Below are 1,146,030 nucleotides of genomic sequence, written 5' to 3'. Positions count from 1 at the left end.
GTAATTTATTTCAAAATGTTAATTTTCATTAGTGTTTTCATCAAAAGACAGATTTTCTTACCTTAGGGTAAAATATAAAGAGTAAAAAGCTCTAATAGGTGACTTAGTCCAACTCTTTCTGTAATATTTAGCTACGTACACACCTGGTATATGTAGAGGCTGCTCTACAAGTTACTCCAAATATATACTGCAAGAATATAGTCATATTACATATTTTCTTCTCTGCACTTTATGACCATAATCACCTTATTGAAGGGTATGTCAGGTCAGGAAAGCAGAAGGGGCATTTGTAGACTTTGTTTCTAACTGTGGTAACTTGATCTGGCTGTGTAAGTACCAATTGAGCACTCACTGCCTCAGTTTTTCCATCTGTAAAACAGATTCAACTGTAGTTCCATGAGTAGATGGTACTGTAAATATGTGAAGAGTCTTCCCATCTCAGCCTGGCATCTCTCAGAGTTTTATGATGGCAAGTATTACCGGAAAAATATAAAACTTTATCAAAGGGATCTGTACCAAAGCCAGCTGATGAAAATCACAAGTTTTTATATACTTATAATTCAATTCAATTAATGGAATAGCCTCTGAATTTAAAATTTAACAACTAAATCTACACCAAAATAAGGATATCAGATGTGAGAAGCTCTTAGTACTCTGCAGTATTTGACCCCAAGCTAACATGAATTCCTCGGTCCTACCAACCTTACACCTACAACTTTACACATACAAGTCTGAAGAGATATTCAAAATGTGCCAAGTTCAGATAAAATACAGACTTCAACCCTTCAAATTTAAGACATTCAGGTTGAAATCTGAGGACTGAGTTGGAAACACTTAAGTTTGAAAAATGTTCAGATTTGCAAATGATCCAGATCCAAAACCTATAAGTTGAGAGGCACCTAGATCCTGACTTTCTTTAAGTTTCTGGAAATGTCATATATGTATCTGAACAAGGATCAGAGGCTGGTATTTTGAGGAGGCCTGAATCTCAGTAAGAACGCTAGAACTGAGCCCAGTTCCATCCTGTTACAACAATGCTTAGAAGCCAGACTCAAACTGGAACCCAAAGCCACCCCTTCCAAAGTCACATAGGTTTATGTACGTGTAGAACTATAGAACTAAACCAAACACTTTCAAACCTCGAGATTGGATAGCAAATATGAAGTAGATTCCAACTTAGCTAGTTTTGGCCCTCAATCAGAAATTAATCAAATTAGCTATAATCTTTATAAAATCCAAATATATGTTGAACCTCAATGAAAATAAACACAGATGTGATCTGCACAACTAGTTCCTTGCCTGAAGATCTTTCTTAGATTTAGATCCTAAGCATCAATGGCTCAAAAAAAATCCCGAATGGTGCAATCTGAATAGAGAATCCTGATTTAATGTTTTACCAACAAAAAGCTGCCCATTTGCTTGATTCAAAATGCTCAGTGAAAGCCTGCTTGCCATCACTCCACATTCCTGTAGGCCTACAGTTCTTCCTCCCCATTATGTGAGGAGGTCGATGGATGTGCACTTGGATCATGTAACTGCTGGCAACTTTCAGCTCTGTCGCAGGAGAGGACACAGACCTGCCATGTGACAGGGCCTGCATGGCAGTCACATGGCTGGTCTACACTTGGCCATGCAACAGCACAGGCAAGCAAATTCTTGTCATGTGCCCAGGATTGTCTCTCTCCCATGGCAGAGGCACCGAATTTTGGTTATGCCACACATGGGGTCACCCCAAAAGAAAGAGGCTGGAACAGAGGGTTCAGAGCTGTCTTAGTAAAAGGTTGCACTATCCATCCTGAATGCAAGAACAGGCAATGCTGGTCTACCCACTAGATGATACTTCTGGTTTTCTTTTTCTGCAAACTTGTCTTCTCAGTTCAGTTAGTCTCTAGCGACTGTCATTAGGAAGGCAAAGGAGCCCCAACCCCTCTAGCAAAGCCTTAAAAAGAATGAAAAAAATACTAGCACCGTGAAGACAGGTGAAAAATTCTGGTGCTTGGTGCAGCAGGGACACCCACCTACAGTTCTCCCAGGAAGCTGCAAAGCCCTATGAACACACTGATCTTCAGTAGTAAGGGGAAGTAGGGAAAACCAAACTGCCCACCAGAACTGTGAAAGACTTTGCTGCAAATTACAAAATTCTGGATGATGGACTAAAAGGGAAGGAAGGTGCTTTGGTGCCAAATAATTCCATACTGCACCTCTCCTCTCCTTTTTATGTCCCCAGGTACACCAACATGTTGAGTTTAGGTATATCTTGCTGGCAAACCAAAACTGGAAAAGGAGTCACGGCATCATATAACCATGTTAGAGGCTAAGAGCTACTGCCTTTGAAAAAACACCCAACTAAAACCTAGCCTGTTGGCAGATATCTAAGGGTTGATTTTCAAATTCTGACGAAATTTAGGTGGGACTGACTTCCTAAATTGGTTGGATACCTTGCCCATCCCTGTGGTGGGCTAACACACTGGTATTTATGTACTTCACATAGTTGCCTTACGACAGTTCCATTAATACCTTCAGGGAGCTCCATTATTCCAGAATCCCAGGAACTGTTCTTAGAAACCAGGCTGGTTTAACAGCATACCGCTGTTAAAAATCCCAGGCAAATTTCTGTCACAATTCTGTTTCAGATGGTATAGGCAGGGCCTAGAAACACTCACAGCAACATGTCTGAACTTGATTGCTTCCACTTAGTCCCTTAACCACATATGCAGATCTCCTAGACTCCCCTGGTATATCACACCATCATATTGCCAGCCCAACAGGATTGGTGATTCAGATGTCTCTACTGGTGTCCTGCAGTGTCTCTGCAACTTTGTGCAAATGTAATGAGAAAGATGCCAATTAAAAAAGCACAAGAGTCCTGCAGCGTGGCAGGCTGATTCAAATTAGATACCTGTATGAAGTGATTAAAAATAGGTTTTTTAAACTTGAAGATTACAGGAGGACAGTACATTTGATTTCCATCAGCAGGGGCCAGTAAAAAATGTAGAAGGACCACACAAAGCTCTTTATCCCTGCAAATTTACTGGTGATGATGTTGAGGATAGAAAGGGAGAAATACAGTGTACTTCTGGTGCCTTTCAATATGCAAAGAATCTCAATTCTTCTCCCATCTCAGCAGCCACTACTTACTGCCACACCTCCAAATAAGTAATACTTTTCTTTAGCGACTGTGATCCATCATTCTGTAGTTCAGGTGCCTATAATCATTAACAAATCAAATCTCACAACTTCCTTTGGCAAAAAAACTACTGTCATTCTCATTTTACAGATAGTAAAAAACAAAAGGAAAGAGTTAATCACTCTGTTGAGAATAGGAGTGAGATTGGGATGTCAGCCTTTCCTGATCAGAAGTTCAGGCTATGTTGCCTTTATGGATCAGTCTCTCAGACAGCCCAATTGATTGGCAAGACTGGGACGCACTTACTGAACCAGAACTGGCTTTTCTAATCTTGTTTGTTTTGGTATTTTTAATCTCAGAATGTCCTGAATAATAAGTCAGATGCAAAGCGGATATGTCTCCAACGGTTTCAATAGTTTTGTGTAAATCTGTCTGCAATAGTATGTACCAAGTACCATAAATGCCCACTTTCCTTTATGATGAAAAGACCTGCACTTAAGTAAAGGAACACTTTGCACAATGACTGTTCCCTTACAGCCCTTAGGCCACCTTGCACAAAGGCTGCAAAATGGTGTTTCTGTTGCATAATCATCCCATGTCAGATACAACAGTGCTGCATTGCTCTAGTACTGTGGTGGGTAAGTATTACTGCTACATCAGTAAATTGTGACAGTGAGATCTGGCAACATAATAAATTTTGTCCCAGCAGGGCCAATCCCTTGCTTCTATATTCATCAACACTGGTGTATATCAATCACCACCTACAGGGATGAGAGTCGTCTTCAACTCCAGAAGACCAGTATTGTACCAGCATATCACTTTCCAATTCAAAAACCAAAGCCATACAAAAAGTTCTCATACATACATGCACACACACTTGGGATGTTCACCTGTTCAGCTTTCTGTCCTGAGTGTGTAGATTGTGTTGCAATTATTTAACGCTTGAGGTGCAGTTACATGTAGCCTTGGCTATAGGTGTGTTCATCCTCCCCACTTACACAGTGCTGGGATATTACCTTTATTTGCATCAGCAGGCCATTTGTGACCAATTTAGCTGTTGAGCTAACGTGCAAGGCCCTCCTGCAAGCTGCGGAGTTACAATGAAGTTGGATCTTGTTACATAGCCTACTGCATTGTATGGTGCACCCTCTGCTGTATAACTACATGGTTCCCAAAGGTTATCTCTAATTTCATTATAAAGAGTCATGTTGCAGTTCAGTCAACATTTAAGGACTAGAAATTTGATTATTTACTTATGCAAATCCATGCTGAATCCATCCCAAACTGGACAACAAATTGTAAAAAATAGTTTTACCATCTGAAAGGAGCTTTGGTAACAAACGAGTCAAGATGCACATTCATCGCTCTCTTCTACCAGATAACTAGGATGACTATAAGAGATTTCTATTTTTGTCCCTGAAAGGGAGCGTGCAGAGGATTTGATTGCTGTCATGATTACTGGCTATGACATGAACTGCAGTGAAAATTCTGAAGCTCAAGGTGGCCAATACTTCTACTTTTACCCTCTTTAAACAGTAGACGAAAAATAGCCAACAAACCAAACCAAACTTCTGCAACTCTACTAATTGTTGTAGCAGTTGAAATGCACTAAGTTTATCATGAATGAAGATCTGATCTAGATGGGAAAAAAAGTGAGACGCATCACTAGCAATATTTTGGAAGCTGTTATTTTACCCTTTGGGTGCAACTGAATATTTTCATAAGCCTATCAGCATGAATCCATTCTACCTGGAAAATATTTATGTCAGCATTTTCAAAGGTGCTACTCCTTCAAGAGGTAATTATCTCCTAGTTTAGAATATCACATCTGAGAGTACTGTGCCCCAAATGAATAGCCACTTCTGGAAAAATAAAAACAAAAATGCAATCTATGTACATCAGATGTACAAAGACAGAAATTTCATACTTTTATTTGATTGACTATACATGAAGTGGACAAAGAACTCCTCTACAGAAAAGAAACAAACAGTATTGAAACTTCAAACATCCAAAAACTCTTCAGTAGGCTCTAAAAGTTACATGATTATCTTAAAAGCCAGGGATTTTTTTTTATCTCTATTATGATCAGAAGTACTTTTTAAGCTTTTTTATGCAATTACTAAAACTAGAGATTTCTTTACTTATTTTCTTAAAGCTAAGCCTATATGACCAAAAAATAAAAATAAATCTCAGCATTTACAATAATGCTGGAATATTTGAAAGGGGCAACACTAAACGCCATTATTCATCTAATACTTCACCATGACATCCCTTCAGTGGATGTAGGATTATTTTTCTCAAATATAGTCATTGTGAGAAAGTTCCTCTATGAGATTTTTCTTTGTGTATTCTAGGCAAGGATGAACCAATGCATTTACCAGGCAGACTGAAGTTGTAAGTTACTTAAAAGGCTGGACTTTTGCTCAGACCTTGTAGGCTTGTGTCTCACTTTGAAGTAGTTCACCCCAAAATTTCACTGTAGGACCCAGTGTCAGTTGGCCCAAATTCCTGCTAAATCCCCACATTTAGTGTTTCTGGATATATGCCCCTAAAATCCCACTGCCAGCTAATAGATAACATAAAGCACAGGGACTTGGGGGCATTTAGGCCAATTGGCTCTGACCTGTGAGTATAAAAAAGTGCCTGATTCTTTTGTGGAGCAAGATAAATATTATGAGACCACGCAGTAAAAAATAGAAGTGAGTAAAACATCAAGCAAAGGTTTATCATTGATAGCCTCAGAAGCCCACTCCAATAATAAATGTAACCACTGACCTCTGTCTCAAATGCATAGAAAACACTACAAAGGATGTAACCATTTTACTAGCAGTAATGCCACCAAAATTATGTATAGAAGTTTCACTTTCACAAACCTTGAGTATGTGTAGATCACCTCAGGGGGATTATTTTTGTGTCTATGTGGGCAGGATTCATCAGCTTTGAAACATTTAATAAAAGATGTTTCTGAAGAATAAAAAATAAGATACACTAGATGTAATAAAGAAAAGGAATGTCAAGGTCTGTTTTTTTTTTTTTTAAACTTTATATAAGCTAAGTTCCATTAGAAAAACTAGGCAAGACTGGTTCCAATTAGTCTCTTAGTTTTAGCCTAAAGGAGAATATTTTTTATAAGGTGAACACAGTTTGCTCAGCTGTTTTAAAGGACACATTTAGAGTGCATTTCTTTTCCTGAAATATTAATTGAAATTCATTTTGTAAGGAAAAGATGAGAGAGTTTATTATTTAAAGCCAAAAAATTAAAAGTAAAAAGTTGTATTAACTGAAAATTAAGCCTCAGGTCTTATTTTACACAAGAACAGAGATAAGAGCCTTTCTTTGAATCAGACCTATCAAAAATTGGAAGATCTAGTGAGGTTAGTGGTGGTGTAAGTCTGATAAAAATGAGCTTCGGTATCCTATAGACAAACAACCCTTTTATTTTGCCTGTATTTGAACAAAAGGGCCTTTCATTACAGAACTAGAACATACAGAACAAGGTGACATAATATTTTCAAAACGATATAATAGAAACAAAGTGTACCAACTTCAGTGTTACTCTTCAGTCAGGTTTTGTAATGAGCCCAAGTCAGATACTCATTTTGTAATGAGCCCAAGCCCTTTATGGTCAAAGGGATGTTTTTCTATGACTTTCTTTGCAACTATTAGCTAGGACTGTATTATTTGGTATTGCTACCAGGATTATCTATGATTATATAATGAAGGATCCCCTTTGTAATATCTGTGCAATTAGACATAATTAAGTTTGTCAGAGGAACGTTAATTTCCTGATTTTTGAGTAAATAAAGAATCAATGTTAACATTGCACTAATCAGTACTAACTAATGTTTAATTTGTTTTGTTTCAAAATCAGAGGTCACATTGTGAAACCATTTGATAGTATGCAACAAAAGAACTCAACAAAATAAACAGAAGTTGGAATAAAGATAACTTTATATTAACAGGTATTTTGCTGTCCTACTGTTCCATTTGTTGAGTTGTCCTGAAGCCAACAAAATATTGGTAAGAATCAGGATACAAATATGACTTTAAGTACTCTCAGTTGTAGTCTTGGAATTAATCGACATTTGTGTTTACCACACTGTGATAACATCACAGATGTTAGAATCATAAATGCCTGTATACCTTTAAGCTTTCTGTTTCAGAAACAAAGGTACTACCACAACAGCTAGTGTCTCACTAGCTACAGTAGACCATTTGTGGGCCAGGCACCAAGCAAGAGATGAAAATCAAGTCTGAGAAAAATCCCATATAAATATCGAGCTATACATCACCCATCCATCCAGCCGAGTAAGTAAATGAGTTTCAACCTGAAATTCCTAGGGATTCCTATAGTAAAGTTGCAACATACCATACAAATTCTCTGGGGATTCTCAGATATGGGTTTATGGAGGCAAACTGTGAGTGAGCTGTTGATGGCTGTCTGGTGCAACACAGCTATTGCCAGTCAAGAGAACTGGGATTGGCTGTTCAGGCGCCACATCCAGCTCATGCAAGCATCTAGTGCCCACAGTTTAAAAAAAGGTACAAAACAGGTTTATAATGAAGAGAATTTATGGGGCATTACTCTCCCAAACTGTTGTTTCTATAAACAATACTCTAGGCTCAAGGTATCAAGATGTGACAGTGCTGAAGGTCTCCATAACAGGATTCTCTCCTTTATTTTTCCTGTCTTATTTCTTGAAAAAAAAAAAAAAACCAACAAAAAAATAACAAAACCAAAAACAGTAAAGCAGTAAATAGGTTCTACATTTAAATGAGTGTCAATAGTCTTAGGAGTCAACACTGCATCAGACATCCAAGACTTCTTGTATTAGGAGACCGACTGGAAATAAACAAGTGTCAGTTCACATCTGATGCGATCTTTAATTAGAACTTCACAGTCAAGTAGGCTACAAGCTTTTCACATCCTAAATTAAAGCTGTACTTTTGGAGCACAAGAAGTCAACCACCAGGGAACAAAAGCACCAGTTTACCATACTGCTAAAAGTCAACTCGGTCACACCCCTGTTTCAAAATATGAAGATAATTGATAAAGTACATCATTTTCTGGAGCAGACACAACATAACAGTTTCTGTGAATTTTTGGTGTTAGGTACTTAATGATGTGCAAGTTCTTTGGGATAACTACAGGTTACTCCTGTGAGAAAAGAAAAGTTATGTGCAAGACAAATAAAACCCAAAAATTGATTTACAGGTGCTACCCATGTGCATGCAGCACTATCCACAGATCTCAAAGCTTAAGATTATCCATCCCTATCTACAACAAGAGTTCACTTTCAGACAAATGAGAATACTTGCTTCACAATAGCTCAAAGGTGTTCAAATCCCTGCAAGATACTAACACTTTATTCCATTCATTTTAATGGAAAATAGATGTCCAAATTCCCAAAGACAGCCCTTTTACCACTGGGTCCAAAGAAACAGATTACTTGAAAATATCTTTTTATCACAAGAGAAGACAGGAAAAAAAATTCCAATTAAAATTGATGGAATTGATCAAAGAATGAAAGCCATCAAGGAACAAGACGGGCAAAATGGGGAATAAAATAAGGGAAAAGTGCATAAAGTTATCTCATTATCCTCAAGGATTATAAAAAACTTCCTACTAGAGTAAAAGAAGATATTTCCAGTTTGTTTTCTAACAGCTAAAAAGAATATAAATTAAAGACTAGGAACCATATTGAAAACTGTGGCAAAGGCAGACCATAAAGCTGGAAGTCAAACCTTGTACCTTGAATTACTCCATTGTCACAATTAAATGGCCAGGAAGCACTTCAGTGTTTTAGAAGTAGCCATAAGCACCTCTAACATCACAGATTTGCCTTTGAACTGAAGTTTCTTCTGCTAAAAACAAATTCCTGGTTAATACTGCTTGGGCTAAAAAAGAATTTCCTATAGCTGCAGCCCTTAGGCTTATCATAGAAATCTGTATACGTCTGGGAAGATCTGTGGATTGTGGCAGGTAATTAAAAAACAGTACAGTAAAAAACCACAGTTGCTTTGCAGCCTTAACCCTGCTCCTCTTAGCACACCTCCATACTCCAGCTCCTTCCTGTTAACTTAGTCTTTCAGTCCTTGGTTGTCTCATGTGCACTAAAGACTAGATCAGCTAGTCTATTAAACTAATAAACTAATAGCTAGGTTTTCCTTTAACAGAACTAAATCTAAGATTGCACAGAGAAGGGAATCATAAAATCATAGAATGGTTTGAGTTGGAAGGGACCTTAAAGATCATCTAGTTCCAACCACCTGCCACGGGCAGGGACACCTTCCACTAAACCCAGTTGTTCAAAGCCTCACCCAACCCGGCCTTGAACACTCCTGGGACATAGATGTATACTACTTTGCAGCCATGACAGAGATTGAAAAAAAAAAAAAACAAACAAAAAAACCCCCCAAACCAAACAAAAAACAAGCCAACAAACAAATAAAACAGGGGCAAAAAAGGCAATAACCTATAAAGGACCACTAAATATGACAAATATGAACAAAAGCAGCACAAATTGTATGGTACTGGTAAATTAGCATATTTTTCTCTTTTCAGCAACTGAAAGCATCTGAGGAACACTGGCTTTTAGAGAGATGCTCCCCATGCCCTCCCATTTAAACACCAAACCAAAACTCACACAGATGTGATTGATGGGATAGAGACCTGACAGACAAAGCTAGGGATAGTTTCAAAAGCTGAAACACATTTGACCCAAGATGTCAGCCCCTCACAATAGACCCAGAGAAGATGTTATTACATTTTGCTGCGGGGTTGCTTATATCTGGTTTGGTCAAGAGTCCATGAGACATGATACCTGTATTACAATGTCAGATACAGGAACAATCCAGTGGTATTTTTCTATTAGTCCTGACTCTTCAGGATCTGACACTTAGAAATGTTTACGTAAAAATAACAAAGAATAGGAACAGGTGATGCTTGAAAAATTAGGCTCAAATTTCTATTGGTAAATAAGAAATTTAAACATTCTAAAACTCAACAGGAAAGTGACAAGAGTACAGTGATTTCTGTCCCTCATAAAAGACAGCAAAAATGCCTTTCTACTTACATGGAGAATAAGCAATGCTTTCAGGGCCTGATGAGAGAGGTGCTGCTAGTTGATGGAATCATTTTTCATCTGATGCTAAAAAGAAAGTAATAAATGAAACGAATTTTGAACATGAGCTTACAAAACTTTTAGTATCTAAAACCTGCTATTAAGTAGTCTGAGAATTCTGTAACAAGGGTATAACAAAAGCTAGTGTTCTCACTTAGGTTTTCCATCCTAACTCTTAAATCCAGGCTACAGGCTCCTTGCTCTACTATTAATATTAAAGATACCAGTGTTAAAGACTGGAGCATAATGGCTAACATACGTAAAAATATTCATTTATCTGACTTAAAGAGAAGTTGAAGAATGCAACAAGTGTATGCATGTACCAAAGGAATACAAACCCCAAGATAATTCTTTAACAGTATACTGTAGGCATTATCAAAAATTGTTCAAGAATAAGTTGGGATGAATTCATATCCATCTCAAAAAGTGCAGACAATTCATTTTTGCAGACACTTCAAGATGAGATTTCTTTTAAGTGAAACTACTGAAGCAGGACTCTGATGAGTTTGATGATTCTGAAAGTGAGATGTTTTAATGCTATCATTATCATTATTAAATGTAGCTGTAATGATGATTTAAATGTGTTCTAAACCTCCTAGATGCTCTTCAACATTAGACACCTTTGTGTCTTGAAGACCCAGAAATACGCTTACTAGTTGATTATGCTATATAGAAAAGCTCTGCTTAACAAGGCAGATGCAACCTTATTTTTTCTTAATGATATTGCCTTCAGTAGAATACAAAAGAAGCAATTGATAGCAATGATTGAAACATTTCTTTAAGAGACTTGTAAATTCAGCTGTCCACTACAAGAATCTCCAAGAGAAGAAACAGGGAGATAGTAAAAGAAAAAGTAACAGCTTTGAACAGTGACATTAGTGTAGGTTTGCTGTCTGAACATGACAAATTATCTCCTAGTGGCCACAAGCTTATGGACAATGAAATGTATGTCCTTGTTTGCTATTATTAATTCTGTACCAAAATGAAAATCACAAATCTTGGTGTGGTGTTACCGAAGACACCATCCAACAACCAAGAGTGATTCATGAGAAAGGTGTCTTTGTTTTTTGGTTAGACAACAAAAACAAAAATCAAAACAGGAATGTTTAAAACTATTTCTTCTGCTTCTGATACACAGCTGCTCAGTGCTGTATTGCAGCCACACTGAGTGAAAAACTAACAGTCAGACTTTTCCAAAGCTGTACTATAGAGCCTAAAGACAAAAATCACTCTGCTATCACCAGCAGGTTGCCTAAATTGAGTGAAGAAGGTTAACTTGAGTGAAAAAGTGCCTCTGGTTCTCAGAGACACTTGGTGTTCCTCTCAGGAACATGTACCTCTGCGTTTGCATCAACAAGTGTCTTGAAATTTGCACTGAGAACAAGAAGGACTTTGATCAAAAAATAGCACACATTTTTCTCTGCAAGGAACTTTACAGAGAGGTACTAAATTTACAAAAGCAGCTGAAGGAGGTTTCAGAGGGACTTGACAGATTACAGGCTGATGACACTACCGTTACAGCCTCAGTGGAAATGTGGTTTGATCTAATTAACAACAAAGAACTAGAACCACTGAAGAATAGAATTAAAAAATTATTCAAAGACTCTTGGAAGCTTTCCATTTCATAGCCACCAGGACTGATTTGAAACACAGACGGATGATATTAAACCCAGGGTAGGACGTCAAGGTTGGGACAGGTACTGAACATATTCTAGATATCTCAAATCTTCTAAGATTAAAAACTGAAGATCTATATTTTGCCCTAAATATGCAATTAAAAATGGATTTGATTGAATACAATTAATTTAATCACGCAGGTGGAAAATACAGATGTTAAATTAGGGCAGACAAGATGGCTGAACTTAGAAATGATGGATTTTAGAACAGATGCATTGCTGTCCAGCCAACTCAGCATCACTTTTTACACATTTTTAGTTTATTCATATCACTTGCATTGAAACTGTGTAACAGCATAGGTGCTAAAATCAAAGAATCTGGTGAAGTGCACCAATATGCAGAGTTAGATATAAAGCCTCATAGACCTAAATTTTTCACAGGCTACAGAGACCATGAAGATGTTCTTGTTTTTTAATTACACTTTGCATTTTAGGTAACTTGTGTTCAAGGGATAAATATGCTTTTAAAATACTTCATGTCATTTGCATGCACTGTTTCAGTGGATAAAATGCTACGTTTGTGTTTTCTCCAAGAGGCTTTTGCAGAAAAAAAAACAAAAAAAGTCATGCTGCAGAGAAAATTCAACTTTGATATGTTGGCTGCTGTTTCCACATACAAATTTTCTCTCCACACCCAATAGAGAACACATACCTCAGCTAAACAATTGTCAGCATCTGTTAGCTATGCCAATATCCTGTGGAAAGTATCAAAAGGCTTTAACTTATTTTTAACTGAGAGAACCACATAACTAAGAAAGTTTTTGCTTCAGAATTTCAAGTCAGATTTGGGATTACTGTATTTCCCTCTTAGGGAAGTTGTATGATTATTAATCTTATAATTAAAAAAGTAGAAGTTAATGAGGAAACATGTTAACGTCAGATGACTTACGTGCCTATTAATAATAAAAGTGTATTGGGAAAAAAAAAGGGGGAAAAGGAAAAACCCATTGTGTAATCCAGTTCTGATGAAATGCCGGACAATTTTGAGACTGATAAAGTGAGTCACTGCCAACTGACTCAGCATGACAACGGGAGTTCATTGTTGCCTTCGGACCGAAGGAAGCAAGCAGACAGTTGGTTCAAACTGGATTTGTTCTTTCACTAAAATGTGCTCGTCCCACCATCTTCTTTTTCTTCTTTCACGTCTTCCATCAGACCCTCTAGTGTCTCCAGTACACACTGCATTTATTAAGCCCTGCAACATTCAGCTAGCATTGGATACAACACACATCAAGCCCTCAGATGCAGCGTGTTACAAAATTAACTTAAAAGGCTGGAATGCAGCTCCATTTTTAAGTCCCAGTATATTTATATTTCACATATGGTTTTCGCTAGGCTATTCACAGGGGGGACTATAAAGCATCTCAACATGTGAGGTACTCTTGTAAACCTCACTATGTCCTCAGTTGCACTTAGTGTCCTCAGGCATGGGGGATGTTGTACTGCAAGCATTAATATGTATATAAGTGCTGCTTTTTACATCCACATTTCCCCCTCCCTGCTTGTAAGTTTGGTAACAGCGGGATGGCTGAATTCAGCTCAAAAAATGGAATTCCTGTTTGTCTCCAAGGCTTTCCAAACATTACCTTCTGCCAGTCACTGCAACTTCCCCAGGCACCTTCTCAATTTAACAAAACAAAGAGAGCTCGTGGGACTCAGGACCCTTCATAGTCTGGGCAACAGAACTAAACAAAATATACTGCCCCCCTCCTTGAAACCTCTCAGCTATATGAGAAAAGTTTACTTTAATACTGCAATAAGGTGGATTTACATTGCTAATGTACACAAGAGAAAGGTTCACCTGTTGCATAACATTGTATAAAGGGTACAGAATGATGTTAGAGAATCTAGTCTGTGGCTCTTTACCTTCAATACACTCAAAATTCCATCTCATAATTCATTATTTTCTCCTTCTCTCATTAAAGATGCTTCTCCTGAAGTCTACCTGAAATGTGAAAGTCACTTTTTGTTTTTTATTTGTTTTACTAGTCTTATTAGTCTTAGAAGTTTATTGATTTAACTGTAGCTTATGAAAGGCTCCTAGAAATAAAATTAAATTATTTTTGAAAAGAAACAAGCAACAAGAAAGGTCCAAACTTGTTCAAGCAGCTAAAGCATACTCAGCCATTATAATTTTTTTAAATGCATATTTTACCAACAGGAACTATGCCTCATCAAAAATTATCATGCCAGGTGAAAGAAACTCCTCAGAACTGAAGGAAAGATTGGTATTCAGCAAATGGGTTATATTCAGCTTGAATACAGACAGTTTGGCAGGTGACTTGAACTCAACATCTCTAAATATGAGTTTATCCATCAGTACAAGAGGCTACTGATGCTTCCCTATTTCAGAAGGGTGTGTTAAAAGCTTAATTAATTGTTCATAAAGAACTCAGATTCTCAGATGAGAAGCATCGGAGAACACCAAAGTATTATTAATCTCAGGTGCCAAAAAATTATCCCTGCTCTTGCATGAAACAGGTCTGAATATAGCAGCAATATCCCCAGTTCAGTTTGCAAATGGTGAGAGTTATCCAAGTAAAATAAATGTCTGGCCATCAGAGTAAACAAAGACATCATTTTACGAGTCCAATCTAAATTGTAGAGATAATCAATATGAGAATAGCAGTGCCCACAATGAAACCTGTATTAATTATGAAGAGAGTTTATGAAAGAAATTAATCATTATTATGGAGTTCGCTGTAGGAATTTAATAGCATGAGCCAATTCTACATGACTCTTATGATGCTTGAGGTCAAATATGCTGAGTTTGAAATAAACTTTAATCTACTCTGAACTAACTTTGTATAAAAAAAGAAAGCTTCTCATAAGTTCCACATTACTGCCCAAAATAACAAATCTATTCTACCCCATAAGTGTGTGTGGTCTGATATGCCATCCTGAAAATAGATTCTAATGTCTCTATCCCCTCTCTTCTTTTTGTTTGTTTTGTTCTGAATTTTTTTTTGTTTAGATTGGTGCTATAGGAAAATTATATACACTGATTACAAGAGAAAATTAGATATGAGAGACAGGCAATATATTTTTAAGCTTACTTTGGTGGTTTTTTTTTTCCTTAAGTAACCACTCTTCCAAAATAAACACAGAAATGTTTATGGAAATAAAGAAACAAATTATAAGAATTTTAGGTAGCATACCGCAGTCAAATAAATACCATTTTCTAATAAAACAAACTGGGAGAAAGCCTAATAGAACTTAACCCATAGTAACCAAAACAGCAGCTCAGGGGACTTTCTGTTCCAGAATCAAAGCTGTTCTTGAGAACTTAAGATTCATATTAATTGATCAACTTCAGTATTAATCAATTAGTCCCTTTTGTAAGATTATAAAATCTCTAGGGAGAGGCTATGACTGGGAGCATTGAAAATGCCCAGTGTGGGCTTAATTCCACCTCCAGTCCAGTCCTGATTGTTTGCAAAAGGAGAAGAGTAAGACTGATGGTGAGAGTTTCTGAAAGGTCTATCCTTTGTATTTATTTGTTTTTGTGAAGTTCATCTTAAAACAAATAAAACCAGGAAGACATAAGTAATGAGCCCATCTAATTACTCTGAGGTCCATGCATGGCAAGAGCTCCATGAATCAGAATTTGATAGAGAATTCTTGGGAGATTTCTTGTTTGGGGTACTTCTGAGCATATGTGTGGGGTGTTTGTGAGGGGAAGAAGGGCAAATCCCTGGGATGCAGCCAGGATGAAGGGGTTGGCTACCCCTACAAGTGCACAGAGAGAGGCAGTAGAAGTAGTACCTTCTTGCTTTTGCAAAATGCAGGATTAGCCATTTTGGAGACTCCTAATAATGTATGCAAAGCTTACATATGGTCAATAACAATTAGGTGTGCAAGAGGAAGAACAAACCCTTAAAATTTTACGAGAACAAACGGTCTTCAATTAAAAGAGTCAAAAAGAGCTCAGAGTGAATATTTCTGTTTCCTTTGTTGATGCTGTAGGATTTCTTTGTACAGTTCTGCTTGCTAAAATCCTCTTGGCAACTACAGACTTCCTTACTTCTGATCTCATCACACACAGATGGCTAAGGCTTGTAAAATATTATTAGGGGACGTGTTGGAGTGGCCTGAACACGGGTCACTCCAGCAGTGTAATTTGACTCTCACAATTTCTCCAGATTTGTATAACCTTGAGTTCTGCCAGTGTTTCCCAAACTGCAAAATGGGAAGGGAGTCTACCTCTTCATGAAGTGATGAGAATGTGTGAGTTAATATACATACAGCTCTATATAAAAGGAAAAGTGTTACTGCTATTTGGGGAGAGCAAGATAGGGTCATGTGGACTTCAGTTTTATTCTCTTCTCTGAAACAAACACCAACACAGATATAAATAGCGCCCGTAGAAAAGCAAGGGGTGAACTTCTGCTTGTTTTTTTAACAAGTTGTAGCTTTTGCATGTAATGTCTGTTTAGAAGAGATCTGAATAGTTTATTAATTAAAGCAAAAATCTTTAATTCTAAAAGCATTACATTTACCAGAGTGGATTTTTTTTTTCCAGTGGTGTCATAAATTCACAGTATTTACCCACCAGTTCTGGTTTTCATAACAAGACTGTGGTTTTTATTTTGATCGCTGGTTAATTTATTGCTGCAGCACATCATTTTGCTTTTCTTTTGGAGGTTCTGAGGAAAAGTAATTCTTTACAGACACTGTTCAGATGGTATTTTTCAATTAAAAACACTTAAAGCAGAAAGGAACGATTGTCTGGTGGGGGACTGAAGATCAGAGTTCAATGCTTGGCTCTACAATAGACTCCCTGGGGAAATTTTCAAAGGCACAAATGGCAGGTTGGCACATCACTCTCATACTTGCTTTAGTGGGAGTTAGTTGCCTCTGAAAACCTCTATTTCCTTTCCCTAGATTATCCCGATCAAGTCACCTATTTTTTCTCTGTTCCTTGGTCTGCAACCACAACAGTAGAAATTCTAACATTTTGTTTCCCTCACCTTTCTCCCAACTTGCCTTATTAACTGCAAGCTTCCTGAGGTTTTACAGTATGTAAAATACCCAGCGCTGGTGGATGGGGGCACTGATCTCAACTGGAATTCCCCAGTTTCTGTTAGAATACACACATGCAAATAACACTAATTGTAATTGGGAATCCGGAGTTAGCATTCTTATCATATCAACTCCAGGTTATTGTGCAGCACTGCTTTGGTAAAAAGCACCAGATCATCAGCCCAAGCGAATGGGATCCACAGAACAGGTGCAGGACAGCAAGATTGGGTAAATTGGTACCAAGATGACCCATTCATCGAAAATGGGGGGTTATTAACCCTCTTCATGTTGGTCCTTGGTTTTTTTGGTAACTTCACTTTAAGCCAACCTGTTCCATTTAAGTAGACATCCTTTGACCAAAATGTTACATTTTACTGGAACTAAAAGCAAAACCTTAACAAATGGCCACAAAGGTTTTCAGAAAACAAATCGTGAACCTGAGTATTCATTTGCACCATGAGAGTACAAGTACTCATCCACTGTGGTAACAAAACCAGATCAATCTAACTTATCTTGCAAGACAATTTTTATTTTCAAATGAAAAATGTAAATTTCCCCAAAATGTGACACATGGAACCACTTAAAGGGAGCAAATGACAATATACTGAATAAATGTGCGTGACAAGTACAATCAGGAAATGTTGATCTGTACTTGTTTATCCAAAAAGTGGAGTGCCCCAAAGAATTATTCTAAGAAAACTAATAATTATTTTTTCCTACTCTACTGAACTTAAATGCATTGTGACCCCCAGTAAAAATAAAAACCAATTCATATTCCATGTGCACTCATTAATTATCTACTGTCCTACCAGGAATTACCATGTTTGCCAAATGAGATGAGGCTAGTGCTCATTATATTCCAGAACACCACCACTGAGCAATGACGTCTTTCAGATACCCACTACTAGTTAAACTAGGCTTTTTATTTTTGTCCTATTGCATAAATTATTTTCTAAGCCATTCATCTTTCTCAATGATCTCTTTATGGCTGTAACCAAGACCCTAAGTTTTGTGGGCAATTTTTTTCCCCTCAAGTTAACGCAACTAAAGCCAGCAGCATTACAGTAGAAATTATTTTTTATATAATATATTCATAAGACTAACACATATCTTTATGTGCTAGGCACATCCTCCATTTCTTTTTGCATCATTCAGTTTGTATCATCTATGCAGTCAGTCCAGTATGCAATGCAAGACAGAATTCCTACAGTAGATGTAAATAATTCAAGAAAGTTTGTGGCTCCTCAGGGAGATTTACTCACAGATCACCTGTTCACAGAGTTTAAAGAGATGTCAGAAGAGTTCCAGGATTATTACAGACCAGCGATGGGAAAAGTTACAACAAAGTATCCGTATTCTTACAGCGTAGAACTGAAACTGGCTTTGATTTTGGGTACATTAGCAAACTTCAAAAGGATTGGTCTAAATCTGCCAGGGGAGGAATGTTGTTTGATTGCATCATGTACTGGGATGCCGCTGCAGTCGGATCCAGAAAGAATGACGCATCACAGTCTGACATGGCTCTGATAATAGATAAGTAAACCGTAGGATTGCCAAATGAAGAGGTCAAAAAAAATCCCAACAAAAACAAAAGAGCTGATAAAGCAAATTACACCAACAGAATTTGCAGTGCAACATGAACAAAAGAAACCCAAACAAACCCCATTTCTATTACTGATGGGATGCCCCTGTGTCCCACATGGCATCATTGCAAACGGATTCTGCACAGAGTGAGAAAGACACAAGCCCGTAGTTCTGCAGTAACATCAGCCCACACAGAATACCACCACTTGCCAACTGAGAAACCTTGACCTACTGGCCATGTGCCTCCATTTCTGTCCTCCTGATCCACTAAATCAGTCCTGTCTTAAGGTAGGTTCACAGTCATGGGTGACGAAACCCAAAGCTTTTCTGTTTGCAACAATCATTGTATTTTCCTCCCAAAGGCAAAGCATGCTAAGGGCATTTTTTATATGTCCAGAGGCCAACAGCCTGTCACTCTCTTTACGCAGTGTACCACAGGTATCTAGGACACAGAAAGGATTATTTAAAACTCTGAAGTTCGGAGACATTTATACCCACTACATTTCCAAAATAAGGATGGCACGTTGCTGAAATAACTTATTTAAAACTTTTTCTCAAGTACAGAGTGATAGAATTAGAGTAAAATCATCTAGAAGGGGTTGGAAACACTTTCTCATGAAGTCTTAAACATCACTTCAAGTGACATTAACTTCAGCTACGTGTCCCATTGGAGAGCAAGTGTCAGCAAAGTAAATGCATTAGTTAAAGCTTAATAGTAGTTTGGTGTTCAATATCCTGAAATATTTAATATGTTTTTTCCCAAAGTAAACTGTTATTCAGTTTTAATGAAGACATTAACCTGCTTGATTTGTAAGCTCCTGTGGGAAGTCAGTCTAAAACACTGTCACAAGAGGTAGGCAGATGTAACAAGAGCTGTGACAGGAAATCAAGTACATTTTAAATGTTAAAAAAGCAGCCAGACAATGTCTCAATATGCTCTTGTTTTCTTTTAGTTTTGTTTATATTTTTGGTAATGCGATTTCTGCCTTTTAAAAGACGCCAATTAAGGCTGGCTATAATGTAGTCTGAAGGTAACTGTGGGTACTGAAGTCTATGCGAGTCCTCACCAACTATTTTGTAAACAAGACGTGGTAGAATACAAACTAAAAAAAAAAAAAAAGTTTGGATCAGATTCTGAACTTCAAGACACTTTGCAGTTTCCAGCATTGTAGGATGACAGCTTTAAACTGGAATCCACTGTTAGACTTTTAGTCACAGTTTGAATTTTCTAGATTGACTTTGAATACAGTCTACGCTTCATGGGAACAGCCGGTCTTGTGAGTTTTCAGCTCAAAATGATAGTGATATAACAAGATGAGCAAAAATGGTGAGACCCCAAGCAATTAAGGTGGGTGTGTACTCTTCCTGAAATGCATATTGGTGGTTTGACAAGGGAGACAAGCTGGCTGCTTTGTTTCACAGTAGCTGTGTTTAGTTCATGCTGTCAAGCGTGGATTCTGACACTTAACAGTATTAATATTGCTATTTCTATTGATATAATTAGCACTTCTATAAATAATAGCTAAAGCTGCCATAGCTAAGTATATTACTGCAATCAGCACCATCAGGCCCTTCTTCGTTACACACCCTCCTGGAAATACAAGCTGATTGATCTCAACAAGAAGACAGCCAGTGAGCAACTCTGTTGATTCTAGCAGCCCAGCTAAGAGCAGCCACCACCATGTAGAAGACTCTCCTAAACAACTAGTTTGTATGTGTGAGACTAAAGTTTCTCACCAGTCTTGCACCTGCCAACGTTTGAATGCTATTTTCAGCCACATGATAAAAAAGCCCTCACATTGAGTTCAGTGGGTGTTATTCATACACTACAATGGGGGAGAAGTCCTACAAATCGTTTTGGAGATAAACTAGACTCCACACTTAAACTCCATCTAAATAGCACAAAGCTTTTATTTATTTACTTGACAGCTATGAAACAGAAAATTTCTTAACAAAACATGTGTTGCTGCTTTTAACAGAAGAACAGCAGCACCTGCCATTTCAATCCCTCACTTCATTCGGTTACACTTAAAAATACTGAAGAATGACAACTTTTCTAGAGGCCCAAACCTCAGGCACTTCCAATCTGTTTCAAAGAACTTTGCCCTTGTTTCACTACACCTAAAAGCCATAACTTCTACATGAGTTTTGACAGTGTTCAGTATCTTCCTTGAGGTAGTTATGCTTAATGATTGCTACTAAAAGATTATAGCACCAGTGGGAGAGGGATGTGTACAGAACCAGTAGTGCTGGTGTTGGAAATAAAGCCTCAGGGTCTCAGAAGATGCATGCAAAAATACAAGCAGTTAAAAATTCCAGTTTTGGAAACAGTGGGTATTTTCCTCTTTCTTCATCTTCCATAAAGTGATGTGGGTAAACACTGTACAAAGCTTTTCTGAAGGCCAATATTTACAGTGTCTGGAAATAGAAAGTGTTACGTATAAGAAAAGCAGCCTAGATGTCTGACTGGAGTTTGTTACAAAAATGCTTTAAAACTTCTACGTTCTTAAGCTTTAGTCAAACGGATGTGCTAAAGGCCGTATGGGAAATTAAGTCATTTGTGTGTACAATTAGCATTGAGTGTGAGACGTGCACATTTTTGAATCCGGTGAGTTCTTACAGAAACACTGCTTGCTAGCTGCAGTACTTGAAAACTTAAAATGGTAAAGAGGAGACTACAATTCCAAAGAAGTTTTGTACTCCTGTACTACTAATACAGCTCACTTTGTATGAGGCCAAAGCACTCACAGAGCACTATGTTTTTCAGTAGTATCAATGCCAAAATCATTCCTGTATAATTCCACTGATGTCACTTCAGTTATTTCAAAGAGGAAATTCATGTCTAAGCCACCTTCTGTTTTCTGATGCAAACCCAGAATAACTACACCAAAGTTTATAAAATTACTGGCGTTGGCATTTATTGTCAAACCAAACAGTCAATGGAAAAACTGGCACCTACCATTTGAAATTATTACTTGAGATATTATTTATAACCCTGACAGCAGCATTTCGGAATTCTCCATGTACATACCTTTGCAAATATTTGTGATGACAGCACATGGTATTATTCCCGTTGTACAGATAGGAAACAAAGACTGAGCAATTTTCCCTAAAGTCAAATATGCTATTTGTGGCAGAGCAGAGAGCTTCATGATGCCCAAGTCTTAAGCCAGGAACCCAAAACAGTAAACAAGTACTCAGTCTTCAACATGCTTTTGTGAAAACATAAGAAGCAATAACTGAGTTGGACCCCATATTGGATTAAAAATTTAAGGAAAGAGGAAGGAGTAATTATTTCTTTGAATAAGCAGCTACAAGAACCAGAATCAGAACTTTCCCTTATGAAAAAATTTAATAACAAAGTGTTGTATTTTGGTATTCCTTGAGGTATCTTTCACAAATATCTGGGAAAATGAGAGTAGAACCCGAGACCTACTGATATCGGTAAGCACAAAACAATCTACACTCCAAAATCTTTTTTTTTCTGCTCACCCTGATCAGGCCACAAACATGGGACCTCCTGAAGCAACACAGACCTTCCAAAATCACCTCTGGTTGTGAAAAACAATCAATGGCAACTATTTTCTTCTGTTTCAGAAATGCCCAATGATTCATCTCAATGTATACATCACAATTAAAGAACTGAATTTTGATTTGCTCTGATACCCAAGATCAAGGGTCAGCATGCCTGTGTAAGGGTAAACAAGCAAAGTTTACTAAAAGCTGCCAATTTGAGACACTAATTTTTTTGTTTGTTTGTCAATACTGTAATGATTTGTGCACACTTTCTGCAATAGCTCTTCAGAGAGCTTAAACTACTGGTAAGATTTCTTGGGCAATTACAGATGAATTCTGCTTACTTAACATTAATCTGGTACTTTGAGTGAATTAAAAATAATTATTTTTCCCCATAGCATCTTCTACATTAATATCTGCAGTCACTCTGGAATCTTAATGAGCTAAACTCAGTAGGTTCTGTCCATACTTGGCTAGAGGACAGCCTTTTCCTTCAGGATACACATGCGATCATTTGGGAACAGTTTGCAAATCTAAAATTCCACCTCGCTTGAAGGGATTTACAGCCTCACATGACAAACTATACTGAACAATACCGAGGCCCTGTGAAAAATAAACAGAAAGAACACACTTATTTTCTAATACCAAGATGGAAATAGCAAGTCTTGAGGGCCGCCTGGAATTTGACCAAGGTTACCCAGCAAGGATCAAATCCTATTTGTCTTAGGCAGGCAGCCCTGCCGAAATCAAATAAGCCTACAGCACAGATCAGTGTACTGAGGCTATGGTTTAACCTCTGCGGCATGCTATAAATCCTGTGCCATAAAATAGGTGCTATGGATTAATTTCTAATCCAAATTACAACTCCTCACTGAAGAGCTGAAAACCCAATTCCCCTCACAGATTTCCCTAACAAGGACAGGACCATGCTGAGATTTTTTAAGACTTCACTTATAAAATTTCGAAAAAAACATTCTCCAGGATACTCAATTAATGCAGTGACAAATAAATCACACTGTTTGAGGTAACAGAACAAATCATACACTATGACACACCATCTTTTTTTTTTTTTTTAATCTGCCTGCATACCTAGTCATTAATTTACCCAATAAATTAATTCCACAAGTGGCTCTCCGAGTCATCAGTTTGAATTATCAAGTTTCTGCTGTATTTCCAAAACAATGCCAGGCATGCATGTGCGTAGGAGGGATGGGACAATGAAGCCAATAGGTGCAGCTGTGGCCTGGGAGGCAGAAGGTCTGTTCAAACTCTGTCACTGACTGCTCTTTGACATTGGGAAGTCATTTCCGTGCTGTTTAATTCAGGGTCTTTCTACTACATAATATTTTAACAACAAAGCCACTCCCCAAATGCTCAGAAGGCAGAGGCAAGCCTTTATGAACTTTATGAAATCTTATTTTCCTCTGAAAATCAGAAATATAGAGGAGGGGGAAGGGGTGTGTGCAGCCAATCTGTTCAAAGTTCTTGCCTTTGTATCTTCCCCATGTGTAAAACAGGAAATAATTCAACTTTCACAAAGCATCTTTATGCAAGTACAGGTGAAAGACCACCTCTATAAATTCAGATGATTGAATGAGCTAGCTTGTATCTCGTACATCTGGCACTACTGCTGCACAGGATCTGAACTGTTCTCCTCTTTAGTCTGAATGCTGGCAACCCTGATTTTAAAGCAGGGGGCTTAGGGTTCCATTCCTAATGTTATAACACAGTAAGAGCAACCATGAAATCCTCGGCCAAAAGGATTTTTATTTTATTTTATTTTTGTGCTAACACAACAAACAAGGTACATTTTAAGACTCAAAAACCATTTCATTTTGGAAGACACAAGGCATTCATGCCTTTAACAACTGACTAGGCACAGATTCCACATGCTATCAGAAAGTTTTTTTCTCATAGAAATGAGGATTTTTTAAAAACACCTACAGATTAAATGATGAGATTTAAAATAATGCTAAAATTTTCTGTAATGTTCTTCCTGCATTACAAATGGACTATTAAATCAGTGAAGTGCCAATCAAATGCTTTTGTACTTTGAAAGAAAGGTTTAAATAACAAAAGCAGTTTTTCAGGCCTCTCTCTCCCTCAGTAGTCAGTGTCACCTATGCACTAATTACAACATATTTACTCGCTTTTCTAGTAAGATCACAATTGAATAGATTTTTCAGAACATGATTTTTAAGAAAAGTTGTAATCAGAGCCTTGTGGATTCTGGTTCTTATTAATCCAGCTTGTCTAAGAAAAATATAATGTTGTGCAGTAAACTTCAAGATATATGAGAGGATTGAATAATAACAGCTTTGGATTCAGTCTCCAGCTTTAAAAATCAACTTGCTGCATGACCTCGGGTGAACCATTAATTAACTAGGGCCAAATCCTCTGTGGACTAAACACAATGGAACTAGCCAGTTTGTACAAGCCAAAGATCTGCCCCAAGTTTCCAGAAGTTTTGAATCGGGCTGGCCAAATACTGGAATTTTCATCCTATGAAAATATGCTCAGTTCTGTTTCAGGGTAAGAAGTAAAGCTCTCATGTCCTTTGTAGAATAAAAATTCCAAGTAATTCCTTTAAAGGGGGGAGAAAGGGGGAAAAAAAAACAAAAATAAAAAGGGGAAGATGATGTTAACCATGCTTTCTCCTTGCAAGCAGAAAGTAGAATCGACAGAAGTCTTCAAGGCAGGTAGCCATGAACCATCACTTTAATTTTCTGGTCAGAAAAATCAAACTTATTTTTTTCCAGCAAAACTGGAATCTGCAGTTTTTCTGCAGAAAACTGCAACTTCACAAATACCACATTTTCCACTGGGACGGGAAGGATCCTCCCAATCAGCTCTAATATTGTGTACTCATTGCATCCTGTGAAGACAGCCTAGCTGCTAAAAAAGCTCTTGCCTCTGAGGGTGGTTTCTGTGTGCCTGTGTGTGTGTGAGAGAGAGAGAGAGAGAAGGGTAACAATACTTTCGTATCATAGATTTATTTTTGTCTTGAGTTACCCATTCTTTTACAGCACCCCAAGATTCACGCATGCTAAATGATTCTGCATTTCTACCACCTTAGCCCCGTAAATTCCAAAGACATCGCTTCTACATGGACAGTACATCCCAGGTATTCAGAACGACCCAGGAAGGCGCTCGGATTTCAGGGCTGTGATACAGTAGCTGTAGACAACAACAGGTTTTATGGCGGTACTTTTCACTCCCAAATAATTACTCTGCCGAGAGAGCCTAGCTATAGGCTTTGCACATTACTTTGCTTTACTAGGTAGCGACTCTTACTTTGTTACAATTTCCCATCTGCCGTCCAGCAAAGAGGATACAGGGCTGACACAGGAGGGCTTTTAACCTGGGAAACACCGACTGACTCCGCTGCAAAGGGAGGCAAAGTCTGGGAACACGGCCGGCGGTTCGGCGGCGCGTTTCCTCTCATCCAACATACCCATTTTCTTCGATTTACACCCGTGAGCCCCCTCCCTGCCGACGGGGCTAAAGAATCCTGGGAGCGAGTCCCTGCGAGGGGCGATGCCCGGTGCTGGAAGCGCAAGGCACGGGGGGGCTTTTGGAGTCCCGCTCGGGTGGGACCTGCCAGAGCCTCGGCCAGGAGCAGCGAGGAACAAGTTATTTGCTCCACGAGCCTTCGGCCACGGCATTAAAAAAAAAAAATAAAATAAATAAATAAAAGAAGAAGCCGAGCTCTGCAGTGGGGTAGGACGAGCAGCTCCCACCCGGCCCCGCATCCCGCAGGGCATCCCGGGCGGCGGCACCCGCACCGCCTCCATCCCGGGGGTCAGGCGGGGTCAGGCTGGAAGGGAACACAGCGGTTCGTCGGGTCCGGCCTCCCTGCTCGAGCAGGGCCGTCCCAGAGCTCAAGGATCCTATGGCACACAGATCCTATGGCACAGGACCGCGTCCGGACGGCTCCGGGATCTCCGTCCCCTCCCCAGCCCTCGCGAACAAACAGGCGCCGCCAACTTTTCCCAGCGCCGCGGCCGGAGGAGGAGGAGGAGGAGAAGGAGGAGGAGGAGCAGCGGCGCGGGGGTGGGGGGGGATAAGCGGGGGGGTGGAATATCGGTGCCAACTCTCCCTCTCCGGCCGCGCGCCCTCGGGGGAGCGGCCCCGCCGGATTGCAAACTTTTTTTTCGGGACGGTGGAAAAAACTCCAGGCGGTGGCGTGTGCGGGCTGTCCCCCCTCCCTCAACACGGGCTGTTCTCCCTCCCGGAGCAGGGTCTCTCTCTCTTTCCCCCTCCCTCTCCTGCGGGACGCGGGAGCCCCTCACCCCCCACCTACCCCGTCCCCTCACCCGCCCCGCCCCCCGTGGGCGTGTCCCGACGCGGGCCCCGCCCCCGCCCGCGCGCTGACCCCGGAAGCGCCGGTACCTCTCTCATCTTCCCGCGCCCCTCGCGCGCGCCGCCGGCTCGCGGCACTTTCAGAGGCGGCCGCCGCCGCCCCGCGGGGGCCCCTCATTGGCCCCGGGCCCCCCCGCCCCGACGGGCCGCTCCCATTGGCTCCCAGGGCCGCCACTCACGGTCCGGCCCCGCCCCCCCCCCCGCGCCGCCGCCTGGGCCCGCCCCGCTCCTCGCGGCTCGGCGCTAATTCTCTATAGGCGAAGCCGGCCCGCTACGCGCCGCTTCTATTGGAAGGTGTGAACGTCGGTCAAACCGCCGGCGCCTCTGATTGGCCTGATTTTAGAAAGCCAGCGGCCGCCCTCGCCGCCCGCGGGCTGTGATTGGCTTCACGGGGATGTCACTCTCTCCGACGGCCGGGCGCCGATTGGTCGCCACCAGGGCGCCCGCCCCGCAGGCAGCAGGTTCGGTTGCGCTCCCCCGCGCCCCGCCCCCCCCCGCCCGCTGCGCATTTTCTATTTCCCGCTTTATTTATTTATTTCCCTCCATAAACTTAAATGACCCCTTGGGGGGCGGGGCCGGGGCGGGGCCGCGCGGGCGCGGGCGGCCAATGGGAGCGGGGGAGCGGGGCGGAGCCGCGATGCTCCAGGCCAATGGGAGCGCAGCGGACGGGCCGCGCGCGGCCAATGGGGGGGCGTCCCCTGCCCGGAGTGCGCGGGGGGTCCCGGCGGGGGGGGACGGGACGGGATGGGAAGGGGACCATGGGGTCTGGAGGTTGTCCCGCGGATGGCAGGAAGGGACACGTATAATCACTTCCTTTCTCGCAGGCCTGAGCCGCGGGAAAGCGCCCGCCCCGCAGCCTGTCGCAGGCCGGTGTCGGCTGCTCATCCTGGGAAGCAGCGAGGGAAAGGCGTTTTCCCAGGAGTGCTCCAGTCCCTGCCATGGCCCTGGGACGCCTCGCCCCGACACAGGGCGCTGTGGGACCTCTGTGCTAAGGGCTGAGACCCCCTCAGACAGAGCCAGCAGGTGTTTGTAGAGCAAAGGCTCATTTGCAAGTGCTGGGTTTGCAGCCGAGTCCGAACCGAGGAGACCACGGGAATTCTCAGCCTCAAGACCCGCTTGTTGGTTGCTGGTTCCTCCGGAAGGGAAGTTGGCTGTGTCAGGCTCCATCCTTTCCCATGGAAAAGGCCAAGACCTTCCTCAGTTGTTATACCATTAGTATGTGTATAGAGCTTTTCACCGTCCTTTACACCTCTTTGTTTTTCGGGGTGTTTTTGGTTTGCTGGTTTTTTTGGTTCTGCCAAAATTCTCCACCTGACCTACCTTTCTGCTTTCTGAATGCTGCTTTTTTATTTCAGGTCAAATAAAACTCATGCTTTATCCAAATTAATCTCTTGCAGTACTTCCTTTTCCTTCCTGTACACCAGAGTAGTTGACATTTGGTGGCTATCAAGCCTTTGAAGAACCCTGAGCTTTCTATTTCCTTTTTTCCTGATGAACTACTCCTTTGTGATCCAGCATAACAGTTCTCCCAGTTCCCTCATCCTGGAGGTTGGTTATGTTCGCTGTTCTCTGTCCTTCCCTTTGTGTGAACCATCCAATTTAAAGTTATCACCCTTATCCAAGTTGCCTCCCGTGTTCCTAATCACAGGTCTTTTTATCTGTCTCTTGGAGCCACACGGGGAAACACTCCTATTCCGGATGGTTTCTCCATCTTCCACGTCAAAGTTTGTCACCAGTGTTTTCCCGGAAACATCCCTTGTTGGGGTCCTTCTTGCCCAACGGGGTGTCCCATTGCCATGCGCTTGGGTGTTTCTGCTGGCTGATTGCACAAAGCTCCTCTGTCTCATGAGCTGGGTTTTGTAGGAGGTCCTCACTAGGACAGTGCCCAGCTTCTTTCCTCTCATCGTGCCCAGGGGCTTCTCTCAAAGCAGCACTTCTGTAGCACACTCAGCTTCAGAAAAGGTGTGTAGAAAACAAGGCCATCTCTCTTCCTCCTCCTAACACCTCCTTGAACAAGGCATTACCTTTGTATTTGTATTCCAGTCATATGGTTTACCCCACTACTCCTCTGTTGCTCCAATTAGCAGATACTCTTTATTTTTTAGTCTATGTAGCCCTTTGTGTTTTGGAGGAATTTTTGGGATAGGTGGGTTCTTTAATATAATGGCAGTAAGTAAATGACAACTGATAGTAAAAGAAGGTAAGGACTCTCATAAGACTCAGCTCAGCATTGTAGTGAAGCACTTGGATTTTAAGCACGGGTGTAAACTGACTGCACAGCTACTTCAATGTAAGCATATGCTGAGGTTCTGTGCCGAATCAAAGCTTTAATTTCCTTCTCATTTCTTGTGGCCTGTTCTGCATTTTTAAGCTGAGACGGAGTGTGAAAATAAAATACTTAGAAAAATAATTTCTCTAGGGCATATTCTGTTTGATAATGTCATACCTGGAACTTCATCTGGGCTGTCAAAACAATGATGCATGACGGTAAAACCGAGCACACCTCATATACATAAATGTTTCACAGCCTGTAACTAAGTATCGAGAATTAGTTGAAGGCTCCTCTAGCTGAGTTATTTCACTGAGTGAGAAATGATGCGACCATAAGAGAGCAGGTACCTCCCAGTTAGTAACTCCAGGTAACAACAGGTAGAAATGGCAATGAATAAATATGTGGATGGACATTTATGAGGCACACTGTGAAAGGACAGGGGATATTAAAGAAATGCAGAAGAGGAAATTCCTCTCCTTGAACAGCATTTATTGTCCACCATGGATCATGAGGCTGCATTTCTGGTGGGAATTGCAGTTGTATCAGAAATGCCCAACAAGTTATCGGTGATTTACTGACAAAGGAGGGAACAGTATTTCCAGTAGTGATGTGGGTCTGCTTATTTTTGATGTCATCATTGACAACTGTGAGATGCCTTTAAAATCTATGGTAAGAAATATGTTAAAAAGCTCCCAGAGGATGTGATGAGAACCAATTGTGATAATTTGAGGAAGCAATCCAACCAACTACCTGGTATTGAATAGAATTGCTTAGCATGGTGTAGAAATATAAATCAATTATAGAAAGAGTTAAGGAATTTCCTCCTGGAAGAGGAATAAATAAGAAGGCAAAAAGACTATAGAAGAGGACTGAAGAGGTCAGGATAGATCACCAAGGAAATAAAAAATAAAGGTGAAAAGGGTAAATCTCATTCCAGGGTATCCAAACAGGAGAGTCGTACTTAAAGTAATCCCAGGGAGAAATAGTTCTTCTATACTCAGTGCCAAGGAGGCCTCGGCTGGAATACTGTGTTTGGTTTCAGACACTGCATTTAAAAAAGGTTCTAAAGATCAGAGAGTGAAATCTTTGAAGTGGCAATGGTAATGATCTTAGAAAACGTGGCCAACAAGAGAAGGGAAAAAGAACTAGATTTGTTTAGAAAAGGGACAAAAGAATGAGGGGAACAGTACCAAGTTCTAGCAATAAGTAGAATTACTGTGGAGGAAGATAAATAAATTGTTCTCCAAATCCATTGTGTCAAGACAAAAGGTAACAGCAGCATTTTAGTTCAGATATTGGGAGAGCCCTTTGTGGTTTCAGCTGTGTAACAGAGTCTTTGGAGGCCATAGGATCCCCAATGTTGAATGCTTTTAAACCTACAACAGACTGGAGCCAGCCAGCCTCCGGACAGTTGCCCAGCAAAGCAGGAAGATTTGAGGGGTGTGTTGCCTTGCTTTGCTGGGACAGACTGGGAGCTGCAGCACTGCGAACGAAGCATCTGTGAGAAACAACCCAAACCTCCCCAGGTCTTTCAGCAACAGCCAGTCAGCTCCATGGTAGCATATCACCTAAGTAGTAGCATTTTCCAGCTTTTGCTTAGTTGTGTTGTCAGGTTTCATGTCAAATTGGAGATGACAAATATAGTCAGGACACCACTCTGGGAGACTCCCAGGCACTGGGTGTCAGATACTGTCAACTGTTGCCTACGCTTGTCCCTGCAAGATCTTTTAGGTCTGTCCTAGCATTACATTCTTATGAGCAGAGGTTTGACGAGAAGAGCATTATAACAAAAGGCCACTCTGTAGATCTACACCTCTGTGCTGCTTGAGCTAAAATCCCATAGGGAACAGTTCCTTTCACGCCAATAGAGTTGCAAGAAAATGCTTCTATTTGTGGAGTCATTTGAAACAGATGTTAAAAATAAGGTGTCTGGTCACACAGTAAAAGGACTGGTAAGATTGGATTCTCGTAAACAGCAACGTTGAAATGTTACATTTTTTAGCAACTTTATGCATATGAATATCAAATTCCATATAGATGTTTACTGAATTCAAGGTTTGGGGGCTGAATGTCCTACCTTAATTGGCAGGAATGGAGAAATAATCCCTCATCAGACAGAGTTCATAGTAAAAGCATAAAAAGTCTAATTTATTGCATTCTTTGAATATGACTTCATTTTCGAGCATTTTGTGACAATCTGACCCAATATTGCACTGATTCAGACAATAGAGCTGTTCTATTGTACTTTAATGGCTGGAAATGTAATTTGCTTCCTGTTTAATATTTAAGCCAGCAATAATATCAAAAAGGCTTATTGCTCCTAAGAAAAGATGAAAGGGGCATAACTCTTTAGGTTTTTTTTGTGTTCAAAATTTGACCTACTTAAAAAACACTAGAAACTCATGGGAATGGTCCTCAGAATTAAAAATACCAATATAAGATTGTTGCCTGGGAATTTTGAGATACATCACTTCCAGCTCATTGAAAAGCAGAATTTCCCTCCCAAGAGAAATCCAGATAATTCAAAATTAATTTTGTCCCAAAATACTGATTTAACAGTTTTTTCCACAGAAAATTAGGTTTGAAAAGAAAAAATATTCTGAACTTCAGAAATATTTAATTTGGGTTTAATGACTGTCTTGAAATTTTTCAGTCTGGCTCAGCTGAAGAGCAGTCTGTGCCTATCCCAGCTGCTTCAAGTGACTCTCACATCACCAGCGTTCTGTGGTCTTGCTTCATTATGCTCCTTGGAGAGAGCAGCTCCATGGCTATCCTGCCTTACCATATAGCTTTTCCACGGGGAGTGAGGAAGTTTTGGCGTAATATGTGTGGAAGACAACTTGCAAAGGCTAATCTGAAGAGGATAGCAGGAATACCTGTTATCTGAATTGCTGCAACAGTGAGGTATATGGTAGCCCAGACAGGGATGTAGAGCTACAGAACTAAAGCAACATGACTAAAACAACCTTCACATGAGGTGCAGCTGTGGATCTGCCCTATCACTTTGCCCAATAAAGGCTTGTTGCCTTTTCATTTGGCATTGCTGTACGTCCTGCTATCCTGCTGGATAATACTACACAGCTTTCCAAGACCTCTCCTTATCCCCTGTCCCCTCATTTCCCATGTCAAACCCTTTGGCAACCCCATTCCTCCTTGTTGGTCTCTTATTAGGGCTCCATTGCAGGGCTCAGTGTGCTGAGTCCCACACCTACATGGAGAGGAAACCTGACATCCAAGGCTTCATGAAATCCCCCAGGGACAGAGCCATTTCTAATACTTTACATATTACAAGCAGTTAGTTGTATACTGAGAAGTCTCTGCCGTACTTTCACTGGACAAATGGATATGCTGGTGTTTGCATAAATTTACATTGGTAAATATAGGTTAAAAAATCCCCCCAAACTCTCAGAAGTAATTCTGCAGAAATACCTGTTTTTGCCAGGCCCAACTAAACTCAGTCCTCCAGAAGTGCACACAAGAATTCCAGGTGTCATTGGAAGGAAAACATGCAGGAGACAAATACCTTCTAATGTTTTGTTTCACTTGCTTTTATAAATAAACGTGTGGCATCTCTTTTTAAACCATGACATTTTGACAAACAATGATGCTTTGTGTTACCCTTTGGTGAGAAGAAATGTGAACAGAATAGTTTCAGGCAATCTGAAAAGCAGCTTGGGAATGAAGACTGCTGTGTACTATTCCCAGATCAGTCATTTACTTACTCCATATATTTGGATAAGATACTTAGTCCTTATCTATATTGCCAAGGTTGCACTGCTTCAACTTTACCAGTTCAGTAAAGCTATACAAACTCTAGTATTAACACAACTATATTGGCATTCAAGTACTTTTATCAGAATAATATGCCCATGTTGGGCAAATCTTACCACTATAACATACCTTTGTACCATTACAACTGCTGGCACAGCAGGGAGCGTACTGTTATAACAAAAAGATAAAAATCTTATCCCTTGCCAAAATACTTATACCTAATACTAAATTGTGTGTAGCTCACCTTTGCTTCTTCACCTTCACCCATCTATAAAAGACTTTTAGATGTTACCTTGCCAGGTTGTTGAGCCTTAATTCCTATCTGTAACAGGGCCTCACAAAGTCTGCAGGAAAGGTACCAGGGCTTGTTTTTAACCAGCCCCAGAGCTTTGTTAAGTCTCTAAAAAGTGTTTGCAAGAGGCAACTCTGCCCCAAAACATGCCATAGCAGAGGAGTTTGGCTGGGCTTGCTTCCTTTTTCTGTGAACATTTCACTTTACATTTGACTCAGACTTTTCTGACAGCTATTTCATGACATATTGACCGTATGATTGTCCCTGATATTTCATGTATTAATGTGAAATCCACTCCTTTTTCCCTGGGCTTCAGAGATTGGCTTCTTTCCCCCACCACCATTTGTCTGACAAGCGAAGGTTAAATCAAGAAGGACAAAAATCTTTCATGTTCAAGGCAAAAGTACAATAAGACTGCTTTCCCTGCTGCCTTTTACCCAGAAACTGAGTGTGAAAAAGAGAAGTAAAGAGACTGCCATCTGTGGGAGAAACGAGGGAGGACACCAGAGCCTGGAGCCCTGGCAGCACCTGAGGAGAGTTGAGCAATGTTGGGCTGATTGTTGGTGTAAATGACATCAGCATTTGGCCTAGGATCAGTAGGTTCTCTCCGAATAATTTAGTAAGTACAAATATTAAAAATACTTGAAGTTAGACATTAACCAGGTGAAATGTTTAGACAGCAATAGTAAAATGCATTTGATCAAACTTTATGGACTGAAACTCAAACAGAGGTTTATTTAGTAAAAATAATGGGGATGCTGATGCAATTCCTAGTTAATTAAAAAGGAAAAATTCAGAAGAAGCAGTCTTTTGAAATTAAAAATATAATTTCAAGGACAACTTTGGACTTGTTTACAAAAGATTTCATAATTCACAAATCCATTCTGATGGCTCTTTTCCCACAGGCATTCGCTCTAAGCACCAAGGCCACTGATGTTTTCTTCAGGTTCACTGTTCATTTTGAAGCCATGGAGCAGGATACTTAAAAGCAGAAATCCTGCTGCAATCTTGCAAGCCACGCAGGAATTCCAGCTTCTCAGCCTTGCATTGACTCAGTTGTCTGCTACGCTGGATATAAGAAAGACTCAGATGCAACATTAGCAGGAAAAGTCTGGATTGCAAAGGCCCCAAAAGATGCCTACACAGAATAGGATACATAGGAATGGGATCCTCTGGATTGTCAGACTCTAAAGGTTTATGTACCTGTGTTTTCCAACATCTAAATAGAACGTATTTTAACCCACATCATGGACATAACTTCTCCCCCCCCCCCCTTTACCTGCTTTCTTCCAAGAAGTACATTTTTAAGCAAAGTGCAAGGACACTAGAACAGCCAGTCTGCCTGCTGGATGATAGCCTGGGTCCAGAAAGTCCTTTGAGCTGGAGGAAAGGTGAGACCTTCAAGAGCCCCACTCGATTTTAAGTGCTGGAGCCTTCCATGAGGCTGCAATCCAAGGCACCTCCACCAGCGTGGGACTCCAGCTCCTCCCTCGTGTCTAGGGACGGGGTCACATCTGGCTTGAATTTAGCATTTGCTCTTTGTTAGTGCTCTAAAGACTGTTTAATTTATGCTCAGCCTGCGTGTGTGTATGTATGTATTAAGTAAGAGGCAGCTGGTCCTATGCAGGCAAGGTTGACTGTTACCCCTGAGGCAAGAGGCCCATGGAAAGCAAGGGTGACCACTGTTTTATTATTGCCCTTTACTATTCTTTTGACCTCCACTTGATATATTTTTCCATAACCCTAGGCAGTGAGTTCTCTGGGGGTGGGAACTATCTGTTATTGTCTGTTGAATGAGGACCTCACTGTGGAATACAGCTTCTGAACATCACTACTAGACAAATTTACCAACAGGCAAGGTGGCCAGCATCTGTCTTAACTGGTCCATCACTACAGGCAAAGTGGGTATCACCTGATCCCAGGGAAACCTCCAAGGGAGTAAAATGCTGTTCCCTTAGACTTGTGTCAACACCACTAAAATATGAAAGCCACAATTACTAAAAGCATGAATAAATAATACATACGCATTTCAAGAAGCAATAACTATGTTAGCAGCACACAAAGGTGACCTGTGAACCTCCTGAGAAGGACAATGGGGAGACAACAGCAAGTGTAGTCAGGAGTAATAGTGTGGGAAAGTGTTGCTTCAGGGCACACCAGAGGCACATACTAGTCATTGGTGTTGCCCTTTCAGTTGTGTTTGTTGCTGAAAACTGAGTGATGTCAGCATATTAAGGGAACATCCAGGAGACTTGTACCTACATTTTTGACCCTCCAATAGTCCTTTGTAGTCCAGAACAAATAAGATTTTCTCTTGCCTATGGTACCTGATATGTGACAATGCTCACAGGATATTTATACCCAGGTGCCACTGTCATTCAAAGGAGCAACAGTTAGAGTGGTTTGAATTGCACCGTTAAGGATAAATGAAACAAAGCTGTATCAGAATGAAGTTGAGAGGCCCTTAGCTCAAAGTAAACTGAAGGGCCCAGAGCATTCCCTGATTCCGTGGGAATAGTATCCATCGTTTTGCCATGAAACTGCTTTAGAATGTGAGTCCTTCCTAAGGAAGCACTGAAAGCATTAGCTGAATGTACCTGATGAAGTATTGCCTGACTGCTTCAGTGGACTCTGAGGCTTTAGCTTGGGGGAAATTACAAGCATTCAGTTCCTCTCCAGGGGACATTAACTCTGGAACGTAATGCTAGGCATTAAATTACAAAGCATATAATCATTTCACTGCTAATCAACTCATGCTCATACTAGAATTCCTACTTATTCCTTACACCTTCCCAGATCCCACAAGTTCATGTTGCCTTCTACTCAACTGCCCAATTTGGACTGACGATACATGAACCCTGTCTGAGTGGTGTCAGGACAAAAGTGTTTGGCATTCTGAAAACTGAAAGTAAAAAGATTAAACAAACCTGAATATAAAAATATAACATGTGACCTAGTGTCCTCAAGGTTCTATTTATTTTCACATTTAATTTCAGTAAAAATGTACCTCTAAGATTAGAATCAACACGTTCACTGTCTAGTCTGCTGCACTGTCAAAGATAAAAATCCAGGAGGCTTTCTAAAGGTACTGGATCTAGCTGCCTGAGAATTTCATGGTGGTGAAAGGCCCTGATAATGCTGAACATTGTTCAGCAGCAGGGGAACCAGGATATCCAGGTAACTGCTTGTTTGTGCTATACACTTGCAGAGGGTTCTCAGACAAATTGTTTATTCTTTGTGTCTTCCCCTTCCCCCCCTCCCCCTCCCCCTCCCCCAAGAAAAAGAAGTAATAACAACATTCAATACACCTAAAATTAAAAGCATAAAGCAAGAGGGATAGAGGTATTACTCATATACTATCTACTATCATTACTCTGGGATAATGAATAAGTATAATTAATGGCATAGTGGACATTATTATACTAGCAATAATGGAGTAAGACTGTACTGTGTTGAGGTTAGAGATCTGTAAAAATGTTAATTTTCTTACTGATTCCAAAAATAAGCTTGTCTCTCTCTGGACAGCTGACAGCACTTGCTGTATCTTGTGATAATGCTGAAGTGACAACTCTCCGCCCTGGCTCACTCCCTCATTTCTATTCACATTAGGTTAGGACCTAGAGGATTGCAGGACATCACGTTGCTTGATTGGTGGATGATGTCATCCCTAATCATTTATGTATCATGTCTCTGAGGCACTGAATCATTTCTCTTTTTATACTCTTTCTGATGAAGAGGAACTGGAACTAAACACTTTTGTCTTTCATAGCCCTTGGCTAGTAGTATCTGGCATGGGAACCAGTTATACTGAGCAGGCTGTGCTGGAACTTCACATTTCAACCAGAAGTGCTTAGAAATTATGGTGCTTGCATCCCATCTAGTGGAGGGATCAGATGAATTCATCAGCTGTTTGTTGCTAAGTAAGCGCATACTTCTGCTGTGACTGTAGGAGCAGAACTCTCAGCCTTGTCAGGATGCAAGCAGTCCACACAGCACACTCACAGTGGTGATTCACTGTGCAGAGTGAATTGGGTGCATTTCATGTCATGAGGAGAAGTCTGACAGTTTATACTGATATCAGGCATTTGCACTGGGAAGGAACAACTGGCTGCCTTTAACTGTGGGCAACAGCTTTGCTGCTCCAGGGCATCAACATGAGAACCAGCTGTAATTTCTGAGTTGCTGCCAATGATTAAAACTAATTAACCATTTTGAGGCTAACAAACACTTTTCAATTCCCTCTGAATCCTTCTACAAACCCATAAGGATCATGATCTTTGGAAGAACTTGTATCTACTTCACAAGCAAGATGGAGGGGGAGATATCCTTTCTTCCTACGTGGAAGAGGCTGCAAAGCCAAAACCTGTTCAGGTGTCCTTACCTGAAAGAAGGACCTGTTCACCAACAGATCAGGTAAGCACAGAACATCACAAACCACCCTAGTGCCAGTAGATTTAACCATTGCTTTATCTGAACAGATTATTTTGACTTGCACTGAAAAAAAGGGGGAGAGCTATGTTTCTAATAAGTCTGAAAATGAACTTGAGTGACTCCCTCTTGAGGCCAGTCTATTCTGCCAGCCCTTAAGCCTCATTCCCCACTGACTCCCTGCAGCTACACAGTGCAGAGCTCAGCTGTCTGCCACTGGGCAGACAGCTGCTATATGGTGTCACATGCAGGCATTTCCCACCGTATGCCTCGGCATGTGGGAAGCTCATGTGCTAAGGCAAGAGAGTTAGTTATTCCTGAACAGGGAGAGGACTGCAAACACTTTCTGCTGTTATTGCTTGAATACAACCCATCAGGCCATCTCTCTTAAAAAAAAAAAAGCAAGTGATCCAACTCAGTTTTACAGGCAGGAGTTTTTCTTACAGCCAAGAGGTACAGAGAGAAAGCCTGGGGCGTGGAACAAGCTGGGTGCAAGTGTGCACACAAGATAGGTGAGCATGCCACCATCCTGACACATCATGCACTGCCAGAAAGGAATCAGACATTACTAAGGCAATATGAAGGATAAGCTTGCATCCAGAGAGCTTGTGGAAACCTACTATGTAGATCAGGCACAGATTCCAGCTAAAAGCATTACTCATGCATAATGAGTGTGTTAGAAGGGGATTTTCATTCCTCTTCTTCTTCATATTTAGTGATCACCTGTAAATTAAAACACTGTTTCTTAAAACAGCATAAAAATACAATGCCTTCTCTTACCTACCAGTGCCTCCAGCCTTTGCACACACAGATACAAATCACATTATTTTCATAGTATGGAAATTCTCTGTTCGAAGTGCACTAGATGGCAGTGTTCCTTTTGAATCACTACAGAGCCACTGCTCCACTATGATCACCACATTCAGAAAGCAAGGCCCTAACAAGTGTTGACATTGTCATTCCCAGGGTATTCTTCCAAATTTTGAGTTTCCAACCTTAGTGACTTTCAAAGGTGGAAAATGGCATCCTAGCACTTGATTCCCTTCTGCCATTGCTTCTACAAAAGCTTGCCTTGTGTCCAGTTGTCCACTGTTGCTTCTTGCTGTTGAGCCCTCAGAGCTAGTACTGAACACAAAGGGTAGTTGTGTTTCTGCAGCACAGGGGCTATGGCTCATATGTTGTTTAATCTTATTCAGACTGAGTTAAACAATAAGTTTACAGCAATTTCCCAGTACAAGCTTTGATCTGTTGTCTGCATTGCTCTTTGGATTCTTTGGTAGAGAAGGTGCTTCCTTGATGTATTAATATGAATTTGAAACTTGCAAGTAAAACATATGGCTTTCCAGTATGAAGCCAAAGATATTTTTATTCTGTGAGATGCTGGGAATGCTTAGAATCAGCACACCTTACCAACAGAAAACTGCAAACAGGGAGAGGAGCAAGTAATTTTGATAGACTTGTCCCATGTTTGAGCTTGCTCTGTTCACTCACGGGGTTCCTGAGAGAAGATTAGGATTGCCTACATGTAGTGAGAAATTTAACTTTTAGCCAGCTCTCTCAACTGTGCAGGTCTGCTCCCTTTTGTCTCAAAGTAGGGCTTCAACTGACTTAGCATCTCTGCTTTTGGGAGAGAAAACAACTCTAAAGGAAACTGCACTCTTCATCTGATATTGAAGAGATGGTGAGGGTTGAGAGCAGCTCAGAGAAAGAAAACAGGGAAAGAGCAAAGCAGTGCTCAAACTGTCTTGTTTGACTTCTAAGTCCTCATAATGCAAGAGTGCTGTAAAAGGCAATCATTTAGGAGGGAAATCTGACAGTAGTGTTAAATCCCAGGTGGCTGAAGGACAGGAACCCTGTCACCCTAGACTCTGCTGTAAAGTGGAAGGTAGAACTGCTTCCATGGTAATGAATCCCTGGTAAACCCCAACACTGCATTAGCAGTGTCCTGTTCAGTGCCTGCATTCAGCCCATTCCTGCAGACACTGGAGGAAGAGATAGGAAATTAACCCAGCCCTCATTCCTGCACAGTAAGTCTGTAAAGACAACACAAGCATTTCCTTTCCAGTAGGTCTGAGCTGAGTCCCAAACCCAATATCCGTCTATAGGAAGAAAACTGAGCTGGTATAGCCTTAACCCTGGGTCTGGTCTCAGAGTTCAGTCCAGGCGTTAATGTATAAGTGGAGGATGTGAACACTTTCTGTAAAACAAACAAACACACACACACACACACACACACAAAACAAAACAAAACAAACTCCCCCCCCCCCCCCCCCGTTATAGTGTTTCTTGCTTAAATGCCCCTACACTGACTACTTGGATGGAAACCCACCAAAGCTTGTTGGGTACCATACCCTGCCAGCAGCCCTTTGCAACATGTCAGATGACCTGCCTTGACCACAACACTTGGGAGCTTGTAATCTACACGCTGATGCCACGACCTCAGCTGTATCCTATGGTGTCCTTCCGATGGCCAGAAACACTAGCCCCTGTGGGGTAGTTTCTGGTGGCAAACATGGCTTTGTGTCCATATCCAAGAGAGGGCAGCATTCTCCCTCTGCTGGGAAGGCAGAGGAGGAGGGAGCTGCCGGACCACACATCTCTTTCTAGGAAAAGACATGCTTTGTCAGATTGTATTTCAGAACAGACTTCGATGTAAGACTTCGTGCATCTGTTTAGGGAGACAGCAACTCATTTACACCTTGAGGTTGCTGGGGACAATTTATGACACACCTGTAAGTGGAACCTGAGCCAATTTTTGTTTGGTCTATCTGCAGCTGCCCATTCGTGCCTTTATCTCATCAAGAAGGCGTGGCAGTCTCTTGGTAACCAGCATCCCTCCCCAGGTGGTGGCACAGCAAGAAAGGCAACTGCATCTCTGTTTCAGAGCCTACAGCTTTATACTGCAAGGTGGTGATGGTGAAGGAGAGGAGGCAGAAGAGAAGAATGAGTGGACAGATGCCTACACTTTCGTTCTTGTTTTGTATTCATGCATAAGCTGTACCAAAACTGGACTTCAGAAAGAGCAGCAGTAAACATAAGACTCCAGCATTTAGCAGTGGCTTGCATACCAAATGGGGCCCTCTGTTTCCTAGAGCTGTATCTCCTCCAATTAGTTATCAGCATAAACCACTGAGGTGAATGCCTATGGAGGCCCACACTGATGCTCATACTGTCTGTACATCTGGCAGCCTTCAAGCACTGAGTGGCTGATGATCTCAATGAAGATGTGGTGCAGCTGAGAAAAATCCAGCCTGTGCTGCAGCAAGGGAGAAAAATACACAAAAGCCTTTCCCTTCCCAGGTTCCTCCTGCAACAAGTGAGAAGGCAGGAGAAAATGCAAATAGCTACTGCTGCACCTTTCCCCAAAATGTAGAAGGTGACTGATTACAGAAGGATTCCCCATCCAGGAAACTAACAAACCTGGGAAAGGTGTTCCACCAGCATTTCATTGAAGAGTTGTATTTTAGAACTCCTGCAGTATGCTTCTTATTGGCCTAATTAGCGAGCTTGAAAGGCTAGGAGTCACAAGGTTCACATGTAAAACAGATGGTAGACAGGACATCAATAAAGCTCTTTTAGATTATGCTGGGAAAAAAGCAGAAGCTTTTGCTTGAAATAGTTTCAAGCAAATAGCACTTGATTTACAGCCCTAATATGGCATATTATTTATACTGTTGCAGACATGTATGAATGTGAGCTTCTCACTGAAGATGGGTTTAACTATAGCAGTAGATGAGGGTGGGTTGGATGTAGTGCTTTGAACATTGCATCACTCTCCAAGAGAAGAAAGTCTTACTGCCACCTCTGCTATTGCCCTGGCACACAGCACTTCACCTTGCCCTTCTGGCAGCCTTTTTTAAAGATAGGAATACCTCCTTTACGTAATGCTTTGAGATCCTTTTAGGCTACGTATGGTTTATTATCCTAGCAGAGAGAAGAAAACGGAAGACTGGAAGAAACTCATATACTTCAATTTCTGAGTACTGCTATATTTAAGTTGGCAAGTGTTTTCACCATTTGGATTAGAACAATTTCAAAGAAAAGCCAGGATGAGCCACTGTGCACTGATACACTCAAATACTGTACAGTTCACTGAGCCACCTCTCTGGCTCAGTCCAATTCTTCCATAAACCACATGGAAGGACCTAAGCCCTGGAAATACACAGGTGAGAGCCAACAAAATTGGCATTTGTGGGATTGTACTGGCAACACTGTCCCACACGGTCATTAGTTCATAAATTTAAGATTAGCAGGACTCATACCACCATGCCCATGGTTGTGACATCTAGACAGCTGGAGGGATCCAAAGAGCAGTAAAAATATATGATTATGGACAAAAATCATAGCCACTAGACTGTGTGCCCAAAGGCCAAGCACTGGTTGGTACTGTCTGCTAGCTCATGCTGTCACATCACCACCACAACCAGACACTCACACTCCCAACAGAAAGCAAGTACTAGGATGTGAGCACATGCTACACTTCCACTTTTATTTAATGTAACAGACATGGCTCTCAGCTTCACTGTCACCGTGACACTGGATGCGGGTTTCAAGCATAAAGAGAAAACCTCTCTGGGACAACTGCAGTCACTGTATAACAAACCCAGCACTGAAGTGGAAAGCATGAAGTGAGAGTTTAGTAAAAGCCTGGTCTGCTCTATTGACCAGGCCTATTGAAGTGACTGCTTACTGAAAAGTAGACAGGAACATTTGGAGCTTGGTCTCATGAGAAACCAAATATAAACAGAATAGTGCTATTTCTGCAGCCTGTGCCCGCTGGGGCCACAAAGGATGCTGGATGTGCTCTCTATTCCAGGGGAAGAAAAGATTCCGCACTCTGCTATCTGTCTTTACCTAAAGCCCTGATCCTGATTGATTTTAGCAGAAGGATGGAAGGGGCACACCACACCCAATAATTAACTTTTGTACTGATTGTGGCAATGGTCAGAGCAGAGGTCATCTGATATGCTTGTCTCCTGTGAAACATGGATAGAAATGTGAGGATTTGCAGCTCTCAGGCCCATTTCAGTGGGAAGCAAAGATGACTGGTGTGCTGAAAGCAAATGGCATCAGTGATTTTCCTGTATTTCTTAAAAGTGCTAAAGCGACCTGGTTCATTCAAACCACAGGAAGGCACATTAATATCCGATAAGCTTTTGGCAGAACACAGAACAGCAGTAAAACGCTTGCCAGAAGGGTTGAAACGCAGAGACTTGGGACTAGGCAGATCCAGTAACAGGCTGGAGCACCTAGAGTGGCAATTAGACAGAAGTACATAGGTCTAAAAATGCAATTCAATACTCCTAATCTCCTTTCCCATCATATACCCTCCTATCTCCAGTCTCGAAGACCATAGGCCTCTTCACTTCCCTCCAGGAGTCCATATGCCCCTTTAGTCCGGAGGATGTTCATAGTGCTGCTTGTGCAAAGCTATGAGCAAAATAAACCCCTCCAAAGGCAAGTCCATCCCACTGCTTTTTCCACAGAGGCGATGGAGAATGAGAACACCACACAACTACATTCTTATGTAGGTGTCACCCTAACCTGCACATCATGGATTTCCAAGCCTTGCTTTGCTTCTCGGTGTGCCTGATGGGAGCACCTCTGCACTGAGCTCCTATCTCATCCTGACTGGAGCTAAAGTAATAGGTATATACCCTTGAAGCATGTATTCCCCTACATCATGCACAACTACTGTACCATAGGACTGTTCTTTTAGATAGAATCCCCTTTGGATGCATTAAAGGGCAAAGAAAAATTCCTTGCTTAGTCTTTCGACAGATGCAGCAACACACACCTGCAAACAGCAGAGGATCTGACAGCAATGCACATGTAAGATGGGTCCTGCTCTCTGCCACAACTTATGTGTCCCTCAGTAACAACAGAAGGACTGTCTTCTGCGGGGCCATGGGGGAACTGTTTGCATTTCTTGTAAAGTTTCTCCTACCTCTGATGTACTTTTGTTTCCTGATCTGATGCAAACCAGTCCAGCCCTTAAACTAACACATCTGCAGAAGCTCCAGGCTTAGTATTGAGGCAGCAACAAGCTGCCCAAGGAGAGGCCTCCACAACATGGTATTCCTGATGTTATCCCATATAGTGAGCTCTTGCTCTCAGAGCAGCAAGACTTAGACAAGTACATGGGCCTATCTATGTACCTAACAAGTACATGGGCCTAACGATTGTGTGGGCAGGAGGATTTTCTTGCCCCAGCACTTCCCAATTGCCTTGGTTTTGCAGGTTGCCAGCAGACCCAGAGCTATGCCCTTGCTTAATGAGCAGGCTTCTGTAGGTCTCTTTTTGTGCCATTTATCTTCCCTCAGACACTGCAAAGGGAGCCTAAGCCAGGATGCTGGGCTCCAAAGGCCATGGCAGCTAAGCACTGCAGCACCCATATCCTTATGGGATGTCATGGGCAGAGTGGAAGCTTCAGAGAGGGTTTATCAGTGAGACTCCCCCACTGAATCACAAGGTGCAGAAAGGACCCATTTGCTTTCTAAACTCCTTCTCAGAGAGGAGTCTATGGTGTGGCTGGATCCAATCCTGAAGTCCCAGACTTGGTCAACATTTTCTATCTAAAGTATTATACAGGTGAAACTGAGCCTTTATATGACTTTATCCTGCAGAATGAAGGATAGCAAACCAAATAAGTTTACATAAATAAATTATTTATTTAAATGGGTGACAATAATGTTTAGACCAAAAGATCTTAATCAGAATTATTTACTACACAGTATACATATCTGCAACTAGTAGTGTAGTGCACTGTTTGTTGAAGCAATTATATTAAAACTAGCAAAATAATTCTTAAGTAGACATTGATGTCACTCATTCGTGCCAGTGACTGTGGGCAAATCTCTTTTACTCAGCCTCAAGGAGTAACCTTGAGAGTCATCTCCACTTAAGGGAGGAATCTTCACACGCACTCCAAGAAGGGAGTTAGAAGACCCTACTGTTAAGTCTGGAACTGGTCTTTTATAGCACAAAATGATTGACTGTCAGTTATACGTCTCCAGGCCAGCTATGTCAGCTCAGCAGCTTGAGATAAATTACCAGTACTATCTTGTTGGTTCCTCGATCAGGTACTTTGTCTGCCACACCCTCACCAGTTCCAGTTTCAGTCAGGAAACATCATTCTTCCTTAGACTGTTTAACTTTGAGATTGATGAGTCAGGCTGGTCTCAGCATTCTTCAACACACCAGCAGCCTGACCCCTCTTCTCTATCCAATGCTGTTAATTTTTGCAAATAGGGTAAAGTTTGAGCTGTTTTACCCCCACCTAGGCAAAGTATCCTCTTATACAGGATCTTGATCTGATCAGTGGCAAGCCACATGGTCTGGTGACTAAAGCACAGACTTGGGCATCAGTTTCTACTGCCAGTTCCAATATTGACATCTTGTGTTGTTAACTAATACTTGCAGACAAAAAGGACATCAATGGCTTATTGCTTGAACACATAGCACTTAAAGAGAAGGCTATTCTCTCAATGACTACTCCAAGCATCTAACACATCAGCCCAATGGAGTCACTTGTTTCGTAACATTCCTTTACATACTGTTTTCACTTTGACTCACCTTTCATTTTAACTAGAGAATTTTAAAATAAGATCTCTGTTTTTATGGAGGTTCATCAGTTGCAAGCAGCAATACCCCTTCTATTCCTCAGAAGATATTTGTAGTACATAATTGTTGTCTATAGAATGTCCTCTTCCCCCACTCCAAAATTCTCCATGAAGTTCTATAGGAAACCATGTTGCTCACCTTACATTACAGGTACTTCCAAAGCAGAATGCTTAACAGTGTTAAGACTGTAAAACTTCAGATAAAACTGACAAATAGCTTCATACCCAAGTGAAGTGAAGGGGAAAGCATGGCTAGACATCAGATTTTGTCGTGCCAGCACTTTATAAGAGTCCTAAAGGAATCAATGACTTTAAATGGTCAGAAGCTCCATTTTAGGTTTCATGCAAGAGATGGCACTGTTAGCACCAGCAATTGATTTAGAACTAAGAGGAGGTGTATGTGGGAGGGCACGGATGTATTTTTAATGGTAGATTACAAACATTAATATTAGAAAAGATATTTTTGTTTCTGTTTTGATTAACAGAAGGTTATTAAATTTTTCACTGAAGGAAGACTCATACATTCCACTGCAAGCATATTCATATTTCACTAGGACACAGGAAACAGAAAATAGAGCCAGCTAGGAAAGAAAACGCAGAAATCCAATGCCAACCAAGATAGGAATGTTTCTTGTTTAATCAAGAATTTACTTTTTTCTCCCCAGATGAAAGAGATCTATGCACACACGTGTGCCAGCACACTAGCATTATAAGTGTGAAAAAGTGAAGAATTTAGGTCTTGCTTGGCAGGTATCATGTAAACCTTCACTTGCTAGATTCTGCAGATAGTAGTCAAACATTTCCAGTTTTAAAAAACCAAGGTAGAGTTAAAAAAAATTCTTAGCAGAGCAAGTGATATTCACAAAGCAGACTATCAATGCTTAAACACACTACTCAAGTTCCACAGATGTCTCTTGCTAACCTTACACTCACTTTAGTTGTAAAGGCTACCAGTAAAGCATCAAACCTCTGCTGCTCACTATACCACCTCAAACACACTGAGCTGCTCAATACCTTTTGAACGTTGGCCCTTGACTGGGACTGGAATGATGAAGGAGAAGAGCTGCCTCCTTGGTGGATCCTGACCTGGCAGGTGTGTCTAAATCACACAGAGTTAACAGAGTGCAGCTGAATAAGGCAGTGCTGTTGTTCTGATAGGCAGATGTACCCAATACTTAGGATATTCACCATGGTGTGAGGCACCTAGATTCCCCTCTCAGGTAGGGAAGGGAGCAGAGGCTACTCTTGAGATGTGCTTTTAAGCATTTAATAGAAGCCTTCTTTTCCTCCTTCCGCTTTGATGCTAAAGACCAGTAAAAGGCCTTTAATCACAACATTTCCTATTAGTCCCTTGGGACGTTTCTTGCAGTATTTCCTATTAGTTCCTTTGGGCAGTTTCCTGTCAGGTTGTGGTTTCCTAATTGGTGAAGCTGACCAAAATGGAGGCTGGAAGACCCCATCTCCCTCCCTCCACTCCACCTCTCCCTCCACTGCACCCTGTCAGCATGTTCCAATCCTTGCCCTGTGCTGGTGCAAGCGCCTATACAACCACTTTTGTGTTTGGTTGGGTTGACTTTCAGCTGGGTCAGCCCTGCGGTCCAGCTCCCTTGTGCCCCATGAACACTTGTACAGAACAAGGGATGAAGTGGGGGAAAAAAAAGGCTAAGGGTGCTTCTTTTGCCAGCAGTTTTTTGGGGCAACTAAAAACAACACAGCACTCCTGTGTCGTCTTTTCTGAAGGGTGGCTTGTGCAGGATCTGAATGCACCTTCCCACAGAGAGTCTGAACACTCTCAGCATCTAGATCAGTTTTTTAAAACAAAATGGTCTTGAAGTCTCAGTGTAAGCATGTCCTAAACAGTGAATGTATTCATTGTACAAAGAGGAGAATAATTCATGAGAGAAACGCAAGCAGATGTTGTTGACCAATTAAGTTACTGGAAAGTGGTCATTTCAACTGCTGAAATCCCAGTGTGCCCAGCTCTGCTGTAAAGCAGCTTTTCTTGGGATGTTGGACAATTTCCTAGGGTAAGAGATCTCATAACTAGAATATTACTAGGTGATAAAAATACACTGTAAGGCACTTTTAATGCCCTTCAGATAAAACCCCTAAACTGACATAGGCCAAATCACTGTTGATGTGCTGTTTTGCTTTTTCATCCAGGGGACAAGAGGAGTGGGAAAACATTCAGTGCCCAGACATTTCCTCCAGTGCCACCCACAGACTGAGGGAAAGGGAGCAGGACCATCACACTTCATGCATACCAGGACTGCCAAGTTCCCTGGCCATCTGCTAAATCTCTGAGGAGAGTGGGAACATTGCACATGATTTAGAAAAAGCAAAATCAGAAGTTAAGAGAAATCCAGTTCTCCTTTTTCTTGGATCAGGGTCAAATAGATAACTTCGCCCATTCCCCAGGAATAGCCAACTCACCTGCTCCAGAAGGAAGGAAGGATGGATGGATGGATGGATGGATGGATGGAAACAAAGGTGGGCCAACCACAAGCTAGGGTAGGAAATTTTCCTGCCTGTCACTACAGGAGCTCTGAGGTGGGAACACTAAAGAGGACAAACCCCAAATGTAGTTATAGGGAATTGTGTTTAACTCATGTTTAACTATAGGACAGTGAAAGTACGGGTAGTAGGATGAGGGCATTAGCCACACAGAGGTGTCTGTGGAAGTTTCTGTGCATAGAGTGCCCTTCTCTTGGAAGAGTGATGCTGATGGGCATCTGAACAGACAAACTGAGGGCCTGCATTTGTCCAGATATGCTGTTTGGATGTGATAAGGCAATCTTGTTCCCACCAAATATAGGATTCCTGTGCTAGAAGCATTCATGTTTCTGAGTATAAGGTAACTGAAAATCTGTTCAGGTATGGAAGGTTAGGGCTCTGTGCTTGACTTGGGAACAGAGGGGAGATAAATGCTGCTGATTTAGCTGAAAAAAAAAGTTGTGGGGATGATGCTGCATCCCCATTACAGAAGCTCAATTAAATAAGCAGATAAAAAATGGTAACATACAAACCTGTTGTCTCAGTGTGCTAAGATGGGCCAGTTTCTGCAGACAGTAACACCAAGGGACGAGTGTGTCTTGTGTTAGACCTGACTGCTTTTGAAAATGCATTCTGAATTATGAGGTATTTATTTACTATTGGGCATAGGGGGGTAAGAAAGCCTCAAACATTTGCTTTGAGAGCAAGAAACTTAAATGACAGCCATCACACCTCTAAGGGGCTCAGTGTTCATCACAGGCAGAAGTATTTGATAGATTATCCTATCTTCATCTTAATGGAGCACTTCAGTGTTGCTCACAACACAGAAGGAGTAAGTAGACGTGTCCTAGTGTCCTGTTGTATCATCTCTTTCCAAGGTTCCTGGAGTTACAAAGTCATTGTAATTCAGGTAGAAGGTTTTGTATTGATCCACCAGAGAAGCTGAGTGAGACTTACTGGGTTGAGGTGCTGGATCTCAAGCACCTTCTACTATGTGCAACCTCTTACTTCAAAGAATGGAGATATGGTCTTTCCACTTCCATACGCTCAAGTCAACTGTGTAGGAAAATAGTGCCCTTTCCATATCAAAGCAATGCCCTGCTGTGACTTAGTAAAAAAAAAAAAAAACCCAACCAAAACCGCACAAAAAACCCAAAGGTTGATTGGAGAGCCAAATGTTTCTCCCAAAAAAGCACTATCGCTTTCTGCTTCCGCAGCACAGGACCCAGATGGGACCAAAACCAACAATCTTCCTGCATTGCTTCTGGTACATGTCATTAATTTAACACAAGGGATGTTGTTGATAGACACCAGTTTCTCAGGCTTCCAGTGTTATTAGTGATATGGAATCTGCTGCAGAGTCTGGTACAATGTCTTGTTTACAGTAGCTTTGCTGCATGAAAAGAGAAAGTCCAGCCACCGCAGTCACAGGGGTGTATGAAACACTTGTTATTTACCATGATTCCTAACACAGATCTTTTGTTCACATGTGCCTAAGCTTTCACAGTAAAGATATATCTATAATATGATATTATGAAGCAACATTTGTTCAGCATAGTGGGTTTTTCACAGCAGAGAAGCTTTACATTCTTTGATGCTCTCTGTTTTGCTGGTGATTCCTCATGCTTTTGAGAATCTAGAACATCCACATAGTTTAAGTACATAAGTCATCCACCATCAAAAAAAATCTTGGACCTTCTTACTGTGGTGCTGGTTTAAGGCAGTGACTGAGAAATTTTTTCTCTGGTTTTGAATGTAGAAGCAGATGACAAACTGGGCATGAAAGAAATTTTCTTTCAACGATGGATAATGGACCTCCCCTGGTTTCTGTGACTGAAACTCCAGTACTATACCTGCTTCTCACACGCTGTATGTCTCACACCCCACCTTGTGGGCAGCAGACTGACACTCAGCACCATGTATAGGCTTTCAGCAGCAGCCTTACCAGGTCCATGTGTCAGACTCCACTGCTCCCTACCTCCTGTTTGCCTCCCAAAGCTATATAAATGGACTGCTATCACTCGGTGCCGATGCCCTCTCTGCTAATGTTTGTTTCATGCATGCTAATGAGAAGGCCGGTAAGAACAGATTTATGTTTGGCACAGCCCAGAGGTAACACGCATGAAAACGCCGACACAAATGCTGAATAAAAGGGATTTGAAAATCAACATCCCCTACTGTTACTAGCTACAGTGTAATCCTTTTCCAGGCCTGTTGGGAAATGTCCTCAGAGAAGCTCTGACATCAGTGCAGCTGCTTCGCTCCTCAGCAGCTCAAGATTGTTTTCACATTTTCGACTGAGGCAAAAAGAAATGGCAGGGAGTGAACACATTAGAGAGGGAGAAATTATCTTTATTTCTTAAAGTTTTGGAGATAATGTTCTTTATATTTCTGAAAATTAAATGGGCAACGAAAGAGGATAATGTATGGAAGTAGCTAACTCCTAGGCACTGCTTTTGCCTTTTTGCATGCTAAACCCCTCACCACTGAACCTTTTGTCTAATACAGTGGGATTGTTGGTACAGTTATTCATATGATCACAACTCTGCTTTCTTGCAGCCAAGTCTCTCAGTCTTTCAGGCCACGTGCAGAAACGCAGCTGGGAAGATGTGAGGATATGGATGATCGTAACTTCTTTTTCCCACTGTGTCTGTTCTTAATCCCCTAAGATATCTACTTACTGCACCTAGCACAACACATGACTCCAGTCTTTTCCCTTGGGCAAAGAAAGCAAATATGGGAATGTCAGTGCTGGCCTTCAGCTGAGGAAAGCAGTGCAGCTTCCTGGGAGTCTGAGCAGCTTCGCATTCGCACTCCCTCAGAGACCAAATAGCAGCTCATGGGATTAGATGAGCACTGACTGAAAGTATTTAAAAAGGTGAAGAAGACTGGAAGAATGTGCAAAAGCCCAAGTCCAGGGCTGCAGTCCTTTGTCTCAATCAGTGCAACTTGCACATTGTCTGTGGTGAAGAGGGAGGCCTGGGAGCTTTAGTATTTCTGGATAAATGCCATCCTTGTAACCCATCCCTAGCATGTAGGTATTTGGAGGCCCTGTGTGCTGTAGTCCTTTTGCATTAGTCTTTGCTAAGAATATCACTTAGACTGGACTATAAATGAATGAATCTTCCCTAAAAAACTGAGGGCAAAATAAATGAGCTGTCCAGGCTTCCCCTACAATAAACATAAAGAGACGGGAGAGCATTGCATCCCATGTTGTCCACCCTGTCCTGACTAATTTACCATTTCTCCTTGGATGGAGTGAACTATTCTCAGAAGATGTTTTATTCATCTCTGTTGACTGTAGCAGGAGTCTAAGGAGTAGCTTAGACCTGTCTTGGTTTCAAGTTGCATCTGCTCTAGATGGGAGGGGTGTAAGTGTTGTAAGAAGCACTGTGCCTCTGTTACGGAGATGACCAGTGGGAGCCTGGATGCTTGGCAGACCACAGCTACGGTCAGATTTGTTCCTTTGCCCCACTGAAAGTCTCAATAACTGTGTACATGCAGCAAGTGTGTTTTGGACACTGAAAACTAAGTGTTAGATAATAACTCTCTGCAGATTACTTGAAATTTATAAGTGGTTATAAATAATGAATTATACACTTCAGCTTTTAAAGCTGTCTATGCACTCTGAAATTTAAAGCTTCAACAAATGTGTTTATTTAGTTTTGGAGAACTGCACCCTTTTTTTTCCTTTTTTTTTTTTAAGCTATATAACCTATTAAAAATGAATGAATATTTTAGGAGCTGTAACAGCCCTACAGTAAAAAGAAACCTGACTCTATAACGTTGCACCTGATTTCTTTTTTTTTTCAGTTGTCTGTCACTGTGTGCAACATTGATGATTGATCCTGCCTCTCTTGCCAACCAACATGAGGATAAGGAGACATTTGTGTCCATAGAGATGGCCTCACTTGTCCATCCAATTACGTATGATTCAGATGACCTTGGAAGAGTTACCTGAAAAACAAATAAATTACTCACTGCATGTCATAGTGGATCTAGAGCCCCAATCTATAAGACACCTCTAGAGGTGCTGACTACTAGCATTTCAATGAAAATTGAAGGTACTCAAAATTAGTTAAAACTTCACAGAATTGACCTTGTGGGTCTTGATTGAAAGCCCATTAAAGTCCAATGGAAAGACTGACCACCTGCACTGGGCTGTTGATCAGGAAGGAACCCATAGATACAAGATAACAAAACCATGCTGAAGAAAGGACCTCAGCACAACCTTGATGTTGTCAAAGTCCTGTATAGTGATTTCCCTACATGCCAATGTGAAAAAAGACCCCCAAAAGGAACTAGCCATCCCAAACATGTCTCTTACCCTTGCAACCTTGTTCTGCATGTCTTTAGGGACTGCACTTCATGCTGGAAATTGCCTGTATCTAATGCTTCAGTCACTGATGCATGGGTATTTGATGTGATTCAGAACTAACTTCTGGTGCAAGCTGAGCCTGCATGATCTCTTCCTGGGATCAACTGGAGTTAAGAACTACTCAGGTTGTGCCTAGTGAGCCATAGCCTGAGATCAACACCCACATAGACTGAGAAAGAATGAGGATGTGTTTAAATATATTATTAGCATGTTTTGAGGTAAATATTGATTCACTCCACTAAGTTGATAATTAGCATTTAATTTCTTTTCTGCAGCTTTTTTTCCTGGATTTTTTTTTTTGTGTGTGTATTTTCTTTTGATTTTTTTAAAGGAACTTTTTGCATTCTCTAGTTTGCAAAAGAAGTACTGAAGTAAAAAAAGAATTAATGAAGGTATCCCTAACTAGCTGTAATTTTTGCTCCCTGTCTGGCTGACTTTGCACAATAAAGGATGTGCAGAAGTTGTGAAGGATTTGGTCAGACCTGTAAATAATGCTGTTACATAATTGTCTCCCCTCCATCTCCATCGGTGTCCTTAAATAGAGAGACTGGTGCCACTTACATAACCCGCTCCCATTTCCTCCCTTCTGGCTGCCGTCAGATCCCTATAGCTGAATCAAGATTCCTTCTTGCTTCTCCAGCCCTGGCCATGTCCCACCATAGGTAACCCTCCCCTTGGGACTTGCTACTAGCTATGGTCTGATGGGACCCAACCTTTGGGATGTGTTTCTGCGTGGTGAGGGAGACTGAGGCTGTCCCTGCTTGAGCAAGTGCAGTGTATCTTCCTGGGCCTGTTCAGCAATGGGTCATTTATCTGACTCCACCTGGAGCCCATGTCTTGTCCAAATAGGGCATCAAGAGGGGTGCTGTGCCTTCTGGGGCCAACATTAAAATCCATGGAAGTGGTGGGTTCAACACAGCTCCTATGGTACAGTCCTTATGGTAAAGGTAAGGGCTGCCCTGGATGCTGACAGACCGAGACGTTACGTGTTGGCCGCTCTTTCCTCAGAGCAAAGGCAGGCACCGTCACATTCTTCCAGATCTTTTCTGATGTTAAGCTGCTTCTCCGCACTCCACTAAGGAAGATACCTTGTTTTGGAGAATTTTTCACTTATAGCTTGCATGAAGCCTGTTGTGTGTCTTAACTCCAGGTGTGGGGCCCCATGACCATTGGGTGGGCTCTGCAGGATCCCTGATCTGGCTCCAAGATCCCGGGTGGAATGCATAAAGCTTGTGCTGCCCCATGCGGTCCTGGCTCAGGGGAGGTTCTGGCAGGCATCCTCCAGGCTCTGCTTGTCTTGTCTCTTACTGCTCTAAAAGGGAAGTCAGACATCCAGAGGGAATACAACCACAGGATATTACAAGGCACTCATACAGGCTCTGATAGAAGCAGAGTATTGTAGTAAAATGATCCTTTATGGTCTCAAAGGTATTAAAAAAAAATCTTCTGGGGAGAGTATTTTGACAAATACCTCATTAAACCCCCCAGAATCTCACACTGCACCAGTTTACGTAAATCCCAAGGACAAAGGAATATTTAACTTTTCACGTACCATAAATAAACCTGTTAGACTAATACATCTCCAAGGAATAATAAAATAGGCAAATACAGTAAATACATTAGTTCTGCTCCACTTTTATGTGAGAGGTGCTTTCCTTTGTCTGCCAGACAGGCAATTCTTTCTGGAGGGGAAAAAAGGAAAATTGTTATTGATGAAAGGTGGCAGCCTGTTCAAATCTCAGGAAGCGAAGTCACAGCCTTCAACTGAAGGAGTGGCCGGAGCAGGCAGAATATTTGGGAGATACTGGAAAAAAAATCAAAGGGAAAGGAAGGCATTCTAGTGCCAGAAAAGGAACATGAGATAGATGCCAAATACAGCTCTAGGTATGGCATTTGTGACTGTTAAGATGAAATTCCCAAGTTAGTGTACACTGCCTCTCTTTCCAGCAAACGGGGTAGAAGACTTGGACCTTGTAGTTTTAAAAAATCTCCTTTCTCCATTCCTTGTTATAGGAATGACAGGATGTGGGAAGACAGAGTATTTTATTTTATTCTGAGTTGCTGCACATAAATAAGAGAAGAAGGGTGTTGAGTGGTCCTTAGAGCTGACAGTGGACAGTGAGAATTATGATAAATGGGCACACACTGCAGAGTCTGTCCACTTCAGCCAAATTCAGGTCAGGATGTCTCCAATTCTAGTTGTGTCAAGTCAGGGCCAACCTCCAGCACACAGGCAGGACCTCTGTAAACACTGGGGATGTGAGGGGTTTGTGAGACAAAAGCTTGAAGGAAAGAGCTTTACCTTGGATAGCATTTTGCTTCACAGATGAATTTCGCCATTCTGAACCTTGAAATTAAGTACAATAGGGTTACGAGTTATGCAGAGACCTTTGGAGGTGATGAAGGAATATGGATGCCTGCTAGTTTCCATGGTGGACAACAACCACAATAAAGGAATTGAAAATGAAATTTTGGAGCAATCTGGATGCAAACCAAAGCCTTTCTGTCCTGTTTTGAAGGGCAATCTTGGGACACACACAGAAGCCTAATCTTTGCCTGACAGCATAAATCCACAAGTCCTCAAAACATAGGTACTGCAGTGTGCAGCAAACTTCTCCATTGTATCCCCTCACTGTGCCTCCACAGTGGTACAAAGAGGCTGGATGTAAGAAGGTCTCTACTCCCAGCAACACACCTACGGAAGGACTACTATGCCTTAGAAGTCTAGTTCAGGAGGTTTTACAGAACATCTTACAGAACATTTTAAGGCCAAGTTGGATGGAACTCTGAGTAACCTCATCTAGTGAAAAGTGTCCAGGGTGGTTGGAACTAGATGATCTTTAAGGTCCCTTCTTACCCAAGCCATTCTATGATTCTATGATCTGCTCTGCTAGCAAGAATAGCATAAATCCCTGTACTCTTATAATAAACTCACAACCTATTCTAAGACCAAAAGCTTATAAATTGTTCCATGGAAGAGGACGGGGACACAGGTCACCCCCATTAATATCCTACGCTGCTAATATAGTGAGGCATTTGTTAAAAAACAAATAACCTCTATACTAAGACAAAAACACTGAAAGAAAACTAATGGGGACTCCCCCACACCCCCTCCAAGTGGTTCTAAGTGATCTGACCAGTGGAAGACATCCCCTGTTCCTGAATTCAGGTATCAGTTTAACCTTCAGCACGTGTGTGGAAAACATACCAGCCAGGTAACAGAAAATTCAGTGCAGGTAGGCATGACAACATGCCCTGCCTGCATCGAGTCACTAGTTACAGTGGGAATTAATTCTTTTCTCATCCTACAGACAATTAACGTATGAAAAGTAGAGGGAGAATTCCTATATTTGGCCCAGACAGGCCACCAATGGAAGACAGACGCATGAAATTAAAATAATGCAAGTATTACTCAAATGCTATTGATCCAGTCTCCTTTCAGCCCCTCACAAGTACCAAAACATGACACCCAAGGGTTTTATCACAGGCTGGCTTTCCTATCTGCAGGGATTCTTCTACTGAACTGTATCTTCTTTCCATATGCTTCCAGGTCTTGGAGCTGTAACTAAAATTGCTCCAACTAAAAGCATGTGCTTTTCTGTGATATGGATTCTTATCCTCTTTCTTTCCAGCAAAAGTAAGCTTTTTGGTTTTTGCCTTTTTTTTTTCGAGGCTTATGGAAGTGGAAAGCAATCTCTGCAAGGGCTTGCTCTATCTGGTCTCTTCGTATGTGTGAGCTATAACTTAAGAAATACTTTTGGTTTCCTCACACTGCCTTTCATTGTACCAGGTAGCCATTCCCTTTTGCTTGTTTCTGTTTCTGAAGATGGTGCTCTTAACTCTGCCAGGTTGTTTCTCACATACTGCTCGATGCAGGGAAAGGTGGTGGTGGTAAAGTGGCAGCTGCTGGTCTCCATTTAGTAGGAGATGATATGTTATATATAACATAAGCAACAGTACTGGCTTAGAACGATGTTTCAGCTGTCCCAGTATGTGGTCTCTCTTGTTGGCCAAAAGCGGATGCCTGAAGAAGTATGTCAGAATAGAGAAAGTATGTATAACACTACTTTCAGCTTTGTTTCCATCTCAGGGACATCCTGAACCTGGTCTTATTTCTGGGCCCCTGAATTTTATTATCCACCAGTTTGTCCAGCTGCTCTCCAAAGATAACTAAGGTCACTGCATACCTTGTGGCAAGGAGTTTCCCAGTTCAGCTGTGTGTTTGGAGATAAACTACCTCTTTTATTTGTTTTGAACCATCTATGTACTGGCTTCATTTGGTGCTCAAGGTTCTTGTTTCAGAAAAGATAGGTCACAGTCAGTGTGTGTCTACCTTCTTCATGGCACTTGGTTTACAATTTTATTAGATACCTCATTTCTAGGCTAAAGAGTCCTAGATGACTTATCATCCCCTGTAGGTAAGCTTTTCCATACAACCTCATTATCTTTCTCTGAACCTTTCCCATCTTTGCTATGTCCCTTCTGGAAAGGGGAAGTCAGAGCAGTAGACAGTCTCCAAGATGTGGGCAAACTGTGAATTTCTACAATAGACTGCAGATAGTCTGTGCTTTCTGCTTGGTTCATCTCCTAGGGAGTCCTAACATTTTCAACCACTGCAGGTTGCCATTCTCTGGAGTAAAACTTCCAGAAAAAATGTATCCTAATGGATGAATGTTGAAAGACAAGGGCCATGTGTACACATTTGATGCAATGTGTTTGTTCATTGACTTGTGTCACATGAATCCTAGCGTAAGGATCACTCGGCTGCAGCTGGTAGCTGACATGATTAGCAGCCTGCAAATGATGGTAATATGGTTATCTAGAAAGGTTAGCAGGTAAATAATTTGTGGATTTCCCAGGGAAAGTCTCAGGCACTGGTGGCCAGAAAGCACTGGCTCTTCAGACAATGCCAACACATTTCATGAACTAGGCATCAGAGCTCCCCTTCCTATGTTAGCCCAATAAGACCAAAGCAAGATGATTAGTAGAAGGCACAAACCTGCCACTTTAGGACTTTTTTCCTACCACCACTGGAACCCTTATTTTTCAGCCATCCTGTAACCCCAGAAAAGAATAGAACTTTTCTCTCTATGCCCTCTGAACAAGCTCTTTCATTCCTGGTTCCTTGAAGAGAGAGCAGGTGCAGCCCTGTATCCACCTGAGCCACAGGGACACTGTCCAAAGGTGTTAATCCAAAAAAGACATGGTACAGCATCAGAAATCAATCATGCTCCATCTTCAGTAAGATGGAGTTTTAGGTTTCTTGGAAACATTGATCAGTGTAAGTGCAGGTCAACAGGGGGTTTTGTGTTGGCCTTTAAATGTTAATCAATCACATTTTATTAGAAGTTTAGAGAGACTGACAGTATGGGTATGTCAGTGCGTGTGTGTAGCAGGTGGATAGTAAAATCTGGCAATGTCAGATCAGGCAGCAAGGTGGGCTCTCTTGCTGCTGCACAGTGGAATTTCAGTGCCACAGCAAAGCAAAATGGTGCTTTCTAGACTTGCACAGAACAGAGACAACAGAGCCCTATGGGATAGCTGAGAAACAACACCTAGTTGTGCATTTGAGCTCTGTGGTTAAGTGCTCAGTACCTCCATGGCTGGTAGCAGGAGGGTCGAAGTTAAGGTAGGGGGATATGCCTTGAAGCAAATGCCAGCACACAGTGAGTTTGCTGCAGTCATCCAGACTTGCACTGGTAGCCTCCATCTATACCAGGGGCCTTGAATGACATAGGTGACCGACCTTTAAGTAAAGAAAGAGAGTGGGATGTTTCCCTGCAGGCCCCTGTTATCAAGGACTGCAAGGGCAGGGATGCATGGCCAGCTCAGGTCCATGCTTCTTATCAGCAGAGTGTGAACAAGGGGTCCCAGGCTGTGTGGGAGGGCTTTGGGGACCCCTTCAGAGTCTCAGAAGATCAGATAAGTATAGATGTGGCCAGTGCTTTCCCGCCCCAACACTGGGCAGGCAGTACCTGGAGCAGTTCTTTATGGCTTTGTTTCTCTTTACTGACATACAACCTGTGTAGCCCAGGAGCGTGATAAAGCCAATCCAGATCTAAAATGTCTATAAGCAAGTTGGGAACCAGGCCCATAACGGGTTATTTTCCTGGCTGCCACATTCCCTACTACTTCCTGCAAGGCGATGCCTGACTGCTTCTCTGCCGTGTTTTGAGGCAGCTGGGTAAATAGAGCTATGTGCCCACTCCCCCACAATGGGATGGAGAGAAGAATCAGAAAAAAGTAAAGCTCATGGGCTTAGATAAAAACAGTTTAATAATTGAGACAAAGGAAAACATAATAATACTATGGACTTCAGCAAAGCCTTCGACACCGTCTCCCACAGCATACTCCTGAAAAAGCTGGCAACCCATGGCTTGGACAGGGGCACTCCCTGGGTTAAGAACTGGCTGGAGGGCCGGGCCCAGAGAGTGCTGGTGAACGGTGCTGCATCCAGTTGGGTCACTAGTGGTGTCCCCAGGGATCAGTGTTGGGCCTAGTTCTATTTAATGTCTTTACTGATGGTTTGGATGAGGGGATTGAGTGTACCATTAGCGAATTTGTAGTTGACTCCAAGCTGGGGAGGAGTGTTGATCTGCTGGAAGGCAGGAGGGCTCTTCAGAGGGACCTAGACAAACCGGAGAGATGGTCTGATTCCAACGGGATGAGGTTCAGCAAGGCCAAGTGCCGGGTCCTGCACTCTGGCCACAACAAACTCCCAGGTCCCTTTCTGCCTGGCTGCTCTCCAGCCACTCTGTCCCCATTCTGTAGTGCTGCAGGGGGTTGCTGTGACCAAAGTGCAGGACCTGGCACTTGGTCTTATTGAGCCTCATCCCAACTCATTCCAACTGTTGAGAGTTGGAATCAGACCAACTCTCCAGCCTGTCCAGATCCCTCTGCAGAACCCTCCTGCCTTCCAGCTGATCGACACTCCCCCCCACTTAATGTCATCTGCAAATTTGCTGATGATGGACTCAGTCCCTTCATCTAAATCATCAATAAAGATATTAAACAGGACTGGGCCCAACACTGACCCCCGGGGGACACCACTAGTGACTGGCTGCCAGCTGGATGCAGCACCGTTCACCACCACTCTCTGGGCCCGGCCCTCCAGCCAGTTCCTAACCCAGCACAGGGTGCCCCTGTCCAAGCCGTGGGCTGCCGGCTTTTCCAGGAGTATGCTATGGGAGACCCTGTCGAAGGCTTTGCTGAAATCCAGGTAGACTACATCCACAGCCTTCCCCTCATCCACCAGGTGGGTCACCTGCTCATAAAAAGAAACCTGGTTGGTCCGGTAGGACTTGCCTTTCCTAAACCCAGGCTGTCTGGATCTGATCCCTTGATTTTCCTGTGTGTGCTATGTGATCACACTTGATTCCTTCACAGCCACTTGCTGGCAGAGCATGAGAAACTGAAAAGTCCTTGACTTAGTGTAAACACTACTTAGCAACAACTGAAATGTCCATGTGTTATCAACATTATTGTCCTACTAAATCCAAAACACAGCACTGTACCAGCTACTAGGAAGAAAATTAACTCTATCCCAGCCAAAGCAGGCTGTAAGATTCATCTGCTAAGCGTGATCAGTATCAAGCTGTAGGGATAGGGCAGAATTTGTACTTCCCAAATGCCTCTGCTGATCAATGCCAGAGTGAAAGCTGAAGCAGAAATGGATGAATGAAAGCAGTATTGTAGGGGGTAGAAAGCTGAGGAAGTAGGTACATCATAGTTTGAACAAAGCGCTAGGAAGAAGACAGATATCCAGGAGAGGCAGAGAAGAAGGCAGAGTATAAATCCAGGGCCTCAGTGAGGGACTGTTGAACTGAAGAAAAACTCTGGAGTATATATAAAAGAGGCCTTTAACAGGGACTTCCAGTGACATCTGGAACAATGAATGGCTGAACTAAATAGAGATAAAAATCTCTAGAAAAAAAGTATGCATCTTTCCCTCTGTAAAAGCCCTCTTGGAAACCTGTGCTGAACTGTTGTTCTACCCCTCCTATAATAGAACAGGGAAGTTTTCACTGGGAAAGGGCAAGGCTCTATTTCAGGATCATATTTCCCCCAAAAAATGAGAGTGAAATATAACTGTGGATGTAATTTTACTGCCTTATGCAAGAAGTCAGACATATGCTCATGATTATTTTAATTGTAAAGGGATGGCTGCCTCTCTTGTGTTGAGGAGAAAGGAAATTCCTCTTTCTCCTTATTGTTTGAAAGTCTGGGTTCATGTCAGTAAAGGTCCACAGCACTTCGAAAAATTAGATCATACATGCTGTGATGGGCATCTGGCTTGTCCACCAGTTTCTGTAAGAGCTTGGAGTGACAGCTCTGGTTGAAGATGACACTCATGCTCCCAGGAAGCCTGTTCCAGGGACTTTAGCTGCCACTGCGAAAGGCTCACAGCTTAGATCTGGCTTCTCCTGGAGATCAATCTTAAGCTTGAAACTGTCAGAGCACGGTACAGGGATCATATCTGAAGGAAAACATCTTCCTAGTTAGGGAAAACTGTCACGCCTTCATTTGTCATATTTTTAAGATAATTCTAGCTGTCTGCTCTAGAGGTGTGTGCTGGATAAGTGCAGTATCTATGCACATAGAGAACTTGCTGCTGACAGCTCAAGTCAAACTGTTTTTGCTGTCTTTGATAATACCTGTAAGGAGCTATGGATACTGTAGTGATTGGTATTTTAGGTGTACCTATCAAAGAAGAAAAACAAATTACAGGATAATAAGGGTGAACAATACTTTCTTGGTGACTTTCAAAATAATGTGCAGTTTGTCCCATGCAATATTTCAGTGGGCATCAGGACCCAGCACCCTCCAAGATTTCCTGAGCTTTTGTTCGGTCGGTAGCCTTGCTTTGAGCCACAAAGGTGGTCAAATTCTATTATTATTACTGAACATCCTTGATGTATACAGGCTCACTTGAAACTGAAACTCACAGAGAAACTTAGAGATGCAAAACTTTGCAAAACTAACATGTGCAAAATGCCTGCTTGTCCTTTCCACTGAGCTTAAGAGTGGGTTTGCCTCTCAAATACAGTGCCATATACAACACCATGTTGCCCCATTCCTTTCCAGTATTCTGTCTCTACTTCCTATATAGCCTTGGAGAAGATGCTGATTATCTCTATGCCTTTAGTTTCCTAAAATGTAAATTAAAATAATGGTTACCCACACTGTGATGAGGTCCTGGCTCTTCATCCATTAATGTTTTCAAACTACTTTGGGAACCTGCATAGAATGGCACTGTCATTGTTTATATGCAGGTGAAAGAGCATGTTTTAGCTAAGATGGGAGGTGTAGGTGGAATAAGGTCAGATGCAGATGAAATGACTCAGGCCTTTAGAATTGAAAAGTCATTTGTCTATCTGAGGACCTGATGTCGACTGATGAGTGCTTTGCCATGGTCCTTATACAAACCATCTATCTGATAAACAAGATTTATTGACCCACTCCCAATAGGCTGGAGCACTCAGAAGCCCATGATGCCATCAAGGCATCAGTGTGTCACGGGCAGGTGGCTGGATTTCATGGGTTTGTGCTGACTTACAGTCATGTTGTCCATCACAGCATTTGAATCCTGCCCACCAAAGAGCAGATGTAAGCAATGCAGGGATCTAACACAGAACAGCTTGGGTGACTTCAGAGTGACTGTGTGCTTCTGATGCGAAATGGTAGTATCAGGGCAGAGCAGGTGTGAGTCATCTCCCAGGAGAGGCAGGCAGAGAAAGGGAGATGGGGAGGGGAGGAGGAAAGCAAGAAACAGATTAGCTCATACAGATATATTCCCCCTGCCTGGCTTCCCCTCCCTTTGTGCATCCCCCTCTCCCTCCACAACACACATACATAGGCACGGAGACTTGACTGTTACGGCTCGATTCCAAAGGCCTGTCAGACAGATCATTTGCTGCTTTGTTTTCTTCCCTTGCCCATTTCTGCCCCAAATTCAAGATCATTTAATATGTGGCTAGATAAAACTTGACCAGTTCTTCAATAAACATTTACTTTCTCCTGTGCATTAGTCCAGTTCAATAATTCCTGTGTCAGGGACTCAAATAAAAGTGGGATGAGGATCTAGGCAGCATTGGCTGCAGAATGATTGCTGTATTTCTTGTAAGATCAGCTTTCACCACATCCCTAGTGTGTGCCAAGTGCCTCGCTCTAATGACTTAAATATGCAAGGCCATGATCAGGGCAGGAGGTGCTTCAAGTTTGTTTGTTAGCTGGGTAAGGCAGATGAGCAGTACAGGAGGTGAATGAGTAGCAGAGAGGATCTATGTGTTATCAACACGGAGGAAAGGACACCCCAATGCAAAACAACTTGTGTTGCAAATGTTCCTTGTCACCATTAATCCCACAAAGAGCTAGATGTGCTCTCTCTGACAGGCAGTGAAACACATAGATTCCAAATGAAAGCACTGCCCCACTCGCCAGCCCTACAAGTTGTTCTGAGGCTGTAGCACCCCTATTTAGGACAGTGGAGAAAATAATCTCTCCAGAAAAGGAATGGTACTCAAAATGTTTGTTAGATTAAAAGCTAAAACAGCAGAAGAGTTCCTGGGAGGAACAGATTAATAACAAACAAGACAGCCACAGATCCCCATGGATTCACTGCTCTACAAATGACCTCACCCCTGTGCAGTGTGCCAAATTCTGCCAGATTGTTACCAAATACAGAATCAGTGATCTTAAACTGCATTTAGAGATGACGATTGTGCACCTAGAGTAACAATGGGGAAAAGAAGCAGGGTGACTCTCTCATTCAAGTCCCAAAGGCCCAGGGAAGGGAGATGAGTTTTTCTTTTAATTATGAGGACACACACAAGGTGTTCTGTTAAAGACAATAATGGAAAAGTGCCTAGCAGTAAAGACAGGGGCACTACAGAGTAACCAGTAGCACAGAGTATGAATGAATATACAGAAGAGGTCCAACTTTAAATACATTGGAAAACCATGGTCAGGGAAGATGCTGGTGTTAATGTATATACCTATAACAAATACAAAAGGCTTTTCTTCTGCTATATCTTGACAACATTTTTCTTACCTGTAACTCAAGTAGAAGATTTTATATTTAAGTGTGGGTTTGTGTGTATGTATGGCAGGGAGTAAGAGTTAATAAGTCAAATGAAAAAGCCTGGGGAAATTTGACCATTCTCTAGTGAGAGTGCCCCTTTTTTTCTGCAAGTATTGAATGCACTCCTTTCACACTATCTGAAATTACGGGTTGAAGTAATTAAGACAAAAATAAAGAGAATCAAATCACTGAGAAAGTCTTGTAATGCCAAAGGTTTAGTGTTCCATAACAGACTGGGATGACTCATCTGCAAAGCACTCTGAAATCCTCCTGCATGTTGACACAACTCCATTGTCCTGCTGTTCAGTGTCTGTGTTCCAGTTGTCACAGAAAATGAAAGGACAATACTCATTGTTATGTTGCAGCTGTATATTGTGACTGATTCATAGTTTCCCTTTGGGGGAGGAACACAAGCTGGTCTTCCAGGTTCTCAGGCATTTGCAACACACATATGCAATTCTCACATATCTGAAGATGCTGAATATTAGACACCACTTGCTGCTAATAAACCATCATTAGAGAATAGCTGATATAAGCTGTTATAGAATTGGTACGAATGTTTCAAGGTGTAAGCGAGGTGAGGTTTTTAGGCTGGGAAGCCTCTTTTATTAGATGAACTGACCTGTTTGGAGGGAAAAACCCCACAACAGAAAAACCTTTGGGAATCCAAGACCTTCTCCAGGCTGAATGCTTTCCAGCAGAACCTGAAAAAACAGTGTTGTCGCCAAATGAAAATTCTGTTTTTATAACAAGTTTGCATTTGTTGTACCAAAAAAAAAAAAAAAAGCTTGTGTGGTTTTTCATTTCACTGAAGCCCCAATATTTCAAAACAAACATGACACCTGTCTGTCTGTCTTTCAACTGATATTTTTTGTGGAGAAAGCAATCCTTTCTAAATGAACTCCAGTCTGGCATAACATTGGAGAGCATGAGCCCTCTCTCTCATTTACATAAATATGTTTTTTATTAACTGTCAGTACAAGAACAATTTATCATGTAAGACATAAGCATCTGATAAGTAAACAAGTTGGATCCTTCACTGACATAACTCAGCAGACCCACGTGAGTTCAGTGGGTCAGCATCAGTTTACATCATCTTGAGGTCTAACCCAGAGACATGTGCAGGAACACAGGCTAAATCCTAACCAATTCTTCATTTCATTTTCCCCAGTTTTAGATGTCAGACAGCAGAAAGTAAGGGAGAGTGAGCCCATACACAAAGGTAATGTGTCTGGGTCTGCGCATGTAGACAAACTCTTTTATTAAGCCACTAATAAACATGGATACAAATAAAAGCCACCTGGGGTGAATGACAGACAACTATAGATGCTGCTCCTCTGACTTCTTCTCTTATTGTTCGTCTCTGTTTGCTCGGGTGGCAGCCACATGGTTGCCTTTCAATAATTCAGGATCCGTTTTGCACGCATGGCCAGTCCTGCTTGTCGCATTTTTTCACCTGATCACAAGTCCATTTCTCTGTAAATGAAGCAAGGCTTGTATGGAGTTGCAATATCTTTTATTAGACTGGCTGATACTGAAGGAGGGGGAAGGGAGGACAGTAGGAAGCGTTTGTGTGCCTGAAGCTTTATAATTTTCTTAATTGTATCAACTACTCTAACAATATCTATTACTTTCCCCAACGGCTCGTTTTCCTGATTTCCTTAGATTGTCATGACTATCTTTTCTGCTATTTCAGTGATGCTATGTTAAATTTGTGTGAACTAAGAGCTGCATTCCTACTAAGTGCACACCTCCACTGACACTTATGTGCTGTTTTAATTACCTCTCATGGATACCACAGTTCATAAAGATATGGGAACAAACAAGATTCATTAACGTTTGATTAAAGATTATTTAAATAATTGCCTGTCACTTCAGGATTTGAACCATTCATCTGACCATTTATACATGAAGATGTCAGCAGTAGAACTGTTAAAAAGTAGAGATCAGTAACAAAAATGACCTGAACAGTAAAATAACTCAGTCCGAGTCTCCAGCACGTTTTCCTAGTGTAATATGGAATACACCACTAATGGCCACTGTTCTTTGCAGTCTGACGTAGGAGAGCTTGCATTAGAAAGCTCACTAGCTGCATCACTTTTAATCCCTTCAGAAACATTTTTGCTTAAAAAATATCCTTTGTTTCCTCGTATGCCACTCTTTAAACGAGAGTTTCAACAAGTTCACCATCAGCAATGCCAAGGTATTATCTTTGCAAACGTGGCTGTAGAATTATCATGGTATTTAATTAATGCATATAGAATGTTCTGAAGAGTGATCCGAACTGCAGTGTCACACATACGTATAGGTACAAGCTACTACAGATCTTTTGGGCAGCATAACCCCCCTTTGGGGGGTTGTAGACTGCCATGCAGAAGGGATAGAAAAGAGCCAAAAAAAAATTTAGGAAGTTGTAAATATCAGTCACCTGTGTTTAACAAGGCAAAGGTCTCTTTCTTAAGTCTGTCACTTCCATCTTCTCCTTTTCTTCTTCTCACCTGGCCTAAGTGGCATTCAGAAAGGAGTGTTCCTTCCCTTTCCTCTGAGCACCTCTTTCTCAGTCCTAAGCACTCTCAAAACAAGAGACTGTCCCCACAGAGATCAGTCCTGAGAGTTTAAGCTAATCACGTATTTCAAAATAACAAGGTTTGAGTTCATTTCACTTGCCATTAGGGTGCAATTGCTTTGTGTTTCCAGGCTTTTATCTGCAACCACGAAGGATGGATGCTTTATCAATTTTTTAAAATGTTTATAAAGAAAACTGAGGATCTCCTTTAACATCTCAGTGGTTTAAGAAGTGTGAGACAGCAGAGACAACTCTGATTTCTGGGGTCTTGACTCCCTCTCCTTGCTTTACTTGTTACACTGATGTTCAGCAGAAGTTAAGATGCCAGTAACAATTTACATGTCTCTCCCATTAGCAACTCTGAGAAATCTCTTGGATTGTCCTTTAGGTTTGTTAAGGTTTATTGTTTTGTTCCAATCCCAGCTCTTATTATGTACGAATATTTATACATAGATTTAATATATTTTGCTCTCCTGTCTTTCCTCGGGTTATATTTTTTTACTTGGTGCTTTCCATTTTGATTGAGGTGGTGACTAGATGGCCTAATCTTCCTCTTGGTTCAAAGAACAATTCATTATTTGCTCATGTCTGGGGAATGAATGCCTCTGTATGATATGTTGGGAGACAGGGATAAACATCCCTTCTGGCTGATTGATAGTCTTATTAAAGATTGCAGTAGGTGAAATAATCCCCTGTAGCTTCATAGGGGTAAGATCCCTTTCTCTTTTCCCCTCAAATTGGCTTTAGGGCATGCTTGGGACTTGGCTTATGCTCTGTCCAATCTTAAAGCATTACTTAATTAGCCTTTATTGAAAGCCATTAGCATTGATCAATGGTGGCACACACTTTTTTTTTACTGAGGAAGATGACCACAGTGTTTATCCACTAAAAACTTGCAAAAAAAAAGTTGAATTTGATAATTTGTTACTATTCTTGCTGTCATTTTATAATAAATTTAATCGATGTGCAAAGATTTTGAGCTCTTAGTTGTCATCTGCAATATGCAGGAGGAGGAAGAAACAGCAGTGATACCTTGATTCCTCAGTTATGTATTCCTTGCTTGAGTTTTCCACTTTGCTTCCATATTGATCTTCTCTTAAGGGGCTTCTTTGCACATTTTCCCATCCTGTGGTCCATCACTGGTTGCACCCTTGACACTGTCAATGCATTCAGCCTTGTCCTCTTCCTCCTACTGCCCTCCTACCTTCTCCCACTGTACCCTGTCTGCAGGAGACAACCATCTGGACTCTGTCTCTCTCATACCATAAATCCCTTCTTGTTCATTTTTTCCAGGAACATTTATCATCCAGTCCCCTCATCGACTGAATGTCCTTTTTAAATTAATAATTAGAGAACAAACAAAATGTGTACATAGCCTGCAATGTGTTCAGCTATTGTAGCTTTCTGATCCAAAGCATATGAAAATCAATGTGGACCCCTCCCTTGATGCTACAATCCTTATCCTTCCTATAAAATGAACTTTTTTTTTTGCTTGTAATGCACTGCTACAATCCATATAATAAATTAGATTATAATCCCCTCATGGGCAAGGACCTGTCTTTTTGATATACCTGTGCATTGTTGATCTCACAGCACATATGCATCTTCGCACATTCTCACCTCCTGCCTGTATCCAGTGCACCAGGATATAAGAATGAAATGAGAATAAAAGTGGACAATATTTTTCTAATTATTAGTATGCAGATAAGCCCCGTTAATTAAGGAAATTATATACCCTGTAAAAAAAGAAAGCTTCTCTGTCAGACTGCAGTCTTGTAATGGCTTTGTGTTTGTGCAATTAGGACCAAATCTTGAAGCCACCGAAGCCAATAGTGGCCCTTAATGGGATTAATTCTTCATTTGTGGGGTGATGGGCTAGATGATCTAAGAGGCCTTTTGCGTCTTGCGCTTCTCCAGTCTCTCTCAGGGTAGATGACACATAATGGAGAAGACAGCTGTTTTTGAATAAACTGCATTAAGTGTCCACATTTATTTCCTAATGCAGGTTAAAAAAACCCCCACCCCTGTCTCTCTACTAGTGTGCATGGCCCTCTTACAGAGCAGGTCTCTCCTGTGCTGCAGACAGTGTATGAGCTCGTCAATCCCCTGCAGGTTTCTCGGGGGTATGTATCTCTGTATTTCCCGAGATCCTCTGGGAAAACTCCGCAGCTAACGCTAATCAAATTGAACCACTGTCAAGACTTCCTGCGAAGCTTCGAGGAAACATTTCTGAATATTAGAGGTACAGGAGAGGAGAGTTAAAGTTGGGGGAGGGAGGCAGGACAGTTTTAGAGCTTAAGTGGATTACATAGCTCCATAACCCAGTTATGGGTCCGTGGACTCGAGTGAGCTGTTTTTTCCCCTCCTCTGGCTGTCTGCCTGTCAGATAGTTCCCCTGACAGGCAGGCTTTATTAACCTCCCCCAGCTGGCTCTCTCAGCATTTCTTATTTTCCAGTGCTTGCATCCCCTAGCAGCTCATCTCAGCCCTTCTCATATCTCTAAGCTCCCCAGGGTCCTTCCTTTAGCTGCACCAGCTGTCAGCACCCGTTGAAGTCTCCTCACTAGCCCACTCTACCCGCATTTACCAAACCCACTGACTGGTCTCTGATCTCTGCCCATGCAAGCCCCAGGGAGCCAGCAAAGTGTGCATGGTTTAGCTCAGACCACAGGACCTACCTTTCAAAGGTAAACTGACTTGCTTCTATTTTAAATAGCTAAGAGGGCTAGTTTAAAAACAGATGAACGCTTGAGCATCAGTGTTTGCTGGTATGAAGGAGCAGCAAGTGCCTAGTGCATCTGGGTGCTCTAATATTTCCACACTCCGCAAAAAAGTTGTGTGATCATGAGTTAACTGTGAGTCTGGTTGTTGAGCCTGAGCCCTGAAATGTCCCCTCAAGACTGAGGTGTGAGCCTGACATCTGCTGGGGACAGCACCCTGCTACAGAAAATGCCAGGCCATCCTTCCTCAGGGATTGTCTCCCAGGAGGGATGGTGGCAGGGAAGCTGCTGCCTGAGGCACTCTGAATGGAATACATCCAGCCTGGAGGAGGTAACATAGACAAAGGAGAGGGTGACCCAACCACAGCCTCATATGAGGTAAAGGCTGAAAACCAAATTTACACTGGAGGGCTTCAGTCCCCCAGGAGTGAGACAGAATTAAGACAACAGCCAGACAGCCAACGAGTATACCCAGGGTTTACAACATCTGCATGGGTGTCCATGGCCACATGAGAGACAGAACTCTGTGCCTGCACTGACACCAAGCTGAAATCTGCTTTCCCTCTTTCCTTTTGAAGCATCCACCACTGTCACTATGTTTTTCCTTTGTTGACATAGTTGGTGGCTTGCCTGAGTCTTATTCAGCCCTCTGGGCTTGACAGCCAGAAATGCTGCAGATAGACTCCCAAAGTCACTGCTTGGTGTCCACCATCCATGCATCTCTGTGTCTCCTTTCTGTCCTAACCACAGCCTCCTTCTCTTCCCTCCCCTCCCTACCACTATGACATATCCGTATGGAACTTTAGTCCAGTCATACAGGAAAGGATGATATCCAGGGCTGACTGTAAGAAAGTCATGTGTGAGTGGCTCAAGGACATAAGGAGTGATGGAGAGTAGAAGAAAGTGCCCCTTGGTCTGATTAAATACTGATCTGATGCCTTAAAACTGTGTTGCTGTATTGGCTCTGGTTTGAGTGCCGTAAAGGAGGGTGGTGGTGGCTAGGCAGCATCCCTGGACATCTCTTTGTCAGTGAGGGCATCAGGTCTTCTGCTCTGACCAGATGCAGACAACCAGCCAGGGCCCAGTGCTACCCCGTGGTACTGCACAGGTTGCTGCTAGTGGAAGGTGCCCCTGCCCATGGCAGGGAGGCTGGAACTACATGATCCTAAAGTCCTTTCCAACCTAAACTATTCTATGGTGAGGGGCTGTGCTGCTTCTGGATTTGCATACAGTTCACCCAGTACCAGTATAGGCACTCTGGGTCATGATCTAGTGGGTATATTAAAAGGAGGAATACTAGGCACTGTGTAGACAATATGCTAACTTGGAGGTTTGTTGATAGCAGGGCTATCAGCAGCACCTTTGGGCTCTCTGCCAACACCTAAATAATTGGAAGTGTTACTTTCTCCTAAAAGTAAACCTGGCCTTTGTGCTGTTTAGTCACAGCATTGTATTTTTTGCTGACAGACATGAGCAGATAAAACATATATTTTAAACCCTTGAGGAGAAAAAAGAAGCTGGCATTTCTCATGGCTTTATCAGGGTTCTTATGACAGTGTATGTTGCTTTTTTTTCCCAGAAATATTCATATTCTAGAGGAATATGACGAGTTGAGGACCTCAGAGGTTTCATTAGTATTTTTAGAGTGAGGTTTTAGAGCTTTAGATATGGAGGAACACTAAGGACATGATACCAGTTTAACCTAATGATTCAGAAACTATAAAGCAAATAATAATAAGCTAACACATCTATTTTTAAACTCATGATTTAAGCCACTGTCATGATTTTGATAGGGACTGACATGATTTTCCAGCATTGGGACTGGTAATAAAGCTTTTGTGTACTGATTTGAATGGAAAATCCTTTGAAAATCCTCCAGCTTGCTTGCCTTAGTCAATACTTAACAAGGACTCAGCCACAGCAGCGAAAAATATCCACCAGTCAGGACTTTTTTTTTGACTCTCTCTTTCTCTTCCCGCATAGAAAAAAAATCTAACACCTAATAGTCATGATTCATTGTAGTCCTAGAGTCCAGTCTGAGAAACTTGTGTGCAAGGATCCCTGTACATGGGAATCCTGGAGCTGACAACAGCCTCCCTGGAGTCTAAACACAGGGCAGGAGCATCCCTTTGTCAAAGGAGTTTTCCATAGGGCTGAGCATCAACTAAAGAGAGAAGAGGACAGACCTGAGTCGGGTCTACACAGCTGGCTAGGGCTTGTGCTACAGTTATTCCATGTCCCTATAAAGTTGTCCTTTGACTGGGCAGGAGCTGAAGGTAAGATGAGCTTCAGAGATGCAGAGAGGGCCAAGCCATGGCAGCAAGCCTCGGTGCAGCTCCTTCAGTCCCTGTGTGGGCACATGAAATTGCTTGTCTAGTGGCTGTGTCCGTGGAGGAGTGGGAGAATGCCAGCTGGTCCCTGTGGTATTTAATTTCTTCTCAGGAGCTGAGTAAGGAAAACGTACATGGGATGAACCAGCTGGAAGCAGGAGAGATGAAGTGCCATGCCTACTGTCCCAGCCCACTGTGCCCTTGCACTCTGGATCCAGATACCAAACCTGGTGGGAGACAACTGCTTTTTTATACCCCTAGACACAACCCAATGTTTTCCAGCTCATCAAAAGGGTCTGGGATCAACTGAAAGAGCAGTAGGCACTGAGTAAGGCAGATCGGTCTCAGTGCTATTTTGAGGCACTTAGCCTTCTGGCCAGCGGGTATGCTGTTATTCCTCTAATACAAGACAACAAACACATGGGGAATATATATGAAAAAACAGGTGACTCATAAGTGAGAATAGCCTCATTCTGTCATTAGAGAACAGTAATTTGCCACATATTTGTATCAATATTAAAAACATCTGCACAAAGCAGCACTGCCCCATCACACGCTCTGGGCTGCACATGTGGCCACAGCTGCCTGCAGCAGGGGAGCAGGAGAGGGTCCACAGTCAGTCACTGTTTGACCCCAATTTCTTCTTTTTGTCTGAGGAGAGAAGAAGGGTGAATCCTGCTGCTTGGCCTTAAACCTGTCACCTGCTGCTTGGCCTTAAATCTATCATGAAGTAATTTGAGACTTTGAGTAGAACTTGGTCTTTTCTTCCTCATATTAAAATGGAAGAAGATGGTGTTTTATAGGTCTGTTACATCAGCAAGTATGCACTGATCTTTAAACAATGATGTGAATAGCCTTTTGTGCTACTACTGGACACAGAGCTGTCAGTAGAAAGATTACCTGAAATGAAATCTCAGATGAAAAGTGAATTGTGAATGGCCTTGATCAACTAAATAGGTGTGTTCACTCTGAGGACTAATGATAACACAGGCAACTGTTTGTATTGGGTTTGTGTGGCAAAGCTTTGGTAGTGGAGGGCTACAGGCATAGCTTCTGTGAGAAGATGCTAGAAGCTTCCCTGTGTCCAATAGAACCCATACCAGCAGCACCAAGATGGACCCACCACCAGTCAAAGCTGAGCTCATCACTGATAGCAGTAGTTCCTCTGGGATAACATATTCAAGAGTGGGGAAAAAACTGCTGTGCAACAGCATCCAGGAAAGAGGAGTGAGAATATGTGAGAGAAACAAGCCTGCAGACACCCAGGTTGGTAAATGAGAGGGGAGAGAAGGTGCTTCAGGTGCTGGAACAGAGATTTCCCTGCAGCCCATGGCCATCCCGGGCAGACCAAATATTCACCTGCAGCCCACGATGGAACAGGTGGATGCCCAAAGGACATTGTGACCCCATGGGAAACCCATGCTGAGGCAGGCTCCTGGCAGAACCTGAGGCATCATGGAGACAGGAGCCAATGCTGGAACAGGCTTGCTGGCAGGACTCGTGACCCTGTGGGGGACCCAAAGCGGAGCAGGCTGTTCCTGAAGGACTGCCCCCCCGGAAGGGACCCATGCTGGAGCAGTTTGTGAAGAACTTCGACCTGTGGGAAGGACTCATGCTGGAGAAGTTCATGAAGGACTGTCTCCCACAGGAGAGACCTCACAGTAAGAGGCTGAGTGTGTCAGGAGTTCTCCCCCTGAGGAGGAAAGAGCAGCAGAGATAATGTGTGATGAACCGACTGCAACCCCCATTCCCGTCCCCCTGCACCACTGTGGAGAGAAGGGTGAGAAAATCTCATCATAAGGCTTTTTATTTTCTTGGGTTTTTGAGGCAGAGTTTTTGGTGTGGGCTTTTGAAAAACAAAACTAAAACCAAGTATCTCCACATATCTGGAATGCATCGGCCCTACTGCCAGTGGTGTGCACGCCATCTATTAATGAAAAAATGAATTAATTAATGTGAAAAAGCTGGATGGGGAAGGGCTGGAAACTCCTAATCCAAGCCTAGAGCTCTGCCAGCATGACTATAGAAATAGAAGGGATGGCACAGTTCTCTGCTCACTCCCTGGTAGCAGGATGGCACTGCTGCTGGGGGCAAGAAAAAGGTGTCACCTTTTCATCAGTACTCTTCTCTATTTCTCCCCATTTTGTAAGAGAAAAACAAATGTCTTTTTCAGAAAAAAAAGTTTATTAAAAATCAGAAAATAGAAAGAACCAGGAGCTAAACATCTTTTTTGAGACAGGAGAGTGGGGGCAAGCTTTACAATGGCATTTCTTTTCCAGAAGTAATCTCCCATTATTTCAGGGAAAAACAGTTGGCAACTTTCACTCAGCTTGGTTTGGCCCATGGCACTGAAGAAACATGGAGTCAAATGGTGTGGAAGATGGGAATCCCCTGGTGCCCTGGCTACCACGACCCCCACCTTGCTTCTTCCCATAGCCTGTTTTGAGGAAAGCAGGCTGCAGTCTTTCAAGGATGTTAAAGATCTGCTTCATATTTATTCCAGGTGCCAACTCTGAGTGCAAATGCTCCCTAGTCACCCATTTTCAAAGTCCCAAGTGGAAGAGGAGTCTACCTGCTTGCAGGAGAGTGTTTGTTACTGATCCTTCCAACAAGTGCTCTGATCCACAGCAGCTATGGCTGTGCCAGTGCCCTGTTAATTTAGTTACCACAGCATGAATATATCTCAAAAGATACCTCACTCAAATTGCAACAGCTCCAGGCAAGAGGGCTGCCAGCAGGGAGCTGCCTTACCACTCAGCTTGAAAGAGCTCAAAGGTAAAGGCAGGTTCAGTAGTGACAAACAGGGAGCAACAAGCATGTCATTCTGCCTCCTGTTTCTTGAAACATAATGTTTTCAGAAAAAAAAAAAAAGGAAAGAAAAAAAAAGTGTCCTTCTAGTGGAGCAGGTTTATCTGAGCCTGTTAGGTGTCAGTGGTGTGCCATAGCCGCTGGCAGGGTGATGCACCGAAACTCAGAGAGGTAGGATGATGCAAGGAGGAGTAAGAGGAAGGGGTGAAGAGTATCAGTGCTCTTTTCTGGTAACAGAAGAGAGAGATCATTGAACCTGCCAGAGCTGTCTAAACATGGGGAAAAAGTGACACAAGGGGTGCCAGGATCACAAATCCTGGTCCTATAAGAAGCAGTGTTCCACATCCCGGGCTGTGTTTGTCCTCCTGGCTCAAAACAGAATGAAAGATGACGTGGCACAGTCCCAGTTATTAGAGGGGTCATTAGACCTGCTGACACGTCTGGTTCCAACACATGTGGATTGGAGGGTTTTTGAAGGATGCAGACTTTAAAAGCAGACTTTATCAATAGATGTTGTCCTGAACACAGGCCAGAGGGATGTGGGAACATGCAGGCACTCCTACCAGCCTAATGAATGGGTAGGAGACCCCATACATCTAGGCAGACCTTATCACATAAAACTATGCTTCCTCTGCCTTGTAGGTGATCTATTCCAAAATGGACATGTTTTCAAACAAGCACTCCTTGGTGTAAAGATATCATGGGTGGGGGGTTTGTGTTTGTGTGGAGGGTAGGGCAGAGAATGAGCACTGAGAAAGAAAGGCATGTAGGCAAAGTCCAGGTACTTAGAGGTGCTTAACACCTTGCATGAACTAAAACCTGAGATTTTCATATATTTTCTGTCAGAGCTGTGTTGCTGGTATCTCAGACAGTCTTACAGCAGGAGACTGGTGAGAATCACTTTGTCCATGGTTGGGAAAAGAACTACTCATAAACGTCTCGGGGATGCTTTCTTTCCACACCTGCAGGCCAGAGTCTGTGCCCTCTCACCCTGTGTCCCACAGGGAAATACGGTGGTGCTAAAAGCTCTGCATGCATTTCCAGAGTACCTCTACATGCTGCCTGTATGAGCCTGAACCGCCAGTCTGCGCAGCAGTGACACCCACCTTGCTGTGCAAGATGCAGAGCCATTCTCTGCACATACGTGTGTGTCTGACTGCACGGCACGGCACGCACGGAGGAGGTCTGCTCTGCCACACCATCAATCTGCTACGCCCTGGCCTCGGCAGCCCTTCTGAATGCAGGACCCAGGGCACCTGCCTTTAAACAGCACTGACACTGTGACCACAAAGACAGTGCCTGCTCCCTCTCCACGGAGGAGGAGAGAGAGAAAGGAGCAATTCCAGGCTCTGCAGTGAGTGTATGACTAGCGCACATATTGGTAATAGCACCATGCCGGGGTCTCGGTGTGATCTTCCTGTTGCTCATTTGCTGGCAAGCGTGAAATGCAAATCCCTCGGGGCTTCTGTCTCCGCTCAATATTCACAGGAGCATGAAGGCTCCCGCGCGGAGGGGAGGGTGAGAGCCGGCAGACAACAGGGAGCTTTGTCTCCTCCTTTGTCTGGAGTTTACGGGTTAAAAAATCTGCTTATCTGCGAGGCTTTGCAGGGAGGGTCAGCTCAACACCCTGACCCCTGCCTCTGCCTCATCTGGGGGTCTGGCGTGGGGCACGACACCAACACGTTCGAATTCGAGTGCAGAGGCCGTTGCACCAACGCTGTGGCTCCATGGAACCTGGTGATGGCGGGACGGGGAGCTCGGGCTGTAGGAGGGGTGTACCCCGAAGCGAGTGTGGCCCGGGGGGCTCAGAGCAGTTACCCCCGCCCGGGACCCGCAGGGCGATCGTTCCCACCCTGCCCCTTTCTTGTGGTGTGATGGTTCCAGTCCAAACCCAGTCAGCTCTCTGGAAATGGCAAGTGAGACACTTGTTGCCATGGTGATCCTTAATAGTTCTGACTCAGATGTAGCGTTGCTACGGCAACCGCATCCGCAGCCCTTGGGAGGCAATGCCGGCACGATTTTTCTCTCGTAGTGGAAAAGGGCTCCGAAGCCCCATTTTGCTCACTCCTTGCTGCAGTGCAGTCATGAAGCTTTTAGGCTGTTTTGTTATTCTCCTAATGAACGGCAATCCTGATCCTTCACCAGAGGATCTGCTGCTATTCTGCAGGCTAAAAGTGCTCCGGACCGCTTCACCATGGGCACAGTGTCTGCACCGTAAGGCGACCCCAGTCTCTCCCTTCCCGTGGCTCATCAGAAAAAAAAAATAGTAACCTTTCTTCCTAGGTATGAAAAGCTCCTTTCATCTTGGGAGCTGAAGATCTGTCTGGGAGGGGGGGTGGGGTGGGGTGTGGTAGTTTTGAGATGAAGAGCGGCAGTGGCTGTGAAAGGCAAGACAAAGGCAGAGCGTGTGTGATGGAGTGGGTGTGCCTGTGAGAAAAGGAGCGGATCTGTGTGCAGAGAGTGTGTCCCTGGGCATGGCTACGAATGTGAATGGGAAAGGAACTGCTAGGAGGGGAGATGCCAAGCAGAGCGTGGGTGTGCCTGCTCTGAGATGAGAGAGGGGACACTTATAGGCCCGTGCTTTTGTTTTCGAGAGCATGCCTGCACAGGCATGGTGGGGAACAGGTTCAAGTCATGCAGATCTGTGTGAAAACGCTCTTGCTCACATTCAGTCCGCTCTCCTGTTATCTGTACAAAGTCAGGCACCGATACACATAATGTTTGAAAGGCACCTGAGTCTCTAAGGGATGGATAACTGTAGGGTTGGGGTGTGTATGTTCAGTTTGCTCTTGCAAACCTGTCAGAAAAGATTTCTTCAGCACTAAATAATCCAGTAAAAATCATTTCATAGTATCCTTCTCAGACAGAGGCAGGTAAGAATGAGGAGGCATGTGAGTTCTACATGTCGGTATCCCTGGACCTACATCTCAGTCAACCCCTGTCCTGAGGGACCTGGGCATGGATCTCAAGTGCTTTTCCTGAGTCAAATGTCTGACTGTTCAGTCAGGCCAGAGGAGTCACCAGAGAGATGTTTAAAGCTCCCCGGACTTCTCAGGGGTTTAATAAACTTTCTCTGTGGTTTTTCCAGCTTGTCAGAGAATCACACCAGGCTCTCTCCTACGTGACATCCTGGTTTTTCTAGATACCATCTTGCACTGGTAGGACATGGCTGGATGTCATGGAGCAGGCCTTCAAAGAAACTGGGATGACTGAAGGATGGAAAAAATTACAAATTCATCATGAAGGTGGGAGATTACTACAAATAACAGTCTGAGAAGGGTCTGAGAAGGATTTAAAAGTGGTAGATGCAAAGGATAAAGGATATTGCTAAAGAAATCAGTCACATTCTACACTTGAAGTGTCCAGGATGACTCTTGTGTGTCTGGCTTAGGTGACAGAAGGACAGAAGCCTTATAGCAAGGGTAAGTTAGTAACACAAGTAATTGGGAAGATTTTGGCATGCAACCTGATGAATGTAAACCAACCTTAAAGAGGTGTTGGGGGACAAAGACACAAGAATGAAGATTCTGGAGAGGTCCAGGATGGGGAAAGATATCTCAGAGTTCCTGCAGTGTACAGATGAAGGTCCCCTGCAGGATAAGTTAAAAGGGAAAAATAGGGCTGAATTAAGGTCTGAGCTATAAGGGCTCCAGAAGAGAGAGGCTCTCAGGAAATGAATGAACCTGTGGTATCTGCAAGGTTTCAAGGAGAGGAATCTTGGGACTTGGGAAACAGCCAGTGGAGAGTGAAAGCCAGATAGAGATGCTCCAAGAGCAAGTCTAAGGCTCTTGAGAGGTTAATACGGCTTATCCAAGGAGTTTAGGGATATGGAGAGTTGTGAAGGTAATTGAAGAGACTTACTCAAAAGTAACTTTTAAATATGTACAATGACTTGCTTGGTATGCAGAGAGAAACTCATCCCTAGTGCAAATCTAATGAAATCAGTAGCTTTGGCTTTAGCTTAGTCTGTTAATTCCACATGGCGAAGGCAGAATGAGGGGAAGTGGCCCTTCTTCCCACCTCCTTAGAAGAAAGTGCCCATCATTGGGAAGGTGCTTGTGAGAGGCTGCAGCTGTGCCTGCACTGGGCCTGTGCAGTCTCACGTGAGCCTTTGTCCCATATGGTGCCAGAGCAGGGCTTGTGCCCTGTCACTGCACGTGTACCTGTTCAGAGGTGGGACCCTGTGTGGTAGCCTGCCTTCGTCTTGCAGCCATCCCCAAGGAACAAACTGGGTCTGGATTTGATTTCTTCACCCCATTGTGAACTCACAAATCCCTCCTTCCCAGTGCAATGGTGCTGGTTCTAGTAATCATGGTCTGTGTAGCATATTTTGACCATGACACCTGTTGGCATCAAAGTGAGAGGAGAACCACACCAGGGACAGCAAAACCTATTGGATCTAAGACTAAATGAAGCATAGGACTAAATATTGCAATGTTTTTATCTCTACTTTTGGCACGATAAGTTACAGAATTTGCTGAATATGATTTCTTGCCTGAGGACTGTAATAAAACACAAAAATTGGACTGAATTACTGTTTGGTTTGGGGTATTGTTTGTTTTGGTCTTTTGTTGGGCTTTTTTTTTCTTCTTTTTTTTTTTGTTTTGTTTTGGTTTTGGGTGGGTTTTTGTGTGTGTGTGTGTGTTGGTTTTTTTTTACACAAAACGAGGGAAACTGGAGAGGACAACCCAAGTAATTTGTTATTTATTTACCCAGACAGTATCTAACCTGCTAGTCTCTGCTTTCTTTGCTCACACCTAAAGAAAGTGATGAAACCTCTATAAGGCAGTAAATATTTTCCTTCCTTGTTGGTCTTTGGGACAGCTCAGTCTCTCTCACAGAGCAGCAATTTTATTAAACAAGAATTAGTGTAAAGCACGGAAAAAAGAGAGAATTATTGTTAAGCCATTACTCTCAGGAATTCCAGCAATTACCAGGTACATCATGATTATTTCAAACAGAAAATCATGCCTCTGCATGGATAGGGTTTGGGGGCTGGCTGGGAAAGAAGGAAGAATAGGCCAAAGTACTGCAGCTGTCTTCTGTTTCTTGACCCTGAAAGAAATAAGTTGTTGTGCAGTTGTGTGGGTTCAGCCAGACCTGAGCTGCAGACCTTCTAGTGGGATTTGAAATCACCAGCTAGGAAAAATGGCTGATGCTAGTTGAGGCATGGGTTTTGGGAGGCAAGAGGAGGTTGTAGGGCAAGTAGGAATGGAGAAAGGGGTGCAAAGAAGAGAGGATGGTGTCATGGCTTGGATGCTAAACAGGGTCTTGGGACGATATCTACTTGCTCTTGTTGAAGAAGATTTTGTTTAACAGAACCCCTTTCTTCACAATAAACGTCCCTTAGAGCAAATGTTAAAAAAAAAAGAACAAGAAGAAGGCAGAAAACTTGATGCCTACTGTTCCACATACATTTGGAATCATACTGTAGTGAGGCGTCAAAGCACAAGAGCCATGAAAATGTTGTTATTTTTTTCTTCCTGTGCTTCTTAAGCAGTGATGTCCATGAGATTAGTGTTTACCTTGATTTAATGTCTCATCAGAAGCATGACTTCCCCGGCAGCCCTGCTGCAGTGCTACTAAATGAAGCATGCCCTGTTTTCTCAGATGGGACTTAAAACTCTATCCTTAGAGACCTGAGGGGTGGGAAAGAGGGATGGGGATAGAGTGATAGATATTGACCCACCTAGCATGTACATTAAATTAAATAACCAGGCTTTATTTTTTAACCTATTTAGTGCAGTTACTGTTCTCTGCACAATTGATGTTTGTGTTTGTAGAGGTTACTGGGGTGGCAGCCACCACAGCATGAGCCTCCCTTGCTCTGTACCTTTCCCATGACTCATTCTATGGACGACCTTCATGTGTAAGGACAGACACTGTCTTAAGGAAATAGGAGAGAAAGGGAGAGAGAGAGAGAGTGAGCGAGAGAGAGAGAGAGCATTTTCTCTGCCAGTTAATTGAATCCAGGTCTTCCCTTCAAGTAACACTGGAAAAGCCTTATTGTCTTTTCACAGTGAGGAAACATTTGCTCATGAAGGAGCTGAACAGATGAAACCCTCCAAAGTCCCTTTGCTAAAGATGTCAAACTAAATTTGGATCTCATCTGCTCTTAAACCAGAACTGACCACGGTCTATGGGAGAACGTCACTGATTTTAGTGCTGCAGTAAGCAGCAATATGGCTCGGTGACTTATCCAACTTGATGACCAATTTTTCAGTGTATCCTACATTTTCCTTTCCCCTCTTCTCTTCAGCATATCTGCCCCATACTGAGTGTCTAAGAAATCCCACTCATTAAAAAAACCCTCCTTTGAGGGCCTGTTGTGACAACCCTTTGAACTTCTATGCTGGGAGAACACAATGCACAGGACACAGAATTACAGGCAGTTAAATTGCCTCATTAAGAGAATATTATTAGGTCCTATGTGGTCTTTTCCTATCAAACACTTTTGAATACTTTATCCAAGCCAGTTTTATGTCACAGGATCCCTGCCATTTCCCCTGAGAAATTTTTCTTTACTCTCTTCTCTTTGCATCTGTGTCCCCAGAAGGGCTGAATGTGAGGTGTGACGTGGAAAGGGTGCAGCATCAGAATAATTCCCTTGCCACAGCATGCCCAAGAAGGACTGTCTGGGGAGGACACTCTTCTTTCTGCACCAGAACATCTAGTGTCTGCATATCCCAGAAAACATCTTTGCCCTTGCAGCCAAAATTGCCATTTTTTTTATTTTTTTAAATCTCACAGAGGTGTGTGCCTCTGTTCCCCCCTGAGGTGTTGAGTTTGGTTTAGCACTGACCTACCAGCTAGGAACTGTAGGATCTTCATAATTCCACTCCTTTGTCATTTCTACAGGGATTTACTCCACTGAGATCTTTCAGACTGTAAATTTTCTGACCTGATGATTGCACATTTCTATTTCACAGCATCCCAACCACATGGACCTTCTAAAGTGCTAACACTTTACACATATCCTGACATCTTCTCTCATTTCCTATTAATCTTTGGTCACAGTTCAGAATTGCCCCTGTATCCTGTGTGGTGGTTTGCCTTTTAATGTTACTGTAACCTGTAAAGAGCAGCTTACCCCAAACCAGGAATCTGTGTGTGCCTGTGTGCTTCTGACTGCTTTCTAATTAGGAAGACCTTAATTTACAACCTCCCATGTTCCCTGCAGTGTGCCCTGCAATACTGTTTATCATTTGTCTGCCAGGATCTATGCTGGCTTGCCCTCACCAAGGGAGCTGTCTTCCGTGCTGGTAGGAAAGGTGCCTCAGCTGCTGATGCTGGGGTGGGAGATGGGGGATGTTTTACGCATGAGGTTACATGGGGTTTTCTTTTCCCCCTGTTTCTTACAGGACATTGAAGTGGTACTGCCTGGGTTCATCTCTGCTGCTTCCCTCCAGGCAAAGAGCCATGGTAGATGCCTGGTCAGCTTGAAAAATGGTGCTTTTGTGCTGTATGCTGAAACACACACAGTAACTGATGGCCAGGATAAGAATCAGAGGCTCAGCCAGGGTAAATTGCCATGGCTTCAGTGGAGTCAGTAAAGCTAATCCATTTTCTTCCAGCTGAGATTCGGGGAGCATGGATTAACTCTACTGTCTGGAATCATCCTTGATTATAAATCCAGGCATAATGAAGGATGTGGCTCCACTGACCCCCTTGTTCTGCAACACCTCGAGCTTGTCCTCCTCACGGTGGGGCTCAGTGGCTCCTGTCCCCTGCCTTCCTGCAGTGCATAGGAGAACAACCTGGCTGCTCATTCGCAACGGGGATGAGGAATGCAAAGGGAAAGAACCCACTGTTCATGTGCTGAGATGCATGCCAAGGCAGCCTGAGTCCATGGAGACTCTCTGATTGATGTGACAGGGAGGGAGTGACAAGCCTGCTGATGCACTAATAGCATTCTACTCCAGCAGTTCTTGCCAAAAAAATAAAACACCTGTGACAAAAACTAAACCAGCTCATTTGCTCAGGGCATAGACACACAGGACCTGAGAGCAGCCACCTGATGTGAGTTATGAAGCCTTGCCTTTCTCCGGGAAGATGAGTGTGATAACACTTGACAGGTCAGGCTCAGGGTGCTCTGTGCTCTGGTGTAATACAGCATTGGCTTGGCCTGTCCCTGAAGGGCTGCCACCCTGTGACTTGTAATTCAGTCTTAACTGCAGGTCAGGAGATGAGGAGTAGGCATGTGAGCCTGCATATATATAAACATAACACAAAGTAATGGACTGGGGTTTTCCTCAGGAAATACTCATTTTCCTCATCACTTTTACCAAAAAAGCATTTTACTTGACCGGCAGAGGTCACACTGAATTTTGGTAGAAGACTGGTAGAAGCTGGAAGAAAGCTAGACCATTTGCTCAGCTGAAAGAGTAATATAAATGTGTAATCCCTAATTGCCTGTGAAATCCATCACCCTTTTCCACCAGCCCGCACCATCAGGGCTGTTGGTGTGAGAGGACAAGACCTTCTCTTTTCATACCTGCCTGCTGGATCATACACTTTTCTGTCATCACATTTTCTGGGTCCCTATAACTTTCCCTCATCATTCCTGTGGTTGAACATCTTTTCCTGAGTGGTGAGAGAGCAATACCTCTTTCCCCATATCTTTGGTAGAGTCTTATATCTATCTTCTGCAATCTTTTTGCCCCTGTTCCTGATTGTGATGGCAGAGGTCTTTGGGCAGCTGGATTTTGAAGGACATTGAAAAATCTATGGGGCTTTAAAAGCACAGCTTCTCTTTTGGCAGTTCATTTTTAGGCCAAGGTACTATTTCCCTGCCCTGGTTCACAATGTGATGGTGCAAGCACAAGAGCCAGCTGTGGGAAAGCAAGAATACTTAATGTTCCCATTGCTGCTGAGAACTTTGTCACCAGAGGGCCAAGTGACAAAAATGTATATTTTTCTCCTCCTCTGCATGTCAGTGCAAAGTGGGACAAACTCAGCCAGAAAGACCGGCAGTAGCCTAGTTCAGAGTACCTCAGTATGGTGACTAAGTCCTTCTCTTTGGGACTGAAAACAATGTGGGTTCAAACTCTGTCTCTACTGGAGGCTGATACTATGTCTGGGCCAAGAGGATGCTGTTGGGGAAGGAGGGTGGCTGGCTGCTCCTGCTGTAGCACTTAAGTGTATCCCAGCTTTCCTTCTGTCCCATTTAGGAAATGAACTTAGAAATAAGAACTGAAAGCGTACCACTCGTCTCCCTACTGATATGGCCTCTTTCCCCTTAGTCTCATCTCACATGAAATTATTTAGCAAATTCAGTTTGAATGTGCTGATAATTTTAGCATCCCAGAAAATAAATGATTCAGCAAAAACAGAGAATAAAATTCACCTGCTTCCTTGCTGTCACATTTTCTCTACTCAGCTGCTGATGTATCAGTAGCAAATTCTTCTTGTCTGTGACAAGATTAGACATAACACAAAAGCTGCCATCTGCCTTAGGAGGTTTTCTGCCTCATGAGGTAATTTTCGTTGGATTTTCCCTAATTCCACCAAAGTCAGAAGAGGGATTCTTGCTCTAGGGCTACAGATTAGTTTCTTGCTTATCAAGACACCCCCAAAATCTCTTACATGAACTTCCTATCAGTGGAAAACAAAATAGGGAGGTCTTTCTGTTGGAATACACATAATCAGTATATTTTTTTCCTTGAAAACAGGAATGGTAGACACTAGAGAAAATGATTCAGCTCTAATTGCTCCAGTGACCTTTCCTTTGTTGTCCACTGATTATTTCTTGTGTCCAGTCTGGCTTCAAACTCTGCAAGCAGTGGGGTTTCTGTCGCTTTTTCTGGACGTTATTTCACTGCCTAGAAAATCCCACTCTCCCAGGTTACTCTGAAGTGGTATTTTCATTAATTTCATGTCAGTGCATTCTCCTATGACCATCTGCTTGCTGTCCTTTAATACTCTAAACCATTGCATTGCTTGTGTTTCCATCTTCAAGGCTTGTTTAAGCCTTTAATCCTCTCCTGAAATTATCACTTGATTAAATTATAGAGAATTACTTTCTTTTCAATTTTTTTCTCTCTTACTTCTTAACAGTTTTTGTTGTTCTTCAATGAGTTTCTCTTTAATGTTGTCAATCTCTCTCTGGCTTTCAACATCCAAAATATAATGCAATGTTCAAAATACAACACAATGTTTTCCATTTGTTCCTGAAAAATGTACAAGGAAATAATAATTCCCCCAGATTAAGAAAAAAGTCCACAAGCTCTGCCTTTTTTTCTACTTGGTCTCTGTACTTTGTCACCTCTTCCTCTTAACGTATGAACTATTTGTTCCATCCAGTAATATTTGAAGATCCTTATGCATATTCTGTCAATGCCATACTGTCACAAAAAAAAAAAAAAAAAAGAGCAGACATCAAATGTCATATCAGGCTGTAAAAAAGAGGTGTGTAACATCGGAGGCCATGGTCTGCTCTGTGGTGGAACAGCCTCGCTGAAACACTGCAGCCGATGTTGTTTGCTGCATGTGAATAAAGACAGCCTATTTGGTGGGAAAGCAGAGAAAAGGAATGAAAAGGACCTGAGGTCTAGAAAAGACAACTCGTGAGGGAAGACAGAAGGATTTATTGTTGTTAGGGCTAAAGAAGGCAGGGTCTAGAGGGAAGCAGTAGGAAAAAAAGTCTTTTAATATATAGGAAATTGCTTTCCAGAGAAAGGAAATTAAACAGTCTTCTTTTCTACTGAGGGTATAAAAAGGAGTATTGAGCTTAAATTGCAGTAAAGGAGGCTTAAGCTAATCACTAGGACCTGTTTTTAAGCTAAGGAAAATATATATGAGGTCAGGAATAGATAGTCTAGGAATACTGCAGGAATTGTCAGCACCAGAGGTTTTTTTCAGAACAGTAGGACAATCATTAGGGCAAGTCTGTACAAATACTGCCCCTGCTCTGGGGCAGGGGGTGGACTTGATGAGCTGGTTTTCTTCTGTGGTCTTGAGAGCCAAAAGTGAGTACAAGCTGCTGACCTTTTTGCAGTACTCCCTCCTTTTAAGTAGGTGCTCTGTGTGTGTATGTGAGTATGTGTGGATGCTGCTGACGTTTGTGTGAGAGAAGCTAACAGATAACACCCACTGAATGTTGCCTTTTCCCCTTTTGCAACCAACAATTGCCTTATCCTGACTTTTATTTAACCTTAGGTTAACGGTACAGAAGTGATATCAGGGAGAACTAACTGAGCTCCACAGGCTAAGGTTTGTATCGCTTCTTCAGCACATCTGATCACTAGCTCCTTCCCACACCACACCTGAAATTAGGCTTAGAATTATTCCAGAACAGTAAGTGCTGGATCCTGTTGGGCTGATATGTGAATAGAGATGGAGAGATATGTTCACTGCTCAGCCCTCAGCTCAGCCTACTCAACCTTGGAGCCAGCTAAAGCATTTGTGCCACACTTCTTGTTATTTACTAGTTCTTTTCTGGTAATATGCTTTCCTGGTACATCTCCCCCCAGGGTCTGAGTGAACATCCTTTTGCACAAATGAAGAGCATGTTGGAGCTGAAAGAAGACGCAGGACAAGGCAGATATCACAGGACAAGGCAGATATCTTTTGGGCCTTTAACTTGGAAGTATACGATGGAGTTTAATGTGCTTTTCATTTGTAACCTCAAAGTATTTCACAGAGAGGGGCTGGCATCAGGATCCCTCATGGCAATGAGCTTGAGCCCTGGGACCCTGGGTCCCTCCAGGGATTTTGGGTAGGGTGTCAAAGGGGGTTAAAGAAGCAGGCATCAATCCACAAGGATGGTCAAGAATTGCAGCAGTGAGAACCCAAATATCTTGACCCTACTCTTTCGTAATGTCCACACCTCTTGGGCTTGGATTTGATTCAAAACTCAGATGAGGTCCTGTTTTTGGGATGAATGTGAGTGGTTTAGGGTCTTTCTGCACCTGCTGGGAGAGCTGTGCCCAGCAGTGAACCAGGACCCTTTCTGTTCTCTCACTAATGACATGGAGAATTGTTACTTGCTGGTGAGAGAAGCAGGGGCAGTGAATTAAACTTAAGGCTGAAACAGAGCCATTAAAAGGGTGTGGTTCTTTGAATATGTGGTTCACATGTGAAGATCTTTGCTGCAGACACTGTAGGTGCTATATGTTTGCTTTCATGGGCTTCAGAGGAGTCTGGACTAGTTTAGGGCAGGGAAACCTACTGAGGGTTATAAAGACATGAACAATGGCTCCTGAAACCCCGGTTGCAGTGTGCTAGAGGGAATTTTGGGGTTTTCTGGATATTCCAGATATATATTTGATATTTGGTCTCTGAAGAACAAGCATCCTCTAGTTTCTTCCCGTCACTGATGGACTAAAGGGTCCTGGCTAGATGGACCTCTGATGTAACCAAGGATAGCTGACCATAAGTTCTTATGTCAGCTTGATCTGTAATTGTTACATCAGAAATTCTGGCATGAACTGATGATTAGTGTAAAAGTTGACACTGTTTTGTTTATCTGGGTGAAAGCTTCAACTGTGATTGCTAAACAGGGACTGCTGCAAATCTGCTCCAAATATAAAATCCCACCTGTAAAATGTATTAAAATTCTGAGCCAGAACTCAGCTTGTCTTTGGTGATTTTCATTGTTTCAGCTATTACAGACAGCAGTTTATAAAAGGGGCCTTCACATGACATTGTAAATCCCACAGTGAACTATTGAAAGGGTAGGGGAAAAATATGTTAATCCATAGTAGTAAATTCAGGATCACACAACAAGCACATGCTTCCTTCTTGAGGCTGCCAGTTTTACATGTAGCTGCAAGTGACTCACTGTGAGCCATTTTGCACTCTGCATTGTTTCCTCCCTTGACTGATGGTGTTGTTAAAGACCTTTGCACTTGCTAGTGACAGTCAGGTGTGAACAGAATTGACAGAGGACTTGGGCTGTTCCTGACCCTCTTCTGAAGTGTGATGAGACAAAATGCAGCCAAAATACATCCTTTTTCATATCTATAGGGCAGTTTAGTCTGCTTTTGAACTCTACAGAGTGCCTTAAAGCACTATGCAAAAATCTCTAGGTCTCTTAAAATTTGAACCTGACACCTGAAAACTGACTTTGATAGCATATAAAGGAAATGCTCTGTAAATCCTGATCCTCCATATGAAGCTGTGAGCTGTAGAAAGCAGGTATGACTTGTCTTCATAGGAGGAATGTCTGCAGATTGGGATTTGCCTCTCTGGAAAGGGTGTTTTTATACACAGTTTTTAATCTCAAGTAAATAGCTAGTGCCATGCTGTTTGTGACAAGCGGAGAATCTATATGTCCCCTTTGTGATCTCCTCAGCTATTCCCCTACAAGTCAAGGGTAGGGTGACAAAGGACGTGAGTTAGGCTGCTCCCATATAGCAGTTTTGCATCAGTAGGGTCCATGCTGTGCAATAATGCTGCAGACTGATTGAGGCTTTTCTTTCTCTACTGCTTAAAATTTTTATCATTTTTTTTTCATTTCTATTTGCTATTATTTTCCTTTTCCTTTGTATTTGATCCCCTATACTTTATAAACGCACATAGTCAAAGTTAGGTTAGGGCACAGATTTATGAAGTGTGATCCTAAGGCACGCTCCTGTAGACAAAACCATTTTGCTGTTGGTCTTGCACACAGCACTTCTGGGAACTGAAGGAGCATGTGCATGCTTCTTGGCTGATCTGATTGTTTGCCGTTCTGCAGGAACACTGGAGAGCTGTAATAACCTGCATATTGTGCTGAAAGATCAAGGATCTCTCAGGGTGATGAGGGTTTCCAGAATGATTTTCTGTGCTGACCAAGGTCACGATATAGCCGAGGACATCTGATTACCAAATACCTTGTTTGTGGTGTGGCACCAGCTACCTTTAGGACTTTTTTTTTTTTTTGAGAAGAATACATGAAATTCCCTGTCATAATTGAGGTGACTGACTGAAAGGGGCATCTGCGCTTGCTTGTATGTGTTGTAGTCCAAAATCTTGCTCTCCTTGAATGCATAAGGCAGCACAGGTTCCCAAAACAGTTTTCAAATTCACAAGTCATTGACTTTAAAAATCAAAGATGTATGTAAGAAGTTCAAGATCAGAATGAAATGTGGACGTCTCAATAGATCTGTTCTCTTTATCCTCTCAGTATTTCCACTCCCCCGAAACAGTAAGACCAAATAAAAAAATATTTTGTCCATTTTTAACAATTTCTGCAGAAAATCTCAATGGATTTTAAAAATATGAATGGTATCTTCCAGGCTTCCTGTGACTTGTCATGGGCATTTCATGGATGGGGCACTGAGACACACTTTGCCCCATATCCTACAGCAAGTCAATGGGCAGACTGGTGTCTAGCAATGCTGCATAGCACTCTTCCACCTCTACAGCAATACACAATCTTTAGACAATGTCTTAGAACATTTACGTTTTGTTGTTCACTTTACCCCAACACTAAATATGAGCATTTTCTCCAACTTTCTGGAGGGAAAAATCCATTTTCAAGGGGATTTCTCTGCAAAGTATCAAAGTCAGATAGGTTTCTGAATGCACCAAATCTAAGCTGCTCTAAATGAGTCCTGGACCTGGGATCTGTCTTTCTGTTGCTTTTTAGTTTAAAGAGCAGGAACATGAAGCTTGGAAAAAAGATAAGCAGGAACATCTAATTCAGCTTCTTCACAGAATATGCAGCTATTTAATATTGTTCTTGTGCTTTCCTATGGCAACTCAGGAACCATACTGCTTTCATAAGCACTTGCTTATATCTAACCAGCATTCACGTCCTACTAGGTAGAGAGCAAGTTTGATCTTCTAGACTGATAAGGAATGAGAGCTACTAGCAAGGTGGAGAAGAAGCCTCTTTCAAATCACTGTCTGAATCACTACCTCTTAGCAGTATTTAGAAATCTGTGATATCCTGCTGTGGTTTCCTGAACCCTACTAATCAAGATTTTTCATTACAATATTTGCTGTGGGGCAGAAGTGGAGATTCATGGGAGGAGACAGTGGTGCAATGGGTAAAGATCTGAGTTTTCAGCCAAGAAAGAGAGGAGCTGGACTCATGCTTTCTAAGGAAATGAGCAATAGTGAAGAGTATAGTTTGAAAATTGGGAAAATGTTCCCACAGGTGAGATCCCAGGGGCTGGAGAACAACCTTCTCAGGAAAGGGGTAGCAAGACAAGCCCTCAGGTTTGTTTCACAGCAGGCGAGCACTTCAGACAATAGGACATGTGCCCAGTGGAAAGTGGGAAGGAAATAGGCACTGCTGCATTACTTCTGCAGGCTTCCTTTGCCTAGCTATATTACCAGGAAACTCCAAGCTGCAGAGCATAAACAGTGGCAGTCGCAAACAGAAGTGACAAGACTGCTGGTATGTGCCTGTGCAAAAATGACATCTATTAAGTGACTGTGCCAGTCTAGGAAAAATGCTGCTAAATCCTATTCCGTGCTGTGGGTATAACCACTGCTATCTGTTGTTGAGATGCCTCCCAGAGTACAAATTTAATGAGGAGAGCTCATGCTTCTGAATGCCTTTGGATACAGATGCAGAACAAGTTATACCAGATAAAAGGTTTCCCAGATTAAAGTGTGATCTTCAGAGCGTGACAGCACAGAACCTTCCCATGGACCTACTTCTACCCCACAGTCAAGTGAGATAGTTTATTTGAAAATGGGATAAGTGACTCCGCATGAAACATGGGGAAAGAATGTACACATGGGGCCATTACACCATAGTTGCTGATGCTCTCCTCAGGATCACACTCTAAGCTTATTCTGGGCTAACTTCTTGCATGTTGGTACTCACAGATACCAGGGGCAGGATAGTTCAGTGTGGGTAATTAGAAACATGTGGAAAAGGTACAGAAATGAAGGAAAAAATAGTGGCCTTACAAACCATGAAGTCATCTCTGAAGAGGGAGGACCAGGGAGTTATATGGGGACAGCACTGAGTGAAACCACTGTTGTCTTGGAAACTCAAAGGGAAAAATTAGCATACAGAAGAGTTTTATTTTTCAGACACGCTCTAAACACACAGACACACACACACACATTACATAGATAGATACATAGATAGATAGTCATCCTCCTCTGCTTCTTTGCTGATGACTTTCTTGCCCAAAGCCAGTCAATATAAGAATTGTTTGTCTGACTTTAAAAATGAGAATGAATCCCTATACTTTTTTTTCAGTATAATGAGAACTGATCTTGTGTTAGCAATTCAGAGATACAGCTGTTATATATATGGAAGAATTAAAGAACATATACGGGTGAATTAACAGCTCAGCTTTCTGTTGCACCATAGAAAAGAAAAGGAAGGAGACCTATCTTGGATTATGAAGAAGGAGAGCTGTGGGCATAGCTTAAAGGCTCCCTCATGCATCACATTAGTATCTGGAATAGCCGAGATGACTCAATTCCCTCAGGTAGCTGGGATCACAGGGACAACGGGCATTAGTGATGGAGGAGGCTTGCAACCATAGCTATCCCTACAAAGTACTTCGTGGCTAGTGAAGGCATTTTCCATGTGCAGGAGGTGGAATAGCAGGAGGGACTTGCAGAAGACTCTCTTGCACTCATTCGCAATATAGCCCTTGCCAGTAGGGACAAGTAGCCTCCTGAGGCGGAGGGTGGTGACTGTGTGTGTATGTAGCTGAGCACGCACAGAGTGGGAGACACCACTCAACTTCTGTGGCTGAAGGCAGCTCAAGATCGGATACCTCCTGTTCTCCTCTTGCACAGCTGAAATGAGCTGCCATCAAGAAGAAGTAGTGGAGCATTTGGTCCCTCAGCTCAGATTGATAAGTCTCTAAACCAGCCTGCCACAGACAGGCAGTGGCAGTGCAAAGAGGGAGAGATACTGTCCAAGGGAGAAGCCTGCTATCTTTGTTGGTTCTGTGGCTTACTGAACAGGTAGAAAAAATATGTTGGACTCTCCCTTCTGAGGAAAAATTCGTTTACCTTTGCCAGAATCTCAGAAATAGATTTTGTCATTTCCCTCCTGCCTTGTTGTGCACTAGTTTGGGAAGGCAGCCAGTAGCACGGACCCAGGTTCTGGCATATGCATGCACTCTAGCATGGGCAATGAACTCCTGTCAGCTAGATTTATTTTACTTCTCTCCATGCCACCTCTCTTTGCCCATGGTGATGCAATATCAGCACCCACAACTAGCTCCTTTAATCCATAACCTGCATTTACTAGCCCTGTTACTAACAGCCTGGAGTTCGCTCCTCCATCCTCAATGTGCCCACCTCTTCCAATATCAGCAAGGAGACACACTGGGGTTTTAAGTCTGAATTAAGTCTTTTTGTATCCCACACTGCCCTGTGAGGGTCTGTACCTGCCTTGGTCTCTGCCACACTTAATCTGTTAGGACCTGGAAACCCATAGTCTACAGTAACAGTCCACTGCAGCTCCAGCGCTTGGCATGCCACTCACCTGGAATCTCCTGTGGGGATCCACAGAAACCTCTTGTCTGTTTAGAGACACAGATTTTTTCAAAGTGAAGACCTTTTATGGCTTGCTGGTTGAAAGAACTTCCAGTGTTATGTCTCCTCCTACTCTCCAAGCTTCCGATTGTGGTTTATTTTCCTGAGTGGTCTGGCCATGGGAGATGATGGACACAGACAGTACGAGACCAGGTAGCCTGCTATTGGAGGGGAATATGCAGCCCACTTGGAGTCTAATCTATCCTTAGAAAGTAACTTGGTGGACATGATACAGTTGACTGTAAGGAGCCCATACACTAGTGTCATGAGTGCTACAGTCCTTGTGGCTAAGTCTCCTGGGGCACCTCACACCAGGACATGTGAATGGAGGTTGTCCTGCTATTAATTTAGAACAGCAGCATCCAGATGCCCCTAAAACACTGCTGATATCTTTCTGACAGTCTCCTTATCTTGGGAGAAAGGCATTGATAAAAACCACGTTAAAGAAGCCTGTCATCAGGCAGAACTATCTTGCCACTTTAAGTCAAAGCCACTGACTTGCCTGTGATGGTTTATGAGGGTGCATCAGCTGCCACAGGCACGACCTCAATAAGAAGTGTCTCTAGTAACACTTGGGGCATGATTAGTCCCTTCCAGGAAAGGATGACTAAATACATGTTCTGTGGTTCAGGTGGGGTGGTGTTGCCCTAAGGCTACCATCAGTTAGGTAGCAGGGCTGACTCTCCAAACCACTGTTCCTTCACTCTATCTGCTGCTTCTTGAACAGCTTAAGGAGCAGCCCTTCAGTGTTCTCTGAAGTGTCAAGTGTATATAAATTAAGCAACAAATTTCATAGCCTACGTAACACCGCACTTGGTCCATGTTCCAGTGTAAAATTGGGACAGAGATATTTGCCCTATGGTACTAATTTGGCTTATGCTATCAAGTGCCTGGTTGCCTTCTGCCAGATTCATGTTAGCAAGCAGATCTTGCCACCTCTACCCTGGGAAGAGGGAGCTGCAGGGCAACAGCAGAGGAAAAACTCCAAGAGAAACCCAGAAGAAAGCAGAGCTGGGGGCTGACACATGATTTCTGCTCTGTGATGGGTTTACTGAGTTTTCTATGATGTACTTATGATAAAGTGAGTCAGAGTATTAATTCATACCCTGTGCTTTACCATGTATTGGCAAAGTGCTCAGCCCAGGCACTCTTGTGTAAGACTTGTGTTTGTTTGTCTGAGGATGGTTTCTTATGTGACCTACCTTCTGCATGCATTAGGGGAAGAAGGGGCTCTTGCTTCAACTACAATAAGTCCCAACTCTACTCATCTTCACAGAGCATCCCTGGGGACTACAGCTGGTCAGGGTTCCTGGAAACATACTTTGCATCCCTCTTCACACGTGATGGTTAGAGCCTATGTTCCAGATGTGACCTTTGTGTAGGTGACAAAAGAAGGTCTCCTTTGTAAATCTAATGGCATCCATTATCCAGCCTGCATATTTCAAGAGTTCAGAGATGGATCTTTGTGCATCAAGAAACAAAGAGCTATGCTTTCTTCCTGTATATGCTTTTTTCTATTTTGTACCTTTTTATCCCCTGCTTTTCATATCAAGGGCTATTCATCATAAAGACTACAAAATGAATCCTCACAGGAGATACAGAAATGTCTTGGCATCAACAGTTTAGTAATGGGTTAGACAGCCTTTTCATGTGGTGTTTGCCAATATGAATCCAGCTCCCACACCAGCAGGGACTGCAAATTTCTATCACGTGCTGACTGGCTGTCAGCCGATAGGAAATGAACTTAGTCCCAGTCCAGTTCCTACTTGATCAGTGCATGTCGGAAATACCATCACTGCTGGAAACTGTCTCCCTCTTTCACTGGCAAGGCTGGCAGAGAGGCTAGAAAGTGAAAGCTAGTCTCTCATCTCTGGGGATAAAATCTGAGACACATTAGCATCAGAAGCTGTACAGAAAAAGCTTATTCAAGCATTGCTCCTTGCTCAACCTGCTCTTTGCTGAGGCTTTTATTGTTAATATGAAACTTTTCACCAGCCTCTCATTTAACACAAGTGTAAAGCAATTCTCAGGAAGAAATAAAAAAATTGCAGGTGGTGTCTTTATTGTAAAGGCACTAAATGAGTAGTCTAGGCAGAGTTTTAACAGGTGACTGTGCTTTTATATGAGAGCTTGAAGATGTCCCAAATGCAACAGTTTTGCATTCTGAAGGTGTGCCAGGGAGAGGCAGAACTGCTCAGATGTCACAGCAAGGCCTGCTTGGGAATTCTCCAGCTGCATTGATTTGGCAACAAAAAACTGCCAGGTTGCTAAAATCTAAAACTTCTCAGTAGTTCAAATTCAGTTGGGAAGGTTTTCTTCCAGATTAATGATTGAATTCCTACCAAATGTGATTTTCTGTTTTGTCCTAAATGGAGGCCACTAGCCAAATGCCTTCTGGTGCTAGACACACCTTCATGTCAAAGAAATGCACACAGGGAGCTGCAGTGGAAAAGGAGAAAAAAGGGCCAGATCAGAGTGTTGATACCATGCCACCCCACTGGTGCAAAGACGATTTGCTTCTCCTCACACCTGCACCACTGCAACAGCCCTAAGACATCCAAATTCATCTTTCATCTGCCTTTTCTCATCACATCCCAGACTATAGGAACAGGTATGAAAGAGACATCCAAAGTTTCCACATTGTTTGAACTTTTGTGTTGGGAACTCTTCAAAACAAGACAGAACAAAACATGTCTCTGTGGAAGCATGGAGCATGTGTGCCAGTGCGTGCATGACTGTAGAAGAGTGTGTGTGCACCATCTGCCACTGGGATTCCATTCTGAACACTACGAACAGAGGATGCTCTCACCTGTGGTTTTGGAACATGCTCAGGGCTTTTCTTTTCCCCAAAGAATTTCTCACTGGTTTCATTGTTTTGACAACTGGAAATGACAGAAAAGGATTCATTTGCCACCAATTTGAGATGGCATTTACGTAGCATAATGCTTCAGAGGACTGGTAAGCATCACCATGTCAATGCTATGGCTGAGGGGCCAAGCCACAAATTCCTGACTGCAGCCATCAGAGGTAGTAGCAGAACCAGGACCAGGATTCAGATATTGTGGTACCTTGTTCCACGTGCTAACTGCTCCAATGCTGCTTACTCATTGTGCTTACAGCCACGAATCCTGCTTTTATTGCTGCTTTCACATTCTTGTTGATCTGAGCTCTCCCTTTAGCTATGCCTTTCAAGTCTTAGAAGCTGTAATGAATATGTATCAACATTTCAAAGCCGTAGATCCTGTGGTGGAGAAACAGAAAGGGGATGGGAGAGACAGACACACATACAATCTAATTCATTTTTAAATGTCTGTAATTCATCCAACAGCATTATCAATAATTACTAGAAGAAAGCAGTAACTCACATCATGAAGAATCAGTGCTTTGACAAAAAGCTGGCAGTAGGCCTTACAGATATCTTGCACATGCAAAACCTTTCTGGAGCATGATAATCAGCTGGGGGCTGGAGTGAAAGGAGACCTTGCTGTCTGTTCACAGCTCTGGTGGCCTCACCAGGGAACCCTGCTGTTCTGTCATCACTGTGCCTGCGTCAGGCATCCTGCAGCTCCTGCAGACAAACTCGGTGGGTGTGTGCTAGATCTCGTCCCTGCGGGAGGTATGGGTCTTCAGAGGATATTTAAGGGAGCTGGATGCACTGTTATCTTAAGCATCCCTTGAAAAATCAAGCCTGAATGCTCACTGAGTACCCTCTGAATGCTCACTGAGTATCCTCTTGGGGTTTTACTACTGCTTAGTCTCGGCTGCAGCTATAGCTGTCCTGTGCTTATGGCAGGGCAATAGGCATCTATGATTATCTTTGCTACAACATGTTTAAACTCATTCCTCTTAAAGCTGTGACTAGGAGACAAACGGTAGCCTGGGACATAGCAGTGAAAATAGATCCTGAACTGCTTTACAGTACCTTTGCAGTACCCGTCAGCTACCTCCTACCTGCAGACCAGAACCCCCACCATAGACAAAACCAAGCAAGACAAATGGGGGAAAGGGAGAGGGGCACTCAGAGAAGCAAGGCTGTTTGTATTAAAACTTGAATATTTTTCCACCTGAAGCCAATCCTAGCTGCTCATTTTCTGGACATGAAGCTACGAGGGCTGTGGTATTTAGATCCATTCCCATCCACCCCATTTTCATGGGCTGCCAAGACCTTCTTCAAATGTATGACCCTGGTGGGGTTGGGGATAAGGTATGAGGATGCTGTGTCATCTTGCAGACCTTTCTGTTTGTCTGTGGAGGAGATGAGTGATCCTTCTCCTCCTTCCTCCTACCATGCCATAACCCCTGAGATGCACCCCTGCCTTTCGGACAAGGGCAGCTGGGGGCTGTGGCCTCTGTTGCCAGTCAGGCTGATTTCTAGACTGCTTCTCCCTAGGCTTACCAGCACTATGGGAGCAGAGACACTGGCACAAGTACCATGGAGCATCCCTGCTGTTATTTCAGACCTCAGGTAGAAACACAGCTGGGACCACAACATCCTAAACCCAATGGTTAGACCTCCTGGGTCTCATCAGTCTGAGACTTGAGCCTCCTCCACTGCTAAGGCTGATCAAAATCTTATTGCAGCACAGAGAACCACAGCATTTGGGTAGCCCCTGGTACAGGCCTGTGTGCAGGGCTACAAGTGAGGAACATTTGGCAGTTTCAGGTAGTACAATGGCAGCTGCTGACTCTGTGGTGTGTGTCTCCTGAAACTGCCAAACACCTGTACTCTCCAGTTGGTATCTAGTTAATTAATGGATAAAATTCAAGAGATTAGCTTCCTGCACAAAGACCTATATGCTTTAAATTCTTCAGGTGCACCTGGCAATTTAACAGATATAGAGAAGGTCTGGAACCAACTGTCCCAGTGGCCTGAGAGAGCAAGGACAGCCCATGGCCCATAGACAGACAAATAACTCTCAAAGGATGCTTAAAGGAGTTGGAATTCTTTTTTTTCTAGATACTACTGTTGAAGTCTTTATTTGAACCCTGCCAGTGTGTTAGAAGATGGACTTCTTATACACTTGGTACAATTTCTTATTTTTATATGCAGCTCATGATTTGATAAACACATTTTATTTAATTTCATAAACTGAATGTTTGTAGCAGCCCTTGCTGTTTCCTATATAGTGTCTGCTGTTCTGTGCTATAAATGAGCCATGTTGCACTGGCCTGTAATGCAGGAGGCCATACACCATACAGACACTCAAAACAGGAACATTTCCTCATGGACAAATATCCATGTTTCCTATGGAGAACTGAATCAGGGCATATGCTGGGTTTTGGCTTTTTTTCCCTTTTAAATCAGGTCTAGTTTAGCACTTCAACAATTGATCAGCTCGTGTCACAGCCTGATGTAGGTTGTTGAGAGCACCTAACCATGTGATGTCATCGCTGTGCTGGGTAACAGCAGGTGACAACACCTGTGGGGCAAGTCTGTGTCCTAGGAGAGGGAACTGAAAGTGCCCAGTGCTTTACAAATGTGCAGCTGCTGGGACTGACTGGGCGTGAAGCGCTACCCGAATGCACTGGACAGGAAAATGGAAATCAAGTGTTTGTTATTCCATCCCTCCCTAAAGTTGTGGCACTAATGCCACAATAAAGGCAGTGAAATGCTGCGTGGAAATTGGTTAGATTTAGCACTCTCTAACTTTGTTATTACAGCACGGTGAGAAAGCCAGGCCAGAGCTGTGCTTTGTAAGTGAATAATGATCTGAGCTATAGATTAGCCAGAAAATGAATCCTCAACTGGTATACAATGATACTGTCATTCCTAAATCCATTCCACACAGCAGTATATGTAAAGTTATAATACTGACTGCATAATCAGTGGGTGGTGTTGCTATTTTTTCCCTTATGCATATGATGGACAAACAGCTTCTCCACTGTACATTTAAACCACTTCCATCATTTCTATTCATCTGTCCAGGATAAATTATATAGGAAAAGATGTGTAGGTGATAAAATTGCCCTCCATTTTTATCTGGGGGTTTTTGTTATTTATTTTTTTTTTAACTGACAAAGGAGAGACAACAGACGAGGTGTGTGTTGACACAGAGGTGGGTGGAAATCATAAATAACTTGTGTCTCCAGAAACAAACCCTAAAAGTCAGTTTGAATATTTGGGGAGTAGGGCTAGGGGCAACCTGTGTGATAAGGTGTTGGCGTTCTTGTCTTCTTAAAGCTTTCTATCTAGCTCTGCGATCTCTCAGCTATTTTTTGTGGGTTTCTTAAAAAAAAAACCAAACCAAACAAAACAAAACTAAGATCCCATCACAGGGATTAGAGTTTCCATGGAGAGCTGTAGCCCTTGGCGCCTGTGGTAGGTTGTGGTGTGGCTGTAATGATAGCCCTAGCCTGGTCCCACCAGTCCGGAGACATTAGTATGTGCACAAATGTGCACATGGAGAAACACACAGACTTCATCTTTAATGGGGTTTTAATTTTGACAACGTGGGAAGCGCCAGATAGCAACCCTGGAAGCAGAATTTGATTGATCACAGATCTAGTATGGGATTTGGGTGGTACCAACAAGGCGCTTGGTGCCCTTGCCAGTCTGACTGTGATGTCCCAGTCTCAAGAAAAAAACCTTTGAGGACCAACAGCACCAGTGGTTTTTCTGATGTGGAGGTTGACCGTTGAAACTAGAAAACCAGCCTCTTCAAACTTCCTGGTGTTTCTTGCCCTTCTCTGTCCTACTCTCCAAGGCTTCTGGCCAAACTCAGCCTGGAGTCAAAGGGTCAGCAGCTAAATGAAATTACAAGGCTTTTAGAGAACTCAACTGGCTGGGCAAAGGCCTGGCTCGAAGGAGGAGTGAAGCAATTAGGGCAGAGATCAAGGCACAGGGATCTCACATGGAGCTGGGAGCTGAGGGGTGGAAGGAGGGGAAAGGGGTGCTGAGATCAGACGAGCAGGAAGGAGGCGGAGATGGAGATGCAGAGATGGCAGGGAGAGGGGTTCATGCAGGAGCTGGGCAAGGGGATTGAGGCATCAGAGGGGTTCCACAGGAGGGGATCTACTCCTTGCTGTTCTAAAACCCTGGTTCGTCACACAGGAATCAGGAGGAGCACAGGGCTCAGAGAAAACCACTGCCAAGTCAAGTATTAGCAGGGCAGCCTTCTCCAGGCTTTGTAGCGCATAGCTGCTAAAATACCGTCTGATTATATGCTTACCTATGATTTTATGTGCAAGGGGTCTGCCTTGTAGCCACCCAGGCACACCTTGCTGTCTGCGCTCTGGAAGCTGCGCAAGCTTCCCCGGCAGCGAGCGCTCAGGGCAGTCAGCAGCTGGATTCTGCTGCAGCAGCAGCAGTCCCTGCTCACAGGGGAAAGGCACTCAAGTGAGAGGAAGGCTTCCCTCGGTTACTGTGCCAGCTCTATAGCTCTAGCGTGTTTTAAAGCTAAGAAAAATACTTGAGATCTGGACATCAATTTCTGGTTTTTTTCACTCACACTGACTCACTCTTTGGAGGGAAGGAGCCCGTGTGAGCAGTCGGGGGCCCAGGATCTCTGCTGGGCTGGAGCAGCAGAAGCAAGGTGTTAAAGGGAGAGGGTTGCAGCCTCCTTCATACCAAGGCAGGGTGTCCAAAGCCAGAACCTGGAAACATGCTTGGAGAGGGAAGAAAAACATGATTTTACCCAGCCTAAGCTAGAATGGAAGTCTGTGAGACCAAGTGACTGGAACACATAAAAAACTAACTAATAACCAAAAGAGAAAGTCTGGGCTACGCTATGCTGTGCTATTCATTCCTTCTTTTCTCTGCACAGGATTTTCACAGCTGCCTGATTATTTAATTTATTAATTTTAGAAGATATATTTTCTATCCCCATAACACCTGTAGTCCACTGTCCTCCTGTATTGGCTCTCTGCATGCAGCCATACCTAGTTCCTGGTAGGAGGCAATGAGGGCTCTGGCAGAAGGGACTAAAGCTAATCCAAGATTTATTTCAATGCATAGAGGGGGCCATTATTTGCAGCACAACAGTACATAATTCTTTCAGTGTAGGTAGGCAAATATGCTTGGTGGCTGGAACAGCAGGAAAATTAAGACTTGATCTGTTTCTGTTTAAGGCAAATGAGATTTCAGTCACCGACTTCAGACAGAGGAGGATTGGGACCCAAGAACAGAGTCAGTTCATCAGTTTGTTGTTTGCCTACTGATCTCATGCCAATGTTGTCTGCATTGGTGCAGGGGAGCACAAGTGCCCAGTCATGGGCAGAGGGGGGAATAATTAGCAGCACTTATTAGAACTATGGTGATTATTCATTATGGCTGCTGTAGGCCACCCTGTTTCAACAGCATGGGCTCTAGTGTCAGAGGCAGGGGGAGGGGGAAGGAGAAGTAAATGGGGGCCTCCTTCATTCTAGTGTTCCAGTGGCCGTCTCTTTTCCAGAAGACGGATGTTGCGCTCTAAGTACCTCTCCAGAGAGCTAATGGCCGACATGGCATTATTACCAGCCTGCGATGAGCTCTATCTTTTTTTTTATGATAGTAATTTGTTACACTGGTTTGCCACATGCCCGCTGCTTCCTTGTTAATCCAATAATCTATATGAGAAAAGCAATTTGACATTCCTCCTTCCCATCTGCCACCCATCACCCAATCTATATCTTAACTATCAGTGATTTATTAATGGTGTCTGCATTAAGTACATCTCCGCTTCATTGGCGCCCTCGATTCCCTCTCTCCTAGAGACATTCTCTGGATACATTTAGAGAGCAGAGTCAGCACGAAGACGAAAAGCAACAATAAAAGCAACCAAGCCGGGGAATTTTAGGTGCTTTGCTCAAATACTCCATGTGTACAACAGCCTGAAACCCATTCAGCTGAGATTCAAGTGCACGCTCAGCTCTCCTGCTCCTTGCAAAAAAATAATGCACTAGGACAGTGCAAGACTTTATCCAGTTTATGTCTATAATCCCTTTGTCAGCATCAGCTTGCATCCAGTGGGCATTGGTGTTCAGTGGCTGTTAGAAGAGGCTTTTGATGGGGCTTAATCCACTGTTTGTTGGGCAATGCTTCATCAAGGGAAAACAACCAGATTCATGACCTGTGGAAATAATGAAGTATGGTGTCCAGTCTGGAAAGAGTGAGTTTGTTAGCCTTTCTGTCGGTGGCAGAATGAATAGCACAGTCTTTATGTGATCACCTGTTTTCATGACTCTTGTAAGAATAAGGTACCTTCAATATCTTCAGCAAAGTTGGTTTGAAATCAAGCAATGAGCTCAAAAGCTTGAAGGTGAAGGGCATTCAAGAGGCTAACACACACACATACACACACAGACACACACACAGACATAGACACACACACTCCTGTGTGCTTACAAAGGCCTTGTTTCCTTAGAAACCAAGCTAAAAATCTACTGGTGGTATTTCAGCCTGCTTGCCAGTATCAGTATGGAGCTCAGGGACTACTTGAGTCCTGCAAAATGAAATTCTCTTTTCCTTTCTAAGGAATTCTCTGCTTGAAATTAGATTTGGGAAGCACCAATTCTCACATAGCTCAAAACTTGTGCTACTCCACCCCCGTTGGTTGCAGGACTGGCATTCCTGGTCATTCCCCTTTCATTCTCAAAATTCAGCCAGTGTCCTTGCACATGCTGGCTGGGCACTGCAAACAGGTTTCATTGATTCAATTCCTCCCCATACAGCAATTTTTGCATATGACACTTACAGTACAGATCAGCATCTTGCTGGGTTTCCCTGTATGCAGAAACAGTGCTTAATGACTTTTAATTTAACTCACATGGGAATAGCAAAAAAGAATATTTGACTTTACATTGAAGTTCATTATGCACATCTTTCCTGCCATACTCCTGGGAATCTGAAGATGCAGAGTGCAGAAACCAGATCTAGAGTACTGTATAATCTAACATGACCAGATTTGGTCATGTCTAAGTACCTGTTATACAGAAAGTTCACACTACAAGTTGGATACCACACATTTAGAAAGCATGGGTTGTGGACAGCATGGCAGATAATGTTTTTATTTCATTTTCACTACAACTCTTTTTAAAGGGTCTTCATTTATTTAGAATAGCCTAATAGAAGCTTTTCTGTAACTATTACTATTATTAAGTTTCAGAAAAAAGTCATTAAAGAAAAAAGTGCAGTGAGAGGGGCCAGATTCCCAGGGAACAGTGACAGTGTGGAAATTAGAGAGTTACATGAAAAACTGAAATGGATTTCATTGCTTTTTGAAGTCCAATGCAAAGAACGGGCAAACAGTGTCCACCTGCCCTAGACCTGCAGGGGCAGAAGATGATCTGTGCCAGGCGGAGGCAGTGCACTGTTGGTGCTGCCAGATTGCCTTCTGAGATAGCTGGCACTCTCTGGGCAGTTCCCACCCAGCTTTTTTTCCTGGTACAGGAAGGAGAACTGGAAAAAGTTTGGATTCACTGGGGTCTGTGGTGACTGACTTGGTAGTCCTACAAAGCGGTTCTCACCTGACTTTGCAGTCTTGCTACATTGAGCAGTGTTTAGTTTACTCCTGAATTTTTGCCTCTTGGTGCTGGTGAGCTGTGGTTGAGATGCTGCTCTTCCCACTGCTCAGCTCCCCAGCCATTTTCAGTGCCTCAGGATGCCAGTCTTAATATTGTTGAAGGCTCCCAAGGTGATTGTTTTTTCTGTTCCCTTTCCCTAAGGCTGAGATTTTCATTTGAGTTTTAGAGTATCAGTTAACCCACATTTATCAAATGTCAGTATCATTTGGACTAATAACTCTTTTAGGCATAATGAAAAATCTTGGAATAAACAGACTGGGAAGAATGCAGGTATGGAGTCATCATTAGGAACAGGGTGATCTGGTTTGGTCTTTCTTTCTTTCTTCTTTCTTTCTTTTTCTTTCTCTCTCTTTCTCTCTTCCTTTCCTAATGTTTTTGGTTAATAAACTGTTTCTCAACAATCATGAATTCAGCCTTGGCCATAAAATAATTACAACTAGATCTGCTGAATAGCCAAAAAGGGGTTTGGTTTGGTCTGTGTTTTTTTTTTTTTTTAAGGAGTAGGAAGCTTAATTCCTAAACTGGAGGATGACGAGGAACAGCCCATGTTAACCCAGCTGTCTGCTCCAGGCACTCACTCACACCAATGGAGACACAGACCCTATCCCTGCCTCTGCCTCACCAGCTTGAAATTTTATTTCTAACTCAGATTTTCTGAGGTAAACCTCTTTTATTCCCTCCTGCTGGAGCTGTTCCACTTTCTATAACGTATTTAAATCCTTTTTGCATGGGGTTCATTAAGAGGTTGGTTACATGCATTTGCATGTGTAGTAAAAAGAGCAATGTGAAGATTGATCTTAACTACATGAGAACTTCCTTGATTGGAGCAGGTAGGCCTAAAATGGGGAAATTTGAATATTTCCCAGTCCTATCAGATGGAGAAAGCTGGCCCCCTGTGCTTTGTGTTTTTTAACACTGCACTGCCAAATAAAGCAATGTCTGCCTCCAGTGTTTTATTCCCATAGTTTGTTTCTGTTAAACTTACTGAAAATGGAAAGGGAACATTTCCTTTTGAATTGAATGACATGTTTTCTTGGAGCCAAAATAAGGGGGGGAAAAAAAAGAGTTTGTTTATTTGTTTGTTGAATAATTTGGCAAGGAATGTCCCCCAAGCATTTGAATTTTGGCTCAGATCAGAACTACTACAATGTTTTGTCTTTTTTCTTTTTCGTGTTATCTGCCAAACAGCAACAATAGCTCCCTACGCAGGCCTCCTGGAAATGAGATGCAATGGCTCAGAGTACCAAATGACTGAGTAAGGGTGGGTGTGATTGCATGATAAGACAGTTTTGACCGTGCAGACCTAGGGGAGTGTACGTGGCACTTCAGCTGAAGAGAGTAAGGCTGAGGTGTGTGGAAAATAGTGTATGAGCAGACCTGCTTCTCTCCCTCCTTCTCCCCAGCGACATTGCTTGTAATCCCTCTGCACTCCCTTCCAGAAGCACAAAAGCACAAATATTTTGAGAACTGCACGATGCCCACTTCTCCAGCTGACTTCCCCCATGTGAGAAGGACAAACACCCCCAAAAAAAAAGGCAAGATTAATACTGGCAACCATTTTCATAAAGGGTCCTATAGGCAAAGATGGGAAGCACATCTTTGGCGTATGATACCGCAAAACTGTAAGAAGAATCTGTATATTTGCTCTGGGCATTACCTTAGGCTTCTTGTGTTTTAATAGCATAATCTTAAATCAAGTTAAGGCTAGAAGTAGAGCAGAGGTTAGAGAATACATGCAGGAAACTCTGGCTGAAGCTAGATCCTGATTTCACTACTACTCCAGATAACACCAGTTTGCTTGACCAATAACCATTACATGTTGGGGCTTTTGATAAACCAGTGTTCTGGGACCTGGGGTTTCCCAAGATTTTCCCTTTCCCAGAATAGCTCTTTAGCAAATAGACCAGAGGAACTATTTCAATCTTTATATCATTATCCATATCTACAGCCTTACATGAGGAAAAATTTAAAAGTCAGCATTTTGTATTGTAAAACTGCCTGATGTTCACTATGTCACAAGTTGCAGAAGGACAAGGTAGTGGATTATTTGCTCTGGCTGCCGTGTATAGACAGGATCATTTGGGGGTATTGTAGGGAGAAAAATTTCATCAGTGGCTGCAGAAGACAGAAGTGAAAGCTGGGAGTTATTTGGGGTGGAGGAAAAGAACAGAAGGAAGAAGGGTAATCTCTCATTTATAGTTTTGGAGATCTCTGCAAGTACTGTATTAGATATGAAGTTATTTCCCCATAATAATCTGTTTGTGGTGTGTTTTTTCTGCCAAGGAATATGATGCATGTGTAAAATTCTTACAATCAAATGTGAAATAGCAGTGCTGGAAAGATAATGGTTTGACAGCAGCCAAGCTGCCCCAGGCTGCCATCACCTTGCATATTACTCCATGAGGTGTCTGAAACTTTTTTCTGTGCAAGATTCAATGGAAGATATAATTACAATTTTATAATTAATATTTTCCTTTGTTCTTTCTTAAAAAAAAAAAAAAGAAGAAAAATCTCAAAAGGTATTTTTCCTGTTTATACTGAAAACATTTTTGTGTTTGATGAAAGATCTAGTTTTCTTTTTTTTTTTTTAAGAGTAAGCCTTTAGGGAAAAAATACAAAACCAAACTCTCGCAATTCATGTTGTAAAAGTGTTCCCAGAGAAAAATACAATTGCTTCTGACTAGCTTTGGTTATCATGTATTTTTTTATTAAAATCTCCATCTCTTTGCACTCCTTCTGCTTATTTGACAGTCTCTGCTTCTCTTTCTTATATTCGCTCGTCACCATTTCACAATCTCTCTTTGTACTCCACACTTCCTATTTTTAATTGGAATTTTATTCTTTCCGATTCCTTCACCTTTTCTGTATCACAACTCTTAGGTAGTGGATGATCCTAATAATATCTGATTTGGAGCTGAACTTTAGACCCACGGTATATCTGAGTTTTTTTGAGTTAGCTAAAAATTATTAGAAAGAAAAAGGGTAGACATGCGACATTGTTGAATATTTTTACCTGATTTGTATAAGTAGAAAGGAGATGCAACACTACCAGCTAAAATAGAGTTCACATTCTTTTCTCTACTAAGGACTAGAGTTTGTTATATGGGAGAATGCATCTATTTTTAATATACTTATATATATTTATATGTTTATAATGAATACTTTGCATACCACTTCTATTTTTCTGCCCAGAAATGTGTCAGTGAAACAACTTGAAAGATCACTGAATGTGAGAATAAAGGATGTGGTGAGGGATCTCTGAAGGTCTGTAGACCCACCTCCTGATCAAAGCAGGGCCAGACAGACCAGGTTTGCTCAACACCTCATCCAGGAGAGTTGTATCTCCATGGACAGAGATTACACCGCTTTTCTTTGTGCCCCTGCAGTAACCTGTAGGGACAAAGCGGAAGCCAGCTTGGTTTGCAAATGGGGTCTGCACAGTAGGACTGAATCATAGAATGGCTTGGGTGGGAAAGATCCTTAAAGATCATCCAGTTCAAAGCCCCCTGCCATGGGCAGGGACACCTTCCCATAGCCTAGGCTGCTCAAAGACCCATCCAACCTGGACTTGAACACCTCCAGGATGGGACACTGGACATGAAGCTGCACTAAGCTAAGCCTCTTGTTTTGTTGTGACATGCTCATGCCCTCTCTGTCCCTCAGCTTGAAGCATATCAGAGAAGCAGTTCTGATTTTGGCCTCTCTACTGCATAAGTGTCATTCAGGTTTAAATCAAACAGATGCAGCTCACATGATCCCATGCAACAGTTTTCAGAAAGAAAGGAGAAATAGAAATATTCCCATTGATCCTGTCAGATGGGCTTTGTACTAGAAGGTGGCATAAGGTAAAAAAAGTGAGGGAAAGCAGCTTTGGGGCTTTTGTTGCTTTTTGTAGGCCAAGAGAAAGGGCAGCACCCAGTAAGGGTATATGGTTGGGATGGTACTAGCATCAGACAACTATAGGCCTCTCACCATGTGAGTGCAAGTCCTTGTGCTGTTTTCCATTCAGGTGGTCACATGAAAATGAGGTCAGACTCTCATATCACACATTGAGACAGAGCTCTACAGCTCCACAGGCCCTCAGGGGATACATGCCCTACTGCCCAAAATGCAGTGTGTTTTGCTGCATGGGGCAGAAGATGGTGAGGCCAGGGATCTCACCCTGCAGGCAGACCCCAGCACTTGTGGACACCTACAGTGACTTCCATGAAGCCATGGGCACTCTATCTGGGGAAGGCTGACACAGAGTTACCATATGGACATCTGTGACTTCTCCTTTGCATCCAACTGAAACAACCTCAGCACACTGTGGAAAAAAATGGCCTTGTCAAAGTTCAGTAACGGAGGAGAGATTTATCAGTCCGGCCACCTTCTTCTCTTCTGATACAGTTTATATCTACTCTTTAGATCAGCGGAAATAACCAAATTATATATGTTGAAGATGATGAGGTCTAGAAGTGCATAAAACTTGTGAAATGAAACCTGAAAGGGAGTGAAATTTTACTAGTTTCAGCTGTCGGTACAAGCTTAAAACTCAGGTAGGGCTCATTAGGAAGTTCATCTGACCTTTCTGACTGAACCCAAGGCTGATTTTATGTCTGATCCATAGAGAACATCTTTTTTCTATTTTTTCTTTTTTTTTCCGCCTACATAAAATCTCACTGAATATGACTGGAAGCTCCTAAGTTTGTTCAAATCCAAAGTTCAAAGGAAGTTCAAAGTACAGGAAGCATGTAGCCATGAAAATGGAAATGGTTGAGTTTTAAATCCATGAGATCAGAGCAGCTGGAATTTGCACTTTGCTGAAGCTATCTGAGCTAGAATGCTCTGAAAAGATGAGAGTTAAATCCTGGTGAATAGAGAAGAATGAAGGAGGCCCTGGTTTTGCCCTTGATCTTTAGCAAAGATATCTGTCTTTCCTAAGTTGTTTTGCAATAGAGATGAAACTTATCCAGCAAATATTTGGGTAGACACTGCTGTGCAATACACAAGTAAGTGCATACAAGAAGAGAAATAACATCTTGTCTTTTTGGCTTTTAAACAGAAGTATAGTAGGACTAGGAGAGGTCTGCTCCATGGATTTAGTTTACTCAGGACTCGTTATCTCAGTAGAAGTCTAAGCAACACTGATTGCAATCTGCTGTATGAAGCTTCCAGGCTTACACTAAGGGATGATGAAGAAATCAAGACTCAGACTTGCTAAACTCTGAAGATAAGAGCAGAATGTGATGCTGGTTGAAGACACACAGCACGAAGATACTGGGCAATAACAGGTTCCATCAGAATTTTAAAAAAAAGAGGGGGAATAAGGAGTGAGAAAGAAATGGAGGAATAGATGCAGGGAAGATTCAGTCCTGATGGCTGGAAAGATCCATCTGTATCATCTTGCCTGATGTCAATCCCAGCATCAGGCATGGAACCACATCCAGCAACTGCCTTGCCTCATCCAGAGGCACATGGCTGAACAAAAGTGCATGATTTGGAAAGTCCTCATCATGTAGTATCACACAGGCTTGGATATGACAACCTGTAGCTCTAGCTCTGTCATCACAGACATGGAACAGGACTGTACTTTGAGCTAATGTGATACACTGTGTTAGATAACTGTGCCTTCTTGTGACTAGCGCTGTCTGAACTTCCGTAAGAAGGACAAATCAAAACTTTAAGAGGAGATCTTGCTTACCAATGCTTTTGTACATTTCGGTGGTTAAATCAGGGAGTTTAATCCACAAGTTTTTCAGGCCCTCTTCTGTCTGACTCAGTTACTCTCATCATAATGTAATTCATGCTAGCAATTAGGCAGCACTGCCCACAGCAATACCTCATCCTCTCGAGGGATTAGAGGCAAAGAGGAAGTCACCATGATCTCCCAGCACATTTCAGTATATATTTCTGTGTCTCTGCAGGTCTGCAGCCTCTTGCAGCATACAAAAATCATCAGTCTCTCATGCTTTGATATAATACACTGACTTTGTAACTGGAAAGCTTTGGGTGCTTTGAGGGTTGTAGAACAGAGATGTGGATACAAGTGAAAAAAAGTTGTTTACAGTATTCCTAGGGCAAAGGTTTTCTGACTTTCTGTAAGCTGCTGTTACTCCCAGTTTGAACCACATGTATGCCTACTAAATGGCATGGGCGTCAGCCATCCAGTGCTTACTTATTCTTCTAGTTCTGGTAATTCAATTAGAGGTGTGCTCTTTCTTCTGCCCCAGGAGCAGAGCATTCACTCTGGAATGAGGAAGAATAATGTTGGCTCTTCTGCTACTTGTACCCTGCCTTCATTGCCTTCCTGCTGCTTCTGAAACCTCTGACCCTTTCAAAGGGAGCTCAGCAGCCTGCTCCATCTTTTATTGAATTGAATTGCAAATCTGGAGAGGCTGCAGTGGGAGAAAGCCATCCATTTCAATTCTATGTCCCTGTTGTCCCTCCCATGGGACCAGGGCAGACCCTGAGGAAATTCAGTCAGCATTTGTTGATTGAGCCCTCTGATGAGATTAACTTCTGCTTTAGTAAGAAGTCAGTCATATGGTCCCTGCTGTGTTTGGTCCAGCCAAGGCTCAGTCACAAGACAGAACAAAATTTCTGGAGTTCTTGGAGTGATTCATCCTTTCAGCAGCGTCATTGGAGAAGCAAACTTGCAAAGTTCTGTTGCCCATTAGGAAAAATGAGGCAAGAGCAAGACAACCAACCAACCTACCTACCTACCTACCTACCTACCTATCCTATGACAAGAACACTTCTGACAGGAGCACCCTTTAGTAATTTGCTTTTCTGCTGAGGAACCATGGAAGATGGATGACAAACAGGAGGAGCACCATGACCTGCAGCACATGCTGCAGGGAATTATAGTGCCCTGATCTTAAGGAAACCAGAATGGACCACAGCCCTAGGGTCTGTGTCTTTACTTGGAGTGACTAATTCTCAACCCGACTGCCAGAGGTAAGAGGTCAGAGGGAGAGGTCAGAGTGGGTCACAGATCAGTGGAGAGAATACAAATCAAAAAGAAACCCTTGGCCTTTCAGGTTAGTTTATATTAGCAGTTGTATCTATCTTTTTTTAGCTCCAGCCTTGCCTACCCTTTGGAGCAAATTGCTTTCCTCTGAGCACCTACAGAAGAGCAGGTCAGAAGATGGCAGCCACACTCACAAGGTTTATACCTGGCATCCCTCTGTGGTGACCCTGTGACAACAGGATTTCACTGCTGTGTCTCCCTGGAGCTGCTCTCACTGCTGTTGACTTCAATGACAAAGCTCCTAGCCTTTTTAAGCCATGCAAGACTTGCAATGAACTGCAACATGTCATTACAGTGGGTTGCTCAGGCAAAGCTCTGCTCTGTGGTGTGCTTTGTGGCACATCAGCCCTGGTGTGGTCTGCTCAGCACCCTACATTCATCTTGTATGAGCCACCAATGCCCCCTTCAGCACACTGGGGTTATAGTGCTACTTGAGAGCATTTCTTTTCACCACTACTGCTGTCCCAAGGGTGCTTGTTACCAACTGTCAAGGACTAGGTATGAAGAATACAGGGAAAAGAACTGACTTCCTCACTCTGTGTCTCAGCTTTGGTATGTATATGTGTGTTTATGTTTCTCTTTCTTTCAATGATGATAACAAATGAACCCACAATCCTGTTCCAAAATTAGGAGTTTTCTGAGATTGGAGTTTCTTTATGTTTGGAAGGTCTTTCTAAAGCAGAATACTTTCAGTTTGGGTTATTTCTGTGCCATGCTTGCAGCCCTAATAGCGGCTGTCATGAAAGCAATAGTTCAATTTTTCAGCAGACTTGGAGACTTTGGAATTAGATTTTATTCCAAAACTGAGAATCAAAAGGACCCTTCTGGCTATTTCTTGACAGAGTGTTTTTGTCTCCAGCTGACCAGTAGCTCAGTGGGACCGGCATGTCCTGATGGTATTGGATTGCCAGGTAAAGCAGAGTTTGACCCTGAGCTCACCCCTCCATGTGGGCGGCTGCTCCCTTGTCATGGCCCTCATGGCACACTCTGGCTGGAAGCTGAAGGAAGGCAATGTGCAGCCTTGCTTTTCTTTTCTTATTAATGTTTTTCTTCGGAGGAGGTGGTAGCTCTTTCTCCCCTTCCCTTCTTTCATGTGTGTTTCATTTGGGGGTTTCATAGATGCTGTTTGGTGTTTTCAAATCCCTCAGGCAAAGATGTCTGGCCCCGGGGGACAAAATTGTCACAGGGCTGCACATTTAGAGGCTTTGATAGGGACCAGAAGTTGCAGGGTTTGGCTTAGTAGGGGAATGTGTTCTAGCTGCAGAGAAGATAATTGGTTGTAAAAAACATATGGCACATCTCTGTGTGAGCAAGGCAGTTGCTACGTTGACAAACTCAGCCTTGCTGACAAAATGACTATGGAGCATTTTACTGTACAGTGTATTCTTTATCCTGTTGTACGTTTCCCTGTAACTACTATTAGAAGTTATCATCTTCAATATCCCTCTTGTCTCACATCTGGTGAGAAATAGTAAGGTCAATATCCCACAAGCCATCAATGTCTCAGCAAGCCCACTCTTTTTTCTTGTCCTGACAATAGCAAATAAATCTCAGAAGGCTTCCTTGAAATCCAAAAGAGAGAAATCTGTTCATATTCTGTATGTTGTTACTTAGAATATTCATAGGGTCATAGAAGAGTTTGGGTAGGAAGGGACCTTTAAAGGTCATCTAGTCCAACCCTCTTTCAATGTGCAGGGATATCTTTAACCATATCGAGTTGCTCAGAGCCTCATCCAACCTGACCTTAAATGTTTCTTAAATGTTTCTATGCAACCTGTTCCAGTGTTTCACCACTATTACCTGCTTTTGTTGTCGGAATGATCACTTCTACTTGAGCTGGATAAAACCCCAAACTAACCCAGGAAAAGGTGGCCTTGTGCCCAGGAATGTGATGGTTTCCATGTGTGCTGGTTTAAAAGTTAACCAGCAGGGGGAATGAACCCAACTCAAAGGAGAGATTATAAGTCAGAATAACAATTTATTAAAATAATACAGTAAGTACAATAATACAAACAAACAATTGGTCTCAACCCACAAAAACCCAAATGTGTAACCCAGTACCCTGGGGCCTGAGCAAAGTGGTGTTCCTTGGGCCCTGTTTGAGTCCAAAGTAAAGGGAGAGGGGAAGAACCTGCTGGTGGGAGAGCTGCTGCAGTCTGGCCAGAACTGGTGATCGCAGTCCAGTGGTGGTCTAAGTCTGGTTGAGAGCGATGAGATGCAGCCGTCCTCTGGATCCCACGAGTGGGTTGAAAAATGTTCCAAAACTCCAAGATTATATATCCTCCAGTTCAGGCAGGAATGCTTGGTACTCTCCTCAGGGCGGGGAGTTCACAAAGGGTGTGAGGACAGAAACATCCTTCTATCTCACAGGCCTCTTAACACCTAGTTTATAGCCTGAGGAGTCAGGCTCTATGGGCAGAGGGTGCGAATAGTCTATTGACAACAATAGTCTAGTTTCTGGGAAATGACATGGGAGGCTATAGAATACAGTTTTGGGTTACACCCACCATGCTCTATGGGCAGAGGGTGCGAATAGTCTATTGACAACAATAGTCTAGTTTCTGGGAAATGACATGGAAGGCTATAGAATACAGTTTTGGGTTACACCCACCATGATGAACTGATCTCAGCTGTCCTAACTAGGACACCATGGCAATAGATTAAGATGGGCTGTCTAGGGCCAAATCAGATCCCAGCAAGCTCCAAAGGAATTTGGGGCATTCATGCCCATTTCAGTCTGTGAGCACAACACCACAGTTTCTGAGTCCCTTTGATTAGCTGTGAAATAAAAGTGGACTCTGCAGCTTCTTAGGGCTTTACATTCAACAGGTGCTGCAGCAATGACTGACTCGGTCAATATTGCTGGAAAAAAAAGTAAACCATTGGTGAATTTACTGCTGAGGGTTGTGCTCTCACAGGTAAAGCAGAGTAGAACTAGTCCTTGAATCATAGGAGCTCCCCTCTGTCTTTATAGTCTGGTCATGACTCTAGGCATGGGAATGCAGGAAAAGGAGTTATTTTTGGGATTATTTGGTCCCATATGCTTTGATACAGGCATTGAAAATCTTACTGTGTGTAGTTTTTTGTAGGAGACTTAACGGAAACTTGAAATAGAGTCATTGGGTTGGGAATGTCAGTCTGTTTGCTTTAGACATCTCTGCTTTGGACATCTGGAAATGGAAGTAGTTCCAATAATGGGCAGCCAACAACAAATGATCTGTGGGTTTTTTTAAGGATCTCTAACATTAGGAATTGCTTATTTGGTGATACTTTTAGCATGCTTGATGTAATCTATCTTCTTTTCTGACAGTAGGTTGTTGAGATGAGTGATTCTCTGCATAGAAAGAGAACTATTTTTTGAGAAGAAATCTGGTTCTAGTTTGACTACTTAGTCAGTATCTAAGCAGATATTTCTTTTCTGCAGAGCTTCAGCCAGAAAAAGGTAACAAATCTGCTGCAATCTCTGGCAGAAGTCTTTCTTACTCACGACTTTAATGAAAGTCTGAGTTTTACAATCCCTTCTTAGACAGGCTGCTTTGGTTGTTGTCCAGAAAGTAACTCCAAACTATGTATTAGCAGCTTGGGCTATTTTTGAACAAAACCATCTTTTTTATATTAATAATTTACGTGCCTAAAAATTTCCCTGTCATTCTTCCCCTCAGATTTGGATTTCTTTTATTAGCTCCCTGTTGAGGAGACTATGTTTTGATCTGGAGAGAGATTACAGTTACTCCTCGATGACAGTTGAGATAGGAATTATTTGGAACATCCCTGAATGTCTTACCAACAGTTGGATATATTTGGCTGAGTTGATGCTGAATGACATTTTCATTTCAGTGTAAGACAGCACACGTGGTGGTGTCCTGCTGTGTGGTAGCACGTAACAAAAAACCAGATACCTCAGCACTGGTAAGATTGCCTTGTCCATTTTTATGTTTTCAGCGTGGACAGTTGAAAGCAGTGAACAAGCAGTGAGCAATCTTTTCCAAACCCACCTTCCAAACTCCCAACAATTAGCAGATTCAAAATCCACAGATAAATTCAAAAGTCACAGATAAACTATAAAGTTCCATTGTTACCAGCAGAGAAACTATCAGAATCCTTTCTGAATGCATTTCTACCCTAGACCTGAACAACTTATTATAAGAAGATATAAATATATTTAAACTATATGAAAGAACTACTTCTACCTAACCCTGTCAGTTCTGATGATTCTTCATTGAAGAAAGGTGAAATAGCAACTAATTGTTCCTTAAGTATCCCTGGCTTGTAAGGTTTGTTGATAGTCATGTTGTTTTATCTTTAATTACTTCAGTCATAAGCCGTTATTTAGGCTTTTGGTTAACACTGTGCTATATTCATAGACTTGTTGATGTCCCAGTTTAACAGGGCCAGTATTTGTCTGCAAATTCACTCCTCAATGAAACAGAGTGTAAGTACTGAGCTCTAAAGATCTTAACTGGAAGGATCTTTCCTTGCCTCTTGCTATCAGTGCATCTCTGCACCTGTCTTTTCCATTTGCTTTCCTTTTTGAGAGGAAGCAGGAGGCTGTCTCATTTCCCTTAAGAGCCAAGCACCCCTGTCAGCCACCATTACTCATGGTGGCTGTGGCACACAGCTGCAATGGTGATGGAATCTCTCAGATCGACACCTATGCGTCTCATGGGATAGGAAGCCCACTTGAAGACCCCAGGAGGTAACATGAAATAGGAGCACAAGACATTTCATGCTGTTATTCCTATAAGCCACTTCAAAGTAAAAAATAATGGCACTTAAAATTATTGTTTTATTGTCAACCAGATCATTTTAGTTCTGGCACAAAATAGTTTGGTTTGCAATAATCAATAAGGAAAACTCAAATTGTTTAATTGAAATTGTTGATTAAATGATTTTTCCATTTTTCTGTTTTGATTGAGATTTTCTATTAAAACACATGACAGTAAATTTCTGATGTTGCTAAGCTGAATCTCTAAGCAGGTGTTCCTACCTTCCTGTAGCAATTTCTTGTATATTGAATCAAAACTTTTGAGCAAACTTCTGTGATAATGTTTTTCTTTGCCCCTTTGCTCCACTGTACCCTTGTCCATCACAGCTGAAAAAAACCCACAGACTAACAGTTTCCAAAGCAGCCAAGTCTCCTGAGTCTAAGCTTTATTCAAGGCCAGCATGATTAGTGCCAGGTTTAAGCACAGTTAAAGCAGGCAGTTGCTGAGGGCAGCAGACTGCTGGTGGCAGCAAAGCAGTCACTGCTCCTCTGTCTTCTTTTCTGTGTCAGAGCCACAGAGGACCCGCCTGCTACTACCAGGCCTGTGGGCCAAGGTGTGTGAGCCAGCGGCTGTGCCTGGTTATGCCTCATCTCCCTGGGAGCAGGATCTGCTGCCCATCCTCCCCCCAATCCCCTGGCATCACTGGGCATCTCTGAGGGTGGCAGCTCTCCTGGCTTCAGTTCTGCCCTCTGCTTGTCACCCCCAGGTGGTGAGTGCCCATCCTTGCTGCTTCTCCATAAGGTGGCAAAGTTGAACTTCATTTACACCAACAAAGGACTTTGAACTAGCTCTGCAAAAGGTTTTGCCACACATTTACAAATAGACTTAGGTTCTTCAGTCTCTCATAGTCTTTGGAAGATGTTACTACACAGGGAGTATTCCCACCACTGGGTTTTCTATAACTAAATGTAAGTCATTTAAATGGTTGTGAGGCATGACCTTGGTACCTTCAGAAATGTGTACATTTGTGAGTGTGTGTCTGTGGCTGGTGGAAGGAATATATATTTTACACATGCATTTGTGCACGAGCATGATTTTGACCAATGCTGTGCTTATTTAATCATGGCTGCTGGCAGTTTACATAGAAGGTTTAAAACACAGATGCTGAGTATATATTCTGTAGTGCATTGGTATAGGTCTCTGCAGGCAAAGGAGAAGAAGAGGCGAAGGGGTGACCTTACCACTCTTTACAACTACCTGAAAGGAGATTGTAGCCAAGTGGGGTCGGCATCTTCTCCCAGGCAACTGGCGACAGAATGAGAAGACACATTTTCACACTATGCCAGGAGAGGTTCAGGTTGGACATTAGGAGGAATTTCTTCACAGAAATGGTGATTAGACATTGGAATGGACTACTCAGGGAGGTCGTAGAGTCACTGACACTGAAGGTGTTTAAAAGACTGGAAGTGGCGCTTAGTGCCATGGTCTAATTGACATGTGGTGTTCAGTCGTAGGTTGGACTTGATGACTGCAGAGGTCTTTTCCAACCTGATTGATTCTGTGATTCTGTGATTCTCTGATTCTGCAGCTGAGTTTTGCTCAGTTCAGAGCTCAGTTCATCTGGCTCCTGCAGTCTGTATTGCCTGCTCCCACCTAACAGAAGAATACCTCCAGTTCCTGACAGGGGCTGTAAGGCATTACATGCTAGATGAAGGGGTGCCCGCTGCAGTACCTCTGGTGCATTGCCTGGGCTGGACCTAATAAAGATGATGCTGGTATATGAGGCAGCTATAAAGTCTTCTGCAGATGAAGAGTCTCCCTGTTCCAAGAGACTCTTGAGGTGGACTTTTTAGCCAGAGTAATATTACTGCATGGTGGGCAGTGACTGCAGTAGGGGTGTGTGTAGTTCCATGACATGATCCCTGTTTGGTGTGGTGGCTGTGAGTGACAAGTGATGTTGCAGCTCAGCTCTCTGCACAAAAGATGCTCTCGCACTGCTGAGTTGCACTAGTGAAGATCCATGACTGTGGACATGGTGGGCAGAATGTGCATGGCGAGAAACATGGGCCAGCTTTTTATTTGTGTTGTTTTGTGGGGTGGGCCATATGTTGTGTGTGTGCTGACAGAGTGAGCATGGACATGGTGCCTGCAAGGCACTAATCAGAGCAGTGAGAGGATTACACGCTCAGTGTCGTTTGGGTGGCAGGCACTGTGCAGTGTGTTGAGCCTCCACAAAGGACAGTAGAAGGTCAAATGGAAATGCTGTCACTGTGGACACAGCACAAGCCAGAGCTGTATTTTTGCTTCAGTCCTTCATGTTTTCCCCCATGGCTCTTTCCCTTTCATCGTCCTCAGGGCAGGGAGATCTTCATTTCATCTGCAGAGTGACCTCCCCATCCCCTGCCTGCAGGGCTGGAAGGAGATTAGCACAGATGAGAAAACAGAAGAAACCTACTGGATCCAATACAGAGAAGTCTGTGACAGGAGGAGTGAGCAGCAAGGTGTCTGAGCATGGCTGGGTTGTCTCTAAGGGACACTGACACAGGAGGGTTTCAGGCCCAGGTGCCACTGTTCCAGTGGGGAATTGCAAACACTTTAATTAGGAGCTAGCTTTAGCATTTCCCCACAGCAGCAGCAGAAGGGGAGACAAGAAGCCCCTGCAGAGGAGGAGGAAGCTGGTAACAAGGAGCAAAGAACACAAACTGGAATAGATTGTCTAAAGGAGGTATCCCTGTTGCATCCACAGATACCCCGCATCTGGAAATCTTATAAAAGGGCCTTGAAAAAATAGGAGCGGTTGCAATTAATGCAAAGAAAAGCTGGTGGGGAAAGATTTTCTTGTTCCAAATATCAAGAGTTCCCACCCGTGGATCATCGTGTGCTTATAGCATGGCTGCCTTTAGGCTATGAGGTCTGCTGTGGGCTATGTAGGATTACCTCACTCATCGTCCTCATTTGCAGTGCTGTGCCTGAGGATTTGCTCAAGGGCCACCCTGAGCCAGTATCCAGTTGAGGTGAAAAGTAGGGGGGTGAGGCAGCCAGCATATTATCAGCATATGCAAAGACAGCCTTGCAGTGGGGACTAGGACCATCCTTTCTGCAGACAGAGTTGGTTCTAGGCTTGCAGGATACAACAGTAGGTGTGGGGAGGAGAAATTGGATCATGCTGGGTAAGCAAGCAAAGAGGGATCTCTGGCAGAATGGGTAGGATATGACTAGCCTTCTCTCTGCAGGCAAATCTTGTCTTCCTATTACGGGATATAACTTGCATAGAAAAGGCTATTCCCTGGTGCCTAGACAATATATTAAGGGTTAATGCATTGCATGGTGGCAATAAATTTTGCTTGTATGACAGAGGAGTGGGCCGGAAATGTTTGCTGAGGAGAAGCTGCTGTCAGCATTGTGCTTTTATTAGTCTGTACATTTCTTCCTTCTCTCTAATGAAATGCCCACTGACATTTATGGTCTTGTCACCTGGTGAGAAAGCCATCGTCAGTGACACTTCTCCCATCACAGCGTGTCCCATTCTAGCACTTCAAAGTCATTGCTGCCTTCTTTTTCAATGGACAAACCTTTCCAGGATGGATTTTCTTGCCCTTTGAACTGACAAAGATTACAGCCAGCAGAGCGGATCTCTAGGGCATTGCTGTCTGTGAACTGCACCTGCACTCTTCTAGGGACACTCAAGGAGCTTGTGTCATAGGCAGTGGCTATTTTGTTCCCTTACATGCTGTAGCCTGTTGTAAAGGTTCCCAACACACCCTGCTCTCCAGTGACTTACTTCTACTCTCTCCTATCTTTGGCCTGGTTTTTCATCTTGATCCCACTTGCTCTTTTATGGGGAGGACAGGTCTCAAAGACAAGCTTTGTACTCCGACCAGATGGATAACAAAAACCCCCTCAATGTCTCAACAAGGAAAGGAAACAGTGTGACCTCAACTCTTATTAGCCATCAGAAACTCTACACTAGAGAGAGCCCTTGAAGGTATCCAAGATGTGAAAAAAGCTTATTAGTTTCCATGAGTTACAGGATTCAGATGGGTAGCAAACTGTGCTTCAATAGTAGTGGTGTTTATGGAGCTACTTGCTTTATTCCAAAGCAAGAGTTTTCAGATAAAATCAACCCATACTGCCTGTCAGTGAAGAGGTAAATATTTAGTCTTTACTCAGTTGTCTTTGGTGTCTTTCATTCTCCTTTTTGTTTGTGGTTTGTTTTTTGTGGGTTTTTTTTGTTTGGTTGGTTTTGTTTGTTTTCTGTTGTTGTTGGTTTTTGTTGTTGTTTTTTGTTTTGTTTTTGTTTTTGGTTTTTTTTTGTTTGGTTGTGGTTTTTGTTTTGTTTTGGGGGTTTTTTTGTTTGGTTTGGTTTGGGTTTGGTTTTTTTTGTGTGTGTGTGGTTTGGTTCTTTAAAGTTTTCTTCAACATTGCTAAACCCCTTAGACTGGGCACCTACTTCCACAGCTGGGAGGGTGACATCACAGAAATCTTTCATGGTCTCTCTGAGGAACTCCCAGGTTGCTGGTAGGAGTGTATGAGCAAAGAAAAAGGCTTTATGCCAGTGCCATTCTCTACTGCATGTGCAGCTCTAACCATCAATTTTTTCACAAGCATGGGGGAAGGTGTTTGATTCTTAGGTCCAAATGTGCTTCCTAGGCAGCTGTTTCCTACCTCCTCAGAGGAGACACAGTGGGCTGGAAGGAAGGCTGGTTCTGCTCTTCAGGCTGCCAGCTGGACCTCCCTGGTATTGTGTTGACATCTAGAAAGTTCAACTCCTGTATGCTTTCTTCTGTCAGTTTATTTCTGACTATGAAAATGAACAGGAAGAACAACTCCTAATCTGGAGGTGCACAGGTCTCACTACTTCACGGGGAATCTGAAATAAAAGTCTTTACTCCTTCAAATCACAGAATCACAGACTGGGTATGTTGGAAGGGACCACAGTGGGCCATCTGGTCCAACCTCCCTGCTCAAGCATGGTCATCCCAGAGCACATTGCACAGGGTTGTGACTGGATGGTTCTTGAATATCTCCAGTGAAGGAGACTACGGCTTCTCTGGGCAATCTGTTCCAGTGCATGGTCAGCTGCACAGTAAAGAAGTTCTTACTCTTATTCAGGTGGAACTTCCTGTGCCTCAGTTTCTACCCGCTGCCTCTTGTCCTATTGCTTGATATCACTGAGAAGGGTCTGGCTCCATTGTTTTGACACCCTCCTTTCAGTTACTTATAGACAATCAATGAGGTTCTCCCTCAGTTGTCTCTTCTTGAACAGGCCCAGCTCCCTCCGCCTTCCCTTGTAAGAGAGATGCTACAGTCTCTTAATCGGCTTTGTTGCCCTCTGCTGGGCCCACTCCATGTCTCTCTTCTACGGAGGAGCCCAGAACTGGATACAGCACTCCATATGAGCCCTCACTAGGGCTGAGCAGAGGGGCAGGATCACCTACTCTGACCTGCTGGCAATGCTCTTCCTAATGCACCCCATTGGCCTTCTTGGCCACAAGGGCACTGCTGCCTCATGGATGGCTTGTCCACCAGGATCCTCAGGTCCTTCTCCACAAAGCTGCTTTCCAGCAAGTCAGCCCTCAGCCTGTCCTGGTACACGGAGTTATTCCTCCCCAGATGCAGGACCCTGCTTTTTCTATTGTTGGATTTCAGAAGGTTCTTCTCTGCCCATCTCTCCAACCTGCTGAGGTCCTTCTGAAGGGCTGCACAGCCCTCTGGGGCATCAAACACTCCTCCCAGCTTTTTGTCATCACTGATCTTGCTCAGAAGGCATCTACCCCTTCACCCAAGTCATTGATGAATAACTTAAACAATACTCTTAAGGTAAACAATTTCACTCCCTGCATCAAAGGCGAGAAGTTTCCTATGAATTAAAAGGAAACAAGAAAGAGAGTTGCTTTTGCTTCATTTTGTTTCCGTTAATAACATTATAATAATTACGCTTACGAAAAAAGAGCCTTTTATTGATTCTGGCAGATCAGCATATACGCTGTGGCTAAAACTGTTTGCTTAGAAAGGACTGTTCCTCATCACTATCCTGAATCTGGCTTCAACGGTAACATATTCACTCACATCTTCCTTAGGCCAGTAAAAAGGAGAATAATTTAATCATTCTTTCCAGTAACTCAGGCCTTTTCCTGTCTCTGAACCTTTGTCTTATAACAGCTGAACGATGTGTCACCATTATTTTTCTTCCAGTCTTTTCTGGAGATAACACTGGACCTCTTCCCTTTGACAACATCTTCTTTTCCTCTTCTTTCTCTCTTTTGTTACTTCATAACTAACTGTCTGGTCTAGACATAAAATCCTAGGAGACACATATTGTGGTTTATTTACTCTAAAGAATTTTTTCTTCTAGCTCTTCTGACAAATCCTTTACAAGTAAATACAAATTAATCTGTAAAATGGTGGTTTAAAAATAATGTAGTCAGAGTTTTCTCCAGGGTCAACAGCAGCAGAAACTTGTGAGATAGCACAATTAAAAAAGGTTATTGAAAGACCATCCTTGAATGTTTGTTCCAGGGCTCTTTGAAGGACCTGAACAAAACTTGCTGCTAGTCCATCTGACATTAGGTGACAAGCAGGCAGTGCACTGCTGAATTTCTTTGAAGAATACTTGGAAGTTTCTCAGAACTGAGACAACAATGGACAGTTGCTGGCAGAGGCAATATTTTAAAACTCATCCTTTTTGAAGTTCAAGGCATAATTCCCATTGGCCAAAATGTTACCCATGGTATACAGTCAGGCCATAGGCAAAAAAAATACTCCCTATAACATCACTTCACAAAAGGGTTGTTTGGTTTTGTGTTTGGTTTGTTGTTGTTTGGTTGTTTTTTTTTTTTTAATAAGTCTTTATAGTCAAATAATAGAAGCAGTGGTTCACATTTACAGGAGTAAGTAATTTCTTCATTCACAAACTTACAATTTAAGGAACAGAAGGGAATAATACACTATCATCTAATCTGACACATACCATAGACATTTATCCAGCTATTTCAGTAATGAGTCCAATAATTTGTGTGTAGTTAAAATAATGTATCATCCAGTAAGGCATCTGATCTTGATCTGAGGATTTAAAAAATGTGACCAAGCCAGACTATTATCGTACTTCATTCTTATATTTGTTAAAATAAGCCAGGTCTTGTTTCTTGCCTGAATTTGTCCGTGTCTAGCTAAAAATTATGAGTTGTTGGCTCATTTTTCTCTATCATACTAAAGACCCCATAAGCACTGGGTACTTCTCTTGGGGTGTTTACAAATCTTAAGTTAGGCACCCCTTGTTCTGCTCTTTGATATGGTGAACAGACTGAGCTATCAATATGTTAGTCTCCTCTCTCCTGAGACTTGTGAGCTTCCCCCTGTCATGTTCTCTTCTTGGTCCAGTTTTCACCCCATGACTGTGTACAGAAACAGCCATACAATGCAGAGTCCTTATGCTTTGCTGATGCCATCTTTGGTGCCTGTGATTTCCCCATGGGGCCTCCCATCCTAATCAAAAGATGTACTCTCTGGAGTTGTTTGATTTTGGCTTGTGTTCACAGTTTTTTGGGGGAATTCCGTCATATAACTGAGCCCAGCAGTCCCTGTATGTTCACATTCCTTTATGTGAACAAGCTGCAACTTTTTCTGAGAAAAGGATTCTCCATAGCAGCAGGTTCTGGAAAGTTCATTCACTCAACTATAAATTTGAAGAGACTTATTTTTTAAAAATAACTCAAATCCCCAAACTTTGAAAACAGCAGTTGTCTCCATTTGAAAGAAAAGAGCATAAATAAGCCATCTATGAAACTGCAAAAGTATGGAAAGTTGAATAATGTTTCCAGACATCAAGAAGTGAATCAGACATTTGTATTGGGCAAAGTGTGAAGTTCTGTGAGGGATGAGAAGCTTGTTAATTTTGTTCAGACCAAAATCGGTCCAAAAATACTTCCATCGTCTTATCCAGTATAAGAGGACATTCCCACAGTAGCCTTCCTCTGTATTGTAACTGAAGACGACTTGAGGTTGATCTTGGATTCTGGTCCATTTCAAGGATCTTTACATGCTTTAATCTGTCCAAATCTCTGAAACATGCTCCTCTTTGCAAGTCCTACTCTGCAATCTCCTTCTCCGTGTGAGTCTCCTCAAAGGAATTCCTGAGCAAGTTTTGTCTTCAGTTTTACCAATAAGTGATGCTCTTTGTGATCCCTTGTGGATCTGCGAAGCTCAGGGTAAGTATCTGCTAGAGAAATACAGGAGCAAAGGATATTGGGAAGAGGGCCAAGCAACTCAGATGCGATGCATTTGTTATTACGGGGCTGTAGGAAAAGCCCTCATTCCTTTACCCATCCCAATTTTCTTTTTCATTAGCCTCCTGACGCTAACCTCTGAATAACTTCTAAAGTAAACCACCCATAAATATTGCACGAGTCTCCAATACTAAAAGCTGATAAAGTTTATAGCACTTATAAAATAAATAGAAGGAAATGCTTTTCAGTTTCCTATTTATAGGTCTCAAGAGGGATCTCAGGTATGATTTATCACTTCAATTTTAACTGTATTAGCCTCCCCCTATCACAAACACACAACTCTTTTCCTTGGTCATTCTTTTTTTCTCACACACAGCTGCTTCCTCTTTTCCCTGTAGACATGCTCACACCCACACAGCCATTTGCCCTCCACATCCTTTTCTAGCAGACAGGAGAGTGTTGAGTGCCATCAGTTTTCACCAGAGTCAGCAGGTGTTGAGGGTTCTCAGCATTTAGCGAAGGGCTCTCAACCACACATAATTCAAAGGAAAAACTACTTTTTTTAAGTGAATGTGGCACGTGGCCAAAGAAGGATTAAAAAAGAGGGAGGCAACATTTTGGACGTGGGTGGATCATTAAAGCACAGAGAGTATAGTTAACATAGGGTACATTTCTTTTTAGGGCTTTCCTATATGCTTTCCAAGTGTTAATGTTTCTACGTATGCATCATGCTAGTGCATTGCACTTGAGCAGATAAATGGACTGTGGCTAATAATACCCTTTTTCTTGGAGCAAATAAACATCACTTCTGTTTTAAAAAAGGGGAGGCACACTTCTGACCACATATCGTGTGTCTAAATTAGCATTTTATTTTGGTGCAAAGGTGCACTTCTGAAGTAAATCTCCTTGTCCCCATTTAGTTTATTTTCCCATTTAAATAGAAACTCTTGTTCAGAAATATAGCAGCTAACTGGCATTCAGCCCATGGATCCAGACTACAGCTAAACCAACTTAAACTCCCCCAAACACATAAATGTGGACATCAGATCTTTGGTGCCAGCTAGTTTGCTTTAGAGTTCCATTCCTGTTACAGTGCAACATTTGATAATGTGTCAAGCCACAGTTCTACCACAGCATTTGACACCACCGCATCCTCACTGTGTTTTCCTGTCCTGGTTCTACATTAAAAACCAACTAAACAAAAATGTCTTTCATGACTGTGATTGAAATAAATATATTTATGTTTGAAATTCACACAGACTGTACTTTCACGGTTTTCCTCCCCCAAGAGCTTCTATTGATTCTGGATCACGAAGAACAGCGAAAGAGAGATCACCAAAACCAGAAGCCCTTACACCTGAAGTCTAACTTGCTCCAAGAAAATAAGTGATATTGCTTATGTTAAGCTGCCCATCTCATCACAGGAGGGAAACTGCAGTTTAGATGACATGAACCTGCTTGCTAGAAGGACCCATGTTGAATGGGGTAGGTGAGGGGAAGGTGTAATGGAAGAAAGGTTCGACACAGGAGAAAAAGGAAATGACAGTTGAAAGCATCTGCATGCAGTGAAAGGGGAATTCTTCAAAAGCAAATGCTTCTCTTACTAAAAAAAACCCAAAACTGATATGGGAGGAAGTGTACTCTGCAGACAGAATTTCTGCTCCTGGGTGTCAAGAAGTGGCGTTTCTCTTTGAAACTTGCAAAGCCCTTCTTACAATTTCTTCATATATCCTCTGATAACAGTCTCTGCACATGAAAGGCCACTGAGAAAAAGTTAATGTCAGTGAATTATGCTCAATTGTTTTGGCTTCAGTGCTGAGGCTGTGCCTCGCTGATCCTCCCCGTTACAAAATATTGTCTTGTCAGCACTGCTGTTCTTCAGGGCCTGCCCCCTTCCTTTCCAGTTCCCATTGCTCTAGATAAGACTTTGCTGTTCTTAGTGTTTGAGCCCTCACCTCTACCACATCTGATCAAACCATTACCCTTTTGTTATTCAGCCTGCTAGGTAACACAGGTAACATGCTGAGCCACTTGGATCCTCACAAGTCTATGGGACCAGATGGGATCCATCCTAGGGTGATGAGGGGGCTGGTGGAAGAGCTTGCCAAGCCACTCTCCATCATCTACCAACAGTCCTGGCTCACTGGGGAGGTCCCAGATGATTGGAAGTTGGTGAATGTCATACTGATGCACAAAAAGGGCTGCAAGGAGGACCGGGGAAACTACAGGCCTGTCAGCCTGACCTCAGTGCCTGGCAAGGTTATGCAGCAGATCATCCTAAGTGCAATCACACAGCAGCTACAGGATGGACAAGGGATCAGATCCAACCAGCACAGATTTAGGAAGGGCAGGCCCTGTTTGACCAACCTGATCTCCTTTTATGATCAGGTGAACCACCTGGTGCATGAGAGGAGGGCTGTGGATGTGATCTATCTGGACTTCAGCAAAGCCTTTGGCACCATACAGCATACTCCTGGAAAGGCTGGTAGCCCACGGCTTGGACAGGGGCTCTCTGTGCTGGGTTAGGAACTGGCTGGAGGGCTGGGCCCAGAGAGTGGTGGTGAATGGTGCTGCATCCAGCTGGCAACCAGTCACTAGTGGTGTCCCCCAGGGATCAGTGTTGGGCCCAGTTCTATTTAATATCTTTACTGATGATCTGGATGAGGGGATCGAGTGTACCATTATTAAATTTGCAGCTAACACCAAGTTGAGGGGGAGTGTTAATCTGCTGGAAGGCAAGAAGGCTCTTCAGAGGGACCTGGACAGGCTGGAGAGATGGTCTGATTCCAAGGGGATGAGGTTCAATAAGGCCAAGTGCTGGGTCCTGCACTTTGGCCACAACAACCCCCTGCAGTGCTACAGGCTGGGCACAGAGTGGCTGGAGAGCAGCCAGGCAGAAAGGGACCTGGGAGTTTGGATTGCCAGGAAGCTGAACACGAGCCAGCAGTGTGCCCAGGTGGCCAAGAAGGCCAATGGTATCCTGGCCTGGATCAGGAACAGTGTAATGGTTTGGTTTTTAGGCCTTCCTTGGTAACTAGGTCGAAATCAAGGAAGTACTATGTCTGGTATTCCATCCTATCTTTTTTCGTAAGCAAGAGTATAAGTAAGAAGGAGAGAGAGAAGGGTCTGCCCTCTTCTCTTTCGGTGGACATTGAAGACAACGGGTCCCTGTGGCCCCTCTCGCTTGCGTGGGAGTGAGGCCTGCTGTGGCCTGTTGTTTTCTCGATCCGAGTGGAGAGATTCAGAGGTAGCTTCCGTCTTCTTGAGGAAAGTATTAAAATTTTGGTTTATTAGTTCTTTATCAGTTGGGCATATCTGGTTTTCTGTTTTGGGGGGTTGGGGTTCTCTTTCTTATATGTATATAGTGTTTTTATAACTGTAATTAAGTGTAAATATATATATAAATTGCTTTAGTTCAGTTTATTTTGGGTTTTATAGGTTTTTTTCCCTTTCCCTTCACTTCCCAGAGTGACAGGGGGAGGGGGAAGGAGGCTCCCTTCACTGTAGTCTGGGGGACCTGGCAGGGAGCCAGGTCCAAACCCACACAAACAGTGTGGCTCAGCGGGTCCAGGGAATTGATTCTGCCTCTGTACTCAGGTGTGGTGAGGCCACACCTCGAGTGCTGTGTCAAGTTCTGGGCCCCTCAGTCCGGGAAAGATATTGAGGTGTTGGAGCAGGTCCAGAGAAGAGCAATGAGGCTGGTGAAGGGACTTGAGCCCAAGTCCTATGAGGAGAAGCTGAGGGAGCTGGGGTTGTTTAGTCTGGAAAAAACGAGGCTGAGGGGAGACCACATCGCTCTCTACAAATACCTGAAAGGAGGTCATAGCCAGATGGGTGTCGGTCTCTTCTCTCAGGCAACCAGTAGTAGGACAAGAGGGCATGATCTTAAGCTGCGCCAGGGGAGGTTTAGGTTGGATATTAGGAAGAAATTTTTTATGGAGAGAGTAATCAGACATTGGAATGGGCTACCCAAGGAGGTGGTGGACTCTCTGTCCCTGGAGGTTTTTAAGATGAGGCTGGATGTGGCACTTAGTGCCATGGTCTAGTAACCACGGCAGTGTTGGATTAAGAGTTGGACTTGATGATCTTGGAGATCTTTTCCAACCTGGTTGATCCTATGGTTCTATGGTAAGTACCTCTTTCATTATTTACTGCTTTATACCCCACTGACCATGTATTGTCTCATATTGACAGCAGCTACAGCTGCAGTTTTCTACCTGCTCAGGACAAAGACAACTAGTCAATTAATATCAACTCAATTCCTTTCCAGTTCAAAGTTTACTCAATCTCTGTGGTCACTGAGAACCACTTCTGCACACAAAAAGTAATATTCTGGTTTAGTCCATCTTTAATCATGTCTGACAAAATTGACCTGTTGGATAATATTTGGTTATATTCATTGCCTTCAGGAAATATTGAAACTGTAAGAAGAGAACTGTAACTTCAGATGACTTACACTTCCACCATTTAAAACCCCCTGTTGTCAACTTGAGACTGTCAAGTACAAGGTTTGTTTCAGCCACCTAAAAATCAGGTATATATAGAAGTGTGAATTCAGACTCCCTCTGTAATCAGTGGGGAGACATAAGTGGTTACGCATGACATTGCCTCCTCCATTAGGGACACCTCTTAGGATGACATGAATGCTGCCTAGGATAGGAAGCTCATTTGTCCATGTAGCCTGTATTGTTAATAAGATGAGAGGGGTCCTTCAGAGGGGTAATTCAAAGACAGATTTTGTGCTTTGTGGTGCAGGAAGAAGCTGGAGAATGTAGAGAAGGCCAGTTTGTAGTCACAGGTCTGGCATGCATCTAGTTCTCCATGCAAATGCTTTTCTTGCAAAAAGATAGTATTGGGAATTAGAAGGGTAGCGTCTTTTGGTTGTCATCCAGTGCCTGGTGAATAAGTTGCTTAGGATTTTCATAGCAATAAGGAGATTCCTGAGCTGTAGCTGCCCAGCAATTCTTCCTTCCCAACCTTCCTGACCGCAACTCATCCCCTGTCTTTGAAAGGCCTTTCTGCAGTGTATGTCTCCTACGGCAGCAAAGAGGTTAATGAACAAGCCACCCAATACAGTCTGCTTAGGATAACAACAGACTCAGGTGTTGAACTGCCTGTCAGATACCTCAAGGCCAAACGCAAATGAATATAGGAGCAAAGCAGAAGATGTCCCTGGTTGCTGAGGGAAATGAACAGGGCCTGGAGATGGCTGGGGGAAGCGGCCTGACAGCCAGCCATCAAAAGCCAGGTGGATTGATAAGTCTGCCAAGAAGCAGCTTGGTGAAAGCAATATGTAAAACGTAAATGTCAGGAAGCAACATGAGCTTTGGAGCTCTGTGAATAGCCTCTAAAGACCAAGCCTGATGTGCCAAAGAGCCTTTATTCACAGAGCTCGCTCCTCTTGCCTGTCACTGAGTAAGGAGGATGGACTGAGCTTTCCAAATCCAGAAAACGGTATGGGTCTTATCAGAGCATTTTATTATGTGCATCCTTAGGGTAACTCGTGCCTCTTGATGAGCATACCTCTGGTCACAGAGAGCTGCACGCATTACAGCCCACTAAGGGGTAAGAGCCCAGTCAAGGCCCTTTGGTCCTGCAGACAAGATTGGTAAAGATCACAACAAACAGAACTGACCTTCCTGAAGCCTGATGAATTGGGAACAAGAGACTAAGCACTAATGTAGGGCTTAAATCCTCCCTGGTTCCTCTCCTGGAAGAACAGGTTTTTGTGAGCTGAGTAATCGTCATTGCTCTTGCTCCTGGCCTCAGAATAGATAGGAACGGCAGCCCACCGAGCCCTGTACTTTCCTTACTGTGCCTGAGCACAGGACTGGCAGACCTTCTTTGCAGGAAGAACTGTCAGCATGGAGCTTCATGCTCCATTCAGCTGTGGGCCTCTCCATTGAGATTTCCAATGAGAGTAAATGTAACTAGCTCCAAAAGAGCTGTGGTTTTAGTGGTATGGGCACCTGTCCACTAAGAAGTGTGCTGAAACCTCTGACGCATTTCACAGGTTCCACCAGAGACCCATCAAACACTAATAACATTCAATCACTGCTAACCAAGGCTGATTTTGGACCAGATGCTTGGAAGTGAAATACTACCTATCCCACCACAAGCCCCTGCCATAAGTCAATTATACATTGCAATATTTGAAACCAATAAAACAGAGCTTTTTACTATATGTCATGGCTTTCTTTGGAAGGCATTGCAACCACAGTGGAGTTTGGAAACTTCACACATAGCTTATTTTTTTTCTTTAATGAATTTATACATATATATCTTGTTACCAACCTTTTTATACACATAATTTTATTTTTTTTTTAAATTGCAAAGAATATTTTGTTTCCTTGTTTCAGTTTGGCAATGAACTATATAATCTTGTTCCTTATTTAGATGCATTTGTTCACTATTCAGACAGCATTACTACTGCCCACAATTAGAATCCACCATAATTCAAACACCATCACTTATCACACTCCAACCCACTCAATAGACAGTGTGGTAGCAGAGAGATCGACACATCTTTTGAGAGAACCTAAAGCCGGAGTCTGAGCAGTAGTTGGATGCAGAGAGCTTCACCAACTCTAATGGTGTCTAGTCACTTTGGTGGGCAGTCAAAGGCCACCAGATGCAAAGGTAAGCCACATCTCTTACATATGACCTATAAGCTAACAGGGATTTGTAGTGATTTGGCATAATCCAGACTTAGTTTAGCATGAGGACAAGCTGCTGCTGGTTTCAGCTGGCTCTGAAAGAGCCCCTTAGATGAACAAAGCAGATCTTGACTGGAGCTTAGGTAGCTCTGTATGGTGAATAACTTAATAACCCTGATGTTACCCAGAGAGAGGTCATCTGTCAGCACACCATTAACTCCAGGAAGAAGGAAAATTTCGATACATAAGAAAAAAACCCTTGTTGTTTAGTGTCAGTTGAATTTATCAAATGAGGTGCATCCACAAATTCAGTGCTGCAGTGGAAAAGAGCAACAGTCCCTAAAAGTGAAGGAAAGCAAAAATAAGAGTTGCAATTTTCTTATTAAAAGAGGAAACAGATGGAGAGAGAGGTGATAATTCAGTAGGAAACACTAAATTAAAAGAGAGATATCCTATCTCTGTCCCAGAGACATAAAAGAAAATAAAACAACCTAGAGAAGCTCTTCAGCAATTTTAAGAAAACCCAGTCCTAGAGGGACAGGGAATTGTTTCTTTGTGGCAAGATGGGGACCAATTCCCACTCCAGGCTCTTCTGTCTTGACTCTCTCACCTCCCTTCCCCCTCCGCTTTCCCGATCTGCAGCCTTGGCCTGCTATCCTTTTGCTGCTGCTCTCTCCTTATCCTTCGCTGTCTTTTTGACTTTTAGCAGTTCCCTAGCAACAGCTGTTTGCAGCTGAGAGGAAGAGCTCTGGACATTTTGCAGGCATAGCAGTGGGCAGGGCTCAGCCTTGGCTCATGGGTGATGGCTGACCCCAGAACTGGGGGAACACGGAGCAGCTCCAGGGCAACAGTTTCTGCACTGATCTCTGGTTATGACCTGAGAAAGCGGGGTAGCAACTAACTCTTAAGCCTCAGTTGTTCTTCTTGCTGGTTAACAACAGGTTACTCACTCTGCTTAATCTGAAACACTTATTTCCCCTTGCCAAGCGCTGGGCTTCACCTAGTGGAAAAGCCTGTCAGTGTGGAAATCCTATGGTAGGGACATAGGGACATAGGTATTCAGACATGGCACAAGCGTCCCAATTCCTCTTGTTAAAAATAAGAGCTCTGATTTTTATGTGTTGGATGTTGTCCTGACCACCCTGCTGTCCATCCCACCTTGCTGCTGGAGGCTGTTACCTCTGGAGCAGAATTAGGAAAGGTGTGCTCACAGCTCAGTGGCTGCACTTCACAGTGGCACGTGTTAGCCAGAGCCACATAGGCTACCTGCAGGGACAGCCAAGGACTCAGGCTTGCATTCCCTTCCACTCACTCTGCTTCTGCAGCAGCAAGGCTCTGGCACAGGGGAGGATGGGCAGCTGAGGGCAGCAGCATCACTGCAGTAGAGCTACTGGAGCTCAGCTAAAAGAGTGCTAACTTATCATTATTATTGATGATGTTGTTACTATTATTGTTATCATTATTATAGTCCCCTTCTAATTCACCCTGAAGAAACCAAACCTGTATTACTTCATACAGCAGCCACTCCCTCACCACCCACAAACTTCTCCTGTCAGAAGTGCTGAAGTTACTCTGGAAAATATGATGCAAGTTTTTAAGCCATTTGGTAGGACTTTTGAAAATTGGACTCCAAATCATCACACTGCAATAATGAAGTTACTCCAGAATAGAGTAGTACACTAGCTAAATTTGTAAGGTGGGCACATACTTACATAAACCTATAATGCCAACTGATCAAAGCATCTGAAAGACCCCACAGAATAGTTATTTCATTTTAAAACAGAAGAAGAAAAAAGACAAGGTTTTCTCCATTATCCAACAAAACAAATGGCCAATGTTTTTTATCAGGCAGCCACTGATGTGTGAATTCTGTGACAGTGCCTTGATCATAGGTTTTTTCCTCCTGTTTATTCCAAGCTTCTTAACTATCATGTTGAATAAAGGTGCAGAACTGTCTTGTATGGTGGAAATTATATGTCTGGATGTGTTGTGAATCTGACCTCATCCTCGGTCTTGTCTTTTTCCAGAGTGGTGTTTTGTCTGTGCCTTGCTCATCCCTGTATGGACATGGTCTTGGCAGCCCTGCCAGCTGGCACACCTTATGTACGAGACACATCAGTTACCCATTGTTTCACCCCACCTCCCACCACCTGGTGCAGTGTTCACATTTCCTGGCAATTCAGGAGGTTGTTCAGCACTCTTAGCAGTGTCCCCCTCTGGTACCCCACGTGTCTGCCAGCCAGCTGTGTCCGGGGCTGGGGATCCCACAGCAGGAGAGAGGATGCTGCCTCCACAGCTGCTACCAAGTATGTGACTTCTAATCCCCGCATGTGTCCCATATGCACATGTGTTGGGTAGGAGTAGACTTTCCTTGCCCACCCCATGTGACTTGGCATACTACAGTGACTTAAGAGTGCTGTAAGGTACAGAGTAGTGTTAAGGTGAAGCCTCGTAAAGGATAACTAGGTGCCTTTTCTCTCCTAGTCTAAAAAGGCCCAAACTGTACATTGCCCTTGCTGTCCTCTACATCAACAAATCATCATTTGCACTTGTATCCCCTTCTCCTTGCTCTACCATTTTCACTTTCCGAGCTCTGTCCCTAAGCCTGCATCTCTATGACAGTAATCTCTGTTGTCTGGAGGAGCTGTTGTGCAGACTGGGATAGGATGTAAATGGATGGTAGATGGGATGGAAGAAGTACATGTGGGCAGAAGGCTGCTCAAGTAGAGAAAAGAGACAGTGGGGTATAGGGAAGGTAGCAAATTGGAAATGGAGCCCATATACTCCAGGGAGTAAGAAAGGAACAAAGGACATCAGGGAAAGAAGGAGCAAGAGAACTGGAGGAAAATTGACAGACTTGTCTGTCATCTCCTACTAATCTGAAAATCCCACTGCCATCCTCTCTTGCTCACACTTCCCATCACACTGATGCTGCCTAAAGTATCACTGATTCTTCCCACGCTCCCCCACTTTTCAGCCTTTGGAACTGCCTTCCTTGCCCTTTTCCACCTCTTGCAGAAAATCACTTTTCTTACCCAGAACATGCTGGCAAGCAAGAAAATTCTCTGAGGTTTAAAAACCTTGGTGTACTGGGGTCGTGACCTGATGCCCGGGAATTTACCTCCTGGTCTTTTATTTTTTACACCAACCTCACAGGAGCTGAGCTGTGCCTGCTCTCACACCTCTGTGAGCTGCAAACAGCAACTCCTTCTTTGGTCCACAGCTGAGACCTCTCTACTGGGGTGAAAACATACCCGTGTCCTATGGCCACACATTTTTCCTTTTGTGTCCTTTCTGAACTTCCTATTTTTTTTCCCTGGTCCCTGCTCTTCTGTATATCTTAGCTACTTTCATTCTTGCATTTCCTTCTTTTTTTTTTTGGCAATATTCAGTTTTTGTCTTATCTCCAATCCTAAGCTTGTCTCTTTGTCAATCACCCAGGCTCAGCAGCAAAATAGTGAATTCGAAGTGCCCTCATTAGACTTGAAATGAGATTAGTTGTAGGGTACAGGAGTTTTCACTTCTCAGGTACTGTTTTAAGCTATCCATTGTCTCAGGGAACTGCTTTAGTTATAATGACTCATATTTGATAGCTTCTCTCCAAAACCAGAGGCAAGACTACTTTTGTTTCCAAAGAAATTCTGATATTCTTAGAACTTGAATATGCCATTTGGGCCACATAAACATATGTTGGCCAGATGTTTAATATCCCTGTTTCAATGTGTTTTGCTACAATAAAGGAATAATGAATGTTCCTGCAGGACAGCTTCATGTAGATGAGGATACAACAAATGCATTTTGATTTTCAAGTGTGTAAGAAGAGCAGAGAAAAACAAAAAACTGAATGAAATGTAAATTCTGTTCTAATTTTTCCTCTGTGAACTTCATATTTTATCCATAGATATGAGTATAACATGCATTATGAGTTGACCAACAATATACTGTAAAAACAAGGCAAGGCATAATGAATGCCACATATATAACTCCATATAATGGGTCTATGGAATCTGCCCCTCCTATCTATACTCAGTGGGTATCTTCAGCTGCTTTCCAGCAAGACTGAACTTGGCTAAGTAAATGACAATCTGGAGTGTTTAAGTGTTCCACCAATTGAATAGATGAGCATTAAAAAATACTGACACTACAACGGATCAAATTTTGCCGTCATTTATAGATCTTAAAATTCTCCAGGAGTTACTGGGGGTGTGTTGGTGTATCTGAAAGCAGCATTGAGTCTACGATTTATGGGATCAGTTTAGTACAGCGATAAGCCTATCAGAGATTAACACACACACACACACACAGTTTCTGCATTTTGTAAACTGCCATCAATCCCCAGTACTGCCACCAGAGAAGATAATATCTTCTTGTCTGCAATAAAATACACTCTTTCTAAATTTGGTACAAGAAATATTTATTCCTCGCACAGCTCAACCATATGAATAAAGAACTCAAAATGACTAGATCAAGTCCAACACAAATCTGTTGGTATGCAGCATATTTTATGTCATACAAAGTTCTCCAAGTTACATGTTCAAATATGATATGAGACAACATATTGGGAACTTGGAATATGAAATCCTGGTTCTGCTAAAATCGTGGTCTAGTCATATCACTGCTTCCAATAGAGTTTGTCTCCATGCAAGCCTCAGTTGTATCAGTGCTAGAATCATTTTGCAGAGCATGGACTACAGATGAAACTGGTGGGTGAACATTCGTGTGCTTGAAATGTATTGTGCAGCTATGGCTGGACCCTAATGGTGTATTATCTTCTAACTACTTAGCTCCTTTGGCCCTCAGTAGCATTGAAAAATGCCAGAAGATGGACAGAGTGATACATAGTGATAACCACCACCAAAAGATGAGCTGGACAGTAGTGCTTCTCACTAGAGGGGAAAAGTCACTCAGATGCGAAATCAAGAAGAATGAATAAAATAGCAAAAATAGCATTCTGAGGTAGGGTTTAAAATGAGCCTGAGACTGGACCACGGGTGATGTGGTCTGTGAGGTTTGTGGGGCATCACTTGGGAGTTAAGAGTTGTGAACTGTTTTTTCAGCAGTTCCAATGGGACCAACTTTTCCCCAGCTTGTGTTCCCTCTCTGTTCTGCTGTGCTTCTTCTATTTATCTTCTGGTTTTGGTATTTAATTCTTCTGAGGAGCGACTTCTCTCTCTTCTTATAAGGTATTGCAGTACACAGTATAATAAAAACCTGATTTCTACGACAAAAACCTACGACACAAAGATCATCTTACAAATTACATAAAGGATAAATAGGTGAAGATGGAAGTCCCATCTCTGGAATGAAATATAGGGATCTATTGTCATTAAAAGCTGATGTCACTAAAAGTCTCTTTAGAAAAAGCCTCTGTTTCCCAAAGGTGGGATTTCCCTGTGTGGAAGTGTGTAAATCCAGAAGACTCTAGTCTCATCCTGCATTATGTAAAATATATAAAATCAGCAACAGCAGATGCAACCATTCTGTGTAGTCTAGAGTCCTTTCTCTGATAATGTCCAGCAGTGGTGCTGTGGTAAGACTAAAGAGTAGGGCCAGCATATAGCAACCTCTGCCCTGTATACTCTTCCAGTCTCCAGCAAGTTTTGGCTTAAGAACCCCCTGTATAATACAGCAGCAGAGCTGCATCAGGTCGCTTCTGACGTTTATTTCTTCCAGGATTGTATTTCAATTACTTCTGAAACTCACAGGAACCTCCAGCATCTATAAAATCCTGCGAAAAGGTACTCCAGAGCTTAACTGTGCATTATGTAAAGGAGCTGTTTCTTTGTTCCACTTTGAACCTGCCACTTGCCTGCCTTGAACATGTGCTGTGTGATTCTGGCATGGTATTTCTGGCCTTTCCCCCAAGCTGAGGCGTAGGAAATCATGTTTGCAGACTCAGCAGTGTAAGGCAGCATACAACAGCACCAGAGAGCCACATAGGAGATGCTGTTATTTTCATACCACTCCTCTTGGGCTTTCAAGAACCAAAAGACTCCTAGTCTTCTGGTCAGCCTTATTGACTGGATCTGGCTTTCTGGGGTTTGTGGATGGATGTACATGATAGCGAGCCTTCCTGGCAAAAGGAATGTCCTGGTTATCAAAAAGGAATTTGAAGAGAGTCTGTTTTCTTCCTTCCTCTGATTCACAGTCATGTTTCATTTCACCAGCTAAAAGCCCTGATGTGACACAGGAGGTTATTCAAGGCCATCCCATGGCAGTGCAGCTGAGTAAAAAGTATGGTTTACAACCTTACTAGCAGCTGAGCATGCTAAATACACAACTAACTTGCCAGCATGAAGAAGCCACATGGCTCCACCAGCTTTTTCACTGTAAAAATGATGGAATACATTTTCCAAGCTGCGCACAAAACTGTGCAGTACAGCCTCCTTCCTCCCTCTGCATCACTCTGCAATGGCTGTAAAGTAACACAATAAGCACCTTTATAGCCATGTTAAAGTTCCCCGATTTTCTGGTAAAGCTGTTGGTATAAAATCCCGACCCCTTACATGCTTTTTCAGACCCAAGTACTGTTTATTACACAAGTGCAAGCTCAGGTCTGCTGACACTGCTGCGGAGTTTAACAAGAGGAGCACACCGGGTTGTGCCCTCCCATGCCCTCTCATGCTGCCAGCCCCAGGGTAGGCAGGTCCTCTGCAGTGACCACGACAAAACATCAGACAGCAGAAAAACTGGCAACAACTGTGCGCACATCTAGAGTTACACTCCTACTGGGTTTTGTTTACCTTCTCCTAAAATGATCTTTGTTCCCCTATGAGAGAAATTATGCCTCTTCTCTTCTTCCTCCTGAACATCACCAAAAGGGAGAAGCACGTGTGGTAGTAAAAAAGTGTCATTAAACTACACTTGAAGTTTTAGCTGTTCTGGAATATTTGGGAAAATGTGTGAACATAGAACTAATAAGGATGTTCTACAGGTTTCAAATATCACACACAGGATTGCTGCACAGAGAGGAAGTGAGAGAAAGAAGGTTGTATATTTGATGGCTGAAATACTGCCAGTCTCTCCCCGCCACAAAACATGTTCATGACGCTGCCTAGACATAAAGTTCAGTGTTTCATTTCATCTCAATAGAGATTTTATGACTAAGGTGTCGAGGATAAGAAAAGACCAATTTGTAGTTTTATTGATCAGACTAAAGGTCAGGGGCAGACGTGTAGGTCATGGTGCTTCCTCTGAACAGACACAGGACCAAGGGCCTACCTTCTGAAAGTGAGGAATGAGGCAGGGGAGGGGGAACTTACACTGATGAAACATGACAGCTGAGATGTCAATCATGACCAAATTGGACAGGCTCAGAGATGGGAGGCCTCAAAGCAACCACAACTTTGCCCCATGCCTGCACGCTCTGGCAGAGGAGCTTGTACTATGTTTGCTGAGGCTGTGATGTGGTATATGGGCAAACCCCAAGATGTGATTTAATATAATAAAAACATAATTCATGGTGACGAAGTTTATGAGATCGGGTTTCCCAGTCTTAGCTGAACCACATAAAGCATATACTGTCACCACAGGCATTTTGGCTGAAATGGTAGGGGCTTCTGCTGCATGGAGATAGCCTGGAAGGCATCTGTCACCATGCCCCTCTCTGGGCTGGCTGCAATAGTAGGATAACACAAAACTACACTGATTCATTGTCAGGAATTTAGTTTAGACTTAAAGTGCCATGAAGTGAAATGGTTTCCACAGCAATGTCAGTTTTTCTCCTCTACTTACATTAATTTTGTCCTCATTTGCCCCTGTGAATCACCACTGAAAGTGAGACTTGGTCTCTGTAGTATATTCTGCTCCAGGTCTCTCTGTGTTATATTTGCAGTGTAAAGCTGCTTATGGCTGAGACTCTGCTTGCTGTAAAAGACAGAAGATCCAGCATAGCTTTAATTAAAGATGGTTTAAGCTAACTTTTGTTCCCGCTGATTCTGAAGTATGCCAAGAAGTCATCTTCATGCCTCTGGAAGATCCCTTGATTGTTCTGCCTGCTTACCCTAAGACTAGCAATAGAAGGAGGTCTTCATACTTTCCTACCATTTATGATACATGCAGGCCAGGCAAAAATTAGTATAAGTGACTTAATTTAGATATTGGTTTTCCTGACCTTACTTCTTCAGATGTAGTCAGTACAAAGCAAAAAATGGGTTTTGTTTTATGGTAAATTCGATCTTTAGGTACAAAGGATTCCTAACTCACAACTGACAGGCTAACATAGCTAAGCTCTTTGAAGATGAAATAGAGAGCTAAAACTTTCCCTTTTATTTCTCTTCTCTACATTCAGCTGAGGGCAAAGTAAGCCTGAAAATAGGCAATGTCCCTGAAGAAGGTATATCATTCCATGTACAAAACATCTCTTAAGAATCTGTCCCATCATCCAGGCTGTAAGATGGTTTGATTAATATCCCACTACTTTACTAAATTTGTAATGAAGGAAACAATACTGGTAATTTCTTGGTATCTGATCCAGCCTTATGGCAGAGAAGGCAACTGTGTCTGTATACTGGTATCCTTTTGAGCCCTGTTTTCTCTGAATTTGGAATTAACTGAGAGCCAGTTGAAGGCCCTTGGAAGCAGAAGTTTAGGAATGGTGCATGTTACACATGAGGTATCTCAGGAAGTAAGATGGTCCAGCATACACATTTGCACAAACCACATGCTGAAGTAGAGAACAGGCCTACTTTTATTTGCATTTTCTTGAACTCATATTGGCTGAATTTTTCTGTGCCTGTACCATCTTCATCCTGATGGTTTTTGAGCTCCAGACAAAACCTGGTTTTATCACACACATGCCTTCCAGCAATTTAATTCCCCATCTTTCTTTTCATGCTGTCTTTCTTTCTTCTACCTGTTCATCAGCTGAGTAATGAAGTTCCATGGTAGGTTCTGGTGATCATAAGACATGAGTTCTAATGTCTTGAGGCAGAGAGTGGTGTAGTTAAGTTACACAGCTCATTGCTATGCAGCTTGGTGGCTTCTAGATGCCTGCTGAGTTATCAGTCAATTGGAGCTTTCTCTGGCCACAGTGAATTCACGATTGTGGCAAGCTATAAGAGTCATAAAAATATGGATGTCCTGTCTAAGAGCTCATTCTAAAGAAAAAGATGCATCCATGTTATTAGACAAAATCTTATAATAGTTATCTATACCTCAAGTAGCGATCTTCATGCCTAGCAGACTTAAGAATCCAGTGTAACACTTAGCACATATCTCCCTCTGTTCTATATCTTTTCTCTGGACTGTGGAGCAAGAGAAAGGTCCTAACCTCACATAACAAGGATTGAATAGCCAAGGCTCTGTATTCAAATTATAGCCTCAATGCTCCATTACTGTGCATTTCTATCACCTTCAATACTCATATATTTGAATGTCTGGTAAACAGGGTATTCTAGTAAGGAAAAAGGAAAGATCATATTTACTTAGTATGATAAGAAAATAGAGAGCTGCCAGCAAATATACCCACATTTTGCAGCTGAGGGGGTTTGCATTTAACAGCCATGCCGATTAGACCACATCAGATCTTGTAATTAGCTGACAGCATTGGGGGAGAGACATTCCCAGGGTGAAGCCAAATTGCAGCCGCAGTGTCTGTGCTGTGTCATATGGGGAAGTGACCCATCAGTGGGAAGATTTGGGAGGACAATATCAAAAAGGATCCTAGTCTGCAAAGAGTTCAGTCTATGGAGGAGGTAATAGGCAGAGATTGTTAGAGGGAAAATGCAGGGAGGGAAAGCTGGAAGCCCACAGGCATCAGTTTGATTTAGAAGAGCAGAGACAATACAGTAGCCTCATGTACGCAGGCAAAATCTTAATCTCAGAAGGATCTTATTGTGTGGAGAAACACTCCTTTTGATCTTTGATGTGTAAAGGCTGGTTAGGGACACAATGAAACATTACAGAGAAATTGGGCAGAAAGATTTCAGCAGCCATATAATCAAGGACAGGAGACAAAAGGATGAGATTTGGGAGGGTTTACGATGAGGGCACAAGATAGATTTGGGGCTACAACAAAAGAGAGTCAAGTCCAAAATTGGGACCCTACTTTGACCTTACAGGTAGAATAGGTGTAAAAAGTCTCTGAGAGCTGAAACTGGAGATAGCGTTTTGCTAGCCAGGAAGGTGTATTTGAGATAAGGGTGGTAAAAAAACCAGACATGATTCACTGTGGATAGTAAGACAGCAAAGCTGAATTTCCTATTTTGTTTCAGTCTACTTTCAGGACATCCTTTGGCATGTGTTTTCACCACCAGGCCAACTCTCCGAGCTGGCATACAGATGAAAGCAAAGCCTGACCTTTTTCCCATGGGATCTGTTGTCACCTGTGCATTTTGCAAGGGCTTCTGGAGCCATTTCCACTCATGCTGCACAGTGCAGCTCTTCCCCAAGGAGCTGTGACCAAATGTGCCTGTGTGGGAACACATGGGAACAGTGCAAAGGGAGCTGCAGTCCAAAGAGGCGCAGGTGGGCTACTAGTGTAAACTAGTAGCTAGTGACAACTTTTGCCACAAAGAGGATGTGTTACGATCCCAAGTGAAATCAACTTCCATGTTTTGCTGTGCATCTCAGGGTAGGTCAACTGCACCTGACCAAAAAACAAACAAACAAACAAAACCCTGAACAGAACATGAGCCTGGGTAGAGGAGACACAAGGGTTGGTAATTACTGCTATGTGTTTGCTGGAGGAGCTGTGGTATAACATGTGACACTTCTGCGGAGTTTTTAATCTGAAGGTCTTCCTCTTGGATGTGAACAGAAAGGAAAACAAAGCCCTGAGCTCAGCTCCACATCCCACTTCAGGGCCAGCAGACTGCTCAGCCTGCCTCAGGTGCACCTACCTCACCTACACCTCTATTTTAGAATCATAGAATTAATTCTTTATGTCGGAAAAGACCTCTAAGATCATTGAGTCCAACCATTAACCCAGCACCACCATGTTCACCACATCCCCAAGTGCCACATCCACACATTTTTTGAACACTTCCGAGGACGGTGACTCAACCAGTTCCCTGCGCAGTTGCAATGTTCACAGTTCACAGTTCCAATGCCTGACCACCCTTTCAGTCAAGATTTTTTTCCAAATATCCAATCTAAACTTCCCCTGACACAGCTTAAATCTATGTCCTCTTGTCCTGTCACTGGAAGATGATTTACCTGGAAGAAGACACCAACCTCCACCTGTCTATAACATCCTTTCAGGTAGTTGTAGAGAGCAACAAGGTTCCCCCTGAGCTTCCTTTTCTCCAGGCTAAACAACTCCGGCTCTCTCAGCCACTCCTCATAGGACTTGTGCTCCAGATCCCTCACCAACTCCGTTGCCCTTCCCTGGTCATACTTCCTGCCCATACCTAGTCAGACCCTCAATGTCTTTCTTGTAGTGAGGGGCCCAGAACTGGACACAACACTCGGGGTGTGGCCTCACCGTGGCCGGTACAGGGGGATGGCCATTGCCCTAGTCCTGCTGGCCACCCTATTGCTGATCCAGGCCCGGATGCTCCGCACTGCAGCGGCGGGACACGCCGGGCTGCCCCCGCTCCCCGGGGAAGCAAACGGGCTCCCGGGGCCGGGCCGCGGCCGCCTCTGCCACCGCCTTCTCCGGCGACACGGCGGCGATCGGGGCGCAGCCGGCAGCTGCTGCGGGCTGGTTTCCATGGAGACCGCGGGGGGAGGCCCTGGCGGAGGGGAGATGTCTGCGGGGACGCGCGGGGGGAGCGGCGGGCAGGGATGGCGGCGGGGAGCGGGAGGGGAAGGGAGGCAGGCGAAGGGCGGCGGCCGGAACCCTTCGCTCGGGAGGGAGAGGCTTCCCCGCGGGCCCAGCGGGCGGCAGCGGGGAGACCGGGGTCGCTGGGGTGGCTGCAGGACAGTGACAGGGTGTCCAGGGGAGGGAGAGGAGGATGAAGAGCACGTGGGGATGCTGCTGTGGCAGGCTGTCACTTCCATGGAGGCCTGGCCAGGTGACTGCTCTACAGAGCTCTGCGGCTGCATCCTCCGTGGAGATCTGCAGCAGGCTTAGGGAAGGCACAGCCATCCTCCCCGTTAAATATTTAGCAGTTTAGCCCAGCCGCATCCTCTGGTGGGAGCCCCGATGGTGCCCGTGGTCACGCTCCGGTGTTGGAACACAGGGTGCAGGCAGGTGCTCGGCGAGGATCAGAGCGTGGGGTAGTGGGCAAAGCCGCAGAGGGGCTGCAGAGGAAAAACAAACTGCCTGTGTGAGCACACGGGCTTGGGCTTCACAAAGGAAAGAGTTGCAGAGTTCAGGGTGGTGGTTACCGTGCAGCAAAGTGCTTGTCACCATGGTGACCGAGCAGTGCCGCATCTTCCTGGGAGTGGAAAGCACCAATCCTAGTGTTTTGCAGTGTGAGACCAGTGGGTTAAATGCAGCTAGTTTCACCTTTCGAAGGCAGGGGTGACAATCTTTGTGGGAACTGTATATATTCCATGATATGGATTGATTGGAATCAGCCTGGTGCCAAGCCAGTGGCTATATGTATACAAGAAGGACACCATTAATATGTGCCGGTGTCCATTGCAGGCAGTGTCTTCCAAAAAGAGATTTGCAAAAGTGAAGGCAGCAGCAGGGAGTGCAGCAGGGCAGGAGGGTGGAGGTGGCAAAGCTATTGTTTGTCTCGAACTTTGAAAAGTAAACGAAGTTTTGACTGAAGGTTAAAATATATTGGTGTCATTGAGTAGAGGATGGGATTCATCAAGTTTTAGCTAAGGTGTTCAAATTTCTGTCTTAGGTAGTTATAAATATATCAGTGTATATTTACGTATAAATTTAACATAAATATGTTGAATGTTAAGCCCAAAAGGATCCAATGAAACTTTTTTGGTTGGTTGTTGGGGTTTTTTTCATCTGTTTATGAGGAATTGAAGTAACACTTCTAGCTATCCATCTTCAGGTATACCAAGAGCTTTCCTGGTACTTTGGGATTTGTTTGGGTTGTTTTGGTTTTGGTTTTTGTTTGCTGGTTGGTTGGGTTTTGTTTGTTTGCTTGTTTTTCTTTTTTTTGTTGGTGTTTTTAATTTTTTTTTTTTTTAATTTTATTTTACCAGCAGCATATCGTAATTTGATAAAAGTTATTACTGCTCCATACAAACTTTGATCCTTTTCAGGAAGTCCTAAGTATTCATTCCAGAAGAAAACTCTTTAAAACCCCTCATCACTGGTGGCTCCCATGAAGGGTGACAGCAAACTTCCCTGAGCCTCTGGAAAATTTCTCCTGCATGCCTGTCTAAGAAGATGGTAGCTCTACACATGGTCTAAGAGACTTGCCATTCACTGGTTCTCATATATGGGAACTCAACCAGAGTGAGGGAAAACCAAAAAAGGGAAGAAATAGTGGATTCACCCTTAGCCAGGTCTCCTTAGGGTCACTGAGAATGAAGCTTGCTTAGGGAAATAGTGGCAGATTCCTGAAGCATTCAAGGAGGATTTTGTTGTAGGGGAGAGGAAATTTTGAGTTCAAGAACTGTTTGCACTCCAAAAGACAGTGCCCATTAGGGAGGTGAAAACAGCACTCATGGATGACTTATTCAAAATATGTTCAGATGGGTAAGGCAGTGTTGTGCTGTGAGTACTTGAGAATGCACCAGATGAGATGGTGTATCTGTGCATATCCATGCAGAGATGTGATCCCCGGAAGGAAATTAGCCATATTAGCATAGCGTGACATTGAGGTTAATATCCCCCATCTCTGAGTAGAATTTGTTGGGTCTTGAAGCACATGTGGCTATATTGTTTCTACCTCTATAGTTATTTGGGGCACAACTACCCATGACCAAAACCAGAAAAAGTAGGCAGGAGCTGCAAGAGGTACTGAAAAACCTCCAACCCCACTGTCAACTCTGCCAAAGCCTGGCTGTCAACTCCACTTAGAAAAGGGCTGAGTTGTGTACAGCAACATTTATGGCTGAGGCTACTGGCCTCTCAGAAACATCCTTGTTTCCTCTATTCCCTTATTTTTGGAGTCTTGAGAGACTCCATTTCAGTTCCTTTCTGCCTTCTTTACCTTCCCAATCCTTTTTCTTTCTCTCTCCTCTTCTTGCACAGGAATACTGCAGTGGCAATCTCCACATCAAAACTGATTTTTTCCTACACTCCTGAGAATCCACCAGCCTCCTCTGCCACTACGTTGAGGGATCTCTGGTGTAGCCACATCCTTTGAGACCACCCAGCTCAGGTATGTTCCCTATAGATAACCTGACAGAAAGCCCTGCTCCCTGTCACCCTTCCTCCCTTGCCACGACACTGTAGGAATGGCAGCAGCATCAGAATTACCTGGCTGCTTTTCAGAGGAATGTGTCCCAGAGCAAAGTAAGGGAGTGGCCTCAACCACTCAGTATAATTAAACACAGCAGCATTTTTGTGTAGCCTGTGCCGTGGCAACCACAGCAGTTATTCTCATTCAGCTGGAAGGTTTGGAAGGCAGAGATGTGGTATTTCACAAAAGATCCTCCTTGCAGGCAGGGCCTTAAACCATTTCACTGAATGAAATACACTCGTGGAGAGAGGAGTGCCAGAGGAGGGAAAGGGGGATGGAGAAAAACACACTGCATAGAACCACACTATTTCTGGCTGTTGCTCAATAATAGCTCTTGAGGCAGCACCTGATATACTATTAGGGTGAGAAAGGCATTTTATATGTAATGCTTTGGCACCTTGATAGCATCTCTGTTTTTTCTCTTATTCTCTCTTGAGTTCCCCAGAGAGGCAATATATTGTCTTCCCTCTAGTTAAAGGGAGAGGGGGCTAATTGCATTGACAGGTCACTCTGTTTCTGTTGAAGGTGAAAGCAAAGGGCTAGCTAATTCATGCACACAGACAAGAGGATATAGCACTGTACTGTCAGCCATTCCAGGTACTATCATTAAGGTGAGGTGAGGCAGCTTGGCACAGTGCATGTAGCACTTGCTGGAGCAAACATCTGGGTCAGGGTAGCAGAAGGAGTAATGCTGATAAAGAAAAGCCAGTCAGAAATGAAGGGAAAATCAGAATAAAAGACAAAGGGTCTGATTGTTTGGTTGCTATATATGACACTAAATTCTTCTGGCACCATTAATGGGAAGAGAAATTGTGTGGTCATGGTACTTTTGCATCCCAGCTATTCTTTACTCTAATACACCCAACATACAGGTCAGGTGGTAACATTGCCAAGGGTAGAGTAGCAAGCACAACTTGGGACATGCCAAAGGGACTGTGAGATCCCTTGCCACCCAAGATGGGCTTTAAATATTATGCTGGAGGTCTTGAGACACACAGACAGAACACAAGTCATGATCTGCTGAAGGGAGCGGCAGAATTGGAGAGCCTAAGGTTGGAACTCCTGCATTCAAGTTCAAACTTCTTCAGGACTTAAGGTTTGGATACTGCTGCCAATGAATGCAAAGGAAATTTGGCAAATGCCCTCAGCTAATGCAGGAGAATAATATCACCTGAGTCTAACATAGTGCTTTTCATCAAAATATCTCATGTCTGTGTCATTACTGATAGTTTTTTATGTCTTAGGAAACAGAGATGTGGAGAAGGAAAGAGAAATTGTCCAAAATTGCCCCCTAAAGTGCTGGTAAAACAAATAGGAAACCTGCTGCCTTACACTGCCAAACTGAGTTTACTTGTCATGCACAAGGGAATGAAACATAAGGCTGCTGTCTTCCTCTCAGTCCTTCTGAGATAAAGCAGAGAACTCTCTCTCAGACTGTGGATACTAAAGTCTCCTGTGCCAGGATAGCAGATGACTGCGCTGTGTGTGTCCCATGCCCTATGAGGATCATTGTCCAGACACGTCTCACTTTGCAACTGGTCTGAAGTATTCTTTCCTCATGTGGGATGGCAAATGGTGGGGAGGTAACTAGATTGATCTCCCTTGTAGGCCTTTCCCTGGGACTTGGTACGCAGGTTCCAGATGGTACAAAGCCCCTGCTGCTCAGATCTGCACAAAATCCTGTGTCTTCCTCAACCTATTTCACAACAGATTTGGCTTGCTCTCAGTCGGTTGCTATTTGTACAAATTAAGCTGAGCTGCCAGGAATGTTTGCAAACAGGGAAAAGCAAAGTGGGATGCACAAAGCAAGTCAAAATAGGTCTCAAATCTGGCAAAATGCCTTCAGGTGCTTATAACATTTGACTTACTCTAGCCCGTGTATTACACACCCACACACTCATTCATCCAGCTTTCTCTTGCCTTCACGCCCACACACGCTCACCCTTCACAAATTCATTCACCTTCTCTTCTCCCCCATCACTTTCTCTCCCAGACACGGTCATTCCCACACACAAATCTACCTCAGACACACTCTTTGTTCCCCACATACAGGCACACACACATTTTTGAGTGCTGAGTGCAGTGTCTGTAGGTGGTGTATATACATTCATGTAGCAGACGATGCTGTAACCTTATACCTATGCCGAGAAAAAGCCTTTGGGATTAGTGAGCTGAGAGCTCTGATTGCTCTCACTTTCATGTAAAATACTACTAATCCAGTTTATGGGGCTGGCTGTTTCCATCCTTCTCTGCCTTCATTTTCCACAGAACCTCCCTTTCTACTCACCTTCCTCTTTCTCCCCTTGCCTGTTTCTCCCTATGCTTTCCCTTTCCCACGTTACTGCCCAAGATCACAGTGTTTTAGAGAGCTTGGCCATCCCTGTATCTCTCCATGACCTAACACTGGTCCTGATTACCTCACTGAGAGAATGATCAGGGATGAGCAATGAGCCTGCCATGCAGTGTGGGGCACAGGGCAGGAAATCCTGCAAGGTGTGGTGAGATCAGAGGCAGAGACGGTAAGTGATGGGGAGGATCATGCTGCCATCCGAGCAGCACTGAGTCCGCCTGGCATTGAGCCTGCCTCTAATGGAATGTGACCCACCGCTGGGAATGAGCTCATCTGTAATCCACTTAATTGAGTTTTATGAGCAGGACTCTCACATCAGGGAGCCAGCCTGCCTTCTCCCTAGCACTCACCCTCCTTTGCTTGCTGCTTGGGGAAGAGAAGGGAAGTGGGGGTGCATGCACTGCTCTACCAAGCTGATGATCATCTGGCTTCTGATTTTCTGCCTGTCCTGGGGAATGGGCAGGGTCTTGGACAAACATGCTCTTCAAGACACCCACTGCCATGGTGTAATGTTGTTTGTTTCTGCTTCAGGATGCTCAAAATTCCATGTGGCTATTGATAATGCTGTCAGGACTGAAGAGCCTTAACTTTTCCCAGCTTTTTGGTCTCTATGCAAGTCCTGGGTACTCAAAAGAAAAGCGTTGATGTGCCTTATAGATCTCACATATGCATGAACCATCTTACCTGTGAGTCCAAGTAGCATGGGGACAGTCATTCTGATCTAACTCCTGCTTTCAGTGTGCAGTGATCTAAGTGCTGAAGCTGTCAGGATCCCATAAGAGCCTTTGTTTACACTGTAATGTCTTTGCCATCTTTAGCATTTGCATCATCATTTGTTTGTACTGTGTGAATTGGTCATATAAGAACCAGCAGACAGAGAAATCTGGCTGTTGTCTGCCAGGGGATTTGCAGGCTTGACTCTGTCTGGTGAAAGATGCAACCTTTTCTCTTGGTGAAGTAGAACAAGGGAATCAAGAGAAAGTGAGGGAGGGAGCCTTCTCTCCAAGAGAGCATTAATCTCCTCGGAAGGGGCTTGACCCTCTGGCATGCAAAATTTGGGATGTATTCCCTCCAGTGCTGACATAAATGTCTACATTTGAAATAAGTTCTGGGTGCAACTACCACTGCTTTTCTATCACTTCTGCTCTACCTTGCAGGAGAAAACTTTGTCATAGTTTCAGATCAAATGTTGCACACACATTACAGAGCAGTAGCTCAGCAGTTCCACAAATCCGTAACTTTAAGGAAAGGTCATGGTATATGGAAAGGGAAGTGTCCTGGTGCATGAATACAAAGACCATAAAAGACCTGTTCAGGGAACATCAGTGTTGCCACTGTGCACTGAGTGATACTTCAGGTGTTTCTTAAAATCCCCAGACACCAGATTCATGGCAACACATGATAATAAAAAAATTCATTTTTCGAAATATGTGCTTGTAGTCTTCACAGCTGCAGACAAAACTGAAAAATTGGACCAGAGAACATCTGAGGATTCAAAACCCAAAGAGGAAATAAAAAGAATCCATATTATATGGTTTGATAGTTTGGGTTTTGTTTGTTTGTTTGGGTTTGGTTTGGTTTGGTTTTATGGTAATCTCACCATTTAAAACCAATTTTTTGGTTTTAAGCTAATCTCACACAGAGGTGCAATGACTTTCTATTGACATCCCATGCTGAGATGCTATAATGACTATTAAGGATGGTTCAGTGCAAGTGTACTACAGATGAAGTGCTTGTTTTCTTCCCTTCTGCTTTCTGAAATTTAGTATTCTGTAAATTATGAAATCATGGAATCATACAATAGTTTAGGTTGGAAGGGACCTTTAAAAGTCATCTAGTCCAACCTCCTGCAATGAGCAGGGACATCTTCAACTAGATCAGGCTACTCAGAGCCCCAAGAGTTCTTTCATGACCCAGCATCTCACTTTCACGTTTCCCTGCTGTCCCAATTCCATGTACACATGTGTGTGAGGAAAGGCTTTACTCATACAAAATGACTCTACTACTCCACTACTACCAATTTAACAGATAAATTTGTTGGAAATCAGATGGAAAGTGAAAGACTGGTATTCAGTTGGACAAACTTAGAGACTGTCTTGGAGGGAATGAAGATACTTTTTTTTTCATACCATTTACTTTTAAATCTGCAAACAGTCGTCCCTGTGTTATGTGAAGTCCCCAAATGGCCATGCAGTCTGGATAGAGGTAACACTGTTCCAGTGAATCCAATGCTGGAAATATCTTCTCCCAACTTGAATACATCCTTCTGCCATGTCCTTTCACTGTGAAGCTCCTGACATGTTTGATTCTATTTTATCCCTTGAGCAATACTTAGCTTCAAAAATGGCAGGAGACCCTTGGTATTGCCTCCGGCTCTCTCTGTTTGTAGGAGCTGCACAAAACATATGGTACATGGAGAAAGGAAGAGCTGTTAAAAGGATGAAAGCTGTTTCAGTAAATTTGCTTGTTAGGAGCCAGTGGAGTATCTGTCATCGATGAAAGCAAAATATTTTAGGATATTTGTACTTTATGGTATGCATGTTTTTCAGAGAAGTTTGGTAAAAATAATTTTTTTTGAGAAATACACTATCCAGGAAATTTCTTCTGCTTCAATCCCAAAGAGAAGCTTGTGTGCGTCATGTCCTCCCTGTCCATGGCAGTTGGCCTAAGAAAAGACACTGACCCTCTCTACAGTATTTGCCTCTTGTTTAGATGTTCAGGCAATAGTGGGGGATATATTGTTTATCTAGGACAGAGGCAATCTTGAAGTAGCCAAGATCAAAATAATTGCTGCTCTTTCTTCCTCCTTCCCCCATTAAATTGCCAGATTTGCTGGTGAGGCTGAGCTACAGGCAGGAGACAGAGAGCTAACAGGGGCTGTGCTGTGCTGTGGAGGTCCATACCTCATCAGCTGTGGAAGGTCATGCGGCTCTCCACTCTCAGTAATAAATACACAGCTTGGCTCTCCAGCCTAGCCCTCCCCCACTGAGCTCTTCACATACATCTATAAAACACCCACTCACATGTATGCCTATAAACAAGCAAACAAATCATGCCACCTAAAAAAACTAATTGAACAATTCCTCCTACAGCCTGGGAAGGAAAAGAAGAAAAAAGGATGTTGGTTTTTTTTCTATTTCTTAAACACTGAAGAGCTACTTAACTACTATTGCGACAGAAAGGTAGATAACTAGGTTGATTACACAGTAAGAAAAGTAGAGGAAACTGGAAGAGAGAGAGAGGAAGAAGCTTTGTCTTGTGTCTCTGTCAGCTTGATTAGTGGCTTTCTCCTGAATCCTCAATGGAATGGCCTCTCTGGGTCAATCTCATTAGAGATAAAAATGGAAGAGCTGCAGGAGTCCATACTGAGCTTTACCTAGAAAGTTTGACAGCAGGGCCACTGTTCAGGCTTGGAGGAACAACAGCAAGATCAGAAGGCCACTGAGGTGGAGATGGCTGTGATAACAGCACCACTGACCAAGTGACCTGTGGAAAACCATTTGTTCAGCAGGACACCAAAACACAGGTTTGTTCCTAACGACAAACCAGTAGCCAAGACACCATGACAAGTAGATGCTGAGCAGATAATTTTCCAGACAAGCTGACTAGCCCACAGGTGACATTTCCCTACAGGTCCCCAGAGAGTTACTGAAATCTATCGAAGGTGATTCTAAGAAATAAATCTGTTCACAATCAGCAAGTAAGGTTTTAAGGTCAGCAGCCCTCATGGGGCTGTGTGAGGCCTACAGAATTTTCTCAAGCAGGAAAGGCATCTAAATAGCATTCAAAATGATCAGGATCCCTAGTGTCAGGGTATTTAATGTCAGGAAGAAGTTGTCAGGAAGGAGGAAAAAAGTCTGTGGTTCCTGAGGGCAGCTGAACTAGTCTCCCAGTCTGTTTTCTAGGGAATATTCTCCTTGCAACAGATGACCATGTGGCTATTAGAAATAGCAGAAAAGGGGTCGGGAAACCCATGTGCTGCAATAGACTTGCAACTGCACTGGGTTTCTCACTGTAGAAAGGGGCTTGGTGATGGTTTCCTACCTCAGAGGTAGCGTGAGATTGGGTCCTGCTTGTGAAATGCTCTTTTATCTAGTGCAACACAGTGTGCCAGTGCTATGAACAGCCTCACAGATGAAATTGTGGATACTTGGTGTCTGTTCCAAGGGGCAAAAGGGGAAACTGCACATGAGGGTATGTGGTGCATGGGAGAAGTTTGCAGTGTATCTTTTCCCACTCTATCAATTCTGTGGAGAGAAAGAGGCTGGCATTAACACTCACTGTATGGATTTTGCAAGGTCTGTGGTGATATGTGCTATGTGCTTCCTGCAGTAGATTAGAGTCAATTTCTATATTGTCAAAAGTGGCTAGAAATAGTCTATTTTGCCATGTGCTTTGCTTTAGTTGTTTTTGTGGGAGCAGAAAGCTGCGCTGGCATGGTCAAGGAAATCACTACTTCAGAATTCCAGTGGGATTATAACATAACAAGGGCCAAAATACTGCTGGGCATGGGAGTTTCCTGCAACCTCTTCAGTGCTGCTGACAATGCACCTGTGCTGTCTATAGTGTCATAGCCACACTTCCACCGCAAACCTTCAGATATACTCCTAAAATGGGATCTACTGTCTATTCTAATCTTTGCCTATGTACCTCTACACTGTGATCCCTGGCTAGTCCTGGCTCAGCAGTCTTTCTGTTGGGAGCTGTGTGGCCCTTGGCTGATACAGGTAAGCAGACAGTGTTCTCAAAGCAAGGTGTCCTTAATCAGAGCAGTGTCGTAGGCTATAAAAGGAAAAACTTTCTTTTACTTCCTTCTGGTAGTAGGACAGCTGCTTTTGCTTTTCCAGTCCCTCAGTGGATCAAGGTTTTTTTGTGTTTGCACTCCACAAAGGTATTTACTTTCCTGTGTGTCTCAGGAGGTGCTCTTAAGCCATATTGATGCTTTGGCCCAAATTTTTAGGCAAAATTCCCCTTATAACGTAGAAGTAGTATTTTTCCAGGGATTATAACAAGTTACTCTCTATTAGTGACCCTAGATGTGTTTAGTCAAGAGTGCTTATTTAGAGCTAAGACAATACCTCTGAAGCCGGCTTACTGGTATTTTAAAAATACCCAACAACATACAACCTTTTCCTCTTCAGTTTTTCTTCAAAACTTGCTCTAAGGAGGTAGTAAAAATCCTTGTAGCTCAACATGGCCCAGCAAAAATGTTCCCCTTTAGCTACTCTTTGATATCACTGATCAGCTCTGGGTCCTTCACTGCATTTTCATTTTAATATTTGTTTCTGTTATGAGGCAGTTTGGAGGAATCAAGCAAGGATATGAAATTCTCTTTTGAAGAGGTTCCCCCAAAATTATCAGCCAGTTACTCTGGTTCTGAATCAATGGCATGCAAGAGAAGTGCTCTGTGTTGCATCCTCTAATTCTTACTGTTAGCACTCTCCATTGTGCAAAGAAGCTCGCAGAGGCAGACATTCATTTAATATTCCCATTAGAACAATCCTGCTAATACAAGTGATTTAAGCACAGACTTTTGTTGTAGAAATAATAGCTTAAGTGGAGGTGGAACCTCCTCTATACATCTTTCTTTTTTTCTTTAGAAATTTCAGGGCCTACTGCATATTATATGTCACAGGAAATATCAGTGTAACTGCATATTGTAATTTGCTTGCAGCACGTATTGTGGAACGTATCAGTGAAGTGTTTGACAATGATAGCAATACAGAAGTAATCTTTTTTGTAATCTAGCAGACATTTTTTTATCAAGCTGTTTAAGTGTCTTACTATTTGTTGGTGGTGTAATATCATAACAAGAAGCACTGTGTAACTAATGCTGCATCCAAAGTGAAAACATTCTTATAATGTCTTCTCCCTTGTAAAACAAAGTCTTGCCAGAAAAGGCCTCTTTACCTAAGAGACAGGCATTTGTGTGATCAAGGACTTCCCTCTACATCCTCCCATCTCTGCAATCATTTGTGTAGTTGTGAATGATGGAGTCTACAAATGAAAATGTCAGGCACAAAATGTTTATGCAATTTTGAAAATAATATAGTTACTATAGTTGAATCTCAGAGAGATAAGATTACACTGGATGTGTCTGTTTATGTGTCTGTGTGTATGAAAGAAAGTGAGAGATTACATTGTGTTAGAAAAAAGGAATGACTGTGTATTAGAGAGAGATAAAATTGTGTTTTCAGGGCCTCTGTGTTAGAAAGATTTCATTGTGCAGGTGTGTGTGCAGCTGTCCTTATGCTAAAGGGAAGGTTTGTTTGTGTGTGTTTAGAGGACAAGATGACAGTGTATATGCATTGTAGGCATGCAGTGTGTTATAGTATATATGCATGTGTATGTATGCATATGAACAGGAAAGCCTATACCGTGTATATTAAATATAAGAAAGCAATTCTGTGTGTCCTCAGAGAGAAAGTAAGTCACAGTGTATGTCTATTTCACAAAGCTATGAAAATAACACAGCATGTATGTTTTATGTATGTTTGTATGTATTTTAGATAATTTGTAAATTCTGTTTCAATTTTGTTTACAAAATAAGCCACTGTCAGTGTTTTAGAAGCATTTTCCCGAAATTTTGGAATTTCCTAGAGTATTTTATACTTTTTAACTCAAAGCACATTTAAAAATTCTTACTCAAACATTTGTTGAAGAGGTAAAGCTATACATAGGGAAATGTGAATTATAAAATTCCTCCTGAAAAAAGACTTAGATGGAATAAGTGTTCAGTTCATTGATGAACAGCACTTGGAACAAACAAAAAAAAATCAAAAATTATCAGAACTGTATTTTGCCCAAAGCAAATTATATTCACGCTTGATGGGTATTTCATGATAAATTCGTTCAAACCAGTAAGTTACCTAAAAGCATCTTTCCTTCCAGGAAACATGAACATTTACTGTGGTGATTCAGAAGCTGTAAGTTGTGATATATACATGCATTTTTAAAAAGAATGCATTATATCCTTTTTCATGAGTAATTTGTGAATCTAAACTACCTTCTAAAAGCACTCCTTTTTTTTTTAATACATAAAGTAGTCATGTGTATGGTGTATTTATCTACGTTGAGAAAAGGTAACATTTTGGATATGCTAGAGAAAAAGTATGACTGAGACATATGATAGGGCATTCAGATATTTCTTTTTACGTGCTGAAGAGAGAAAATAAACTTCTAGTGTCTTCTCCTTGGCTTGGACTGCCCTTGCATCTCTGCCACCCTACATCTTACCCAAAGTTACTTCTCAGCACCAACACCAACTGTCTTTACAGCTCTGCTGGGGGGCGATGGCCCCTTGAGATGTGCCCACACTGTGCTCTGCTTCCATAGATGAGGGCTGAGTCTGCCAGGCAGTGTGGCACTGGAGCACAAATCAGAGGCCACTTACTATGGCCTGCAGCTTAGTCATTTTAACTATTGTCACCTTACTCAGGAACAAAGTTGAAGTGGACCACAAATAACTGCTTAAAATCTGACCTTGGCTTCATCATTTAGGTTGCTTGTGTTCCTGCGGTTCTATATTGCTGCATACATATAGGAAGTGGTCTCCCTCTCCTCTCCTGCTTATAATCCCTGAGGTGACTGGATACTCCAAGCTACTTCATACAGTAAGCAGGGGAGAACTGGATGGTCAGGACTTGCTTCTGTTAATCTGAATGCAGCATCTGCACGTAGGCTGGTGTTCTCTACAACTGTGATTCATATGCCCATCACTTCCATGTCATGGCAACTTTAGGAAAAACTGTTGCACTGCCAGGACTGTCACTGCACGGGTTTGTAGAGAAGCACCTGGCATCCTCCTTCACACCTGCTTCTAGCAAGGGGAAGAAAATCTACCTCAAAGTGGGTAGAGGCTACTGAGGCCTGCAAAGGCATGTGCAAGGGGCAAGAAGAAGTTGGTAGAGGGCACAAAGGGATATTCATGTTTGGTCAGCGATGGTTCTTGTCTACCTGGGGTGAAGTCCAAACCTTACAGCCTTTTACTATCTATAGCCATAAATCCATGGGCTGAATTCCATAGGTATTCAGCCTTGATAAACTTCTTTGGCGCTAACTGGGATTTCTCAGTGTCATTCTGTAAGACCCTCGTTGCAATTCAGTAATAGTTAACTTCTAGTAAGTTTTCTTTCTTGGTCTACAGCAATCTCACTTCTGGCTGCAAGTTTCATGACAGGCTTGAGGCGTGAACAAGGGTGAGACTGTGAATAGTGAAGCGAAGAAAGTGAAGACAGAGCTCTTTCATCTGTTTCAGCACTAGCCCAAATGCAAACCATACCGGTAGCCATTCAGGATAGCCATTGAACAACTAGGCTGCTTTGTGCTGTCAGATGATGAAACTTTCCCTATCTCTCATGCCCAAGTAAGATGATATGCAAGCATCTACTCAAACAGTTAATCTTCTCTGTGCTCATTCCCCAAGAGACCCAGGGTGTCTAATTTGGGACCATGCTTGTTTCAGTGGTCATGCAATGTGTCTCTGCTATGCTTGGACAACACCTGTACATCTTGTCTTGGTGGCCATGTCTCTCTGCACAGTAACACCCAAGACATACTCCACCTTGTACTCTCATACACTTTGTAGCAGGTGCATTTGCTGGTTCTCTGGAACGCTCTTGTGTTTATGTGCACTGCTAGGCTTGCCACCTCTCAGCACCTTCTTGTGATTCTTCTTACATTTGCTCCTTTTCTGCAAAGCCACAGCTCCTAGAGTCAAGTGGTTGCATGAAAATGTTGGCTGTCATTTAAAAAGAGATGCAGATTTGTAGCTTTTCTGGTTCTGGAGAAAGCTTGTAGTGCTATAATGGATAAAAGAAACAACATTAGAAGACATACTCTTTTATGTTTAATTGCTTGATTTCTAAGTCAATTTACTCATTTTTTGGAGCGTACACAGCTCCGGTTTTTAATTACTCAGGGTGGATTTAGATACCCATTTGTATGCACACGTACCTTCTCAGCTGCATATATAAAAATACACATGCATTTTGGTGTGGATATACATGTGTACTCCCACACCTGCCAGTTGCACATATTGCCTTCTCACAGAACCCTTCTCTCCCACTCTGCCTTTCTTCCACACATTTCCCTTTCTGCAACTTCTGTCCACCACCTTTCTCTGAGTTATGGAATCTCCACTGTTGCTTGTACTGAGTAACCTTCTCCCCCACTCTCCCTCCCTCCTCTCCTTCACTCCAGGAAAGCTCTTTCTGATTCTTTTTTCACTGATGTCTGGCATTTGTACCTCTGTAGACAGAGAATGGCAGGAAGACAGTGACGTGAGCAGACAGAATAACCGGGGAATAAAAAGGAGTTGGTTGAGAATCTGTAATTAGAAGCCCAATTTCCATTTCCTTCTGAAGCACTTTAGAATCCCTTTCAGGGATTTCTTAACTGTCTCAAAATTGAATGTCATTGAGATTTTTTCTTTTTTTTTTTTTAATTTTTTTATTTTATTTTGCATCCTCTTGTTTCCTTGGCAACAAGTTGGTGATGCAGGAGCTAGAAATGTGCTGTGTCTCCGTGGAGATGTTGGCGTGGGTGTGCCATGGTGACATCCACGATGGACGCACAGCTCTACCAATCCTACCCCACCCCCCTGCAATAAGCACAATAGGTCCAACCTCAGAGGTGATGCTTTTATTTTTAGCTTCATAGGTGTTAATCTGCTCTCTTTTCATGACAATGTGTCCAGATGTCTCATTAGTTACATCAGCACAAACTGACTGACTTGAGAAGGGCTTTTAGGGCTAAATCTTTAGTTTTGTATTCAGGAACTTCTTAACTCAGAAGAAATTACACTTCTATCTTGGATTGCACCCATTGGAATGACTTGATTCTTTCCTTATCTTAGTGAAGAAAGAGTTACCAGTCATTAACGAATAGTACTGTGAATCAGAACTCCCATATTTCATTTTGTTCTAAATGAAGTTGTTTCTCTCTTTCAGACATCAAGGGTTGCTCATTTGGAACGCAAAGAAGCTCCTATCACTCTTGGCCTGGGGCATGCAAGATTAAATTTTATTGAAATGTTTAGCTAGGAGGTTCCAAGGCAACATACTTGTATATTCTCATAAGACAAAACTGTCTCCTCCAAAGAGTCTGTTGCTCAAATTGCTTAGCCCTCCTCTGGGTCTGCCCAACAGCACACAGGTCACCTATAAAACTGTTCATAAAACAATAGTATGTAAGTTTGGAAGACATCTGAGACTCCCTCTTGTCCAGCACACAATATCTTTACAATATTTTATTACTCTGCATACAGTGTATTCAACCTTCTTAATCTTATTTTGCATTCATCAATGTTCTGGCTTCAAGCCAGGACCCAAACTCTCCTTTGACGTATCTCCTGATACATACAATAGCAGAGTAAGGACTATCCTCACTTTCATCAAATATACGGAGGTTCTGCTGCTTTTTTTTTCTGTTTGTCTTCTAGGAGTCACTATGACATCACACAGAAACTGTGATGTCAACAAGAAACCCTCTGGGTAGGCTTTTGAGAGGTTGCTATGGAATTTCTTACTGCCAAATGACTGTAACTTCATCCCAATGGGATTTGCAATAGGGCTCATCCATGCAGCAATAAAGCCAAGTATCAAATTCTTCTTGCCAGAAAGACCAATTAAAGGATTAAATGTGAAAAGCTGAAACCCATAACATCCATGATGACAGGGTTTTCTTTTCCTTTTTAGACTGTAATCATCTTTGCTGTGTATTGTTCTGGGGTCAGCATCCTTGGGGATACAGTGGTAGAGCAGTTGATGGAAAGAAGCTGGAGAGGGATACAAAAGTGAACCCAGCCAAGGCAAGATAAGCTTCTCTTCCAGCCATGCTGGCAGATTTCTTATGCCTTCTTTCCTACATTTCTTAAGTGATTCAAGCACAGACTGAGTTTATTCAGCTTCCAAGATGGCAAGGTGCTTCTTCAAAAGGTGTTTTATTGTGTGAAGCCAGAGGAAACATGAGGAACAATCAGGCACCAGAGGAACATTAAGAAGATGTGTCACTGACACAGTATGTCAATGAGAAGTGAATCCAGATTCTGTTTTTAAGGACATTATGTTCCAAGGCACGCACATAAACCTGACTAAAATGCCTTGCTTGTTGGATCTGAATCTAGAGTTTAGTCCCGGCTACCACTGAAATCCAGGTCGGATTTTTCTTTTTATTTGCACTTGTGTTAACAGATGAAAGGAGCTGACACATCTGTCTAGCGCCAGCATTGTATCTAATGTTGTCTAAAGGAGCTCTCCTGCCTCAAGGAACTAGCAGCCCATAGGTGTGACCTGATAAGATGCAGAACACCATATGGGAGATGCTTCCACTAACTTTGGTGGGGAAAACGGCTGCACGTTTGGCTGCATGTTTGCTGGGAATGGAAGTGACACAGCCACACAGCAGTGCCTACAGTCTAAAACCTATTATGTGATGAATTACCTGGAATCAGCAGTAAAGGTAAGAAGTTGGAAGAGGGACTGTGTGTAAATCATGTGACTAAAACTAAATAGAGAGGAAGCTGAGACCAAAAACTTAGGCAAAACTGTTCTATGGGACTTTTTCATTCTTTTTTAAAATTTTTTTCCCTAAATGGACTAAGGGAAAGTATCTGCTCTCTGCAGAAAATTTTAATTAAAACATTGCTGTGTTTATGTTTCCAGCCCAATAACTATTATTGATTTTGCAGGAAGAATAAAATTTTTCCCTAAAGAAAAAAAAATCTTCCTCCCCCTCTCCCAACTCTGGAGCTGTGGGAATGAACTCTACACTTAAAAGGAGCACTGCAAGGAAGATCCTGCCGACTCAGATTCTTCTCCATTTTGAGTAGTTACAGGGAAATCCCAGAGCAGTTTTGCTAATACCGAGCAGCAATAGATTTCCTCATGTCATTTGAAAAGAGGGTATAGCATGAAATATAGTTCAGTCCAGATTCTTCCGGCACCTCCTTCTGCTGTCTCCTTGTTGCACTTTTTAGCACCCCTTAGTCTTAGGTGCTGTGTGCACAGAACACATGAGAGACCTCACCCTGTCTCTTGCCTGCAGGAGATCAGACAAGCATGCACCAAGTATGTGATTGCTTTTGATTTTTCTTTCCTTCCCCTTCTTCCCCTGACTGAGGTTCAGCAGCTTCTGCAATATGACAAGTTCCTGTCAGCTGTCAGGGTAGTAAAAAAACTCTTTATCTTGTCTCTACAGCCCTGAATGAGCGGGCTGGCAATAGGTGCACTGCAGCCAGGCAGCCACTCCTGCCATATGCTCTTTCAACCTCACTGCATGCTAACACAGCAATCTGTAGCCTGGCAGATTTGCTGTTTTTCCTTGCAAGACCTACAAAAGGAGGCAACCCTGGTTCCTATCTCCTTCTATTTCAGTATCTTATTATGCTGGATTACAACCTTATTTCTTTTACCTTCTTCCTCCAGCGTTGGGTGAGAGTCAGAGCCAGACTACCAGTCCAATGCCAGAGAATGAAAATCCTACTAATTCTGTTAAACTAGAATTGGCTGAAAAAAATGGCCTTGGGGCACACATCATAAATTGAGCTGAAACCATGCATCATGCAGTTGGAGGGAAAAAAACCCCTATCTTCCTTTAGGGAGAGAGGACTTTACGTGTTCACACTTCAAGCTTGCCAACTAATCCTTCTTATTTCACAAGGCTAATTTCAAAATAACATTTATATGGCATGGTTTGCTGGGGAGGGCACTGATGAATCAGTTAGCTGCCCTTTATAATAAGAACAACTGCTTCCTAAACTGCTCTTTTCTACTGCCTTGTCTGCCAGTCATCTCTGTGCCACATGCTCCTTATTCAAAGGGCACCTGTTGAATAACCATGAAGCTAAGTTACTAAGCAGAGACAATAAATAAGGTGAAGCACAAGTATATAGTACAGTTTAAGCCACTATATTTCCGTGTCCTTGCTGTAGGGACATGGGGATCCTGCTGAATGACTGTGCCGATGCTTGAATGAGGAATGATAAGCCTGTAATTTACTTGCATGGCTGTGCGACTGCTTCCTGCTGAGTAGGAAAGCCTGGAAGAGTGTTGTTAGTCCTAACACTGCTGTAGCTCAAAGCAGTTCTTTGGCACCACAGGCATCACACACATCATTGGCTAAACAAGCCCTACACTACAGCATTTGGTTAAATATTGCTGCCCAACAACAGTTGGGAAGTCCAGAAATTGCAGAAGGGAATATGTTTCCACCCAGCTGCTGTAGGAGTAGCTTCTGAATGGTCTGAAATACTGTATTCATTGATTTGGAAACATCTCCCTGGAGCAAGTTATGTTAAAAGTGCACTACATTAACAAAGAAAACTATCCAATACACTGGTGATTCTGCGGGCTCAGAATGTCAGTCTATTGCTGTCCCTGTCCACGAGGAGACTTCAACTCACTATCTCATCCCACCCATGTTTGACAACGAGGCAGTAGTCACAAAGATAGTTCAGTCTCCACATCATCTCTGGGTAGAGGGCAGAGAAAGATTCAAATTAGTGATGAAGGGTCAGGGAAACTCAACTATTACTTGGTCTGTTTGGCAGCTTGAGAATGACCATCCTTGGGTAGAGCAACGGTCCACCTAGTCCACTCTCTTTATTCAAGACCCTAAACTAGGGACAGAGAGAAGCAATAAAAAAAACCAGCAAAGGTAACCTTCCAGCCTGTAACAGTCTGTAGCTCCAGTACCTTCTGAAGAAGAAAATACAAATGATCTTAAAAAACTTAATTCTAAAAGAGCCATGACAAGTTCTGTTTCTTCCCTTATGGCTAGGCAAAAAGCTGTTAGGGGCTACAGGAGTCAAATGATGAGGGGACCATGTAGGTTCAAGGACAATGGCTATGTCAGGGAGAGTTTATGGTATATAGTATAGTAAAGAGGAAATTTTAAGAGCATGGGGTAGATTTGGGGATACTGCTTACCACAGGAACATGGAACAGGAGTTTTGCCTCATATGACTTCAGAAGGATCAGATGTAAATATTTCAAAAAGCATCTTCATGACACGCAGTAATATTATTTACCTTAAGTACAGATATGTTTGTCAGTGACTAATAAAAAGGATGAACTATGATGTATTTCAAAGAGACTTAAATAAAGATGGGTGAGGGGGGTTTTTTCTTCTTTAGGAATGTGTTAATTGAGAAACTGAAGTAAATTTATCAAGGTCCCAAAGGATGTTAGAAGCAGTAAATATATCACTGCAGTGAAAAGCAGATATGAAACTATTTGAAATTTAAAAAGAAATGAGTGATTGCTTTCTAAACACTGACGAAAATGCATATAGCTTTTAAATAATATGAACTCTGGGCTAAGTCTTAAAAAAAATAGATAATGCTGCTGCCAGAGCATAAGTGTACATACATTGAGAAAGAGTTGTTTGTTGATCAGTTTTATACATCTTTCTGTTAAAGAATTGTTTCCCAAAATACATGAAAGTGTCCATTTGTTTCAGGACATAATGCTGACTTACTTTAAGCTTTACTTAAGTGTAATTGAACACCAAGATCAGAAGAAAGCAGCAGAATCTATTAGGTCCTTGACTGGGGCGACTGAGGAGGGAAGAAAATGTGCTCAAAGTCAAGGATAGTATAAATGAATCGGGTTCATTAGGATGTTATAAAGAAATCTGAAAAGCTGAAAGCAAGTGGTTCTGCATCTAAATTTGAAAACCACCTGCAAACCAATGTTTATCAAGGCATCTTTTAGACAATCTGAGGACTCCTGGCTTTGATCCTTCTATGTATTTAACTCCTAGGAAGAAGGAGTAAGGATCTTAGAAAGACAGAATTCACAGCAGATCCAATCACTTACTGGTGAATCAAAACAAACAAAACAGAAAACCAAAATGAAAGCAAACAAAAAACCCACAACAAAACAAATTAGAATGCTTGGATAGATTTTACAGAAACACATGACTGCACTCGATATAATGAAAGAATTTTAAATCTTTAGTAAAGTTATTAAGCTAGGCCAATTTGGCTTCTGTGGGTCAAAAATCAGAGTGTGACTACCAAGTAGAATTTCTGTCCACTTAATAACATTGAAGGAGAGGGCAGAAAGATTTACCATCTCTTATGCTTTTTAATAATATCTTTGTAGGAACTGTTGTGAAATTCTCAGTATTAGGTGAAATGACATGTCCAGCACAAACAGCTTTGATATGTAGATTACTTCACTGCTACAGGAAAGACAGAAAGTATTGTGCAATAGAATGTTGAAGGAAGTAATAGTAAGATAGGACTGAAGATCAGTTTTAAGACAATGAAAGTAAAACAAATATTTCCTAAATTTTTTCTGTGAAGAGAAATAGGGCTTTACTCTAATGTTGAACATGACTTAATTTTTCAAACTACAGACCCATCCTTTAATTTTCCTGGAATGTGACACCAGTGTACTTACACAGAAGGAACTTGTAGATATCCTGGGAAATAATGAGACAAATTTCGAGCCAGTGAGGTTGGACTGTGTGTGAAGAAGATCTAATAAGGGCCTGCAGGAGTTTGATGAGGTGGTATAAAGGGAGATGCACCAAAGTGCCATTTTCCGTGGGCACAGTGTGATCAAAATTAAGTCAGACATGGTAGCTCAGCATCCCATGAGGGACCATTTTGACTTCTTGGATGACTAAACATACAAAGGAGGCAGTATTCACCAAAGATCTAAGAATTAATAACCTTCTCTGGGTTCCAAGCAACAATACTAAATGAGCTGTGTGTTTCAGCAACTTTTCTCTGCCTGTTGGGCTCAGTTTTAGCCTATTAATTCCCAGTAGTTGCAGGAAATGCTGAAAGACCTTGAGGGTGTCACAGTGCCCCAAGCCATGGCTTGGTAACTAGTGAGCATAATGCAAGAATGATAATGACCATGCTGCTCTGTGTGCCCTGTTAATGACTAATAGCTAAGCAGGGGAGGGCCTGGTCTGTGCCATGGAGATTATCTGACAGTGTCAGATTGTTACCTCTTTGTGCTTGGTGTCGCCTGAGGACTCAATGTTTTATTTTTTTGTATTTATTTTTCTTTTTAGGTTTTAGCCTTGAGGAGGAAATTAACGACATATAAAGTTTTAGGCAGAACTCGGGACTGTTCTTGAACAGAATCATAGAATCATAGAATGGTTTGGGTTGGAAGGGACCTTAAAGATCATCTTATTCCAACCCCCCTGCCATGGTCAGGGACTCCTTCCATTAGACCAGGTTGCTCAAAGCCCCGTCCAACCCGGTCTTGAATGCTTCCAGGAGTTCAGCATCCATCACTTCTTTGGGCAACCTGTTCCAGTGCCTCACCACCCTCACAGTGAAGAATTTCTTCCTAGTATCCCATCCAAACCTATCCTCTTTCAGTTTGAAGCCATTCCCCCTTGTCCTGTCACTACCATGCCCTTGTAGATAGTCTCCAATTTTCTTGTAGGCTCCCTTCAGGTACTGGAAGGCCACAGTTAGATCAGTCTGAAGCCTTCTCTTCTCCAGGCTGAACAACCCCCCTTCTCTTAGCCTTTCCTCATAGGAGAGGTGCTCCAGCCCTCCAACCATCTTGGTGGCCCTCCTCTGGACTTGTACCAACAGGTCAGTGTACTTCCTGTCTTGAGGATCCCAGAGCTGACACAGTACTCCAGGTGGGAGCTCATGACAGTGGACAAGGGGGGCAAAATCACTTCTCTCAATCTGCTGGCCACTCTGCTTTTGATGCAGCCCAAGCAATGCCAGTCTTATTTTGTAACTGTGACTAACTTTGAGAAAGCTGGACAAATTTGCTTTTCTGTCTTTACAAAGACTTATTTTCATTTTAGGAAGTACCCAAGGAAGTAACATGCAAAAGACTATGCTGAGAAAACACAGATCCCTGACTTGAAAAGAACTCTAAAATGAGGAAGCTCAGAATTACAGTTCCTGAAGCAAATGAAATTGTATTCTCTTGTATCTATTCTTAACAATAGAACCTTTCAATATGTGATGATATGATACAGATAAGATTGTCAAACTCTCCATCATTTACTACGGAACACTGTTCATATTTGAGCTTAGCTTTCATAACAAACAGAGAATGAACTTCTTTTTCCTCCTCTCTGGATGAATAAATTAGAGTAACAAGGAAGAATTACCCTTCTCATTTTATAGCATAAGATATTAAAATAAATTTTAACTTGACCTGGCTGAGATGAACGCACATGAGAAGACCATCAAGATCAGCACACTTGTCTTCCCTGATGTAGGAAGTAAATGAATGCCTTTTAACTCCTTTCTCCCTCAAGCTGAAGGAGACCTTTCCACCTCCATGGAGCAACGTCTGCTGTGGCATTACCAGAGCAGGCATAAAGCTCCCTGTGTTCTTGACTGTAGGTTATCACCTCCCTTGCTGCTTCCCACTGCTTTCCTCAGGCTAAGAAACTCTCTCTCTGGCCTCTACTTGTGTCAGGTTGTACCTCATCTATTGGGCAGAGGAGACTGGCAGCTGTAGGCAACTACACCAGGAGGATGGGACAAGCTGAGTGAATTGTTCATGCAGGTTGTAGGGCAAAGAAAGGGGTGCAGCAGACAGGAAACAAGACTGGCTTTCTTAGCATGTCAGAATGCCAGTTGTGCATGGTATATGGCACTCTGTTGTATAAAGCATCTGTCAGGTAGTAAGGAGAACTGTGTAACAGCCTGGAGAGATTAGCCTGCCCCTCTCCAGAAAGTTTCTCTTTCTCCTTGCCACCAGAATTGCTTGGGAAGATTTACACAGAAAATTTACCATTATGCTTGGAGTAGCTTCTAAACCTCCAGAAAAACACAGTCCGGAAATACAGCTCTGTATCCTGTAGAGCTGAGCTAAAATAGGGCCTTCTGCTGTAATGCAGTTTCCATGCACGGGACAGAAGATTTGGATTCCTGCCTGCAGCCCTGGACTCTTAATAAAATTCCATCTGTGTTTCCTGCCCTCTGGGGTGAATTCCTTTGGCTAACAGTGGAGTCTTGGAAAAGAAATAATAATATGATAATAGGGCACTATTGAGAAGTTTGGGCATGGGGTGGCTCTGACAACGTAGAACCCTTGTAATGCACATACACAAAACACAGCTCTGATGCTGCTGGATGACACTCTATCCAAATCTTAACTATGAATTTCCATTCTCCACTATTGATTGTTTTATGGGCCAAATGGAGCAATTTTTAGCATTTAGGAGTGTTGTAGTCCCAAACTGCAATTCATATAGGTTTGATCCTGGATCGGATCAAAATCACTATAGGTCTATCTCCCACTTCTAGCAGATTTCTAATTAAAGGAAATGAAAAAAATTTTGGCCATGGGGAGACTGAAGTACAGACCCATTATCTGTCAAAGCCCTGTGCTCTGCATTTTGGAGTGGGGAGCTCTTCTACTTTAATCAGATGCAATGAATTGTGTGTTAAAGATCTCACTGCAAGAGAACAACCTCTGCATATGTTACATCTGCCTGACAGACTGCAGGATATGGACTTTTCTCTTTCCTCTCAGGGGGTATCTTGTGGCAAATCTAAATGAAGCCATGGCAAGGAAAGTGGGTTATTTGAACTTTAAAGGCAAGTGGATGTTTACAGTTGCTGCCCATATAATTCAGGTAGGTCTTTGCTGTTCTAACTCCCCAAGTACAGCTCTGGGTAAGTGAAAAGGTCCTGTCAGCTTACTCCATCACTTATCACTTCTCCTATACAAGTACTTCCTACGTCCTTTAATTGTCTGTGTAGTTTGTGGAGTTTGCTGCTGTGATCCTGATTAGTACATGGCTTGGTCACCATGTGCCTGTGAGTAAAGCATGGCTATGGTTAGAAATTTTTAATGTCCTTTCCTGAAAGGCTAAAGGCTAGGACAGATTTGGCCTCTTGGATGCTCTTCACCCCTGGTAACTTCACCCCACAGCTGACAATGAAGTGCCGAGTAAGGGCATAGGAAGGTCTTTAGCTTTTTTTGCTCTCATCCATTTCCTTTCTGGGGCCAGGGTACTCCATGTACCTTCCCATATGCAGTTTGGTTCAGCTCAACTCAGTTGCTTTACTGGAGAGAAGAAAGAGTCTGATCAGCTGAGGGGACAGGACAGGAAGAGGATGAACCTATCCCTGCCCACCCACCTTCCCAGTGCTGAAGCAGCCGCATCATCATCCTCACCCTGGAATGAATGAGGAGCATTGTGGGCAGGTGCAAAGCAGGGCCAGGTGGTCCAAAGAAAGCTCAGAAAATTGTGACTCACAGAGTAATACTGTCATGTCATCATATTGGTATCACTGGGCAGCTCCCATATTCAGCACTGCAGTGTCGGGAATGGCAATATATCACTGAAGAAGCTAGGAGGGGAGTAAAACAGCACTGAAGACGGACTGTCCTTCTCCAATCATGTGTGTATTTAGTGGGTAATGTTTTTCTCCATCCCAGTCCCATCACATCCCGCAGCATGGAACAGCATAGACATCCCCACGTGTCACTGTAAGGTGTAAGCCTAGATGCTGACAGCAGCTTGTCATGGCACTGCAGGACTTGCAATATAGAATGGAGCCATGCTGAGAAGCAGGGTGAACTGGCCCACACTGAGCTCCTGGTTGACCCTGATTCTCATTCAAAACTTCCTTTGCTAAGCCTGTGCTACAGCGGAAGGGACTGCTGTGTATACCCAACAGCACATATTGAATGGTCCCTGGAGAATAAAAAAGGGGCTTCCTGGGTCATCCTCTCTAATATTTGGGTTGGCTTGTAAAGTATCACATTTTCCCATGGCAGACTATAACTACACTGAGGATAATAGCTGGTAGGTCGACTCCTCTCTGTGATGACATTATTTTTTTTGACAGACAAGCAGATCAGATTTCATTTTACTGAATAGTTGCAGTCTTCAGCATTAAGCTGTACTGGGATTTAACTGTTATGTTTGCATTTTTGATGATTCTGAAGCTCAACAATAATGAACATTGACCTGGGGGTTGTACAGACCATTCTTTGTGCATGCTAAAATTCTGTCTATCCTTGCTCCCATGTAGATATTCCAGTTTGTATATGCCACACAGTTTACAGAAAACACACTTTTGCTAAGGATGGTGAAAACAGGGAAATTATTGAGGCCATTTCTTATTATGTTTGCTATTGTAAAGTCAGGTGTCTTCAGTGCTGTGAGCACAGCTGAGCAGGCATAGAAAGAAAAATGGAAATCACAGGGAACAAATACAGAGCACCTGTGCATATCTCTTTGACTAGCATGATGGCAACAGGTGCTAATGTCACGTGTGCTCAGTATTGTGCAGGATGAGCAACCGAGCAATCATTAAAGACACGGAATGAATTAGAGCATTCCTGGACTGGAACTTCCTAAAGCCTTTGCTGCAAGAGTAAGTGGCATTGTGGCTCTTGAAAATCATGTGTTTAAAACCTCTTATTTCAGTCTGTGGCATACAGACAGTCTTAGGTCAAAACAAACTAGGCTCTTCTTTTCTATTATTAATAATTCAGGATTAACTGAAATCCAAGGTAAATTGTCATAAGTGATCCTTATACTGAAAAATGGATACTCCTCCCAGAAGATTCATGACTATGCCTAAATCATTTATAAAAGAAGTTTATTTGTAGTGTTGCACTGCACTGTTTTGTGTCATTAAGACATAGATAACTGAAAGTGAGGCCAAATGATACCAGAGTCACAAAGCTACTGAGGAGACTGAAAATGAAAGTTGTCCAACAGTGGGATTTTCAGGAATGTCTATTCAAATGAGGATACCAAAAAATCCTTATAAAATTGGCTTTTTTCCTTTTCAGCATGAAAGTTGGCTAACAAAAGGCAAGGCTACCACTATATGTGGAAGATATGAATAGAGAGAAAACCCAGTCTATCTCCCAATGAAAGCAAGTCGCTCACTTCAGAGCTGTTTTTACTGGAGCTTTAAATATCCCTAGTAACGGGACTTTCACAGTACTTCTCTCAGAGACGCCTCTTCAGTTTAGCATGCTTACCATTGGGACAGCTCTTATAGGCAAACTATACTCTTCTTCTTGGTCCCATTTAGCTTTTTCTGGCCAGGGAATCAACCTGATTACAGTCCCAGGAGCAGGTTGAAACTAAGTGGTTTTTCAAACCAAAACTGCATCTGAGCTGTTGCTATTGAACCTAAATTAGTAGCTGGGCTGAAGATGCTTTTTGTTTCAGCTTGTAAGGACCTTGAGCTGCTGGGGTAACCTTGCAGCAGAACTGAACAGGCTTAAAAAGCACTGGTTTATGTCTCTCACTCCACCCACCCTATGTTGTAACAACCACTAATACATCTTATTACTTTGAAATTATGTGGACCTTTTAAATCAAAGACATGGCTTTGAATTAAAGGAGTCGTCTTAATAATTACTTTATACAAAACATTCCCTCCTTCACAGTGAAGCAACGTGCAGCCTACACCAAACAGTGGGCTACATATCACTCCAAATTATTCCCTTCATGAGGCATATAGCTTTTGAAAATATCACAATTCTCCACCTCCTTAGCTGTCATTCAATCAGTTCTCACAGATGAAGCTTTTAAAATCTGTGGTCATTGTTCACCCCCTCCTTCCAGCCCCCTTCACTAGTTAGTCCCCCATTCATGTTATTCTTTGGAACTGCTCTTGCTTTTAGTTGTGTAGATTCAAAAGCCAAGGTCAAAGGGGCCTTTCAGGGCATGTCTACACTGCATGATGCAGTGTTATCCCGAAACTCTGAAGGAGTGCTGAATGGCAGTGCAGTGGAGAGACAAAAGTGTCATTTGGATGAAAGCATCCCATCTTGACTTGGTGACTTAAAGAAATGGAGATTCACCTGCTCTTCATCCCTTGAATTTTGCTTCAGATTTTCATAAATTCCGTGGATGGAGTTTGTGCCTTTAATTTCTTCCATTCTCTTTGGCCTTTTCATTGCTATGGACTTGTCCTTTTTTTGTTCCATGTTACAAGATAATTTACCTTGCAGGTTGAAGTGAAAACAGCCAAAATGGCAGGGCAAGGGATGCTGGGATATGATTCTCAGAACCATATAATTTGCTGAAAAATTTAAAGTTCAACTTTTTATACTTAAAGGGTCCTGATTTGAAAGACGGGGATGTTAGGAGCTCACATGCCCTGAAAATTCGGGTTTTGGCTTATGGCTCTTCTGCATAAGAAGATTAATTCCGAGGAAATGCAGATGTGACTCTAGAGTGGACTGGCCACTCATCACTAAGTCTATATGTATGGGGAACCTATTAAGGGCTTGATTATGTGCCAAAAGTGGTTTGCAATAAGCTAGAGCATACAGTGCTCGTAGGGCTGGGCATGAAGAGAGGTGGCTCTGCCTTTGGCACTGACTTAAGGTGATGAACAACTGCCCTGAGTGAGCACAGGAAGGTGGCTTGATTCTCACTTACTGCACAAGCGCAGCTCTTCTGCTCTTCTGCTGCCAGCCTGCTCCCCCTCTGGGTGGGTGTCTGGGAAAGATGGGGGATGGGACGGCTTTCCTCGGCAAGGCTCCCTACCACGGGGAAGTTCCCTAAAAAGGCCTTGTCAGTGGGAAGAAAATAAGCTTTGAAAACACTTCTGAAGAGTGATTTGTCTGACCTAGTTTAGACTCCTGCTTTAGGATGATCTGAATTACACCCTGAAAGTTCTTCATTGTCACCAAAGGAAGACCAGGGTGAAGCTCTCAGATGCATGGTTGACCAGAGGAGTCACATCTCCCAAGGGAATGGGGAGCAGCCCTGTGGGTTAGCAGGTGCCCACAAGGTCATGTCACACTATTTCTTCATCTTGGAGATGAGCCCCAGCAACTCCTGGGGCCAGGGCAGAGGCTCCTAAGTCCATAGACATAATTCAAAATCCCATTGCACTGCTCCTCAGTGCCTTGGCATGGTGTTGCCAGCAGTGATGTATGTTACAGAGATCCCTTCCTCAAATTTGATGTCCACTGCTTTCTACTGCTCCACTTCTTACCTAACTTCTTTTATGATTTTATATTTTGCCTTCTTTTTCTCTGCATGCATTTTCTGAAACTGAATCTGATTTTTGTTACTTAATCCTTTGGTCTACTTCTGTGTCAGCTGGTGCTTGCAACTCTTCCCAGTTATGTATCTTCTCTGAATGTCATTACCATATAATTATTTTCCTTTTCTAACCTGTAAAACCAGGTCTAGCACTGATACCTTCTTGACCCCAAAAGGCACTTCCCTTAAACTACATACAGATGAAGGTAGCTAGCCAGATTTTCTTTGAAATGCTGTTTGCTTTTCTTAAAATAAATGGTGTGCTGGGAACTGCAATGATATCATAGCAACTGAATATGATTATGTGGGAGTCTGTACTGAGGGGTATTCCAGAAAGTATATCTATATACGTATATGTTTATTTGTATAAAAGTGCACGTGTGCATGAATATTTGTGTTAATAATGTATTTAGATGCAATTAAAGAGCAAAGACCTTAAAAATAACCTAAGACAATTTTTTTTGTCTCTTTTACAGGCAGTTTTACAATAAAAATGGTGTGGCAGAGAAGTTGATGTAGTGACATTAGTGCTAAAAAAGAGAACATCTGACTGTGCCTCCCAGACTCAGTAAAATGAAATAAGCTAAATTTGAATTTTGATAGATGAAATCCTAAAAATCCATCAGTCTTTTTATATTTTTAACCTGCTCGACGTTGTTATACTTTGGTTTAACTGTTGTCTGGAATATTTTTTCACAGTGACGGATATATCTGTCCAGCTCATGTGTATTCCGAGAAAACCCAGTGTTATAACTTTCAGGACGCGTGCCTGGGAGTGCATGTGCGCATTAATGTTCGCTCAGGCTCATGCATCGCCATGATCTTCTGTGAATGCAAACCCATACACTTCTCTTCCCACACGTGCAGGGGGGGTGGCTGCGTGTGTGAACGCGCACATCTTCCTCGGAATAGTTTACAGCAATTTGCAGGCAGAGATCAATAGACGTAGAAATTACTTCGACACTGAAATTAATTGAGATCTACACAGAAGGGGAAGGGATGATTTCTATAGGTTTGGAAGCTATTCTGTAAAAAAAAAAAAAAAAAAAAATAAGTATTGCGGGAGTATCATTTTTCTGTGCCTGTGGAACATCGGTGGGATGGACTGAAGGAACGAGGGGGAAAGTTGTCCTGTTCGGTGCTGCAGGACATCCACACACAGGGTTTATGCCTGTGTATAGGAAGAAGGCAGCACGTGCATATATATTTTCCAGTGTGCTGGGGAGAGGGATTTTTAACAGCCATTTTAACATATTTTCCAATTCCCATTTAGCTCGCAGCTCCCACCTATGGTACGTCACCTGTGCATGGCATATACCGCCTGCCATGGCAATACCCCCCTTCCCTATTCTCCCCTCTGTGCCCACCCCACCCCACCCCATGCTTTCTCCATGCATAAATCCCACTCCTGGCCCTGGCTGGGGGCTTTGGCTGCTCCGGTGGGAGTAGGGTTGGGGGCTCCCCACCCGCCCGGTCCCCCTCCTCACCGGGTGCCTCCCAGACACACCCCAGCCCTCCCGCAGCCCGCAGTGTCCCCTCTCCCCTGTCGCCTCTGTACAGTGGGAAAGTCGTTGGGTAATTGGGTCCAGATTGAAGATTTTAATTATTCATGAGGCTGGCAAGGGACTTGGGGGGGGGGGGGGGGGTGGCTGCCGGAGTGGGGGTGGGGTGGGGAGGTGACGAGTCAGGGAGAGCTGGTGAACAATTCTGGGAAGGGTAGGGAGGGAGGCAGGGAGAGGCAGCGTGTGCATGTGTGATGAGCAATAGCTGTGGACCTTACAGTTGCTGCTAACTGCCCTGGTGTGTGTGCGCGTGTGCTCGTGTGCGTGTATGTGTGTGTGAGCGAGAGAGAGAGGGAGAGAGAGAGGGAGGGAGGGAGGGAGGGAGCGGAGAGGGTGGGGGGGAGAGATAAGAGAGAGAAGAGGAAAAGGAGAGAGGAGAAGGAAGGAAGAAGAAGGAAGGAAGGGGACAATACGATCATGCTGTGCTGTATGAGAAGAACAAAACAGGTAGAGCTGAAGATTTTTATATTTCCTTCTGTTAAGAAATCTCCCAGGCTGTTGGGTGTCCGTGGGGTGCGTGTCTGCCTGAGTGTGTGAGGGGCTGGGGTAGCGGCTGGGGAAGGGGGGAGGAAATTTCAGCTGCTTTCAGCAGACGTCTCTTTTGCAATTCTTTAGCATCTTGCGACTGAAGGTTCTTTTCACACCCTGCAACGTGACTGTTTTGCCTTTCCGGGGCTGGTGATGTGGGGAAGGGGGGTGGCCTACATCCACATTTGGGGAGCTACCAGAATCTCCCCTCAATTCTTCTTATTATTTTTTAATAGGGGGCAGTTATATTGCCTAGGATTTTCTGTCTGTGGTTCTGAGGGTGTGGATTGGGGGGTGGGGGTGCGGCTGGCAGGAAACGTGATGAGATCTGGCTCTACCTTGGAGATAAAGGAAGCAATTCTTCATCTTATGCCAAAAAAGAACGGATGCCCAGCGAGCCTTGATCCCTGGTCAGAATGCTCTCTATTGCTCCTGGCTCTGATGAATGAGAGATGCTTTATGTGCCTGTGCCGTGAGGTGGCTCGGAGGACAGGTGTATTAATTTTTTTTTGTTAAAACAATCTGAGCAAGAATTAACCTGAAGGAGTTTGTGGTGGCTTTTTTGGGTTTGTTTGGTTTTTTTTTTAAGCCTATGCTATAGTGAAAAATCCAATTAATTAATAACAAAAGCATTAGCCTGAGGAGTGGGAGACTCACCCTCTTTGCAATACCCTTCATAGTACAACCAGTTAGACAACTGTGCACCAGCTGGTAAAGAGACAGAGGACCACGCCTCTGTTAGCTCCGAACTCGGGTGGGATAAGAGAAGCTCGCAGTGTGAACCTGTTGGAAACCAGTTCCTTTTCTTTACTGGTACCGCCTGGCTTTTGCTATAAAGGAATTGGGATGATGAGAAGGTTTGGGTGGTGGCTAGTTTTCAGTGGCAACATATTTATGTGCAAAATGATAATGAAATTGAAAAAAAAAAGCTACTTAGATAATTTTCCCCTCGTCCTTTCCCTTTTTATTTTGTGTGAAAGCCAAAACCTGCTCCTGATTAAGAGAGCCTACTTAACTGAACCTCTTGGACTTTCTTGGGAGGATGCTGGATTTATGCAGTTGGAACTTTGAGTCAGGAACTGGCCCTAGATATCTTTGTAAGGCGTTTTTGAAACTTCCACAAATTACAGATTTGTAGATAGTGACAAGGAGCTTTGGTCCTCGTTCTGAGGACAAAACTCAGTCTTAGGCACAGCACCCTACTGGTTACTTTCCTTAAATATGCATACATTTCTATGTGTTTTACAATGTAGCACTGCAGTATTCTGGAGCAATAGCCTAATATGCTGGTGTGAGTAACTACAGTTGCTGTGGAACAGAGCAGTGTTGAAAGAAAATTCAGGTTGAAGTATATTTCTGAATGGAGATGGAGAAGGAGAAAATTTGTAAAATAATGGGGAGGGGCAAGTGGTTGGGATAGAAAGAGACCCTGCGTCACCCTGTATTTTTCCTCATGCAGGTTTTTCAAATGCTTTGCAATTAATGATATGCTCACTAAAATCTGGAGGGAGGTAGTGAAGGCTTGGGGGGGGAACACGTTGCAGCCAGCCAGCAGAGCACGTTCTGCTGGCAAATATGGGATGAAAAGAGCGGAGGAGGAGAAGGAAGGCAGACAGGGAGGCAAAGTGACAGAGCAGTGGGTAGAGGTGCACAGCAAATTTTAAAATAAAGTCGGTAGCTCTGGGATTCTTTGGAGTTAGAAAAGAGCTGTTGGGGGAGAGGGATCATTTTGCCCATACCATCACGGGTTGGGCATTAAAGCTCCTGAATTATGTTCCGATGTGTCTGTTCTTTATATCTGTGTGGGTTTGCCCCTGTCGTTTTGTATTCAGTCACATTTAGAAATGCATGGCATGCAGGTATCTTGATCACACACAGTCCTCTCTTCCCACTCCGTACATTAATCCACCGCATGGTACACACCCCTCTGCGCGTGCATGTGCAGCACAATCTCCACTCTCCGACCGCCTGCATCTGTACTACACACACACTCACAGGCACACCGTGCACTCGCACATGCTTTCTGGATCCTTATGCAGCCATACAACCTGAATGTGCCTGCCTGTGCATATTCAGTGGATATTCCTGGGCTCAGAGCCCAGTTGCTGCTCCTGTACCTGAATACACACCACAATTGCCAAACTGGCAATATAGCAGTTCGCCCAGGAAAGCTGATGATACACCAGAGGAAGCTTTAATTTGGAGAAGAAAAAGACCTTGGTTTTCAGCTTGTGCTCTTCCTCTGTCCCCACCCAGACCTTTCACAGAGAGAAAGATATGGAATGGGTTCTTCAGCAGAGGCAGGAGTTTCCTTCCCAAAATAAAAACAGCTCTCCTCAAATTATTTTCCAGGGGAAGCCCATGCTGTCCCGCCTTTCTGGCAGCTAAAGAGCAAAATGTTGAAATTACAGGCTTGGGCGTGGAAGAAATCTCTTCACATTTGTGTCTAGGTGTGCCTGTGTGTGTCTATCCTCCCACCCCTCAGAGACAAATATGTTCACACACTCATACCTTGCAGATATTCTTTCTTGTGGGTGCGATGCCAGTGTGAAGAGCGAAGTATCTGACTGACTGTGCCCACCCATGAGAGATGTAGATAGCTCGGTGTTGTCATTTCTGCCTACAGTTGACTGCAGCTCTGAATGTGAGCCCACAAAATATTCAGCTGAAAGGTAGCACAACCGAGAGCAATATCTGAAAAGCTGAACTTAACCCTTACTGCCAGCAAGAGATGCAGGCAGTAACATGCAGAGCTGGGTAGTGAGATAGGTGGCTAGAAATGCAAGTGTTGCATGCACCGCATACTAGAACAGATGGACATTATGGGGGTATGTGCTCAGTATTGGATTGCATGAGTGATTAAACAATAACCCGCAAGCAGGTTTCCCACTTGTGGGTGAGATGAGTCTCATTCATCACCAGCCATATACGACGGCTTCCCTCCCATTCGGTCCCTCTCCTCCTCACCCCAGCGCTGGAGAGCCAGCGGCTGCAAAGGTTTAGACCTGCCACACCCATCAAATCAAAGGAGAGAGAGGGGAAAAAAGGCAGTCTGCATTTCTTTCCCCTTCCACACGAGCAGCATGAATAAACAGGGCTGTACCTCTAAAAATGCAGTTTAATGCAATTGGAGAAGGCAAAAGCATTAGGGAACTGTTCTAGCAATTACAGCCAGGCGGTGAGGTGTCTTATCGTTCCAGGAACTGCAGAGGTGTATGAGGAAGAGGAAATGGAGAAAAAGAGAGGGAGGAAGATGCATGCAGAGTTAAGCTTTCTTGCCTCAGGATGTTAAAATGTCTCAGGTCTCATTTAGGATAACTTAATTATGCCACACAATACAGATGCTTCAAAACTTGCAAGGCGTGGTCTTACCTTTAAACACCAACACGGAGAGAGGGAAAGGGGTATTTTAAAGGAAAGATGTCCATCCATGCCCCTCCTCCCTCCACTTGCCAGCGTGGTGTAAACCACCACAGACCAGTGATTTCAGGGCAGAGGCACTTCATCTGCACCTGGGGAGAGCCTAGTCACTGCCCCTGCATTTCTGAGAGACACTGAGTGGTTTCTGTGCTTCTTCCAGTAAACAATTGCTGCATGGAAGTTTAATTACTCTAGGTCTCTACTATTTCTCTTCCTGGGGCAATACCTCTGGGATTTCTACCGAGAAGGGTGTCTCCAGAGAAACACCCCTCCCATCACCCTGCCCTCCTCCACTGCCTTTGCTGACTATTAGAGACATTGATTTCTCCTAGATAGTGTAATGTAACTGTTCTTAATGGCACAGGCAAGCCCTCTCCTAGGGAACTAATTGCAGGCAGATTTTCCAGGGGGAGAGGGACAGTGGTAATGCTTAGTGGGAAAGAAACCTGTCTGTTGATCCAAATTGTCTATCACCACTTGCTCCCAAAAGAAAGTCCCAGTAAAAACAGTCAGGCAGTACCCACTAGTATGCAGAGGTATCCCTTCTGAGAGGGCTGAACTGAATCTTCTGTCTGGATGTGCCAGGCTGGGTACACATATGCAGCCCAAGGAACTGGCAAGTATTGTCTGAGGACTTTTCCTGGGCCAATGCTGAGCCTGTCTGGATTATCTCAAAGCTGTTTCTGCCTCAGGATATGAAAATGAGCTGTAGCTCCAGATGCTGTCCATGCCATGCTGAGAGGGTGGGCACCACTTGGGGACGAGTGATGTGAGGGATTCCTCCTACAGTCATGTTGCTTTGACTGACTAGAAGGAGAAAGTGCAAAGAATTTTCACCTGAAGTCCACTCTCGCTAGCTGTCATGGATTCTGTGACGACATCCCAGGATCTAGTAGCCACTCTGAATGGACATTATATTTCCCTCTCCCCATTTCCTAGAGAGCAGGAATTCCCCACTGCTGACAGCTGCCAGGTTGCAAGACCTTCTTGTGCTACTGGGAAGGTGAACTGGGCCCATTGCCCATGGCAAGATGAGAGCATACTGATGGTCTTGCATGATGCAAATCAAGGATGTGTATACCTGTTTGGGCTCCCTGGCCTCATTGCTGTGAGGCGTGTGCTCCTCATAATGGCTTTTGTCTGCTCCATGTGCTGTCCATGGCAGAGGACATGGGGCATAAGTGGGTTCTGCCTAATCTTTACCGAGCAGGCATGTATATACTGAGGGATTGAGATATTAACAAGTAAAACAGCAGATGCATCCTGAAGATTGCTTCTACTTTTGGATGAGATAATATGAAGCAAAAGCTTCATACCTCTGCGTGGCTGCAGCTGTTGGTGCATCACTGGCTACTGTTTGCTCAGTCCATGCACTGCTGGCCCACACATCCTTCCTTCTGCACAACTCTCCTGTTGTCCCCTCTTCCTGTACATAAATGACTTGTGTCTGTTTTGTTGCCTTAGGCCTCCTCCCTATGCAGGGAGGGCTTTATTTGGATTTTAGAATGAACAATAGCTCTGATGACAGTATCAGGCTAAAGACACCTGAGAATGAGAAATCTTTTGATGGTAGCTCTGTCTTGATGCCTTTTGGAAGTCACTGTGTGATTCCCCTGTTTGCTGTAAGTCTGAACAAGTCTCAGGGATAGATTTGGCAGCAATCTGTACCTGTCTGCATCTAAGTTCTGAAGTCTCAGTGTTCAGCTGTAAGGAAACAACCACACACAGAGGAGTGTCAGGCTGGCAAGAAGAGGCTGGTCATCCAGAAAGGCATGGTGGAAGGTACACATACATTGTTGGTAGAAATACCAGAGTATCTTGCTGTGGGAGTACCAGAGCAGGTATCCAGATGAAATACCTTTAACATCTGAAGTCCAAAATCAAAGTCTGGAATCCATCCACATTCATTTAATCTATAATTCCAAGATCCTCCTGAGCACACCAGGAGGTTACATGTAACCTCAGAGCTCTGATGGCCTCATGTGGAGAAGGTGTTTATATTTCCTTAGGACTCTCTCTATCACCTGCTGAGTGTGTGTGTAAAACTCGATGGCTTTTCATGGTTGCAAGCACCAGAGGCCGGTATACAGGAATTGGTTTAGGGAGAGCTGGTTTCTCTTCCTAGCAGTGCCATTAACCTGCTTTCTAGCTTGATCTAAGCATAGATTCTCTGACTGTAATGGCTGTCTCTGCAAGATGCTTCTTTAATTTGGAAACTAAGTAATTAGTGGGTGAGAAAAAAGAAAGGATTCAGAAGCCTTCAGGTGAGAGGTGCTTTAGACAGGCAAATCACTGCTTTATCCATCCTCAGTCACTCCTGCAGTGCTGGGATGTTTATTAGCCCCTTGAGTTCCTTTAACACAAACCATTGATTTTTTTCCCAGACCCAGGCTTTATTACTATGGACCAGAGCCTGAGAGTAGAGCTTTAACTTCATTCTGTGCCTGCTATTCACCAGTGTACTAGCTCCTCCCCCACCACCATAATGATCCAACCTTCAATATGTGCATGGGGTGGAGGACTAATGTAACCAAACTAGTGATTTGGTTTTAATATAACAAAAGGAATTTGTATGTTTGGAGTTACACTGATCCTGCTGTCTCCACTGTTATTCATTCTGTCTCCTCTCCCCATCTGTTCTGCTCCTTGCCTTTCCCCTGCTCCCTTGACCATGCAATCCTCCTGCTGCTCTTGCTCTCCTCCGACTGGGTACCAGCCCTCCATTACACTGTGCTTCTTGGGGACTCCTGCTGGCAGCATCAGCCACTGCCACCCGGGTTTTATTCCCTTCATCCCTCCTGGCATTGGCATCCGAAGGGAAGCTGGGTTCATTCTTTGTGCTTCCAGTTGCTTTTGCAGATTTCCCAGTTCTTCTCCACTTGGGCAGCAACTGCAGCTGCTACAAATGAGCACCCATAGAAAGTGGTGTGTCTTCACCTGTCAGCTTGCTGTTAGCATAGGTAAAAGGTTGCCCAGCTGCTGGGGAGGGGTATGGCTGCAATAGGAGCAGTGCATGCAGTGCAAACTACTATCACTATTCCTGTTTTCTTGATGGTTCATACTTCTTCCAGGCTTGTCTCTTGGCTACTAATGCCACTGTTGGGTGGCAGGCTGTGCTCCAGTTGTCTTGTTGGCCCAAGACAGGATGTCCTGAACCTGCCTTCCTCGCACCAGGATCAGTTGATTTTGATGTCTCAAAAGGGAAGCCAGGATGTACTTATATTGTTTTAAATTATGACCAATAAATGTCAGTCCTGTTCATTACTCATCTTACATCTGAAGTTTCTTGAATTAATTCCAGCCATAATGACAGTATATCTCTATTTATAGAAAGCCGGGACATCTCACAATATTTAAGCACCCTCTCTAGAGGATAAACCTTTCTGTAAGCGATGGTAATTTGTAAGCTAAAAAGCTCCAGAAGAACCACTCACTTGGTTTGAATAACCCTAAAATTTAGGAGTGCAGTGGAGTGTGTTTACATCTGAACCTAGCTCTGAAGCTACTTTTATTCCACTCTTCTCATAATTTCCTAGGAGTGATACTGTGCTCTCAGGAACTTCAGGGTTTTTTTTATGAATTGGGATGATTTCTAATAATTGGTGATGTCCAGAATAATTTACTGTTTCGATTACTCTTACAATTGTTAGGACTATTATCAATTTTCATGCAGTTCATCAGACTATTGAATGGCGTCTAATCCATTTATTTTATTAATAGCATCCAATGACCTTATAAATCTGCAATGTTAAGTACTCAAGGGTGCGTAGGTTGGGCAGCATGTTACTATGCTTTGCTCTTTTGCACCTGATGCCAGTCATTTATATTAATTCAAATTGAAACTAGCAGGACGTAAACCACGATGATTTTGAATTGACCGTTGTTCTTCTTGTATCATTCCATCTTCTGTTTGCCCACAGTTTTAGGAGTAAAGCATTCTGTGGTGGATTTATAAATAATCTAACAAAAAAATCATCTAGGTTTGGAAGGGAAGACATAAAGAAACAAGTGATAGTTGCTGATTTGCTGACAGTAAAATCTTGCAGCCATTTAGTTCCATATAAGAGTGAAATCCACTGCTGGAAATCACCTGCTGAGCAAATGCAGGGAGGGCATCACCTGCTTGGTGTGCCTGAGAAGCATAATGCAGATAGGAGGGAGTACTGGAAAGATGGGGAACTGAGGCAAAGGGGTTTTTAGAAGCTGGGCCAAAAGTTTACCCTCAGCAGGGAGACTTCATTGTGTTCCTTAGAACTGGGGGCACCTTTCTAAGGGTCAAGATTTTAATTCTTAGCTTGTTATGTTGGAGTAGTAAGACTGGCAGCTTGCAGCAACCTGGATTGCACAGGCTGAGATGATTCTGTCAGAATGGAGACTTTGCCTGACCAAAGATGAAAAACAGTTGTTTTAACCCTTCCTGCTCTTTGCATTTCCCATGGAAGACATAGAAGAATTTCAAGCCCTATATAGAGTTTTGAAGACTGACAACCACAACAGAAAATTGACGTCTGTTAAAAGTGCAGTCAAAAGCATGTTATGGATGCAACCAGTCCCACCTAAAGCACAGCACTGGCAAATGCTCTTTCCCTTGTATCCTAAATTCCAGTCAGAATATCAGTTAGAAGAGATTAAATCCTAAGGAAATGACAAATGGACTAAGGAAAAAAATCTCCCCCCAAAATAACTTCAGTTCTTCTTCCATGAAGAACTGAAGCTGATTGAAATCTCCATGAAGCATCAGAAGTTGGATAACTTCCAGAGGATAGTTAGTAAAGTTAATATATGAAACAGTACCTGAAAGCTCCCTCTTATATGGTGAAACTAGATATGCTGCAGCAAAAAGAACCATCCATTAGGATACCAGTGTACAAGACTCTGTAGAACACAAAAGAATTGACAAATTTGTGAAAAATTATCCCTAGTGGCTCATAGGAACTTTTAGTAAATCTTCCTTCCTTATGTACTTTGCTTTTTTCCTTTGAGTGGGATGATTCCACAATTCAGGAAGAGATGCCATAAGATAATGTCTTATCTTATGGAATTTCATTACTTTTTAATCAGTGTGTGGCTGTCAAGAGGAGTCTGAAACATATCACAGTGTTTTACCATTGTTCTGAACTGAGAAATAAGCGATTGTTGTAAGTTGAACTACCTTCTTAGAGGTGTCCATCATAAGCTGTAGGACTTTAGAGCTTCCTTCATTTCTGACTGTGGAGGTGCCTAAAGGCCTAAGATAATTACACTTACAACTGTAAAGCCCCCATAACATTAAAAGGCTGCTTACTGGCATGCCTAGATGGTCCTTAATTTTATAAACCATAATCAGCTCAATACACGGACAAATAAAATATTAATTGGCCCAGAGCAAGAGAGTGAAAGAATATCATCCTGACTCTCTACCTTAGTGTTTATGATATTCATGGAGACAAGGGAAGAGCTTTGGTTGAAGCTTAACATCATGCATTGTCAATAAAGCCAAAGCATTTTATGCCTGTTTTCCATATCTCCGGTAACATGATCAACTGCAAGTTGATGGCTATAACAGTTATTGGAGCCACAAAGGAAGAAGATCAGGATCTATGAAAAGGGCACAACAAGTCAGGATGTACTGATGTAAGATGGTTCTTTCAAATCATCCTAGCTTATTTACAAAGCTGATGGAAGCGATCTCTGAACCATGAGCTTTGAGTGCTTTGAAGACACATGAGGGCTGGATGAGGTGTCAGAAGGCTGAAAATGAGCAGAAGATAAGCAATTTGAGTTCATTCCTGGAGAAAAAATGGTGGAAATAATCAAATAAAGGAGATTATTAGAAGCCAGCACAGATCTGTCAAGAATAGATCATGTCAAACTAATTTAGCTTTCTTCTATAACAAGCCTTGTGGATACAGAGGAAGTAGTTGTCATACCTTGTCATTTGTAAGGATTTTGACATTATCTCACAGGCTTTTATCATAAATGAAGCAAAGAAACGTGTTCCAAAGGAAAACATTACAGCAGGGATGCAGAACTGGTGTAGGTAATCCTACTCAACGAGCAGTTCTCACTGATTTCCTGTCGAAACGGAAGACTCTATTGAGCAGGTTGCCACAAGCTTGAGCTGTGGCCTGTTAGTGCTTCACATTTTCATTAAATACATTGTACTTTATATTATAATTTTATTATTGATGACTGTCTAGAGGAAGTGTTTTATAAAATCTGCAGATGGCATAAGCCAGGTATGGGATGGTGGAAATTGCTGTAATTCAAGACGAGCTTGCTAAACCAGAGAGCTGGTTTGAACAGCATCAGAGTGAATGTAAAGTGCTCTCCATGGGAATGATTATTAAATTGCAGCCAGCAGTCTGTGGGATACCACAAGTCAGCTAGGCTGTCCTTCAGGAGGGGAGACAGGGTCTCTAGAGGACCAAAAGTTCAGTGGTAGTCTAGAACAGCATTCTATTGCCAGGAAGGAAAACACCATCTTACCAGGTTGTGCAAATGGGAGTACAGACTGTAAGGCACATCTAATAAGCCTTCAGCTTTGATGTGCACATTTAAAACTCAGCTAAAATGTCCTGCCTTAGTCTCTTACTGCACTCTGAGAAAGTGTGGTCCAGTGAGAGAGTGTGCAGACTGGGGTAGTGACAATTGCTTGAGGTCAAGGGAAAGACACTTTGTGAGGAAAGACTGAAATAATTAGGGCTGTTTAACCTGAAGGGAATAAGGCTGAGGAGGTTCAGATGCTAGTCTGAAGAGTGCAAGAAAATAGGAATAATCTCTTCTTGCTTTTCATGATGCATAAACCCAGGAGTAGTGGTCTTTAATGGTATGTTGGAGTGACTCAGACTAGACTTTAGGATGAATCCAAAAGAACTGTGATGCACTGGAATATATTGAGAAAACTATGGCAGCTCCAATCACTGAAAGGCTGTATGAGGCACCTCTGGACCAGAGGATGGACTAAATGGTCCCTTGTGCTCTTTCAACACTATTTCATATGATTAGTATCAAATAGTCACTGAAGCAGTAATTGGACCCAACCTGTCTTCCTGCAGAAGAGTGCTTAACCAATGTTTACTTTTGTGTGCTCCATCTCTGGCCTCATGCTTATTTAATTTTTCCATGGAAAAAGCCTAAGAGCTTAAGCAGGAATAGATGGGAGTAGCTTGCTCCAGTCTTTTGTAGAAGGAAGGTAAGACTTGAGATTTTTTCAGGTACAGTAGAGAATTGAATCAACATCTCCTGTAACTTAGGGGAACTAGTCTGTCCACTGAGATACTGAATAAATACCTATCTACTGCATGTTGTCACAGAGGAACTATAGTTGTCCCTTTCAGGGCAGGGATTCAGGACTTGGAATCCAAACTAAAAGATATGCCCCCTATAATTGGAGCAAGATGCCTAAACCCAGACAGTTTAGATGTCAGTCTGTCTTCAGCATTTGTTTTAGGCAGGTTCAAAATGCATTTACTTGGTGTATTATGGTACTGAGCTGCCTAGTTTTACCCATATTTTCTGGTTCAGTCTATGTTTCTTGTTAAGTCTGTGGTTTCTGCAAGACATCTCACCTTCTTCCTAGACTTAGCTTTAACATCCATCTTCTGAACCCAGACATCTGCTGAACTCCACGCTGAGGCTCCCTTTTCATCATCTTCATGAGAGAATTATTACAAGGGATTTATCAGTTGGTGGCTTCTTCTACTTGCCTGACATGAATTGTCTTAAAGCATTTGTGTGGCAGTCACTCAGAAATTCCCAACCGGAGTGCTGTACTCCTACTAGCAGTCACCTTCAGTGCTTAATCCCCTCTGCTGCCATTATGATGTGTCCTAGCAGTTGCTGGGAATACAGAATAAAACATACTGAGATATAATATTCACCTTCACTGGAGGTATGCCCATGCCACAGAAGAGCTATTGCTGCATGAGAATATAGAAGAACTAAAGCTGATCTGTGGTATCTTCCATTATCACGTGCTGAGCCCACACAACACTCAGGAAGATATCCTTTGGTTATTCCCAAGCCTTTTTGAAACACAAGAGGGGGAACAAGACACCCTGCCTATATTCGGGATTACCCAACTTCTGGGAGATGAGATAAATTGTAGAAGTCAAAGGCAGTCTTTTCAACTACATCAGATTTTGCTGAGCTTTTCCCTGTTTGGACAAGAATTTTCTTAGTAGGGGTCTTCTTCAAATAGACACTGTGGTTTTTTAATTTGTTATTTGTCTGTATCTGTTGAGATTAGAGGAATAAAGCTTTGAAAGCACAAAGGGTTTTGCAACCATTTAGTAGGCAACAGTTGTGCCTTTATAACACAAAAAAGGAGAATGTTATAATTTCAAATGATGAAATTTCCTATTTCCTTCCTTTTTAGTTTACATTTTTAAAATAGATTAAACACCTTTGTTAAGCATACATTTAGTTTTCAAAGTCAAACACTTAGAATAGAGAGAATTAATTAAAAGGGTTGCCTGTCCATCTTTAATTTCTCTTCTCTCGTGAATAGACATAAAAATGTGATTCTTAATTATAAGATCAAATACTGTTGGGTTTTTGGTTTTGTTTTTTTTTTTTTTTTTAGTAGGATCCCATTCAGTTCACAGAATGGAATACACTTAGGAACTGAATGAGGTTTTGCCATAAACGAAGCTGTTTTCTATAGGTCTCCTGTTTCATTTACTGCCAGGGTTACATATTGAATTGGTCAGGGGGCTGTTCAAAAACAGAAGAATGGTCTCATATTTTGGTAATTGAATACTGCCCCGAAGAATTAGGCTTTTTCCTGCCTTTTGTCACAAGTTCCTATGTGATATGAAAAGGCCATATAAATGAGGTTTTCCATGGGTGGCCACTAATTGGTGTGTTCTCATTTTCTGGGTTCTCAGTTTGAGCCACCTGAGGTTTGACTTGGAGAAGTGCAGAGCCAGTATTGTATGAGGGTCTGCTGTCAGCATGCACAGACCTGGGGAAATACTAACCCAAGGCATCACAAATGAGGGACCCAAAATTAGTGGGTGCTCTGGCCGATTTGACCTTAGCCTCTTTGTGTCTGATTTTAGTGTCTGTAAAATAGAGATAACAACCCCGCCTACCTCCCTGGAAGAACATCCATTAAGGCTTATGAAGCACTGAGATATTATGGCAAAATAGCACCACTGAAAAAGACCATGAGGAAATCAGTATTCTGCATTCAGTGATGGGTTTGAAGGATGTGTGGCAAATAAGGCTCTTTGCTATGCTTGAAATTAGGATAACAGGAAAATACTGAATCGTTACCCACTCAGTGAGCTCTGTCTGTCCTTTGTAATAGCTGGGGTGGGGGAGACTTTCAAGAAAAAACAGTTAGGACAAAGACTATTAAAAGGCACGTGCTCGAGGAAGTCAAAGTGATGTTTCAGAGATAGTCTCCATTTTACATTTTCTGCTTTCACCTTTAACATATGCCCAAAAAGATGCTTGTAAGACAGTCTTTTTATGTAATACATGAGTCACACTACTTTTTACTTGTGCCTGTGCATGATGGGTTGCGAAATAATTGGGAAAAAATGGGCCAAATGTGTTATCACTGAAACTAGTACTACACTTTTCACTGGTGTAGGAAGATGTCAGCTTGAATCCTTAACAAATCAAGCGTGGAATACTCTTGTTATTACTTCACTTGAATGTGAGGAAACTGAGACACAGAAGAAAGTGGAATAATCTGCTGAAGTCATTCTGCCTGTTTTCTCTATATAAAACCAATCGCTTTTAAACTAGTATTCATATGCCTTGCATGAATTAATCTAGAAATAACATAAAAAGAATGGGTTTGTTCCTCTCTTCTTTCCCTCCCTTCTCCTTACCTGGAAGAAATAGTTTGAAAAGCTTGATAGTTTGAAAGCATTTGTTTGCTTTATTTGCCAGTTGTTTTATATTTGTGTCTGTGGGGTGGGACATGTATCTGCCTAAAGGACTCCATGGAAGCATCTCCTAAGGAAGGGCTGACATGGAAATTTGAGAAAGCAAGTGGGTCTGTGGTGTCACAGGTGCTGTATCCTGAGCTTGTGCTGTTCTCGTGAAGTTCAGATTCTTGGTTGCTGCCCTGGAGGATCTTCTGGTGGGGAGGTTGTGCTCGCAACAGATCTGTCTGGGTCATAAGCTCCACACCAGGATGGGCTTAAAAAATAGATCAGGGCCTTCAAACCCGGCTTAACAGGGAGCCTGAGGGGAGGTAAAAACCTCGGTGGTACAGTGTCATACACTTTTATTGATGAGAGCCTGCCTGGGGTTTCTCCATAGTCTGAATATGCTGTTGCTTTTGTGGAGGCCGTGAATATCCATATTTCCTCTCTTAGATCTCTGATGTGTAAGATGGGACACAATTTTCTGGCCCGGCACAGATCAGGAATTTTTCCCGCTGTGGCTACATATGCTGGCTGATGATGAAATGATATGTTGCCTCTTAAGCCTGTGTGTCCATGAATTATCTCCAGAAGGAAGTTTACCTCTCCCAAGGGTGCACAAAACAGCCTGACTTGCTGAAGGGAGGGTTTTTCTTAGCAGAGATTAAAATGGAAGTACAAAAATCCCAGTACAGAAATTCATATGTCTTGGGGAAAAAATAATAAACAATTCTCTGGCCCTCTGTAAGCATGGAAGAAGAGTTGTGCCTGTGTCTGTTGTCCTGAGATGTGCCAGGATGGCATGACCATGACACTGTAAACACATCAAATTTAGCTACTAGTTATGGTTTGAAGCCTATGCCCCATAAGCATAATCTGTCTCCTATTTTGAGGACCTTCTGCTGAGATTGCCCTCTGTGGCAGTTTAAGAGACCTTATTCTTGCTCCTCTGGAGTTAAACCTCTGGCTGACTGGACTGAATCAGAATTGATAGTCAAGGCAGAGTGAGCTGAAGATATATATCATGGAGGTGGTATAGGTGGCCAAAAGAGAAGGTCCTATTGGCAGGTGTGGAGGAAGGACACTATCCCTCTGCCAGTTAAGAATGGAAGTGGAGAGGCTGTCAGTGTAGGCAAGAAAGAGACCTTATTGCCAAGTGAATGTGTGGTTGTCTCTGTGGGCCAAACCTGATGCATGTTTGCCAAGAAGCAGTGGAAATGTAGGTCTTGTGTTAGCATTTGTGAGATGGTGGAGGTTTTATAGTCCCTACTACTGAGAAATCAGATGGCGTTTCAGCATAACCCTGCGGCCATCCTTGCTTCTGGCTTGGCCACAGAAGAAGTATACACTGCCACAGCATAGAAGTGAGCAGGGAGGCAGAAAAGGTACTGGACTAGGTCAGGAGATAGTTTTGTTGGAAGTGTCTGTGATCATGTGGCTTCACTGGCTTCTTCTCCCTATAAGAAGAAGAAGCACTGACCACAGCAGATAATGCTGCAACTTGTAAGCATCCACTCCAGAACTGAAGGGGCCTTCCCAGGCTAAGGTCAGCCTTCCCATCTCACAAAGGGCAGTGAGGGGGCACACTGGCAGGGCTTGCTTACTTCTTTCTCTTCTGTGGTTCTGACCTATCCCTGAAGAGGGGAAAATGTGTTCCTTGTTGAGCTGTCTCCTTATATCCATTCAGTTCCATCTTTCACACATGATTCATGCCTCTCAGCTTCACACAGTACGGTACGATTGGTGCTGATATCCCCAACCTGTAATTTTTCAACTTCTCTCTTGGTTACTTGCCTCTAAGTTCTTCTGCTGTCTGGTGCAGCAGACAACAGAGTATGCTGAGTACCTCTGAGAAGTACCGTACAGGGCGATTCTGCTGTTTGGAAATCCATTTCCAAAAACTGAGCAGCACAGAAATGCCTGGAGAAGCTAATCGGAATTGGAGATAGACATACTTTTTAAAAAACACAAGTTTCAAGTACTTTGGTGTAAACAGGAGGTCAGTTTGCTGCCAGTGGCAGTGAAATAGTGCTCAGTTACACAGAGCACAGGAAAGAGCTGAACAGGATTTCTGCCATTACTTTGCTCCACTTTTATCAACACCCTGTGCCTCTGCCCTGCAGCACCCCTGCTATTCCAGCTCTGATGTTCCCGGGTAGCCATGGAGTTGCTGAAAACTAGGCAAGGGTATAACTGATCTTTTGAGCAAAGTAATTCTCTGTTCAGGAGCTTTTTTGTACATATTAAATGATTAAATCTTTAGGGGCCTATTCCCTGATGCAGCAGTTGTGCACTCATTAAATTGCCAGATAAGACGTATTTTCTATTAATTTTTTTTTTTTGCTAAGAAAAAAGTTTCATCTTCTACTGATAATCCTGCCTCACCTAAATCAAGGATGGCCAACTTGGGGCTTTTAAGCCAGAGGCAGATAGATACTCAGTGACTGAAATATGGCTCCCACAATGGAATCACAGAATCATTTACACTGCAAAAGACCACCAAGATCATCAAGACCAACCTTTGACCAACCACCACCTTGTCAACTAAACCACAGCACTAAGTGCCATGTCCAGTCATTTCTTGAACACCTCCATGGATGGTGACTCCACCACCTCTCTGGATAGGCTGTTCCCATGCATGACAACCCCTTCTGTGAAGAAATTCCTCCCCATCTCAAACCTGAACCTTCCCTGGTGCAGCTTGAGGCTATGGAGATACATTGTATTGCTTCCCAGCACACTGCTGATGTTAGGACTGCTTTTTTATCAGTATCTCCATGTGGGAAGAAACTCTCAGGGGCTTCTGAGGCCAACAGCTTCCTCCAAGCTCTGAGACTCAGCTGGACACCTGGTCTCACCCCACCCCACACTGGATGGGCACCCCGGGTTTGCTGTTTTCTGCCTGGGAGTTGTTTGTTGAAAAATCCCTCATCTCACCTGAGGTACTAAGTAGGGATTTGACATCTCCTGGACATTGGAAGTTGTTTTATTTGTTTTCTTTTTTCTTTTTTTTTTTTCTTTTGTAAGATGCATATGAAGCCAAGAGGTTTGAGCTCCTGTGATTTAGTTAATTACATTTTAGAAAGTGAAATCTGGTAAAAGTTGAATTATCCCACATTACTAAGAGTGAAAATAGATTTAGGCCTCAGCTGCAACATGAGCTTATATGTGTGTGATAAAGACTATGGAGAAACTCTGTTAGAAGAAAGTTATTAAGAATGCTAAATCAAGTATAAAGAGAATTATCCAACACTGGGAATGTAGTTGCCCATGCAACTTCAGTTTTGTCTCCTCCTGTGAATGCATTTCAGTACACTTCTAATAACAGTAATACATCTTATTTTTCTTTTCAGGGATTCCTACTCACATTCAGGTCACAGAATACACAGTGCTCACTTAATGAGCAGTTATTCAATATTTTGTTTTCTCATAATAAGTCAGCATGTGACCCCACAACTCTACTTAATAGTATTGAAACTCTGCTCTGGAATCAGAAATACTAATTTTCTCTTGGGCTGTCTTGTGATTCTGAGCACATTCCTAATATTACTTAGTAAATCTTTGCAACACCCATATGAGACAACTGAGTATTTTCACTCTGTTTTTGCAGATGGACAGCTGAGGCACAAAGAGTTTGGTCAGCAGGGATCCCTAGTTTTATGTCCTGAATTTCAGAAACAGAGGACCTGACTTTTATAAGTGGGTTGTTGTTCTTTTTCAATTGCACATATCTGAAGACATCTCCCATTGCTGTCAGCTGCAGCTCTGAGTGCTCAGCACTGCTCCAAATCAGATTCAAGGTGTCTGAAGTCAGATACTCAGAGATGCAGAACTTGTCACTAGGAATCAACCCACCAAAAGTACGGGCAGAATAACAGAGGAATTCAGCAGCAAAGGTGGGGCAGTGCTGTAGGGCAACCAACAGATGGCTAACCCTGAGGTCCTCTGTTCTCTTTTGCCAAGTCTCTGCCTCCTGCATTTTAACTTTCCAACTTCCAACTGCAAAAACTAGGACCAAGATTTTAGTGTAATCTCTTTATACCCCTGAGTTTCCTAAGCTTCAAATATCCAGATTTCCTACTAATGCTTTAAGTCTTCTGTAAGCTACTTTGTTTTACTTTGCAATCTTGCAACAGATATTTACGAGCCTTGTTCCAAACAGTGGCAGGGTGGTATTAGGAAATTTACAGAACTGTCCTAAGAAGTAAGATTTATATAGGCAGTAGCCTAGCAGGATTTTCAGAGAGCCTTGGTGCCTAATTCGCACTGGTTTCAACAGGATTAAGGCAAGTAGGCATTTGTCAAGATCCCACCATTCATTCCTTAAAACCTAGCCCTTCAATTCTTCTTTCAATCAACTTTATATAGAACCACTAGAGCTAAAGCATAGGAATGTACACTAAAATGTTAATAATTCATAGTAAAGTTCTGTGAGAGTACAATCTGTAAAGCAGGCATCTTGGGGGAATGTGTTATATTTTCTTCAGGCTTCAAAATAATTGCTTCTGCAACCAAAGCAATATACATGTGGAAACTTTTTTCTCTGCTTTGCACTGGGATCAAAATTTTAGTTACCTGAAAGCCTCAATAGGTGCAATTCTACATGGGTATTCCCAGATAATACTATGGATCATGCAGATGTCAAAACCTTAGTGTCCTCTTTGAGGGAGTACAGAAAGTGTTTGTACATTCGTAACTCAGTCTTCCTGGAAGGGATAAAATGACTCTTGTTGAATTTAATCTGTTTGAAAATATTCTCTATCTAGGGTTCATTTCTGATTTAATTTCGGTAGGGTTTAGTGAATTCATTATGCAAACTCACTTCAGGCAGTGAATTTCTCGCAAATTACTCACTTACTCCACTATGTTTATAAATATATGTGTGTGTGAATGTTTGTGACATGCAGTTTGTGACAGTTGTACAATATGATTTCCTCTCTCTGACTGAGAAGGAAGCAAAAGAAAGAATTAGTAAAAAAATAAAAAGAAATAAACCATCACACTCCTGAGAAAATTTCAAATAGATAATCATTCACTATGATGGAATTTGCATGATTTGTGTCTATTTTCATGACTGAGGAACCAGTTCATCTGAGAAGTAGAGTGTAATTAATTACATAATGTGGCCACATAAGGTAGACATTTTGCACACCATAATCTTTGTGTCGTTTGGGCAAACCTACGATTTACTTGACTCCAATGATGTGTCTTATGAAGGACTTAGTATTTTTAATGTTACTGGCTTAATAAATTGGACTGGCAAGAGCCAGCCTTGTCCTGACGCTTCCTGAAGAAGCAGGAATTATGTCTTCTTACCAAGAAATGGCGCTATATTTTTTGTGGTGCTAGAAGAAAGCAAGCTGGCTCCTGTAGTATCTGAATTGTTTTTCCTCCATAAACCCATGTGCTCCCTGTGCCCTTTCTTATGTTCAGCACACTCCTGTTGTCTTGTCTCCCGTTGCTTGTTCTGTCGCTTTCTCTCCCGCACCACAAGGGAGATCTCTCCCAAAGATGGAGAAATAGTAATGGTTGTCAACATTATAAATCCTTATGCATTTGGTTCTTCTTACAGCAGGCACCTCTTCCTTCATCCTGAAGCTCACCATTAGGACAATGGAAATTCTTGGAGAACCTCTGGAGAGTGTTTGACATTCTTCCACTTCATCTTACCTCTCCTAGCTGCTCCAACTTCTTGAGATCCTCAGAAAACTCCTAAATATGCTGAATAGCATTTAGGGGAGGCTGCAGGAAATGGAGCAATCAGACTCAGGGCAGTGTTTAAAAATCTGTGTGGATTGCTAACTATCTATAGGACACTTGGCCATTCATAAGTTTCTCTAAGCTTTTTTTTTTTCCTTTTCTTTTTTTTTTTTTCCTCCCCTGAGCACTTAGCTATTTGCAGCTCCACCTATTTTCATGGCTGCAGCTTTTCCTACTGCCTTTGGGAGTCTGATCCACACATTGATTTATTTTTAGCTGTATTGCTAATTACTATTTTAGTAAGTACAGTGTTTCATTACATTATTCATTAAAGCTGGAGAGACATTTTAGTAATTTCTCAGTAGAACAAATGTAAATTCAGTAACCAAAGTAAGATCTCTGAGTAGGGCTTAAGAGGACTAGGAAGAGTGATCTGACAAAGAGGGATGGTATGACAGGTGAGAGCTATTGATATATGAAGGAGTGTTACTAAAAAAGCAGAAACAAGCTGATCTTGGCACAGATAGGATGCAGGGAGCTGGCCAAAACTCTAGGAGGAATTCTTTGGTTTATCAAAGGAATAAACTGCCAGAGAAACCCAGAGAATCATCTTTGGGGGAAATGTCCAAAGACTGGTAAAAAACACTCTTGCACTGTGGGTTAAAGATGAACAAAAGCAACCCTGCTGCACTGTACAGGGTGGGCCTAGAGGACCCTGGAGATTTCCAGTTATTCCTCTTCAGTGTGTGACAAAGCTGCACAATGTGAATTCCTCTTACTAACAGAAGAGAAAACACTGCCCATTTTCTGGTGTTAGATAATCTGTGAAAACTTCCCAGTACTTTCTGTCTGGCTTTGCATAGGATCCTGAGGGAAGAAGATTCCTCTTCCAGAAACTCATAAGTCCTTCTCAAGATGAAAACTCTATTTTCGTATCACACCTGCAGCAAATCAGAAAAAAAAGTGGAGGGAGCTCTGCACACCTTGCCTGCCCAGCCTTGTCCTTATCAGGGGATCCTTTTTCCCTTGACTTCTCTGCCAGGGGGCTGCTGAGTAAATCCCCCACAGGTAGGTCTCCAGGGGTGCCTGGATGTACAGTACAGTCCTGCTACAGATGCACTAGACACAGAGTCATCTAAACTGTGTGCCTGGGGAAAACACATCACAATGTGCAGTGCTTTGAGGATAATGACATGCTTCCTGATTGAGGAATGGAAAAAAGACAGAAAACTTTAGGACCAAGATGTTTAAAGCTTATTGAAGCCTTTTTTTAATAACAACTTTAAGATGGAAATCCCAAGGAGTGAAAAAATTGAAAGAAAAAACCAGCTGTCCTGCAGCAGGAAGATTAGGAGAAGATCCGGGTGACTATTTAAATGTGGCTGTGATATACTAGCCCTTTTAAGTGGCGGATCCAAACACTTGTGGCAGTTTTTCCCTAACACAGCTATTCAACATGTTCCCTTTGGCTGGGGGTCTTTATAGAACTAACTTAACAGGGTCCACAAAGAGCCTTTTGCAGCATGCACTGCAGTCTTGCCTCTCCCCTCTCTCTCTTTTTCCGTAGGGTTGAATACAGTAAAGGAGCAAAGTAGGAAACAAAATGGCTCAAAGCCACATGTGCATTTCCCATAGCTCAGTGCCAGTCTCTAGAATAAGTGATTAAGCCCTGGGGCTACTGGGTCTGTGTCCAGCTGCCTGTGGCCCCAAAGGATCTTTCCAATCAAAACCATGCCTGTATTCTGGTGACAACACTACCTGAAATATGGGAGAGGGGTATGGCACAACATCATGCCTTTGACACTGTGCCACTCAGGAGTCACAGCTGCAATCACAGGCCTGATTCATCAGTTTTTACAGACTGTGGAAAGCACTGAGGTTACAGAAACTGGGCAAGTTCTCAGGCGCTCAAGCCCAGGTTCTTGGGTAAAAGAAACTGTCATACAGGTCCCCTCTGGAGACCTTTCAGGTTCCAGCAGACATATAACCTGTCTTTGAGGATGTTCTCATCCTGCACTGACAGGAGGAAATAGATAAGAATACAGCTTAAGTATTGCACAATGCTTTAGTTAGCTACACAGCATGCAATTGAGGCTCTTTCAATGCTATAAATACAAATTCAATTAGGTTCATAGTCCTTCTGGAACTTAACAATGTATCCTCTTGCAAGTTGTGTGGAGCATCAGACCACAGAGGTTTTGTAAAATACATCTCTAGTAAAATGTCATTGAAATCAATGAAATTACGCTCCATTTTCATTATCTGACATTGCATTTGGCATTGGACTTCCAATAAGATCTCAGTACAACTGTTTGTTAACATCCATATCTCACTCGCTGCTTGTGGGGAATTCATGACGTGCTGTCATTAGTCTATCAGCCACCTTGTAGAAGGTCTGTGGAGCAAACATCAGCACCGATGGTACCACTGAAGTAAAGGTGGGTGGAGAGAATATCCAGGACAAGACAGAGGAAAAAGTACATTTGGATGCATGAGGGCAGTCTCTGGGTCAGCTAAGCCCAGATGGGGATGAAGATCTGCAACACAAATCAATAAACTGAGTTTCTATGTAGATCAGAACCAGCACTCAACACCCTAATTCTCTGCCTCCAGCAGCAAGGCTGACTCCCTGTCCTAGTGAAGCTGGGCCTGATGGTAGCAGGGTCAGGAAATCCCATGGAGCAATAAGCAGAGCCAGTAGAGCCAATCCTGGCTGGTAAGGAGAGGCCATACATACCACTGAGACCTGTTGAATCCATCAGAACCAGAAGCTGAGAAGAAGCCAGCTGTCCCAGTGAGGAGATAAGAGTCTATACCAATAGGTAGAAGCCTGTGCTATGGATTCCTGCTCTTTGCAGAAACAAGATCCTGGTACACACAGAGTTCAGCTGCAGTGGGGATGTGGGATTGGTCTATCTGGAACAAAAGCTGAACAGGTTATGAGAGAGGATATCTTAGGTGGAGCTGTTTTAGAGCCAGTTTATCAAATTCCATAAACCCACAATATTGTTTACCTGGGTTTTGCTGGGGGCAGCTCTGATAATTTGAAAGATTGTGTGGTGCTACTTGGGGAATGGGGGAGCTGTTGGCTAAAGGTGGTTGTATGGGTTTAGGCTCTCTTTCAGGAGGTTAGAAAAACAAAAGACAAAGGTCTTACCAGGAGGTTAACAGAACAGTAAGAAAGGCAGTACTTACTTTACTGGCCTTGCCAGATCCCAGTCAAGAATCCTGGTTGCTACCTTCTTCAGTTCACCTTGTAATTTCAGATGGGATATACATCCCAGTCCCTCCTCAAGTTTAACTGCTATATGTCACATAGGGCATGCCCTGTGTTCCCATGGAGGAGGGAATGGGGTTGGAGCAGGATGCAAGCTGCTGCTTCTTGTGCAAGTGATTCTGGAGACCCTGCATAAGCCTGGACTCCGGGGAGTCTCAGCAGCTGTCTGGCCTAGATCTCAGGGAAGAAAGTCAGCAGTAAATTAGCCTCTGTCCCTTTCCTGCAGATAGATCGAAAGCAAATGTGTCCAACTCTCATGAGAGCAAACACTCTGAGCCACCAGAGGTTAATAACAATTCCCTGAAAATTTTTGTGGAGTCCAAAGCTAAGCAAGCAAGGCAAAAAAAAAAAAAAAAAAAAAGAGAGAGAATGAGAGAGAAAAGGTGGGGAGGGAGAAAGATTGATAATTCTGGGTTTAATTACCTGCTCATGGTCAGCAGACCATGAGATTCAGAGTCTGAATGTACTACTTCAATATAATCCACATAGCAGCAACCTTCCTTTTCCAAACTGACCCAGACCAACCACATAGTTCGAGCTTAAATAAAATTTCTCTTCAGTCCAGTGACATCCAAGGTTGCATTTCTGTCTAAGCATATCTGCATCCGAAATCACATATTTGAATAGAGTCTTCTAATCAAGGCATAGTTCAAAGGAAATTTTTCACCTGTTCCTTTTGCTTAATTCCTTCAATGCAAACTATATTGGGAGTAGATTTATGCTGTTAGCTTGGATACCTTCCTACTTCCTTTCTAGGCTTTGATCCCTTTATCTGAATGCCTGCTGTCTGGCTCCTTCTGGAGTGACACACGTATTTCCCTCCAAAACGGAGACTGGCACAACTGACAGTACAGTTTGCACCAGGATCCAAGCTCAAGTAAGAGCACAGATGTTGATTGTGCCAAACACCCAAGATCTTCAACACAGTCCACAAAGACCTTGTGCTCTCAGTGCCCTCATACCCCAGAATATGCACACACCCTGTAGCAGCGTCAAGGTAGTAGATGACACCACGGTGAACCACCAGCTTGACAGAAACAGAGTGACAAACAGAATGGAGAGTCGCAAAGTGGGTGAGGGGAGTATAATGAATTTATTGAGAAGGCGCACTGGAAATATCTAAATAGGTGTAGCTTAGATTATCTTCTCTTCTCAAGTCTCTGTACATGAGCAAATAACATCCATCCATCCATCTGCCTGACCATCATTATCTTATCCCATAAAATATAGGGGAAATTTCCAATACGTGAGAGGATCTTGCAGAGAAAAGGGTGGAAACTCCACTGTTGGAGGATTTGAAACTGGAGAGCTGAAATCCTGCTAGTTATACCCTGGGGAACAATCCTGCATAGGACTTCAGAGGGATGAATTAACCTTTTCTTTCTCAAGGGTGTTTTAACCACCATCACTATAGTCATCCTGGGAAAAAAAGGAACTCTGTTTGTTTCCTCACCTTGCAGACAGGTTGTGCTGACAGGTGCCATCCTCTAGCCAGGTGTCTTCACACCATTTAACTGGGTTAAAAAAAGCTGTTCTGTGTGTTAAATTGCTTCCTCACTTCACAAGGCGTGAAAACCTTTTCTCTCTCTCACGTGTCCATGCTTCACTCCTTCTGGGGAGACAGCTGGTCTTTTTTATGCTCCTTAAATGCTGTCTCTGAGACAAATCAGGTCATGTAGAGCCAGGCCCACAAAAGACACTGAGGTGACTCAATCCTGTCAAATCAATGGGAGTCAGGCGCCTAAACTTCTTTGTAAGTCTGGGCCCAAGTGACTTTGAATAACATCAGTGTGAACATACATTGTGTTCTAGTCAGGAATAGAGCGTGGGCTGAGATGCACCTTAACCCCACAAATAGCACAGGTGATTAGTCGATTCAATGCTAGTTCACCTAAGTAACTGAAGGAAAGATTTCCACACGTACCTTAGCGTAGGTGTCGTGAGAAAGGAATGACTTTGGGCCCCTATATCTTTGCATATGGAGAACACAGCTTGTTTGTTTGTTTGTTTTCTTAATAGTTGGATATCATATTTCCCTTGGGTTGTGAAGCGAATTACTGATAACTGTCAGTGGTCCAATGGATGTCCAACCTCTGGCCAGTATTGATGCTTTCTCTGGTAAAAGATATGTAAGTCCTACATCTGGACTTGTAGCACACAGGTTTCAGAACACTGGGAGATAGCAATGTGTATCGAAGGGCTCTGGGATTCAGTGTCACGTTCAAGAGGAGTTCCTAACTAATGACAGAAAAGAGCAGGATACCAGGGTGCTGGCTGATGGTATAGCAGCCTGATCCTAGGATGAACATTAAGGAAGTTGATACATGCTGTGCATTGGAGGGCAGAGAAACACCAGGTAAAGGAGAGCTATAGAGAGGGGCAGAGGAGGCCATATAATATTCAAGGACCTTTTAATGGAACAGCAAATTCTTTTTTGGTCTCTCCCTCCCAGCATTCAAAATATAAAACTATATGTTCATTTTTCCAAGGCCAGGCAATGAGGTACACCATGAGAGACAAGTGGAAAAATGTCAATCAAGGACCAAAGCACTCAGTCCCCTCCTTTCTTTGCCTACATGTGGCTGCAAACCACATGGAACATCTGGAAAACACCTAGTTTCTCCATTTCTCCTTTCCTGAAATACCAGCATGTGAGACATTTAAAAGGATCTGGACATTATAGTAACACTTTCTTAATTGTTTGCCATAATCTGACCCCCCTGTAAGCTGTGAGTTTGGAGACAAAAGGTGAAAAGGTGGCCAGAGATTACAAATCTTCTTGTGGTCATGGCTCCAGGAAATTTCTACATTTCTGGTACCTAAAAACTAACCTCTGCCCTACCTGTGTCTTAAACATTAATTTCTTATCTCCCACTCTCTCAGCTATGTGATAGCAAGGAAAATCTCACTTACAGGAACAGTCTGCCTGGGAAGGGATGTCCTAGAAACCTGGAGGTGTGGCAGACAAGCAGATGGAGATGGTGAGAGGATCATCCCTCTAGGACTAGAAAAATGCTGTGGGCTGTGTAGATTGAGACATAAAAGCCTAACAGTGTGTTTCATAAAAGCAAAGCTTTGCACAGTGTCTTCAGTGGGTATGTGAAGATGGTCCAAATAAAAAAATGGACATTTGACCATGTGTGTCTTTTTATATATCCATTTAGCTCTGTATCCACTAACCTCAGTGATTTCCAGTCCTTCTGCCATTATAGGATCTATGATTTATTTCACATTAAGTGAAACAGAGGACATTTGTTTTGTGTAAAATGGCAATACATTGCGTGTACTCTTACAATATCATGAATATGTCAATATTAAGTATTAGTATGAGTTTACTTTACATATAAGTGTGTAAATGAAGGGGGGATGTGATGGAATACTAATATGTGAAACCTATCCTTGCCAGACCTGGTTCCTATCTGGGAACTCTAGATTCCATACAAACACTAGTAATAATAGTCACTTTATTCTAGCCCCAGTTCTACAACCGAGATGTCATATACGCATGGATGATAGACAAGACAGACAGATACCTTATTTTCCACTGACATGCTTTTGAATTCATCCTTGCAGGGCTGACTCACCCTTTTAGCCTTCCAAGGAAGACAAATTGCTTTCCAGGAGCTTCGCTGTATACAGGTTATTTTTGAGCGCTTCCTTAATTAAGGTTTATCTGCTGTGCACGTAATCCACAGATAAAAAGCCCTTGGTTTTTCTTTTGTGCGAGCAGAAGTTTTCCCCCGAACGACCTGTTTCTCACCCAACCCATTGTTATACAACATGACACACATACTGAATGGATACCCTGTCCTACCCCAGAAGTAGCTGCAGGCCAGTAGCCTGAAAAAAAGTCATTTTTCATGACTGGGATGCTTTCCTGTGGAAGGACTGAATAGAAATGGGATTCCTGAGGACCCAGTTGGCACAAATGATTAGCACATTTCTTTCATCCGTGATCTTGAACTCCACCTCTGCCCTAGTCTCATGTTTCTTATTTTTGTGTCTGAAATTATGCTGAAAGCACCCTGTTGGAAATACATTTTTCAGTTGCAAAACTTGGGATCTGGCAAGGGCTCAAACAGATGTCATCTCAACTGGAATAAGAGGACAATGATGTAATTGGAATAGCAGAGGAGCCTTTTAACTCTGTTGTGCTTTAGGTGCAGGTGAGAAGTTTTAGTCTGACCTCTCTTGGCAGAAGTGCTCCCCCTTTGCCTGCCAGGTCAAGGGCTGGCTGGCAGGTCACAGCTCTCTTGTGAGCACTGCTCCCTTGCTGCCCCCCTGGCCTCCTGCTAGCAGTGGGAAGGAGATAAGCCTTCACAGGGCTACATAGCCCAGGTAACAGGATAACTCCTCTGAAGTCATAGAGTCGGACATGCAGCAGACCAGAATTCCCAATAGCTGTCCTTGGTTGGTGCAAGAGGTATGTGGGACCTTAAAGCAACAAGGCCAGTGGCAAGAGAGATCTCCCTTCAAGTGGTGAGAGACATCTCCCTTCAGTCAATGATTTTCATCTTTGTCTAGGGATTAACAATTTTGTCATATTCTCTCATGGTTTTGCAGGAATTAGGCACGAAGACTGGAACTTCAGGGTCTTGTAGTTATATCTAAATTGTCTTTCCAGCCTCCCAATATTGTGTGCTGCTTGAGACTAGCCACAGTCCTTAGGGAGAGACAGTCAAAGCTAGCACATCTAAGTGTTATACAGTGCTATAAAGGAGTACCTACTCTATCTTCACGTTGCTGTGGCTACGGTGTAGTGCCAGGATACTCAAGATCTCCTTAAACTAGCTAGTTCAGGTATTAGGTTAGGTTGCCACAGCAACACAGGACTTACTGCAATCTGCAAACTTGTCTAAGGAACAAGATGGATGAGCCTTTGTGAGCTCTGCAGTTGGATAGTTTAAAGGTACTTCCAATTTGTTTCCAACCCCCTTGTGCTGAAGTAGTCTGAAAAGTTTACCCCATATGCTGAATAACACAGTGTCGAGTTAGCTATGCAAGAAAAAATATGAATACATGAGTGGTTACAGCATGCTAGGGTCTGCATCGTCTTTGCACATAACCTTCACCTACTCTCTGACAAGCTGAGACAAACATGAAAGATGACTTTCCATAGAGTGTCACTGAATGCACTTTGGGAAGGGTAGACATAATGCTCAGATGGGCCCCTGTGGTTGGTGCAACAACCATTTTGCCCCTGGGCATGGTCAGGAGCACGAGAACTCCTTGTGCAGAATGCGGCATATTGATCTGTTACCTATTCATTCACAGGCTTACACCCACTGCAGAAGCACCTGGTCTCACTCTCAGACTTCCTGCTGTGTACAGACCCTCTGCATCTGTGGGGCAGCTCTTTTCCTTGATGATTTGAGACTGCTCACTCCCTGGCCACCCTACCCACTCCAGGAATGATGGGCACCAGTGGGGTGGGGGATCCTGTGCTCACTGGGGACCCAGGGGAGGTAGTGAGTACCACATCTGGCATGCCAGTGGACAGCTGTTTGGTTCACTGGCACAGCTTTGCTCACACGTGTGTGCCTGACCCTACCTTGTGCTGTGGAAATGACCTTTTCCATTCTGTTTCCCAGGGGTTGTTGCCAGTGTGGCCAGTCCTCTCTCCCGCTCTCCACAGACATGAAGTTTGCAGTGGTGTATGTGAATGTTGCAGTGGCTTCTTCTCCCTTCTTCCTGCCTCACATTTATTTAATGTGCTTATAGGCCGTCCTCTCTCTCTGCTCTTCTGCTCCGGAGCCTTTCCCCAGATGGCACATCTTAGTTGCAGTGGCCAAGGCAGTGGTTCCCTCTTCCCATCCAGAGTAAACCTTCTATCTCTCTCAGCCAGCTTGTTTTCTTTGTTTTCTTACTTGAGCCAGTGTTGGAAAACAGGTGCAGACAGCAAACAGGCCAGTGGCTCTGCTTCCAAGTAGGTCTTTTGAATGCTTCCCAATGGGAATATTAATAGAACAGTGTCCTTTTATCAATATGCAGCTGAGATGTTACTTGCCCAAGGGCTGCTAAATTATTGGGGTGAAGAATGGTATGTCCTGTAGATTCAGTGGAGGTTTATAAGCTGAGCATTATCTCTCTGCAGCAGACCAGCATAAGGCACAGGCTCTGTTTTGGTCCCATTTAAAACTCTAATGCATGATTTAAGTCTAAAAAACATGGGGGATGCCTGTTCTTTGTTACAAGGCTGAATTTCACCCAATAGTCATAGAAATAATAATAGTCTGCTGAAATTGGAAAGACTGATATTAATCTGCCTATTAATCCTTCAGTGAAACCATGAGCGGAGAGCAAAGGCAAAGTGCTTGGAGTGCTTGCAGGCAGGGTGTTTATGAGGAGTATATCCTGTGAATATCTGTGTGTGTCTGACAGCACATAACTGCAGTGGGGAGGGCAGCAATACTGTTCTCTGTTGGCAATCCTGAGCCAAAAAGCTATAAAAGACAAAGCACTTGGTGTCATTAGAGTCACACACCTGTGAAACAAGGTGTCATTAAAAAGAAACACAGAAGGCAAAGGTGGATTTGGAAGGACTGTGAAAATCCCCCTTGGGAGAGTGTTCTGAAAATGATTAGGGGAAGAAATTGGTGTATTTCAAAATGGATGGGAAAACAAATCATGGGAATAGAGACAACCCATCTGGTGCAAGCATTGCCACACAGCCAAGATGCTCTCAGCATTGCTGACGGAGATGATGAGGTGCTTTAAATTCCTTTTACAAACCTCTGGCTGGAGGTTTGGCTGGAGACCTAAGTCTGTCCAGCCTTAGCATGAAATCAGAGCCACCTGGCTCCAAACCCATACTAAATGGAAAGGCTCCTTTGAAACTTGTCACAGGTTAGCAGGAGGGGAAGGTGGGACATTCCCAATAAAATCAGTGATACATCTGGAGAAATCTTATCTCCCTTTTTCTCCTCTGCCCTCCTCCCTTGTTCTTCTTCAAAGGTTGAAAAAAATGAGGACGGAGACCAAAAGATCGAGCAAGATGGCATCAAACCAGAAGATAAAGCTCATAAGGCAGCCACCAAAATCCAGGCCAGCTTCCGCGGACACATAACAAGGAAAAAGCTCAAGGGGGAGAAGAAGGGAGATGCCCCAGCATCTGAGACTGATGCTGCCGACAAGAAGGAGGAAGGCCCTGCTGGTGGAGCAGCCGAGAACAAAGAAAGCGAGGCTCCCACTGCCACAGAAGCAGCCGCCGCTGACAGTGCCCAGCTGGAGGAGGGCAGCAAAGACAGCAGCGCGCCAGCAGAGGAGAAAAAAGGGGATGGAGCCGCTGACACGGCCTCAGAGCAGCCAGCCCCACAGGCTGCCACTCCTGCTGCATCCTCAGAGGAAAAGCCCACTGCTGCCACTGCCCCCGAAAGGGAAAGTGCCACTAAAGCTTCCACTGATAACTCGCCGTCCTCGAAGGCTGACGAAGCCCAAGACAAAGAGGAGCCTAAACAAGCCGACGTGCCTGCTGCTGACACCACTGCCACCACCACCCCTGCTGCAGAGGATGCTACTGCCAAGGCAACAGCGCAACCCCAAATGGAGACAGTGGAGAGCAGCCAAACCGAAGAGAAGACAGGTGAGTGAATGCCTCGTTGGGGAATGGGCCTCTTCAGAAATGGATACCTCCCTTGGTCTGCTGGGGATGCAAAGTTGGCCAGCAAGAGCTGGTGCAGGGATTAGGCTGAGAGTTAACAAGGGAATTCCCTTGCTGGGTTTTAGGGGTGGTGGGAGATTAATTTTCTTGCTTAACACCCTCTTCCTTGCTTCCTGTCAGCTTTTAGAAATATTGCACCGCCTGTCAAAGTTCCTGTTCCTTTAGATAGAGGTGCCATCCAGGCCTTTTTTTCATGGTGGCAGGAGAGTGTCAGCCAGCTGGGAGACTTGGAGGAACTGGAGAGAGCTCCCCAAGCTCTGCATATGCTAAAAATAGTGATGAGCTCAGACGGCTCCAGTGGGGCAGCAAAACAACCCGAGCTGATACCAGCTCACTGGAGGCTTCTAACTTGAGCTGAAAATCTCACAAGACCACATCTCTCTCATACTGCAGGAGGCCATTTAGCCTTGCTGGTGGAATGGTCAAGAAGGAGTCAAAAGAGTCTTTCTTCCATCTGCTTGTGAATGGGTGATATTCTTAATAGAACCACCTTCTAGTCATTAACATCATTTTATCAGCAGTGCTTATGGTTTCATCCACATCAATCCCTCGAGCCTCTCTGCTCAGAGAGGCCCATGACAGCCATGCTTGCATGAAGCTTTTAGATGTGTCAGCCGGTTCAGACTCATATAGTAAGAGAATCAGGTGAGGAAAGGGAAGTAAAGGCCCTGACAGCTCAGTGAGTGAGGACAGAAGAGAGGGTTGAATGCCAAGAGTCACTCTAGGAGGTGTTTTCAACTCTTTCCCCTTAGAAGGGGTGAAAAGTTTCAAGAGGCAAAAGTGGGCATTTTTGACAGAGGTATATTGTTTACAAACCATAAAGAAGAGTTTGTTTTGAATTGTAATACTGAGTTGGGCAGAAACTGAATCAAAGAACTGAGAATATTTTTCTTTCTTGTTCTTTGCTTTCCTTATTTTGTCAAAGAAAAATAACATAAACAACAAAAAAAATGGTTAGATTGGGTAGACACCGCATGAAAATCAGTTAAGAGGCACTGCCAAGCAAAACTGACCTCCACATCAATGAAACACTCAGTTGTACAGGGAATTCTGCATTCATTAGCTTTTTGGGGGAAAATGTAGCATAGCATCTTGATATTCATAAACATTCTGATGTAAATTTTAGAACGCCTCAGCATCCAGTCTTGTACTTATTGATGTTTCTCCATAATTTCATTTGGTCCACTACTTCTCCTCCACACATTAGAACTCCCACTCTCTAATTAGACTTTCAAGCTTCATAGCTAACCCAGGGCTTCCGACTACTGTATTCCTGCTCAACAAAGTGGAGACATAGGAAAGAACAGATATCCAAAAGGACAGATTAAGTACTGGGAGAGGAACTCATGCAGAACATTTATGATTTAAGGTATGGGCAAGGGGAGCAGCCTTCAAGAATGTGAGTCTAAACTGATTATACACAACTACAAAGAGTTGTTGGTTTTACCTCTGCTCATTTATAAGTTCCTAGAAATAAGCCTTGAAATGCATTGTCCCTGTTGGCTTTTTGGTCTCCAGGTCTCCAGCTCTTTGTTCTTACTTTGTGTGATTAGTTGAGTGGAAACATAAATGTCATGTCATTTGTGAAATATAATTTGGAATGCTGCATGCTGTACTTGTGTTGGTTTTATACTTGCCAAAGGTATAAACATCAATGGCAAAAACCAGAACAGAGTGAATCAGTGTTTTGGGGTCCTCTGTACAGAGGATAATGAATGTTAATTACCTTTTATTTAAGGCTTAGGGTTGCCTTATTCCTAAACAGGAATGATTCTACTTTGAGTTAACATTCCATTTTTACTCAAATTAATCTGCTCTAACGGATAGAAGTTGGAAAATTATAGTAACAGGCTACTTCATTTGCTTAATTTTACCTGTTTTGAGTTGCCACTCATCAAAGAATGGTTTATTTCTATGCAGTGTTCTGAATAATTTACAGATATCTTCCCCATGCTCTTGTTGGCTTTAACATCATTTGAAGTGGTCAACCATTCATGGCCACATTATTTGAAGTGGCCATTTAAATGTATGATTTAATATGCATTTGCACATGATACTATTACTTATGTAAATATCTATCCAGCAGAATAAGTTGGAAAATCTACAATCAAATATATATTTAAAAATGAGTTTTCAGTGGTTGAGTGTTAAAGACCAGTATCTGCATCTATTTATACTTATTCAGTATGCATGCAGTAATACTCAAGCTTAGCAATGTTTGCAGAAAGCAAACAGGAAAGGTATGTGGCCAGAGTCAAGCTGATAGCCTCTTTAAAATGTTAATGAATATAGATTTTTTTCCTGAATTCCTATTCCAGTATGATATCAACCTTCCAGTCACAAACCCGAACAGCTGGCTAAGTGTCCCCAGAGTCATTCAGGAAAGAAATGCAAAAAGATTAGATAGTCTTCTTGTCCATCTCCCTGAGGATGCAGGGCTGTGCTCTGCAATACACTCTACAGCACAGTGTTCACAATAGTAAGAAGCTGCTACTTCCTTAAAGAATATTCCTCTAAAGAGCATCATCACATTACAAAAGTACCACAGACAGGAAATATTTCCTTACAGAAAGCCTGTGTTTTCTTTTTTACTATCTTCATCCTGTTACTCTCTCTCATCTCTTTAAACCTCTCTGTTTCTCTCTTGGTACTTACTCTTTCCATAGACTTAAAGACATTTGCCGTGTCTTGACCTTTCTCCCAGACATCCCCCAGCAAATGCAGCACTGGTAGTTGCTGGCATGGCTGTGATGGTCATTCATGAAAGAGGGAGGGCTACCAAACTTCTGCCACTCCAGCACTCCTGCAGCCTGAGGACAGATCCTCTTTCAGCTTCATCAGTCCCCTTGGCTTTCAAAGGTCATCTCTTATCATTTCTGTGATCGAAGACTGGCACAGTAGTATGCAGTGTCAGGCTGCCAAAAATAAATCAAATTGGCTCCTAGCCAATGTCATCAGTTGGCTGGTTGCCACGGCATGTTTGGCTGCTACTACCGTGAGGTGTGCCGACCATGCTACTTCTGTGCAGCGACGTTCACCTGCCTTGAATTTTACTACAGTGGCTGTATTGTGTTATCTGTGAATACCTTCCCCCTTGCTCATGTGCAAGCATGAGCAAAAGGCAAGGGCATTTAATTTATATCCAGAAGAAATTTTGCCTTTGCCTAAGGGCTGGATGAAAAAAAAAGAGGAAGCAGGGAGAGGTATAACTAGCCTGATAAAGACAAGCACAGTTTTAAATGCTTAATATTTAATGTTTCTGAAATGGGGGAGAGATGGAGTGGTTCCTTGTACCAGCGAGTAGTTCCCTTGACAGGGTTCATCTCTCCTTGTTATTCAGTTCCACGTACTCTATCTGTTGGTAATGGCTTAGGAAATGGCTTGAAGCAACTGTCCTGTATCCAGTATTAGTTGGTCTGGAACCACAGGCATTTCCAGTTGTATGGTAGGGCAGTTTCTAAGCAATCCTCAATGTACCAAAAAGTATATGGAAAAAACAGATGAATTCCAAACTGGGTAAGGCATGAAAAGAGTGAGTGGGCTTTGTTCAGTGGCAATGAAGGATTGATGCAAGAAGGACAATCTCTTAAACCTCTTCACAGTTTTTGTTGGATGAATAGCATGGCAAAACGTTGTCTTCTCATCTGAGCTTCCTTGTCTTAAGTTTATAGGTTTTCTTGTTATGATCCAACCTTTGCCTCTTTGTGTTGGTATTATGCTTAGAGAGGCTTGCTTATATCTCTCAATCTACTCAACAGGATAAAATTCAAATGTGGTAGGGAGGAATTTATACATTGCATATGGATGAGGAAGTGAGACTTATTTTAATCGTTTCATTGGCTTAAATCCAGAGAGTCTCCATCAAAGTTACCAGAAAGAGTCTATGTTAGTGCAGCTTTGAAGTGAGATCAGCATCCAGCATAGCAGACTGTGGGAGAAGATGGGCTACTATGTACTTTACAGGGAGGAGAGGAGGTGAATGTCACACAATGTTCAATTCTCTTTGTACTTTCACAAGTTTTCGAGTTTCACCTCCAAATTTGGCTGGCTCTTACATCAAAAGCACTCTCATTTTGTCAGGTAAGAATACAACAAAGCCCAGGAACGTGAAAGAGTAAATTGTGCCTAAGGAAATAAAAGGATCTTCTTTTGTTGGGAAATGAAGAAGAATGCTTTTTCCTGGTTGATGAAATAGCTTTACAGTGGAGAAGCTTCACAGCTGAAATGAAAATCAGCCAGGTGACAATTGCTTTGCATATAAGAGGACCAGCAGTTCCCCCCGGGGTCCTGTATCCTGCAAGCAAGGAGCATTGGGAGGCACAATCTTCACTTCATTTCCTCAGAGGAAACAAGTCCCTATGGATCCTTTTTCATGGTTTAGAATTGAATCAGTTCTTTGTTTTCAGTTCAGTCACCATATTGATGAAAGGACAATACTTGCTGCACTTAGGGAGCACTGGCTGCATAAAGACACTGTCTATTGTCTTGTAGCAGCTAGAAGGTACAGCCTAAGCAAGAGGATTGCAGTTGTATGACTTGAAATTTCAGTCTTGGCCCATGGGTAGCTGGCATGAGGCAGAACAACCTCTCTGACATTCCTGTTTCATGGAAGCTTATCTCTGCTGCTGCACCTGGCAGCCAAGGAAAGCAATGCAAATACAGTAGTCTTCCCATGACTGCCCCAGAGGGAACAAATCTAAGCAAGGATGCCAGCATTTTCTTGTCTGCAGTACTACTCCAGGAACAAAGTAGGAATATAAATACAATTTAGATTACTTGACACATGCTGGAGTATGAAGTGTATGTCTAGTCCTCAGTTGCTCTGAAATTTTTAATCTTTGCATTGTGTCTACATGGGTATAAACATTGTGTAGGTATTTCACAATCAGGTTTGCATTGGTGCAAATAGCCATGTGAGGGGCAGGGGCAGAAAAATGGACTGTCACAATTTTCCTACACTCAGCATGCTACAGGTGCAGGATTTCCTCCTCTGTTGCAGTGAAATACTGCCTCTTGTCCCATGTGTGCCTCAGGTCTGCTGCTTCCTAATGAGATGCAACTTGCCCCATATAGGTGGGAACTGTAGTAGTGGGCTAGTGGTGAAGCAGTACTTGACCTCTTTTAATAAAATCTTAGGCAACACTAAGCATATTTACTGATTAAAAGGTGTGGGCTGACTCTGGATAAGGCCTCTTGAGGAAAGAAGGTTAACCACTCTTTTGTACCAAAGAGGTAACAGTTCTTTTAGAGCCTCAGTAAGAAACGCATGGACACTCAGGGCTGGTTTACTGGGTTATTTTGAGAAGGGTGCAAATTACAGAAAGGGTGACAGCAGTCTTTCATCCCTTATGATGCTGGGAACTGCAGCTGTTGCAGTATCAGACAAGGCCCTCCTCATTGATCATGGCATGCTGCACAGAGTTCCTGTTCATGGAGAGGGTTGGCCAGCCTCACTATTTTTCGCATTTTTTATGGTATTCTTCCAACAGAACAAAGATATCAGCCTTGAGCCTATACAAATCTGAACTTTCTAGATGATATATCAGGGTTTGCACTCTTACACGTCTTCATAGGGAGGAGCTCCTATGAGCCATACATACAGATGATATTGTTTAGGGCAGTGCATACTAATGTCATGGTATGTGCTCATGTTATATGGTAGTCACTCATGCTAACATGTGGCTCTCTACAGCTGAGACCAATGGTTAAACTCCACCTAGATTTTGCTCAAAATCACTTTCTCATTACAAGGTTTTTCACGGAGGCTCACTGCATCTGCAGTCAGTTCATCTTCAGAAAATGCTCTGAAATCTCTACATGGGAGGAATGCTTTCTACCATAAATGACAACTAAAATTTCTCCTGAGAAAGGTTCAAATAGCAGACCAGCGAATAGTCTATACAGACAATGAAATTTAGGTGGTGACTGTTTGCTGTATCTACCAGAAGTGCTCTGCACTACTGCCAGTGTCATCTCTTTACACTAGGATCAAGTAGGCTGAACTTTTCAGATAGATATAAGCTTGCAGAGTATCAGCTGGGATTTACAGCTCCAAGGAGCAGAACTTTAAAGTAACAGTACTGACTGTAGTACAGATGGCTGCCAAGTGCAGAGGAAAAGGATTTGGAAAGTTCACCAGGTCGGCACAATCAGATTGGTTAAACATTCCTCAAGAGCTGTGTAATACGTGCATTAATACTGGATTATCAATGCCAGTGCAGTGATCACTTCCAATCTCCATGGAAATTCCATGAACTCTGTCAAGGTGAAGTTGTACTCACAAGGATCCTTGCAAATAACTGGTAGAGAAACATACAAGTTGCCAAGCCAGGTCAGACCTAACATCCATTTATTGTACTTCTCACAGTAGCTAGCAAGAAATACTGCTATGGGCAGATCTGGGGTAAACTGCCTCTCTACTACTAGGGCTCATCACTGTCCTCTACTGTCTAGGATTTGGTTTAACAGATAAAGCATGATGTGTTCTTCTCTCTTTTGATGCTAATATAACTGCAGCGTTATATCACGTATATATATATATATACATATATATAGAGAGTATCTGATTGACTAAGTGTCAGCAGCTTCCCCAAGTCCAACCAACTGTACAATGCCCATAAAGTTCTGTGATAAATTGGCCACCACTGCCTTAAATATCTTTCTGTACTTGTGCCACGTCACAGAAAGAGCAAAAGCTTCTGATAGCCCTACTTTATGTAATTGATTATTGTATATAGCATCATATAATATGCATTTATGCACAGAGGGCATGGTACCATATCTCTTGCCATTCATCTCTTTCATGGAGAAAACAAAAGCAGTGCTTTCAATTGCTTTTTTATATGAAATTACTCCCATGCTTTTTAGGATCTTTGTTGCTTTTCTCTGCACTCCCTTTAAATCTGTGAATCTCCTTTATGAGATGGAGTGACAGATACTGTTCACACTAGTCCAGAAAAGGCTGTACTTCTATACACTTATTTCCAGGAAAGCAATATTTCTTTCTTTTTCCTTGTCATCCCATTTGTTATGCACAGCAACATCTTTGCCTTTTGAAGACAGCTACCCAGTGAGCACTGATGACTGCAGTGACTTGGGAGTTCTCCTCTTTGTAAAGACACTGCTGAAATATTTTATTCAGCCATATGATGATCTGTGAGACTGGGGAGTGGCCAAGAGAGCCAAGGAAAATGTAAGCAGTGGCAGAAGGTTTACAAGTCAAGCCACAGGCATCAGCTCTGTGGAATAGTTTCCACCTCAAGTTCTGGACCTCCAATAGACCTGTGAAAGACCATATTACAGCTGAATTTGAACAGGTCTCTAGACATAAGTTATTCTCAACAGTACACTCATGCTGCAAGCTTGACTTAAAGAAGGGCTTCCTTATTCCCTAGCTTTCCTATCTGTTTGTGTTAAATGTCTTTCAGGCAGAAAATAGAGGAGACACTTTAAAATAAGGTGTGTGGGAAACCCAAATGATGGAGAGTACTATTATCATGTGCTTAGCTGTTCTCTGAAGGAGAGTCCAGTCTGGTTTTGTGGGTTACCAGAGTTGCGGCTTTCTTCCTAGTTCTGTATTCCCTGCTAAAGGCTCCTTTTACATGTCCTTTAGCTCTAATGGCCTGTACCATGTAAAGAGCCTTAGCTGTATCATCACCAAATGTGAATGTGATCTGTGGAAATATTTCTTTTTTCTTTCTGTGTCCTTAGTTACATCAGTGTCAGCATGGGACACTGGAACAGAATGGAAGATCTCAGCTGAGGTCCTGGCAGTCAGGAGTCCCTGTTGGACACCTGCCCTTTGCAGGGCTGAGAGTAGTCAGGAAAAGAACTATGGAAAGCTGGACAGTGTCCAGAGATGTAAAGGAAAATGTTCTTCCCCTAATGACCGGAAAAGTGAGACTCAATGCTTCATGCAAATAAGTCTTAGATAAAGGTCATAAGGTCCCAATTATCCACTGTTCAAAGAACCACACACTTTCCAACTGTACCTTGAGGCAACAGCAAATGAGTCCTCTTTTCATTATGAAAAAAAGCAGAAGGTGGAAGACACTATTCAGCCTCTCCATCTTCCTTCAGCAAAACACTGTAATTGGGAATGCTATTAAAGATAACCGGATATTACCTGTAACCTACAGGGGTTAATGAAGAAGAAAATCTCTCTGACATTTGGACAATGCTAAAGTGGTGCCGTGCTACAGAACCATAGCTGACAATGCATTGCATGTACCGGGAAAGGGATAGGAGAGCAGCAGCAAGAGCTGTGACCTTTATGAAGAGGATTTCCCAGACTTTGACAAAGCTGTCTTAGCAGCTGTGAAGAAATATTTCAAGGACCTTGATAACCATTTGACTTGATAACCATTTGAAGAGATGGAATAAGGTAGAAGTAATTTAAAGTTGGGGTGATGGCAAGTACTTTTAAAAAGTACTTTTTAACTGGAGGCATGCGTTGATTTGGAAATGACAAAAACCTCTAAGAGGGAGGTGTGAATGAAAGCTTGTGTAGACTAGTTCCGTAACTAGGCCCATAACTAGGTCTATAACTCCATAATTTGTAGTTTTCAAATGATTATAGGACTCCATTCCCTTACTGATTGTGGGCTTAGAAATGAAAGTATGTGTATTCGAGCTTAGACATCCTGTGTTACCTACTCTACTTATGTAAGGCTAGGATTTCACCTGTGATTTCAGCATCGGTGTCGTAAGTAATTCAGGGTAATCTTCAGTCATCAGTGCTGAAACAAGGGATATGCCAAAGGAGACCAAGCTCTGGGATGGAGCCTGCCCCACTGCACTTCAGAAAGATGTGTGAGTTGAAGGAGTCTGTGGTCTTATTCTTAGATCTGCTCACAAATGGTCTCACATATGTTTCTTCCCCTGGAAGGGACTCAGTGCAATATTGTTATGTTGGTCTTCTGCTTTCCCTTGTTGTCAGAAGAGATGAAAATCCCCCACATCAGAGGGTTGCTGTGAGTTTACCTTCAGTAAGGCTGCTGTAATTTATAGGAGCAGCAATTCTGTCTGGCCCTTTGTCTGCATTCTCAGTCCGTTACTCAATTGGTACACCAGAGATCCAGATGGTGGAAGAAAGTAACTTCTTTATTGCCAAACACCGAGCAGGGAGTGTCACCTAGATCTTGCAACTCTGTGCCACACCTGCTCAATCCTGCATCTGTCCCATGGAAGAGCTCCTGTGTTTAGCATGGACATTCAGGGTGCTGCAGGTTTGCAAGAAGTGAGACTGGTGGGTGTTTGGAAGATGCCTCAGTAGTGCAAGCAGTTTCAGCGCATGCCTTTAAGCTTATCTTTGGGGTTGAAGGTGTGTTGCCACAAAGCCATCCCAACACTGCCGCCATGGCTTCGTTGGGAAGACTTACCAGTGTAGCCAAACATGGTGCCAGGCACAGGGACTGAACTTGACATGGCGCAACCTCTCCCAGACACACCGGAGGCTCACCAGGAAGGCAGGGGGAAGATATGCACAGCACTGCTGCTGAGCAGCAGACTTTGGTCTCGAGAGACACTAACCCAGCACTGTTCACTGCACTCAACAAAGAGACAGAAAGTGAAAAAGAAAACGTGTCTTTTTCCCTCAAGGTAGAAAACGTTCTTCATGGCTGAAGACAAATGACTGTTAGAAAGATGAAGTCACTGATTTTTACATCAGAGAAGGAGAAAATTCCAGACACTCCTAACTAATGTAGCATACAACTACTTCTTATCCTCATTTCCAGAAAAACATATACACATGGTTCTCCCAAACAGAGGAGTAAAGTCTTGTTGCAGTTCAAATCACAACCACACAGGGCTTCTGAGTCTGTTGGACTGGAATTTTTTTGTGAAACTCTTTTTTTCATTAAAGAACCCTTTAATTTTTCAAATGTAAACATAATATACCAGTACCAGGAATTATGGGATTTGTAGATTAAAGCAGTAAGAGCAACCTTTACGTGCTTTTAAAGTAGCTAGCATGTCAGGGTTGGGTACTCCCTCAATGGGACAGAAGACAACGTGGGGCCATGCCTTATGCTAGGAAGCTAAAATCCATTGAGCTGCTGGACAAAGTTTCCACTGATCCCTCCTGCTGGAGCTATTCCACTTTGTATAAATTATTTATTATTTGCTGGAGCCAGGACGTGGAGTTTGGTCTCCCCTATTCCAGATGAGTGCATTCACCACTAGTCTACAGAGTCCATGTTTTCCTCTGGCCCAATGAATATTTAATGACTTATGGAAGTGGAACAGCTCCATCAGGAGAGGAAGAGTAAGAGAGACATGTTCATTCATGTGGATATCTCACAACATTGCTCTGTGACCAGCAGGCAAGACCCAAGCCAAGGACCTTGGCAGCAAATAAAATCAGCTGGAGGACCAGGGGAGACAATATGAGCACAAAACACTGGGGTGCCACTTCCTACGTCTCAGTGCTGTTTCAGAGCAATTTCAGAGCAGCTCAGGCCTGGTGAGTTCATGTATCGTACAAGGCCCTCTTCTTGTGACTGCAATTGTCAAAATGATGGTGCCCAAGCCTAAAGTATGGGCTGTTCCACCTTGGCCAAAAACTTGGAAACTCTGCAAGTGGGACCTGTGGTAACTCACAGTCTCTGTGGACCTGTGCAGAGCTAAGCTTCATGGCAGGCTTTGGCTAAACAGTGAGATAGTGAAGGAGCAGCTGCTGCTTGGCCCTACAGCTGAGCCAGGGCTACCTTGGCTGGAAGTGTTAGCAAGGGACAGCCAAAGCAGTGCTGAAATGCCTTTCGATGAGGGAGAGAAGCTGTGTTTTTGTCGAGTAGCTCAGCAAAGGGCCGTCTTAGCCGCCTGGATACTTTTTCTGCCATAGAGGGCAGTACTGAGGAGCTTCAACTTTGCTGTTGACAATCCAGACACACCTGCTGCTCCGCAGAGGTGATGCAAGCTGGCCATGGCACAGCTGGCTCTGCTTGGGGCATTGGGCTGCCTCTCTGTGCCCCTAGGAGGTCTCTCCAGCATTTGCAGCTGTCCCACTGAATGCTCTCGTGTCAAGGCCGAATTCATTAACCGCCTGATTGAGTTGTTATTGTGAAAAGCCAATTAAACCGAGATGGCTACTGTGGGACAGTCACATTGGTTCGCTTGGTGCAGCACTAAGAGAATTCAAAGACTGGGAAGTCCCTCTCGAACTGGGAGAAATGGCTCTAAAAACCAGTTTAAAAATAAAAAAGGGGCAAATAAAAACCCCAACGAAAACCCCCAAGAACCCCCAAAAAACAAAAAACAAAACAAAACAAAAAAACCACCACCAGACCACCAAACTTGCCAGATTTGAATTAAAATCAGAATTACTGATGCTAGCTGCTGCCACCTTCACAGGGAAGAGTGGTGCTGGCAATAAGAGCACTCATGAACAGTTTTGCAGGTAGCTCCTTGCTTCCCTCATGCTGTGCAGCTTGGCTCTCTGAAAATGACCAGTGCCTGGCTCAGGGCTGCTCTACACTTCCTTTCCCCTAGAGGTGACCACTTACCGAGCAAGCATCACCACACAGCCCAACCTCCCATCTGAAGTCAAACTGTGACTTTTTACCTCCCAACCCTTAAGCCTTCTCATGGGTACCCCAAGGGATGAGGCTACAAACTGAGGAGGATCTGGCCTTTGCAGGATGATCTGGTGAAAGTGTCCACCTGCCCATCCAGTTTTGCAGGGCAGGTGCTGTGACCCCTAATCTTTCTGTCTGTGGAGGACTGTGATTAAACAGTCCCAGACAGGGGATTTCTAGAAGATAGGAGGCTTGTTCTGCACCAGTAATGCCACTTTGTGTTGTCTTGAAGTGGGGATTTCCCCACAAGTGCTCTTAGTTCCAAATGCCTCTCCATGTGTCTGGGCTCTCAAATCTCCTCCTGTTGAAATGAAAAGCAAAGGCTCCCAGGAGCTTCATTGGGTACAGCATGAAGCCTGAACTGCCTTCTAGAAAGCGGTGTCAGTGTTTCAGTGCCCATTCTGCATAAAACACATTTGAGATTCTAAGGGTGTGCACACCAGCTGTGCTTTTGAGAAATATTAGTAATATCTTTGATGCAAAGAGCTGGTGTTGTTGATGTTGCAACTGCTGTAGACAGTTATCAAGAAGATGGCTGTGGAAGGACGGACAACAGGCACTTAATTAATTTCAGAATCCAATTTACAGAGCCTTGGTGTATGATGATGGACAGAAACAAACTAATGATCTCTAAATGAAATTTCTCCTTCATTTAAACACAAAATGAGAGGATGGCAAAGGGAAGAAAAAGAGACATTTTATGTCCTCTCCTTGATTGTAATTCCCTGCCTTCAGCTAGATCAATATCATTTCTGCTGGAGATGGAGTCTGCCTCTGGTTTCCATGGCAATGTGGTTGTTGGAGGCTTGCAGGCTCCATGAATCCCCAATTTATCAGTCTTCTAGGCCTTAATAATGGAGACCGGCAGTCAGGCAGCTTATGAATGGCACATGTCTTTTGGGCTGGGGGAAGGGAGGCGGGAGCGTGGTTTGTAGTAGGGGCTGCAGCAATTTGTTTTCCTGCCACTGGCAGCTGAAGGGGGAGGAGTACAAGGGGAGGAGCAGTGCATTAATTCTGGATGCACTGAAGGAATTTCTAGACCATTTTGCTGCAATTATGGAAGATTTCCTCCTGTAGTTTCTTTTCTCTGGACAGCTTTGCCGGGGAAGGGGAGGAGAGCAGCCTCACAGCTGGTCCTGAGTAAGGAGGTGGGAGCTGTAGGTGGAGAACCCAAAGGCTCTATCACTCTGCATGTTTCCTTCCTCTTCTTAACCCTCTTTATTTCAGGATCAGCAGTGCGTGAATGCCAGCAGTCTGCCACAGCTTCAGGTTCATTTTTATCCCCCTACTGATCCTACCACAATTGCCAGGCTGATCAGCAGAGCTGTAAGATGGGCAGACCTCTGAGGACCTGATCTGTCTGTCAGACTTCTGTCACTTGCTGGGCTATTCTCTGTGCATCTGCTAGGCCTCTCCAAATCCAAACCTGCATCCCCAAATGCTGTGACTTTCCTCCCCTGAATTAATTACTTTTCTAGGAATGTCCTGGCTGTAGAACAATCGCTATCAGTCACTTCAATAAGGTTCAATTGGCCTGTATCTACTCAGGGTATTTTCATTTCTTCTTATCTTTCCTCTGATTTTCCCTCTATAATCTCAGAGGGTAGTCGCTCTGAAGAGGCTAAAGAATAAATGAGTGTGTCTTACAAAGACTTTGTTCTTCTGTCCCTTCACATGCTCTCTATTTCTCAGCCATCATCCAGAACTTAACCCAGCAAGGGAGAAAAGATGGGTGACTCAAAATAATGCAGTTGCATGAGATGGGGACATCCTGTTTTCCAACACATATGCCAAGAGCAGCTGTCAACTGTTATATTCCACAGCTGGAAGCAAGTTAAAACCTCTATTCAAGCTGTTTGAATCACAAGGTATTTAAGGAATTCAAAAGAGCACCCTTTCTGGTCTCCAGGACCTGTGTGAAATCAACATGGGCAGGGCAGGGGAGGAGAAGAGTAAAGAATATCTTATGGGTGATTTCTTCTTAGGTTTTCCGCAGGTGAAGTAATGAATGCTTTTCTTCTGCCTGCCTTCCTGTGATGGCTCGGGGAGTATTGCTGAGATTGCTGCACCTCCAGTTTTGGATTGAAATTAGGACTTCATGGAATTTCATAAACAACAGGCCCAAGGCATCACACCTCTGAAAGTGTGGCTGAGTGCAGAATGGCTGGTTGAGGTGCTGGAATGAAAAGCCAAGGTGACTCAGCCTCCTGGGTACATCACTGGCTTTTGTGTGACCATAGCCCAGTTCTTCATACTTTGCTTATTCTAAAATGCAAATAAAAGCCTTTTCTTTCTTCACTGGGGTGCCACAAGGATAAAATACCCCCATGATTGTGAGTTAGGCTATTGTTGAGGTGACGAACTCCATATAAATACTTACATTGCTGGCTGCCTGTAACATTCTGGGAAGGTTACAAGGGAGACAGCTCTTGATGTTCACGAAGGTGTGGGTTCATCCTAAATGTATGATCTGGATATTATATACTGTTATATCTTATAGGTCTGATACAAACTTGATATTGTATCTAAAAAGACTAGTACACTACCTTGCTGGAAAGTCAAGGAGTGGATAATGAAGAACTGTGATCCGAGTGTCTGCAGAGGCATCTTTGATTCTGGGTCACCTTTTGCAGGAGATGGAGGGGCTGGTAGCTTGGAATTGCTCCTGGAGGGAGCCTTTCTGGTTCATCAAGGCAGCTGAGCAACTGATTGTGCATCAGATCAACTCTGACTCCAGCTGATGGCTGGGGACACGCTGCACAAGTCACTTCCCATTTCTCCCCTTCAAGGTCCCTGGCTGTGAAGACCATGGAACATTGGTAGGAGTCTGCTGAGGTCACAGCACCTTTCTGCATGGTAGGAAGCCACTCAATACCAGTCTAAAACATCTGCCTCCAAGGCACTCTCATCTCCAAAGAGCTCTTTTACCTTGCCTTTGGCCACTGTACTACGCAGCCTTGCACTTGCCCACCACTTTCTGGTGCAATAAAGCATCCCCACAGAAGCATTGTGACAATTCACACTATTGGCCAGGTGGGAGTACCCTGTCCTCCCCGGAGCTGCCTTTGCTTGTAGCTGTCAGAGTGACTGAGAGTGGCATTGTTAAAGAAGATCTCACTGTCTGAAAACCAAACCACTCTGGTAGACTTGTTCCAACCCTAGCTAGATTGAAATTGCCAAGTTATAGGTACAGTACACGGGAAGTTTGGGACAAAAGTGCTGGTAATAGGCAGCAATAATTGAATAGTCAGAGGTATGACTGTCATTTTTCTCAGCCTCCAGGCCTGGCTGCATCCATGAATGTGGGAAGGAAATGGCAGTGGACGAAGGAAGAAGAGCCACTTCTTTCCCATTCTCCAGGGAGGAAAAATATTTGCAAATGTAGCTGTAACAGAGTTAACACCTCAAATTCACAAGGAACACCCTCCCTTTTCTCTCCCCACCCTCTTCCTCCATCTCTCCCATTTCTCTGGAGACCTCACTGCTCCCTCCTGTCAGCCAGAGTTGGGGAGTTTCCGTGGCAACCCGGCAGCTGGTGTCTAGACACTGTGAAAGATGCTTTGCATTGGAGCTGTGAGCCTGACTCCCCTCAGCACCCCTTCCCCACTGCTGCGCACCCTGAGTATCTCTCCCACCACTCCTTCCCTTTCCATCTACTATGCACATGGATGCCAATGCAGGGCTGGATTTCCACGGTGGTGCTAGAGGAAGAAAGGCACGAGGTGGGATGAGAGGGCGAGGAAATCCCTAAGCCACTGTCTCTTCAGCCTGACAAAGCGCAAAGGCATTTGGGGCGACAGAACTGGGGCTGGCTGTCCTCTGAGGATTCAGCAGGATCAGAAAAGGAGGCAGCTGTCCAAGCTTGGACTGAAGTTATCAGCCATGGGACTTGCAGAAGTTGTTTATTTTTCTCTCTGATGGAGCAACTGAGCCATTCATACATGGTTCTGAAACAAAGATGAGGTGGTCTAGGAATAGGAGGCTCAAGCTACCGCGTATTGTGGCCATATTAACTGTTTTGGTTTAACCTTAACAGTCTGCTTTGCCTGCTTCTTTCCCTGGACCTCCTGCCTGCTACTTGCACTGGGGACATTCCTCCCCATCACGCTGTTGCAGGGTTTGCCAAGGGTATGCAGATCTATCTCCCACGTGCCATGTGCCCACCAGGACCCCCAGGCCTCACAGGAACCAGGTGGTACCCTGGGTCTGTCTGTAGCAAGTGAGGTCTGGGAGAAGTCAATCCCCTGGACCAGACACAGTCACTTACCTGAAACATCCAATTTCTTAATTTCTCAGTGTTTTACTGGGGCAGTGTAAGTCTGCCAGTTTTCAGAAGCAGTGAGTGGGGAGGGCGTAGGATTTTAGCACTGCATATGACGCATCGTAGGGCTGACTGCAATGGGCTAACATGGATCAGGAAGAGAATTGTGTAAGCAACAGCTCTGAACCTGAAGTGTGTCTTGTTTCAGCAGTCTCAGACCTACCATCGTCTGCCTGGAATAGGCTTCTGGCTGGCTAGAAGGACAGATGGATTGGGACAGATGAATCAAGCTGTGAAGCCTGGATCCAAATCTGGATCCAAATGTCATTAAAACTAGGAGAGGCTTAGGTCAGGGATTTTAAATGGAGCCTTCCAGTGCTCCTTACCCTCCAAAAAAGAAAAGTCTCTAAACAGAGTCATCTCTGGGGCAGATGAGATCTCCTTAAAACAGGGCAGGAAGACCCAGATTAGTATTTGGAAGCAAAGTGAAGACCGGATGAGGAACAGATTTTCAGATCCATCTCTGCCTAAGCTGTAGTTGGCAAAGGACAGAGAAAGGAGGGAGCATGAAAAATGCTAGAGAAAGAGCAGTGTCTGCATAGATCTGGGCAGTACTTTAGCATGAATGCACAAGAGAGTTCTAGCTGCACAATCAATATCGGCAATAATTATGCAAACAGAGAGAGAGAGCAGCAAAAGCAAAATCCCTGCATCTGTATTAGAATCCCAGAGTGTTGTGCAATTTCTCTTCTCTTGGCGTTGGCTGTGGTAATTTAAAGATCTGCAGTGGAACAGAGACAAAAAGGAAAACAAAACCCAAGCCACCAGCCACAAAAGAAATGATCATCAGAGAGCTTGCTGCTACTATGGTCATAAGCTGATGACTGCTCTGATTTAATTAATCTTGGCAAGTCAGACAGGAGCTGGGCAGGTCCCAAGAGACAGTGTTTTACCCGGAAATCCACTCAACCTAATTTCACTAATGTAGGGCAGTGGAGGGACTTGGAGGGGAGCCTGCACACTCAGCCATTAGAGCACAGCGTAGGCAAAGGCAGCTGGAAGTACCACCATCCAACAAAACTGCTGCTTGCGTGCCTGCTTCAGCTTTACAGCAACCAGAGCTGCATATGTTCCAGGCGTTTGCTCCCCAGCAGGGCTCACAGACATGACTCTCACCCTTTCCAGGAAATAAATGGAGTGCTGAGGAGCAGGAACTCTCTAAGACCCTATTTCAGCAAGGATCCATAGTTCATTCCATATTACTACTCTTCCATGGGTAAGGCTGTTCCCTAGCAGGTGCCACCTGGAGCTGTAGGTATGAAGCATCTCTCTGACACAGGCCCCACAGCCAGGAAGCAAACACATATCAGCCTGTCCCACCATGCTGTTTTATCCCTTAAACAATTCTGCAGTCACAGCTTAAGGTTTATCTGAGGCTGCCCAAAATGTTTCTCAACTTGGCTGATCCATCCAGTGTGCTAGGTGGAAGTGAGATTGGTGGCAGCTCAGCTCACAGATGCTTGCCTCTTTGGCAAAATTATCCCATGCTATAGGATGATTTGGACTGCAGCGTAGCTTTCCAAAGACTTAAAAAAGCAAACTAAAATCTCAAAATTGTGTCAACGGGGATGGGACCACAGGACTGGAATAACCAGTAACAGTGCAAGTAATGACTGGTGTGCATTTAGACAACTGTAAGGGTGATGATTTTGAGCACAAACTAGGTGGGGTTTGTTGATGGTTTGGGTTTTGGGGTTTTTTTAGCTTTTTGACCTAACCATTCTTGCTTTATCCTTCAGGACTGAATTTCTTTTTGACCCCTCCTCAGGCTTGTTTTGCTTTATATTACAGCTCTGCCTCCCCTCCTGTTCTGTTTCATCCATGCGTGCACATCTTGAGTTCTCATTTTGTGAGTTTTGCTCCCTTTTGCTCTGTGGCTGGAATGCTCTAGGACAAATGTGGATGTCTCCACCTTCACTTGTTACAGATGTAGATGTTCCCAGGCTGCAACTCCTCTTGTCCTAAAGTAGGTATCTAAACAGGACAGGTTAATAGAGTCCTAGAAATGTGATGTTTATTTCCACTAATTAGAAGGGAAGGAGAGAGTAAGAAGATCAACTAGAGATGTCTCTGTGTACATCTGCAGTTAGGTGAGATGTCTATCCCCTTTGACCTCAATTTTCTCACTTCATGGTCTCACCATGAGCATATTGATGCTGCCCAAATCCAGACTCACCTGAAGAAAGAACTGACTGCTGTTTTGTCCCCTGCTTATTTTGTCTCTTGCGAGGACACGGGGGACTCTGATCTTGCAGAAGGAGATCTCACAATGTTCAGAAGGGAGGCAGCTTTAGATAGGTGGAAGTTTGGCTTCCCAGGATGAAATGCTTTTGTTTCTCTAGCAGGGGACAGCTTGAATTCTCATCTGCTTTTTTTTGTCAACAAAGTGCAAAGTGAATGTACAACACCAAGGCTGTGCAGTTCTGTCTGTATAATGGCATCTGTCCACTACAAACCCACAGGTGCAGCAGCCTAGAGTTCAAAAAACTGGATGATAAAGACTAGTATTGGATAAAAAGCAAAGTAAATAATATTCTCTCTGATGTATAGAATCCCCAGGATAGCTATCTACTAATCTCCCCAGGGATACCTTGCCCTCCTTTGCTGGGACACTGAAAACTAGGCTGGAGAAAACCCCAGAGAACAACACTGCAGAAATTGCCTGCATCAAACAAACTGGTGAGTCAGATAAACTGTCTCACTGCTTGTTGTGAATCAAAAACTGCTATTAACTTGACCTGATGTCAGTGGGTTTGTGATGCATTGCTCCCATTGCACAGAGCAAATCCTCTTCTTACTGACGTGGTTTAGCAGTGCCACAGCTTGAAATTTATTTTTTTTTGTGCTGAATTCTTTATTCTTCATGATATTGCTTCTTGCTAAATTTCATTACTATATAATAACACCAGGTTGCTTCTTTCCCCCCATCCCAGAAATCAATGAAATGCTGCTAAAGCTGCTAGGAAATAAGACATAGCTTAGCAGGGTACAGTAGTACATAGAGTATTTTCCCTTATTGCTTCAACACCATGCAAGAAAAAAGAGGGAGAGCGATTCACTGAATTTTGTATGATAAGTCCTATTCAAAAAGCTAGACTTATTACTTATACTTGTGATATCCACAGTCCATCATTTGGTTTGTATGATTCCTCTCTCTTGACTTGAATATGTGGTGAAGTGACTTTAAATTGTTCCTGCTGCTCCATAACCTCAGAGTCAGTCCAGGCTCTTTCATCCACAGCAGAAATCAGTGCAGTTTCTGGGCTGCTTCAGCAGAGTGTCATCTGCCTGCTGCTGTCTGCTCCCCAAAGAAGAGTAATGGAGACAGTGAGGCACCTTTGTGCAGTTCCTCTGCCAGCCAGGGATCTCTAGGCGCCACGGGCACTCCCTGGAAATCAGATTTGCCACTGTGGTGAGTTAACAGGGAACAAAACATGGCAGGAAACTGTGTTTAAACCTGCCTGCTTATTAAGCAAGAACAGCACGGAAACACTGTGATGTACCCCACAGCACCGAGGTTGCCAGCTCCCTCACTTTGAATGTGACCAGATTTCCTGCCCATCCCTCCAGGACAACTGTCAAGAGCTTACTAGTGTAGGAGCAGGACCACACTTTCAGCTGCTGATGCAACAGGGGCATCTGTGTGGCTTAGTGGTTCGTATGTCTTGGCCAAGGCACTCGGCAGCACAGCAGGTGTGCAGGACCCCCCAGTGTCTGTCTGTCCCTGTGCTTGCTGCGTTACGGGCCCGTCTATTGTGCTGTGCTAAAGGAGGCTGTGGGACTGCTGGCTAAAACCTGTGCATATTTTCAGTAGGAAGATACAAAAAGTTTTAAACACAATGAAATACAGTGTCAGGGCTTGTGTTCCTGAAGCCACATTACCTATTCTTTGATGCTCTTTTGCTTATCTTGCACATGTTGAAAAAAAACAGAAATTCTACTTTACTAGGATCTGCCTGTCAGGGCTTTATAAGAAACTAGGCTTTGCTGCTGGCTAACAATAGTCTTTTGGCTCAAATTTAAGGGTAGATTGGTTGTGCATTGGGACTCTACTCTTAACTTCATAATTCAACGTCTCCTCTATGAATGTCTTGGAGAAGAGCAGGATTAAAAGGACTCCCCTCCCTCCCAGGGATCAAGTCATTCAGGAAAATTAAAAAAATTAAAAATTAACCCAAGCTGGCCTGCTTTGCCTTACAGTGATACTTGCATCCCATTTTAATCAGTAGCCTATTTTGTCTTTGATCTGTTGTGGTAGCTGTACCAGATGCAGATGGAGTCCCTGAATAGGATTTTGTTTAGCTGTTCAGTATCAAGGGAAGGAAAGTCCACAGATGTTTTTGCTGACAGAGGTTTTGCAGGTGCAGTGGTTCAGGCCATTGGGATGTTCCCACAGAATTTTTTACCTTTTGGAAAATCAGCAGTCATAGTTTACTAAGATAAAAATTATATGAAGGTACAGAAGTAGTCTTTAATGAAGATGATTCAGGGTGGGAAGTTACACACATCTCAGAGGTGATTCATAAGGAAGTGGTGCCTAGGAACATATTGAAAAGCTAGGCTAAGAGCAGAGGGGGAGTGGGAAGCAGAAATGCACCTACTGCTAGTATTGGAAGCAAATACAAGTCTGCCATCTGATGGCATCAAATGGACCAGGCCAATATGCACGAATGGTGTCAGTAAGGAAAATTTCACATCCCAATTAGCATTCTTGCTGAAGCTAAACATGAGTATGAGGATGCTAATCCTCACAAACTAAACACTGGCAAGTGCACATCTGTATTGTTAATCTGGCAGCACAGACCATGCTGTGATTTTTGCATACGCCAACTAGCTTTGCCCCAGACAGGTCCCAGACACAGCCACCCCATTCTGGAGGATAAGAGAGTTTTGCATTATGGACATAAGCTGTGTGGTGCCAGCTGGCCTCGGGGCCGGGGAGCAGTCCCTGGCCCATTTCATTTGCTGGTGCTTTGTAATCTGATAGCTCATCAGAGAAGCCAGGAACTATCCAGGGACCCCACAGTCCTCTCTGAATTACCACTGGAGATACAGTGATGCTACAGAGGTATGTCGAGTGCCATCAATTCAGGTTTGTGTCATACCAATGACATGTGGTCTGTCCCACACCACCCAACCCATCAGCACTGATTTCTTTTCCCTGTTCTTTATGCCAAGTGTGGAGTGATGCTGTCTGCTTGACCTCTCCATGGGCTGTGTGTATGTGTGTGGGAGGGGGAGTCCGTGAGAAATGGGGAGAAATGGTGATGCAGCAGACCAGCCACTCCGGTGCACTAAGACCCTTGTGCTTTATTCTGCCTTACAGCCCTGCAGCCCTGGGTCAACCATCACTTTGTCCTGTAAAAGCAATCCACACAGTGCACGGACTGTTTCTCAAAGAGGCCAGAGAACACGTTAGTGTACCCTGATCTGAACATAGTGAGAGCTGGTCAGTAGAAACTCAGGGGTAATTAAATCTCTCATGCTGCAGTGAAGGAGACGGTGTCTCAGGCTAAATGAACCCAACAGTGAGATTACTCCAGCTTGAGGGGCACTCCTTTCGTTTGCCTTGTTCCTCTCGGCTGCCTCTGCCTTCCCCTGGGTTCTGATCCTCTGTCTAGTTCTTTGTGGGATTGTTCCTAGCATTAGTTTTAACTTCTTACGTGAATGGTGTGCCAGAACAAGGTGTCTGATTGACAGGCAACTCAGCCTCCAGTTACACTCACTGCTTCCCCCCAGGGCAGCTTTGCTTTTGAAAGGAGAGCTCAGAAAAGTGGAGAGATGTGGCAACCTCCTGGATGAAGGCTCCAATTCTTGAAGGCTAGAGACATTTCTCTAGATCCTCGTTCAGTGTGACAGAAGTCCGAGTTACAGGTTACTAAATTTTTCCCTCTGGCTCTTGCAGGCTTCAAGTGTTTATAAGAGTTTATTCTTTGTGACCTCTTTAAGTCTTGGCTGTAATTAAGGGACAACAATTCAGCAGTAGTTGGTGCAGTTAGTGGGTTCCATAAAAAGGTGTGTGATCCAGTCGGTAAGCCAAGAGCCTAATAAGTGCATCTGATGACATGAACAGTGGTTGCCTGGCACATCAGCAGCAAGCAAGGCAGCTCCTTCCAGTTGCACATGCTTTTTGGCTGAAGGTGTTTTGTGAGAGCTACACACTTGCCTGCTGTGCTGGACCCTGGTATGTTCTTTCTGTGCTGCAGAAATGCCAGGGACTTTGAGACCTGGGTCACTTTGGGGAGAGAGAAGTCTGAAGCCATGCAGTCCATTATGCAGTGGCTGTGTGCACATGCAGGATGTTCTAGATCATGGCTGACTAACCCTGGACCATCTCTTTCCCCACTAGATGCTGTAGAAGAAACCAAACCTACTGAAAGTGCCCAGCAGGAAGAGGTGAAAGAAGAAGAGAGCAAGGCGGACCAAGAAAATGCCTGAACATTAAGAAATGACTCCCCATTGCCCCTCCCTCCCTCCCCCTATCCTCTATCCTTCCTTCCCACCCCAATCTTGATCTCCCCCCTTCCTGCTCACATCTGTGAGCCTGTCTGTCCCTCTCCCACTCCCACTTAAACCCTTTTTCTCTCTGTGTGGCAAACATTTAAAGAAAAAAAAAAGCAGGAAAAATCCCAGTCAAACAGTGTGGCTTAAACATTTCTTTGTTTCTTGGTGTTGTTATGGCGAGTTTTTGGTAATGATGATCCAATCATTTTGGGAAAATTCTTGCACTGTATCAGAGTTCTTTGACCTGGCGCGTGCGTGTGTCTGTCTGCCCACTGCGAGCGCGCTCTCTCTCTCTCTCTCCTCTCCCTCTCCTCTCTCTCTCTTCTCCAAGTGTGTGTGTGTGCAATGTTACGTTCATCCGAGGAGTCCAGACTTACTGAGTGAGTTAAAACAAAAGAGGGAAAATAATTCTTTTCTTCCTTTTTCAATGTGATGGAATGAACGAAAGAAAAAAAAAAAACAAAGACCCAACACTACAAACAAATGAAGGAAAAAGAATACTAAACCCCAGTTTGTTTTCAGAACTAAAACAACAACAACTAAAAAATGTGCCAATTAGCATAATGCTTGGCTCCAGGCTCCTTTTTCAAACTGAAAATAATTCTAATAAATGAGAATAATGATCATTAATACCACCGTGTCGCATTTCTATGCTGCTGTACATCCTGCTGACCTGTGGTCTCTGGTTGGCCACTTCTTGCGTGGTCCAGCTGTGCTTCTTGGCCACCAGTCAGTGACTGACTGCTCTCCCTGGCACTGCTGAGGGGATTTTTAAGGGGAGCAGGCTTGGATTTTGAGCGAGATGTTAGCACTGACTAACATAAATAACGAAAGTCGCAAAATCAGTTTTTAGGAAAGAACATGATAAGTGGCTCTCTAGGAGACCTCTAGGCCCTGATTTGGAAAACTGTGGTGACCTTGGAGAGATGAGCCTGCAAAGGGACCTGCTTTGATCCATGCTGAAGGTCTGACCCCTGCCAAGGGGTGCACCAAGGGCCATGAGGGAACAGGGTCCTGGGGCCTGAGCTTCCCCCGGCAGCAGGATAATGGTCACCCCTTTGGGCTAGAGTTGGAAAAGTCACTGCATAGCATAGTGTGGCCTTCCAAAAGTGTTCTATTTGGCAAAATAAATTGGGCCAATGCATTGAATAAATAGGCACATGGGCAGGATGAGGTCTGGTGGTGTAAGAGCCAGTCAACAGCACTTTGAGAAATACCTATTCCTGCTCCCTGGTGAACTCCAGGATGGTTCACTCAGCTCTAGCAAAGAAGTTTTTAGCTGTCATTTATGGCCAGGGCAGAGCACCGCGTCCTAAATCTCCACCACTGCTTTCCACAGGGTGTGTGATGTTCCCTGGTGCATGTCTGCCTGTCCCAGTGGAGGACTGACAGATGCCAAACCGTAAGCCTGCGCAACCATCTGGGTCTGCTGCTCTGTTTATGAGCTGTGAGAGTGAACAGTTAAAATATATTTAGTAATAACTGGACTTTAATAAAAGCCCACTTATTGGCTGTTATTGCTCTGTCACTGCCCTGATTATGATCATGTACTTTCCCACCAGCTCTTGCATGATTTCCTGGCTGCATTGGCAGTCACAGCCAGCAAACCCTGCAGTGTTACTCTGTGATGCTGCAGGGCCATGATTAAATTGCCCTCACAGCAGTAACACCAAAAAGATGATTATGCTGACAGCTCCAATATCCCTTGGTGGCTGATGCCTCTTGGAGTGGCAGCTCCATGGCCTTCAGAGGGGGCTGGCTGGCCCTCCCTGCCCTACTCGTTTGTTCTCCTCCATCTCTTTTTTGGAAACAGGGAGAAAAGATGAACAGAGTCTCCTCAGAAATGATCGCTTTGAACGTAGCCTGCTCACTGCAAGTGCCATCAAAACACGTCAGGATTCATTTAGATGTGCTTCCTGGCATTGTGTAGAAATAAGAGAGAGAGAGAGAGACTGGGAATATTTTTTAAAAGAGAGGGAAAGAGAGAGTGGGAGAGAGATTGGACAGAGAGTTTTAAAAACAGGGATTAGAGAGAGGAGGGGGGGGAAGATTTCTGAGTGGATAGATGGATGATAGGGAGAGAGAGGGGAGTATAGCTAGAGAAAGAAAGATTAGAGTGAAAAAGATGAGAGAGAGACAGGAAGAAATTAGATAATATGGAGCAATAGATGATTGATAGAGATAGTGAAACGTAGCTAGCTAAAGTAGATTAGACAGACTAAATAAGTAGAAAGATGGGCTGACTGACAGATAGGTATTGTGTCATACTTCATAAATGATATATATGCTAATATTCCCATGTCATGATGGGTGGTAAACCCTGAGACACCTTCCAGCCTGACCTCAATTCAGCAAATGTAGCGCAGACATCAGGCATTGCTTGGACCGTATGTCAGGTCTCACCACCCCGCCCGTTTTCTGCTGCAACAGCAGCAGGGGTGTGGATGGTGTCTGGGGAGGGAGAGGGCTCTGACGGACACGGGGGGCTGAGGCATAGGGAGGAGAGGTGTAGAGTATGTTTGCTGTTCGTAGCACACAAGGTGCCCAGCCCAGCTCAGACATTGCAGAAACCCCGTGTCTCTAGCACTGAGTTGAGAGAACTGAGGTTCAGCTCTCAGGATTTGTGGGAGAGGTGTTTGGGAGGAGGCAGGAAGGAGAGAGCACAGTTTTTGTTTGGCCTTATTTCCTGTCATGACCATTTACAACAGTTTTCTTAAGGACTGTCTTGCCTGTTTCCTCAAAGACCATGTGGTCTCCCTGCTCTTCTGACTTCGGATGCCAAATTTTTCGTTTTGCCTCCAGTTTGCTATTACTATTTTTAACTTTATAAGGAAATGAAAACTGCCTCTCATGTCTTCCTGGACATAGGCCTTCCTCCCTCCTCAAAAAATTAAAAAACTTTCTCTCCCCAGGGATGTTTTATCTTTGTATTTCGCATGTTGCCTCCCCCTTGGCTGATGGTTGGGGCATCGCGCGTGTTTTGTCACCGTTCGTAAGAACATACTTTGCCATGTTGCTTAGAGAACAAAGGGTTGGGTTTTGTGTTTTGGTTTTTCCCCTCCCACAAAGAAAATGGGGTATGTGGTTACCAACTGCAAACCGAAATAATTTAAATAATAATTCCTCTCCCTTGGTTCCAGTCTAAAATTTCTAGCTGTAACCAAGCACCCCCTATCTTTCTTATTGTACCGTGTCCTGATCCTGCCAGAGAGTCAGGGCAAAGAGAGCGTGAGAGAGAACACAGAGACAAACCCTGCCTTGAGCAGGCAGTGGTTTAATGTGTAATACACAAGATTTGTATAGGAAGCTGGGCTGTCTTCAGGGTACAGGAAGAGAGCAGAGAAAAGCATTTGGATTTCCTTGAGTTGCCTCCTCAGTCAGATTTTCAAAGGCTAAAAGGAAACAGCATGAAGGATGTAGCATGGGATGGAAACTGGAAAGAGAACAAGGGTATTTGAGGAACGATTTTTCTAGCAAAATATCAAACGAGCTGAGAGCAGCAGAAGAGGCAGGAGGTCCCAGAAGTAAAGAGTGGAGCAAAGAGTAATCAGCAGAGTAGTTGAAGCTTTTCTACTAGTCCTGATGTGACAACCAACAGTAATTCCCCAGGGAATATATATCTCATTCTCTCTCCCTGAAGAGAATATAACTTTGCCTGGAGGTGTCTGTGGTTGTTATTTTATGTATGGAAAGGGAAGGGCATGTCAGAGTGACTCACACTGGGAATATTGTACCTGACCTCACCGTGCAGTGCTGTGGAAATTCAGGGTCCAAGAGGGGCTTTTTCCATGCCTCTGTAGTAAGACACGCTAGTGACCCACAGCTATACTGAATGCTCGTACCAGCTGTAGGCCAGCTCTTGACATTTCACTACATTTCACTAGACTAAGCCTTGGAAAAGTGAAAAAAAATTTCAACATAACCCCCACCTCCCATCAATGCAGTAGATCGTTCGCATGGATTTGGTCTGCTTTGCAATGCTTGTGGCATCCTGACTATCTGCACTGATAGCATATAAAACCCCACAACCCTTGCAGTAGTTGCATCAGCCAAGGAGCTTCCCAATGAGCCACATTCCAAAGGGAGGGGAAGGGCATTCTGCTAAGATCCCTTCAGACCCAGTGTTTTCCAACCCTAAACCCTAATGCAGCCCCATGAGAGGCCTTAGCTAGAAGTAACTCACCTGTGGTGACCACATAAACACCGTAGCTTGGGAAATGTGTTACTCTAGGTGAAAGAAATGGCCATGACTGAAAGAGAGGGATTTAGAAAAAAAAGGAAAGAAGAAAAAAAGGAAGAGGGAGTTCATAGCAAACTCCCCATGAGAGTTATTTCTTTTTTCTTGTGGTCTCCAAACAGCAAACTAGCACTTGAGACTTTTTGTCTGGTGTTTGTCATAGATGTTTTCGGAAGGAAATGGAGTGGCTGTGGTTTGCAGAGGTGGAGGGAAGGGTTTGAATGAATGTTTTTGTGGTCCCTCTTGGCTAAGAAGTCCGCTCGGTGGTCACCTGCAGCTCAGCGATGCCAGAAGTGGCGTTGGGGGTCCTCTTCCAGGCCTGTGCTCAGATTCCCTGCTTTTCCGCATTGCCACATTAGCACTTTCACTGGATATTTAGAGCACCTCAGGACTGGTTCTCCTCTCGCTCACACCGGGGTAACTCAGGAGTCGCTCCACTGGAACCAGTGGTGTTAATCTGGTGTGAAAATAGTGCGAGAGGAGGATTCAACTCCTCGGGGGGTAATTTCCAGGTCCCCGAGGGGGAAAAAAAATCAATGGGAGTTACATGTCTAACTGCCACTTGTGCCTGTGAAAGTCTGCCCCTTATCTACCTATATGTATATAGGGTACAGTTTTCAGAATAACCTAAGTGACATGGGCACTTGAGAGCACACATTTCACTGGCTTTCAAAGAGATGCAAGTTCCTAAGGCCCAGATGCTGAAGGATGTCCAAACTCCTCTCTGCAGTGCATTTGGGGGTCTCAGGCCTGAAATTCTCCAGTCATTTCCCAAAGTGGAGCTGAAGATCATGAGTCATTTAGGTGGTTCTGAAAGCGCTACCCTCTATCCATTTTTCAGGGTGTTGATCTCAGGTCATGTGCGAGCCTGCATTCTTACCTACAATGCTTTATTACTACATTCCTCTGTTGAGCAATATTTGAAAGAAGAGGTGAAGGTTGAGATTTGCAGAACAGGCTAGTGACCCCAGTGGCTCACGTCTGGAGTGCCCAACTTGAGAGACACCTCACTGGGGTCCAAGCCACAGGTCCCCTGTATGCTCTGAACATCAAGATTCATGTATTACACACCCAGAACCACTGGCCACTTCCAAAAAAATAAATCCCAGCCTGAGACCTAGACTACTCTCACAAAAGAAAATCCCAGGTGAACCGTTCACTCAATAGCTTGGTTTTTCTGCTCATGCCTGTTCCCAATGAATAAAACACATCCCTGTGCATCACCTAAGCCCTATTTTGAGGAGTTACACTGGCATACAGCTGAAGTAACACAGTAGTAAATCGGGGCCTGAAGAAGGTGGCTACAGCCTAGAGAATATCAAGAACTGTGACGTGTCTGGAAGCTAATAAGAGCAGAACTTGACGATTAGAGCGGCCCATTTCCGATGCTCTTGTGTGAGGATCTGGAAAGAGTCTCTCACTCATTGTACTTGTGCATTATGAATGTGTCCATCTGCAGAGATCTAATGTACACATATGTCCTGAATATTGTCCTAAGGTTGCAAGCTTCAAAAATGAGCAGAAAACATTCCCGAGAAGTGAGAATAATACAGATGTCTGTATTTGAAAAATTGGTTCAAATAAAGTCTCTCACTTATAGATATGTGTAGTTGCGTGCAATTATTTGCTCCTGGAACAGAAATTTCTCCCTTGTGTAGGATTTCAGTGCTTTTACAAAAAAATCTCATTCCGGTCTCCCTTGACCTTCTCAGTCAAGTCCTACTACTGTGGAAAGAAATGCCTTCTACTTATTCTGTCTGGGTGAAAAGCTATGTTAAAATGAAATGGTGAGGTAAAAGGCCTGGTATGTTTTTACTCCGCTCAATATCCATTGAGGTAGAGGATATAGGCCTGATGGAAGTTGTGGTCTCCTGTGCAAATTTCTGAGTATTTATATAAAATGACACAGATATCCCCACAGAGGCTCTTGACCCCAGAAAGACTGGCCTATAGCTGGCTGGGTAGTGCCTAAAAACCAGGCTGAACTGAGAAAAGCTTTCCTTTGGCACCATGGAGCTGCAAAATGTCCACAACCATATCTGGGCCTGGGATGTTCCAACTCAGGGAATTTGCTTGGGTGTAGAAATGGGAATGTGGGTCACTATCCAGTAATGTTTAAGAAAAAATGAGTACAAAATGGAATAATTTATTTTTTATTTTATTTTTAGACAACTTCAAAATCACAGAATTGTTAGGGTTGGAAGGGACCTCTGGGGATCATCTAGTCCACCCTGCCTGCCAAGGCAGGGTCAACTGTAGCAGCTGACACAGGATCTCGTCCAGGAGGGTTTTGAATGTCTCCAGACAGGGAGACTCCACGACCTCCCTGGGCTCTCTGTTCCAGTGCTCTGCCACTCTCAATGCAAAGAAGTGAGGCAACCTTGTGCAAGCGTACGTAAAGGTATCAAATTCCTCATCGCATTTAAATCTTCAGTAGTTGACTGGGAAACTCCAGAAATTTTTGATATAGAAACATATATTTCAACACCTAAGAAGTCCCACCAAGTTATTTTCCTCAGTATCAGCTTTGTGCCAAGTGCAATGAAATATGAACAGAGCAGCAATTGCTTCCCAAGCTGTGCTATGCTGCTGACTTAATGCTGTGCTGTATCTGTCAGCAGCTCAAGAGCAGAGCTGAAATCAAGCATTTTGATCACATCCATTCATCCCAGGAAGCTTTGCAGCCACTATTTAGAAATCACTTGCAACTCATCTCTGAAATACAGCAGCTGGCTTAGCAAGGGCATAGGAAAATTCATGATGAGGCTCCAAGGAACTGCCTGGGAAACAGAGCAGACCTCAGCACCTCACATGGGTTCTGGACAAAGTGCCAATTTACAAATGACACAATTAGATGTCTGTATTCTTGCATGTAATCATCAGTTGCCTCATGGCTTCTCCAAAAAAGGCGTGGATTCCATCTTGTGTGCAAACAAATATTTAACATTCAAAATCAAGTGGTTTCAATTAGCCTCATCACTAGATTGCAGAGCTCAACCCTGGCAGATTGACTTTGCTTCTGTGGGGCAAAACATCTGTAAAGGGGCAGTCAAGGACCTCTCTCCAAGTAAATGGTTGTCTTGAGGTAGCAAGGCTGTCTTGCACTCTGTTATCTGCTACACAGAGGAGAGGCAGGGCAAGAGGCTGAACAGTTGTCCCATGGGACGTGTGTCAGCTGAAACACTCAGCCTAATGTAAATCTCCACCAGAGACTTTCTAACCAGGCACACAAAGCTCATTTTGCATGATTTCCAGTGTCACACTCTTGCCACTGTGAGATAGAAATAAACTTTCTGCTTGAACTGTAGAAAATGACACATGACTCACCTTGCGTGTTCAACCCCCCCAGTTGCCTCTCTGCCAAGGTGAACTCCCTTCAGATATCTTCCCACATTCATGGACCACACCGACAGCCTTTCCCCAGCCTATGAGATATGTGCAAGCGACATGTTTCCTGCTCCTGTAGTGATCCCCTGTCATAGGAGAGCGACTGGGCTGGGGAACACTTCCTCTCCTTGGGGAAACTGCAACAGAAATTTCTGGTTTTTCTGGTTTTTGAGAATGCCAACAGCTTCGTGGCAAACTTACCACCTTCACTGCTCTACTGAGGTCACAGGCAAAAGACCAGTGTTTCTCAGTCACTCAAATTTCTAAGTCTGCTTTCCTTTACCCAGCAGGGAACATGAAGCACTCTGTTACATTTACAGTCTCCTAATCTGCCACACTTTGCCCTGTTTTACCATTGAATGCGGAGCTGGCATCCAGTCTGACAGAAAATGTTCCCTTGTTGAAGATGATCAAAAAAAGCCAAAAGAGAATTTATGCACTTCGGTGCCTAAGATCACTTTTTTTAATTAAAAATGAAACAATTTTTCTCCATGTAGGGCCATTTTTCTATATTAAAGAGGAAATAATTTTCATCTAGCTTTGCATGGAATGGTGAACATGAACAATAAGAGAGACAAGGAAGTAACAGCCCAGTTCTCTCAGAGGAACACCACTGACTCTGTAGCTGAGAGGCAGGGTTTGCAGAGATGTGGTAGCTTGTACAAGACAGTGCCATAGCTGCAGAAACAGGCTTGGGGTACTTGAGCCTCTGCAAATGCACCAGCCTACAACACAATGTACAAGCTGGGTACAGGGAAAAAGGCACTGCTTAATTTAATTATGGTAGTTGATTAAGCAAGTTATGAGTAAAATGTAATTATCACTTCAGGAGCAGTGGGTGGATGCTAAGCCAAGAGAAAGACAAGGTTCATTTCTGTGGTGCAAGAGAGGAGTGGTACAGGTCATCGCTGGCTGGATAACAAGGAAGGGTTAATTGGGGTGAACTGAAAACTGTTGGTGAGGTCTCTCTCTGCTTTTTTTTGTCTTGAGACAGTCATGTTCTGAAGGGTTTTGTGGCCATCCTCAGGACCCTGACCCAGAGAGGGTAAAACAGTTTCTCTCACTGGAGGAGAGGTCTAATGGAGAGGGTTCTGTATTCCCCCTCTACACTGGGTTTGTCTATTCTTGGCCATTTAGTCAGCCTGCAGCTTAAGTTTCAATGAGCCTCAGTCAATCCCTGTCTGTGCAGCAGCTCATTTCTAAGTGTGGAGATGATTTCACTGTGGATGCTGTGGGGCAAAGTCTTCTTCATTGTGTTTGCCCACGGCCTCAGCCTTTCCTTCTTGGGTCTCTTTCATTTTGAGGCAGACCTGAGCAATTTAGGAAAAGCACAGTGAAAGCTAAGAAACTGCCACATTTAGTGGTGGTCTAAGAGGGTGCTGGTGTCTAACAGGGGAGACACTGGTGCCTTTGGATATGGAGGACTGATGTTCCTGGAAACCATGGAGAAGACATCTATGAGGAGCAGCCCTGTGAGTGATGACAGGTCACCTTCTCTAAAAGTCACTTAAAGACCAAAAGTCAGTTCCTGGTTAAATGCCAGCACCCAGCAAAGGGGTGGAGCAGTTTCTGTGTGCTGGCACTTTGGCTTCCTTGACCTCACCATTTCCCAGGGGCAAAGAGAGAGGAGACCTACACAGCTGTGGACTGTCTCCCTCGGGCTCCTCTCTGGGCACGACAGCCAAGCCTGGTGCCAGACACCCCACATGGCATGTCTGGGAGTTGGGGCTGGAAGAACAGAGTGCAATGCAAGGTGAGTGGTCTTGAAAAACCTCGCATGCTGACTGGTCTCTAGGAAAAAGTCAAACACGCCAAGGGCATCACCAACCCATCTCACATCCACGGGAAGGGTTCAGCTCGCTAGCTCCCATGTAGCACCAGTGCCTGGACTGTGGCAGGATGCTGGTGGCTGGGAAGGGCTGGCTCTGCCTGCCCATGGCAGGACAGCCATGCTGCTGGACTGTTGGCATGTTCTGCATCCCAGCTCCGTGCTGGCGGAGAGACCATTAATAAGACTTTCCAGCCTGTCACTTCCATGCTGAATCCTTTGAAAGCTGCACTCCTCTGGGCCCATTAGAGGGAGGAACTGTCTCTGTTGAAACATATGGGGCTGTCAGGCTCTGTCTGTTGCTCTGAAAGCTGCCGCCACTCTGGCTGTTAGCTGACGGGGGTGGGTAGCAGCCGTCTTGAGGAGGCTGTGATGAGGATGGGGGCTTGGTAAGGGGCTGGGGAAAGATGGCAGGTGAGCTGGGAGGGAAGCTGGTAAACAGTGTGCTGGTAGTGTACTGGTAGCTGATGGGTTGCTGTAGGACGCTGGGATGCTGGTCAGCTCAAAGGGAATCTGGCATGTTATGGGCTTGATAGGGGGAAGAGGACAACTGGAGTAAGCTGAGTGATGAATATCAGGTAGGCATGTAGGGGTAGGCTGAGGCAGCAGGAGATATGGCTGACAGCAGAGTTGTTTGGGCTTGTCTGGGGAAGGAGAGCATGGCAGCAGTGCTGGGTGACTCAATGGGGACACTGGAAAAGGGAGACTTTGGAAAGCATCATGCAGTCACATGGTGCTGGAGTTTCTTATTAACCAGCACACCCGCCCCTCAGCTCCATTTGTAGAGACTGAAGAGGATTTAATGGAGTCACTTGACTTTTTGCTCTGAAATATTCATAGGTTTTAGCAGTCCATTTCATGCTCACCTCCTTCTCCATTAGCGAGCATCGAAGAGGGACTGGGTGGAAAGTAGGCTGCTGTGGTGCTGGGGAGACAGATAAAGCGACCTGTGTCTCTGACCAGGGACCACTGGGAAGCAACCCGCCCCTGGGCTGCTCCCTGTCCCTCTCAGTAGGTCTGCAAAATGACTTTGAAATGAGCCCTGGGCAGCATGCACAAGGTGGTGATTAATACAGTGGGAAAGGAAGGAAACCAATTAAGTAGACAGTGCTGTGTGGAGCTGCTGCCCCCAACCCTGTCACACAGATAAACCTTTGTCTGTCTCCCTGCCCATCTTCATAATTTGCAAGGCCAGGAGCTCTGTAAGAATTGCACAGGCTGACAAAAATGCCTAGAGGCAATTAGTTTCCTCTTTGCCTTGGCACTAATGCTGTACTAGGATACAGGGAAAGTCCAGAGCTTCAGTGAGACAGTACAGAAGCATGTTGGATTTTGGATGCCCTGTCTGCAGTACTTGATACAGCAAGGATTCGTCTGGGAAGTGTGAAGGAAGGGTGTAATAAATAGTGCCATTTCACTCTGCTGTATGAAATGTCCAAGAAGATCAGGGCAGGCGGGATATCGGAACATTTTCCAAACCTGTTGGATTCCTGTTAAATCAGACCTCTAATAGTCTAACTAACTGATATGGCCCCACCAAAGTCTAGAACGAAATAAGATTCTAGTGAAAGTTGTCCCTGCCCAGAGCAGGGGAGTTGGAACTAGACAATCTTTAAAATCTCTTCCATCCCAAGCCATTCTATGATTCAGTGATTTTGGAGGTGGAGAGAAATACAAGTGTCTCTGCTCCAGAGTCAAACCTTTTGTGTGTCTGTGTAGCAGTCACATGCCTAAAGCTTGTAGTTGAAAGTCCTGAATAAATTTTTATCAAAGACTCCATGGACAAGAGTAAGGCCTGGATAATGCCCGATGAGAACAGTCTAGTCTTCCACCAGTGATAGATATCACAGTAAAAAGTACAAGAGATCACAGAATCACAGAATATGCCAAGTTGGAAGGGATCCACAATGATCATGAAGTCCAATTCCTGGCCCTGCACAGGGCCAATCCCCAAGAATCATACTACGTGCCTGAGAGTATAATCCAAACACTTCTTGAACTCTGTTAGGCTTGGTGCTGTGACCACTTCCCTGGGGATCCTGTTCCAGTGCCGAACCACCCTCTGAGTGAAGAACCTCTTTCTAATCTCTGGATTTTGAATAATAGTTCACCTTCTGGGCATGAGTTTCTCAACAAGGGGCTCTCAAGTTCACTTGGCTTCTCTCTGCATTGTTACTGTGATGAACAAGAAGAGTAAAATCTTCATGCTAGTGAGTTGTTCATTCTGGATGACAGAAACTGAAAGCAGGATTAGGAGTGTACAAATTGCTGTGGTTCCTCCCTGCTGGATTAAAACCCAAAGCAAAGTCACAGATGCAACAGCACCTATTTATTCTTACTCTCAAAACACTTATCAGGCTGCTTCCCCTTCCCTCCCATGCACACAAACACACACACACACACACACACACATGTGCTCACGTGTGTCCTGGGAATTAGATGTTTATGCAAGTATTTACAGGATGTTCCACATCTCTCTGAAATGATAATCAGCATGCCCAGAATCAGCTTAATTACTAAGCATTCATCATACGCCCACAGGATCTTTCTCAGCAGCTCCATGCAGCATCTCTATGAATGAGTCTGCATGTTTTTCCTCCACTGCCAAACATGGCTCACGATCAAGAGCTTGAGCCCTTACATCTGAGCTGCTGCGTTGTCTGGTTATTTATTTATTTCCAGGAAGGAAGAGACAAGTTTGTAAAGCAGCAGCAGTACATGAGCAGACACAGAGAGTGTCTCAGGGTGAGACTTGGCTGCCTCTGACTTTTTGCAGCACTCCATGCAGGATAGAGAAATGAATGATCCTAGATTTAAACAAGCCAGATCAGAGGTTTAAACATAGTCTGGTAATTAACTCTCTGTGTAGAAAAGGCACAAATCAAGAATCTAAGGACCAAGAAGTGTGAAACTATGAAGTTTCACATGGGTTGCACCCTGGCACACCCAGGTGCTTAGCAGATGGACACTTCCTGGTTTAGCTGAGGCAGTCAGAGAACTCACTGCTGAGGAAAGGAAAGAAAAGAAAGCACTTTCTGAGGAGGCAAAGTGCGTTGCTTGTAAGAAAGAGCACCATTCATAGCTGAACACAACTTTTCTGAAGGATCTTCTGGACTGAGACTGTGCACATCTGCAAAGATCATGGTCATGTTTTCACTTTCAGTCAGCAGACTTTATATCAGCCCCACAGCAAACAATCCCTTATGTAACCTCTCAGATGATTTCACAGAAGTGGTAAGCACATGTGGAAGAAAGATTCGGGCTTCCCCTCATCATTCTGTAGTTACCATATGTTAGCATGACAAGGTCTGGACTCTTCAACTGTAGCTGACTTCCTTTCCTTACTGCTTTTTTGTGGAGCCTGGGGACCCCAGAACTCAGAACCAGGGGTTGGCAGAACCTGTCTCTACTGTGCTTGCCATCACATGCCAAGAAGTCTCCATTTAAAATGCAGATCCTGGTGTCAAATATGCCCTGAAACAGAGACATAATCAAACAAACATTTTGATCTGAAACAGTGGGGAAGATCCCAAATACAGGTTCACTTCTCCATCTAGGCATTTTTACACAAAGGAGGTGTGAACCTTCTTCTCTGTTCATACAGGAAAATTCTAAAATGGCCAGAAAACATTTTGCCAAATCCTCCACATGCCAATTTATTAGCTAAGACTCTTTTTATAAACAGATTTTGTTCACACAGGTACTTGGTTGTTGATTGCCATCACAAGTAAATAAGGTGCTCCATGAGCATTTGGGTTCCCAAGTAGCTGGTCAGCTCCAGCTATTCAAGTTTGTTTTTAGCAATGCCAAGACTTAAAGACTGTCTTACATTGCTGGTGAAGCCTCTAGACCTCAGAAATCTGCCATCCTTATCATCACAGCATTTCTATCACACTGCACTCAGGAACTGTCAGTACTCTTATCAGTATTATCCTCACAACCCCTGGAGCACCATGCAAAGGATGATTATGACAACACAGGGCTGTGAAGGCTTAGACCCTCCAGACATTTTGCAATATCTACCTCCTGATTGGGCAGCAGGACTTTGATGCTTGCCCAGGGGCACGGGAAGAGGCTGTGGCAGAGCACACAACTGAGCTCCTCTCAGGATTTCGGGCAGATCAGATCAGTAACTACTCTGCTCCGAAGTATTTATTCTGCAGGGAATGGGATGGGAATATAACATACCTTTAAGCCTTGCTAAAAATACATGCCATGAAGACAGCTGTCTTCTCAGGCTAAAATTGTCTCCAGGGATGATCTCTGGGGAATGCCTGTGTAAGCAAAACACCCATCAGGGAAAAGGCTTCTTGGGGCCCTCTCTGTAGGTGAATGCTCTGCTAAGTGAAATGCCTTGAGAGAGCATGTACCCGCTCGACGTGCTGCTGCCTCTGTCTTTCCCCAAATAGCGCATCCCGTGCTTGTGGCACTGAATACGCTTGTTGTAGTCACAGAAAAGTCTGCACGTGTATGTTAAGAATTTCTTTTAGTTCATCTATATTAAGCTTGTGAAACCAAATTTTAAACTAGAAACACCTTTTTAGCTCACTCAGCTGCTCTGTGCCAGCTGAGCTGTGCACAGAGCCATGGCACTGCACGTGAGCACAGTCAGTCACCCCTTACACTTCTGTTAATATCCAGGTTTAAATGCTACTGTCATTCAACAGGCAGTACAGTGATGGCCACCTGCACTGGGCAGCCTTTGTCATATGGTGACTAAGTAGCTGGTGCGATAGGAAAAGAAAATGAGGATTTTAGGAGGTCTTGACATAAGGAAGGCAAAGCACTACTGAATAAGTGACTGGGGGTGGACAGCAGCAACCCATAGCACTGCAGGTTTTGGAGATGGGGCAGCCAGAGAACCTTGCAGCCTGCGTGGCAGCCACAGCAAAGCATCCCTGTGCTGCTCAAAACAGATCAGCCCTGCTTTCTGACGCTGCTGAGGTTGCTGGAGGAGAAAATTAGATTTGCCTTTTGTTCAGCCAGCCTCACGGAAAGCCTTGCTCAGTGGTTGGATGAAAAGCAGAACCTGCTCATGGTGCATGCACTTGGGTGTTGGCTCAGTTGAGAGGGACCCCGAGAGCTGTACCTTCTCCTTTCACAGCTGGGTCTGTGCCTCATGCTGGGGTAGAGGCGTTGCATCCCCACCACAGAGACATCAACCTCACTCAACAACTATCTCTGCTGCCCTACTTGTGATGCAGAAAGCCATAAATGATGGCAGAGATCCTTGGGACCTGTGCTTTGCTAAACATGGCTCAAGACCCATGATGCATGTGTGTGCTTCCTTAGGTGACTGCAGATGCCTCCCAGATATGCCCTGCCCTTGTCCCATTTTCATCCCACCAGGGAATACCATGGCACATCCTGACAACAGGCAGCTAAAGAAGGGGGGAGAGTGCCCTCCTTTCCTCACACTAACCATACTGTATTCTGGCTGGTCATCTCAAAGGCAGCTCCTGTAACATTTTCTCTCTGAAAGGCAGTGATGCTGGAGCAGCATTCACATTTATGTTCCCATAAAATATTTTTTCCATAAAACACTTTTTTCATAAACGGTGGGACAGATTGGAATCTGACACGTTCAGCTGTTGCTGGATGAAGGGAAGAGCAGAAGTGACAGGAAATTTTTAGGAGAACTATATTAAACTCTGTGTAGGATTTTGATTTAGTAGTAACAGTAACATGAAATTTGAGCTGATAATCCATTATCCTGTTTGCAGTGCACTCTAATAGCATCTCCATTCATGAAACAGTTCAGCTCCTGTCCTTTAGTGTTGATCTATTTGTTTTGCTCTAGAGCAGGTTCCAAACACATTGAATTTGCCTTCCTGCATACTTATGTGTATAGGAAAGAGACAACACCTTTCCAGGCTGCCAGCCTTATATTTGCGTGTTGGATCCTGAAAATGGATCCTCCCAACAGTATGTTATTTCATATGGGTGACCCTCTGCAAAAGTCTTTGTGAACACTTGGTCAGATGTATTTCTTCTTCCATCTCCTGGAGTAGTGGAGTGCAATGTGAGCAGATAGGCAACCGAAAGGAGAGAAAATACAAAAAACTGGGCTAGGAAAGGGTGGGGGCTGAGGAGGGAAACTCATTTTCTATTTCCATCTGACCAGGTCCCAGTGACCCATTACAAGTGCGTGACTTGCCTGGTTTTGCAGAAATCACGGTATGAAGTCTCACTGGAGGGTTGCAATGCCTCTCCCACTAAGCCTGTCTCTAACTGGAAATCTTTTGTTCCTTTTGGCTCTGCACTCGCAGAGTCAGGCTGTACAGTCAGCACCCAGGCAACTGTGGAGCATCTACCAGTGCACAAGCATAGGTGCCATGTTCTCCTTGACTGTATTCCTGAAATTTTCATCCCTTCTTGTTGGAATTTACAATAATGGGTCTCACTCTTTACTGATATTTTCTTAGGACGTCTGCAAGGTGAATGCAAAGTGCTATCAAATCCCAAGGGTATAATTTTCCCCCTACTTTCTGATGGCATTATAGATAAATCACGCTTTACAGTGAGTTCAGCCCGATTTGCCTCCCTTCCCTACTCCTTTCCTATCAGATACTGAAATGCCTCAACCTCCTTCCCTTGTCTCCCAGCTCTTGCAAGACGTGCAGCTTCTTGCAGACAGCCTTTTTCTACACCACTGTTGAGTTACTAAGCAGCGAGATAAAAGGTTCTCACCTTCATAAATAATCAATGTGGGCCAAATGGCTTGTGCTTGCTCAACAAACTCATGCATAAGAAACAGAAATGGAAGAGACAAACACTAACCCTGCCAGGAAATTAACTACCTAACACCAATAAAGATGGAAAAGAGATTTGAATAACAGAGAAGCAAGAGAATAAGAGGAGAAAACAGGAGAGTTGAGCATCCATCAAACACTTCTTTCATCTGTCCATGAAGTGTCTGGAGACTGGTTTTGATTTAGCTAATTTGCTCATTACAAGGAATTTAGTAGAGCAGCCTGGTACCTGCCAGCACGCTGCAGCTGCTAAGTGAGACTCAGCCACTGCCAATGCCTCTGACAGGTTTGCCCACGGTCATTTGCTGGCATTGGAGGGAGGCAGATGTGCAACCAGCATCAGAGGGACCAGTGAGCCTAGCATCAGGGGTCCTGTTGCAAACACAGGGTGTGCACAGAACACTCACAGCCCAGGCTGTCTTTCTTGGGGGCTGCTGAACAAAGGGCAGCTCAGCTAAATGGGCTGTCCCGCAAAATAAATTTCTAGGGTAAGACTGCCATTATGGAACAGCATGACTTCAAGCCTCCAGAGCAGATGCCACATATTATACCTGTCCTTTGCCTCTGTGGCATCTGTCAAACACAGAGTCCCACCACTATATGACACGGGTGAATCCCTTCTGTTTGATAGATTCTATGTCTGATAACTCTGCCATGGGAGAGGAGCTCACTAGCAGACACACTGGTGTTGGCATATCAATGCTGATTTTCACCACGTGGGTATCTGGCCCTTAAAGAAGGTGTCTGTGCATAGAACCAAAATTGCACAGTAATCACAGTAGTCTTTTCAGATGACAGAGCTGTTGTTGAGCATAAATAGTGTCATTTTGCTGTTTCTCTTGGGATTATCCACAGACAATTGTAATGAGCACAGATGTCAACCTCCCCCCCCAGTCGTGCCTGATTCATCACCGAGTAACCTCTCGCACCAAGGTGGTGCAATCCTTTTAAAGTGAAGCTTAATCCAGTGCAATGAGTCAGGTCTGGCACAGTTAGCTCAAGAAGTGTCAATAAGGACTTCAGGCAGGTACTAGTCTACCTCTGGTATGAATCCCTACTGTTTGTAAGCATTGGACAGAAACTACTGCCAAAATGAGAGTCCCAGGCTGTAGACTTCATACTCCCTAAATTACTGCATTGCTTTGACTGCCTGCATGCACAGCATGACAGCTCAGGCCTGGCTGTCAAGCTTTGTTCCTCAGTCACAGGTGACCCTGAAGTAGGCACGAGGTACAGAAGGATGCACAGAGCAGTGAACAGGTTCTCTCCCCATGACATGCATCTTTTCCCACCCTAACTTACATCTCTTAGGGCAAGAGGGTACAAGACTAAAAAACAATCACATGTCACAGACATTGTGGAGAACGCAGTGGCATTGCCAGTGTTTTGGAGATAACAGAATTCAGCAATTCATTAATTTAAATTTCCCAACCGAGGAAGGGGAATATTCTCTCTGGTGTACAAGCAAAATCCATAGTACACAGCCTCTCTCCTCATGTCCCAGTCCAAAACCTCACCTTAGCTTTGATCAGGTCATCCCAGTTTCTCAGATTGCTGCATGAAGCTTAGGATAACATCACGTTTTGGCCTCCAGAGTAGTGATGAGTTCCTACTCCTGTTCACCTTCGACACAGTAAAAAACTGTTGCAGATATGAATTAAAAAACATGAGAGTAAGGACAACATTAAAGCAAATTCACCCTCTTGCTCTGAATAAATGTTTTCTCAGCTCTAGCATTTATATGAGAGGAAGGAGGATCACTAAAGGGCATGAAGGGATTGCTCCGAGAGTACAGACAGTGAGCAAGGGAGTGTGCAAGAGCACTGGATTCCTTGGAAAGTAAAATTTCATGCAATGGAGTCAATTTCCTGAGCTTCTCACTGCAATTTTGTCTCATTCAGTGCCTCTTGAAATGAGTTTCCATTTGTCTGTCTGCTGCTAATTTTCCCTCATTTGTCACATGGTAGCCATTGTTAGAGGCACAAAGTGCCTCCAGTGCCTTTTTTTTCCTTTCTTCAGTCACTCTCCTTAGTACCTCTTGGTTTGTTAACTCTGCTATCACTCAGCAGCAATCAGCTGCTGTTAGTCTGATCTGGCTGCCTCAGGATGCCTCATCCCTCTGCTGCCCAAGGACATATCTCTGCCTGGGGTAGTTCTCTGGGGCAGGGGCCAGGGAGGTGCTTTAGAGCAAATGAAAACCGTTCACTGCAACTTCCCAGAGATGTTTGATATCTTTATTACCATTTCAATTAGCTAATGAGGGTAACAAAAGCAGAGAAGGAAGACTTTGGACAGCATTGAAAATGCCCCCTGAACTTGTGGTCCTCGCCCTCATGCTGATTCCAGGTTTGCTTGGAGTCAGGAGCTGGCTCTCAGCTGCCAGCTCCTTACAGAGGTGCTCAGCCAGCTGCACAAGTCCCTATGTCTTCTCCACAGCCCTCTGGTCCCCAAGCACACCAAGAAGTGTGTTTCCCTAGAGAGATGCCCCACTTAATCATCCTCAAATAAACAGCAGCCCAAGGCCTCGCTTGCTCACCCATCCCTCCTGCAGCCAATTGCTGCCAGATCCCTTGGCAGTAAAAGGCCTGACTGGGCTCCAGTATATGATCTGTCCCTGTAACAGAGCAAAGAACAGCTTATGTTGACGGGTACCAGGGCCATGTCAGCTGGAACCCCATCCTGCAGTGTGGGAGGCTTGCCCTGATGCCTGTCAGCAGCTCTACTGTGCCAACAGCTGCCCCAGAAAAACCTTGCAGAAGAGCACCGCACCACTAACAGGAAGAGCAGGTTGCTCCAAGAGCATGGCACCGTGTTCATGGCACCAGGTGCTGTGGGTGGAAACAGCAGCACTGCTCCTGGCTCCGCCTCAGCTGCAGTGAGAGAGGCTACATGCCATCCTGAGGTACCAGGGGTGCAGCTGGGGCTGGCACTAGGAGCTGCTTCCAGCAATGAACCTCTGCACACCTTTGCTTCTGTGCCACGGAGAAGAGTTTTGATCAGTGGCAGGGGGCTGTGCTGAAGGTACGCAGGGTTCTGCGGTGGAAGGAAGATCTTGGGTTGGGTGAGGTATCAGTCACAGAAGGATGTGGTGAGCCCACCCTGTCCTTCACTAGACAGACAACCAACACACAAGCACTGGTTCTGGGAAGGAAGGGTGTCTTGGCTCTGTTATGCAAGGTGGGATGAGTGGCAAGGAGTACCTCTGCAGACTCTTTGGTGCAAGATCCTTGCTTTCTGTGCTGCTGTATCTACTGACCTGAAAGCAAAATAACTTCTCTCATAATAACATGCATCTTTGGGTCCTGGCTCTGCCACTTGTCTGCAGTGGGAATTAGACCCTTTTTCCCCATGAAAATTTCAATGCTAGACAAAGTGCATGGCTTCAGTGCTGGAAGGAAACATAGAAATATCAGGGCAAAAATATAATGGGACTCAATTCAGGTGTCTAGAGGAAACAAGCCTGCAGAAATATCAGAGCTATATGTGATCATGTAGGGTGGAATGCAGGGCCAGGACTGGAAGACAGATGCACTGTGAGGGACTGAAATTCTGCTGGATTCCTGCACTTGTGTCAAGTGTCTTGTGCATCCCCACTGGCCCTCTGTGTTTGTGGCACCCTCAAGGGGCTCAGATTCTGCGGTGATTTCTCCATCTGGGAGGACCAGGTTGCAAACTGGGTTGCAAGCTAAAAAAAACAGCCTTAGAGGCTGGGCTCCAAGAGATGGAAAATCCAGATCCATATGTTGAACTTGCAGAAGAAGATGGGACCGTCCACTTCTGCCAATGACTTCCACAAACTCTCCCATTTTTAGTACTGCAGCCTGTAACCACAGGTGTCAGGGACTGCAGCCTTCAAGTCAGCCCAGGCAGAAAGCTGGATAAAAAAATTAGCACCCAAGGATGGGGCAGCAGCAGATCAATGCCAAAGTGTGATTTCCAAACCAAGCCTAAAGTCTTGCTGCCTTCCAGGTCTGTAACAATTTTGGAGTAGCTTTCATCTGGCAGAGTAGTGTTATTCCTGGTCAGTGTTTTTCATTATTTGTAATAATTTAAAAGACCTAAAATCAGATTTATCACCAAAGTTATTGGAATGTATGACAACTCTCTTATGCATTTCAATTAGCACCTTCCTCTCTGTGATAATGGTTCAAACATTTGTTCCTCTAAGTTCCTGGTCATTGCACCATTTTTAAGCTAAACTGGAAAGGCAGCACTTGTGAAAAGAAAGCAGTAAATATTCTACAAACCATACACTATTAAAGTATTAATCACCAGAAAACATTGTATAAGACTCATATTCTCCAACATGTTTTCAAGTTTTTACAGACACCACACCTGCCATGTGGACAGAATTCATAACACAGATGACAGACCAGTAACAAGGTGTTAGATACAGGCATTTCTTTGGAAACCATTGCAATTTCTGACTCTCAGACATATCCCATGTCACAACCACTGAAAAATGCCCCTAGTGCTTTTGGGTTGCTTGGGATTGTGTTTTATGATGAGTTGTGACATTTCCATCCTGATTTATATTTGCTTGACCAACCTGGTCTCCTTTTATGAGCAGGTGACCTGCCTAGTGGATGAGGGAAAGGCTGTGGATGTTGTCTACCTGGAATTCAGTAAAGCCTTCAGTACTGTCTCCCACAGCATTTTCCTGGAAAAGCTGGCAGCTCATGGGCTGGACAGGTGCAGTCTTTGCTGGGGTAAAAACTGGCTGGCTGGCTGGGCCTGGAGAGTGGTGGTGAATGTGCCACATCCAGCTGGTGGCCGGTCACTAGTGGGGTTCCCCAAGGCTCAGTACTGGGCCCAGTTTTGTTTAATATCTTTATCAACGATCTGGAAGAGAGGATTGAGTGCACCCTCAGAAAGTTTGCAGATGGCAGTAAGGGTGGAAGTGTTGATCTGCTGGAGGGTAGGAAGGCTCTGCAGAGGGACAAGCTGGATTGATGTGCTAAGGCCAACAGTACTAGGTTCAGTAAGGCAAAGTGCTGAGTCCTGCACTTAGGTTGCAACAACCCCATGTAGTGGTACAGGCCTGGTGAAGAGTGGCTGGAAAGTTGCCTGGCAGAAAAGGACCTGAAGGTGCTGGATCACAGCAGCTGAACACAAGCCAGTGTGTCCAGGTGGCCAAGAAGTTCAATGGATCATTAATAGTGGGGCCAGCAGGACTAGGGCAGTGGTTGTCTGTACTTGGCACTGATGAGGCTGCACCTTGAATCCTGTGTTCAATTTTGGGCCTCTCACTGCGAGAAGGACATTAAGGTGTTGGAGTGAGTCCAGAGAAGGGCAATGAAGTTGGTGAAGGATCTAGAGGGTAAGTCATCTAAGTCATCCAAGGAGCAGCTGAGGGAGCTGGGGTTACTTAGCCTGGAATAAAGGAGGCTCGGGGGAGACCTTATCACCCACTACAACTACTGGAAAGGAGGTTGTAGCCAAGTGGGAGTTGGTCTCTTCTCTCAGGCAAATAGTGCAAGAGGATACAGCCTCAAGCTATGGAAGGGGAGATTCAGGTTGGATATCAGGAAGAATTTTTTCATTGAAAGGGTGGTTAAGCATTGGAATGGGCTGCCCTTGGAGATGGTGAAGTCACCATCCTGGAAGTGTTCAAGAATCGACTGCATGTGGCACTTAGTGCTATGGTTTAATTGACGTGGTTGGACTTGATGGTCTTGGAGGTCTTTTCCAACCTTAACAATTTTGTATTTCTGTGATAACCCAGCCTGAAATGTCAGATTTTGCAAACTTTTATGAAAAAAAATTCCTTATTACACATCCCACGTATCAAAATAAGGTGTGTCTAAGACAAATATGCTGCCTTGTGTTTCCAGCTGCTGGTGGGCATAAGTAACAAGTCCTGTCAACCTTAATAGTGCCAACAAGTGCACAGCTGTGGCAAATCTGATCTGGTTTTATCCATCAGAGTTTCTCTCTCTAAACCCAGCTCTTTGCCCATTCTGAAAATGCCTGCTTTGGATAGAAAGTCTATGCTGAATTGCAAGATATTTTTATGGACACATATTTTCCTCTAGCCTTTGAGCACTGTAACCCCTAAAGAATATCCAATTGCAATTTAGTTGTGTTTGAACATAGTTCTCCAGTGAGAAAAGATGAAGAACACAGTCCTCAGAACATCTCATCGCTTTCCTTACTCTTCTGGAAGTTCTGAGGTATGGTAAGTGCTAAGAATTTAGATCCTCATTTACTGGTAGGTCTGCATTAGTGCTAATAATTTCCTATGTACCATTTTCAGTAAGAAGGGGGTACATCTAATAACTGCTGTTACAGACACAAAAAGCTCTTCAGGGTAGTAAAAGCAGGAATTAATGTTAATGAGTCTGCTGTTAGCAAGCAGTACTATTGGTGTTATGCTCACGCCTCACCAAATGCAAAGCTTCGATTTGTTAAGCAGATGCCAGTGTTAACAGCCAAATTCCCTTCCCATGGATAAGTTAGTGTTAGTTAAATGTACCATTAAAAATAACCATTTAAAATGTTAATGAAAAGAGAGGTTGTGCTTGACAGGGTTTATCCCGTCTTCTTTTTAGCCTCAACTTTGAGGTGGTGGAGGTGAAAAGGCAAGGACAGCTTTTCCAGGTGTGTTCAGAGCAGACATCGAGGTGGAGCTCTGGCAGTGCTTGGTGTCGTTCATGTACAGCATCACAAACCTGGTCTGTTTCCACCTCAGCAATCAGCCAACAAAGCTCAGTACGGACTTTAATATCCATACACACAGTGATACTCCCCCTCCCTGGGACTCCCCCCAGCAGCTCTGCCAGTGTTTCTCCATGCTCTGCTCCCTGACTCTCCCAGCACCATGGAAAAGAATGATGGTGATGGAGGAGGGTTTATAATCCATCACTTCTCTTCCGTCTCAAATAGCAAAGGTGTGGTAGGGGCTAGTCACGTTCATATTCACCATCCTGCTTGCCCCTAGTGCTCAATGATAGATCAGGTTTTATCTAATTTCATGCAATTTAAGAGACAAGTCTGTACTCTACTGAAAACAAGGCTTTCATTGTCCTGTGTGTTATGTTCTAGAAACAAAATTAGATAAAACTTTTCATAGACCATACCCCTCTTTTGTATGTAGGTCTCGAATCTTTACCCCAGTGAAATAGGCAACAGTGGAGAAGGTGGAAGGAGACACAGAGGCAGTGAAGGTACCACACAGGTGCTGGGCAGAGCAGACCCAGAAATAAGGAGACCTGGTTTCTCATGCTCCAGCAGTGTGCAAGGACAAGACCACCTCCCTCACAGAGCTGCTTGCAGGCTCTCCTGCTGCCCAAGCTGAGCTCAGCCACGTGCAGCCTTGTGCTGCTGCTCTGGTGTTGGGTGCAGACACATGCTGCCCTGTTACCTGCTGGGCTCCACCCTTGGGCTGCCCCAGCCCTGTCACACTGCTGCCCTGTGCCACCTGTGGTTCTCCCACTGGGACAAGGACAGTGATGCCAGGCTGTGACAGCCAGATGGCACTTACATTCTGGAGAGACACCACCATTGGAGTTATCTGGCTGTAGAAGACCTGGGTTCTCCAACCCTCACATTTTAAAAGCCCAGGTGCTCCTTTCAACAGGTTTTCTGGATCCCAGTTCTTGGTTTCTCCATCCCCTTGGCTGTGTTTCCTTGAAAACTTGCCTGGGTTACTCTGCTGCCCCTTCCTTCCCACTCCCTTTCTTCTAACCTATTCCCTTCATGCCTGCTTGTGCCCATGGTACTAGACTTCTGCCCTTCTTCCCCTTGTCCTGGCTGCCCTCATTTCAAGCCCCAGGCCCTCTCCAGTCCCGTCTCCCCACTCCCTCTTTGATATAAAATCTTGCCTCTCCAGTTCTGTGTCCTGCTGTTTCCTTGGCCAGTTATTTCCCCCCTCCTTCCCCACTGGCCTCCTCCTCTGTCTCCACCACCTCTGCCATCATGCTCTGTATTTTGGTGCTCCTGTCCTGTGCTTGCTTATGTAGCTCAGCCTCAGCCCATCCCTTCCACCAGCTTCCTTGTTCTTCCCCTCTTGAGACTGCAACCCTGATCCCAGCCTCTATCTGCACATACACATACAATCATGCTATTTAATTAAAAAAAAAAAATTTTTTTGCAGGAGCCAAAGGCAAGTGCTGACTTCAGGGCTGGGCACTGCAGTTTTCACCCATGGCTTCTCCCCTCCACTCCCCTCCCTTACCTCCCCTTCCCTCCCCCACCCTGGCAGCCCCAAATCACACCTATTCACAGCCAGCCTACTCCCTTCACCCCCAGACACTGCACTGCAGGGGCCAGTCTGCTGGGGGTGACCCAGGACCCTCAGTCCCAAGGCACTGGCCCCTGCCTCTCTTGCAGCCCTGTACCACCTTGCCCCTCCAAGAAAAGTGAAGGAAGGGACAGCCTGGCCCACATTCCCCAGGTAGGCTGGGAAATCATCACTAGAGATGATCAGAGAGGAGGAAAGCCAGAATATGCAGGGAAGGGAGGGGAAATCAGGAAACAGTACCTCCTTTTCACGTTTATTTAATTTTTGTATTTTTTTGTATTTTTTTTTAAGATCACAGAAGAGCAGAGCATTCATACATGTAAAGAAACAGAAACGAGATAACAGAAGTTAAATACATTGAGAAAAGAAAAAATAAAAAGCTTCTTTTTTTTTCCATCACTGGGTTTTGTTCATTCATTTGTTGGGTTGTTTAGTTTTTTTGATCGGTTCTTTTACACACACACTTGCGCTTTTAAAATTTTCTTTCACAGAGCTAGTTTCAAAAACAAACCAATGGCAAAAAATTAAATGGCCATTTTCTCGTTTCATTAAAGAGAAGTTCAGCTCATGTCTACAGTGCTGGGGAAAAATATATATAAAGATATAGATATATATATATATTTATATGTATATAACACTGTTAATGAGGAGAGTTCTAACCACCCCACCATGTAGCAAGAAGAAGGGACTGGCCTTCATTCTCAAGGTCTAGAGGATGAATCTTGGCTCCAGCTGGGAAAGCTGAATGACTGTGGGAGGTGATGGTGGCACTGAGGAGGCAGGTTCCTGCTCTTTGCCTCCTCCTCCCTTTCCAGGCACACACAGGTGCTCCTATATGCACAGGCACAGGCACACACACACACACTTTCTCCTGGTTTCCTCAGGAGGTCACCAGTAGCTGTGTGGGTTACAGACAGAGCCAGGCCAGGAGCAAGTGGATGAGTGCCTGTCTGGCCGTGTGTGTGATGGAGAGTGTGGGAAAGGAGAGCATCTGTATGGTAGCCGTGAGGACTACTGCAGCATGTGCGCGGTGGAGCTCGCGGGGGTGTGCGTACGCGCCTGTGCGTGGCCGAATGGGGAGCAAATGTCATAATTTTGGAGGACAGCCCTGCCTGGGAGGTGCTCCCCTCCCTGCCTGGCTCCTAGGTAGCCCTTGCTCCTTGTCTCCATCCATGGCCCTACGTTATGTACAGAAACATCCACATGCCTTTTCTCAGGACACGGCTGGAGCCACTGTGGTGTCACACTGCATCACTCGTGAGGCCCATTGCAGCACAGTGAGCATGCCCTGCGAGGCCAGGAGGGAGCTTCTGATGCACTGTGAGCATAGCAAGAGAAGGAAGGGCCCACCCCACCTGGGAGTGGCCCTTCTGGGATGCAGTGTCTGTCCCTTCCTCAGCCATGCTACCCAAGGAGCCCTGCTGCTTATGCAGCCCTATCACCTGCACTGCAGTCATGTCCTCCTGACTGTCACTGCCCCTTCCTCCTCCGCTGCCTGGGCACTTCTACAAGGCTTGCAGGGCAGTCTGAGTTGCTGTGGCACCAGTTAACCTGAGCCTGCAGCAAATGAAGGACGCTTTGCTTCCCACCTGCCTGGGCTAATCAGATCTGCTCCTCTTTCCCAAGCCCTGCCTTGGTAGGTCTCCTTCCTCATACACATCAACCCAAGCCACAGAAGTACAGAGGACCATACCAACATATCCTAACCAAGATGAGTTCTGCTTTCCTGTTACGGTGAGTGAACCAACAACCAAACACCATATATTGCCCTAATGGGAGCCAACCATCAAGCAAAATTTTGGGGGCCTGTGGGAGTTTCCCAATTATCATTCTAGCATGTTACAAGAAGGAAAAGTGAAAGAGGTTTTAATGGTGTGACACAACTTCTTAGTCAGCAGGAGTCATGCAGTCAAAAAAAACCATCTTCTGGGCATCGCACTGGAAATGAAGCCACTCTAAGATTAGTGTTGAGAGGCCATGGTCTCCTCACTGGTGAACCTGAGAGTTCTGTGCATGGACAACGGACAGCACTCATCCCTACCCTTTTTCACTGGCACCACATCTTGGAAATTACCATCCAGTTTCTCCATCACTTCTCTGCCTGAAGTTTTCCTCTTCCCATAGAACAGTTTGCTCCTGGCATCCCTAAATCAAGAAGTTTTGTGTACTTGAGTCAGAGAAGCAGTAAGATTGTGCACCATCAGGAGAGAGAGAGAGAGAGAGAGAGAGAGAGAACTGCTCACTTCTCTAGCACCACCTCTGTCGGACTGTCTTGGTCAGCCATCCTCTGTGTCACTTGCTATGTCACATCAAGCACCATCAGCATTTGGGCTGCAGGTCAGTGTGCTTGGAGGAGAGGAAGCAGAGGTGTGAGAGGGGTTGGGAGGAGAAGAGCTTTTTCCCTGTGCCTGCAGATTCCCTCATCAGGAAAGGGTGAAGCGATGAAACACTGCACAAAGATTGAGCTGAAACATCACCTGGTGGTGGGGCTGTGAAGGACTCTAGCATAACTTCTCTGACTTCCCAGATCTTCTTCCCCAAAAGCTCTTGTATCATTGGGACTCACTGCTGCTCCCCCAAATTCCTTCCAGATGTGTAGCTACCACTCAGTCTGGAGCCCATGCGGCTATTGATGGTGACTTTGTCCATGCTGTGTGCTTGGACTTTCAAAATGGGGTTGCTTAGACAGGTGGCCTGGGGGCATGGTCTGGATGCACCTGGAGCTAAGAAGAGCTGGTGGGGTTTGGATATACTTTGACCAAAAGTGGGGCAAGCAGCACTACACGAGAGATCTGCCCAAGTGGTGAACAGTCAGTGGCGTGAGAAAGATGTGCGGACAAACACTAACTCTTGACACAATGCATGTCACCAATGAAATCTTCATGAATGGCACGTTAACATGCACTCGGTGCTAGCATGGGGCGACACAACTTCACTGGAGAAGAAAGCAGTGGGGAGAGGAGGGGGGTGCATCACTGAGCAACATGCCCCCAAGCTATGGGGCTGCAGACAAACAAAAATGAACACAACTGCCAAGATACAGGTGTCGGCTGGAGCATCCCATGTTGCCCTTCCCAGCCGTTCAGAGACAGGCGTTTGCTTCGTTTTCCATCTGACCAGGCACACGCTCCAAGCAACATGCTACAATCATGCATGGAGTTCATGTGGCTTGGGGTGGCTGCATTTCCCCTGTCCAGTTCCTTTCAGAAAGACTTGCCTTCACCCCTCCTCTCAGTCATCCGAAAAGGGTTAGAAATCTGCTAGCAAGTATGGGGCCATATATTAAATCTAAGTTTTTGTTCCTCTGCTTGGACATTACCAGACATCTCATGTAGTTCTTGTAATATTTACAAACAAGTTAAAGAAATACAATTTTTTCTTTTTTTTTTTTTTCATTTTGTTCATTTCTCTTTTTATAACACTAAATGTTAAATCTCCATCAATCAAACACAATTACACTGACAAGCTCAAGGAACTGGTGTCCCATTCCAAACTCCCATCTTTCCTGGTCCTCAACCAGCTGAGAGGCAGCAGGAAGTAAGAGCCCAGCTTTTTGGGAGGGAATGGGAAAGATAGCAACATGAAAGCGGAGAATAGATGAAAAGTAGAAACAATTTCAGAGAAAAGGGACTGAGACATGAGAAAAACCTTTGCAACATCTCTGTCAGAGGGTGGAGTGGAGAAAGGGATTGGGAAAAAAGCATTTGACCTTGCCTGTGTTTCCTGCATTCATCTAGCCTCACCACTTGACATATGCTTTGAGCAATCACTGCCCAAGTTCAGGAGAAACTGGGGGATGTTTACAGCATCCTGTGATGCACACTGCAGCTCACAGGATTAGATTCTAGGAGTAAATCAAGCTCCAGCCTACCGACGACACTCCCACCCCTACTAAGAACAGACATTGCCAGGAGCAGGGTTCCCAGCACTGCTGCAGACAACAGGCATACTTGTTATTGGTGGCTTGTCTCAGACAGGTCTGCAAATAATTGATTTTAACCCTATTTCACGGCCATGCAACAGAGGCAAAGATCTGCCAAGGGCCTGCATGAAAGACCAGACCCCTCACACACAGCACCGGGGCTGTGTCCATTTCCCCCAGCTGACAGGCAGGTGGCTTCAAAAAATGGATGTCCTTTTAATGATATATTTCCCTTTAACCATAAGCCTCTGTGCCTTGACATCTAAAAAATATCCCCTCAAAACTCCTTCAAACCAAAACAGGTGTGAGACAATGAAGTATCAGGACTTGTGACCACCACCACACCATAGGGCTCTAATGTGTGTGATCCCAGTGCCTAGGAGTGATCCCACAGTGACAAAAACACATGCAGAAGACAACACATGGGACAGATGCTACAACAGCAACCAGGCTGACATCAAAGAACCTAAAGTGGGCCTACCCAGCCTTTAGGAACAGCCTGTGACAGCAGGACACAGTAGGCTGCCCACCTTTCACACCAAGCCTGCAACAATAAATCCAGGCATAGGTACAGCCCCAAGAATGAGCAATGTGGTGTTTTCCCTTGTGTCAGTGTGTTCGAAAGGGTGCAGTTCCCAGATCTGGCTTCTAGAAACAGCATCAGCTCGTGGTTGTACCAGGAGAAAGAGGAGCCCTGTCGCAGCAGGAAATCTGGATATGTTACTAAGATACCGAATTACACGACGCTCCTTAAGGGTAGGTACAAGGACTGGGATGTCTGAATGCTCTGAAGGATACAGGGCATTTTCTCCCTGGGCCGCCACAGGCACACCAGTCTCCAAAGGAGATGCCCAAGTCCCACCAATGACTGCCCTATCTTGGAAGAGGGGAGCCATCCGTGGATGCCTTGAGTGGATTTCAAGCACCAGTTGCCCGGCTTTCCCCTCTTGCACCAAAGCACAAACACCTCCAGGTATGGCTTTGGGGCCTGGAGGAGCATAATTTACCACCATGCAATCTCACAGTAGCTCTGTAGCAACTCTTGTAACGCCCAAGACACAGCCTCCTGTGTCTTCAATAAATTTCCTCGCTCATTCTGGCTGCCTGTGAGGAGCCCTTGACTGCCTGCTTAATTGCGTGCCTGCTGCTGCCTGAAACAGCTGAGCTCAGCAGCGAGGGGGCAGGGTCAGCAGTGCCGCAGTGCAAGGCGAAAGCAGCAGGCTGAGCAGCAGGAGAAGCCTCATCAGACTGCGCCCCACTCAAGCAAAGATGGGGACAGGCTTGCAGGCAGCAATTTCCCACTTTCCTTCCTGGCAGGGGACCACCCGGTGGGTATCCTCTCCAGCACACTGGAGAGCGGCAAGGCCAAGCAATTTTCCCCTTGCTTTCAAGAGCGTGTGAGCGTGACTGCCTGACGTGCTGCTACTGTGCCAACTTGCAGGGCAAAGACAGAAAAGCAAGCTGGCTTGTGCTTGGAAGCTCAGTGGTGCTGAGCTGTACTGTCATGGGATGGTCACTCGACTTGTGTGGGCTAACTCAAGTTCTTCCTGCACATCTCTCTCCCCAGAAAAGCAAGTGGCTACCTGATAAACACTGTGTTTCATCATCTTTGCTGCTGGTGGATACTAGGGCTTGTGACTGGCCAAGAGACACAGGAGTCTTCTCCCCACTGCCCCTGCCCACACACATGCACTGCAGCCACTGGAGAGTATGACTGTTGTCTTGCCCTCTCCCCCTGCAGCAGACCTTGTGCTGGTGTGGCAACTTCCAGCCACCACTCAGCATTTTCTCAGCCCTGTTTCTAACAGCCTGTTCTCTCCTTCTCCTCACTTGGGAGCCACACAGCATCTCCTGTTGGCACCTTTGCATGTGGTTCTGCCATGGGAAGTGTGATGGCAAGTAACAGCACTCTCCAGCAAGACCAGCACCCTTGAGATGAGAAAAGAGAAGAGAAAGGGGAATTGTGCTGCCCACTTCTTTGCTGAACCACTTTAAGCTCCTTCTTTATAAGCCCAGGATTTTGGACCTGAGATTTGTTTTACTTCTTCCATTCACAGGTCTTGGACATTTTCTGACCCAATTTGTTTCAAATGTGGAATTTGCAGTGAGTTTTGTAGTAGCAATGGTGTACAGCACACAAACATGCACACACACACTCACCCTCTCACACAGCCTACATTTCCTTTTATACCAGGGAGGACAGTAAGAATGAAAACAACAAAACAACAAAAAAGAGTATTGGCTCTATTTTTGCATGACTACCAAAATGGTTAGGAATGACCAGATTGCTGTTTTCATGTTGAGGCATTGCTTCTATGCACACACTATACCTAAAAGGAATGGCTGCTTGGTGATGTCCAAGGTCTCATCACTCACATCCCACCAGCTCAGCCTCCCATTCCCAGGAGGAATGGGTGGTTGCACTCTTCAGTTCATAGTGCTGTAGGCCAGTCCTGGTTTCTTCTGCTCGTTTGGACAATTGCACATGAGTGCACACCCCCATGCATGTGTGCGAGCACTCATGCATAGCAGGGGCTGCTATGCTGGTACTTAGAGGCTGAGAGCCAGACAGGTTGCAGGTGGGAGAGAAAAAAAGGGTAGACAAGGGTGCAGACTGACTCTTGCAAGCAAGGTGGCCAGAAGTTAAAAAGCCAGTGAGGATGCTGGAGAGAGGACACCACTGGAATCTGTGTTGCAACTGCCCCTCTCTCCTCACCCCTCTTCTCTGCCTGAGTGATCTCTCTGCATCTTGTCTCACACTTACAAGGCAGGACATTATCTACAGCAGGATGAGCATATGTACACATGGACTGTTCATTTTGCATGCTTAGAGAGAGGAAGAGAAAGAGAGAAAGAGTGAAGACGGAGCGAGAGCCACACATGCACGCACGCACGCACACAGGCATACACAGGAGAAAGAGAAAGACACCTGGTTGAATTGAGGGGGGAGAGGAAGAGGATTTAAAAAAAAAAAAGAAAAGTAGGCTTTCAGTAGAGTTGACACAGCTTTAGTTCAGGCCAGCAAGGGCGATGTTGCATGAAGGAAGGGACAGGAAAAAAGGTGTTTAGCAAGGGCTGGGTGCACATGAGCGCAGGGTGAAGTGAAGAGAGGAAGAGTTCTTCACAGGACACCAGTGTGCAGAGAGCTTCAGGTGACTTGCTCTGGTTTGTGGCTTTTTTTTTTTAATCTTTTTTTCTTTTCTCTTTTTTTTTTTTTTTAATTTGTTTTCAAAAGTATGAACTGGCTGAGCATTAGCTCACAAAAATGACCCAGGGCATCCAAAAAGTTAAATGGCTATAGACACCGAAGCAAAGACCTCTTTCTGCAAAAGAAAGAAAGAGGAGGAAGGAAGGAAGGAAGGTGAGGAAGTATGGAAAAGAGGAAGGAGGAGAGAAAAGAAAAGGGATCTTCTGTTTGATTGGCTTTATGGGTTTTGTTGGATTGTTTACATTGCAGCATCCTCCGGCGACGCGATCCTTGCTGGTGCCCCATTCTCTCCCTCGGTTCGTGTTGCCTCCTAGACAGTCAGTGACTTGACAGCCGGCTTTTCAGGTTTTGGATTAAATGTTGCTGAGTCTTCTTTGCTGTAATTTTTCCTCTCCCCCCTCTTCGCTCCTGAACACACAAAAGTTGTGAAAGAAACAGTCGTCTCTCTCTCTCCCCCCCCTTTTTTCTCTCTCCCCTCTCTTCGCTCTGTCTCCTGTATAACGCATTTTGTTTTGTGTGTTGTTGTCGTTGTCGTGTTGTTTTTTTAATTATTATTAATATTATTATTTTTAATTCTGATTTGTATTAACATTTGCTGAGTAGGCAGAGCAGGGACGCTGCCAGCAGCCACAGTGGGACGGCCAAACTCATGGAGCCGTTGTCTACTCTCCCTGTGCCGGGTCCTGCAGGGAGTGAGAAGGGAGAGAAAAGAAGACAAGATTACACATGGCTGGGTAAGATAGGGATAACACAGGAACACAACACTTCACTCCCGGGCTGGGGCTGCAGGGCACAGCCGCCTTCCCACTTCAGTGAGCTCCCTCCAGCCCAGGTGCAGGCTGCTGCCTGGCAGCTGCTCAGCATGCTCCTTCCCTCTGTCCAACACTCCAATGGCATGTGGTTTTCCCTAAACAACACTCAGGCTGGAGCAAGCAGGAAAGCGCAATCCCGGCTGCTAACCACATCCCATCCTTTGCTGTGCCTCCAGCTGGGAACTGCTGGCCTTCCAACATGGAAAACATGGTTCACACCTTTGCAGACACAGCCCCTAGTCACCAGCTCCACAGCTGCCCACTCTGCCACCTTCCCAGTGGTGGCCCTGAGGTGCCAGGACTTATAATTGTGTGCAGTGGCCAGTGCCTGTCTGCAGCGAGACACCAGCTCCGCAGGAGCTGATTCATCACAGCGGTCTGATCAATAAAACATGGGGCCAACACGCGGACTTCTCCCCTCCCTCATACAGGCTGCACTGCAATTAAGTGTTTCTGAATCGGAGAGAAGGCAGGCTTCGCTACTGTGCTTATGGCCCTGTGACGCGACACCTATGGGGTGAGGGTGCAGGGTATGCCAGGGAGGTTGATTTTTCACAAGGGTGGGAAATGAAGTTGCATATGTGTGCATGTGCATCCACAGGCTCTGTCAGAGCAGGCAGGGAGGAGCATGCTGCTGCAGCAACAAATAATGCAGCCTCACTCCAGGAATATTAAGCGCTAACACTCCTGACATCTCCTCATTCATCCACTCATTTATGAGTCCCCTTTTCTGGATGGCTTTAGCGGCAGTGATACTGTTTTAAATTCACCCTGCAACACCAGTCTCTGGCAGTCTTTTCTTTATAATAGGCAGGGAGATGTACATGGCTGTGGTTCTGTAAATGCATGCCCACCATGCATATGTGCTCATATGGCTACACATATATGTACATTTTTTATATGTATATGTACACATGCACGCACACACATGTATATGTACATGCCTGTGTACATGTACACATATACATATAAGCATATACAAACACACATATGTGTGTATGTGCAGTGTTTTACACAGAAGAGGTGCAGGAAAATGCTGAAGTGTGGAGATGGAGATGAGATCTTGTGTTGGAACTGACTGTGCTGTAGAAGACAGAAGTCATGCTTACTACCATGAGAAGCAAATTCTGATATCTAAGGGGTGCCAGAAAAAAAAAAAAAGGCCCTGTTGAGGAGAGCCCTGTGAGACCAAAGTGCAACTTCCCCTCTCACAACCTGCAGAGTTTATCAGGCGAAGACCCTCACTCTACTGTGTGGTGCACGGGTGCCACAGGCATGCTCAGCAGCACGGTCACTATTAAACTTGAGCTGGTGACTGAAAGGCAGCAAATCGAAGAAGGATATCTTCAGAGCCTCTGAAATTCTTCAGCACTTTCATTTGTCTGATTTCTTCCTAATGTAGGCTGTTACTTACTAGATTAGCTGTTTTTGCCCCAATTCTATTCTTACATTATTAAGAAAGTATGTGCTGGACTGTGGGGAAAATTTATATTCCGTCTATGGCTTCTTTTTTCTGCTAGTCCATGCATGTCTTTTGTGGTTTGTCACACAAATCCTACAATACTGGTTTTTTACTGCTTTTTTGGGTGACAGGAATTTATTTCCCCCTCTGAGATCAGGAACACGTTTAAACTCAGCTACTACCCTTACCTGACCTATGTTTCAGAGAAAGCATCTTTCACTGTCAAATAATTGTAGGGAGGCTGTTTGGGACCATTTGCATCCCTTATTGTCAGTTCCAAAACGTGACTCCTCTGGCCCATCAGATAATCAAGAGCACACCGCCAGTCTGTGTTGCCCGCACAAAATCTTCTGCCATCACATTTTTACTATTTGTCTTAAATACTATTTGTTTTAAATAGTATTTGTTTGAACACATACATTGACATTTATGTAACACATACACACATGGCAGCAATCCTCCTCCTTGTCACTTTTCCAGGGGACCCATAGAATCAGAGCAAAAGTATATGCCCTGATGGTGGCTTGCAACTCATATCCAGCACAGTGGAGGCAGAGGGATGTTTGGCCTTGGCTGGGTACTGCTGCCTTGATACATATAAGTGCATAGCTCGGGGTTTGTGAGCTTGGTGGGGGCCAGAGGCATGGCATGGTGTGGCATGGTATGGTAAAGAGATGTCCTTCTGCAACACGTAGGTATAAGAAAGGACACCCAAGGAAACATGGTGTGATGAAGGACTTGGGAGAATGTCAGGCCACTTCTGTTCTGCTAGAGCTTGTGTGTATAAGCTTGAGGGTATCTGACAAGCCAAAACTCCCATCTCCACAGATAAAAAATGGTGCGAGTTACAAAGCGTCATGTTTCCCCACTAAGCTCCTGTGAGTGCCAGTGAGGTGGTGGGGCTGCTACAGACACCTCTTAGGTGCAGTCCTGATCATCTTCTGCACCTCACTTCATGCTAATACCAGCAGCTGTCCGCACCAAGGGGCTGTGTGTACCTGTGCAGGCGTCGGGCAGAGTTTTATGCTGACTGTGAGGCCTGGCATCCAGTGTGGTCCCTGCATGTAACCCCGGGGGCCACGTGTGATCTCTGGGTTTTACAGCAGAACTGCTTTAAGTACATGCCACGGATGATACATTTACTGTCACTTTCCCCAAAAATGGGGAAAGGTTATAGTTCGATCACAAAATAAAATTCTCGAAGGCTTTTGGGGGGCACTAATTGCTCAAGTGTAATAAAGAGTGAAAATGTAAGAATAAAATGAAATATTAATTTCGAGTGAGATTTTGTGCAGAAAATAGCTCCCATTTTCAATTCACTCTATCACTTTCGCCATTCCTTCCCAGACAGAACTTGGGCTTTGACAGCCCACGTTTGCGTGGTGACTTCTCTTTTGTCTCTCCTGCTGTGGGGCGCGTCCCCCTCTGCCGCGGGCACCACGGCACCCACACGGCCACGGGCGAACGTCCAGCCCCGGCAGCGATCACCGCGCTGCCCAACACGCACAGATGAGCGCTCACCCCCATGCCCCGCACCCGCACGCTACCCTCCCGCACGGCTGGCCAGGCACACGCAGCCATGCCCACCCCCACGGCCCCCCCGGCCTGCGAAGGCCGCGCCGCCCCGCCCGCAGCCCCGGAACGCGGTCTCCGGCTCCCCCTGGCGGCCGCCGCCGGAGCCGCCCCGCCCGGTGCCTCCCGCTGAGACCCCCCCCCAAAAAGCCCTCGCTCGGCCCGCCTGCGCCCCCCCTGCTACATCTCCGCCCGCACCGGGGGCTTCGGGGCTGTCCCTGCGCTCTCCCGCTTCGGTAACCTTGAGCCTGTGGCCTGGGCATTTGCTGCAATATCCCGGGCTAATCGCTGCCCGGCCGCAATTGGGAAGCCCTGCCAAGTCCCTGACCACGCAACAGCTTTCAAGGGAGTGTTCTTCCACCACAGACGGGGAAGGAAATTGAGTTTCTGATGATGATGATTATGAGTGAATATGAATATCTAGCAGCTTTTCACAGATAAACTCCCAGGGGACCCAAGACCCTAAATGCTGACCGAGTCAGATTCCATTAAGCAAATCAAGAAGGAGCAGACTGAAAATCAGCAAGGGCAAAATGACTGCACTGCTCTTCCCTGCTTCAAATGTGAGACATTTCGATACCTGGTGCAGATGCAGGTGGAGCCCTACAGTGTCTCATCATGCTGCAACAACCTCACAGGATGCTGTGCCCTATGTTTCCAAGGGTTTATCCGTGCCACATGTTCACCCTGGGTGATCTGCACTGGTGTACACCACAGAATAGCCTTGGCCAAGATTTAGAAAGCTATAGTTCTCTGAGGGCTGAAGAGGACCATGTGGAGCCCCCATCCCACTTCCCTCCTCAAGACCAGGTAACCCTAGCTGCATCCTTAAATTTAACCATGGGAAAAACAGAGCCACGCCACTGACCTTGGTGCTCCTACTCACCTGCATGCGTGTAATGGCCCTGTATACTAGCCCTGCACAGAGAGGCTCCAGGACTCTTTTCCTGACACTTCTGGGAAAACTTCTATGTACTTTTGAGTGAGGATGCAGAAGGGGTGGTGAGGCCCTTAAGCATGGGACTTCAGTGATTTCACCTGGTGCCTCACTCCTGAGGCAAACTCTTCTATGCAGCATGAAGTAGAATTGCTGCATGCTCTCATGTGCAGAGGACTGCAAGCTTGGCTAGCCCAGGTTTCACTAGAGAGGATAGGTATGTATGCTACTATACCATAATTTTCCTGGTATAGCTGTACAGCTTTTGTGTGTGCGCGTGTGTGTGTGAGATGGCTCAAATACTACTCCTACTCCTGTGAAGAGTGTAGGAAAAGATGTAGCAAGAAGAATGGTGGGACTTGGATGAGATGACAGAGGGAGAGGGCAAAAGCAGGGTGCTGCTTCCACTCACAGCAAACCACACTCAGATTGCAAAGCCAAGAGCTGCTGTCTTCCTCAGAAACAGTCTGCCTCTAGGAGAAGCATACCACAAGAAAAGACCTTTGCTGGGTCAGTCCAAAGGTCTTTTCTAACTTTCAGTCCTGTCCCCTGCGGGTGCTGGCTGAGGGTCAGCCAGGAATAGTATATGGCCAGCATGGCATCACACTGGCCTGCCTCTGGTGCTTCAGAGACATCCTGAGCCAGCAGAAGTGCACCCCTTGAGAGATTACATGAACTTGTTTGGTCACTTCTGGACTGCCTGAAAACTTCCATATCCATAATCTCCCTTAGCTCTTTAAGGAGCACAGCAGCAGTCAGCTTCCAGCAATGACATTATGGCCACACATTAAATTTGGGTGCTATGTTCTCCTGTGACTTTAGGACCTTGACATTAACAGGTGGCCTGGCACACCACCTGCTACTAATTGCTACCTGAACTGACTTGATTAAAACTGTCTCAGTCACTCCTTGCTCTGCAGTCTCCTCTGCTGATTACAGGAGAGCCAAGCTAAGAAAACTGCCCAGTGTGGAAAGAATTAGCTGGAGTGTGTTCAGATCTTCCTAGGAAGGGGAGAGATGAGCTTTTTGTCAAGAAAACTGTTAGGAAAGAAACTACCCAGTGTTGAGAGACTGGTGGCCATGGAATGCTCAAGTCCTGAATCAGAGAACTGCAAGTGTCCCCACTACACCTGGGGCACAGCTCTTACTGAGCCTTCAGTGGACGCTGCTTCAGCAGCTGAAAGGCATGTAGTTGTGAGAGGACTCAGTATGATGTCCCACAAGGCCTCAGCAACTGAGACTCCAGTGGTGCATCCTCTGTGGCAGACTAAGACTTGCTAGCTGCAGAAGTCACTGAGAGGGGGGGCAGATTTCTGGGGCCTGATCTTTCTCTCCCTGCCTACAAGACTTGAATTTATAGGGCTACAAGACACTGCAACACACACAGATTCAGCGCCAGTGTCCAAGGTTAGAAGGCTGCTTGGTAGCCCTGTACCTGCCCTACCTCATGGCTAGTGTTGGCCCTTTAAAGCCTACAGTGCCCATTGAAAGTTGGGGACTGCATGAGGAGGTGATAAACACGTAAGTGCATCTGGGAAGAGGCACAAGAAAAGGCTGCTGTGATGAGAGATATAAGAAGGGGGCAATATGGACTGAGGTGATAGGATGAGCCTTGCACTTGTACCAATGTACAGCAGAGGAAACAATGACAGAGAAGGTCTTCAATTGAAATGGCAATACAGGAATGCTCAGCTCAGGACATGGGAGGAGAGCAAGAGGAGGAGATGCTAAGGCAGTGTGAGGACAGTGAAATGCAGGGCTTTATGTAAGCACACAGGTTGGATAGGTAAGGAAAACAGGTCCTGGGAGAAGGGGAGATAAAGGAGGAAATTAAGCCCTGATCAGGCATAGGAAAGCAGGGATAGAGGGAGACAGCTAGAGGGGCTGAGGGTGCTTATCGGAAGAGGGCATTAGTACCAGGACTGCAAAGACAGGCAGCCAGTACCAGCCCGGGGTCAGAACTGCAAAAGAAAAAGTGGGGTTTCCTAAGAACTGTTTATGGATGTGGTGCCCAGTGAAGCTCAAACGCCGACAAGCAGGTAGGAGAAAGGGCAGGAGCAGCGGGTGAAGGAGTGCTGCCAGCGCTGTGGCATCATGCAGGCGAACCGCACTCGCGAACTCCCAGTCTGGCACCTTTCCTTCCCCGGCGGTCTCGGCTGTGCCCCGCAGACACTCAGCAGCAGGTCCGGCCGCTCCCCGCTGGTCCCTCCCTTCCTCCCTCCCTCTCTCCCTCTCTCCTCGCCCGGTCACAACCCGCGAATCCGCCGCTCCTTCCCCGTGAGGTGGCAGCCGAGGGCCACGAAACCCAAATACTGCGGGCGCTCCTCCCTCGCGACTCCAGGCAGCCTCCGGACAGGGCACGGATAACCCCGGGAATAACAGCCGGGGTCAGGGCGGCTCCGCACACCCCCCCGGTAAAACCCCCGGGTACCATCCTGAGGGAAAGGTGCCAGCCCTGCACGCTCCGAGCCACTGCTGCCCCAAGCAACACCCTACGGCCACGTTTATGTGGCACGGAATCCGATCCCTCACCGGCCTGCATCTCTCCACAACCACCATGCATCAGCCTCCCTGGTAACACTCCTTTGGGGGCAGATCTGACCTACTGGTTGATTGTAACCATAAAAACCATGACATCTACCACTATGGCAGCAGAAATTGAGGTTGCAGGGGTAGGTGTTGAAGTTTGTAAGTCATTCTACTTATTATTCTTATGATGGGCCCCTGGCATATGAATGACATGGACCTGTTGGACTGAGTCCAGAGAAGGGCCATGAAGATGCCCAGAGGGCTGGACTACCTCTCCTAAGGACCACCTAAGACAGGCTGAGAGAGTTGGGGTTTTTCAGCCTGGAGAAGAGAAGAGACCTCATTGCAGCCTTCCAGTAGCTAAAAGGGGCTGACGAGCTGAAGAGTGACTTTCTGTAAGGGCATGTAGTTGTAGGAGGTTAAGGTCTTAAACTGAAAGAGGGTACACTTAGATTGTATATAAGGAATAAATTCTTCACTATGAGAATAGTAAGTCATTCACAGAAGCTGTGGATGCCCTATCCCTGGGGGTGTTCAAGGCCAGGTTGGAGGAGACTTTGAGCACTGTGGTCTAGTGGAAAGTGTCCCACGCCACAGCAGGGGACTTGGAACTAGGTGATCTTTAAGGTCCCTTCCAATTCAAGACATTCTATGATTCTACTTTCTCCACACAGATGCTTCTCCTTCTGTCTCCTCACTCCCTCCAGCTTCCTTTTGTAACACCAACAGGCCCTATTAGAGAGGGAGATGGAGGCTGTGGCATGACATGTAACCCTTGCTCAAGAGGCAGATGAGGCCAGATGTGTAAGCAAAGCCACAAGTTCACCAGGTTGCACAGAGACATGTCTCCAAATGTAAGCACCATGATCATCACCATCAGACACTGAACCCGAGACTTTCGAGATTCCTAACACAGGCCTTTAAAAACGGCCATTTGAGTTGCAAGCAGAAAGCAAATACATTCCTGGTCCGAATCCAGAGGGAAAAAATCACCCATCCATCTACATGTTTCACACTCATATTCACCAATACAAAATATTCTACTGGTTCTTGGGTCCCATCATCTGAGTAAACTGAAATGCAGGCAGGAGAAGAGACAGCAGATGGCAGTTTTTCTCATATTTACATTAACAAGACACCAGGGCTTGATGTATCTGTAGTGCTGATGGAGGAGAGCCCACAGAGGAGTTTCAAAGGGTATCAGAGAGCTACTGGTTCCTTGTTTGCTTTGGGGAATCTGCCCTTGGGATCCTGTCAAAGACCATGGGGTAACACCTTGTGTTAGAGGCAATCAGTCCCCATTAGTTTCTGAATGGAAGTGAGCCAGAAAGCAGCATGGGATGGGCTAGGAGAACTTGTCTGTCATGGGAAGGAAGGAGTGATGGTATAACAAGTATAGCCAGCCTGCTGTTTTTCCAAGGTGCTGCTCACACTGACTGGCTTTGGGCTCCATGCTATTGATAGGCTGCCTCTACTTACAGCAAAGACTGGAGTCCTGCTTCTTGAGTGAACAAAACCACCAAAATGAGAGAGGGATGGGAAAAAAAACCCCACCTCTAAAGGAGAAGGCATGAGGGAAAGAGGATGTAGAGGATGTGCGTCATACAGGTGACTCTAGCCTCTCCTTCCCTGGGGCCTGAAGGAGGTCTTAGGGTTTACACTTGCCAGATTCTGAGCAGGAAGTAATTTTTCCTAGTCTGTTGACTCTCCTGCCAAGGCTTCAGAAGATGAAATCTTTATTATCATGGAGGCTTAGAAGGGAGGAATACTGTTAATTCCATTTTCAAGGTCATACTTTGAAAGTTATTAATTTCTTTCTTCCAGGGCTTTGCACTCTACTCTGAGGCTTTAGGGATTACCAGCTTCTACTTACTAGGGTTCATTTGGGGCTTTTTTCTTACTCCTTTCCTGTTCCTCCCCCCTCCTCTTTGAGAAAAAGATACGTTTTTTCCCTCCCTGTTCTCAGTGTTGAAACTACTTTGTTCATTGCCTGCTCGTTCCCCATTGTCACTATCAGTTCTGCTCCTGTAATTAAAACTTGACTGTGACTGCAGTGGCAATAGGCTGGCTTTCCTAGAGGTGGAAGTACCACTGTGTAAACTAGGGAGGATGCCCTCCAGCAACTCTCCAACAAGATTAAGGAAATGTCTCTGGTGTCTATCAATCTTTGCACTCGGTTTAATGTATTTGAGAATTTGCTCATGCTTTTTTGGCACTGAGCAGTTCTTCCCCATGTTTTGGAGCTCATTCATGGTGTACTAAGTACTCATCTATCACACCTTATGTCTGAGAGAAGATTCATTCTGTAATGCAGCTCACTCATCCTTCCCTAAGGTCTAAAGAATATCCCTGAAATTGTATTTCTCAGTGTCTTTCTGAGAAGGTCGTGGTGTTCAAGACTGGATACTTACACCATTTATCCTGAAGCTGGTTTACAGTAATCTTAGTCTAAAATTGAACTGTTATCCTGACCAGTGAGGCTGGTGGTAGCTAGAAGACAACCTACGTTTCAAGGTTACACAGATCTTTCATCATCAAGTCTGTCCCGTGTATATAAAAAAGTGTCAAGTTTTTTTCACAGCTGAAGAAATAGTTCTCCCACTCTTTCCATTTCCCTAGCAACTGGAGATGTAAGAAAAAAAAAACCAAACACAAAAAAACCCAACACTTGGCAAATGACTGATACAAAATCAGATACTTAAAACTGCATAGTCTTCAAATCACTTATTGAAGACTCTCATTCTACAAGCAAAACAACCAAAAAACCCACATAGCGCAGACTTTTTTACAGGCCATAATGGAGAAGATCTGAGCCTTTTCTGCTTTTTACTTTCCTAAAATAAAGCAGTTTCTCCCCTGCTCACCTCTCAAGCACATGTGTAGGGCACAGAAGATCAAAGGTGATGCCAGCACATAACGTGGTGTCTTAACAGAGGACAAACAGCATAGCTCGCCTCATCCAGAGCACACACAGCCCTAGGAAGCAGGTTTGCTAATTGGAGGCTCTGGAACCTCTTGAAAAATTAATGGTTTCATCAGCTTCATGTCTGTTTGTTTATTTACTTTTTCTCTGCTATGGTTTCCTACAAGCTTTGCTGGATATATGGCATGGGAAAGATTTGAGTGGCTGTGGACAGAAATGAAGAGGGGGGGACATACCTAAGGGTGACTGGAGAGCGGAGCAGAAGGAGAACTAAATGGGGGTGGAGAGTGACCAGCATGCTTGTGGTTACTCTGGTACTGAAATCCAGTCATATTGCAGTCTCTGCCCTTCCTACCTTTCTCTAGTACCTGCAGTACAGTGTCCCCCCCAGCCTGTCCTTGTGGTCTTCTTAGGGCTATCACTCCTTTCTGGGTACTCCCTTGCAGTGAGCTTAGCAGAGACCAACCCTTGTCCCCATCCCTCCTTTCCTGGGAGTGGAACAAAATAGGAGGAGGTTTAAGCTAGCCTTTGTCAAAGGCTGCTTCTGAACAATGGGCAGTACAGGAACACTCATAGGAACACTCTTAACAAGCCTGTGTGCTCCTTTCAGCATTTCAATGAGTTAGAGATATCATGAGAATCAAGCTGGGCCCACAGGCTGGTGTATGTCCTTAAAGTGTGGGGTCTAAGTAAATATTGCTTTGTGTTCTCATCAATGTATGGGTATGTCTGTGTGTTTGTAATTCCAGAGTGAGACTCCTGGTCACCTTAACACCCTAACAGTGCAAGCATGATTTTAATACCTGGTCCAGGCCTGGGAAAAGCCAGAGCAGAAAGCCATTGTGGCTCCCCACAACCCGTTCCCAGACCAGTAATTAAACAGGGAAAGTTAATACAGCTTACACAGGCAGCTGAGCAGGCCTTCAGCTGGGTGAGTTGGAGGAATGGAAAAGATGCTGGAAGCTACTCCTGTTCCTCCTTTAGATGTTCCAGGGTGCCTGGAAATTGCTTGGTGGCTATGGGATGTGCGTGCATAGGGTGCCTGTGGTGATCTGGCTTAGGAGTGTAAGCACGGATCACTGTGCCTGCGTACCTGCAACACCTGCCACAGAGGCTGCCTGACTGGACCTCGCTGGAGCTATGCTGGTTATAGCACATCCTTCTCCACGGCCTGACCCCGTGCTCCTGTCCATGCATCCACTCCCCAAACTGCAGAGGGACATGCAGGCAATGCTGGGGAAGGGCCAAGTGCAATTCTCCTTTGCCCAGCTTGCCACGAGGCCTCTCCCTTTTGCAGGGGAGTTCTGCTGTCAGACCAGCTGTCACATGGAAGGGAAGGCCTACCAGGAGTGCTGTGTTTTTTCTGCAGGCCTGATTTCTTTGGAATGGTTGGGTTTTTTCCCCATGCATCCCCTCCCTCCCAAATCCCACACCTCCCTTCTCCTTTCTGGTTGTTTTTGTTTTTACAGAGAGCGCTTAGACAGCTGTATTAATCATGCAAGCCCAGCCATGTGTAATGTGCTTTATCAACAGCAGTGCAGACACTGAATGGCAACTGGTTCACAAGCAGGCCCGGTGCACTGCCTGAGCTGGGAAGATAAACCTGCTGCTTCCCAAACCAACTTACCGTCATGTGTTAGTGAATGGAGAGACTGTTCACTTAGGACAATAACCAGAGGGGAGGCCAACTTGTTAGGAAAATTCTTGAGTGGTTTACACTGGAAATGGAAAGGGGGGGGGAGGAGGATGAAGGTGGAAATTACTCTTTGATTATTTTCTCACAGGGGCTGGAGGAGTTTTTGTGTGTGTGTAAGGATTAAATCAAGACAACAGTGGCTGTTCTCCATCCTCCTCCTCACTGCCCTCCACACTTGGGTTCCAGTCAGCCTGTATGGCAGCTCAACATGAGAAATAAGAAGAGCAAGGATTTAGGTACACCTGCTGTGCCGTGGGGATAAGTTGCCTTCAACATGTCTAAGGAGGAAGGTCCAGTTGATGACTTCAAAAGCTCATCCAACATACAGATGATATCAGACTGTGAGTGTCCTCTGGTCTGGGAATATCTGGCTCAGGAGGGTTATAGCCTGCCTGAGCTCTGTTCTGCAGGGTAATCTGTCCATGCTACAATGCTGACACTGTAAGTGTCCTTATCTGACAACTGATTTTCCACAGCAGTCGCTCTTCCATGGGTTTGTTTCTAATCTTTGCAGTTCAGTTGTGTGTTTTCTCCCCCACTGGTTCCACCCAACCTCTACTCTCCCACCTGACTGCTGTGCCCTGACCTCTCTTCCATAGGGTTGTTCTGTGTTGATGCAAAGCCACACCAGTGACTACACAGACCTTGAAATGCCTTCCCACTGCAAGGGCCCAGCTGGGAGGAATATCTTTCTGGGACTTCTAATCTCAGTTCCTACCCTCTGCTGGTGCTCTTCCTCATTCACTGGATCCTCCACAGCGCTGCTACAATGCAAATATATGCAACCCAAGGCTCATTTTGGAATAAATCAATCTAAATTAAAATTAATGAACAAAAAGTACAGAAACAGATCAAGCAATAAAGCCATTTCTCTTTCTTTCCCCCTGTGTTTCTCTTTTTTCTTTCAGAAAGCTCATTTCTTTTCTCTACACTTTTTTTTTTGGGGGGGGGAGAAGAAGCAGACTGGTTTTTAATTTTTTTAAAGCAATCTCAACAAACAGAAGCTGTCTGTTGCTATTCAGAAAAACCCACCAGGCAATGTTGGTAGCTGTAGTAACAAATAATTCTTGGCATTTCTATTTTCCCTAAGATGCTGTTTCTGGCTACATCTATACTACCCCCTCTTGGAAGACACAATCATCACCATTGACTTTGATATTATTCACTTTAAACCACACAGTCAAAATAAAATACAGTGCTATCCCTTGCCTGGTACCTATAAAATAGCAAGAAGCAATTAATATTATATTGGCTGCCTGCCTTCACCCTGTCTTGTCCTTCCTCTTCCCTTGGCCTGAAACCCCCACAGGCCTGGCACCCAGTGGGCAGCACTGGCAGGGACAGACACTGACTGATCAGCAAGAGAAGCTTGGTCTGTCTGAGCGTCCACTCTGCAGAGCCAATCCCTTCTGCACTCCCTAAATGGAGAATGAGTTCTTTGGAAAACCAGGCTGGAACCACCAGTGAGAAGCAAGGAGAACCATGAGTTGTGCTTCCCGCCCAGGATCATGGGTGTTATCAGCTGCCAAAGTGAGGCATGCTCTGAGTAGTCAGGCACACATTACTGTGGAGTGACCAGAACAGCTGAACTGTGGCCCTCAAATGCCTTAGAATTTATGGAAATACCAGATTTGCACATGGCTCCAAATATGCCCTCCTGTGCTTGGTCCCTATGACCATTATTTTCCCCTGCTCTTTATTTTTTTCCTCTATTTCTCTGTCAGGATCACAATCAGGCAGGATTGTCTATTTTGGCCTGTTCATGCTATGGCTTCCCCAGCTCTGCCAACTAGTTTGTTTCAAAGGCTTGAAGGCTTGGATTTTCACTGACCCTTTCTTGGAGCTCAGATGAGGAAGCACCATCCGGCCTCAGTGAAGAGAACTCCAGAGATGGATGGGTTCTTTAGCTGATTGTATTGGGAGGGCTGGATTCTGCAGGCTGTTCCCACACCACTACCTAGTCAGCAAACCCCCATAACATGTTAATCCTTTACAGTCTGTAGTCTCTGTTGTAAACCCTCATGCTTCTCTCCTTAGCTTTGAAATACTCAGATGTTCATCTTTTGACCAAAGCAGACCCCGCTGACACAAGAGCTGCAGGCTCAGCAGAACTGGCAGGGTCATGCACTAGAGAAAGCAAAAGGGGAGCAGGGATGGGTGGAGGTCACCACTGCAACAGATGAGCTTTCTTCTCCACAGCCAGGACCTCCATAAAGAGGAAAGAGGACTGAGAGAGTATTAGAAAGAAAGATGCTCTCTGGTCATCAAACTCAAATGAACATCTCTCTCCCCCAGCTCCCACCCACCTGATGAAGGCATTAGTGACAGTACAGGCTACATGGGCTACAGCTAATGGAGACTATCTACAATCTACAGCCATACAGGGTCATTCTCCGGTCAGTGCACGTTTTGGCAGAAAGACAGAACTGGTCATTCTCCTTTTCCCTCCCCCTTCACTAATTGCTAACATACTACTGCTATAAATCTTTTGTCAACCAGTTGATGGCCATGACTTTGTCTGTTCAGGCCCCAAAGACTGACACGCTTGTTGCCCTTGAGCAGCTCTGGATGTGCTCCTTTCTGGGAAACAGCACATCTCCCTTGCAGAGCTCCCAGGGCATCAAGCTAACCATGCTGAGAAAGCCTCTAGTTAGCCTGTGGTAAGCCCTCATCACAAAACTCCTGTGAGGAAGACTCACAGGTTTTGAAACCCATTAGTCTGGCTAAGCCATTCTGATGTGGACACTAGGTGATATTCACAGGGGAGGGACTCTATGCTCAAAGGGCTGAGGACAAGGGACAATGGAGGACAAAGATGGAGCTAGTGCTATAATTGTATCAGAACCCTTAGTGCTTCAACAGTGACCACACTTGCTCTGTCATTGGCAGATCTGATGGGGAATGAGCAAATTCTCCTTTTCAAGAAGAAAAACCCTTTTGAAAAGGCACCTGATGATGCAGTAAGGCCTCTGCTTTGTGACAGCCAGGTCTTGTGTCAGCCCATTAAAACATGATGTTACAATGCAGACACGAAGATGTGGCATCATCGCAGAAGACATTTCAAGGCATTTGAAGTGCCTGGCTGCAAAATTAAGAGGGCTGGAAAAATTACCGAAGGACAATTCAGTTGAGAGCTGAATCAGCTGGGCTCCACCAGCCTTTTAGGAAACTACCTCATCAAATTCAAGTCCCATTTGTTTAGTTGAATGGGCTGCTTCTGAGTCTCCAGCCTGCCTGAAAGCAAGATATTTCCACAGCAGCTAGCTAATGATAGCTGCTTCATCTCAAAACATCTTCCTTTTAAATTAATGCTCAAAGCCTCACAGGGCAGGGAAGTGTTACTGAGGATTAAGAGAAGTGGAAATTAAGGGAAAAAGAGAAAGAAGGCTGTGAATTTGGTCATTGAGGAGATGCTTATTTGAGAGCTGTGGACTACATCTCAGAACATCAACTCATAGGGAGGAAAAAGTCTAACAAGAAAATGTTATGCCCAAGGTTTCTTTGAAGGTGAAAAGCAAAGTAAAAGCACATGTTGAGATAAGCACCAGTATCTGTGCTGACGGCCCACACTGCAGAAGCTGGTAGGGGCTTTCAGAAAACAGGTTGAGAGTATTTAAACTCTACTTTCCCCCTCTGCAAAATCCTCTAAGTGTGTCCTGGATCACTGGAGATATACCGTCATTTGGCACCACAAATTCCTGGAGACTCCTCACAGAACTGATGTCGCACCAGGATGTCCTTCAAGATGATCTCAGGAGACTGGGGAGCAGTAAAAAAATAACAGCTTCAAAGAGAGAGAGGGTAGTGTTTTAAAGGATAGACTAAAGCTGTGCAGGATGGCCTTGGCAACTTGATTAGGAGGTGTATTTGTAATGGGAATCCTGGCCTTGCTTACTCACAGATTTTGCTTTATCATTTAGGTTAATAGGATACTAATTCAAAACCAGCTGTAAACAGGACTGCCTATGAAAAAAATTAACACTGCCTGCCTGTGGAATTTAAGGATATATAATAAAAATAATCATAAAACCAAAGAACCCTGGGTTTTTCATCAGACAAAAATATTTGTCATTGAAAATTCTGCTTAAAAAAATAGCACCTAAAATTGGAATACTCCTCAAAACCTTATATCCTAAACAGCCTCAGCAACTTTAATTTCATATCCCAGCACAAGTTTCATTTGCAATACATATAATAATGGTGTTTAATTGGATTTATTTTTCCACACTAGGTTCCCAATGGCCTACTTTACTCCTTTCCTCAGCTCCTTGAATGTTATTTACAAATCACTCTCTGGGATTTAATTTTAATGGTAGCCTAATTTCTACCTCTCCCCTCATTTTTTTTTTGTAGGTACTTTTCTTTAATTGTATTTGTGGATTTGCCTTTTAAATAGGCAGTTGTGACTACATCCTGAACCTGAATAAGTTGCCAAGAGCAGAGCTTGATTTGAAAACAGCAGAGTGGTTAAATGGAGCTGGTGTAACACCCAGCATTTATTGTTCTTTGTATGGCAGTACCTGCAGGTGCTTTGTTCAAGCAGGTGCTCTTTTGCAAAACAACGTGGGTTCCTAATAACACTATACCCCAAAGCTCTGCGCAGACATTAACAATTTAGGTCTCTGAGCATCCCATGAGTTGAGTGCATCTTCATCATATGGCAGTAAAACAAAGATACTGAGGGGCTCTAGGCCAAGATTTTTTTAAGTGAACGCAGGGACTTGCTGTCTTACTGTTGATTTAGTTTCAAACACCACTTTCAAATGCCGCAGCCTGCTTTCTGGAAATGCCTGGTCTCTGCGCTTTATCAGAATCTCAAGGTCACAACCAAGCCCCAAGTGTCATGTGGATGTTGGGGCAACAATGCCAGGACCTGAGGCATGACTGGGCAGCACAGACACAACATCCAGACTCTGTTTTCTGGTGGGAAAAACACACAGACTCTGTTTTGCCTTCACACCTTCTTCCCTTGGAATAAAGCAGACAGTAACACCTCACCATGCCTCTTTACATGCTCTCTGCATCAAATGCAGGACTACGTGACAGGCAGACTTGGAGGAGTGTGACAAAAGATTCAGAAAACAATGTGTTTTCCTGTGGATGCAGTTGCATCTAGTTGCACAACTAGAATGAAAAAACCTTCTGGCAGCATTTTCAGTTTTAGCTTTTCACTTGTCCCTTCTACTGTCTCTGCAAAATTTTAGCTCTGCTTATGCTTTTGATCCAAATCTGAACAAGTGGGCAAAGACAGCTTAGGATGGAAATATATATTACGTGTAGGTCTGCAGACAAATTGAACCTCACTGAAAACTGTCCAGGCCTGCATGACAACACAATGTCACTGCTCAAAGCTTGGCTAAAGGTTGGTTGTTGCTGTTCCATTGATTGTTTTTTCAAAAAGAGAGGGGGAAAGAGGAAGGTGAGCAGAAAAGACAAAATGACATGTAAATGAAAAGGGAAAGCCCTTATTTTCCTGCATTTCTGAGCCGTTTTGCCCATCACTAACTCTGAGCACTTGTCAGGATGACGGAGAATGACCCGGCTAAAGAGCTACTTCAACATAAAACATATACTGACCTGGAAAAGGATTGGGGAGTGTGGGTAAAACTCGTTCTAAGGGGGGAAAAAAAACAATAAGCAACATGCAGGAGAAAAGGACAAGCCACTTTTCACACCAAGCAAGCAGCAGATACAAACCTGATGGAGTTGTCCATCCCCAAATTAGATGAACTAGAATAGGTTTCATATACTGAGCATTTTGCTAGCAACACGCCTAATACACATCAACAACCCCTGGGACTGGGAGTCAGAGAGAAGTCATTTGAAAAACTAAACAAATAACAGCCACACAGCAAGAGGGATTAAGCATCTGCAGTGAAGGTAATTGGAGTTGATGGGCCATATCTTCCCTCTGACTTTCAAGACCACTCATGTCATCATTCTACAATTCTTCTTAGCTACACCTCTTTCTGGAAGCTAGTCTTGGAAGAGAGGTGCGTTGTGGAAGCCCTCCATGGGTAGTTGCTGCCTCCCCAGAACCTTCTCCACAATGGATTTCTTCCCAGTGACAGGTCCCCTGAGGATCTGTGCATGGGAGCAATCACCGTGCAGAATCCTTCTTTAGAGTTTTGTTCCTCAGAAAGGAACAGAGTTTTTGCACTCATCATAATCCAGTTGTACCCAGAACCTGCTGTCTTGTTTATAGGGTTTTTACAACGTGTCCTCATTATATGTCACAGCAGGACTTTGTTGTACGTCACTGCTGACTTCACAGTTAGCTTCTTCCACGAAAGGATCCCAAAAGAATTGCAGTATCAGAGACTTGAGTCTGAGGCTAACAGTATTAGTAGTCTGAGGCTAACAGTAGTGTTAATTCTGCTTCACAGATGGTGCAGTTGATGCACAGAGCAAGGAAGCAATTTACCCACGGTCAAATGCTGAACTGTTGGCAGAGCCAGGCATAGAACCAAGAATACAAGGTCCCCAGGCTTGACTCTGATTGCTGGGTCTCCTTTCATTGCCTTCAGAACTTGCTGGATGCCTTGTACTGACTGAGACAAGTTCCTGCTCATGGACTGATCCATAGGTACACACACATTTAGCTGCAACAGATGGTAGGCCTGGGACAATGAGTGGTCTTCTGGCTTACCTGCTAAGATCACTGCTGATGGACATAGAGCTTGGCAGGATACGTCAGTAGTCCACTCTCATTCTCTGATCAACCCAGGCCCAGCTATTTGGAGGCTAATGCTCTTTATATTGTATCCTTGGTGCAAAGAGTAAGTTTCTGCCTCGCTGGAGCCCATAAGGATGTAGCAGGTCAGGCCGATCCCTGTGACACCGGCAGAACTTCTGCCCTCGTGGTGGTAATGGAGTTGTTTGAATCCGCAGCAGGCACAGGGGAGATCAAATACAAGTCTAGCCTGGATCTCTGTGTTTATGTAGCAACAGGGGACTATTGTTCTGCGAAAGCAGGCTGTTGTGCTGACAAGACTTCCTTGTTATTTAGTTTGGTTAAATAACTCAACTCCCCTTTACCTTCTTCCTGCACAGCAGGCTACAGGCTGCACAGCATAAGCAGTTAAAGCAAAGCACTACGGCCTCATTATCATGCTGCTTTCTATTCAAGGACTCTACCTCTATTCCCCTCACCCGCTGTGTGCTGCTTTTATTGCTCCACCCTGGCTCATTAGCAGTGTCTCAGCCTTGCCCTGTCTGACTGTCACCCCAAACCACTTTCCCTGTCTCCTGAGTCTCCCCGTAAGTGACAGCTGGGGGGAAGACACAGGGTTTGCACTAAGAACCACTAAGAGGGATTTCAGCTCCAGTTAACACTCCAAACCCTCACAGCAACCACTGTAAGCAAATGGTCAGGCACAACGAAGTGTGGGCAGAGAGTTAGAAGGAGGGGTGTCAGCCCGCGCACACAGCCAGTGCTTGTGCCAGGACACTAATGAATAATGACAAGTTAGAGGCCAGTGCCAGCTCACTTTAGGAACGTGCCCCTCTGCAATCAAACCAGCTGGACTTCACCTGAAGCCTCTCGAGGAGGCAGGGGTGGGATCCCGCTTGCTGCTGCTTCTAGTTGGTATCGGCCATGCCAGCAGCTGCTTCACCTCCGTGTTTTCTAGTTCCCCAAAGGATGCAGATGATATGGCATCTGCTGAGGTGGCAGTCTCCTATAACTGAGACAACTTAGCCAGCAGGACTGCATCAGGATGTGCAACACTGCTCTGTTGTCTCCTGTTTCATCCTATGGGAAGGGAGGCAGAAGTCACTAATTTGGAAAAGCTTTCATTTCTTTTCTCTGCCTTGCTAGAATGCACCTGCTTCTGTGTGCCTGTGGCAGAGGTGTGTGGGCTTGCTTATACATCATACAGGTGCATGCCTATGTATACATACTCACCTGCACATAAACCTATGTATCTGTGTTCCTACAACAAATGTGTATCTGCTGTATATTTATATATACTTATATAGAAACATACACTTCTGGGTAGCATGGGTTAAGATACAAATGGTGACTTTTACTCATAATGCTTTTCATAGCACTCTGTTAGATGAGTAAAACAAAAAGAAAACATGATCCCTACCTCCTAATACACCTGGAGGTAAAACCCTTTCCCTTCAGTTGTGACATCACTTTTCACCTCTGTTGCTCTGTAATGGCAGCCCTGGCTTTGCCTCTCTATTAGGTAATTTTCACAGAGATGTGTGTTACTGCCCCTTTCTTAGGTCTCATCATATTTTGTGCTTGGGGCTTACAAACACCCCTAGGCTCTACAGAGATGAACTGACCTACTGGATCATCACTGCTGCAAAACATGGTCCTGCCTCCTAACTCCTCACACCCACAGATGCATGATACAGCTTTCTCTCTTGCATGGGCTTTGGTGCTTGTTAAGCCTGTCCATGAAATAATTCAGCTCAGAACAACAAAAGAAAACATTTGGGAGCATTCTGGGGAGGTGAGCAGTAAAGCTCAGTTACCTTTTCACTGATTTATCAGGTTGATCTGGCTCAGTGGGATGTCCACTGAGTAGCAGAATAAGTGAAACCATGTGGCAGAGAGTAGGGTGAGCAAAAGGAGTGGGGAGGAAGGGATGTCAGCAAGCTATTAGATCGGTTGTATCATGAAACTGTACCTAAGTAGCCTGTCTGCAAACATATTCCATATTGCTGTTGAAGACAGGTTCCTGGGTAAGTTAAACCTTTGTTGTGGCCATTTTTTTGTTATTGTAAACTCAGTCTCCAGGAGTGAGGAGTATTAAATCTCTCCACCTACAGCAGGCAATCCTGCTGCTACATTCTTTAAGGAAGATCACTAGCTATCTATTCATACAGCTCAAGGGAGCTGCTTTTGTATTTTAATGCATCTTCTATCTATGACGTTAACATCTAAGGCACTCAGTCTCTCTGAGAGTTTTTCAGTGCTGGCTGAGATTTCATGAAATGGTAGTCACCCATTTTTCTCTACTGCTAAACTGTTCTTTCACATCACTTTGCTAGCTCCCTGTCTGCCCTCCACCTCAGGCAAAGCTGCCAGTACCTCATTATTAACTCTCTGGTTGTTTCTTCACTTCTCGCTGCCATTCTTTTTTGTGCTGCAATGGGACACTGAGGAGCCATCGCTGAACTTACCTCCCTAGTGGGATGTTGCTCTACAGTGAGCTTGTTCTCTATTTAAAAAGGAAATAAAATCTCTGATTCCAGGGATGAAAAACACTCCCAAGTATTTGAGTATCTGCTGTACCTTGCAAAAGCTGCTTTATTTTTCTGTCTGGATGTGTGGCTGGGAGTGTGCATTACCTGTTATTTCAGCTACTGTGTGATCACTACAGCATTTTTTTCATCTGGGCTTGTAGGTTTTTTCAGCTGCATTCTTTATCTTTATGAAGCTGGATTCCTTTCACTCATTTCCCCCCTTTACCTTCAAAATACCATCTGTAGTCTGCTTGAATTTGTGTTTTTCTCTCTCTTTCTCTCTTCCACGCTAACTAGAAGAACAGATTTCCTGAAACATTGTGAAGCAAGTGCACACTAAAGAAACAGGGATTAACCAAGCAACAAAAAACAAGTTAGAAAGAGTCCACTGAAAATCATTAAATCTCTCTCAGCTCCTATACCTCTATTCACCTGGCTCTTGTGAAGTTCGCCAGCATTCTCCAGCATAAATAGGCCTTGCATTTCTAAGGTAAAAATGATAAACAAAATCCAGCAACTTGAAAGAAGGAAAGTGTTTTTCATAGACATCAAAAGGGGGATAAAATAGGATCCTGGTGCTGCAAGCCATCTTTAATAGTTGCCACATCTCCTCCTGGAATAGTTAATGGCAACTTTGCAAGATTTCCTTGGGTCTCTTACAGGTTCTGCTACTCATTTTATGACCATGGGTAAACCACTTCTTCACTCTGTACCTTGGCTTCCTACTGCAAAACGGTGCTAATAACACCCAACCATTTCTAAATAACGTGTGATATTAAAATATTCATTGCTAGCAAATCCTTTGAGATCCTTTGAGGTGAAGTTCTGAAGTCATGCAAAATGCTTTTCTAGCAAAACTAACCCCCCAGCTAAAATCATATGTGCATACATACATCATTGAATTTCATTTTATATTTTGTTTCAGTGATGCATTTCAGTTCATCTGTGTAACAGGAACCAAGAGAGAGGGCCAAATTTAGAATTCAGTCACAAATAATGGATTCTAAACTTAGAATTATATTAATATCAGCAAGAACAAATCTGGAGTATTTGAAAATTATGTTCCAGATTGCTGCCTGAGGATTTTGTTTGAATCTCATGACAGTCACAAGACCAGGGTGAAAAGAATTTCAAAGTAGAAATTTGCTTTGTGTGCTGCAATGCTACAGGAAATCAAATATATGTTCTTTTATGATAATATCTGTTCTTTAGAAAATAACCTCCACAAAATACACTGAAATTTGCAAAAATTCAAACTGCCATGAAATAAATCTAAGGGTGGTAAACAGGGAATACAAATGGATTTATCCTTTTGCACTACCTCTGTTAAAAATAACCAAACCAAAACACTGGTTTTTTTATAGTGGTTTGATTAATCTGACCACACAGAGTAGAAACTAGACTAAACTGCATCCCATACTGACTGCTTCACACATCTTATCTTTTTTCTGTTTAAAGGGACATGCAGGTCACGACATGAGTGTTTTAATTCAATTTAGGACCATGCAAGGAATAGTGCCATAAGTCACTTTTGTGTCTACATGTCCCTCGTGTGAGTGGGCAATTTTGCTGCAGTCTATCTCTAGTAGCAATAACAACATGTGGTCCAAGTCTAGGCCTGGAATAGAGAACTGCATTTTGAATACACCGTGGTTTGTATGGGTTGTACATGTGGATGGTAGATGAGAAGCAGGGGCTTTGTTTATGGGCAGGTTTGAATCAGCTGCCAAGTTCAAAACCAGCAGGTAGTTCTGCTCTAGAATTTTGTCTAGTCCCAGATTCTGTGTGTTTACACTTACTAAGACAAACTCAGTAATTGAAAGGTAGCAGAATGAGATCCAAAGAATCTTATTCCATTTTTCATCTGTTTACCTTTCCCCCATGTTCCCTCTGATATGCACATTTAAAGTCATTCTGTCTTTTCTCATTTCTTTCTCCTCCATTTTCAAACCAATTTCTCTTTTTCTTGACTGTCTCTTGTTCTCCTCAGGCTCAGTGGTTAGTTCTCTCCATCTCTCTGAATTACTTGTCATTTCTCAGCTGTCATGGATCCTCCGAGCCCTGGCCTTCTGTCTACTTATTAAAGGGGCTGTCATTCTAAGGGGTTTTTTGTTTCCAGCTTTAAAACAAACATGCTTTTATTATTTTAACAAAATCTGACTTCACTAAAGCCAGTCAATCAAAGGGCTTGCCTGTAAACCTTTTAATTTGGTTGTGTTTGTGTTTCACGGCAAGTATGAACATGTAGGTCTCTGAAGCAGAGTGCTGAAAGCCTCCACGGCTGGAGGTTTGAGAGGCCTGGATTGTCAAGTGGATGCCTTCCTGAGTTTTGGTCACCATGTGCTTTCTACAGAGCCTAGTCTTTGTGAGAGCCTCCCTTTACCCTCTCCCATACTTACTGTAAAGGTATAGGCTGGCATTTGTGACTCCCAGCTTGTTGGCAGCCACGCAGGTGTAGTTTCCATAGTGTTCCTCAGTGACGTTGGCCACCATCAGCAGAGACTGGCTCCCCGTGCTCTTTATCTCCAGACCATTGGCGCTGTTTATCCTGGGAAGGCAGAAGAAGAGGTGTATAGTGCAATGGTAGCTATGTATTGGGAAGGAAATCACTGCCTGGCAGGCAGTAAACCAAAGTCTTTCAGCCCAGCTGAAAGGGGAGGATAGATGGAGGGGGGAAGGAAATGTGAGAAGACAGAGATCAAAGAAGGCATGTATGGAAAACAGAAGGGAATGAAAGGAAGTAAGAGTGCAGTGGGGTGAAATGCCACCAGTAAGGCAGTGGAAAAGCAAAAAAAAAACCAAGTAAAGGGAGGAAGCATTTTTCCGGCACAGACTCACACTGGAAATGAACACACCATGGCCAGCTGAAAGCTAGTACATACTTGAACCAATTCATGTGTTCAAATATGTGCATATGCCAAAGCTAAGTCACCCCTGAGCCTGTAATGTCACCCCTGAGCCTGTAATGTCATGTTAAAAACTAGGGTAATAACACAACCTTCTTAATACCAGGTAAATGCTCAGGTATAAAGGACAGATCCCTTTTCTCTTCTCCTTTACTCTCATATGCAAATCTAAGAGGCTCAGGTCACACAGATGGGGGAATCACACCTCCCTCAGCAGCTCCTTCCCCTAAATGAAGACTCCTAGATTGGTATTACCTAATTGGAGACTAACACTACCTGCCTTTTTATCTGTAACATGGGCTACTTAATGCATGAACATTGTCTTAATTGTGTGTTGGCCCATAGTTGACTTAAAGGGAAGAGCTCCACCCTCTGCACCTCCTTCAGCATCCCCAGCACAGAGAGGGACTCCATCCTCCAGCCTTGACCATGCTGGTTCTGCTGAGTCTGATGGGTCAATGTGACTCAAATGGATTGTAAGGAGCAATTTGTTTGAGAAGAAGAGTTGGGGAGGACAATAGGTGATGCTCTAAGGATCCTCTATTGATTAGACGGAAAAGGAGAGAAGAAAAGAGGCGAGCTAAAGGTCTTACCTGGTATCATCTCTGTACCATTCGAAATCGGGCGTGGGCACTGCTGATGCCTCACACCGGAGTAAGGCTTGTCGTCCCGTGGCCGCTTCATTGCTCTTGGACTCTGTGATGGTGGGAGGGTCTGCAGGAAGGAAACGTGTGGTCACTTCACACACTTCCAGGTGTGACAAAACAGCAAAACTATGTCAGGGATGGCTTCCTCATGCAAACTGTTCGAGATAGTGGAGGCCCACAGCTGCTGCTTGCTGTGGCACATGTTCCCCCCTGCTCCTCTGCAGAATACGTGCTCTTTGAACTCTCCCTAATATACCATGTTAGCATCGCTCCTTACACGTGCTTCTCTTCAGCACTGCTGAATAAAATTCTGTCATAAATGCATAGGCATACACAGGCAGAGTAGAGGTTAATGATGGACTTCTGTAATTTATGAATATTTACCTATGGATCTTTAGTTCACATGGACTCATCAGAGATAACATGAGAGAAAGACTTCATCAAGGGTAAAGGAAGACAGTAAAAGTAAAGGAATAAAGGAATTTAACACTAGCATGAAAATTATTTTCCATACAAACTCTTTGTCTAATGCCAAAAGTATAATAAGCAAGGACTGAGGCAACATGTATGATATGGAAATACATTCACAGCTTAAAAGGGAAGAGCTTTAGGAGAAGCTGTGTGTGCAACTTTGAGAGACAGATAACTTGTTGAGACACTTCCCTTAGGTGTCTAAGGTTAAAAATCCTGCTCAAGTGTTCCTGGACGTCATGCTTTGTGACAAGCTTCAAGAAGGCTTGCTTGTGACTGTTCTGCATGAAGTTTGCCCTCAGCCTAGCATGGTGTTCCCACCTCTGCTTAATTTGTAGCCATGGGCAAACCAAACTTGGAAAACATATTGGTGGGCCCTGCTTGAGCTACGTCTCAGTACTGGCTGGGTACCAGGTTGGGTAGGCACCAGCATCTTCAATCCCAGCCCCATGTTCAAAATATTAAGTGATAAAGCTTTACATGTTAAAAGGTTAAATATTTCCCCTTGGCTGCTGAGAGCAATCAAGGAATAAGTGCCTTGTCTCTCATCACTAATACTTCCACACCCTGAGATTATGGGACTGCAACTCAGACAGCTACTTTTCTGAGACTTGGGTTACCATAAAGCGCACTCTGCGTGTGCAGAGTACAGCTCCGCCGTCTGTGTCTGTCTTGGCACTGGAAGGCCAAAGAAAAAGACAAGCAAAATGGATTGTGCCAGTCAAAGAAAAAAAAATAATTCTGTTTGGAAAATGTATGGAAGGAAATTTGTTTGTGAACACATTAGCCATCTCAATGTGATCCCTTTCCTGACCTTAATCGGGATTTTATGCAGGGCTTTAGGGATATTGCAGTGCGCCCTCTAACATCATAAATATTAATAAGTGTACATAAATAGGATCCTACATTCAAAGGCTGTGGGTTCACGCAAATATTTTAATTTGAAAAGGAGGAGGGATAATAAAAGGATAGTGAAGGTGATTTTTTTAACCATCCTCCTTTGAATTTTGGTTCAAACAGTATATCTTTTTGCTGTCTAAAGTGAGACAAGACTTTTCCATTTCACTGAATCTGGCACAAGAGGCGAGTTACAGAATGAACAGGCACCTTTCTATGGGCTTAGAAAATGATCCCAGCAGGCATCTGCTCCCCAGACTGCTGCCAGGGAGCCCTTGCTCTGAGCAGTCCCTATCTTCACCCCTTTAAAATGTTGCTGCAGTGCTCTCCCATGAGAAGGGGCAGGTGGGAGCCCCGACTAAACCAGCCTATTGCATTCAGAAAGCAGGCACTCTGCGTGTAGGTGTTTCCTGCCCGGGAAGCCAGGAGTGGGTTCCCTTTGGCTGTTTTCCTTTCACTCTTCTCTAGGCCTCAGTTTCCCTGTCTGTGATGTGCAAGGGCCATTACTCAGGAAGCCTGAAGGTGGTAGTGTGAGACCAAAGCAAAGCGAGATGCTCTCTCCTGTGGTCTCAGCTGGCAAGCTACGTGCTCCACAGCAGATGATAAAAGATAACCAGGAAGCTCCTTAGGTTGGGCAGGTCCCATTTTTCAAACTTACTGTAGTTTTCACACTTTCTGCTACTTGTGGTGTTGTTTAAGGAAGCAGGTTCAGGAAAGATGTATGCAAATGTCTAGCTTTCATTCCTCAAACAGGACTGATTTTTTCCTGCATGGTCCTCATGATCTCTTAGATTTTATTTCCCTTTCTTTCAAAGGAAAAGATCTGTCCTGATGGAATTTTAAGTTGCTTACATTACAAATTACACCACATATTAATATTACAATACTCTATCACATTATATTTTCATATATTCCAACAGTTAAAATGTTTAAGCTCTTACTGTGGCATAGTTATTATGTGTTGAAACTAAGTCAAAATCAAACATTCTGACTTTATACAAACAATCTGTTTCAAACACATTAAAAGCATCGTTGAAATTATGTTTCACAGAAATATTTGAAAATATTAATTGGTTATCATGGAATGTCTCCGTTTTATAAATTCAGCTGTTTTTGACAAGAAAAAAACCCTCGACACTTTTAGTGCAGAAAATCTGCTACTACAGTTCATATTTATGCCAAATTTGTCCCATGAAGCAGCTGGTATTAAACCACTGCCACCCAGTTTCTAAGGGAATTATAAAAAACTGTGGATTCTGAAGATGCTGCAGGGAGCCTATAACCTTGACTTCTAAGCAAGACAGAAAAGTTGATCTAATGTGATGGTCCAAAGAGAAAGAAAGAGACAAAGAGCAAGAATGGTATTAAAAGGTGCTATAATCACCTGTGGTGTCAAATTAAGACTGGAATGGGCTGAAACACTGCCATCAGGTCTCTGCCGTAACCCACTCCCTGACAGTTCTGTGAATCAAGACCATGCACCCTGAAACATGTTTGTAATCATCTCCAATTGCAATTTAAGGTAGTATTCTGGTGTATAAAATGAAGAAGGTCAAGAGACGGTGTATCTCCTATTCATCAATCCCTGCTGCAAAGTTTTTAGCCTCCAAGTAAGGAAATAGAGCAGGTAGATGCAGATATTCACTTTAAATCACTCCAGTGCCAAATATAAACCATGCAAGTACGGAGGTGGACATATACACACGTAGGATTACACGAGTAACATCAGTCTGAAATATCTTGTGTCACTGTGAGAGGAACAGGCCAGCTGAGTGAACTGGACATCTGTCTAAGCATATATGGGCAATGGGATCCAGGCCCCACTCACACAGGTGTGGATGGAAGCCACATAGCTAACTGTGCCTCTCAGTGCTTTTAGGTGGACTGCTGTATCCTTTGGTCAAGCCCCTTTCTGTATTATGCTGGTGCATGGAGGGTCTCTTAGACAGAGCTTGAAACCAGCACAAAATTAAAGTTTTTGTACCCTCTCCTTAACACGTGCCTCTACTGCATGTCCCCTGGGCTGTGATACCCGTGAAGGCACTGCTGAGATGGCTGGGTGCAGGGAGGCGTGTGTTTGCTCTGAGCCAGCTGAACCCTCCCTTATCTCTCCTTGCTGCCTTGCTGAAGCTTCTCTTCACGCTACTGTTCACTCGAATATCAATGAGTGAAAACAAGGCATTGCCAGCGTTTCTGAGGGGAGAGACAGGGGCAACTCACAGCTCCTCTCTCTCTCCCTCTCTGTTTCTCTCTATCCCCACAGCCTACCCCCCCCCCCTTTCTTATATATTACCAGGTTTAAAGCACAAACTACATCCTGTGGCAAGTGTGTGCAGATAGTTTTTTTCTCTTTCAGATTGTATAATATAAACCCAGAAACACTTCTCTATTTATCCTGAAGTGACCCCCGCCTGTGGGCAAAGTTCTCCCCGTTGACCTGTTCCAGCTGCAATGTACTCACAGTTCACAGTGACCCGGACTTGCTTGACGTCTGCTGAGGCAACCTCGTTGGCAGCTTTGCATTCATACTTGCCCGACTGCTCTCGTGTGATACCCAGGATCTCCAGATACTCTTCCTCGCCTTCGAACTCTCTGCCTGGTGGTGCAGAAAAATACAGGGGATGGTTCTGTTAGGTTTTCAGATTTGGGAAACCTCCTGCTGAATAGCTATGGAGGAACAATCACAACAGGGATTCTGCAAATAAGCAACAGTCATGAGCGATTTAAAAGTTATTTCAGAAGCCATATCAGCAAGATACTAGCATTTTTATTAGTTATGGAAAACTGAAAATCTGGAAGGAAGCTACAAGTAGTACCAACACATCCCATCTCACAGGTTGCCCAGGCCAAGAAGCAAAATCTCCACCACTTGAGATCAGATAAGTTCACTAGTGTGATGGCTGAGCACCAGGAGAGGTTAGTCAGACTGTGGTTGATTGCTACTTCAGGCAGGGCTAGCTGGGTCCTCAGATGTGATGGTGTTTTGTCAGCACCCTTTTCTCCACTGTAAAACTGTGAAAAATGTCCTTCTGTCTCTCAGAGCAACTATCACCCTGAAGTGCCATCGATCAGATCAAAATGCTGTTAAACACAGCCCAACTGAGAGAAACAAAGTGTAATTTGATCCGTGGAGACCAATAATCATCACGCATCCCTGATCTACTGTACATATGAAATGGACATATTTAAACTGTGCTGCCTCACTAACACACTTGTGAAAACAGCAGCTCAAGTGTGAGTCGGGGTTATGAACAGGAGCAGGAATCGGGAGAGGTCTGTGGCCTTGCTTTTAATTCACTGTGCGACCTTGGGTGAGTCAGTCCTTCTCTCTCCCTCTGTGAACTGCAGCAAATAGCCCCCCCTCTCTCATCACCTCCTGGTCAGAGAAGGGCGGTGAGGTTAACCCATGTAAAACACATTAGATTCGTTGGAGGAAAGTTGCTATGGAAGCATGAAATATTAGGATTGTTATATCTACTCTATTCCTTCCAAAAGCAAAGTAAGGCTTTGCTCCTCTTGGAAAGAACCTGAACCACATTCGTTCCTCTGAGGGCCATGAGCACTGCTCTACAGAATGTGGAAGCACCAGCCCGTGTATTTGTATGTTTGGAGAAAGCATCCCCCAACCCTCAAAGGGTAAAAGCCAGATTTAAAAAAAAAAGAAAAAGTCACCTCACAAGGTCTCACGTTCAGGTTTCTCAGAGAGCAGATTTTTCCAAAGCAAGTCTCTGCCCAGAAGACATTTTTTGCTCAGCAGGTGCCGAGCACTTCTGAAACCCTGCCCACTTCACTGAGTGCTTACAGTTGTTTGATGGAGTTCAAGTAGTGCCTGCAAGGATGGGGCTGTTCTCCTAGGCTTATGGCACTGTGTGAAAGCAGTGGGTAAGCTGTCTTTGGAGCTGAAGTTGCCATGGAGCCACCTGCAATGGATCCCACAACAGAGGCACAGACTTGCTGCCGCATGTTGGCCGGGTCAGGCTGGGCACACACACTGGCAATGCCAGTTTCATGCATTTCCCCCCTGCATCAGAGAGGGACTTTAAGAACTTCAAAATCTGCTCAGAACTCTGTCCCTTACACAATTATTTTTGTCTTTTTTATTTTCTTTTCCCAGGCAATTTTCAGAATAATTCTAGGGGAAAACCACTCCCCGTCACGGAGACTCAGTGTGAAAACAGCAGTGTACCTATTAAACTCATGTAGTGACAAGGTTTCCCCTCTCTTTCATCAGGGCTAACCAGCAGTCCCTTTTTTGAGCTCCTACCAGATGTTCAGGTGAGTGGAAATCTCATTGCTATGTCTAAAACTTACAACTGCTTTGGTTTTTGTATCCCCTGATAGCCTGCTGAAGGGCCTTCCTGCATGGGAGCAGCATATTGTACAAAGGAGGGAGGCAAAGTTGGCTCCTTTTGGGCACCTGGTGCTCTGGGACATGGCTTTCGGTCCTCTGCTGTGCACTGGGGCTGATGCTGTGGAAAGTCAGTGGAAAAGGAAGCAAGGGGGGATTTTCACAGGTGTTTTTTATTGCTGTAACTCATGAATATGTTACAGAACTCTGTAGGACCAAAGTTAGGTGAGTCACAACACTGTGGAAAGGACTTCTGTCACCACCTAACCCTTTCCCCAACCTCAAGGCAGGACACATGGGTCATGTCAGGGACACAGCCATCCTCTGCCCTCCAGCGGCAGCCACTCCAGACAATCTGTTCCTGTGCTTTGCTGTCCTTACCCTGAAGTTTCCCTGAAGTTTGACCTGAGTCTCCCTTGCTGCAATTTAAAGCTATTATTTTTGTCTTAGCCACTACAGACAAAAAGAACAAATCATTCCCTCCTTCCCTGCAATAGCCTTTTATCAACTTTTAAATCACTTATGTTCCTCCCTCAGTTGTCATCTTTTTTTTTTTTTGCTGAACATTGCCAGGGTCTTTCAACCTTCCTTTGTAGGTGAGGTTTTTTTTAGACCCTTGATCATTCTCGTTCTTTGCTTTTAGACCCCTCTGACAGGTTCACATTTTTCTGGCAGTGCAATATCCCAAACCCAACACAGCATTTCAGATGAGGTGTTACCAGGGCTGAACACAGATAAAGGACTGGGTCACAACTTCTGCACTGTGCTGCTGCCTGTATAGCAAATATGCTGTTTGTGTTTTTGCTATAGCATGAATCATTTCTGTTTGGGAACCCTTTTAATTCCCAGATTCTCTTATGACATATTGCTACCTGCTAATAAAGCACTTTTAAAATCCCACCCCCAATTTAAACTGACAACCAACACTACCCTCCTTTCGCAGCAGCACTCCCAGTTGGTAGGTTAGTCAGTTGACTGGAAAGTTAATCAGACATCAGGGAAAGACTCAGAAAGAAAAGGTTAAAACGTAATTTGCCTCCGTTTTGCAAATCATTTGCTCTGCCATTCTGCCTTGTTTATACACAGGGTTCATTCCAAGGGGGGCTGGCTTCTCCTGCAATTTGCCCTTGTCACAAGACTGTCACCGTAATGAAAACAGGGTTGAGGGTGACTTAACCAGCTCTAATGGAGTGGCACGCTCATTAAGGGTGCTGTTCAGTCTGTCTGTCAGACAGCCACATCAATGAAGTGCCAAAGTATCCTAAAAGGGTACATACTTTCTCAATGGAAGATGGTTTTTAGCTTCTCCCCTGCATACATACACCCACTTAAAATGTACCATGTGCCCTGTCCAGCAGGAGAGCATTTACAGCTGCACAAAACCCCTCCCAAGACATGATGAGTTGCTGGTTTGCCCAGTGAAGTTCTCTAGAGGTAAGTGAAAGGCAGGACTTCTGTTTTAAAGGGCATGCCAAAGACATCAATAACCCTATTCAGTTCCTCGTTCCCCTGCTCCAGGACACAGATACAAGCACAACACTTCAGGGAAAGTTTCTGTGACAGTCTCTTGTTGAAATAGTGGTAACACTGTTATTGTCCCTGCACTGGTGACCCTGGGCATCAACATTTTGCTACAAGAACTTAGCTGCTCTCACTTGCAAGACAGACCCTTTTGCTTGCTTGCTGCCTTGTCCCCTCTAAGAGTACATTAACCATTTCTAACAAAAAGCGTTTATATAAAATCGAGGTGTCGTAGTAAAGACCAGGGAGAGGATAGATGTATCACAGTGTGTTAGAGAAATGTCAGGTTGTGATATCTTGCAGAGAGCTGTAGAGATGTTTTCACTAATTCACTTTGGCAGCCAGATTAGGTGAGTCATATTAACTCTAACCTCGAAGGCAAACAGGGAGTAGTGGGTGCAGGAACAGAGCTTTATCCATCGAGTGAATTTACAAATGTTTCTGCGCAGGAGCCAGCTTTGTCAGGGAACTGATGGTTGTCACTATGCAGTTTATCAAAGCAGAGAGGGAGAAGGCTTGGACAATGCTCCTTGGTACTGATGACAATGAACATATTCTATTAGGTGAACAGAGGGATTGCCAGCTTCTGGCAAGCAAGCCACTCCATTCCCATTAAGAGCAGACATTTGCCTTGAGCATGTTTTCAAGGGATGAAATTCTGACCCTTCTGCCAAAGCTTCCTCACTGACAAGGGCTGTCTCCTGGCTGTTCTGCCTGGTTCAGTACAGCCCTTTCCCAGTGGGGGGCCTTTCAGGTTTCCCTAAGGGGATGACTATTCACACAGTGCAGCTCTTCTCATCCCAAATCATCCCCTCCTGTGACTTTAGGCAACCTGCTTCCCTGCAGGTTTTTTGCCTTTCACACGTTCATAGTTAGCTTGGTTGGTTGTTGCAGCCCCATTAAACACCATCTTGCCAAGCTGTAGCTCCTTAACTCTGTCCCAGTAAATCAGAAAGAGGAGCTTTCTGCTCTGGAGGCTGGAGATAGAGAGAGTACGAGCCTGGGAGGCTTGACAATCAAACCAATAGGGAACGACCCCGAGCAGCACGAGCCAGGCGGCTGCTGCTGCTTGGAGCTGACAGAACCCTTTTTGCAGAGGGATCTGCGGCAGGCGGCTTTGATGTGTGCAGGAGGAAGGCTTTGAAGGCCCGCTTGCCTCAGCCACATTTCCAATCCCCTGGCTTCCTAATTGGACCCAGTAAATAATGAACCCGAAGAGCAAATCTGCTCAGCTGTGCTAGCCTGCTGGCAAACAGGCCCCCTCTCCCCCTGCCCTCTGGAAACAGCCTTGTGCAACCCCATTGGCTCTGCATACTGTCCTTGTTGGGGTGCACACCTGCCTATGCTCTTGTGTGTGTATAAATATATATGTATAAATAATATTACGTGTTTTATAGACTATGTATTTAATTTTTATATCTATAAATCCCACTGTGTGTGCAGAAACACATGCTCCCTACATACTTACGGGCTCTTCTGACCTCCACTCGAATGACCCCTTTCACTGCCACACACCATTACTCTTTCCTCAATGGCTAAATGCTTTCTTTCTAGAGATGACACACACCCAGACAAAATCCCACTTATACTGTGTACAGACAGCTCTTTCAGGTAGTCAGGGGGCCAGCAATGAATTCAGTCACGTGGTCTACCAGAGAGGCCTTTCCCTTCATGCCCCAGTTCTCTACATCTCCAAAGGGGAAGCTAATTTGCAGAGGTGGCAGCCACATTTTGCTCCATCTCCTCTCCTGTTTGTCCATCCAACACTTGTGCAAAAATTACTTTACTTCTCTTATTTTTTTTTTGGCACTGCTGTGGTCTTAAATTAAACTGAAGTTCAGATCCACTGAAAGTATCTGTTTGCATTTGACATGTGGAGAAAGAGATCAGCCCCCCTGCTCCTACGTTTGTTTTCCCTCCAAGCATCTTTGTAGTTGTGAAGAGGGGAGAGCAGAATGGGTTATGAATCTTTGTTGGGCCCTCCTCTGCCTAAAACAAGATGTGAGGAGATAAAAAGGATTGGAAATCAATAAATGCCATTTGAAGTTTTTTTGTGTGTTGCAACTTCTATTGCTGAACCGCAGGTTTTGTTGTCTCTGCACTCCCCATTTAGTGTTTGAGGTTTTGCTCACCTAACTTTCCACCTTCTCTCTGCACCTTATATTCCCTAGGAACAGGGTTCTGAAAGACAAAAATAGTTAAGGGAGCCTTTGACATAATTTTTTTGTTTTACCTCCAGCTGGGAATTTTTTTTTTTAATTCAAAACTTTGAAGTTTTCATTTATCAGTCTCTATCTCGTCAGCCATAACAAATTCCAATGAGCTTGGCATTTTTTTCCCATCCCTTAGTTGAAGAGGCTTGTTTTTAGCAAAGAGATCGGTGGAGAGCAGCAGATGGTGGGTGAGCAAAGGGACAGCTAGTGCTACAATGATACAGTAAGGAAGGCAGGCAGAAAAACTCACATGGCATGGGAAGTTGTGAAAATGGGGAAAGCTTGAGAGAGAGAGAATAATAGATGGAAAAAACCCAGACAGGGAATGGAGAGAGGCACAGTGGCTGGTAGAGAGAAATGCAAACACAATGAGATTCTTCAGTGACTGACAAAAAGAGAAAATGGTAGTCAGCTACTGACAAAGAGAAACTCACTGAGACAGAGCGAGTGAGAAAGACAGGAGACGAGATAGTGGCAGACAGAGAGATGTATGGCATGGAGAAAGGCAGAGCCATCCCTTGTGTAAAGGGAGCCATGAAATAACAACTGCCAGAGGGACAGGAACAGAGGGGTCACATGTAGTAAGGCAGTAATTACTCTGTTTAAGCAGCGAGGCACAGCAGGGTATTTATTGTTTAAGCTGGCCTCATGCCTCCCATGCCCTTAGGTCTGTAGCTATTACACATAAACCAAAAAACTAGTGCAGTGCCAGGGAGGGCTCTGGCCTGGCTCTGGCTTCATGAATGAGAATGAGTCAGATCAGGAGGAAACACCCTGGCACGGTTTCTCCTGGCGTTCACAGGACCTTGCTCATCAGCAATCACATTTGCACCTTATGTGCAAGGCTGGCTGCTGTGCCTCCCAAGCCAAGGACAGCGCCCGGGATGCTGCCCGGCTGAGGCAATACAAAGTATCTGCTGGCATAACCAGCGTTAAGAAAGCCAGTGATTTTTGTGGGGTCTTTCTCTTCAAACTCCATGCACCTAGCATACAAATAATAATAAAAAAAACAAAACAGAAAAAACCTTCCAGGTTAAGAGCAGCCTCCCTAGACTGAATGATGTCTCTGTGTTCTCTCTCCAGGGACAGCACTGACCAAACCACTTGGGACGATTCGCCATCGCTGATGGCTCTGCCCAGGAGATGGAAGCCAAAAGCTGACAGCTCAGAGGCATTTTGCAACCTGGCTGTGTGTGCATGTCAGTGGGGTTGTCTGCTTGAGGCAGCCTCAGCGGGTCTGCTGTGTGTCTGAATTTCCACCCTCTCTTATTCATAAACAACCACTAAAGGCCATCACACTGAATAGCCTTTCATACACAGCCCTTAATCTGGACACAGAGCAGGTGTGCAACATACTCCTTCATCTCAGCAACTGATTAGATTTTCCTTTCAAAATCCATATGTGAACACCGGAAAGAAAGGGAACCACACCCTAAAAAAAAAATCCAACCCTGCTTCAGGTCAAAGCCTTCTGCTTGACCAGTGGTTTTCTTCTGTTCTTTGCTGAATCAGAAGAAGGACTTAATGTTCTGGCTCAACTTGAGATATAATTTAAAATAATTATTTCATGTTGAAGAAGATGACTTTTTTTCCCCAAAATTACTTACTGAATTTAAACCAATTTTGTTAACACTTTTTTAATGAACACAAACAGCATTTTTTGGATAGATGAATTGCTGTTGAATAAAACTTGGCTGTGATGCCAGTGTATAAAGTAAATTATGAACCATGAGGTAAATTAAGTCATCTAATGTCACAGCTACAGTATTACACTCCCTAAATGTTACATACTGCAATGTGAGTTGTCATGACTATGCTACCAAACACCAAGCCTTAATTTTACTGCCAAGAAAATGACATATAAACATGAACATACCAATAGTTGTACTGTTTCTGCATCTCAAAATTTTTGCCTGCTGCTTTTTAGAGGGTACTTTACAACAACATGAGGTAGAAGGTATCATCAGCTAGACGAATCACTGAGATGACACCACATCTTTGAAAAGCCTCAGGGCTATGAGGACCATGTTAGAGCAGATAATAAAACAGAGGTTGAAAACAGGAAGTCAGACAAATAATCACAGCTCGGGCAAAGGAATTGTTCGATGTGCACACATCGATGACAGCACATCAACCTCTTGCTCCCAGCAGTGTGGTCGGCACTGTAGGGATCTGCACCCTCTTCCTCCATCACCTACAAGAGGATGGGCCAGCAGTTGTTCTTGGCAAGAGGAACGGCAGAGTGTGTTTGTGTGTGTGTGTGTGTGTGTGTGTGTGTGTGATCAATAGGTCTTTATTTCCCACTGTGCTAAACACAAGAAGGTAATGCAAGCCGAGAGCTGATGCAGGGGCATTTGGCCTCATGTACTCCTTCCCCTAAAGTTCTTTTATTTTGGACAATGCAATTGTGCTATTATCTTTATACAGTTTGAAGACAAGTTCATCCTCACAGACCCAAGACCAAAGAAAAGACTGACAGCAACAAGTCCCATCTGGGGCAAGAAGCCTGACTGAGTTGTATAATTTCTGTCCTGCCTGTGAAGAGTGGGGATGGTCTGCAGTGTAGTCCCTAGTTTAATTCCACAAATCATTATGTCAGGCCCAGACTGTAGGAAAACCTCATGTGATGGTGCTCAGTGGTACCAACTGTGACAGCCTCTCAATCCAGGAACTATAGGGTTTGTCTGTGTTTGGTGCCATCTTTAAAAATCCTTGTTATGTTCTTTACAAAGACTGTTGTGTCTCCTGTAGCTCAAGACATGCACAATACACTATTGTGCAAGAATCAAGTGGCTCGCTTTCGTAGGCATCCATGAAAATGTATTCCTGTTTCTAAATTTAATGTATTTGCTCCCCTCTGTCTTATGTCCACTCATACTTCTTGGGATGAGAGGGTAAGAATGAACACATAACTGTAACCTAACTTAAAAACTAAAAAAAAAAACCTAAAAAAAAATAAAAATATTGAATACCCCTGCCATGATTCAACTTAGCCCATAGAATTCCATTCTTGTATGTTTGAAACTTGGAAGAAGGCTTGAGAAATTACGAATTGGCCCAAATTTACTTCAAATGGGAAAGAATTATAACTCAGAAGCTTAGACATTGTTGTGGATTTTTCTCTGCAAGCTGACGCCAAATATTTCCTGGCCAGATCACACAGCCTCCGAATCTCCTGTCTTTTTGCAAGATGGCAGTTCCTGTAGCTCACCCCTGTTTTCAGTGATGCTACTCTAAATATGAAGTTCGCAAGGAACACATAAAGACTGGGATTTCTGTATCAGCCTGGATCTTTCCACTGATCTTTTAAACAGCTATAGTTTTCAAGTGAGGAAATGAGGTCAAAGAGTTAAGCCACCCCTCAGCAAGATTTACCCTTTCAAAAACATGCCAGTGTGTTGTGATGCCTGGTGCCAATATTTGTATAGGTGGATTAGCGTCTTGAAAAATCGTTTTGTTTGCTTTTCTGTTGACCCCTCTCCTTGCTGCAATGTTTCTCAATTAGATCTAGCACAGTGATTGCCTAACACCATCCCCCATATCTGCTCCTGAAGCAAAGACGATACTCTGTGGGGAGCACAGCAAGGGATCAGGAGATGATGCTAACTGGCTGGATTTAGGATTGAGCAGGCATGAAGCATTGCCAAGTATCAAGGCAAGTATCACAGAGGTTTGAAGGCAGAGTGGGGTATGCTGGGAAGGTATTGTTTGGGCTCACACGCTGCACAGACTTTTGATCAATTGGGCTGGCTCCTGTGATATTATCATCTGAGGTATCTGCTGTTGATTGATAGTGATAGAGGGCCAGATAAATGATTGGTTCAGTCCATGATATTTAATTCCTATGCAGTTAGCCACTCCCTTGCTTTCCAAAGAATAAGGAATCTCTCTCTCAAACTTGCAAGGCTGCGAAGGAGGAGGAAGGTGTTTGCTCAGTGTCTAATATTGCAGTCTATACAGTCCTACAGGGGAGGCAAGCAGAGAGGAAATACAGGCCCTGACTTTGAGCTCTTGTAGCTCCCTGGTGCAGCTACTACCATTGCTAGTGCAGCTGTTGGCCATCAGCACTATTGAAATTCATACCTGTGAGGCAGAGTCTCTCCACCAGGGATATGGGAAAAAGAAGGGGGTCACCAAAAAGGGAAAAGGCAGAACATTGTAAGTAGAAAAAACAGTTTCAAACCAACTGCTTTCTGACTTTTTACAGCTTACCTCATAAATTTAGGAAGGGGTCTGAGGACAAACCTAAAAGATATTTCATTGCCTTTGTCCCAACTCCTTACTGTTCTTTCTTGTTCTGATGCTTATAGAAAACTTCTAACAACTGTAACACTCCTGGCATGAGAAGACCATGGCCAGCCATGTCAGTCAGAAGCATCTCACTGGGCTTTACCACCATGTTACTGTCATGGACAGGAATCTATTTCTTCTCTCCCAGCTCCCTCAAATAATTTACATTCTCTGGGGAGAGAAACATCTTGCTCCAACAGGAGCCCAAGTCAGCCAAAAAAACCCAAGAAAGCATGAAAAAATATTCATTTTAAGTTGAGGACTCATTGGCTCCTTTCCTTCTCAAATTTCCTGAAGTGGCAGGGGTCTTATTAGAGTGCCTTTGCAACTGCAAACCTGTGAGAGTTTCACTGGAACTGAAACAGCAGTTGTTCTAATTAAACAGCACAGAGCCAGCCACCTTAATCACCGGCATGATTTCATCTTCCTTGAGGAGAGAGTGGAAGAGGAATCAAAACTGATAAGAGAGAGGGAAGAAGGTGAAATGTGCTGAGCCCCTGGTTCCTCAATTTAAAGCACTAAGGGATGTCTCTCATCTCTGTAAAGATTCATGTGAGCTTCTGATGGCATGTTTTATTAAATGGTTATATAATAATTAATATTTGAAAGAAGGGTTTCCAAAAGCCACTAAATACTTTACCAGGACAAGATCCAATAGCTTTCAATGGCATTTGTGCTTGCATGTCACTCAGGTGCACTGGAAAACTTCACCTCTGCTCCCTTATTAAAATCAGTGCCTCATTTACTCCATCAGCATGACCTTGACAGGCTACGTGGAAGAAACTTGGGGCCAAGGTGAAAACCATAAGCTCTCTAGGGAGAGGGTCCATGTTTGCTCAGCCTTGGGTGGAAGGGGGAGGTGCCAGCAGCACACAGCCTGAGCGACAAATCCATCAGCTGAGGAGCAAGTACTCAGACACCAAGGACACCTGAGGAAATAACAGCATAATAATTCCCATTCTGACTCTCCCAAAGCCTGTAATGGGGAGGCACATCTGTCCCTGAGACGAGGCATGCTGGCAGGCCAGGTAGAAATGCTACTGGCAAGCTAGAGGGCCAGTGGGCCAAAGCTTAATAGGAAAACAGCAGTGATTTGTCTCCACCACTATTTATGTTTCAAGCACATGACAGGCTGTCATTGGAAGTGAGTGCTGCTAAATTTATTGCTTCTCAGATCTCCGTCACAGTTGCATACTTGACAAGTCACTTCATTTGAAGGGCTAGGTGTTGGGCTGGACTTTCCTCCCCCATGCTCTCCTCTAGTGAAAACCACAAACAGCTGTCTTAACACCACAAACTGATCCCCTTGGGGGCTATATTATCAGGGTGTGAGTTTAGAGGAGAGGGACATTCCTGGCATATTCATTTTTAACCCTGATATATGCCAGTCTCATTCTGGGCCACTTGGCTGCAGATGTGTGTCTGACAGGACACAAATATGACTGAACCAAACTAGTAACAGCTTGGTTACAGGGCTGGGCATTCAGAGACAGAGAACATGAGAGTGTGGTGAGCACAAGTGAGTACCAGCTGGGTGTGTGGGCAAGAGCTGCCGAGCACTGCAAAAAAAGCAGTACGAAAGCTTGTGGGGATGCAAGAGGAAATGCTGATGGGTGAAAGAGTACCCAGGGATTAGACTCTCCACACGTGTGTGCAGGTGCATGGAAGGTGGAAAAAATACATGTGGAAGCACAGGTGTGGGACTGGAAGTATGATGGAGCATTAAGGTGAAGATGTGAAGGAAGGAAGGCTGGCTGGCAGGCAGGGGAGAGGGTGAGAGGATGAGCACAGGGCTGTGCTGTGCCTCTGGTCTTGTGTGTGGAGGACTGCAGTACAGAGTGCATTTGCCTTTCAAGTGTTGCATGGTGCCTGCATCCACACAGTCCTGTACATATCTAACAAAACACCTTTGGGCAGGTGGGAGAAGAGAAGACTCCTTAATAATGGCTGAAAACCTATAACGTCCAGTTTCAAACAATCCTGGAAAGCAGCAGAAGGGGAATGAGTTGCTGTTTGATGATGGGGGCACTAAGAAGCCCAAACATTCCCTTTTTTTCCCTAACTTGTCCTCATTGCACTACAGATACCTTGTTGAAGGACACTGGTCTTAGTTGTGTGGAAGATGCTCCCTGCTTTATGCAGCTGTGCTGCTGGGCAGCACCACATCTTCTCAAATGCTCTGAATCTCCTTTTGGCCACAGATAGCAAGAAAAAGTTGTCAGGAATACAGAGTTGTGAAAGACAGCCAAATGGAACTGGCACATCATTCTACCCCAACCACTCCCTTCATTTCTTCTACACAGTGGACCTGTCCTTTCTTTCACACATACTCTTTATTTCATGCACAAGGTCCTTTTGTTCTCTCATGTGCATTCGGTAAATTACACACGTGCATGGACATAAACATGTACCCCTACACAGAGTGTCATGAAGAAGCAGGACACATCTTTTTTTTCCTGTCACAAGGGTGTAAGATGACTGCAATTCTCCATCAGCCCCTTAGGAATCTGCTCTGCTTGCTTTTCTAGTGGTGTAGGCCAGAGGCCCTTGTTCTGCAATTGCACTGCACAGTTTATATGATTAAATGTAGCATCTGCAGCTATATTAGCCGGGCTATTAGTGACAAGTGCTATCAATCCTCATACTTCAGTGAATAAACTGATCACCAGCTGGGGACAGAAATCTCCCCTTGTCTCTCATCACCATAATGTACAAACTCCTTTATGTGGGGGTTTCATGCCATCGTACACGCAGACCAAGGTTGCAAATGGGCCACTTCTCTCTCTCCTGGCAGTTTCCAATGCTGCAACACTGGACTGTATTGACAGCAGGCATACTGACTGGCATCACAGCACATAGCACCTGATCACCCCTCCTCTACTGCAGCACCTTCTCTTTATCAGCTTTGCCACTGGAACCATCTGCAATAGCTTGTCAATAATCTGTCCTCACCCCGCTTATGTGTGAATCACACTGACACACTGACAAAGGTTACCTCTTTAGAAACCCAAGAGCAGACGGAGGGAAACTGTGAGAGGTGGAGTTGTAAGTTAGACACTGACAAATAGTTTGGGGTATCTTCTATTATTTCTTTGGTTCACTGCTTTCCAAGGAACTTAAGAGACATCTTTTTATGGGTGGCTCATCCAAGACTGCTTTAAATTTTACTGGGAGTGGGGGAAAAACCCAACAATCATGCCCTCCCACCCAGCCTCCAAGGACCAGGAATTCATCTGCAGTAATCATCCATGTCTTGTGGACTGAGGTCCTCTGACACTTTTACTAGATAACAGACCCTCTTAATAACCAGTAATTCAACCAAATTCCTTTCTATCACCTCTCCAGTACCAATACTCTGTCTGAGGATTCTGTATTGGCTAGGACTCAGTGGAGAAAAAATAAGTCCTGCAACTTCTGACCATAAGGTATTGAAAGAATATTATAAAAACAGGTTTTAAAACACCCTGTCCTCAAACACTTATTTCCTTATTTCTCATCTGCTCTCAAAACTGCTGTCCTTGTATTTCTAAGTCCGGCATTCCAAATGGGATGCTGGGTTTGATTAAAACAATTTCCTGGCTTATAGGTTATGTCAATATCCTGGTGGGATTTTATGCCACTAATCTCAGCAGTCGGTTGAAGGAGAGGAGGCATGTTAACTACATTAAAATGGCAAATTCACCTGCAGACTGTATTTTTTCGCTACTTCAGGAGTGGACAGTCCTGAGATAATTTCCAGGCAGTATGAGCTTGCATACACAGGGGGATGCAACATGCAGGAAGGAGAGGGGAGAAGAGAGAAGGAAGGAGAACAGAGAACAGGGGGAAAAATGTCAAGACAAGAAAAAATTTTAGAAATAGCATAAAGACGATAGCTTGTGAGACCCAAGTCTTCAGGAGAAGGACAGAAAAGGAAATAGATAAGAAAATGAAACACAGACCATGAGATAGAGATGAAAGGTTGATTAAAAAAAAAGTGAGGGGATGCAGAGGATTATGGTAAACAGGCAGAGCTCTGAGCAAGGTGAATTGCCATGGGAAAGCAGTGAGGAATGCAGTTAGTGTTGGCTGGGAATACAACATGCAAGGGGCAACTGAGGCCTGAGTCTTTCAGATATATTACAGTTATATTGATCTGTGGTAAGCAATGTCATTGCTCACAGGCAATAGAAGGTTGTTGGCAATATCACTGAGAGTCTCAGACACTTAGATGCACGTACAGGACATACAAGTAGAAAGAGAGGTAGGTTCCCATGACCTTTGGTAATAAGGGCTTGGGGTGGAGTGGGAATGTCTGGTGCTGATTCCTCCGTACTTTCTGCCTGCTTCATCTCATTAAAGGTGGGTAAAATACACCATTAAAAACCATCCCATTTCCAGACAAATAAGTCTCATTGCTACCTTCTCAAATACAGAGAGGTCCCCCGGAAAGTCTTAGTTAATAAAATGCTCCATGTTACAAGACAGTCTGCAATTCATGGATCAAAAAGATAAGGAAGAAGCCATAGTCCCAACCCCCAGACAATTCTAGCACTGCAGGAGAGCTAGAAGATATTCTCTAGCACTTTCCATGTAGCCCTGGAAGAGCTCCTATGCATTTCTTTTCCTCTTCATCCCTTAGGCTCTTACTATGAACATGCTCTGGTTTGTAAGGAGGCCATTGTGGCTGCCAAGAGGCTCAAGGAGGAAAGAAACAGTAAGCTTCTGCAGTCACCTGTCACTGGAGTCATTTGAGATTTTGGTGCCCTCACTTACAAATCTGTTCTGGTGGGCAAAGACTCCTCACATCTCCCAGCTGCAGCAGCTTGTCACACAGCAGAGTTGGGCCACCAGCTGAACTACTGGATGCAGGCATGGGAGGGAGCCTGTAGGTTGGGACGCAACAGGAAGCTGCTGCAAGAGGGGATGGGAAAGAAGGTCAATCTGCTGGGGACCACGGGTCTGCTTCTTACGCAACAGGAAAAATGGCTTTGCTGCTCTGTGATCTCCTAAAATGCAGCTTGCCCTGTCATATATAATGGGCAGGCTGAAGTCTGCTATGAGGGAAAAGGGTTCTCCACTCAGATCTGATGAATTCTGGCTTTTTCTACACCCCTTTGCTCTTCCAGCTCGAGGCACTTGTAGGGAATCATGGGAGAGAGATGGAGAAATGAGAAACTGAGATACTGAGATACATATTCAAGTATTTTGTCACTTAACCTCAAACCCTTTCTGAGGTCTCTCCAAACAGAAACTGGCTGAAGGTGACATATAGCCCTCTGAATCTGAACCTCCTTGGGACATTTGTACATACTGCTGCTGGCAGCATGCTATGTTAACTCATATATCACTTGTTTAATGATTCGGGGATTTAACCACTTTAACTTGGAGCAGACAGCGAGTTGGAGGCTAGAAGGTTTGACTCCCCATCTGTGTTTCTGTACATTCAGTCATCCTCAGAAGTGGTTGATTTCTGTACAAGCCTAGAGGCAATCTTGAATCTTCCAATTAAAAAAAAAAAAAAAAGAAGAAAGAAGAGACATTTAGGAGTCCTCAGAGATGAGTTGATGCTGGCAGAGAATATCTAGCACTGCGTAGAGTCATAAGGAGGGAAATGGTCTTGTTTCCTTTCCCAGGTGGGAATATCTCTTCCCACCTGCATTGTGGTGCCCATCAGCATCCCTGTGCAGGAATATAGCCTGTCAAGATGCTCACCTGTATTCTTTGCTTTGCTTTCTGCATAGTAGTTATGAAGGTGGTAGCAGCCTTTACAGTTCCAAGACTGGAATCTGGTCTAGGTGATAGATTAAATTTCAGTTTAGGCAAGAGTCTTTCTAGGGAATGAGGCTGCAGAAATTCTTACTGAGTTTTCTCAGGAGAAATGCACTCTAAGTTAGATTCAGACTAATAGCCTAACACTTGTTCCTCTCTAAAAGCAGAAAATGCTCAAGGCATTTTTCTTGTGCTTGTGCAAAGACACTGATCACAAACCTGTATACAGCACCACATTCTGGGTCCCTTCTGCAGGGAAAAATCATTAAGCCAAATCATACGCATACTCCCAGCAAAAAAGGCAAAAGATGAAAAAAGTCTGTGTGCAGAGGGAACAGTCGCAGCTGTTTCAATTTATGAGACAAGAAATTGTATTTCAAAGAGAATACAGAAGTTTTCCCCTTTGAGAAAGTTATTAGCCAGAATTCGCAATAAACCTCACTCCATTTATATACCTCTAAACTGAAGGGCCCTAATAGAGATTATATTGCATTCTGCAGGGCTCTGCCCTGTCAAGAGCTCACTTGCCTCAGACCTTGCCATCCTACAGGTCTGAATAACCTCTCCTGCTTTTTTAACCATCACAGCCCTTTTTTCCCTTTTTCAGTTCACATACCTCTTTTTTTCTTTTCATTTTTTCCTCTTACCCTGTCTCCCTCCTCCTATTTCCCTATTATTCTCCTTTTTATCTTCCAACTTTTTTTTCCCTTCCACTCGTATATATGTCCACAAGACTGAAACCTGACTGTAACTCAGGTGAGCTACTGCAATGACAAAAGGCATTCATGCAGGAATAGTGTATTGCTGAAACATTTAGGAAAAGAATTCTTATACTTGTGGCTTTGCTTTGCTTTTATAGTTGTCTGTTACATGGCAAACACATGTGGCAATTGCTTCAAGGGAGACGATGACATATTGCACCACATGGCTGGGAAAGACTTCATTCTACTTCAAAGCTGTAGGGAACAGAACCAAGGGGGTGTGGAGAGGAGAATGTAAAAAAATACCCTACAGCTGATGGAGTATGCTACAACTAAAGAGAAATCACTTAGAGGTGTTGGCAGCAAAGAACTTCACTTACAGAATCTGGGATGCTGGAAATTTCCTTGAAGATGACCCACAGAAGACGTGCTTGATTTGAACGGGTAAAGGCCTGTGCTTGTTTGTACTTGAGGACCCTACTGACCAGCTTAAGGTTAATTAATTTTTTTTTGCATATACTAGCTTTGATGCTTAGGACATTTATCAAGAAAGCAAGGAAACAACAGAAGATATCATGGTGGTATAAAAGAGGGAGTAAAAGACTGAGAGAGGTCAATCCAGCAATCCCACGCATACCTGCTCTTAAAAATGGAAAATTTAGTGTGGAACATACATCCATGTTTCACTCTCATTTGTTAACAAGGAATCAAGTAACTTAAGGAGATGATAGATTATCTATGAAGGAAAAACAATAAATCAAGCAGTTATATAAATAAAGGACACTATCTCCTTCTTGAACCTCTCTCATTGCTGGAGGAACAACAGTGGCCTGGGTGGACCACTGCCCATTTTTCTGGCAAGGCTGTTCTTAGACAAGTCCTCTGTGTGCTGTTTCTTTCCACATCAATCTCACAGTGTCTTAACACACACTTTCTATACATCAATTTGTGTGTGGTCAACTTTATATAACACAATTTGTATGCAGCTGCCTGGAAATGAAAGCAAAACAAGCATTGCAAAATTGATATTCTCCTCATTAAAAAAAGAAAAATCCTTCTCTACCAAGTTTGACCTAGTAACTATATTTCCCTTTTGGACAATATATACTGCACTGTACATACAATGGAAGCAATAAATAAGCCATCATTTAAACAAATAAACGTCTTCCTAATAGGACAGTGAGTGTTTGGCATGCTCTCATTGATTTAAACATCAGCCAAACAGGTAATGATTAAAAGATGAGAAAATGCCTGGTCTCACTCAAGAGCCCAATCAACATATTACAGAAATTTTCTACAGTTTTTACACATTAACTCACTAGATAACTTCTACTGAGAAGTGTCCAAGGCACAGGGATAGGAAGCATTTGACACTGCTGTGCAAAAAACCCTCTCTGTTCAGAAAACAAAGACTTCAGTTTCCTCTGCTTTCAGTTTTGAGCTTTCCGTAGCACATGAGTTGTGGTATGTATTAAGCAAGAGATCAGTCTCCTACAGCAAGCAATGGTCAGCACCCACAGCAGTAGAGGGAGTGTCTAGTATAGGATGGGACCAACAGCAGAAGCAGCTGCTATTTAGTACTATAAAAGCAGTCTTTTTCTGTTTCCATTGCATGCTCCTACCTCCACTGGTCAACGAAGTCTCCTTTGTATCCTGAGATACCTACTCATGCTTATAAACCTCTCTATAGCCAAACTGCAACCCAGTGTGAAACAGGCTTATGCTGAACCACTGGGGGTTTTGAGGTTGAACAAAAAAAACTGGAAAAAATATAGCATCCTGGAGATAGTTTTTAGAATGAGATTACATAAGCCTGACAGGAAAGTGACTGAACATCTTACTGATTTGTACAATATTGCTTCCCTTTCAATTTGCCTGCTTTAAAACATCAAGCTGAACTGTCTCAGGAGACTCCCTGGTTCGGGGTTCACCTCCACACAGCTCTTCCTGTCCATCTCTCTCTAGTAACCAGCCTTTCTTTTCCAGTTCCCTCAGTAGGAATACCTCTGCAGGGAAAAGTTGTCTTTCTCTGCAATCCCTAATTTAATACTCTGACATGGCATCAATATCTTGCTGCTATTTCTTCCTGTTAGTTAAGTTCTATCTCTGCCTTTTATGCCCTTTCTCTTCAAGTCATTCAATTTTTCTGTTCTCTCTGCCCTGCTTCACCCTTCGTAGTGGGATTTGTGTTTTTTACCTTTCCCTTTCCTCCTCTTCTGGAAACTTGCCAGCAATACAGCAGAAGGGAGCACATCGAGAAAGGTTAGGCAAACACAACATTATGACCAGAATCAGCAACATATTGCTCATTAAACATTTAAAGTCAACAGTTGCTGGCTTGATCTGCCAATACTGTGAGAAATGCCAGTTTTAGCTCAAGGTGCCTCCTGTTTCCAAAATGGCTTTATTTATGATGTGGGAGCTGGTGGCTGTGAGAACAAAACCCTACCTTCAGTGGCCAACAACACCCAAGCTACAGGCAGCTCCACGGAAAGTTCCCCAGCAAGCACCAATCACTTCTGCTTCCCTGACACCCCCGCTGCTTTCCAGAAACAAATGGATGTGTAAGAGCACAGAAATGTGTTTGCAGGAGATAAATTATTTATCTGAAATTTACTGTTGTGAAGTCAGCGTAATTCTCAAATCCGCAGACATATTTTATGCACTGATAGGACGTTTCAAACAGGGGCATTTGGACTCATTTCTTCCCTCCTCCTGCAAGTATTAACACAATAATGCTTCACCTGGAAAAGAAAAGAGCTGGTGCTGGAGCTGGAAAAGTAGTAGGATAATATGCTTGTAGTTCTGCATTGTGTCCTAGTAAAATTCTGTTTCTTGATAAACAAACCAGTGTAACACTCATTTCTCTCCTCCCCCCAATCTCTGTGATATTTGCTTTTATATTTTTTCTCCCTAGTCTACAAAATTGATGCCTTTGGTAGCTGAAAAATCAAGCTTTATACTGTATGAGGTACAAACATTACTACTGCAGGCAAATCCCAGAGCCCTCCAGCTCTGTCACTGTCCTCCCTCCTGCCCTGCTGCAGTCCTTGCTCTCCCAAGCCAGGTCAAAGACAGGTCTCTCCTATACCCATGCACATGCCCACATACCTACCGCTACACGGACACTCTCCTCTCTTCTGCTTCCTTCTGGGGACATTTCTGCATGTTTCAGAAGTGCCTTGGGTAATATACAGTATCTAAAACTATCCACTGATCCAAACTGAGATTCCTTCTTGGGAACTTTTGCCAATTATTCTGAAGGGAACAGAGCTGGATCCTAGGTCTCAGTGTGAAGATCTATTCACTCTGAATTGCAGTTGTTTGAAGCATAAAAAATAAGATTGTCCTCTGCTAAGGCAGGAGTAAAGAGGTCAATTATAGAGAAAATGGTTCACACAGCAGATAATCAGCTCAACATTTCTGACAAGCTCTTGCCCACTGAGCAATAACAAGTCCCGCAGATGCTCACAGGCACCCTTCACTTTGAGTCAGTCAGAATGGAAATGAATATGGCCCAACCATGTCTCTCCCTTTGCTCTGCACGGGTGTATTTAAACCAGCACATGCTCAAAGAAAAGCAAATGGCTTGCTCAAGGCTCTAGTAAATCCAAAAGGAGCAGTAAAGGCTGCAGTTTTTCAGAATATAAGTGAGCATTTTTGAGAAATCAGATGGAATGCTTCCAGCAATCCAGAGTGCCTGCAGAGAAGTCCCAAAAGCTCCTCACTTTAACAATAATTCTGTAAGTGGATGCACTCCCCCACCTGCCACTTAAGAAACCTAATCACATACCAGATCCTCGGTTAGAGTTGGCCACTGCACAGCACAGGAAAAGTGGAAAGTCATTTTCATTGAAACACAGTCTAAGCAACTTGAAATGCTGCCACTAGAGTTTTCACAGGGAAAATATAAGAGGTCTTTTGATATAAAAATAGTTACTCTCCTCCTTGCACCTGGCGTTCAGTTTGTTTGTTAATCCAAACGAACACCTGACCTTTGGTCAGACAAAACATTTTCACTAACAGGAGCAAGTCTTCACTGTGGCTGCAAGCAGCTATTTTTATGCGCTGTTTGATATTCAGCAGTAAAGATGGAGCCCTTCTTCCCACCCTTCCCAAGCTAATTACCAGTCACTGCTGTCAACAGGACTACAGGACCCTGCTCACGTCAGCCCAAAAGACTGTACTCTTACACTTATACTCTGTAGCAGCAACTGATGATGAAAAATTGCTGCTACATTAACTCAGTTACTGGGCAGCCACTGGAGATCTCAGACTATAGCCCCATTACGGCACCATGGATCCAGACAGATTTGGGCCACTGCTGGCAAGTGATCCTCAAAGAGTGGGGCAGGCTGTGACCCACTTACTCATCTTAAACAGAAATGAAAGTGCCAATGTTAACAGAAGTAAAGAAGTGGCTATGGGTCACTCTCCAGTTTTCTGAGTTGGAACTGAATCAGAACAGCCCTCTCACTTCATCAGAGGCATCAAAACAGAGAAGCAGCAGGTTTTTGTAACCAGCCGGTGACTTGACTGACCAAGGACTGTAAAGGAACGATAACACAGATGTATCTCCTGGATCTGAAAAATGTACAACTTGAGAAAAATACCTAAACCTGAAAGAAATCCAAATCCTTCTGCAATGAGAGCACAGGTGATGTAAGCTCTAGATATGTCAGATAATTTAAACAGAAACAAAGCAACTCTAAATTTCTACACGTGGTACCATGAATTGAGGACTGAAGAGAGAGCAGCCCCACAAGGCAGCATTATGATTTTGCTGGAAACCCAGCAGCCTCAAAGTGGTTTACTCAACTTGCAATAGAGTTCTAGCTTTTGGCAGTCCAATTATTTAATCATTTAATTGCCTGGAGTCATTGGCCTAAAATGAGTGTTCATCTGCCCCTTTATTATGCTGGGAAGCTCCCCGAGTCCCAAGGGTACAGCAGCCTGCAGACCCTCACGGTTCAAAGCGATGCGGCACTGCAGAACTATATCAGTGTCAGAAACATCTCACAGCCTCCTTCCGAGAGGGTTTGCTGAGGGCTTGATCCTTCAGACCACAGGTCTCTGTAATTACCTTCTTTATCTGAACAAGGTGAAATAGCTGTGAAGGGATAACTTTTTATTGATTTAAAGTGATGTTACCTGTCCCCTAGTCAGCATTCTCCTATCATTTCAAGAGTGTTGTATTTCTGCCAGTACAGGCAGATTCAAAACAAAGAAAAAATCAAAATAAGCCAGTCATGTGCACCTCTATAATAGGGTAAATTTTAAAATTACACCTTTGGTTAAATGGGTGCGACTTCCTCATGTAGCTGAGCCCCAAGCTCCCTTTTTAAGAAGAGGTAGAACACCAAAAGCTATTTTCTTATGAGAGACCCCAGAAATAAGTTTCAAGCCTCAGAGAGAAGGATTAATTTGCTAGTAATGAAAGTGACACACAGGGAAAATGTAAAATCAATCTTGTGTTTAAAGGTAGAACAACACAGGCTCAGCTTCCTTTTTTTTTTCTTTCTCCCTTGTTTTCATCCCCTCTCCCAACAGTGGCTTGTTACCACCAAGCATACATTATGCACATTACCCACAAGCCTCTGCTCTGTTTAAATTAAAAAAAGAAACAGCGTTTTTAATCAATCTATTTGCACTCTTCTGCCACAACTCACAAAAGCAGTTTGATTTCTTTTCATTGCTCTCAAGAGAGCTGAACACAGATGACTAAAAAAACCACTGCAAACTAGTAATAATAGTAGCAATAGTAGCAATAATAGTAGTGAACACCCTCCCTCCGCCCTCAGAAAAAAAGAAATAATGGAAAGAAGAGACACAGTTAGCCAGTTCTTGGGCAAAACACAGACTACATTAAAAAACAACAGGTCAAATTTAAGCAAAACTCAGTGATCTGGCTTGTTCTGACTGTGGACATCCCTCCTTCACACCATCAACAGGTAAGATCAACTACAAAACAACAGAGGGAATTTTCAATCCTTTAAAAATTAGATTGTCTGCCTGCACTGTTTCTCCAATTCCTGGCAATTCTGCTACATGCACATTTGGAATGAAGTTGTTCCTAGGAATTCAGACCCTATCTTGGGTTTAACACACTCTATGATTCAATTGGAAAATTAAAAATAGCAGAGAAAGGGTTAGCTGGTTTTGCTTGTAACGAATCACAGCTACAATTAATTCTACTGTTCACATCTAGGGATTGCTAATTCTTTCCTTCTTTCTCCATCAAGACAACAGGAGGAAAAACAGACCATTGCTTAACAAGACTGTATCATGCTGAGAACTCCTGCTCAGTTTTCTATCCGTAAACAATTTTATACAGTGAAAACCTTTTTCTACCTCTTTCTTCCACAGATGAAGAGAAAATGAAAACAATCTTCCCAAGAAGGAACCTTGAAACAGAACCAGGACCTCTTCATTGCTGGGGGAGACCTTGTAGTCACAGAAACTGGTTCCTCACTGCAGATGCTTTTCTGCCTCCACCACCACCCTACAGCAGCACCCCACTTCTACATCTGAAATACTTCACATGATCTATATACTGCTAGATGTATGAACATACTTTATTCTTCCAGACCTAAATATACTCCAAGTCTCACATGTTTTACATTCCTGGACTTAGTGTTACAGCAGTAAAGATCCTGCCAACAGAGTGATATGTCTCTCTGCTCCAACCCAGATACATAACTTGTCCCTTTCGGCCATATCAAAGACATACACGGTACATTAATGCTAAATTATATTCACAGTTCAAACTGTGAGAAAGATTTACTATTCAAAGAAGTAAAGCCAGGGATGATATCCAAGATACAAGTCTAGATGCTATACTTGCATGTTTCAAAACTGAAACATGCAAGTATTTTGGGTTGTCAACACCTTAGGGTTTGGTTTATACTTATCTTCGACCAAAATACTGCCATTTTCCCCTGCAGCTTTAAAAATGGTTATCTTCCTAATTGCTTCTTTGTAGCAACCATCTGCATAGGAAATAATACTGGTATTTTTCATGGGTTTTAAGAGAATTATTAGATGCTCTGTATGCACAGAAAGTCACTGGCTCTGGATGACTAACTCCACAGAATCACAGAACAGTTTGCGTTGGAAGGGACCTTAAAGGTCATCTGGTTCCAACCCTCTGCCATGAGCAGTGACACCTTTCATCAGACCAGATTGCTCAGAGCCCCATCCAACTTAGCCTTGAACATTTTCAGGGATGGGGCATCCACAATCTATCTGAAACCTGTTCCAGTGTCTCAACCATTCACACAGTAAAGAATTTCTTCCTTATATCTAATCTAGATTTACCCTCTTTCAGTTTAAAGCCATTCTCCTTTGTCCTACATACCCTTGTAAAAAGTCCCTTTCCAGTTCTCTTGTCAGCCCCCTTTAGGTACTGGAAGATGCTACAACATCTCCCCAGAGCCTTCTCTTCTCCAGACTGAACAAGACAAATCCTCTTAGCCTGTTCTCACAGGAGACATGCCCCAGCCCTTCAGTCATCTTCATGGTCCTCCTCTGGACTCTCTCCAACAGATCCTGGTCTTTCTTATGTTGGGGGACCCAGAGCTGGATGCAATACTCCAGATGAGGTCTCACCAGAGCAGAGTAGAGGGAGAGAATCACCTCCCTTGACCAGCTGGCCACACTGCTTTTGATGCAGCCTAGGATGTGGTTGGCTTTCTGGGGTGCAAAAGCACATTACAGGCTCATGTTGAACTTCACATCAACCAACCTGCAATCTCTTCTCCTCGGGGCTGCTCTCAGTCTGTTCTCTGCATAGCACCTCTCCTCATTGGCTCCTCTATCACTTGGAGAAGAAAGTGACACAACACCACAGTCCAGGAAGCTCTTGAATTGCTTATGCCCTGCTGTGTTGTTACTCCAACTGAAAATGTGGTGGTTTAAGACCCCCAAGAGGACCATTGCTTGCGAATGTGAGGCTGCTCCTATCTGTATATAGAGGGTCTCGTCTGCTGTGTCTTCCTGGTCTTAGACAGAAAATCTCCTTGCAGGTAATCAGGAAAAGCACCAGTCTAGACATGCTGTGCTGAGCATGCTGTAAGAAGGGTCTCTTCACATCACCGTTTCTCACCAAACAGAGCCAAGCTCCAGGCTCTGCCAGGATGCACTAGGGAAGAAGTAGCTACCTGCTGGTGTAAGGGAATTGGGAGAACAGTGGGTCTAGGATCAAAATGAAGGAGTTTTGGCCTGATCAGTGTAAACTCCAGGCAGTCAATAGGTGGTAAGTTTAGACCCCAATGCAAACCCATATGCAGGTCCAAATGATATGAGGTGGGGGAAACTATCAAATGAAATGATTGTATGGGCAAGGTTGTGTTTTTCGAGGTGGCTAAAACTTGATCAAAAAGTACTTGTTTTTAAAAGGCTCAGTCCTTGAGCCCCAAGGAGGTAGCCCAGATAACCACTGTGACTATGTTATCAACACTGCAGTGCCAAAGGAGCAGATTCATAGAGGAAAATGATTCTGGAGACCTGCTGTTTACACTATGTACACTGCAGAGGTTTACCTGGGACTAGATCTATTCAGACCCCATGGGCTGACCTCCATATGCCCAGAAACCTTCCTGAAACAGAACTAAAGCAAAGACACGATGGGCAGATATGCTTCCAGAGCACAGTCAGGATTTAAACTCAAATGCTAATGTGAACACACTCTGTACCATATGTTGCATTGCACTTAATAAGTGGTACATTTCTGTATATGAAACATGATTCAGAATTAATTCCCTTTGTAGTTACTTACACTCAGGGTGGAAAATTCATGACAACTGCCAACACTTCACTGTACTAAGTGCAAAAGGAAAGTTCACCACTTCTACCTATGTGCACTAAAATCAGATTGCTTCCAAAATCCTGAATTTCTTCTGATTATTCTGTGACCTCCATGTCCAAAAATTTATCAGAGCAGAGATTTCCATCATCCTCTGCCTCAGGAACTTCACTGCTATTTCTTTAAAAATCCTGATTATAGGCACAACCTCTGGTTGTAAAAGTGAGACAGCAGAACAGATTCCCCATGTGAGTTGCTAATTTTTCAAGGCAAAGGATACTTTTTTCAAATGCCAAAAACCAGGAAGTTCATCAGAGAAGACTCTATCTGCCTCACCCAATATTCCCAGCAGAAACAATCCTGCCATCAGAAACAGAGGTTTTTCTGCTGATGATGCATAAGGTGAAACAAAATCTCATTCACTTTTTGTTCTGTTGGGTCTGTGAGACTAAGAGAAATAGGCAGTTGTTTACAGTAAGAAGATAGGACTTGAATATAGAGAAATACAAGCTGCGTAATGAGGGTGTGCTCACAGTAAAACAAGGATTAATGGATAAAAGTCAGACTGGCTACTATTAGGATTTCCAATAAAGTAGAAATCCTTCAGGATCTCCTGAGGAGAGAGAGAACTCCCACCTCCTGAGCAATGTGGGCTTATCACTGACTCACTGCACTGCAGGGCAACCACAGGCCAGTGGACCCCTGTTTCAGTAGCCTTAATCCACACCAGTGTGCACAACAGGGTGCAGAGGTACTTGGCAGTTTGCCTGCTCTCCTAGGAGCAGAAAGCAGCCTGGATGCTCCTCTTATCTGGCTCCTGGAAGCTCTGGAAGAAAGGCTTCAGCAGCAAAGAGCTTCAGCTGTCTCCTCAGGATTTTTGAACAGCAGGTAGTTCAAACAGACTGCTCAAGTCTGAGGCATCTGTGGTGTCAGGGTTGAACAGGAGAAGGAGAAGAAATGCTCTTTAGTGCCTGGACACGTGAAGACTTTTGAAATCTACACAGTATTTTCTCCCCTGCTGGGTTTCATTTCCTAGTGAAGAGCTATCATTATATATATATATATATATATACACATATATATAATACCCTCTCACATTTTCACCCATCATTCACTATTCTAAATCCCCATGCCTACTGCACAAATGCTTTCTGATAGGACGTTTCCTTCCTGAAGTTTTGCTATCTGATGGCCCTCATAAACAGATCAAGGAGTGTTCTGCTGATACACAATGCACAGAATGGGCAAAACACTTCCCTGATGTCACCATTATCGTCTGCTACACCCCCATCGATGCAGTGCAGCTGGTGGAGCCTTGCTGGCATGCTCTGGAAGAGCAGACAAGAACTAAGATTAGGGACGGGAGCCAAAATCTAGGGAGTTTCAGTCTGAAGCTTTCTAATGCTCCTGAATCTCTTCAGAGTACTGCAAAAGAGCTCTGTGTGCATTCATTTATGTATGCACGCCTGTGTGCTTTTGCCTGTGATGGAGGACTTGGCTCTACATGGGAAGGTGAGGAATATGCCCTCCTTTTGTTCCTCCTCCACTCAGAAAAATTTTATTTTCTTCTGCATTTCTTCTAGGTTTCCTTGGTTTGTGAAATCCACAGGGCAATATCCAGAGCTCTTGAGCACAGCAAAGCCCGTGGCACTGGGCAGAATGGCTTGGACAGCTGGTACATTGTACACAATACAGCTCAGTCTTCAACGGCATCAGCCTTCGTTATCTCAATCCTCAGCTTCATACAGGTTTGGCAGTTCTCCTCCTCTTTCTATTTATGTCTTTGTTCTTAAAGCTGTATCAAGGCACCTGGGGCTTCACCCAGAACGTCCCTGTTCCCTGGGTGCCCCACCCCCAGCTCTGCCAATAGCCCTAGCAATCACTAAGGAGCCAGAGAATGGAGAAAACCTGATTTTATTTTTTTGTTTGTTCTCTTTCTTTGCTTTTCAGGATCCTCTCCTGCATGAGTGGTTAACTCTCTAGAGCAGCTTTAACTCCTTTATGGCAACACACCACGCTGTCAAGCATTATTCACAGAGGACAGAAACAGGATGGGGCAAATGTAGAGGGAAGGCAAGTGGAGGAAAACGAAAAAGGGTCGAGTGATTGCAAACTAATGGGTGTCAGCAGACAGGAGGTGAGGGAAGAAGCAGGGAGGGCTCTGACTGAGGTGTTTATCCCTTAGTGCAGTCAAAGTTACCATGCAACTGGGATCAGCAGAGTGATGAGGGGTGTGCCCTCCCCCAGGAAAGCTGCAAGCAGCACTGAGCCAGGCAGCTTCAGAGACACTCCAGGGCCACCACCATCTCCAGGGCAGCCCAACCCACTCGTCCACCTGCCCAGGCACTGGGATGCACTGAAATCTCTACTGCCTTGGCTGGCACCCAGCCTGATGGGTCACACCTGTGCCAGAGCCCTGCAGAGCTGCTCAAGGCTTGGGTAGGGAAACAAAGCTCCTTTTGAAGTGGTAAATTCTGCTGTTTGCGGTACCCCAGAGACTGAAAGAAACCATCAGCTGGGATAGAGATGAGGGAATGATTTAGTTTCCTTCTTTAATAAGCTGCTATCGACAATAATGTGCTGCAGCACTGCAGAGGTAGCGGGCTCTGATGTTAGGGGCTGTCTACCCTGTGCTGGAGGATGACAAGTACACCTCAGTCAGGTGAGGTGGTGGGATGCAGGACTGCTGTCTGGGGGCACAAACTGCACCATACCAGGCTACCTCAGCCTGGCATCTGGGTCCAGCAGCCCAGGGTGAAGGAAATCCCCACAGTACAGAGAAGTCAGCCAAGTGACACCATTTGCAGAGATAAGGCTGAAGAAATGGCTCCTTCTGGCCTGACACAGGCCATCATCACAGGCCAAAACCATAGCAACAAGAAGCCTGCAGAGCTGCTGTGAAAGTCCTTTCCCCATGTTAAACAGCAAGATGGGCTGACACCACCTCCAGTTTACAGGTGCCCTGTGGGGTGGGGTGGGTTGCCTCACATCCAGCCAGCCAGAGAGTCTCTCAGGTTTACCCCAGAGCCTGTCTGACACTGGGTGTAGCACTCAGCCCTTTCCCCTTTGCAGGATGGGCTTCCAGCCACCAATCTGCCTTCCCTGTCCCCAGGACAGGGGGCAGAAGAGTGGGATGCCAGCAGCAACATGCTCAGGCTCCTGACAACTGCACCTCTCTCTGTAAGGCTGCCCTTAGCCTCTGGGCTCATTGGTGCTGCAGGACACGCAGGCTGGTACGTGCCTCACCTGTGCTCTGGTCTCCCCCCACCCTGGGGCTGACAGACAGTCAGTGCTGAGCCCGAGAGGTGCTCCAGCTGAAAAAATCTAGGACACAGTGGGGGGCTGACAGGCAGGCAGAAGAAGAAACAGATGTGGAGCCGATGTGGTGTGAGGACTGTGTTTGACCTGCAATATAGCTAACATCAAAATCAATCCACCCATTGTAGCTGGTCCTCTACCCCTTTGCTACCTTCCCCCTTGGACACCTACAACAACATATTATTCCCTCCATCCTCTGCCAAAATCATCTGTCTGGTTTTTTGCTGTATCTGCTTACCCATCCCCATCATCTTTATTCCTCACTCATATCTCTCCCCCTTCATCTTTTTTCCAGTGGCTTTCTTTCCCCACTGTGCTTTCTGTTTTCTCCATTTTATTTCTTGCACTTTTCCCCCATGCTTCCTTATCTTCCAGCTGCCTCTGCTGTCCCTCCCTTCCTTCATCATACTGGTCTAGCATTCCAAACCAGTTAAATATTTACCAGTCCTTCCCCACTTTCACTGTGCAATGTATCTGTGTGGCATATCTATTTATTAATTTCCTATATAGCAAATACCAGCAGGTTTGTTTTTTTTGTTTTTTTTTTTTGCTTGCTTCTCCCTCCCTCTCCTCATCATTATGAGAAAATAATGAGCTGTTTGGTCTGTGTTTCTGGTTGGGGGGAGGAGAGGAGAGAAAGGAAGGGCATGTGGGAGTAGCAAGCCAGGTGCCCTCGATTGTTTGCCTGGAAAGTTCTTTCCTCTTTCTTCCTTGCCCACTGTGGCCTCATTTATCTAAGGATATAGCTGGTTTTACTGTATATTATTAAAAAGCCTAAGAAAGCAATCATTTTGCAGAAGAGGAGGCAAAAGAAGCTGTTAGGAACACAAGGGCTCTCTGCTAATCATTGCCTGAGACTTGCCTAGGGCTGTCAACTTGGAGGCAGGTTTATGATTGACTCCCATGGCCCATACCTAGTGTCCTACATGGGGACTTTTCAAATGCTTCCTTGATTCTGGATGTTCATATGAAAATAAGCATTAAACTATGAGTTGAAGAAGGATATAAAAATAAGAGTTGAAGAAGGATATAAAAATAAGAGGACCACTATCTCTTCCAGCCTTGTGGTCCCACTGCATCAGTCACTGGTTTATTACTGCTGCCATCTGCTTCCCATCCTTGTTTGTAGCCTCAGATCCTCTCCTGCAGGTTGGTACCTACCCTGTCACAGACATTGTCTCTGATCCCACATCCTTTTCCTTTAGCCTGTTTACAGCTCTGCTGCCTTCCTAATGCCCTTCCTGAGCACATTCCCAAAGTGCTGTCTATCACAGTAGTCACCACAGAGCCCGCTTCAAGCTCACCCATGCCATCTGTGCTTTGATGGTCTCTTTTAACCCTCTGCAAGTGCTAGTGAGCACCTGCCAAGGATAAAAGTGAACAACATACCTTAACACTCAGTGGTAGCCCAGCAGTTAACTTAAAGTTGACCAGGCAAAAACTTAAGATGTTAAGCAAAGTATTTTTTTATTCCCTCCCCTTAAAATTGGCCCAAAATATCATGACAAGCATTATTTATCTTATTAAGTACACTACATTAACCTTGCAAATATGCTAATGCACAAAAGGCGCTGCCTTAGCAGCTTTTTAGAATAGAAAATTAACCATGTTCATCAGAAAGCTTTTAGTTATTATTATTTCTTAAATGCTAGCATAATGCAACAGTTCTCCTGTCAGGGGCATCAGATGAGAAGGATGGGGGACATAGGCCTCCATCCTCACAGCTTCCACCTGAGCTACACACTAAGGAGCTTCTCTGTCCCTCAGCTGCACTGCTGGCCCAGGGAAGGGAAGAGTTGGAAGGTCAGGCAGGTGGAGAAGGGAAGACTTAACCAAGTACCTCTGCTGAGATATTGCTCTAGCACTGAAAAGGATGTAGGTGGAAGTACTGCATGTTGGAGAAGGACTGCAGACAGCAGGGAGAAGGGGCTACATCTTTTACCCAGGGCGACCTTCCAGTGGCTCCCCAAACACTTGATGCAAGCCCTGATCTACGAGAGCACGGAAAGCCCGATAGCTGTCTCACTTGGCACTGGCTTTTGGAAAAAACCATGCTTGGCCTGAACAAGGTGTCTTGTCTTCCTGTCTCCCTGTGCAATCAGTGGAGAGGGAGAAATGTCCCAGGCCAGCCTCAGGCCAGCACAATGGGCCCCATCTCCCAGTGCCTCAGGTGCAGAGTCCAGCTCAGAGGATAGAGCAGAGGCAATGTCTGTATGTTTGAAACATCCCCTGTGGTGGTCAGGGTGACAGCACAATGCACTCCTTCATCCCCTCAGATGCCGGTAGAGGTTTGAGCTGGTGCCATCACAATTTCTTATCCCAAGGACACAGCCATATTACATGCCGAGTCTGGCATGGGCCAAGCACATCTCCTGTATGCCTAACAGCCCTGAGCTGTGGGCTGTAACAGCTCTTGGGCAGTGTGGCAGAGCAATGTAGAGCATCACCACCGAAGAACCTACTTTTTCTCAGCAAGCGTGTGCTGCTGATTCACAGCCCTGTCCCAGGACTTCCCCTCAGCATGATCCATCTGATTCCCCTTCCCATGGTGACAGACGTATTCTGCTCCCCTGGCTGCCTACACCTCTTTGCTGGTGAGAAGCAAAGGGAATGACTTTTGCAAGGGAGGCTTGACAAAACCTACTCCCACTAGGTGGAAAGCTGTGATTCTCTCAGCTCATCCTGCTAAGGGCCTGATCCAGAGTGACTTGCCACCGTGGCTGGCTGTGCCTACCTTGCTGCTGCAACCTGGTGTGTGCTGCTTCTTCCTCCACCCGACTGAACGGTCCTTTTTGATGACTTTCCAGTGAGACTTTGACTTGTGCTTCCCTTACCATGCACTGGCTGTCATTGCTACTGGCAAGGCAAGGTCAGCTCAGCTGGCACAGTCAGTGCAGTCACAAATGTAATTTCTGATATTTCTGGGTTTTTTTAACGGTGGTGTCACTGTTGCAGGCGGACGGCAGCTGCTTCCACAACTGCTACAGCTTGCTAGTGTACTGCAGCCAGCATCACCCAGGAGATAAGGCCAAGGAGCACAGCTCTGCACTGTTGTGCCTACTATCTCTCTAAGCTTTTTTAAAGCTTTTATGTTGCTTTTTTTTTTTCCTAAGTAAAATCTTAAGAGGGCAGATTTAGCCAAGTATCCAGTGTCTTTCTGGAGTGTGCTCTGATAAAGGAAAAAAAATCATCCCTCAAGCAGCGTAGAGGTGAGGGAGCTTATCCCATGCTTCTGCGTGGGAAGTGTCACAACAGGATAAACCAAGGGAAATCAAAAGCTGAGAGATTTACCCAGATGCAGAGAAAAGGATGATATTATCCAATATGACATTACATGTTCTTTCTGTAACACAAATCAGCTTCCATCGGTCAAATGCTGCTCTCCTCTGACATGATGGCCTTCTGGAACAGACTGCAGTGCTGCAGGAGCTCTGAGCGTTTGTTTTTTTTTTTTTTTTTTTCAGTTTGTTTGTTTTCCTGTTATAATTATTTTCTCTGTAGTCATCACTCCAAGGTTGTCTTTCTGGGAGAGGCTGAGGCAGCACTAACTGGGTGCAGACCCACAGATGGCTCTCCAATAGTGTGCTGCACTGGCATATGGCAGATAAGGAGTTGTGTGCCCTATCCTCAGGCAGCAACAATGTGCTGCTCCCTACGGTGCTTTCTGAGGGGCGATGCTTGGACAGCACAGCTCTGCTGGCCTTCTTGAAGCTGCCGTCTGTGTGCTGCCTCCTCTTGAACAGGATATGCATTAGAGCAAGTATCTCATCAGGTTTGACCAGCTTGACACCTCCTGTGATGGAAAGCTTTAGAGAACAACTATTGCAACAGCTCAGGACATGCTGTTTAGGTGTCTACCCAGTCCTGGGGCCTCAAAGGCAAAAATCAGCAATCAGGAACAACCCCGACTGAGGTAAAGGAAATCTGAATCCATCCCATGCTGATTTTTTACTCTGTCCTTTGCACACCTGGCCTTTCCCATGGCTTGTACCTCTCTGGCAGCAACCTTGCTGCTCCACAGCCATGGTTAGCAGGAGATGAAGGAGAGCAAGTTTCCTGCTTCTGAGCACTCCTGTGTTTCTGATGGGGAGCCCCAAAATGACCCCCTGCACTCAGACACAGGTGTGCACACGCTCCTGGAACTACATGAATTACATTTTCAAGGCAATAATTTCATCAGTCCCCAATCACATCTATGTCCCAGCACACTGGGTTAATTGGGCTGGGCACTTGGTCTGCTGACCTTGGCCTTGGGGAGGAGCAATTGCACCACCAGTGCTGAGAGATGGATCTGTTGAGGTGTAGGGAGGGAAGGAGGGATTTGCACGGGGGAGAATGCAGACACAGAGACTAAAGATGGAGGCACACATGTAAGATAAAAGTTTCCTGTTAGCAAAGAAAGCGCAAAAGATGATGGCAAGGCCATCTTTGCCCATGGCAGTGTATTGTCATCCTCTTGGAAACCTTGCCAGAATTGCTGACATGGGAGAGAGAGTGAGGGGTGCTGGATGTAGAGCTGCTGGCATGTCCCCTTTCTGGACAGAATGGCATAGGTAACTCCAGAGAGTGGGTCTGATCTCTGGCATTTAAAGGAATGAGTCACAAACCACAGCTGTATGTTTTTCAGTATGCTGAGCTGATGCTATATAATGGAGCATCAGGCAAACTTGGAAGAGGTTTATGGAGAGATGGAGGGAGAAGGAGAGAGAGGCATCTGTGTGTGTGGGAAGGAGGGGGCTGTGGTTGCAGAAAAAAGTAATTTGCTGGCAAGAATGCAGCAATTTATTTTGAGCTACTACAACTGACCAGTGCATTCCCTTTTATCTCCGACTTATTTCTTCCTTTCTAGTACAAACCCTGGGCAGCACAGGGCCTGCCTCTCTCCTCTGTGGATAGTGCTGACTTGGGAGGCTAGAACAGGCCACTGTTATCAGCAGGGCCACCTTCATCTCAGCTCCTTTTTCCCCTGATGAGCCCAGCAGCATTCCAACTTGCCAGTAGAGAGAGCACAAAGCAAACCCTGAAGCTATAGCCAAGCTTTCAGAGGGAGTTGTTAGGTAGGGAGGTCTCCCTTTTTCTCTTGGGGCCGCCAAGCAACAGTTTCCTTTCATCTCAGTCTGTGGACAGTAAACAGGTTTTTCCATTCCTATTTACTGACCTCAGATATTGTGGGGCTTTTCCTCTTTTTTTCTATGATTTCTGGCACTCATGGTTGGTACTTCAGGGACACTCTTGCTGAGCAGACCTCTGTGCAGTGCTATGCACTCACACGTATGGTTACGTATCCCCCACAACCTGTTCAAAAAACTGCTCTAGAGGTGAACACCAGCAGCACTAAAGGAAATGAATGAAAGAAACGAATGAATGAACGAACAGGATTGGCTCAGCACCCCCATCTCTTACTTAATACTCTTCCTGCTTGCTCTGGAGAGGGACTGCTCTGGTTGCAGGCCAGAGAGCAGAAAGGCTGCAGAGGGGTTGTGGGAACTCCTTCAGGTTTTGATTTTTCTCCTACTCAGTTAAGAGGGTGGTCTGAAAATTTTTAAAGTTGACCTGAGTGCTGGCAAACGTCTGTGACAGGAGCTGGACAGCAATATTGGAAAAGTGAAAAAGGGGGAAAAAACCTGATAAATAAAATATCAATTTAAATTTTTTTTAAAAAATTCATTTTTTCTGCAGGAGCATAGAGTGCACTGGCCTACTCTTTCCTGACAGTATAGCATGTCAGCTGTCATGGCTCCCGGGGGGATGCCTGCTGCGTGTGCAGTACCAACACTTTTGTGCAAGCAGGAGCCATTTGGCTGAAGACCCAGGTATACACTGATAGTCCTGCTCTCGCAACACAGCCAAGAATTACTCTCCTCAAAATACTCAGGACTATCACAGTTCTCCTCCCAGTGAGATGTGATGTCCAGGGGGAGCACAGGCTGACTGCACTTCGCTGTTCAGTGCTTTGCAATAGCACAGTGAAGACCTGCAGACTTTGCTCTGCGCTGTGGTACTGATTCCTCAATTGACTGTTTCTTAATCCCACCACCTGGATTGGGGGCAGGGAGAAAGTTTTGAACAGTGCAGCTCATGCAGGAGGACATCTTCTCAAGAGTAACATCTTCTCAAGAGTAACACATACTCTGAGTTTCTGCTGCACTTGGGCCAGAAGGTCAAAAACAGCAGCACACATTGGGCTAGAAAAATGATTCCTTCCTTTGGAGCCTGAAAGGAGAAGGGGATTCTCCAGAAATCCTGAGCCTCAGTACCTAATCTCATTTTAGAAAATGTGTTCAGACTGACTAGCTTCTACTGGATTTTAACCTAAGTCCCAAGACAGAGTTAGTATGGTACCACTGATTTGCTGCACTGATGAAGTCTTCAAAAAAATCTCCAAAAGCTAAATTTTCATTTAGTCTATTTATTTATTTTTAAATTGCATGTCATTGCCTGTGCCAAACACCAGCAGTCAATACAGGATTTAGATGATAATAAATGTAATGTTAATTACATGGTTATTGTTACTCATTTTTTAATAAGCTCTTTATATGCAATCAAGTAATAAAGCAAAACCGAGGCTCTTTGCAAAGCATACTGTTCCCAAGGAAGCACACAAGAAGCCAGAAAAGTCTCCAGAGAGGGCTCCAGACACTGGGGTGAGGTTCCTAAGACTGATCCCCAGGTCTTCTGACAATGCAGCCACAAAACTAGTAGCCTGGCAAAAGATACCTGCAAAGAGCAGAGCTATAGGTAAGGACACCCAGACTCTCTCCATCCATGGTACTCCAGCCCCACACTCACAGCCATTCATAAACAACTAGGGAGAGGCAAAGCAGCCAGCTAGAGAAATATCTCTTTGCTTCCCCACCAAAACCCCATTGCTCATGGTAGAACTTCCAGTTCTCTGCATGTTAAATTGTTACACTGCAATATTTCACTCCTTAGTTAGTAGAAAAAAAAGCCTTACTCACTAAAAAAGGAAAAGAATTCCTGTTCCTCATTTTGTATTAGCCTTGGAAGAATCTAACATAAAATGCATACAAAAAACTGAGATGATTTTACATGCAGAAGGATGATATTAGTTTTGAGGATTCCTTCAGCCCTGTAAAGCTGGACTTCAGATTAGTAAGGTGCCTGTTACTGAAGGCATGCAGACAATGCAACTGGTACAGTGAGCTAAAATGTCCTAAACCATTTCTAAAACACTTCATAATGCCAGACACAATCATATCTTTAACAGTAACACACAACAGCATAAAGGGTTTACCAACACGAATTGCAATATGTTGCCTCACTCCTGTATGACAGGGTTACTATATGGAGTTTGTTCCCAACAACAAAGTTGACAAAGCCAGATGCCACCCCTACCAGCAAGCACTGTATATCTGGGACAACTTAAGGACCTGCTGATTGAAGGAAATCCTCCTCCTACCAAACACAGACTGGCAGCAAAAATGCTTCACAGTTGGTTTTTTTTTCAGTTTTAACGACTGTAACAGCTTCTGCAATCTTTGTAAGGGAAGTGGCCGAAAAGGAGCAGGAGATTGACTGTCACTCATCCTCTTGCTGTATTAGGAAAGGAACTGCACAGTGAGGGATGCGTAGGAAGCCTCGGGGAAGGGAGATAAGGGAACAGAGGGGAGGAATAGGGCTTAAGAGATACACTCCCTGCCCGAGTCCACCTATGGGAGTCTGATGAATGCTGATCTATCTTAATACCCCTGAGTGTTAGAAAAGTTTGGCTTTCTGTCTGAATGCAACATGAATGCACTCCTATCCAGCAGGCAGCAATCACAAACAGGCTGCTTTTTCTGGATTAAAACCGACCACCTGTCCAGTTTAAGAACTTGACCCAATGGGGTCTCATTTATGCAGTACTTCTGGAGAAGTATTTTGGTGGAGCTCCATTGCGGGTACAGTCTGCAGGGTTGCCTGTCAGGAGCAGAATGCTGCTTGGGGAAGGAGACACAACATTTGTCCCAAACTTTCCTTACGGCAGCTTCTCTCCCCGCCTTTCCCCCCACCATTTTTTAAAGGATCTATATGGTATTTACCTCAAAACCAGAGCCTTCATGCTCTGCAAACACAGGCTCACAAAATTACTAAAGCAGTTTTGGAACATGACATCCTGAATATGATGAGCAGGGGAGGGGAAAAAATTAAAGGGAAGAAAAAATCAGCCAGCCCAGCAAACAGCATTTAAATCTCTCTCGTCTTCTCTCATTCCCTTATTCAGTCATTTCTGTCTTGCTTTGAGTGTGCTGTTTTTATCTTCTTCACTCTGATATAAAAGCCCAGCTCCCCTAGTGAGTGTGCAGATGATGATTTGGCATTGTCCAGGACTATTATGCTGTCAGCTCTCAAAGAAAAAAAGGCTTGTAAAAATCCTGTAGTCAGACAAAGGCAGAGCATGCGGCTCAGGACAGTTTGTACTGCTGTCTGCTAATAACCTTTCTGAACAATAGCTTACATGGAAGGATCTTTCATCGAACATGAAATTTCTCTTTCAGCTTCACCTTCACTTACTCCCAATTACTGCTCCACTCTCAGCTATACCCATGCTACATATGCAAATCCTCTTTCAAACTCTTTTGTACAGAAAAAGAGGTGCCTCTCCCTCCCCCTGATCCTGTTCTAGCGCCATCCTGCACTATCCTTGCACAATCCACCAGTCACTCACTACTACTCCTAGTTCAGCTCTATCTACCTGCGAATTCATTCACATACGTGGTCTCCACCACTCCCAGCAATCTGCCTTATGCTCTGCTCTCGGGTATATAGAGGTCAGCTTCACACATGTCATTTTTCTTTCTTCACTTATTAAGGAATACAAATTTGAAAGAAAATGAAGAATATGCCCAAGAAAGACATTTCTGTTCAAGACCTAAGATAGGATCAACAGCTTTTTCCAAAACACAGAAAATGAGCAAGTTTTCTTGGGGCAACTGAAAGAGATGCAACTTGATAGGTTCAACAGTGGTGTGAGCAGATAATTGACCCAGCTTCCCTAAAGCCCCAGTGATGTTAAGTTCATTGCAGCCTGAGCTATACAGGCTGGTTCCTCTCCCTGTAGAGACTTGGGCCCTGGCAGACGAACTGAGGTGACGTGTCTATCTAGACAATTTATGACATTGTGCTCTCCAGCAGTTGTTCTGGTGCAGATTACCAGCTCCATGGAGTGCCAGTAGGAATATGCACATTATGTGCCTGTGCATCATCTGTCCCTGTTTACAGCACTGGACCGCTGCTGATTGTGGGTTTGGGCTAAGTGAAAGTGAGCTAAAGTGTGGTCACGTCTGTCTTTCTGGCAATCCAGCTCTAGGGAGAATTGCTCACTCTCACTGTCTACACAGTCAGCTACCACCATCTCTGCTTTTCTGCCAGAGGAGCCTGAAACACCACACAGCCAGTTCTGGGGAGACTCGAGTTTACAGGAAATATTGAAATGGCTAAATCTGCTGCCACTTTGAGATGAATCCTCAAATGTGTGCAAGGATTTGGCAGTATGCAATGGATCCATGAAGCTGGTACATGAACAAAACAGCATTGCAGAACCTGGAAAGGAGAGCAAGGAAATGGACTTGGAAGTGACTCTTGCTTAAGGGTACACACCTAAGCCAAGGTCAATGCTCAGTAACTCCAAATGCAAAAGCACGGACAGGCACTGATCTCTGCTGCACCTGCCTAATGCCAGATGTACACCACCATAACTGATGGCGTTAACTCTAGACTTATACTCATCCCAAAAAGGTCAGAGTGTGGCCCAATGAGCTTACAGTGAGCAAGAGCAAGGCAGTGCGTTTGCTGAGCTGGGACTAGTTCCCGTTCACCATCTGTCGATTTAGTGAACAGCGCACATCTAAACTAAGGACTGGAAAGCTGTGTGATATCCAAGGTTCTGCAAGTGTACGGGACAATAACATGCACTAGGGATGAGCTACGGCTGACATACACCCTGAAAACTAGGGCTGCAAGGAGAAGAGCCTTCTTTAAGCTCTGAGCTCCTTCCTGAGCAGAGCCATCTCCTGCTGTTACCAGGATGTCTATTCCAAATAATGCTGCATTTATTTTAGCTGACAAACATTTACCAGAGCTGGTAACATAAAGACTCATGCCTACTGAGACAAGAAACCTAATTCAGGCAACAAAATAAGCTGTATATAAGAGGCACATCAGATACAAAATGGCTGGAAAAAGGCCATATGAGGTGAAAACCTGAGTCTGTAGGATGAGTTTTGTGTTCTCTGAGTGCACTGAATGAATATAACTTCTTCTCACACTTCTCCAACTCCTTTATCACTGCAAGCAGTTTAATTGGCCCCATAAACACCCTGAGTGCATGAAGTGCTTACAGGTAGAGAACACGGTTTCAGATGACTTTGTAACCTGCTCATTGGAAGGTGGAGTGGGAAGGGACAGGGCAAAAGTTCTCCAGGTTGGAGCTGATCCCAGGGACCAACACGAGTCCTTTTTGGATGCTCTAGTGTATGTCAGCAGCAGGGACATGTGGCCAAAACGCCCAAGCAGCCTGTATAGCTTAGGACACAGCCCAGTGGGAGAGAGGGACAGTAAACCAAGAAGCTGTTGGGAATTGCAGTAGCTGATGTTATTTTGCTTCTCCCCACTACAACTTCCTATGACCCATTCCTGCCAGCCTCAAAGTTCAGGTCCACTCATCATGCACACCCAAGTTCTGCTTCACTGCAACAACACCCTATCACTTTCTGAGCACTCACACACAAGGTCACTGCTGTGTATGTAGCTTCTGGCTTACATTCTCTCCTTTTTTGTGTTTTTCTTTTTCTCTCTCTTTTTCCATTTTCTTGTCCTAAGGGATCATGACCAGAATTAAATCCTGACATACTTTCAAACCCGATATAGCTGGTGGTTTTACACTCCCTAGGTAAATCATCCCACACTTCTTTGGAAAACATGAATGCATTTTCCCTGTGGTCCACAACATCTGAAGTATCCTGTCATTATTATTAAGTGAAGGAGATCCTTCAAAGGCTGTGGTGTTGTCCCCAGGTACTTCAGCACACAGTGTTAGGCGCAGGGCCTAGATCAGCACAATGTTTTACTCACTGTTAATGCCAGACATTCAGGTCTCTTATTTCCAGCAAAGAGCCTACTTGAAGAAGTTCACAGTCTTACCCAGGAGTGCAAGAAATGGGCTCTTTATGGAGTATGAAATCCATTTTCCCCAGGCCTTCATTTGGATTGTGCTTTATGACATGAGAAGATGCAGTAAGTGAATAAAGCACTACATTCTTGCTGACTGATGGACAGATGATCCCAGCAGTCTGTATCTGTATCTCTCCCTTCCCACTGCTGTATATTTGCTGGGCTGTCAGTCTTAAAGCCAAAATGACTTGGGAACCTGAACTTTCCTGAGATTCCTCCCCCTGCTCAGTCCAGAGAAGGATCTGAAAGTTAACAAAGGACTGAGGGCAAGAAGAGGGAGAGATACCAGTCCTGACAACTGTAAAGCTTAGGTAAGAGGAAAAGTGATGAGTGAGGAGCTTGGACTCAGATGAACTATAAATGCAGCACTGCAGCCAATGCGAGCAGCTTCAAGAGAGCCTGTACCAAATTCACAGCAACACCAGACAGCAGGAGTGGGAAAGTGCTTTCTAAATTCATTCTCTTGACATCCAGGAAGGCAGAGAAATGGGGAGTGAGGCAAGCAAGGTCTAAGGTCACTTGCCAGGACGAGAGAGAACAAAGAATAAGACCATGCTAAAGATGTTCCTCTAGTCCCCTGCCCCTAAACCGAACATCAAGGTTTACTTCATTCAGGAGGGAAACGATCATGTAAGAGGCAGAAAGCCCATGAGTTGCTCAGTTACTGGAACTATGACAAGCAATTCTGGGGACAGCTGCATTTTTTCCCTTTTGCTCAAAATAGAAGTTAAAACAAAGGCCTTTTTTTTTTAATTTTTTTTTTTTTTTTTTAACTGGGGGGATACTCTGCTGCAAGAGAGAGTAATATCATCTGTTCAGAGCATCACTGTTTCAGAGAAAGTCTAAGGAGGTCAGTGGAGTCTCTTCTGCTTTGAAGACAACCTTTGTCTCCTGGTCATGTTCACAGCAAGCATCACCCCATTTGGTTTGAAGGCAGCCAGAGCAACTCACATGGTTTGGGAATCTCACTTACTGAGTTAATGGGTTCCCTGGAGTTGTTGCTTGGTATGTGGTCCCCTAGCCCAGCTGCTCTGCTCTGCCTAGCATGGGATCCCAACAGCACAGAAATTCCCTCTGTGCTGGTGAATGAGCTGAGGCTCCTGCTCTGCTCAGGCATCCTGGCTAATTCTGCAGATTGATTTGGGTTCATATTCACTCTATGTACCCCTCAGTCACCAGCTGAAATGGGCTGCTTATGTCTCCTAGCCTTTCAGCTGTCTGGTCTGCCTGCCTGTGCTCCTGCTTCCCAGCCACCTCTCTCTCCTGCATCCAGCATTGCTTGCTGCCCAGATAGTGCAGCAGCTCAGACAGAGAGGCTCACATCCTTTACCTCCAGCCTCAGCTTCTCTCAGCTGCTTTCACCCCTGAGCTCTCCTGTACTGAACTGTGAGATCCAACTGATGGGAAGAAATCAGCCTGCCAGACCCTCTTGCTAGACAGGGAATAAAAGCATTTTCCCTCTCTCCTCAACACACAAAAATGGCCTATTTTCCAGCATCATATATGCGTTCAAACAGTCAATACTTCTTCAACAGAAATGTAAGAAAGGAGGATGAAACACAAGAGGAAAGAAAATAAATTAGGGCTATGGAAGGCTTCTTTTAAAAGCAAAGCCCCCGGTCTAGCTTCTCAGTGGTGCAATCTCAAAGGTCATTAATATCAGGCTAGAGCAAGTAGCAGCAGGGAAAATGGCATAAAAAAATCTGCTGTCTTTCTAGAAATAATAAACAATATTTAGCCAAAGTTCAGGGGAGGAAGGTTGTGGGGTAAGTAGAAAGAGAGGGGGACAAACTCCAGGTAGTTTGTCAGACCTTAAGTCTATTTTGCCTGCTTAACCTTCACTCTGCAGACACGCTCACTGGGGTGTAACTGGTTCAAAAGGAGCACTGTGTGGAGCACAGGTATTAGGGCCCAGTCTGTCCCTTGTGTAACTCTGCCAATGCGCAAGCGAATCGATGACATGCCCTGACCTCAGTGCAGCTCTGTCATGGTGAACTAAGGAGCTAAGTGCACATGTGAAGGTTGTTGCAACTACATTTGTTTTCCTATGGGAGAGTGCACATGGGAGTAGGCTTGTCTTACCCCCTCTTCTTGTTTCACCAAGAATATCTTTGAAATAGATGGAGATTTTTTTTGTAATGAAAAGAGGATGACTGGGCTTGCCATAAATCTTTATGATGTATTTTCAACAATCCCTGCACCCTGAGTGGCTCAGCTTGGGAAGCACCTTCTAAGTAGCAGCAATAATATGTACTATTGGTGAAATAGTATTTGGAGCACCATAAAGCAAAGGTAAACCTAGGGCACCACACAAAATAACTGTTCCAGTTTCCAACAATCTTATTTCGAGCTTGTGGCTCAGCTATTGAGTAGCAGGCAGGAATGATTTCCATAGCTGCTGAAGATGATGGGGGCAGATGGGAATTGCACTGTCAGTAGCCCAAATCCATCTGTGTCCTGGCCAAAAGGCAGACAGTTGGTTTCATACATGTTTCTCTCCTACAGCTGAGAACAACTGGCTGCCAGGCCAGTTCCAGATTCGAGCCCCAGGATGGGAAATCAGCAGACAATCGCCTGACATTTGTAGATTTGATGGGATTATGAATGTCTTCCCATATTTGCATTACCTACAACCAGATTGTGAGTTGCGGTCAACAGATCACCAATGTATTTATCTAACAAACTGGAAATCCACTGGAAAGGCCAGAGAAGGACAAGTATGGAGGAGTGAGAGCAAGAAGGATGTGAACCAACTGAAGGGTCCAGAAAAGAGCAGGAGAATGATCAGATATTTAGGACACACATGCTACAAAGAAAGACAAAACCAGTGGTACCTTCTTAGCTTAAAAAAGACTGAAGTAGGACGAAATAAAAGTGATTAAATAATGGACAAGGTTCCCACAAAGTAAAGAAAGTAACAGATGATTGCATCTGATTCATGACAGGCTCAGACTGCAACAAAGAAGAGTCAGTTAAAACTCAGGAAGAACACAAAGGATACTGAAGCACAAGCATAAATTGTCCTGGGAGGGTGTGAAGTCATTCAAAACAAGCTAGAGAGGCAGTTATCAGGAATGACTTGGGGAGAGCTGACCCTGCCATTATGCAGGGATATGGACTAGGTAACTTGTGAGATTCTCTAAAGACCTTTGTTCCGTTCATCCACTGTAAGATGAGCACTGTGCACCCATGATGTACTGACAACAGCAGAGTCTCACCAGCAGCTGCCACTAGCCAGTGTTTCACTGATGGTCAGAGCACCAACAGGGAAGAGGAAAGGAGGGGAACAGTATACAGGAATTCTTACCATTAAAATTGCCAGGATACATCAATGCACTCAGTCTAACTCACATGTGAAGGATTTCCTCATTACCGTATCGGCTGCAGCTTAGCACACATCCACAGGAAGCTGCTGTGAACCTGTACTGGCACTTCCTCACCTGTGGCTCTTCAACCCTGGCCTAGCCAGGCAGGGGGATGAGTGCCATGATGGAGTGCTATGGGATGGCCTGCAGCATCAGCCACACTAAGTCACAGGACATCACCCCAGCTGGCCAGCAAATATGCAAATATGTGGAAACCCTTCTTCCCAGGTGGCATTTTACAGGCAGGGAAGGGGAGGAGGAATAACACTCTCATAGTTTGTAGTAACTGGGTTTGTGCATGACACCTCCAGCTAAAAGGGGAACAGGACCTTATCAAGGAAAAGGGAGGGCCAGGATGGACCCTCCCTGCTTTAACTAGTAAGTTATTGTCAGATTGTCAGGTGCCACAGGTCAAAGTCTTCTCTTGGATCCCAACCAAGCAGACACATCCATTTTCATCTGTGTTATGACATGAACTTGATGACCTTTTTTTCAGAGCTAGCTCAAGGCTTCTTGCTCTTCAATATGTCATTAAAAAGTGAAGCTGCTGTCTCTGAGGTGAAAAACTACATTTTCTGACCACCTGCAAATAAAACTCACTGCAGTCCAAGTCCTTTCTTGTAAACTTAAAGGGGTTTTAACTGCAATGTGATGGTCAAGTTCCCAAGTAAGGGTGTAGTTACTTTCTGACTGTCTTAAATTTACCTCAGCAGTTTAAGACGGGGCACAGCACACATCACTGAAGACAAATGGCTGCTGTGTCAAGCCACGGAAATGGGCAAAGCAAACTCTACACAAACAGCTCCTTTAGCGCCCTGCCACAGAGTCTGCCAGATGCCAGGGCCTAGATTGGAAATTATGAGTCAGATCCCCAAATGGAGCAAAATGACTGTGCTCCAAGAAAGCCCTGATTTATATCAGCCAAATTCTGGCCTGCTGATCTCAAACTGGATCAAATTATTGGAGTTTCTGGACTCTCTAACACATGTCCTGATCAGTATATGTGAATGAGAAATGGCATGCTCGCAAATATGTCAGTTCATGGATACACACAGATTGCAAGGACATCTGGCTGACAGAAACTTTAGGAGATGTAGAACTTATGGCAATGGGAAGAAATCCATTATCTGATTAAAAGGTTAGATAATGTAGGGGGAAAAATACTTGCAATGAGCCTGTTGAACGGAGGCCTCTGTGGGGAGGGCGCAAAAAGCTCACCATTAGCCAGTTTCTGTTAATCAGTTTTGATATAATTCTGCCTGAGTGTGCCTAATTCTTGCCACAGCAGCTTGAGCCATACATAATACAACCAGGTGCCATGAAAGCTTCTCTAAAGCCTCCACTAACGCTGTTCTCTCTGGCCCTTCAGCACCCTGGCTCCCTGCACCAGCTCTGCCCCTGCCCCTCAGTTACTCCATCACTACCTAACCACCCATCACATTAAGGCATTAGATGCTCTACTTGCAGCTACCACACCTACAGCAAAACAAGAACCCATTTTCAGAGCCACAAACAGAGAGGCTGCATCCAACTACAGTGGCCTAAACTTTCCCAAGGGATTTTTTACTTTACATAGTTATCACCTTTTTGGCTGACCTAACTGTCAGCTGGTGTGTATAAGTGAGCTGCTGCTGAAAAAGAAGGAATTAAGAATCATTTAAACCATTAGGTTTTCATCAGATCTCATTCTGCTTCTGGAAGCCCTGGAAGCATCTGTTAATAAAGGGCGGGGGGGAATAAAACCCCTCTCCCTCGTGTCAAGATATCTTTTTCCATCCAGCTGCACCCAGAATGAAAGAGCTATCAAAGAAAGCTCCCCCATTAGCCATCAATTCAGAGCAACTTCAATCAGCCAGTTCTGCTGGAGCCTGTGGGAATATCTCCTCAGCAGCCTCCTACATGCTGCACTTGAGTGCTCAGAAAGAGCCACATTAAACCTGCCTGCCATCAATCCAAGGGCCTCCTTCTCTGTAACTTAATGAGGTGAGCCAGTTGGCATCACTGACAGGGAGCTGAGGAGTTAAAATGAAAGAAAGAGTGCAAGCCAACTGGGCTTGGTGTGCACACACAGGGGAAGCAGCTAAGCCACCAGCCCTCCTTTAAGGGGCTCTCTGCAGGACTGAGGGCTGTTTCTGGGCTGCAGCAGACTCAGAGGAGGCTCAGAGGGATGGGGATAGCTCCCCTTACCATGTAAGCCATCCCAGTTGACATGGCCTGGCCTCCTTACCCTCGTCAGGGCAGTCAGGATGGGGAGAGGTGATCTCAAGGCCATCCCTTTCCCTACTGAGAAGTGGCACGTCTGGTGACCAAGAGAGATCAAGCCTGGCACGGGGAGGCCATTCCTGTTATCTGCTGCTCTAACGAGGGGGCAGGTGGCTGTCTCTTCACATATGCTGCTTCCCCAGCTGGCACAAATGCTCCCTGTTTTTCACAGCCAGAGGATGGCTGAGCCATATAAAACCAAACAGAGAAACTGTGTCTTTCCCAGCCATTTTTAAAGATTAGAAAAATCCTTGAGACTCAAGGCTTCTCCCAGGCCTTATCTCCAACCAGACTGAGAGGGACAAAACTAAAGCAACTTTCAAATACATCCAGTACTCAACTATCATTTGTTCTACGTCCAGTTTATGGATTGGACTTGGCCATCATCCATCCTGGTGACTCCTAAGGCACATTTCTTCATCAGGTGCTCCTCAAGAGCAACGTCACTGCTGAGATATTTTTTATTTCTCTTCCTTGCCACCTATTAAGACAATTTTATTTCTTCTTTCTGAGGAGGAATTGCTATTGCTCAAGGGAACTTTCCCAAGACAAAATGCTATTTGAAAGTTGCTCTTCCTGTGTACCAGAGTCTATACTACCAAGTGGGATGAGTGTTCTGGTGGGAAGATGATAGTTACAGATTAAGTATTGACCATCATGGCTGCCCAGACCTGCTTTGTGGAGCAAATCGATTGCTTCAGAAACCCAGAAAAAAACCATGGATTATCAGGAAGTCACAAAGCAACATTTCATGCAGTATATCTTTATTGCTTGGATTGTGAGGTTTTCACCTTCAGGATAAATTGTTCAAGGCAAGAATCTGAGTATGGCCAACTCTACAAGCATAGCAGCATATTTTCCTTGATGTTTTTTTTGATCTGAGTGCTCAAGAGTAGTTAGCAATTCAGGATGACCAGCAGGAGAGTGTGTGGTGGCTGGTAGTCAGATGCCTCAAATTGATGATATGTTGTGAGTATTCCCTCCTGTCACAAACACTTCCATGATCTCTGTGCTTGGTTGGAAGTAGCCACCCTTCGTCAATCTGCTTCTTTCCTCCAGGCAAGGAAACATCTTGGTGAGGCTGTCAGACATTGCCTCAGTAGGAAAGGCTGTGCAGAACTGAACCACATCAATGTGTTATTGGCAAAGCAGCACATTGTGTCTCACATCTCTAAGTGCTCTGGGATTGTGTGTGCACAGAATAGAGCAAAAGGGAGGGAACAATATTGACTCTTCTCTCTGTCCAACAAACATGACCTCTTGCTGGGTCCTTGATGCTGCTCAAAGAATTCTTTGATCAATGCAATCAAGAATACCAACATATCAAGGAACCCCAGCACGGAGCCTTGACCTTCGTCCATGCCTAGAAACACGTCACCCATCGAGATCACATCTTGGCCATGGCAGTGTCCCAAGGCAGATCATGCAGGGGTACAGACTATGGAGGAGGGTAAGCACTGCTGTATTCAGCTCACCTTCCTTTAGGCACTCACTCTGGAAGGTCACAATGCAAGTAGGATAATATTTAATAAAGGTGCAGGTTGATAGCTGATGAAATCCAAAGCCTTCAGCTCCAGGAGCTGACAAGTTAGTCTGCTCTTGTGGATCTCACATCTTCTTCAGGTGGGGCAGGAATACAATTTAGCTCTGCCCTCCCTGACCAAGAGGGGAGAAAATCAATGGGACTGCTTCATGCACTGTCTGGAGGATGCAGCTGAATATGACTATTTTATCTATCCAGAAAGGAAGGACACCTCATAAACATGCATGCAAGGCTCTTTCAAGAAGGTACTATTTGTAGCCATAGTCCCCAGCAAGCCAGTATGGCTAGCACATAAGCAGTTTGCTGGCTCAGAGCGTGACTTAATATGGATATAGAAACATAAGAGTGCTTAAAGTACTCGTGCAGAACCTGCCCTGTTCTTCAGCTGGTTCCTGCCTTAGCAAAGTGTCCAGAAATTCTTGTGAAGTCTCTGCTTGGGGGAGCTCCTCCCCAGTGTCACATTTTGGGGACAGTAGAATATAGAGGCGTGTCTCTATAAAAAGTGCTGGCCAGGAGTCTCAGAGACTGTCCCTGCCTCATTTAGACATTCTCTTGACTTCATGGTCCACATCCCTTCTCACACTGCCTATTCAGGGACTGCAAGGGGTCTATTGACCGTGGTCACACTGCTGTGCTTGCCTCGCTCCCACTGTATCCCTACAGGTGACAGACTGAAAGAAAACAAAAAAAATTAAAGCAGGAACAATTTGCAGGGAGACCCCAGTGCACAAGTGCAAACATGTTTGTTTGTAAATGGTACGTTCTACAAAACACATTTCCTCTCATCCCTGGTTACAACTTAGCCTTACTGTTTGCCCAAAATGCATCAGATGAATAAGAAGAAATGGTTAAAAAGCAATTTCACCACTGCCAAAGTCCACAAGGTAAAAATAAACATAACAGCTTTCCCCTCTCCCTGAAGCACCTTTCACTGTCTATGGGATCTTTAAAGTACTGTAGGCATGAAAATGATTATACCACTGCTACTACCAACAATGCCTCACTGGTGCATTTCAGTTGGCATGCATGTGGACGCCTGTCAGGAGAATATCTCCATGCTCACACATTCATTTACACACAACAGTCTGTTTTGATTGCAGTTCCAGTGCCCATTTGTGCACAGGCCATTCAGTGTGCATAGCTTTCTGTTTAGGATGTGTAATAATACCCTTTCAAATATGCAATAACAAACAGCTTATGCTAGTGTCAGATTGGATAGAAATAGTCATTGATTTCTGTACTATTTATATAATTTAACTTGCACTGAAATGATTCTATTAGGGGTATTAGGCCTAGTCTACAACTAATTTGAGTGTCTGTGTAGTAATAGTCTGAGTAACATTAGGAAGCTCTGGTGCTCACTCCACACCTGACATCTGAAGACATCATCCCTTCCCCACGCTTACTCTTACCTCTTGGCTAGAGATTATTGCTCCCACTGACCATGTCAGCACCTCTTGCTCCATCTAAGGCAAAAAGCCAACAGCAACCTCAGCTGACTTTACACTAAAGCAGATGAGAGAAGTATGGTGCTACCCCTTTCTCTGCCTATACAGAATTGCAATCTTTGGCAAGGAGAAAGTTAAAAAAGAACACAGGTGAAAGAGTGGGCAATACTCTTGCATCTGATGTTTATAAAGTTAATGTCTGGAACATGCATGCGTATATACTGGGATAGTCTTCCTGCTGTTGTTCAGCTGTGCTGTTAGCACTGCTTTAGTACACTGTGCATTAGTTGGTTATGCACTGCTTTAACTACAGCTATGCAGTTACACTTTATGTGTTTGTAAGGCCTCAACTAATGAGGGCATTAATGACAGCTGTAAACTCGGTCCATACTGCTTTCTCTCTCCATAACAACTTTAATTCCATGATCTCAAAGCACAAGAGAAATGCCACAAAATAAACCCTCCCAACATGCACCAATGCTTGTGAGGTATTAGAGTTGGTTTAATTTTCACAGCAAAGATCTTACATGAATAATGAATCCTTTTATTATGCTCATGAATTATCTGTGAGCAGGCTGTGAGCTTTATGAACGTGTCTGCTGCTCCAAAGTTTTTAATGAACAGAAAACGTTAACAAATGTCACTGTACTAGAATACACCAAAAGTCTTTGCCCCAGCAGTTTGAGGACTGTGACTGGTGCCCTGGGTCACAGGACAGCATTTAGCCACCCTGGTGGAAAAATAGGAACCTCATTAGTGAGAATGACTATGAATGGACCATATTTGTTCACGACCATATTTGTTCACACTCACTCCAATCTCATTTAGATGGGTGAACAAAGAGCAATCACACACCAGCCTTAAGGTGAGAAAAAATTTATATGCGTAAGTACTGAGAACTGGGAATAAAAAAGGTCATGAAGAGAAGCAGTTAGTTTTTTGAGGCACACTCAACTGGCTTTGGATGCCCATCCAACACTAATCTTAAGTATTTTTATCTGTATTTTACAGATGGAGTAAGTGGCACATAGGGCAGAGGAGCAACTTCCCAGGGTCACCTATTCGGACGAACTATAATTCCCAAGCCACTCTGTATCATGTCTCCACCAAAAAGATGAGGGGCCTCAGTTTGCAAAACAGAGCTAGAAATCTCAGTTGAATGAGCTCTCTAAGGGGATTTCTTGCTTGAGATGATGAAGAAATAGCTTAAGGTTGTCTGTTTCCTTCTAGTCAGGCACTTCCTTCCCCTGTTGAATCCAAAATCAAGAAGCATCTAGGCATGTAAAAAGTAGTGATCATTGTAAGAGAAACTAACCCCCAAGCTTTCAAATCTAGAAAATTTGTGCTTGAAATCACCATCTGTGTCCAAGTTCTGAGTCAGTTCTTATGTCCACATCCACTCACCGTGTGCAAGGCAGGGATTAAATACATTAGCCTACTGAAACCCAGGAAGAGAAAAAACAGAGCTAAGATTCTCAACTGAAATGCAATGCTGAGCTCAGGAATAACAAAACAGTTCCCTTGAAAGCTGGATTTTACCTTAGATAAACAATAGCTGTATAGCCACACACGTGTTCACTGAAAAGGAGGAAGAGGGCCAGAAGAACAAAACTAATTGGAACCATTTGGTACAATGGGCTGGAGTCATTTACTTCAAATCTAGGTCTTTATCTCTCTCTATTTCCTTGTGCCATGCCTTCTTTTGGTACATCTATTGTTAAACCTATCAATGCTCCTCCTGCTCTGCTGCAATTAGAGCCAAGCATTTCCTTTGAATTAGCACATCAGCACTCCCCTGTCCCAACTAAAAACAGTTTTGCCTCAGGGCACTGAAAAATCTTCACTGACAGCAAGCACTCTCTGCCGTAGGCACTACCTTGCTGTTTTATTCTCATCACACAGCTTCATGTAGTTTTCCCAGGGCAGTAGGTAGGTGCAAGGGACACCAGAGCTATTCCTTACCGGGCAAGCCTGCCTTGCCAGATCTTTGCAGGGAGGCTCCCCACGCAAAGTTAGCCTTATATGTAGACAGAAAATGAGAGATACGATGTCACTTACATTTTCCTTTGGTCCCCAGTGTCCAGTTTTTAATCTTTGCTTACAGTGAGAACATAAATCGTCATGCCAAAGGCTCATTCATGTAAACAGTCCACACTGCACATTTTTCTGGGGTCTCCAGACAGAATTGTGGAGCTGTGCTGAACCTGGGCACTTCACCATACCAGACTACTGGTGGGAAGCCACACGGATGTAAAACTCACAGGGCAAAAGTTTCACCATAAGAGATCCTGCTGCCGGCATGCACTAATGAAGCTTCAGACTGTACCTTGCCTGCAGTTTCTTAGTTTTTAACTCACAGTGGATCAAGTCATGTTGATTTTTTTGAAAAAGTAACCAGTCTACCAAATCAAATGGAAATGAAAACAATCATTCAAACAACTCCTCCCACACTCCAATCCCAAGGACAGAAGTAAGTACTAAAAATCTGATTGTGTGAATACAACTTATTCACATCATTCATATGCTACAATTTTGGACATTTCTGAGACTGGGCAGGTGCTTCTGCCTGTAACTAATCTGACAGTGTGGACCAAATCTAATATAATGCAGACCAGACTTGGACAGGGAAACCAAAAGATAGCTTTGTCTAATACTTAACATAGGAGTACCTTCTTAGTTTAAAGGAAGTGTCCTTTATCACAGTATTTAATCCAAATGCATACCCTCAGTCTTGCCATTTCATCTGTCCTTGGATAGCACTGAAAATTTTTTTTCTCAAATCAAGCTCTGAGTGAACTTCCAGATCTCCAAGCTTTCATCCTCACTAAACAATCACATTCTCAGATGGAACAAGAGCATGAGCAATTACTCTTGAACACCGAGACTAAGCACATGGAAAATAAATCTCTTCTGTTCTTTAGTAAATTAATCACAGGATCTTCATCTCATCATTTACTCTGCGAGGGATAACTCAAACCCTTTGCATTCAGCAGCTAGGCAAGTCTATTAGGAACCCAGTTTGACTCAGCATACGCTTATGCCAATGTCAGGATATTGTTATTCCAGCATCAGGTCTCCTGGTGAGTGAGTCCTGTAACTAATTCAAAAATGAAAGGATACCTGCTCCTCTGCTTCCTACGCCCTGCTGTCTCTAAGCAATTACTTATGTGCCAGCATCATTGTAAATCTGTGCTTTAGTACACTGTGAAAAGCAATTGAAGTTATGCAGCAACTTAAACATAGAAACACTTATTAATACCTGCACTTACAGTGAAAGGACTCAGGTCTGCTTTCTTCAAGCGATGAGATCATTTGCAGAGCTTTCTAGTCAATGTGAACCTGACTGACAGGTCACTTAGGCTTCCAATTCATCCCAGCAGACTACTGATGTTTCTAAACTGATCCTCAGAGAAGCAAAAAGGCAATAGCTAGCACTTTACTCTTGCCTTTGTAAGGTTGATGTTCAGGCATGGAGATAAGGCCTTCTCCCTAAAACCCCTGTCAGCAGAAGGAAGACTTTCACGAGTTATGCTAGACTGTGGGAAAGATCTGATATAAAATTTTTATGAGGTTCTAATTACCCCTCCTAAATGAACTGCAACAGCAAGCTCACCCTTTGAAAAAACTAAGAGGTAAACCCTTCCTTAGGCACATGAGTAAATATTTTCAGTGTCTTATTGACTAGTCTCATATGCCTGAGTACTTCTTTTCCTGATGTGTAGGAACATATTTACTATCTATACCAAACCAAACTTTGTTTCACAATAAAGTAGGGAGGTGCTTTTATAACGTTTTGCAGATGAGGAATGGATGCAAAAAAAAATAAAAATTAAAAACTATATTCTGTCCAGCTACCAGGACAGTTGATGTGGGCTTGGGGGTGTGCTGGGCATCCATGTTCATGAGAGCAGAAAGCAAAACAGAAACCCTCTCCTCCAGGGCTGTCATGCTTGGCTCTCTCCACACTCAATGGCAAATGCTGCTGCTATAGCGCACACAAAGCCAGTGTGCTGCACATATGGTGATTTAAGAACACAGAGTCAGAGGAATGGAGCAAGGGAGCTCATTTTTTAAAAGACTCATATGTCCCAACAGGTAGAAGTCTCCTTACAACATGAAACACCATTCAACCTTCCCAAGTTAGTACAATGCTTTATTTTAATAGTGACAGTGTCCTGCTTTGAAAAATCTTATATGCACCGGGAAGGAGTGACTTAGAAGCTGCAGGAACACAGTTATCACCACTGTATTTGGCCCTTTCCCTTGGTAGCAACCAGTCAGTTAACACATAAGCACAGTTGGGGTTACCTGATGATAGAAATCCTGTGGTCAGGGCTCTGGAGCAATGGGTTAAAGATTCAGAAGGATCTCTCAGAAATGTAAACTTGTAATGGCTGCAGTACAGTGCAGTGATGTAAAATCAATGCAGATGCGAGCTTTAACACAAAGGTAATGGGGAGGCAAAGACATAAATAAGGAAAACTACGAGTGAAGAAAGGGCTGGTAATAGAGGAAAGTGCAAAGCGAACATGAGGTGCTGTCATTTAGGATAAATAATTCTTGGATAGCTCTTGCACAGGACTTATCAGACACACAGCCCACAGTGCTCTAAAGATGAACTAATACGTTTTTATGGTTGAGGAAACTGAGGCACAAAGAACGGGTGCTGTTTATATGGGGGTCATGTATTCCATGCCAGATGCAAAAGCAGACATCAGGATTCTCAGCTTCCTATTCCATGCCCCACCATGCCATGCTAAAATGATTTGTTCTGCCATTGCTGCAATCTTTCTCCAAATATACTTTTTTGGCTAGCAATAAACCCAGTTTGCTGCTGAGGTATGGGTTTCCCTAGTCAGGAGGGCTATGACTGTATTGATGTACTCTTTTTCCAGACTCCACTTTCTCTTCATTTTCAACATTTGCACAGGTACAATAAGGTTTGTTACCTAGTTCAATACCAGGTACCTTTGCATAGAGAGCGTGTCACAGTTGAATGCACACTGGAAGGGCTTAGATATGTATTCTGAACAAGGAACATGTAGAAGTAAACCATAATGCTGTTTCTGTCCTTTAACATTTTTAAAGCCATTTTGTTCCCAGAATTACTGCAGCCTCTCAGATAGGAAGGCCACACAACACTTCTCGATTGCCCTTGTTGTCCTCTTCTCCAGCCAGATGAAATACTCCAGCTGAAGGGTACTCCTGAAAAACCTGATTTTCCACAGCTGATGTACTATTCATATGATCTTTTTTTCCAAAAAGAAAACTATTTCAGCAGAAAACTTTGCTAGAAGTTCAAAAGTATTTTTAAAAATACTCATTAAAAAAAAATGGAAACATATCGGTTTTGTGTTTCTCTCCTGCCCTTTGCCCATTTCCTCATTCTATTTGATGCTGAATCCATACATATCTATTTTTTCACCTTTGCTTTTTCCTATAACTCAATTTTTTTTGTTATAGCTTTCTAGCTTTCTTAACTTCTGGAGTTATTGTATAATAAATGGACAAGTTTTAGCTCATTCAGAAATGGAGATGTTCCCGAAAATTAGAAAGTGAAAAGTGTAAATATATACAAACACAAAATACATATGGTTTTATCATTTTACCACATTCAGTGATGAGGGGAAAAATAAAATTATAGGAAAATACATTCTTCAAAGTTCCTTTTTAAAGTATTATAAAACCAAAGAATATACTCTATTGAATGTAAAGTTCCATATCAAATTCTACAACCCACATTTGCCCAGAATCTTTAGGTTTCAGAGGCCTGCCTAAATAAAAACAGGTTTTCCAGGGATGGTACTGACAGTTGGCAGAGTTTATCATCTACCCACAGCTTTACAAAGTTATTGTTAGTACCTGAAGGGAAGGTGACCATTTGAAAGAAATGCCCTGCTTCAAAGACCCAAAGGTTCTTTCTAATGCTGTCCTATCTTTTCAACAGCTTCTAGTGCCATGGTTAGCTTTTGATTGATTACTCACTTATCTAATTCTCACACAGTAACTCTGCTAACACTGAGAATCTTTTTAAATCAACAATTTCTCCCATGGTTCTTGGGACAGACACCTATAGGATGATCCTGAATAGTCTGGAGGCTTCTTGTAAGCCTGTTCAAAATGCTCTTGCTGGAATATTTGTAGCCATGCAGCAAGGAAAAAGTCCTCAGGTGGGAATACTGGCCACCTTGTTCTATTCAAGTTGTCAGGCATTCTCCATCACTACTCAGTTACAGAAAACTATTTGTAGGACACAGATTTTAAATTTCAGTTCTACAAATATTACCATATAAAAATATATCATATTTCTTACCACTCAGACATCTCCCTCAAAGTCAGAAGAAGGTCTGAGAGACAGGGCATATACACATTCAACACCTGCTCTCTGCATTGTTGGTATGGTAACATGCATCTCTCCTTGAACATCCTTTTCTACTTCTGACTTTCAAGATCATTTTCTTAACATGTGACAAGCCTATCCTAAATCCCAAATCTTAATGAGCTTGGAGTCTTCAAAATACATTAATTCCCAAATTTGCCAATTCCCCTAAAAATTCCAAATTAGCTAACAGATTTGTATTAAGTCTATCCACTAAATTGCATTATCACACAGTGGAAAAAATGACAATATAAACCCTGAGATTTGAATCTGCTTAAGCCAACAGAACTTATATATTAAATGTGCCCGTGTACAACTGGGCTTATCCCATTTGCTCCAGTGTCTTCACTGTTTGTCCCACCAGGCTTAAACTGCCTGCATAAAGTCCAGCTACGCTCCCTCCCATGAGGTCCAGAGCACTCCCCAAACCGAGGGAACAACTGTAAGCATAAGGGTGCCTCTGTGCTGGCTACAGGGAGATTATTCATGTCCTTCAAGTAGAGTTGCTCCTTTGGAGCATCTCAATTTCCAAAGGATGGCCACGAGCTCCCACTCACTTCTTTGTAGTTCATACTGCTACCAAGGCAGTTGGATTTAACTATGAAGAATAGGTGGGACTTCTAAAGAGCATAGCTTACTGCTCATCCTTATTCCATATCAGCTGTGCTAGGTAGTAGAAACGTGTCCTGTCTGAGGGATCAGTGGGCTCCACACAAATGCAAGAGCATAGACGCTGCTTTCAGAGGCACTAACAGGGGAAGAGGTTTGTTGGATAGACACTCCAAATTTGGATAGGGTTGGAAACAGAATCAGAACTGGTGACTCCCCGTCTCACGGATTAACAGCCAGACAGCACACTATTGTTAACCACACTGAGATCCTTGGATGACAAATAAATGGGTAGGCAGTATCAGCAGTAAACCATGACAATAGCAACTTCTATCCAGTGAGATCACAGAAATCCAGTCAAGCAATTTGCTCTGCCTTCTAGTAGAGATCATCCCAAAGATTCAGAAGAAAATTTGTAGAAATTTTCAGAAGTCAGTACACTTTACAATTTCAAAGTGCTGTTCCTTTTTACAGGTTATTGTGAGACAGGGAGATCCATTACCCTTTCTGTATATGAGAGGATGCACCTTGCTCTCTACCATCCCATAACAAAAGCAAACAACCATCGTTCACAGAAGGTAAGCAGTTGGGCAGCTCTGACAGAAAAAGCCCAGAATGACAACCTAGAGCCACCTTTGATTTTCCAGTATTAAATACTTTCTAGTTGTCCTTTTCCTTTAAGCAAGTTGGAACAGGTATCAGTTGAGTCTAGTTGCACACAAAGGAACATTTCTTCAGAAGATCTAACATATAAAATTTCTCCCCAACTTATACAAAGCCTACCTGTCTGTCCCATTCTTGATGGAGAGATTCTTGATTTTTTCTGGTTTTCTGCGCACTGTCTGATCACTGTCTCTTCAGGGCACAGCACACACCCAACTGCACTTTCTTTTCTAATTTCTATTTTATTTTTTTGTAGCAGATCCCATAGCTCCAAAGTTAAGATACATGAAGATATAAAGTCAGACTCTCAAAAAATGCACACATGTTAATGTAGTGAAATAGTCCAAAACACAACCACATGTTCCTGTCAGATTGTTCCCTTTCCAGCTCCATTTAGTATTCACTTAAAACAGACACTGTAACTTGCAAACATTACATGAAGCTTTCTGTTGGCTACATGGGACACCCTTCGGGGCTAGGATTTCCTGTCCTCACCTATTTGCAGGGCTTTGTCCTCTCTCTCCAGAGTTACATCTGAAATGGTAAGAAAGAACAGCTGCCATGCTGGAGCATTTGCAGTGGGACAGAAAGCTCTGCATTCCCTGGAACCACCTGCCCATTTCTCCTCTCCTTACCTTGTCCACATTCTGAAATTCAAAGTGTTTTCCTGAGCAGGCAAAATGCAAGAAGGTGCTTCACTCCCCTATGGGACCACAGAGAGGAAGCTGCCTACACTTTAGCAGTTGCTGAATATAAATACTGTCCTCGGCTGAAGTGGCTCCTCACCAATCCTTCAACTGGACAATGATGTCCTAAGTGCAGTGAAGCTGTTATGCTTCTCTCACTTAAGGCACTCCAATCATGAGCATTTCAGTGGGGGAAAGGTGAACCAGTTCAACCCAGGTTGGAAGAAAGACCAGTGGTAGCCCATCCCCAGAACCTCATCTGAGCAGCTTGTATGAAGGAGTGCTATGATTAGATTCTACCTCATTAGCTTTTATTCCCCTGCTTCCTCCATACACCCCACAGGTTGTGTGAAGCTCTCCATGTAAAGAAATCTTGGTTCAGGGGAGAAGGGGAGAAGGGGCTATGCTCTCAGGATGCCAGGTCTAGTGGAGTCTCTTGAGAGGGGACATAGTGCTTGGGCACTCTGGTGGAGCATGCACAGGCCATGGGGAAGGGTCACAGTGGTGCCACCTACACCCTTGTGTGAAAGATGGGCTGTCGCTCCGAGGGATGTTATGGACTTAATGCAGAAATTGCCATGCTAGGTTCTCTGGACTGTGCTACAATGAAACTAAATTAGATGATCCTTCTGGCCTTAAAATTTTGCTCAACGTAAGGAATATTTCTTCACAAAGCCCAGCTACATTTTTTTTCTTCAGTTCAAGAGATCCATATTTTTTTTTTCTGAGAAAATTCAGAGGTCATTCCTCTTCTCTGAGATTCACTACTTTTTGTTACTACTTTGAGATGTGAGAAAAGAAAGTGTCTGTCTTAAAAGCTGCTCTCACTGACTAAAGCACAAGCTATTCTGGGTGCCTTGTGATAATGGCTCCCAGCTTTTTTTGGACAGCTGTATCCACTTACATACCTGAAACCCTCTGCCTGTGCTAGTTGTCTCCATCTTTTTGAACCTGGTGGTTTGTCATGAGCAGCCTGAACAATAGTGCTGGTGAGATCACACAAATGATCTTTGAGACAGGAATTGGTATCATAGGCTATTCCTCATATCAGAGATCAACAGCAGCAGTGCAAACGCCTGGGAACCTATTTTATAGGTTGATATTAATGATTTATAACATTACCACAGCTGTAGTCTCTCTGGAGAAAACAGTTGAGTGTGTTTTGCTAAAACTTTAAACAGCACAACTTCAGCCAGTCCTAATAACAGTGTCCATTCTCATCCTCCCAAATGCGAGGGAGTCAGGTCAACCAGTCAAAGGTCAAGTAAAGGCTGACTCCTGAGAAAAAGTGCATTACTCTGTGAGGCAAAGGTTTGACTCAAACCTTTGTCAGGCTGCTAAGGATGCAGATGCCCAGCACAAAACCTTCTCTAGGCATGCTAGTGAGAGGAGCCAGGACTGACAGACAGACTGACAACCTTGCCTCCACCCCTGGGAGTCCAGACATGGTGACTGCCAACAGGACATCTCAGTAAGAGAGACCACCATCTCAAAGGGCTAAGAAAAACAGTGGGAATGAACCACTCTCTTTTTCTCCGCCCCAAACAGTGAAGGGGCCAGAACTTTTCTCTCATTTAATATGTGCAAACACAAACCAGACCAAATATGTACAGTGGTGTCCACACAGTCAGCAGTTTCCCTGAGAGACAGCTGGTCAGCTAAGGAGAGGCGGGAACCATGTTACATAAAATCTATTCACTTGATGTTATTTATTTATTCATTTTATATTGAGTACACGGTAATCTTAAAAAAATTTATCATCTCAGAAGCTGCAAAACACATTTTCCAGTCTTGTTGACCCTTTGGCTTTGTGGAATCACAGTCTGATATATCATCTGATAATCATATTACATACCTGAATGCTGCCTTTCATCCATTCCCTGGTGCAGGTTGGTTACGAGTCACACGAAATGAATACTGAGTGGGTGGCATTTACAAACCAGGCATCCTGACTGGCTACATACGCAAGACCATGAAGGTCATCCACTGAATTGTTTTGTGCTTCAGTCAATATTGTCCCATGTACTCCAGCAGTCCTGTTTTCAGAGAGCATTATCTACTTGAAAACCAAATCTCTGCATCTGAATGCCAGCCAGGAGGCTCACCCAGGTCCCTCTTTTTCTCTGTGCCACAACCACTTGTATTAGACACTAATGAGTGTCATCTTTTCTAGGGAAGAAAAAATAACAAGAGCTTATTTGAGCATTCTGCACGAGATAGGTGGAAGCTGAAATGGCAAAGATGGGAGGAGTAAGAGTGGTTTCCAAGGAGTTGGAAAAAAAGCTAGGGAAAAGGGTAGCAATAAAAAATAGTTCCATGAATACTGATGCAGATCTTTAAAAAATACTTTTTTCTGTTTGTGATGTTTTTGTGGTTGCTTTTCAGACTTATTCTTTTGCCTCAATTTGACAAATGCTATGGAAGATCTGAAGTAAACAAACTTCCTATCTGTACATGTATTTGCACCTGTAACCCAACCCTAATCCATTTATGTGCTTACCATAAATGCATATCTGTTCCATTCCATCAAAAAGACCAGAACTGCCTTGGAAGTACAACAAATCTAACATTCCCATGGCTGATGTTGTGGAGACAATTCTTTCAGGAAAAAAAAAAAAAGGTGCACAGAAAGATCCTTGGCTTATGCAGTGTTACACAGGAGGGCAGGGACAGCTATGAGCACAGAATCCAGGACATGAGTGCCAGTGTTTCAGGGAAGGACTATGGAGGATTGCTTGCAAAACAGTCCTCAATTACTGAGCATGGGAGCAGCTAAGAAGAGTGATGAACCCTGCCAAAGATCTGCCCACACACTTCTGCCTGGACAGGCCACAGCTCACCCCTGTGCTTTGGCTAACCTCCCCTCGGCACAGCAAAAGCAGTCCTGTTCCAGCAACTGCCACTCAGCTTCATTCCAGCTACAGCTGAGGGACAGAAATTATGGAGAGGAAATTTAACCATCTTCTCTGATTTCCTCTGTGTGGGGGTAAAAAACCATGAGCCAGGAAACACAGATGATAGCATAATTGGTTATTGATGAGAGCCAGGGGCAGCCGCAACTGTTTGCACTGAGAGAAAAATCTCTGACAGTGCATGATGTCAGCATTGATCTGCTTTACCAACAGAAGGAAACAACCTTCCAGCGTAGCATCAGGCACTAGGGACAATTACCCAGCAAACATGGAGCAGGGGAGTGACTGATCTGCCCAGCCAAGAGGTGTCTGCTGCTTTCCATGCTGGGGTCATTATATTGCTATGGAGATGAAACCCACAACAAACCTGCCTGCTGCGTGCTGTGGGTGGTAGGGCTGCAACGCAGGGCTCAAAGCTTTTCCATCAAGTCAAACTCTGCTTATCCAAAAATGACATGCACTTCCCTGGAATTTACACTGGGATCCCAAGCAGCTGATGGGGACTGGTGAAGCTCTGGAGAAGCAGGTACCATCAGGTTTTCAAACCCTGTTCTTTATGCCTTTGGTGAACCTTAATGGCTTAGGCCTGGGGCTCTTCAATTTGCTCTTCTTTAACTCTTTCTCCCACTTCTTTGTTCTTTCCTCCCTCTTCCTAAGCCCAAATACATTGTTTTCTTTCCTTCCTCTGCCTTAGTTCAGTTCCCCTCCCTCTGCCAAGGCATGGATCTCTTCCCCTCCTTGCTTCCCCACTTCCCATTCTGTGCCCATTTTCTTTGGTTTGGTCTCCATGGCCACCTTCCCCATTTTTGCCTTTTGCTTTCTACATCTACATCTTCCTTCCTCCATGCTCTCTCCGTCTGTCTTTCACCCTCTTTCTTTGCCACCTGCCAATTCCAAGCCTGTCTGTGCTTTCCAGTTCTTTTCTTCCCTGATGCCATTTCAATTATTGGCCGATTCTCTGGTCGCTTTCCTCTCTCTCCCTCTTTTTCTCTCTTCCCTCCCTCAGGGACTCAAGCTTGTCTCTCCCTGTTTGTTTCAGGGATGCCATTGCTGTGGATTTTTAGGCATTTGCAGATTTGTTTGTTTTTATCATCACACCCCTCTCTTGCTGTTTAGCTGCTTGTCACTTCACTTTCCTCTTTCTGCCTACCCCAGCCAGAGCATCATTATGTCCTTTCTCTGTCTCAGCCCATCATTTCCCACAGAGGCCATTATTATTAACCATGCCGGGAGATGTATGAGCAGCGGTCAGCAGGGTCAGCAGGGCTCTGTTTCAAATTGATGGGAATCAGAAATGGAAGTGGCACAGCGGGCAAGGGGAAGCGCCAAGTGGAAAGAAAGCAATGGCACCTCGCAGGCTGACACTGCAGGGGGAGAGCTGGCAGCTGAGCCAGAGGGGTCTCCAGAACCCACACCCTGACAGACGCACCTTAATTAATGCCCCCCTTCAAAAAGCTGGATGCAGCCAGCGAGTGTGAAGGATTCTCAGTGATCCAGACACTGCCTGTTGCACTGTAGATCAAGCCTCATTTTATAGAAACACGTCTCCGTCAGCCTCCTGACATCTTCAGGCCAGACAGAAATTCCTTTCAATTAAAGAGCTTGCAGGAGGATCCCATTACTCTGGCAGGTATCTCAAGTGCAGGAAGGGGGTGGGAGAACAGCTGCCAGCACTGAGTGAGGGGAAAGGATGTAAGAGGCTATGCATATTGGCTTCTGATGTTGATATGAGGAGAAGAGACAAGTCCCAGAGCAGTGCTTATTTAATGACCTAAAGAAGCAGAAGAAGAGGGAGCCTCATTCGTAGTGTCCTCGAGGATGCCAATTGTGAAAACGTCAGTGTGCTGGATTCCTGCCTGAGACAGGCATCACATAGGGCAGCCTTCTTCCCTCCACGGGCATCTGCTCAAAGCTCTTTGACAACTATCGCTCCTCCACTTTCATAGCCCCCAAACTTCCAGCTCCTGGCACGAGGAGGGACTCCGGCAACACTCCTGTCCCAGGCACCACATTTATAGGACAAACACTTTGGAGACTGCCAGACCCGTCTAGGGAACAACATCTTGAGGCAGCAAATGTTCTTATCTTCTTGTGCAACTCCTCAGCACAAGCTGCACTCTCTTTCAGATACTTAAGGGGGCTGCATGGCTTTAATAATCCCGCTCCTTCACACACTTGCAAGTCCAGGAATTTAAAGCAAAGTTACCTTTTAAAATGGCCTTCAGAACACTGAAAAATGCATATGGGAAAGGACTGCTTAAAACTGCTCAACCAGCCCTGTCTCTGCTGCCTTTCCCCACAGGCATCATTTAGTTATTGCCTGCATATAAATTAGGCAGGCTTTGACAGAAGAGCTATTGACAAGGGTACCTCGCTCCATTTTCTTTTCCTAACATGGGAAATTCTGGAGAGAAAAGAGCCTGCATTACAAATGGTCAGAAAAGGAACAATCAACTAACAGAGGGATATCTTTGGTATACCTCTACTAGGGTGATGTCTACTAAACAATAGCTAGTAGAGAGTTTTTAGGTTTGCAGGCTAACAAGCTGCAAATTTGTATTTTGACAATATTTTTATATTTAAAATCACTTTCAGAAAATCTGTTCTGACCAACTCTCCTGAACAAAGCTGTGTCCTTGTGAAGCTATTTGCAGCATCATAAAGACAATGCACACCATTTGCCATAGCAATGAGAAGACAAGTCCAAGTGGATTCTATTTACAACCTTAAAATTGAATTTCCAATCTAGGGTTTGAGAGGGGGAAATAGGAATTTGCAACATTCTCTCCTAGATTTACTGACATTGTATAACCACTAGATTAAATAAAAGATTTGGCCCCATGGAGTGATGTGACAGAGACCAGCAAAACAACAACAAATATCAGTAAGACCACAGTCACAGGGCAATATTTGCCAATAGTATATTAATTTTTAGGATGGAAACATGCAGCCTCCCTGACTAGGTACAATTCCCTGTACAACTTCCAGACACTGATATGCTGGCCACGAAGGCTATAAACTTTGAGGAGGTCTTGAGACCTTTCCAAATTATATGAAAATCACTTTGGTTATATAACTGAGTTTCCCACACACATACTTTTTGTCATACAAGTAATCCATCACAAAAGCAACTCATTAACATGCTTAATGTTGGGGCTTACAGGCCAAATTATATTCTGTGGTAAAGACTGCTGAGAAAAGGTTCCACATGTGAAACTCAGATCAGTTTTTGACTCATTCTCTCCTGCAAGCTCTGTAGTACATACTTTCCTGAAAAACTGTTCCCTGAACACAAATTAAGGCCTTCAAGGCATCTGGGTTAATTTTTTTCTGCTAAGAAGTGTTTCCAGTGAGAAAGCTTAATCCTCAAGTGATCTGGGTCCCAATAAAAACACCCATAGTGTCAAGTCCACAGACAATGGCAACCACAACCCTTTTATATTTTAGCACAAGTTAGGTCAATAATATGGGAGGGCTTAGACAAATTTATTCATAATTTCAGGAGAATTTAAATGTTGACATTTTTTAAAATGCCTACAAACTACTGTGTGGGCAAAGAACCTTACAGTGGTCACAGTGTTTTCTGGAAGAGAGCTGCAACAATGAAATACTTCTGCATTCCTCTGACCAGAATTTGTGAAAATATTTACCCTTACAGAGAATAATCATTTCCAGTACAGCTGAGGATTTAAGCCAACAACTATGTGTAAATTACCAGAAACCGTGAGAAAAAGTTAGAAAAACATCTAACGATTGAAATCAGAGGCTGTCCTCTGATCAGCACCTCAAGAATGGTCTGAAACTTTTCAGGATGCATCTAACTCTGTTTAAATTAGCACAAGTAGTTTTTCAGACAGATCAAGTTTGCCTTAGGTTTGGAGACACAGGTAGGTGCCAAGAGGTATGTTATAACTTTATCTTTGTGAAGAGTGCAGCCCCTTCAAAAGGCAGAGATAGTCAGCTTTCCATTTAAGACATGGTACATTTTATTTTGACTACAACAGCCACAGGCGTGCTGGGGAAAAGACAACTTCATATGGCAAATCAGCTGACTAGATGGCTCACACAGTCTCACATAAATATGCAGATGACACTACTTGTCTTCTGGGATATGCATAATGCCATAAATGACACACACACAGAGTATTTTCTTAAAACTGACTACTGCCTTAAATGACATACTCTGATACCAAGCAATGTCTGATCATTTCTTAAAGGCATTTGATCTACAAACAAATCAAGTTCCTGAAAGATATTCAACATCAGCTGTCACACAAGGAAGGAAGGTGAGCAGACAGACAGATGAGGGAGATGAATGGTCAGCAGAGTTTCGGATAGGATATGCTAGCACATTACACATCTCATGCAGGAGTAACAGAATGTAAATACCAGCATATCCCTAGTGACCACTTAGTTTTGACAAGAGAAACAAGGACTTGGCTCAGTGGCTCAGTTAGTGCTCTCCTAGAGAGAAGTGCAGCAACCCAAGGAGAGCAGAGGGCCCCAGAGGCTGAAATAACTCACCACCACTATTACTCTTTCTAGAGAGGCTGTAAAACTCTTCTAGGGCTGGGGTAGCACCAAAGAGCGAGATAACTAAAAGGAGAGTAAAATGAAGAAATAATCTATTTCTGCTGAAGGTCTGTGCAAACTAGGAATATTAAAGCTTTAGGAAGTCTGAGTTGAGTAGTTGTGCCAGAGAAACTCTATGCTTATATTCTGCTCTATGCCTGTTGCTATTCCAGGCTTTTAATGGGATAAAAACATTTGAGAGGCACTCCAAAGCAACAGTGAGAGGTACGGGCTCAGCTGGGAGGCAGATGTGAGAGAGCAGGAAGTGTGCAAAGCGCTGGTCTCACCCTTAGAGTTGTCCAACAATAGGAAAGTGAGTTGCTACGAAAGCAAAAGACTTCCTGTTTTTCACAACCCTTTCCCCCAACACAACTACAACACCCTATGCTCAACAATGTGTAATGGCTCTGCAACTCTTTATTCAACCTCCTTGCTCACTTGCATAGAGTTCCATGGATACTCACTGTTCCCTGTCCTCTTGTACACAGTGACCAAAAGCCTAACATTTGATTTTTGCAGTAAACTTTTGTTAAATTGCCTCCCAGAAAGCCTCTCTCCATGGCACGGAGAAGAGCCCACTGGAACACCTGAGGATATCCTAGAAGAAGAAAACATGCCTGTGTCATGTCTGCAGCACTGCCTGAGGAGATAAATCCCTCCCTCCCAGAAAAGGCAAGAATGCCTGATGAGCCAGGGTGATCAAGGAAAGTCATGCACTGGACCTCACCTTAGCAAACAGGAGGGAGAGACTAGACAATGAAACGCAATCTTATGCAGAGAGGGGGGCTTTGGGACATTCAGTCTCCAGTTCTTATATCAGCCTAGAGACTGGAAAAACACCTTCACTTCCAAACACATTCATGATTCCCAGACTGTCAGGAGAAAACCAGACACGGGGCAACCCTTGGATGCTTTTAAAACATTTCTACATTGATTCCTTCTTGAGATACAAAGCATCCAGAGAGATGAACTCTCCTCTTACTCAAACCTTATTTTTCATAATTATGCATCTTTAGTGTTTCATAACGACCAATTTAATCACTTTTGCCGTTTAGAGGGCTACAACAGCCAATCATGGTAATGGGCTTGGTATTTGGTAGGAACCATTTAACGCCCAAGAGCCCTTGTTCTGGGCCACTTGATGCCACTTAAGTTTGACAGACAGACTCTCATTAGCACAAGTTGCTAAACCTCTCAGATAAAGCTCATTTCTTTTAAACAAACTCTGCTCAGTGATCCCCAAAGTCTCTGAGTGAGGAAATTTTTATCTCGCTTCAGATCTGTGCAGGTCTGTGGAAATTAATCAGCATGTTTCCTTGTGCTGGGGGCTTTCTGTGAAATTATCTACCTTTCCTCCTCATAGTTGTTCTCTCGTACCTTGCACATAAGATCTGTTCCCACTGTGGCCACCTTGTCTGTCTCCTGCAGGGCCACCTGGGCTTATGTGACCTTTCCTTTTCATATGTAACCCCCTTGATGAGTTTCTGCTCCACTCAGACCAGCCTGCACCTGCCTCTAAGGGACAGCTCTCACTATGCAATTGTTTCTTGCTGAGGACAGATGAATACACATTTGGAAACCTTTAAAAATATCTACAGATCTCTGGCTGCTACTAAAACTGCTGCCCTTGCCTTTGCCATTCCTGTTACCCCATCTGTTCTTTAGACAGTGATCCAAAATGCAAAAAATAAAGCTCAGGGCATCTGAACTGCTTTAGATACTCTCAAACTCATATGCAAGTCTGCACCCCAGCTCACATGATGCCCAACAGATTTGACAATGCTCATGGTAGAACAGTGCTGAATATTTGCTTCAAATGCAACCAAAGCAGGCCTCCCTGTGTAGCTGCAAGGATGAGCAGTGGGGCAGCAGGAGGTGCTGCAGATTGTGTTCGACAGACACATGGACAGTGGCTTCTGAGAAATCTCAGACTACTACAGGGTACGCAGGGAAGGACAGAGGTTTTTACTCAAGGACTTACACAGCGGAAAGGTTGGCCACCCCTCAAAGAACTTTGTGTTCAGTGGGCAGGCTAACGACTCGGCATCAATGTTAAGGAAGGATGTCAGATCTATGATGTCTGGTTTAAAACCATTGAATCCATTCGCTTCTGCAGTGTTCCCCAAGAAGAAATTTGCCCTTTACATTTTCTCTTTTCCCCATTATATCACAGCCATTGTACATGCAGTGAGGCTCAGAGTTATAAATGTAGGAGTGGTAAATGGAAAATACATTAATATATGAACAGTTAGCTCCTAGGTGATAGAAAAGAGGCATTATTTTGTGGGACAGGGTACCATCTCACTCTGTGAACAGTCTGAATGCTTCAGTAAGGCAACTACAGAAAAAATACAATATGTTGAGCTAAAGGAGTAGAAATCAGTCCCTAGGAAGGAAACCCCCATTTTCAACATAACTTGCCCCTAATGTCAACATCTTCCACAACTACTGCTTTCTGACATGTCAAATGGTGACCTGAGAGAATGGGTGGTGGGTTGCCGTGTATCTTAACAGTCTAAATGGACCTCATGTTCTAAACCACCATGCTTTGTTCCAGTACAATGAATGCAATATTCTCAATGCCATAATTCAAATGGAGTCTGTTTCACCAGGCACACACAGACAAAACCACAGTACTGCAAGACACTCTGTGCACCTGTCCAAAGCTGAAGAGAGCTTTAACTGATGTTATGACATATTACTTGGGCAATAGCCCAATGCCCCTTAATTAGAGGCTGCCTGCTAAGGTACCCTCAGCAGGAGAAGAGTTAAGGGTGCATTTGTAACCTGAAATCTCACCTTACCTGGCTTGTGAGTGCTTAACTGTGCAACTTTAATGTGTTCTTATCAGAGCATTTTTATTGAGCCATTATTAACACTGGTTAGATACAATCTAGTGTTTCCCAGATCCCCCTCATCCCCAGCCATTACCTGAACCACACAGAACATGAGATTCAAAGGAAGCATTTAAGTCAACTCCTGCTATCGCTCTCCAGACATCCAATGCTGCTAATTCCTTAGTAGCTTCCTTAAATGGGGCTTGAGTTTTGGTTGCTATCTTGCATGCCCTGGGCCAGAGTGCACATTGAAGGAAATCCTCTACTGATAATTAATAAGTTCCCCTGACACTGGCTGCTCATTAATCTATTATTTTACTCCTCTAATTACTTCTGTCTGTTCAAGTTAACAGTCTCCTTCCCTCATCTTCTCCGGGTCTCATACAGGAGATGCTGCATGCAAATGTGACTTTTCTTTGTCCCCAACTCCCTTAAAAGCTCTGCTTTGGGCATGAACTCCAAGACCCATCCCCTGCATGGAGTGAATTGGCTCTCCATAGGTCTGCATTTCACTCAAGTGAAATGAAGCTCCAGGCATCCAAGATGGAGCTTGCAGAAGGAGTATCTAGGGAACATTAGCTTCTCTGTGTTGCCCCTTGGAAAGCTCCCAAGAGCTACAAGGAATCCTCCTCACAGAAGTCAAATGGTTGTAGTTCTTCCCACAGAAAATGGGGGCACTTAGAATTTCACAGTGCAAGGAACATCTACGTATATATGGCCTGATTTCCTTCTACAATAGCAGCCTCTCCCCTGTACTGGGTCTGCCTGAAATGGAGTTCATTTTCCCCACAGCAGATCTCATAGCACTGTGCTTTGCATTAGGAGCTAGAAAGGTGTGGATAACACACACCAGCATTTTGGCTACTGGTGAGGAGCACTGGCACAGCACCAAGGCTGTCTCGCCAACATTTCCTCCTCACCAGTATGCTAAGGGTAAGTGAGATCTTGGAAGGGGACACAGCCAGGACAACTGAGCCAAACTGACCAAAGGAATATTCCATACCATATGGCATTTGCTCAGCAATAAAAGCTAAGAGAAATGGGTAGGGGCATTAATTTATTAGGATGTTTGTCTTCTGGAGAAACCAACACGTGTGCTACAGCCCTGCTTCCCGGGAAGAGGCTGAACATCGCCTGTTGGTGGCAAGCAGAGAGTGAAAATAAATATTTTGTTTTCCTTTGCTTCTGTGAGTGGCCTTTGCTTTTGCTTTATTAAACTGCCGTTATCTTGACCCACAAGTTTTTTCCATCTTATTTTCTCCCCCCATTCTGCTGAGGAGGTGAGTGATGGAGCGGCTTGGTGGACATCTGGCATCCAGCCAAGGTCAACCCACCACATACCCAAAGCCTAACAGTCAGCACAAATTAACTTCAGGTCCCTTGGGCAGAAGGAAAGATAGAAGCAGGAACCAATTATTTATTTGCTTGGAAGATACCCAAGTACAGCAGAGATAAATGCAATAGATACAAGAGAGCATGAGAGGCTGGAGTTACAGAGTTTGGAGCCTGACCTGATCTTCTGCAGCTCAGGGAACTTCTGAAGTTTTGTCTCCTAGCATGATTGACTTCAAAAATACTAATTCTCTGTCCTTGTCATGCAGCTATACTTTAGGTACAGGCAGGCTTTGGACAGAACCATGCCACACAGCCAAAGGATGGCAGGTACTCTGCTCTCATTTTTCATGCTTACTGCTATGTTTCACAATTCTACCTTTAAGGTGGAAAATGCAAGCCTTTGAGGTTGGTGGATAAGGCTGGTAAACATCAAAATGCTGCACATTTTGTGCAGTAAAATAGATGGACAGACACCAGCTTGGGCAACATACAAAGGAGCACACAGTAAAATGCTCACAAATAATGCATACAGCAGTGTGCACCTGCATACTCAGGCAGCTTTTACAAATGTACAGGCTGCACAGCAGGTAAGGATGGTGGTAATGACATATGGTGACCATTACAGTGCTTGTAATTAGATGATCCTGCCAGCAGTTCTCAGCCAGGCACGTACGAGAGGGCAGTGACCCACAGGCACTCTTATGAGGAGCCTAAGAAACCCCTGGGAGGCCGCATCACTCTTCCCTCTGCCTACCCCAGACTGCAGCCATCTCATCTCCCACTGGTGCCTTTCCTGGGATGCAAGACGGAACAAGGTGTGGGCTCTATGAGTATGCTCTAAAGTGTGCCATAGATACAGTCCTGTCCTCATTCCATGACCCTTCCAATCTGCCACAGCCCTCAGTCAATACAACAACTGAAATCTCTCATAATCAATGTCTTTCCCAGGTCATCAATACCTCCATTACACTTTTCTTGCTTGCAGCTTGTGCTGATCCTTTGGCAGGATATGTTTATCTTTACAATGGCTCAAGTCACTCCAAACTGGGCGTGAAATTCAAAGGCTGCATCAGAGAGCAGCTCTTGCTTTCCTGGATTGGGACTCACCAATCCCTCCCAGCCCCCCTGCTTTGCTCCCGTGCCGCAGTAACACTGCGGTGGGCACTCACTGTGAGTTTATGAGAAAGGATGATTTGTTCAGCCAGTGCATGAAAGAATGCAGAGTACATGAGAAGAGTCATATTTTTCAGGTGCTGTTCAGAAAGAAAGAGTATCTGAAGAAGAAATAAGAAAGAAAATGAGAATCATAAGAAAGAAATAAGAACAAAGCTTTTGAACATGCACCTCCACCCCAAAAAATAAAATCCCTGAATCATGTTTTTGGTCTCTCATGTTTTTCTTCACACAGGAAAGGGGGGGATATTCTGAAGACACATTTCTGAAATGCTCAGAAAGGAGGCTGAGGAAGAAAACAGAACACAAGTGTTCACCAGGGCCTATCGCAGCCTTATGTTACCAAAATAGCTCACTGCCTTCAGCTGGGAGACTCCCATTTTCACTACAGCTGTATTCAGACCTGGGAGAAAAGCTCCACACCACAGGAGGCTGAGTGACCTCTGACCTTGCTGTAGTTGTAATGGCAAGCAGGTTCAGGATGTCTTGCCCCTAAAGCTGGCTTTTTCTTTGCCCTAGGTCTATCTCTGTATACAGGAGATTCTTGCAAATAATCCTGCTTCTCCCTACACTCCTCTGTTCTCTCTCTCACTATTTTCCAGCTATCACTAGAGCTGAAATATAGAAGCCAAGCAGCTCCATCAGTGGGATTGGCATGGGGGTGGAAGCAGAGGCAAGAGACAGTTAGATAATTGTGCAAGAGATGCTTTGGTGGTGAAGGGGTGAAGCCTTTGGGGATGTACAGGAAACCCCCTCCAGACATCAGTGTCCTGGCAGGACCCATGTGCTGCAGAAGATGCTGTCCTCCATGCTCACTGGGGTCCTCAGAAGAGAGAAGACAGTAGGTCTGGCTCCAGTGTAGAATATACCAGACACTAAAGTCAGTGAAGCCATTGAGAGCAGCTGTAGTCACATAACAGCATAATAACAAAATGAAGTCTCTTTCTTTAAATTAAAAAAAAAAAAAAAAGCAAGGACCAGCTATAAGCTAGTACTTTAACTTTCTCCTTTTATTAGTTTGTCTCTCTCCTACTGTGAAGAGAAAGTGAGAAATATGCTTGCCTAAAGTAAAACTACTTATAGATTACAGCTACAAGGGAAAAAAAATTGCAGCCTCCCCATTTTCTTCTTAAGGCTACTTTCTTAAGGATGTTTGAATTGAAAGTATTCAATTTAACATGCTATGAAATTTTTCTCTCTTTAATTCACACTCAACCTTCTCTGCATCTTTACAAGCACATTTAAATTTTCAGATGCAAACTACAGCTGCAAATATGGAGTTGCCAGTGGGGAATATGACCTCCAGATGGCAGAGTGAATGGGACCCAGTCCTAAAATATTTGCCCTTTACCCCTGTGAACCCAGAGAAGCTCTATCACCAAATGAGCAGCTCCAAGCACGAAAGACCCACAGCAGACTCATGAGTTCAGATCACTAGAGGGAGACACAGTAACACACACACATCCCATCAGTGTCTTGCACTCAATAACAATCTGTTTTGCTGTAGTTGACCATATAGGTATAGGACTATTGAGCACAAGAGTGCTCAATGGCATGTCTGGAGCACAAGAAAGGCTGGCAGAGAAGGAGGGCAAGGTAGACTCCATGTACAATGCTAAGAATGGCAGGTCTAGCAGATCTCTCCTCTTTTTATTCTAATCAGGACAAAAAAGTACTGATACTGGGTTTGTGATGGTGGTAAAGACAGAGAATTGGTAAGGTTCAGTAACCTGCTGCTGAGATCTGACTTGTGGCAGTGTATGGCACTTCCTTTTTCTGTCATCATTAATTATGGAAGATTTTGAATTCTCATGTTCTGGGGTACTCAGTTTTCACTCCCCCATCTAGCCCTCCGGGATCCTTCAAGACTGGCTGATGAAGGTAGGGGAGGGAAAGTAGCTAGCTATTCCTGAATGACCTTACTAACAGCCCATTGAGAAGCACTAACCTTCAAAGCAGAGATACAGCACTAATCTTGAGGGCAGACTGTACAGCACTGCACAGACAGCAGTATTACAGCATGCAGTGAGCTGAAAAAATTCTGCTTTTCTGTAGGTGAAGGAAAGTTTTCATATGGACACCATCCAGCTCAGCCTTTAAAATGCCATGGAAAAGACTTTACCAGCATGACCGACTAGAATTGGTATCCATCTGGGAGAAGGAAAAAAGGAAGTAACTCTATCCAGACTGCAACTTGCTGTAAAGAGCAACATTATTATGTGGCAGGAAGGCCACTAACTGGGTACACAACTGCCACATCTTGCCAGCAACAGCACAGAAAATCTTGCCAGAGGTGGAGCAGCCAAGCACTCCACATGTTCCCCTCCAACCACTGCTGAAACAGCAGAGTAAATTTCCCCTACACAGCAGCTGTATTTGCTTGTTCCCCAGAAACGCCAAAATAATCATGAGGCTTTGCTCTCCCTCTATGACCTGGGACAGGAGAGAGAAATCAAAGCTGTTAAAAAAATGTATGTTTCATGCATCAACAGTGATTGTACTGAAACAGCATCACAGACCACAGTAACCAAATGGGGCATTACTACAACAGGAGTGATCTCCATGCAGTGTATGTGTCTCTGGGTGTAGAAGGAAGAAAGCAAAATGAAAGAGCACCTTCTCAACCTAAGTTTGTTACAGGTGAGGAAGGAGGTGGGGGGTCCGGATTGTGGGCACTAAGAAAAGTAGACTTCTAAAAATACAAGAAATGTGGAGCAAGTGTAAGTGGGAAGCAAATAGAGGTTGAAACAACTTTGGATGCCTTCTGGAGAAGACCTGAAAAAGTTGAAAGTTTGGCTTGTTTCCCAGGCTCTTTGTGAGCCAGCATCCTCTTCCTTTTTTTTTATGTGGAATAAGATGAAGACTAGATCAAGAGAGAAAAAGACATCTCAGAAAGTGTGCTAAAACAAACTAGGAGTGTTTAAGAGGCAAAATGAAAGGTCTCTGTTGAAGATGAGACCACATTTTTGCAGAGAGTATTTTGAGGATGCAAGAAAAAAAAGGAGGAAAAGGAGACCTGGTTAAAAAATCATCAGTTGCCTGCCCAACATTCTAAAATGCAGGGTCAAACAAATACCTTCTGAATCTTAAACTTCCTGATGAGGCAGAGACAGTTACGTGGGGAGAAGGTTGTGACATGAGAAGAGCTGGCACAATAACTCCACAAAACCCCCACCAAATGTAAACAAAAAACCTCACCCTTAGTCTCCCAAAACAACACTCCTCTCCACAACTGTTTTACTGAGGTTTTTAGGAATGCAGCAGAGAAGTGAGAAAAATCCAAATGGTTTAGATAACCAGAAAATCCACTTCCCACTCATCACTACCAGGGTTGACTTGTGGTGACTCTGGATGAGGGTTTTCTGTTTGTTACTCTCTGTGGTTATAAACTGGCTTTTCCTGTGCTACTTCAAAGCGAAGTAGCGAGGCTTTGGACTTAGACAGCAATGAAAAGCAAGCAAACACAGGACATAATGATCAAAGTTGCCCAATATGAATGATATGGCCTTCTTAAATCTCATACTTTCAGAAAGCTCTCTGTCTCTGCTTCCTTCAGCACTCAGTATTCAGCTCTACAAGGAGACTGGCATGCACTGAAGGAAGATACACAAGTGAGCGGGGGTGTGAGATAATCTGTCTCTTCCACTTTAGGTCTTATCCTGATCTCTGAGCCCCAAAGCATGAAGTTTAACATCCTTTTCAATATTTTTATTGTGAATAACAAGAATATCCAGATTTGTTCACATTATCCTCAGGAATACATAAGCTGTTTGAGTCTTGCCAAGTTCTCATCTTTAAATAACTTTCCATGGCAGTGAGTTCTACAGCTGTTTATAAACATATTATACATATACCATCTCAATTACACAGAGCATGCAGGCACATTTCTGTATTCTCTATCCCTTCTAAACTTCCCAGGCTATGGTAAATTCTCTAAGGCTCAATGAGAATTTCTAGCACCCTCTAGGGAAAATCAGAGTGGCATATTTGACAAGCCTTCCCATCTCCTTCATTTTATGCTGTGACATGAAACTTGGGTGTTGCAATCAATACTTATCTGCTTTGCTCTAGACTGGTTCTTCTTGTGCTGTGATTACCACTGTAATAACTAAGCTCCTTTTTCTGAGCCAAAGTGAGTATCTTTAGACTGTCAGGTGGAATTTGGGAGAATCCAGACTGTTCTCTTCTCCATCAAGCAGCCTTGACAGGCTGAAGCCAAGGAAGTTGGATCAAGAATGAGGTACCTAGTGGTTTTATACAGGTTTCACATTCTCTAGGAAAATGGAATTGCTTGCTCCTCAGCTGGTTGAGCCCAATCAGTAAAAGCCTCAATTGTTCAACTTTGATCAATATAGCTTTGTCTCCCTGCCACTGCCTGTCAGGTCGTCACCAACATGGATACCAGCACCATGGCACTTGGCACAGCACCCATGAGCAAGGCCCTCAAGAAGGTTTCAACCACATGCTTTGTGGTAGAAGAGCAGAAATGTGAATGGGTCTCCTCCTGTGAGCTTGAGTACAAGCTCCTCAGGACAGGAGCTGCCTTTTTCTTTTTCTTCTACATTTGTCTGCCCATACACAGCAAAAGGATTGGCAGTGAGATCTCTGGTAATGTAAAGACCTTGCAACAACTCTCCATGTTCATATTGCTGCTAACCCGATTCCCAAGAGGCCACTCTTTAGGGCTTCCGTTGAGAGGAAATTTATTGATAAGAATATGAACATACATGAATCTTTACTTTCCCCAGAAATCTCTTTTTTCAGTCAACCAGGCATCTAGCATGGTTCTAAATAAGACAGAGGGATGAGCGGTGATAAATTATAAAGTCTCTGGACTGTGATCTCAGCATCTTATGGGTAGGGAGAAGTCACATTATCCTGAATAAAAATAAGTCAATAAAGACATGAAGTAAAACTAAGATGAGCTCAAAAGCAGGCACTGGCTGCCACGTCTAATCTACCTTACTGGATCTTTTTCTTGGCTGTGTTAGTTTTTATCTTTGTGCATGGTACAAAGAAAACAGAGCACCTGCTAACATACCTAGCCATAGATGGGTAGGCTGCCTGGGGTAGCCTGCACAGACCATGTCAGTGTGATAAATGATACATGGTCCTGTGCTTGGACCTTGTCCAGACTCTGGCGCAGCTACTGGATATTTGAGGTTATTGTATTCCGTGAGGAAAATATAATCTATGCCTTTGTGAACCATGGATCAGGCAGGTTATGATTTAATATTAAGGAGACTGAAACAATAGGGTACCACCCACTATTTGTACAAAGAGTCTGGGTTTTATCCCTTTCAAGAGATGAGAGACTACAGCATATTCCCTAGTGAAGAATTTCTAATGCTGACAATTGCTAACTCATACAGTTTGTAAAGGACATCATCAGTACTCATCCCCACTCTAACTGAACAAATCCCAGTTTCCTGACAAATCCAGTTCAGAGCGCTGCTACAATCTTTGCCATGGATTACCATCACAAACAGGGACAGCAAAAGTCATAGGGCATGGTGGGCTTAACAAGCCTGCACTATGTCCTGAATCACAGGAAAGAGATCAGACTATGAGCAGGGAGGGATGTGCTGGCCTGCTGGAAGCTGCAGGTCAGCAATCCCAGAAAAGTGCTCTGCTGTCTGGAGCTGAAGAGCTAATCATCGAATCATAGAATCAGCCAGGCTGGAAAGGACCTCCGAGATCATCAAGTCCAACCTTTGATCCACTACCACTGTGGTTACTAATGAAGCTGTATGTGCTCCCAGACAATGTCTATTAAATTATCCACAACTATTTAGACCAGGTTGCCAATGTCCTACAGAACAGCAGCCTGTCAGATAAGAAAGGAAAGGGTCTGTGTGACTCTCTCCACCTGCTCTGTCAAAATGCAATCAGTCAATCATCTGAAGAGGAATGGAAGAGGAGAGCAAGGACTTGCATCATTCCAAAGAATGTCATTCCTGCTTTCAGCAAATTAAAACTGATCTGTATTGTCATTTGCCATTGGAATTATTAAGGTTTTTTTTTCCCTTTACCTGCCTTCCTCCTAAGGTGTCAGTGCTACAATCACACTTACTATCTCACAGGCTTAGGTGAGGGTTTTTTCCTGGGGCTGCTTCAGGGCTTGGGGACTGAACAGTTCAACTGTTCACTGAAGGACCAGCAAAGGAAGGGACATAGCATTTTATAAATAATTATTTTTAACTTCCCACATAGGCAGATGAGTAGGCTATGATCACAGAATTTAAATGAACATGCATTCCTGCCTTCTCTGCAGAAGTAGAAGCACTGCTTTCCCTTTGCATTTGTATCTTCCACTTCACAGCCAAAAAGAAATAAATCATTTCTGTGATCCTAACTCGGGTAATTAGCCAACAAACACTATTGACTAAGTCAATGAATGAAAGAAACAGTGGACAAAGTCGCTAATGAACTGCTTGAGGAGAGTGCACAGTGAGAAAGTAATTTGGCCCTCTCACCCCCCAATATGGGTTTAATTTCACTACCTGTCCATTCAAAATCTCCCACACAAGCTCAATAACACTCTGTCTTCCAGTTCTGCAGTCACAAGTTTAACCATGAAAAAAATCAGAGAGAGATATATTTTAAAAAACCTTTACAATGATCTAAAATAGCTCTTTGATGCATAGCAGATGTCTTCAAAACTTGCATAAACGGAGCCAAAATGCCTTGCAGTTTTGGAAAAGGGAGATTCCAAGATAAGATGCATTTCCAACTGCAGCAGCTCTGGAATAGATATGGAATTTATATTAATTGTCAACCTCAAGGAAAACACTTTAAAGAAGGCCTTCACTCTCCCATTTTGGGACAAGTGTCTCACTGGGCTACATGCTGCTCAAAGACCCGATGTCTGAAAGTAGTTCCTCTGTATCTGTAAAAGATAGCACATGGGTTCAGGTGGGGAAAAAGAGAGAGAACAACAATCAGTGAGACAGTGAGGTGACAGACTGAGGACTGCCTGCCCTTCGCTGTAACCCCTAGGTCATTACAAAGGGGGTGTTTGGCAGGCTTCACTGTAGGGAGGAAGACTGAGGAGAGGTTGGAAAGAAGTCAGTGAGATGGTGCTGAGGGAGGCTCTGAAACACACAGTATGGGAGAAAAAATGTGAAGGGACATGCTGGAAAACTGAACAACAAATCCAGGCAATCTGACTCTGGAGTTAAAGTGGGGATGGGGTTCTCTAGTTCTGTTGCTCACCAGACAGGATAGCCAAAATGAAGATTTGTTCTGAGGAGACTTTTATAAAAAGGAGAAAAGAAGTCTGTATCTGATATAATGGAGTAGGTGGTGCAATTGAAAAAAAAATCACAAAGTACCAACAGCCAAAGTGATGAGTCAAGACAAGAATCTTCTTACTGCTTTGAACAATGTATCTCATGTGTACCAGGTCTTAGTTTTCATGAAGATTTAAGCTAGCATCCTTGGAACACCCTTAACTCAGACAATATTAGGCTGTGCTCATAGAATAGCTAGGGAATATCTTCTACTTGAATACAGAAAGAGATAGAGAATTGAAAGACTGATGCAGCAGTAAGATGGAAGATTTGATCTGAAATAAAACTTAGGAACAGAAATAACAGAGGTAGAAGGCTCTATATACATATTTAAAGGTGAAAAAAATAGGATCCATTTTCCTATAAATGCAAATGGCACCATCATGCTTAATGTTGAAAAAAGCAGAAGAGGAAAGTCAGGTAGTGATGGAACACAGAGTAGTGTTCCTCTCATCAGCTCTGCTCCTTCCACCTCTTCCTGGCATTCTTTTCCCATCTTCCTTCTTTTGACATTGCAAGAAATGGGCCAGAAATACAAACTGCATATCTGCCTTTCATATGCATGAAACGTCAGAAGGACTTTGGGTTGGCTGAAGGGACAAGACAGGAAATCTGAGTAACCCCAACCTGAACCACAAGTTCCAAATCCAAGGGGTTCCGGATGCAGCCCTAGGATTAAGCTCTCTTCCAACGTGTCATTCTACCTTTCTCTCTCAGACCTTCTTTCTGCAACACTCTCCTCTTTTCTGGCTGCTGAACTGCAGTAGGTACTTGACTATCTGTAGCACATGCAGAATGTTTGTACTCTGCCTACCTCAAATCCTCTTTAACCCTTTACAATATATGGGAGTATCACAGGATACCATTCACATGGAGCTAATCAATGCTTTCCCCATGCATTTCAGATGAAAGAATATCTGACAGCAAAAGAAATCAGTTAAAGAGTTCTCTCCCCAAAGCACATGAAACGGAGGAAGAGAAACCCACCTCTTGTTCTCATCCTACTGATAAATCTTCAGGGGGTGAGGTTTCCTTGCAACCCAAGCTGCTAACCCCACAGAGTCTGACTCCTGAAAGGATATTCTCCTTCCAAGCTTGTTACGTCCTTGAGCATGGAAGGCACAGTTAGATAGCAGAACAAAGATGATGAGTTCTCCTTTATTCTGTCTCCATCCTGCTCTTCACTCACCTTGAGGATCAAATGCCTTCTTTACTCACCTCACAAGACACAAGACAACTGTCTGTCAAAGTGGAGCGTAATATGAAATCGTCTGTGCCACTGTTTGTCTCTCTCTTTTAAGGCAAATCAGTAGGAAGTTAACTCTTTTATGTAGTATCTCAACAGAAATCCTTTCCCCTCGGTCTGGCACCAGGAGCATTTTGTCTCCCCCACTGTGCTGTGCATTACCAGCAGTAGAGACTGGGACAACTCAATGAAGACCAAAGCTAAATAGAATTACAGGTCCAGTTCTGTAGAGCATCTACTGAAGTAATTTCATTTGTTCACTTGGAAAACCTGTTTATTGTGCTTGGGAAATCACACCTCAAAACAAGTTATGAAGTGCATTTAAGATTCTTGCCACTTTTCTACAGTTGCCTGTATTGCTACTGAAATTTTCTTTTGATGCTGGAAGAGAAGGAAACTACTGAACAGTTCACAAATCATCAGCACAGTCAAGTCCAGTTGGATCTCTTACCTGTTGGGGTGAGGTGCCTCCAGGTGATGACAGGTTCAGGACGCCCATTTGCCAGGCAAACCAAGGTCACGTTGCTGCCCTCATTCACGGTGATGTCTGAGGAGATATTGGAGATCTTTGGTGGAACTGTGAAGACAAAAGAAAGTTGGACGTTGTTAGAAGAAGAATTATGGAGGACAGCCTTTCTGGCTTATTAAACTACCTATCTATTAAGCAGAGTCCTGTCACAGGTTGCACTCCCCATTACTACCTGGGTTTCTGAAATCACACCAGAACAGTATGTACCGCTGTTTCAAGTTCTGCAGTTCGAAATGGCCTTTGCTGTAACTGCAATGCTTTGTGTTTGAACAGGTTAGGAGGTCTTCATGAAACAACCTCTAAGAATGTACCTGCCTGTCCCAAGGCTGCATGGAAGGAGCCAGGAGGCTCCAAGCACCATCCCAGCTCATTTTTACACTCCAAACAGTCCCAGACAGAGTTCTACATCCTCCTGCAGAATGCAAGGCCTCAAGGCAATGACTCAGAGGGTGTAGTAGTTACTGCTACCTCCCATGGGCAGAGAAAACTCATGCTGCTAGCCAGCACACTGCTCTTCTGTTCACATAACCAAATGCTCGCTGGGAACTGAACTAGAGAGTCCACAAGCTTCTTCCTGTAGAGACTGTGCAATGGCATGAGAAGCAATTATGTGCACCATAGCTAATGGGAATTTCTACAGTGGCAACAGCAGGAAGGTTTCTGTGACATCTTTCAGCCAATAGAGGTGCCCCATGGGCTACTGCAGTAGGTAGCTTCTGGATGACTGCACCTCACACAGCACAGCACAGCACCAAAAGCACAGTAGGGTCTCTAAAATTCACTAGACCAGCCATTGCTTGGGTATTCAGGATCCCTAAAGACCTTCCAAGCTAGTTGAGTTTGTGTCACAGGACCGGAGTGACCATGCAGGGACCTGAACACATCCAGGTGTGGAGTATGTCAGCTGTTGCAGTCTCTCCTCTCTCATATCCATGTCTTTCTTCCATGCTTCAAACTGCAGAGGTAGTGAGGGAGTTTGACTAAAAAGGAATCTTCTAATTTTTTTTAAAATATATTTTCAGCTTCCAAATTTGTGTGTAGCGAGGAATGAAACAACATCATTTTCTGCTTTGCTTACCACGGAGTAAACAGACAACAGCCTCCCCTTCCCCCTCCCCGGCAGGAGCGCCTGATGGTCCTTTTGAGGCAAAGCCTATAAGCTAGGTGGGGAAAAGGAAATGAAGCCTGAAGAGAGCAACTCACTACTTCCAGCTGTGTTGCTGGATTCATAGGAATATTGTTTACAACCCACAGCTCACTAGTCCCTCTCTGTAGGCCCCAGACCCATGGAAAACACTTTAGCATCTATGACCATGGGACTCCCTTGGAGAAAGAGGACCTATCGAAAAGAAGTGAGGCAGGCATGTACTTGCTGACACTTTCACTCATCCCAGCAAGGAAGGATTTAAGCCAAGCACACTGAGGAAGGATTGCCATAACCTGCAGAGAAGTGAGAGTGCAGAGGGCAGTGAGGAATCAGTTGAGGGCCAGCACAATAGGGACACATGGGTCACCAGCAAACACAGGCAAGCAGAACACAGGAGTAAAACCAGTGGCTAGACCACAATTTGGGAATATTATCATAACCTCAAAGGGTTAAGATTTGCATGAGGGAAAAAAAGCTGTGCAGCAAACCAAGAAGGACTAAGCTCAATCAGCATTACCAGATGGGGCTGTAAGCCAGTGTGAAGTCCTAGCAGAATGGTGCAATGCCAGCCAAGGTTGAGGAGAGAGTAGCAAAAGCCACCACAGGGCAGCAGCAGAGCTGCAGTTAGGACATGTGTAACCTGCCACTTCCCAAAGCCATCAAGACATTTTAGTTCTTGCAGGATCAAGTAAACTCAGCAAATACAGATCTGACCACGCCTACCAAATGCCCAAGGGGAGGAGCATGTGTCCAGATGGTCATATCTTGCTTGCCACTTTTTCAGACAAGGGAGAAAAGGGCATCCAAGGCTGAAATTCTGTTAGGAATATAATGGCTGGTTCCTTTCAGCTGACACCTTGGTCAGAGGGCATGGAAAGGCTGAGAGAAGGGGGAATAGGGCAAGAAATAATTTCCCTGTAAATTTAAAACCCGGTTTGGCTTCATCTGCTTAGGCTCCAAAGCCAGTGGACAATAATTTCACTCAGATAAAAAGTCAGAGACTTTTAATTTTCAGGGTGTCAAGCCAGCATGTTAAAATGCCAAAACTGTCAGCACCAGCAACAGTTACTATTGCCTCCTTGGCACTTGTCATTACTTTGCACACACCTTTTTAGGACAGCCTTAAATGAGAGGCTTTGACCTTATTATTTTTTCCCATGTGTGGGTTGTGTTATGTTTTCACAGGTTCTAGACTGCTGGAAGAAGAATTGCTGAGAATGAAATCTCCTGGGGCCAGGATCTTCTGGGCATCAGAGCCTCTTTTTGCCCAGCCATCTCCTGTTGACCCTCAACTGCAACACTCTTCTGTGTCTGGCCTCTCTGCACCATTAGCAGAGGCAAAACCACTGGTTGCAGGCCCACAACAGGACAAGTACTACTGCTAAACAGTGCTTCCAGCATTTTTATATTCTGACTTTTTCCTCCAGGAGAGACCAGGCTGCCGCTGGACCCCTCTGGCTCCAAAGACCATAGGAAATGAATGCCAGTACTTTTTCTGGTACTGCTGAAAAAGATGAAATTGCCGGATTTTTTCCTCCCTTTCTGTGTAAATATAGTATGGGGTATCCAATACACTGTGCTTAGGATCCCCCTGGATGATGAGGGGAGCAGAGACAGACATGAAAGCAAGCACTGCTTCATCCCCAGAGAGACAGAATGCTCCAGCCACACCAGGGACTGATTCTGACAAGAAGGAAATGAATGCTGAGAAAAATGGCTTGAAACTCACGTATTTGTTTCTTCTACATTTCACATCTATAGGATAAAGCTAATGCCAGGTCAGCATCTCATCTTCCACGTCACTGACAGTAAATAACAAGCCCCAAAGTAACAAGTGGCGTTTGCTGTAAGAAGCTTGGACTGGAAGAGCAGGAGAGCTACAAGGCAGGAGTGACACAAGGGCAGAAATACTGTAGGGTGCTCTGGGCTGGGAAGGCTGCAGGGCAGGAGGGGTGCAAGGTGAGAACCAGTGTGGGAATTCAAGTCCCAAGCAAGATGCAGTGAGGGAGCTAGGTAGGACAGGTTTCTGCAGAAACAGCTTGCACCGAGCCTGTTCTAGTTAATTGCCGTCAATCCTTCACTTCCTGACAACTGCAACTCACATTAATTTAAATAATAAGAAAGACTGAGACATGAAAAATAGAGCATGCTTCCCCAGCACAATCACTGTTGCTCTCCAGATGAAAGCAAGTGATTTGTTTCCACAAAAATACCCGCTATAGCAGTTATTACAGACCAGGGGCTGCATACGGGAGGCAGCAAGGAAACCACAAACAAGAGAATACGCAAACATCTGCTGTTGTTATCCTTGCCTTTTATGATCAAAGCCCTTCACAGCTCAAAACTCCTCCTGAGATATTTACCTGGGAAGGTGTGAGGCAGGCTGGATCAACATTATAATTCAAGGCTATGGAAGGAGGCAAGGAGTAGTGCTACACCCCTTTTCCTAATTTAGTTTACACTGGAACTGGTCATGCCACGGCTCCCAAAGAGTTCAAATACTTGCCTTTTGATCAAAACATTTAAGCACAGCACAGGCACAAAGTGGGTTGAATAGGAACCACTGCTTTGCACAAGAGGTACTTATATGCAAGGAATACTTAAAGGCCCCCGGCAGCAGTTTCTGACTCCTGCACTGATGGCACTCCACTTTCATGATGCTACACGCAAGATCTTAGCACAGGAGGAGGACTGGTTTGAGAGACAAGGGCAGGAAGCACAGGATGAGGAACTCAAATCAGGTATGGTAGAATAAAAAAATGGAAACAGAGGAGATCTAGTTGGAAGACACCTCGAGCCCTGTAATGCACACACAAGAAATTAACAGTCAGATATTCCGACTGTTCCCTATGGGCAAACAGAACTTTGCATAAGACCCTTAAGTGCAGCCTTCTACAGTGGAGCATCTACTCCCCAGTCTGAAATTACAAGACTGCTTAACAGCCAAATATTTTGTCAGTAAGTCACAAAATACATTTTAAAAAATACATTTCTTATTCCCACTCAACAGACCTATGATACAGCAAAAGCTATTTAATACCTCCAAGACACAGATGTAAACAGTATTGAAATTTCCTAAGAAAGCCCATAAGCTTCATTTAAGTGCTCTGCTTGTCCCAAGAAGGGCACCTTGGATACAAATGGAAAAAGTCACTGCAATCCCTTCCATATATCCTCATTAGTTGCTTCCTCCAGCCGATTTCCTTCCTCTCTATTGGCAAGTAGGACCCCCATCTGTTGGAGAAAATTAAGACTCACATCCAATAACACACAGGAGCCCCTGGCTCTCAGGGCAAAAAAAGAAAACATCAGGACTTCACTCCAAAGTCAAAGGAACTTTGCAGCCACTAAAGCCCTCCGCAGGTGCCTATCAATTAGCCTCGAGAGTTCTCATTTCCTTGTCCCCAGCTCCCAATTAACAGCACTTTGCAACAAATGCAAAGACGCTAATAAGCCCCAAGGCAGAGGTAGGGGGGACGCTGCCCATCATATGCCCCTTGAATGCTCTGAAGCAGCCACCTTGCTCACCACAATTAGGGGTCCTTTCCTGGGGCAATTAATTGACAGCAAATTGGCCTCATTAGTCATTGTTTAGTTACAGCCTTTAGTTGGGAAGAGAGGACCTGAAGACGGGGCTGAGCTGCTAAACACAACTAAATGGTTTAATTTCCCTCTTATGTGTACAGCAGGCTAATCACAGCTCTTTAGGGCTGTAACGAGAAACAGCTTGTTGAAGCTAAAGTCCGCAAAGGGAGCAAGCTGAGGACTGGAAAGTAAAATCCAGACACCCTATGGGATGCGGCATGCTAATGTTTCTGAAAGCATTTTGCAGAAGAAATGCGACATGAGACCCAAGATGTGTTTTTTACGGTCTGATTCACGCTGCAGTCTTAGCCAGAGGGAGATGAAGCTGTCACCAGGGCGAGAGGGCAGAGAGTGAAGTTGTTGAACTTCATTACAGAGAGTGGACTCTGAAACAGCCTTCTGACCTTCCGCTTTTCTAGGCTTGGTTTCACCCTCCCAGTGCCTCGGGCATTAACGCTTCTGTGAAGTAGAGGCAAATGCTGAAGGCTTGGTTTTGTTCTTTAATCCCCTGGGAACAAAAACCCACCCCAAATACACTGTAGTGTTTTTACAAGGTGTAAAAAGTGCTTCTTTTTATTGTCTGAAAGGGAGTGCCTGTATCACGTGGTCCTTAGGGAAGAGTCTATCACAGCCAGAGCACGGAAACCACTTAAAGAGATCTGCAGTTCCCAAACCACAGTGTGCTCCCTCACCGCTCTGCAGCATCGTGGCTGATCTCCATCGAGCACCACTGCTGATGCCAAGAGAGGCCGGGCAGAAGGAGTCACAGGGACTGCTACCGTGGGCCTTGCATCTTGATGAGCTTCCCCGACTGCGCAGTTGAGCCTCACCCACTGAGACGCCAGGCAGGAAATTATTTAAAATCCAGATGGGGACTGCACATATTGCACTGACTGGGAGCAGAGAAGCAGACGGGATGCTGTAAATCAAAGCCTTGTGGAAAGCGATTCCCCTTTGCTGAGCTGGGTAGCACGTCAGAGCTAACCGCACCTGAGAGGAAGAGCTTACAAGCCAAAACATTTTGTCCAAAGGACAGCTGTGTTGCATCCAATATATAGTTAAGTGTCTGGACTATTTTTCTGCATAACACTGCATGGGAAGCACTACCAGAACATTCTTTCTTAGCAGAGAGCAGCACAGAGTGCAAACCTGTTGGACTGTCCCATTCCTGAGCTGTTAGAAAAGTCAGCACAGAACTGAGCTCAATTGCTTACAGTCATTTCCACTGACTCTACTTTTTTAAAATTTCTCTCCATGAAATTTTCAGAAGAGAAATTATTTACCTTCATGACTGAGGGAGAAATGGATAGAAAAGAGTAGCTTAAGTCTCAAGCCAATCTTGTTTCTCAGTGCACTGAAGGTGTACTCAAGGTGACAATGTGGGACAAGATTAAAAGCAGTCTCACTTCTGCTCCTAGCCCAGTACCTCTACTTTAAACTTGGATGCCAGTCTTTCATTCTAAAGCAGCTACAGCTTCAGGCTTGAGCCCCAGTGTGGGAAAAACCCCTCTTTTAATTTTAGAAAGACGGCATAAACTCAGGGAACAAAGAAACAAAAAAGAATTTATTTGGCGCGCCGGGTCCTTCCCCCACAGAGTTTTCGGGGAGAAAAGACCTGTTGGCTTTACATCTCATTCATTTTATAGTTTTACAAAATCCCACCCTTTTTCAGATAAGTTTAATATATTCATTTTTACCTAAAAAGGTTTCTTTTCTCTAAAAAGGGTCTTTTCTTTTATTCTGATTGGCTGCAAGGCATCCCCTGTCAAGGATGATGGATCTTCCTTTGTTCTTAGCCCAAAAGAGAGAACCCCTTTTGTACAAAAATGGCCCCAAAAGATTTTAAGAACTCTTGCATTTCCCTTATCTGGCCGAAAAAGACCCTGACACTCAAGTCCAGTATTTTTGAACTTGGATATTTTACATGAGCCTTGGCCCAATGCTGATAGCGTTCCACATACACTTGGCTTTTTAGTGTTCCCTCACCAAGCACAAGGTTACAGAGCCCACATTTGCAGATCCTGATGCAGCCCAGGAGAGCAGGTTCTCAGTTATGTGGTCCCCTTATCACCAGATTTGCACATCTGGATATGAGGTTCTTTGCTACAAAACTTCTTTTTCTTTTATATTAACATGGCAAATTTATGACACTTATCTGCTGTTTGTGTTTCTTGTAAAACTAACTCTCCTAAAGAAGCCTGCTGCAAAAACACAGCCTTCCTCACAGGACGTGTAAACAGCAACAGAAATGCTTGCCATGCTAATCCCCAGGGATTACCCTTGGAATGCCACCTAATCCCAAACACTTTAGGGACTATAGATGTACACAGCTTTTGGTCTTTGTTTCAAGTGTATTTATATATTCCCTTAAACTGTTCTTTTTAAATCTGGGAAGTATTTACTTACAGGACTGTAACAATAAAAAATCTTTTCTTCTGCATATATAATCAGCCATTCTGGAAGAGAAATTCTGTGAGAAAAGTTGTCCTTAGAGTGCAGGTCTTCCAAAGACATCTCTGAGAATTTTTTAAGAAGAACTTTTCCACAGAAGCATTAAGTATGTTGGATGTATATGGCATGCAGCTGAGTCCTAATATGCAGCCTTTCTAGGGCTTGATTCAGAGTCCAGGGAGCTCCTCCTCTGATGTTAATGGCCTTTTGACAAATTCTTATAGAGCCAGAATGGGTATGGCTTCAAGGAAATGCTGCAGCCATAACAGGGATGCTTTATAAGCCAGTTGAGAGAAAAAAAAGTAAGATTATGGTTTTTTAACTGAGTCCCAGCTGTCCTTGGCTTCTGCCTGTTAACTCTTTCTTTGGGAAGTAAACTAGGGAGCACAGGCCACGTATGAGAAAAAGAACAGAGAAAAGCCTATGCAATTCCAGGTACAGGTTCAGAGAAGGTTTAGGAAGATGACTGAGATTTTCCTGATTAGACAAGCAGGGAAGTTAATGTCAGCTAACACCCCACTCTGGATGAAGATGAGGTTGTCCATCATAGCTTTACATACTGGAGAAACAGAGCCAAAATGTTTGGTTTTTTGTTTGTTTTCAGATCTTATGCTGGTGCTTATGTTCAGCTCATTAGGGACAGACAGTACAACCAACAGAACAGCCTTCACGAGCCACCTGACAGACATCCACATATAGGCTGAAAAGAAAAAGCATCTCTCTCCAAATGCTGTTCTCAGATTCCTTTGGCTGCCCATGGTTTATCCCACAGCATCTTTGATAAACCATAGGGTGGCAAACTCTCCTAAGTGTCTTGTGCATACCACATACCCAAGGATCTGGCTAAGTTTCAACTGAGACAGCTTCTTAGTGACAAGCCTCTCACTCAAATAAAATGCATGTGGTACATGTAAAATATCTTTTATTAGCAGGTTTTCTTTCCTTACACATTGAAACGAGCAAAATGGAATGGGAGAGCTTGCTGTAACCACCTTTCAGGATTGCTTTCAGGCTTCTGGGGGAGCAGAAAGCTAGCATAGCACTTTGGAAATACTGAGTTTGCTTCCAGTCAAAAGTATAAAGAACAAGGATAATATACCCATACTAGGACCTTTACATAAAATCATAAAATGTCTTGGGTTGGAAGGGATCTGAAATCATTTAGTTCCAACTCCCCTCCTGTGGGCAGGGACACCTTTCCCTGGACCAGGTTGCTCAGAGCTCCATCCAACCTGGCCTTGAACACTTCCAGGGATGGGGCAGCCACAACTTCTCTGAGCAACTTGTTCCAGTGCCTCACCCCCCTCACAGTGAAGAATTTCCTTCTAATATCTAATCTACACCTACCCTCTGTCAGTTTGAAGCCATTCCTCCTTGTCCTATCACTACATACTCCTGTAAATAGTCTCTCTCCATCTTTCTTGGAGGATCCCTTCAGGTACTGGAAGGCCAAAATTAGGTCACCTTGAAGCTTTCTCTTCTCCAGGCTGAACAATCCCAATTCTCTTAGCCTTTCCTCATAGGAGAGGTGCTCCATCCCTTTAATCACCTTGGTGGCCCTCTTCTGGAGTCACTCCAACAGGTCTATGTCCTGTCTGTGCTGAGGACCCCAGAGCTGGATGCAGCACTCCAGGTGGGGTCTCACCAGAGTGGAGGGGCAGAATCACCTCTTTCCATCTGCTGACCACACTGCTCTTGAAGCAGCCCCGGCCATGTTTGGCTTTCTGGGCTGCGAGCACACATTGCTGGGTTGTGTCCAGCCCGTCACCTACTAGCACCCCACACTCCTTCTCGGCAGGACTGCTCTCGATCTGTTCCTCCCCCAGCCTCTGTTGACACTGAGGGTTGCCCCGACCCCGACCCAAGGTGCAGCACCTTACACTTGGTCTTGTTAAATCACAGGAGATTCCCATAGGCTCACTTCTCAAGCTTGTCTGGTTCCCTCTAGATGGCATCCCATCCTTCATGCTTTAGATAAAATTTATTCTTCTGTTAAGTGCACGGATTTGGAGAAGACAGTAAAGTACTGTACACTGTCCTTCATCTGTAAATTTCCAACTTGTGGCCCAGGACAGATATCTGTTAAGAATACACGAATTTTGAGTGTGAAAAACACTGAAAGTGTAGCTTCACATTTTTTGTGCTTGGGCTGCTCAGCACATTCCTGCTTTGTCACTATTGCTGGATCCACAGATGTTGGCCTTCCCCACCACACACAATTATGAAATGCTAGCTGTGAGACCTCCACTTGGTGATAGCTGCAGCAGCCTACTTTCTAAATGCCAGGGTGTTATCATCATCTCAGAAGGGAAAGCCAAAGAGTTCAAGGCAAAGAATGCCTCTTGTTGGAAATTCTCATCTACACAAGTCTGATCAAGCAGAAAAGAGAAAAAAACAAATAAAATACTCCTGAAGTAAAGGTATCTTTGAAAAAAGTAAGCAGCAGGTTAAAGGTGAGATGTGATTGTGGTGATTTCCTTCCCACAAACCAACGGAAAGCCAAGGTTTCCTGAGGAAGAGAATTTCTGCTGTCGGAGAGAGTTCCCTGCCAAAAGAGTGTGCTCTGTTTTGGTTCAGCCACGTGTAGCAGCACCTTGATGTCTTGGAAATTTCCCACTCTTTCCCTTTCCAAGCTTTGCTCTGTGGTAAAGATGCGCTGTATACATGCAGACAACCTCAAAGGGGGAAAAGGATGAATTCCAAGAGCTTTGCTCTGTGAACACATTACATTGAATTGATGCCATTTCAATTAAAGGAGAATCTCTCCCAGACTGCCAGGCACAAGGCTTATTCCATGTGGCCTGCAGCTTTACCAAGACACACAAAAACACTGTCTTCTTCCCCCGGGGGGTTCAAGTCTGTCCTCTTCAAAACTGACAATTTTTTTTCTGATTTCCTAGTGTTAGCAAACTGAGGGAGAGTAACAGAATCAGAGAATGGGTCATGTTGAAACAGACCACAGTGGGTCACCTGGTCCAACCTCCCTGCTCAAGTATCATCCTAGAGTACACTACATGGGATTGCATCCAGATAGTTCTTGAATAGCTCTAGTGAGGGAGACTCCACAACCTTTCTGGGCAGTCTGTTCCAGTGCAGGGTCAACTGCACAATAAAGAAGTTCTTCCTTATACTCAGATGGAACTTCCTGTGTATCAGCTTCTGCCCGTTGCCTCTTGTCCTATTGCTTGGCACCACCAAGTAGAGCCTGGCTCCATCCTCTTGGTATCCTCCCTTCATATACTTGTATACATTGATGAAGTCTCCTCTCAGTTGTCTCTTCTTGAGACTGAACAGGCCCAGCTCCCTCAGCTGTTCCTCCTAAGAGAGATGCTACAGTCTCTTTAATCATCTTTGTTGCCCTTCGCTGGGCCTGGTACAGGAGCTCCATGTCTCTCTTGTCCTGAGAAGCCCAGAACCAGACACAGCACTCCTGTCCTCACTAGGGCTGAGTAGAGGGGCAGGATCACCTCCCTTGACCTGCTGGCAATGCTCTTCCTAATGCACAATAAATTCTAGGACTGAAGAGAAATGCAGGATCAAGAGCCTCAGGTACTCAATTTCCACCAGAGCTGAGCTGGATTACCCACCCAAATTATTCTGAGAGGCTGGGAGGAGGCAGACTGTCAGATGCCCAGGGTTAGCTATAAATGCAGGTGCCTACAAGAAAGAAGCAGCAAATTTTTGTAAGTTTCAGAATCACAAGTAACAAACCAAGAAGAACACAGTAGACATTGTCCATCCAGGAAAATGAAGTTACATCCAGAAAGGTTTCCAGCACCTTTATGTTGAGTGGGACAACAGCTTTACAAATAACTTTCGTCTAAGGTTCTGCAAGCAAATGCTCACCACCCCAGAAATCCAATGCTACTAGCTGGAGATTGGGATGAGATACCTCCTCTGATTGTCAACAAAGAACACTAACAAAAAACTGCAAATACTTCCACCACAATAGGGAATCAAAAACTAAGTCTGATGGAAAACGTAAGCCATGTCTCTCTGCTGTAGCAGCACATCCACATCTGTGCACTTGGAATAGCACAGCTAGCAGGGTAAGCAACATTACCAAAACCTGAAGGAATCACTCAGGTACTTCATGTTAAAGCAGCTGTTCTGCTACACACTTGCGCTCCACCTTTCCAAGGCTCAGTTCCCACTGTCACTCTTAGGGAACTACTGTGTGCAAGATATGTGGCATCCCCCTGAGACTGACACCTGACTGGTGTCACAAGAGGTACGGTGCCTTACCATCAACAGCTCCAACAGGCAAGTAGGAGAAGTAAGGGAAGAATATCTGCAAAGCCTCAGACTGTTCCTTATGAGGAATTAACATGCTGCAAAGTTCCTTGGCACAGCAAAAAGGGCAAATCCAAGGTAGACCTATTCATGGGCACAGGAAACAGGCCTGATCCTTTACTGGTGGTATAAACTAAAGAGAATATACTCTTTTACATGAAAGGGAATGCAGAGAAGGAGAGAATCAGCCTTGTGATTCATAAACCCAGTGTAAAAAGCCGGACTCACAAAATATTGTGCAAACTGAAGAGGAATAGAAATGTAATCAATATAGTTAGGGATACTGATGAATGATAAGGATACATTCATACACTTTCCGTTCTGATGGTCACGATATACCGGAGTCTGCAAAAAATGATTTTCTTAAAGTACAAAGACTGATAAAAAATATAAAGAAACTTTGCATCGGAACACAATGATGAAAACTCTGCCAAAGCCTGAGGAAAAGCAGAGATATAGCTGAGATGGCATCACACTATGGATCAACCTGCCACTGGATTGGGCTCAGACACTTGTGACAAATAGGCACAAGGGATGCAGCGCAAATACAGTGTGACACTATATCCTGGGCATACGCTTGATGTATGGAGGATTAAATGCCACACACACACTGTCCTGGGTAGATTGTATCTAGTGCTGACAGATACCTGAGGGATCTGTCTCTTTCTTTATACACTTTGGCAATTGCCATGCCAACAAAGGATTATGGGACTGGGGGGGTGAGAAGGAGAGATCATTTGCCACTCTGTTTAATAGAGACTTTATCCTCTAGGGGGATTTTGTCAAGATGTTGGATTTCTTCTTAAATGATATTTCTACCTGCCTGTACATATTTGGGGTTGATAGGCTTTACTCCTTTCCTCTGTCCCTCTAACACAACACCTCGTTCTCCTGGAGTCCCAAACCAAGCTTTGAGCCAATGTGGCCTCTCTAAGCTGGTTTGAAAACTGCTGCCCTCAACCCTTGCCTCCATGCATGCTGCAAAGGCAAGAAAACAACCAACATGCTGCAAAGACCAATTCCTTTCCCTCTCTAGTGAGCCCTCTGATTGATGGCTCCGTTCGTCAAGAGAGACAGACTGTCTGGAGTGTGAGATAGCTAACTATCACCTGGGGAGGCTATTAGAGGGAGAAGGAGGGAGAGAGGGAGAGACAAACAGACAGACTGAAAGACAAAGACAGACAGACAGAAAGAAAGGAGAGCTGAGAAGGAAGAAAGAGGAAAAGAGCGACAGCAGAGTGCAAATGAAAAAAAGACAGTAGCACTTGATGAATTAAGTTGTCAACTTTGGCATCACCTGTGTACCTTGTCATGCCAATAAATTCATTGAAGCTGAAGCTGCACTGCGAGTCAAGAGTGAGAGAGTGCTGATGGAAGGAAGAAATAACAGCCCATTTAAAGACTCAGAGCAATTTATTAGTTACCTCAGGAAGAAAGTAGTGACAATGGGGAAGGAGAGGTGCTTCCCCATCATGCTGGGCAGGGAAGCTCATTTTGGATTCAGGCTGTCCACCCAGTAACACTGCAGAAAGCAAAGAGATAGACAGAGGCCTGGTTCAAGAAAGAGAAAAACGGGGGAGAGACTCACTGGGGTTCAAGGGAAACAGGGCAGACATGTGCCTTTGCATAGTACTACATGCCTTGGGACATCCCTTGAGGAATCGAGGGAAGATATTGAGATCAAGCAGCCAGATTACCCCTGTTGTGAGGGGAGACAAAGGGTGTAGAGCACAGTCAGCATTGCAGCGCTGAGGGAACATGAAGGAAAGTACAAATGGAAAGCACAGCTCTGGCATAGAGGGGTGATGTGCTGGAAAGCTAGGAGGGAGACAAAATCCTCTGCTGACTGAGTTGGAAGCATGGCACTGAGATGCAAGCAGCTTTGACTGACGGCACCAGGGAGGCACTGCTCCAAGATGCTTTCCTGCACAGCTAAGGAGGTTGTCACTAACTTTTTAAAGGATCCTGCATGTCTTAGAAGAGGAGTTTACAAGCTCCTGCCATCCCCCAGAACTCCGGTGAAGTCTGTTGGAATGGGAAAACCAATGGTATGATGCCCTCACCCAATATACTTTTTCTCCCCCTACTATTACAACTTCCCAAACTGAACAGTGTCTGCCCCAATTGTTTGAGAAATGTGTCTGCCTCTTTACTCCCTTTCCTTCTTTCCTCCAACTCATCTTTTCCCACACAGGAGCTTCTGCAACCCCTGTGCTCCCAGAAGATGATCAGCTCCCAACAAACATTCTCGTATCTGCCACAGGGACTAAGAGTCACAGAAGCTGATTTCCAAAGCAACCTCAGACCCCCTGTGACCTCATTTGTAGCCATCCAAAGATGTTTACATTTATGTGACAAGACATGTTCACTGACCCTTCCCTGCAATGAGCTGATCTCAACCAACCGCCAGGCATTGCACCAAGAAAGAGAAGGACACCACCTGCTCCGAGATTCATTCCTCCCATGGCCTCTGCTGCTGCGTGCTCCACTGATGCCCCGAGCTTGGACAGAGAAGTGGGAAGGAAGGAGAAAGGAAAAAACCTAGGTTCCTCCTTCAGACAGAAGCATTGTTGGTATTTCCTTTGATCAGGGAGAAATTCTGACTCAGCTACACAAGTGGAGAAGCCAGTCTTTTCAGCTTGAGTGAAACACTGAAGATTTACAACTGTTCAGGGTATTTGGAGAGTTTGGGTAGAAGTATGTATACACATGATAACATCTGACAAGTCCATGCAGAGAAATAATATATATGGCATAAAACTATCTTATGTGGGCGTCTGTGTATGTGCATACATACAAGACATAAACATACTTAGAATGTGTACATATGTATAGATAGATACATACTGATACGTGAGCATACACACGTATTGCCATTTGCTCCTGAAACTCCCAGCCTCTTGGAGAGCTCTCCTTTGGCTGGTGTTTTGTGAGCTGCCAGGCAGCCATGACACAGCTGTCCTGACCGGGGTCCCCTGAGCTGTGTGGTGCAGCTCTGCTGGCTACCTTCAATTCAACATCAAATGAGAACAGGGATCTCGCTGAGCCAAGCTCCATTCTGATCTGACTTGTGCCCAAATCAGATCAGCTGTAGTGCCCTCAGGCTGTGGCGCTGTATTAAATTTGAGGGCAGCTTTAATCTGCTTCACCGTTTGCACAGTGGAAGCTGTGCTTGGCCTACTGGGAAATTACAAGTATGTCCCTCATTCAAGTAAAGTGGACATTTCTCTTCCAGGAATTGTGATCTTTGTGTTCGTGTAACTTAGTTTAAATGATCTAAACTGGTGGCTTCCAATCCCTCTTGTTCTGAGGGCACCTTGCAACTTCCAGGGGAAGGTACATGCACCGTATAGTGAATATAACTGTTAACAATAGGTTTGGTTTTCCTGAAGTCCATGTACTTCCTGAGAGTCACAGACTGTGGCGATCTGATGGATTTTCACTTACTAAGGGGAAGAAAGGAAAACGTCTCATGATTCATAGTCTTCTTCTGTTAGGGGTATTGAGTTGATTATTGACCCTTTAGCAACAGGAGCAGGAACATGAAGCTGCAGACATGGGGACCTTTTGCCACATGGGGACGACCTTTTGATGTGTAGAGGCTTCCAGTACTTTAAAGTGTCCCTGTCTCCTTGCAAGGTTACCAGACACATCCTGCCCCACCACAAGAAGTCACTTCTAACCACACACATACCCATTATGGGCATCCTTGCTCGTGAAGGCACCCCACTGACCCTCTGTAGTGCCTCGCTGTCCCTCCCACAACAGAAGGCCATTGAGATGCACATGTAAATCCCTGAATGCCAGGCTCTCAGAGTAGGACAGCACTTACACCACCAGTGGTGTCCTGGCACCTGGGCATTGGCCCTGGTGGCAGTGATCACATCTGTAAGTGGGCTGTGTTGCTTGCTAGCTAAGCAGGGCTTTGGGTAGCACCAAGTCAGGAAGCAAGCAGGAAAATATCCTTCAGACAGCCTCTCTGTCCAGCTGAGGAGGTACATGTGTATGGAAGGTACACCTGCTAAATGATTTCCACTCCAACCCACCAGGCAGAGAAAGCACTGACATCAGGACCATGCCCAAAAAGTCTCTTTCTTAGGGAATGCGGGTTCCTCTGCCACACCTTAACAGTTCATGAGGAGGGCTGGTGTCATGATCCCAGTGTCACAGGAAAGGAACACCAAGCACATCGAAGGCAATGTGACTTGCCCAAGGGAACAGATGGGACCACAGCTGAGGGAGGTGGCTGTGAGGTTCAGCAGTGTGACACTGGGTTGGTGGTAAGGAAGGCTAGCTTCTTACTCTGCCATTGTGTGGTTCTGAGCCAGTTGTTCCAACCCTCTTTACCCTCCTTTTTCCTCCCTCTCCCGCCCCTTCTGTTTTCCAGTTCTTTTGACCAAGAATTGACAAGCTCTGTGTGTGTGCACACATACCTGTAGCCTGGGCCTTACTTGAGCCTTTTGGTTACTATAACAATACAAATGGAACAACCTAGAATTTCAGACTTGCCACCCACCCAGCAGTTTGACCAGGGTTGTGCTTTTGCAAAGACCAGGCCTGTATTCTAGGTCTATTTTTAGAAAATCTAATTTGTAGACATGAGACCTTGCAGAGGAAACAGTATTAGCCTGAAAAATTCCCTTCCTCAAAAAGCCTTTTAAAACCAACCATGACCAGCTTGCTATCCTGAACTGTTGAGGAGCCCAGGACACCTCAAAGGTGGCCTGCCTTTATCTGTGTTTAGCCAAGAAACAGATAAAAGTATTGTAAGGCGGTGATGGGATCATGCTAGAGGCTACAGACAGGAAGAATGACTGAATTTCATTTGAAAAGACTGTTCAATAGGGGACATTCATTATGACATCTAAATTACTGGATGCCAAGTGTTTGTTAAAATACGATGTGGTCTGGAGGGAGGCAAACAAATAAAAAGGGCTTGGAGAAGCAGTGAGTAATGGTGACCCAATTCATTTAACTATCGATAAAACACAGGTGAGGAAACATTTGGGAGAAAAAAAACCTCTGCAAATCATCAGCTAATGGATTAAATGCATCTGAGTGTGAGATGGAAATTAACTGATCAATTCACTCAACAGCTGCTAATTATATGTGACAAGGCTTGCAGAACTCCAGAAGTCTATGGAGCTCAGAGGAAAACAGTGCTGGTAGAAAAATTTGAAGGCTGCCTCTTGCCACTGTGGGGTACAACATTTGCCCCAGTGAGAGAATGTCACTGTCACTGAATAAAATTTAACTGTGCAAATGTTTGAAGTCTGTATTTCAAAAGCAGGGAAAGAGGGGTTCTCTCTTACTGCTTTATAACAATTTGCAACATTAGGTATAAATATATGGTATCAAAATTAACATGCCAATCTAAACAAAATTAAATGTAATGCTACAATCAAAATGAAACCTTTTTGCCTCATTGCAGTTAAACATTTTGACGTTAGTGAAATGAAACTAGAAAGTTAAAATGATTTGTTGTGACACTCATCTGTCCAAAAAAAATTGTTGCATCACCATGCTCCTGCAAAATGCTTTAATGCCAACAGAACTGATCTTCCAACAGGAACTTCTCTCACATTTTATGATCACTACTTTCACAATTTCTTTCTGAATTTTCCTGACCACTTCCATTTTGGCTTGCACCATTTAGGAAATGATCATGGGGATATTGACTACCTCTTCTCTCCCTTTAGGTTTACTCTTTTCCTTGGGACTCCTCTAAAGTCATGCCCTTGGAGAGTCAGCAGATTGTAGGATATATAGAAAATAAATAAATAGTAATGATGAAATAATTGATCACCAGGGAAAAATTAGTAGTACCAAAATGAGATTTTTCCCTGAAGGAGATCAGAATGGGAACCTCCCTGGTGCAATTCTCACCCTGCACTGTAGCACTGACATTGGAATCCACTTCTGGAGCAAGAATAAGTGCTAAGCACATATATCAGCAATTAAATTATTAATTCAAAGAGGAAAAACAGTGTGGCTTATAAATCAGATGAAACTTCCAAATCAGGTGTCTCAGGCCTGACATTATGACACAAGCAATGTCAGTTCTGGAGATGATGAGATCTGAGCCAAGGCACACTTCCAGATTCATCACGCTAACAATATTTATTATCTATTCTCAAACCCCAACTCTGTAACTTGTGAGGGTCCACTATGTTCTATGCATGGCCTATGATACTATTTTTAGGCTGGTTTTAAAATTCATGGTTGAAGGGAAATCAGAGGATGCAATGTTTAATACAGTACCTCATGAACTCCCGCTAGCAAATTTAATTCAATCTGTCTTGGGTTAGGAGCACTGTCATGGATTGGCAATTGCCTGAAGAACCATAAACAAGGGATAATGACAAGGGGCACGTAAGAGCAAAGTTGTAAGCAGGTGTAAGTGAGGTGCTGTAGGAATCCATGTGATGTCTGTTTTCATTTAACATCTTCATTAATGAGGCTTAAGAATAGCTTACTAATGAAAGTGGTGGATGATGCTCAACTGGGAGGAGCTGCAAACATCCATCAGGGTAGATAAACATAAAGGGGTACACAGGGATTAGTCCTAGGGGCAGAAAGAAAGTAATGGAACATGTTGATTATTTCTACCGAAGGAAAAAAAAATCAGCTCGTGGTAAGGGAAGATCATGGGAGTTGAAGAGACTCCCACATCTTTTCAGACAGAATAGATGTGCAACTTTGGGTGAGATTTCTCAAAGCACTGAAGAATGTAAAACTGTGGGTTGTCTGAACTCAAGACAAGAATAAATGGTAAAGCATCCAGGCACCCTATTAACTAGATGGAAATGTCATCTAAGGCCCAATCTAGATTACATCTGTACTGGGATGGCACATCAGCCCATATCTATTTTCACAGATGGTTAAAATATATAAATTAAATAATGCTTCAAGGATAATGTTTCCCTCATTTGAGGCACAATTAACCACAGTGAAGAAGGGGGAAGGAGAATACTGAAATTCCTGGATTCAATATGCTTAACAGTAACGCTGAAGAAGTATCCCTAGGACCAAGACAAATGACATAGTAGATGAGTAAAGTTTTAGACAAAAGATACCATGTGGTGGAAGAATGGTCCTTCTTAGCATTGCTAACAATACATATTCAATGCCACAAGTCATTCTGCTGCAGTACCCAAAAGATTTGGAAAACAGCAGGAGAGGCATTCCTTAGCTTGCTAAATCTGAATGTAAAAGAGGACGATACAGCAGCTCCTGCACAACATCTCACTGCAACATGAAAACCTGACTAAATCAAGGCTCATTTCACGGTATTCCACAACATGGCTTACCCTTCATCTGAGACTGGTCTATACCACTTGCTGTTAGCCAGAGAAGAGCTTGATATTTTAATCCCCAAGTAACCCAGTGCTGGAGTGTCCCCCCTGCACTCCTGAAAACTTGGCCAGAATTTGCTCTCCTTGCTGTAAATGCAGAAGGTCACAGGACTGTGTTTTAAAGTGTTAACTGTTTCATAGCCGTGAATCCTTGCAATTTTGCATTCCAAGACCACAGTACTTGAAAGACTAACTTATCCCTTATAGTAGATGCATTCCCTTATATTTAGTATTTGTATTTAAAAAAAAAAATAAGGGAAAACAAAGCAGAATAAGCAATCCAAATGGAACAACTTATCAGGAATGAAAAGTAATAAGTAATTTCGTCTGTCCCTTCTTTACATCACCTGTGGTCCACCTGTGCCTACTCCAACTCCTTAATTTAAGGTCTTTAAAACTTAACTGGGTAAAAAGAAGCTGAAAATGTATGTACGCTAAAAAATGTATGCTTATGTATGCTAAAAAATTCTGAATGAACGGGGTGTCAAGGGACAGAGAAGACAAGGAAGTTATCAAAAATAGAATATTCTACTGATTACAGCAGTTCAGAACCAGGCCCTGCCACTCATTTGCCCTTATTCTGGGCAAGCTTCCATGTGCCTCAGCTCACCGGGAGTTGCAATCTTTTTTCGTACCACTCTGTTTTTATCAGGTCCATTTTAACTGTAGACTCTGTAGGGCAGAGACTATCTCTCAGGCTTTGTTCACAACCTTACCTTAGAGCCTGTGGACAGTACACTAGTTTTAATTGGAATAAGCAAAATGAAATTATGTGGTTTAGTCTGTACCATAAAAATGCCAAATGTTAAGTTAAAAAAGAAATCTGTTTTTTAGATATCTAAGAGCTAAATAAGCAATCTAAAGTATTAGTTCACTTGCAGAAGTGTGGCTTTAATTCTGTATGGTGTTCTTTGCAAAATGGCAAAATTAAATATTAAATCCTCACTAAAAAAAATTGCAACTGAGCTTCAATAAAACATGGCAACTCAGCCTGAAATATATTTTTTCCCCTCAGAAAATTATGTTCAGGATGCTTAAAATAACATTATTTGAGCTAGGTTTGAATAGTTCCCTTTTTAAAGTCGATGAGATGAAGAAAGGAGAAGCAATGGAGCTCAGAGAATTTAAGGGACTTGCTAAAAACCACAAAGGACATAAGTGCTTTTGTCAGGAGGCCTCATATTTTCAATTTTGGGCTTAGATCCCAGGGTCACAGAGTCTGAGAAGAAGTACTTTTAGCACATGAAAAGTGTGATGCTATGAACTGAGAGTTTTAACACACAGACACAGAGAATATCCAATAACAAATTCAGAACCTAACCCCAGAGGCCAGGTTTCAGGCACACAGGCACTCCACAGGGCACCCAGCTGCAGTAAGTGGACCACTAGTTTTGGTAGCTGAGATTTTCTTCTCCTTCTCAAGTTAGATTTCCAATTTAGCAGAACAGCTCTCCTTGTCCTGACAGGCAAATGTATATTGTCCCCTTTTCTGTCGACAGACAGCAGAGGGTAGGAGGAAGTGAGAGAGGTTCAGATGACTTCCTGGACAAAGGAGGTTTGTAGCTGCAGCCTGATGAACTTCAGAGATAAGAGCAGTAACAGCAAATTGGCCCCAGTGGGAATGGCAGCAGCAATCTTTTCACCTAAAGGCAAGCCAGCAATTACGCTTGCAGTGCCCAGCGTCTGTCTGTCTGTTCCCACCACTGCCCTCCCATCTCTGCCCCCACAGCCCCCCACTCACAGACCAGGTGTGCTCAAGGCTACTGCTGCATTATTCGCAGCTTGAAAAAAATTCCAGTTCTTTCTTTCTCCTGCTCAGGTATCTGAAGCCAGAGCTGTGAGCCTTATCACACTGGATAACAAAATGGAGAATAAGGTTTGGGTAGAAAGGCAGGAAAAATCACGCACTACTATGTGCACGTTCTTGTTCCACCTAGGTAGGCATAGACCACAGGGGAAGGCTGTCTCAGCCCTCAGTATCTCAGGGAATGCTCTCATGTCTCTCTGGACCAGGACCGGAGCCTTTGGAGATCTCAGTCTAGAGGACAGTGCCTTCCACCATCATTAGAACTGCTCCAGAAGCATGTCAGACCAACTGTGCATGAGCTGGCAGAGGACTGGAAGCACTGCACTGCTCTCTAGAACAAACGGGAGCATGGGGGGTCTCGCCTGCATAAGGAGTACAGTACATCAGCCATGGGGAACTGGGAAGAAGGAAGCGCAGATTCCCTGTCCACAAGTGACTTCCAGAAGAGCAATTGGCATTCCTAACATCCCAAGGAGCAGTGCAACTACCCAAGATTTCTGACAGCATAAAGACAGCAGCAATAGCTGGGGAGCACTTTCCCTCAAGGCAGCAGGACTGCAGAGTTTGTTGACAGAGGGCTCTGTCCCAGCCTTCAGCACCTGCTCCAAGGCTGGCTGAATGCCTGTAGCATCTCCTGGCACACAACAAGTTAATAAGGAGATTCTCAATATTCTCTGCATGCATGTGAACCTCCTCTCTGAGCTCCTTCCTTTGTCCCAGCTCCCTTCCCTATTTTCCTGAGTCAGCATGCTCATAGCACTCAGCTACAGGAAAAAGGCTTAATAGGATAGCTGGACAAAATTAAAGGGGCGTTATTAATTTGACAGGTGCTGCTGCCTGGTGTCATGTCCCAAGTTTGTCCTATAGCTGTGCTGATTATTTTCTCTCCTTGGATCAGGGACGTTTCATTTATTAGCAGTGAACTTCCCCCTCACTGCCTGCAGCCACTGCTGCTCTGATCTCCCCAATTCACTTTGCAATTAAATTTTGTCCTCTTGTGAAATGACTGTGCAGGAAAGGTCTTGTGTTTTGTTTTCTTTTTCTCCCCATTGACCAAGTTCTACTTGGCCAAAACAGCCTCTGGAAATCCTAGCAGAATCCCAAACAGAGTAAAGCTGGTTGGAAACAGTATTATACAAAAAACAGTCTAGAAGCTGTAGCTTTATGTACCTGAAATACTCATCTCAACTGGGAAGAGGGAACAGGGGCACAGGAGGCCACTAAGTCTTAGCTGTAGAGGTATAAATCTGACGGAACCATGGAGTTGTTGGAGATTTACATGAAGGTGGCTTGGAAGGAGACACAAGGGGTTTTGTGTTGGGAAAGCCTGAGACGAGGAGCATCAAAATCATCACATCTTTCCCTTTACAAACACTGGATATCAAACCAGCTGATGGGCAGGAAGACTGGAGAACACAATTGCTCCCATTTAAGTGATTTACTTTATTGTCACTGCTGCTAAGACTCTTCTCTTTTTTTTTTTGTTGTGTGGGGTTTTTTTCATTGTTGTTGTCGTCGTTTTTTGTTTGTTGTCCCTCCCCTCCTCGCTTCCCCCCCGGAATCACATTAACAGCTATAAAACTGCAAATATACATGAAGTCTGCTCAGGATCTGTTTTTGCTTCATAAAGCTCCAGAAGTCACATGGCATTTTGGTTTTATGTTTGTTTCTTCTCATCCCACTCCTCCTCTACATACAATTCCCTAGAAACCTTCATGTAAGTAATAAATGATCCCTTTGCTGTTTCCCCCTGTGAAGCCAAACCTTCATGCTTCCCTTCTCTTTTGCTTGTTCCCCCCAGAAATAAATACCATCTTTTCCTGGACTGTTCATGCCAACCCTTTCATTCATTCCTAGGATTACCTGCTAGCACATATCAGCCTGACATTCCTGGTTTCGTGGGACTGGACAACCCCTCATAAGCTCTGGCTGTCTCAAAATCTTTAATTAAATGCAAACACTTTTCTCTAGGCTTCCTTGGCATTCCCTAAGTCCCTGTTCCCTTTCCTACCACTGAATGTCAAAGGCTGAAGACAATAGAAGTGATATTACTCTTTCCTAGGAATGAACACTTTTTTCTAGGACTAAGCTGGCCAGCACTCATGCCAATTATACCAGCTTTTTATGACTTCATTACTGCTAGAGCCACTATAAACAAAGCATTGAAAGGCTGGACCAGCTTTTTTAACTGCACAGAGGTACTGATCATTGTGCTTTTACGTACTTGAGATGTTCTTTCTGATCCTCCACTTCCCCAAGCCAGGGATAGCTCCGCAGGCCAGGCAGAACAGAATGAGGAAAAACCTGGGTAATGCAGCTGGCATAAGTTGCCTCTCTCTAGAGATCCCCATGTGAGAACCACAAAGCACTTTGGGCTGTATTAAGCATGACAGTTGGCCAAGCAGCAAAGGTCAAGACAGAAAGGGAAAAAAGGAGGAGAGAGCTCAGCATGAAGGATTCACAGAGCATCACAGGATTTCTCTCCAGCGCAGTGATCTGGCCATTCCCAAAAGGCAGTGGGTCAAACTCTGCTCTTATCCAAAGCAGTATGAACAGTTAAGTTCCCTGACTGTTGTGTATCGCAATACCGAATAAGTGCCCGGGTGCTGCATTTGGAGACAAACCAAAGGAGCAGCAGGGAAATGCCTTATGAAGTGGTGGACCATTGCTGATCCCTTAACAAGGGAATGTAAGAAAAAAATCCAGGGTGCCTGACACCAGCTGCCTGGGAGAAGATAAGGATGCCAAAGGTCTGAGATGTTTTTCAAACTCGGGGAATATTCCTAAGACACAAGAATACATGTCCTCCTGAGCTGGGAGGGCGTGAGGGAAGCAGCTGCCTCCTGGAAGACAGAGGAAATTATGCTGCTTCTTCAAGTGACTGGGGCTGCTGTAGTTGAGTTTGGCCAACCATAATAAGGAAGAGCAGCCTGGTCTGTGATATGAGATGTTGGGACAGAAAGCAGTGCTGGATGAACTCTCACTGGCATGGGCAATTCCCAGTATTGCTGTGAAGTGCAGCTCTTTCTCCCTCTCTTCCTCTCCCTCTCCCAGCCACAGGGTGCTGATGGCTGCCAGCTATTCACCCCTCTGCTGTGGGTAGCCAGACAATGCCATAACTCTCAGCCTGATGGTAGCATAGTACTTGCCCACAGGAACTCATGACAGCATGTTAAGTCTTTTCCTATACAGCATATGATCCTGGGTACTTTCTCTATCACAAATCCATTGGAGGTTCAGTTTTGATGTGGGCAAGGGAATCGAGGTGGAGCATTTGGAAAGAGCCTGTTCTGACTGTTGGGCTAGGGTGATGAACAGTAAGATACAGGATCCAACATATATGAACTTACAACCAGAAAAGGAGGAGGATTTCAGCACTTTTGTGGATGGATGTGTGTGGGGAATGGCAAAACGTTGTAGAAGCTCTGAATAAAGAGACCACCTGAGAAAGGGTGCATCTTTTTGTTCTTGCAGCCTGTCTAACTAAGCTTCCAGCTTCCCTTCTCATCCCTGTCTTGAGTTCACCTCCAATTTTCGTCCCTCAGCCTTTAAAGCAAGAGAAGCACCAGGTTTCCCGCAACTTTGAAGCACAGCCCATGGGACAGGAAGAAACACGTTGCCTTGGTGCCAGAGGAGCACTCTACCAGCCCTGACACCAGGTCTGGGGGAAGCAACTGGGGCACTTGGCACTTATGTGTCCTGCTGGTTCTGTTCTGTATCCCCTCCACCAGTAATTTCGCTTGCCTTATTAACTATTCCCAACAGCTCCACTTTCTGCATGTGTGCTTGTTTGGGTAATTCTTGTTTCCTCCTATTTAGTGCATATGAAAAAAAGCATTAGCGACACTCTTGGTTTTAAATGAACCCTATTAATATTCAACTCTGCAAGGAACTGTGGGATAATTTTGATAAATGTGACTGGGAAGCCTAGCTGACAGAACCAGGCACAACGCTAGCGTGTGTTCACAGCCCATTGCTGCACACACAGAAGGGGGCAAGAGGTGGGCGCAGCATGGGGCTGGGGTGAGCCAGGCAGGAGGGAGAGCAGAGGCAGGGGGTCTGTTCAACAGGACAGATACAGTGCTGTAGGACAGACTCTTTAAAAGATCAAGAGCAAAACAGGCTTACTGAGAGGTGAATGGGGAGAGGAAAGCAAAACAAGACGCAGTTTGGAAAAGCAGACTAGAACAACTAGAGAAACACAGACACTTAACTGTGGAGGGAGGAGAAGGAAGCCAGGAAACTGTGCTAGCAAAATGGAGTTAAAGGTGACAGTAGGCAGGAAATCAGACACAAGCTTGCAGAGAAATGAAAAAGGCTTGAGTGAGACCAAATGCACCTAGGCCACAGTTCAGCAAAGAACACAAATTATTTGAAGGCACTTCCTTTGGTCGATGTACTTGCCCACTTAAAGTAAATGCTCCTGTGGTTCACTGACTGGCAACCTCATGCAGCACCATCTTACAAGAGATGTATTGAAAATGAGAGGCAGGAGCAAACAGAAATTCCACTTGAGGGGTATCAGCAGCTGAGATGATGAATTACTTGTGCCAAAACTTTTGCTGTAGACTCTTAAGGACTATTAGTTCTCAAAAAGGAAGGTGTAGCTAAAGGAAAGGTGGTTGAAACTAGAAACGAGTTCAGAAAGACTTTGTGAAGATATTAGGTATATGATTATTCTTGATGGTACGTGCTTTTAGACATACCATCTCTGAAAGCGAATAGTTGGAGTCCACTGTTTATTTCTGTAGGTGACTGCAAGTCATGCATTTCCACCTCATGCATGAGGTAAATTCAGTTTGGAAAGAGAAACAGACTGCTGGGCATCCTCATAAATGCAGTTTAGCCTTCAGGAGAGCACAGCAGCAGATGGAATATCCCATAGCCTTTGGAGCAGTGCAAGAATATACACATTGGCAATGAGTCTTTTTTTTTTTCCTTTTCCCAGATGTAATATTTTTCTTTTTTTTTTCCCCCTTTTTGTTAATCTGTGAAATTGCAAATTTATGTCCAGAATACTTAGGTTTCATGGAAATTAGACTTTTCTGACCAGGTCTATGCATTGTGGCTAGATCTGGTCTTCAAAACTGTGGCCAGCACCCACGGTAGACCAATTCATCAATAGCTGCTAGGAAGATAGTCCAGACAGGACAGTGAATGCTGGGAAAGACCTGCATACCCCAATCTCTGTGAGCACCTCAGTATTTCACTTGCAAACAACATTGCTTATTTTGGGCCTGTGACTCGTCATTTCTTTGACAAGCAACATGAGAAACCTGTTTAATTAAAAATGAAGGCAAAACTTATATGAGCCGTCTGTAACAATCTGTCATGAGCTTTACTGCAAAGTCCTTGAAAAGACAGACTTCTATCACAGCACACAATAACACTACCAAGAAGTGTGCCTCAGCAGCAGATCTTCTCTTGCCCAAGAAGTATGGGAACTACATGTCAGGATTCATGTCCTCTGTTCCCAGCCTCTCCAAGAACCTTTCCCATACCAGGTGAATCCCAGCTATGGTTTCAAGCACTTCTGAGCCAACACGCCTATGTGTGCCATAGCCTGTTTTGAGCTCTCTGCAAGATGCTGCTCCACAAGTGGTTGATCCTGTAAAACTAATTTGCTTTTCCTGCAAAGCAGGCAAACACATGAAAAACGCCAGGATCGTTTAGCTGCCTCTGACGTGCCGGCTGTACCCATGCTGCGAGGTTCTGGAGAAGCGTGTACCTCTCCTTTCGGAGAGCAGCTGCTCTTTGCCTGCAGCTGGTGGAGCCAGCTCCATCTGGAGACCAGATCAGAACCCATTAAGCACAGAGGTAGCAGACTGCATGGAAGTGGAGCTTGCAAGGCAGGGAGGCAGGCAAAGGCTTGGCTGCAAAATTTCACCTCTTGTAAAGAAAGGAAAGGGAAAGGGGAAGAAAAAACAACCCACGCAGTCTATTGAGCAATTGTTCCTGCATAGCCTCTCCAGTCTAATTGATTTGGACACCACAGCTAATTTTCACTCAGACATCTGTTAGCACACATTAGCGCATGTCATTAGACTGGGAAGCACAGATTAGATGGAGGGGCAGAACTCAAAGGCCCTAGTTTGGGATGCTGGAACAAGCAAAAGGAAGGACAAGAGGGAGATGTTTGTGCAGGGCTGGAATAGTTGGAAGCAGTTTGGAGTAAAGGGGAAGGATTTGGCTAGCTCAGAACATTCCCACCAAAGGGTCACATATGTTCCACTCGTTTATCCCTGGCACAAGCACGCCCCTTTCATTTACAGGCATGCCACAAAGGTCCTGGTCCTCACCAGCACAGAGGCAATAAAGCCAGAGCTCCCACGAGGAACTGTGAAGTGTATTCTTCCACATTTTTGCTTTTTGCAGGTCCTTTGGTTATGATTGGAGGTCTCAGAGACAAAAGAAAGGGACAAGAGAAAAAGAAAATTACCTTTCTCACCTCACTCCAGCACGGTGTCAGGGTGCTCTGGAAATGTTCTATATTTAAAGTTTTACAAGTATGATGAGTCCTTCCACTGGAGAATCAGAAATATATATGAAAGGTACTGGCTAGAAGAATGGGACAGAAAGGAGATAGCAGAACATCAGCAAACCCAATAACCTTTACAACATTCCTCAGGGCTGTTTTGCAGCCTACGAGTGGCTGTCTATTTTTACCACCTGTAACACTAACAGGTCAGGGAGATGATAATTTCAGCCCAGCTACAACTGGGTGCACACCAAACCCACCACTTGATACAGCCTACCTTGTCCACCGGTGAGAAAACATCCTCCTACCCAGCTATTTTTTTTTTTTCAGGAACAATGTAAACCCTCTGCTTACTGTCACTGCAGCGATATGGAGGCATGTGCTCAAATCCAAATCCATCCTGCATAAGCAGTTCCCCAGATGAAATCCCACAACGCAATGTTCCCATCAGGAGTGGCTGCCGCCGCAGCCATCACACGTCCTGCAGCGTACGAGGTGCTGTGACTCTGCTGGCAGCACGCCCTGGCAACACCAGAGCTCTACACAACTTGGAAAGGAGCTATTTGGAGCTATATTTGTTCATGTACATGGAAGCAAAGGTAAAGATGAAGAGTATAATGAAGTTTCTCTGGGTATATTTCTGGTTTCCCACAGCTTTCCCGTGAAAAGTGGAGTTGCTGTATTGATTTGCTGATGTCTGAAAAAGAGTTGTGCTCATTCTTTCATGTTTTTGCTCCATGAAGGTAATAAAAGAGGCTTTCTTTCCTTTTGGGTCATACTTTGCACAAAACACATGGGAGCCCTAATAGCCTTGAGGCTTTAACTCCTCCCCCAACTGTGGTGGAAATCAGCCAACAGGCTTCTGGGTTCACAGGACTGACAGTCACCACGACCATGCAATATTAATTTCCTTTGAAACAACAAGCCAAAAGTTGATGAAATGGCCTTGTGCTGCTCTAACACGCTGCCTGGGAAGGAGGGAGAGGCAGGATTTGTCAACTGAAACTCCACTGATGGAGTGAAGAGGTCAACATCCATTATAGGGATGATACAGATGAAGGTAAGCCTGTCAGTCATAGGATGAAAAATGAAGCCCTCACCACCCATTTAGTGTATAGTATCTCTGCTTGCTCACAGTGAGTTTCACCCTCCATTCCCTTGCATTGTTTTTGCTTTGGCATAGCTCAGCTGACATTAGCAGAGTTGCTCCCACCCTTTCCCAGGGATCGTGCTCTGCCTGACTTTGACAGGCATATCACTTCCAATTTGGAGGAGGACTGACACATAAACATCTGCGCAGCCCTCTGCAAAACCGCCCCTCTCATGCAAGCATCTGCCAGCTGCGAAACTCCATCCCACAAAACAAAGCACTGATCGGGGTGGTGGCAAGAGGGGAAAATAAAAGCCAGTATTCCCAGCCCAAATAGGTGACCCCCTGAAAAATACAAAGCAAACAGTTCTCAGTCCAGCAAACTGCTGCAAAAGTACTCTGGTCTTGATCCTCTGATGAGAGAGAAAACACATGGGAAGAGCTGCAAGAGGAACCATAAAACTGAGCAATTAGCCAATGACCCACTCAGATTTGCTTTGTTTGCTCAGCAGCTGCACGGCACACACAGATTATGTATCTGTGCCATTGAGAGGGAGCAGTGCTAGGCCAGCATCTTGCAGGATTGCTCCTCTTTTTGCTATAGACCCCTTTTTGGGCATAACTGTCAGGTTTTGGTTTTTGGAGGGTGGGGCACAGGGTGCCCTGGGTGAAGCAGGTCAGGGGTCACCCCCTACTAGTCCTAGTTGGTCCCATCAGCTCTGCAACAGCCAGCACAGATCCACTGCATCCCAATGCCACAACAGCCAGTCAGAGGGGGCCCGGCCCTACTGCCCCAGCAGGGGTAGAGGAGGGTGGCACCATTGAGGCAGGGGGTTCCAGAGGGGACATATAGGGAAGTGTGAGAAGAGAAACGAGGAAACAAGGCAGAAGGTGTGAGGACGCACAAAAGGAGACACAGGAGGTGACAGAGAAGCAGATACAGAAGGATGCATGTGGAAGGGGACATTGCTGGAGAAAGAGCTGGGAACAGCTCTTGGAGGGAGGCATGCTGTGCTGGGGAATAATTTGGAGATGATGGGGTTATGGGGGACCCACACTGTAACAGTGACATCCCTGAAGAGACTGCAGTCCATGGAGGACCCAGACTGTAGCAGGAAGACAGGAGCGGCAGTGAGAAACCGTACTGTCCCAACTCCATCTCCTTCACTGCCTGTTGTGTCACCCAAAGGACTTGCAGGGACAGAATGTAACGGGGTCAAAAGAGGGGGAGAGAGGTCTCAAGGTGGAAGGAGACATTTTGGTGTGAGGCTGAGCCGGAGGAAGCAGTTGGAAAGCAGTTTCCCTTTGTTGCATTGTTTCTCTTCTTTTGTTTCTTAATAGCCAAACAAGAAATTTAAAGTTTGTGTTAATGAGCAGTAAATTAAATGAAGTTAATTTGCCCACACCAATCCCTAGCCTCGTCTCTAAGAGCCAGTTGGTACTGACAAGAGGAAGCTTTATGTGGCTGCTCAAAGAATAGTAAGGTGAGAAAAAGTATGGGGTATTCCTCCTCCTTACATTATCTACTTGGACACCATGGCTACCAAAGTCTATGAAGCCCATCATGAAAGGGAACTGAAAATGGGTTTGTTTTAGTCTGTGCCAGGGGCAGCCTTTATTTCACTGTGTGTCTTCCCACAGCCTGACTGCATGGGCTTCATTATCAGTGTTTATCAAGGACCTCAAAGCATGCTGTTCAAGTCCTATAATTCCTGCACTGGTGAAACACCTAATTACCATCCTAAATATATCCATGGAGAAATTGAGGCATTAATGAGGTAGGGTGGGGGAAGTGACTTACCGTGGGTAATATGAATGACTGATGCACTAGGAGGAGTACCCAGCAGCAAAGCCTCCAGGTTTGTACTCAGCAGAAAGTAAAACAATAAAATAAAAAAAAAAATAAAAAAATGGACAAGAGGAAGAGAGAGAAGGAAAAGGAAGAAATAAATGCAAGATGAAAAGGAGAGAGCACACGGAGTGAGAAAAGCTGTCAATGGAAAAAAAGGCTATTTCAGTGCATGCCAAGCAAGAAATGGAAGTGACAGCCTGAGCTGCAGAGTGAAAACGCCCCAAACTAAATGGGAAATAGCCAGTGTGGCCTACCATAACTTCCACAGTAGAAAACAATTTGTATTTGGGATGCCTGTAGAGGAGGCAGGAATCCCTCTGACATTTGCATGCCTCAGGGCTTCCCTGAAGGGCATGTTTCCATTGGCAAGGAGAGCATTTGGGACAGTTGGATAAGATGCTGTGAACAAGGCTTGCAGCATTTAACCTCCATTAGGAACTAGCAATTTACTCACTTGCTACCAGTTACCAGGTGCCAGGGCTGAATTACACAGGAGATTTTAAAGGAGGGAGCGTCCATACATTATCACAGCAAACAAGTCAGTGTGACTTCGTTCAAGGGTATCATCCACCCTGAAACCTATTTCACATCTCGTTGGCCAGCTGAGTGAGAGCTGACTGCACACACTCCCTTGTTTCTCTCTCTGTGTATACGGTAGAGGAAGACCCCAATTCATTAAAGGAAACAGAGCGAGGTAAAGAACCCAGCCCCTCCTTGTTAACCTGCTCTGGAAAAGCAAATTCCTACAAAATCAGGAGTCTCCTAGAGACCATTTGCATCAGCAAGAGAGGGAAAAGAACTTTGCTTTTCCTCAGTCTCTCCAGCCCACAGCAGGGACATCACAGGATCTCTGACGTAATCCCCCTGCTACTTAATTAAGTTCTGTGAAATGCAGGGGTTTTCTCCACTGCCTTGCTGCACTCAAGGGGATTTTTCTATGTCTTACCCCTGTATCCTTCCCATGATACAGATTCTGGCTAAGTTTTCCAGGTACACAAAGCAGACTAGCTCCCTACACCTTTCTTTGATATACAATAGAATCGTAGAATCATTTAGGTTGGAAAAGACATCTAAGATAATCGAGTCCAACCATAACCCAGCACTGCTAAGCCCACCCCTAAACCATATCCCCAGGTGCCATATCTACACATCTTTTAAATATCTCCATGGATGGTGACTCCACCACTTCCATGGGCAGCCTATTCCACGGTTTGACAACTCTTTTGGTGAAGAAATTTTTCCTAATATCCAATCTAAACCTCCCTTGGCACAACTTGAGGCTGTTTTCTCTTGTCCTATCCCAACCTCACTACAACCTCCTTTCAGGTAGTTAGATAAGGTTCCCCCTGAGCCTCTTTTTCTCCAAACTAAGTAACCCCAGCACCTTCAGCCATTCCTCATCAAATTTGTGTTCCAGACCCTTCACCAGTTCTGTTGCCCTTCTCTGGACACGCTCCAGCACCTCAATGTCTTTCTGGTAGTCAAGGACCCAAAACTGAACACTGTATTCGAAGTGCAGCCTCACCAGTGCCATGTACAGGGGGGAGGATCGCTGCCCTAGTCACATCATCACACAGCCTCTTTGCCACCATCCAAACAACAGCCTTAGTACCACTAGCACTCCTTCCCTGGGGTATTCCTCCAATGTGAATCTCTCTGGAGATAAAGGACAGGATGATCAAGAACAAGAGGGTGGTATTTAGGATGAAATTGGACGGAGGTTGGCCATCAGAACCCTTGGTTTCTGCTACAGCCTTCCAGTTAGGGCAGAAAACACCATCTATTGTGCAGTGAAGCTTTGTATGTTCATTACAGTTACCTGTGATAACATGGGATCACTTCTGAAAACCTGCCAGGTGCATACCCCGAGTCTACAAGCCTTTTGCAAGCAGCCTTACAAGAGTTGAGGCTTAGAGATTATGCCCCAACAGCTACTTGGAAGCCTGATGGACAGCACAGGATGGGATCCAGATACCCCCAGTAGGTACGAAAAACACGGGAGTGACCTTGCTCTCTACTCTAAAGGAGAGCAAAGCCTCCTTTCACTCCTGCCTCCCTTGCTCTTTTCAGTCAGGTTGGCCTTGGCTTTCCCACTGCCTTGTATTGGGAGCGGCCACTGCAGTTCCTCACGGAGTATTTTAGCAGGAGGGGTGTTGCCTGTTTTCATGCTGCCTGTCACGCACATTTTGTTTGCTCTGCTCCTGTACTCCCCTAGTGATGAGGCAAAGCTTTCTCACAGCTGATGTAGCAGGATGAGCCAGGGATGGCCTGGCTGGCAGAGGAGCCCTACCTCACCCTCACCCTTGATGAGAAGGCAGCGCCAGGTAATAGGATGACAACGGCAGCTGGAAGCCAACTGTGTGAGCTGCTCTCCTGGCCAGCCTCGGTTCCTCTTCTCCAAATCCCACAGCCCACAGCAGGAGGTGTGCAGCCATTATGAAACATATTATATTGCAATGCCTTCAGGCACAGAAACTCTGCCAACAACTAGCTACTTGTTCTGGAGAAACAGGGAAAATACAACTTTTTTTCTTCTCTTTCCTTTTTTTGCCCTGTGGATGAGGTGCAACCTATTTTTTTAACCTATTTAAAGGCTTTGATTCTGCTGTCTGTCACAGTATTTGACTATCTTCCATGACAGTCAACAGTAACGTGGAAGTCCCCAACATTCTTGGGGCCTGAGACATACTAAGACAAGCATAACATAAAGAGATATTTACTCCCTTCTCTTCTTTGTATTGGTTGTCAATCTGCAATGGTTTTGAGAGGAAACCCAAATATGTGTGTGCCCTTTGCACTTCCAACAAACCCCTCAGGCAGTCCAGCTCCAAAGGATAAGAAAAGAGGACTGGGAGCCTTGTATTGACAAACATCAGAAGATCTGGCCTTGCCAATCCTGAATCTCCTAGGGAAGTGGAAACATGCTACAGGAGTTGCATGTTATTCTGATTGTTCCTAAGCCTTACTGCCAACACTGTACTACTGCATGTATTGAGAGCTCCACTTAAGGGTTTGGAGATTTATTTCTTCTTTTGGCCATGAGCTGCTGAGAGCTCTATTGGCTAAAGAAAGGGGATCCTTCTTCATGTATAAAGAACCTAAACCCTTTTAAACTCAAAAGACAGAATTACAATCCTAATTTCCACCCTGGACTTCAGCAATGTAATGGTCAAACACTGAATCAAGTCCCAACAGTATGCTAGACTCCCTTCCCTGTGGTGAATGTTCTATGGGCAAACTCTTGAGGACAAGATAGCAAGACAGAGGAAAATGTTTCTAATAATTTCTAATAATATATGAAGCAAGCTGCACCTCTATGCAAAGTTCCCTCTGATGCATAAAATAGTGCAGGAATTTTTAGAGTTCAGTCAAAGAAGGACTGGGAGGCTCACAGGCACCTCACTAGCTATAGACTGTAATGAGGAAGAAGCTGTTTTGTCTCTGGCTACTTGGAACCTTTAATGCTGATCCAGTTCTCCTCCTGCTTACACAAACATAACTCTATTTGCTCTTCCAGAGACAAGCAGAATCAGGCTGTTGGTAGATGCATAAACACAATTTTCTTAAGAAAACAAACTGCAGGAGAATTTACACATCAATTTTAAGCTGGTAAAGGTGATGGTGGTAATTCTCTTCAGTTAATTTAGTCTCCTAAAATAAGACATTTAATCTGAGTGCATCCCTGGAACTGTTCAGAGCCAAGCTGGGTGTGGCTTTGAGCAACCTGGCCTAGTGGAAGATGTCCCTGACCACGGTAGGGAGGTTGAAACCAGAGGATCTTTAAGGTCCCTTTGAACCCAAACCATTCTGATTCTGTGAGTCTATTACTTTTAACCTAACCTTAGAGCTAACGAATAGAGAGTGATTTTCAGGGGTCCATTCATTCCAAGCATTTCCAAGACTACCTCAGGTTAGATACCCATTAGAAGGACACAGTTCAGTGAGGTAAGTGCCACCAGTCACATAGCTTGCACTGGCAGTGTGCTCAGGATGACCATGGCAGTGTCCTCACCAGTTCAGCATAGTCCCTTAGGATTCCAGGAGAGTGAGCAAAGCCAGGTCTGGTATTATTAGTGCACTCAGGCAGACAATGCATTTTCTGAAGAAGTAAAAGGGGTTCCCAGTAGGAGGAAGATGTTGGACCTGTCTAGAAAACTGAAGAAGGCATATGACATCTCCATCACTATCCTACCATCAACTTTTGTGTTAACAAAAATATCCAGTGAGGATGTATTCAGTTATACTAATGTCTTTCCACACTAAAAGTATAGTCAGTTTGAGCATTTTATATGCAGAATGACTAATTGGAATGAGCTGTGCAATTTTCAGCTTAAACCAGCTTCTTTATGCTCAACATCCGCCCAACATCTAATGACACAGTTTATATTTTCATTGAGGATTCAGCATCCGGGCAAAACACAGAAAGCTTTATGAGTCTTCACTCTAAGTCAATTAGAATTTAAATGTAGGTCAAATGCTAGGGAGAAGAATGGGACCTGCAGCAATTCAGATCTCAGATGTTCATGTACTCTAGAGACAGAAGAATCATTTGCACACTTATTCCATCTTCCAGAGCTAGGGGCACTCGGAAAGGCAGGTTTGTTCTCTGCTGCATATCTAATAGTGTTTTGGCCAACTAGTCTTTAAAGTTTCTGGAAAATTACTCTTCTACCTTTGCCCTTGGGAGGCTATTTCACAGCTGAATACATCCCATTCCTGATCTGCCCTTGATAGTCCTAGCTATGACCTCCACAGAGAAGTACACAACTTCTTTAAATACTTGGTGAGTCTGACAGTTGTTTGAGGGTGGTTTTGCACCTAGGTCCAATCCAGCACACCCCAGCACTGATCTGGAAAACATCAGGAACAACTTCTGTGAAGTCAGTGAAATTGCACTGATATAAACCAGCTGTCAAACACTACATGAACACAGGCATGCACACACGTATGTCTGTCATCCACTACCAGAAGTATCATCTCAGATCTAAACTACTTTCTTTTTGCTCCCTTCTCCACTTTCTTGCTGCTCATTAAAACACCTCTCTCCCACCTACAACGGTGAAGAGTCAGCAGGCTGCCCAGGCAGCATTTGCTAATGGGAACTGACAGCCTGCCACCATTTTCTGAAGGCTTACTTTTTTGATACCTGCCTGTCTTCCAGCCTGACTAATTCTATGGAAGACTTTTATCACAGGGAGATTGACCTCAGGCAGGAGACATTTTGTGTCACTGTGAACAAGTGAAATGAAGACACGATGGGGATGGTGAGAACTCACTAGCAGCAAAAGTGAAGGAGAAGAAAACTGATGTATGACAAGAATACCTGCTTTGTCATGGCAGACAACTCAGCGATTGGTCTGCTAATGAACAAATTCACTGAAGAACCTGAACTGTGGCATACTTTGAGACTCTATAAGAGGCAACATTAACTGATGATAAACTAAAATACCAGTCAAATTATGAGAAGCATTTTCCCACTGATTTACAACAGTCTGGATCCAATTAGAGAGTTCCTCTGCCAGCTAGTGCCTCGTGAGGTTCATAGGCTGCCTCACAAAGGCTTATGGGGACACAGTCTGGAATACCTCTCTACTTGGGTTTTGGCACAGTAATTTTTAATACATTTTACTGCAGAGATGTGGAAGCAAAAAAAAAAAGTTAAAATGTTCACAGCATGGATACCCATTCATACTTAGAGAAAGTAAACAATGCTGTTAGTGTAGTTCCCTGCTGAGGTGCCATGTCCCACAGGAGCTTTAGTCTGGAGGACTCCCTATTCTCTCTTTATTTCCCAAGCCCAAAATCCCTGGCTGAATGTTCTTCAAGATATACTTCAGTCTCCCCTCCAACTGAAAGGCACATCCTTCTCAAGAATCACAGTTTCTTCCCATTCCAGGTTTCTGAGGTTGCCATGAAAAGAAAAAGCTATTCATCCAAAAAAACTACATTCCTCTTTTCTCTGCATGGTGTCAAGTGTGCCCCAGATAGATCTTTCAAAAAAATCAGGTCACTCTGCTGTTAGCTCAATAGGACTGGGTTGGAAAGCTCCTGAGAAGGCATGACTGTACACCTCGTAAGAGCTCAGAACAGCTCTTCCCATCAGTGCTCTGAGCTTCCTCTTCCAGAACAGGACAATGGCTGAGTGTACCAGACCAAGGAGGAATAGAAACTACAAAAGACCTGGGGAGTATAGCATCGAAGACAATTTTCTATTTCATATGTTCCCTTCATGTCAGGCACTGTAAATGCATTTTGCCTGAGTCCCCTCTAGATCCTTCAGAAGTCTTCCTGCAAGTAATCCCTATATATAGTCAAGCCACTGCCTGTTGTGGGGAGCTCCAGATCAAAAATTTCAATGAGAACTGGTATAAGCCTTTTATCTCCCCTGACATCTCCACTATTGCCACTTCATCCCCACCTGAATGTGTCTTCATTGTACTTAACCCTTCTGTTCTGAGATCATCCTTTACAACAATCATTCCCCTTTGGCCTATCAGCTGGATTTACTCCATTCCTGAGGAGACATGATGTCTCTTAGGTGGGCTTCTGGCAGATATATACAAGAAATTTAGCCTTACAGATTCTTTTCCTCAGGTTGGGTGACACAATCACTAGTCTCAGTTTGCCCTCAGTAACTGCTAATGAGTTTGCAACCCTTCACCAAGATGAGGTATTCACTATTTCATTAGTGCCAGCAACATAGCAACATATATGGTGCACCAAATGGTGGGATTTGCTTCCTTAAAGATGGGCTGTAACAATCTTTGAAGAGTTCAACTGCCCTGTAGCAGCCATGAATAAGGAATAACCAAGTGATTGGGTAGAGCTGCAAAGTCGCAATTCAAATTCATACAATGCTGAGGGAGGCCTGTCTCTGGGACAGTGGTTTAAGCTCATCTTGAGATATGGGAATTAGGGTTAGCATAGAAGAGAAATTGCAATTTCTGTATATTACCCAACACTGTTCACTCATCCCTGCAATCATCCAACCTGCCCTAATTGCTTCAGTATGTCCCTGCAAAACAGAAACTGAGAATGACTTGGTAAGACACAAAGACACAGATTTAAGATGTACAAAGAAGCAGTCGTCCGATAATGATGACCAGCTGTCACAGGCAGCAAAAACCTCCTGGCAGTTGGCACCGGTGAATTTTCAAATACCCGCTGGTTGCTGCTACCCCATTAATCGTGGGCGCTTTGCCCAGTCTACATTCCTGAACAGCTTTTTTCTTCTCTTCCCCCTCTCTCTTCCTCACAGACTTCTAACATAGTTAATAAAAAATTTATCAGGGCAATGAAATAAACACCAATTTGATTTGATCTGGGAGCCAAAGAGAGGAGAGTTTCTGCTGTTCAGGTGCAGACTCAAGAGTTTCTGCAATTGCTGTGAGAAACGTGCCCACAAACCCAATAGGACTGGATAAATGGAGATGGAGAGATGTTTTTTGGTTTTTTTTTTAAAGGAGTGGAAAGGGCTGGGAAACCAGTCAGCAGTGTGCTCTTGAACCCCAGGAGAAAGAAGGTAACATTTCATAGGGAAATCCATAAGGAGTAATGGACTTTGCAGCCTCAGAGATGGAAACAAGCATGACAGCACCCAGCACTGGTATGCAATAGGCATTGCAGCTCCCTAGAACTACATGTGCAAGTGAATAAATATCAGAGTTTCTTTTTTAAATCTTATATCGTTCTACCCCCAGGGAGAAGAAAGAAGATAGTAAAAAACACTTGGGTCTAACACTAGTGATATCTCAAAGGAGTTCAAGGACTAGAGAGACGGGGCAGCATGAAATCCAGAAGAAAAATGAAGTACCCTGGAATAATTTGGGCTAGAATAGCATTACTCATCTTGTGAAAAATATAGTCTGTGCCTCAGGCTATGCTGGGCTGGTGGCAGGAAGTGCAGAAATCTTTTCAGGGGAGTCCCTTACCCTCTGGCACTGTGGGAAACAGCAGGCAAGAGTATCGAATCAAGGAGATAGCAACCTTCTACTGGGAGAGCTTGTATGAATTTATGTCAGGCTTAAAGCACAAGATTTGGAGGGAATGTAGCTGCCCATTGCAAGGACAAGTAAATATGTCAGGGATTATAACTGAAAGCATTATCCAATGAAGAACAGATTATAGACTAAAACAAAAGGTATTGTTATACTATTTAATATCACACAATCCAAGCTATGGCAAGAGGAAGAGTCAACACCTGTCAATGCAGCTGAGGACACAGTATTAGATTGTGGGTAATGCCAGAGTCTCCAGAACTAGTCTTCTACACAGTTTCATCTTTCCTGCATCAGCATGCAGGGTGGATTCATGTCACCAAATTTCAGGCATCAAGAAGTTTGCTGCGTAAATCTAAGTTAGTCATTCTCATTCCTCTTGTAGTCCAAAGTAACAGGGACTTCTAGAGGATGATCCATCACATTATCTCAAGGCAGACTGCAGAAAGAGTAATATGCCAACTTCTCACAGCAGACTACAGATGAGGGCCAGATGACTAGTTTAGATTTGTGCTACTAACACTCAGATGTCTAAGATTAAGTGTGATGAATCTCACCTGCAGTATACCACTTATATTGGCATGACTTTATGTCCATACAGACAAGACATGCCACACAGTAGGAGAGTCACACTTAAAAGACTCGACGACAGAGACTGGACTCAGATTTTAGTCCTGTCTCTGATAGGACCCCTGTGTAATTTATTTAGCAGCACCATGTACACAACCTGGATTTGTTAAAATGAGGTGAACCTTTTATGACCTTGAATGGCAATATCTATACTGCTAAAGTGGTTTGTTCTCTTTTGCTCCAGAGAGCAAACCACAGTCTCTTGGTTTTGCTCCAGTCCTTTGGACAGCCATGCACACAAATATGAGACCACTCCCAGGTTCTTTCCTGGAATGAACTAGTGCATCCCCTCTCAGAAGAGAAGCAGGCACAGCTGATATGGACAGCATGCTGTAGACATGCAAATAATGCCAAGTTTGGCTTCCTCAACCAGTGAAAATCCTCCAACTCCATAGGCCCTGGGCTTTCAAATTCCTCCATATCTTCTTGTGCCATGCAACACACATCTTGGCATTGAGTTATAAAAGCACCAGTTTGCCAGACTGTGCCCCAGCCCTCGCATAATTTCAGGCAATTTTAACCAGAAAACATAACAAATCAAGCAATCAAAAAACAAGTATGTCTCAGGGCCACAGGGTCACCACAGTGAGCATGGAGGAGACCAGCCCTCCCCACCAGTGCCCAGTGTAGTGTGGACGTGATCTATCCACGCCAGAAGGTAGTACCATCAAGTGGCAGGAACATGAGCTAATCTATGCCATCAAGTCCAGGGCTTTCCCTGATACTATCCACAGAAAGTGTATAGGCAAAACCAAGGTGTCAACCTGAATTTCCAAGGTGGTCCGCAGATTTTACACAGCTATAAATATTCTCCTGGAATACAAGCATGCCATGAATTATGTGAAACATATTCACAATAGTTAAAAACACAGTAGAAGCAGTCATTGACATTCTGTTAACACTCCCTTCAAACAGATTCATGAGTGGTGGTCTACCTATGAACTCTGGTTCTTAACCTCATTCCCACAGGTCAACAAGTGGATTAATCTTTCAGGTAAAATCATGAACTGGGAGCTCTATGCATTCATAATCCCTAAAATCATAGCTGGATTTGTATAGTCAAGGTCATAAGGCTTCTACCTTGCACAGTCTGTTCTGTAGCTATTTGGGGAGATTTATCATACTTCTTCTCAAAGAATTTTTTAATTTTTTTTTTTTTTGCATTCAAAACAGGAACATACCCAAAAGTCACATTCCCATCAGTTTAACAAGGGGACAATCATTTTGAAGAGACTCTCCAGACTACAGCTGCTGCCATGACACCTGCGTGAGGGCCATGTGGAATTGAGGTTTAGGATCTTGCTTCTTGGCTTCTCTCCCTGCAAAAGACTCCTTACTCAGTGTATTTTACTTTGCCTGTCTACACTTAACAATTTAATGGATATACTTACTGCATATCAAAGCTGAGAGCTGAACTTCCCAGCTAACAAAACATGAGTAGATGTCCCACTCACCCACTAACTCAGAGTACAGCTTACAGCACTTTTGCCCTAACACAGATTTTTTTCTGGTAGCATAGTTCTGGTCTCCTTGTAGAGAATTTTCTCAGAGTATCCAGCAGGCAGCTCACGACCACCCTCCCAGGCAGAGTGCTACTAACCTCTCTTATGCCCAAGCCAACTGTGGGTAGATGCCCCAGGCCCACCACATCACCCACACCCTGTGCAGAGCTGAGTATCCATATGCCCAGACACTGTGAAAACAAACTCAGTGGTCTTGCAGCCTGAGCATCTCACAAGCTGAGGGCACCTAAAGGTGAGATGCCATTACGTTAAAATCATTGCATCATGACAGTCCTTTCCCCACACATTCAAAGGCAGTGTCTCCTTACCTTATTAAAGGCAAAAAGCTTTTCTTATACCAGTGATAGAGAAGACTCGGAAAGGAATAAAGAAGATAATAGGCTGCCAGAGGCCCAATTTACGCACCCCAAAATTAATGAGTCATTCCAATTAAATTATTTGCCCTAAATTAAAACTTATCACCAAAATCCAATTTTCATTTTGTTAAAGAGAATTAGTTATCAATTTTTTTTCTCCACAGATTTTTTTTTTTAAAGGTAACCTTCATGGAATGGGGAAAAAAATGTAGCTGTAGTCTACTTTTCTGTTTAAGGAGCACCAAAAGTTTTATTTTTTGAGAACCATAGGTCCACATAATAATAATAATTTTTTGAGAACTTATAGGTCCACATAATAAATTCAGACATTCCTAGAAGATTTTATGAAAGAATTGGGAAGCACAAGATCATGCCATCAAATAGACAATGTAAGGGAAATCTGATACATGAAGAAGGAGGGAATTTTAACAGTAGCGTTCCTCAAGCCTCAGCAGCCTCTGTCCTTTGATATCAGAACTAAGAAAGCTTACAAATCCCATTTGGGGATCTCCAAAGGCCCTTTCAGAAAAAGGCAGGCAGGCAGGCAAATGATGGCATTCGCAATGCATCTTGTAGAAAAAATGTGATCTTTTGATTTTATTCTCAGACTTTCACACACCACTACAACTTCTCAAGCAGGGCTCAGTTTCTGCTACCACAGGTCTGCCCACTGACAGCCTGAGCTGTGACATGCAGAGACCCAGCACTGCCAGCAAGAGCAGCCACGTGCTCATGCTCCCTCTGAATGCCAACAGCAATCTTTGTTTCCTTCCCAGGAACAACCTTCTTCCTATTTTCTGTTGGAGAGTAACACTTTTTAACCTAATATTTGTTTTCTCAAAGACATTTTCAAAAGCTGTGGTTGGGTTTTGAGAAAGTGCTCACTGTCTGAATACTCTGTAAATGGAAGCCATATGTCTAAGTATCTGTTTCTTTTTTGTCTATTTTGTTGTGTGCACATTTGGCAAGTTATTTTTTCCCCTTAACTATCACGTCTCAGGCTTTATTAAATGGAACTGCTATTCTGTTATTTTGTGGATTTTTTTTTCCCAAGCAACCAACTACTGACATTTTAGCAGCTATACAGCAAATGTGATATTAAGTAATTATTTTCTTAGAATGTTTCTTCACTTTCTGGTGAATAAGGAGCTGCTACTGGGGTAGCAATTCCAATGTTTATACAGATAAAAAGAAGAGTTGCAGCTCTGAAAAAGCCTTGAAAATCCAAACCCTGAAAACCTATTACCTAATACGATTTATCATTCGTTGTTTTTGTGGAAAGCAGCTGGAGCCTTATCCTACAAGGCATAGCACGCATACACACCAAAAAGAAAGACTCTGCGTCCCTTCAGGAGTGATGAGGGTCAGCAACTGCAGAGAGATAAATGGTAAGAACACACAGTTACTGTGTGTCAGCTGGAGTCAGGTTCCACCAAGCAGACACAAGGATGTGGTAGGAAGGCACAGCAGAGAGACCATGCCTACCTGCTTCTCCCCACTCTTCAAATCCTTGAGCCACTTCTAAAAGGAGAGTCTCCTTGTTCCCCTTCCCTGAAATGCTGATTTCTTTCTTTCTTTCTGTAATTAATTAATATTAAAGAGTAAAGTTGAAAGTTTTTAAGATAGGAAAGAAATCTACTTTCTATAAGTCTTGATGTTATTTTTGAACTGCTGGCTCAATTTAGGTTTATTTTACAATCTGTTTCTAGCCAATTCCAATTTCAGATGAAATCTTGGCTCCAGTGAAGCAAAATTCCCTTTAACTTCAGTGGAATCAAGATTTTGATCCAGGTTCTCATCCACTAACAAACAGTTACAATGAGTGTAGATAGCAACACAGCAGCCAAAACCAAAGAGCATGAGCTGATGGACCCCAGGAATCTGGAACTTCATCCCATATGGAGTTCTGAGCATGGCAGATTTGCAGTATTGACTCCACTGGCACCGATGAAATAAAGTAAACAGAAAAAAGAACACACTGTTCCACAAACACTGGAATTTGCAAGGTCTGTTTTACCACAGCTACATGTCCTAGGTCCTGATGCTTCATACCTCGGAAAACCTTCAGAGTTCTTGACCAGTTTTAGGCAAGGTGGCACCCCACCAGCTGGCACATGCGTGGCTCCAAACCAACCTGCAACCACACAGCCTTTTACACATCCCATTGGTAAGGGATACAGAAGACAGAGGTCCACTGGGAGAATTTTAGGGGCTCTTGTTGGGGTAAGGTTACAGCAGGTATGAGGGGTCCTGGAGTAAGCTGAGCAGAGGACTGCCAAGCAGAAAGGCAAGCAAACAGCATAACCATATAAATAAACCCATACACCCTTGTTTCCTCAGGAAATCAAGCTGCTCTCAGTACCTCTAGGGTTTGGATATAATAAAAGCTCAACTGAGCGAACCACAAATCTAGCTAATCTCAACCTGGCAGTATTTCTTTCAGCTAAGAGAAAGAAAATAAAATGGACAGTAAAGTTATGGAAAAGGTTGAGCTGAGACAGAGAAATGTGGAGCATAATTAACCTTAGCTTACATCCACATTGCAAGTAAAGAGACAAGCTGATCCTTAAGTATCTAATAGAGACTAGGTATGTATCTTTTCTCATTATTTTGTGTTAGAAATCCAAAGCTTCAGATCAGAACTTTTTGAGAATTTTTAAAAAACAGATTTTTGCTCATTTTCAAGCCACTAAGCAGTTACAGGCCTGCTATGTAAAATGAGTAAGATATTTATTCCTGATTATACTAAGATATTTATTCCTGATATACTTTTTTTCTACAAAGAGATCTCAAGAGGATGTGGCAAAAAAAAATTATTCACTCACTACTGACAACACTCAGTTCATGATGGAGGGAATAGGGAATGGCAATCTATGACTTAGGATGTCTAAGAGGACATATCCTCTTGTGGAAAAATTGGGTCAAATTTCAAAGTTTGCAACAGGTCAAGGCAACCCTATTGTGCTACCACAGCTTTTTTCCAGCAGTGGGAGCAGGAACATAGTTGGCTTTAAAACTGATGGTTATTTGCACTCTCTCAAGGACTATTGGACTTGGTTGTGGGACTAAGTTCTTGCTGTGTTTGGAGCTGAGAAAAAAATATTGTCCCAGCTCCCCTGTCTTACAGTCTGGGCTAAGACTTGGGACTGCAGACTGAGACCATCAAACTGAGAAATAACAAGGCAAAATCTTTCAAAGGACTGGTCTGAATCTAGAATCAGCTGATCTGACAAAATCATACAAAGTCAGCTGATACAGCTCTGAAGAGACCACTCAAGCTAAGCTGATTTATATTACTAAGGACTTGGATTATCATACCAAGATCCTTCCTCCCAGCCATATGAAAGAATTCCATATATTTTGTGCTATACTTCTTTCTCCAAAATGAGTAAGCATTTTTTGAAGTATTCTGTTTTTGTCTCCTGCCTGCACCTGCAAAGCAAGCATCAAAATATTTCCAGAAAAAACTCCTGATTTATGCACTAGGAAGTGCTAAGATCCAACCAATATAATGAGCCAAAGCTGGTGATGCATAGTAACATTCCAGACATGCCTGGAGATAGGAAAACAGAAGTTAAGAGCATCAGGACACTATGGGGAGGCAATAAAAATACTAGATGGGGAGTGGAAGGAAGTTCCTTGATAACCTATGAAACACCAGGTGCATTTTCCTGCAATTTATGAGTTTGCCAAAACAAACCAGCACAGAAAACCTAGAAAAATTGCCACCAATACTACCGAGTGCCTTACATTCTGGAATTATTTTGCTGCTAAGAAATTAAGGTCCATGGTAACAGCAAAAGGGGTGCAGCAAGATGTGACATCCTTCAGTTCCCCAAGATTATTCCCTGTTCCCCATCAAACTGATCTGCTGTCACTTCCTTCCAAGCATACTGGACTTGTCTCTTCCAGTCCCTGTAGTAACCTGACTTTGTCTCCTCCCTCCAACCTTCTTTTTTCTCCTCCCCCACCATTCCCACTAAAATGATGTTTTTTTTCCTACTTCCCAGAAAATTCATATTCCCATGTCACCTCATTATTGTTTGCAACAGCATGCCAAATATGCTGTTATTTTCCCATTGGGGCTATGTCCTGAAAAAGACAAAGTGGCCTGTGCTTGTTCTTACCTACTGCATAACTCCCTGGAATGAAAAACACTACAGTGTTAGTGCTCAGAAAGATCCCTCCGAGTTCTGGGCTCTGCAACCACAAAGTGGGGAAGTCAAAATCTCTCAGAGAACAGCATCTGACTCCAACATACTTACTGTCTAGCTAGCAAAGGAAAAATCTCTTCAAACCACTCCGCTTCTAGTGCTGGTCGAAGAGGTGGGAAGGCCAGGCATGCCAGGGGTAGGTGGCCTCCCACCACAGATCTGCTAAGCTCAAGACCAGCCTGGCTCCAGTCTCCCAGCAACCTCCTGCAAGTCCTGACAGCCACCAATGACATATTCTGGCAGGGAATAAACTCCAGTGAAGATTGAGTGAAAGAGGTGTGGAAAGGCTGAGAGTATTCATGGCACCAGATGCACTGCTCACCCTGGGCTTCCTGCTACAGCCAGGGGAGGGACAATCACATTTCCATTGGTCAACTCATCTGATGAATTTTGGATGGCTACTTAAGGATGAACTGGGCTGTGCCTGAGAAGAGTCTTGTCTCCTCACTAATGACAAAGGGAGTACAAGATAAACCACTGCAATGGTCACATCTACATTTGATTGGAAGACCCCCCTCTCTGGCTCATTGGCTCAGGACCCAGGCTGGTGATCAGCAGAAGTTACCACCACTTCAGGCTCCTAGAATACACACTCATGTGCCTTGCTTCAGTTCTGATCAGAGACCTTTCCTACAGTCTCTAAGTCTAAAGCATCATCTTTCCCCACTGCTGTCCTCAGAAATGAAGGCAAGGTCTGGGCGGATCATAGAATGACAGAACTGTTAAGGTCGGAAAAGCTCTCTAAGATCAAAGAGTCCAATCTTTAACCCAGCACTGCCAAGTCCACCACTAAGCCATGTACCTAAGAGCCACATTTACACATCTTTCGAATACCCCCAGGGATGGTGGACAACACCCTCCCTCCTCAACCCTACACCCAGCTCTTACCAAGGGGCACACTGGCAGAGCAGTTCACACACTGGGGAAGCCAGATTGGTTCAGCTGCCTTTCTGGCTAAAGGATCTCTCTCTGCTGTGCTGTGCCAGTCACCAGCACAAAGTTCTTTAATTTCAGGAGAGTGGACTGAGAGGAGGCACAGCAATTCTACTCACAGAGTTATTAATAATTTTTCTATGGTTAAATCCCAGCAGCAACAAATACATCCTTATACCACTTTGTAACAATGACTAGTGAGTCTGAATCTTTGCAAGCAAGGAGCTCTACAAAGGCAATTCATAATGGAGAAAGGCTACATTCTGTGCTTTTTATCACACATTAATGCCTATCAGTTAGAAAGAAAATTGTAGGATTTGGCCTTAGCTGCTATGCATTTGACTTTAGGTTTGTGATTAAGACAGGACAGTAAATAAGCATTCCTCTTAGTGAACATTTGCTGCTGACATTTTCTAAACTTGTTTTTGTTTTGCAAAAATGACAAAGCCTTTTCATTTATTTTTTTTCATGAAATAAACATTAAACCAAGGGAGAGCCCACATGTTTGAACAGTCAGTAACTGGGAATCACAAGAAATGTTAGTTAGTGAGTCTGCAGGAGTCCCAGCCTCTGAGCAAAAAATGTGAACATGAGTTCTTCATACCTCAGCTGAATGCTCTGTTTTTTAGATAGGCTGTGGCAATGCTATGCCTTTTTGTCTTCCCAAATTTGACTAGAAAAAGTACCTCAGACCTTTAAAACCCTCCTGATTAAATTAAAACTTAAAAGTCAAAAACAGTGGAATGTTTTTGTTTCATTGAAAAGTTCTCAAACACCTCCATTCACAATGATGCCTAGCTGTAAAGGCTCTGGACAGCAAATATAGCAACCATCTGCTTCCTCCTAATAGAGTTATTCCTTTAGATTGACTTGGACAGGTCTATCTCTTTATTGCAGGACTTTTAAACCCTATGCATACTAAAACCTCTGTGCCTTTGTGTCTGTGACCCTGATGAGATAAGTAAGGACTATAGAGATTTCTCTATTGATATTTAATGCCTGCAAAGGGCATGAGGATATCGCCCTAAAAGAACAAGAAGCCAAGGTAATGCTGGGAAAGGGGCAGTCACTGTGTCCTTGTTGGAACAAGTCACTCAATATACTGGAACAAATAATTAAACATCCCATTTATAAGCACCGAGAGGATAATAACAGAGTGAAAGAAAAAAATAAGCAATGTACTTTTGGCAAGCACATATCATGCTACCCCAGCCTCATTTCCCTTTTTTGTAGGATATCTGGCATAGCAGATAATGCAGGAGCAGTATGTGTGATTATGAGATATATCTTGACTTCAGAAGACCTGACAGTCTTCAACAAGCTACAAGAATATGGCGGATGTTAAATCACCATCAGGATGCTTCAAAGAGCTGCAATCAACAGATCGTTATCCACCAGGGACTGAGGTTTTTGTGGGCTCCTACCACAGTCTGCTTTTGTGTCCTGATCTCTTGAATACTTTAATTAACACCTTCATGAAGGAACAGAAAGGAGTCACCTGACTTTTGTCGATGACACCAAGTTGGGGGCAGTTGCAAGTGCTTTGGAGACCAGGATCATAAGTAAATTGAAGAAGCGGTCTCCATGGAGAAACCAACCAGATGGCATCCAGCAACAGCGAGCACAAAGCACTGTGCTCAGGAAGGGAGGAAAAACAATTAATGTTCAAATACAGAAGTGGAGAATGAGATGCAGACTGTGCTGCAGACCAGTAAGAGAGGGTTAGAAAGCTGCAGAGAGACTAAGTGAAAGTAATGAGGCACTCTTATAAAAAAAAAGGTAAACCTCACTCATTCTGGGGTTAGGTAAGTGAAGTGTGATAGGGAAAACATGGCTGGTATTTGTATCTGCATGACTGAATCCTGAACTGGAACTCCTTTCTTGGGTTTGGACAGTAAATTTAAAAAAACATGTAGACAAATCAAACAGTAGTGAAATATGTATGACACAAAGATTGGAAAATAGGACCTGTGAGAAACAATGAGCCTGTTAAGCTGGACTAGAGGCATCTGAGACACAGGAATTAATGGGTTTCAGGCAGATAAAAGGTAGTTCTGAGGAAGAGGAGGAGAAATACTACCACATATCTTGGAAGGACCAGAAATAATTGGCAGCAAAATCAATTTGAATCATACATTACTAAAGGTTTTTCAAATGCAAGGAGAGTGAATAATGGACATGCACCAGCTATGCAGGCACAGGGTGTCTTCAAAAAATACATGTTAGGGGCAACCACTGTAGAGCTGGTCTTGTCTCACTGCACAGGGAGGAACCAGACCATCTTTTGCAAGTCCTTCCAAATGTTTACTCTTCTGATCAGACACCAACAGAAATATCTGGGGTAGGAAACAGAAAGACTTGCTAGTGGCCATTACACCCCAATTGAAACAGCACAAAATGCTTTGAGTGAGGTGGTGGTTCAGAGCATTCTCTTCATTTATACATTCCAGTGCAGAGAGTGCAGCACCAGCATCATAAAAACTGAGCTGGGCAGACACAGCTCGCTCCAGTGCAATCCACCTTGCAAGCAGTGCTGCCCACCTGGGTCAGAAAGACAGAAGAGATGGCCACAGTTGCACTGACAAATCTTTTGGCAGTGAATGCCTACTTCTACCAGCAGAGTTGGCTTTATGTTTGAAAAGCAGGAAAGACCTATGAAGAAAACTTTTTCTACTTTTAGCTGTCCATGAAGTTCTGATTTTGTTTTTTTTAAAGTGTTGTTTAATTATGTCCTTTTAGACGTCTGCAATACGCCCCAGTTGAGAAGGATACTATCGGTGGATATAAACACTTAAGAGAGGAAAGGAGCAGACTGAGTAGGCTTTTATATAGAGACTGGTGCTGGCTGACAAACCAGAAATGGCTCTTCCCTTGGAAATACTGGAGGGCACAGGCACACACATTAGAGAGGTGATGTCCCTCTTTCTGTGATATACTTCTGCATCTCTGGCCAGCAGAGGTTACCAAGTAGAGCTCACCCTGGAGAAAGCTGATTTTCTCAAGGAAGGAAAGGACCTGCTCCTAGAAGGCAACTCCATTAGACTGCAGTGACCTAAATGCAGTGTATCCTCAGGATACACTGAAGTCCATCTATTTCAGTTGGCATTGTGGACATGGAGTGGTCTCTAGTTATAAGGGCTCCAACAGCCCTCTAGTAACTGCCTACTCATTTCTTAGTCTCTGGTATAGCTATCCCAATTATTTCTAGGGGTAATAGAGGCTGGGTTTCCACAGGGGATAGACAGATGAGAGAGTTGAACCAGGGGAGATAAAGGACTTGTCTTTAGGATACAGTGCAGAGGGGATCAGAAAAATCCATGACAGTGCTGAGTGAGCAGAACAGGAAGCCTGGGCATGGCCCTAAAACACCCTATTGTTTCCAGGGCATGAGCAACTATCATTGCAGTATCTTTCACTGGCTAATCCAGGCATCAACTGTGTGCACAAAGACAGCAAGGTGTCTCTGACCCTGGCTTGTTTCTGTTTCCCTGGGCTTTTTTGAAGGGAATCATTGACCATCATTCCAGAAATTCTCTTCACAGATTAGCAGGCAGATCAGTTGACCACCCTGTCATTTAATGTTTCCGGAGCTGTGTTTTCTTTTGTTTATTATTTTTACATTTGGGATGCCCAGAGCTTTATATAGCCTACATTTTGAAATTTATGAACACAAAACCACAAGAAGTAAATAAACTACATTAAATAAATAACAAGCTTAGCATGACTCAATATCCAAACGCCTTTAATTTGTACTAACAGCAGACTATTTTTCAGGCAGACAACCTGCAAATCTGAGAAAAATAGCAATCAATATGACTGTATGATACTCAGAGACAAAAGGGATTCTAACATATTTTTTTCTAATAAATTAGTTTTATTAGTTAAGATTATTTTTAAAACATGGTTTAAAATGAGACTAACTCTTCCAATTTGTAAAGGATTTTTTATTTATATTTTGCTTGGTTTTTTTTTCAGATGAAATTTAGTTTTAGAAAATTAAAGCTATGAATTTCACCTAATTACAGGATTACAATAACAGTGATATCACAAAAGGTCTTTGGCTAAATCTGTAGCAGGTATTAGAACATGATTATCCACAGATACCTTGTTTACAGGCATCCAGAGTTTAGGTGTGTCAAAACTTAAATTTTCTCATTCTCAGAAAGGTGGCAGTAGTTCAGAGCCGGATACCTATATATTTAGGTGAAAGCTAAGCTAGAGAACTCAATTTTGCTACTTAGGCCCATACCTAATAGGCACAAATAAAATTAATAATACATGTGCATGGCTCTAAAATTCATTTATCCCTATATTTTTCTTGACAGGTAAATGGAAATTGTGTGCTGCGAGATTTTACCAGCAATAAACCACCTCCAGACGGTTAGCTATGCACTGCTACAGCGAGCAGCGAGGCGGGGTACAGCTCCAGGGCTGCTGAGTGCATTTCACACCAGGCACACTCCAGCGAACACTCGGCCAGGCCGGGAGAGCTGCTCTGTGTGCTGGTGTGTGCCGCTCTTCACGTTGCTGGGGGAGGATTTTGTGCAAGGCAAACCAGGAGCCCTCCATCTCACTACACTTGTGTGTAAAGCATCACCTCTGACCATAGGTCTGGACTTCTTCACCTTGCAGATAAACACTTGGTAAGCTAGTTAGCCCCCCGGTTTGCCAAGTAGTACCAGCAAGAGGAAAAGTCCCTTCGTGCATGCATTTATATCCAGAGCAATTAAAAAACTTGCTGAGAGGAATAAAATCTACAGCCTTATGGGTTACTAGACAAATCAGGAGAAATAACAAACCCCAGCCTGAAAGATAATGTAGAAATCGAACATATCTGTAATATGTATCAAATGCATTTATACATACCCATCACCTAAGCTGCTCTATAAATATTTTAGATAAATGGACAGATAGACACAATGGTCTGAATATCAAAAGAAAAACAAAAGAAAACTGAGTAAACTCACTTGTTTGGTATTCTGGTCAGGACAGGATGGAACAAGTAAACTCACTAATGCCCTTACCAGTAATTGGTGAACCCTTTAATGTGTTTACTGTCTGTTATACCATAAATGCAGGCAGACAGATAGGACAGTGCTGGTTTGCCAAGTTTCCAGTTCCCTACAACCCACACAGGAGGAGGGCAGCTAAAAAAGGAGAGGGCAACATAAGGTACATGGCAGCTATCTCAGGTACCAGGTTTCACACATGCCTAGTGACAGCACACCCTGCAAACCAATGACCCAGCACAGAAAAACACCCAGAAAAATTAATTCCCCGGCCTTGCAAAGAGTTGACAATGGAAGGCAAAAAACCACAGCACAGTAGCTTGTTGACACAAGAAAAAAGAAAGGAAACCTGAGGAGGAAGGAGGAGGCGAAGAAACCAGAGGGTTGTCTGGGAAGAGATGAAGCAAGCACAATGTTCTGACAAGTGTCATTATGAACAAATGCTTTCCCCTCAGTGCCAAAGCAACCTGAGCAAGGAGCCAGGTTTGCATTATATTAGAATATGTCTTGGCATCACTGGTGTCCCCTGCTCTGTCACCACTTTTAAAAGGACAAACTGACAGCAGAGTAAAGCCATGCTGTGCTGCAGTGGAAGGGGACAGTCCTGCTGGCTCCTGTTGTAAACATAAGGGATACACAGGCTGGAGTTTCTCTAAGAAAGATGCAGATCCCCCCACTCACTGTTTATTTTGCTCTTTGCTCTCTTAACAGGCATGTTGCTTACCTTGCACGATCAAGTAAACCTGGGCAGTCTTGGGGTGATGCTGTGTTTGCACTGAACACGTATAGGACCCCTCATCATAGACATCCACTTTCTGGATCCGCAGGCTGTATTCCAGGGGGTTTCTCTTCTCCAGCTCTACTCGAGGGTCCAGGGACCACTTGTCCTCTCCAGCAAAAATGATGCCGGAACGGTTTAACCAGGCCACCTTGGAGCTTCTGTCTTCTACATAACACCTGCAGAGGATGAGAAAGGTGAGCAGGAGATCAACAACCCTCTCCATCATCTCCTTTTTGTCTCTCCCCTTTACTACTTTGCTTAGAAATTTCATAGCACATTCCTGCCTTGTCAGTGAACCACAGCATCTTCTCATCATTGCTGTCCCATGGACATGTATTTCACAATGATTTTTTTAAGGGCTTCAGGAACTTTTGGTTAATGAAACCATGGGATTTGAGGTGGTCATGTCTCCTGTTCTCTCTTCTTTATACCTGCACCAAAAGTTACTTTGGAAGGCCAAAAGAGATCCTGATCACCAAATCCCTTCTAACCCTGACAATGGGAAAGGTGAGAAGTACTTCTTCCTATGCTTTTCCCTCACCTTCAAAAGTTGAGTATACAAGAAAGTTACGCTCCCAGACTTCTTCCAGCCTGTAGGGCAAAGGTTCAGGGCTCCAGCTTTGTCAGCTAGGGCACAGCTCCTCCATCCCTCAGTTTCAGCAGCACAGGGGGAGAGAACTATAGCATATCTCCCTTCTACATCCCTCTGACCAAAAATAGGTTTGTGGAAAGAGGGATTCACTGCTCAAACTTTACCCTTCTAACACATACACACATACCCACCCTTCCCCGCTGATGCACATCTGCCTGCTTGTGCAGGCAAGTGCAGATCTCAGGCTGAAAAGGAGAGGCTGCAGGGTGTCACTGCCATCCCTATGAGACACGCAGCACATCCTGTGAAGATGTGCTAGGGGTGGCAAGCAGAGGAGCAGCAGGAGGAGCAGCAACTGCCATGGCCCCAACTGCCAACCATCACAAGGCAGAGGACTGACTAACCCTGTTGCAACTGCATGAGAAGTATTTTGGTTTTTGACAAAGCGGACAAGGTGCTGCAAAAATAAATACACTTCTGGCAAAGGCACCTGCTCTGCATCACTTCCCACCACCAGAAAACTTGCACAGAAGAGATCAGGAGATGCCAATGACAAGGCACGTCCTGCTCACTCTCAGCTGTGTCTTATTCAAGAGGACCAGGGCTGAAGAAGACACAGAGACATAACTTCTCTTTCCTCCTGGCAGCTGTACCCACCAGGGTGGGCCCAGATAGTTTGAGAGAGTTTGCCCTGCAGCAGCTCACACCACATTTGTTTTGTGGATAAATGGGGAAGCTCAGTCTCCAGAGGTGTTGCTCCTTCACCTCTCAAAGCTCTGCCCACCGTGTCACATCATCCAAACAAGCCAGCACCTCTCCCCACCACTGCTACAAAATCACAGAATGGGTAAGGTTGGAAAGGACCACAGTGAGGTCATCTGGTCAAACTTCCCTGCTCAAGCAGAGTCTTCTACATCACATTGCACAGGATTGTGTCCTATTCACTATTCATGCATGTGTTGTATTTGAAAGAGAAAAGAGAGAGGATTAAGATTATTGCTTCAAGATAAGACAAATATTTGACAGCAGGCTTTCATACAGCCTTTTAGCATTGGTCAGACATTTTCCAAGTTCCTCTATTTGAATGCATTTCATTCACGCTGTGCTGCAGCTGCCATCCCTTGTGATGTGACCCTACCATTATGGTCGGCACCTCTCACCCACTCCCTTTTGGCATGCCCATGGATGCTGTGTCCAAGTTGTTCTGGGGTTACTTGTGGGCAGGAGGAAAGCCAAGCTGTGTGAGCATCGATGAGAGGCTCACCACACTGCTGGCCAAGCTGTAAGCAGCTCTCTCTGATCCAACAAACATTTGCTTTAGAGAGCAGCCCAACAGATCCTGTCCCTTACTACCACCATCCAGCCAAGGACGGGAAGAGGGTTTGGCCCTCAGGCCAGAGCCCACCCTCCCAGCCAGGCAGGCACTTGCCCCTGAGGTGAGCTCTCTGGTGTGATCTCAGTTGTTTTTAAAAAGCTGCTTCTTGTCAAATAGAAAGAGGCGGGGGAATCCATGAGCAGCCACTTACATGTAGAAAACAGTACTACTACAATGGGGCAGGATTCCAGTTGCATTGGCTGTCCCAGGCTGTAATCAGCATTGACAGGAGGTGAAAGCAAGGACCCAAGGAGGGCAGTGTGCCCCAGGTCTGGGAGCAGCAGCCCTGTAGGAACATCCAGACTGCCTCCAGAGCTGGCTGTCTAAGGGTCACAAGCCCTCTTGCACATGCGTTTCTGTGTAGAGTCGTAACAGCACCAAGAATCAGGAGTTAGGTCTTTTGGTGGTGAAAAGCTAAGCAGTTTAACAGCTGAAGTCAGTGGGAGCTGAAGGTTCTGTCACTTCTCCAGAACACCTGTATGTGCTGCTGGGCTCCAGCAGATCCAGGGCACGGCACCAGTCCTGCCAGGCTGCTTTCCAAACCTTTAGCGCAGCCCACCATGGCTCTGTCCTGCACTTAGTCATTATAAAACTCTCTTTGGAGGCAGCAAAGATGGCCCTGTCATATGCCTCGTGTCAGGAACAGCTCAGTGCCATTGTCAGAGCAAAGCCTTGTCCTCTCGCTTCTGAGGGTATGTTCACCTGGGGACCCTCCCTCCTCTCTTTTGAAGAGAAAACATGTCCTACACCCATCAAGGTCAGCCCTAGACGGTGGTCAATAGCTATAGTCAGAAAACCTTGCAAATGCCCGTGAAATAAGTTATCAAGTGCTACCAAAATAAAAAAAGGAGGAGAGGGCAGAAAGAAAGGAGGAAAATGGGAAACATAAGTGAAGTGGATTTGAGCTCTCTGTTCACCATACATGTTCCTCTCAAACTGTCACGGAAAATCAACGTACAAATGTGAAAATTCCCAGTCCCGACATGCTCTGAACATGCATCTATGTGGATGATGCATCTCAGTACGTCTGTCTGCACACACACACCTTCTTAGTCTGCCAGAGATGCCACCCAGCTGTATGGATCACGCTTTAATAAGGATTTATGGTGATGATTTTCACAGTGTAATAAGTGCTAATTCAATACTAATAGAATATTAAATGGCATGTTAACTGACATTTTAACTGCAAAGCAATAGGAGCATGGCATCAGCAAGATATCAAATGACTCTTATCGTTCGCTAATAATCAATAATCAAGTTCACAGAGACAGTCAAACACTTCTCATTAGGCTTATTGAAAGCATTACCATCAGCATCAGTGAAAGCTAATAAGCGATTTGTGATCCATTAATTTTGCTTGTCCTTACAGTTTCAGGTTTAATTTCTTGACATCTCCGAGGTGGCTAACAAGAGGACCAGTGAGTGGTGGTGGTCATGCCTTGCACGATCACTGCAGGGACTTGGGAACTATTGATATCGCACCAATTCAAACCACAGACACTGAAGGACAAAAGCCTTGCTGCCATGCCCCATTAACCCTCCTTGCCCCCTCATAAACAAACACAACCAAGTATGACACCTGAGGTTTTTTAGCGACAGCACCATTTTTACCTGCTACGGATGCACTGCTAGTTCTCACACAGTGGCTAACAACTGCATAACAACCAGCCAGGAGAGGATGGTTGGAAACAGGACATGGAGAAAGGAAGCAAGGTCATCCTCGCACTCTTCCCTCAGCCTCAGTTTCCTCACATGCAAATGCAGACAGTGGGGCTGAGGAGGGAGAGGAGAGGGTGATGCTTTTGTTGCAGGGGAATGCTTTTGGACCTTCAGTAGGAACCATTGTCTTGAATGGGATGGAGAGCTGCCCACTAGCATTCCTGGTCCCTGGATATCAGAATGGGACAGGACACCCGGCAGGGGGATGGGCAGGAACCAGGAGTAGGCCCTGCTGCTGGTCCTCACTTCTCCCACGTCTGCCAATCTAATGCACAGCTCTGGGCCAAAGTAGTACTCCTGCAAACCTGCCTTCGTAGGCTCCAAAGAAAACTCCATCTGGATAGAGAAGATGTCTTTTTTTTCCCTGTCTTGGAAGTATTATATTACATTACTTTACATTACATTACATTACGCCTATTGATAGGTGGGAAAGCGAGCAAAGAAAAGGAGAGTGAGGCTCAGGCATCCACATCTCCTCTCCTGCTGAACACCAAGGCTGGAGGTTTCACCACCTGTTCCGTTTCACTCGGGTCTCGGTGCTTGAATCCCAGCCCCCGTGACTGCTGCTCCTCCTCCCGCCGAGGCACCACTGCTCAGTGCATTGATTTCCCAGCATGTTGCTGTAACACTCATCGCAGTTTATGTTGTGCCTGTCACTCCAGCAGCTCTCGGCCCTAAGCTTTCCGCCCTCTCTTTCCTCTGGCGAACAGACGGGCACGCTGCTGAGAGGCGGCATTTAGTTGGGAAGCCCTTGCATGGGTTCCCCAGGCTGGCTGCACCATTGCCAGGATGGGCACTGCAAGGGGTGAGGAGAAGGAGGAGGAAGATGCATGAGAACTGGGGTCTCAGCAATTTTTCCCATTATGCCTCAGAGAGAACAGAACAGCAGCTATGGCCCTAGCCTATGGAGATGGAGCGGGGGTATTTCATTTCCTTGTGAAGGAGTGAATGATATTTAGAGCCTACAGTGATGAAGAGGCAGGAAGGAAGCCCTTTAGGACCTGGTGAAGCTGCTGTTTAAATTATTACTGTAACATGATGGGAGTTTTACAGCATTATCAATGATATGTTGTGTCGTCTTGAACCTGGGATAATTGTCTGGGGTTTTTTAATTGTTGCTGTAACTCTAAATAAACTTTTTTTTTTTTTACAGCAGACTCAGTCCCACAGTTCTCTGCCAGAGCCCCACTAGTTAGAAGAGGTAAGCTTCTAGGATTAATGAAATATGGTGTGCTGCAGCAAGCCACAGCTCTTAACTCATTTTGGGGAAAAATAAATAAATAGTGGGTTTAGAGACTATGTTTTCTGCCCTCTTCCTCAAAAGTATGTTGTGGTGACAGCTCTGTGCCATAATTCCCTCACTCTTCTTTAATCATCTTTTCTCCATTAACCCTTTGATCATCTCTTCTGTAAGACAAACTCTGTGCAGCAGGCCCAAACTCAGTAGTCTGCTGCACACACAATTAAGCACCTAAAACCCACCCCATTGCACTCACTGAGGGACATGACCCCCTTCTGCCAGAGGATGTCACAACCCACCCCGCATCAGATATCCTTCCTTCACCTCAGCTCTGTGATGAGCCTGCTCTAATCTTCTCACTTCACACACACTCACAGGATCCAGCTAACAACTTCCCCCACTGCCCTCTACCCCTGGCAGCAAAATGGCAGGAGGGAAAAGAGAGAGGGATCAAACACGGCTTGTTCAGCACAAAGCAAGTCAGCTCCCGGCTGCCAGCTCTGAACGTGCAAGACAAATTCTCCGTTGTGTTGCAAAGTATGATCCTGGAAAGCTAATGCGGTGGTTAAACACAGTACTGCTCCCAGCCCTGTGAGGAAAGCTCAAGAGCAAATCACGTTCCTGCTGTTTCGTCTTGTCTCCTCGAGCAATTCAGTCCTTCCCTGCCTGGCAAGCAAGGATTGGAGCACAGCCATGGTCAGCCAAGGAGGCAGCAAGGGTGCAGTCTATGGCCCAGCAGTGATGTAGGAGTAAGGGCTAAGGACAGACCACAGGCATGCGAGCCCTGACCCTCCCAGGCAGGGTGCTCAGGGAAGAGTCCAGCCAGGCCCTGCAACGCCACTGCAGTGCTGGACCCTGCCAGCATCTCAAGAGCAACGCAGCGCTGCTGCTGCAGCGGTGAGCTCTGTCCCTGGCGTGCAGTCCCCACCAGAGGAGTACACTGGCAGAGCACAAAGGAACACATAGTAGAGTGGAGCAGTGTAAGAGCTGTTGTCCCTGGGTGGTTCCCACTGCTCCAGATCAGGCTCTCCTCAGCTGGACATGCTACAGACAATACCTACAGCTGAACATATCTTCATTTCTGTGAAGGCAAGAGCCCATTAAGTGGATGGCAGTGGGTGACCACATCAACCAAACATCTCAAACTTCCTTTCAGCCAAACACCAAAAGCCTCATTTTGCTGAATCTGAATGCACATGGGCATCAGGTGTTGCTCAGAATTCTCCTTCCCACCGCCACTGCTCCTCTCTTTCCCCAGCCTGGTACAGCTGCTACTCCTCTTCTTACGTGCCATGACACATAGCAGGGTCACTGTTTGAGAGCAAAAGCTGTTCCACAGCAGGATGGATTCCCAAAATGTGACATAAATAGCTCCTGAGTCACCACTGCCAGCATGATAACACAGGCCCTCAGAGGGATTTAGAAAACTACTGCTTAAACCTAGTCCTGCGCTGGAAAACTGGCAGGAGGGGGAAATGCTGCATCTGTTCAGCCCACGCTTTCTTTCAGCTTATTATTATGTGACCTTGGTCGTCACACCTGTCTGCAGCTCCCTGGGTATCTCAGCACTCAGGTGACAATTTTAGGCCACTCACCTATTGGGAGGGTGCATAGCTGATAAGATGCCTACACTTCTGTTCATCCTCTAGCAAATTATCACTATGGAAGCATGAGGCTAGGACAGGCTCACCAGGTCACGAAGCCCCAGCCTCTGCAGGCACAGCCAGCTGTACCTTATCATCTTTTTTAGAGATGTACTTCATTCCTACTTTATCCTAGTGTGTTTGATGGGGAGTATCGTCCCCATGCTTTGTAGGTCAGGCTGCTCAAAGTCTGTCTCCTCTGCTGATTAAAACCTTTTTTTCTAACTCTAAGTCTAGATTTATTCATGCCTGGCTTATATCCATTCCCTCTCATGCCAACCATTCTTTAGCTTAAATAGGTCTACTCTCTCCCAGGTGTTTATTTTCCAGTGTGTTCACAGAGAGCAATCATATTCCCTCTCAGCCTTCATTTTGCTGGACTCAACAAGCCAAACTCTCCCGGTTTCCTCTTGTATGATAAACTCTCCATTGCCCTAAACAGCCCAGTAGCCCTTCTCAGCACCTGCTCCAGTCTGAATTCCTCTTTCGTGACCAGAATTTGTACCCATTTTTTTAGATGAGGAGTCCCCAGTGCCTTGTACAGAAATGTTCCTGTCTCACTGTGTCTCCCATCAACTCTTTTTAATGAAAGCGAAAAGAATTGCAACCAGCAAAGATGAGTATCAGTGCAGAACTGCTCATGTGCTGTAAGCGTCCTCGTCTCTCAGTCCATGTGATATGGATAGAAAATGAAACCCAAGGGAATTCACAAAAAATATGCCAGCTTAAAAAGACAGCTAGCTGCATGGGCTCTCACTAGCAGACACACAGCTGGTCTCACGTGGGCTTTCTTTCTGTTAAAATGACTATTTAAGAATATAGGTTCCTGTTTGTGTAGGAAAAAACAAAACAAAATAAAACAAAAACCAACAGAAATCAAGCCCAAAATTACAGTGATTTTTATGCCAGTACTCTCAAGGGGTGGATGTAACTATATCAGAATAAAGGAACTTACACTGGTATGATTTACTGCTCTTCCTGCCTTCTGGGGATCAGTATACCTGCATAAACAACTTCAGTCCACATCCATTCCTGCAGAGGAACCTTCTTAAAAATATCAATATGAGTTGCTATGAACAAAGTTAACTCTATCCCAGCCACATCCCAGCACGGTTTAAAACTTCAAAATACAGAAAAGCCTCAGAGTGAGGCCTACCACCACAGTGTCAGCTTTTCTTGTGTTCCACCATACCTAGAAAATACTCTCCATCTCTTTATAGTGTAGTCAGGTAATCCTTGGACAGGTCTTTGGCCATTCCAAGGCACGCATCTGGAACAACTGTCTCCAGTCACAGGCCTCCTGCCAAAGGAAACTTACTTCCCACATGTGTGCACTGCACTCTGGCTGATGCTTACAGAAATGCCAAATGCTCTGACAGCTCACATCAGGGTCTTGCACTAAGATCAGCTGGGAGGTTGAGACTGCTGAGGAAATAGATGCTGAGCTCCCTCTTTCTTTTTTGGGTTAGCTGAGGACTTGTCAGTGTCCCTTTTCAGTCTAGCCAGAACCCTGGCTCTGTTCTTAATCCAGTATGATTAGGCGATGCTCATCAGCTATTGATCATCTGGTCTTAGTGAAATGTCCCACCAGGATCATATGCCTCACTCTGCTGTCCATAGCTTCCCATAGCATCCCAGGTTTCCTGCACTGCCAAAACAGGAAACCAGGGTATATCAGAGATGATGCAGAATGTCAATGTTCCCCACTGCCAGATGATTTGCCTTTTTGTTGCACTGCATTTACATTATGGATCCTGTGCTTTTGCCATCACTGAAAACACAGGCTGATATTTTAAAAATATGTGTGGTCCCTTAGGAAGAGAAGCTCACCAAAAGACAATGATAATTAGTCATTTATGTGAACTGGGTATTGTCTCTTATACCAAATTTGTAAAAGAACTGGAAACCAAACAGCTACTGATGAGCCTTTGCACCACTACAACTTTTTTCCAGTCGAGGGATACACCAAGAATGAGAATAGGACCATACAGCCTATCAGTCCCTTTTTTTTTCTTCACAAATGTCAATACTGGAAATCACTTATTTATTCTATCTGAACTCTCAGTGCCTTGTAGGTAACTTTCGTGAACTCCAGAAAAGCTAATCCAAATTTTTCCCTTGAATTTCTTCCAATAAAAAAAATATTACAATAATAAGAAAAGTGTGTTTCAGAGATGTGATCTCCTTCTCTGACAGGAGGGGAGGGAGGGTTTTGCTGGGAATTCCACGTGACTCCATCTGGTAATTATCCAGCCACAGAGGGAAACTGAAACGTTCTGTGCTGTCGCAGAGAATGACAGCACCTGGAGCTCCAGCACCCAGATAAAAAGCAGTGAGACAATCGGGCAGATGGAGAAAGGGAGTGCTACATCATGGGCTGGCAAGCGGGGGGAGAAAAAGAGAGGGGGAGAGGCAAGAGCTGGAGAGGAACATTAAGGCAGCCGGCACAGCTACTGGAGAATGAGATAATGCCACAGATTAGTAATACACAGGGCATCTCTGAAAGAGGGGGGAATGGAGAAAGAAAAAGAGTGAGGGCAGGTCAGGAGAGAGCAGATGCAGAAAAGGGACAGTGCAAATACAAGAGGGAATGGGAGAGTGATGCTAGAGTGAGCTCCAATGCATTTTATGCGGTCCAGGGTCTCTTCTTCCCACCCCAGTCACAGGCTAAAAATGCAGGATGTATCACCACAAGCTGTTTCAGAGCAAGGAGGAGATGTGAAAATCAGTATCTCACAGTTGAAGAGAGACATGGCACTGCAAACAGTACCTTCCAGCTTGTGGATTCCAGTGGTTTGCTCAGGGAAGGAGACTACAAAGCTTAAGACTGAAATAATTAAAACTGGAGCTTTGGGCCACCAGCCCATGTATTTTGTACGGTAGAGAGGTAAGAGGGAGGTTCCCTGACTCTCCCTTTCATGGTAGCACACACAGAGGCACATGTAAGCCTGCAAAACAGTCCACATGACTGATGCCATGGTGCCATGTCCCAGTTACAGAAAGCAAAGGCGCTGTAAGTGCCATCCCACACAGCAACATGGCAGCATCAGCACGCGCTCTTGGGGCTGTCAGAAACGAGGGGCACGCCCACAGGACTGGCAGCATCCTTTCAGTGGGTCAGGAAGAGCTGACTGCCAGGTGGCACGAAGCCCTGCACCACCTCTAGGAAGGCTTCTGATGAAGGTGACTGTCTGCCAAACAGACAATCAGATTAGGGCTAACAGCTCGTCAGGGACTAATGTTGGCCACTAACCTCAATACCTATTGGGGTAGTGCCTGAGGTAGATCTGCAGTGGCTGCACCTCTCCACACATGCAGGAAGAACTAAGTGCCCAGATGTTCACACCTGAACGTTTGGGGAAGAAAATGGAAACAGTATCACAGGGTCTGAGCATTGGGCCACATGGTCCAGTGACCACAATCCCACGATTAGTGACAGACATTTCAAAGAAAGATGAAACACATCCTAAAATGACAATGTAAATAACCTTCTAAATAAGATATGATCCTTTCCAACTATAAAACCCTATAAATATAGCCCTAAGAAAATCATAGAATTGCTTCAGTAGGAAGGGTTAAAGATCATCTAGTTCTACCATCCTGCCATGGACAGGGACCTTCCACCAGATCAGGTTGTTCAAAGCCCCATCCAGCCTGGTTTTGAACACTGCCAGCCAGGGATGGGGCATCCATAGCTTCTCTAGGTAACCTATTCTAGTGTCTCACTACCCTCAAAGTAAAGAATTTCTTCCTAATATTTAATCTAAATCTACCCTCTGTGTAAATTGGCTTCCTCTCCGAGTGACAGCTTGCAATCCACCTTGTAAGTTTGTATGCTGGCTTTCTTATCCCCAGGCATTTCTCAACCCCCTGCCCCCTTTTTCTTTTTTTAAACTCATTAACATCTTCATCTTGGTGATACTTTCTGGCTGAGAATTTTATCAGTTAACCATTAACTGGTACAAGGCTGTGAAAGAATATCAGATTTAAATATTATGTGAAACTGGCAGGTGTCTCCTGTGTTTTGTACTGTATGAAATAGTTCTTTCCAATGCCTGAGGAGCACGCTACCTGAGACACAGGAATGTGCTTTCCATTTTGTGGACCCTAATATTTGTTTCATCTCATACCGCCTCTTCTTCAAGAGGGAATATCACATCTGAAGCATCAGCTCTTGTCTTGGGGAGGTGGGAGAGAAGGATCTGCACCAAGGAGAAATCAGTCTTGAAATTCTTTGGGGGCAGATCAGAATGGGAATGGGAATGATAGCAGGGAAAATCAGTCTTAACTTGTCCTTCTTTTCTGAGGTCATGAGAATATCAGAGGTGCCCCAACCAAGTTATCATCCTCCCTTCCAAGAGTTATCCTCAAGTTGCCAGCATCAGACTGTAAAGGGTGGTATTTTGAGATGAATGAGAAAGAGGGTCCATCCTGCCTGCTCGCTCCCAGCTGCTGCATTTCAATGAAGGACACCTTCTTGATGTGCAAACACTCCAGTTATTATTTACAGCTGACCTTTTCCTTCTCCAGCTCCCGCTGCTGCAGCACTGCTGGTGGAGTCGGGGCTTGTAGAGATTGTGGAGACGCTGTGTAGCGAAACATGTTAGCTTCCCTGCCTGTGCCAGAGCTGTCATTAGTGCCACTGTGGATTGAGCTACACCCGTGCAAGCAACAGTGGGAAATATGAAGAAAAAATCCTAATGTAGACAAAGCCTTTGAGGAGCTTAACCCCTCTTCCCCTTTTCCATCTCTCTCCCACTTGAAAGCAGAGAACAGCTTCTGAGCAAGACACATGCTCTCATTTCCATATCTAAAGCCAGTCCTGAAATACCATCCTGAAATAATGCTCTCAGAGAGGAGACCATGAAGCAGATTCCCTTTGAGAGACTCTGCTGCTTCTTTTTTTAATTCCATCCAAAAACAACTCCCACCAAATACCAAATGCACCTGGACTGGAACAGTCAATCCAAGGCACCTTGTTACCAGTATGATATGGGGAAATTGGAGGGAATTCAGAGGCAAGCAACAACAAAATTCATCAAGGGCTGGAAAGGGATCAGCATCTAAGGGAAGCTTAAAAACATTAAATATGTATAACTTGACTAAGAGAGGACTTAAAAGGGACATGTTGACAAGCCATACCTCTTTGAAAGCTGAAAGTACCAAGGGAAGAGAGGAATTATTTAGCAAGATGCATAGGGGTCGAGAAAGGAGTAACGGGTCAGAAAAAGAAGAGAACTAAGTCTGTTCCAACTTGAAGAAAAACTTCTTGTCATCTGCAAGTGATAGTCTTGTAAAAAGTCTCCCAAGGAAAGCAAGAAAGCCCCTATCTTTCAGAAGTTTGGAACAAAGTTGGGCTGAGGACCAGAGGATGTTTAAGCTATGTGGGGACCAGCCTCACAGGGGCTGCAGGAAGAACAAACTATAGTGACCTGATCTTAGTACCTTTACCATCTACCTCACAGAGTTCATCAGTATGTCAGGAAAAGACAACTCCTCTCACAAGTTTCTTCCAGATTAAGTGATGTTTTTAGCTATTTTCTCTTCAAATACAGCTATATATTTCCTGTCAAGACCTTAGATCTCTACATACTGTACTAGAGTTAACTGGCACAGGTGTGGATTTGTGTTCATAAACTGGATTTTCTAGAAGTCACACATGGACAGGTTGAAAATTACTGATACAAAGACTAACAGTGTTGCTATTTCCAAAAGACACTGGCATATGGTTGTATTCCCAAATGCTCTGTGAGTAAAGTTGTCCAGCACTTAAAAGTCACAAGTGAGACTTGACTTTTTAAAGTGCTTAGCATTGAAATTAAAGCCAGATTTGTCAAGTACTTTTGTGCCTACCAGCTCCCAAACTAACACGCAGGAACCAAATTTTCAAAACAGCATTTGGCACAGTGAGCTCCTTCACCAAGACAGCCACTTCTCTTGCTGCCTTAAGTGACATACTTTTTAAAATCTGTCCCATGGGTGTTTTAAAATCATATAATAAAGTGCTGCAAACTTCAGACTCCCTTGCTGTATTTATCCTATGTTGAAGCATTCCTTTACATGGAAACCACAGCAAAACTGTAACAGCAAGGCTCTGATCCACTTCCTTTATTTGCAGCTTTGCTAAATTTTGCCTTTCTCTAATGCCTCACTTTTGTCCACCATCAGGTCTTGTGAAACAAGGCATTTGAAAGACTTGCAGGGAAGGTAGAGGAGATGCTGTGAGGGAGAACTCCCAAGAGCTTTGATCTGAGCCTACCTTTATCTCCACATGCACAATATGCCTTGCAGAGGAGGACATGTTTATAAATAAATAAATAAAGGAGGGGGGAAGAGTGCAAAAAAAGAAATGTCAAGATATATTTGATGGAGTTTCTGCTGTTGATATGAAAGCCAGGAGCTGGTTGAAAACCTCATAGTCAGAAACAGAATGGGAGGAAGGTACAACTCCTTGAGAAATGGGGCAGGAATAACTCCCACAGCTAGATCTTCTTGCCATCCTACTAATCATACTAATATCTTGCACTGTTTTTCCTCTGAGACCCTTGCAGGACTTGGTCTTGCAAGGCATCTCAGCACATGCTGAACAGCAAGCAGTGCTTTTGTCAAAGAGACTAAGCACTGCGGAACTAAAACTCTTGTCTTTGTGAAGAAGTGTTATGACGTCTGTTTTACACATACAGGGAGCCATTGGAGAAGGAAAGAAATAGGTTGTGCAAAGTCATACAATGAAACTATTTCACTGTCAGAAACAAAACCTGATAGACCTGACCTATCTCATAGAGAATTTGGTTTGGTGTGTATTGGTTGCACGAGGATAGCGAGAGAGGGGTAGTGATGACCGCAAAATAGCCTTCACAAACCCACGTGCCTCCTCCAGTCACATCTATCTTAGCACTACTGCAAGAGACCATGCTTTTCTCTCTAATTGGGATCTGCCCAGGGATACGTAACCACAGCAGAAAGGACTGGTTGAAGCTCCTCCTCCCCAGGGTTTGAAGGCAAACCAGCTTGGGTCATTTGGGTCTGTGCTCTGGAGCCTCAACTCCAGCCTGGCTAATGACTTCAGTGCAGGCATAACCACAGGGACTGCTCTGAGAGTATCTGCACCTTCCCACCTGCAGTCTTCTGGCACTGGCAAAACAAGCTGCACAAATTGGCTGGAACACAGAATATAAACCCTTTTCATTTCTTAGTGAAGACAATGTTGCTTAATCCTACTGGATGCATTTACCCAGGGATATCTTATCTGGATCCACTGACATCCCTGCCTCTTCTCCCAAGAGCCTTCTGAATAACGAAACCTCTCCCCTGTGCACAGCTTATCTGCAGTACAGATATTTCCCCATGGAGCTCCCTTCTGGACAGCAGTCTTACTGGTAGTTTAATTTCTTACACAGCTGGTCTAAGGCTGTGCACTTGGGCTTTGACTGGTCTGAGGCTGGATTTCTATACCTGTTCTTCTGACAGGTCACTTGCTCTAAATAATTTCCAGAAGTCCAGTACCATACGGGGAGATGCCAAACTGCAACTTCAGCTGGCATAAATCAAGGGCCAACAGGGCACCATTGAAGTAAAGGGGGAAGCCTAGATTTACACTAGATGAGGATCAGCCCTTCTTCCTTGCATCAGACTCTAAATGAATTCATTAAATACAGCACTTCAGTCTGTTCAGCTAAAAGAAGCTCCAGCTGGCATGAGGTTTCACATCCAGGGAATGTTTTAAAGATGAGGATTTGTAGCCTGCCCTGAGTTTACACTTGGCTAAAGGTAGGCTCTCATCGTTCATGAAAAGGGGATGAGATCATGCCCATCTGATGGATGCCTGTGCATCCCCAGTGTTTGTGCATGGAGTGATGTTTACATAGGACCTCACACCCTTGGGAGGACAACCTAGGCTGAAATCTCGTTGTGAAGATGCTCAGTTCAAAGTGCTACAGGGTAGCAGAAGAGAGGTTCTGCTGTACCTCCACCAGGCTGAAGGGCTTATTTTTTGGTTTTAAATTTTCACTGGTGGGGGACAGGGGTATCTGCACTGAATTTGAATCTGCAGTAGGGCAGCAGAGGGGGCAGTAAGAACAGTTTGGGATTTTTGAGACAGGAGTAGAATGTTAGTTAATTTTGACATTAAACACTAAATGAAAGGATGTTATTCTTAGCTTCCAAAAAAATAAGATGTGCTGTGATCGTCTGGCCTGCTCTCATGTATTGTGCAGATCTCGTGATTCCTACAGTTTAATCTCTTATCCACTCACTAAAACAGATGGTGTTGCAGGCTCTTTGCAGACTCTGGCAAATATGACTGCACTTGGAATGCTGTTCATATATCTGCACTTGCTGTACAACCCTCAGGACAAGATACACTGGCTTAAGACATAAGTTCACATCCAAAGCACAATCTGCAACAAAGAACAGATCCAGTTCTCTTTCAGCATTGATGCTAAGGTCTCTAGTATGCATCGTCACACACAAAATTTCTCCCTATAGAAGCATATAAAGGTCAAAACAATAGGATCCTCCAAAACTTTTGCCCTGAGACCCCAGTCAAGTCCTCTTTCTTTGGACAGGACCAGAGTGCACATTGTTTTTCTTCAAGGAACAGTTCTGCCCACTGAACAACAATGACACTTCCAATAAGATGGAAAATAAGAGAGCTCTAACTCAAATGGACCTGCCACCAACCTCTCTCTGACTTTCCACTTACTGTTTCTTCCTTAGGCTGGGAAAAGAAGGTTGGTCCTGGACAGTCATCGAGAGGCAGGGAGAGCATGCAAAAGTACTTGTGTACGTTAGACTGTTACAAGTCTTCTCTCCACCTTGTGTGTGTGTATGTGTGTGATCAGCCAGTACTTGGAAAGACAAGCGAGGTTAACCGAGCTATGTGCATTGCTCCCACTAGAGCAGTATAAAATGGTGATAAACCACAACTGGAACACTCTGCAGTAAGTATCTGGCCAGAGGTGACGCATGAGGTTACAGCAGCAGCTCCACTCCCCTGTCCCCTCTGCCTGATGGATCCTTGGTAATAAACCACCCTTCAGCCTTTCCTGTCTAAAACTGAAACTGCTGGGATTCAGGGGAGATAAAGATGTCAACCACCTTTCAGAAGAGCCTTCACAAGAAAGTCCCTGTTGGCATAAAAGCAGACATGTAATGGGCTTTCTCTGTCCCTGAAAGTAGTTTAGCACCGCAGGAAAGTGCAGCCCTTTTAGGTCTCTTCTTTATTTAACTGGAGTCGTTAAAATAAACTGATTTCCCAGCCAATTAATTATCAAATATCTGTAACAGTTTTCAAGCCCTGCCATTACTCAGTCTCAGAGGTCCCCATAGGCAATGTTAAGCTACACTCCTTACCTGAGTAACCACTGCTCCTGCAAGTCTGCTCCCTTTCCCTGAGCTGATAGCAGAAAAACAGAACAGGGGCCAGCAAAACCCTGGAGAAGAGCTGCAAACACCTGTCCCCTTCTCCTTTTTGACAGCAACTCCACCTATGCATGTGCTGAGAGCCAGGAAGCTTTACCATGCTCCTTGACCAAGACTCAGTTACCATCTCTCTGCCACCCCCACACAGACCCCAGACCCACTGCAGGAGCAGATACATCCTGTCAAGACACCTGATGTTGCCAGTGGGATCGATTGGTACCTGGAAGCAGAGCTGAACCTCAGATGCCAAGTACCACAAGCTCAGTACCAGCCCAGTGTGGGTCATAAGCTTCAGTTCAAAGCATGTGCCAGAAACCAGCTGCTCGCCCAGATGTGGACAGGGACAGCTTCTGCCAGAGACGTGTTACCTACTGAAAAACCAGTCTTTACCACTCTGGTAACTGGAAGGTTGTACTTACCATAGGTACATTAGCAATGGCCCTACCATCTATTTTATAAGTAATAAACTGCACTCATATGTGGTTTCAATTAGGAGATTTCAAATGAGATTGAAGATAATGCATCCCATAATTACTCACCCTTCTCCTTTCTAGAAACTCAAGCAGAATCATTTCCAGGCCAAAATGCAGTCTCTCTTGATTGATGATACTAATAAAATGGCTTTATTGTGATATAAATAGCCTTAAAAACGTCCTGGAGAGTCAATATCAGTGCTTGATGGCCTTATGCAAGCAAGGTCCTTATCTTACGGTGTGCTAAAGCCTAATGAGTTATGCTTCTCAGAAGTCTGCTGTTGGATTTGGGCACTCATTTGGGGAACTACAGAAGGGTAGCTCCCAAATTAGACATGCAGAGTGGGAACTGTTTAAACACCTTTCCTCTTCCTTGCGCTCCCTATTAATAATCTCTTCACTTCCTAGCTTTCCTGGTGCCAGTTCAAACACAAACACCGGCTGAGCCCAGCAGGAGCCATGGGAACACTGTGCTCCAGCGCCTCTTTGCTGGAAGGTTACCAGCCACTGCTACAGTAATTGGAAAACCTGAAATTTCTTCCAAATTGCGCACGCTCTGAGATTCTCACAGCCCCTGCAGAGGCGTGCGGCCATTTCCTGAACAAAGGCCCTACACTGACTTGCTCTGAGACACGTCTGTGGCCCCCATTGTGGCAGATGATATGTTTTCATTACCCCTTGTCAGGAGAGGCCACGAGGCCATCCCCGTCCTGCAGCTGGTAACGAAGCATTCAGCACCTCAGGCTGCGCTGAAAGCTTGGGGGTTGTAGAAAATCAGTGTAATTTTTGAAGTTAGTGCCCCCCATGGCAGTAGTCCAGTCCAGGAGGCCAAATACAGAGCCTGCCTCAGAGGATGAGGAAGAAGACCTCTGGGCGTTCACAAGAGAAATGCCCAAAGTGTTCCTCCCTTTTCTGAACAGCAGCGAACCTCACTCTTCATAAAAAAAACCACTGGTTTTAAGGCCTTATTTGAAAACATGCAGTCAGTTCTATCGGGATTGTAATCTTCTGCATGCAGCAATATGAGATACTCTTGGCCGTGCTTTCCAGTAGTGCTACCCTGGCTCAGATCCGGCAGCAGACTGGGTGCTAAAGAGCTTTGCTGGGAGTGACAGAAACATATACACCTGTCAGAAAATGCTGATATCATAGCAACCGTGACAGTGATGTGATCAGGACCTGACAGACAGTCAAAAAGGAGAGGGAAGGATGCACAAGAACTGGCAACTGAGAAACTTTAAGGGAGAGCAGTAAGAGTCTGTCTGTGAGGATGCAAATATGTGACACTTGGTGCTTGTCTGTGCGTGGCAGATGGGATGAGGACCCTGGGGCCATGTTCCTCCCTCCACCTGAGTGGTGCTTCATGTCTCTAAAGGGCAAAGGGACTATACAATTTCCCAGCCCTGTCTTGCTCCCATCTCTCCCCATCTCTGCCATAGTTATATCCAGTCCCATTATATCCAGTCCCATATTTGATAGCAATTTTCCCCTCGATAATAAAGCCTTTGTGAGTGTGTGGGTGGCCGTGCATGCGTGCTTATGTCTGTGAGAGTGCATGTGTGCTGGGGTCTGCTGAGATGAGAAGGTGGTTTTGTGTACGCGACAGAGCAGGAGTGAGGATGAGACTACCAAACATGTGCAAGGATACGAGAGAAACTGTTCTTCACAGAGAATCAGACAGCGAGGGTGAAAATGAGAAGGTGCTCATATTAGACAGTACGTGTGTCAGAAAGGAAGAAAGAGAAAGGTCTTATTCACAGCCTTCCTGCATGTGTTTGATGGGTATCACAAGTTTTAACCAAGAAAAATATGTATGTATTCAAATCAAACACAAAACACCCCTTTTGCCTGGAGCGTTCCTGCCTTGCTTGTTTGTTCTGTTGCAAACTGCTTGTTAAGAGGAACACAGGAAACAAGAAGATGGAAAAAAACCCCAGGTTGACATATTTAAACACAGCCAGCTACCAAGACAGTAGTAAACAGTGAGGAGAAAAGCAGGTGGAATAGTTGGAGAGCTGCTGCAATGAGAGATGCCTGTGAGAGTTTCTGAAGACCATCCTTCAAGTGGATTATGATCAATTTTACTGTTCACATACTGAGTTGATTCTGGAGCTAGCTACAAGGAAACACACTCGAAAGCCTATTCCTTATAGCCATTTTGCAGTAAAGAGTCAAAAAACAATGCAAAGAGAGCTGGTGCTCTTGCTCAATCCCCTGCAAAGCTCTCTACTCTGAGCCTAGACAGCCTCTCTTGTCAAAATTGGAATCAAGGGACTTGAGCCAGATTTATCAACAGAAGGAAAACCAGTAACAACAGATTTAGTCCCAAGCCTCCTGGGGCTAAAGACCTTTCTAGGACTGCAGGTCAGATAAACATGGGTACAGAGATAGGGATGCCTTTGAAATAATTTTCCCCTGTTCTGTTACGCTTTGTTCTGTTGTGGTAAATTTAAACACCTTTAGAAGTTTATGGCTCTTCAATGCTATCGTAATCCATAGGCCTACTCTGCCCACAGAGGAAATCCAGCAATACCAATGTCCAGTCAGACTTGCTAAGTAGCTTACAATGCCCCAGGCAAAGCATAGGAAGACAGGAGCATGCCAAGAACTGACTACAGGAGTGGCGAAGCCACCAGACCAAAGACGTGGTGTTGAAGAGATCCAGGAAAAGGGTCAGAAGTGCAGATGAGTCTCTATCCTAAGGCAGCTCACCCAAGCTTCACCCAGAACACTGCAGATCATGGGAAGATGACTCCGGATAAAGGCAGCTGTGGACTTTCTGTCCTTTCCTCTCTCTTTTAAAATCAGAGTGAACAGCTCTGACTTACAGCTGTAAAACAGAGCTCTCATGAAGTCAGGGGAAGGCAACTACTGTCTTGATGTTGGGGCACAGAGCTGGTGCAGGAAAAGTGCAATACAGAGGGCTTGAGTTTGGGTGTGGCCCTTTCACCATCACCCCTCCAGCATCCAAACAAATGAACACCACCTTTCTTTGGTTATGGAGACTTAAGCAACCCAGGTCAGGCTGGCTACTGCTTTGGGCAGGCACTGGGCTATGCAGAGGAGGTCCCTCCTGATGGGGGTCGCTCGGGTGCTACTGCATCCTCAGTAACAATAGTTACTATTGTTCAGAAAATTACCTAGAAACCTGTACATACCCTTCTGCAGCGTTTGACTCTCTGACCTCGGGAAGCAGTGTGGATTTCACAGTCCAACTACCTGCTGTGTGAAAAAGTGTCTTCTTTCATGTGATCTAAATTAAGCCACCATTAGCATGTCCAAGTGACCTCTTGTTCTAGTATTACAGGAGGACAGAAAAAGGAGGGACTGATCAGTTTTCACCACATGCTTCATTAGTGTAAATAACTCAGTTATAAGCCTTTAGTGTGTCTCTCCAGGGAGGATGTGGATGGCTGGTGCTTGCCATCTCCCATTGGAGTGGGCCAGGAGCGAGAAGAGGCAGTGCAAGCTCAGGGACAGTAGAGGGCATGGCAGCAAGATGGAAGATGGGAGAGCTGCTGGAGAAGAGAAATGGCATTTTTGCGAGCTTGCTAAAATAAAAAAGCCCTGTTCAGTCCAACTGACTGCCTCCTTGTAGGTAAATCTCGCAGGATTATACTAACCATGCTTCATGGCCCTCTCGTAATTCTACATGGTGTCATAAATGAGGGTGTAGCCAGTGTTCAAGATAATGTCATTTTTTATAACATATTTCCTATCGTTTCTCTGTCCCTTAAAGGCAACCAAGCATCCTCCACGCTGTTGGAATTGACGCAACCCACTGAAGAAGCTTTTATCTAGTTACTCACCATGACTCCCAATCTCTTCCCTCCAAGGAGCCTGGGAGCTCAGCGCTCATCAGTGTACAGATGAAGTGGAGACTATTTTTGCAGTCTGCATTACCATACGCTCATCCACGTTATAGCTCATCTGTCATCCTGCTGCCCTGTCCCCACGGTGCCTTTAAATCCTGCTGACTCATGGAAGTGGCAGCCTGAGCCTGCCTTTGGTTGGCAAGATGGCAAGGGATGCTGGGACAGGGTGAGGACTCAGCTCCAGGGAGGAGACCTCAGAGCAGCCAGGCCAAGCCCTGTGAGCGGGTCCCACTGGCTCTCCATGACCTGTGCAGCAAACCTGCAGAGGATGCGATGGAGTGGGCCTGCTCTTAACATCTCCTTTGGCTTTTGACAACCCTGATGCATTTCTCATCAGTCAAACAAAGAGTCATCACCAAAGTACCAACATACCAGCCACGTAACACAGGGGAGACTAAACACCTCCACAGTGTGTACTGACTCCCATTATTAACTTCTGTCCACGCAAAAGAGAAAGTATTCTTTGCTAATTAACAATCCACTGGGTTTTCAACCATGACAAGATCTTGTCCCTTTCCCTATGGCTATTTATTTCCCTTCATAATTTTGTGTGAAAGGCCTTATCAAAGGCTTTATGAAAATCAAAGTACATTATGTCTGCTGGGGATCACCTTTATCTTATTTTATTAAACTTTAAAAAAAAACCCAAAAAAACCCACCAAAAAACAACAAAACCCACTTGCAGCACAAAAAGGTAGAAATTTCTTTTCCAGAAACCATACTGGATTGACCCTGTCATGTTATACTTACCCGAACGTTGTACTAGTCTGTCTTTAATTAGCTTCACAATCAGTTTGGCTGAAACTGAAAGAGAGCTCATAGATCTGTAATTCCCAGGATGTCTTTTGATTATTAAAAAAATAATAATAGTACTTAGCATGCCTGGAGCACTCCCTCTCTGAGGATCTCAAAGCATTCCACACCAGGGTGAAGGCAGAACAGGCTGGAGACAGCCTTTCAGCACCTTCTCCTTGCAAGCAGGGAAGGAGAAGGGAGAGCAGCTTGCCCATGAAGTCCACACCACAGCTGGATATGGAACTACCATCCTGTTCTTAACCCTCTCAACTGTCATTCCTCTTCTAAAATCACACCCTGATCCTCGGAGGCAAGGAAGGGGTGGTACATCCCTATCTGCATCATTTTACCTGAGTGCGGAGAGATTTCAGCATTTTTCCCCCAAATCCAATCCTGCAATATTAGCAGTTCTGCATTCATTAGAGATGCTGTTTATAAGGATCCGTCAGACACTGCTGTCAGTATATTTCATGCATTATTTACTTCAGAGCCCTGAGACTAATGCTACCCGAGTCCCAGTGATTTACTGCATTTGAGTTTCTCAAGCTGATCCATAACTTTGGGTAATAATAACAATAACAAAATACCTTGTATGCATATATCATACCAGTCAGCAAAAACCCACACAGAGATGAACATATGATGCCAGAAGAGCTCCAAGGTACCAGAGTGTCAGCCCTTTGTAGGTACAGCTGCCTCCTCACACAAATGTGTCTCCCACACCCCAATTTTAGCATACTTTGCTCTAAGTCCAGTACATGTGGACCCTTCAAAATTAAAGTTCATATCCAGAGGTTTTCCCGTTTTCCAGGGAAAGTTCAGCAAGCCCTGCAGCACATTCCCTGACAAGGACAGACCTGCTGGGGCAGAGGAACCTCATAAGCCTGTCCCAGCCCACAGATGGGGGTCTCTCTGCCTTGGTAAATTAAAAATCCCAGAGTGCCTGGGACGGGGACTCTGCAAGCAGCTTGGTGCAAGCCGGAGACTCAGCTTCTTGGCTTTGGCTCAGCTCTTTAATTGCATCCCCCACCTGTGGCTCTCCTGCTCGCGGGATTGCACAGCCACAGCGTGGCTTGCCATTCCGCTCACTCCCCTCAGCTTCCTTCTCATTTACACCTCGCCTACTGTTTCATCTGACCCCCAGCAGTTTGGCCGTTCATTAAAAGGTGCTTGATAAACCCTAATGAAAGTCCACACTCTGCTGTGTGGCTGTGGATCCTTCCTGTCCCCTTTCCTCTCCACCCTCCTACGTCCTCCTTGCACGCCAAGGCAGTGATGACTTCCAAGGCAAGTCCAGTGCTTTTAAGGACTGTTTTTCTGGTTTGTTTGCTTTAATTTATTTTGCCCTTCAGCCTAGCATTCACTGTCATCATTCTCCTTGAGTTTTTCTGCTGCCCTGTTTGAAGCTCACCTATCCTGCGCACACCACACGGGGGCAAACCTAATGAGGAGCAAACCCCCACGCACTTGCCTACGTGATGCAGACAAGTCCTTGGCACTCAAACCTCTGTGACTTGCTGCTACTGCCCATCGCACCCTCCCTGCTCCCTGATGTCTCCCCTGACACGGCTGAAGCCTCGAGAAAGGGAGTGCTGTATCCTGGCAAGCTCTTAATATGGCACAGGCCCTATTATAATAATAATAGTAATAAAACCCATTGAGAGATGTCCACTCACCCAGGCAAGACTAGAGCACAGAGGCCAATTCCTGCCACTGCGCTGACACAAAATCACTGAGATCAATGAAAACATCAACTAAGTGCTGCAAAGGATGCTCTTCTCCCTTGCCTTTCACATTTCATCCCTGAAAAAACCAGTTTGTTTCTAGGAGCAGAAGTAACCCCTCCTGGTGGTTTGACAGCTTTGGCCAGATCTGAGCTGGGGCCACATGCCCTCATGCTACCAGGGTAGGAAAAGAGAGAGAGGGCTGCAGAGCTGTGCAAGGCCTTTGAGAGGCACCAGCCCCAGCACACAGCACTGAAGCAGGGGGGGAGGCTTTCCCTTATCCTGTCCAGGATGCAGAGACACACATCTGCAATGGTACAGACTTTAAGAGACCACACAGGCACTGGAGAGACAGGGAATGCCATGCAGAACTGCATGCGTGTCCCATGCCTCATCAAGACGTGCTCACAGCAGCCCAGCCACAGCTGTTCTCTGCCGTGAGGAACATCCCAGGAGTCCCACCTGGAGAGTAAGTACTGCTGAACACAGCCTTAAATCATGTCTTCCCACATAGGCACCAAAACAAGCTGCTCGAAAAAGCCGTCATTTATAGTGTCAATAAATCGCCCCTCCAAATCATGCCCAGATGTGCACTTTGGGGCCCAGTCACCTTGCCTTTTTATTCTTGCCTTAAAAGTCTCTGCTCTCCTACAGCACTCCCTGCCTAATAAATCATGCCAAAATACATTAAAAGTACCCATTATTGCTATTAATTACTATTATTGCATTAGCAGATTTTACTACTTCCTTAATCTGTCTAAAAGCTGAAACTGTGCTCACCATGAAGGGGGCTAGTGGGTTGGGGTCCTGCTTCCAGGGCAGCTCTCAGCCCTGTGACATGCCATGCACTAACATACAGAACCCCCCCATGGAGCAGGGTTGATGGGGGCTGACAAACCCATCCAAAAAGCCAGGTGAAGGGAGGGAGAGAAAAGCAAGTTCCCCAGCTTATCTGCAGGCTAGATAATAACACAGCACAGTGAGCTGGGCAGCCCACAGCATGTTTACCATGTTGTCCTAATACTCAGCAAACACAGTTCTACTCTCCAGCACTGAAAATGTGTGGATATCAACTGAACCAGGTCAAAACATCCCCCAGTCTCAATTTTTTTACCTGCCTTTTCTCAGTTGTGTCTATTTAATTTGTATCTTCTTCAACATAGAAGGATTCTCATACTTTTTGGTACCTCAGAGGCTGGAAAGGCCTCTGGCTTTCCAAAATGTAAATCACAGTAACAAAGCATCATAAAGTTCTCTGCTTGTTCTGCACAATCAACCAGAAACAAAGGTGTACCTGATGATCAGTAACTTGCATGATGGGACAGAAGACACACTCAACAACTTCAGTGAAGAAATCAAATTTAGGGGAGTGGCTGACTCGCTGGAGAGCAGAGCTGCCATTCATGTCCTTGAGGATGTGGAGAAATCAGATGACAGGAACTTCATGAAGTTCAACAAGGATAAATGCAAAGGCTTCCACCTGTTGAAATGATCCCCATGAAACACTGAAGGATGAGGATTCGCTGTCTGAGGAGTAGCTCTGAATAAGATCAGAGAGTCCCAGTGAGCAAAAGTTGAAAATGAGTGTGCCAGAATGCCCTTGAAGCAAGGAGGGCTAAATGCATACCTGGCTGCAATGATGAGAGTGTAGGTAGCAGGCCAAAGTAAATTATTATTCCTCTATACTCAGCACTTCCAAGGCTGTATGTGGAGCAATTTTGGGCTCCCAGAATATTTGGTTGGACATAAAAGAAAAACATTTTCATAATGAGGGTGGATCAGCACTGGAACAGGTGCCAAGACAGGTTGAAGTATCACTGTCTTGGGACATTTCCAAAATTTGACTGAGCAAGCTGATCTAATGTTGAAGTTGGCCCCACTTGGAGCAGAGGCTTGGGTGAGAGACCTCCAAATCTCCTTACCCACTGAAACTTTTCTGTGATTTCAAGGAGGATGCTATAGTTCTTTTCTTCTGTGTGGTATAGCTGTGGCTTGAAAGCTGAATTTGGAAGAGTAAATTGGAGATTTGCCCCACATCAGTTCCCAGAAGCCTCTTTTGAGGCTCAGAGCTCTGCCATCTGCCAGCACTATGTGTGCAGGGGCCAACACACAGCACAAGCGGTGTTGTCTCTCTTCACCCTGCTGCCACGCAGTTTCACCAAGAAGCTGTTATAAACGGGCTGGAAACTCCCAGGCACACGTCTGTTTATGCAACCAGAGGATTTCTGAGCACCTCTGAAGGTATATGTTGTTCCCAAAATATGGAGGGATGCCCTTCTAAAAGGTAAGGAATTTTCCTGGGAAGGAACTGGGATGGGCATATAGAAACCCACAGAGGCCTATGTCACAGTTGTTTCACTTAGCACAGAGAAGGAGCCATTTCTGGGTTAGATCACAGCAGTCACGTAACACATTTCAGTTTAGAATATGAGAGCTTAAAGCCGCCAAAATGGGAGACCCTGAAGCCACCAGAATGGAATTGACAAGTAGGTCAGTCTGCAACTAGCCACTCTGAATTTAGTTAGACCTGACTCCTGGTACAACAATCTGGGATTCAAAACAAACTCAGAGATATTTAATAGCTGAGAGAGGCGAGAATGTTGATTTTATATCTCCTTCAAAACACAGCTGTCCGTTATTTCTTCCTTCAAGTCATTACACTCCTTTTATTCCTTTTTCTTCCATTTGCAAACCTGAACTCCTCCTCTCTCCTCAATTTCCTCTGTACTGTCCCCTCTTTGAGCTGATTTCTGCAAGTTGCTTTCTTATTGCTTCATCCTTTGCAAAGTTTTTGGCACTACCCTCACATCTCAGTAACACCTGCAAACGACCATGAAGCTGCTTGCAGAGAGATTAGGAGGACCACTTGACAGGGACGGGGCCAACAGTTTCCCCTGGCTGCAGGAGGGACATGTGGCTGGACTCTCTAATGTGATGAACAACATACGAAGTGTGGAGTGATGGCCATATGTTGTAGTAATTCCTACATACACAATGGCCTCTGAAGAACAAACAGCCATGATGGGGAGCACTGACACAAGTGCAAGGGGGTCTTGCACTCAGGCGCCTACCCTTCAGAGATAGATGGTAGAGAAGAACAGAGATAGATGGTAGAGAAGAAGAAAGGGTAAAATTGGGTCTTGGAAGTGACTTACAATCATGTCTGGTTAGGTCAGACTGCAGCTGCATACGTTTAGTTTAAAAAAAAAAAAAGAGTAACTTCCCTAACTGATAGGGGCAGATAGGGAAAACCAGGTGACCTTTCAATATCCCTGAACAACCACATAACATGACATTTCAAGGGCTCTTGAAAGCTCCTAGGCCCATGCCCACATTTTGGCACAAGTGCTGTGAATGACAATTACCTTTGCTGCTATTGGCTTTTGAATGACTGGCAAGGACCCAAAATTCTCCTGAGTCACCTTCCCCAGCAATTCAACAAGCCAAGGACCAGAAAAAGCACTTGATGTAGCTGGGATTTCTCTGGTGACAGCAGGCAAGGAGAGGAAAATAGAGATTCTAAGCAGATTTCATGGGCTGGACCAGCTCCAGTTCTGCTTGGAAGTGAAGGGTATTAGGGTACATTTTCTGTGCTGCACAAAAGAGAAGAGTCAGCACTTACATCCAGATGCTCAGACCCATGGGCCAGGCAGAAAGAAGACAGCTGCTCTGCTTCATACTTGAGCTTGCACAGAGAAGGAGAAAGGTAGAAAAATCCCTTGCTGAAGAACAGGGAAGGAAGGAGAGGAAGATGTGTCATATGAAAGAGAAAAGTAGAAACTGAGTGACTAATGGCACCATGGCTTAGTTGTCTCATGTTAGAGTCTTAAATTGCCCACAGTAGGAGGAAAATCACTTTAAAATCTCAATATGGCACATAAAACTACTGTTTAAAGAAAAAAACCCAACTGAATACTGTTGAAGAAGTGACGGAAATTAGATTGTTTCAAAGCTGACTGTACCAAGTTAGGGGTTGGAACTAGATGATCCTGAAAGTCCCTTCCAACCCAAACCATTGTATGATCCTATGATTCTAAGTTGGAGTCTTCTGGTGAGAGGTAGGTGAGAGCCCTCATGTTAGCTGACATACTGGGGGGGGACTGATGACCCTAGAGGTGAAAAGCACCCACCACCGTAGCTTCAGTACTTCATCAAGGATTGAAAGCTCTCATCTTCGGGGGGGGGGGGGGGAGAGAGAAATAGGAGTGAAAACCCTAACACGATCCTTAGCCATCTCTAGAAGAGGTCCTACAAGGCAGGAGAATGTATGGAGCCCACCTGGGTGAATTTTATTTGATCAGAGAGGTTCTGATGGCCCTAGGAAACACGTAGTATCAAGGAAGAAGGCAGAATGGACATAGCAGGTTCTCACAGAATCAATAAAACATGAATGGAAAGGACTGTAGGACACCATCAAATGCACTCTCCAGCTCGACAGCAGAATCAACTATGCACAAACGATCCCAGGGAAGAACTTTTCCTAACCTGTTCTTGAACATCACCACTAAAGGAAACTCCACAGCCACTAAACAAAACTCCTCACTCACAGGAGTACCACACTCCGCTTCCACTTTGTGACTCCGTATTTGAAGAGCTAATGTGCATGGTTCATGAGGTCTGGGGTAGGTGAGTCTGCTATGGCAGTGAGTAATTTTAGTAAGGTCTTACAGAGTGTATGAGACCATTCTGAAAAGGAACAAGAGAGACTGTGAAAATAAAGATGTCCTTAATTTTTAAAATGTGTTGTGCTTTCTCATTTTATGTGCTGATAAGAATTCTGTGGTGAGTTGGCAACTAGCAGATAAAGTTGTTGACAACAAAGCCTTCAACTCAAAATTAAAGCCAATTCTGCAGTTGTAAAAAAAGAAAAAAATGTAAAATAAAAAGATGGCAGGTTAATTGTGATAACATCATTAAATTCGTACCCAGTTCTCAAAGCACATCATAGTTATTTAGAGGCAAGTGATCTGGGGAATCAGAAATGCAAGTGATTACAGCATTTCACCTCTTGGGGTCTATTTTGCAATGAGACACAAATAAACTGAGTTTGGCAGTCAGAAATACTCTCTGACAAAATATTCTCCTACATCCCTGAGCTGATTAAAGGAACTATCTGGAAGAGAGAGGTCAGTGGTAGGCACACAGATAAGCAATAGATGAGAGAAAACAGTGCTTGAGTCTATGTAGTCAATATCCTGGAGTTAATAAAAGTTCCTTACTGCAAACAGCTTCCTCTGAATGGCTTTTCCCATCAGATCTCAGCAGACAGTGCTTATCTGTGACCACTTGTTAGATTAGGTCCCAAAGCAGGTAGTATGCAGAATCTTGCATCTAAATCTCCATGAAGACCCAGTCAGATTGCCTACAGCTCAGGGAGGGCACAGATAGGCAAGGAAAGGGTTCTCCACCCAGATCTTTCCACCTTTCTGGCAGCTGTCAGAGAGCAGTGACAAGGCTTCTGGTGTAGAGAAATGCTGAATTCCCTGTGCTGTCTGGACAAAGCACAGTTTTATCCCTGGTTGTGTATCAGCAGTTGTATTAGTCTTGCCAGGGTACACCTTAACCAGAGTGATCCCAAGAAAAGAATGGGAGGAGGAAAATGGTTATGTAATTACAGCTTTTGACCCTCTCACACAGGCTGGGGATATAAGAAATGCACCTACACTAATATAATAAATTGCTCCTGACAATGGATTTCAATAGTGACTGCATCTCTAGTCCAAGTAACTGATGAGAACTGGCTGACAGCACAGGAGGGACTAAACTCTTCTGGCTTGGTGAAGTTTCAGACATTGGCTCCTCTCTTTGCATAGCATACAGGGGTAACAGCAACACCAAGCTCCGTGGACAGTATCTAGAAGCCCTTCCTTCCCTTGTTCCCTTGCTGCATGTGTGGGAAGAAAGAACAATCCTTCCCACAAGCAAATGATGAGATGGGGAAAAAACAGGAGGCTTAACAGGGGCAAAATGCCATGTCCAACACGGTGAAGGAAGCCTAGGCAGAGCTGGAGTGGTACTCAAAACATCTGAAGATGCCACTTTTAAAACCTCTAAAAAGGGCAGGGAAAGTTGAGCGCAGGCACTGTGTGGGATAAGGAAAGTAGGTTTCGAGTGCAGTCCCTGACCATAGATTACAGTGGTGCCAAAGGGAGATCTCTAAGATCCAGAGCTGAGAAGACAGCCTTAAATAACCCACTCATGGACCTACCAAACAAACTACACCTAACCTTTCCCTCTGCCCTGCATTTCCCCTGGGGGACCAGCCACTCTTCCAAAAGCCACAAAGGGATTGGCAGCAAACACCCCTGGCAGAACACAAGGAGAACAATGCAACATAGCCAGTATGCTGGCTCTACTGCTGCGTCCCCTCTTGGTTTAAATCAATAGTTTATGACATCTACAAGGGGAAACTGTAAATTTAATTTTGTCCCCTGCAGTGCGATTCATATCTTGTTTGCTGGTAACATAATGAATGTGTTTGCCCTCTAGACCCCCTGCCCAGTAGACCAATTTAAGGATAAAGGGAGAGAAAATAGCAAAGTACAATTAGGCAGGTCGATTAATGTGGATTAGCCAGTTGCTCAGCTAAAGATAGCTTTACAACATACATGAGGGGCAAGGAATAGAAGGAGACACAAGCCTGCAGAAGGAATAAAGAATAAGAAAATTCTTAGCAATAATAACCTTACAGGTGACTTGAAGGTGCACATTGCTTGCTAAACAACTGATAGAGCCTTGCATCACCTGCCAGCCTAAAGCCACAAGACTGCAGATGCCTTGCCCCACTTGATGCTCATCAGGCATGATCTGTAGTATAACCCAACCTGCCCCAAAGGCTAGAGATAAACAAGGTAAACCCTTCTGAAACTCATAGGCTTAACTGCTCCTGGAAAAGCCACTTGAGGTTGTCACCATAGTAGTTAGAGTGTGCATGAGCTTGGAATTGCTAAGAAACCTCGTTGGATATGCAAATGGCAACCAAACAGTGGGGGTAGTAAAAGTGACAACACGAGGAAGCTAATAGAGAGGAGAACATTGAAGAGCAAGAGAGATGATCCAGCAGATGGGAGTCCAAGGAGAGGGTTTCTTGCATCAGGGTGCTCACTGCAACCAAGCTGGAGCGGTGGATGAAGAAACCAGCTCTGATTGTGTGCTCCCTGCTGCACAACAGAAAGCAAGCCTTGATACATTCTTGTGAACAACCAGACCTTGCCAAAGAAACCTGACTTCATTGCCAATTCCTTTTTCCAGCTGGCATAACCAAGAAAACTCCAAATTAGTTTGGCTAGGTAGATAGGGCAAAAGAAATAATATTTTTGGCCAAAATCTAGAGACAAACTCTGCAGCTAGGTCTTAGCTTTACAAAGGGATGGAGCAAAAAGACCACCACAAAACTGTAAAGAAACCAAAAGTAAGGGCTAACCCACTAACTTGTGGGACATCCAAATGCCAAGGGATTTGGATCTGTAAAAGCATGGTCTAGAGCATTCTGTTCATGTCTCTCTACTTTGTGGTTACAAAAGAGTTGTTAATGCAGTGTGTTTAGCAATACTTCAGTGCTTTTGCTCTTTGAATTAAAACCAAGCAATGCAAAAATGTATGGAAATTAAAAAAAAAAAAAAGGCAGCAAAACCAACAAAACTCTCAGCTCTCAGAGAAGGCTTAGGTGAGGGGCTGAGGAGAACCTTACAACCTTCTTGTTTCTGCATTGATCTGTCTCTCTCTACCTTAAAACAGCTTCTTTTCCTGGTTTAGCCACCTCTTTAATAAAACACCCTCCTCCATTCAGCTTCAGAGGCAGCTCCCTATGGATAGGCATTTTTAGATGGATACAGTGTGATCTTTAATAGTTGCTGCAAATTGGCTCTGAGGGCACCTTTCTATGTCAGTTCTGCCTGTTTTCTCTACAAACAGAGAGACAGGGATGGAGAGGATGAGGGAAAAGGGCTTTACAAATAAAACAAACAACAGGAGAGTTGAAAGCAAAGTCACAGCAGAGTCACACATTCCGACCTGAAAACAGGGCTCCTCATCCCAGCACCATAAACAATCTCCCTGACATCAATTACGGATGCTGATCAGACACGCATGCGGGAAGCTACATTCATACACAAATTTGCAGTTGGCACTGTTTGGGAGTGACTGGTTTGTGACACTCCCCTCAGATCCTAACTGACAGCTAACAAGCTGTGGGGAGGTGCCACATAATTGAGCGTGCAAAAAATACCGGCATCACTCGGTTTTAGCTGCATGTAAACCAGCCATGAGCAAAGGAGCTCAGGTTCAGCCCTCTCCCCTTCAATTCATTGTGGTATCCTCAAATTCACCAAAATTTAAAGACATTGGATAAAACTGGGCAGGATGATGGAAAACCACATCCATATTTGGACCGCATAACAACACAATATTCTGGACACAGGTATCTTAATTTGTGCTCTTCTATATTGTTTGAGGGCAAGACTGAAGGGAAACATTATGGTTAGGATCAGAGACAATAGAGAGGGAAAAACCTTTCAAGCGCATTGGGTTTGTAATGGCAAAACATAGCTCATCTCTACAGAGAAACTGTTCGGTTTCAGCTCATTGAAAATGTTGGGCATGTTACTAGACAGCAGATGCAATCACTGTCCCTGGGACTGGAGCAAACATTACTGTCCAATATGCTGCTACAGTAAAGCTTGGATGAATGATACAGCTGCAGCCTGTGCAGGGATACTGCCGGGTTCATAAAACACTTTAGATTGGAAAAGACCTGTAAGATCATCTAGTCCAACCATTAACCTGACACTGCCAACCCCACCACTAAACTGCGTTCCCAAGTACCACATCTACACGTCTTTTAGATATGTCCAGGGATGGTGACTCCACCACTTCCCTGGGCAGCCTGTTCCAGGGCTTGACAGCCCTTTTGGTAAAGAAATTTTTCCTAATATCCACTCTAAACCTCCTCTGGCACAACTTGAGGCCATTTTCTCTTGGTCTGTCACTTGTTACCTGGTAGAAGAGGCTGACCCCTGCCTGCCACAATCTCCTTTTTAGTAGTTGTAGAGAGTGATAAGGTCCCCCTGAGCTCCTTTACTGCAGGCTAAACACCCCCAGCTCCCTCAGCGGCTGCTCATAAGACTTGTGTTCCAGACCCTTCACCAGCTCCACTGCCCATCTCTGGACATGCTCCAGAACCTCAATGTCTTTCCTGAAGTGAGTGTGTAGTGTTGTCAAGGACAACAACAATGAAATGAAGGCCCAAAGTTCTGCCTTCAATAAAAATGCAGAGCCGGGGTGTACATTAGTACTGAAGAGCTAATGGTTGCCTGTGTATCAAAATTTAACAGTGCAATGCCACTGCTGTCCTTGCACCCCATGTTGGTGCTTGCATTCCCTTGTCTCTGATCATGGAACTCTCTGACCGTGCATTTACAGCACCAGTGCCATGTTGTCAACACTGCCTGAATTGGCAGCTTCTGGTCTGTCCCTGAAGATAGGGGTATGGGCAAGGATGATTGTGTGGAAAGGATTTAGTGGGGAGCATGAATTTTCTCTCCTGCATTACTAGGTAGAAAAAGCAAACTCTTTTTTTCCTCCACTGGCCTCCACCTCTCTGTCCAGCTCTTGTCCCTTCCTCCGTCCTTACACAGCGATTAAGTTTTGTGGAGTTTTGCCCTTCCAGGACAATGTTTCCTACCCATTTTGAGAGCCTAACATACTGATTAAACACTTCTTGGGCTTCACAGTCCCATACTTTCTAGTACTGACAGTTTAATTTCCAGACTCCAAGTTCTTCTGATTCAAAAAATGCCAGATTGTGCATTGTCATGGCTAAAATCAAATTGTTCCCATTTATTTCCCTGAGTTGGACAGCTGTCTGAAGACTTTTTTTTAAGACCCAAAAGATTATTTCCTAGTATCTGAGGTTGCAGTTTGTAACTACCATTGACATCAAGTGTAGATTCTCTACAATTAGCCATTAAAAAAACCAAAAAACCGAAACCTATTTAATTTTTTTTCTGTTAAGAAATATTCAAAATTGCTTCCAATCATTATCAGCCTCACCTATGATAAACTGCACATAATTATCAACAAAAGAACTAATGGTGATTCAAGTTAAGAACCAAAAGTATCAAAGAGGAGATACAAAGAGAATAAAAGCAAGGGGCACATTACTCTGACATGGTTATCCTTTTTGTGAGGTTCCTGAGGTCTGGTAACAGCTGCAGTTGGCAAGGGTTCCTATTTTACTTCTCTATTGGTGGATAATATTGTATTTGCTAGTACTAGGTGAATAGAACAATAAAAGGAATTGGTTAACAGCTTCAGAAGCAAAAGAGCTGAGTTTGAATATTTGTGGTTCATTCTCTAATGACACTTGTTACTTGAGAACATTTGACAGCTTGCTGGGTGTCACGTGAAAATTTGTGAACTGCTAAGGTTTCATGATTTGTCATACAAAGGCTGATTCTAACCAGACAGCAAGCTAGTTGTTATTCACAGGACTGGCCAAAATAATTAAAATAAATTAATTCCAGTGCATGATAAATTTTGAAGTGCTGTAATTTGTCCTCATGTTTTATTACGGTTTTGGGTTGTTTTTTTTTTCCTGCAAGAAAGAGCCACTCCTGAGCAGATAACAGTCTTGTCATTAAGTTGTTTAGTACATGCAAAATACAGGTACAAGTCTCTGCCTGATTTCTACACAAGAGTTTGGCCAGAGTTTTCTACAAACAAGATCCCCACTCATGAAGTTACTGGCCATTTTAACCTTGTCTCTCATCTTTTCATCAGAAATTTAAATACTGAGCCTGAAAAGGTGAAGATCACTGCATATAAAAACACATGTTTCTGTAAAATGTTTCCATTTTGACATGCCGGTATTTCAGATGGAAAAAAAATATTCCAACAATGAAATTGAAAAAAAAAATGTGACCAACATTTTAGTTACCCAGTCGAGAGAGACAACAATTAGCATGATATTCAGTTAACCAATAAATAAAAGAGTGCAAATACTAAGCAAGCAATGATTCACTGAAGCAAACATTTTGTAAAGAACAGCTGGTGGCCCAAAAATTATTGGTTTTTAGTGAGCACTTACCAAGCCCTAAAACACTGGAAGAAAATCTGAAGCTGCTTAAAAACAAATTGCTTATCACACAGTGACAATGCTTTATCACTCCTCTGCTTTTCTCATATCCTTATTCTTCTCACCATCACCTCCAAGTGAAAACTTCCCCTAGCATTGAGTGCTGCAGGCTGTAACAACAGTAGAACCTGGCCCTGACAAATCAGATTTGTAACTAATATTTCAGGTTTCTTCAACACTGGGCTAGAGGGTCAATAGTGGCTTGTAAGGACATAGTGACATCACTGAATCAGTCCATGAGTTACCCTCACTTCAGTGATCAAGTCTCACAAGTAGCATCGCTCCCATTGGATTCTGACACAACAAATGTCCCCAATCTTTGAAGAGACAAAACACTGCACACTAAAATGGAGCTGCCACTGAACCTGTGGGCACAGGCAAATGGATTTTATCATGCTGCTGAGAAAAGACTATTACCCCAGGCCCTGCTTGCAAAGCTGGGAGGTCTCACTTCAGAGCACATACTGAAAGAATACACCTCATACCATACCCCCTCACCCCAAACCAGACAGTACTCTGCCCATCTAATGCCAACTGTAGAAAGTAAAACTGGGCAGTGGATTATTAATTAATGCTTGTGAAACACATTGGAAGGATGTGAAATGCCCTCACTGCTCCAGGGTGCCGAAGCAAAGAGGCCCTACTGTGCCTGCATGCACCAGGCTTCACTGTTTGCTGTTTCCTAGCTGAAGGGACAGAGGTCACTTGTTATTTAAGGTTGGCAAAGCTTGATTCTTTACTGAGTCAGAGGAAAGAAGAGTTTATCCCTAGAGCACAATGAGAAGGTATGAGTGAAACACTTAATTCTCTGTGATGACCATGTAGGAAGCCAGGGTCTGGTATAAATCCTTCCTTGTCTAAGCCTGCCTGACTCAGATGCCTGGACAACTGAGCAAGACCCCAGCTCATGCAGGATGCTTGTTAGAGCATTAAATGCAAATTAATGCAAATGTCCCAGGTCTCAGGCTACCAGTATAATCACCACCCTTGAAAATGTCTTCTCAAGGATGTTGGATCTGTACTGCAAGGCACAAAACGGGTTTTGGGACATGTAACGTGCTTTCCAAATCTAACTTCAAAAACTTACCGTGGAAGTTCAGTCTTTTCTATGCAGTTTGAGCTAGGCAATTTCCCTGCTACCAAGAGGCTGAATTACCCCTGTGGCACTAAGTATACAAGTACTGGTTCTCCAGAGAAAAATTACAGTGGTCTTAATCCTGGAAGTGATTGTATAAGACCTGCCTACCAACTCAGAGGAAATATGCTGCGAGTATAAGCCAGTGCCTAGATGGAGAAGTGCCCATCTTGGAGGCCCAAGAGCCTGCTAGACAGGTCATTTCAGTGGTCGTTTCAGGTAGAGAGGCTGTAGAGCCTGGACCCTGTTCTCATGTCAAAGCAGAGTAGTTTAGGTAGAGAGGAGCATAAGGAAAATGCTGTCTGGCTGCTGTGGAAAATGAAACGTTCCCCATCTTTGGCATTGGTGATCTATTTCTGGTCAGGGTGAAACACATTTAAATGTGATGTGGGGATTGCTGAACAAGCCACTTGGAGTTACATGTGCCACTTCTGGCTCAGACTGATGCTTCATCTCCTATCCAAGCACAGGTTTGAGAAACAAATGATACATGCCCAGGAGCCGACCTCCAGCAGCAGGGGAAATGAGAGAGAACACAAACCTCAGTGAAGAAGCTGCAGAAAGACAACAGTTCACTGTGTTTCCACAACCAGGAGAATTCATGAGGAGAATCTTATTCTTGTGTTTGCCTGTGTTTCCTCCTTGAGTCCACAATATCTAGTGCTCTCTCAGCACATCTGTCTTACTCTTTATTCCTCTGTTGCCCTCCTGGTGTTTCACTGCTTCTTCTCTGGCATTGGAGGCTATTAAGCTTCACCTGCTCTGGTCAGCAAATGAACCAGCAGCACGTCTGTCTCTGCACTTTCACAGCTAGTGACTGAACCCAACACTTTGATGGGTCAGTTTTGGGAACAGAAAAACAGTGTGGGAGAGGGAGGAGACTGCACTTAGGTCCAGAAGGAAAAGAAAATGCCATTGAAGGTGATAATCCTGGAGTAGTGAGTAAAAGCAGATGTGTTCCATCTACTGTGGGTTCATTTAAATTTTGCTGTCAAACACAAGAACAACTGGTGTTCTTCTCCCAAAGCCTTTCTCCTTGTGTCCTGTGGTCACAGCCAGCTAGTTCATCATCCCCAGTGCTTGAATAAACTAGGGTGGGAGCCAGCTGGGTTTGATCTCTGAGGCTCCAAATATAAGCCCTTGCCCAGTATGTCCAGTATCAAAGTGGACCAGTAAGTTCTCAAGTGTCAACAAAAGCTCTGCCTGGGCAGCAGCCCCCTCCTGTTTCCTGCACCATAACCTCTGCAAATGGCTCATGGCTCTCCTTGGGGGGGCTTTCCAGAAAGGTGACAAAGAGGACATCAGAATAACCTCTCTGCAGCTGCTGCCATGCAGGCAAAGCCTTGTAGGAACAGCTCATTTTAATAGCTGCAGGTTAAGATTTGTTATATCCTCCTCAATTTGCCTGTGTTCACTGCAAAGGCAAATACAGAAGCAAGTCCCCAGGGCTGGTCATCTTGTGTGCACAGAAATAAACACCAGGGAAGGGGAACAGACAGTGAGTGTGACTTTGTGTGGCAGAGCACGTGCAAGGAAATGCAGGTGGGGTTATGGGGGAACGGCAGCAATATAAGCAGGCTGAGTGGGTGCAGCAGGGTGTGCTCAGGGGTAGTGCTGGGAAGATGCACACAGACAGGTCCAGAGAGTCACTAAATTCAAGTAAGGGTGTTGCTGTGACTGACAGCAAGAGAGAGAGCAGATGATGGTAACATGTGGAGGGTGGTGACTGTGGGGGGTAAATTGCACAGAGCGAGGCAGGGCAAGTGCTTGTGGTGGTGTGTGAGGGGGGAAATTGTGAGCATGCAGAAGAATTTATATCTGAACCTTTCTCCGTAAATTGCTGTAGGGAAGCACAGGTTAACTTGTTTGCTTAAGTTCTTAACTTGTGGGTTTAAATTCTGAAAATGACCTTTTCCTTGAGTATTTCCAGAACACAAAAGCTGATTCTTTAGCCTGTGTGGGGCAGAGGAGAAAACAGGATGGGGGAGGGTGACAGAGCTCCGAAATGTGCAAATTCTGAGAGCAATACAGAACATCAGGACAAAATTTTTATTTGCAGAATGGTACCCAGAGTGCTTTGCTCTGCAACTTTGCTGTTAAATGCTATACTTCTAGAGGTCATCCTAACCTAATTAAGTCTCTGTATCTGGTTAAAGCAACAGCTGCACAGTACAACATGAGTTCAGGGACGGCTGAAACCAAGAGACATGTCCTTCATTTGTTTTCTAGCCATAACTGAGTTGCCCATAGGGAGACTCAGTTTGGACAACTGCTGGGAAACCAGATTTGTGTTTTGGTACAGCTGTGCAGCCAGTGTGGCTGGGAACACGACGCTTGCTGTTAACTCCCAGCATGCCAAATGGGTATGTAGGCCTGTTGACTGGAAAAAGCAACACATGGTTGCTGGAGAGCCCCAGACAGCTGCACTGCATCATTCTGTTCTGGCCCTTCAGGAGGTGACCTTGAATACATTGTCTTTGAGTTCCTGCCGTTAGACATCACAGGCTTGGAGCTCCTTCTATGTCAATACACCTGCTGAGATAAGAAGTTCTGACAAGAGGAATTTCATTGTCCTCAAAAGCAGAGGACCAAGAGTATACAATCAGAGTTGAGTGCAATGCACCGTGTGATGTGCAGCATTTGTAGGATATGCACAGAGCCTTTTGCATGGAGCACAACAGTCCCATCAATGGATTCCTGTATGTCTCATTTGCAAAAGTTAGCTTGGAGCAGATCTTGACATCCCTTTTGTCTTATCTTCTGTGCTGCCTTCTGCTCAGGACAAACACCAAACTACCAGTACTACAATGCAGGGTTTTATCAAGAAACTCTCTCAGCAACTTTGCAGAGTAATGCTGAAAAAACTACGATATGACCACAGCCATAAGAGAGTCTGCATTAGAATGGACCAAAATTGTCCTGTCAGAAACATAGAGATGATGCACTGAACCATCCTGGAGAAAGCAAAGGTAAGGAACGCAAGTAATCAGCTTCCTTGCAGCAGTTTCCTTCTCCTTATTTATAGCCACTCTATGATTCAGTCAGGCTGGAACTGTGAGTGCAAACACGTTTTCTTTGCTCCTGGCTCTCCTTGGACTTCATTTGCGCAGCAAAGCATCACCCAGTGCCAGAGATTTATGACACGCTCAAAGCCCAAACAAGGCTGGATCTGAACAGCCACATATCCTCCAATTTCATGGTGTGAAACGTGCCCCTAGTGGGCTCCCAAGTAGCTCCTGTCAGATTCACTGATCCTGACTGCACCTGTGCAAGTAGAGCTGCAACTCAGCCTGCTCCTGAGGCAGAGACTCAGCAAGCTTAAGCTCAGCTTCAAACCTAGGAAAAGCTACTGGATGGATCTAAACTTTTGTCAGCAAAACTTCTGGGCCTGGAGACTTGCAAGCTTGCACAGACTCAGATCCAGTGCCAAATGTGGTAAAACCAACTCTTCACACTTCATGTTACAAGCTTCATGCTCGTAACAGTTGATTGCACTGAAAAAACATAGTGGTCATCCTGTTTTCTCCTGAAAGCTTGTGAAATACTCTTGTGGGACTCAAAGCTTCACAGCTGATACTGCTCTTCATCAGGATGATCCCAGTCTTTATTGTTTCTATATGGTAGCACCCTCTAAACTTCAGTGCAGACCATGAAGTTGTTGTCGTGGGGCTTGTATAAAAGCTCAGCAAAATGACATTTCCTGCCCAGAACTAGATTTGGTACTACCTTGCTCTAATACAGTCATTCACAGTTCCCTATACTGCAGACACAAGCTTCTCTTTCTTCAGTTTCTCCCCACACCTACCACAGCCCACAAGTGATAAATGAATTTATAAGAGAGGAGTCTGTCCATCTCTTTTTTTATTCAAAGCCGGAGAGAAAAGTAATGATCTTGTTCTGGAAGAAAATCAAAGGCTGCCAACAACAGCATGATATGTCAGCTCTTTTAATTTCATTTATTTATTTATTTTATCCAGTTGCTTTAATCCTTGGAGTTTAAAGGCAAAGAATGAATGCAACGTGATGGAAAATGAAGAGCATGTGACAGTATCAAAGAAGAAAACCAAAGGAAAGGGTATGTGTGTTGGGGGAGCCTTGTTAGGAGACACATTAAGGCAATCCAGCTGATAGATGAAGCCTTTTATAAATGAAGAGTAAAGTCTTCCTGTCACTCTTTATCTTTCTTTCTTTTTTTGTTTTGTTCCCCCCCCAACTGTTGTCTCTCTCTCTCTCTCTCTCTCTTTTCTCTCCCATTGTTTTCTTATCCTGCCTCTCCTCTTGTGGTCTCCTGCCATAGGTCTCACTTTGCATTTGAACTGAAGGGCTGCTGTGGTCATGGCATTACAAAGGCTCCCTCTGCCCAGCTGAGGACAACAGAGTCTCTGCTTCAGCAAGCCATGGTAGTACTTGCCACTGTGAGACCCTCAAAAGAGACTAAAATTCACCTTATTCCAGTCAGGCTAGGATGTTGGTTCACCTCAGTGTCTTGGAGCTATAAACAAGGCATGGCAATCAATCACAGGCAGTGGGAAGCTGGCCTCCAGAGGATTTTGGTACAGAGGTGGGATAAATGCAGCACAGAAGAGTTGCTGTGCTGTATATAGAAGTTGCAGTAGAGAGGCAGGTAGGAGGAAAGCAACCCAGAACTGCCTTTTATCCTTGAGAGAAGAGCAGAAAGACAAGGAAACCAAATCACCACATTCTTCTCTTTCTGTCACAGTTTTGACAACCCCAGGAAACAACTCCACTGGAGAAACTGCTATTGGGTACTGTTTATGATGAGATTCAGCAGGAGTGACTCAGTTCTCACTGTCTCACACACACACAGAGCTTATTATCTGTGATCTTTCTACCTACTGCATGTAAATGTCAGGCCTTCCTCCTTTGAAGTCTCTTGAGGTTGGTCAAACAGGAGAGTTTTCCATAGACCCAATTTTCCCCAGCACCCTTCATGCCTTGCTGCAGCTTCTCTCTCCTAGCAGAGTTTGCATAGCCTCACACATCAGTCCACACCTCTGGCCCTGGTGGTTTCCAAACCAGGTGTCACACCCTACCACAGCCCAGGTCATGATGTCTCACTGCTCATTGGCATGCAGAATTGGAGGGAAGCTATCTTCTCTTCCCCTTCCAGAGACTGTTTCTTCAAGATCACAAGACAGAGTTTAAATTTGACTCTCTTCCAGCTTTAGACATATTTGACCCCTTGTCCTCAGAAAAGTTTGTCATGGTTTAACCCCAGCCAGCAACCAAGTACCATGCAGCTGCTTGCTCACTCCCCACCAACAGGATCAGGGAGATAATTGCAAAGGCAAAAGCTAGAAAACTCATGGGTTGAGATAAAGACAGTCTAATAGGGAAAGCAAAAGTCTTGCACGCAAACAAAGCAAACCAAAGAATTAATTCACTGCTTCCCACGGGCAGGCAGGTGTTCAGCCATCTCCAGGAGAGCAGGGCCCCATAACGCGCAAGAGTTACTTGGGAAGACAAACACCATCACTCCAAACATTCCCCACTTCTTCCTTCTTTCCCCCAGCTTTATATACTGAGCATGATGTCATGTAGTATGAAATACCTTTTTGGTCAGTTTGGGTCAGCTGACCTGGCTGTGTCTCCTCCCAGTATCCCATGCATCCTCAGTCTCCTCAGCAGCAGAGCAAAAAGCAGAAAAGGCCTTGTCTGTGTGTAAGAACTGCTCAGTAATAACAAAAGTATCTCTATATTATCAACCCTGTGTTCAGCACAAATCCAAACCACAGCCCCATCCTAGCCATTGTAAAGAAAATTAGCTCTACTCCAGTCAAAACCAGCGTAACATTTCTCTGAGGTCTCAAGGTCACAAACTCATCGTATGGGGAGTGGAGACTGGTGAGTGGTTGAGCAAGCACATGGGCAACCCCAGCTCCTCCCCATCCAGAAGAGCTCCCGTGATGGGGACTGGCAAAGGGAAAAGGGTTAGCACACACAAGGCAGGTACTTTAAGTTCTATCAACATTGGGCCTCTGGGTGAACCACTTTTAACCACACTTCTGTCTCTGCAATAGCGTGGGAAGTGTGACTCCCTAGCATCACAGATGGGAACGATGGGTGGATTGGCAGATTCTGTGTTGAGGCTACTGCACTCTGACCAGTCTCTCTGGTTTTCTAGTTCCTGGAGTGTGTTGCTTAGGATCTGTATGGAAGGTCTCCCAGTCCTAAAATAGACTAAGTAGAATGCAAAGAGACTGCTAATTTCACAACAACAATAAAAAAACTAGTCTGTCTCAGCAGCAAGAGTGTCAGCAAGCCTTATATTATTAATTCTTGGAAGGTGCAAGAGATCTAAGATCTTTGCAAGAAAGGCCCAGAACATTTATTTTTTCCAAGGTGCATTTTTTACCTTTCCTTCCCTAATCCTAAAGGAATGGGGAAAAAGAAAGAGGAGAGACCCAAGGATAAATGCCACGGAGCAGGCACAAGTCAGGTTAGACGTAATTTGACAGAAAAGGCCACTGGAAGCAGGAAGGGACTTGTCCCCACAAGACTGGAGTGAAATGCAGTGTGCACCAGAGTCACGCAAATGCATGCCAGCAGGACGTGGGTACCAGTCCTGGATCAGAGTCACTCCAAGGTGCAGAGGGAGATGAGAGACACGGGATGAACACCATATACCAAAAAAAAAAAAAAAAAAAAAAGGAGGCAAAATTTTCAAAACATATTTTCTGTCAAACAGAAATCTGGAACAATTAAATGTGATACTTAATTAAACATCTGTGCTCCCATGGAATGCCAAATTTACCTCCTTTCTCCTGCTTAGTAGAGGAAGCCCAGAGATGAAACCTTCAAGTTATGAGCAACTATACCCTGCTGAGAAAAGTGATGGAGTGCTATGCTCCAGAGAACTTAACCAGGCCCCAGAAAATGTGGAGTTGACACTTAAAGGGTTTTCTTATTATTATTGCTGCTGTTATTATTATTACGATTATTACTATTTTTCCTGACACTAAAACTCTTCTTGTCATGTTCCCAGAGGGAGATAAACAGTATGTGCCTGCATTTTAATGGAAATAAGTGGGGCCACTCTACTTTCCTGATGCATAGGGTTCAAACACGTTGTGCTAGAAGAAGTGTTGAAGGCAGGCACACTTCAGTGGATGCTGGGGAAGCTGCAGGGCTCTCATGGATTTTGTTCAGGAGAGAAACACAAATGTAGGCCTTGGGGACGCATAATCAGGGCTCTCTGCTCTGCTACTGACTTGACTAGTTGGACAGGTTAATTAGGTTCCTGTGCTCTGGCTGCTTCCTTCCAAACAGAAGGAATAGCTCGGTGACCCATGTTATACCTGGGAAAAACAAGGACCTAAAGGTTTCTGGCATGGTGATAAAATGGATCAGAGGGTAACGTAAATACTTCATACAAGGTGAGAACTGGGCTAGAGAGATTTCCTACATTGCCTTGAGTATTCACCCACCTGCCAGTTACTTTCTGGCTCAATGAAATTTAGATGCATTTAGTAGATAGATCATACTGCCTGTGCCCATTTTGGTGGGCGCACTCAAGACACACAATGGTGTAAACATGGTCTTTTCCTGCTTGCAGTGAGGGTCAAGTGCTTGATAGTTTTGGGCAACTGTGATAAAACACCATTTCCTAAAGTTGTAGGTCAAGGCTTGTTCTCAATTTGCTTTGTGCTTAGGTTTAACACAAAGGCAGCCTGAAGCACCCCCATCCCCATCACAGAATTGATTGTCTTACTGTGCTTCTCTCGTGTTTTTAGTACCATCTGCTTTATTGAAGATGTCTCTTGTAGCTTTCCTGACATACTGCTCTTTTCCAATATGTAGGACTCTGTAAACACCTTGCATGGGAAACATCTCAGTATGCTCACCTTATCTTTATCCACACCTCACTCTCTCTGAGTCCTCTGAAAGTGCTACCCATGACATACTAAAAAGGCAGAGGATAAACTTGGTAGGCTTTGTTCACCTCCTCCCCTCAGCTGCTTGGTTTCCTGTCACTTTGCAAGCTGTGGCAGCCATAAGCCACAAGTTCACCTGTGGGGCTTGAGGCACAGAGTGAAAGAGAAAAAAAGTATCTCCTTTTGGGCTGCAGCACATCCTAACCATCCTCTGCCCTTTGGAAGACCTTACCAGGACAAGAGTAGTACTTGGGAGCATTTCCTGATACTCTTTTCTCCCAAAGCTGTTTGCTGGAGTGCACAATATGCCCAAATTCACCTTTGTGAGTGCTCAGGTGCTGTGGCCAAGGAAGTCTCAGAGGGACTGGATCGAAATTCCCTGACCTCTGAGACAGAAAAAATCCCACCCATTCATTATATTCCCCTCATCATATCTACTGACTCAAACTGTTGTGAAAAGAGACCTCTCTCCCTCCTCTTGGAGATCTGCTCCGCTGCCAGGACTTGAGCCAATCTCATCATCAAGGCACTTCAGTGTATCTTCTTTCAGTAATGACAACCCATGTCTCCCAATTACACAGGCTGGCACCCCCTCTAAGAAGCTCATGTCCTTCATAACATTTACCTTTTGAATGCTTGCAGTCCACGGTGGGAAGCACAGCACTCGAGAAGGTCTGCCAGGCATACAGAAAATGGAAAATGCTTTTCAGGAGAAGTACAAAACTCTATTTTTTTTTTTAAATAAATATATTAATAAGGGAGGGGGAATACCTAGCAAACCAGCAGAAAAAACCCCACAAATAACAAAAATCCCTTCAGGGACTGCAACTGTATTCACGTTCTTCCCAGCATGCTTGTCTAATCTCTGCTGATGTTCAAAACACACAGAAGGCACAATCCTCAATGGTGCTGAGCAGACCCTGAGAGCATCCTTTGCTCCCAAGGAACACAAAAGGTACTCAGCTCTTAATAGAAATTGCTCATAATGACTGAGCCTCTGAAGTACATAAGCTGCTCTGAAGGGAGGCAAAGCCATTTTCTTGCTGAGTTTGAAACTAAAAGCTCTGTCTGTTTGGCAGCTGCCATTCAAGTCACGATCAAATCTGGCCTTTCATGAAAATGCAAGCTCATTAAAACATCCAGCAGAGCGTCCGGAGCTCCTCTGAGGAGGTAGAGAAGGGGGGAGGGAAGAAAGAAGGGAGGGGAATGCGGTGTAACCCTCAGCTAGTGAGATGAAAGGAGCAATCACAGTCAAAACCAGGGCTTGATAAGCTGGTTAAATGGCAAATCAGTGTGGAATAGCCACTAAGTGTGGCCACAGGGAGCAGTTATTGGCAAGCAAGGGGAAGGGATGAAGGGGACCAAGGCTAGATAGTAGCCACAAAATATCTCCTCCAACTGTTGTGAATGAAAGCAGAAATGGGCATTTCCATTAGTTGTTGTAGGATTTTTTTTCCCCTTTTTGTTTGTTTTGCCTGCTTTCACAAACACAGCTTGGCTGCTGAACTCCACAGCAGATAAGTGATGTAGAGCTGGTGGGAACTTGTGGCCCTATTTAAACAAAGGTTAGATAGAGTTATCTGGATCGATTGAGCTGATGCTTCCTTGAGCACTAATTCAGGCCAAAAAACTGCCACTGAGAATAAGCTCAGCTGACCTCACTAGGAAGTGACCAGACAAGATGGAGATATAAAGAGCAGCTTTGGACAGGGGTGCCAACTGGGACAACTTTGCTTCCACATGAATGCTACTTTATATAAGCAGAGTGGTCTCAGACTGGCAGAATTATCTCATTACACCCCTACCTAGCAACTTAGCTTAAGATCAGCCCTGCTGACTTGGAACAAGGGCCTCCCTAATCCTTTTTTCTGAAAGTAGGCAGTGAAGTATGCTTTGAGTAAAGGGGTTATCCATCCCCACAACATCCTCTCAGCTTCCAGCAATCTGCTCTGAGTAGGCCTGCCCTCATTTTAGCTGATACGACTTGGGAAAAGGTTTAAACTGAACCCAGTCCTCCCATGCACTACTATATATCGGTGTATGTGACCACTCTGTTACACAATCACCCAATTATCTCTATCTGGTAATGACTCCCTGTGTGCCTGTGTGAGCTGGGGAATACACCCCATTAAGCCACACACTTTCTAAACTGTCTTTCAGTCATTAATGCCACTTGGGACTCGTCCTGCCACTGCTGCTGACTATTTAGAGCGCTGGAGCCTGAGTCACCGTCTCTGATTCATCGCTTTATGCCAGTGTGACTCTCTGGGTCTAATGAAGCAGTGGTGAATCAGGTCCTATGTATCTCGGCTGGCAACAACTCAGTAGCTCCCCATTCTCTACTCTTTTCCCTCTTGGAGTCTGTAGGAAATGCAGAAAATGCTTAGCTTATGCCAAGAGCTAAGCGAGTTCAAAGCAGGGGTGACCAACCACATCCCAAGGAAAGAAAGCACATCTTGTGAAAAGCACAGGGTGAAGCTTATTTCAAATGATGCCATTTTGCAGAATCCAACATTTGTACCCCAGGGCCCAATCCCTAGCATTATTACTGGTTCAAAGCAAATTTTACATCTTATCAACAGCTTTCAAAGGCACAACCTCATCTGCTGAACAGAGGAAAGGTGCAGAGGTACCAGAAGCATGAATCTCCATAGGTCAGGCTAGCTTCCCAGCACCTTGGTTTCCAACACAATTGAGACTTGCAGCCTTAGTTTAGCCCATCTTTGATTGTGATGTAAAAATCGCTGCCATGGCAAAACAATTCAAGAGAATAACGCTCTCCTCTTTCACAAACCCACTGCGAGTCTAAATGAAGGAAGATTGGAAAGTTCTTTTCTAGAACAAGAGGACCTTTAACTGGGGACTAGATGGGAAGAAGTCACAAAAGATGCTGGCAAAATCACAAAGTCAGAAAAACTCCTCGCAGAGAGCAGCTCTGAACTTTTGTCTCTCAGAAACTAATAGCAACTTCCCCCCTCCTCACCCCCCACACAACAGCCTTGTAAATCTGTGAAAGTACAGATGAGGAATAAGTGACAAAAGCCTTTGTTCCTAAGTGCAAAGTATGGTGCTGAGCTATACCTTTAAACATGTGTTTAAGATGCAAATTCATCACAGGCAGACCCTTCCTCCGAGTCCCCTGTGGTGAGGGGGGCAAGTGAGCAGCCGCTCTGAGGTCCCATGACCTCTGTGGTGCTAGGGAACAAGTAAGAAGGAGGGATCCATGGGGAGGGAAGGGTGGTTTGGTCACAGAGCTGGTGTGTGGGCATGTGCACAGTTGTCCATCTCTTTCTTGCTGTTGTTTTTAGGTAAATATGCAACCAAAAGCTTGTCTGAAAAGTAGTCTGTGTTCCTTCTGCCTTGTCAAACTCTTCAAGGGAAACATTATCGCCTTAATTGCTTAATTCCAATTTGCATAATACGGCGCTCTGACAACTGCAAAAACAGGGATGCAAAAGGAAGATTAAGAGCGACATGTGCACGCTGCCAGCCTTTCGCAATTGGGAAAGCAAAGCTGAGGACTAGAGCTGGGACGAGCAGCCCTGCAGGCTCCCACCTCCCCACTCACTCCCTGGGAGCCTTTCTCGCCCCTGCGGCCCCCAGACACCTGCGCACACCACGGGGTTTTCGCTGCCCTCTGGTGGGGTTTCCAACCATACTTCTCCGCCCAGATTTTTTATCCATGGACTGTCTGGTCCAGAACCATTCAGAGAGTCCTGGTTGCACGAGGTGTCCCTCAAAATATGAGAAAGCAAAAAGGGCAGCAAAAAATATGCTGCATGCCTTGAGCATGGAGAATTGCCCTTCGCCTTGCATTGCAAACGACTGAGGGTAGAGCATGGTAAAATCTAAGCCTAAACAAACCGACTCCTCTCGGATCTCCGATTGTATGACCAGTCCTGATATTTGAAAATTTGATTAATTTTTTACTTCATATGTAAAAATTCATGAGTATTAGATGCTGGACTTCCTAGATACTCTTAAGAAAGTCTGTTATCCCAACACTTCTTTTTTGACTGGGAGCAGATGTCGATGTATATAAGAAGACCTCCAGAACCAGAAGGTTCCCACAATTACAAGCACAGAACATCTCCTGTGAGCCAAACTCATTCCCATTTCTGAAATAAAACAAGTGTCAAGAAGGTAATGAAACCATTTTCCTACTTCAAAAAGCCAACGGCCCCAAACTTCCAAAACCCAACTGTGGTGAACACACAGCAGCACAACAGGGAACCCTGAATTTTCAGCATCAGTTCTGGCCATTTCTTATTTTACCTGCAACATCTTCACACCTTTATCGAGACTGCAATGTAACAGAAGTTCTATGCTTTGTGTCTTGTGGTTTTATTATTCCCTCTCTTTCCCCATACAGCAGGCCTGAAGATTTATGCTGAAGATCAAGCTGAAGGTTTATGTCACAGTTAACAGAAAAAGCACTGATTTCATGAAAAAGAAATGTGAGATTGATGACTCTGCAGATACAAATGGGATAAAAGTCATAAGTTGGACTTTGGTTGCAGTGGAGCATTCCTGTACCAGAGAATTACATAGCACTCAGGTTCACAAGCTAACTTTGGAGGCATCCTGCTCCTAGATTTGGCACTACTAAAGCAGCTTTGAATGGTATGGAATAACCCTCCAATGCAGGCACAGTGAAACTCCTACAAAGGTATTTGTCACTTATCCCTCACATATATATATATATATATATATATATAGTTGTAGTGGTACAAAAAAATTGAGGCAGACAAGCCCATGGGATACAAACATCCGTGAATTTCTGATCTGAATTTGCAGCTTATGCCTGTCTATATGTAATTGAGACACTAACTGAGATTGTAACAATACAGAATAAAACTAAGAAAGGGAACATGTTCCCGGAGGCAGGATTTCACTGCTTCTTGACACACTTTGTTGAAAAGCTATGTAACAGCCAGAGGCTATTCCTGGTCTGGGGCACCTGGGAAAAATGAGCCTTGTATCCTGACTGATAAATTGGGCTCAAAGTTAGGGAAACAGCTCTAGTAAGAGTCACTGGTGGTGTGACCTCTCAAGTGAAATAAAACAAGCAGCACACAGGTAGAAGTAAGAAAAATCGGAAGCCTGCTGGCTTTTCTGTTTGTAATGAGAAGCTACACTGTTTTAGTTGGACTACAAAGGAATTTGCAGTAGCAAAGCAGAAGATGCTTGTGGAAGAGGTGCAAACAGTTCTCATTTAGCAGCTGGGTACGAAAAAATCAATGAACGGAGATGTGAACCAAGCAGATAAGTCAAGATATACGGAGCAGGTAAGCAGAGGAGTTTTAACAACAGCCAGTCTCCGAGGAAGGGAGAGGATCAGCAGACACTTGAGAATGAGCAGAAACAAATGGGAGGGAGATAATGAAAAGACCAAGCAGATAAATGTGAATGTCAGATGGCAGCAATCACTCTGCATCACAGCAAGAGGACTTCTTTTCTCTCTTTCATTCTAAAAGGCAGAGGAAATAGAAGGGAAAATTGGACCCTTAATATCTGTGGGCAGAAGGGAAGAGCTACCTTTGGTGGGTTATAAAAGCTGCAGCATCAATCCCTGCCACACCAGAGTAGGAAGCAGCCATTGTCTTTGCTGCTAAGCCCCTTCCAGGAGAGCTAGAGCTTCTTGATGAGTCAGACAGCATGTGGACAAGTCGAAATCATGAACTTGGGTGGGATGGCTATTTAGGATGGGAGCTTTTCCAGACACTATTCAAACCGCCCATATCGGTAGCTGCCTCCAGCGCCCTTCTCTCCTCTTCCAGACAAGACCCTGAAGGGCAGGAACAGCACCAAAATGGTGCCTCCTGTAGACAATGCAATGTGGGTGCCAGCAGCCAAAGCAAGAAAAGGAGTGCTTAGGTTTTGCTTCAGCTTGGGGAGAAAGTTCCCTGGTCCCTGCATTGGGCAGCAATGGCTCCGAGAAAGAGCTGCTTTCAGTGACTGCAGTGGGACAGCCCTACACCTCCTAGAATGTCACTGGTTTAAAAATTAAGAACTGTCCCACGGGCTCCGAGTAATGAAGAGGCTTTGACAGGCTGGAACCAAAGTAGGGTGCAAGTGGGGATGTGGTCTTTCAAAGGCTCTGTTTAATTACAACAGGCTGCCAAGAAAATATTCCCATGTTGGGATGAGAGTAGAATGAAGATGCACTGGAAAAACACTGCTCCTAAGTGAGGCCACATAATATACACATTCTCACCCCTTGTACATAAATCTATTGCTGGCCCTGATCCTGTTGTAGTGTGTCTGTGGGGAAGATGAGTTTTACACTTGAAGGTCCAGTGTTTGGTCTAAGGGAACTCTGTTATTTTAGGAAGCTGCTAGAATACCCTGTGAACACCTAGGGGTTGATCAGAAATGGGACCTAGCCAGACCACTGCTGTCCAAACATACCTGTTAGGCTAGAGAACTTCAATTCCCTCTCCAAAACTTCCTTTCACCCTCGCATCTTTAATAAGCTAAAGCACAACTCCACAGCCCAATAAACTCTTCTTCTCCTTCACACAGATGCATTATAGCTGTGGCTTTGATCAAGCTTAGAACCAATGATTGCAGATCCTGCATAAAGCAGGAGACTAGGTTATTTATTTCTCGCTCTCCTCCCTACCCTCAAGCACTCTGCAAGTACTGTCCTCTCCTGGGGCATGGCAGATCTACAGTTACAAACCAGACTGGGTTGAAGTGGACGGCTCTCCCCCACTCCTCTATCCTTCCTGGCTGTCCTCTTTTTTTTCAGCTTTCATCTGCAAGGTGCCCTCTTCATATTGCTCTTCAAAGTAAAATGCTTTTCTCCCTGCCTCTCTCCTGATGCAAAGCATCTGAAACCCTGTTACGGACCTTGTATGGAATGCCTGCTTGGCTGTAACTCACTGTGAAAAATGCCCCATTGCCAGCAAGAGTCTCCCTGAGCCTTTTACCTATCTCAATATGCTACAATTCCACCACCCCCTCCCTGCTTTCATTTTCAATTGCATGTAATCAGTTTTCAGCTCTTTAACCTTATTCTGAGTGCTCTCTTTTTTAAGAATTTGCTATTCCACCCTAAAGCACTCAAAGGGAAAGAAACACACACATTTTAATTAAATTTCTCTCAGTTTTTTCCCTTTCATTTGCATATTTATTTTTATTTTCCCCCCCACTTCCATCCCAAAGGAAGATAAATAAATAATTAAATGCAAAAGGGAGAAGGATGTGGAACAATACTGGGAAGGTGACTGGGATGCAGATCACAGGCACGGGCTGGAGGTGGAGGGGAGGACAGTGAAAGAGAGAGAGGGGAGGGGCAATTTAGCACTAAGCTGAAAGTGAGGTCAGGTATGGCAGAAATCCAAGGGTGCTTATGAAAATACTTTTAGGAAAGAAAGAAAGAAACAGGTAGAGAAGAAAGACTAATGTCATAATATGTTGACGAATGTGAACCAACTCCTCAGACTATAATCTTTAATGGATTCCTGACCAGTTTCTGCTCCTCCATTGGACTTGCAACCTGTACACCCAGTATGTGCACTTTGGGATGCTGGGCAGAGACCATGCTAGGGTCCTGGAGTACAAGATGACAGAGCAATGCCCCTCATTTTGGAAATGACAAAAGAAAAGACAAATCACCCTGAAGTCTAATATGAGTGACAAAAAAATGATGTTTCAGAGTGGGCAGAACTAACAGAGACAATTAAAGGGGAATACCAGAACTGCTTAAGATAGTACAAATGAAGACTTGATTATTAAAAAAAAAAAAAAAAAAGGTATTTCCTGTCCCTGGTATAATCTTTCCTTCTGTTCTTTTTTTTTCTCCTTTTTATTTTTTTTTAATGTGAATAAACCTATGCAATTTGGCACATAACTGCACTTGTTCCTTTTCCCTTTTTGTTTCCAGGTTTTGATTTTAACTTGGGAATTTGGTGTGAACCTATTAAGGGATGTCTTCTTGTAGCAGTCCACCTGCTGGTTCTACAGATTCACATTTCATAACTGCTCTTCTTAGGCTGCTTCTTCCCCCAGAGAATCTGTGGTGGTACTGAGGTGATGATCAGGGAATATAAATTCCTCTGTGGAGGACTGCAAGTCAGATGTGGGACCTGCCAACATGGAATCCCTTTGCAATAACCTGGAGATCTGTTACAGTCCCATTTTGTACACAGTTTCATTATTACTCACATATTATCCAAGGACAGAGTTATCATCTTTTCTCTGCAAAATGCATGATGGGGCACTCAGGGTTCTCTTCTCCTCTCTAATAATGACCAAGTCTTTTCTGCAATCTCTATTTGTCCTGATTACTTCCTTAACTGACTCTCCCTGGGGCTACCTACTCTTGGTATGTAAAGAATTTATTATTATTGCTTGTGTTATCTTTGGCTATTTGGTCTTCAATTTTTTTCTTAATCTGTATTTTACATCTCAGTGCTCCATTTTATGTTCCATTCTATTAGCATCACTTGGATGGAATATCCAATTTTTAAAGGATTCTTTTTCTGACTTGAATAAACCAACACTTGGTACTTAAGTGCATGAGTTTTTCTTACCTTTTTGCTTCCAGGTTTTTATTTTGATTTTCACGTGGGGGTATGGTGCTACCTCCTGTGACTCTAATAAGGGATTTTTTTAAAGCACTTTCCCTGCTGGTTCTTTGGGTTTTAATTTCATAACTTTTTCCCTTCGGGTTGTTTCTGACTAAATTCCTTTTTTTTTTTTTTTAAGTTCCTTTTTTTGATGTTCTGTGCCACAGAATTTCCAGTTGCAATAAGAAAATGATAGACATCGCTTTATTAAGGTCATTTTCCCTCCTTATAACTGTCCTTTCACAGTCAGACTCTGACTGAAAGGCAAGGCCATACAAAGACACACCTCTTCCCATTCTTTCAGAGAGGGTTGGAATGAGACTTCCTTTACAACTTAGCAGAGAGGTTTTGCCACAGCAGGAGCAGATATGGTTTTAGCCAGAAACAGGCCAAAGTAAAATGGGGCTCAAGAAGCAAATATGGAAACTTCAGTTTGGGGCCTGGCTCCCCTGCTCCTCAGCACTTGCTGGTTTATCCCTAACAGAATGGAAATAACAGAGCAGCAGAAGCAATCCTCCTCACATGCTGCATCATCTCCCCTTGCTCCATTTGACTGAGGAGGTGCCTTTCCTGTACCATCCTTCCTTGCCTGGTAAAGGCCAAGCCACCTTCATGTGGCTTCAAGTACCAGTGCAACATGGACACATTTAAGTGTTCCTCTCCTGTCCTCAACTGATTCTGCATCTTCCTCTTGGAACAAAATAAAGGGAGTCAGGCCAGATGCCTCCTGATAGCCCAAGGAAGACAGAGCTAAGAGTCCTTCTCCTACCGCTCTCAATGCCATTCACACTTCTTTCTCCAAGCCCAGTTCTCTCAGAAAGCAGGTTCCCTTGGCATATGATGTGCCTCTTCTGTACCACCATGAATCTGAGAAGAAAGTGCAACCCTTACACCAAATTCCATCTCTTTAACACAGAATACTTGGGTTTACGCTTTTTGTTCTGTCCTTAAGAGTCCAGGCCATTCAGACCTGAAGGAAAGGGTCACCTTCACATCCTGGAAGTGGACTCATGTGCCGTGACTGGACAGAAGTCAGCTCCCTACAGTCATATCCACTTACTCAGCTCATCAAAGCTTTGCAAATATTCCACACCACAAGGATCCACTAAGGAAACAAGGGTGAAACTTGGATGAACAACCCAACCAATTGGACTTAGACTCACTGTGCATATTAGGAGTTAACAAACATCCATCAAGACTGAAACAGGTTCTAGTGGCATCTGTCTTGCAGAAAGGGATGGACTAAACAGTCTTTTCCTGTCTCTTCCACCCCTACAGTTTAATGATGCTCTGTTGCATCCCTTCAGGTGCCATATCCCAGTGAGTGGCTGGAGCTGACTTGTGGTTTAAAAAAACTCAGGCTGTTTTTAACTCAAGTGTGGCTTTTCTGTGGTAAGCTTGTTAAACAGACCAAAAAAAAAAAAAAGAGAGAGAGAGAGAAAAAAACCCCACCAAACCCTTTGCAGCTGTCGTGAATGCTCACTGCCTCAGTGCCTCCAAACGCCACTTGGCTCCCATGCGTTGATGCATTAACTGTACTGGTAATTAATGCCGTTAGCTTTGTAATTAAAAAAAACAACTTTTTGCCTTTATACTCGGGGTGATAACGCTGCAAGTAAAAATTAATTAAAAAGAGATGAATTGCCTTCAGTTAAACGAAACGGAAAGAGAGGGAAAGGAGGGGGCACGGAGGGGAGGGGGTCATAGCGGTAGTGAAGAGAGAAGGAGGCGCGCAGGAGCCCTGCTAATGAAGCAAAATGATGCCGTCGGCATTTTTAAAGATTTTCCCCTTGGCTATGGTACCTTCTGTTGGGTTCTGGGTTAATGGAGCCTAAAGCTATACGTCTGGCAGGGAAACTCTGTGAGTCACCATCGCCCCATCTCTTTCATGAGGTCCACAAACACACCCGCCCATGTTTCTTCAAGTCCCTCCTCCTCCTCACCTTCCTACCCCCCACCTGGCTATGAGGGGTAATGGGCTGTGAAATTGGCTTTTCTATTATTATTAATTAGATCTGATGTCAGGCTTTTTGTTTTGGTTTGTGTCTTGCTTTTTTTTCCCTTGCTAAAGTAAGGAAAATACCAAGACGCCTGAAAGAGAGGGCAGACTTCTTACAAAGTTGATGCTGGGAGCCAGTCCTAGCAACTGCAACACACTTTTTGTAGAGGACTAGAGCCCCTCTCCCTCCTTTTAGCCAGATGACTTCCCTCTTCACTGCTTAACTCTTTCTATCCCTCATAAGAGTCCCATCTTCTTAGACAGACCTGAGAGCTAACTGAGCAGAAAGGATAAGAAATAACCTGTGTAAGAGACGAAGGAAGCCGCTGGCAGCAGCAGAAGCAGACAGCCTTGCTGAATGCAAGGGAAGAGAAACTGTACAAGGAGGAGAAATGGAAGCATTTCAGTAAGTCTTGGACAAGAGAGAAGAGCTTTCTTGGACAGACTCATGGCTCAGATCTAGTTGAAATCCATCTTTGGAAATTACTTTGAATTTTACCATTGTTATGCACGTCTCACTTCTTTACTCCTAATATACAGGAGTGTAGCAAATGAGAGAAGAAGAAATGAACAATCTGTCCAAACCTACAGGATTAAGAGCATCTACCTACCCATCCAACTACCCTGTAGCACCCATTGCTTTTCAACCACTTCACTTTGGGAACTTCAGAAGTTTCCCATGTACAGACTGCCTCACTGCAGACAGCAACCTCCTTTTCCATCCATCACGGCTCCCTAAGAGTAATACATGGATGCCCATTAGGACTGTTGGCTCTAGGTGACCAATAATAAATATCTTCTCTAGATGAGCTATCTACAAATACTTGTCTGTTCTAGAGTTAATATTAGAGAATTTAAGTGGCCTGGGTCAGGAAGAAATGTTACTAAGAGAGCAGCAGTGCCTGCAAAGTCTCATAAAACCTGAAAAAAGAGAGATCCTATGGCCTAAATTTAAAACTCCTGATTTGTAAAAAACTTCGCAGTTTTTCAAATCAGCACTGCCCGTCCATTCTCCTGTTTTCTCTCCAGAGCAGCTTGTCACCATGATGGCCAGTTTCAGACACTTGCAAACACACTAAGAAACCAAGTCCGTAGGACCAGCCCTCCCGCCTAGCCTCTGTAAGGTCAAAGAAACATGGTTTGACAGCAAACCCGAGGCAGACAGACCCTGTGGTGAAACTCAAGAGCAAAGTCCTGACTGTTTGCCCTAAAAGCCTCTGCTCTCTTCAGGCTGGAATTCAGCTTGATTTTGAGCAGCAGGACCCACCTACACGCTGAAGAGGGGGAATGGACTTTGTTCCCATGTAACTTTCATCTCTTGACTCTGGACTTGTACCGACAAGACCCATTATGAAGATGCTACTGATTCTGCCATGGCTGATAGTGCTTTGCATGCCTGTGCACGACAGGAATGTACTCTCTTAAGAAACAGCAGCCACACCTGCCCCACACATGGGGGCAAGATGGATGAACACATATGTGTTGTCCCCACTTTTGAGAAGGATGCTAGGCCTGCCACGCAGAGAGAGCTGTGAGGACTGAGGAAGAGTGAGACCATCTCCCCTCCATGAAAGCTCTTCCCTCCTGTTTTATGTTCTCTTAGCTCTGAGTGTGATGTGGCCCCTGTGTGAAGAAAAGATGGACAGGTGACATGTCCTCCCTAAAATATTTCAGAGCTAGAGAGTACTATAGCCCTAGTCTAACATCTGCTGGATCTGGCTCCTGCAGGCATCAGGGCAGTTCTGGAGTGCACACTGTGCCACCCTGGAAACTCCCTTCCGATCCAGTTCAACATTGCTCAGTTTCTATAACTACAAAATAGGGATAATGACACTCATTCTTCTTATCTAGGACACTGAGAGTTCTGGTGAAAAGCAACACACCAGAGCAAGTCTTCGGCAACCTGGAGAATTCAGTGCAAACCCTGGTTCTGCTCTGGACTCTCTGTCTCAGTCTCCCTGCCTGTGAAAGCAGGATGGTAGCACCTGCTTTGCAAAAGTGAGACTGGATTATTTATTGACAAGGTGGAGCCACTACCTTAAGCTGAAGTCATCCTGGCGTAAAGTTATTGAATCAACTGTGTGAAACCAGGAGTAACTTTGGCCCTTCATCAGAGCTGAGGTGTTGCCTTGACCTTTGCAGCCTATTCAGGCTGTTCCCTTCGGCTTCCTTCAGAATTCCAGGTGAGACCTTAGCCTGGCTGACAGCTTTGAAAGGACAGTCAAGCAAGCAGAGCAGATCCATGAAGGGGTGGTAAGTGAGAGCTAAGAACATTATTACTGACCTTTTAAATGGGACTTTACAGCTGTGGTTTGGCTGAACACATACCTGGGGCCTGACTGCTGCAGTGCCACAAACTTCTCTCAAGTTACTTCTGAGGTGCTGTGGTATAAGCAAGAGCCAACACCTTCCCCCCAGTATGCACCACTGAATCTACATGAGCTGGAAGGAGATGGGCATGTGCAGCACAAAAGGGGATTTACAGACATCATGTAAGAAAGCAGGGAAGGAGGATGTTGAAGCAAAGGGTAGGGTTTGGAGTATAAAGAGTCTGTATGAAAGGGCAGCTCTTTTCACCGGAATAAATCTCTCACGTGATGGTGACATTCTCCCCTACAGTTCAGATGGGTTTCATTTCTCAGTGCTAAAGGAAATAAATAAAGTAAGAGTGATGCTTTTCTAACTGCCATGGTAAATCAGGCATCACTTCATTACAACCAATGGACTTCCACCAGTGGAGAGTTGATGCGAAAGAGATGACCATTAACCCCAGAGTATGTAACCTCCCAGCTATCTCCACGATCTGAAAATCAGCTGTTCTTTTCTGGCTCTTAGAGAAACCCCAGGAAGAAAGAGCCTACAGTGAGACAATAGCTGCTGAGGCATGACGCAAATTAGACGCCAGTCTCACTTCTCCGTAGCTGTGTCAGCTCCTGCAAAGCTAAGCATAAGACACTAACAAACCCTGGGGAGAAAGGATATTGAGCCAAACCTAGTCCCAGCTCTTAGCATAGAGGGAATGAAGTGGAAACAGGGATGAGGAAAATATCTGCTGTCTCCTGGTATTCCAGTGATAGGTTACAGGTCCCAGGCCAGCCAGCCCTGAGTTTGCTTAGACAAAAACTTATGTCCAAGGCATCCCTGCAAGGAGAGCCTTTAACCCCCTCATCATTAGGGGCATCAAGTGACGCGTGACTGGAGCTGAGGACAGAGCTCCTTAAATGAATAACCCAGACTTTTGCTGATGGCGGACATCTGTCACATTCCACAGGTGAACCACAGAAATTTTTCTCAGTAAAGCAAATGGTTGCTGGAGTAGTTCAGGGTCTGCCATCATTCCATAGCATAGAAAGATATTATCAGTGAACAGAATTCTAAACACCACTGCCTGGAGAAATCTCCTCCTTCTGCACATGCTGGTGAGCTGGACCCATGCAGGCAACCAAGTTTCCCTCTTCCTGAGCACTTGCAGAGCACCAGCAAGCATCTCATCCACTCCACAGACGCGAGCAAGCTGGCTGCAGTGCCAGACTGCTGTGGGGCAGCTTAAACTGCCCTGCCTCAGGGATTTAATGGCCGATGCTTAGAAGACATTGAATATCATTTGCAGGGCCTTCCAGTTCTGCTGCAAGTTTCCAAGCCCCTGTGGGGAACAGACCTCAGTGGCCTCATAAATGCTGCCACTTCGGACTAAACACTGCAGCTGCTTAGAAATGGGAAACACTGAGGGAGATGAAAGAGGCCGCTTTATTTAATTTAGGACCATTGGGAAACACTAAGGAAGAGAGAAAATAGTTCTTTGCATTAAAATTTTGCAAAGTACTGAGGCTACACACATTGAGAGCCATCTTATGGCTATGTGGTCGGGACCTCTGCAGCTCACCATAAAGCTGCTCTCCCTGCAACACAGCAGCAGCTGATCCCTTGCTGGGACCTTGGCTTAGTGCTGAGTGAGAGAAAAATTAACACCTGCTGCGCAGCCACCAGCACCCTTGGGTTTGCATTACAGATCTGCCACCCAAACATGCCACCAGCCTAACACTGTTTAGACCGGAGGAGATCGTTGCTCTAGGAGGTGCATCTCCTGAGAACCCAGGAGCCAACATGCTGCTGGCTCTGCTTCCAAGCCAGCAGCAATAAACAGAAGATGATGCTTTAAGGGACAACAAATTCATTCTGGTTTTCATCTGGTACTAAATACTTAAGCTTCCACCTGCCTGAATCCTCTTCCATCCTTGCCAGGAAGCTGCTGGAGAGGAAACTAAAAAGAGGAAGATGAAGCAAAATAAAGCAAACTGCCAGGGAAAAATGTCCAAAAAGCTAGCCCAGAGGACAGGGGAGAATCGAGGTCTCCACAGATGAGTGCTTTTAATTAGGAAGAGGGCTGAACAGCAAGGAGCTTATGCTAATGAGTAGTCTCTTTTAATCAGCTTATATTTTAAAAAAAGCATTTTTTAACAGTCAAAATAGTTCTGAAAAATGGTAATCATCAGAAACACGTTAGCATGGAGAGGGTGGGCCAGCAAGCTGGAATGATGGAGACTGCTGACAGAAGGGGACAGCATTGTCATGCAAGGCGATGCAGGGATGAGTGGGAGGGCTTCTAGGCCACCACCCTGGAACCACTCCTGCCTCTGACATCCCTGAGCTGTGAATCTTCCCTTTCCTTGCTGGTCTAATTAATCCTTTCTCTCCCCCACATGTTTATCAGTCTCGCCCTCTTCCCTCCTGTCGGTGAGTCCTCTCTGCACACAGAGACGTCCTTGCTCTTCGCTTGTCTCTTTATGTCCCCACCTTTCCTCCTACGTGCACCTCCAAGTACTACCCTGCAGATGGGTGGTGCAGAGGTCCTTCTCCTGCTAGTGCTACAAATCCTGCCACGTTGCAGTCTCCACTTATTGTCTGGAGAGTGTATTTACTATGTGCCCACTCCCCAAAATCCTCAGGAGAAACTGAGCCTTTGCAGTCCATGCCTGAGGTGTCTGAGTTGAGTCTGTGGATGATTCCTCCCAAACAGTGAATGCCTTTACTCTTGGACAGCCGTGCTGGAGTTGGGTACATATTTGCATGCAGTGGGGTGCAGAGAAATACCCCTCTCCTTACAACTTCTTTCTTTTGGCATCCTGTTCTCTCTTCTGAAAAGGGACACTCTACCAGAAATGTGCAGGATTCCCAGCATCTATTTGCCCTCACTGTGTCCTGCCCACATGAGTCTTTGTAACAGCCCGCCCGCCTCCAAATGGTACAACACCCACCAATATTTCAAGTAGATGTTACCAAGTGAAATGAACGCCCGTATGCAGTATCCTATTTTGTCTGAGGAAACAGGTCCAGGCATGTAAAGCCATCTGCTCCTGTAGGGTTGCCATCCTCATATTTCTCTGTACTGTGTGCAATAAAGAATGCTACCAGACATCATTCTTAAGCTCACAACAACCTTGGGGCAGAAAACAAGAGCGGGAGGCAGCGCATCCAACATGCCACATATGGCGGAGTGAAAGGAGAGAGACAGAGAAAATATACACCGAAGGATGGATAGAGCAATAGGTTGCCAGTTGCTTTCACGGACAGTAAAAGGTGTTGTGATTCTCCTGTCTGAATCCTAAATGTTTTTCCAAGATTCCTGCAGCAAAGTATAACACCAATTCAGTCATGTCTTCTCCTCTCCAATCTTGAATACAGACTGGAGCCTCTACAGCTGTCCCTCTTCCATAAATGAAGGGCTGGCTTTGATCAACCACTTATGACCATACAAAGACTCCTTGATGCCATCAGGTTCAGCTTATATATGGCCAAAGCCCAGACACACGAGGTAAGTTTCTTTCCAACTGAGCAAATGCCACTCGGTGGCAAGGCAGCTACTCAGCACAGCTTAAGTACCAGGGCCTTGGCTCTGCTCACCCTCTCCAGTTTCTCAGATGCAGGCTCCCAATTGATGAGACCTAAGGGCGTCCAACTGACCAACATAGTTATGCTTCAAAGAGCTCCCACCTCTCTGGGAATCAAGCTTATGGGCTGCAAATCTCACAGCAGTCAAGGATCAGGGTAGGTTTATAACTCTAGTTTTACAGGATGAGTCCTATGAGAAAACAAGCAAATATGGTTTTGACCCACTCGTAAAAGACACTGCCTTTCCAAACAATCACTGTACCAATGTGCATGGCATTAGCATAATAATTTGGTGTCAAAGCCTGAGGCCGTCGATGAATATTTGTGCATGGCATATCATCTTCCCATGTAATCCCTTGCTCTACTTTCTCGCCCCTGTGTTTGAGGGCAGGCATTCCTTTGGTGAAAGGAAGCAACTGTAAAGCTGATTATTTTAAAGCTGCATCTGTAAATTCTGGTGTTCAAGACTAGGCTAAGAAAAAGCAACATCTTGGGACATGACCTGATCAGATCTCAAGGGCAAGTTCGTACAGACCTACGGTAACAACCTGAGCCAGGAGACAGCCAAAGAAAATGGCATTTTGTACCATTGGACTATGTTCCTCCACTGAGGCCATGACAGTGCTGATCCCCCTTCTGATGTGAGGGGCATGTGATTAAAGGACACGAGGAGCTGCAGAAGTGAGGGAGATAACCGCAGTGTAAAACCAATGCTATGATCCCTGAGACCATTAAGGATTCCATATCACGTTGCATTTTTCTCCTTCACAACATTTTTGAACTCGCATCAATTTTCCATACCGTATTAGATGCATTAGTAGTAATGGCTATTTATAGAGCTGTATGTTTGGATCAGGCTGCTGTACAAGAAGAAAAAGAAGACCGTCATGCTGAAAGGCTACAAATCTAAAGAGAGAACTAAATGCCGGGGCATATAAGGTTAAACATCCTAAATAGCTGCCTCCCACTGATAGGTGAAGAGATTGTTATTAATCTAGTGTAGGGGTAGAAAGTGTTAAAATAAATGTTAAAATAAATTACATGGTAAAATAGATTACACAAACTGAGCACATTAATATGCACTAATAGAGATTGTTGCTAAAACAGGATTCTTTGTTCTGGAGCAAAATGCCTCAGTATTATAAGCAGGCCAAAACAAAAGTCTCCTGCTGCTGTAGTGAAAGCTGGACTGGGATTATAAACAGGATTTTCAAAGCAAAGTTGTGCCTTTCCAACAGAACTGTGCTGCCGAGAACCAGTTGGACTGGTGTCCCAAGGCTGAGCTGCTCTGCACTTTGAATGGATGGACAAAAGCATCATGTTGAGATACCCTCTCCTGTATTATCTGATGGGAGTGCATGCGCCTGCTGTCTGCCTCAGGCAATGGTGCAGGCTGAGCGTAAAGCAGCACCATCTGTTTTGGGTTGCCAGCTTGTGCCCCAGCACTGGAACAGGGGGTCTGCGTGCACCAGGGAGGGAGAGGCAACCTCTTTGCTTCCTACAGTATGGGGAATCAGCAGCTGTACTCTAAGCCAGCAGCAAAGAAACATCCTCTGAAAGCAAATTAAGCTGTGGTACTTCGTTGGCAGTGGCAGCGCACATCCCCCTGCAACTGCCTCAGCTCTGGGTTCCAGTCTGGGCAGACCATATGCAGGGGCACCCGGTGCCTACAGGTCCATCTGGCCTTTGGCCTCTCTGCTGAAGTGCTGGCAAAGGTCACAGCTGGGCTCCAGGTAAAGAGGTGGACCAGGAGAGGACAACTCACACAGGGATCTGAACTGAAAGCCACCTATCAAGAACCAAAGAGTAAGACACTAGGAAGGCTGAAGGGTCCAATGAACTGCATCAATGCTGGTGCTTAAGGTCGAAATACAAGAGAGTCAAGAGTGAATCCAGCTTCCTACTGCTCCATGCCCCCAGAGAGAGAGAGAGAGAGAGAGAGAGAGAGAGAGAGAGAGAGAGAGAGAGAGAGAGAGAGAGAGAGAGAGAGCTGTGAAGGCTAAATCTGATGCTTCTAGCTGTCACCATTAAACCTGGTGCAGTGGGTCAAGTAGGAGCACAGCAACATGAATGATGCTATAAAGTTATATTTCTGAACATTTAAAGTGTGTAAACACTAAGTTTCTTCTTCTAGAGTGAAGGAAAGTGACCTTGCATAATATAAAACAAAGATGACACTGATGCACATAACCACGCGTTCCTGTAACCAAACGCAAAGGTCTCTCAGTCTTCTCAGCAGCCTCCCCTTCCTCTGACTACCAATTAGCCAACCTTACAAGGTCTGCTCCGTTCCCTAATAGTTCCTTTCTCCTTACTCCACCCCACATGCTTGTGTGAGATCTAAGCAGAGAATTAACAAGGTGCCTGCTGCAAAACAAGCAGGGATTCTGGCTGTGCTGCTGTACCACTGAACAAATAGTTTCAGTGATAAATAAATAAAGCTATTCACAAAGAATCCTCACATCAGTTTAGATGGGCTTTCACCATGTCGACAAACCTGCCTCTGTTCCAGATACTTGGAAACACAGCTATTAGCCTTCTCCTCTATTTCTCCATTTTAGATAAGTAGGAAATGCCATTTATTTGTTAAAATTTTATAACTCAAAGCTCACGTCTCCTTCTTCTGCCTTTAAAAGCACCCAGCCCTTGGTTGAGAAATGACCAGCTGCAGGCAGGCCGAACAGGCCAATGTTCATTAAATGTCTTATTCAAGTCCAAACCTCATGAATTGTTTAATGTACAACAGAGACAAAAGCCTTATTTTTTTCGTGTGTCAGCTCTTGTTAAGCGGCTCCCTGCCCATCTTGCTGCTGGCTATAAACAGGATTAACAATCCCCGTAGTTAGACGCAGGGAATGTGTGCATACTTCACAAGCTGGTAAACACGTGCAGAGGACAGGGTGGCACACCCCCTACACAGCCCCACGCGTGTGTTCCCAACTAGGCGCAGCCCCCCACATGTCAGCCCTGCCAAGATGATTTACTCCCCGGGGAAGGCAGACATACAAATCCAGGCACGCCAGCATGGAGAGCCTAGGGTGCCTGCACATGGCAGGTGACAAACACATCCATCCCAAGAGCTGCATATTGCTCATCAGCATGGATCGCTTCTCTCCAGCAATATACGCAGGAAGGAAAAAGCACTAGCTCTCCTAGGGAGGAAGATGTGCTCTTCGGTTGACTGACTGCTTTTCCCAGCCCTCGTGCTGCACGTCCAGCATTAGACAGCTTTAACCTGACTTTTGTAGGGAAGCCTACCAGGTGCTGGGCACCACATTGCAGAGGGGGGCCCTCAAGAGGCGGCGCATGCCAGACACTTCTGGAAATACAGCCAGCACCTCCCATTTCTCCTCTCCTCCCCTGCCTGAGCACATGTGCCAACCCTGTGAGCTCGCATGCATTCAGGCAGAGAGGCAAGCACACAGACGAGCACGGCATCTGGCTTCCTGTGAGATCCCCTCGAGGTCCACACCTTCAGCCTGGAAGCATGAACCCCAATCCACCAGCTCCAAGAACACCTCAGCCCCGTTGGTCGGCTGCCCAGAAGGCTGCCAGCCACCCTGACTGAAGGGAGGAAAGGATGAGGAAGATTTGGCAGCCCCAGATTGGCTGTACCAATGTCCAGTTTCTGGTGGGGTTCTCATGGTTTCCTCTCCATCCCCAGCAGCAGCGGGGCCTGGGAGCATTTCCATTTTGAAGCTGTAGACTTCAAAATGCCAACCAGCTTGGTGGGGTGACATCACAGCCCCAGCCTAGTGGAGAACTAGCAGCATGGAGAGAAGGGAGAGCAGGAGGGACAGTAGGATGTCCTTAGGCATGACAAACTGACCAGGGACAGTGCAGGGGCAGCCTCTTCACGTGCAGCACAGGAGGATGAACGTGTCTGGAATGCAGCTTGCTGTCGGGGAAGGGGATATGCCAAGTTGTCCTTTCTCCCTGCCCAACCCCACAGAGACAGAAATTATATCCACAGGGAGTGGATGCCATGCTCTGGAAAATGCCATCTGGAGAACATTACTGGGCTTCCTGGACAGACATCACAGAACTCTGCAAAACCTGGAGCTAAATGGCACTTGAAACTCACGTCAAATGGTTCCTTAAGAGGCAATAGCTTGCAGGGCTATTGCTAAGGGTTTTTTCCTCATTGAAATCAGGAGGAAGCTGTACTGCTGACCAAACCCACTTATGAGTAGTGAGAAAATGAAAGTGTCTAATGAAAGCTAGCATTTTTGTGATAGCAAGGGAAATATCCATCTCTCATGCTTATTTGTTATTTGGGATTATTGATGTATTTTCTGGCAGCAAACAATCTTTTCCTGACACATTAAACATATTGTGAATATTGCAGTCAGCTGTAAAATCCACCATTCCCTCCTACATACCACCGGACTGTAACATCCGCATTGCTAACAAAATCAGTACAACAAAAACCGCATATACGGTGGAAACACTGGAAAATGTGCAGGCATGTGTATGAACCAAGGTTGAGCTTATGTGAGGAGCTGCAGAATGCAGACCAGCACCACCAGTGTTTCCCGGTGCAGCTCATGGCCTGCATGATGTGCTGAGAGGCTGGGGAAGCAACACAGTTAGACTGAGATAGCACCTACTTTGAGTGGGCCACTCAAAGATTTTGCTCGGTAAAACAATGTGTGATTTATCCAACTCGACTCAGTTAACTAAGGGCCAGGAAAAATCAAAGCCTATGGCTTGGACAATAGCTGGCAGCACAAAATGCAAATTTCCTCATCCAACAGATCTCTTAAAATTTACCTTTGACAGAAACACTCATAGTAGCAATTTCCTCTTTGTAGTATTTGCTCCACCCAAGCTGCCTTGCCTGCAGAGAGGAATGGCAGAAGGATTGCAAACATCAAGTCCAGATTTTATTTTGAATCAGAGCAAAATAATTGCAAAACTCCCTCCATCCCATTTTGGCGATACCTCAGCCGTCTTAGGGACCATCCGTCATGGTCTTGGCATTCTCCGTGGCTGTGCCTTTCTGCCACCCTTCCTCATGCCCCCGTCTCCACCCATCACGCATGTTTCCTCAGCTCCACAAGAGTGATTACCTTCTTCGCATCCTCTCTGTCCAAACAGTCCCAATCTATCCCAGCCCCACGACCATGTCATTTTTTGCTCCATCTAGCCTTCAACATACTCCAGGAGCGTGCGACACAAATGGCTTTACCCCCTCCCAAGTGACATGAACCACATCCATGCGAGTGCAATAAATATATTGCCAGGGCTGTATGCATCCCCCTCATGCTATACAGTAATGTTGCAGCTCCATCCATTTCCACCACTCCTTACGGCTGTGTCTCACAAAGCCTTGCTCACGCAAGTAATCCCATTAAACTCAATGGGCTAGTTGCCTAAGCACAGGTTTACAGGATCATGCTCTTAAAGGCTAAGCTCTTCAGTGAAGGAACCTGAGGAGTCCCTTGTAAATTGCCCACAAAGCCCTACAGCCACTGCTGGCCTGCCGAAACCTCGTGTTATTTGCAGGAGATCAAAGTCCTGTCAGGTCATGTTGACTTCTATTAACGGAAGCCAAGATGCTCAGCTGCACTCCAAGGTGTCAGGCCTGCAAATAATGAACTCTTACTGATGTGTTTCACCTGTGGGTTTTCCGGGGACCTGTCAATTGGCACGGATCAGAATTCAGAAGAAAGTCTGATTTGCCCAACACCCTGAGGACACCAAGTTTTCCTGTTTTGCCCAGCTATGACCACAGCGTCAACATAGGCTCAGTTCTCAGGACAAAGGTCTTTTGGTTACACTGGGGCTGGAACAGACACGTTGGAAGGTGCCTGCCTGGCTATGCTTCCTTCTCTTTTAAAAGGTTTTTGCACCAACATAGGCCTTTTCAGATGACAGAAAAATGTGGGGAAATGGGAACAGAGTGTGCACGCTATTCATATTGAAGAAGGTCTGGTATAATAGTATAATTAATAAACCTTCGCAGACCTCTATTAATAGCTCCTGGAACCTGAGCAAGGAATGCAGGGATGGTTTTGCTAGGGCTCATTCTGCAAGGGTGAAAATCTTTTGCTTACTGTTTTCATATTTGTCATTGCCATGCTCCATCAAGCTTAGTGCTGTAAAGGCAGTAAAGGAAAGCAGGGGACCAGAGGAGAGAGGAGATGGGGAAATCCTGGCCTGTGGCTGAATGCATTTTGACGGCTTTACAAGCACAAAGGCTGGATGAAGTCATGTTGCAAAATTACTTGTCCATTCATGCATAGGGCTAAGAAGGAATCCTATACAACTAAATTAAATTTAAATTATCATATGCCAAATTTACATTAATATTCAGGGAAAAAGGATCATTTTTTTCAGGCAGTGCATTGATTTAGTTTTAAATACTAATAAATTCCTCCTGCCTCACTGGACACCAATGGCATATTCCCCCTTAGCTCCTGCCTTGTGTAACACTAGCCTTGCACTCTAAACATAGGGCTTGGCTTTGCAAGCCAAGAGGAAGCATCCCACAAAGGGCAGATAGAGCCTCGAAAGCAGCAGAGACCCCCCAGATGGAAGGCTTATTGAGGCAGATGTATTTCTCCTCTCCCCATTTTTTCCAGGCACGTCTTCCCTAAACCTCTCCTCTCTGCCATGAGGGTTGCCAGGGCTGTGCAGGGACCCAGACCAGCAGCACATAGCTGTGCAGCCCCCGGGGAGGGAGGGCTGGGAGGCTGCCACCAGTCTCTTGGCCCTCTCAGTTCAGCACCCCCTCTCCCCAGCAGTCCCTACAGGTTTCATTGCTGAATGTCTCAGCCCCTGGAGTACCACAGTAATTTGGCACTGATGCCTTAGTCACTTAATTATTCTTTACAAAGGAGCCTTTGAATTTCTTTTTCCCCACCTTGCCTTCTTTCCTCTCCCTCCCTTTTCCCTCTACACGTTTTGACTCAATAGTTTTCCTTGAAATTGTATAAACTTGCTGTTTATTTCTTGCCATCTAACATGCTGTGATCTATCTTTTATTGTTAATATTTTTTTTCTCTGCAGCGTCCCTGTTGCCTGTCTCTAAGTTCATTCTGTTCCCTCTTTCAAAAGCACTATATTTTTCCTCTCAGTATTTCTGCTTAGCTCTATTAACTTTTATTTATTTTTCTTTCACTCCTTCACCATGTTTCTTTTCTTGGGTGCTGTGCACCATCTGTATATCTGTTTCTGCCTCTCTCATGCTCCCGCAACTAGATTACTCTCTGACTGCCTTTGATCACCACAGCCCCTTGTCTCCTCTCCCCACATACTCCCTTCCCTAATAAGTGCTATTTAAAACTGGCCATGCCCCTTCTTGGGTTCCCCTCCTCTGGTTTCCAGCTGTTGCCTGTGAAAAATACCTGTGTAGGAGTGTTGACGTCATGAGCTCTGGCAAGCCAAAGCTGTTTAGAGCACCTCAGTCAAGAAGACTCAAGATACAATAAAAGAAGATGAAGTCAATGTATGATTTTTCCAAAGCATGAATATTCTTAATTCTGCATTTTCTGAGAGAGATAAAAAAAAAAGAAGAAGAAAAAAAATCCCTCCTCCTCTTGACATCTCTTACCCGGTTTTGAACATCTCACTATGCAAACAAATTAGTTCCTCCTAATAAAGGTTAGAAAGCGAAAAATAAGCCTGAAAAGGGAAGTATAAACTTACCCATAACTGAAGAATTAGAATCGATGCCTAAAAAGTAAAGGAAATTCTCCATCCAAAGAGAGATGTGCACCAAAGAATCACGACGCCTCTATTCCCCAGTGCCTCGGCCATCTCCCCACACCACTGCTTCCCACAAGGGGAGCAGGAGAGCCCTCAATTACTGTCTTTTCAAAGCACTGTGAAAATAGATGTCAGGAGAGCATCCTGTGACTGCTGCTCCAGAGCTCTGGCCACCAGCTGCAGACTACGTGTAAAGGACAGAGGGAGGCAGCAGCAGGGCATTTGAGTGCAGAGGCCACTGTAGTGCGGGCTGCTGGGGAATAAAAATGGCCAAGAACCAGGCTGGAGCAAGCTGCTTTTTACAGCAAGCATCTGCAGCAATGTGGGCAGGTCACTCCCTGCCTCCCCAAGGGAGCAGGTCTTCTCCTGGATGGTCTGGACGCAGCCATCCCTGCTGCCTCCCTCTCCTGAAGTTGTGCCTGGACTCACTGGGGGAATATAGGTAGGGCTCGACCTGGCCTGAAGCATCTCTGTTCTACCACATAGGCTTTGCTGCCCACTGTGTGTGTCCTCTCGCTGCAGACAGATCCTGTGGGGAGGAAGCAGGAGCTGCTCCAGAGCACACAAGCAACCTGATCCACACACATCTTGGAGAAAAAGCTTGCCAGCTGACAGGGCTGGTTATAGGCACCCACGTCTACCCAGCCCACAAACGGGAAACGAGGCACCAGCGAGAAATGAAGTTCATTTTCTTCTCCTTGCCTTTTCCAGAATCAGACTGAAACTCATCAGGGTCACAACTATATGGATTACAGCCAAGGAGAAAGGTTATTTATGTGCCTCTAAGAAATAAAAACAAAGTTGAGAAAAAAACAACCCAGCACACAGGCAGCAAAGCTGGAAGGAGAAATGCCATCCATGCATTCCAGGTTAACAGCACTGAACCCAAATCTTCTTCCAAATGTCAACAAGGTTTAAAACAGGACCCAGAGTGAAAACTGCATCTCAGACCCAGACACTCACTAATGCAACTCTGAATTGTAATATCCTTAAATCTCCCTGTGGGAAGGTATGTACAGTAGAATGGTAGGTAAAACTCGCACACCATTTTGGTTTCTTATCTCCCCTATTTTTTTAGACTATCTTCAACAAACTATGAATAGTTTCTGAATTTTACACCAGAGAATTTGAGAACATGTTTGTATCTACACGCATATGCATGTGTGTGCATGTACCTAGGCATGCTGATAATACACATGCATCTACATCTATGAACATACATGTATTAAAAACCCAGAGGTTCTTTTGCCAGATGTACATACGACATAATGGACTTCCCCCTGTCCCAATCTGCCCATTTGTGGTGCACAACACTTCACTGGTTCTGCACCTCATAGCATGTTCCAATATCCCATATTCTCATTATCCTCAGACTCACTGAGCCTGGTTGTCCCCCCTGGAGGCTGTTCAGCACAGAAATTTGTGCTTAGCTGAATTTTCACCATAGCTCTGCAATTCACCTTTACAAAAATAAACTCTCCTACGTGGAACTTTTGCAATCAGCAAAGAGACGAGAACAAACAAACAGGAAAACAGTCCCGTCAGCAATTCTGTAGCCATGTTAACCACTCACTGGGAGCTGGGGAAAAAAATGGCCACCATCCCAACGGCGGGCCCTGCGCTGATGCTCCTCTCCTGCTCAGCCGGCCCTCCCCTGTTTATCCGATCTAATGCAATAAAATGCGTAATTAATTTCTAAACGCTTCCGTTGAACGGTGCAATTTGTCAAGTCGAGTTGTTAATAGAATTAAGCTTTTTATCAGCGATTAGCAAAAGAAGGTAAAAAAAAATTAATTACGGAATTGTATGCCTCCCTGCTTCAAAGCCAGGTTTGGGATTAAATGTTTGATAAAGGTTCCCTGGCACGTTATAAAACATTTAGTAAAAGCTGCTTTCCCCATGGTGTTTTCTGCAAAACAGCCTCTGTGCAAGAGGGGAGAGGCAGAGGGAGGAGGGTGCAGGCAGTAAGTATACTTGGTCACATGGAGGGGGGGGGCTGGCTTCAAATCGTGCAGAACTTATTGTATGGGAACACATCCCCGTATTGTATTCTGCTGGCACTACATCCTGCCTGCCTCGACTTCTCAAGCATCCTCTGTTGCTTGTACAGATAATCTATAGTGACAGGGGATTACAGGCAATACTGGTTATTTCTGCCTGTGTGTCAAGAGGTGGCCCAAGCCCTGTCCTCAATGGAAGGACTGTACTGCACCATGCAACAAGAAAGCACATATAACACATATGTAGTAGGAAGTTCCCCTTATAACCTTTCTCATTCTAGTAAATCTATACCTTATGAAGGGTTGACTATGTAGACCTACAGAGTACACCCAGAGACAAGCCAGCACTGCCCTCTGCAACGTAGCTAGTGCTGGATCATCACTAAACCTGCATGCTTTGCACCACAGTGAGGAAAGATGAACAGAGCAGAGATGGGGCTGAAGAAGCACCATCTCCACAGCACAGGAAGGAGTCACAGCATCATCCTTTTCCAGCGAGTCTGCCTACACAGACAGGAGCTGAGAAGAACTGGCAACCCAAGCAAACTACCTTCTCTGGACCTTGTGCCACTTATTACTGATGACAGAAATACTGCAATCTCCTTCTTTCTTGCAAATTATACTGTCTGTTTACACCTGACTTCCACAGACAATAGTGAAAAAGTGTGCCTGAGGGACCTTGTTTTGGAACACAGTCTAGCCCAGGCGTTTCCCTGCCAAGCCCCAACTCTGTGGCACTCTTCCAAAACATATATATTCAGTTTCTCCATGGATCCACCTCAGGTTTACCAGCAGCAGACCCATCCAAGAGACAGCTTGTCACCCTTGCAAGGACAGACTGGGAAATATCATTGTGGGACATTTGGAAACTTTGTTAAGCAAGAGGGGGGCAGAGCACTCTGATGATGTGCTAGGGGATTTTTTGGGGAAGCTCATCTACACAGGAGGATGAAATGCAGCAGCAGTGGGTGGCAGAGCTGTCAAGAGAAGTGCTGGGTGAGGAGATCTGGGAGGCTGCAGGGCAGGCAGAGAGAGCTGCATCAACAGAGCTTTAAGGCACGATACAGAATTAAACACTGACAACAGTTATGTTTCCGTGCACACCAGCTTAATTAGCAGCACGAAGCTTTCTGACACCTCCATTTCACGCTGTCTTTATAGTAAGTTTCTCAACAGGCAGAATTTCTGGCAGCTCAGCACATGCTCTGTGCAATGGCCATGCAACTAGCAGGAAGGAAATGAGGAGGAGGTGAAATCTTTAATCTGATTCCTGATCCTACTGGCAAGATAAAGTTACAAAGCTAATGGCACATTTAAGTACCTCAGATCCCCACAATGAGACAGGAAGGGAACTGTGAGATGCTCTTGAGCAGCCTCCCCACCCCACATCATCAGCTCAGCCCCTGTTTCTACTCCTAGTAGATCTGACCTCGGTGAGGATGGATGTGGAGTGCCCAGGACAGACTTCTCACTCTAATGCTTGTATGTGTTAGCAGCCCTGATCTGAGGAGGAGCAATTACTGACAGAGCTAGAAAGGACTGTAGTGTTGGTGGACTACAGCCAAGACATAGAAGACTAGTCGAGCATGGGGGTTCAGCTCTTACAGTACACATCTATTTAAATGCAACTCACAGTTCAGTGTCTATTTCCTTTTAGATACCCATCAGCTATCTAGGATTTTGATTGGGATTTTTTTGTTTGTGTGTTATTCGACCTCAATTATCACATGCTCAGTCACTTACTGTTCACCCCTTGAACCAGATTTGTCAATTCCTCTTCTGCCTCTCTCCTAGCTGTTCCCTTCCTTCAAAAGCTGGTAGATTGTTATCATTCTTGTCCCGTCTTAAGTTGCCACTTAGCCAACCTCGCCATATTTAGCTCCTTTAATCTTCTTCCCTAATAAGTCAATCCTTCAGCCCTTTAATCATGCTAGCTGTGCTTCTCCAGATTCTCTATGATTCGTCTGCATCTTCCTGGTGTTGAGGTGCCTGGAAGGCAAAATAGGCTTGTGAGCTGTGCTGAACAAGCCATTTTCTGAGGACATGAGGGCAAGAGGCCACAGCCCAAATTCTGTAGGGTTTGTTTCTTCTCCCCCCACTGCTGTGCCTATTGCATTATCCCAAAGATCTTAGAGGACAGGTCTCCTTGACAAAGCTGCAGTTAAAGCTGCTGGTTGTTAAAGCCTAGTTTTCCTTTCACCTGCTCCACACTGATGTGGGTGGGTGGCAGTTATTTGCCCTATTTTCCATGAGAAAACCAGCCAGCAAGCCCTTTCTTGACCTGTATCTTTCCATTTGGAAGAGCTCCATTGAGGGTTGCAAAAGGGTTCTGCAAGGAAAAAGGCAAACCCATCATTCTCCCCTTCTAAGTCCTTGTGCATTCCGCTCATATGGCATGAGTGTCATGCTGAAATGTCATTGGTTTGGGGTCTTGATATGGAAACTCATGAGTGTTGTGAAAAGTAGGAAACAGAAAAAGAATTGGAAGCTTCAAGCTGGACACTGGCCTTTTGAGTCAGCTTGTGAAAATCCTTCCCCTCCTCTGCAGTTCTGTTCCATCGAAGTGGAGTGGTATTTACTTCCTTTCCCATTCAAATTCTCAAGCACTGAGAAATGTATTCAGGTTTTGCTTAATAGCTCCACATACCAGAATAATTTGATTCACAGATTTCTGCCAAATGTAGCCAGCATTTTGATTCAAAGCTGCTAAGTGGTTTTATTTCATTTCTGCTTCCATCAAAAGAACCCCACAACCAAGTTCAAGTATACTCAACAATCCTGAGTTCCCTTACTTAAACTGACATTGTTCTCAAGGAGATATCCTAGACAATACCCTATTTTGCTTTTCTTTAAGCCTCTATCTAAATTCTTTCACAGCAGTAAACACATGTTGCAAGTGTCTCTACATGAAAGCTTATTATTCTCATTAGTAAAAGAAAAAGTGCTTGCAGAGGCAATAGACAATTTGGGAAGTGAATGCAAAAGTGTCTTCCCCCAGGGAAGTTTCATTGTCAGGCCCCTGGAGCCCTCTCTGCCAAGCAGACGGATATGCCAGCCTGTACACATAACAAGGACAGAACTATATTTTGGTGTTGATTTATACTGGAAAACATACTAGTGTGTGTCACATTGATTTAAACTAAATTATCAAAAAGAGAATAAATAAATAAATAATCGCTACCCTGACAGCTCTGCGTGGGAGGTCTCTGCCCATTGTCATTTAAACTTGGTAGTACGCTCACATAGGTGCACAGCTTAGCAAAACGTGACTCACATTCACATGGGTTGGATGCTCCTCAGCCCAGAGCTCTCTCTCTGTAGCAGCGAGAGGGAAGAACAGGATGCAGAAACCTGTATGGAGTTCAACTCCCTATTCTACTAATGACCTCCTCTGGGGGATGGGGCAACACTCACTGGCCCGCTACAGCATGCCTGAAAGCCCAGTGAAGACAGTCTCCAAGGAAGTCTCACCATGGAAGGAACAAGCTGCTGCATCTGTATGTCACAGTGATGTGCCATGTGAAGATTCTAGCGTTGCCTCGTGAGTGTGGAATGATTCCCAAGAGAACGAGGGCTGTGTCTGAGCTCACAAGTGCCTCTGTGACATCACTACAGTGCTTCCCAATGGGACATGAGAGCAGCCAGGTTCCAACTCAGTGAGGAAACCAGCTGCCTTCTTCCCCAGGGATGCCAGAATGGGGGATACAACAAAAATCAAGGATTTGCTCAAATGCCAATGCCACTGACCACATGAAAACCACAAAAAAAAAAAGAGAAAAAAATCCTCTTCTTCCAAAATAATCTTTTGGCATTTCTGTCCTTTTATTTTGGGCAAGCAATTTTTATGCCTTGGCTATTGAACACCCAATCATTTTGCAAAGCAGTTCTAGTAGCCAGTTTCAGGACTACAAAAAAAAAAAAAAAAAAAAGTGGGTGTTCAATCCATGTCACTTCAAATATTTAGGACATGATTTCAGCTCAAATCACGTAAGGTTTTTTCCCTCAAAAGCCCTTTCCCTAGCAGCTGGGGAGGGCCAAGGGTGGCTGAAAGAAGCTCTAATCAAATGTTTCAAGAGAAGCTGGCTGATAGGCACCGTGGTACAATTTATAGCTGGCTGGATGCAGGTACTGTAGTTTTGCAATCATGCCAGCTATCAATCAAGCTCTATTCTATTGGTCTTTTATGTCTTGTACTCCAAATTCCAAGCTGAGCTTCGTCAATGGAAGAAAGTATTCTGATAATTGCAGATGATTCTTCCACTGGATGCTTTCATGTATCATAACACATTTGGGCAGGAATGACAGTCTTGGGATAAAATATATCCAGGGCTAGGAGAGTGGGGCAGAGAGAGGTACTGGCCCAGATGGAAGGGAGGTCCGGGAGAGCAGGAAGGATGCAAAGAACTGGTCTCACCCTCAGAGTTGCCCAACAACAGGAAAGTGAGCCACCACCACAACAACCTAAGCTCAGTGGCACGTAAAGGCTCTGCAACTCTTTGTTCAGCTTCCATGCCCACCTGTGTAGGGTTCCATGGATACTCAGTGTCCCCTGCCCTCTTGTACACAGTACAAGCCAGTGACAGGAGACGCGACGCTTCATTTTTTCAATCAACCTTTGTTAAACTGCCTCCTAGAAAGCCTCTCTCCATGGCATGGAGAAGAGCCCTCTGGAACAGCTTTTGGCCACTGACATGGACACAGACAGTTTCTCCCATGGCAGCAAAGACACAGCTGTCCAAATAGTGTCACTTTCAACAAACATCATACTCCCATTTCAAGCTGCCCTGGAGAAGATGTCCCCTCACCTGGTTAGGAACAGACTGGAATGAAAACGAGAAGTTTAGCAATACTCAGTGAAAGAGCACATACTGTCCACCAAAAGTTTACTACAGGGACAAAATGTACCTGTGCCTCAGCATCCCCTGAGTTTGACACTCTGAGGACATAAATCCCTCCCTCTCGGATAAGGCAGGAGTGCCTGATGTGCCAGGACGAGCAAGCAAATTCATGCACTGCAACTCACCTTAGCAGATGAAAGCGCTAGGGCATGGTTTTGGTAGTGATCTCCTAATAGGCCTAGAAGAGATTTATTTTGCCTTGTTGATCTGAAGACTGATGGATAATTTTCCAAAGGTTTTTCTGGAGCTTATTTCAAAGATGTATCTCAATCTTTGCTTCTACACAGTTTAAGAATAGATAAACCCACCATATTTTAGGGTTCATTTTCATTTGAGTTTCCTATTGGGAAGTGGGGATATGTTTAATGGAGATAATTCTGACCTGACTGAGGGATGGTATAGCTGTTGAATTCATTAGGAAATTGTATGTTATTTCATATCCCAACCAACTTGCATCTGCCTCTTCCCTGATGCAGTAACTCTTTGAATCTACACGTGTGCCAGGATGTGCAGGGCTCGCAGAATTACCATCTGTTTCCCTGTCATAAGCAGCCCAATGGCATGCACGCTGCTGAAACAACAGCCTGCTTTGGTAATAGGCTTTATTTTATTTCTGCCACTGCTTTGCATGGATCAATTATACCTGTTCTGCTCTCCAGTAAGAGATTCCCAGCTGAGGAGGTCACATTTGCCCTGCTGCAGCGAGGCACTGGTCTTCACTGTCCCTGATGGTAGGAAAGCTGTTTCTCGTTACCACACATGTTGCAGCGCCAAATCTGACACAAACTTCATTGTGCAGAGCTTCCCCTCTCCTAGCTCTGGCCTCCCAACACATTTTTCTGCCATGTCACCGTGAAACACCTTTTCGATTATTTCACCTTTGCATTGTGTACAGCTCCCCAGCTCTGGAAAGGCCTGCAATTCTCCCCCATACAGAGCTTTCTTCTTCAGCCTCTCCCTAACAGTCCCCCACATACAAACAGCTTCGAATCCAGGCAGGAGGGTAGCTCTTCATCAGCCCACCAGGATCTGAAGCTGCATACATTGAGATGGAGAGAAGGATGCTCCAGAGGATGTGTTATTACCCACTGAGCACTTTGCTGACTGAAGGAGGGTAAGCCCATGCCAGGGGGAATGGGAGGGGAGACATGAGAGAGCCCAGCTTGGGGCTTCCTCTCAAAGGGAGTGCTTGCATTTTGCTTCTGCTTCTCCTTGGGGTCGCAATTACTTATAACGTTAAAACAACCTTAACCCCCATCCCCAACAGGCACCATCCCCCTCCCCTCTGCTCCACACAAGAGGAAAATTGTGGAGAAATATTACTTAATTATCACACCACGTAACTAATTAAAAGCTGAATGCTTGTGTGTGGTATGCTAATGGGGCATTAGAGAGCCAGCCTGCTTTGGTAAAGAGACATGATCCCCCTCTTTCCCCCTTCACCTTACTGCGGGAGCTTCAGGCTGACAGGCACCTGGGATGAGGTGGAAATTTATTATGCTGCCTTCAAGTTCACAGCTTCACAGAGGGCACCAAGGTCGAGCAACTTCATCAGTACGAAAGAAGAAATCACCTGGGCAGGCGCCAGGAGTGAGCTATATGATGTGAGTGGCTTGCTATGGAAATTGCATACACAGTGGGGCTTCACATGTAACCTAAAGCCCATTTTTTCCTTTGTGGGGTTCTTGGTAGGAAACAGGAGAGTCTCTGGAAAAAGATTCTTATTGCATTCCCTGCTCATTGCCGGATGTGTTAAACTAGAAGATCTTAAAGGATCCCTTCCAACCCAAACTGTTCTATGATTCTAAGATGTGTATATTGAGTATAGACAAGCACACTTCAATTCCTCTTCTCCTACCATGTCATTACACCATCTGGTGCCAAGTGCCAGCCCTCTCCTTTCAGCTGATGCTGTGCTACAAGTCCATGCTTTCTTGTCCATTCACAGCATGGATCACTGAATATATTAATTAAGGAGGGAGTCTATTCGGGTTTGTTGAGTTTTACTTAATCACCATGGTACTTGCACATACACCCCGAGATTTGTCCTGACACCTGTGCAATACAGGAAGGGCCTGTGTGATCTGGAGTAGCCAGGTAGCCATCCCACCACGGGCTGGGGACAGTGAGGGGCCCTACATGGTAGCTACAGCAGCACACTGTATTAGTTGACCCAGTGGATTGTGCAGTGCCTCATTCTTTGTATGAATCTTTGTATGCCAAGTTATGTATGCTGGACCTGCTGGGGTTGTTTCCCTGATGTCACCTCCCAGACAGAGGTAGTCCCAGTCACCTTCCACTTTCAACCCACAGAAGGCAGGTATCCTTGAGGAATGTAGTGTTTTCTATAGCTTGCCCTTCCTTAAAAGGCTTTGGGTAGAGACTTAGAGCCCTAGAGCAAAGAAAGTGTCACCACTGTCAGCAAGGAGAGGCAGAGATTTATCCTGGTTTAAGGGAATCATTGTATCCCTGTTACCACTGCCTGCTAAACTTCACATGTACCTCTTCTCTGTGAGCTGCCGACCCCCACTGTGAGGGTCATGATTTCTTGAGGCACAGAACTGCAACAGCCCAGCATGCAGCCAGCACTGCCACGGGACCCGAGGCCCAGCAGTCAGCACAGTTGCACTGTGGAGAAGCTTTTATCCCATCCACCCCATTTCCCAGAGCTGGAGGGGAACAGATGGGGCTGGCTGGCTGGAGAAGGCCAGCAAGTGAACATGCACTGTCTGTGAGCCTCAAAGCTGACACTGCCTGTTTCTTCCTCTTGCAGACTTCCTGTTGCCCACTTGTCCTGTGAGTGCCTGCCAGCTGTGTCTACCAAGTCCAGGGTGCTCAGATGCCCACTTCACTACCCTTGGGATTTGTGTGATGAGCCAGGTTCCTCCACCAGATGCATCACAGCCCACTGTTTACCAAGGGTTTTGGCAAACTATTTCTGTGAAGGCACAACAATCCCTCTGCTGAGCAACCACAAATAATTTCTTTCTAGTTAAAATTTGATCTCAAGCTCAGATCCTCATTCTGTCCTATCTCCACCTGGAAGGGGGTTCTAGAAGTTGTTTTCCAATCACTAGCCAAACACCCTGTCCCAGGCTGATGTGACACAGCGCCAGCATGGCAGGAGGGTGCTCCTGTCTTGTGTGTTGGTTCTATTGCTGGCACATCAACACTAAAGCCATGTGGATGCCCTGTCCCAGCTGAGACGGAGGATAGACAGTGGTGGGAAGGAAGGCAAGAGCTCAGCCATGGCGCTCAGAAGTGAAGGAGGCAGAGTACATTCCACCAAACTCATGCCAAAGAACAACAATGATGAAGAAGAGGCAAAAACCTCTTAAGGAAGACACAGTTCTTCGCTGCTCTGAGATTCAAGTTCATGGCAAAACACTTGTCCTGTGCTCTGAAGATGAGCACAGCATTCCTTGTGGTTGGCCTATCCTTGTCCATTAGCTCCTCTCCAGGAAAGGATCTTCTCCTCACCTCCATTTGGTCCCAGCAGCTCCCTTTGGCTAGCTCTCTCCAGCCAGCTGCGCTCCCACTGAGCGTAGCATAGAGTGATGTCCTCATTCCCTCACTGTTACTCTGTCATTTCTGTCATTTCAGAGTTGATTCACGACCATTCAGGTTTGGCAGAGCATGCTCACAGTGTGTCTCAGCTGATGCTTGACCCTCTCTCCTATTCCACACAGTTTGGTCCCGAACCATCAGCCCTACTTTATGGATCACCCCAAAGCCCTAGACTGTCAGAACAACTTCAATTACAGCAGCGATGGGCCCCGTGCCACCAGCAGCATCCGCGGCCTTCCAGCGGCTGACAAGGACTAATTAGGAAATGAAACATTAGTTAAGTCGCTCTCAATTAGGGCCAGGATAACGTTTTCCTGGCAGCACTGGGGCGCTTTAACTGCTGGTCCCATGATGACTGTGAGCACATCAGACTTGCTGAAGGAGCTTTAATGTTGAACATATGTTGGAGGATTACAGAAACCCTCTCAGCTGTGACATTTCTGTGTGCTCCCTGCTTTTTCTTTCCCCTGTAGCAAACAGTGAACAGTGAATGTCAGCTCAGGAAAGCAAGAAAGAGGCTCAAAGCAATTATCAGCAAGACACATACACAATGCTCACACATATATATGTGCACAAATGATATACCTGCCTCTGAATATACACATTCCACTTTTAATTAAACAACCGTTGCACAACCATCCCTATTCTTCCCCGTCTCTAGAAGCACACCAGAGATGACAGACCATTGTCTCATGTCAAAATGCAGGTTAGAAGCCCAAGGGATTCCTAACTACAAAAAACACAAACAGAACAAAACCGACCAAACAAAAATCCAAAACACACAAAAAAAGAAAACCCAGTGAGGTTAAGAGAGAGGCAAGCTTGGACTTTCTTCAAATAAAAGCCACATGAAGCTAAGTCTTGTACGGGAACCTCAGAGGGACAGAAAGCAATAAACAAAACATAATCTACCAAAACAAAATGAAAACCTAAAATTAAAAAGGCTCATGAGCCCTTGGAGAAAAGCACGGAAGAAAGAGGAGGGTGTGAGAGGATATTAAAGGAAATACTATATTAAGAAAAATACACAGTATATCAGCATATTTTGTGCATAGTCAGTTTATATGGTACAGCAGTCTTTGGGGACCAGCTGCAGCACACACAGTTTTGCTGGGATTAAGGAACAGGTCTGGTCTCTCACATGCTCTCTCCTGGGGGAGGTGTAGGACAGAGAGGCTGGGAAGACAACTGCAACTGGAGACGAATATGTACCACAATCTTTGGATTTGAAAAAGAATGGATCTGCATCTGCTTGAAAATTGGCTTTTGAAATACTTTTTAAATGGAAATTTCAGTTTCTAAATTAGTTAAGGATCTGGTCTTTTTTTTTTCTCAAAAGAAAAGAAAAGACTTCTCATATGGAGGAATATCTTCTGGTTAAAAAAAAAAGAGAACCTTTTGACTATCTGAAATTTGCTAATGGAAAACTTCTGCAAGATCATCCCTTTGCCATTTGGGGAAAAATATCCATTTGTCCAACAGGTTTGAATGTAGCCCTTTCAGTGAGCACATCTCTCCAAAGCCCACTAGAAAATTTTCCATTGAATTTGCCGGGCCAGAGCTTTGCTGCCCAGCAAAAATACAAAGTCCAGAAAGAGAATATCAGAATATCTGACAGCTCTTGTGGCCCACGTAAATGGGATTCTAAAATGACTGCACCAATCCCAACTATCTGTTTAGACTTCTGCATCACTGTTTGATGAAATACACCCTTGGTAGGTCAGCTCTATCTCAAGCTCACCATATGCTCTGAAAGCATCACAATTTCAGCACACACAGCCACATGTAAAAAGCCTGAGAAGAATTTAAACGGACCTGTGTCTAATATGGTTGCACCAAAACACTAACCATGAACCAGAACGAGATGTTACGAAAGTATCACAAGAAACTGCTCTCTGCCAATACACACACAGTGCTGCAAAACCCATGCCTGTGTAAGCATACATGGACCTTCCAGGAGAAGACCAGAATCTGGCTGTCATATACCATTGTGCACTTAGAGGTGACAATAGCTATTTTCATGTCAGCTTTATTCCAGTGATACTAAGACCATAACCTGGCTTTTTGGTTTGCTTGAGGTCTTAGTTCTCCATCAGCTTTTAACTTGTGTTGTCATTTACAGCTTTGCTGAACAAAAACTTTCAAAGAAGCATAATGGCAGGGTTTCTCTCAGTGTGCCCACACATGAACGATGACACACGTCGCTAAGCCGCACTGAATCTCATTCAGCAGGCATGCTGTGGGAGGACCTGGAAGAAGGCAACTTATACCTTCCTAATCAGGTTACTATCAAATTTTGCCTAATTTGGTTATAGTTACTTTCATGCTGTTTAAACAAAGCCTGCTTAGAAGACCTAGTACAATAAAAAGGAAAGCATTGGGATGTTCTCTTCTCTGATCTTATAAAATCAAATTTGTGTTTTTACAGATTCTTCTTTTTTTGAGGTGGCAGTATCTGAATGTAAACACACTTCCCTCTGTGCCCCTGTTCTGGCTGAAACCAATGACCCTAGGGGGTGATTAATTTTTATCGAAACACCTTACAAGAAAGTGTAAAGATACGTACATGCAACTAGCTGACATATATCCACAGAGCCTTTGAAGGCACATGGCTCATTATTTCATGCAGTAGCTAAATGCTTTGAGTTTTGACCACTGTTAGCCAAAAAGGTGGGTACCTCTAGGAACCTTCTCTCATGCAAACAGTATCATCCAATTGGAAATCCAATGAAAAGGTGTTTTTTCAACTTTGTAAATATGTTAGCATGTATTAGAAAGTATTACTGAGAAGGAGCTAAGAAGGGACTGACAACAGGAATGAAGAAAGCGAAGGACACGTCCAATACAGACATCTTCACTCTTGCACAGTCCTTCTCTATATCAGGAAAAAGCCAAGTCTTACACATCAGTCAAATCTGAGGTTGTCACTTCAATACAGTCACCTGTGAGAATTGTCAGCAACTGCTGCAAGACTGTTCACAGAATAGAAAACTAAATAGGTGCTTAAGTGTCTGTAGGATTGAGGCTTGTGTGTCATTTGCTATGTAGAACTTGCCTTTCTTACAATGATGACAACCTCAACTATTAGTCTGCTTGAAAAATTATGGGAAAGCAATTCAGAAGTGCGACCCAAACTTTGCCCAGAGCCTGACATTGCCTTAGGCGAGCATCCATCTAGTCATCTATCTAAACTCATTTGCGTTGACAAAGGAAAAAAAGTCAGAGAGATGTCAAAATTACGGTATTTTGTAGCCACATGCAGGAAGATTCAGCAGTTCTACTAGGCAGTTTTCCTTGGAAACAAATTTAAGACCCCTGAAACCTTGAGATAGTCTTTTCATGTGCAAATATTTAACTGAGTTTGTTCCATAATAAAATTTCTAGGGGACAACCTTGCCACCCGTGCCAGCCGAGGAATACATTACCTGGCGGGGTTAACAGGGTTCTCTGCTGCAGAAATAAATACATTAGGAGATGAGACACAAAAGGTTTCACAGCTCCTGATTTTCCTTTAATAATATTCCATTAAAAATGACTGAAAGGCAACTCTCCTCCTATAAATCAGGTACCTCACTGATGTCTTTTAGTCCTGAAATGGGTCTTCTTTGGTTTTAATAGCTTCCCTTCCTTCCCTCTCTGTCTGTCTGTCTCCAGATATGGCTGATTTACCTGGATTAGCAGAGACACTGGTTCCATATTCTTCAAAAAGTGCTGATCAGGCTGAGCTGGCAAAAGATTAAAAGTCACACAAATTGCTTCTATCACTGAAAGAGTCTAATTGATTTTGGGAAAAAAATCTAAATCATGATTTGCTCTCTGCCAGTTGAAGCCTATCTAGCAGAGGGGCACTGTTTTTAGATGGGTGGGAAAAGAAGCGTCTCCCTGGAGTCCATCAGTTCCCTGCCACTGTAGTGGAGAGGCATCTCTCCTTTCCTCCTTATACTTTGCTTTCTTTATATTCTGTCTGGTGATTAAAGTTGTTACTCACCTACTGTAAGGCAAGTGGGTCCTGCTGAACCGAGGACAGAACTGGGAATGAAAGCACCTCTAAAGGCCAGTCCTGATACAAATTCTCCCTCAGTTTCTCTACCTGAAAATAAGGGGGCGGGGGGCCTACTGCTCACACAATTTTTGGTAGGTACTAAGAGGGCATCACAAGGCAATAATGCAATAATCTCCCTCCTCGGTCATGAAGGGGGGAGAGAGAGCAAGGCTGAAGATGCCCTAGAAGGCAGGTTAATGGAGCTAGCTCTGACAGTACAGGCTCTTGCTTTTAGGATCAGAGTTATGTTCAATTCCTGGTGCGAACAACAAAGCACAGGGTGTGCTGGTACCTGAGGATTAATTGATATTTGTAAAGCACTTAGAAAATATAAAATACCAACCAAGTGCCAGCTAGGATTATGTCCTACTAAGGAGATGACTAAACATTCCTCTAACACTTGTGGCAGATTTCAAGCACAACCATGTATTCAAATCTTAAATTGTTTTTTAGGCCAAGCTTGCCTAATGGGAATTGTAAATGTGAACGTGTGCTCCATAGCAGCCCCAAACCCTGCCAGATGGGATACCAGGGAATGAAGGGAACACACCCTCACAAAAATGTGTGTCTCATCGTGTAGAGAAATCACAGCTGCTGCAAAAAACAAAGAGGTGCATATATTTGTTGATCAGGCACAGTATATTGCACAGCTGACATCTAGGTGAGGTGGAGTTGCCTAGATTTCAGGTGTGCAGTTGGTCCTTTCCTCTCCCTACTCTGCTAAAGGAGTGAATTCTGTGCAAGCTTCATATGAGAAAAACAATCACACATTTGTGTTTTCTTCTGAGAAACAAGACCAGTATTTCCTAGTCTATTCCCAAATGCATTTGTGTTTTCTTCTCCTGAAAAACAAGACCAGTATTTCCTAGTCTATTCCCAAATAATGAATTACAACACAGGATCTGAATTTGACTCAGCACTTGACAGAATATAGGTATACCGAGGAACTGCTTTAGACTGAGACTAATGTAGACAGGGAAGGCCAGGCAGTACTGCAGGCACAGGAACAGTTTGATCATGGATGGTACAAGTGGTTATCAACATCAATTTGGGAGAGGAAGGATCTGGCACACAGGAGATAGCACAGAGTAGGCAGGGGAAAACATCACATTTTTAATCTGTGTCTTCATAATGTCTTGCAAAGGAGATCCTGACCCATGAACAGGGTGTTGAGCCCTATGGGTATGGCCATATGACCACAAGTGGGAGAAGAAAGGGGAATTCGTGCCTGGATGAAAGAGACAAAACTGCCTCTTTCAAAGGCCAGCCACACGTAAAATTGTGCAGGAACATCATGACACTGCAGCCTACCACACTGCCAGGGCTTTTTCACTAAATAGGTATCAACAGCACACTTCACATCAGCACATTCAAGTGACTCACAAATGGGAGTTACATTGATTAAGCCTCATAAGTCTCCTAAACCACAAGTCTGCACCAATCCGGTTATGTTCAGATAGGTAAACTGAAGCAGAAGAGAAGATGTAAAACACCCCAAAAAAAAGTCAGTGGCAGAATCAGAACTGGAAAGCAGCTGCCTTATTGCCAAACTGTTCCAATACCATAATTCAGAAGACATATACCATGACATTAACAACTCACCTCTTCCACGCCCCACCTCTACAAAAGGTTTGTAGTGAGAAAAGCTACCAAAAATACCCAGTACTGGCCACACATACAAAAACATGGTGCAAAGAAATATTGCCTCTTACTCTCCAGCCACTTCCTGATTTTTTTTGTTACCCTGGAATGAGAAGATTCAAGACCTCTCACATCCTTGTACCTTAGGTTAATACCTCCTCCAATATTTTGTATCTTCATATCTTCCCTATTTCAGCTGTAAATCTTAACAGTATCAGAAATAGAGTCTGTTTTGAATCTTATTGAGCTCTTACTAAGTTTCTGATTTCAGTTATCTGGTGCAACAAGTTCTATATGTTAATTAGACATTTTGTAAAAGAGTTTCCTCTACAGGGGTTTAAAGTGGTTTGATGTTTTTCATGTAATTGCTTCCCCTGTTGTTCTTCTAATAAAATGAGAAGTAAATAGGAACAGCTGAGTGAACTTCTTTTTTGTGGTGACTATTTCTATACCTTTACCACAATGCTTCTTATTTATCTTTTTTCAAGAAAACAGTGCTGCTCTTTTTAATCATTGTTTATGAAGAAGCTATTAAAAGACTCCAGCATTATTGTTCCCTTTCTCTGGTCATTCTTCTATTTCTGTTATTTCCTTTTGAAAGATGGGGTGAGCAAACTGAATAGAGTGTACAAGGAGAGCACGTACCATCAATTTATATAATGGTACTGTATTATTTTATCTATTATTCTCTACCCTTTTCTTAATGCAGTCTCTCATCTTGCATGCTTTTATTTCACCATCACTACAGACGGAACAAATGTTTTTACTGAGTTGCTCAGTCGTGCCTTTTTTCCCCCTCATTCTTTTCTTTTGAGTGGTTACAATTATTTTAGAACCCAGAAACGAGCATGACTAATTCTAATGCGTTGTTTCCTGAGTGCATCACCTTTCCTTTGCCATACTGCATTTCATTTACTCTTATGATGCTTGCAAATTGCCTCAGCGAGCTCACTGCCAGACTTTCTCAGTATCTTTTATAGGCTTGGGTAACCTAAACATTGCTCTATTATCTACACATTTTTCCTTCTATGTATTCTTCCCATTTTTGGGTTATTAATCCATATTAAACACCAGCCGTAATACTGCTCAGTGACACATCCGCTGAGCTGTGGCATCTTTTCATGCTGCGAACCAGCTATATATTCCCTCTCTATTTATTCAGTAAATTTTGTTTTTCTTCTTACTTTATTTATGATACAGCTTTATCTCATATTCCATGACAAGTTTGTTCCTTAATAATCTCCTAAAAGAGACTGAGTAAAGAAACAAATCCAACAAGCATTTGGAAAAGTTTGCTTACATGAAATTTACTCCTTTCCTGTTATCTCATCTGTTTCAGACTAGAGTAATTTTAGCAGGGTGAAAAAAAGACAGCCAGCTTACATGGAAGTCAGATTGGTTTGACTGTGTCGAATCACAGAAATTGCAGCTAGGTGGAACCAGAAGGGACCTCAAGAACATCATTTGGTCTAGCCTGCTACACCAAGACAGGATCAAATATTCTTTTAAATCCATTCCTGGAGAATATGTGCCTACACGGTTTGAAAAAGCTCTAATGAAAGAAGCTCCATATCCTCCCACCTACACTAACCCCTTCCAGTACATTGCCAATCCTACAGTTAGAAAGTCATCTTAGTTAGAAAGTCTTCTTAGTATTTACCCTATTACTTCTCATCTTGGGGATTTGCAGCACCACAGATCAATACTACTTTTAAAAGAACAATTTATAGGAACAAAACTCTTACGTTTCTCTTTGCCTTCCCCATTTAGAGCAAGTAAATTTTTATGGTTCTAGTTCTTTTAACCTTCCTGTGCAGGTCCTGTTTGCTCAGCCTCTTGGAAAGCCTGCTGCTCCCCTCTGGCCTCTCTCCCGCTTGTTTACATATTCCTTAAAGCGTGTTGCCCCAAACAGTAGGCTGCATGTCAGCAGAGCCTAGCACATAACACTCCAGTCCATGTTGCTCAGAATGACATAGAGGGACTTTTTTGTTCATCTTCAACTCAATGTTTTCAGAAGTATTGGTCATTTTTTACCTACTTCTAATTCATATTTCATTCGGCTTGCCCAATACAAAAAAGAAAATCCCTGGCCTTTCATTTCCAGAATATGACCTTGCATCTTTATAGTTTTCCAAAACTCTTAACTCAATTTGAAAGATTGTCTACAAATACCTTTCAGCAATGATCAGCCCCTTCAAAAATCCTTGCACATCCTGGTGTCATACAGCAGTCAAGGGGTCTGCCTCTCTGTACCTCAGTGTAAAACTGCTCAATCTGACTAAAAATTTTCAGACTTTTTTTCCTACTCACTCAAGAAAGCACAGAGGATAGAGAAGCTATACAGAAGGGAAGATTAAAATCAGTGCATTTGTGACCTGTTTGTTTTAACACCTTTGCTCTTGACACTGCTTGAAAGAAGCTGGGACAGGTGAGGCACCCCCCCAAACATCCACTGGAACAATGATAAATGAAGTGGAGTTGCTTAGCCTCCCTGCCATGCCCTTAACCTTCTGTCATCTATATCCATATTTATGATTAATCTATGGAGTGAGGTAGATAGAGGTTCGCAGTCAAGAACCAGAGATACATGGATATATTTAGAAAGAGGAGAAGGGGAAAAAGAAAGGCAGGATTATCAATCTAGCATTTAGTTTATCAAATTAAGAGCGACAGTCTGATGTGCATTACACGGGTCAAAGCTGCTTAGTGTGAGATACGAGATTCTTTGACCTGCCCCACTTACAAATGATCCTCTTATATAAAAATATGCACTCCCCAGGTATGAGTCTTAATTCACTGTACACAAACCTGCACATCAAACAAAAGGTATGGAGAGCATCCTAAGGACTCCTCTTGCCACTTGCTCTCTGTATGTGCCCACATGCTATTATGAAGAGAAAGCTTCCAGGTCACAGCAGGGATGTTTATTTCTGAGTCTCTGTGTGGGTGTACAAAGGATACCTGGCACCATCAGCCTGCACAGCTTAGTGCCCTAACATTTTCCAAAGACAAAGAGAGAGACAGCAAAAAGGAGACATGTTTGAAATAGAGCAATACCCAAATGATACTTTCAGACAGGAGCAGCACACACAGAGAGCACGGGAGCTTTCAGAGCAAAGCTACACTTGCATGTGTGTGGGGCTTCTCTTACTAGTTTCATCCTGGACAGAATGAAAGCTCACAGCAAGCAGTCCTATCATCATCACACTTCTGTGAAAATGAAAAAGCATTCCCAGTCTTTTTCTTTATCATACTCTCAAGTTATTCCAAAAGCCAGTTTCCACATGACTCTTATAGCTGTTATCCACCTGCTGACCGTGTTCTACAAATGCAGGAAAAAATTCTAAAAACATTATGATTTTTCTACCTAAAGGGAATTTCCTCCTTGCTCCAGCTAGGCTTGATTAATCCCTTGGGGACAATGGGGTAGTTAAGGTAAGAGAAGAGTTCCTCAGTAGCCACAGAATCAAAATCGAGGCTTACAGAATTTACCCTATGCTCATTTGGCCCCTGCACCTCGAGTCTTTCACTTTGAGCTTAACAAACACTTGTGGCTGGTCCACTGTAGTTTGAACTCTAGCCCTTCCCAGCAGGGTCTCTGGAAGAGGCCTGATCTGTGAACTACGGTCATTTAATTTACAGCCTAGTGGGAAGGCTCTGTAGGTCAGTGGCAAGGCAAAGCATTGTCAAAAAAAATCTGGTCCACCATCTTCAGTGGGAGGAGAGATGTCTCCTGACAGGGTAAAATAGAGAGCAGGTCTCAACATCCCAAACTTTCACAGCTCCAGGGAGGAAAACAGCAAGAAGAGTTTGTACAGGCTGAGAAAATATGAGGATGAAAATACATTGTTCATCTGGAGTTCATCCTTTCTGTCACTGTAGACTTATTCAGCAGCAAAAATACATCCCCATTCTGTGTTTTATGGAGACCAAGATAATCCACTACAAGGATATGAATGACACAAAACACAGTACAAGATGCTGGTCAAGGAAACAAGTAAATTATCTTTTCAATTATATATTTAGCTCACTCTAGCCATGTCTCTTTCTGGGTCTATTCTACTGAATATGTTCACTGACCAGAATACTCACAGAAACAGTCAGTGTTAAGTGAACAGTAGAGACTATTTGCTGAAAGCACCTTCTAAACCCGGAAACTAGAATAGATGCCCTGGAAAACCACCTCTGAGTTTGTAACTGTACATTAAGATCTCCCTATGGTGCTCTGCTAATCTCCTAGATGAAAATTGCTCTGAAACAGGCAATGTACAGCAGGCTTTCCTCAAAGCGAATGTGCCTTTACATGCCCAGAGACTTGCAGGTCTGCTTAGGAACAAAATCCAGAGATGCAGTCAGAGAGCCATTTAGCAGCAGTTCACTTGGAAACAGCACAACCTATTGATCCTAGGTCACAAGAAAAAACAAACAGCCCAGACATTACACGGGCTCCTGAAAACAGCTCAGGGAGCTGGGAAGCAGCATCTCCGATATCCCAAAACGCTGAGCACAAGGCAAGAGCAGTCAGCAAAAGGCAACAATAAAACTCCAAGCCAAATTACAGTGATCATAGTTCCTGCTTGCCCCTGTTAGAAATGACATTGAATCCAAAGGCCCCATGAGACAAAAAACCCTTATCAATTTCTAGGACAAATAATACAGAGTAGCTCTTCAGGTGTCAGTCCTAGAGCTTGAGATGGAAGGACACAGCACTGAGTTTGGGTTTTTCAGCCTGCACCAGGACACTGCAGAGCCCACCTTGACCAGAAGTGTGGAAAGCAAGTAGAACATACTAGATTTAATAACTGTCACCTTTTCCTCCAGGATTTTTGAGATTAAGCAGCTCCATCTCTGCTATGTTCCTTAACCCTACAAGGAGAGCTGACCTCAGAACACCAACACACAACCAACATCCGTGAGGAAGACATGTCTGTTTGCAGGGCAGGTTGCAGAAGCTGTGCTAATCCCCACGTCTTTTTGGGAAATGAAAGTCCTTGACTCAAGCATGAATGATACTGGCAAAGATCCCATTACTGTAAAGCTCTCTGCCAGCCAGTCACCTCTCCCCCTCCCCCTTTTTATATCTCTAAGGTCACTAAACTGCAATTTAGTCATCATTCTTTATAGAGCATGAGCAGATATGAAACATCTGGAAACTGTTGTAGTCTCACTTTGAGATACACCTCCCGAAGGAATTAAGCTGCATAGGAATGGGATGAAGTACTTTTTTACCTTGAGGTCACTGCAGCTTGAATGCATCCTCGGTACCTAGTTACTGGCTGCTAATGCCTCTTGGACAACCAGCTATGAAATGAGTTAGAGGGTCTCAGTACAATTCCCAGTGAGATGAAAACCTCAACCCAAAGATCATCTCAAATAGTCCACTAGACATCCTTCTTTTTGGCAGTATCAGTGAGGAAATGTGGGCCATAAAAATTTCACTCCTTGTTAAATTCCAAATGTGATCCCTCTGGAGATGAACTGTGGCATGGAGATAGAAAAGAAATTTGCCCTGTTGCTACTTGTGCTTTGTAAGTAGGTAACAGCAGTCCCCAAACACATAAAGAAATATTACCAACCTGATATAAAAATGTATTTATGTAAAAAAGGGAGTAGAAGATTTTTTTCAAACTCTTGCAGAAGTCAGCACCAGTGTCAGTCAAGAGACAGAATTTTCTTACCTGACCCATATATAGAAAGTTAATTTAAACTTTATCTTCAATAATCTCACTTCTTTTTATTTACTTCATTCAGAGGGTGGAGGGTTAAACACGAGGTGTTTTTGAATAATTAAATGAAGGAGGAAGGACTATGTTACTGACAAAGCTCCTAATCTTCCTTATTTATTAATAGTAGCTGCATTAAGACTGCCTGTCCTTAATCCTGGCTCTCACCATGCAAATTCAGAACATCAGAAATAGAAAAGGCTAATTGAGGCCCTAATGCCAGGAAGAGAGTCCACGTCTGTGTCAAAAGCTGAAAAGGGCCAGATCCAATCAGTGCCTGGATGTGGAGCTGCCAAAGAAAGCCTTGCTGGTTTGGGAAGGGAGGCCACCAATTTGGCTCTTTGGGACCCAAGTCTTGTCTTAGGTGATTTGGACAAGCCCCATTCAGCTGGTCGGGTGCCCAAGATGCTGCATGTGTCACCACACTGCATTCAGGGGCAGGTGTTTTGTTCAGTTTTGAGGAGCTCCAGGTCACCCTTGAAAACACTCACTGCCAGTCACTGCAGCCATGCTTTGGCCCTGAGTGACTGAGGGCCCCTGTGAGAGTCAGGGACCGACTTCCCTGACATCCCACTGTGTGGGGGCCTGAGCATCCTGGTAGCTTGTTCACCTGCCAGCTTTGTGCCTAGGTCCTGACTGCCCTGCAAATCCAGCCGCAGGTATGGGTGAGTTGGAGGCTTTGCTATAAAAGAGCCTGAGCTCTTCCCTCTTCTCCGACACCCTCCCCAAAGACCCAGCCGCCTAATCAAATTCTTTGGCTCAGCTTATGAGCTCTGACAAGATCGCAGCCCAAGGAGGCTCGAGTACAGACTCAGCAATCCTTACTACATCCAGCCCAATTTAGCTGTGCTCTCAGTGCATCACGCGCACAGTAAAGACCTAATCTAAAGGTAATCATTAATTCGTTACTGCCACAAGGATATGGCAATCAGCAATAGGATGCTGATTGTTCAGAGGATAAAGTAATGGATTTCTTTGTTTTTTTAAACAATAACCACCCTTCACAGTTGTAACCTCTTTATAGACATATTGTAGAGCTAATGAAAAAAGTGCTCACAAATTCCTTTTTTCCCCAAGACTTTTTTACATGATGTAAAATGAACTTTTTGGAACTTCCTATTGCATATTAAAAACAAAAAAAAAAAAAAATAAAATGGATAAAACCTGAGCAAAGCATTTATAGCAACAACAGAGTCATCACCTCTGTTTGATAAAGGACTATAAGCCTTCATGCTGGCAGGCATAAGATGGTCATTAACCTCATTCAGTCAGAAAGAAAATGTCTCCTGTGAACAGGTAATTCTGGTATGGTGTGGTACAGGCTTTCTTTCACCTTTCTGAATTATTTGGCAATTACTGGAGCCCAGATATTACATCTGTCTAACCCAGGCTGGCAACTGCAATGTTCCTGTGTGCAGCAAATCACAGAGAAGTTGGACCAGTGACTGAGCAGTGCCTATGGCTCCTGCCATTACCTCTCCTGAATTTTGTATGTGCAGCCCTGACCATACAACCTCCCAATCAGTGCAAGTGCAGAATCTGATACGATTCCTGGGAGTACAAAAATGGGATAGGAGAAATAAATCTACATTAAATTTGCCTTCTGCATTCCCTCCTGCATCCACAGGAGTGCAAACTGTAGAGTTTACTATGAGGATTAGCACAGTTTACCCTCTGTGGAAGATGATCTCAGAAAATAAAGCTATTGAAGATGGAGAGCAGGGAAGGTCAGGTACTGGGCCCTTGTCTTCACCTCCACCATATTAGAAAAGAAGCACAAGCCTGTAACTCCTCTGTAACAAATATTCCACTTCACTCCTGTCTCTTAGACTAGCATTTCACTTGGATCTGCATTTTCCCTCAAAATTATCTCATCCAGCCTTTCTCCAGTGTTCGGAGCCAGATACACCTAAGAGAAATGTCACCTCACGAAACAGAATTTTTACCCCAGCTGTAACACCCTTTTCAGCTATCCCTCACATAATGTCAGCTCACGTGGAAAGTCAGTGTAATGCAGCAGCAGACTCTCTCTAAGTATGAACAAAAAAGTAGTCCCCAAACTATTCCCTCCATTTCTCAGCTCTTTTAGGACAGGATTGACATAGTATTTGCTCTGTTTTAACCAGCTCCCATGTAGGGCTAACTGGTTAAACCTGGTATTGTCCTCTGGCAGCTGATCTGCACTACTAGGATCAGTGACCATCACAAGCATCACTAGCTGCATTTTGGGAAAGTGCTGAGAGAAATGTACATCTCATTGTGGACTATCTCTAACTTCAAATCTGTTGATATTGATCTGTAAATTCTTAGGAGATTTGGTTTCCTTCTCAGCTGGGAATACCCTCAGAGCAGTCCCTTGTGGCATATTCTAGCACGTTTGCTTCTGATACTGCATTTTTTTCAGATGATCCATCAACACAGTTATGATGGAGAGGATGGGCAGGGCAGAATATCACAATATATGTGATATTTCCCTTTTTAGCCAATACAACAGAGAGAAGCAGCTATCCACAGAGCCAAAACCATTAGCAGCAAGACCTTAGGACAGAAAGACAAGATTTCCCATGGAAGGCTGCAGCAGGCTTGGATCCCTGTGGATCAGGCACAATGCAGGATCAATGAGACCTAGATGCCACTAGGTTCTCTAAAATCTCTGACAGGTGAGATGGACAGCAGCTCGATCTTGTACCTCCTTAGGCATCGCTGCCTCTCCAGATAGGCAGACAGTGAAGACAGAGATGGCAATGAAAGTCGGGCAGAAGGGAGTGTCTTGTGTCTTGTCATTACCTCCCTCCTGACCTTCAAATACTGCTCACTGGCAGGGTAGGATAAGAGAGCAATTTGGACATTATTATTTTTTCCAGGAAGGGATCCCTGAGGGCTATTACAAATATGGTCTCTTGGTCCCCTCCCAGCCCTGCACCACCTCATCCCCCAACCAAACACAGCAGCGAGAAGCCAGCAGGCTGCTGCAGTCACAGCCTCCTCTCTCCAGCAAGAGCTGGGGCCTGACAGCCCAGCAAAATGACCCACTTCTTGCCGACTCAGACAAAAAAGCTCCACTTAGGCCCCAGGAAAGTGTCTCTAATAAGGCCATCCGTTAGCTGTGTCGCCCGGACCCCTCTCAGCTATCCTTCATCCCTGCCCTCCCTCCCTGCCCGCCATTAATGCAGTCAGCACGCAGGAGAATGAAGCCGTCAGGCTCAGTAAATATTACTGAGCTCCACACAGGGAGCACAAGACCATTATTTAGACTCCCAGGTCTTGGGTATGTTTTGATCACACCAATTTAGCACAGAGAGGTAAAAGAAAACAACTGGCTAGTGGCTGTCTGCCACACCTATGTGTGTCCTGGCTTGTGAAATCCCAAATCCCTCTGGACTGGCCAAACCATTTCATGACTGGAAGCCTGGGAGTGCTGATGGCAAACCCTGGCATGAGTGGATGGGGGAAAACATTAGATAGGTCCCCACCAAAGGTTACTTGAATTACAGGAGGCCAAAACTCATCCCTGCTCAGCCACTAAAGGCAGTTGTTCCAAAGCTTTTGTGTCTGGTGGCTGTGAGGAGGAAATGTCTTTTCTTCACCTTAAATTTGGCTCTCCAGTTTCCCTCACAATATGTCTGTATGAGTCTAGTTATGTCTCTCCCTATCAGAAATCATAGGATGCTGTTCTACAGCTTGAGCTGTTCCAACAACCCTTGCTCCTTGACAACGTGCACTTCTCAAAAGCATTCAGCCCCTGCTTTTAACTCTTCCCTGTATTTGTTCCAGATGAGTTCTCTGCCATCTTCTCTTGGCCTTGCCCCACACAAGGCTTGTCCTTCTGCCTCCATGCAATGAGACATCTATGCCCAGGAGTTAGCTCCTCCTCAGCATCCACTGTGTAAAACAGCTCTGCTGCTAGCTCAGATATATCTGCTGCTTCCTGATTCAGCTCAGACCTCATCCTCTCCCCAGCTCCAGGCTGTTCAAGGCTCCCTCTTCCCATTTCTCTGTTCTTGGCTTTTTGGCTCGAGGCTCTAATATACTCATTTACCCACTGTTGTGAATTGTTTTGCTCTGTAAGCACTTGAGGTACAGTTTGTGGGGAAAAAAATATCCTTAAGAAAATAAAGTTGTGCCGCACGGTATTTTGAAGGAAAGAGAGGCAAGCAGGTCTCATGAGAACTGGGTATGAATTTACCTTGCACATCCCCAGAGGCACTGGTACAAAAAAGTGCAGGCTGATAAATCCCTTTTATTATCTGTACCGGTATCTGAAGGCAGGAGAGGATTTTTTTAAAGTCTGGCCAGTCCCCAGAGTGTCAAATTCAAGGGCGACATTTGAAATTCAGTGGTGACAGAGTAAGACAGAGACAGACAACAGTGACCATGTGTCATCAGCCCAGAGTATGTGCCAAAGCCAGAGAGACAACACATCAAAATAGCTCATGGAGCTCCTGATATAATTAAAGAGTCACTAACCTCTCATGGAGCACTCTGGGGGAAAAAAAAAAGAAGAAAAAAAGGAAAAAAACCTGCTCGGCACAGACGGATGGCATGAATGCTGAGGCAGCAGCATGAAAGCTTAGTTCCTTCCACACCAAGCAAAGCTCTGCATTCTCAAAATGCAGCTCTATTCAGAAAAGTGACTATGCAAGAATGCAGAGTTTTCTCCACATTCTCCCCTGGGCTACTCAAGGAGAGCACTCTTCACTTGCTTGACTAAAATAAACATATGCTACTATTTTCTCCTGACACTCCTGAAGGAGCCAGAACAGCTCTAAAAGTGGGACTGTTTCACCAGCAGTACCAGGAAAGCTCCACCTAACTACAGGTTAGACAGGCTGTAGCACCACTGCAAAGAGCCCAGCCTGCCTCTCAGATTTAATCATTACCCAATCTGGCTTTGGTTAGGAGAAAATGCTGAAAGAAAGGCTGGATGGAGGCAGAACCCAAAACCAGGCACTTCTCTTGGAGAGGACATCTAGGGATGAGATAAAACCATGCTAAGATGCATTATTATGAACACAGACCATCACACAGGCTGCTATCACTGTCCCTTAGCCGGTGATCTTTCAACCTGACCTCAGTACTCTCTCCATTACTCATTCTTCTCACTCATATGTTTCTCTCACAAGGTGCTGAGAAGAATTTGCATCTTTTTAAAGCATCTTTTCCCTCCAAGGCCCAGGAAAGGGAGTAAGTCAGTGACTGAATAGCAGACATTAGCCCAACTCCTGATTGTGCTAATGGGCTGTGCTGTCTCATGTCATGGAGAAAGAGTTGAGACACAGCCCCTCTCCTCCTTGCTAGGGCATACAGAACCTTCTTTTCTATTGCCCTACCATCTAGCCTGCTGCCTCCTCCTTGAGGATTACCTGTCTCCTTGGCTGATAACACAGGTCTTCCTTTTATCAGCCAGCAGGCCTGAGGAAAAAGGGCAGCAGAGAAAGAGCATTTAATTTAACCCTCTGATAAGGGAAAAGAAAATCCTTGCTCCATCTAGAAGTACCTGATCTTTCCTCAGATGCATTGGTAACAACATCTTAAGGTCAAACTGTATATCTTGTAAAACATCTTTGCCTCCTCAAAGTGGTCTTTCCCCTTGTTTCTTTTCCACTTTCATTTTTAGAAACCAGGATATCTGAGGACATTCAACTCCTGCACTGCAAGTTTCCTACCTTAGTGAGGAGATGCTTCTCCTAGTCAGGTAAAACACCCAGCCTCCTCACACTGTAGAAGGGCAGCAGGCTTGTTACTTGTAGGAGCATGCAAGTGTACCAGCTTACCTGAGACTCATGTCCTGTACCTCCCCTCTCCTGGGAAGGTGATTTGATTGTCAGACCAGCACTGGAGGACTTGTGTTAAATATGTACGGTGTGAGAATGAAGGACGACCAAGGAAATAGTTAATGACAACACATCACAACTTTGGTTTGTAAAACTGATTCCCAGTCTGACTCAGCTTAGCAACCCTTTACCACATCATCAGTTAGATGCTTTCCTATGTAAACTTACTGGGTCCCTGAATTTCTGCAGTGGAAAGTCTTTGCAGTATTTCTATATTCTCACCGACTCTAAAATCAGGTATCTGCACCAAAAGCAGTGCCAATCATGCAGTGATCTGGCTTCGCAGAAAGCAGCTAGGGAGAGAGAGTTATGCTTGCAACGAAGCAAAACTGAAAACTAGTTTTCAGCTAATTTAAACTGCAATTGCCAAAACGTGAGATCAGAGCAACCCTGCGTTCAAATAGACTTGGGAGTGCATACCCATATCATGTCGCCATACTGATGTCTGCCTATGCCCTGCTGTCCTCCTACAGACAGGAAAAAATCCCCAAAATATTTCTGATGTCAAACCTGGAGAAGACCTAGCTGGATTTTGGCTTAAGTGACACAGTTTCCTTTGCTGTTTTTAGTTGGCATGTGAGGTAGTGAGATGAGAAAATGTCAATAGACTCTGCTGATGACCTGTAGAAGGCCTCTACACTTCTCTAATCTGACATGGTTTAATTTTGAATGCAGCAAAGCATTGACAAGGATGTAGGCTGCCAAGGCCAGTCAGCAGCGCAAATTGGGCAGGACAGGCTGAATTGATCTGCAAGGAAGAAACGAAGACGCAGCAGAAACTTTGGGCTACAGGTACCAATGGGGTAGTCCGTGGAGGAGGAAGAGAGAGAAACGTCAGGAGGGAAACAAATAGAGAGAAACAAAGTAAGGATAACACCACAGGAGGGAAATTTCTGGTGTCTGGACAGTCAGAGGAGCTCAGTGCCTCTAACCCAAGAAAACCGTCTGGCCCAGGCTGTATGGCACATGGACCATATGGATTTCATCGCTGGGATGCAACATCCATCATCCCTGTGCCAGAAGCTGCAGCACGGTAGCATGGGAGGCTGCCCAAAGATAGCCTGTCACTGCACTTCAGCCAGTCCAGAGAATGATGCTCAACTCCAAGCTCCGCCAGAGGTAGAAAGGTCACCATCCATGCAATTCCCCAGCATATTTCTATCCTTCCCAAACCAAACCTGAGAAGTGAATGTACAGCTATATCACTCACTTTCAAGTACAAATTAAAGCAGGATGGTCAACAAGATTAGTTGGAGAGGTTTGTTATCACTACTAGTGTTAATCTTATCACTAGGCTAAACAGCTAAATCAAGAGGGAAATTACGAGAGTAGTCTCAGCCTACATGGAATGCTCTGCTCACACACACAGGCTGAGGGCCACACCAAGAGCATGTTTACCCAATGACAAGAGCAGATTTTCCACAGTGACAGTACATATCTTGTAAAAAAACCAGGCACAAAATATGCTCAAACACCTAACACCACCACTCGGGCCATCTGCTGAGAACACTGAATGAGCATGCTGTTTGAAGTTTTCATTATTCAAAAAGTAGTACACTACTTAATTGACATTTTTCAGTGGTAGCTGTAAATATAGCCCTTTCTGCCAGTTCATGTCAGACAGACAAGAAACCTCAATGATGCTCTATAGAGTATTGAAACATTCCAAAATTTGCCAAATAATTTCTAGCAAATGACTCCAGAAAATACTGAAAGTCTCCAAAATCACAGAAATAAAATATTTAAACATGGATAATTTGCCAAGTTTGATTGTCATTTTGACCAGTCTTTTCTAGCATCAAGGATTGGCAGAACTTTGTTACCGCCATTTTTAATGCTTGCAGTAAAAAAAAAAAAAAAAAAAAAAAAGGCAAAACTAAGCATAAGCTGTCTGTATTCAGTCATCTGTCTGTCACTGGGTTGAAATTCTGCTCAGATTCATTAGGTGGCTTTCACAAGTTTTGAATGAATCTGATCCCCAGTTAAGCAGAATGATATCAGTAATGCTTCTATGTTATGACTCGATGGAAATGTTTGTACATTATCTGAGAATCAGAATATAATCATGTAATAAGCAAAATGTAATCCTTGAAAATAAATGCTGTCAAGCCACACTATTTAGAAACAACAACAAAACAGTATTAGTAATACAGTGGTAAGACTGAAATCGTTCAAGAAAAGTGCTCTGAAAATGCCCTTTTCTCTGTATTTTGTGACAGGAAATAATACTCTGAAGGCAAGGCAGCAGAATCCATAGTATTCTCCGTGTGAATGGAGGCAGCAGTTATTGTACTCAACGCTGTAAGAAATAATTCATTTTGCCATGTGTGCTGCTCTTAACAAAGAGAGGAAGCCTCTATTTGGAAAGTGAAGCATGAACTCTTACCAAGCATTAGCAATATCAAAGCTCACATTCACCACCATAAATAAATAAACTCTCTCATCAAATATACCACAAGACCATAATTATAAAGTACCTTGCTATGTTTGGTCTCTGTGTTTTCTTGCTTCCCTTGCAGGATTCAAGGAACCATACAAGCAGTGCATACGCACTGCAATGGGAGACAGGACTACAATTTATCTGACATGGCCACAAAGGTATTAAAGTAGCTGGAGTTCATTGACAACAGCAGCACTAAAGGCACAATGGCACAGATTTCAAAGAAAATTAGCCATTCTGGACACTTCACAGTCTCATTCACAGCCCATGCCAACATCTGTGCTGACATCTCACTTCTAATAAGTAGCTCTGAAGTTCAAATTAGGTCAGGTAGGACTATCCAGGCTTCAGTCACACATGTGATTTCTCTATAGACAAAACCTCCTCAACCACTTAGATGCTTTTGACAATTCCATTCCACCCACCATATATAACAGACCCGATGTAGTCAGCTTTTGATATGCAAAACTAGTATGGATGAAAACTTTGCAGGGGTGGAAACAAATGGGTAGAAACGTCAGCAAAACATGAGCAACATCAGCAGAATTTGCCCTTGCTATAATGGAAGCAAGAACACAGTTTAGTCACAAGATAATACAAACTTCACTTGTAGTCTAGAAGAAACGGGAAGCCTTAGATTAGTCGTAGGAGGCCTTCCTTATGCTCCCTTATAGCAGGAAATACGTGGAGCACCATAAATGCGTGGAGAGTAACAAAACAGAGCATATAGGCTCTAACGTTATGTTTGGTTACCCCAGTTGGTGAAGTTACATCAGGCTAAAATGGGCACAGCTGACCTACATGGAAAGGGAGCCCATCCTCCAGGTCCTGCCCAGTTCTGCTACCCACCAGAAACCCCAGTGTTGTGCTATGTGGGGATGTGAGGCTGTGAGCTGTGAGGTAGCAGCCCATTCCGTGCCCACTGTGACATTCTCAAAAATTGAAGCCATTCTGAGCAACAGGGTCTTGCATTATGTTTGGCTTCAGGAAGAGCTGCTTAAATATTTTCATTAGAGGCAGAGTATTTTTGGATGATAAAGATAATTAAGTGCTGAAAGCATAGCGATCCATTTGACACCGAGAATAAGAGATATGAAGTATTTCTAATAAAAACAGAACCCCCGGTGGGATTTGAACTCACTCTGTGTCGTTACAGTTTGAGGCAAGCGCTGCATCCATCATGAGACTAACACAGTCTCTTTGCTGGGTCTGCAATTTACTGGTCTTATATTGCCTTCATTGGGTCTCCCCTGTTGTTCTCCAAATGCAAAAATTATAAACTACTGATCACTGCATGCTAACTTAAATTGATTTGTTCGAATGAACACAAGAATTATAAAGTTTGGGAAAACCTGTTTCCTAGTTGATGCCAACATCTATAACCTGTTCCTGAATTCATTATCCTTGCTCTCAATTTCCTGTGTGGTTTTTTTCATAAGTGGGTTTAAAAAAACACAGCTAGACAATCATGATGATGATGGTGGTGAAGAAAGCAGCTCCTGCTCTTTAGATGTCTGTTCCCCCATATGTAATGTCAGAATGATTAGAGTGTCTGATGTGATGAGAGTGATTAGATCTGTGCAAACACACACACAGGAGGAAAGAGGTTGGCTTTGACAAAGCACTCAATTACCCAGGTTCTCCCATCATGTCTGGTCCTATCACAATAGGAACAACACTCCCTCTGTTCTCCTGGGAGGGAATCACTGCCGCGCCTTCCCGCACCATCACTGTAAATCATGCCATATAGTTCTGTGCCACCCAGCTATAATTTTATAAATACCAGAATGAGTCAAGGCAATAAATCTACTGGGTTTTAATTATAAGTGTGCTTCTCTAGGTATGGGGCTGGGTTGTTTTTCAGCTTCTGCCGATACAAATCGTGTACATCTGCTCCTTCAACCCAGCCAGTATTATTCTTTCTTGGGAAATCCTCCGCTACTGACTTACTACCAGGACTACCCTGGCACATGGATTGCTGTCTCAAGAGCACAAATATTCAGTGAAAAAGGAAAGGTTGTTTCCCTCTCCCTACTGCTGGATCAAAAAGCCCTACCCCGAGCAGGATCAGAAAACACAACAGCGGTGTGGAGTCACCTGTCCTGTAATCTTGATTTCCATTGATATTGCCTACATTTGCAATTTTATCAGTGCTCTGTGACTACACCAGTAGGGTTTTTCCCAAAAGTCCCAGCTTCTAAAGTTGGATGATCACCCAGAGATCTTTCAAGCTTTTCTTTCAAATATGAACATTAAGTTTCTAGCTATTTTTGTTTCAAATGAAAGCTTATAAATGCACACTAAAAAAGCAGGAGGCAAAAAGACAGACCTCAAATATATTCTGCCTTCTGATATTTTAAAACACACTTTTGTACATCTCGTCCACACTTCTACACAGTACAACCCTACGGATGGTTTTAAGTGAACATTTGATGTAAGAAAAGGGGGTGGAGTTTTGTGCATGTAACACGGTGGGGAGAAAAAATAATGTAAATAATAATTAATAATAAAATAATGGGATCATATGTGAGAAACCACGTGTGTGAGAGCATACAGCAATACAATGTATATGTACCTTTGCATGCACATGGAGCAGCGCGTGTACCAGCAAAATGAGCAGGCAACAAAGGGAGAGAGCAAGGGAATCTCTGCGTGTGAACACGCCTGCACTCCCAAAGGTCAGCCTGCTCTCCTCAGATTTAATTCCCTTTCTCACTGCTACTGTTCAGAAGTAAATGTTGGCTTTTTATTAAAAATCAAAAGCAGAGGGGCTCGTAATCCTCCTGACTCCATTTCTTCTCATATAAATGAAAAGTTTAGCTTGGAGCAATAGCAGGTAAAATCAGACTGAAAGCAGAAGCTAATTCTCAGGAGATATGGAAAAGCTAAACAGCATTTGAGGATGGTTTTGTTTGTATGTGTACATTTCTCATTAGTTAAATTCTTATTATTATTCATTTTTAAATGGAGAATTTAGTAAATTCTCACACATTGCAGCACATTTTTGGAAATCGTTTTTCAGTGATATAGGAAACCAACTGTATTCTCCCCTTGCAAAACTAATTCTGTTCTAATGACTGCAAAGAGATGGCACTGCACTAATTTCACAGATTTCACTTATTTAGTATGTTCCCTCCTTACTTAGAGTCCCCATATAGCCCTCTCCCCTCCTCATTCTCACTGCTAATACTGAAAATCTTTCCTTTGAAGAGCTACTCTGGTTTTAATGATATTTCCCTTATTTAGTGTAACCTTCAGAGCAGGGACCATGTTAAAAATGTTATCAGCAATACTGCCTGCTTAAACTACCAAAAATATAATTGCAGAAGGTGGGAAGAAGGAGGAGAAAGAAACAAAGAGGAGGAGATTTCTAAGACTTTCAGTTATTTTGGGTGATAATTCTTAGCTTCCTTCTGGAAACAGAGACAACAGAAACTTAAAGAAGAAAATGGAGGCTCCTTCCTAAGAACATACTCACCATGCTCAGGCTTCAATTAAAACATCAAATAAGATCTAGTATATTACTGACAGTGGGCAACACTGCACTACTTTCTTCCTCATTCACACTTGGTTCCAGTGCCTGTTTCACTAGGTTTAAGTGGGCAGAGGGAAGCTCCTCCCTGGGGTTCTTCAGGGGCACTGAGCAGATCATATTTTCTACTCTGAAAATAAGACTTAAAGAAGTAAAATTCACAGCGTGGATCATGCATTACTCAAAATAGAGTTGGCAAGGACTTAACATTACCTCTCCAGATTTATCGAGCTTGAAACAACACAGATAATCCTACCCATGCTGTACCTTCACCTCCACAGGTATAGGCCAGAACGCTCCTAGTTTGTAACCAAGTAATTTGCTTGATGCTACACCATCTGCCTCCTCAGATATCTAGTCCAGACATTCACAGTTCTCTGTTCCTCTTGAGATGTCCTTTTACCCTAGCTGTACTGAAGCTCCTTCCTTTTGGTCGTCTCTGTCCCAGGCACCTCTAGGTTTTGTGTGAATAAGCCCTGAAAGACAAGCTGAACTGAACTCATTTCCTTTGCCGCTGCCTGTCCTCTCCATGAGCCAGTCTGTGAACAGTAACCTTCCCTGGCATTATCTATACAGTTTAGGATTTTGCACTCAATTAATTCCCTTCTTAACTGCTTCTCCTTCTTCATCTTCTTCATAGTCTATAAAGACCTCACTTATATTTTCAGCCAGTCCTGTTAGCTCAGGACTCACAGACTCTCACATCAAATTTTCTGCCCTTCTTCTGTACACCTTTTTGAGGTTGAGAGGGCAAAGGAGATAGAGTGGAGAAGATGACAATCAGCTGGTGTAGGAGCTATGCTGTAGTGTCTCTGTCACTGATTCGCCTCAATTGTCAGTCATTAAAATTGCAAATTGCTTCACCACTTTTCCCACGGCCTCCTAAACTGTGCACTTACTCTTTCTACCTGCTGGTTTACCTGCTAGAGCAGAGTCAGTCTCTGGACATCATCTTTCCTGAAGGAGCTCTGCAGCAGCTACTGTATTATGTATCTAAAAAAGGATGCCTCAGAGATGTTAATGAAGGAAATGGCATGGGGTGCATAAAGTGGAATGCTGACTGTATCAACCTGGCAAATGCCACTTATCTCTTTGGCTAAAATACTCAGGAAAATAAATCTGCTCTCTCCCAGGACAACCATAATTTTCAGAAAAGATCATGAAGAAAGAAGTGGTTGCTACCAACTCCCTTTTCATATTACAACCCACCAGCTCAAAAACTCATCAAGGAGGTAGGTCTAATTCTGTTTTCTATCTGAGAAAGTTCAGTTCATCCTTTCCAACTTCCCAGAGGAATGCCTATAATCTTCACTAGTGTTCAGAGGATACTAAGCTCTTCCTGTTGAAGCTGCCATGCACTAATAAAAATTAACTGTGTCAGAGAAAGCAAGAACCATGCACAGCCTGCTGATAAACACATTCCCATGTCTGCCCCTCAGCCTCTGCTCTAACATGGAGTGGCTAAGAAGAAGTGGGGTTCTTCTGGGTTTGAAAAGAAATACAACTGCAAGTACATGGTTATAAATGCCAGTAAACACTAGAAATATACATATATTTCTCTACATAGAAGTGAGCATCAGTGAATGAGTAGACTTGGACTTAAGAGCCAAGAGTAGCAGTTGGGCAAGACTTTGGTACCTATTATCCTTCTGAGGGTTTAACCATCAATTTTCCTGTTCTCCATCTGTGAAATAGTGTAATTTTACTTCCTCGCACGCCTGAGGTGCTCTGACAATGCATTAAAAAGATTGAGAGGTACTCATATACTAGGGCAATGAAGGCCACACATCTGCTTAAGACAGCTCAGTGACTAAGAACTATCAGAAAGGAGATCTCTACAACCAGTGTACAAGACCACCAGCCTCACATCAACTTCCTTTGAAAGCACAGATGGGGCAAAGGCCCTTTGGAGATTCTCCACCATGTAACGTCTTCTTCTTCTAAGCATAGGCTCATCTGACCCATGTTTAATTCAAGAGAATCACTCTGGCTAAGAGCAGATTTTAACAAGCTAATGCGCTGGTTTCCCTACTCAACACAGTACAGTTGTTGGAAAGGGAGCTGGCTAATCCCACTCTAAGTTTCTTGCTTTGGGGAAGCAAAACAAGAGATCTTCATGGCAACACTGCAGAAATCCTAGTTTCACTGATGAGTGGCTAATGTTCCACCAGTAAGATACCCAGCATCCATGATCAGGGTAACCGAAGACTAGCTGGCATCATATCAGGTCACTGTCTGCTGATAAACATGCTAATTACTCATCAATAACTGAAGTTAAGGCCTTAGAAGCTTCCAAAAGAAGTAAATAATGACATAATGAATTCACACTAATGGAGAGAGGCATCACCTCACTTCTAGCTTTCAACACCAGCACCATTTCCCCATCAGCTCTTTTCAGAGCTGGGCCCCTAAGGCAGGTCATCACAACTACAGAAATATCACCATTTTTCTACACATGAATAAGCAGTGCTCAGGAGTTTGCCAGCCAGAGACACAGTGAGAATTGAATCTTATTCACCTAATCTTCACAAGATGCTACAACAGCATTCAGTCACTGGCCTTTCTGGCAAAAGCAACTCTCGGCACCTATAATGACAATGCTCACCAGCCCCTACCCATCTGCCTGCCTTTACTAATGTTCATGATAAATTTCATGTTTTGCCTGTCTGCCACTGCATATGGAAACCTGATGGATTTAAGCAAGGACTAGATCTATTAAGATCGATGTGCTGTTCGGCAGGTTCAGAAACACAGCAAGCAGATTTATGGATGAACACTAAGTACAGGGGCCTGACCACTTCTCGTCACTAAAGCTCCTGCAAGAATTTTGCAAGAGCCAATGTCTCAGAGCTGCTGGTATTCGGCAGCTTCCAGCACTATAACTGCACACGGCTGCCAGGAGTTCACCCCCTCATTGTTACAGGGAAGCAGTTGTGTAAACTCTTCTGCATTGAAAGGTAATTGTCTGTTGTGGAACAGCTGTCCCTTTCTACTCCAGCTATGAGCCTGGACATTTTGTCAATCCTTGCATTCTCTTTAAAAAGTGGGGGTTTAGTACACATTTATCAGGCATCAGTGATACACAATTTCTTAAAGGAAGAAGGATTCTGTCCACCCACTCCACCAGCTAAATTAGTTTAGCTCCAGCTTAATAGCATTTGTGCAGTATATTTCCTGTATATGTAAGCAAGAAAGGTGTCATTTAAGGGTGCTGAGGAATTCAATTATATGTAACAAGACAGCTTTCTCTCAGTTTCACTCAGTGTTACTCAGAGGCTTGTCTTTGTGTGTGGCTTCATTCGTAAGGTATTCTTACAGACAGATCTATGTTCCTCGGTTGTGCCAAGAGCTTTCCACATAGAGATCAACACTTAATTTGAAGGGACAACAACTGAAAGGAGAGGAGTGTGTGCCTGCATGCGTGCGTACATCCATGTGATTGGATGTTTGAGGAAGACAAGGCGGAGGAGGAGGAATGCAAAGCTAGAGAAAGTGAAAAAGGAGATGGCTTTTTATCTCATTCTCAAAGTCTCTTTTCCAGGAAGATGTATTTTCAGTGTTCTACCAAGACTGCAGCTGATGGCCTGCACTAAGATGATGGGGGTGGAATAGAGCACAAGAGAAATGCAAGCCAGAGGTCTCCCTCACTCCATGTCCCCAAATATACTCTGTTCTAACTGATGTACAGTATCTGGCTATGTCCTGCTAAGAGCTGCTACTCCGGCTCATGCGTGACTTTGAAAAATACATTTTGTTCTTCTGGAGCCCTCAAGGACAATAATAAATAGAATGAAAACAAAACCACCCCGACAGCGCTTTAGCGGGTGTCCTTCACAGGCATTACCAGTGTCAGTTGCCCTGGGATTTCACCTTCACCTGAAGGGAAGCCTGTTTAATCATGCGACACTAAAGGAGAAGAAGACAAAAATGTTTCTTGAAGGAACAAAGGAAGGCGAACCTGTCCCCATTCTCATAGTTTTGCCAAGCATGATCACAAATAACACGCTGCCTGAAGTCTACCATATGCTAGAACATCACTGTGACAACAAGCCTTGAGGTCTGGCATTACTGTAAAACAGTAACTCATAATAATTCTCTCTGTCCTTTGCTGCACAGATGCTCATTATTATGGTCCTTTTTTGGCAAAAGGAAAGTCAGTGGATCAACTGGGCTGCTGGAGTATGTGAGGTTCAGCAAAGGTCATCACAGAAGAGCTGCCTGGGTTGTCCTGTTTTGGCTTTGCAGTCTTTGCTACAGGGTTTGTTAGAGGCAATTATACTCTGATTGTGCCCCATCTTTAACAGTTCTATATGCAACTGGTTTCTTTTTATTCCTTTCTCTGTGGTTTTCATTTCTGAGTTATATCCTCAAGCAAAAGATGGGCACACATGGATATTTTTATAAATTGTCTTTCAAGAAGTCTTTGACCAAGAATTTAATTAAAAAAAAATGTTCCAAAATCAAGAACTCCTGGGTTGGAAATGTAAAGTTCTCTCATGGAGAACAAGTCTGTACAAGACAAAAAGCAGAAATGAAAGAACAATGGATCTTCCGTTAATATGGTGAAAACCTAACAGCAGGAGTGCTGCTGAGAAGTTTGTTATGACCTGCATATGTAATACATCAGCTAATGCACTGAGTAGGAGAATGAAATTGTGAGAGACCAACATCTACTGATAAAGCAAAATGATTTTATCTGGAGTATGAGGAACAAAGAATCCTCACAGTGCTAAGAAGATACGCAGGAGCCTAACATACCATTGAAAGAGTTCAGCCTTGACACAGGCAATATGTATTGGGAAGAATAAACCATACTCCTCAGGTATCTTACTGGGTTGTAAAATTAAGTATAGTCAGACAAGAAAAAACCTATACTTACTGTAGGCAGATCAATGAAGCCTTTTCTCTGAGGTACCTCAACAGCAGGCCAAAAAGTAAATGGAACATTAAGATGTAAAAATAATACTTGGTGAAAAATCACTCCTGTGCAGAGGCTCAGTGCAAGGCCAAAGCTCCAGCAAAATCTCATCTAAGCCAACAAAATACAGCTTATGTTGGATTTAAGTGGTGCCTAGATCTTGTGTGAGTCATTTCTCTCAGGGGTGGGTGAATCTCACCCACTGAGAAAAGTATTAATGCCACTGCATACATCAAGTCTTACCTTCAGCTGGAATAGTGTGGTTGGTCAGCTCTGGAGCTTTTCTTAAAAATAAGAGTGAGAAAAGCACACACAGACAATGCAAACGATTAGAGTCCTGGAAAAAAATTGGGATGGGAAAGATTTTAGAAAACAGAAACTGTTTAAAGAAGGAACAGGTGACAAAGCACTTGAAAAACACTAAGGAGCAGAAACAATGTAACTTGGCTTTCTACATATGTGCAAGTGGAGAAGGGGCCCCTGTGTATAGTCTCCCATGGCTAATAAGGGATGACAACACATTGTATTAAAGGACATTAATCAGATGAGACATTTGTAGAATAATTTAAGATATTAATTGGTACTATAATTCTCATTTTACAGGCTGGAAACTAACTTGTAAACAAGACAGTGAATTGAACAATGCTAAACAGCATCCTAGTACTGAGTCTTAACCCCAGAACCATGCCTTCCTCACAAAACACATCCATTTAACCATCCTGGGGGGAAATCAGGTGTGACCACAGCAGAGAGGATGAGCCCTGCTTTCTCAAACCTGACCCAGCCAGTATTTAGCCTAATGCTTATCTCTGAGGGGCACCAGCAGCAAATGTGCTACACAGAGCAGCAATCTATGGTCATGTCCTCCAGTAACTTTTAGAAGACCTTTAGAATCTGCTTCTGGTTGCTATGGCCTATGAGCAGAAGTTCTACACTGTAATCCATGCTTGAAAAATGTAACTCCAGTTCATTCTGAACCTGTTACTAGTTCTTGCACTATGGGTACTCAGTGAAACCTTCTCCATAACATTCAAAATTTTGTAAATGCCCATTATAGTCCTCCTTTTACTGTCTCTTTTCAAAGCCAGGATGTTTAGCCTATACCATCTCTCCCTGTTGGGAGACACAGAAGTAGAGGAAGTAGCACGTCAAACTTGTACACACACAGATAGGAGCAGGTAAATTATGGGAGGGGATGAGCAGCAGAGAGAAGTCACTTTCTAATCTCTCATCCCAATGAGTGCCTGCAAGACCTGTAATTGGAAACACATTTCTGAGCAGAAAGCTCTCTGGTCCCTATGCTGGCCAGTGTGTCTAAATGGGTGCAGGAGGGGGCACAGGATGGGGAACAGGCACAGAAACTGATCAGTAAACAGTTGAGACATATAGCTATGCCCTCTGGCTTACACATTTCAGTTCTAAATCTAAGCAGCCTAATCTTGTACCAGAGTATTTTTCTGTTTGTTGTGCTTTCTTTTTTCATATTGTTATGTGAGCCACTCACACAGTAGGAATATGGGTACTTGTTTTCCTTCACTCTGGAAACACAGAAGGGAGCACAGCTCAGTAAGCAAACAAGCTCTAAAAGGGTCAGAACAAAACACAGAGGGTTTCAGAGTTGTGAGACAGAAGCAATATCTCCATCGTTTGTGTTGACGCTTTCCTGTAAAAAAAACAGACAAAATGTGTCCCTGGGCCAGATTCACAAACTTGAGCTGAGTGATACCAAAATAAATGTGAATCAGCTCTGGGTCACTTACAGGAGGAATGCCTTTTAGAAACAGACATGCCGACTATTGCCACGGTACATTCAGGCAGGATTTATCCAAATCTCAGGAGATTTACATTCTGCATTTGCTTCAAAAGTACAAAAGCATCCACATCTTACAAAAGTGATATAGCAAGTAAACATGAAGAAGGCTGAAGATCAGAGCAAGTCACTCTCAAGAGCCAGGTTGGGTCAGAGGAGAGGAAAACAAGTCACAGCCATTAATGTTAAGCAGTAGTGACACCTTCTCCAGGTCTCTAGGGGATAGGAAAGTTGTTGTTGTGGAAGAAAATAGAAATAACTGCCATGCCATCACTCAGAACAGGAGCTGTGCTCCTAGGAGCTCTCCTACTCCTTCATTAGAAGCAGGCAATGGCTTTTGGTTTTCCCAGTGCTGAAGAAGCTGAGAAATGACTTTGTGTAACCTTTGAAGAGAGCACACAGTTGTGGGAGGTAGTGTTTTCCAGACTGGAAGTAGACAAGGCCCCTGGTCTATCCATAAGAAATCCCATAGAAGTCATGAGCATAGGTGATGCTTGCTTCAGCTTGGTACCGGCTGGAGCCTTAGCCTGCTGAGCTGAGGTCCAGAGTGCCCTGCTACAGAAAGGATTTTCAAACCCCCTTCTAAACTTTCACTGTACAGGAATGCCACTGCAAGAATGGTGACTTTGTTCCACCTCGGAGTTGGCCGTGTTTCAGCAGTGAGCTAAATGGTTTGGGATCCTCCTGGATGACACTAAAAAGTACTGTAGAAATGTCAGCTATGAGTGAAAAGCTTCTCTATAACTGTACAGCCATTCTACAGCCATATGTTTCTCTCCAGGGTTGCCAATGACTGGGTTTCCCCTTTTGAAAAGCTATGTAAACACATGCAAAACCAGGCCTTTACATAATACAATGGGGCGTATCATTCATTAATGTGCAAATAGGTCGCTCTCCACTTGCCCTCCCACTCTCTTCCTTTCCAGCTAGCTGAAAGCTTGTGTAGCAAGAGCTTAAATGTAAGTCACCAATATTCCTGATTTAGCACAGCAGGGAAAAGACATGACTTCCAAAGGCGAGAGGGATGAGCAGAGCACAACGTGTTCTTTCTTCTCCCTAAGCTCCATCCTGTTAGGTTAGGGAAAAACACAACCTGAAGTCAACAACCCATAGGCAAGTAAAACAGGATCAGCAGTCCAATGACACCCATTATCTGCAGAAACTTTCGAGAGCCATGTTCACCCACATGATTTACAAGAACCCTGGCAAAGCCCCATGCTGTCTGCAGCACATTAGGCCTCAATTAAGTACTGAGAAGTTCAAATTAATGCGGAGTGCATTTCAGATTTACATGCACCAAGCAGTGCTGTACTGCAACGGGATAGCAGACCAAAGTAATAGACAGAGGAAAATATATGTCCTGGGGCAGGTGTTAAGGATAAAGGGGAGGCAGTCGCACTGTGGATTCTCAACTATGACCTCACCAGTGTTCTATGACATAACAGAACACAACTGGTCCCCAGTCATACCAGAAAAGCAAGAAAAAAAAATATAGATGCAAAGGAGGAATCACAAAGAGGACAGAATTAGCACTTTTACATGTACAAAGTGTTGTACAAACATTATCTAATCAATCAACTAATTGCCTAATTAAAAGAGTGACCAGAAAAAGGAGATAGTAGAAGAGAAGCAGGAAGATGTGGGAAGGGCAGCAGGGCACTGGGACATGGGCAGCAATATGTGCTCCTCTTCACCCAGGCCACATTATCCCAAGCAAACTTGTGCCAAATTGCCATGACAATAATTAACCAGAGTTCCCTGACAGATCATTATGAGAACATTAACAGGGCATTAGCAAGAATTACCCATTTTTCACACATTGATTAGGTGCCATTGCTGGTTCATTAGCGTATTGGCTTTTAATAGCCCCCCTCCAACTAGCAGCAGCCCTTCCTTCTCTCCTCTGACCACTCAGCACAGTTCCAAACCTCTTTAACTCTGACTAGGCAGTTAACCTGGCCTGTGCTGAATTGCACAAGCACATGGCCATATGCTGCATAGAGGGAGCACCTCATTAATCTGTCCGGGTTGGGTAGAGAAAAGTGGTGGCTGTGCACCATAGGCAGGCGTTAATCTTCCACCTGAACCTATACTGCTAATGGAGGGTGGCACAAGGAATGACTCACTCCCTGTCCAGAGTCATCATTGACCTATAGGAAGAGGGGTCAGCTCTGGGACTCTTCTTCCTCTCTAGGTCCTCCTCAAACCCCACACTAGGAATGATGTTTCTGTGCCTGTCATTCCCAAGACCTTTCTGCCATACCTGCACATGACTGTCTTCCATCTCTGCTTCCCCAGCTGCTACCTCCCATCCCACACACTTTGATTGCTTCTACTGATAAGCAAGGATGTGCACTAGGGGAAGTGGTGCAAAGCAGCCTCCAGGGAAGCCACACAGGAAGGTCAGGTCAAGAGGATCATTTCTGCTGCAGGAGTCAGGTGCTGTACTGTGTTTCTGGCAAAAAGAACAAGACTAAACTAAAAAGGGAAGAAAAAAAAAAAAGGAGACACGACTGAGGAATCTTTCCCCTCCCTTCCCTCTTAGGTCACATCACCTGTCCACCTACATCTAAAATACGTTTCGGTTGAGTCATGCTTGGGAAATATACAGCAATCCTCTTAGGTGCTATTATACAACTGATTAAGTCTCCCTAATCCAGCCATGTCCAGCACAGATGCCCCACTCAGACCTGGGGTACTGCTCCCACCCAGATCCCTGACCTTCTTTGTAAGGCTACTTGTCAAAACAAGGCAGGTTGTAGTGTGTAAGATGGGTTACTGAGGTGTCAGGAGCTAAAACTTTTGCAGGGATGGCTGGATTATAGGACAGCTGAGTGGGTGTATAAGTCACCAAATGCAGCCCTGCAAAGCTGAGGACAAAGCTAGCAACCTTCAATGCCAAAAGAAATGAATGAGGTAAAGCACAGAAAAAGAAGGCATGAAGGTTCACCCATTTGACACTGAGAAAGCAAAGGAGAAAGTAAACACTGTAGAGAGTTAGAAAGCCAGGAGAAAATACAGAGAAAGACCGGCCTCAGAAAGGGGTTGTGTTGCCAGCAGTATCTGAAAAATACTGCTGGGAGATGAATGGGACAATGCAGTTTACAGAAATGTAGGGAATGGGAGGGGGTGTGAAAGTTGGATTAGAAACATCGGCAGGACTGTCTAAGGTCATAAAGGTAGGGACAACGAAACTCAAAGGGGACCTGATAGAGCAATGCAAATAGAAAGGTGATGTGTTCTGCATGGCAGAGGAAAAGGGGCAGTTTTAGTATGCCAGAGAAAGCGAGCTGGCTTTCAAGCAAGAGACAGAAGATGTTACAACAATCAAGACTAAGGAAGGCTAAGGCATGAACAAAGGTTCTTGGTGTTGAGAAAGTGATGAAGAGAGGGATTTCCTATAGCTGGTAGAGGAAGAAAGATGCTGGGGAAAATACAAGGGAGAAAATATCTAGGCTCTATATTACAACAGTATGGGACTGGGAGGATTTTTTTTCATCACAGAGTAATAAAGAGACTGAAGTGAAGAGAATCCAAAGGAAAAGACAAGCAGCTTTTTAACACTATTCAGCCTAAGTTGTGAGCATTTGTTGACTGAGATCTGGGGAGACAGGGTGTGTAGTATGTCTAGAAGTTGCTTTAGGTGGTTGAACCTGGATGTGGCAAATGGGACCATCTGCAAAGCAGACATGAAGGACAAAGCCCTTTGAGATCCACTGTACTCATGAGGATGGTGCACTGGCAGATAGAACACTGTGTGTGACTCAAAGTTGGAAGAAGAAAGCGGAATAAGGGACTGTGGTACATAAAAAAGGAAGCACCAGGAGAGTCCTGCCATTTGCTGAAAAGAAGCTGATTGAGACACTGCACTGCCCATAAAACACAGAGGGTACATTAAGGAGGGTTTTGTGCTGGAACAAGAGAAGAGAAGAATCAAACAGCAACTGACTATACAATTAGTTCAGAAGTAAAGGAAAGGGGCAGATCGGAGTACCAGGTTCCTAGTTAGTCTCAAGCATGGCCCCCCGGTTCATGTGAATCTGTGCTGACAAACTTGGGGATTTAGAAGACTACTTTGAGCTCAGGGGAAAGAAGCAGCATGCTAAACCTAAGTAGTCCAGGACTGGGGAGCCTTGCACTTTCTTAATGGGACATCTAGCCAGCTATATGGCCTGAGTTAATCACAGAGCCACTGAACAAGGGACTGCAAGTTGTCCTGAGGCCAAGGGTAAACCTGCCAGCTGCTCTGTTTCTCTCCCCTGAATATTAATCAGGAATTCACCTGCTATTCATGAGAACCCTCTGGATACTACTGGACCCTGGTGAACAAAAGCAATGCCTTCATTTTTTAATACAGGATATGTCTATGCCTGTGATTACAGCAGTGCAGTACCATTGCAAATCCTTCTTCTCTGCTACTGCCACATAGACAAAATGTAGCATGGGGGGATGAACATGCTAACTCCCAGCATCTCCTCCTCATCATCAATGAGTTAACCACAAAACAGTTAGCAAAGTGGGATCAAAGTGTCCCTCTGAAGTCACCAAAGCGATATGGCGAGAAGTGCTCCTCGGAGCAGGGCTGATGAATGCTGGGACTGGTGTGTTGACAGGTCTGAGCACGGCGTGTTGCTGAAGGTAAATCAAGGCTGACAGCCAGTACTTTTACCTTCTCCCCCCTTTTCCTGGCCTTTAAACTGAGCCAAATGGAGCACACACAGGAGGAAAAAGGACAGGAGGATGGGTGGGAGCAAGAGGGTGAGTATGATGCAGGAGGAAAGAGACTGAGCATCCCTCCATGGTAGCAGGTGGGAGTTTCAGGGAGTGCAGCAGACGGGAGTGAGCTCTGTGTTGAGTGTAAATCCACGGGAGGCAGGCAGGGCACCGGGGCTGTGATCCTGACCTTGGGCCAAGGCAATCTGCTTTTTAACTGGCGCAACTGTAATCCAGTCTGTGAACAGATGGTACAGAGAGGAAAAAATACGGGATACAAATGTAGGATCTCCAGTATCTGTTCCAAAACCAGCCAACCTTCAGCAGGAAGGTGATTAAAGAGGCAAAAAAGTAAGGAAAAGCCAGGCGGACTTTCTCTGTTTGGCATGACTGGTGAAGCTGGAGCCACAGACCTGGTCCCAAAGGACTCAATGGCTTGGTGCTCTTCGGCTAAAATTCAGCAGCCATCTCTCAGCCAGTCACTGTTTCTAAGGGATGACAAACAGGAGGGTTTGTTTGCTATTCTGGCCAATCCTCAGTTCCTGTACTGTCATCCCAAAAACTTGCACTCACACTGTTGCTTCCTGTCCTAAGGCACTGTCAGGAATCTTTTGCTATAACAAGCCCACATATAAAGACATCAAATAGCAGGGAAGTGACACAAAGCCTTGGTGTGCAGAACAAAATTTGCATATTCTAAGCATATTCTAAGCAGCAACAGACCTGAGAAAGCCTGAGTTCAAATATTATGAAATATGCCAGAAAAGTTCAGACCTGGCACCGAATTTTGCTGTGAATACTCTCTTGCTAGGGGGTGAATTTTCACAGAAACCTTAGGATTGCTACCTTCTCAGTAGCTTACTAGCATAAATCTATGCTGTCCAGGGTCACTGCACCTGGTATCCCTGCTTACTGGCCTGGGTCATGGAGCCACATGGAGCCATGGGCTCACTGGACTGACCCAAAATTGCTGTAACTCAACCTACTTCATGGGTTCAGGGGTTTGGCTCAGATTTCAATCCTGGACTCCACAGTTTCAACAGTCTGAAATGTATTTCGGAAATAGATAATAAAATATGGATGTGAACTACTGTAGTTGCTGGTATTAAAACACTGACACCGGTATACATTTGGGGATCATTACCAAGTACTAAAAGAAGTACTTGGCAGGAAATATATAAAATTAACCTACAATAAACAAACAGTTTTTATATCATCAACACCAAACAGCGGTGTGATATGTGAAGCCTCAAAACCATGATTCCTTAGAACATTAAACATGCTTCTAATGAGTTTACCTGGTGTCCTTCCACATCCATTGCAGAGTCATCCTTGATGAAATGCCCGACTTGCTCTGCAAGTTCATGCTGACAGGCTGTGGGCTCTGAAGTAATGTATTTTTTTTTTGTAGCTTTCTGAATTTATGACACATTCCACTACTTGGAAGAGGCTTGGGGTTTGATCATAACAATTCATTCCCTGCCCTGGTCTGCAAATGTATGTCCACTAGAAGTAGTTTCGCTCAAAGTACAGAGATTTGTTCAAAAGATAATACTTTGCTTTTCTGCAATATTTTTCCTACAGTGATCTTCACTAACGTGTGCCCATGAATGAACCTTTCTGTGAAACAGAGGAACCCTGTTGCCTTCATATTACTGTGGAGGAAACTAAGGCAGGGAGAAAGCACATAGATATTTAGATGGGAATATTGAGGACAACACTGATAGGTAATCACTGGCCAGGGAAGCTGTGGATGCCTCATCCCAGGAAGTGTTCAAGGCCAGACTGGATGGGGCTTTGAGCAGCCTGGTCTAATTGGAGGTGTCCCTGCCTGTGGCAGGGGGGTTGGAATTGGATGATCTTCAAGGTCCCTTCCAATCCAATTCACTTTATGATGATCCTATAACTCCTCTGAACTCAGAATGGAATGCAAGCCCCATCAGGAACAAAAGCAGATCCTGCTTTGCTCAGAGAGACCTGTCTACATACGATGCTCCAGGTACGGCAGACTCAGAAACAGAATTTGCATCTCCCATAAAGGAAAAATGCATGTGCATATGAACACTTAGAAACAATAATGACACAAGTTGGGGAAGGTATGTGGTATGCTTGAATATAATCCTTCCAATGCTGCTCTCCTACTCTGCAGCACTACCACTCTTCCAGCCCCAAGTTTCCCAAACATACCTCTGCCAATACTCCTCATTCTTGCCCTGAACTTCTAGATATGCCAATTATTTGTTGCTCTGCCAGCACAAGACTGGGCAGTGCTCTGACAGTGTTCCCTCATGAAAAATGACAATTCCAAAACAAATGCTTCAGCTGCTGTAATTCTGTGTCATTAAACTTGCAACTCTGACAAACACTCTCAGTATGTTCTTTCTAATTACCAGGACCAAGTAGACTTAGACAGGGCAAATTCAGCATGCTTTCACATTTCTTTACTGTAGCCTGACTTCTTGTTATTTTCCATTCCCTCCCTCCACTCTCGCTCTACCTCTGCTTATTTATTGCACTAGCGGTGCTGTTATGCCTTGCAAATCCTTTTGCAGAGAGACATCCCATCTCAGCCAGAGTTTTAACAGAGAAATTCTTCCCCCGTTCCTCATTCTTTCCCTGCTCATTAGCTTTGCTAAGCCCTTTTGGCTGTGAATATACAGCAGCATTTATACTGACTGATGGTGACCGAGCAAGAGGACGTCGACATTACTGCCTCTGAGCTTGCTGGGATCTGCTCTTACTCAGTGGTCTGTCTGTCTTAATTCCCTCCGACTTTGTTGCAACCTATTTGTGATTTGAGTCTCTCCTCCTTATCTGTATTTTCTTCTTCTCTTTCTACTTTTATTTTCTCTTCTCCATCCCTCACCTCTCTTGCATCTCATCCTCCAAACTCTCTGAAAAGACTCCCTTGAAGAAGTTGTTGATTGGCAATTGGCTCTGGTGGTGAGTTGATGCAAATGCATATGTACTTGAAGATGTTAGAGCAAGGACCATCACTCACTCTCCCTGCAGAGTGCCTGTCTCAATTGGATCACACTGGACTCCTCAAAATACAGAAGTGGACGGACCAGCAATATCAGTGCACCTACTTGTATGTGATAACAAGCAACCACATGGCTACGTTCAATGTAGAACAGTCCCTGGCAATAAAAGATATACAATTAACCATTAGGTTATTCTGCTTTTCCACCCCACTTACTCCTCTTACTCCTCATTCTCTCCCCCACTTACTCCTCCTTCTCTCTCATTTCCAACATGCTTTTTATTTTAATATCTCTCTCTCTTTTGCTTTGCTTCATCATCTCTCTGCTCCTCTTGCTTTGTTCTCGTGCTCTTGGAACCTACCTTTCTCCCCTTTGGCCAAGCATACATTGAATATCACTGTCAAAAAATAAAAGACCTCAAGGGTTGTGAATTATCTGTCCTATTTTAATAATTAAAGATGAATACACAGGGCCAAGGCAGCTTAGGCATTTCTCTGAACAATCACATTATATCAGAAATGTCTTGCCTTGCCCCTAGTGAAATACATCAAAGAAATTCCCACCCCTGTATATACAGCAGTGGTCCTAGTCCTGCCCTGAGACCATTCAGTAGCCAGTCAACCTGGATTTCATTGGGGACTATATATTTAGTTTCAATGGATAGGATTTGATGGGTTTTGATAATTTGCAACTTACAGCTAAAGAAAAGCAGCTTATTATTAAATTCAAATAAAAGGAAGTCCAGTTGCCTGGATGCAGATAGCAATTACAAAAAGCCCATGAGGCCTTCTGGAGATCTTAACTTGTCCAGAGAACACAGTCTGAGAGAGCAAAAACCCGTGATTCAGATGAGTGGCACCCAGTAATAACTCAAAAGAGTGATACAGGTTATAGGGTGACTTCAGAAAGCACAGGCCCAAATGAAGAGCGGACTGAGAGAACCGAGAGATAAAAGAATGGCAAAAGGTTTGTATTTTGAAGAAAAGGGCTGTCTAGTTTTTAAGAGCCTCCCAACTTCATTTGACAGCAAGCACCATGCCCTGTTCCACGGAATGACTGGGTTAAATCAGAGAACGAGGAGAGAGCAGGACTTGCCACCTCCAGCTTCTCAAAGCATGAGTGGAACACGAAGAAAGGAAGGAAACGAGTTATAATGAACTTTCACTCCCTTAAGAAAGAGCAAGAAGCAGACACTGCATGCCCTGACAGAAGTAGAACTTGTTTCAGAAAAAAAAATACAAAAGAGAAGACAAATACTCCTTTTAACCTCTCAATTGCACATAGACCAGTCAGAATCTATTTTTTCCCACAAAGAGGGCCAAAGGAGACTTCACAACTCTGCTCTTCAGCTGTCGCATGTCCCAGTGGTGCCAAACAGCAGTGCATCTGATAACTCGAATGTAAGGGCTACAGGCTGCAACCTACCATGGAATGCACTGGGTCTAAAGCAAAGGAAGTGGTGCGCTCCTTTTTCCTAATCCCTGCCTCCAGAAAGGCATTCATGCCTCCTGCAAAATTCATGCTAAGCCAGCAGCAGAGCCTGTGCAACAGACTATACAGCGGGCCTCACGGACTGCTTGGAAAAGCACACGGATACATAAGTCACGCTCAGCTCCTTCCTTGCTGCCTCTTACCATCCCCTCCTCTGACATCGGATCAGAAGCCATTTCACAGCCTCTGCACCTTCTTGTTACGTGGCATGTAACAAGAAGAGGAATGCTTATGTTTCACTGGCATTGCCAGGGGTGAGAATACTTTGAATGTGAAGTTCAGTTCACACCGAGAAAGGGAGACATTCATTTTGCCCTAACTCCAACAGCTTTGTTACCAAGCCCTGATGCTGTATTTGTGTTGGTTTTTCTTGTGTCATTATTTTTTAGAGGAGAAACTGCAGATCAGGCATTTGACTTGCTTGGTTTAATTCATCCAAATATCTTAAATGTGTGCAATGGTCTGGGTCATTTTCTTCTCAGTCCAAGCAAGCTTTACCCATTATTTCCTACTGATTGCACAAACCGAAAGCAGGACTCAAACTGCCCTGACGTTCAAAGCCCCAAATCTGAACTTGCCTCACAAACTGTTCCTTCAATTCCACACAGAGAGTTCAAGGAAACAGGTTCTTGGACCCTGTTCTCTTTTTCTGTCACTCTCAGCAAGACACAGTCAAAAAGTAGGGCACTGAGCACTAGGACCCCAAGGGAGTGGGTGAGGTTGTCAGAGTTGAGCAACACCTTTCCCACTACTCGAGCCTTCGCCTGTGTGGCTGTGATGGCTCTTGCACCCCTTCTGACAGACACAACTGCCACATTCCCCACCCACCATACTTTCCTGTCCAATCAGGGATGCTGGGGTAATGAAGTGTTTGTGGATCCCTCCAGTTCAGCCCTTGCAGACCCCATCCCTAGGACTGATGAAGGGGGAAAAAAAAGTTTTCATGGTGTGATATAGAACAAATTAATTTTTCTTCAATAAATCATTTTAGAGAGACTATTGACTCTAGGACCTTTGAATGCACCGACCCATTCATAAAAATCTCATCTTCTCTTCTACCTTGTATACTTGCCTTCCTTTCCCCTGTCACAACCACTACACTTCATTTTCTTTTCCTTTCTTTTTCTGTTTCTTTTTTCTCCTTTTTTTACCATTTTGACCCTGTAATCCTATCTTAACCTTCTAATCCTCTCTGCAGTTGCCTCTTCTTCTTCCCTGATCCCAGCTCCGTATCATTCACAGGCTGCCACACTGACAGGAGAGAAAGAACAGCAGATATTTACTGAAGTATTACCATAAAGATTAAAGCTAGCAAATACCATGGCTTTCTCCTTCCCTCCAGCCCCTGGCCTAATGAAAACACTCTGCACTCTTTCCCTGTTCTTGGAAACAAAATGACAAAGCCCTATAATCTCTAAGGTGGAAGAAAAAGAAGACCCAAAAGTGATTAAAAGGATAGAAAAGTGAAAAGAAAGGGGAATAGAAATGGGAATAATATTATTTAGCACTTCTATAGGACCTGACTGACGATATTATGCCGATCTGCAGTATATTGTGCTTTCCATGTGCTCCCCTTCTGTCCGCATTCACCTCTTATCCCCAACTCTTGGAGCATAAGCTCCCTGAAGGAGGATTCTCCTTTTTGTTCTCTGTGTGCTCAGGGCCAAGCAAAAAGGGATACAGATGCATAGCCCTGGCTCACGTGGCCACAGCAGGAATAAGCAGAGCTCAAGGCACTTCACAAGGGATATAGCTATCACCAACCCCAGGCTGCGAGGAGGACAACAAAAGCCCAGCAAGCTGGGGTGACTCATGCATGGTTAGGGAAGTGGCGCTACTCGAAGGAGGCTTGGACAACAGTGTTGTCTGTCCCTCAGCCTTTCTGCAGCCACGACATCATGAGAAGTAGGTGAGGGAAGACCACCGGAATGAGGGAGAGAAAGTAAATGGAGAAGTTGGATAAATGAGAAGAGAAAAATGGAAAATAATCAGAAAGGAGAGGTTTAAAAAAGAAGTATAACTAAAGGAAATTGAGAATGAAAGAAAAAATGAGAAAAAGAGGCAAGAAGTAGAAAAAGAAAGAGCCCAGATATGTAGGGCCAGGGAGTATGGAAGGACTTTTTCAGCACGTGGAAACAGACTGCTTGCAGCAGGAAGAGGGAAAGATTTTGTGACAGCAGGAGTGAAATGCATTATCCTTTTGAGGCTCAGCCTTTTCAAAATATAAACGGAATAGTGTGGCACTATAAACCGGACAACTACGTGTACAGGCAGGAGAGACATATGCATGAAGATCAGACCTCTCCATCACTCAGACATATTCATCTTCCACTTGCTTCACCATCTATCCACACATGCATGCAGAGACAAGGGGTACCACAGTGAGGCCACAGGATTTATTGGCACATCAAATGCACTTGAGTTCTGCTATGCACAGAGCTTTATTACAGAGGTAAAATTACAAGGACTGCACAGAAGACAACCCTGCACACAAAAGTTCAATTCTGACCAACTCATAGCAACAGATCTTGACCAGTTTGGAAAAATAGTCTTTTCTGTGCAACAACAAGCAAGCAAACCCCATTTAAAAAACCAACCAACCAATCAACAACGAACAAAACCATAACCCCAAACACAATCTGCCTATCTTTTCCATAGATCTAGTCAATGCAAACAATTAGAAAGAAGAGCTTGACATAATTACAACTTCATCTTTCTTGACATGTAAAATTCACGACAGTATTATTGCTGCTGGACTCCTGTCCAAAGAAAGGCGCTATTTATTCAGTACAGATAAAGCTGATGAGTAAACAGGTGGATGTCACCCTCTCACTACGCAGTGAGAATCATGCTCTTGCTCGGACTGCTTCTATCAAAAGATCTCAAAGCACCTGATGAATAGTTCATTAAAGCTTGGCAGCACCTTTGGGAGGATGGAGAAGGAACAATGAACGATCACTTCAGTCTTCACAGAAGGGCATCTCCCTTTAGACTTCAAAAGCAGAGCTTGTTAGCAGTGCACAGATGCACCATAAGACAGTTTAAGGAAGCCCTGAAGAATACCTCTTCCAGTTAAAAGCACAGAGGCAATTATGGGAACCTAAACTAAGGCAAAGATTCACCAAAATGAAATTTGTCCAGAAGTCAATAAAGCGACGCTGCTTTTCCCAAGCATTACTTAATACCTGTCATTAATAGAGGTCAAGGCACTTTTTTGAAGGTGTTAAGTATTTTTATCCCTATCATATAGTAGATAAGGAAAGGGAAAACAAGGAAGGGGAGATGGTGTGCCACAGTCCACACACAGTGAGTAAGAAGCAGAGCAGAGAACAAACCCTGGGTTTCCCAGGCTTGCTATCCTATCTGGTATGCCATCTCCCACATTATCCCTGTACTCACTTCATCTGGACACATCTGTATTTAAAACTGATGAGGTGAGACTTATGCATTCAGCTAGCCAATCCGAGGTTACAAGTCCACAGATCAAGCTTTCATTGTGTTCTCACTGCAAACCACAGATTCTCCCCATCAATCATATCTTCCTCTGTATCTCCACATAAGGCACAGTACACGCTTAACAAACATCTGTTACCAACACACCAGCATTTCCACCTGCAAACATCTTGGCTGAAGAATATTGTAAAGAGCAGAACCTGAGCCAAGTGTCACTCAGGCTTTGCCTCACAGGATGCTTCAAGGCCAACTGCAGTAGTGTTCAGGGGCAGCAGCACAAACCAACTTCCTCAGCTTATAATGGCTTGCTTTTGGGAACAGGGTGGGAGCACTGCTAGGAGGACCTGTAATCCTTCTAGGGATGTACTGTTTTCCCAGAGATGATGAGGGTTCCAAATGGCTTTGTGTTTCCATGGCAGTGGTGCAAAAGGGATCCTGCTACAGAAATCTCCTTTGGACAAAGCTGGAGTGCACCTGATGGTCATCAAAATTTGTTTGCCCATTATGTCCATGGTGGATAGTCAGGTAGAAAAGGACTGCCTGACAGAACTGCACTTTGTGTCACACAGACCTGGTTGGGCAGGCTCCAAAGTGCTCTTCCTCCCTACTATTTAATTACTGTGAACAGAGGTTTTAACAGAGAGAGATGCTATTTGAGACAAGGCTGGTTAGAGAGATAGCCAGGTCCTTGGAGTTAGTAATTAATTACCAGGCATTCTCAGTTTTATGACATTAACTGCTTACCCTTTTAAATAGTAGTAAATTGGAGATACGTGTCTAATTAGAGTTGTAAAATGCTTTGGAGGATTGAACAGAGAGTGTGAAGTTACAGAGATGGAGTGGGAGGCAAACTGCTCTCTGTGAGGAAAGGAATTGTCGGATGGAGATGATATTGTTACTATGAAAGGCTGTCTTTTTAATGTACTGCAGTCCTGGTTATCTGAAGGGCCCTCCAGTTCTGCCAGGCTCCACAGCTGCATGCTCCCAGAGGAGGGGAAGCAGGTAGAGCACTGGACATGCATAGGATTGATATTTTCCTAGAAGTCAAAGACAGACCTTGAACTCTGCCACTGTGAGCAAGCTAGCAGTTTTTGTATTTCATACCCTAAGAGCAGGCATGTCCCCATCCACTCCAAAGATTTTGGGAAGCATATACCAATAGGCTGTATTAGACACACACCAGGTTGATATTACTTTTAGGAGATCAAAAAGTTGAGGGGCTTTTACTGAAGAGACATCCCTGGATTTACCATTCTTCAGAAACACAGACCTAGAATACCAATTTCCTCCCTCACTTAATTTAAATAGGGGAAAAATAATAGAAAATAAGCTATTTCTGGATTTCTGTTGAATATCATGTGATCTCAGTCTCTGCTACCAGCAACTTATTAGAGTGTATTTCAGGTCAAAACCACACCAAGCAGTTACCCTGTATTTTGTGCAAATGCTTTTCATTTGCACATTTGTACTCTCCAGCAGGCTCTCCTGGGAACTGAGGTCAGTCACATGGTTTAAGAAGTTTGTTACAAGGCAAAAGGACTTCTTGTTTCATATGAAATAACACAGCTCAAATAAAGTGCAACTGAAATAATCACGACGGTCTAGTAACTGGTCAAGGTAATAGGCAGGTCCAAAAGAGTTTGCTCTAAGGGAGCATGTATTAAATATTCCTCCTTTCCTTGCTCTGATTTCTACAGGTCCATCTTCATTCACCAGCCTCCATGCCCATTTCTTCCTACCTGAATAATTTTTCCGCTACTTCTTCACCTCTGAAAAATAATCTCATGACCTTTGAAAGATGCTGAAGAGGGTGTTATTCTAATGGTGTGCAGAGTGGCAGAGTTCTGGGGATGCTCTGTGCTTTGGTGCAGCAGGAGGATGGGTTTCACCATGTTTTTTGTCAGCTGGCTTTGGCTTTCCTCTACTCAAAGAAACTACTTAATATCTTCTATCTTCAAGGGACTAAAAATTGGAGACAATATGTTCCTTGGGCAACATCTTTGTTATTATAAGATTATAAATAAAAAGACTGCTTATAATCAAAGATCGCTTGACACTTTTCAAAGGCAAGTGTGCAAAGACAGTAGTCCTGTCTGAATTCCGATTAGTTTAATTACAATCTGCCTTCCAAAATAGTCCTTGCAGTTCCAACTGGATGTTTTCTTCTTCTTTTCTTGTCTTGAACCTACTGCCATTTGCTGTTTAATATTTGCAGTGTTCCACTTCAGAGGTGACTGGGCTTGAGTGGTGAGCAGAGCACAGCAACCTCTCCACAGGCACATTCTTACACCATTACCAGTGACACCTCACCTCAAAGATTCTAAAGAAGGCAATAAGCCCACTTTTAAGAAGCAATTAATTTCAAGGGAAAAAAGGAGAGTATCACTCCATAAAACAAGAGCGCAAATGAGGAATGCATCGACTCAGTTTACAAACAACAAAAGCCATTCTGCTGGGCTATACCCTGTCTTAAGCAGGAGCACTGATCAAGCACACGATGTTAAGTGATGCACATTCTAGAAGGAATTATTTAAGTTACCCTGTTGGCTTCTAAGTTAACTAGAATAATTCAGAAATTAAGATTCATCTATGGCAAACTCATAAATATCCTCAGTTCAGAATGGGAAAGAATCCAAACATAGGATGCACTGAGACAGAGAGAAGAATAAGGCCAAGTGCAGTACTGTACTGCAATACAGTGTCCCATATCAGGTCATCCTATCTGCAAAAGATGAAATAGAAATAAAAAGGGTTCAGGGACAGGTGACAGCAATGAGTTAAAGGCCTCACAAAATATTGGTAAGAAGGGAGATTGAAAACACTGGGGCTTTTTGCTTCAAAGAGGAAACAAATCAGGTTGGAGAGTGTAGGGATATATAAAACAATGAAGATACAGCAAAGGCAAACACCCTGATAAAGCTAGGGAGCATCCCATACGACTGAAACACTACCCATTTGAGGCTAGATGGGACTTGCTGCTTTCCTACTACATGCAATACCGTGTGGAACTCACTGCCACAAGACAACGTGCAGGCCTAACGCTATTCCTCAAAGAGAACAATCCAGTTACGTGAACTGCAAGAATACCAATGGTCACTTTATACATGAAAATACCTCCTCATGACCCCTTCCATGCAACATCAATGATGTCAATCCTCTTGCTTCAGACTATAAGAAGGAAACAATCTGCCCAGGACACAGAAATTTCTCCTATCAGCAAGTTATTTCTATGATTCTGCATATTTTCCCACTTAGGAGGTTTTTGTATTTTCTTATATAATGTAAATTTAAAAATACAAGATACTGATGTAAAATGGTTTTGCTATCATCTGCTGTTTCTTAAATTCTTCTGTTTGGGAGGAAATTCATATATGCTAAACAAGAGTCTGTTTGAAAAGCACTCTCTCTTAAGGACTTCTAAGTGTTCAAGCAAGAGAGGAAAATGATCATCCTACTGTTTTAATGAGTTCATGGAGGACCTGAAAAAAAACTTCCCTTTCAGATGGCTTGTGTCCCAGCAGCTAAAAATTTCCCCCTGTATTGTATCACCTATAGTGACTTGGAGAATATCCACAAAATGCTGCATCTGTCATTCCCTGACCAATCAGGGAATGCGCTTTCTCAGTAAACTTCTAGGGAAAGACAGCTTGTTTCAATAGATTTATAATATCAGTCCCTGCAAGGACCTGCCACAGACATAGTTCCAAGATTTACAGGTTTGTCATTTCCTATGACCCCACCTAGCTCTTTCCAACAGAGCTGTGTGAGCTGTTACACACTTTGCAATCACCTTTTTGGATATCCTGCTTTACTCCTTCTCAAAAAAGTGAATAAGCACATCAAAAACCAACAAAACACTTTGCACTGCTATCTGTAGGTTTCTCCTCTCAACTTCCTCACTTCCTTTACAGAAATACATGAATGCAGATTCCTCCTTTACCAGGATGCTCATTTTCTGGACCAGAATCTCCGCCTCACTGAGGAGGACACTCAGGTGCAAACATCAGTCATTGATTTCCTTGGGAACAGGAAAAAAACTGAGTGTTCCCTCCCACAGCTCATTTACACTGAATTGGAACTGCCAAGTTCTGGCTTCTCAGACCACAATTGAGAAAAGATGATGTCCTGCTTTTGTATTACCTTAGGAGACATTCATGTGATATCCTAGTCCAGCAGCCAGTTAGGCAGCATAGCACTGAATAGGACCTATAAACTGGGGTTCCAGTCTGCAAAGAGTTTGGTCACCTATGTCTGGCCACTACTTTCCTGAGACAACTCTCCTTTTTGAGCCTCGGTTTTCCATTCTGCAAAGTGGGGGCACTAATGGTGACTTGTCTCAAAGGAGAAATTAATTAAAATACTCTGAGATTCAGAAGTGGCAGGGACTACTGAGTTAAATAATCTCAAAGTAATTCCATGTGCTCTGGCATAGATCTGACAACTTATCTATGTATGTTTTTAATGGAGGTTAACATTTTCATTTTCTCTGAGCATATTTTAGGCTCCATCACATAAAAGAAAAGTCTACGCAAGGCACCAACAAGCAGAAAGCACAATCATTAATTTCGGCAAAGCAGCCTTGGTGTCTGAGAAAACACTCCAGGTAACTCAATAAATTAGAATAATAAACACAAAGGAAACCAGAGAGCAAGCAAGGACAGGGCAGAAATCACAAAGAGAAGCCAACAACATAATATATGATACACCAGCAGTTCAAACTGGGCCGCTGTGAGGCACTCGGGGAGCCTCTGGGAGGCACGCATGAGGTGGAGGATATCCAAGTCCTGGTACTGTTCCTTATTAGTCCTTCAATCTCATATGAGCAATTTTAATTTAAATATCACTGTGCACATGCCACCAGGGCCTCTCCTCACAATGCCTGCAGGGAGATCTCCAGCTGCCAAGCACAGCACAGCCCCTGTAGCCACAAACCCCCAGCGAAGGAACTTTTGCTGATGCAAACACAGGCTTCAGCAGCAGCAGTCAGTGCCTAGGGCTGAAATGGTGCTGCAGCAGGGGATGTCTGGCTGCCATCAGCAGGACAGTCTGATATTAGCTAGGGAGATGGAAAGGGTTTCTTCATCTGCCCACAGGTGTTAAACAATACTCTCTGCCTGAGGGCAGGGAGCTGGGGAGAGGGAGGATGAACAATTGTGCCTCTAAACTGGTTGCTTTTGGCTCCTCTCATAGTTTGAACTCCTGTAGAAGCAAATTAACTCCAGAGGGGAGCAGAGGGAACCTTTAGTGCCGGAAAACATATTACTTTCTTGCAGGAATGTTTTCTTGCTCTTAACATGTCTGTCTGGTGTGATAGTAATGGCAATACCCCCCTCCCACAACAAAGTTCTCCTGACCTGGGGCTCCCCACATCAGTTCCGCCACTGCACCCCTATATCCCTTGTGCTGCTCCAGACCTATTTCTTTCCTCAGCACATCAGGTTTATGCATCTTAAGTGCTTACTTCTGCAGCTACTCCTATTTTAGTCCCAAGTCTCTTCTGAACAGAAAGTACCATTCACATAAAAATTATGAGGACAGCCAGAAAGGAATTAGGTTGTGAGGAAAGATTCAGCAAACTTGTTCCATTTTCCACCTGGATCAAGACCTGAACCCACAGGAAGCCTCCAGAGGTACTTTCTGCTGCAAACGTACTGTGACATTTAAGAGACCTCTCAGTGAGTCCTGGGAGTAGAGAGATGGACTTCTAATGGAAAGTTTTGTCTTTGCCACGCAAGGAACTGGAGCTATTTATAATAATTCCTGCTGTCCCCAACTGGGCATGAAGACAACCAGCATCTGTCCAGACCCTCGGGGAAACTGCAGAACCAGAGATGTTGTATATGTATCTGTGCAGTGCCCCTTGCTACAGCATGAAAACGGCAGGATGGGCAGACAGGAGCTGTAAAGGACTCAGGCAGGGCTGGGGAGATGAGGGGCTCGGGAAGGGGGCTGGAAGAAGGGGATGGTACCAAAGGGGATGGGGTTTGCATGCGAGTGTCTGTTACTTGAGATCACACAGATGGTTTCTCTTTAGCTGTGGTTTTGAAAAGCCCCCTGCCTTCTCTGCTGGAGGCCCTTTCCTGCCAGAGCTAAACCTGGAGCTCCCAGACACAGGAGGAGAGCTCAAAGTCTCTGAAAACAGAGAGTGCATTATGCTGGGAAGCTGGGAACTGGAACTCTATATAGGTAGTTTCGCACACTTTATCTGTTTGATGTGACAGGGCAAAGGCAGGAGTAGCACTCTGACCTGGTCCTCCTGTCTGGCAACCGGTTCCTCCACAGCCTGCCTTCACCACCCCCTTCTATCTGTCAGCAGCTCCCCTTCCTCCCCACCCTGTCCTGCACAACAATCTGCTGGCTATAATTCCTTTGGCTTGAAGAGAGGCCCTGCCTGTTTCCCCCAATTCCTGCTGCTCCCTCCCTGCTCATACAGAAGTTTCCTCTCCCCTGCTTTACCTTCAACACATTCAGATTCCCCGCAAGGAAAAACCCCCATGCTGCAAGGCCTTTCTGGGGCATTGGTCTCCCGTTCCTCTCCCCCACCCCTGCAGCAGCCAACACATTTGTTTTCTTGCTCCATTAAACCAGTAAATGAGGCAGGATTAGCTCAGCACCATGAGCTGGTGCTCTGAGCCCAGGATGTGTCTCAGCACAAGAAGTAACACTGATGTCACACAGGAGAAAAAGAAGGGATTTGTGTTTGGCACCACGCTTTTCTACACCCAGACACTGAGGACAGCAGCTTCTGGAGACCAAATCAACCAAGCTAATGTAGCCTGCAAATGTTTTGGGGTTTGGCCAGGTGACCGTGCTGCCTTCTTCGAGGCCATCCACCCTGCTCCAGGAGAAGATAAATCAATGCAAGGCAACATCTGCCAAGATATTGACTTTGGCTCTGTTCACGGACTGCCTGCACTTCAGAGATGGGTAATATTCAGCTTGATTATCTCTCACCGCCAAGAGGAAGTTTCTCTCTATGCTTAAAATCACTTGGATGAGCCAAGGAGGAATCGATCTGTGGAAGAGAAATGCTGACAAGAAAACACAAGTCGGAGACAGGATGAGAGCGGACGATGGGTGAGCAATGGAGACAGCCTCTGGCAGCTTGCCTGGCCAGGTTAGCAATGGCCTGGGTCACTACAGCCAGAGAAAGATTAACACCAAACACATTCCTCCAAACTTTACATCAGGCCCTTTATGCTCTTCCCCTCCTTCCCTTTTCCTCTCTTAAATTGCTTCTCACCCTTTTAAAAAGGTCTTTTTCTATTCTTCTCCTACATCCTCACTGCACTGCACTTCAGTAACTGAACTGTTACCCAGTTCACTGTTTAAGGTGTGATAGTCAATAGTTGCAAGGCTTGCTGCCTGCCCCATTTTGTGTCTTATGTCACATGCCTCTTCCCCCGTGGATAAAAATCCCAATAGTACTCATAAACTGTACCATATCCACTCCTCAGGTAGACCCTCATCCTCACGGGCTCATATACCAATGCACAAAGTGATGTCACACCAGAAGAAGGTGACATTTCATTAGCAGAACATGCTGACAAAGCCTCATGAGGTGAGCATTCAGCAACATCATCAAACTTTGCCAGGATAAAACACTAAGCCTTTGACTTGTTTTTCCCTATCACACTCATGGTAAAATATTCTCTAGGTCCTGTGGCCCTCCAAGGGCAGCAGATGGGAAAAAGATCTGAGTTCCTATGAAAAAAAAATCAGTTTTAGGGATAGTCTTGACACTGATTCCTACTTCTGTTTGTCAGATAGGTTAAATGTCACATGCTTGCACTGGAGTGGTACTGATTACAGACTCCTTGAAGCACATCATGCTCCTGGGATGGAAGGGAGAAGGACAGCCACAGCAAAAGAAATGGGTAAGGACCTCCTGGCCAGGTTCACTTGGTTTCTTGCTGAGGCACTTCCCTGAACCTTTCAGCTGTGTTTCTGCCTATGCTCCTGCCATTCTCTGAGCCTGAAGGCTGCACCGAATCAAGCAGCAGAGGTAGAAGTGACCCAAAGGAACCATCTAGTCTGTTCTACTCTGTGAAAGATGGATCAGTTCTACTTCGTCATTCGTGGCATCTGTCACTCCTCATACATGTCTGGTCTGTCCTTAAAGCCCTCCAGTGATGGAGTTACACAGCCTCCCAAGCCAGTCTGATTCAACGTTTTGCTGTCTTTACTGCTGCAGAGTTCTTACTGACATTCAGGCTGTCTCTCTTGCTACAGTCTTAAACTATTCCTCTTCATCTTCTTCTGCGGAAGACATAATTCCTTTATTTTGTATCTTATGTACCTGCATGCTGTTATGCAAATCTCATGCCTAGTCCCCTCTTCTTTAGTCCCAAAAATTCCCATTTCCATCCATCTCTCCTCATGAATATGCTGTCCAGACTTCTGATCATTCCCACTTCCCTCTTTGGGATTACATCCAACTGGTCTAGATCTTAGAAGCATAAAGTACTCCAAATAGACACAGGACTCCACTGCAGTAGATACAGCAATCAGCAAGCAGTCAACCCTACCACCGAGGCAGGAACACGGCTACAGCAGAACACAAGGATGATGCTGGAAAGTCTGCTGTATGCCCTTCTCTCTTCTCTGGGAATTGGATGCTGTTTCCACTTCGAGCCCCATGGACGGGGGGGGGAGACATTTAAAAGGCTATCTAATCTGACTATGTCCGAAGTCCTTGACCCACCTGGCCTGCAGTTAAGCACTGCTTCCCAACTCAGGTGGGAACAAAGCTGCATGTGTTCCTCCACCTTGGGACACACTTTTCAAATTGATAGACCTGCATGCCTCTGACTCATTGCCAGGACTGGAGACTAGCCAGAAGAATAGGAAGGAAAGAAATGCCACTCTAAAGGCCAATGAATACGCAAGAAATATGTTACGCAAGAACCCCCGTGGATCCCCTTGTCCAGGTAAAAGTCCTACAGATGGCCCATCACTAACTGTGGTTGATGCAGTGGGGAGGATGTGTGGGTGGACAGATAATTTGATATTTAGCTGAAAAAACTAAAATGAGTTTAATGCAGTGCTAGGAAGACAGATTGCCTGCAGCACCTTCTGCTCCTGATTATGGATGCCAATCTCAGGTCTCCCTTAAGCGTAAAAGCAGCCAGGATGTGTGGGTTTTCACCAAAGCTTCAGAGTCCCAGTCCTTCAAAAAGGAAGTACCACAGGAGGATAATAAAGGGTGACTAGCACCGAGGAATGTCCCTGCTACAGCACTAGCAGCTGGTTTTCTGTAGCATCTTATGGTTTCATGACAAACACGTGGGGCATTCTCCAAAATACCTGGAAAGCTACTCCTGCAATGGACAAATCTGGCTGGAGTGATCATAACTCATGAGCTTAAGTCCTGATGCTTCTCTTTAAGGTCAGAGAGGTCTGGCACTTCGAACACCAAGAACTTTCCCTAATATTGCACCACCATTGTCTTTTAAATGTATCTGCCTTCTTTGCCACTTGCATAAGAAAATCTGAGGTCTGCACCCCATCACTGATCTGTCACCCCATGTCAATGTCACACAGCAGCATCACACAGGAGCTTCTCACTCAAGAAAAAGCTACAAAAGAGGGAGAAAAAGCACCCAGATACTTCCAGGAGAAGAATCACAGTACACCAGGAATGCACTGCAGCATGTTCCTCTGTTGACAGCAGCAAGGTGGTTTTCACAGCAGCCTGGAGCCTCAGCTCTTGCCTGTCAACCACCTCATCAAGGAATGGGTTCTCCTATTGCTCTGTTTCCAACTTGGACTGCAATTAAAAGCAGGAGAAGCAGATCACTGGAATGCAACAGGCATCCAGCTACATTCCTACTAGGAAAAGGAAGAGCTTTACTGGTGACGCAGCCCCACTTCTTAGTAGCCCTCCCACACACTCCCTTTCTATGAGCTCACAGGACATAGAGGCACCAGGCATTCTGTGTGGGAACAGAAAATAAATACATTGGGAAATATTCCGCAGACCCGGTCTGAATACAAAGTGCTGATTGAGTGACCACGTCCAACAACAGATCTCAGTCTGCTCCATCATCTACAGCAGAAGAGCCAGAGCACTGCAGTCACTGTGGTGCACCCCCATTCTTCTCTGCTTTTCCTCCACTTCCTCTCTCAGGTCCAGAAGGGAGGGGAATTTAAAGGGAATTCAGAGTTAAGCATAGAGAGAGAAAGAAAAGGAAGAGGGGGAAGGGGCTGGAATCAGGAATGAGAACATGTGCTGGAGAGGGGTGAAGGGGGAGGAGTAGATGGATTGAGAGAGAGAGAGAAAGCAAAGGAGGGAGGGAGGATATGAAGAAAGCAAGAAAGAGATGTGACAGACAACTTCGTTGAGCAAGGTAGGAAGCTGTATGGGGGAGTGTTCCAAGGAGAGTTTGCTGTGTGTGATTTGCAAGAGGGGAGACAGGAAAAATACTTCAGTTTTGTCTCTCTGACAAACTTATCCTTTTTCTCTCACTGGACAGACGTCTGCAAACACACTCTTCCTTTTCCTTGCTGGCAAGAGACAGCCAAAGGTAGCAGTAGAGGGAAGGTGGATGAGGTAAGCATGTGCACAACTAAAAAGGTTTGGGCACACTCTGAGCCTCCGCAGCAGGTGTAATAACAACAGGCCCTAAGGAGTGGGAATATCTGGTGAAAGAAGTAACTAATTTTCTGTTCCTCATTAGGATCGGATCTCCTGTTATTGCTGCCCGCATTTAGCACATTCTAAGGAGTACTGCCCCCATATGCTGTCCTGAACTCTTGACTGCCCAAAACCATATCTGCCTTATGTAGCATGCAGGTGAAAGAGGCAATATAAAATATGACTATGCATACTTCTTTACACTTTCTGTCTTGGGGTGGTGGGCTTTTTTTCCCTTTCAATAAACATGAGGCGAGCACTATCTAGAGACTGCCTCCATGCTCCCCATCAACAAGCTGATCCATTTCAGACAACAACTGCCATTAGTGAGAAAGTTGAGAGCAAAAGTAACTATAAGGGGGTTGCATTTTCTTAGCTTCTTTTCCCAGGGTCCATCCGTGGCTCACAGGACCCAAGTCAACTATTCACCTGCACCTATAAGGCCTGTCTGAGCACACAGCCAGCACCTCCACCTCAGCTCCACCACGCCCACGAATGATTTCAATTAAACAGCACTGTAATCCAAGAAATAGACAAATATGTGTATGTATGGCAGGTGTGTGCCAGCAATGATGCGGGTATGTGTGTGTCATTTTTCCATGGTGGCTCAAAGGACTCTGGAAAGCAGCTTGCTCCCTCACTTTCTCTCCAGCCCCGATTGCTTCTCTGCAGTGCTGCCAGCCACCCCAGTGGTCACTGGCATGGTGACAACAGTAACTGGCTAGGGAAAGTTAGCCAGTGCATCCAAAAGGGGCTCTTTAAAAGGAAGAGGAGTGATCTCCTATGGTTGGGGTTGACCGCTCTGGTTGTGAGGACCTTGCAAGTTCTGCTGCACAAGGAATAAAGAGGTGGTGGTGGGAGATGTCCCCATCTCCCACAGGGGAGAAGGGTGTGGGTGCCCAGTAAGCTGTGGGGCTCAGAGGTCATCACCACCCCACTGTCAAGAACAAGAACCCTGTTAAACGGGGGACACATGGTAAGTCTGTGGGGCCACTCTGGAGAGCTGAAGATGGGACAGAGCCTGCCTGAGAAATGTCAGGGGGTTACAGAAGGACCATCCCTATTTAAAGTGCGGCAAAGGCTAAGGAGGCAGCTGATGTGAAAAGGGGGAAGGACAGGCTGCATCAGTCCCTTCCCATCTCCTTCCACCAGCTTAAAATCTCCCCTGTCCTTTGACTCAAGGGGACAGCTAATAAACATGCCTGCACTGAAAGGACAAACATGGCCCACTGATTCACAATTCACATGTGCCTCTGCTCATACAACAAGGGGGACTCCAATGCCCCTGTCCCCATGAAGCCCCAATAAACAACAGCCTCAGCTGGCGCAGGCTCCCTGCTCTATTGCTGCAGGGATGGAGACTACAGATCATATTATATTGTATTTGGCAGAGAGGAGACAATAATTTTTCAGGGAGTAATCACTCTTCAAATCTCACTTTTCTCCAAGCTCAGAGGACGCCCTGGAACAGATGAGGGTTTCCTAGCATTCCTGTGCTAACTGCAGCACTCAGTAGTTGCTACCTCGTTGTGGTGGTGTTTTTCCTATCCTCTTGGGCATTTTCCAATTCCAGCATGCTTATTTGTGCCTGATCCTCTCTGTCACATGCTCTCCTTTCTGTTCTCTGACAAGATGAGCACGGGGCCTGACCGTGGACAAATTCCTGCTGACTCCAGTTGGGAATCTGGGTTGGGGGTGGGAATGGAACTCACTACAAAAGAGCTGGTGTGAAGGAGTCAGCTAGGCTTTGTCACTGTGGCTCCTCTCCTCCAAAGAAAAAGAAAGAGATAATGATAGAACTTTTAACCTTTCTTTTTCTGAGTTTGATAGGCTTGGCCCGAGGAACCTTTCCTAGCAAAAACAGGCTGCTGCAAGATTGATTGGTTGGGTGCAGAGTTTAAAGGTAATTTTCTCTTGTCACATGCACATAAATTATTGTGGCTCGAGCTGTGATCAGCTCCACATCTCGCTTTTTCTACTGCCTTTATGCCTGGGCTCCTATGAGGGGTTGCAAGAACCATGTCCAGTGCTCCCTAAGCAACAATCAACATAAATATATATCAAGTGCACCATAGGCATACACAAAGTTAGTGTCTAGGTGTAAGGGGAGGAAAGGACACGTCTGCAAATCTGTACAGACAGGGACTTCCAGCTGCAAAAGTTGCAGCTAGAGCCTTGTTTTGCTCATCTACGGACCTGTTTAAAATGTTCTGTCCATGAACGCCAGGGCAAGGAAAACTCATCCACTCAGATTATTCACAAGGGGGAGAGAAAAAAAGATGCACATGCACACACACAAAGGAAGCACAGCTGCAGACAAAGTGAATTCATTTTTAACATTCATGAAAATATTCACAGAACACTTCAGTGCTATTTGCCTAAATTTTGCTGTTTGGAGTAAACACTTGAGCCAGCGCAGGCTGTATGTTCTAGGCAATACCGCATTGGGGATTAGGGGTGGTTGTTGGATCCAAGTCACAGATTCACACCATGTCCCCAAGTACATGCGACTCCCCTACTTTAAGTCACAGACTCACAATCTGCCACCACATAGTTTCGGATTTTGGTCTTTGCAAAATGACTTTGCAAGTACTCACAGCCACCGCATTCCCCATCCATCACAATGTTATGCAACAAAGGCACCTGTGTTCTGCCAAATTTAAACACAAAAGCAGTGGCAAACAATGACAGCTCTGGCATGTGCCTGGTCTGGGGGAACAGACCCCTTGCACCTCCTCTGCTCCCCCCATCCCTCTTCTCAACTAATCCCCTTCATTGGTTTCTTTCCCTGTGCATCCTAAGCAGTTAACACAAGGGAAAATGCCACAGCACACAAGGGAGACTCAGCTGAAGCCCTGAAGACAAGAGCTGTGTGCGTTGTCTCTTCCAAATACAGCTGAGACGACGACTGGATAATTGGCTAAGTGCCTGTCAGCTTAATAACAGAGAGAGAGAGAGAGAGAGACAGAGAGGGAAAAGGAGAGATTTGTATTTACTATTCAAAGTCATGGATGCTGCCTGCCAGTGGATTTCAACATGGGTTTTGTTTGCACAGAAAGGCATGAAAGGTGATTGGATGTGCAGCTCTGAGTCATGGTCAAGCTGGAGCACCCTTGGGATTTCCCTTCCCCACATGAATCCAGTGCTCTTCTAGGAACTCATCAAATGCAATGAGAAACCATTCAGGCATGTCTGGGCTCTTAGAGGAGGATGTGTGGGAGACAAGAACCCCCTGCTCTTTGAAAGTTTTCACTACTTCCCTCTGCCACAGAAATGCCAATTTCAGAAGTGAGAGTGGTTCAGATTGTTACTGGAAAGGGACAGTATTGGCCAGATCTACAGTGGTGTTAATCATTGAGCCTCAGAGGAGGAAGATGCTATATTCTCCTCACTTGCTGCTTTTTTCCTTAACAGCTGTAGCAACTGAGACATACTGAAGCAAAAGGACACTTCCAGCATTAGTAATGGTTACTGAGGATTTGGAAAAAGTCACATAGACCTCCAAGTAAGTAGACCCTTATCCTGTCCATCCAGCAGTGCTGCCTCTCGGTTACAAGTGTGGCAACTTTACAAATTATATGAACATTTGTCCAACTACACACAAGAAAACACTTCCCATTTTTAAGTGGGAGCAAATGTAGGGAAACGCACACTTGAGCACAGGCACATGCAAGCACGCACATCCCAGATCTCATACAGATGTGCTATTGCAAAATATCTGCTGAGCTCCAGCCCAATTTGAGCAGGCTCACTTCCATCAAGTTAGCTAGGACTCAAAAAGCCCAACCCTGGTGAAATCAATAGAGCTGCAGCAGGGCTATTTCTCTCTTTACCCAGGGCTGAGGACTGTGGGGGCACTCTGGGATCATAGCTGGTCTCTCCCACACAACCAAGTTGCTCCTAATAAAAATCTGTGCAAATATACAAGCACAGGGGAGACTGGATGTTTTAAAATAGCTATTTTTGAAATAACTATTTTGAAATAGCTGTTTTCTAGGCAGAGGTGAAACTCATCATTATTAGTTCCCATTACTTACCATAAAACCAGGCATGTTAGATGTGCCTGAAGCCAGAAGCAAATGTTTTGGTGTCAGATTCAGCTGAAAATCACATTCATTTCTTCGTCAGCAAGAGAACAGTAAAAGAAAACTCAGTAAATTCCTGACTTCACCTTTGTGCCCTCTGTTGCACTTACTCCAGCAGAGCACGAGTTCACACAAACCAGAGTGAATTTTGATGGACAACAAAACTAGGTACCTCCAATGGAAATGGCTATATTCAGCCTCGCAGTAAGCCTGTTGAAGTCCTGCCGCTGCATCAGCACTGAGCTGTGGCCCTGCAGCTCTGTCAGAATCAGATGCCTGTGGGTCTGGATATAAAGGGCAGGTATGCGTAATATATATTTTGAAAATTTATAGTTATGAGATGGCAAATTCCAGTAACTACAAGCTATTTTAAGACTAGGTCCTTCCTCATGACCTGCTGGGGAGGGGAGTGGATGGAAGAGGTACCGACTCTGAGACACTCCAGGTAACATGTACTACTATATAAATTTTAATGCCAACTAAGTAGGAAAACATATGGTACTTAGCTGCAAACTGAAGTGTGTGTGCAGACTCAGGGGAGGAGGTTAAAGCCATCAGTTTGATATTGTCTCTCCTCCTCCATCTTTCTGAGTGTAGATTTTCCATACGGTGTTATTAAATATACATAATTTCACCAAAGAAAGCCTATCCTTTTTCAATTTTAATTCCACCTTTCCTTGTGATGAGTTAGTCCCACTTTGCTGAAAGCTCAGTATCACAAAGGCTCCCCCTCACCACTGGGCAGGAGACCTTATAGAAATACTGTGTGTGCATAAGGAGAGATGAAAATCACCAACCTTTGACCACATACATATTGCAACTTCCTTTATCATATGTATGCACACACACATATCTATGGACGCATGTGTGTCTTCATATAAGGGCACCATCTGCTGCCAGATCTGGAAGTTTTGCAACATCATCTGTTACTACATTTATACATTTTTATTTTTTATTTAAAGGAAAGCATCAGCAGAGTTTGCACAGATACCAACATACCCTCTCTCGACACATGTACACTAGATTTGATAATGAAGGCTTTGTACAGACCGGAGAGAGAGAAAAGCACTTGGGACTTGTAGTCAATAGCAGATGAGGACATACTAGGGAATCCTCATGTGTCACGTTTGCTGGGTTGTGGCATGGCTGAGACGAAAGGCAGCCCAAGTTAATGGATGAGTCGCTAGGCTGGGTGCGCCTGAGCCCCGCCGTGCAACCCTGGGCGAGTCCCCTCACCCTCCGAGCACCTCCTGCCCACCTCCAGCCTCGGTCCAATCCAGCTAATAGCCTGCCTGCCCTGCAGAAGAGGGTGCCTCTTTTACTCTGTGCTTGAATGGCCCTTAATACAAAGGGTCCCTCAACTCAGTGGTGGCCTTTAAGTGCCACAACAATACAACTAATAATTAAGGTTACAATTTTACTGCCAAGACTGTATTATTATGTAGCATTATACCTTTGAACATGCCTATTCTCATTTCTAGCAAAGGGCTCAGCTCAGTGCTCCCTGTTATAAATCATATGCTAATTATAAGTGTAATCTGAACAGCTTTTACTTTTCTTTTAAAATGGCTGTATAGGGCATAAACTTTGTTGTGATGCTGTGTTGCTATTTTGCCTGAGGTGCCTTTGTCCTCTAGCATAGCTCCATGTGTAACGTATCAGCAAAATACTGGGAGGCCAAGAACGGAGTTTGCATAAATTGCTTATATTGCAGGATTATACCAACAGCACTATCATTACTGCTGGTAATTTGATTCTAGCCCATCCTTTGACACATGTAACTTGAAGTAACTAAGTACCCATTACGATGGAAATTCCTAAACATGCTATCAGCCTGAAATTTCACATTATTTAAAAATACCTGGTAAAAATTAAAAATGCACACTCTGTTAAATGTTCGTTTTCATCTCTACATAAGCATGAGATTGATTTAATTCTTGATGAAAAGTTGATGCTTGGAAAAACTCCGGAGCAATGAGCCAAATGCTGGCCTTGGCGAGATCCCAGTTCTCCAACAGGCTGAACATCATCTGAGCAGCGCTCAGCAGCTTAAGCCCTGTATGAGTCACTTGTACCTCTTTATTAGCAGTCCCCGGGAATCTGCCCCAAAGACAAATGTGGTATTTCTGGCAGTGCCCTTGGGCTTTGGTGGATTTGTACTGGTATAACTGAGCAGATTGGAATGGGGATGTGACCCATTTTGGTTCCAGCTAGTGACAAGTTCCATTTCAGGAGTCTTTAAAGGCCAAATCTGCACTTGTGCCAGGACTACTAAAAGCCCTGGACAACCTGCAAGTCCCACTAACACCCTCAGAATAGTGCTTTAAAGATATTTTGGGGTGAGCTGCTGTGGTGGTTCCTGAGGGAGCTGATGTTTTTCCCCTAACATGCTGCAGAGGTATGTGATCCCACAGCATGGATAAGCACTGCCATTTTGCTTCCAAGCCATCTTAAGGGCCAAACACAGCACAAAAGCACAGTTCCCTCCCTTCCCCAGTTTGCAGCAGCTGCTCTTCATTACTGCACATGTCACAACTTAGCCAACATCCTCTTATTTCTCATCCCCTCACTAGACTGTGCACAACAGACCACAGGGTCCCTGCTCACCCAACATGAGAACAGCAAATGAGGTGGGAAAGGATGCTGGAGAAGATTTGGGTTTGGGGACTGTTTTACTTTTTCTATTTTAATTAATTTGGGGGATATTTTGAGCATTTCTTGTTTGGAGATTCTTTTCTTTTCATTTTTTTCCTAACATTAAGCCAGGAAGTTGCAAGACCTGACAACCTCACGACTGTAATTTTGTCAGCAAAACATCGTCAGGAACTGCAGCCCACAATTCTTTCTCAATACTGAAAATAAGGTTCAGTGTCTTTCTTCACTTGCTGAAGACAGAGTTAAAAAATGAAACCTCAGAAAATCTGACAGTGTCACTAATATACAGTGTCATCTTTGAAACATCCTGCTTTCTTTTCTTGGTTGCAGCTGGATAAATACTAGCAACTCTGCTAAGCCATTATCACCTGTTGCAGCTCTCAGACCTCTCCTCTCTTTTCTGCCTTGCTCTAAGGAACGGATCATTACCCTTTTCCCTGTGGATAGTCCATCATGAGCTATTTTTATTCTCTCTGCAATTCCCTAACTTCCCCATGCCAAATACTTGCTAAAAGTCATCAACCTTCAGCAAAGCCAACAAATGAATCAAATCTGCTGCCAGGTCATTTAGGAGATGAGCCAGTTTAGAGTTAGGGACATTTTTTAATAGTCCCATAGTGAGAGAATATTTTAAATGCTATAGTTTTAAAAAGTCATCTCCAAACTTCTCAGAATAATTCTATTTGAGTAACAAGCTGCAGATGAAGCTTCAGAGGAGTGGCTTCCTTTAGGAACATTAGGGCTTATAATAAACCATTTTTCTCCACTTCATAGATCAGTCCACCCACCCATTCTTCCACCCACAAGTGTAACCCTATATACAAATGCATAAGGCCCCAAAGGAGAAAACTCATTCAGAATATCCTGTCCTGGGTGCTTAGCTGAATGATTTGCATCACAATTTACAGGAACAAAATGTTTTTTGATATCTTATCATTATGTACATTGCTTTTATTTCTCTCCAACTGCATATCATTTTTTCTCCCTCCTACATTTTCATTTCCCTTCAAGCTTTCAAGCTACAGGATAGAGCTACTGAGCGCTGGTAAACTGATGCTGCACACTCCCTGTTCCCTCTGAAGCAGATGTTTAGCAAAGACGGGTGATATGATCCATGTATAGACATCTTTTACCTGTCACTCTGTGGAGGTAAAGATCTGAACACAGTTAGTATAGATTATCTAATTTTTTTTTTCCCATCTAGCTCTTTCCCTTCCATCGTTACTAGTGGATCTATAGACAGGGAAAGCAAGACACTGGGAGTTTTTCAAACACAAGGCTGTCTTAAACTGAGTTATGTTTTGGGGGTCAAGGAAAGCAGCGAGGGGGAAGCTAGCAAACTAACACTTGCTTTAAAATGGTGGAAATTAAATGTTATTCTGCAGGACCTCAAATCTATGGGACACAGGGAAATCTCACACCTTCCAGCTTTATGTGGCAGTCCTGTTGCCCAGTACAGCCTGGCTTCTGTCTCACCTCTGAAGGAGGGACTGAAATATCCTAGAAACAGGAGGATGGGCCCAGGGAAAAGGAGGAGGGACAACTGCCCTTCCCAAGAAATGGGAACACAGAGCTGGCCAGATCTGGTTAAAGAGCCTAGGAAGGCAGTTGAGAGAGGTAAAGCCTGTGTACTGGCCACAGTCACTTCTGACAGAAACGCAGCCTGCCAGGAACACGGTATTGCTTGGGGCAAGCCATTACATGGCTGGGTGGTGTGCTGCTCCTGCTGACTGTGTCACTTGGCACACATCTGGCTGACACAGCTGGATCATTTAACTCAGGTGTTTTATTTTAGTGCCTAACATAACACTGGCAAGCCACACACTATCACTGAAACCACTCTCCCATGCAGCCCCATTGAGCTTGTTGATGAGCAAACGCTTTACACACAGAACATGCAGGCACCAACTCCACCATTCGCTTAGCCCTCTCTGCTGCAAATGCAGCTTTAGCACACAGTGTCTAGATAAACTCAAAAGCTCCAGGGTTAAGTGGGAAATAGAAATCCAGTGACCCCTGTCTGGGCAAGTGAGCTTAATGACTTGTCTGCTGCTGTATGTACCAAACGTATGCTGGCAAACATCTGTCTGAGCAGCCTTTCCAAAATAAATGATTGATGGAGGCGATTTGCCTTTAAAAATGGGATAAGTCAGCTAAGAGTCCTGCTAGAAAAGGGTTAATAGGATATATGAATTGCTAGTGAGTGGAAGGGAAAGGAGAGAAGCCAGAGTCAGAGTCAACACCCCTTGTTAGGTGTTTACCATGTCTAATCTGAACCACTTCCGTTGCATATGCAAGGCAGATGAATTACTCTGTAAATCCTATTACTCCATGTGGATAAATCTCACATTTGAGTTAGCAAGTCTGGAGAGCTGGGGAATGGAAGCTGCTGAATGGATATTCCAGGATCAAAACAAGGGAGCACACGGGAGCCGAGAGAAGCGATACGCGTAAGCGCACTCACACATCCCTCCTCCAGCATCCTTCTTCCCTCTATCATTAAATGGGAGGGATGCAGGACGCAGGGGATCGTGTAGCAGACCGTTTGGTGACATTCAGCAGGATTTATTTCACAGAAAGAGAAAGAAAACTTTGCTACTGCCGTTAGCTTTGCTAGGGGATTGCTCCCTTGATGCTTCAGGGTTTGTGCACTATCAGCTCTTCATACAGATCACAGACTTACTCTAAATTACACACAGTAGTTTTATAGTCATAATACACAGTGTGTGCACACACTCACACACTGAGAATTTTCCTTCACTAAGGAAGTTACCGCAGGTAAGTTGAACAAGACAGAATGTGAAAACAAAACCCACAGGAAAAAGACTACTGCAGTTTAGTTATTTGGGACACTCCTAACTGAAAGCCCAAGTAGTGTCAGAACCACCTTTAGAAAGCCTGCACAACAAAACCAGAAATATAACACTCAATGCTGCCAGTGAGCAAGGTTTCATGTGCAAAGACACCCTCATTACAGTCAGACACATAGGCACAACATACACCCATTTATTGTAGCCCTGCAAAAACATCAACACACCGAAAAAGATACAACCTTCATAAATGTCAGAGCTCCTACACCATGTTTTCACCAGCCTTTTCAACTATTGTATCCATCTTCCCTCCACACATGGCATAAAAATAAACAAATAAAATTAAAACCCAGAGTTTTCCAAAAAAACTTGCCCAAGAGTTCTGGCAGCACCAGGGATAAAGTTTTTGCATATGTACAAAAAGAAGCACGGGAAGATCAATGGAACATCTGGCAAGCACAGCTGGATCCCTTTTCGATTTCTCTATTGATACTGCAGGGCTGGTGGAAAGTGTTCGTTCACAAGATCTGGCTAACACAAGCGGATCTTCCCCACTGAAATTCTTTTGATCCAGAGCACTGCACAGAGCAGAGTGGTGGCAAGAAGTATTCAAAAGCTTCACGATTTTTTCATATTAAAGCACACGCATGCAGAGCTTGTTTGTAGCAGCTGCTGCTACTGCAGTTCCAGAGGTAAAATAACACACACTCTCACAGAGACATATACACACAAATATGTATCACGTCACACGTATACGTTGCATACATAGAAATACAGATACACAGAAGCAGAAGAGTTGGCAAAATGCCCTACCTGAGGATGGCTGTGTCCCCTTGCCTCACGGTGATGTTATCGGTACCTCGGGTAAAATCCACGCTGCGGACTGGCAGCCCTGTAGGGAGAAGGCAAAGCAATCTCAGTAGGACCAGCGGTAATTGTTTCCGATCAGGCTGAGCCCTTGCTACCATGGCTGGTCTTGTCGAGTTTCAGTCTCTACTTGTCTCCCTCTCTGCCTGTGTATGTGGACAGATAGATGTAGAAAGAAAAACAATAATAATAATGTACAACTCTCGCTCTGATCGACAGCCCAGAAAGGGGAGGTGATTTCACAGTCCTTCTTAGCTGCCACTTTCTCTTGCTCTTTTCAGTCTCTTGTTGGCTTCTTTCCCCACCTGGTCTTTTTTTTTTTTTTTTTTTTTTAGATTTTCAAAAAAGAAAAAAAAGTCTTAGCACAGCCTTCAATTAAAAAAGAAGAGGGAAAAAAGAAGCAAGAGGAAAAAGTCAGGTAGCAAAATAATTACAAAATAATAACAATTAAATCGACCCGTTTAGAGTGATGTAGAGAGGTGGTAAAAAAAAAAAAAAAAAAAAAAAGGAAAAGGAACAAGAGGAATCCTGTGCCGCCGGGCTGCGGGAGGGGATGGTCCTGTGGCTGTGCAGCCTCCAGCCCCGCGCTCCCTCCTAACCCACTTTCCCAGGCGGAGCGAGGGAGGGAGGAGGAGGAGAGAGAGAGAGGGAGGAGGGAGCCACACTCGTGAGACGGGAGCTCGGCACTACAGCGGCGGCGGCGGGCGCGGAGAGAGCCGCCAGCCGCGTTCCCCATCCCTCTCCCGCGGGCACAGCCCGCCCCGAGGCCCCCGCGCCCCCACCCGCCCTCGCCGGGGAGCGGGGCTGCCCGGGGGGGACCGGGAAACGGCGGCCGGGCCGGGCCTCGGGGAGCTGGACGGCGGCTGGGAAGGGGAGGGGAGGGGAGGGGAGCGGGGCACTGCAGCAGGGAGAGGGGGCTTGTGAAGGGATGAGGGCTGGGGGGCAGAGGGGGAAGCCACGAAGGAAAGGGGAGGAGGGAGAAGCAGAGAGGGAAGGGGATGGGAGAGGAAGAGAGGGCTGGGGAAAGGTGGAGAAAGAGAGCGCGAGCGGGAAGCAGCACCGGAGAGGAGAAAGCAGGAGCCGCCAGGAGATGCTGAGCGGGAGGGAGGCACAGGGAGCAGGGCAGAGAGAATGGAGGAAGGTACGGCCAATATTCTCAAGAGAAAATAGTGAGGAAAACGGGTCTGTGGCCAAAAGTGCAAACAACTTGGCTTAGCGGTCTGAAGCCACACGCTAACTGATTTACAGAGCAGCATCCTTGGCAACTGCCTCTGCACCCTTCAAACCTTGCTTCTTCCCCTCTCAGACTTTCCCCTCGACAGATAAACAGTTGTACATCCCTCCCTCCCACCTCTCTCCACTCAGCCCTTCCCGCCCCCCACCTCCTTTCCCAGCCGGAGGGACGGAGCGGAGACAATGCCGGCATTGAGCTGCCCGCGGTGTGAATGCTCGGCCTGTCCTCCCGGCTGCCGGCGCCCGCAGCTGAGCCCCGCGCCCGCCGGCAGCAGCGCTGCCCACCCGGGAACGCTCCCGCAGCCCACATACCACCGCCACCGCAAAGAGAAGGGAGATTAAATTAATGGAGAGGAATAAGCTGTGTGTGTTACTGCTGATGCCTGCCTGCCATTTCCCCAGCCCGATCTCTGCCCTGCGGGAGGGATGAGAACTGTTTCTAGGGATGCTTCGTTAGTGTAACCCTTCTGCAGCCACAGCACGGCGGGGCTGGGACGGGGAAGCAAAGAGGGAAGGCGTGGTTTGAGAGGGGTCCAGAGAAGCAGGTGCAAGAACAGCCATGGGAGATCGGCTGGGAATTGCTGTCCTGCGGGATCACAGCGCTGCTACGTGTGTGTGCAGGAGGGGAAAAAACACTTGTACGATGCCTGCTTCACCTCTGCTCCTGAAGCCTTGTGGGATACAGTGGACACAAACTGGAGACACATAAGGAATGTCATTGTGTTATGCGAATGGCCACATGGGATCAGATCAAAGGTCCCTCTAACCCTTAGTTTTGTCTCCAAGTGTAGCCTAAAGCCAATTCTTAAGGAAGCACACAAGCACAAGAGAAGCACTGCCCCAGGGCACTTATCTATTTCCAGTGATTTGTGGTTAAGGCATGTCCCCAGCCAATGGCACTGTCTTTGTAGTTAATGGTACTTGAATGATTTTCTTTTTTCCAGGAATGTGTCCAGTTGCTTTCTGAATGCCTAGAAACTGGCCCCTGCAGCCCTGGTATGGAAAGGCCACACTGTTTATGAGTACTTAAAAAGGCCACACTGTTTATGAGTACTTAAACAATCCCTGCAAGTGTTAAAGGCACAGAAATTAAGGACTAAGGTCATGACACTGCTGCTCCAGTGCCACGCATGCAGTGGCAAAAAGAGATGACTGCTTTGTATTCAAGCCAAAAAGTGAGGCAAGTCAGACACTTCCTCTGCAGGAGACCTGACACCGATAGCACCAGAGGGAGAAGAATGAGGAGCTAAAGGGGTTAATCCACACATCAGATATTCCTAAGCTATTGCAGAGAGAGATGTCACCCGACAAGGATATTGCTCTGAAGAAGACCATGCTGCTGACATCTGATTTCTGGCTAGTAACCACCACACTAGGGCAATGGACAGTGCAAGGGACAAAGATGCCATCAAGTTGCTGGCATGCCAGAAGATTGGCATCACCAACAGGAAACCCATGCACTCCTGTGCCAGAATTCGAGTACAGCTAAAAGACTTGGTCTCATATGAAGTAACCAATGAAAGAAATGCACCCCTCTTCCAAACCAGTGTTACATGGATCCTTTTTACAAGGGTGTCCCACATATGTTTCATCTACATTTAATAAGAGCTATTGTATGATAATTAAATGCCAGTAGAGTAAGGAAAACATATTTGTCGAAGATTAACTATTATGCAACGCAAGAAGCATCTGCCACCCAACTGCTAGAGCTCACTAAATATTTCCTTATCTCAGAGTATTTACTTAGGAGGCAATAACTATCCAGTTAAATCTAAATTTAATGCTTAGTTAAATATAGTTCATAGAAAGTGGCACCAATATGTTTTATACAAAGAATGACAAGGTTTCAGGGAGGGAAAAGGGAGGAATCCTGTCTCCAGACTCTCATAACATCCTGATTTGAGATGGGACTGCATGTGGCCATGCCTCCCTACAAAGAGGGGTGGATCACTGTGGACTCTGAGCTGCCTCTCAGCTAATATGGCAGTGCTGGGAATGTCTTCATCTTCTTCCGCATTTATACAATCCTCATTAGAACCACCACAGCATAACTATTTAATAATAATAATAATAATCATAATAAACAGAGAGATGAGGAAGAAATTCCCTGAGGGTCTCATAAACCTTGGGAAAAATAAAACAAAAACTAAAGCTGATAGGTCTTATTTGCTTTTAGAAGCATATAGAAGCAAAAGGAAGGGGTTGCCTAGGTGTAAAAGGCCAAACAAGCAGGAATCACACAAATCCTAGGAGAGCGCCTCATGAGTAAAATAAATAATGTTATTTTTGTACGTGTTCCCAGAAGAAATAACTCTCTGGACCCATCTCCCCCTGCTGGAAGCAGATAATGAACAGCAGGTCTGCTTTCTAACTTCCCTACCCTCCGAAAACTTGAGGAAAAATTCAGGTAAACAGTTAGAGCACACAGTTAGGACACCACAAATCCTTACTGCTGCCTTTTAATGCCACTTATCAATACTCCTGGTAGGTGCAGGACTGGCAGGAATAGCCTGGCTGACCAAATTTTGTCACCATGCAGTTCAGGAACGGATGGGCAGCACAAGCCCAGCCCTACAGGTACCATATCACCCTCCTCTAATGCAAACCACTTATACCCTGTTCAAAGGGAACAGGGTGTAGAGCACCACACTGATGAACGTGGGCTGTATGGCACAGTCAGAGACATGACAGAAAGGCTTGGATGACAGGTTCAGGAAGGTGTCTGTGTTTCCACCCTATGAGTGTGGGATTGTTCTGCATACAAGCTGGAAGGAAAACAGCAGCATGAGCTAACATAGCCTGGTGAGCCCTACTTTCCCTGTGAGGGAAACCTGTTGAAGACATCACAGTCTGGATACTAAGCCAACTGAAGGAGAGATGCTTCATGCTGGCCCTGGATGGACAGCCTGTGCTGAGATAGGCAGTGCTGAGATCCTCTGTGGACAGGTACTCAGGGCACCTCCGCCTACCTGTGTGGGAGCTCAGTTTTACAGATGCTCATGGATTGACACTGGGAAAGCCTGAAGTACCATCTGCTTTTCATGGAGAGCCAAGAGACACTGAAAGCATGGACTGTGTCCACAAATAGGAATGGTTTTTTGGTTTGGTATTTTTTTTGCATTTGAGGTGGCTAAATGCAAAGAGTGATCCATGGAAACTTCACTCAATGCCAACTGCAACAGCCATCTGTATGATGTGGATGGCTGCCCTCTAGGAGCTGAAATGAGGCTTGTGAAATCACACCACAAACAACCACAAAACAGCAACTGTTCTCACTTGACTTTCAAGCACTACTAGCCACACCAAAACTGGCAAGTTGATTCCAAATATTGTTGGAATCAGGGAAAAGGCATTCTTAAACATACAAAACTGCTCACACCAGTCTCCAGATCCTATAATGACCGACACAATTGTTTTAAGGGGACCGTATCATGGCTCTGTCAGCAGAGTCCAAGCATCTAGGGACTTTATTTGGGGTATCTGCAACAGTGAGCAAAAACATATGATGTTTTGTGAGCTATAACATGTTTAGTCAAGATACACTGCTGTACTCTGCAGCAATGCCTGCTCAAAGCTTCTCAGCCATGAAGAAAAAATGCAATTTTGTCGCATTGGCAGAGGAGTTATGGAGAGGAACGAGGAAGAGCTGAAGGGGTTTTGCCACACGGGGAGGAAGATTAAGAGACCATGGCAGGACAGTGGTGATCTCCCCTTCCTCTCTTCATTCCTGTACTTGCAGCTCCTACATGTACACATTTCCACCCTGATGTGCAAGGGTGGCATCCCACTGCAATTAAGCATGTATGTACCACACTCCCTTAGATCTTGGGATACAGGGAGCCACAAGAGTAGGAGAAAAGGAGGAAAGGCAGGGCTAGAAGAGAAAATGAAAATCATTCAAACACATCAGATGCCTCAAGAGGCAAATTGAGGAGAAGGTGAGCATTAAATGGTAAATGCCCTTCTCATATTCCGAGAGTTCCCATAGACCATACTTTGTCCATTCCTTCACCTACACCTCCCTGATAAAGTGGTCTCTAACTATGCCAGGTCAGAGTCTGCTGGAAAGAGCAGAGAAATAATTTCCATGGCATCACTATAAGGAAGTCTGCTAAGGACAGGATGCCATCTACCAAACATGATCCTGTGCCGACTAGAACATCAATGCCACTTATTTATATCCCCAAGGCACTTATGAAGGACATGTTATAGGAAAAAATTCTGTGGTTTGAGAAAAATGTATGTATAAAATGGCTTTAATACTAGAAGTACCCATTCCTTAAAGTGCTTTAGGAAAGATATGGTTTTTATGAATATTTTGCAAGTCTATAAATTAAACTGGCTTTTGATACTGAAAATCAGAGCCAGCTTAGGGCCAAGACTCACATGCAGACATGTAATGCAAAAAGACCAAGTTTCTGCTGCAGTAAGGACCTCATTAGGTAGAAGGATTTACTGCATTGAGAGCACTCAGATAGGCCATAACTGCAGACGATAACGTGCACGCACAACACCTCTTTCTAAGTGTGGCCACTGAGCTGTAACAGAACTTCCTGCCGTACAAGAACAATAGCTGATTTTCACAAATTTGTAACCTTGTTACTATGCAATCGATCTAGTTTCACAATTGATGTCCTTGCTGTGGACAATTTAGAGGTCAAGGGCCAGGCTCTCAATTGCTATAAGCTGACGTATCACCACCAGTGTCAGAAGAGCTATGCTGGTTTCCACCATGTAAACACAAGTTGTGAAGTTTATCTTCCTCTGCACTGCATGGGTAGAAAACTGTGTTATCACCTTTGAAAAAGAAAAACTTGTTTGACTGGATAAAGAGCGTGCTCTGACTTTCTAATTTAGAAAGTTTCACGTTTATTTAAAGACCAAATCTGAAGGCTGGACAGGAGGTAAATAGTAGCCTAAAGATGCCTTTTTTCATCAGTATGACCAAGCAGGATTAAAGAATTAGCACTGCAGTTCATTTGTGGTCTTAATTACTGGTTGTTACCACAGCAAGTGCTTGTAGAACTACTTAGTCATTTGTAACAGGGTCCTTCCTACTTGAGAGGGACGAGACATAGAGAGTACTCCCTTTTTGATTAAAACAAAAGTTGCCCTTCCAGCCTGATGTAAATACAACAAGAATAAAAGTTGTCAGTGGTTTCAAGAGTGTCACACTACCTTTTCCCTGAAAGATCACGTACCATTAGCGACTTCCTTACTAACACCTCAGGACTGGACTCTGCAGCTGCTGTTTGCCAGAGGGCATCAAATCACTTCAAAAGCAGGGGAAGCCACGCTGCTCAGCCACGGCTGCTGCGTGGCAGGGAGCCAAGCTGCCTGCCATCTCCTAGCCCAGTTAGCAGTCCCAGTGGGAAACTGTGGGACCTGTCCTCACAAGAAAGGCTGGCTCATGGCTTCAGAAGCAAGAAAACAGCTGATCCCAGTTCGACATTTCTCACAGAGTGAGGCGATAACCTGTGTTTTTAAGTGTGGCTATAGGAATTAGGCATGTGAATCTAGACAAGCAGTCAATACTTCCCACTGAAGATCTCTTTTTATATTTGGGAGTCCTGTTGCCTCACAAATGTCACATAACACTTGATGAGTTAGGTAGACCCAGAGTTCAACCCTAGAGGTCTTTAAATAATTTACTTCCCATAGGAAGGCAGTAGCTCTCTCTGCTTAAATCCAAAAAGTATCCACCCAAGTTGCCCCCCCCAAACTTTCCTCAGTGCTGGAGAATTACTTGTACTGCCCTCAGCACAAGTAATTAGGATTGACTTCAGAGAAGGAGACTACAATGGTTAACAGTCCCTTCCAACAGAGAAGCAGAGGTGACCTAGAAGTTGGGAAGTTCTAGCAGGAATTGGGAGATACACCGTCCCAATTTCCTCAGCGTATTTGGGTAAATCACTTAATGAGTCATTCACAGAGGCACAAAAAGTTAATCTCCCTAGGCTCCCTCTGCCCTCAGAGAAGTAATCTTCTCTTGAGGGCACATCAGAGCAGATGCCTACTTTAACTGTATAAAATTGCCCTGTCTCTCAGGGCGTGTCAAAGTTTCCAGCTACATAGCAGAGATCCTAACATAAGCTTCCAATAGTCTAAAAAGTGTGAAGCACTGAAGACTGCAGGGTGATCTGACACGATCTGACACCACTATACAGAAAGCCCCTGCAAGACACAATCTACAGAACATGCCAGGCGTGACCTATTTCTAGCCTACTCTTTAACAGGCCCCAAAACAACTGCCTGGCAGTTGCAAGGGATGTAGATCGCTGCAGACAGGAATTCTATATAACTAAGAGGTGATCAAACCCGTTCTGCTGAGCCTTGATGCATATTCGATGGCCTGCTCTGGCATGGAGTTCTCAACACAATTCTAATGGATGAGAATAATCATTGTGACAGCAATGATCTTGAAAAGAGCTCCAAAGTCTTGCTGAAATGATACATGCTACACATCCATCATTACCAGGGAATTATTTTTATTGTGAAGAATAGAGTGTGGGCAGGTTGTTGTGCCATACATTTTTGTCCATTACAGCAGCTCCAACATAGCTTTTATGAAACCTAAACCGAGGCCTTCAGCAAGACAAGAAAGATTCTCAAGATTTGTGATGTTATCAGGAGATCAGGCACTGTCAGAAAGCCTCACGTGCAACAAACAGGAAGAGAAATTTTTATGCAGAAATTTGGTAAAAAGTTCCTTTGAAACTGTGACCTGCCTGAATTCAAGCTTCTGAAAACACTTCCAGTCATTTCACTGTGTTCAGGTCTGAAAATGAGGAAAACACATCTTTAACATGTCCAGATCTTCAAGACGAAAAGCCAGCAGAACTCTCTCACAGGCAAAGACTCAGTTAAAACCACTCTTACAGGCTACAAGTCAGGGATGTCTCTGCATCAGCGTTTGGAGTTAGTGCCTGCCTAGTCTTTCAACATATACTTTTTAACATTTTACCTTTTCTTCTCATCTTTCCCATACTGCTACTCTCCTCCAACCTCCTCACCCTGATATTTTCAAGTTTATCTCCCTTTCCTAGGTTGCTCCCATGCCTCATTTCTGTCATCCTATCGGGCTGCCTGCCTTAAGGCACAGAAACTCACCCACTTCTTGAGTTCAATGACTAACTATCACACCAGGTTAAGAATTTTTCCTGTTGTTTTAACCACAAATGTTATTTCCTTTATCATCCAGCAACTGAATTGAATCATGCCTTTGTCTGCTTAAATGGTTGCCTGTTGTTAAATACTATCTCCTCGATGCATTATGTTGTATCTGTTTGAGTCTTACTTTGTACCACTTTTGTTCCTAGTCCAATACTTTGCCACAAATGCCTGACATCTGATGCCAGAGAGGGAGATAGGGTGTTTTCAGCAGCCTCTAATAGAGTTGGCAGATAAATATCACTGTCCTGGGGATGAGCCAGATAGCAAAGAAGTAGGGCCAAAGGTAGGCACTTTAGGTCTAAGTCTAAGCATACAGAAGGGGAAAGCAGAAGTTATGGGGCAACCCCAGATGTATGTACAGAGCAGTGCCATGGAAAGGGACCTGGGGGTCCTGGTTGACAGCAAGTTGAATATGAGTCAGCAGTGCCCTGGCAGCCAGGAGGGCCAACCGTGTTCTGGGGGGCATCAGGCAAAACATTGCCAGCCGGTCGAGGGAGGGGATTGTCCCGCTCTGCTCTGACCTGGGGCGGCCTCACCTTGAATACTGTGGCAGTTTTGGGCACCACAGTATAGGAAAGATATTAAGGTATTAGAGAGCAGTGAAGATGGTTAAGGGCCTTGAGGGGAAGCCGTATGAGGAGTGGCTGAGGTCACTTGGTCTGTTCAGTCTGGAGAAGACTGAGGAGAGACCTCATTGCAGTTACAACTTCCTTGTGAGGGGAAGAGGAGGGAAAGGCACTGATCTCTTCTCTGTGGTGACCAGTGACAGGACCTAAGGGAATGGCCTGAAGTTCTGTCAGGGGGTGGTTTAGGTTGGATATTAGAAAAAGCATCTTCTCCCAGAGGGTGGTTGGGTGCTGGAAGAGGCTCCCCAGGTAACTGGTCACATCACCAATCCTGCCAGACTTCAAAAAGCGTTTGGATAATACTCTCAGGCACATGGTGTGATTCTTGGGGATGGTCCTGTGCACGGCTAAGAGCTGGACTCAGTGATCTTTGTGGGTCCCTTTTAATTGTGATTCTGTGAAGCTGGAGGGAACAACAGAGGACCTGCCCACCAAGAGGTGCAGGAATAAGGTGGTTTCTCAGGGGGAGGAGGCATTTTGCTGAAGGTGATTCCACCATCTGGTTATGTCAGACAGAACCGAGGAATTTCCAGTTCTACAGTTGGATGCATCAGCCATGCAGCTGTATGGCTTATGGGCTTCGCTGCTTGCAGCAACAGGAGACCTCATCTCAGAACCACCCTGATGCCATTTCGTTCCAAGTCATGTTTAAATCAGCTTGGATAAGTCAAAACAAACCCAAGTATGGACAAATTTGCAAACTGCTCAGATGAAGCAATACCTATCAGAAAAAGCAATACTTTTCAAGGGAGAGGAATTCTTCTTTGAATCACTGCTAAAGACACTGTTAAGGCTGGGCTGAATAAGGGATGCACACATCCTGAAACAGCTTCCTAAAGCAGAGGTCTGGCGTGGGCTATTTATAAAAGCCTTTCAGATAAGATGGAGAATAGGCAGGTGTTCTCCTGGAGGAGCATAAAATCCATGTGGGAACATGATCTGGCTCAGGTCCTGAAATGCCAGCAAATGCATCCCCCCCCTACTGACAATTTACTCAGCTCAAGCAACCTGTTAGATCCAGCAGCTGGCAGGGCTTTATAAAACAAAGAGCTCACAACCCAAACAGGAATGGAAGCTTTGCTTCCTGTGAAACCCCTGGGGGGTTGTGCATAGTCCTGGTCTTCAGCAACACTTTATTACCTTCTTAATTTATACAACAGACCACTAGTTTTTAAATAATGTAATGAGCCTGCTAGCTTCTTCCAGCAGGCAGAGATCAGGGAAGGACAAAGAGCAGGTTGGGCAGAGCACTATAGCAGCTGGCTGAACAAAGGCAAGTGATGTGAAAAAATCACTGAAGTTGGATCAGACTGGAGCAGGGTAAAAAGGAAAAGACCAAAGAAAACCTTTGATGAAGAGATGGAGCTCTGAATAGGGCACTTACATGCTTCATTACTTGCCCTCTGATAGAGGAATGGACTGGAAGATGAACTCCATATACCTCCCCTGTTGAACTTGTGTAAGTTTACCTCAAGTGTTCTCTGAGAATATCTGATTACTTTTTAGCTGAAGTCATTGTCCATAACACCTTTTCACCCTATTCTTTCTGTCTGCAAGGAATCCTCCTGTGTTTGCCAGACATCAGTGGGAATCCAGGGGAGGCCTGAATTTGTGAAATGGAGGGCTCCAAGTCACTCAAGCATCTGCTTCTGGGCTTTTGGTAAGCAACCACTTTCACATACAATTATGAGAAAGAACAGTAAAAATTGTTTACTAGAGATGCTTTACAACTGGTGAGTGTATAGCATGAAGGAGCTGGCAGGAAAGCTTTTTACAGGCCTTGGGATGATAAAACCTGCTGCCAAATGCAAGGAGTTACCAGCTGATGTGGTGAGGATCTGAGAAAAAAGGAGCCTAAAGCTCAAAGAATTTTCCCATACAAGTTGTCTATCAGTGTCTGAGATGTCAAAGGCAACCCTGACAGGTTCTACAGTCGGATGCAGCGGCCTCTTGGATGAATTCTGACCCTGATATAATCAAGCAAAGCTTTGCCACCAGTTTCTGTGGGGCTACAATTTCACCTCTTGAAGTCTGCCTTTCTCTCATTCCCTGTAAACTCCTCTTGGTTGGAGGATGAATGCAACACAAAGAATAAAGCAAACATGGAAATTAAGGCACACCTTCAGATTCATGTCAATTTAACTGAATTACAACAATTTTCCAGCAAGCTCATTGCTCATCAAAGTGAGGAACAAACAGTAAATCTGGCTGGCTTCAGACAGACCCAGCATAAGCAAATTAAGTGCAAATTTCTCCTGCACCCAGCTCGTTCAGGACACCCCTGTTCTGTCCATCAACGTGCCCTGGTATTCCTGCCCGCTCTCACCATCTGCTGATGTAGCTAAGTCCTGAAAAGAAGAAGCTGCTACTACCCATGAATTTTTAATGTAGCAAGGAAAAGGCTGCACGAAGAAGAATATTTGGTGGCATTTACTCCCTATGATCAAAGCCATTTCATGTCTCTTATGTGATATTATTAGAACACAATATGAAGTGAAAGCAGTGTTCAAACTAAGGTCCCTATTCAAGAAACATTTTCTGCAGGGGAGAATGCAAGAACCAATGCCAGTAGAAAGCCCCTATTCTTACAGCCTCTGTCTGCCTATGTGTATCAGCAGGGCATCACATGACAGAAAAAGCCAAGCAGGTACTTTAAGTCCAGTACCCTCTATCCAAGCATGATGCTAAATGGGACATCCCCACTCACCTGCGAATGCTTCCCAACACCTGAAAGCACTTGTATGGCCAGCAGTAAGGGACCCAAGTCTAAAGTAACATGCCACAGAAAGAGCTGTATTTTAGGTCTCTGCTGTTACTGGTATTTGTTAAATAAAACTCACAAACCCAGCAGTTACTTCTGTACTGACCATGTGCTTGTACACACCAAGCAACCACCCAAGAGAATGTAATGCCATAGAGAGAACTGACATGACCTGTCTCTATCCTGTCACTAGCTGAGCCAATCCACCAGTGCCAAGAGGCAGATGAAGACCATACAGGAAAATCTGTTAAGCACCCAGACAGAAGGAAGGAAATTTTCAGCTAACAGGAAAGAGGTACTGGGGTTCAAACAGATTTGGCTCTTTGGAAGTATAGATTAATTCCAGACCTTTCCTTTTCTCTTCTCTACTAAAGGACATAAAACAGTACATATACTAATGTAAGTTATTGAAAAGCTTCTTCCTCTGACTTCAGACAAGCTGTCTGCATATCCCTGACAAACATGGATGCATGAGAATATTCCCCTGGGAAATATCTCCACTAGCTGAATATGATGTAATTACAAATTGTCCAGTCTTATCCACCATCATTCAATCAATAACAACACTCAGACACCAAGAGGCCACACTGATCAGACTCCTAGCCACCAGCAATGTATGGATCACACTCACTGTTGGTCGAGAACTTTCTGAAACAAATCCATCCACTATTGGTAAGTGTTTGATGAGTGCTTCGTGAAAAGCCAATGCCTTGTTCACAATATACCTTTGATGGTACTGAGGATGCATTGCTCACACCAGCTGAAATTTTCAGCCTCTATTCCATGGCTTAAAGATGGAGATATCTGTAAGTAAGGGTCAAGGTTCAAAAAGCGTTGAAAATATTTGCCCATTGAGTCACACAGCTAATACAAGACTTGAATGCTCACTGTAAATCATTACACCAACACATTTGCACTAATACCACACAAGCAAAGTCAAAGGAACCACAAGTGAAGCTCAAGCGAAATTTAAACATTTTGGTGAACATAATGTCTGTAAATGAATTCTGAGAGCCATCATGAAAATATTTACATAGGTAACAGGAAGCCTCTGGATGGCCCTTGCTGCTTTTTTCTTCTAAGCTGGACTCCAAGAAAGCTGGGGATGGGGTTTTTACAAGGGCACATTGTGATAGGTAGGTTTAGATTAGACATCAGAAAGAAATTCTTTACTGTGAGGGTGGTGAGATAGACACTGGACAGGTTGCCCAGAGGAGCTGTGGATGCCCCACCCATGCACAAGGCCAGATTAGATGGGGCTTTGAGCAACCTGGTCTAGTGAAAGGTGTCCCTTCCCATGGAATTGGGTTTGGAACTAGATAGTATTTAAGATCCCTTCAAACCCAAGCCATTCTATGATTCTATGACTCTGTTAAAGGCTCTGTACTGGACAGCTCTTTCTATGCCACTGTGCAAATCAAGCAGTACTGATTGAAGCAGAGAAAAGCCATGAACACTCAAAAATGTCCAAAGAAAACTACAAGAAATCAACACTTAATATATAATGTGTCTGCAGTCCCTCAAAGCACTGCAATGAGAAAGCTCCATGAAGCAGAAGTTCTGTTCATATACAAGAAAGCAGGAATGTGTTATGGCTTAAATCTCTGGAGTGAAGAAGGTGGTTTGCTCTTTACTGCCACAGAGAATTGCACAAAGGATTTAGGTTTCACAGAGGGTGAACTCTCCCCACTCCACCTGCACAGCACAGCACAGCTGAGGGTGATGTACCAGGCACTGCAAATCCATAAGGAAAGAAACTGGTGAAGGAGGGTCAGGGTACAGTCCTTTGTGGAAAGGGGCATATGACACCATCATGCCGTTTGTGTGCGTGAGTGCAAGAAAGGTGAGATCGGCATACAGGATATTCCAACCTACTGGGATGACTGAAAAGAACAAATATTAAGTTTTAGGCTCCATGGCCTTTTTGTCAGGGAGCAATGCTTACGACAAGAAAACAAACAAAATCAGCTTAGATAGAAAGGGCAAAAATGCCCATATTTCACCCTGAAATCAAGACTTCCATATAACTTCCAGCATGATCCTTCAGCTTTCTAAAGATCTCCTCAATATCAGGAGCCAATCTTAAAACACACTGTTTGAGCACCTTGGCCAGGGCAGACTCAATGTATTGATGACTGAGGAACATACAGTGTACTTTTAGTTTACTAGATGCATTCAACTCCCTACAGAAAGATTCAAGATGTCATCAGTATTGGACAGATGACCCTTAGGTGTGCAGTCAAGAGCTTTTACAATGTGAAGCTGGTGTCCATTGTTTCTAGTTCCTGTAGTATCTTTCCATAAAGCTGACAGTGTTTGGATAGCTGTAAGGGAGATGGATGGGGTTGAGTATACAGAGAGAAACATTTTGTGATTGGAATGTGATTATCGAGCTAATGAAGCTCTAATGACAAATCCAAAAAGGATGTACGAGCTGCTCAACGTTGTCCGATTCCCTGAATCCAGCTCTTGTCTTCCTCAATGTTCTGGTTTTGGCTGGAATAGAGTTAATTTTTTTCTTAGTAGCTGGAACAATGCTGTGTTTTGGATTCAGTATGAGAATATGTTGATAAGATACCAATGTTTTGGCTGTTGCTAAGTAGCGCTTCCCCTAAGTCAAGGACTTTTTCATTCCCCATGCTCTGCCAATGAGAAAGTGCACAAAAAGCCATGGGGGAGCATGGTCAGGACAGCTGATTCCAACTGGCCAAAGGAACATTTCATATCATACAACGTCATGCTCAGTTTATATACAGTTGTGGAAGTTATCCAGAAGGGGGGCTGATTGCAGTTTGGGGATGGGTTTGGCATCGGTCAGCGGGTGGTGAGCAATTGTGTTATGTGTGCATCATTTGTTTTTTCTTGGGTTTTATCTCTCTCTTCTTTTTATTACTATTGTTATTATATTGTATTTTGTTTCAGTTGTTGGACTGTTCTTGTCTCAACCCATGAGTTTTCCTATTTTTTCCCCCTCATTCTCCTCCCCATCCACTGTCCTGGTGGAGAGAGGTGACCAGGCAGCTGCATGATGCTGCTGTCTGGGGTTAAACCATGACACTTGGTTATTTCACCAGAGTGGAAGAGCTTGCCAAATACTAGCATCCCCCTGAAAAATGCAAAGCTGTTCTGATGACTCATCTGGCAGCTACAGCAACTACTTCATATTAATACTAAGTCATAACACAAAACTTTGGAAAATTAGGGTAAAGGGAAATAGATGTTAAAACTAGGAAATGTTTCAAAAAAACCCACCCACCCAACCAAACCAAAAAACAAAAACAAACAAACAAACAACAAAAAACTAAAACCCAAAGCATTCAGTATTATTTGTCGATTCCTTCCATTTGTCTTAGACCAGACAGAGAAATGATTAATGCTTTCTCATTATTTTGTAACAACATTTGGAATATAAGCAATGAAAAGTTAAAGAAGAAAAACCAATGTAAAAACATTTCTTCTTATTCCCTCATCAGACATCTTCAAAAGAAAATACAAAAAGCCACAGTAAGACTTATATTCAATCAAAAGAAAGGAAAATCCCAATTAGGGCGTGCATTTAGGATTTTAACTTGGTATAGATGTTCTTTTAAGAAAACTATTCTTACTGGCTCTGTTCGTACTGGGATTTAAGAAGTGCAAAGAACACATATTTAGCTAGCTAATGTGTATTAGCAGCTTAGCACAAATAAGGCAGTATGCTTCCATGATGTATTAAAAATCAGCTAGTTAAACCTCAAGCTACTTCTTGCCATTATGCTTAACGTATGTTAAAATCATACTGTCTCGTTTTCATTAGGCTGTTAATACATGCCCCCAAAGACAGCTTCACCTTAAAGCTCCCATGAGAAAGACCTAAAGGTTTAGCTCTGTTGGCAAAGCCATCTTAAGTTGACATTCTGCTGATGCGGCTGTAACATACTTCCTGTCTCTTCACTCCCCCAGTAAACACTTATGGTAAAAAGATTACAAGGCCAGAGAGCTGCACCTGCACTTTGGCTACAAAGTAGTGTCACATTCAGCATCCTGTGTCCTCATGCCTACGATTAGAGCAACAAAGGTCCAAGACATGGACCTGATCCTGGGCACAAGAAAGTGGAGGCCAGCCTACCAGGTTGGCAGAATTTCATGTACCGCTTGTCCATTCACACAGACAAATTGAGGCTTATCCTGAAATTGTCTTGTTTTGGGTCATGACTGCTGACCATAGCGTAGGAAAGAAAATGCTACTTGTCCCAGTACCTGTGTGAATCCATCCTGATTTTTCTTTCCTAAATTAAAGCATTCCATAAGATTTCCCCAAATCTACAAGTTACTTTTACATGACTCAGATTTAGATTTTCAACATTAATTCCAAAAGAAAATTCCCTGCCTCTAAGGTATGACAACGCATTAAATATACCCACTGCCCTTTCAGAAAAACAACCGGTCCCCATATAGTCATCGCTTTCATTGTGCTGTTTCTCTGGGTGACTTACTGAAGAAGAAATTTTATTTTCTTCTGCCTTTTTACTTGCTCAGGTGGGACAGTCACCTGGATGCCACCAGGCCAGAGACCTAGTTGGTGAGGCCTAGCGGTGCCTAGTCAGGCACCAAACCACCATCAACAGAGTATAAAAGGGGCTCTTAAGGTCCTGGTGACACATTTGCTGTGTGTACTTCCTCTGCTTTACAGCTGACTCACAGGAGAACGACCAGGTTCTCTCCAGAACAGGAAAAATAACTGCATATTATCTCTTTAAAAGCCTCATAATCCTCAGGCAACAACTGAGTAGTAACTGCAGTGACGGGCAAAATCTTTCTCCTTCATATTAATAAACCCCAACACAATATTACTGCTTGCTGCATCAAAGGCTTTTACATAAATGACCTTTTATTTCTTTTTACACTGAAACAAAGAATACACGTGTGGAAGGACATGGATGTTAAAGACTTTGCTTAGGTTTCCATTTGTGCATCATGTTGGCTTTCGAAATAAATAGAAAGCAAACAAAGAGTGCAAATGGGGGAAAAGCAAATAATCTCTATGTTTTAATGGTCTGACATGTCATTTTCCAGACCATTCTAGATACTTTCAAGAAGAAAGCATCTTCTCCAAAAAAGTATCACGGTTACCTTTTTAAGGAGACCAACTGCCCAGTGTCACTCTTGAGAGTCACTGCTTGCCTTATGCTGACACAGGGACACACAAAGCCATGAAAACAAGGGAGTGACCCACCAATGCCAGCTATGTCTTCTGCAAATGCTTTTTCTCTAGATGGTACAATGCAATTGTGAAGTATTCTGCACAGTTTCATCTTATTCCCATAAATTGCATAGACAGAAAGAGCCTGCTCCAAAATGTGGCACCTGTGGAACTGAGTTACCCACTCATGTCCACTGATGTCCTTACTATGTGGCAGCTTCTTATCCTATGGGGAATGGCTGCTGGGTGATATGAATACCTCTAGATCACTTCCACAGATGTCCTGGTTCATATTTGGGTTGTAGATCAGGTCACTAAGTTGGAACTGCAAGGTTCCTTTCCCTCAGTGACATCATGGCACTGACAGTTCTACCATGACAGCAGAACACACTAGATAGGTTAGTGCATATTTGTTTGCCTGGTCCTAAGCCCTCCCTTAGAATATACATTAAGCTCCAGCCAGTACTGCCTTACCAGGTGGTCTATCTTTGCTGGGGGACCTTAGGTAAACCAGTCAGATTTTTACTGGGTAGTTTTGTAGGGACAAACACATTCCCCAGTGTAGCCATGAGGTTCCACTGACATGACACTGGCCTTGCACGAGCATGATGCCTTATGGGGAGCTGTAGCACAGCCAGGCAGAATGGCTGAAAAAAAGAGAGCACTGAGGCCTTTAAACTACAGGTCCCATGACAGCCAGGGATAATGACGGGTAAAGAAAGGTTTTCTGCAAACTGGTTAAATTAAAAAGTAGTAGTAGTCGTCTGTTTGAGCTGACTAGAAACACAGTACTTCATTTAGACCTTCCCAGAAAACTGATAAAAGGTACTTCAAAAATAATAAGAACAGTAATAATAAAAGAGGTGAAAATCACACCATTCCCAAAGTTTTGTAAACCATATTTTCCATTTTAAATCATGGTACACATCAAATTTCAGAGAGCCTTACCCTTGCTAGCAGTTCCCACTATTTTATCTGTAGTATCTAACAACTGGAGCTTTGCATCTCCTCTCTTCATTACCATCCTGATAATAACATCCTGTACAAATGCAGGCAGATTTGAACTTCCATCAGAGAACTGTAGCAGCTGCTGAGCAGGGAGAGGATTTTATTTTTTTCTTTCTTTTAAAACAATTAAAAAGAAGTATCTGACTGTTTCTATGAAAACTGTGGACTGGACAGCATCTTTTAAAAAAACATCACTGGCTGAAAACTGGCAGTCGCTCCGTCAGTATGACAGAATAATTAAAACCAGTATGACAATAATTAGCACTTCTATAGTTCTTTTCATCCATGGATATCAAAGCACTTCACAGAAACAAGTGCAGCTACCTCAGTTTTTAAAGCTGAGCTTAGAAAAAAACCAAATCAGAACTTATTCTGTGTGGAAAATTTCAACAACTTCATCACTATTCATCCTAAATTAGAGAAAAGAGTTGAATTATTTTTTACAAATTTCCAAAATCAAGAATGCTTAAAAAAAGTGCCACGGTTGATTAGGAAATTTTGGTGGGTTTGATGGAACCAAACATTCAGCCATTCTGAATTTAGTACATTTTTGGTTTTTTGAGTCTTTCAACAATACATCTGCCTTTGGGAAGGGAATGCCTCCTGGGAGCCGTAGTTCCTGTTTTTCCACTGAACTTGATAACTCTATTAGTTGGGCGCTGCCTGGCCCCATCCTGCCCTAAGGCTGGGCCTCCCTATCCTACTGCTCTGCAGAAAAACATCATCAAACTATTCCTTACTGCCTCTACTGAGCTCCTGAATGAGAGGCACTGACTGCAGCAAGGAGGGCTGGACAACTTAGTGAAGAAGTAAATATAAAGCTGAATAGCCCCAATAACATGCTTTAGATGCCAGTCCAACTCTCCTTCTATGAGTCAGTAAAGCATCCTACAGTAGATTTGACTTTTTGGGATGAGTTCTTTCAGGTCAAGTCTGTGTACAGGGAGTTGAAGGAGGGTTTTTCTGCTGCAGCTGCCACCTTGGGTTTATGTCTGCAGCTGATATGGTCATCATGTCCACTTGTTCGCAGCTTACAGGGTTGTTCTTTCGAGGACTGGCCTGTCTAGAATTGGCGGGGAAGAGGAGGAAGGGTCATGATTGCTACTTACAGATGTCTCACCTCAAATTAAAGCTGCTAATATAACTTGACAGAAGGTGGGTTACATACCCAGATGCTTGCTGATATGGCACCCTTCTCTGTAAGTTGCATAGTTTTAATATCAGCAATGCCCCATGACTCCTCTCAGCTACCATGTCGGGTATGACAAAGAGCTTCCTCTCCAGTGAGGCTGGAAATGTGCATGGGACCAGAGGGAGCCTGAATAAGCTGCTGCTTTTCTAGGAAGGCCCATTTACATTTACTGCATTTCTAGAACTGGCCTGAATGTTTCAATGCTTTACTTGTGCTCCCCTTACACACACACTGGGGCAATTTATGTTGGTAGTCCCAACTACTACAATACTGAAGGGGGGACTTTGATAACTGATCAAACAAGACTAAGCTGATTAAACTTCTGCTGTTTTCTAAGACTGTTCCTTTAATAATTTCAGAGCCACAAACCTCAGGGAGATTGCAGGTTCATGAGGGAGAAATCAAGGAGAAGCATTTAACATTGCTACTAATTTAGGTAATGCTACTAGAACCAAAGTAGACGTTTGCAGGCGCAGAGCATGTGGCAATTGAACAGTATCAAGTTCAGCTGATTATTCATGATTACACATACAAGCAACCCAGTTAACTCTTTAAACCTAACCTGGTAAAACAGGATGGCCAGATGTAAACAAACATCACCCTGGGGAAAATCAGGTCAAAGTCTACCCTTACAAACATGCCTTTTCCCTGTATTTTAGTTTACTATACAGATTTTTATTTTTTTTCAAAAATGCTTCTGATACTATGTCTGATTGTAAAAAACTGACATACATTATGGTGACTCATTCCAAGATGCTTATTGTATCAGCCATTTACATGTCTGTCAGATCTTGTAACTCAACACCCGAGTTACACAAATAGCACAGCTTAACCTCACTGGGTGAAACCATCCAAAACCAATTCCAGCAAACAACCAAAGCATTATTGCATTTAAATAAATAAATAAATATTTCTGGACAAAAGCCTAACTTGTAAAAGGCCTCTCAGGCCTATATTTCTCTACTTGCATATTTGCACAACTGAAGAAAGAAACAGGACTTTTCCCCGTATCTACCTCTAAGCAACATACTCCATCACCTCAAATGTTGATAGCTGCAAAGGAATAGAGGACAAAGACAGAACTGCTCTGAAGATGACTTGGGACTGACGACTGATCTGGCATTTTTCAGTTGTAGGACAAAGTTCCCAGACACCTTTGTGAGTAGGGGCAGGTGGATGGGACTGCCACTGTTGAAGGCTATCCACTCTGTAACAAGACATGTATTGAAGGTAATTTGAAAATCTCCCTAATTTCTAGATTTAACAAGTGCATGATGCCTGACTCAGACGTTTAGTTCTCAGTTAGGAAACATGGAGCGGATGCTGATGCTTAGAACAATCTTTTATGTGAAATGTATACGTTCGTCTGTCAAAACATAAATAATGTACTGGGACAGTGTCACCTTGTGGTTGTTTGCTGACATAGCGGCCAGCCGAGGGGATACTCCCTGTACCTAGCCCCCTCGCCCCCAAAAGCCTTTATTCAGCACTGTCAACCTTGCAAATTTCCTTTATGGTGAAATAGGACCTCCATGATCTGTCCACTCTCTACCCTCCATGCAGGTGTTAGCAGCTTTTGCACTAATGGTTCTGAAAGTCCTCACAGAGGTACAAAGGCATTAAACAACTGGGACAACTCTACAACTTGCACTGGCTTCAGAAGTCTGGGAGAGAAAGATGTGTGAAGAAGGAAGCTGCCAAGTTCCTAAATGGGAGCTTTGACTTTAGGCAATAAAATTACACTTCTCCCTTTTTGAATCTCCTGATGTGCAAGGTAAATTCAAAGGACTGGCAGTGGATTTTGAAAACTGTTGTGTAGAAAGAGGAAAAAATACAGCTGTAATCCAAAGCAAGGAAATTCAGACACCAAACTGTGCTCTTAATGGAGAACTAATGAATGTTAATTAACCACCAATTGACAAAAAAACATATTTACTGTAGTTTAACAGCTCTGCAAATAAGCACAAACTCATTTACACATGTTTAAACCTTAATAAATACATTTGCAGTCACTGGCCGCTTAAGTTGATTTTCAAACTGTCCCTTATAGTAAACATAAAAGGGTACATTTGGTTGCAAAAGTTATTACACATTAATTAAACATCAGCTCATTGCAGAAAACTAAATAAGTTAATGGCAAATGACCTCTTTCATCAATACTGGTTTATTACACAGCTATTAAGAGCTGTACACAAAAATGAAGAAAAAGCACCATGCGATTAAGCTTTGTCTCTGTGCTGTCACCCACACCTTTGCAAAGCTCTCGCTGATAAGGGAGGGTTCCCCAGGCACTGTGCACAAGTGAGGAGGGCCAGCATGTCATGCAGTAACATTACTGCAGGCAATGCTCTAAGCAGCAGGTTTCTTCAGTGCAAAAAGCATGCAACAGAATTTAGAAAACTCATTTTGAGCAGAAGGCATGGGATGGAAGAGTGTGTAGTGACACTTAGGAGGAAAGGTGGTGTGAAGAATACTTGCAGAGTTTTCATTTTCTGAATTTATTTCATTCAATTCTGTGAGCCTTTCATTTGATTCCTTTTTCTGGCTTTCTCAGTTTGGACAATACCATCTTCTCTTCTGCTGCTACATTTGCTGTCCATTCAAAATGGTGCAAGAACTTTCTCTGCAGCTTTCACTGTGATCCTGCATTCCTTCTCCTGTCCTATTCCCTGGTATATCCCTTAAGGTTGCTTCTAAACTACATCCGTATATTTTGCCCTAAAAGCACTGCACTCACTTCCCGAAGGTCTGTAACAAGGGTTAAGCCTTTAATGTGTGTTAAATGCTCTAAGGTCCCCTCGCAGAAAATTCGGGACTTAAATAAAAGATAAACATCGCCTCCCTTTCGAGTACTTCTTTAAGGAATACACAGCATAAAACCAAGTCAAATGGTATTTATCCCAGGTTGGTTCATTCTCCAATGCTGTTGCAGAAGCCTCCAGTGGAGGGAGCTTAAAATAACTAAAAAAAAAAGCTTTACTTTCAAGAGACTGACTTAATTAAGTCATTGTTTTGTATTTATACAAAAAAAAGAAAAAAACCTCAGGAAAGGAGAAAAGGAAATAATCAGCATTCATCAAATGGGAAAAGTCCAGATCAAACGGTGAAGAAGTGTTTTCAGACTTTGAGAGAATACAAATAGTGTGAAATAGAAAACACAAATTAAATTAAGAATCATAAAATTTTCTCTGTTTGCACAGCTCAGGCAACACTGTCTGAAGCCAATTTATTACCAGGCTCCACAACAAATAAGCTCACATGATTCCCACACTGAAATAACCTTTACTCATTTCACAATAAAACAACCATAGGGGTCTGGTAAGCAAAGATGAATTATAGCTGCTTGTCAGAAATAATTATGATAATCCCTCCCACTCCCACAATATCTGAGGATTATAACCACCTTTACAGACAGCACAGAACTCTCAAATACACAATGCAACATAGCAAAAGTATGTCATCAACAAGTTCTGAGATGGAGAAACTGAGGCACAGGCAGAGGAAGTTAATCACTCCACAGCCACAGCGTTACTCTGATCCCTGTTCCCACCTTGGCCTCAGTCCCTTGAGAGTGGAAACGATTCCACTGATTTCAGTGGACTTCTTTCGTTTTACACACTGCTGTCACAATCTCAACAGATGGACTGCAGCTGCACTCAGGCTCTGTGATTATGGGCCAGTGTCCTCTTGTGCTACACAAAACAAACTGAAAGAGCCGAACAAAACAAGATTTCCCTGTCCAAGAGCTTGCAAAGGAGATGAGACTGCAACCCTTTGTGTTTGACTTGGTAATTGTGCCTGTATGGGATGGATCTGTTATTATCTGGCAATCCTCATGGATTGAGGACCTTCATGGCTGGGATGAGTCTTCTCTAATGTTGAGGGTATGTGTTGCATTCTAGTGATTGAATTTATGGGAAAGCACAGGCTGAGTTATCTCCTCCAAACTGTGCAATTTCCCCTTCAGCATAAGGGGGCAACACCCATGTTTGTGAGAACTGAAGCAAAAACTTATTTTTAAGTCCTTTTATGTGTTTCAAGGGTTTTGCCTTTGGTAGAGCCTTAGCACAACAGAATTCTGGCTGGTCCACATCAAGTTCCCTCCAGGCATCCACAGGCTTGGCTGCAAACCCTTCTCTTTGATAACCCAGACCTTTCCTAACTGTGGCCCTACCTCACATCCAGCTTTCCTGCTGAGGCTATACCATTAAAAACCAGAAGGAAGCAGAGCAACAGCAGTGCTTTCAGGAAAGTGATACCTCTGCATCTGGTGTACTTTAAAGGCACCAGACTGTTCTGCGTTCACAAGGCACAACTCACATGATATCTGTCAGCCAAAGACATCCAAGGCAGTTGTGCCAAGCTGACTTTTTCTTCTCAGTTACAGACAACTGTGAAGTCCCTCTCTTTCCCCAGATGTTCTTGCATGCTTCATTGCAAAAAAATAAGTGTCTGTCAAAACCACCCGTGCCCGCTCCCAGGGAAACAGTAGCCAGGGGCAAGATGTGTGGGGGAGTGTCCTTTTTAGAATCTGCAGCCTCATTAAAGTAATTGGCATCTGGACTCGATTTTGTAAGCTCAATGCCAAAGGGGCTGATGGGGTAACTAATGCTGTGGAGTCAGAGCCAGAAACTGCATAGCAGGCTTCTGAATGTGGTCTCTGGCAAGATCTATGCAATGAAATGACATTATGGCTTTGCCATACATTACATGCAAATTAGAAGAGGTTGGCAGCCATGCAACTGGCATACCATAGCAGCAATCATCCTTACAGGATGTAGAAGGCAAGGCTATTCATACTCAACCCAGCAGAGGGGTAGGAAAGGGAAAGATGATGCTCGCACAATACACCTGCTTGCCTCCTTTCCCCTCTGAGTGACCTAAAGGCTTTTCCCAGTGCACAGCCCCTGGTGTTCCTACCTTATTTTTCAGCCTTAGCAGAAGGTATGATTTTTTTTCCTACATCTGTCCAAAATTCCCTTCAAATGTCTGCTGTTCTCTGTCTCTGCTTCTCCCAAAGTATCCTTGCCTTAGTGCCGAGTAGCTGCAGGATATGAACAACAAAATGTCTGTCTGCAGGTGCTGAGAATTGATAGATGCAGACAGCTGGCTGGCCAGCCGGGACTTCACCTGCTTTACTGTTGATGAACTGCTCTTTCTGTACTTTAATTGCTTTTAATGTTTCCCCCACTTAGGTAGGTATCTCCTCCTCTTTAACCTTTTGTATTTTCTCTGAACTGTTTGGTCTACAGAATCTACACCTAAGCTTCCCAAAATCACACAGTATACTCTGATGACAGAGGACAGATGCCAACCTCATGGTTCCCTATTTTCAAAGTCGTGAGTACTAATAATTTGGGCACTCATTCCTGCTATTTATTGTTCTTATTGCTCTTGTGACTGCAGGGATTCGCAATTTCTGGGGTGTAGAGAGACAAACTAAAGCAAAAATATACAGAAACCTAAGCCAGAGCTCTTGCTACAAGATTACAACAAACTCGCCCAAAGCCAAATGTCTTCTTGATGTCAGCAACTAGGTGAGAGTGATGGCATTTCTTGTTCATGTCCTTCCAGTATAGCACTTCCATTATTGTTATATCAGACCGCTAAGCTTACCAGAGTGTCTCTTTCAAACAAGCAAGGTAGGTTCCATTAATAAAGGATTTTAATGTGGGCACTCTAGGCTTGATTATTCCAAATGTCCAGCCTGCTACCCATCAAACTTGCCCCAACACACCATATCTCACACTGCAGGGTTTCACAAGGCAACAGTCCCAAATGGTTCCACAGGCTGAGCACAGTCAGACACGATCACACTCCAAGACTCAAGTTTGCCATTTGCAAGACAACCCAATGGCCTTTCAAACCCCCTATTCTCCACAAGACACAACTGAGGAATCTCAAGGCAGAGAGAAGGAAGTAGTAAGCAGTCTGCAAAGAACTCTGTTTTAGATATTCAACATGAACATTACCCTGTGTGTTGGATTAATGCACCTAATCATCAAAATGTTGAATCTAATACAGCTATCCTTTTTTTTCTTACTGCCTGCAGTGTTGCTGACTACACTAGAAAGCAATATTTTAGTCTAAACCAGTTTAGGTCTTTAAAGGACCTCTGGATCAAGTCCAGCTCCTTGCTACTGCAAACAATTTCATTACAGGCATTTTCAAAACCTGCAATGGGTAGCAAACCAGAGGGCTTAAAGGAGTAGAGGAAAGAAATCCTGCTCCTTTCTCATGTCAGTAGGAGCACTGTTGCCTTCTGGAACAGCTAACAGAAGAGGTTGGGATGCTATTTCTCAGAAACAGCTTGTGTTGTCTTCTCAAGCCCTGTTTCCAGTCTAAGGGATATCTCATTACAATACCAGTGATGGGGTCAGGGAAGCAAAGTTCCTCAGATAACCTCCTCCACTTCCAACAGTGTTTGTGCCTGTGGAAGGAAAAGGGCCCCTAAAAGGCAGCAATGATCAAAGTAAGCTTAAGCGAAGAGTTATGTTGCATTAGGGAGACTGATAGAACAAGAGATGGGGATAGCCCTTCACTAACTAAAATCAGTGTCTGTCTCCCAGTTGAGATATGTCTGTGCTGCAGAAGTCTATAAAAAGAAGTATGAAGCACCTGAGTCTGTATTTTACCTTGTCACATTCAGAAGGCTAGAGAAGGGAACATCAAGAAGACATGACAGGCAATGGCTAAAGGAGTTAAACTCCATTTAAAAAGTGGTTGAATAGCATTTAAAGGTAATATTACTAGGATAAATAATTGTCCAGTGGTCAAGTGAGAATTCTGAATAAATAATTGAAATTTTGTGCAAGAGTGATGCCCGTGTTGGAGTCAAGAAGGCCTGTATCTCACGTGGGGTGGGGCAGGGGTATATTAGGTGTAGATGTTGCAAAAGGGGCACTTTGACCATTCCAGGCAGTAGGTTGCCAGACGGGGATGTGGCAGACGTGATGTTCTGGAGTCATGCAAAATTCAGAGATTATTATATTGATACATGACAGATGTTACAGAAGCACCGAATATTCAAAGACAGGTGCATTACCTTTATAAATATTACATTCACCCTTATGGCTTTTTTAGTGATTATATCCTTGGTTCTGTAGGTAAACCAAAAAAAGTTTTCTGCACATCATGACACCCTGCAGGGGCTTAACTTTCTCATGCAGAGAAAAAACAAAAGTAAAAAAGTCATTTAACTTTTGACCAATATCAAGCAAACCATGAATGCCAAAGTCATGAAACAATATGAGCTCCTGACCAGACTCAAACATCTCTGACTTGAACAACTGGCTAGAGTCTCTTTGGGAACATAAGCTCTACCTGCATTATGGAACATAAGAGCTTTCCCCAGGATCCTGGTGCATGCCCAAGTCAAGACAAGATACCTACACATTATATTGCTTTCCTCTGTTTGATTTTTCAGTTAGTTCCCTTTTTTTTTTTCTTTTTCATGGAAAGGACAGCCAGGCCAGTAAGCAGATGAGACTCGTGGTGTACCTGGGCCAGGCAGAGGGCCACAAAATGCATGTGTCCTGAAATGTAAATTAGACTTTGACAACCACCTTCAGAGCTTTGCAGATTTATATTATTTTGAGTTAGGGAGCTGATAATGATGGAGAAGACAGTACAGAACTGCTACACAGCATCAGTTTTGGTAGATTTTGGTGGCAGTCAACATCTTGCCAAGAGTTGAAGAGCCACTCCCTCCAGCAGCATCTAGGTCAGACTTGGGGTCTCCCCTTGGATTGCTTGGTCATGGATGAATCCATGGATTTTAGTGGGTATGGGCACGTGGCATAGAAAATACTGTGTTAGACTCAAACCTGCTCAGAGCCTCCCTGTGTGCCGCACATTGTGTGGTGCCTGAGTCATCATTTACAAGTGTTATTTCCACAGGCTGCTGTTTTCCAACTGACTTCACCCTGACTCCTACTGCTGCACCAGATATCCATGCAAACAAAAGCTTTGTCAGAACACAGAATCTACCTTCCTTATTGCCCATTTCACATTATTAACCAGATACCCACATCAGCTAAGGAGATGCATTTTCAGCCAGTTCCCTCTCCAGTCCAAAGATTCTTCTGAAGTTCATTAACATTTGTACTGTAACTACTGTTGAGCTTGCCACATTTCCAGTCAAGATTTCAAACCAAATGAGGTTACAAAATAATGTCTTAATAGAGAATGCATGGTAATTTATATATTGAAATTAAAGATTAAACCTTAATCTTAATTAAATCTCACAAAAGTTCAGTAAAGCTGCCCAAATTATAAAATATAAAAAGATGTATTGATTATTTGAGAAATGGAAATCACATTTAATAAATACAGGAGTGAGCCATTAAGGGAATGGAGAGATCAGAAAAAGCACTAACTGGTGATTAAAAGAAGATAAATATTTATTAAATGTTGCTGTGATTTATTAAGGCGTGTTGGGCTAAACAAATGTAATTTGATATCTGAATCATATCTCATTCTGATACAGTCTTCATTAAATCCGAAGTCTTGGTTTTAAATGGATATCATATGTTCCCTTCAGTTCTTAATCTCTTTGAAATATCAGTTTGATGCTGTGGAAGACGTTGAAAGTCACAGAGACTGAAGTCTCCTGAGTATCAATGAGGTTGTTTTGCACTACAGGTGAGCAGTCAACTTCCCATTCCACAGTGCCTTTTTATCCAGGCCCTGTTGCAATTTGGCGCTGTCCCTTGGTGACAGGGCAATGTTCAGATTTTAAAGCCATTCTGTCAAAAGGCCAGACAGGAAGAGCACGACTTCAAATTTCAATCAGTCCTCCAACAACCAGTGTGGAGGTCTGAGGCAGAACACCTTCACTGGTTTTAAAGAAGGAAAGCTGACTCTCACACTAATGCAGTTGCTGCCCAGCAGAACATTAGTGGAGGTCCTGTATGAGAAAACATCTAACCCCTTCATACACACTAATTAGTCTAGCACCAATTAGCTCTGTTGATGTAGCTTTCCAGTTGAGATGTTAATCATGCAGGAACACAGAAATTCATTCTTCCAAGGTTCAGAGAGCAACCTTATCTTTGGCCCCTCGCAGAGGGAGGCAAGGATCTGGTAGATCATGGCACTCCATGCGCTTGAGGTGTTTGGATAAGAACATTTCTTCATTTTAGACAGCAAGTTGTCTCGGTCTTAAATGCATTCTCACACACTCTTTTCAGCCTCTGTTTAGAATAGGAGCTTCTTGTTGAAAATTACTGGCATAAATGAATTGCTGCTGATAATTAAATTTGCACAGAGTTAAAATTAAGTGCCAGTGCTCTTTCCCAGTGCTACACTTAGTTATATACTGTTAGTGAGAGTCATTGCCCATTCACTGCAAACCTGAAAAAAGGTTGTATGGAGAAGTAGCAATTGAATTCCACAAGTTTGCTTGAATCTGAATGTTGCAAGAGCTCTAACTTCCTTTCCAATGCCCTTGCTCCCCCCTCCAAAGGAAACAAAACAAAACAAACAAAAAAAAAAAAAAAAAAAAAGAGAGAGAGAGAGGAAGAAATGATGTGAAATCCTCATAAACTGGAGAGGGGAAGAGGCAATCACATACTATTCCTTTTGCCTTTTCAGGGATTGAGAAACAAAATCGGACTGAGCTGGGCACTGCAATCAATCACACCGAAGTTGGAATTCCACCTCTCATCTCTAGTATCTTCTTTTCTGCAATCACATGAGTAAAGGAAGTACAGCAGTGGGACAGATAGGAGTAGAGGGTGCCAAAGCCACTTCAGATCTGAGAGGACTTGATGTTTTGAAGGTAAAACCCAATCATGTGTTTTGGAAGTGGTTCTTACTCTTTACTGACACAGGCACTCTGGTGAAAGCTGGGTCCAGCCTCAAGGGCCAAGGGGATCCATTAAGCTAGATTAAATAGCTCTTTTTATTAAAGAGCAACTGTGAGAGATGCCTTTGCATTATATGGTGCTTTCCTGTAGGAATTTCATGATAGGAAACTTCTGGCATTTCCTCTCCCTAGTGCAAGCAGGAGTCGATCTAGCACAAAGTAATTACTTTCAATGTGTTTAGCCAGAAAAAAAGGTATGACTTCAAAATCCTCACTACCAACACAGCCAAGCAGATTCCTCTTCTGGAACTCACTTTTGGGTTGAAAACATGAGCAAAAAGTTCAAGCCCCTGAAGCAGTTGTCTTGAAAAGTCTTAAGCTACTGAAGATAGCGGGTTTAGGACCATAACTACAATAAACACAGCAAATGAATAAGAGTCTTTTGGCAAGAATAAACCAGAATTGCAGAGGCGGATGTTGCCAGTGAAAAGAACAGGAAGGTAACCAAGTGAAGAAACAGCATGAGGAGGATTATCCTTATTTGGAAGCAATCCATTCCAGCAATAAATTAAGCCAGGGATCTCTGCATCGGAAAACAGCAGGGCAACCTATTAAGCTAAAGGACAATCTGCTTTTCCTGTCACCTTTGAGCCCTGACTAAATGGTGAGAGAAACAAACACACCAGAGATCAAAATGTATGTTATTTCAACAGCAGTTATGGTCAACTGCATGTTGCAGAGACAGTGAAATTCTTTTCGTGCACATTCCTAGAACAAGTGCCTGATCTTCAGCGATAGTATTGCTGGAGTGTGATGGCCATAAAGATCAAGTCACAGAAGAGGGCTTGGGTGGAAGAAAATTGATGATTTACATTTTATGGCAAAAACATAGCTGCTTTCACCCCAACTGCTGGGATGGGATCAGGTGAAATACTGAATGCAAACTGAAGCTTTTCTCACAGCGGTATTAGAAGACATAGAGGTAAAAGAGAAAAAAAAATAAAATGCTATACACTTCTGGCTCAAAGGGGTCTATGGATCTGCCAGCTTGTAGCACGTGACATTGTGTGCATTCTGGCATGTTCCAGGGTCACATTTATTGCATCCACAATTAAGGGATTTCTGAGAGGCAAACATTATATATTTATATTATATTTATAATACATTATATTTATATTATATTTATATTATATATTTATATATATATTGTATATTTAATAGCAAATATTAAATATATATTTTCCATGTGCCTAATGTAATCAAAAAGAGAGATTATTTAGAATTTGGATGGTGTACCTCTGCACTTATAGGTAGCTGCTCCAGCTATCAACAAGATGACTTGTAATGCCTCTTACTCCCTTTCTGAATAACAGTCTGGCTGGTGAGTTTATATCTTTACCTCCACTACCAGCTGCTGTTCTAGTCAAAAGGTCCCAAGAGCTGCCCTGACAGAACTTAGAGTTGGCATGTCACTCCATCTGGTCTCCCAGTCCTCGGCTTTCCCAAAGAAAGAAGAGGTACCCAATGATCCCAAACAGTGCACACTCCATTTGGTGATGAGCACAAACAACCTTTACCTGACAGATATTCAAGCATCTCCAGCTTCCTCAAGTTCCCACTGTGATACTCACGCTGATGCAAGATTTTTTTTTAAAACTCAAATTAGGCTGACAAACACAAACAGACTGTGAAAAGGGCAGACTGTCAAAAAAGGTTCCTCTCTTTTGAACAACACTGATGAAAAAACTAAAGTAGTTCCTTGTTGAAGAGTTAGCTCTAAAGTGAACTCTCAGTTCCACAGCGCTATGACATCTGCTTTTCTCAGCTCACTTAAAAGTCCAGCTGGCACTAGCAAAATGTCCCAGGGATGCTGCTCATTTCTTCTTCTGTTGTTAAAGGGACCCCAGGCTCAGCTTGTGCTCTGCTGTCCAGGGCAAAACACTTTGCTAGTCTGCATTCTGCTGCCCACAGAAACTATTTTGAAGGGGAGATGCCAGCATCAGGTGAATAAGTCATACATGATCCCTGGCTATGTTATCAGACCTCTCATGGAATATTTTCTACCAATGATAAAATGTTATTGCTGCCATTATCAAGCAGTTGGTCTTTATCTGTCTACTCATGACAGGCCTCGTTATTCAGACAGGTCTTGGGACAACTTCAAGGGGAGATCTTCCCCTCCAATGTCAAATACACCAGCTTTCTAGCCTTTTTTGATCCTCTTTTTTCTTTCAGCCCCTCCTAAACTGACTTGCAAAACAGATGAATGCAGCCCTCCTCCAACAAATCTCAGGGTAAGAGCTGAAGGAACCTTGCATCATTCCATGTCTCTGACCTTGGACTACCAAAGGATATGCCTCAAGTCTTCAATCTAAATTTTACAAGGCAAAGGCAAGTTCCTGATTTTTCCATACTGGTCTTGATAATTACACAGAAGAAGGAGACATTCAAAATTTAAGGAGAATGGGCAAAACTGCAAAGCAAAACAGCTGAAGGAGCTGCCCTGAATTGAGACTTTTACAGCCCAACCACACACACATTCTTTCAAAACAGCACAGCGGCTATGCTTGTCTACTCTGTGTTACTCAGCACGTCTAAAATCCTTGGCGCCTCAACACAACTGGTATGTGAGGGCTAAACCATTGCTGATTTAGTATGTGCTAGCCCTCTCTCCTTTTAACGAGCATGTCTCACCTTCACCCCGATGAACACAAGGGCATCACTGTCAGAGGTCTGGGAGCAGGGTGACCTGTATGGGAGAGAGCAGGGACTGCCCTGTGCTGGTCCCAGTCAGTACCAACCCATGCGGCCACTGTGCCGTGGCCAGTCAGAGGGCCCTGGCACCACTGCCCCAGCACGGGGCACAGGGGCAAGGAGCTCTGGAGAGGACACATGAGGAAACACAAAAGGAGATTTTATAAGAGGAGGTACACCTTTAAGGTGACTACTGCTATGGGTGGACCAACGCGGAAGCAGGGATCTGTGGGTCCACAGCTGTGGAGACCTAAGGCAAGCAGGAAACAGGTGAAGAGAAAGGAGCAAGGAAATAAAAAAAACAGGAAAGCAGGAGCAGCAGCAAGAAATCATCATGTACCAACCCACTCTTCTGTGTCTCCTGTCACCTCATTCTAGGGACTGTCAAGGTCACAGTGAGCATAATGTGTGGCAGAAAAATTTAAGGGGGTAAAGGGAGATGTGAAGTGGAAGCTGAGCCTGGGGCAGGGGAAGAAAGGGTTTTCTCCTTGTGTTTGTTTTGCTGTTTCTTTTTTTTTCTTCTCCATACGCAAACCAGTAATTAAAAGTCTATGTTAACTGGCAATAAAGGAAGTTTCAATAGAATTCCCCAAGTAGATACTGTTCTGCCCATGACAATGGAGGTAAGAGAAAGTATTTTCCTTGAGTGCAGTAAAAGAGCCCAAATAAAGATGGAGGCAGTTGCCAATGATTGAAGGCAGCAATATTGTGGGAGCATGGTCTCCAGCGGCACAGCTGTCTCCTCTCTCAAGCTTAGTTCTAGCCTGAAGCTTTACTCCAAATGCTGATTGCACACAAAGATTTAAAGAACAGTCATAGTGTTAATTTCAGTGAGCAAAAAGATAAGCTGCAGTTGGTTGGTATCCCTCTTACATAGGTTTTCATATTTCTCTTGTCTCAAAATTTCTCAGAGGGTTTAATCTAATTTCAATAGATTAGAAGAACAAGGTGCATGTCATAAAACTCTTTAGGTAAGATTTCTAGAACATCTGTCATTTTTTTTCATATTTGATGCACATGGAGATGGTAGAGCCCCTACTGTGGGTTTCTCCTAAGTCCTGTTGTGTTTTGTAAGTCATGATAGTTGTGATATGAAGATCAAATGATGGAACCAACCCAACTCCTTGGAGATGCCAGTGTCATGTTTTTAATAGCACCCCCAGATCCCTGAAAAGGAACTAATATATCTAAAACCCAAAGTGATGACTGGCCTTCTGGAGGGAACTTTATCATGGAGTAGATGAGTGGCAAAACACAGTCAAAGAGGCACCAAGTGGGGGCAATCCAGAAATCATGCCTCTGCCCATTAAGATACTTTTATTACATACATTGGCATTACTAATCTACAAGTTATGTGGGTTACAGAGATATCTGATCCTTTCTCCTTTATTCTAGAAAAGCCCATTGACATTCTTCAATCCCTTTACACCTATATCCAAATAGCAGCACCCTAAATAAAACAGAGAATTGGTAGATAAATAAATAAGATTGCTTGTCTTCCTTTTGAAAATTTCTAAAAAGCTATTGGTGTTAGAGAATCTATAACATTTGTCTGAGATAGTGGATGTTTGGCACCAGTCCTTGCAAAAAAACATAGGGAACTCTAATAATCAGTTTAGGGTAAAAACAAGAAAATCTCCAAAGGAATCTGAGGGAGATACTGAGAGAAACTTAATATAATAAGCATTATTTACTTCAGCATCCAACATACCCTTCCTTCCACACCTGCCAGCATCACATCTTTAAGACTCTCACTATGTCAACTCCTGCTCCAGGTAAACTTAGGCTTTAGTATTATACTCATTTTACAAGTGAAGAAACTGAGGCAGTGACAGATGGAACAAACAATAACTATTAAGAGAGAGGAAGAATCCAGAGTAGAGAGGCAAATCACTTGCAGGTAACCTGCTGGACTCTACCAGAACTTAGTGGGTACAAATATCTCCACTGGATTGAAGGACCCAGTCAAAAACAGGGATTCTTAGATTAGTTTAGCAATGGCTTGAGAGTTAAGAGAGCTGTAGGGAAGAAATAAAAGCAATCTTACCCTAGTAACATCCCTCATAGCTAGAAGAGAAGAGAACAGCTATACCATGTAACGATCAGAAATAAGCAGAGAAAGGGAAGCTATTAAAAGTTAAGAACTAACTGGGGAAAGGACACATCCTGGGAGCATAGTAGCTAGGTTTGTCAGTTGGGCCGATGCTGGATTTAACTAATACATTCCTAAAATTATGGGCTGTGCTTTCAAGGAGGGTGCCTCTCACAGTACATGGGCAACACTAGGTCTCCCAGCTACTACTGGAAACAGGACAGCTTGACCACACCCCACTGCCTGAATCAGGAAGGAGGAAATTCAACCCTCATGGATATCAACAGGAAACTACCAATAAACACATTTTCCAGATGGAGAACCACGTTATAAATAATACATTCATTGTCTTTATACACTTCACTAATTATTATTCTCATCTCTTCGTAGATCCATTAATCTCTCCAATATACCTATTACCAGAAATCTCTGGCACATGCTATTAGCATTGCTGATTCATTTAAGTGTATGATTGCCCTTATCATCTTGTCTTTCTCCCCTTTTTTCATGTAGACACAACCCATAAGATTTGGTTCCAGGTTTTGAGAACATTTAAAGTTTTTATGTGTTCTGGCTATTCTGTTTTCCTTGTCACCTCTTTTATATACATGGTTTCATGTTCTCACCTTTATTCACAGACAGAGAAAATCCTTTGCAGATATTCGATAGCAGCTTCAAGCCTTTGCTGTTCAAAACATACCAAATTTGGGACAGGTACTCTATTTCACCTCTAGGCGTTATCCTAACACTATAAATAAAGTACAGAGCATTGCAAGGATTTCAATATCCTTATGTTTCCCTCTAGACTCTTACACCTATCATCTGAGTTTTTAATAATCTACTTACTTGAAGTTTTGTGTCACGTCACTCTTCAGCTGGTTCCCCTGGGAAGGTAACAGACTTGGTCTACCCAAGTCACTCAGAATGACTGAGTCACAATAAGCAACACCGGTTAGAAAAAACTTCTGTTGGAAAAACTCTATCAAAATGCAAGTTTGTGGAAATCAAAGTGTCTGCAGGTACGTGTTAATCTCATCAAAGCTTTGGATGGCAGAATACTCAATTTGCTCAGATATTTTCCTAGAAATTAATTTCTCATCATCTGTTTGTTCTTGCCTTTCCAACCTTCCATCCTGATTCGTGATTAATTTTTACTTTTATACTTTAAAGAAAAAAAAAAAACACAAACAAATAAACTCCAACCAGAGAAAATGTTCTATTTCAGAACTATATCCAGAGCACCTACAATGGGAGCCAGTACTCCTTATTGTGCATTCAAGAAATTAGCTGCTACAAACAACATTTGCTTGAGCCTGATAAACTGTTTCTCCAACCGGTATGCTGCTGCTATGTGTGTTCAATTTCAGTTTGGATAATTCAGAGTAATCCTATTATAGAAAAGCACAAACCACAAAGTTCTGTTCCAGATGACATGTCAAAGTTCAGCGGCACTTGCAATCAGGACGTCTAACTTTGGTCCAATTCTGAGTTAGTATTGATTTTGTTTCTTTCCTAAAGTATAAAAAGCATGGCTTTGAGTGTCTCTTCACTGTGGTATTTTGGAGGCTGACAGTTAACATGCTTATGTCTTTGAGACCTGAAATCTGTCTCACTGAAGGTTCTATTAGAACTGGTATTTTGATAGAGCCCGCACACATCTGTGTAGATTGCTTGTCTGTGACCTTACAACACTTTTTCCCACACAGAGACAAAATTTATGATATCCCATTGATTTTTCCCAATCCATTTTGTTTCAGAATTGCCATTTACACTGTTGTATATTTATATGTTTTTCCTCCCAATTCTGACTCATTTCTTTAAAGAATACTTAGGACTGGGAACATATCCTAGCAGTCTCAATAAAAAGAAGGAAAAATAAAGATTTCTTCTGCTGTGATTTAGTATGGGAATAATGAGAATACCAGGGCTCATTGGTAGTTACACAAACAGACTGAGCAAATACAATCATGTTGTGTAAGGAAGCATTTGTTATCCATATATTATATTTTCATGAGTATAACTAGAGCCCCCTGGCTCCCTGCTCTACAATTTAACAGGAGGGCAGACAAAATCATTGTGAATTAATTCAGGGGAAATAAACCCTCAGATTCCAGTTTTCTGAGCTTCTTAGCTTGGCTGTCTCCTTCAGTTCTCCACTGTCTCCCACATTTTGTGGCTTTCTGCCAACTTATTTCCAACAGCATTTTTAAAAGGTAGTATGTAATATGAGACAAGGGTTATGTGTGTGAAAATGTAGTGGTTTTATCCTACAAGCCCAGAGCAGATGTACCTACATTGATACAAAAGAAGGCTATACTAGTGCAGATCATTTCCATTCCTGCACAAAAGGAAGGCATTCCAATACAAACATGCCCCAGATGGCACCAATGTGCTCACATGGAGGCTTGTAAGACTTCAGCAGAGTGTGTGTGGATAAGGTGTTATATGGACTTCCCCAGGTGGTATCAAGTCACTGATGAAAGTCACTCATAATTTCATTTTGATGAAATTATGCTTCTGCTTTGAGCATTACTGCTTGACTATTCTTGCCTTTCCATGCTGTGGTGTGTTTAGGCCCCCACATATTATTCTTAGTGATAAAGACTTCATTTTCAGTTTTGCTACCACCATTGGATTTTATCACTTCTTCTGAAGGTTCCTCAGAATTTACTAGCTTTCCCATGGCTCTACATCAGATTTTTTTTTTCTTTTGCTTCTAACTGCATGTAAGTAGGAGTTTCCTAGACACCAACTCTTCTGCTTTCCTGCAGAAATTCTTTGCTATTCATTAAGCAGCAGTTGCCACCAGCTAGAGGGAGAAACTAGCCAAAATATATGCATTGGCTAGAGGAGATGTCTGCCAGGGGCACTCCCTAACCTCCCACAATTTTTCATTGGTGTAACCAATAACACCGCATAATCCTGCAGTTTACACCAAAGAAAAGAGTAGAGGTATTTAGATCCTCAGTGTGAAATCCACCTGTATAGACAATGAAAGCAGATGTGAGAGTGATTTCAGGTACATCTAGAGGTAGTTCACTCCTGAGGAAGAGAGGTAAAGTAGCTTTAGTGCCATGGACAGCAGCCTGGGAAGACATACAGTCTGCTCCAGCACTACAAGGGCTCCAGAGGAAGTCAGCCATTAAAGGGTAAATAAAGAAGACTCTAACCCAGGAAACTATTCACCACGTCAGCATTTTCTTATTAGTTAGATGTCTATTCAAACACACAGCACCTTTTCCTCCAGCTCCGCATAAGGGGCATTAATTGGGTCCCTCTGCATCAGCCTGTGAAGTCCCTGTGAGATGAGGCCTGTCCTGTCACTGGTGTGGAAACACGAGTTTCACTGGAGCTACCCTAGCCTAAATAAACTCCCCTTGTCCTAATACAGCCTAACAAAACAGAAAGAAAAGGAAAGGAAAAATAAGGGAAGGAAAAAACAAGGAGGAATAAAGGAGGAAAGACATGAAAGGTTCTGGAAATAGCTGGAATTGTTCATGCTGAGCCATTGGGCCCCGAGATTTGAATAATGCATGTTCCATAAATCTAAGTGTCCCCGCTTGCCACGTTTTAGAACAGGGAACAAAAATAATAGCTACTGTCCACACTTATCACCAATAATAAATTACAGGGCTCCTGTGTGTGGCAGCGATTAATGCAAAACGCAACCCAAAACACATAACTAAATAAATAGATAGTTTGACTTTCCTGGGGGTTATCTCTTTCCTTTTCTACACACCTCCCAGAGTCTCCTTCCAGCCAAAAATTATACTGGGAAAGACCCATCCTTACAGCGTATCCCCTTCAGACAGATAGGCAGACTAACTCATGGTTATCTTCAGAATATACACCAAGGCAGTCCATGGAGCATATGCACCTCCAAAAACAGGAAATGGCCATGCACTGCATAGATTTTGGTTCTTCTGGAAGGCTACGGTCTTCCCGAAGCACCATCTCCCACTTAAAATAGGGCACACACTCATGGATGCACCTCTCCAAACACAAGATTCACACTGCTTCCCTGAGGTCACATTCAGATCTACATTGATGTGTGTCTATGAGGGGCAGAGTATCCTTTTGGCAGCAGTCCCACTCCTTCAAATAGTAAGGGAGTTCTGGGGTGCTCTTTGGCCCCAAAGTAGCAGTACCGGTAGCAGAGAAGTCACCAGAAAACAATGCAAGGATAGGGCATGAGGATAAAAAGGGTCTACAGAAGGCCCCTTTTAGAACTGCTCTTTACAGTGTAAGAACTTCCCTGCAAGGACTCTACTGTGTCCTTATTTTCAACTGGTCTGGGAATTACAAGTTCAAGCAAAGCTTTACTCTTCTTTATCCATATTTGCTGAGTAATGATGGGTCACCTTCACCGGGATAAGGGGAAGAAAGAAAACTCAACATGCAATACGGAAATAAAAAATATTTGGTAATGCAAGGGGAAGGTGTGTGCAGCTACACAGGCTAAGTATCCACTTTAACATTACCAAAAAAATCCCCCAAACCAAAAATCCACCCACTAAAGAAATTTGTCTCCCTCAATTTTAAAAGGTTAGATAATCAAAATAATAGGCAGCCATTAGAAGCCCCTGAACAGTTAAACAGAACTGTAATCAGAGCTAGACCATGGCAGTTCACAGGTAACTAACTGTACTCTATTCTTTCTCTTAATATTTTAATTCTGACACATACAATTTTAGTGAAAAGTTGTTTTTCTTTTTACACTAGCTGCCTTCAGTGCTTTACCAGCCTATTACCTCTGAGGGTATGGTGATCCGTCTCTAGAGAAATCTCTCCTAGTAGAGGCAATTTCCCCTTAGAGAAGCCATCCCTGTTTATAGTATGGGCTTCTGTGTAAAGCTACCCTTGGCATCCTCCTTGTGCAACTGTGAAGCAAGAAACAGAGCTGGAAAGGTCACAAGAAGCAGAATAAACTGCAGGAGAGAGGCTACCAAAACAACTATAAAGGCAGCTCAGATGAAACTTGAGACTCAAGGTACAACACTGTTATATGACCTGACCGAATGTCTGTGCTATCTGTCATATGCCCTCTTCTTCCTGCTAGGGCCCTGTGCTCTTCTTCAGCACACCAGTGTAAGTCTGCTTGCTAGACTGGAGACACTTCAATTTACAAAAGAAAAATAAGAAAAGAAATTGTGTGCTCAAGCCACTGAGGGTGAGGTAACTCACACAAATGAGAGGAGGGGGAAAAAAAAAAAAGCAGCTTATACACAAAGCAGACACTATTACACTATTATTATTATTACTATTAGCTATTCATTACTCATATGTTGGCATTATAGTAGGATCCAAAAGCCTTATTCAGTATCAGGGCCCCATTGTGCTAGTCTCTATGCAAATACAAAGACAGCCAGGAAGAGCTCACAGTCTAATTTAAGACAAGACCCAGCAGGTGAATGTAACAAAAATTGGAGGAAGGGAGGGTAGGAAGACTATGCGATTTCACAGGCTAATGGTACATTGCTGAATGCTCATTCCTGGAAGATCTGAAAGGTTATGGCTTAATAACCCTCAGGGATGCTTCTTACGGCTTAAATCTCTGACCTCCTGGGTAAGAAGCAGCAGCACAATAATATCTCCCTTAGTTAAGTGAATGTCTAAAATGTGCTTAATCAGTAGTCCATTAACTCTCCACTTACCTCATTAATGTGTCTGTGCAGCAGGTAGTTCTGTCCCACCCCACCATGTTTTTTTTATATTCTGGCTTCAAATGCTGCTAGGCAAGGTGTAATGCCTTGGAGTGCCCTCCCTCCAGAGCATTTTATTTCATCAGTCCATATGTTTTAAACATATGGCACTGTCCCACTACAGGTTTCCTTGGAATTAAGAGGTCTCCTCTGCTGTCTGTTTTAGCATTACACATTAACAATTCTTAATTTATTTTTTAATTATATCTTTCTTTAATGACAGATTACTTCTTTTTTTTCCCCATTCGTAAAGAGTGGAAAGAAGTCAAGGATATTACTGAGCAAAACGCCAGCACTGGTGCTGTTGGCAGGTTAAGTCTTTCCAGGCCCCTCTTTAGAGAGTATCTACTGCATGGATCCCATTTTTACAGCCCCCATGATACATTACATGCTGTCAATCAGACTAACAAAATCGTGATCTTGGCAACAAATAAAAGACAGCCTTTACATCCAATTGACCTGTGCTCTGTTTAAGATTTCGAGAAAGATCAGTCCAACTATGTCAAACAGAAAGTTTACCTACTCCTCCCATCACTTTCAAGAAGTCATGTCAGTCCTAATCTTCCTCAAAGATGAAGTGAGAATAATATTCACTCTTCTTTCACGGTCATTAACAATTAAATCAAAGGTGCACATGAAGAAGTTTGAAACTGAAAAGCACTTGACATTCTTAAACATGGCATGAAGTTCAAAGCAAACCTGATAAAAATAGTTTGATATACCTTTTTTTTTTTCTTTTTTAGATGACATTTTGACCCTTGCATCAAAAAATGGTTTACCCTCTAGGTCTGTGGCATACAGATTGTGGCTCACAAGCACTCAATATCTAAAATATAATTATGCTTTAGTTGCAAAGTATTGTGTTGTTTCTGTGCAGGTTTTTCTCTACTCTTTCACTGAGAAAAATCAAAGCAACTTCCTGTAGTAAGGCAATGATGTGACTAACATCTGTCATGGATCATTTTTTCTTTTCCTCATTTGTTCCCCTAGATCAACTGCAGTACATTTGAGAGAGGAGGAGGATTACTTGTTTGTTTGCTTGTTGTTTGGTATTTTTTTCCTAGTAGCTCTTTCATGTGTTTTGCTGATTTTATACATGCAAATAATACTCAGAGAAGAAAGGCAGAAGAAGCGCATTACATTTGGAATAGAAGCTTGCGAGACTTGCAATGGCCATTCATTCCATGGCTGCTGACAAATTAACAGAAACTAGTTATCTTATATCCCAAGCAACTCTAAACTTCCAAGAAAAACCTCTGCTCTGCCCAAGAATCAGAGAGGTGAGACATGGCTTGCACCTTGACAATACGGGAGGTGTAGTTGTTCATATTTCAGGACAAAGATCAAAACCTTGATCGTGAATTGATATTACACAGCAAAAGCAAAGCTTATTTGCTTGCCTTGGCCTTTTCAGTCCTAAGTAAGCAGATAAAGCTTTGGTCTGGCCCCTCACATTCAACTCCCAATCAGCTGTTTTTGTCTGTGCTTCCAGCTCAACCAAAGGGCTAAAAACTTCTGTCTCAACTAAAGGATAAGGGAGTGGGAGACCAGGCATTTGAGTTCATTTAAGGATTTCACAGTATGCCAGAGACATTTACTCCTTTTCAACTATCTCAGTGAGTTCTCCAGTAACAACCCGGATCAACCATTAGTACAGGGAGCCACGTGGACTAAAGATCCTTAAAAGGTCTAGTTTGATCAACCATGATATTCAGATAACTTCAAATAAACCAGAGCTCTAGATACACCCTCTCTCCCTACAGACATTGGCATAGGGGGTGTCTGCCTGCCATTTATACCCAGGTTTACCTCAGCTGAGCAGCATAAGTGAAAAGTCTGGGCATCTTAGGTGATTCAAGAACGAAGAGGGAGAGAGACTGACTGACTAAAGGATAAATCTGTTACTGTTTCCATTAAAGACTCTTCCTCTTAAATCAGATACTTTAATTTTGTGCTTGAAATTTGTATAAGATAGCTTATACGAAGTTGTAAGTTAGCTTCTGATAGGTCTCTGAAGCTCTGAGATAGAGTATGGTGTGGAGAATGCCATGTTTTATCTCAGAGGTCAGGGATTTTCTCACTATTTTGTGTGTATCGAATAAAAAACCAGTCCAGCAACCATAACTCTTCAATTTTTAATTTTTTTTTTTCCTTTTTAGTTTTTCACTAGCAAAACAGATCTACCCACATAGAACAACTGGCAGGACAGAGGCTTAAAATATTCTTTGTCTTCACAAGCATGAAGTAATGAATGTTTTCTCTTTGCTAGGCTCTTTGTCGACTATATTCTTTGAAAGCCAGCCAGCCTCTTTAGTCCGTGAATTGGGTTTGCTAATTTGCAAGAGGTTGGAATCATTTCTCACATTAAGAAACTTAAGATAAACATGCTGTGCTCTCTTTCTTGATGGTTTCTTTAATCTATAATAAATGCCATTTTGGACTCAAAGTCCTTGTTTGAGGGCAGAGATATTAGAGGCCAGCGTGGAGAAATGGATTTGCAGAGTCCACACTTACTAGGTTAGACACATGGCAAAGAGCCTGAAAGTGGAAGTCAGCCCACAAGAATTAGGCATTGAGGCTCAGAGATGGATTCTGAGAAAGTGCACCTCTGTAACTGGAAAGAAAGTTTCAAGCTTCCCTCAGTTGTGGGCAGGCTGCCTGAGGCAACAGGGATCTCTGTAGTCCAGCCTTTCCTTATGGCTTTTCTTCTCCTCCTCACTTTTTATTCTAGCTTCTTCTTTTGTAAGGAAAAGGGATAACTAAATGTCATAGTGGTTTGTTTTTTTTTTTTTTTTGGTTGGTTGGTTTGTGTTTTGGTTTTGTTTTGTTTTCTTTTTTTTTTGTTGTTTTTGTTTGGGTTTTTTGTTTTTTTTTTTTTTTTTTTTTTTTTTTGTTTGTTTGTTTGTTTTTTGGTTTTTTTGGTTGTTGTTTTTTTTTGTTTAGTTTGGTTTTTTGGGGGTTTTTTGGTTTGTTTTTTTTTTTGGAAGAACCTAAGCCAACCACAAGGGCTTGGATCTTAGCAACCTGGAACTACAGGAAGAGGCAGAGCTAAACTTGGTTCTTCAGGGCAGCTCCCAACATAATTATTCTTTAGTATATTTTGTCTTTGGAGAGTACTGATTTTTTTTCTTGGACTACTGCATTTCCAGCATTTTTCATTGTCTTCAAACAACAGCCCCGGAGGACAGTCTGGATCTATGGTGTGCCCTGCAGTACAGGCCTTCAGACTTCTGTGGCTCACTTGGGGGACTCACTAGGCATCAGAAAGACTTCAGAATGTCTTTTTTTGCTTGCAAAAGGGCAAATGCCAGCTTGAAAGACACAAATTCCTATAAAAGCTCTATTGCTTCTGGATATACTACACCCTGGCTCCAGCAGTGCTAAAAAGTAAAATAAAATAAAATAAATCAAACACATTAAGCAGACTTCCTTGTCAGGAAACCAATAGCACAAAGCCAGTGTTCCAGGAAAACGAGAAGTACTTTAATTATGTAGGTCTGTTTTAAGAGCATTTCAGCATCTTTCATGCACAACTTAGTCTGCTTCTCAACTTCTACCTCCAGTGGCCTCATTACACAAACGGAGGTAGAGAGTTTGGTCTTCTGCACTGTTCTACAATTGCTCCACATGAACAAAAAATACCCTCAACTTTAAGCACCTTTGCCAGTATCAGGCTGCTCAGAGCTGTTTTCAGGTAAACCAGCAAAGGGATTATAGAGCTTATTAAAAAGATATTTCCTTTTCTTCTATGATAACTCATTTTATTTTTCTAGGTAGTGTAATGTAAACAAAGTTTCCACTCAGTAACACTATACATGCAGTGAAAAACACAATAACATGCTACAAGAACAGAGGAAGGCACAAATGGACACCACGGCAAATTTCACACAAGCATGTACACAGGGCATGCTCGGACCTAAAATTTGCATTGTGACAAGCTAGAACATGTAACAAAGGGAAAGAGTTTCAACAAGATTTAAAAAACGAGAACAAGAAAAAATAAAGCAAAGCCAGGTGAGTTATATGTCAAACACAGTCAGCAATTAAACCATGAGATTATCTGGAAAATATTTCAGAAAGCAGAGGAAGGGTCAGACTGCAGATAACAATGCACTGGAGGATATCTTCTAGCAGCACCCAGCAGAGACTATAGGACTCTTCAGACTTCCACTTATTGAAGTGATAATCCTAATGGTTACAAACCACTTTTTTTTTCCTTGTACCTCAGCACAGCTCTACCTTATTCCTTTGCAAAAGAACTGAAAAAGCAGCTATGATAAATATCAGCTTCTCTCACAGGTCTCTGTGGGTATTGCCTCTGAAGCCTAATTACGTCAATTTAAGTGTCAGAATTGTTAACTTGTTTTCAGCTAGTCATTTCAACAAAAACAGCTGTCTTCCCTCCAACAATGGGCAGAGTTTCTGACTGTGGACAGAGCACAAATAGAATAATTGGCAGTGTCCTCCCACTCCAACCCTGGGGAGAAGCCAAGGTAGGTGGGAGCTTGAATAAGGAAACCCGATGGTAAGCACATTGGTATGGAAGCCTTTGATGTTGAGTTGTCATGAAGCATTACAGACGCTGTGCAATTGTTCTGCCAGTGTACACGTGCTGCACACTGATGGCTGGGTCTCAGAGGAGAATGTGGTGCCTGTTCTTACTAACATCCTGTAATGCTTTCCTGCTTGCCCAGGGGCTGGAGGTCAGCCCTGGTAGTCCAAAGCTCCCATGCATCTATTTGAATTCTGTATGCTGGCTGGCAAGTTTGTTGACTAGATGGTAAGCAGGCATTTATTAAATCCTATTACTCACTTTGCCACTGCCTGAACTTGTTGCCAAGTATCCTCACATGTTAAGCTCCAACACTCCTATATCCAGTCTCCCAGTAACGCAGGACATAAGTAATGAAAACTGTCAGGCATCACTTCTAACATTCAAAGTGGTCAGGCCTGAACACTTGCTGACCTTTATGAAGACCAAGCCATAGATTAGATCAGGCCTTTGTCCCATTCTAGGGAAGAGGAAAATAGAAAAGAAAAAGAAAAACAAACCCCAAAACAATGCAATAGACTTAAGCAGAGGAACAGCCCTGAATTTCTGCAAGATAGTGAGCCATCTACCTTGTGCTGTGCCTGCACACTGCCCAGCACACTGGGGTCTTGGCACCTGTCTGCCCTTCTTCCTGTAGTGGGAAGAGTTGTACTAATGTACTAATACAAGAGACTACTAAAGGCCAAGCAATCCCGTCAGCTGTGCTCTTCTACAGGGCACTGACCACAGAGAGCAAATCAGACGTGTTCTTTCTGTTCTGCACCCAAGTTCAGGTGTCAGGCAATGCACATCAGATAAGCCCAAACTGCAGTGAAGGGAATGGGGCCTGCCTCAGTCCTGATATACCAGAGCTCACCTCCCTTCTTTCCTTCTCCCAGCACCAGTCCAGGTAATTAATAGGGTGACTGGCACTAACATATTCTTCTCCAACTTCACACAGATTTTTTTGTACCTTTCAAGAGGCTATAGCCAAAGGCCCTGGTAACATCATTTACAGTAGCCTTTCACTTGATTGGGAATTTGAGGTATAATGACTCCTCCAATCCAATGAGATTCCAGCAAAGGGTGCACCCTTGCATTATGTAATAGGTTTTGGAATTCTGGGGGTGGAGCAGTCCCAGTGTTTGTTTTCGAACAACTCTGCTCTGCATGCAGTTCTGACAAGCAAAGAGGCTAAGATGCCATTCTTTTTCATCTGGATTTGCTGTGTCCTAATTTTTCTACTGGATACATAGGGTTTGTCCCAAACAAATTACATCTACAAAACACATTCTTTAAGCTTGTAGATGCAATGGAAGTAACTTTTGTGCGTCAACAGTTCTGTTAGGTGGAGTCACCCATTGTCAGTGACAGACAACTCTTGTATTAAATCAGAGTACATGGTTTTACAGAGGACCGAGCAGAACAGAGATCAAGCACTTTCTCTACTGATTCATAAAAATGTATATTTTGGACTTACAGAAAATAATCCTCCCTGAAATTCAAATAGAGATAATTTCTCAGGAGACAATAATATTTAAAAAGACAAAACAAACTAACTTGAAAACAAAACCAAGTATTTTCATTGTGGCATTGACTTGAAAAATTAATCTCTCTATCTAAAGCTCTTATTGAAAGATATTAGCCCATGCTGGCAGGGCAGTGAGTTGCCAAATGTCCTCAGATGCAGGAGACCTCACTGTAGGGATATTTCCAGCTTGTGCAGAGTTGAATCTGATGTCAGTGGATTCCCTCTGCAGTCCCCAGTGTAAGGGGAGCATGGCAAGTGAAACAGGGTGCAGCTGGAAGAAATACTATCGCTCTTTGGCTCAGCTCATTTGTCACTAGGGGCCCTAGGGCCCTGGCCAGATGGCAGAGTTTAAAGGAACTCAGGCTAATATTACCTCAAGCTGCTTTTAAATTATACATGGAGGTTAGCATAGGATTGACTCCTAAGCCAAGGAGCCAACCAGTAGTTCTTTGTTAACACCATCCTCGCTGCAGACTCTGTCCAGAGTGGAAAATCTGTACCAACCAGGGTATTTGTGCAGCATGCCTGTCAGTCAGGCTTGAACAGAGGGGAAAAATCCAAGTTTCCATAACTTGACTAATTTCCCTCACCAAGAGAGGTCTGAGATGAGACTTATGCCTCATCTTTCTTAATTCCCTTTTATATTTTCAGCCACAGAGTCTTTTCCTTACACAGCTACTGAAGTCACTGCACCTGCTGGAACTAACCAAACCTTTTCAGAGCTGCAGTCACAGAAGGTTGAATTTTATTTCTTTTCAGTCGTGAAAAAAAATATTCAGGATCATCACAGCCAACTCAAAACTGACAAAAAAGTGAGAGTCACCTTTGGAGTGAGATGCTTTAGGTTTATTTGGCTTATTTTGAGGATTAGGAAAAGCAAATAATTTCCAGTTCAAACATGCTGTAGTTATTGCCACAGAATTTTAATGGTAATGTCCGCATGTCTTCTTAGTTTTACTTTATATTTTTAACTGGGGTCCTGAACTTAAAAATTCTTCCAAAGATGGGTAAGTGGAGTTTTCATTCAGACATTTTCATTCAGACTAATGAATGTTATAGCACTAAGGACACAGAGAGAGAATTAGGGTGGGGAGAGAGGGAGAAAAGCTGTGCTCTCTTTTATCTTTTATCCCAAAAGACAATGTTGTCTCCTGGGGTGGGATGCAGAAATACATGCTCAAAACTGCCTGGGCAAATAGGAAAAGGGTCCTGACCCCCAATACTTGGGCTGAAGAGTTAGTGATTGGAGTGGCTTAAGTGGGAAGAATGACCATGCAACTGCGTTGAACGTGATTTTTACCTACAGGGCAAAGAGAGGTCTCTTTGTTTGGATGCGGAGTCTCAAGTCAGCTTTTTGACATACACTTCTCACATTTAAGCTCAATATTGTCCCTGTGCATGATCCTGCATTCCACTAAGAAGAGACAGGAAACCTAGAACCTATTTGCTTGGCGCCTGCTGGGGACTGTCAGGGAGGGATCCATTTACCAGTGCTTCTTATAAGAAGTGAGGTTTTAATTAAATGGGCCCTTGATGCAGCAGGAACAAGTGCCAGGACATGCACACTTCCAGCAGGAAATTCTGGGTGGTCAGCTATGGGTAACCACATTTGACTAAGATCAACTTGTGCTGGAGCTGTAATAGGACTGTATAGGATCAAAGTACCATGAACATTTTTTTGTTCTCTGTACAGCGGTACACACATATCCACAGGGTTTCTCTGAAAACAAATGAAAATTGTATGACCACTGGGTCACCTTCATGTAGAGTACCTTCTGCTTTATGCTTGATCCCTTCTCTCACCTTGAAGATTTCAGCTAGCAGAGATGACATATTTGCCCTTCCTTCCATGGAGCAGCTTAGAAACACAGCTCATTCTCAGCAGTGCATTAAATCAGAAGCACACATGGGCATGGGGAACAAGTATCCTAGAAGATAGAGAAGGGACTAACACTTGATCAGTGGAGAAAACACCCTGTTCAAATTTTCAGAGAGATGTCTTTCTGCAGACTCTCCTTCTCTGCAGGAAGCAGGGGGCAGGAAGGGGCACTCATGTCTCTTGGGAAATGCAAGGGGAGTCCCACAGAAACACTCTCAACAGAGAATAAAGAATAAGGGACAGAGAAAGGAGACCTATAAAATATATTCCTCCCAAGTGGGACTGACAGGGGCCATTTATTCCTCAGAGTGATATTTACTGCCTTCCCACAATGTTTGCACTAACTGGCAGCTCTGGCTAGCTAGACTGCTGTGTCAACATCTGCAGGTGTAAGCATGCGGCTATGTGCAAGGAAAGGGAAAAATAAGAGAGAAAAAATATTAAAAGGAAAAATGGGTTTACTTTTTGCCTTTTTCTGTGTGCTTTTTACTTTCTGCAGAGTATAAACCTTTCTATGCTGATACCAGGAGGAGATTCCTAATGATTAATTGATTTTGCTGTCAAATGTAGGACGTATGTGCACGAGCCGTGCATAAGTGAGGGGTACTGACTATTTTTTTTCCTAACAGTAAAACTTTTTTTTTTCCTCCCTTGATTCCCAACAACTTGCAAAAAACAGATGCACAAACAAGGAGAGGAAGAGAAGCAAATAAAAGGAATGTAAAAACCCTGAGACATCAGAAACACAGCCTACCCCATAATTCTGGGTAAGTACACAATTTGTCTTGACCTTTATAGGTTTTCAGGCTTGAGTGAAATGCAAAGGCTAAGAGAACCTTGCAAAGCTTTGCCACTGCCAGATTACACCTTCTCTTGATGCACTTTTCCCAGCAGTGTTTCTTGCTTCCTCACACATGTCCTAACAGAAGCACTGTATTTCTTCATCTGGGATTGCAGAAAATGCTTCGGGGTTAAAATCCTATGTTGTTACGTCCAGCCATGCCATGAACAATGTTCTCCTCATCGCATGAACTCAATTGCACTATTCAGACTAGCAACAGCCTACTGCAAAGAACTAACAGGATTTCTGCTTTGCTTTCCTTCAGAAAAATGAAGCTCCAATTTCATTTTTGCAGATACTCCTTAGGAGCCAGCCTGGTCTCATTTTTGTAGGTACTTACAAACACCTTCAACTTCTGGTGTTGCAGCAATTGTATACTGATCCTCATGACATCTCTGGCAGGTAGAACAGAACTAAGTGATCATTCCTGGAAAGCCAATTACTAAATCCCTAAAACAGACCTTGAACATGTAGGTGCTTGTTGTAGTCATAAAACCTCCACCTGGCTTCTGCTCCAAAGCCAGTTGGCACCTAAGGTGATTCTATTGGTGATCTTTATGCTCATACATTATTGAGGCACCTATATTACTGCAATTAAGCACATGTGTAACCATTTAAAACTGGCAGATGTTCAGAACTTCCTTCATAGATATACTCTGGCTAAATTTGCATGCAAGATACTCCCTCTCTGTCTCATCTTCTCGGTCTTACAGGCAGTACTTCAAACATTTCCACATTTCTTATGTAATACCATCACATAAGGATCCCCATTCAGAGGCACCTTGACACACTTGAGAGGTGGGCTCATGCAAACCTCGTGAAGTTCAACAAGGTCAAGTGTAAGGTGCTGCACCTGTGTTGGGAAAATCCTGAGCACAAATATAGAGAATGGATTGAGAGCAGCCCTGAGGAGAAAGACTCAGTACTTCTTGACAAGAAGTTGGGGTGTTGGTTACCCAGAAGCTCAACATGACTGGCAAGGTGCTCTAACAGCCCAGAAGTCCAACAGTATCCTGGGCTGCATCAAAAGAAGCGCATCCAGTAGGTCGAGGGAGGTGAATCTCCCCCAGTATTTACTCTCCCATGAAACCCCAACCTGGAGTACTGTGTCCGGCTCTGAGGCCCCCATATAAGGAGGGTATGGACCTGCTGGAATGAGTCCAGAGGACTCATCCAGAGGAGGGTGACAAAGATGATCAAAGGGCTGGAACATATCTCATGAAGACAGGCTGAGAAAGTTGGGGCTGTTCAGCCTGGAAAGAAAAGGCTCCAGGGAGACCTTACAGCAGCCTCCAAGTACCTAAAATGGGATAGATGGGACGTTAGGAAGAAATTCTTTACTATGAGGGTGGTGAGGTCCTGAAACAGGTTGCCCAGAGAAGTTGTGGGTGCTCCATCCCTGGAAGTGTTCAAGGCCAGGTTGGATGGGGTATTGAGCAACCTGGTCTAGTGGAAGATGCCCCTGCCCAAGACAGGGGGTTTGGAACTAGATGATCTTTAAGATCCCCTTCCAACTCAAGCCGTTCTACGATCACTCCTGCCTGCTCTTGACCAGACAAGCTGAGTCTTCAAAAGGATAGTCACTTAAGGAATATATGGACATTATATACATTCACATTTTAGTCCTGCATCCACTAATTAAATGATATGAATAAAAGTTGCTCCATCAAATCAAGGAAGTTGAATCTGTTTTAATTTACATGAGGACATTTCTATTTCCAAGGGTAGAAACTTGGATAAAACAAAATATAAAGAAAAAAAATTAGACCTTTTTTCCACTGACAACTCCAGCTTCTACATTTAGATTTGTCGTTCAGTGATGGAAGAGAAGCATTTCACATTACATTTTTGTAATACTGAATTTGTTAAAAGAAAAAATTTATTATAGAGTTAACTCTAAGTAGATAGGGTTTTGTCATAAAAATAAGAGGAGGAAACAAAAAAAAAATCCTGATTCCTATAGAAGTAGCAGAAAAAGACTAAATAACCTCAGATCTGTTAAAAACTGACATAAGCTAACTTCCTAAGTGTACATTCTAGATGATATTTCTGCTTCTCTAGAAATGGGAAGGAACTGGATGTCACGTTCCAGACTCATTTCAGCTTCTTATGGGCAAGGTTTGGAGGAGTGTGAATCCAGAACAGAACTTAATCCCCAATTACCTTCTAGCTCCTTCAACCAAAGCCTCACTATCTCATTTTAATAGTTGAAACTATCACGCATCTATAAAGTCACCAGCATCTTAGACTCAATAACATTTATATGCTTCCAACTCCTCTGATTTAAGAGAATGTTACAATTCCTGTTTTGCAAATAGCAAGATAAAGTTCCAAAAAATTAAAGAAGTCATCCAAGAATTAACCAAGACTGTTACAAACCCAGGCCTTCCAAATCTTAGTTCATGCCCTAACCACCATATTCTCCCACTCCACTGTGCAAAGTCTTGTATAGGCATAACCTCATACCAGATAGGCAGTGACAACAGCTACCTAAATATTTAGTATATCTTCTTTTCAGTTCCTTTTTTCCTTGATGAGTGGACATCCAATTTTAAGCTCATTCAAATATGGGAAAGCAGGGTAAGAAAAGGAAGGGACAGCCTTCCTGTCTTAAGATTTTATATAAGAAGAGTCACAGTGCAGATGCAATGGATGAGGCTACAGAAGAACAAATAAGGTTTTCATTGAAGAAAGATGTCTAAAGACAAGTGCTTTGGGGTGTAGGGTTCCAGTGCTGCAGGGTTCAAGCTTTTTGGCCTTTCCTGCAAATATACTATCCATGGAGACAGGCTTCTCTTGTGGAAAACCTTCATGGAACTATCAGAGTGGATAATTCCACTTAGGGAAAAAAGAAGGAGGAGAGGGAAAACAAGCCACCCTCTCTGCTCTCAGCTGATGTTTGAGCTTCTAGGCATTTGCACTTGAAAGTCTTTGAGCACCTTTGAAGTTAGATGTGAGAGATTTTCAGACTGCTTTCTCTACCAATGGCTCTGAGGACCCCAAATTTTGCAAGGTGGTTTCTAAAAAAAATTCCTCTCCATAGCATCCTCAGTTCACCCCACTGAAGTATATAACCACCCAATCCCTACAATCCTCTCTGGAATACTCCTCTCCCAGAACTTCTGGAATCCAGGTACTCTATTCAAAAAGTCCTTTTCACCGTGGAAGTCAGCAGAGGTAAATACACATTATCCTGCACTTCAAGAATTTTCAATTTGGTCTTTGGGATAAAATTTACTTTTTCTAATGAGTTATGAAAACACACAGACCATGATGTCTGAGTACAGAATGGTAGACACCAAGAGCCCTAAAAGACACAAAATCAGTATGAGTGGTATTCGAGCAATAAAACTCAGTCATCAAAAGCTAGAGTTAACCACCTATATAGAGAAATCGGACATAGATTTAAAACACCTCATGCTAAGGGGTAACTTTTCTATGGCCACGTGGCATTCAACACAGTGAGTTACTGAATTGCCAATTCTATCCACTGAGCAATCCCACAGCAGTCCATGTCTGTTGCTACCTCACATGCAGGCTCTTCTTTCCCTTCAACAGGCTAACACACTAGCCTGGTTATGCAACACGTGTTCTGCTTTTTACCTCTTCAAGCCCCTATACTCTATTTTGCACCACAGTCAAAGAGCAAAACAAACAAGTGAGCCAAAAGGACAGCACATCTATAAAATTATCCCACAGCCTTGAAAATTTCAGCCAGAGCCTTTGAGTCTCTAGTCTCCTGTAGCAGAACAAATTCCAGATGCCCTCCCAGCGCTGCAGGGAGGAGCATTAGCCTATTGGTAGGTATAGCCTACAGTTTCCTTTGCAGAACCCAGCTGCGCTGAATAAATAAATCACCTGAGGCCATTTATGTGCAAATAACCTGTGCCAAGGGGCCTTTTGGAAGAAAAGCTTCGATCTATGCTCACAGCAGCATTGTCATAATGGGAGCAAATAAACACGTGTGCTGTCCTCCCCGTTCTTCCCCGCCCCCCCCCAGTGCTTTTGTAACACAGCACTTTGCCTTGCTGTGTTAAGGCTGAGAAGCAGCATTTTGCATTAAATAGTCGGCTGTTACACAGGAGAAAGAGGTACAAAGTGCACTTAACAAAACCCACCCTCTACTCCAGAGTTGGGACGTTAAAACCAGAGATGAGTGAACACGTCTCATTTACCCATCTGTAGCCAATTCCCTTGACAGGCGCCATTAAAAAGCCAACCAATTTTGGCACTCCAGCTCTCAGAGGGGCCCTGCAACACAGTTATTAAATAAAGTACACTGGCTTTCATTGTGGATGGGGGTTGCTTAACATAAGTGCAGCACTTGGAGTTTAAGGGGAAGCAGAGACGCGGAGGGTTTGAGCCTCTGGATTCTTCCACTACAGGCAGCCACTCTCCTCCACTGCTGAAGTCAAAGCCCTTCCTCTGCCTTCGCAGCTCCAGGCTTATCTCATTTCTTTCAAGTCTTAACTCTGAACAAGCTAAATTCAAAATAATTACACCACTAGTCTCAGGAATCTCACTCCTTACAGGTCTTATACACATGCTCTCACTATCCGCTAGGAACACTGTGATCATAGGCATACACATGGGCTCCCACTCAGCCTTTTCCCATCCATTTTTTCCCTGAAAGCTGACTGGATTTAAAAAAAAAAAAAAATAAAAAATATCCAATTTTCCCCTTTATTTTTTTTTTTAAGTTTTAAAACCAGTTGTGCTTTGGCTGTGCTCTTGCCCCTGATGTGTCTGCTTTCCATGAATATTCTGGTGAGCAAATTCTTAACAAGTTCATTCCTAGCAACATCAATTACCAGAGGACATGAGTCAAGAAAGCTAATTCCAGACTCCACTAGTAGCTGCTCTGGTAGGTTGCTGCCTTGACTTTACTGCCTGAGTAGGATGGCATGAAAGGTACCCTGTGGCCTCAAGCTGCTTTGGTATCCTTATAACAAATTGTTTGTTATTGGACCAAGAGTTATGCAGGTCCAATAGGAAGTTTCAAATCAAGAGAAATCATCTTGACAGATTTCAATCTGTTATCTGTTTGTGACTATTTCCAGCTGGGTATTTGTCAGGCTCACTGATATCCATTTCCCCCACAAACACCAGAGAACTACTACCTTTTGTCAGTGCCAAAGGTTTCTCATGGACCTGGATCCCCTCCCAAATGGGAAGTTGCTGTGTGTGTTCCCCTGCTGAGGCTGTGCTGCTGTACGAAGCAAGGTCAAAATTCATCTTGCCTGCTTAACTCCGCTTTCTGTTAATTCCTCACCCAGTGCAGAAAACCCACCTCCCCTCCCTGCCCCCACCAAACCACATGGCTGTAAGAGGCAGAAAAAAGTATGGGAAGAGAATTTCATTTGCAGAAGCTGAAGTATCTACATCTGCCCTCCCCTCCAACACAGCATGCCAAACCAGGCCACCAGCAGCACAGCCTGGTCAAGTCTACAGTTCCCCACTTCCCTAAGCACACATGGATGGAGCTGGGGCTCTCTCCATGAAGGCAGGGCTAACAAACTTCGAAGGGGCCAGGCAGTGGGAAATGTGTTTCCTCTCCTCCCTTCCCCAAGGAGCATACCCCACTCTACTTGCAATCCCAGATTTATCAGGTTGCTCAAAAAACTGCAGTATGACTGGGGAATAAGGATAATGGTATTTTCCTCAGCTGAAGCTGATCCCATATCCCTACCAGTATTCCCCTAGACAGAGAGGTTTCCAATGTAAAATGAGTATGGTTAAAGAAAAAACAGTACATAAAACTAAAAAACTTAGCTTTTAACAAAGTACTTTCAAACCTTATCAGTATCAGAGTTGATATTTATTTCAAGTTTTTTTTTCTTTTTTCTTTTTTTTCTTCTTTTTTTTTTCCCCTCAAGTGATCAGCAACAAATAAATAGACTGAAAAAAAAAATTAATAGATGTCCCAATTCAGTATGGGACTAACTAGCAAGAAACCCCTGGAGGGCAGCATGTGATCCAGTTGGGCTCCACTGACTCACTTCCAGCCTAAGCAAGCATTACAGAAGCCACAGCAAACTGGGCTCTGCTCTCACTACTAGAGGGAGCTGCATGACTTCCCCAGTTCCCAAAAGCTGCTAAAATTCTGTCAAGAGAGTGTCTTCCTAATTTGCATTATCTTGGTCATTTACAATTCATCCAAACAGAGCTGGCAATTAGTGGTTGTTGGTAAACTCCGCAGTGAGCCCCAATCAGTGCTTTGCTGCTCTGGTGCTCTCTATTTACAAATTCTTTCAGTTATGGGCATATTAGAAAACCAGTTTTGACAATTTCTGTCCCACGAAGTTACAGTTTTCCCCAATTACTGCAGGTAATGAGAAGACCAAGCTCACTAAAACATACAGTCCTGTGACCTGAGGACTCCCAATTTGTGGGAGAACATCGAACATCATGATATGCACATTGATTGTACAGGTGCAGAGCCACCAAGCTGAGGCAAGGGGTGGATGCAGTGTTTCTTAGGAAAATTAAACTGCCTCTTTACTGTAGGTGCAGAAAAACCCATCTTGAATCATCGTGGAATCATCTAATCCTGACCTGGACAGGCCTATGACAGCTGGGGAGAATTATCAATAGCTTCTCTTTCAAGTCCTGAAACCTCAGTAGTTGGGAAGTAGCAGCAAGATATAATGCAAGGTAAGAAGGGGGGAGCAGGTGGGAGCAAGAAGGGAACATCAGGGAAGGACCTAATGTATGTCAAGACAAAAATGTAAGTAGACAGAGCTCCTACATTATCTAACTACTGCCCTCCCCACTGTGCACCATCCTGCATGGTAGGCCTTTCATTGTTGTTGCTGTGAAAGCCTCTCCTCTGTGTGTCCTGCCTTTTGAACAGCCTTTTTGCATCTATCTACCTCATTTACTCCCCCTCTCAGTTCAGTTCCTCTCCTGACAGCATCTCTTATTCTCCTTTGCCAACCAGCCTGCAATTTTTCTCCTTTTGATCTCATTTCTCTCCATCAAGTATTTAGGATTCCCATTGGTAAGACATGGGCAGCGTAACGCTACAAAACAGCATTTCAGAGCAGTTCAGATTTACCAGTTCAGAGCACTACTGACTGAAGCAAGAGGCACTGAAGAGGCTCTCTCATACAGTTGCAGGGACATTTGCAGTCTCCTGGCTTGGATAAGATGGAAAAATGCCATTTCTGTATTCCTTTACTCAGTAGAGAGTTTTTTAGCTTTATTTGTTGCCCCAGGATACTGGTTAACATTGCTGTGTAAAAGCCACCACTGCATCCATCCCCCAAAAATAGATGCATATGCACAGTATCTTTGAGATGCAGAGGACTAAAAAGAATGTGTTTAGATAAAACCTCTGACTGGCTTTATTTTCTTCACCCATGCTTTATCCGAGACACATTGCATTTTGATCTCTGGCTACCTGCAAACAAAGAGGTTAAAAAGATGAGGGAAGGAAACTAGTTTGTCTAACAGTGACTGAAACTGGACACAGTTGAAATTACACTTTTATATAGAAAGCTGATGAAGAAACTGCACAAGGAACAGCATAAGCCAGAGCAGCTTCTGGCAAGAACATCGCTTTCTTCACAGTCAGAAATGGTTTGCAGGACCCTCCAAGGCCACAATTCATTATCCAGTGAAATGTTTCATCCATTTTCACCATGCTATGAAACAAATGGAGCAGAGAGCCATGGATCATAGTGGAGCCAGCACAGCACAGCAATAGAACAAAAAATTCCTTATATTACCTCCCAGCCTCCCTTGGCCTCATTTCCCCTGCCCAATGCATATCTTAAAGATAAGCCAACACAAGCACTACAGCTGAAGCCTGGAACAAATGCAAAGACTTATTTCTCACTTACACAACTTATTTCTCATCCAAAATCCAATGCAACAATTCATCTAGAGACGCTGCTTATACAAACACTGCCTAGAGGCCAGGCAAAGTGAAAGCTGCCCTGGTTGTGCCATTGTAGCCAAAAAACACGCACCACATGGCCGTGCTGCTGTTCTACTGTCCACAGCCTGCAGCACCCGTGACCAGCAACTCAGATGTGAGCTTCATCAGTCATGAAAAGCACAGGGCATCTGGTACTGTTCCCACCGCTCCATGCTAACTCTGGTTTTCTACTGGACCCATTTCCCCTAACCATTTCCCACAAACAGGACACAAAGCAGCAGGCCAAAATCTAGCAGTTTTCAACCATGCCAGACAAGATCAGGAAGTTAAAGGCCTTCAGTCTCCTGTGCTCAGCAGCAATTAATTTAAAGTGGTCTGGAGAAAGATGGAAACTCCACCCTAATGGTCAACCGGTGCATGAGAGAGAAAATGAGCCATTTCATGGTCCCTGTGATTATCATCTGCCACAAAGCATAAGATTTGATTACCCCTATCTTAACACATAATTACAAATGGTCATAAAATTATCCAGGCCATTTTTAAAATGCTTTTATAATAATTGACTTGATGACCTCCTGGGGCAACAGAGGCTGTAAGCAGTAAAAAACAAGCTTATTCTGCTTTAACATACCTGTGCTTTATAATTATAATATCCTACAAAAAAGAAACACTGACATAGGGATATCCTCTTTGGAGTAACATCAAAGGCTGGCACTCAAAAGAGGATACAAAAGAATCCCAAACTAACTACAAAAAATCACCTGCGCACAACTTGGTGGACAGTAAGTCATGGCAGCAGCAGAATGTAGCAAAGATTGCTGGAAAAGGATCAGGCACATTCATTTCCAGAGAAAAGTGCCAGGCCAGAGCTCCACAGCTCACCATCCTAACAGTGAAATACAACCTTGGTTTTTTCATATAGAATATGTACTTGAAGATCATTAGTGTAGATCCTAGGGTAAATGTTGTATTTCTGGCTAAGTTGCTGACTCTGTTTCACTTGCCCATTCCTCATCTCATCTATAAAATGGAAATTAGGGAAATTCTATTTCTCTGGATCAGAGGTGTTAAAAGCAGCCTACAAGCTAAGTGCTAGCAATAGAGCTGTTCATACTGCACAGATGTGAAATGAATTGAGCTCCAACTGCAAGGACTTATGCTGCATCTTGTAGTGTTTGTAGCTAAAACATCCATTTATTTCTTCTGTGAACCCAAACCTACATGTTCCTGCCTCAGCATTGCTTTCCATGCATATTCTGGAGATGTAATCAGAGTGCAGGAAGAGTTAAGGCTGCGTCACTGTTCATGGGAGGATTGAGCAAGGACTTGAGGCAAGGCTTTTTACACTTGTCTCCCTCCTCCCATTTTCAGAGCTTCCCAAAGAAGTAAGGGGCATATTTTGTTGTGTTTTTTTTTCCCCATTAGCCTGAACTGGCTGTCCCTTCCCATGAATTGACTACTCCCCATGTCAAGGCAGCCAACAGAGAGAATCCAAGCCAAAATCCAAATTCTGAAGGAACTCAGCAAGATAGGGCAGTCCTTAACACTACTGTGGGTAAAAGGTGTCAGGTCCACCCCTTCCCTATATATCTACAGGACTAAATACAATGGCAGCAGCTGTAGCCACAATTGCAAGTGTTATTTGCCCAGCCAAAAACACAGTGCCACAAATTCTCAATAATTGAACAGAAGATCAGCAGCAGCATACAGAGTTATGGGGAAGAGATGAGAGAGGAAAAAAAAAGTTGGAAGTGACACTGCAGTCATAAAAAGCTCTGATCAGACTTCCTAGAAACCAAACACAACACAGGTGCCTTCTAGCTTTCCTTACCTACTACCTCTCCACCTCCATGAGACATTGGTCTTACTAGGTGGCCAACAGTACTTCATAATGAAAGTAAGAAGCATCCCAGCATCACAGTTTGAGTCAAGGTAGAAACACATCCCTCAAAGCCAGGCATGTGAAAAAGGCAAAACAGTTCCTGTGCAAGTGACAAGATCATCATGCAAGTCTGTTTTGAGCTGAATAAATTCATGGTGACGCCAAGAAATTCTGAGGGATCTAGGAAAAAAAACAGAGTTCCCAGTTCCCAAGCCTGTGCTTGAATCACAGCAGAGAAACCACAAAGCAGAGGAAATCTTCACAGTGACAAATGGGGACAGAAAAACCCAAAGACAAGGCAGATTTGTCAAGGCAGTAGCTGACTAGTCCCCAATCCTATCAGAGAGGTAATTTGCTTTGCCCTCCCCTTCAATTTGTGTTCCTAAGGAATCAGCAATCACAGGGTGCTTACAGTGTCCTGGTTTCACCTGTCACCAGATTCTCCCAGTTAACCACAGCCCTACAGGTTATGAAACGGCCCGAAGCAGGTCACTACATAACTGACTCACGCAGCTGGATTCATTGTGGATGTACCTGGGGAAAGGGGCTTGGAGGGGGTAAGGGTGGAGGGTAAACTTGAAGCAAGAAACATAATGTAAGGGAGCCATGGCCAGCTCATTAACCCTATCCCAGGTTACTGTGTGGGGTCTGCTGGGTGCCAGCATAAGGCACTGCGGCAGAAGCAGAGGGAGGGTGCCCTACATGACTGCAGGGGCTCCAGAGTGACAGGAGGGGAGAGGCAGAGCTTGTTTTTTCTTTCCACGGAGAAGGAAGATAAGGAGAAAAAAAAAGTTTGACAATAATAATTTTCTACATTTATGAAGAGCTGAGAAACTTTGTCTGCTCAACAGCCATTTCTCACTGAGCTGTCTCCCCACTGTGAGGTTTCTATCTCATGCCTGACTGACTCTCCTCTTGATTTCTAGTAATTAGGAGCCTCCCAGCCTGCCCAGAAAAAATCCTCTGCTTGAAACATCCTTCTTTTCAGGGACCAATTGGGTGCTATTATCCCACTGATTTTTAAAAACCTGTGGCTATACATTAGAGACCCAGGTGGTAGGTCCACACTACTTGCTTGTCTTACCTCCATACATTTCACCTCCAAATTCCTTGCAAGGAAACAGAATGGATAATAAAATCCAGAGGGAAACAGATAAATCAGAGCACTTCATTCAGACACTGAGACAGGACATTGCTCAAGGAAGAGGATTCATCCGCCCTCAGCAATGGAGTGATGAGAATCACTACAAGCACCCACAGGAAACCTCTGCCTTTAAAATAGCCTGTATTTTACCCACGTGTGTCCATGTGTGCCTGTAATAAAAATAATTGCTGCTTGTAATCATTAGAGATGAGCAAGGCAAAGGCTGTGCTTTTAATAAGCCAATATGAATTTCATGTTCTGCTTGCTGTCTGAGCAACAGCGATTGCTATTTCCTTTGGAGATTGATTTTGCCTTAGGCTTGGTCTTAAGAGGTTATCTGATGAATTTTGGTTATTTGGGAAAATGGGACAAAGGGCAGGCCTCCCTTGGAAGTGAAGATAAAAACATCTGTGTGTACAACCTTTTTGCAGTTCTTTTGGTTCAATTTTCCATGAGATTTAAAAACAGCAGCTTGAAAGGAAGAGGGAGCTAGTGGCAGGCAAGATGGGGTTATAAAAGTCACAAAAAAGATAGTTCTCTCTACAGACCCTACTCTCTATTGGGTCTGTGTGTTGGAAAAGAAGCAATGCTGTAAGAGATGAGGTGATATTTGGGGGGCCAGGCTGAGGTGTCCTGAACAGTGAATTCTGAAAATCTGAGTCCTGCCAGTCTCAAATGCTAAGCAGACAAAGGCATCCAAAATTACAGACCACTTCAAGTGCTTCCTCTTCTGCAATGCTGTCTTTTTCCCTCATGGTCATGGTGACCTCCTAAAGCAAAGGTGACTACTCCCAGGGCTTTTCTTGGTGCAGGACAGTATCCAGAATACCAATCCCAATGAAATTACCTTGACCTGTAGAGCAGCATGTGGGAAAGTTGCCCAGAGAAACAGCAGCCATTGGGCTTTTCCTTCCCATATGAAGACATGCACTTACCCCTCAGTAGGGTCCAGAAATAATAGCATTCTAGGTTTGACATGTCTGAATTTCCTTTCTTCCTCCGCACCAACTCTCTCATGTTACTGCTGGCTTTTACCTTCCCAGGCCATAATGAATCTTAAGTGTTTTTACATCTCCCCTTGAACATATTCAAAAGAGGAAATTAATTAGGAAGAGGAGAAGAAAGAGGAGAAAGCATATGTGTGGGAAAATAAAAGACTTTAGATAACAGTTTGTGTATGTTTTTGAATGAGTGAGAGAAAGTACATGAGCATGACTGGAAAGAGGTACAGAAGAAATATGTAAGAAAGGCAGACAGGTTATCTGTCATCCAGCCTGTTCTCCATTAGTTTCCAGCTCTGTCATCCTTCTCTCCTCCTTTTCATCAAACTCTTTTATTTCTCCTCTTTCCAAGAAGATCAGTGGAATTGTTCTCTCTTTGTATAGGATGGGGTAAATAAAAAAAAGGATTGCAGAGAGGAGGAGAGATGGAGGAATGTGGTGGGGGGAGGGGGAGATGGAACCCCCAAACTCTCATTTACCCACTGGAGCAGAGAAGTGAGGAAAAAAGCTCACACCTTTAAGGTAAAACAAATGCTACAGAAACAAATACTCCACTTGTGAACTGCAGTGTCTCTGCCCAAACATGTGCAAGTGTGAACTGTTTTCACGTGCCTCAACCTTTCCTCTTAGCTGCAAAAGCAGAAGGGAAAGGCCCCTGGCCAGTGGTTTGACTTCTACCATATGACAAGGTGCACCGGCTTTGATGATGGAACTGATAACAAAGGCACTGTAGATGATAAACACTCTGGGAGCTCAGGCTTCTGCTGTGATGAATAATCTCCTTGCAGAGTTTCAACTCATTTTTTTTGCTAAATCCTGTTTTTAAGAAGAACTGCTGTGCATTTGGTGACACTGCACATGCTAAAAACTGGAAGACACTGGAAGGCAACAGGGTGAAGTGGCTGTGGGTGCTAGTGATTTTCTGCAGTTCCTGACAGCACCTTCTCCTGGAAGCAGCTGGGACAGGGAAGAGCTGTGCTCCTGGATCCAAGGCAGCAGGAGACTACAAATTCAATAGTTTTAAATAGCAAGCTTTGATCACTTCCCTAGTGACATAGCTTTTGTGCTGTGGCATATGTTCTTTATCCATCTGGGACTGGAGCATCCTACAGCTGCTGTTTTTACCTGCTCCCTGCTGCAAGAAACTATGAGTAGAGTTGTTGTGAGCTCCCCACTGAAAAAAAATACAAATGGCATGTTACATTCTGAATGCCATAAGAGACTTTTAAAAAAAATTAGTTTTGCTCGTAAGTGCAAAATAATTAATCTGCATGTTTTTCAAACTACTACTGATGCAATGGCTTATTTATGCAAAATAGCCAAGTGTACAAAAACTAAACGCACCCCTAACTTTCCTCTTTTCCTCTTGCTGAGAGCTGGTATGGCTTAGGATTATCTCATTGGTAGTTTGCAGTGCACGTGACACTCATGTGATGTAATTAAGATAATACATTCAGTAGTAATCTTGCCCTTGCAGTTCAGCCAGTGATGATTTGCCTCTACTGCAAGACAACTTACCTTAAAAAAAATAAAGCAGCCAACAAGAAGGTGATGTCTCCAGTTATTTAATTTGTAAAATTACTAAAGAACAGGAGAGCAATTTTTTAGTCTGAAGCAATTAAGTGGAGCTAGTTAAAACACACACTTGGGCTACTACAGAACTGTATCAGAAGACGGACAGCGACCTGTAAGCTCTGATGTCAGCCTGTGTCCCCTGTTGAACAGGCTGTCATCAAGCACTACAGGCAATGTAGCTACCCAGGTGAGTGACATGATGAAGAAACACAGACCAGAGTCAGGCAAAGCTCCGTGTAAAGAGGACAGCTGCTGAGGTTCATAACACAGTTAAGATTTTACATGTGTACGTAAGGGATCTCTTGCTTAGGAAGGGTCATTGCACTGTCACTGCTTGGTGAAGGAAGTAAGAAAGAAGGGAGAAGAAAGTTGACAAGAGGAAATGGCTTCAAGCTGTGCCAGGGGAGGTTCAGGTTGGACATCAGGAAGAATTTCATCACTGAAGGGGTGGTTAAGCATTGGAAAGGGATGCCCAGGGAAACAATGGAGTCACCATCCCTGGGAGCATTCAAGGAATGACTGGACATGGCCATGGTTTAGTTGACAGGGGTGTTTGATCAAAGGTTGGACTTGATGACCTTGGAGGTCTTTCCAACTTGAGTGATCCTATTCTATTCTATTCCATTGTATGATATTAAGTATGGAAGTGAGAGGGGGAGCAAAAAAGAGATGATCTTTCTTGCTTTCTGGTCCCCAAGGAAACAAGCTTTCCTATAACAATGATAAAGTAAACAGGCATCCCTGAAGAAACATGCATCCTTGAAACATTCATTTATATTTAATGCTTGAGTGTTTACAAAACTAGAGGTGAAGGCCAGCATCCTGCAATGACTTTATTTGCTTAGCGTTATACTTGGTGTAGTCTCCATGGAATCACTGCCTCCCCCCACATGCCTTCTGGCACCTGTCCCAGGGGCAGAAGGAGATGTAGTGACAACGCAACAAGTAGAGAAGAGCAAGTCTACCACTTGAACAAGAACTGACTGTATCAGATACAAAGACACTGCATGCATGAGCAGAATAGCACTGGTGTGTGCACACAGCTTCAGTGCACTGGGAGAAAACCAAGCAGCATTTTTGAAGGGCCTAGATCTCCTCAGAGAAACTTATTAAATAAATAATAATAAAATTCCCCTATCTGTCAGAAATTAGTTTAGTGATGTCCCCGAGGAAAAGGCATCTGTTTGAGGATTATTTGGCCTAACTAAAAGAAGAAAAAAAAGAAAAAAAAAGTAGGGATGATGCCAGACATAATGGCTGTAACATTAGTGAATGTAACATTAGTGAATGTAAGAAGTTGCTGCTTTGGCAAAGGACAAGAATACTGTTTAGATTAGAAAAGACATCAAGAACATTCCTCTGAAAAACACAACCACAACTCTCTTCATTACAATACCTATTTTAGCCAAAAGTACTATTGTTTCAAAGGCTCATGGGCCAGGTCTCATGCTTTTATGATCCACTGTGGCCACTACTACTGAGCTTTTCCCAGCACAGACCCATCTAGGTACACTGGCAGCTGCCTGCTCCCTGTAGGTGAGAACCTCAGCAACCTCTCTTGATCTTTGCTGGGGCACAGAAGGAGAAGTAGAGAACATTTCCACAGGCCAGGGTACACCTAGCTTCTAGAACCATATAAACAGCTTGTTGTCTCCACACAAATCTGTGCTCTGGCATGTTCCCTGCGTGACTGTAATCACTGGATAGCAACACACTGCCTGTGGGAAAGCCACATCCCACCCCAGCAACTGCTGCGTGCTTTCATGGATGGGAGCTGCCCTCATGAGGTGATATCAACTCTCAGCCTACGTCAGAAAATACTGAGTCATGTAGCAAATGACCAGCAGTCATTAGCTTACTCCAGAGGGAAACACAGGTCTCAAAAGGGCTGCCTGGGTCACTATTAGCATCTAGAGAAGAGGCCAAGGCTCTGAAGAATACCTTTTTCTCACAGTCCATACCAGAAGCCTACATAAGAGGCTATAATCAATGAAAATGGCTATATGGAAAAAGATAAGGGGAAATCCCCTATGTCCCAGCACTGGCAGAAAACTCATTAAATCAAGATGCTAAGGCTATCCCATTATGTTTCAAACTGGTATTTTATTTCTTTACATAAGCATGAAGGGAAACTGACTCCAAAACACCATTCACAGAATCTCTCATTTGCATCTTAAAAGGGACAAGTCTGTCTGTTCTGCTTATTCTGTTCTTTAATTATCCTAACGAAAGCAAATGTGAATCCCCAAGGGTTTAGTTCCTTTCTGACGGATTGCTTTTAAACTCAGAGACAAGGAGACAAGCAGCCATCAAACCCCTTAGTTTTTAACTTGCACATCTGGGGAAGTTTGATATCTTGTGCAATGTGGACAAGAGTTCTAATTTTCTGCCATGTGAAAAGCCCATGAAAAACCAGCTAAGGCTCCAGAAAAAAATGAGATGCCAATGGGTTCAGGCCATGTGGTCCTTTTAAGATGATCAATTTATTACAGGACGACCATCCTTGCATCCAAACAGAACATAAGTTATTTGGTATGTTTAAAGATTCCCACTCAGAATCCGTTTAAATTGCATGCAAAGTGAGAGCAATAGCTTTGTTTCATATAGCTCTTTGTGAGGGGCACTGGTTAAGTCAAAAAGCCAGGACTCGAGAGAGCTGAGTCCTTTTCCAAAGTTCCACAACACATTTGCTACTTCCTTTGAACACACTCCTTCCTCTAAGGCAGAGTATTAGAAGACAAACTTTCCTCCTGCAAAGAATCTGTATGACACCTAGCAGAAAGAGGCCTCTAGCTGCTACTGCAATGTAAATAATAAATGAGTGAAATAATAAATAGAAATAAGGCATTCTGTTGCAAACAAAGCCAACATATTAGTGAACGTGTTCAGTTCTTTTAAAGCATATCCAAACACCAGTTTAAGCTCCAATGTTAAAACACAATGTCTCTTTTAAAACTCCAGGGAAAGCAACAGAAGTCTGTGGACAGCTCTTTTCCAACCTGAACCCTTCCAAGGGTTTATATTGATAAACAACTAGAATTTTTCATGTAATGGTACAATATCATCCTTAATTGCTTCAAATTCCATTTCTGCTGCTTCACCCTAGGATGCCTCAGCCTGCTCTCAGCATCACCCATAAAAACTCAGTGGGTTTCATTACAGCTGTGGTGAATTCAACCAGCGGAATTTGCCTCATGCTGCTCTGAACAAAAGCACCACCAGCAGATGTTCTAGTTGTTAACCACCCTGTCCAGAGCCTGGTGAGTATTAGTATCTGAGAGGAGGAATGAGATTCACTAGACAGGGCAGCACTGCAGGACTCATAATGCCTGAGTTCTTCTACCAGGGCACCCACTGAACTGATACAGGAATGAGAACAACCTGCTTTATTTCTTCATGCCCTCATTTTCTACCAGTTTACTCAGACAACCTTTTGTTGCATGTACATGGAACAGGAATCTCACCTTGGTTGAATGCTCTGGATGCTGTTGTGATACATAATCACAGCCAAAAAAAATTACTTCTCTTCTTTTTGAGGCAAGGTAACCTGTCTAAACCTTTGTGTACACACTGCAGTCCCAAGTGACACCACAGGATCATCCAATATTCTGATAATAACAATGAAAATACATTTTAACAGCAGCTGGATGAAAAACAAGCATGAAAAATTCCTGTGTCTATCCCCTTGCCCCCTCCACCTGGGCTGTGTTGAGTCAGGATAAACCAGTGGCCATTCAAAGAAGCATCATGAATTTCACTTTCTGAAAAAGAAGGGACAAGAAGAATGATTTCTCAAGTGTAAGTAAACCAAGAGTGAGACCGAGGGAAGAAGACCAATAGGATTTATTTGTAATGACAAGTGACAAGTGATCACCATAAAGATATTCTTGGAACAGAATCCTGCTAATCTCTGCTATAATTCTAGTCCCAAATGGTTTGGCTCTGGCAGTACTTCTAGAAATGATATATGTGAAAGCACTGGGGATTGTCAAGAAAGAAGTTTTGCACTGACAGTTATATTTTGGACTCACTGGGTTTTCTTGTGCTTCCTCTGCCCCACCACCCTACCCAGACTCCTTGTTTTTCTTTTTTTTAATCTAAGGTCAGCTGCAATTAGTATTTAGAATAGAAAATGTTTATAAGCTCTCGCTTTTATCATCATTAATAATGCAACAAATGTATTGACTGTGGGCAGACTTTTCAGCAATCTGTAGTGCTCTCCTCCTCTGGCTCAGAAAATATGCATCTCTTGAGAGAAAATCTATTTCATTAGAGACCTGATAAAATGCCTGGAAATGACAACATAAATAAGCATTTAAGTGCTGCTCCCTCTTTTACTCTGAAGTCTTTTCCAGCTGAGAAAAGCGAGAAAGAAGCTGTAGTGGGATGGAGGGAGAGAGAGTTGATGAATATTTGATCATAACTGTCTTAAATAAATGCTTCTTCCAGACATACCTCTTGACATATCAACTACACTGTTAGTCTCACCTCTCTCACACCATCTTAAAGGCAAGTCCACAGTCAAGGTATTTTGACAACAAATGAAACCGAATATTTCTCTTCTTTTTGCTTCTCTCTTCCCTAGTGTGTTGTTTACATTGCTGTAATTTCTTTTCTCTCTTTTCACCACCCACTCCCCAAAATGCTTTGATAGGTAGAGTCCCTTCTCCAGACTTACTGTCTGCTATGAAGGTGGTTTGAAGTGTAGGTTACGGTACTGGTCAGAGTGGTTAATCTTGCATGGCTGTGTTGAGCTTCTTTACGGGACTCTCTCAGAAGGAGATGCCAAGGCTGGAGGCGGAGAACAGGGGAAGCAGCAAAACAACCGATCAAGGTCCTTACCTCAGACCTTCACAATGCCTCCATGCCTTGCCTTTGCCCAGTGATGGCTCACAGAGTGCATTTAAATGTTAAGCAAAACTGGGCACCAACACAAACTGCATTCATCTTGCTGTTTGTTCGCAAAGCCCTCCCTTCATGATCAGCAGAACCAAGAAAAGAAAGTAAGTGACTTTGGCCTGGGCTGAGATTTCTTTCACCCACTGAAGCACCTATCAAGAAGGCAGTATGCAACAAGCCCTCAGATGAAAACAGAAACAAGACAGCCCTCCCCACAACAACAAACAAACCCAACTCCCACATGTACCTGTGCAGGGATAGGGAATCCCAGTAACACATCTCTGGAGTGCCTCTTGCCTACTTGCCAGGCACCACACTAGCCAAACACAGACTTCACATGTTTATCCTTGCTGTGTCTCAGTGAAGCAGCTCACCACACATTTTGCAAGTCAGTCAAAGTAATGCAATCATGAAGACCAAAACCAAAATTCACCAAGAGTTTTTCTAGTGACTAAGTGGCAGTAAAAGACTTGCAAAGGGTACAACTAGCTCTTTTGGGATTTCAAGTGTTCTTGAGAAGCCCATACATATTTATTTTTTTCTAAGCTAAAGAATATATTAGTTTTTAAAATGCCTTCTCTGCATATGCACAAGTTGGCAGCCCAGATCCCTACGGATCTTGTTTCATTAAGCAACCACCAAATTCCTTGTTATACCTCCTACTTGACTAAAGTCACACAGGAAATCTATCTAAAGCAAAGCCCCTTGTACAAACTTTTAAATCCTAAACTGAAAACCACATAATTTGGGTCACTTCTCCTTTACCACAACTGACTCAGACTGTAGCCACACAGACACAATACCAGTTTTTCAAGTTGAAGAATTCAATCAAAGGAATTCTTGGCCTCTCTAAAAAGAACTGAGGCCAAGAAATAAAGATTTTGTGCAAGTGATGTCTTTGGAGTCCATGTTAAATGCTAAGGCCATGCCATTCCATGAATCTCTTTGAAGGTGATAAGTTTAGCTGGATTATTCAGCTCTTAATAGTGGGAACTCTGTGAGGAACAGCAGGTTATGGAGGTCAGCTAGAAGGTTACTGAGGTCCACCTGGCAGACCTGCATTGTGGAAATTAATCATAGGGGTCATGATGGCATTACAGAGGATATTCAGGGGCAGCAGGAAAATTGATAGGTTTTTCATATCAGTAACACAGACAAGTCTCCTAGTTAACAGCAGGGTATGCAAAGGCCTCAGCTATAATGCAGCAGAGAGAGTCACAGCCCATAGCAGAAAGCTGTCAGGAGATGCCAAGTAGAAACCCATTATTTAACCTCAGCCAACAGCTAAATACCACACAGTTTCTCACTAACTATTCTCTCCCCAGTTGGGAGGAGAATCAAAGGAAAAAAAAACAAACCCAAACCTAAACCTTTTAGGTTTAGAGAGAAGAACAACTTAATAACTGAAAGAAAGAAAAATATAATGATAATAGTACTAATGTTAATAATGAAAATGTGAAAGAGGGGAATAAAAACCAATATAAACAAGGGATGTACAACACAATTGCTCACCACCTACTGACCAGTCCAAGACCATCCCTAATCAGCCATCAGCCGCTCCTGGAAAACTCCCCCCAGTTTATAAACTGAGTACGACATTCGACGGTACAGAATATCCCTTCGGCCAGTTTGGATTAGTTGCCCTGGCTGTGCTCCCTCACAGCTTCTTGGGCACCCACTTGTTGGCAGAGCACGGGAAACCGAAAAATCCTTGATTTAGGGTAAGCAGTACTTCGCAACAACTGAAACATCTGTGTGTTATCAACATTATTCTCATACTGAAATAAAAACGCAGCATTGCACCAGCTACTAGGAAGAAAATTAACTCTATCCCAGCCAAAACCAGGACACCATTCAGAACAAGAATTGTAAGAACAAGTTCAGATGGAAGTATTCAAACCAAAAAAACCATCCTATTTGAAACGCTGTTGTTAGCCCAGTTCCTCTTGAAGCACAGAAACAAGGAAGGAAGCAACAACTCAATAATGCTGCTGTCTACCTTGTCCTTTGAACTTTCAGCTCTCATTTCTACCTCATTCTCTGATAGGCTTCTAACAATCTCAGCCCTGACTACATCCTCTTTAAAGGATGTAAAAAAGTTTTAGTAAAGTTTAATTTAAACATTTAAAGGATGTCAAGAAAGTTATGTCCCTGTGCATGGTACCATGAGCTCTTCTTTGCAAAGTATCCCTGTATTAGTAATTTGTATTCATTTATGGAAGGCAAGACCTCTCTGTCTTTTACCAGCACACTCAGATGCAGTAGCTTCACACTCTTACCAAGCTATTTAACCTAAGGAAGGAAGTGGGAGAAGTCATTGCAACAGCTAATGGTGGGGACTAGAACAGCTCCACATCCCAGCCTGAACTGAGATTGGCAAAAAGAGGCTCCAGCACAAGTCAGAGGAAGTGGCACTGCAGAAAATGGCACATGAATGGCTTCAAGAGGGAGCAGGCTTTGACTGACACTGCCCTAGTACAGGGCAGAAAGAGGTGGAGACGTGATGCCTTCCAGTGACTAGGCAGAGATACTACGTTTCTAAAATGTGTGTGCACTTCGCTTCTATTCTGGTTTTTGATCCTACCTTTCCATTTGCTTAGCAAGGCAAGAACTTACTGGTCCTAAAGCACAGGGACAAATCCTGGAGCGAAATGAAAAAAAATCCAATGACTGGTGTATATCAATGAATCGTGTCTGGCCTGTAGTGTGCAAAAGAGAAAAACAGTTTTCTTCCTGAATGCTGGAAATCTTGTCAGTAATTTCTTTGTAGGACAGAAACTAATATGTTCTTTTCTTTTTCTTTCGTTCTCCAAAACAAACCCAACTGTGCTTGCCTTGGAAGTAGTGCCATTAAACTCCTTATGCCGTTCACCCCCCAACATGAAAATCACTTAGAGCCAAAGGTGTCTGTGCTGAAACTCCCGTCATGTCAATGGATGAAAAAGCCCAGATGAACATAGTCCATTAAATCTACTCTAAAAGACATAGCAATGAAGAAAGAGAAGGGAAAAAAGCCAAACCAAAAGCAAAACCAAAAATACCCTGGCACAAAGAGTTTGATCCTAGGGGTCACAGCTGCACATTAACATTTCCACCTTAATAAAAGCCTAAATCAAATCCTCAGTATTTAGCACCTAGTTTCCACTTGGCACAAAAGAAAAAAAAGAAATATGAAAGGGGAAGGTGAAAAGGGAAGAGCAAAAAGACACAATATTTCCTTTATATATTCAGGGAATCTTTTCTCCAGCAGATTCATGGGGGTTTTCCCTCTCTTTCCTGTAAGACAGGATTAAGCAGCACTGCAGCATCTACTGTCAGCTTGAATTCCCTGCCTCCCAGAATGAGTACTCATAATTAAAAGCTTAGCTCAACTTATCCCTCCAGTTCCCCAGGTGAAAAGTCAAGGCCTGCATTTAATTGCATATATATGTGTGCATGTATAAAGCTGAAGCTCTGAAGAGAGACGATATTTGGAGGAGGGGAGGAGAACAGGCATAGAGGTATTTGACACAGTCTCAAACAGGGAAAAATAGGAAATGGGAAGAGAAGGAGAGCAGAAAATGAGAGTTTAATTTCTCCTTCTGTTTCCCTTTAGTCCCCAACCCTCCCACCTTCTCCCATACCTTTCTTTTTTTTTTTTTTTTTTATTTAGGATACAAGCTGTCATTTTCCTCCTGTATTGTTTCATTAAAATCCTTGGGTTCCTCAGTGGGAAGAAGTAATGCACAGAGAGGTTTCTCCTATCCTTGTATAGGCTCTGTGGTTTATGAGAGGATTTAATTCATTCACTAGGGCTTGGCTGTGAGAAAGATTGAATCAACTTCCACTCACACACAGCATGGCAAGTGTGGAATGCTACCTACATGCAAGTTTATCCCTTGCTGTTCTGGTTGCACAGGTGTTGTCAATCCCAGGCCCTCCTGCTTTGGCTTTAAGGCAAAGGTGATTAGTCACAAGTGCTGAGGGAATTCTGGGCACCTCTGTTAGGCCAAGTGCTGCACTAGCAGTGAACGCTAAACAGTGTTTTAAGCCAAGGTGCAATAGAATTGCAAGCTCTCCAGAAAATAAGGGCATTTCCTCTGAAGTGGACATGGGCACTTTAGAATGCAACTAGGAAGTCACACATTTCAGTTCCTATGCAAATAGATTTGATTCAGAGGTTGCCACTGCACATCATATTTCTAGCACTTTGGACCCTCTGTATCCCATGCTGATCTTCAAAGAATAACGATAGATGTTGAGGATACTTTTGCATTCCTTCAAAGCCCTCTGCCTTCCACCAGACCATGAGGCCACTTCTACCCTTAGAAAAGACTGAAACATTCCTAAAAATTTTGCCAAGCAGGCCACACACAGAATCTTACAGAGTAATAATAATGTGACTGCAGTGGGTAATTGAACTTGGAAAATAGTTTGCACCAAGGAATTTTGTAAGAGGGCAGGTGGGGTTGTTTCAGCACAGGGTTTATATGCTTGGTTCAAGCCCACAAGGAGGAAGACATCTCTCGCAAAAGCAATACTTCTTCCAACCTTCCCAGCCAGCATCGGGTCTTTAATTCTGTAACGCTACCAATGCAGTGCTCTACTGAGAAGTCTAATCTGATCCACCACTATTAATGTCTTCCAAGTAATTCAACCATAGCAGCAACACATATTCTTAAAATGCACCCCATAGAAACATCAGCTTAAGAGACAATACACCTCATATTCTTCAGCACCTCAATACAGCAGCTTTCACCATGTGATAGTAAAAGTACACCAAGTTTGTACAGACCTGTCCTGCCAGGATGCTCCTTGGATCTCTGACAAGCACCACAGTCATGCCTCACACCATTGCTTTAATAAGCAGGAGCAGGTACAGGTCCACAGTTATTGCCTGCAGTTGCTGCTCCCCCACAAGTATAACTTGTTGTTAGGCTAGGAACATAAGCCAGGTCTCTAGGCAGATCTACCTGCTTTAGAGCACCCTCCAGCATGGTCCAAGGTGTGTAATTCCTCACCTGTGGGTACACTCCCAAGAAGTTTTCTTCCTCTCCCTGATGCTACCTTGCCCATTTTTACCATCTCAGAACACTTGACCTAATGGTCAGCTTACCACATGCTATGTGCTCTTCTGCAGAGCATAACTGTCTGGGTCTGAAAAAACCTTAGTGTTCTCTATACATTGCAATCCATTGGTAACAAGCTGCTCGCCAGTCAGGTCACAGGACTTATGAATCTAATTGTCTCCTTTCTAGGCTTCTGCTGGTAAGAAGAGCCTTGAAGTAAAAAACAGCCTCCCCAACTACTGCTTTACTGTCCCTAGTGCAACCCTTCTCTCCAGCTGTAACTGGTAACCTGCTTAGTGCAGCTACAGAAGATCTTCCTTCCATTAACCCCTGCTTCCCTACAATTATCTTTTTTTAGCGCTTATAATATCACTAACCTCAGGGTTTCCTTCCTTCATCTTTGGTTGGCAGCACCCTGAGAAAGCATCAGTGGCTGGGAACTAAGCCCCCCAAAAATACAAAACAGCTCCAAATTCCTCCCTCAAGTCAATGGCAGGAGACATGAGCATGCAGTGTGCACCACTGTACCTCTGTGCTCACTTCAGTTACTCAGAGGAGGCTGGGTTTTCTTGCACGGCTGTTGTGAATCAGTAAGTGTGCCTGCCTTGAGTAGCAGGGCACCTTGATGAAATGGACACCATAACCTAACTGAGCCATGTAAGAGGTTTCATCCCATTTCTCATCCCCCTTCTTCACTCTTTCCATGTGACACAATGCAAGGAAAATAAATACTTATGAAAGTGGAGATCCAGGCAAAGCCTACTGAGCCCTGAGCTTGTAGCTGTCCTGAGCACCTGTCTGTCACGGGTACTTAGGTTTCTGCTGGGAGGCTTAGTATGCATGTTAATGGGCATCTATTCAGCCCAGCATGTTTTCTTCTTGACTTCAAAGCAATGAATCTTGATGCATCTCTATGCATCTGAGGGTAGAGGGGGAAACAGAAGAGCAGGACTGAAACACTGAAAGTGAATTGCAGGGCAAATGCAAAGTAGGTAAGGATCATAGTAGGTAAGGATCTACACTATTTACTATAAACAATATCAGCATATTTACTATATGCAATGCTCTTGTCATTAAGACTGCTCTCCACACAGTACTATATTTATAGTAGTGGCTCATCTTTCTTTACATACAAACTGATAGAACTATTAGCATAACCATTGTGTTATCACTATGTAATCACTCTTAATTATTACTGCAGAACATCCTATGGGAGTACAGACATGCTATTTAATAGTTAAGCAACCAGGCACACAGCTACTGCTGCCAATATCTTACCAAGTGTGACTGCTTCATGGATTCCACCTCCTTCTGACAACTTGTTGGATGTCTCTCACCATTCTCATTCCTCACACAGCAACAGCAATTCAGAGGAAAGCCTGGAGGCTGTACTATAAATATACACATGGCACAGGCAGCCACAACCCCTGACTACTCAGAAGTGCTCCAGTCTCTGCTGCACCTCTGATGTCTTATGCTACACGAAGAGAGAGAGAGAGAGAGAGACAAACCCAAATGTAATTGCATTGTGTCCAGGCAAAGAAGCTGCCGCTGAAGGTGCTCCCCCATCTCATTAGGGTGGGAGCAGGTGCTAGATGAGTTAATGAGCTTCAGCTGACAGGTGGTCACTGCTGTGCCTGCAGCAATTGCCCCTTCCCTGCTGCCCCCTGCCTCAGCACAGCCCCACTACATGCCTGGTTGGAGAGGCAGTTGGAATACAGGACACACTTTGGTATTTAAAATCAATCAGATGTCTAAGGAAGTGCAGGGAAAGCAAGGTTAATTGCTTTGCTATTGCTGTAAAAGCCACTATGTCCTCTGCTACTTTGATACACTCAGCTGCATCTCCTGTGCCTCAGATTGCCAAAATGTCAGCTTCCTCTCAGATCATTCCTTACTCTTCTGTGCCGTAAACAGGGTGATTCATTTAATTTACAAATGTTTTCTCCTCCTTTGCAATTAAACATCTTAATTGGAATAGTTTTTACATGACTATGCCTTTTCTCTTCAGCAAACTAATTTCCTGACAGAGCTCAGAAAGGCAGAAGCCTTTAGGGAGTTGGTAGGTCTGAAAGGAATAAGGCCACTATGATGCAGCCTGGTCTCTGGAGTTTGGGGGCCACTTCTGTCTGTGCAGAGAATGAGAGACTGCAGGGAAGACAGAGGAGATAATGAACCTCCTAAGGAAAGGCTTTCTGACTGAAGTCCCTTGGGATAAAAACAGCTCTGCAACAGAGCCAGCACCCAAGCCCTTCTTTTTTGTCCTGACAGCTGGGAGACATGCCTGGCCGCTTATTACTGCTTAACTTCCATGCAGTGCAACTTCTCCCCAGCTTTTCCGATACGCAAAGCATACACAACACAGCCATTAGCATTCTTTTTCCTCACCCTGAAATCCTATCATAGCACATCTATCCCGCTTCATCCCTCCTTTGGTTCTGAAGTGTTTGCTGGATTGAGTTTCAATTTCTTCTTCTCACTTTCAAAAATCTACAGCAATTTCAGTCTCTCTGTCCTTTTCACCTGCTTGACTTTACCTCCTAGGAGTTCAGCCTCCTGCTTTGCCCTATGCTTCCCACTCAGTCATGTCTCTGCCTGTTTCTGGGCCTCATCTCATAAGTGTGTGCTGCCAGAGCCACTCCCTTCTTCTTCCTATACAGATAAAATATAGACAGCATGTTTAAGAAAACCCAACACCTGAAACACTGGGATACTTGAACACCAAACTCCCAGTGAGATGCCATAACCCTTTAAAAATCTCTCCTGTGCACTATGAAAATAGAGCCACCAACACATGGCCACCCTCCTTGTTCCTCCCACAGCGTTTTGCAAGCCCAGGACCTTTCAAGTTTGTGATTGTACGTTCTGTGCTTACATATAACTGAGCACATTACCTGCTCATAAAAGGGAATACCAAATGATGTATTGCTGTTTGAGCTGAGGGAAGCCACGACGGGCAAATGGACAGCAAAACTTTCTAAGCCACTGGTGGGAGTCATCACCATCACCAGAAGCTCCCTCACTAAATGCTCAAGCTAGATTTCCTAATATCTTCCTATGGGAAAGGGCTCATCATGATAATTTAAGTGATCTAAAGAAGGCTTTACTCAATCACTCATCCTTTCTGAAAACTGAAAGTTGCTCCCCATCCCTCCAGCTGGTGGCTGCAATACAGACCTGCTCCTCATGACAAGCCTTGAGTTCCCCTGCCCCAGCACTCCTGAGGATGTATGCACTGCAAGGTAGAGCTGAGAAACCAGGGCTATCCTCCCCTTGAAATGCTCCCACATCAAAACAGCCATGAACACAGAGTAAATCAAGACTTCTCTGTTTTAAAATTATTTTAAATGTCCAATATAAATTCTCTTTGATACAAGAATAAAGTGCTTCAATCCCAGTGGCATGTAGCAGAGGAGCCCCCAAAGCCTTCACAACAGGTGATGTTTCTGCACCATGCTGTCCTCTGCCAGTCTCCAACAGTGGAAAAATGGGTACCTTTTCCCTATTTACCTTCCCCAGGTGAAACTGGGTGCCCTGAGGGACCTGTTCATAAGGGGAGCATGGCAGTGGGTATGGTGGCTCCCAGGCTGGTCCCCCTGCTGCTGTGGTGACAGCCGGCAAAATGAAAGGGCTGTGTATCCCTCTGAAGTGACAGTCCTGTGTTTGTAGCACAGAGAGAGTGGCTGCTCTGCCATATGCTGTGGGGAACTGGCATCGTCGCCTTCAGTTTTCGTGACCCTTTCGGGCTTTTTCAAGTTAGTTTAATTAAACATTTTTTCATGTTTAATTGATCACATTCCAGGTCTGAAGAAACTTGGAAACCTCCCTTGCTCACAGCACTGTGATCTGAACTTCTCCCCAGCAAAATCCCAGCCTCCATGCTTGGTTGTTTTTGGGATCATGTGTCCCAGTAGTGGTGAGGCCCCAGAGTGCTGGATCCTGTGCAGGCCCCTAGGGGAAGAGACTCTCGTAGTTACTCAGAGACTTCCATCTAAACAAGCAAAAGAGTTTGAAGAGAGACAACTGGATCTGTGTGAGCCCTTGAGGACCAGACCTCAACTGTCAGCATTAAAGAAAGTGAAGGGCCTAATGCTTGCTCTGGAGATGCAAACCCAAGAATTATTTGTTTGCCTTTCTTGTTATCACACCCTGAACAGGATGTTCCAAACAGAGATACACTGAATACCATATAAGGAACGGAAAGAACTATACTAGTGTACATCTTCCTTTTCTGGGTAAAAAACCTAGTAAGAACAGTAGGGTCAGGAGCTGCTTTGAAAAGGAACTTTCATTCCATTGTTCCTTAATGATGAAAGGGTATATCCCAGAAGGTCTTATGAAATGCAGGAGTTATTCACTCAGGAAGAATAACTCCTGGAGTCCACTCTGCATTCATAGGGCTGCAGGAGCCATGAGCTGGAAGAGAGCTCCTGAAGGCAGAACTAGGAAGGGAGCGATAGTGTCACATAGATAACTGACAGTGCATTTTACAGTCTCATTTTGCATAACTCCTGATTCCAATACTGCAGCCCATTGGTTTAATTTTCACTTTAACAGAATAAACTAGATTTGTTCTCACTCACAAAGCTGGTATGGGAATAAATGTGTCACTTAGATAAGTCATCAAAAACAAAGGGCTCTATGAGAGCAGTGGATAACAATTAGTGAATAAACACTGAAGAGGACTACAGAGATTTGTATGGCAAATGCTAGCTATTTCCCTGAGACAGAAGACATTAAAGCAGTCCCCACTGCTAGGATGGCATTTTATTGCTGAGCCTCACTGTTTTTTTGAGGAGTGGCAACTCCAGGCATCAAGGCACAGGGTATCAAACTTGCTTATGTACCAAGAAAGTAAGGGGCAGATAAAAGGCAGAATGACACATAAATAGGAGAGCCAAAGGCAATTTCAAAATGATACAGCATAAACTGCAAATGGATATGCTCTGGGCTTTGTTCGGCACCACCATAGAGGGTAGATTAGTTTCTATCTCTGAGCAAAATACTACCAGCACCAGTCAGGGCACAGGTCCTCCCCTGCTCCACGTGTACCTTCCTCTGGATTCTCAGCAACATTTTGTTCCTGCTGTTGGAGAACTCAGCTTTATGTGAAGTAAAGTGAGAAGGAGCATAGAGTTCCTTGGATCTGTGCAGCAATGCTAGTTTGTATTATTATGTGTTGTCTTCCAGTATAAGCCATAGCAATGATTAAACATAGCTAAATTTATTCATGGTGTTAGAGCTTCACTCTTGCTTCCTTATTGTTGGGGGACTTGGCTGGATCCACCTTGAGAACTTGTCCTTCCCTGTGATACAAAGTTTCTTCATTCCGAAACCTCCTCCATCTTTGTCTTATTTCACTTTTTCTATGTGAGTTCTTGTTTTTATCAATTTTTAGGGGTTTTTTCCCTTTTTCTACTTCCTCACTATTTCAGCAGGAAAGCCATGATGTACCCTTTCATTTGTGACACAGACTCTCCAGTCAGTTGGATGGCAGGGAATGATTGACTGGAAGAGGTTCCCATGCTTCCTAATTATTCAGAGACTCTGTTCTTTCTCCCAGTAGCCTGCACACTTTCCGCAGTAGGGTCTTTACACAGAGACAGAGAAATCCCCACTACAGAGTGAATTGAACCTGTTTCTTGCCTTCTGCAGCCGTGGTCTGCAATGGTCGAAGCAGCTTTCACTCACTAGTCACAAGCCCTTGATGAATAAGCTGATCTAGATTGACACTGGCTCTGCAACATGCCATGTCATGTGCCTCTGGAACTGAGACTTGGATAGGCAGCCAAGGCCGCCCTTGGAGTTGGCAGAGTGGCAAGAATGTAGCAGCAGCCATGAGGCAGGGAAGGCTGGGAGAAGAAGAAATTAGCCCACTGAGATGTAACCCTTTTGATCTTGACACACTGGCACCTGGGAGATGTCTGTCTTCAAGAAGGAATTTGGCCTGGAGACTAGAGATCCAACGAGCAGTCTCCTCCAACCCACACTTCTGTGATTCTACATGCGGTCATCAAACCCTCTCTTTCATGACAGTGCCCATCCTGTGGCTAAACTGGATTGCACAGATGGTCTGGATGTCTGCTACCAGGAGTTACCAACCCCATCACCAATACCAGAAGCCAACTACCTTCAACCTGGTTGTCCTATTTGCCAGAAGCTTTAAAGCTGCAAGGGCAGAAGTTTTAATTGCCAAAGGCACACAGCTCTGAATAGATGCATATGGGCAACCCAGAAGTCTAGGCTGCTGCATTTTCATTCCTCTTAATACTTGAGATAGATACAGCAATGATAGCATGGAAACACATGGTTATATTGTACCACCACTTTGAGATCAGAGCCAAAATTTGGTCTTTTCTAACTTTAACATCTACAAGTACATGAATCCAGATAAGAATTTTCCTAAACTTAAGGGTATTTTGAGGAGTTGTTTTGGTCTGGGTCCTCACATATTTGAAACCAGCAAAGTGCTACTGTTTTCTTTTTCTTGGTGGAAAAGAACATCCCATTCTTGCTCCCATTGGGTAAGAAGCTGCTCTTATGTACCATTTCCTATCTAGGGCTGACTAATGGAAGCCATGAGGGTTGAGATACTGCAATTTGCAGTCTGCTAAAAACCAGAACGTTTCTCAAGGGTCTGGAGACATCAGCTGTTTCTGGAATCAGTGCCTGGGGTTAAGTGCACATTTGTGGGCAAAGTGCTTTTATCTTTGGATTCTAGTCCAGTCTTTTTCCTGGACATCTGTGCCTGTGACATGAGGTGTTGGAAGGGGGAGGAGGAATGCAAATACTCAGCCTATCCTTGCAATGTAAAAGACATGTTTTGCATGTTTAATAGAATCCTAGAATCATGGAATTGCTTGGGTTAAAAGAGACATTAAATATCATCTAGTTCCAACAGCCCTGCCATGGGACACCTTCCACTAGACCTTGCTGCTCAAAGCCCCATCCAACCTGCCCTGAAGACTTACAGGGATGAGGCATGCACAGTTTCTCTGGGTAACCTGTTCCAGTGCCTCACAAATAAATTCTTCCTTATAGCTAACTAAACCTGCCCTCTTTCAGTTTAAAGCTATTCTTCCTTGTCCTATCGCTATGTGCTCTTGTAAAAAGTCCCTCTGCCACTCTCTTGTAGCCCCCATCAGGTACTGGAAGCTGCTATAACATCTCTCTGGAGCCTTCTCTTCTCCAGGCAGAACAATACAAACTCTCTCAGCCTGCACTCATAGGAGAGGTTCTCTAGTTCTCTAAGCATCTTTGTCACCCTATTCTGGACTCGCTCCAACAGGTCCGTGTTGTTCTTATGTTGGGGGACCAGAGCTGGACACAGTACTCCATGGGGGGTCTCACAAGAGCAGAGTAGAGAGGTAAAATCACCTCCCCTGACCTACTGGCCACTCTGTTTTTGATGCAGCCCAGGATATGTTTGGCTCCCTGCGATGCATGCGAATACTGCTGGTTCATGTCAACCTTCTTATCCACCAACACCCTCAAATCCTCAGGGCTGCTCTCAATCCATTCTCTGCTCAGCCTGTATTTGTGCTTGGGGTTGCCCAACCCACATGCAGGACCTTGCATTTGGCTTTGTTGAACTTCATGAGGTTTGCATGGTCCCACCTCTCAAGCCTGCCAGGGTCTCTCTGGATGGCATCCCTTCTCTCCAGTGTGATGACTACATCACACAGCTTGGTGTCATTGGCAAACTTGCTTGTTATTTATCCATCTTAACAGGGAAAAGCCTCTTTGCACCTAATCATCAGCAAACAGCAGCCACTGTGGCTTTTATCAATAAGCCAATTTTTAGTTTGGTCTGTAATAAATAAATAAATAAATACAACAACAGACACACAGAGAGAAGTGACACAGACGGTATAATTTTCAAAGAGATTTTTAAAAACACATTAAAGAGCTTTTCTTCACTTTTTTCCTTTTTTTTTTTTTTAATTTAGTGACAGTCTAGGAAGGAGGAGATGAAGATAAAGAAAAAAAAATAAAAAGAAGATTTAATGAGGATGAGAGAGACACTGAAAGGATGTTTCCTAATCTGAACAAGCAGTTAAGGAGAATCAGGACAGAGGGAAGGGATGAATCTGGGAGATAAGTATTGGGGATGGGTTAAAGCAGTAAGAGAAGAACAAATGCAAGCCTGCATTGAGAAATTAGGTCCAATCTGACAAAAAAACTGTGACCTTCTATCTCAGCCAGGCCAGTGTGCCTTCCTGGAGCTGGGGGCACCTGGTGTGGAATGCCAAGATACTACCAGAAAGACAGCTGCTCTTGTCTTCCTTGAAAACAATCTTCCTTAAAGCAGGAAGCAGTGGAAATCTCCTGAGAAAGACTGTTCCCTTGGTGCCTCTAAGCAAATCTGGAGTTTCTGATAAAGCCAATTGAATCCCTAGCTGTATAGCCCAAATTTCATGCTGCTGGCCACAAGTAGAGAAAACTTGCTGCTACTTGCAGAAAGGATTGTTCTGCAGTCAAAGCAACTGATGAAGATTCCCTCTCTCTGTCTTTAGTTTGCTGCATGAGCTGGGCATATTACTTTGTCTTTACGTGTCTGAATTTTCCTGCCTCTAAAATACCGAGTATTTATAATGCATTCATATTTAATCCAGTTACCTTTACTAAAAGGGGTCTGAATTTTTCATCTTTTTCAGATGTCTTCTGCTTCTAATGCGAATTCTCCTCTCCACTTCTAACTGAAACAGGTAGATACTAATTTCCTGCAGCAGGAAGAAATAACTTCTATCCCTGCAGTGGCTGAGCAATTCCAACACCTGCATGTGCTTCATAAAAACTGGTGCTGACTGGCTCAGATTTGTGACAAGACTCCCCAGCTTCATGGGGGACACGATGACCCTTAATTCATTCCCGTTTGCAAAGTACGTTGAGATCCTTAGATGGAAGGGGTTATAGAACAGTAAGAATTTTTTGCTACCACTCACTCCCTCCCCTGCTACTCTCCCTCCCCTCAAAAGACATTCCAGACTTCTTCCTATTGTGAGCTTTATTTTATTTTTTAATTTCCAGACAGCTGAATGAGATAAAGGCCTGGAGGGACTGATTTACAAAGGGAGATTAAAAATGCTAGATATGTACAGTTTAGTTAAGTGATGGACACGATAACATTTTACAGGAATCTCATTTTTTTTGTGAGGGACAGAAGGGGAGGAAAAGAAGGAAATGTATAGCTCTAAGCTTTATTTTGTTTATAATTTGCTTTTATTTGCACTCAGTAGGAGAGACACAATGGCTGCCACAAGGGTGACATAGGAACATAGCACAACCCTGATGGAAGAGGTATGCCAATATGGAGCAGTTAAATTTCTGTATGAAGACAGTTAGCTGGAGAGGGATTAACACAGACTCTAACATAGCTAATGACAGTGGAGAATGAAAATTTGGGGCTTGGATCCTGCACAGTGCCCACACATAGTAATCTGAAAGATCCAGGACTTAAACAGAAAACCAATTAGCCTGACGACAGGCTTAGGGAAATGAATTGTGGAAACAGCTGCAATATATCATAGATCAGTAGCTTACAAAGGAGGATTGCAGAGAGGAAACAACATCACATTAAGTCCAGCAAGGACTCATGGAGAAATATCATCCAGGAGCCTTTTGCACAGGAAAAAGAAATTGACAAGTTATCTTCCAGTAGTTTATTCCTACAAGAGCACTGCTAAAGGCATCAGGGGAAAAAAAAAGTAAGAAGCCTAGATGATCTGTTAACAACCAGTATCATGCTGAAACACAGAGCTGATCTCTCTAGCTCCAGGGTCCCACGACTGCAGAAGTCCTGGGGCTGCTGACCAGCCAGGCTATCAAAGGCCAAAAAGGGTTTTTGGGTAGTGGGCCCAGAAAAACCAGGTGAGGTTCCAAGAGAAAGAAATTTATTTTGAGACATCTAAACAGCAATATGCAGTATGTCTGTAGGTCTCCTAGGAGGAACGCTGAGAAGAGGTAAAGTCTCCTGAGAAAGACATAGAATAGAATCATGGAAGGGACTGATCAGGATCATAGAGTCCAACTCCTGGCCCTGTGCAGGACACCCCAAGAATCACACCATGTGCCTGAGAGCAATGTCCAACAGAAGATGATGATGGGCTTCAGGACAAAGAGTTGGAAAGGGAGATTTTTGTCATCCCTGCTAGGAGTGCAAACTATTAGGTGTGTCCTTGGACGACTACTCACACTGCAGCACCATATTAAGTTCTGAGCATTCATCACTGCAAAGTGATAAAATCCTCATATTCTCTCCCACCTCTGCCACCATGCAGATCTGCTTCAATATGAGATCTGATGCAGGGCATGGGGAACTCTCTCCAAAATGCCCCCAAAACTTTGACAGCTTCAGTAGAAACATTGGGGAGTCAATTGCAAAATGACAAATCCCCCTGGAAGAGGGAGAGGGTTCAGTTTAATGAAGAACTAGAGGGTGGCATCAGAAGAAAGAGCAACAAAGCAAGAGAAGTCCAGGTCTGGTCTCAGTCTTTTTCTGCACTGTGATGGAGGACCATACCAGGGTCCTTGTCACAAAAGCACAGGAAGCAGCTCTGCACAAAGATGGAATCTACACTAGAGCCAAGTTTTAGTGGCTATGCTGTGAGAAACCCTACAGAAAGTCAAACATCCTTTGCCTAATCAGGCCCAGGTGAATGGGCTTTGCACTGTCAGCAGAATATCAGGTTGCAGTGGAGTCTGTAGCTACTGCAGCTGCAGCCCTGCCATTTCTGTAGTCACCTACCATGGGGCTACCTCCTCTGCTTGATAATCCCCCTTTACTGGGGGATGTCATCAAAACTCTTGAAGTGGGGCCCAGGGGTGCACAGTACCCAAAAGTCATACCTTGCTGGTTCTCTGCACCAAACAGCCAGTTTGACAGCTGGCACAACCCAACATTGCAACAGCATCTATTTCACCTCTTTCCTGAGCAAAAGTTATGCCCATTGTGCACTGCGAGTTGGCTCTTTTTCCAGAAGCCCCCCACAAGTGATCCCATAAGTGCATGAGTCTCCAAGGAGCAGAGATGTTTCCTGAAGAAGCAATAGGCAGCTGGCGGGTAGAAGTGATCACTGCGTGGCGGATGAGATTCCACAGCACACTGGAGATGGAAATATCACCTTAACAAGCATGGACAGCCCCCAATGGACTATAAAATTCATTTGGTGACTGAGATAATTCAAAAGAGCCAAGTGGCACAGCAATAAAAGCCGGAACACATAAATTTAAATTCAGAGAGCTCTGCAGTGCCCTAGCAATAAGTGACAAAAAACCCCCCCACCCACACAGACTTATCCAGACCCATCTAAAACTCACAGTCCAGAGACCAGAGAAAGTTGCACAGAAATTGTGTTTTATAAATGAGGAGGAAGGCCAAGGGGAGTAAATACAAGAAAAGTGCTTACACATTTAGAGTCTATTCATCCACAAATCCAGAACGTGTACATGTGCCATGGCAGCTGTGCTGGGTATTGTGCAAGCAGCTTTTTATTAATCACATTATCCAGTCCCAAACTAGCACATATAAGAGGCTAAATATTGTTCTCTATTATACCAGAGCAGGCCAGTTCAAGACAACAATTTCACACTACCTGAGTGTAGCTGAGAGGGGATTATGGCAAACCGCCTTTATTCTGGTTTTATGAACAACACAAATTCTCTTGTCCTTCCTCTCTTCTGTCCCCACTGGGATTCCTCCCTGAACTGCTCAGAGAGTTCTTCCCAAAGCACTTCCCTCCCAAGGAGTTAGTTTGCCACTTATAAGATGAACAGCCTAAAATTGCGATAATAAAATCTTTATAGCTCTCCATCATGTTCATTCATGCTAATGTTCTCTCTCGCTGTGGATATAGCAAAAAATTCAGTGCTGGAGAAGAAACAGGAGGCTTCAGATAGCATCATAGGCATGTTTTTCAGTGCTGTAAAACATGGCAGTACAATATACTTTTACAGCGGAAGGTGTCCATCAAGGTCATTAATGCCTGAGAGAGGAGACACAAGAGCAGAAAGTTGCTGATCGATGATGTGTCATAGTTTGGAGATGGAAACTGCAGTAGACATGATCCATACATCTCCATGTCCCCATGGGGAACTGTCCTAATCTAATAAGGCAGGTGTCTTCATGGAGAGGTCCCAAGGGCAAAAATGAGGTAGAGGTCTGGCAAGTGACATCAGTTGCAACATGGAAAATTGGAGGGTCTGGGGGTAGAGCTGATCTCCTTGTAGCACCTCAGTGCAGAGGTGAGGACTCCTGAGGCATGAGGGACCCGGGTGGTACAGAATGCTAATTAGCCTTGATGAGGGAGGAAAGGGACACTGGCTCAGATAGTAATTCATTATAGCTAGTCTACCAGTCAAGTGAGTCCTTTGTCAGAGTGAGGCAGCCGCTCTCTCTGATATAACAGGCACAGGCATTTTGATTTCCAAGCTCTGTGAGTGATGGCAGATACCACACCTGTCCCCAGAGCTTAAAAGTTGGGATCTTCAGCACCAGCAAAACAAGCCTTCACCCTAGAGAAGTCATTTTACTTTTTAACGCGTACCAAGGGCAAATATCGAAAAGAGATGACAACCTAAAGAGTGTACAGGAACATCTATGAGTTGAGTTTAACAACCGCTGTTCTTTTCCTCTCCCACATAACTGGTTTGCCTAGAATCAGACCTGACTGTGATTTATTATTATCTCTAGTTTTTTGTACAGAGGCAGCACAAGGGAGCTGTATTTGCACAACAGAAAGGCACTACGATAAGTATTACACACACAAAAAACAAAGATACAACTCCTATTCCTAGCACATTACAAATCAAGTGCAGATTTGAGACCAAGATAAATACTGAAGTGTGATTCACCTGAAATCACCACTGTTTTTAATATCTGCCTTTATTAAGGAAAAGAAAACACTTGTGACATTAGGGTTAAAGACATGTTTAAGGAATCACAACCCCTTTTAGGAGCAGCTGAAGCTGGTGTGGAAACAGCTGAAGACATCTTTTCTAGGTATTTTTCTGCTCTGCCCTTTCTGTATTTTTTTTTTGTTCCTACCTTTTTTTTATCCTAATGAGGGCACTTGCAATGGAAACCAAGCTCTTTGCTGCTTCTGAGGTCATTTGCCCTTGCTGCTTATTTCCTTCCCCACACATCATCAGCCACTATGTGAACCGAAGGTGCTGTGGAGCAGAGAAAATGCTACCTCCTAGGAATGGAAATGGCACTGCATCACCATTCCTCTGCTTATGAAGTACCATTATTTCTTTCTTTCTTTCTTTTTTTTTTTTTTTCAGCAGGGTTTGTCCTGATCTCAAGCTACCTGTCTCAGCTACCCCTGGGATCAGATTTCAGCATGTAGGTCAAGCTGGTCAACTCAGTCTTTGTACAGGTCTGACTATTTGACTTAGTGAAGTCTTAACTGGACATTTCAATCAAAACAAATGTTAGACTTGTATTAGGTCCTTTTACCATTAAAACTTGATTTCCTAAACTGAAAAGAACAAGCTGCACTGGTTAAAGGCATCTTTATACCAACACCTGTTATGGATCTGGAGGCTGCACCAGTTTAACCTTATGTAGTTCAGATAATATAACTAAAGCTTTAGAAAACCTGTGATCTTCCATGCACTTGTATTTCTCTGCTGCATCCTGCTCATTGAGATCAGTCCCAGCCCTACTCTGCCCCATAGGATGAAGTAAAGACAGCTATTTTCTTACACAACCTGTACTAATCCTCTCTTGTTGATGGTGGTGAATTGCATCAGAGGACACAACTAAAAGGACTGTGAACTGAAGCAAATCCTCCTCAGCCTGCAGTCCCAGTAAGCTTCATCAGGCAATAGCCACTTGAGGGCTTTTGCAGGAGGAATGCCAGCTGCTGACACAGAGGACTCCCACAAGCTGTCCACGGACAACTGGCACCCTCTTCAGATGGTCGAGTAGCCCACTACCATCACCCTGAGGTGAAAACTTGCCACTGCCAAAACCAAGTGTCTTTTCCCAATCTGCTACACAGCTCCTCTTCGAATGTGACCCTTGACTACTTGCACAGGAGAATTTAAGGCTGAGCTAGCTCTGCAGTTCCAAGAGCTACAGCTGTGTCCCTGCCCTTGTTTATGAGTAATACAGGCACCCAAGGTGGCCAGTGAAGAGCAGAGTGTACTCTGAGCATTTTTTCCTTCCACAACGGTGTAATCCTCACCCCACCATTCCCTCCAGCAGGTGGGTTTGATGGGAGGTGTTTCTGCAGTGCCCACTCTGGGACTGTGCATTATGACAAAGCTTAATGGGATTCCACAGTCAATTACTCCCTGCACATTTTTCTGCAACAACACCATTGCACAACCGCTAACAAGTGAATTACAGGAGAGAAAGGCCTTTGCTTTGCATAGGTAGGAGATGTGTCATTTGGCTCTTCAAGAGTATGAGAACAGAAAAGATTTAATTTTTCAGCCTCTCACTTCCCTAGCTCTTCATCCACCACGAGATGAAATAAACAGAAGGAAGATGGGCTTTTTGCATAAGTTGGGGATGTATGACTGATAACATGTTATCTTGTCAGCTGGAGACACCTGCATGGCAGGTATTTATGCTATCAGAAGGGTTCTAGGTGGTGAAATACAGTTTGGTGCTGATAAGGGGACCCAGGGACTCATGGCGTCAGCCCCATGAGGACAAGGGGATTAATGCTGATATTTTGCAGCTTTCTCTTATTAAATTCTGATTCCTTTTGTGAAGTGAAAAAAAGAAGAGGGGAAGAGTGATTGGTTTTAAGCAGATAAAAGACACGAGGGGTGGGGGTGGCTGGTAGAAGAGGGGCTGATGAATGGGAACACAGAAAGCCAGGGGATCTCTTGGGAATAAAAGGAAAAGTATTAAACAATTTTCTGATTGACTAAGTCTTCTCTGTCAGGTAGGGAATCAAAGTAGGGGGAATGGGTTTGGGGAGTTCCTGAGAGTACAAAGACACAGTTATATTAAAAGCAGAGCTAAATTATACAGGTGGGGGAGGGGGAAAGAGCCAATTTCCTTCATTTGCTGGGATTTTTAAACATGCAGCACTGCTGATGTTCAGATGCCCAGCTCACAGCCAGCCTACTGCCACTGGCTTCTGCTTCTTGCCCCTGGCAGGACCTCCTGCTACACACAGTGACTGAGCCCCTCAAAATACTCCCATTTAGGATAAGGCTTCCTCCAAGCAGGCAACATACATCAGGTTATGGAAAACGTTTATGCAAGGCATCACTAACTGCAGTACGTGGGGCAGGAGGGGGAGCACTGGCAGATTTGGTGTAGGCAGCCTCAGACTGGGAGAGCCAGCATCATTTCAGCTTCTGAGCATTTTCAGGATTAAATCCATAGGCCTTTGCTTTTACTTGTATCTTAGAAAAGAATCCTTTGCAACACTCATGAAAGAAAAGCTTTAAAAACTTCAGATAAGCCCAGGTGATACTTTGCATATTTTCCAGGAATTTCTCTAGGGCTGGAAAATCATCAACAAAAAAACTGTGAAGGAATGATCCCATGCATCACAAGCATCAGTGGAGAAACATACCACATTAACCACATACACTGTGTGCAGAAAGGGTTTCTGTCAGCTGCAACAAGAATCAACATGCAAACACAAAAAGATACTGAGAAATCTTACAGCAAGAAAGATACAGTAAATCCTTTTCTAGGATGGGAAGGTCTGTGATGCAGACACAGATGGATCCTTTTGGCTATATGATTCTGTTTGTGGTTCTCTGGGCATGTATTATTAATATGCTACAGAGTTTTAATTAGAGCTGAGAGATTCATTCATTTTGAATAATTTATCTGATTAATTTTGCCTTGCTTCTGTTCATGAATTGTCCGTAAGCAGTTTGTAATTTTCTCAAATTTATTTGTCATTTGCAATTATTTGCTGACTTGTCTCGGTAAATAATTCTCAGCATATTGTTTGTCCACAAACTGTCCCTAGATAGTCGATATTCAAAATCAGAGCTGGGTTAGATACATTTTTGTTAAATATATGCAGTAAATCTCATTGAATGTTTCTGTTTTCTGGGTAACCTTTAGGATCAGGCTTCCATAGAGAATACTACTCTTTATGAGTTCAAATTTTGCTTCCTGCAAATAGTCTCTAATATTTACATAAAATTCACTGTTCCCATGAACATTCCTGCCAGTCAATATATTCACTACAATACACACAGAAGAGACCACAAAAGGAATGTTTTATAGCTGAAGCAAATAGTTCTTTTGTTACACAGTGCCCCAGTCTGTTCCTAGGGGACCTGACTGCAGGTTTGTTTAGTTTTGGGGTATTTTTTTTTTCCTGGTTTGTTTTGCTTTTCCAGCTCTCCCGGTCAGGGGTTATGTTCTCCCTAAGTCACCCTCACGCAAACTGTGCTGCATACTGAATAAATCGTCTTTGTGTGCTGGCTTTACCAGCCTGTCTCAGAAGTCTCCACTGAACACAGGGCACTGGGTAAGCACCATCCAAACAGAAAGAATGACTGTTGTTGCTGAGCATGCCAAGCAAGTCACTGCTTACTCCGTCCTGTGCTGCCATAAAAAATCTTGAAGAATAGGAAGTGCCATACAGCCAGGCCCACTCACATGAATTGACCCCACTCTGCGGCAACAGGAGAAGCTCACCAGCTCTGTATGGGATCTTCCTTCAATGTAATTGAAAGAAAGATCCTGTATGATTCAAAGATCCCGTATTATCCAATTTATAATATATTGTATGGCACCGAAGAGAGAAGTTTCGCTGTTTTCAGTGCTCAAGTACCAGTGTGAATAGTAAAGGGCATCTTTCCATGATTACCAAGTAACCTTCACTTGGTAGGTTTGAGTTATTAGCTTCTAGCAGGGAACTGTGGAGAAACATCGTCATCCAACAGTAAGTGGCAGAGTTGTTTATTTTTAAATCAAATTCAGTGATGAAGACTCGCGTATTTCAGTATTCCAGAGCAACTTGGACAGCACAGGCAAAAGTAATCATTTGTGTCACCTAGTCCAGCATCAGTGGAGCCAGGACCACATAATTCCCTTCAGTGTTTTTTCCTCCAGCCTAGTCCATACTGGTTTTAACTATTGCCAGCAGTAAGACTTCTACCTAATCTTTCCAGGCCTTCACATATTTCAGCTCTCAGTATCTTAAGTTCTTCCAGGCAGTTTCCATCTTTCCTTTCTCAGTGCAATTTTATTGCTTTTACTTATTACATCTGGGGATGGAAACATTCTGGCATACTTGTTGTGCAGGTACATTGAGGGTTTCATGCCACTTGCTAGCTCACCAGACCAACAGCTCCCATGTTTCCATTTTGATCTCTGATTAGACCCATGTGTCCCCTTTAAATCCTCACACTCTCCAGTCCAAGTCCCACTGAGGTCACTGCCAAAAACCTTTGGTTCCTCGTGAGTCTCAAACATAACTTCTGATAGTTAATGACTCACACATCTTAGACCTCAACTAACCAAGTGCTGCTGTTTCCCTTGCCCCTCAAATCAATCTCCCAACCATCTGGCTGCTCCTGCTGCTCAAATTTGAAATTTTTTCAAGTCTTCCTATGATGTTCTGCTGCCTTGGAGACTAGAATGGGCAGGGAATAAAATTTCCTTGCTCTGGATTCACTATTTGCATTTCCTAGGGTCTTGTGGGTGTGTATTAACATCCTATAGAGCTTTGTGGGTACATGCAGTATTAACAGCCTATAAGGTTTTGTAGACATTCATTATTAACACACAATAGAATCTGTGTAGATGCATTATTAATACCCTCTTAGCTGGCAAGAGAATGGTGATATTTTCATGTGAGAAATGTAATTGTTTAATATCAAACAGTATTATTTCAAAGATTTAATTGTGTAATTGGGGTCAGTAATCGCTCGGTCGTTCCCAGAGCAAGATGAACTTCCAGGGTAAAAGATTTATTGTCCTGACAATAAAGAGCAAATTTTAATATTTCTGAAAAATTGAGAACTATTAATCCTGGCATGTGTTACTCTCGAACACAGTGAACTGATAAAACTTTGATCTAATTTTCTCTTTGAAGGGGTATTGGTGGGGTGTGGGAAAGGCTGTTAACTGTATGTGGCCTGCCACTGGAAGCACAGTGAAGCACAAAGGCTAGCCACATTTAGCTTCACAGGACCCCTCAGACTGTGCACAAGACAGCTACTGAGAGAACAAACCATTCCAGTCCCACTGTCTTGGAAGGGGAGGGAAGACAGAAGTGGTTTCCATGACCACAGGCAGCTTCACGGTCATCTCTCGAAGGGATGCTATTTGCGTTTGCACCCACTGTGCACACACTTTCCTGTTTCTGGGAGTTCCAACCAATATTTGCATTCCAGATCAAGCAATATAAGTGTTAGTGGATGATGAGGTGCATACATGCCAGTTGCATCAAATATTTGGGTAATTTATCTGTGTGAAGCTTATGAACTCTGTTTGATACGGGGAGCTTGAGTATTAGTAGAAAACTTTAAGCTTTGTTTTAATGAGAGGCTCTGACACCTTCTCTTTATTTGGTTTGAATTTTCTGTTTTGTGTTTTTCTGTATCCAAGTTGGACTAAAATTCACAGGAGATGACAATGATAACAAAAAAATCACGTTAAACTTTCATGATGTCCAATGGAACATAAAAGAAAACCAACGCCTGCTGCCTAGGACAAGCCAATTTTCCACCTCAAATCTAAGACTGGAAGTGAGAAGCAAGAAAGAAAGAGAGCACCTGACTTGGTGAGGCAGAAGTGGGGACATACTGCAGAGGTAACCAGTTACTATAAAAGCAAGAGTGTTTCCTTGGTCATTTGGAGAGGAAGGCTGGTGAAAAAGGGGAAAACAGAAAGGCCACACAATTTCTGTGATAGACACAGGATCACCATGTCCTTGGATGGGAGAAGGGAAAGGTAGTAGGGTAGTGGGTAGTGTATTATTTTGCAATACGTAACAAATTATATAGAAGTGCTGGTAAAGGGAAAGAGTTTATGGAATTTCTGAGTGCTTACAGTTGTGTATAACTCTGCTTTAAGTTATATGGGTCCCTAAGAGAGAGGTCCGTAAACTCCCCCACCTACAAAGTCAGAGGTCTGGCAAAAGGTGGACTTCAGCTTTGAAGCAGTGAGGATCAGCTCAAGGGCTTGCAGTGATCAGAGCATAAGCTCCAGTTTCTGTGGTAAGAACAAAAAGTACACCACACGGGGCAAAGGGAGGAAAAACAAAAGAGGCAAATGGCCTATGCAGGCCAAGAGAAGCTTACAAATATGTGAACCCAGTACACCTGGACACAGCTGCAGCAGTCTGGCATAGAACAACCTAGGAAACTATATTAAGGCTATACAACAGAGATGAAAGAGGAGATACCAGCTTGTAAATACAGCTTTTTACAGATGGTGGGCATTGCATTTGCAGCTGAGCCCTGGGATCTGCTAATGAAAAAGACTATCTGAGAGGCAGAATATAATGAATTTATGATAGTGATCACTAGGCACTGTGTGTTTTTCAGACATTCAAAAAGAAAGAGCTGTCCCTGTTAACAATGTTTTAGTATCTCCTTGTTTTTAGAATATTCTCTAAACAAACACAGGAGCAGAAACAGCTTCTTTCTCTTAGTCTAACCTCCCCTTTCCCAGTTACTTTGGCCAGGTATGTAGGGATAGCCAAGATGTACCTTGACTAGGAGCCAAATTTGATCAGTCTCAGTTCTACCTAAAAACCCTTGCTAATCGCTTCTGGATATGAACTTTTAAAACGTTTGAGTCAGCTATGGAGAAACCAAGACTTAAGTCAGAATTTAGGCTATCTGTATCTGCTCAATGTATCTAGCCAAGCTAGCTAGACATGACAACCTTATCTTACTCTGAAAGACAGAAGTGCAGTTTTGCCCAGCTTGAATGACAAAAAATAGTAGACTTTGCAGCCAAGACATTTTGATGCGGGGGAAGATATGTGGGTCATATAAAGATTTTTTTTTCTATTCTCTGTGCAATGCATATAGCATTTATTTTTGCTTCCCATAGATTATAGGAAAAGAGATACAAGATATTCCATGAAAGAGAAAGTAACACTTGCAGGTTTTTGGAGCCCAGAAGGACATGCTGAGTCAGGATCTGTGATCCCAGATTCAGTTTCTTCTGGGTACAGTCTGCCCTGCGGTCCATTAAGTCAAAAGCTGAGACTTGCTGCTAAAAACCAGCAGCTCCTGCAAAATTCTGCTCTGCCAGTTCAGCCTGGAGATCTCACTGCTCTTTCTTCAAGTGCTTCTGCAATTTACTGCTTTCCATGCATACAGTGACTGCTAATCTCTGCTTTACTGAAACAGCTTCCTCTGGCCCATGCCAAAGAGTGTGTTATTAGACCAGTTACTCACTCCTGAACACAGTGATCCAGGTATGGCACTCCCCCACACTTGCCAAAAAAAAAAAAAAAAAAGGCAGTAGTGAAACTAGAAAATTACTCCTGCTCTAATTCCTTTCCAAATGGTGTGAATGTCAGATCCAAACCAAAGCCAGCAACATAGAACATGGAGGAAATCTCATTTTTCTATGTTATCTGAAAGCAAAACAACTAATAAGTCATGCCAAGGCTACAAATTCACGGTGGAATCTGATACTGTTAAAAACACACTTTGCAGTAGGACAGATGGTGGTTTTATGCAGTGCTCTGCACTGAGGAAGGACGTTCATGGTGCAGCAGGGATTCTTCAATGGGCTCAGGCTGACTTAGCCCCAGTAGGGCCCTGGTTTCAATGAAAGCTGCTTAACCATTACTGACAACATGTGGCTACTCCCTTCCCTCTCTCCCCACATGGCATCAGCTCCACTGGCAGGCACAGAAGACATGCTTTGTTCTTTATCTTATCTCTATGTCTCCCATTAGGTCCAGTCAATTCTCTTTAAATCATTTCTCCCCACTGTGCATGTGGGTATACTGTTTCTGTGTCCATGGTTGGTACATGCATCTGTGTATGAACTCACTGTGGGCCACACGTACATACACACACAGACACATGCACATGATGTATACAGTAATTTAACTTTCTTATTCAGCTGGATTAAATGTGCAAACCCCAAGCAGCACAGACCTAAGTCTGGTCTCTTGCCACATAGAGACTCAGACACCTAGAGGGTAGGTGGGCTGTGAAATCATATCACCAGAGCCTTTTGAAGAGGCAGAAGAGATTACAGGACACTAGGCTTAAATATTTTCTCTAGAACTCCAAACCCATCAGTATGGCCTACTTTTCAATTCTAGGGAAAAAACACTATTACAAATTGTTATCAATTAATCTGGCCCTCCTTCCCTTGCTCCTTACAAACCATCATGAGAGCATTTCACCTTGTTCATAGGAGCTCAGTAAGAGGCAAAGTATGACAAGCTGGTAGAAGAGAGAAATAGGCACATATTTCATTCCTGAAAGGGAAACAAGAAGAGGGCTGTAGCAAAGCTAGATAATAAATAGGTTTAAAATGTTTCTGTCTAGTCTTTGTGCCTATTCAAGTTTCTTAGAATGATGTGGGAGGTAAGGAGGACAGGAAAGGCAACATGTGCACTCTATAGAAGAACCAAAACAGCATGGTAATCAAACTGCTCAGGCAAATCTGTTGACAGGAGAAAAACAGGGAGAGGGAAAGAAATGAGACGGGGGGGGGGGGAAAGTCAGGACTAACAGCAATGTTGAAGAGGAGCAGTGCAGAAAACAGATGAGAAACATCACAGGAGAGAAATGACTAGCTGAGGACTAAATGTATTAAAAGAGCAGATTTATAGTCTAAGTGGTCACACAAGTCTCCTGCGGGTTTGATAGTAGAGTAAACCTGTCACGGATACAGACCGGTTCTGTAGCAATGCAATCCGCAGGAAAAAGCTTTGCTAATCCATCCAGTCCCCTGAGTGATCTCCAGGATGCTCTTCCCAGTGCCAGCCCACAACAAAGTACAGCAAAGGGTCAGTGAGGAGCCTGCTTGGCCTGCAGAAGCAATAATGCTGGGAAAACTACCTGGAGAGACAAGAGGAGCATGTACATGCCTTTCCAGGCAGGGCTATCTGTGAGTCTTGAGTGTGACTGTGACACAGCTGGATGCAGCAGTCTGAATTCACAAAGTGTCATCCAATTTCAGCCTAAAATCTTTCCTCTTCTTGCTGCTGTGTTTTGTTGCTGCTGCTCCTAACAATTGGGTGCCAAACATTTAGAATTATGTGCCCGCTGGCAGCCACTGCAACACAATTTATTCAGCACACCAGTAATCCTGAAGCTGGCCTAGCTTGTAGTTTGATTTGCACAAAGCCCAGGACATATAGTTCCCAGTAAATTCTAATCCACAAACCAGTTTAAAACCCAGCAGGATAACTAATCAGGGCTACCACAAGCCCTCCTTGCTTCCTCCACAAAAACACTAGAGTCGGCTGACACCCCCAGGTTAGTTTTAGTCTGGTCCATTTCCTCTCTCAGCACAACGCATCAGCGTGCTCTCTGAAAGCTGGCATCTCAGGCATGGAAACCAATTCTCCATGCTATCTGCAGAGGTTTGGTCATGGGATGCTGAAAGCTTGAATTTAAAACCCACTGAAGCTATTATAGCTATAAAGAGGGAAGGAGGAATAGCTAGGGAGAAAAAGACAGACACGGGTCTATTTCTGTCAGGGAAGCAGTCTTAAATATCCAGATATCTGAGAAGGGAATACTGTCCCTCTCTTTTGCTAAGCAATGGAGACATGGACTTTAAGCTTTGCCATTCACATTTAAAAAGGAGAACTACTTTTAGCACCTGAAGTGTGAATCACATACTGCTTTTCAATGACTCAAAATAAAGGAAATGAGAAAGTACTCAATGTAGTTGCATTAATTGCATTTGTATGTCATAGTGTGCATACTTACTAGCACTGCTGCCTGGGAGTAGTAAAGCAAAGATTGAAACTCTTTTCCTTCTATGCTATTGTCTTATGAGAATTTTTAGCATATGAATAAAAAAAAAAACTTCTAGAAGTGACTGTTGGCATGATAAAAGAAACAGGGAAATTCATCTTATTCTTCCCAAAAGTTTCCCTCTCAAATCTCTGCATGCTAACAGGGATTTAAATATTCTCGACCCTGACCATCCAGCAGCACCACCAGCACCTACCTTGAAGCACTGTCATGGCTTGCTTGTCCCAAGCTCAGACCAGAGAGTATAATGATGACGGCACAATGTTTTCGTGAATGTACATATTGCCATTTTGAATATGAAGATAGATCTTTGCATCACATCATATTGGATCTACATTTATGTGACAGATTGGTTCTATGATGCAGGAGTTCAAAGGGAAAGGGGTAGGAGGTTCAACACATGCACAGAAGTGGCAGCACCACCTAAGGAAAGCACAGGGGACACAGATGGAGAGAGCAGGGGACACAGGTTGAGAGAACACTACAAATTCTTGTCTCTCCATGAATGTGTCAGTCAACTAAATCATGAGACAGGACCATGTGGCCTTGAACTGTGCAGGGAGCTGCAGTTCATCCCCAGCTGTAGCCACATCACAGGCTGCTGTGATAAAGCAATTGCTGCTGGCCAGGAGACAACTTTCTACTGACTCACCCATCAGGCATCCCCACTCTTGCTGAGCTCACTGGGAGCTGTGATGCAGAAGGTGAATCACACAGAAGCAAGATGGGGCCAATCAGCTGATGGGTTGTACCATGCTTTCCAGAGAAGAAACAGCTCCTAAATCAGTGGGTGATTTCAGAAACTCAGCAGTGGCGGCAGCACTTGCTGAGATCATCAGAGCTCTCCGAACTGAGCTGTTTTCTCCAAAAAGTGAGAGCACAGTTATCGCCACAATAAAAAAGTGGCATGGTGACATACCACCTCATTTCAGCTTTGAGCATCAACTTCACCAATAAAAAAGTGTGAATTCCTTAACTCTGTGCATGTGCATGCACAGAATTTGTGCTCCATTGCACTCCTAAGGGGCACTTCTCAGCATACGCCGAACTGTGTCCTGGCAGCAGAAGCAAAAGTAGAGAAATCGAAGCTCATTCACTTTTACCAGAGGAATTTCAGTGAATGATTATTTAAGAATGTGATAATATCAAAGAACCAATAGAGAACAGTCTGTAATTTGCTAGGCACTGAGGGAGAAACAGCTCCTGTTTAACTGCCCACACTTTAGTAGCCAGACCTGATACTGTTTGAGTGAGTTATAGACATATTTCCTTTTAGGTACCTGTGTTTTCTTGCGTTCTTTCTATGACATTTCTGCCTTGTGGTAGAGTATTTGCATTCTTAATGCTTCTCTAAGGCAGATGCCATTTCTATATCTCGATGGTGAACTTGGGCAGTAAGGGACTAAATGACCTGTCCCACATCCCACAGGCTATGCGGGACAGCAGGAAATTGAACATTCCTCTCTCAAATGTCAAACAGCCTCCTACTTGCCACCTCTTCATTCCTGTACCTCTCATCTAGTTTATAAAAAACAATCAGGCAGTTCATTTCCTTTGTGAAATGTGAAGGCTTTCATCCTGCAATTTCCATTCTTCCCAGTGTATATGGTATTTACCTTAAAGATCCAAACCCCTCTGAACACACATACTCCTCATCTGATATCTGGACATTGCTGGAGGCCTGCTCTGATGCCTTTACTTTCTCTTGTCCAGGTGAAGAAAATGTGAAAACAGAGAGATAAAATTGCAACTAGGCAATAACCTTTATAATAATTTTGGGAGAAGATTAGGTCCTGCAAAGGAGATGCTTCTTCCAGGGCAGCTCAATAAAGCTGAGGGAAGTGAGTCAGGTCCACTATGACTACCTTATAGTGGTAGTCCCTTTGCCCCCATATCCCCCTGTGCTTTTTTCCTGTCTTCTGCCCAGCACTGAGCCTGAGCCTCTGCTGCCTGCTGTGCACTGCTGTGTGCCACTGACTGAGCTCCTGGGCATTGTAAAGATGGGCTGGCATTTTTTGTTCCTAGGCTTGACTACTCACCTCCTATAAGAGTAAAAAGGCCTTATCCCACAATAGGAGATTGTCCAGTGCACACCTCACAAGAATGTGAGACATCAGAAAGGTCAGAACAGGCCCAACTAACTCTTTTTAAGCAATCAACCACCAACATCTTAAAGGCATTAGAGCTCAGCTTTCCCTCATGAATTGTAGGAGAGTGAGGGGGAGTTATGCCATTAATCTCAGTTCTCAGTGAAGTGGATTTCCCCAGGTAGCCCAAGACTTCCCCTCATATCTTTAATGAAGTCATTCCCATCTACCTGTGTGAATAAAATGCTTCCTAACAATCTCTTGGGTCAAAGGTCCCAGCTGATGCCATTGGCTTTGTTTTCAACATGCACCTTGCACTTAGGCTGCTTTGTGCTCCTTCGCACTGTGCAATGCAACAGGACTTGATGAACAATAGTCTCCAGAATGGTGCCTCCCTCCTTCCCTGTTGCTAAAAACCAGAGATGGAAAAAAAAATAATCAAAAGTCACAAGGAATTACTAGCCATTACCAACACCTGCATCTTTTCTCAGTGTTACCTTCATCTCATACTGGACTACGCTGCAGTGGATGGGTACCCACTACCTACATATGCACCCTAGGTCTCATAAGTACAGGTATTTTTAGATTAACTCCCTGGGCTACAGGGAGAAACACAGGACTCATTCAGCCTCTCTGTCCCCCATAGTCTCAAATTTACACACCGATTCCATGCCTGCATCACTCTTACCTACTCCCACACAGCTGCCCAGTTACACGGCCTTCTATACCATCACATGCATGCATACTCTCATAAAGTCAGGCGTGCTGTCATGTTGCCATATACACATTTTGCTTTCCTGTTCTTCCAACGTGAATGTGTCTCTTTCCCACCATTTGCACAGGTACTGAGGAGGCACACTAATTACCATCATGCTAGCTGAAGTCTCCAGCTCACCCTTGAGCCTGAACACTCCATTTGCTGTCATCACCTTCAGGTGCCTTACAGTATTGCTCAAGCTTGGTCTGTGCTGTGCTGTTACTGAGAGAGAAGGAATTAGTCTTGACTAGAAGGAGAAGAGGGACAGTTCAAACCCAGACCCCACCCAGACAGTCAGAGAGAGCTGATAGCCATGTCTGAGCTTGTGCTGAGGCACAGAGCACAAAGACAAGGACTGATGGAATGAAAATGTCTTGCTTGCAGATCTCTTGCCTACTGCTATTCCTCATTTGCCAGTAAATATGAGTTTACTGTGGCTCCTGCTGAATGTCACTTGTCTTTAAATGTCTCTTGACAGTACTCAATCTCTCATCTCTCATGGTTAGGTAGGAGTGATGAACAAGGAGACACAGTCATCTCTGTTCCAGCCCTACAGTGTACTACAAGAGGGAAACAGATGGTTTAATATATTCTCTGTCTTTCTTTTTTTCAACAAATTCTGGTGCTTGCAGAAGTGCTAATCTGCCAGAGCCCCAGGGGGTAACTTTTTGTCCTGCCCAGATAAACAGTTCCCATCCCATATTTTCCACTAGCCTCACACTGTTCATCTTCATTAACCCTCCCCTGGAGAGACCAATTCTAGAGAGCAAGGAGATGAATAAGCGTCTGCTACCATTTTAATGTTTGGTCTTTCCAATGAACCAGTCAGAAAGGATCAGTCCCCTTGCACAGGTCCACCCTGACTAATCATAAACAGAAACAAGCTGACTCCCCCTAATTGTAACGTGTACCAGCTCCTTCCATGTGATGCTGCTGTACAACATGCAGTCTGTCACAGCAAACGGCACATGTGCTGACATAGTTTTTCCCAGCCAAACCCACAGAGCCACAGTGACAACAAAATTACAGAACAGCCTGGTCACTAAATTACCCAGCAGCTATGAGACAAGCCTTCTGAATTGCCTTGTTATTATTTCCCTAATACAGTCTGTTATAGCATCTGGCAGTACGGTGTGTTTCAGGGCTAAGCATGCAATAAAACTGTGTGATTAGATAGTTAACTGTCTTGTGATAACAAGGTAGGGATTTGCAACCAGTTAAAAAAGGAGAGATTCTCTCTAACAGAACAAAATCCAGCCAGGAAAGCTCGAAGTCCAGGCTGAAAAGACTCCACTTTAATAGAAAATTTCCATGTGAGATTTTACTGGTGGGTGAGAAGAGGGGCATAAGGGTTGGGGGCTTTTTTGTTTGGTCGGTTGGATTTTCCCCCTTTCTTTTCTCTTTTCCAGTGTTAATTTTTCCACACTGGTTGGTCAGCAGAGAGCAGTGATCACCTCTGTAAGGCAGAATGGGGGAGGCAGCATACTGTGGGGAGTCCTTCAGGGAGAATGGCAGGGGCCTGCACAGCTCTAAGTGAAACTCCTGGGGACCACAGCTGTTAGGGAGCCTCATATTAGCCTCCCGTGGTTGTGGCAGCATCATGCATTTATCTGCTGGGGACTGGGCACATGTGGATTGACAACAGATAATAGTCTACTCAGTCCCAGCTGCCTTTTCTGCCCTGTTCCACAGAGACATCAGATTCCCCCCAAGGGAAAAAGTGGCACCCACAGAAGATCATGAGTCCTATGTTTAAAAGTCCTGGGCTCAGAGTAGGCAAAGAGGATGTGATCACGCTCACATAAATTAACCTTTGCAAAACTCTTTCAGGTTCTAATTACCAGGCAGCATGAAGGACCAGGTAACCACCACGTAGTTCCAGGAAATTTGCCATGTAATTTGCCGTGTAGATGGATACTAGGGATACTTGTCAGCTAATTGCTATGTGGGTGAACAGAGATGTGCAAAGGTTTACCACCCTTGAGAGATGACTTTTACAGAATCAGAGTAGGAGGCAACCTGACTTCTCACATCCCTTCTCTACCTGCCAGGAGGCATATACCATGTCCTCATAAATGCCCCATTCATTGCTCTTATGATGGGGCATAGCTTGACAGTGGGTTGCTTTTCTGTTACTGTCTGTGAAAACAAACCACAAAAGTGGTGGTTCCTACCCCAAGGTACACAGCTTGCACTTAATAGGTCAGGCTGTCTCGTAAATTCCCTAAGTGATTCTCCACAGTTGGGCCCCAGCACAGTAGGATTTGAGACTGGATGGGGCATGAGACCTTTTCACTCATAACTATCTCCAATCACAGCTGAGAACCCTCACCTGGTATTTCCCTCCTAACAACTGTGGATTTTGCTTTTCACATTTTATTGAAGCAGCCCTTTGTCTTCTCTCCCTGTTTCCTTCCTCTGGCTCTGTTAACCAAACAGGTAGGCAAAGCATATGCAGTCATTTGCAGTTATTCCATATGCAGCACTGGGACAGCTCTGACCTTTTTCTGTTTGTGTACATTCTGTTTGCATGTGTCCAGCAAAATGCGCTTCCTTGCACCTCATACACGCACACACTACAGTTTTAACTTTGTTCTTTCTCTGCATTGCCCTATGACAACGTGTGAAACCAAACACATCCTTTGTATCAGGAGTAGCTTTGTAACCTTAGTTGACCGGACGTGCAGTTGCTCTTGCTCTTAAATGGAAATGGGCTTGAATCTTCAAATCTAGTCATTTTCTCCATCTCACATGTTCAGACAACTCTCAGACTCTGTTACATCTATGATAAGCTAAGTCCCAATCTTAGACATCCTGCTCCCTTAACGTTGGGGTACCTTGGTGTTTTTCTCTAAGCTCCAAGCAGTCCTATTTCACATGCCTCCCAGAAGAGAGATGCTCATGTCAGATCTCAAAAGCAGACCTACCATGGGAGAACTCAAAACTAGCAGTGGGCAGATTACTTATTACATACAATTTATTTAGCAGCTTCTGTCTTTTTTTCCTCCTCCTGCTGATAGATGGTCTATGAACAAACTTTTATGCATTTATTATTGTTTATTATTTATTTATGCAAAATTGTTCAATGAATATTTTACAGGGGCAAATTTCAGTCTGTGTGTTTGTAATGAGCTTTCATTCGATTAGAGAATTCTGAATATTCATGATGTCTAATTGGCCATCTCAGTCACATGGTATTTTTTTCTGTCCGTTTACTGGAAGACTTAACTTTTATTAACTACTTCCAGCCCAAGGAAATTTCTTCTCTGGACTGAAAGGATGAGAGTGACTGGCTTGAAGTTGTCTTTCTGAAACAAAAGGTAGTACCATCCACCAAAGGCACAAGGCAATAAATTAGTTTTAGAACACACCACAATACAAGCGATGATCATATCTCTGCTAAACAGCTAAAACAATTCACTGAAAGAAATCAGTCAAACATTGCCCCAGGTGGCCCTTGCACAAGCCAAATTATTGCCATGCGACACACAGCCTTAAACTGGGATCTATTCCGGCTTTTCAGTGCCTGGACAAAAGATCACTACCACTCATACCACTCACTTTGGCTGGTGTTATTAGCCAAGAAAGGCCAGCCAAGTGTAGAAGATTGGTTGCTTCTCACACAGAGAAGCTTGATTTGCTATTTCACATAGCTCCCAAGGAGATCAACATGGGAAACCAGCTGCAGGTTCTTCTTTGTCTGTGTGTCCCTTTCCAACAGTACTAACAACTACAACTGATGAACTGTTTTTTTCGCTAGTCACTCCAGCATCCAAGTCCAGCTATAGCTAAAATCATATTCTTGCTGAAAGGTCACATGCTGACTAGAACTGGTTGAAAATGTGCCAAATAGCGCAAACCATATCTAGTAAAACAAACAGTTCTGAGGCTATATCTTTAGGGCATTGAACAGAGCTTTGCCAGGTTCTGCAAGCCAGTTTTCATACCAGAAGCAGTGTCTTAGTGAAACAGCATCCCAGCCATGCTTATGGAGGCTTTTTTCTCTGCAGGTTTAAGTAGCCAAAAAGTACACTAGGCTGGCATTAGGTTATTAATATCTTGGCTGGGTGTCTTTGCATATTACTGCTATTTACTTGTAAATATAGTAGAGCTAAATTTGGTCAAGTTTAATGCTGAAGGCTCCTCTTGAGTTAGACCACAGTCCTAGAGTTCAGTATGGACTCTCAAAGCCTGATTATCATCTCATGCCATTGTGGTAACATCAGATAAACTGCTCCCTAACCATGGCTATCTCTTTATTGACTATAAGGAGCCTGCAGCCAATATGGCTACAGGCATTTGTGCTGTAAGCTGCAGATAATTAGTAATAGGCAATTTCCCTCATTCTGAATAAGAGGTGGAGATTACTGAGCTGTCTGATACTCAGGAGTAGGCATAGCAGAAGGAAAACACATTTGAACTGCAAAGAGCATGGCGGAGTCTCAAACCAGCATCCCATTCACTTGGTGATAAGCCCAGAGTACCAAAACACGTAAAGAGGGAAGAAGGGGAGGGGGGCAGAACTAGGAGAATTTGTGGTATTGCCCTACATACAGTTTAGTCATTTCAGCCTTTTCTTATGCAACCCTGTGCATCTGGAAGGATCACATCAAACATCAGAAAAAATGGCTTGCTGAAGGTACTAAATTCCAGACTATTTATTTCTATCCCTTGGTTCTCTGCTGCATGACAGGATGTGTATGTGCATGCCAGTGTCACAGGGCACACACGAGCACCTGGAGAGCAGCACAAGATGGAAAAAGCCTCCAAGTCTGTGGACTGTGGTGGCATTTGGAGCTGTTGCTGTTTTCTAAAAGCCACCTCCAGTTCTACTGCTCTAATTCTTTAGTGTGTGGATAGAAATAGAACTGATTTTGGTTGAACATGGAATTGAATGCAGGAACACAGACAATAAAATACTCCAACACTCTTTCCTCAATCAAAGAAATTATATGATATTAATGCAAGGTAGCTTGGGTTGACTTTAGCTGTGTTAAAGTCAGGAAATTTAGAAAATGATGATTCCCACAGCAACCTTAACTCACCCATGTTGCACATATCTAATAAGGCAGAGTTAACAGCATACACATGAATATAAAATACTACTCAAGCAAATCTCAGCCATCAGATTGCATTAATATTCATTTGTTTCTTTTAATAATAGATTGTCCCAACATTGCTTTCAAGAGAGCTTTTATGAAACTATTTTTTTAAGTTAAGATTAAAAAAAGAAAAGAAAAAACTAACATATTTTATTCACATCTGAGATTTTAGAGAACCGACATTGTTTCTCCATATGAAGAAACTGACAGTCAGGTAGAATTCAGTCCTTGTTTTTACACTATTACAGAAATTTCAGTTATAGAGTTTTTAATTAAAAACCTAAGTGTGTTGGCAGCCAGAAGAGGCACGATCCAATTTATTGAAAATGATATATTAGTTTCCTCCTTCACATCCTAAGTTTCCTTCATTTCTGTCACTGAGCTGAACTCTCCTGCTGGGGATAAGTCACCTTGCTGATGGGTACCAGCCTAGGATACAGTTCCTTCAGGGCTATGCTAGACTCATAGCCAAATTAGCAGGATCATAAAAACATAGAATCAGAAAATCAAGTCAGAAAGGACCTCAGTATGTCACCTGATCCAACATCTGACTCAATAAAGGGCTAACTGATATTGGTCCAGGTTGCTCAAGATGTGGCATGTGTGTTGAAAGTGGCTCTTTGGTACAGTCACATGAAGATCAGCAAGGCACCATTGAAATGCAATAGCAAAGCTGTGTGGGGATTCTTACTCTAAATAACTGGAGACACTGGAGTTCGGGATGCCAGTTGTGATATAACATGAGAACACTGGTAGCTGGTGTAAATGCTCATCTTTCAGAACTTGGCTTACAGTGGGTCTAAACTGAGTGTAAATGAAAGCAAATTGTACCAAGAGATAAGGACTCAGCAGGCACGGCCACCTGGGACTGCTTCTGTGGCGCTGCAGAGCTGTTTGGGCAGCCCATGGCAGGAGAGCTGTGGGGACTGCACGGGAACCCTGACTGAGCAGTGTAAAGCCAGGCACTTTGCACAGCACCCTGGAAACCGTGGTAGTTCTTTCTATAGGTGTAACTGGCACCCAAGTGACCAGCAATTTCAGCAGCTCTCTGGCCGACAGCCATGGTGCTCACAACCCTGTGACCAGATCTCACTGCGTTCCCCAGCAGTACTCCAAAGTCACTGCAGCACCATGCTCTGCTCTTAAAAGACACCCTCAGGCACAAAGAGAAATGAATGAGCTCTAGGAATTCAGCTGGCTCCTTGAGATTCATTCAGTCAAGGAAAAAATATAACCTCTTTTTTCCTAGACCCTGACACCTGACTCAGAAATGAATCATCAGGAAAAAAAATCAAGCCAAACAACGTCCTAGACTGTACGTCTCATTTTGACTTTTTTTTTTTTTTTAAAAAAGATAAATAACCCCCTTAATTTGATTCCAAAGTCCTTGTAAAACAAGCTCGCCCAGCCTCCTGTTTAAACTTTATAGCTTCTCTTTTAAATTAACTTGGTAAGTGTGTGAGTCCCCGCCTGGTTCGAGGCACTATCTGGTCCATCGGAGGAGCGTGGCTGCTCACGTGGCAGCTCTCATTAGCGAGCGGCAGGGACTCAGCTGCGCCGGCTTTGATAAGCCCGGCTCTACTCTCACAAGTACGCCGCAAAGCAATTAAAACAGCAAAGGACCCTTTTTTTTCCCCGTACTATCCTTTTTCTTCCTCCTCCGAAGTTGAATAAAAATGATTTGATAAATTATTCTTTTCAGAGCTAAACACTCAGGCGAAGGAAGGGGGAGGAGGGAAAATCTACACAGGGGAGGGAAGTCGCTCCTGAGGACCCATTATTAGCATGTATCCCCAGTTTGCTGGCAATCAGGACAAATCCTGGTATTAGGGGTGGGGCAGCGCCACAGCAATGCTCCTTGCCATCCATCTCACACTGCTATGAAGTCTGCTGGATGTGCACTGTCTGTGCACATCTCTGCATGTAATGGACGACAGTCGGGGCAGGTTTAGGACAGTGTCAGCCTGGTGTTATTATACTGCCTGCCATTAGACGCAGTGCAGGCAGAGCTCGATCCCGGGTCCTTCAGCAACATCGGGACTCCTCTGACTTAAACTAGAGAAGGAAGCCCTTAGGAAGCTGATAACAGAAACAGTTTGGCAGTGCCAGGCCATGCTACCATTGCCACCATAGTAGAAGCCAGAACTGTGTGCTTGAAACAGCCCTGGGGTTTTGCCATCTGTATGTAGTGTACCATTGCCACTGTTTTCTGGGACTCCCATTTACTGAGAAAACACTCCCGATTACAGAGAAGTAGAAAAGATGGGAAAGCCTGGGTACCATCTAGGTTGGATTAAGTGATCCACTGAAGTGAAGTGCCTACTGATTAATGTGGAACTAACACAAGACCTCCTGCAGGAAGCAGAAACAAAGATGGGAGTCAGGGATTCAGGAAGAAAGGAAGGGTTGGCATGGCAATAACACAGCTCGCAGTCAGAGACCTGCTTCTGCAAACTCGGTTTGGCATTCACAGAAGGGAGCACCTGATGGCTAGGAATTGAATGGGAGAGCTTAACTGAGGTGGCACCATCCAAGAACAGACATGCTAAACCAGTGGCCAGTACCTAGGTTCTATCTATGTTTTTCAAATATATCTGGAAAATTATTTTTAATAAATGGAATTCTAATGAGTGCTTGAATTTACAGGCTGCTCAACAAACAAGTACTGTCAGGGAGTTGGCCAGCCACCTCTGAAACTCTCTGCCTCTCCTTACTTAGCCTCTGACCATTATCTGGTTCGGGAGCCAGGGCTTTCCAGTCCAGTTTGTGGTAATTTTCTGCCATTTTCATACAGCGTTAGCAACTGCAGTTTGTAGTAAGAAGAGAGATGCAGGGAAGGATGGTATTTGGGAAAAAACCCTCCAACAATGACAAACAAACCCCAACAAAAATGCTGCACACAAAGGTTTCAAATCAGCAGCACATACCCACTTACAATCTAAAATAAAACAACTGCAAAACTGCAAAATCCTTCTCCTTTTTCCCTATGCCACAAAAACATCTGACTTACACCACGGTGCACACTGAGTAAACAAGGGTTAACATGCAAGATGTTCTATACAATGTGTTCAGAGAAGAATTCTCTCTCTCAGCTGTCACCTACAGAAATGCAAACAGTTCATCCATTTAGGTGACAACATCTCTGACTTAGAAAAGCAGTTTCAGAGAAGGGGAAGTATATCAGAACATCTTGGAAGTTAAGAGGGAGAGAAGCTGGGAACTGGGAGTTTCCTGGCAGCCGCAGGTGGATGCTACAGCAATGATGCATGATAAAGAGGCATGGAGAGAGAGGCGGAGGGTGCAGAGGACACAGTGCAGTTTCCAAGTGATCATCCATCACCAGTGGCTCTGCCTTCTCCTCTTCATGCCAACAGGTGATGGAGCCTCATCCATAAAACATTTCCTGGGTGTCACTAACTGGAAGACACATTGGAGAGTTACATTGACTCTGCATAAGAAATAACTTCCCAGATGAAGGAGAGAGCTGCCACTTTTAAACTCCCCGTGCTCTCCTCCTCCCCACCTGTCCCTGCATTCTGCACCCAAGAAATCATCTCTCTCCACTCGCATCTCTTCTCCTCACCAGCTGCTATGATCCATACCATAGGCTCCTCTTCCATAGGTACTTTTTGTGCAAGTATTTTGTATTTTCTATGTGTTTGTTTCTCTTTATACAGGCTACCCCACATGTACAGACCTGTGGTGTCTTGATTACAAGAGGAAAGTCAAATTCCCAACATATACAATAGCGCCTCCAGCTCCTAGCTCCTCCCAGCTCATCACACTCTTCTCACATGCTTCTGAACCTATTTCTGCCCTAATTCATACTCTGTACATTTTAACCTTTCAACAAAAAGCTCCCAAATGTGCACATTCAGTAAAACACAGCAAAAGCATAACTTCTCTCTTTAGCCTAGGTGGCAGGACCCTACTGACTACATGAGTCAGGGCTTCAAGATCTCTGAAGGTTCTGCTCCCAAAATAACTAAAACAGAAATATCTGGGAAGGAAAAAGAAAAGTGTTCAAGCAGGGCAAAGCCACTAATTGAATGATTTTCATTTACATTTACAAACAAAAAATGGCTGGGTAATTCCTTAAGTACTTTGGATTTAGGATCTGAAATATGACTCAGGTTACACCTGATGGGAATCAGCAGGTTTTTCTGTAATGTTCTGGAATTGAGAGTTCATTTTGACAAACCTCTGTACGCATCAGCAACATTGGCAGCCTCCACAAACAGGAATTAATTCCTTAAATAGCAGGGAGAAGGCAGGGGGCTGCAGGAAAGCTGGGAGGGTGTGTGTGGGGAGCTCAAAGTTGGAAGAACTAGGGGGTTTGGGAAGATGGGGATGGGGGACGACTGCAAGGCTGGGGAAGGGGCACTGGCAGAGCTTAGTATAATAAACAACATGCAGCAGCTGTTTGCAGCCAGCTCCATCACAGCACATTTTTCACTAGAATTAGAATTCAACTGTTCTTAATACCAACTCCTGTGCCATTTATTGCCTGACTTACCAAACCCAGCTCACTTCTGGAATTGCATTCCTACATAAGCAAATTGATGGTTCAGACTGCCAACCTCAGCTGTCAGCCACCCAAGTGTTTCTAGAAACGTATTGCATCTGATGTTACGACATTTACTTGTCTCCTGAATTAGAGGTGGAGTATCTGGAGAGTAGATGAATCTCATCTGTAATTAAATGCTTCTAAGAAATAAAGTGGCTACAGAACTAGGGTGGGTGTATGTCTTGGAGATGGGTATATGCTCTCTGAGTAGGCTGCCTGTGTTTTGGAGGATTAAACAGTATAGAACTATGGGAAGCTAAAAATGAAAAAGGGAAGGATGATGAGAGAGAAAAAACAGAGGAGAAAGAAGCATTAGAGGCAGTAAAGTATGACAGTGAGACAGAGAAGACTACCTAAAGAAAGAAAAGCAGGTGGAATTGTTGAACAAAGAAGTAGGAGAAAGAGAGAAAAGCTCTGTGGAGAGCTGCTGAATATAGTACCCCGCCTTTAGTCCCCTCCAGAGGAATAAATGCTGACCCCACTTCTTTCCTGGCTTGTCAGGGGCTGTTTGGCTGAATAAGTCCAGCCCAACAGCCCTCTCCTGCTCTCTCAGCATTAATATATTCATTTCATTATTCAATTATTTAAAACATTTCGTATGTTCCATCTATTTCACACAGATGGAGGTGGGGTGAGCTGCTCCCTCTCTCTCTCAAACCTGTACTGCAGGGCCCTCGAGGAATGTAGGGCACAAAGTGCTTCTTGGCTCTCCCTCCTCCACCAGCTTCACGGTGGCTCCAACACCAAATGCTCCCTTACCTGCACCTGAGACATCTTGTTTAAAAGGAAACCCTGTGAATGATTGCTACCACTGCAGTGACCCCTGTGAGATGCAGGGTGCTCTGTGTCACTGCAAGAGGCCCACTGTGTCAGAGGGAAGCAGTTGCACTGAAAGTTGCTCTCCTGTCAAACTCTTCTAGCCCCTGCAGTCAAGCCGCTGCCTCACAATATATAAAATGTAAGGCTGTAGGTTAAAGAGAGACTCTTTTCCTTTCAATTTGTCTACCAGCTTTTGAGGGGCTAATTAGCTTGTTAGTCATGGTGTCTCTCTCAGGCTTGCAAACCACCATAAATCTCCTCTCTTCCAGAGGAGCATTAATTCAGATTCTTAGATGAGAGAACTCCAAAGACAACTTAAGGTGCTGAAGGCAGCAGGGTTCATGAGTGAGTGGTTGTCATTCTGCCTATAACGTCATTAGTCCCCACATCCCAAAGTGACACTGAGAAGGGCTGCCTGTAAAGCAGAGATTTTTACCACTTGCAATTACAAGAGAGTCAATGGGTATTACATAGCACTGCCCCACAAAGTACATTACTAGAATCTTATGGAGCTGAAAGACCCCTGCTGAATCACCTCACCAACTCCTACCCTTCAAAAGCATCAACCTCATTAAAATCATTCCTGAAAGCCTTTTATCCAGCCTATTCCAAACTCCCAGTGGTGGAGAGTCCATGGGCCCCCAGGTCTTCTCCTTCAGTATGTCATAACAGCTTCTGAAAAGAACTTCATTGCCGGGTGGGTATTCTCCTCCTCTACCCCAATGCACACCCAGGAAATTGTTACAAGCATTGTTGTATACTCTCAACTCGTAAATTTGATGCAAATCAGACTTTTTCCTATGCCATTGTCAGAAAAACCGTTTTTTGAGAGAGGCTAATTAAAGTAATTCAAGAGATACCTAATTAAGGTATCTCACCCACAAAGAGATTACTCTGTCCTCTATTTGACTAGCAGTCCTTGTTTGCCACAGCTTACAAAACAGCCAGGCCTGCCTGCTGCTCTGCTGTGTCTTCGTACTTCCTAGCGTGGGTTGCTTGTTAAGTGGCTCTGAGGAACAGCAAATTCAGCTGGTCTTGAGTGATACCATCAGTGCAGGGTTTGCCTTGGGCTTCCTGCAGCTTGTCACTAGAAGTGGTGGGTGTATCCAGCCCCCAAAATCCTCATTTGAGGCAGAGCTGGGTAAAGATTTTTCAGGGAATCAACCAGGTATTTTTAGTTTAGCTTAGCTATTTTTTTCTGCAAGAAAGAATTAGCTATTTGACAAAGACTTTGCTGTACCTTTATTAGCAACCTTTATTGTGTTCAACTCTTATGGGAGAGTTCCTTCAGTGTAATTCCATTCAGGCAATTCTGCTAGTAATCTGCATGGTTACCAACACTAAAGCGTCACAGCAGATAAGAAAGGAGCACCTGGGGAATTCAACCCTCTGCTCTGCCATGAGGATTTCCTGCAGTGCATGCTCAGACTTTTGTCCAATTCTGTGATAAATGTTCTCAAATGATGGAGTGTTCAACTGTTCCCTTTAGAGGAAGAGCTCCTGAGCCAAGAACAACTCACTGACACAAAGTGAATCTGGATAATCAGCCCCATTTGCATTCTTTCCCTCCCGATGCTAGCTAAAGCTGGGTAAGCAATTCTGAATGAATCATTTATTAGTTTAATTCTACCTCCTCCAATTCATGAACTGTCCACTGGCGCTTCCCAGTTTTGTTTCCTCCAGCCTATTTTCTCTTCAGAATCATTTGGGTATGAACACAACACAATCCACTGAAGTCAGCAGGATGATTTCTTTGCACAAAAGGATGATTTCTTTGCATAAAAGTAAGCTTGTGCTTTAAAGCTTTTGTTGAACGGGGCTTGTCTTGATGGGTCTTGTTTGGTTTTTTTCTTTAGAAATGATCTTTCATTTTCAACTTACTTGTTAGCAGTGAGTTGAAATTTTACAACTATCTTTCTTCAATACAAGAGTCGTGGTAAGTTTGCATATTTTTGAATGGATGAAAGCAACTCCTAGAGCACTTAACTTCTTAGGAAACCAACAGTATTCACAATGTGTTTTCTCAGTGCCACATTGCCAATACTGCAGTACAAAAAGTGTCAGGAGTCAGGCCATGAAAGGCTTTGTGTTTTTTTTCCAAGTAATAAATGTTGGGTTCTTTTCATTAGTCTCCTTGCTTTTTAACCTTTCAGGTCCATTTTCTTCATCAAAAGCACAAGGGCCAGAAACATGCTGTTTCAATGAAAGAAAAAAATATCTTGCCTTCAACAGCAAGGCTTTCAGAAATACAGTGAATACAACAAGCCTCACAACAAAACGTGAGTGTTGGCAACACCTCACTAAACAATTATGCACTAATAATACAAACTAAACACTAGTTTGCAATGCTGAATTGACCGCCATGTTTTCTACAACAGTTCCAGCCAGGGGACTTCTCTCCTGAGATAATCACACACATCAGACTCAAAAAGGGGAGAACAGAATCAGGGCCAAATCGAACATTCAAGCCGGTGCTGATTTGGGCTTCTAAGCTCTATTTACTCCCAATTCAGGGTTGCCCTAAACAATAACTTTTTGTCCTGCGTGCCTTTCCAGTATATGACCGCTAGCTACTGTCCTGCTCTCTGTGCCAACTGTGCAAACATCTCTCTTATCTTCATTTGAAGGGTGGTCCCTTTGCTTACTGGGACAATGTCGTTTCTCCGTCATCTCAGTCTAATACACGAGCATCTCAGGGACTGCTCAAGAACTGAACTACTGTTTCCAGGAGTGTCTAAATCATCCTCTGAGCAGCTCTCTCCCCCTTGTACCCGTTCGGAAAGGGAAGCAGTCATGTCCCTCTCCAAGAGAGATGTGAGTGCTCCCTCTGCTGTTACACATGGGCTTCAGACAGCTGGGGCCATACGGCACTCCGTAGCCCTGTGCAGCAGCTCCTGCCTTCCCAGAACTAATAGCTGTGTGGCTGACATTTGTCTCACAGTGGAAGGGTTACCGCAACACATGCTGGGAACGTCTAGCCAAAGGAAACTGAAGTGATGGAGATGTTTCCAGTCCTCTTGCCCCCATCATGCCCAGTGATTTTTAAACTGGGGGCATACATGCACTGCCTGCACTCTGTGAGATTCAATTTATACCAGTAGACAAGAAGTCAAGTTCATGATCCCCAGAACAGGAGAGCAGATGGCTTTTTGCTTTTGATTTTTTCAAGCAAAACCATCTGGCTAATTCTCTGTGGTTTGTGTGTGTGTGTGTTAGCAGAGAGAGACACACAGCCTGTTTCCCTGTCGAGGCTGTGCCTGCAGTCACAAGGGAAGAATTTGTTATTTTGGAAATGGTACTGCCCATCCTTATCTCTTTGGATAGGGAACAGGTATCCGCATGGCTGTAGTCACTAATACCAACAAACGAGATGTGTATAAGCATGTTATCAGCAAAGTTGTGGCCCTCGGTTAGACAGATACTGCCTTTCCTTATTTTTCTTCAGAACTAAAGCCTGCTAGGGCAATTCCCATACATCCACCTAACACGTCACAAGTCAGGAGATCTGACCCGATATACCACAAGGGTTGAGAAAGAGTGCACTGCTCTCTGGCCAGTATTCTTTTCCTTCCTCCTTAGGCCATTATGCCATGCTTCCCCACTTTTCAATCACCTAGGATGCAAGTACCCATAATCCCACCTCTTCATCCATACAACACTCTTGGGAGCTAGGGCAATGCTGGCACCCTCATTTTACAAATGGGCTAGAAGCCCAGACAGAGTTCTCTCTATCAGATGGGAAATACATGACAGCAAAGACTCATGCTACCTAGCTTAGCTCCCTAATACAAGAGATGGTAAACATTTTGATAGTCTGCTGCCAAGTTTGTTTGAAACAAACCAAAGTAAGCTTTGAAGCTTATTATCACTGTTTCCAGCCCAGCTCTTAGTCAAAATTCAACTTGGCATTGGTAACAATGATGTGTGGATGCTGCTATTCCCACTGGACCAACATCACCTCCATGACAGAAAGCTCCTGAGCTGTCTTCCTATTTGAGGCAGGATGCTGCAGTGGTTACCAGCCTCTCAAATTCTCCTGTCAATGTGACCAGATCAGGATATATTCCCACATCAAGCACCTGCACTAGCATATCATTTTCACACCACGGTTGCATCACCCTGCCACCCCAGGAGGAAATGTTCAGATACTTCCCCAATGCAGGGCCTGTGTTTCCAGAGCATCAACCCACCCTCTGGGAAAGATCTTCTCATTGTATTTACATTCAGGTGGTATGGGCCTTGGGAATCCTGCTTCCCATTGCAGGGAGGCTCAGGCTTATCCTACCCATCCCTGTGTTGACTGTACAGCTTCCTGCCAGCAGAAGGGAAGCCTCTTGACAGGTCTACTCATAGAATGTAGAGAACAATATCCTCAATGGCTACTCATTGAGGCACCAGCAAGATTAACTTGCCAGATGAGCAATTTACACTGCAACAAGAAAAATGTCTCCCCTACTTAATTTTACATTACTGATCTTGAAGCAGTCAAACCCCATATTTAAAGCAGAGCTTCCCATGGCAAATAGGCAGTCCTCCCCATGCAGGAGTCCTCTCTGGGAGATACCCATGGCTGGGGCCTGCCTGTCTCTCTGGCACAGAGGTGACGGTGGGTGCAGCACCTGGGGCTCACTCTGACACTCACAGCCAAAAGCACTGATGGGAAAACCAGTCCCAGGTGGATAAGCAGTCACAGGGAAGCACTATGCTGGATTGGATTGAGGACAGTCAGTGTGTGTAACTATGCTGCTCTCTGTTGGCTGCAGCACAGGAAACAGAGAGTTTCAAATGCCGCTGTTACTTACATTCAAGTGGATCCTTTAAAAGACTTTACAGAACAAACTGGTATTTGGGAAATGTTTTACAGCTTTCTACACAGTAAAGTGAAGCTTTCAAGACTGAAAGTGCATGAGTTTTATCCTCTGTGCTGGGCAATGAAAATTCAGCTATTGGTGAATTTATAGTCAAATGCAAAACAGGAAAAAAGACATCCAGACCACAAGACTTGTATTCCTAGACCACAAGACTTCCATTCTCATGCCTTAACCACCTGTTTTGCCCCATCCCTTTATCTTTCTTTGTTCACTTTCCCTAGCAACTTCCAAGTCCTTGCTCTTTGTTTCTCATTGTTAGTGCTTACAGCAAAGGATCTCTGCTTAGCAGTGCTCTGCCTGAAGCATAGGGGGAGCTCCAGGGATGGGGAGCTGGTTTGGAATGGGCTGAACTAAAGATGGTCAGAGCCCAGGACAGAACAGCAGAAGAGGATGCAGTCCCTAGAAGCTACTAAAAATGTACAGCAAAGATAGGGACTTTGTTGTGAGAAACTGTCTCCTTTAGAAAACTCTTACCTATGGAGCCCATGCACCTGCATCTGTGACTCACCAGCTCCAGATGCCATCCCACACACAGGCTGCCCTGCTCTGCTCAGCTGAATGTGGATGTTCCTTGATGCTTTTGGCTCCTTCTCCATGTCCTCCCCTCCCTAAAGCTTCTTGTCCCAAGTTGCTTTATAGCTAAGAAGGCTGTCACATGTACAGCTCGGTTGCTCTTTGCCCATTGTCTTGTGAAGGCAGGGATGACTTTCAACAGGAGAAAACAAACATGGAACTGAGTTGTAGTGGTATTCTATAGTCTTGACTGGCTGGTGATTAGGAATAGCAAGAAAGTAAGAATCCTGTATCAGAGAAAGATGGAGTTTTTGAGATGCATTTTGAGGCTGCTGTGCATAAAATATCAAAAAACATGTTTGAAAAACAGCATGAAAGAAAAAGATGAAATGCTAAGCAGACATACAGATGATGCTTTTTGTTTTCAGGACACTATCCAGTCTACTGTTTCCTTGTTTTCCCTACATCAGAGGGACGGACAGTTTACTCAGAGAAGTTTCATCAAATTTATGCTAATGGTCTTGACAGGGAGTATTTTCCATGAAAGTAAACAATTCTTCCCCTTCATCATTTCTCCTCTCCCCCTTGCCCCTGACCATTTCTGAAGCTGTAAAGGAGTAGTCCACATGCATCCCCACATGCCTCACAGACCCTACTTGTTTCTAGCCTGGGATCAAATACCTGCCTCCAGAGTAATAATTTGTGGTCAATGCAAAAACTTAGACGGGATGAAGATTCAGGTGCCCTCAACTTTTATTAAGACCTGGATCTATTTGAGTAACAGTGCCTATAAGAAAAGACGGCTCAGAGTTATACTGCCGGCTATGCAGAAGAATTGCTGTGCCACGCTTGGTGCTTGCCTTACCTTTGTTTCTTGTTCAAAAATAAAGATGAAGACTTACAGGGCACTGTGACAAAGGACATCAACTGTGCCTTTGCTTTTCTGGGGTTAGAAGAGCCAGGGGTGGTCCTTTCACACCTTCTGCAACTGGTGCAAGTGAGGAAAGGTCAGAACTCTTTTGGGAGCACTGCAGAAACAGTAGGGCACTAATATACTGCTCTTCTACAAGGGCAAAGGCAACTAACTTCGTAGCTGAGGAGAGAAAACCTTTAATACAACACTGGGAATGCACAGGTGTTATAGTGGATGAGGCCTGCTCAGTTTGCCAAGGACAGGGATGTGTGTGAGCATTTCAGAGGGACCTTTATAATGCACACAACCCCAACTCTTTTGTGCAGAGAGTGGTATAGTTCCCCCTGCAACACTTTGCATGAGGTTACACTTTCCCGAAGCATTGTGGGGCTACGTAGTGGTGCCTATGAGGTCCAAGGAGGACCTTTACTATTCCATGGAATGGCAACAACTTTGCCAATGTCAAGCCAGGGCTGCATCCCTCACCCTGCTCGAGAATCTGGGGCAGTGAGACCTGTGTACAAGCAAGCCATACAAATTGGAAACGCCCCATGCACACTTCACCACCAAAACACCCGAGATGGACACCTGTTCATGGTGCTTTACGTGCTCTAAAGCTGGGGGAAAAGAAGGAAAAAATCCACCCCAATCCACAGAAAGGCAACATCCCTCTTTGCCAGCAGATGGCAATGGCACTCCACTTGTGCATCGCCGATCCCGTTCCTGTAAAGGGACACATTGATGCCATCTACAGAGCACTCGGGAGAAGCAAACGCTTCAGCTCTGCACAACGAAAACACTTTAAAAAATCGTGGGAGAGTAAATAAGGCCATTTCATGTGCAATCCCACCACCTAGAAGCCTGGACGTGATGGCAGAGTCACACTGCACAGGAAAAACTGTATGATTTTCTCATTCTCCCCCTTTCATTTTTCCTTTATAGAGATTCAGTCTAGAATATTAAGGGAATACAGTTATTTATTTATTTATGCCATTTCAACTTTTCCGATTGGAGAGACAGGGTTTTCCCCCTTCCCTGCACGTTCCAGTCTGTGTGGAGGGGAAACAGTAGGAACCCAGCAAGGACCAGACAATCTTAACAGGAGCTCAGTGGCAGCTCCTCCTTCTGCCACCTGTAAAGCTCTTCTCTTTCTCAGTTTTGAATGAGTCCTTGAAATGCCCTTGAGCTACAGTAGATGATAAGCTAACATTCATACAGACATATGCTCAGCAGTTCAACAGGTCCATGTGGAACCTGCAGCTCTCCCCTGATAAGGGTACTCAATACAGCCCCCTTCTTCTGCCCCATTGAAAGACTAAGCACTGTGGGGCTGCTAACCTTCCACTGATGGATCATCCAGCCAAAAACAGGTCTTCCAGGGTTTTAAAATCTCCCAGTGTACTAGAGGAGTAACTGGAACACAGCCTTCCATCCTTGGGCTCTCACCAGAATAGAAAGGAGTCCTCAGCATGGACAAAGGACTTCAGGCAGAATGCAGCTTTAGTGACAGCCAGGTAGGAGAGCCTGGGGCAAATCCCACTTGCAGAAGGCTGGACCAGGCACTGCTGGAGAAAAGGTACTGGAACCTGTGAATAAGGGGGGGCAGTGAAGGCATCCTCATTTGGATGGCCAAGAACAGCGTTTCTGAAGTGAGTAATTATGCTTGTGTGGACACTGCAGGTCCTCTAGCAGCCGTCACGGCACAGGGTCACTTAAAGATTAGGCTGTTTAATTAAAACAGGGTGTGGAACAGATTCAGGGGAAGGGCAGCTTGCCCAATGACAGCATGGACTGCGCAATCTCTCTAGGAGAGCTGCTGATTAGAGATTAAGAGGCATCTCTGCCGCAGGAAAGTGGACTCATCCCTGAAACTCCTCAAACAGGTACTTCACGGTGACTTGTCTTGTTAGCACAAATAAAAGTCCCATCAGAGGGCTTGGCTGAACTGGACATGTTTCAAGCTCCTCTCCAGCTGGCTAAGTGATTCCAAAGTGGGAGGAGATGTGTCCTTGAGATATGCTTTCTCTTTCAGATATTTCCACCAGATGCAGAAGTAAGTAAAAACACATCTACACACCACCCCTTTTCACTCCGGTCGATAACCCACCCCTCTCTACAGTGAAGTTACTCCCCAAGCAGAGGGCTGCCCCCTCTATGGGTGTTGTTGGAAGACACGGGGCTCCAAGTGGCTTAACATGTTGACAAGTTCAAGGCACTCTGAAAGAGGAGAGAGTAACAGAGAGAAAAAAGAGAGGAAAAAACCCAACAAAGCAGGGGTAAGACAGATTCCTCAACTGCAACTTGCTGTCTACCTCCTGTATGCCTGCAGCAAAGCCCTGACCAATCCTCACTCGCTTTCTGCTTCTGAGGATCACATAAGGAGAATAGAAACATGGATATAGTGAAATATTGCCAAATGGTAAAGACCAGTGCTATGGTTCAAAAGGGGAAAAGCCAATAGATCTGTAAATGTGAGCAGGTTGTAAGCCTTTCAGCCTTACAGAAATGGTTATCTTAGATCATAAAATGGCCCATTTACTGCATCACAGATAGGTCACTTGTGACAGGCTGGCACTGCAAGGGAGAGGGGGAAAGGAAGGGGGTTTATACCCAGACGTATTTGAGCTTTCAGGGCTTACCTACTCACTGCTCTATCTGTAAGCAGGATGTTCTAACTGGTATGGGAGAATTTAACTGCTCCATAAAAAGGAAGACCAGAATAAATTAAAAGGGCATTTTTCCACAACAGCTTTGTCTGTCCTTTCCTGAAGCCCCCTGTCCCAGCTCTCCCAGCCCTGGGTTCCCCACCAGCTCTGTCAGTGCCCTCCTTGGATCTGCAGACCCACAGCTCTCACAGCTATGAGTATGCAACCCCGTACACCAAACCCCAGCAGAGTCCCCAGTCATTAAATACTGTTCCTACTGCTCAATTTTCTTGGTTGCCTCTTCAGCAGGGGAGGCAACAAGAAGAACCCCAATGTAATGACGTTTTATGCAACTGAAGAAGACTAACCCAATGCATTTTTTTAAAGTGATCTCACTCAGGATTTCATACTCAGCATCACAGAGTAACAGGCCCAACTCCAGCTATACACAAAAAAGAGCGCCTGTCACCTTGCACAATGCTGTTTTGCATGCATTCAGCTTCAAATCTGTGCAACCAAAAAGAAGAGCTTGTCATAGTAAACTACAGCAGAAAAGCTAATCTTATGTGACAGGTAGTCTACACCACATTGTCAGCCAGCAGTTGGCTGGCATCCTCTGTTCTTATAGGGTGCTACAGTCTCAGGGCAGGAAAGCCGTGCTCACATATGCACATGGAGAGCTCTGAGATGGCAGAGTGTGAAAGGGAGTAAAATCCTCAAAGCCTATTACAGACACCACACGGGCCCACATTTAAGGCAGTGTACACATACGCTTTTTACATGCTTTGGCAAACCCAACTGAGCACTGTGTGTGGGCCCACTCACAGACTGGGAACCGAACAGCACCGACGGCAAGACAGACAAACACCCAGAGACCTCAAATAACACAACCCCAAATCACAAAAGCACTAGAAGAAATTCCTTCATATACTACCAAAACTGTGCAAATTTAGCCATATGCTTTGTCAGAAAGGATTGACGGGCAAGGCATGTGTTCAGTGGCAGATACAAATTCACAAATACTTTTGTGCACCAGTACGGAGCCTCATACAGCTCCTGAAATGCACACTGCCATACAGTGAGGTTTACGAAAAAGCCAACTCTAACTAGAACTATAGAAAGAAGTGTTTAAGGTGGTCACCAGGCCTGAACACTCCTGTGAAGCAGCAACTCCCAAGTTAACCTAAATGCAGGGGCTACTCTAGCAGCAGATAAACCTGGAAGCAGCTGTAAGGAACCTATAGAGGTGTCTAGGTATGAAAGAAGCAACAGTTAGGTATAGCACTGTGGAGAAAGATACACTCACAGCATCACAGGGCAGCATGGGCAGAAAGTGGCCATTCTCAGCCACTCAATGCACAGGTTTGTCCCCGTGTGGCAAGGATGAGAAAAAGAGGATGTTTGCTCTTTCCGCCATTTCAGAATGGTCCTCCTGCAGGGTCCTTCGAACCGTCCAACAGCACAGTGGCTGTTCTCAGCATTTTGCAAATTATATTATTGCACTGTCAGCCTTCACAAAGCTGATGGAAAAGGGCCATACAATCAGGTGATGCAAATCAGTTTAGCTTTGCTGAAGCCATCAGAACAGTACCAGTTCCCCTGCCTGATGCTCAGGCTCTCATGCCAGTGGTGAATTCAGGAGTGAAGCTGAGCACATAGTGGCCCCCACAGTGACTCCTTCTCAATATTCTCTTCAGCAAGTTTTTTGCAACTTATTATTTTGTGACTCTATGCGCAACCTTGACACTACTCACAGTACCTTGTAATCCTCACATCATGCCGTTTTCCTGCAAGAATATAAAGAGAAGCCACTGATTTTCTCAGAAAAAAAGAAATATTTTCAAGGGGGAAAACTCTTTCATTCTGCTTAAGCCAACATGTAGTTTACTACCATACAGCAAGTTTCTGCCATGGCAAGTGAAGGCAACAGCTGCTGCAGGGATAACGCAAAAAAGTAGATGGATGGACACACCAGTGAGTGTGGGTATGCATAAATGAGCCAAGAGAGAAGCAAGTCTGATCAGTGAAAAGGCTCCTGCACCCTCAGAGCAAACAGGAGCTTTAATCTGCCAGGTTAAACGGATGCTGAGGCATCTCCCACCAGAAGGAATGTGTCTGCAGCACGGCTGGGATTTGACCTTCAACTTCTCTCCTCTGTCTGCAAAGCACAGAAACTCTGGTTCCCTCATGCTCCTCCTACAGAACAATAGGGGGAAGGAGAAGGGAAAAAAAAAAAAAGCACTGCCAAAGAGGACCTAACTCATCTCTTACTATTGGATAAGTGCAAATTTATGTCTCTGTCTGCCTCTGAGTCTTTATTATCTCCTTAAGTGGCTATCTTTGTACACAATTTATTATAAAAGCCTGGAATCTACAGTCAAATTACAGATCAATTGAAAACTACACAGAAAACAATTAACATCTGGCAGCGGTTTCATCTATAAAGCTGTCACAGCCTTTGCCAACCCTGAATTCCTCTTCTGACACCCATATTTCCTCTCTCCAAACCCAGTCTCCTCTTTTGCACCTCATGAGTCTGTGGAAGACTGAATATCCTCTCTCCAATCCTGTGGTGGCACATGGCTGGCTCTATGAACACCAGGCTTGAATACAGCATAACACCCCTCTGTCTCCTCTAAAGAGGTTACTTCCATCAGGTGGTACAGAGGGAAGCTAAAGCTGGGACTGTCCCATTGTACTGGAGCTTCCACCTCCTCCTGAGTGGGTAGAAGGCAGGAGGAGGCCAGGAACCTTGGTCTGTGTTTTGTCTCCATCACTGTTTATTGATCTACTGCTCCATGTTCTCAGAAGCCTTCTAACTTCACAGGCATTTCTGCCCTCCACTAGGCAGCCATGCAAAGACCATGGGAAAGATCAAAAATGATGACAAAACCCATCATTTGCTAAGGAGAAGCCTATCTTTCACAATATCTCTCAAAGCCTTTCCACTAATAATCAGCTCTGCTTTCCCCTCAGCTCTCCTGTGTTTTGTGCCAGTGAAAGGAGAGCAATAAGATATGGAGATGCCCACAGGCAGCTCTCTGGGCAGTTTTCTGTGGGAGAGTGTGGCCTTCTCCAGGATCAGAACTTTGGTATCTGAGGGCTGCTGTGATAATAACACAAAGTAGAAATCAAAAGGAAAAGCACTGTAACACTTGCAGATACCCTGTCCTTTTAAAAACTTTTCTGTCATTCGTTCCTGAGGATGAAAAATGTCTCCAGCAGCATGTGCCTTCAACCTTGTGGCCAACATGTCATCTCCTTACCATCCAGAGTTTCACTGCTTTTTGGAAAGGCTCTTTCATTTACTGGGAAAATACAAGGGAGTTGGAAGTCCATTGATCTTGAAAACCCCTTTATCCATTCTCCCATTTTCTCTCTTTCTCCACTGACCATCCACAGCTAATTCCTACTTCTCCATCTCATCTGCACAACACAAAGACTCTGCTAGTAGCAAGCACTTCAGTGGGCACTGAGGCAGGAACACTGAATCAGCAGGTAATACTGGTTTCAACAAAGAACACCTAGCTTGGCTTTCCATTATGTGATGTGATGGGAGTACAAGAAAGGGTATCTGCTGAATTCAGACATGATTCAGTTTGGAGAGTTACTATCCACTTTTGAGGCACAAATTGATGGACACTATCTCATGCCCAACAAAGGTGAGGTCACTGAGGGACTGGCTGCAACATTCCTAGATGTTATTTTTTAACAGTATTGCTGTAGAAATAATTCATTTTTCTGATGTACACTGTAGTTTGCATCCTAGCTGAAATACTAGAGTTCAGATAAATGTAAAAAACATTGTAGGAAACGTAAGTCTTCACTCATCATTTTTGGGACAGCGGGTCAAAACACTCTTTGGACACTTTACCTGTCCTTCCTCTTCCGCCACTCCCCAGATTTGCATCCATCCTTAGCAAAATGATGATAACTTGCTGTAGAAGTGAACTCCCTGTTTGGATGGCAGGAACACTGAACTGAGAGTGACAGCAATTCTTGCTCAGGGTAGCTCTGGAGATGCTTGTCTCATGGAAAGCTGGGGAGAGGAAATGGATGAGTGGACGATGCAAGGGAAGCCTCCGCCCTTCAGTAAGCTAAGAACAGCTGTTGTTGATGATGATTGCTTCCTAATTAGCTTGCTCTTGTATAAGCTGGATAATTTTATGTACCTCCAGAGGAGCAGATTAGCTCTGAATTCACATTGTATCCATTCGTGAAGAGTACCCTATAAATTATTTACCTAACTCTCAGAAATATGAGCTCAAGAAAACTCTGTCTAATTATATGGCAAGAATAACAGAGTAGAAAGCCTTGCTGCATTTTACAAGTGCATAGAAGTGACAAAATACTTTTAAAAGTTACCATACATACCCCATGATGCTACAACCCGCTACAGCTCATATTGCTAATATTTCTCCAAAGAAGTTTTGGTATGGCAGGAGCACATAGAAACCTCAGCCACAGATTTGTCCTTCAAGAGGAAAAAAAATACACAAACCTAAAAGAAAACTAAGAAAAAATTCACCATCTCCAAATACATAAGGTTATCATGGCCATAATGAAACAAAATGAATTTGAGTGTATACTGGTAAATGACTCTAAACTTCATAAAGACTCTAACAACCTCTCCCAAGTTGCTGGCTCTGAATCACTACTGGTTTAAGTAGAATAACACAGTGATGAATCAGCTATGCTATAATTTTCACTCCATTTTTTGCTATGTTAGTACGTTGTTACTTCATTACTATTGAACCGCTATATTTTTTCTGTGCTTTGCAACCAGCATTCTGTTAACCCATGGCGAGCCTGTGGCCACTCTAACAGAGCTGATACTGAGTTTCATGGCAGTAGCACCCCAGTTCTTATTTGAAGACAAAATGAGACTTAGCATATTGTAGTATTTACAGATCCATTGACCTTATTTCAGGGTGAAGACGACATTGAGATAGGAGAAAACAGAATGGTATCAATTAATGCCAGGTTCAATTAGGAGAAAGAAAATGTAACAACATGAAATTGATATGGGAGAAAAGGAACTAGAGAGACACGAGTCCACAGAGAGAGCACTATGAAGTGCAATGGGGACATCTTTCCCCATCACTGATTGCATAGAGGACTTCGCAGCTTACATTGACGGTGGGTGGTAGACCCTGTTTTGAATACATCTTGGTCTGTTTAAGCTTCTTTTCTCTCCTTTGGTATTAGAAAAGTATTCTGGCTCTTGCTGGAGTCAGGCTACTGAATGCAACAGATCTTTTTGTCTGGTTCAATATCACATTAATGAACAAAGGTGTAACTCAGAGCAGCCACAGTTCAATCAGTGTCTCTAATCTGTGAATATTCACTGAATGTTTATATCCCTGGTAGGTATTGATAAAGCTTAAATGGCACTGTCAGGAGCAGACAGAGGTATGGGAACAAGTTTGGTTAGGAACATAGAGTGTGGCAAAAACAACCAAGAAAACAGTAAGACTTTACAGATGCAAGAAGAATACCCAAGGCCTATTTTTTACATATTCCAAATATGCAAGGACAGTGCTGGGATCAGGCTCTGTGAGACACAGTCCATAAGGTCTGGAAAACTCATCTCTTTCTAACTTCTTGAGCCACTTTAAATTCAAATCCCCTGACTCTGCCCAGAATTTCTCTCCTCATATTGGTCATCTTGCCTCTTCTCTTTTGATCACGGGCTACTTACACTCTCTTTGATTCAAATATGATAAAGAAAAGCTTCCCTAAATGCTACCAGCAGCACTGTAACAGTGATCCACAAAGATGCATAATTACTTACCCAGACAGTGGCTGTCTGTCACATCTGGGAAGACAATCCAGAGCTTAATAAAACCTCTTCCAGAATGAGTCCATCACATACTGGTATCTCACATCTCTTATGCCTGGGAAAAGGCATCATTCCTATTGAAATGGACTTGGGGATTTTTACAAGACATGCAATGGCAACTGTAGAAAATTTAGAAGTCCAGTGCCACTTCTGGTGTAGTCTTTGCCTCATGCTTTTGTAGCAGGGTGATTATCAGGGGACACACGTACCATAGTAAAGGAATGTATCACGGCTGAAAGGTTAATTCTTGATTTGATTTATTTCAGAAGTATTCAGAGAATGATTACTCAGATAGTCACTAATGTGCAGGGAGAATCTCTTGCTTCCTCCCAAAAATGTATCTATTTGATTTTCTTGAAAGGCTTTTCTCCAATCAGTAATTCTCACACTCCTAACACACACAGCCTGTGGCTGTATTGCCCCCTTTCTCCTGCCCATGCACCCTTCCTGGGCCACAAATCAGTTTAATGCAGTGTGACTGGATTTGCTTTGGAAAGATGGTAAAGAGGGGAGAAAAAAAGGAGGGGGGTGTTTGAGAGTGAGAGAAAGCAACTGAAACCAAAATCCAGAAGTTGAATCCCTCGTGCTGAATATTAACTTACAGAAAACTAACCCAACAACCTTGAAATTGAGCAAAGCCCAATTTAAATTCATTACATTTAAATTAAATTTAAAGCCCATGTAAATGATTGACTTAGTTAAGAATATGTCATGTGGAAGAGAAAAAGTGCAACAGCGACATGCCAGGCAGCTTTGGCTAATTTTACAATTCACAGCAAAATCTTTATACTCTGATTGCAATTTAAAAAAATACACACATAACTTACTACCACCAATATTAGAGCCAGAATTTTTACTTCTTTCCAAGAAATCATTGAATGTCTTGCAAACTTCACACACTTCATCTACTGAAATGTGGCTACTTTGCTGGGGTATGAAGGACAAGGACCTCCATAGGGGGCATAGAAGTTAAAAAAAACCGAAAAAACCACAGAAGAATAAATGCAATTATTCCTGAGTGTAATTTTGTCTCTCTCTCAGGACACATGCTCTGAAGTGGGTAAAAATACTCCAGAATCTCTAACTACTATGACCTTAATTCCAAGGCAAAAGAACATTTCACTTTTATTCAATTGAGAGAAGAGTTAGAGCATTTTTGAACATTTTTTTACATACTTAATCTACTGACAGTTACCACCGACACCAGTGGGCATTAGGTCGCAGCCTGAAGGATAATGTCACTAGAGTTTTATAAAACTACATGATTTGTAAGAATATTAATGATAATATTAATAAATTAATTCAAAACACGCTCTGTGCCTATCTATGCCCTCCCTTCTATCTCACACAATGATTTTTTCTTGGGTTGGTTTTGGTTTACTGCACCAAAATTACTTTTGTTTATTTTTTTATGAGAAAAGTGGCCCTGTATGGACATTTATAATCTTTGATATATTCCAGAATGCTTGCTAAAATTTAGAAATAAAAAATTATGACATTATGGAACTCATATTTTAATCTGTTAATAATATATTTCATCAGAAGAGGACAGTTAAGTGGAGACTGAATAGTCTTGAAGTAAGACTATTCAGGTCACATAACTCCCTCATAGTCTTCACTTCAAAGATAACTTTTATTTTCCTGCATGAAGTGCAGATGAGCACTATGGCTGAATGAGGTGTCATACAGCAAGTCTGACCCCAATTTGATGAATAAGAGATTGCCCCAGTGAAGTACCTTGAAGACATACTCTACCATAAAATTGGGTGCAGCTGGGGATGAGAAAATATAGGTGTTTGGAGGGAAATGGGTTAATACTCAGACAAAAAAAGCAACTGTTTCTGCTGCGAGTCATACATTATTTTTTTTTTCAGCAGCCACTCCAGAAGTGTTATTACCTGTGTACAGCTTTTTTGCTTTTCTTGTCATCATTTTTTCCAAGATGAACAGGAGCTGGGTATATCTTGTAAATAGAATAGAGTAAAAGAGAACTGTACATGCTTCCCCCTAAATGCCATAAGAAGAGACATGCTTTATAAATACAATTGTTTTGCTTCATTTCACCTTCTTATTGGTGCTGGTTCCAAGCAAGTAGGACTTCAAGAGTTGGTCAATTTAATGCAAGAGGAATGAATGATGCAGAAGCTCGTGAGCTCTGAATCTCATCTAAGCTGTGCTGCTGGGAATCAGGGGTAACACAGCTGAAAGCAAGGGAGAGGCCCTTGCATGAAAACAGCAGAAAGTCAGAAAGGGCCTCTGAAAGTCTTGGTGTCACTCCCTTCACTGGAAGCCAATCCACCTCTGAGGCTGGAAATGCTCCCAAGCAGTATTAAGTAAACAAGAACAGAAAAAATAATTTACGTAGAAACCATGTGTCCTTTTCTGGGAATGCAATGGCTTCTTTTCCTTTCCATTTCTTTTTTCTTTTTCTCTTTTTTTTCATTTTGCATGTACTGAATCTGCTGCCATTGGAGGCTGCAGGGGCAGATTGTATCAGTGGGTTAAACAACAGGACAAATGCATAGACAAGAAGGCCATGAAGAGATATGAAAGCAAATAGGAAGAAATGCATTTCCTAATGTTCCCAGTCCAATGACTGTGTGTGCTGGGGTAATATGAGGGGAACAGACTGCAGAAATTGTCCAGCTGCTTTTCTGAAAAAGCATCTTTGTTTGCACAGGTTCAGAGAAAGTACTAGCCCAGACCACTCTTCTCACTCTTGAGGATGCTGCTTATACGCGTGGGTAAAACCTCATCCTACTGAAGGGCAGAGTTGCATGGTGGGCTGCTACAGGACAAGTAGAGTCTGCAGAAATCAGGGACAGCCATCCTTCCTCACCCGATGAGTGGCATTTGGAAATCCTGGCAGCACAACCATGCATAAATTATATTGGGAACTTGGTGGATGAAGGGGCTTGAGGAAGAGGTCACAAATGGGAAACTGTTCCCTCTGGGTCTTCATACCTATAGCACAGGACGGGGCTGCAGATGCAGCTCGTTTCCAGCATGGCCCAACGGTGGCATAGCATCTGCTGCTGAGTTGTTTCCTCCTGCAGATGGGAATCTGGATTATCCACCAGCAACACTCTTTTTCTGGTTTAATAATTGCACTTAAGCACAGCCAAGCAGCAGGTTGTTCATTAAGAACAGATTCAGACAAGCAACGAACACAGATCTTCTCCTTACTCCCTATGGCTCAACCCTGAAGTGCTTTCTCCTGTGAAGGCTCATGACTGAGTTGCAGCACCGAATCCCTTTAAAAGAAGGCAGTGCCGTACCGGTTGAAGAATTGCTCTCAAAAGTAATCAAGTGTCTCACAGAAAGGGGTCTTGAAAGCTAGGCACACCAATTTAAAGATTTAGCCAGAAGATTTTGACAAAGCTCCTTTAAATGGAGCAGATATTTGTCTCAGTGAATGGAAAAATACAGTACGAATTAAGTCTGCAGAATGAGAACATTGGAGGAAGCGACCTGCATTGACTGGTAGCCAATACTGCACCCCTCATGATGTGTAACTAATAACAGCACACTAGACATTCAGCTTGCACATTAAATATTAATAACATTTTTCTTCTGACTCATCATTAAGCTAGAGCCTTGCTGCACAGCACAAACTGATTTACAGACCATCCGCAGCAGGCTCCCATGCTGCCCGTGATGCTCAGCTAAGCAGCTGCTATCCTGAGGTTTGGTAAGGGACCAGCAAGTGAGCTTGGTCAGAAACTGGAGGCTTTCAAGTGAAAGAAAACGGCAACCCAGGCAGGTAGACAGACAAACAACCCACTCTTCTGACCACCCCTCTGTCCACAAATAATAGAGAGCGTATGAAACAAATTTCTGCAGGGAGCCAGAGTTAAAGTCCAGCTGCTTACCTCTGAGAATGCTTCAGCTGGTGTGCAGTGTTTCCCTGTCCGTTTGCTTCTTGGATAAATCTCATGGCAGCTCTAATCTTCTGGGAAAGCCTTCCACAAGCAAAAGATTTACAGCCTCTCCAAGAACAAAACTATGACTGGTACTATTTTCATAGTGAAGAACAGGACCTACCATTCTCTTGAAAAAATGGTAGTCTCAGCCATGTTTGTACTAAAAGAAAGTCTGGATGCTCCTTTATATCTCTTCTCTTCTCTTCTCTTCTCTTCTCTTCTCTTCTCTTCTCTTCTCTTCTCTTCTCTTCTCTTCTCTTCTCTTCTCTTCTCTTCTCTTCTCTTCTCTTCTCTTCTCTTCTCTTCTCTTCTCTTCTCTTCTCTTCTCTTCTCTTCTCTTCTCTTCTCTTCTCTTCTCTTCTCTTCTCTTCTCTTCTCTTCTCTTCTCTTCTCTTCTCTTCTCTTCTCTTCTCTTCTCTTCTCTTCTCTTCTCTTCTCTTCTCTTCTCTTCTCTTCTCTTCTCTTCTCTTCTCTTCTCTTCTCTTCTCTTCTCTTCTCTTCTCTCTCTCTTCTCTTCTCTCTCTCTTCTCTTCTCTCTCTCTTCTCTCTCTATTCTCTCTCTCTTCTCTCTCTCTTCTCTCTCTATTCTCTCTCTCTTCTCTCTCTCTTCTCTTCCAAGGTGGTTTCCAGTACAGAATCTTACACTGCTTGCAGCTAGAAAGAACTGGTTGCCTGATCCATGAAGAACATTTTGCAGGGACATTTAGACAAACCATTTTTGAAATATGGGACTTGGAAAAATCTAGTTGATGTATAACAATTGGAAAATGCTTTCAGTGATTCTTAGCAACACTTTATCAAAAAACAGCTTGTCTTAGAAACTTCAAATGTAGTTTCTTTGAAAGAACTTGGCGAGTTCTAGCAGTATGGAACTGATTTTGAAGAGGTGAAAACTTGAGAAGTGAGTCAATGATGAGTTAGAAGCATCAGAAGAGGGTCAGATTTTTAAAGAAGGTGCCAGACATCTACCAAAGAACTGTGCTTTTATTTAAAAGACTAAATAAATAAAAAAGTAGTAGCTCTCTAAACCTTTTTCCCTGTGAAGTTTTCAAAACATAGGTAGATCACTAGAGATCACTAGAGGGTTCTTTACACACAGTGATTTTTTTTTAGAGAAAGATATGAAACTTATTTCATTCTGAGGCCTTTGGGGGCCAGCGAATGTGGAGGGAAAGAGATATGTGTAAGAATCCCAGACAAAGCCTTCACACTTCCCTCATGATAGTTAGGAGTATTCTTCCTTCACTTACTGGTATGCAGAGATTCTAGATCAGCTATCAGAGGATATTGTGATGGGCAAAGATTTAAAAAGCCAGAGTACTATTCACCTGCTGGGGTGATCTTTGACAAATGACTTGAGAACTAGTTATGCCCAGCTTTCTGGGTCAATAAAACAGAGAAACTAAGCTACACAGGCCTCTTTCCTCCTCTCTCTGAGGTCTCTAGTGCCATAGAGTGACACAGATACACGCTTGTGTGCACCTATATGAATTTGCAAGTGTTAAGTGTACCTCTGCATAGGCATGCAGACATAAACATTTATGGTTACTCTCATTACATTTATTCTTTCTTTTTTCAAGTCACAGAGGATAACTGCACATTGCACATCCTCCATCGTTTCCTACAGCCCACATTTCCTTCCAAACACAGCACTCTCTTCTGCTGCACATAGCAGCTGTGTCACAGAAAGAAAATTCCAGTGTTCTTCCCTTGCCTGTTTTTGTATGTAGAAGGCTCATTAATACATTCTACATAAAAATCCTTACTGCAATAATATTGCTGTGCTGCTCAGCAAAGATTGATGCTTACAGGGGAGTGGTGCCATATTAGCAAAGGTTTATTACTCTTATGAAATCTGCTCCAGAGCATTAGAAAGATATAGACAATTAGCAATTTTCAAAATAAGTGAATAAAGTGCATTTTGTGATTCACCGTCCTTGCTCTTTTTAATTCTTATTGTTATTATCATCTCTGTTTGCTAATTTGCAGAACTGTGAGCAGGTGTCACTATCACACAAGAATTTGCCAGATTTTCTCACATTTATCTTGTGCGTTCCTCTTTATTGCTCAGTTGTTTTGATGCACAACAATGAGACAACTCTCTAAAAAGTGGTACTTTTTTAATTGCTTTCTGCTCAGGAGCAGGGGACAGGTCCTGTACCTGTTGGCACAACTGCTGAATCAAAGCCTGCTAGCTACAGAGCTGTCTCCAAAATTCTCACTCCCCATCAAAGCATCACGTGTTTATTATGTAAAAGCACTGCAGAGGTTTGGATCATTACCCAGAAACCATTGTCAATAAAACAGCATTAGACACAAATCAAAGCACCAATAAAAGACATTCATTTCCAGATGAGGCCTGCGTGCCAATTAAAATACTTCAAGATCCATGTAAGAAGAGATCACTTCATCATTCAAAAAGTACATAAGGAAGAAAACCAGGAAAGGTGGGGGGAAGGGGGGAAGGGATCATCAAGGGAAAACTGATCTCTGTGTGGGATTACTGTTCACAGGAACCAATTTGTGTTGATGAGTTGGACATTTAAGAGCTGATAACATGTTGTGCTGTCTGATATGACATTGGTGGCTATGGGATTTCTTCAGCAGCAACTTTATTCACAAAGATCCAAGTATCAGATAATGAACTGCATAGGTAGGTAACATTTCTCTGTGTCAGCATTGGAGGCAGCAGGTTGTCAGCTGAGTTTTCTCTGTTCCAAGGCTGAAGGCTGGGAGGGAACTGAGTTGGTTCTTTCAGGAACCTTCTCTAGAATATATACTCTTTTGGCAGATACCGAGGCTCACAGAGCAAACAAGCTGTCATGAGCTTTTTTTCTTAGAAAATTTGTCCTGGTAAGGCATGATGAGTGATAGGCTAGGAGTCCCTGCTCCCTGGGAAGCTAATGGAGCAAGTATCTCCTGACCACCACCAGGCAGTGCGAGGGTAGGGCTCATACCTCCCATTTCCTCCATGAGACCTCTCTGCATTGTTCCAGCAAAAAAGGGCCAGGCTTGAAGCTCCTCCTTGTGAGACACAGGCTTCCTCACAACTGCTTACTTTAAGAACATCCAAAAATAAGATTTGCATTAGAGAGATGGAAGTGCTGTATCTTCCAGATGCCCCTCTCCTTTACTCTCCTGCCCCTCATCACTGTTTTCTTGTGTTTTGTTTATTTCACAGAGTTTGCTTACCTCTAATGGCTAAGCCAGAGGGAAAAACACATAATCCTGCTAAATCATTTCAATCTATTTATCTGCCTCATACTCTTACAGTCTACAGCTAGCATTTCAGATCCCAAACAGGCTGGGAAAGTGTAACCAATAATGCCAATATCAGGAGAAGAAAGCTTCAAGAAATAAAACCCAAACCCCAGCATGCCAGGACAAGAAAATTGAGCCATCTAATTGTGTACACTGAATAAACTGTGAAGCAGGACCAGTGGTTATAATTTCTAAAAGATTTAGTTTTAAAATATTAGTAGTACAGATAAGGGATTAACACTAATGCTGTAGGTGACTAATCTTGACTGTGCCTTTTTTAACAACAGCATTGCTACCACCATCATAAAGGAAATTAGCACTGATAATTAGATCAAATCCTTTATGTCAGTAATCCCACTTGAAGATATTTTCAGAAGGTTGGAGGTTTAAGGCAATTTCCTGTGTGCGTCCAAGACTCATTAATTAATATTGATATTTAATGTGTTCCAGGGTTTCATTTCTTGGTTATAATCAGAGCTGTGCCCAACTAACTCATTTCAGACAATAGTTTAGTCACACTAGAAAATAACTGCCCATTCAGCGCCAAAGACTATCAAGCAACAAATCAGAGACCTATAAAATGTCTTACATATCAGAGAATTAGGTTTCTCTGTATCTAAGTAATATATGTCACTTTTTCCTTCCCATGAAATTACCCTTAAAACCCTGCATTTGAAGTAAAATTAATCTCATGGTGTGACAATGTTGTCCTCAATGATTGATATTGCTTATGTCATTAAGATTTCTTTCCTAAAGAAGAATCTCTATATTCCTGAAAATAAATATAGCATCTTTATTTTCTTTTTTAATAATTTTAAAAAGCTTCAAGTATAGAAGGGGAGAGGGAAGGAGGGAAAGAGGGAGGGAGAAAATATTCCAGATTCACAACACACCAAAAAACCCCCAAACAAGTGAAAGTATATGATTTAAAAACTTCACAGCTGTTGAAGTCAATTGTATGGTTCTGAGGACCAAAGCAACTATTTTACCATGGTCCTGGTAGGCAATATTGACCAATGTCTCCTTCCCAAGAGGAGCAAAAGCAGAAGATAGAGACAGACATTTGCTGGTAGCACTCAGCCCTGCCAGATTAAGGAGTGTGTACAAACCACTTTGAACACTTCAGCTCTGGTGCATACATACACCTCCATAGCGTTCCTCTAACAGGCACCCATTGAGAATAACGCGAAAGGAAATCAGAATATGCAACAGACAGTGCACCCGTATCCGCTGTCCCTGGGTTTGGAAGAGCTTTGCATAGCCTGCCTCCCACTGTGCTAACAGCCTTTCATGTTTTTGTTCCTAGTGGTTGAAGATCCATGAACAATCTCTCCCCACGCTGTACCTTTAGCTCCTTATTCCTGGGCACCTCAGTAAGGCTAGACTAAACCGCAAAAATCAAAGGAAAGAAATTATTGTTTGGTTAAGGTTGAATCGCAGCTCGCCTATCTCAAACGTCCTGCCGAGGTGCTATACAAACTCAGATGAGGAAAATACTTCAAGGTGCTTAAAAAGAAACCATACCACAAAGACCACCTTTGAGAGCTTGGGTTTGCTGATTGTTCACCAGTCTTACAGAAACAGGAATGGCCACTTACCTGAAAAGAAAAAGAGAAAGAAATATCCATGATTATTCATTTTTTTTTTTAAAGAAAATGACACTTTGTGTAAAAGGAAGAAGAATGAAATTATTGTGGTGCACCAGTAGATTGGGTGTGGGATGCTCAGGGCTGCAAAAGCAGAGAATCAGCCTGAATATACAATGGCAGAACTTTAGGATAAAGCCAGGACCGAAATAGGGAAGTATAAGATTGAAAACAATTAGGGTACATTTGTAAACCAGTAGCAGAACATGCAGACATTTTTCTGCCTACAAAGATGTCACGAATAAAGGCAGCAGTCACATTCTCTGAGGTTTCCTTCCTATTTTCTGCCTTTCTCCCATTTCTGCTATGAAAATTTTCTCCCAATGTACAAATTGAACGTGTCTCTTTCTGCAGATTGAAGGATTCTATCTCTGCAATAAATGTTGAGTTCAGAGAAACAGTTCCTGAATACTTCCAATATATGCTTCTCCTTCCCCCTCTCCACCAAGAAAACCAAACAAAAAAGTCTGAGGAACCTGCAAACAAATCCTTTTCTGTGCAACTTGTGTGCGCAGTCCCATTAGCAGCTACACAGCAGGCCATTGATTGGGGAGGGGAAAAAAGCTTTGTTTATGGTGATGGATTTTAAGACTCCTGGTGATAGTTTATTTCATAGGAATTTTTGCAGAGTTGGCTATTACACTGATGGAAACCCTTAGAACAGGCTGATTTTAAAAGGCGTGTGGTGAAAACAAGTGGCAGTGCTTATTTTTTGAAAAATATTGTTATTAAATAATTTGAAACTGATAAAAACCTGTCTGAGAGTTACACTGCTGTAATTTATAATACAAATTACATTGCTATTGACAATTGACAAAAAAAATATGTGACTAACTTCAACAATGTGAATTCCTCTGCTGTTTTTCTTTCTTTTCTTTTCTTTTTTTTTTTTTTAAAGACACAATATACAGCATACGAAGCAGGATACTTGCTGGGATAACCAGATGCTGTGCTGTTTCTGGCCTCAGACTTATTTTCTGCCTCATCTCCCCAAAGGATACACAACTGGGAGTAACCTAACCAACTCTCTTAACATCTTTAAGTATGGATCAACCCTAGGAAGTATCAACAGGGAGTTCATTCTGCATAAATACTTGGTTTCAAGTTAAGCAGTATCTTTTGCATACCTGAAGTCATCCTGTCTACTCCCATCCCAAGAAAATCCCCATAGGGAACAAAACCAAAACAAATCCTCAACTTGCTTGGAATTAATTAACCTGGAAGATTTAAAATAGAAATGAGATCATGATCTTGTCCTTGGCATATCCTTAAGGAACAAACACTTGGTCTGAAGGATCAAGCCACCTACTGTGCTGTCTATCCTTTCGCAAACACATCCCGAGGCACATGTACCCATCAACTTAGAGATGCCAAGCCCTTTGCAGTAACACTGCAGAGCTAACAGCTGTAATGGGATACTGGGAAATCAGATCATCCCATGTTTAAACTGATTTCTATCACTGATACTCTTTGCAGTACAGAAGTAGCGTTAAATGCAATAACATGCTGCTGCATGGTCACTTAATTCTAGGAGTAAATTCGATATTTGCTGGCATCCCCTATCCAGAGATACAAAGTGTGCACATGTATTGGAGATGTTAGTTAGAATTACCTTTGCAATGCCTCCTGGGGAAAACCAGAACAGCTTAGGCATCTGTCTGGGAAGAAAGGGTTGTCATTCTCACCCAGTACAAAATTGTTTACAAATTGTTCTGCCACTTGCTTTGTATTACCATTAAGACCCTGTTGCTGTCTTGGACATGTGTGGGTTTTGCTACAAGAAGTAAGAAGGGCCCATTCCCATTGCTTTCAACATTTTCAAAGAAGGAGCTGGGGTAGAACAATGGAAACAAAAACAATGTCTTTGTGACACTTGCATGTAGTTAGGAGCAAGTAAGAAACAAAGCCAATGTTCTTCTGATTCATTCAGAAGATTTCTTAGGAAAGCTGTCTCCCAAGTGCATTGTCCAGAGCTCCATCAAGAAATGTGAAGATTTTTCTTTAAGACACAATTTTGTCAGTGTATTTTAGAGCCTCCTTTTCTGGCTGAAGGAAGTACAAATAGGGAAATATGAATATGAAAAACACTACAGACATAGGAATTTGGCTTTAAATGCTAAATGTGTTCAGTCGAAGGACAGAAAAATTGTGGATGAAGATTGTCTGATAGGTGTATCTTAAAAAGCAGACCTGAGTGACAGAATATCTGGGAGTTGGGTTCAATTTATGCATTGGCTCATTTTGTAACCTTAGCTAAGCTTGTGCCCTGGGCTGTTTGATGATACTCATCAGAACAGTTCCACTATTTGTAAAGTCTGTTAAGATGTTTCAAGAGACAAAAGGTATTTTTTTCTAGCACACAGGATGACCAATGAGCAAAATTCTACTGTGTAACTGGACACAGTAGACCCATGACAAAATCCACCTTCAAAGTAAGGATACAAACTTTGGCTGTATTTGTTGTGAGAAGGATCTTCCTCAATTTCTCTTAAGGAAGCTGTTCCACTTCAGTTAAACAAATATTACTTGCCCAGAGCAAGACTGAGTATAACTCTATTGTAATTAAGGCTTCCAGTTCTAGTTTCAAGGAAATGAGCAGGATTTTGCATCTCCAGTTACTCTCCCCACTCCTGTAATGAAAGTTTCCTTAATTCAATTCAAGCTTGCAAACATCTGCAGGGTAGGTGACACAAATAACATTGCATTTTAGAGCAAACACACACGTTGTCAAAAATACTTCCTCCAGCTCTTGTTCTGTCACCATCTGTGGGAGAAACTCGACTGGGTTCATTGTGCCTTTACAGAAATACCCATGGCTGAGCATGATGGTGAATGAGAGAGGCAGTGACATAGACTGGACCCCAACGCCCCTTCTGCCAGGACCAGGGTCTCCCTGTGGTTTTCCCTTCTCAAGTTGACCTATCCTTTCCCTTACTTAGCTTGAGAATCTTGATGAGAAGAGAGCCCGCGGTGGGATGGCTGCAAATGTAATGCAATCAGAAGATAATGACTTCAGAAGGAGAGGGGAGGGAGGGGATAATCAGCAGAGGCAGATGAACTCCCAAGATATATAAAAAAAAAAAGATTCTGTTTTCATGCAGATGTCCCTAGTAATGAAGAATGAGGCAAGAGGAGTACTGAGAAGGAGGTGAAATGGAAGCTGATTTGTTTCTAAATAGCACTATTTCAGAGTTTTCCATAGGGTGTAAGTTGCTTCTTAAACTAAGACTGTCTGAAAATACCCCAGACAAATTCAGACCTCTCAGCCATCTCTCTCTCTCTCTCTCTCTCTCTATTATACATATATCCATGCCACAATTTAGAATTAGCTTTGGTGGGAATTAAGGACAGGAATATAAAATATGCAGGGAACATCCCTGTCTCCCTTCAGGCTCAGGTTGAGCTAGGTGCCTATGAAAATATTATGCAAATGTGACAGTGTTTTCTTTGGGCAAGCCATTTAACTGGAGCTTTCAACACCTCAGAAGCCTGGAGACAAAGGGTGCAGGTAATGATAAATGCAATTTATTTACAATGAGCATAAAAGTGAAGGTTTAGGCGGTTGCTCCTACAGGTGATCTTCCCTGCTCGCCCTACACACTCAGTCACAGGCTCCAGACCTCTATCATGATGCCTACATGTTTCCTGGGGTGAGGGGGTTTCCAGGGATCATTCTGCTCAGAGAATGTGCTCTCCCTGTGCAAATTCTGCATTTTATATTCAGGTATATGGCTTCCACAGGCAAGAAGCTTTAGCTTCTAAAACCAAGGCAGTAAATGACCTGACCTTGGCAAGCCTTGCACGAATTCTGATCCAGGGTTCAGACCTGGAAGAACCTGTGAAAATTTTCAGTCCCTTTGAGGACAAACTAGATACAGATACAGTACCACATCACTCTCCTCGAAATCCTCCCTAGCCTAAACGCATCAATACTTAATGGCAACAGCTCTGAGCAGTACACATGCATTTCTGGATGAGAAGCTACTGAATCTACCACTGGGGTGCCACAGGGGGCTGCTGTGCAAAAAAATAGAGTCAAAAAATCTTCTAGTGCACATTGCTAGAGCTCGTGTTGTGGCTAAGGTAAAATCAGAAGCCTTAACTTCTCAGGTGGTTATATACCTCTCCTTTCATCCCTCCATATATTTAAGCGTGGGTGTTAGCATCAGCATCTCAAACAAATTCCACCACGCATCCATGTGCTCTGCCTCTTCTCATTCCCTCAGCAGATGAAGTGGTTAAGCTATTCTCCTTTTCCTGCACTAAATGCCTGCTCTGTTAGAGTGCTGCCACACTCACATCAGCAAATTAAGTTGGGATGGCTAAGGGCATTATGGCCTGCAGCTCTCCATCAAACCTCTCTTACAGAGATTGCAGATTCCACATAAGGGACAACCAAACAGCTCCTGGGTCAGCTGCTGCACTTTACAGCTCACTCGATTAGCATGAATCAAATTGATGTCAACTTTACCAGGCTGGCTGTAAAACTGTGCAAGGGAAGGGGCTGCTTCATGAGCCATTCAGCTGCCCCTGCTGTGGGGTGGTAACATCTGGCAGAAGCTTGAAGCTGAAAGCACTTGCACCCCACAAACTTCATTAGTTGCTGAGGGAATGCAAAGATACACAGTCTGTTCCATCCCAGAAATGGCTGCTGTACAGGAGGAATAGCAGATGAGGTGACCTCTGTATAGCCGGGCTTCCAAAAGATGTTCAAACATAGGAAAGGTGTAATGAAGTAAGTTATTCTTTGTTATTATTACCCCTGAGACCAAATACCTCTTAAAAAAATCTAATCCTTTTTAATTTGTTCTAAGTAAAGCCATTAGTTATAAGTATGACAACGGTATTACTAATTATGTAATAATTTTATACCGAAGCACTAGTAAAAATGGCTTCGACTCTAAAGTAGACCTAATAAAGAATTAATTTCATAAATCACTTGGTCTCAAAAAAACTATTTACTTAAAATTATAGTTTGTTGAAAAATCTCACATTACTTTTTATTGATGCCACATAAAGTAATTTTGTAATTAGAAATTAACTTACAAAGTGACACAATTTACTCAACAATGGTGCACAGGATTTATATGGCACTTAGCACCCCAGAAGATCCCAAAATACTATGTTAAAAAAGTGTGTGAGCATCCAAGTGTTGCTCCATTTACCCCAGAACTTCAGCCAGCTCTAGGCTGGAAGCGGTCAAGCTCTTATTACGGTATATCAGCACCCAGCAGGAATTTAGGAAGGAACTTGAAGAACACAGAGCTCAACTGAAGGGGGGAGACAAAATAACATTTTTCCTCAGAAATATAGTTGAGACACAGGGGTTCGTATTGTTTCATTGACAATAAATTATGATGGGACTGACCAAGGCTGCAGAGTATCATTACTTGCAGCCCAGGTCATGTCAGTGATGTGACCTCCCCTCACAACCCAGCCCATCTCCAGTGCTGCTCAGGGCAGGGTTATGGCAGCATGGGGTTCCTTGGAAAGGATACATTCCACTGACTACGCTCAATCTCATCTTGTTTACAGTCTGATAGAATTAGAATCAGCTATAACGAAATTAGACCTAAGAAAGTTATGAGTCTCACGGAGGGTGCATTTTCAACCTGGTACTGTGCAGGGAAAGTGCCAGCATGAAAAAAAATACTTCTGTGGGTTTGGGGACCCTTTCTTCCCTTTTACCTTGAAGTGCTTGAAGTGCACGTATATTAAGTCTGTGTGATAAGTACATTTAAAATGGTTCCATCGTACAGAGGAGAGAGACAGACAAAGCTCAGTAAGTTTGGGATAAATGGGCAAAAGCACCTCATCCTCACATGCATTTTAACCAGTAGCTCATCTATTGCACTTGAAAATAAGGAAATTTACAGTGGATTAAATCTTCTTTGGGACATAGCACAGCTTTAAAAAGAAACAAAACAGATCACTGAAATCCACCCTGGACAAGTAATGCCCCACTGTGAAGGAGCTGGTGTTGAGATTTGCCTGAATGTATCTGTGCCTATCTGTGGCTAAAAGGAAGAGCCAGGAAATGATCTCTTGTGGATTCTGAAAAGAACTCATGCAGTGAATGATGCCCCTGCCTGTGTTTGAAGGATCACAGGTCATGCCTAAACTACGTTTGTAAGAAGGCAAGGAAGAAAGCTGCAATGGCTTGACAAATATAGATAATTAAATAATTTGAAAGTTCTGAGCCCTGAGATGAACAATGCTGAACAGACTTACAGCTGCAAATGATTCCATGAGACTTTAGGGTTTTTTTAAAGTTCCATGTTCATCCCTTTTAAAAATCAAAATAAAAGAAACAAATATATGTCCTCAAATACTTCTGCTCACAAAGTGGAACCAGATTATGCTAGCTAAAATTAAATTTATTTGCCTATGGTCTCTGTCAGAAGTTTCAAATGCACTGTTAAAATGCAAGAGCCTCCCAGCAAGGTGTAGATTGTAAAAGCTTGAGCAGTTTGGATGTGACTCCTGGGTCACCTGCCATGTTTGTTCCCTCAGTTGCCTGAATGAATCTTTAATTCCTCAAAGCAAATTTTGAGTGCAGATATTGCCAAATGTGAATTCCAAATTTGTTGTCAGTGAGCTTTACCTGAAACCTACTCTTTCTACAAACCTTCCTCATCATAAATGTGCTCACTGGAATAATCACAGGATGTGGATGCCAAGAGAGTGTCAATGCAATCAAGACAAATTGGTGAAAGAATTGAGAAAACTACTTGACAGCACTCATCCAGCTTGGATGAAGACTACTTAAACATTCCCTCTGCTTTCCTGCACCATGGGAGGTCCTTTGACACCAGAGTGCTTGTGCTCTGCTACACACAGCGCTGGGCCCCCCACTCCTCCACCGCCGACTGCGCGGGACTCGGCTACCTGAACTAAACATCTGCTAGCTGGCTGCAGCTGGAGGTTTTTATCACAGCTGCACACCAGCCATGACAGAGGGATGTGGTGCACATTTATCCAAAATGTTACACCTTTCCACTGTCATCCCAAGCGCACGGGAGTTCAGCTCCCCAGTTCCACTCCACAGTGACATCAACTGTGGGTCATCATGGCAGATCGAACACAGGAAGCCTTTAAGAAGAGCTGAAAATTGTAACAAGGGCATTATCGTGAATCAGCTTGGGATTGATTAAACACCGTGTTGTTTGGGATAGCTCAGCCTCTGGGCCACAGACTGTCAAAATGAGAAATATGGACTAAAAAAACTAAAAATGGTTTTAAGCTGAAGCTGAATTTAGTTATGAAAGAAACCAAATATTACAACTGCCAAAAGCAGGAAGGGCTTCAAAACAGACCCAGGGCATTTTAAATCTTATATAAGATGTCCTCGGGCATTTGACAGATCTTTTACTGTACTTGTGGGGAAGCTGATTACAATGTTAAGTCCTTCTCTTGGAAGTCTATCTTCTGTCCATTTTTCTACTGCCCTAGACACTTCCCCTACCTCAAACACTGTGATATCACTGCTGACATTTTAGGATCTTAGAGGAACCTAGCATTTCCTAGCCTATTTCTGAGTATAGCAGCTGCTAGTTATTTAAAAGCATAATTTTAAAATTATCTGGAAGAAGCTGACTGTTGCAGCTGGCATGGTGTGAAAGACCAATGGCTAAATAACTATCAAAATGCTCAGGATGAGTGTAGACAAAGCTTATGTGCACAAAACCTACGACACTGAACCATCAAAACATAGGAACATAACCAAATAGGTCCAGTATGGTTCAGAAAAGGATTACTATGGTCATCACCCCTACAGCAAAAGGACCTCGCAGTCATTCACTGTGGGATGATCAGCAGTGGCAGAAGCCATGGTCAGCATCTACTTGCTTGCTTGTTTCAGTGTAATGTGGAGGTTACAATAAATACAATTTATTTAACAATAAGATATGTTGCAAGCTGTACTGCTATAGCAGAAAAATTTCAAGTAAGAGTTGGCAGAACATTTTCAACTAAGTATTTTCTGGTCAAAATGTGATTTTTAGTGGAAGCCAAAACATTTCAAGTCTAGGGCAGACTATGAGTGTTTTCAAGGGGTGACAGAGAGACCCAAATCAAATACTTAACATTTTCATTCCAAAAGCAGAGCAGACATTTTAACACAATTGTGCTTCATTAAAATGCTTGAAAAGTTTTGGGTGTAATCCAACATGGATCAAAAACAAAATTCAGAAACTTGGAAGTTGTTGTGATACAGAATTATCATTCTCCAGCCTGCTTGAGTTTTGAAAAGGCTGGGGAAGGGAGGATGGGGGAGGGTAGCTGTTGCTTTTTAAGATCAGCACTGGAAATGGAGTGATGCCAGAGAAAGAAGACTCAAAATTCAAATGTGACAAAGTTCGGAGGTGCGTGGGCCTAAGTTTTTAGTCTAGGCTGTTAAAGACATAACACACAGGCTTGAAGCCACCTCTAAAATTATCCATGAAAATCAGAATATCTCCTTCAAAGACAGGGTCCAAGTGTGATCTCTGCTGTCAACAGCTCTGAATCCAGCTAGTTAGGGACCATCTCTATGGATTCCCAGATATGCTGATGAGCTGGCAGTTGACAATGTGTGTGTCAGGGATAACATTTTGTCATATGTATCAACGATGGCATTTAATTTCTGCGTGAAATTTCTGCATTTATTTTCTGGAAGAAAACTGTCCAGTCCCCTAAAGAAATGAAATGCTTGTTAAAAGGAGAGGCTGTTTGATCTTTGCTTTGTGGAATTTCAAGCCTCTGACTTGCAAATCTTGTTCAACTATCATTTTTGAACTACAGGCTAGCCTTCTGTTTGCACAGAGGCTTATGCTAAGTTGACGGATTCCAGTGGTCCAAATAAGCTGCCTTCTGACTGAGGGCACTGTATTAATGGTACAAGCAAGGAGAATTAGATCTTTGAATTTTTAAGTAGGTTCAGGCTTAGAGAGAAGCTCAAGTCTTGAAGAAGCTGTACAGCAATGCCAGGAGGAGAGGTGCATGCAGTGATCAGATTTCCTGTCCCCATCCCCCTAAACTTGTCTAGGTGTCACTCATTTTGCAGTTGGTTTCACACTTAAGTATAGAAATGTGCCCTCCAGCTGTATTAGGCTTGCATAGCAAGGTTTTGGTAGCAGTGGGACTACAGGGTGGGGTTCTATGAAAAGGTGCCAGAAGCTTCCTCTATGTCTGATGGGGCCAATGCCAGCAGGCTGCAAGACAAACCCACTGGTGGTCAAGGTTGAGCCCCTCAGCAATGGTGGTAGCACCTCTGAGACAACATATTTAAGAAGAGAGGGGGAAATCTGCACAACAGCAATTGCAGTCAGAGAGAGGAGTGAGAACATGTAAGAGAAACAGCCTCGCAAACATCAAGGGCAGTCCAGAAGGAGAAGGGGAGCAGGTGCTCCAGGCACTGGAGCCTAGATTCCCCTGCAGCTTGTGGTGAAGATCATGGTAGGACAGGCTGTCTCCCTGCAGCCCATGGAGGTCCACGGTGGAACAGAAAATCATCTGGAACACATGGAGGATCCCATGAACTGCATGTGATCCACCATTTACTTTTACATCTTCAATTAGAATCATAGAATTGTAGAATCAACCGGGCTGGAAAAGACCTCTAAGATCATCAAGTCCAACCCTTAATCCAACACTGCCGTGGTTACTAGATCATGGCACTAAGTGCCACATCCAGTCTCATCTTAAAAACCTCCAGGGATGGTGAATCCACCACCTCCCTGGGCAACCCATTCCAATGTCTGATTATTCTCTCCGTAAAAAATTTCTTCCTAATGTCCAGCCTTAACCTCCCCTGGCACAGCTTAAGACCGTTGCCCTGCTGGTTGCCTGAGAGAAGAGACCGATGCCCACCTGGCTACAACCTCCTTTCAAGTAGTTGTAGAGAGTGATGAGGTCTCTCCTGAGCCTCCTCTTCTCCAGACTAAACAACCCCAGCTCCCTCAGCATCGCCTCATAGGACTTGTGCTCAAGTCCCTTCCCCAGCCTCATTGCTCTTCTCTGGACCTGCTCCAGGGCCTCAATATCCTTCCTGAACTGAGGGACACAGTACTCAAGGTGTGGCCTCACCAGTGCTGAGTATAGGGGAAGAATCACTTCCCTGGACCTGTTGGCCACACTGTTCCTGATATAGGCCATGATACCATTGGCCTTCTTGGCCACCTGGGCACACTGCTGGCTCATGTTCAGCTTCCTGTCAGTCCAAACTCCCAGGTCCCTTTCTGCCTGGCTGCTCTCCAGACACTCTGTCCCCAACCTGTAGCGCTGCAGTGGGTTGTTGTGGCCAAAGTGCAGGACCCAGCACAATTAGAGACTCTCTTCTCAGCAGCACCAGGGCACAAACACTTCCTACTCTTATTTTTCCGGTAATAGTGACCAATATGTCTGAATAAACAAATTCTGTCTCAAAATGGTTCCGTTCCCAGTTGTTGAAATATAATCTCTTTTGTTTGGTTGTTTATTTGTTTTTCTCAGTCAACATTCACGGAGTGGGGTAAGGAGAAGGGAAGCAGTGAGACAGAGGAAGACATGCAAAGAAATTTCAGATCCATCTAACAATGTAGTTTGCCTCCCTTTGCTTGACATATGTAGCAGTGTCGGTACAATACAGTTCTAGGATAGAAACATGATGGCAGAAGAGAAATGCAGGGAATAAGCAAAGCATTTCTAAGAGAGATGAGGTTTGGTAGATTCATATGCTTTAAGGTCAGAATAGAGGTTTAAGCAATCCCTCCTGACCTTCTGTATGTCACAGGGCTTTCATCTTCACCCAGCTATCCTTGTACTTGGCTTAGTGAATTTTCTCTGGCTAATACATCTTTTTTTTTAGCGAGGTATCCAGGCTTGACTAGAAGATGATGAAGAGTTTGCATGTCCTAAGGGAGTTTGTTTCAATGTTTGATCACCCTCATTGTTGAAAGGTTGGGCCTAATTTGAATTTCTTTGACATCAATTTCCACGTCTTGGTACTTGCTATGCTTTTCTTCACCAGATTAAAACATTTTGTATCATCCATATTTTTTTTTTTTAAATAAAGCCAATTATGCTCTCTAGTGGTCAAGTTCCCCCTCAATATTTTTAGCCAAATTAGACTGATCTGGAAGTCTCACGACAAGTCATTTTCTCCAATCATCAGACTCAAGTTGAAGACTTTTTCTGTATCCAATGCTGCAACATGAAAATGTAGGAACCAGAAAAAGATAGTATTTCTGAACTGGATTAAAGAATGTCATATGAGAGAGAAAACTAGTTCACATTACATTTTATTACTGCTGTGTTAATTAATCTATGACCTTTAAGCCCCTTTTTGCTACTGCATCAGTTGGAAATCTGAGATCCATTTGCACAACACCTTATTCTTCATTTTCATATACAGCCAAGTTCTCTGAAAGCAAGATCTGCTGCTCTGTCTCCCTAAATACTCAAACTCATTTTGGGTGTGCTACATAACTTTGTATGAAGGGATGCAGTCTTTCTGAGAAATCCATTAGATTTTTACTGTCATTATTTTCTGTATCCTTCTACTAATCTTTGTATCATCCACTCTTTTTATCAGCACAGTTACTCCCAGATCATTGATCAAAGCACTGAATAAAATGGAGTTTTGTACCAATTTCCCAGAAGCCAGTCTGGAATACTCCCATTTGCTGATAATTCCCTATTGACAAATGCTTTTTGAGACCTATCATTTAGTTTTCTCTCAACTCATTTAATCTCCATTTTATTGTTATTTTATAGTGTTAACTTTTTATCAGAACATCATGAAGTGTTACACCATGTTAGGAAAGTCCAAATATGAAGGCATCTTTATGAACTAGACTTGTAATTCCACAGGAAAAAAAGAAAAAAAAAAGCAGATTTGCTTAAAAAGCCTATTTTCCTTAAATCTGTATTGACTAATGTTAATGAAATTCTTACCATCTTATTCTTTAGCAGTTGGATGATATATAAAATTTTCATTCTTTTATTCTGGAATGATGTCAAAATATCTGCCCTACTGTCACTCAAGTCATCCTGGTTGTTTTACCTTAAATCCAGCACAACATTAACATTCTTATAAAACTTCTGCTACTGTCCCACAAAGATCTGTGAGTTGGAGATCCCCTCAATCAAATCCTGAGCTCTTTGGCATGAGTAGCCAGGGACTATAGCTTTCAAATACCTACCCTTAGTGAGCACTGCTTAATAACAACACAGTTATTAACAAGTTCAAAACCACCTTGCCAGCCTCATAGAGGAGGAACAGTTACCATGTTCCAGCCTAAACAACCCCCAACAGGTTCCTAAAAACTCTTTTACATTTGGGACTTCAGTTCACTCTACCAATTTCCCTTCCCACCTTGGAAACATTCCAGTAACTTCCCTTCACATCTTGGAGATGTCCCATATGGAACATCTATAAAGAAGCTGGCACTACATGAACACGATGCAAGTTTTTTCACACTTCATCAAAGGCATGCAAATGAATGTACTTCTGAGATGGAATCTGGTAGCAGTGGTGCAACACAGGCAAAAAGAAAGCCTCCCTCTGAAATACTAAAATGCTTTTTCCATCGCAGCAGACTGCACCATCAGCCTGGTCAGCTGTCCCTCTGACCTGTAACCCGAGCATTATCTCCCATTCAGACATCTTTCTGGATCCTCACACTTGAGCTTTGTATAGATCTCATAGACTTTTGCTAGAAACTATGTCTGAGGCCTGAATTACTGAACCATATTCACTGCTGCCAAAACGGTTGCCCAGGTTCACATCAGCTTACCCTGTCATTACTACAACATCCTTTTCCTGGCCTTAACACTGCAAACTTGCCTGGCTCAAATTGTGCAGAAAGACAAAGGTCACATTCCCTTTCTGTCATTTCGAGTATGTTATACCTTTCTCTAAATGTTTCTTTTGGTTTCCCCTCCTCTACCTCATGAAACACAAGCTGGTTGTCTTCACTGTCAAGACTTTTATAGCTTACCCTCCTCCAAGCATCACCTCTGAACACCTAGTGAAAGGTCAGCTCCCATGTCTGATGGACCGTGTTGCCAGAGACCATCAGATCTTAAATGTTTTCAAGAGCGCCTTTGAGCTTTCTCTGCTAAACTTTTGCAAAGGTCCTTCATCATTCTCCTTAAAACTCTCTTTATACTAAAACTGCAATGCTCACAAAGGAATATAATGCTGACAGCTAGTCTTCAGGTGCTCAGGCATCTCTGTCTTTAGGCTGAGCAACAATATCACATCTCTTTTTTTTCTTCACCCACTCATTTCTTCATCTGAGTCTGCCTTTGTCTCTTGCTCTATATTTCATTAAAATACATAATCTGGGCTTTCTGAAAGAAATTATAATAGTGATTGTCTAAGCCAATGTTCAACACTATTGTTTCCTTACACCCCAACTGCTTTGCATTCATTCAGATAGGTATATTGAGGAGTGATGTTGTCAGGTATGACTGGCTGGGCTGTCAGGATGCAACTATATTCATAAGTTAAACAGCGCCTGGAGGTGGCCCTGGGAACAGAAAAATAATCATCTGTACTGTTAAGCAGTCCAGCACAGCCCCAGCAGAACTCTGTAAGCACTGCATGGGAAGAGCTACTCTGGGCCAATTGTCCTCAGTATGCAGAAATATTCACTAATGTATATAGTTTATTTCTACAGATGTATTCTCACAGGTTGCCCTCCTCTTAGGCTTCTGCACTTGTCTGTTTCCATGCATGGCCCTGGAATTTTGACTTATCAATAACTGTGAAAGGCTAAAAGCAGTTTTATGCAAAATACCAGTCCAGCCCTGTTATCCATTCTCTTGTTCCTTAATGACCATAGTCACATTTTAAATGTTATAATCAAGTGCTTTATCCCACCAGGTTTTAATCAAGTCAGGCATGTCAAAATTATTCGTGTCAATGAATATGTTCCCTGCCTCCTCCTCCTTGCTGACAGTCATAAGGGAGTGGTGCTCATCGAAGCAAAAGAGCATCTTCTCTGTGCATTATTTGCTGTGTTGGTTCAATTTGTTTGAAGCATTCTGAACCTGAATTCATACTGTGGCTACCACCTTAGCAGTACAGTAACATCCCTGGCCACTCCCAGGAACTGTTGGCTACTCAAAGAAGCCCAGAGCAATAGGTTGCTGTTCCTGACTTTGGAAGCAATTATAGGCCAACTCCATTGCACACCAGATCTAAATACAACCTCAGGACTGCCCTGAATTTTTCTACTTTATAATGTGCTCTCAAAGCTATTACATGGGAAGGATATGGCTGGAGATAAATGCACTCTAGAGCTTTTTCCTATGCCCTAATACATTGCCAGATGCATGAAACTGGTAATAAACTAATTAAAGATCATCCTAGGCCAGTTGCTCCTATAATTTAGCTTTAAAAACACCACAGATAAGATTTTGTAAGGGACAGAGGAGCACAGCGTCCCAGTGCAATTTGCTACCACCTCTCAGTTTGATTACTGCTGTGGTAAAGTTGTAGGGGTTGAGGGGAGAGAGAGAGAAAAGTAATACAGATGTGAGACATGATTATAGCATGGTTTCATACTATTCACAGAGGCAAAGCCAAATTTAACTAGTCAAAAACCTCCTTTGATGTGGCAAGAGCTCTCAGCAGGAGCAATTCTGCCATAAAGGTGTTTCTGTTGAGACAAATTCCGATCCTAAGATCTCAGGTCAAGGTGATCCACAGTATCTGACATCTCTAAAGGGCAATTTGTCCTCCCCCCTACCAGAAACTCTGGAATTGCTAAATGCACAGAGCACATTGACAGCTCCACCTTGTCTCTTACCTATCACTTGTCTTAAAGCAGCTCTCATGGCCTCACAGTAAAAAATATTCTTTAACAGACTCAAGCACAAAAATAAAACAGTTTTGGTTTTGTCTCTGAAGAACTCCTTTCAAGAGTTCAGGTTTGTGATTCCTTCAAGCAAGTGTGCTTTCAAAAAGGAAATCTCTAGTCCAAGATCAACAGGGGAGAGATCAGGAGACTGGAAAATAAAACCAGCTCTTAGCATGAAGACAGTGCACTCATAAAAGAGCCTGACTGGATTTAGTAGGGGAATGTGGGCATTTATGGCTTTCAAAATATCACAGTTTCTGGATTGAGTGAAGGACGCTTTTGACCTTTGGTATGGATACATGAGGCAACCCACAGATGTTTTCTAGTTAGTCCTTTCCATGGACAGCAGTATCTGATGAAGTGGCACTCTGCTTAGTCCCGATCAGCACTCAGAAAGACAAAAAGACTCCTTCAGAGAATAAGTCCTGGAATTGGGTATGACTTAAGACAGCTCAGTCAGGGTAAATGGAGGATGTTCACTGTACTGCTGAAAAATCCCAAACTTCCTTTCAAACAGTAGTGAAAATATTTTTCCTGCAAAGAAAAGATAATTTCTGGCAAGACATTGTGTCTGACAGATAGTGACAGAGCAGGCCCAAGGCAGGCACACCATCAGCAAAGGCTGTGTAAATCATCAACAGGCAATTTGTCAATGTACCCAAAACCTCACCAGGGGAGCCATGGACTGGTATTCTTACAACGTTTTCCATCACTATCCTAATTCAAGTGAAGCAACTGGATTCATCTACTCCCATGCTTACTCCCGTGTTGTCTCCAGAGAGTATTGATCCATGCAATCTTTTGCTATTGGATTTGCAGGGCTGTGCACAGTTCCTCCTACAGGTCAGGACACAGAGATGCTGGCTTTACCTACTGCAGCCTACATACACCTCTCCTTCTGACTGACAACCACTCTCATCAGCATGGAAATTCAGGCGTAGAAATCACTATTTATAACAAAGTGTGTGGTTCTTCTTGACAAAAACCAATAAAATAGGGTGTAAGTATGACAGATTGAGACACCTGTCACCAGAGTTGTCCACAGAAAAAAAGAGATGTCAGTCCAGTTTTGAAAACCTTCATTTCTGACAGTCCACACTAGGTGTGGAGAATGTGAAGGTGAAGGGAGATTTAGAGAAGTGATCATAGACAGCTGAAGAGAGGAAAAACAAAATCTTGTAATTCTTTTACTGAAGAGATAACCTCTTATGTGTAAAACAGAAAAGGCTGAGCTAGTGCTTTTGGTTTGATTTTTTTTTTCACCTTTAATTATGCATCATCAGTGACAAGCTCATGTGGAGCTAAAAGCTGGATCTAAGCATAAAGCTAATTTTTGGAGCTATTGGCTGTTCACTACCAGGAATAAAAATGACTCCTTGTCTTCCTAGATTTGGTTTAAGGAACAAAACCTCTTTGTCTCTCCCTCCATATTAGCTGCCTACAGACAGCTCCATTTTCCATTTGTGCATTTAATTATCCCTTCCTATGTGAGCTATTTTACATTTGTGCTTATTGAATCTCAGCTTATTGATTTCAGCTCACTTCTTGAATTCATCATAGTTGGACTCTGGGCTAATCCTATTCTCCAATGCATTGGCGATTGCTTCTAGCTTTGTGTTGCATATGAATTTGATTAGCATACTCTCCAGTGAAAATGTTAATGAAAACATCGAGCAGTATCAGATCTAGAGCACATACACACAGGACTCCACGCACCACTGCCTAACCTGACTCTAAACCTTTAATAATACTCAATACTTTTGGGGTACGAATGGTCAACTGGGCTAAGTGATATGCAACACTTTGTGTTTGTGAGTTTGTGTTCTGCAGGAGCAATTAACAAATCCAGATCAAACGTAGGGGGGGGTCTAGGAAACAGCATTTGAACTAGGAACGTATAGAAGTTTGACATTCAATAAGAGTTAGAGCTCAAATTCAAGGATACCATAACACTCTCTGAAATTTCAGCTTCAAAAACAAAAAAAAACCTGAAAAAGAATACTTATATTTTTGGCAAGTTTACTGTTTCAAGGTAGGTTTTCACTGGTGTGGTTCTTCTCACATACTTCAAAAAGGTGCCAAATGGCAAAGTATGATGATTCTGGTGTGAATCTAACTTTCCAGAAATAAAAGGATTTAGGATTTAACTCATGTTCGTCTCATTAATCAAATCCTTCACTGTGGACAAGATATATTGGAATGGACATGGACATAATTGTTTTCATATTCTAATTTACCTAAAACAAAACAGATTTTCCCATGGAAATTAAGCTGGTTATATCCACAACCATTTCTTAGCCATAAGGTCTAGGGGTTTTGTCTTTTTCCTTCAAGGTGGGTGTGGGGTGTGCGTGTGTGAAGACTCCACATTATTTTACATCTTGGTTCCCTTTACACATGTGTTAGTTATTGAGCCAGTGTTGAAGTTTAATATACCAGGCCACAATTCCCATGTTCCCTCTTGTTTGCAAGTTTAATGCTGCCTTTCATTTCCCTCCCCTCTCTCTCTTCCCTTGGGAGATGATGCTTTACCATTTACTTTATTTTGTCTCCTTCTCTTTTCTGACACAGTAGAACCTCAGCACCCCCTCAGAAGACCCCCAAATACTAATCCCTAATAACAGAAAGGAAGCAAGACACACAGAGGGCAAAATATTCTGTTTACAATGAGATTAATCCCTTTCTGGAAGAGACTAGACAAGCCCCAGAAGGGTCTGCTTATTCCTGACTCAAAAAGATGCACCCAAAGAATGCAGTTTTGGCCTTTGGAATGTACTACATGGCACAGGTTTTTTAAAAAGTTTCCTAACTCTTTTCCAATACTGCCCTCCTATTTCTGTGTTCATATCAACTGTTTCTTCCAGAATTGTGTTGATGCAGGACTTCATCACTCTCACTGTACCTCTTAAAACAGCTCTTTAGACTGTGCAGCAATGTCCAGAGAAGAACACCAATCATTTATTTCCAAAGCCACATGCACCAAGCCAGGTTAATTTTCACTATCATCAGTGTTCATTGAGATCTGTGATATCATAACATGATAATTCCTTCCTGAGGGAGGCTCACAAGTGGCTCTGAGTAAGTATAACTAGACCAATGGCACTATAAAGTTTGTTCTGCTTGAGGCAAGGGGCTTTCTGATCTAAGAAGTGAAAGAGTTCTATTCCAGCTCTGAAAAGGTGCCCTGGAAACCAGATGTAGATGGTGCCATCATCTGTCCTGTTCTTATCATCCTTGTTAGTAAAGTTAGAACCGCAACCTGTTCCTGGCCTTCTCTAATTTGCTCTCTCTCTGTTGAACATTCCATATATTTTACTTATAAATCTATTATGAAATCTTTAATGTAGCCATATATAATTAATATTTATAGAATGTCTGCTAGTTAAGTGCACTGCTCAGATACCAACTTGCACCCCTTTTGCAACCTCATGTGAGGAAAATCTCTCATTTAGGCAACTCTATTGACAGTTTTAATAGACTTGTCAGTCTGTAAAGGGCCAATGCGGTTAAAGCTGGTTTGATACCATTGTATTAGAGCAGCAGGAGGTTTTCTCAAACACCACCACTTTCAGAAGGCCTATGCAAAGTCAACTGGTTCCTACTGCTTACCAGCAGTGGAAGCAAAGAAAAAATGCATTAAGTGCTTGCATAAATTTAACGTCTCAATATACCCAGAAAAAACACCCAGAATGTCATTCAGTCAAAAATCATGGAAGGATGTGTTTAGCATCGTGTTGAGTAGACAGGAGCAGGTGTTAACCTGTACAGGCTCCATTTTCCAAAGGAACAGATGGCCTGGAATACGCTTGTCCTTTCTCATTTTTCAGTCACCCCATCGACGACTTTGCTCTTCCACTCTGCAACACCCTTAAGCCCAGCAGGAAATTCTCATAGCTGCTACAGAGAGGCTTTTATTGCACTTTCATTTAAAGGACTCTATATGACCCTATTTATAACATACCAGTGTTCCAAACAGGGTAGCAAGGGAAAGAAAAGCTATTGTCTGAATTGCACAGAATAGAAATGGAAGCACAGGCAAAGCTCCTGAAAAGACTTAAATGATGCCTAATGATGGGGGTAATCACAAAGCAGCATTCTCAAAGGCACATGCCTAACTAATCCTCATTGATTTAATTGAAAGGTGAGTAACCTAATGGAGGGGGCTTTAGCATTTCACTACGTATTTATCTGCATCATGAAATGCCTGAATACCTTTGGTAAGCTGGCCCTTGGCCTCTATCCCATTTCAAGAAAGAGAAGTAAGCAACTAGAGAGGTAAATCAAAGGAATTTGAAGTCCTCAGTGTACAAATCTTTTCTGAAAAACAAGTGTAAACTCTGTCTTTATTAAGAAATACTACTGTAAGTAGTTTACCTGGAAATTTCAGGGCTATTAATTGATCTGCTTGACCTCATCATCCTACTCATGGACACATCCTTCTCATTCCCTACAGACTCATGAGTTAGGTACTATTGGCACTGTTTAGATTAGGCTTTAATGAGTACCAAAAGCTTTGCATTTTCTTAATGAGAATTGAAGTAAAATTGAAAACTACAGGCTTTGTTTAAACAAGAACAAGAACCTGGCAGAATTCAAAGCAAGCTACAACTGAAATATTGACCTATATAAAAGCCAAGAATGAAATATGAACATGACTGAAAGACATTCCAGCAAGATACAACCAGCTTTAACTGAATGGTGTCATACAGAAACAGTAGCTACACATTTGCAATTGTTATACACTTAGTAGTGCACAGAATTCACCTCTTACTATCCTCAATAAGCAATATAAATATAAATTTAAATTTGTAAAAAAAAAAAGGCTAGGAAATCAAGCAATTTAACACTAAGTAGAATTGTAGATAACTGAAAATCTAGATGTGTAACTCTTCAGTGATCCTTCCATGAAGAAATGAGCCAGAGATAGAAGAGACTATGAACAGGGACTAATTCATTGTTATGGAATTAAAATAACACTGCCTGGCATCTCATCAGCTAAGCTTGGAAATCCAGAGCAATCCTTCACCATTACTTGGCTTGTGTCCTTGGCTTCTCTTATCCTTTTGTGCTCTTCCAAGCTCTGCTGGACTGTGTGTCTTCTAATGGAACAAACAAGTTGGTGAGGCTGAGGGCAGAAAAGGAGTAAGGTACATTATAAAGCAAAACCTCCTAACATTTAAAAATAAGAACCACCTTGCTTGCTCACTTCTCTGATGCCATGTGGGTTCCACACTTTGTGGACAGGTGAGTTTATGTCCTTCTCTTCTTACAACCCTCTTCACCCTCCAGGGGAAAGGATACCACCATTTCCATTCACAGCTTACCATCATACAAATTATTTTGTAGTCCTCCATTTCCACCTCTCCCAATCCATTTGCCTCTTCCTGTCACAATATATCTGTACACTAGCGTTATCCACAGGCCTCACAAGGTAACAGAACATAATCACTTTAATATGATTGTCTGCTTAATCTCTGGAAGAGTTCCCTGCAATCACTCTCTTGGAAGTTCATTTATTAGATCATTCCTCATCTGTGTGAGCTGTATTTAATGTTTATATTGTGGAAAAGATCACTGGCAGGTCTTTCCCAGTCCTGCTCTAGTTGGTGGAATCTGTGCACATGGTAGAAAGGAGCTGACTGCAACTCTTTCGTTCGAAGAAAAGGGCAGCATTGCTTTTTCAATAATTTCTTTGTTGCTTTAACCTGAAGAGAATATACTAGGCAGAATGGGTCAATTTCAAGATTACTTCTCTATAGAGGGAAAGGTTTTAAACAGATCTGTTCTGGCGTCAAGTGACTTGAGTAATTTTCAGGTTATTGATCTATTTTCAGCATAATTTCTTTGTGATTATTTTCCCTCTCCATTCTCATCTCATCATTCCTCCATAAGGACCCTCCAAAGGAGTGGTGATCTATTCCTCTTTTCCATCATATGTACCCCAGCTCACCTTTCATAATTGCAGAAACAATGTTCAGTGAGTACCAGAGGTTCAGAGACAGACTTAGGGAAGAAATAAAAGAAGTTTTTACATGCACTGTTCATTTCCTACTTTTCCAGCCATAAGGAAATCAACCATCCCAAATTCACGCTGATAAAACTTTTAGATCCCACTATGAGTGTATTCAATAAAAGCCTGTGACATGAGCTTCACACAGTACCAATCTGTTCTAATCTTTCCCAACAACTGCACTAAACCAGCAACAGCAGTTCCACCCCCACAAATGCTCACAGCAGTACTGCTCTCAAGACGTAGCTGTCCAATTCAGACAAAGCTGCCCTAGGAAAGAAGATCACAAAAAGGCATTGGCAAGGCTGACAAAGATGACCTCACAAAGACCTATAATAACCCTCCTGTAATTAATGAAAATGCTTTTTGAACAAGTCCTAAGGCTACACCTTCTACTAGGTGCAGTCCCTACTCACTATAAAGGACACCAGTGTTGGTTTGGCTGTTTCCATGCTGGCTCACATAAGGTGGTCCTGAAAGCCCACAAGTAGAAGACTCCACAACTCACAGGATGCCTGTGCCTGTGCTGCAGCACCCTCCCTGTGAAAAGTCTTTCCTAATGTCCCATCTGAATGACCCAAGTCACAGTGTGTAGCTGTTGCCAGTGTTGTACTGTCTACTGTGATTTAGAAGAGTTTGTTTCTGTTGTATTAGTAACCTTACTTCAAGTGCCATAGGCTTCTATCTCACCTTTTATCCTCCACTACATTACACAAGCTTAGATCCTTAGTTTGTTTTCATAGGACACGTACCACAGATCATAGTTATCTTAGTAGTTTTCTCCACTAGACCCTCCCTAGTTTCTTGATTTACTTCTTGAATTGTTGAGCCTCAAACTTGATACAGACTCCTAGGTCACTGGGCTGAGGGAAATGAAGAGTTCCATGTGAGTCAGTTCTCATCCCGAAAACATCAAACTGGTGTACTGGGCTACAGTAGGAAGAACATGCCCAGCAGGGAAGCTCTTCCTTCCAACAACTACACAAAACTGAATGCGAGTGTGGACCTCCTCTTTGTCAGATTTTGTGCTTGCTAGGGAACTTTTCCTACTGTCTGAGAGTTTTCTACTATGTCTCATTAATCTTTGAACTCCACAACACGGGACCTAAAGGACACAGTAGCTTTACAAGTAGGTTACTTTTGTCAGAGGTACGGATGGGGCTGAAGGAACCTGTAGCAGAGGAAGGCCTGAATCTTGGAGTTCCCATGTCTATCGTGGATGTTATTTCCATTAGGCCTTTGAGCCAAAGGAAAGAAAGCTTTTGAGCCAAAGGAAAGAAAGCTGCCTTACCTCCTCACTTGAGTGATCTGCACTTGAAGATGGGTGTTGGATCTAGCAATGCAAGGAAGACAGCTCACAACTGTCATTACAAGAGTAGTTGTATGCATGCTCTTCCACTGAGAGCTTAGGCAGAGAAGACTCCACATCCTCACTATCAGTAATGAGGGCTGGGGAGGTGTGTTGGAAGTACAAGTTTCAGCTACTGGCAGTTTGGGGACCTACTTTTCCTTTCATGTATCCCACCCACTGATAGTAAGAAAGATGGCAAGCATTATGTTGTTGCATGTGAAAATAAACACCTTCATGGATTTAGTGCAACATGATGGTTTTGCATTATGAAGGGCAGGTAAGCATGTCAGATGAATTAATTTTCGTATAACCTCCCTATCTCACAGGTTGAGTCGCTGTCAAATAGGAGCCTTTCTCCTTCTGTTGCTCTAAAGAAACTGTGAGAGATGCAGACTGTTTGGGATCCAGACTGTGAATAGTAAAGCAGAATGAAAATACAAGTTGAACATGCTACTGCATACCTTAAAATCTTCTGGCCTCCACAAGCACATCTGTGGATGTGTATTTTGAAAACCTCTGCTTCAGACAGACAAACCCAGTTTTGCAGACATGGGACAGCAATTGAGAGAATCCCTCCTACTTTTCAGGAAAAGAACAGTCCCTACTATCCTAAAATTCGGTGATGTATAAGTCTAAAATAAAGGATTGTTTTAAAACAATAGTACCCCATCCTCCACGCCCACATACACCCCAATCTAAAGTGCCTGGATATGCTTAGTACAGGAGAATAACCTTCAGCCTTTAAAGAGAAAGACAGTCTGAAAAGGCCTTCCAGCTTTGGATAGAAGATAAGTCAGAAAGCAGATTTACATAATTTTGGGAATCTGATCTGCCAATTTCAAGAAATCATACAAATTTTTAAATTTGTAATGATTAAATAATGTTTCACTCTTTTGTAGGACCTGAGTATCCTGAATAATTTGTCATTTTTCCTCAAGGTAGAATATACTGCCTGGCATTCTCTGCAATGTGAAATGAGTGGGCCAAAGACAAAGTTTGGCTGAGATCATACCAGTGTCTTTTCATTCGTTTTCAGAAAGTTCTTTTCTCAAGCAAGTCTCACAACAGCACACACAAAGCCTGCCATAGCAGGCCCCTGACCTACAGTGTGCTTTTGTTGCAGATATTAAATGCTACAAATACACAGAGTAGACAGTAAAGAGCAATTCTGCCTGTTGAATTTGACGAGGGCCAACCCTGAAATGGGATAGGTCTTGTATAAAGTCAGTCGTGATGAATCTAAAAAAAACTGACAGACTTTCTTTGACAGGAAATAATATAGACCAGCTCAGACTTTTCTGCATGCTACTGCCTTGCACCCTCAGGTATTCCCAAAACCCAAAAGGAACAATCAAAAAGGATTCTGGGCCAGAAGACTTCAGAGGATACCTCTAAACAGAATTTCTATGATTCTGTAAAGTTCATGTTCAAACCCAGGAATGATAAGCAGGAATAGCTAAGTCCCTAAGAGGTTTAGGGTAAAGGCCATATTCCTTCACTTAGCATTTCCTAGCAACTACCTCAGGTGGCTTTACCCTCTACATTCTGACTTTCCTGAGTTACATTTCTGCACATTTTACCTTTTCCTATAGGGCAGAGGAAAAGCATGTGGGCACTCAACTTGGGACTGTGGTATCTCCAGGTGGAAGCCACCATATAGGCAAGCACGGCACCAGGTAGCCTTGTGGTGCCCAAGCTGTCCTTTAAACCAAGCCCTTATAGCACCGTGTGTTGTGAAAGATCTCTGCAGTTGGCCAGATGTTCCTCCACAGACAAAATTCTTGTCCACAGTGGCTCATCAACAATATCAGGAACAGAATAGTTTCCTTTAGTACTGTCCCTTTAAAACACGGAGTTTACATTGCTATGTATATGAAACACCAAGTATTTGGTGCTGCAAAGGCCACGGATGTTGAACTGATGGTGACAGGGAACCTTCCACCTCAGCAACCTCACTCCTCCACAGTGGAAATGATGGTGCCAGCAGCACTTTGCCGGGTCAGTCACTTAACCGTCAGATACAGCTGAAAGGATGAAGAGCAAAGAGGGTGAAGTGGAGTCAAGACACAAAGTTCAAGTCTCATTTTGTTTTTTACCAAAGTTTGGTGGGAAAGAATTGGCTAGGGGCCCATTTTCAGTTCAAAGCCCAAATTGCTTTGATAATTAGCAAGTCTATTGGAACATGTGCAGAGCCTAGGCATAAAAGACAAAGCAGATGATAGTATGTCAAGAAATCATATTTGATATAGATTAAAATTACTGAAATATAGGGAATTATGGAAAAATACAATCATTTTGCAATTAAGATTAGGACTAAAAAAGGATTTGCATTCATTGTAACAAGCAAGACCAGTAACAACTAACAACCACCTACAGAGATGGAGCTATTAACATGCAAATGATCATTATTCTGATCGAGGTATTTCTACAGAAAATGCAGCATTTATGCAGATTTAAAAGAAGTTTTTTGAAACAAGGTATGTATGGATAAAGAGCCAGGAAAGGGAACACTGTTTACTCAGGAAAAACAGTTCTGCTTGATATAGAAGAAAACCAAGAAAAACACAATTGCTGAGTTGGGCCAGGAAAGACATGGTGTGGGATTCCAGCAAACCTCCCTGACAACACGATTAGAATGGAGAGCGAGCTTTGGGGCCAGAATGTTAATGCAAGAAATGCAAGTCTTTATTTAACAATTTACAGGAGTAAAAAGCAGGGACAAAAGAGGATACTAGTCACAAAAATGAGATAGGAGGAGATAGGAAATTTTTGTGGAAATTGTACAAATACCTGAGCTCTTCAGATGTAAGAAAATAGTTTATACCTATAATCATGAGTGCAACTCACAGGGAGAAAGCATGACTTGAAATTACCCTAAATATGACTTCCTTTGCTATCAACATCTTGTGTGATTGCTGCTCTAGTTTCAGTGGAGCTTTGGCTCCTTCATACTTTTTAGGTCTTGACAAATTCATTGAGGTCCATTCTTACAGACATGGAACAAGGACCACTAAGCTATAGTGGGAGGAAAAAATAAGCAAAGAGTTCATTCAAGATACTCAATGAATGGCAGACAGCACAAGACTCTTTATCTTGCCAGTATGCTGTCAAGTCCTTGGTAGAGGTTAGTAAAGAAGCAGAAGAGACAAGTATAGCAGCCACCAAAACTGAAGGGGAAGAGCTACTGTGGGAAAATTCTACCTTTAAATAAGATATAGGAGAATGTTCTTCTGCACACTGTGGCAGTGTCTTTGAGAAAAAGACACTGAATTTCACTGACAACTGAATTTCACTGCAGCTCCCTTTAACATTCATACAACGTCAGATCTATAAGATTTCAAGTAGTAAGGAAAGTGGCCACTTTCTAGGAGTCAGGTTTTCCAAATTTCTGAAGGTTCTGGAAGTCTCTTTTGTGACTCTGGTAGCAGCAGTGTATTTTAAAATTGCATTGCATGGCCTTATCAGAGAGACTTTAAAAGGTACTGTAACGTATGGGTTTGATCTGTGTGGTAGGAATGGGGTAAGGGTGACAGCCAGAAAGTGCAAGAGCTGTGGAAGTTACATCAATTTCCCACTTTGCAGGCTGTACTGATTTCTCAGTCCTACGTAATTGAAAAGAAGGGCATCTTAGGAGGACCTGAATTTGCAAATGTCAAATTACAATTCCATATTTTGAAGGGCACAATAAAATTCTTTCAGCTCTTCAAAGGGTGTTTCTCAAAAGCTGTGAAGGCAAAGCACATCACTGCACACAGAAGCCACCCACCTGCTGATGAGACAAAAATAAAATAAACAGGCTCAGTTGGCGGGTCTAAAGTTAACTGTGCCAAAGCCAATGAATGGACATATTACACTATTCCTTCTTCCTGGCAACTATGGCTTTTCATTTGTCTATTCTAATGTGAACACCATCAGATAAGTGCTGAATACCCTGAACAATGTGCTCCCACAGGGAATGTGTAAGAGATTAGAATGACTGGCACATTGGGCTTTTTTGCCCCACAGTCATCGTATGAGAAGCTGTTGGAAGAAGAACTTGAAGAAACTTTTTTGGCCTAATAAGCAGTAAGGCAGGATCCAAGTATTTTAAGGTCTTGAAAATCTCCCAGATTGGATTACAGAATCACAAAATGAGTAAAGTTGGAAGGGACCACAGTGGTCACTGAGTCCAATCTCATTACATCTAATTCTTGCTTTTATACAGTTGTCAGAAGTATCATACAATTGCTACCAGTGACCAAGGCATGGGGGATCAGTGAATGGTTCATCTGGCCACCATCTAAGATGGTTTAGCTTGGATGAAGCAAAGACACGGATCTTCTACTTCCTATTACTTTGTGTATTGGAGAACCGACTCTAAGAGAAACGCATCATGTACGGTTTAGAATAACCTGCCCATATGAGATGATTACACAAACCCAGGAGCAAGTTAAATTTAAAGACAGTGCTTGACTAATATCACAGTTATTTCATATTTCTTTTTAACCTCAACACTTAGCATGCTGCCTTAAACCATATTTTTAAGTCAAGAAATTCTGTTACCTTCATTTTATAGATACAGGAAACAGTAGTGCGCAATGATTTACCAAGCTGTCCTGGTCCCTTGATTGACCCAGTCTAAGTGAGGGACCTGCCTGGAGTGCCCACAGCTCCCTTCCCTTCAGGCCGTGTAACTAAGGCTCTTTCCCATCAAAAAAAGGACTGTAAAAAGAGAGAAGAGGTGGTCATGTTCTCCTTGTTGACCCAGCAGGAGCTGAAACATTCTCCCAGACTGTCAGTTGAGCCATGAATACAGCAGCTAAGGCTGCACTATATTAGCAAATCTGAAGGTACCCAGATGCAGTAATGCTAATAAACTGTATGCAAGTTTGCTGGCACAAGATTTGGGCTGTTGAAATTTGCACTTACTCCAATTCCAAGCCATGGATGATCCAGGGACCATTCATAAGTAGGAAGTTAAATGAAGCTACACTATTTGGGGAATTACCAGTGGTTTACTGCCATAGATCTGATTCCCTGATAGGTGGCTTTACTGTCTGAAAATGATGCAAGGTACATTTGATTTATAAGTACAGACATAACTTAAGATGCTTACTGGAGATCACCCAGATAGTCCATGACAGAGCTGTGACTACAGGCCAAGTTGCCTGAGTCATGGTCTGGTTCATGATCACTAAGCCACGTTTCCAGTATCAGTGCTCCTCTTTTTCAGCACAAGCTTTTCAACTTGCACAGCAGTAAGTTACTTGGACTAACAGCTGTCGGTTTAAGTTTGAATAATTCTGTGCTCCCACAACTTGCTTAGTAGTACATACAAACTTCTCCACCCACAGATTCCAAATGCTGTGAAAATCTAGACACTATTCTGCAACATTCACTTAGTCTTTACAGTATAAATATACCCCATGTTTCCTCATCATGGTTCCTACACACTACAGCTAAAAGTATGGTCAGTTCCTGTAGGCTTAAATCACATATCCTGAGACCAAGGCAGTGATTCAAGCTCAAGTTCCTTACAAATGTCGTCATTAGGATACTTGAACAACCTGTAAGAGTTAACAAGTACGCCTTCTTTAGAACTGCAAAAGATTGTGTGGTCTTAGTGACTATAGGTACATATCAGATAAGCTATAATAATAAAATATGAATAAATATAATAAACCACCATTTTAAATATATCAGTATTGAAAGCAACCTTTGTGTAACCAATAGAGAAATAGGTGGGGTAATCAAGAACAGGGGCCTATTTAGGTGGAAGAACCAAGATATGGAGGGAAAAGAACAACTAAGAAAGAAAAAAGGGCCATAAAAGCAACTTTCCTTCATGTTACCTGCATACACACGCAATCCACAATGCTGCAGAATTAAATATTTACTTTTGCAGAGTTTCTGAGCTCTTGAAAATTTGTTCACTCTCAAAGCTGAATTTCAATAAACTTAGCTTTATTCAGCAGAGCCAAGAAGTTCTGAAGACCTTTCTAGTCAACAATATATCCTTACACCACAGCTTAACATAACCCTTGAGAGGAACCCTGGGACACATCTGTAATGATATTTGAACAGCAGTGACATGGGCAAGTGACACAAGTATCTAATGCTCTTTGCACTGGTTCTCTTAAAAACTCAGAGAGCCCAATTCTACATCTGTAGAGATCTGAACAGTTTGAAAATCACTGCCCATCCAACCACTTTCAAATAGTTTGGTATGAAGAATATTTTAAGCAGTGATGAAGGAGATGCCTGATCTTTTTGAAAATGTTTGTTATGTATCAAACACAGACCAAAGCCTCTTAAAAGTTTATGAAGGTTTGGATGCAGCAACTCAGTTGTGCATCTACTGACCACCAGATGTTGTACTCAAATGCAGGAAGCCTTATGTATGCACAGCCAGAAGTTCAATTTTCTTTCTGATGTTGCTAATTTTAATGCTATCTATAACATGGATGGGAGACAAATGCCTGAGAAAGCAGCATTGCAATGATCTCCTTGATGAGCAGAGAGTTCACTTTCCAAATAAAATGAGTTAAGGAACAGAGAAGGGATCAGCAGTTTGCAGGACTGATAGTGTCCTTTTCTCTTCAAGCATTCCAAACCCTTAAGGTCGTGGTACTCTCAGGAGGATTTCTTAGACTGCAGCAAATTCAAGTTCAGCTGAAATGTTCAAAAACCCCTAGCTTGGGAATGGGTTATGGAAGCTGAAGATCTGGCTCCTTAAAGATAAAGGGTGTTTCATATTGCTTTCCTAATTGTTCTGGGGGAAGAAAGCCTTTTGCAGCATGCTCTGTTCAACCTTGGGACTAATGAGAGGCATGAAGGAGTCTTGTTAACAAACAAGAGGCTTTGGAGCTTTGTGAATGGAGAAATTCCACATACAAAGCTGAGTTTTACACATTATTTTTCATCTTACACAAGTGTAGGAGACATGAGCAGTGAGACCACTAAAAATACTAAAAGTACAAAAGTATTGTTTTTCACTTTACATTATGAATTTTTTTTTTAAAGACAAAGCCCTAAAAAATTCCCCAGCAAAAGTTTCACATCAAAAAGGGGAAAGCAAGACAAGGAGGAGCAAAGAAATTTGGTAAGGTGACAGAAAGTCAGTGGCAAAGCATTATTTCCCATCTGCCCTTACATCAGGACTTTTCTGCAAGTGCTTGTAGGAGAAGAGGGAGACAGATCATTCAAAGACAGATTCAGAACTCCTTCTTCCCCTGGAAACTGTGCAGAAACCTAAATGTATTTTTGAAGACTATTCAAAAGATTATGAAATATTCTGCCAAAATTTAGTTTTCCTAGAATTTCAGTTGTTTTTTGGGCTGAAAATCTATTGCAAACCTTGTCCACCAATTCTTCCCACTAGCAAAAAGCAATGTATCTTGCAAATTCCATATGGCAATACTATTCTACCAAGAAATGGAATTTTTTTCCCTGTTATGACCTAATTTCCAAAATCCTTGAGGCAATTTTCAGCCTGATAGTGGCAGATGCTGCACATTAGACGACAGTGTTTTGAAGTCAGGATATTTACCTGGATCATAGTATTTATGCTGTTCTCTAGTTTCCTGTGCAATATCCATCATCATGTTATTCAAGCACTCTTGGTATCACTGTGTTGATATAAACAGGACTGATAACACTCATTACAGCTTATAAACCACCATCACACCTTTTTGCAGAATGTGACAAAACATAAAGCAAGCAATAGTTCCTTCTCTAAGTCTCAAAATAGAGTAGTTTTGAAGTACCAGGTTAGAATATAGTAAATAATCTTACTGGAAAATGGCAGACCTTTAGTAAACATGGAGTGAGGTACTTTCATTAAGTACACATCTTCTAAGGATCTTCTACAGATAGTGACAGAAAGAGAAACATCATTTATTTTGACATTTTCTATAGGCTGTAGTCTTCCTCTGAAAGGGTTAGTTGGTGGATTGAGGTTTGGAGACAGCTAGGCCAGCAATCCGTAACTGAGTTGTGGCTTGAGGTGTAACTAATTTATGTCCAGAGGCATGACAAGTCTAGATGCTCCTATTCTGGGTCCCTTTTCTCCTTTGCTGGTTTATAAGGCAGGAAAGTGATTGTGGCCTTAGCCAAAATCATGGGAAAGTGGCAGCCTTTGCCTCAAACGCCACAGAACATTTACCATCCCTGGTTCTTCAAAGAGCCATCCCAGCTTTCTTAGGCTCCCAGCTGCTAAGGTGCCTTTGAAGCTGATGACACAGCTACTGAGCAGCAGATCAGAGCCAAAAGCATGGACAGCACCTGGGATAAGAGGGCAAGCAGGAATGAAAAGTAGCTCTGTTCCAAAACGAAGACGAGTCTCACTGTACCAACTTTGTGTCTCCACTTTCACACACCAGCCACCATATGTGGGAAGCTTAATGCTGAGAGGGAGGATGGTGAGAAGGCTTATCAGCCTTTCATCTCTCCCCCTTACAAGCACCATCCCTGCTGCTGTTTATGCCTCCCAACCCCAGGGACCAAAGCGCCTATTAGACTCATCATCCTCCCTCTGCGGATGTTCCCCCTGAGAGGTTCATTAGGCCTTGCTGCCTGACAGCAGGCAGTCAGAGAACCAGGTGGCCACCTTCTTTTGCAATGCCAATGTTATTTCCAAGGGGTTAGACTTGCTAGGAAGAAGCTTTTAAATTCCCTGCTTCCCAGACACAGGGAGGGCTCCATAAAACCCTCCCCGCACAGATGGATTGAAGAAAGGCATTAAAATTGGTACATTCTCTGCAGGAGTTCATTACCAGAGGGAAAAGAGAAGTGTGAATCCTTTAGTGTCTGTCAACAAGCTTAGGAAAGCAGTTTCTGCAGCCCTTCCTATCCCAGGATCACAAAGAACTTCACTTGCATCACTGGAATATACTCCACTGCATCATGTAACAGTATGATCGTGCTGTAGATGGAGATGAGCCTGGTGTCCATTCACCCTTGAAAAAGAAAAAATGGAAGCAGGGAGGACTAGTTTAAACTTCATTGCTGCTACTCTTCCCGCTTCTCAGTCACTCCGTAACTCAATACAATATTATCTTTCTTTTCAAACTTCGAATCTATTTTATAACCATAGTTAGACTTTATTGAGTGGTTTGAATTTTTGGGCACAGTATAGAAAGGAACGAAAATTTCTGGCAGAAAAGATATCAATGAGGAAATAATGGAAAGAAATCTGAAGGGAAGGACTTCAACAGCACTTCAAGATGCAACTTAAAATACTGGACCTATCACCACTCAGTCCTACTTTTTCCTACCTACACACAGACTTGCTATGGGCACTTCCTCATGCGTCTGCTATCATGGGTTATAGGGGAGATATCTTTGTTAGGTAAGGAAAAATTACCTTTCCACCTTGTATTGAAGGAGGCTTCAAGAGCTCAGTGACTGCTCTCTGCACTTTCTTCTTTGTACCAGTATGCGTAATTTGGCTCTTGTTAGGTGTGACTGCTCTTCCTTTCTAGACCATGGAGAGAGAATGGGAATGGGTAAGGTAGCTGACTTTTAAGGGGGGCTTCTCTGCGATGAATTAAAAACCTCACAATAATAAAACAGTATAATTATATAATAGTATTTTTCTAATCTGCTATTTTCAATAGAAACTTTATTTATAGAGCAGCCATTTAACACAGAAGTGTGGGAGTCGCAGCAGCATTTCAATTGAATGTCGGGAAGAACACTGGCTTGTAGTTAAGTGACAAGAAGAGAAGAGCTGGATGTTAGGCTGAGAAACAAGATGACCTCGGGCAAGTCATTATACCTCCCTCTGCCTCACTTTCCCATTCTGTTAAGCTGAGATTTAAACAATTACCTGGCCTGCCAAGTGTAATCAGTATGTAAAGAGCTCTAAAGTGGACACACAGTCAGCTGATCCTCACACAACCACCAGCACTCTTAGGAACAGGCAAGAGGGAGGTAGCAAGATTCAGTTGCAGGCTGTCTTCCACTGCAAGCATTGGATATTCTTGGGAATCGTAAAGACTGTGTGCTTAGAAACATCCATAGCTTCCTCATGCTCCTGTTAGATCAGGACTAACATGATGACATGGAACAGCTAACTGCAGACAGGTGTAAGAGCCAGAAAGATCACAAGGCCAAAATCAGGACATCAGAAGCAGAGAATCATGGGAACCACCATTTAAACGACAAAAATTGCACTTCAGAAGCACGTAGCCTGCAAAAAAAAACCAGACTGAGAATCCAACACCCTTTTGGATAGGGTGGGTGCAAGGCCACACCCTATTGGGTAGCTGTGCTGCACTGATTGATATCAATATGGGAGATTAAAAGTACCTTTCTGCTTCTGCTATATATATTCATCTAGGCAACATGAACAGAGGAAGAGTACAGATACCAACAGTGCAGCCTACTCATGCACACACACAGTTCTGCAGCACATACAGCAAATATGACACATCAGTCGGGGAGTCAAAGAGTTTTGGGGACAGAGTACAGGCAGCAGATCAAGAGCTCACAGAAAAAAACCTTACACCTGGGCACAGAAAAGACATGCATACTCCAGGGAGTCCCTCCTGCTCCCATTGAAAAATGTGCTGTTGACATCATTTATGCTCCTTGGAGTAAACACCAGCTTCCCTTGAAAGACAGAGGGACCACATGGGAATATGGGCTGGTTGGTGGAAGCTGTTTGTCCTCTGTGGGTGCAATATATCCTAGTATCACAGAATCACAGAATACACCTAATTGAAAAGGACCCATCAGGATCATCAAGCCCAGCTCCTGGTCCTATGCAAGACACCCCAAAAATCAAACCATGTGCCTGAGAGTGTTGTCCAAATGCTTCTTGAACTCAGACAGGCTTGGCGCTGTGACCACTTCCCTGGGAAGCCTGTTCCAGTGCTCAACCACCCTCTGGGTGAAAAACCTTTTCCTGATATCCAACCTAAACCTCCCTTGACTCAGCTTCATGCTGTTTCCTCAAGTCCTGTCACTGGTCACCAGAGTGAAGAGATCAGTTCCTGCCCATCCTCTTCCCCTCATGAGGAAGTTGTAACTGTAATGAGGTCTCCCCTCAGTCTCCTCTTCTCCAGGCTGAACAAACCAAATAACCTCAGCTGCTCATCATATGGCTTCCCCTCCAGACCCTTCACCAACTTTGTGGCCCTCCTTTGGATGCTGTCTAATTGCTTAATGTCATTTTTATGTTGTGGTGCCCAAAACCGCACACAGGACTCAAGGTGAGGCTGCCCCAGTGCAGAGTACAGTGGGACAATCCTCTCCCTCGACTGGCTGGCAATGCCCTGCCTGATACCCCCCAGGACAGGGTTGGCCCTCCTGGCTGCCAGGGCACTGCTGACATATTCAACTTGCTGTCAACCAGGACCCCCAGGTCCCTTTCCATGGCACTGTTCTCCAGACTCTTATTCCCCAGTTTATACACACAACCAGGGTTGCCCTGTCCCAGGTGCAGAATCTGGCACTTGCCCTTGTTAAACTTCATATAGTTGGTGACTGCCCATCTCTCTAATTATTCTAGGTCTCATCCCAGTGCGTTGTGAAGATCAGGAAGCAGGAAATCGAGGATACAAGCACATAAAGTCATGATGTGGCTGTAGCCTGGCTAGATGACATACGATGGACTCAGGAGTGGAGTATGTTATAGACAACTTGGGAGCAGGAATTTAAGAAGCACGAGTTGTAGGGCAAAATCCAAGGGAGAAGTTCTTTATAGCTATACCAGATAGATTACTTGAAGAGAAGCATGCTCTGAATTCAAAGGAAACTGAGATAATATCAGTAACTCAAGGCCTATGCATGCAGAATTCAGTATAAAGTGAGTTTCTTCCATTATTTTCCTGCAGAAATAAAGTTGCAGGCACTTCTGGTTGCTGAAAGACTTAAAAACACACGGATAAGATGAGGTACAACAGAACTGTGTCTATGATTGGAAAGACTGTGCAATCAACGTATAATTAACCTGTGAAACTTGTTGCCAGAGGATATTATAGAGGAAAACAGATTAGCAAGATTCAGAAAAGGATTAGACCTTACAAGAATAGCATCTGCAGCTAGGCTTGCTAAAATAAAAACCATATGGGTTATTAGTCTTCTCACTTCAGGGTATAAAATGATCGCAAGTTGGGGTCAGAAAGCAATGTCTCCCTATTATGTAGCATTGTAAAACAGGGCACACCAGGGGGTTGTTACGAGTCTATCTAAAGCATCCTGCACTGGCAGTGGTTAGGACAGAATACTGGACTAGATGGGCCATTAGTTTGATACAGACGAGCAATTTCTTATACCATTCTGCCCTCATTTCCTGGGAGAATTCCACTCCCCAAACTGATATGCACTCCAAGCAATTGAAATTCAAGTGTAAACATGTTATTGCTTGAGCAATTTGTGGGCATACAAAAATACAGACTAGCACTTAGACCCTAAAGAGACGCGCCTTGTGGACTAAGAGATTTTTCTATTACAGCTTTGTGATGACCACCTACAGACTTGATGGTTGTCATTCAGCTGGTCAGCGTCAGTGCAGGCGCAACCAAAATCCCTCTTGCACAGGCTCTCAGTTTGAAAGCAGTAGAGAAATCCCCTGAATGTAGGATGGATCCTACATCATTTGCAGCTGCATAGTTTGCCTACCCCATGGGAGAAAGAACCAGGATCCAGCAAAACAAGGCAAAGGACAGACTAGCATTCCGTTTTTTCTGATGTTGCTGAGGTTTTTCCTTTCCATGTCTTATGTGGGTAGGAGCCACATTCTTCCCCTGACTCCCTGCTGCATAGCAAGTTAAGCAAAGAGTGTCCCTCTATCCTACTGCCTCAGACAGGAACAAGACTGGGGGAGAAAAAGGTGAGAGGTGGCAGGTGTGGTGAGGCAAGAGCAGAAGGTATGCAGAGAGGCAGTAGGGTAGGTGTCAGGAGGTGAGGAAAAGAGCAGGACTACAAACAAGTGGCACTAGTGTGTGAAGCAGAGGGGTAGGGGATGCAGTGAAGGAAGAAGGAGTTTCTAAGGACACAGAGAGTGCAGGTGGATGACTGTATGATCAACCACAAGGTCACATAGTGCAGCAGCAAAGGCTAATATCCATGGGGTGCAGATAGACAGGCAGGCAAACACGAGCAGAAGGGGAAGGTCAAGTGGGAAGGAAAGAAAACACTCTACTTCCTACTCAAAGCCACAACCAAAAGCAAAGCAAAATTTCAGTGACGACAGAGGTGAAAATGTTTGATCATAGGTGGGGACACTGTGCCAGTGATGCTGAGAAAGTGCATTTGTACAGGCACCTGCTTAAAAGTGGGTGGCATTGCCATTACACTGCTTGGAATTTGAGCAGCATAGGGTGAGTGCTTCATGTCTAGCAGGTGTGCAAGAAGCAGAGTGAATCTCCTCAGCCCCCCTTTCCATCCCCAGAACAAACTATTTCAGCATTAAAATGGGATTTAAGACTATCGGACTAGGAACAAAGACAACTTTGGGTGGTGAACTATTTATACCATCCTAGACATATGTAGTATGCACACAAATTTTAATGGGATAGGCTCTGCCTTTCACATAAGCTTGTAACTCCTGAATTTCACTTTCTGATTCTACTCCCAGTCACTTCAAATGCCTTTGTGAAGAGTTTAGAGCCCTTTATCTCCTATCTCCTCTAACACTGGCCATAGCCTTTTACAGCAGAAACCATATTTTTGGGACATGTCTAGTACAACAGGGACTGGACCCTTGTAGAGATCATTCAGTTTTCTGAATAATACAGTTAAATGTTTTCCACCTGCACCACCAACATCTCTCAGCCCCTGACTCGAAGGTCAAGTGTCCACTCTGCATCAGATAGCCTGATCTTCAGAGACTGCATTTACTCTCATAAAGGTCAGACTAGTAACACAGCTATTTCCCCTCAGAATTTTCTGTGATCCTGTGTTACCTCTGCAATCGAGAAGTCATTTCTCCCTCTCTTCTGAACTCTGGCCTATCAGACTTGGCAGTTGTCTCTTGACTTACAGTGACCAGCCCCTGGAAGGTTCCTCTCAGTCTTGAAAAGGTCGGGTGCACATCAACTCTCACAGAAACACATGTCCACAGAAACACACACAGATGCCAGGATTCACAGATGCACACACAGCTTCCTAGCTTCTCACTGCTGTTTTCAGCAAGGACCACTCAAAGTGTTTAGCCTGACATGCTGTGATGATGATGTAAACGGAAAAAGAAAAGCCCTTCACCTGTGAAACTAATTAATAGTCAACAAACTTGCTTCAAGGTAGGAGAGCTGGCACTGAAGGCGAGAGGCTGTCCCGGGGAGTGGCAGGAGCCAGGCACAGCTGCTAGGTGGCAGCAGCCATTCACTCAGCACAAAGCTGAGGCTCGCCAAGGTGGCTGCTGGGTTTAATTCTCTGAGAATCTGATGCTCATCAAAGTGAGCCACTGTTATAGCCCCCACTACAGCAAAACCGCTCAAGGCCGCTGCTGTCGCTGCCTGTGATGGGAGCATACATAAGCATGAAAAGAAAGCCATCCTGACTGTTAAGGAATACCACAGCTGGGGTTGTGGCTTTTTAAGGGGATGAAGCTGGACAGACACCTTGTGATGATGTCGATGTAATCTGCCTTATCAGTAGGCAGAGAGGCTGTGTCCTCCTCCACAGCTATTTCAGGGCCCTTTATCACCCCCCCATCAAGGCAAATACTTGTCTTCCAAGGGCTTTTCAAACACCACCTAATTAGTCTTCCCAAACCTATGAACAAAACAGGGGACCCAGAGCCTTGCATTTGCTGTAGCAAATGAGAATGAAACTCTGCGAAGGGCCCCAATTACAGTAACCTCCACTGCAGCACGTGGGAAGTGCTGCAGCAGATTTAGGGGCACTTTTAAGGATGCCAGTTGAATATTATAACCTCGTTATTCATATAATTAATACTGCAACTACTACTGAATTCCATGTGTTATTTATAGAAGCATTATGTTCCAGTTATTTTCTGCAGCTCTTGTCTCTTTGACATGCAATAGATTTTCTTATGAAGACTGTAGGCCTGCATCACTGAGGACTCATGGGAAAGGCAGATTTCCAGCAGAATGTGGTTAAATATTCTGGTCCATTTAGCAATGAGGTGCTGTTGAACACAGCTTGAAAACTGAAGGACAGAGATTCAAACTACACCAAGTCAGAAAGCCTTTACAATATCCATTTTCTTGCTACCAGCTACCACAGCCAGTAGTTATGGATAAACCTTGACTCTTCATGCTTTTTTCTGGCATGAAGAGCAGGAAAGCAGTAAAAAATACTGACATCAAAATCAAGTCATCAGGTTCCAGGGTTAACATCACACACAACTGACTGGAGGTACGTCAACTCTCCCTCAATGAAACTGGTTTGGGCAGATATTGCATTGATTGTTCGTCCTTGGGAAGTTTTCTATGCAACTACAAGAAAAAGAGTGGGTTTTCAGGAAGAAATACCATCCTTTTTTCTCTGCAGATGGGAAGAAAGGGTTCTTGGCCTCTGCAGGGAATTTAGCAAGCTAAGTATGAAGGTGGCGTAAGTGTCGTTTGTGTCTGCTCCACTTAACTAGAATGGTCATACTTACTCTGAGCTTCTAAATCTTCTAATAACAATACAAAATGAAAACAGGAAGGTTAGATGCTGTCCTTCTTCCCTGGCCTGGAAGCAGGAAATGTTCCCGGAGATGTTCACTTGAGCCCTTTGAAGTATGGAGGAAACTGGATTAAAATTATGACTCATATTGCCAGAACAAGGGCTGAAATCAAGCTCTGAGCCCTTCCTATCCATAGTATTTAAGAGTTAACTCCTTCTCGTGAAGTTTTGCACCACTCCAACTGGCACCTTCTAAACCCAACTTCCCAAAAAAGTTGGGCAGCTAATCCGACATCCAAGCAGTGTGGACAGAAAGCAGGTCTACCCCCTGGCTCTCTTCTGTTTAGCAGGATAAGACACAAAGACTCCTTTTCTGCTAGTGGAGGCTGCCCTGACACTTCAAAGGCCCTTGAGAAAAAAGGCCTTTAAAGAAAGTGCATTTTCCTTCAGGAAATGGGGAAAACACTTGCCAAGCCCTAAGACAGGAGTGAGTTTTAAGACCCTCTTATCCTTGTTGTTAACCCGGGCATTTTAACAACACGTTAACCCTTGTTGTTAACCTCCACGCACTCCTGTAGGTGAATGACATTTTGGGCTCCTTAACTTCCCCCATACACAGAAAAATTTGTATGGGGCTTCAGGCTTGTGCAGGATCAGGGCAGAGGAAAATGTTCATTTGCAGACATTTCAGTCTTGCAGAGGAAATTCCCTTGCAAAAAGCCATCAGTCTGCTCCTCTGCAAAGTGGTGGAAACCACTCCCTGTCCCCATGCTCATTAAAGATATTGTGAGGTGCCATTCCTTGAGGACTGCCTGAATGTAATTGGTTTATTCTGACTCACTGCCTCCAGGGAGACTGCTCACTTTGTCTGTTTTACTCTACTCGCTGCTTGCCTGTCCTTCCACTTCAGGATAAACTTATAATTCAGGTCAAAGCAGAAGTTCACTTAGCAGCACTTAGTAGCACCCAATATGTTAGGCTTTCAAGCTACAGGTCAGACCTACAGGTTAAAAAAGCTACAGGTAAAAACAATATTAAACAAAACTTAGGAAAATGGTTCCCATGGAGCTGTAGAGATCTTGCCTAGATCTCTGAAATCACCAAGCTATGAGAGTAGCAATCCCGGGTTCATACAAGAACATTGGCTTCCTCCACTGTAGTTCTCTTCCCACAAACCTGGCAGCAACCCACACACAACTCTGCATGTGTGAGACACAGAACAGGTCTAGCCACACCCTCGCCATCAGGTGCTTTGCTAGTTACTGCTTTCTCAACCAGAAACATTTTCGACATTTCATCCATCAGATTTGATGATGCTATGATCACAGGTACTGTTTTATCTCTCTGAGCACATCCCTTATCACCAAATCCTCAAAATCAGTCTGGAAAACTGGTGCCTGATCCTCTGTGCATCTGTTCTGGTGTAGGCAAACAAAGCTCTTTCACTTCCCTCTCTTCCCCCAGTCTTTTCCCAAAACCAACATGCTGAGGTTTGCTGCCAATTCAAATGTAGATGCCAGGCTGATGTGTTACGTTATGGAAACAGCTAACTGCAATGTGAAAGAGAATTCCTCCACTAAACTCCTGTCTAGTTGGCTAAACAGCACCTGATCTATGTAGATATAGTTGCTGTCTGTTCCTAAGACCTGCAGTTAGTTCCTAGTGAGCCTGCTGGTTAATTGTCTCCACCCAGTCTGGACTGTTTAATTTATAAATTACATTAAATAAAACTAAAATCCTGTTGGGGCTACTAATATATCATTCATTAAATATTATGTAAAACAGCAGAGATACATATTTTCTGTTAAGCTCAGACACGTTACTAACTCCCTGTAGAGATCATGTGTGATATCTCTGGATGCAGGCATGCTGCCTAGATCCCCCCTGAGGACAACTCATCCATCCTCCCACCATCTGTCGGCATGCTGGGGTTCCTCCGTCACACCTAGGCAGCTAGCTCTGGGCTGTGGATTCTGCACTGTGGCTCTGACACTTGAAGTTAAATGGGCCTTAGTGCCCTCTCTGAGATGCTGGAGAGGAGCTTGCACCCCTGGATTTCTAAGTTTCCGACTTCTTCATACCACAGACTTGACGCAAAGTCCCTGGAGTGTCATTAAACCCACACTCTGAACAGATTAGAGATGCATCTACATTTGTCCTTCCCAGCATTCCCCTGAAGGATAAGTTTCATGAAAAGGCAGAAACTTTACAAAGTGAAGTGGAGCTCATCTCTGTCTATTTCAGGTAACCTCTCCATCCTGTCAAACAGCTTGTCTGTCATAAAAGAACAAATGGAGTGGTGCAGGAGTAATGGGAAGCAGAGAAATAAAAACATCTAAACTCTGGGCAGGAAGTTTCTGTTGTTATTTCTGAATGCGTTTAGCATAGAGACATATTGTACATTTAGCGTAAGTCCCCGGGACCCTAATGAGCTCCTAATGTACCCCATACTTCAAGGGTTTTCCAAAGAGGCCAGTAACTTAGCAACAGCAGCAAATCCTTGACAGGAAAAATCAGTGTTTGTGCTGCAGTTTTAGGTTTCCCCTCTTCTCTCCCACTAAGTGGAAAGTGGTTTGCCTGGGATTTCTTCTCTGCTCTGTCAGTAAAAACCCACTACCAGCAGCTTGCATGGAGCAGAGTTCTTGGAGCGTGGAGCAACCGAGATTCCCCTGTGAACAGTTTTGTTGCATTGGGAGGGTATAGAGGTGGCTCTCTAGGGATGCCATAAGCAAGCCAGGGCTGGGGAAAACAGTGATTTTCACAATAGCAAACTAGACAGTCACCAGGGTCAGTGGTGGTTCCTCGGGGATACCAGCTAGAAGGTGATGAGCAATGGCAGTTCTTTGCTGCATTCAAGGCTCTCAGCTACAGGAAACTGAATCACCAAACTCCAGAGACATTCTGTTACAAATACAAAGCAAATATTGATAGCTCACTGTATTTCTAGAGGCCATATGAGACAGCGGGCTCCAGAGGAACATGAGGTCCTTCTGAGGAAGGCTCTTCACTCTTCCCAATGGGGTGTCATTTGACGCCACCATGCATAAAGCATATGCCTCCCCTGCCCACATCTCCTGCCTGTATCCATTGCCTTTTTGCTAGTTGTAGGCATGGCACTGGTTTTGGAAGGAGACTGCTTTACATCTTAAGCAAGGAACACGAACAGGCATCAGTATGCTAGGTGAATAAGAGAATAACCCATTTTATTAACACTAAGAAATCTCCAAAATGGTAACCTGATGTGCAAAAGTCAAAGGAGTTGTCCAGTATCACAGAAGGCCTGAATAGGAGACAATCTATTTTGAAATAATATCTGTATGTCCTATTAAGGTTCCTTAGTAGTTACACTGTAAAAATACATGGGATGAACAACCAGTTTTCAGCTAAAAATTGCCAAACAACTGTTCTAGACCTTGGTTAGTACACTTCCAGCAACCAAAGTACCACCAGTTCTGGAGGTCCGAGTGTAACCAGAATTTTACAGACACAGCATATCAATGTTTTTTTTCTCCCCAGCATTGAAAGGAGGAAAGGTTGATAGTGAAAAAAAAAATTTATCACAGACTTCTTGACCCAGCAGTGGCCTTTGAAACGTTGAAGAATGGTAAACTCAGTCTAAGAAAGCCTGATATATAAAAAACACAGCATCACACCCATATCTCTTGCATTTGTAGCAAGAGAAGTGGACTAGGCTTATACACTCACCTTGTGAATTTTAGAGAAGTCAGTGGAATAAGCAAAATTTCAACTACTTATTGCCAACCAATCTTATTTACAAAATATCAACTGACTGAGCATGGAAAATGAATGAAGAAATCTATGCCAGGAGGAGGAAAAGACTTTTTTTTTAGGTGGCCGTCCAGGCAGTAAATTGGAAGAATATTGTGGGCTAACTCAGGTGAAACACTACTGAAAAAAAAAAAAAAACAAACCAAAATTCCTCTACATTCAAAGTATGCTCACTGAGGTACAAAAGCAAACTTCCCACCACACAGATCTGAAACTCAGCGCAGCACAGACACACCAATGGGCTGCAGCACTCAGTTGATGGGATCTCCTGCACTATGTTGTACAAACTCACCCTAACACTGTGAAGCAACAAGACAGGTCCAAGGCAATATAAAGGATTAAATCTGCTATTCTAAGTAAAGTGGATGTTCAAAATCCCCCACATTATTTCAATTACTCCAAACTGTCATCACAAACTCACGGGCAAAGGAGGGGCACGTGGAAACTCTTGACCCCTGAGAGAAACCTACTGGAATTGCAGGAAAGTATCACAGTGATTTGTCCTTCCTTGTTTTTCATTACACATATGGCAAGACAAAGCAAGTCCGAGACCTGCCCACATTGTAACTTTGGCCTACAGCATCACTCAGTTAGGTCTCCACGAAGCATGAGAGAATCATTAACGGCCTCGCTTTCTCTCACAGTCAACCTGGCTTTACCCAACCAGAAATGTCTGCAGGAAAAATCTGAAAAAGCCATTAATGGGGATAATGATGCTTACCTCCTGTATAAAGTGCTTGGAGATTCATGGGATGGAAAATGCTGTTTCAGGTAGGTGTTTATTAAATACTTATAGTTTCTTGTATTGAGGATCCATACTACAGTCCTACACTTGGACATAATTCCCTCTACCATGAGAGACTAACCTCTATAGGCTGCACTAAACAAGTCTATACCATATGGTTTAAAATCTATGGCTGTCACATCTATCCTGCACATCAGATGTAGATCTAAATAGTCCGTGTCCACACCTTCACAAGCAATGATCTTTTTGCACTTGTCTTTCAGAATATGTCACCTCATATTATGGAATGAGACAAACAAATCATAGTTCTCAGGTGAAATCCAGACCCCCTTAAAGTCAAAGGTTAGGTCTTTTTGATGTAAATAGGGACAGTATTACATTCTCTGCCTGAAATTCTCTTTGATCTGAAAAAGCACAGTTTGGGTTTTTTATGTCTGACTTACAGAGTTGAAGGAGTCCTAGAGCTAAGCGATGAAACAGTGCTAAGAAGTTGTGGGGCTGTTGTCACCTGGGACCAGCTGCCCCAATTTTGGTAACCAGATAATCTGCTTATTTGACGTTTCTGGGGCCTCAATACACTGTCTCATGATACATCTCTTCCTCCTTCTTGAATAAAGCTCAGTAAAACATTTGACCTTTTCCAGCCTTTGGAGTTTCATTGTTGTTTTAGAAGGGAAAGCAAAGCATGGGAAAACATCTGCTGAAGAAAGAATTCTCTCATTTGGATAACACACTCCCATTTATTGTAAAGAAAACAGGCTCAGAGGGGCCTGCACCTGTGATTTCCAATTCATGATTTAGTGCTATAGAAGTGACTTCATTCCTGAAAGTACAAGCGTCTCCCCAGAACAAGATGATAAATCAGAAAGGACCATAGGGGATCAGTTGGTAAATCATGACCCCATGAGGAAACTGAAGTTCCTTGTCCAGTTTCTATCAAAAATGACAATGAATTCAGAAGGTTTCACCCTAGACCCTTCACAAAACCTGCTGTGTAGCTCAGCATAAATTTCAGTCACTAATGAGAGGGCACACAAGCCTGCAATATTAAAAAGAAAGTTGAAATCACAGCAGAAAACCCAAGCAAGAATGGGTGAAGGGACTGGGGAAGGACGAATTGTTAGAGTAGGCCGTGCCACAGTGTTGGCATTAAGGTGTATTTAGCAGAGCTGTATGCATGCATGAAACTCTCACTTTGCTTGCCTTTAGTCTGCAGTGGCTGCCTCTCACTTTTTACGAGCACTAGAATTCACTAAGCCCAGAGAGATAAAACTGGTGAATTAAAAAGCAGTTCTCTTTGTTTGGTTTTAAGGCAGGGTATAAAACACAGGTCTTGCTGAAGCATTATGCTTCTTGCTGCTTTGTAGGCAGCCACATTAGTCTCAGTGCCTTTCAGATATCTGCCATCAAACTAATTACCTGCCTAACGGGAACTGAAATAGATTTCCATTCTCCTGATGTGTAGGAAGGCGAGGAAGCATATGCAACATGGAGGAGGGCATGGGGACTATGTCAGATGGGAGAGTCCTAGAAAAGGACCCTAAATGCAAGAACCTTTAGGGGCAACATGGGAGGCCCGAACCTAAAATAAACACCTGATAACTGCTGGTTTGGCAGCAATTAAAGACCTAAAAGTAAGATGTGAAGTTCTGCTTGAGTTCTCAAGCATCCTGCTGCCTGAATCCAAGATTTTGCTCAAGGACCATCTTTAGCATTAATCCTGTAGTTAGATACATGACACAAAAATTCCTAAGATTCTAATGCTCTTACAGTAGGACACTTGTGGAAACCGGAGTTATATCAATAAAATGGATCATTATTGCAATTAATTTCACTGAAATAAAATTGAAACAGAATGTAACATCAAATTCCCATCTGCTCACCACAAAGAGCTAGGCCAGTCCTAAAACAAAACTAAAAATAAATACCTGCTTATAGGCTGAGACAGCCTTTATTACAAAGAGGGTGAAGGGGAGGTGGGGGAAAAAAGAGAGTAGAACATACTCTTGAAATGCCGTGATATTCTCGCTCCATCCCAGTTCGTTTGCCAAACCATATTCTTCAGATGAGAAGGATTATTTTCCATTTTGTTGCTTCACGATTAAGTGGAACAAGAGCATTTGCTCTCATTGGTTAATTAGAAATACCCTCTATGTAGATGTATCTTTTTCCAGTCCCTTGCTTCTTAGCAAATAGAAAATCTATTTTGGCTTTCCTGCATTGACCCTTTAATTGAACTAACATGGGTTTTGTTACTGTTCTTTGTTTTTAAATAAGCAATTTTGTACTTGCAAATTTTAATTTCCCACATGGCAAAACACTCCTGAATATTGCCAAATCCCAGGCACTGGGGCTAGAGAAAGTACATCTCTGCTTTCCTACACCCAATTAAAAAAAAAGTTATCATCAAGCATCCCCCCTGAGTGGCCCTTTGCCATGACATTCTGTTGGTTTCACGTGAGAGATCATGTTGATGTGCTATGTTAATCCTGTCATTAATTCTATTATTGAAGTTACAGAGTTGTGAGATTAGGAACCTGTTACCTATATGAAGCCCAGACAACTTCTCTTTTTCTCTCTCTCCCTCTCAAAAAAAAGGAGAGGAGAATCTTATTATTTGTATGTAGACTATTTATACTAGGCTTGCAGAATTCTACTCAACACTTACTGGAAGAATATTCCTTTACTGATAGAGTATTAGATGGGGAATTTTTGACTGTGTATTATCTTCACCATGATGGTGCAGAGGGAGAAATCTCTGAGACTCTAGTTGGCAATTTTTTTAATGACAGTTTTATGTGTTTATTACTCTTGTTTTTTTGCCAGGTTTGTTAGGCAGGGAGTAGGTAACAACTTGCAATCTTGTCCACTGGCATGTATACACACATTAATGGGCCAGATGGAGCTGCAGTGATTTTAGCAGCTGAAGGTCTGGACTATTATGTTTATACAGGTTAGGAGAGAGAGGAAACAGATAACTAATTTAATATAACTTTAGAGCCAGAATCTTCACTAAATTGGACATAGGATTCAAAGTGAAGAAGAAAGAGAAAATCTGGCTCATTTTCTTGGCTCTGCCACTGATCTAGTTTGTAATTGTAAGCAATTATATTTACCCCATCTGCAACACGATTCTAATGTTTCTCACTGCCTCTGTACAGAGGTCTGAGATGGAGATGCATAAATGATTTCTCAAATTTACTTGACATTTATTTTCATAAAACTTCAGATATGTAAGCTTCACCTTCCATGTGTTTCTTTTTTAGGCTTGACAGTGTGCTTATTTTATTTCTCTTGTATGCTTACCTGTAATAATTAACAGATTTTAGGAGTAAATGATATTCTCTTTGAAGTGCAGATTGTAATAAATTCACCTGCATTTTGCATTACATTTTAAGCAAAAGATTTGGATTTTTTTATTTTTCCTTTGAAATTATTACTGTAGAATTTCACCAGCTATTTGCTAGAGTAACAAACACAGATTCGTATTAAGTGTGCATGGTTTCTGGTATCTTGCCAACCTTTTTGTCCTTTTTGTATGAAGCACAGGCTAATTTGAGGCTTACATGTAATTTGTTATCAAACTGTATCAATAAACTGTAGTTAGTTTCTATATGTAAAGAATATAGCAATATATCCAGAGCAAAGCAAGCCAGTATTAACTATTTCTTTTTAAATTGCTAGCAATATTCTGTTTCTCTGTGTGTTCTGAATCACAGCTTTCAATCCTGTTACTCAATACTTATTGCCCAGGTCATCTGCATTCACAGGTGTCCACAATTTCTTACCTTCCCCTTATTACTACTTTCAACAAATCAATGAAACTTCATCCAAAACTTGTCCTTGCTTCTGGCCCCTGTCCCTGATCCTCCAGACATTGAGAGAGTAGAAGGAGAGGGAGCGAGAGAGAGGGATGGTCCTTCTGTGTTATGGATTGCAACCATTAAGCCTATGGCAAATTTGAAGCAGCCTGAAATAATTTGTACTCATTGCATGAAAAACTGCTTCTCTTTATGACAATTTTCTGAATGTGCATGTTGATTTAACTCAAAGACTGCTGTTTCCAGGAAGGGAAAAGTAATACAGTAGATGAGGTGGTTTAACCTCAAATACTAAAGGATTATGCTTGGTTCTGGCTGACCCCAACTCATTCCAGTTCTACTGAACTTCTTTAAGAATAATAAAATCTTTAGCACTAAAGACCCATCACCAAAAAAGCAAAATGCAGTTAATCAAAAAGCAGAAGATAACTTTCTTGATAAAAGGAACATACTCCAAAATCTGTCAGAAAAGAGGCCTTCCTAAGTCCCCTTTATAAGACCTGTGACTTCTGGTTAGACAGATATATATATACAAACAGCTTGTGAATTACAATTTTTTTCCTCAAATTATTTTGTTCACTTGTATAAATGCACAGAATTTTTGCCTGAAGTGGCTATGACATCACTGCGAGTTTTCCAAATAATCATTACTAATACAAAGGGCACTATAGCCCAGGGCCGGGTTTAATATTTGTAAAATCAGCAGCTCTGTCAGCAAGAAGTTGACATGTGAAATTTGGTACCGAACAACTGCTGGAGATATCAGAAACGGAAAAGAAACACAAGTTTTAGAAGGTGGCCAGTCATACCCAGGCAGTTTTTCATCCTCTTTAACAGCAGTCTTCTGCCATAAAAAGCTGCGCTAAGCCAGGGAAGTCCAGTGTATATTGATTATATTAAATGTTGATAGTAAAATTATAGTGGAATACATGTATAAAGAACAATGCCAAGCTATGGGGCCAGACTTTTTGAAAGCAAAGGCCAACAGTGACATGGATGGCAACAGGGGCAAGGCTTTACCTGTGTCTGTAATGAGCTCATTTTGTAATTTATACACGCTTTTAAGTATAATGGCCATTATAATATCTCTTCATCTGTGATGCATTGTTCAGATACTTTTCTCAAAAGCAACGTTCATTAAGCTGTTTGTCTGAAATAGCCAGAATACTGAACAGCTGCAAGATCCCACACATTTGTCAAAGCTCATAGAAAAATATGAATGTCTTAACGTTGTGTTATTTGAGAATTGATATGTTATTATACTGTCTTTAAGGTCTTTATTATAATGCATGTGTTCAAGAAAGGAGACTTAAAATTAAATAGTCATTCTTAATTTGGGGATTTCATCTAAGCTAAGCTGTAAAATACTAAACTGAGCAAACGCTGCCATTTCCTTCAGTGATCATTTAGGTGGATGTAATTTATATGCTTGTGTTTTTATGTGCATGAATAGTGGGTGACATGAGCTCTCTTGAAACAAAACAAGAACAAGAGATCCCAAGAAAGCTATAAGGTTCAAAACCAAAAACCAAAAACCAAACAAAACCCAACAAAAACCCTAACAACCAAAAAACCCAAACCCCAGTCCCCTACTTTATTTTTTATCCTCTTGATATTTTTCTAGCTGCCTCCCTTGACTCTGCGTTGTGCAGACTGCATTCATTCTGCGTTATCAGATGCCATATACATTATATTGCCACTTATAACTGTTTCCTGACCAAGTTAAAACAACATATCAGCACGAAATGGGGTTTCCGCCAAAAAAGCTCATACAAACAAGTTATTCCAACCTACAGAGGTGCCCTTGAAACTGCTAAACTTCTAGTCCTTGGTACCACATCACTCAGACCTACACCCTTAGTGGACTTAGTAATGAAAGCACTTGCCATTCTCCTTGCATTTCTGTTAGTATAGTTTTGGAGAAACAGATTCAGTTCACACCTCCCTTCTGAATCTTCAATATTTATTTTGATTCTTTACGTTAATAAATAAATAAAATCCAGAGCCTTACTTGCAGTATAAAACAGCACAATTCACTGCTGGGGTATAGAATTGATGTACTAGATATTTCTCATTTATTAGCTTCATTTCTTTGCCTAGTCTCCTGCAGTAATGTTATTATTTCCCATGAGGGTCACATGAGATTTTTTCCTCTTGCTTGCTTTGTACGTGTCTTTCTGTGCGTACTTATTTATTTAATAGGCATTTTCCCCCTTTATCTACTGCTTTATCTACCCATTTGATCTGAATACACTGGCTATGTGTGGCCTGTGCAACCAGGTCTGCTCTTAATGGTGTATTTACACCAGGTTTTCACACAATACCAAAGAGATCCATAACCAAAGTGATTTAGAAGATGATTTCAATGTTTCTTTCCCCAGAACTGCTCTCCCTTTCTCAACAAGTAGGAAATGGCACTGAAGGGAAAGGATTTGCTTGCAAGTCTGCTGTAAAAGCACTTTTCTCTCCTTCAAAGAAATCTACCTGAGAGACAAGAATTAAACCAGGTTCTCTGAACAGGTACTTATTTTAAGAATAGGCTTTCCTGGGTCCTGTCAAAAACATGGTACTAGTTTATGGACTGTCTTTATGACCTACAGCCCCTTCCCTTATCTATTCTACTCTCAGGAAACATAGATACCCTGTGAGTAGCAGCAGCTCTTCTCTCTCCTGGCCCTGTCCTGGAGGGTAATGGGGCAAGTTGAGCATGGCCAACGTCCAGCCATCCCACCTCACTGCTCCCACTGTGGGGGACTGGGACACAGGCACAACTTGACCAAAATTTGGTATTGCAGATACCGTGGTGGCACCAGTCCCTTCAAATCTGGCACTGTGAAACAATTGTGGTGACACAAAATCACTGGCAAATCTGACCAAGTGTTGAAGGGCAGTATTAAAGGAGACCAAGTCAAGACTCCAATGTTCTCTCTATTAACAAAACTTTGCCACTTCTGCCCCCTCACCACAACCCATCACATGAGTGCAATGGACAGTACAAGTTATTAATGGCTTTATTTAGTTTTGTTTGCCATAGGGGCCATGGGGAGCAAATGGGTTTATAGTTTTTTACAGAATTGACACATCCTCATACAGTTCTGAAACTGGCATATAAATGTGGTGAATGCCACCAAGACTCAACCAAGACTCAACTCAACCACAACAGCAAAACCCCTGCTTGGATACCACTCTGCTTTATGTGGCTGAAGACTCAAGTTTTGACAAGACTTAAAGTAGGGCTGTCTGGAAAGCTTTTATAGCAGAATCTTTGCTCCAACCTTGCTGAAAAGGTCAAGTGCTTTTTCTTTACCTCCTTGCCTTTCAGAGGCACTCAGGTCTAAACCACTGAGATCTCCATTTTAACTTTCTACTTGCCTCATTTAGTAACATCACGCCTTTTGTCAACTCAGGAAATTCTTTTGTTTTCAATAATGAAGGAAGACTTAAAAACAAAAGCTAATCTCAACCCTGAATGCAACCAAGATATTCTCAAGGGAGTCTTCTATCCTTTTTAATCTAGGAGAAGAAATGAAAATAGCAAACATACCAGCCTAACAGAATTTAATGGAAATAACCAGTCTAAATAACATTTTGCCCTCTTTCCTATTTCACAGGAAGCATTCAGTCAGTCAAAAGAAACACTTAGTGTTTACAGATAATGCCAGCAAGATCTCCAAACTCACCCCTCCTCCATGTGAGAGCCGCTAATCAAAGTCAGCTCCTCCAGGAAAAGCAGGCAGCTGATCACCCCATTGCAGCTGGAAACTGCAGCAAACTTCCCTTATGGAACTGCTACCCACTGTCCACAGTTCTCCTCAGCATATGGCAATTGAGACTGACTTTTTCTGGTTACAGTCTTCAAACCATTGCAGAGAGACCACCAGCCAGGCATTGTCTCCCCACCTCATGGGTTGGGAGGAAGAGAAGTGGTTAGATCATGGAAAATATATGGGCATCCACCTTCTACATAGATGCCTGACATCGATTAGCTTCACCCAATATCTTTTCAGCCTGTAGGAATCTAGAGAGCCTTCTTCTGAGGTACTTTATCAGTAACTGTCAATAAACTCTGAAAGGAAATGTAAGCTCACTTCTGAGAGTTACCTCTGACAATTTTTTCCTACTCCAGGTTTGAACAAGTCACCTGCAGGAAAATCTAAGCAGTCTATTATCAGTCTCCTGACACACATACCTCTTTAACTGCCACTTCTACCAATAGGTTATATTATAGTCTTTACATATCTTTGGGTCCTTTAGAAATAATAGAAAGGAAGCACAAGTTAGACCCATTTTTCCAGGCCTGTAGGAAAAGATTTCCATCACTGCAATTCCTGTAATGAATTTTGTTTTCTGCAAGAATGCTGCTGTTGAACACTTTTTCTCAGTGTGGCCAGGGGCCCTCACTAATTACAAAGCTGTTCTTCGACTCCTCAAAGCTCTTCCTTTCCAGCCCTAGGAAGAGATTATCAGCAATTCATGGAGAGAAAAAGAACCCTATATATCCCCACTATTTATTTAGTTCTTCACCAACTATTTGCATATCCAACTTTTTACGTGACATGCCAGATAACAAAGGCAAGCCAGAAGGGAAGAACGTATGATAGTATTTGCTAGTGCGTTGTCTTTTATTTCCTTTAGCCTCATGAGGCAGCTGTACGGCACATTAGAGAGAGTTTTACACAAATGGCCTTTCTTGCAGGAGGGGTTTCTTTGAGCCTGTCTTGGAGTTCACATTGCAGACCAGATCAAAAGATGTTTTCCTCCATTTTAATAGAGAAATCTGAGACAGATTGTATCAGGAAAGAAAGGGAGTAAAGGAAAGACTGAGAGGTTACTTGGCAATTAGGCAGTCTTGATTATTTCCTTCTTGTCTTGCTAAATCTTTCAGCTGACTATTGGGTGGAAATGATTTTCTATTCTATTTGACACTGGCTTCACAGCTAATTTGGTTTCCATCTATCTGCCTAATCCATTTTATCTATCAGTTCTAATTCAGTCCTATCCCCGCTTTTTATTTGCATGCTTCCAATATGCGTAAACAACAATAATTATATTTTCTTCTTATATGGGGAAAAAAACCACTTGGTTTTCAGGTGAGAGGCATAAAAGGAAGAGCAAAGATGCTCTTACATTACACTTTCTCTCTTGTAGGGAGGTCACACAAAGAAGCAGGTATTACCTCTGATGAGGCAAGAATTTAGTAACCTTTTCTTCATGCACCAGAGAACTCCAGAATACAAGTAATCCAAGTCACTGGGACTGCTGTGTCATCTGTGTCACTCTACCTGATCAAGCGTATAATGCAGCTACACACGAAAGTGATACAGCCTCACGGAGAAGTTAGTAGCTCTCCCAGGGATTTGAACGTCAGATCAAAGCCTTTGAAATGGGCCATGTGTCCAAGGGACAGATGGAGAAGATAGTGGCAGATAATGGCAATGTGTCCCTCGATAGCTGTTTTCCTGAGCAGGTCTGCTGCCAAGTTCTCAACCAATGGGCGCTTCTTCAGTTGTGAGGGCTCACTTCCAGACAGGGAAACTGCAGTCCCCGTGGTGTACCCATGACAGAACCATGAATCACAGTGCAGGCAACTCACGCATCTGAACAAGTATTTCTCATCATCACAGAAAAAGTATTCCTGCCAACACACCCACTGAACTTTCTACACAGAAGTCATGCCTATACTATATTGCTCTAAAAGAAGCATTAAACTTCAGGGCAGAAATATTTCAAGTGCGTAGTCAAAACCCTGCTGTGACCAACAGTGTGCTCTTCCATGGCCTTGGAAACCCTGTGGCTCACAACGTACATGGGAGCCAGGATCACCAGGCTCTTATTGAGCATCTGCTATTGCTGCAGCACATCTGCCATTTATAACCAACTACATATGAATCACTTCCTCCCTTTGGTGTGAGAAGAAACCTGAGGTCCTCAGTTTGGAACTGGTAGCAGCAAAAGGTATTGCACTGAGGCTTTGATTCATAATTAAGTAAGCCTTGAGACTCATCTGGGAATTTTGCCAGACAACTTTACACATTAGAACAGGAACTTCAAGAAACTCATTTATGGTGTCACCCTGAAAACTAGTAGCATCTCCAGGATGCAGGGTCCCAGATCAGGAGCTTTTCTTCTGTAGAATGACTTCTTATAATAGTAGCTAGCTACTGCAAGGGACACTTAGACGAATTAGATCACAGAAAAAGCAAGAAGATTAAATTATTCCCATCTATTGCTATGTTGACTTCAGTGCATTGCTGAGAACATCAGGAGGGGAAATGCTGTGGCGATTCTTTCCCCATCCCTTGATAACATGTTTTTTGAGATGTCTTCCTTTCTTCTTCAGACCCCTAACTCCTTAAATGCCCTCTCTCTGTTTTGCTGGGGCTGCTGCCTTCGTTAGAAAGATTTTCAGCTTTGATTAATTATTGAGCCTGTACTGCTGAGGGCTTTCTATTCTCCAGTTCTCATTACTGATGCCTTGCAGCCTGTGTGCTTCACTGGTCCCATTGCAGGATTTGATGGATGCACCCGTGAAGTTTTCCTGCCTGAAAAGCCAGTCTTGCCTTTTGCTGATTTTGTTTGGTGGGCAGGGAATTTCGCTCTTGGCTACAGTGAGCAGTAAAGCATACGCACTGGGCAAAGTATTATTGTTATTATTATGGTGGAAGCAGCATGAAATTCTTGCTTCTTTGCTTTCTGCATATTTCCCCTTCAAATCTGTTTCAAAAATTCTCCCCAACGGCCATTTTATTCTCAAAGTTACTGCATCTTCTTACAGAAGATTCACCAATACATTGCTCTCTCATGGGAGACCAATATTCTTTCTGGTTGTTTGCTTTAATCTGGAATGAAAAGCTATGCATAGCGAAAATATGTTTTGTTTTGTTTTGTTTATACTCCTTGTGCTTGGCTGCATAATCATTGCTAGGGTTGACCGAAATATTTTTCTTTGTTTTGATGAAATAAAACTCTTATCTGTGATAACTCAAGACATGGGTCTGATGCACTATGAAAGAGGTAGTCCAAAGGGAGAGCAGAGCCCATAGGAGGGAACAAGCATGTGGTAGGTTCTGTGTCACAGCTTCCATGAGGGCCTGAAGAGGCTCAGAGATTTAGAAACTGAACCTGAAGCAAGTAAAATTCTTTCAAATTTTGAGAGTCTGACTTTTCCAATACTCATAATTGAAAGATGAATTCCTTGAGGCTGACTTACTTGCCCTGACTGAGTAGAAAGATGAGCGCTCAAATGCTTGCATTTTCCATAAGGGACATCTTGTGTTTGCAATCAGCTTAATATTAAATGTAATCCATCCCACGATGTTATTTCAAAGGTAAGGCACAGCTGATAGTGGTTTGTGCTTCTAATGATTTTGTCCTCTGCCCAATCATAGCAGTAGTCCACAGGACGTTACCTTATCCCTCAGCAAGCAACACAGACTGCTCATGATCAGCCTGGCTCGTTTGTGAGACAGATCAGCCAACATCTATCTCAACACCTCCCTCACACAGTCCTGAACCCATCAAGACATCAGACAGCTAGCCTTGTTTGGAGATCAGGGATGTGATTTAGCCTCAGCATCACGAACGAGTTAGATCACTAATCATCACGAAAGAGTTAGATTAGATATAAAGACGAATTTTTTTGTAATAAGTGTGATAAAACACTAGAACAAGCTACCGAGAGAGGTGATGGAGGTCTCATCCTTGGCAACATTCAAGGTCAGGTTGAACTGGGCTCTGAGGAGCCTGATCTGGTTGAAGATGTCTCTGCTTATTGCAGGGGAGTTGATCTAGAAGATCTTTAAAGGTCCCTTCAAACCCAAACTGTTCTGATTCTATGTAATGAGATATTTTTCATTCTGTTCCAGCACTAATGTGCATCTTAATCCCTGTTAGCTCTGTGTTCAGGCACCATGAAGAAAGAAGCTGTAGTCAGGATCTGGCCGATTTGAGAGTACCCAGCCCCAGTACAGCCCTGGGATGGCCAGACAGGACCCTGGGAAAGGGGCTGGGGTGGCTTAAGACTTGGCTGGGACATGCAGAATGGGCTCAGGATCAGTCCTGGTGGGGGTACCCAGGAAGAGACATAGCCCTGTGATGGCTGGGCAAAGCCACTGTGAGGGAGCTGGGCTGCAGCCAGGCTGGGACATTCGCTGCAGGTTGGAGGTCTGGATTAACAGTGTGCACGGCCAGGCATGGCTGCCCCTGAACTAGAGACAAGCGCTCTTCATGTGACATAGGTCAGGCAGTGGCTAAATGGTTAAGGTTCAGTTTAAAAACAGCTTCTACAGGAAAGGAGACTGGTCCTGTGGAAGCCGCTGACTGTGTTTTCTGAGGTACTCTGTCTAAGGCCACCAAAAGAAGTGGGGCCATCCTTGCCTGCACAATCTCAAAGCTGGCACTGAGCTCTAGCAGCCAGACCTCTGTGAGGAGGGATGCTATCAGAATCCCCTTCAATCTCTTCCTGCCTCTACCCTTTGTTAGAAAGGTCCTGGAGCAACTGTCTGTGGCCAGCTTGAAAAACTCATACATCTTTCACTTTGCAGCAACAATGGGAACAAGAAAAGAATTAGATGAAAGACTAAAATAAATAGCTTTGACACAGATAATCAGTTGGCTGTGCTTCACTATCAGCTGAAGTTGTGTAACTCTGTGGGCATAATCTTAGCAAATACAAGGGACTGAAGCCCAATTTAACTACCACTGTGGATCAGGTTATTACCCCAAGGACAGGAAAACACACATAGACAGGCAGTGCTGGGTGACTTCTTAGCCACAGCAACTCATTAGCCCAAGCAGATGACATACATACAGTCAGAGAGAGGAGTGGGCCCTAGTATCCCCTCACACAGGGGGATATATCCCACATGTACATGGACTCCTTTCTTTCCTTACTATTTCTCAATTCAAGTATTTCCCTACCATAATTATCTCGTCTGCTTTTAACTCATCCTGGACTCTGAAAACAGCTTATCAGAACCAACTTACAGTAAAGTCAGAGAGGGTGGTTAGGTTGTGTAGGCAGAAAAGGAGTATTATTAAAACATCACAAATGCCAAAGATCAGCTCTGATACAGCACATATCTAGTCTTCCTCCCAGCACTTGCTAAGATTGTACATGGGAAGAGCAAGAAAACTACAGACAGCAGTAAATCCATGATAATTTAATCATGGGTCTGATCCTTCATAATTTTTGCATCAACATTATTTACTCCAACACTCCAGCACACAGCATAAGCCTAACACAACACACACACTGCCTAGCTGCAAACACCTGCAACATGGGCTTATACTATGCACGCTGTAAGTACAGCCTGATGCATGTGGAGAACCGCAGCTGTCAGAACACATGGGAAGCAGGTTCCACACAAAGGGAAAATCTCTGTCAATCAAAGCAAATTTCCTCATTTGTACCTTGACGTGTTTGGAGCAAGGCAAGCCAGTCTGGCTGACCATAAATATAAACACTACCCTTGAACAGGCTTATAGGTCTGCACATAAATGGCTCCTCTTCAGTCCAGGAGGGATTGGAGCCCTGAGGATTCTTCCCCAGAGTAAAAGGCCTGAAAATTCCCTGCCACCACCATTTCTGTGCTAAAGCAAGATGCCCGTGTCCTGTAACTGTGCATTGACAAGGCTCAGCATCTTTCTTTGTTTTAAAGGTACATGGTAGCTTTCATCTGCAAGTCAATATCGGTGAGAAGGTCTGCTGGGATCCAAAATAAGTAGCATAGCTTTTCAGACACAGCAGCATTCTGATGGCATATTAAAAACCTATGTGAATCATAAATCCCATTTCTTTAGGAATTGAGTCCCATCAGAGCACAAGGCTGAGGGGAAAATGGGCTATTCTGCATATAGCTAGGAGATGATGATGATCTATGTAGGTAAGACATAGACATTCTGTTGTGAATTTTTTGTGACTGTTGCTGCTTTTTAAACAAAAATTTAAAATAATGGCTTAGGCTTCCCTGTCACACGCCAGAGACAAAATTCTGCTACTATTAATAAAGGTGCAAACAAATTTTTGCAAGCTTTGCACTGAACTGCCTTACTCTGACTAAAGAATAAAAATGAAGAGCAAATTTCTTACACATAAGATAATCACACTGCTGAAGCAAACACCTCTCCTAATGTTGTGAGCAAGGAAAAGGCTGAATTGTGTGCATGTGTCCACAAGAGAGTGTGTGAGTATGACGGAGATTGAGTTGGTGTGTGCTGGAAAGCAGGACAGAAGAATACTTGATCTGATCCTCATGAAAGCAAGCTACAAAAACTTGAGGGAGTCAGATTGCTGGCATGCAGGACTAGGAACATTAATCCCAGAGTGTAGGCAGTGATGGACGGCAGGTGAGCAGATGGGGAGCCAGGTTGTGAGTGCAAAGACGGTGGCTTGGAATGAGCTCAGTCTGAGCTCTGGGCAAACACAGCTCAGCAGAATAGGGGCAGCACTACCCAGGGAACCAGCCTGCAAAAGCTTACCCAGCTCACTTTCAAGGTAGTAAGTGAGCCAGAGTTCCTGCATGCCAACAATCTCACACCCTCTTGGTCTTGCAGCTTTGTCTTCTGCACTTCTCAAAACAAAAGGTTTCCAGTTTTATCCATAAGTTATGATGTCTGATCAGTTCAGAAACTTGGACTTCATTCAGCTTGAAATCCACTGGGAACAGGACAGCCCCACTCCAAAGGTACCTGGATGCCAAGATTCTCAGACTGAAGTCCTTCTCCTTATTTCCCTGTGCACCATCCTCTCTCTCTCCTGCCTCACAGTTATTTTGGAGAGAATTATCTGCCTAGCTCTTGGACCCTGATCAGAAGCTGAGCTGGGGCCTAGCCTTTACCATCTGTCCAGGTGGCTCCTTTGCAGCAAGATATTGTCCCACGTGTCCTATACGCATCCATCAGACTCAGGTCTATGCCAGCTTGGGTCTGGGAATGAATCACTGCACTCTCCTTATTTGAAAGGCAAGCTTGTGCCAACCACTCCGTGATCCTGTAGATATGGGCTGTCCCTGGGTACCTGATACTTTCACAGTTGCCACAGCACTTGCTGGGCCCTGCAATTGTCTGCATAAGATTCACAGAACACTATCCATCCCAGTTTCTGCTGCAGAATTTTTAGAGTAAAATACAGGAACAATACTTTCTCTCAACCGCAACCTGTATTTTTAACTCCCTGTCCTATAATCCTTCACAGTGAAGTTTCAAGGGACCAACAGAAGAAGAAAAAATCCTCCGCTTTTCTGCCACACAAAAATGAAGAAAATCTCACAATTTTTAACCTGACAAAAACATACCACAGCTGGAATGGGGAATGGGGAAACCCTTCTCTTTAAAAGAACCATGCAGGCCAGTCCCCTACCTCACTGTATTGCAAGAAGAGGAAAGAAAAATAGAAAAGCATCTTTTTTCCTTAGCAAGTCTCTAGATGGGGACAAGTTGCTGCATATTTTCTGTGAGGAGAAAGATAAAAATCTCAGCTATTTAACTCTGCGTGCATTTGTCTTCCACACAAAGCTGATAGCACTTTAGCACACATGCCGCGTACAACTGTATCCGCAATTAATGAGTACTTGCATCACAAGTACATTTAATAGGGAAAAGGAATCCTCTTCTACACTGTTAGAGATTTGGGGAGGGGAAGGGGCGTGAGGGGGTGATGGTGTTGGGGGAGGGTGCAGGGAAGAAATCATGCAGTGTGCAACATGAACCAATTTACTGAAACTACCAGGACAGTTGAGTGGCACAGTGAAGACTTTAACTTGTGCAGTACTGGTGCCTTCACCTGATGCCAGCTGTGCTCCACGCTGAGATGTGTCCAGGAGGCTGCCAAAGCTTACTGTGCGCCCTGGCCAGGGAGCAGGGCTACTCTGCTCCAGGCTGGGGTTGGATACATCCTTGGCCTTGTAAGAGACAGTGCTGCAGCAGGCAGACATCCTAGTCTAAAACAGCAGAGCTGTGAGGAGAGTGAATCCAACTGCTCTCATGGTTCCTCTGGTCGTACCTTGCCTCTCGGTGCTGGTCTCCTGTCTGCCTAGCATGCAGTTTGCTCATTCACTTGCTCATGCTCGCTCTTTCCTTCCCTCCCTCCCTCCAGCAGTGTCAGGGAGACAAGTGAAGGTTACTGTTTGGCATGTTTGGTTTTGCATTATTTATCTTGTAGAGGACAGAGTCAGACATCTAGAGGACAGTCTTAGGTCACATGTGAATCCTTCCAAATGGGACTCAATAGCACAACCAGTCAAGTAGAAAACAGACTTGGACAGCCCCATGGAGGGAGGCAGCATTTGGAAAGAGATGATGTGCATCTATCTGGCCAAGGTACCTGGCAAAACCACAGGTCTGTTTGTGACTCCACCTCCCCTTGTTTCTTCTCCTTCTTTTCCGAACACCTCTTACAGTGGGTATAATCTTTTTTTTCACCCATAATTAAGAAGTTTTTCAATATTTTTACATGCTTCACATACACAGGGCTGCAAGGAACTGGGATCTCCCCTCCACCTCAATTTCTACCCCTCTCCCTGCAACACCTCCTGCAGACACCAGCTACTCCTGGGTTAGTTGCACACATCCGAGAGTAGCCAGAAACATCTCCTACACAAAGTTCCCTTTCCCGTTCCCTTTGAGGCTGCCCATTGGAAAGGCTGGTGCTGGAGTACCCCACAAGCAGTGCTCCTGCGGGTGGCCCTCGGCACTGTCTACTGGGGGAGCCTGGCACTCACAAATTAAGAATCCTTTGCTCACACATCTTCCAACTCTGTTTCTCTCTGACTCCTCCAGTATTTAATAATAAATAGCTATGCTGTACCCCAACAGAACAGAGATTTTATGCTACTTATTTTCTCCATATTTTTCAGCACATCTAAGTCTCCCTCAATTTCTTATTGAAAATGAAATGGGGACAGTTCTGCTTATACAGCTGGAGATAGTGATCACCAGTGTACAGAGACTGACTTATCAAGCAGATTCTTAATGCCATAAAATCAATGGGTTTAGAAATTCTATTATCTTGCCTCTGATAGAACGCACCAACTAAAGATACTTCTCGCCCTTTTTCTTTTTTTTAAAAGCATACTTAAATATAGCATTACTGCTGTCCATAAACAAGCTTTCCCCATGGTCCTCTAGTGGATATTACACCAGAGAAAAGGAACAGACAGGTTGCGTGGCGAAACAGAAAGGGCAGTTTCTTTCTGAGTTCTTCCAGCTATTCTGTTACAGTGATCTGAGGCTGCTGGATCTCCAGATTTGACAGCATTTCATACCATGTAGGATGCAGGACTCTAAGAAAATTATTTCTGCAAGAAGAAAATGCAACAACCCCAAATATGTGGCAAGTGCAAATCAGTCAAAGCTGCCTGAATGCCTAGAGGACAGTAGTAGATCCAAGTGAGTGGAGCAGGTTTGGTATGCATGTAAAGAGAACAATGAAAAGAATATCTGTGTGTAAAACAGAGAAGACAGAAATTAGGACGCTGGCAAATAATGGGAAATGCTTGATACTGTAGTGAAAATCAAGCAGAACATAAGAACCAAGCCAGATAAGACATAAGGAGGGAATCAGATGGGACAGAATTTAAACTGCTGCAGCAGCTGGATGGAATATTAGGGACAAATCAGACATGAAATAAAATGATACTTGGGTGAGAGCCATTCAGTGTGACACAAATGACTTGTTTTTATCTTATATTCAGCCTCCAGACACTGACTAGGCAAATCTTAAAAATTTGTACTAGGTCCCTTAAATTCTCTAAAGTGTTGTAAACAGAACCTAAATGAAAAATAAGTTTCTCGCTTCAATCGTCTTCTTAGATCCCCCTTTACTTCTTCCCTTCACCCACTAAAAAAAAACTCCATCAGAAAACATAGGTGGTGGCTTTGCATTTGGATAACAAATGTCCAAATCTGGAAATTATTTTTTTTAAGTTTGGCAACCTATGGAAGAAAAAACCTGAAGAAATTGTTTTCACTCACTGTGATCCAGTATTGTCATTTGCAACCTGGGGTTGCTGAGTCCTGCCTATCTATAAGGCTGAGTGGGATGTGGTGAAGGTGCAATGTAAGTGCTGTCATCCTCCATGTCACCTGAAAGAAAACGGACTACAGATAAGTTAATGCTCGGTTGTGGGTCATATCAGTGGAGACCCATCATGCATGCTCTGAAGGAGTGTGATTTAATCATGGAATATATTCAAAAGGGAGAGGTGCTTTGACTCGATTAGCCTATCACAGTAGCACACGTTCTCAGGCTACAAATTGTTCTCAGGCAATAAACAGCAATGGCTTAGGTTGAAACACTGACTACTTTTAGCTAACAAAGGAGGTGTGAGGGTTTGAAGACTGTAGTGTTTCATGGAACAACCAAGCAATCAGTCAAGGAAGAAGACAGCAAGAGACTGATCAAGATACATTTTTTGCAGCCTCACAATCAATACGTATAGAGGCATTTTCTGCAGACAGCTTGTGGAGTACCACTTGTATGTTATTTAACTTTGATGTGTCTTACTGCATCTACATTAAAAATGCTTTGTGATCATGAGACTCGATTTCCACTTCTCATCCAGTCATGCAAATATTTATAAAAGAAAGCCTTCATTGCTGGATTGCTCTACCTGATTTCATTCAGAAGAGAGGCAGTTTGGGTGGGGATAGACTAGAGAGAAATCTATGAACAGTTAGAATAAAAATGAGACTGCCTCTAAGACTTAGATTTGTTCGACCAAACTGAACAAATCAAAATTGGGATCTGGACACCTTGCAGGCTTTGTAGAAACTCAGGCCCATGTCCTCTGTGATTAAATCCATCCCCTACTCCTTCCTGGAGATATCTTCTGAGCCGAGATCTGAGGGAGAAACCAGTCCCCTTGCATGAAAAACATACAAGTTAAGAAAGGGTCTTTGAAGAAGAGAATTTAAAGCAATGGACAACTTCTAAAGCAGAAGCAGTCAAACAGCAAGACCATTTGTTCCAGATATAATAACGCCTTGCCTTCCTCTCTGTTACCATCAAAAGCTTCTGTGTTTGTGGGAGAAAATCTCTCCCCCATCACCAGCTCAGTCCTTCCTGCCGTGAGGTCACAGCCCTGTCTTTGCGACACAGCTGTCTGTTGCTAGGGTAGTGTTTGTGCTTTCACAAAATCAGCACAGCAATGACTTCACAAGCAAGGTCATGGAGGAGCAGATGGGCTTGGGAGGAGGGAGGGAGACAGACCCCTTGTTTAAACACAAATAGCGGTGATAATTAATTAACCAAAGTAGCAGGGGAAATTATGAAAAACATGTGAAAGGTAAATGGATTTCTGTTTAGCTGTCTTTCCCAAGAGGCTAAATGTCTCAATTGCAGAAGGGAGATCTTTACAATGAACTAATGAAACAAGGACATTTTCTCTAGTTTCTTCAAGTGGAGGCTCCTGGAAAAAAATATGAACAGAGACTACACTTTGCCATCCTTCTGCCTTCCCTTCTCATCACCACTTGTTGACCTCAACTAAAAGATCAATATTTTCTATCAGAACCTTGAGTACCTATATCTTTTCAGCATACAAGGGCTGTAGTGGGAATAGACAATTATTTAGACAGGAAGTTTATTGTTCTGCAGTAGCTTAACAGTAAACACGCTCTGTTGATAAAGGAAGCTGTTACACGTTTATTCTTCCGACTGCCAAAGCCAAAAGCTTGTCTTTGGAGTTGACCAAGGTGGTCTTTTTCTTCTTCAAACACATAAGGTTTGAATGATAAGGAATGGGCAGCCCAGTTATGCCTCTACTTCCACCCATGCTTTTATCTTTTGCCATGGCAATACTGGTTCTGCTGTACACCTTCATGTTTTTGCCCAAGTCAGCAGATTTAATTCCAAAACATGAAAAAGCAAGTTACCCAGGTAAGATCAAGGGAATCATCTCAATACGCAAGTGAATCCATGGAATACCTCTGAAGAACTTGGACAGCATTAAGTACAAAAGTTGTTCTTTCTTCATCATCCCTTCTCTGTACTGTATTTGTGTCGCACATATAGGTCAAAATACATTCATCCATTTGAGATTTAAGGGGAAAATGAGCATCTTGTCCATATTCTCTTCATTATTTATTCTATGAACACAATTCTTTCTGTCACCTTTTCAATGGGAGCAAAGACTCTTAAAAAAAAAAAAAGAATAAAAAAATTCTGTGCTTACAAGAAGGGTAGGAAACCTTACCAGAAGGTAAGGTGTTTTTGTGACTGACAGTTCTTTCATGCCAAAGAAGTTTGGAAAAGCAAAAAGCCAAGAAATGCCATTCAGACACATTAAAATGAGTTCAAGAGAACTTCTACAAGAAAAGTGATGGTTTCAGTAGGTTTTCTTCTACACACTGGACTCTGTCCATCCAGTAGTTCTATGTTTTCTACTAACACAAACATTGTCACATCAAACATAAGCACCTAGATTCACAGAACAATCATTGCGATTGAAAAGTGCCACTGGAGATAGTCTAGTCTGTCCGCTTTGCTCAGAGCAAGGTTAGCTAGAATGAGTTGCTCAGAGCCATGTCCAATTTTTAACATCCTCTCCAATGATGAAGATCCCATAACTCTCTGAGTAGCCCGTTCCAGTTCTTGAGCATCCTTTCAGTAAAAATAAAAGTTTTTTCCTACATTTAAATGGAGTTTCCTGTATTGAAATTTGGGCCCACTGCCTCTTGTACCTTCTCTGCCTATCACTGAGAAGAGTGTCTCCAGTTTTCAATTCACTCTGCTTTGCACTTATCTAATCCATACATCATCAGCTTGTCAGTGAGAATCTTATGTCAAAAGGTGAGACAGTGTCAAAAGGCTTTAAAAAGTCAAAACAACATGATCAAGATCTCTGATATAATGATTTACTGAACTAATCATTGCATTATAAATCCATGCTGACTATACCAAATTACTCATGTCCTTCAGGGGTCTGGAAATGGTTTCCAGGATCATTTGCTCCATCACCTTCCCAGGAAATAGAGTGTGGTTGAACATGCTGTAGTTCCCTACGTTTTCCTTCTTGCCTTTCTTGAAGACAGGTGATGCTCTCTTCCAGTCTTCAGGAACTTCCCCCAGTTACCAAGACCTATGGAAGTAATCTAGAGTAGCTTCACAATGACATCAGTCAAATCCCTCAGTATTCATGGAAACATCTGTCAGGTTTCATGGACTTGTCTGTATCTAGTTCTCTGCTAGGGCTAAATTGCCATTGTGCCAGTTTCCCACTTCTCTCAGAGGCCTGTGATTCCTGAAGGCAAACCTTCATAGTAAAAATCAAGGTGAAGACAGCATCAAGTACTTTGGTCTTTTCCAAATATTTTGACACCAAGTCTCTGCTCCATTCAGCAATGGTCCCACATTTTCCTACACTGACCACACAGAGTGTTTTTATAGAAAATGTTGCTGTCTGCAGGGTTAAATTAGCTGATACTTATTTCAGGAGGAGCCCCACCTTCTACGTATCATGGTGAGCCATGCTACTTACAGCTGTCTCCTTTATCAGCATTGCTAATACATGGTCTGGGGGTAAGTTACTGCTGCCTCCTATCAGATAATTAGTCAGTAAATCATTCAACCAACTACAAGGTATATAGCAAGGACAATGTTTCCAAACCATATTATCATCATCAGACATTTATAGTGCACTTTATCGCAAAGGATTCAGAAGATTTACATATACCCTGTAGAATAGTGACCTTTTTTTTTACACCTGCTGGTAAAGTGCAGCCCTCTTACAAGGGAGGTGTCTATGTTTTTTAAAGAGTCATGTTATGGAATAAGCTTATCACAGGAAATTGTACAGATTACTTCTGTTTCTACTTGACATTTTTAAAACAGTTCAAGGAGAATAAGTGGTCTAGGGTGGAATTTTGCAAGGAGGCTGCAGCTAAAAAACAGTCTTTTCAGTTACAAGATAGTTATACCACGTTACAGTAACGTGACTTTTTACAGGGGTTTGCAATTATAGTGCTAGAAAATAAAGTTCTGCAATTTCTTCATGTTTCAAACTGAGTTTTTCCTCCATCTCTTTGATACACTGCCATCTAAGCACAAACAAATAATGCCTTTAATTTAAGCCTGATAGGCTTAATGGGACAGCTCCCATGAAGCCACCAAGAAGAAGTAAGAGCCTCAGTCCTTTTGTGGTTTTGTTAGCTTTGGTCATAAAAGGAGATGGAGCAAAATCATTGTGTGGCTCTGGTGCCTCTGCCAGTTGGATTTAACTGAGCAATAACTGATCTAGTGATGAAGTGGGAACAATGCTAACGTTTAATTCTTGAAAACAGGCAACATCCATGACCAGATATCACTTTTATGTCATATTACTTTAAAATCATAGAATCAGATAAGCATTTATGTTGAAAAAGACCTATTGATTCAGTCCAACCATAAACCTAACACTACCAAGTTCCACTAAACTATGTCCCTAAGTGACACATCTACACATCTTTTAAATACCTTCAGGGATGATGACTCAACCCCTTCCCTGGGCAGCCCATTCCAATGCATGAGAGATCTTTCAGTAAATATTTTTTTCCTACTATACATCCTGAACTTCCCCTGGTCATTTGAGGACATTTCCTCTTGACTTATCTCTTGTTACCTGGGAGAAGAGACAGAACCCCACCTATCTACAACCTCCTTTCAAGTAGTTGCAGAGAGCAATGAGGGCCCCCCTGAGCCTTCCTTTCTCCAGGCTAGACACCCCTAGCTCTCAGCTATGCCTGTGCTCCAGACCCTTCACCAGCTCCATTGCCCTTCTCTGGACATGCTCCAACATTGTTCTTGAAGTGAGGGGCCCAAAACAACAGACTTTTTGAGATGTGGCCTCACCAGTGTCAAGTACAGGGGGAATATCCTAGTCCTGCTGTCATTCCAGGGGAATGACAATAGTGCTAAGGAATTTCTCCTTCCCAGTAGCCAGATCGCATTCAAGTCCTGATTCCAATAGTAATCCCAGGATTCTTTTGGAAGGGAAAGATCTCCCAGGATGTAAAGGAGCTCAGTGTTGCTGCTCTGCTACAGGTTTTCTCATCTTGGTTCAGCTGCCCACACAGAAGTCATTTGACTTGCCTTATTGCAAGTAAGGTATCTGCACAAGGCTGGTAAATATGAAATAATATATCCTCTATTCTGAAGCAGTCAGGATATCCTAGGGCATCTCAAAAGGTAGCAGATGATTTCTGCTGTGCCCATGGTAGTATTTCGGTTCAGAGTGTAAACATGCTAATGAAGAGAATCATCAGGTTATCCCCACTGCCCGAGTCTGGATTGTGGAGCTGTCTAGACAGGCACAGACTGGATTTTTTTCTACTGAAAATACAATGTACATCATAGGTACTCCACCTGCTAATGGATATTCAATTCCCAGCTAGATCTAGTTCAAAGCAACCTTCCTCAAAAGTTTTACAGTCAGGTCCTCTGTCCTGATATTTCAACTCTATAGATCTGCTTTTACAGGTCTACATTATTCATAATGCAGATACAAGCAAGTCCCTAGTCCAGCTCCTCATCTAGACTATCCTAATTACAAACTGGGATAACTGTTCTGGTCTAATCATGGATAAGTAAATTCAAGAATACAGGGTGCTCCAATACTGCTGGAATCAGAGATGTGTGTGAAGGGAACAGGAACTGGAAGAATCATCATGTAAAGAAATACAGTCAGATCAAAGATTCAAATTTCCATGTATGCCTGAACAGGTCCTTAACAAGGGCAAACATATTAATAGTGGCAGTCCCACTGCTGACATCAGCATCATGACTGTGCTGCTCCCCATGCCCTCTCATGCTTCCAATAATCTTTAATTGCAAATGACAATGTCCTTGATGTTAAAAAGAACAATATTTATTGAGAGGAGAGGTAGTTTTTATCTTGTGCTTACCAAAAATCATGTCTCTTTCACTGGCTTCCCTTCCCCGATCCTCATCCACTTTCCTCTTGAGATATAGCTACACACATGCACACTTCCTCCTCATAGAAGAAAACCTGCTATTCCCTCTAGCTTTTTGCTAGCCTAAATTGAAGTTTGCCAAGCAGAACTAATACCACTGACTTGTAGACCAGTCCCATTTCCCTTGTGTCACTATTATGTGGGAAGGCTGAATGAAGAATGGCCAACTAAATATGACTGCCAGAACTTCTTCAGGTAAAGAAAAACCTCACTTTCTTTTGCCATTATCTTCATGTGCGTTGTCATCCTCTTCTCTCCCTCCCTTTACTATGGCAAGTCCACTCGATCACAATTTGAAAAATGCATTTTTTTATTTTTATCTCTATTTTTTGCTCTTCATCTTCTAGAGCTATAAAATTATGTTCAAGTTCATTTCTAGGATAGTATAGATCTATTTTTCCTAAAAAACTACTATGAAATGCTCAATATATTGGGGTTTATTCCAGAGACCTCCTGAAATAAAAAGAAAGCTGCAGAATCAGGGTTTCACAGTTGGGCATACAGTGTAGTATATACAAACCTTCTTTAGAAACAGGCAATGGAAGAACACTTGTTCAATCCCACCAAATACACCCTACTGGCAGAGGGCAGAGGTGATAGCAACCAGACAACAAGGGTTTCTAAGGGATGCAGTAGAAACTCCTTGGAAAAACAACATGAAAACGACACTCCAAAGACCTGAATTCCTTCCTTCATCAGAAATTACATAGTGGAAGGGATGAAAGTCCTTTTGGAGGATGCCCCAGGAACAGAGGTTTCAGGTCTGTTGTGCTTAAATGTAACCTTTTTCTTCAAGAAGGAATGCTTCTCAGAGATGCTATACAGTCGTTCCCATGTTTGGTGGAATGGAATAGTTCAACTGCCCCTGTAGCCTGCTTTTCCCATTCAAAAAATCCTAGGGGTGACTTTTTGTGCAGACTGGTGCCATGCAAAAGCAAAGTAGTGACAGGCTTGTCATGGCTACACCAGGGACAGCTGCAAAATTCCCTTGTTACAGTTCCCTACAACCACACACAGACAGTGTCTTTGAGGTCAAGAATAAACCCCCTCAAAATGTTTGGCAAAGCAAATAACTGGCACTGAAGCTTCAGACTATGAAACAGCTTTGCTATAAAGCCCTGATATGTTCAAATCAGGAAGATACAAAACCTGGTCAAATAATAGCTATATGTGCAGTCTCTCTCTCTGCTGTTAAAAAGTGTAGAGAATAAAAACAAAAGAGAAGGGGAAAATACATTTAGATAATTAGCTTTCGAATCCTGTCTGTTTGGGTGGCTTTTATCACAGTTATAAGTCTGTCTCTGTACAAGCAAAGATATTGGCTATTAATGTTATAAAGTATTTTTCATTGCTGAGTACTCAGGTTTTGTTGCAATCCAATACTAAACTGTTATACACCTTCCTGTTGATCAAGAAAGGCTGTGATCCAGCTTCCTAAATATAGGCAGCTGATGCTATCTTAAGGACCGTAGGGTGTCCTGCTTGGGTGTCCTGAATAGCACAGGCCGTATGTTATATGTTCTGGCCTTCAATGGGTATCTCAGATACCACAGAGTGTGTAAACCAGTTACAAGACACCTGAACATAGGTAGCCCAGCCACCCATATACTGACTCAATTGGTTCACAAGCTCCAGAATACAGCATTTTTCACCAATATCCTACACTAATCATTCATTATCTATGGAGAAGAGAGGAGAATATTTACCATTAAACTTAGTATATCATGAGGCTTTGGGTTTAGGGAGAGTGGATGGAAGAAACTGGTGTGCCCAGGTGGGTCCAAACTGCTTGGTGCACAACTGTGCATTTTTTCACACCGCAGCTTAAAATTCAGGTAACGCACATTGGTTTAAAAGGCAGAGCTCTTTAGCTAACCCTATACCCTCAAGTAATCCAAAGCATCAAGTTACTAGAGTCTAATAGAAGAGCAAAAGAGTAGGTTATGAAGAATTACAGAAGGGAAGCTTGCTTAGGCCAGAAGAGCTGCAAGGGTCAGCTCCCCAGTATATGGCCTTTACTGTTGCTAAATCAGTTTTCAGTTCTTGGGGTATTCTTTTGCTTTTTTAATGGGTGGCCCACAGACAATCTGTGTGAAAGCACAGTTTTCGTGGGAATTTTTTTTTTGTTGCTTGAGGGTCTTTGTATGAATGCTTCCACAGCCATGACTGTGGTAGCTGTGTGCTCTTCTGTTCAATTCAGTATTTGTGGACATGAGAATATTTATGTGTAACCACATGTGCTATGCTTTCACTGTTAGGATAGATGCATGCATTTATATTGGGAAAAAATATCTCCCTTTTATCTACTGGTGTGTTGCAGGATTCAAATCCAGCAGCAGCAGCAGCAGCAGGAGGATGCAGATTCTCCCTGCCTCTCCTCCTCCTTCCCTCCTGTCACTCAGATGATAATGATCTGTGTTGTGGGCATCTGCTGGAAAGCTTTAACGTAACCATTACTTTTAGGTTGCTGGAATTGAGGTGGGCATCGAGTACTCCAATGAATACAAATTAGCTCAGATCCAAGAAAACTCCATCTTGTCTAATCTTCGCTAAGCAGTAATCTGGGAGGCACCTTGCCTACTCTCATTTTGTATGGAAGAAGAGCAAGCACACCACAGTGCACATTACTGAAGTCTGGATTGATCTGACCTGTTCATATCCCGAGGTCTCCTAATCCTTCTCTACCTCAATGGCTATAATCTTTCCAAGGAAGTAATATTCACAATGAGACAACTCCACCTACCCATTACTGGAGCACAAGAGGCAGAAATTTTTTTGACCTTATCAAGTCCATAAACATGTGCTCAAAACAGATATAAATCCAAGCTACAAGGTTGGGAATTCTGTTGAAAACTTCTCCAAGTTTTAGATGGAGAGGCTACATTTGAACCCATAGATTAAGCTTGCTTATTTAAATACAGAAGTTTACAACCTCTTTTTAAAAGAGATGATGTGGAGAACATGAAACGATGACAGAAAGTTAGGATTTTGTTTTGTTCAAATGCACATGGGTATTGATGGTGCCAACTTTGCATATTCTGTCTCATCACATGATAACACCCTTCAATGATAGTAAACAGTTCTCTTGCAGTTCCTGCATTCCAAATACGGAACAAAAAAATCCCCAGAAAAAGGATGGTCATGCAACAGGAGAACATATCAGGAACAGAAGAAAGAAAGACCTAGGGAATGAGGAATGTATTCTCTTTCTGGTCTAGAAGTGTACAAATAAATGGATACTTGTCAAAAGTAAAGATGTGCAAGACCTTGCAAAGGATGCTTATTATCAAAAGGAGTACAAATATTCTTTGGTCACATTAATAACAGGACAGTAAAGTAAAAATACGTAGGAATCCCATGCAGTGGGCATGCAGTAAAGACTGAATATAATCTGTGCACAGACTAAAAAAATAAAGACTTGGCTTAATTTTTTTTAATAGCGATGGTAATATTGAGTGTGGGACAAAGGCAGTGTAGCTAATGAGAATGAGAAAATGGAAGTAAACTCCAAAATAATGCTGCTCTCAAGAAGGTGGAACAAAACTTTCACCCCAGAATGTTTAAAGAGTTGATAAGGGATATTACAGGACAAGCTGCAAGAATCTCAATACACCTATCAATACAGAAGAGTATTACATGGCTGCAGAATACCTGATTTAAAACATAGAAATAAGTAAAAAAGGAGAAGGGGATCTGGGCAAATACAGAGTTAGTTATATGATCCTGGAGGTATGCACTGCTCTGGAATACACGCAGAAGCAATTAAAGACATCAAGGTAAGCGGAAAATAGGATAAAATGCATTATGGTTTTTCCGAAAGCTCAAAAAAGCCTGACTGCCTTTTCTGATAACTGATTTTTTAAACAAAAGAAATGCAGTAAAGACTAATCTATCACCATTTAAGTAAAGCATTGGATACTGTGTCTTATAGTGGTTTATTACTTAAGATGTAAATGATGGCATTAGTAAAGATTTTAAGGCAAATAAGGAATTGATGAAAGAGACGACCACTGGTCCAGCTGAAAGAGGAATTTATTAGTAGAGCTCCTCAAGATATGAGACCAATTTTATTTAATATTTTCATGATTGATCTTAACATAAAAGTAGGATAGTGCTACTGAAGCGGACCGATGACACATAGTTGGAAAACATTGTCAATGCAGTGAGAGCAAGATGTATAAACAAAGAACTGTCTCACCTTGAGGACTGGTCAAACAGAAATGAGAAAAGTAAAAAGTGCAAGGTCAGGCACTACAGCAAAACTTTCTCATGCAAGTTGGGAGCTCATTAGTTGGAAAGAACAGTGGAGCAGACAGACTTGGGAGTAGTAACACCTCATGGGGTGACTATGTGCATTGACAAAGTAATGGAGATGTCATTATAAAAAGCACTGGTGAGATCTTTTCTGAAAGAGATTTGAAAAGATCTTGCTCTGGTTTTGGTTTGAACCGCTCTGCTTGGATGAGCGAGGGCACAGAAATTTCACTTCAGAAGGCCGCTAAAAGAGCTGATTTTATTTTTCATTTTCCAAACTGCTTCCTCTATCAGGAGGAGATGTTGCTGGATCTTCAAAAATACTTAATTATACAGGGACGGTTTTTCTCTCTTTTTCTCCATTTGTATGAGAATTTCCAATGGTAAGAAACAATATGGCATCACAACCTCCACTGGTTCTCTACTGATCTACCCTGACTAGGAATCTGATCCTTCTTCCTTTTCTCCTGATGAGGAAAACTGCCTTTTCACCCATTCCAGTAACTCAGGCCTTTCATTTAGGCCACCACTCCAGCCCTTGTTGCTAAGGATGAAGAGATAAACTCTACAAAAGCAGCACTGAAAGAGAAATCCTCGATAAACAAATCTTCTTGCATGAATAGGAGAACATGTAGTTCTCATAAAAATGGTAATTAGAGCCCAGCTGAGGAAGCTGATTTTTTCATAATAATAATAATAAAAATAAAAAAAAGTCTCCAAGAGCATTCATTGAGGGGGAAGTTATATTTGCCAGCATTATTACTGTTATTATTGTATTACCACTAATAACGATGATAAGGCTCTTGCTAAGGGACAGGACCTTCTGTGTAACTAAGTAAACATGCCTAAAAAGGGCTCCCCTTAAGGCATGTCTTCAATTAATAAAGATGATTGACAGATCTGCTTACAGCCCGCTACAAGGTACCAGCTGATTGCCTCTCTCTAGTAACTGTCTAATGTGCTCTTCCCTTACGAGTTACACTGGTGCAAAATCATTGACCTCCGCCATGGAATGACAAAGCAGCTGGCATTTGCACAGGCAGAGATTTCCTAGTCCAGCCCTATTTTCTCACATACCCTGTCTTCCTACCCCTATCTCATCCATCAATTTATTTGTTCCCTCCCTCCTAGCCCCAGCACAATGGCTGCACAAGGCACCACTGTTAATTTTGCCAGGAAATGGTTTGATGGTGATAGGAAAATAAATTGATCAAACCTTCTGAACAGCAGCCATGGGAAGAAAGGAACACCCCTAGCCATTTCACAGTGACCTCTCCCTGTGCTTAAAGAAAACTCATAAGCTCTCAGCACGAATTAGCATGGCCTCATTATGAAAACAGAATTGGGGTCAGAAAAACTAAAATGGGTAAGGGGAAAAAAATCCCATCAAAAGCAACATCTGAGACAGAAATGCCCTAACTGGGGAAGGCAAAAAAAGTAAAGCTTCAGAGGAAAGGAAGAGGCTAGAGGCAGAAGAAAAGCAAGCACAGCTTTCTTTAAAAAAAAATAAAAAAAGGCAAAGCACCCACAAAGCTGCAACAGCTTTGACATCACACTGGACACTCCTGCAGAAAAGAGTTTATGTATTTTCATCCTTCATGAATTGCCATTTCCAACCCATTTGCCGTCATTGCTGCCACATGGCCTTGTCAAGCCATTGCTGTTTGATGGCCTGTGGAAAAGATGGGCATCTTAAAAGACTTCAGTTGCATAGTCTGAATTCCAAGGAAAGAAAATGTAAATGGCAACTGCACTGTTGGCATTTAGTGTAGAATATATTTCACAAACATGACATCAGTCTGCACTGTAATGGTGCTGATCCCCAGCTATACCGTAACTTCTCTGTAGGGAAACAGAGAAGCAGCCCAGTGCTGGCATCGGTCACCAGTAAAAAAACCAGCAGCTGACTACAAAAACATGTCTCATTGTGCTGCCCTGTCTGCACACTTAGCTGCAAAAAGAAAGCACCACAGGGTCCTGTTGTCAGTTCTCTCCCCAGCTTGCCATGGAGAGGGGGTGACACAGCCGAGGTCCCTGGCGAGGGCACCTGTGCAAGCGCAGCTGCTTTCCTGACAGCTCTCCCTGCCTGGGGAGCTGGACAGCTGTGGTGCAGAAGCCTTTCTTGACGGCCTCTCCACTTACACACTGCGCTGCTGCTTCTGCCTCCACTGACTTGGAGAAAGGTACGTACCTTGGAAAGGAGCCCTTTGTTATTCTCCACTCTTTCTGGAGCTTTACATCCTATCCTCAAAAAGGCAATGCCAGTTTGGCATCTACTCTAAATTCTCCCTCCCACTCCTGCCCATGGCCGGCACGCCCAAGCCTTGGGTCTGTCCCCAGGACACACTTAGGAGCAGATCATGGTGACTGTGTAGGCAGGAGGATGAAGCACAGTGTGCCTTGCTCAGGGTTGCAGGCAAGCAAGAAGGCAGTGTCACTGTCTCCTCTGTGGCAGTTTAAGAGACTAGTTCTGACTTAGAGAAAAAGGTAATAATGGTAGTCATGAAAGTTTCTTGCACAAGAATAAAGCCCAGAATCAGCCCCACTCATTCAATTTTCTGAGAAAGAAACACAATAGATAGGCTCTGATATTTTTTTCCCATCTCTACCAGAGGCTTGTGAGTCCCTCTCCCAGACCTCTTGGCCATCCAGCCTGTTTTTCCTTCAATGCAGAGAAAGGCTGTGGCTTGCTGTCACAGGGATAGCACAGCTCTATTCACACTGGGCTTTGTCACACTGCCTTCACCCTGACAGGTGACAGGATGGATAGAAAAGCAGGAGGAATAGAAAGAAGACGGCAAGCAGGAAATGTTACAAACTAATTGAATCAGCAGCCTAGATCTGTTGATTCACTCTTCCCCCTCGCCCTCGTAAATTATTTTATTTTATTAATTTTGCCTTGGGGGTAGAAAAAAAATTTAAAAAAGCTACATGAAAGAAAGCAACAAATTGGACCTTGAGTTTATTTACTTCAATACTATCCCCGATCATTCTGACCCTTAAATCACCCTCCTGCAAGCAGCAGGGCCTTCCTAACATCAATATTAATGCTCCTTGCTCCTGGCAGTGGCTAGTGAAGGTGGCATTTCATAATTCAGATGCAAAAATTAAAAGGCAAATTTGAGAGAGAAGGAGTAGGGCAACTATATTTGCTCAGTCTGCTGACTAAAACCCCTCAGTGAATTCTACAACTGTCTCCCATTAGCAAAGGATCAGAACTCAGGTGTGATTTGAAAATTGCTTCCCATACAGAGTAAGAATATGGGTTTGAAAACTAGATGTCAGGCTAGTCAAATACCTGAAGCAGTGTCATCTAGTCTCAGCAAGGGCTAGATACAGCAATATCCATGTTTTTGGTGTTGGTTGCTGTAGGATATGGCCAGCACAGAAGAAATTACTGTTGTGGGGTATGATGTAAGTGGAAAATCTACATTGATAAAGGTGGCCTCAAAGATTGAAAAAAAATAATCTATTATCTTTCTCCAAATGCAGGATGCTTGCCTAAAAAAAAATATTTCTTTAAATAAAAGCACATTGTAATTTTTCTTTTGCACTCTCTCCCTTCCTTTTAATATAAATCTCCTCTGTCCACCTTTCCCCCCAGAAGGACTAGAAACTTTCTTTGAAAAGAAAATAACAGGAGGTTGGATTTTCATGTAATAGCATGTCACCAAGAGCTGTGACTTTAAGAAATATACCAACTATAACAACACTCATGAAAAAAAGCCCCAAAATTGGCAACATTTCTAGGTCTATGAGTCACAGGATCAAGACATATCAAGCAGCAACTCAAGCAGGTATTTCCACACCCTAGCCCACAAAGCCCTGCGTTATTTGGAGGGGGATACTGATCCAGTTCTCAAAGCAACATAACTGCCTTAGTGTGGCACTGCTCTAGAGGCTGGTGCTGCCTGAGAGACCAGCAGGGCAGTCCTGTGGGGCTTGTGGGCCCTGGGTTAGGAGGGCAGAGAGGTCTGGGGATTGCCACAGGTGAGCGTCAGCTGCACTGAATGTGCAAGCCAAGGCAGAGCACCAGAGCAGTCTGCAGTTCACGATCAAGGGGTGCTGCCAGCGAGATACAGAGGGGGCAAGGATGCTGTAGGAAGGTATGATAATGTCTCACAGAGGAGGTTCTGTAAAACATCATTTCCCATGGAGTAATGTTTGGATACCTGAGTCTAATCATGGAGTTAACAGCCCTTATTTGCACAACCTCACATTCGCACACAGTGGTGCATAGGATACAAATCAAACCTCTGTCTACTTACAGCCAGGATCCAGGCTATTAGGACACAGCAAGCAGCAGACCAGCCAGGATCATAGAAAGGAAAACATTTTATCTTCCAGCTCTCTATACAGTACCAAGAGACATGTTTTGCGCCAAAAGACTTTCTCCCCTTTCATCATTTTCTGCCCTTGTTGTCAGTGCAGTCTGGCCCAAGAGAAGTGACTTTTAATACTTGCTGATGCTTTGTTGTTTAATCAGATGGCCACTGGAATCAAGGTTTGCTGGTTGAAGAGGCAGCTGAGCAGGGACTTTCAAAGAGTAGAAATGTCAGTTGACCTCTTGGGAGACATCCCTAATCCATCTAGAGCTTCTTCAGACACTCTTAATGATTGTTTTGTATTTAAAATGGCCGGGGAAAACAGGGTGCCTTCAAAATAAAAAATAAATTAAACCATTGGAATGAGAAGAATGTATCTGCTAAGCTGCTGCCAACCCATCTGTCTGAATTCCACCTAGCACTTAGCACATAGAAGAGGGAAGCGAGGCAAGCGAGGCTAAATGCATTTAAAATCTGGTACAGATGTGAGTGAGTAGATGCAGATGTTGAGTGAAAAATAGCACAGATCACTCCTCTTCCTTACCAGCCACATTTCTAGGAAGCATGCAGTGCTCCTGACTTTATGGCATACACTTTACTTCCAACCCTTAGTCATCCCCAACTGTTTCAATGCACCTCTGCCTGGCTTCCAAGCATTTCTGTTACCTCAGTCCCTACTGAGCCTCTTCTCTGCTGCCGCATCTGATGCAATGGTTGTGTAAAATGGGAAAAATGCTCACTAAAAACCAAGCATGCACCAGAAAGATTTCCAGGTCTGGCTTAGAACAATGTCAAAATATGGTTGAAATACAAGCCAATCTAACCCAGAGGATCTCACTAAAACTTCTGAGTCAAAATTTCAGTTACATGGCAAACAAAGAATGTAGCAACTGACATTCCTGGCGCTAGAAACTCACCACTTTAGTTTCTACAACAGTAAAAACTTATTGTGGAATCACATTTTTCTGGGCTAGTAAATAAGAAGTAACAGCGGTCATGCAATCTGTGGCATTTTTCCTGCTAAATCAATTCTGGGCTTAGATCTCTATATATTTATCATACATATTAAAGAAACCCTACTGCCCTAATAATTAAGCTAATCATACTATCCTCTACACAAAGTTGACAGTCCCCTTGAACACTACGTTTTAGCCATGGCTAATTTTACAAATGCAAGGAGTTTGCTTTTATGAAAGAAAATGAAAATAAATGGCTCTGTGATACAGACAGGCATTATGATTCCTGTACTACAAATGAAAACTGAGGCACAGAGATTTTGTGATTTGCAAAATGAATGCACAAAATCTCTGTGGCTGCACTAACCTTGTCTTAGCCACTGGAACAGATGTTTCCCCCCTCTTGGCATTGTGTAGGTATTGTGACACTGGACATGTCTTCCTAATGAACCACAGAGGCAGAAGACCCTACTTCTGCACTTATTACAGAGCTCTGACCATTTTCTCAAAGATTGGAGATGTAAGATGGGTCTTGTGACCTAGTTCTAACTCACTGCATTACACGTTTACCTCTTTGCTTTCTTTGACCCCATTCTCCTTCCCTGCTTGTGGGAATACGTGTTTTCAAAGGGACCTTTATTTCTGCTGCTCACTAGTGAGGAAGAATAGTGAAGAATATCACTTCAGATAGGAGACAGGACTGAGCAAAACACCATCCAAAATGGTACCCACCTGAAAGCATGGTCAGGAGGACTTAATAAAGATATGAATTCAGCCTTTTAACTCTAACCAATGGGTATCAGGGACACGAATTTCAATGCAACAAAACTCCATGCCAATTTTTACATAGTGCTACCCTCTGCAAAATAGCAATCACAGGAAGAACTGGGTTCAATTGTGGTCCATGCAAAGAATCCCCTGTGAACAGCCAGGCTCCTGAAAAGCTTTGACAGACGACGGCCAGTGAGTTCATCTCTTTACAACCCAGTGGCTCAAAGAGACATCTCTGCCTTCAGTCAGCACTCAGATGTACCGCAACGTTTCCCTTTGTGAAACAGAATAGACGCCTCCAAAGACAGCGAGCATTGTCCATGCAGGCATAAAGCAATATTTGGACATGCTGAATGGCTTCCTAAGATGAGAAAAAGTGCTGAAGAAACACTAAATTATGACAGATGGGAGCCCTAGAAACGCAACTACCCCCAAACTGGAAAATGAAAAGCCAGCACAAAGGGCAGGCATAACAATAGAATTTAGGCATAACGAAATACACGCCATTTAATGTGGAGTGCACTGAAGCTTCGATCCATAAGTCAAAATCCTAGTCATTAAATAGCCTCATTTAAAAAGTTTTAAAGCAATTAAAATAAATTAGAAACTTCACAGGAGGACGAAATCACTGAAAAGGATAAGAAGCACTTTATGCCAGGCTCTGCTTCTGACAGTGTCGTGCCCATGAGGCCAGATTTTTATTTGAGAAGAGCTCAGGGCCAGATTTTCAAGGGCTCTGCACCAATAATTAGGGACAGATTTTTCCAAATTGTTCAGCTTCCATTATCCAAATAAAGGCCAGATACACCAAAGTGTTCAGGGTCCAGCAATTCCTACTGTGACAGTTACAGACACAACATGGCCAGCTTTTTCAGAAACGTGACCATTTATTTCACTGTCTGCCAAGGGAGGCAGTGGCCTATTTGAAGGCCATCTTCTAGGGTTTTTTGCATCATGTTGGAAGTGGATGATTTTTAAGTCCTAGTAACAGTGAGAAGGTCCCAACTTTGCCAAGTCAGAGACAGCATTGTCTTAAAAGATAAGTGGAACAAGACCTGCTGTTTTTACTCTGCTTTCCCTAATTCCTGCTCAAGAGACATCATCAACCTCCATATGAAGCACTTCAGAGTTGACTGCAGAAGCAAACTTGTGAAATTATAATGCTGCCTCCAGCCATTTTGCAAAGCTAGATACATAATTTGTAGTACACCAGAGTAGGAATCTTTCTCTGAAAGAGAAAAATCCCTTAGCAGTGCTACTAACAGAGAAGAGAACACAATAGGACTTATACAGCTTTTAAGCTGGTAATAGCTCAACTTGGAAGTGAAACAGACTGAGGTGACCCTACAGCCAGACCACAGACCACCAGACTTGAAAACGGTGGGGAATTTGTTTCCTCTCAGATCATCCTAAAATGGATGTTGCAATTCTTCCTAGTGCCAAAGTCTTTTGGATCGGGGCTGTTGTACGTACAGGAGGTGATGCAGAGGAGCAGTACTTCGCAAATCCAAACCCTGTAGCTCAGCAACGCTTACTTACCCACAAAGTGTGGGCTTTCAGAGAGAAACTTTCTAGAGAAACGTGGGATTCTTTCCCTCTAAAGTAATTTCTGTTCTTTCTGGAAGCAACATTGGTGAACTTCTTCAGTATTTTACACATCTGTAAAGCAGAACAAACCAATATTCTCAGAACACTGCACACCCACTAATACTTAGCACTGTACCTGCCCAAGGGAGTTAGTGACCAGTGCCTCCATATGGACCACTCCACAGCAGTGATGCTCTAGCAAAAGAGTAAAAGTGAGGTTCTAGCTCTAAGGAAATGCAGGGCGTTTTTCAAACAGTGAGAGTACCCAAGAATTTGTTACCTGGAGTTGCTATGGGAGCAACGGGGTGCCTCATGTTAGTTCCAACTAGGACTGAGAAGTAGCTGCAAAACACTAGAGAGCGAGTGAAACAGGAGACTTCAGTGAACAAACCACAGTTATATGCAGGCAGGATTATGGAAGAAGTCTGGGCTGAGGCCTATGGATGGCTGGTAAGATGCATAGAAAAGCCAACACACCAAAAAGGTCAATTTTTGCCGATCTGCAGCGTTCACAGCTATGTTTTCTTAGTCAAACACATGATCTATGGAAAGTATTCTCACTAGCAACCAGACAGCTTAGGAGCCCTTCATCACATTTACTTTCATTAGACCCGAGGCCTTTCGTACCTAAAACAGGATAATGAGACCAGCACATCTAAGTTTCTTAAATGCTCTCTGATATTTCTGATTTTTTCTGTCTCTGTCTTCTAACACTCATTTAAAACAACCAGAAGGAGTGGGGACCAAAAAGTGGTCTGTTTTTTCCTGATACTTATGGCTTCCATATCCATTTTTACGAATGAGAAATTAAAATCCACTGCCAGTACAGCACCATTAAAACATCTCACAACTACAGCTGGACAAGGTAAACTGGGTACCTCAGAGCATGAGAGGACAAGAACTTAAGTATTCCAGTGCTCCTAGTTCACCAGTGGTTCTGTGGTAGCGAGACATCGTTGCTATCTAATCATACATTTGATGACCTGTAACAGCTGGATTTGAGAGCAACCCATTTAGTGCATTGCAGAGAGAAATGCAGGGCACTAAAGAAATTGCTGCCAAAAAAAAAATCTCAGAAAAGACAAGCTGAAGCTGTAAGTTTTTACTTGTAAAACTGGCTCCAGCAATTTTCTCCAGAGTAAAGTCAAGTGGGGCAGTAAGAGGAATGTGCACCTTTACTGCTCATTGGGATACAAAGAGAACGTATTTCCCCTTGGAATTAAATGTTTGCAATTGTATACTACAGAGTATATTATAGCTTAGTAAAGTACACCACAGAGAAGCATTGCGACACATTCCTGTTGGACCCAGTTTAAAAAAAAAAAGTAAAGAAAAAAAAAGAAGGGGGGAGAGAAAAAAAGAAATTAATTCAATCTGTGCTGTCCAGGCTTGAAAGGAAATCTTTTCTTCTGCATTGCCACCTTCATCCATTGTAACTGCACCAGATATCCCTAATTTCCTTCACCGCAGAGCAGCAAGCAGGTGCATAGCAGGATGTGCATTAAACCACACCGTCCCTCCTTTATGCAGCCTGTTCCCTGTGGGGGCAAGATAATTACATCCAACCTAAGAAAACATCAATATTTTATTTTTAATGAGCTGGGCAGACCCAATTATCTCAGTAGGCTGTTAATAAGTGAAATTGTGAAGTACGGCTGCAGCTTTGATGGAAACAGAGTCATCTCTAAAATGGGAATTTCTGACACACAGAGTGTTAAATAAGATGCCAGACTGCTGGAAGTTAGTCAGAGAAAGACTGTTTAAGAAAGAAAATTTGCCTTAGTAGCATCTCTCGGTATTCAAAGATAATAAGTAAAACCCAAAGAATTGTCATATCAGCTTAAAAATCACAACTCCTGAAATAATAATGTATAGTGTTTTTCAGTGCCATTCTGATTCCTGATGTTTTGTGTTTCATATAATAAATTTTTCTTCCCCCAAACAGCGATAAGAAATGTCTCTTTACCTTTTTTTTTTTATTAGAAGTAAACATTCTCATGGAAACATGAGACAATAGAAAATAAGATTCAAGTTTAAAAAACTAAAAGGTAGGACAAGACTTGCCATCATTGTGTGGTGGACTGAACCACATGTTGGCAGGGAATGGCCACTTTTCTCTTTAGTCTTGCAGAAGGTTTGGTTCAGGAAGCACATTATTCTCTTGTTCTTCCCTTCCCTCTCTTGCTGTCCCCCTCAGGGGGCATACCTTTTTCATTCGCATGTTAAAAAGCAGACACAATACAAGAAGATCTCAAAAGATCAATGGATGAATTTTCAAGAATACTCAAAATTTACTTACCACATAGGCCAACAATAGCAACTGGAGAGAGAATTCAAAATGTGATGGAAAAAATACAAACATGCCTCCTCCCTCAAGATTCTGCTTGCAACTGAACTCTATCAGTACAGAGAGCCTAGTTACACTTATAATTCAAATTTTATTTTTGTATTTAAGCTGAATTCTGGGTTCAAAATGGAAGGAAGATAATTTATTCTCTAAGCTACATATTAGATATTAATCATCAAGTGAAATCTATAAGCACTTTGTTTCCTCCTGAATCTCAGCAGGTATGTTCTTTTCATAAACCAGAGAACCAAATTTACACTTCCAGCTTCTGCCTTAGATTACCATGAGATTACTTAGTTTTTCAGATCTCAGATAATCTTTTTTTTGGAGGAGGAGGATAAAGATAAACATGCAAATAGTGCTGTGTCCTACCCTCCAGTAAAGCCAGTGTCCACCACAGCAAAACATCAAATACAAGTGTATTTGGCAGGTGTGCTAGTGAGCTCAACAGTATTTGTTGTCTAGTCCATAAATGTAGATAATATAAATGTGGCTACAAGTACCGATTGAGCCACATGTGAACCTTGAGCTCTCATCCATGTGAAGCGGTTTCTCCATCTTTTCCAATCATTTCATTAGGATCAGTACTGCTATTAGTGAAACAAATCTAGTCTTTGGGAATCAGGGTATTCAATTCAACCTCCAAATGAACAGCTGCTCATAAGAGAAAGCCAGCCCCTGGTTTCACATCTAACATGCCAGCTCTTGGTTTTATCATTCCTTTTTCCCTTTAATAATTCTGACAAATGTGGAACAATTCTAAATATGGTTCTGTAGCTATGGCTCTCATCAAAAGAAATCCATGTATTAGTGTAATCATTTTACTGACATTCCAGACACTCAGCTGTATGACCTTGCAGTTCATTTTAAAGGGCAAGAGCAGAATTAGCATCCTCAGCCAGCTCAGTGAAATAAACATAAACCATATAATAAAAAAGAAAAGGGAAAAAAAGTTTTCAAACTTTGAACTCCCCTAATCAGTTGTATTCCACTAAAAGCTATCCTTCTTAAGACTTCTTTCTGACTTGACTGCCCACCCTAATCGTAGAAAATCAGACATTTAATTCTGGGAAGATGTAAAGGCACAATACAGACTTTCATCCAAAGCTGTTTCTTCTTGTTGGACTCCAAAAACAGTTTCCAGGCTTCCAAAGACTCTTTGCCAGCTCTGATTAGAAGCCACACTGGCTGACACAGTAATTGCTCTATAATCATATCTTCAGTACCCTGACCTGGTTTATGCATACAATCTATATTCTAATAGCAGTCAACAGGTCACCAGTTAATAAAAATACCATTAACATCCCCCTGTGAGAAAAAAGGGAGATATTCATCTCACTAGGCCAGTGGTGGGCCAATATAATTTCTGTGGCTGTTAGTGTAATTAACTCTGCCGCATGTGGATCTCCCTGGAGGACAATGCAAGCACAGAATGACCTTGCTGTGAGTCCTCACTGGTGGTACTGTGTGGGGCACAAAGATTTACAGGACTCAGGTCAGAGAAGAGTGGGTGCTTCCAACAGCCTGACCTCTCAGCAAAGAGAATCTCATCAGTTATAGGATGCTGTGCAGCATATCTGGCTTCAACTGTAAAACAAAGGCAGGGATGGCCACAACATGGGCAGCCAGAACTGATATCCTGTGCAATGCTGTTCCAGCAGTGTCTAAAGGGCAGGCAATGAGAGAGAAAGTGAGCAGCCAGGTGAGCCAGGCAGGCAGGAAAGTGGTGGGGAAAAGAATTTATGAATGGGTAGGCAGCTTTTCCATTCAGCCTAAATGTCACCCATGTAAATGCAGTTTGTGTGGCACATGTTACAGCCATTATATGTAGGTCAGAGGAGTATTAGAAAATTTCACAGGTTTCCCAGAAATAGCCTTAGAGATCTGTGTTGCTATCTGAACACTTAACAGAGGCATATACAGTATCCATGAACAGAAAGTTCTGTATATACCACAAGATACAAGATGCCTAGTGTAGAAGGCACTTTTGTGAAATAGGACCTTTTGTGGGAAGAGATGCCACTTCTTCCAGTGGTAGAAAACCAGTGTAAGGACATATGCCAAAGAAACCAGGGGATGCAAGACTATAAGAAATAAATTCCTGAGAGGAACTTGGGCTTGCAAGTCAAAAAGCAGATACTGTCCCCATACAGTGGGGGGATATACATTACCCTCAGTTTCTAGGTTTGTTCACAAATTCTTTACACTGCTTCCCAGTTTTGCTGTCTGACACAGTTTGAATCCCAGGAAAATGCACCCCAAAGAGAAGACCCAGGTTGACACTCTCTTGCAATGCAGACTTAACTCCAGTCTAATCCATCTCTGCATGCAAGAATCATTCAACTGGAAACAGACCAAGACCTAGCAGAACTCATCTCACATAGAAGTCCTGTTCCAAGATCAAAGTCAGCTCCCAGCAAATAAATGTCCTGCATTTAACTACTCTAACACACCTCCTCCAAATCATCTCAGATCCAGATCATTGCACTGCCCGCACAGATACATTTACATTTTGCTCCACCTACGCACGTTCACCTGGATCCATGCCCAGGAGACATGAAGGACCGTCCCCTCCCCTCCTCAATTTAGCATCTATCAAAGGTCCTCTTGTCCTCTGGTTCCTTTTCCCCTTTACTTGAACAGCACCATGGTGCACATTTGGAGACTTCCACAGTTGTTTTATAGCCAGATGAAAGGACAGGACCAAGAGAGAGCTGCTGACTGGATTTGTTCCACCAGCTGACACAAACCGAGGCAGACAGGTACTTTAAAGACAGCATGTCATTGTCAGATGAGACTTGCCAGCATTTCAAAACATCTCGATCTCCAGGGGCCCATAAGAGGTCTGATGTTGTGCCACAGTCCAGATTCTTTCTGACCGATGTTGATCCCATTATATTGGTAATGTTGACAGCGGTGGACAAAACTGACTGCTATGTAAAAAGAAGGCCAAAACATTTTCTTCTTTCCTCCTGTGCTCTCTGCCTGATCTGATCTGGGAGCTTAATGATTCAGTGTATTAAACCCTAAGCAAATCCATACCAGGTTCACATGACAATTTGCAGGTCTTAAGGATCCAGTTTGATTTTAGCTGTCAAATGATATTCAATTCAGAGGTGTTAAAAGATGGCCCTTGCTGCTAAATTTAGGGTAAAACAGAGCATACTGCACTGGGCAAGGAGTGTTTGGATGCTTTGTGCCAATGCATGGGGTTCTTCATTCTCAGGAACACTGCACTCAGCTTAATCACTTAGGAAGATCCACGCAACCAAAACTACAGCACAGTAGATTCAACTACACTGATCCACGGAAGAAGAGCACTAAGAACCAGAAAGCAACATGGGGAGAAGAGGGCCAAACACTCTAGAGAGAAAAGAGCAACTGCAAAAGTGACTGGATCAGGATGAGTTTTTTCACATCATTTCCCAGAACAGCAGACTAGAAATGGAAATTCTATGCAGCATATTTTGTAACTGAATTATCCACTGACTGCACGCAATATGTCTTTATATACCACATAGCTAACAAGATTAAGGAAACGCAATCTACATAGCTGATAAATAACCCAGGTAGAATCCACTTTCAAAGACAATCAGGCATCAGCTTTATTATAAATCAAGAAAAACTGCAAACACACAAAAGAAGTATGTTAGACAGAGAGGAATAACTTAGCAATCAAGACAGAAGATCAGTAAAAGAACAGAATGTGAAAGAATGCCAGAAAAGAAAGAGAGAAGCAAATGAATTGGTGGACAATATGGGAAACAAGGGAATGAAGAGGGAAGGCTCAGTAGCCCGAATGCTCTTATGCTTTTTGTAACCAAATTTGTAGGAATTTTCAGACATGGCTGCAGCCTTAGGATCTTACTATGCTATATAAATGTTTACATTTTTCCAAATTATTTCATGACTTCCTTTTCTGATCTCTCAGCATGGCAATTAAAATCTGTCCACAGTACTGTTTTGTCACAGTCCTGCCTACTGTTTGCTTTGCTTGCAGGGTACAGCATCATTAGCTGTAAGGATCACCATCCACTAGGCCACCTAATGGTGTTCCTTCCAGTGCATTTGGGAGAGTCTGGCAGGTCTCTGCTCTAGCCTCAGTGAGAGACTAAAGAGCCCAGAAGATATGCAATCTGGAATGGTACAGTGCAGAACTTGAAAGGGAAAAAAAACAAAACAAGAAACAGGATGCATGAACTTCAGTTGTCAGCTCAGTTCACTAAAATGGTCACTATCAGAGATAACATCAGGTGACTATACTGTGTATGGATACTATTATGCCAACTACCTTCCTGTTGGTTACAGATGAGGATAAAGGGCTTTCTGCAGGCCCTAGGATTCCCCCAAAACCTGGTATATAGATGTTTTTTGGGAAGTGAGTTGCAAAACAGCAAACCAATCCAGAAAGACTACCACACAAGCAGAAAAAGGTCTAGCTAAAAAGGAAAAAAATCAAAAATAAAAACTGAACCCCCATGAAATGATGCTCAAGGTTTTCATTTCCCAGTAGAATGATATTTCTAATAGGATTCCATTAATAAGGGTAATCTAGCTCTATGGGAAGAAATAATGAAAACCATTTCTTCCCTATGAATTTCGGTTTCATGGTATGTTCATAAACATGGTCCAAGTGCAGGACACCGTAGCTGCATTTTATCTGGCTAAGCCAGATAAGCCCAGTTGAAACCTGGGCTAAGTCCTGCTGAAGCCCATCTGTGAGGCTAGGACGATGACAAAAAGCTAATTATCTTAGAGAAATGATGGACACCCGTGAAGATAAAAAATCCAGAGGCAAGAATATTCCCCTGAATTAAATCAGGACAAGGAGCAGCAGACTTGCCAAGAAGGTAGGGACCAAACCCCAAGAGAAAATTTATTCTGTTATTTGACATTATTATCTAATGTAAGCAAAATTTTCAGGAATCACATGCTACCCTAAAATACGGATGAGGGTTTGACCACAGTCCTGCAGCTCTCAGGTGACATATATAGGTACATGTATCTGCCATTTTTCTAGGGAACAGAAATCAAATGATAGTTTCCTTTCCCTTCCAACAGAATTTTTCCTGCCCTCTGGAGATGCTCATCCTCCCTTCCATTTCTTTACTAGAGATGAGGGTTTTTGTATACAAAAATTTGCTTAATGATACCCATGTTCTTGAATGCTGAATTGCTTTGTTGACCATAAGGCATTAAAGATTTGATGGAGTAGATCCAAAGTCTCTCCCAGCTCATGGGAGCTGTTCCAACTCAGGACAATGAAAAACAGACATGGCCCATATCTTCAGTTGTGTTGTCCCTAGTTCTTAAAAAAAAAAAAAGAGAGAGATATCTCTTCCAGCAAGCAGAGATGAGTATATAGGACTGTATATGAAACAAAGTGGTGAACTCTTTTCTTCCCTTGCAGCTTTGTAACTGTCTTTATAAAACTAAAAATAAAATTAAATTTAAAAAAAAAACACACACAAAAATAAAAGAGTAAGGTTGCTGTCTGCCTTCAGAAAGATGTTTGTTTTCCAGAATAATCTACTATACTTCAAAACCACTCTAAATAAAAGTAATAGATGAGAAATTTGTCATAAATATATTTAATGCATGTGCTTATATCACCTTGCTCCACTGGGAAACAAACAAGCACCACATCAGCACAAAAGCATATCATTTAGTACCATGTTTATAATGGACTGTATAGTATATACAGCAAAACTGAACTGGAGGTGAAGTCAACGATCCAAAGCTAATAAAACAATAAATTACAATAATAAATAAAAGCTGTCAGAGAGGAGAAAGACCCATCACCTCCACCAGTATGTCCATTTGCCAAGCACAGGACTGCTCCCTGCAATTTCTGACCTAGAGAGTTTTAAACATCTCAAACAATAGCATTCCCAGCACTTCCCTTGAGTAGCTCAATTCATCTCACTGCCAAAGAGCTTTGCCCCAAGTGTTGTTCTGAATTTTCTTTTGCTTGGTTGTCACTGTGTTCTCAAAACAATCCCCCACTGGGTGAATCAGAAGTCAGCCAGAGGAAGAGAAATATAGAAAACCTTGTCCAGGGAGCTCCTTGCACTTGATGAGGTAAGCTATGAAATGTGGCTGTATGGATTTCTGCAGTGTCCAAATATCTAACAGTGTATGAAGGCAAAAAGAGCAACAAAGGTCACAATACTTTTGGGCTGATATTTAAGCTGTTCTTCTAGAAAGTATCTACTAATCCTCTGGGGAGGCCTGGAGAAGGACTGGAAACAACAGGAGTAAAAGGTGGAAGACGCCAGGATGCAGGTCATGGGATGCAAGCTGCTCTTTGGCATCAAGGGGACTGTTGCCACCTGGGACTGAGGACGGTGGTCCCAGACTGAGGCAACGGCGGGTGTATTTCTGAATGACTGTGGGTTAGTGCTAAATGCAAGTAAAAGATTTACAGATAGAAATATGGGGGGACTGCTTAGTAATCACTGACAGATCTATTTCACAGGTTATGATGTTACCATTCCAGAGAGTCCTGTTTTCCTCCTGTTTGGAGAAGCCAGAGAGATCCCAGTATAGCATCTGCCAGAGTGCCTTAGAACCATTCATAAGCACTTTATGCACTTACCTAGAAGAGATGAAAATAAAACACAAACATAAGCACATGACAGAAGACAGAGCTCATACCAGCAGCTACACCACCTTCACTCAGCCCCCTGCCTCCCTGTCACACTGTAGGTTGGGAAGGACCTTTTGTGCTTTGGCTGCAAGGGTGGCAGCCTAGACAGGGCCATCTTTTTCTGGGCTCTTCACAAGGCAGTTACAGTGAATATTCAGTGACTTATCTTCTCTCCTGAGGCTTTTGCTCTCCATGGTTCACTGCTGATGCAAGCCAAAGAAGAAATGACAGGTGCCTGAAATTCACCTTTTCCTTCTGTTCCTCCCTCTTCCTTCCAGTGCTTTTTATTCTGATCTGCTACCATTTACCATTTCCTCTCCCTACATCTATGGCTGCTTCACAGTGAGGTTTCATCGCAACCCAACACTAGCCCTTTTGAGCAAATCCCATTTGGTCATAAGTTCTAGCTCAATTTCCTTGTATGCTTTTTTAGAGCTCGGCATTCCTTTCTCAGCTGCCAGCACCCAACAACCCTGTCCCTAATTGCAACTGGCAGCACCTCTGCAATAAGGTACTGTTCCTCTCTGCTATTCTTTTCAGGCCATTTAAGCAAAAGCACCTTTTCCAAAACTGGCTCCTCAGCTGACTAAATCCTCACAGCCACTGAACAGCTGACTAGTAAGGAGTCCCTGAAAACATTTTTCATTTCTCCAAATTTAATTGCCAGATACTCTGATCTGTTCCCCAGTTTTTCTCTCTGGATCTAGCTTTCCAGTACAGATAGAATGCAGATGGTGGGAAATTAATCCAACACTTAAAGGTTTTCTTCTAGGTAATATTATGTCTCACACTGCCAGCCACACAAGTGTTACGGCAACAGTTCCTCATGCCAGGAAAAAACACAGCCTAGCTCTCGTTTCTCCTCCCTGCCATCATAGACGCGCACACGCCGCAGGGCTGGAAATGAGTTAATCAGATGATGCTCTATAAAGTATGCCAGTTTCTGTATAAACAATATTAAATATGATAATTTCCTCCCGTCTTCTTTTTAAGCTGTTGCATTCGCATTCTCTCTCAGTCACATCAACTTTGGAAGGAAAAACAACTGCAAGAAATCTTGGATAATGTAGTTATGCTAATTTACTGAAAAATCTATAAAAGTCAAAGAATACTCATGGATGTAGGAGCCCTGCAAATAATGTGCTTCATCTTCCTTTCCCATATGCCCTATTCTTTGTTGATCAGAAAAAAACTGACCTGCCGCCAAACTCCTTCTGAAAGCTAGAGCCAATCATATCTCTTCTTTATAAAAGATTTGGGAATAAGATCGGTAAGTTCACTCTCCTGTTATTTGTGAAGCTCTTATTATTCATGAAAATGTTCACAAATCCCCAAAGCCTCATGCATTTTAGCACAGATCAAGTGTCTGAAGATTAGTTCTGGAAAGTGCATAATTCACTTACTATTTTTTTTAAAGTTTCTGCCATCCCCTCACATATGGCACGCTACTTAGGCAGCAAGTGCCATGCCACAAACATAAGGAGCTGCAAAACACTCTGATAAAGCAAAAGAATGGTCAAAGCTATAATGCCTCAAAATGGCCAATGGTTTAAGACCCGAAGTTAACATTACTTGCAGAAAAAAAAAATCCAGTGACAAAATGTTTGCTGAATAAAAAGCATATCAATTTTATAACAAATTTTACACTGCGAGGTCTGCCTGTATAAGTCCGTGTCATGGGTCAGCATTATGATTTACTCCAGATGAGGGGCTGAGCCTTTCACTGCTTTTTCAGCTTCACTAGGAATCTCCATTTACATGAACTGTTGCTCATATTTATCTGGATACCACGTCAAAGCAAAAATATGGATTGAAAGTCCTTAGGCTCTGCAAACCATGAAGGGTTTCAGGCTCCCCCACTTCAACACTGATGCTACTCACAGAACTCAGATTTTGCTTTTGAACAAGGTGTGGAGAAGAACGCAGAGCCTGCTCTCATTCCCACATCAGTCCACCTACAGCACAAAGGCACTGTTATCATGCTGGTGAGATGAACCTCAGTCGGCTGTGATTTCTACCGATGAACTTCACAAGCCTCAGCTCTGATGATAAACTAGAATGACAGAGAGAATTACACTCATCTTCACTGAGTTAGCAAAACCAAGCTAGAAAACTGGTTTTTTTTGTGAGATTTCCAGAACTGCTTGTTGGGCTAGAAATATGATGATAAAGAAGACCTTGACTCAGAAAAGCACAAACAGGCCAAATCTCTGATATGGACCAGAATCTCCATATGTTAAAAAGAACCACCACACTGGAGTCGTGAGGCCTTGGGATTAAACCGCTTTGCCATTTCCATTAGAGTAACCTGCTTCTGCCTGGTGGCAGACACGAAAACACTTGAGATATTTGTTGCTCCCTCTGTTATTTATCTACACTCTCTTATAGTTCCAGGTAGCTGAGGAAACCCATAGACAGAAAACAAATACCCCCCAGGTCCCTATGACCTTGATCCACATCTATAGTAAGTCACACAAGCATAAAGAATTGACCCTCTATTTGTATAATTTACGTCTCCTTCTGTTTGTCATAAGGAAACAGATTTCTTCTTGGGCTTCAACAGACTTACTCTACAGGATCCTGTTCTGCCTAACGCCTACGGATGAAAGAAGTGTTGATGGAGAATTGCTCTTCAGGAAGCTTCAGACAGGCACACGATGTCAATCACATGCGAATCATTCAGACACTATGGAGCCATTGTGACTGCATTATTGCAAGTCAGCTCTCTATTATCTTGGATAATAGGGAGGGAAGATAACAGGGATGCCCTACAGGACAAGGAAAAAATGGATAATTTGAGTAAGTGGATCAACCTCAGGACTGCAGAGCAGACACACTCCAGTGCCTCTATCAAGAACTGAGTCCACGTGAGCTTATTAACTAGGTGGCAGAGCCAGGTGTGCTACTGCATCTAGTATCTAGTGATTGCATAGTTCTCAGAGGTGCCCACCCCCCAGGATGATTATACAAGCCACTGTCTTTCACTGTCCTTAGCTCACCATTCTTGCCCTGCCTTGTGATGAAAAACCGTCCTCCATAACAGCTGAAATGGGGGAAATTACTTCCAGGCTATCACACCTCGGAGGAACTAAATAAAAATACTAGTGGTTTAAAGTTAGTGGTTTAAAGCAACTTTAGGCAGCAGACTTCTTACCATTACTGCTCTTACCCTGTAAGATCTTGCTTCTCCTCACTATCCTGCTCATGTGCACCACAGCTGCTCTTCCCTGGTCTTGCTACAGCAAGTCTGGGATGCAGAAGGCAGAAAATCTTTACCAGTTTTTAGGGCAAGGAAAGGTGGGACCTGAAATGTCATTCTCTTGGCACAGTTGATAACTACAGGGTGACCCACAGGAGTTCAGTCAAGTTAGCCTCTACTGCATCAAGAAATAAAACAGTTAAAAGAAACAGAAATGCAAACTGCAATGTGCATTGACTGAACACATCATCCCCATCCCTTGTAAAAAGTTCCATGCTCTGGCCTGAAATGACAGCTGTTGTTTAGTTTTCATTCTCCTGATTGGCTGAAAAGTCTCTTCTGGCCTAGTTAGTGGAGGTTCAGCAAAAAACCCAGCTGCTTCCCCTTAGCCTCCTAGAGCTGAAGAAGAAACTCCATCCCATAGGGACATGCCAGGATCTGAGGACTGAGAATGCAGTCCTTATTCTAACAGCTGGTTTGGCTGTTGCAATTAGCTTTTAGATCCTTCTGGAGGCTTATAGCAACAGCTGCAATAGTTTCCCAGATCAGTGGGTCTTGCCTGTGTATGGGGAGAATAAGTGGCAAACGATCAAAGTCAAGGGAGTGTTATTAGAAGCCTTGAAACATGGGCTGGCTCTGCTGTATTCTCTCTCCAATGATACAGCATCACACTATGTTCTGCGTGTGATATCCAGTGTACTTCTCACAGCGTTTCTCACACTCTGCATCTCTGTGCTTTATTGCCTCGCAATCTCCCTGCTAGTTCTGAGGACAGGCTCCAATGTACCAGGTAGGTTATCACACCTCACCACTCCACACAAGGCATGTGAGATCACATAGCCTTTCTGTGCTTTCATCCTCTTGCTTTCCCAGCACCACACAATCTGTGCAGAGCACCACAAACACGCCTGGCACCATCACAGGTCTTACCAGCTCACACAGCTGTGTGCGTAGTAACTCAGAGGTTCTCCATTAACACTCCCTCAGTGAAGAAAAGCTGTGTACAATGCCACCATTCCTCTGCCTCTCCATGGCATCCTGTAATAGCATTTCATTATGCTACTCACAGACACCTCTGTATAACACACTAGGCAAGCAGCAAAGAAGGAAGATGCTGCAGTGCTAGCTCATAATCCATGCACCGCATATCTTTCTGTAAGTCTTCCTCCTTCATATATGATATAAAACTCATATCCCTGTATCATATAGTCCTCACATGGGTGAAATAACCTCAGTGTACTGTAAGTTGTCTACCTCAGCAGGAACTGAAGAATCAGGGCCAATTTTTGTGAGATGATCCATTACCTGCTTGCCTTACCCTTGCTTCTCTGTTGAGCTGTCATGGAAGACAGACTAGCTGAACAGACTGAAGTGACGAGATACAAAACTCTTGTCAGCAGAGTTTTTAAAAAGCAATTTTCCAATAACCTCTTTTTGCAGAGGAACCCTCAAGCTCACTGGCTAAAGAAATTCACAGAAAGGCTGTGATCCCAGGACAGTAGTCCAGCCAAAACTAATTTGACAGGTCTAATATTAACCAATTCCCAAATGCCCCAAAGGGCACAACATCTACAACAACAGTCAGATTTCACTTGTCTCCCAGGCTGGCAACCTCTGGAGAGATGAAAAAGCAAACATGCCATGGATACTGGTCCCATCCTGGAGTGAGGTTTCCAGTGTGCCCACATGGCACTGGCAAGAGGTACTACAATAAATGCTGTCTATGTGAAAGGCACTGGGAGGAGGATTCACGTAAGGGTGTCTGAGAGCAGGCATCTTTCCCCAGTATGCCCACCCAGCCCACCTCTGAGGTGATTGAGGTGCTGAGATGGAAAGGAGACCAGGATCTGTTGATCCATGGAAAGAGATGGGGGGTGGATTGTTATTCAAGGGCTGTGATGTTCCTTATAGTTTTTGGACAAGGATACACACTGCTTCCCACTCCACACTCTCCCTTACCCCTCCCCTCCACTGACTAGAGTAATGAGATCCGGGGGGACCTCTATGCTTGCCTTTGAAGTAGCATGTTTCTCTGAACACATTTTGAATTTCGTTTCGTATCTTGTTTATTTTCTGGTTGGTCTGCCAGTCTCTCCTTTGAGGGGGTTGACAGCTGTTAGCAGGGCCACTATCACAACTCAGAAACACAGAACATGGAAAAAACAAACAAACCAATCCTAAATCCCAAACTGAGAAAACCTTTGAAGGAAGAATGCACATTCCCCACGGAGAGAGCTCTCTCCTCCCAACCAGGCCTTAGCAAAGCCACCACGTGCAACTGGAGGAGCTGAGAGAATCTGAAAAACAGACAGGCACTACAATTTAGCTAAGGAAAATAGAAGTTATGCTGGACAACATGGCCTGTAGAGTAAAAGGCATGCTGGGACTTGAGTCAAGGTTGTTCCTTAGATAAGAGGAGATAAGGTGCTTGAACTTTCTTAAAGAACAACTTAATTCTTTAACTGCTAATTGCCTAAGAAGATGTGGACCCAAAACCTCCTCCTTCATCATGGCAAAATGACTCAGGAAAAGAATAATCAATAGGGCATGTCTCTACCCTTCCAACCCATAAAGTAGACCCTAAAGCACAACAGGAAATATAAAAATCAGAATTCTGTCTGAACTGAAAAGTGGAGGTGTTGCCACCATACCCTAATTCAGTATGGGAAAAGAGTAATCAATTTTGATTTCTCTTTAATTTTACCAGTAATTAAAATAAAAATGGAGCATGAGTACAGCAGAGACAGCATAGCTTTTCTTTATTCCCTCACTTGAAATTATCAGACCCCTCCTGCCAGTCTGCAGAAATGTGGATTCTCTGCACTGTCTCATTCTTAATTTTAATGAGGAAATCTACACACACATGGTTTTAGGTCTAGGGTATTTTTCCTGTGCTGTTTGTTTTTTTTTATTTGTCTGTTTGTTTGGGGAGGTTTGGTTGCGGGGGTTTTTTTATGGGGGGGTTGTTTGTCTGGTTTGGAGGATTTTTGGTGGGTTTTTTTGCTTTATTTTTGGTTGGCTTTCTTTTGTTGCTATGTTTGTGGGGTTTTGTTTAGTTGGGTTTTCTGTGTTTTGTTTGTTTGTTTGATTTTCTGCTTGCTTGTTTGTTTTAGTTTCAAATACAGACAAAATACCATTGATAGCAATGAATCATTAAGAGTGGGTTCCCATCCCTTTCAGAGAACATTATTTTTTCAACATTTTCTGTCTCTACCAGATATCTGCATCCAACCTTGCCCTGTTCTCTTACTCCTCCCTTAGTTTGAGACCGAATTCCCATCTTTCCTACCTGGGCTTCCCATGGCTTCTTTTCTCTTCCTTCCCTTCAACATTGCAACTCAAGGAGCTAGAGAGGGAACTCAGATCTTACTGTGGCCACTAAAGTGTGTCACTAGGAGCTGTGGGGATTGAAACCATGATGAGCAAGGTGCAGGAATTACTATGGAAGCTGTGGACTCTTGGAAGGCACTAGAAGGAAAATGTCTGTGACAGCAAGGAAGAGTTGTCTTGCTCATTGGTTAAAGAGATAAAATGACTGCTTAGGAGAAGAAACAAAATGTCCTGTTCTTCCTGCCATCTCCTTCTTTCTGAATCTTCTGCCCTTGGGACATGCAAGATAGGAGCAGCAGCTGTAGCAAAAACAATCTCTAGGGTGTGTAGAGCTCCACAGACCTGGGACACAATACTGAAATCCAGTGGAAGGGAGAAAGGCAGCTACACCAGGCTTTGCTGCTCCTGTTTTTGTTCTCCGGAAAGAAGAGAAGGCAAAGGAAGGGAATCCATGAAGCTGCTGCTCCCAGTCCCAAGTCTCATCACCACAGTGAACCTTTACTGGCTAAAAACTCGTACTTTACAAAACGTCTTTTACTGTTATTATCAGCAGAGTGATGTCCACCTGAACATTTTAAATCAGAGGGGTGGCTGGATAATTTATTCTCTTGAAAATGAAAAAATAAATAAACCTCTTTCTGATCTCCAGAAGTGCTTTACAGCACTAAATGAAGGTTTCAGTCAGATGTCCAGCCACAAAATATGTCAAAACATACCAATACATTTTGAGCCTTATATTCACTGGATGACATTAAGCACCTGACTATCCAAATGACATGCAGGGAGAGCAGAAGAACAGTATATAAATACATATATGTGTATAAAAGCAGGTCCCTGAAGTCAGGTGGCACAACTGTAAAATACAAGATTTTCTAATGTGATGAGCTCTCATTGCCTTTCACTAAAATCACTGGACAAAATGGTCAGGATCAGGCCACATTATAAAGAGTAGTAAAATCATTTGAGTAGTGATTTGATAGCAAAGGAGGTCATCGAGGTGATAATTAATTGCCTTTTACTGCAAAACCCATGAGCTGTGACGCTTTCTGTCTGCATCCCAGAAAGGGGATGAATGTCTTACCTTCTACAGAGTGCCACTGAACCTGAAGTAAGCTGGTACCTGAGAAGCTGGAGGAATTTTGATCACAGGTCAGACACACAGGTCAGAGTTGCCTGCTGGCCTGTCACTGAGCTAGGAAGCCCAGGCATCCCTGTCCATTATATATAGAGAAAACTCTGTGCTATTCCTCTTGGGGTCATAAAATCAAAACTCCCTGGTGTTCCTTGAAAATCTGTAGTCCTCTTGCAGAATGGTGTGAGTTATCATTTGATATTTGTCTTGGAGTAGTTCCTAGAGGTCTCAAATCAAGATAGGGACCCTGCTGTGCTAGCTGCTCTGCAAATATAAAGCTAGACATGGTGCTTGTCCCTCAGAGCATAATTTTTGTCTTGACAGGCTATATATTTCTGCCCAGACACAGGACTATTTCTTACTGTCCTAGAACATCTAATCATCAGGGGACTTAACTGAAAGTAGATTTAGAATCAAATATTAAGTACGTACACAGTTTTAAATGGTGAGCTTTAGGAAACTCAAAGCTTTTGGCATGCTAAATAAAGGTAACCATTTCACAGCAGAATCACACCCCAACACAAAAAAACCCAAACAAACCCAACAAAATATTTGGGGCAATTTACACCTCTTAGCAATGAAAGAAATGTGGTTGTGGTTCTGGAAATCACTTTTAAAAGGCAGTGATCTTAGCAGCCTCTTCTCTGCCTTTTTAATCTCCTAACCCTCTATTCCCTGGAAGTGCTATGCACAGTACCCAAAACAAAGGCAAAACTGTGATGTTTCTCACACATGCTGAAAACCTTAAGCACCAGCTGCATTGTTCAGACAATGCTGAATCTAAAATACACACATAATTTAGAAAAGTGGTACATTTAAAAGGTTTTACTGGTTACTAGACTCATCAGAAAACTAGGCAGGCAGCACTGGAAATCCCACAAGCTAACCTGTTCTCTTGAGGCTTCCAGCCCAATTTTGCAGACTCGAGAGGTTTGGGTTAGATTTGAATAATTAATCCAAATTTGTCGGTGCTTCATAGATGAATCAAACATCCAACCCTTTTAAGGTTCACCCTCAGTGCTAATAACCCTCTTTACTAAGCATTAGCATAGAGTAGAACAATTTAATGATATAAGAAAATGCAAAATCTAGATTTATGCTGTCAAAACTTTTGTAACTGAAAATATTATGGATTTTAATCAGCTGGATTGTTCTCAAAATGAAATATGAAAATTTAAATAAATCTCAAGTAGGTTAAAAAGATCTTCTGTGACTCCCACTACTCTATTACCAACGGTCTCTCCACCAAAGAAAAAATTACGATGTCACATGGGTGGGGACATGTATTTCCTAGGATAAATAAACTGTCTCCTTCTGCAAATGCTACAGAACTAGTGGCTTTGGCTTAAGCTAAAGAAAAATTTGCGTCACACCACAAACAAGAAAGAGCTGACAGGTAGCAAAATCACCAAGAAGAGATCAGTGCTGCACTCATCTTGGGGTACCTGGATGTGCAACATGCGGGCTGATTTATGGTGCTGGTAACACAACACTGGCAACAAGGAAAAGGAACCAGTTGAGTCATCCCAGCGGAGTGCAAAAGGGTTGCAAATACAAAAGACAGGAACATACAATCCAGGAGACTGGAGCTAGTCATAGCAATGGGGCTCCGCTGGCCAGCATGGGTTGCATCGTCATCAACTGGAGAACAGGCACAAGACATGAGACAGTATAGGCTGAAGCAGCTTTGTGAGAGAGAATAAAAGTGGCATGGAAACATATTCAGGAAAAAGAAAGAGATGTGCTTCAATAAGCAAGGAAGGCTCGGAAGAGAGAATCACTTCGCACAAGGGTACACCAGTCACAAGGCAAGAAGTGAGTCAGATACGGACTGCTCAGGTCCCATGAACATCAAAGTGACTGATAGGTGTCATATAATTCTCAATAATTTGGTGGATATTGAATGTTAGTGCTATAACATTTCTCAGGAGGTTTGTAAGGTTCAAAGATATGTTAATATTTGCTCCTTGGCTGTGCTTCCCAATCCCAGAACAATCTAAAAGACGGTATGAATATTCTGCAGGTAAAGACACCCTAAGAATTTAATTTAAATCTGTTTTAAAAAAGATACGATGTCTCAATGAAGAAATATCAAAAGTTCAATAGTAACACAAACGTCACCACCACAACCTTTACTTCAGCTACTGTCACGCACACACACAAAGCTGAACAAGCACAGTGAAACCAGCCAAGCCTGCAACATTCACCTACAGAATCATCATCTCCAAAAAAAATAATGTCAAAAATAATGAGCTAAGCCTAAAAAAATAATCCCAAGATTGGCTTAAAGACTGTAAGATTTGAAAACTTGCGTGTTGAATTTCTAATTCAAAATTTAGGCTTTGAGTTTTTATGAGTCATGCTTTCAAGTTATTTTTCATATCTACAAAAAGAAAAGGGATATTTTCCATTCAAACATAAGAAACCTGTGATTATATCACAGTCACAGGATGTCTAAGGTGGGACTTTGAACAATATCAGTTATTGTGAAAATTGGAAATTTATAAAATGCAGTAAAAGTACATTTAATATGTTGTATAAATAACACTTCTAAGCATGCTATTTTCTGGTATTGGATGAACCATTCAACAAGAAACATTCTTATCAGTTTCACTGGTTTGTAAACTGCACAGAAAAAGACAGGGACTTATGTTTCTCTTTGGAAAGTGTCATATGACCTCTGGATGAAACAATCAAGGTCGTTTACTCATCTCCTTACGCTGATGCCGCCGCCCTTGTCGCTCACACAGAAGCAGCTCTGCAGCGTTTAACATCCTGCTTTGCTGAGGCTGCTGAGCTTTTTGGGCTGGAAGTCAGCTTGAAGAAGACAGAAGTTTTCTATCAGCCTGCACCTCAGGAAGTCTTCCATCATCCCCATATCACCGTTGGCAAATCAGAGCTCAAATCAGTCCAGCAGTTTAATTACCTTGGTAGCCTCATCTCCTCGGATGGTAAGATTGACGGAGAGATAGACAACAGGTTAGCAAAAGCATATAGAGCTTTCGGAAGACTCCATAATAGAGTTTGGCAAAATAAACACCTGAAGAAAAGTACAAAGAGCAGTGTTTACAGAGCCATTGTGTTATCTACTCTTTTACATGGGTCTGAATCATGGGTCATTTACCACCACCACCCGTGACTCCTAGAACGCTTCCATCGACGCTGCCTCTGTACAGTCCTAATCATCCACTGGTCAGATTATGTGACCAATACGTCTGTTCTAGAACAGGCAGCAGTCACAAGTATCGAGGCCATGTTGCTGAGAACACAACTGCGCTGGGCAGGGCACATCTCCAGGATGAAGGACCACTGCCTCCCTAAGATCATGCTTTATGGTGAACTTGCTACTGGTTGCAAGAGAGGAGCCCCGAAGGGGAGATACAAGGACTCCCTGAAACAACATCTCAGCCTTGGCCACATTGATTTTCATCACTGGTCTACTCTGGCCTCCAATCAGGAGATCTGGAGACACACCATCTATAACGCTGCTGCTTCCTTTGAGAACGCACGCAGGATCACTCTCAAGGAGAAAAGACAACGCAGAAAGAACCGTGTCTTGCCGATACCACCTAAGGAGTCTTTCTGCTGTGCCTTTTGCAACTGGTCTTGTCTATCTGGCATTGGCCTTTTTAGCCACCAGCGCACTTGTAGCAAATGTGGGTAGAGCCCTTCTCAAATCTTCGTTCGCGAAGCCTAGCCGTGATTACCCACGCTCCCTAATTTCATTTTTGTACCTTGAAAATGACCTCTTCAAATGAGTTGAAAGTAGTGTTTTTCTCCAGTGTAGCTTAAATGCAGCCCGTGTGCCTTTCTTGAGCTAGTGGCAGTAAACAACTAGTTGACTATAGAGTGATTTGCAGTATTCACCTGAGTCACACAGTACAGCTTCTGTCTCCTAACTGGCTGATCTAAAATACATGAAATGCCACTTCTTTTGAACTCTATTTCCTTGTGCAAGTAAATATTTTTACATTAATCAAAACTTGACAGCAGCATGCAAATTGTTAACTTTAATCACCTGAATGCTCAGCAGCAATAAAGAACATGGGAACCAATGTGAAACTTTGACTTCTAATCAAGAACATTTTACTTGCTTGCTTACAACTCTGTCATCTCAGGGTGTGAATGCTACATAACACTGCAAGCATTTATCCTCACGAACCTAACACCCTCCATTTTGTCGATGGAGAACTGAGGCAGAGAAAAATTAGCATGCATGTGAACTGCTGTTAAAAAAAACAACCGAGTGCATTGGGGTTTGAACGCAGACATCAAAACATTAAGCTGCTGCCCAGAATACTGGACTAGCTTTCCATGCCATCAACCGTGAGAGGTTTTTTTATCTCTGCTTGAAAGGATCTTGTATTTTCTTCAGATTACTAAGTACCAGAGGACTGGCTTTAAAAAGCAAGACTACTGTAGTGGAATATAGAGCGCGGTCCTCAGGAGAATTCAGAACTTTGAAGACATATTTGGTATTTGTGCTTAAAGGGCCTGACAGCATCCTCTTAAACAAAAGCTATGACTGTAGCTTCTGTTTCATGCTGTTTTTTCTCCTGCAGGAACTTGACATGAATGAAGGTGACTTGAGCATTAGCCTTGTAAGCCTTCTAAAACAAAGCCATGAGGGGACTTGCTCACCCTTCCAGAAACAGTCCAGAATAAGTTCCATCAAAGAGTCTTTCAGTACCAATGAATATAATATTTCTAGTACCCCATGAACTAGGTGTTACCACTGGGAAGCTGAGTAAACCTTCGGCACCAAAGACACGCAGCTTTCATTCTTCGTCAAGCTCATTTCTATTTACCTGGGTAACCATATCCAGTTTGTTGTCTACATGGACACAGACACATCTGGAAAGCTGGGATTAGGAAATTGAACCCTGAGCTGTGAAACCACAGGCCCTTGCCAACTAAAAAGGCACTTGAGAAGTGAGTATTCAGTTTGTTATTTCATATTTAATAGCTGGAGCAGATTCTCACCTGCTCTGTGGGGTCAGCCCACAGAGTAAGTGGCATCATTTATTCATGTATGCCTACAACACTGATGACTGGCACATCCAAGGGACTACAGAGAGAGACTCTTTTCTCTAGCTTGATGAACACTAACAGTTCTTTTAATAAAATGTAGGACACCCCAAAGAGCAGGCTTGAATATATTCAGGAGACCTTTTTCCATGTCTCTGGAGCTCTTAGGTGAGTAGCTACACTGGGCCATCAAGCAAAGAAAATTGTCCTCATCTCCAACAGAATGAAAAAAGATTTACATGACAACTTCCATATAGAAAGGACATCTAAGAAGCTGTCTTCCTGACAACAGAAAAGTACTCCTGCTGCCACCTTGCCTTCCCTCAAAACTGTTCAATCTAGAAATAGCTTGCAAGCATTTTTATGGCAGATACTTCAGTGCTTTAGGATCTGAAACATGAGGGACTGAGACTGAAAAGTTCACTGGAGCCATACTGGAACTAAACCATGTCTACACAGCCTACTGTTTCAGATCCTAAGCAACTTAAGATCTTCTCACTAGCCAAGACGTGGATAGCTGTAACTCATCTTTTCAAATACTGAACACTGACATAACCGGAATGAGTCAAAATATTGTGCATGGGGAACTTCCAGAGAAAAACATAGATTGGACTTAAAACATAATTAATCTCATCTGTCTTGTCTGCATAAAAAGAAAATAATTTCCAAGAGACTGACTTTAAACACTGCAAATTTAATAATTTTCAGATAACAATGAAAATTATGAAAGAATAAAGTTATTCAACACAAAAGGAAGTAAGAACAGGGAGCACATCTTTGGAATACTGCACTGACCTCAAAATAAAAGGTGTCTCTGAAGCACTTCACAGCCCAACAAACTTCTAAAAAAATTTAGAAGATGAGTCTTGACTGAAAGGAAAGTGGAAAGAATGGGCAACAGTTTCATGTCTGTGTATCTCAGAGTTGGTCTGGGGTACAGGAGAGCAAATCACAGGGAGCACTCACAGGTATTACAGTTACAGTGCTGCTCAAGGAATATCCTGGCACTGCAGCAAATCTCACCACCTTTTAAGCTCTGTTAATGTTGGTGTTGCAGAAATAGTCAGCAGAGGGAGTGAAACTGCGGAAACAACTTCCTCAGGAATTATGTTTACTACAGCAATGGGTGTTGCAGTAAATAGGGAAACACCACAGAAAAGGTGTTGGTACAGTCTAACAGGGTGGGGAAGAACCTTTTTTGGAGGAAAATAGGAAACTAGTAAAACTCCACTGTTAAACTGGAATAAAAAGCAAACTGAAAATTACAAACAATCTAACCTGCTCTTTAATGGAGGCAGGGGGCAGCAGGCTACAGGAATGGGAGGGTGGCTGTGGCCCTGCTGTGACTCACCTGCCAGATTTTCCTGACTCACAGCCTTTTCAATCCACACCTAATTCCCATTTGTATAATGATGTGTTCTGCTCCTTGCTTCTTCAGCCACACAAAGCCTTTGCAGGCTTGATTCTGTCCTGTGCTGTGCCAACCACGTGAGGCCCTGAGCACACACAGACTGCCATCACACAGCCCTAAGCACCCAGCAGCACAGTGATCTTCCCAAGGGCAAAGAGTAAACTTAATGGGGATGACTAGATAAGTTATTCGTGCTTCCTCCATCAAAGTTTCAAAAAGTAATTTTCTCCTTAAGTCCAGGTGCTATGTCCACATATATGAGATTAGAGGAGTGGACAGTATGCTGGCTGCAGATACTTACAGCACGTTAACATTTAATTAGGAATGTTTGCTTTAATCATTTAAGGGATATTAAATGTAAATAGAGAGTGTGAGCGAATGGAGTTGGCTCTGTATCTGAAAGTGGTCTCAGAGCCTTACAGTACAGGCGCAGGAGGCAGCAGCAGGAACGATGATGACTGTTCCCAAGGACAGATTAAGCCGCAGAGGCGTGCTCTGGCTGGGGTCCTGCAGGCTGGCAGGATGGAATGAGATGAAGATGAGGAAAGGAAGATGACAGATGACTCTTATACAATCAACAAAGTGATGGGATGTGCACTTCAATACTGAGAACAGGGGGTCCCACCAGCCCACAGTTCTGCTGTGGTGTAAGGTGTCTGTCCTAAAGAAGGTCTGCTCTGCAGTAGCCATCTGAGCAAACGTGTTTGCTCGCTGCTCATGTGGAAATCCTGCTATGCAGCACATGAGTAGCATACTGTCTATCAAACATGAGATCACTTATTTGAGAAAATAGCTTATTTTGGGGAGTGGGAACACAGCCCTCACAGATATGTTGCAAACCTCCTGCTATTTTAATTTCACAGCATATTGCCAGTCCACAATCTGGCCATACATCACAGTTTCTGATGGCTCTCTAGGCATGCGATCAGACACCACAGTGATAATGGTATCACAAGATACATACAATAAAATGCAGGGTGAAATCACTGCTATGTGGAACATTTGATCTTCCAACTGGTCACCTACGAGTTGCTTTTAAAACTGCAGGGTTTAGAACATCAGCCATATTCTTAGCGTGGCAATTGCTTGGTCTACCTCAGTTGAAGTATCAGATATTTGGCTGAAATGATGAGCATACTCAATCACTCCTAGAAGTTCCAAAGACTTCTGGGAGACTCCGGCAACATCTCTGGTGCTACCTGTGTATGTGAGAACCATCAAAGGGGCAACCCACACCACAGAGGCACACAAGACTTGGCATGTGGTTTCCTCTGGCTTGTACTTCTTTCAGACATCCTTTTATTCACAGCTGTTCCCTAGAAAGCTAGCTCAAGCCTTTGCATGTTGGGATCCACCAAATGAAACAGCTGCTGCCCCAGGGATAAGGACTAGACTCAAGGGGAAAGAGCTTTTCTTTTCCAACATGAAAGGGATAGGGAAAGCCAAGTGGTCACCCAGCTTTCTGCCTCTGTTTAAGCAGTTTCTTCTCCATCACCACCACCTGTCTTACACCCCAACCCCACCTACGCTGTAGAGGGGTGGTGGCAGGATATACATCCAGCCTGGCTTGCAGAGGCTGTGAGTCAGGAAAAGCTGGCAGGTGAGTCACAGCAGGGCCCCAGCTGCCCTCCCACCCCTGTAGCCTACTGCCCCCTGCCCCCAGCGACTGTTTGCTTTGCCCAGGGTTGCTAATTCCTAGTCTGGGAACAGCTTTTCCCTCCCTGATGATTTTTCATTGCATAGTAAATCACACAAATACAGACTAAAGGTGGAAATGCACAGACTATCCCATCATGAAAGTGACCCATGCTACAGCGCAGGAAAGCAGATTAAACAAGGAAGAAATAGGAGAGCAAAGATATGCAACAAGGAGGCTGTTGGAAAGAGGTGAGCGCTGTACGGGTAGCGGCACAGAGAGAGAATGGGGCACCCTCTCACTTAATGAATATTTATTGCAAACTGCTGCCTATTATCTTTCAAAGAATTTTTATACAGTTCCCATGTCTTTCATCTGTTTCATGTTATGGTTTATCTAACTGTGGAAATTGCACGCGTCAGGTAAACGTTGATTTACATGCAAATTGCCTTTGCTAAACTCGCCTTTAAGTAAAATAAGATTCGGAAATAATTTTTTCTCATTAATTTGCAGTTTCAAAGAAACCCAAAAACACAACAAATGCAAATAATCTAATTCATTTGTAAATATAAAACAATTTGTTGGGATTTAACTTGGCCATATTTTTTCACCCTTCCGTGTGCTTTAAATAAATTGCAGTGTTTATCAAAGACAAACATAAGAGATGCTGGGTTGTTCCAATTCACTACCTTACTGTTCCTTTTCTTTTAAAGGGCCACTATCAAGATAAAAATCTCTTCAAGATTCACTCCTGGAGTAACTGCTGAATTATATAGATTTATATCACACATTCAATTGGTTCCATAAATTTAAACCCAAATGTTACTTCCCTAGATGACACGTTAAATTATTAGAAGTGAATTTTAAAAACCCTAGGCCTATATTTACAGAAATGGCTAGTGATTTAGGGACTCTTTTTTTGAGGCCTCTTGCTAAAGGTGCCTTGAACTGCTACTCAAAACATGCAAGTCCTTGCAGCTGTCACTTTGGAGCACCTCAACTGTCATTTATGTAACACCATGATGGTCTGCATTCTGCACTTTATTGGCTTGAACAATGATGCTATGTTTGATAATATGTAGTTCTAAAAACGGTTATCCCTGTTTTAGTGTGTGATGCTGGTTAAATAACAGCCCTATTATGTCCCTATTTTTCCATATATTAACTGGAGATATTCTTACTTTCTCTGATTCTTTGGGGAAGGAGTTTAATATTTGCAAAGCCGTCACAATGCAATTTCTTTCTCATTACGTGCTCTCCTTAGTTTTTGGCATTAATGCACTGCTCTTCTAGTTGGGTATCTGGACTGATAGCTGAAGAATGTCTTCATGGTTGCTAGAATGACTGAGGACGACTAATGTGCCAAATCCAAGGCTTTCCCGGAAAGATGAACAGAGACAGTAACCAAAATAAAACATTGTTTTAGAGCTGACTATTGAGCTAAGATTCCCAAAAGATGGGCTAAGTTTCCAATTCCCCCAGCAGGCCTTTGAGCAACTGTGGGCAAGACAGTCCTCCCACAAACAGGGCCGAAAACAGTTGCTTTTTGCCATCCTTTGTCTTGTATAGGTATTTGCAGTATAAGTGCTTCAGGTTGCTTACAGTCCTTCTCCTCTAGTCTCTTCTTATCTGTATAATGACATCCCATTAACTCTACCATACTGGTACTAATAACAATTACATATAAAAAAAGCTGCTTTTACTTTAAATCACAAAATATTCCTTTCCAGATTTAAGCTGATCAGGCTCTTTACCAGACATAATATGACTTGGAAGCTGCTCAACCATTTCACCTTTATAATACCCACGTTTAAATATGTTTCATTACTTGAAGAAATTTCTCCCAATTTTAATGGGCAATTTGTTGCATTTATTGTTCAGTCCTCTAATGCAATCCCTGCTGGCATCACCAAAAGTCATTCCTAACTTACATGTGAACTGCATAAAATGTCTTGATGTAATCTTGTTTTACTGCAGACAGGTATCCTCATTATTAAAACTATTACTACTGTGCTTGACTCTATATTCACTGACAGTTTCTCAGTAGAGAGGCCAAGAGCTAAATAGACCATAAAGAACAAAACCTCCTCTCAATACAAAAGGTGATCCCTTTGTGCCAGTCTTCTGGGAGATGGGAGGAGCATCCCTTCAGTAACCAGGCAGAAAAATTTCATCGCCAGAGCTGTCAATCCAGAAGAAATGCTAAAGTTCCCTACTCAAAGGAATCAGAAATGAAGCAACAAATCCATAGCCTTTGAAAGGAGAAGGAAAACTGGAGGCAGGCAGGGCTACCTGGGGTCCTGAGTCCTTCTTATCTCACTGGGCTGGTGCAAGGAGCCAGGAGATGGAGCCCGTTAATTAGCAAAGCCCTGGGTGAGGCCAGCAGCAAGCTGGCGGTGGGTGTCAGTGTGCAGTACAACAGTGAGGAAGTAAACAAGGCAAAGCTACCTTTGCCTGCCTCCCTGGCAAGAACACAGTGGGGAGGGAATCTGTGTTTGCCACTGTAGTATTTGCACACAAGAAGAAAAAAAACATTTACAGTTCTTGAAGAGAGAATTCCTTACTCAGGCTGTTGAACAGCGTTGGTCTTTTGGATCTCCAGTTAACATAGCCTGAATTGTTTGGCTCTGCTATAGGACTTCTCCCCACATCCTTGCTCTGTGACCACCTTGCTGCCCACAAGAGGGGATAAAACAAGGTTGAAAAAAAAATGCCCTTGTCAGATTGCAAAGGGAACGTTACCAAGCACAGAGTAGAGCAGAGATGAAGAATGATTTTGAAAAAGATAATTGAACATGTTGTAATTTGCTCTCTTCTGTGTTTCAATTTTTATCTGCTTGTAGCTCATTTTGCCAGTAATGCAAGCAAGTGCAAAAGGGAGGGAGAATGCATGTGCATGTGTACGTGCAGAGTTAGCACACAGGTGTGCAAATATATTAATAATCATAATAAACCCACAATCCTGGGCTTCCCTGTGAGGGATCTTCAGCCAGTGGCTGAGCTCAGCTCAGGGAAGATGAGTTCAAGCTGTTGGAAGTAGTGTGCTCTGCCTGGAAGCTTGTACTGATAAGGCCCTCAGCTCTACCAGCACACCATGAATGCAATTCTCTGGAGATGGTGACAACAGCTGGGTACCTGGGAAATCCCAGACCAAGCAAAAGGAATTTCTCTACTCTGATGAAATCAAAGCCTAGGTCTTGCAGCTGAGACTCTGTAAAATAGGACCCTTTTTCAAGTGTTAACACTACTCTTATGCTAATGAATATTTATGCTGCTGACACTTTAAAGGCAAGGAAAAGAACAAACCTATGTTCACAGCCCTTTAACCAACACCCCTGTGTTACGCAAATCAATCAAGGTGAAGCCAGCAATCACTCACTCATTTACCACTGCTGTCCAGATTCGCTGCTGGGCTAATACTGAGTTATTCACAGCTGTCTTACATAGTGGGATTAAGATGGAGAATGGCATATTGGGGCCCCAAGTCACACAGGATCATGCCCTACTCTGAGTCATGTCCCTTTGACAAATTTGGCTCCCTGGTTCCCAGGAAACAGTCACTGCAGATCTCTGCTTTGAAAAGGGTAGACAGTTCTTTTGACTTAGAAGAGATTTCACACACGTTGTTTGCCTTCCCTGTTACGTGCCCATAGCTTTGACCTTCTCCTGTGCACGGGCATGCACGTGCATACCAAATGGATGAAGAGAAAAAGTTCCTGTGCTCCATACTCTGCTCTCCATCTCCTTTTCCCAGTGTTTAGGGCAATAGCATTTTGTCCCATAACAACTAATCAATTCACATTACAGTCTCCAGAAGATTACTGTATTTGGAAAGAAGGAGGAAGATCAGTAAAGGCACGTTCCTGAAAATACCCACTGGACTTATTGAGCCTGGCTGCACTTGGGATCAAATCAGGTTTCACTTAACCACAGACCAGAGCACTTGTGATTTGCATGAGTAATTAGAACTGATTAATAGAATGACTTGCTTAATTAAGTTTATCTCAAAAGGTGCCCCTTGAAGACTCATGAATCTGAAAATCCAGAAGCAATTTCTCTTCAAAATCCTTTTTGAGTTGGAATGCTTTTAGCTTGGATCACTGGATGTGTGCATTTGTGCCTGTGTCTCTGCTCCCAGATTAATCAAAGCAATGCAATGGATGCACAAAGGTCTTGGGCCTGATGACTGACTGGTGATTCCTCAGTGAACTCAAAAGGGGCTCTCACAACCATGTATGAAGAAATGATGGTAGTTTGCCAAAAGCCAGTAAGCATCTCTGGCAATTTATGGTTCTGCTGTGTTTTGCTTTTATATCTCAACTTTGCCTAATTTTGGTTCAGCACAGCTCCAGTTGCCTGATGTACTGGCAGACCAATTCCCAATATTTTTGCCTACACAAGAGATTCAGACAATGCTTTTTTATAGGGAAACATGACAAGGCAGTGTCCTGCTAAATCTCCCATTTCCATGACCAGCAGAGATGTATGTCCTATGGTGGAGTTTGGGGGAAATCTCAACATAGACAAAACCAGTAGTTTTCCTAGAGTAGGTTAGAGACCTGGAGACTCTTCCTGCTGAGAACTTCTGTTTTTTTCTTTTGTTTTCCCCATACTGAAAGCAACATGAAGATTTTATTACATTCTAAACCAGAACAAAACCAAACAACTTTGACATTTCCTGTGAAATAAAATTTTAACACACATGTAAACATTTGGTTTAGAGAATTGGAGGCATTGCATTTAGATGAAACCAAGGTGTTTTTACAGTTTCTTGATTCAGAAATGACAAAACATTTCAAATTAATATTGCAAAGGGAAAAAGCACTTTGCAATGAAAAAAAAGTTAATTGGAAACAATTTTCCAATGAAAAATGTTTTCATTTTTCCAGTGAAAAAATTCAACCTTGCTGAAAGGTGGGATGGAACCAGTTGCTGGGGCTTTTGATCCACTCAATGAGTGGAGGATCCAGCACTGGCATGCAGCCTCATAAACCAAGGAACGCTGCAATATGAAGGACTCAGTGCTCTTACAGGTATGCAAGAGCTTTGTGTTCACTCCTCTGTGATGAGAAAGGGGTGCATACGTCTACACACTGTGTTTTATGAAGGATAATGATAGTATGAGGGACCTGCACGTTTTACTCTTCAGTCAGCACCCAAAGAAGGTGTCTTCTGCACATACAGAAGGTGAGTCTGGGGGGAGAGACAAAAGTGCTAGCAGCAGAGCAGGGAGCCACATTGCTCTCATCAGCATGGTGGGGTGCAGAGTCCAGACTAATAAATCCTGCTGAGTCTGTGCTGGCTCTGCATGACCAAGTGACCTACTGACCTGCCCTCCTTCTCAGATGAGGATTGGCTCCTACACGAAAGACTGAGACCAAGCAGTCCACTGCCTTGCTCAGGAAAAGCTATTTAATGAGAATTTGGGCCTTTTTTTCCTACATAAGGGTCCTGGGGCCAGGGATGCACCAAGTCCCCAGAACGGCCAGGCAGCAGTTAAATATACAGTGGCATCTGGAGAGGGGGAGTGTCATTCGTAGATGAATTAAAATGAAGTGCCTAGAGAAAAAAAGATGATGAAAAGGGAAAAAGTCAACCAGATCAATCAAGGAAATAGGCATCTGGAAGAAGCTGTTATTGATCCAGCTGTTAAAGAAACCTCCTGAACCAGATTACCCAGCAGCCACAGACTCCTTTCTCCCCTAGATACTTGCTGCAGTTAATCAAGAAAAGAGGTGACATGAGACAAAGGAATAAAACCCAGTTGTTCCAGGCTGAGGTTTTGTTCCTTTAGAAATCCTCGAGAGGATGAAACAGTTGAACCTAAAATGATATAGTCAGAGCAGAACAGATGATACAAGAATTAATTAAATATCTGTGGAAATCTTATGAAAAAGGGAAGCAAGCTTTCTCTGCCTTTGGATCTTTACTTGTCTCAAGATTTTTAGGAAGTATGGAATTAGCAAGGGAATATTTTCATGCTGTGAACCATACTGTGAGCAGTCTTAAAAAGTTGTCAGTGGATGCTGAATTTAACTTTTTCTCTTATTCATCCTAATACAGTTTCTTCTGCCTTTTTTGTTTGTTTGTTTGTTTGGCTTTGTATTGTTTGTTACTCTCTTTTCTTGTCTTTGAGAGTTCCAGATTCTCAAGTACTCTTGAGTGTCACTCCCTTTTCTATTCCAGATTTATTCCATTTGGGTACAGCTAGAAGATGCACCTGGTGTCAAGGAAGCAGTAGATGATGACTTGGATTTCTCATTGTTCTTTAAATGTCAAGCCTTGCACTTCAGAAGCAAATTCTTTAGAAAACTTTGTTTGTGTATCCTGAATCACTTTAGTTCTTTAAATGATAAAGTTATACATGCTCAACTTTGTCACCAGAGCCATCTTTATAGGACAGGGTAATAAGAAGAATTAATGAAGAAACGCCGTCACTCCAGTAAATGCAGAGTACATAAGAGCAACAGAATTGGGATGCTGCAACAACAACTAACGTGAGGAGACTGAAAGTAATATCTTGCAATCAAGCATCCATCAGAAACTTAGATTAGAAGCCCCCACATTATTCCCTGCTTAGGGACATAACAAGGCTAAGAGAAAGGGATGATGATTATATTTAATCAAAGTTCTTCATAAATGCCACCACAAAAACCTGATCTTGCTTCCAGTTCAAAGACATCCTGTATGCCTGTGTTTGCTGCTGTCATGATGACACAGGATTTCTTGATTTCCTGGTCAAGCTCATAAGAAGTACCACCAGATTGATTTCTAAAGGAGTGGGTGACAGAAGCAGCATATAGCAGTAACCTCCTAAGAAAGTCAGCTTTGAAAAATCTAAATACAAGAATCAGTGTTCAGAGTTCAAACTCAAAGCCTACCCATTTTGGCGTTTTTACCTGAATCTCTGAAGAATAGGAGAATCTGGGAATAAAAGTTTCAGGCTCTATGTAACTCCTGACAAGTTAGGAATACAGGTTTGATATAGTAAAGAATCAAAATATGTGTTTTCCATTTCTCTAGCCACTTCCCATTTAAACACATGGTCCTCTCTGCTTCTCTATTTAAGTTTAGGAGATGCTCTTTCTTAGATCACTGTTGTACACGAAGGAAAAGGGTAAATAACAGATGAGTTTTGCCTGACTGAAGGAAACTAGACAAAGAACAGCAGAAGAAAGACTGAAAAGGTTACCAAAGGGTATTTGGCACACTGTTCCAAAGGACACTTACAGCCTTTTCTGTTCTGGTTATGAATTATTACCCCATGTGCAGTGCTTATCACAATCCTCAAAATCACCCTTCCTTCAGAGAACTGAAAGGCATATGCCATCCCTTCCACGTGCAGCACACAAGTACAGATGGAACATTGGGCAGAAGTGCTGTGAAAATATTCAGAATTACCTCAAATCTATCCACACCTCCTTTTTTTGTCTTCTATCCCTACACCTAAGCCCAGCTGTTCCTGCAGCACCTTCAGTTTTGTACACTAATCAGGCAGCTTGCAGAGCCCTGACACCTGTACCTGCTTACTCACTGCTAAGCCCATTAGCCCACAACCTGTAGGTATTAATACACAACCCATGTGCCAAGCCTGAATCTGCATGTGAAGACGATGAAATCTAAGATGTGTTTGAATTATGGCTTTAAAGAGATGATGGCAATTCTTCAGCTGCATCCTACATTTGCAGTGGTTCCCATTTATCATGTGCATGTTCCCTTGTACATGCTGAGGCCTAAGCACGTGAGAGAGCAATACAAGAACCAACACCAAAACACAGGGATGCCAGGATGTGAAGCAAGCTTATGAATGTCCCAGTTCTGCATAATGTAACTTGCATCTATCCCCAAAAAACCCACTTGTGTTACAGTGGGCAGCACTGAAGAACATTTCAAGAGACTTTCTAATATGGACATATACATTCATGCAGCCTTTTTTTGAAAAAGCAAGATTTTGGTAGCAGGTTGTTGTTTTTTTTTTGGAGTATGATAATTTAATTCTCCATCCTCTGTTGGCATATGTACCAACACTGGAAATGACTGGGAATGCTGTCAACCAGGCATGATGTAAGTTGGCAGAGTTAGGCATGGGAAAAAGGACTATAACAGAGGAAGGAGATGGATCTGCCGATCCAGGCAAAGGTCATCCTAGTTTTTAAACAGTGATATGCTCAAGTAAATAATAGGAGGCCTTTGCAAGGTTTCTGGATGTGTGTGTACAAAGGATAAACCTGGAATCATAGGAAGCAGCAGAAGACAAAGCCAGCAGTGTTGAGTATGGAGAGCCTAGGACTGGAAGAAGGAGTGCAGCAAGGCATAAGGAGTTTTTTCTACACTAGAAAACACTTGACTATGGAAAGCTTGTCTTCCTTATTGACATAAACCCCCAGTGAACAATTTACTGCAACTAAAATAAACACATAGGAAAACAGAAAACAAATAAAATAAAAATTTCAGCAAACCTATCCTGTAGTGCCATTTTAGAGCAAGTAAGTGCTCTGAACGCTATCACTTAATGCTCTTTAAACAGCAGTTTAGAGAAAATACGATTAATATGTTTATGAAAATAAACGTGTCCTGCTGGTGCAAATCTCCACTAACACTGTCAAGGTCAATAGACTTCCTTTACTTATACCAATGAAATACTGAGGAATGAGGCCCATGTTCTCTGCCAGAAAGGGTTGCACTCACATTCTTTAGAAAACTGAAAACAGAAAATAGCCAAGAAACAGCAAGGACTGGAAGAGAAGGAAGCACTGGAGCTTGAGAAAAGAGGACTGGGAGTGAAAGCTGGATTCCAGGAAACATGATCAGTACAAGCTGAAGAGAAGAAGAAAGTGGAAACTGAAAAGTGAGGGAAAACTGAAAGGTCAGAAAGGAATGTAGGAGTCATCAAGTAGTGGATAAGTTGGATAGCAAAGCAGCAAGGGTCATGACAGGCTGAGACAGTCTGCAAAGATGGACATCAACTACAGCGGATCACATAGACTTGGACTGAGATGTCAAAGGGAGAGAGCACAGCCCTTGAGTGAAGATAAGGTCAAGTAAGTGACCACTGCAGCAAATGAAGGATTCAGCTGAAAACTGAAGGTCAAATGAGGACTTGAGGGAAAGAAGATGAGTGACAGAAGAGAAGGATGAAGTTGGCAAGGAAGAGATGAAGCCTTGAAAGCATTGAGATATAATAATGGCAAGGCAGCATGATGCTGTCTTGGCCATTCAGAAGAGAGGACACAAGCTTCACAGTAACAGAGGAAATCCAGAGCAGAAAATTTAAACGATCTCTGCCTTCTCTGGGGTCTCCTGTTTCATCGTTTCCATTTTAAATGACATAAAAATAGTTTTAATAACCAGAGAAACACTTAAAAATTAAGAAACACTTGTTCCAGTTAATGTGTCTGAACAGTGTGAGCGTGCACTCACACACACATGCAAAAATCACCCAAAAAAAGTTTCCCCCAGGGAGGTCGTTATTATGCAAAAATTACTCTAATTAGGTCATGAATATATTAGTCTGTATTGAGTGCCAACAACAGCGGGGAGAAAAAGAGAGAGAGAATTGGAAATGTGACATGCATACACTCCCAATGTGGTTAGGGGGACTGGATTCCAAAATGCCATTACGAGATAAAAAGGTCACCCTGTAGGGAGGTAATTGGTACAGCACTCGAGCAGCTGATTAAAGGGACCTTTGCTTTTGGGGGCGGGAGAAGGAGCAGAGGGTTAATGTTGGATCTCCCCTGACAACGTATATGATCTTGATCAAACATCTACTTTTAGGACAATCACAAAGAAAGAGTCTGTCGTTTTTGACATCCTTTTGAAGTAGATACATTTGTTTAATAACACCTTGACTTGCAAGATTCAAGAGAACGTTAAAGGCAGAGGGTATTTTCCCTCCTGCAGGTTACTCTCTATTCAAACATGTGAGCCTCCGTTTTCCTAGCTCCCATTACACCTACTGTTCAGACACTACCCACGTTGCATTAATAAGAAGCAAATGCTTTTAATGAGTCAGTAATGGCTGGGGGAGCAGCACAGGGGAAAGCTGTTTCTTCACTCTCTTCACCAAATGTTGACAAGCTCTGTGGCTTGGCAGGCAAGAGAGAGCAGCAGAAGGGCTCAGAAACACCAGTCGCACACACTCCCCAAAGAGAAATATAAGGAAGCTGACTTAGAATTATCATAAACAACCCTTAGAAGCTATGTTAAACAAGATGCCATTTAAGCTCTTGAAATTATTGGTGACACATGTAAAAGACTCACTTTTGTGTTTGCAAAAACACATGGTCTGGCCCCACATTTGGGGTTAAGACCGTAGATTGTACACCACGAGCAGGCAGGGAAAAAAATGAGGAAAATCAGGCAGAAGCACAGGTAGCACTGCTCCTGGGAAAGAGGACAACAACAGCATTGAGTAGGGTGCGCTAATTTTCAAGTTGGCTTGTGAACCAGTTCAGTTTTATAGCCTCTTCTGTCTCCCCAATCTAAAGTCCTGCTCACACTGTCCAACTGAGTTTTGTTCCAGTTCTGATGCTGACGGCCACTGGCCTTCCCTCCTGCTTAGAACGACGAGCAATTACACGTTATGCTGAGTGCACAGGCATTTCCAAATACCACCACCTACAGGGTTGAGCCTCTGGTAGCAGAAATGGGGAAATGTCTGGCATAGAAGGCCACTTGGACCAGCTTAGCATGGACCACTCTACCCTGCCAGTAATGCCTGGGCAAAATTTAGAAACTGATTCTGATGTAGTTTTGGCTGTGAAAAACAGATTTTAAATCACACAGTACAGGCTTGAGCTTTAAGGTGCTGCTTAAAGATGCTATGCTTTAAATGTCACTGGTTTAAGTCCCCCTTTTAGTGTACAACTGACTAAGGAGATAACTGTAAGTTTGACTTGCTTCCTTCATCACCCAGGAAAAGCAGCATATACTGAAAATAGCCTCAGAATTAGCATGTTTTCTTTAGTACGCAAAGAAGAATTTTTCAACTACACTTTGACTACAGCTGGGTAATACTCCCATCCAGTGAGAAATATTGACATTTCAACATTTATTTTGGTCCCCCAGCAAACTGAAAAGTTGAAATTAAACATGTATTGAACTGAGTCAAAATAGAACATTTGGCTCACTTCTACAAAATTAAGTTTTATGATTTAGGTTGAACTGACAATAAAATGAAGTCTTTCATATTTTGATTTCCCAAAAGAAGGATTCAATTTTCTGAAAAATCTTTTCCCAGAAAATCATTCCCATGGAACATTCACAACCACCTGTAATTTTCAATGATACGGAAAATAGCCACTGCAACTCCATACAATATAGTACTGATCACTGGAGTCCACATAGCCCTTAAAAATGCATGCATTATGACTAAAATACTAGTTAAAAAATGAGAAAAAGAAACCCCTCCCCCCTCATTCTCTACACTCTCCCGATAACTAGGACCAGAACTTAAAAATTTAAATTAAAACTTTAAAACACTATAAGTTCTGCAAATAGAATGGGTCATCAAAAGCAAGATTTTTAAGATACAATGTCCAGTCACTGCTAAAGCTTTAGTTTCTTCTTTAAACATATTTTTTTTTAATTTTACCTTGAAGAGTTCAAGAGTAAAAAATGCAGAGAGTGATTTTTCAGTGGAATATGAAATGCCTTTTAATTTCTCTCAAAATCAATACAGACAAGCTGTTTGTAAATTTAGGCTACTTTGAAAGAAAAAAAGGAAAACATGTGACATGCATCACTGTATCTCTGTGAGACATTTTATCATATGCTTCAATTACCATACAAAATCCTAGATGCTTTTATAACTTACATACCTATCACAGTATTATTTCTGCTTTCCAAAATCTTATTTATATGTTGCTTTAGAAAATCCTTATGAGGGAAAGATCATTAGTATCACCCTATATAGGCAGGAAACACAGAAACAGACTTGCATTATAGCCACACTGAAAGTCTGTGGCCAAGAAAGCAATTGAGTCCTTTTTTCTGTTTGTCTCTTTCCCCTGAGAATAGAAATTAGGAGAAAATTCAGATAGAAGGCATATTCCTCAACCCTTTGGAATGGAGATTTCTCCCACAGCTGCTACCTGCTCCTTTAACATCTCTACAGAGACTTCAATCAACCTCCACTTTTTGCATCTGCAAGCCAGAAGCACTTTGTAGGAAATGGAGAGTATGCAAGCAGGCACAAAATCTCTGAACATAGATACAGGTGCTGTGGAGATGTTGACAGTGTTTCAGGGATGAGGGAGAGGCAGAAGGCCAAAGTCATGTATGGCAAAAGCAGAAGAAATGACATTGGCTCCTTTCCATGTGCTTACTTGGTTAGTTACCTGTTGACCTCTGAAGGAGCTGGGGTGGGGAGTGGGGCAAATTCTATTAAAACATATGTATCCATTTAGACACTTCTAATCTTTGCTTCAAACTTGCTTTGTGGTAAATGTTTAATGCAGCAGTTGTTAAAATATTTGGCAAGCTATTTTTCTAACTGAGAAACTGGCCATACCATCCATCACTAGCAACCACTTCCATTTGAACGAGAATCTGAATCTATACCATCCTGCTGTACCTGTGCCAAGAGCTGTATGCAGACCACAGGAGTGATAGAGGAAGAGTCCTCTGTGTCTCTTTGATAAGAGAAAGAAACCTATCTGAAGGGAAAATTCTTTGCTGCTTATGCATGGTCTGGTTGCCTTGTGTTCCAAAGAGTACTCAGCACCTTGCAGTATCTTCTCTGTGTAGTGCCAAAAAAAATCCTGGACACATGGGCACACTGATACAAGCATCTCTAATCCAGTCAGCAGAAAGGACAGGCAAGCCTGGAAACTTCCATGTGGAAGTTTTCCATCTGGAAAATACATCCATGTGGTGCAGTTCATGCAAATCCCAATGCAATATTTGTTCACACTTGTATTGCAGAGCACTGATTTCTCCAAGTCCTTACAAAACCCAGGACAAATAATGATCCCTCTCTCCTGGACCACTGAGGCAGGATGAAGAACTCCTACCATGTTCAGCACCCCTGTATTGCTTTTTTAAACAGTAGTTGTTTCATAAGTAAGGTAGGCCTGTGGACCACTTGACTGTATGGGACTGCTACCTCGTGCCTTGTGCTACCTTGTCTGTGAAGCTGTCTGTCTGCTCTATCACTTGTGGATTCCTGACTTAGGCTAGATAGATGGCTCTGAGGCAGTGAATAGTTTTTGTTCTGCCCATTTAAGCTATTGCAAGCACTAATAGTGACAGCTTTTGAAAGCACACATACAAGGGAGCATTTGTTCTCTATTAACAATGTTGTTAGAAGTCTTCCTGTGATGTGCTATTCCCCACCACCTGGGATTTCATATTACCGACATATAATTCATATAATTAAAGTATAAGAAGAACATAGATACTGGAACTATATTGAATATCCCAGGAGCTGACATTTTAGACTGAAATAATTAAAATTGGTAGGTTTTCTACAAAGATCTAATAAGCATATTCCATGCTAATTCCAAGCTAATAACTGAAAGACCTGACCCCTTCCCAGCAGTGAAACTCTAAATTGATGTTACCCCGTCTTGTTCCATCAATAACTATGGAATATTAAACTTCTAGAATGTTTCTACTGCTTATTTGCAGCTACAGAGGCTTTTGCAACTTGCCTTCACAGGTGCTACACTTGATACTTTGCCTCCAGCTCTCTGATGCAGAGATGTCTGATAACTTGTGGGACATAGTCAACCTGTGACAAAATCCATAACCTAGGTGAAACAGCTACAGTGCAGCACCCTTGTACTGCTTTTTTATGCACAACATTCTGAACAGCTTTCCAGAGTTTAAAAACAAAACACAACCTCAGAAGTGTAGTAAATAATAAATGACTATAGAAGGGGAAAGTAAAAGTGGCACAGGCAGGAAAGAGTCAGAGGCATAGTCTGAGATAAGACCTGAAATGAGACTGTAAGTCAACAAGTGAGAAAAGTTTAAAATGGTTAATCTAGGTAAGATTGGGAGTGAATTTACGCTAGGCAGAGAGCTGAACTCCCCGATCCTACACTGGCTAGCGCTGCAAGAGCACAGTACACCCTCCTACACAAGGGGCTACCACTCCCCTGACTGTTTTCTGAAAAGTGAAAAACTCTAGATGAAATTGTAAGTGTCATTTCACTGGCACCAGTCTCACTCATGGACACTTAAAAAAAAACAACTACACATGCAGAAAAGTATATTTAAAAAACCCACAACAAACCCGACACAAAGATTTTCTCCAACAGCTTTCAACTCTTTGCTTGTATCTGGTACTCCTTAGTTATACCTTTACATGCTTAATGAAATGATATTTCACCACAAAAGTCAAAACAGATATAGATCATTAGTATTCTTCTGCAAGAACTGGATCCAACATCATAAGTAGTGTTAGAGAAAAACTTGAAGTGAAATGTAATTTCCAACCTATTAATCTAATTCTGTAAATATACAAGCAAAAACTGCCCACCAGGCTCATGAGTTGTATTTCTACTGCTGATTTCATCCAGCCTATATACCTAGAAGTTAACAGGAACTCCAAAATCTGATTATGTTATGCCCTCAGGACACTCTACCTCCACAGTCTTTCTTCCACTAGATAGATGCACATTTAGTCCACTTCCTCCATTAAAAAAAAAAATCTTAATAGCATTTCCACCCCAGGGAAAGCTAACAAAAAAGTTGCTACTAGTAATGCCCTGAGAGCACATCCATCTTGTATAAATAATGAGGGTTAGAATGCTTTTGAGGATCAAGATCACACTGGATCAACATACCATGTTTTCCTCTAGTTTGTAATGGGGAGCAATATATTTCAGAATCACAATAATTCACCATTTTCAGAAATTATCACATATGCTATTTCCAGCAAATATTTATTTGACCTGTGCAAGCACTTGTTTAGCTGTAGCATCCTCACATAAGTTTTCAAGGGGAACAAGTACTTTTTTTCCGCAAATCTACACCTCTCTTGATTGAGGACAAATTTTTCCTGTGCTGTCAACCTGGTCTCTTGTAGTGCACTGACCTCCATTTCTGATGCTTTGGTAGTTTCCTCAATATCTCTGCTCATTTGAGGAATAGTAAAAAATATCTTTGACCTCTCCCAGAGTTTTCAATCCCTAAATGACCTCCGTGTATAATTTTAATAATTTTTCCCAGTAACACATTTCAGATCGTCATCCTGGTGCCCTTAAACAAAATCATTTGCAGTATCGAGAACTTCTCCTTAATCCTAAAAGGGACAGCAGCACATAAACTTCTGGCCAATAAGTTCACTGATTTTCTAAAAGGTCTATTCCTTAATTATGTAATCAGGACACCTCTGTATTTTCTTTATATTAGAAATGTCGTTGGGATTTTTTTTTTTAATACGATTGACACATCCTTGGTTGCTTGTATGCTTTCCTCTAAATCTTCCTTACAAATGCTCAAGAGTATAACTGCAGCCACCAGACCTCTTCCTCTACTATTCAGTTTGTAAATCACACATTTGCAGTTGAACAGAAAAAGTAATCCTTCTATACCTGGCAGGCATCTGCCCAGTGCTTCCTGGAAACTGCAATGAATGGCTTGCAGTCATGTTCAGCTAAAATAGGTCTCAAAAAAATGCATCCTAGAAATTTTTCATCACCATGAGCTAAGCTAGGACATCTTTCTCAACTTGTATATACTGAGATTCAGCTTTTGCTGCAGCTATGACACATAACTCACTGGCCTCCAGTTTTGAACATATTATATAGATTAATGCTCTAGTACCTGCTCTGGTAGCTTCATGTTTAACATTACCTACCTACAAGATCTGTTAAGACCTTGGTCTTAGTTCCCATTTATTTCTCTAACTCTTTATAAGAACATGTATCCTATCTCTGCTGGGTGTCTTTAGATGAATCTAATCTCAGGTTGTTGATCAGGACAGCCATACAAAGCCATGTGCTCACCAAACTGTACATTCCTCTCAGTTCCTTAGGGTAGACATATTATTGACACCTGGAATCTTCCTCAGATCTGTCTGTACAATTCCCCAGTTACTGTCTGTCCCAAGGAATTTACATACTGCCTTGCTATGGCAAGCATCCTTATTAGCTTCTCCAACATCATCCCAAAATACAGTTTCTCAGTAGATGCCAAACACAACAAAAATTGGTGCTATTTCTTCAAACTGCCAAGGAGATGGTTCATGGCATATACACACTTCCTTTTCTCAAGACTACAAGCCAGAATTTTGCTGATGCCTTAATTATAGACAGATACTTGGAATTACTCAGTAACTCTTGTGAAGTAGTGGAGATTTTTGCTCTTTGCATATTGCTTTAATCATGTGGGCCCTAGACACAGGTGTAGGGAGCCATCTGCCACTCTGTTGATTCTTCCAGCTCCTGAGTGACTCCTAGAGCCTCTTTATATCTGCTCTTTAAGGAAAAGAAACTCTTCTCAAAGGAGGGGCAAGAGCTACATGCCTTTGCCACCCCCATCCTGGGGGGCCTGCATCAATTCCAAAGGGACATTCATAAGTTTATCTTCAATTAATAATTTCCCTCCAATAGATCCATCCCTTTGATACAACCAATAGCCTGACAAAGCTTCACTCAACAGTGGTGAGCTTTCCTCTATTGCTATGAGACGTTTTATCTTTTCCTCACTGTTATTGACTCAACAAGGATTGGTATCCCTATATTTTAAGTATTGGTTGAGCCCATTAATTTCTCCTGTCTCTTCTTGTGTGTCTCAGCTCAGTATGGAGTCCATGTAATCAAAGGGAAGGTACAGAAAAATTTTGTAGTGAAAAAAAATTCTGTGGAAACAAAACAGAGTTCATAGCTTGACAGTGAGAGGTACATAACATCAAACATATCATTTATACATGCTATATAGCTAGGGTCTCCTGAATTATCCCCAACAAGTGCAGTTATCCTAAGATTTTCAAAAGAATTCTTAATTTATAAACTGATTGCAGAAGCTTGGCAAAATTTTGGTTTCTGAGGGGATGAGAACACAGCCAAGCCATCAGCTGAATCTTTTCCCATAGTACAGGCTTTGTACTTTGTTGAGCCGAATGTCCCACTGGGCAACTATCTGAGAGGGTCAAGCAACTTGCCTTTGGAAGCAGTATGTTTAACAGAAGTCTTGAAAACCAAAGAACCTGCATCCTGAAGCCATTGTTTAATCTGCTGCCATAATTATTTGTTAATACTCAACTGACAAACTGATGAGGGGAAAATGGAACAGGAGACTTTCTCTCTCCTGAAGTTTCATCCTAGTAGCAAAGCCCATTACAGGCTGATTACAAACCCACCTCTCACCATCATACAAGCAAGTAAAAACCCTTTATTCTTTTGCATGTCAAGGTTTAAGTCACATTGACAACTAGAATTTGTTCTCAAATTTTTCAGTACTTTAATCTCTTTTTGAGTTAAAAAATAAGAACAGCTTTTTTTCCCCAAATTTTTATGAAGTGTCTGATGTTTCTTTGTGTCCCTCTGTCAACCCAGTGAAATCACGTTATATCACAAAATCCAAAACTTAAGTAGATTTTACTGACTATCCTCCAGGCAGCTTCACTGTTCATTTTTAATCCATGTAGAACGCTTAAATACCACAGCGATAAGTGTTTTATACAGGCATATAGATAGATTTTGACATTGGATCACGAAACAGGCAGTCTTCAAGGGCAGCAATTGTAGAATCTCTAAGAAATTGCCATTGTTCAGGAAACAAGACATGATTGTCCATCATCATAGTTGGTAGAGAAAATAAAAACTTGTGGAATAAATATATTCTGTGACAGCACCTGTCACTGGTGAATTCTTTTGCCTGCCACATCAAAGATAGTGGATGATATATGGAAGACAGTGGATTTCTGCTGACAGTTTTCCACAATTTCCAAGCCACTAATGGAGTACAGATACTGTTTTCCAGTTCTCTCTAGCCTGGTCAACACTTTAATTTAGTATTGATATTTAATTTGTTCCTTTATTAGCAATCTGGTGACCCTTCAATCCCACTAAGAACTTAACAAATTATGTCTTTACTTATTAATGGAAGAGAAAAAGTAAATGTGAAATAAACTGGAAAAAAACCCTTTTTTTTATTTTAGAGCTAGTTAAAGTTGCTAAGAGATGCAAGTACCTCCTGTTCCCTTTGTTTACAAGCAGCAAGAAGACTTGAAGTAAACAATTTAAAGTGCCATAAATTTTATACTACCCACAGTATAAGCACTACATTATGCCAAGGAAAAAAGAAATACGAATTTCATCTCTGCATAGAGAATTTAGCCATTGCTCACAACAAATGCTCTAATGCAATGTCAAAACATCCGTAAATAATGACAAAAATAAAACTGGAGAGACCCAAACCAATTCTTAGATTTTTCTTGAAAAAAAAAAGAAAGAAGGAAAGAAGGGAGGAAAGAAAGAAGATATGGAAATACTGGTTTCTGTGTTCATTTTTTATGCAGCTCATGAGACTTAAGACCTGAAATGTGCACTTTCATTTCTAGCAAGTGTGTTTCTAACCCCTCAGTCTTTCAAAAGAAAAAGTGAACAAAGTGCCAGCCAACCCAGTTAAGTTCTTCTGACCATCTGTTTTGCTATTTCCAAAAATAACAAATATCTCTAATCTGAAAGCTACGGTAACTAAGAAAGTTATCTATGATGATTTAAATGCCCGTTTTACCAACTATTTCACCGTTGCGTTACTTTAGTGGTGTCAGCTTCTTTTGTAGTTCCAGATCATCTGTTCAGAAATTGCACAGCAAAATAAACAACATTAGGAAAGGTGCTGCCCATAATACATCAATTTTGTATCTAATTCATTAAAAATCTCATTTAAATGAAGCTGAAGCATAGCTTCCTCTCTGTCAAAACAGATTTTCACAACACGAATGGACCAGGACTGAGTCCTAGACAACCTGCAACTGCTGTACAGAGACACCGCTACTTCTGCTTTGAAAGGTTCATTTTTCCAGAATAGCAGACCTTTGGTTTGATGTCCGTTTTATATGTTGTCAACTTCAGCTTAAAAGGGTTTTGATTTTGTTTTTCTTTATCTCAAAGTCAAAAATTCAACAGACAGAATGACAGAAATGTTCATTGGAAGGGAACCCTGAGGGTCATTAAGTCTAATCTCCTGCTCAAAACTAGATCAAGTCAGCTGCAGATTTGTCCAGTTTTTAAAATCTCCGAGTACAGAGATGTTACAACAATCTGGGTACCTTTTCTTATGGAATACTTCCCTCCCAGGGATAAAGGTTTTCTTAAGATCTCATCTGAACCTTGCAACTTGTGTCCACTCTGCATTTGTTGTGGTTTAATCCCAGATGGTATTTAAGTACCATGCAGCCCCTTGCTCACTTTTCCCCTGTGGTGGGGAGGAGAATCAGAAAGAAAAGGTAAACCTCGTGGGTTAAGATAAGAACCATTTAATAATTCAAACAAAATAAAATATAATACTAAAACTAGTAATACTAAAACTAATAATAAAAACTGTAAGGAAAAGAAGAGGGGGAGAGAGAGAGAGAGAAACTAACCCCAAGAGAAACATATGAAGCACAACACATTTGCTCACTGCCCACTGCCCAATACCCAGCCTGTTCCCAAGCTGCAAGGGACTGCTCCCAGCCAACTCCCCCCAGTTTATGTACGGAGCATGATGTTCTATGATATGGAACATCCTTTTGGTCAGTTTGGGTCACCTGTGTGTCCCCTCCCAGTTTCTTATGCATCTGCTCACTGGCCAGAGCATGGAAAGCAGAAAAATCTCTGATTTTGAGTAAGCAGCACTCAGCAACAACTAAAACATCAGTGTGTTATCAACATTATTCTCTTACTAAATCCAAAACACAGCACTGTACCAGCTACTACAAAGAAAATTGACTGCATCCCAGCCAAAACTGGGATAGCCTTGCTTTATCATTTGCCATTCCTGGGAAGGCCGTGGCTCTGTTGTCTTTGCCACTCAAACTATTTGGTCTCTCTACTGCCTCCTTTTCACCAGACTAAATGAATAGAATTCCCTCAATTTTTCCTCATCATCCACGCTTTCTTGGTTTCTGAACATCTTCGTTGCCCTCCACTGGACCTCCCTGGTTTCTCAATGCTTCTGTAGAACTAGGAAGCCTAAACTGAATGTAACATCCTCATGCAGTCTCAGCATGGCTGCACAGAGGAAAATAAGAGTATCCCTTGGTCTGTTAACTACTCTTCTTGTACTGGGCTACATAAAGATGATTGTCTTACTCTGCTGGCTCATACTCAGCTTTGTGTTTAGTACCTAAATCCCCAGTCCTTCCCCAATGGGCTCCTACTCAGAGAGACAGTTCCTGACCTGCACTGACTAGAGATTATTCTGCCCCAGACGCAAATTTTTTTCTTGCTAACTTAATGACATTACTGTAAGCCCAGTTCTCATGTTTCTCAGGGACTCTCAGTGGAAGCTCTGCCATCTCAGAAGCACACATTCATGTGCCAACTGCCCATCAAGGCATTACTTTCCAGTCAAAATGAGAAAATCCCTTCTACACCATTAGGAACCCAAGTGGTAGAGCAGTACAAAGTGGAAGGTAGATCGGACTACTGGAGGAAAAATCACTGACATGAAAAAAAGAAGCCAAGCCTAGACAAGTACAGCTGTAGATGGACTACCCTTACAAAAGGTGAAGCAATCAGCAGCAGAACATTAGAAGCAATGTTTCCCTCCTCACTTTAATCATGGTATTTCCCTGTTATGAAGGGTTATCTGTGGAGGAGATGGAACTAGTTAATGTCACCTCAATCTCCTGGGATGAACGTGGTGTTACATGACACCTGAACCCCTTTGCTCTGCCATCTCCTCTCTCGGAAAGGGCTGTCACTCAGAATATGAAATATATTTACAAATTAATTAATTTTGGCCAGTGATTGAAGAATTAGATTCCCACTAACAGAGATTCTGTCTGAGTGATAAATACACAGAACACTGGTGGAATAAAATACTAGCCCTTCTTGCCTCCCAAATCTGAATGCTCAGCAATCACATCACCTCTCCCCTTCATCAGTCTTTTTTTCCTACACTGTCAACCCTTCTTTTCTCAAAGCCAATAGAATTTGCTTTAGTAGATAAAGGTACATGTGTACTGAAGAGAGTATTTGATCTCTGAAAACAACTCATCAACTCATTAAATACAAGCCCATTACACAGAGAGCTGTGAAAGGCAAAGCAGAGTTGGTGGTGAGGACATGACATTAGCTGAGAATAAGATGGAAGTCTCTGATGAATAAAATAGTTCCTGATTTTAAGACCTGAAGTAGGGAAAAACCTGCACAGAAGAGTTCATGGTGCAAGCTGTATATTATGTTGGTTGGAAGTTTCATTTTGTTCTATCTCGTGTAAAACACAAGCTGTTTGTCAGAGGGACTGTGTCTGCACAGCCAGGAAGATGTTACAGAATACAGGCTCGCACACAACAGTGTGGGTAGAACAAGTGACTGTTCTGATGGTGCTAATGAATCTGAAAATAAATTATGGGTGTGATGCAGTGTTCACAGAGCAAGGGCTAACCATGTATTCTTGGAAACAAACAGTGCTGCAGAACTCAGACATTCTCAGCAGAAAGGTAGAGAGGAGATCGTGGCCCAGTTCTTAGTCAGTCATGCAATAATGCTTCAGGTGGTAAGCAATGCAAAAACAGGCCTTCATCATACTCCTTCTTTTTCATGCTCCCTCTCTGGAGTGGGAAGCCTTAATGAGCTTAATTCTACTATGCAACTCATTTAAGTAGCAAAGCAGCGGCCCAGACAATTTAAGCTATCATCAATTCATTTAGAGCAGCCCTCACAGATTAGTGACACTTCAAGGATATAGCAGATTACAAATAAAATAAGTTGTACTTGCCTCAAAGACCAAAATAAAATAAAGAAAAATCCAAATTCATTCATCAACGAGAATGCTCATTATTTAGTGGAACAAAATTCATCTTCCAAATCTTCAAATGTTGGTCCAACAGAATATGTGATGCTTGTGAGGGTTTACTTGTATCAGCTACAGAAATAATAAATTTTGAGATTTTTTGCAAGAGTTGTGGTTATTTGCCATAATGTCCTTACTGGACCTAAATATCAATGATTAGGTTTTCCTCTCTGTGAAATGTCTCCATGATTTGAAACAGCAACAATTATTTTTCTTTATTTCTTGTTCTATATTGTTAGCAGAAGTCAAGGTGTCTTATGAGATAGCTGCTGTGTTCTACTTTAGAGCTACGTAATGAAACTTCTTTTATCTAATATCTACACGTTCTTATTTAGCGGAAGATATTTATGTGTTATTCTTTTTACATTTAGAAAGGTCATTCAAACAGAAGCTGGGTAGGCAGCAACTGACAAATAATAATGCTGCACTGGAAATGGGGTGGACCAAAGAAGTTGACCAAATGCCAATATTCAGCACACTGTAATGAGCGAGGCAGCACAGTGCAGTAGGTAAGGCTGACCTCAGAGATCCACAGCTGATTATGGTTACAAGATGTTATTCCTGGGGCATGAAGATTATAAAGACAAACCTCAGCAAATGTAGTTGCAGTTAGTCTCCTGTTGTCTATTCCTTCCTCTCTGCTGGCAACAACCAACTGTGTGGCAAAGGGTGAGTCCCACAATGCCACATGCTCTCCAGCAGTTATTGAAAATTCAAATAGCTGTGAAACTTTGCAGTCCATCAGACGTGCTTGTGAGGCAAGACCCCTTTATCAAAGGTGGGCAATACAGCGTGCTACATAAATGACTTAAGCCCTAGCTAGAGCTTATTCCCAGGGATCTCACAAGCACATACACAAACATAGTCTTTTTCTTCCTGTCAATTGAAAACAGGATGCATTAGCACTGAAGTCCAGCACAGGAAAAAAAAAAACAGGAATGGAAAGAACAGAGACATTTTCTGCAGGTCATGTTGTTAGGATAGAAAAAACCTTGATGCTTTAAGACCTTGCACAGGCTAACCTTCAGTGGCTTCCAAACATTTTTTAGTATAATTTAGGAACTGTATTTACCTAACATGAACTGCAAGCTGTTAGACTCCGTCCTTTATCAACAACACTTCTGGTATAGCTGAATTAATTTTATTGTTTGTAGGAATATTCTCCTACATTTCTCCAGAGTACCAGAGGCCATGCAGTAAGACTATAAGAAATGAGACTCTTGACCTGAAGGGTGGTAAAAATGCACAGAGAAACATGAGATCTGGTGCTAGGCCAGTGAGAGAAATACAGAAAAAAAAGAAGGTATTTTCCAATTTACCAGCCCTTTGCTGTAAAGGTTGGTAACACAGCTAATGTGTCAGTGAATGTGTTAAGAAGCAAAGGAAACAGAATTATACTTTCTAGACTAATGTCAGGCAATAACAATTTCCATAGTGACAGACTAAGCCATCACCTGCAGAGGTTTTTGAGGCAGGGAGGGAGGAAGAGGTGATAGTCTGATAAGCTGTCAATAGTAGTTCATTATGTATTTTTGACCATCAGCCCCTTGTAGAGAGGGAAAAGCAGCCACCCAGCCAGGGCAGGTATATAATCTGATTGATGCTTCACATAAGTGGCTTTCAAAAACTTGACTGAGCATGAAATCTCATCATTAAAGTTTATGTCCTGAGTGAGTGGGGGAAAGAGAAAAAGAAGAAAAGAGACCAAACCAAAGGGAACCAAAGCTGACAGAACAATGGCAAATTTACAGCCAAGCATCTACTTAAGCATGATTTCCAAAGCTAATCACACAACACCAAAACAGGCTTCTGCTTCTGAAGGAAGCCCCTGTGCAGACACATAAAAGAAACCAAGAGTAATAAAATCAAAACCCATGGGATCCCTGGAATCCAACTATCTGCTCTGTCTGTTTTACCTAAGAGTCTTAAAGCACTGAGGAATAATCAGGCACAAATAACCTAGGGTAACATTAATCCCATATTTAACCTTCTGCTTTGCTCTGGTTATACAGAAAAAACCTGTTTAAACAGCATATGAACTCCATGGTTTCTGTCTTGTTTAAGCAGTAGGTGAACTCCACGATTTCTGTCTTCCTACCTGCTTAGCATGAAATGAATTAGAGCAAGGAAGGAACATGGAATAACAACACCGCATCCATAAGATCCTTCCTACCAGAGATGGGAGTTGTTAAAACTTCAAGAATAAAAAGGCCTATCAAGATCACAACATATTCTTATGTAACCAAGTCTCAAAGGATTGGAGAAGAGTAGAATATTTCAGCAATATTCATTCTGATTTGAAAACAAATTGGTCTGACTTGCTTTGCTCCCCCCTTTGTGTTCTTTTGAGCAATTATTCTAGTTTATGAATTTACTGGCAGAAATGTTCACAGAAAGAGCAAATTTTAGTGGCCATTGGAGATTATTTGTGAAGAGTGAATTTAAAATTTTTAATCATTAGCATTCACTGTGTAAATGTGCTTCAAAGGCCTAGGCTCATCCCATCAGGGACTAGCACTGCCCTAGGTAACCAATATGTGCAATCACAGCTAATCAGTCAGATCTGATTTCAAATATTCGCAATAAATAGATCATGGAGAAGCTGCAAGCTAAAATTATTCATAGAAATAATTTGACAAATGATTGTCAATACTGAATAATTCAAGAAGATCCCACATTGTTCATAAACAATTCCCAGAGAGAAAGGAGGGTGAAGTTTGTTTTATATATTCATGATGGATTCTTCAACTAGGGCTGCTCAAAACACCCTGGTGAATAAGGTTAGCCTCTGCCTCTCATAGTTCCTTCTGAAACATGAACATTTGAATGGCCATATTTCAGGAGGAGGAACTGCTTTTTGGATGCTCCATTTGCAACTAGCCAAGTAAACGAGGATCTGTGAAGGACACCGGCTAGAATTAATGGCATCAGTATCTGTACAAACAGTCTGTGACATGAAACAACTCTTCAGTGATTGATAGTCACTTCTGCTGGTCTTTGGCTTTAGCAACTAGTTTAACAGAGGCTGGAAAGATTACTCTACTTTCTTCCTTCCCAGTCTTCTGCTCATGTGTTACTGATCCTTCCATGAGGGCAAAACCAGATTCAGTTCCCTCACTCTCCATTAATGAGCATTCACTTCTGAGAAAAAACTTGGCTGCTAGTCCTCCTGAACCACACAACAATATTGTGGGTTTGTTTTTTAATTTGTAAATAAATGAAAAACAATGTATCCATCTTAAACAGGGAAGCAGACTACATACTAAGATGTGAGTCTAAATCCTCTACTGTCTGTCAGGATGCTATACCAAATGAGTTAAAGGAGATGAAACCTGTCATTTAATATTTACTGGCATGTTATTTGTTTGAAAACATGTCACCCCAGCATCCCACTACAACTGCATCCAAATCTCCAAGCATCACCCATTTAGTACTGGGGTCTGCACCTGAAGACTTGACTGAATAAGAGTCATGAGCACAGCACTAAGAAAAGTATAAAGTTTAAGAAGTGTGACATAAGAATATAGAAGGGAAAAAAAAGAGGAAAGAAAAAAAGAAGAAAAAGGAAAAAAACGAGAATGACTTGTTTATCCTAGGAATATCTGAGGTATGACATGATAACAGTCTCTCATTATGTAAAATGCAGCAAAGACAACGGTGATCAATTGTTCTCCATATCTACCGAGGATAGAACAGGACGTAATTAATTTAATTTGCAACTGAACAGAATAAGATTAGATGTTCAAAAGAAATTTCTATTTGTAAGAGTAAGAACTAGAAGTTCACTACCTTAGGCAGTTATGCAACCTCTCTACCAGGAGGTGTTTTTTTTTTTAGAAAAACAAGTTTGACAAACTTCTGACAGAATAGCAAAAGCAACTTGATCAACCCCTGAACTGCAAGATGGACTAGAGAACTTCTCAAGAGACAAATACTCTCATGACCCCTTACAGCTCTGCTCTTATGAAAACCTTAACCTGCCTTACAGGAAACACCCTGAGATGCTGAAGACTACACCTTCCCTGAAGCATGAGGAGTGCTCCACAGTGGGTGAAGAGGTTAGTATTGTCACAGTCCAAGCTATGACGTTTTAGTCCCCTTTCTCCAAACTATTTCTGTCTGCTTTGTCTTACTATAAGGAGTGCAGTTTTCAGATGTAATGCAAAGGGTCACCTTGAAACCTAAAAAAAATGCCTGCTGTAGAATGTGAAGATGAATTAGATTTATCTACGGAATGCTTTAAATGTAAATTTTGCATGACTGGAAATAAAAGGATGTTTTATAGAAGCACCTATTCCTCTTCCTTCCTCACCAAATCAATGAACAGAAGTACCTTAGATCCCAGGAAGAAAGAAGATTAAACTTAAGAAAATGAAAGATTGCAAAACTCATATATCTGTGCAAATTTTTTTTGCACAGATTTAACTGTTGACACACAAAAGAGACTACAGGCATACTGTAGCTACTGTTTAAAGCCTTACTGTGACTGCATGCAAGTGACCGCTGCTCTGAAGAGCCATTCACCAACACACTAGCTCTAGTGAAGACTTTCCTCCAGACTTTTAAAAACTCTCCTTACCTGTCATTGAACATAACTTGCCAAGGCAACATTGTATGATGTTTTTCTAACAATCAGAACGTTGTGTTTAAATCTTTTTCTCTTTCACAAGTCTGGCTAACCCAATTCTCTCAAGTCTAAAAGACCTACCAGAGCTGCAAGCTCTCAGGTTTTGCCCCTCCCATGCTCTGCTATTTCTGAACCCACTTGCAGACCATGAAGAAAAGCACCATGTCTACCTTTCCTGCACTCTGAATCTCCTCTGTTCCTCTAAGACACAGTCAAACATTTTATACCTTCTAGATAACAAAACCCACAAGGACCTATTAATGTTTGCAACTTTTCTTCATTTTGCTCATAATCAACCTCTTCTTAATTGTTATTTATGCACATATATGTGGTTAGTGTTTCAGCTTTTGGGGATGACAGTTCTAAGACCACAGGGCTTGCTAAGCTAAAATAAAGCACAATAAACAAAACCATTACATTAAAGTGTTTATATTGAACAAAAGAGGAAATGTTTCCAGGCCTAGAGCATTATGCTACATTTTAATCCTCACACAAAAATATATTCCTTCTTACAATTATCTATGGCTCTAGTTCTTGCCCATAATACTTGAAATGCAAGCAAACAAGTACCATTACTGTGCCTCTCACAGGATGTTCTCTGAAAATTTCCAGCCTCCTGACTTACAGAGCGTTAAGAGCAACAACCTACAGCTTGTGAGGACTTGCAGATGAGCACTGTATTTCTGGTCAGCTCAGTTTTGCCTTAGGTCAGGGGTGAAACAGTTCTCTTGCTGAATTCCCACTGATGAGAGTCCTTGCCTTGTTTCTCTATAACTCATATGCCATTTCTGTAAAATTAGAAGTGGACCCTCACAGAAACAAAGCACTTATTTTTCTCTGCCTCCCCTGTTGCACCCTCTATCACTTGACTACCAGCAGTGTACTGATCAAAAAAATCCACAGGAAGTAAGTGGGAAGAAATAAAGCTCAAGAGATAGATTGTCTCCACAAATCCAATTCCTGTATTCCTCAGGCTTTTAACTTTCAGACCTAGTTCAAGTCAGTTAGTTTTTATTTATCATATAGGAAGCTCATTAGACCAACTCGACCATTTCCAGTCAATCACATACAATGGAGTTGACTACACGCTGGAAACCAAGTGTCCTACTCTTAACAGGGCTAAGGATTTCACCCTGCCACTTTTACTTACATTTGCTGAAACCAATACTGTACAAGTTGTATGAAATTGTTGTAAAATCCAAGCCCAGATACCACGACCTTGTCTGCCTTATCCCCTACCTGCATCAGTATCAAGTTAAATTGAACTGGTAGTAATTTTCCTGTAAAAGTTGACAGCGCTATAGACAATGCTTCTGAGTGCTTCTAGGTCTAATGGGTAAAACGTTATTCTCCCTGCAATAATTATGGGTTCTACAGTACTTTGAGGAAAATTGCGGTGGACAATACATAAACACTTCAATGCTGTGATCAGTTGATGACTAGTGCAATGACTTTTGGGTGAAAAGGTTCAATGCCACAATAGTTACGGAATGGCTGATAAAATTTGCATGATTTTCTAGCAATCTTGTACACTACTGTGATGTTACGGGAAAGTGTAAGGAAATAACACTCTTAAAATAACTTTCATAACTAATTAATTGTTAAGCAGAACCAAAAGCCAGAAGCAGTCCTTCCCTGTGGCTGTGTTACTGCCCAAGTCTACAGACAAGCTGGTGTGTGGGGGAGAGAGAGGAGGAAGGAGATAATGATTTATATGTAAGATCCTGGGAAAGTTTCAGTGATATTAATACTTGACAAGTGAGGCACTTCTGCTCTTAAGCACATCTGACAGATATTTTGCAGCCAACTCAGAATTCACCACAATGTTCTACCAACATTCCAAAAATCTTCAAATGGCCTCAAGCTGAGGGTCTACAGAAAAAAACTATATGTTTTAGGTGATGAAGTGAGATGTGCAAGTAGCACACAGAGAACCCCAGTGGCAGGACTGGGACTGCATTGAACATGCCCCTCGTGTCATCCCCATTGTACAGCTCGTTCACCCATCCTGAACCCAGTAGACATAAGCACTGCTCTGCTGTCAGCCCTGGGATGTACACCTAGCCTAGGTGGCAGCCACCTCTAAACTGTTGTACAGTCACATATGGCCCAGCACCAGTCTCTGTCAAATGAAAAGCACAGTTTAAAGGCTGAGAAGTTACAAAGCTGCATGCACTGCAGCACGTTCAGCTACTCTGCTGAAAACTGTCTTCAGGTTTACCTCAGTGGATAAAATGCCAAGATGTCAGTTAGGATAAAAGGAGTTGAACAAATAATTTGGGTAAAATAAAAACACACAGCCTATTAAAAAAGATGGCTCTAATTTTGGCTTTTAGTACAGGATTCGGGGCAATGTATTTTTCATTTTGATGATAGCACATGCCAAATATCTATATACAAGTGACAGTTTATAGGTTATTGAACTCTTTAGGTATCTGAAGCTTGCTTCTACTCCCATTAGTTTGCTCAGTCAGTGGCTCCTCTTTGGATCTAAAAAGGGTTACACCATGGACATTATTCACATGGATTTTCCAGTCTTCAGTACTGCTTGGGTTCCTTTCCAAAAACTTTCCTATTTCTGGCACTGTTAATGTACTTCAAGCCCTCCTGAATCTTGTAGAATTTCCTAGAGCTTCTTCATTCTATGAATTTGCTTTTTTAAAAGGCTTAAAAGAACAACAAAAATATCTCCTGAAGTGAACTATTACCATGTAAATCCCCTTTGGCTCAAACATGAATTTTTTTCAAGCTAAATAGAAAATACTAATGGAGATGGGGAAATGGAACAGAATTTTTAAGAGATATAAAGCAAACGTGTGTATTTGCCAAAAAATTAATTGATAAGGTTGTCTTTGTTTTGGTTTTGGAGTTTTTTTCCCCCTTTTACTTAAGACCTCTGGAATTAAAGAAATCAAATTCAAATGCTTACTGTTGTGGTATCCAAATGAGCACTTCAAAAAAACAGTGAGAATAGAAAAGGATGGTAAATACTGTCAAGAGACTAAGATCTTGGGGTCATTCAGCAGAGTATTTAGTATTTCCCCACATCATGGAAAGAGGGGACAGAAACAACTTCAGACAGAGGCTTTACAGTACCTAGAAACTCCTAGAGACCTCAAGGGGAGATCAGGTTGTGGTCCTTCCTCTCTCACCTCTGCTTTTTTTCCACAGAAAGATTTATTGAACACCTTTTGTTCTAATTTATTTCTATTTATTTTGACACATAGCAGCAAGGGAAAGGAAAAGAAGCTAGTAAGCTAGAATAATTAATGACCTCTCTTTTGAGTTATTTCCCTTCCATTATTACACAACATAATTCATAGTCTCTGAGGAATGAAACAGAAAAGAATTTTCTCAAGAGCTGAGATTACTTCTTCCATAGCTGACTGTGGTCCCCAAACTATGTATTGTTGCTTATTTTGAATATTCATCAGTGATCATACTAATACCAAACATCTCACTTTGCTTACCTTCAAAGGGAAGGTCCTGTGACTCACAGAACATGCCTGGACTCTTGCATGTTAAACAGGTATCTGAATTTCACACTGATTTCTAAACCCAGCCCTTGTTTGCTTTGAGGTGGAGTGACCCATCACATTTCCATTTTGAGATAAGATGGTGCTAGGGCTCACAGAGATTTAATGCTTTCTTAGTTCTCCTCTAACTTCTCATTTGCTTGTTCTAGGAACACCCTCATAGGAAGGAAAATGAAAATGTAGTATTGCTGCAAGCTACCATCAAAAAGGACTAATTTTACTCCCACCTCATCCTGCTCTACAGAGGTATAATTCCACTTTTTTGAGTGGAGCTGTTCCAGATTCTCTATGTGAGTACCTGTGTGTGTGCATATGTGAGAGACAGAATATGTATGCAGGATCAGGTTTTAGACCTTTCCAATTGCAGCACTTAATGTTGAACAAAATGTTCCACCCATACCTCATGTTTGATGTCTTCTAGAGTAAGAAAACCTTTCCTATAGCCCTGCCTTCCTCACCCTTCCAAGAAGCACAACTCTTAACTGTTGGGTCCTTCTACTTTAGGCACAATCCTCTCTTGATGAAAACAGATAAGCCCTAGGGCTGCTAGATAGCTGAAAGGTTAGTAATTACATTGGCCTCTCCTTTAGCATCTTCTCTCTTGTAACCGAGAGGGAAGTGTAACTTCAACAAATCACAGAGTTCCATGATCACCATGGAAACGAGAGATGAGCACCTCTCATGATGAAGACAAATGACTGGTTCAGTACCTCTGAAGTTCTGTGTCCTCTCCCCCTTATTGTTTTGCATTAAATATCTAAAACTTTGGAATCTGAGACAAGTCAGGAATGTTAAATAGATGTAATAACAACAGCTCAGAGCAGTTGCATAAAGAACAGTTCAATCCCCTCACAAAAGGTATTCACAGGTACTTTGAAAATGTTATCCTGGCTCAAAAAATGATGGAATACTTTTGGTTCCCAGGACAGTACAAGGCTGGGAGAGCAGAGGGAACTGCAGGAAAGCAATGCTTTTGATACATTTGAGTTGATTCTGTTCCAAATGGAATTTCATGTTCTTAGTATGGGGCAGCATAAGGTGCAAGCAGGTGTTTGCAACCCACACGTTGGTAAAAAATCTAATGTGGGGGTAGGCAGCACTGTCATGATATTCACTGGAAATTTTTATCTAACAAAGAGTTTTGGAAAATCAGAAAGGCACAATGGCTTGCCTGTTTTTTGTGCCCTGATATTTCATACATTTCTTCTCCTTCTCCCACACGATAATCTGAATCTACCACTTCTTCCTCACCAGAATCCATGGAAGCATTCTCTGTGTAGTCAAATCACCTTCATTTCTGACAACTGAACCTGCGCTCTTCTACAGATGGCTAATGCTGTAACAATCAGGTTTCAAGAAGAACTCCAATACAGTGAACTCCACTGTATTGGTTAGTGTAATGTGACCACAGTAGGAAAGTGACTAAGACCTGTCTCAAAAAGTTTTAACATGACAAGACAATGGAAAGGTGGAAGGGAAGAATAATGTGGAGGTTTTTTTACTTTACAATATTGTACCTTTGTTATACAAGAGGCAACTCAATGGTTTCCCAGGGTCTCATATAAAGACCATACCTACGACTGAAACCAAGTCCTGGTTCTATTGTCTTACTTACATAATTAGCATCCTTTTCTAATGAAGCTAATCACTAACATCGTTCAACACACAAAATTGAAATGAACGGAAGTACCACATGCTACAACACTTCAGCATCTATCAAAACCAGCTTGTTGCCAGCAACGGTGATGTTTCAGTTGTCCAGAGCCCTATATTTAATAATTCAACTCAACAGAAAGAAAATTAAATTTTCCACAAGAATACCATTCTTTCATGTCCTTTGTCTTGTCTTTGGTTTTGCTTGTATGAAGACATATCCTGAATCCTGTCTGCAGGAAAGGGTCTCACAGCTCACTTTCCCTAAGCTTCCTGTGTCAACTGACTTCTATCTAACTTGCCTGGACACCAGGTCTCAGAGAACTTTCCTGATCCTTTCTCATCAAGATGTGCAGATCCCACTGTGAAATGGAAAGTTTTCTATTTCCTTTGTGTTGGTTTCCCCCTCCCAGTGTGGTTCTCAACTACGTCGAGTCGTCACACCTGAGCAGCACCTAGAACATGAACTTTCCAGGTTGCTTTAGGTGAGTACATGCTATTGTAAGCTAAGGAATAAATACCTCAAAGTTGAAGTTGGAACATATAAAATGCTATACAAGCAACTTAAAATCCACTACAAAACTGGCATTACGGTATAACAGTAAGTAGCAGGTGTATATAGGACATGAAGCTCACAGTGCTATAGGAATTGACCTATTCTACATAGACATGTATTACCTGAAGACACAAACAACTCCTAAGGTGAAATGAGACCTTTGGTGGAGTAAAAGATACATATGAATTATTTTGTTTTGATGTTCCAATGCTTCCAGAAGAATGAGTATGTCTTGTTTTCATCACACAACATGATTGCTAATTTACTGATGCTTATTTTTGCCTCTCAAAATTCCGACACATCTGCAGCGATGGAAGGCAGGTTTTATTTCTTTGAAAACATATGCTGCTGCATTTGTACTTAACCACAAGCTCTAGTAAGTCATAATACTACACAGCTTAGATTCTCAGCTCAGCAATGCAGCTTCTGTACACACACAAAGCCATGTAATTACAATATATTACGTAGATGCTTCAAACATGCAGAACTGACATAACTGTGCAAGGAAACTAATACATTTAAGTTATCACAGCAAAAACATTATTCCACAAATGTATGTTATATAGGATGACTTAATTTGTCTATTCACTTTTCAGCACTTGCCAGCTAGTGAATTTCCTGCCAAGAGTCTTCATTAAAAAGTGACTCTTTGAGAATACTGGAAGTTTATAATTCATTATGAACCATGTAATATCCCTTGTAAAGAACAGGGTCATAGGGTGACCTAGGACTGCAATCACAGCTAGCAGGTGTAATAAGACACATAGTGAACTGATGGAAAACACACTATTAGTTAAATATTATTAAAACCCCATAAATGTCTTTATGGATGTTATCTAGCAAGTAACTCTGACTGACAACCAACTCTGATGAAATCTTAAACTTGTCAAATCTATTCTCCTCATCCAGTGGTTCACAAAACTTCAAAATGGAAGAGGCAACAATAACTGATGCAGAGGGGTCATCATACAACCAGTCATCTCTCTTTAAAAGGCAGATACTCACAAGCCTTCCCAGCCTTCTGAAATGAATTAATAACAACAAAATCACATTTAGGAGCATACAGAAGGTTCACTGAAAGCTATCAAGATTTGTCTCAGCTTGAATAGGCTTAAAACTCAGCCACTGATTAACTTTCAAGCTGTCAGGAATCTACAACAGACAGGATGGGAACAGCTTTTGCCATACCTCTGCTTAAACTGATTTAAATGTAATACCATGGTATAGTGGTAGAAGGAGGAGCATAATAATCCAAGGAATAACTCCTTAAAAAGTATCAGGGACTTTGCTATGCCTAATACTGTCATATTCTCCAACAGGAAAGAAGAAAACAACAAGGAAAGACAACTTCATCCCAATGCTACGAATTGTTTGCTGCTGATAACTTTATAATACAGTTGATCCACCTTCTGGGACCTGCCTGTGCTGCTCTTAAGACACATGGACAGAGCTGTGCTAGGGCACCAAAAGGGTTTCTACAAGAAAACAAACATATTGTACCTTTGTATAGGAACACTGCAGAAGCTCACATACTCAAGACAATCACTCAAAGCAAACTCTTATCAGCCCACAGAAAACAACAAAATTATTAAGCATTCATGCCATCAGCTGCCTCCCATTTCCCTGATACTCAAGTGTCAGTCGTACTAGAGTTCAGAGATGAGTGATGGAGGATCTATTCCAGTGTGACCCAGAAAGCAAGGTCAGAGCAAAACCCTTCTTTCTATATTTTCTGTTTAGGAGCCCCCAATGACCTCTCCACACCGGAGACCTTGAGCTTCTCCATAGTGACCCATCCAGCAACACCAGAAGGATGGAATGCACTGAGGTACAAGGGTCTGGGTGTTCCAGAAATTACTAATCCAAGCAATTTGTTTTGTTTTATGCTAAGGGGCTGCACCTACTTCTGCCATACAAGAACAACTGGGTCCCCTACAAATACCTAAATGTTATTGCTTCTTTCTTTGACCTTAGTGTGAAACGCCCATGTTCTGTGGAAAGAGTCAGCAGTAATATCACAATATACACTTGCACTAGCAATCACCATATTGTTCTAAGAGTAAGTTCTAGTAACCTGAGAACTGAGTCCCAAAGTACTACAGTTACACCAATAACCTCAATTACCCAACCAAGAGCTTAGGTAGAGCGTGATAAGCAGCTTGACAAACTCAGAGTTCAAGTGGAGAAACTGATGCACAATCCAGGTCTCCTAGTGCTACAGTCCTTTGGTGCTTTAAACACCATACACTATGCTGAAGTCTGGAAAAATGCCAGCAAGTTCCTTAAGGGTTCACTAAAAAGAAAGAGTAGGGGTGGCAGCATGTCCAAAACCATCTGCCACTTTGCCCAGCTCAGCATACTTGGAGACTGGATGTTTTTTTCGGCTTGGATCACTTTTCTTCAGATAGATAGAACATATTTCTCTAATGCACAGCCCTTTGTTCTACATGTAGTGGAGAAAGCTGAGGTGGATCATAACCGGGCCCTTTCCTCTCTGACTGTGTTTGCCTGTGAATTGTTTTAATATGCACTAAGCAGCTGCTTTCTTTGTGATTCATTTTCCTGCTTGCTCCCAGCAATGCCCCATTGTTTAGACACTTTGATGCACTAGTGTCTATGAACAGCTTGCCAGCAGCACCCACACAAGCAGAAACATTTTGAGACCTCAAAAGACTGACCTAGAGATGTTTTTTTTCTTAAAATTGACATTTTAACAGAGCACCAGAAGCAGGAGTTCTGCTTGGAGTGCCTTATTTCCATTTTCTCATAGCTCTTGGATTTAAAGGGAAAAGGGAAGCATCCCCTTTCAGGGTAATCCATCACTTACATTTTCTGACTGTCATTTGCTAGCTCAAGTTGAGATGCTTCCATTTATTCAGTCCTTCTCACTGGACTTCATTAAGCTGTGGAAGTTATAAATAACCAGACTGCAGGATCAGTCTCATTAAAAATTAAAGTCCATTAAAAAAATCTGGACTATTCTTATTATCGCAAGGAAATCCACTAAAAGTTTTTTTCTCTTTTTTTAATGAGAAACTATGCAAATAAGGTCACTCAAGAGTCTTCTTTCTCTACAGCTTTGATTTTAATTTTTAAAAGTACAAAACAAAAAAATGTTTTGAAGCCAGGGAACTTCACTACTGCCACCAAAAATGCCGTTTATTGCCTTGTAAAAAGAGATAGCTTCAGAATTATTTCCCCCTAATCTCTTCATCACAGAAATAATGATCTTTTCTTGGATTTAAACATTACTTTGTAGCATTTTCAACCTACACAGTTCTCAGTTGTGCTACAGCATGAAGTCTCCTAACAAGAGAAAAAACAACTTGCTACAGTGAAACAAATTAATCTACTTCTCCTACCCTACTTGAGTACCTTAACAAAAACTACACTGACAGCACAAGTCTAGAAAGAGCATAAGATTTCATTTTCCATAATGATCTTAGGGGAATAAGTACCATAATCTGGGATTTATATTTTGAAGCATCTCTTTTGAATCTCCATTCATGTGACAAATTATTGTCACTACAAAAAAAAAAAAAAAAAAAAAAAAAAAAAAAGAAAGAAAGAAAAGAAAAAAAGAAAGAACTATCCCCTAAAAATAATCAGTATTAATAACATTAACATTTTCTTCTAATTTTGCCTCTGAATTTTTAAATCCAGGTTGAGACTATAAATGTGTTATATTTCTAGATATTTTTTCTGTAACAAAAGCAGCAGAAAACGGTTTCCTATTTTGCATAATTAAAAAAAAGTTCAGAAGTTCTAACAAATACATTTCAGCTGTTGGGGTCTTTCAGGGCAGAAGGATGCTCACAAGGCTCATCATAAATTCATGGATTGACAACACAACACCAACAGAATGCATGCTGCTTGACAGACACCACTTCCCAGGAAAATGGAGAACAATATTTGACACCATTGGAGATGCTTCTGAGACACCCCTTAGGGTAGAAAACTGCCTCTATGGGGGTGGTGCAAATATAGGAATCTGGACTCTACATTTTTCTTGTTAAGCTATTTTTCACCCTCTAGGACAGAGCCAATGCAGAAGGAGCAGCGGTTACACTGCCAGAGAACAGCAGGACCAGATTTTGCCAGAAGCAAAAACCAATTCAGCGAGGAAGAAAATGATCCCCTCTCTTCCATCTTCCCCCAGGCTTCCTCACAACTTCTCCGCTTAGAGAAACCAGGCTCCCAGGGACAGGAATACCAATATAATCTTCAGTCCCTTAAAAATAAAGACTATCTTCCCAGGTGTCAGGGGGTGAAAGAGAATTCCAGCCATTTCAGGAGTTGGTGATAATTCTTCCTCCTAGGCCATTTGTAATGAGGCTTCATTTTCTTCCAAAGCCACATAACTTCTCTATTATCTACTAGCATTACAGCTGTTGATTTCTTGTTTTCTCTGATGGGACTGTGCAGGGACTTTTTAAATCCAGTGCTCGACAAGAGTTTCAGGGAAGACTGCCATAAAAATGACCACAGATTATTCTTAAATTGCATTTGCTAAGTCCTATCCAGTGGTTTTGAAATTGCCATCAGAAAAGTATTAATGGTAATGGTAATAGTAATATAAGAGATATCTACAATTGGCCTTCTTGGACAAGCTGTGTGTAACATATCCTCTATAATAAGGAGCTCTGCTTTGAGCCAAGGCATCAACCTTAATAAGCTATGCTACTCCTACTGATGCTGCTAAGAGGTTATTCGGACAGTTCATTAAACACCATTTTTTTTCTGGGGCTGGAAATCTAGCAGTACTAAATACATTTGCTGTGAAAACGGCAGGCTCAGCAACACATCCGGGGAAAAGTTTTTGGAGAAAGGATTTCATTTGAGTAGAATTTGGGTTTTTTTGTTTTATTAGATTATTTTTTTTAATAGTGCCTGTAGTTTGACAAGGCAGTCCTCCTGTCAAAGCAGCCTACAAAACTGCTTACCACACAACGCTACTGAAATGCAGTTGCTTTCAGAGCGGCCACCAGTTAGAAGGGAAAGCACAGAACAGTTCGGCTGAGGAGACAAAAAGGAAGCTACAGGCAATATAACAAAACCTACCACTTCTGCCACATGGATTCCAATAGTATGCTTATTTTTAAACCCATGCTGTGTAGATGGCTTTCAGGTCTTTTCAGAATGAACAGGCTCAACCTGTACCATAGGAGTCTGACTGCAGGCGGCTAGAATGGGGTGATGATACCTGTGCTAGATGGGACTAAAGCACATGCCCTGCAGAGAGTATTTTAGTCTACCTGAAAATGGTCCATGAATGATCTGCAAGCTGTACATGGCTGGCTTGAAATTCCAGAAGAGCGGCTATGCCCCTGGACAGAGACACTGGACAGAAGACAGACAGAAAGTGGCTGATGACCGCTATGGGAACAAAGGAGAAGACTGGGTTGCTCTGATTAGGGCTTACACATGCCACCCCAACAGTGATTCCAAGGAGAAAGCACAGACCATTATGTCATTCTCTCCAAATAGCATTAACCCTTCAGAAAGGAAAGAGAGAGCTGGATGATTCAGTAACTCTCACAGTGTGTTTCAGGCTCTAAAAAGAAGCAGATGCTGTTTCTTCTCTCTCCTTGCTCATCTCCTTCCCTTTCAAAAACAAAGAGCCCTGTAAAATCATTTTCTCCACACAGAACAAATAGTTCATTAGTGTTTGCCTTTATGAGAGTGGGCGAATAGATTTTGTACCTTGTCTGATGAATGTTCGTGCCAATTTTTCAAGGCTGCCTTGCTGAAGCAGATGCAATAACATTTTATTATAAAACACAGAATCCAGAGGTATCCTCAGCATACACTGAATTAGCATTGGCACAAATCCCCTGGCTGATTGCACTGAAGGCTGCACTGTCTCTGCCACAACCCTTGCAATCTCCTTAGTCAAGAAATGGATGAGGGCTGAGAGGCAAGGGAGAGTGTAACCAAAGACGTAAATATATTATGTCCAGCTTGGATCCTGACAGCTTCAGTTTCCTTTGATTTAGCTTCCCCACCCACAAAGGGAGAATGGAAACATCAGCATCAGGTCCTGGACTTCCCTGGTAGTTTGCAAGTACATACAGCTCCTCAGAGGGGAATGCTAGGGAAACGGATGGGACTGCCTTAGTACAAGCTTTAAATAATCAACATATTGTGACTGTATAGGCAGGCTCTTAAATGGCTCCAGTGGGAAACAGATGGGAAGAATAAAGAAGAGAAAAGAAACAGAGATGTGGAAAGGAGCAGAGGAGAGGGAGGTGAAGTAATGGAAAAACGAAAGCAAAAGTTTTGCAACACTGGCTGCACCAGCTCTTTGGCAGGGGTTCTATGAACCCCAATGCACAGCTCAGCCTGGCCATTTCCAAAGATGGATTAGCAAATTAATGTAAGCAGAGCATAAAGTTGCTGACTGTGGTGGTGTTGAGTCACCTTGGGCCTCATCAGCATTGCTAAACATTGCCCGTAACCTTTCCATTATCACTAAGGGTCTGCACAGCACCAGGACCCAACTGCTCCAATAATTTCAATTACTTTCCCTGACAAATTTTATGTTTCATGTATTTTACTGGCCTGATAATTATGATTTCTCTCATTTCTCGCTATCGAGCTTAATGGGTTCCAGCACGAGTGTACGGTTTCAGAAATGAAGTTCCACTTGAATTCACAAGTTATTATCTACTTTCGCTAATGGAATTGGAAAAAAGAGAAAGAGCGGGAAAGAGATAAAGGATGAGTAGAGAAGGGAAAGCAGAGAGAAAGAGACAGATGCATGCACAAAAAAAAAAAAAATAAGGACTCAAGGAAAACATATTGACAAATGGAAACAACAAGAGAGAAAGAATAGAGACTGAGTTAAGACAAAGATGAAGCACAAGGAGAATGAAAACCAAAAAGAATGCATGGGAGAAGGAGATAAAGACTGAGACAGAAAGAGACACAGAAAAATGGGTATACAAACAAATGAGAAAAAGCTGTGTACAGATCAGCACAAATGAGAGTGCAAAAACCAGCAACATTAAGTGGATTAAAAATGCTTTCTTGCATCATGACTAAAGAATTGATAGGTTATCTCAAACCTTGAGCAGGCAGTAGAGATCTCAGCTCTGCACCTTCTCCCACTGACCATAGAGAAAATGATTAATACCCCAAAAATAATCTTGCTGGCAATGGTAGATGTCCTATTAGAGTTAGCTGGAAATTAATCTTTGAAAATGTGTTAAAGATCCTCAAGAAAAAAAAAAGTTCAAAATGTGCTCCTTTTTCTATCATAGACCTATCCTTCAAGAAAATTTAATCAAATTTGTCGTCTCTGGTGACCAAAGTTGTCACTGCTCCTCCTTTTGATCATCCCTGGAGTGTCAGAAGAGGTATACAGAGTGTGCTAGAGTTATCATTATTTGCACATAATCATCATCAAAGTTGTTTAAAAAAAGGAAATAAGAAGCTAAAGTAGCAATTAATTACCAATTCCAGACATGGTCTTTCAGCAGTATCTGGTGTCTTCTTTTCCATTTATACCTCTGAAAACATCTACCTGTATTCAGATTCTCACATCCCCTCCTTCCCCACCTATACACAGACACTCAGCACGAAACTAGTGCCCTAATGTCAGTGAAGATGGAATTTATAGCAGTGATGTTAGAGAGGGGAGAGCAGGATTTTTCTTTCTAACTTTTTCTGTTGGTGTAAGTGGGTGAGTATATCTATTAGGAAAACTTTTGAAGCTGAACACCAAAGAAAGATCCTCACTAAGCTGGAGGAAGTTGCTAAAAACCCCCAGACATTCCTTAATACTGCTATTTTGATAGCAAAAGGTCTTACAGAATTAATGAACCACTTTACCAGAGACATTTATGGAGACAACATTCAACTCTCCTGCCAAAGCCCAAAGGCACAAGGACACAAATAACCTGGTTTGGGATACAGTGCTTATTCAGGATGCAGACCATCTGCAACAGGGTTAATATCACTGGAGCACTGAGATGAAGAGCATACACCCAGAATGCCATCATACACTGTCATTGTCATGGATCACTGGTGGAAAGGTGCTGCTCTGAAAATCACTTACAAGCAAACCTTCAATGTCATGAGCTTATACATGGCCTTGAGTAGGGCAGAAAAGGGAAAACAATGAAAAGAGCTATAACAGGTAATAGATATCTTAGTCTAAATATTTTATTTTTCCAGATCTTCAGGCAGATGTGTGAGTTAATAATCAAAACCCAAAAATTGATACTCAAAATTTCTTCACAAGTAAACATGCTAAAAATCTTTACGTCAATCCTCTTTTCCCCCCCAAGATTAACTCATTCAATGAAGTTCGCATGATAAAAGTCATTCTAAACAAGATCATAAAAATTTTATTCAAAAACACCTAAAAGGAATTCCCAATTATCCTTCAAAATCAACTTTAGAGAAAAAACAATTTTCTAATGGAAGAATTTTAAAGAAAGTTTTTCTGACCATTCTGAATGTTGCTATGAATTAATTAATATTTGTTCTGTTGATAATACTTGAGTTATTTTCAGTTAACCTGCAGATTTTCCTCGAAGTGTGATGGCATTACGTCAGGCACTAGAAAAACATATTTCTCTTCTAAATGCTTCTAAAAGGAGTAAAACCCCAAAACTTAAATCCTTGCATATCCTCAAGACTAGCACCATTAACAAGGAAAGGAAAACAAACTAATAAAGGATAGGGTGATGATGCTTGTAGCATTTTTTTCATAATTTTGAGTATTAATCCCTTGAAGGGCACAAACAAGGTTTTAATCAGAGCTGACTATCTAAAAGGCAAAAAGACATCTGCATCTAAAGTAAAGCTATGGCCATTTCACATGTATGACTCACTGAAATGCCAAGGAAGGGTTCTTCCTTGCAACCTCCTTGGCTGGGACCAGTGACACGCCAAGTGATATGCCAAGGAGAGACATCAGGTCCTCTGATGCACCACCAAAAGGAGATACCACTAGGGTGATATTTCCAATTTCACAGTTCTCCCTGAATGTAGTACTATCCTTCCCGCTACCAGCAACACAATCAAAACAACGGCAACTGCAAGAAACTTAAGAAATGCCACTTAAATTCTGGTTTTGAACTTTTCAATTGACCAGCTTCTTATACAGAGATTAATCAACAATCCCACGTTTTTCAGAAGCAAAAAAGAGTCAGTTATGCAAACTTTTTCTCACTACTGTTCATTTGCATTTTGAAGCCCTGTAGAAATGAATGGTCCCACCAAAACTGATAATCTTTCAGGGTTTTTCTCTCACATGCTACACACTTAAATTGAATGGAGGCTAGAATAGCAAAGCGAGGGCTTTTCGCTCTTCATTTTCTTTGTCCTGATCTACATCCTATCCTTCTCTGGCAATTTAAAAATGAGCAATAATCAGTAGGGAGGGATTCTGCGTAGATAAGACTTCAAATGTGGAAGATGCTGTAGAGATTACACAAGAGTTTATGACGCTGGAGACATGGTGAGGTCACTATAGGTGGAAAGGAGTAAAGAATTTCCTTATTTCACGATGCAAAAGTTGAAGATACGCGACTCTAAAGTTGTGTAGAAACAGTTCAGCCAAAAGGACTTTGTAAATGTTCAAGAATAGTCTTGACAACAGTGTCTGGAAAGCTAAATTCATCAAAATTAACACACCTACCCGCTATTAGCTTCTCAAGAGAATTAATGATTTAGCGAAGTCCACACCAAATACCCTGTCACAACATACACGGTATCTCAGGGAGTCGGATCATCCCCGGTGAACAGAATAATTACCACCCCGTTTCTCAACAGCATAGAGAGGAAGCTGAAGGCTGCCATCCAATGGATGATAGCTGAGACCTTACCATTCCTGTCCCAGGAAGGGGAAGAGATCTCTGTAGGGTTAGGTTTAGAGTATCTGTGGAGAAACTGAGGAAGGCAGGGGCAACCCTGGCTCCATTCACCAAGGCAATCATTGTTGCACATTATTTCTTGATGCTGTAAGAAAGGTGGTGGCATGGTGGTGGCTATACTCTGCCAAGTACCCAATTGATGCTGTGGTTGTTGGGATGCTCTGGCAATCTTGTGGTGTGGGACAATTCTGTTTAGCTCATGCCTTTGGCTAGTGCCAAGAAACCCATTCTGTCCGGGTAAGTACAGAGAGGGCTGGAACCACTTCTCAAGGCTCAAAACAAACTCTACAACTTCTGAGATTCACAGAACCACACAATTTGGATATTCCTGAGCTTGATTAATCATTGCTGTTTATCTCCCTCCACCAGTAGCTAACACAGTTGTTAATTTTAGTTGCTAGCCCAAGGGATTTACATTAGCAGATGAATTTCTAAGACTGTGTACATAAGAGGAGAAGTCTAAAACATTTACTGGGTTTGTCAGTAGCATCTGTAGAACCAGTGTAAGGGAAACATTTTTTTTCCTCTTCTTCTTGTCCCTACTCCAAAACCCCCTTTACACTCCTGTGAAAGATACTTTTCTAGCACTGTATTAAGAGTCAGTGAATTTGGATTCTGTTTGCTATTCTGTCAGAAGTTTCATGAGAGACTGCAGCATTGCCTCAGTTTCCCTGCCTGGGGAAGAGAATGATCTTTTTACTAAAGAAGAAAACTGAAAAAAAAGTTTTAATATTGTTGAGCCTTAAGCTTTTCCTTCTGTATACTACAGAAAAGAATTTCTACCGTTATTGTAAGTGTCCTTGTTAAGACTCGCCTAAATAATACAAAGATAGCTTCCAGCTTCTCTCTTTTTCCACACTCCAGAATCTCACCTTGTTGCAACTGCTTAAGGTGCAAGTGTTCAAAAGATCTTCAATGAGGACACATTATGTGTTGATTTACTTTAAGGGTTGGTTCAGAAAATTTTATTAACTGAGCACATATATATTTGCAGAAACTTTGTTCATTCCTCTAGCCACTTCTAATAAAGTGGTACTTAATGAATGTAAAGTAAAAGTATAATTTTAGAGGACAGGAAGCAGCTTCATCCCTGTAAACCTAGGCTTGCACTTAACCTGAAAAAATGAGTGTATCAGCTAGTGTTGAGCTCCTAGAATGAAGGTTCTCTCAGAGTATAGGTAGACATTTTACCATCTTTAGCTCCACAATCACTGTCACAACATTGCTGCCTGTGTTACTGTGGTCTCTAGTGAACAAAGTCCAGTGAAGCAAAAAAGCAAAGAGCACAGCCTCCTGTGTTTTCACAATAATCGCTAGCCTGAAAAATGAGGAGGAGGGGACACGGATCTATACCTGTATTTGTGAGTTAATAAAAAATGACGAGATACCTACAAGCAAAGATGGATACAGGTACCTGAAGAGAAGCATACATCTCTATCAGAACAGAGTTAGCCAGGAAAACCTAGGATAGGGACTATTTTTATTTAAAAATCTGGCTTTCAACAGCCAGAAAGAATTACTATCTGCAATCAGAGAGATGTTATACAAAGCATAAGGGTTAATTTTACACTCTCCAATATAATTAATTTGAAGACTTGCACCTTTTTCACTTCATCTTCTATTTTGAGAAGTCTTGGGGATTCTTGATGAAGCTACTTCATTCACATCATAAAAGGGTTGCTTGGAGGGCCAGAAAGAGACACCTTGTTTGTTGCCGTAATTTTCAGCGTCATTTGGTACACATCAGCTACCTAGGGCATGGCATTTAATTATGGAGTTTGACTTTTCTCAGGATTCTTGCTTGACCTTGTCAAAAAGTAATTAATGATATGTGACCTGCAGAGTCTGTGAACTTCTTCTGTCCCTGCTTCTCCAACTGACCCTGACAGAGGGAGGTGTATATGAAAGAGTAAGAACACCAGTGCAGGAACAACACACAGCTGTTCCTCCCAACTCTGCAGAAAGGTGAAAACAAGCCCTATTGGAGAAGCTCTTGTGCCCTATTTCTTCTGGCCTCTAAAAGTTACTCCAGAACTCAGTTTTCTAGATGAAGTTTGAAGAATACAGTTTTAGCCAAACAGATACCTAGAGGGAAAAGAGTAAGCCAAACCCCACCAAATTTCAGAAGCAGCATTGTCAGGAGCAGATTAATAATAAGCAATTGAGTGTGAACACCGTGTGTGCATGCATGTTGGAGACAGGATTCCAACAGGCATAGCAAGAGAATGAGTATCATTCTTTCTTTCCTTCCCTTTATTCTGCTTATGTGAGGAACAGGTGATCTCCTTGCAATTGGTTGCATCTAGCCCCAAATGTTGATGAGCGATTTGTTCATCATGCTGGGACTGGCACAGCAACCTGCCGTGTACAACAAGTCCATAGCAGTGATGGTGGGAGCAGTGGGCATGCTGCACACAGAGGTGTGAGACAACAACTCAGCAACCACTCACCACTGACCAGTCAGAGCCATAACAAGGGTGAAAAACAAGGCAGGAAAAACAAAGCTCTTTGCAAGTATTTCTGAGGACAGTCTTATCTTTCCACTAAAAATGAGGTCTTTATAAGACACCTGGCTGACAAAATTTCATCTCTTCAGCTCAGATTTGTCCCCTAGAGCTGTCATATTAAGAAGCTGTGCACTTTCTTACAGAATCTGTGATCATGAGCTGAAGGACAGGCTTGAAGCCACTTGGGAGTGGAAGGAAGACAATATGATCATGCATGCACACATCTTAGATACCCCTTGTGAAAAAGAAAAAAAATAAATATGAAAAAAAAGACTACCAACCCCTAAGGAATTGTGGGTGTTGGATCCTGAAACTTACTTTTTCTAGTCTTCATCATTTCCTGCCTCTGCCTGCATATAAAATAAGAACAGGAATAGCATCTTTTACCATCAAATCTGGTGACAGTTTACTCTGCTTGATAGTTGGAAGTGCTTTTGAGTATCAGGCTTTCTTTCATCTTGTTTGCAAACAGAATGATGTTTCTGTCATTTCAGCCATTTGCCCTCATCATCAAGATGGTGATGATAGCCATTTCCCAAAACTATGGGGCCAAGAGAAAAGAGAGAAATGACAAATTTGAAAAGATGGCTGTGTATGTAAAAGTTTAATTAATACAGCAACAAAGTGGTGTTGTGTTCAGGAATGTTGATCATCTCCCTAAAAGATGCAGAAACAGGCACCGGGGAGCTTCAAGTCACCATAAGGCCTTTTCTGTATCCCAGAACCAGCAGCTGTAAAACAGTTTTAACCTGTGCTTTGTTACATAGATGTAATACACAATGATTATATTTCTCTATGCTGGATAGACCCATAGAGAGGCATTAATATGCCATTAATTAATTACCACCACTACAGACAGCTAATAAAATATCCTATAATTCAAGTTTAAGAAGTCTGCTTTAGGTAGATGAAGGACAAGAATATAATTCAAGCTCCCTTTTTTTTTTGTCTATATGAATGGAATTCATCAGATATGCTTAGAGTCAGAGACCAGTTCTAAACAGTTTTTCCAGCAGGGGGAAGTGAGCCTTCACCATGCAGAAAAAGGACAATGATGCATCAGAGCATGACCTTAGGTGAAGCACTTAACCTCTTTGTGCCTCATTTCCCCCCCATCTGTGGAAACAGAAACGGCATTTACCTAACTAGCAGGGGTACTATGCAGCTTAAGTCATTACTGCTTCACTGTGACTTTGAGAGCCTTGGATAAAAGGTGCTAAGAATCAGTAGGGAGAGGAATGACACACAGGGACTGGTGGAGCAGGCTGGTGCAACAAACTAGCTCTGTTAATTCCAATACACACTACTTACATGAATATTTATTATAAAGGGTATTTTTGTTGGTGGTTTTCATTTGGGGGGTATGTGTGTTGGCTTTAATGTGCTGTATTACTACTCCCAGAAAATTCTCTGTTAGTCCACAGGGAACGCCACTTGCTTTCCATACTCTGTTCCACAGACATGACCAAATGCTGCTATAGAGGAACTGTCTCCAGGCCCAAGACTAGACCTCAGGCTTAGTCCTTCTCTCAGGACTCTCTTCTAGAGAGAGTTTACAAGTTGGGGATATGCAGTTTACATAGCTGCCCATGAGGTTAACCAAAGCTCAAAGAAGTCAATAAAATCAGTGAAAGGATTTGTGTTTGGCTCAGCACTCCTTAATTCAAGAAGAAGTAACTGATGCGAGGCCTAGATATTCTCCTGAGACACTACCACGAAGCAGCTAACAACATTTCCTAGGCTGCATTCACATCTGTGACACAGAAGTGAAAAGCCATCATACTCATATTACCAATCCCTAATGCCATCTCATTCCCAGCTTCTGTTTTAAACCCTAATGCACTAGCTGTGGGAAAGCTGGCTGATACCAGCAGTATCAGTTGCTAATCTGCCACTTGCATGCCTTAAAAGGACAAATTATAATGGTTTAATTTCCGTATGATGCTAACTAGAGGCAAGAACTGTGGAAACTTGCATCACTCAGAGAAAGTTAGTTACCAGAACTTGACACATCTCAGAGTTACAAAACTTGAGCACATCACAGGCCTGATTCCCACCCTTTGTTGCTAAAACACTGGTTTAACTCCACGGACTTGAAAGGACATGCTCATGTTCTATGCTTAACATCAGTCAGAAGAGAAAGTGAGCTCTCTATATTTTAATACCCTTCCACTGTGCTTTTTTGCTTGTGAAAAACACCTTCCATGCTTGGGTGAGAGAATGCTGTGTGTGTGGCTAGTGAGCAAGCAGTTCATTGCATTGCTCAAACTTCCAGCAGCAATACTTTATAAATCCAGAGATAGGCAGGATAGCATTTAAAAACATGCTCTCACATTCCTTTACTCATCTGACAGGAATGGGAGGTCACAATAATGCATGTTAGTAAAAGGTTCTGTAGAAAAGAGTACTGTTTGACATGTCAGAAACAACTGAGTGTTATGACCTCACTTTGGATAAACACATTTTATACCAAAGACATTTACGTAAATAATGTTTGGCTATATTAAGTAATGAATAATTATATTAAAAATAAATTAAATGTACCAAAGAGGCAAGAAGGAATTGTAATTTGAACATTTCATCCCCTTGCTATTTGTGCTATAAATAAGTGTTCTAAAGACAGTCATTACACCAGCTTTCCTTATAAGCAGTGTGGGTTTTTTTTACTTCTAAATCACTAAATTCTAAAGGTGAGAACCACACCCCTAAATGTGGGTTTTTTTTTCTTTGTCTTTGGCTGAGTGTTTTTAAAGAAAAAAGAAATAATCTTTCCAGTTTTTAGAAGCAAAACCACAACGAACCAGTGCATCCTAATGGCTTATGAATCAAATAGATAAGGCTTAGGCTTACTGTGTTTTAAGGCTACATGCTTGCAAAACTCATGTTCCTTGGATGCCCAGCTTTTCAGCTGAACTTCTGCCTGTGCATGCACTTCTTTTCTGGATCTTTCCTGCTATGGCTTCAATCTCACAGAAGGACAAGATGGAAATCTTGTTATTTAGCTATTTAGTTAATTTAGTTTTGTCAATATAACTATTCCTAATAACTATTTATTTAGTTACTTAGTTTCCTTGCTTTTTTTATTTGATAGGAGGACAAGGGAGATGCACTTGTGGAAAGTTAAGGATGTTTGCTTACCAGATACAGACTCTGAAAATGTTTGCACTTCTGTGTGTCTTGAAGGGCCTGTGTAGTGCAAGCAGCCTTCCTAATTTGCATGTGAAGAGCACATGAAACTAAGCAGCATCTCTGGCTGTGCATCGCCAAGTGCTCTCCTCTCTCTTTAGGGGATTATGAAGTGCTCTCATAAACTGTCAGACTGACACCTGCAGAGAGCAGCACTCGGGAGTGTCCAAGCAGCGAGCAAGAGCACTTTGCCATGCCAGAAAGAAAGGAAGGAAAGCAGGGGAACCCTTAAAAAGGAACAAAAATCATACTGAGACAGAGAGGTGCAATTAAGAGTGGCTGGCACTAAAGGAGAATCTTTTTCTCCGTTTTAATTTCTGAAGTGCTGAGGAAGTATAAAAAGCATGTGCATTTGCATATCTGAAGCACGAGGTACCATTTCCTTTTCAAGCAAAGGGGTGCCATGGACTCCAATGTGCCCTCTTGTTGCTCCTGCCACAGTGGGCTGTCTAGCATTATATTTTCAAATAGATTTCAATATTCAACAGTGATAGCTTTCACTGTAACCTTTGCAATCCTGAGGATAAGGCAAAAGGTGGTTCGGTTTTTTTTGGTTTTTTTTTGGTTTTTTTGTGTTTGTTTTTTTTTTCCCCACGTTTGCACGAAGAAGCACTGCTATGTTCTGTCTGCTTTCCAGACATCCTGCCTTAGGGAACTTTTAAAGACTAAAATACAAGCACAGGTTATTAGCAGAAGAATTTACACAGGTCATTTTTATACAAACCTGTAAATCTCTCTGAAATTAATAGAAGATATTTACACTCACAACATACAGTGATAAAGAGTATAAAGTTCAATATTTTTATGTAACATTAAACTGACACAAATAAAGATGCAAAGGGACATATGGTGGGATCCACATTTCCCACAGTGTATGAACAGCTCTTCTGGTATGTGGTGGAATTCTTGGTGTGGAGAAAACCAGTCCAGATGTGCCTGGCCTACAGAAATACGGGGTGGGAGTGTGTCAGTGGTGTGGTGGTGCTACCACTCCCAGTGCTATATGACAGCACAAATTCCTCAGCGGGGAAGAAACATTTAGATCCCTCCCATAGTTCATTTATCCATTTTGAAAAGTGACTGACTGAATTCACTTCAGCTGCCTGAGAAAAGCAAAGGAACAGTGGAAACCAATAGAAGAGGTGGTAAAAGTAACTGTCAAGTTCAAAGGTAGAAGACTAAGACTTATGTTCACTTGTCATGAAAGATAACAAGGAAAGTTAACATCACAGGGTAAAAAACATTAGAAATGAGTCAATCTCTGGGGAAAAATCCAAGTCAGAGTAGGAAGAGTGACAATACTGATGCAGTTCTGTGGGGATTATTTAGACTGCATCCAAGTGACTGTTCTGCTGAAAGTTAGGTGAAAACACAACAGTTTTAAGGAAAAAATAACAAAGGAAACTGAAATGTAAAAAAAAGCAGAAACTACGGAGAGATGAGAAAAAAACCTGGGTGTATGACTCTCCCAATTTGTCAGACCAATTCATAAACACATATCTTCCCTCTTCCTCTTAGAATCCCATTTGTACTACCTGAACTCAGGCTTACCATGGGAATACATGAACCAGTGGATGCCTGAGCAAAATAAGGACACACAAGAGAGCAGTGAACTGTGTCTATGGCCAAGTTCACGTGTGTAAGAGCTGGTACAGGTGCACATGCATAAGCGGTAGGAAGTGCCACATACATGCTATTTCAAGTGCTTCACTTAGCAAATGAACTCCATAATATTCCCCCTGAAATAGGTTGCTCCCGGGTGCTTAACGAATGATTGGTCATTTAATGGCCTGAGGCAAAGCCAAGGAAGGTTAACACACTGACAAAGCGGACGTTAACTATGATAACAACTGTTTTCATGGAGGATCATTGCTATTATAAACCTTATTCAACACTATAATGCCAACAATCATTCCCTACTTTTTCCTCATCTTTCAAATAAAGTTAGTGTCTTCATGATGCAGCAGAGCAAACAGTGCAGCCAAAATCCGCAACCTTCAACTTTTAATAATCGCCTTTCTGTTTGTTCAGGTACAAGCAGTATTGGACCTTGGCTGGAAGATATATTAGCATAAAGAAAGGTTCATTTAAACAGAACCCCACAAGCACCTTTTACCCTCGAATGAGCAAAGGGAACAAATTGTCTCCACCAGGCAGTTTGGTCATCATAAAGAGTGCCTCATCCATGGAAAACATTCAGGGTCAGGTTGGACAGGTCTCTGAGCAACCTGGTCTAGAGGAAGGTATACCTGCTTATTGCAGGGGGTTGCACTAGATGCCCTTTAAAGGTCCCTTCCAACCTAACTCATGCTAGGATTCTATGATTCTGGGTCATATTTTGTTTGCTTTGCAGGAATTGCCAACAGGTCTATGCAGGGGGCTATGTTTCTGGCTAAGCAGGTAGTATCCATCTGAACATTACTTTGTAAGGAAACATCTAAAATATATTGCCTCAAGTAAAAGATGTATAGTCTTTCCCCCCCCCCCCCCAACATCTCCTGATGCATAAGGGATGCTTTGACACTCAAAAGTTCTGCTAGGAAAAACCCACCATACAGTATTTGCCTTGGACAGGACAGGGAAGGCTTCCAACCACAGAGGCCATTAAAGATGGAAACCAGCAGGCAAAAGCTACAGATGCTAATGAGTTGCCACTATGGAACCACTACATGGTATTCAGAAATTAAACAAAAGGAGGATTTTTTTTTTTAGGAGTAAAAATAAGGTATCATAAGTGTTATCCTGCAAAGATTGCAACTCAGTCTCTCACAAAGATCCAAGAGTCCCAGCAATGATCAGGACACTGAGGGCTCAAGAAGATAAGTCTAATTAAAATCCTCAGTGCAAAGATCAGTGACCTAACAACACTTGATCTTGTCAGTTCTATCCCTCAGCTTCCATCTCCTGATGAAGGGCCAGCAGGCAAGTGGAATGGATAGAGGGTGGCCACGGATTTGTTCTACAGGGTTGTGAGAAGAGAAAACAGAATGTACACAGTATCACCCATACACAGGAAATGAAGCAATCAGTGAAACTTACATAAACTAAATCTCAATTAGGCTTTGAAGTTTAAAAATGAAAACGACTGAAATCAGATGGTTGAAACATTTGTATCCAACCCATATGATAAATGTGTTTAATAATAGTTGTACTTTGAACTTTGCTATCTCCTTCTACTTTAAGATCTCAAAAGGTTTTGCAAGCTTTAGAAATAAAGCCTCATAATACCTCTGCAAGGTCAGCACTATTATTCTCATTTGTAAAAGTAGAATAACTTGGCCAAGGTCACATACAGAGAGTCAGTAGCAGAGCTGGGAATAAAACTTATCTTTTTTGGCTCTTGACTACCTATATTTAAGGTGATCTGCAAAGGAAAAATATTTGGGCATGTGCCTTTTTTTTTTCTTTTCATTTTTATGATGAATAAAGAAAGTGTTAAGATTTTTTCAACAGTTCATACAAACTGGCCTGAAGGACAGTAATGGTACTTCAAACAGGAATGGTGACACAGATTTAATTTTCACAGGAAAAAAAAATGCTAAATTAAATGCTTGTTAATAAATAACAACAATAATGATAATAATAATCATCTGCTGTAGCACTAGCAGAATAACTCCCTATGTGAGAACTGTATTTGAGAATAAAAGTAAGATGCCCCTGATACAATTACTCTATCTCATTTATGGCTATGCCACAGTGGTATAATTATAATTATTCCACTATTGTTCTACTAGTTCATTTCCCTGTACAAAATAAACCCTAAGGGATTCTTTTCCTGCTTCCATTCAACATCAGAAATTTATATTCTTTTTACCCTAGACATCCTCTTGATAGAAAATTCAGTAAACTACTGCATTCCAGGAGACCTTGGGGCACATCTACAGATCGCATTAAGTTGTAACTGACTCCGTAGATCACCTGAGGTTTTGCTTTTAAAAAAAGTGAGGAGGAGGGATCTGTGAGAACACTGAGTTAATTTTTTTTTTGAACCACACTGAACTGAGATGAACAGGAAGCCATCAGAACAACAGCTTTCCAGGGAAACAAACAGAGAATCCTCAAAACCCAACCCCTTTTCCTGTCCCCTCCATTTGAGTGGACTGCATTAATGACAGCTGCTCAGGTGATCAACCTCTCTAAAAACACAGGGTTAAGTACTCTGACATTCTGAACGCATCTGTTCAGAGTGTAACTAAAACAACAAAGCACCACAAACTCAGTAGTCTCTAACACATTTATCTTTTCCACATTAGATGAAAAGCCAAAGTATACCCATTTAAACAGGTGTCATATTTCATGTCAGACACCCAAATTGGAGCACTAGTTTCAGCACTTACAAGGAAAATCCTACCTTGCAATTCTGTAATTTCATTCACAAAACAGCCATCTTTTCACCCAGAAATTTTTACTTACTGGAGTGTTGCGACCATAGTCAGTACAGGAAATCTAACAAAGTTGTATGATATACCTCTATCCCTACCTTTGGCTCCTATTTCATACCTTATCTTCCTCTGTTGTGCCTGGCCTTAGGTCACTGTTATGAGATATAGCCACTGGATTTCATGCACCGTAACTGCTCAGGTGATTAACTGCATTCCCACAGTGATGGAAGCCTCCTCAACTGTGGTTTTATTTTTATGCAAGGGAAAATTGAAGATTGGTGGGAAGGCAGCTAAATAACAACTCTGAAAAAAACAGTACAGCTTAGATCTTTGTAGTCATATGTTCAGACTTCAGCAGTCACACTTCTGCTGTACAGTTCTGCATCTGTAATTGCACACTGTGTCCTTTCTATGTGATTTGCAGAGCTTTGCATTGTTAAGCTCACCTGATAATAAAAAAATGTCTACAAAATCCCCTGAGAAGGCTTGTTATAGGAGCTTGCTAGCAAAACACTTCCCCAGAATTTCTGAGGCTAGACATAACACACGTATACGCTTTCTGAAAAGAAGGCAAACAAAGTCTTGCTCTTTTGTGATATCCATGCCATGCCAGTGATTTCCCCTAGGTCACTGCATTTTAAGCACACAGTAGAGGCAGCAGGAGTTAGAGACAGTCAAAAACGTTGACATACTTGAAACACAGGCGAGGAAGGACAAGGCACATCCAGTTTAGAGGTGCTGCCTAGGAAAGTTCTCTGGCACCATTAGAAGAAATTGTGTCCTGTAAGCTCTGGCACCACCACCACAACAGCAGTACACCCACAAACACCTTTCATGGCAGGAAGCTTTATGAGTAGCCTGTCTAGAGGGAGCTAGGTGCTCACTATATTTCAACCATGTATCTTCAATCTGTTGGCACAAGACACAGATGGAGTGCTGACCCACAAGAAACAATTGAAAATAGTTTGAATGAAAATATGTGAACTGGTCAGTGTATGAAGAAACTTGCAAAGGATGGAAAACATGGTTGCAAAAGTCTGCTACCTGCTCAGAGTACCTGTACTATGTTTATTTGAGGAGCTAGTAACTGGATCCATTCTTCTATTATTATCTAAATCTCTGGCAGTGGAGGAAAAATACCAGACTTTAGAAGGTTTTTACATAGATATCTCTCTGATATTAGCAGAACTACTAACAATGCCATGTTTCTATCTTATTGTGATCAGTAGTACGGTGTCGTACACTCAGTATTCATTTTCTAAACCCACTGCACACAGCAGAACTAGCACTAGGAAATCAGATTATCAAAGGTCTCAGGCGTTTTTCAGAAAGCTCCTGCAGCTGCTGACTGGGATCCACCACACATGCTCCAAAGCACTGGTATTAATTTACCAGGAGAAGCAAGGAGATCATCCATTCAACATGCATGAAGCAGCAAGTGGTCATCAGAGAAAAAAAAAAAAAAAGACTTCTACATTTGTTAACTAACCTCTGTGGACTTGAGCTAATCATTGAGAACTAAATTCATACTCTGTATCTGGCACTAATCCCTTTGCCAAGAGAGTAATTCCTCCTCAGGTGTGCATTTGATCTGGAAGGTCCCTGGATCATAAAGATGATGGTGTCACTAAACTAAAAGCAGCAACGTGCTGATTCCCACTTGCCGTGGAGGTCAGGTGGTGAATAAGCAGAACACAGACAGAAAAATTCTTGTGATGGAGGGAGTTCCCTAGAAGAAATTTGATCTGGATATCAAAGAAGGGCGGAGGGAGGATGAAAGAGGTCTAAGCAAAACACAACCAGTGCATTAACAAAGCCGCTTTTCAGTACTCCCCTGAGGAGAGAAGTCTCTCTCTTAAGAGAAGGTGATTGAAAAGATGACATTCAAAGAATGAAATTATAAAATCTACTCTAACAAAGCCATCTGAGCACAAATAGTTTGCTGCACAACCCACTTAAAAAAAGCACAGAAGATGGAAACAGCAACAAACCAGTTAATTTCATAAACAATCTGAGGTAAGGACCCAGATGCACAACACTTCCTTTGCCAAGTGCTCTGCTGGCTGGGCAGGGTGTTCCTCACTGCAGCTCCAAAGACTGAGTTCACCAGTGACTCCAAAAGTTGACACAGTATCCTCTTTCTTCTAATCATCTCCTCAAATATGTAGCTTTTCACAGCGTGGAAACACAGTCTTTCATCTCTACCATCAGCATTGACAACATGTAGGTAATACTGGAGAACAGTTTTCCATGCAGCTTAGATCCCAAAGCAAGCAAGCGCCCCACACCATGTATGCTGCTCCTTTTAATCCTCCGGGGCCATCACTCTGTTACAAAAGAAAGAACTTTGTCCATATTCGTCTAGGCTTTGATATGCTGGGCACCATCCCAGTGAAAACAATGGAAATGTGATGTCTGTTGCACTGATATCAACACTCTCTCTAGTCTCAGGGTCTCTTTTCCAGTCTGGTAGCACAGGAATGTGGTGCTATTACCTGTGCCAGTGTTTCCCAGGACAGAATCGGTCATGTAGGGATCCATCCCTTCAGCTAAAAATTTTGATTTCAGATGGCAGGGAAGTGGAAGTGTTTTACTCAGTAGAAGCAGTTTCTACCTAAAGCTGCTGCAATATGCACGTTCTCTATAACGCCACAGCCCCTTCTTTCAACTTTCCTCAAGGGAAAAATGGATAAGATGTTCAGAAAGTAGAGGGGACAACAAGAGATGGACAGAAAAAGCAGGTTAACTGGTAAGGGGATATTTGTAACTAGCAAGGAAGGAACGTGGCAGCTAAAGTTTGTCAGAAAAAGTAAGAGTCAAACATTCTATTCTTGCAGCATCTGTAAACATGCATTTAATTTGCCCATTCATTTATTTTTAGTCTTTCCTGGAGAAAAGTAAACATTGTGAGAGAGGAAGGAAAGAAATTTTTTAGCTTCTAAAACTGCGAAGGCTTTCTAAATTTTGAAAAGTGATTGCAGCGTAGGCAGAATTTTGGCTCCATTGCCTTGAGGATTGAATTCTTCCTTAAAGACAGAGAGTGAATAGTCACAGCACAGACCTGCTCCCAGACATTGCCCCTAAATCACACTTTGTCTCTCATTTGAAGGAATTGTTTCTGGTAGAATCACTGCAGTGTCTTACTCTGTTCAACTTGTGGCTACTGTGCTTTGGCACCAAGCAATGGTGTTAAACCAGCAGAAGGAGTCAAAATTTTTTAAGATACGTGGAAATGGTTAAAGCAATATAGACAAAGGCTTAGTAAGACTCCTTTCACTTGCCTAACTAAACTCCAAAACTGATGAAAAGTATCATTTGGCAGATGGGAGTATGGAGTTTCATGTCATTAGAGCACCACTGTTCACAAAATATCAGAGGCTCTCTAAGCTGTTGAGGTTTTAACCAACACGATATCCAGTCCTGCATAAACAACCACTGTCACAGTAACATCAGCTTGAAGCACCCTTTCCTTTCACATGTCATTTCCCACTGTATGTGAGTTTCCTCAAATTACTTCAGAGCTTCAGGTCTCCATGCATTCACTTCGATTTCTTATCAGAGGATGATGAGGCAGAAGTCTTATTTCAAGGAGTATGAGGCAGACCTGCTACATTCCCTTCTACCTCCTCTTCCACACCTGTGGAAATAGGTTTGTGTGGATGCTTTTATGCTACTTAAGGTTCTCCTAGGGAAGACAACTTAGCCAGCTGCTGAAGCTGGTTTCCCAACAGCACAAGAAAGAAGGAGCAAGGCAGGGGATCCAGCCCAGCAGACAGCATGAGAAACCACATGAAATCTATTTTATGCTTATTATCTGGACAGACATCTCATAGCAGATACAAGCATCCAATGGAATCATCAGTAGATATACTGGCCTAATTTGCCCTTAGAAGCAAGGCAGAGTGGAAACAGGTATTGAACGGGCAGTTTGGGTTTATCTAGAGCTTATGGAACAGGAAACCTGAGTAATTTTTTTCTTTCTCATAATGGTGTGTGATTTGACCAACACAGTATAGCTGTGCATTATCTAAATTAAATTCTTATTGAAAACAATCTCACTTCAAGCTAGACTTCCCTTCTCTCACTTCAAATTTCTAGAGCAGATAAAAAGAACACTGATGATCAATGAAGTTCAGCTGAAGTTCAACACAGAGGCAGTTCTATGCAGGAGACTAACTAAGCAAATCCAAAAGACCACTGTGTAACACACTTAGTCAGGAGATTGCCAAAAATGCAGCGCTGGATTTCAGTGTACAGGCTATTCTCTCAGTTAATGTAAACTCAAACTTACTTGTCTACGATGTTGTACCTTTTGCCCTTTCCAGATTAAAGTCAGGACAATGTCCCCCTTTTTCTTGCCCTTCTCCCCATTTCCTATTTCCTGAAATGAAATAAGCAAAACAACAACTACCACAAATTAGTGATGAAAAAAACACTAAACAAACAAAGCAGAGCATGGCAGATTATACAGCTAGATAGGAGAAGGTATAGCACAATCAGAGAAGGACAGAACCCACACCTTTACCCACCAACTGCCTCCTCAGTTTTATAAGGAACTACAGTATAATATCATGATTCACCTCTATTCCACACAAACCACTGTGCTATAACCATTTTATACCTTTGTCTGAGCCTCTATCAATCCTCCTTTTCGGGACAGCATCTGAAAGTCCTTCTAGGTTTTGGTTTCCCATTATGGACATGCACAAAATCCTCAAAGCCAGAGTTTCATCACGCTTCTTCCAGCACCAGATCTTAGGAGAGTAATCTAAGGGTCAGGAAACCTCAACTGATTAGACAGAAACGTTATTTAGTCTGTTGTAATGCTACAAATACTTCATGTATGTTCTGATGATGATGGCATTTTATTACAAGACCAGGACAGCGTAACAGCAGGGTAAGTCTTCATACATCACCTATTTAACACTTCCAACATGTGCTATTCTTATAGTCACAGTAAAAAAAACCCTGCAGTGGTAACTTGGAACATGGTCCAAAAGATGAGGGATCTGGATTTAATATCAAGTAGTGACTCCCTGAGGCACAGGGTGGTTATATGGTGTAAATGAACCATGATAGAGAGATCTTGCTCAAAAGATCAGTGATGCTGGGATAGCAGTGAACAAACAGCTGCACAGAGAGCAAACATGAATCAAAAAAGTGAAAAAACAATATTTTTTTCCAGAAGCTGAAAGAGCTTCCATTTCAGACCTAAAATGCTCTGCGAAAGAGAGAGTCATGATGTTTCCTTCAGGAAATCAAAGACTGAACTTAGAGGAAAACAAGGTAATTATTTTGATAACTGTTCAGGATTTGAAGCACTTGTAAAAAAGATGGAGGCATCCCCAAAGTTCATTAGCTTCTCAAACACTGCCCCAGGCCCAGCTTTGCTACTGAACCCCCCACAGTAATGGAGAATGCTTCATTCAGGTATGCATTCTACGCTGCCTCCTTGGAACTGTAAGGAGCCCACCAGATGCGAGCCCTGCTCCCCTCTTTCAGAAAGGCTGCATTATATAAGGAAATACGACTCTGGTCAGTTATGGTCAGGAAACCTTTTGCCTTCAGATCCCTTTTTTCTTCTCCTTCCATTTGTGTTTTTTTCTTTCTCTTAATACATGAAGGCAATATTTACAGCCAAGGCAGTGCTGAGTAAGATGCAGTGATTATGGCTGATTTTATCACAGCCGTATTACTTAGCTGCAAGGTGAAGCGCTGTGCTAAAATGGATCATGAATCCCTGAAATTGACTATCCGTCACCTTTATAATCCTGATGGAAAGGCAGGTCAGATCAGGCCTGACAACTTCCCATGCAAACGAGACTACAGCAGTGACGTCGGCTTGCCTCAAGGCATTTATTTGTCTGGAAAGGAAGGTGATGCCTTAGGGAACTGGGCTAGAGAAAGAGAGAGGAGAAACTAACTACTCCAACTGCCCCTGAAGGAATCAAATGCAAATACAGGAGCCAAATTCGTGCACAGAAAGACTACTAGGAGTATTGAAAGAAAGAATATTACAAGCAACTAAGAGTCAGGATTGGAGCATGAAGGCTTTCCCCTAGGCTGAAGAACTGAATTCAGTTTCAAAGTTAGAAAAATAAAATAACTCCTCATCAGTGGGATTTTGTAGCATGAGATGAAATCCACATATGGAGAAAAAAACCCCTTTTAAATGTCTGAAGATTCTAGTCATAATTCCTTCAAAGTCAGTGTCTTTCTCACAAAGTTAGATTTTAAAAGTGTCTCTAATTTCTGAGACCAAATTCATCATGGTGTCACCAGTGGCCATTAAATGCGGCATCTGTGTTACAAAGCCCACAGAGTGAGAGAAGTGTTGACTCACACACGGGTGTTTATTTTGAAACAATCAGCACAGTTGATGAGAAAATCACTGAACTATCCCAGTAAATCTTCTTAACTGGTATATGGCAGTATCAAGGAAACTTCCCAGTCTGACCATTCACAGGACATTCTGGCAGTCACATGTCCAACACCAGAGACTTGCACTGCTGGGACTAAAGCTTCTTCACAATAGTAGCTCCAGTGAGCCAATGGGTGCCCTGTTTGACTTTTTACACTCACACAGTCAGATCATCACAGTGACCCCACTCAGTCAGATCAGGTTTCCTTACTGGTTCGACCTCAGGTTTCCCTTAGCAGAGGAAATAAATAGCAATTTATTCATGGGAAATAGCCCAAGATGTTGCCTCTGGGGAATGACCCCCAACAAAGCCCTTGGGCTTTTATCCCCTCACAGTCCAAGCATTCAAAACTCTTGTTCTTCCTCCTGAGTCTTTGGCTCCTACTGTGTTTCCTGGTGTCCCATCCATCTGGCCTGCCCCACTGGTCTTCCGGCTCTTTGTTAGGAAAAGAGTTGGCAGTTCACAGCCTCTTGGCTCTGGCTTCTGCCACCCAGAGCTCAATCTGCAGCTTGCACTGCACCAAGAGTATTCCTCAACAGCCACATGCAAGTGGGACTCTCTAGGAGAAAAGACTAACTAGCATGTTATTTACTGTTTCTAATTGAGGTACTGTTTCAGGTAAACAGAGAACAATCAATTTCTTAAAGCAAAAACTGTTCTGAAGTATAAACACAACTTGTCTCATTCATACCCCTTCCAGGTTTGGGTGTACTTCAGTACTACCAAACACTAAGGAGAGTGCTTGTTCTTGTCATCTATGTTCTATACCCAGCACAGTTTCTTACAAACCAGGTATCCTAGCTATATAGTCATCAGCATTACTGTTCCTTATTCCTGTCCAAGTAAAATGAGGATAATACTATGTATGTCACAGAGCTACTACACACTTGTTAAAAGTGGCATAGACTCTTTGAGATCCACAGATAGATGGTATTAAGGAAGGGCAAAGACTACTTGCATCTTGCTCTCCTCACCTGTCCTTTCTTCCCCTTTTCTCTAGTGCCTCTCCTGGGTAAGTCACATCCCAGCTAAACCTCTTAGTGAGTGATTACATTAGAGATAGTGCTAATTACCAAATGTCATCTGTGTGGGACAATCTTATCAACACCCCACACTTCCTCCCCTGAGGTGAGGGGGTTTGATCTGTTTCATAAAAGTATCCTGGTTATCTGCTCTAGCAACTCCATTCCCTCAGGCTTGAAGGTGTCTGGTTTTCTTATTTTTTCCATTCTAAGTACAGATTCAAAGCTTTTCTGGTAAAACCTCTTGCAAGGAGGTGAGGTTACTCCAACAACACCAGACTGGTAGGTGTTATCCTCCATGTGTAAAAGGAGCCAGTCTGATCCCAAGGTGCTCTGTTTCAGATAATGCACTCGTATCCTCACACACTCTGCAGCAAGCACTGCTGTTCTATTGCCCGCCACTGGGCAGAGAAATTCAATACAGAATGCCCATAAATGCTTTGGTAAAGCAACTGAATCACAACATAGTACCACCTGGTATTTTTTTAATAGAATCTCCATCTGACCAAGCTCTGCCAGTGCCATGCTCTTCTGCCCTGCAGCACTCCCTGCTACCCCAGTTTGGGCCTCACCCCACATTTCCGACGCCTTAACATGGGGCAGGCTCAGTGACCCTGTAGTTTTGGCTACAGCACTGCTAGTTACCATGGTTTTAATAGGGTAATTCCATCTTGCATTATTATCCAGAACGCTGTTTGCTCCCTTATTAGTAGATGCTTCGGTTGCATTCTTTCTAGGGGTTTGGTTATTTTTGTGTTTGAAGGTTGTTAGCGTTTTGTTGTTTGGTTTTTTTTCATATAATTTGTGTGCATATTACTCGCTGTCCCTGGAATTCATTTTGTTCCCTGCTAATGAAACCTCTGCGTCGCTAACAAAGCAGAAAATAAAAAAGGTAAATAGCACTCTCCAGAAACAATTTGTTTCTTGTTCTGTAAATTTTTGCTGAACAGCATCTCAGGGAATTTTCACCCCAATAAGAGAAAAGAGAAGCAGGAGGTGATTGAGAAAGGGCTAAAAATGCAGTTAGTTCATCTGGAAAGGAAATAATAATTATGGTCACACTGTGGACAAATAGGTACCCAGAGAGCTGCACCTGTGAAACTCCAGAAAACACTTGAGCACAGGCAAGCCATTCAGTTGAGTAGAAGCCATTGGTTGCAGAAAGATTTGAAGGGGATATTAGTTTTTTTGCACTGAACCCTTCGAAGCTGTGCTAAGAGTCAGCTGCCCTTGTCGCTGTCCAGCCTCAGAAAACAGAACAGGGCACAGAAAATTAATGAACAATCCTGTTCTGCTAAAACACAGGGCCATAAGATAGGTATAAACTGTGTCTGGCAGTATTGCTGTCAGTGAACGTGAAACAAGAAGATGCAAAAACTTCGGGGGAGGTGATGCTGTTTTTTCCTATTATGTGTGCTGCTACTACCTAGTAGAGAAACGCACAAGAGGTTCTACTAAAGGTAGTTTCTCTTTCACACAGGCGAGTCATCATGTTCACTCTGAAATAGCTGAATACAAGTCACAGGGCTGAATTTTCAAAAAAATTAGACTGTTGAAGAGTTTTTCCATTTCATACTGAAGCTCCTAAATTAAAGGCTTGCAACTGGAAAAGATCTGAATTTCCAACTACTTCCACTGATTTACTGTCTGACACTCAGAGAGGTAAAAACAATGTCACAGGACAGGAATGGAGAAGATCACACATCCTTTCACCTGAATAGTCAAGTAATATGCCACCTCTGTGCCTTATTGCTTGGGAACCAACAGCAGAAATTAGTACCTTTCTTGGTAAACCAAATCAACCAACTCCAGATTCAGCGAGAGGTAAACGCACTGAAAAACAGGACTCATTTTTGAGATGACTCAACCGGTAGAAGTAGACAAGGGAATTAGATGGCCAAAAGCCATGGGCCTCTAAGCCCCTTAGACAGCTTTAAAATTGCATACACAGTGCTCTGCACATGAACACACCTTTGTCCTATCACTCACTGGATTACTGGACCAGCCCTTGTATGGAAGATTAAATACAAACTGCTCTACTGCTAAAGCATATTTATTAAGCTTTAAGCAGCATGTAATTTATACATCTCTTCTTGCAGAGTTGGAAAAACTCCATCAACAATAATAACAGCAATACTCAATTTCAATTGGTATGTTTTAAACCTGGAATAAGCAACTTGTTATAACTATAAAATGGTCTTTAGAAGTTATGCAAGGTATTAATTGAGCTGCTGGGAGACTATGAAGCTTGGTTTTGTAGTAGCTCCACAGTGAAAAAGAACACAGCAACCAGAAATATCCTGGCAAGATAGCAGCACCATCTCAGGAGATGACTGCTGCAGCTGTACTAGTTATTTACATGAAGTCAATTCCAAGTGATTATTAAGAACATGAGGTTTATCGTTCAGTATAAAAGGCCAGTTCATTATGTCCACACAAGCTACAGCTTAAATGGCAAACCTCAATAATTCAGTTTTTCTAATAGCAGTTTGGGATTTAATCGCCGCACAATAACTGCATTAATTCTGAATTAATTTCTTAATGGAGATGTAATTGTCTTGAGCTTCATCTATGGGGCCAAAATATGCTCTCACCAGCATAAATCCAGTGGAACATCTTGTGAGAGAGTGGGATGATTTCAACATAAGGAAACTTGAAGTCAACAGGCAGCTGAGTTTTACACTGGTACCAGAGAAAATCATGGCCAAAACACCATTTGCATTTTTTCACTTTCAGCCTCAAATGACCTTTTTTGCCTGGGCAATGTTCATACAAGTACTGAACACAAACGGTATCACCTCTGTTTACTACCATAATTATAATAATTCATTTGAAAGATATGCTTCATCCCAAAAGGCTGCAAAGCATTTTGCTGCAGGGAAAATTTTTCACTTAATAACAAAATGCTTTTAGGACTGGGGTGAAGACACAGCTCATAAAGATGGAGAAGCTAAAAAGGCAGAAAGCCACATTTCCATTTGGCTAAGACATTCAAACTGACACCTCCAAGTATTATAACAAGCCCTGTATGAACAATTTAAAGACCATGGTTTCAGAAGGCATTCACAAGAACTCAGATGCTATTGTAGCAGGCACCCTGGAAATCTTTAAGGTAGAACTGAAATCAGTGGGAACAAAAAAGTCATCACTGCTGCAGTCATAATATGGAAGAGAACGGTGATGGCAAGAAACTGATGTTGTAGGAAGAATTCCTAGACAGCATGAACGGGGACTGATTAAACATATTTTAGATCCTCCAGTTGCCCATTTGAGTGGATGAACTCTTAGTGGCAAGAAGAAAGTTGAGAGCACAAAAAAAAAAGCAAAGCAATAAATCATCTGGAGAAATCAGTGAGACAGCTAAAAGTTACAGTGACAACAGTGCCAGTCATATGGGAGTCTACTGAGTGTCAGAGGCTGAATTTAACCCTGGAAGTCCTGAAGCTGCAAGGAGTTCTTTGAGGCTCATCTCATTCAAAGCAATACCAATGGACATATGAAGTGTGGCAGTAAGACCTCTTACAGTCCTAGCCAGACAGATAAGTTGCGAACTGAGTCTGTGACAGTAAGTAAATCTGACTGAGAAAACACAGACTAACACAGCCCAATGCCCTTACTTCTGTTTAAGGCATACCATCTACCTTCGTATACAGATACAACTTTTTCCTGTTGCAAGCAGGCAGACAGACAGAAGAGAGAATTTTCAGGTGTATCTGTTGAGCATTTTCCTACCAGCACTACAGCAAACTCATGTGAATCTTCTATCCATTTTACATCTATTCACACCATTGATGACACAGAAACACTGACAGCCCCTCTAGTTCTTGATTTAATATTTGTCAAATGAGATGAGTAGTCACAAACTGCATCCTGCTAAAGCATCACGCATCTGCTCGCCTACTCCTTGAGGATCTCCTCCACAAACACTGCCCTAACACAACCTTGAAGGCATCTCATACCACATCTGTGAGATGCTACATATTGTCACACCACAGGGTGCCAGTGGCACTGCTGTACTACACTAGAAGTCAGGGTTTTAAATGACTTAAGTCAGCCCTAGTTTCTCTTTCAATGTTTACCCTCCTCAGGTAAATGTGACAGAGTTTCCAGCTACTTGTAGGCTCAAGACCTGTATTCAAACTTGAAGGATGGGGATAGTTAGTAGGAAGTGGACCAAGAAGAAGTAATTCTCTTCACATAAAGAGAAAAACAATATACAGACAGAATAACTGTTTTGAAAAGCCTTTCACTTTTTGATAGAAGAGAGCTCAGCAGCTTGTTTTGAGTCTACTATTTGTACATGAATACATTAGCAATATATTCCTTCACAATGCAGTAATACAAGACAAATGTAAGCAAATAGATATTCATGATTTTTTTTGTGAAGACAAAAAAAAAAAAAAACAAAAAAAAACCAAAAAAACATATAGACTACTCCTCTAATGACAGAAAGGCCTGAATAGAAAATGTTCATAATGAGAGCAAGGCAGTCAGCATCAGAAGTTGTGTTAAGGGATGAAGAGACCCTGGCTCTTTGTATGCCTGAAAAAGGCATTGGTTTTCAGGTCAGTGAGCTGACCCTCCTTATCGAAAGAGGTCATGATGAAATTTACCAGATCAATCATCAGAACTGTTGGAGATAAAGGAAAAAACCTTCCAGAACAGTTTTGATTTAATTTTTTAACAAAATCAGATCTCTCTATGGAGATTGTCAACATCAATGAAATGTTTGATGGTTAAACATCGAAGAGTTTCAGTGCAATAATCTCAGAACATTTTGTTTAGATCCATTCTTTTGATTTTTATGTCATGTTAATATTTCATTTAATCTATTGTTCTCTATTATATATACGTGGATTATTATTTACTTACTAGTTTAATACAATAAAAAAGTAAAAGTAAATAAATCAAAGGAAAATAGTGAGAGTTTAAATAAAAATAAATTCCATTTTGAGATCAAGAAAATTTCTCCACAGGGAGACAATTGAGATCTAAATTCAGAATTCATCTCAATTTATCTAGATAGGTTCAAATTCTAGCATTCACAGGGTAACTGCCCTGGCAGTCTAGTCATTATAAGCTCTTCTGGCCATTGCATAATCTGTGCCAGGTCAACTGAGGAAGGAAATAAAGTTTAGAAAAAGAAAGGAAGATATAATGTAGCTATACCTTAGAAAGAAAGGGAATTTGCTATAGCCTCTGGCATTCAGTGCTTATCACAGACATTTGCCTGTGGTGACCTGATTCCCTGACATGCAAGATACAGCGTAATTCATGTGTTAGGGCAGATTTTCCAAAAGCAGGTTACATCCGTGGTTCAGTACGTCACTGGATTAAGTAATTCTTATGTTGTTTTTAGGTCCTTATACCACATCCATCACTACAGTATCACAGCAGCCGGTGATGTTCATCAGGAACAAAATCAATAAGCAGTCAAGATTGCATAAAATGGTGGCCAAAATTGTGTTCTTAAATTCACACCTTGGCAGAGAATAAATAGCATGGCCCTCTACACTGAAAGAACCAAAATGATCAGGCAAACCCAAATGAACATGCCATGCTAAATCTCCACAATAACTTACAAAATGCGCCTGTACATAACTACAAAACTAAGCCGAAGTACTGGGTTCAGAACCAGTATAATTCTCTGACCTCTTAAACTGTTGGTGGTAGGCCTGGATGGTACAACAGCCTTTTTGGGACTTCAGACTTATGAATTTGTGAATTTGCAATAAAGTACTGCATACTTCAACCAGAATCACCCAGCATGTTTCAATCTGTAGTAATCTACAGATACATCCTAAGCAACACCCACACTTTGGCAGCAGAACACTCCAAGCACTTCTGCACATTGAGGCAGGGGATGAAGTAGATGAGCTTTCAAGATCTCCGTAAACTTTTTTCTCTGTGATCCTATAAACCTGCACAATCTAGCCACAAGGGATCTTTCATACAAACCTATATTACTAAAGGGAAGCTGGTACAAGTCTCTTGTTCTCTCCCAACTTTGCACATAAGGAGTGCTGAGGTTATTACTGGTTCATCAAATATTCCATTAAGACTGACAGTCCAAAAAGAGAAGTGCCATTTGCACAAGTTCCCTCTGAGCTCCAGCAACCCTGTCAGTGTCACAGCTGGACTAAGATTCTGTAGTGAGCAAAAATGAAGTCAGAACCTCTTTAATATATAATTAGCTATAAGAGGAGTGTGAGGACATTTGAATAATACATCTCATGGTCAGACAAAGGTGTAGGAGTCAGAAGAGAAAGGGCATAACAAGTCAAAGGGGCAAAATTCAGAAGAAACCCAAGACTAATGTACCTATGTAAAGTGAGAGGTCCGATTTTAAGCTGATAGTAAAAACAGTGCTTTGTATTTCAAAATGTTTTGCTTTCAAATACTTTGCTTTCAAAAATTTCCAAAATGGAGTCAAAGACTAGTGAGAATAACTGCTCCCTTATGCAGAGGAAACAGAAATCCAGAGGGATGACATGAAATTTCCAAAGGCACTTCAGGGTGTCAGTGGCAGAGTTGAGAATACAGCCCATTCTCTAGTGGCTGGAGGACTTGCCCCTCCCATCCTACCTCAGACAGAGAATGCCCAGAAACAGGGAGAAAATGCTGAACACTGCTGAGTTTCCCCATACACTAGATTAAATAGTGGTGTTTGGTATTAGCATCAAGTTCACTGGTGCCAGGCTAGCCTAAGGCTACACAGGCAAATGTTACACTCACAATGTCTGAGAAATGCAGAGAAAAATGAGAGCAGGGAAATGATTTAGTACTAATACCCCTCTTTTCAGCATCTGAAAATACAGATATGTTTCTCTCGTTTTGGTTCATAATCCTCATTATAATCATTACCTTGCCTTTTTTTTTTTTAATTTTCAGAAATACTTAGAATTGCAGATCAGGCTTTGTTTAGAGACATCAGTTTAATATCTACAGTACTTGCAAACAGCTGCATAGATATAACTTTTTCATCAGAGCAGCTCTTCTGACCTTGACAGGTTTGTGTAACATGCCTATCCACCAACTCATCTGTCATATCTGTTTCCCTCAGGCTTTCCCATCCTGATGCAGCAATCCTGTCTTGGTTCCTGCAGTTACTGTACTTGGAAAGAACTGTGGTGCCTCACAGGAAATTTCCAGCTGAGAATCACCAAAGAAAGAGTGAAAAGTTTTTGGGCCAAGAATGAATTAGAGGTGGAAGTGAAGAGGGTGTTCCCCCCAAAATAAAGCCTTAATACTAAAAAAAGTAAAAATGACATGAAAAAAATCCCTTCAGCTCCTTATTTAGAGGTAGAGCAGAAACGAAGCACCATGGCCCACAGCTGGAGCAGAGGACTAAACTATCGACTTACGTGGGCAGAAAATCCTTGAAGACAGGATTCCCTTCCCATTAAGAGCACAAAACGTGAAGCAACAGTTTCATTTGACAGCTTCTGAAAGTGAATTTCTTTCTTTCTTTATTTATTTTAATTTATAATACTTATGTGTGATGCAGGAGGCAGCTGAGTTCCTCAGCCAAGCTGGCAGCACCTTTGGGAAAGTCTGTGTCAGAAAGGGCAGGAAAAAAGCTGGACAAAAAGAGGGGGAGGGAAAAGAGTAAGAAAAGGGCAGATGGAATACAGTAGTCGGAGAAGGGAGCAGCAAACAGATAATACTATGTACTAACCAATTCCTCGTAACTGTAGGTAGACACACCTGCACCCCCCTCATAAAAACCAAACCAAACAAAAAAAGTCCACAAAACCCCACAGGATTGGGAACAAGTTAGATGGCTAGTTTTTTAAAGAGATCTCCAAATTTCTGGCTACCTCCATGACTTTCAGTACCTCGCAGTCTTCAAAAGCAAAGGGGTGCTCCATGGATGAGATATGGATGAGAAGATAAAGAGCAGAGGGAAGGTGCAGCCAGTCACACCCACCTTCCACTGCTGCTGGAGAGACCCAGACTCAGAGTAGCACTGCATCAGGCTAAAATGAAGGAAGAAAATCCATTAAATGGATGCTTTCAGTCACAGAATCTTCTTCCTTCTGAAAAAGAACATTGCTCCAGAAACTTTCCAACACTAATGCAGAGAGGCTACAGTGCCAGAAGAATCTGACCAATCTCCAGATGATGACTAAAGGAACCTACAAGGACCTTAGTTAGAAGGAGCAAAAGTCATAATGCTGTGCAAGCACAAGGGGCTTGGTCAAGATACATACTTGTAACAAGAATAGGTGGTCATGTAAGAGACACCCTCGAAAATTATACTGAAAACACACTTAGCTCTCTAAAACATGTTTCTTTGAAATATTTCACAGGCATTATGTTACCTTGCACAGATGGTTGGAATTATAGGGACTATGCAGGGAGGAAAAGTTCAAACAGAGAGGAAGGGTATAAACGTTATTAGGAATGCAGGGATTTCAGGCAAACATACTGTGTGTGCAGAGAGGGTGGGCTCAGGATGGGTTCCATCTTAACTACAGCAAACCCTGACTGTGCTACTGAAAATTAATATGGTTTGGAGGGGATTTTCTTAAATTCAGAGCTAAAGAAAGCTGGCAGGTGCTGAGGAGCGCTCAAGTCAGACAAAGACATCTGCTAGGAATGTCAGTAATAGAGAGATAACTGTTATCTGAGAGCAGAGGATAGGACAGAAACTTCAGCTAGAGCAAAGCTAAGACACATCATAAATGGAGAAATAAATTCTGAAATATAACAGTGCTTCTGACAAAGAATTTCAAGAAAATTACGCTCCAGGCAAAGACTAAAAATGAGCACGTGTATACATATCATTGCATAAGCTTCTGAGCAATAATGAGTCAATGAGTACACTGGATAATGGAAGAAACCCTTGCTATAATACAGACTAATGGAATGACAGAGATCAATGGAAGAACATAATCTTTGTTTTTAAACTGTACATGAAGGACATACTAAGCTTTAGAGGTGAGGGTGCTGTACTCCCACAGAATCCAGTGAGGTAACATTCTGAGATGTTCGTAAGTAAGATCCAAAAGCCCCAAATATAAGAATATCTTTATACTAGCAAAGTTACATTATCATGCTCTTGATCAAGAGAACAAAAAAATAAAAAATACTTAATGTTGATGAACATCAAAGCAGTAATCAGTCCAATAAGGCAGAAAAAAGTGAATGACTTTAGTTATTTGCTTACAAAAATGAGTCAGGTGTCATGTTGGGTGACAGTTTAGAAAAATAATTTCTTGGTGTGTTAAATAAATTATCACTTAGAACAGCTGACTCCAGAGCTCACAGAGACAGGAGACTATTTTCAGTGCAATTTGACATGAAAGACAAAAGTCTGTTTGCAAAGCAACTGTTGTTGATGCACTGAAAAACAATGACCACTTCACAAACAGGCTCATTATCCTTCAGGGATTACACATACACACTGAAATGAAATAATGAAAAACCCCAAACAAAACGTGAGGTACCAAATTTTTGAAAGAGGTTTTTAAAACTGCCAAGGAAGCTGGTTGAAAAGGAAGTAACATCAGAAACGGCAAGGATTAAATCCCTATCATCCAGGAGTCAGAAAGGCATTTCCAAATAAGAAAGTATGAATCTAGGAAATGAAGTAAGGAAACCCTTAAAATATAACAGTACATTTAAATGGACAGGCAGAAGAGAATATGCAAGTTGCATAAGTATCCTGTCAGTAAAAAGAAAGCCACTTGTAGTGAGGCAACCCAGAGAAACATAAGCAAAAATTATCTCCAACTGATTTTTTATTACAGTGAATCTCTTTTACTGGAAGTTTCTAGAAATAAGGTGAATATTTAAAGTACTCAACCAGGTCCCTTTCATCCCTGTATTTTATCATTTTTACCTGATGTTGGGAGAGATCTTAATAACACACTTCTGCTGGGACAAGGTTTCCATTCCACTGAAATGAATATGCTAGACCCTCTAAAAATCCATTAGGTTAGCAGAGGGTATATGTTAGGTACAGTAATCAAAGCATCTGTGATGTCATCAAGATTCAGATTATGCAAAGAGATATTTGAAAACTGATGTTATGGAAAAAAAAGCACAAATTAAAGAAAAAAAAAGGAAACAAGTGAAGAATTAGATTAGAGGCAGGCCAAGACTGAAGGGTTTGGGTTTGGATTTAGGGAGTCCAGGTCTGGAACCATGTTAGATAAGACTTCAGGCCAAACACACTGCCTTTCCTTACATTTCAAAAGGAAACAACAAATAAAAACCCTATGGACCCCTTTGGTAAGAGGCATATCAAATCCTCCATAGGAAGATAAGAATTTGTTGCTAGGAAAGGTATAGATGAATCATGAATCTATAGAACTCAAAAAGTCTCCCCAAATATCATAATGAAATCTCACTGAAAATCCTAATAACATTTTCTTTATTAATGAGAAATAAAAATAAAAAAAAGAAATTAAAAAAACCTCAAGCCCCTCAGGAATTAAACAGCAAGAGCAACCAAAACTCACAGTATTTGATTCTTTACAGCTGCCCAACATATTCCACACAGACAGTATAGGAGGGACTTGGGGGCCTTTAGCCATGTTGCACTGAACGAAGGGAAGAGGTGAGAGGAAAGCTCACTTTCTAAATGCAAGTAGAACCGATAAATCACAGCCTGGCTGGCATGGCAAACACCAGTCCCTCTGGCAGCTTTGTAATTACTCCCTAAATGTGGTCTCAACCCTCTTGATGTGGAGATAAATAACTTTATGTGCAAAGCAATTAAAGCCTTAGGCAACCCTGCCGGCAAAGTGTGGTCACTGTGTGTCACTATCCATTTGCCAGCGAGGTGTACAAGTGGTACTGAGTTTATTAAACCAGAGCACTGGCTTCCACACATCAACCTGCCAGAGGCCTTCTTTGGATGGCCCTCAAACAATTGTTTCTACTTTCCAAAGCAATGAAACATCCTGGTTCAAGGGCTGAACCTGAAGTGAGCTGAGAGACCCTCCAGAGCAGCATGCGAGGCATTTTGCTCCTATCCGCCCTCCCAGAAGAGTGCAGTTTTCTGCTCTGTAAGTCTGATACCTATTGGTGAACCTCTGAAGGAATTATCAATCATCATGATTAGATTCCTCCTCTTCTCAGGAGAGATCATGCTCAGTTGAAACAAGAGCTATTGCTGGGATGGTAACAAATCACTCTGAAGCAGAGCATGTGCATTTCCCTGCCCTTTTTGTGGATGGTCATGTATTCTTTAAATCTCCTGTCTATCCAGAGTAGTAAATGCCTCCAGGTTTGTCTCACACTTGCTACCTACTTGTATTGACAGTTCTGGAAAGCAAACTTAGGAAAGTCCTCCTGCAATCACATACAGCTGGGCAAAATAGCGCTATACTGTGATACCTGAATCCTGTCCTTCCCTAAGCAGCTGGAGGCCTACTCAGCTCAGAAGCACTGCATACTGCAGCATCCACATTAAAATAAAGTCCTGGAAAAGCTCCATGCAAACTGCAAGCTGGAACATTAGATGTGCCATGACTAGCTTGCACGACCTCAAAGCAGGCATCGTATGCCAAGCAAATCACCTGGTGGGGATTCCAACAGCCTGCTAAGGAGGCATGGACTAGCTCTATCTGTCACAGCAAATCAAGACATCTTTCTGCCTGACACCTAACATAAGGCACATGACTGGAGTCACAGTGCTATGGGCTGGACTGATCTCCAGCCTTCTCAGACAGCACATCTCCAAGTAATGTGAAAAAGTGGGATAGGTTCTGTTTCCAAGAAAAATTAATAAATCCCAAATATTTCAGTTTTGAACAATTTTTTTTCCCCTCTTCTGGGTTTAAACAACAACCAAAAGAAAATAAATCAGCACAACGGCCACTCCATTCAACATTCTTCTTCGCAAAGAGATTTTTTTTTTTTAAACCTGGTTTGTTGAAGACAGAAGGAACAGTATCGGTATTTAGATAAGCCAGTTCTGATCAATAATCAAAGCTGCTACTAGGGGGCACTGTGGTATTCAGAGGAAGTAAAGCTCTGCTCCCCACTGCCTGTTACTGTGTCCATGCAATCTTTCACAATTTCTTGGGTACAAATACTGCTTAAGTCCAGTTTGGGTCAATTCACTTTTCCTAGTAACATACCTCTTGAACTTTAAAATATGTACAATGCATCCCCCTCCCCCCCTTCCTCAGCACGAAGCTACTCAAAAAATGCTGACTGCTACTTCAGATGTGATCAGGTTTCAGTGATCGAAGGAAATGAAACTTATTTGTAAACCAATTTGAAAGCGTCCAGGACAATCATGACAATGTAACGTAAGAGTTAAGAATTATAAAACTAATCACAATAATAAGGATAACGAGTATTTCTCTTCCCATTGCAACGAACCCATCTGGAAGACCTCAGTGTGAGGCTTCAGAAGTATCCAAAACTGTGATTAGAAAGAAATTCATTTCGGCAGGAAGGTGGAAGCTCAGAGTGCCAAAGAAAGAAAAAAGGAAGAGAAAAATCCTTTCTAGTTTTGGCCAACAGACCTAATCGGAAATTCTTTTGAAATGTTATTCTCTGGAAGAGAGCTCAGTTAGCAATATTCTGCAAATGCTCAGCCCACTTCATCCATCTGCCAAGCTGAGAATGAATATTCATAGCAAGTTATTTTAATCATTGTGTTTTTCTTGATGTGACATAATTCTATATAATTTTTCCCCCCGGAAAAAAAAAAAAACATCCCTCTTTTTATGCTGTCAAGTCAGAAAGTTTTTTTTCCATCTGCAAGGAAAAAAAAAAAGGACATTTGGTGGCTTGTGCATGAGTTGTAGCAACATCCTCATCAACACTTCTCAAATCCCAGCATTAACAACCTAACTAATGACACCAGTGAAAACACCATGTGCTGGCTTTTACCTATCCCTGTTGAACGCAAGGGATTAACATCTCACACAAGGGATGACTGGGGTTAGAATATTAGACTTATTTAGGCTAACAATGGGATCCATTGGCATCCCATATGTGGGGGAGCAAGAGAGGCTGTACTGGTAGAGCTGGGTTTGGGGAGCTCAGGGCTAGTAGTGTGGGTGCTGCAGCTGGAGGATGAGGGGAACAGGCAGAGAGCTATTGCAGATATGTTCAGGGGATGCTGCTTGTAGTCACCCATCTTCATAAGCACATACTACATAAAAATGCTTTTACAACTTTTGATTGCTTCTTAAAATAGTTCTTGTTCAACACTTAGCAAAAGTGCACATTTTTGCAAAACTGTCCAAGCACAGACAGATTATAAATATTTTAAAGTCCATGGAAGTACCTTGGGAGTAAATGGGTTCCTTCCCTGATTCTAAATGGTGCTCCTGGTTCTCTGTACCTCAAGAGGACATATTATTACAGTTCAAAATCCTGAAGAAAATGTTGTTCCTGCAATAATCAAAAGTCTAAAATATTCAATGTTTAACTGATGCAAGCATTTCTCAGGTGCCATACATTAGCTGTTGGGACAGGCAAGAGGGGTCACAGAGCTCGGCTCAGTAGAAAAAAAAGAACACCACAATCAGATTTTCTTAAAAGCCAGGCATGTGTTTTATGTATCACCCCTGCTTCTTGTTCTCTGGGTTGTTGTGCCTTGGTGGTCATCCTGCTCATTTTTCTTGGCTACACCACAAGGAGTTTGTGCCCAATGACTTGTTTGTTACCTCCTGCCCCAGAGCACTCCAGATACCCCATGGGGTGCTCCTCAAAGTACTGGACCCAGCTGATTCCTGGATGGGATCAAAATGAGGAGCAACTTACTAGAAGGACAACTGTGGTTTGTTTCCAGTTGCTACTTAAGTGCAGTTCATTTCCTTTGATACAGTCCTTTGAGTAGTCCAAAGGGGAGGCAGTGAATGCCAGACAGAGATGGGTTACAAGAACCTAAATAAGTTAAGACTTCTTTCTTACTGTATTTGCTTCATGTCCCCTAGACAGATCTGCATCCAGCTAAGAACACATGAAGTCAGTTCAAATCACTTCATTTCTAGTCAGTGCAGCAATCCAAGACCTTAAGATCAGGAAAAAGAATAAAAAAAAAAAAAGGAGGAGCATGGAAGAAGAGCAGGCAATAAATGAGAGAAGGTGATCTGCATTTAGCTTCAATTAACTAGTGGATATTCTGAAAGACAGTAATATACACCACCAACAGGCCCTTCCAGAAATATCTAATTGCATTATGTTGCCTAACTGCTGAGTCTCTTACTTTCCTGACATACTGGCTCCCCTCTTTGGCCATGCCCAGCCAAGCACTTCGCAGAAAACCAGTGTTCTCCTCTTCCAGTATTGGAGGCTGCTACTGCAAAATGTAGAATATCTATAATGCTACTTAGGGCTGACAAGTGTAGAAAGGGGTTGAAGTCCAATTATCACTGCTTGCATTTGTCTGTTTCCACGCAGAGACTGGTAAACAAGAGTCATCTTCCATATTGGTGGATGGCATGGGAGGGAGAGCATAAGAACAAACTCACTGGGACAGACCTATCGCCCTTATAAACTGGCATAGCTTCGCTGATGCCTCATGGAGATCACAGGAGCTTTGATAACAGCACCAGCTTTGAACCTGACCTACCAGGAACAAGAAATGACTTGCTGGCTTAAGGCAAGAAGAGCAATCTGTCTCAGAAGATAGGTTACAACCTAGCCCTCTCAGAACAATCCTTTAGATGACAATGGAGAAAACCTCAACAGGGTTCTACAGAGATTTAATAGGCTATCCACACAATGGCTTTCTAAAAATATAGGACTGAGAAAGGAAGAGATTCTCCTAGGATGGCTTGAATTCTCTATTAAATACTGAGCAAGATTCCATAAAAGCTCTTTAAATGTTAGCAATTTCCATTAGGGAAATCTTTAATGATGGAAGGCCGGTACCATCTGAAGGCCTAGCAATGAGTTCCTGGCTCCAAACTCAAATCCTGGTGGACAATGTCTGTATGTACAGCTGAGCAACTAACTCATGCCAGATAAGACAGCCAACAAATTCAGCTTCTTTCCATGACCAGAGGGCCATTGCTTTGAATTTGGTTTTGTTTGTTTTTGTTTCCCAATTATGTTTGTTAAATTGTTTGCACTTTTTTCATAAATGGCTTCAACACACACTCTATATTCCAAATTCAAACGGTACTGCTTAATTGCAATTGGTTAGATAAGTAATATTCTTCCTGCCTGTGCACTGAACCGCTTCTGGAGCGCTATGATAGCTTGCATGTGCAAATCAGCTGAGGGGAGTACATACAATACATCTGAAGGTCCCTAAGATTTTCAAATGAGACCAAGAGAGAAAATGTGTGTACATGTGGGTTCTCCAGAAGCTAAAACGGGATAAAGGCAAAATCAGGGCTATCTTCTCATCCTCACATCACATTTTAAAATGTGCTTCTTGCCATCTTCCTAGTACTTTGTTTTTTTAGTCTAAATGCTAACTGTTTGAAATTCATGACAAATACCTCCCAGCTAGTTCCCTATTCTGATTCCAAAGACCATAATGTCTGATATTCTTAATAGTCTGGCAAGGGAGCACTTTTGGAAGGGGTGAATGCCTTTCCTATGAAATATTTTTTTAACGAACTTTTTCTGTTCCAAACACATTGTGAAACTTTTTGTCAAAAGTTCCTCAAATAAAGTGTTCTGGGTTTAAAAAAAAACAACCAAAAACCCAAAAAATAAGTCAAAGGAAAAACCACTACCATGTAACAGTGGAAATAATTTGCAGGAAATCTGAATCAATTTCATTGTCACTTTTACTATGAATCATTTACATGTTTAATTTTAGTCAGGTAAGAATATGTACCAGTTTGTGTTCCATTTTAAAAGCTGAAATATTTTGAGTCATTTAGCAGTTGAGATGATACAGAAATGTAGTGTTTCAGAATCTCTGAAATGAAACATCTCTATGATATCAAAAGAAAACCTTCCCATATGCCTAAATATTTCTCTCATAAAAAATACAGGGATTTCATCTTTTTTTCCATCTGCTTTTCAGGGAAAAAAAGTTTGTAAGTCTTAACACTTCCAAGTTGGATGAAACTCTGTTTTGACAAACTCCTGAAAACAGGCCTATAAATGTAGTTCAGACGTTCCCTCCTGTTGTGGCAATTACTGACAAGACTACTTCAAAGAATCTGTCTCATAGAAACATGTGTATAATCTACTTCATCAAAGTACACTCCTCCTTAAGGTGCCACTGTATTGCTTCACACAGTAAGCATCCAGCAGACCAAGGGAGTTCCACCTTAGTAGTGTAATGTCCAAATCACTGTTCTAAAGTTATTTAGAAGTACAACAGCTTCACATCGTGAAGTGGGACAGCATAACCATATGCATTCTGCCTAAAGGAAATGGAATGCAAAGATCGGATGGAAATGTGGATTGGAGCTACATACAGAAAGAGGGGTATGTCAAGGAGAATACTGAAGAAAAAAGGATATTCTTATGACAAAAACAGTATGTGCAGATATGGGAAACTGATAAACTGCTCTCAGTTTCCATTTCCCTAGAAATCCTTTATTGAGCCTACAGATGGTGAGACCCCGTCTTTCCTATTCATTACTATGCTTAGTTTGAGTTCTTGAATTTTTGATCTCTTCGACCAAGTTTCCTCCCAAGGACTAAGGAATGAAATGGCCCTTGCCAGGGTATCCAGAAAATACACTACACAGTAGGAGGTCCTTTAAGGCATATGACATTCAGTCCTTGCTTTTCCTTCTGTGGGAGTGAAGAAGTTTCATCTATTTCTAACCTTTCACACGCTTCCACTACTGCTCTCTGTGGTTCAGGCTTGTGTATGACATTGCAGGGACAGCTAATGAAAACAGCTGTCACCCTTCACCACTGCCTCCCTAAACTCTGCTTGGAGCAGAGTAAGACAACACATATGGCCAGCTGCCACACGCTCACAGCGGGGCACTGCCGGCAAGTTCAACCTCATCCTGAATTGGTGTGTTTTGGTTTAAGGGAAGTCTGACTCCATCACAGAGCTCAGCAAGGCCTGCAAAGCACAATGGAGGAACACAACGATTTAATTCCCAGTGCATTCCTGCTGCTGCAGCCAAAATGCAAACAAAGCAATTTAAACAGAGACTGGGTATCTCCGCATTGCGGCCATCACTGCAAGAAATGTCAGTACAAGTAATCCCAGTGCTTTTGAGCGGGTCACGTTCATTTCAGCTCTGTGTGCTCCATGGCTACTGTGGTAACAGCACTGGCAGGAAGTTTAAAAATGAGCGCATGACTGTCAGGAGAACCTAAAAACTAAATGGACAGTGGACCTAGTTGTCCTCCATCACCAAGTGGAGATAGGTCAACAGCAATGGACAGGTGCAACTTGCCTTATCATTTTTCTTTTCCATGAGACAAGAGAGAATGTCATCTCCTAAACTGTCAAGACAGTATTTTTGACCAGTGTGACCTTTGCAAGGAAAAGCCCAAAACAGCTATAAGCTGATCTGTGGTAGAGACAGGACATCAAACCATGGAAAGCCACTGGGATGGGAGTCACACTTCAAAACTGATACCAAGGGAGAAGTCTCTTCCTCCAGGCTCAGAGTCTAACAGTAACTTTGTAGGTAACCCAAGTCTGTGTGACAGAGACCATCCACCACAAGACCATCCTGTGGTGGGCAGTGCTGGCCCCTTCACTTTACACTTTGGTAGCTGGTGCACTCTGATAATAGTCTCAGATGAGAGAAAACAAACTGCAAGTGACAGACTGAACACATGACCATGTAAAAGCCCATCTCGGGAGGGACAATTAAAAACACACACAGAAAAAAAAAATGTCTTTTCCTTTTCAATCCCTTATCCTCATCAACAAGTAACAAGACAGAAGTGAGTGCCTGTATGCTAAAATGCCCAGAAAATCAGCAATTAACAAGCATTCCGCTCTAGCCTGTCTGCGATTTCCTCCCTGCAACTGCGGCTAAATGTTTAAATACATCACTCCCCCCACCTTCCATGTGCTTGCTGTGGCTCTGGCACACCTTCTGGCTTTCCATATCATGCAGTCTTCCCTTTACCACATGTCTGCCTGAAGTTTGCTCCAAGATAAATATAGGGAGAAGGGCACAGTGATGACTGAGTTGCCCACAGGAGCACATATGTTCAGATGAACTGCCCCAAATGCACATAAGCCAAAATGCACTTAGCCCTATGTGCCACAGAGGTGTTTTATAAGCCATCTAGTTAGCAGCATCCTCAAGAAAGACACATTACGTTACCATACCTGGCCAACAATAACATAATCCAGAGAATTCAAATGGGATTCTTCCCTAGGAAACTAAGTGCTAACAACATTACCGTGCAGATGCTCATTAACAAGCCTGTATCTGACAAAAGCTACAAAGGTATTTTTCTGAGGAAAAGGCTTAAATAAAGGTTTTTGACTCAGGTTGGCACTCAGAATTAAATTGATAGAAAAACAGAGTCTCTCATTAAATTCGTACAACAATTCAAACATGAAGGCTAAAAGTAAAATCTATGCAAACAAGCACTGAAGTAAAACACTCCAGTAGGCTCAGTGGAACACTCAGCATCATGGACACCTGTGACCTACTGGCACCCTTGGACGCTCTTCAAATCCCAAGTTTCAAACAATCAACTCAGAAAAAGGTGCTGACACTGTATGCTGATGTTCCTCTCATTCTAGGATAGTTTTCATTGTCCACTGCCCAGAAGCTGCAAATCAAACTTAAAAAAAATAAACTCAAACTACCAAAACAGAGTAAAATTTTATTACAGAGTACAGACAGTGAATATCCTTTAAATTATATATGGGGAGGCCTCATAATTAATGAATGACTGAGCTTCAGTCTAAAAATGAAAGCATGACATAAAGAATGTGCTAGATAGACACAACCCTGCAAAAAGAAAACCCTCCCCAAATACTTGCTAGCATAATCCTTCTTGTCCAACTATATGAAAGCAAAGGCTAGAGGTCCAACTTTGACAGCTGAATGGGCTAATTATATTACAACTCCAACGTAGAACCCCCCCCATCTCAAGTTTTGCAAACAAATGGCCTACATGCAATGAGCTTCAGCAACAACAGCTGCAGAACAGAACTGGGCTGATCTCCCTTGCCAATAGATCTACGGAAAACAGCAGTCAGCCCTGATGCCAGTTCAACCAACCGAGAGAATACAAACACCACCACATAGCGCCAGAGGATCCGAAATTGAATCCATATGAAAACATGACCTATTTCTATACCTTCCCATCTATTCATTTTATCATCACCCAAAGCACCCTTTTCTTGTAACATGGATAGCAATAACAAAGTTCTGAGTTGGCTTTCTTGGCTATGTCCCTACTAGTAAATTAAACAGCACCTGGAAACGTTTCCCAACAATGGGAGCCACCAGCATTACTGAACTGCTAGAGTGGTTCCTGGCACAGTTTTGGCCTGTGTCAACCAACACTATGCCAAGCAGTTCCCTGTCACATCTATGGGTTAGGACTCCCAACAGACCCATTTCCAACAGGCAAATTGAACACAGTCAATCTGTTTGGGAGAGTAAGAGATTTTAACAACCTCAATGTGAGCTATTCCATGATAGTTGGCCTCAGTGTCAGGTTACAGTCCAGAGCACATTCAGTTGTTATTATATATGTAGGTACAGAATTGCTGGAATTTGTCCTTTCCTGAGTTCAGAATTCCCACTAGGGCTGGTTATCTTCCCCAGACATTAGATGCTTATTAAACTAAGATTTCCTTGAAAACTGTATATGGTACTTGAGGATCTTGCTACAATAGAATGGGTACAGCTGATAAAACGGGTACAGCTGATGAAGCAGGTACAAATGATGAAGCAGTAGGAATGAAGAAATAATGTCTTAGATTTGTCGATGGCTAACTTTGTATTCAACAGCAAGAATTTTATTCTCTCAGGTGTCCTTCTTCAAGGAACTTATCATCCACTCCAGGAGAGGTCTGGACCAGAACTCAATGGCCTGGTGTTTCCTTCCTCCAGATTCTGAGTATAGCAGTGTTACCCTGAGCTGAGCAGCATTTTTGTGACTGTCCCTAAGTAGGTAGCACTGGTAAAATATAGAACTGAAAATAAAAGACAATAGCATAAGTAAGCAATTCTCATCAAGATAGATCTCTCAAGGTAGATGAGAGCTGAAAGAGCTAAAGGTATCAAAGATAGTTAAATTTTGTGGATGATGCTTTTATATTGCTTTTTACATTTAATAACAGAAAGGGATGAGCTACAGAGAGTAGAACATGACCCTTGCAAAAATCCCATGATATTGTTATCCAGTCATCTGTGACGGTCTTCACAATTGGAGGCAACTAAAACAGCTCCAAATACCTATGTTTAGGCAAATGAATCATCCCCCGGTCTATACCAGCAGCAGAGTCTGACCAAATGCAGATGTCTAGTCTATCTTGGCGGCTGACTCAACTGAACACATAGGCAGAAAAGTAGTTATGAGAGCACAGATACCTCGATATTTTCATTTAATGGTCTGCAGTAAGAAGCTGAACTGCAATCTTGATTGTAGGTAAGTAGAACAAACTTATTTTGAAAGGTCAGAAACTAACTCAAAGCATGGGTATGAGGGTCACCACAATATTCAGATCTTGTACATTCCGCACTCCCTTGAAAAAAGCCACCTTATTTAAAGGAAGTTCTGGAAATTAATAATTTTCATTTGGAATGAAGTTTAAAGATGAAATTTTAAAAATTCCTGCAGAAAAATAGCTCTGCCAAATCAAGATTAGAATTAAATTAAATATTTTAGTAGAATGATGATGAATTGCTTAATTTTAACAATATTGGCATGGTGTATGTGGATAATGTCAAAGCATTGAAACATGAAATACAAAATACAATGTATAATATTTAGTAGAAAACTCAAAAAGTATCTGAACATTTTAATAAAAATATTTTTATGCTACTCTGAAGAAATGTATCGGTATTACTGAAATACACTGAGCAAGCTGAACCCACTATTTGGACATGCACCTGTGAAAATTTTCATTCAAATCTGCTGTTTTCTGCAAAAGACTTCCAACCACTAACAAAACAACACTTTTGATTTTTTTCCTAATAATAAACAGACAAACAAATGGATGCACACGCTTTACCTGTACCCCATAACCAAGGAAGAAAAGGCACTGGTGAACTGACTGTGCTGTTAAACTACCAGCATGATGGTCACTGGTGTGGCGCTGCCTGTGCCAGCAAACAGCACACCAGGCACAGCTTGGAGGTTTTGCAAACAACCCTTCCACACAGGCTGCTTGTATGTGGTCTTACTGCTCTGAATGGTAAGAGAATTTACCCCATCAATGTAAGTGGTGCTGTTCCAGCTGACTGCAGGGCATACAAGTATTCCCTGGACTGTTTTATTCAGTAGCACCAATGGAGCCATACAGATCCCTTTTGGAAAACTGCAGTTATCACTGTGATGTGCGAACACACAGTCAGCTGTGGCCAAAACCAAGATCAATGAGAATAAACTCATATGCCAAACTTGGAGGTGGAAAACACAACACTGTCCAAGGGAAAAATATATCCCATCCTTTCGTTTAAAACACAAGCAGAATGAGAAACACTTTTGATCACTTATGTAAAAATGTTAAAATATCTAAGAGAAAAAAAAGAGAAAGAATGGGGGGGGGGGGGGAAGAGGAGGGAAGAGACACTACCCAAAAGTTAAGAAAATAGAGATTACGTTCGCAGAAGGATAAATGAAATGAATGAACTTCTTTGCCAACCTCTTGAATAACGTAGCTTATAGGACTACTCTAAATTAATTCATGCTTGGATAGAACATATGTTCTAAAGAAACTACTAGTATTGATTTTAACATTGCCAGTGATAGGGAATCCACCACATTCCCATGGTAAATTGCAACAATGTTTAATTACTTTCACTGTTGAAAAAACTTATGCTTCATTTCTACTGTGAAATTGCCTGGCTTCAGGTTCCAGCCACTAGGTCTTTTTTTTTTTTTTTTGCATTGTTTGCTAGCTTGAAGTGGTCTCTTATTAAAGTTTGGTTCTCTAAGTAGGCATTTACAAACTGCAACCCCCTAGGTTTCCCACTGATAAAGAGGCTCTTCTCCAGGAACCTCAGCCTGCGAAGCATGGCCCCTTACATTACCAACATTTTCACTCCTAGTTTCTGAGACGTCTCTTCAGTTTAGCAGTAGCTTTCTTTAAGTGGGAACAGCAAAACAGAAGGCAATATTTACAGTAGCTGAGCACCTGTCAAGTACAGACCATATAGTATTTCCCTAGCTCACACCTAAGACACCCCAGTTTATTCTTTCAAGCCTCTAAATTATGTCTTCCAGCAAAATTTTGCACAAGGATTTACTTTCAGCTAACTACTAGCATATTTCTTTTCAAAATTTCTGCTTCTCAGAATAGGATCCTTCAGATTAAAAGCCCAGCTAACTACTAATATCTTTTTGCATGCCTTTATACAGTGTTTCATAACTGACCACATTAAAAAACACACTGCTTTCTTAAGCCAAGTTTAACAAAGAATCTGTAATTGCCCTGCATCTGTGACCTTGTCCTTTTTCATGGTTTGTCTGCAGAGTTTTATCATTTGTGTCACCAACAAACTTACCTTCAGGTGGTTTTACATCTTATTCCCTGGTATTGATAAAAATAACAAATATGACAAGGAGCAAGAAGCAGTCTGCACAGAATACTGATATTACATGATTGTGGCAATGATTCCCTGTTCGTGTCTATATTTTCAGAGTGCCATTTAACCAGTTTTTAATCTATCTAATACAGAGCAAGTTATATTATTCTTGATCAAGTTCCTATGAGGTATAACAACAAATGCTTTTAAAAGTCTAACCATATCTGCACTAGTACCTTTAGCAACAAATTTTATAATCTCATCAAAAAGATATCAGATTAGTTTGACAGGATTTATTTCCCATAAATCCATTTTGATTGGCATTAATTATATTTCTCTTCTTTAATTTTTTATTAATCAAATCCCATATCAGTTTTTCTATTATTTCACCTCAAAACAGCATCAGAATGACAGGACTACAATTACCTTAGGTTGTCCCACACACACCTTTTAAATTTGAAATCATATTTAAAAACACACATTTTTTCCAGACTTCTGGCACTTCAAAACAAATGTCAAGCTGTGTGGAAAGTACTCAGGTCATGTCGGAAACTTTTGTAGACATATTATCTGCGTTTTCTGACTGGCTGTAAGAATGGCTGTATTGATCCAGAAGCCATCTGTTTTGGCATCCTGCCTCCAGTAGCAGACATGGAAGAAAGAGTAAGAAGCCTGTGCCCAAGGGACCTTGTCCAACCTGCTCTGTTCGCCCAGCCCACAACAGTTTGTGGCTCTGAGACCTCTTCTGGCAAGCACTGCACCTGCATCCTTCTGTGTACAGCCCCAGGGTTAGTTAAATTATTTGCTGAAATAGTTTTTATTTCTAATCACCTTACTGTTCCGTGGCAGTGAATTCCCTGCAATAACTAGACATTGTGTGCCTTCTTATTTTAAACTTACTGCCTGAATATATCCTTTGATGACCTGTTCTCACACTGTAAGGAGCAGGTAACAGCTGCTCTGTGATCACTTTCTCTATTTCAGTGGCAGTTTTGCAGACCTGGGCCTTCTCTCAAGAGCCATAGGCAACTCACTCTCTTTTCCCAGGGAAGTCTCTCCCTGTGTATTTGTGCCAGTGCCTCTTGCCTTAGACACCTCTCCTCATGTCTTTCAGATGGGTACCAAAACATTGCTTGGTTTGTAAGATGTGGACAGGTCACAGATTTGCAGTGACATAGACGCTTAGTGCCTGGTTGTCCTGTTTTCTAATTAATCGTTAGGTCTTTGTCTTTTGCACTGCCTCTAAATGCTAATCTGACATCTTGACAGAGGTAGATATGTTTCTCTCAATTTACTGTTTTGGAAGCAGCTCTTTATCTTCCTGAGCTATTCCTGCATTGCATTGTTTAGCTGACTGTCACTACATTTGGAATTGGCACTGCTGCCAACTCAAATTACAGTCATCTTGCTTATGAAATGACTCAAGACTTCAAACCCATTACCAAGCCCTTTCCTGGGCAAACTGCACCTGCCTCTAATACAGCCTCAAGGTGAGCTGTGTTTACTCACTTCAGTCAACACTGGTTAAACTTGCCATTGCAACAAAACCAACAGTTGAACCGGAGCTGTGTACAACTCTGCCACCATTTGGAATAGGTATGTCCTTGTGCACTTCCCTCTGTTTTTGGTGCAGCATGCCTTTAAAGATCAGCACAGCCAGGGCAATGGAGGCAACAACCATTCCAGTAAGACATTTTAAACCAGACTTCACCATCCAATGGAACTTCACCCTTACTGGAGTAGATGTTTTCAGCTCCACTCACACTTTTGCCTATACAGCAGCCTTCTGGGGCGGGCTTGCATAGGCTATCTAGGGCCTTTATGCCTGGATGAGTCCAAAACTACCCATGTGCACAAATGATCTGTGTGTAGTTGTATCCTTATGGAACTGTGGTATTGTTGTTCTGTTTGCCTGCATCTGTACTGCAACAGAAAGAGTGACCACCTCACTGACTTAACTGAGTTGATTTTGGTGCTAAACAATAAGCTGGGGCCAGCAGTTGAGGAAGGTGAGCGCAGACTGAGAAGTAGATCTTAGCTGATCCCTTGACTGCTCTCATCCATCACATTTGCTCCTACTGGAAAGGATATGAGCAGATCTTTGTTCACAAACAGCTCTTTTTTAAATCTCTGGCAATTAGAGTGCGTCAGGCAGTGGATGTTTTGTAATGGAGAGAGAAGAACCTTCTGTTTTTCTCTCTGTCTTAATTGCCTGTGTATTTATGGGCTTTGGTAATGTTAGTGAAAAACTTCCTGGCACTGTGTGAATGCTTTTGCCTTCCTTCTCTGAATGACTGGTTTGTTCTTTCTATTCTGTTTCCTTCCTCTGTGAAGGCACTTTGCTCTCTGTGACCAGACAACTGCCCTCCCTTGCTCCACAACCTCTCACCGCCACCTGGTATGCCATTCTGCAGATGCTCAAAGGAAACAAGCCCTATTAGCTTTATATTTCCTTACAGAAAACTATCTCTGAGAGAAGGCAAGGGATCTAGTTCTACTTCCTGAGAGAGCATCTTTGCCTCAGGGGCAAACAGTAAGTCCTAAGGCAAAGGAAGTCCCATTAAACAACAAGGCACCACTCAAAGTCATCCCAATTTACAGCTGTTGCTGTCTCCAGCACATTTCCCCAAGGGTCTTCATTTAGCTGCAGTTCATTGAGAGGGTCAAGCAGTGATGGCTGCACAACTGGCACAGTGCTTGCTTGTTGACCAGTCCTGTGGCGTAATTAGACTCAGCCTTGGAGACTGAAGAAAAGAGGAGCTGGGCTTGGTGCAACACAATACCAACCTACATAAGCTGTGGGCAGGGTCTGGGGAAGCCACTGGCAAAAATCCCATGAACTCAAATACCACTAGGATTTGCCTCTTGCCCCTATTCGCTTACATGTCAGGCTCACAAGCACATTCATTTGCAGTGAAGTCAGAGGAACCCTTTTGTCCAGCTCAATAGGAGGCTGTGACATTTGGATAAATAGCCAAGGGCTTGTACCAACTGATCCCTTAAATCCTGCCTGGTAAACAAAGTAACAGCAGGATCTCAATACTGCAGCACTTACAAAAGCTCCAAAGTAAGAGGTACTTTCCTGGATAGAATTCAATTACAGCCTTAACACTGGTTTTAATTACCTTGACCTAACTTCTCCATGGCACAATGGGCTAGCATGCTCAGCCAGCAACTTGCTGCTGAAGGCACTCAGCATAGAGGCAACTTGCTCTCTTTTTCAGTGAATTTGTAAAGACTGCACTTATATCAAATATATACTTTGCATCCCATGACACATCACTAGCCCCTAATGCCATCTATACTTCCTATTATCCAAAGAATTTCAAAGCTATCAGCAAGAAGTTTTCAGAAAGTTTTCCTGAACTTATTCAGGAAGTTACTAATAAAGCATCACTTTAATCTCTTTTATTTGAAAGTTATTAAAGAGTGGTATCTGAATGAATTAAATACAGAGAACAGGAAAATAATGGAGCAATCATAAGCAAAAAATCTTCTTTTCTGCTAATCTTTTTTTTTTTTTTGTTAAGGCAAGATGTATTTTCTTTGCACATGCAGTCTTCAAAACTCTTGATTTTTAAAATAGAAGTTGTTTTTGTCAACCTCTCAATAAGAGCACACATCATTGAAAAGCTATTAAAACTTCTACTTCTTAAAATAAAAACTTCAATCACTTTTAGGTTTAGAGCTCTTCTAAGGTTAAGTAGTTAACTCAGTGCAAGAAATAAGTATATTTAAGAACGAAAAGGCTGTTTCCTAATCTGCTGTTTACAAAAAGAGAAGTCCTGGCTCAGTGCTGCTTACCTTCTACAACCTATGGTCACACAATACGGATTTGTTTGCTAAAGGCAGCTTAGGAAAGATAACTCAAACCTTCAGTGCAAGGCAATAAAGAGCAGCACCTTAGCTCTAAATACCTTAGCTGTAAACATCATCTACTACACTTTGATTATCCACAGCCATCCCACCATTTGCTACTGCTGCATCTCAGGAACAAGCTGTCTCACATACATGTCCTCCATACCATGGCTGTTTATAGCCTCTCCAAGTCCAAAGTGAGAAAATATATGACATAAAATGCACCCTCTTTTCAAAAAAAAACCATGACAAACTTACCATCATCCTAGTTACTTTGCTGCCCTACTCCCTGAAACTAGCAGTTCTAGATGGGTCTGCCACATTTCTATTCCTTGTGGGAAATAGAATGTTGGCTGTCTCAGGAAGAGTTAAAAGCACTCTCTAGGATGCTTGGAAGATTTCTAGGGACTACAAACAATAGGGAGTGAAGTGTTATGACTGCTCTAACTTTTAATATTCTTGCTTTAAAAAGCATATGCATTCTATTGTAGGCATGTTATACTCAGCTGACAGATATTGGAGAAGATCCTTGTATGAAATTCCTAAATTAAGAGAAGGCCACAGGTATAACACTAGGGTTTTTTGTAATCTAATCAGGAGGAAATTGTTCAGATTTCCTAAGGTAATGGGTTCTCTAAGATCCTGCAGTCCCTAAAAGTAGCTCTTGCTTTGTCTCTGGTTCCCTGAAATTAAAAAAAATATGTATGCTGACAATAAAAACAAAGCTTTTTTTCCTCTCCCCTCCCAGCTATTAACTATCAAACTTAAACAAGGGAGCATGAGTATTTCTCAACAAATTTCTCTTCAGCAGCTCTCCATAATCTTAATGATCATTGCATAACTGAATATTATTCAATGTTAACTGTTCTTTCTTAATATCCCATAGCTGGGAACAATAAGTGAAGAAGGTAGATTTGATGACATGTAGTAAAACTTTGTACTAATTAAAAAATATATTTACCTCAATTCCCTGCCATTTCTTAATGGAGCCTGAATTTACTTTCGTGTGGCCAAGGTGTGAATGCTTTTCCAGCAACGGCAGCTACTGTTTTGAGTCTCATGGAAATCAGCTGGGGTATCAGTCTCAATGGTTCTGGGGCTGAACTATCAACACAAGAGCCTGCATATATAATTATTCATTTAAAAACCAGCATCTCAACAAGAGGGAGTTCTGAATCCCAGTGAGCCCAGATTAATTTAGTAATGTTACACCAAAAATAATCGTAGTGCAGGGCTGGACCAGACTTCCTCCACAGGCTACTCAAAGAGGTACTGAAAGAAGGCTTTGGCTGGAACAGCAATTTAGGGCCATGAACATCATAGCTTTTATGGAATATGTGTCTCCAGCAATGAATGAATTTCCACTACCAGTTTTAAGTTAAGACCAAAATGGCTCCAGCCTCCCTAACACTGATCTATCTCAAATGCCTCTAGAATTCTGAATGGTAAACACTGGATCCCTACAGGAAATCAGGATTAGTTTTCTTTTTTCATCAAAACAACCAGAACTGGCTTTTTGAGCCAATGTAAAACTGTCTCCCTCCAAAATAGTCATGTTTGATATCACCCCTTAAAAACAACAGAGAAACACACTCTCCAAGATGACCCTGGAGACTCACACAGAGGACAAAGATATTCTGTAAAGTTTATAAAAAGAATTTTCTGCACTGATGTCAGGAGGATGGGTCATTCTCAAGATTTAGAGTTTTACTTCCCACTTTTTCCCCCTGCATAACAAAGAACCAGTGACATCCTCATCCAAGCCTGCTACTCAAGCCACAACAGGGCTACACCCTCTTAACTTCCTACCCATGCAGGGAACCCAAATTTGCCCAATATCTCCCAAAACCCTTCAAAATATGAAGGGGGCACAAAAGGTTTAGTTTCATAACCATAACTGACTTCCTTTGTAATGTACACCTTGAAGTCTCAAGGTACTTTTCATTCTTTGGGAGAGGAGAAATAGGCAGAGGTATGGAAGCTAAGATTAGAGGTGACCTCTGACAGCTGTGACTCACCCGACATCCCTGAAAAAATCTGAAGGAAAGCTAATGATGTAAACAATTTTCTAAGTGTTGGACTGCCCTGTTTCACTCGTGAGGTCATGTTTTTTGGAGCTGAGCTGGAGAAAGAAACAAGACAATTGCTTTTCTCATGTATTATACCAGCAAGGTAGTACACAACCACTTCTGCTAGACTAGTTCACCTACACTTTTCCTAAAGCAGGTTTTCCAAAGCAGCTGTTCATGAGAAGCCCCACACATATGTGCCACCTTTCTAAAAAAGCAAACTCAGTGCATATAAATCAAAACAGGCTCCACAGCGCAGGAAACACAGCAAATACTTTACTACTTTGTGAGTGGATCCCAAGAGGAAGCAACATTTGTGTTGAACAGAAAACAAACTGTGGCTTTAAATAAAACCCTTATCTGCCAAGTCAAACACTAAACCCAGTATTACTGACACAGCAGCAAGGTTTGACCACGGGCCCTAAATCCAGTCCCCAGGCAGGTATTCTAAGCTGCATTACACACTTACTTGTTAGCACAAGAGGCCAGGAATGAGCATTTTGGACGGAAGAGAAGATGAAGAAGGGGTTGCTGGTTGAGCAGCGAGCAGGAGTACCAAAAAGGGCAATGTAACCATGTGGAGAAGAGCTGAACCTTACTGTTGGCTCTACAAGCAGTACTTTGTCTTAAACTGCCTGATCCTGCTCTGGGAGCAAGAGGCAGGGATGATGTGTCTTTGGGAATGGTAAGGCAAAGTCTTCGGTAATCACAGGCATTATGAAAGGCCCAAGAAGGGCAACACTAATGTAGTGGAAGAGGTATGCCTAGAATTGCTCCTCCTTTGTCTCATATCCCAGTACATTTCATCAGAAACTAGGAAGATTTTGTGGCCTGGCACTGTCTGGAGAACAAACCAATGAGTTAGCCCTGCTTCATCCTGCTCTCCAGCTCCCCAAATTAAGTCTAACAATTTTCTACATTTCAGATGTGTGACCATCTGTTTCCAACCTTGTGTTAGACCTCACCGAGGGCATCCTAGAGATATAATTTTCAGAAACCACGTGTCTTTCCTCTCTGTTCATTAAACAAGCAATTAAAAGTTTTTCAAAGTATTTGTGCCCCCTTAAGAAATGGCAAGAGGCTTATCTGGGTTCCTTCCCACTCACAACTACCTTAAGTTACATCTTACACACTCTAATATATCAATTTGAAAATCTGTCTATGTACCATAAAGCAAATGACACGGCTTTTCCAGAGTCCGTCTCACTGACTCTAAAATTTCACACCCAGCCCATTGGCCAACCCTACCTCAGCTGCTCCACAAAGGCATGAATATTAAAATAGAAGGAAACTGTAAAGAACACATTACACAAACCACCTTATATTGCAAATAAGTACAGCCTATTCAAAACTTGGGAGTCTTGAATTAACAGGTCAACTCATGCCTGTGTATTTATTCTCCATCAACACCACCAACTGCACACATTTAGCCTTAAAAATACAAGAGGTATTATGAAATGTGAAATAAATGCTGAGTGGGGAATGGGATGTGCTTTTTGAGAGTACTTCCCTGCTTGCCTGTGCAGCTTTGAGGACTACAACACTATTTCATTTTCAAAAGGAAGTAAAAATTCCCTTTTCTCCAGAAAGTTAAGTAAAACACCAAACGGTATGAAAATTACAAATAATTCAGCAGTTGGCAAGACTGGATGGAGCATGACTGATACAGATGGAAGATTTAGTGGCCAAACTCTAACAAGTCTCTGTTGAGTATGTATGGAGTGAGATTTTTCAGAAGCTGTAATTTGGCCACATGTAGGTAGATATGAACTGAGATTACAAAAGGTAAATCCTGACATCAACATTACTTTACCTGCCAAATTCCAATCTCTCCTCCAAACTACATAAATGCTGAACTTTCATTCAAAACAGAAACATGAACCTTTTGTTTTTAATGAGCAAGACAACATATGTTTTCCTAATCTCTGGACTTTTTAGCTGAAATTTTCACAAATATTCAGGCCTTGGCTAATACTCAGCACAAATTACTTCAAACCAAACAGATGCAGTTTGGCAAACTGATAAGCAATGGAAAATTACATTGGATAATGGAAAATGTTAGGCACTTCAGTGATAAGCAATTGTATCAGCTTTGCATAGGATGTGCCTGTCTCCAGCTGTCTCTCTTCAGACCAAATTCAAACATACACAGACAGGTACAGTTCATCTGTTTTGTTTTTTTTTTCCTCAGTCATTTGCAGCAGATGGGAATGCAACTCATTGTGTGTGTTGACTGCATGTGTACAGCATGTACTGGTATTTTGCAGTAAAGTCAGACAGAAAGCCACAGCATTTATTCTTGCTGCTGCTACTGTCCCTGCTTTGTTAGCTGTATTTTTTCAGGGGAGTAAAAGGTAATGGGAAAGGTGCAGAAGAGAGGATTGAAAGGGCTTGGCAGTGCAGTCTCCTGGCCTATTTTGGCTGCTTCTATTTTAGGTTCCCTGCCCTGGGAATTTCTCTTCCTCCTCTAACAGAGTGGCAGCAGAATCCCAGGCTCCCTCACCTCATTCTGACAGTGACTGCTGATGCTGTGGCTTGCCTCCCAGGATGCTGTCTGTGAGGGGGCTGAGCAGCAGGGAAAAGAAGAATTTAGATAGGCGAGGTCATAATTTAGAAATGAGGGAGACTGAGGTCAGCCTTCCTGAGGAGGACAGTGGTAAGGTCCTCATTGGAAGCAATTTTGCCCAAGACCTACCAAAGAGAATTAGAAGTTGGGAGACCTGATTCCCCTGTACTACTTAGCCGCTGATTTTCTGGGTGACAAGTTGTAACTTCACTGGCCTCAGATAAAAGTGGAAATGGGAGCAACCCACATAATGAGCATCCATACATACATGTGCAAGAGGGGGACAAATTTATTTAATACCTGTAAGAGCACTTATTTCTTTCAAAGGGGTCTTCTAAAAAAGAGCAACACTAACAATATATTTTTCTGCTTTACCCACTGCCCAGTACAGAGTATATGATCAAATATTTTTCACATTTTGTACCTTCCAATTCACAGAACAAATCCGCTCCTTGTGATCCCTCTCCTGGTCTCCACATGTCAATCTCAGTTCCTGATTATTCCTCTGCAATTATCAGACTCAGTGATTTACTCTCCCTGCCTTCCTACACCGATTTAAAACCCTGCCTTCTATGCATGCCCAGCATCACAGTCCTGTTTGCCACTTCTCTCTAGTACTCTCCCTGTGCTGCAGTCTCTTTCCTTGTACACCCTGCTGTCCTCCCTCCTGTTCCCAGTTGTACACACATACAAAGCCTCTTCTTCCTATTAAGCACTTCCATTCTGCAAAACCTCACAATTAAAACTAATCCCTATCCTGAAAATAAGCCGAAAATGAAAGCAGTGCCTTAAAAAGCCTTCTATTTAATGAGCATCTTTGCTCTGGCCCTCGCCATTCCCTATCTTCTCTGTGCTCTTCTCCGAGAGAAATAAAGATCAGCCCCCCTGCAGCTCCTTACTGTAAACATTAATTCAGGAGGTCACTTACATATTAATGCTGACCCTATTCTGGTACCTTTGCTGATACAGAGCAGCCCCCCAGCAGTCCCATTAGCAGCAAGTATTTTGAAAGAAGCTGATTTTTAATGTGGGTATGGGTGGTGGAAGCTGACCTCCATCACTTCTCCACCCTTCCTCGCCTACTCTCTGAATGTGACCAGCGCTTGTGAGTACCAAATTACTGCATAAAACGTGTGTGCCCAGCACACTTCTGTTTGTTTTCTCCCCCACACAAATGGATGCCTGTGGCCAAGGGAAGCACTGTGCCCACACAAATAAGAGCAGCCTCACAAAGCAGCAAAGGTCCAAAATCTGCGGCTTTAAAAGCACTCAGGTATGAGAATCACAGAAAACAAGGCAAAACACCAGGTAGAGCTCTTGCAAGCATACTTGCATGATGTTTACAACATCAATGTACAGACAGACATCTCCAATCCCAGAAGGATGCAAATTCACCCTTCTCCTTGCCCCATGCCTCCTCCTACGCATTTTCTCACCCCTCACACTAGACTGCATTTTTCTGTTTGAATGCTGCTGAGACTGACAAGTAGCCAGCACCAGCAGTTGCCCTGTCCTCTTCCCTGCAGTACCTCAACGAGACACCTGAGCCCTGACCAAAAACACTGCAGCAGACATTTCCTGAAGATGAGTCGGAAATGTCAGCAGCTTTTGGTACCTCACACATCCAAGGCAAATTAATGGGCCTCCATGACAGAGAAGAAAAGTGCAAGCAGTAGGTTTGGAAAAATAACACCTGGGAAAATCCACAGGGGATGCACTTTATCCCTACCAGAGCTGAACCTCACCTCCTGCACCATCATCTTTAAAAAGCCAGCAATTGGAAAAGCAAAGCCTTTTCTCTCTAAGGATTAGCATAGGGAAATCTCACCTGAACATTAGCTACTCCAGAACTCTGAACTTACTTTCAAGAATTTAGGAAACACTTGGTCTCATACCGAAGAGAAAAAAAACCCGCTCACTGCTACCCTCCTAATTGCATTTCCAGTCAGGCATGAACACCTCAGCTTCTGATAAAATATTCATGGATTGCCCTTGGCCTTGACGAGGCAGAGCACCTCCAGAACTATTACTGGTAAGTCTGGGTCCCAGCCCTGGGGTAGGTGGGAACCCACATTGCTGGCCATGGCAAGGCTTGCTTGAATCAGCCCGTGGAGTAGGGTCAGAGGGCATGACTCTGCAAAGATTTATGCCAAAACCCATGTCTGTGGGCAATTGGAACCTGCCTTTTATTCTGGAATGTTCATATTTGTTCTTTTTCTATTTCAGGCAGAAATCACCCAAACAGAAGCTGGGTGGTTTTATGCTTGTTACATGGAAAACATAAGACAATGCAACTAAGGGCCATGACAAAACATGTAACACAGGGAGTGGCACTACCTGGGCTCATTAAGGACACCTTTGATGTTTCCTTCAGAAAGCTTTCAGAACAAAGAGGGGCTTTGCCTGCTGTCATCCAGGCTGTATATTTACCAGGGTTTTCACTTTAAATTGGAGAGTCCAGACTTGCTCATTAAATATAGATATGCATATACTACATGGTAATGGGATTCTTTCTCAGATTTTAGGTGGTTTTATAGTATAAAATGAGTATTAAACATAGAGCAGTTAAGATCCATGCCCACTTCCCCTCCAAGCAAATCAGTCCACCCTCCTGTTTCTCTGACACAACACCAAAGCAGTTTATTCTCCACACACTAGTACAAATCCACAGTTAGTCACTGGTGATAGGCCTGCAGCCCCCACACATCTTGTGACTCCCACACCTGCTTTGCCCTTGCCCCTCAGTTTTATCCCACAGTTTGTCCCAAGGACCCCACAGAGCTCTGTCAATACACTACCCGTTATGATAGTCCCTTTAGCTTTTCCTCAATTAAGACAACCAATCATGCCTAATTGTTCTCAGTTCTGTGATGATTTGGTGATGTGAATAAATGTCCCCTCAGGATGATGTTGCATACACTCAAATCATTCACTTGTGATCTAAACACAAAGGGCATCTAGGTCCTTTGACATGAAAGGCTGCTACATACAACAGATAATGATATTTATCTGGAAAAAAGTCAGATGATTCACTTTAGTAACATATTTGAAATTACAGCGTACCAAAAGCTCAGAGTTTTTTAACAGGAGTGTGCATTCCCCTGTGACTCCCACACCCCCCTGCCAACCAGATGGATGCAGTTCAAACTGTGAACACGCTCAGAAAATTGAATAGTAGCAACTAGGTCCCCGTCCCTTAGTATTAGTCATTCAGAAACATTTTTGATTTCACAGACTCATTGGAGATTTTGTCCCTATACTCACATCACCTTCCTCAGCATACCAGGAGACCCACCTGGGTAGGGTTTCTCCATCAACACAGGGGCAGTCCCATTGCTCCTTTGAGTCTGACCAAAAAGCCCACATTTCTCATGCTCTGATAGCAACTGGCCCCAGGGGAAGCAATCCAAGCTGCAGCCACTGTAGCAGCATGGGCTGCCTTCCCAAAACAGGCTGGCAGGAACAAGTCAGAGTGACTGCCTGGCTTAATGAACTGAGCCACATTTGGGGGAGCAGCAGCAAGCCTGTCTTCTCAGGCCATGTCCCACTTGGCTGCTGAGCTCTGCGGGCAGCTACAGCTCCACAATACCCTTTCTCCCCATCTCTGTTTCCTCCACTTTCCAATCACAGCAAAGACATTTGAGGGGCTTTACCCTTGTTCTCTGTCAAACCAGCATCTCTAAAGGACAAAGCTGCCTGTTTCTCCAGGATTTCTCCCCAAAGACTTATATCCTCTGTTAATTTCTGGTAACACAGGTACCACCTCACTCCGGTCTTCCACCTTTGATCCTCCTAACCCATTCACGTACCAAGTTAGTAAAAAAAAAAAAAATCCATTTCTCCCCTTGAAAACTACTGTTACGTGAGCTTGCAGGTGGATTGCCACAAGGAACAGGAGTAGCAAGGTGTGATGGCTCTGCCTCACTTCTCCCGTATCCCCTGCCACCCAGTAGTCGGCAGGCATGAGCAGCTTTCTGAGGTTAAAAGTAGTGACGAGGAAAATTTGGCTTTCATATACCGTGATCAATATTTACTGGAGCAATAAGAGGGTTTAGAAACTGCAGCACTGGTATGATAGAGAAGCTGGAGAGAGGAAAATGACATTTGAAGTCTTCAGAGGGACATGACAACCAGTTAATGATTACTTAGGGACTATCAGATTTCTTTCTTCATTTATTTTGCCAGAGTGGTATAGTAGTTAAAACACAGAATAATAAGCTGGGCCTGTCCCTAGCCTGGGGTAGAAAGTGTTTGTAACAAACATCTCTCTTTTTCATACCCAGGTTTGGAAGGAGACTGTTACTTGTTAAGGTGAATAGGAGCACATCTCCCTATTTCCAAGCTCCTCTGCTGACCTGGCATCCCGGGCAATGCCCTTTGCCCTATGGGGCTTCTGCAAGTGAATACTTTGTCAGATATTCTCCTGATAAAATAATACTGCTGCCAGAAATTTGCCTGCTTTCTCTGGTTTTTTTTTTTTTCAAGTCAGTTCATCAGCTAACAAGGATCTGGTATTGTCGTACAAGTAGAGTAAATCTTGGGATCTTTTGGACTCAGTCGTAGTCTGTAAGCCACAGCACCTCTCAAGCACTCCATGGCCTCTCCAAAGCACCTTGAGGAACCTCCAAGCAAAAATGTTTCCTCTAGTGTAATCCAGACTACAGCAGATAAAAAATCAAAAAAATAATAACAACACACCAGGCAGGACAGCTCCTCAACAAACAACCTCTTTTGTTATCTATTCTCAGTTAACAATGAATTCTCATGCTACTCCTTAAAACACAGGGTTAGATTTTGGGGTGTAAATAACAGACAACATAGCTGAAGTTGATAGATGAGAAGCAAGCAGATGAGGAGGAGAGGCAAAGAATTTGCATGGTGCTGCTCAAAGAATGCTCATAGTTCCTCACAGTGCATTGCAATCCCTGACATCAGAGTACAGGACTAAGACTTGGCATTTCCACATTTGTGGGATAACCTCAAAGCTCCCATGATAGTTTAGCTCTTAGAAAACAAATCAAATGTGTTAAGGATCTTTGCAAGGTCCTCTGACTTACACATCATCTGCTTCCTCCTACATAAATTACACTGCTATTAGTATTGCTCAATGAAGAGCATGAAACAAATTGAGCCTCTAGCCACTTCCAATTGATAAGGGTAGTTAACCCATATCTAAGCTGCATGCATATCTTTTGTGATGAAAATTAAATTCTTGGAACTCATCTGGAAGCCAGGGCCTTGCACAGATCACATTTTCACTCTCCCATCTGTCAACCTCCAGCTGAGGCCAGCCATTGCTGCAGGCAGTGGGGAAATCCTGGGAAAGAAGCTGGGCATATAAAAATATGGTGAGGGGTATTTGGAAAGGAGAAAGTCAGGAGTCTTTAGAGGCTAATTACTAATTACAAGAAAGAATAAATCTCTACGCCTTTGTTTCATAACCACAGTGGTCTGGGGAATAGGAAAAGACAAGAGTTGTCTCCAATGTCCATTCTTGCCAGCTGAGTTCACTGTGGAGAAAAACTAAAAAACAGCATACTGGCCTGGGACAGTAGATAGGATACTTGTCATCCAGGGTGCACCTTTTTGGAGGGGTGCTCCAAAAAAAAAAAAGTACTTGGATTAGGATGATCCAAGAAAGATGCTGCCAAATGAGAAAGAACTGAGAACTGCTGGTGGGAAAGATACAGTATTCAGAATAAAAAACAATTGGAGCGGAAGAAGAGACAGGCACGAAAGGCTCTTGCAGTAATCCTCCTCTTCTTCCTTGTGTTCTCTGTCTGATCAAATCCCAGCACAGTGGCAAAAAAAAAATTGCATAGATCTGCAGATATAGGCACTGGCTCCTCCAGTATCTTAAGAAACTTAGGCTCCACCTAATCCCCCTGAAATTACAACCCCCCTCAACACACAGACACACAGTGTGTTCTCCCTCTTGCTGCACAAGTGAAGCTGAAGTATGTGGCTGCAGCACCCCTTTCCCCACCGTGAGCTGTAGCTGCCTTCACCAGGCACCCCTCTTCCTGCAACTACTCTCCCCCCTTTTCCTTTTTCATTACACTCTTATCTTTGCTCCTTTCCATGTATCCATCTTATTTCACCTAATTTCCTGTTCTCTTCTCTCCATGCAAATTCCCTCCAGTATCTTTCTCTGTTCCTCACAGTATCTGGCACGTGTGTGTCAGGTACCATTATAACTTCACAAGACTGGATGGAGTAGAGAAGTAACAAAGGTAAGATCACTGCCTTGCAGAGATTAACCACTGGAACGATATGGAAAACCAACACTGATCAGATTTCCTGCCAGATGTGGGGCCCAGGACATGGGCTGCAGGAGTTCCAGCTTGGTTAACAATTCTGAGTCAATTTCATTGATTTTTGCCTCAATTTCCCCATATGCCAAAAAAAAAAAAAAAAAGAGAGATTAATAGGAAAGGAGGTGGAAAAGAATGGATTGCAGACATCCACAGAAACAGAGAAAAAGAAGGATAGTGGGAATCAGAAACAAGTTAGAAGTTGCCTGGGGAATAACAACAGACAGGAGGAAGGCACAATGCCTGGACTAACTGAAGTCACTATGAAGATACAATGGAAATCAGCCACAACACTTCTTGCCGGTTTTGTGTTGCAGCTCTGGCTAGTTGAGTCTCAATACACAAGCTAATTTTTGTACTGTGTGTTGCCACTCCCTTCTAAGCCCTCATAAATACTCATCCTCACAAAAGAAACCTGTAGTGCCCTGTGAGCATCTCCAGCTCCCAGATGGAGGGGGATGCTGACCCACCCCCAATTTGAAATCTTATAATCAAAATAGCAACTTCTCACAATTTGTGTCCTGAGCTCTCCAGCAAGGTCATTGGCTGTGTCCTTGCAGCTCCACTCCATGCATCCCACTGGTATCTCCTGTGCAAAAGCTGCCAGCAAGAGTCAGCAAGCAGAGGCGGCTGTGGGTTCCCAAGGGGCAGATGGTAATGCCATGCTGAAGATAGTAGGAGGGGGGACTTATATCCAAGTCAATTAGGATTAATGCAATGTGGGAAAGTATTAGTTCTGGAGCTGTAGGTTTCTCCATTAAAGATTGAAGGCAGATTGGGAAAGGGGGGGAGGAAAACGAAGACAAGCTAGCAAAGACAGTGCCTTGGCTCTTCAGCCCTTTTTCTCCTTTCTCTGTTTTTTTGGGAAGTGATGAGGTGTGGATCTAAGACATTACACTCTGGAGATTGTCAGTGGCTCCCAAAACCATTAAGGCAGCAGTTTTCTTGCTCTCCTTTCCATCCCTTTTGCTCAACATCGTTACACGCTGATGGTGGCTTGGCCTGTTATCAATGGAAAACTAAAGACATTTTCCAAAATGAAACATCATGGCATCAAAACCTTTGCATTCAACGTCTTTGGGCTGAGGAGAGCTCACTTTTAATGGTGTAGGTGACAAGAACAACAATAAGGTTAAGTGCTATCTAGCCCTGTGAGAAAGGCAAGCAAACAGGTAGGAGGGGCAGGTAAATTAGATACACTAAGCATGCAGCGGAGATCTGCTCTCAGCTGTGCCTCCACAACACTACAACCAGCTGCCAGGGTCTCCAAAAGTGGTAGAGGTGGAGAAACTGGAGGTCATAACCATGCTATCAGCTTCTCTTCAAAGTAGTGTAATTTGAATGGTAGAGCTGGGGGAAGTACTCCTAAATCTGAGAAGTTGAAGGGCTCTGCTGTTCCTCTCAGCGCTGACCCCTGAAGGTACAGCAGCAGATCAATCTTCCTTCTGTCGCTGCCTGCTCATACACCTGTACTAAGAGGTTCCAAAATCCACTGTGCCTCCCTGAGGCAATGTCCCAGCTAGGTCAGTGCATAATAGTGCTGCAGCACTGCAGGGCAGTATGAAATAGGCACAACCAAGCGCTCAGCTTGCAGAAGAGAAGGACCTGTCAATATTATTTGCCTGTAAAGTGCCACACATGCTGGAGGTACTTCATAAATAAGTCAATAAACAAACAACATCAAATAACAAGAAGAATGAGCGATGATCCCTCTTTCCTCTTTTTAAAGAAATAAATAAGGGTAAATTATATGTATTTCAAAATCCACAAGGAAGCTTGGTTTTGACAATTTGATGGTGCGGAGGAAGTCTCAAAGCAACCTTCTCCCTCTGAATAACAGTAAATAGCAGAGGACATTGGGGATGCTCACAAAGTCGTGATTTTAAGTTATATTTACAGTAGCTATGCTAATTGGTAAAGCAGCCAATTGTGTATACATGCATCTAATATGGTGGCAAACCCCTTCTCATTCCAGCTTGGAACTGCTGCAGTTGGCAATTCCCTCAGACCTTTACCCTGCACTGTTTAAATGTAAGTGTGATAGGTAGTCCTCCAGAAGGAAGGAGTACCTAAAACTAGATAAATACGTGTACCATTGGACTGGTGCCTCAAAGAGAAGCAAAAAAAAATCCAGAGCTCTGCAGGGCTTTGTCCACACTTAGGAAGCACAGTGTGTTACTGTTAAAATGGCAGCCCTGTCTTCTGAAAAAAAGGACAAAGTCCCAAGCAAAATCAGGAATGTACAGCCTTTAAATCTTTAACTAACATAACAAACACTGTTGACCCAGCACCGAAGTGGGGCAAGGCAGAGGATGGAAAGATGTATCGGGTTTAGAAAATTCCCTGTATGGGTTTTTTGTTTGCTTTTTGTTTTGTTGTTGTTGGTTTTGTGGGGTTTTTTTGTCATTGTTATTATTATTGTAATGGAAAAAGAATTGTTGTGGTTTGAAATCCATTATTTCCCTGCAGTGTTTGCAACTCTAATAAAGCAGCCCCAGCTGTTCTCTACTGCTTACATAGAAACTACAGGTGTGCCGAAATATAAACAAAACAGGAAAAGTATGGAAAGCTAAATAGCAAGAGGGAAAAGAATGGAGCCTGCACTCACAACCGTCAAGGACTCTTGACATTTTTCAGCACTCAGCCCTGGCAGTAAGCTGCCATAGCACTGCCCTGCCTTGCTACCCTGCTGCAGCATCTGCAAAACCTGGGGCTGTGAGAAGGTTCAGGAACTCAGTCCAGCTAAGCCTCCTCTTGCAGCCCAGGCTGCCTTCATGGTGCACCATTAGCATTCACCCTCCTTTTGGTACTGACTCTTGAGAAGCAGGCATTTCCAGCAGTCTTCTTTGTGCTTGGTTTAAGAACTACTGGCCTCTTTCTTTTAAGTCTGCTTTGGGGGTCTGGAATCTGCCATTATTTTTTTTTTCCCTGAAAAGCTGCAAAAGACCCCAGATCAAAAAGGTAACCTAGGGAAAGTAGGACTTACTACTGTTACAACTGCCAGGAAACTCAGCCTGCTTGTGGAAAGAACTGGTTTCAGAATTAAGATAGGACTATTAGAGATGCCGGTGTGGGAAGCACAGGAAGAACACCGTTGCACAGTCAGCTATAAAGCTTAAGTGTGACTGTCCTGAATTCTGCTTCAAGGGAGTGAAAACTGGAAGCACTGTGCCTAGCTTTATGGTGCACACCCTGCAAAATGCACATTGTAAACCTTCCCATCAAGAGCATTAACCAGAGAAAATGCTGGAGATTTACACAGTACTTTTACTTTGTAAAATCTAAGATACCAGCAACAGATAAAGGAATCTTAAAATGTAGGTGTATAACTTGGTGGCACTACACAAAATCACAGTGGCCATGGAGGTGTGAATGAATTCAGATTGCTAACAGCAGACCAGATAGTGTGCATTAACCAAAAGAAGATAACACTGTCTCTTCTCATACTATTATTTATGTACATGTTCATGTTGCTAAATTGCAAAAGCCTTCTTTTAAGAAAAATGACACACTGAGGATGTTTACTTTAGTTTTTTTATTACTTTAAATGCATTTCTATTCGATTTCATTATTCAATATATATTTTCTTTTTCCAGTTACTCTTGGGAGACAGGTACAGCTTACACGCATTCGTACTTCAGTGTTGTGACAACCAGCATCAGAGTTGTTGAAATATCCATTTCCAAACCTGCCTTAGTGCAATCAATCAAATCCTTTGCTGCAATATGGGGAAAATAAACAAGGCTATCGGACTGCAACTCCTGGTTGGGTGGATGGAGTGCAAAGCATGGAAGACTAACGGGGAGGCAAGAGAGAAAGAGGAATGCCAGAAAGAAAGATTATTTCAATGGCTCAAAGAGCTTAAAGAGTCTTAGAGGGGATTAAAGAATAAAACAATATATTAAAATTGCAAGGAAGCAAAATCAGAAACTCAGTCACCTCGGTAGCCATAAGAACACATGGGCTATGTAGCATGAAAGTCTTAAGCGTCCTATTTATGAGGAAAGATAGAGACAGCAAGAAAACTCTGCTATATTACTGCATATTCCTTCTGCCTTGAGAAGATGGCCTGCTCAGCCCCTCTACTTCTGCCCCTCTATTTTAGTCATAAGATTGCCACCAATAAAATGTTCATGATCAGAGAGAGCCCCTCCTCCTGGGATGCATTTATTCCCATAAAGGTTGCAAAATTACTCAGAGGTCATTGTGCAGAGTGATTGATTCCTACTCATGCAGTAGAGGTGTTCCAAATACTTGCTTTCAAGCCCCTGATTTTTCTTGTAAAACATTTCCAGGGAGTTGCAACCTGTCCTGGCTTTCAAAGGACCCTGAGACAACGTGCGTTTGTGTGAGTGCATGAGCAACAGATGCATGAGTGGGGGGAACCCTGTTCTGCATATGCTGGCACCAACTGTATTCTTTAAAAGTGTCTGTATTTTTGGTTAGCCAGAAACAGACCCCAAATCCCTCTAAGCAAGACTCAGCAAGAGCATATGTTCAGAAGCACATTGACAATTAAATGAGAATTTCATGTCATCTCGGTACAACAGAAAAAACTGAAAACTATTTGTCTGGTTCAAGAAATGAAAAACTAGCACCACCAAATTACATAAAACTCTACTACTGAAATTCTGACAAAACTTCCCATTTACAGTAGCACCATGCATGTGTATTTTATATACATGCTTCTTTACTTCAAGCATGAAAAATGTCAGCCCAGAGGGAACTGTCTGAGAAAGTTACAAGCAGGCATTGAGTTTGGTACTCGTTTGCTTACTGTGTTCAGATTTTATTATATTTTTTCTAACATTTTTTGATGGAAGTGTTGCAGCTTTTTGCTTTCATTTAGAAAGAAAATGTGTAGCAGACATATTTGACATACCAGTGCTTGAGTTTTCAAGGGAGAGTGAAGCAACACCTAAAAAGAAAAATTCTATTCTACTGCTCCTTTCTTACCACCTCAACTCTTTCACCATCTCTTTTCCTGCTTTCATGTCTAAGCTTATTGTCTGTGCAGCTTATGAGAGCTGCTGGGAATTCTTTTCCCTCTCTTCCATTCCAGATCTCCTTAGCTAGAGTTTACAGCTCTTGAAGTCACTGTAAACAACCCCACCAGATCATGAGTGTCCTTAAGAAATTGTTGCATAAAGAAAGAGGCTATAATGACTAGCCAGAGAAAGGTGTTCAGTAGGCAGAAGGTGTATTTCGGAACCCCTTCTGAGATAAAGGGGATCGTGTAGTGCTTTCACAACAGAAGGACCAATAAGAGAAATCTGAGTGGGACCATCATTGACCAAGCTACACCAGACCCCAGCAATACAAATGCAGTCTGAAAGCAAAGTACTTTACCACAGCATTTTGAAGTCCGCTTAAAAAGCAACATATATCTATACCACACAAAAATGTGCAATTCTGTAACCTTCTAAATGCATGTTCTATATTGGAAAAATTAGATCAAGCACAGGAGATAACAAATACATGAAAAGTATCCAATTCTGCCTTGCCTTCTCCCTCTTCTCTGCTTTCTTTTCCTCTCTTTTTCCAAGTGAGCTGGCCACTAGAAGTCTTGCCCTGGCATTCTCACCCAGAAGGTATCCAGACAGCTGTGGGTGAGCCAGTTGTTCCAAATGCTTGCTCAAGGGAGTATAGTAATAACAATTCTATCTTTTCCTTGCTGTGCCCTACAGTCCCCATACATTGGTATAGAAAATAGGTTTACAAAGCAGAAGATAGGAGTGTGTCAATATCGTGAAATAAGCTGTTATTTCTCCGGTGAGTGCCAGAAGAGGGTAGAGAGAAGGGTGGGCGAGAAAGAAGGGACAAATTGTTTTATGACTGAAACACAAATCCTCTGTCTAATGCCTGTATGTGTCTATTTGCTTTCTTTTTTCATTTTCCTCCTTTTCTTCCCCCCTCCCATTTTTTCCTCTTTGTGGGTATCAAATGCAAATCTGGGGTTTATCCTGCTTTGCTACAGCACGAGACACACATGCATAGTCCTATTTTATAGAGGACTGTATGTCCTCTATAGCTCATACAAGAGATGGCCCTCCAAGACTCCTGTGTCCCCAGTTTGAAACCCTGGTTTGAAGCTCCACTTTGGAATCATCTCCTGTATCCATAAATTCCTTCTGCAGAAGATTTAACAAAGCTGTAGACATAGACACCCTGTGAGGGGGATGCTGGCTGAGGTGGAATCAGTCTGAGATTCAATCTCCCATGAGTAGGTGGTGTGTGGTCTAACTTCCCACCAGAGTTAATGGGGACTCAGTCCTTACAGGCAGTAAAGTCAAAAGGTTAATTCAGCTGATCAGGAGATGTCTGCTCTAGGATGAGTTGAATTAAGTTCCTAGCCTCAATTGGCTGCACTGAATCTCTATGAGCTATAATGGGTGTTTAGACACCAACTCACATCTAGATACTTACAGGAAGACCACTAAATTTAGACATTTTAATCTGGAGCTGAACCTCCTTCTAGGAGTCAAGAGAATCTCTGGCTCATTTCCAGCTTCCTTGTGACAATAAGGAAGAGATTTATGCCTCAAATCCTCTCTCTTTTTGAAACAGGACCGAGTTTTCATATATTGTGTAAACCAAAAAATATATAACACAACAGAAAAACTCAGCAAAAGTTGTGTCCAGATAATGGTGGGCTATCACAGAAGGTGGGATATAGCACACTGGAAGGGGACAGCTGTCAAACCGTGATACCACGCAGAACAACTCACTGCCTTGCAGAGTGCCAAGGACACACTTGTACACACTGGTACAAATGCTATTCCCAGCACCACCTGAGCTTGCTGTGATGTGCAAGAAGAATTACAGATAGGACAGGCCTGTGGTCAAGGAAGCCCTACTGAAAGGCAGAGTTTATCAGCTCAGGTGCAGTGCCTTGCTATCCTAGCACTGTCTGCTGTCACAGCACTGAGCAAGCCCTTCCGTGCATGATGACATCTTTGTGTCATGTTGGTCTACTGTGCAACATAGTCAAGCTTGTAAAACACTAGTAGGGAAGGCTTACAGGTTTTGGAGCTCCTCCTTCAGTGTTTGCATGAGGCTTTGATAGTGGTGTGTTCCCACTTTTTTTTTTTTTTTAATAAAATCGAGCTGGTGTAAAGGAGGCTGTGGGCCATGCTTAGGTAATATCCTGGAAATGATTGCTATACTGAAAATAAGCTACTCCTTCAGATCTGGAAATGTAAGGGACACGCTTTCTATCTCTTCTATCCAAGAGCCCAAACAGAACAGTGAAGCTCAGAGGCACATTAAAATGAAATAACAACATACAGCACTTACGCCTTTTCCTCTCCAAAGTACTTCACAAGCTTTTATTAAATTAAGTCTCATCACACCCTTGGGACATAGGTGCAGTAAATACCTTCATGAGAGGTGAGCAAGTAAGACACAGAAAACTCTCCACAAATACTCCTCTGACTGACTGTATGAATTGATTCATTTCAGTGGCACCCTTGTGCTGTCATTTCCCACGGAATTTCAAGCAATCAAATTTTACTGCCACAAAGGGCTTGCAGGAAATGAACTGCAAAGTTGCACACAAGAGAATTTGCTTATGAAAGGCACATGAGCAGATCCCAGAAAAGAATAGGAGCAGCAGCTCTCTATGACCGCATCTCTCTCTGTTTGGGGTAATAATCCAAATGTTAAGCTATGCATTTTTAATCTATTTATGTATTTTAATTAAGCAGCTAAACGAAATAGAGAAACCTCTAGCAAGTAGGTCTACTTTCAGGATGTAAGCCAGTTTGCTTTCCACCATACAATTGGGTACACTGACCAGTGTCTCGAGGACACATAAAATAACAGATGGACTTGACAGTCACAGATCAGACAAAAAGATGCTGCCAGATCATGAATCTGTACTTTCTGTTTGGTGTCTAGGAAAATTCATTTCCTGGCAGGAACAGTCATAGAGACAAAAAGAGATACCTTAGTGCCTAATTTGAATTCAAAATGCCTTAATGCAAAAATATATAAAGCAAACATGTAACCGCTTAAAAAGCCAGTTGGAAGGAAAATGTTCCTCCTTGAAGGAAGTGAAAAATAACCGGGCATGGAGAGACAACAGGAGAAGGGGGAGGGGCAGGGAGGAGGCAAGGAAGCAAAAACCAATAAAAGCCCCAACAGTCAAAACTCCACAACAAACCACAGGAACAGCATGAGGTTGTACCTGCGACATATTGAGCTCTACCTAGATTTCCCTCTTCCCTAAGGCAAAGAAACTCAGAAAGAACACCTTAGAAGTAAGCTTAGAGCCCAAGAACTGCTTGCAGAAATGGCTCAGTTTTGAATCATTTGACTTGAATAACTGTAAGTAGGAAATACATTTGAAAAATCCAAAATCCTCCTGGATGTGTTTTGTAAACAAAAGAAGCTAAAATTTTCAAATTAATTGTACAACCAAATGATTCTATTGGTTCTAATTATCAACTGTATTTTACGGACAGGAAAAATGAAGCAGAGGGGAGGTAAAAGCAGTATTCCCTTCAACACATTAATAATTTTACCAAGTTTTGGTTTAGATATGAGGCACTTTTGTTTTCTTTCCGCCTTCCATGCTCTGCAGCTCCTCTGCTCCGAGCAGGGTCAAAGGAAGCAAAGTTCTCCAACTTATCTGGTAACTTTCAAGACAAAAGAAAACCGATTAAAGTCCCCATTCAAATTTTATATTCATGGCTGCAAAGTCATCCTCTTTCTGCTGCTTGTATTGAAATAATTATGTTTTTAATGGACTGTAGATAAAAAAAGTAAATGCACTTAATTTTTTTTCCCCTCAAAAATTTTTTTTTGTCAAAACTATTGTTCAATGAAATTTGGAGACCGATTCATCAGATGTGTTCCAAAGTAAAAATCTGTATTTAAATTGAAAAATCAAACACCTAGAATTATAGAATCATACTCCAACTTACATAATCTACTGCATCATAACTATGGACAAGATAATTTCCATTCTTCACTTCCAAACAAAGTATTTTGGAAGGAGGTAGGCTTCTATTTTGCCGAAAAAGAAAATCTGAATAAAAGGCTTTAATCATGGGGAAAGGAAAAAAAAAGTATTTTTTTGGAAAACAACACAAATGAAAAACCATATAATTTCATCAGCAATGACAAGAGCAAAACTATCTTTGGTCAACTCCAGGCATTACATCTTTTGTATAGATGATGATACCACCAGCAAACTCAGAGGGTGGTGCCCCTTGGAGTTTGGATCAGGTAAGTTAAGTATTAATTTTTTTTCTGAGCCTCAGGGTTATTATTTTAACAAACCTATTTCCATCATCACATCTCCTTTTTTGCTAGAAAAGATTAAAAAGCTTCAAAGTGCATAGGAAAAAGGTGCAATTCTTAAGAACACTGTAAGGTTACAGGGGACTGTCGGCTAATAATGCGTGTTGGTTTGGTAACAAGCTGAAGCAGAGAGCAGCGGGGGCACTGATTCATGACTGCAGCTTTTTCAAAAGGCTCTGTTGAAAGTGTTTCAGGAAGAGAGACATGTGAGTGAAATCTTTAAATGTGTCAACAGGGAGGCCAGACACTGAACGTCTGCCCTCTCCAGAGCTGACACCATCCTTCAAAACACAGAAGACTGACCTTTGCAGTTGAGAATCACTGAGTGGCAGCAGGGGGGTTCCTGCATTTGTTTCTGAGCCACTTGCAACAGGGAGAATGGTCATTTGAGAAAGATAGGGAAAGAGAAACAGGGAATGGTCATTTGAAACCATGGTCGAGTGAGGAAAAAAAAATCCTTTGCACTGAGAACTGGATTGGGGGAGAGTGGTAGGATACTGATTAAAAAAATTCTCCAATCAGTCCTCAATGAAGGACAAAAAGTGCTCAGGAGAGGACAAGCACAATTAATTCTTCTCTCCTGCTCTATGAGGAATGCAAGATCTGCTAGCCTGCTCAAGTGCAAAGCAATAGGTTCTGGCTAATCTTGCAGCAGGTATTGGACATCTACCACATCACCCACCTCCTCTTCCTTCCTCAAGTCACATTAACCATGAGCACCGTGTCCTCCTCCATTCCTTGAATCACTCCTTACCATCCAGGTATAGAAAATCATTACAATACAGCCTCTTTCCATCTGCTCTGACCAGCTTTACCAGGAGAAAACATAAACCAACTGGTGAAGAGAAAAAGAGCAGTACTTGCACTGGAGCAATGAGACCTGCTAGTGAAGAAATGAGAAAAGTCAGGATGCTTCAAACAATGGGGCTAAGTTTGAAGTAATCCTGTATGGTCCACCAATGAGCCCAAACAATCAACTCACTGCCTTTCTTGGGAAGCGAGCACCAGCCTCTCTCTTGCTAATGTTCTCCTAAAGCAGACCCTTCCCTCTGTGTCTGAAGTACAAGAGAAACCTTTCACTCCCGGTGCCTGGACCAGCACCACATGATCACACACCGAGCTCCAAAGCGCAAGTATCCCAGATGGAGCTACATGCTCTTTAAAGATAAAGCATGGCCTCGGTTGCTTTGCTAGATCTGAATCTTAAAAGTGGGAAGACTGTCCCCCCCCCCCCCCAAACTCATGTCCTCAGCATGTACCAAAACAGAGGGAAAAGCCTGCACAGATGGAGGAAAATACAAAATTAAGGCAGTTCCTGACTGTTGCTACATGACCTTGGACAGATTGTTCACCTCTTGTTATTTTGTTCTTCTCTCCTCTTCCCCTCTAAGCACATTCCCATATCCACTGCTGTAGAACTCAGATAGCAACACCTCTGTCAGTGATTGCATGAGGACTAATTTAATTGATGTTTCCCAAGTGTACAGCAATCCTCAGGTAGAAAAACACTACCTTAAAATGGTGAAGCTGACCAATAAGTTTCATGTAAGTAAGCACCATGCTATGGTCATGGGGAAAAAGACCAGAAGATCACTGCCAGGGAAGTGAGAAGAGGAATCTGTGTCAACCTTTAAGCAAATATGAGTTAAAGAGGAGCCTCGGCCAGCATTTGAAAACCAAGCAGACAGCAGAGCAGAAGGCTACTAAGGAGATTCAGCTGATAACAGCTTAGCTAAAACACCTATAGATGAACAGGTGGTGCAGGAATCTAGGTGTGTTTAAGTAAAACTGGAAGGGAAAAGCTTTGTTCTGTGTTTTTTTATGCTGTACTTAAAATCTCAAAATCTTCTCTAAGGCACCAAGAAAAAAACAACTTACTTGGGCTAGTTTAAGTTTTCCATCTCCATAGATGAAAACAAGCAACAAAGACTCCTCCCCTATTATGAAAATATCACAATTTTTCATTCTGCTTCAATCTGAATTTTTTCAACATCAACTTGACTTCAAAGGTCATTGATTTTGCTGATACAGTGTCTCCCAACAGGAAAATTTTTTATTGATATTTTCTAGTTCTCATCTCTAGTTTGTAGCTAAAGGTGAATGAATAATTAGTGGGGTTGAATTTTTACCACTGTAAGACTGTTCTCCCTCTTTGAAGATGAGAGATTCCCTTCTACATATTTCGAGTATGCTGAAACAGACTTAACATGAGGTTTAAATTCACAACGTGCTCTGTGCTGCTAACTTTAGAAAAGGATAGAGCTTGTGTCTCTCTGCTAGGAGCAGGCACATACTGCATCATGCCCTCTGAAAGATTTGGTCAATATTTCAAAAATCTTGCCCCAGACATCTTCCCTTCTCACAGCATCACACAGTTTGCTCTGTGCCGGTAAGCTGCTGCCATCCTTCCACCTATCCCAGAGGAGGTAGTTTACCATCAGTGTTGTTCCAAGACACGACTTTTTTTTTTTAGGTGATTTACACAGAAAGAAAAGTTATAGAAACTAGAACCCCATGAATATTCTAATATTTTGCATTACTACCTATTAATCACTCTCCTCTCCGGAGATCAGCCATTACTGATTTAAGAGGCTCAATTTTCTCTTCTTTAAAGGTATCACCAGACCATCTTAAAGAGTTGAGCAGACTTGGAGAGATAAGAAGGAAAATATGCCTCTAAAGATGCTTAATGCTCAATTCTGAGCATGTAGAAACGCTCACAAACTCTAAGCCCCACAAAGGACCGAGAGGTTCAGTTCCATTCAGTGTGTATATATTTACCCTTGTTCACAGCATTACAGAGTTTCCACTACAGTCCTTCCAAAAGAGATATAATAAGTAGGAAAGCTTTCTGTGACAAAGTGCTCTGGCACATTCATCCAACAGTTTAGCAGAACAATGCAGAGATGGAGTCTGTAGCTAGAGAAAACAGAGCTGTCGCTTAAAAGCTCTAATGTTAATAGCTGTTCCGCAAAGCCCATCACAATGGAAAAAAAAAAAAAAAGGAGTATAATGAGGAAAAAGAGAATAGAACAGTGTGAGGGCCACAGAACTGGCTGAGGCATTCAAACAATAGGTGCAGGGCTAGAAGAAAATCACAGAAGCGTTAATTTGGGGTCTTCCCCAGCAGTGAAGAGGGACAAGGACCTCAAGGAATACCCATGCAAATTTCCCCAAGAGCTGCCTGAGTTGCTGATGTCCTCACTGCTCACCTTTGCTCTGACATTACTGCAGCAAAATTGCTGGGGCATTCTGAGATATGCTGCAGCCACAGCTCTGTGTGCAGGGCCACCATAATCCCACTACCCAAGGAAATGCAGTCTCAAGAGTGGCAGCCTGTGAATGAGGCAGCAGAGCTGCTCTCCCCCTGGCCCCAAGGGAAAGAAGAAGACTGCAGGTACATTGACAGAGTTCTAAATAAATGCAGGTACATGTAAGGAGGCTTACCAGCCCAGGATTTAATCTAGCAGAGATGCCACATTTACTCTAGAGCCCATGCTGCTCTGTTCTCCTGTTGCTCGTTAGCCATACTAACACCATGCTAATTAACCCTAGCACTGCTGCAGGCATAGCCTTCCCCAAAGCAGGGAGAGGAGAGGAAACAATGAAGGGTTAGCAATGCTGCTGTGTGAAGGGAAGAGCAGCTTGCAGTAACCACGCTAAAATGAAAGGAAATGCTGAATGTGTTTTGGGCAAGTGAAGTGGAAGAGCTGAAGCTGCTTGTACCAGGTATGACTTAGATACATCACGTATAATGTGATGGAAGGATCCCTCCCTGTGTTCCCCAATCATATTTGACAAGAAAGCCAGTAAAATACTGGGACTGAGTCATTTGGGACGTCAGGTTAGATTCTGCCAGCTGGTAGATAATGCCTAACATGTCCAAAAAATTTTTTAACTTTTTATTATGTTTGGTACTGTTAAAGGTTACCTCTCTCCCAAATGCCCAGGATAACATCCTGGTCTTCCCACTTATATTTTCAAGTATTTATCAAATATGACTAGTTACCCCCCTCAGCTTAATTTATTCTCCTTTTTTTTTATTTTGGTTTTTTTTTACACTCCCAGCTCTTCACATGCTGGGATTGCACCAGACCAATCCATTTGTATAGGAAGAAGGGCCAATAACACCTCTGTGGAAATCCCTAAATGTATGGCCCTTAAATCAATGCATTCCCTCAGCTGACACATGCAGAGAATGAGCAGGTAGTAAATATTTCTTCAAAATTCCCAGACTAATAGTGAGCTCTTGCAAGCGATACCCCATGGAGAAAACACCCTTTTCCACCCCATCTCTGTCTCCTTTCAGCACATATGCTGCTATTGGGATGCAGACCCAAACACATTAGCCAGAGTCCCTGTGGGGCTGCTACCTCACACCCAGGCAAATCGACCGCTGTGAGTGTTTCCAGGATTACAGGGAAGCAGACAACTTGAAAAGGACTATCACAAACTAATGTTTACATTATGAACCCCATGTTCCCACCTTCTTAAGGCTCCCTATCATCTCCCTGTTTGTAAGCAACTGGAATTTGGGTTTCTTTGAACTGAGCTAACAGAACTCATTTTTAGCTGTTCCAACAGCAGAATACATAACAAATACCATCAGCAAAAACAGAAGAACAAGCAAAAGAAACAATTGAATTAATGGCTGATATTTTTGCATCCCTGTAATCTTCCTCACTCCTTCCCTACGGAGGCCTCTGAAGGGAGATGCCAGAGCCCTGACTGCAAGGGAGATGTTGCATGGATGAGGAGCCACTTCAGAATGACACAAACCTGTTTTATCTGTCAATCAAGATGGGGGATGAACAGTCGTTTAGCAACAGTGTCACTGAAATTATATTGCTTTGCTTTTGAAGTACATAAATATTTGATTCTCTCTTCCTTAAGTTTTTGCTTCTTCCCTTGCTTTAAAACAGAATCTCACAGATTTTAAAATAAAACCATAGTTCAGTTTTTTGTTTGTTTTTGGTTTTTTTCCCCTCAGTCACCTGCAGCTGGTTAAAAAATATCTGAGTGTCTCTGTGTGTAAGAGAATTGGCATATATCCTGTCTATGGCTGATAAGAAGAAAGAAAAAACAGGGAGACAGTATATTGCCACTGGAATGTGGCATGTTTCTGTCCCCATTCAGCTGTGGAGTTTTTTCTTTAAAATCTGATGAGACCATTTTCAGGGAAAGGTTGCAAGCCCTAAGGTCTCCACACTTGCCATACACCAAACACCTTGTGCAGTGCTGATGGTAGCCAGTGGCCTGCTCTACTGAGCCATGGGTGGGTAAGTGCCCTGAACTTGAGCTTCATCCACCTCTGAAGTACAAAGGCTGTTCTCAGCAAGAGCTCTGCTCCTTCAGAGGTCTCCAGGGCTGGTGCCAGGTTACCAAGGGGTTAGTAAACCAGCCTGGGGAGGAAAATCACAACTATGTAAGTTATATTAACTGAGCCAGGTGGACCCTGGCAACAAAAGGTTGGACAAGGCACTGAAAATTTGTCCCGGCTGGAGCACAAAAAAAACCATTTGTTTTGAAGTTTTGTCCTAGTTACATACAGAGAACACATCTGGATATGCTTGTCTCATGAAGACAAAGGGTACAGATCAGTTATTTACACAGCATTCAGCTTTCTACATTTTGAAGGCTGGCTAAATACAAAATAACTCTCTTTTTCATTCAGTTTACATAGCAGAGAGTAGCCTATTGCTACTGCTGCTGCCTTAGCTCAGGTGCTAGAGAGAAATTGTTTTGCTGCTGAGAGTTGTGTGTAACTCCTGTCCCCAAAAAGGTGAGGGCAAATGCATCATTACAGAGGTTATTTTTCTATGAGAGCAAATCCTGTCTGTGCTGTGTCCTTAGGGATAACATAATATTCTTGAGCTCTATAAGAAAAATCTCACATCTATGTAAAAGATTTTTAAATGTTAACCCAGGATTGTGAGGGGCTTCTGCATAAAACAGATGCTAGATGGTATCCATGGTCACACTAACAACAATGCAGGGTTTATCACTTAAGACTTTGCCCTCAAGGGTACACAACTATTTAATGCATTAGAGGAAAGAAACAAACACAAGCAGAGTCTTAACCAAACCAGGCAAACCTGAGGATTTCTGCTTTCTGGGAATCTCTACTTTAAGTAATTTTGCAGAAATTGCCTGCTGAGGAATTTGGGAAATCTGCTGCTGAGTGAGAAGGATGTGGAACATGAATGCATAGCAAGGCCTCTTCAGGCTGCAGCTCCAATGTAGGCTCAACAGTACTGCAGCTTTGCCTTTGCTCTGTCTGTAGACATACAGTCTTATCTGCTCCCTTCTCAAATCCATTCCTGGGCAGGAATGGAAATTGGTTGGCCCTGACACCTGTTAAAACTATTGCACAGCAGCATTCTCAGAGACCATGGTACTCCAAAAAACGTACTTCTGAACAGCTCACTCCGTGCGCTGGTTTCTGGCAGTCCTTGTATGACAAAGGACCATAAGTTTGCTGAAACCAGTAAGTTTCTGCAAAGAGTTTTGATTTCAACAAAATGGTATTTGCTAATGAGAACCTGTACCAGTGGAAAACTCACAGTTGCTCCTCTCTCTGGCAGGAAATTGGGGGAAAAAAAGAAAAAAAACACTAATGCTTTTGTATGCAAAAATATGTTTCCAGCTAGAGGAAAAAAAAAAAATCAAATATTTGTTCTTTTAACAGTAGAGACTGGAGCAGAGAGGAACAAGGTAATTTCACATGTTCCTGTGAACAAGCTGCTGCAGACAGCTTCCCTAGATAATAAGTAGAAATGAGTGAGAAGAAACGGATAGGGGAAGATCTATAATAGTGTAAAGAAATGTGTGATCAGCTAGGGAATTCCCTTTAGGAACCTTGTAGAGAATATTGTATTTGCCAGACCAGATCAGACCGCTGGGCCAATCAAGTACAATTTAAGCATTAAGTGTAACAGCTTGATAAATCTGGGTCAATGCACCTACACGCAGGTACAAGTTTAATACCACTTCATTAGTAGGACTGTAGCACCTAACATGGAGCATATCTACAGGTCCTGGAAGAGAGAAACTATTGGCATTTATGAGGTTGCATGATTAAATCAATGAGTTTCTCTTAACAAGTGACCAGAGATTGGTTCTGCTTTACAATTTCTAGTCTGCAGCAGCAGACGGTGCTGATGCTTCAAGTATAAGTGGAAAACAGTACTGCAATGCTCCTCCAGCCAGTGTGTATCACCCTGCAGGAGGTTGGAAAGGGAAGAACTCTTCCTTTTTGAGCCCTTACATTCAATCAGTGTCCACTGGAAACGTATTATTTTAGCATGTAGCAGACCTGCAATTACTATTAAATGCTTGCAAAACCCAGTGCTGACCTGTTTAAATCCATCTTGGCACCTTGTGGCTCTGCCACAACGTGACACAAAGGGGGATTTTATCTGTTCACTTGCTCCAGGTTACTATAGAGGAATTTTGGGGCTTACTCAACATCAGAGGCATCCCAGAATTTTTAGGTGTACTTCTAGGATCTTATCTCTGCAGTGGGGGCTGAGGAAGACAGCAAAATTCTTGACTGCCCTGGCCAGCAGCTGGGAGAGAGAGATTGAGGTTGACAGAGGAGGGCTCTGCTCTCCTGAGACTATGGAGAGATTAAAAGGCTCTTTATTATTAAAAAATAAAATTGGCAGTACTAGATCAACAGCATTAGATCCCCTGTTCCTTCCCCCATAAATGGGAAGGGTACAGTTTTCTTCTGCTCCTTCCCTGACCACCACTCCTGATGCCAAGACTGACCCAGGCTTCCCACTGCATTAACCCCAGGGCCACTCAGCCGTTTCAGTAAAGAACCCTCTCTGTATCGCAATCTTCAGGGTCTGAGTATAGCTCAGAGTTATTCACATCAGCTGCAAGCCTACTGCTACTACACAGGGACCTCCCAGGACTGCAGTACAGTCACATGTCAGACCAGAACTAATGGCAGCCTGTTGGATACTTCCAGCATAAAAAGTTGTGCACCACCTTCCAGATGAGCCATCACACTCACTGAATTGCAGTACACTTCTGTTTTGGCAGCCATCCAAGGCATACAGAGAACAGTAAGTATTGTAGGCACACAAAAAGCATAACATGTTGTCAGATCCTAGTGAAGGCAGGGCAAAGCCTACTTGCAGTCAGGATTGAATGGGGCATTGAGAAAACCAATGTAGTGGAGATGGGATCCCTGCCCATGGTGGGGGGCTTGGAACCAGATGATCTTTAAGATCACTTCCAACCCAAGCTGTTCTCTGATCCAAGGCAAAATCTGTCTCTCTGTCATAGATTTACCTGTTCTTTTCTCAGAAATGACTTTCAAGGGCTGCTAATGCAAACCCAGACTTAAAATAAGTGGAAAAAGCTCCATAGGCATGTAATAGGTCTTTTGGAAATGAAAAGTGGTCTAAGAGATCTAACCAGCTGAAAGGCAATTATTTGCTGAGGCTGCCAGATGCAGATGAACTCTGCAGGGCTCACTGGTTCCCAGGATGTCTGTTTAATCTATCCAGCCTGCATTGCCGGAGTGCCACCAGACCAGGCCTCCTAAAATCCTAGCTAGCAGCCCTTCCATCTATTCATTGATTGCTCCACTCTGGGTTTTTGTGACCTAACCATTATTACCAAAAACACTCCATGCACTTGAGTTAGTCCTTATGGCCCTTTAGAGACAGCTTTGTCTATAAAATTGCCCTTTTTTGGACAACATCTATGTATAGAATATGAGGTTCAAAAGCCTCCAGGAGCTTTACTCTAACATACATGATGATATTCTGAAAATTCATCTGTGTGGGAAAAGTATCTGACTCTGACAAAGGAACAATTGACAAAAGGAGAGAATGCTTCTTATTTCTCCTCCAATAATAATCACAGCACTTAACCCCAGGGAAATACTACACTAGAGAAAGATGGCCTTGGGTAATTATCAGAACAACAATTTGCAGGCTAAAATTGCCATCTTGCACGCACTTCTTCCAGGAAGCAGGACTAGAGGATTTTGTAGAGTGAATATGACACACAAGTGAGGGTAAAAGAGCATGGAAAAGCATGGAAAGAGCTGCAGCAGGAGTGATGGTAGATGCAGGAATACCAGCAAGGATGGAGTCTGAGCACACTCTTGTTCTCAGCTCTGTCCTCCCAGACAAAATATAATATCCCTTCAGTGTCAACCATCAGCTAGGTTTCTTATGTAAGTCAGACATCCTAAAGTCAGTAGCAGGAAGGCTTTCACATCCACATACATGTGTGTTCATGCATGGGCTGGGAATGCTAAGAAGCAGCAAGAGGCATCACTAGGCTTCAAGTCCAAAGAATGGCAGTGAGAGCAGGACAGGATAGTGAGCATGGGGCTAGCAGGAGCTTGGATAGCACAGGGGACCTGAGAGCAGGATAGGGAGACAGAAAACAGAACAAAGGTAGTATTGGAGATAGAGGGAAGATTACAGCTTGTTCCATCTTAGCTTCACCCCCATCCTTGATCTTTTCCCCTTTTTCCCACTGTGTTTTCTATTTTCACCTTGCATCTTTCCTCAAACTGCATGGTAAACAGTACTGCATCCCCCCACCTGTGCTTCACTCCCTCAAAGCCCACCTTCATCATTATGTCGTGCTGATCCCAGACAAGCCCCAAAAGGCACAGATCATTCAACTCTCATGCAGATGTCACCTAATGAAGACATCTAAATATGGGCACATTAGAGCTCACCATCTGGCTGCGCCTCTTGGATGGCTCTGCTCCCCACAGATCAGTGGGCATGGAGATGGCTGCAGCCAACCAATTATTCCTCTATCTCCTGTTCCAGCACTCCCAGGCACGGATGCCCTCAGCAATGCCGCTGGTGGCCGAGACCACAGGCAAAGCAGTGTGCCATTCAGAGCAAAGCAGTCAGCTGAGCCCCATCGTGCTGCCCCTCAGCACACTGTTCCCAGGGCTGGCAGCACTGGCACTCTCACCAGCCTCTTTGCTCCTGAAGGTCCAGGTCTCATTTATGCACCCCAACAGCACTTCAAGGATGAAAAGCCCCCTCCTTTCTCTCCTTGTCTGGGTATCACCAGCTTCAGCCTTTCTATCAATCTCAGCTGCATTTCTCTTTTCTCATCTGCCTCTGACACATCTTTTCTTCAGCACTGGGCACAATTTTTCTGTCCACTAGTCAAAATGATAAATTGAAAATATTTGTTTCCAGGAAGACTCAAGACCTATCATTTAATTTTTGCTTGTTTGTTTGTTTTATTTTAAAAAACAATCTTTTCAGATTGGCTGAAAGGTTTTATTTGACCTACATGAAAAAAAACAAAAAAGAAAAAAAAGCCTTTTCTTTGCAAAGTTCCTTTTTTTTTAAGGAAGTTTTCCAAAACAAAACTGTCACTGCAAAACAAAAATAGTTCAGCATCTCCAAATAATTTCTTCCTTTTCCTTTCCCAAAACCAAGCATGACGCACAAAGAACATAAGCCCTCCCCAAACTGTGTGGTTAGGAAGGCAAAATAACACTCCTGCTGACACTTTTCTGTCTTCCTACTCTTTTTTCCCCTATTTTTCCCTGCAATCATCTGCCTGTTCCCAAATATCATCACAGTTGTTGGACCAAGCTCTCAGAGAGGAACTGTGCACAGAAAAGTTCACTAAACTGCCATGGCACGTTTCGCTCCCTGAACAGTCTGTTACCACAGGACACCCGAGATGATTGTATTTTCTTTGAAGTACATGAATATTTGATATCCTCTCTCCCTTCCTTCGTCCCCACCTTAATTATTCTCTTATTTTGAAACACCAGCGTGCATGCAGTATTTAAATAAAGCTGTTTTCAGAGCCACAAGCAGCTTGAAACAGTCAGACCTGTTAAAATATATATTGCAAGTGATGTGCATCCTCCTGTTTAGAACATAAGTGGCAGAGAGCAAGGCACAACCTCAGGAATATATACAGGACAAAGGGCTACAGGGGCAACCTTTTCCTTCTGAAAGCTTGGGTTCCCTCAGTAAAGAAATTTGATCATGTGAGTTGAGACACAGGGTCTCAAGACTATTCCCTAGCCACCCTGTGCTAATCACTGAAGGGTCTGGCACAGCAAACTTTGCTCAGGAAGGTATTTGAAAATGCAGGGGATTTTCTGTGAGTAAAAAATGAAGGAAGCAATGGGAGGGAGCTATTGCAAGTTGCAATTAGGAAAAACAACAGCTTCTGCGGGGCAAGAGAGAGAATGAAAACATATAAAGAATTTATGATACATAGAGCTAAGTACAGGCCAACATAAGTACAAAAGGGCTCAGAGGATTTGGGTGACTCAGCAGCTGTACAGACCTACATGGCCAGATCACACAAATCTTTGCCGAGGCCCACCAGCTTCAAGGATCCGGCTTTGCCAGATTTTGAGAAGCCCATTTAACAGAAAATCCTTGAGAGATGCACAGAAGCCCATTTGCTTCGAGTCATGACATTTTTACACCAAAACTTCAGCCCATCCATATACACTTCTATGTGCATAAACCCAAAGCAAGTGGCTCTAACTGCAGGTCAGGAGGTGGGATGCTGCATGCCTTAAGCAAGTCACAGTGTTGCTGCAGGTTCATAGCTATGACATGACACTCAGGGGTGGGGCTGGGTTGCTTTTCATAGAACTGTTAAGGCTGGAAAAGACCTTCAAGATTGAGTCCAATAATTTTGGGCAGCTATATCCCCACAAAGTTGTCTGTTACATGAATGGACATTAATGGAGACAGCCACTTGCACCAGGGGAGGGTGCTACAGACCTGGCAGCTGTTACAGCTGCTTGAGTGATGTGTCCTGGATTACTTGGAGGTGCTTCCCTGACCAGCTGAGAGAAAAGGAAACGAAGCATGCCTCTGCACAGGTCAGGGGAGGCCACGCACCATAAATGTTTGTGCAGGTGGATGAATAGCTGTGCCCACAGATGCTCACAAGTAGGGCAAGGAGTAAACATGCATATTTGAAAACTCATCCATCTCTATTACAAAGATGAGTCATATCATCCCAATACCACTTTTAACTTTGCAGAGGCACAGCAGGGAGCTGGGATGTTGTAAAAAGACTGCCTGTATATCTTATCTCAGTGTCCTGAGGTTTGTTTGAGACTTCCAAGTTGATGTGGCACTCTTCTGGGAATGTGCACGTGACCAGTAACAGGGGCATATGACAACTTCCCAAATTTGCCCGTGGGAGAAAGTCATGCTCCTTAGCTCTTGCCTGATGGTGTGTCTGTGAATCAGCCCTTCATTATCAATCATCTGCAGTAGATTTTGTGCTCTTATTACCTTGTAAAATCTCCCTGCACTGTCCACATCCCTTGCTTATAAAAACTCAGCAAAGGTGAAAGCTGTTGTGAGGAGGAAACTTTAACCTATCAGAGAGATGCTTATAAAGAACTGAAAAAGTTACAAATGTCTCCCTGCTCTTGAATATATTTTTCCTGTTTTGCAATTAATATTTCTAACACCATGCTCCCAAGCCAATGCTGCTCAGTCATTCTGAGTGAGATGTGGAAATTTAACTGGGTTCTACATGCAGGACAGTTCATTTTTAAATGAACTATAGGAAATAGTCAAGTGCAAACCTTTCAAAGGCAAGAAGAAAGAGACCCTTAAGTTCCATATGCATAAAACCCCACCCTACAAACAGCTTTACATTGCAAGGACACATCACACTTCAGTTGCCCCACAAGGCACAAGAGTTGTAAGTTCCATGCTTTAACATTGTACAGCCAAGGTGACCCTCTCTTCCTCCCTCCCATGCATGAACCAAGAGACAGGACTAACATGATACATGTGCCAGCAGCTACAGAAAGCAGAGCAAAGACTACAGCACAAAGCACAATATTTATTTACTGCCTGTCAATGTCTAGCCTGGATGGGATGCTGCATCTCCATGACCATTATAACTGCTCATTAGACATTAACAGGACAGTATTTTGTTGCAGTCAGGTCATTTGAGCTGATAGGAGAGGGGGCAGCAAACAGCAGTGGAGAAATCCAAAGTGAAACGGAAGGAATAACAATCATCTGCTGCAATAGTTACAGTCAGTAATGAGTTGGCTGCCTAGTGTGCATCACTACTGCTTTCTAGTAAGTGGAATTAGGAGCAGAGCCATGTGTCAGGGGCTCCATACTGTCAGATGTTAGCAGAGAGATTGATTGCACAAGTGACAACGGCACAAGCTTTGTCAAAGGAGAAAAACCCCTCCTAGCTGCCAGGCAACCACAACATAAAACAGCCATACTGGTGACCAAACAGTCAGTGTGGCTACTGACCTTTTGGCAAGACCCACACTGAAATGTAGCTTTATTAAACATAATAGGCTTAACACTGTGAAAGATTTTGAAACTGTCATGTACATGATGCATGTGCAAAAAGATTCAGAAATAATCCACTACCAATGAGGAAATGAAGCAGAGCATTCCGGACATAATGCAAAACCTGCCTGGGAGCTTGGGCAAGAACACGGCTTCAAATAATCCATGCAGCCCTGATTGCTTCACCTAGTGCTGGAGGGAGGGAGGGGAAGAAAACTGGGAGTGGGCAGGTCTCTCTCCCAAGAAATATAGTCTGTGGGAGAGAAAAGAGATCATCTGTCTGACAGTCCAGAATGAGGATAGCAAAGAGAAAACCTTCAGGGAAAATTGCAGTCTTTCATCCCAGAATGAGTCTGGACTCTGAAATCAGCACACAATATACGAGATTGAACACTTTCAGGCTTGGGCCTGTTATTGAAGTAATCTCAGGTAGAAAACAAAACCTGAAGTGTCAACTTCTTGTTTACCTTAAGAAATAGATTATGGTTATTCTCCAACTTAGTTGACTGAAATTACCTGGAGAAGCTCAGCCACAAAAGTCTTGTCTGAAAAGTGTAAAAGCTGTAGAATATCTTTCCTCAGAGTTTATTCTTCTCTGCATCCATCCCATCTACTCAGCAGATTAACATTACCATTCACTACATTTTAGCAAAGCTAAAAGACACACTGTCCGTTTTTTCAACTATGACCATTTTTCTGTCTTCCCTTTTGTGCGCATACGATTTATGAAGAAGCAAGTTTGACTTCCATGTGCCAAGATAGACTATTGATTTGGAAGTGAAGGGGGAAGAAAAAAACCCGCCCCCCCCATTTTCTGGATATGCAAAGTGACACCAACTTTCTTAGACTACGTAAGGACCAGCAGCCGCTCCCAGGGGCTCTGCATACTCAGACTCTATGCAAAACTGAATTATATTTAAAAATATCAGCAACTACATTTTGTTTCCAGGAAGCCTCCTGGCCATTCTTGGGAACTGAAGCTGGAAAGGTAAAGACTGGAAATCTATATAGGGAGCACGGCCAGAAGCAGCACTGGGGACAGAAGAAAGAATTTTCTCAAAATGATTTGGTTTGTGGTTTTTTTTTTCCTCCAGGAGTATGTTTCCTTAGCTCAAAACATCAGCCTAATTCACACAGAGAAAGAGTAGAGCAGAAGGCAACTACAAGAAACTGATGGGTGGTTGTGGAGGTAGGTGTTAAAACACATACAACCACGTGTCAAACTCACATTTCTGATCTTGCCAGACTTGTGTGGCACAAAACTCCTGCAGAGGAGGGAGATAAAAAAAAAAAGAACTAAAATCAAAACAGACAGACAGTCCGACCAGGCTTCTTACAGGGTTCATCAGGGGTGAGATTTCAGGCTCCTTTGCCTCTCTCGGTGAAGAAAGTCGTTGTTTTCTTTTCACATGGGTTGAGCTGGGAGGGAGCCCTGAGGCATACACAGGCATGTGTGTGCATCTGTTCAGCATCTTGGAGAAAGGGGGCAGTAGCCAACTTATCCTTCTGCCTGTTGTCAAACAGTTAATTGTTCTAAAACAGCTGGGCCAGACAATAGCATCTTTAATGGCCCAGCTTAAGCACGGTCGTGACAGAAATCATAATATTTTTTAATCTCCCTTTACCCAGCCTTCCTGGAAATTCATTTTTAATGACTGCAGTTGACTTTCATTTTTGCTCGTTTTTAATTCAGATAACTTCCTGAGTTGTGCAACTTGTCTCTCCCAACCCCAGCACTCCCTTATAAATATAAGACTGCAATATTTCAAATATAAAACAGATACCAGATGCTAACAGAACTAATGTGATAGTCTGGTTCGCCAGTTCTTGCCACTTTTTTCTAGGGACTGATCAAATATCCCACATGCCCAAGAGGTAAGGACTGTGGACAAGGTTTGATCCATCCCCAAGGCACTTAACAATATAAATTCTCTCTTACAACCAAGACAACCAAACAGACATGTCTCCCCATCACCCTCCTCATGTGGTCCATCTTCAAATATTTTGATCCAAAGTAGTAAAATGAGATAATGGTAATATTTGAGACTTAAAGTCAGCTGGTTCTTCCTGCATGGTATCACACCTGCATTTTCCATTGCTACAAATTTAAACAAAGGTAAGAAAAATCACTGTATTTTCTCCAGAGCTTCAAAACTACAAAATTTATTTCTTTCATTGACAACAACGAAAAAATATTATTCACAAATTCCTATGTAAGTATTAGGAAATATTTATCATTGAAATTTCCATGCATTAAAATACTGACAACTTTTATGAAAATACCTAAATTTACAACAAAGCTCCCTCAACACTTCCCTCCACCCTACAGCATCCCGTGATCTCCCAGTCTAGGGGAGATGACATTATGCGTGACATTCTGGATTCTTATCCCAGACACAATGAGGTCATCATCATAGTTCTCTGGTCTAAATTTGTCCATTTTTCAACTCTCAGGTTTTTTTGCATCTGTGACTTCACGCCCCAACACTCTACTTCATTTTAGACAGTAGAATAAAAATTCTATAAAGCTTAATTTATTTCTATTGCTCCACAGAAGGTCAAATTTGGCTCTTGAGTCCAATGCTTCCTTTTTTTGATTATGCATTTCCTATTGAAGAAAGCAAAATTCATACCTTCTCAATGAAATTTTCATGAACTATGTATTGCCTGGTGCTATATATTCAGCTATATTAACTACAGGAGCTGTTTGCGTTCAGAAGGCTTCCCTCAGTCCGAGGAAGGGCAATATTTACTTTTACGTACTAAAAGAATTTAAATTTCCAGAAAATGCTATAGTCATCTCAAAATACAACTCAGTAACCCAAATGGAAGTCCTGATCCTAGAGCAGGAGGACCATATACATCATGCATGAATCAACTGTGTCACTTGGTTCTCATACAAGACAATATCTAAATGAGCCCCACAGAAACCGAACTCCTTATTGCTAAACACCTAAATTGTTGGTCTTATAGATTCAGCTCAAATGCTTCATTAGCAGTTGCTGGGGCTTCAAGATGAATGATCCCACTGTCACACATCCATCCAGTGCTCAACATCCCATTGCACAAGTGGAACTATGTAACTCTGCATCCAGCATAAATTTGCACAGAGTGTGAATGGTTGGGGGAGAGTTAAGCAGCAGAAGTGCCCTTAAAATATAATTGCACTTTAGAATAAGATGGACTGGAGCCTGAGGTCCTGAGCACCATCCTGTACTTCCAGGGACAATTCAGGACCCAAAATATGAGCATATTAAAAGTATAGTTCAGCAATAAATGGGGTTAAAAAAGACAGGGAATTGAGTTTCTGAAAGATAACCTGGGCTGTTATTATTGGGTTCATCTATGTACTACTTAAAAATAGTTATCTATTATAAAGCCTCCAATTTCAGTGGTTTAGGTCAGGTTTAGTATGAGTTCAGGGTCATATCCATATATTCTTGATTGGGGTTAAGTCAAAACAGTATCATCTGAAAGTGGGCAGCATTAGCAAGACACTACCTGTTAAAAATCTTTTCCTAAAGCTCACATCATCCAAATTGTAACTTCATCAGGAATTACAGAAGGAGAAAGTTTCAAAAATCCCAAACCAAACAACCCATTGTGGGCCCAATACTACAAACTAGTCAACACCAATTATGGTTTAATAAAGAGCTCTCTTTCATCAGGTCATGAAAAACAGACACAAGAAGCCAAGTTCAGTGAACCTTTGAAAAGGAGAGTGGTTGACAGAACCACTGAAGGTGGTTCCCTCTGGCACCGAAGAAGGCAACACACCTAAAAAGACACAATGTGTCTTCAGATGATCTACATCCATGTCAACTTTGATGCTGACAATTCGTTTTACAAAACCTGAGGGTGGAAGTTTTACTAGTCCTGAAGCATGGGGAAAACATATAATTTATTTTTCCTTTTCTATTAGCACCCAGGAGGCTTCTAGTGAGAGCTTCCTGTTGCAGTTCACCTACACATGGTCAGGTACAGACTGAAACAGGAGTTAGATGGGCAAAGGTTCCAGGAAGTGGAAAAAGAATAAAACATAATTCCCCAATTTATAGACAGGAAAATAAAGCATGAAAAAATTCACTGCTGTACACAAGATTACACTTGAAATTTGGGGCAGAGCTCACAACCAGAGACAGTAAGGCCAGGGCCCATGTCAGGATAGTAATTTATGGCATTGAATCCACAGTGTGTTGAATAGGGAGAACTCAAGAAAGGCAAGAGCTTTGTAAAGGCAGCTCTTCTGAAAAGACATAACTGCATTTGATTCACAGAAATGCATGACACATTGGGGAAGCTATGGCCACCAACACAAGTGCAGGCATGAAACCTAAGGGGACCAAGAGATGATTGAATTAGGAGGCAGCTGATTTGGAAAAAAAAGCAACTCTGCCTCCCGTTGTGATGGAGAACCTGTGGGATCCACAGCCGCAGGAAGCTGTCAGCTCCGATACTGTGACTGGGTAATTTTAGGAGAAATAACAACATTGAAAGCTATGCTGAACAAATGTGAAGGGGAATTCAGGGCATCGGGGCCTGGAAAGGGACACAAAGAAATGTTTTCCCTGTTCTTGTATGGTGTTGCACAATTAGGCATGTGCACACACCCTCCTCTGAAGCATGCAGGATGGGCTGTAGCATGCACTGATGTGGAGCTGTGTGATGCAGGGAGGGATAGATGGGCCAAGGGGATCTGATCCAAAAAGGAGAATTCCACTTTTCCCTCATCAAGAGAGTAAATAAGAAAGGAGGACAAAGCAGGAGAAGAGTGGGAGGAAGATAAAGAGAGAACAAAGGGAAGCGAAAGGAGAGAGGAAGGGAAAGAAATTTTAACAAGGCAGAATAGAGAGCTAAGATAAACATAGGGAAAAGACAGATCCCTAAAGGTTGGATTAAAAAGCCACAATGTTTTTCTTCACTCATCAGCGACACTGCAGACTGCATCTCTGTATGCAAATGATTAAAAGTGAATGGCAGGTCACGCAGCAAATGCCTGTGCCTGTCTGGGGGGCACTGCCCGCCTCCCTCCCTACCCCAAACACACAAGATCTCAGCTCTCTGCCATTGCTTACTCTAGTGAGCAAGGCAGGGACTGGTGTTCGGTGCCACCAAGGTGGCCTCCCATCAGTCAACACTGCACCTCCTGCACCCCAGGGGCTCCAGGCCATCCATTAGAACACAGTGTCCTCTGCTCCTGGTGTCCCTACAACTGACTGAAAGGGACCGTGGCAAGAGGGGGAAGACAGCAAGGAAAACAAAATAAATTAAGAGGAAGCTGATGATTTCATACAGGATTTGTGGGGTGGATCCAAATCACTGCACACAGGCAGTAAAAGCAAAGTAAGGAAAGGAAAAGGAGCAAGAGATTAAAGCAGCCCAGATACCCACAAGTGAGCTGCTTGCATGGTAGACTAAAACAAGGCACAATTAAGACTAGCTTGCCCAGTCCTAGAAGGCTGCACAGACTTATGCACATGGAGAAAGCAGGGGCTGAGTTTGACACAATTCTGTCCTATGTTGCTCACAGAAAACAAAGCTTGATTTCTGGTTTTACAGAAAGTCTGATTTTAAAATATGAAATGGAACCCACTTCACTCACCCTCAAAGAGATGCAGCAACTCCCTTAAACAGCACAGAAGAAGAGCTGGAAAGGAAGCTTGTCCTTCAACAGAAAGGAGAGGCAGAATTCAGCTCTGCACCACGAAAATTCAATTGCCTCATTTAGACCTTGGAAAGCCTGGTGATTTAAGGTAACTTGTATTTACTGAGAACATCACAGGAACTGAAATTTAAGGTTTTAAATGGGTCCATATGGGAAAATGCTCCCAAAATCTATAAAATCCTTTTGCTACACAGGTATATCACTACAGGACTAGCTAAGAAGGAGAAGTGCAACCTGCTGCATCATCACTTCTTTGTGATTCTGTCTTTTCTTACAATTTTTCCTCTGCTGAGGCCCAACAGTGCTTGCACAGTAGAAAAAAATGGGATCACACAACAGAGTGAGATGCTTGCAAGCATCTCCCACAGCCAGCCCTTTCCTTAAAGTCATTTCTATTTAGAGATAGCTGATCTCTTTACAGTTCTACAGCTCTCTTCCCTAGCAGGCCTTTCATGCATATGAAAAGAAATATCTGATCAAATATATTCCTCTATCGTGGCTTTGGAAATATTAGCAAGATTTAATTTATATATAATCATATCAGTAGAAAAGAGTTAATTGAAATATTGAATAACTACAACTTTAACAGGATTGGAACATAATGCTTCAGACGTACTAAGCAGATGATTTATCCACCATGCTATACAAATTTTAGTTAACAGTTGGGCAAAGACTTTAGAGCTATTATTTTTAGCAACAGAAGGGTATTCCCTAGGTTGTGCCAAGGCCCGTGAGCTGAAAAGCATTGTGAATGATCAGCTTATTGTGCATTTTCTTCTCCTATTAGAAGAAAAGGAGAAAAATGTGTCTGACATTGTTAATTGGGATCTTGTGATAATGCAGCAGTATGTGCAGAGACAAATGAAATTTCAGTGCAAATTCACTGACCTTATCCAAGATATATCCAGGGAAGAAAATGGCTAAATGAATTGAATTCTGTGACATGAAGCATGTATTACATTCCCAGGTGTCATATTAATTGTGCATGTTACCAGCAGGACAGTTGTAAGATAGGTACAATATGCCTAAAATCGCTGTTGAGGTTAACTACATAGCAAAGAGATTAGCAATGAAACAGGCCTGAACCACAAGACATCATCTCCACCTTCTGACTTTGTACAAAATTGTTTACAGGGCTGAATTCTGCATACAGGGTTTCCTTCCTTCAGCCATGGGCCAAAGTCTGAGATATCAATAAAAATCAAGAAAGTTGGGAAAAAAGTTGACTCTGACTAAAATTACTCAGATGTGGACAATCTCCATTCAACCAAATCAGTGATTTTGCAAAGATGCACTTATGTTAAATCATGGACTAGCCTGGCAGAGGGTGGTGTTTATCACCAGATTGCAAGTAGGAAACAAACTGACAAATCTCAGATGAGATCCCAGAGAGTGGAATTCATGTTACAATATCAGCCACTCAGTAAGGCAGCATGAGGTACCAAAGTCATGTTTCCTGCAGTTTTCTCTAGACACTGCTTTCAATTAATTCCCTCAGGATCTTGCATTAGTCACATAGTTGTGTGGCATCTCTCTCCCCTTCTGCAAAATAAGAATAACATTTTCTTTCCACCAGAGACATATGCAGATAATCATCTCAACAGTTGTGATTAGACACAGTGATAATAGGGGCAAAAGTACTAGACCAAGGAAGACTGAACTACTCTCTGCAAAAGGAGAAAACTGGTCTAGCCAAAGTAAGTGATGTGCCTCCCTTGGTATCCAGAAGTAAATTTCAGGTCCTGAAAAAGCAAGGATGAAATACTCTGCTGTAGAAAGACATATATACAGAACTCATGGCCCTGTATAGATGTCCAGCACTTGCCATGTCTTCCATTTAAGTTTAGATATGGACATTAACTTTGAAATAATCACTAGTGTGTACAGGTACACAGAAAAAGAATGAAGATACCTGGTTACACTCATCCCAGATCTTTCTTTCTATTTCCTTTCATGGGCAAGTCTCTGGAATCATGGTCTTTCAGTAAGGAGAAGAATGAGTGAAAGTCCTGTTAAAATAAGGATTGACCTAAACTTCTGAATAAAAGTTAAAATCAAACCCAACACCTTCCCTCCAATATCTTCAGTATTAAGCAAAAAAGTTTGCAAAGGATTCTTGCTTATTTGGTATTTGCTATTAAAAACTTTCTACCTCAGGTGTGGAAAAGATGAGTATCCAACTACACTCTTTACATATTTTTTTTCCAAATATTTTATTCCTGAGTCAAAAGATTCGGCTGTAAAGTCTAGAGAAGCTGTATTTTACATGCTGATTCAAACTAGCCCTATATGTTCTTGAAGGATTTTCAGAATGTAGAAAGGTAGGAGGTATAAAAACACCCAAGTATGTAAAAGTCCTGAAATGCTAATGCAGAGCTATAGGATACTAGAATTGTTCCAAGCTACAAAGCTTCATCTACTCTCTTTTGCCCTGAACAAACAGGTCAAAGCAAGTAAAAGAGTGTTTATGTCTTTGTAGCTTTTCTGGTATTTTTCCAAAAGTGCAGCGTGCCAAGGCCCTTGTCAAGGAAATCTCTGCAATGTCCAAGTGCCAGCTCACGAAATGATGACTTGCTTTCCCAGTGTACCTCCTGTGCCACTGTGAATTCTGCTTCCAAACCCCCATGCTACTTACACAGACAGGGTTTCAAAATGGTGCCCTCAAAATGGTGGTGCAGCGCTCAGAAGAGACCATTTGCATGTGAGGAAGGGAGGCAGCATCTCAGACAGAAGATACTTTGGGTTTAAATGTAAGATAGTCAAGAAAAAACAGTAGAAACATTCCTATCTAGTTCAAGATACCAAATAAATTTAGCAAACCAATGGAGATGGCAGAGGTGCAGGTATGAAAGAGTGCAGGAAATTGAGACATTAAGCTAGATGCCAGCTCTTCCAGCTGGGAACACTGGGGAAAGCAGCACGGGAGCTCAGAGGGTGCAAAGAGCTCACCCCTTTCTCCAGCAGGAAACAGTGTAATAGTATGAGAAGCTTTGTATCATTAAATACTACATAATAATTTAATATTAACTACTTAGGATTTACCTAATTACTTATCTCTATTCTATAATGTATTGCCTTACTATTTATTAAAAGATAGCTAGATTTTAACAGAAGTGAATGGTCAGTGCCTCCATTGGGCTATTGTTAAAGGCTGCTTTCATTTCTATCTGTGACAATTATTCATAAATATACCATCAAAGCACCTACTGTGAGATGAAAAATCTGTTATGGATCTAAATTTCCCCAATTGATCCTGTGTACTGTCACCAGCAATAAGAATGGAGAAAGGATCAGTTCCAGGCAAGAATCTCTCCAGACCAAAATCTGGTTTTTTTTGTAAATAGATTCAGAGTAGCCACAGACTCTGAGACAACAGCAGGAACACATTGCACCAGCCACCTCTGCTTGTGCAGACACAATCAGAAAAATAGGTACTGGTTTGGGGGTGTCTGTCCCAGTGGCTTTCACAGCTTTAGTATCAAAGCCGAGAACAAAAACCATTAATTTCACAACTGCCAGCAACATTGGACCTTCTGCCAGTGTTCTCGCCTTAGCTAGGTCTCCCTACCTCTACCATTAATAGATTTGTTACTACCAGTAATACTTCATGTCACTGATGACAATTCCCAGGGAACAAACTGAATCAGTCTTTTTCCCAAGTCACACAAAATGCAGCACATTTAGTAGAACAGGAACAACAAATTCTGAGATGAACACTACAGGCCATCTATATTTAGAAGAGATGCACATATTCAGATTACTGTAAAAAAACCACAAAGCCATACCTTACTTTCTTGCCCTGAAACCCTGAAAGTTCATTAAGCCAAAGTCTACAGTATTTACATTTGGTGTGTTAATACAGCACAGTCTTCCAGGAACAGACAGGGTAAGGACTTGGGGAGGCAAGACAGGCAGTCGCCATTCCTGCTTCACTGAATGAGACCTCAAGAAGCTGTTGTGCTCCTAGTTTTCTTCTGTCCCCTCTTTTTTCTCACGTGGTTGATCCCTTGAAAGTCCCAGAAACTAGGTCTTGCAACATCTGAAACCAGCAGTCGCAGCCGGCATTAAAATGCCTTTAAAGCACTACCCCTTCCCTCAAATTATGGACCTTCTTCTTACCTCTCCACCCATCACATGCAGGACTTGTGGGGGGAGCTGGCTTTAACTGCTGAGAACTGATGCAGGATGGGAACAGAAGTTATAGGAATATACTCTTCATGGGGTAACAACCCGGTCTAACCAATACTTCATCTCACACTTCAGCACAGCTCAGTCACACTGGTCACATCAAAGAACCCCAGCACTGCAGCAGTGTCTGTGAATGGGTCCTCACTTTATGATATCTAGTAAAGACATCAACCCATCAAATGACTCACCATGATCTCTGCCCTGTCCTCATCTCTTCCCATCCCAAGAAGAGAAACCTGCCTGTCCCTGTTCTCCGGGCAAAGGAAAAAGCCCCTGGGACTGAAATGTCACAGATTCTGAGGACATGATTAATTATTTAAATTGACAAAATTACATTCCACTGGTGACATTCAGCTCTGTGTCTACTCTGCCTCTCCCTCTCCTCTTTCCTCTCTGCCAGGTCCCAGCAGCTCTTCCCCCTGTGGACATGTGCCAGCCAGGGATCTGTTCCTTTCACTCCACTCTCTGCTAAATGTTTTTTATTCTCAACCACCTGCCCCAGGCCCTCTCATCAATTATTAATCAAGTGATCCATGAATATGCAAATCACCCACACACTCATTTTATTAAATTAAATAAAAAAAAAGAAAAGAGACATGGCATGTACAGCAGCAGAATAGATGATGGGGTGAACTGCTCCAGGAAAGTGGTGATAGGTGCTGTCTAACAGGGAAAGAAGGAGTAGGATGAGAGGGAACATGCACTATACCCCACTAGCAAGAGGAATTACTTCTAGACCATTTGCATGTTTATTTTAAAGTGGTGTTCTGCAAGAAGATGAGGTTTGAAAGCTAAGTGTGTGCATACATAGGGGGAACTTTATCCTACAGCAAATGAACAGGTGGAGCATGAAGCTTCTTTCTAATAATCTTTGTCAATAGGGGCACTGTGGAGCAGGACAAGCATTTATGAGATTGGGTGGTCCAGCTGGCCATGAGCAAGGCACTTCCACCTGGCTCACAGCATCTACCTCAGCAAAAATGCAGCTGGGCTGCATCCATGTGAATAGGGTAAGGGTAAGCCAAGGACATTGCCTCTAGATAGATGATCTGAGTGGGAACCACTGCTACCACCTGTCTGGATCACACAGGAGAGGAATGAGGGAGGGCTTCTTTCAAAATTATGTCTTCTCCCAGCAGCTAACATGCTGTGCTAGGTGCTGAAAAGAACTATCCCTCCATCAAGTTTCCTATTTGTGTAGCATCCAGGCTCACCTCCACCCCTCCCAATATTCCCTTCACACCTTTATACATCAACTGGTCTTTTTGGATCTCCTTAAATAAACAGCATTCCCTGGTGGACAGGGTATGAACTATGCCAAGTAGCTTCATTTCCCCATAGGTTTATGAGATGAGTTTTCTACCTCTCGACCATATCATGACTTTAAAATGCAATTTGCAGAATCTGCAAAGTCCAGTACAGCCTGCAGACACACTCACACGCTTTATGGCGTTGCTGAACAGCGGCCAGAGGAAAGGTGATTGCATCAGCAGCTGGAAATTACGTGCTCACATGATTCCTTGGCCATTGCTATGTTTATGGAGGTACCAGAGGTGGATAGGAGGGGAGGAATAGCTTTTTCACCCACTGATCCAAGACTGTTTGTTCATATTGAGGAATAATTCTAGTTATACCCTCCTACTCCATAAAACAACTAACAGTCCTACTGGCAAACACTCAGGGTTTAAAAAATATAAGGACAAGCCTTAGTGGTACTAATTTCTCAGTAATATCAGTACTACAAAGATGTGCAACCGTGCTGCAAGATCAGAGTCACAATATTAACACTGGTGCAAAAACTCCCAGTATGGAGCTTTTCAATATTTCAGAGTAATGTCTGCACCTGAATGGAAATGCACAAGGATCAAGATGGTGGGAGAGAATTCAAACATGTCCCACACTCTCCACATATGCAGCTGCAGCTCCTCACAGAAGCACTTGGATTGGGACACCTGAGGTGCCAGTATGCCAAGTGGGTAAGATTCTCGTGCTAGCAACATGTGTCCAACATGCACCCATAGGACTCAGTACCCATAAATGCTTTGCAGAGATCAGCTGCTTCATTCCTTCAGGGCACCTCACAGCCCACCACTGTGTGCAGCATCCTCCTCTGATCCATTAAGGGAGCAAGAAGGATCCTGCTTTTTAACTTGTGAATGGGAGGGAAAAGGAGGAAAAAGAAAAGAATTCCCCTAATGTCACCAGCTAAATGTTAATTTGGAATGGGATTATTTTGTTGTTTTCTAAATTGCTCCTAACTGTGTGCCAGCACACAGGTAAATTGTTCTTGGCTGAGAAAATGGCCTGTCTCTCTTCTCAGAGATTAACAGAGAGGACAGTGAATGGAGCAGCAAACAAGAAAACCATGCTCCTTTTACAAATAATTCAATGGTTTCCTGACTTCTTTTCTATATATTTTTCAGCTGTAAATGAGTTTCTACTGCTCACTCCAGCTGAAGGCCATGCTTGCCATTGTTACTCCCATTTTCTTTTTAAAAAAGGTGGAGGAAGGAAGGAGAAGTAATTTGCTGCCATAGTGACTCCAAGCAAAATGAAATTGCTGTACTTCCCTCCTGCCCCTCAAAAAGCTTCCCCCAACCACCTTCCTCAAGAACCCTGCTCATGTGGCATAGGAATGCCAATGCTTCTCTGGCTCAAAAGGAGCCTGGCTCCTCAAATGACAGGCCAGACTTCTTCTATTGTTGGGAAGGATTACGGATATCTTGCTTGGTTCTCTGTCTAGAAGAAAAGCTGGCCTCCTATAATGAAATCTAATTGACCTATCCAAAACTTTCAGTGTAGAAGTAGTGCCAGAACTGTAACCAGGGAGAATGAACCTGTATGTCACTACACTTTTGTCCAACCACAGTTAATAATGCTGGCAGCATAGGTCAGAGGATGTAAATGTGGTCCAGACAATTTCACATTCTTCTCCTGCAAGGCAATGCCAAGAAGAAAACAGTAGCTAGTAACTAAGACTACAAACCCTGCTTCTTTCTGCAGACAAAAATATCACAAGCTACCAGTTGTCCATCTCTCTCATATGGAGCAACTGCCTCCCTAAACCCATAACATATATCCCTCTCACTGAGCAAGCCTTCCCCAGAAGTCTGCAAGTTAAGTCTTGGTTTCAGCTTTGAGTGGTGATAACAGTTCACTCATAGTTGGTTTGTTCCAGCTATATAACAAGCCCATTGCATTTTCCCTTTATGTAAGAGCCATGAGATGGATTATTAGGAAAAAAAAAAGTACGGAAAAGGTTTTTCCCATTTAGTTGTACGGATTGTCATATTATTTTTTCAGAGCAAGGGAAGGCTTATCAACTCTTTATCAGCTATTGTTCCTCTGGTCTCTTAAAACATCGTTCTCTCCTTTCTACTTAAAAATCTTTGCTCAACTACTCAGCATACATTCTCCTCACTTCCTTCTTTCCCAGTCTTATCACTATTTCCATGTTATAGTGCCAGAAGGAGAAAGGAAATCCTAAACATAATGCTATTGAAATAGAGTCCTCATACACAAGTTAGACCAGTTAGATTCAAAAGGGCTTCCCCTTATCTCAAAGATCACCATTACGATCTTGTGCTGGTAGAGAATTTAAAACTGATTGGCATTTTGAAGGTTATTCCTCATGCTGAAGAAGTGGAAACATGGTTCTCATCCGGAATTAACAAAACCTGTCATGTTCTCTTAAATATACAAAGACTTCACCCACAGTGGAATACAGTCTACTGATATAATTAATAATTACATGACAGATGAAAATATCTATTTGCTTGATTCATGTATCTTGGGTGAATGTGAGGAATGAGAGGCTTATGCCTGCCTTCTTTGAATTAGAAGTTTAATTTACTGCCTCTGTAGAGAAATAGCATTTGTTTCTCCCTCTCCAAGATTCTTGCAGCTTATTTCAGAGGAGATGCATATAGTTCCTTACAGAGACTGATTCGAATCTTGAAAACTCAAAAGCATGTATGCTTCTCCAGATGCCCAACTTGAAAACACATTGAAAGAGCCTAATTCATAAAAAGCAAAGAAAGAACTGATGGAATATAACATTGTTTTCTTAACTTTCGAGTGTGGGGCTCTAAAAATGGGGACCTCAATAACAACCAGCTCTAGAAATCCCAAACTCTGCCCAGTCTTTAATTGTTCGATGGTTTCCCCTACCCCCCATAGAAACTATCACTTATCTATAGTCTAAATACAACAGATTGTGTGACATTGGCATATACAAACATCTAACAGCTCAAAACAATATATTTGTGACCAATGCATGCTTTAACTGGAGTAGATACCCAGCATGACTGGGAAACTATTTTATGTAGACATCTCATTATAAAACGTAATAATCACATCCCTCCCATGAGCAATCTAAAAAAGGTGAGAGGAATTAGTTCATGAAACCTAGTCACAGACAATCAATTTTAAAAATTTAAATAACAGGATGAGAAAAGAGAGGTCCCTAAGACTACCAACATTTGAGGTACTTAGGGCAGATGAGAGAAGTCCCTGAAGGAAGGGCCTCTGAACTGTGTGGGAATGGTCTGCTTGAATAGGATATGACAAGATGCTCTCGAATAGGGAGCAGAGCTTCTGGCCTTCTGCAGTACCTATCCTTCACATTGTAGTGGCACATCCAGAATCTCAGTTGGAATATCCATATACATCCTTGAATACAGTCTTAAGAGGCAGAGCTTTCAAAGCAACCCAAGAACACAACTGAGATGCCAGATTTACTCACGCATCCCTTTTCCATCTCTAATTTCCAGGACATGAAGAACCTGAATGGGACCTCCATGTTCCTGGAATGGGTGTTACACAAAAGCCTTTCTAGTAAAAGATTTTTTTAGGTGCAATTTTCTGAAAAATTTTACCCTCCTTATTTTCTTTTTAATTTTTTTCAATTTTCACTTCTTTCAGTCCTGAAAGTAGTTAAGTTTCAGTGGCAGCTGATTATAAACAAAGGGAAATCAGAGGCTGCATGGCTGTCTGTTTGGTGCAAGCTCGGCAAAGTGTATTTTAATTGGTAACCCTTTACTGTGTGCATTTCAATCCATTTTGCACTGTATTTATCGTTCCAGATTCATATTATATCCATGACCTTTCATCTAATGACAGAAGCTCATGCAGAGAAAAAAATGATTATTTTAACAAACGGACATTAGAGCTATGAAAGAAAGAGGAAAAAACAGGCAAGGGGAGAAATCAGGAACGGCATGAGGCAAGAATGAAGCACACCCTAAATGTTAGATGCTGATCTCTCTCCCTGCTTTTCCTCTGGTATGTGGTCTGTGCAGGAGCCCTCCAACCCACAGCTACAGCATCACTTGGTTGATGCCAGATACTAATGAACAGATCCTAACTCCATGCATGTAATGGTGTCATCCCAAACACGGGCAAGCTCACCTTCCTGTAATTCAACTGAGTGGTAGTGTAGAAACTTCAATAAAATCCTATTTCTCACTTTTTGGGCAAAGCATCAGCCCCAGGATGAACTCTCAGCCATCATCCCTGACACTGTGTTTCTTAACAGGACCTCACTACTGTATGTAGTAGCCAACAAACCAAAATCTGTATCCTCAAGTGGCAATGAAATGGTTCAGAGACCTCAGGCCGCTGTGGTGGTGGAACAACATCTCTATACAAAAGCAGCTTAGCTCTGTTGGCGCAAGCGGGGTGGTTGGTGGGTTGCACGTGATCGAAGCTGAACTGGCATTTCCCACTGTTAATGAGCAGTTCTTGCCAACTGCCCACCTGGCTTCTGCGGGAAGCAGCTTAGCAGGCACTAGGTGTTTGGCAAAAGGCTCTGCAGATTAATCACAGTAAATTTATATGGTACACTGAGCACCAACTGCCTAAGCTACATTTACCAGCAGCAGGGATAAACCAGCAGTGAAGTGCCAGGTATATTCAACAATTCACCCCAGAAATACTCCATTACTGGAATAGGTAATAACATAGCTTTACCTCTACCCTTAACTAAGTTATCCAGCATGCATCCCATTGTGTCCCATAAGGAAAACTCTGAGGGGTAATTCCTGCTTACTACCTAATACCATGACACTTTTGCTCAGGACTGTATCACACCACAAACTTCCAAAAAGAACATGGGTATTTTTTGTGAGCCCCTGTGCTGAAATTCATTTTTCTGCTCATGAAGTCACTTTTCTGTAGGTTCACATAAATTCCACTGGGAAGAGTATAAGAAGCACAATGGAAGGATACCAGTGCTACATTTGAATGCCATTGTTATCTGTAAACCTAAGAAGGAAATACAGGCAGTGTAAAACAAAAATGAATAAATCATATATAAACAAGGCAATAAACAAAGATATTACAGGAGCCATGTGTTGATCTTGAGGTTCAGAAAGTTGTTTCCTTTAGCCTTGGGAATATGAGCATCTATGCAGAAATCAGTGATGTTTTCAGAAGTGCAACAGTGCCTAAGACACATGAAATTCAGTGAAACTCAGACCCTAATTCAGGTCTTGCATAACACCTGTTTAGAAAAATTCATTCAAAGATACAAAAAAAGCCGGAGCACCAATGCTGAAGATTTGTGAGCTCTTTAAAGGCACAACCAGGTACCACACTTTGCATATGTTTTGGAATCCATCTTCACATCAGATGCCGGCATATGATCATAAAGTGACTGGCAGGCTCTGGACAGGCATCTACAGAACCCCCCAAACAAAACTTGCCACTGGAATATTGACCAAGAACTGCTACATGGAGGAGATTTCCAGAGGAACAAATGGCTCTTAAGCACATCCCTTCCATCAACTTGCAAGCCCTCAAATACTAAGCAGGTAATTTAGAAAACAAAGAGGAAAAAATACATTTGCAGAGCAATTACTTATAACTATACATCCAGTCCCAGTGCCTCTTTGTGATTCATTAATAGAGAAACTCACAGACTAGCAGCTGTGTTCAAGAAACATTGCAGCAAAGTCCATCTGAGCACTAGCACTAAATATGCCATCAGATGTCACTGAGCAGATTTGGGAGCCCTTATATTGCTAAGTTGACATCCATCTGGCCACTTCAACACTGTTGTAGCAGCACAGGGTTGCAGTTTTTATAGCCCAGTTCTCCCACATAAACTTGGTACATCAGGCTGTTTGAAGTGAAGATTTGTTCAGCTGTGTCATGCCTGCCTGGTATCTTGTCAAGACAGTGTTGCATCAGCTCAGATGATCTCTTGGAGTCTCTTCCCTCTGTTTCCTGTGAGAACACACAGGAATTCAGGGGAAAAAATGGTAGCAAGAGATGGAGGGGTATGCAATTAGAAACTATAAATTCATCAGATGGGTAAGCACCAGGGAGGAAAAAGAGTTCTTTAAACTACGAGATCATGTTGACATAAGAACATATGGATGTTAACTGGCCATGAATGCACTTAGACTGGAAATTAAAGAGAGGTTTTTAAACCCTCAGAGCAGTGAAATTAGACAGGGACCTCCAACTTCAGTATTAGGGAAAAGTCACCTCAATCACATTGCAAATTTATGAAAGAAATATTAAAGAAGAGCTTGATCAGATAATTCAGAGGTTTCCATGTATCCTATGTTGTAGTAAGAAACATCCTACATACTTTTCTATGTAGCAAAGTCACCTCATACCAGTGTCCCAGAAAGTTTTTCCCTTGATCAGTGGCTATGTACAAATACTAACCAACCATAGTATCCTGAACATCAGAACAACCACAACTGTTTTTTTAAGTCTGTTTAATAGGTCTAGAATGAACAAGCTTTTAAATGCATAGGGTATGTTTTCAAAAGTAGCTTTCAAAAAACAAGTCCCATTTTCAAAAAGAACTCAGATTCCTGAGTCCTTTGATTTTCAGGAAGACAAGCTCCTGGAGCAGCTGAGATGCTTTTGAGAATTTTGTCCCTAGTCTTTAATGTCATTTTTGGAACTTAAATTTACTGTCCCTTTGCTGTCACACAACATAGTTTTGTCATAAGTCGTATTGAAAACAGTGTCTCTAACCTTCTGATTCTAATGCAGCTTGAAATACTAGGATATCTGACAAATTCTGCTCAGTTTTGTCTATTCCTTTCTCTATACATGTGGATCACGGTCCATATAACAATGCAGAAAAGTACTGATAAAGAAAGAGAAAGATTTACTGTTGATTTCAGTACCAGACCTAAACCAGAACTTATGAATTACATGCTTTACAAAAAAAACAAAGCACAACATATTTTTGTGTAGGATCTGAATAACCCACGTTCCCACCTAGCCTCTTCAATCACTAAATGAAGTATGTACCTTAGTAAAAGACTTTTTTTTTATTTTAATAAGGCTTTTAACCAAATTATTTTGAGGCCATAATCATGTTGTCAGACCATGCCTGGACTACAAACAATTTGTCATTGCCAACATGCCAAATAGCAACTCTTTACTGCTAAGTTAGCAATGTGAATATCTAATCAGAAACCAGATGCTTCAATTAATGCAAGTGAAATTGTTGGCAAGGGACAAAGTCTCCAGAAGAGGAGCTGACCACAAAAATTAAACTGTTAATTTTGCAAACCTTTCTTTTGTTTAACCTGAGCATATCACCAACATTTTTAGACACATTCCATTTGTACATTCTAACATATAACACAGATAATGAGAGGCGGTGCATGAGATTTAATTGTAAAATGAAGAATTTTACACAAAAAGTAGCAAGCAATACTGAAAATGCCCCACACTGGTTATTTGATTCTGAACAAGGCTCAAGACATGGATCAAAAGCTTCTTCTAAAGACATAGCCTGATTACCCATCGCATAGCTAGATATCATACATATCTCAACACTAGCTGAGATACCTGTGCCCTGCCTTTCCTCATCCATTTGGGGTCAGTAGGCTGACCTGAGCATGATGTGCGCTTGCCATCCAATCTAGATTGCATTGTGTTCTTGTAATTTTACTCTGACTTACCAGACCTTCAGCAGAACTCAGTTGTCACAGAAAGGACAGCTGCCGTACGGAACATATGATGTTTCTAGTGAACAAAAAACCTCCTTTGGAACCCAAATGACTGCTAATATCCTATCCCATGAGAACATACCATCTTCCTTGCCATCCAACAATAGTGTCTGAATGTTGTGCAATCTACACATTCTACCACAGCTATTATAAAAAGCATTGTTGTGCCAGAATCTTATTAATATAACCCTCATAGAAAAATAACCACTCCTTCAGCTCCAGGACACATACTGCTTGCTGCCTTCTCTAGTAGTCATAAAAGCAGTAGCCAACACCATTTGGATGGCAGGATGCTCTAATAGTTGTGCATAACTTGACAGATGCTAATTACAGAGAGATATTGGTATTTATCGGAGCTACGCTAAACGTCATCAAGATGTTTGAGAGTGACTAGGACTCAGAACAAGATGTGCATATCTACTCATCTCTTTTTCCTCCCTCCTACCTTTATCACAGACAGGCACACAACAATGGCAATTTTGTTGCCAATCCAAGTTACTTAGTGATGTCATTGTAAAAAGTACTCAAATCAAATTAAGTAACTTACCATTACTTTCAAGACAACCAGGAGAGGATTAGAAAGTCCAAAGACTTACCTAAGAAAAACAAAAAAGGAGCAAAATTATGGACTGAGCAAACACAAGAACAGAAGGTCTTTAAATAATTTAAGTTCAGAAATATGAAAAAATTCTTGACAGAATACCAAGAAAAGCAGATCTAGTTCCTTGCAGGAACAGGCCCCTGAATCAAAGAGGACCAACTTACCAGGTGAAACTAAGAACAATAGCTATTTTAATCACACTTACAGGTAGGCTCAAAACAAATGTATAATTTCCTGCCCTAAGGAACTTACATTCTCATTCAAGAGCACATTAAAAAATTATCACCTGGGGAACAATAAAGGAATATTACTCTGGTATTTGGCTGAGGGAGTATCAGTCAAATCTTACGGATTCTGTGCAATACTTGTGTTAGCTGTCATAAGGGAGCAATTAAAAAATAAATACAATAAATTGGTTCTGAATTGGCTCTAAAATGTGAAAGGGACTTATTTTCCAGGGTTATTTTGCATGCAGAAAAAAAATATAGTTGAAGTTTTGCAAGATCATTCACAGATTCAAAGAATGGGTAAGGTTGGAAAGGACCACTGTGGGTCATATCTGGTCCAACCTCCCTGCTCAAGCAAGGTCACCCAAGAGCACATTGTACAGGATTGTGTCCAGACAGTTCTTGAATATCTCCAGCGAGGGAGACTCCACAGACTCTCTGGGCAACCTGGTCAGTGCACAGTCACCCACACAGTAAAGAAGTTCTTCCTTATATTCAGGTGGAACTTCCTGTGCATCAGTTTCTACTTGCTTCTTGTCCCACTGCTTGGCACCACCAAGGAGTGCCTGGCTCCATTCTCTTAACACCCTCCCTTCAGATACTTATAGACAAGTCAGTCTCTTTGAGGTTGAACAGGTCCAGCTCCCTCATGTTGCTTCCATCTCTTGTGCATTTCCTGCACAGGTTTGAGTAATGGCAGGAGTTCTTCATTCATCCATGGAGGTCTCTCAATTGATTTCTTGTTCATTGGATACAAATGTTCTTGAGGTTAGAGGAAGTGATCCTTGAATATCAACCAACTTTCCTGGACCCCCATTCCCCATGAGGCCCATTCCCATGGGATTCTTGCAAGAAGATCTGTGAAGAGGCTAAAGTCAGCTCTTCTGAAGTCCATGGTTAGAATCTTACTTGCTGTCCTGCTTCTCCTTCCCTAAAACTAAACTCCCAAATCTCATGGTCACTACAGCCAAGATTGCCCCCAGCCTTCACATCTCCAACAAGGCCTTCCTTCTTTGTTAACATGAGGTCGGAGCAGCACACCATTCCTTGGGGGATCCTGTGTCAGGAAGTGGTCATTTATGCGTTACAGGAACCTCCTGGAATGGTTGTCCTTTGCTGTGGTGCTCCTCCAGCTGATGCCAGGGTAGCTGAATTCCCCCACAAGAACTACTGCCTGTGACCTTGAGGCTGCTTCAAGCTGCCTGTAAAAGGTCTCTCATCTACTTCCTTCTCTTGATTAAGGGGCCTGTAGTAAACACCCACAACAGTGTCACCTTCACTAGTCTGCCCTTCCATCCTAACCCACAAGCTCTCAACACACTCATCATCCATCTCAAGAAAGAGCTTGACACATTCCAAGTGTTGCCTCACAAAGAGGGCAACTCCATCACCATGCCTTTCTGGTCTTCATCTTGGCCATTCTGTTGGCAAAAACACATGCACTCCTCTTCGTGAGGTGGATCCCATCTCTCCCATCATCTGTCAATGGTAACAGAAACCAATGCTCTCTTGCCAACACCAGTGACATACCTAGTCATTTACTTGGTAAATCCATTCAGTTCTTCTCTTGTCATTTACTCTAACTGGTAGTATCAAGGAGAAAACTACCTGGGCACCCAGATCCTTGACCAACATCCACAGAGCTCTGAAATTATGTTTGATAGTTCCCAATTTACCCTTGGTATCATTAGGGTTCACATGAAAGACCAACAGGGAGTGATAGTCAGATATGTTGATGAGCCTTTAACAATCTTTCCATGACCTCTCTGATTCAAGCCCCTGGCAAGCAACAAACTTCTTTGGATAATCAGTCAGGTTGGCAGACAGGTGCCTCTTTCCCCTGCAGTAGGGAGCCACCCACTACATTTTCTTGTTGCTTCTTCCAGGTAATCCTGTATGGCTCAGGGTCTGGTGACTCAGTTGCTTCACTTGGAGCCCTACCTACCTCATTCTCAGCTTGGAGGGCACTAAGCCTGTTTGCTAATGTCAAGCCACCAGGAGGAACAGGAGTTGTGTGGAGAGTGACTAGTTTCCCATCTTCCTCTTTTATTGACTTCTGCCTTGTTACGAGATGCAGCACAGAGGCCAGCTGCATCTCTGATGTAGAGGGGGGTTGAAACTCTTGTGTCTTTAAGGTCTGAGACTATCCTATCTATTTATTTCTTGTCCTCACAAATGCTATGCAACCTACTTATTTACTTGTGTAACTCCTTGACCTGGTGACACAGCTCCTCAACAAGAACACAGCTTCTGCAAAGGAAATGACTCTCAGTTCCAGCTTCCTGGACAGATACCAGGCACCCTGTACAACCAGAGGCCTGCAAGAGCTACATTCACAGTCATATGGTCTTTTTGGATGGAAGCCTCTGATATAACTGGTGCAGTGACTTCAACAGCCACTGAGGAACGAGGTCTACAGCTTGTAATAACCATAATTTTGGGAGCTCAGATTACTAAGACCGAGGAGAAGGGGCCTCTATGTTCCCCTTGGCACTAATTGCCACTCCCCATCTGCTGCTCTCTGGTTCTGCTTCAGTATTGGCCCTCCTATGGCAAAATGCCCCATATTTCGTCATCATTAACCATGCAATTGTTTGTGGTACACAGGAACTGCTGTTATGGGCCAAGGGTCCATGGTGCTAGATCACTGTACAAATAGAAAACCAAAGACTGCTTTGTTTGAAGGAGCTGGGGTGCTTCCATTAAATTTTTCACCAGTTTTCCTCAGAAAGTAGGGAAACTTGATGGTGAAGCTACAAGCACCAAACAGCTAAAAATCTCACATTCATTGGGCCTCTCCTGTCCTATCACTGTAACCCACTTTTTATGTAGTGAATTTGACTCCTTCCCCAGGCCTATCCTCCCATCCAATGAAATGCCAACACCATCCTTCAAACAGTCATGCCTACGTACCAGAAAGAACTGTGCCGAGCGCAAGTATCAGCTGCTGTGCAGAAAACCTACACTACCACTCTGCAAGGATGAGTATTTCACATATTACCATCGCTTCACTGGGATTTCTGAACAGAATGTAGAAAATAAAACCGCACAGAATGCAAGGAAGCGCTCCAATAATAAAGTTATTTTGCTTTTAAAAAGCCTTATTTTCAGGGGCCTGATCCAATGTCTATTGATGTCAATAGCTCAGAGTAGGAAGGAGCAGCAGATTACAGTGAAGACACCACTCAGAAATGAAACAATGTTTACAGCATGTATGGACCCACATCATCAAGCTTTGACCCTTTCTAGCACATAACTGACTCAGTTTACAAACATCTGAGTAAGCTTGTCAACATGGGGACTTCTGCCTACATGAGTCCCTATTCATTTGCACAGGAACTGCAAATTTGCACTGGTACCGGTTCAGCTGTTTTGCCTACAGTTAAAACTATGTTGATGTAATCCCCACTAGTAGGGCCAACAAGGTAGTTGATCATAAATAATATTCACCTAGGACTCTTGCAGGCTTTCTGGATTCTCAACACAACATCATTTTAAAGCATAATCTCTGCCCTCCATGCAGTCATAATCACCCACCTCAGTGGAATGAAACTCATTTAATGGAGAGAAAAAACAAATGTCTCAAAAAGGAGGAGCAAGATCAGGTGGTTCCTTTTGAGAAGACAGGCTTAGGATTTTTTTTTCAGTGAATTGTATGCAAGATTGAAGAAAATTGTATGCAAAGACAGAAAGGATAAAGATGGTTATCTAGAGGCAGAAAAGCAGATAGGACTAAAATGTTCGTGAACACCCAGAACCCACTCATATCACAATGCACACATTATCTTCAGAAATGGCCTTGCAGATATTGGGAAGAGTCCTAAGTGCTCAGTGCATACCAGAGTCATTGAATACTTACAAATAAATATTCACAGACATTTTTTGAACTGGCAAAAGGATGAAACCTTTTGTAGTGTGCTTAGACTCACTGATATAGGAATAACATCACACGGCATCATTGATCCATCAAATGGCATGGGAAATCAGGAGTAGATACTCAGTAAAAAGACGTTCTCAAATAAATCAGAGGCTAAAATTCAATCACACAAACTATCTAACAACTAAGAATAATGAGCAAATTAGTATAAAGTCAGTCTGCTCCCAGATAACTTATTGAACAGAGGGGTGAGAATACATTTTAATAACACATTGCTGCCTGCCAACTGCTCTGTTACAACTACAGTGAACTGACAATAACTGGGAGTGGTTGATAGGGAAAAAAAAAGGAGAATGATGAGTAGTAGAAAACAAAACAGGAAGGGTGATGGAAAACCACTAGTTCCTCCTTAGCAGGAAAAAGAAATGAGGGAAACAAAGCTTTTCTCTGCTTACGCTGCTCAAAATCCTGCCTGCTTTGGTTTGGTTGCAGCAGATCTAGTCCCCATTTCATAAAATTTAGGAGCACAACCACCCATGAAGAACAACAGTGGGTATAATGAACAAAAATCCCACAGCACAACTTTTGACACTTTTCACAGGAGGTCACCTAACCCTCTTCCTCCCACCATCCCTTGCTCCCACTGAACTCTTCTGCCTTCCAGACAACTCTACTCATCAGTCAATCAAGACACTCAGTCAGCTTCTGTCTTAAGGACACTCAGCAATGGGAAAATAGAAGAGCAGCTTAGCCAACTCTGCAAGGGAGATTATTCAAAAGGTTAATTACTGAATAAAACAGAAATAGGAAATGGAGGAGGCAATGGGAAAGGGGATGGAGGAGGAAGGGAGGGAGCAAATTACTTTCAGCTGCTAAATCTGGCTTCCCAAATCCTTAAAGTCCTTTACAATATAGGCTGAAGAAGGAGGGGTGCAGGAGGGGGTTGGGCTGTGTTGTTCACTTACACATTTGATAAAACCTCAATAATGTTCCTCTCCTAATCCTGTGTTATTAGGAACAAAATGGTACAGAGAGACTATTTAGATATGAGCGCCTGCAACTTCACCATCTGACCTGCTGACTTCTCCTTTCTTTCTGTGCTCTCATTTTGTTGCTGGAGCCAATTATATTTAGAGATGTGATTTTTTTGGCTAGGCACTTGGTCCCCAACACCAGGGGTCCAAAATGGCCTGGATGGAGACCCTTATGGCCATTATTATTATTTTTCTTTTTTGTTGGAAAGGTCATTATTACTATAATAGCTGGGAATGAACTTGTCTATTCAGAGATTTTTGGAAGAAAAACAAAAACTCCAGAACAAAACAGGGATTGGTGCCTCCAATCTCTGTTCTCACTAGAGCAGGAAGAGTCTGACTGCTGACTTCAATGGGAGAGGAAGACTGAACTCAACAGGAGAATTTTACAATATTAAACCAAAAGTTTCAGAGTGAAGGCTCCAAGTGAAATAAAAAATAAAGCTGGTGTCTCTTTGCTTTCTGCTGCTGGAAGGAAACAAAACTAAAAGGAGCAACTGTCTGTATAATCCTCCCTTCATCCTTAGCCTTATATCAAACTCAGACCTGGCCCTGAGCACAATGCAACAGAAAACCTTGGGACAGGAGCATCCAATGCCATACATAAAAGCCTGGCATGGAGGCCAGAGGACAGTGGCACTGTCATTGTGTCACCTCTTTGTTACCCCAAATCCATGCCTGTGACAGTAATTCACCAGAGATGGCTGTATATCAATGACATGAAACAATCCATACATCATTTATATGGCTTGTTGTGCTTTCTCTGTTAAGAGATCAATACAGGTATCTCTTCTCATTATACTATAATGCATAATGAGTGCAGTCACTATCTTGGAGTCACTTGTCAGTACATGACATAATGAGCCCTACTTTTTGTCCTCTGGACATTACTGTAGAAAGGCACTATGAGAATTCATAGGCAATCAAGTTAGTATTTAATTTAGAAAAGAAGCACCAAAGTGAAGGAGGCCAATAAAGGTTTTCTCAGCTCTTTCCCAGCATTAGCTTTGTAGGCTGGTTTTGATATCATTGGGGAAAAAAATAATAATCAGAGCATGTTTGGAGCCTCCGCAATTTTCTAGAGAGTCATAATATTATATAGCCTTCTGAAACTGAAGAATCTACCTCATTGCTTATTAAAATTTAGGCAAATCATGAGGTAAAGGGGGTAATAAATAACCTTGAGGGAGAAACACTTGACAAGAGTAAGTTCCAAAACATCATGGGTAAAAGAGTCTTGACTTTGGGAATTTCACTTAATTTGATTTAGTATCAATTAACATAAACTTTTATTTACTCTTTCAGGCATTGGAAAACAGAGATGACAAACAACTAAATAGACACTTAGGTAAACCTCTTTCTTTGCAATTCCCCAAGCTCCACTGCAGTACAACACATCTTCCCACACACAAGCCAGCCAGTCTCCTCTTCCCTTCTCACGGACACACATTGCAGTTAACTTGCTGCAAGCCTTTTGGGTGAGCTCAGGAGACTGGGTTGGTAAATGATACTTTCTTGCTATGGCTTCTTATTCCTTACTGTTTTCTTTCTCTCTTCTTTCCTTTCTGCTTGTTTCCTCTTTACTTGCCCAGGTCCTCCACAGATTGCAGTCCCTTTGGGGGGTCTGTGCTCCAGTGTGGGTCACCCACAGGCTGCAACACCTCCTGCACCAAAGCACCTCCACAACACAGCATACTTCCCTCCAAGAAGCATCTTCAGCCCCATCTCTGACAATCCTCACATCCCCTCCTGTGTCTGGTTTGTTTTCTCCTCTTATCTCCCCCACATGATCCCTAGGGAGGCTGGGACAGCTCTGACTGGTCACTTTCCAATCCAGGAAAAGCTTCCATCAAGGATTATGCTGGAGCAGGGAGAAAGTTTGCCCTCCAGCTACCCAAGCAGTTTCTATCTATCTGCACAGAGCTATCCACCTTTGGAGTGGTCACCCCAGTGCCTTTCATCAGTAGATAATGCTGTTTTAGAAAGAACAAAACCAACGATGTATGCTGCATTGGCAGTGACCATCAGGTACAGCTGAGCTTGCCACAGTACCTTCTAATCGAAGTTCTTCAGCCACTGGAGCCATTTCATGCTTACACAGTGGAAAAGATATTTTCACAGACTGGGTGATGCTCAATCTTTCTTCCTTGTTTATCCCTGACCCAAAATATTCAGGCTGCAAGTGAAGAAGTTGGTGGTTGTATCCCTCAGCACAGCTTCCCTGAGCTAGAGTCCACCTCCACAAACTGAAGCGCTTTTAATAGCACTGTCAATGAGAGATTGCATTTCTAGTTAAGTGCTATTCAGATGCACCCACAGACGTTCACTTCTTCAGAAACACATCTCTTCCTAATAATACAGTTGGCTACATTATCTTATTTGACACTAAAAACTTGAGATGATTGATGGTAGTTTAAATTCTGAATAGACAAAAATTATAGAGTAGCTTTATAATCTTTTGCATTAGTGCCCTGGGGAAATGGCTGAAGTCTTTATCACATTCAAAGGACAGCATGACTGATGCTAAACCTCTACCCTTCCAGCCAGACCAGCCTTCCATGAAGGTCTCAGGCAGCCTGATCAGGAGCCTGCCTACAAAAATGGCTCAGAGGGCCTGGCATTTGATCACTAGGTGCCACGCTTTTCATCATCCCTAACTACTGCTTTGCAGTATTTCTAACATGCAACTAAGTCAGGATCAAGGAATAAAAAGAGAGGAAAGATGATGAAGGGAAAAGAACAGACCAAGAGACTTTCCTTTACCTTGGGTATAAATGGCTGTCCTGCTAGGAAGTAACATAGTGTTTGTATCCTGGGCACATCAATACTACAGAGAAGCTGAGAAACTATATCCTAACAGGTATAGAAGAGTTGTTCAAGAACCTGGCCCAACAGAAAAAACAAATATGCTGGCAGCCATAAAGCATAGGTTTGGGGAGGACTCAGCTTTTATAAGGTCCCTGGAAAGAGCATTATTCATTACTCATCAAGAGAAACAGAAGGGACAATAATGGCTCAAACATCTGAAGCAGTTCATATCATGGGAGATGGACACCAAACTGTAAGCCTCCTTAAGTTTGTTGCCAGAGGAGTATGTCCCCACTTGTCCTTTCACTCAGCTCATGGTCTCTTACCAGAAATGACCATTTGTCTCAGCCCCCAAGCCTCAAATTTTTATGGCCATAAACATCTTCATAAATGACTTGGATGCATGAAGGGAAGGGATACTAAGCAAGTTTGCAGATGACACAGAACTGGGAGGAGCTGTTGACTCCCTTGAAGGCAGGGAGGTCCTGTATAAAGACCTCAACAAATTAGAGGAGTGGGCAATCACCAACCATGTGAAGTTCAACAAGGGAAAGTGCCAGATTGTGCACCTGGGATAGGGTAACCCTGGGATGAGACAACCCTGGATGAACATACAGACTGGGGAGTGAGATGCTGGAAAGCAGTACCATGGAAAGGGAGGTCCTGGTCGATGGCGAGTTGAATATGAGTCAGCACTGCCCTGGCAGCCAGGAGGGCCAACTGTGTCCTGGGGGGCATCAGGCAAAGCATCGCCAGCCAGCTGAGGGAGGGGACTGTCCTGCTCTGCTCTGCAGCAGCCTCACCTTGAATATTGTAGCAGTTTTGGGCACAACAATATAAGAAAGATATTAAGCTATTAGAGAGTGTCCAAAGGAGGGTAATGAAGATGGTGAAAGACCTTGAGGGGAAGCCATATGAGGAAAGGCTGAGGGCACTTGGTCTTTTCAGCCTGGAGAAAGGGAGACTGAGGGGAGATCTCATCACAGTCTACAACTTCTTTGTGAGGGAAAGAGGAGGGACAAGCACTGACTTCTTCTCTGTGGTCACCAGTGACAGGACTTGAGGGAACGGCCTGAAATTGTGTCAGGGGAGGTTTAGGTTGGATATTTGAAAATGATTCTTCACCCAGAGGGTGACTGGGCGCCGAAACAGGTTCTCCAGAGAAGTGATCACAGTACCAAGCCTGACAGAGTTCAATAAGTTTTTGGACAATACACTCAGGAACACGGTGTGACTCTTGGGGATAGTCCTGTCCAGAGCTAAGAACTAGACTCCGTGATCCTTGTGGGTCCCTTTCAACTCAGAATATTCTGTGATCTCTACAGAAAAGTCTTCTTTCCCCCCTGAGGACTTCTAACACACAATAGTTAGTGAGGAAAGAAGATATCTCTGAAGTAATGCACTCCTTCAATGAATATCACTGTTGTATCAACTCCTTTTCTTGTCTTCCACTCCTTTCATATCAAGCCCGCTTCTATGAATCCACACACAAATCTCTTTAGGCTGGATTTCTATCAACAGAGAGAGAAGAGACAGTTGTTCCAGTCTTTTTTGAGCATCGCACGCCTCATTCCTAGGTCCAAGCCCACCCCAGGACAGAGGTATCAAAAAAATGTTGCTTAGTAAATACTAGCCTCCATGCTAAGGTCACAAAATGATCTAGCAATTCACGCTACAATTTCACAACAGTTTACTTGAGTCTGTCCAGCTAATCCTTAGTGTCCCATGTTTTGCCAGACTAGGAGCTGCCCAGCATGTTGGGGGTGTTTTTCACACCGTGGTTTCACAGTACTCCTGCAACTCCATGCCAGAGTATGTTAAACAATGTAAACAAACTCCGATTTGCACAGTCATGAAATATAAAAATTATTAGTAAGGTGATGATGAAATGAAAATGCAGGAATCAATTCTGTATCAGAACTGCTGGACTCTGGTACAACCTCACACAATTTCTCCAGCTCAGGTGAGGTCTCTATACATGGTGTCCCTATTTCACAGCTTAGATGGTGCTGTCACAAGAGGGACTATAGATCACTAATTTAGTTAGTCCTCTGAGAAAAAAAAACACAGTCTGAGGAGTAAATATTAAAAAGTTTCCTTATTACCTGCTACCCAAGAGCAGTGGTGAAAGAGTAAACCATGGCCTCACTGGTGCAGGTCACATGAAATAATGTTGTTAAGTGACATCACCAACAGCAAAGACAATACAAAATGCATTACCTGCCTACATAGTTTTCAGCTAGCTTGACAGGGAACAGAACATTTTTCCTCCCACATCCAGAGGAAAATATCATCATCTTGTCTGTCTTTATTCATCTTTTGTGTCTTGCCTTTTAATTAGCCTATAAGTGTTTTGGAAGAGAGAACCATCATTCTGATTCTCCACTGGTGCAGGGCAGAGGGCCCTGGCTAATGGCAAGGCCACCTTAATGTTGCTGAGATAAGAGCCATCATCAGCCAGTCCCAGTTCAGCAGCTTCGCCATTACTTCATTTTGCGGGACTGCAGCTCCCTTGCCTTTGCAGGCAGGCTGTGTGGTTTCCATGTGCATTCTCCACACGTGCTAGGACTTGAAGAGTGCATCCACTGCAGCATCCATCCCCACCCAACTGGCTGCCCTCCTGCACCAATGCATCTCTCTTCCCCCTGCTATCTTACCCCTGATCAGTTGCAAGCTTGTGATTAAGTCTCTCTTAATAAATGACTCCTATTAAACTGGATTCCTCTGTCACTGTGAGAGACATAAAATTAAAAACTGTCTGTCTTTAATCATACCAGGCTTCATCTCCGTCTCTCAGGCTCCATTTATCAATAATTAATATAAGAAAGACTGAAATCCATTTCAATTTCAAAGACTCAAATGTTACATTTTTTAATAAAAAAAGAAAGAAAAGAAAAAAAGAAGCCACTATCACTCTGAGAAACAGAGACAGCCAGACTCACACAGAGGAAAAGAGAATCTGGCAGCACTGCAGCAGCTTCCAAAAGGAGAGAGGGGCTCAAATGTGACAATCAGCTCTCCTTGCGGCTTGCTAACTGGAGATTTTTCACCTCAAATACTCCCACACACAGGAAGAACCCCAGCGGTCCAAAAGACTAGAGAGATCTGCACTGTAGCTCATGGTCTTATTTCTCTTGGTTTTACCAAGTCCCTGGAGCAATGACAAATGAGCACACTGCACTACCCAGCCTGTTATATTCTTCTTAAAAACTGCTGGATCTCAGATGCTCCAAGGGAAAGTCACAACCATCACTTTCCTACAAACACAGTGGCAATACATGGCAGTAGGTCTCCATTTTGGGGAGACTTACTGGTATGAGCAAGGATCTGGAGTGGTGCAAGTCACGAGCCTGGTTCTCATTACACTGCTCTATAAAGGACTAAAACCAACATTAAAAACCTTCTTCCTTTATTCAAGTGGTGCTGCTGCTTACTCAGGCTTTTTATCAGTGCACCACACCCAATACTTCAGTCAGTCCTACCTTTGTTGATGTGAAGTACAAGAAATTCTAGCAAGAAATTCCAAATTTTTTCAATTGGCTTTCACCCCAGAGAATGGGGCTAAGGGTTCACTGTTCAGTGTGAAGGTACTTGGAAAACTGTTGGGTGTATCTATCCTTGAAGCGACGAGTGATCACAGTTTGGATACTGGACATGGCACATCTGATCACATACGTTGTCTTGAGCTCTGATTGAAGCCAGCTTTAGACCTGACTTGGGTATGTCTCTCACAGTAATGTTCTCTGCCAGCAGTACAACTTGAGGAAAGCCCCCTGTGACCGTGGTGATGCTGCGTATCGTGTCACATGGCCTGCGATGGCTGTCTAGCTCAACTCAAACTGCACTGAAGACATCCCCATGGCTTTAACTCAGTTAAGAGTATGAATAGACAAACTGACATCTTAAAAAAAAAAACCAAAATGCAAAACTGTGCCAAGCAGACATATATGACAAGAGCTCAAGTCACATCATATGGACATACCACCTTAGCAGACTGGACAGCTATGCCAGCTACAGACCTGTCAGTCATCCCATAGGTAAACATGCAAGTGAAAGTGAAACAGAACACAAGCTGTCCTTTCAGAGGAATCTTGCACATGAACAAAAAAACCTTTACTGGTCAACACCCAACTGACACTGAGAAGATAAATGCACAGCACTACACTGGAAATAAAGGTGAACCTCTGAGTTGGAGGTTATCCTGCATAACTCCCAAGTCAGACAATTCCTGGCGTACTCATGAGCTGAATACCCAACATAACACCTCCCAGGCCTCCGCAGCTAGCACACTACCCAGCTTGGGTGGACCACTTCCCGGCTATCCAGCCATAATTTCCATGGAACAGGGCAGATACACACAATTGAACCCTGCTGCTACAGGTAACAACAACTGGGACACTGCCCTCTGATTAACAGCCCAACGCAGGGGAACACAATAAACAGCCTTGTGTAACACCGTCACACCATCAGTCATTAGCCCGTAATTACTGTGCAACTACACAGGGACACAAAGGCACAACTCCCCCGTCAGTTACAGTGAAGAAATATCATTCAATAGCCTTTAATTACTGTAGAACCACATAGTAACAAATGATGACCTGCCCACTGGTATAAAGTGGATCTATCACTCAGGACTCATTCCCTGGTAGTTACTAATGGAACCTTTTGCTAATCTCACAGTGACTGTGGCACATTGTTGCTGTGGGGATTTTTATCCCAGGGTATGGCCCATTTTCAAGATTTTGCTGGGGGAGGGGCAGTATGGAAGAATTACAAAGAAATATTTGCTGAACTACTGTTATCTTCCCAATAAGCTCCCTGCTCCACGCCACTGAATTGTGGCAACATTGTGGTAATGCTTTCACTGACTTAGATGTGAGGGGTATAATTGCACCTTTGCCCTGCAGATCTTGTGGTACTCGTAATTATATCCCATTACCAAGGAACACAGCAATTTCAAACCTATTACCCACAGGTATCGTTTATTTCAGAGTTAAATTTATTACTTCGGTGCCAGCCTTGCTCATAGTTCTCCTTTATGCATTCAAGCTTCCCTAATGACAAACATTGAAAATAGAGTGAACTGAAAAAGATGGGATATAGGCACAACAGAAGGGAGCAGAAGATGCAGATGCCTTTATGGCCCTTGCTCTTGTCTGTGCTTTGATTTTCAGTAAATCCGTGGGGATTTCCTTAGGGGAGGAGTGTTAGTGTAAATGGGGAGCAACCCTTCTGCAAGCCTGGAGAGGCTGCAGAATGCAACTGCTCCCAGGGCAAATGGGGTTGCAGTGCTGGCAGTTGTCATAGTTATCCATGATTTCCAGACTGCCGTGCTTTGTAAACCTTCCCTCCAAGAGCCTCTGTGCCTTGTAATAACTTTCTATCTGAAAAATTTGGAAAAATCAGGTGTGCTCTACCGCACAGCTGAACTCTGATGCAAAGGACTGCCACTGGTCTGCAGCTATATAACACACATGAGAAAAATAAAGCCTGTTTACTTCTGACTATTCAATTCCCAGCAAGAGGGGAGTCACAGGAGGATGGAAGAAATTGATAGTTTCTCCAACCTATATCAAAATTTTAAAAGGAAACGAGCAGTCAAGAATATGGAGTTTCACTGAATACAGTGTGTCATGTCACCAGAAGCAGAAAGGAAAATATGTGCAGCCTTCCTGCAGGTTTCCCTTTCCCAGCTAGTAGAGATGCTCATGATTGTTTTCCACCACCACTGAGCACCTCCCAAGTTGTGTATTATTTCTGCACACAAACCAGTATGGTCTCTGGACTATTGCAACCTATGACAGCTTAACTCTTTAAAGGAACTTCTGGCAACCAGGTACTGAATCTTTACAACTTCTGACACTCACCTACTCCAAAGGGTGGAGAGAAGGGAAAGCCTAGTACTCCTTACCTGCCTTTGGAACTCCTAGCTTGGCCAGAGAGAAATTATTTAATAGATTGCACTGAAATGTATTGATTCAGTCCTACTGTCCTGTGTTTAAGGGCAAGACAGGACTGAAAGCAAGGAAGACATAGCAGCAGGAGGCAGTCAGGACCATGGGGTCAGTCCCCACCTCCAAACAATTGCAGTGAGTACATGGGTGTGAACTCTGAGCATCATGGATGATATACATTTTAACTAATTGCAGTACGTCTCCATTTTTTGGGGACATCAAACAATATTAATACTGAAAAGGTTAAAAAGAGTAGATAGAGACATTATAGATGTGTCCCACTTCCTGCATTAACTTTGTGATGAATAAGTCATCTCCTCAGATAACAATAGGTGCTCCAGCTACTGGAGAGGAACGTGCTGCTATTCAAATGCATCATGCTGCTACAGTAAGTCAAGTTCTAGGAGCAACACAAAAAGGTAATGCTGGAACACAAAAAGAAGACCTCAAGTAAGTTGTTATGGAAACCACATTCTCACCAGCGCACACCAAACTGAATGAGGCTTCTCCCCTTACATCCGTTTGTCAAAGTGCCCAAGATGCACAGGAGACCCTAATGGCTATGGCTCTGTTGCCCACCTTGCATTCACTCACAGACATTGCTGCTGTTCTCTCTCAGTTTATCTAACATGAATCAAGCACCTCCAGTGGTGGGAAAGGGCTTATGACTCAAGAAATGACACAGGACAGAACAGTCCCTTTAGTGCTTCTTGCTTGGAAGAGCTGGTGCTGGTAGCAGCAGGTTTTAATCAAAAGAAACAAGACTCACCTCAATAGTAACTACTTTACTGTCAGACTTTAAAGTTCCAGAAAAATCAAAACAGCATCAAGAGGGATAGTGGCAAGACCACACAATAATATGTTCCAGCCCATGTTTAGCAGTGTAGACATACAGGATGGGGAATAGCTACTTCACTTGAGTTACATAATGCCATTTTACATGCCCTGGGTTCTCTTATCAGACTTCTGCTGGTCTTTACAGCAGCACACATCTCTTCTCTATTTAACATATGCCATTACTGCCTCATATTATGTTGACTACACAGAAAAGGCAAATTCTTGTATATGCTTATACTGAAACAAAAATTCTGTATGGCAGTGTACTGATAACAGCGCTGGGCAAAGATCTTACACAGAAACAAAGCAGGGAGATGGCTATGGCAGAGTGTTAGGCAGCAGTAAGAACACTGCCTCTCCCATCACTGCTAAACTTTGGTTACATCAGTTGAAGAAAAGGTTGCAATAGATCGGGCACTTACTTCCTGCTAGGACCCTCTCCTTCCTATTGCCCAGTGCTAGCAGGATGAGCGAGATTGTTTTTCCAGGGCTTCCCATGCAAGTTCTTGCCCTTTAAATTCTGTCACAAGACAGAGAACTTCACCTAGGCTGTCAAAATGTTTTAAGCTGACTGATGAGATACTGCATGAATCCTGTACTGGGTATCATTTCAGTGCTTGACACTATCTTGTGCCTGGATCCTCTTCCAGAAAGACTCCAACCTATCCAAGATGCATTGCAGGACCCACCACTACTACAGTACTCAGGATCAAACACTTTCAGACCTAAGTCTTGGGACTTTGTTTATGGTTTGACACAGTGTCATGCTGATTCTCTGCTCACTCCCCCAAGCAACTTATGTTCTTTCTACTCTACGGCTTCCAACATCACGCTAAAGCAGGAGTAGGGAGGTGCATATCTACATGGGGGGGCATAAGACTGCTCAGAAACTTGCTTGGTGTCACCAATAAGACGACACCAGTAGGCAGAATTTAGAAAACATTCCTAACCTGTGCCAGAGGTCAGGAAAAAGAAGCAATAGGCACTATCGGGTCTCATGCCAGCACAGTGGCCCCTACTTCTGCAGTCTGTCGTCCAGCTTGCAGGGCAATAGCAACAACATCTGCTACAGTTAAGAATGCAAATGAGTTTCTCTGCTGATTTCAGTCAGTCATAACTTGCCAAAATGTTCATCTTCAGAGCTGAAATTTTCTGGACTTGGCCAGTATCCAGCAGTGATTATTTTTTGAAAGAACATGGCAGAAGTGATTTAGCCACTCCATAGCACTCAGAATGGCATTCATCGCTATTATTCAAAAGTCACGACAGACAGAATTAAGCAGCTTTAAAGTTCACAATGTTTAGGTCTGAGAGTTAAAAAGATGGAAGCATACGCCAAGGGATTTCAAACATGTCTCTTTTAACAAGCATTTGTACATCATTTAGTGTGCAAGGGCTCTGAATTAGCACTAAACCTTAAGGTTCCACTAAGATGTAGTTGGGGGAGGGAGGAAGGGCTAATGATCCTGTAACCAACAACTACCTTGTAAAAGTAGTATGCAGGGCATTTTGCCAACTCACTGCTAAATTAAATTACACAGTCAGGTAGCGTAAGAACTTGGGAAAACTTTAACAAATGTGAGTACAAGTTTCAGTAATGGCTCTGTAAGACCTTTCCTCTGAAGGAATTATTTCCTTAGCAGCCAAGCAGACTGAACAGATCACTGACCCCAAAGAGGGAATACTTGCTCCCCACTTCTTCCCTCATCCATGCCCTTAGCTGTACAGCTCTGCCCCATTCCTTAAACCAGCTCTGGTGATCACTGGACCCACATTTCACCCAAGGAATTTGGCTCACTAACCAACTTGAAAACTAGGTGCTTTTATTTGCCAGGTTATGAGTTGAGTGGACTTGGAGAGAGATCTACTGAGCACCAAAACAAGCAGAAAGTAAGTAAGTAGCAGGAAGATGTCCTTGGAAGCTGCACACTGTCATTCTGCTGGTGGTAGCAAATTATTAGAGTACTTCTCACACCTGGAGCATCTTCAGTTCAAGTTTCCTACAGCCAGAAATTTGTAAAGCACTCAAGCCCCACTGCAGGGAAAATCCAGTCTTAACATACAAGAGCACAAATTCCTTTCTAGTAATCAGCATTAGAAGGACAGGTCTTTTCTTCGGTGGGTCTAATTCACAGCATGTAAACATCTCTGCAACAAAAAGATGATATTGCACTGCAGAAAAAGTTACAGAGGTAGGTATAATGGTGTGGCATTTGGAGTCTGAGGCGAAGCTTCCAGTCTCCGATATATGAATACCAAACCTCTCTGCATTCAATCAATGCTCACTGTTAGAAGTATGGCTATTTTATCAGTACTATTCTTTTTGGTATCTGGAAAAGGGGGGACAAAAAGAATTGGTTTCAGTTAAGTCACAGGAAAAATAATTAGTTTTTCCTCATGGAAGATGGAAGAGATGAGAAAGGGATCAGTAATGAAGATTTTGCAAATTTCTCATGCATAAGGTTGCAAGATCTACACTCTTAAGCAAGCTACTTATTAATTGCAGACTACATTCGTGGGGTTATAGAAAGTACAGGATGTGTGAGCAATGGCTACTGGTTGACTTACACGCTCTTTCGAAAAGTCTTGCCATTTATTCTAGACTGTGCAGAAGGTCGTATGGGTATAAAATCAAGAGAAAGTTCAATACATCTAATGATAAAGGTACAAAATAGATGTATTTTTTTTACTTAATCAAAGTTTTTTGGGGGGGCGGTAGTCCTATTCCACAGTGGTCAAATCATACTTACAAAGGTAATGATCCCCACATATAAGCACCAGGTTAGCAACCTTTTCAAGGTAACTTTGACAAATATGGAGAAGGGAAAAAGGTCAAGAAACATACTCTGTGTTGTGTAGTATAACTCAAGAGATAGGAGATTAGATAGTGGAAGGCAAGCTAGTTGCACTCTCAAGGATATTCCACACACACTGTTGCAGTGACTGTCAGATGTGCAACTCCACTAGCTTAGACCCTGCAGAAACACTACACCATGGCATTAAATTGGGATTCCAGCACACCCCAAGTCTGTACTGCACAGCACCCCAAGATCAAGCAGCAAATACATCTCGCTTCTTATTGAAACACTGCCAAGTGCTACACTCCTTTTCTTTCAGCAACTAAATTATTAGGAAACAGTAGCATTACTCAGCACATAGGAGCCCTCTGAGGTTTGTCATCTTACTTTATATAGCTATTCTATAACACTCTTCAAAAGAACTTATCAAAAAACCTAGTTCAGTTCTTGCAGAGGCTGTAGGTTTGGCAAATGGTTCTGAAGGCAGCCTAGGATGTATGGAGTGTACTCCAGCAAACCTGCCTATTTGTTCTGTGCACACAGGAACCAGTGACCACATAGAGCCTTTGCTGACTTCAGGGTTTTCCTATGTGGGACAACTGGCAAGATTGTGACCTTGTTTTGCATAACAGCTTGATTCAGGTAATCCCAAGAGTGCTCACAGTCATTTACATTGGTGGTAATATAAGGAATTTCAGATTGATTTTACTTTTTAAAAAGTTAGATTTGCAGAATGATGCAAAGTCAGAAAATGTCAGTGTAATACTTTCTCTCATACTCTTAACCACAGTCTCCAGTTCATACATATTTTGATGTAGCTTTGCTTTGCATTTTTTACATTTTCACTCCCTCCCCTCCACAGATCCTACCACATTCAGTCCATAGGATGGCTAGGACTTGCTGAATGTGCAGCTACTCAATATTTCTTTTTCCTATCATTATTCATTGTGTGCTCTTACATCTTATTTATCATACACTAAGCCCCTCATTGAACAAGACAGAAATCCTGCAATAAGAACAGCCTGTGAGCATTTAAAGACTATATTGTAATTCTGGTATTTCTCAACTTCTGTACATTTCATTTTATTGTTACTTTAATCCATGTGGTTTTTTTGTTGAATTTCATTGCCTTTTTAAAAAAGAAAAGTGGATAAACAAAGACATTTCTTCATGAACAACATAATGACAGACAGCAATAGAGCATTTGTCTTTTATAAATGTGCAACTTATAGCTGTACAAATAATTGATTTTTTTTTCTTGTTTGCAAATTAAAATAAAAGTTATTTTTGGGTTGCCCTACAAAGAATACAAAAAAGTCTAAGTTAAAAAAGAAAAAAAAATTACACGAAGCCCCTAGACTAATTTGTTTGGATGGACTGAAGTGTTACATTGGGAATGGATTTCTCTGTTTTCGGATTTCTAACAATTTCTAAAATGAAGTTTTCATTCCTTTGATTTTCTTAAATGATCCCTGTAAAGTTTTACTCTGATCATCTTTCTACTTTGTTGAAGTTCGTTCTTTCCCTTTTCTGTTCCATGCCCACCCTTAAAGACCTTGTCACACTGTCAACTTGAGTTTATGATCATGTCAACTGACTTAAAGGTATTTTTTTGTGAAAAGTTGTTCAGAGAAAGGGAGGATGGAGGACTGGGTTGTCCATGTTGTGTTTTAAACCAACTGACAGCTAGAATCACCCACTGCTTCTGCTCTGACCTCTGCACCATTATTTATAAGCTAAGTAACTTACACCTCACACAGACTTAACAGCCTAAAGGCCACACCATGAAATGAATTTATGTGATAACAGCACACTGGCAGCAAACCCACAATTATCCACCCCTGTATCATTGTGGATCTTTTGCAGGATAGGGGCCTGAAGTTCACAGCTGCTCAGCCAAACACCATGTTGTTATTGATGTTGCTGTAAGTTCTAAGCCATCTCCAAGGTACTGTTGTTCCACCTACTCCACATGTGTGATGGGGCCCTGCTCTCCTGGGGATGGCTGAACACCTGCCCAGCCATGGGAAGCAGTGAAAGGAGTCCTTGCTTTGCTTGCATGCACAGCTTTTCTTTATCTATTCAACTGTCTTTATGTCAATCCACAAGTTTCCTAACTTCTACTCTACCTGATGCTGCTGGTGGAGGAGTGAGTGAGTAGCTATGTGGTACTTCATTGCTGGCTGGGGTTAAACCACCACACAAGGAAAGGCTGAGGGAGCTGGGCCTGTTCAGCCTTGAGAAAAGACTACTGAGAGGGGACCTCATCAATGCACATAAGTATCTGAAGGGAGAGTGTCAAGGAGATGCAGCCAGGTTCTTCTCATGGTCCTGAGCAACAGGTCAAGAGGCAAGAGATGTTCCTTAAACTGATGCACAGGAAGTTCCATCTGAATATGAGAAAGGACTTCTTTACTGTGCAGGTGACTGAGCGCTGGAACAGATTACCCAGAGACATTGTGGAGTCTCCCTCACTGAAGATATTCAAGTGGAATCTGGGCACAGTTCTGTGCCATGTACTCCAGGATGACCTTGTTTGGGCAGGGAGGTTGGACCAGATGACCCACAATGGTCCTTTCCAAACATACCCATTCTGTGATTAAACCTTTGTGGGTTTTTTGGGGTTTTTTTTTGAGACCTACTAACTAAAATGCTGAACAGTCGCTTGGAGAAGGTTTACCACAACTTCAGTAAGTGCCTAGGAATAGCCACAGTTCTACTGTTGTTTACCCTGGCATTGCCTCACCAAGGCTTTCATGGGCATATTTGTTCTCAGAAACACAAGTCACAGGCAAAGTATAATTTCTGTGCACCTTCAAGTTAGAAACTAAATCCACTTACAAAACAGTCAGCAAATAATAAGTTCTCATAGCTCTAATTGCTACTTGTCAATAAGGGGTGAGTTGCCCCCAAAACCCTGTTCAGAAGCAGACAAGAAAGATTAGTTTCCCTTCCAAAAATTGCCAACACCTTAAGACAGAAGTGTATAAAAGCAACAAGTTCTTTATCGGGCAGGGCAAGAGCGACCTAGATCCTGGAGAAGTCCATATCAAGAGTATTACTACTTCCATGCCTAGAGTTGACATGTGCAATAACTCATTTTTCTACATCTTTTGTCTTCTGTCTCAGGTTGGTTTATCAGAGCTGAAAAGATGCTTGGAACCAGCTCAAGCCTGGAGCCAGCCTAGCTGAATTCATATGGCATTGGTGGTATTAGGCTCTGCCAAACCTAAACTATCTGTGCAGATCCAGTGTGGCTGCCCTTGCACCTAGGCAACCTGTTTCATCTACAGACTGTGTTGTCTGAGAATGAATTATTCAGCATTAATTGATTTATTTTTTTGCCAAAGAGAAATGTCTTATTTACAGTTTATCCAAAACACTGAATTTTCTTGCCAAGATACTTCACCACAGATACCCACAAATGTTCTTAGTCAATGTCACTTTATTCTTGTACTTCCATTATTTTCTTAGAATAATAGGAATAAGATGTCAATAAAAATGTCAAAGTACTTTGAAGAAAAATATTTCTTTTCAGAAAAAGCCAAAGAAGAAAATTTTTAGTCTTTAATTTGAGGGAGAGGGATTGGGTCTAAAATACTACACAAATCACTTGGGTCAAACAGACTACTCATTTTTGCTGAATGAAGTACACAACCAAAAAATCTTATCCAGCTCCATTTGAAATTTAGCATTTAGAGTGAAAATGCATGTACAACTTCAGCTTTATGCATAGGTGCATGCTTCTCCAACAATAAATTGAACAGAACAGGGCACAAAGACACTGCACTAAATTGCATACTGCGGCCTCCAATTTTGTACTCTCAGATATTTATGGGTAGCTGCAGAGTTGTGGGTGCACCCATTTTTCATATGCAAATGGTCACTTGCACATCCAGATATGCCTGAAAAATTAGACTTTTTTTGAGCACTGATGAAATACAACAACTCCATGTACTGAATAAAAGCATTAAAGGCATCACAGCAAAGAGAAGGAGGAAATGCAGAAGCATTATGGGAAATATAACAAGTATGTAAGAGAAAAGCTGAAAGATGAAAATTTGCAAAAGCGTCTCTAGGGGTTTAGAATTTTTCCTTCTGTTCAGAATAGTCTCAAAAGGAGAGATAAGCAAGACAGCATAACTCAGTTGAAAGTCTGCCCTTGGCTTCTCACATGGTCTCAAGATGAGGATGAACACATGTGGCTGAGTGAACACCCTTAAGCACATTATACCTTCATATTAATGAAAGTTCCAAAAAACAAAACACTTGGAGGAAATAACTCCAGTGCACCAGTACGCAAACAGCCACTACTCCATGCCACAGGCCAGTTTAAGGAAAGGGCAGCAGCCTCCACCTACTGTCAGTGAAGCCACAGATTTCTATCTGCTGGACTTAGGCCATTGATTTTGGCACCCATGTCTTCTCTCATATCCCACAGGCTGTGGAGAAGTGTTTATCAGGTTCCATGAAACAAAGGCACTAGCATCTAAAAGAAGCAGGTAGCACTCCCATGGCAGTTTTGTCAAGGAGAAGTGGAGGATCAGTTGAAATTTGAGGTCTCTTCCATCCCCACTTCCTTTTCCAGCTCATTCACAACACACTCCTTCGAAATGCAAACACACAAACACACACTCTGCCAGCCTTAGTTCCTCCCATACATGACATGACATCAAATTGACAGAGCACTGACTATTTGGCATCCAAGCTGATAACAGAACGACACTTCTGAGCAACACTCAAACAATAGGCAAGAAATGTAGCTCCCATAAATGGGTGAATTTACAGCTTGCTGTTCAAGAAATAAATAAAGCATTACCCACAAAGCATCGTTTCTCTTTGAAGTACATCACCTGTCACTAAAGGTTAAATAACTGTCAACTGCTCATGCAAGGCTGGCGGAGGTTGGTTGCAGCTTTGCAACTTCTTTTTAGCTCTAATGGGGACTGCGCAGTTATAACCTTTATGCTTCAGAAACATAACATCAGTGACTGTCAGCAGTGGGAAATGGATCACCTACTACTTGCCTGTTATCAGCTCATTGTTATGATTTTATAGACAAAACAGGTCAAAATATAGTAGGCAGCAATCAGCATGAAATAATGGGCCAACTGCTATGACTGACAGGACAAAATGCAGGAGACATGGGCTTCAGGTTTGGGAGCCAACTCATAGGAAAAGCAAAGGTCTTCTCTCTCCAAGATACAGTCATACCATTAGTCTGTGTCTTTAGTTCTCCATTTACAATCCAGGGACAACCACCCATCACTTTGATGTTCACAATGCCTTACGGAACTAGGAAAATCTGTGATACTTTCAATCTAGGCCTTCCTGGAGACCAGCTTGTAACCAGGAAGGAACTAGAGAAGTGACCAAGGAAGTATTCCACGCTATTCCTTTACATAACCTGAGGTATAAATAAAGCTGGTCAGAGAGACTTCTCTCTCTTCTTCCAGCGAGGTTTGGGAACAGTAGATCCCTGTCTCGGTCTTGCTTATCTGGAGCTGAGGCCTGCAGCGACTGCTGTTGTCTGCCATGTGTGAGGGGAGAGTGCTGGGCTGCATCCGGTTGTCCTGCTTTTCTCAAGGGAAGTGGTGAGATTCTGTTCATTCTTTATTTTGTCAGTTACCAGGTTTTTTGATTGTGCATACCTGTTTTGGTTTTGTCCATTTTTTGTCCTTTTTTGCCTTCTCCTCTTTCCCTTTTTGGGAGCAATTTGGGGTTCCTGTGTTCATGTGTTCATATGTACATAGCAACTTAATTGTATATCTGTAATATATGTAAAACATATGTATATTTTACATAGCTTTTGCTATTCCATTTTTTTCCTTCTCTCTCTTTTTGGAGTTTTTTTTCTGTAGTCTGTGGGGTTTGGTGGGAAGCCAACTACAACCGGCTACAATCCCTCAGACTATCCAGTAAAGGGAGCAGTGGCAAGTGAATGCAAGCACACAGAGAGCAATAAGGAGACCACCAGTGAAGATTCAAATCCTACAGTCACTGCAGAAGACGGTATCTTGTCTTTTTTTCCTCCAGCCAATAAAAAATCCGCCCTGAAAATTTCAGATCAGGCCACTTTTCTCCCGCTAGCTCTGGAAATAAAAGATCATCGTAAACTCCTGAACCTCACAGAGGAGACGACAGTGGCGCACGAAACTTACTGATAGAATGCTAGTCATCAGAAAAGATGTCAGGCATTCAGAGAGTAAGCCAAAAAAGTACGTGCTTCTAGAAATAAGACTTTATGTGAACTTGGTAGCCTGCCATTTCCCATGGAGTCTCATAAGGACAAGGAACTGGGCAGAAATCACTTGCAGAGTCCCTCAGGCATTGGTGAGAAGTGATGGTAACCTTGTCAGACAGGTGATGCTGTTTGCCTTCTCCCTTCTAGAGGACACAGACATGGATTTTCAAAATGAGATGGCATTTTTGTAGAAGGAAAGATAATTTATATACTTGATATGGGCAGGGATTTGTGCCTAGACAGTCACACAAATCCCTTGAGGCATGAGTACACATGTACAGTAGAAGTTCCCTCACCCTGCAGTTGACTGACCAGACTCACAGGGCTCAGTCACCTGCCTTCCCAAAATTCTCCCTGGAAATAAAAGACAGCAGGAAAAGTTAAAGCCTCATCTCTTAGATGGATAGTCATTAGTCCTACAAACATGACTAAGGGGTCTGATACTGCGCTTCTGTAGCACCTGTGATATTACCCTTTCAGGCTGAGAAACAATCAGAAATTATTTTTCTACCAAAGCTCAACAGCATTCCAGCTTTTGTGTCTCAAGAAGAGCTTCCTTCCCTCTCTGAATAATGGGTGCACACCCCAGAGAATCACTGTCCATTCTTTGCTTCCACTTGAGAGGGAGTTACTGGAGTTGAGGTTCTGACCTGTAGATAACCACGGATTGTTAACTCAGCCCCAAGAACACAAAAATTAAACTCTTTTTCAAACTTCTTCACTCAGCTATTTTTCAAATTCAAAGTGTTCATATGGCTAATCAGCATGAAGGCCTTGCTGTGAGAGTCAAAGGATTGCCAGCATCACAGAAGCAGACAGACATTCAATAACAGGAGTAGCACTGATATCTAGCAACTCCTGAATCCATTTTCATCTCAAAACTGCATTGCCTTCCCCACTCCACCAAAACCGGAAGTAGTAAAACTGTATTCCTGATTATACCAGGGGAAGGAAAAGGGAGTTTATCCCAGTTTGCCAAAAGCACAGATCCTATTTGCTTGTTGCATTTAAAGCTTCACACTGGCTCTGAAAACTCCATGCCTACTCCCAAGCCTGTGTCATTCCCCAGTAATCTAGGTTTAATGAAGTCGAATGAAAGCTTTCAGGAAAGAGAAGCATGATGAAAAAGGAAGCACAGGTTGCATAAATGCTACATTATCCTTTCTTACCCAGTAAAGCCAACCCTTGTCCTCAGGGCAAGTTTTCAACCTGCTAAGAGCACAGCATCAAGAACTGCAGACAAAGACTGTCACATAGGTTTCCTATCCTTTCCATCCCCTAATTTTATCTAGGGAGATTCCTAGATGTAGACAGCTTCAGTGGCATCACAAAGAGTAGCACTGTGTATCTCAGAAGACTTCTGTTCCAAACAGGAAGATTAGGAGTTAATGTGCCTTCCACTGTGGAGCCATCTATGAAGATCTTAAGGTACCCTATAGAGGACCTGACAGGAGAGGGGGCTCACTGACCAATTCTTTGTCATAAAACCTTCATCGAAGTTTGTAGTGCCTTCAAATTCAGGCAAATTTAGACAGGATCTAAGTCATTTGCCCTTAAAGAGGACAAATAATAAATTATCCAAGCCACAGACAGCATCAACCAAAATGTAGAGTTACAAGACTATTCTGTTCTCAATCAAATTTCACGGGTCAGTGGATGTGGCAGCACAAAAGCGTGCATTTCAACGCAACAAGCTTTGTATTTTTAAAGACATTTGTTCTCTTCCTTCACAAATGCTTCCAGTACCACCCAGCTAGACAGAAACATGTATGCAAGTATTTGGCACCTTTCCTCTCACTTAACAGCCAAGGGAAGTCCAGGGGCCAGTTTCCTCAGTGCCCTGACAATCCTATAGGGATGGGATATTCATTTCCATTCCCATGCCAGATGACAAGCAAGTTATAAATTGTGTTCCATCCTACCATCCCTTGTTTATCTACCATGACAGTCTTCTCCGGCTCTTGTGTGGCTAGGAGCCCAGAGGGCATGCATGACCTTTCCCAAGCTGTTCTAAGTTGTTGTAAGCTCTTCTGCCCCGCTTTTTATTTTCCGTCATTTTATTCCTGTCCTGCCCTTCTCCCTCTATCACTCCAACATTTCTTTATTGCAATCCTCCTAGAACGTTATCTTCTCCTGTCTCCCTGTCTATGAATTACAGCCTCTCTTTTCCTCTTTTTGTTCCCTTTGATGGCATCTCTTATATTTCTGTCCTCCATTTGCTGAGCAGGACAAGCTTTTGCCCAGACATTCCATTAACCCACACCTCCTCTGACTTTCTGCAGTGCTGAAAACAGATGAAAACTGGGCTCTCCTCACTACCTACTTCCTCCCTGTTTTCATTTATCTTTGCTCCCTCACACTTTTTACCTCTTCCAGTCTTTCTCTCCCCCCCTCTCTCTTCAGGCACATCATTGTACCTGGCCCTGTTTTGATCTGCTGTCAATTTTTGAGCTCCCTGTTTTACTCATCTTCCAATCTCCTATCAGCACTCTCTGAAAATTAAGGTCAGGGATTAGTTCTTTGCAGCTGCCCCATTGCTGAGTCAAACCCAACATCACTTACATCAGAAATTTCCTTTCAGGACTACCTGGCAGGGTAAACCAAGACATCTTGCATTTCTTGCAAATGCCCAAGTTTCTGAACCAGTAGAGACAGAATTATTTAAAGAGATTGCTTATGGGGATATTCTTGAGATGATAGCTCAACACTTCAGAGCAAGACCTTCCAATATTCCAGGTGGTAATGAATAAAAAATGTGGGGAAAACAGAAGTTATGAGAAATATTTTAGCTGGGATTTGTTTTCCAACAGCAAGATTTGGTTAATTTTCCTTCTTAAACAGATAAAAGAAAGGGCTGTCAGAGTCTTTGATGTTCAGAAATATGGGAAACTGTACTTATGGCAAATGTGAAACCCACCTGGTTCTTTGAATTCCTAGTGTCAGAACTGTTAATTTTACAGAACACTGAGGCAAATCACCAATGAGCACCTAAACTTCCACGTTTGTATTTAGCTGTCTCATTACTTAGCAAGACAGAAAAATGGACTTATGCAAGGCTCAGGAAAAGAGTTTGGGATTGCAATATCTCTAATAACCCCCACTGTACAACTGGTGCAGGACCATTTTTTAAGTAGTAATATGCAAATGACAAGACAAAATCCATCACAAGACAAATAATGACTGATTCCATGGGAAGATGGTGAAACAAGGCAGTTTCACTTTTACCCAAGGAACACTGACACCCACCACAAGACAGAGGAGCAATAGGGAGCTTATTGCAGCTACCTAATTTGAGGAAAGACTGGGACATTACAGGCAATCATAATCACGGCAGACAAAAATCTGGGATCGGTGGATGAAGAGGGATCACTTCCTCCGGCTCCAGAGATTTGATTTCTATCATGCTCAATATAGACTGAAGATAGTGAGCTTCATGCATGAGATTTCTAGAATACGAACAGGACTATACATTAACAACCCCTAAATCATGGGCAACAGATCTGAATCAAGCCCAGTTTAAAAATCTGTTTGATCCTGGGTAAAAGTCTTGGCTGAAGCTTTCACCAGGATTGGGTCTTCTGCAAAAATTGTAGCACCCAAAAGAGCAGAGGTCATTTTGCACCTATCTAATTATTTCCTTAAAATAGAAGACAAAACCTTTTAATCACCTAATTTTAACACTTCTGGTAGAAAAAAATAGAAAATTTTTCAGTTCTGGTAAAAAATATGTTCAGTCAATGAGGCAAAACAAACAGGAATGGACACATCAAAAAATGGCTTCCTAAGTTCTCTTCTTTTAAGGGACTAAAAGGCACAGTGCCAAAAATAAGACATATGGAAGGCTAGCTGTTGTACCAAATTGTGAAGCTGCTCAGAATTCCTAGGAAAAGAATGGGATCATAACTCAACAGGCATTTCTGATGGCAAAATGTGGGGAAATGACAGAAAGGGAAATCAATAGAGATATTGTATTACCTGGCTATAAAGTATTCAAGAAGGATAGATCAGGGCCAAGTTTTCTTCTAGCATAACTCCAATGACTTCAGCAGAGTCATGGCAGTAAAGACTAATTTTCTGGGGGAGAGACCACTAGAGTAGCAGTAGACTCAACTCCTGCAGTATTCAGTGACATGACATCATTGCAGGCACAGAGCCTTAGTTTAGCATCTATCTTGACGGAAATACCACACTGTAAACACATTTTCAAGTTGTAATACCCACTTTCTCTTCCATAAAAAGTGTTTATTCCAAAATGAAGGCAATCAGAGGGGAAAAGAAGTCTAATTTAATAGCTACCTGATCAGCAAGACGGAAGTTAAAAAATTTAGTTTAAGTACTTCTTGAAACTGACAGTTCTAGGGTATGAGGAGAATTGAAAAATATTTTTCCATTAATTTAGAAAAGCTAAAATAAAGGTAATTATTGATGAGCGAGTGTATACGAGTGACCAGAATATCACCCGGTTCATGTTCTTAAAACAGCAATCAGAACAAAATCTAGGAGTCTTTTAGATGCACAAGGTACTATCACTTGATCAGAAATCAGCAACACAGAGTAAACACTAAACATTCTCATTATGGCTGAAGTGCAACATAGTACATGGTAACTCAAGAGTATTTTTCCCTGTATGCGCTAATGATTTGTAAAAACGAGTAATAAGGTGAAAAAAGTTCCAGAAGTAATAAGATTTATCTATTTTAAACTTAGAACAAGACAACCCTTGAGGTCTCTGACCAAGCTGGGTGCACCTACAGCATAATAGATCAGTCCCCTGTTTACAAATATAAGATAATGTACAGCGGAAAACTCAGTGTGAACTGTCCACACACTAACAGCTGCAGCCGATATTAATTGTGACTGCCCAGGGAGAAGACCGGGGTGTCACTGGGGACAGCTCAATGACAGCCTGATCAATATGCACAGGCAGTAGGGAAGGGTGAGGGGGAAGCAAAGGAAATGCATGGTTGATGAATGTACCCAAGTACATTCTGGTACTGCCATATAAATTAGGGGTATGCTCTCATTTACAATGCTACATTCAGTTCCAGCCAGCAATCCCTGTGTCCCTTGTGGTGCCATACAGCTAAACCATCAGGGATTGGAATAACAGACAAATAGGATTACTGCCTGCAGGAGGCCACAGATGCTTCCAAGGACAAAGTTAACTTTCATTCTAGTGGGGCAGATGCCTTTGATATGGAATATGACTTAGGGACTCCCTAAGGCCTCATCTTCAAAGGCAAGTTGAATCCTGAGTCATAATATCCCCCCACCCCCCCCCAATTAAAATACTAAACTCTAACTCAAAGATGACAAAATAAGGAAACCAAGTGATTTCAGCATTCATTAAAAGACTTCAAACACAAATGATCAGCTGAGGTCTGATCTAGCAATGGGGTTACACAGTCTGCATAAACCCACCAAAGCAGGAACCACCCTAGTGTAGCATGTGTCTCTGCAGATCTTAGTTCATGTTCAAGCCACCAAGTTTACCTACATATGAACCAGCCACATGGGAGACGGCTTCTGCCTGGCTCAGCTAAGCAAAAATCTGTCCAGTTTGTGAGCTTCTGTCTTTGCCAAAGCAGATGGAGCAGTACACCTTGGACAGTGTGTGTGAAAAATACACTGGCACCTCCCACCCAGCCAAGTGCCAGTGCTTGCCCCTATCTTTCATAATTTCATATATCAGAACTAGAGCACCATGAGCCTGCCCAGGGGACACCATCCACACAGCCCAGTTTACCAGCTCCTCTCAGTAACTGTGAAGGCTAGAGGAGCAAAGGAGAAGTAATGTAATGCACAGAGCTTGACTGTGTCCCATTGGAATCTGGGAATCACGGTGAGTCTGAAAAGACCACGAAATAAAGCTCTTCCTATTCTTCAGATGGAGAAAATTACTCCTTTCCACTTGCCTCTGCTACGATTGGAAAGAAGGGGATAAAAACAACATCCTCAGGACTCAAAATGATCTTTTGACCTCCCAGGTGTGACACTTGTTTTCAGCACTACCACATCTTATTCTTGCTTAGTGATATCCTCAGAAGCCAGCCTGCCACCATAAAAGAAAATGCTGCAGCTGTAAATAGTGATGAACATTGAATATTCTTCACAATTTCTGGAAATCTTGTGTCACAACTATGACTGCACTCTAATTACCCAATTCAGAAGCAGGAAGAAGAGTACATGGCTTATTGTGTCCAGCCAGATCTTGTGTACATCACTCAAACTGTGATTATCAACCAAATTGTTCACAAATTAGTGAGACCAAAAATTATTCACAGAAATAATTCCAGAATAATCCCAAATAGCCAATAAATTGAGAGAGGGCAAAAAGTGATGATGATCTGCTTATCAGCAATTTTGAAACATGAACAGAAAGTTCAATTTGCTAGACTTCTTCCAGAAGTTGTTTGAATTTTCACCATAACAGGTATGTGAATTTGACTAAGCACTGCAGACCATCTTTGAAGCTGAGTGAAAAATAGGCTTAAATATGGTCAAATTTGAACAAAGATAGAATGTTTCCAGAGTTGTCATGATTTTCTTCTCTCTCCATTACCTATAAATTGTTTACCCAGAACTCGATGCATGTTATTGCTGTTGAAAACATGGTCAAGGGCATGATACCAAAAAAGAAAATGGCTTGTTCAAAACTGACTGTGATTGCACAAAAGTTAAAAAAGGTTGAGTTTGCTTTCTCTTCCTCCTCTGGCAAGTCCACTGACACGTGAATTTCCTCAACCATTTTTTGTAAGCCCTAGAAGTTTTTAGTTTTCCATTTTTGTTTAACGTTTTCAAGCCAGTGTTTTCAAGATAGGCCTGCACTGAGGTTTTCAGGTTTTTTTGTTTTCAAGGTTCTTATATTAGATAAGTATCTGAAAGTTCTGGGAGACTGCTGAAAAGAATGCATAAAGTTAAAACAATCTGTCAGGAATCTTCTTGCAATATTTTCCCCTGCCTCTTATTTACCTCTGAAAGGAAAAGGAGAAGTTATTTCTGCAGAAGTTACCTTTACTGGAAGGACAGCCAAGGGAAAGTGTTAATAAAAGGCTGTTTTTCTGCTTTTTCTGGGATACGAGACAGACAAACAGAAGTTCATGACAAAACCCTCTGATGACTTATTCCTTTTGTTGCAATAAATGCTGACAGCTCTCCACCCCCACACAGACACATACTTTATTTCATTAGGTACTGCTCAGACACTTATTCTAACTGAATATTTCAGAAGAGATTTATGTCCTGGTTGAAAGGCCATAAGGGAGAAGGAAGAGCATTTTACTGGCCACACACACAGGGGGGACAGAGAACATCATACCATGACTGTTCCCAATATGATTTCATTACCACTAATTATCTGGCTAGTTCCTATTGACTATTAAAAAAAAAAATGCATGGATACCACTCAGCAATGCCCCTTTTCTCCTCATGCAGGTACCCAGACTATGACAGTGCATTCCCCATTTACTCAGCAAGCTTCTCCCATAGGTGTACAAGTATACCTTGCACATCAGAATGCACATTTTGCAAATCATAACAAACTTATTCTACCCTAGTGATTAAACTGCAGCCCACTACCTTAAATAGGTATGCAATTTTTATAGATGACCAGGTCATTTGAGATTTTTGTCTCCTCTCTCCCTGCTCTCATACATACATTTTTTCAAAGTCTTCCTTGAAACAACTAAAAGGGATCTCATCTTGAAAGAAGGAGGGCCCATCACCTTCTGATAATTAAGCTTCTTGAAGGGGTCTTAAGGTGGGCAAGCAGCCTCACAAAACAGCCCATAATCACTAGTCACCACAAAAAACCTTGCCTATATTATATGAAACATGAAATAGCTAGAAATACAAGGAATGCAACGAGGAATTCAACCCATAAAGCCTTCTTTGTGCAACTGAGAAGCCTCAGAAGTGCTTTGAAAGGCTTGAAGGAAGAGAAATTATTTTAACAAAAGAACAAAAAAAAAAAAACTTGAAAGAGAACAGAAGTTCTGAAGCGTGTGGGGGTGGGAGAAGTCTTCAGTGTTAGGAACACCAAAGAGATCTCTAACTCAAAGCTACCAGAATAGCTTAAACAAGCTGAGGTGGCTGTGGCTTGATATTCTTACTTTGGCAGCAACTGTAGTTTGTTGCCCAGGGGACTACACTGTGGCTCCAACTGGACTGTAGTTTAATTTGTAGAGGACCTAGAGGATGGCAGCTCCCTATACCCCAAAAAGAGCATCTCAGCTTCCAGGAGGCTACAGTATTGTGCTGTCATGCCATAGCTTGCTGACAAGGAAACTACATCCTACCGTTTCTAATTAACGCCAAGCACCAGAGAAGGGACACAGACAAGGAAGAGGGCCCATGTTTGCTATGCATGAGCTGCCCTCCTCTGCCAAGCAGAGCAGCTCTCAAGTGACCACAGTAGAGCTGAGATGAGAAAGGGTCCGGCAGCCCCTTCACCACGACAGCACCACAGTTTGAAATTCCAATTTCCTCCTGCTCCCCTGGGGTAGTTTATGAGCCATTTTGGTTAGTGAACGTTGGCTCCTAAAATTAATGAGCGTGTCTGTTTTCAACATACGGTCAATTGCTGATTGTTCTGATGTGGTGAGCTAGGCTGATGAATACATACCACCCACAGATAAAAAAAGAGCTGGGCTTTCCTGCCGTGTGTCGAGGGAAGGGAAGAGGAAAAAGAAATAACAGCAAAGAAAGAAAAAAGCCAAATGCCAAAGGCACATCAGTGTAACTGCACCTAAAAATGCACTTAAGAGACCAGAACTCTGAAAAGATGTGTTCTGCTGCAGCCAGGATTTTACTGAACACTTAGATCTGGTAATTTATTTTTTCTCTGTGTGTGAAGCCAACAACGGACCTGGGATCCTACAGTCCCAGTCTTAACTGAAAGCCAAATCACAGCCATAGAAAGGTGTCTCCTCCTCACTCCCCTCACTCATGGGAGTGGGTAACATCATATTGTCTCACACTGATCAACTGGTTCTCTCTTACAGTAACCCCTAGTGTCTGCTTCATACCTATGAATTCCCCAAGGAAGTGGCTCAGCACAGCTGGAGGCACACATGCACCTGGCCATTTCACAAAGTGACCACATGCACTACCTGCACAATTACAATAGACAGCAGATGCAGCTAGTCAACCCAAAATGTCAAGCAATAAAAGTTCTGATTGAGAGTAAAATAAAAGAAAAAGGCCAAAGCCCCCCTGCCATCATAAGACATGCTGCTAGTAAATTAAAATTTTATGCAACTGTATACATCATATGTGCCTACCATCTACAGCCATGTGTTCATCTCATGAAAAATACCCGACAATCTAAGTGGCATTAATAGTGTTTATGAGTCTATCACCCATGGGCAGACATTCCCTTTATGGGTCTAATGAAATAACACACAGACACACCCAGAAGTCATAACCTTCTCAAAAGAAAAAACTCTAATCTGTATTCCTGAACCTCCCAACCCAAATTCTTGATGTCCCCAAATGAAAAGAAAACAAATTCTACAAAACCCCAACACACTCTAGAGAGGCTTCTTCACCAAACAACAAAGCATCTGTCAACCCTGTTATACATCTGTCATGTATACATCAGGTGGGGCTTGTAGGGATGAGAAGTTGAACTGGAAACTGGAGCAGGAGGTGGCTGGTAAAAGAGGAAGAAAAGGGAAAGCAGATAGCATGTGAGGGAGCAGAGGGCAAATAGGAGAGACAGAAAAGCTGAGAGCAAGAGGGAAAGTTAAAGGGAGGTTAAGGAGAGAGTGATCGATTGCCAAGTCTGTATTAACACAGTCACAGGGCTCTGGCAATCTCTAAATGGACTGAGCTCTGCTCTCCTGGTTTATGATACCAGCAGAACCATTTGATTGAATTACAGTTCTTCAACTGATCGCTCTGTATCAGTAATATGACTTTTCTACTCACCAGCCAGCTCCTCTTACAAAGGGAAGCTTTGATGGCGAGGAATTCTTTCCTGATATTTTTTTATCTGGAGCAAATCAGTATGAGTTGAATTTCTTGTGTTGACATTTCACAGGGAGAGCAACACAGCAGGTACCACTGCCAGTCCTTGACAGCAATGTAAGGGCAGAAAAGGGACAAACACACTTGGATATACAACATGCAAACCTTTGAACTAGGCAGAGATGAAGGCTACTTCCAGATAAAACATGCCTGCAACCTCACACCACATCCATTCATTTCAAGCTGTCCCACTCATATCTACCTTCACTGAGCAAGCATTGGTGTTGCCAAAAGCCACTGTCTTTTTGCATTTGATTCAGGGGCAAACTTAAATATTTAACTTTCTTGCATTTCTACCTAGCATACTTATTGCCTCACTTTTGAGCATTCAGGTTTGGGGCTTTGCTTTTGAAAGCACCACAATAGGAGAAAATTTCAGAAGATATTTGAAGACGAAAAAAAAAAAAACAACCTGTCAACTCTGCCCACATTTATAAGGAACTCCTAACTTCTTTCCAGAAGAGAGAGGATCAAAGCACAAGGAAAGATATTAAGTAGCCATACACCAGCACGGCAAACCCAGCATGAAACGAGACTGCTTTACCTGCAGCAGGGACTTCAGACTGACTGAAGTCAGAAGCTCTGAATCAATAGAGTAAGGACCGTGGAGAAGATATGCAGAACATACTAGACATCAATGACACTTCACCTTACACAATGACCCTTGTGGGTTACCAGGTAGCAGAGGCTGGAAAAATCCCACCATTTTTCTGAGTTAATCTAAGCCAAGTTAACTCTAGGCCATTTTCAACTTCTTTTGGCCCATTACCTTCCCATCCTTCCAAGGCTAATAGACATGACTTGTTAATTAGGCTGGAACATTGACCTTGCTGTATCTGTCTCCATTCCTAATAGTCGACAAGTGGGTAGACAAAGATGACTTCAAAAACCCCTGACACTTATAATGACAACTCTCAAAAGCAGGGTCAAATCTTGAGCAATGATGTGTATCAGAGGGCAGTTTAGGCACAGGGCATTTCTTTAGATTTGGATCTGTAGCAAAGCAACTGTACCCTGAGGCAAATACATCATTTCACTAGAAGTCTGCAGCACCTTGAGAAAGCAACACACACCCACAGCTAATATATTTCTAACTTCAGTAACTATCTCCTTTTTGGAACTGCCAAGACAAGTGATGCATTGATTTTCCTACAGCTCACCCTGCATGATTGGTATCAAGGCTGTGTAGGCGTCTGGTGAAGTGTTCACAAATTTCTCTGAAAAAGTAAAGACAAAGAAATCCACAACAATTCAAGATGCCTAGACGAGTACAAAAACTTCTCCTTAAGGCAGGCTTATGCTATGCAGTCAGAATTGAAACTGAGACATAAATGAAATCTCAACTGAAGACCTTTGCAGAAAGCACCTGCAATATCATCTGCATGTACTTGGAAAGTAACCTTTGCAGAGGTAGTAACAGCAGGGCAAGTGACATTTGCATTTTAGAACTAGATAGAGAAGCAGGCTGCAGAGACATGATGAAAAGGGAAAAGAAATCTATTGGTGTCCATTGAGATCCCTGCTGCAGCATGGGACAGGTGTCACTTGGGGCCTCATCAATGACTGACATTTTCCATCGAAGCTTTAGACTGCACCTGCATTTGATTTGGCTGAACAATTGCTATCAGCTCCTGCCTTCTACATCACATCTCTGTTTTGCTCACTAGATTTAAAGACATACACATACATGAGAGACATACCTCTGAGGATACAGAAAAGAGACATAGATGTCCCACAATGGGCTCACATTCGGCTCCTGTTCCAATAGCTGCCCCTTTCTCCCAGCTCTTCCCCAGGGAAATCTGTCTCTCTTATTTACAGAGTGAGCTGCCCAAAGGGAAAAAAACCCACAAATTCAGGAACTGCTACCCATATATATATATATATATATATATATTAACTAATTCATCTCCCAGAGGTGTAACTACTCCTTACAAGGCATTTGGCAAATGTCATTGTCATTGGAGAAAATCCAGGCCCAGTGGGAACTGCTTACAACCACCAATCTTTATGTGTAGAACTTGGGTTCTATATCTTCTAAACCAAGAGTTGTCTCTTCTACCTTACTGGCACAGCCTCCCAACATATTCCTCCTCCTCCTCTCCCAAGTTAAGACATAGCAGTATGACAGCGTGTACAGATGCAGATTTTTTTGCATATAAAGTTTATCATCTAATCACTCAAAGAATAAAGTACCAAGGAATATTTGAGTAATCAGACTGGATGCATAAATATCCTGTAGTTACACAGTTGTTACAGCATATAATTTCTTAGTTAGTTTTCTGCTTTTACAGCTATCATCATAGTGACTGCAATCTCCTCCTAAACACTAAATGATCTCTACAGAAATGATCTCAGGTTGGGGAGGAAGAGGAAAACATTATTCATCCCACTAGAGAGGACACCAGCGGGCAGAGACAAAGGTGGTAAGCAACCATTACTTCCCTGGATCCTTTGGGATGTGAATTTCCCACAGCCTGCTTATGACCTCAGAGACACAGACCCCAACTTCTAGCACTCCCACACCTGGTCTTCTTCCTTTTACATTGTGGGAGGTAGCACACTTTAACAACAGGTCCCACGGCCAGCACGTACCCCTCTCTGCAATGCAATAAGCTTTCATGGAAGCCCCTCTTCCAGGCCTTTCTCCCCTAGCATGGGGCACATTTACAAAATGTATGTCTTGCCACTGATAGGGTAAAGCTCTTGCCTTCAGTGAGGTCTGGTGTTATCCTCAGTTTCTGCATATAGCAGTTCAGAGTGTTACAACACACCTGCAAAATAATTCCCTCTCTTAGACAAAATACGACCAGTCTAAGCCAAGCATGAACAAATAATCAAGAAAATTTCCCTATCAAATGCCACTATTTTATTATCTACTTCCCTTTCAAATTCTGATGGCAATTCAGAAGCTGGACATGTATAAAAAGGAACATTTTGAAAACTTGGAATCAGCATGATAAATTATTTAACACTTTTGAAAATTCAAGTTGAGTGCTTACACCTTCTTGAATCAAGCATTTTGTTTCAATTTGTTGAACCAGTTTCCCCTTTTGACTCCAGAACAGCCATGCTCCAAGAAGGTATTGCACATTCTCAGGAGGGACATAAGTTTCTCATTTCCTCTTTGTCTTCTATATACTAGATTAACTAGCTCCGGTTTGTGTTCCCCGAGGTAACAAGTCTGTTTGACCATTAATACACCATCATTTCAACCAGAAGAAATCACAGCAGGTCTTGGGAAACAAGCCCCCAGAATCCTGTCTGCTTTGTAGGAGTGAGGGCAAGAGAAACACATTTTCAATGCAAATTTTCTGGTCAGCTCAATCAGTAATCCCAAACAAAGCTATAAATACAAACTTTTGTTATCAAAGAAAAATCCCTCATGCACAAGAAGTGTATTGATAACAGCTCTTTGACCAGTAAATATAAATTTAATAGAGCAAGACAACAACTGGGACCCCGGACACATTATGGAAGTGGTGCTCATATTGAAGTGAACAGAGATGCTCTAAATACTTTCATGTTTCAAAGACACTTGGCTCTTTTCTAAAAGGGCATGTACTTCCAGTAATCTGAGATCATTCACACTCCAGTTGTCATCTAGGATATCAGACTCACAAATGCATATTCTGAATCCCCTTTTTGCTTGGTAAAGACCCTATTAAGCTCGTCCTTTTTTTCCTGGCATTCAAAAAAAATAATTAAGGAACAGATAAATGAATGAATGGGCCAGAATGATGCAAGAAAACAGGATAGATGAGGACTACAACAGCTGCAGTCACTTAGGACATCTCCAGGTTTCCAGTACTGAGACCTGATCAAATCACAAGGAGCCATGAACCAAGGAGAAGGTGGCTTCATAGTGTCCAATATTACAAACCACTGCTCGTAAGCTCTCAGACGTAGGCAGACCTAGCATATCCAGCAGCACTAGCAAGAGGCCTTGAAACAGCTTTTTGCATCTGGCACCTACCCCTGCAAGCACTTTCTCACGTGAAGCAAACTGCACTACCAGTCAATTCCCACCGGGACCAGATATCATGCTGTCCCCCATGGGGAAAACACACTCTGATAAATTGGCTAAAAACACCGAGATTTGCTGGTTCCATGGAAAACACTGAAATATGAGCTGCCTGCACAATTAAATAGGCCACGTAAATAGGTTCTCATATCTCAGGCATAGGAGGCACAAATAACTTACAGGCCTAGCAGCCAGGCAGGGATGCCACCGCTGCTCTCCTTTGCCTGTTGTCCAGCAGGAGCACAGAATCAAGCATTCATATTACAACTCACAGCAGCTCTGCAAAGCTGGCAGCAAGGGAGAGGGCAGCACACCTGAAGTACTCTTCACTCTCATCAGACTGAGCTGAAGTGGCCTGGGAGTAGCTGATTGTAATCACAGTCTCCTACTGAGCTAGATGGATACTACAGAAGGCAGCATCCAGCTGGACTAGGGTAAGATATAGTAACAGTGGCCACAAAGAACAAAGGTTTAGAAAAAAAAAGGTGAATTTTTGGACAGCAGAATGAGGATAGACCATGTATCTGTGTTCAAATCAAGAGTTTCGCTACATCCCAGGGCACCATATTCATTCACAGGTGGGCATAGGCGGATGTGCCCTCATAACAGCTCTTACATAAATGAGGCCCACCAGCCAAGGGCTTCAACTCAGGCTTCCCAAAAACATTCTACTTTATTAATTTTTAAAATTCAAAGTTCCTTCATCTCCCATTCAATCCATATCAGGAGAAAAACACAGTAAGACACCATTAACTTTAATTGTTAGCTCTTACTAGAAGCGTCCCATTTCTGTAATGAATGAACATCTATCTGCTTAAGTGTTTCAGAGCTCAGACCTCCAGTCACATTTAGGTGTTGGGAGAACTGCATTGCCATTTTAAATTCAGATAAGGCCAAGATCAACCATGACTTTTTCAGAAGACCTCTGCTGACTTCCTTACTGCTCCCTTGCTGCCATAGGACCAAAAAATCCAAACCAATAAGCAAACACTAACCACCTCCTTATATCAGAGGGCCTTTTAGGAACCAAGAATGTTTCAGAAAAAGTAGATATAGGTGGAAAATATACATACTTATAGCTTATTTAATATTCAGTTCAACTTCCATAAAAGCTTTCATATGCAGAAATAGCTTTAGAATTCCTTACAGATACCCTATCACTGCTTAGTATCTCCAAGGTCTGGCTGGCACAGTACATTTCTTTCATTCATAAACAGCTCGTTGTTGATGCTGCAGAAAATGCCTGCAAAAAGCTGTTCAAGGTTTTTGACATTCCAAGTTACCAGCCTGGCAAAACAAATTGCTGTCTTTCACAAAGCCCCTCCTTCATTTGACAGGGCCTTTGAAGACAGCGGGCAAAGGCCTGAGCTAAGATGCCTGTATCCATCGTCTCCTTTCTCTCTGTTCTCCTTGTGCCTCCCCAAGAAGCTGGATCAAAGCATCCCCATGGGGACATTTCATTAAAAAGCAACTCCCTTACTTGACCAGGTCACTGGCAGCATTACACAAGGTTGCAAGTTCTTGTCCATCAGACAGTGCTTATAAATAGCACAGGAACAGTACTCTCCCTCCATTTTTAATAACAACTGCAGAAATCTCACAGAAGGACTCCAGAAGGATGGGAAGGGAGGAAGGTTGTTTCTCTAAAAAACTTCTCCTTCAGACACACCTGACCACATTAAGAACAAGCAGCTCAAAGACATTCAATTTAACATTAAAGAAAAAAAAAAAGACACCAACAAAACCCTAAGGGAGCGCTTCGAGCAGCAGAACTAATGAAGCCTCGTTTTCTACAGATTTGCATCTCATGATTGATTGACTTCAGTGCATTAGGAAGAGAAAGCACCAGCTGAAACTTTGCCTGCCCTTTGGGCATTTATAACAACTCACTCCTGTGAATTTTTGCATGTATTAAGGTTTGAGTTCATGCTGTGGAGTCTCCTACATTTGGGAATTCAGAAGGCTCTAGGGGAAGCATTTTCATTCAGCTTAGACCTCACTGAAAAGAGAGGCCATGCAAGTACAGTAGCAAAGACAAAAAGGTGCCATCAATTTGCTGACATATGGTAATTTGAGAGCTTCAGTCCATAGACAACTTCATCTTTCCTGGGCTGGACTGAATTGGAGTCCAGAGGAAATTATTTTGTTTTGTCATGAGGTATGGAAGTAGAAACACTTACGATGAAACAGGTTTGCCCATAGGCACCATTTGCATGAAAGTTTTTGCCTGAGCATTTGATGTTTAAATAGCACTTTACACCTAAGACCAAACACTTAGAAGCCCCAGCCTTTCTTTGCCATGCGTTCAGAGCAGCCTGGGTGGAAGGAGGAGCATCAACTCCTAAAGTGTCTCATGGCTGCAAGAACAGAGACATCTCAAACTAGAGGCCAAACACTGAAAACAGAGGCCCCATCAAGCTACCAAAAGCTCCCAGAAGGAACCAGCAGCACAGGATTAAGCAGAGTTATAGTTGCTGCTTCTGACAAGCACACAAAAGACCTGCCAGTGCTGATAATTCATAAACACTGCAAGCACACTGCTGCTGGGACTGCACCAAGCACCGACAGCTCATGGAGTGTCATCACTTCAGGCTGAGCAACCACTTCCCTGGCACACAGGAGTCCCGAGCGCTCATTGTGCCTGAAGCAATTTTACATGAGACAGCGACAAAGTAATTAAACTTTGAATCCTCTAGAAATAGAAGGCTGCACTTGTCATTGCCAGGTCCCTCCTGCTATCAGGGAGCACCTTGATGATGAGTGACATCACATGGACTCAAGGTGACAAACCAGACTTTTCTCCCAAATTAATATCCTGACAGACCATCCAGGAGGAAGACCCCTTTCATTCTTTAAGTACTGTGCTTAAACATTAATAATTAAGTTTCTTACTCTGAATCTTAAGCCAACACTGCAGCTGAACAAGAGATGAACAAAGAGGTTTGCATTTTAGACTCCCCAAACAATCAATGCCACCAAACATTTGCACCCTGTAAAAAGATCAGCTAGGTAATCAAAATACTGTATGTAAAGAGGAAGGTTTACAAGTGCTAAGCTCCCATGTCTGTCAAACCCTTCAAAATACTGTCAGTTCTGCTTCCCAATTAAAACAATCCTGTCTTCTTAAAGCCACTCCTGTTCTATTCTCTCCTTCTGGTATGACTGTCTCACACTGTTTATCGACACATCAATCCCCCAAATTGTGAGGTTGCTCCATGTCACATTACAAAACCTATGACCATTTGTTTTAGCGTATCAACAAGCTTCACTGAGATTAATGTCTGATTTTATTCCGAGTTGTACAAACACACAGCAGATACTTCCTGCCCAGATCACGTAACCCATAAATACACATGATAAGGGATCATGGTATTATATGCCTTCACAGAAGGTGAATGAGAAAAATCCCGTAAACTATCCACAATCCTTCAGGTAGCCTGTGAGACTGCTAAGAATTGCTTTCTTTAGTTCCAGCTCAGTGCCTTGAACGTTAATCCTTGCTTAAACAGCCCTCTCAGTTCACAAAAGAGTACCTTTACCACTAAGAGTATCTGTACTACTACAAAAAAAGCATCTGCACTTCCAAGTTAGCAATATCATCCCTCTTTTACATTTTATTCCCCAGACCCTTCTACATGCATGTGTAGTAAGTTTTCATGTGAGACTTCCCTACTGCCAAATGCTGTGTGCAATATGGAGCTATGTAAAACAAGTATGTTCTAAGCATTTATAAGAAAAGAGATTGATAGACAGGCAGCCCTCAAAAGCTGAATAGGTTAAAGCAGTGCCACTACATTCTATAAGCAAAGGGCAAGACCAGCATGTATCACACAGTTAGGCAAAAATTTATGAAATAACTCAGATCTTATGTGACAATTACTTATGCAAAAGCAAATGGTAAAAGAATGTGATTCAACATAATACATGTGAGAGAAGATGAATGTTAAGTGCTTGATATACACATTCTTAAATCATAAATTTGAAGTTAAACAAGTAGCTCTGAGAGCCAAAGATAATGAAATTTTTTTTCCTACAGCTGTGCATCTCACCGCTGGGCATCTTCAATGGCTGAGAAGTTGTGAATGCCAAGTGAAACTTCCTCCACTGTAGACACATTCCCAGGGCTTTCTCCTGCATAAACTCTGTGAGGTTTAATAAAGAGCTGGCCTCACACCACACTTTCACTCTCAGTCAGATCAAACCAAAGTGCTTTCATCTCCCACACCCAGATACTTATTTTCAGAAATCCCTTTTTCCTAAAGGCCTCAGCGTCGGAAATAGTTGGCAGGACCTGCAGCTACAATGAGCAGGGAGAGAACACAAAGGAGCATGCCCAAAGACCACAACTGGTTCAGTTTCTCTCCTTCCTGTATTTCAGCAGCAGGGTGATGTTTACCAACATGTGATAGGTAGTAACAAGAACAACAGCTGCAGATGACATCCTAAACCCTGCTTGCTCCAATTATGTGAGCAGGAGCATACCAGTCTCTATTAAAGTACAGCCCTTGTGTTGTCGGTTCACTAAGAGGGAACAGCAGCAGCTGGTCAGTTTATAGCAGGCAGAAAGGGGCACCAGAAGGACCTGTAACTATCAGATAGGCAGAGAAGAGCAAGACGGGCTTGCTTTCTCTTCCCCAATCTGCCAGAACACACAACTGTGATTAACCTTCAGACCAGCAATCATCGGGTCTTTCAACATCTTAAACAGAAAAACTTGCTTCCAGATGCTATTGTGCTAAGTGCAATGTGCACATACTTGGATTAAAGTCGCAAAGAATAGTTCCTACATATCCTTTATCGTCGGCTTTGTAAGACATAAAATGCAAAAATAATAGATTCCATTGCCTTAAGAACTCCCATAAAGCAACATGCTCACGTCTCAGAGAATTGCCAGAAAGTCTTCAGCCCACCAGCTTTCAGCAGAGAGGTTTGCTAGCCAGACCTTCTGCACAGGAGTGGGAGTATAAACTGGCAGATGCAGTCAGCACTGAACATTCACAGGGTGCTGGTCCCGATTCTACTGTGAGCACATTAAGCAAGTCATTTTACCTCTCTGTCTCAATTTCTTTATCTGTGAAATGGAAATGCTGATACTTAGGTAGAAGAATTCAAATGAAGGAGTACATTCAGGCAGACTCTAAAGTGCAACAGTGTTGACTGTCAGAGACCTGAGAAAGCCCAAAATAGCTGTGAGAATATTTCACCTACATCCTTATTAGGCTCTAGTTATTCCCAGAAGTGAGAGATACTAACAACAGAGTATCTCTTGTAGGTTCACTCCAGTGTGTTAGAGGAACCTGAAGTCAGGTAAGGCCAGGTTGTCACCATCAGTGACCTAGGTCATTCCCCTTGTAATTTAATATTCATTTTAAGAATGACTCAGTATTTACCCGAAACAATTTTAGCAGACATACTTCTTTTGAAACCCAGCTACTCACTGTAAGCTAGTTCATCCCCCGCTCTTCTTGTGCCAACACTTCAGTTTAAATAGACCTTTTCTCTTCCTGCTCTATTTTGACTCAGTGTATTTACAGAAGTCAACTCCATTCCTTCTGTGTCTTGACTTTAGCAGCCAAACAAACCCAGCCTATGCTGAGTCCCTGTTCCTACCAAGGACTTGCTCTGAATCCTGAGAGACAAAGCCATAGCATAACTGACCCTCCCTTTCTGCCATTATAATCCTGGTAGTTACTAGACTTTTTTTTTTTTTCCCAGGAGCACATGGTGGGTGTCTCAATTGTCAGAAAGAGTAAAACAGCACATGAAACAGGTCATACAAGTGCAGCGTCCTTTATAGAGTATGCTACTGTGCATTATTATTTCCATTGAAAAAGAGGCACCCAGAACATAGACAATATTTCTCCTTGCATAAAATACCGCAGTAGAGGACTTTGGTTCATAGGACCTACAAAACCCCAGCCAGCCATGAGATATATCCTATGGAAAGAGAGGCAAGCTCCGCAGTCTTTGTGTTCGAACACTGGATGAGAAGCCTAGATAATATTCATAGCTACCACAAGTCTCTGACATATACACATTTCATAGGACAGATTACCTTTAGACATTGCAATAGGGGAGGTCAGGGGTAGAAGAAACAGTAAACACTATTTTAGAAATTATATCATGGAGAAAAAGAGGGAAGACCTATAAAGCACACATTTGCCTTCTGCATATATATATGAAGGTACTACCATGCTTACAGCAAGGTTCAACTCCAAAGTCCTCAGCTCTAGATTTGTCCTCTGACAACAGTCACATCCCACAGCATCTGCCACTGTGTTAATGAAGACAGCCACATCATGTAATGAGCCCCTGCACACCTGTGTAAGCTCTGGGTAGCAGCTGGCAAGTTCCTTCACCCACCCACAAGCTCTACATCTGCATCCGTTCACTTCTTCAGCAAGGATTTGCCCCAGCCACAGTACCACCACCCTCCTGATTTTCAGCTCCTTCCTTCCACCACCTTTAGGTGGGACTCAAGGTGCAGCAGCCATTGCTTCCCTACTCCCAGGAATTCAAGCTTCATTGCCTCACAACTATGGAACACTGAAGACACCAGTACTTTCTTCACAGGAGTTTTGCCATGGCAGCTGACGCTCTCAGGTGGCTGTCTTTGCTAGGGTATCAGAAAAGGATGTGTGAGCATCTGAGGCAGGCAATTATAGGATGACTCGGCCATGTTAAAAAAGTTTCTTCCTAATCCTGTCAGATGCTGCTTGCCTTAAGCCCTGAAGGTCTAAGATATATTGATCACCATCTCCTTTTATCCCACACAACAGAGCTGTGTTTATTCCCAAATTCCTGGGCCATCCCTAATCCCACTCACTTGACAACCTGAGACATCTCTAGTGGCAACAACTCCTGCTGCCCCAGTTAGGGGGAGTGTGCATATGTGTTTCTCCATTTCAAGCAACTACTAAGCTTGTCAGGGGAAAAAAAGGACAGAGCATTTAACCCAGTAGCTCCATGCCTGGGTTCCTCTGGTGCTTGTGTGTGCACAAAACAGCAACCCCTGTAAAAGATAAAGCTTTGCTGACCCCTAGAATTACTGGAAAAATCCCATCCAAGTTTCTTGAGTTATGCCAGATGATACTGAAAGGTGTGGCAGGGGTAACAGAAGGCTGATCTTATCAAGCAGATTACACTTCTTTCACCTGTGCTAAGGCCACTTTTGCTTAGGGAGCTCAGAGAAGTGAAGTCATCTAGGAAGACCTTAGCTCATACCTTCCACAAGAGAAGGTTAGTTACCACCAGGATATACTACAAACTACTACCCTGTTCTTCACACTTTCCATCCCCAGCAAGGCACTCAAGCAAAAATAACATATTTCTGAGTAAGAAAACTCCACCCCAAGACTTTTACTTTTGTAACATAAATAGGCACGTTCAGGTTTCAATTTCCAACCTTCTTTTCATTAGGTGAAACTAAGATAATTACTATCTCTCATGCACATGTAATTATTTATACAGTACTCTTCTACACCAGTCACCATTTCTCTTACCTTTGGTGCTTGCTTCCACATACAGCAGTACCAGGCTGGAATTGTCCTGTTAGAAGTCTTTACTCCAACTCCAGAGCTGCAGCTGCAGACCTTCACACACACAGTGTGATGCTTTTGTGTGACCCCCTGCATAACACAGGTTGGGGAATTTCATGTAGCGCTTCCTGAAGCAGCACATATCTTATCCGGGCATCTTTTTAAAAAAGGCCAGTCTCAAAGTTCCAAATCTCGCCTCAGTCTACTATAGCTTTCATAGGATGCAGAAATCAGTATTATTCCAGTCAAGTGCATACTATTGATTTATACAGTAGTATGACAAGATTGTCAATGATTTCTTTTCCAATCTTCATGCATCCTCACACTTTTTAATTTTTTGAGAGGGAGAAGAAAGAAAAAAATCAAAAATCTCTGCTAGGTATCGAGCAGAGGGTTTCAGACCTCTTGTGCTCTTCCCTTTGCTGATTGCAGTTAATCAAGAAGCCAGTGGAGCAAGAGACCAGTCCAAACTGTTTCCTCCAAGCTGTAACCTCACAACCAAACAATAGCACATATTGCAGAGGTAGGGTCTTACCCAATCAGGGGGACATCACAGACAGGGCTCCTCCATCCTGTGGATTCTCTGTTTGACCCTCATGGGACAGATCCAATGCTGCTGGTCCCATATCAATTGCTGGAGAAACTCCTCCTTGTCCTGACAGGTTGAAAACTGATGGCTTAACTCTAATCTTTGTGCTCTACCCTCCAAGCCAGCTCCAGACCTGTAAGAGCAGTCTGTTGCTCAGATGGGAGCTGTCCTGCACCATGTTTTCCTCAGTAGGTAGGAAGCATCTTCCCTTTCTGCACCAACCGCTTAGGAGTGAGACAATTTTCAGCTATGGCTCAGTCATTGAATGCAGGTCTCAGAGCAGGCATACAGCAAGCAGAGAAGTGAAAAATCCCCCTAATGTGGCAGGTCCTGACTTTATATAGCTGTACTTGGGACACACCTCTTCCTTTGTTTTCCCCTGAGTGCTTCCACCTGCTACCTCATCCTAAGCACAGGGGGATTTCATCAGAGGTACCAACACCACTGCCCTATCTCTCTACATTGACTGTACATTAATTGATAGGCTGTCCGTTTGGCACAGGCTAATCTAATCCACCTGAGGACAATGACTCTTCCTCAGCCTCCAATGCCCCCAGGGAGGGCAATTGGGCCTTCAGCAGTGATCTCCCCTCCACAGCTGAAGGCAGTCAAGGGGGTGAAGAGTTGCTTTGCTTTAGTCTTCTTTGATGATTGAGTGAGGCAGACAAGATGAGGGTCCCCTTCAAAGTCCCTGTTTAGTGCTTTATAAAGTAGGTTGCCTTGCTCTGCCAAGCAGATCCTCAGTCTCCCTAACTGTCCACCTTCTTCACCCTTGGGGCAATCCCCCTTAGGCTGTGCTGCCTCATTGCTGTCTGTTTAGAACACAGGGCTGGGAAAAGTCACCTCTTGGCACAGGAGCACGCAGCAGCTAACATAAAGGAGCCTTGATTTCAGCATGGCTGTGACTGGCAGTCAGAGCAGGACACAGCCACAGCACCCTTGGTTGGATGTGTTTCAGAGGTGAGGACTTCTGAGCACAATATATATAGGACAATGAAGCTGAAAGAGGGAAGATATGTGCACCTGACTTACGATGTTCACCTCTTTGGAGTCAGCAGTGAGAAGTACCTCCAGAGAGCACGTGTCTCTCTGCATTGACTGTACAGTGAATTAAGACAGCCTGCACCTTTGGCAGAGGCTAATCTAAGGTGTTTTGAACTAGGCAGCGTGAATGGAGCTTCTTCTCTCCCTCCCTCAGTAATACCCTAGTGTCACCTAAATGCTACAGAAATCACATGGAAAGTTAGGTAGAGAGAGTGCATTGGAGTCACTGCCATCTGTCCGAGTATACAGCTGGGGATATCACTAATAATTTCTTCTACTGGTGCTTGAGGGGAAAAAAAAAAACAAACAAGAAAATACCTAAGTGTTTTGTAGCTTCCTGTTTGAATTAATCTCCTCTGACAAGTGCTGATTTGGGTTTGTGATTCGATCCTCCATATGTCTAGCTCTATTGGTCAATTAAGTGCAGGGGGCGATTGGGAGAAGCAGTGATGCTCAGACTGATTATAAGAGGAAGCATCACAAAGAAGTTAGGACATGCAAAGCTGGCTGGCGCACTTGGCATTTGCACAGCCAAGCTGAGCATGAGGTAGCTGCTGCTTCTGCTTTCCAGGTCAAGGAGATTCTTCCTGGCTCCTAACAGAGACAAGTCACAGCTGCCTGGCTGTTGACCATTTGTGAGCAAGGGGCACAGTTCCAGGGAAGGAGTGAGCAAACAAGCACAAGGAATTGTGGTGAGCAGGGGATCAAAAAATTAATAAAAGGCTACAGAAACATGAATAGTTTCTTCCATTACCCATTGCTGTAGAAAGACAAATACAACATAAACCAAAAAGGCTATGAGTAGGGACCAGCAGAGAAAACGAGAATCAGCTTATAATAATCCAGGTTAGTATATATAAGGGAAAATAAAGGGAAACCAGGACATTAAAAGAGAGGTATATTTGGAAATTGGTAATGATCAAATAAGGGCTGTGGGATATAGTGGACAGCAAATTTGGTTACAGATCTGCAATGTTCTATAGCAGCAGCAGCAAAAAAAGGAAAAAAAAAAGTTAATGCTGTGCTTCATCTGCAGAGAAATCATGTCAGAAAATGAGGAGATACTGGCCCTCTGTACAGATCTGGCAGGACGGCACCTGGAATGCTGCCCTCAATTCTGGGTAACACACATTTACAGAAGATGTTGATGAGCATGGGGAATTCAGAGAAGAGCGGCAGGAAAAAAAATCTGATTAACGGTCTGAAAGCACTGACATATGAGAAGAGATTAAAATAATTAAATATGTATTGCTTGGCAAGGGGTAAGATTAACCGTCTACAAGTGTGTAAATACCAAGAAGGTAGAGGAATTGTATTAAGGGGTATAAATATAAGTGTAATAGAGCAAAAGTAAACACAGGCTCAATATTAAGAAAAAGAAAAAACAACTTAGCCCTGAGGTTTTTTTAAATTCTCCTTGAGAAGGTGAGGCTTATTGCTGAAAGCAGCTATAGTGGCATGAAGAGGGTTGCAATCATGCCTCACTGGCAAGTCTCCATGGAAAAAGACCCAGAGAAGAAGGTAACATCTCAGGAGTCACCAGTGATTAGGAACAGCCCAAACTGGCCTGCAGACAGCTCAGCAGAACCCAAGGCTCTGGCAGAGCTACAGGCCAACTGCTATAGCAGACAGCAGCATGGAAAGGGAATGAGGAAACAAGCTCTGTCTTCAAAGGGCACCCAGACCCCACGCTTCTTGGGTGCAAGAACTGGGCTTAGCTTCTAACTATCTCCCTGCATTGTGCATCCGCTTCTTTTATTTCCACCAGCTAACCCGGGAATGTACTGGGATGCTGTTTCCCCACTGGACTGCTCCTCAAGGGCGTCTCCCACCTCATCTTTCCGCACTGCCAGAGCCAGCAGTGCGGCCCCACGTCAGGGAGACATCAGCAGAGGGGACGTTCTGCAGCGTCGCTAAAAGTGCTGCTGGCACCGCTGCAGCGAGCTCGCCAAAATTGGCCTTGTCACTTTAAATACATTAGACAATAAATCATCCCTCTGAGACATCCCCAAAGGAAAAACAGGGGGAAAAAATAGCACTTAAAAGCCCTTTTCTATTACAAAGCCTCTGGGGAGCTTTTAAACTTGGAGAGTTTTTTAAGTGAATTGTATGCTTTTTCCCCCTTTGCCTGCCTTTATTATCAGTTGCTAACATTAGCCTTGCCTTCCCATGACCAAAATCTCATTCAGACTCCTTTTTTTTTCTTCCTCCCCTCTAGTTTCTTTCCCTTTTTCTCTCTCACCCTTACATGTACACACATAAACACCCGTAATGTCCATGTAACAGATTCTTTCCTACTCAGCATCTCCTTTTAAATTGCAATTACTCTTTGCCAATATTCCTTTACTCCATATCCCCCTCCTCTTCCCTCCATTTCCCTTCACTTCTTTGTTTTCCTCTGTATTCCCCTCTCTCATCTGTCATTCTTCGTGTCTGATTGTACTGAACAACCTGAACAAATTCAAAACCATTTCCCTGCTTTTAGGAGGACTGCGTAAATTTTGCACCTTGAACCTTTTTTATGAAGCGCCCTGATGGGTTTCCTTCCTTATAAAGCGTATTCCCTCACCTTTGCTTTAGGAATCATCAAGCACTACTGATCTAGAAGGGCAGTATTTTGTCTCTCTGTTAGCTCTCCAGTACCAGGTTTTCCCAAATGGACTAAGGAATAATGTTTCCTCCATTTTCCGGTGCTCAGGAAGTCAAGCATGACCATGTAACCAGATCTCCCACGCAATGCTTAAAGAGTTCTCCTGCCTACTGCTTTTATTTGGCTTTAAAACCTTTATCATTAAAATCTTGAGGAGTCAGTCCAGTCTGGTTCTATGCCTTTCTAGAGCTGTATGGGAGAAGTGGGTAGCATTTTCCAGCTAAACCAAGGATTTTACATCTTCAGTCATGTATGAGGGTTGTGTGTTGGAGAAGAAAGGGGGAACATAAGGTAAGTAAGGGCAAATTTCAGGAAGTTGCAACTCTGAAACAAGCTGATGATTTTCCACAGGCACTGTGCTGGGAACCAAAATACACCTGTCAACATCCAGCTACCGTAAAGCAACTCTTATGCCACAGCTGACCTAGCAGAATCCTGCACAGATGCTATGAGTTAATTTTGCTTTGTTGCATCTAAGACTTACCCAACCCATTTCCATATAGTGCAGCACGGGGGAGACCCTGTCAATGATCAGTGCACATTGGCATGGGCAGCAGCAGCTATTCCAATTGACTGTTCTTTGCTCTGTTTTATTCTTGTTCTTACAGGTGCAAGCCCAAGGTGACCTTGCAATTTTCAGTTCCCCATCGCTGCCACCCAAGTGCCAACATCACCATGGTCAAAAATGTGACTTCAAGAAAACCACAACAGAGCCTAGTAGAAGATAGCAGGCTGACTAATAATGGTGTTAACCAACTTTATCACTGGTTACCAATGTCCTGGTGAGCAAGTGGCTGTGTGGTACTGAGTTGCCAGCTGACGTTAAACCATGACACTCAATAAGGCACCTCTCTAAGTAGCACAAAACATGGTATTTTTTATCACTAGTGATAGTGAGACAGTCAAGGCAGCAGAAGCAAACACACTTGTTAGTTCAATCATTTGCATTGTGTTGGATTTTCCCCTTATTGGAATGAATTAAAAAAGGATCAGGAATCGCAATCATTAGTTGGTCCCACATGATAAATTGAACAGGCTGCAGCGTGGAGAAGAGGCAAAGAAAAAGGAGGTGGAAAGAGAAATAGAAACCATTACTTTGACACCCTGCAGCTTCCCAGTCTCCTCAGGGGTCAATAAGCATGCTTAGAAGCTAATGGGCAAAATGCTCATCTCTAGCCCATGCCTCCCCACCCTCCCCAATCTCTTCACAGCCACAGGACCAAGTGACCAAATATCAGCCCCAGAACAGCCAGGGAAAGGGTGTGGAACACATAAACGTGGAATACTAAAGCCTGTGTGAAAGGAAATGCTACATCCTGGGCATTTGTCCAGGGAAGCAGGAGGTGGGGATGGAAATGAAAGGTCTATGTTCTCCCTAATCATTTCTGCCACAAAAAGGGAGAGAGTGCTGCGACATACACCAGTGGATCGCAGCCATTAGAAATGAACCACTGGTGGCTGGCAAATTGTAAATTAGAGAGCCAGAGTGAGAAGAAAGAAAATCAAAGGGGGGACGAGGTCGTGTTTTATTTCACTTGTAGCGCTTTTCAAATTCAGCCCTAACCAAACCTGATTAAAGTAAATCCCTTTTTTACGGCCTGTGGAGTCTATAAGATTATGGTGTTAATGGAAGTGTGATTCGATCCGTCAGTAATGGTGCATGTCGGGGCCCAGGCGCCTCAGACAAGTCCATTTTTTCAGATGTATTTATTGTTTTTCCCCCCCCTCCTTTCTGTTCTCTGCATTGCAGTGTTTAATTGAACAGTTTAAAGTGATTCTTCTTCAAGGCCCATTAATTGATTTTATTTGTGTATTCTCCAGGGGTCAAGGGGGAAATATATAATAAAACATAAGCTCCAGGTCTGAGTTTGTCACAGTTCCCACCTTCCCACAAACATAAAGCACATTTCATCTTTAACATTTTAGATTTCTTCTCTTCCCACTCTCATTTCGCTGCCACTAGCGCTCTCAGATGTTAGTTTCTATGTTTCCCTTTCCCCCTGTTTATCTCTAAAATTTGCCACTGTTATTGAGAGCACAAGGTAGCAATCTCCCTCTGTTTCTTTTCCTGTGCAACAACCACCGTATCAGTTTTAAAATGCCCTTTGGCTTTCAGGGTCTCCAAATGACATCCCCTGCCCCAAGCTGAGCAGAGGGGAGGGCACTAACTTACACATACTTGTAAACCGGTGGTCCTCGAAGCTCAGGTCATTTCCTCTACAACTGGAGGTGATTTTTGTGAGCTTCATAGAAAACACTCCCTGAGGAGTCTGCCTCTTTCATATTACTAGTCCAACAGGGCACATGAGTCTCTGTGTGACAGCCAAAAGCTGCTTCTTTCTGCCACTTGATCTGCAAGGGGACACTGTTTCCTTCTCAACCTTCCCAACACTCAACATAAGGTAACTGGCTGCTCCAAACAAATATATATTGAGCTGGCTTTGTTTACTTCAGATACTGCAAAGCTATTTGTTTCCTTCAGCTCCCAGCTCCCTAAAGCTGGCCCCAAATACAATTTTTTTTCAGATTCGCCTTGCTGAAACCTTACTCTGCTCTCATGCTGTTCTTCTGTAGTAGGTACATTTCTTTTAACAGAGTTATCAGAACACAAGGGGTTTCTTTTAATATTATTTTTAAATCACAAAATGCGCCAGGGAAGTTTTCATCCTCCCACTCACCTCACTCAGATCTTGTCTACAAACTGCCTCTGGATTAATGCAAGGGAAAAGATGCTTTTCCTGTTCTTTCCTTTCTCTGATTGACATGGTCTGAGTGACAGATCATTGCCACAGCCAGGGCAGTTCTTTGGGGGTGCAGCCTTACCAATCAGTTTCACGCAATCCTGAGTCTGTTTCTGAAATTTGGTATCACATAACATACTGGGTGGGACCAAATCCAAGACAAACCTCTTACCAGTGGACCTCTTGTTCTGTCTGCTCTTGGCTGTAGAGGAAAATTCCATTCTATGCTACAGATTATGGAGAAGTTACGGAGGCAGAATGTAATTACCCAAGAGTGGAACTTTGCCTTACTCCCTTTACTCTTATGACAAGTACTATGGCATCTTTAAGCAGGTAGAATTTCAAATTTATGTCTGAAATCATGGTAAGGGAGGATTCACTAACATTGTGCAGAGGAAGAGGTAATGGTAAAGGCAAAAGAAAAGCTCCCCCTGCTAACTCATCAGCAATCTTCTACTCTAAGCTAAGCTTTTCATGGAAGGTTGAAAATACAAATCCTGAGCAAGTCATGTCTCTACTGAGCTCCTGTGCTCTGACCAGAATAAAAGCTATGTACCTGGAGATGCATTCAGACCTGTGGTATTGCTCCCCATTGTCACTGGACTGACAGTTTATGGATGAGCAGGTACTTGCTCTTTTTACTGGACAGAAGGCATTACTGGGAAGCAAATATGCTCACCTGGTTACTTCTAGGAAACATTTACCACTGTGTCATGGTTTCTCCAGTTATCCTCATCTTCTGGCTCTGATTTCACACGCACGTTTGGAACCACCATCTTATCTTTTCGCTTATTTCACTACCATCTTTCTTGCTCTGCTTAGATATGCTGTCCTGCAATATCTCCAATGTCTCTGCTGAGATATTCTTCTCAACATCTCTGCCTGGGGATTAGCCTTCTAAAGCAAATGGGGCCACCTCACTTTCTTAAAGATTAGCAAGACAGTATCCTTGTAAGATGAGCTCCCTATATTTGGAAGTATGATGATTTTTGGAATAAGGAAAAGAAGTTCTCTTGATAAGTCTGGTCAGCTGTGATCTAAGCGTAAAACATTATCTATAATTTTGCTGTCTGCAGAGACCTGTGTCCATGGTACAGAGGTCCATACTGTAGCACTTAACCCTAGACAGTAATCTTCTAAACTTTCAGTCACATCCAGACTCCATCAAACAAGATTAAAATAAAATTTCCTCTGTGCATACACATGCAAATACGTGCATCATTCTCCCCATGTTCTCATGTCAAGATTGAGCACTCTACAATTCCATTATCATCTGAATTCAAAGGATTCATCTCCTCCTCAAGAGCTTTCATCCTGATCCATCTTGGTGTCTCTTAGCAGGGGTTTTACTCTTTGTATTTCAGCTATAATTTCATTTCAGCATAACCTTGACCTGCCCATGCTACCAGAGCAGTTCTCCTTCGCCTAATTGTTCACCCTCCCCCATATACATATGAAAATCGGTGTCCTCCCTTAGCTAATATAATACAAAGGAATCAATCTGTCAGGCACACATAGCCGCGCAGCCTCAGCAAATTAACCTTGCAGAGTAATTAGAGCAAGCGCCATGGTGTTGGTATCATGGCCTCATTTTGCTGCTAGAAGCATTAAAAAACTACCACAGCACAGCTACCAGCTAAAATCAATAGTCCCCTGTATCAATAGGAATAAAGCTAACCAAGTTCTTCCTTGCCCCCATGTTGGGCCATAAGGGCATACGAATGAGTCTGGAGGTTCTGGAGGTCCCTCTTGTCACAGCTTTGATGGAGACCAGACTTAAAGAATGGGTGCTTTTCAGTGGAGGTAAGAGGCTCTCAGAGGCTCCAGCAGAGGACAGATTTACTGGGGAAGATCGTAAGAAGTTGCCAAACAGTCTTTCCAGGCCTGCCATGGCCTAGGAGCTGCAGAAATCAGACAGTTTCTATTTGCATTGCATAATTGGCGAAGCCTGTCACAACACTGCAAAAGCCAGCTGCTGCTTTCTGCTCAGTGCTAATTCCACCTGATTTATTTAATATTGTAATGAATGTAATCCTCTCTTCCCACCCCCTCCCCACACACTTAGCCAGCAGTTAGAAAGAGCAGACACTGCAGACAAACCTTCACAAGCAGGTGGTGTGGAGTGCCTTGGCTCTTCCAGTGACTGAGCAGCTCAGTGCTGTGCTCCAGAGACAGCACTGGGATGTGTGCTGGGGAAATGCAGCCATGCACACAGTTTTCTCATACCTAAAGGAGGCTTGCAGATCTGCAGAGATGGCAAATGTGCAGATGAACAGGTGTGACCACAAGTAAAGGACAGAGCATAGCACTGTGGGAACCCAGATTTCAGGCAGACCAGGAGAGATTTAAAGAGATGTTGCAAGGGATTAGAGAGGTGCAAAGGGATGAAAAGGGAAGATACTCAAGAAGTAGGGTAAAATAAAGCCAACTTGCTTTACTTAAGGAAAGATGGCAGCAGAGATGGTGGATTAGGACACAGCATCTACAGAGACAACTGGTGAAGAACATCAGGAAGGTCTGCTGGCAGATCTCTAACTTCTTCTTCCCACTGAAAAAAACAATAAAAGCCAGTACAACTGTAATCCAACAGCGGCCAAGCCAGGGGGAGCAGCATTTGAAAATCAAAAAGCCCTGGAAGGACAGTAACTTCTGACAAAATTTGGCAATCATTTAGCCATTTGAGTCTTCTGCTCTGACAAAGGGCAAGTGGGTAAAGCCAATAAGAGAATGAGTTCTGCAGGACAATAATGGCTTCAAGAGCCGGACCAAAGTTGGAGCTTTTGAGAGGATAAATCAGATTGTTGCTATGAGCAACAGCAAAAATCACAACTATGGAAAGAAGCAAAAGCAAAGTGAATGGTGCAGCATCTAGGGATTGCATCTAGAGGAAAGAAGGAAGCCTGATACTCCTAGCCTCTCCTTGCCAGAGCAAGACCAAAAGAAGACATGCAACCTAGCCTTTCACTCAACAGCAGAATCAATATTGGTTTCAAATTGGGCTTTATAATCATGCTCAGTGGGAACTCTGACAGGATGCTCAGAGAATGAGATAGCATTCAGGAGAGCTGCTTTAGTGTCACTGTTGTAGGGAACTGAAATAAAAGATGAGAAAGGAGACTGGAAACTGCTGAGAGACAGAGAGGTTTAACCAACAGAGGATGAGCCAGACAGAAGGAACCAAGAGGTCTCAGGATGTGAAGGAAGAATGTTGCACCACATAAAATAAGTGTGACAAGTTTTTGCTGGCTCTGGAAACATTTCATTTGCTGTTCCCACCACAGAAATGGCTGGTTACCCCCAGACAATTTGAGCCCTTATGTTTTATGCCAAATTCTGCTAACTGACCTGATTTCAGAGCCCATGACAACCAAGAAGTTGCAGAAGGTGGCTGCAGTTCAGCAGACAGTCTGCCTCATAATACACTACCACCATTTTCAGCTTATAAATTGTTTAGACAGATACTTTCATGAAATTAATCTGTGCCCAAACACACAGAAGAAAAGTTCTCTTTAGAGCATCACATACCATTAGATTTGTTAAGTGGTTGGTCAAATCCAAATATTTTTCTTCCTGCCCATCTTAACTGTGTGTTTTCCAAAATTCAGAATAATTAATCTGCAACACATGCAATGGTAGCTGTGCATAGGAACCATCATTGATGCACAAGCCATGATACTGAAGGTACACTATCATCCAGATGAGCTGCCACCTGGAGCCGACAGATGGAGATGAAGGGAGGAGGGATAAAAGCCAGTTGAGTGAATGGTTTCATTAGGCTGCAAGGAGGAAGGAAAGTGTGTAGAAATGAGAATCAAGAGTTTTTAAACACTATCAACATGGCAGTGAGTTTGTATAGCTTAGTGGAAACAAGGACCTTTGCCCTATCCTGATGAAAAGTTTTGCTGGCCTCCTACCAAGAAAGAAACAGTGGTGTAGTAACATCCTGACTTTACCTTTCTCCCTGATCCTTTGGAAGGGCCTAGGGAAAGACATGCTCACCCCTCCCTTCCCCAGTCCATCCCTTAAAAAAGACAGAGAACACTTTGGGGCAAGTCTTCAGGGAATTAGTTAGTTTAGATCCCCAGCCACAGTGGAGAGGCTCAATAAAACTGCTAGTCTCTCATATTAATACCAAGTCTTTGAATATTAATCTCAGGCTCTCAGTGACCTGGAACACCAGCTATGCTAACAACAAACTTAAAGTCACTAAGACGACTAAGTGTGAAACTAGATTTAAAGATTTAGCAGCTATTCTCAGCAGCCTCCTGTTTAGGCAAAACACGTCAAAGGCATTTGGAAACTACTGAGAGGTGCCTGGAATGGTAGCTAATTTCATGGCTGACAATGAAAAGCAGAGCAAGGAGCTTATCTCCAAGATAGAAGTGAGCAGAAGGAAAACTGCCACCAGCTACAGTAATGGGCTGATCGGACTTCCCCAGTGAAAACACTGCTCCCTCTGTCAGCAGCACCTGCCCCATCCTCCTCCAGCAAATGCATTTCAGAGGAAGGAGGGAAGGAATTTGAAGTGGTGAAGAAATCAGAGGTAGAGGACTGCCACTGGGAATCTCAATATTTGCAGGACCTCTGTCCACCCACCTGCTTCCTCTACCCATTACAGCTCTCAGACACTCCAATCTGCTCAGGTAATGGCTGGACGAAACAGATTTCCTGTCCTCAGATCTGCTGCCACTCTTGAGCTTGCAGCAGACATTTTGTAATCAGAGAGCCTGTCATGAGAGACAAGAGACTTTAGTAGAAAAGAAAAGTTAATTGCGGAACAAGGGATTTAAAATCTGTGCAAAGGGGGATAATAAAAGAAACAATTATGGAGTTTAACCACTGCTGCTGGCATGGTGTTGAATGTCATTTGTCCTTAGCTACACTGATATAGTTAAACAGTGCACACTCAAGGCTGATGTTTCGGTTTGCTGATGATTTTGGAATGTCAGCAAAAGTTTTGTTTCAAACTAAACCAAATAATTTTTTTTTCTATTTCAGGCATTTAATTAAAAATGATTAGAGGTTTTATTTTAAAGAGAATTGCTTCCAATTGACACAAACCCAAGAATTACTTTTTTTTTTGAAAATGGGAAAATGGAACATTTTGATTTTGGAGGAATTTGGGGATACTACTTTGAGAGCTGTCAAAATAGACACAAAAGCTGCTATGTAGTCAGCATTTATTACGCTGCTTTATTCTGTATGCATTCAGATACAAACCCAGCTGAGGCCGTAACAGTCCATTTTCACAAAGCAGATTTAGGGCCGGTGTTTATTTTGCCTTTCATGCACATTTCTAAAGGCGTATTTACTAAGCAGAAGTGTGAGAAACTACTTCTTGACCTGAAGCATCTACAGCTGGCTGGAGGAAGCAAAACTTCTCCTACTCTTGCTCCAAGCAATTACTAGTGGTATGGCATTACAAGGATTATATTGTAGCATTTCTGCTATAACCTGCTACAGGGAGCAACTCAGGACCGCTCTGCCTCCCCAGGTGGCATTAGGGAAACACAATTTGAGTACTGTGCCTTTCATAGAGGGAACTGGCAATCTCTTTCCTGTATTGATGTATGGCAGAAACCATCTCAAGCAGTTTGGGACTCCATCTACACACAGAGCTGCAATTGCTTTGTCCCTCAGCAAAGGAAAGGCAGAGAGATTTACTCACTGACTGAACTCCAACATGACTTATACACATCTGACTGTAACTTTCTTGCAGTTGTATTTTGCTCCCCCAAAAGAGAAATTCAGGTAGAAATGACCTGAATTCTATTTGCTCGGATGAGGCTGTTCCTTGAGATGCCTTGTAATCGCTGCTCTCCAACCTAAGACTAAACAAAAAGGGCAGTGGTTTGAAAAGGATTCACCTGAAATTAAGCAGATAGTGCAGAGAGATGAATTTCAGAAGTGCTGAGTTCTCACAGCTACTGCTCCTTAAAGTATCACTGGGGTGTAAATGCAATAGGAATAATATGGCAGGTGGAGGGATGTTGGACCCGGGAGGGCAATACCCAAGACTTTACCATCAGCACTTGCAGGAACAATAGAGATGCCTCAGTAAGTAGGATAATATACAATGAGTTTTGAATCAGTCTGTGTTGACACCTAGGAAATTCAGAATAAAAAAATTCTTTATTATAATTTAGTTGGTCTTCATAAAACCAAACAACCTAACAAGAACATTTTCATAGCTTAAAACCACCTTCATGTAAAGAGAAATTTTTTGTCATTCTAGTTTTTACAGGAACTGCTAAAGAAGGGTAGGGAAAGCAAGTTGGTTAAAGCTTCACCAGCAGATTTACGGAGACTACTGGAAATGAAAGATCCTGTTCAAAGCCACCAAAGTAGGAGGGTCTGGGTGGACTGGATCTGTTCCATGGCTCAGCTATTTCTGGCCAGCTCCTGATGAAGAGAGGGTGAACAATGATGATGACTACAACTATGACAGTGCGCTCCATCCAAAGGACTGAGTGCTCCTGAACACAGCCAAACTCCTGCCACCATAAATCCCTGTTCCTAACACCTCCATCTGATCTGCAAAGGAGGACCCAAGAGTGCCATCATACTCTGGACTCATAAGAAGCAGACACAGGTAGTGAAGCAGACTGTAAGCCAAATTATGCCCATTCAGAGGCAGAAAAAATTAACTGGGGAGTTAAGAGCTCATTTCTTACTGTGTAAGTTGGGGACTAATCTGCCAAAAAGAGGATATTAGGCTAGACAGCTTCTGATTCAGACACATTTTGCAACACCTGTGTTTGTCAAGGAAAAGTATCCTTTTGACTGATACTTTTGCTTTTGCCCCATTCTTCTCTACTTGAAGATGAACTCTGTAAATAATTTAAGTGCATCCCTGACTGGCTGTTACTGTCCCAAGGTCTTCCTCCCATTAGTATTCTCCAAGAGGAAGTGTACTTCTTTCCTCTCATAATGCACTAACTTCTTCATTGCTTCTTTATGCTCACTTCTCACCAATCTAAATAATGGATCAATTGAGGTTTTATTCTTTGCTTTAATTAGGTCTTGAATTTTGAGAGTATTTTACTGTAATTACTTCATTAAACGTGAACTGAAAAGCAAAAAACCTTCCAAAACAAAGAAAGCTCTGTTTGTGCTCTTCTATCATTTTTTTAATGATACATAAAGGCAGGCTCAAAATTTTAATCGAGTATGGAGTTTTTCTCTCAGTTCATTGTATGGGTAAATACTGACAGCCTGTGCTCACTGTTTCAAACCACCAGAGAGAAAGAAACAGAAGACAGAAGGGCAAAATACAGCTATGGACCAACTCGGTCAGTCATTCTATTCTTCAGTGGCCTCAGTATATTATTACTGCTGTTACTACACACACACCTGATTCCTATGTGATTGCCTATGCCCTGGATGCTTTATTTCAGGTCAAAACAGTAGGCTATAGAAGTATCTAAGTTACACCTTCCTTTCTTTTAGTGTGAACAAGATGTCAGAAAAGAACACCAGTATCACAACTTTCTACCAACTCCCCATCACACCAGGGTAATTCCTCACTGATTGACTCCCCAGATTTTAAATCCCTTCTCCACTAGTTGGTAACTGTATGATGCCCAAGGTAAAAGAGAGCATCAAATCACAAAGCTTGTATTCACAGGGATGCAAGTGGGAAAGAGAAGGTGCAGGGAGAAGGCCATTAGACTGAAACTGGAGCAACAACTTCTTCACACTTGAGAAGTCCAGGGTCAAAGTCTGGTTAAGTCAAGATGTATGTTTTCCTGGTTCCATCTTAGTTTGTTATCCAAGTTAGAAGTCTCAGGGGAAGTGGAGAAAGTCTGGTTCCTCACACTTTATTAAATGCTCCTCAATTATTTGTTTTACTGTGGGGAAGGGGAAGGGGAAAGAGGGCATGATAGAGGGGGAAGACTGAGTCTGATTTTCCCACACTAAAATTTGACTCAAATTCAGAAACGGAACACTTTAAAATCTTAATTTTTCTAGTAAAAAACAGGGAAGCAGAAATGTGCATTTTCAGGATGCTATCACACAGCATCCTATATCTTTTTATAAAGATTCTTTATAAAACAAGTCAATAGCATGAGAAGGAAGAGGATTGTTATGCAGTGCATTTTAAAATCATAGAAATCCCCCTCACAATTGTTCCTTCTCCCCATTCCCCTGAGACTTCTAACTTGGATAACAAACCAAGATGCAACCACGAAAACATACGTCTAATGAATCCAGATTGTTTCAGATCTGGATTTGTACAGCCCCTAGCACAAAAAGATTAATTCACTTGAAGATTAATTGTTTTAAGCACTTATGCCAAACCAGCAAGAAGCAAGAATAATTGCAATCTGAAAAATCAAGAGGATCTGTGGAGAAGTACAGGGAAATTCTGCAATGCTATAAATCTCAGGATTCAGATCTTAAAGTTATATTGTATAATAATGGTAACAAGGTGTTTTATGTATAATTTGATAAAGTATCCCACCCTAAACTTCTAATAGCACAAATCTAGTGGTGTTAGGTGAAAAGGTCCTGCCAGCTCCCAGTCCACCTCTGACACTGGCCACAAGCAAATGCCCTCAGAAAGAGCTATAAACAAGCCTGACAATAATACATCAATGTTTCTCCCTAGTATATTCTCCCAGCATACAACAGTGTAAAGCTTAGGGACTTCCTGAGCCAGTTTACCTACATATTTGAGTTTAATAGCCCTTGATGGACTATTCCATGCACTCCCTAATCCTCTTTTGAACCCATTCTTACTTCTGGCCTCCCAGACAACCCGTGGTGACAATTTCCCTACTTAATTGTATAGAGAATGTATAATACAATGTGAATATCGCAACTAAATGAAGGCTAGAGGGGAAAATGATAAGTCTGCGAGCAGGATGAGAAGGAGAAGGGGAGGAAATATTTTGCATGATTAAAGGGGATATGATAAGGAGTGACAGGCTGAAATTATATTCAGCTCAAAGAACAGAAAAGATCTTAGTCTGTTGGGTAGTTATGTATGCTCCCAGTGGATGTGTTGATAATTCCACCTTAAACTGGACAGGATAATTCACTCATCTGCCAGCAATACCTGGGGCTATCCTGTTCTGGAAGGAACAGCTAACAGTCTGGATATAAGAGTTATTTTTCAAGCTTAGAATAAATTCTTACAAAGTTAAACCCAAATTTTTAAAGAAGGAAAGTTTTCTAAAGAGAAGTCTTGGACAGAATTCCTATCTGCTGTGAAGAAGGGAGAAAGCTATTACATTTAGTGTTGTGGAAGGGTTGCAGGCTGGGAGAGGCTGTTTCTGGCCTCACAGAGAAGAGGCATGTGGTACAGATTATTGTGGGATGACTGATGCCAAAGGCTCTTCACAAGGCTGCGCTAGATGCTGTTTTTCTTAATATGTTTGCTCCGCTCTATTGCGTGGTTGGTAAATTTTTGTTAGTCAAACTGGCCAAGAGGGAGCTGAATTAGTACAGAGAGAGGATTGATATGGCTACCACGGCTGAGACCAGAAACATACATACGCATATGTGTGCAATCACACACACATAAATTTAAATCCAGCCTATTAAGTAAGGAGGAGTAGAGAATAAGAAATTTTAGATTTCTGCTTATAGAAGGGTTCTTCATCTGTGTCTGTGAAGTTATTTAGAAGAGAAAAAATAAAACAACTAAAAAAAAAGAGGAACAAATCTCAATTTTTCTGAAACCTCAGTATTGGAGCCAATGGACTCATTAAATTCTTCACAGCTTTCATATATTCTGAAAGGCATGCTTATCCCACAGATAGTGCTGGAGGAAGATGTTCCCAAGGTTTTTACAATCCTTATGAATGTTTAACCTCATGATCAGCTTATCTGACTCTCCTGGATCCCATCCTGGAGGTACTGTGGCCTAGAGGCCACAGGTTAAATTACTCTGTGTTCCACTAAGCCCATGGCCCCTAATGCAGAGTCTGACAACAAAAGGGGGTCAGTTTGAAATGCTGGGTTTCCTGATGTGAATGCCTGCCCACCAGAATCAGATGGAAATGACCAACTCATTTTGTATCCCATAGGTTTCTGCATGGTAGCAGCTTCCAAGATTGCTGAGCTGGGCAGGATTCAAACTGGCAAGCAATACTGCTACACAATGGCTTTCCATTTCACCTTTGAAGTAAAAATTATCTAAAGTGGTTCTGCTTAAATCAGAGCTCACTTCTAACCCCCTCCCCCTTCTCCACCGTATTTCAGGACTGAGTGTGACATCTGGCATGACACATGGGGAACCTGCAATCTAGAGAACTCATCCATCTTTATAAGTGAAGGATATCCATATATATCAACATAGCCTAGGAAAGACTTGCAGCAGGAGAATCCAGCAACTTGGCCAGGCACTCTGCATATTTTATGAATGTCATCATCTAAACTACCTCAGCCAGTGGAAAAACAAAGCCCATCAAAGTGGCCTGGATGGCACTGACTTGGGCAGCAGAGACAAGTATTTCTGTGAGAGGAGATTATCACTGTTTGATTCTTCTGCTTTCCCCCATGCTTCCTGGTACCTCCACAACTGCAGTGATTCACAGTTCTGCCTTCATTTATGGAAGGAGGCAAATGTTCATACACTGGACAAGGCAAGCCACCAGCCAGTGTGCTCCCTGTGCTGTGTTCCTGTAGCCATTCTGCACATGCTGGACTCACAGGGCTCAGTGAAGGATGCCTTAAACCCATGTCCGCTGCAGCTCTTGTTGCATCTCTATCTTATTCTGCATCTCCCTTTGCAATCCATGTCCCATATCTACCTGCAAAGCCAAGTCCTTGCTCTTCTGACCCACTTCAGACCTCGTCACTCTCGCTGTTGTTACAAACTATTGCAGGCTGCTGTTCCAAAGCCATCTCTTCCTCCTTGGTTACACACAGCAGCTCTGGGAGGACAAGGAATGCTTAAAGACCAGGAAAGCTGAAAATACTATCATCATTGTATTTTCCTGTTGAGCAAATAAGACACACAGAAAAATATTGCTATGTCTTTGAAACATTTAGAAGTCTGACTGAGCATAAAGAATGTCAAGTCAGGGCAACCCATGCCAGCCTACTTCCAGCTGAACATCAACACACAACAGCAGAGAGCAGCTGCGGTGAATTCAGCCGAGGGAATTCTACTGTCTCGTTCTTATATTCAAAACCAGAACAAAATTAGGGTCTATTCTCCAAACAAATCCTCTCTGGCCAAGACCTGGGGAAGACAGGATGAATTAATATCCCACTGGTCAGTAAATGTGAAGGTGGTTTCTCTGCAAGGGGCCAAAATTTGAAGTTCCTCTGAAGCTCTTAAGATTCTGTGGATGTGGGAGCCATTTGGACAGGAGAGCAAACTATTTATGTAACACACACTCCAGGCTTGCATCCAAAATGCTGGCCTTTGATCAGAAAAAGACATTATCCCAAGCCAACCTTACAAACACCAGCAAGAGTGCCAGAGTGGCCAGATGGTGCTCGGGTACCACTGCAGCCCCCTGGACTGATTCCCTTGCAAACACTGGCAACTGTGATGGGCAAGGATGCACCCTCCCTCCCCATCGCTCCCTTCATAAATCCAGCAAGGTATGCCAACTTTCCCCAGCAGCATCAGGTGCTTCTGCAGCTCCCTACTACTCCTCTCACAAGCAAGTTGCCAGTGGGCCCTCACAGTGCCAAATATTGCTGCATCTTCCAGACTGCTTCCCTCTCAAGCACTGGCAAAGGTGCTACGACAGCGTCACTAGTGATATGCTCCTTCTTACCCTTTCCATTGCAAGTGCCAACAGTGATGCCAAGGTACTCAAATTGTGCCAGACTTCAATAAAGATGCTTTGCAATAATATAATACCTTCTTCCAAGAAATGGCAAAAAGGCCCAAGTATCCAGATGGTGCTCTAATAACCTTCCCGTGCCCTTTATGGCTCCTTGGCAAGGATACCAAGCTGCCCAGAGTAACCTTACAAATCTTTGAGGGACTCCCTAATCAGAAGAAAAAGAGTACCTCAGTGCTCCTGGCAGGTAGTTTCTCTTACTCATGTGTAATTCACAGCTATCTACAAGTTTATAGGCAACTGCTCTTACAATATTACTACTATCTCCTCCATCTTCACCACCAGCAGATCTGCCCTGATGAAAACCTCAGATATACACAGGTGATATCTCTAAATGCTATGACACAAACCAGTGCTGGTAAATTGACCCTCTTCACCTGCCTATTTACTGTGGTAGGTTTTGGAGGCACAGTGTGTTCCAGTAGCCCAGCGCACCCACTAGCAGGCCATTAACGCCAAATACCTAGGAGTTTAGTACACATATAAAGAAGGGAAAAGAAATCTTGCCCTAAGTGATGTCTCAGAGAGCTTATGCTAATTTAAAACTTATGCTCTTCCCACTCTCTTCCTGCCATTGCTGTATATTCTTCATTGACCCACAAAGCAAAACTGAGCTTCGGCAATCTAAGAGTAGAGAAGCAGATTTTTTCTAATACCATCACCTGAAAGCATTGTCCCTGTTTTCCTTCAGAGATACCACTTGGCCTCTTTGGCCAGCTACAAACCTATGGTGCTCCCACTTGTAAAGGAAAACACTGACAGAAGATGGAAGGCTGCTTCTGTGCTCTAAATGCCTCATACTTTGATTAAAAATGTTTTTGTCAATTAGGGATTGATTTTTGCTGTTCATTAAAGTGATGGATGTCAGTGCTGACGGAGGTGATATTTTACCCTGCGGTGGCCTGCTGTACAGATGGGTAGGAGAAGCCGGAGGCTCCAGTTTGCTCGAATGGAGCTGATGACCAGGACTAGGATAAAATAGGCCAGTCAGAGGATGGAGAAATGAGTGCTACAGAGCTCAGGGAGGAGCAGGGGGAAGCTCTCATGGCAGAGTTCTGTAGTCAGTCCTTACCACTTTATCTTTCTGAAAGCACAGTGGATGCTGAAGATAGATTTTAAGTAGAGCTGGAGATGGGTTTTTTTTGGACAGTTACACAGCAAGAATGAAGATATGGATTGTATAGATGCCACAAGCTGATAAGTTTTTACATGCAGGCCATGTAAAATTTCCCCAACTCAAGCTGAGCTTCTCCTCTAGGAACTCACATTGAGTTCTGCCTGATACTGCCATCAAAAGGACATTCCCTGAGAGGAAGAAAGGGCTGTCCTTAAGCTGCATGGGATAGGTTCAACCTAAGATATGATTTCCATGTGAAAATTCAAGAGCTTCGAATGCATAATCAAGGGCTGTAGCAAAGTTTTCCAAAAATGAATCTACTTTCACAGTTCACTTTTTGCAGGACAGGGGCTACACATTACTTGTGTCGCTACCCAAGAGGGTTAGATGGAGTCACCAGGAGCCGCAGTATTTTCCAATGCTGTACCTGACTTGCTTTGGCAGTTTTAGCCCAGGTCATGTGGAGGAGAAAAAACAGGACCCACTACATAAAATAATAGTGGAGTCAGACCATCTACTGGAAGAAGCAGAGCACACACAAATATGACATTTCCCTGGGGCTGGATCTCCAATATCTGCAGAAGAGAGTTTGGGCATCCCCACATCTTCTAAACTAAGATACAGCCCACTGACAACCCAGCTGGATTTTACAGATTTTTGCAACCTACTGCACATCCATCCATGCTTTTGCAGGCATGGAAACAGAATGAAATGTGACTCTGCCCCAGAGGAGAGTCCTGATGCAGCAGGAATTCAAAGGCACAATTCAGTGGCTCCACAACAGCCCCCATATGAAATGTCCCAGTCTCCAAGTAAGCCATGTGGGACTAGAAGCTACATCAGACCCTACAGCAGCTTCACTCTTTACTGTGGCAATAGCAGGAGGATTTGGGTGTACAGAGTATTATGATTACATTAAATGGGTTTAATAGTGCCCTTCATGCCGTGCTGTCCTCCCACCTTCAGCAGGGACATAGGGCAGCCACAGGGCAGTCACTAATGCAGAACCAGGGGCTGAAACACAGCTCTGCAAAAATTCATCTGCTCCCTTTTCCCGTTGAAATCTGTTATCTGTAAGTCCTCCATCTCCCTCAAGTTCCAGTTTTAGATACAAACTGTGTGTGCATGTATGAAACACACAGGCACACAGACACATATATTTGTATGCTGATGAGATCGTTAAATTTATCAGCTCTCCAATTCATTTGAGGTTCGTTATGGAGCTGCAGCGCTGCTCCTTTCATCTGGAAATGGAAAGGGAGCGGCCTTTACCCCTTTCTCGAAATTAAAGCGAAATGGGTACCACTTTATTTTAAGTGCCCATTAACTAAAGCGTAACTGAAACCAAGTTACAATGGGTGCCTCAGGGGAATGTACATAGGAGACACACCCACCAACAGCAAATGGCGTCAGGCACAAGAATCAGTGGAATAAACATCAAAGCACTTCCTAGTGCAATGATAGTTAAAAGCCTATTTTACACCCAGAAATGGGGAGAAAGCGGGTCCAAGAGCTCTTCAGCACCTTTGAAAGACTCATTTAAGTCTTATTAAAATATTACCTGCTCTTTTTTTTCTTCTTTTTTTTTTTTTTTTTTTTTTTTTTTTTGCCTGTTACTGGATTTAAACTCTTAATTCATCTTCTGTAATTTTTTCTCTACTTGGCTATTGTAAGGGGAAAAAGACTCAATACTGTTAGTAAAAGGATCTAATTGGTAACTTCTTTTCATCTCAGAAGCCCCCCTCCCTCCTCCTCCTCTCATTCCTTACAGGTTGGGTCATAGCAGCTTTCTTAATCTTTGGAGATTATTCTTTTGTGGTTTGATGAGACTTCACTAGACTCTTAAATCTTTTCATTTCACCTCATTTAAATATTTTGGCCAATTGCTGAAGTTAATGATGATGAATAGGATTAAGATTAAAGGCTTAAAAGGGTTAGGAGGAGGAAAAAATATATTTCATTTTCAACAATGCATACAAAAGTCTCTTTTATTTGGTGTTGCATTACCTCTCTGTTAGGGCTGTAGCTCATAGCTCTTGGCAGGTCTCTGATATGGCTGCATCTATCTGTCTGTCTGTCTCTCTGCAACATCTGTCTTTGGCACCAAGTTCAACAGAAAAAGATCAGGACCTTTGCACTGTCTTTGCATGTGCTCTCACTTGTTCTCTGTGCTGTCTGCCTCTGCTTGTGCTCTATCTATGCTTCCCTGACTTATTCTAAACCCACGTATCTGAGTATAACTTTTCAAAGATGTCATTTAAAATAAAAAAAAGCACACATTTATGTAGACAAAATTATCTTTATCATTTTGCACAGCAATTTAGAAGACAACCAGCCAGAAACTCCTGTCTGTGCACAATACAACCCTTTTGTGAAGAAAGAAATTTTCTCCTTTATTATTCTTTTACTCCTTTCCATAAACTGATTTCCTCTGGTACGAAGTTGAAAATCCATCCTCATAGTCTCTGAAGCCACAGAAATTGGACTAAACTGGAAACCTAGCTGCAACTAAATAAGTCATATTTCCCCATCAGTCTTTTATCTTTTTTTTTAAAGAAGTAAAGATAATTTCACAGAAACTGTTATTCTAGGAAGCCTTAGGTTAGTTTAGATTGACTCAAATCCCTCTGGCTTCTGTTTCAAAATCAGTGGAGAAGAGAGTTCATGGAGTGTCTTGGATAAACAATACAAGTTGCCAAATGCAACCAGGAAATTCTCTGTTAAACCCAGCTTTGCCAGGTAAACTGTGAACTGGTGGTACTATACCCAACAAAAACCTCTCCTCTGCTACGGTTGAAGCATCTACGGAGTGGATGGCAGCAGTCAGTTCCTGGCACAGCATCAGACTGGGTGAACTTGGTGCAGTACAAGACCCCCACTCTGACAGGGTAATCTCCATGTTTATCTAGACATATCTCTTCAGCCCTCAGTGTTTTAAATCTAGGTCTTCTCCAACACAAACCTTTTCAATAGGTGGGGGGAGGGTGAATACATTTTCCAGGCTTCAGTGAAAAAGTGGCATGAGACAGAACATCATTTATAATGTTAAGGATTAAAAATGGCTTACTGTGGGGAACAAAGTGAGCTATGGGTCTGCTGCAGATTTCTGGCATATTGAACAACCTGTACTAAAGCTCTAACCTAAAATATTTATAACTATATTTACTGGAGTTCATGTTAGGCTTGGTTGGGGCAGAGCAGATCCTTTAGCAAAGGAGGAATGAGCACAGGGCTGAAGTCTGTCTGGGCTCAATAAAAGATGAGCCAGGAGGGGGATGAGAGCTGAATGGAGGGAGCTGGAAGATCATTTGGTGTTGCCTGAGGCAAAGCACTGAGTCCACAAGTGACAAGAGAAGCAGCTCTTCTAACATGAGTCTAAGGATCGAGTATGACTGATGCCAAACTTGGCAGGGCAAAGCTAATGAGACTTAATCACAGAATCACAGAATATTCCAAGTTGGAAGGGTCCCAAATGGATCACTGAGTCCAACTCTTAAGTGAATGGCCCATATAGGGATCCAACCCACAACCTTGGTGCGTTTGCACCCACCATGTTTGTGCAAGGATGGACAAGTAGAACAATTTGCCACTCCAGACTGAGGGAAACATATGTACAATGAGAAGGCTTCTTTCAGATCATCCTTGTACAACACTCTTACCATTTTTGTGCTTTGGCCAGCATGAGTAGAAGACCTGAAGAGGAAGCCCCATAGGTGTTTGCAGTTCAGGAGAATGAGGCACCAGGAATAGATGGACACAGCTTGTCTCCCAGATTACAGCTCAAGTGGGGGGGGGGGGCATTTCCTAGGTAAGAGGTGATATTTCCTCACTGCTGAAATGAGAGACATTTTGGAAAATCCTAGACATTGCAGGCGCTGCATAATCATTATTCTGGCACAACAGGAAGGTGACTCTCTCAGTAGAAGTTGCTTATCTTAAATGTGTCCAGAAACATCTTCAGTTCTTTACACATCTTTAAAGTCTTAGACTCTACACCTTCTCTAACTGCAGGGTGGGAAAATCCTAGTGTGCTCAACAAATTCAAAATCAAATGTTTTGACTGACACAATGGGCTTGAAACAAAGACTTCCAGAGATAAAAGCAGAAGGTAAAAAGAATCAAGTGGCTGCTCATCAGTGGACTGCAGAGCAGTCTGGTAACTGTGCAGGATTTTATGGATACAGAGGCAGATTTTGAGGGGCATATGGACTAAAGGGATTGTTACTCCTTAAAACTATTCCTTAAAAGTCCTCTCCATTGCCAAGCAGAGAGACTGGTGGAAGAACAGCTGTGATGGGTATGGGGAGTGTGCAATGGCCCATCACAGCTACATCCGTTCCCAGTGCACATTTTCCATCTTCATTTGCTGCCCTAAGCATTTGTGCAGATTTTCTAAATAGTACACAGATATTATATTCTGTGGCAAAGCAGACAATCTCTTTGCAAAATGCAGTTGGGCTATAAAGGCTTTATCTGAAGTAGTGGATGAAAGAAAGGGAAAAGAAAAATGTGGTTTCTATTTTTTATTTTTCAAGATTGAGTTTCTTTCTTTTTTAACTGTATCCAGTATCAGTATTTGAAAACTGTCAACAGGATCCATGTACCGTTATGGAAAAAAAAATAAAATTAAAAGCAATTTTAAAAGACAGGAGAACAGAGATTTAATAAAGATCTGATAATCCTTTTTTTCATACCTTGTTTCTAGAATTCGAGCCTTGAAAACTTTCAATTCAGTAAAAAGGAAAAAGGACCTAAGGATATTGCTCCGGGATTCAGGACCTTCAAAAGAGAGATATAAAAAACCATCAAAGGCAGGTGTGTGCATGCATGTGTGTGCTGCCCATGTGTCTGTGCATGCCCCTCCTCTTTCTCAGGGGCACAGCCGCAGCCTGGCCCCCTGCCTCGACTCCATAATGTGTTACTGTTCCCTCTGAGCTCACTTTTCTTCAGCCTTGGAGAAATAATTGTGTCACTGAGGTTAGGGCTTCAGTTGCCCACAGCTTAAACCTGTCCAATTTTCTGACATCTCTTGGGATACTCTTGACCTGGGCTGCTGTGCTACTTTGCCTGAGCTTTCCCTTTAGTTATCACATATTGATTCAGCTTTTTAGCAAAAAACTGGTCATAAAGAAATTTTAAAGTCAGTGAAAAAAACCAAAACACACCAATATTCTTTTACATATGCAGAAAAACCTAAAATTTCAGAACTGTTTCACACCTAGACAAACACACAAAATTGATGTAACTCCAAAGAAAACTAAAAAGACAAGCCAATTCCAGGACAGAGAGGTGGTTCTCGTGCCTGTCTGGTTATAGGAAAGCCAAATCTACATCCCTGCTATCACTATGGCAATACAGGATCTAAACTGCATTTCCCAAATCTCCAGTAGCACAAGCTAGTACCACAAGCTAGTATCACATGCAGACACTAGCTGCTTCTTATGCAATATTCCTAAAACCTAGAATGAAAAATTATCTAGCTGATGATATACTTACGTAAATACACTCTCAACTTCAATAAAGTAACACATCCCAACTAAACTAAACTAAATTAATTAGGAGTCACCGACTAACCCAAACACCCCCAGACAGCTTTTCCAACAAAAAATTCCGTTATTGCCAAGGTACTAATAAAAATGATGCAAAACTTCATTTTGGTAACAACTAAAAAAGCCTATCTGAGCAAGAAATGCTGGTGGATCTGTGTTTGTCTGCCCACGGCCTTATCACAGATCTGTGCCTGCTTGTGACCTTTACTTCTTTTGGTTGCGATAAATGAATAGCCATCCACCAGGTAAACCTCACTTCAGCTGGGATTCTTTTGACAGCTATTAAATCCTATTTATTTTTTACTTTACCACTCATTTGTTACAGTGCTGTGCACACAGAAGCGGAGTGGCAGCTATGAACTCAGCAATCACCAAGGCTTGGCACTGATCAAGGTGAGTATTTTCATTCAGGCATTCTTAAGACTCTTGTCAGTGCCCGGCTGCTTCCTCACAGGCTCCCAGTAATCCCAGTGTTACTTCTTTTGAATGAGATAAAAACGGCCTTTATCGATAAAGACTGCAGAAAACAAAACAATAGGTTTTGTCTGAGAATTAGGTCAGTCCAATAGTCAGGTTAATAACACCAACATGGAAACCACCCTTTGCCAGCCTGATGGAACCATTATGCATTAGGGAGCAAGAATGGACTGAGCAACGAGGAAGAGAATCAAAGGCAGAAGTGAAAGATGAAGCAGAAAGCAGCCCTAGATTTAAACCCTAGACGTAGAGATTTACAGGAGAACAATCCAAAGGAAAAGATTCAAATTATTTCCATTAGCTGAGACAGCCTCTCAGCCCCAATATATCTATCCTCTAGCAGGAGCAAGGACATTGCAAGTAGACAAGTGGAAAGAATGAAGATAATGTTGAGCTTTGCATAAAGGTGTAGGTGGGGGCCCACAATTAGAAATTCAGAGCTATGCCATGTGCTACCATTTAGATCTGAAATACTAGTTGGATCTTGTTCGAAGAAAAGGTCAATCCCAAAGTCACATCTGGCTTTAGAGCCAAAGAAGCCCCAAGAGTGGATATACTGAGTCCCAACACTAAAGTCAATGTTAGGAATGCAAATAAGAGGAGTGCTCCTAAAAGGCATATTTGGAGAATGGCCAAAACAAAAGAGTCTGATTCCCTCCATCCCACCATGATATAAATCAGCCAGGCTGCTGAAAAACGGCGGTACCAGTGGGATATGGGCCCAGGCTACGTGACAGTGGGAACGTGCAGGATACTCAGTTACACTCCCATACCTTCTAGCAGTCCTGGAGTTTGCAGGTTAAAGGACAGAGATGATTACTAGAAGAAGTGGAAAAAAAATCACAGAAGTCAGCATGATAATGCTCTCTGCGGCTGCTCTGAATTTCTCCCTGAGAACAAGAACTTTGAGACCTAATTTCACTGTGGCTCATGGGATGAATGTTGTCTCTGTTTTCTGTGTAGAAATTATCTGGAAATGGTGGGTTGCTAGTTTAGTTTTATGAGCTCCTAAAACTATTCTTTGAATAATAATTGACCTAAAGTTCATCTGTTGAAAGACTTCAATATTCAGCATTCAGCTTAGGGCAACAGCACATCAGCTCTGGAAGGGGAGAGTTTGGGGGAAATTACTCCCTCCAGAGTCACGGCCACACCACGTGGCAAACCAAGTTTAAAATAGCTGTAGACGGAGAGGAGATGTGTCATTTGGAAATTACTTGTGCGCTGTTTGAGGCAGCCGTTAGCTGTGCAGCAAACAGGCTCTGCAAATAGAATTGCTGTGTGCAACACAACCTGGGACTAATGTAACCTCCTGTTTCCGATTACCAGGACAAGCTCTGAAGCCTGCCATCCACAGAAACTAATACCAAGGACTAGGGAACAGTGAAAGTTTTATGGAACAAAGGGCAACAGAAGCCAGGCCGCGTGATTAAAATTAAATCTCCAAAAGGAATTGATTGTCTCTCCTTGATACAGAGCACTAACTCTAATAAGATCTTTCATCATAAGGAGGCCTCTGCAAGGCTGGCATTGGAGGAGAAAGCAATACTGTGAATTTCCAACCATGAGAGTGTGAATTTAAATAAAACTAGAGATGCATTTGCCTAGCTTTTGGGCAGCAACCAAAAAGAAGGGAAAAAGAAATCTCAGCTGGTAACACCGCTTATTGAAATGGTTCCACACAGTAGGTTAAACCAGACAAAAACAATGCTGAGATGCAATGAGTCTGTTTTGCTTTGATTTCCTTCTAAATTAGGCATTAAATTCCATTCAAAGTGGAAATTTCAGCCCACGCTGGACAAATAGTCTTGTTGCCAATTGAGAAAGGAGTTTATTTCAGCCAAGTATATATTCCTCCCAAGTACATATTCCTTTAAAATGGTAGGACTGGCTAAAGGGTTGAACTATGGCACACTCCTTTCCTTGCTCTGTAGGGAAGTCACTCTGTCTTTCTCCCCTACAGAGATAACAATATTTCCTTGCACTTTAATTCTTATACCTCTCCCAAAGCTTGCAGCACTGGACTTGGGCTCTCTGGGTAGGCAGGATATTGGCAGCTCAGTCCACTGACAGTGAGGTGAATACCCTTAGGAGCTGGTGTATTGCTGGTGGTACTGCCTTTTACATTTGCAGCAATAAGAGCAGCTCTACAAAGTTGGCCTCCCCTGGCCTTTTCTCACAAGTTGCTGCTCTGAAAGGTTTTGCTTTGGGCCAAATGAAATTTGTGTCAAGTGAAATGATGTTTTCCATCTTTTTCTTTTTCCCCTTCTATATGAAAAAGGAGAGCAACTGAACAAGAGACAAACCGACCAACACAAAGACAATTTGGTTCAACACAAGCCAATTTTTCTGTCTCCAAATGTTTTGTTTCAGAAGCCAAAGAGAAAAATATTTGCACAGCTTTAACCCTAACCAGAAGAGTTCATTATGGAACTGGTGGCAATCTGCACACTGTATAGGCGTTAACTTAAACTACAAACATTTTAATTTGAGCAATTATGTTCTCTGGGCCTAATTCCCACTAGTTTAATTTGGATATTTTCTGTCATCACTTGTTGTACCCAACAGTTGTAAAATGTAACCATGCACTATTAAACAGCTGCTGCCTTCCACAGGTGGCTGCCTTACAGAATGAGGTGAGGATGTCTCCTGTATTGCACAGAGGAGCTGTGAGGTTTAATTCATTCATGTTTGTGAACAGCTCTGAAAGCTTCATTTAAAACCTGCCATATTCTTTGCAGGCTACACTTCCCAATGGAAAAGAGTGCAAAGTAAAATGGCAGCTTTCACAGGCAGACAGTGGACACATCTGCAGCTAGATGGATCATAAAGGAATATACCCATATATTGCACCAGTAAGCCCTGCTACATTGCATGTTACATATATACATTTTTCAATATATACTATGCATATTATTCATACATTTCAATAAAAACATATATCATGTTTCAATAAATTCAATATTGTAGTCCAATAGCTTTGACCCACGTGCATTCTTAGCTTCAGTAGCATGATTAGCACAAGAAAAAAATGCAGTATTGGACACCCATGGAGATTTACGCATAGTAAATGTGAAATAAAAGCTTTGTGGGGAATTCTTTCAGGTCTTGGTCACATCTTTTGCTTCTGCATTGTTCAATACCACTATAACCATGAACAATTTCCAGGCAGACAGCGAAACTTATTTGATATAACTGTGGTATTGAATCAACAGCCTATATCTGACCTGGATTTACCGCTGTCTTATAAGTTCAGTATACACAAGTAGTCTTTCTGCTGGGTTGAACCATTCAATCATGTCAATTTGATCAAGCATTTTGCCCCTTTGCTTGAAAGAATATGGAAGGGAAGACACAGTTCTATTGGATCCATTGGCCTTTGCTCACAAACCAGAGCTATCAGATACCAAGTCACTTCAGCACTGATATCCACCCTCATCCATGAGGCATGTAAGACGACAAAGCAACTTTACCCTTGCCTTCCTCTGAGATATGACAGAAGGATGATGACGACAAGCCTCGGGATCTTGGGATGGAGGGAAGCAGGCGGGGAGGGAGAGGAAGGCAGAGAGGGAGAAAGGGATGCAGGAAGAGGCAGGAAGGTCTCTCCGACTTACTACTAGACCTTAGAAATAGGTACCCTTGGAAAAATGTACCCTTTTGCAAAAGGGTATTGTATCTCCTCAACATGGTAACTGATCTCAGTGTTTCTTACAACGGTCCCCTCAGAAAGACTCCAGACTATGAGCTGTTTACCGGAGTTTCCAGGGAGCTATCACAAATGTTGATCCATTGCCACAATCCAGGGTAGTTTCTTTTTACTCTGGATAGCGTTTACTAGCTAGAAAGGTACATGAATGCCCAACTGTGCAATGCAATCTGTCTGCTTGTGCTCCTCAGGCACCCAGGGCTGAACCCTGTGCCCCAGCTATCAATTTCCACTGTGCTGCCAGGCTGCTTTCAATGACTGGCATTAAAACTTCATGTTACATTCTTTCTCTTTTGCCCCTGTTCGCATGCAGAAAATTCTGGATAGTCCATTCAGGACCTTGTAATTTAGGCCCCAGATGGCACCCTGACACCTGCTTGCTTTTCCTGTGTCAGGAAAGAAATGTAACTACTTCACAGTTAGTTTGGGCAACAACAGAAATTAATTATTTGAGTTGTGGACTTTCTATAAACTCAGCAGAGAAGTGTGTCATACTCTCCACGGAAGGCATGCATGAGTCAAAGTCTAAGCAAGGAAAGAGGAAAGGAAGGAGGAGGAAGAGAAGTTTGGAGAAAGACAACAGAAATAGAAAAACGTCATGTATTGCCCATAAAGAGTTCACCCGTTGTGAATAGAGGCCCAGAGGTGAAGACAAGACTTCAGGAAAGGAAGACCGTGAGAAGGATGTGAGCCTAAAAAACATTTCAGGAAAAAATATTTCAGGAAAAAACATTTCAGATTAAGTAACCAGTGAGAGAAGTGAACTTCTTCATATAATAACAGAGCCCACCTCTGCACTTCAGTGCTCATCCTCTTAAGTGCTGGTATAGACCCAGCCCTCTGTGAGCACAAACCTACACATCCTACAGCACCCCAACAGAGAAGGGCATCATTCCAATGTGCCTATGATGAGTAACAGATTGGGCTAGATAACTACTTGGGGGCTCTTCTAACCTGAATTATCCTATCACCATGGCTCTGAAAGGGACCACACGTGGGCCCTTCAACAGCAGTAGCCCTGGCAGGCAGCAAGCACCACGTATGATTTTTTGCCTCAGCTGACTTTCAGTTACACAGACAAACAGACGTACTGAGGAAAGGCACTGTGAAATTATAATCTCCAACAGCGGAGTCTCCTCAAGATCTTTCTCCAACCCCCAGCACCTCATCTCCAGTGCTCATTCTGCCTTTGGTGACTTGATATTTCTTGCACAGCTCACCATCAGGAGCTGCTGCTCGGTAATCTTTTTTTAGGAGGCCTTTGGGCTGCACAGGAAGGAGACGCACTGAGAACAAGAGAAAAGTGGGAAAGGAAGCCAGGTGGGAAAAATGGAGAGCAGTTCGTTTAGGTGTGCGCTGGAGACAAAGTGGCAGGCAAAGGAAAAAGAGGAGAGAGAGAGTGAGAGACAGTGAGTGGCAGGAAAAGGCCCACTGAGAAACCCAGAGGGACACAGAAAGTAGACAGACAGGGAAGGAGATGAGAGCAGGGAGCATGACGGAGAGAGCTGAAATCAGAAAGGGTGTTTCCATTTGTATTTTTATCTGATCCAAAAATGTACTCACATAAGAAAAAAAAGTACCAGCTTAGAGAAAGAACAGCTCAGACAGCAAGAAAAGAGGTTTTGACATAACAGCCAGCTTAGGAAAGAGCTGTCTGCATAAGTGATCAACTCAAACCGCATTGACAACTCACATGGTTCAACCTTCCCTCTGATCCAGACTCCTCTGATCCAAACTCTCTGGTCCTGGCTTCACTGACTGGACTATCTGGGTCACTATCACTGTACCAAGGTGGTTGGTCTGATTTCTCAGACTCAAACTATCTCAGCATCATATGCAGTTTTGGGGATACACTAGCCCCCTCAGTGCAAACGTAGGGCTTTCTAACCTGTCTGGCATGGCAATTTCCTTGATGGATGTGGCCCAGATTAGTTTCAAATTTTGTTTAACAGCTTTACTCTTGAAAGATTGGAGGAGAAGAAGTGATCTTAAATTGAGAGGAGGGAGTCAATAAGCTTCCTTTCATTAGATAATGACTGCCTGCACTATACTCAGATTTAACTGTAGGCTCCTTCCATAAAGTAAAATATTTTGGTCTGACTCTGTGTGTATGTTTGTGTGTGTGTGTGTTAAAGGAAGAAATAGATCAAATTCAAGAAAGTGCTGAATACTCCTGGCCTTTGCTTTGTAGGTTATTTGTCCTCACTGGCAACTGGCCTCCCTCAGAGAATGCCGGCTTGTGGATGAAATGAAATACAATACAACTGTATTTTGTATAGCATCTCTCAAGTAAACAGGATCACAATTGCTCTGCAGGCTAAGTGATAAAAAACAGCACAGAGAGAAGGAAATTAAGAGACAGAAATGATAGAAGAAAACCAGCTGCTTCCAGAGGAAGGAAGCACAGCTCTGTGGCTAAGGCTCTGGGTTGGGAAATGACAGGCACCGGCTTAGCTCTTAGAGCTGCACAGACTTCATGCTTTGACCTTGAGCAACCTGCCTGACCTTGAACAACCTGCCTGACCTTACCAGGGCTCAGTTTTTAGTGCAAGACTTCTGCTTGTTAACTCTTCCATGTCTTGGGAAGTCAGAGATGACTGCATTCAAGACTGTGGGGTGCTTTGACACTACTCAGGCAAGGATTTACATGGCTGAGTGGATAGAAGTGTGTTAGAAGGTAGTGGAATGCAGAGTGATTTGAACCTTTCAGGATGCGAATAACTAAAAAAGAATCACAATAACTGAGCATGATGATGCCACTGGAACAGTTTAGCTAGTGGTGTTGATACAAGAGGTGAGCAGCAAATTTCACTGCAGTAGGACAGCCTTGCCTCATACCCAGTGTGACAGCAGGAGGCGGCAGCCATTCTATCCCTTAAAAGCAGTTTTACTCTGGGGACAGATATTAAGGAATGGAGTAGCTGCCAGTGACAGAACTGTCTGAGCATGTTAAATTTGGGTAGCATGTGGTACGGCGGTCATTTATAACCATGATGCTAACAGTACAAAACATATTGCTTATCACTATCAGAGGGTTGGGAAGGATGGTTAGAAAAATGCCTTCCAATCTGCTGCTGAGCAGCTCAAATACGGAAAAGCATGAGAAGTGATGACCCAAATGGCTAATGAACGTGTTTCATTACATGTTGACTGTGAACAGCAGGCTGACATAATACTTTTCAAAATAAGACATGATTTTGAAAGCACTTTCCATTTTTTTTGAACAACCTAGTTATCTGTTTCAGTGAAGACGGGGCTGGTGCACTCTCCAGCCTGGCTGTGGAGAGGAAAGGATGTAGTATACCTTGTAAATATTGATTTCTAGGGGTCCAAATATTCCCTTCCCTGTCACAAGTTCAGTCTCCTGTTCTGCTTTAAGATTCCTAACTAACAATGGATGTACAGAAGAAGGGAAGGCACAAGCAGGTGGTTGGCTGGGACACATCCTTTTCACAGGACAGAGGAGGGAAAAACCTACATATTAGAAATTAGCTCCTTGCTTCTGTCCCATGCTAGAGGGACTTGCGTGTGTTCAGTGTCTCCACTTAAGTAGACTCTGCAGGAAAGTATGACTAAGTGTGTGAATATCAATAGGGTCTTTAAATCTCCTAGAGATATTTTCTATCCTTGCAGAATTTCCTGGAGATGGATGCTTCAGATTGACAGTTCAGCAGGTATTGCACCAACCTTGCTTTCGTGCCAGCTGTGGGAAGCACAGACTCATCTCCTACAGATCTCTCTCCTCACATAGGACACCTTTCCTTCTCTCCTTCCCATGGCCCCAAGTCAGAATCAAACTATGGACGGGAGCACCGTTTTCCTCAGCTTCCCGAAGTAGCATGCACGAAGTCAGACACATCACCATAGCAACAAGATCAGGCCCGGCGTGGAAAATGAGGGGCAACGGGAAAAAATATGGGAGAGGGCTCTGCAGATAAGGGATAGTTGCTTCTGCCTTGCCTGGTGACAGGCAGCATTAAGCAAGAGAAGCATGTGGGAGTGACGTCCATTTGTGCCACTGTTGAGGCAGAGAGAGGCCTGTATTTCGAGCCCCTTGAGCCCGCCAGACGTTAGCGTCTTTATCATTTAATTGCAACACCACGTTGGTCCGAGAGCCCAAATCACAGCTGCACTGAGGTCTTTATTCCTTACACTGGTATTTAAGCCTTGCTGCAGAAACTCTTATCTGTCGTGGCACTTCTAACAGCATTAACTCCAACCAGTAACATTAAAAACAACAGACCAGCTGCCTCCTGCCTGAGTCCCTGAGAGCCGCCCAGGCCTGTGGTGCTAACTGGGGGAAGCTTACGCAACCACTTTAGGCATGGCTCAGCAGTTTTCCTGCACACTTCACATGAGCTCTTGTAACCTCACACACGACTCCTCGACTCCTCGGTCTCTTCTAGAGCTTGAGTTACCTTCCTCTGTCAGGAAGTGTCCCTGGCTGCGATGGAGTATGAGGGACATCCCCCTGAGACCCTCCTCTACCCCATTCCCTTTGTTCAGACTGTGACAAGAAGTTCAGAGCTGCTGCTGTGCCTGAGAAGTAACTTCCATTGTCTTCTTCTTCATGTCCCCAAAGTAGACAAGTGGCAAAAACTGTTAGAAAGACAAAATATTGACACTTTGAGGAGAGCCTTCTTTCAGGGATGTGAGTACTATTGGGACCAGCTCACACAGCTTGATCTAGTAGTATACATGGCCCTGATTTTCATGCTGACTTCCCCTGACCAGGGCTCTACAGAAATGATTAAGAAATTGCTATCAGTTGTTGCTAAGGGGAAGGAGGTTCTTTACATGACAGCAGAAGGGTTTGGACCAGAGGAGAGCTCAATTTTGATCTACCTTCTCCAGATGAATGTAAATTATTTTTCTTTTTGCATCTCTCATTGTCTATTTTAGCAAAGGCAAATTGAATCACAATCAAATGCTGTGGCCATCCTGCCTTCTTCCCCACCACCCTCCCAGATAGGACCATCCGTATAGTTTGCACCCTGGAAAAGCCACATCTTAGAAGATGATGTCCCTCTCTAGAGTCTCGTTTTTACATCCAGGATTTCAGACTCTCTCAGTAACATCTAGACTTCATCCCTCCTTGGCTGTACTGATGCTACTTCTTCTTGCAGTAAGGCAATCGGAGTATAAGCTTTTTTTTCCAGATTCCCTGCTTAACTTCAGAAAGACCCATGTAGCTTTAAGTGGCATATTACAGTAATGAGGGGCCATGACTATTTCTGAGAATATGCCCTCCTTCCCATTAGTAACCCCCCATGATAAGAAGCTCTACCTTCTCTGCTGCCAGCAGTCACTTGCAGGCCACTGGAGCTGCAAAGAAGGACAGAGCAGCCTGTCATAAAGAAAAAGTGAGAGGAGTGCATAAACTGGGAGAGAGGGTGGGGGAAGGAATAAGCATTGACAGTCAAAATGTGAAAAAGATGAAATGCAATTTTTCTTCAAATGCCTGGAGACAAGATAAATCTCCCGGCTTCCTTCGCCTCCCTTGCCCTCCTGCCTGAAAAGAGAAGAGGTAGTTAACATAGGAAAGCCCCTCAAATAAGGCCTGACAGCCACATATTCAGAAACTGATGGCATTTCCCTAAACACTGTTTGTAAAATGGTAATTATCCAGCAGGCAGTGACAGCTGGCACTTAGCACTGAGAGAGAACATGAGCGGACAAGAAGAAAGGGATCCTGCCATAATTGAACAAAGGGTAAAAAAATATATAAAACATAATCAGAAAAATACAAAGATTGCTGGCTGTGCTAATAGGTCACTTCAGCTTCTCGGTTCATCTTGAAATGACTGAGTTTGAATGCAGATTCAGACCGATATCCTCCAAATCGTTCCACTGGGAGCAGCACGTCTGAGGGGAGCAGCAGCAAACCCAAGGGGTTGAGCAGCCATCAGTGGGTACAAGGGTGCAAAACTGGTGACCAGCTTTATCACCAAGTGTCCAGAGCACCTGTTTTCCAACTTGTGTCACAGGATCAGCTATTGGTAATGAGAGCTTCTGGGTAGACGTTCCCTCTCTACTTCATACCAACTCAGCTATGCCACAACATGGCAAAATGGAGTCCTTCACTGAAAGCATCTAGACTGAACAAAGCAATGTGCTTGAGCTGGACAAGGAGACGGCTAGGTTGATCTTCTACTCCCTTGCTATTACAAAAAAAAAAAAAAATCTACTTCTGGGATTTTTTTTAAGACAATGGAGGACCCTATCTGTTCAGGTATCAGCTATGACATATCTCCTGCATGGTCTTGAGTATGGCTCTTCTTTCTTTGCCTTGATTCTTTACCTACATAATGGGTTGTGAGTTGTTGTTGCTTTGCCATACACTCAAACTGAGGCCTTTTTCCTATTATGTCCTACCCAAAATCTTGGAAGGTCCTGGACTGGACTCGAGTCTTTAAGCATGATCAGTAATACACATGAAGATATCTTCCCTCATATAAGAGTCACACTCAAAGAGAATAACAGAAGCAAACTGAAAATAAACTCATATAAATGAACAGGGTGGTATCTTTGAACTTAGGGGCTTCCAAACTCACATTCTGAGGCCATCTTATTCACATTCTCATTACTTTAATTAGGATGTTATCTCCCTTCAGCCTGCAGTTGAGAACACTCTGATCTCTCCAGAATGCTTCGTGAGTTACTTTTGCCCAGATCCTGCCTGGAAAGGTTACTGCCAGAGTCCAGCAGCATGTACATTTGATCACAACCCACGATATGCCCCTGAGTCACTCAGTGAATAATGGGCTAGCAGTCCTAACAAATGATGCTCTGGTGAGTGTGGTCAGACAAGGACATGTAATGGAGTGCTAGAAGATGGGAAGGAGCTCTGCCTCTCTCCTTTGTGCCAGGAATCAGCTTGGCACATAGCTAGTCCATGCCTGAGATAACACAGAAGTGGCACAAAAACTTCTTGTCATCCCTTGCCGTTCTTCTTTGCCACTGCTTCTCCTTTATCAAAAGACACTACCCATGAGAAAGATATAATTGTCCTAATTGACCCATACAATTTTAGCAATTGAGGGCAAAAGTCTTAAAGCTTCTGAATTTCTACTAAGCACACCTTCTTCCTTTACCCTGTTTTAATTCTGTTTTACTACGTGTCGCTAGGACCTGTTTCATCACAGCAAACGACCTCTAAGCTTCTTTTTATGCCATATTCTCCTTGGTGCCAGGTTTGTATGTTAATAATTTTCTCCGCACCCATGCACATTTAAAATAAGATAGATTTTCTCTGCTGCAGACAGATACACCTCTTCACAGTAATTCATTATGCTACTATCTCCAAAGCTGTTTCTTTGAGAAATATGTATAGAGACTCGTATTAACAGTGTAGAGTTTTTGTGACGATAACTGATGATTTGTTTGACTAGGTCTCTTATGTATCAATCTAACTATTTTGTAGTTTGCCTGTGATTTATTTTTGACTGTCTTAACAAAGTTCAAATATTACTTTCAGTAATCAATCTGTTTTCTATAAACTACTGTTAAATTCTTTTTTTAATGAGTGAGAGTTTGAGTAAAGAATTTATCCTACAAAACTACTGATCTGAAAGTTATCAATATATTTCTAAATGGCCAAGTACAAGTAAATTGAAAAGTGAGATTTTTACCACCAGTTGACATTAAAATATATGCATGTTTTCAAGTACAAAGTAATTACTTTAAGCAGTAATAGAGCATTTCTCATAAGATATATTAAAGAAACACCAACAATGAAATTTCTAATGTTGCAATTTAATTATAAACCCTTCTATATGCCAGCACATCTTCACTATTACTTTTGTTGCCAGTCTTGATCTGTAGCATGCTGTCTAACGCAATTTACTTTGCCCTTTTTTTTTATTACAAATTACTTTCATAGCTTCTGCTTATCTGCCATATATGGAAAAGCACAGACACACAAAAGATGATACACAACAGTGATTAAGGTCGAAGAAAAAAAGATGAGAGCAACATCATGCTGTGTGAAAACTTCTATGTAGCCACATACTGAAAGGGGGTAACACTTACCTGCAGGAGCCTAGTGGTAAGACTGACAGTTCAGTTGTAATTTTGGAAAGTCATTTTAGTGTAGCCATTATAAAGTAGCTCCAAACGATTTCTGAGTAAACATGCATATTCATTATCATTTAATGTATTTACCATAGATTCCTTTGTTTCCATGAAAGGTTTCACATATAACCTAGCTTGGCCATTTCCTGGCTTAAGCACACTGAAGTTTAACAGTTTCTTGATACAACAGATAGCTTCACTGATACTAAAGGTTAGAAAAGAAGAGCTTAGATCACCTATGACTTCTCCCCAATGGATGAATTCAGGCAATACACAGATTCCTGTACACACATATGCACACATTCCTACACTCAAAATAAAAGCACCTTAACGATCCTCTCTGTCACAATAACAGCTAGTACAAGTCACTGGGCTTTGGTGGCTGTCCAAGTATACTCACTGCTGATGGAGGAAACTTTTCCTGGTTTTGCTTTCTGAAATCCACCTGGCACTCAGCACAAGTACTTAACCCATATTAGTTTCATAAAGCACTCCTAATACTGCTGCAAGTTTAGGGAGATGCAGCACATCACCATGAGCAAGGTTTCTGTCACTGTCAGTGAGTTATTTCTGTTGTCACAGTCAGATGGCCATGATGGCTTGTTCAGCTTTTATGTGGGGCTTGCAAAGAAGTGGGGTGCAAGGTAAGTCACAAGGAGGGGTGCAGGCAAACTCAAGCTTGTCCTGTGCACAGCCCTAGACTATCAGATGTGAAGCAGATCTGGCAACCATATAGCAGAGTTAATGCTCCACCTCTTGTCGGTCATCGGACCAGTGTATTACCAAAAACATGGATTAAAGTGAGCACACCTCTAAGGCTTTCAAACCCAAACTGGTGATTCTCGGCAGTTCTGGTTACAGAAAGAAAAATCCTCCTCCTGCCTGCCCTTCTCCGCTCATGGCTCTCGCTGGAGGACAGACAGGAGGAGGAAAGTGCAGGGAGCATGGAGAGGTGTGTGTGTGTGCACAGGCTCAGGCACAAGTGCATTAGCATGAAGGCACATACAAGTGTACCTGAAACGAAGACAAAAAGAGACAAGAGGTCACAAAGAAATAAAGGATTAGCAATCAACAGGTAAATGTGGAAATGTAAGAGAAATGGATCAAGAGGGAGAAAATGGATAAGAAAGAGAGAGAGAAAGCATTTGGACTAACTGGCAGTACAGGCCAGGAGGCATCCAAGCTCCAGGTATGCATGGGAACATTAGGAATGGAGCACAAATACTCAGGCACGAAGTACCACACGCTGAAATAGGCACAAATGACAAATCACAGACTCATTTGGGTGAGAAAAGACCTCTGGTGCATCATCCAGGCCATTGCTGCACATTGTGGTAGATCTGATTACACCTAAACCATCCCTGACAGATGGGTGACTCATCTCTGCCTTGAATATCTCTGGTGCTGGTGGCTCTATAGCCTGCCTTGGCAGCCTGCTCTGTCACCAAACTGTTCCTAGAGTTATAAAGTTTTTCCTCATTTTTTTACTAACTGTTCCCTGCTGCACCTGAGGACCATTATGTCTTAGGCCTGTTTGTACCAACCACTGAGAAAAATGGATCCCCATTCTCTCAGTAGCGTCTCTTTATGGATTGCAGACAGTGATTACATATCCCTTCACACATCTTTCCTCCTCAATGAATATATACCAGCCTCCTTAATCTTCTCATTTACTCTACACTTTTTAAACCTATCAGCATTTTTGTCACTCTTCCTGGAGCTTCCTCCAACACACTGTGGTTTTGGGATTGAGTGGAGACAGCATTAATTCAGCTTCCTGCCCCTTACCTGTGCCATGTCCAGTCATGAAAGGTTGAAGACTGGCTTTATTTTCTTTCCTGATACCAATTGCTGCCTGAATACCTCATACTTTATCCTCCTGAAGGGATATTATGTGCAGAGACAGACAAACACACACATGCATGTGAGCACATACCTGCCCACCTATTTTATATATTTTTAATATTTTTTTTATTTTATATAAAATATAGATTGATACAAGTTCCTTGCCTAATAGAGGTTTCAACATTAAAAGCTGCCTTAGAAGATCAGCTGGACCTGCTGCGACGAAGAGTACCTAAAGGAGTGGAGATTGAGGAAGATGATGATGTCACATTAGACGCTGGAAGAAGCCCCATTTGATGGTACCCTGATGGTTGACTGAACACTGAATATTATTCAAATCTGTGCAGACCATATCTATTTCAGAGTGCCTATTTGTCTTCCAGACCCCTGTACACTGCATTCTTCATTCTTTCCTCCTCCTTTAAAGCCTCCACTTACATGACTGGTTATCCCAGTACTCAACAGGTCTGCCCCCTATTGTTAAAGTGATGTGCACAAATGGCTTCTACACAATGCTGAAATGCCTCTGGCACTATGATTTTAGTTGCAAATGGATAACCTACATGGGGAAAAAATCAAGAAAGGAAGGACAGAGTAGGTCATTTGAGATATTATGCAGCTGCCTCCAATTGCTCACTTCAGTTTCTGAAAAGCCTCTTGGGGATTGAATTAGAAGATGGACCTTTAAAAACATCTGGAGAGAATATCCACTAGAGCACCCAAGAATGCCATAGCATTTCCTTTATGGATTTCACAGAGTGAGCTAGTCCCAAGTAAAATGCATAACAAACACAACATACCAGGTCTTGGTGAAAAGACATTAAGAAAATAAAGGGACAATCATTTCAAAGGGTCCCTGATTTACATCTACAATTTACATCTACATCTACAATTACATCAGCTACTACACAAAAGCATGCCATTTCTCTACCTAACAGCCTGATCTGAAGGCTGACACTGTGACATACTCTACCAATGCACCACTGGCCACTTGTTTGCCCCATCTTACTTAGAAGTAGAGGGTGGGATGAACAGATGGGATTTAAGCTCTAGAGGCTGTTTCTGCTCTCGGGCCAGGCTCCGAGAAAGTAATCTGTAACCAGCCTTATTGCCAATGACAGCAATTTATAGATGTGTCTGTGTGGCAGACTAATGGTCAATAATATTTCTTTTCAATACCCTACTACAACATCAAGTCAGGCATGGTGTTTATTAAGTTTCATGGAATTTCCCTGTCTGTTCTGGAAACTGTAGATTTTTACCAAATTGCACCAGTCTTAAAAGAAAATCTGAAAAATCAGTTAAGAAATGGAGAAGCATCTCATTCCTTACAGTGAAAAGAATATGAGTTGTAAAATGTCACTGCTTTGATGTGCTGGCAAACTTCCTGGAATCATTCGACCAAAGATAACTATGTTTATAAATATTTGGGATATGAAGATACTGTATATAAATTGCATTTTTATTATTATTATAAAAGTGTGGGTTTAAAAAAAAAAAGGGAAAACCAGGTCTGCGGTATATTCGAAATACATACATTAGAGTGTTTTGTGCTGTGCGTAGCATGTTTTAATAAGTAAGAAACTGAATTCTACTTTCTTCCTATCCCTTTATCAGTGCAATGTGGCTATTCTCTTCTCAACTCCTCCCAGCAAGAGGTGCTGAGAGGCTGGTGGAACAGCACTGGAGCTGCCTGTAGCTATGGCAGCACAGGTGAGCAACACTCTGAAGATCCCTCTGTCTTGAGGCTTTGCGCTACCGACCCAAAACCCCAGTATCTAAGAATCTCCCATGTAAAATCAATAGCAATAATAAAATCCCTTGGAGAATTCATGGAGTCTCTCAGATGATATAGCCAGGGCTGTGCTGGAGGAAGAGCTGAGGATGACTGCAGCTTGTTCCAGTTGCTCCTGGCAGGTTTTATTGCAGGGTGAGGCTCGAGACTGCTGCCCTTGGAACTCTCACAATCCAGATAATTGCTTTCCTATTCTTTTTACAACTGATATTTCATTCTTAAGACCAGAGAATTGCTGAAACACAACAAAGAGAGCTCCCACACCCATCTACATTCTGTTCCTGACCAGTTGGCCTCCACATTGTACCAGTCCGGGACTCTTCACATGCAGATCTGGCCACCTCTCTGCAGCATTCCCTGTTATTCCTACCCTGTCACAGACTCATTTGCATAAATAAGCTCTGCTTGGGGGACCTCAGCTACACACTACAACTGCACTCCATCCAAAGCCTGGTCCCTGCACAGTCCCACTAACACACTCTGATCCTGAGCAAAAGCCCCTCCTGCTATTTTCATTCCTGCGTAAATCCATTCCTGTTTAATTGCTCTCTCTCCCATCTTGCAGTTCTATTGACATCTACATTTTCATTTGTCATCTTTTCTTGATTCCCAGCCTTTTTTCCATTATTCCCTGCAACAACAGACAGGATGCCACAACTAATTTCGCTTGCACTCTGCTTCCTAAACCTGGTCTGAAAAACAAGTGTTAACCCACCAGTAAACCTACGTGAAATGTATTGAGCTGACTCTCAGCTGGCTCCATGAAAGAGAGGTAAACAATTAAGGCACAATGTTTGCAATAATCACCCTCCAGAGCATTAACTCCTTGTCATTTGAGTCCTGGATTAATAGTGCCAATTGGTCTCAGCCCTGGATGGCACATCAGCCCATTCCCACCCACCAGGAAGGTCTCTCCAAGCACAGAGAGGCTCTCTCTTGCCTCCCTTATCATGGCTTTGCATCTTCTGCTTCCTTGAGGAATAACCATTCACTCTACAGCCCAGGGCTGCAGCGCCTGACTCTCATCCCAGTCAGCCACCAGCTTGTGACAAACACCAGTGAGAGTCTCAGCGCTTAAAACCATTCAGTCCAGATGTAAGACACATTAAATAGATATTTCACTACATAGTCAAATCCCCTCCCAAAAGAAAGGCAGAGAGTCTATATAGAAACAGCTGGAGGGAGACCTACATCATTCCTCTGTTGTTAAACTTGTGTTGCGTTCTTCAAGAAGATGAAGAAAAATTCTGCTCACATCCATATTTGTGTTTGGGGGAAATAGGATTGTTGGCATTCAAGATCCATTGGCCTTCAACAGGGTTCAAGGTTTGGAGAATCATGCCTCGTTTGCTTTCCTATTGTAAATGTTAACTAAACATAGCTCTGGTGAGAGGTGCCAGTTCAATAGCTCTGGAGATTACTCTGCCAAATTCTTTTCTCGGTCTCAGCACGTAAACCCAGAGTAATTCCAACTACCACCAGTAGAGCTACTCCAGAATTGCAGTCAGGGTGGATTTTGGCACTGCAACTCTGTTCTCATCCACAGCAAGAAGAGGACCTAGTTTAACCCCACAGCAGTGCTCCCAACAAGTTCAGCCAGACTCAGTTTTCATCACATAACATTTACAGCACTGGCAGCAATGATATTTGGTTTATGAAAGTGGAGGCCATAATATGCCCCCTACTCCACCAACATGCCTCACATTTTACCTCAATCCCTGCTGGAAAGACCAGCCCTGCTTCATAGCTTGCATAAAAAAAAGTCACAATTAGCACCAAGGACGAGATTTTTTTAGAGTGAGATGATTTATGCCTGATCACATCCATTCAAACCAATAGATTTCAATGGAAGGATAATTGCAGCAAAAACAAAAAACTGAATGAAAACACTAAGAACAGCAGAAAGAACTGTAGTACCTGGATGTGCCCATGAGTGACCCTATGTAATTGTCAACAATATGAGCCTGCTATGTGCTACACCAGAAAGGACAATGGCATTTCCTACGTCTCCCATCCCACTCCAAGGTTGCCTGAACCTATGCTGTGAAGTTTCTAAACTGCAGTTGTTGTTGGGTTTTGACTTGTCTCTGCTTAAGGCATTGGGATACCTGAAGAGCTCCAAGATAGACCAAGTTTTCCCCAGACTTCTCTGTGTCACAGCCAAGAGTCCAGAAGCCCAAGGTAGCATATTGCCCTCATTTCCCAATTTTCCTTTTCATTGGAAATGCTGATATTTGACCAGATCAGATTCCTCTACAGAGAGCATATCTGACATTGGGAATCTGGTTTGAAATGAAGGAGGGAACTAGTTCACTGAAAAATTCTCTCTGTTTCTCCGTGCCTCCATTACTGTGGACTTTCTACACTGTACGTGTGATGACTTATGATGTAGACATCATCATGAAGCTCTCTCATTATTTCATAAAAAGCCTTAAAAAGAGAGTGTTTGGGCTCAGTAGTGTTGATAAGTGTTGGATAAGACTCAGTGTTAAAGCAGCATGTGTTTGGAGGGGCTGCAGTCCATAAAAACCTCCAGATCTTTAGAGATGCACCATTATCAGCCTCACCTTGAATATTGTGAGCAGTTTTGGTCACTGCAATATTAGAAATATATTAAGCTCTTAGAGACCATCCAAAGGAGAGACAAAAGGATGGAGAAGGGCCTTGAGGGGAAGCCATATGAGGAACGGCTGAGGTCACTTGATCTGTTCAGCCTAGAGGAGACTGAGGGGAGACCCCATTGCAGTTATAACTTCCTTGTGAGGGGAAGAGGAGAGGCAGACACTGATCTCTTTTCTGTGGTGACCAGTGACAAGACCTGAGGGGATGGCCTGAAGTCAGGAGAGGTTTAGGTTGAATATTCGAAAAAGGTTCTTCACCCAGAGGGTGACTGGGCACTGGAAGAGGTTCCCCAGGGAAGTGGTCACACAACAAACCTGAAAAAGTTCAAGAAGAGTTTGGATGATACTCGGGGGCACATGGTGTGACTCTCAGGGATGGTCCTGCGCAGGGACAGGAATTGGACTTTGTAATCCTTGTGGATCCCTTTCAACTCGGTATGTTCCATGATTCTGTGATCATTTAGGATAGAAGACTGGTGTGTTTAGCCACCTGTGGTGTGGAGAGCAGATGTCTGTTGTGCCTTTAAGTGTCCAAAGAGAGAGACTTATCACCCTGTAACCTTCCCTCAGCCCTTTTTTGGTGGGCATAGAGCTGCCTGGAGTAGGGAGGGAATCGGTTTTCTCTTTGTGGAGCTCTCATGTGAGCACATGCAGGATGCTATCTTCACTCTTGAGCACCTTATTATGCAAAATATATTGACAAAAATGAACAAGAGCAGAGCAGAGGAACAAAACAGTCAGATAATTAGAGCAGTCAAAGAATGAAAGGGTCAAAAATGCCTGTTGTGGCTGTGAATAGGAGACAGGATATCAATATGAATACGACAAAGGGAAAAAAGCAAATGCAGACCAAATCTGAGAAAAACTTCCTGACAGCAAGGCATGGCAGCAGGTTGTGGAGTGCCTCCTAAAGCATGTAACTGAGTCCTTGCTGCTAGAAAATATACCAGAGGAAACCATGCTGGTACACAACTCAGTGCCCAAGAGGCACGCCCGTTCTGCAGTAGTGGCCAGCTACAATTATCACTCTTTGCACTTTCAAATGGACGTTTTCATTCGTGTTGCACGTCTCGAGCTCACAGGCAGCCTGCCGCTGTGCAGATGTTAAGCAGATGTCATCTCCCTCCCTCCGGTGGTTAAAGTGATTTCAGGATGAGATGATAATTAGTCCCTGAAAGGCTGTGTGCAGAATGCAGGAGGGTGCAGTACATTGCACTCTGGTGCAACTGAGAGCTGGGGCTCATCGCAAGTAAGATGTTAGGCCATGGTCCTAATGCAGGCTGATTTCTCAATGCATTTGTGCACACTGACTCCTTGACTTGCTGCTGAGGAAGCTCAAGAAGAAGCTCCACTGAGCAGCACGCTGAGTGCCTGACTGTATTGGTCATGGCGTTCATCCAGTCCCTTCATCTGGACAGCAGTCAGTACCAGATGCTTCAGGGAAAGTACAAGTACACCACACAGACAGATGTGGAACAGCTTGTCCCCCTATATTAGGCCTTGTCCTGGGTTTTGAGACTTAGAGAAACCTTAAACCTTACTGACTGCATGTGGCAGGCTCTCCTTCCCAGAATGTATTCTCTTTGATTAGGACAACTCTGAATACCCTCAATGGATACTGGATCTTTTTTTATTTTTGAGTCCTGCTGAAAGCTGGCTATTGATGATGTTACATGACAATGATTTCTCCAGCCAACCTGTCTGTTACAAGGAAAAAAATACTCCTCTTTTTTCATCCTATAGTGTCATCAAACATCTCCTTGTTCTTTCCTCTGAAAACTGAGGCTCTCTCTTATGAACATATACTTTTACATATCCCTTCTTCTAAGGAACATACAAGCTCTGTGGGTCCCAAACTTCCAAAGAACTTTCTCCTTGCATGAAAACCCTCCCAGGCACATCATTATTCCCATCATCCAGCTCTCAGTCATCTCTCTTCTGAGACAGCATGGCTAGTCCTGCATACATTTTTTGCAACTGAGGTGCAAGAAGAGAGTTTGGGATTGCTCCATACACCATCATATTAACAGGCTGCAAAGCTGCCCCCACAGTCCCTGGTCTTCTCTGCTTTGCAGGTAGGATCTTCTAGTTAGCAGTGCTCTGGTAGTCTATGTCTTTCCTGTTGCCTCCTCAAACTTTGCAGTTTTTATTTAAGCCTTCCCTTCATATGCCCCACGCTTGGTGCTGATGTGGTGTATATTCAGGAACTGTATAAACAAAGGATGTAATTACTACTCCTCCAGTTTGAGGAGTGATATATAAGTGAATGGCCTTTTCAGGGCATTCCTGTAGAAAAAAAAATAGTGTTGTGTCTTCACTAAATCCATCTATTAGTCTTTTCCATTATAATCAATAAATCAGTTCCCTTTTTATATGGTGATGTTGGCTCAGCTGTGATTTTCTGATGACAAAATTCATTACTCAATTGTCTCATCACTTCCTTTCTAAGTTCAAAAACATCCATTAGCACCACTATGTGAAGCCCCATTAATCTGCTTTCATTATAATAATGTTCTTATTCTTTCTTAGCATCTTTATTGCATCCCACTCATCCTTGTTGTCTCATAGGAGCTTTTAATTAATGCACTAAGAACTGATATAAAGAGCAAGCATTTTTTTTAGGTCTAGCACTTTTGGTTACTGGACAGAAATAACCCAAATTTACTCAGGTGACCCTATTCTAGAATAGAGAGATTTGGCACATGATGTAGGCTGGATGCTTTAGAGCTGTCTGTTTTTTGCAGGTGAAAGTACAATCAAAATAACTTTTTACTGGCTCCAAGTACTCATTTGGTTTTATTCTACTACGGTCTACCAAAAAGGTTTTTCAAAATGGAAAGGATCTATCACACTTATCCAATGCTGGTTTTGGACTTTGATTTGCTTCATAATGCAAATCAACAAATGTACCCTGCAGCAAAAGAAACTGCTGAAAGGCTCCAAACTAAGGTGAAAATGATTTCTTAGTTACTGAAGGCAACAAAAGGGATGTCCTATTCCCCCCTCCTTTGCCCACAAAGTTGAACCCTGCCTTGTCACTTAGATCCATTCAATGAGAAAAAGGAAAATGCAGTGCCAAGTCACACAGATTTAGTGCCCTTTTTCTATTTCCCACCCTCTTAGTTTCTTCCCGCCTGTAAGACTTAAGAAAAGGAAATAAACACTTGCTCTTTCTGTGGCAGACATGTACAGTGACTCAGAGGCAGGCTATGGTAGTTGTAAGGCCCCTGGGCTTTGAAACAAAAGATGCATTTTTTAGTCCTGCATCCAACAGATGCTTCTGGGGAAGTCCTTTCACTGGCCCCATTCTGTCTTTGTTTTGTGTCACTAGTGCCACCTACAAGGACTGTACCACACTCCTGTCCTCTGCAGTGCCAAGTGGGATGGGTCCCTGGTCACCACCAGGGTCTCTGGGTGCTACAGCAGCTCAGCTGAGCTTAAGGGCTCTTGAAGCAGAGGGCTGCTCCTGTACTAAAGATTGGCAGAGGAGGCTTTGCTGCTCCATGTGTAGCACATTGTGGTCTCCTCAATGCACCACTTGTTTGGGAACAAACACCATTTGCCTCAGTCCTCCCAGGGCTCAGCTCAGCAACCCTCATCCAAAGGTGTTAAGATCTCACATGCAGCTCAAGCAACTGGGAAGGAATCTCAGCGCACACTTTTGAAGAGGCAAAAACTCGTTGCTGGGAAGTGAGGGGTTGGAGATGGCTGCTGGCAATCTGGCTGTGTATATCCTACTTGAGAATTCCTTTCTGTGAAGGAAGATGGCATGCATTTGGGTGAGGGATTAAAACCCAAGGAAAACTATTTGCCTTGTCCTTCCAGCATGTGTTAGTATAAGACACAACAAACAACAAATGAGGAATATTAAATTCCCTTCCTTTGTTCCTCACAAAGGGAGAAACAAAGTTGGTGAACAATGGTTTTGTGGACCCCTCTAATGAAATCACGCCTTCATCTTAAACATTGCTAGTCAATGGAAAATTGGCATGTTTACTTCCTTCTAGGAGACCAAATGCAGAACTGCCTAGAAAAACAGGCAAATAAAGGGATATGTTGCAAGCTGATATCTCTGACAAGTCATAGGGAAAAAAATTGTACACAGATTATAAAATTTATCATTAAAAAATAGAAAAACCAAACCCAAGAACTTTGCATGATACTTCAAAAGAAAAGAAGGAAAGGGGAGGTGGAAGGGGAGAACAAAAAGAAAAGAAAATCTGTCAAGAATTTTCTCACTGCATCCAAAATGCCTCAGTGAGCAGAGATACAGAAACAAGCTAATTACTGTCTTTCTTTTACTCTCTCCGTTCTGAACTCCACACACAACATTTTTTGTGATTATTAATAAAGGAACACTTTCATCTCTGTCTTATTAAGAGTTCTGGGGGAAGGAATACAGTATCTGACAGATACCATATGGGATAGGGTGGAAACAGGAGGGAATGAAGGAAAGGAGAATAGAAGCAAGGAGGTGACTTAGAAATCCCTCCATAGTTCCTAGGATGCATGTCCAAACTACTGAAGCTTTCTACATAATTGGAGCAATTTCTGCTCTGCTATACTCTTCAATATTTATTTCCAAGGCCCTGAAGCTCAGAGCAGCAGGGAACATGACATGTCCCTTTACCCTCCATGGTAAAGGGTCCAGGTGTCCACAATAAGGAAAGCCCGGCCCTTGAGAAGCTAGGGAAGCTGTGGCCCAGACATGAAAGTCATGGGCAGAACTCTGAGTTGAGTCCAGGAATGCATTCAAAGGTATCACACTTGTTGGATCCCAAAATATAATATCTGTAGAGAGGGATTTGAGTGGTGTTTGCCAAAGGAGTTAGCCGGCTGCTTCTAAACATTAGAAGCGAGGGTCCGTGCCACGTGTTTTGGCATCATTTGCAGAGGTCAATCAGGCTAAGACAATCTCAGCTTGGGGGCAAGAAACTGGAATCCTTTATTCATACAAAAACTGGTATTTTATAGGTCTGGGGTACTACATATTCATGGGGGGGTCCGCATATTCATTCTATTACAACTGGAGGCTTCACAGAGATGAGGTAAAAGGGCAAAACTCAGGTTAACAAATCTGGGGTCTTAACACATACATCACAGGGGAAAACCCATTTTATCTTGGGGAAATTACTGGGTGGGGGGGAAGGTATTCAGGTTTACAGAATGCACAGGATCCCGGGAACACAAAGGGAGAGATAAAGCACAATAGGTCTTCTGTACAGGCTTGATGAAATCAGGGTGTGGACTCTCTGGCTTGGGCAGGGCACTCCACACCAATGATATCTCCTTTACTTCTTAAACTGAGGTTTATTCCCCAACTTTCATAGCCCATGGTTTTTTGCAAAGACCACTCAAATCCCTCTCTGTAGATATTATATTTTGGGATCCAACAACACTGGGAAGAGATGGTGAAGGGAGCCTGAACTGGGGAGCAGAAGGGGATATTGGCAGACCTGGTGTGGGGAAACCTGGTCCATATACCAATCAAAACAGAGATCCACTGGTTTGAAGGGGATTCATATTGCTCCTAACCACACATCATCCAACTTCTTGCTTCCATAAACATCGTGACACTCGAGTTAGAAAAACAAGAGAAATTCTTACAGTGCAGTCCCCATCCCCTTTGGGTACTGAATATTTTCTGAGTTCAGAAAAGCAGCTTAGGCGAGCTGCTTATTTGAATAAGTCAATGAAGATGGCAGGAGCCAAGAGGCACAGAAGAAGAGCACCAGCTCACTGCCTGAATTTTGCCTGTACTGCACATCACCAGCTTAAGCACCTGCCTAATGCTTCACAAACATGAATTCACCATCTCTCTCTTCACAAACCGTTGTCTGTCTTGCATACAGCCTTCGCATCCTGTCTTACCAACACTGCAGACTAGGCCAAGCAGGAGACACGAGACCCTTGGGTGCAGACCTCTGAACCTAGCTGACAGCTGATTGCTCACAGCAAAACAAAACCTTTTTCTTAACATCCCTGAAACACTGGCCAAATACTGTGGCAGGGAGAGATTCAGTCTGCAAAGCATTTCTACCTGTGGTCCCAATGCAAATATTCAAACTCCCTCCAGGTTATAGACCCTCTTGAGTAAATGGACATCCACAAAATACTGTATCATCTATTCCTCCAGACAACAGGGAATTTCTGCATGTCCTACTCAGCAGACCAGAGCTCTGTACCTAAAAGCGTGTGCTTGTTCAAGCCAAACCCTCATCTGCTGAGGTTTTACCACTACACTCACCCAGAGCCAACAGCGGGTAGTGCTCTGCCATTTAACCTGGCGGGTAGTGCAACATCTTTCAAGTAATTCTTCATTATACAGCAGAGCTTACTAACCACTGTTTTGCAGAGAACGAAAAAACTCCCACACCTAAACAAAATCTGCCCTTCCTGTGGGGCACTGTGGGCTTTTAAGACATCTTTTGCATGTGCATAAGGATCTTTGGGTTAGTTGCTTAATTTTTTTTTTCTGTAGATCTTACTGAATTAAATATACTCCATGATTTAAAGAGACCAGCCTTGATGATGCAGCTGGTCCCATCAAATCTATTGCAATCAGTGAGATTCAGCTCTGACCTGGCAATCTGCTCTCTAGCTGCAGGAGAGCCACAAAGAGAACTTGTCCCAGGGCAGATCACAGGCAGAGATGCTCACTCTGGCACTTTACGTTCTCAGTTCCTTGTCCTGCCAGAAGGATGTTATCTGGATAGGGAAAAGGGCTGGTAAGTGCAAAACAGAGAGTTGCCAGAATATGTCAATGCCATGCCAATGTTGTGCTGCAGCATAGTTCATCATAACAAGCCAGTCATCAGGCTGCCATAATTTAAACATCCCTGGTTCTCCTGACAGAGGATGCTCAGAGAACTCCTTAGAAGCACTACACCAAAAACCTTGGTTGGTTTAAAGCACCTTCTTCCTCCAACTAGATCAGTTCGTAGTTAATATCCCAAAACCAACAGCAAAGACAGGAGGGAATCAACAAGTCCTAAAGATTTTTCTTTTGTAGCAAGCTGTGCAAGCAAAAAAAATAAAACCACCACACTCCAAGTGTCAGTTGCAAGTATACCTCTACCTTCCCACACTCATGTACCTCCTCACACTCAGCCTTCAGTATTAAAAGTGGACCTTAGAGTTTCTCAAAATAGATAAAAAAAATCTGGGCTATTCTGCTGCCATCATTACTGGTACAGCAACTATTCAGAGGAATCCGTGTAAAAGAAAACCTCCTTCCTAGGCATCCTGAAAAACGACTGTTTATATTCTCCTTGGATTAGGAGGGGCTAATAGGTGGCAGAAACCTCTTTCCAGAGTACAGAGCAATCTCTGCTCTTACATAAAGCAAGAGTTAATGACTCTGCTGATTTACAACCTATTTTCCACTAATACATCCAGCATTGAATTCTCAAGAGCCTTTCACCGTACGTGAATCTGGAATACAGGACATTGATAAAACTATGTTTAGCTAGAAGATGAGAAAACAAATGACAGATAGGAGCCAAAATTACAAATCTGGGTTAATTTGTTAATGTCTTGTAACTCAAAAAAAAAAAAAAAAAAAGCCATTTTGACTAATTTTCTTCGAGCTATACGGAAAAAAATTCCCTCTTGCTTTCAAAGTAAACCCAATAGGGATCAAGGCACATCAATTTTGCTAATGGAACCTGGTTGCAGCCTTAATTATTATTATCTCTTTGTGACAGATTAGCGATTTACCCAGATTATATAGACATAGTGAGATTAGATTAGATAGCCCAGGCTCCATATGCTTTTTCTATCTCCCTGTGCAATACAGCAGTCGACTAACTGAATCCCTGCTTGTACTCCTGGTAATGAGATATCTTACTACATTTACTTTAAACTCTGTTTTCAATAAAAATTGACCAAGTTTCAGGAAGAAGAGGTAGTAAAAAAGGTGCATAGACTTGAGGGTTACCCTGATTCCAAAAGCCTAACAGCGGTGGGATGTAGGACCACACAGTATTCTTCAAGGTCAGCTGTTATTTTCACAGCAAGTGAGCAGAGGTGAAAAGAAATACCCACAAATGCCAAAGAGACTTTGCAGGTCCCCTACAAAGGGTACATCTGCTGTCAGGCTCCTTCAAGAAAATGGGGACACTTCAGTTAGCAAGCTGTATAGGATCCAATTTCTTTGTATGCAAAAACCCTGGGGTTAAAAGAACAAGCTTGTATAAACCTTGTGGGATTTTGAATGTGTTTAACAAGGTGAAGCCAAATTTTCCTAACTGAAAGGGAAAAAGAAGAAAATTTCTATGTCCCTATTGGGCTTGCAAGGTTACCTCAACCCCCTCAGCAGGCTCTACCATCATGGGATAAGATAACAGGTAGGCAAGAAGAGAATTTTTCTTCCTTTGTAACAAACTGAAGCTTGGGAAACTGTAAGCAGCAAGAAGGGAAAAATTGCACAGATTTGGAATGGATAGCTCTATGCAACAATCTGCTTTGCAGTCAGACTGTCTAGGAATTTTTTTTATACAAATAAATGTTTGATCTGCTGTTCTAAAACATTAGAGCCTTCAAGACAATTTTAAAGGAGAGGCCTTCTCCTCCAGAGCTTCTTTCCAACAGTATCCTTTCCTACTCCATTTTGTATCAAACTGCAAACATGGATATAACCTTGCACAGAGAAACCTGCATTCTAAAAGCTCTCTACTGGGAAAGGTTGTAAAGCAATTCAGCATCAAAGGCTGGGAAGAAATATAAATCCCTTCATGGCATTTGCAAGGTCTTGATTCTGCTCTGAGACTTTTTCAACAAAAAAATCGGGAGTAGTAAACGGCAAGGACAGCACACCACCTCCCCATTCCCAAAACACCTGACTTAACACTAAGAACTTTGCTCCAAATTCTTTTGTTCATTGTGTTTATGAAAGCCACAAGATTCTGGCCATGCCAAATGGCTTTTATAGATGAAAATGCCATCACATGCTTTATGCAGAAGTTTTACAAGCTTTTCCTTTGAAAATAATAAGTTTTTTTCCAAGGTATTATTCTAACTCTCATGGATTCTCCTGTTTGCCTCTTATGCACCCCATATTTTGCTTAAAGAAACCGAATTCCATTCCCCAGGTACTTCTCAGACAGAAATAAACTTCAGCAGGAAAATTAGTCAAAAATTCAGAGAAGTGCTTGAAAGTGCCGTTTATTCAGCACAGGTCATAAGGACGCTCTGAAAAATATAAGTACTAAGGACAGCTGCAGAAAGGTTAGAAAAGCAAGCTACATTAGTATTACTCTCTTGCTCTTTCTTCCAGGAGTCCCATGTCTGATGTTACACTGTGCTCTGTATTTGAGTTGGCTTGCTCCCTTCCTCTGTCCTGCCTCATTCCACGACTTGCACGTACACCTGCCAGCTTAATTCCTTCAAAGATGAAAAAGACCAATGTTGTTCCTTCTCCCTGCCTGGTAATAATGAAAAACTGCATGAGAAGACAGAGTAATGCATACAGGGAACTCTCTAACCCCCCTTCCCAAATGGCTCCAGAGCATGGAGCTGGGGGCTGGCACTCACTCATTTGATTAAAGTGCTTCTTGCTTTTGAGATTGCCTTTTTTATTTTTCCCCCAAGAGGTTGGGTGGAGCCCTGTTTTATTTCTTCCCTTCTTCGGGGCTTGCTTGTTTATATTTTTGTATCCTGAAAGCTGTGAGTCACACTTTGATTTACAGTCTGTCTCAGGAGAGACAGGAGACCCTAATGAAAGAGAAGGCTGCGAGGGTAATTAATACCTACCAGGCATTCAACTGTACTGCTAGCGAGCAATATGTGCATGTGTGTGTGTGTGAGCACTGACAGCTGGAGATGAGCAGGCAGAGGTGAGATCCACTTTGGTATAGCCCTGAGCACCCTGTTAGTCCACAGCCATAGCTGCTGACACCCAACAAAACGAGACCCCAGATGAAATTTCCCTCATAGAGAGCAAACCTCGAAGGGGACCGGGGTCACGTGAGATGAGGTAACTGCAGGAAGCCAGGGGTGGGCTACTGAGGGATACAGGAGGGAGGCTGGTGCAGCACATTGATTGGGGATGCTGCGATGGAGAGAAGTCGGAAGGGTGATGGATCACTCTTGCTTAAAACAAACAAAAACCAGGCAGCTTGCCAGGAATTGCTTAGGCCAGTTTCATTAAAACTCTTCATTCATCATGCTGAAACGAGGCGGTATTTGTTATTGCAGCAGTGGTGTGCTGGTGCAGGAGCTATTATGAGAGTGGGTGGCAATACAAGGAGGGGGCAGTGGGAGGAGATGGAAGGGTAATGAAGGATGGTGGCGACTGGGAGGCGACAGGGCTCAAGTATCACTTACCATCCACTGAAGGGACTGAAAATCACCCTCTATCTCCTGCATGGATCTGGGCTGATAAGGCTTCACATCCATCCAGCTAAATCTCCAGGATGGGAGAGGATTCCCTGCTTCCAGGTGTATTTATTCCTCTCATTAGACCAAATAATGGCACCACAACATGCTGGGGCTTGCTGGGGTGTCAGGCTTAGCTATGGTCATGAATCCACTTAATGTCACCTCAGGAAATCCTAAAAGTGTGATACTCAAATAAAAGCACTTTACCTGCCTGGAGAGGGACTGGATGGATCTCTTACGCCTTTTCCATATCTGCAATCCCTGTTAGATCCTCCTTTCACTGCCCATGCATCCAGGGAAAGCAGAAACACGCAGGAGTGGAAACTGCCTTGTTACGTAGCTGAGACTCCCTTACTCTTGCATTTCCTTCCACTTTCCACTTCATTGAGTCTCCCAGGCAGCTCTGAGGACACAACACTGTCAACACAAAGCACACCACCATGCCCCAGCACTAACTGGTGAGGGCATGATGCCACCTGGTCAGTGGCTTTGTGAGAGACCTTAATGCCAGAGTCAAATCTCCTCAAAAGATGTAGTCTTCCTGCCCAACTGCATCCAAACAAATCCCTCTCTGAACTTTTTCATCAGGCTCCCAGGCAGTGACCCATATGCCCTGCAGTTGCATGGCTGGCATTAAGGCCAGCCTTTGATTTTAAAGCCTGGTGACTGCAATTCCTCCAGAAAAATCAGGCCCCATGTAAGTGTACCTATTAAATGACACCCATGTTGGCTCAGAGGGAATGCAGCTGTGTGAAATGTATGTGCTTGTACATGTGATGGAGGGGGAGACAAGGTGAAAGCTCATTTTGTTGTGATGTGTTTTATGAAGCAGCAAGAAACACTGTGCACTGAAAAAACAAATTCAGGAACACAACAATCTAAGGGTTGAGACAAAGGAAAAAAAACATTGACACTATTTACTTATCTTCACACACACCCAACAAAAGAAGATCTTGGAGTTTGCACATTTGTGTGTCTGAGCTGTATCATCAGCCTGGCTTTAAATCAGCCCTTGGGCTCCCCGGTCTGAGCTCTTGATTGGAGTAAGAGCTGGTATTTTTTTCCATAGTGGCCTACCCTTCCAATGCTTTGTATGTATGACTGAGCCCACAACCAACCTCAACAGTCATAAAGCTAACTCTGAGAAGATATTTGAAACACTGAAATAGGTACCCACAGGGCAAACTTTAGCATCCCTCTCTGACACAGTGCTAGAGACAGGCTGGTAAGTGTGCCTGTGCATCGTGGTGCTCACTCTCCTCACATCCCAGTTATAGATACAGGTATAGATGGTCCCATTGTGAGAGTAAGAGACAAGGCTACACAAGTTACAACTGCAACATTCCCAGTCCATCTCAGTCACAGCTAAGGGGTGTTTTTGCTATGTTCTTTGGTGTCACAAAGTACAAGCTACAAACTAGTATACTCACTGGCTATGTTTGACAGGATCTACTGCAGTAGCAGCTGCATCACGGTAATTAGTATTGGCCCAAGATTTTTGAAAGGAACACTTTCTGGGAGAAAATTCAAGTTGAACAGAAATGGCATATTTTGCAGGAAAATATCAATTGTGTTGAAATTGTCAAGGAAAAAGTTTCATGACAGCATCTCATAGGGATAAGGCTGAAAAAAGTTGTTTTTCAATTATATGATTATAACACAAATAGGAAGTTAAATGCTTTGGTTGGTTTGAGGCAAAACATTTTTAGACTATGGATGCTTCCAGCATTATAACTTTCACCACCATCTTTTCTTGGGTCAGGTAACAAAAATTTTGAAATCTTAGATTTTCCAAAGGTGAAAAACTGGTTTTCAATCACTTAGAAATTTCTCAAGGAATTATTTTTTGGCATTTCTACAAATTTCCATCTAGTTTTCAGTTAACAGAGAAATGAATGCCTTCTCCCCAGCAATGCAGACAACACAAGTAATCCTTCAGTGGAGAGAATCCCAAATTCTGGGCAATGGCCAAGTAGCTACCAATGTATATTGCTCACATCTTTACACATACATGTCTCTTATTTGGTTGCAGACCAGTTTAGACTATGGATAGCTTAGATTTGCCTGCAGGAACCGCAAACTGTAACCCTCCACAGGACTGCTATGACTCAGTATGAGAGGCAGGGACAAGATTTAAGCCTTACACTCCAGCATCCTCAGTTCCCTGTTCTTCCAGACACATAACACTCATGTTTCCCAGCCTAGAAGTGCAGGGCTGGTTTTCCAATGTATGCCTTGCTTTAGCTGATTAATAACTCCCCCACCAGAAACTTCATCATAACACTTGATCTAAATATTCTCTGCACTTCCCCTGTTGGCTAGTGAGAATAATTGGTCCCTCTTCTTTGCAACACATATCAGCAAGCAGGCCTCACAGCTCCCTCCTGCCTTCTCTTCTCCAGACTTCAGTGGCATTATACCAGAGGTGAGAATGTAATCTGGTCCATTCACACCTGTCTCTCTCAGCCTTCCCTTACAGGTCTTCCCTTGCATGAAGAATTTGTCTGGTTTTCTCTGCTTTAATGGTGCACAGGGGTGTTCTCCTTGCTTCTCCAGTGTGTGTCTGGCACAGCTGTGACTCAGGGAACTGGATTTAAAAAGAATGATATTTGCCCATTTACATCGATTGGGGGGATTGAAAGGTTCTAACAAACCCTATTCTAAAATCAATTTTTCTGATTTAAAGGGCCCCTGTTGTATTCCAGTAACAAGAATAAAATATCACATTTCACCAAAATCCTATTATAGTGTCATGAATATCCCATCACACTGTTATGAACCAGGTGGTGGTTCTCTATGGTCTCTTCTTTATTGATGGGCAATCATCCTGCTTAAAGGTTCAGTCTGAACAAGGTCTCAAGAAGCCCAGATCCTTCCCTGTGGTGCACCGAAGCTGTTTGGTTCCTCCTGAGCTGCATCCACCCTCGTGATGCGTGTCAGCGCAGATCCCTCTCCTTTCCAGATTTCTCAGAGACCTCAAATTAAGGCTCAGACATTTCCGCTTAGCCAGAGAGGGAAAGAGGAAAAGCAAAAATAAAATCTGAATCAAAACTTCTGAAAAGTTGAGGAGGATAAAAATCTTGAGTCCAGATCCAGGAATAAATTTTACAGCTGGCACCTGTTTGCCTTCATTACAAATGAAATGCAAAGCTCTGATTAGAACACAAGCCTCAAGGCACTTAAAAGCTAACTGTGGATCAAACTTTTCAGATGAAGGCATGTTCTACCCTGTCAAATTAGTTCCTGCTTTCTCCAGATGGTCTCTCCCATCACTTTTCTAAGCTAAAATAAGTGTGTAAAGGAATCCTTCTGGGTTGTCTTCCCACCTTTCATTTCAAAGATACTGCTATTTCTTCCACTCCTCTCAGAAAGAATCGGAAAGGTGGGGCCCGTCAGTGGTACCTCCTTAATTTAAAAACATTAACTAAAGTGCCAGAAATTCCACCTAAACACAGAAAGACACTTTTATACTATGAGAGTGGTCAAACACAGGAACAGGTTGTCCAGACAGGTTGTAGAGTCTCCATCTGTGAAGATACTCAAAAGCCAACTGGATATGGTCCTGAGCAACCTGCTCCAGCTGACACTGCTTGAACAATAGTGTCAGACATAATAGTCTCAAGAAGTCCTTTCCAAACCCAACCATTCTGTAATTCATTCATCATCTTAGGGCTCTGCTATGCTGAAATTTGGCATTATGCAGCAGTTTTCACAAAAAGTTATGGAATACAGAACATCTTTACTAAGAAAGGACCCAACCTGCAAAATCCATTTAAAAAGAAAAAAAACCCTACTAAACAGATACACTGAACATGTGATGGCTGCACAGTATGCTAATGCAAGGAAATGCTAGAACTATATGGCACAGCCTTCATCTTATTCCTTAAATAACAAGATACATTGTGGCACTCACTTTTCTTCATAACTTATGCAGCATACAGAATGAGTGAGGTAAGTTTCCTCAGCTCCATGACTTATCTGTGCCTTATCAAACCTTAATATTCTTCTAGTGTAGTTTGATCTTTCCTTTCTTATTACTTTATTCCTCTTTCTTTGTCTTTCTTTCTCCCTTCCTTCTCCCTCCTTTCTTTTCCTTCCTTCTTTTTTTCTTCCTTTCCCTCTCTTACTCGCTTCCTTTTTTTTTTCCTTTCTTCTAAAAACCCCAAAGAAAACCCAGCTAAAATGCTGATAAAAAGAATAAACTGACATTTTTGGAGCCTATAGTTCAGATTTAAAAGGCTGCCTGAGGGGATTCCATGGACAACTCCCATTTTTTTACTTGCTAATTTTAATCAAAAAACATTCTTTGACTCTATCAACAGAGCTAGAAGGAGTGGATTTCCTGCTCCCTATCCACATAAAAAGCCTCTGGTCTTCTCTGGGGGAGTGAAACTCCAACCTGCCTTTCTATTTATTGCTGTTTCCTTGTATGTTGCAAGTATAATCTTTTCTATGGTGAGAGATGACTGTGCTAAAACCGTATCTGAATAGGACCAACCACTTCTCCACTTGGAAAGTGTTACTCCACACAGTAACAACCTGAATAGTATGCAACATGGCGAAGTGAATGTTGTTCACCAAGCCCTTTGATATCTAAATAATAATCTACAGTGATCCCAGAAGTAATACCAACTGCCCCCATGCAGATAAATACCTCCCCTCCCTTGCTACTCACTAACATGGGTTTCCGAGATTCCTCTGCCAAATTAGCACAGCTGATCTTTCTGTTGAAGTGTACCACTGACACACTGAGCATCCTGGGACACACTCACAGACCTCCTGAAGGGCTTCTACAAGTCTTTCAGGAGTGGCAAATAAAGGAAGGGAAGAACAACCCCTGGCTGCCATTTCTGTCAAGTAAACAGAAACCTGAAAGTTGCTCCATAGAAAACTGGACCTTTTTTGGGACTGTCGGACACTGCCAAACCTCACTCTATCTGGCAGACTTGGATAATTTGTTCCGCCATCTGCCATTGCGTGGGATTCCCTCTGCTCCATGGCCAGATCCTGCAGGCTCAGGGGGGTTGATGGACTAAATTACAGCTGCAAGTGTTTATGTAGTGCGTTTCACATGGAATTGGCTGGAGCCAGGTGGGAAGAGAGGAGAGACGCAGCAAGCGGTGTGCTGGTAACAGATAACCTGGGCTTGCCAGCCCGGCTGCCACTGCCTGCCCTCAGCAGAGGAGATGAGCGTGTTATCTTCCAGCTGCACATGCCTAACAGCCGCTTACAGTGATCCGAGGGGAGATTCAGGTGCATGCACGCAAACCCAGAGTACTTCCCGTCTTTTCAAAATTCTAAATAAAATGCATTTATCTGCTCCCAAGAAGAGAAATAAAATGGCAGGAGTTCACTGTGCTGCTACATGTTGCCCTCTCAAAGATGTCCCACCCATGGTCAGGATGCTCCATGGGACTTTTCTCAGATGGCTTTTCTTCAGCAGGAATAGCAAATGCATCTTTCCAGGGCTTTCTCCCAAAAACTCAATGGAAGAAAAGAGCAAGTACAAATATTCTGGGTGCAAGTATATGCCTGGATCTCTTGCAGTTTCTCATACACCTGAGAGGACAATGTTGGCTTCTTTGAACACCAAGCATCATCACATAATCCATAGACTCTTCTCTCACCTCCAGCACAGACATGCTGCCCTCCACAGTCTAGCACACCTCACGCCTCCACTGACCCATGCTGAGTAGACCCAACACAGAGAACTAAAACCTTCATCTCTTCCCCTCAATACCTCCCTTCCCCATACAACCCACACCCAACCTCAAAAGGCACAAAAGCACAGGACATTCTTCTTGAAGGCAAAGCCCTCACTCCACACTTCTCCCTTCTCGAAAGCCTTACCTAAAGGAAAGCAGGAGATATCTCAGCTCCTCACTTCTCACTTCCTGCCCTCATTGCATCACTGACTGCAAGGATATGGTTTCTAATACTGTATATAACATCTGCTTTAAACTAAAAAAGCAGCAAGAAGCACCACACACTGCTGGTTTTTAGATAGAACTTATCTGCAAATAAAAGAGACAATGTGCCTGTGTGCCCATTTGGGGCCTTTTGTTTCATGGCTGATTATTTAATTTCAAGTGCCCTGAGTGTCAAAGGCATTTACCATGAATGAATGAAGATTTGGCTCCTCTGTGTCAGGAGTATACAAGCTCAAATCAACAGGATACAATGAGTGAAGGTCATGAACAAACAAGGGGATATGCAGTAGCACGAGTGCGTGGTTAAAGGTAGATCATTATTACCCAGCAAGGCCTGGACATAAAATAATGGCTTCTGTTGACTCTGCTTTGGTGGGGCTTTATTAGCTCTTTCTCGTCCCATAGGCAAAAGAGCAAGGATGAGTTCGCCCGGTTTCTCTGACTGAAGTTTGGCAGGTAGCTTCCCGAACGAGCTTGGGGATAGCACAGCAAGCAGTAAAGAGGGGACCCATGGATGATAAAAAGGTTAAGGAAGATATCCCTGCTGTCACACAGTCCCCTGAAGCATCCAAGAACCAAACTCAATTGCCCTTGACTCTACACACCACTCAGGGACAGAGAGAGGACAAGTCCAAACAGAGATAGTCTAAGCCCAGACTCCAGTGTTCACTGCAAACATGGTGCTGCAGAGAGAAGCAGACTGGAAAAAGGTTGCAGGACTTGCAAACTGAGGGTAAGGGGTTGGAACTGGAGTTGCCAAATTTGATTTGGTCTGGCTGTCAAAATTCATCCATGGTAATGGAAGTCCTTCCACCTTTTCCATAGGTGCTGAGGGAGTCCTCCATCAGTCTGAAGCTCAGTCTGAGTTTCCTTTATCATCTGATCTTGCACAAGGCTCCAGCTGAGTCAGGTGTGTCCAGCTCATTTCCTATGGAGTGGCACAGCCCGTGCTTTCTGAATAACCCATGGTCTTAAACTGCAGGCGCTTGTTAAGAATACAAGTTTCCTACTTATCTGTGCTTATTTTTTCTGAATCTCTGTGGCTATTTTGCCATGAATGTTACAGCTCTCAGCAGTACATTTTGGTCCTTATCAGTTAAAAATAGAGAAAAGAAAAAAAGATCATTTCCAAAACATTTTTGTCTAAATTTGCCTGCCAGTCACAATTCTCAACTCAAAAAGCTCTCTGGCACAGCACTAGAAAAGCTATAAGCTGCAGAGCTGCATTATTCAGTTTTCTCCATCTCTAGATGTATTATTTAACTTCTTGGCAATAATGTCAGAGACATAATCCAATCAAAATGCAGAGAAACAAAAGAACCCAAAATTTCAGTACAGTTCAGATTGGTTTTCAGAGCTTACTTTACAGAAACTGGAAGAAAAAAATCAAAAAGAAAAGCACATTTAACAGTGTAGAGATGACACAACAGACACACACTTATGGAGGCAAACCTGGATCCCTCTTCCAGCAGGAAATCTTTAGCTAATGGTACCAATGTAAAACTCCCCTGGCTGCTGCTTGACCCCTCCATGATTCAACAACACTCACCCACTTGCCTCCTTGTCAGGTTAAAAGAGAAATTTCTCAAAGAGAATTTATAGAGTGACCAACCTCATTTACATGCCCCACTACTCAGCTTCCCCAGGGCAGGATAAATTTCTTTTCACAGGTGTCCATGAGGCTGACTTACCCAGAATGATATCCCCATGGGTGAGATATCCTGAACATAAACCACCCATTCCCAGCACACTCCCTGGTTGTGTTTGCCGCCCGAATCCTGCTTGCATTTGGCCTTAGTTCTCTCTAATATTCGTTTGTTCGTGCTGCAAGATCATCAGGATAGGAATGTTGCTCTATTTTATAAAGGTAAAATGCCCACAAGGAATAACAAGAAGAAGGAGAATCAATGTTCATAGTTTACAAGGTGCCTTGAAATTCTGAGATTAAAGGTTCTCTTTGCTGTTGTTCTAAAGTATGCTCTTAAACAAATAACCTGCTGTTCTCAGATGCCAGAAGATATCCCTTTTCCTCTATTATTATTATTACTCTAAAAATGTTAAATGGCCCTTCATTTTCTTCAAGGATCAAAAGAGCTTATGACAAATACCAATTTGTTCCTGACGCTGAGGAGCAAGTACAGAGAAACCAAGTACACACAAGTCCGTGGCTGAGACACAAAAATAGATGCCCCTGATCCCATCCTTCACTCCAAGATGTGCTTCATCACTGCACAAGGAGTACGCATTAAAGGTGGGGTGGCAAAGGCTTTGAAAGTGCAAAGAACAAGACTGACTGGAGAACGGGTGAGAGGATTTGCTGCAAGGGTGAAAACACTGCAGAACAGATGATGCCACCAAGCAAAGATTTCCCTGACAGGGAGCGTGTCTGCATTCCCCTAATCAGGCTGAAGGGGAGGGGGGATATTTTCCTGGCTGATGCTGACTAGCTCAGAGGTTATATATTTACAACACTTTTTATATTCTCAGACCTTTAAGATCATAAAACATGCGCTCTGTATGGCACCGCATTACAGTTAGATATCTTGCGTTTCAGAGGGAGGCGCTTAGGAATAAAAAAACCCTCTCTACACACTGAGCAAGTCCAAAGCAACCTATATACTCAACAAGAAAAGCTCTTAAAAATGCAGCACAGTCATTTGATATAGGAAGGTTCAAAGAGATGGCAGTAGACCAAATATAACTTTAATAAAACAGTCTCCAGCCATCAGCTTTTTGTGAATCTTTTAACAACTTTGAGACTACAGGGCAGTGCCTCACAAAGCCCCCATCCCAGCACAACCAGTGAGTCTCATCAGATTTTTCCCGGTTCAGAACTTCTCACATATTTGGTCCCCACGCTACACGTTAGTGTGGCATAGAGATCACTACAAAGGTGAAATTGTATTGTAGAAACTCAAACTGTCTAAAACCTTTCTGGGATTACTTTTGGATACCAAATGAGATCTGGATTCATGGGGTTATCATTTGAATGCAAAAAGAGAGTGTTTCAAACAATATCTTTCTCACTGGTGCTGATGGGATGGTGGAAGAGAATTTATTTGGAAACGAGGCAAAAATTCTTAGCAAAATCTTAAACAGTTGAGAAACATGTTTCACACCTGCTAAGGGCCCATGCTATGTCAGGGTTGCAGGACACCAGCCCCCTAAAACTCAGGGAGGACTGTAGCAGGGAACAGGAGCATATGAGCAAGCTCCCTGAAGGGTAGGGTGGCAGAAAAAGCTGCGGGTTGATAGTGTGCGTAAAAAGCCCCAGCATACCTGCCTCTCCCTCCAGGGACTCACATAAGCCTCTGAACAAAGATGGGGTGACTGTGACAGTGCCACATCCCGGGACACAACTCCCAGGCCCATAGTTCCCAGCCCCGGGGGCAGGTGCAGGTCGGTAGGGCAGGTAGCACCAGGCCCCCCTGACTGGCCCAGGGGAGGTGAGAGGGCGCTGCTCCCAGCCCTTGCTCCGGCGATGCAAATGCCACGGGAAGCGATGCCGCGCGTCCCCATTTGTCACCAGGGCCGGCATTAACAGAATGTTTAAAAGTCATGATGTCATCGCTATTAATCAGGGCCCCGCTGGGCCATGCTCCAGTGCTGCATATTAATCACCAGCGGCCCCGGGACTCGCTTATCTAGAGAGGCTAAGTTTAGATCCATAAAACATGATTTATTTTTAAAAGTAGCATTATTAAAGATGAGCTACAGCCTCGTTTGCACTCCCACTGGAGTCTCCTTTAGGAAAAGGTTGGTATTTTCAAGTTGGTACGGAAACCGTCCTTATTATTTTGAGTTTGAGAAAGCTGTCAGGTGTGAGACTGGCCTTTGAAAGTCTTGGACTTCTTTTCTAGAAAGAAGAACCATCCCAGTGCCCCATCAGTCACTCAAACAGAGTCAACTTGGGAAAAAAATCCCATTTGAATCACTTTCAACTACAGATGGGAGAGGGCTAATGCCTCAGCAAGACGACCTGCCGATGTTGAAAGGCTGGTTAGATGCAGACCTGAGTGTTCCTGAGATGGAACAAATGGCAGTGTCCCACACCAAATGCCTGGCTATGGCCTTTACAAACAGGTGAACCTGTTGAATACTGGCCCATAACCAACATCTAGCATATTAACTTATTTTTTTGTGCTCTGCAAAATGCTTCTGTTGAGTTAACACTATAATCGATCCACACAAATGCATTCGTAAAAACCTGCCGCACTCAAATTTATATGAGTTTGACTATAGTGGTTTTAACAATCACTTCATCTCTGGTTCAATGCACACACAGGAACTGTACCAGTTTAAGAAAATAATTTTCTGAAACGGTCTGCTAAATTTGATTTGACTCCTTGCTCATCTGCTTATGCTTTGGATTAAAGAGGTTTTGGTACTAGTTTGATGTGCACGGGTAACACTGACATGGGTTTCCCCAGCTGAAACCAAGAGACTCCACCAACCTGTTCCAGCAGTTGAACTAACTCTGTTCCTTAGTCAACCCAGTTAAAATCAGTGCAAATCCCATGTGCAGGGCCAAACCAAGAGATCTGGCAGACAGAGCAGGAGAGCAGAAAGCCTCACCGGGACAAGATGGAGGACATTCTTTCCACTGGTGAGGGAAGACTTAGTCCTTTATTGACCACAAAAGCCATCATCAAGGATCACAGTACTGTCTCAAAGGAACCACAGCATGATACCACATGGTTGCATGAGCCATACTTGGACCTGTGTCATTGCCAGACCACCTGCCAGGTCCACCTGGGTTAGCTGTCATCAAGGGAAAAGGTCCAAGACCAGCCCTACTTTTCTGTGGTGACAACTGACTGAACCCTGATGTCCCACGGGCACTGTCGTGCTGCTCTTGCCACCAAGACGGGTGAGCGTTGAGTCATTTGACAGCTTCACAGCTCCCAAGCTAGTGACACAGCTTCTTGTTCTGCCTTCTCGACCACACCATCACCTCAGGCAGGGCTGTGCAGTGAAGCTCACCCAAATGATCACAAGGCATCTGACTCATATGCAGAGAGATGTAACATGGCGATCAGTCATGTTGACAAGCCTTGGGATCCCATCTGACAGCAGCAGGGGACTCAGCAGACCACAATATTCATCAAAGTCCTTAAACATGAAAGTGCTTGGCTATTCACTATAATCTCAAAGGAGCCAAAGTTTGGCCTGCCAGTCTACAGTCAGTGGAGAAACAACTTCTCATGGCTAAGCTGCTCATTCAACCTAACTCTCTCCCTTTGGGTCAGGCTTTTGATAAACGTGGACTCTCAAACAGCTCTTTCCCATTGTCTGCCTGTGAACTCTCCAAGTTCTGGAGATCTTGACTGCCTATGTTGCATTTCAGAACGGGCCCTCTGAAACTCAAGAGCCAGAGTCTCACACAATGCTACTGCAGAGGGCTCCTGCAGCCATGTGTGCAGATAGCAGGGCCAGGGAAAGGGAGGAAGACTCATGGAGCATCTTAAATGACAAGTTGCAGTCGCCTGTTACCTGTATCTAATGTAATGAATCCAGGCGCTGTAAATAACAAACACAATTACCATGGCACTTACCAGCACATCCCTCTGGGAGGCAGGACCATAACATAATTCCCCTACCTCAGAGCTTCTGGAGCTGAGCTCACTTTGGAGGGCTTGCCCTGGCTGACACAGCTATGTTTTCTGGAGAGTCTTCACAAAGTTTAAACTAGGGAAGTGGGGACATTAAATTTAAACAGATGTGATGGGCTTTTTGGTTTTTCCTTTTTTTTCTTTCTGGCTCACTATCTTTTGTGATCCAAAGCAAAGGACAGAGAATGAGGGGAAAAGTCTGCAAGGAAACAAAGTGTAAGGCTTCGAAGATCTGCTTTTCCTTCTAGTGTGAGTAGAAATTGAATGTCCACCCCAGACAGCCTGCCCCTGGCAGAATGACATAAACAGAAGCAATGACAACTCCAGAGGTGCTTCTCAGACAAAAGAAACAGGACCAACACTTTCCTCACCAAGTTTGATTAGGCAGCTCTCAAACAGGGCTAATACGGGGCTTTGGTTCAGCTTTCCCACCAGAAAACACCAAACATACACCACCATCTACCTCCTTTTCCGCTTGTTATTGGCTCTAATGCCCTCTATGTGGGAAGGTGAATGAGGGACTTAACCCCACAAAAGGCACTCTCTCTGCCATCCACTCCTGTACGGTTCCTCTCTCCTATTCAAATCCCTTGGGAACCATGCTATTTAAATCCCTATTTTACTGTAGTTGGCTCATCATGTTCCTCTGCTCATTAGGCTGGCAGCACAAGCTCAGCAGCATTTGCACTTCAGCATGAGAATTTCTGCTGTGAGGTACGACTGTCATCCACTTGCCTGGACATGTTGTTCTTAAAAATAGCTTCATCCTTGTTTTCTCTCTCTCTAAAATAACAGGCACTCTCTCTACCTGAACCTTGATCCCCAAATTCCCTTCTCAGATCATCACAACCAGTCCCTCAGTGTCCTCTTTTGTACATAAATTATTACTGCTAAAATTCTTTCTTGTCAAGCCACCAGCCCAAACCTTCCACTGAGTTCCTTCCTCCTCAGGTCTCTGAAGGTCAGAGGACAAGCACTGCTTACCCCACACACATACTGGGCTTCCTGGAATGAACAGCTTAACCACAGCCTGTCACTGACGTTGAATGGTCACAGCTGGCTGTGGAACTGGATGAGAACACGTAAGCTGGGTGTGCAAGATGTGGCATTCCCTACTCATGACTAGAGCATGCCTACAAGGGAAGATCCTACTTCAGAATAACTTATTCTCTCTGGAGCAGGTTCATCCTGCAATTCATAAGGAGAGGAAGCAACTATAACAGCTCCCCATATTCAGAGATCTCAGTGCAAGATATAGGCAATCTGGGGCTGGGTGTTTGCCTATATCAATGGAGAAACCACAATAAGTGATGCAGCACTGCAGCAGCGTGGATGTCACCTTCCTGTCCTCACCTCATACTTTTAGGCTCCACCATATCCCATATCCACACCCACAGTGCCTGAAACACCTCTACTGCACAGAAAAATGTAGAAGCAGATGAGAGGCAGTGCTTCTCTCAGCATGGGGGAGAGGCTTTCTGGGTTGAGATGCTGACTGCAGCTGTGCACTACTGCTGGCTCCCTTCATCCTCTTGGACAATCTAAGTAAACCAGAAAGATTGTACATCCTCACAGCTACAAGGGGGAATTGGGACTTCATTATCTTGTGGAATTGGTGATGAAACACAGTATCTCTACACATCCCAGGGCTGCTGAGCACAGTACATACCAAAGCCTTGCTAACTGTTTATTATTAAGATCTAAAAATCAGTCGTGTGCCTTTGTAAGTCCTGTTCTCGGTTGATGAGAGAAGGCCCCCGAGGGAAGAGAAAACATTTTCTAGGGAAGAAGCTTTTAACATCAGAAGGCAGGAAACCAAACAGTGCTCCTTGTGCCTCTGCTTTGCATTCCAGGTGCAGCATTTGCCCTGTGCAAGCATGGTAGAAAGAGTAGGCCCCAAGTGGGTAGGGAATACTGGGCAGCTGCTCACTGCCACAGAGCAGGCAGCAGCACCAGGGAGAGGAGAGGACAAGTTCTTGCAGCCATCCTAGCCCATAGATCACCCTCCATCCAAACTGTGGGGGGAAAAATTGTGGAAACAAGCTCCATACCAAAATTTTTGTGCCCTGTGCCCTGCCAAGGGAAAGGATGTTCCTGTGCCTCCAGACATGTAACTCCTCGAGATAAGAGCAAACAGGCCCTTACTGAATACTTTGGGCACTGTTTCTTATCACCTGGCATCCTGAAATATAATTTCTAAATCTGAGAAAAGTAGCTACCAAACCATCTCTTTCTGATTTGGTAATGATTTAAATACTCAATTCAAGCATAAATGGCTACAGCTTATTTAAGTGATCTGACAATCTTGCTTGTGTAAACTCTTCAAGGAGAACAACTTATAGTGGCTCCAAAAACAACTTCAGTTTTCATATGCCCTTTTTTAACTCTCTCTAATGGTATTTATTTTTTTGTCAAAATCAAAAGGGTCAGGCCAGGAGTTTCCGTGCTGTATCCAGAAAGTTGGAATATCTGACCATTTCACGATGCTTAATCAGTGTCCTCCTGGCATCCACTGTGGATCCAATGGTTCCGTAGCTTCACCACAGCACATCTGCACATCTTGCAGAATGGGCACTGAGCAATGCAGAAGCGCCAGCAAAGTGCTGCAATGCGTGAAGGGATCTGAATGTATAATGTATTACACTGTGTTTTGATGGATTCTCTTGCTCAAATGGATGCAATAGTTTCTCTGGCTCAGCTCTGGGACCTGAATTCATGGACGGGCATTGTCCGTGTTGTCCAGTGCCACCACACAGGGTTCCCTGAAGTTGTATTTAAGATTAGGTCACTAAGAAGTGCACTGCTATTATGCAAAGCCTTCCAAGTCCCTAGCTAGGTGAAAATACTCTTTAGTTCTATGACTGTATCAAATCAGGGTTGCTATGAAATGTGAGACTGAATGATGGCAGGAGTGTATATCAACAATTGCTTCCTTGCTGAGAGACAAATCAGGAAAACATGGTTGTGACAGATCCAAGAGAAGGACCAGGTCAGAGGAGACAAGAGGTGGAGGGATCCTTTCTCAATTGTCACCTCACTCCACAAGTGAAAGAATTAAAATCTTTACTTGGAATATTTTCCTTTGGTTTCTGGTTGCATTTCTTTAGAAGGCAGATCTAATGAAAACACAGGAGACACTGTTCTTTGTGGCCACAAGGTTAATAAGAGTGGAACACAGGAGCAGCAGGAGCTGCAGGAAGAATAATTCCTTTTAAGGCTGGAGATAGGAAGCCTATAGGTGGTAAGTGTGACATTTCCGCATGGAGGAGTCCAGCTTAATTACCTACAATTCAAATGTAGAAAGTTATACATTAAGGCAGGCAAAAAGAAAGTGGTAGGAGAGGACACACTTTGGCCGTTCATGAAGATTTAACATCATTAACTCTCCAGTTTCCAAGAATGTTCCCGTATTTTCGCTGGCCAAATACCAATACAGCTAATTGCATTTGTGTTACCTGCAGTTCAATGAGAAATGGTCTCTTTCTTATTGCCTGCACTGTTGTGTAGTACAGGAACACACAGCAATACCAAGCAGAGTGGTTCTACTTCATTTGTAGGTAAAACAGTTCCTGTGTGCATTAAGCTTGGCTCAGCAAGACACACAGACAACACCAATGGGCAGGAGCTGCTGTTATTCAGATGGCAGTCAGTTCTGGCATGATGACAGGGACAGCATCCACAGGTGCTAAGTGCCTGAAAGTTATTTGGCAGAGCTTGCATTACTGAGTAGTGCTGGTAATCATAATATCTGGCCAACTGAATATGAGTCACCTATTCACCTACTCAGTATTTGTGTATGCTACCAATAGACATATGGTTTACAGCAAACTAGGGAACAGACACTGCTGCACACTCATTTCTTCATCTTTCCCAGCATTCGCTGATGAATTCTCAGTTGAGACTAACACAAGCCAAACTTCCTTTCCAATATACCACTAAAAGGGCTATATTCTGACAGCTGTTGTTATTGCCTTAATCTCTTCTCTGTTGCTCATGACTGATAAAATGAGGAAGTAGTGGCCAACTCTGAGTTACCAGGCTCCCAAAGTCAGAAAAACTGAGAGGACCAAGATTGGGTTGCCAGATGCATTTTCTTGTGCAATGAAGTCAGTGTAAGAGCCTCCCATCACCTTGTCCTCCTGTCTCAATGCTACTTGCATCTGTTCAGTTGTGCCAATACATGTGATTGTGAGGCCACAGAAACTAAGATAGGTACAATTAGTTTAAAAGTCCTGTAAAAAAATAGCATCATTTCCCCAAACTGACTGACAGGATCCCACTCCTCCAGCACTGATGCTCACACAGCAGAAAGGAGTATTTCATCAGGAAAGCTCTTTCCCTTGGGTTTACACCTGATCAGACTAAGTGGGGAACCATTGTCCAGCCTGGGCTTAGTCCATAAAGTAGTTTCTTCTATTATAGACATCAATAGAGAAAGCAAAGGGCGAAAATCAACATCCACATGAGGATGTCAAAGAAAGCAAAACATTACATGGAGTCACCTAACACTTTGTTTGCAGGGCAGCATTTGGCTCAAGTCCTTGTGAGATGGGTCCCCTGCTGAGCAAATGAGGGCCAACTGGCCCACCCCTCCCATCCCTCCTGCACTTCTGCTGCTGGACACAAAGAACCTGCAGTAAGAGACACTGTATACCCATTACATTCACTATGTATAGCTCCTCAGCTGCACCAGGACAGTCACTGCCTGAAAACTGCCAAGAATCAAATCTGACCAAACCTGCTTCCTTTGCCCTGCAATGTGACAGTAAAGACTGTTCCTGCTTGTGTCTGCTCTGAGCACCTCCTTCCATCACCACCTCCCAGCTGTTCAGAGACCAGGGCTGGGGGACTACTTTGACCCTCCTATGTCGCTGTATTTGCAGGCTGGCAAAACCTTCTGTAAACAATGTGACCAGATGATCTCATAGACAGAGCAGCAACGATGCTGAAACACCAGCCTGAGATGCAAAGGACAGGGGTCCTAGTGTAGAGGTGACTCACAGGTGTGATTGGGAGCACTCAGGAGAGAACCCTTCCCTTCGAGCTGAACCAAGAAGCCACATCCACAGCATTAACAGGGTGAAGGTCCAGAAGGGCTCCAGGTTTTTGCCTTTAAATACTCCCTACTGTTACAAGCAAAAAAGCTGTTTTCCCCCTTTGTCTTTGCCCTCAAGCAAGAGGATTCAGGCAAGAATTCAAAGGTGAAATATTCAGAAGTTGACACCTCTGAAGCAATTGAGGATGGAAATCTCTGATCACCATTTCTCACATCAATCTTCATGCATTGGTCGAAGGTGATTAAAGTGGCAGATGTGGAGGGGCAAAAATTTCAAGATTTGGAGTTTTATTATGGAAAGGCTGTGAGTCTCTTCATAGCCACGGTTGTAATCAGTTTCCACTCTCAGCTCTAACTTAAATAACTCTTCATATGCATTCCTCTAACTTCAGCTCATAATTGCAGGGTTTCGTACTGAAGCTAAAAAGAATGTTTTCCCCCCTTCCCTCCTCCTCACTGCAATTTGAAGAATTTGGACCTGTAATTCAAAGAGGTAGGCAATCTGAGACTGAACCTTTGCCAGACTAAATGTTTCCTTAACTTCTTTCACTTGAGAAAACAAAGCTAAACAAGCCCCCACCAAAATCTTGGTTTTTTTCATCTCCCTAAATTACTCAACATTCAAATCTCTTTGAAAACATATGCATAGGCAACAGTTGCAGAAAATAAGGTGCAAGTCACAAAGTCATAAACAACCAATGTAGTTAACTGTAATAAACTCGGCATTTATGTAGTTGGTATTCTGCTAGCCAAGGCTATCTGGAAAACATTCCAAAAGCCGAAATCACACGATCAAGGAGTTTTTCTGATTTTAGACAAAACAAAAAACTCCTAAAACACAGAAGACTGTTTTCCATTGAAGACATGGAAAATCATCAAAACACTTTCATACTTTCCACTTGCTCTGGAAGTAGCAAATTGTTGCATACAGAAAACACAAAATTCTTCCTATGCTGTACTAAAGCAGATTAGGCTTTCCATTGGCTCTGTTTTTTATTTCTAGAGGTTAACGTTTTGGCCCCAATTATATGTGGAACCTAGCATTTTTGCTATTTACATAAACCTCCTGTTTGCACTGGATTCAATATAAAATACAACTCAGCCATTTAGTTTGTTCCTATGGAAGTGCCTCCACAAAAGTTTAAAAGGTATCCATTTCTGCAAGTTTTAAATCTCCCATTTTTTCATACCAATTTCTGTTTTCAAATTTCTGCAGGTGGCCAATTAACAAATCTTTTTTAAAAATCATTACAAAGACAGAAATCAAGTGCATTTGCTGTAGCAAAGAACATCATGTAGCAAAGAGCTGAATATCTCCCGTCTGTCCCTGACAGGCGTTCTGTAAGTCTTGAAGACACTTCGGTTCTTGGCAAATCATTACCATTAACAGGGAAAATTCTTATAAGAAATAGGGAACTAGTCCAGATGCCCAAGCTGCAAGAGTGCAGAGCAGGGCAAGGGAGCAGCTCAATCAAAGGTACCCAGAGTGGAAAGGTGACAGGGCCAAACAGGGCTCTTAAGCTGCTCATGAATTAGCTTGTAGAGTACCAGCAGAATTATGGGCCCCACATAAAGAAATTAAACCTTGCACAAGCTTCATTAACTTGAATTTAAAGATTACCATGACTTGCATCTGTAAATAGTTCTGCACACGCGTAGCTTGAGTCACACGTAGTTCTTCTGATGCCAGTAAGGATTCACAAACTTCATACAACTTACATATGTATGTGGGTACAGAAACCTTTGGACACTGCACTTAAACCTCCCTTCTAGGCATCTAACAGCCAATAAATACATAAGGGAAAGGGAAGCCAATATATCTTGTTGTATGAACTCTGACAAAATAAGAGCTGACTTACTAAACACCCTGGTGCATCTTCCAGAACACCCTTAATTCGGCCTGCTTGGTGGGCAATGACTGCCCATTTCTGAAAGACACACTGCTAACAACCACAATCAGACATTCAGAAAGTCACTGTCTACAGGAAAAGGAATCCATGGAAGACATGACATTTTTACATCATTCCTTCCTCCAGACAATTTAATCTAGCATGTAAGTAATGTACTGGTCTGTTTTGATGAAATGGACACTCTGACCCTTTCTTTACACTTGCAGATTGATTGATTGTTTGTACCTGAACAATTATTCCTAAGCAAACAGGCAAAAAGGAAAACAAACCTTTTGGCCACAACATTTAATTTCTGCTAGCAACATTTCACAGCTGTTACTTCCCTGTTTGCTCAAAGGAACTTACATTTTGCTTTGTAAAATGCTTTATGCTCCCATCCTCATTTCCATACTCCGCTCTAGGTAAAAACCTATTTCCTTTGAGTTCTTTAATTGAAATACATCTAATTCCACAGGCGTTTTCCAAGATTTGTTTACAGCAGAACTAGCCACTTAAAAAGCAACAATGTTTTTTAAAGGAACATATTCCCTTATTCATAATGCAAACAACTCCTCAGATTATTGTCAGGAGAAGTATTCTCAAATACGTCTGTCTTTTACCCTATCCCTAATAGCTTTTTGTGCTCCTCTCAGGCTGGACAATGAAAATCAGTGCAGCCATTTTCCTTTTCCTCTCCAGTGAATTTAAGTATCAGGTGACAGGGAAGTAGTTTTTGTTTTAAGAAAACCCTTTGCCCTGGAACTTTTACCAAAAAAACGAACTACTTAATGTGAATTACTTGCTCTTGGCTTGTATGGGAAAAAAAAAAACAAAACAAAACAACAAACCAACCACCACCTTTCCTTTTTTTGTTTTTGTTTTTCCTTTTTAAACAAAGCAAAAATTCATCAGCCAAACAGGAATTGACAGCATTCCTTTAAAAAGCAAAATAAAGCTCGCCCCAGCTGGGCACTCACCAGGCTGCTATATTTATTTGTGTCTCACGTGCTGGGCCCATGTGCAATTCAGCTTCTCTTGATCTGAACAGGCTTGCTGTACTCTGTCTTTCCAAGTCCCTGCGGCACACTTAAGCTTTTCTCTGCCTCCCACTCTGTGTCACCCCTGTGCCACAGTGGAGCACAGCTGATCCAAGTGCCCAAGAGCAGCTCAGACTCCAGCACTGGCTCCAGCCCTGAACTCCGACAAAGCTCAAGCCCATCCTTGCCCCAGACCTCCAGAACTGCAAGCAAAGACTGGAAATTGATACTCACCCTTCCAGAAACGCATCCTAACGAAAATTCATAGGCCCTACAGAGGTTTCCCCAATCAATCATTCTTTACTTTGGCTGGCATAAGAAACTGAAAAATCTATAAGAATACTAAAAAGCACTTTCAATTGTACTCTGATTCTCTTTCCTCGTCATTTGGAGATATTCTTGGGATGAGTCCGCTAGGTAGCCACATATCTTAGCTCATAAAGGCAAAACACAACTGTTTTTTTCTTTTGAGAAGCTAAATTTTGTCCCCCCACCTGGTTTCACAACAGAAACTGATCCCTCCATTATTAAAATATGCATTTTTGCTCCTCCCTATGACCAGGCTTGTTCTGGTTCTTCATTCTCTCTAAAGTCTCTGGCTCAGGAGTAAGGAAGAGAGCTATCGTGTGGACTTAAAATGCCCCACCTCTGTCCAAGTGCACAGAGACTTGAGGTGCTCCTAACAAGTTCCTATAGCTCTGCACTTTGCAGCTTGGATTTTAAGATGAATAGTCACAAATCTCCATGTTCCTTAAAACACCAGAACACAAACCATAATTGTTGAGGATCTGCTCCTTGGGAAGCTCAACTCTCCATGGGTGGGACGGGCATGATCTGCAGTTGGAGCCTTTTAGGATGTGTATTAATTCCTGATATATTTATTCTACTGGTAGAAGTTATTTCCCTTCCCCTCTTCCTCCTCCGAAGAATGTATTCATCAGCTGTGTGTGTGGCTGTCCATCTGCCCTCTCCCAGTCTCAGGTTATCCCCATTTGAAGTAGACACACCAAGACTTAATGAGCTTTCCTTATTACATCAATGCATTCCTAACAGCTTCTGAACACCTGCCAAATTTATGACTGCTTCTCCAAATCAGCACAGAGCATTTCCATTTGCCTTGTTTTAATTAAAGTTAAAGTACAGCATCACCTACAAACTAAGGGCATGTTTCTGAAACAGAAAATGAAACAATGGGTCTCCTTGGTTTGCCTATATCAACTTTTCTAACAGACTTAATTCTTATCAGCATCAGACAAGAAATTCAACTCCAGTACATTGTTCCTACTAAAAGCACTGCCCTGAACAAGGAATGATGCAATTTAAAGGAGGATTTCTTCTAAAAATCCTTTTTGACAATTGCTTTGTAGTTTCAGCATTTGCAAACTGCTAAACAAATTAAGAATAGAAACAGAAAAAAGAATTAGGTCTTCAGCAGTCATCTGACATCCTATTTTAAGCCTGTTTCTGATGACATGCCCTCTGACATTTTTTATAATGTCAGTGACTTTTAAAATTAGAGTTCAATCAACTAATTTTCAGTGCTCTTGTGCATTAGATTTCAACACGATGAGTCTACTAAAGTAGTTTTAATCTCTGTTTTGTTTTTGGTTGGTTTTTTTTTTTTGTTCTTGTGCAATTAAGTGGCAAAGTGAATGAAAGGACATTTTGCCATCTGAAAAACTTCACCTTCAGGTACCTATAGACAGCAACCCAGTGAATCTTGTTCATTTCATGCTAGGTAAAAACCTCTTAGTCAAGACTTCACATGGTCTGTCTTTTGGGGAGGGTTTTATTCCTTTGTTTATCTATCTCATAAGGCAAACATCTGTTCAAAATAAGGTAAACTCCAGTTGAAACTTTAACTACAGAAGAGCTACATTCAATTCAGAATAACTTCAGTTCAAAGAATCCATTCGGCAGAGCCCTTGCACAAATTATTCACCACAGGCAGAAAACCACAAGCAGAAAACTAAAAATGACAAAGTCGTTTTACAGAAGTAAGCAAATGTTAAAATTTGCATTGTAACACAAGTAACTTTAAGACCGAAATGTAAAAAAAGTTTCCATATAAAACAACATGGAAGCAAAAATAGGCACTTGTTATATTTCGTGCATTTATAATTTACTCTTTTTGTACAGTTGTGGCAATGGAAATTAAAAGAAAAATGCAAAATTGAAGACACTCGAGAAGCCAATTCTATTAGGGAACAGATCTTAATACAGACTTGCATCAACTCCAGGAGTGACCAGGTCTGACACAGACAGTCAGGTTGTTACTGGTTCTGACAGGTAAATCAAAGCAGAGATGCAAGAAGTGGGCTGTTCAACTTCAATGAGCACTAAATGAGGAAAAAAAAAAAAGCAAAGCATCCATGAAATTCATGCAATGTGAAGCAAGCCCAAAGGAATTCAAAAGCCCAAGTAAACAAAACTGCTAACCAGTGACCCAGTGGGAGAAAGGTGGTTATGCAGCAGCTCTGATCCTCTGCCTCTGCAGCTCAGCCAGTGCTTACCAGCTTTGCTGTTGTACACACATAAACTCAGGGACAGATGAGGAGGAGAAGGAAAAAATGAGAGAGAAACACCATTACAGCAGCAAAAGCTCTGGAGCTGCAGATCCAAAGAAAGAATCTCTTTGGTGATACAAGTTTGCTTAATAACTGGAACCAGGGTAAACTGGGACTATGAAAGCAGAGGGCAACTTTGGTGACAGTGAACAAGCAACAATACAGCTCAAAACCCACACAAAGAGTAAGAAGTAAAACAAGAACATAAAAGTAAGAAGCTTTAATGAGGCAGACAGGAATACACACAGGAAACAAGTAGGGAGGCTCTGATGGAAGTGATTGTAAAGGAGACAAGGAAAGCTGGCAATTTCTGAAAGAAACAACACTCAGAGACCCAATGCAAAGTGTCCATTTGCAGGAAGGCAGGATGGAAGGGAGCAGGACCTGACTAAGTCATGAGCACTTTCTTGAGCTCATATGAAGGGAGCATGGACCCCAGGCCCAGTTGCTGCAGGGAGGAAGTGTAAAAAGTTGCAGGGATTCAACTGAAAAGTTATAAGCATTCCCTTCATTCACCATCAGTGAGAAGAACAAAAAGAAAGGGTTAATCGCAAAGGGACAGATGATAGTCTAAACACTGAATAATTTCTGGAAGCCAGTTCATTAGGTAGATCAAGTGCAAGCATTTAACACTATGCTATTAATGCTAATGGCATGAAAGCCCAGGCTATGAAAGTCAAGAAAAAACCCCAGAGGAATGTGTATTCAAGCTGGTTGGTCCTGACAAACTTCTTCCTTTGAATACTTAAGAGAACTGGCTGAAGCAACTCCAGTTCATGGAGAACATGAATCATAGAGAATGGAAAAGACTTAAGAAGTCTGGAAAGGGGAAATATGGTGCCTAGCTTTAAAAGATTATGCTAGGGAATTACAGACCACTCAGTTTAACTTCCATTCCAAGAAAAAATATTGAAACAAATAATCGAACTATATGTAAGAAGCTAAAAGGATAAGTACGAAGAGATGAGTAACAGACCCTCTTGAATTGTCAGAAAGAAATTGTGTCAAGCCAATTTAATTTTTTTGTGTGACAGGTAATGGGCCTTGGGCAAAGGTGACAAGCAATAGATACCATATATCTTGACTTTTAGTAGGATTTGTGACACTGGTGCCTGTGATATTCTCTTCAGCAATCTCAGAAAACATAGACTAATACACTACTCAAGGGTAGGTATAAAACCAGTGGCACAGCCTTACTCAGAGGGCAGCTCTCAGTGGTTTCTGTCAACCAGGGAAGCTGCACTGAGTAGGATGCCACAGGGGTATCTTCGAGGACAAATATGCTGAACATTATCCTCTAAGTGAACAATGGTGTGGAGTAGAGATCTGGCTTATAAATCATGTAGATGATACCTGAATTCTAAAAATTGAAAGCTAACACAAGCATTTGAACAGATCTTTACAATGTGGAGAAACTCTCTTAAAAATTAAATTAATTCAACAAAGATCAATTAAAGCCTTTAACAAGAAGAAACAACCACATGGGAAGAAGATAAGGGAACGACTAAATAGTCAGAAATTCTTCAAATAGAAACTAATTGCAGTGAGAAGAATGTAGTGATTTGCCAGCTGGACTTATATGAGCAGCATTATAACATTGAAAAAATGACAAATATGGACACATAAGAAAATATCTGGACACATGATATCATCTTTCCACTCTACCAAGCATTGAGTGGCTTCAGCTAGAATACGGTGTTGGGCACATGACACTGTTGTGCATGACACTTTAAGAAAGATGTGGACCCAATAAAAGAAAGTCTAGAGGAGAACAAACAAGAAGAGTTACAACCCTAGAAAACATCTCTTTTGGGGTAAATTGAAAGTTAGCAGAAGGGAAGACTGGGTGAAGCATGATAAGAATTTTTATGTATATAAAAGATTTCTTACAAAAGGGAAGAATCATTTGTTGTTCATGTCTACCGCAGACAGAGCAAGGAGAAACTGTCTTAAATTTCAGAAAGAAAGATGCATTCTAACTAGCAAGCAGAATGAAAGCTCTGTTGGTAAGCATGGTAAAGTACTAGAAAATCTGCTTGGGAGGGGCATAGGCTTTTCAGTACTGGACAGTTTTCAAACAAATCTATGGCAGAAATAACAGATGTACAGGTGACTACGCATCAAGGTAGAGAGATTGGCTTGTGATGTTTTTAGAACCCTTTCAGTTCTAATTTTAAGACTCTTTGAAAACATTCGGGTAAAAGCACTTTGAATGCTGGCATCAACCTTGCTTTCCCCTAAAAAATAATGTTTAAAAGATGTAATCAAAAAAGCAACAAACATTTCAGGCGTGTTTCTTGAAATGTGTGTTCACTGTCACTACTCTGCAGGATGAAATCACCAAAACTTTGCCTTCCGAACTTCACTGAGAGATTGTGTCATAGCAAGGGTTATACTGGCATAATTAGTATTCAAATAGTATTTATCAGAGAAAAATAAAACTTTTATTGTGACTGTATATATAAAGCCTGTTAACACTTGCTCTTATAAAGTCCCAAGCATCTGGGCAACATATTCCTAGAGAGAAGGCATAAGCTGATTTAGGTAAAACAAGAGAGATTGTGTGGGACTTATATTAAATGTGATATCTCAGATTTCCATTGTGCAGACTGTCTTCGAATATGTTGGTGGGTTAAGAGACATGCTGAGATCTTAAGGGAATACTTTTAAGCACAATCTTGAAGTAATTGAATTAAATCACTCCTCCACACACCAAGTTTTCACAGAGAGAGCTAACAATAAATACACAAATATCTATGTAAGGGCTTCATTAATATCACTCACATTTGGAGTTGTTTTTTTTTTTTCAGTCATCTCCAAATGCCACTGATTTTCTATAGCAAGCCTTTCCAACTTCCTGACAGCTAGGACAGCAGATTCTGCTAAGGCAGTTTGCTTGAAAGGCTGAATGATAAAAATACCTTACAATATTACATACTGGCAGAGAAACTACCTTGTGGGTAGCAGGGACTGTCCCTGTGACTACAGTTCATCCTGGAAGCTACCAAGAGAACAACCCTAAGTTCCAAGACAGGGACATGGACTCCATTTTTAGGGATGGGTAACTGAAACAAAGGGCCAGGATTCCCAAAGCATTCATGGGATCTTCAGGGCATACCTGCCTTTGTGGATCTGGCTTTATATAACTTTGTTGCAGTTACATGAGAAGGCAGAGCATAGCTGGACCCACTGTCATCTGAGACATTCAAGAAGAGAGAGTTTCAATTAGTCCTGACACGGAAACAGTGATTTCTCAGCTACTTCACCCCTACAAACTTAAGAAATGTAGCAAAAAGAAGGACAGAGGTCCAGCTATGGCTTCCATAAAAGGAAAGACTATGATTTACTAGGCAGCAGAGCCTCTCCTAGCCAGATGGGACATTGGACCACAGAACAAATGAGAGAGCATCCCATTCACTGCTCTAGGAATGACATGTGATTTTAGCTTGGCTAAAAGCAATTTTAGGCAACTATCATTGCCAAATTTGAAGAGATTCTGGTTTCCAAAGGAAACCAAACCACTGTCAAGTGGTCTGAAAATATGACAAGAGCTATGAGTGAGATCCAACCTGGATGCATGGCTACGCCCTGTTCCTACCCTCAGCACCACTGAGTGGCAAGGAAAGCTAGGTAGGAGAGAAAGGCACTCTCCCTATGTTCTCCTGCACCATGAACTCTGAGGGCCTTGGCTGAGGCTTCTGGTTTGTGGCCTGTAGAAAGGGGAGCATCTGAGATGGTATGCCCAGCTCCTTCCTATCAGCAGCACCTCTGAGGGCTGCTCACACATACTTGCAAGCCTTCCTGAGTACCCAAGATGACACTGTTCCCTGCCATTTCTCTTTGGTGCCCAAGTGTTTCCAGGATGTCTATATACCAGTGTGTTAGGGGCATTTGATCAGGATGGACACAGATAGCTTCAAGGTTTCATAGCCACCAAGAATATGCCATAGTGTTCTTCGGTACCTACAGTGTGTAGTTGGTGGGAAAGAGCTACAGCACCTGGTGCAGCAACAACTGTGCTTCAGCACCTGGAGACCAGACCAGAGAACAAACAGGGAGTCAGAGACTTACAGAATTGTGCAGGTGGGAAGGGATCTCTTGACATCTGTAGTCCAACTCCCTGCTCAAGGCGTGGCCAACTAGACCAGTATTGTCCCAGACTTGACTCAGAAAATCAAGACTTTTTTGGCTTTAATCCTCTGTACCAGTGTATTTCTTCTGTGCTCAGTGCTTATTTTTTTGTTTGCTTGCCATGTGAGTGCTGTTCTACCTGGACTGCGAGCTGGCTTGCCTCAGCACTTAACTATTTGGAAATCTGTGAGAGGGGAGGATGGCTGAAATGTCACAGAAAAGAGAAGGTCCCATGATTTGCTTGGGATCCCTGAAGCAGTTTCATTTCTTTCCTCTGTCAGAAGTTTCCTGCAGAGCCACAGACACCTCCCATGGACATCCACTGCACAGAACAGGATTCATCTAGTCTAACATTTTACTTTCAAGATGGAGTTCTATCATAAGCTCTCTTTATAGCCTACAGAGAAAGATCACAGGTCCAGACAACACTGCATCCCATCTTAAACTGGGTATTTCATTTGCGTGGTTTGACCCATCTTTAGCCTCTTCCTTTCTGAGCCTCCCATGAGAAAGGAATAGCCCTGTTATTTCACAGGGGTATTAAACCTATCAATACAGTAAATATTTTCAGGCCTGCAGATATTAACCATGACTAAGAACATGGAAGAACCAGAGAGAGAAACTACTGCGAGAACTTTTGCTCTTTCTTATTCATCCTCATCACCAGAGCTAGACAAATTATTTGCAGCAAAAATTTGGCAATGTTTCTCCATGAAATTTTGGCACATAGACATTTTTGATTAATTTGTTCTTTATGGAAACAAAATTGATGAGAACATATTTCAGCCCATGGACTAAACATAAAACTTTCCCCATGACTGGAGCAGATGCAAAATTTCAAATGTGAAATGAAATGTATTTATTTTTGGCAAACAAAGGGACAAAATGACAGCATCCTCGCACATTTCTATTTGAATAAGTTGAAACACAATGTCCAACCATAACTTTTCCAAGAATTCATATGCTCTTCAAAAGCTGGCTAGTAAATCACTTGCTATGACAAAGCAAAGTCAAATAATACTGGTAATTCTCCCTGATTGGATGAGTTCAGGCTGACAGGACTTTTACAAGCACATACATTTTTTTCATTGCTTATTTCTGTGATTCTATAATCGTAAACAAGATTCACCCAAGAAATGTTTCTGAAAGAAGAATAAGCAGAGTGCTGAGAATTAGCCTTGCCGACACACAGGGAAAGGGAAGGTCATGAGATCCCACACCAGAATGAGAAAACCTCTAAAATCTTTTCATCACAGGGTGCTCAGTGGGATTAGGAGAGCCAGGGATAACCTACCGGGTAGCAATGGCAGACTGTCAGGTTTGAGACTGAGATTAGAGGCAGCACGATAAAGACAGTAACACCTGTACAAAGAAACACCTCCCTGCCTGCTGCAGCAAGAATTACTCAGGTTTAACCTCAGGCCTTCTATAGAAGGCGCTGAAATAAACCAGCTCTGAGCACCATCCTGCTGGGAGAGCTTGGTGTAGCGTCTGCAGCTACCCTGTTGCACTGCTGTTCCTGGGGAAACAAACATAAGCAAATGCTTTTTTATGGAATTCATTTACCATAGCACTTTCTGATGACAGGCTGCTGGGGAGTAGAGTTATGACATCCAGAAACTGACAACAAGAGCAATAAAACCTGACATATATCATGAAAGCCAAGCTATGGTACTATGTGTAATTAACAGAGAGTGTAATTATTCACCTCGAGAAGGACTTTGATGGATGCCTCATAGTTAATTCTTTTTTCCTGTGTTTCATCTTCTCTTGTTCACAGCAGCTAGAAAGGCTAGCTTGCAACTTTCAGCTTTTTGCCCTGTTTCTTATCCAAAGATGTTGTATCTTTATGGCCTGTAGCCAGACTTGGATCAATCCCAGGCTGGATGCTTCATTTAACCCTGGAGGTGTTTAGTTTCAGGTCTAGGTTTTAGAGCTGACAGGGCATTATATTACCATGGGATGGACCGTGCTAATGGTATGTGTATTAAAATTCCAAGCATGCCCAGCATCACTCAGATGTTTCCAGGATCCTGAGTATAACCATACGCATAAGAGCAGTCTTCCTTCTCATGACAGCACCATGTTGCTCTTCCTTAGTGCCCACTGAACCCTGACACAAGTTACACCTGAAAGAGGAGCTTTTATTTCCCCCAAATTCTTTGAATTGTCGCAAAATCTGAACCGAAAATTGAGCATCAGGAAGTGTTTGAACAGTTGCCCAGTCCCAATAAGCTGCAGAGGAGGCACTCAAAAAGCTGCAGTACCATACACACAGTGGGCTCGTTGGTGTTTGTTGGCGTGCACTGCTTTTGCATAGGAGGAGAAGCAACTGGGGAGGATTTGGCTCAGGCTCTGAAAATCAGCGAGAGAAGCTGCTACTATACAAAATGTGATCATTTAAAAACATTGCAACCATGGGTAATTGATCTAGCTGATGCACTGGGGACTGGATAGAAATTTAAGCTCAGTCACATGAATTTGAAGAGCTCCACCAGCCTTAAATGAAAGAGAAATTTGTTGCCTTGGGACAAAATGACTGAAGCCTTATCTAAAACCTATTGAAGGCAACTAGGATGATTCCACAGGCTTTTGGGGGCTTTGGATCAGACCCCAGATGGATGCAAACCTCTGAAGAAGAGGGTATATAATCTCAATGAAGGAAGAGAGACATTTTAAAAGGCAGCAAAATGCACAGTTGGGCTCTGTATGACTCAGTGATGAATGAGTGTCCATATTGCATCGTTTCAGAAAGTCGGAGATGAAGGAAATATGAAAAAGAATCCAGAAGAGAAATAAAAGTTCCTCTGATAATCACAAACCCCTAGCCACTCTAGCGTGGGCACACAAGCTAAGACAGACCCCAGAATTTTTGTCAAATATATAAATATATAAATGTAAAGACAAAAAAAAAGAATTTCAGAGCTGCAGCACATATATTAAAACCAAGAGAGTCTGCACGTTTAGAGAAGAGAAAGGCAATGACATATATGTTTCTGTAGACACAGAGTGCAAAATAAATGACTCAGACAGGCGAGCACAGATAAACATTAATGGCATGGTTGTATTATTTTAAATTGTGTAACTGCAATGTGTTCCAGGGAAAAAACTGGGACTTGACAATGACATAGCCCAAGTTAGTAAAAAGTGGTGTGTGTTGTAAGCACTACAGAATCCTAAACAGACTACACAAATCCTCACATCTCCAAACACCACTTTGATAAATTAATCACTCCCATGTGATGCCCATCCAAAAAAAGGTACCGTTCACCATAATGAGTAGGAAAACTGAATTTAATAATAGGAAAAAAGCAAGCACTTACTGGTACAGAAGAGCAATTTATAGTTTGAAAGAATTATGTGGTTGTAACTGAGAAGTCAAATATGCTATGGATGTGTATTGATTCACACAACCAAAATGAAGCCATAAAGTCTGTATAGCATCTGATCAAAATCACTAAAGAAAAGACAACTAAGATCTTAGCAGAAAAAAAAATATTCTGAATAATAGATATAACATAGTCAATTTTTGTAAGAAAAAAATTATCTTGGGCTCTTAGGCAGTGATTTTTAATACACCATTTGGAGACTATACAGTGAATTTAAACAAAGGCCATTTGGTACAAGTTCTGCTCCCAAGGTGTTACAAAGAGTAATTGCACAGATCTTTGAGGGATTACAAGTTGTCAGACTTTTAATGGATGATGTTTTAATTTGGGTACAGGGAAGTTAACACAAAGAAAGATTTTGGCAAGTAGTGCAGGAAGCCAGAAAGAGATGCCAATCCAGTAGACAGAATGCCTGTGGTCTAAAACACTGTGGCCAGAGTTTGGGCAAACATGGTTTAACTGGAGTCCCAGAAAAAATAAATGCAACAGCAGGTTGTCCACCTTTCAATGTAAATGAGCTCTACAGAGATTTATGAATATGATAAACGGTATTTCATTATTCATTCCAATTCTAACTGAGGTCAATATGTCCTTAAGGAATTATTGGAAAAGTAAGCTACCTGTTACTGGGAGATTAATACAAACAAGGAAATAAACAGTTAAAGACAGTGACACTAATCCACCAGCTTTAAAATATCATAATGATGTTTTCTGAAAAGCCATAATACGTGCTCATGTTACTTGTTTAGACTGAGATTTCTAAGCAGAACAGACAGAAACTATTGCCAGGTTGACAAAGGAGTGCTAGTAATTTTATTTGCTCCTCTAAACTTGCTTCAATCTAGATAAATATGAAAGATATCAAGAAAAGAGACTACAAAGCACTTCGAAGGGGTTGTAAAAAATCTTCTGCCTAATTTTCACAGATACTAAGCATTAGCTTGAGTTGGAAATGCAGACAGTAAGCACCTTGCAAAATCAGTCCATTTGTCTTTGGCATCGTCTACAACTTCATAGATAAAGCTGATGCTCTTTTACCAGGGAAAAATTCAAAGGCACAAATTGCTGTTTGATGTTTGGTGTCTAATTCAGCTATGTTTCCAGCTGCAAGTTGAAGGTTTAAAAATTTCCCTTATTTTTATTTGGACTGTAATTGGATTAAAAAGTGCACAGCAAACACTGCTATCACGACAATGAAAAGTGGGTAGTACTAACACACTGAACTGTGTTTTCTGATATATTCAAAACACATACAGTAAAGATTGTATCAGCAAAAACAGAAATGTGGCTCTCTATGCTATGGGATGCAGCAACTGTTCTGCAGTGCTGAAGCAGTTCTGCAAAAAAAAGGAGAGACAGACATTTTAACTGCAAAGAGAAAAAATTCAGAAAGTAGTGTGTGATCACTCATATTGGAATTCGGTGAAGATATTGAGGTTAACATCCCTGCTTTTATAGGAAATATCACTATGATCTCTGACGGTAACAAATGACCCACACCTTATTTTTATATGCTATCCAAAGGATTATTCCTCCATCAGCACTGGGATGCATACGCCTCAGTAGAGCACTTGATCAGTCTTGGCTCATAGAACTTGCCTCCATGAAGCGCCCACCAGGAGCTTCTAGAGGTTCTCATTTTGGGCAGCTGACCCCACTTTACACTCTTTGGGTTGTAGAGAACTATCACCATCCCCATACTAGGTGATATGGTTTTGTGTCATAACATATTGTGCCTTTAGAGGCAGGTGAAAGGAAGCAGCAACCGAGGTTTAAAGTTGGCAGCGTTTACAAGAAACATGAATTTAGCAGCTTTCAACAAATGTCCATAGCACAGAAGACAGAAAATATGGTATCTGTTCGTCAGACTCATAGGACTGTGATAACAAGATGTGCAGTAAGTATTAACTACTCTCTGTGTAAAGCCCAGCACTTGTATGTCAGTGGATTTAATAGGATGGGATAAAATTAGCAGACCTATAGGAAGTGTATAAGGGCATAAAGGGTGCCAGTCATTAGGCCTGAAATACACTGGGAGAGCTGGCAAGGGGAGCCCTGGGATGGGAGAGCTGGAGGTGATGGGTGCAGAGCAGAAGGGGGCCCTGGTAGAGCTTTTCAGCATGTTCTTGTTTCTACTCAGCTCTATTTATCCTTTAGTTTCATAGGCCATGCAGCCTGGGGGCATCTAATAGTAGAGCAGACATGAGACCCAAACCCTCTGTTACTCTGCTTTGACATCTATGGGGCCTTTATGGAAATCACTTCCAGAAGTCATCCTATGGGACTGTAATGCACAAAGCCTGCTGAGCCACTTGGCATGGCACCAGTGAGCAGCAAGCCCTGTGCTAGGGAGAGAGGTGTGCTGATCCTGCATCAAAAGCACAGGACCCCTGCTTTCTCCTGTGACACTGCCCTTTTGATATTTTTTTTCTCTCACCCACTCATTCCCAGCTACTGAATCATAGGTTCCTGAGGCTTTTTCTGATCTGCATGGAAATGCTATAGCAAGAGCATGCAGGTTCACTCTGCTTTGCAACCTCTTTCTCATAGCATTTGTTTCCGTTTCTTTACCCACCGCTCCATCCTTTTCCTTTCTCTCCCTCTCCTCATTATTATAGCAAGGGAAGGGAAGGGAAGGAAAGGAAAGGAAACACTTCAGAAATGAAAGATTAGTTTGCTGTATCATAAAGATGAGCTTTGTAATCACTTTCCTTTAAGCAAAGAATTAAAAGATAATAAAAGCCCTAATTAAGGACCTCGTTAGCTTAACTAGATTTTCATATGCAAAGTGATGTTCACCACGTGCCGCCGCCGTCTGAAAATGCCGCCTGGTACTACATTGGAAGCACCTGTGCCAACTCCCAACTACATTTTCCTTTTTTCATTTCACTTACCTTTTTATCTTTCTCCCTTGTTTCCCCTCTGTGCCAGGGTTCAGCAGGCCTGGACTGATGCCAGGCTGCCTTGCACCAAGCACATGCAAGACAGATTTGGAATTACCTAGTGAATCACGAGGAAGAAGCATGCATGAGACAAAAGGGCAGGGAAGATGGAGGAGAGCAGAAAGGACCAATGGGCGCTGAGCACACAGGCTTGGCTCAACACCTTAGGCCAGACTGGTCTGATGGTGGGTGCAGATTATCTGGGTAGAGGATCCATCTGAGCCACGCTAAGCACAAGAAAGCTTTGGGTGAGCCTGGACTGCTACAGGGCGGAGCTAGAGGAAGAACATGTTGGCTGTGGCTAGCCCCCATGTTACCCCTGTGCAGAACCTAGCTATGATTTAGGCAAAGACTTGCATTGATGTTCTGGCTTCATCATTAACTGGAAACAAAAATTGAATCCTTGAAGGTACTGTCCTGTGGGTTTTCCAGGGTTCTGTTCTCAATCCCATAAGACTCACAGTACAGTCTGGCAGGTGGACAGGTAGCTGTTTAGGGATGTGCTTAATAGAAGCAATTAGGAAATCATTATACCACAGTAATGTGAGCAGATGAGTGAACAAAATGACTGCTCTCTGCCGTGTCAGAAGGCAGCCTGGCCTGGCTGAGCAAAGAGCACTCGGTTACCCACAGCACAGCCAGCAGGCACTGCCCAGCAGAGGCCAGGGCAGAGCCAGGAGCACACATCCGTCGGGCTGTAACAATCTGATAAACTCCTACAGCTGGGAACTCAGCACGAGATGGGAATCGGGATTTTCATCCTCGTTAAAACTGTAATTGGAGCCTCATTCTACTTCGTTTAGAGCCTGCTGTGAACGTGGCAAAAGCTGCAGGGTGCTAAGCAGGGAGGTCACCCCGGGGCGATGGCGAGCAGAGGTGCCGGCCAGGAGAAGTGGGACGCTGGAGGGAGGGAGGACAGAAGCAGAGACTGATGTGGCCTGTGTGTGCCTCCTGTAGGTATGCAAAGACCCCTGTTGTGAGCTCCCCAGCTTTCAGCTGTTTGTTTGGGTTTTTTTTTTTAATTTAGAGATTAAGAGAGAAAACACGGCATTTCTGTGTAGAGACGGGTTTGAAGCGGAACCTCAGGGCTCAGCCTTCAGCTTGAGCCTCTCATTGTGGGTGGCTGAGCACTTTGACCCCAAAGCTGGTGGATCTCAGATCCCTGTCTGAAGTACCAGTGATACTGTCTATAGCCCCTACTTCAGTCCAGGGCAAGACTTAAGGAAACCTAGTATAGCATTATTATACTAGAGACTGGGTCAATCCATTTATTAGCTGAGAATTTTCTTTGTTAATTAGAATCAAATCTTCCTTTTCTTATACAAAACATGGGACTAGTTTAATACAGGGTATTCATTTAGTTTGTGAACAGAGACGAAGAGCTATAAACCAAATGCAGATGTTGCATCCAGCACTCTCACCAGCTCCTGTCTGGGCCCATCTCCAATCATTATACGTACTCATGCAGAAGAGGAAATGGCCAATATGCCTTAAATATAGTCTAAAAATAATCAGCAACAGTCAAATTACTTCTATTACATTATGGGATGAGAGTGAGGCAGTTCGTTAGGGAGAGTCAGGCAAACTACCTTAATTTGGCCTTCCACCACTTCCCACCTCGTGCACCAACAAGTGTATCATAACTACTAGAACAACTTCAGTGAATGTTACAATTACTCATGTCAAATGAAAATGTAATGCAGTTAACGTGCATGCTGGCTCCCCGCTGCTACTGCTGATGATTATTGCTATTAGAGCATGACCAAACAGTCATTCAAATATAAACAGCAGATTTGTTTTGATTGTCTTCGTGGCCCGTTTTACTCTCTTTCTGTGAACATTAACACAAATGGCTTTGGTTTGCAAGACTGTCCCTGGGGAGACAGACAAAGTCAGGAGTATCGTTGTGCTGACTACGTGTATCAGTTAAATTACCTGCACTGGAAGGTTTTGTATGGCTCTCTGGAAAATTTGACAGCCACCTCATCAGAGAGAAAAAGCAGAGCTAGACCAGTCCGAGTGCTGGTCTCATAAGATGAGTACACAGTACCTGAACAAAAAATCATGGCAGCCCACTGACAGGCAGCTCTCATGGAAGCACAGTCCTGCCAGTCATTCAGTAAATGCTTAGGAATGACAGTTACATCGAAATATGATATCCAACTCTTTAGCAAGATTTCTGATCCAAAGCCTACTAAAGGAAAAGGTGCCATTGATTTAAATGGTTTGTGTGTTATACACATAGGACTAAATTCACTAAGAGCTCTGCTTGCTGTGAAAAGATTACCTGATTAAGAAGATTAATTATTATTAATTCTCACATTACTATGTCACCCTTCAGTGGAATTCCTTATCTCTACATCAGTTTCCAAGATGGGAACTCTGTTGCTCTCTCCCTTTTCCCTGAGCTGCTTACAGCAAGTGGGTTTTGCCTCGGAAAGAGGAGAGCTAATCCTGATGGCCACTGATGCGATTACATTGCGCAGCTGACTGCAGAACCTCTCCTTTCCAAAAGGACAGATGTGGGAGGTGGTAATCCCAGGAAGCCAGGGATCCAACTAATTACCTAACTGCACCAAGGCCATGACTCTCACCAGATGCTTTGATTACAGCTCCCGTTTATCTCTTCTGCAGAAGCACATGCTCAGGAATATGCACACTGAGGAATGACTAAGAGTCTTGCACATCACAGGATTGACCTTGAGGCCAGGCCACAGGCTTCCAGCTTGCATTAATTTTGACAGGTTTTTGGGGTGTCAGCCTCCTCTGAGAAGCACGGTGCTCTGTGGGGAGCTGCTGGTTTGTGCAGAGAGGACAGACCAAGGATCAGAGTCAGGAAAACGAGTAAGAATGCAGGAAACACAGTCACAGATGTTCTTCGAAAGCTTGTTTGGTGGCAAATTTAGATATGAAATAGCAAAATTTCTGGTATATAAAAGTCAGACAGACTACAGAAGACACTGGTTTACACATTAATATGGAGCTTTGAGGAGTCGTTCCCAAGTTGATTTCTAGCACTAGTTTGAAGAAAAGGTTACTATCTGTGTACATGCCAAAAGCTAAGCATGTTTGGAGTGCCTCCTCCTGCTTATTCTTGTCTGGGTGTTTCTTCACATGAAAAAAAAAAATAGGTATTTTCAGGTTAGAGACTGGATGACAGAGAAGAAATGTGACATAGAAACACAAAATCATGAACATCACATATCAAATAAATAAGAACGATCTTTCACTCTTTCTTCCAGTAGAAGCAATGGAAACTCAATGAAGCAGACAGGTGATGATCAAATGCAAAATAGAGCAGGTGGAGCAGAGTTCATCTGTGGAACTCACTGCCACAGGACACTGCAGGACCTCAGAAGCTGTGAGACAAATCCAGGAGGAACTACCGAGCACAAAGCAAACACTACTGGCTCAGGAGGTCCCTGTGCTGCAAAAGGCTGGAGACTCAGAGGGTGTTACAGAGAGGCATCATTACTTATATCATATACTAACAGCATTCTTATATTTTTCTCTTGGCATCTGCTATAGGTCACTGCTGGAGACATATGGGGGAAAGGCAGCTAGACAGATTCTTGGTTCTGCCTGGTATGGCAGTTCTTATGTTACTGACTAATTGGGTGAGCTGTATGGCTCAGATCCTTAAGCAGGAAGTTAGGCATGTCTGTGCTATGAAATGATGTGTTTCTTTTTCTTTCTCTTTCTCTCTCTCTTCCCCCCCCCTCCCCATTGTGCTTCCTATTCCAAGGAGCCCAGCGACCATCCCAAGACTGAGTAGGAGCTCCTGGCAAAGTCTGAGAACAAACAGTCTCACATCTACACATGATCAGGATGAGGTGTAATGAGGAGACATCATCATCACACACACCTACTCCCACTCACTGATAGCCGGCAGGAAAAAGTGTGTGAGCAGCAATCCTGTTCTACATAAATTTGGGAGTTGAAAGTGCCAGCACAGCGTGGCAAGGTACTCTCAGGATGATCTTCCTATATGTCAGTGTGAGTGTAAAATAGTACAGGCATGCATAGCAAGTGCAAATGTGCGATAAAAATATGGAGGTCCACAGGTATCTACAAAAGGAAGAGGGAAGAGAGAGGAGTATGTTTGCAAACATTTTTTTACAGTGCACGTATTTTAGTGTTTATCAGAATCCATCCATCCATACACTCTACCAGAAAGTGTAGCCTGCAAGGCAGTGGTTTCTCTGAAATCAGCCGTGTGTGAGCATCTTCTAGGACTTTGCTAAGGTACATGCACACCAACATACCAAATAAGCAAGCAGCAGAGAGCAGCATAAGGGTAAATTTCATGAGGGATAGGGTGCAGGGTCATCCCCTGGTGGAGCAGAGAATAGGGGGAGCAATCCCCAAGGAGACTTTTCCTATACAGGCAGAGTGAATTTAATTGCAATCGCAGTGTTTCTGTGAGCAAAGTGAGATATTTCAGGCGCGCAGAAGAGGAAGGCATCTGTCGTACTCAGAGAGCAGAGTTGAGCAGCTGAAAATACTTGTGTCAAATCCTCACTTAGGCATCTCTTCCCCCTCCAGCCCTTGTCCTCCCTCCACACGCGCTTCCCCATTCATTTCTCATTCTGCAGCTCTTGAGCACTAGGCCCTTCTCCTGATTAACATTTCAAACCCATTGATAGTTTGTGCTGGCTTAGACAAACTAATCATCATTAGTACTTCAAAAACCTGTCCAGCTTTCCCTCCCAGAGTCACAGGTGCCACCCTCAGCTGCTTGGAGAACAAGAAAAAAATACAGCAGCCACAACATGCTCCTGGCAAGACCATCAGGAGGTACCAGCTCACAGCCCTGGCAGGCAAGGAGATCACAGTCCCTGGGCTCTGGACTCCCATGGATTCAGGCTTCAGATAGAGCATGGGGCAAAATAGGAGGAAGGCAAAGGGCTGCAAGTGTCTTCTCCTCTCCTAGGTCTTACAGCAATGTGTTCTAGGACACTGGAACCTGTGCTGGAAGCACTTCTCAATTCCCAGGGAAAAACAGAGCCCATGTGCTAGATATGGCTGTTTTCTTACAGCCTGGACAAGCTAGAGAGGTGTTCATAGCTGGGGTTTGATTGCAATTTGTTGGGCCTGCTGTGGATACAATCTACATACAGAAGGCTAGGTGCTTTTCCCAGTGACCCAGTGACCAGCATCTCTTGTGTTTGTAGAGCAGGAAGAGGCAGAAAGCAAATACATAACCCAGGGAGATCAGGAATGACCAGGTGTCTTGGTGAGCTGCCCATGTCTGGCCTGAGCTGCAGCCAAGAGACACAAAGGCCATAGATAAATGCAGACTAACAGGGGGAAAAGAGTGATGGGCTGGAAAAGATGCTCTCTGTGCCACTTGCATACAAATCTGCTACTGAGTTGTCAGGAAGGATGTGCTTCCTTATCTCTTTCCTGGAGGTACCTAAATCCTCCCCATCAGGCAGGGTAATTCCACACACCACCCATTTTCAAAGAATGCCACTGTGCCTTCTACAGTGGGGACCAGGTAATATTCAACATTGCCCTGGGGATGAAGGCTGTAAAAGTGCCTATGAGATTTCTACCCCACTTCAGCTAACACCAGCTGGGCCCTGGAGCGAGCTCAGGACCACTCCACAGACAAAACCTTCCTGACAGCTGAAAAGAAGCAGGTTTGCCCAGCAGACCTGTTTTTCAGCTGGGATGGATGCAAAAGGGTCAACGTGACTCTGAAGCACACATCCTCCTAGATCTGTCTTGGACTTAAAATTTCATTTCAGTCAGACTGACATTAAAATAATGACTGGGCAATCAACAGGAAATTCCTCACCACTGTAATTATTGTACCTTGGGCTGCTCTCTGGGCCCTGATATGATATGTTTGCAGACTTTGTGGAGGCTCCGAAATGCCACCAAGCCTGCGTGCATCAGAGTCTTAGAAAAGCCACCACCTCTCGTGTAGCTGCTTACCAGCACGCCCTGAGACTGCATAGAGGTCACACTAGAGAGAAAGGGATTACTTATAAGGCAAGTAAAACCTTCCTATTGAAGCTCAGAACTAATGCTGAACAGCAAAATAATAGAAGAGAAAGCTGTCACACACCTTTGGAACCAAGGCCTGAGGAATGCAATCCCTCAAGCAAGAACCATCCAGGCAGACTGATGGGGAGATGACACACTCGTTCACCTGCAAAACTGCCTAGCACTGAGAGCCATCCTGGGTTCCCTCTTCTCCCTGTACTCTTCTCCAGCTATAACATGGCGCTCCAGAGCACTCTTCCATAATGCATCCCAAGCATTCTGCCCAGCCACAGCATCTATATCTATCCTACTTTAAATAGATCTGTGCAGGAACAAGGAGTGAAACATACTCTACCTTGTCTCCTTACAAACATTTCAGAGGAAGCCTGTACAGGCCTATTCAGAGATTCGGCCACTTGGTGGGTTTTGACACACAGTCCCTGTGTGCTCTGGAAGGCACATGTGGCTGTGGTGGACCTGCCTCCATGATTTGAGAAATCAATTATGAAACCAGATCTGTTCTCCAGAGCTGGCAGCATAAAATTCCTGGTCCTTTTGCACAAACTCACCACATTAAGGATATGTGACACTGCTAGTTTGCACCAGAAAAAAAAGAGTGCCTGCACAGCTGCCTACTCTCTGCTGCACAGGACATATGTGAGCATCCCTAGAGCACATCGCCTTCTCCCCTGTCTGCTGTCATGAGATCCTCCCCTTCTAAAACCTACCTCAGTGAACATGGTAGAGTGAGGTTTATCTCACAATTTTGCACGGCCATCATCTGGCAGCAACTGCAAACTTTGCTGGCCTGTGAGATACAAAGGCCTAGGGTAGGCTAGGAGGTCAGTGCAATCACAGATATTATTTCAGAGGCTCCACACTCTTGCTTCTATCCACCAGGAGGCTGGGCCTGTGGGAGCATCCTGCCTCCATATTCCTGTGAAGCCAGTATTCAGGTACTGACGGCATTTAAGACAGCAGCAGTTTTTCACAAGTGAATCTGTGGATAAAAATATGTTGCCGTCTTCCAAGGCCTGTTCAGACACTGACAGTCACCCCTCAGCTATGTGGCTCCCTTGATCCTGCAAATATCTGTTCCCTCCCGCACACCCACCAAGCTTCCCTGCCCCAGACCACTATCTTTTGACCTGAAAATAAAATACCCTTGTTTATGGCATAATCGCGTGGTTTTAAAGCTGAGCCCAGAGGCTTCTGTCATAATTTCTAGTCTCTCTGCCCAGGAAGAGGCTGGGGAGAGGCTGCCAGTAGCTGACAGCATCTGTACAGCCACACACACCCGGCTCGGGAAGGCAGCGCTGGCCCGAGGCAGCAGCTCCGGTCTGTTGCAGGATGCTGACAGAAGGGGGCAAAATCCATCTGCAGTCAGAGCTTGTTCCCTGCTTTTGCTGCGCTTGCTTTCTCCCTCACCCTCGCATCCCTTCAGCCCTGAGCCTTCTGGCAGACTCCAGTCGGGCGGGCTGCCCCTACGGAGGGGACACTGTCACAACCCTCAGAAGCCTGGCCTGGGGTGCTCCCCTGAGCTACATCCCAGGGCACAACAGCTCAACGGCCCATGACAGGGATCAGCTCAACCCATCTCATTCTCCATGAGACTGGAGTGGCCCCAGGACAAGAGGGCCACCGGCTGGCAGGCACGGGGTGAGGGTTAGCAAGTGTGTTCTGTGGGCAATGCCAGACTAAGCCTGAACGATAAGTCTCTGTGTCAACAGTCATTGCTGAGATGGCTGCTGGTGCTGAGAGCAGCAGAAAAGCTGCGGGAGCTGCAAGGAGCGTCCCCAGGAATGGGTAGAGAAATGGGGTGACAGGGATGACAAACTTCCTTCCATGAAGTGTGGTCAGATTCTCCTTCACCTTGTATATTCTGTGGTTCAAGAGAGGGCAGATGTAAAACATGGCAGAGGTGGGATGGCAGGGTGCTGCTGCACCTCCTGCAAGGCAGTGGACCCATCTACAATATTTGGGGCAGGAAATCGCAGAAGTGTTTGGGACACAGGGAGCACAGTAAGGTTCCAAATGACAGCTTTAAAACCTTTTTCACACTACTTTCGGAGTCAGTTTTCACCTCTAGAAAAACCCCACTGAAAGAGACATCATCATGTCTCAGGGCACTGTGAATTTCAGTTGCCTGTGAGCTGGTAATCTAGGGATGCTTGTGGGATGACTTCTGCCAATTAAGAAAATCTGGAAAAACAAGAACAGGGAAGGAATAGGAAAGCAGACAGTTCCTCTCAAATACTATTAGTCACACCACACACCCCTTTCTTTTTTTTTCCTGTGAGTAAGCAACTTTTCTCTCTTCTCAACTCCTCAGCTGGCTTGGTGACTTCTATTTCTGTATACATCAGTGAGTCCCTTCTTCTTACATCATCTGACATGCCCACAGCCAGCTCCTGTGAACTTCCTGCAAGCCTTACTATAGCTGGCAGCTGCCCTTGAAGCCTCTCAAATAGCAGACTTGCACAGTTCACTGGGAAAGAGCTTTTACTTCCCTCCTCCCTGTTTTCTAGGTTTTGAATTTGAGGAGGGCAGGGGGAGGAAGAAAAAGAAAACAGGGACATCCCTAAGCCCCAGCCTGGCTTCACTTTTTCTTCCAACCTGTGTTATGGCAGGGAATGAAAAGAATTCTTATCCTTGTCTCCAGCTTCTGAGTTACACCATGGTCTTAGTGTGACAGGAGATGTTCTGGGGCTGCTACCTGTGGTGGCAGTGGGATCACTTTCCTTCAGCTGCCAAAAAGGTGCAGCCACCTCCTGGCAGGAGCCACAACACCACCTGGGAGAGAAGGTGAGGAACTGCCTGGTATGTAACAGAGATGGCAAAGATGGGCAGGTTGAATCAATAACCACCTTGTACCAGGGTCATCACATGTGGTGTAGTAGAGCTCCCACGGGATCTCAAGTGAGCAAGGGCTCAGTTTCAAGATTTTCATCTTGCAGCGCCCACCTGATGTCAGCCCTAGGGGACACAAGTCCCTGGGGAAACCTGGCTGTGATCCCTCCTCTCTCAAGCAGTTCTGGGGCTCTGATCACAGTGGCAAGAGGGCATATTTCTGCCTGTGTCTTGGGACAATTCTCTCTTGAAGCTCTCAGGTTGGGCAGGCGAGATGTTAGTAGAGATGCTGCTGGATCAAAGTGCCAACAGCAAATTGGGAAGGTCCTAGATGTCTCCAAACATGATGCCTTCTGCTTCATAAGGGCCATAGTTGGGAGTCCTTGTAATAAAGTACCTTAACAAGCCTGTTAACAGCAGAGCTGGAAGGAGGAAGGATAGGGAGGAACACAGCAAGAACAATCTCTTTTGCTGGCAATAAAGAACTTTCACACCCAGATTCTGAGGGAACCCTCCTGACGTACATCCTACATGCATATGTGTGCAGAAGAAGAGATGTGTGTTAAAGCTTAACAGAGAATCGACCTGAGGGGTTTTTTGTTTCTTGCACATGGAATGGGCTGGAGCAGGAAGGTTTTGCACACCTCATTAATGCAGCCCATTTCTGATGATCTGAAGTTTTCCCTTCTTTAAAAAAGGTCCTCAAGCAGACAGCAGCCACTGTGTGAAACATCCATTCACAGCAATTAGAGCAGCCAGAGAAGGAGAAACATTTTACACCTTTAAACTGAAAAACTCAATGGGGAAAGCTGTGTTCTCCCCTGAGCAGACCAAAAGAGGGAAGAAGAGGTAATGGCTGCGGCTGGCAGAAGATTGAAAAGCCTAGCATTATTTTCTTTGCCCTACAGAGCACCTTACATGTTAGTATTATGGGGGCAGGCAGCATGTGACACAGCACTGCTGTCTATCTGAGACAAGGATGCTTACATCATAAAAACTTGGCAAGCATCTTGTCGGCCAAAATGTTTAAGAGTAATTTCCTGAAGAAATTCCTTGTGAATAGTTACATACTGTGTTTATCACAAATCTGTGACTCCTGCTGTGCCCTACTGAAGGAATTAAGTTGCTGGTCATTCTTTATTTAGTCTTATTCTCAACTATGCAGATCTAAGAAAAGATCTATGGATTAAACTATTGCTTTGGGGGATTTTTCCCCCTCATTTCCAAGAACAATCCCAATTTTTCATTTAGGCTTTAGTTATCCTACTAAGAAACTGCAGGTGTCTCTCCTGGAGCTCTATGGGAAACAGGACAGAGATGGCAAAACTTTTTTTCCATTTGCAAGTGAGCAAAACTGACCTGGAGTCATACAGAAATCAGAGCAACAGAGGAGGAAGAGGCTATTTTTATCAAGTCACTTTTTTTTTGTTCCATGCAAGAACTACATATTAAGTTGCTAGTCTCTATTTTTCTCTAAATTCTCTGAGGAGTTGGCAATGGATGGCAGGGCCTGACCTCCAAAAAGAAATAAGAGCAATTAAGATAAGAACTAACCCAGAGTCATCCAGGAATTTTGCAGCTGTCGCTGTGCAGTGCAACAAGGCCTCCCCAGACCTCACAGTAGGGCTGAGGACAGTTCTCCTGTTGTTCTGTTAGCAGCTCTCCTGCTGCCTGAATAGAAGGAGATGCTCCACCAGCCACCAGCTGTAGAGAAGCTGTAAGAGAGGCTTAGCATGCCACATCTGCATCCATGGGAGAGGGAGGGAAAGATGAAGGATGTTAGGTGATGAAAGGCTAGTTAAGTTAGGATGGCTGTCTAAAACATTTTGACGAAATTCAAGAAAGGAGAAATTAAGAAAGATGTTGAACCGTAAACTTAATTAGTGTAGCAGTGTAGTTATAGTCATGATAGCCTAAGGATACAATTAGAAGTGTCTGGAGAGGGAGGCTGATCTTGTTGTGAAAGCACAAAGGTAGGGGACAGGATAACGTTGAGTCGCAGTCTGGTGCTGGCTCCTGGATGACTCTGATGTGTTGTCGGGACTCCTTGTGACTTCAACTGGAAACTTCCAGTCTCTTGACACCTTGGTTTTGATGTTTCCAACTGTTTCTAGACCAGCCTGAGGAATTCCCAAGCCCAAGCTGAAGCACTTTTATGGCATCCAACCACCAAGACCCCCTTTAGTATATCTTAGGCTTGCAATTGGAGATCCTAGGGTAAAATCTGCCAGGAGAAAGCAAAGCTCTTTGCCAAAAAGAGATGAGAGCAATAAAACAACAAAGGATGATGCCTTAAGTTAGCATGACACATTCAAATCAGTTGTTTTCTAGTCTCATATAATCACATCTCAGTTTTGTGCAAGAGATGCTGAATGAGACAAAGCCTTTCACTTTGATATTACAGAACAACATTCCTAAACAAACAGACTTTGGTGACCCTCAGCCTGGTCCTCAGTAAAACAATCAAAGATGTCACAGCACACAGGCAGCATTCACACCACGGCTCTGAGGTCACAGCTGTTTGCCAGTCCCTCTCTGCCCAGTGTTACTTCCCTCTTCACTCTGCATTTGCAGGAAAGAGTTGTGACAGCAGGAACAAGAGGAGATAAATAGGAGATTGAGGCTGACACAAGCTATGTCTCTAGAAACCTTAGCAGGCAGGCGCCAGCAGCTCAGCCCACCCTGAGCACAGCATTCACCCAGGGTGCAGGGCCAACTCCAGAGCAGCAGCACCAAGCCCCATCCAGCAAAGCTCATGAGTCTGCCTCAGCCCACCCTTGGCATGGATCTAGCAGAGTCTTTCACGCCTCCATCAGCAACTAGCCATGGGAGAGCATGCTTTTTTCTCTCCAAAACACAGCAGTGTAACTTTTCTAGCATATGGAAGTGAGAACCTGAGGGATGAAAGGGATGATGCTGGCAGAGCCCTGTTGCAGAGGGTGCTAGGAGAGATGTCTGAGTTGGTGACACATAACTGTGGCTTAAAAAGACATGAGCCCAAGGTTTCTCAGGGAAATACTCAGGTGCATCACAGAGACATCCTGAGAGAGGACCTGCCTTGAACAGCAGATACCACTCTGTGACCCGGGCAGCTAAAGGGGTGGGAATCAGCACCATCCTGAGCTATGTGGGCATGAGCAGAGATCCTTCAGAGGTTCTGGACCAGGATCCAGCCCTGAGGGGTCTTGGCAGAAGGCAATGTTCACCATGCCACTTTAGTGCCAGCTCTACAATGTCCATGGCATGAAATGACTGACATCCTGGCGCACAAAGGTAAAAAAAGGACAGATTGATTTATTGATCAAGGAAAGACACAGTCTCCTTGACAGAGATGCACTGTCAAATGATGGCAGGACGCACTGCTAAAAGCCCTTCAGATTGATTACTTTACCTGCCACCTGATCCTTCATCGCCCTGGGCTCTGGCAGGTGAAGAGCAGGGAAAGATTTACATGTGGCTGGGAGTCATGACAGGAAAACATGTAAGAATGAAAGCTCTAGGGGTCTGGCCAGGACACAAAGGCACCCCTCTTCCCCACCTGCCACAGGTCTGGAAGGTCCCTCAGCCCACGGGCCAGCCAAGGTGGCAGGAAGACCAGCAAAACCTCTCTGTGCAGCCAACCGAAAGCGGCACTGTGGCAGGTAACACCTGCACATCCTGAAATGCTGCCATTTCTCTTCCCCATCTGTTCTCTCACTGAGGATTAAACCACTCCTGTCTGTATGATTACACAGCCTGTGCCTGCCCCAGGGATTGTGGAGACTGCAGCCAGGCACTTGGCCTGGCTCTGCTGTCGAACTCCGCGATTCAGGCACCCAGCCCACTACAGGAGGTAGTGCCACAGCCCACATCCCAGCACAGGACATCAAGCTGGTGCACCCATGCAAAACAGTCACTTCACCACCAGCTGCAGCAGGGCAGTGCCAGTCCTTGAGGGAGCGGTGTCCTGGAGGTGGCTCTCCTCTGTTGCTACCAGTGCACTCTGGGGCACCCAGACCTGCTCTCCCTTACTACAGGCTAATGACAATAAAGCTTACCAAGTGAGAGGAGAACACTGGAATGACTATTCGCTTGAACTTCTAGGCTCAAATTTACTATTTCTACACTGGTTTCCGCTCAAGATATGCTCTTATTTAAACAGAATCCTCCCCTATTTGACAAGAAGTGTAACTGAGCCTCTTTAATGGCTTGCTCAAGAGACAGTCTGAGCCACTCAAGGTAACAGGCAGGGCCTTATCATGGTAGCAATTTAGGGCAGCTTGGTTATGACATGCCATGGATTCACTGCTCAGCACCAGATCAAACGCCAAAGTTACTCCAGTGGCCAGGTCCCAACTTTGCTGAGTGAACACATTGAGCCAAGCATGACACAAATTTGTAATGAGCTTGTTTAGAGAGCTGTATCATGAGACAGGCAGCAGAGGATAGACATAACAAAGAGTATCCTTTAAATGCTTCAGTGCTGCCCAATTTGCCAGGCACAGTATTTTGGGAAAATGCCACTCCAGAGCTGCTCTCATACCTGTTTAAAGGGCTTGATATTCCCAATACGTGGCAGCTCTATCTTAATTCTGTGGACAATCTGACCAGCTTTGGCTGCACACCAAATCCAGATGGCTCACCACCTCTCTTGTGGAAAGTGTAAATAACACAGCAGACCAACCACAGGAAAAACAGTGATCCCAAAAAGGCAGAGATGTGAGAGGCTAATTTGACTTTTGAACAAGCATCTAAATTAACATCCTCCTAACAGCCTCTTTTTTGGACTGCAGCAAATACCAAGAATGACTGAAGAATGCCCAACTCAGACACACTGAGTGTGTGAAAGGCAGGAGTATGACAAGAGGTGACTTGAGGAGCAGCTGTGCACTAGAAAAGGCAAGATAACACTTTGATGGAATGACTTCTTATGTCATCTATCTTTACTTCTGTAATGCCTGTGACATGGATCAGGCCAACATCCTTGTCGATAAATTGGAACAGTATGGGTTTGATGGATAAGGAACTGGAATAAGGATGGATGGAATAAGTTGCTCTCAATGGCTTAGTGGTCCAAATGGAGATGAATAACAAGTGGTATCCCTCAAGGGTCCATATCAGGACTGGTACTGTTTTACACTTTTATTAACGACATAGTGGGATCAAGTCCACCCTCAGAGAGTTTGCACATCACAGAAAGCTGAAGGGTGTTTTCCTGACGAACCTTGACAGGCTTGTGAAGTGGGTCTATGTGAACCTTATGTAGTTCAACAAGGAGAAGTGCAAAGTCCTGCACCTGCGTAGGGACAATCCCCAATATGAATACAGATTGGGTAATTAACTGATTGAGAGCAGCCCTGTGGAAAAGGACTTGGGGATGCTGGTAGATATGAGCCCAGAAAGTCAATTGTATCCTGAGCTGCATCAGAAGTGCCACCAGCAGGGCAAGGGAGATTATTTTCCCCCTCTACTCTGTTCTTATGAGACCCCAACAGGAGTACTGCATCCAGCTCTGGGGTCCTTAGCACAAAGACATGGAGCTGTATGAGCAAGTCCAGAGAACTGTCATAAGAATGATCAAAGAGCTAGAGAACCTCTGCTATGAAGAAAGGCTGAGAGACTTTGGTTTGTTCTGCCTGGAAAAGACAAGGCTCCAAGGACACCTTATTGTCACCTTTCAGTATATAGTGCTTATAGGAAAGATGACAAAGGACCTTTCACTAGGGTCTGTAGTGACAGGACAAGGAGCAACAATTTTAAGCTGAACAATGGAAGATTTAGATGGGATATAAGAAAGAAATTCTTTACTATGAGGGTGACGAGAAAGGTTGTCAAGAGAAGTTGTAGATGCCCTCTCCCTGGAAGTGCTCAAGGCCAGGTTGGATGTCACTTCAAACAATTTGATCTAGTGGATGATGTCACTCTTCATGTCAGGAGGGTTGGAATGAGATGATCTTTGCAGGTCCCATTCTGTGGAGCTGTCTAATGCCTTATCCTGGAGTTCAGTTTGGCCCTGAGATGTGAGATCATCTCCCAGCCCTGGGATTGAGCAAAGCAGCAAAATAGAGCAATATCAATAAGAAGAATCATAATTCTGTTTTTTCTTTCGCTCGCGCTTCTATTCAAAGATCTTGAAATCTTTTTAAAGTAGTGTGAGATTAATCTCATTCATCACCTCATCTCACTCCCTCTACGTGTTGCAACCCAATTTCACCCTGAACTCATACATATGTACAACTGAGCAACAACCAATTCTACCGAAAGAAGATGGCAATCTGAGTGTTTCTGATTTTGGAGGGTACCTAGATATCCAGAGCAGCTGGTTCATCCCATGTGTAAAATACAGCATCTCACCACTTCATGTAAGAAAGAGGCATGATTTCCTGCTCAAACCAAAGAAACTGGATCAACAGCTTCTTTCTCCAAAGTTTTTGTAGTCAAATGAATTTTGGATCTTGCATCCCCTTTACTCTAGAGCCAGAAGAAGAGGTAACAAAAGGAAGCCAATAAAAAAATCTGCTTACATTCACAAGAGCAATAGAAGGGAAAAAAAACAAGGTAAAATTTCCCTGCAACAAAGTGGTGTTTCATCTGTGAAGGACTTTCCATTGATAATCTTGGGGATGGGAGAAAAGGAACAGAGGGAGACATCTGTCATCATATTTAATGGTACTTCTTGTTGTACTGTTTAAATAATTAAAGAAGATTCATCCAAGTAGAAAGGAAGATAGGATTAAGAAAGAAAAAAAAGGGAAAATGGAAAAAAAGATCCTAGGCAGTTGTGTAACTATTTTTCCCCTGGGCCTGGGAAATGTTTTCACTAAGTAATCCAAGACACTGCTTAAGATTCAAACTATTGCTTGCTAGGGAAAGGGAGGGAGGGTGGAGGGAGAATACTGCAACAACATTTGACTACATCTGCTACCCACTCATTATTGTAATAGAGAGAGGAAGGGATAAATCTGACTACATGTGTAAGGGCAGCAATTGGTTGTTAGGTTTCAAAGATGCTATTACAGCCTGGAGGAGCAGGAACATACGCAGGTGACATTCACCAATTTCAATGGGGTGGAGGGAAATCACACACTGGAATGAAGTTAATAAGCAACACAGAGGGCAAGGTCCATGATTGCCAACCTGATTTCTATAATTGGTGTGATTACTACTATTGTAACTTAAACACAACAAGCAAATCACTTGTTTAATTGAATTTTCTTTCTGTGTGGTTGGAAAGGGGGACGACACAGAGGAGGATGCAAATTTCTGCTACAGCTGTGTGTGCTTTCTCAGCCATGAAGCAAGCAGAGGGGTCATGGGGTTGGGGGCAGCTGCAGGGGCAGAAGGGGGGGGGTTAGGGAGGGCCTAAGGCAAAGCAGGGCAGCTTTTCTTGCATGATTTTCAGGGAGGGTGATGCTCTGTGTTTCTAAACAGTACCAACACCTTCGCTGCATTGAAAGGGAAAATTTTGCACAGGACTTAGTAAAGGCCTCACAGCACACCAGGAGATGATAAAGCCTCTCACTGAACTCCTGGCAGTCAGGCAAATGGCCATGATGCATCCAGTACTCCCACTCTCAAACATATCCCCTTCTACCATCAGCAAAAGCCAGAAAGAAATACCTTTTAGATCAGCCTGTGGGATCAGTTTATTCTCCCCAGCATTTTTTTTCTAAAAGATATTTGTGACAGCCAGGAGAGTCTCCAGCAAAAAAGAACACATTGGCATCTGAAATGCCAGAAACAAACACGACCTAAACACGTTATCTCTAGGTCACAGCATTAAATCCCTGCAATATCTTACTTGGAGAGTCACACAGGGATGGCAGGAAAAAAGGGCTGCTTGTGCCCCCCTATACCTGGTCTGGAGGGGACACCTTTTTGCCCCATTAACTGTTTTCAGATGATAACTCATCTGTTTTCAAATGCTATTTTGAACCTGAAACTACAGTCAGACTCATCAGCACCTTCATGCTTTGGCACACTGAGGAGCAATAGTTTTTAACAGGATCAAGCAGTATCTTGCATTTGGAGATTCTGAGCAGATTTTGTGCAGGGTGTCCTGTTGAGGGACAGTGTGGATTTAGCATAGATCCAAAACTTCTAGTGTCACCCTATTTCCTCTGTGAAACTGAAACCAGTAAAATCTCTGCTGAATTGGTTTGAATTCAGTGCACCTGAAATATTCCTAATTCCCTGGATGAGAAACCCTCAGATCTGTTCCAGAAAAAAACAAACAAACAAAAAACCACCAAATAAATACAGCACAAACCAGCACCAAATTTTGTATGCCCGAGACTAAAATATCACAATACACTCCTTTCCTTAGTGTTTTTCATGCGTGTATTTCACAGCATGCTAAACAAACACAGAAGAATTGTTTTTGGACAGGGATCCTGAGAAATACACAGATCCAGAAACCAAAACTTCAAGCAGAGCTGCAAGCAACATGCCATCCTTCTGACCATATCCAGACCTTGGGCATCTCTATAGCTAATTAAAGTCAAACTCAGTGTACTTGTCTTGTGGGGACCTTATTCACAGCCTTACTGAGTATCACATTAAGACAAGTAGGACTTGAGGTATAAATGAAACCTTGCAGAGGGTCTTTCCATGAGTGTTTGGGTGGAACTTTTGGAACTTTCACAACTTCAACCCTAGAAGTCATTGTTTATTTGTCTTTTTAAACTTGCTTTTGTCTAGCACAGAAAACCAGGGAATGGGGAGGGACTCTGGGAAAACATGATCTCTGATCCCTTCAATAATGTATCTCCCCTACAGCTGCACGAAAATAAAATATTAATTTATCGGATTTGAAAGGAAAGAAGGAAGGAGGGGGGAAAATTGACAGGGTCTATGCAATGTTTTCCATCATATATTTATGTTTATGTTCATACATAATGCTTCCATGTATCATCTGTTACCTTGCACTCCTGTATATGCTTGTCACTCTGTGTTTCCTTCCTTAAGAAAGGAGGCAGCAAAAACTGAGGTATGGCCATCACACAGGGAAAGAGCACTAGTGGTAAAAATGATTTTTCCCTGAGAGCCTTAGGCTGTATTTTCATAGACTTCATCAGAGTTCTTACCTATTCGACTGTCACATCAAGCCTCCTTCATGCCCTGAGCTTCTAAGAGGACTGAAAGTGAGCATATATGGGACTTCTTTGTTACCTAGAGAAGGCATGATGAGTTTTGGAAAATAAGCCACTTTCACACCATCCCAGCTCAAGGAAAAATGTTAATATGTCTTGATGGGATACTAAAGTCTTTATGATGGTATAAAAGCACTAGGAAGAGACATAAGTATGAAGCATGTCTTTCAGATCAGATTTGGGAAATGGGCCTCCAGTAATGCTAGCATTTCAGTTGGGAAATGTGCAAATACAGGCCATTTATCATCTTCAGGTTTTTCACTCTGTCCAAATAGATATCTGTCTAAAATAACATGTTCTAAACCCCAGCACTCCCCACTCCACAGGAGAAAATCTCTGTCATTCCACAGAGTCAGCCCAGTTTATCCCCAAGGTTATGGGGAAAAAATACCATTTTTCTTTATTTATCTCAATCTTGAAATAGGAAAAGAGCCCTAAGGAAGTCCTGCTATTAAAAAATAGGGCAACAAAAAGGTAACAAAACTAATGCAAAAACATTTTTCTTCCCCCACAGATTCAGCTCTCCTGTATAAAAATTATCAGCCTACCCATCTATTCCCATCGGAGAGAATCCCACTCCAGCTGCACTAGCACTCAACAAATGGCCTGTCAAACAGATGGGCTTTGCAGCGAGCTTGTTAGGCCTTTCTTTTTAAACACAACACTACTACATGGCTAAGTTTGGCTTCTGTTTCACCTAGTTCTTCAGGAGAGCACATGAATGCAAATATACCCACAGTACAAAAAACCAGCATTGCTAAAACATTAAGACTGAGAAATCAAGCACTTAGAAGTCAAGACATTCCATATGTTAAAGTTTCTCCTGCACCATTGATTCTAGCCCATTGTACATCCTATTTATCACATATTATATATGAAATAGTACATTTTACAGGTAAAATAAGAACAGAGAATCTATATATATTCTGGTGTGCGATGCGATCAAGTTAATGGTGCAGAAAAAAACCAAGCTCTTGGAATATTCTCAATTCTATCTTAGATTTATATTCTTAATATTACATTACATTGTTACCTTATGCTTCCACCTATATCTTTGTTGTATCTATTTCTTATCTTTTCCTCATTTTATGCACAGTGTCTGCAAAGCCTTACACAGGCACTGAATTTGTATGCAGTGTAAGAAATCCAACAGAAGGTCAATGCTCAACATTTTGACTGTAAACTTGCTGGTTCTGGAACTGTCTTTATTGTATATTATTAGAGAGCTTAGTAGCCTGGGTTCCTGACTGATATTTGGGAACTGTATGTTCCATAATAGCAATTTTTATTAGTAATAATTGCAACATACTGCTAAACAGATTCCTAACGTTTTGCAGGATCTGGATTTTAGAACATTAGTGTTCTGAGAACGAGACCAGTTCTTTGATATATTTTTGTACACTGCTAATAATGGCATCAGGGCTTCTAAGTATCATTACAAGACACACAGTAAGTTAGTGCTTCAGCTAGAGACAGGGTACAGACTGCATTTAAATTCTACTTTTCTTCCTTTTAATGACAAGAAGAAAAAAGAGTCAAAACCATCTGGCATATGCTGTTTCCATAACCTGCAGCCTTCGGCAGCAGAAGAGGTTTGAAACTGTACAGCGTTTACCACAATTTTCTATCCCAGTTAGTCCAATCTCTTGATTATCTACATGCCAGGGGTGAAGCTCAAGAGTGAAGGTCAGGCCCTGTAGAGTGTCCAATATCTCCAAGAGTGGAGCAGGTAAGCACTTTGGCCTTGAGAACTTATCATTACATTCTGCTCTGATCGTCCACAGCTAATTGCCCTGAGCTTCCAGGGTACATCAGCTCCATATAGAGCAATTTAGTTTCTTTGGGTAACAAGTCTTGGTAGATTCAGCACTGGAATTCTCCATGTGACTCCATGGCTGATAGCCTGGCAGTTAAAAGGTCAAGATGTTCACCTGTACATTGCTCTGGTGCCTAAGTTAGCCACTTTTCCACATACTGGGATGACTCTTGTAATACTTCTGAATAATGAAAATGCCAACATCTTTCTTAATCACAAGTAAGATGTTTGAATTGGGAAGCTGTGCAAGTCAGGATTCTGACATCCTGCCAGTATCGTGAGTAATTGCAGAAGTGAACTGTCCTATGCCATCAGGAAACACTGACGCATTGCAAGTCATGCCTGTATCTCCCAGCAGCAAGGCTAAATGTCTCAACCTGCCTCACTTTTATTTTACATTCAAGAAACACTACAGAGAGAAAGTAGAAAAACAATCTACGTGAAAGAGGGCTAGTAAGTCTGAACTGAGACACGAAGAGAAAATACCCACTAGAGAGAGGGAATTTTCTGCCAGAAAAGATGCAGAACACAGAGAGCAGGTGGCAAGAAAGACAGATGCTAAAATCCCACATTAACCGGTGCCTTAAGAAACATAATGCTGATGGATGGGTAGACAGATGCTAAATATGTAATCTCCTTGCAGATGGACAGTAACATGCAACAGAAACGCTATCAAGAAGGAAATGCTGCATGTTTGAGCAGATATCTGTAAGCACAGGGAATCAGTGAATGGCTGTATCTTTGGCTTTTTCCATTTATGTCATGTTTAACCTGAAACAGACCTGGTTGGAGTTACCCAGTTCATTCTCTCTTTCAGTCATTCCATTACCACAAACATTCCTGTCCATGTCTTATAGTAAGTGCCAAAGAGGATGGATCTGCAGACATTGAGACATTTCCAGATTGCCACAGTGATTCAGGTGAAAAAAAGAAGCAACCACCTCTGAGTCTTCTTGGTCCAATCACGAGGCAAAACCAAACCTGTTTACTTATAGCTTTCATGACTTCCATTCACTCATTCTCAAACATCTCTACAGCCACACAGAGAACTTGTTTTGCTGAGTAACACAAGAACTAATGGAAATCTCCAGGAGATTTCTCTACACTCCAGGAAAGTGTGTTCACTGCTGATTTCCAGATCCAAGAGGTATCTTGATAAATGCTGAAAACTCCTGATATTTGGCACTGTTTCAACAAACCTCTGAACTTCGAGGGCAGATGTCACAACCATGACATTCCTTCAGCCACAGAGAGCTTAGACCTCCATGTGCAAACCATCAGGACTAACACATCTTTTGAAAAGATGGCATATGCTACCAATTCAGCATGCAGCACTTCCTCAGAGTTTTTCTTCTGACACACAGAGAAGCTAGATACATGGCAGAGGAAAAGCATGTGCACCAGACAGCCTGGCCAAAAGAGAAACCAAACAGCAGCTGAAGGACCATTTGTAGTCCTGGGAGTTAAAATATGTGGCTCATTGCTAACAAGCAAAACTCATCAATATCATTAGCAAGCACGGCTCTGTTCTGTCAAGTCGTGCTCATTCCAGTGGATTTTTCAGTCACTTCTTTTGTACACAATTAAGTGGCCAGCAGAGCCTAAACGTGGCTTCCTCCTGGCATGAAACTTTGTCTGCACATTCTGTGGAGATCCAAGCTCAGGATGAAGGCAGCTGTGATCTGTTCCTGTCTTGGAAATTATGTGACAGTTATCAGCCACTGCCTCTTCCAGCTGGTGAATGCCTGTGTTCCTAGGGCCATCAGCAGAGCTGAGTGTGCTTGAACTGCAATGATTTTTAAAAAGAGATGGATTCTAGATGGAGCCCTGCAGTGGTGGTACCGGAGTCCTGCAGTGCATGCTACTGCTGTCTGGTATGTACCAAGCCACCAAGTGTCACAGGACTGGGGAAAAGCATTTTAAAATGTGTCCATGCCATATGTAACCTCTCTTTCTCTAATGGGTGGTCTTCTCCAAGTGACCCCCTCAGAACAGGCAGTTAAACCATGCAGCTGGTAGAGGCAGAGACAACTATTAATCACAGCACCACAATCCCAAACTAAGGAAAAAAGACGAAGAAGGATCTGGAAGTTTGATTCAGGTCTCCCATCACCTTTCTTCTCCTAGGACATCCTCTGATGTAGCCTAAGAAAAAGAAGGTGTGTGGACATGATCTACTGTGGCCGTTCCTCTGTCTTAGAAATGGAAGAAACCTCTTGTAGCCCTTCCAGACTCAGGACTCAGGGAGAAAGAGATTGAAAAAAAAACTCCTGAAGGCACAGGACACTGACTGAGGAAAATAATAATTAAAGGGAAAAAAAAATAGTGGGGAAATGCAGGAGAAGGATAAGGATGAGAAAATGCAGAACTGGCTATATGACAAGGACATTGGCAGACACAACAGTAAAGACAACCCCTTTTTATTCAGGTATTTTAAAGACTGCAGACTGTAGTGGGGGGGCTTAAGAAGTCTTTCATGCAATCATAACCAGTTTATTTTTCTGCCTCTTTTTCTATCCCTTTCTGAAGTTCTGAAGTGGTTTGTTTGTTTGTTTTTTATTTTTAGTGAATATTTCCCTTTTTCTTCCTCCTCCTCCTTCCTTACCCAACACCTTCCCTCCTTTTTTTCCAAGCACATGCTGTCCATTGGCTCAGCCTCCCTGCCCATCAGAGGGATACTTGTAGGAAGCCAGGGAAACACATCTGAGCTGAACTTTTCAGACAGAGGAAATTTGATAAATGTCATCAGAATGAAAGACGATAGAAATTTAAGAGGTTTCTCTTTGCCTCTTTTCAGTGACTGTGCCTGAAGAGCCATACCACCCTGCCACAGATCTGACAAGCTGAACAGAGCTGAGAAACGAACTGTCACTATTTGGATGGGGAAAACTGCAAATAACAGTGTTAGTGACTCAGAAACTCATTGGTGCTGCCACAGAATTCTAAGAGGGACATGCTGGGTGCAGCTTTGAAGTGTCCCTTCGATGAGCTACCAACCAACCCCTATGCTATGTTTTAAAAAGCAGCAGGCAACTGATAAACTTCATTTCACCCAGTGGGTCTTTGGGTTTGCTTGCATGGGAAAGTTTTACCACTCACATGTAAGGCGTGATTTTGAGAAAATATCCCTGGAACTCATCCTCTCTCACAAACAGCCTCATTCATTTGAGCTCCAAGTGGCTTTCCCAATAGCCTGTGTAACCCCAATCCAGTACTGCACTGACAGCTGCTAAAATCCACATCTCCCATTACACCTGCACAGTCTGCCCACGCGGACTAACCCTTAGGCTCTAAGGTCACTCTCGAAGATGGGATTCAATACCAACCTAATAAAAGTAATTTGCCAATGTTATGGATGTGCTATAATCCCTCTGCTGTACGTTGTATTTGTACACAACCTCTCCAGCCATTCCTGTTGGAAGTAGCGGCAGCTGTGTGTTGGTTTAGGTTAAACTCTGTCAAACACCCGCTATATTCCGTCGCAGAGGAGGCTGCACTTCGGTACCGGTACAAATATCACGCATGTCTGCTGTAAGGAACTTTGGGATCAATGAAATGAAATGAGCTACTGAAATATATGCTAATATTCCAACTAGATACATAAACCAGAAGACTGGGTGGTTTGAAATGTGTTTATGAATATGCAACACTCAATTTAAAATAATTGTGCAGTTCAACAAATACAAAAAGGGAAAATTTGGGGAGAGACTCTGTTTGGTAGTCTTGTTTAATTGGCTATAATTTCTACTTCACAGTAGTATAGATTTTAAAATGTGTCATAACCAGAGTTGGTAAAGTTACAGAATCTGTATTACAGAAGAATTTTCCCCAGTTGAAAGATGGTTGCTCTGACTATCAAAACCCCCTCTCTTTTGCATTTGCTTTCTGCACTGACATTCAGCAACTGGGAGTTGCTCCCATTAAATGCTGGCAAAAAGCCATTTCCAGCTTGCCAACCCATGTAATGGTAAGGGTAGAGAACAAAGAAGAAGCTCAAACACATTCACACATTCACATCAGAAGTTGTACCTTATATTGGACCAGACAGTGCTTGTCACAGAAAAAAGAAAGAGCTCCCAAAATCTCTTGCTGCAACCCTGGTTCCCAGGAAATGGGAAAAGCCAGTCGCACACACCTAACTCTGGGTAAAATGTGCACACACCATTACAGTGTGTAACTGTGCATGCACAGACTACCTTTAAGCTCCCACCCAGCCAAAGAGATGCAGAGATGCTTGACTTTCCTAGAAGTGATACTTTGGCGCAAGCCTGGAGAGAGGAAAAACCTTTAAACAAGTTCGAAGTAGTCTAGTTCTTATCTGTTCTATATTCGTAAATTGATTGCTCTTCCATAGAGAGTGAAGGCCACTAGTTTCTTCGTAATACCCTCTGGCTACAGTAGACAGCCTCAGCAAGTCAGGAAAACAAGGTAGGAGACTGTGATCTATCACAACTAAGGTAGATTCAATAGCAAATCTCTGATACTTGCTGCTCAACTGATTTATAAAACATAAAAAGGAGGGGGAGAAACGGGGAAAAAAGGAAAGGACAAAAACAAAAAGAGCTATACAAGTAAGCAAACAATCATTCCTTGAATAAAGTCAAGGCAACTGTCCTCGTCTCACAAGCATCTGTAATAGATGACGCAAAACTGCATAGCCAGTGAACCACTGTGAATTATCCTTCCAGGTATAACCACCAACCTTTTAAGAAAACAGAAATCACCTGGTTTACAAGAAATTAGTAAGATGCAAGTGGGGGAGAGAAGGTAGCAGGCAAGGGAAAGAGAGAAGGTGGTGATGGACAGATAACTTTCAGTGCCTGGAGAGATAAGAATTAGGCTTTCATCTGTGCTTAGCACCTTCTGACTTCACATTATACAGTAAGTCCAGCATGTTCCTTCACAGGATTGCTCCCCAACCTGCCATTCCCTGGCCCATATACACACACTTCATTATCCCTGACAAAGTGCAGTCCCTTGCACATGCTCTGCGTGAATTTCAGGCACAACAGTTTCAGGTGATTTATGCATCTTGTTCTAGCCCTTCCAACAAGCATGCCTGCAATCCCACAGACATTAAAAATAAAAGCTTCTTTGCTATCCCTATCATCCAGCTCATGAAAGATAATGCTGAGAGTAACTGACGTAGGACTGATCCCTGCCACTCCACACATCTTCCAGTTTGACAGAGAACTGTTGGTAGCTCCTCTCTGAGCACAACAGATGCTGCAACTACCCTTTGGTATTTCAACTGACCGTCTCTAATTTTCTTGTGGGGATGCCATGACAGTGTCAAAAGTCTTAATAAAGCGGCAGTATATCAGATATCTGCTGTTTGTATCCCATCGGTAAGGCCAGTTATCTGGACAGAGGAGGAGATGAGGTTGGTTAGAAAGGCACCAGTTTAGCTGACTCTGCCTTGGTGCACAAGGGTGGGATGACGCTTCCACCCTCTGAGCTGAGCTGGAAGCACAAAGATCTCAGGGTAGCAGTGCCTCAAGGCAGCATTGTTCTATATAACATGGACAGCTTTGCCTGAGGCATGGCATCTTGGTGAGGAAGGGGTGTCTTTGACGTGCAGTGAGAGCCAGGAGACCTGTGAGAGAGATGCTGCAACAACTTTTGGGAAATAGAGTCAACTGCCACGTGTTTTGAGATTTCCAGAAAGATTCAAAGTGTTAAAAGTGCAAATTCTCACTGTATATGTTATTTGCTGGGAGAAATTTTGTGTTGACACTAACACCAAAGCCTCCAGTGATCTTCTCAGTCCTCTGCCATCACATACCAATAACTACAGAGGCATTTGCTTCAGACTGTTCTCGCCCAGCCTACCTATCCTTTCTGTTGGAGGATCCCACCTTTGTCTGGCTTGCATAGCAAAGTCTTTTTACTCGAGAAGGAGAGGGAGGTTGGAGAGGAAATTTCTGTGTTACCAAGCTGTTAAGAGCATCAGTGAATATGTGCTATTAGTCTATTTTAACTAAATTTATTGTTGATCATACAATAACTGTCAGAATAAATCACTTGTAAAGGCCAACAAAACTCCCCTGTATCTTTGAGAATAATGTTGATGAAAAATACTGGCAGCCCTGTGCATTGCTGGCATTAATTTTAAGCCTCCCTCTCAAAAAATCCCAAAGAAGCAGGGATCCTCCCTTGCAAATGCATCTTCTTCTGAAGATGATTTTGGGAGTCAAAATCATGTGTCCCCTAATTTACAAAGCCTGATCCAGTTAAGAAGTGCAGAAGGATTTTCAGGGATTTCAGCTGCTCCCCAGCCTCACTTTCTGCTTAACTAACCTTCTCTGCACCAACATCTCCAGCTCCTGCCACCATTCCTGATATCACACAGCCCCTTGATCCGGACTATGCTCCAGGCAACCCTTTACTGGGCACCAGCCCCTGTAAATTACAGGTGAGGATTTATCCTGCCTCCCACACAAAGAGATGCTGTAGCAGTGGTGCCCGTTCACTGGGACCCCCTCTCCACCTCCCCAAACCCCCCAATGCCCTGCCAACACTCAGCACAGTTCCACAGCCTTATCCAGGCAAACCTGTGGCAGGGCAACAGAGACATGGAACAAAGATGTCACAGTAGCCAGAGAAAAGGAGGAACAAGAGTTGGACTGAAGCCAGGTAAATCAGATGACTAAAGAGAAAAACTTTTTCCTAAGGGGGAAAAAAGTCCCTAATATTTCATTTGCTATGCTTTTTGTTGTGTTTTGGATTTGGGCTTTTTTCCTCGTTTTTAATCTTGTGTGTTTTCAATTTCAATCTCTCTTTCTCTTTCTCTCTCCTTTCTTTGAATATATATTTGCATCAGTGCCACAAGTAGCAGTAGAGATCTCAAGCTGAGTAAACTGTTCAGTACAGCAACCTGATAGCTGAGAACATCAGCAGATGGGAAATGCCACTGCTTTGAATATTCTAACCTTAGTTCCCAAAATCTGGGCCACAGTTTTAAAAAGGTAGCATACATTCAAAACAGGAGTATTGCTTTATCAGTAAGAATCAGTACTTGCTATCCAGGTACAATTTGAGACAGCAGCATTTTTGTCCACAGCTTAATGGTGGAACATTTTGTGCTAGTCATTTGATTGCAGGCATAAAATTGATGACCAGCCAGGCACTGATCAAGGGGTATAAAAATCGCGTATGAAAGCTAGTTGGGTCCAGGCTTTTTTTTTTTTTCTTATACATGGAAGAAATAGGAACAAAAATTTATAGAGAAAAGCATGTTCCCAAGTGAGAGCTTCTGTCTGCCCTATTTCTGAAAATATATCAGTGAATAACTTAATTTCATTGCTGGGTGAAGGCAATGGGGTTTTCTGGTGCAATACCCCCACACAGTCAGAACTGAACGTCTCATATGAGGCAACATAACAAATCCTGCACTGGGATTCCAAGATCAGCACCTGCAAAGGGATGTTTGCACATCATAATGCTACTATTGGTCTCCAAAGGCAGCAGTAGCCAAAGAAGCCAAGCTGTGTGCATGGCACTGTGCAAACGTATGGAAAAATGCTCTGATTGCCTCCAATGCTTTTATAGCCAGGTACCTAGCATCTTATATGGGAGGAGAATACAATCAATATAAAGTGTAAGTCATAGCACACTTTTATTTCCTTTGGTTTCCTAACACAAACCACTTATCTGACTGTTCTTCAGCCAATATTCAATTAAGGGCTTAATTAGTTGCTAGCTGTAACTAAGTTGGGACAGAAAAAACCCCCATCAAACAGGAAGGAAGAGAGCATGAGAGTACAGCTCCTCTACTGCTGTGCTTTCCAACAGAGCAGTGGGTCTGGGAGCCATGGATGGCCAGCTCTCACCTCGTCCCTTCTGCTGACTCCTCAGATCTAAGCACATCACCCAGAGCTGCCCAATTCTCCCAGTCCCCAAACAGCCTTGCTCTGCAAAAGCCTTCAAATCAGAGAGTAGATTATACATTACCATTTCCTTGGACTATGGTCAGATCCACACTGCAGTCCTATGGCACTAAGAGAGACCACCACCAGCAGGAGCTTGTACCCAAGCACATGGCAGCTCCCTACTAGATGTGGATGCTCCTAACCCTCCTGTTCCCATATCATCTGCTCAAACTCTTTTTTTTCCCATCCTCTCCTCCCCAGTTTTATAGTGCAACTAAACCCTGACCTGTAGTCACACCAGTTTATTAGCTCCTTTTCAGTAAAAATCAGTCCATCTGTTTTCTTTAGCTATGGTGCAAACCCTCTTTGTGCCAGGTGCTGCCGTAATACAGATGTAACAGATAAAGTCTCTCTTTCTGCATTTTTCACGTTTGTATTTCTGAAATTGTCTGGTCACCCAGAACACCTACCATTTTATAAGACACAGTGAAAAAGTGTTTTACGGACACATGTTATTTTCTCTTCTGAGAACTTTGCTTTTGTTCTTTCTTGTTCTGCTGCTTTTTCTTTGATTAAATAAAGGCATCCAGAACAGAAGTGCAGGTCTGCTCTTTGTGCTTGAACACAGACAAACAGCAATGTTGCCATGGATTTTTTTATACTCCAAATAAAAATAAACAAACACATCTTGGCAGTGTTTGGAATAGAAGCTAGTGAATAATTCACAATGAATAATTGATTTGTTGAATTTAGCTTGGTGGGGTTTTTTTTTGTTCTGCTGGTGGAATGTGCACTACCAGATGGTGAGTTCAGTAAATGTATTTGTTTTTACAATTTATTTGATGGATTTCTCTCCCCAATTTTTTTCCCCCTCTAAGGTGAAGTCTGAAATTCCAGATGGTTTGACTAGTGGCCAGATAAGTAACAATGCATTGTTTCAACCTTCTCTTTAGAAAGGTGGTAAGAATGATAACAGGAGTGGAAAAATGCATACATGAAAGAGGAATAAAAGGAGGGGGGGCAGTTTGTATCAAAGAGAAGACAAATAAGAGAAGGTGTGAAAACAGTCTATAAAGTAGTGAATAATATAGAGAATGGAGGTGAAGACCTAGTTTTCTCTTTCTTTATAATGCAAGAAAAAATGAGCAGTTAATGAAGCTGAAAGGTGGCGATTACAAATTTACTGGAGAATTTTTTTAAACAAAACACTGAACTTAGGTAAGAGAACTCACTGGCAAATTACATTAAAGCCAAGAATTTAATAAAATGAAGCACAGAATTGCATATTTACATGGAGAACCCAAACATCCAAATATAAAGTACCAGTGCTGATGACATGGACTAATCTATCTTATGCTTTAGGGAATAAACTAATCATTGCTATTGATAAATATGTGATATTATCCACCAACTGCAGTGGTTCCCTTACCTTTCAGCTGAAAATCTGATGCTGCTTATTCTGATAGGTCAAATCAGGGCTCAGGGGACTTCAAGACTGATTCTATGTGACAATTGCTAAGGTTGGACGAATGAACAAATCCTTCTACACTGAATATTCTCAGTGGAATATCTACAATTCAGTTTCTAAAAATATTCTCACAATGCTGAACTTCATTTTTTCCTTCTTTTTTTTTCCCCCATAAAATTAAATTGGTCAAATATGTGCAGAGGGGAGATATTAAAGTGGAATTAAGCACAAACAAAGCATATTCATTGACAAATTTGAACTTATGTTCATAAAAATACAGTTTGCCTTATTTACCAGTAAGTGCTTCATGCAGGGCAAAAGTGGTTAGCATTTTGCACAGGGTGAAATCTCACTAATTACATTGATACTAATGGTAGAAGGGTGTTCTTTGGCTTCAGGAAGGGCTCCTTCAGGGGAATAAAAATATAATTCTGCAAATGTTTATACAGGAGAGTCCTTGGTGTACAGCCCAAATCTGCAGTAAGGCACTAGCATCTGATGAACTGAAAGTGAGAGATGTTTAGGAACAGAAAATAAAGAAATGGCAAATTGAAGACTATACGATAACTGCAAAAAAATACAAGCCTCAACAAAGCAGCATTAGCAGAGAAAGGTGCATAATAGTTTAAAGATGTTTTTGTTCACTGAAAGGCCCGATTCTGATCCATCTGAAGTTCATGGAAACTTCACTACTACTGTAAATGAACATGGCATCATGTCTGAATTATTCCCAAAAGAAAATTCTATCTTATCATGTACCAAAAGTATCTCAAATATAACACTGGAATTCAGCTTAAGTCTGCAAAGAAACAACTGAAGTAAATTGTATTATTCATCTTCACGAGCTCACAAATCACTGCCTTCAACGAGGCGTTATCAAGGCCTTCATAAACCTCTGCTGTCCTTCTGCTCTGCTTCTGCTGACTCAAGCTTCTCCACCTATTCTCCTATGAGAGCTCCATTCTCTCACATTTCCTATATTTCATTTATATTAGAATGTAGAAATACAGACTTATAAAATACATATATGTATATTTTATTATTTTTTTTACCTCAGCAGTTTCTGTGTAAACTTAGAGTGACCTAATGGGCATGCAGTGTAGAAACAGAATGGAGGAGGGAGATGGACATATTATTATATAGCTCATACCAATCCCACCCAGCACTCTTTGCTCCAAACCCAGCTTCTCAATGGCCTCAGGCTTGCTGTCTTCTCCCCTGAGGTCTTGCAGCATTTCTCCATCCTCATTCCCTGCTCCAGTTCATAACAGCTATCACCGGAGACCTGGCTGCGTGTGAGGGCACCAAAGATGGAACTGATTTAGTGGAGATTTATTTCTTGCTGTTTTATGTGCCTTGAGCTCACATTTTAACTGCCTCTCACAATGAGATTGTCACAATTTCAAACCTGGGCTGCACCAGGGCTCTGCTTATCCCTACTCTAGGGGCACTGCATCCAAGCAGCAGCATCTCCATACTAGAACTAAAGGGGTGCTTCCTATTGTACCTAGCCACCCTGCACCGCTTCCCCTCCAGAATATGGAGAGCCCTGGAAGTGCAGTACACCTCCCTGCCTGTCAGAATTCTTGCCAAAGAAAAGGGCTAGAGCAAGGAAAGACACGCATACAGGCCCCTCCTTAAATGCTCACTGAGGACCCAGCCAGGGATACACTGCAGCAACCAGCCCTCCTGAGCACAAGACCTTCTTTTGAGCAGATGAGCTGTAGACAATTTGGGCTTTAAGCTTTCTTCATGGGGAGATCTGAACTCCAGCAAATGCCTGGCTCTCAGACACGAGTTTTCTTGGCTCAGTCACCTGGAAGGGGTGATGCTATAGGGTAGAATTAGGGAGCACAGCCAGAGCCACGCATCTTGAGTCTGTAAGTAAGAGACTGCTCCTTCTAGCTCCAGACAGGCAAAGAAGGTCAAGGCATTGAGGCCTGCATTTTCCCAGCTCCTTTAAGCTGACACCACTCTCACGAGCTGGCAGACTGCGTTGCTCAGTTCCCACAGCAGTTTTACATGTCAGGTCCTAAGAAAAAGCTGCTGGTGTGCTCTGCTGTCACCTCCCGGGTCCCCAAGGCACTTTGGCTGCCTTGGACAAAAATTAAATAAATAAGAGATGTACAGAAGAGAACCCCTTCAAAGACAGGCATGCAAACAGCCAAGTTGTCAGGGGACTCCCTGTGCTGCTCCCCTCCCTCACTTCCCCCTCCACCCTCTTTTACTTCTTTCAGCCGGCAAGGATGCTGTGGTGGGACTGGAAGAAACCTGGCAAGGTCATGCTGTTTGATTTTGATGCCAGTTTCAATTACATCCTGTCTTTTATAACCAAATAAAAAAAAAAAGGCAAAGGAAAAAAAATAGAGGGTGGGAGGTAGACAGGAGAAGCAGCAGAGTCCAGCTGCAGCCTGGGAAATGACATTTCAATTTGTCAATTGCTCCTTTCCCCCATTCCCTCCTTTTTTTACCTTTTCTCATTTTGCCCTGTAAATTAATTAGCCCGTTTATCATGTGGAAAGACTGCAAATGGGGCAGCCCAGATATGGGCTGAGCTGGAAGAAATCTTCTTTCTGCTTGGATATAGGAACCAAAGATGTGGCCACAAAGCACCAACAGCCAGGTGGAAGAAATATCCTCATGTGTTCAATTCTTAGGTTTCAGGTTGTCCTGGAGAGATCACAGATATGCTTTCCAGAACACCTATGCACATGAAAAGTAAGTAGCTATCTTTCTTCATCAGCTTAGACTTTTTTCTAAGCTTAGGAAATAAGGACTATAAAGGCATTCAGCTAAATGAAAAGCTGAATTCAAAGGTGCTGGAATACCTTTATTTTTCTGCATTTTTTTCCCCTCTCCCCATGTTACATTATTAGACTTTGGGACTGGAAGCTAAAGAAAATAATTGAAAGGAAGACTCTCACAGTATTCCAGAAGGGGCAGGAATGAGACACATCACAACATCCAGAATTATGACAATGACTGACAGCATATTTTTGAAGACACATTAAAGCTTCAGAAAGTAAAGTAGCTCCTCACTCTCATTGCTAGGGTTGAGACTTAGCATGGGATCAGATTACCCAAATGTGTCACCTCCCTCCTTTTCCCTGATATATCTGCTCCCAACCATCATGACAGTTGGGCTTCTGAATCACATGAGTATCAGACCCAAATCAAACCTCCATGTCAGACCTCCCAGCCTATGCAGTACCAGCTGCAACATGGAAGAATTGAAATGTCCTGAAGAAAAAGTCTTCTCAAGATCTTTTCAGTTTCTAGAGAATTCTGCCATGACAGCCCTGGGTACAATTCAAAAAGGCAAGTGCTGCTGTGAAGAGGAAGCTACATGGTCCAGCTTGAGTCTTTGATTCTGGCCTATGGTCAGTTCTTCCAGAGCTGAGGATGACCACAAAATTGAGGACCTGGTGAATTTCCTACCATTTGCTTGCAGCCCAGAAAATTTTGTGATGACAGGTTTCTTCTCAGGGCTTCCTCAAATTCTAATTGTCGTGAGCAATGGGTGTTTTCCTTGTCCAAAGTGTCTAGGAAAGTACTGCCCTACCATCACCCTTCTAAGCACCACAGGATGTCTGCAGCAGTGACCTACCTATAGGACAGTGAACACTAATTCTCTCCTCTCACACCCTAATGAGAAAAAAACACCCTCAAATGATACACCTGGGGAGTTAGACAAAATAAATAATATGATTTAAAAGCAAAACAAAGGGCTAAGAATAGAGTTGATGCAAGGGAATACAACTCCGATGAAGTCCAGACAGTTTTCTCAGGCATACATTCAGCTCCATACATTTTCAGGTATTCAGTATTCAAGCATTCTTCTCCCAATCTTCTCTTCTTTTTATCCCTCCATATCTATGCAAATCTCATTTCTTCAACCCAGCTCACCACAATAAGTATCTCTCTCACACACATAAAGCCTAAATTTTATCAAGCATTTTATTTAGTTCTGTCTCAGTGGAGAGGAGAAAAACTAGAGAGAGAGAGAGAGAGAGAGAGAGAGGAGATTACTGCTGCCTCTTTTTTTTTTTCCATAATTTGCAGGTACTATGATGTTTCCATTATTGGCACAAACAAACAAACAAAAAATCCATGGCAGATCAACACAGCAGCAGCAGCTCCAGGTGTGGACTCCAGGTGATAATGCCAGCTACAGGCAGAGGTGCCTTGTATGCAGCTGACAAAATGCCACCACAGCCCACAGACTCAGCAGAAATGAAGGCACAAACCATCATTATCCACTCAGATCCTACCGGGGGGCAAGCCCTCACTGTACTGTGCTGGGTACACATGTTAAGTTAAAGAAAGACCCCAAAGAACTCATCCACAGTGTGCAAGGAAGGACAAAACTGGCAGGGAGAGAAGGAGTGAGGGAGGAAAGGCTGAGTGCTTGCCAGCTGCCTCACTGTACTTCAGTGTTTGCTCTGCTGGGAAGCAGGAGAGGGGCAGGTTGGGACTAAGGACTATGAAGGAGCTGTATTGTGGCCTTAGGAAGAAGTACAGACCGCAAAAAAACCCTCAACTGCATTTGAAATAGTACGCACATACTTTCTAATTCTGTATTCATAGTGTGGCTGAATACTACATCTCTCCTGCTGGTCATAGTCAGGCAATGGGGAGCTGTGACTGCCCTCTCCTTCCCTGCACAGTCTTCACATTGCAGTGATGAAAAGGATGTTGTTACTTACCCTCCTCCATCTCGCAGTCAAAAGCTGAGAACTGTGAATGCTAGCTTACTGGGACCAGTACCTTGGTGTCCATCCCTGCTGCTACTCAGCACTCCTATAGGGACACTTTTTTACCCAAAAAGCACAATACAAAACAGCCTGCTTCTTTCATTCTTCATTAAACACTGCCTGGTGTTGCCCAAGACAAGCAGTGTTCAAAATCTCTCTAGTGGAAATGATGCCGCCACAGTGAGCCCAAGTTAAAAATCCACACTGGGAAGCTCAGCAACCCGTGTGTGGCCAGCACACCAGGGCCCCCTCTCAAAACTGCAGTTATCCCCACCTACTGTGGAAGAGGTACTTTATACTCCAAGGCCTGACAAGAGTGTCACTACTGCGATGCACAGCTGGGTTTGTTACACAGATACTGATCCCCCGACAGCCGCTGCCATGAGCTCAGGAACGGTTATTGCCAGCACACTGTAGCCATCTGAAAGCAAGGTGGGAGCCATTCCTTCCTCATGTTTCTTCTCAGCATCTCCCCACAGACCTTGCCAGCCCATGCAGTCCCTCCATGACTCATTTTCCCAGGACTGCAATGCAGATCATGGTGTTCCCAGCCTATTTGATTTGCTGTTCAGAAGACTGACATGTAAATACAGATCACTGAGCTTCCAGTAGACAGACTGAATCTGTCACAGCTGTTTCTCAAAACCACTGCTCAGCCTGCCTACAGCCCCAAGGACCACTTCACTGCAGAATTTCACAGATTTGACTCAGTTTACCCTCACAACATTACTAATACATTAGCTGAACCCTCTCCAGCTCACAAATGGGGAAATCAACTGCAAAAAAAGCCAAGCACCTTCTACAGGGTCACAGAAGAAGCTCATAGCACTGCAGAGAGCAGCATCTTGGCCTCCTACATCTCAGATGCAGGGCAGTCTCTCTCCTCTTCCTTGCAACTGAAATTTTGTATCTGTCCCTGGAGTCATCTAGTGCTTTGAGAAAATATGACATGCTTGAAAGCTATCACAAAGCAAGACAGCACTAGTAAGCAATTCCCAATAAAATGGAAAGTCAACACTGCTTTATCTCTGACTTGATCAAAAAATAATACATACTTAAATATCTTTTTCCTTTAAAAACTCTTCCCACAGATGTGAAATCCTGCTGACAGACATTTTCAGACCAAAATACGTTGATTACCATAAAAAGATGTCTCCCTCCACCACCCCAACCCCTCAAACCCCCCTGCCATTTTACTGAGAACTTTTGTGTTTAATGCCAAAACACACAGTTTGCTAAAGGTCATAGAACAGTGACAAAACCCCCAACTCAATAAATTCTCAAAGTAAGGGAATGAACATTTAGACCTACATTTGCTCTGAATGTACCTTTCATTGTCTGGACATGATTATATACCTGAGTCCTGCTACATCTTTCAAAGACAAGGGCAGAAAAGCCATAAGAGGGATGTTTTCCCCTCTTTTTGCACCACAGCACTAACAAATTAAAGGACATTTCTGGCACAAGAGATCTGATCTCACAAAACACTTCCAATGCTCCTTGCTGTCTCAGGGTACTCACTTGCAGGAGTGCTGAGCATTCAAAAGAGATCAACAGGAGGTGACTGTCTGAGGACCAGTACCGACCGAGGACCCGTCTTTTAATCCTCCAGTTTTCCAGTTCCTTCCTTCTCCTTCTCAGCTTCCCAGGGAGAGGAAGGGAAGCTGAAGGAACCGTACTTCCCTCTAGAGCTGAGTCCTGACATTGCTTCCCCGAAAGATTTTCCCTTCATTGGGACGGGGGAAGAAAGAAGATTGTCAAGACTTCCACAGAAATTCACATACTACATTCCCTCACACTTACTTGTTGATCCTCCTGATGTCACTCAAGCTGTAGACAAGGAATTCTAAAAGAATCTACACTATCCAACCTAATGGCAAAACCATTTCCAAATTTGATACTCATTTCATCATGTGAGTACTACCGACTGCAAATGGAGAACAACTTAAGGGAAAGTGGTTGTACAGGTGTCCAAGCTACATGTCTGAATGTAATTGAAGCAGTGCAGACCAAAGACCATTGTCATACAGCTCACAGAATCCCTAAAAACTTTCTGTTGCTTATATGAACTTAAAAATCTTTTTGGCTTTCTCTCAGACTGGCAATAACAGACCTACCTAACTACACTGAGAAACATCAACAAGACTCCTCAGCCTTTCCATTTTTGCAATAAAACAGAGTTCTTCTTTTTCTTCTTTCTTCTTAATTAAATTTTTGTCTTCTCTTATTATCCTGGCCTGCTGCTTTGTGTCTGAAGTTGTTCTGTTCTGGACCACAGAAACAATAAAAAATATGTACTCCACGCAAGCACTCTGAACTGTCAGAGCTGTGCTAATAAAAGGTAAAAAACAATGTACTGAGATCAACCTGCGTCTACTTCAGACTTCAACACAGTCCAGATCATTATAAATGGGGTGGAGAAGGGAAAACAGTTTAGAGGATATCAGTGGCTTATCTATCTGCCAGAGACCTCAAAGTATTTTCTAATACTTATGACTAAGCCTTTCTAGCTCCTTCTGAGATGAATCAGCACTGTTATCGGTCCAGAAGGGATGAGGAAACTGAGGCATGGGAAAGGTATGAAATCTATGCACAGACTGACCATGGTACAGTGCAGAGCTTGAGGAAACAACCTGCCCAGACCACATGCCATCCCACTCCCCTAAAACGGCATTGTGAGACCATAGAAGGTTATTGCCAACTAAAATAGACCAACACAGCACACAGGCTGTGAAACAGTGTACTTAGCCAGTTAACCACTGTGCATGATAAGAGCCTCCAGATAAGAGGTACATGGGGTAGAGCATTGAAGGGAGGGGAAAACACAGGCCCACACAGAAGACTTCAGAGGTTCAGCTTGTCTGTGGGTGCATGGCTAGATTTGGCCTCACTCCATTTCTCACTGAGCAGGAACCACATAAAACTTACTACTTCACCCCTGGACATAGGGAAAGCATTCCCTCCCTCTGTCTGATTTTGCAAGGACAGCAAGGGCTATTAGGGCTAAGGGAAAGTGAGGGATCTTGCTAGGGCAAATGTTAATGAAAGGGTGGAAAAGCTTGTTTTACAGGTCTTGGAGTACACTCTGCTCTAAGAATAAAAAATTACCCAGGAACATGATTCTAAGGGGGGGTAAAAAGGCCACAAAATGTACATATCAAATGCACTAGAGCAGTGGTCCTGGCTTCAGCACACAAAACATTTGTTCGGCCACTGGCCGAAGTATAAATCCTATTCTTCTTTCAAAAAAAAAAAAAATATAAAATCCCCTAAATGATTCAATGTTTTATACGCCCTCTATATACTGCAGCCTTGAAAAAGATGCTGCAGTATGACAGGTTCAGAGACTTCATCTTGCTGCAGCAACTGAAGAAGAGTAATTTTAACACTGACATAATAGTCAGGCATGTGTTTGGTGGTTATCCACAGCTAGTATTAGAGTGCTGGTGAATGTGTTCTTGGCAGTTTTGCATATGCACCGTTTTCATTTTTTAATGGGCTGTACTCCATGGGCGCATATGTTTCAGGCTATGTCTGTGTGTAATTTGTTAATGGTGCACAAGCAGAGGTGCCAGAGCTGCGCACATGCTTTTGGCATGTCCTCTGTGCTCATGCACTCTGTGTGCATGCATGTGCATGCACGTGTTCTGGGCTGTGAGGTTTTGTTTCTCACTGTGGAGTGTGCTACGAGTGTGCTGATTTTGCAGGGTTTGGTAAAGCATGCTATCATTCTTTTCTCAGCTGATCCTGGTGATAACCACTAAAACACACCTTCCACTCCTGCCCCACATTAAAGTATTCATCCCTTTGTTCTGCTCCAAGCACTGTCAGAGATACCATTTTATGCAACAGAATGTCCTCTACCAGACAAAGACTGCCCCTACCCTGCATACAGCAAGTCCAACTGTCCCCCAAACAGCACCAGCCCAAAGTAAACCTCAGGGAGCTGTCCACCATGAGGAAGCAGCTGTCCCAGTTCCAGAAGCAAGCATTGTCCCGGCACCTCCATGGCCAGTGGCCCCTGCTCTTCATGCCCTTGGGCACATGGATACAGTTTTCCAGTGCTGCCTGGGGCTGACAGCATTGACCAAGGGACCATAAGGTTGATAATCAACATAAGAGTCCACCCTGGGTCATGCTGAACAAAGATACTGCTAGCAGAAAACTGCCATAAATGGTTTCTAGATGACTCTGCCTCATGGAAGGACTTACACTTTGGCATCTCCCATATTCCCACAGTGGACCATCTCCCTACTACACCTTAAGGGGAGCCACAGACTCCCTTGTTCATGACTAGCAAGATGAAGCTCCTGCCAAGGGAAACAGGTAGGAAATCTCCCTCAGATTATCAGCGCTGGTATAACAGAACATGTAACTTAAGCTTTGATATGGCAGTAGGAGATGTAGCCTTGAGGCGGGCAAAATATTCAGACTGCAACGTAAAACGCTATCGGAGTTGTTTCTAATGCACAACTCTTGCCTTTGTATTCTTTCTTTTGTACCCTCTCCACTACTCCAAATCAGTTATGGCTCTTACATATCACAGTAGTTGTTAAATTGAACTGGGATCAGGAGAAATACCTCCCACTCCCAGTCATCCAGTTAATCCTACCAAGTCCATCTTCTACATCAAAATATAGAGCAAAAGGTCAGCATCTAGTGTAGAAAAAAGCAAAAGGGGTGCCATCCTATGCAGAAGAACAAAGTCTCTTGTAACGTACTCTGTTGGGCTGATGCAGCAAGATTGAGGGAGAAGGGAGACTGCAGAGTGGCTTCTGTGAGAAGACAGCAGAAGCTGCTCTCATGGCGGACAGAGCGTGGTTTAGCTGGCTCCAAGATGGACCTGCCACTATCCAAAGATAAGCCCACCAGTGATATTGGTGCCTCTGCAACAACATAATTAAGAGCAAAAAACCACCTTGCAGTAGCTTATGAGAGAGAAGGAAATGTGAGAAAAAGAACCCTGCAGACATCAAGATCATGGAAGAGGGAGGGGAGAAGGTGGTCTAATCAGTGGAGCAGATTCCCCTGCAGCCTCTAGAAGACCCCTCAATCCAGCAGGTTGATCTGCCTTGAAGGAAGCAGCAGCCCTTGTAAAACGCCTGCTGGAGCAGGCTCCTGGTAGGAGCTGTAGCCATGGAGTGGAGCCTACACAGGAGCGAGCTTTCTGGCAGAAGCTGCAGCCCATGGGGAATGCATGCTGGAGCAGTCCGTTCCTGAAGGACTGTGCCTCATGGGAAGGACTCTGAAGCAGTTCCTGAAGGACTGTCTCCCATGGGAGGGACCCCACACTGCAGCAGGGGGAGAACATGAGTAGGAAGGAGCAGCAAAGACAAAGTTTTATGGACTGACTGCAACTCACATTCCCTGTTCTCCTGGGCTGCTCGTGGGGGAGGGAGAAGAGTTGTGAGTGAAGTTGAGCCTGAGAAGGAAGAGCTGGAGTAAGATGCTTTTAGTTTTGTTCTAATTTCTCACTATCCTACTCTGTTATTAATTGGCAATAAATTAAATTAATTTTCCCAAGTCTAGTCTGTTTTGCCTGTGATAGTAATTGGTAAGTCATCTTCTCCTGTCCTTCTGAGGACAAGTGATAGAGTGCCTTGGTGGTCATGCAGCAACCAGCTAAGGTCAACCCCTCCCCATCCCCAAATAAATAATGCCACCAAGGGAAAACAGAGAGAGAAGCATCTCAAAGGAACTGGTGATAATGCTGCAGATGAGGCACACAGCAGCTTTACAGCTGTGTATAGTTGTAGTGCCTGGTTACAGAAAGGACAAAGAACCACAGTTTCCGGGATGATGAACATAACTGCTTCTGTGGACTTCAGGCAGAGAGGAGGTAGACTGCACTTCTGAAAAATCCAACCCTCACCCCTGAGGCAAATTAACAATAACAGCTCATGCTCTAATCAAACAATAATAGCTCAGTTAATGACTTGTGCTTTAACCAAAGTCTGGGACGTGAGAAAATGCCTCCTTATGTCCAGGACACAGAGTGAGGCTGTGGCTGGGGCTCCCTTTCCAGAGGCATTCCCAGCCCTAAAGTAGCATTCAAAAAAAGAGTGATCTGACTTCTTGGCAGCACAAACTGCCATGAGTACACGAGCCACTTCCTTCCCTAGGACGTGACGCCCTGGATGGCTCTGCTCATGCTGCCTGCCAGTGTCTGCTGTCGTCCCCACTCCTCCATAAGCTCCCCTCCTCCCTCTACTACTCATTCCTTTTCTCAACGCGGCTGGCATTTAAGAAACACTTATTCCAATCCATTTCTATCCTTGTACAGCAATTGGGTGTCATTTAGTTTGATTTAACCAATTTAGTCCTATGAATTAATTGGTTAATAAGCCATCTGTATGCATCAGGTGACAGAGTCGCGCTCTCACACACAGACATAGACAAGCTACCCACTTGTCCTTGTTTAATAACAGGCTGTAGGGAGTAGGAGCAGGAGAGGAGTGCAGGCTAATTTCACTCCCAACGGAGAAGTGCCAACAGAGGGTCGTGGTGATCATTGCCCTGACCTTGACCTCTGAGAGGAGGAACTGTCTGTTTAGGGTAATTCAAAAATAACCTACACTGTACTTACAGAGGAGTGCCAGCTACAGAACAGCAGCAAGAATTGTGGATATGTTTCACCTCATAGGTTGTTTTTTTTTAAAACAGACAGGAAAAGAGGTTTAGTTCATGCTTAGCAGACAGTAGAAAATTCTCAGCTGCATTCCCAAACAGCTGAACTTTGTATGTGAGTAGGAGGGGGAGAGGGGTGGGAAGTGGGGAAGTAGGAGAAGAGTGAGGTCTAAAGCATTTGATTTAGGTATGATCTTTGATTATGAGAAAAATGTCTCATCTATTTTGATTTCTTTTTAAATGCAAAAGAAAAAAAAAAAAGCACCCCTTGCAGGCCCAATCATTTCAATGTTATATACAGCCCCCCAAGCTATTCAATAAACAACAATACAGCAAGCCAAAATCAAATCCAGCAACATATCCCAACCCACACAACAGAAAAGCATCAACTGTTCAGACAGAAAAACAACACTCCCTCCCCTGGCTGCCCATCCATCTCAGCCAGCCCTGGGTGTCCCAGCAAGCAGACAAGTTTCTCTGTAAACCCTGAAGGCTGACATAGGATTTTCAAACTGAGGGGAAACTGAATTATAGAACTATGAGACCCTCGGGGAAAAGCCCTGCCAGCTTTTATGCCCTGAGATATCCCCTCCCTCTCAGCCACTGCAACTGCAACAGCTTTATGTGAGGAAGGGGCCAGTTGCTGATGCAGGAAGCTCCCAAATGATTTGCTACAGTAAATGCCAGAACCTACAAAATCCAAGCCAAATGGCAGCACTTTGGTGTGACATGCTGGGCAACATGCTCTCATTAGAGAGTTATAACACAAGCTTCTGCACTGGGTGATTTGTAGTGGAAGGTGCAGCCCACTGTAGGCTGCATGGTCCGCTTTCACAGAACAAACAATGGGCACCAGGGAGAGGCCCTGACTGAGGCTGCTGCAGGAAGAGAAGATGTGGCTTAGCCTGTGTTGGGTGGTGCAGAGCAGCAGCGCATCCACAAGGATTTCTCCAGGGCTCTCCCACCTCCCGGCATTTTTCAATATCTGGGAGAGAAATAACCGAGCTGCATACTCTGCAAGAGAGACACAAAGTGAGCAGCAGGGACTTAGCTCTGAGGAGAAAGTACTTTCCCCCTCTATCCCTAAGGAAAATGAAATTACAGTGGAGTTGGCTTTAAATATATCCCATTAGCACAACAGGCACCACAGGAAGAGTAACATCCTTTGTGTGCTTAAGTGAAACACTGACAGGCTAAGTGAAGCAGGCTGAAACAATTCCTTCCAAGAGGAAAGGGGGAAACCTGTTTACCCAGTACACTCAGCAGGAGACTGCAGGAGGGGGCAGGGAAATCTGCCAGAGTTCCCAGTGGAAGCATACCCTGCCAGCCCACACACAGCAGGCAGGACAGAGCCTTTACACTGCATGTGTGAGGAGCCCCAGAATGCCTCGTTGGGGGTTAATCCCTGAAAATACATGCATTTGCTCTCACTAGCATGTGAGTGCCTGTTCCCAGACATTGCGAAACTATCAAAACACGGAGGTAAGCTGCCCTTCTTAACAACTGGATGCCCTGGCTAAGCCACCTCTGCTCCATCTGCAGCAGGAATGCCTGTGATATCAATGAATGAACATACCAACCCGTCCATAACAAACAATTTCACTTGATCAGTGACCACAGAAACCAGAATGTCTTCCCTGCCTGAAAGGAGCAAGTGGTGACACGGCTTGTTTAATGGTTACGCGATGCATGTGAATCCAACTTCTGTGCTTTCCTGCTTAGGCAGCTCATATGCAAAAGGCAATTACATCACACTGCACAAGAAGTCTTATTTTTGTCAGTTGTTGAGGACTCCAAGTGCAAAATGTGTAAAACTACTTAGGAGATTTAAGGGTCAGAAAGATTCTATTTTTTTTTCTTTCCTAGAAATGCCTCACCAGGCTGAGTTCCTTAACATCCACTCATTTAAAAAACAGAGACACCTAGGCTGCTTGGGAGGACTTGGAAATTTCACCAACTGCCTCATGGCAGCTCCCAGTACTGAAACACCTTTGAATTTGTGTGGCATCCTGTTACCCAAATACATTAGTCACAGAGCCAGCGCATCTCTCCCTGCAAGCCCTGCCCATCCAGATGGAGCTGTGCAAACGCTGGTAGCAGCAGAGCAAAGGACAACGGGGAAGCCAGAGAGATCAACACTGCTGGAGACATGGGTGAAACAGGACAGGGCTCTTAATCCCTAAGATACTGCCTAGGGAGAATGGCACACATTATAGACTGCTCCGTGTGCAAGTACCACAAAGCTGGACTAGCTAGTGAATACCTCAAGTGACTGAGGAGCCTAGAGAGCGTGGCTCTTTTTGGGAAAAAGAAAACTGGAGTAGCTGTCTGCTGGAGGGATCAAAGAGACTGGTTGTCCAGCAGGACAGCTGCTGGAGGGACCAGCCAAACTGAGATCCCTTGGTCCTGCCTCTTGCTGTCTCCATCCACATCCTTTGCAGCCTGAGAACCGTCTCTCTTAGTTTTCTTCTCTCTTGTCCTCTTTTTTTAATCCTCCTGACAAAACCTTAAACGGTCTAAAAGCATCCCCAACAAGGATGAGCAAACGCAAATGTCTTAGCAAATGTGTATTTGAGCTCCACACGCTCCCAGGGATGGCATAGTAATAAAAACCAATTAGATAATGCTCAGCAGCTACAGTGAGAGGGAGTGGTACAATCTTACCACGACTAATATGTTTTTTAATAATAGATGGTTCTCTCTAGTGCTGGAGTGGGGAAGCCAAAGTGGTGTCAGTTACATTGCATCTTTCTGCCCAGTGAATTTCTGTGTGTGGAGGATTAATAATTTGTGAAAAGGGGGATTAACTTGCCCTCCATACTTACTACTTGTACCAGGGAGATCCCTGCAGGATCAGGAGTGGGATCCCTATGATGGCACATGGCAGAGGAATCCCATGGAGAAGCATGCTGAGCTCACTCCTGCACCTCCTCACAAAAGGACACCCGGTCCTATGGGTATCAATATTTGAACAGCTCAGTAATGAAGAAACTGGAAAAGCACATGGTTTTGCTCTCTTGGTATGTCTCACATCCCAGAAGAAGTCCAAAAGCCAAGTTGCAACTGACCACTGAAGTAAGGCTGAAGAAAGCCCCGCACACCAGAAGAAGCCATGTGTGCCTGAAGCGTGTCAGTATCACGGGTGGGGTGTCACAAAGCCCCCTGCTTGCATCTCTCCCCACTGCCTTCTGTTTACAAACCTTCACTTTATGCCTCCTTGCTCAAAACACAAACAAAAGCCATGGAGGGCATTTTCTTGTTGCCATGGAAACAGCTGTAATCTCAAACATACTTAATGCATCATTCTTGCTCCTCCAGCACCTTGCAACAGCTTGCTGTTCAATAGGAAAGTTACGAAGAGGGCAGGTGAAAGAGCCCTGACAGCTTCCCATCCTGCACTCAAGACCCAGCACCTCTGTAGCTGCCCATAATCTCCTATCCGTCAGCACAAAGACTCTTTCTTTCTTTTCTCCTCTCCTTCTGTCTTGTTTTCTGTTCTTTGGAGTGTCACATCATTTACATTTATGAAAGGAATTTTCCTGGGGGTGCAGAGATAGTTCAAATTGTCTGTGATCAGATCAACCTTGTGCATAATGCATTTGTATGAAAATAAACTCCCTGGGGCCCACACTCATGGCTGAAAGTCTCTGTAATGAAGTATTTTACTCTAATTTAGTTAAAGATGATGGAGATAGGAATGAGTGCATGCCTGCATGCATATAGAGGAGGGGAAGACAGACAGTATACTATACACACACAAAAGCCAATAATTATAAGATTACATGCTGGCTGGGAACACTACTGAAGTACCTCATTATTATGAGAAGTTAACTTCTCCATTTTTTCCTCTGAAAATCAGTCCTGCCCTGTGTGGCTTCTTGCACACAAGATCTGGACAATCTTCATGCTGATCCTCAGGAGTAGTCAGAAAACTAGTCTTCTATCCTGCATTACTTGTTAAGAAAGCATTCCTATTCCACACCCAGACTGAGCCAAGACCACATTGGGATAATGGCCTTCCCTGTCCCTGATTCTTCTCCAAACACAAAAGCAAGACATCACCCTCAATTAGAGTTGCTCCTCTGGAACAACTCCTGTTGCTCCTCCTGTTTTCCAGCCCCTGCTCTCTTTGATTCGGAAGGATGACTTCGCCATAGGGCTCCTTCTCTGTGCCACCAGTGTCAGCTGAGTAACTTGGCTCACAGGTTCCAGGCTCCTCCTGTGTGACCTCTTTGGCTTGGCTAGGCACTTAAACCTGGAAATGTGAAACTCTTCCTGGCAAAACCTTGTTGAAATAGGGACAACTCCACACAAGGTTTCTGTTTGAATTAACCAGTATTTTCTGAGAATAACAACTTTGCCTGCAAACAAAAATATCAGATATCAAAAGATCTGACTCTTAACAAAGGTTAAATGATTTCAATGAACTTTGGGTCAACTCAAGCACAACTGCAGATAGTTAAGTTCTAGTACACTCTACCACTGACTTGCTATAATGCCTTGCATAATCCTCTGTTCTCAGTCTTGTTTCCCCACTTGTTCTATGGAGGACAAACTTGCCTCCCTGATCAACAGAAAACCATGAGATTTCATATGTCAGTCCTCCAGGCTTCCAGTCATAGACCTTTTTTTCAAAGGCTATGTCACACGGTAATAAAAGAAGAAAAAATGCATTCTAGGATCTTTGATGCATTAGAAATACCTATTTTACCTGAGTCTGTTTTTAATTTTCCATTTCTACACCCTGAGAAGAAAAAAAAACAACAATCAGCTCTTGTGCCTATATAGGCCTGAAAAAACTTCATACCTCCCAGTAAAGACTTGATCTTCTACACAGTAAGAGGTGTGATCAGCTTTTCTGAAAATACACAAAACACACCTTGAAAATTAAGGCAGAGGACTAAATCCATTCCTGGCAAGAAGAAGGTGCAACTCCCTTTGAAGCAAGAGAAATCAGTGCTGCTGAATTTGTCTCAGGGAGATAAACACTAACAACCAGTCCTTCCCAGAGGACAATCTGATAACACCGAAGTTGACACCCACAAATGTCAGGCAGGATATATTTCCTCCTGTGTGCTGGTATCTAAGCTTATCACCCTATTTGCTTCTTCTCTCCCAAGTCATTTTGCAGGGTCAAAGGCTATCGTGGGGCTTTAATTAGAATGCCATCATAATGAGCTGGCACTTAAATCAGCCTGCCAGTGGCTAAAGAAAATTAACCTTAGAGTCAAATGAGCTCTAGTCTGGGAGTTCATGTCACGAGGGGGCAACAGACTCTTGCAGAGCTGATGTGTATGGTGGAGGGACAGAAAGCTAAACCCTGCATTCTTTTAAACCAAGAGATCTACACTGGGCAAATCACTTATCCTAGCTGTCTCTGATGCACAATAAAAGCTTTGTACCATATGCTTGCTGTGCCAAGCCAAGGAGAAATAACAGGGAGAAGTTACCTGGGATGAAACTTCTCTTGAGCCTCCTTGAGAAAGGATGTGACTTGAGCTCATCTACACCTACGAACGTATCACATGCAACAAACCCTATCAGTTGCTATGAAAGATTTTGTCATTATGACTATGATGATTACATCATTATTATGCAAGAGCCTAGACTGCAAATAAGGGCAGGTGCTTCATCCAGCTCAGACCCCACAAATCTTAGGGAGCAAATATGAGAATATCCCTTGCAGGTTGATAAACAGAGGGAGCATTCACAAGGGTGAATACACACATGGGAATAACCTCACCCCTAACCTTGCACTTTCTCTTTGCTACTGGTGCCCTTGCAACTGTACTGCCCCTTTCCACATGCATTTTACACCTATTTCTCCCTGCACCATCTTTTGGCACGAGCCACAAAAATACTGTATTGTCAGTGAGTTTTGAGTAAGTAGTTTTGAACAGCCAATGGCATTTTTTCCCAGTGAACCCAGATGTTCCCTGTAGTACCATTTTTCTTTATATCCTGAAGGCACCCGCTAGCCTAGAGAACAAATCCACTGTGTGTTACTCACAGGTACCGGAGAATTCATAAAGACTTACTGCTTTCCTTAGAGCTGAACTGCCAGTGCTATAATTTTCCACAACATCTCTTTTATGTCACTGCGCTTGACAAATACCTTGTGCATCTTCACAGGTATTTAGGAAATCCTGCCAGTGTAGGCATAGAGAACACACAAATGGACCTAACATCTCCATCTATGCAAGACAGAGCTGTGCAGCAAGAACAAGAGATTTTGCTAACCAAATCTGGCTACGAAGCAGCTCTCATATAGCAGACTCAGCCCCATCTTCCTTGCCACAAGAGGACACATTTTCCTTTCATTAAGATCAGTACAACTCAGAGGCTATTTTAAACAACCCTTGAGCCTTTCTCATCATGTTTCTACTACAACCATAACTGATCTTTCTCTGAAGGGGAAGTATCCAATTGAGAACCTCTGGAGAAGACTCTACTTATTACATCACAAAGTTTAAAACTGGATCAACTCTGCTAGAGTCAATGCAGAAATAGTAAATTTACAAAAAGGATGCTAAACAGCAGAATTTACTGCAGGACCATCTCTTTAAAGGAAACCTGAAGCCACCTTCTTTTGGAAAAGTATCCTATGAAACACTTGCTTCCTGTGTCGCCAATGACCCCTTCAACTAACTGCTCCTAAAAGACTGTCCAACACCTCCATTAATTCTTCTCCAGTTATAGTCTGTGTTTACTTTTGGAGGTTTGACTGCACTACAGAGGTCAACTTGCTTCCTTCTTAAGAACAACAAAGCTCCAATGGGCTCAGTGTTACAGTTTCCAAATGAATGTGCTAGGAATTTAGACAGTCCAACTCATCTTCCACCTCCTGTAAGGTTCACTCACAGGTTTTCATGGTGTAGAGGCTGTCACCCAGGAGGACTACAAACATCAGAATAGAATAGTTACAGGCATTTTTAAACTTAGCATTATTTGCACCAGGGCATTTAAAAGGAGTGTAATTTTTAGTTTATGTTAAACTTTAAGTACAATTCATTACATGACTTAGACATAAGTCATGCATTTTGTGATACCTGCTTAAAGGTTCAGCTCCCATTAGGCTTCAAGATAATGTCAGCTTTCTTTTAAAAAAAAGAATGTTATTAACCCCTGGGAGGGTTTTACTGAAAAGCATGAAATTGTAATCTTTCACTTGACCCAAATGTCTTGAACATAGAGACAGGTATTAACAAGGTCAGGTATCTGGAAACTGTTCCAGTGCCATGTAGGACAGTGCTGGTCATTTCTGAGGTACATGGCAATTTGTAAATCAGTCTCATGTCTTGGGGCAGCCAAACAACTGATACTGAGAAGGGACATCTCTGAATATCAGCTTTGAAAGGGAAGTAATCTTGAGACTTTTTCTTCCCTTGTAGTTTTCTTCTCCTCTCACCAAATGTTGTAATATAGGGATTCAACAGATGGTGTGATCTCTTCCTCCCTCTCTCCCCTCAGGTCAAAAAGTAAAATAGTAAATACCACTGTAAGCACTTAATGCAGAAATAAACCATTGCAGTACAAGAAGAAGAAGCTTCAGACACTTCAAAATAAACAAGACATAAGAAAAGTCAAGTCCTCATCCAAGTCATACAGTTCCACAGAGAAAAATAGCATCTCTTTGTCTTTCTTCTGACAAGCAACAGTTTCCCCCTTACTCACAAATAAATCTCAGGCTACTGGAACATCACTGACATTTTCTTTAAAGAGTTTTTAATTAAAGTAACATTAAGTATGCCATGTTCAGTATTCGTCAGGCATTAGGAAAGGCTACTAAAATTACCACTGAGGGGCCTATTAAATATCATCATATGCTCCCAGAGTAACTAATTACAGACATTTTGAAAGGGTCTGTCTTCCTCATCCTGCAAAATTTTTAAACTTTTTTTCCCTATTTATTTACTTGCATCAAACAACCAAATGTTAATGACATGCTATCTGGCACCTGTCCTGCAGAATGGGCAGGCATTTCCCCACTGCCCCCAGTGGCACCAAAGAGTTTGCTGGCATCTCAGAGCCTAGGAGCAAACCTGACAAGGTTTCTGTTACTTTTTGTTTGTTTGTTTTCCCCTCTGCTTTCTATACCTGATGTTTGCATCACTTGGATGCGTGGGCAAAGACCACAGAAGACACTGGAGCTTGGAAGTAAAACAGGTACTCTCAGCAATCCAAATCCAAAAGTTTGAGGAACTTAGAAAACTGGAGGCCCTTTGAGAAAACCCCAGCCTTCCAGATCTTCACTTGCACAGCACTTCACATAGAAGAATGACACTAGGTGGCTGCTGTAACTATTTTTACAGTGATTGTGGTAACTAATACGGAAAAGGACTTGGAGCTGAAATTTTCTTTCTGCATGGGACAGTATCAGAACAGAACCAACAATGGTGGTTTATTTTGTAGAACAAGACCTCTATGCTATTCATCTTTTATTCAGAGCAAAAGCAAGCCACCTGCTCCTAGATCCATGCGTAATGCTACACCACACCAAGACATCCAGGTGCAGAAGGTATGCCCAGAGGCATACTTCTAGGCTTGCTAACTGTGAGGTCAGAGAAACTGGCTTTGAAGCCATCCAGAGAGCACTCAAAATTCAACAGATAGGTACCCAGACACAAGTGGTTGCTCCCCCTGTCTTTCCATCTCCCAGAGCAAGTACCAGTGTGTTGCTCAGCAGTGCAGCCTAGGTGGAGGGCTGTCCATGAGGAGCACAGACTATCTGCTGATTCAGTCCAAATAGGGCCTTCCAGCAGGAATTTGGAGCAATCACAGTGAATGATGTTGCTGCTCGCCTTATGCACAAGGTAGAGCAGTTTCCCTGCTGACCTTTTCATCGCTTATGAGGAGGGCAAGCACTTCAGCACCTACGCCATCTGCAAATTTGGTCTTCCCCTCAAGGATACAAAAAATTAGGTCAGAGGCTTTTGTCTTTCCCTTCCATTCCTGAAAAGCACATTAAGGCTCAAATCCTCAAGACAAAGCATTATTATTATTGTTGTTAGTTTTTTATAGTGGAAGAAAATATTAATGTTACAAATAGCTGCCATTAGCATAAGCAAAGCTGCATATTAATATGCACATGTGTGTCTCTACTGTCAGGAAGCAGAGAGGCCCCAGAGGCCCTGCTTTCACTGGGGAAAATGATGATGGCATTAACTCTAATGATAACGATAAGGAGGCTGCCATAAATGATATGACAATTTCTTTTGTATTCCTGTTTGGGCAAAGACTTCTTCCTTACTCCCCAGTGTCCATAAAAGGATGCTGTTTGAACAAATGGCAGCTCTACTGATTTATTTAATTTCACCACAGCTTTATGGTTTTCTTAAAAGTGCCAGCTCTTTGGGTCATGTGACTAAGAAACTCGCTTAAGCCTTTCAGATAAATTCCTAATCGTCAAGATTTTGGAGAACCGGATACTAAATAAAAGGAATCCCACATCTATTTATGGTTTTTAAAACCTTGTGAAGTTTGAGCCTTTTGGGACTAGGGATACTATTATATCAAAGTACAGCAGGAGCTATGAAGGAAAAAATAAAAAATATGAAAAAAATAACCAGGAAATAAATTGTCTCTGATGTAAGATGTTCCCAGTCCTATCACAGCCTTTCTCCCCCTTCACTTATTATTGTCCTTATGTGTATTACATCTAGGCTGTGACAGCAGATCTTTGTGACTATGCTATCAATCAGATAAGAGAACTGATCTGGCTGAAGAGTAACAAAGCAAAAGAGAGCATGGAGGGGGATTTCCTACAGAGAGGTTTTGGATGTGCTCAGCAGTACAGACCTGCAGACAGGCATGTTGGTACTGCTGGGAGGGCAGCAAAAATGGGGTCTAAACTGCTCTTGTTACTGACAAAATGCACAGTGGACTGAGGAAACAGATGCAGAGGGAAGATCTGCGTTCCTAGGGCCCATGTGTTAAGAGTCTGTCAAACCATGTTGTGGCTTTTACAGCTGTGGAACAAACATGAGTTTCCTTTTTTTCCTTCAGGCCAGAGGGAAAGCAGAAATTTCTATTCCCAGCTGTGATGTTGAGGCATTGGTTATGCAATAGGACTTGGCTGCAACAAATGCAAAAGCATTTCTTCACTGAACTCTTCATCTGAAAACGGACAGAAGATGATTCTCTCTGACTCTGTAGCTTCTGAACTAATTACACAGCTTTTTGACGATGTCACTGCACAGGGTGTCTCTGCCCTGGAATCATCTGTCATGGCTACAGTGTGCAACAGGGATCTGAATACATTAAAGTGTCAGGGAGGTGGGAATGCTACGTTTTGGTCTGTCAGCTTCTCCGCTGAAAACCTTATTGAGCTCCGCTAATATACTACACTATCTGCTTTTCATTTTTCACATTTGTTCATGTGATGTACATTCTGAAGCTCATCAGAGGGAAATGTAAGCTTTATACCAGCAATAACAATCTTTGCAGCAAACTCAATCCAAAAGGGACTAGCCAAAACCACAAAGAGCCCTACAGAAGACTGCTTCAGACAAGGTGGCCAGGTGGAAATTCTCAATACAGAGGCAAGTTTGAAAAATTGACACTCACAGGCCAGTAACACAGGTGTTACAGAAAGACAGCTTCCTCCACCTGCATGGACTCTAGGACATATGGAATAGGCACAAGCCTCACAATCTGTGTCTCAGGTAATATCTGGTCCAGATAATACAACATGAAAAAGAATCACCTTTGCAGTAAAAAACCATATCAAAAGCCATATAAAGCTGTAAAACTGGTGGACTCAGGATGGAAGACATCAGGGCAGTACAAAATATGAATCCTTTTTGGTTTTCTCTTGTGTTCTTTACCCTCTTAGTTGAGTGATTCAAGTCTGTATCTCAAACTTACTCAGTCTCCACAAAGCTTCTCAAACCCTATTATTCCAGCTGGCCTTCACAGAGAAATTTTTCCTCATTCATTTTCTTGTTTTGGAACAGAACTACAGTCATCCGAGAGAATTTCTCTGCAGGGACAGCAGGAATACCCCACAGGAATGCTCAGTAATGATGACCATGCTTGGGAAATGCCACATTATCATAAGCTTCCTGTTTTGGACATATCCAGAACCAGTAACAGTTCTTATTTCACTAGCTAAACCCACTAAAATAGAGCGGTTAATCTGGAAAATTTCTCTAAATAACCAGGAGCACAACACTGTAATTATAAGCAGAGGCACGTACACGCCCTGTAGAAATGATGTATATTAACATCAGTTATTCAATACTGTCTCCTTCTGTGAAAAGCTGAAAGAATTAAACTAATATATGAAGTCTATTTGCTGTTTGTGTTTGACTAGAACTTATGCCTATGCAAAAGTCTGTGGTTCACTCATACTTGGATTTCCAAACATGTTATTTGCTGGTCTCCCAGACCAGCATTATGTGGTCTACCACATAATGTCTGCGGGTTTCAAAAGAGGAGGAGCCTCCCTGAATCACACAGTATTTGTATGATCCTGGAAGGCAAATGCACAAACCCAAAGATATTCTCTGGAGAACTGCATGGGCTCAGTACATAACAAGGTATAGATGCAACTATAAAGTACTCAAAAAGTGAAAGAATGAACTAAAGCTTGCTGTATGCTAAGTCCATACAAACATAAATCTTGATTTCAAATGTGGCCATCAGGATTTCAGTGTCAAGTAGAAATAAGAGTGATAAAAATATACTTTCAAAAATACTTTGTCAGGTTCAGGTCCTGTACCACAAGAACATGGTGTCTGAAATGAGAATCAGCTTGGCAGATATAAAGACACCTGCTAGAGCTTGCTGTTCCCATGCAACTTGCACTGCAGCCGTACAGGGGCACTACAGTCACCATAAGTCAGAAATTGCACAAATTCCAAGACCAGCACAACCTTCTGGCACCCCTGCTAAAGAGAGAATGCGTGGGTAACGCTCAGTGATCTCACTGTAAACCAGTCTGGGGGAGAGGACAAAAGAGAGTGACAAAAAAACGATTATATATGCTTTTGACTGCAGATACATTCCATTAGCCCAGGCCAGGACAACAACATGCATATGTATGTTGTAAGCATCCCAACACAGGTAATGACTTACTGACAAGGTATAAAGAAATGTAGGTTAACTATCCCAATCACTGGATCACACAGTCATGAGACATCCGTTTTTCCAACAAGTTTTTCTAGCAAACACTTACAAACATACAGGAGAGCCATGAACACTTGAGATTGTACACCCCTCTCTGTGGCCTTTGAGCCAAGGAACACATCACCTTCTCAGTTCATCATGCCCCAGTCAACTGGTTCTTTCTGCATAGGAAAAACAAAGCTTCACTTACCTAGAAGACAAAAAGATAGAGAGAGAAAATATGGTTAGTGGATGTCCCTGGACCATACAGATGCTGCTTATCTTTATTTCCCGAGTGATTCCCACATCCTTACACCTTGTTAGGAGATTCCTGACATATTAAGGAGCGGGAGTGATCTATGATAGCTCTCTTAGCACACAGCCACTGTATCTCTCCCCTGCTGTAATTGGTCTGTGGTGCCATTTAATTTTATACAGATTATTCATTAAGAAAAGCAAAACTGAGCAGGTGTTTTCATCAACATCTTGTTCTATTAAAAAAAAAAAAAAGAGAGATAGAGAAGCGAGAAAGAAGCTCCACAACAACATTAACCACACGGAAGGGCACAAATTATTCTGACTGTGAACAGCAGGGCACAAAGTCTCAGTCTACCAAAAGAAACTGCAGCAGGAAAGGATGTCCTTGTTAAGGGAAGGATGGATTGAGTCACTCTGCCTTGTGGTTCTGTCATGTACTATCTGAACTATGGTTGCAATGAAAGGTCTTGGTAGTCTTGGTTTAGGTAAAATAGGCTCTGACATGAGGTGGAAGAAGAGAACAGATGGTCTTCAAGCTAGTGCCATCCGTGCATTTCAAGATTTTCATGAAGACAAAGCACTTTTGCATGGAATACAACAAGGACAAAAAACAAAGATGTGCTTTGTGAAGACCTATCACCTGAACAAGCCAGAGGGAGGATGTAACAGAGGGCTCTTAAATGAGAGGAAGCTATGTAGGTCTGAAGCAGTATTAAGCCTTTCTTTTTGAGCAGTTCCATGTTCATTCAGAGCATGGCAAGGATGTGCCACTTTCTTGAACACTGATTTATAGGTCTGTAGCCAGGACCAGCAATCAGTCAACCAGGACCCAATCTTTCAAGGAATAAATAACTAAATAAAGATTACTTATTTATTCTCAGGAGTTCACTGCCTTTGAGACACAACTAAAATTTCCAGAGAAGGGGGAAAAGTGACTATACCAAGGGTCAGGTCCTGAGAAAGTAAGAGCTTCCCTTCAGAAACAAAGTCAAATCAGCATTTTCATGTTTGGAAACTGCATCACATTTTCTCCTACCAGTCTAGGATAGCATACTGTCACACAGGCACTTAAATGTCCCACACAAGCTTCCTATACCACCATGGGCTGCATTATTTGAACTGTAATGGAATATAGCTGCTATTACAGAATTCCCTAGAGGAGATGCAGCGAGGCTTGCACACTATGGGGATAGGAAGCAATAGATTAATATACATTCATGGCATATTTGCAAAGAGATTACTTTGCTCATAGTGAGATTTGCACCTGTATAATTGTATCAGTCTCAAATTAATCATAATCATACTCTCAACCAATATATGAGGATGAGTAGGCCTCATCCTTGGACTCTCATAATCGGGATAAAAATAGCTGGCTCTGAATGCACCAAGATTTCCGCCTGGTATGCAGGAGACAGTAAATCCCAGCTGACCCATCAAGCCTTGGTATTTTGTTTCTGCAAAGCCCTGGTATGGCACATATCACTGCATAAGTAAGACCAGGTCTGTGCAACAGCAGCACCGTAACATTTAGCGATATATTCATTCCCTTCACAGAACGTGGTGAAAGTAGCACAAGCCTTACTTTTCTGAGGAAAACTTAAGCTCAGAGAGTGATTAAGTGATTTGCCAGCAGATACATAGTGCCTTTGTCACGTGCAGAGACACAGGACCTGTAACTCTTGGCTTCACCGACGACGTACACATTTAATTACTGGGTATCTCTGCAGAGGAGCAACGACCCACAAGCGCAGTGTAGCATCAGCCTGAAGCCTCACTACTGCCGTCTCTGCCCCTCCTCTGCCGTCCCCTCCAAATGGCTCCCAGCAAAAGGCAGATTCCTTAATTGTGTTATTAGCTGAATTATTAATTGATATGAAAACAGCATTTTACTGGGCATAAAAAGTCATTCGGAAACGAGATAAAATGTTCTCGGCACTGCCTGCCTCCGAGCAGAGCTGGAGCGAGGGCTCTGACAGCTTGATTATTATGCACATTAGTGCAATCTGGTGAGCTTTCAACACAGGGAGCGAGGAGTCCCCCAGTACTGTATCCATCAGGCCGCATCCCTCTCCTTTTCTCTTCCTTCCCCCCATCACTGCCTGCTTTGCATTTATGTGGGAGACCTCAGAGGTAATTTTTTTCCTTCTGATCCAGCTGTCATCACTGCAGAGAGACTAATTATAGCAGTAGTGGGCAAATAGTATTTTCCCTTCAGCCCTGCACCACGAAAGAGACTCTTCATGCCTCTTCCCCAAACCCTCCTACACCCCAAAAAAGGAAGAGGTTGTTTCCCAAGATGCTCCTTGCTGGAAAAGAGCAGCTTGCATTTCTCTGTCTCCCAGTCCTTTGTATTCCAATGTGGAAATGGTGGTATGTGTGTATGTATATACGTTTTTCTACAAAATGTTCCAGTATTTCATTACAGGGTAAAGGGTTGTGCATGCCTCAATGCCCTTTCAGTGTTTTTTCAAAACCTTGTCATTGGCCATGATACACTTTCACTCCAGACACACCCTTTTCCCTTGATGCTGAGAGGGGACACCTCTATGGATGCTCAGCATATCATTCATCCTCCTCCCTGGGCCCACCCCCCTCTCCCATCCCTACGGCCTCACAGAGCTGCAGCAGGAACAGAGCTACCAGCCAGATGGTATCAATTAATTTTGAACCTCTGTTAAACAGGCACAATGTGCATCCTTGTGCAAGGGGGGCGATAAACCTCGAACAGTCCCCTCCCCCACTTTTCTTGACCCCCTTCACTTTCATGCGATCAATGGGAACCTACCCCCACTGACCCACATCTCTAACACGCAGCCGGAGGAACCGGCAGACACCAGTGATCAATCCCGTCTCTCACATGCAAACCTTGTAATTTAGCAATAACTACTCAACCACCATTGACCTGCTAATTAATCCATGGATTTTTTGTTGTGCCTTTAATTGTTGGCCCCGATATCTGAGTCACTTAGACTGCTCACTCTGCGCGGAGCCTAACCAACTAAATGCTACTTCAGCTCTGTAGTAATAAAACACTGAAATATATTGACTCCCTGCCAGCTCTCCCGCTCACTCTCTGCCTCTCCGCTTGCTGGCTGAGTGCTGGCGTGTGAAGGGAATATAGAGAGGGGAAAGCATCGGCCGTGAGAGATGAAGTTTGGGACACAGGTGAGAGAAAGCAATAATCACTCACCGGTGACAGGCCACCAAGGACGGCCTCTGATCCCTGCGACAGCCCTGCTCTGACAAACTCAAGCACACTGTTCCTCCATCCCAAACAGACTTGATGGCTCTGAAAATTCACAGGCTTGCTGGATTCTGCCTCCTTTCTGCTTTCCGCCCCTTAATGAGGAAATCATTGTCCTCTTGTCACTGTCACACTCACTATATATGTGTTTGACACAAAAAGCCAGATGGTATAGGCAAAAAAATGAATCCATACAGTGGAAGCCAGGAGATTTGTATTTTTTTGCTAGTGCTGCCCAAGGACCTCTGTGTAAACATGGATAAATCACCATGAATGCAGTTTTCTGAAGTGCCTTGCACCGCTTGGTGCCTTGCACTGATGATAAGTTTTGGGGGATGGAAATGGCAGTTTTAAACCCTGACATGGCAGGAGCTCAGATGCTCAGCCCGCTGGGACATTGACTGACTGCAAACCAGGCCCTTGCAACAGACATCTGATAACATGAGTCACACTGAGGATGGGGGTGGGACAGACGTGAAGGGACTGATGGGTGACAATTTGGTGCTGAGAGCAGTGAACTAGGAGGAGGTTGTTAACTCGATCAAGAAAATTCTCCATTAAAAAGTATTCATTTTCATTTGGTTAAATCAAAATGAAAGTCCTGTCAGCGGCAGCTTATATTTACCATCCCACATGAAAATAAAGTGGAAAGCAATAAGCCCTTACAATTACTGCTGTAGCTTGTTGACTTCACTTGTGTTGTGGCTGATCTGTAGTCCTGAGCCACTCCCGATGCCCACCTTGTGTTCTGTTGCAGACAGGCACACCACAGAAGTGCCCTCCCAAAGAGCTCATGAGCTCCTTCCATCTGAGCCCCAGGAGCAGGCCAGGGAGTGGTGGGAAAAACACAGGTAACAGGAACAAAAGGGTGTTTAAGGGACAACTGAAGATAAGGCAACTCCAGAAGCAAGGTCTCTGTGTCTTCTTCACATCAGCACATGGCACAGGGGAATGGAGCAGTGGTACCCTTGAAGAGAACTACCTCAGCACAGCTGGAAAGACTCCAACAAGATGGGGATGCACTGGCCCTGTCACAAAAACCTACCATGCCCCCTACACCGACAGTATATTGACACTGTGACTGCAATTCAATAGCTCAAAAAGCATTCTACTAGCACACCCAAGATGCTGTAATGAGGGGGCAATGGCAGGACAGAGGCTCTTATTGTCAGAGAAGGCTACTGGGAAAGCAGCCGTATGGTGACCCTATACTTCCTGATCCTAACACCACTGTTTCCATGTAAACAGCGAGTGTTCCCAAGCCCGCTGTGCCCCCCCATCCTTCTCTGTTTGTCTCTGTAAAGAGCGACGCCAGAGCATGTTCTGGGTACAAAGAGTGGCCAGAACAAGGCTTCCCAGCAACAACAGGTCACACTGGCAACTCTGAGGGGGTTTGGCAGCAGTATTTCTAAAAGTTTCCCTGAGGACTTCCTGCGATCTTATTGTCCTGATCTGCCTTTTCTTTTTTAATACTGTAAATAATGTTTCTGAAATGCAGGTCATTTGGGGTAATTTATGATGTCTTTCACTGCCAAGGGAGTCTATCAGCAGCGAACCTCCTGCTGGTCAACACTTCAGAACTTTGAACAGAAAGGGCTTTTTCTGTGCTTCCCCAAAGCTGTCTAAAGGCAGCATGGTTGTCTGGGAGGAAGCTGAGAATTGCTTGTTTGAGTGCCGACACATACTGGGTTTGGAGATGCTGCACAGTCCATGCAAAATATCTCAGTGAAAGGACGTCATTTTGCTGAATAGCTTTGTCACTAAATTGTTTGATCATAGATACCAAAATGAACTGTGTTGCCATAAGCATAAGAAGTAACATTTTCTCTCAGCTACATCCTATCTAGTTCTTTTATGGAATAATTATCACTGAGAGAACAATTTCCATCTTTACAAAAGGATACGGATTACAAACAGCTCAACATTTTTGGGCAGGATGGACATCCAAAAGACATCATGCTTTAGTGGAGAACTGTAAACTGGCTTCAGTTTGGAAACACACTCCTTTACAATATTCTTCCTGTCACCCATATGGATACAATCTAATGGCTGGAAGATCAAGACCTCAGGCTTCAAATCTTCTTGAAGAGAGTGTTTTCAGCCTGTGTTTACTAAGCCTTTTTACCTGCAATCTAGTGAACTGCCTGGTCCAAGACAGGAGGATGGAGCCCTTGCACCTGATGACTGCCTCAGGCAGAACTGTAAGAATCGTGGCATGTCTTTAAGCCAGTTTCGTATTCACCAAACCTTCAAAAATTCTACAGGTGGCTTCCCCTCCCCATTCATACACATACAGAAGTCAGGAGTTGCTGTACTGCCGCATCTTCCTATATCCCCATGTCTGAAGCAAGCCCTTAACACCAAGGGACTGTGATTTATGTAAAGAGCCTCTATACTCATGTTTTACTGATTAAAGTGCTACTTTGGTGGAGCAGACCTCAATGGAGTGCTTTAATCCCTGATTGTAAAAGGAGATCTTTCTTTGAATTAAATCTCAGCCCTTCCACAAAGAAACAAAAGAACCTGCACCTATGTTAGTTCAACTGCAAAAATATTGCACTGGGAAATAGTAACACCCCATAGAATGAACTAAACCTCTTTGAAAAGGAAGGTTGTTTGCATGTGGGGTTCAAACTAGATTCAGCCCCTATGAGCTTTCTGATATGTCTTTGGGGTTTGTCCTATGAAGATGCTGCCTCTACTACACTCTGGAAGAACATCCTCCTCTCATCGTTTGACTGCTTTACAGTCAAGCTTTGCACTTACATTGGGGTTTCCTTGGAAAGAAGAAAAAGAGTTAGAAAGTAAGAAAAATAGTGAATTGGTTTAGGACTGGGGCACAATGCTCAGCTTGATGTGTGATCTCCTCCTATACAACAGCAGATCAATTAAGGCTATTAAGAGAAATCTGACTGCTTGGGATGTATACAGGCAGTAACAGCATTTAAGAAAGAGCCCTGTAAGGAGAGGGAGCAGTTAGGTGAGAGCTCAGAGTGCTTTTCCATCTGTGATTTCTTCCCAGAAATTTTAACTATGCATTTACAAGACCTCCACTAGCACCATCCTACCTGGGAACCTTGCATGTGAATTTCTACTCACCACTCCTGGGAGTCAAGAAAGAATGACTGTGCTCATTTGAAAAAGGGAAACAAGATTCAATCAATTCCTCAAACCCAAACTTGAAGCCTCTAGCAGAGATGAGAATCAAACACAGATTTTCTGAGTCTGACATTCACTTTCTTGTATTTGAATGTAAAACAAAAAGTTAGGCTTTGCTTTTTGATTTAGTCTGTACAGCCAACCCTAGAGAATGAGTTGAACCCTTCCCACCTTAGCCAGATCCAGACAGCTGCCCTACCCTGTCTTCATACCTTGGAAAACCATAAAGTTCACATCATACTATGACGCCACAATGAGCACAACAGTGGCACAGGAGCATTTCCCAAGCTTCAACACCTCTGCCTGCCAAAGGAAGCTTTCAGCATGGCAGGGGGAATTCAACAAAGTGAGCTTCAGTGGGAGGGATCCACCCTGTTTGAATTAAATCTCATCCACCACCTCTGTTCAAGCAGGTCCAACTTTGTCAACGTCATATTGTCACCACAAGCTCAGGGTTAGTTTTGAAACTCCTGCCTCCTAAAGCAGCAGCAAGCTGCCTACAGCCTTTCCAGCTATTTGACCATGCTTTTGCAGCACAGGAAAAAAATTCATCTCAATTGAAAGACTAGGTTATAGGAAGTAGAGTGGCATTTCCTGAGTGTCCTCCCCTCAACTCATTGTGGCAGGAGGAGGGGACGGTCTTGTTCAGAGAGTACAAGACAGAATGACTGATTGCATCCATGCCACTGAAAGATGCTGATGAGAAAAACCCAGGCTTCTGCCTGTCATATTTTCAAACCCCCCAGATGCTGGCTCAGAGCCTTGCCTGTCGCTTTCCTTAAGCCTCTGTTGAGGAGGAAGAGTGAAGATCTCATAGACAGCGTTTAGTGTCACAGACAGTTCGGCAAGAGACAATTTTTCACCCCGTTAAATCCCTCTGCAGAATATTATCTGCTGGTTTTCCCTCTTTTTTATGATTTTCTTATGATTATCTCCTGCTGTTTCTGTCCTCAGCAGCCAAATAAATAAATAGCAGTATAGCTGTCAGCAGCTACAGCTGAGTAAGAAGGCCCTGTAGACAGCCTTAGCAGGCTACACCCCTCCTCACCTTCAACACTGCTGCCTTCCAGGCAGTGATGCGAGGATTCTGAGACCCTCAGGTTTAATAGCAAGGGGGGAGTGGGAAGGAGCTAAGATTGCAGACACTTGCTTCTTTGACCATGTTTTTCTCTGAAGACTGGGACATGTCACTGTTTCACCTGTAAAAGATGATGATGACAACGATGATGATAATAACAGCAAGCTGATGGGGGAGAAGGGCAGTGAATATTTAACCTCCTCACCTGTGCTTGGAGCATGTTTTTATCATCATCCAAAGGCACAAATAAAAAAAAAAAAGGTGTCAGAGATGTGAAGGGACTTACATGGGATCACAAAGCCAGTCTATGGCAGAGACAGGAATAAAACCCAGCCAATCTAACAGGAAAACACTGGTGTCTTCCCCATAAAACAATTCTACCCTTTAAAAAAAGTAATGTGCTTCTTTCTCTCGTGTATGTGTATCCTTTGCTCCCTAGCTTTCCTACTTTATCCTTTTCTCTGCCTAGTTTATTCATACAACAGTTGCATGGGTGTGCTGAGCACTTTACATACAAATGCAAAGCCAAGATGTCTACATGTGAGTCTGGCCACCACATTCACTCAGAGCTCAGGAATTCTTTTGCAGACTCATTTTTCTACACCGCTCAGGGATTCTGGCCCCTTTAGGATCATGTTTAATTCATCTCCTATGACTCCGAGATCCTTTGCAGGTACTGATCCTGTCTTTTTCATGAGCTCAGTGCTCAGATGTTAGGCTTTTTTCTTCCATATATAGTTTTCTTCTTTTTCCTACTCAGACAAAGCTCTTCCTCTACTCCAGACTCCATCTTTGGTCTTACTCTTTATTGCCTTTTTCCCCTTCTCTGCTTTTAAAGTTATCTTCCTTGTGTTTTCTTTCTGAGAATTCTTCTTTTTGCCCTGACACAAACTCTTTTATAATAAATGCCTTTACACCCTTCTTCAAATACCCTCCCCAGCCTCCACATATATCTCCGCCTGTGCTTCCACTCCTTCCCAACTTGTTAGACATGTGCTGGATTTTACTGAATAGATACCTTTCTAGGGGTACACCATATTTTAATAACATGATGAATTTCTCACTGCATAGATACCAAATTGACTTATTTTTAACATAAATATTAGAAGCTAAGTCCCAGGGCAGTGCCAGCAGCTGCAACAAAGCAAGGTTGTCTAGTTTTTGACAATATGAGATATCTTAACCCAGCAGCTGCTTATTTGATTAACATCCACTTTTAAAGAAAAAGCATTTACTTACTTCCTATTTCTCCCACCCCATATAACACATAGGCTAAAAAAGCAGAGGAAGGGTCAGATACCCATATCTAGATATCTACAATGCTATGAACATGAAAAGGTCTGTCTCACACTTAGCTTGTCTCTCAGTGTCTTCTAGACTTCAAACCACAGTGCAGATGGGAACAAAAGCAAATCTGTTTGGGGAAGAAGAAATTTCTTACCCTTTTTTATATAGATGGTGTGATTTCAGTGAGCAAAGAAGTGCCAGCCCACTCTCATCTGTCACAGGAACTGGCTTTTTTTCCAACAATACTTTGAGAACCCAAAGTTTTTGAAGACATGAAAACAGGGGCTTTGTGCCTTATCCTGCTTTCTGATTGTGATCTCTTTCCCTGCACCGGAAAGAGCAAGGGTCAAGTCAGTTACTTTGCAGCTATTTCCACAAATTTTTAGACACTCCATCCACTTGATGCAATCTTTTTCAACCACTACCATTCCTCTCTTAGCCATCATATCCCCTCCGAAGGATTTTGTCGTGCTTAGGTGAAAATTCAAGATGTGATTGTCAGATGACAAGGCACCTCCTCATGAAATTGGAGATCACAACACTTTCACATTTTCTACATCCATTCAATGGGTCAATGCAGCAACTTCACAGCTACTCTAAGTTGTGTCTAGATGGCCTGAAACTCAGGATGCTGGTAATGGTTGGAATACAGTCAGTCTACTGGGCTTGTGCAAGTACCAGCAATACTGAGGTTAGGTTTGAAAATAAATTTTAAAATCTCCATTTTTGTGATTATTTACTTGGTTTTGAACACTTTGATCTCCCTTACCTATTGCTACTATAATTTATGAGAATTTTACAATACCCACTGTCCTCAAACTGCAGGGCTGAGGTGTTTCGGACCCTGCTGCAGGGACTGCCTAAGGCACTCCTTGGTGAGTGGTCCCATCCTCCTAAGGCTGTAGAATCCCCATCAATCCCTCCAAGCCCCTCACTGTTGCTTCTCCCGGCCCTACACACCTCAGCACTGCTCCTCCCACACCTGTGAGAGCCAGCACCCTCCCATCATCAAGAGGTCAGTTCAGGCGAGTCCCATTCTCTTCCCCAAAACCTGGAGCAAAAGCAAACCAGAGGGAAGAGAGAAAGCAAAAAGGCCAGGGAGGCTAAGCTCTCTCTTGTCATTGAGAACTGCTAGCTGTTTATATTTCTGCCCTACCTAATAATATCTCCAACATTGTCAAAACTCCTTGAATGCGTTCTTTGGAGGAGTCTGTGGCTAGTATCTGTGAAATTCCACCATCTTTAGGGAAGGCCAAAACATTCTGGAGCTGCCTGGGAGGAGTCTGAAGCAACTACAGGCATAGGCCTTTCTCCAACAACCACAAAGCTCCTCAGGTAACCCCTCCACAAAAGTTGGGGGGCCCTATTTGGGAATTCATCTGTTTCCAGAGAAAGCCCAAATGCTCCCAGAGATGCCTCAGAAAAGTCCTAGGAGAGCTACAGGGTGTGGACCTGCCTGCAACACAAAGAGAATTCTTCAACTAACTAGGAAAATTGTGATGCTGCTACCTGGGACTTTACTGTCTGTAAAGAAAATCAAAACACTCTGACAGATGTACAGAAAAGCCCTGAAGAAAAAAGAGAGAGCATGAGCCCCAACAACATCCTGCACCGCCTCCCCATACGGCAGGCAGAGGCAAGGGCAGCCAAGTGGAGAGCTCTTTCCTCAGGCTATAACAAGCAGGAGCTGCTAGAGCCACAGAGAGACAAAAGTATTTTTGGCATGGATTAAATGAAGAATACTTAGAAACAGTCTGGCTAGCCAGAGCAAATGCAACTGTGATGGGTAGGTCAGCCTGCCATGCATTCCACCCCAAGGAAAATCAAACAAAAATGATGACTGCCATCTCAGTACCTAGGTCTGAGCAAACATGCCTTGGGATCCAACCACAAAGCATATCACCTCATGGGAGTTTTGCAGCTTTCCCTCAGCTCTTCTTTTGCTTTATAGCCTGGATTGATACTACTTCATGATGACGTCTCAGAGGCACCCCACTCCTCCCCACCAAAAACCATGATACCTTAGCTGAGCAAAGAGATATGAAAAAGGGGCAAGGCAGGAACACTGCTGTATCACGGGGAAAGAATGGGGAAAAGGAGAGAGTTAAGTTTGCCGAACACCATTACTGAGGACGCCTAGTGGCTACATGGTCAGCCTCAAAGCTCACTCTTGTTCCTCCAAGCTACAATGGGAAATGCTTCTTGGCATGGAAGAAGGAGGTCAAGGATCCAAATTTCAGAGCCTGTTAGAGAAGACTAGTTGGCCTAAAGCCTTATTTGCCCTAGGTCGCAGAGTGGCAGAGGCTTCGCAGAGAGTCTGGTCAGCCAACAAGCATCTGGGCATCAAACGTGTCTGGGTGGGCAGCACAGCACGAGGGAAAGCAGGAGGGCAGCAATCATTGGAGAACTAATGATATTAGAATACCCTCAGGGCCTTGCCTGCCGGCAGGCAGAGCCAACACTGCAGGACAGCAAGTTACCAGGAAGCACGGCTAGAGCCCAGCCACTGGTTATGCTACAAGAGCATCGGTGCCATGAGCAACAGAGCATGGCAAGAGCTCTGTGAACAGCAGCTGGCACCAAACGAACAGCCCGCCTGCTGGCACAAAGCTGGGAGAGCTGGGCAGAAGCCCAGGAAGCGGAGAAGAACCATGCTCTTGGGTGAGCCAGGCGATGGAGGGGAAAAGGCAGCTGCTTCATGCAACTTCTACTTCCCAGACCTCTAACACTCAGCTGTCCTCTCACCCATGGGAGCTGGCACTCCAGCAGAAGAATCTCCCCAGGCAGAAAACAGAGAACAGCGGGATAAAGCAGCGAGAGCACACTGTTTGTGTTGAGCACTGGTACAGCTCTGCTGTACACACTGGGCGGTGTGATACAGGAAATGGAGAATACACGGTGGGACCAAGAAGCTGTTGTGCCTGGTCCCGTGTGAAGTCAGAGCAAAACTGCAGTCCCTGATGCAGTTGTTATACACAGTACAAGGCAAGGGGCACTCACTGAACCCCAGAGAGGAAGGAAAAGAATTATTAGGCTAGAGCAGAGATCCTAGCTCTCAGGAGTAGTAGCATAAACCACCAGTCCCTTTTCTGCAACAACCCCCAGGCTTGTATATTGTGCTTGTGCATTGCCATTTTTCTTGATCTACACTTCCCAGTTACCAAGAAACTCAGTTTGGGAAGCTGTTGCACACATCTGTGTTTCTTCTTAGTCTGTTTCTGCCACAGAAATGCATTTTACTCCTGTGACCTCCAAGATGCTTTCACACTGAAAGAGTACTGCGGAGCACCTGTCACTACAGAGAAACCAGTGTTGAACCACTGATGAAGAGCTTGACTGTGCCTTGTTCACATAACACCTTAACTCTTTCACCATCAGTGAAAGAGTTGCAGGAGTGCAGTGAGCAGCCTCCATTGCTATGTGTAGAAATACAACTGCCATACTCATGAAGCTACAGCTAGAGGGGAATTGAGCTGTTCCCTTCCACTGCACTGTTGAATGTAATTCACTCCCTGGCATGTGACCAACCAAAGGACGGGCAATAACATACACAGCAGCTTATCCCAGAGAGTGGCAACTTTACCTCTTCAGCTTTTAACTGAGTCTGACTGAAACTTCAGACATGTATTTGTACCTCTGCTGCAGTGCTCCCATCCCCAGCACTCACGGTGGGCATGCAGAGAAAGGAGCAAAGGTTTAAACTGGGGAAATCAGCATTCCAGTAAAGGCATAATCTCAAGGCTTTCCTCCAGAGGAGTAAAAGCTGTTTAGAGCATTGTGTAAATTCATAGCAAAAAGAAATAAAGGTGAGTTTTATTCATTCCCATTATTGTTTGTACATCTTTGCAATAATGTTTATTGACATATTTGAATGGAGCACAAGCTGTAGTTCAGTTCAACTGCCTGTGAAACTGAGACATTTGTCAAGAAACAAACCTTACAAATCTAAGCAGCTCTTCTCTTCCCTGTTATTAGTTGGGAAATACTAGAAAAGGTATGAAGTACCAAGGAAAAGGTATCTGTCAAGTTGCCCATGGTGCCTTGCCTAGCAATCCCTGAGGTGCTGAGAGGGAAAGCTCAGTAGGTTAATGAGGAGTGTCTTAACTTTGCATTGACACTCATGCACAGACTAAAAGTATGCATGCACATCAATTACAGAATCCGTATGAGGCACGATAAAGTTAGCCTTGCCTGGCCAGAGGGATATATTACACATTTGCCTCATTGAAGGTGCTTGGTATGGCTTTAGCTAAGTTACCCTGTAAGAACTTGGCCATAGCTTCCCTCGGCAAGCAGAAATGCCCTTGCTCCTCCTTTCCACCAGGCCCCGTTCCTTGAGGTGAGGAGCCTTTTCTAACTCCTCTGAATTTTAAAGACCCCTGAAGATATGCAGCACATTTAAAATTCATTAAATGTAAAAGACATTCTTTTCAGAAGTTACCATGTCGGAACTGAATGCCCCAGATTTTGACAAGGCTTGGACTTGGCTCTTAGTCTAGTTTGCTACAGAGACAGAAACAACATCGTCTTTCCACACCAAAACTTTTGGATTTGAATCCCTATTCTGAGCTTTAAACAACTGAGGCTTCCAAATACATCATGCTCTGTGGTTCTGCTACAGTCACACCTCACCTCTCATCACCCTTTTTACACTAAAAACTCAAGATATGGGGCTACATCTGTTTCCAATAAAAAGTGTGGCTAACACACAATTCATGCACTTCAGTCCCCTCTCTGTAGCCAACACTCTCCCACCCTGTCCCAGCGCTGGCTCTGTCAGTACTGCTGGCTCCTGAGTGAGAATTATTCCAGTCATACATCCCTCTCTGCATGTGGCACGCATTCCCGGACAAACTAGACCTAGCCTTGTGGTCCCCTCCATCCCGAGCATCCTGCAATGTCACTTTTCATTAAGCTTCATAAACCATTCAAGCGACAATTCTCTCTGCATTCATTGCTGCACCAGCCCAGTGAGTGGGAATGGCCTCTGGTTAACATCACATCACTGCTGTGTCTTTGTTTTTGTGCATGTTGATCAGAAATTACCTGGCTTAGAGAAAGTAATTTAGTGATAAATGATTGCTCATTCAGAGGTACCCAGTTTCAGCCATAGCTGCCAGGTATTAATCTATTTGTCAATCCTTTCAGATCTTCTGTGCTGATGAGCAGCTCCCAACTCTGGAAAGTGAAGTCCCCTCTTCAGAGGGCAGAAAAGAGGGCAAAGAACTTATTCCACACCTTTTCAGCTGCATTTGCAAGGTGCTCTTGAAGAAAGGAGGACCAACTGGGAGGGATTAGTGAGGGCCAGGGTTCCAGCTTTGACCTTCAAAGGGGCTTTTGAACAGACCTCAAAAGCAGGAAGAGCACAGATTTAAGTCTCCAAAATGCCTGGGAATGTGTGGATGAAACACTGCATGGGAACATGCCAGCTCATATAAAAAAAAAAAGACAAAATTGTTTCACTGTTATCAGCTTTCACAGAATTTTCAACAGGAGCATTCCCACAATGAAATTTTTGGACATAAAGGAACTAAAAGTTAAGTGAGTAGCTGGACTCCTCTTCACCTAGGATATGCAGCTCTCAAGATCCAATTCCTCTTCTGCAACAGCAGTTCAAAGCTCAGGCCTCCTACATTTTCTGAGCACTGACATCTCTCCTTGCTACAATAACTACTTACAGAGAGTAGGACCTTTACACCTCTTTTATACCCATCAGTGATTCTCCCCAAGAGGAACCCAGAAAAACAACAACAGCTTCCAACATCAGGACAAAGAATGTAACTCCCCAGTTGTTTTGGTCATGGCACAAAATCAAAGTCAGTCATCCAAACCTGCTTGTTTGCAGAATGCATGCTATTTAAATAAGGATTGGCACACACAGCTCATAGGTCGGTCTGCAGCTAACGTCTCCAGCTAACAGAAGAGCTCCCAGAAATCATCAGGATGACTCTGAACTCTACATGCAAATCCTTCTGAAATTCTACGTCCCATTATTTGATATGTGGATCCAACTTTCACATTCACTGTTCCCAGACACGGAGAGGACACAACATACACCAAAATTTGAAACTTGCAGCCTATTTTCATCATGCCAGCCAGAACTCAAACTCTGGAAACAATTCATCAGTCTTGGTTTTGATTTAGAATATTGCTACAGGACATTAGAAAAACTCATGGCTTTAAATGACTGCAGTATGGAGGACTTTGAAGAGCAGACAGATATCTAAGCCATTACTAGAGTCCTGACAACGATCTACACTCACATAGTGGTCTTTGTGCAAGCTCCTCTTTCAAAAATCAGAGAAATGTGATGGTGTTTCCTGATGCACCATGTAGGATTCCTGGAGAAAACGGCTTCCTTTTCTGTGATAGGAAACCTCTCATTCTGGTTGGAGCAAAAGGTCAGCATCTTCCCTTTGCCTGCTGAGCTACAGTATTGTTTTATTGAGCCACTCAAGTTTGGAGACTCTCAGTGAGGCAGTGACAGATCGTGAACTGCTTTACCAAGACCTGCAGGTAACAGGGCAGCATGCATGTGTTGTCTCCAAAGCAGATGCACAAGGCAGCTGGGACCCTTCCACCAAACTTCTCCTTCCAGCCTACTCTGCTTCTCTTCATCCTCCCCCTGCTCTTTTACTCTTCCTCTTCCACAAGCCAGGGAGGAAACAATTTCCTCTCTCTCTGTCTGGCCTTCCTTCTTCCTTGTTGTGCTGGTTTTAGGTGGGGGGTAGCATTCATTTTCTTCACACTAGTGGCTTGTATTTGGCTGTGATTTGAATCTGTGCTGGAAACAGTGTTCATAATGCAGCAATGTTTTCTTTATTTCTGAGCAGTGCTTACACAGAGACAAGGACTTTTCTGCTTCTCACACTTCCCCACCAGTGAGAAAGCTGGAGGTGCACAAGAAGTTGGGAGGGGACACAGCCAGGACAGTTGATCCCAACTGACCAAAGGGATATCCCAGACCATAGGGTGTCATGCTCACCATATAAATTATAGGGAAAGTTGGCCAGGGGCTGTTGCTCAGGACTGGCTGGGCATCAGTTTGTTGGTGGTGAGCAATTGCTTTCCTTTGCATCAGTTTACTATCTTGGATTTTATTTCTCTTTCTTTTTTTTTTTTTTTTGTTTGTTGTTTATTTTCCTTTCCATTACAATTTATTATTATTTTATTTAAACAGTGAAATGATTTTATCTCAGTCAACAAGAAGTTTTCTCACTTTCATCCTTCCAAAATGCTTGCTTTTCCCATCCTGCTGGAGAAGAGCAAGCAAGCAGCTGTGCGGTTCTCAGTTGCTGACTGGGGTTAAACCCCAACACTTGCAACCATGTCTCAGCCAGAGCCTTATGGCTGCTAGATGCAGTGGCTTCGGGAGGAGCAGGGCTGCCCAGCCAGTTGCATCTGGGACTGCTTCTCCCTCCACTCAAATGAGGGAGAGATGACAAGGAGGGATCATCCCCACTGCCTCTGGACCTCAGCCGTGGCACCTCACCGTGGGCACAGGCATCCTGCCCGTGGCCGGCCGGGACTCGTGCAGGTGAGAGGGCATTGGCGGGAGCTCAGGCAGATTCCCACGCCTCGGGAGTGCCACCGAGAGCCATTCCCCCTGCCTTTGAGCCGGCAGGTTTACAAGCCTCTAATTCCCAGCTACAAGCACTGCTCCCCGTGCCAAGGAAGCAGCGGCGCGTGCTGTCATTCACGCGGCTGGAAGGCCACTCCTGCCAGCATTTGCGGCTATCGTACCAGCTGCTCGGGGCTGGGAGCAGATGGCAGGATGGCACACCTGACAGGGAGCAGACCTTCCAAGGACGAAGGGGGAGGAAGAGTTTGCGTGCAGCCCCAATCCCCAGCCATGCAAAGACGGAGCAAATGTACCAAGCTCTCTCTCTCTCTCTCTGCCACCCCCAAGTCTCAAGAAGGGATTTTCACACTAGAGTAAACCTGGACAGGCGTCACTGATACCTCTAAATTTGTACACTTCTCCTGCCTCAGCCAAAATGTCCTTTCTTTGAGCTAATTACCAAGCACATTGAGCTAATTATCAAGCAAAATCCCAGTTTAGCCTTTCCCATGAGATGTAAGAACATTTTCTTCAGGAGGTCTCAGCTAGTTTAAGCCCATTCCACCCCCCAGAAACAATAGTGTTGGAAAAGGCAGAGCTCCAGTCAAGGGTGAGCATATTTCTTCTCCAGCCTTTGTCCATTCTGAAAAGAGATGATGACAGAGCACAGGCTATGGAAGTTAATCCCAGATCCAGCTCCTCATCTTCCCATCTCTTCCAGATGAAGTTAATGAAACGAACGGATATGGAAGAACATCACAGAGCACAAGAGATATAAAACAGTGATTATGTCGCATACAATCCATCCTGAAGAACTGATATGTGAGCGCACATACATTTAAATATTTGAAAAGCATCTTTTACAATGAATATCAAAATGACTTACAATCCAAGTCAGAGAAAAATGCCCTTACTTCTCCCTATCTCCCTTTTCTCATTACAGAGATAAATCCCGGGTGCGTCTCTCAGCTGCAGAGGGAGACTGAACAATATATGTATAAAAACATATATGTGTGTGTATGTATAAAATATACAACATTAATAATCTCAATAATTTTAAGGGCAGATTGCTGTATAATACAGGCAGTCTGGGAGATGAGAAACTCTGGGTAATAGCTATTCTCTCTCTTCCCATCTGCAAAGTAGGTGGGAAAAGATGCCAGTAGCAAATGCATGGGCTTGTATTGTGTACCAGAAAGTGAAAGCAAGGCAGGAAGAAAGGAGCTGGAAGGATAGTCATAGGCATGTAGCAATAGCATTTGTGTTCTAGCAGTCATGGACAGTCAGCACTGTCAACACCAAGCATGCAAGAAATTCTTATCCTAAGATTTTAAATCATGTCAGTTATGGACCTCTTTCCATTGCATTCTTGCTTTATAATGAAAACTGAAATGAACTGTGACTTAAGAAGCTCAGTCTTGTTTAGTTTTTGCTTTGTTTTGTTTCTTTCCTGCCAACCCCCCCTCCCCCCCCCCCAGCTACTGTGGAATTCAATCAGGAACCTTGGCAGCACTGCTGCCACTGCAGCCATGCTGCTTCCACACGTCACAGGAGATGCTCTGACTTGGGGGGAACAATTCACACTCACATTCACTGAGATGGAGAGATGTTGCTCTTTTAATTAAAGGGCTTCACCTCTATTCCCAACCCTGGCCACACCCTGTGTTGTTGTACAACAGCACAACTATATCTCAATGTACTTTTCTCCTCTTCTCTGTGATTCCTATTAAATTCATGGGTGATTTACTTGGTCATATTTTGTACCCAAACTTCTCAATTTTTAAGTGCTTTTCCCTATGTGAATACCTACACATTCATAGGTTTTGATCTGCGTGCCTTACTGTTGACACCACTGTGTGAGTACCCCTGCCTTGGCCTCCTGCTACAATGTCACAGCCTGCAAAGCTGCAACACCTTTGACTGGAGCAACACACAGTGTCCTAACTACACGAGGCTGAAGAACCCTGTCAGTACTCCAGTGTACATTCACAACTGTGAATCACACCAATATTGTTAATCAGGGTTCTAGAAAATAGAAGGGATTTCCCAACAATAAGAGAAGTTCATTTCCCCTCTTCTTTTTGTCATTAATGAGCCTCAAGGGTCGTTGCAAGCCATATTTTAAAGCCTTGCTCTGTCACAAAAACCACAAAAGGTTGAGAACAATTTACTTTCAGAAGCAGAGGCATCTGGTAAAGCACAAATTATCGCTGAGACACCTGACAAAAAATTCCAGAACTGGTAGTGCTACAATTGCCTTCTGTGTAGAAACCACAATAAAAAGACAGTTCTATGAAGTGGTCTCTACAAAGCATCACAATAAATAAGAGGGACAGTGAGAAATGCAGCATAAATCTCCTGACCCACAAACGTGCTTTTCCAACCAGACCAGGCTGTCCCCATAATATGCACTCTCAGGACCCTGTGCACCCAAATGAATTGTTCTCTGTTAATATTTCTAGCTATATATGCAGTGGGTGCCAGGATTCTATAGCTGCACTTGTCACATAGGAAGAGCACAGTCTCCTCCCACAGATGCACCTCTATTTTTACACAGCTGTATATAATGTTTCCGTGTATGTATCTAGTGGCAAGGCGCAGTGCCTGTGAAGTTATAAGCACATGCCAAGGCTCCTACATGTGCAGGATGCCAGAGCCCGGTACATGTGTCCTGGATAACTGAACAGAGCCCTATGCCCTGGTTGTGTCTCTTACTGTTTGAGCTTTGTAAAAAGTGACAGACACATGCATTTCTGCTCAGCTTTGACTCATGAGTATAGCAGCGCTTGCACAAACTTGCAGGTGTTGAACGAATGATCAGCCAGCTGTAATGTTACTTTAAATGCAAGTTTGTGTATTGGCTCTCAGAACAAGCCTGAGAGATGCAGTTGAAAGGAACACAGTCACTCTGAGTACAGGATCTGCATAAATCACTGTCCAGTATATTCATTCCTATTGACAGATTAATTCCTTTCTCAGGTTTTGCTTAAAAGTGTACCACTGAATACTAATAACAGTTCCCAGAGCTGCAGTAATGTCACTCAAAGCAGGGTGAAAGATGTCGAAGGGAATGATCTATGGCCTTCTCAATGGGGAAGCTCCCAGCTGCTCCAGCTCCCCAGGCTGGCAGCTGGTAGCAGTGAATACAAGGAGCCACCTCCTCACCTTGCAAGTGGATGGGATTACCCAAGTCTCTAATTCTGGCAGGAGGTTGCTCTGGAAGGAAGAGTGCAGAGGCTCTCTTTAGACCTGGAAGAAATCCTCTCAACGTCTGCCAGAGTAAAATTGGAAATAGCAAGGCAAATCTTCATCTCCTCATAAAACTAGCTGCATATGTGACACAGCAAGGGCACTGGCCTGAGAAGCAGGGCAGGCAGCAGAGCAGGGAATCTCTGTAATGTTTCCCAGCCCCAACTGGTTAGTTGGGTGCATTTCATTTTCTGCACCCGAAAAAAAATGAATGCAAAGGTATTTTCCCTTAATCAAGTCTCCCAACCGAGGTGTCAGGCACAGAGAAATCACTTGTCACTCCAATGCTTCCCAGCATGTGCTCGCTGCACCAAGGAACGGAGGGCAAAGGGATTACAGAATTAAGTGATATCGGTACAGCAGCCAGAGTGGCCAAGATTTACCTGTCACTTGGAAGAAAACTCCATTTCATTTTGTGATTTACTAAGAGTGAAAGTTAAAGTGGTGGGGCCTGGCCAAGCCCTGGGATCTATAAGCAGGCAACGTCAAACCATCAGCCCATGACAGCCCACACCAGGCACCTTAACCTTTCTCTGGGCAAGGCAAGAGCAGCTGCACAGTAATCCCTTGGTTCAGGCTTAGGGACAGGCTCATAGACTCCTACGGGACTTCATCGCTGCCTGTCAGTCAACTGGAGGACCAACCTTATCCCTTCTCAGAGGACCACAAGTGGTGTTTTCTGGGAATCAGGATAAGGTCATTAGCCCTGCAAGGCTGGAGAAGTGGCTTCCCATCTCCATGGTGTTTTCACAAAGACAGCAAAGTCTGAAGGAAATGGTTCTTTAAGCTGTGAGGTGCCCACTGGATTTTTGTTGATGGCAGCACCAGGACCAGCCTGGCAAGGTCCTGCATAGATGAGGATGGAATGCGAGAGCAGAGAAAAAGGCCTAGCTAGCACAGTTCCTCTACTCTACCTATCCCTTTCAAGTAGCCTTCTTGCACTAGGCTGTCTCCAGCAGCATAACTGGCAGGAGTGTGCGAGTCCACAGTGCTGCATCTGCCCCTGCTGATGACAAATGACCCTTAAGGTAAAATCTGTTCCTGCCCATACACTTTCTCTAGTGAAAACACTCTTTTTTCTCCCCCAAGAAAAGTTTTGACCTCCATCACTCCTAATTCTCTTCTCCACTTACTCATGTACAGATATGATTAAAAGCCCCTGGGACAAAGCCCTCAGAAATAACATCTTGATCTTCTATTTTTTAGTGCATACCTCCATTCTGTTTCACCTCATCAGATTTCCCTTCTTCCCTTAGGATCCCACCTGTCTCTGTGACTGCTTCTCTTCCTTCTTTAAACCATCCTCCCCAGTTGTATGCTGGCTGGGATGGTCTAGTCAGAATGAATACCGTTACACCTCCTTTGCAAATGACTGCAGTGTCTTTGTTACAGTTTGATTCAGATTTCTCCCCATATTTTGGACTGTGACTCCTCCCCTGTCATTCTACCATTCCACCAGAACTGATTGCTCAGAAGGGCAAGAGACGAGCTCCTGGCGAAAGACACAAATTAACAATTTCACGGGTATTGGGGGGAGAGGTTGAATGAAAATTGGGGGTTTGCAGATGGTTGGCTGTTTTTCTCTAGTTGGCTGAACCAAACTCCAGAGCTGAACGTCTCTTAATTTGGAGAAAAACCTAGTTCACTTGACTCTATTTCAGGTTGTAAAAAGTGTAAATAGAGCACTCTTAAAAGCCAGGTGTACCTGAAGGCAGATTAATCCCAAACTGTCGTGAATCAATGCAATGCTGTTTCATACTGCAACAATAACCATTCTCAGGCTCTTCATCTGTCAGCTAGCTTTGTTCCTATTGATTGTATCCTTTCATAAACTCGACTGCACCTTAATGCCAGAAAAGGCCTTTCCTCTGCCCTGTTTCAGTGCCAACAGCACACTGCCTTCCATCTTGGTGCAACAGTCCCAGCCTTGCACAGCTCTGAGTTCTCAAGCTTCTGCTTGTTGTCCTTATTATAAATAAACCTCAGGGTGACACAAACACTGTTTTTGTCCACAGAGGTGTTGACTAGCTCTTAGAAGAGCTAGTCATAGAAACAGAAAGATGACAGCACATGTGATGCTGGAATTAAAAAGCAGTATCTCTGCTAAAGGGTTATCTGACTTATTCTGCTCTGCCAAAGGAACACGTGCTGGTTACACTCATGTCCTACACACTGTCACCTTTACCATGCCAGCTGACTCTTGCTCCTCATTATGAGATTATATGCTGAGCAGCACCCTGCTTGCACAGGAGCCACAGACCATAAGTACTCTGCTATCTCCTCAACTTTTCTCAATCCTCCTCTCCACAGAAAGACACTGTGCTTTCTTCTACTTAGGCTAAGTCCTTGAAAACCTTGAAATCTACCAATGAACAATTATCTTTGATCTCTTTCTACTTCTTCAGTTTCTTTCCCTGGCTTTTTTTTCTTCTCTTTCTCACTCCATTCACCTGCATCTCTCTCTGTGCTCACTCCTTGCATTTCAACCCCCAACACCTCTCTCATGTCTTTCCCTGCTTCCAAACTCTTCTATCAGTCTTTCTGCTTTTCCATTTCTATAATCTACTCTGAATTGTCTTGTCTCTGCCATTTTTAAGAAAAATTAAGAGTGCCCATGAATATGCGAAAAGTACCTCCCTGGATTTTTTTAAATCTTCAAAAACAGGGTCCAAGGCTCAGTCAAAGCCTATTTGCTTAAAAATAGCTAAACAAAAAGGCTTGTGCCAGTTACAGACACAGTTAGTTCTTCACACACACACACACACACACACCCCCCAAGAGGTACTCATCTGTTCTAGTTTATCTCCAAACAGCAGCAATGAAATACTATTCAAATTCTCTTCCTTGTCCTTCTATGGGACACTGCTAGGCAGAGCTGAAGGGTAAACACAGATTAACTGGTTTACAGCACTTCTGATTTGGCCGGTGCAGGGCTTCTCTATGTACATCCATGGAATAACGCATAATTTATCTTATTTACACTGCAGGTAAATTCTTGAGATCACTCATTTTAGATACAGATTTGTGACATTGCTTCTCCAGAAGCGAGGCAAACCCACAGTGCTGGTGGGGGCTGATGGTAGAGCCAATCACTTACTTGAGTGCAAAGTTGTTCAATCAAGCATGCCTGGATTTGACATTTTTGCCTCAACACTCATTTGCAAACAGCTGGAAAAGCAAGAGGCCAAGCTTGGGTCCACAGAAGAAAAAACATGGCCAAAAGTGACATGTATCTTTATAAATGGGAGGACCAGGGGATTATAAAGCAGAGAACTTAGCTTTAGTTCACAGTCACAGACAGGGACAAATAACCAGACTACTTGCAATCACCTGCAAGATGACAAGGAGATGAGTAACAGGCAACATGCACTTGTCAAGGAAAATCATGTCAAACCAACATAATTTTCTTCAGTAGAAGGGTAACATCTCTTGTGGACAGCAGAGAAACAGTTCATTCATACATCCTGACCTTAGTAGGCTTTCTGACACCCTTTCTTCTAACATTCCTACAGACGAGCTCAGAAAATATGGTCTAGATGAATGCACTATGCAATGGCTACAGTTTATTGGAAAATAGTACTCAGAAAGTAGTTACTAATGGCTCACTGCCAAAATGCAAGGATACACCAGTGGGGTTTCTGCAGGGATCTGTTCGCAATCTGGTGATATTCAATATTTTCATTAATGACCAGAATAAAGTCTGTTTATTAAATCTGCAGATGACAGCAAGCTGAGCAGGAGAGCACATGGAAGATAGGCATGGAATTAAAAATTATCTCATTTACAAAAGAAACAATAAAAATTGGAATAAAATACTATACGGGTGTGTGCAAAGTATTGTGCTTTGACAGGAATAATAGCCTCCAGTGACAGAGGATGAACAACCAGGTAGTGAACATGCTGGTAGGCAAGAGGGTTCCAATAGACAAGGCAACAGTAGACCACAAGCTCAACATGAATCATTACTGCCTTGCTAGAAAGGAAAAAGAAAATACCATGTAAATGTACAAGGATGAAATCTACAAAACACAGAAACTAATCTGCTTTAGGTAACACTGGTGGGAATCAGCCAGAGTATTGTATCCACCTTGGGAGAATAATCCCAAGGAAAACATGGCCCCACTGGAGAGAGACCTGAGGAAGGCAATGATATTAACCAGAAGTTGAGAAAGCACCACTTCTAAGGGAGTTTGAATGCATTATGTCTGTTTACTTTAAAGAAGACAAACAAAGATATGAGACATTAGAACTGTTTTCAAAAGCTTGAAAGGTTTGGGGGAAAAAAAAAATTAGAACAGTTTGTTCTGCATACCTTTGCCAATTACAACAAGGAAAGGAGGGGTTAAATTGCAGAAAGGGAGATTAAGATCAGAAGTCACCACTGAGCTCTAGTGGTAAAAGCATTTAAGCACTGGGAAAGATTGCCTCAGGTTGCAGAGAACCCACCAGTGCTAAGTGTTTTGGAATCAACTGGATCAACATGGCAGGAAACAGCCAACTACAGCTGATCTGATCTTTTGGCAGTGGGATGAATGAGATCCTCTCACCAGGTTACTTTTAGCCATCTCATCACAGCAAGTTTCTCTCACACAAAAAACTAATCCACGTACAATCCTTTCCTCACAGGCATTACTCATAGACATACAAACTATAAGCAGTAAGATGGACTGCCAGTCCATCTGCTGCCACACCAGTGCTTTGGGTGGTGGCAGTGACCATCCCACACTGTATCTTTAAAACTGTGCAGTGGGGATGGGTTAAAACTTTTCTTTCCACCTGATTAAGTAGATCGGCTTATGACACAGCCCATAAGGGATTTACTTTTTGGCACCACTGGGGATGACCCTACCAATGTAAGAAGCTACGGCAGCAGATCCCAAAATAGGGGTCTTGACTCCAACAAAAAAGTCTGAAATCTTGCAGGAAAGATCACTGCCCCTGAAAATGGAGCATCAAGAAGAAAAGTTTGGAAACTCCTGAGCTAAGGGCTTTTTCTCCAAGAATCTGACAACTTTCCTTCTCAACTGAAAGCTGTTTTGCGACACAAATCCTATATCGAGGTACTGGCCTTTGTAACTCTATCTTCCTCTGCAGTATAAGGAGCAGCAGGACAAACACAAGCTCCTGTAGCAGTGACCTGGGTTATCAGGCAAGTCTGTGATTAGACCTGCACAGAAAATGGAATTTTGTCTACAGGGAAACGACACTGTCCAACACTTCCCAAGCAAAAGAACTCTGATTGTATATTCCTGTCCTCCTCTTTGCCTCTAAGTGGTTACAACAGGCACCACTGACTGGGGACCAATTACAGGGGCCAGTCCAGGCACCAGTCCTTAGATATTTCCTCTGTGCATGTCTCACGTTTAGCTGTATGGCATTGAGGCAGCCTGGACTTGGAAGGTAAATCACAAAATTAAGAGCAGAACACCAGAACATTTTTCATGACCTTTCTAATGAAGATATTCGGGTCTCAAAATGTTACTAGCTGAAAGGACACTCAGGCCTTTTCTTTTCTAACAGCTCTGTGGTGGGAATATGAATGACTCTGCACCACCACATAAAAGATATAAATATGAAAGGGAGAGAAAAATGGCTTAGGTCAGTCCAAATGCATCTCATTAAGGAAGAAATAACACCAAGAAAAACAAAATTAAGGGTCAGGAGGAAGGACTATGTAGCTGAGAGCGTGACATTCCATATATAATTCTCGCCAAGAAAATGCAACATGCCTCATCTTACATGTCTTTGCATGCGGGAAACATGCAAAACAACCGGAAGATTAGATGCCTACCATCATGTCTTATTGTATATATGCATGCCTCCTAGTGAAAAGAGCCACTGATTTGTGAGGCTACTTCCCTTTCTGTAGTTTTCTGAACCTCTGCTGATTTCCTCTTGGGAAGTTTTTAGATTGTGTCCTTACTAAAATGGAGGCTCAGTGTTCCCCTGGACCCTCGCATGGTTAAGCACTTAGCCACTGCCACAATGGGAAACACCTTTTACAATTCAATTTGATCTTTCTCAAGGATTACTAGAAGCACCTACTCTCACTGTAGCAAAATGTTAGGCTGCAATAAATGCTTTCACCATAAGAGGTTTTAACTGTCATAGGCATCAAAATGGCTTTGCAATGGTTATGAGTAGATTTAACTCAGAAGTTTGACAGTCCCATGTGCTCAACAGCATACTGAATGATTCAGTAATGATAGTGTACATATCTCCCCAGGGGACCCCAGTGTGAAGATGCACAGACACTTAGAGCTCACAGCCCCATCCCCAGAAACAACGAGGCATCTCACCCCCTTGGCTGCATATAGGCAGGGAACCAGCTTTTCTTTCAGATCACACTTAGCATCAGTGAGTGAAGGAACCAGGGATGATTACACCTCACTTCTGGAGGTATGTGACAAGTCTCCCTCCCTTCCTTCACCTCACCTTGCATTAACTGTCTGCAAGGGGATTTTTATGCCATTTGCAAAACTGTGGCAGCAGAGATAAGCAGCAAGGTGTGGCAGGAAACATTATCAGAGGAAGAGATACACAGCCCACAGCTGATACCAGACTAGGGTGCAAACTACCTGTTTTATGCCTGTGTTGCAAAAGGCAACACCTCCTACAGCACAGTACGTGTAAGCTGAGGGGCTGGAATGGGTCCAGAAAGGAAAGGAAGGATTTTCCAGCACACCACCAAACTTCACATGATGCCTGGGGCATGGAAAAGGAAACCACCTTGCTCTATTTAAGATAAAAGCTTGTGTTGAAACAGGGTTACTTCAAGCTTGTTATCTGGAGCAGGTGCATACATTTGGCTGGATTTCTTGGTGAGTGCAGCATTCACAACTGGAGACAGATTTTTTCAAAAGAGTTGATATCTCATTTGGGCAACAAACCTAGTGTCCAGGTTTTCAAAACAGAGCTCCTCGTGCTGGGAGTGAGCATGTTTTAAAAACAGGACCTGTAATGACAGTCACTAGAAGTCTTACAAGTCAGCACTACAGGTGCTCAGCATCTGTGGAGGTAGCAGCATGTGTTAAACACTCTTGAGTGGATGTCTCAAAATTCCTCTTGCCTTCTCTGGGACACAGGGCAAATTCCCAACCACTTAAATGACTTCACCTATTCAAGCCCACCGATACGCAGAGAAATATTTCTACGTTTTAGAAACTAAAATGCAATTAAGATGCTTTCTAGGTAGACCTGAGAAGTATAGTGAGAAGTTTTTTGGAGGAGGTTTTGGAAGCAAATTCTTAAACTACAAATTTCTCATAGAAATTTGATTTCTTCAAACAGATTTCAAAGAAATCTTTCACTTAGCAGCAGAACATAATTTTATTCTGCATATGGACCTGTGACCAATCCTTCTGTCCTTCCCAAATGCCTCCCTACAATTGCTGACACAGGGAATTCTGAAGTGCTCCAGCTGCCAGATGAATCATATACATGCTGTACACAAGTCATGCAACACAATTCCACTTCTGAGATTGTGATAAATATGGTTTCACAAGTAATTCTTCTGATATGGCTTACAGAAACCATAGCAAACATAGGGAACATACACACTAGACATCAAGGTAAGAGATGCCTGAGAAAGTGTGTGTGCAATTAACTTCCCTCTCGATGAGGATATGGCCAGTGAAAGAACTCTGACAAACGCAGGGCTGATATATTTCAGAAGACAACATGAATGTGAATAATGAAAAACCATTTCACAAGCTTCTAAAACTAAAATGGCCAGCTCCTGTAAAAATGCTGGAGGAAGAAATAGTTAAGTGTGGGCCCAGGAAAGTCAGCTATAAAACAAAGGAGGTTCCAAACTCAGTTTGAATGATTCTATACAAAAGGAGATTTCAGAGAAACCATACCATATCTGCTCTGAAAGATTATTTCTTCAAGGTGAGGTCTGGTTTGAGTACAAAGTGCCAAAAACATTTCCACCAGTGACAGCTAAAACTACAGACAGATGCAAAGTATGGCTGTGTTTTTTTAGTAACTATGTTTCCAATTTTATAATAGGGAATACAAAACTTTTCCTTAACCGGTACAAAATAAATTTCTTTCCTAGGAAACCAGTTTGGTTTTCAAAGCAGCCTCTGTTAGAGATGACAAGTGCTTTAAACCATGAACACCTTAAAGGAGCGAACTTAAAATAAATCAGCCATACAGGTGAACACACTGGATACCTGCAAACCATGACAAGAGAGTAATCCCAGACATGCATCCTACTAGATTGCAACAGTCAGTGTGACAGCGGATACTGCCTTCAGAATGACTGCACCTGCAACCGGCCCTACTAGGGCTCTCCTGACAATATGCAGATTTCTCTTGGGCAACTCCCAAGTGCAGAAAAAAGTCCTGTTTTTCATGCATTCCTAATTATTCCCAGTCACTGTCAACATTTCGTGCTTCATGTCGTCTTCCACCAAAAAAATCCCATGATTTTTGGCAAAAACTGTTGCATCAGTGAGAGGGTTCCCCCTAAATTCAAAAAGACCTTGATAAAACCATTTGTTAATGCTTCCAAAAACTTGTAAGGACTGTGAAAATTCTGCAAAAGACATATGGAATATAGAAAGACTCAAAATAAGTGCATGTTAAACATTTTCAAAATGTTCCAAGTTTTGGAATGCTAAAATATGTTGGAACATTCAAACATTTCCAAAATGTTTTAGCATTTTTATGCATATAGAAACTTCAATCAGAATATTATAATCCAGGACCCAGAAGTGAATATTGCATGCCCCAGTAGGAGACTGCCAGTCTCCCTTTCCAAATGAGAAAATCTCCATCATTATTAACTTCCAGTATGTGCTGTCACATCAGAAACTTAAATTTATCTCATATATAAATCTTCCTAGGAAACTTTTTGGGAAAAATACACATTAAAAAAAAATTAATTTGGTAGGGAAATCTGACCCTCTTCTGCGCATGTATGACTATTTGAAGCAGATCATGAGTTTGCAATTTATTATTTTTGATCCTGTCTGCAAGGAAGAAAATGGACTCCTGAGATCTCTTCCAACCTTTCATTTTTGCTATTCTAATACTGGATTGATTCCCAGGCAAATGAATTACTGGATGCAATGCAGGTTAGACACTCCAGGGTACATAATGAATGGGAGGTTTATTATTATTTATATATATAAAATTTGTGCACGTGGCTTTACAATTAGCTCACGGGTTTAACTTCCAGACATGTGTATGCAATAGAAAAGAGAAAAAGCAAGGTTTGTGTCTGCGCTCATAAGTCCTTTCCATGTAAGATTTGTCTCCTCTTGCTCTGTCCTTGACTGAGCTTTCCCTGCCCGTAGTCCCAGGAAGGCACAGGTTTATTTGGGGAATTACTCCTACCCTGCTGTGGTAGAACAAGTCCTATTGCTGTGATTTGCCACAAGTATTGAGGGGAAAAGAGAAAGCCAAGAGCCTACAATATGAGTCCTCCCCTGGTACGCACCTGTAACACATTTCCACAATAGCTCAGCAGACCCCCATGTCCAAGAAGCTCTTCAAGGGCACATAGTACAGCACAGCTGAGCAGGTTTGCCAAGCCTGCTGGCACTCTGGCTGTGCCCAAGTCCTGGCCCAAAGTCTGCTTTCGAGGCATAACCCCCGAAGCATTCAACCACCAAAAAAGTGGTTCCACAGGAGCTGAAGGGGGCTGGGGAAACCAGGCACAGCACAGCTAAAACAGCAGCAGCTGCTGCTCAGCGTGGGTAATTTCCCTTTACTTTCCCACTGGGAAACCTACTCTAAAGACAACATTCACAACGGGTCTGAGCGGAAGGCTGTCAGTTGGTATTCCTCATCCCCCTCCATCCTGATGCTTCCCCATGGCATGACAACCCTCCTGAAATCCAAGTGTGTACCTCCTTTCAAGATGCCCAAAGAGTGGGTCACCTCTCCAGGTCCCTGTGAGGGCAGGCTGGTAGGCACCTCCAGGTGCACAGGACACTGCCAGGGACAGCAGGTCTGGACAGGGTTCACCCACCTCTGCCTCCCACAACCGTCCTGTCCTGGGCACCAACAGAACAGGCTGTGCAGTGTCGGCATAGCCCATGAGTGCTTGGCCACCTGACTTGGCAACAGGGGTTACAGGGGTGACATCACCTGCCCTGGCATTCCAGTCCCAGCCAATGATGGCTCTGATGTCACAGCAGAGTCGAACAGCTCCCAGGCAGGGCAGGGCGGGGCCACAACTTGACTCCCTGGTGACTCCCCCAGGGGGCCCTCCCTACCCTCCCAGAGCTCTACCCCCAGTGTTCCCACACACCCTGTTAGCTGAGGGGTGGCTGTTGCTGTGCCTGGTCCTCACAGGGCTCCCCAGACAATGCAGAGCAAAGGCACATATGCCACCTGAGGGGCAGTGTTATCTCAGGACAGGGAACCAGATCACCTGAGTGTAACTAAGAGCAGTTTCCTTCCTAGGGCAGGGCATGGGGAACAGCAGACGGAAAGGCTGTACCAGCACTGGCAGGTGCAGTGCGGGCACAGGAGAAACAAGAGGAAGGCTGGAGACTGCAGAAGGCCCAGAGTGGGGAGGAACAGCTCAGGTGAAGCTGATGTCGTGGATGAGTGAGGAAAATCGCAGGCAGCACTCCCGCAGCAGTGTGAGTTTGGCACAGCTGGTACTGTGCTGGCACAGCTGGCCCACTGCCAGGAGAGCTCTGTGTCTCTCCTTTTCTGCTTTTCCCCTTCCCTTACAGGGAGCAGCACGCCTCTTTAAAAGGCAAATTCAAGCCTCTCCTCCTTAGTAGAATAAAGGTAGAGATCATAAAACCATAGAATATCCTAAGTTGTAAGGGAACCACAAGGATCATTGAGACTAACTCCTCGGGACAACCCCCAGAAAATCACACCATGTGCCTGAGTGTGTTGTCCAAGCACTTCAGGAGCTGTGGCAGGCTTGATGCTGATGGGAAGAGGGAAGGCACACTCTGGCTTTGTCTAGAATACCGTTTTAACTCACATTAATTGCTCCCCAATTAGCCAGAGTTAGCTAACACATTTGTAAACACCAGCCTGGGCACTGCACAAACATTTGTTCTAAGACAGATATGTAAAATAGTTAAGTGGGTGCTAAGGCAATTAGGTATAATCTTATTACTTCCCTTTCCCGCATCCCCTTTTCACCCTTTGCTGGAGCACAGACCTGAGTTCGGTAGCAGAGGACTTTTTTTTCAAAAGGCACTACAAAGGTAAACCTTAGGGCTATCTCATGCAAAACCCTGATAAGGTGCTATTAGTTCCCAGCCAACTTTCAAAGACAGAGTACTATAGGGTTTTATAGCAACAGACATTCAATGCACACAGAATCCACTAAGTAGATGTAAAAGCCTTCTGAGTTTCTCAATTTTGATTTATATTCTCTTTTAAAAAATCATTAGGCAGTAGATTTTCTGGTGTTCTTTATACAGACAGACCCCTCATCCCCTTTGTTATGACTGTATTTCAAAATGTAAGGTTTCAACGTGACATTCACACTTCTGCTACTTTAGCACGCGCAGCAACACGTTCCCCTCTGATTTTATTTCAAAGATGCCTTATCAGTCTTTATATATGATCATAATGTGGAGCATATATCAACGGGATTCTTCAGAGCTGGAGAAGAATTGCAATTTCTGAACGCTTTCACAATCCCATGAGCAAAAAAGCAGGTTAGGGTTTTCCAAGTCTAGCTTCCAGCTCCACACACACATCTCCCTCCCCTCACTTGTCAGAAATCTGCAGCTTGTATCCAAAGCAGAACAGAAACTGGCATCTGGATGTAAAACATCCATTTCTGCAAGGTTCTTGGGATACAATGCAACACATTCTTCTCAGTCCAGGTCCGAATAGACAATGCAGCCTCTAAATGAACCACTTTCTGTTTGCTCTTCTGCAGGGCTGGCTGCAAAGGGCTCACCATCAACATCACAGGCTGTGCTTCCCTTAAGACTGAGAGCAATCACCACTCCCTTTTGCAAGTGTGCCATTTGGCACGCTTTGGTTTGGATGACCAAACTTCATCATAGTAAAGTATTTCTTAACAAGTCAGCTCTCACGTGAATTCAAAATGACACCAATTTCACAGCTAACCCTCCCAGCACAAAAAAATTTCAAAATTATTCACAGAAATTTTATAACATTTTCCTTCTGGGTCTGAAAGAGAGAAAGAGTCTTAGAATTCCTATCATCCAATGTTTCAGTCTTATTTCTTGAAATGCCCTAAACTGCTCAATTTCAGGCTGTTTTACCATTAAGATGCATTTTCCTTTTGTCTTACAAAAGCCTGAGGAAGGTTAAATGCCTCGGTTCTTTTGCTAGAGGCTGTGCTATGTAGATCATATCTCCTGTGATTTAACTCTGCTTTGTCAGAAGGAAGCCACGATCATGTACCATTTTGCTCTTTTCTTCAAGTTAAGCTGTCTAGAGAAGATGGCAAAAACGACAATCCCCTAAACCTAATAAAGGAAAAGAAAATTAAATTAGCTTCATCTTTTTTGGAATTAATTAGAAATAAAAAGTTTGAGTCTACTAAAAATGCATATGATTTTTCTTGGGTCAAAACTTGAGAAAAACTCTGAGAAATTGTTTTTGCACAAAAAAATTCCAAAACTACTTTAGTTTCAGCTGCCTCTGGGTGTTTTGAGCAAATGATCTTTAGCCTAGATATGCTTGGTCACACTCACCAGTTTTAGCAATAAGAAATCACTTAAATAATTTGCAACTTTTTGGTGTTAAAGGAAGATGTCAGTCAGAGCACCTGGAAGAGACCAGGTTTCTGCTTGCCACGAGGTGGGTAAGCTGTGGATGTTGGTAGCCAGCACTGCCCTGCCTTGCTGCTGCTGAGGGTGCTGGGTTGGTAGTGCCAGTCACGATGGGACTGTGCTATGCATGTGCATTCAAGCAAATGAAAGTAATAGGCAGAGCCACTGTCAAAAGTAAAAACAACAACAAAAATATAAAGATGAAAGAAAGGGAAAAAAAAGTGCATTTTTAACCTCCTGGCAACTGTCAGAAGTTATCTCAAGTGGAAAAACATCACACTGATAGCATACTTTGGTTTTACCACAAGATAAAATTGGTGATGTCAGCCTCAGGCTCAGCTAACTCTAGCTGACCTGACCTAGATTACACTCAAAAAAAAAAAAAAAACAACGAAACAACCTGACTTTTCTGTGATTTTCTGCCTCTGTTAACCACATTACTCTAAAGTAAAAAAGACCTAAAATGCACCAAAGTCATTTCACAAAGCAGACAAAATTCAGATCATAACAAGCAACTTGTTTTCCACATCAAATTGAAGCCTGTAACTAAGAAGTCAGCCACCATCCCCATAGACTTCCCTACATTCTCGCAATATTATGAAGCAATATATTGCCTAGATCAAATCCCCTAACACCAGGATCTACTCTGATGGTTTCTCTGGTAGATCACCAGGGCAAGTGGCAGTGTCCCCAGCAGGCTGCAGGTGACATATACTGACCCCACATATATGGAAGGCCACGATGCTGTACTCAGTATGGATGTTTGAAGGAAGGAGACATTCAGCCTACTGATCTCAGAAGATTCAAGATACAGCTGGTATGAAAGAGAGATGGAAAGTGTAGTCTGTGTGTGCCCTGAGACTCAGCGCCCTTGGCCCAGGCGCTGCCTCCAGTGTGGGAAACTGAATGTTGCTTTTGGGAACGAGCAGCAGCTCTGCCATTTACATACATTAATCCTTGGAAGTACAGGAGGCATTATCATTTGCCAGACTTGTTTGCATAATGAGGAACTCTCAAGAGAAATTTCTTGGAGAAGTGTTGCCATTAAGGTGCGTGTGTGTTACCACGGCATTTCTATTCAGCTCCCAATGCCTTTCTCCCCTCCCACTTACACCCACTCATTGGAAAGGTGAGTTCCCTGCAAGAGCCCCTCTGAGCAGCGCTGTTGGATGGAGCTCATGTGCCACGTTCTCAGAAGGTTTTCAGACCCCCTGACACCCTCCACACCCAGCCCTGCTCACTCAGCCCAAGGGGTTATGCCATGCCATTGATCTACTTCCTCCTTAAGCAGGTACTGGGGCAGGCAAGACTTTTGCCTGGCTAATTCATTGCTGGTGAATAGATATAATTTTCTCAACTCTTTCTCACAAAAGGGGATTGGGCCACATTGAGGTGAGAAGGACTGGGTAAGTAAAGGAATCAAACAAAGACTGTTTTGTAAACTACATGACCTACACCCTCCTGCAGAAATATAGGGAAGGAAAGTGAAAGAGAGAAAGTAGTTAATGTTTTTGAACTACTGGTGTCCCCTTGAATCTAAGCAGTGGCAGCATGGGCAGCAGAGGAGCTGCTGTGCTACCAACCGGGAGGCTTCTGGCATCACCCTGACTGATGGACCTCAGCTCTCCGTTCTTTCTGCAGTCATGTGGTGGCCCAGAGCCCTCCGAGTCTCAACAGAGCATGAGAGCCTATGTTGCCAGGCAGCCTAAATAATGGCCTCTAATGGGTTCGGCAGTGTTTTAAGAGCCTGAAAAATGGTGCAGGAAACTATCCCCTTCCTCTTCCTCCCCTGCCACTGCCCCTTCCACTAACTCAGATGCATTATCAAGACTGGAAGTGCCAGCAAGCCTCTGCTTTCCCTCAGGGGCTAGCAGCACCAGGGAAGGGAACCACCGCCAGCCAGTCTCAC

At 43.1% G+C, this 1,146,030-nt stretch overlaps 2 protein-coding genes and 4 long non-coding RNA genes across 12 annotated transcripts; 2 read left to right on the top strand and 4 right to left on the bottom strand.

The window, feature by feature from the left end:
• Positions 1-63,013: 63,013 nt before the first annotated feature.
• LOC127467580 (uncharacterized) lies at positions 63,014-68,804 on the bottom strand. Its single transcript, XR_007903192.1, has 4 exons — positions 68,728-68,804; positions 64,048-64,223; positions 63,370-63,451; positions 63,014-63,057 (listed from the first exon to the last, which is right to left on the bottom strand). It is a non-coding gene; the product is annotated as an uncharacterized LOC127467580 (long non-coding RNA).
• A 63,376-nt stretch (positions 68,805-132,180) lies between these two features.
• Positions 132,181-135,575, bottom strand: LOC127467582 (uncharacterized). The gene is made up of 3 exons (XR_007903194.1): positions 135,449-135,575; positions 134,444-134,518; positions 132,181-134,129 (listed from the first exon to the last, which is right to left on the bottom strand). It is a non-coding gene; the product is annotated as an uncharacterized LOC127467582 (long non-coding RNA).
• A 33,432-nt stretch (positions 135,576-169,007) lies between these two features.
• GAP43 (growth associated protein 43) lies at positions 169,008-227,566 on the top strand. Its single transcript, XM_051779699.1, has 3 exons — positions 169,008-169,323; positions 198,622-199,249; positions 221,574-227,566. Exons 1-3 carry the CDS (start codon positions 169,294-169,296, stop codon positions 221,660-221,662), a joined length of 747 nt encoding a protein of 248 aa, XP_051635659.1. The 5' UTR covers positions 169,008-169,293; the 3' UTR covers positions 221,663-227,566.
• An 18,848-nt stretch (positions 227,567-246,414) lies between these two features.
• On the bottom strand, positions 246,415-1,005,410 carry LSAMP (limbic system associated membrane protein). 7 transcript variants are annotated; one of them, XM_051779687.1, is made up of 9 exons: positions 1,005,344-1,005,410; positions 553,075-553,153; positions 411,773-412,005; positions 360,251-360,376; positions 281,822-281,956; positions 277,939-278,059; positions 276,839-276,987; positions 270,813-270,848; positions 246,415-253,987 (listed from the first exon to the last, which is right to left on the bottom strand). In XM_051779687.1, the coding sequence occupies exons 1-9, from the start codon at positions 1,005,378-1,005,380 to the stop codon at positions 253,890-253,892; spliced, it is 1,014 nt and encodes a 337-aa protein (XP_051635647.1). In that variant the 5' UTR covers positions 1,005,381-1,005,410; the 3' UTR covers positions 246,415-253,889. The 7 variants fall into 7 exon arrangements, with proteins under 7 accessions (XP_051635647.1, XP_051635645.1, XP_051635649.1 ...); XM_051779685.1 differs by lacking the exon at positions 1,005,344-1,005,410 and adding an exon at positions 771,513-771,599; XM_051779689.1 differs by lacking the exon at positions 1,005,344-1,005,410 and adding an exon at positions 570,289-570,307.
• LOC127467579 (uncharacterized) lies at positions 482,166-484,784 on the bottom strand. Its single transcript, XR_007903191.1, has 3 exons — positions 484,304-484,784; positions 482,895-483,018; positions 482,166-482,253 (listed from the first exon to the last, which is right to left on the bottom strand). It is a non-coding gene; the product is annotated as an uncharacterized LOC127467579 (long non-coding RNA).
• Positions 570,509-574,275, top strand: LOC127467577 (uncharacterized). The gene is made up of 5 exons (XR_007903189.1): positions 570,509-570,608; positions 572,164-572,266; positions 572,663-572,739; positions 573,434-573,533; positions 573,867-574,275. It is a non-coding gene; the product is annotated as an uncharacterized LOC127467577 (long non-coding RNA).
• Positions 1,005,411-1,146,030: the final 140,620 nt, after the last annotated feature.

Source organism: Manacus candei, unplaced genomic scaffold (genome assembly GCF_025592945.1).
Source record: "Manacus candei isolate 608988 ecotype Guabito, Panama unplaced genomic scaffold, ASM2559294v1 h1tg000014l, whole genome shotgun sequence".
Taxonomy (NCBI): domain Eukaryota; kingdom Metazoa; phylum Chordata; class Aves; order Passeriformes; family Pipridae; genus Manacus; species Manacus candei.
Note: the sequence above shows the minus strand (reverse complement) of the source record. Positions and strands in the feature narration are given on the sequence as shown.

Excerpts from the sequence above, each read along its gene's own strand:
- GAP43 (XM_051779699.1), top strand. The coding sequence starts at position 169,294 with ATGCTGTGCTGTATGAGAAGAACAAAACAG. Across the intron at positions 169,324-198,621 it reads GTATGAGAAGAACAAAACAG|GTTGAAAAAAATGAGGACGG; the intron begins GTAGAGCTGAAG and ends TCTTCTTCAAAG. Across the intron at positions 199,250-221,573 it reads CCAAACCGAAGAGAAGACAG|ATGCTGTAGAAGAAACCAAA; the intron begins GTGAGTGAATGC and ends TTTCCCCACTAG.
- LSAMP (XM_051779684.1), bottom strand. The coding sequence starts at position 553,229 with ATGGTAGCAAGGGCTCAGCCTGATCGGAAACAATTACCGCTGGTCCTA. Across the intron at positions 412,006-553,074 it reads GGGGACACAGCCATCCTCAG|GTGTTATGTAGAAGACAGAA; the intron begins GTAGGGCATTTT and ends CATCCTCTGCAG. Across the intron at positions 270,849-276,838 it reads TGCCAGCCTATACCTTTACA|AACGAGTTTTACCCACACTC; the intron begins GTAAGTATGGGA and ends TTCCCCCCTTAG.